A 977745-nucleotide genomic window follows, 5' to 3' on the forward strand; every position below is an offset into this window, starting at 1 on the left:
GAAAATTGAGGCCTGGATCTGTAGATTGAGGGACCCAGTGATAGAGTTGAATCAGAAGACATAATCTAATTTACACCATGAGGCCCAGAGATGCAGTTGAATCAGAAGACATAATATATTTCCACCATGAGGCCCAGAGATGCAGTTGTCTTTTGTTGGTCACAGACTGTCAGGAGACCTTGAAGATAAGTAAATCATTTATTCAAAGAGATAAGCTATGAGTAAACAATTTTTGGGTAATATAAGCCATGGTCCCATGTTGAAGTTTGAGACTCTCTGAGGGGTGGAAACGTCTCTCAGCAAGAAGAGGAAATTCTAGACTCCAACCAACATCCCGGACGGGGGAGGTGGAGAAGCTGCTACCGGTGCCCCGACAACCTACGACAAGTGTGCAGTCATTGCCTCGCTTCGGCAGTTGGGACCAGTCAGGCGTTGATAAGTATAATTGGGAAGGGCTTGCATATTATAGTTTGAAATCAGCTTTAGATTTAGTAATAAAGATTTGTATAAACTGAAGTGCTCTCGGCGTGTGTCTCTGTTTTCTTTCAGTAGCTCAAACACTGTGACCAATCTAAAACGAACAAAGTGAGAGGTACAAGTTTACCCAGGACAATTGGCGTAGTCGGCAGGATTGGTCTCAAGATGTTTCACCGAAAGAAAGAGGTGAGCCCTGAGCAGTTCTTGATTCCGGGATGGACTTCCAAAGATGATGGGTTTGGCATGTTGGCCAATACCCTGTCTTTGTTGGGACCACCCATTAGTTGGGATGAGAGGTTAGATCCATCAAGTGCACCTCTGGGAGAGCGGGTTGCCACTCTCCTTTGAGAAAGTAAATTTCCTGTTAAAAAGGGGACACTGATGGATGGTTTTTGGCTGCTGGCCATAGCCTTACGCCAGTGTGAAGCAGAATCTGTTCAGTGAGAAGTAGAATCCCAGCACAAGAGAGAGCAACTAGAAGAGGAGACAGAAGCCATGCAACAACGCTGTTCCATGATGAGCGAGATTGTTTGCACCAGTCAGGACCAAGCCAAAGAATGGGAGGATAAGCATGTCCAAACGATTTGCCGTAATATTAAACTCCGGCAGTAGCTCTGTGCAGATAAGGAAAAGCAAGGGGTAGAACCCGATCCACATCGTATTCATGCCATGATAAGGAATGGCGATGATCCTGATGTAATTGATGATTGGGATGGGAATATCTGGAATGATGCCAATGGTAATAATGCAGAAACCCCTCGGCATATGCCTGATGTACTCCCCTCTCCACCCATTGTTCCTGCCCACCCCGTAAGGCAGTGGACTTTCCAAACAAACGAAGATGGAAGGGGGATGATGTAATTGAAGATATTGAAGGGATAGATGATGTCCTGGCCTCCCAAATGGACTCAAGGGAAGGTACCCGAACCCCTGCTTGTTCTCAATGGCCCCCACCCCCCCCTCTATGGGATGGCTTGGGCATCCTCCCGTCCACTGGGGAGAGGGCCCTGTGGGCCAAAGTGGGAACAGGGGTCGGGAGCAGTCAACGATACGTGACTATAAAAGACCTGGCCACCATTTGAGACCGATTTAGGCAAAAGATGAAGGCTCCAAAGATCCAGACAAGTGGGGAAATGTTTCACTGTGCTCATGACGTGACTTGTTGATGGTGGCAATGCTTTGGGGCCTGGCTGGGTGTTGAATGACTTGCCACTAGAAATGCTTCAGTGGTATTCCTGTGGGTGTTTAGTTCCGTTTCAGATGTCAACAGTGGAGAAAATGGCGGCCTGGCTCCTTCATGTTTGGGAACAAGGAGGGGGTAATGTATATTTAACCCCTGAGGAATTGTTGGGATTATGAAAAATGACTACTGATATCTGGGTCACTGCTGAGCTACGTGGTAGAAAGAGAGGGGTGGATTACTTACTTGCCACTCTAGGGGATGCCCTGTTAGGAGTATACCCGTCACCAGTAGATTGGGATTTACATTTGCAGAACAATTGGGGCACCCCAGAGGAGGGTTTAGCAGTAATTCGTCAACAGGCCTTTGTCCTCTGCTTTGTATGCAGGGCATTTGAGGCTGTGGGTACATGGGGGGAGCCCTGACGAAGAGATATTCATGGCCAGAATGCATACCAGATTGGTTCATTCCGCCCAACCCACTGTACGGGGACTGGTTCTGTCCGTAACTAGTCCGCTAATTGGGCACCCTGTGTCCGAGGTGGTGCACGCCTTATCAGGGCTTCGAGAATTAGAATTGGGAGGTAAAATCCACTCATGTACAACCCAGGTTAAATCAGACAAGCAGGATGAAAGGAGAGGGGCTGCTGCCAATAACGGACCGACAAGAAAGGACCTTTTTCTAACCTTGTTAAAGTTAGGCATACCTAAAAGTGATATTGATGGGAAACCTACCGCGGTCCTTTATGCCCTTTATAAGAGGAAGGCAGGGGATCATCATCCCCAGCTGTTGAGTTCACCTGGCCCAGCTGTGCCTTCTGCTCCCACTGCTGCTCCTATCGAGCCAGCTTCTCTTGCTCCAGTTACCCGTGATGAGATACAACAATTGGTTAAAAAGGCTCTTATGGATAATAGTAGCATGTGGTCCTGGAAACCCCTGAACCCTACTAAGGCATGAGGGTGTGGGCGGGATTCCATTGAGATACGGCAGATACAAGGGGACCCTCGGCCCTACATACCGTTAACAATCCATTGGGGTGGGGGTAACGACCGCCAATATTTGGCCTTGGTCGACACCGGTGCGGAGCACTCGGTGATTCCTAGTAACCCTGACCTCTGGACTGGACCGACATTTCGAATAGAGGGGATGGGAGGAGCGATCACCCTGGCGAAGGAAATAAAAGTCTGCACCATGGTGGGTGATGGCCCTTCCCCTGTATGGTTACAAGCCCTGGTGGCTGCCACTGACGAGTGTATCCTGGTTATCAATATGTTAGCCGGTACGGCCCTTAATACTAGCCAAGGGGGTTTGCATTTGGAATTCGGACTATTACAAAAAGACTAGTGGTGAGTCGGGCTAAGTGGGATCCTGTGATGGTGCCTCCCCCCCTCCCGAAACCAGTCTGCATTCCACAGTATCGGCTCCCTGGGGAGCAGGAAGAGATTACTGCCACCATCGATGCTCTGCAAGAAGAAGGGGTAGTGAGGCCCGAAAAATTTCCCCGGATGGCTCCTGGAGAATGACAGTTGATTATCGTTTTTTGAACAAACATGCCCCATCACTTCCTTCGGCAGATCCGGACATTGTTACCCTTATTGAAAACATTGCTACTGGGAACTCAGGAACGTGGTATGCTGTCATTGATCTCGCTAACGCCTTCTTCACTATTCTTATAGCTCAGGTCTCACAGGATCAGTATACCTTCACCCGCCTCTCTCAGGGCTATGTACACTCTCCCACAATTTGCCACAGCTTAATTGCCCATGATTTTGAGGTGGTGCCAGTATCGCCTTCTCTCTCAATTCACCACTATATTGATGATCCAAGGGGCCACGGAAGATAAGAGATGGTACAGGAAGGTATGGAGAATGTCCAAGATGCCCTGATGCAGAGGGTGGGCCATTAACCCCGCCAAGGTGCAAGGCCTGTCCCAGATGGTTCTCTTCCTTGGAATTCGGTGGCATGCTGGAGAACAGGTGGTTCCCGATAAAGTTCACAATAAGATCGCAGTCTTGGCCACTCCTACTAACAAAAAAGAGACCCAGCATTTCCTAGGGTTATTGGGATACTGGCGACGCCATATTCCACACTTGGCGTTGCTTTTACGTCCTCTATATAAGGTTACCCAAAAGAAAACAGACTTTTTATGGGGTAACGATCAGGAAATGGCGTTCCAGTCTGCCAAGCAGGCTATTCTTCAGGTCCTGCCCATTTCTCCCCGCATCCCAAACACCCCCTACAAACTACAGGTCTCCATTACTGATCATGTGGCCTCCTGGAGCCTCTGGCAGAAACAAGAAGGCCGCCGAGTCCTCCTGGGATTCTGGTAATGAACCATGCCCAATGCTGCCACTCATTATTCTGCTTTTGAACAACAGTTACTGGCCTGTTTCTGGGCCCTGCTGGAGACAGAAAGAATGACAGGCGATGCAGATGTCCAGTTGCGACCTGCACTTCCAATAATGAACTGGATCCTGGCTAATGATGCTAATCTAAAGATCAGGTGGGCTAAGCAGTCTTCTATTGTTAAATGGAAGTGGTATATTCAGAGTCGTGCGACCAGAGGCCCTGAAGGGCCGCATACACAAACAGGTGGCTGATCTTCCGTTTCATCTCGAGGACATTGAACCCGCCTTTCCCCCTCCCCTACCCCCTTCACCAGTTCAGTGGGGTAAACCATATGATTTGCTCACTCCAGCAGAACAAGAGGACGCCTAGTTTACTGATGGTAGCAGCCGGTGGATGCAAGGAAATCAGAAGTGGAAGGCAGTGGCTTACCATCCCAGGTCGGGAACTCACTTATAGGAGGAGGGGGAATGGTGGCTCTAGCCAGTATGCTGAGTTGAGGGTGGTCACTTTACCACTAGACCCTCATGATCACCCTCTTCGCCTGTTTACTGATTCCTGGTCTGTGGTGAATGGACTAGTGGTATGGATGTCTGATTGGCAAAAGAATGACTGCTGGTACATGACCGCCCAGTATGGGGCAAACAGTTGTGGCAGCTGTTAAGGGATGCTTCCCACCATCGTGAGATAACCGTATATCACGTTGACGCCCATACCAATGCGATGACGAACATGGCACAACATAATGCAGTAGCAGATCAGCTTGCCACTATCAGCTGCGCCGATACCCTCCCCCCTGGCTCGATGGACACATGAACAGAGTGGCCATTTTGGGGGAGAAGGGATCAGCTATGTGGGACCATACACATGCCCTACCCGTCCATCAAGATGATGTCCGCATAGTCGTGCATACATGCCCAGCATGCCAGCTTGTGAAGTCCCGCACCGTTCCTCCTGGTCCGCATGGCCAAATAAGACGGGGAGCTCGCTCGGCTGCGGTCTGGCAAATTGATTACATAGGCCCCATGCGAGACCGTATGGGTAAATGTTACGTCCTAGTAATGGTTGACACCTTTTCGGGCCTGGTTTTTGCTTTTCCCACCAAGACGGTTGACCAAGCTAACACTATCCAAGGACTAAACCATTTAATTTCTCGTTATGATGTACCAGAGGAAATTCAGTCTGATAATGGCTCTCACTTCTCCGGGAAGGCAATCTGTGACTGGGCAATTGACAACAGTATCTTATGGGTCCACCATATTCCTTATTACCCGCAGGCTGCCGGGTTAGTTGAACGAATGAACGGCTTACTGAAGGAACAAATTCGTTTGTTAACACCACTGGGGACCCTGAAGGGGTGGTGCCATGTGCTGCAGCAGGCAGTCGACAATTTGAATCATCGCCCTTTAAAGGGAGGTACACCTTTCCACCGACTTCTTCACGCTTGTGAACTACAGCCTATTCCAGAGGAAAAAAAGTCATTGCCCCCCATTCCCGAACTAGAGAATGCTGGTCAAAAGGTATGGGTGGCACCACCAGGTAGTGGCCCTCCTGTAAAAGGGGAAATAGTGACACATGCCCAGGGTAACACTCAGTGGTAGCTATTGACGGACAGGATGATTTAGTTTGTTTAAATACTGAACGCTTATGGCATCGTGAGTGACATATGTCAGGCTTCTCTGTTCCAGGTCCTCCATCTTGCGCTCCTGCTGATCTGGCTTAACAGCTGCTTTGGTGCCAGCAATTGCATTTGTAATGTCGAGGACATTCCGAGGGAGTTGCCCGTGGGGACACGGCCCGATGCATTACACCAAATAAGTCCTTGGTCACCCATCTCAAGTGCAGCTTATATAAATATGTTATTGCCGGTCACGGTTCCTTTATTCTGTTTGTGGATGGACCAACTGAAGGAGTCACCCCTGTAGAGCTCGTCAAAAGAACCAAAGACTTGTTGATCCAAACCAAGGCTGTTATTAGCAAAAGACAGGAGCTCTTCACAGGTGGACGACCAGTCCGGAATGATCCGACCTGGCTAGGGACACAACCCTTTAAAGCCCAGACAATAGGTGTGGCTTAGCTCTTAGCCAATCGCTGTAAGCACAGTCTAGATACAGTAACTATATACACTATGTACATTGGTGATAGATCTGTACTATCACAACCCCTACTTCTGTGATGGTCATTTTTGTACTCGCTTTTTATCTTGTGATAACTCTGCACCACCTGTCGCTAAGTGGTGGGAGGATTCCAGTTCTGTGAAGGGTTGGTTGCCTACTTCACCATCAAACATTCCTTCAGATTTGTCCGACAATTCCTTTCTCCATGTTTCCTATGCGTATGCTCACCGATTGAATGTATCTGATTGTTGGATTTGGACCATAGGCCCTTTGCATTCCCATGATCCCCATTCCTTTCACCCAAAAGGAGGTTGCTGCCTGGAAATATTTTGATCCCTCCAAAGGCAGGGTTCACATTGATGTTAATAAGCCTGTGCCTGAAGAGGCCCAGTTCTTTAGTCTAAGTGACATTTTGGGTATTTTTCGAGGATGGCATATTTCTAACCCCCCTCCCCCTTATAATATAACACCCCCCTATTTTATTGTTTCTCAACATGTGAAGGGCTCTGTCTGCTTTGGTAAGTTCCCAGATAGGCATGCTGATGCACTGGGATACAGTGACTGTCTGCCATATTCTCCTTTTATTTCTAAGCATCCTATCAACAGGACCTATTGGGTTTGTGGGTCTCGTGCCTTTGCATGGCTACCCCTTACCTAGGGTGGTTGCTGGTATTTGGCATACACCATCCCCTACCTGCATCATATTTCCCATTTACAGGGTCATCCCTTGCTTATGCGTATGTCCCCTGTCCTTCGGCATAGACGTGCCCTCTCAGGTGCCGAGATTTTCTTTGGTGCCTTGATCCCAGGTTATGGCGTTATTCGCATTTCCCAAAAAGTTCACAAATTATATGATCTGATGAGCTCTATTGCCAATGAGACATCCTTCGCCCTTTTGCCTGTCAGTTAGGGCCTTAATGACCTTAATCACAAGCTCCCTGCTGTCAGGACAGTGGCTTTACAGAATCGTATGGCCCTGGATTTTCAGCAAAACAGGGTGGTACGAGTGCTGTTGTCGGTTCTGAATGTTGCTCGTATGTTCCCGATGTATCCACTAATATATCTGATATTGTTCAGTATGTTTCAAAATCTGTTCGTGAGCTTCAGCGTCTGGGTATGGTGGCCCACAAGGATAGTTTGAGCCTTGATTGGAATCCTTTTTCATGGTTAGCTGGTACATTTGGGGGGTTGGGCCACAATATTCTCCGTTGGTTGCTCGCATTATTGCTTATTTTTGTGATTATTATAGTTTTGGTTTCTCTTTTTCGCTCCTTCTGTACTCAAATGCTTGTAAGGTCTCGTAAGTGACAGGCTGTGACCAAGGGGTGGAATGTAATGGAGGATTTAGATCAGCTTATCCAAGAATGTATACATGTGAATCAGAAGACATAATTTAAATTCCACCATGGGGCTCAGGGATGCAGTTGAATCAGAAGACATAATCTAATTTACACCATGAAGCCCAGAGATGCATATGAATCAGTAGACATAATCTAATCCACCATGAGGCCCAGAGATGCAGTTCTCTTTTGTTGGTCGCAGACTGTCAGGAGACCTTGAAGATAAGTAAATCATTTATTTAAAGAGATAAGCTATGAGTAAACAATTTTTGGGTAATATAAACCATGGTCTCACTGCTGAAGTTTGAGACTCTCTGAGGGGTGGAAACGTTTCTCAGCGAGAAGAAGAACTTCTAGACTCCAACCAACGTCCCGGTTGGGGGAGGAGGAGAAGCTGCTACCAGCGCCCGACAACCTACTACAAGTGTGCAGTCATTGCCTCGCTTCGGCACTTGGGACCAGTCCAGGTGTTGATAAGTATGATTGGGAAGGGCTTGCATATTGTAATTTAAAATCAGCTTTAGATTTAGTAATAAAGATTTGTATAAACTGAAGTGCTCTCGGCGTGTGTCTCTGTTTTCTTTTGGTAGCTCAAACACTGTGACCAATCTAAAACGAACAAAATGAGAGGTACAAGTTTACCCAGGACACACCACAAGACAGAACTCCAGAGGTGAGGTGAGCATAACTGCCTCCACGTCACAGGGTTGTTTGACCAACTGTAGCACCAAAGAGCCCTGGTTACATGGGCATCACAGGGCAATGCTGGAGTTGTTCATTGCATAAAGAAAGATGGTCAGGAGCTAAGCATCCCATCCCCAGCACATCCCTGCGGGAACTCCTCAGCACAAGGTTCCATGCACAACCTCCTTCAGCTGATCCACTGTTCATCGTTAAGTTCACAAGTGGGATGTACGCTGAAGATTACACAATGGCTAATGTCAAGAGCAATGCCTTAGAAACAGAAAGTTTAATCATGTACAAAGCATGATCCACACAAGTGATGTTGGCACCAGAATAAACATCAGGTAAGGACCAACTCCAAGAGAGAGGCCACAAAGCTTTGATATTCCCCTCACCAACTCACCTGCCATCAATATCCTGGAGCTCTCCATTGACCCAAAGATTTAACTGGATTTGTCAGAGATTTTCCAACTCAAATGGAAATCACCAAAAATGTTAACTTACAAACTGGCCCATCCAATTTCAGTTCAGCCCCACGAGCTCTCCTACATGTTAAATGTTAATGTTTGGTCCCACCTTCTGGACAGCCTGAAGAATAGCAAGTTGGATTCAAGGGATCTGAAGGTTTCATCATGTATTATTGATAATGTGGGCTATATATATATATATATAAAATGTGTGTGTGTGTGTGTGTGTGTGTGTGTGTGTGTGTGTGTGTGTGTGTGTGTGTGTGTGTGTGTGTGTGTGTGTGTGTTTGCATGCGTGCTGCTAGTCAAAATTTTCCATTTAACTGGGAATTGCAATTGGTTGTTGGGTTTTGGACTTTTTCAATCCACTGGCTCCACATTTGGATGATGTAAATACCAATGGAATGAACAATCGTAACTGCCCTTCAGAAAAGACTCCTGGACTTAGAGAATGCTGATTATCTAGAGAGTTTCACAACAAAAATTCAAATTCTTTTCTCTCGGCGAGAGCTTTTGCATGAGATTTCTCTGCTGTTTGAAACACGTGAGAGGACTTGGTCATAACAGAAGGAGCAATTTTAACTTGCACCCAAGACAGTCCTTGATTTAAAGGATGCTGATTGTCACTCCAGTGAGGTGGTTAAAAACTGGGTGTGGGAAATGGAGAACATTGCTTTCTCCCATTGCTATTGTTCCAGAATTCATTCCATGTTAATGACAACACTCTGTACCTTGAACAAGAATCTCCAGTGTGAACAAACCTTACGAGTCTGGGGAGAACACTACTAGAGCAGCATCTTAGCTGTAACTGGTTTCGGGTTAGGGTTAGGCATGGTTGGTTGAGCGGTTAGTGCAACACCCTTACAGTGCCAGTGATCGGGGCTTGGGTTCATATCCTCTGCTCTCTGTAAGAAGTTTGTACATTCTCCCCGTGTCTGCGCGAGGTTTCCTCCTACTATTCAAAATGTACCTGGAATGTAGGTTAATTGTGTGTAAATTGGGACTCGATTTGGATGGAGCACAAAAAAGATTTATTATGATAGCCCTAGCTGTAGCAAAAAAATGTATTATGTCAACCTGGAAATTAGAAGACAACTTGAGAATACAACAATGGTACATAGAAATAAATAAATGTATTCCATTAGAAAAAAAACATATAATTTAAGAAATAACATCACAATATTTGAACAAATATGGGAACCATGCATGAAATACAATAGAGAAATCATACCATGGACCTCCGCCACCTAAAATGACAGAAGGAGAAGACAACAAAATGAACTGACTCAGTATATAAAAGTAAAAGATAAAAATTTCTTGTTTATTTTTATTAAGTGACGACATTGTTTAATGGATTTAATGTATCTTATAGATTGAACTTTGAATAAATGGGAAGGGGGGAGAGGGAGGGAGGGAAGGAAGGGGGGAAAGGGGAGAAAATGACACTATATATTCAAGAGAAAAATGTCTGTATGTATTTTGGTCAGTATGGTTTATAGTGTGAAAATTTTTTTTTAAATTAAAAAAAAATTGGGAATCATGGACTCTAGGGCATTTCAGCAGTATATCTAAATTTAAAAGAAAATTAGAATCTCGAACATTGTGAAACATCTTCACTGCAGCAGTTACAGCCAGCATTCGACACTGAGCTACATTAGTAAATGTTTAGTAGAAGGTGAAAGGGGTAGTTTTAAGGAAAGTTTAGAGGAGGAGAGAGAGACAGAGGTGTTTTGAGAGAGAAATGCAGAGCAGAACTTAGAAGCTGAAGGAGCTGAAGAAATCTGCAGATGCTGTGGCTGAGTGCAATACAACTAAGCGTTGGAGAAACTCAATAGGTCACACAGCATCCATAGCATTTCTGTTCTACCCTCCCACCTGTATCCACCTATTATCTCTTACCCGTTGGCCTATGATTTGTCTCCTCTCCCCCCCACCTTTTACTGAGGAGCCTGTGTTTTTCCAGATTTCCAACAAAGGGTTCAGGGCCAAAACATTGGTTATCCTTTACTTCCTATGGATGCTGTGTGACCTGCTGAGTCTCTCCAGCATGTTTATTTGAACCTGAAGGTGCAGTGACTGATGAGAGATGAAAGAAGGTGGAAATTGTCAAGAGGTTTGACTCCATGACATGATCGTGAAGGGAAGGTTTTATCCTTCGGACAGTCAGATGCCCAGGAGTAGTCTCATGCTAGGGTGGTTCACTCAAGTTTGTTCTTCCTACGGCCCTTTACTCGGTGAAGACAAACCACACACAACTTGACCAGCAGGTAGACATACAGCAGGGCAGCAGCGAGAAAGGTTCCGATGACATCCACGCAGTGGTACTGGATCCAGTTCAGATCGTGAGCTGCCGTTTGCAAATGTTTGGCCCCTCTGTGCTTCATCACGAACTCCACCCAGTAGACAGAGAGCTCCAGGGGTTTGACTGGGCGATCCTTGTGCACTAAAGACAGCCTCGTCATGGCTTCCTTGTACCTGTAACATAGAGATGGAGCACATTCAAGATTGCAGTCCCCATTGAAGAGCTCCCTGAACATTTCCAGAAACGGGAAGATCCCAGTGCATTGATCCCTTCAGTCCAGCCTTATGGACATACTGAGTGGTTTTAAAGCTGTGGTTACAATGCAGACTGCGCTGGAGGCATCATACTGGTGTTGCACCTGGAGATACTGTTTCAGTGGAAGCAAATTGCACCTGTGGATGGAAAACTAGTTATCCTAATTCACTTGGAAGTCCCTTGGTCAGAACTGCATTGTCTGACCTGCTTAACTTACTTATCTCCTAGAACAACGGCAGCTGCCCATCCGGCCAGCATTAGGCCCCATTCCTCTTTTTGCATTCCCTGAAGCCAGTACCTTATTTGTCGATTGAATTCTCTATCATCTTGAAGTGCATCGAGAGATTGGACATTGCTTGGCTTAACTTCAGCCCACCAGCCACCCTCAGCCCATTCCAGTTCACCTCCCGCTGAAACAGGTTCACAGCAGATGCCATCTCTGGAATACCTGAACAAGGACACTTACATCAGACTATTAATAATCAATTACAGTGGCATATCCAAACAACAGTAGACAAATCCCCAAGCTACCTGATCTTCTTAGCAATTGTCTCCATGATGTTCTATCCCTCAGCCCACAATTAGTGAGGATTGGTGACAGCATGTTCACCAGAATCATCCTCAACACCAAGGTGCATCAAGGCTGTGTAGTCACCTCTCTGTACACCCATAACTGCATGGCCAAAGATCACTCCAAGTCCATCAATAAATTTGCAGATGACCATTCCTGTCACAGGCAGGATCTCTAACAACAATGAGTTGAAATGTTGAAGTGGAATAGCGTGACTTATGGTTTGGTTGCCAGGACATCAATCTTTCCCTCAAGGTAAGCAAAACCAAGGAGCTGACGAAGGATGGAGCTCACCCCCTAGTCTGTAACAACAGATGGCAGCCTGCTTCATGTTCCTGTGGGTAAATGTCTCCAGTGACTTGTCATGGACCAACCACATTGATGCAATGCCCAAGAAAGTGTATAAGCACCTCAACTTCATCAGAAGTCAGGACATGTGACACATTACCTGCATCCTTTACCAACTTCAACAGATGGACCTTTGAGAGCATTGCAATATGATGCAAAACTGCGTGGGACAAACTCATTGGCATTGCTGGGGGGGTGCGGACCACACCGGGTGACATCATCAGAGGGGGGACATCAAAATGACTGTCTATAAAATTTTTGTGCAGTGTTTCAGCAGAAATTTATTATTTTTTAATAAAAGTATCCCTGTCGTTAGTTATAACAACAAAAACATTTTTTATAAGCCCAGCTGAGATATATATCAATATACCTACAAAGCTAAAACTCTGCTTAATTTACTTTTTGAACCATCTAATGCACTCTGGTCAGAGCTGTCATTAATACACAATTACAATGACGGATCACATGGTTTCGTCTGCATGCTACAAGCACGTGCTGCTGTTTTTGTTGCTGCTGTGTTTATGATACTGTAATATAAAGATGTAATTTTAATTTTGCTATTTGTTTATCTCACTACTATTGCCATTACATTCAGTGATATATGGCAATTACGATTTACAAGTAACATTAGTACAAAAACATTACTAAGGATTCTGTATGGTCTGGTATGGGAAGTCCATGGGGGGTGGGGGAGGCGGGGTGATACTATGAGTTACTGCACTGGGTGACATCAACACTAGTGATGCCACTGCAGGACCTGCTCTGTCCAAAATTGCAAGAGGCTGCAGAAGGTTATGAATGTGGCTCCCTGATTCACACACATCCCCCCTCCACTCCTTCATTAACTCATCTATAACTTCCACTGCCTTGAGCAAGCAGCCAACATATTAAAATACTCATCTCACCTCTGCCATACTTTCACCCCAAACCTCCCCAACCCCCACCCCCACTCCTTGTCAGGAAGATTTGTAAATGTGAGATTATGCACCATCAGGTTCAAGGACAGTTTCTTTCCTGCTGTTATCAAACTCCTGAATGAACCCTGAAATAGTAAAGTTATGCTGCCTTTGCTCCATATCAACTGATCTCTCCCTCTCTGCATCTATTACATTTGTGTTGTATTTTATTTGTTGCACCATGTGTGAGATGTCTACTGCAAAAACAACCTCTATTACTGCACTCTATCACTGACAATAATCTTGAACTTGAATCCCCATGCTCTTCTTATGGCACTGACCTACACCAAGGCCAGTTAACTGCCCAGGAACAGCCAGTAAAACCCACACAGCAGCAGGGAACATGTGCAGTCTTCACATGCCAAGGTTGTAATCAGGTCCTAGGAGCTGAGAGGCAGCAGCACTAACCAAGATGTTTTCAGGAGTTGAATTACAGGGAAAGATTAAACAGGTTAGAACTTTATTGCTTGGGACAAAGAAGAATAAGGGGAGATTTGGTTTACAAAATTATGAGGGGTATGGACACAGTAAATGTGAATAGGCTCTTTCCACTAAGATTAGGAGAGATAAATACGAGAGGACATGGCTTTAGGGTGAAAGGGAAAAGGTTTAGGGGGAATATTAGAGGGAACGTCTTCACTCAGAGAGTGGTGGGAGTGTGGACTCCCACCTGATGTGGTGGGTGTGAACTCATTCTTGAGTTTTAAGAATAAATTGGATTGATACATGGGTAGGAGAGGTCTGGAGGGTTATGGAGTGGGAGCGGGTTATTGGGACTAGCTGAACAATGGTCAGCACAGACTAGAAGGGCCAAATGGCCTGCTTTCTGTGCTGTAGCGTTTTATGGTTTTATGTCCACTTTTGTATCTTACTGACTGAAAGACAAATTTGGAGTTCAAAATCTTTCTGCCACACGATGATGCCTCTTCCAGTTCATCACCACATCTCATCCAGGGTCGTCCACCCATTTAACAGTTCCCAGTTTATTGGTCCCAACCATCTCCCTTTCATCATCAACAAGAGCAGAGGAGACAGGAGCACTGATTGTGGATCTCCGCTCTCTTTGATCAGCCACTCTGTAAGATCTCCAAATTTTCCTGGTGATGCGTTTCCTAAATCCCAGTGAAGATCTTAATCATCGCACAGATCTGCTGCTTTGACACTCGCCCCACAGGAAGGAATGAGAAGCTGAAGGGAGTCAACAGATCAGGCAGCAAAGAACAGTCAATGCTTTGGGTCTGGACTCTTTTTTTGAGACTGAGTTGGAGAGAAGGGGTGAGAACAAGCCTCAAAGGGAGGGAGGGGGTGGAGATGTCTGGGGAGGCGCCAAATGAAATACAGCCTCTCTCCTACTTATGAACAATGCGACTTATGATCATCCATATATACGACTAAAAAAATTGTATAAATTTTAAAAAAAGAATAAATATACGTAAATATAAAATTTATGTCTGGACGTACATCCACCAGTGCTAACAGCTGCATGTGTACGATAGTGACCGTCAGACGATGTCCTGGCCTTGTGTACATCACAGCATCTCTCTCAGTTCTCAGTCTTAAGTTGTTATTCAGTAAGCGCATGTCATTCAAGTAAATCTAACAAATTTTTGTGCTGGATTAAACCATTATTGTATTAAACTCCAAAGAATGCTGTACAGGTATACGAATTCTACATGCCATGTTAACATAACGTCCATTTCGAGATCTGACTGGTCAGTCAGAATGGAACTCAGACATTTGTTGGGAATGGCTGTATTCCAATGTTTATACACATTTGATTTATATTATGTTTTTATGTGGATATGAGATTATTATGTGCTGTGTATTGTGTGCCCATGTGTGTGCACCATGGTCCAGAGAAAAGCCATTTTGTTTGGTTGTTGGATGATAATAAACTTGAATTTGAAGCAGTGATAGGACACTGGAGAAATAAAGGTGGAAGAGGTGGAGAGAGAGAAACCACTGGGAGGGGGTGAGAGGAATCCATGTGGGGGAGGCAGTCAAGGAGAGATAGAAACAGTGGAACCATAGAGGGATGGGGCTCACTCTACTCACACCACATCAGTGGAGAAGGTGGGGGCCGACCATCATGCCTGGTCTTTGTTGCCTTTTGCAGGGAGTTCCTCTCAGTTGGAACTGCTGTTCTCTGCTGCTCAACAACTTGGGCCATCTAAGCGACCTGAGTACAGCCAGACTGTTGTAACAAGTACTCAAGTACTGCTAACCGAATGGCGGGAGGGGGAGGGGTGGCCTTCCACTGCCTGATAAGGACAAACACAGACATGTACTTTCCCCTCTGCTGGAGTCAGAGCCTGCAGTCCCACTGTTGGTTACTGAGAGTAGTGAGGAGGTGAGGGCAGTGTAGTGGAACACGGTAGATTCCCAATAGATGCTAATAACTCTAGTCTCCTCCCTCCATACCAGCCTTGAATCCGGGCAAGCAGCATGTAGAGACATGCCTGATGATTCTGGATATTAAAACCTTTAATCACTCACTTCATGTCTGCTTGTGATTATTGATCACACCACAAGCAGGAGGAGGTCAGCGTGGAGCCAACTGCAGTCACATTTCATAGGGACACATCATTCTGTGGTGTAGATATGTCACCACCTCCATTGCAGAATCAAGGACACTCTAATTTCAGTCATGGAGATTCAGGGTGCAATGGTGGTTGTGTCTATACGTTTCGCAGCCAAGCAGCAACTTATTTTACTGATCCACCCTGCTGGAGGAACTGATCTTGTCCTGATCCACCTTCCTGAGGTAATGGGCTTTATACTAATACACCCTGCTGGGGTAACAGGCCTTGTACTGATCCACCCTACTGGGGGAATGGGCCTTGTACTGATCCACCATGCTGGGGGAATGGGCCTATTACAGATACACCCTGCTAGGGACTGGCCTTTTACTGATCCACCCTGCAAGAAGAACGGGCCTTGTACAGATACACCCTGTTGGGAGAAGAGGCCTTGTACTGATACATCCTGCCAGGGGAACCCAATGGGATTTCCCATCTGATCCACCCTGCTGCATTGACATGGTGGCCCTAGGGGGATCTTCAGTAATTTGGAGTTTCTTACCCTCTCCACTGCTAACCCATCGAAGAGGACAGTTTGTGTTCTCCTGGCTTCCCCTTTCCTGAAGTCCACAATCAGATCCTTAGTTTTGCTAACATTGAGCGCAAGGCTGTTGTGATACCACTGTAGTGAACTGGGAATTCTCTACTGATGCAATGCTCCTCCCATGACCCTGGCCCCTACATACCACGTTATAAACTCTGGACCCCTGCCAAAACCCCAGTTCAGTCAGACCATGTATATCAGTCTTATTGAATAAAAGCATGTTGTACTCTCTCTGGTCTTGAGTGCTCTTAGTCATGCGACAATTTTATTCAATAAAGAATGGGAAGGAAGCACTGTTGAAGCCCGCAATGCTCCTCATTGACCCTCTGTTCCCAGTAGCCCCGGAAGAGTTCGTGTACTGGCTGGAGTTCTTCCAAATGTACCTGTCAGCCACGCAAGAGGCCTACTCAAAGGATGAGCTCAAGAGGTTGGCGCTCCTCTCTCGCATTGTAACTAAAGAATTCTCCATCATCAGGGACTGTATGAATTATGCAGCAGCTGTTGAGAACCTGAAGGCCCACTACCTGAGCCCTCAAAATGTTGTCCTAGCAAGGCATCAACTCTCGCAACAGAAGCAGTGGCCTGGTGAGTCCATTAAGGTCTATGTCCTCATCCTACAAGCCCTCGTGAGGAACTGCGGGTACGAGGATGGTATGGCCTGAGTGATGTGCAGATCCTGGATGCTCTGGTCGCTGAGGTGTGGTCCAAACATATTTGGCAGCAGTTGCTGGAGAAAGTCAGCGCAGCACTGCCTGACAACATACTATTAGCCAAGTCGTTGGAGATGGCCTAACTGAGGAAGGCGACTGCACCCTTCATGAGGACCTGGAACCCGAAGCAACACTATACGCTGCATCAGCTCTGATGGCAGCGGCCTTGGGCGCTAAGCATGCTTCTTCTGCGATTGGCAACAGCACCCAAGAACTCGATGTCCAACTAAAGACTCCATATGCTCCAGTTGTGGTAAGTAGGGGCACTGGGTGAAAGTCTTCAGAGTGAGGAAGAGTGCTGAGGGGTCCAATGCTTGTGCGATTCCTGACAGGCCGACTGAGGTGAGCCCAAAACCCAAACCCCCAGCCTTCCGGTGCCAGTGCTGTACGCCACAGCCTTCCTGTGGGGCCGCATGGTGAGAGCGACGTGGGAAAACCCGGTGGCCATCCTGCTGTGTTTCAAAACTGGCGCCATCTTCATCGAACAAGGAGAGGGTGCGGCCATCTTGCTGCACTGCTTGGTCTCCACCATCTTTCAGGCGTTCAAATTCCACGCCATCTACAGCAGTGGAAGAAGAAAGAGGAGGGCAGCCATCTTGCTGTGCCTCGTGGTCCCGCCATTTTGCCTTCATGAGGATCCGAACAGGGAACCGACACCAGCGAGGGGAACGACAGCATCTCCAGAGTTTTGGCAGCAATGGTGTTGGACCAGGAGATACCACACTAACTGAATAATTCTATGACAAAGGTGTGGGTTAACGGGTATAAATTGAAATACCTAATTGACTCTGGCTCATTTGAGAGATTCATAGACACAGAGACTGTCCAAAACCTCAATCTCAAAGTGTATCCTGCTAATTATCATATTTATTTAGTGTCCCATACACAGTCTGTAAATATTCAAGAACATTGTATGGTTCATTTATCTTTACAGGAGGGGAAATTCTGTAAGTCCAAACTATATGTAGTTAAGAATTTATGTGCTCTGGTTTTGCTGGCTCTTGACTTCTTGTGACCCTGGAGTATTCTGGTCCTCTCCCTCCCATTATAGTTCTGAATGGAAGGTCTCAAAATTCTGTTGCCATTTGCTATCTCTCCATACTGAATATAGATCCACCTCCTCAATTCCCCAACCTGAGCATCGATTGCAGACCAATTGCTACAAAAAGCAGGCGCTACAGCGCAGAGGACCAGTTATTCATCAAGGCTGAGACACAATGACTGCTTGATGAGAACATTATCGAGCACAGTACCTTGCTTTTCGGACATGGTGAACAAAATTGTGCAGTACAAGGTCTATTCGACCATCAACCTTAAAGCTGCTTACCACCAATTGCCAATCTATTCTGAGGACCATCACTACACCGCTTTTGAGGCTAATGGGAGACTAATCAATTTCGGAGGATCCCATTTGGTATCACGAATGGGGTATCAATTTTCCAGAGAGAGATGGACCGAATGGTAGACAAATTTAAGTTGAAGGCCACCTTCCCATACCTTGACAATGTTACCATTTTTGGCCACACTCTGGAGGACCATGACACCAACCTCCAGAACTTTCTCCTGCAACTAAAGCCTGGAACCTCACTTAAACTCCAGTAAGAGCATTTTCAGGGCTATACACCTTACCATCTTGGGCTACGTGGTGGAGAATGGTATTACTGGCTCCAACCCCAACAGAATATGCCCCCTGTTGGAACTCCCGATCCTGAAGACCATGAAGGCTTTGAGGAGATGCCAGAGCTTCTCATATTACGCCCAATGGGTCCCTCAATATGCCGATAAGGTCATTCCCCTCCTAAAAATCACTTCTTTTCCATGAGAGCCGAAGTTCAAACAGCTTTCAATGACATATTGTAAAGGCCACCATGCACGCAGTGATGAAAATGTACCTTTCCAGTGGAAAACAACATGTCAGACATAGTCCTAGCTGCAACCCTTAATCAGACGGGTAGGCCAGTTGCATTTTTTTTACAGGACCCTACAAGGCCACGAGCTCCATCAGTGGAGAAATAGGCACAGACCATCAGGTAGTGGAGGGATTACATGCTGGCTAGGAAATTCACCCTCCTCACAGACCAGCAGTCAGTGGCTTTCATGTTCAACAATACAAAACGAAGCAAAATTAAAAATGACAAAATTTCTAGATGGAGGATCGAACTCTCCACCTACAACCTCGACATAGTCTACTGACCTGTTTCCATCAATGAGCCTCCAGATGCCCTGTCCAGAGGAAGCTGTGCCTCTGCACACACCGGCCAGTTGGGGTCACTGTGCAATGAGCTTTGCCATCCAGGCACACTCACATGGCTCATTTTGTCAAGGCACGCTATTAACGATGTCAGGGAAATTACCAGGTCATGCCAGGTCTGCGCAGAGTGCAAGCTGCACTTATACCATCCCAGAAAGGCACACCTGATAAAGGCATTCAGCCCCTTCGAATGAGTCAGTGTCAATTTCAAGGGAACCCTCCCTCCACGAACGGGTACTTGTACTTTCTCACTGTCATTGACAATACTCTTATTTCCCATTCACCTTTACCTGCCCAGACACATCCACGCTGCCCGCCACTAGGGCCCTAGTCTATTTTCACCCTCTTCAGGTATCCCGGCTATATCCATAGCGACCAGGGCTCATCATTTATGGGCAAAGATCTACACCAGTTTCTGCTGGTGAGAGGCCTTGCATCCAGCAGTACGACTAGCTATAACCCCTGCGGGAACGGACAGGTTGAGAAAGAGAACGCTATGGTTTGGAAGGCTGTAAAATTTTCCATCCAGTCCAAAGGACTTCCAGACTCATGCTGGCAGGACATCCTACCTATGGCGCTCCACTCCATCAAGACCCAGCAAAACCAGAGGGTAGAGCACGTCGAAAGAACCAAAGACTTGTTGATCCAAACCAAGGCTTTTATTAACTAAAAGACTGGAGCATGTCACAAGTAGGTTGACCAGTCCAGAATGACCTGGTCTGGCTAGGAGCAATCCTTTAAGACTTGCCAGTAGGTGTGGCTACACTCTCAGCTAATCACAGTCATCCTACACTACCATCTGTACATATGTGCATATACACATTGGTGATAGAATCTGTACTATCACACAGAGCACATAAATTCTTTTGAGAGAAAGTAAATGTCAGGGACAAGCCACCCAGCTTGGTTTACAGCATCAGGTCCGAAAGCACATGAGGAGCAGCAAATCCGACCCCCTGGTTGAGAAGGTGCACCTAATCTATGACAACCACACTTGCGCCTATGTGGCATACCCGAATCAGGGACCTGGCACCCGCTGGAACTGAGAGTCCACCACCTCAAGGGGGTCAGGTCTCTGACCTACTCAGGGTTTCCAGAGAAATGCCAAGGGGTTCAGGTGAGCTGTCACAGGAAGTGGCTCAAGCCACCCCTCAACCAGAGCCAGATCACCCACACCCCAAGGCCCCGGAGCCACAGGATGCTTAGGAAGCCCAGGGCCAGCCGACACTGGGGCACTCTGCCCGCATTTCCAGACCTCCTGACAGGTTGAACTTGTAAATATTGTTTAAAAAAATTTGACTATCCAATGTTCTCCGTTTCATCCACAGGCTTCATTCAAAAGGAAGGGGTGAATGTAGTGAACTGGAAATTCACTACTGGTGTGATGCTCTAAGGACTGGCTCTTCCCCTGACTCCACCCCCTGCAATATCCCAATGTAAACCCTGGACCCCCACCAAAACCCCAGTTCAGTCCACAGACCATGTGTGCCATTCATATTGAATGTTGTACTCTCTCTGGTCTTGAGTGCTCTCAGTTGAGCTACAACCACTCAACTATCTGATCTAGCAGAATCCTTCATCATTGCCATCTGTGATTCTGACAATGACCGTGGTGTCATTGGCAAATTTGTAGACACCATTTGAATTGTGTCTAACCACACAGTCATGGGTGTAGGGAGTGTAGAGCAGTGGCTAAGCATGCGTCCTTGAGTTGTGCTGCTATTGATTGTCAGTGAAGAGGAGACGTTGTGTACGATCCACTTTGACTGCGGTCTCCCAATAAGGGATCCAGTTGCTAAGGGAGGTGCAGAGCCTTAGGGTTTGGATCTTGCTTATCAGTATTAAGGGTAAGATGGTGTTGAAAGCTGAGCTGTAGGCAAAGAACAGCAGCCTGATGTAAGTGTTGCTGTTGTCCAGGTGATCAAGGGCTGAGTGGAGAGTCAGTGAGATTGCATCTGCAGTGGAGCGATTTTGTCAGTCAGCAAATTGCAGTGGGTCCAGACCTTCACTTAAGTTGATTCTGGCCATGACCATCCTCACAAAGCATTTCATCACAGTAGATCATTGGGCCAGCTCCCTCTGCTTTTCTTGGACACTGGTATAACTGATACCCTTTTGAAGCAGATGGGCACCTCCGACTGCAGCAGTGAGAGGTTGAAAATGTTCATGAACATTGCAGCTAGTTGGTTGGTGCAGATTTTCAGTACCCTGTGCAGTGAACTGGAATTCACTTGTCTATGTATTGTTCAGATGGCTGGCTCCTCCCTTGGCTCCACCCTCACCTATTCCATTATAAACCCTGGTTTTCCCGCCTTGCCTCAGATTCACCCAAGGACTATTGTGTCTACCAGCCATTGATTGTAAGTTATTAAAACCGTGATGGTGCTCCTCACATCTCCCAGTGCAATCAATCGTGTTACAATTTTAATAGCTAAACTTTGTAACAGTATGGAAGCCCTGTTGAAGCCAGACATGCTCCAAGTCGACCTTCTGTCTCTTGAGGCCCTGGAGGAATTTACCTACTGACGGCCACACAAGACGTCTTCAACTTGAATAGTCTATGGAGATCGGCACTTCTCTCTCAAGTCTGCCCCAAAAGGTATGCTGTCATTAGAGACTGTGCTATCTACAAATCAGCCATAGAAGGCTTGAAGGTCCACTACATGAAGCCCCAGAATGAAGTACTGGTGAGGTACCGACTCTCTCAATGTTGGCAGCATCCAGGTGAGTTGCTTGGTGACTATATTCTTGAACTGTGGGCCCTGACCAGAAAATGCCACTACAAAGCGACATGATGGCCCGGGATAGAGAGGACAAATCCAGATCACCCTCGTGTGGCAGGAGTGAGGTTGAGGTATGTGAGGCAATGACTGCTAGAGTTGGAGAAGAAAAACTTGGCCAGCACCCTGGAGCTGGCAAAAGCACTCGAGCAGGACCAACTGGGAGCTGATGACCTCACGGGTAAAAGCAGCGCCTTTACAGAGGACCAGGTTATTGAGGCACCGGTGACCCCCGCAGCCCCACCACTGACCACTGTGGCCAACATGACTGGGATGCTACTTTTGTAGGCATAGCATCCCCCGCGCCTGATGTCCCACGAAGGACTCCGTGTGCTCAGGATGCCGTAAGCAAGGGCACTGGGTGAAGGTCTGCTGGGCTAAAGGGAACCCAAAGACCGCGACCTCCAATTCATTGCTAGACCCGTGCTCGAGTCCCGAAGTGGCAGCCTCAGCCTCTACATGCTGCTCGCTGCCAGCATCTTGCTGCACCTTGTGGCGGGATCTGCCACCAGAAGTGAAGCATTTCAGAAAGCCACGGTGGCCATCTTGCCACACCTCGAGGTCGACGCCACCTAGTCCTTTGTCAGATCGAGATGGAAGGTAGCCATCTTGTCTGCCCGTGGACCAAGAGGCGAGAGTTGACATCAGCATGGGGAGCGACCGGGTTTCTGGAGCACTGGTATTGATCATCCTGGATCAGGCAATACCTCATCAATTGAATAACTTGACGATGGGGGTGAGGGTAAACGGACATTTGACTGATTGCTTAGTAGACATTGGCTCTACTGAGAGCTTTATAAACTCTGTGACGGCTCTGCGTATTTTCCTAGCTTCGCACTCGCACTCTGCCATGATCCAGGGGTGTTGTATAGTACATCTAAATGTAAAGGGAGGGGAATTTTGTAAGTTCCGATTGTATGTACTGAAGGATTTGTATGCTCTTGTGTTGCTGGTCCTGGACTTCGTTTGTCACCTTAAAAGCATGACCATGGAGTATTCTGGCCCACTTCCTCCAATCACGGTGCGGAGTGAATAGTCCTAAAAGCCGAACACTACATGTGTTCTCTTCAGTCTAAATATTGATCCCCTCCACTGTTTCCAAACCTGACTCCCAATTGCAAACCAATAGCTACAAAGAGCAGTGTGGGGGGATTGGGAATTTATTAGAGCCAAGGCACACCCACTGCTCAAAGAAAACATAATTGAGCCTAGCAACAGCTTATGCAGAGCCCAGGTGGTTGTCATGAAAGGAGAAGAAAAGTCCAGGCTAGTGATTGACTATAGCCAAACAATTCATCGTTTCACTCCCTGGACGCATACCCCCTCCTTCGAATTTCAGACGAGGTAAATGAAATTGCACAGCATCAGGTCTATCCGATCATCAATCTGAAAGCTGCATACCATCAGTTACCAATCCGTTCCGAGGACTGGCCCTACACAGCATTTGAGGCAGACTGATAGCTCTATCAGTTCCGGATGGTCCCTTTTTGGCATCACTAATGGGGTCTTGGTCTTCCATAGACAGATGGACAAAATGCTGGACAAATACGGGTTGAGGGCCACCTTCCCTTATCTCGACAACACCATCATTTGTGGACACTCTCTGGAAGACCATAACACCAACCTCCAGAGGTTTCTCCACATGACCAAGGCTCTGAACCTCACGTACAACTCCAGTAAGTGCGTGTTCCAGATGAAACGTCTGGCGATTCTGGGCTACGTGATGGAGGATGGCGTCATTGGTCCTGACCCCGATTGAATGCACCCTGTTAGACCTCCCAATCCCGAAGACCATGAAAGCTTTAGGAGGTGCCTAGGCATCTTCTCCTACTATGCCCAGTGAATACCTCACTATGTAGATAAGGTCTGCCCACACTTAAAATCCACCTCTTTCCCATTGTTGGCAGAAGCCCAGGCGGCTTTTGACTATGTTCGGAGCTACATCGCAAAGGCCACCATGCATGCAGTGGACAAGAACACACCCTTCCAGGTGGAAAGCGATGCCTCTGATGTAGCTCTAGCTGTTATCCTTAACCAGACAGGGAGGCCTTTTGCCTTTTTTTCCCCACCCCATAAGGCCATGAGCATCAGAACCCATCTGTAAGAGAAAGAGGCTCAAGCCATTGTAGAGGCCATGAGACACTGGAGGCATTACCAGGCCAGCAGAAAATTTACACTGCTCACCGGCCAGCGATCAGTGGCATTTATGTTTAATAAGCAAAAAGTGGCAAAATAAAGAATGATAAGATCACTAAGTGGAGGATCAAACTCTCCACCTATAATTACGACATAGCATACAGGCCAGGTCCTCTTAATGATCCTCCAGATGCCCTGTTAAGAGGAAGTTGTGCCTCTGCACACACTGGCCAGTTGTGGTCATTGCAATGATGAGCTTGGCCACCCAGGCATCACCTGCATAGCTAATTTTGTCAGGAAAGCAACCTGCCCTACTCCATTGAGGACATCAGGGAAATGACCAGGTCCTGCCAGGTCTGTGAGGAATGCAAGCCGCACTTCTACTGCCCCGACAAAGCGCACCTGATAAAAGCATCTCACCCTTTCGAATGATTCAGTGTTGATTTCAAGGGGCCCCTCCCTTCCACTAACCGAAAATGTACTTTCTCAACGTTATTGACAAGTATTCACATTTTCCGTTTGCTATCCCCTCCCCAGACATGACCACCACCATGGTCATCAGGGCCTTGCACTCTATTTTCACCCTATTCAGGTATCCCAGCTATATCCATAGCAACCGGGGCTCATCAATAGTGATCAAAGAGTTGCGCCAGTATCTGCTCATAAGGGACATTGTCTCTAGCAGAACGACTAGCTACAATCCCTAGGGGAACAGACAAGTTGAAAAAGAGAGCGGGACTGTATAGAAGGCCATGAAATTGGCTCTCTGTTCCAAAGGACTTCCAGATTTGTGCTGGCAAGAAGTTTTACCCATGGTGCTCCACTCCATAAGGCACTCCTCTGCACAGCAATCAATGCAACTCCTCACAAGCTTATGTTTATGTTCCAGAGGAAATCCACATCTGGGACTTCTCTCCTGGCTTGGCTAATGGCACCAGGGCCAGTCCTGCTGAGAAAGCACATGAGGAGGAGCAAGACAGATCCCCTGATTGAGATGGTGCACCTGCTGCACACCAACCCAACATATGGCATACTCTGACTGCAAAGAGGACACCGTCTTGATCAGTGACCTGCAACCCACTGGAACTGAGGATCCAATGCCTCAAGTAAGCCTCACTTGTCTCTGAGTGCAATCAGTTGCATTATATCCTGCCAGATATGCCATCACACCTGACATCTAACAAGGGTTCACTCCCTTGGACATTTTTCTGACATCCGGCTCTGAGACAGATATCACAGAGTCCCCAGCTTCTGCAGGGATTCATTGGTATCGTGAATTCTCCTTTACAAAACGAATCGTCACAGCCATTTATGATGTTATGATGTTAGTCTTCACCTTGTAGGATGTTAGCCTGCAAGCTCTGCCTTGGCTGGTGAGAATCTGGTTCTGTTTCTAGCTTCCCTTGGAAGGGAGATTTGATAGAGCTATACAAAATTATGATGGGCATCGATAGAATAAATGAAAGCAGGTTGGGCAAGAAAAGAACTGGAGGACATAGGTTAAGGGTGAAAGCGGAAATGTTTCAAGGGAACATTGGGGGATGGTGGTAACAGTGTGGAATGAGCGGCCAGCTGAAGTGGTGAATGTGGTCTCAATTTTGACATTTAAGAATTTTGACAGGTACATGAGTGGGAGAGGTATGGAGGTTTATGGTCTAGTGCAGGTTAATGGGACTAGGCAGAAAAATAGTTTGGTACATTTAGATGGGCAGAATGGCTGTACTGTGGTATTCTCTGGTTCAATGGTTGTAAGTTACTGACCTGGTATCATTAATAACCTTGTTTAAAGCATCCATGAGATCCTGGGAAGTGAGATCCTTCAAATTCAAGACAACCCCGACATCATGAAGCATCATTCGTCTTGTGTTGTCCATCTGATCGCCAAATAATGGCACCATGACCATGGGCACAGCTCCACAGATCGCCTCGTAGATCCCATTCATCCCTCCATGGGTCATGAAAGCTCTTGTTTTAGGATGTGCTGCATCACAACAGCAAAGAGTGAGAAATTAATCCCATCGAGGACGCAAATCAATATTTCAGCTACTCGAAGTACACAGTGGAGAAGTGCAATTAGACAAATTAGTTGGCATGGAGCAAAGGCAACAAAATTTACTCATGTGAGGTTCATTCAGGAATCTGATAATGGCAGGAAGGAAACTTGCCTTGAATCTCACACTCATGAATCTCCTACCTGATGGGAGGAAGGTGAAGATGGTGTTTCAGGGTGTGATGAGCCTTTTAATATGCTAACTGTTTTTCCAAGACAGCAGAAATGGGTTGGGGGGGTGGGTGTGTGTGTAATGGTCTGAGCTGCATTCACAGCCCTCTGCAGTTTCCTGGGTCTTGGGTGGAGTAGTTCCTGTTCACTGACAGGATGCTTTTAATGGTATGCCTGCAGAAGTTGCCAAAGATGAAGCCCTTCCTCTGTTTTAACTATACTCTTCTCCATGCACTGCTCTGTCTTTGTTTTACTCTGTCCTGCATTATTTGACTTACTGTTCATTGTTTATTTTTTGCACTTCCTGCTGTATTGGTTGACCTTCCTGGATAGCACGCTTTTTACTGTATCTGAGCACATAACTCAATGCCACCCCACTTTCTGTCTGTGCTAACCCAGTTGTATCAGATACATGTTGCAGGGGATAGGTTGGGGTTGCTGCAGAAGTACACAGAGATTGGGTCTGACAATTGCCTCTGTTCCACATGCTGCCACAGTTTACATAGAAGATGCAATGTTCTTGCTCTGTCTCATTCTTATGGTTCTCCAGGCTCTGCTGGGGGTGTATGCAAACAGCAGGGTTTTGATTATATGATTGATGGGGATAGGCAAGGACATGTTGTCCTCCCTTCCATTTTTTGATCTAGTGCAGAGGCTCAGAGATATCTCTCTGACTTGTCTAGTACCAAGTTAAAAGCAACAAACTCACAGCTACTGTGCCAGTGGCTTCGATTGTGGCAACGACAGTCTTCAGGATGATGTGGTCAGTTAGTAAGATGGGCAGAGCAACGACAGATGGAGTTTAATCCCAATAAGTGTGAAATGATGCATTTGGGGGGGTGGGGTGAACAACGGGGTAAACTTGCCCAATGAATGGTGTGACCTTAATGTTGAGAATGTTGGGAGCTTGGTGCACTGATCCATGAATCTCTGAAGATGGTAGCATAGTTGGGTAACATGGTGAGGAAGGTATATGGGATGCCAGCTTTCACTACCAAGGGCACAAAATATAAGAGCAACTTTATAAAGCGAGGTTAGGGTATAGAGTACAGTTCTAGTCTTCACATTACACGAAGGGCATGATTGCACTTGAGATTCTGAGGAGACACACCAGAATATTGCCTGGGATGGGACGGCTGAGTTAAGAGGAAAGACAAGAAAAGTTGTTGCAGAGGAGACTAGGATTGGAGGTTGTAGCAGTTGATGAGTGATAGAGATAGGGTAGGTAGTTAGCAAGTTGAACAAGAAAGTCAGCAAATGCTGGGGTCAAATGCCCTCCACAAGTTCAATGAAGGTCCCAGCCCCGAAACATAAGTTAGCCTTTTCCTCCTATGGATGCAGTGTAACCTGCTATGTTTCTCCAGTATGTTTATAGATAGTTAGCAACTTTTATCCACAGCAACAATGTCTAAATCTAGAAGGTATTGGCTTATGAAGGAGGGTCGGGCAGAATCTGACGCAGAATCTTTTCACCCAAGGAACATTAAGCTAGAGGGAAAGGGTCTCGCAACATTGAAGATGTGTTTAGACAACCATTTGAATCGCCATGGCAGAGAAGCATATGGGCCAGGAGCTGGTAACTGGGGTTAGTATAAATAGATAATGATCAGCATGGACAAGGTGGGCTGAAGGGCCTCATGACGTGCTGGATGACTCATGGGCTGCCACTCTCCCATGCATATAACCCCACGGAAGGTGCAGAGGAGCTATGTGGTGCAAGAGGAAGTTCGGAGGAGAAGCTCTCTGAAAAGCACATCCACATCACCCCCATGAAAGCTTCTGATGAAGTTCACCCACTAGTGAACACAAGGAGGCAGCAAACGTTCAGGCCATTTCAACAACAACATTGTAAGCCTCAATTTGACATATCATTTATTATCTCAACAAAAGAGTCCATTCCTCCTGTGACCAGATCGAGCATGGGACCCATTCTCACCCTTACTTCCATTTGTGGGGGGGTGGGGGGAGGTGACATTCTAATCTCATGCTGTTCCTTACCCAGTAAATCGTTCTGAGGCAGCCACTCCACCAGCTTGGTGTTGGGTGCTAGGGTTGATGGCCTTTCTCCATGGTATCTCCACACCACCTGTCACAGAGAAGGGCAAAGATCAGCTGTAAGGTCAGAGGCCGAACATCCTAGAGTCAAAGAGTTATCGAGCATGGAAACAAGCTCTTTGGCCCAACTCGGCCGAGATGAACAAAGCTGGTCCCATTTGCCTACGCTTAGACCATATCCCTTTAAACCTTTCCTATCTATGTACAGTAAAACTCCCGGTATATGGCATCTGTAGGGATTGGTAGATGCTAGATAAGCAAACTTGCTGGTTGCTTGAGATTACATGTTACATGGATTGGCGAACTGACCGCGAGGGGGAAGCCGATTTTAAATTTTCGTATTTTTTACCTATTTATTTTTTTGCCAGTTGCTTGAGACTGACAATTGCTTGAATTCCGGATTACAGGGATTTTATTGTACTTCCACACATTCACACTCTCTGCGTGGAAAAACCTGCCCCTCAAGTCACCTTTAAAGCTTTCACCTCTCACCTCTCACCTTTCACCCTCATACCTGACTCCCTCACCCCGGGATAAAAACTGAAACTTTCTACCCATTTTTTATAAACCTCTGAAAGGTTACCCCTCAGCCTCCTTTGCTCCAACTGAGGTGAACAAGAATGTCTGCAGACGCTGAGGTCAAGTGCAATACACAAACGTGCTGGAGAAACTCAGCAGGCCACAGCAGCTTTACCTGGCAAATGGCCCAGGCTAAAAACATTGGTTACACTTTACTTCCTGTGGCTGCTGCATGACCTGCTGAGTTTCTATGGCATGTGTGCATTATATTCACTACGAATGATCTCATTTTGCTGGTTCACTGAGGATTCCATGTAGCTCAGTGGGTAGAACTGGTACATCTGATCTGCAGTGCTCCAGTATCAAGATGAACTCCTGAGACATAAGCAGAAAACCTTGCCTTACCCCTCTGATACATTACAGAGGCCGTGTGGCACTGTTGTGGGTACAAATATTGGGAGAGTTTCTATGTGGAACTAAATTAGCCCACAGCTGTCATTCTAAGGATTTTCCATGTGGTCTGGATATTGTTCACCCCTTGAGTAACATCACGAAGAATGGACAATCTGGCCACTGTTCGACCCAAAACCATTTACAAATGTACCTCACTGTGCCTTTCCTCTGTACCAAATGCTGATTAGTTCTGAAGAAAGGCCATCAACATGTATAAGGAAAGAGTTAATAGTTTGTGACACTGAGCATTTGTGACTGGAGCTAATAAGGAAATGTAAAAGTGATGGTGCAAGGTGCAGGGGAAAGAGAGACAATTGGTTGAAGATTGGAAATATTGTCAAGAAGAATGAAAAACTGAGAGTGGTGGAAAAGGGTTGGCAACTGTTGGCATTTGGAGGGGAGGAGAATAGTCAAGGGTGAAAGGAGGGGAAGGAGAGAGGCGGGAAAGGATGGAAGAGGGAAAGGTGGGAGGAGGGAAAGGAGGGAGAAGGGAAGGAGGGAGGTGAAAGAGGAAGGGAGGGGAAGGATGGAGGAGGAAGGAGAGGAGAGAGGAGGGGAGGGAGGAAGGATGGAAAGGAGGAGGGAAGGTAAGAGAAGGGAGTAGAAAAGAAAAAGGAGAGTGTAGTGAGGAGGAGGAGAAGGGAGGAGGGATGGAAAGGTTGGAGGGAGAAGGGATGGGGAGGATGGAGGATTGAGGGGAACCTTGTTGAGGTCTGGGATCACAACTAGTGCCAGGACCAAGTGGAACTGAAGTCACTGCTCTATCGATGAGGAATACCTGGCAGCTGAATGTAGTGTGCCGAAATGTAGTGCACAAGATAGTATGCAAGAGCATGGTGTACAATATGTATTATACAAAAGCAGCTTGCAGGAACATGGTGTGCAAAAAATGTAACGAGCAAGAGCATCACATATAAAATAATGCATAAGAACATAGTGTGCAAAACATAATGTGCATGAACATAGTGTGCAAGGATATCCCTCTAAACCTTTCCTTTCCATGAACAAGAGCAAGAAAAATGTGAGGACATTATATACACATAGTGACCTGTGTTGTTTCTTTTTTCTGCAACTATCTTCCTCCGAATCTGTAAAGAACCTCAATGAGACAGTATCTCCCACAAAAGCTTCTCTTTCCATAGATGCTGACTAACCTATATCATATTTATGATTTCCTTTCAGCTCTCCAGCAATGTTTGGTTTCCCTCTGCGATGGTCCCTTCTGGATGACTACACCTGAACTGGCAACATGCAACTCAACCGAAAGTCAGGTCTAGGATGAGCACTGAGAACCACAGCCAAGTCCTTCCATCTGAGGGCTTCAGGCTCTTGGTGCAACTGGTCCCTCACTACAGAGAGGACTGAAGCATTAAGGGCCGCAGACATCCATCCCTCTGGGAACAAACCAGTTCTGAGAGATGGAGCCCATATAACAAGCCTGGAAGGGCAGCAACACAAGGCAGAGCTCAGCGCGTGTTATGGTCAGGTGCATAGACGATGGGAAAAGATCAGGGACTTCTGGGATAATTCTTTCAGGGCAGAGAATCCCGTTGATCTCCTCCTGGTCGCCAATGTTCTCCAACTCTCTAGGTCTTCTCTCAATCCCTATTTTTTAAGTTTTTTTCTGACCTCTTCCGGGTCTGCACAGTTGTGGAACCTAGTTAACCCCAAGACGGAGTCCCTGTGTCTGGTGTCGAGAGAGCAAAATACAATAGTTATTGTGATTGAAATGGAAGAGTTATGTTCACAATGAGCATAAATGCCATGGGAACATCATGCACTCAGCTTTGTGAATGTGTCGTACAAATGGTGATCACAGACTGCCTCCATTTGCAATCACCTTCTGTGGAATTTGACCAAATGCTTTTGCAATCTGATTGGCTGCTGAGATTGGCATGTCAGAAACCATCGATCCTAAGGAGAAGATCACAACGCCATGTTCTCCAGAGCTGTTCACAAACTCTTCCAAGTCCTGGAAAGATAAAACAAAATAAAAGGAAAAAGTTGTGAAGGGAACGACTTAACTTACTCCCTGTTCCTTTCCCACTCACCTTGGGTTCCACACTCCCAACTCTTAACTCAGCAGCACGAGCAAAATTCTCAAAGTTCCTTTTTGATCATTTAATCTGATGAACTTTGAAGGATCGGGTGGTTGTTGGAAAAGGGCAGGGAAAGACTTAATGGTGAAATCTAGGGGACACTTTAAGGGTAAATTCTGGAAATACTCAGCATGTCAAGCAGCATCTATGAAGAGAGAAAAATGGTGCTTCAGGTGCTTTTCATTGGAGCCCATTTGTTCAGTTAGCTAGCAGGTGCAAGAGTAGGAGAAACACATCCTTCTCTGTGATAAAGTTAGACCCAGGTCATACCAAACACACCCAGATCTGACTCAGGTTATTCAATCTGAAATGTTAACTTTCTCTCTCCACAATTGCTGCCTTTTATGGTGAGCCTTTCCACCATTTTCTGTATTTATTTTAGGATTTTAGTTTCTGCACTTCCCTGGTTTTATTAGACCCTAGTTAGCTGGGTGTTTTACTGAACACCTTCGCCTCTGGTACACATGCTCTGTGACTTGCATTACCTACAGTGATTCAGTATAGACCAGGGGTGGGAAACCTACAGCCCAATGCGTTTGTCTGATCACCCTCAGCCGCTCCAACATACACTGTTCACTGCACTAAACTGTCAGCCTTTGTCATCAGTGGTCCCAGGGACTGTGCATGTGGATTAAACATCTCTCAGCAAAGGAAATACTTTTTGGCTATATCAATGCTGACTGTTTCTTCAATGTTGTGAATCAGGCAGTGAAATGACTGCGTTTACACGGAATGTTTCTCCACATCATTATAATCGTCAGCCACATCACTTTCTTCCCCTGGAAAAATAACTCACCCTGGTGCTCACGGGAACACATTTCATCCTCAAGATGGGCCTGAGATAAGCTGTGCATCAGTGGCCAGCTGTCCCACTCTTGATCTCGAGCCACTCACTCACCAGTGAATGTGGAGCCAGGTGACCAATGGGGCACCCCGAAGTACCCCCTCCCCTCTCCTGAGCCACTGCCACTGCCACCCATCCCATCTCCCTGTTCGTCTGAGCCGCTCCCTCTCCCTGCTCCCCTGAGCTGTCCCCACTCCCCAAGCTGCCCCCTTCTCCCCTCTCCCTTGAGCATTCTCCCTCCCCCCTCACGCCACCCCACCCCCCGCTCATAAGACACAAAGCCAGATGTCCATGTGTTAGACGGTGCGATGTTCCTTCATCCGACTCTGGCTGCAAGCAAAACTCACTTAGCACAAAGCAAATTTCATTCACTCGGAAATGGGATTGACCTCACATACTCGCAGTTCAAAATACACCTTAGTGTGCAGAGAAACTAAATAAAAGCCAGAGATCTGAATCAAAGGCAGGCATTGACAGGAATGCACAATGCTGTATTCAACAAATTTATTTATAGTTTTGGAATAAAAATAATTGTTACTGATGATTTTTAAAACTCCTGAACTATTTGAAGAATTATTTAAAAGCAACCAAGTTTAAATGAAAGTTTTTAGCACTCCAAAGGCCTATCTGAAATATATATATCCAGCAAGGGATGATTTTATCACTCCTGCTAAGTAGTTTGTTCTACTGATGGTAAGATTGACAGCACAACTCCTTGAGATGATGTTTTGCTGTTGGCATCAACAACTATGTCACCCAATATCGAAATCCTCTCAAACAACAAACAAAATCAAGTTTCTCACTGATTAAGCTTCTGTCTGTTTTGGAGTTGGTTGTTTTTTTCGTTGTGACTCATTTTTCTCCTTTTTGACTCTCATAGGGTTTTTTTAAATTGTGACTAACTCGTGATTTTTGGTGCATTTCCACCTTTGACAATGTCTTCCCCGACCTGAAATACATCATCGTAATTTTTTGGAAGGAATATGGTTGATCACGTTGCTTGAACTTTTTCTGTGGATTGTTTTTTTTTGATCAATTAACGTCAGTCATGTTCACACATTGTACATTACGTTCTTCAAGAAGAGACAATCAAAAACAAATTACATAATGTCTGGTTTTTGGTATTTATTTCATTTACAGTAGCATCAGTGTGGCCCATCATTCAATCACTGATGCACCATCTAGTCATGCATGGCAAAAGGTTGCCCGCCCCTGGTATAGACTGTAGAAGGGCCAGACCCAAAACTTTGGTTACCCTTTATTTCCTGTGGATGCTACATGACCTGTTGGGTTTCTCCTGCATGGAGTTTGACCTCAGCATCTGAGGACTTCCATGTTTATTGCCAATTGGGCAGGTTCTCCCAACCATGCAAAGATTATCGTGGACCAGGACAGTGGGTAGTGGGTATATGGAAGCATCACCTCCTTTCTGTTCTCCTCCAACTCATCTGCTCTCCTTTCCTGGGAACTCTTCCCCATTCAGTCTTCGCCAATGATTAGAAATACTGGAGTTCCCTAACACCTTTGTCACATGAAGTTCACCAATCCAGGACTCACTTGCTCAAAGTCAGTGAGAGAGAGCTGGCCTTATAAAGGAAACTTGGTATTAATGGAAATTCTGTATTTATGTATTATTAATTATGATTTTTTGTATAACAGATATGTGGTTGATATATGATTTTAATATTTGAACTTAGTTTCAAAGTGGATTTCATTTGTTAAATACATGTATTATGTTTGATTTAAATATATGTTTAAGGGTATTATTTTAGTATTGATATTTTTTTTTGTTGTTAGTAATTTTTTTGTTGTTAAGTTTTATTCTTTTTTTTGTAAGTGGGGTTTTTTCTATTTTATTTACAACATTGTTAATTAATTCTTCACTCTTTATTCTGGGGGGGACTAATTTTAAATTTGATGATTAACATTGTGTTATAATTATTGGGGGGGTTAATTTGTGTAGTTTAATAATGTAGTATTCTAATTTTTATTATCTTATTTTTTATTATTTCTTTAAATGTAATTTTTATTTTATTCATGTCATAAAATTTTAAATAAAGTTTAAAAAAAAAGAGAGAGAGCTGGCCAACAATTGTCACCATCCCTGTCACACACACATGAGTCCAGGATGATTTCATGCTGTCTACATTGGAGCAATGCATTGTTTCATCTCACCTTCTTGTTGACCAAGGCACTTCAATGATTCCTCCTATTATCACATGATAATACATAAAAATGTCATATACATGATCTACTTCAACTTTTGCCTCCCTTAAGGCAAACAAAGAGTTGACATGAGCATGCCTCCCCCCCTCCACCCCGTGCCCCTGACAATAAGAGAAAGAGAAACAAAAGAGAGTCTTCTCACAGATACTGAGTATTCATGGATTTGCCTCAAGCAATCCCACAAGCTCACAGTTCAAACTATTGGCAGCCAAAGTTCCAGGTTCAAACCTCCAATACAATCAGAAAGCCTTCAGTCCAGAGGCCCTCAAATCCTGTTTCCGATACCTGGTTCCCATGTGCCTGTCTCCACCAGGCTGAATAGCATTAACTTTAGGCACTTTCAAGCAGGGAAAACACCCATCTGTAAAGGTGGAGGTTCTTCACCCTTATGCGCCATGGCTGGCTCCGATTCCAAACCTTCTCGGGGAAGGATAATCGGTGGGCCGCTGCGCTCCACCACCAGACCTGAATGTATAACCATGGCAAGTGGCTGGTTAGGGGCAGGCCGATGATACTATTAACTCACGACCCATCTCCCCATTCACTCCTCTCCCTCCATGACCCCCTCAAGGCAGTGGCGGCGGGAGCCAGCGAGGCAGTGAGGGGCAGCGGGACCCAGCAGGAGCCGTCAGGTGGCAGCCGGTGCAGGCTGTGACAGCCTCACTGGGCCGCTTCAGCCTTCAGGGCTGCTCTCTGCGGCTCAAAACATGGCAGAGCAGTGATGGTCTTCCCTACCCATGCAGCTGGAACTGTTCTGAGAAACAGAGTGGTTCCAGCTGCATGGGGGTTACACTGCCGCGTATTTATGATGGCACTACGACACCAGTTGCCTCGCCTCCATTGAATCGGGAGGGTGCTACGAGGCACCACTCAACATGAATGCAATCCAGGAGCAGCCTTTTAGGGTTGCTCTGTGAAAAGTAAGTTTAATGTTTTTGATCCACTCTTGTAGCCGGCTTCCAGGCGGAGACCCGACATGAAATGGCCTATTGACTTCACTGGTTTCTATTAGTACCCCAACCCAACAACACCAACCCCCACCCACCCATAAATCTTTCCCCACCTCTCCTTTCCTCTAGATTTGTCTCCTTTCACAGAAAAAAAATTAATTCTCATCTTTCCTCTCTCATATCCTATTAACACCTTTTGTCTGTTGGTCTGTACTTGTCACCCTCCTAATTTTCTCCTTTGTTTCCCCAGCCTTTAAAACTGATGCCTGTGTTTCTTTGCTCATACCTTGAGGAAGAGCGCAGGCCTAAAACATCAGTGATATATCTTTACCTCCAATGAACGCTGTGAGACTGGCTGAGTTCCTTCAGCATTTCTGTGTTTTGATTAAAAAAATATACCACCACCTCCTTAAATAGGCCATTAAAGCCTGCACGGAGCAGTGGGCATCAGAACTGGGCAGTAGGACCATGCAAAGCAGGGCTGTGTCTCCACTCTTCCGGGGCCACACTAGCGGCACTGTTGCCATGGTAGCAGCTCTGGCAGCATTGTCATTTCTTTTAACCAACAACTGGAGTGCGGTGAAAAAGTAGCTGGCTGCCAAAATCTCGATCAAATGGTGATAGCAGCAAACTGGTCACTTCTTCAATGTGACCTGAGTGTCCTGACAGGGATTTGTCACAACATTCATTTGTATCATGCCAAAACTATATGCAGAAGCTTGGTTGTTAAAAGAGAATTGATAAATATCTCAAATTAAATAGAAGGTTACTTGAATGAGATACAAACTCAAAGAATTTGATACCTAACACCCCTTTCTCGTATCCAGGAAGTAAACATCTGCCATTGATCACGGATGTGCCTCGACAGATGTGCCTCGGCAGGGATCCAGAATCACTGCAGGAAAACCAGGATAGATATCCTCTCATTACATCCACCCCTGTGCTGCTCATACCTGAGGCAAGGGTTTCCTCTCCTTGCAGTTCATGCCTCCAACAAGGACCATGTTGGGCATCAGGGGTCTTGGGTACTCCAGAATGAAGTCGTAACTCAGCAGCCAAATGGAAGATTGACTCAGTAGCTGGACCACAGATACATCTCTCTGGAGGAACCTGGTGGCCAACTCTTCAAATGACGAATACACAAAATGACACAGTAAAGGGTCCAGGAAACTAATCAGCATGTTCCCAGCTCGTTGGACAAAGTTCATCCGGTCGGTGTTGCCTGTGAACATTCTTGGCACAAACGAGAGTGGCCTGGGGCACTGAGTGGCTGAATATTCCAAACCACAAGGGATTCCTCGGAGTAGGTTCACAGTGGGGAGAGAAAGGTGCTCAGCAATAATTGCACCACAGGGTGATAAAGGGTCAGTCAGCAAGGCATCAAATGTTTCTTCAGCCAGCTCCCTCATCAGCTCCTTGTTAAAGAGTAACTGTTCACAGTGAGACATGACAAACTGCCTGTACCCATTCATATGTTCCATGGTTCTCCAAAATCGTTCAAAAACAGTGCCATTGTAAAATGCCACCTCTATCATATTTCTGTGTATCTGATTCACTTCGTCCTTGCTGAAGGGAATGAAATAAGTCTTGCTGGTATAGCGACGGGATGCCTTAATCGTCAAAGAGTTTTCAGGGTAGACAACAACAACTTGATGCCCTCTTTCATAAAGCTCCTCCACAATGGTCCGCATGCTGAGCCAATGACTTCCGTCGACAGGAACAGACAGCAGCTTTCCACTCTCGGCCGGGATCCAGAACCACTGCAGGAAAACCAGGAACCACCCAAACAGGCCAGTGTAATGACAAATCGGAGCCATCCTAGGAGGCAGCTCAAAGCCACTGTGGAACATTCAGTTACAGAGCCATTGGCATCTGATTACTACTCAGTGAAACCTTGTTTAAAGTAATATTGTTGATAAGCCTCAGCAGGAGCTGCATTGTTAATGTTTAACAGCACAGAGATTGCAATCATTTAACCCATTGTCTCAGATAAACTTTACCACCCTTGGTATAAGTTACATCAAAGTCTGTTTAATATTAACAGTAGAATACTGGGATTGGACAGAAAAAATGCCTGCAGAGCTGGAAATTTACATTCAGATCTTATGGTCAAGTGTGGCCAATCGTACTATTTGTAAGTCCACAGTAACCATGGACTGCTGTCCTTGCCCTCTTCTTGGACAGTTGATTTGTGGATGTTGCTAGAAGTGACTGAACTCAGCTGACAGGACTCAGCTTACTGGCCTATCATGGCAGGGACAGAGCAACCCTCAATATTTTTGTAGTTGTCTCTCTGGAGGCATGTGGAGAGTCTGGAGAGGAGGAAGATGCAGTCAATGTGTAGTGGGGTTGGGGGCAGTGGTTGGCACATTGATGTCTGTAGCTTCTCGTGGAAGTAGGAAGCATCTGCAGATCAAATCAGAACTGCAACCAGGCTCAGGGACCAGAGTAGAAACTTGTCAAATTCCCTCATATCTTTAACTCCTCTCCCACAATATGTATCACTTTCCTTCTATTGACAACATCCAGCAGAGTGCTGCTTAACTAGGCCTCAAAGAATCATTGAGGACTCTTCTCATCCAGCACACAGTATCCTTGACCCACTATCATCAGGAAGGTGGTTCAGGAGCATGAAAAGCAAAAGATGGAGATATGTCCCTACCTAATTTTAGATTTTATTACTGGGCTGTTAATATTCGTTATCTAACTTTTTGGATTTTTTTTATTCTGACAAATTGGATCATCCATTATGGACAGAATTAGAATTGAAGTCTACACAGCTTGGGATTAAAAGGCTTGGCAATTGGAACTTGCAAGACCCTTATCGGAAGATAAGGGATGGGAAAAGATTTTTAAACTGGTGAATACATCTTCAATATGTGCCTGATATTTATTAATCCAATTCAAAGTGGTGCAATGTGTTCATTTGTCCATAGATAAGCTGCTTGCATCTTTTCTAATATTAACCCTACTTGTGACAGAGGTAAATCTGTTATTGATACATTGACACATATGTTTTAGTCTTGTCTGTCTTTAGAAATCTATTGGAAAGAAATTTTTAATATCTTTTCAACTGTATTTCAAGTGGAGCTATGACCCAATCCAATAACTGCTCTTTTTGGGGTTATTGAACCAGTCATAGGGTACCTGTACAGTGGTTTTATGACCTTCTCTACATTGTTGGCAAGAAGAGTATCTTAGTTAGATGGAAAGATTCAATGATTTTCTCATATTGTGTCCTATTTAAATTTAGAAAAAAAATTAGAGAACGTATTTGATTTATCGGTGAAATTTGAAGATACATGCCGACCTTTATGTCTTATTTTTATTTGATGTACATTTTTAATAATTAGATGAATTCAATCTTCCAGATGAGATGTAGTCTTACCTTTGTTTTTTGATTCACAATATAAATCAAAAGGTACAAAATATATGTAACCCTCAGGATAAGCTGCTCAGATGGTTTTTTTTCTTAGATAGTTGTCTTCTTTAACACACATTTTTGATGTCTTTTCTGTCTCAGTGTTTATTCTGTTTGAAGTTTTATCTTAATTTATATATATATGTGATATTGTATTTTCAGTTTCATTTCCCTTTCTTCATTATGCTGTATTTATTATAAAAAGCCAATAGAAAAGATTGAAAGAGAAGAAAGAGACCTGTTCCATTTTTACACCATTCCCATTAATTTCCTCTTGAATTATTTCACTACTACGCACCTGGAGCAGTTTACGATGACCAATTAACTTAACAACCCACCCTCTTTGGGATGTGGGAGGAAACTCTTGTGGTCACAAGGGGAATGTGTAAAGTCCACATGGACAAATTCCCATGTTTGAACAGTTAGAGCAAGGTAAACAGTTGCAGTGAAGATCCTTTAGCCCATGACATTGTGCTGACCTATGGAAACCCACTCCATAACAATCTAATTTTCCCCTCCCTCACACCCATGCTACCTATATTTCTTATGTCCATCTACCTATCTGAGAATCTTTTAAAGGACTTTATTGTACCTTAACCACACACCCCACCACCTCTCTGGTAATGTATTCCAAGCACCCACTACCCTCTGAGTAAAGAACTTAGCTCTGACATCCCTAAACTTTCTTCCACTCACATTAAACAGATGTCCTCTGGTATTTGCTATTGTTACCCCAGGAAAAAGGTGTTTGCTGTCCATGCTACCTAAACTCCTCATAATCTTTTATAGCTCTATTACTGATATTATTGAAGAATGAAAATCAAGCAATTACAGGTATCTTTTTAGCCTCTGCCACAGAGGTAGAGATGACCAGTAATGAGCCTGTGTTGGAGGACCACACCAGGAGAGGGTTCTTGACAGCATGTGCATGAGGGTAATACAGACCATTTGCCCTTCTGCTGTTTGGATTGTTTTATCTAAGGAAAGCAACAGATATCGATAGGATCAGAGAGTCACAGCACATTGTTGGAATCTCCTCCCAGTTGTGCTGTGAACCCGACAGCTGTGGCAGGGCCTACATGACATAACCTGCTACAAAACCAAATCTGGTGCAGTAGGAGACAGCAAAGCCTCATTCCCAAATGAATATGATGCCTTTATGTCTGATTTGACCTCCAGAACAAGGTAGAAACACTGCGTGCCTACCTGTCTCCTAAGATCGTCTAGTGTCAGTATCCAAGGATGATGTGTGGGCTGCCTTCAGGAGAGTGAATCCGAGGAAAGCATCCAGAATGGATGGAATACCCAACCGAGTATTGAAAACCTGTGCTGACCAACTTGCTAATATATTCATGGATATCTTCAGCATCTCACTTCTGCAGGGTGTGGTACCCACCTGTTTTAGATAGGTGTAAATCATACCTGAGCCCAAAAAGAGTGTGGTAACCTGCCTAAGTGGCACTCACATCCACAGTGATGAAATGTTTTAAGATGCTTGAGTTAAAGCATATCAGCTCCTGTCTAAGCAGTGACATGAATATGTTCCAGTTCACCTATCATAGGAATAGGTGGATGCCATCTCATTGGCTCTACACAAAGCTCTAGAACACCTGGGCAGTAAGGATGCATTCCTCAAGATGCTTATTATCGAATACAGTTCAGCATTTAACACCATCATCCCCTCAAAACTGATCAGCAAACTCCAAGACCTGGGACTCAACACCCCACTGTGTAATTAGATTCTTGATTTCCTCACCTTCAGACCACAATCAGTGAAGATTGGTAAGAACATCTCCTCCATAATCCCCATCAGTACCAGAGCACCATAGGGCTGCTTTCTTAGGCCCCATTCTACTCGCTCTACACTAGTCACTGTGTGGCTTGGTACAACAATAACATCATCTACAAATTGCTGACAAAACCATGGTAGTGGGTTGCATAAATAGTGGTGAAGTGGGGATTAATAACTAGGCTGAATGGTGCACTAACAACAACTTCGCACGCAATGTCATCAAAACCAAGAAGCTCAGGAAGGGAAAACCAGAGATGTATGATCCAGTGATCATTGGGGGATCAGAGGTGGAGAAGGTGAGCAAATTAAGTCCTTGGGAGTCACTATCTTAGAGCATCTTTCCTGGACCCAACACATGAAAGTAATGAAGAAAGCACGTCGGCGACTCTACTTCCTGGACCCAACACATGAAAGTAATGAAGAAAGAACATCAGCGACTCTACTTCCTGGACCCAACACATGAAAGTAATGAAGAAAGAATGTCGGCGACTCTACTTCCTAGACCCAACACATGAAAGTAATGAAGAAAACACGTCGGCGACTCTACTTCCTGGACCCAACACATGAAAGTAATGAAGAAAGAATGTCGGCGACTCTACTTCCTGGACCCAACACATGAAAGTAATGAAGAAAGAACATTGGCGACTCTACTTCCTGGACCCAACACATGAAAGTAATGAAGAAAGAACGTCAGCGACTCTACTTCCTGGACCCAACACATGAAAGTAATGAAGAAAGAATGTCGGCGACTCTACTTCCTAGACCCAACACATGAAAGTAATGAAGAAAACACGTCGGCGACTCTACTTCCTGGACCCAACACATGAAAGTAATGAAGAAAGAATGTCGGCGACTCTACTTCCTGGACCCAACACATGAAAGTAATGAAGAAAGAATGTCGGCGACTCTACTTCCTGGACCCAACACATGAAAGTAATGAAGAAAGAATGTCGGCGACTCTACTTCCTGGACCCAACACATGAAAGTAATGAAGAAAACACGTCGGCGACTCTACTTCCTGGAACCAACACATGAAAGTAATGAAGAAAGAATGTCGGCGACTCTACTTCCTGGACCCAACACATGAAAGTAATGAAGAAAGAACGTCAGCGACTCTACTTCCTGGACCCAACACATGAAAGTAATGAAGAAAGAATGTCGGCGACTCTACTTCCTAGACCCAACACATGAAAGTAATGAAGAAAACACGTCGGCGACTCTACTTCCTGGACCCAACACATGAAAGTAATGAAGAAAGAATGTCGGCGACTCTACTTCCTGGACCCAACACATGAAAGTAATGAAGAAAGAACATTGGCGACTCTACTTCCTGAACCCAACACATGAAAGTAATGAAGAAAGAATGTCGGCGACTCTACTTCCTGGACCCAACACATGAAAGTAATGAAGAAAGCACGTCGGCGACTCTACTTCCTCAGGAGTTTGCAGAGGTTTGGTATGACATCAAAGACCTCGACAAACTTAGTGGAAAGTGTGCTGACCGGCTGCATCATGGCCTGGTATGGGTACATCAATACCTCTGAGTGGAAAGCCATGCAAAAGATCATGTACATCACAAGCAATACGTTCTCCACTATTGAGAAAATCTGCATGATATGCTAGCGTCGAAGAGCAGCTGCAATCATCAAGTATCCATACCATCCAGGACTTGCTCTGCTTTGTTCTGGTGTCTGCCAACATCTGTTCATACCTTGATGACAGGCTATGCCTGAAATATTGGTTATGAATCTTTATCTTTGCTACATTAAGTACACTGTTTGACATGCTGAGTTTCTCCAGCATTGTGTTTTTACACTTTCTATTCTCGCTGTAATCAGGAAAGAGGTATAGATGCCACAAGACCCACACCATCAGGTTCAGGAATAGCTGCTACCCCTCCATCATCAGACTCCTCAACAACAAACTCAGTCAGAGACTCAATTAACACCCTTACTTTGTATATTATTTACCATTGTATATTTAATTTCTGTAGTGAACAGTTTGTTTACATTTCTTTGTTTACATTTGTCTTTTTTAGTATATGTATCTTTTCTTGAGTGCAATATTCTTGCACTAACAATAAGTAGAAATTGTGCCTGGCTATCAGGGAAAAACATTTCAGAGTTGTATTTGATGCCATGTATGTTCTCTAACAATAAATCTGAACTTAGAACTCACTGTCACCACACTCTAGTTATCTTTATCATAGCGAGGGTCTTAAGGAAAATTAGTGTCCAGGAACTACGCAACTACCACACATCGCTTCTCCCCACCACCACCCATTCACTCCTGGATAGCAGTTCTCCTGACATCACTTCTGGGACCACAAGGATTGAAATGGTAGAAGGGTGGGGGTGTACGCAAGACTTGAGGCAGAAAACAAAATTTCAAATGAGGGTCAGAGGACTCACAATTGGAAGCTAACATGCTGCTGATACAAATGGAAATGCTTGGTGCATCGTTGTTGGACAACTCACAAGGATGTTACAGAGCATGGAGGGATTGTAGCAGTAATAATTTACCCAGTTTACACACAATCAAGGAATAGACTCACTCGTTTCTTTCAGCACAAAATGGGGTTGACTCTTTATTCCCTTCAGACATAAAACTCCATTCTTCATCTCCCCAAGCACCACCCATCCAAACCCATCTGACCTTTTCATTGGCTCTCTATCACATGGGTAACCTTGATGCTCTTACTCTCCTCCTCCTGTATCTAAGATCTATCACAATGTATCTAACCTGCTTCATTCACCCGCTCATGTGCGCTATTACTCCCTCGCGTCGTCTCAAATACATCTTCAATGGTGACCGGCACCACTCTCAATGCAGGTAAGTATGTGACAATGATAGGTTGGTTGATCTCTTGTAGTGGAGTCAGCAATGCCCTCTTTCCAACCTGGAAGTGGTATGCATCTCAATGCCAACTAACATTGATACTACCAATGGTGTGTCAGACCAGTACTTCCAAGGAGGCACAGACAGAGAGTGTCAACATGGTGAAACCTGTGGAGACCTGGTTCTCCAATCTGCTCGGAAATTTGGCACGTCACCTGTATCCCTTAACAACTTATCAAGGGGCTCCATTGAAGTCATCCTATGAGGATGCATCACTGTGTGGGATGTGAACTGCTCTGCCCAAGATTACAAGTGGGTTGTGAACCTGACTCCGTTCCCTCAACTCCATTGATAGCTCCCGCTATAGACGACACTTTCCTTATTCTAATATATTATCATTTCAAAGTATCATCCTCCAAAAGCAAGAGCTATGATATCCCAAATTTCGATCTCTTTAATCCAATAAATCCATCTCTGTGGCTGGTATTTTATGTAGTTTTAATTCTTTGATAAAATGGATAAACATTTTTCATAGTCTCACATTAAGACTTTCATAATGATGAATAGCGAAGTATTTACTGTATGATAGAGATATATAAGATATCCAAACTTTAAAGAGATATATAAAAAGGTATTTAAAGAAATGCAAAAAATTCAAAGAAAAATTTCTCATGCTCACGCTTTTTTCACATGTCAAATAATGAGCAAGTCATTAGTCTGGGCAGATATTATATCGTAGTCACTATGGTAACACTACAAACAATAGCTCTTAAAGAGACAGACACAAAATTAACTAAGAGTTAAAAAAACAAAGTTTTAACCTTTACACCCACTGCCTTGGGAAAGAAGACAAGGTACTTCAAGACTCATCCCATCCTATTTATACTCTCTTCATGAGGCCACACTCATGGTTCACCACACTTTCTTTCCTGACTCCTGAAAAAACCTCAATAGAGTAAAATGATGCTGCCTTTGCTCGGTACGACTGATCTCTCTATCTGTGCACTTTTGTACTGTGTCTACTAGTTGTCTGTCTACTAGTTGTCTTGTGAAACAACCTCAATCACTGCACCTTAGTGCATGTGACAACAATCTTGAACTTGTCAGCCAGACAGACTGTTGCACATCAAGAGAGCTGCCACCCAGGAGCACATCCCTGAAATTGAGTACAGACCACAGCTCCAGTGCCCTCCATAATGTTTGGGACAAAGACAGTTTTTTCCCCTTAATTCGCCCCTATGCTCCACAATTTTAAATTTGTAATCAAACAATTCACATGTAGTTAAAGCACACACTCCAGATTTTATTCAAGGTTATTTGTATATATTTTGGTTTGATCGTGTCGAAATTACAACACTAGTCAGCCACAAAAAGGATGGCCAGATTACTGTTTGCCAAGAGTATGTGAAAGGGCCTTCAGAATTCTGGAAAAATGTCTTGTGGATAGATGGGACCAAAATTAACCTGTATCAGAATGATAGCAAGAGCAAAGATTGGAGGTGAAAAGAAATTCCCAAGATCTAAAGCATACCTCCTTTGCCATAGTTGGCATCTTGCATTGTAGTTTCCGTATTTCTGCTCATGAAGTCTTCTGCAGACAGTAGTCACTGGCACATCCACACTTGCATCCTGAAGTGTTTCTGATCTATTGGACATACACTTGGGGATTTATTTTTCAGTACGATGAGAATTCTTCTGTCATCAGCAGTGGAGGTCTTCCTTGGAACACAAGTCCTTTTGCGATTACTAAGCTCACCAGTGTGATGTTTCTTTGATTATAATCAAGAAATGTGTTCTTTTTTTCCTATCATTACAATTTTTTATTTAATACTTCACTGTGAACTATGTGTTACGAGCCCAGTGGACCCATAAACCCAGCAGTAATAGATTTTCACAAAGACAAATGTTTACCTAAACAAGAGTTGCTTTTAATTATCTTATAACATGAAAACAGAATCAAACTTTATCTATTGCACATGAACGTAATGTGTGTGTAAGTTCAGAGGAGTTATTTGGTTCTCAGTCCAATCTCACTTCCCATTCCTCCAAGTGCACAGAATTTAACATTTATAAAGTTCACCAGGCTTTGGTGCTCGAAAGGTAAATGGTTACCGCTCAGGAAGGTTTTTGTTGGTTTTCAGAGTGAGATGTGTTGTTCCAGGACATTCACAACTGACGTACTTCCATCAGTCACCTCAGTGTCTTGCTGACGAAAATTGCGCCATCAGGGTTCTCCAGATGATAATCTCTTTCTTTCAGGTCACCACAGAGTTCCTTTCTGTTTCACTTACTCCAAGTGAAATATTAGACAGCCAGTCCTCTCCTCTTGCATGAACCACAAGAGCTTCGACCAGGCTGTCTTCCAAAAGCTTGTCCTGTTTCAGTCCCAGCAACTTCTGCTGGCTGACACTGTCAAGTGATCTCTGCTTCTTTCTAACACACATTCTCAGACTGAGAGAAAGCCTGTTTGACTCTCTCTGCTTACAAAACCACATGACCCTCTTACAACAGCAAATTCTCCCTTCAGACAGCAGCAGCTCCAGCTTTCTCTTTCATCTGTTGCCTTGATAAACAATAATTCATTAGTGACGTCTCTTGTGCACTCTTCAAAGCTCTTGCAAAAAAGGTATGAAAAGCCATTATGTCTAGCAAAGCTCTAGTATTTTAAATAAGATCTGTTTTAAAGTGTTTGCATGTTACCTACTCTCACAAACCTTTCCCAATTTATCTCCCAAAAACATTTCTATATACTCTGTCACACATGTCAATAACAATATATTGTGGTGCTGTGAGCAGCTGGAGAAAAACAGTCACCACACCAAAAATCATTAACGACAGTTTATTCAAATTCAGAGCGGGCCCCTTTAAGGGCAGCTCGGGCTCAGTCACCACGTGCGTGGTGATGTCATAATTGCTGCCCAGGGCGCGTGCTGGAAGGGAGGCTGGAGTCAGAGAGAACCCCTGATGATGCCATCTCCCCATGGCTGCCCCGCCACGTGGTGATACACGTGGTCATGAGGACGTGCGCTGCCACACAATACCCCCCAGAACCAGCTACGCGTCCTGCCACTTTGGCAGTCAGCCCTGGCGCTTGGGTACAGACATCTGCACCGGCTGGGATAAGTCCAAATGAGCGGCTTTTAAGCGGTCCACAGTAAAAAGTTCCTCCTTCCCTCCCACATCTAAGGTGAAAGTTCCACCCGACTGCTGGAGAACCTTATATGGTCCTTTGTATGGGTGCTGCAATGGGGCCCACTGTGGTTCTCTCTGGACAAATACAAACTGCGCCACATCCAGTTCTTTGGGTCAATGGGATGGTCGGGTGCCGTGGTGTGATGGGGGAGGCGGGATTAAGTTACCCAGTCTTTTGCGGAGGTCCGCGAGCTGCTCACCTTCTTTGTGCATCATGACGACCAGCGGGCCAAAGAATTCACCTGGTAGGGAGAGTGGCTCACCGTAAACCATCTCTGCCAATGAGGCTTGCAGGTCCTCCTTGGGCGCCGTTCTGATCCAGAGGAAGACCCAGGGCAACTTGTCTACCCAGTCCGGGCTGGAAAGCCTTGCTGTCAGAGTGGACTTCAAGTGTTGGTGGAACCTCTCTACCAACCCATTTGACTGATGGTAGGCTGTGGTGTGGTGAAGTGTTACCCCTAAAAGCCTCACCAGCTGTGTCCACAGCGCAGAGGTAAACTGGATGCCTCTGTCGCTCGTGATGTGCGCTGGCACGCCAAAATGAGCGATCCACTAGCTGACCAGGGCTCTGGCACACGTCTCCGCAGACGCCTCACGGACCGGGATGGCTTCCAGCCACCTCGTTGCTCTGTCCACTATAGTAAACAGGTAGCGCGATTCTATGGACACCGGCAAGGGACCCACGACGTCCACGTGGAAATGCTGGAACCTCCGCGTTGCCAAGTCGAATAGAGGCCTGCGTGTGCCTATGAATTTTAGATGCCTGGCAACTGATGCAATTGTAAGCTAACATCACCACCTCTTTCTTGAGTCCATGCCCGATGAACCGTTGCTCCACCATCCTCACGGTTGCCTTTATTGATGACCCTTGCCCTCCACTCCTGTGGAACTACCGGGTGGGGTGAGCCAGTGGAGGTGTTGCAGAGCAGCGGCTGGGCGGAGTCAGGAAGCCAGATATCCTCGAGGTGCAGACCCGAGATGGTAGTCCGGAGAGCTTGTGTTTCGGTGTCGTGCTGTTGGGCCTGCGCTGGTCATGCGTAGTCTAGGCCGGGAGCTATCGTGTTGATGGCCGGGCGGGAGAGCACATCCGTGACCACATTGTCCTTCCCCACCCTGTGCCGGATGGTCCGTGGAGTATTCGGACACATAGGGAAGGTGGGGCTGTTGCCTGGCTGACCACGGGTCCTTGGCCACAGCCAGTGCATGAGTGAAGGGCTTGTGATCAGTAAAAACAGTAAAAGTTCTACCTTTCAAGAATAACGAAAGTGGCAAAGGCCAGGTGCAGCACCAGGAGCTCTCGGTCAAACGCACTGTATTTAAGTTTTGGCAGCCACAACTGCTTACTGAAAAAGGCCAGTGGGCGCCATTGCCCATCTAGCCACTGTTCCAGTACTCACCTGACTGCTGTAGCGTCGACTGAGAGCCCCATGTGTGCTTCTGGGCACTGGTGTACCAGTAGCGTCGTCTCAGCGAGGGCTTGTTTCGTTGCAGTGAAACCCTCTTCCGCCTCCTCCGACCAGGCCAGGGTCTTCTCTTTTCCCGCGATCAGCGCAAATAGAGGGCGCATGTTGCGGGCGACATTGGGAATAAATCTATGATAGAAATTTACCATCCCCACAGATTCTTGTAGGCCTTTTAAGGGTGGGGGGTTTGGGGAAATGCTGGACGGCTGCCACTTTCTCTGGTGCCGGAGCTGCCCCAGACGCTGAGATGGTGTGCCCCAGGAACTGCAATGTTTGTTTCCCAAACTGGCATTTGGTCTTGTTGACCGTGAGGACCAACTTTGCCATACGGGTGAAGAGGGTATGGAGATGGGCCTTTTGCACTTTGCAGCTGCGGCTGGCCACCAAGATGTCATCCCAGTAGATAAAGACAAAGTCCAAATCCCTACCCACCGTGTCCATGAGGCACTGGAACATCTGGGCCGCGTTCTTCAACCTGAATGGCATCCGGAGGAACTCAAATAAGCTGAAAGGGGTGATAATGGCAGTCTTTCCAACGTCGTCAGGATGAACCAGGATCTGGTGGTTTCCCCGCACCGTGAAGGTTGGCTGTGAAGTCCTGGATATGGGGGACCGTGTACCTGACTGGAGTTGTAGCATTTTTTAACCACCTGTAGCCTCCACAGGGCCTTCAACCACCAGATAACTTCAGGACCATGTGTAGAGGTGCCAACCAGGCACTGTCCAACTGCTGGACGATGCCCAACTCCTGGAGCCTGGAGACTTCCTCCATTGCCTGCTTCAGTTTCTCCGGTGGCAGCCGTTTAGCTCTGGCATGCAACCTTTGGGGGGGGGGAGGAGGGGGCCTTGTATGGAGATATGTTGGAAGACTCCGTGTCAAGGGAAAGTGACGTTGAAACGTGGCTCCAGGATGGCGGGAAATTCACTGAGGATCTCAACATACTCATCCCTGGCGGCGGCTACTATGGCAATTCTGGGTCTGTCGTCATCCACCATGCCCAGTCGCACTGAGTTAAAAGTGCGGGCGTTGAGCAGCCTTCTGCCCCTCACGTCCACCAACAGGCCGTGAGCCCTCAGGAAGTCGGCCCCCAACAGTGCGGTGCCCACCGAGGCCAACATGAACTTCCATGTGAACTTTTCTTCTCCGATCTGTATCTGCACCCTATGGGTGCCATAGGACTTGATTATGGAGCCGTTGGCAGCTGCAGGGTTGGACTGGGGGCCCGGGTATGAGTCTCCAGTGCTGTTGGGAGGAGGGCGCTCACCTAGGCCCCTGTGTCCACCAGGAACCAGTGGCCCATGGATTTGTCTGTGATGTAAAGGTGGCTGTTCACATGGCCAATCGTCGCAGCCATCAACAGCGGATGGCCTAGCCGTTTCCCTGAAAATTGCGGGGTTGGTGCACTTATGGGCTTGTGGTCCCCAGCGCTGGTGGTAAAAGCACCATGTTGACTGGCTTTCCTCTGGCTTGTGCTTGGGGGCATCCTACGGTTGACAGGGCCCCAGCTTGGAAACCTGGCTGAGGGCTGCCTCGTTTTCCTGCTTTGTGCGCCAGAGGGCATCTCCCCGGGCTGCGGCCCTACGGGGGTCAGTGAAATCTTCTTTAGACAGATGTAGCCGGATATCTTCTGGCATTTGTTCTAGAAAAATCTGGGGGAAGAGGAAACACGGCTCATGATCCTCCACCACAGCCAGTTTGACTTCATCCATGAGGACTGAAGGGCTGCAGTCCCCCAACCCATCCAGGTGTAAGAGCCTGGAAGCACGCTGCTGGGGAGTAAGGTCAAACTTCCCCAGGAGCAGGTTTTTGAGGGCAGTATACTTGCCCACTGCTGGTGGTCGATGAATGAGGTTGTCCACCCTCACTGGTGTCTCCTGATCCAGCGCGCCCACGATGTGGTCGAATTTTGTGGCGTCGGCTGAGATGTTATGCAGGTGAAATTGTGGCTCCGCCTGCCTGTACCACGTTCGTGGGCAATGGGGCCAGAAAGGGGGAAGCTTGAGGGCTACAGTGTTTACCTCGGCTGTGTTCATCGTTAACTGGGTCCAGATAGACGTCTGGGCCATCGAGGTCACCGCTGTGGTGCTGTGAGCAGCTGGAGAAAAACATAGTCACCACACCAAAGATCGTTAACGACTGTTTATTCAAATTTAGCGTGCGCCCCTTTAAGGGCAGCTCGGGCTCAGTCACCATGTGCATTATCTATCAATTTCATTAATTTTTTTATTCAGTAATAACAACTGTTCTTTTTAGGTTTCCTTAACCCTGCGATCATAATCGCTGCCCAGGGTGCATGCTAGAAGGGAGGCTAGAGTCAGAGAGAATCCCTGACGACACCATCTCCCCCTGGCTGCCCCGCCATGTGGGGCCAGTTTGCCATGAGGATGTGTGCCGCCACAATATACAAATATTCATCGTTAAAATATACACAGTGACATTTTCATTCCCCCCTCCTCCCACCCTTCCATCCTCCCCACCCCCATATGTAAAGTAAGAAATAAAAAGAAGAAAAATAAATAAACAATAAAAGTACACAAAAGAAAAGAAAAAGAAATCATGTCGTCCAAAATTCCATATTTAAGTATTTCCGTATTATATCATTAATTTTAGAGATGGAGATCTGAAATTGACGGTTTCTAATATATTCTATGTATAGTTTCCAAATTTGTTCAAATAAAGTATGTTTGACTTTTAGACTGTAGGTATTTTTTTTCTAATGGAATACACTTGTTCATTTCTATGTACCATTGTTGTATTTTTAAGATTGCCTCTGTTTTCCAAGTTATCATTATGCACTTTTTTGCTGCTGTAAGCGCAATGATAATAAATCTTTATTGATACTTCTCAGGTTCCCTACGTAACGGACTGTGTATATGGATCATGATCCCTTGAAACTCTCTTTTAAATTTTCTGAGTTAATTTCCGGTACTCAGCAGTGACGGTTCAATTCAACTTTACTTCAATGTGAGAAGTTTGTAGACTTTATTAAGGAACAAACCTCATTTTTTAAACAAATTCAAGTGAGAGAATGTCGAGTCTAACTGTTTTGGATACATTTAAGGTATATCTGTGAGGACAAGTAATTTCTTAATGTTGTAAGGGTTCATGTAGATCCCGCAGGTTAAGAACCAGACCAAGATCGAGATAAAATGCACAAGTTTATTTTGGGGAAGCAGAAGGGATAACAGGGTCAAAATCCTAAATTAATCTATACACACACACACAATACACAAGGGGTAAATGTACACTTTGGATAATGAGGGGGGAACCGACAGAAACTGGGGAAATTACTTAAGTATACATACAATCAACAGTCAGAATCAAGGTGATACTACGTGCCCCCAGCCTTTGACCAGTACGGGCACGGCTCTAGCTACCTAACCTCGGAACTCACCCCAGCCCAGTGCTAAAGTTAATACTAAAGTGCCATGAGGGGTCAAAAGAGGCAGAACAAAGGGAAACATGGTCCTTTATAGTTCTACAGCCGGTATTGGGAGGCCAATCACTCAAGGCAGGCTGGTCCCCATTGGCTACTGTGGCCAATGACTCGAAGCCAAATTCAGGGGCTCAGCAGGGGTTGGCCTAGGTGATTCACTTGGGCCAATTGGGTGAAGGTCAGGATTGAGACCAGGCAGGATGTCTGGATTCCAGGACCTGGTAATTTAGATGGGCCAATCGCGAGGGTCACCTTGATGGCTTGGGGTGAGTCTTGACCTTGATTGGCATGCAACGTGCCCTTTGAATAAGAGCACAGCAGCACCACCACGTGGTGGCTGCAGCCTCTCCATTACACTTATTCAGCAGGGTTAAAGAAACCTAAAAAGTACAGTTGTTATTACTGAATAAAAAAATTAATGAAATTGATAGATAATGCAGGTAGTCCCGACACGACCGTAATGGGGACCAAAGGATTGGTTGTAACCTGGGTTTGGTCGTAAGATGGAGAATGAGGACCTCGGGCTGCCAAAATGCACTGCCAAGTCAAGACCACCCACAAACTGGAGGAACAACACCTTAGATTCCATCTCAGCAGTCTCCAATTAGACTTCATCAATATCGACTTATGCAATTTCCATTCCTCCCCCAGTCTCCCTCCCCTCTACTGATTTCATTTACCAGAAGCATTGTACACAGAGGGCCTGGAACATTGTTGAGGATCCCTTCCATCCTTTCTACAGTCTCTAACCCAGTTGCATCAGGAAAGATGTACAGGAGCATCAGGGCTCAGTTTTCCAGGATGGCTAGCTGCTTTTCCCTCAGTCTGTGAGACTAACATTCCAGTTTCTGTGATGGAGGTTTCATTTTATTAACTTTGAATGTTATTTTACCATATTGTGGTAATACTGTTTGGTCTGAGGTTTGTGATATGCATTGTGCTGCGGTGAAACATTTGGTTGTATACAGTCATGCATGGTCAGATAACATTAAAATAGAACTTGATTTGAAGTAATGAGAAAATATAATAAAATGTTTTTTCTTTCTGCAAGGGGAATTGATACAAAAACAGGAAGATCATGATTCATTTAGAGAGGGCACTGGAATACCATGGACTAGATTGGGATTGTTATTTAAAGAAGGATGTTAAGGTGTTGGAAACAGTCCAGAGAAGGTTTACTGGGCCTGTACCTGGAATGGGTGGGGTGTCACATAAAGGCAGGTTGGATAGGGGAGCCTCATGCCCACTGGAGTCCAGAGCAGTAAGAAGTGACTCCATTGATGTACACAAGATGCTGAGGGACCTTGAAACATCGAGTACGGAGGGAACATTTCCACTTGTGGCACCATCATGAAACAGGGGTAATTGTTTAAAGATATGGGGGGTTGGCTTCCTCAGACCAGGCAAAGTATTTTCTGTCCAAGGGTCACTCTTTTACTCAAAGGGCAATCAAAGCAGAATTTTAAGGCAGATGGGTTCTCTGGGGATGAGAGCTTACTGGAGCTTTGTGGGAATTTACTGTTTATTCTGAAGATCTTCCTGAAGATCACTACCATCCATCCTACAGTCTCTGACCATTTCCATCAGAGGAGGTGCGAACATCTAAGTGGTCTACCACTTTTCCTAACCAATATGTATGTTTATATTATAAGCTTTGAATTATAACCACTTTGATTGAATTTGTCTTATGGAAGATCAGAGTGGTCGGCTTTGTATGTACCCAAAAGAGATGAGAGAGATTGTAAATGTTTTTTTAAAATCAGTATTCACTCAAGACAGAGTCATGGGAAGTAAGGAAAACAAGCAGCGAGGTCATGGAACCGAGACAGATTAAAGAGGAGGAAGTGCTTGCAGTCTTAAAGCAAATAAGGGTGGATCTCTCCCCAGGGCCTGACAAGACATTCACTCAGATCTTGAGGAAGTCTAGTGTAGAAAATGCAGGGTCTCTGTCTGAAATATTTAAATAGCCATGGGTGTGGTGCCAGAGGATTTGGAGGGTAGCTCACATTGTCCAAAGGCTCCAAAAATAACCCAGGAAATTATAAGCCAGTGAGCCTGACATCTGTAGTAGGCAAATTATTCAAAATTGTTCAAAGAGATTAGGTAGCCAGGGACTGATTGGGGATAGTCATCATGGCTTTGTGTGTGGTAGATTGTGTTTAACCAATCTTATAGATATTTTTGAGGAGGTTACTAGGAAAATTGATGAAAGAAAGGCTGTGGATGTTGTCTACATGGACTTTAGTAAGGCCTTTGACAAGGTCCCACAAGGGAGGTTAGTCAGGAAGGTTCAAACACGAGGTATTCATGGTAGTGAACAGGATTCGACAATGGCTGGACAGGAGAAACCACAGAGTAGTGGTGGATGATTGTTTCTCAGACTGGAGGCCTGTGACTAGTGGTGTGCCTCAGGGACTGGTGTTGGGACCATTATTGTTTATCATCTATATCAATGATCTGGATGATAATGTGGGAAATTGGGGCACAACTGTGCAGATGACACCAAGATTGGACATGTGGACAGTGAGGAAGGTTTTCAAAGCTTGCAGAGGGATCTGGACCAGTTGGAAAAAATGGGCTGAAAAATGGCAGATGGACTGTAATGCAGAGAACTGTGAGGTGCTGCATTTTGGAAGCACAAACCAAAAACACACATGCATGGTAAATGGTAGGGCATTGAAGAGTGTGGTAGAACAGAGGGATCTGGGAATACAGATACATAATTCCCTGAAACTGGTGTTGTAAAGAGAGCTTTTAGCATATTGGCCTTCATAAATCAAAGTATCAATTATAAGTGTTAGGATGCTATGGTAAAGTTGTATAAGACATTGGTGAGGCGAAATTTGGCACATTGTGTGCAGTTTTGGTCATCTAACTACAGGAAAGCTATCAATAATATAGAAAGAGTGTACAGAAAATTTACTAGGATGTTCCCTGGATTTCAGGAAATGAGTTACAGGGAAAGGTCAAACAGGTTAGGACTTTATTCCCTGCAGTGTAGAAGAATGAGGGGAGATTTGATAGAGATATTTCAAATTATTTGGGGGATAGACAGTAGAAATGTAGGTATGCTTCTTCCACTGAGGAGAGGTGAGTTACAAACCTAAGGACATGGGATAAGAGTGTAAGGGGAAATATTTAGGGAGAACATGATGGAGAATTTCTTCACACACAGAGTGGTGGAAGTGTGGAATGAGCTGTCAGCTGAAGTGGTGAATGAGAGCTCAATTTTAACATTTAAGACGTATTTGGACAGATACATGGATGGAAGATGTATGGAGGGCTATAGGCTGTCTGCAGGACAATGGGGCAAGGCAAAATAAATGGATCGGATAGACTAGAAGGGCCAAAGGGCCCTGTTTATGTGCTGTATGGTTCTATGGAAAATCAAACTGGAATTGCATAGAATTTTTAACATTGACCAAATATCCAAAGGTACTATGGAAGGGCAAGATCAAAAAAAGAACACTGTTGTTGGTGGGAGTCCTGTCTGATTCCTGAGCTCCAAATTACATACTATTTTACAGAAATCTGACCAGGCATAAGGTGGCATGGTTAAATGACCTATCGATCAGTAGGGTTTAGAAATTCTCTCTACAAGGGCTTTTGCACAAGATTTCTCTGCTTTTTAAAACACATGTAAGAGGAGTTAGCTCAGAATGAACAATTTTAACCTGCGCCTGAGACAGTTCTAGACTTAAAGGGTGCTGATTGACGCTGCAGTAATCTGGTTAAAATATTGGGCCAGGGAAGTGGAGAACATTGCCTTCTCTAGAAATATGCTATTGACCTGGAGTTGCCATGTTAATGGCAAAACTGTAACTTAAACAAGAATCTCCGGTATGAACAACCTCATGAGTCTGGGAGAACTCTACATTTTGGATGTAACTGAAATCTTGAACATTGTGAAATATCTAAAGGATCTTCACAGCAGCAGTTACAGGCAGCATCTGGCACTGAGCAACACAAGTAAACGTTTGGGGAAATCTCCAAAAAATTGCAAAAGAGGGGAGGTTTTAAAGAAAGTTTAGAAGAGGATAGAGAGACAAAGGTGACAGAAACCCAGAGCAGAACTTTGATGGTGAAGGTTCAGTGACTGATAAAAGGTGAAAGAAGGTGGAATTTGTCAAGGTCTGACTCAAATCTCTGGCGACTGTGAGTCAACTCCACAGTGTGATCATGGTGGGAAAGTTTTATCCTTTGGACAGTCAGATGCCCAGGAGTAGTCTTGTGCTGAGCAGGTGGTTCACTCAAGTTTGTTCTTCTTACGACCCTTTACTCGGTGCAGACAAAGCACACAGAACTTGACCAGGAGGTAGACAAGAAGAAGGGTAGCAGCGAGAAGGGTGCCAATGACATCCACACAGTGGTACTGGATCCAGTTCAGATCGTGAGCTGCCGTTTGCAAATGTTTAGCCCCTCTGTGCTTCATCACGAACTCCACCCAGTGGACAGAGAGCTCCAGGGGGTCAACTGGGCGATCCTTGTGCACTGAAGACAGCCTCATCATGGCTTCCTTGTACCTGTAACATAGAGTTGGAGTACAGTCAAGACTACAGTCCCCATTGAAGAGCTCCCTGAACAGTTCCAGAAATGGGAAGATGCCATTGCATCGATCCCGCTAGTGCAGCATTGTGGACAGACTGAATGGTTTTAAAGCTTAAGCATAACAAAATTAATTTTATATTTTAAGGACAGGCACTTTTACTTTTTAAAGGCAGGTATGTAACAAAAACAGCTTCTTTCCCTCTGCCATCAGATTTCTGAAAGGACAATGAACCTATGGAGACGAGATCATTTTCTCTCTTTTTGCACTACTTTAAAAAAAAAACTTGTTTTATAAGCTCTGACTGTGTGCGAATCTGTATGCATGGGGCGGGGGGGAAGGGAGGGAGGAACTGTTTAGTTTTGTGTTTGTAAGAAAAAGTTTAATATATTGTATATTTAAAATGTTACTATGTATATTTTTGAAAAAATCAAAAATAAAATATATTTTTTAATGTATTTGCGTAATTGTTATTTTAGCGTAACTTTACACTTTGTTCTGCACATGCTGCTACCAAAAACAACAAATTTCATAGCCCAGGTTCATGACTATAAACTAAAACCTGATTCTTGAGGGACCCTTCCTTTATAACATCCAGATCTGCTGTATTTTATATTTTTCAGGCAGCCACAAACAATTTGAGGATCTCAGGTAGCTCAAGGTTACGTAAATGTCACTGACCTGCTTTCGTTGATTACACTTTTCAGTGCGTCCACGAGGTCCTGGGAATGGATATCTTTCAAAGACAAAGCAACTGCAACTCCATGACGCATGATGTGCTGCACATTTTCTGCCTGATCTCCAAATAATGGCATCATGACCATGGGCACGGCACCACAGATTGCCTCATAGATCCCGTGTGTTCCTCCGTGGGTCAGGAAAGCCCGTGTTTTAGGATGCGCTGGACCACAGAACAATGGAGAATGAGAAATAAATCCCATTGATAGACAGTGAATCTTGAATCAATCAACTTCAACTTTGCACTGCATTAGAAGACACCACAAGGACTTCAATACAAACACTTCAAGGCAATTTTCCTGTGAAGGTAAGTAATGAGATTCCATTTGGGGAGGTAAAGGCTAGAAAGTACTTATGAAAATTGGAACCCAACTATTCAGGAGTGCAGGTAAGAAACAGTGGAACACACAAAAAGTGGTCAAAGTTTGGACAATTCTTTTGCAATGACAATGTTTGGTCAGATGTTAATTTTAAATCTGAGTGTTACAAGCCCAGAGGACCCCAAAATCTAGCAGTAGTAGATATTCACCGAGACAAAAGTTGTTTTTAATTATCTTTAAACATGAAAACAGAATCACACTTTAACTTATCACTATTAACTTAACCCCCTTCTAATTCTAAACGCACATGTATGTAATGTGTGTGTGTAAGTTCAGAAAAGTTCTTTGGTTTACAGTCCAATCTCCTCATTCCTCCAAGTTCACTGGTTGCAGGCAATTCTTACACTGTGCACAGAACTCTCTCTCTCTCTGAGAAAACCTGTTTGACTCTCTCTGCTTACAAAACCACATGATCCTCTAACAATTCTCCTTTCAAACAGCAGCAGCTCCAGCCTGCTCTTTCATCTGTTGCCTTGGTAAACAATAATATATTAATGACATCTCTTGAGCACTCTTCAACGCTCTTGCAAAAAGATGTGAGAAACCACTATGTCTCCAGTATTTCAAATAAGATCTGTTTTAAAATGTTTGCATGTGACCTACTCTAACAAACCTTTCCCAATTTATCTCCCAAAAACATTTCTATATACTCTGTCAATGTTAACATTGTTTTTTTCTCCACAGAAGCTGCTGCATCTCCAGAGTCTCCTGTTTTTATTTATGTCACACTTTTGCTGGTAACAGTTCAAGCCATGTATAAGGCTGCTAAACAAGATGAGATCTGATGGAATTAATGGAAGGATACTAACATGATTGGCAGGAAACAGAGAGAGGGAATAAAGGGATCCTATTCTAGTTGGCAACCGGTTACAAATGATGTTCCTCAGGGGTCGGTGTTGGGGCCACCTCTTTTTACGTGACATATACTGTAAATGATATGGATTCTGGAATAGATGGTTGTGTCTAAATTTGCAGATGATTTTAAAGCAAGTGGTAGGCCGGGTGGTATTGAGGATACAGAAAGACTGCAGAGAAACTTGGATAGATTAGAGAATGGGCAAAGGGGTAGCAGATGAAATATAATTTTGGAAAGTGTATGGTCATGCACTTTGGTAGAAGAAATGGACAGGCAGATGGGGTGAAAATTCAAAATTCAGAGATGCAAAGGGACTGTGGAGTCCTCATGCTGGAAACCTAAAAGGTTCCAGGTTGAGTCAGTGGTGAAGAAGGCAAATGCAATGCTGGCATTCATTTCTAGAGGAAGGGCATGTAAGAGCAGGGATGTAATGTTGAGACTCTAAAGGATGTTGGTGAGGCCTCACTTGGAATACTCTGTGCATTTTTGGATGCATTATTTGGGAATAATATGCTGGTGTTGGAGAGGGTTCAGAGAAGCTTTACTACTAGAATGATACCAGGAAAGAATGGGTTACCTTATGAGGAACAATTGTTGACTCTTGGACTGTACTCATTGGAACCTGAGACATTTCAAATGCTGAAAGACCTGAACAGAGTAGATGTGGCAAGGTTGTTTCCCATGGTAGGGAATTCTAGGACAAGGCAGCACAATTTCAGGATAAAAGGGCACCAATTTAAAACAGAAATGCAAAGAAATTTCTTTATCCAGAGGGTCGTGAGCTTGTAGCCAAAGGCGGCTGTGGAAATGAGGTCGTTGGGTGTATTAAAGGCAGAGATTAAAAGGTGTTTGATTAAACAAAGCATCAAGAGTTACGGGGAGAAGGCCAGGGGGTGGGGCTGAGTGGGAGGATGGATCAGCTCATGATAGAATGCGGAGCAGACACAATGGACTGATTGGCCTACTTCTGCTCCTCAATCTTGAGATCTATTTTGATTGATAGGTTTTCGTTATCTAAGACATTGGGGAGTTTGGAGAAAGGGTGGAGAAGTAGAGTCAGACCACAGACCAACCACCATCTCACTAAACAGCAGAACTAGCTTGAGCTCTGCGCAGCCACTTTCTGACCCTAAGGTGCTCCATTCAGAGTTAATTTCTCCCTGGAACATTGCGCCAGAGGATGAGTCATGGATCATGTTGAAGTTGGAGGAATGGGAAGAGATTGAGGATGTACTGATCCTCCACTCATCTCGATAGTCCATGGGAAGATCTGTTGTGATGTCTTGCCCTTAGGGAATGAGAGGTAGAGCTTTCTCCTAATGATTGGAAGCATATATGCAGTATTCACAGCCAGGGGTGCTACCAGCTGTAGTATTCATCATCTGGCCACAGTCAGCTCTTTTCCCCCCCTTATGATTGGATGCTGAAACTCAAAGATAACTCTGCTCAGCTCTAAGCCCCAGCAGCAAGGTGGGTCCAGTGCAATGGGAGCTCTTTAGCCTATTGGCTGCCATTCTGATTCATGCAAGGTGTCTGGGGATGCAGCGGATTGCCTGTTGCAAGAGGAATCTGGGAGGAAAAGCTCGTCAAATTGCATTCCTTCCAACTTAATGCTCCCTGCTAGAAACAGGAAGGAACTTCAGCGAAGGAGTCCATTCCTCTTGTGAGCAGGTCAAGTGTAGGACCTGTTCTCAATCCAACTTACATTGGGGGCGGGGGGTTGACATTTTGCTGTTCCTTACCCAGTAAATCATTCTGTGGCAGCCACTCTATCAGCTTGGTGTTAGGTGCCAAGGCCGACGGCGTTTCTCCACGGTGTCTCCACACCACCTGTCACAGAGAGGGGCAAAGGTCAGCTGCAAGGTCACAGAGGCAGAGTATCATAGAATTAAAGAGTTATCCTGCATGGAAACAGGCTCTTTGGCCCAACTTGGCCATGCTGAACAAGATGCCTATCAAACCTAGCCCCATTTGCCTGATAGTTTCTCAAGAAGGGTCATCAACAGGAAAAAGTAATGCTGGAGCAACTCAGCAAGTCAGACAGCATCCATAGGTAGTAAAGGGTAACCAATGTTTCAAGCCTGGGCCCTTCATCCCCCTATCTCAATCAGGCATCTGCATGTTCATTCTTATATCTGAAGAAGGGCCTAGGCCAAAAACGTTGGTTATCTTTTACTTCCTGTGGATGCTGCGTGACCTGTTGAATTTGTCCAGCACGTTTATGTGTTGCACCAGACCCCAGTATCTGGAGCCATTCTTGTATGAAATATGAAACAGTAATCCTGGTTTTCTCACCACAGATGCTGACTTCTCTGTGTGCATTGCTAGCATTTTGCAGCATCACGAGGAGGTACAGAATGTAAACAAGTTCCATGTCCCACTAAATCTGCTCTGACCATCAATTATCTCTTATTGCTCATCTTACATTGATCCTGTCTTTTATTTTCCCACATTCTCATCCATTCCTCCAAGATTCCACCACTTACCCCCATGAGAGATCATTTATAGCAGCCAAATAAGCTACCACTCGCACATCTTTGAGAAGTTGAGATTGAACCCTTGTCGCTGGTGCTGTGAGGCAGTGTTCTGCTACCTGCGTTATTGCACTGCCCCATATTTGTAGTTGTGTTTGGTTTCCCTCTGCAATGAAGCCTTCTGAATGACTACACATGAACTGGGTACCTTGCATCTCAACCCAAAGTCAGGCCTGGGATTAATCACAGGCAAGTCCTACCATCTGAGGGCTTTGGGATCTTGGAGCAATTGGTCCCTCACTATGGAGGGGACTGAAGCATGGAGAGCTGTAGACATCCACCCCTCTGGGAACAAACCAGTTCTGAGAGGTGGAGCCCATTCAACAAGCTTGGAAGGGCAACAACACAGGACAGAGCTTAGTGGGTGTTATGGTTGAGGTTTAGACAACGGGGAAAGAACAGGAACCTCCAGGATTACTCTTTTGAGGCACAGACTGGAGAATCCCATTGTCCTCCTCCTGATCTTCAACATTCTCCAATTCTCCAAGTTTTCTCAATCCCTATTTTTAAGTTTAAGTTCTTTCTGACCTCTCCTGGGTCTGTACAGTTATGGAACCCAGTTAACCTAAGATGGAGTCCCTGTGCCTGGTGTCGAAAGAGCAAAAGACAATAGTTATTGTGATTGAAATGGATGAGTTAAGTCGCGTTCACAATGAGCATAAACATCACGGGAACATTGTGCACTCGGCTTTGTGAATGTGTCGTGCAATTGGTGATCACAGACTGCCTCCGTTTGTAATCACCTTCTGTGGAATTTGACCAAATGCTTTTGCAATCTGATTGGCTGTTGAAATTGGCATGTCAGAAACCATGGATCCGAAGGAGAAGATCACAACGCCATGTTCTCCAGAGCTATTCACAAATTCTTCCAAGTCCTGGAAATTATGAAACAAAGTTATTTTAAATATTTAATCAATATAGACTGAAAGCTATATCAATATTAATAAATGATGCTTATTCAGAAAACCTTCTTGATGCTCAGCCAATTGTGGAAAAGTCATTTGTGGGATTTGTTCTGGATAATATATCTGTGAAGATATTGGTGTGGAACATAAAAGTTGCCCTTAAAATTCTGTTCATTCTTGTGCTGTTCCATTGTCTAGTTAGGCCAACCATTTTAGCATTTACTAGAATCTAAAAATGAGTTAAGGGTATGTGGAGGATGCCATATAAACATCATTGGACCATGACCTTACAGGTTTGGGGTAACTGCCATAAAATGCTGCAGAATGTAAAATTTATTCTCGTGAGCTCCCTGTCAAAAAGTTTATCGGTAGTGAATTTTAATCACTCATTGGAGAGTTGAACCTTTCTTTTATCTAGCTGACTGTGTTGGTTCAGAGCTCCCTCCTCTTGTGCACAAATCTTGTCAAATTCTTCATGATTTCTAGAAATGCATTTGTGACTCAAAACAATTACAGATGTCATGAAAGTTGCCCATGTGCTTGGCATTGGGGAGGAAAGCTTCAGTCAACTAGGATGGAAAAGGAATTTTCCATTGATTACAAAATGCCATGGACACCACTTATGATGCTCTGTGGCTGAACAAAGGTTGAGAACCCAATCTTAGATAATGTGCTTTCTATCATTAAAAAAACCTCAACTGCTTTAACAGCAACACTGCTGCTTGTATGGACTGAGGAGAGTGAGAAGTGGAGACACACAGCGTTACTCCACAGGGTCCTACCTCCCTGGTCTCACTGCCAATGGCTCCATACAGATTTGTTAAAAGAGCCGATGGTGTTTTATTTAAAATCCTGCAACTGTGGGTTCTGTTTCCAAGATGATGGCACCTGTGTTTTGAGTGGTCACAAGGGTTGCAGACTTAGGGGATGCAGTGAACTGGAACAGGGCACCAGTAATGGTGAGAACACCACCTTTTGAGAAGAAGCTGCAGAGGAGTTAACCCTGAGGAGGGTGATCCAGTGGCAGACTAGCGAGGACCTTGCAGCTGAAGGACACACACAAGTGGCGAGCTGTTTGTGACTTGTGGATGAGGAACCCTCACAGGCTGTGGGCTGCTAGCAACTGGAGGTTAAAAAACTCACACCAGGCTGTGGGTTGCTGGAGACTGGCTTATAAGAACTAAGTATCAGAACAGGAATAATTATGGAAAAGGATGGGTCTGGTCCTTGAGTTAAATTGGAGAAAGGCAGATTTTGATAGAATCAGAAAGGACCCAGCAAGTATGGATTGGGTCAGGATGTTTTCAGCAAAGGTGTGCTTGATAAATGGGAGGCCTTCAAAGGTGAACTCCTGAGTGAACAGAGTTTGTATGATCCAGTCGGAATCAAAGGCAAAGTTAACAGGTATAGGGAATGTTTTTTCAGAAATTATGAAGGAAGAAGGTGCAGGCAGGTATAAGTAGCAAAAAACAAATGAAGTGTTTGAGAAATTTAAGAAATGCAAAAAAAAAAATTACAAGATAGAAATCGGAAGAACTAAAAGACATGAGATCACTTTTTATCTGCATTTACGCAGGAGGCAGACACAGTCTCTGCAAGTGAGGCAAAGCAGCAGTGAAACCAATAACCCTCCACAAATTCCAGAGGTGGAGGTGCTTGGTGTGTTGAGCCAAATAAGGGTGAGTAAATCCCCAGGACCTGACAAGATATTCCCTCAGACCTTGAAGAAGGCTATTGCAGAAATTGCAGGGGCTCTGGCAGAGGTATTTAAAACATCTTTAGTCATAGGTGAGGTGCTGGAAGATTGGAGGATTGTTTAGGTTGTATAAGAAAAGGTTAATTAATAAATCAGTCAAGGATATATAATTGGAAGGTTTTCCAAGAGATCAGATATATAAGTATTTGGATACACAGGGACACATAAGGGATAGTCAACGTGGTATCACCTACGTGGTAGGTCATGTTTAACAGATCTTAAAGAGTTTTTCAAGGAGGTTGCCAGTAAAGTTCATGAAAAAAAGGCAGTGGATGTGTCCTGACAGACTTTAATAAAGACTTTGACAAAGTTCTGCACAGGAGTTTAGTCAAGAAGGATTAGAAATTTGGTGTCCTAGATGAGGTAATCAATTGGATTTGTGGGAAAAGATAGAAAGTGGTAGGAGATTATTGCCTCGCTGACTGGAGGCCTGTGACTAGTGGTGTGCCTCAAAGATCAATGTTGGTTCCATTATTGTTTGTCAACTATATCAATGATCTTGATGATAATGTGATAAATTGGATCAACAAGTCTGCAGATGACAATAAAATTGGATATGTAGTGGAGTGGAGAACAAAGTAGGCTTCCAAAGCATGCAGAAGGATCTGGATCAACTGGAAAAATGGGCTGCAAAATGGCAGATGGAATTTAATGCAGACATGTGTGAGGTGTTGAATTTTGGGATTACAAACCAGGGCAGGAATATCACAGTGGTTGTAAGGCACAGTGGAATGTGGTAGAACAGAGGGGTCTGGGAATAAAGAAATATAATTCCTTAAAAATTGCGTCACAGGTATATCGGGTCATAAAGAGAGTTTTTGGCACATTAACTTTTATAAGTTAAGTATGGAGTGCAGGAGTTGGGATGTTTTGTTGAAATTGTGTAAGATATTGAAGTTAAATTTTAAAAATCTGAGATGCTGGAGTACTCGTCACCTACCTCCAGAAAAAAAATGTCACTAAGATTGAAAGAGTGTAGAGAAAATTTACAAGGATGTTGCTGGAATTTGAGGAGCTGAGTTACAGAGAAATGTTGAATAGGTTGGGACTTTATTCCCTGGAACATCGGAGAATATTTGATCGAGATATACCAAATTATGAGGTATTGATGGGGTCAATGCAAACAGGCCTTTTCCACTGAAGTTGGGTGAGACAAGAACTAGAGGACAGGAGTTAAGGGTGAAAGGTGAAATGTTTAAGGGGAATATTAGGGGAACTTTTCACTGAAAGTGTGGTAAAGGTATGGAACAAGCTGCCAGCAGAAGTGGTAGATATGGGTTCGATGACATTTAAGGGAAGATTGGACACGTACATGGATGGGAGAGGTATGGAAGGCTATGGTCCAGTTGCAGGTCAATGAGACAAGGCAGAATAATAGTTTGGTATTGACTAGATGGGCCAAAGAAACTGTTCCTGTGCTAAAGTATTGTATGGTTCTAAGCCATAATTTCCTTCAACCGGTTTCTTCTTTTGTTTTATTCATAATATATTTATTGAACATTGAAACAACTTTGTTCACATTATACAGATTTACATTACCCACCCCCCTCCCCCCTGCCTTTAAACAGAAAAACCAACACACATATACAATACATAAATATAAAAGCAAAGTAAATAAATACATTCCCTATATAACTGGAACATTAAAGAACAAAAAGGAAAAAAATCCCATACACCCTCAAATATATACATATTGACCCCCCCCCACCCCCCATCCCAACTCCCTGACCACCTTGGGTAATTTGCTGACAGTATCAACAGAATATTACCAATTATGCTAATACATACACCACAGAATCAAACATTTACTTCATAAGCACTCATAATTCAGAGAAATAATGCACAAGGGGTTGCCATTAATGAAAAAATGACACCGTGGACCTTCAATGTACATTTGATTTTCTCCCGTTTAATGAAGAAAATGATGTCTTTAATCCATTGTGTATTAATGCTTTGGTTAGGACTTTTTTTAATGGAAGGGCAAAATGGCAAGGTTGTCGATACAGAAATTGACTTGGAAATATGCTTTAGGAGGATTGTAACTTCCTCATTTTCAACATTATTATGAAGAGGCACAATTGAAATTCATTAACAATGTTTGAAGTGGATAAACCTTTGGTTTGGGCTAAGATTGAATTGCCTCAGATAGGTGAATAAAGAATGGATCATTTTATTTATAAATGGAATTCTCCACTTCTACAAAAGTACAATTTATTAGTGTTGAAGTATTTAATGGAGTGATGGAGTAAAAAGAATAGTGTTAGAGGTATGGAAGGTAAAATTTCTGCTAAAACTCCTTTTTCAGTCAATAATCAATTTTTGAAACTTTGGGAATAGAAAGGTATTAAGTTGGCAGAGGGTTGTTATGAAGCTGGGTATTTTATTTCATTTCAAAGAATGAAGGAAAAGTAAGGGATTTCTTTGAATACATTATTTACTTATTATCAGGTTCGAGCTTTGTTATGAGGTAATTTTGGACGTACATTAAGGTTACCCGGATGATCTAGATTTAAAAGTTTACTTATGGAAGGAGGTAAAAAGGGATTTATATCTGAGATGTATGCCCTATTACAACACAAAATGTCCAAGCTGGATATCTATAATGCGAGGACTAAGTGGGAAAAAGATTTGTCTATTTCAATTTCTCATGATAATTGGATGACCATATGTGAAGATATTATGACTAAATTAGTGAATGTAAGATATAGATTGGCTCATTATAATTTTATGCATCAGCTTTATTTGGCTCCTGAGAAGTTAAAGAAATATGAATTTATTTCTTCTGATTTGTGTTTTCGATGCCATAAACAAGTTAGTTCTTTTTTTTACTTCTGTTTGGTTGTGTGAGACAGTGAAACCTTTTTGGAATAGAATTATGGAATTTTTAGAAGGTTTAATTAAAATTCAAAATTTCACTTGATCCTATAGTATTTATATTTAGTTATATAAAAAATCTGAGTTTGGAATTAAAATTAGATAAGTTTCAAATTGCATTTTTAAGATTAGCACTAGCTGTGGCAAGAAAATGTTTGGCCTGGAAAAATTAGATTGATTTAAGTATTCAACAGTGGGATGCAGAAATGAGGTCTTGTATTTCGCTGGAAAAGGTAACATATAATTTACATAATAACTATCCCTCTTTTGTTCAGGTGTGGAGCCCGTATATGAAATATATGGGTTTAAATTTATAGTAGTTTTTTTTTCCCTCCCCTTGTTGGGTTGCATCAAACGTGACATTACTGGTTGATTGTTATATGAATTTACTGGTTGATTGTTATATGAATTGATCTCTTTTTTCTTTCTCTTTCTTTTATTTTGGGGTAGTTAGTGGGGGTGGAAATATAGGGGAGAAAATATTATGTATATTTGTATTTTGTTTTTCATTGCATGTTTTATTTTGAATAATAAATAAAATATTAAAAAAAAATGAATGACACCTATCAGACTTCCAATGCAATAAAATTAAATGCTGAGCTAATGAAAATATCAACACTATTATGCAGTGAGATTTGGGGAATTGTCAGAGATATCAAATATTGAAGTCAACCAGCAGGCTTGCAAATGAACTTTGAATATTTTGGGTATGTGCTAAAGACTGCACCCCACAACTCCTGTATTTTTGGGCACTGATAAAACATGAAACTTACATGGCAAGGGGAGCCATTACATCTATTGCAATTGACCTGGATGCATGGCTGACAATTTAGACATCAATGATAATTTAGATGTCAATAACAACAATGTTCCCTCTTTTTTTGATTGAAATAGTTATATTTACAAGTCATTCAGAAAGAGAGGTTGTGGAGACTTTAGAGAGAGTCAACATGAGTTGGATGGAAGAAGGTAGAGGCTGAGAGTGAGGAGATGAGGTAGTGTGATAGCAACACAATGCAGACCAGCCATTTTCAGCCTTTGTTTTGGCAATGGTCCCCTTAGGACTCTGCTCAAAGTGTATGGGCCCATTTCCTTGTGAAGCAGTCAAGTTTAGTCAGTTTGTTCAGTACTTCTTTCAACATGCTGTAGCCCCGGTGGGGTGGGGGGGGGGTGGGTGAAGGGAGGGGACCCATTTGAGAATAGGTGATTGGGGATATGTCACATGGGGAGAGAATGCTGAGAAAAGTAAATGGAGGAGGACAACAGGGTGAGGGAGAGAGAGAAGGAGCATATGGGAGAGTGAAAGGAGAAGGAGGTGGTTACAAGAACATGGGGATGAGTATGTACTGGAGTATGAGTGCAGTGAACTGAGATTCACTGGTGGTGTGTTATACTAATGGATGGCTCCACCTCCCAGTTCCACCCCTATCTACCCTGGTTTTCCGCCAACATCCAAAACCCCTCTGAAGACCACTGTAAGACCCTACCCTCAGTTATAAACTAATAAAAGCACATGTTCTCCCTCCAGTCATGCGATCTTTTATTCGTGCTACAATTCTATGAGCTTATTCCCTAAACGATGGAAGTGCTACTCAAGCCTTGTTTGCTGCTGATAGACCCCCCTGTCCCCCGACGTGGCTGAGGAGTTCATGTGCAGACTAGACTGCTTCCAGGCCTACCTGAATGTGTGTGACCAGAGACGTCTTCCACACAGATGAACTCAGGAGGTCCGCACTCATTTTGAGGGTAGGAAAGAAAGAGTATGCAGTCATCAGGGACTGCACTACATGTGATTCTGCCACCGAGGGTTTGAAGGCTCAATACCTGAAGTCACAAAACAAGGTGTAGCAAGGCACCGACTATGTCACCAATGGCCAGGAGAGACCATTGATCACTACCTGCTGGATCTGTGGACGCTTTCCAAGAAGTGCAGGTATGAAGCAGCTACAGGCCACGTTCACGAAGAAGAACAGACCTGGGACACTAGTCCCAGGGGTCCACTTGATGTACATGAGGCAGCGACTGCTCAAGTTGGGTAAGAAGGACCTGGCTAGCTACGTTGAACTGGTCAAATCGTTGGAACAGGCCAAGCTCGAGAACGATGACCTCGAAGCCAGCGAGTCGCTCACCCAGGTGACCCCTTCCAAGGACCAGCTGCTCCCAAAACCCCAGCCCTAACGGCTGCCGCTTCCCGTGATATTGAGCGCTCCCGCGCTAGGGAATGGTTTTTCTACAGCAAGAGCCAGCATCCTCAATCACATTGCCCGACTAAAGACTCAGTGCGTACCAGCTGTGGCAAGAAAGGACATTGGGTGAGGGCTCACTACGTGAGGGGGAAGCCAGGGCAAGTCCGTGTCCTGCACTGCTCCCAGATCTGACTCCAGCCCAAAGTCATCTGCCCCAAATTCACCCGAACCTACTTGCTCTGCTACATGCTGACAGAAGGTGGCAGTGAGGAAATGGTACGAAAAGGTTCGGCGTCTATGGTGCCATGACCCAAATTCAAACTCGGTGCTATCATCGTCAGAGGAGGAAGGAGGGCGGCCATCTTGCCGCACCACGAGGTTGATGCTATATTACCCATGGGCAACCCAGGACGGTGGGGGCTACTCAAGTGAGGAGTATGGGTTGAAGGCTACCTTCCTCTACCTCAATAATGCCACCATCTGTGGCCACACCTTGGAAGAAAATGAAGCCAATCTCCAGAGTTTCCTCTGCATGGCGAAAGCCTAAACCTCACTTATAACTCTGTCAAGTGTGTATTCAGGACTAAATATCTGGCTATCCTTGGCTACGTGATGGAGAATGGCATCATTGACCCCGATCCCGATAGGATACGCCCCCTGTTAGAGTTCCCCGTTCCCAGGACCACAAAGGCTTTGAGGAAATGTCTGGGGTTTTTCCTCATATTATGTATAGTGGATCCTTCAATACACTGATAAGGTTCGCCCTCTCTTAAAAACCACTATTATCCCCCTCTCACCTGAGCCCAAATGGCTTTTAGCTACCTCCGAAATAACATTGCGAAAGCTGCCATGCATGCAGTGGATGAGAATGTGCCTTTCCAAGTGAAAAACAATGCTTTGGACGTAGCCCTGGCCACTACCCTCCATGGCCGCTACCCTCAATCAGGCGGACAGGTCGGTTGCATTCTTTTTTTGGATATTACAAGGCCACGAGCTCCGGAAACCATCTATGGAAAAGGAGGCTCAAGCCATTGTAGAAGACCTGAGGCACTGGAGACACTATTTGGTTGGTAGCAAATTTATGCTCCTCACTGACCAGCGCTCTGTCGTATTTATGTTTAATAATGTCAAGAGGGGAAAAAATCAAAAATGTCAAAATTGCGAGGTGGAGGTTCGAGCTCTCCACCTACAATTATGACATGGCCTATCGGCTAGGAGCCCTTAATGACCCTCCAGATGCCTTATCCAGAGGAAGCTGTGCCTCTGCACACACTGGCCAACTGCAGACTCTGCAATAATGACTTTGCCATCCAGGGGTTACCCACATGGCTCATTTTGTCAAGGCGCGCTATCTGCCCAACTCCTTGGAAGATGTCAAGGAAATGGCCAGGTCTTGCCAGGTCTGCGCGGAGTGCAAGTTGTACTTCTGCTGTCCTGCAAAGGTGCACCTGATCAAGTCATCCAGGCCATTCGAATGGCTCAGTGTCAATTTATAAGGGCACAGTTTCTTCCTCTCTGTCACTGATGAGTACTCCTGTTTCCCGTTTACCATTCCATGTCCAGACATGCCCTCTTCGTCAGTCATAAAGGCCCTACATTCTATTTTCACCCTGTTCAGGTATCCCAGCTACATTCATAGTGACTGGGACTTATCCTGTATGAGTGACAAGCTACATCAGTACCTGTTGGCCAGGGGCATCGCATCCAGCAGGACTATTAGCTCCAATCCCCAGGGGAATGGGCAGGTTGAAAAGCAAAATGCCACTGTCTAGAAGGTTATCAAATTGGCCCAGAAGTCAAGAGGCCTTCCAGACTCACGCTGGCAGGAAGTCCTTCCTATGGTGCTCCATTCGATCCAGTCACTACTATGTACTGCGACCAACGCTACTCCTTACGAGCACCTATTCAATTTCGAAAGAAGGTCAGCATCGGGAACCACACTCCCAATCTGGATCATTACTCTTGGTCTGGTCCTTCTCAGGAAGCATGCAAGGAGAAGCAAGACCAACCCTCTGGTGGAAAGGCTGAAACTGCTCCACGCCAATTCCATGTACACCTATGTGGAGTACCCGGATGGCAGGGAGGACATTGTCTCCAACAGGGACCTGGCACTCACCAGAACAGAGGGTCCAATGCCTTGTGCCCTGTGAGTCACAAAGCTTATTCCCAGTCAGGGCCTCAGGGAATCCGGTTCAGGAGGAAAGCGCATCCCCCTCCACTGTAGAGCCAGAGACCCTGCCTGCTACTCCTCCCTCACAAGGGGACCTGGAGACTCAAGGAACCCAGGGTCCTCCCGTGTTTAGCCTTTCCACCAGGATCTCCAGACCCCCCCAGATGGTTTAAATTTGTAAATAACTTTATCTTTTTGAATTTTTTTCTGAATCAATGTTCCTTGTATTCAACCACAGACCCTAAATTCTGCAGAAAAGGGTGAACTGAGATTCACTGGTTGTGTGTTATACAGAAGGCTGGTTCCACCCCCATCTACCCATATATAACCCTGTTTTCCTGCCTAAACTCTGAGCCCCTCTGTAAGACCCTACCCACAGTTATGCTAATAAAAGCGCATGTTCTCCCTCCAGTCGTGAGAGCTTTTATTCATGCTACAATGGGGGGGGGGGGGGGGGGGTGTAGTTGTAGGCCAGATTGAGGGTTATGAATTTAGGGCCAGGTAAATGTTAGAGGCTGTATGGAGGATTGTGAGGAGTCTGAGGTGTTTTCAGAGTGGGAGAGGAAAGGGCTGCTTGGAAGAGAGTGGTGAATGAGAGAGGGAAAGATGTTGCCGGGGAGAGTCAGTAAGAGGGAGATGGGAGGAGAGAGCGAAAGGTGAGAGAAACTCGGGGATACGAGGTTGAGACCATGAGCTTACAGCTGCATCAACCATGTAGCTATCCTGCCTACTGTGTGGGATCTCCCTATGACCCCGGTTTCTCCCACTAGTTGCAAGTGGGTGTGTGTGGGGTGGGGGGGTGGTGGGGAGAAATCTGAAGGAGGGGGGTGTTGACGGAAATGTGGGGAGAAAAAAATAGGATGTGTGGGATTGGTTTGGTTTAACTGGTGGCTGATAGTTACCATGGGCCCTGTTTCCCTGGCCTGCAACCATATAAGGGGAAAGTGCGGAGAGAGGAAAATGTTGAGGGGGCAGTAGGGCAGCTTGAAGGGAAGACACGGTGTGGTGGGAAAAGGTGGTGATGATCATTCAAGGAGAGCTAGGAAGAAAGTCCTGCTCTGATGAGACTCACCTGGAGTACTGTGTATAGGTTTGGTATTCAGGTTTAATGAAGCATACAGAGGCAGGGCAGAAAATGATTCATGAATGAAGGGCGAATGAATAAAGAAAAGTGGAATAGGTTGGGTTCATGATTTCCTGGAATGAAGGGTTAGCATATACAAGGAATGTTTAATGCAGTGGTTCTCAACCTTTTTCTTTCCACTCACATACCACTTGAAGTAATCCCTATGCCATCGGTGCTCTGTGATTAGTAAGGGATTTCTTAAGGTGTTATGTGAGTGGGAAGGGAAGGTTGAGAATCATTGCTTGAGACCCAATTGTTACTGAAATATTTTGCATGAGGAAATTGTCATTGGCCCATTTCCTTTGGAGTTATGAGACCGTGCACATAACGAGTCAATTAGGGACGATTAAAACAGTGGTTTTCAGACATTTTCTTTCCACCCACATATAACTTTAAGCAATCCCTTACTCATCACAGAGCACTGATGGCAAGGGAATTACTTAAAATGGTATGCGAGTGGAAAGAAAAAAGGTTGATCACCTTTCTTATTTCTTTAATATTTCTTGGAGTGTACTCCTTGGAGTTTAAAAGAATGAAGGGGGACCTCATAGATGTATTTTGAAAGTTAAAAGACTTGGACAGGGTAGATGTGGCAAAGCTGTTTCCCATGATAGGGGAGTTTTGGACAAGTGGGCACAAGTTCAGGGTTGAAGGGTGCCCATTTAGAGGAATTTGCTACCTCAAGCAGCTGTGGAGCTCAAGTTATTGGGTGCATTGAAGGCAAAGATTGATAGGTATCTGAATAGTTTGGGTATCAAAGGTTATGGGGAGAAGGGAGGGTAGAGGGGCTGAGTGGGAGAATGGGTCAGCTCATGATGCAATGGTGGAGTGGAAATGATGGGCCAAATGGCCTAATTCTGCTCCAATATCTTATGATCTTATAATTCTTTTGAGTTTAGAAGAGAGTTAATCTTATTGAAACAAATAGACAGAGGATTTGTGAAAATGGGTAGTTGATGGCCAATGCAGAATGGATGGGTTGTAGGGCCTGTATCTTTCCATGACACTGATACATTTTCCTTCATTCTCTCTCTCACCACCCTCTCCTAAGCAGTCGCTCCACCCCCCCCACCACCCCCCTCACTAACTAACAACCCATAAATCCTCTAGACAGACTCTACCATTTACCTGGCCCCGTATATCATAAATTAAGAGTTTGAAGTGAGGGTATGGGCCCTGGTAGGGTAGTCTACAATTAGAGGTCTAGGGGTATTCTGGTGTGGCTGGAAATATGAAATACAGGTATACCCCACTTTACAAAACTAGAGTGCTCCTACGAAACCTTTCATAAGCCGAAATGGCATAAAGTGAAGACACATTCACTACTGTGGAAAGCTATTTTTGTAAAAGCCAAAACCCATTCAAATCCTTTCTTAAAAGTACATTTTCATAATTCGTAAAGCAGGGTATACCTATACTTTGGACTGAGAACAGTATGGCACAGGAACAGGCCCTTTGACCCACGTGTCTGCACCAAATGCAATGTCAAAGTTAAACTCAATCTGCCTGCACATGATCCATATCGTTCCATGCTCTGCAACATTATTATTGTACCTCTTCCCACCACTACTCCTGGCAGCTGTTGCACACACACCAACTACCCTCTGTGTATAAAAAAATTCCCCCTATCCCCTTTACCTTAAATGCATGTCCTCTAGAAATTGACATCTTTACCCTGGGGAAAAGATTTTGACTGCCCACTCTTTGAATCTTTCTCATTATTTTATAAATTTCTATCAGATCTCTGATGCTCCAGAGGAAACACCCCATCCTTTTCTTATACAAACAGCCTCCTGATAAATCCCCTTGGGTACCCTTTCCAGGTTGGAAATAGAAATACTAGAAATCCTCTGCAGTCAGACAGCATCTGTTGAGTATTTCAAGCACCTTCTACTTTAATATGTATTTTTCTCATAAAAAAAGTGTGCATCTGCCATTGACTGCAGATGTGCCTGGATTCGTTACAGAAACACATATACGCTCACTACATCCACCCCTACACTGCTCCTACCTGAGGCAAGGGTTTCCTCTCCTTGCAATTCATGCCTCCAACAAGGACCATGTTGGGCATCAGGGGTCTTGGGTACTCCAGGATGAAGTCGTATCTCAGCAGCCAGATGGAAGACTGACTCAGCAGCTGGACCAGCGACAAGTCTCTCTGGAGGAACCTGATGGCCAACTCTTCAAATGACGAATACACAAAATGACAAAGCAATGTTTCCAAAAAGTTTCCCATCAAGTTTTCAGCTCGTTGGACAAAGTTCATCCGGTCAGTGTTGCCTGTGAACATTCTTGGCACAAACGAGAGTGGCCTGGGGCACTGAGTGGCTGAATATTCTAAGCCACAAGGGATTCCTCGGAGCAGGTTTACCGTAGAGAGGGAGAGGTGCTCGGCAACAATTACACCACAGGGTGAAAAAGGGTCAGTCAGCAGGGCATCAAATTTTTCTTCAGCCAGCTCCCTCATCAGCTCCGTGTTAAAGAGTAAATGTTCACAGTGAGACAGGACAAATTGCCTGTAATTATTTATATGTTGTAAGGTGTCCATAACTCTTTCATAAAAGGTCCCATTGAAAAAAGCCATAAGTACCAGATTTCTGTGTATCTGATCCACTTTGTCCTTGCTGAAGGGAATGAAATAAGTCTTGCTGGTGTAGTGATGGGACGCCTTAATCGTCAAAGAGTTTTCAGGGTAGGCAACAACAACTTGGTGCCCTCTTCCATGAAGCTCCTCCACGATGGTCCGCATGCTGAGCCAATGACTTCCGTCGACAGGAACACACAGCAGCTTCCCACTCTCGGCCGGGATCCAAAACCAATGCAGGAAAACCAGGAACCACCCAAACAGGCCAGTGTAATGACAAATCAGAGCCATCCTCGGAGGCAGCTCAGCCACTGTAACAGAGTCCGAAGAGCCCTTAGCATTTAAATGCCACCCAGTGAATCCCTTGTCTGACCTTATTTAAAATATTATCTTTGACCGGTTTGTGAAAGTTGGATGGTTAATATTTAACAGCGCATACCACAATTATTTACTCTGGATTCCATCTTCCAGTTAATTTTTGCTCATTACAATGATTGCCCTTGGTAAGCAATGGTGGTCCCACTATTGCTGGCCCCAGAGCTCTCAGTTGCTTTACAGTTCCTGGTCCAATTAGCATCTGATGATACCAGCACTGGCAACCTTGGCCTTCTTATGACCGCACAGAATAAGCAAGGTTCATGCTGGTTTCCAGCAGAGCAATCCCATTCCTTTTCACTTCACCCTTATCATCCAGCAACCTGTTCTCTCTCGCACGCGCCTCAACTCCCAGTCAGTCCACTTGGTACTTACCCACAGATAGGAGTTTGTTGCAGCAGCTCAATGAGTTACCAGCAAGAGATCAGGTAGCTCCCACTGCAGCCTTGGAGAATATTGGACAAATACTGCAAAGTGACAGATAAAGGGCTGAGAGTTAAAGACCATAAGAGCAGAAATAGCCATTCCACCCATCGAGTCTTCCTTGCCATTCAATCATGAGCTGATTAATTTTCCCACTCAGCCCCACTGCCCACTCTTCTCTCCATAACCTTTGATGCCCTGGCTAATCATATCAATCTCTCCCTTAAATGCACCCAGTGACCTGGCTCCACAACTGCCTGTGGCAACAAATTCCATGGATTTACCTCCCTCTGGCTGAAGAAATTCCTCCGCACCTCTGTTCTAAGCAGATGCCCTTTAATCCTGAAGTTGTGCATCCTTGACCTCGACTATTCCACCATGGGAAACAACCTTTCAACATCTACCCTGTCCATACCTTTCAACATTGAAGTGTTTCAATGAGATCCCCCCTCATTCTCCTAAATTCCAATGAATACCAGCCAAGAGCTGTCAAATGCTCCTCATATGATAGCCCTTTCATTCCCAGAATCATCCTGGTCATTTCTGACCTTTTCCAACATCACAACATCCTTTCTTAAATGAGAGCCCCAAAACTGCTCACAATACTCCAAGTGAGGTTTTACCAGTGCCTTATAAAACTTCGACATCACATCCCTGCTCTTATATTCTATTCCTTTTGAAACAAATGTCAGCATTGCATTTGCCTTCTTCACCATCGTCTCAATATGTAAGTTTACCTTCAGGCTGTCCTGCACGAAGACTCCCAGGTCCCTTTGCATCTGAAGTTGCAGCCCTTCACTCAGCGGCATAGCACATTTTCTTTTTTTTTTTAATTTTTAATTTTTCACACCATAAATCACATTAACCATGATACACACTTTTTCCTTTTCACACATATACAGTGCCATTTTCTACCCCCCCTCCCTCCTCCCATCCCTCCCTCCCTACCTCCCCCCTCCCGTCCATTTAAACTACAAAATCTAGGATACATTAAACCAGTCAAACAATGTTGTCATTCAATAAAAATACACAAGAAATTCCACTGATTCCATTCTTTTCATTTCCTTCTCCTTCCGTTAATTTAGGTAGTGATTGTCCCCGGTAGGTTTTCGCTATTGTGTTTCATGTAAGGCTCCCATATTTGTTCAAATATTTCAATATTATTTCTTAAACTATATGTTATTTTTTCTAATGGAATACATTTATTCATTTCTATATACCATTGTTGTATTTTCAAATTATCTTCCAATTTCCAGGTTGACATAATACATTTTTTTGCTACGGCTAGAGCTATCTTAACAAATCTTTTTTGTGCATCCTCCAAATCAATTCCAAATTCTTTGTTTTTTATGTTACTTAGGAGGAAGATCTCTGGATTCTTTGGTATATTGTTTTCTGTTATTTTATTTAATATCTGATTTAGATCTTCCCAAAATTTTTCTACTTTCTCACATGTCCAGATTGCATGAATTGTTGTTCCCATTTCTTTTTTACATCGAAAACATCTATCAGATACTGTTGGGTCCCATTTATTTAACTTTTGAGGTGTAATGTATAGCCTGTGTATCCAGTTATATTGTATCATACGTAACCTCGTATTTATTGTATTTCTCATCGTTCCAGAACATAACTTCTCCCATGTTTCCTTTTTTATCTTTATATTTAAATCTTGTTCCCATTTTTGTTTAGTTTTACCATTTGTTTCCTCATTCTCCTTTTCTTGCAGTTTAATATACATATTTGTTATAAATCTTTTGATTATCATTGTATCTGTAATCACATATTCAAAGTTACTTCCCTCTGGCAAACTCAGACTGCTTCCTAATTTATCCTTCAAGTAGGATCTCAATTGGTAATATGCCAGCGCTGTATCTTGAGTTATATTGTATTTATCTTTCATTTGTTCAAAGGATAATAATCTATTTCCTGAAAAACAATTTTCTATTCTTTTAATCCCTTTTTTCTCCCATTCTCTAAAGGAAAGGTTATCTATTGTAAAAGGGAGTAACTTGTTTTGTGTCAATATTAGTTTTGGTAATTGATAATTTGTTTTATTTCTTTCTACATGAATCTTCTTCCAAATATTGAGTAGATGATGTAATACTGGAGAACTTCTATGTTGTACCAAATTTTCATCCCATTTATATAATATGTGTTCAGGTATCTTTTCCCCTATTTTATCTAATTCTAATCTGGTCCAATCTGGCTTTTCCCTTGTTTGGTAAAAATCTGAAAGGTATCTTAATTGTGCGGCTCTATAATAATTTTTAAAGTTTGGCAGTTGTAAGCCTCCTTGTTTATACCATTCTGTTAATTTATCTAGTGCTATCCTCGGTTTCCCCCCTTTCCATAAAAATTTCCTTATTATTTTCTTTAACTCCTTGAAGAATTTCTCTGTCAGTTGTATTGGCAATGCCTGAAATAGGTATAATATCCTTGGAAAAATGTTCATTTTAATACAGTTTATCCTTCCTATTAGTGTTAGTGGTAAGTCTTTCCAATGCTCTAAATCGTCCTGTAATTTTTTTCATTAGCGGATAATAATTGAGTTTATATAGTTGGCCGAGATTTTATTTATTTGTACACCTAGGTATCTTATTGCTTGCATTTGCCATCTTAATGGTGATTCCTTCTTAAATTTTGAGAAATCTGCATTATTCATAGGCATTGCTTCACTTTTATTTACGTTGATCTTGTAACCCGACACTTCTCCATATTCCTTCAATTTCTTATATAATTCTTTTATTGATAGTTCTGGTTCTGTTAAGTATACTATAACATTATCCGCAAATAAACTGATTTTATATTCCTTGTCTTTTATTTTTATCCCTTTTATATTATTTTCTATTCTTATCAATTCTGCTAGTGGTTCTATAGCTAACGCGAACAATAAAGGTGATAGTGGGCATCCCTGCCGTGTTGACCTGCTTAAGTTAAATTGCTTTGATACATGTCCATTTACTGTCACTTTCGCCAATGGTCCCTTATATAATGCTTTAATCCAATTAATATATTTCTCCGGTAAACTGAATTTTTGCAATACTTTGAACAAATAATTCCATTCTACTCTGTCAAAGGCCTTCTCTGCGTCTAAAGCAACTGCTACTGTTGGCGCTTTATTCCCTTCTACTGCATGAATTAAGTTAATAAATTTACAAATATTGTCTGTTGTGCATCTTTTTTTGATAAATCCAGTTTGGTCTAGATTTACCATTTTCGGTACATACTCTGCTAATTTGTTTGCTAATAGTTTAGCTATTATCTTATAATCTGTGTTAAGTAAAGATATTGGTCTATATGACGCTGGTGTGAGTGGATCTTTCCCTTGCTTTAGTATTACTGTAATTATTGCTGTTTTACATGAATCTGGTAAGCTTTGTGTTTTATCAATCTGGTTGATTACTTCCAGGAGGGGCGGAATTAATAAATCTTTAAATCTTTTATAGAATTCTATTGGGAATCCATCCTCTCCTGGTGTCTTATTATTTGGTAATATTTTTATTATCTCTTGTATTTCTACTATTCCAAATGGATCTGTTAATTTACTTTGTTCCTCTATTTGTAGTTTTGGTAGTTCAATTTTAGTTAGAAATTCATCTATTTTCCCTTCTTTCCCTTTGTTTTCAGTTTGGTATAATTGTTCATAGAATTCTCTAAAGTTTTCCTTAATTTCTTTTGGATTATATGTAATTTGTTTGTCTTTTTTCCTTGATGCCAATACCATTTTCTTAGCTTATTCTGTCTTAAGCTGCCATGCTAGAATTTTGTGCGTTTTTTCACCTAGTTCATAATATTTCTGTTTTGTCTTCATTATATTCTTCTCCACCTTATATGTTTGTAGTGTTTCATATTTTATTTTTTTATCTGCCAATTCTCTTCTTTTAGTTGTATCTTCCTTCATTGCTAATTCTTTTTCTATATTTACTATTTCCCTTTCCAACTGCTCTGTTTCCTGATTATAGTCCTTTTTCATCTTGGTTACATAACTTATTATTTGCCCTCTAATGAATGCTTTCATTGCATCCCATAGTATAAACTTATCTTTCACTGATTTCGTATTTATTTCAAAATAAATTTTAATTTGTCTTTCAATAAATTCTCTAAAATCCTGCCTTTTAAGTAACATGGGGTTTAATCTCCATCTATACATTCTTGGAGGGATGTCCTCTAACTTTATTGTCAATATTAAGGGTGAATGGTCCGATAGAATTCTAGCTTTATATTCTGTTTTTCTTATTCTATCTTGCATATGAGCTGATAACAAAAATAGGTCTATTCTTGAGTATGTTTTATGTCTAGCCGAGTAATATGAATATTCCTTTTCCTTTGGGTGTTCTTTCCTCCATATATCCAAAAGTTGCATTTCTTCCATTGATTTAATTATAAATTTGGTTACTTTATTCTTTCTGTTAATTTTTTTTCCCAGTTTTGTCCATATTTGAATCCAAATTCAGGTTGAAATCCCCTCCTATTAATATGTTCCCTTGCGTATCTGCTATCTTCAAAAAGATATCTTGCATAAACTTTTGATCTTCTTCGTTAGGTTAATATACATTGAGTAGATTCCAAAACTCCGAATATATCTGACATTTTATCATTACATATCTCCCTGCTGGATCTATTATTTCCTCTTCTATTTTAAATGGCACATTTTTACTAATTAATATAGCTACTCCTCTTGCTTTTGAATTATACAATGCTGCTGTTACGTGGCCTACCCAATCTCTCTTTAATTTCTTGTGCTCCAATTCAGTTAAATGTGTTTCTTGCACAAATGCTATATCAATTTTTTTCTTTTTTCAGTAAATTTAGCAGTTTCTTCCTTTTAATTTGGTTATGTATTCCATTAATATTTAAAGTCATATAGTTCAACGTAGCCATTTTATACTTTGTTTATCTTCCCTTTCCATTTCTCCATCATTACCTTTCCTTCTTATCCATTTCTGTTTTCTTGTTTTGAAAGCTTTATAATACAACATTCCTAAAACATCAAACATTTTCCTTATTCTCCTATTTAAAACTTCTTTCGCCCCAATCTCCCCTTCCCCTCCTGAGTTGTCCTTTATCCCTTGTCAGACAACCACATCTCCCCTCTCCATTTGGATTTGCAAATTCACTCGCAAGCGTCAGCTGATTTTGCAGTGACTGTAACTCCTCCCCACCCAGCCCCCCCCCAGAAAAGATTTCACTTTTCATCTGTAGCAAAGGTCACTCTTTTAATTCCCTCCTTATTCCCTCTATTCCATTTCCTTCCCTTATTAATTCTTGTCTATACTCTATATATTTTCCTCTAAATACGGCTACATTCATGTATGCACACTATATATATACACACATATACCTCTTTACCTACATACATATAGATCATGGTCATTTTTACTCTTATTACATGTCTTCATTTCTCTGCTTGTTTTGTAGTTGTTCTGCAAATTTCCTTGCTTCCTCTGGATCAGAGAATAGTTTTTTTCCATAAGATCGTTTTCGCTGTATTGAACTCCTTCCTCTTCTTCAGGAGTTCAAAACTTATGTTTCTTTTTAGTTCGCAGTCTTTTGTACTCTCGTTACACGTCTTCATCTCTCAGTCTATTTTGTAATTGTTCTGCAAATTTTCGTGCTTCCTCTGGATCCGAGAATAGTCTGTTTTGCTGTCCTGGAATAAATATTTTCAATACTGCTGGTTGCTTTAGTATAAATTTATACCCTTTCTTCCATAAAATCGCCTTTGCTGTATTGAACTCCTTTCTCTTCTTCAGGAGTTCAAAACTTATATCTGGATAAATAAAGATTTTTCGCCCTTTGTACTCCAGTGGCTTGTTGTCCTCTCTTACTTTCTCCATTGTTTTCTCCAGTACCTTTTCTCTTGTAGTATATCTTAGGAATTTTACTAAAATAGATCTTGGCTTTTGTTGTGGTTGTGGTTTAAAGGCCAATGCTCTATGTGCCCTTTCTATTTCCATTTCTTGCTGTAGTTCTGGACATCCTAAGATCCTGGGGATCCAATCTTTTATAAACTCTCTCATATTCTTGCCTTCTTCATCTTCCTTAAGGCCCACTATCTTTATGTTATTTCTTCTGTTATAATTTTCCATTATATCTATTTTCTGAGCTAACAGCTCTTGTGTCTCTTTAACTTTTTTATTAGATTCCTCGAATTTCTTTTTTAAGTCCTCTACCTCCATTTCTACTGCTGCTTCTTGTTCTTCCACCTTGTCCATTTTTTTTCCCATTTCTGATAAGGTCATATCTATTTTATTCATTTTCTCTTCTGTACTGTTTATTCTTCTTCTTAAATCACTAAATTGTTGTGCTTGCCATTCTTTAAATGAATCCATGTATTCTTTAATAAGAGAAAGTATATCCTTTGTCTTGCCTTTCCCTTCTTCTTCTATTTCACTGTACTCTTCCTCTTCCTCTTCTTCTTCCTCTGGGTTGGCCATCTGTTGTTTCTTTGTTGCCCTTTTCTTCTCTTCTTTGTTGTTTTCGTTGTCTTCTATGTTCTCTTCTTGCTGCAGGTGTTCTGCAGCTGTCATTGCCGGCTGCGGAGATCGACTCCCCAGCTGGTCACCCCTCCCATCGGTGTGTTTTTTTGCATGCGCGGTTGCGCACTTTTACTCGGCTCAGTGAGCCATTTTTGTAGTACACTTTCTACCGACCTGAGGGAGCGGGTTTCTCTCTCCACCGCGGGCCTCTTCGAACAGGTAAGGCCTTCTCCTTCTTCTTCCGTTGTCTTCTCTTCCTCTCTTCCTCTCTTCTTACCATTGGTTTCGATTTTGCTTTTTTCGTCGCCATCTTCTTTCCACCTTTATACTCACTTTACTTTAATTTTTATTTTTGTGCCTTTGTGTTTTCCTTTATTTTTTCCGACTTTTCTGGAGAGGGCTGGAGTTCACCGTCCGGCCACTACTTCATCACGTGACTCCTGGCATAGCACATTTTCAACAATTTTTTAACTCTTTAGTTCCCTTGTGAGATAAAAGTCAAACCTTACTTTATAGCATGGCCTTGGAAGAACTTTTTGGATTCGTTACTTTATTTGACCAACCTCCACGTGTTTTGAACTAGCTATCCCTCCTTCCCTTGATTGCTGCTGTCCCCTCCCTCCCTTCTCCACCTATCACCCCCTTACTCTTTTGCTTGGATGCCTGCTGACATTTTTCCATACTGTGACGTTGGTTAATATATTTTTCCCTTTGCTACATAAAGGACCTCTGGAGTTTCTCCACCATTGTGTGTTTTTACTTCAAACTGGCACCATCACCTCCTCTCTGTCGCTGGATGATTCCGTGGAACTTCATCTTTTTCATGTCATATCACAACCCCAGATATATGTAAGTTTCTTACACTATTATTGAAATGTGAAATTAATGAATGTAAAATATAATTTTGTATATTATAGCTAGGTAATGAAATATTTCATGTGATGTAAGAGAAATGAGCAGGCGTTTACGCAACTCATTTGTTGATAACCAAAAGTTAAGGATGAACCAAGCATCATTGCCCAAAATCAAAATATTATAATATATTCTTGTCACACCCTGATACTGTCTGTTGTGATAGAAACAAACATATAATTGCTTCATGAACTTCTGGAACAAAACCTCATAAAACACCTGTATAGAATTTACCTTTGTCTAGTAGTAGGCTTATATGTTGTAAGGTGTTTATTTGTAGTAGTTCATTATAATTTTTATGGGGAGCATATATAAAATTGGTTATAACTCGAAAATGAAGCATTTCCACCAAAAAGGTGTCTTATAATTGTCTAAACTATCAGAAAAACTTATTTTTATTGTCAGAAAATTTGTTGTGTAAAACTGAAAATTTACCTCTTTCCATGCTACACCTTTGTAAATATATAATATAGCCTAATATTCTAAGTGTTTGCAGAAGTGTTGAGCATGGTTGGGAGGAATAGCTCCAAAGATATTTTACTTTCTCCTTGGTTTTCAAAATTATAATAAGTTAGTGATAAAAGGTGTAAGTGTGATAAATATACTATAATGTTGGAAGAGTGGACAGACCATCGAATTCTAGGCTACCCATGAATTTTGTGTTGTTTACAAGCCAAAACACTTTGGCACCCATCGCCTAGCCAATGCACTTTCCTTGCTCTCCTACTGTGGGTACTGTCATCGTTCCCTTGACTTTTGATACTGTAGTCATTCTAGTAATGGCTAAATCAACAGATTGAGCAATTTATTTTTCTGTAGATAAATAAGCCATTAAATTGTCGAGAGCAAGGTTTTAGTTTAAATCTACGTATCATAATTTGCTATGAACAGTTTAAACAGCTTTCAAAATGTAGGTTTAGATAGGCTATTTCTTTTTAACAATTCTTAAATAGTTAAGAACTTTAGAAGGAAGGCAGTCACAGAAGGAAGTGTTTACTTCCTTCAGTTTTGTGCCCACAACCACAGCAGCCAATAGGAAGGCATCACACAAAAAAAGTAGGCAATGCTTAAAAAACATTTTTCCGATAATCTAGCTATAGATGTTTTAGATAAACTGTGTACTCAAATTACTCTGGCGTTCTTACTGTTACTTTATCTATAATTCATTTCGGGTTGCTCAATTTAATATACAGCATATGTAGTACAAAGGCAAGTTTAAGTTGCTGTTTCATTTTATTATGAGGGTGTTATATATTGTTAAGGTTGCCTAGAAAAAAGTAAAGTCAAGAAAAATGCAACAGTCTAGATGCCAGCTGTCGGACTATGGCAAATCCCTGATGTGTTCCCAACCTTTGTGGGTATCTTGATGATGTGGTTTGTTAAATGTGGGGAGGAGGGAGGGAGGAAAAAATGGCTCAAATTCAACAGCAAATTAATTTGTGATTGATTACTGGAAATTGATGGTTCAGCAGTGCTACAGTTTTCCACACTCATTTGCAATTCACCAGGACCTGGTCCCATGCTCCCCTTAAACTTACCTCTTTTGCTGGAAATGCTTTACAATACTGTGTAACTGTGAATTAAAAGTGTGTTGAGATAGTACTAGGTCTAACATCTGATAGTCCAGAAAATCTGCCCACCCCCCATCCCCACCAATGTCCCCAGTATGCTGGAGTATTAGTACTGTAGATCATCAACTCAGGGAAAGGTTCTCTTTGGTCTGCCCGCAACCTGCTGGTCTTTCAGCACACGAAGATGTCAGTGAGGGAATGCTGCCAACTGGCACATTCCAGGCTGCAGAATTACATGCTGAGGGAGGAACTGAAGCTTGGTGCAGCCAACACAAGAATGTTGAGGGGAAGGATCACAGTTTAGAGTCCTTCCGTCTCCAGATATTGATAGGTGGAGACCAAGAAGTCCCTCGAACAACAGAGGGCAAGGAATCTTTTAAGTTAACTCGATCAACTCATCAAAGTTGTCCTTTATCACCAGTTTTGTTTGCGTTATTGATTGAACCTTTAGCACAGTTGATAAGACAAAATACATAGATACAAGGTATGAAAGTTTTAGATGAGGAGTATAAAATTAATTTATTTGCTGATGACATATTGGTGTATATAACAAACCCACCTCAGTCACTTTTGCACTTGAAGGAGTGTTTAATACAATATGGATGTCTTTCTGGATATAAAGTTAATTGGGAAAAAAGTGAAATATTACCGGTCAGTGAAGGAGATTAGTCAGTTTATAAGAATATTATTAATTTGAAGTGAACTGATTGAATTAAATATCTGGGTATAATTTTGAATGTTAATTATCAATCTTTATATAAATTAAATTATGATCCGTTAATGAAAAAAAATTAAAACTGATTTGATTAAATGGAAAGATTTACCTATTAATTTAATGGGAAGGATAAATACAATTAAGATTAATATCTTTCTGCGTATACAATATTTGTTTCAATCTATTCTGTACTTACTTGATAAAATTTTTTTTCGAGATTTAAATAAAATGGTTAGGGAGTTTTTATGTAGGGGTAAATTTTCGAGAGTAGCTTTGAATAAATTAACTTGGAAATATGAGTTAGGGGGACTACGTTTACCACATTTTCAAAATTATTATGAGGCAGCCCAACTTAAATTTATTAGTTCATTGATGGATTTGGTACAGCCTCCTAGATGGGCTAAAATTGAGATGGCAAGTATTTCTGAATTTGAAATACCTCAATTTTTGTTTAGGTGGAATATAAATTTGTTACAACAATATAATGTACCTAAACTAAAACATTTCATGAAGTTATGGATAAAGAAAAATAAAATGATAGGTTCTAGGGGTAAATTATTGGCTTTGACTCCATGTATAATAATCAACTTATTTATTTTTCAATACATAATCAAAGTTTATTACATTGGAGATTTAAAGGTGTGAAAAATTTGGGAGATTCGTTTAAAGAGGGTATATTTTTATCTTTTAATTAGATGAGGGAAGATTTTGGTATTGATAAGAATTCTTTATTATCAAATTCGATCTTCGGTAAAATGTATGTTTGGTAGAGATATGATTTTACCTAAAATTACTAAATTTGAGACTTCTCTTATGAAGGCATCAGCGAAGGGTTAGATTTCATTTATGTATCAAATATTACAGGATGGTATAGATAAAAAGGGTTGGGATAGATCTAAAATTAAATGGGAAGTGGATATTGTTTTTATTTTTTCTGAAGATGATTGGTTAGATATCTGTTATGATAGTGTAACTAGATTGATAAATGCACATTATGCAATGATTAATTACAATTTTTTACATCAATTATATTTGACACCTGAAAAATTTAAAAAATATGGTTTTAATGAATCAGATTTATGTTTTAGATGTGGTGATACGGTTGGAACTTTTTTTCATGCTGTTTGGTCATGTATACATATACAATCTTTTTGGGAAAAAAATCAATCGTTTTTAGAATATCTGTACAAGATTAAAATAGTTTTAGATCCAACGGTATTTTTATTGGGTAGTTTGCAACCTCTGAAAGGCTTGGGATTAGATAAGTTTCAGCTTGCTTTTGTATATTTAGCTTTATTGGTAGCAAAAAATGTATTGCTAGTACGTGGAAAGATACAAATATGATTGATATTAATAGATGGCATCATGAGATCAAATATTGTTTAATAATGGAAAAAATTACATATGTTTTGTGTGATAATTATAATTTTTTTATTAATAAGTGGCTGTTATACTCGGAATATTTACATTTCAATTTATATTGATTAGATTTTAATATGTATATTTAACTTTTTAATATTCTTTTTTTTTTAATGGCTCTCCTTAGGAAAGTTGGCTGAAGGGGGGGTTCTTTTCTTTTTTTTATCTTTTTTTTTCCTATATATATAAAAAAGTTCATGTTCATGTTTAATTGCTGTATATGTCATATATTATTTGTTTTTTGAACAAATAAATAAAGTTTAAAAAAAAAGAAAACAGAGGGCAACAAGATACCACAGTGGTGGTAATGGTGTAAACAGAGCACAAAAGTAATAATGTACAGTAATGGATATGACACCAAGGATGTGAAAAGACTAAGCTGTTTTGTAAGTAATTTATTGTGAATAAAGTTTATTTTTAGGACTAAAACAGTACTACGTTTCACAGGGACAAAATGTCTGCTTGCCTTGGCATTAAACTTAAAAAAAAATGGTACAATTAAATTTCTGGACAAGCACATTCCACTTGGTTTCCACTCAGCTGGAACCAAACAAACTAGAACATGTTAGAGATATGTGCCAACAGAGTTCCTTGGGTCAGAGCCAAACAGCTTTTCCATTCTGCTGAGAAAATAATAGAACAGGACTATGAGAAAGAAGTTTGTGTTACCTACCAAAGGGGCTTAAAAAGGAATCAGATCACTGTGAGGGTATCAGCTGCTGGAATTGAAATACAGGGACATCTTCACTCATCAGCATGTTTAACATAAAGAATGGCCAAGTTTCTAGTTATTACAGCAACATTGAAGTGAATATCAGAAACTATTAAAGATTTTAAAAATTGCTTTCAAAGGATATGGGAACAGATAAAACTTGAAAGTCTTATAAACTGACATGTATCTTTGATGCAATAACTATTGGAGCAAGGTTTTTAATGAATAGGAGACTGGTTTAAAATATAAAATTAACATCCTGAAATGGTTTTCTGTGTGAAATTGATCTATGCTTTCATGTGAATAACATGTTCCATATTCTCTGTTGCTTCAGCAAGCCATTAAGGGAGATTTTGCCATGGCAGTCAATCCAAACAACTGGTTTTAAATTATTGAGTTAAACAAGAAAGTCTGCAAATGCTGTCATCATTAAATGCACAAAAGTGCTGAGAGAAACTCAGGTCAGGCAGTGTTTTTATGAAAAAGATACATAATCAATGTTTCAGGCCTGAGCCCTTTGTCAAGGAATGAGCAAAAAGCAGGCGGATGTCTGGAAAAAATAATGGGGGGGATGAGCATGGGGAGGAACACAGGCCCACAGGTGGCTATGAGTGGGAGGGAAGAAGAGGAAAAAGCTGATAGGGGGAGGGGATAGCTCTCTGAATGGAGAGGGAAGTGAGAGAGGAGTTAAAGGAAAGGGACAGAGAGACAGGGAAGGGGCCTAACGGAAACTGGAGAAGTTGATGTTAGTGCCATCTGGTTGGACAGTGCCCAGATGGAATATTAGGTGTCATTCCTCCAATTTGCGGGTGGCCTTGGTTTGGCAGCTGATGCTGCTATGGACAGACATATTGGCATGGGAGTGAGGTGCGGAATTGAAATGATTGGCCACTTATCCCCATTATTGCAGCGGACGGAGAGAAGGTGCTCAACAAAATGATCTCCAAGTCTTTATCCAGTCTCTCTGATGTAGGGGAGGCCACAACAGGAGCATTGGATACAGTAGATGAGCCCTGAGATTCAAAAGAGAGGAATTACTACACTTGGATGGACTGTTTGGAGTCCTGAATGGTGGCGAGAGAGCAGAGTTGGCGCTAGGGTAGTATTTCCTACAGTCAGAGGGTTAAGTACCAAAGACGCGATAAGTGGGAAGGGATGTATGGACAAGGGAGTCATGCAGGGAGCAGTCCCTGAGGAAGGTGGAGAGGGAGGAAAGGTAGTGGGGTGGTAGATGAAGACATCCTTTCATTGTTGCATCTGGAGGGAGATTGAGAACTTAGTTGAATGGTATACCAACAACAATCTCACACTCAATGTCACCAAAACCAAGGAGCTGACTGTTGACTTCAGGAAGAGAAAACCAGAGGTGTATGACAAAAGGAAGTGCTCACATTAACCATCCAACACTCTCATATTCACGAGACACTAATTATGTATATATTTGTATATACGAATATTTGTCCTGCATATGTATTGTTTGTCTGTGTGTCTATGTGTTTTGCATTGAGGACCAGAGAACATTATTTCATCAGCTTGTACTTGTACAATTAGATGACAATAAGGTTCACTTGATGACTTGATTGAGGGATCAGAGATGGAGAGGGTGAGCACATTTAAGTTCTTGGGAGTCACTATCTCAGAGAATTTTTCCTGAACCCAACATATAAATGGCATCATGAAGAAAGCATGTCAGCACCTCTATTTCTTCAGAAGTTTGGCTCAACATTGGAAATCCTGGTAAATTTCTACACATGTTGTGGAAAGTGTGCTGACCAGCTGCATCATGGTTTGGTATGGGGACACCAATACCCCTGGATATAAAGTCCTGCAAAAGGAAGAGATCACAGCCCAGTACAACACAGATAAACATTTCCCACCATCGAGAACATCTAAGGTAATCACTGCCACAGGAGAGCAGCAGCAATCGCCAATGATCCACATCACCCAGCACATGACTCTGTTCTTGCTGCTCCCATCAGGAAAGAGGTCTAGGTGCCACAAGACTCACACCACCAGGTTCAGGAACAGCTGCTACCCCTCCACCATCAGACTCCTCAACAATAAACTCAGTCAGGGTCTCATTTAAGGCCTCTTACTTGTGCACATTACACTTTCTCTCTCTCTCTCTCTGTATTGCACAGTCAGTTTGTTTACATGTGCTTGTTGAATCAGCTTTTTTTTCACTACCAATAAGTGGTAATTTTCCTTGCCTGCAGGAAAAAGAATCTCAGGGTTATATGTGATGTCATGTATGTACTCTGACAATAAATTTGAATGTAAATAGATTTGAGGTCAGGGTTGAAGATTAAAACGCAGTGGATAAAGTTGACGAACTCATCATGGATGCATGAGGCAGCTTCAATGTAGTAAATGTAACAGGAAGAGTTGATGGGCTTTATCTGTGTAGGCTTAAAGCATAGATTGCTCCACAAAGCCAACAAAAAGGCAGACATAGCTGTAACCCAAGTGGGTACCCATGGCTACACCTTTGACATGGAGCAAGTGGGATGAGTCAAAGGAGAAGTTGTTGAGTGTGTAAACAAGTTCTGCCAGCCAGTTGAGAGTGGTGCTGGAGGAGGTCTGGTTGGGTCTGTTCTTCTTCTTTCTTTGGCTTGGCTTCGCGGACGAAGATTTATGGAGGGGTAAAATGTCCACGTCAGCTGCAGGCTCGTTTGTGGCTGACAAGTCCGATGCGGGACAGGCAGACACGGTTGCAGTGGTTGCAAGGGAAAATTGGTTGGTTGGGGTTGGGTGTTGGGTTTTTCCTCCTTTGTCTTTTGTCAGTGAGGTGGGCTCTGCGGTCTTCTTCTAAGGAGGTTGCTGCCCGCCGAACTGTGAGGCGTCAAGATGCACGGTTTGAGGCGATATCAGCCCACTAGCGGTGGTCAATGTGGCAAGCACCAAGAGATTCCTTTAGGCAGTCCTTGTACCTGTTCTTAATAAAGAAACAAAGGGGTGTACAGATTGGACATTAAAAAATGAAAGTGAGGCAGTTGAATTCAGGGAACTGGAAGCTGTTAGTGATGAAGGAAATGAGATTTTGTGGATGTAAGTGGGGAGGAACTGGACCAAGGGAACAAAATGGAGTTGAGGCAAGATCAGACCAGTTCAAAGGCGCAAAGAACACGGAAGGAGTCAACGCAGATGCCGGATCAGTCATGGGTTGACAGAGGATGGGTGGCTCCGGCATGTTTTAATTATGCCTACATTTAATTCGCTTACTGAAATCAATTTTTAGAAATGAACTCACCATTTATTTCATGGATGTAGAATTATAATTGTCTTTGTGCAAATTTCCTGAGTGCAACACACTGGAGAGACTGACTCCAAAACATATCTACTTAGATTTCAGTTCACAGAAGACCATAAGACCAAAAGATATAGGGGTAGAAATAGACGATTCAGCCCATCAAGTCAGTCCCACCATTCATGAGCTGATACATTTTCCTGCTCAGCTTTCTCACCATAACCCTTGATGACGTAGCTAATCGGGAACCTATTAATCTCTGTCTTAAATACATCCAATGACTAGGGGCATAGCCAAGTTCTATCGTTAGGGGGAGTGAGCATATAAAAAAGGCTCCATGACAAATACCAGGTGGTGAGTCAGTAGTTGAATGGTGGGCCGCATTGATTTTTGGCAGTGTCAGACTGGAGTGGGGGAGGGGGTGGCAGTAGGTTCAGACCAGAGTCGGGGTGGGAGCGGGTGGCAGTGGCACCGGACTGGAATGGAGGAGGCATCGGTGGCATCAGACTGGAATGGGGGGGGGGGGGGGTAGCAGTGGCAGACTGGAGCAGGGGAGGAGGTCCTGCTGCACCACTCCTAGCTATGCCACTGCCTAAGACTTGGCCTCCACAACCACCTGTGGCAACAAATTTCATAGATTTACCACCCTCTGGCTAAAAGAATTCCTTCACCTCTTTGTTCTAAGTGGACGCCCTTTCAATCCTGAAGTTTTGCCCTCTTGTCCTCAACTCTCCTACCAGGATCTAGGCTGCCTTACAGGAGAACACATGATCAGAATAGATAAATGTGTGCCACCGATAATACATCCATGCAGAAAAGTTCCATTTGCGCTTCAAAAGCAATTAAAAGCAGAGTTGGACAGGATGGAAACCCTGAATGTGATTCAGAAGATGGATGAGCTAATGGAGTGGGTGAGTTCACTCATCATTGTGGACAAAAAGAATGGAAAGTTTAGAATTTGCTTGGATCTAAGAGATCTAAACAGAGCAATAAAGAGAAAACACTTTAAGCTTCCAGCGCGTAAAGAAGTCATGTCAGTTTGCAAATGCAAAGTTTTTCAGCAAGTTGGATGCATCATCAGGATTTTGCCAGTTAAAATTGGATGAAGCAAGTTCAAGACTGTGCATGTTCAATAGTCCATTTGGCAGATACAGATTCCTAAGGTTACCATTCGGAATTGCCTCAGCTTCTGAAGTGTATCACAAAACTATCCATATAGTCTATGAGCACCTGGATGGAGTTGATACCTCAATGGATGATGTCATAGTATGGGGAACCAAGAGAATGGAGCATGATGAGAAACTAAGGAAAGAGCTGGATGCAACAAGGAAAGCAAACCTGAAGCTGAATAGAGAGAAATGCCAGCTCGGGGTAACAGAACGGACATTTGTAGGAGATATTATTAGCAGTGAGGGCATCAGATCAGATCCCAAAATGGTGTCCACTATTGGGAACATGCCAAGGCCACAATGCAATAAGGACGCACAGAAGTTCAATGGACTGGTCAACTATATGGGTAAATTCCTATCCAAACTCTCAGAAAAGATGGCTCCATTGAGAAGACTATCAGAAAAGAACATTGAATGGGAGTGGGATCATGAGCATGAAAAGTCATGGACGAACTAAAGAAACTGCTCACAGAGGAACCAGTTCTGAGGTTTTACGACTCTTCGAGACCCATCAAGATATCATCAGACGCATCACATAGTGGGCTTAGTGCAGTTCTTCTGCAAAAATATGCTGACTGGCAACCCATTGTGTATGTTTCACGTTAAATGACAGATGCAGAGACGTGATACGCTCAAAATGAAAAGGAGCTGCTCAGCATCACATACACCTGTGAAAGATTTCATCAGTTTGTGTCAGGACAAGCAGCTGGTGTAGAGACTGACCATAAGCCCTTGATTGCATTGTTCCAAAAGCCATCAAAATGAATGTCCACTGAGAATGCAAAGAATGATGATTTGGCTGCAATGCTATACACTGAATGTGGCGTACACTCTGGGTAAGCTAATGCAGACATGTTGTCTAGAGCTGTTGACATGAGAGAGCCTACAAACACTAAAAGGGATGAAGACGTGAATGCCTTTGTAAACGAGATTACAAGTGCTCTGCCCATATTAGATAAAAAAGGAGCTCATAAGGTCAGATACCAACAAAGATGAAACACTGAGACAATTGAGAAAAAGCATTTTGGATGGATGGCCTCACATGAAGCAGGACTGCTCACCTGACATTGCAGAGTACTGGAACTGTAGGGCAGAACTATCAGTGGTTGAAGACATCATCTACAAAGGAAGCAAAATCCTTATCCCAAAGAGTCTGAGAAAAGAGATGCTGAAAAGGATTCCTGGAGGGCATTTCAGAATCGAAAAGTGTAAGAAAAGAGAACAAGAGGTGATGTACTGGCCAAGAATCAACAACGATATAACAAATGAAGTGACAAACTGTACAATATGCCAAAAATATCAAGCAAGCAATCCTGCAGATCCACTAAAGCCACACCCAGCACCACACAGACCTTACCAGAGAGAGGTGCTGACCTATTCGAATGTCAAGGGAAGGATTATCTTGAAGTCACAGACTATTACTCCCTGTATCCAGAGGTGTGTAGATTAAATACCATAACTGCAGATGCTGTAATAACAGGTAGGAAAGCCATATTCTCCAGACATGGTGCAGCAAGTGAGATCTTCACAGACAATAGACCCCAGTTTTGCAATTTAAAGTTCCGACAGTTTGCCAAAAAGTGGGACTTTGTACGCACCACGTCAAGTCCTCATTTTCCACAGTCTAATGGTCTAGTGGAAAAATTAGTTCAGGCAGTGAAAAGACTGATGAACAAGGCAAAAGACAGTGGAACAGACCTACTGGAACATACTAGATTACTGCACCATGCTGCTCGAGTTTGGGATGTCACCAGCAGAACTCCATATGGAACATAGGCTAAGATCAAATCTACCCATTTAGGAGAATCTCCTAAAAACGAAAGAGTGGGAGAAAGTGAGGAAGTTCAAAGAGCAACAGAAAGAAAAGCAAAAGTATTACTTTGACAGAGGAACAAAAAACCTTCCAGAAGTCTAGAGTGGTGACCAAGTAAGGCTAAAAGACAAAACAAAATTATGGACTCAGAAGGGAACTGTTCTTAGTGAAGTCCAACCAAGATTATACACCATTCAGACGGATGAAGGTGCTGTTCTGCGAATAAATCATTGAGATCTTCAAATGGTACCAGCCACAGTAGATGGAAAGATGGATACTGTTGAACAACCTGAATACACATCTGAGAAGACATCATCTGAGGCAACAACTCAGAATCAAGGACAGTCAATCAGGAGATCGTGAAGACATGTGAATCCTCCTAAGAGACTCAATGAGCAAATTTAAAGACTCCTGTAATAGATTGAAGTAGTGCCATCTTATTCGCTCTTCATGTTTTAGTGTTTGTAAATGTGAACACACAAAACAAGTTTAAAAAATGTTAACAATGTTGATCATAATGAAAATCCAAGTTCTTGGTGTTAAAGTTAAAATTGCAGAGTTATACAAAGAAAACTTGTTAGTTAAAGGTAAATTACTTTTGTTTTAAGAAAGGGAGATGTAATGATAGTGATCGCGGTTGCAATGCAACTAGCAATGCCTTACCGTTTGATTATACTTGGCTGCCACCAGGGGCTGACACAGAGCAAGAGACAGAGTATGCAGATCTGTAATGGAGACCTGCAGCCTCATGGCCTGCCTCAGGGTGCTATTTACAACAACTTTAAAGAGCCTTTTCCTTCATCCATGTGTTGTCTAAGAACTCACACATACAAGATGAAACACCTTCTATGGTTACTTTATTTCAATCCCGTGTCACTCACGGGATGGCAAAGCAACTGCTTCTATCCTATGTTACCTATAGGATGGCCAGGTGTCTTCTGGTTTCAAAATGCCTCTTGTTCAGTAATATGTTTCTCCTAAATGTCTCATCACATGACATGTGACATCATTTCTGTTTTTGAAGTTCATAATGCCTTCTTCAAAAGTATGAACCATACACCAACGGACTCCAGCTTGTCCGTGAGCATAACCAGCAGAATGGAAATGCATATATACAACTGTACCAGAGCAAACACCTATTGTTTTTAGTTCTCAATGAAGAACAGTCATAAGACTTTTATGACTGTTTACAGTTTTGAATTACCTGTCTTTTGAAGTAAACAGACTTCCAGCAGAACAATGCATTAACAGACTTTTCACCTTTGCAAATGACTTGCCATCTGCCACCTCAAAGAAGTGCAGACGCGCAAACCAAGAAATATATATTTTATAACTAAAGATTTTAAAGATTAATATTAGTATAAATCCATCACAGAGCCATTGAGCATGAGTGGGCAGAACACCATCTTTGCATCCAAACAACTTTACAAGTTCAATCAGAAGAGGAGCAAAAATCAGAATACAGCATTTAATTGGAGTCCTAACTCCTTAGACTTACTTTGCAGGACCTCTACCCCACTCCTGCCCATGCCATTGATACCAATATATACCACAACTTCTTGCTGCTCACCTTTCTCCTTCAGAATATTCTGCACCCGCTCAGAGACATCCTGGACTTGAGCACCTGGGAGGCAGCCTCCTTTGCATCCACAGAATCTCCTATTTGTTCCCCTGACTATCGAGTCCCCGATGACTATCACTTTGCCTGACTTCACCCTTCCCTTCTGAGGCTCAGTGCTGACCACGGTACTATTAGTCTGGTTGCTGCTGCCTAGTCCAGATAGGTCATTTCTCCAACAGTATCCAAAGGGGTATGCTTGTTGCAGAGGGGAATGGCCACAGGTATACCCTGCACTGCCTGCCTGACCTCTTTCCTTCTCCTGACTGTCACCCAGCTACCTTTTTCCTGCCTTCTAGGTCTGATTGTCTCCCTGTAACTCCTGTCTATCACCCCTCAGCCTCCTGAATAATCCAGAGTTCATCCAGCTCCAATTCCTTAACATGGTCTGTCAGGAGCTGCAGTTGGATGCACTTCTCACAGATGAAGTTGTCAGGGATAGTGTTGCCTTCCCTCACTAACCACATTCTGCAAGAGGAGCATGTCCCTGCCCTGGCTGCCATTCCTACTGTCTACTAAAGAGGAAAGAGGTAGAAAAGTCTGTCCTTACCTTGCCACAGCTTCTGCTCACTGAAGTCTCACAAACCACCCACTACTACACTAGGCCACTCACACAATGACCTTCTTCAATGGCTGCTTCTCTTGGCTGCTGAAACGTTTAGGGGAGATGTCAGAGCCAAGTCATTTTTTTTTTAAACAGAGTGGTGAGTACCTAGAATGCATTGCCAGGGATGGGGGTGGTGATGGAGGATGGTGCAATAGGATGTGGCAGGAAATTGGAGGACCCAGGGATTGCCACAGACTCACAGGGAGAATGTACAAACTCCATTCAGACAGTGCCAGAAGTCTGGATTGAACCCGAACTTGGTGAGGTGAGGCAGTGGCTGAACTTGCCATGCCACTGAATCTAACAGAGGGAAGTGCTGATCAAGGGATACAGGTGCATGATTTCATGAAAATGGTGACTCGGATGGACAGAGTGGTGAAGAAAGTTTTAGGCACGCTTCCCTTCATCGGGCAAGCCATTGAGACCTCATGGGTTAGCAGTACAAGTCATTGGCACAAGACTAAACCTGCAACACTGTCTGCAGTTTTGGTCACCCAGCGGTAAGAAAAATGTCATTTCGTTGAAGGGGTACAGAGGAAATTCACTTGGATGTTGCTGGGACTAGAGCACTGAAGTTTCATGGAGGGGAGAAGTTGTCTTCAATCCCTTGAGAGTAGAGGACTGAAAGAAGACCTATACAGTTGTAGTGGGAGAACAAATTCGAAGGATTTAAAGAATGACAATCCAGAATCAGAAATGTGTTGTTTCGCAGCATTGTACACAAGGTGAAAAATTATTATAAATTACAATTTTGAAAAGTACGTGACACACACACACATACCCCTCCCCATAGCAATGCTCTGATACAAGTTAACTAAACTATACCTATGTTATTTTGAGGGTTCAATCGTACAGTATCTGCTACCCTTCCCCAACAGGCAAAGCACAGCACACCAATTAACAAGGTTATAAACATCTATCTACAGGTTACAATGGAGGAGACACGATGGTCTCTCCTGGGTACAATCCACAAGTAGCCCTACCCTTCACTGGCACACACATTAAAATTCATCTCCAGTGTTGCCAGTGGCACACAACCTGGAGTGAAGTTTTCAGACGGTTCCAAAGGGAAAAGAGAAAGCTAGCCCACAAGCTGGATTTTTATCCAGCAGCAGGTTAGATGGTCAGCCCAAGTAAGCCCATGTGACTTGAGGTAAAGAGGATGACTATTTAGAAAGTGTCTTTACCGGGGAGTGGGTTTGACATTGATTGATGGGGTAAGTGACTTTCTATGTTTCCTGTCTGGGTAATCAGTTGACTATCAGGTCACAAGCATATGGAAACTGATAGCTCATTCCACTCTTCCACTACTTGCTGTGTGAAGAGGATCCCCCTAATGTTCTCCCTAAACTTTTCCTCTTTTGTCCTTAATCCAAGACCTCTGGTTTCACCTACCCTCAGTGGAAAAAAAACCTACTTTCATTGATTTATCCCCCTCATAATTTTGTATCCCTCCATCAAATCTCCCCTTATTCTTCTATGCTCCAGGGAAGTCCTTACCTGTTTGAGAGGTCACGTGATGCAGGGAGAGTAGGAAGAGGTGGAATCCTGGAGATCCCTGGATTGTTAAGAATAAATAGGCTAAAAACGTCAACTGAATTGCCAAGATACCAAAAAAGGACGAAAATACAACAAACAATGAACAAGAAGAGTAAATTCACAAATAAGAGCATGAAAAAAATCTCCATTGAAGCGAGAGACCTGACCAGAGATGCCTTATGGTGAGCAAAATGATAGGACCACCCTGAGGCCTGAGGAGGAAGCTGCAACTTCAACCAATCGACCCACCCAGCAGGGAGGACGAGACTCGGGCAAAGGCAGCTCTGCCCCCCGGGCAAGTACACAAAGAAAGTCCTTGGAGATGGGGAGAAGCCTGGGGCCCCCTTCCCACAACAGGAATGCCAGATCAGCCACCCTCGCAGTGATGAAGTTGGCGCCTGTAGTGGTTGTGAGGCAGCGATCCTGAAGAGCACAGAGAGAAGTCACGAAGAACCAGCATCAACTCCGGTATTGAGGGGAAGGTTGAGACTCACCTCAACTCCAGTGGCAGGTCCAGGGCCAAGCTGTGTGGTGCAGTTGGTGACACAGGAGCAAGCGGTGTAGGGTCGAGCACGGCAACTAACAGGTCCAGCGATGGACAGGAAGAGAAGGTGAATACCAGCAGCAGCAGTGACGGGTCTAGGAGCTCTGAAATGGATGAAGACAGCAGTGGAGGAAGGCTCTGTCAAGCTGTGGGACAATTTAAAAAAAGGCTCTGTCAAAACAAAACAAGCAGGGAGTCTCAGAGCCCTCCCTGCATGATGTAATGGATATGCTGGGCCAAATGGAAAACAGGCTGTTTCAAGCTGTCGACAGGAGAGCCCAATACATGGAAGGAAAGCTGGAAAAGGTCCAGGGTACCCTATCTGGACTGATGTGTAGGGCGGATGAAGTGGAGGAAAGGGTAGGGAAAAGTGAAGACACCAGATATAGTATGGGCAATAAATTGGAGATGCTGCTGAATGAAAGGGAGAATATCTGGAGGAAATTAGATCCCCTCGAGAACTATAGCAGGCAAAACATTAAAATAGTGGGGCAAAACCCAGTGTTTCTTTCAGACCTGGATCCCCAAGGTGTTGGTCAAGGGTATACTGGGAGAAAAGATTGTGATAGAAAGGGCTCATAGATCCCTTTTCCCAAGACCAGGTCCCCCGCCGGGCAGAGACCGCGTTCTGTGCTGATAAAGGTTGTTGTGTTGCCAGAACAGGGAGAGAATATTAGGAGGCAATGACAAGTGCAAAGAAAAGAGGATCCCCCTTAGAGGTAGAGGGAAATAAAATCTTCTTTTACTCAAATATTAGTATGGCACTTTTGAAGACCAGAAAAGTGTTTGAGCCAGCCAAGAGGCTGATCAAGCAAAAGGGCTACGAATGTGTACTGAGACATCCGGCCACCCTGAAGGTTATATTACCAGGAGGAGAAAGAAAATTTATTGCAGATCCCCAGAGAAGGTCTACCCACATTGGGGAGTATGAAGAAAAAATAAAGCCCAACTGGTAATTAACCTACAGTGGTTTTATTGCATTGTGAATTTAACCCTCAAGGGTGTACAGATGTATTATGGACTGTAAGATATTTTGGCATTTGAATTGGAAAAAAGGTCTGAAACGTGGTTATACCAAGTGGACAAGAAGTTTTAACTACAATTTTTCTTGGGGAGCATGGGAGACAGAGGGAGGAGTAGATGGGTGCCAGTGGCACAACCTATTATTGGTGGGGGGAAGGTATTGACAACCGAAGGAGGTTAACCACAGAGTAGGGGTGAGGGTGAATGTAACATGGGGAAAAGGTTATGCTAAGAGGATAATAGGGGGTTAAGGGAAGGTATGCCCTTGCACCTTCTTTTATTATTTTTTTGGTTAGTTATTTGTGTTTTTGTCTTTGTCCTTGTTCCCACTCTTGTTTCTTACATAGTAATTTTAGTTTTAGCTTTTGTTTGTTCCTTAGGGTCTGGCATGGTGTATGTGGATGGGAGCCAATGGCTGATGGTGAGAGGCTGGCTGAAGAGGGAACCTTCGAGCCATTGAGGTACCAAGACAATTTGGTCATGACAACCCCTAGAGCAACAAATAAGAGTGTAAGGTTCATAAGCTTTAATGTTAACGGTCTGAATGGCATGATTAAAAGAAAAAGAGCCTTGGCACATATTAAGAAGCTGGGAGTGGACCTGGCCTTCCTTCAAGAAACTCACTTAACAGAGTTTGAACATCTAAAGCTGAGGGGCAGGTGGGTGGGCCAGGTATTGGCCTCCTTGTTTGGTTCAAAAGCAAGGAGGGTTGTAGTTTTGATCAGGAAAAGTGTTCTAGTGAGAGTGCAGAGTGTGACGATGGATAAATCTGGTAGATTCATAATGGTGCACTGTCAAATATATTCATAATCCTGGACCTTAATCAATTTGTATGCCCCCAATATAGATGATGAGAAATTTATACAAGATACTTTCCTGAGATTGGCAAAAGCAAAAGAGAATATTCTAATTGGGGGAAATTTTAACAACTTTTGTCTGGACCCTGTTTGGACAAGTTAACAAAAAGAATAATGAGAACAAAGGTGGCATGTACTGCCATTGACAGTATGAAAGAGCTGAATTTGATAGATGTATGGAGATGGAAGCATCCGAGAGAGAGGGTCTACTCCTTCTTCTTAAGGCAACATAACTCCTACTCTAGAATAGATTTTTTCTGGCTTCATCCCATTTAGAGGGTAGGATCATGGAAGCTGAGTACATGGTGAGGCTAGTCTCAGATCATTTGCCTTTAGTAGTTATTGAAATGCCGGATAACCAGGAAGCGGTACATAGATGGTGTTGTTGTTAAAGAAGCTGAAGTTTTGTAACTTTATAAGAGCACAGATAAATCTGTTCTGTGAGGCCAACTGTGGCGCCACTCCAGATAAATTCCTTTTATGGGACACCCACAAAGCGTATTTGAGGGTTCAAATAATTGGATATACTAAAACAATAAAGAAAGAATATGAGAGGGAGGTGGGTGAATTGAAACAAGAAATCGCTCGTTTAAAAAAGGACTTTCAAAAATCAGGCTCAGAAGATCAATGTAGGGTTCTAACAAATATCCAAACATATAATATTGAAAAGGCCATATAAGTTCCAGGCAAATATATTATGAATTGGGGTAGAAAGAGCCCATAAGGTCCTGGCATGGCAGATGAGAACAGAACAAGCCTTAAGAATGATCAATGCAATACAAAGGGGGGATGGGAGGATCTCTTACAAACCAAAGGAAATCAATGACACCTTCCAGAAATTTTTATGAAGGTTTATATAAATCAGAATTGGGAGGTAGGCCAAATAAAATGGCTGAGTTCCTGTCAAAGATAAAGTTGCCAAACTTGGATCTGGGAGGCTTAGACTGTCCCTTCACAGAAGAAGAAATAGTGAGCGCATTGAACTTGTTGCAAGCCAACAAGTCTCTGGGAGAATATGAATTTCTGCCTGAGTTCTATAAGGAATTTAAAAAGTTGTTAATACCTCGCTCTATGGGGGTGATAGACCAGGCAATGGAGACTCATAGACTCCCAGAAAATCCTTCTTGAGAGCAATCATTACTATGATTTTGTAAAAAGGTAAGGACCCATTAAAGCCATCCTCTTATAGACCTATTTCGCAGTTAAACATGGACTATAAGATCATCGCCAATGCCCTGGCAAATGAATTAGCGAAGTAACTAGAACTAATTAACAAAGATCAAGTGGGCTTTGTACCAAAAAGATAGGTGGGGGATAATGTGAGCAGACTACTAAGCATAATGCACCTGGCGCAAACTAGAAATGAGAAGAGTCTCGTCATGGCTCTCGATGCAGAAAAGACATTTGATAGATTAGAGTGGGACTTTTTATTTAAAGTTCTGGAGAAAATTCGGCTAGGGCCAGCTTTTATTAATTGGATAAGCCGTTGGTTGAGGCCATTCATCAGGATTCAGACATTAAAGAATTTCAAGCAGGCCAAGAGGAACATAAGATCAGTTTGTTTGCTGATGACGTATTGGTATATTTGACAGACCCAATAAGTTCATTGCCCAAGCTGCGCTCTACTCTGGAGGACTATGGGGAGGTCTCCAGGTACAAATTAAATTGGGATAAAAGTGAGATTATGCTACATACGGGAGGGTATTATATCCAATGCAAAAAATAACATTTATCTAAAGTGGCAACAAAATGGGATTAAGTACCTAGGAGTCAACATTGATAATGATTTAAACAACCGATACAAGTTAAAATATACCCCGTTGCCAAGAAAGATCGAGGAGGACTTAAGTAGATGGATGTCCCTGCCCATAACGCTGGTGGGCAGGGTCAACTGCATAAAAATGAATGTGTTGCCAAGACTTCAGTATCACTTTCAGACCTTGCCTGTGGCATTGCCCAAGAATTTCTTTCAGGCTTTGCTCTCACGATTAAGAACATTCCTATTGAATGGGAAGGAACCCAGGGTCTCTATGGAAAAATTGACCTGGGACTAGAGTCTGGGTGGATTACAGTGGCCAGACTTTAATCTCCTCACTCTTTGAGGGGGGAGAGGTACCATCCTGGGTACAAATTGGTCTGCACTTGGTGAGCGAGAGGGTAGCAGAGGACTTTATTGATAAATGGGATACCAAATTATTATCTTGAAAAACAGACACTCCCATTTTAAGACAAATTATTCATATTTGGAGTGATATTAATTGATATTTAGGAATAAAATTCAGGCTGTCTCCAAAAGCACGCCTGACTCCAAACCATTTAATACCTTTGACGGTAGGTAACAAGATCCTAGATACTTGGCTCAGGAATGGCGTCAGGTGCAGCTTAAACAGAAATATAATTTCTCAAATAAAACATTCCACTGAAACCTTCAGATAAGATCTTTTCTCCATGATAAATTAGGTCCAACCATGGCCCTGTCAAAGTGCAGTGACATCAAGACCATGATTCGAAGGGGAAACACATGAAAATTCATTTCAGCAATGTATCTCCTGCTCCAAGCGGAAGGGCCTAAACAAGGGCTTCATAAAGCAAAACAGAGGTGGGAGATGGATCTGGGAACAATGATTGACAAGCAGTGCTGATCCAACTTGTGTCGGATCACCATGACCACGTTAATCAATGCAAGATACAGGCTGGTGCAATACAACTTTTTGTACCAGGTGTATCTAACGACGCAAAGGATTAACAGGTCCAAGCCAGAATTGTTGAATCAATGTTTAAGATGCAGCAATGAGACAGGAATCTTTGCGCATGCAACCTGAACATGTACCAAGGTGAGGCCCTTCTGGGTAGAGCTAGGTGAAGTCCTAGGAAAATCATAGGTAAGGAACTCCCACAGGTCCCTGAGTTGTTCCTGTCGGGTAACATGATGGACATAAGACTTACAGTGAAGCTGTCCAAATTCCAAATTCAATTTGTAATGATCACATTGGCAGTGGCCAGGAAGTGGATAGCAGTTACCTGGAAATCTGACTCTTACCTGAGTATTTCACAATTTTCCCCTGGAGAAGATTGCCTATAACCTGAGGGGAAGGTATGGCACCTTTCAAAAAATCTGGCAGCCGTACCTGAACCACATAGGAATGTGGCTGTGAAAAGTACAATCTTGCTTTGGGGCCCAACTCATCCTAAGCAAGGGGCCTGTCTAAACCCAACCAGGAAAGTCAGAGAACAAAAGAAAATTGGCCTGGTACCTCCCTGCTGCATTGGACCTGACCGACCCATAACTCCCCAATACAATTTATCCCTATGTTTTCAATGTTTTAATGTTTAAATGTCTCTTTTGGTTACCCACTTGTCCGTGTTTAAGGTTCAGGGAATGGGGTGGGGAGAAGAGAGTTTAAGAGATATTAAGTTTGGATTTGATTGTAAATTTGTATAGATTTGACATGGATTGATGTCAACTTGTAATGACTATTGCTGTCAAACTGTAAATTACCATGTCAAAACCTGAAAAACTATAAATAAATTATTCAAAAAAATCCTTACCTGTTTAACCTTTCCCTTTCACTCAGTTCCTGAAGTCCCAGCAACATCCTAGTAAATCTTCTCTGTACTCTTTCTATTTTATTGATATCTTTCCTGTAGCCAGGTAATTAAAACTGTACAGAATCCTTTAAATTTGGCCTCATCAAAGTCTTATTCAACTTTACCATAACATCCCAGCTTCTATTCTCAATACTTTGATTTATGAAGGCCAATATGCCAAAAAGTCTCTTCACAACCCTTTCCACCTGTGACGCCACTTTCAGGGGAATTATGTATCTGTACTCCCAGATCCCTCTGCCATACTGCACTTCTGCTCCAGTTTCCTGTCAGATTTATTGTCAGTGTTCATACATGACATCACATATAATCCTGAAATTCTTTTTCCTGCAGGCAAGGCAGAATTAATACTTATTGGTAGTGCAAAAAAAACTATACACAGCATATACATGTAAACAAATAAAGAACTATAAACAGATAATGAGTGTAAACAAACTGACTGTGTAATACAGAGAGATATAAAAAAAATCAATAAAGTGCACGAGTAAGAATCCTTAAATGAGTCCCTGATTCATTTTGTTGTTGAGGTGTCTGGTGGTGGAGGGGTAGCAGCTGTTCCTGAACCTGGTGGTGTGAATCTTGTGGCACCTATACCTCTTTCCCGATGGCAGAGTGTGTGCTGGGTGGTGTGAGTGTGCTTGATGATGGCAGCATTCCCTGTAGATGTTCTCGATAGTGGGAGAGTTTTCCCTGTGATATCCTGAGCTGGGTCCACTCCCTTTTGGAAGGCTTCATGCTCAGGACTATTGGTGACCCCATACCAATCTGTCATGCAACCGGTCAGCAAATTTTCCACCACACATCTGCAGAAATGTGTCAGGGTTTCTGGTGTCATACCAAACCTCTGCAAACTCCTCAGGAAGTAAAGGCGCTGATGTGCTTTCTTCAGGATGCCATTAGTGTGTTGGGTCCAGGAAAAATTCTCTGAAATAGTGACTTCAAAGAACTTAAATTTGCTCATCTCCTCCACCTCTGATCCCCAATGATCACTGGATTGTATATCTCTGCTTTCCCTTCCTGAAGTCAACAATCAGCTCCTTAGTTTTGGTGACATTGAGTGCAAGGTTGTTGTTGGTGCACCATTTGGTCAAGTTTTCAATTTCCCTTCTATATGGCGACTCATCCCCTTTCTTTATATAATCCCCTATCATGGTACCATCAGCAAATTTGTAGATGGTGTTGTTTTACTGAGCCACACAGTCGCAGGTGTAGAGTGAGTAGAGCAGTGATTTAAGTACACAGTCTTGTGGTGCTCCAGTACTGATGGAGATTGTGGAGGAGATGTTCTCACCAATCCTCACTGATTGTGGTCTGGAGATGAGGAAATCCAGGATCCAATTACACAGTGGGGTGTTGAGTCCCAGAGCTTGGAGTTTGCTGATCAATTTTGAGGGGATGATGGTGTTAAATGCCAAACTGTAGTCAATAAAAAGCATCCTGATGTATGAAACTTTGCTGACCAGTTGTTCTAGGGCAGGGGTCAACAATACGGTGCCCGTGAGCACCAGGTCGCCCGCAGGGACCACGAGTCACCCGCCGGCCGCCCCAGTCCCGCAGTCCCCCCCAACGACCACCCCAGCCCCGCAGTCCCCCGCCGGCTGCCCCAGCATCGTAGTCCCCCAGCAGATGCCCTAGCCCTGTAGTGCCCCACCAGCCGCCCTAGCCCCATAGTTCCGCACTGGGGGACTCTCAGGCAGCGAGAAGGGGGCTGTTAGGCAGTGGGGAGATGAGCTGTCAAACGGCTGCCCCTGCCCGGACTCAGGAGTTGGCATTTGCTCTGTGGCTCCTCTCCCCACTTCAGATCTTTTAGGTGGCGGAACACCTTCTGCGCTGCCACCTGAACGTCCCTTTGCAGACCTACATAGCCTGCTCCGGAGCCGCATTCTCCAGGCGATTCCACCTGAAAGCGGCTATTGATGTAGATTTGAAAACAAAAATATTTAAAAAAACATTTTTAAAAAATGTTTAATATACTTGAACTCTGATCTAGTCTGGTTCAAAGGTCAGTATTGTGCACGTGACAACCCTCAGCATTTCTGTTTGCTGAATAAGCTAGCGGGCCCTGCGAAGATGATGAGCTAAATGCGGTTTCTACTCCCAAAAACATGGCAGAAAAAAGAAAGAAAACTTATCATTTTCTCAGTGAATGGGAGGAAGAGTTTTTTTTTTACTACTGTGAAAGAAAACTGTGTGTGTCTCATTTGTGGGGTGACTGTGGCGACGGCAAAGCAGCACAGTGTGGAGAGACACCAGTACGTGTCACAAAAGCTACCATATTAACTATCCACCGGGCAGCACACTACGGGTTGAAAAAGCCCGTGACTTAAAGGCAGCTTTGGGTAAACAGTAGTCTTTTTTTACGAGGCCGGTGAAAAACTCCCTAAAAACCAAAGCCTCATTCAGAGCTGCACATTTTTTGATAAAGAAGATGGAGGCATTTTCAGACAGGGAAGTTTTCAAAGAAGCAATGATGATAACTGTGTTTAAAGATGAGAAGAATGGAGCCTGATGTCATATCCACTTTCTCTGATGTCCAATTGGGGGCAAGTATGATGGTTCGAACAGTTTCGGCTATGTCCGGAAACTTGGCTGAGCAGCTGGACCAGGACCTGGTGAAGTCCAGGTGGTTTAGCATCCAGTGCGACGAGTCCGTGGACAGCAGCAGAATAGCGTAGCTGATTATCTTTATCCGGATGGTGTTTGATGATTTCTTCACAAAAGAAGAACTTCTGACACTACTGCCCCTAAAGACAAATATGAGGGGAGTTGACATCTATAATGGGGTGAAGAGGTTTTTCGCGGAGAAAAAGGTACCATTGGAAAAGCTGGTATTGGTGACTGCAGACGGAGCTCCAGCAATGACCAGCCAACATGTAGGTTTTATCGCGCACTGTAAAGGTGACACAGACTTCCCAATATTTCTGCATTACCACTGCATCCTTCACCAGGAGGCAATATGTGCAAAAATTACCTGCTTGGAACACATGATGACTCCCGTCGTGAAGATCATAAACAGCATCCGTTCTAAAGCGAAACAGCACAGGATATTCAAGGTGCTATTGGAGGAGCTGTCAGCTGAATATGGTTACTACACATAGAAATCCGATGGCTCAGCAGGGGATGACTTTTGCCACGTTTTTTGTCACTTTTGAGTGAAATCAAAGAGTTCACTGCTGGATGACACTGAGTGAATACTTGACCTTGCAGTTTTAACGGGCATCACTGAGAAACTAAACCAACTGAACTGTGAGCTGCAAGGCAAAGGTAAGACTATTGCTGACATGATAAGTGCTGTAAATGCATTTAAAGCCAAGATTAACCTTTTCTCAGTGCATTTACAGCGGGAAAAAAAAGTGCTACACTTCCCCTCTATGCATTTGATCCAGAAAGGCAATGCTTCTGCATCTGAGACTTTTGACAAAGTTGCAGAAAAGTGCTCTCAAGTCATACACTGACTTGGGCAAGAGTTTGAAAACAGGTTTTGTGACCTTTGATCAGCCTGAGCCATGTGAGTCATTCATTTCCAATCCTTTCATGCAAGTGGACATTACATGCATTGCTGAACAACTAAGTGCAACGTTCAACATGGATGCTGGAATGGTGGAGATTGAAATTATAATATTGCAAAATGACCGCCACCTCAAAGCCTAGCAGGCTGCACCAAACTTTTGGTGCCTTGTGGACACAGAAAAGTACAATGGTAGATGCACAGCAGCTATGAAGGTTGCCAGCCTGTTTGGTTCAACCTATCTCTGTGAATCAGCCTTTTCTGATATGAACTTCATCAAGAACAAACACAGAACACGCCTCACAGATGCACATCTGCAAGACTCACTCAGAGTTGTAGTGTCAAGTTACACCCCAGATTACAGTACCGTGGTGAGCAACGTGCAATGCCAGGCTTCCCACTCACAGACAAAAAAAAGATACCAGATGTTGTCAGTGGCAACATGGCAGTGCCATAGCAAAGTTAAATTCTGTTGGAGTTGATGTTTTTATATTAAATTACCCAACTTTTAATGTTTATTTTTACTGACTCCAACAAATTCTAATATTGAAAAATTGTGACAAATGTGTTCGTAAAGTGTGACAGATATGATAATTTTGTTAAAAATGCTGCAGATTTGGTGATTAGTACAAAATGTGATAAGATTTATTTAAAAATCTGAAAGAGTTGATTTTTGTTAAATCTTACATAATTGATAACTTGTATAAACATGGTACATAGTTCATGATTTGTTAAAAATTGTTAGAGTTAGTGGTAGTAAAAATGGAACATCATGATTTCCTATGAAATGTTGCAAAAGTGATCATTTGAAACAGTTGCAGAGATTAATAGAAATAAAGTGTTGCTCGTTGAAATGTATCTATTTCCTACCTCATTAAATCATTGTTAATAATTATTGTGAGGAATCATTAACATGATCAATGTCTTCACATAGATGAATATCATTAATAATAATATATAATTAAAGGAAACCGTGCAACTTTGTTATTTCAGAAGTGTGTACTAAACTGGTCGCCCTTCATATTACTCAGTACCCTTGAAGTAGCTCGCAGTTTCAAAAAGGTTGGTGACCCCTGTTCTAGGGCTTTGTGTGGAACCAGCTTTGATGGGCAAACTGGAAAGTATCTAGAAAGTCACTGCTCAGCTAGGAGCCTTTCAAAACACTACATCACTGTTGATTGAGGTGTTACTAGTCAATAGTCATTACAGCAGGTTACTACACTCTTCTTTGGCACCGAATGATTGACTCTCAATTCCTTGGTCTTTCAAATATTTATTCATCTCTATCTCAAATATATCTAATGATCCAACCTCCACCATGATCCAGTGGAGATAATCCCAGTGATTCACCACCCTCTGAGAAAAGAAGTTTCTACACACCTGCTTTAAATGACCAGCCCTTTATTTTATACCTCTGTCTCCTTGTCTGTGATTCTCCCAGCAGGAAAAGCATTTCAACATCTACCCTGTCAGGTTTGAACTTTTATATTTTTATGTTCTGGGGAATACGGACCCAACTGGTCTCTCTTCTCCTCATAGGACAACTTTCTTAACTTAGGAATTAGCCTGATGAATCTCTTTTTGATTGCCTCTAACACTATGGATAGGGCAAACAGACATCATCAAAGCATTAAGTTTAAGGTACGATACCTATTAATAAGAATGACTATTACAAAGTGTAAACTACAATTCACAGTCTGCTGTGCAACACCAATGGCACAGGGCACATATGGCAAAGGATCAAAACTCTAACAGACCACAAGACAGCCTTGCGAGTCAAAGACAATGACACTTCCCTTCCAGACAGACTGAATATCTTCGATGCATGGTTCAATGAGAAGAACAGGCTGATGCTGAAGAAAGCTCCGTGTCCCCCTGATGAATGGGCTCCTGCATAGCTGCAGCTAAGGTGAGGAGAAACTTATCCAAGGTGACCCCAGATTGAAGGGGCCAGACAAAATACCTGTTGGGTACGGAAGGACTGCATAGACCAACCAATGGAGATATGTACGGACATCTTCAATATGTCCATTGTTCCCGTAGGTCACAAGACAGTCACCATCATCCTGGAACCAAAGAGGATGACAGTAACAGGCCTCAATGACTGTGGCAGTGACCTCCACCATTATGAAATGCTTCAAACATCTGATGATGGAATACATTAAAGCACACCCCCACCCCCCCCCCCCCAAGACACTGCACCCAATTCAATTTGCCAATAGATGGAACCATTCCACTACATCCTGACCCACATGTTCATCAACCAGCTCAATGTATAATACAATTATTTGCTAAAGGCTGGTAGAGAAACTGTCCTCACTTGGACTCAACATCCCTCTCTGTAACTGGATCCTGGACTTTCTCACAGAAGCACCAGCTGTCCTGATCAGTAACAGAACATCGAGCACTATCTCGCTGAGCACTGGGGTGCACCTCAGGGCTGTGTGTTCAGCCTGCTCTTGTTTACGCTACTGACCCATGACTGTATAGCCTGATCTAGATCCAACAGAGTATCAAGTTTGCAGATGACTCAACAGTAGCTGGCTTCGTCAGCAATAACAATGAGTCGCACTTCAGAGAGGTGGTTAAAAATGTCATGGTGTGGTTCAAGAATAACAACTTGAATCTCAACCTTTACAAGATGAGGGAGATGATTGTGGACTTCGGGAGGGCCAGGAACGACCACCCTCCACTACATATCAACAACTCTGCAGTGGAGAGAGTGGAGAGCACCAAGGTCCTTGGAGTTCACTTATCTAGTGATCTATCATGGACACACTATCTCTTCTCACTTGTCAGGAAGGCTCAATAGTGACTGCATTTCCTGAAGCGGCCAAGGCTACTGGCTACCATTATATCAACCTTCTACAGGAGCTCTATTGAGAGCATCCTCACTGGCTTCATCACTGTGTGGTATGGTCGCTGCAGAGAAATGGATCAGAGGTCAATCCATAGGACTATAAGAGTGGCAGAGAGGATCAATGGAGTCTCCCTCCCCACCACCCCCCCCACCCCCTGCCACAACCCATCGACATGATCTACAGGGATTGTTGTTTGAAGATGGCAAGCAAAATCATTGAGGACCACTTCCACCCTGCACACAGCACCTTTCAGCTGCTCCTGTCAGGAAAGAGATACAGGAGCATCAGGGCCAGCACCATCAGGCCGAGGAACAGCTTCTTCCCACAGCATTGAGAATGTTAAACGATCAAAGGAACTGCTCATACTAAGCATTTGAGACTCTCACATTCATGGAACGATATTTATGTATTACTATATATATGTATACTTGTTCTCCATATAGAACATAGAACCATAGAACATTACAGCTCAGAAACAGGCCCCTGTATTATTTGTCTATACGTTTGTTATTTCTGGTTGTGTGTCTATGTATTTTTCACCGAGGACTGGTTTGTCAGGTTGAACTTGTACAATCAGATGACAGTAAACTTTTTAAAATATTTTATTTTTGATTTTCAAAGACTCGTACAAAATCAAACAAACAACACACTCTCTTTCAATAATGGTATATTACATTCAGAGTCTATTTTTTTCCCCTACCCCTCTCCCCACACCAATCCCCACCCATACATTAGTACCACAAGAAAATGTTTATACAAATTAAACAAACCCAAAAAAACAATTATCAGTAAAATCACAGACTCTTAAAGGAACTTAAAAAAAACCATAAGTAAACTGAAATTAAAAAAGATAAGGAACAAAATTCAAGAGCATGTCATCTGCGCCATGACCTACTTTACTGATTTCAATCATTTCACTTCTGGCACAGATTGTTGCATTTCCTTTATTCAGAAGGGGTATAATTATCTGTGTACCAAAGTATTGCAGATAAGGTTGCCACAACATAGCGAATGTGCCATATTTCCTTCTTAAATTGTACGTGATTTTCTACAGAGAATACAACTCTGCAGTTCCGTATTCCATCATGTAGTATTTAGTTGGGAGTCAGACTTCCACGTGACCGTTATACACTTCCTGGCTATTGACAAGGCGACCTTCACAAACTGAATTTGGTATCTGGACAGTTTAAAACTCGTGTCCATGATGTTTCCCAAAAAGTACAATTCCGGATCCTGTGGAAAATCCACTTTTGTAATATTTTTTCAGCATGTCCCCCAGGTCCTCCCAGAAGGATCTCACCTTTGTACACAGCCAGGTTGAATGGATAAAGGTTCCAATCTGCACATCACACCTAAAACATATTACAGAAATTTCTGATTTAGATTTATGTAATTTTTGTGGCATGATATACAGTTGACACAAAATATTATATTGCTCCAACCTGAACTTGGCATTAATGACTACTGTCCTGATACAAATCTGACCAGCACCACTCGAGGATTGTTGTGCCAGATGATAATAAACTTGACTTGGCCTTGAGAAGATTGATATCCACAACTATCAAAACCATTTTCCTTTGTGAAAGGTATGGTAGCAACCAGCACAGGGACTTCCTCCTGATTCTCATTGACTGTGGTTTACTCAATCAAATGCTGCCTTGATGTCAAAACCACTTCTTCACTTCACCTCTAGAATTCAGCTCATGCTTGGACCAGGAGCTGAGCGACTTTGGCACAATCCAAACAGACCTTCTTGTGAGCAAGTTGTTCGGTAAATCCCATTTAATCATCCTTCCATCACTGTGGGCACACAGTAATTGGCCAGGTTGGATATCTCCTGCTTCATGTGGACCAGACATACCTGTGAAATTTTCAACATTTTCAGAGAGAGATACTAATGTTGTAGTTGTACTGGATCAGCTTGGCCAAGGAGGCAGTGAGTTTTAGACCTCAAGTCTTCTTTTGCTAGAATATTACAGCATATTAGTCACATTGCAGCTGCTGGTGTCGGAAAAGAACACACAAAAAGATTTTTTGGAACAAGTTATCACAGCTGTTTGAATAAGAAATCACTTGCGTGATAAATCATTATTGCGAAACAGTTCTTGGCATCAGTGATAGGATTTTTTTTAATGCAGTTTCAGTGTGTCTACCATTCAGATATAAAACTATAGTCTTGACCCTCCACTCCATCCTGACCCACCTGGAGAATGCCAGGCTGTTGTTCATTGACTTCAGCTCACCGTTCAACACAATCATACATCAGAGGCTGGGGGATATACTGTCCTCACTGCGACTCAACACCCCACTCTGCAACTTGATCCTAACTTTTGATTGAAAGACGACAGTCAGTCTGGGTTAACAGCTAAATCTCAAGTCTTAACACACTGGCACACATCTGGACTGTGCGCTCAGCCCGCAACTGTTCATGCTGTTGTGACTGAACTACCAGATTCAGTTCAAACAGAATCAAAAAGTTTGCAGTTGATACAACAGAAGTTGACCTGATCCATAACGATGATGGCTCATCAAATGGTGCAATGAGTGTCAATGTAGAAAACACAAAGGAGATGATTGTGGACTTCAGGAGGATGAAGGATTTACCACTCTCCATTACTCATCAATGGCTCCGTTGTAGAGAGAAGGAGAATGCAAAGTACCCTTTGTATTCATATAACGGGTGCCCTGACCTGGACCTAAAATATCCTTTCCGTTGTTAGGAACAGTGCAGCAGCACTTACACATCCCAAGGAGGTTGATGAGGGCAAAGTAACAACATTTCACAGGAGCACATTTGAGAGGGCCCTGCCTCGCTGCATGTGTGGGATGGTAGCTGCAAAGCATCGGACCTGAAGTCAATACAGAGGATCATCAAAGCAGGCGAGAAAATCACTGGGGCCTCCCTTTCCTCTCTTGACAACATTTACCAGGAACTTGGCTTAAATAGAGCCCAATGAATTATTGAGGACCCTTTCCATCCAGAAAGGGTATCTTTGACCCACTAACATCAAAATGGAGATATGGGAGCATCAAAACAAAATGCCATGCTGGGAAATAGGTTCTTCCCACAGATTGTGAGATTAAAGAATAGTATCTTGATGAGAGGAGACAGAGGGTGCCAGTGAAGGGTTAATTTTTACATCTCCAGGGGCCTGACATTCACTGTGTATGTTTTGCTCTGGTTTAGCTTCCCAAAATATACCACTTCACATGTGTCTGACTTAAATTCCACCTTCCATTCCTTTGTCCACTGCTGTCCCAATAGATCTAGGTCCAGGTGTAACTTTAGAAAACCTTCACTATCTCTCACAAGACCAATTTTAGTGTTACAAATCATGCCAAATTGTGAATCTGTACAGGAAACCACAATCTAGCATCAATCCCATATGCACACCACCAATCACAAGCCTCGAATATGAAAATTAATCCTCTACTGCAGTGGTTCCCAACCTTTTTCTTTCCACTCACATACCACTTTAAGTCATCCCTATGCCATCAGTGCTCTGTGATTAGTAAGGGATTGCTTAAGGTGAGATGTGAGTGGGAAGGGAAGGTTGAGAACCACTGCTCTAGATACAATTGTTACTGAAATATTTTGCTTGAGAAAAATTGTAATTGGCCCATTTCCTTTGGAGTTATGAAACTGTGCACATAACGAGTCAATTAGGTACGATTATAACAGTGGTTTTCAACCTTTTTCTTTCCACCCACATCCCACCTTAAGAAATCCCTTACTAATCACAGAGCACCTATGGCATAAGGAATACTTAAAGTGGTATGTGAGTGGAAAGAAAAAGGTTGGGAACCACTGCTCTATTGCCATCCTGTCATCAAGCTAATTTTGTATCCAATTACCCACCACAGCCTGGATCTAATAATCTTCAAAGGGGGAACGTCTTCACACAGAGAGTGGTGGGGTTGTGGAATGAGCTTTCAGGTGAAGTGGTGAATGCAGGCTCAATTTTAATATTTAAGAAATATTTGGACAAGTACATGGATGGGAGCGGTGTGAAGGGCTATGGACTGGATGCAGGTCAGTGGGACTAGGCATAATAATAGTTTGGCACAGACTAGAAGGGCCAAAGGGCCTATTTTCTGTGCTGTAATGTTCTATGGTTTGTACAAATGGGAAAATGTTCCTGCTGTCCATCCATCATGAGTGGTCAAAAGAGGCCTCAGTTGAATCTCTTGTCTTCAAATCTGCTTTGGATTGTTAGCCTGGTTCTTGTGATCAAGGTCAATTTAAAACAATCTGACTCAGCCACCGCCTTTCATGTCTAAAGTGCTATGGTTGAGTGCTAGTTGTATGACACAGCTTTCTATCACACATAATTAGGGAAACTCAAAACATTAGGCATTGTATGAAAAGGACATTCTAACACGAATCAGAGAACTTTGTAATAAGGACCTTTCACGCAAGGGATTACTTTTTCAAAGAAGGACGTGATAAGTTGTGTGTAAATCTTACAGGATTGCCTAACCTGTTCCAAAAAATCTTTTCAAAACCATTGTGTGCTATGTTTAGATGTTGGCAGCATGTAATGTGATAATATGCAGTATTCATTTATATATTTGAGAACAAGAAGCACCCAATTACAATGGAAAATACATAGGGATAGTATAAGTAAGAGATCTGAGCTCTGCACACAGGATCTGAGCATACAGTAAACATGCTTTCATAACACACCCTCTGGTTTATCTAAACAATATTATGATTTTCAAAGGGATGGGTGGACTGATAAGGCATTCCTGCAATGAAAGTTAGAGTGGAGTGCACAGCTTAGCTTCCAAAGGGCCTCAGCAGTCAGTAACAGTGATCTGCTCCCCAATTGACACAAACTTCCATTAATGTGACGAATAAATCACTGTGAATTTCAGCCTTTTAGTGTCCACAGGATTTAAGAAACCCTCGGAAACTGAGGACATTAACACACCATTGAAAAGAGGTGATTTATGGGATTGTTATGAACTTAGACCTTTTAACTGGCTCCAATCCAGATGTGTATAAAAGTCTTTGAACCAAGCCTTGTTCTTCAGGCTTAAATATTAACACAACCAACATGATGCCTTGAGATTTTGAGGAGAACAAGCCCCAAAACATAATATTTACTAACTGAACTGGCTAAAGCAGCTGTCTCACAGCTCTAGAAACCAGGGTTTAATCCTGACCTTGGGCACTGCCTGCAAGTAGTTGGCACGTTATCTCAGTGACTGTGTGGGTGTCCCCTGGTTACTCTGCTTTCCTCTCACATGCCCAAAACAGGCCCTTGAGTTCACTATATTGTAAATTGCCCACTAGTGTAGAAAAGTGGCAATAAAAAAGGTCAAAGGGGAGTTAATGGGCACGTAAGAGAGAGTAAGTCAGAGTGAAATAAAGAGAGGGACAGGATGCTCTGTTGGGAGCTGACATGGGTGTTATCACAGGAAAGTAAGTTGCACACTTTAATTTTGGAATGCAAACAATAAAGCATGCAGTTGGATTCCTGTCAAGAAACTTAACACGCAAAGTGATCAATTTATATTTCACTGCAGCTGAGTTCTTACTTATCATGTTAATTATTGCTAACATTCTCCATATTGCTAGAATTGTTACATATTGCAAAATTGAATTGTAAAAACACCATTATAAAAGTCAAACCAAAAGAACTAGTCAAATAGATTTTGACATGCTGGATTAGGTAGCTTCCTATCAGTAGATTTTTACAACGTGCACATTTCAAGGTGTGACCTTGTTTGGATGTTATATTTACAGATTTTCTCTCCACCCATCTTAACTTGAAAACTTATTTTTCTGAGAGCACAGGCAACACCTTGTGTTAAATCAACAGAGAAATTAACTGAATCCAAGGATAAGACAGATGGGCTGCAAAGCAATCCGTGGCTGCATTGTGGTGGGGGATTAAATCACAAATCTGCAACATTCACTTCAAACATAGATAGCCAGAAGGAAAGGAGGAGGAGGAGGTCATTTTGCCTTTTGCTGCTCAGTGTGATCATGGATGATCCTCCAATCTCAGTACGTAAAAACATCATAAATAGGAGTCGGCCAACTGGCTCATCCTGTCTGCTCTGCCATTCAAAAAGATCATGGGTGATCTGATCAATGGACTCAGCTCCACTTTCCTGCCTGTTCCCCATAATCCTTAATTCCTCCACCATGCAAGAATCTATCTACTTGTGCCTTAACTATACAGTATTTAATAAGTCACCTTCTCTGCCACTTGAGGCAGGGAGTTCCACAGATTTGCTTGAGGCTGTGTTTCCTGTTTTGGAACCCACATCCATCCTCATCCCCAGTCAGGGTCTGCATGGTCTCAGTATCCAGCTTTGAAAACATGTCAGAATTTTCAGTCATTCCAAACTCAAGTAAATCCAGGCCTAATCAACCTTCATATCACAATCCTGTCATCCCAGAGGTCAGAGAACCTTCATTTTACTCTTGATGATGAGTACATCCTTTTATAAACAATTTCCAACATTGACCAACCATCCTTTCATAAACAACAGTATTAAAATAATACCCCTGGTGTGTGATGCACCATCAATATCTCCAAAAGACTGGAAGTTGTGTAAAACTGATAGACCTTTATTCACAATAGAATGGAGCCATGTCCATGCTGGTCGTCTGTCCTGAACTGGGGAGGGGATTGTAGAACAGTCACCTTTATTCAGGAGTCTGTAGGAGGAGTCACAGGTACATTTGGCTAATGGGCGTGTCCAGATCGTTAAATATATAAACTTTTAAAAGAGTTTGGCAGGGTAAAGTGCATCATAAATTGTCTTTTGGTGGCCTGATCTTCCACTGTGACCAACATAGTGCCAGCTGCATCTGCACCGCAGCAATGGGGTCCTGGACAGTCTAGGGCGCCTCAATATAGTCGATGATGTTAGTTGGGTGGATGTGGAGCAATGAGTCTGACATGCCATCCCTTGGGATTGGGGTATCATGCCGTGGCTCTGGTGAATTATGGGTGAGGATAGGTGAGGAGGGTGCAGGGTGATCGGTAATAGTCTCTGGAACCCCTGAGGGCAACAGGTCCCTAACAGAGACTGTGTCCTCATGCCCATCAGGGTATGCCACATAGGCATATTGGAGTTGGAGTGGAGGAGGTGGACCCTTTCGACCAGTGGGTCAGATTTATGGCTCTTTGCATGCTTCCGGAGTAGGACCGGCCCTGGGGTCGCCAGCCAGGCCGGTAGCATGGTCCCTGTTGCAGACTTCCTGGGGAAGGAAAACATTCTTTCATGTGAGTGGCATTGGTGGTGGTACCTAGGAGTGATCTGCTGGAGTGGAGTGCCTCAGGGAGGACATCTTGCCAGTGGGAGACTGGAAGGCCTCTAGATTGCAGGGCTAGGAGGCTGGCCTTCCAGACGGTGGCGCTCCCTCCTTCCACCAGCCCGTTCCCTTGGGGGTTGTAATTGGTAGATCTGCTTGTGGCAATGCCTCTGACCAGCAGGCACTGGTGCAGCTCATCACTCATAAAGGATGGCCTCCAGTTGCTATGGATAAGCAGGGAAATCCAAACAGAGTGAAGAGGCTGCTTGGGCCTTGATGACTGTGGCAGCTGTCATGTCCAGGCAGGGGATGGCAAATGGAAAATGGAAGTATACATTGCAGTCAGGGGAGGGGAGGGGAGGTGTCCTTTGAAATCAATACTCAGTCATTCAAAGGGGGAGGTAGCCTTTACCAGCTGCTGTTTGTCTGGTCAACAGAAGTGCGGTTTGCTCTCTGCGCAGACCTGGCAGTTCTGGTTATAGTCCTGATCTCCTCAATGGAGGAAGGCAGATTGCAGGCTTTGATAAAATGGAAGAACCTGGTGACTCCAGGGTGGTAGAGATTGTTGTGGAGGGTTTGCAATCGTTCTATTTGTGCGCTGGCACATGCTCCACAAGATAGAGCATCTGGGGGCTCATTGAGTTTCCTGGGTCGGTACAAGATATAATTGTAAGTTTAAAGTTCAATTCTCCACCTCAATATCTTGTCATTTTTGATTTTACCTCACTGCTGGTTATTGATCAGGAAAGACATCGCCCGTTGGTCAGTCAACAAGATAAATAATTTGCCTGTTGGATAGTGTCCCCAGTGCCTTGACAATGGCTTGGGACTCTTTTTCAACAGAGGAGTGTCAAACTTCAGGGTCCTGGAGGGTGCAGAAAAAGAAGGCAATGGGTTTTCCCACTTGGTTATATGTGGCTGCCAGAACGAAGATGGACGCATCGCTCTCCACCTGGAACACGAAGGATTCATCCACGGCATGCATAGTAGCTTTGGCAATGTTTGCCTTGATGCAGCTGAAAGCTGCACAGGCCTCTGGTGCCAGGGGAAAGGAGGTAGATTAAATGAGGGGGAAGGCCTTGTCCACATAATTGGGGACCCACTGGATATAGTAGGAAAAGAAGCCCAGGCACCTTTTCAGGGCTTTGAGGTTGTGGGGAAGGGGAAGTTACAGAAGCAGGTGCATGTGATTGGGGTCAGAGCCAATGACTCCCTTCACCACGATGCAGCCAAGGATGGCAAGGCAGGTGATGCGAAATAAGCCTCGTATGTGAAGTTAAAGAGTTTGGCGGTCTGGAGAATTTTTTGGAGGTTAGTGTCATGGCTGCTAATGGTGTCCAGATATGGGAATGTGGCCCACAGCTCATATTTGTGTCTGCATCCCAGGAGAAAGTTTTAGCTTTTAACACGTTGATAGCCAGACAAGCAGTTTTAATGAAATGGAAAGATGACTCTTCACCTACTCATACACAGTGGTTACATGATGTAATGTCCTATTTCAGCTTGGAGAAAATTAGATACAATATTATAGATGGAAGTTTCAATTTGAAAAGATGTGGGGCCCATTCATGATTGGCAGAATAAGAAGTTTCCGGTGATTCTCTGTCTGGTTTCTGAAGGTCGCTATTTGATCCATATCTTTACATCCTTTTTGACAAGGTAACCTTGATTAGAGGGAGGGGGTCAATTAGATTAAGTTTTAGGTTTCTTTTGTTTTGCTTTTTATTTCCTTTTTTAAGATTAATTTGTTGTCATAGATTCCTATCATTAAATTAGACAGAATTTACCCTTTGTTTAGATCAAGGGATTATCTAATGTAGTCTACTTATTTTCAATCCAGAATTATTTTTAAGAAATCTTGTTAAATAAACAGACATGAATAGGTTGTCAATTTACATTTATATTGCTTTATGATATGTACATGATATGACCTGTTATCTGTTTTATTAGAAGACTTTGTATGCAGAATGTGGTAAACCACTGTATGTATATATTTAATGGTCTGGGCACGCCCATTGGCCAACTGTACCTGTCTCTCCCCCCCCCCCCACAAGTTCCATAGCCCCTTCCCCAGTGCAGGACAGACAAACAGCATGGACGTGCCTTTGTTCTATAGCAAATAAAACCCTATCAGTTTGCTCAACTTCAGTCTTTTGGAGTAATTGATGGTGCATCAATTATATGTTAAACTCATTAAAAAATATCTTAAAAAGAAAAGGATGCAAAATCTTTGTTGTCCAGTGTCATCAATCTAACAACCAGTATGGTCTTTGGGATGTTGATGGAACTGGAGCAGTGCCAGAAAGTGCCTGATGCTTCTCTGCATCAGCTTTGGTATCATCATATTCTTCATTCATGGCACTGAGCACTGCTCACAGTATTTAAATTCTATCTCCAACTGCTTTTGAAAGGGGGTGGTGTTACAGTTTATTGAACTGTTGCAGAGTTTGTGAACAAACTCCCATCGTGCTGTCAGGCAGGGGATTCTTTTGGTCCAGTTACAACGAACTAGTGGCTTATTCTATATATTTGTTTTTCTTTATGACAGTAATTATTATAATTATAGCCCTTGTATCTTACCATAATAATTAAGGGCCAGTATAAGAACCAAAGACTTACTCCTTACCTGTTGGGCGGCATCCCGTTGGCCTCCACGGGTGTTGGCAACATCCCGGAGGTTAGTAGGCAGAGCGCGGCCATGTTGATTACTGTGCATGCATGCGGGTGCTGGCAGGCAGGGTGGCGCTTGCGCAGTTGGCTTGGCCTGACAGTGACCCTTTGGAGCCAGGACCAGCATGTGCACAAAGGTGCAAGGACGAGTGAGAGTTGAAATATAGGTTCCCCCGCGCAAGTCATCAGTTGGAGATCTGAGGAGAGTGAGTTTAGTGTCTACAATTTTTGTTGATTGTTTGAGCAACATTGAACATAGATGAACTACATTTAAGCAACGTTGAACATAGTTAGATAGTTGAACCATGTTTAAGCAACACTTAAAACACGTTAAGCCACGTTAATTTTTATACAAATATTTTGTTATTAAGGATCAACCACAAAGATCGTTACTTAAAGACTTTTTAGAATATTAAAGAAGATGGTTACAAATTTTATGTGTTAAAAATAAAGGATTTAAATACAACTGAACTTGTACTGGAAATAATTGAAACGCATTGTGGTGATACGACCACCAGCCTCCTGCAGGGGACAATCTCTGTACCTGCAGGAAGACCACCTAAGGGGCTGACTCCACCTGGCTGCCTGTCAATCAGCTGACCCAAAATATAGACCTGAGCCAGCCCCTCCTGAGCCAGTCATACGGGGAGCCAACAAGTCATGAACTGGTGTTCAGACTTTTACTGGAATAAAGCCTGTTGTACAATCTTCTGAGTTGGTGCTTGCTTGCTGCTACCTCAGTGCACCACAATTTATTCCAGTAAAAATCTAAAGTGAAACCATGGAGAAGTTTCTGACAATTGGGAGCCTAGAGATCGACCCCAACACCCAGGCACGCTTCGATATCTGGAAGCACACGATTGAGGCGATCATCCTAACACAGGCTGAGGTGATCAACACCAACCAGAAACAGCTCGTGGTGCTCCACGAGCTTTCCGAGCCATCAGAGACTGGACTACGAACCCACAATGGCTGTACTGGAGAGCATGTACAAGCCCCCAACAAACATGGTCTGCGCCAATTACCTGCTCAGTGTCAGGGTCCAGCAGCCAGATGAGATGGCAGATGCTTATCTGGGGACCTTGTGTGAGCTAGCCTTTCTGTGCCTGGCTGAGACCAGGGTGACAGAAGGGGAAGTGGAGCGACTGATCCAGGACACCTGTGTGCAAGGGCTGCGATCAAGGAGCGCCTGACAGAAGCTGCTGGAGGAAAACATTGCCTCACTTACCCAGACAATGGAGGTGGTCCACTCATGCAAAGGCTGTCCAGCAAGAAACTTGCATTGCTCTCGATGCGGGCGGGAAGAAAGGCTACTTCACTAAAGTGTGCCTTTCCAGGCCTGTTGGGAGCACTGCAGCCCTCCACGACCAGCTGGGAGTCCTCCCGAATGCTGTCGTGTCTGAGGACTGGGCAATGCCATTACTTGCCCTGCCACTTCTGTCCCCATTGCTGACATCACATCCAGCCCAACCACCACCCTGCACAGTGGCAATGTGCTCACCCTGGGCACCGCCATCTTCCTCTGGTCAACTTCCACCTGCACAGATGAGGTAACCTCTGCCTTCACTTCCAATTGGGTCGCCCAACTGGCCCCTGACTGCTGCTACACAGACGGGACAATGTACTCAACATGGGCACGCACCCAATTGCCCACCCGATGCACCCCATGCCCCGGAAGGACATCGCTGGCCACTACTCACCACTTGCATCGGGGAGCAGTGACTCAGACCCTGAGATGGTCCTAGCATCCACCACATTCCCCATGGATTCGGGCGCTCAATGATGGACATCACTGTCAATGGGGAGGTAACAAAATGCCTGTTCGATAGTGGTAGTACTGAGAGTTTTGTGCACAAAATCTATCCCACGAACTTTTCCATCACCTTTGCTGCCCAGGACCACCACATCATGGCCCTTGGGCGCTGCTCAATAGAGCTGACAGTGGGGGTGGGGGGGGTGGTGGAAATATACCAAGGGTTCAGACTCCTGCTCATGCCCCAATTCTGTGCTCCAGTCATCTTAAGGCTGGACTTCCAGTGACACCTCCAAAGCCTCAACCTCACCTTCAGAGGGCCCCTTTCCCCACTCACACTCCACAGCCCAGCGACTGCCCCCAGTCCACTTGTGGCCTGCACACTACGGGTAACCTCTCCATCCCTCTTCAACTACCTGACACCAGACTGCAAGCCCATAGCTGCCAAGAGCAGATGCTATTGCACAAACAAGGCCTACATTAAGGCAAAAATGAGGTGCCTTCTGGTGGATGGTATCATAGAGCTCAGCACCAGTTCTTGGCGATCCTAATGGTAAAAGGGGGTAGCAAACCAAGGATGGTCATTGATTCTAGCCATACCATTAACTACCCCCACCCTAAATAGACGACATGATCAATGAGATAGCCCACTATAAGGTCTTCTCAACAATTGACCCAAAGTCAGCCTACCACCAGCTCCTTATCCATGCCCAGGATAAACCATATACCAACTTTGAGGCAGATGGGCACCTCTACCAGTTCCACCGGGTTCCCTTTGGGGAGCTTTCACTCTCATCAGGTAGAACATCACTGATGCCACAATACATCCTGTGGATGAGGACACCCTATTCCAGGTGAAGTGCGATGCCTCTGATGTTGCCCTCGTGGCCACCCTCATCCAAGGGGGCTGACCCGTGGCCTTCTTCTCCAGGACCCTCCACGATTCTGAGCTCAGACACTCCGCCATTGAAAAGGAGGCCCAGGTGATCGTGGAAGTGATCTGCCACTGGCACCACCTCCTGGTGGGTAGGAGGTTCACCCTCCTCACTGACCAACACACAGCGGTGTTCATTTTCAGCACCACCCACAAAGGCGAGATCAAGAACGATAAGATCTTGTGCCAGAGAGTCGAGCTGGCCACGTTCAGCTATGACATCCAATACAGACTGGGCAAGTTCAATGACTTACTCGTTGCCCTATCCCGGACCTAGGCTAGCGCGCAGTCTGACTAACTGCAGGCACTGCTTGACACCCTCTGCCACCCGGGTGTCATGCACCTATATCACTTCATCAAGTCCCAAAACCTCCCTTTCACTATCCAAGAAGTCCAGATCATGACCAAGTCATGCAGGGTCTGTGTGGAGTGCAAACTGCGCTTCCACCTGCCACAGGCCCACATCATCAAGGCTACTCAGTCCTTCAAGAAGCTCAGTATCGACTTCAAGGGCCCCCGCCTTCCACGAACAAGAACGTCTTCTTCCTCTCAGTCGTAGACGAATATTCCCATTTTTCCTTCACCATCCCTTGATCTGACACTTCCACAGCCACCGTTATCAGGGCACTGACGCAGATCTTCACCATGTTCAGATACCCAGCATTCATCCACAGTGATTGGGGGACCAGCTTCATGAGTGAGGAGCTACGCCAGACCCTGGTAGTGCGAGGCATTGTGGCTAGTCACACAACTAGCTACAACCAGAGGGGCAATGGGCAGGTGGAGCGCAAAAACAGGGAGACCTGGAAGGAAGTCCTTCTGACCCCGAGGTCCAAAGGCTGGTCTGTTAGCTACTGGCAAGAGGCTATCCCTGAGGCACTCCATGCCATTAGGTCGCTCTTGTGCATGGCTACTAATCAGACCCCTCACAAGCGCTTTTTCTCATTCCCCAGAAGATTGGCAACCGGGGTCTCCCTTCCAACTTGGCTCACATCTCCAGGACCAGTGTTCCTCTGCAAACACGAGCAGGCCCACAAGTCTAACCCACTGGTTGAGCAGGTGCTCCTCCTCCACGCCAACCACAACTACGCCTACGTTAGGTACCCCAGTGGCTTTGAGGACACCGTCTCGACCAAGGATCTGGCACCAGCAGGGGGACCACCCCCCCAGCATCATGACTACCCAGCCTAACCTCCCCACCATGGGTACCCTTGGCCCACCCAGGATTTGGGGGCCGACCTCCACCCTCTGCCCCTCCAGAGAGCCCCATTCCTAGCAGACTAGACCCACCCAGCCACCACCCTGAGGACAGACGTACAGCTACGCTGGACCCAGCCAACCCTCAGGCAACCATGCCCTTACCAACCTTTGGCCAGGATCCAACCCTGTGACGGTCCCAGAGACTCTGATGGCCACTGGACCACCTGAATTTGTAAATACCACGTGGCACCATTTTACACACCCCCTCTCCCAACCTCCCAGACAATTTTAAGAAGGGGGGTGATATGGTAAAATGACCACCGGCCTACTGCAGGGTGTGATCTCTGTACCTGCAGGAAGACCAGCTAAGGGGCTGACTCCACTTGGCTGGCTGTCAATCAGCCGACTAAATATAAACCTGAACCGGCCCCTCCTGAGCCAGTCACATGGGGAGCCACCAAGGCTTGAACTAGTGTTCAGACTTTTACTGGAATAAAGCCTGTTATACAGTCTTTTCTGAGTTTGTGCTTGCTTGTTGCTACCTCAGCGCACCAGACACATCACAGATACAAAACGCCTAACTTAGCCTCCAAGCGACTATTTTATTGGAATGAAGATACAACATCTGCTGTACAAATGTCTCTGTAGTAAATGCCACCACTCACTAGACAGAGAAGTGCAAGAACTTCTACTTAGTTCCCCAGGAAATTTATAGCAACTCTAAGCACCATAGTTTATGTTTCTCTGTCTGCATATGATGGGGAAGCATTGAAAAAGCATGACAGAGACATCTGTGAAGCCCGGATAGCTGTATGATTGTTGCCAATGACTTCAGACACATCAACTGAGAAGAAATCCTGCTGAAGTTCCAACAACACATCAATTTTGCCACCAGAGGAAAGAATATCTTAGATCTGGCCCACACAATTGTTCCTGTCCCTTGCACCCACTGTGGATACTCAGACCACACATTCATCCTGTTGAAATCATAAAACACCACAGCACTGAAACAGGCCCCTCCAGCCCTTCTAATCAGTGCCGAACCACTTTTTTTTGCCTTGTCCCACTGACCTGCACCCAGTCCATAGTCCTTCATACCTCTCCTATCCAGGTACCTGTCCAAATTCTTCTTAAATCTTAAAATTGAGCTCACATTCACCACCCCAGTTGGCAGCTTGTTCTACACTCCCACCACTCTCTGTGTGACAAAGTTCCCCCGAATACCTCCAACTTTTTCTCCTTTCACTCTTAAGCCATGTCCTCTGGTTTGGATCTCACCTACCCTCAGTGGAAAAAGCCTCTCCACATTTAATTTTAAATATCTCCATCATTCTTCTATGCTCCAGGGAATAAAGTCCTATCCTCTTTAATCTTTCCCTGCAACTCAGTTCCTGAAGTCCAGCCAACATCCTAGTAAATCTCTGTTTTTTTTCTATCTTATTGACATCTTTGCTGTAGTTAGTTGACCAAAATTGCACACAATATTCCAAATGTGGCCTCACCAATGTCTTACACAACTTTACTGTAACATCCCAACTCCTGTACTCAATACTTTGATTTATGAAGCCCAAGATGCCAAAAGCTCTTTGCAACCCTATCTACCTGTGTGGTGATATGGGTGTATGTACTGGCTGGCCCGCCCTCTGGGGGTCCTCCTACCTTAGCTCCTCCCTTGATCCTTCCCATGTGACCCCTGGCCATAAAGGTCGAATCCCCTCTCCTTCCCGCTCATTTTCCTAGCCTAGACCCGGGCCAGCAGTCTCTTGCATCATAAAGCCTATCATTCCCCTCAGTCTTCTGTCTGCATCATTATTGGGCTACCAATAGCGCCCAACAATTTATTAAACAAGATTTTAGAACTCTCTGGTTATGGAGAAATTGCTGCGCCCTGAAAGGCTGGAAGTAGACCCCCAAGTCCCAGGTGCATTGGTACTATATTAAAAAAAACTTTTCACACTGTGAACCATATCAACCGAAATATGTGCAAACGTTTCTCATTAAATTTACACGGTGGCATTTTCTCCCTATTTTCCCCCTTTCCCTCCCTCCCCTCTTCCCACCCCCCTCCAAAACCCATAAATATTCAAAATATACAATACAATAAAACCATAAAACAATATCTTCACACAAAGGAAAATAAACAAGAAAAATGCATCATCTATTTATAACACACTGAATCTAGTCGTTTCGTCTTTTTATCATTTTCATTTTAGGGGATGGAAGTCCGAGGCAAGCTCTCTCTGTTATGTTCCATGTATGGTTCCCAAATTTATTCAAACAATGTGACTTTATTTTTTTAATTATATGTTATTTTTTCCAATCGAATACATTTATTCATTTCCATGTACCATTGCTGTATTCTCATGCTCTCTTCCATTTTCCAAGTTGACATTATCCATTTTTTTGCTACTGCTAAGGCTAGCATAATTAATCTTTTTTGTGCTTTATCCAGTTTGAGGCCTAATTCTTTACTTCTTATGTTACTTAAAAGAAAGATCTCTGTTTTTTTTTTGGTATGTTATTATTTGTAATTTTATTTAGTATCTGATTTAGTTCTTCCCAAAACGTATTCATCTTTGTACATGCCCAAATTGCATGTAATGTTGATCCCATTTCCTTCTTACAGCGAAAACACCTATCTGATAATGTTGGATCCCATTCTTTTAATTTTTGAGGAGTGATATATACCCTGTGTAACCAATTATACTGTATAATGTGTAACCTTGTGTTTATTGTATTCTTCATAGTTCCAGAACATAACTTTCCCATACGTCATTTTTTATCTTTATGTTTAAATCCTTTTCCCACTTTTGCTTAGGTTTATAGTTTATTTCATAATTTTCCTTATCTTGCAGCTTAATGTACATGTTGGTTATAAATCTTTTAATTATCATCTGTAATCACATATTCAAAGCTGATTCCTTCAGGTAATCTCAATCTGTTACCCAATTTATCCTTTAAATAAGCATTCAATTGATGATATCCAAACATTGTACCCTGAGTTATTCCATATTTGTACTTGAACTGTTCAAATGTTAATAAATTATTTCCCAAAAAACATTTTCTATTCTTTTGATTCCTTTTCTCTCCCATTCTCTGAAGGAAAGGTTATCTATTGTAAAAGGGATTAGCGGATTTTGCGTCAATAGTAATTTTAGTATTTGATCATTCATTTTTTTCCCTTCTAAGTGGATCTTACATGTATTAAATGAATGATGCAGTACTGGTGAGCTTTTATATTGCACCAGCTTTTCATCCCACTTATAAAGTATATGTTCCGGTACCTTCTCCCCTATTTTATCTAGCTCTATCTTAGTCCAGTCTGGTTTTTCCCTTGTCTGGTAAAAATCTGATAAATACCTTAATTGTGCAGCTCTATAATAATTTCTAAAGTTTGGTAACTGCAAACCACCTTGGTTATATCTCTCTGTTAATTTATCTAACACTACCCTCAGTTTTCTCCCTTTCCACAAGAATTTCCTTATTATACTCTTTAGTTCATTAAAAAATATTCTGTTAAGGGAATTGGTAACATTTGAAATAAGTATTGTATCCTTGGGAACACATTCATTTTAATGCAGTTTACCCTCCCTATCAACGTTAGCGGTAATTCTTTCCAATGTTCTAAGTCTTCCTGCAATTTCTTTATTAGTGGCTGATAATTTAGTTTGTACAAGTGGCTTAAGTTATTATCTAACCTGATCCCTAGGTATCGGATTGCTTGTGCTTGCCATTTAAATGGTGATTCTATTTTAAATTCTACATAATCCGCATTACTCATTGGCACCACTTCACTTTTATTTGTGTTGATCTTGTACCCCGATATTTCTCCATATTCCTTCAATTTCTTATGTAATTCTTTTATTGATATCTCTGGTTCTGTTAGGTATACTATGATGTCATCTGCAAATAAGCTGATTTTATACTCCTCCTCCTTTATTTTTATCCCTTTTCTTTTATTTTCTATTCTTATCAGTTCTGCCAAAGGTTCTATTGCTAAGCGAACGATGAGGGGATAATGGACATCCCTGTCTAGTTTACCTACTTAATTTAAATTGATTCGATACATATCCATTTACTGCTACCTTCGCCAATGGTCCATTGTTCAATGCTTTAATCCAATTTATATATTTTTCTGGTAGATTGAACTTTTGTAATACTTTAAATAAGTAATTCCACTCTACTCTGTCAAAGGCTTTTTCTGCGTCGAGAGCAACAGCCACTGTTGGTTTCTTATTTCCTTGAATTGCGTGGAATAGATTAATAAGTTTGCAGACATTGTCCACTGTTCATGTTTTCTTAATAAATCCAGTTTGATCTTGTTTTACTATTTTTGGTATACAATCGGCCAATCTGTTTCCTAATAATTTCGCTATTGGAAAGGGAGATAGTAAGTACTAAGTAAGTACTACTTAATCTGAGTTAAGTAGAGATATTCACCTATATGATGCTGGTGTTAATGGATCCTTCCTTGTCTTTGGTATTACTGTAATTATTGCTGTCTTACATGAATCTGGCAAGTTTTGTGTTTCTTCTACCTCGTTCATTACTTCCAGGAAAGGAGGAATTAAGAACTCTTTAAATGTTTTGTAAAATTCTATTGGAAATCCATCCTCTTCTGGTGTTTAATTGTTCGGCAGTTTTTTAATATATCCTGTACTTCCTCTATTTCAAATGGTTTTATTTGTTTGTTTTATTCCTCTTCTTGTAATTTCAGCAGTTCAATTTTAGCTAAAAACTCTTCTATTTTATCATCTTTCCCCTCGTTCTCAGTTTGGTATAATTGTTCATAAAATTTCTTAAAGTTTTCAATAATCTCTGTTGGGTTATATGTAATTTGTTTGTCCTTTTTCCTTGATGCAAATACAGTTCTTTTAGCTTGTTCTGTTTTAAGTTGCCAGGCTAATATTTTATGTGTTTTTTTCTCCCAGTTTGTAATACTTTAGCTTTGTTTTAATTATGTTCTTCTCCACCTTATATGCTTGTAATGTTGTGTATTTTATTTTTTTGTCCTCCAGTTCTCTTCTTTTTGTTATATCATCCATTGTTGCTAGTTCCCTTTCTGTACTTACTATCTCCCTTTCCAACTGCTCTATTTCCCGATTGTATTCCTTTTTCATCTTAGTTACATAACTTATAATCTGTCCTCTAATGAAGGCTTACCTTGTGTCCCATAATATAAATTTGTCTTTCACTGATTCTATGTTCATTTCAAAATATGTTTTAATTTGGCATTCAATAAACTCCCTAAATTTCTGCCTTTTAAGTAGCATGGAGTTTAACCTCCATCTATATGTTCTTGGTGGGATGTCCTCCAGTTCTATTGCTAATAATAGGGGTGAATGATCTGATAATAGTTTAGTTTTATACTGTTTTTCTAACTCTCCCTTGAATATGGGCCGACAACAAAAACATATCAATCTTTGAGTATGCTTTGTGCCTACTCGAATAATATGAATATTCCTTCTCTCTTGGGTGTTGCCTCCTCCATATATCCACAAGTTTAATTTCCTGCATTGATTTAACCATAAATTTGGCTACTTTATTCTTTTTGCTTGTCTTTTGTTCAGTTTTATCCAACATTGGATCCAAATTAAGGTTAAAATCCCCCTCCTATCAATATATTTCCTTGTGCGTCTGCAATCTTCAAAAATATATCCTGCATAAACTTTTGATCCTCCTCATTAGGCGCATATATATTAAGCAAATTCCAAAATTCTGAGTTTATCTGACACTTTATCATTACATACCTCCCTGCTGGATCTATTATTTCCTCCTCTATTTTGAATGGTACATTTTTGTTAACTAATATGGCTAAACCTCTAGCTTTTGAATTATAGAATGCTGCCATTATGTGTCCTACCCAGTCTCTCTTTAATTTGTTATGTTCCACTTCAGTTAGATGCGTTTCCTGCACAAATGCTATATCTATTTTTTCCTTCTTCAATAACTTTAGTAGCCTCTTCCTTTTAATTTGGTTATGTATTCCATTAATATTTAGTCATATAGTTCAACGTGGCCTCTTATATCTTGCTTACACCACTTTTCCACCTCCTCGCCACTTCCATCCCTCTTTTTCCCATTTTCATCTCTTAGTTTTCCCTTATTAAACTCAATGTATGACAACACATTTAAAACATAAAATACCCCAACAGTTCCCACACCCAATAATACCTTAACCCCAAATGCTTCCCCCCAGATAAGTTGCCCCTTATCCCTTGCCGGGCAACCATAACTCCCCTTTCCATTTGGATTGCAATCTTGCTCGCAAGCGTCAACTGATGTTGCAGTGACAGTTATTCCCTCTCCCCCCCAGCCCTCCCCAGAAAACACTTTTTTTACACATATAACAAAGCTCTCTTTTTCCCCCCTTACTTCCTTCCTTCCCTTTTCTTTTCCCTCTTTAGTTCTTTACATATACATTGTTTTTATATCTTTATATATACTTTATTACCGTTCTTCATTCTTGTTACATCTCTTCATCTGCCATTCTTTTACTGCTTGCACATATTCTTCAAAAAATTTCCTATCTATGTACAGTCCAATCCCTTTATCTTCTATTTCTCTGTGCAGAGCTTGATGTTCTCCCTCCTCTTCCCCTGAGTCCACTCCAGGACCTGTGTCCTCTACCTCTCTTCCTTGTATCTGTGTCTCTTCTGACTTTCTTGTTGGGCTGTTTATCTCATTTTGCTGGGTATTTTTTTTTAATGGTGTCTTGATGTTGGTCCTCTTCCTCTGGGCTGGTCATCTACTGAGTCTCTGATTTGCTTTTTTCATTCTCCTCCCTCTCGTTCCCATTATTTTCTGTATCTTCCCACTGGGAGCCCTGCTGTTGGGTCTTACTCAGCTGTTCCCGCCTCCTGTCAGTGTTGTCTTTGTTGTGCGCATCGCGCATCTCTGTTTGGCTCCGTGAGCCATCCTTGTAGTCCTGTGCTCGGTGGGTCGCGACCCTTCAGGATTTCCACTGACCTCAGGGAGTGGGCTCCTCGCTCCACGGCGGGTCCCTGCTTCTTCATACAGGTAAGGCCTTCACCTTTCTCTTCTGACGTCTTTCCTTCTTCTTTTCTTCCCGTTGTTTTTGGCTTTTCTTTCTTTGGTGCCATTTCTTCCACACCTTTATTTTTTATTTGTTGTGGTTTGTGTGTCTGTGGCTTTGCTTTTTCTTTACTTTTTTCCTTCTTTTCTGGAGAGGGCTGGTATTCCCCTACCGGCCACTACTCCAACACATGACTCCAGAGAACATAGTCCTTGACGTGCATATGAAGGACGTCATATATCATAGTCTTACAACACCTCATTATTAATTTAAACAATACCTTGTTTTTCCAACAGGGAATTAATCTTTCATTGCAGACCATTACACTCAGATGTATGGCCATACATCTGGATCCCAATGATTTCATAAACAGCACCATTTAGGTCAGCATCTGTGAAGTATGAAAATCATCTACTGTTTAAGCAGACATAAATACACACAAAACATGAAAATCTAGATTTTCTTCATCAAAAATGGATAAAAATGCCAAGGCAGCCAAGAACAAAGTTTGAAGAAGCTCCAATTGAACCGGGAACATCAGGTGAAAGTCCGAAAGGGAACGGTGCAAAAATGGTGATGGGACTGGTGGAACCAGATAAAATTGGGGAGTCAGGTCAACAATTGAACATCATCCTTGAAAAAATGGAGAATTTGAGTAAACAATTCATAAATGTTAAAATAGTGATGGGAGATATGTTGGAGAAAATGACCAAAATAAAAGACCTGTTGGAGAGAATGGGTCAAGCAATTATGAATTGACAAAAAAGCATGAAAATCGAGGCTTTGGAAAAAACTCCAAAGAATGGGATGTGGATAAACAAGGACTGCTGGACAAAATTGATCATATGGAGAACTTGACAGAATAATGTCCAAATTATTGGACTAAAGGAAGGAATCGAAGGAAGTAACCCAGTGAAATTCTTTCAAAAATGGATCCCACAAGCATTGGGAGAAGACAAATTTGGAGAAAAACTATATATCGAGAGAGCTCACCAAACACTCGGACCCATAAGAGCCGGTGATCAGAGACTAAGACCAGTTCTGGTGAGACTTTTAAACTATCGAGAACGGGAGATAATTCTGGGACCAGCATATGATTACTCTAGGCAGAATAATGGCCCGGCCGAGGTTGATCATTAAAAGGTACTATTTTTTCAAGACTTTAGCCTGACCTTGATTAAACAAAGAAAAGCATTTGAAGATGTGAAAAGACAACTATGTGCTAAAAGCTTGAAATATTCAATGATGTATCCCATGACTGAGGGTCAAAGTAGCGGACAGGAACTCTCGATTTTTCAAGACTAAGAACGAGGTGGAAGACTTTCTGCCAAGTTTGTAAAAAAGATTGAGGTTGCTGAGTGTGAAGATTGTGAAAATATTTTCACATTTTTTTTATTCTTGGTGAATTGTATTGTTGTGATAGTACAGATCTATCACCAATGTATATAGTGTATATAGTTACAGTATCTAGACTGTGCTTACAGCGATTGGCTGAGAGCTTAGCCACGCCTACTGTCTGGGCCTTAAAGGGTTGTGTCCCTAGCCAGGTCGGATCATTCCGGACTCGTCGGCCACCTGTGAAGAGCTCCTGTCATTTGCTAATAAAAGCCTTGGTTTGGATCAACAAGTCTTTGATTCTTTCGACGAGCTCTACAATTGTATTTATTGTTTAAAAGTAAAGTGGTATAGAAATGTTCACATAGAGCTCAGTAAAAGAAAAAAATCTGGGGAAAAGTGGTAGCTGGGTGGAGACTCCCGTCCCAGGGGGAGAATGGTGCCTTGAAAGGAGTAACAAAAAAAGATGGTGCTAAAGGGAGGAGTTCTTCTTCCTCGAGAGATTCTGTGGACTTTGTTCATGGGCTTTTGGGGCTCTATGTCTACATCACCGTCAGGCCAGGAACATTGGGTGTTTTTCTTAAAGGAGGAGGATCACCTTACTATTTAAAGAGTCAAAGAGATTTTACTGATAAAAAAATATTGTTTTAAAGAAGAATATGGATAAAACATTGAAATTTATTATTTTTAATGTTAATGGAATTAACAGGTTGGTGAAGATAAAAAGGGTCTTGGCATACCTAAAATAAATTAAAGGCAGATACAGTTTTTTGACGAGAAAAACATCTTACCAATTGGAACAAGCAAAAATTAAGAAGATGGGTGGGGCAAGTAATAGCATCTTCATTTGGATCAAAACCAAGAGGTGGAGTAATTTTAATTAATAAAAATATACCAATAATAATAGAAGAGACATTAACTGATCAGGCTGGAAGATTTGTAATGGCACACTTGTGGCGGCCCCTTGGGATGCCTCACAAAATAAAGGACGAACACGACGATCCGGCAGGCTTCATGAGGCCCGTAGCACTGCCCTCCGATTGGCCACAACTAAAGGAGTCTAACTGGCCTATCAAGGAAAGTAGATCACAAATGCACCAATCAGCGCTGAGGGGGTTTTGACCACGCCCATCAGCTTGAGAATAAAAGCAGGGCTGTGAGCCCAATAAAGCTCACTCAACTGGGTTCGCGTCATTCTTTCTGGGAACAGCGTGTTCTTTCTGAGCCAACCTGCCCACAGTTATAACCTCTCCTGCGCTATAGGTTCTGCAGAGCCATTGCTTGTAGCAGCTAGCTACAGTGATGACCCCGACGGTCAAGACGGCACTCTGGACCAGTGATGGAGGCAGACTCTTCAATCAGAATTTATTGTCACGAACAAGTTATACAATTCCGTGTTTTGTGATAGAGTCAGAGCGGATACATATTATAACCACCTTGCAACATTACTTTCAAAAATAAAATAAAATAATAACAAGAATAATGCACGAAATGTGAGGCCGTGTCTTTGGTTCAGTGATTATTCAGGAATCTGATGGCAGTGGGGAAGAATCTGTCCTTGTGCCGTTGAGTGTACGTCTTTAAGCTCCTATACATTTTCCTCGATGGTAGCAGAGTGAAGAGGGCATGGCCTGGGTGGTGGGTTCTTTGAGGAGGCTGCTTTTTTAAGACACCGCCTCATGTAGATGTCCTCAATGGAGTGAAGTCTGGTGCCTGTGATGTTGCAGGCAGAGTTAACAACCCTCCGGAGTTTATTCTTGTCCTGAGTGTTGGAGCCTCCATACCAGGCAGTGATACAACCAGCCAGAATGCTCTCCACGGTACAGCTGTAGCAGTTTACGAGAGTCTTTGGTGACAAACTGAATCTCCTCTGACCTCTCACAAACTATACCCACTGCCTAGCCTTCTTTGTGATTGCATCAACATGGTGGCTCCAGGACAGATTCTTGGAGATGTTGGCACCCAGGAATTTGAAGTTCTTGACCCTCTCCACTACTGAGCTTACGATGAGGACTGGGTTATGTTCCCCTGGTTTCCCTCTGAAGTCCACAATCACCTCCTTGGTTTTGCTGGCGTTGAGCGCAAGGTTATTGTCAACGAGCTGATCCATCTCCCTCCCGTACATGTCCTCATTGCGGGTTTTGATTCTGCCGTGTAATTGGCAAACGTGTAGATGGCATTGGAATTGTGCCTGGCCACACAGTTGTGGGTGTTTAACAAGTAGAGCAGTGGGCTAAGCTTGCATCCATAGGGTGTACCTGTGTTGATGATCAGTGAGGAGGAGACTTTCATACTGACTGCGGTCTTGCAATGAGAAAGTCAAGGATCCTGTTGCAGAGAGGGATACAGAGGCTCAGAGTTTGAAGCTTCTTGACCAACACTGAGGGAATAATGGTAATGAAGGCCAAGCTGTAATCTATGAAGAGTTGCTGTTTCGAGGTTATCGAGAGCTGAGTGGAGAGCCAGCGATATTGCATCTGCTGTGGAGTAGTTGTGACGATAGATGAATTGCATTGGGTCCTGATCTTTGCTTAGGTACGTGTTAATTCTGGCCATGACCAGCCTCTCAAAGCATTTCATCGCAGTAGAAATTAGTGCCACTGGTCAGTAGTCGTTGAGGCAGCTCACGCTACTCTTCATGGGCACAGGGATGATTGATGCCCTTTTGAAACAGGTGGGAATCTCTGACTGCCACAGAGAGGCAATCTAATATAATCTAAAGAACAAATATGACACCTTTATAAACATATGGCAACCATATTTGGACTATATAGGGCCCCAAATTTAAAAAGGTTCTACTATTATGGAAGTGGCCTCCCCAATGAAGGCTTTCTTTTTTAAACCCAATTGTAAACCTTGACGGTGTATGGATTTATACTGGGAAGGGGTTGTTCTGTTTTGTATGAAAAAAGTTATATACATATATATTTATATTTATACATTTTGAAAATGGAAAATTTTGATATGTATATTCATGGAAAAAAACAGAATAAGATATTCAAAAAGATGTTTCAAAAAAACCCAGTCATGGATGATAAGGAGCTGGAACTGGGACATCACAGGATCTTCGAGGACTGCAGAGCTGGAAGATTTGAGGATAAGAAGATGTTGGGCTGGGGGGGGGCGGGTATAGGGATTAACTTACGAGGAGAAATTTTGTAGCCTGGGACTCTACTCGTTGGAGCTTAGAAGAGTGAAGGGATATCTTTTAGAAATGTATAAAATTATGAAAGGGTTAGAAAAGAGAAGCAGGAAAGTTGTTTCCACTGGCAGGTTATACTGAAACTAGAGAACATCACCTCAAAATTCAGGAAAGTAGATTAACAACAGAGATGAGGAGGAAGTGTTCCTCCTGGAGAGTAGCACATCTGTGGAATTCTCTGCCCAATGAGGCAGTGCAGGCTACCTTATCTCATACATTTAAGAACAGCCAGATAAGTGGAGCTGAGTCCCTGGCCAGATCAGCTGCAACATTATTAAATTGTGGAGCAGACTAGATGGACCCAAATGACCTCCTTCTGCTCCTAATCTTGAGTTATGTTTTGAAACAGCAAATTAAAACTGGAAAAATAGAGGAAGCAAGGCTGAGAAAGTTAGCGGATTCTTGCTTCAGGCTCAGAGAGTGAAGCATCAAAGGGAGAAGTCAAAATATCTGGAGTGCAAATATGTTAGATTATTGGAGGAAATTACAGAAATAGAGAGGAGAGAGGCTGTGCAAGGGACTTGAAAACACAGGTGAGAATTTTAAAGCTTTTGATGATCAGCAAATGTGCAATATTGGGAGTTGATGTGAATTAGGTCATGCATAGCAAAATACAGGACATCTTTACAGCGGACAGAAAAGGGACGAGCAGCCAGGAGGGCACTGGAACAATCAGGTGCAACGGACAAGAAAAAAGTGTTCAGCAGTCACTGTGACTGTGTGAAAATACTGGGTGTGTCAAGGTCCTTCAGTGATTACCAAACTGATGACCTCTGCTCTGCCTGCGTGCCAGATAAGCCAATCCTCTGCAGTGACTGCGAGAGATGAATATCTCTCCCTTGATGCTTTTTCCACCTGGGACACATTGTTTGATGTGTGTCCAAAGCAACCGTTGGAAAGGCCACAGTACATTTGTTGAAATTGACCAGAAGGAAGCTCATCCTTGATGAACAGTTCACCCCGAACATTGATTATTCTTTACTTCCTATAGATGCTGCATGACTCGCTGATCTTTTCCAGAACTTTTGTGTATTGCACTTGACTCCAGCCCCTGCAGACTTTCCTGTTTAACTCGAAGGTAGTTACTTACATCTGCTGACTTCCATACTGAAACTACTCACCTGCTGCTTGAATCCTTACCATTTGCATCTCGTTGTCTCAGCCTGTTCCAGGATTCCCTTCTTTTCTCTTCATTCCTTTGTAAAGGTGGTCCAAATATCTGCTATTTGCAACCTAACTGTGGTCTAGAATCTTTGGGTCACAAGGGGCCTCTGAAACCAGATGCAGATCACAGGAATGAGGCACAAGTTAGAGACCAACAATAACTGTATGAAAAGTTTTCAAAAGCATTTGGAAACTAAACTGAAATTGCACTTTAGAGCTACGTTAAGAAATGAAACTCAGACTATGTAGAGTTTGAGGGATTTCTGCAGATAGACCTTGATGTATTTACATGTTCAGGTACATTTATCATTGGAACTTGGATTTTATTCGCATTTTGCAGTATATATCAAGTTTGTCAATTGGTATCAATTTCAAATCATGTTGGCAATTAATAACAATCAGTACATCTGCAAAATCAGCAGAGGGTAATGATCAGAACAGGTACCAGTGCTAAACCAGTTTAAATCAGCAAAACGTCCGTATGCACGACTGAAACATCACTTCTTGTCTTGCTCTAAATGCAACTGAATTATTAATTTATCTATCCTATAATTATTATCTTTGTTTGCTTTAATATTTAGTGGTAATAAAATTGATACTATTGAGTTGATGCGTCTTATGCTTGTGTGTGGCGGCAGCAAGTAAGAATTTCAATGTATCTGTATGACAATTCACTCAAATGTTCATCCAATGCAAAATGAGAGCATAGGGTTGTGGATTCCACCCACTGCCACAGAAACGAGTCTCTACTATGTATATCAAGCAGGGTTTAGAGATTGCCATGAGAATAGGTCAGTCTTCAATATAGCAGGATAAAGTGGAGCACTTTAAACCCACTTCAATTAATGTCAATACTTGACTGCCAATGCTAGCATCTTGAGCAAGTAACATCAGTCTAAAGGGAGCTGATGGTCAAACCCACCTGAGATGTTCAGGCATCATGGGGGAAATCCCATGCAAAGTTCACTCATAAGGAGAGGAACCTCTGTTGCTGAGGGAAAATGGGATTCTGCAGGCTCAAGTGCATTCTGCAGCTCCCAGTCACTGGGCCTCATAATGGCAGCATTAACACAATTGGGAATAGCTTAATGAAGATCAGTGGGGGGGTGTTGGGGGGGGTGGGGAGGAGGGAGGGTGCAAGTGCAGAAAATCTGAAACTAAAATAGAAAATCCTGGAAACACTTAGCAAGTCAATCAGCATCTGTAGAGAGAGGAAATTAATTCATAGTGGCTGCAGTGTTTATCATCTACCAAATACCTTTCAGTTATGTGTCCCTTCTACTTCAACAGCACCTCCCAAACCCGTGAACTCTGAAGGACAAGGACAGCAGGCACAGGGAGCATTGCCAGCTGCAGGATACCCTCCAAGTCGTTGTGACTCGGAAACGCGTCGCTGATCCTTCACGGTGGATCTACATTTTGAATTTCTGCCTCAGCACGACTAGACAAGTACGGGCACCAGAAGGACTGCAAGAAAACAGTTCACAATCAACTCTTCAAGAGGAAGTTAGAGAATGGGCAACAACAGCTGGCCTAGGTAACGATCCCAGATTCTGACCGTGTAAACAGAGAACCTGAGCAAAGATGCAGCACACCACTCAGAATTAAAACAAGTAGGCACTAACCATTTAACCTCCCATTTTTATTCATAAGCTGGACACAAAATATAAACATTCATACAAAATATATGATCACATTCAACTTTTTGATGTTTTCCATTAAAATTCAGTTTATTTCAAAGTTACTCTGTTTCAATATTCCCTTTCCACAGCTATGTTTTTGGATGCCTTGACCCCCGAGTTCTTGCTTTCTCTTTCAACACAATGGTCTTCATTTCTTTACATGGGATTCCCCTACTTTGATCTTTAAGTTGAAACTTAACTTCAGTCAAGTATACTAGACCTGCCTCATCATACCACAAAGAGGATCAGGTAAACAAAGCTCTATTGTAATATGAACAAAATGCATTCAAAATATAATAAAATATATCTTTGAAAGTACATCTCAAAGGAGCATGTTATGGGACAGTGACTGTGTAGTGGGAGAAAGAAGGCCATGCTGTATGGAGCAGTGAACTGGGAGACTGAACAGGTTGTGGAGCAAGAGACGTGCACTTAAGCCGGTGGAGTGTGCCCGCTACTGTCCATCCCTCTCCTCCAATCGGGAGTGCTGAAGACACGCACTGCATCAGTTAAACCGTCCAGCGTGCTGAGGAATGAATTGTCAGTTCACCCGCAGGCCAAGCTAAAAGGCAGGAGACTGAGTGGCTCACTTTGCATGTGCCAGCACTGCTGTTCTGACAGCAAATTTTACACTCTGACTCCCAGAGTGTGTGTCCGACCTGTGTTTCTCCAGTCGAGAAGAGGACTTTGTGTGACAGAGGGTCACCTGGTGCAACCCCAAAGAGGGCTTTGGAGGTCCAGTCTTCATGCTAGTGACTAGCAGGTCACTGCGAGAAACTCTTGTGAGAAAACTGAAGTTGGTTGTTACCACACAAGAAACTAAGGAAAGTCTCCTGTACTCTCTTACCAACAGTCATCTCTCTCCACATTCAACTCAAAGACCTGTGCTCAACTGAACTAAGACAGTAAAGACTGGAGACCAGATTCTGTGGACTGTTCTTTTGACTGACTTACTTGACAAGACTGACTTGGGGTTTTGTTTTGGGAGTTTATTTTGGGGCATTTGGGCTTAGACTGCAATGGTCTGAGTATTTTTTCTACACACGTACTCTAAATATCCATTGTTAGTATATGGTTGCCATAGAGGCTTATGTTTGGGTGTTGAGTTTATTGAGATAATTATTATTAACAATTGTTAATAAATTTTGAAGTTAAACTTAACCCATCTGTTTAAGTGTCTTTAAATTACTTCGGTTGAGGCATAACGGGCATTAAAAGAAATCATCATGGTGTCTAGTGTTATTTATTTCCATGTGCAGTTAATGGATCGAAGTAGAACAAAATCTTAAAGTCAAATGCAACATAAATTTTACAGTGAGAATTTGCTGAACTTGCTCATTTTCACACAAAAATCAGTAAACTTGCTCATGTTACTATTAACTGACATTTTAAATTCTTGGTATGCGTCTTGCGAAATATGTAATGTCAAAGATTAACAAACACAAAAGAAACTCGTATGATCAGGCTTATTCCATCCATTCCCATAATATCTAGGTCATACAGAGATTAATAAATCATCTAATTTAACATCTAATATCCAACAAAAAGATAGAAAATCCTGCTGCCTAATGTGGTACAGACCACAATGATTAAATGATCCTTGCCCTCAATTATCATTCCCATCACTGCCTTTCCCCGTGCACCCTTTATTTTTCCCACTCCCTCACCATAACCTTTCACTCTTACTTCCATTCATGAAGTGCAGAGAATAAGCAGACATTCTTTTTCACAGACTGAGTTATCTTTTAACCAGCTAATCTTCAAACATTAAAGAATGATTAATATCCATTTCAATCTGATTTCCTCTTCATCTGATCCCTGCCTCTGCACAAACATCTCTTGCAGCACAATGAACAACATTTAATCATTAGGTACAAGGAGGTCACAAAAGAGGCAAGCAGCACCCCAATGATATCTAGGCAGTGGTACTGGATCCAGTTAAGGTCATGAGCTGCAGGACGTAAATGATTTGCTGCCCCGTGCTTCATCACAAATTCCACCCAATGGATGGAGAGGTCAATCGGCTCAAAAAGCCGATCTCTATGCCTTGCAGATAGCTTCATCATGGTTTCTTTGTACCTGAAATAGAGAAGGACAATCAATATTAATTCATGAACAAATACAAATCTTTCCTTTCTCCTCGAGATAAAAAAGTGGGGTCATTTGTTTTACTGACCTGGCATCATTGATAACTGTGTTTATAGCATTAACAAGGTCACTGGAGCTCATGTGCTCTATATCCAGTTTGATTCCAGCACCATGATCCACCATGTGTCCAACATTATATCCTTGATCCCCAAATAGTGGTATCATAACAGATGGCACCCCATTGCAGATGGCCTCATAGATCCCATTGGTCCCTCCGTGGGTGATGAAAGCTCGTGTTTTAGGATGCCCTGGTTCAGTGGAGAGTGAAGCAAACAGATTCAAACATTAATGTGACTCATTAAATCTAGGGTGCACAGCAATTTTTGACAATTGATTAAGTCTGCTCCAGAAAGAAGCTAGGCTTTGAAAAGCAGCAGGTGGATTGGAATCCAGCTTGAAATCTTATAATTACTTTTCCTTTCTTGGTTGGTGGCCTCACTAATTCAAGTAGTGGGGAACTTGCCCAGCCCCTTTATTGGAGGAAAATTAAAGCAGGGCTTTGCAGTCCCTCAGAATTGAGGGTGCATTGTTCCTACTCTGATTTGGTATATTCCAAGGTGGCCAAGAAGGTCAATGTGGGAACAGTGGTCCCTTCCACAGGTGAGACATGTGGGGGCGGATGGGGCCAGATGTCAACAAAGCGTCTCTGAGGCGTGATAGCAGAGCAGTGGTCAGGTCCCTTGCTCAAGTGCCACTGGGTACTCACCACAGGAACTCTTGCCCACTGCTCTGACCATGCTCAACACAGATTCCAGGTTTTTAACCACATTTGGACACCAGCTACTGCTCCAAGTTCAGAATTATTGTCAAGAGTACGTACTTGACATGACATACAAGCCTGAGATTCTTTCTCCCGTGGGCTTGGCAGAATTATCAGTAGCACAAAAAGCTGGACACAAGAAAATATACATATACAAAAGAGAGAAATAATGTAAACACTATACAGAAAATAGATAGTGTGCAAAGTAAGAGTCCTAATTTGAGTCCCTGATTGAGTTTGTTGTTGAGGAGTCTGATGGTGCATCTTTCACCAGGTTAATAGTCTTTCAGCAGTTCTGAATGTCAGACTCCGACTGTGTCCCCAGGAAAACCCCGTATATCAGAGTGTCCTTTGTCACGCTGCTGCTGCGGATGAACCATGACAAAGACCCTTATATCCTTCTCCATACACTCTTAACGCCTCTGCATTCTGTAAAGAGGTGAGCAACCATCTCCACTCCAGTGCAGTTATCTCTGGGACAACTAGGGTTGTGGGTGATGTTCCTATTATTCAGGAAGAATCTGACAGGGAGGGCTCCTCTCACTGCCAGCCAGGCAGTCTGGTGCTTGTCTGTAAACACTGGTAATGAGGTTACCTGGACGGTCTGCTCAGCGAACCATCCCCATGTCCATCGAGTCCTTCCTTCTCAGTGTCCGCAGGATGTTCTGTGCTGATCACTGCTTGATCAAAGGCATTTGTCTGGAAAATATTGCCCACAAAGGATAGATGGTCTGCAATGTCTAGCTGACTGGGACGTTGAATGATTATGGGGCCAGGCTCGTCCTTCACCACACCTAGGACAGGCACTTGGAACACTTGTACTTTGGTTCCACGCACAGCCTGATGCAGGATGAGGACCACACTCCAATTTTCTCAACTGCATGTTATTTGGTCAATATTACATTTTAGGTATTATATACTGATCACAGTGGTACAGTAGTGGGTACTCAAGTTCAGCAGCAAGTGCTCAGGACCCAAGTTCAATCATGGCCTCGAGCGCTGCCTGTGTGGAGTTTGTATGTTTTCCTTGTGACCGTGTGGGTTTTCTCCAGGTGCTCTGGTTTCCTCCCTAAGATGTGCTGGTGGATTAACTGGCAACTTTAAATAACACCCTCATGTAGGATCAGGAGAAGTTGGAGGTTGCATGAGTTAAATGGAACCAAACGGGTATTGGGATCAATGGGAATTTTCTGAAAGCCCACAGGCTGAATGGTCTCCACAGACATATGAAATTAATTTTTTTTTGTTGGTGGTGGTATTTTTCTGTTTCCTATGTTACAATAGTGAATATTCTTCAGCTGTACTTTAGTGTAAAGTGCTCATGGATCTGTGAAGCACCCAACTGCCAATCAAAATTATTTCAAGTAATTCCCATTCAATAGCTGTTCTGCTAAGTTCAGATAAATGATGGATATTATCTTACCCAGGAGATCATTCTGTGGTAACCATTTTACGAGTTTTGTATTTGGTGCCAGTGCCGTGGGAATCTTTCCAGTATATCTCCACAGGACCTTTAATAAAACAAATGTTTAACCAAACAGTGCAGAGTTACCAACAAATGAAATGGTAAAACACAAAATAGCATCATTATGGCAGGAGGAGCTGGATGATCAGCAAGAGGTGGCATTATGAGGAGAGAGATGGTAAAGAAAAGAGAGTTGAGAGATGAGCATGGAGCTGAAGGAGGGCTATGCAGCCCACGGACAAGAGTAAGGACCCGGTTCTGCAGATCCAGGACTATTTTCTCTTTTCCAGCTTTGAATCCTGTGACCTGGACAGATGTGATCCAGCATCAGTCTTAGGAAGGTGCCGAAGTTGTGAGCTGATACTGGCTCAGATTTGAATCCAGGAAGTGGTCCAGACCTGCTGCCACCTAAGTCTCTCCATGGCCTGTGAGTGGATCTAGAGTCAAAGTAAACTTCAACTTCCAACAGCCATTTAGCATTTAGTTTTGTTCTGTGCCCTGCAGAATCTGGGGTCATTTTCCCATCTCCTCCTCCCACTCCTTGCACTCTACCTTCTACCTTCTTTCTGAGTCCTCCCATCCTCTCTCCCTCCTCATCGCTTTTCCTCTGCCTACTCATCCCTCCTCTCTCCATCCATCCACACAACTCCTGAGAGGAGTTTCTTCTCATGCTTTCTCCATTCGCACCTCAATATTCTTTCTCTTTCCCCAATGCTTCCGTCTCTTTGATCAGCCTCACCTTGCCCCTTTCTCTCTTCTGACCTCACCACACCATTCAGGTCTTCCTTTACCAATATCCCAAAATTGTCAATTGTTGGGTGCTATACAAAGCCTACAAGTGAAACTCAGCCAGGCTCCAAATTCAAGGATACCTTCTGGGCTTGCACTCACCACAGTTGCAAGCCTCAGATGTTAATAGTACAGCTCCATTTCCTAGTGTCTGCTTTTTGAAAGCAGATGGATACAATTCATGGAATAGTTTGACAAGCTGCTTGTTTCCTGGAAGCTGCTCAGTTGCCCAAACATCTTGCTTACCCCACTCAAGGTCCTTGTTACAAGTCAGGGAGTATTTTAGCAGCAGTGTTGGCCACAATCCACATTGCCCATCTATTGGATCCTTATAGAGGGTTTCTTGCATGCTCTGTTTGTTATTTCCTTTCTTTTTGGCTGGTCACTGCTTCTTTAACGTAGGGTGATGCTTTTTCAGTGGGGTGGTACGCATTGCTAATACTCACTGGCCCCACCATGACTACCAGCCCCCCCACATCTCCATCGGGCACACAAAACTCAAAACGGTCAACCAGTTTACCTATCTCGGCTGCACCATTTCATCGGATGCAAGGATCGACAACGAGATAGACAACAGACTCACCAAGGCAAATAGCACCTTTGGAAGACTACACAAAAGAGTCTGGAAAAACAACCAACTGAAAAACCTCACAAAGATTAACATATACAGAACCGTTGTCATACCCACACTCCTGTTCGGCTCCGAATCATGGGTCCTCTATCGGCATCACCTACGGCTCATAGAACGCTTCCACCAGCGTTGTCTCCGCTCCATCCTCAACATTCATTGGAGCGACTTCATCTTCAACATCGAAGTACTCGAGATGGCAGATGCCGACAGCATCGAATCCACGCTGCTGAAGATCCAACTGCGCTGGGTAGGTCACGTCTCCAGAATGGAGGACCATCGCCTTCCCAAGATCGTGTTATATGGTGAGCTCTTCACTGGCCACCGAGACAGAGGTGCACCAAAGAAGAGGTACAAGGACTGCCTAAAGAAATCTCTTGGTGCCTGCCACATTGACCACCGCCAGTGGGCTGATATCGCCTCAAACTGTGCATCTTGGCGCCTCACAGTTCGGCGGGCAGCAACCTCCTTTGAAGAAGACCGCAGAGCCCACATCACTGACAAAAGACAAAGGAGGAAAAACCCAACACCCAACCCCAACCCACCAATTTTCCCTTGCAACCGCTGCAACCGTGTCTGCCTGTCCCGCATCGGACTTGTCAGCCACAAACGAGCCTGCAGCTGACGTGGACATTACCCCTCCATAAATCTTCGTCCGCGAAGCCAAGCCAAAGAAAATAAAAAGAAGGCAGCCACATTCAGTACCGAGTCCATTACATTGTGAGGGCAAAGTTGCTACATGAAGCATGCATTCTCATCACTGGAGTAAGACCGGACGAATGCAGAGGAGGAAACAAGAGATGAAGGACCACTTTGTCTGTCAGCATAGCACAAAAAGTCAAAGCAGCACATCAGAAATGATGATAACAGGACATTGAGAAAATGTTTATCCAAACAGTGCAGAGTTACTAACAAATGAGAAGGTAAAACAAAACATAGCAACATTATGGCAGGAGGAGCTACATGGCATTATGAGGAGTGAAGTGGTTAAGAGAGGAGATTCAGTTAGAATTAGATTCAAATAGAATTATGTTTGGGAATTATATTTACTTGGAATATTGTGTTCAGTTCTGGTCACCTCATTATAGGAAGGATACTGAAGGAATGGAGAGGGTGTAGAGGAGAATCACCAGGATGTTGCCTGGATTGGGGAACGTGTCATATGAGGCAAGGTTAGCAGAGTTAGGGCTTTTCTCTTTGAAGCAAAGGATGAGAGGTGACTTAAGAGAGGTCTAGAAGATTATGAGAGCCATAGATGGGATGGGCAACTAGTGCCTTTTTTCTCAGGATGAGAGTAGCAAAAGCTAGAGGACATCTGTACAAGCCAAGTGGAGGAATATTTAGAGCTAGAGACATCAGGGGTAAGATTTTTTTTATATACAGAGTGGATGTCTGGAAGGCATTGCCAGGGGAGGTGGTGAGGCTGGTATAATAGGGACTTTTAAAAGACTCTTAGACAGAATCAGTATTTATTGTCATGAACAAGTCACAAAATTCATTGTTTTGCAGTAGCATCACGTAATCTTTCTTACAACAGTAAACAAAAATAGTGCATGACAGGCATGTGGATACAAGAAAAATAGAGGGTTACATCCTCTGCACAATTTGCTTTTTAACTCAATTTAGTGTCATCAGCAAATTTAGATACATTACACTCTGTCCCCTCTTCCAGATCATTTATGTACATTGTGAACAGTTGTGGCCAAGCACCAACCACAGTGCCACCCCGCTCACCACCAATTGCCAACCAGAAAAACATTCCTGTATCCCAACTCTCTGCCTTCTATTGGTTAACCAATCCTCTATCCATGATAATACATCACCCCAACTCTACGCATCCTTATCTTGTCTTTTATGCAGCACCTTATCGAGCGCCTTCTGGAAATCCAAATAAACAACGTCCACCTGCTCCCCTCTATCTACCGTGCTTATATCCTCAAAGAATTCCAGTAAGTTTGTCCAACAGGGCCTGCCTTTACTGAATCTACGCTATGTCTTCCTGATGGAACCATTTTGCTCCAGATGTCTCATTATATCTTTTTTTTAAATTTAGATATACAGCATGGTGACAGGCCAATTTGGGCCACGAGTCCGTGCCGCCAAATTTACACCCAATTAACCTACACCCCTGGTACGTTTCGAATGGTGGGAGGAAACCAGAGCCCCTGGGAAAACCCACGCAGATAAGGGGAGAACATATCAACTCCTTACAGACAGTCCGGAATTTGAACCCTGGTCCCAATCGCTTGCGCTGTAAAGGTTGCACTAATTGCTATGACAACTGTGCTACCTTTTAATGATAGCTTCAGGCATTTTCCCTACAGATGTTAAACTAACTGGACTATAGTTCCTTGCCTTTTGCCTATAACATTTTTTGAATAGCGGTGTGACATTCACCATCTTCCAATGCCCCAGGATCTACCCAGAATCCAGAGAATTTTGATAAATGATCACCAAAGCCTCGACTATAACTTCTGCCATTTCTTTCAGTCCCCTAGGATGCATTCCATCAGAACCAGTGGACTTATCTATCTTTAGACCCTCAAGCTTTCTCAGTACTACCTCATCAGCGATAGCTTTTACATCCAGGTCCTCACCTTCCATCACATCCTTAACATCTGTCTTTGGCATGTTCGTCGTATCCTCCACCATAAAGACTGACACAAAATAGTCATACAAAGCCTCATTACAGAGTCTAAAGTTCACTTTAGCTTTCCTTTTTCACTTTATATAATTATAAAAACTTTTACTGTCCAATTTTATATTTTATGCTAATCCTTTCTCATAGTTGCCCTTCCCTCTCCTTATTGCTCACTTCATGGTTCTTTGTTGCTTCTTAAAATTTTCCCAGTCTTCTACTTTCCTACTGCTCTTGATGACTCTGTACGCACAAACTTTTAGTTCGATGCCTTCCTTTATTTTCTAAGTTATCCAAGGCTGGCTGCCCCCACCCTTAATGTCCTTGCTTTTAACTGGAATATACTTTTGTTGAGCACAGTGAAAAATCTCTTTGAAAGTCCTCCACTGTTCCTCAACCTTCCTTCCGTATAGCCTGTAGCCTGCGTACCCAGTCTACTCTGGCCAACTCCTCCCTCATCTCCCTGTAGCTTCCCTCGTTTAGGCAAAGCACACTAGTTTTGGACCAAACTAATGTACCCTCCATTTGTACCAGAAACTCAGTCATACTTTGATCATTCTTTCCAAGAGGATCCCTAACTACAAGATCTCTAATTTTACCCGTCTCATTGCACAGGACCAGATCCAAGATATAACATGTGCCCTTGTAGGTTCAGTAACTTAACGCTTGAAATGTACTGGGCGTGCAGGTTAATTCGGGTAAAATTAGGCGGCATAGACTCATGGGCCAAAATGGACTGTTACCATGCTAAATGTCTAAATTTATAAATTTAACATGTTGTTCAAGAAAGCCATCATGTTAGCATTCTATGAAGTCCTCCTCAAATTTACCTCGATCGACTTGATTCACCCAGTCTATGTGCATGTTAAAACCCCTCATGATAACTGCTGTCTCTCTGATACATGCCTCTGTTATTGCTTGTTTTATTGCTTGCGCCACTGTGATAATATTGGGTGGCCTTTAGACAACTCCCATCAGTGAATTTTTCCCTTCACTTTTCCTAATCTCTACCCAGATGGACTCAACATTTTGCTCATTAGATCTTACATCGTCTCTCACTATTGCCCGGGCTCATCCTTAACTAAGTCTACTGACCCACCTCCCTCACCTTCCTGTCTGTTTTTCCTTAATTTCCATCCTCTCCACTCTGCAATCATGTTTCTATAATGGCCACTAAATCATGCCTCTTTGTACTATGTTCACTGACCTTACTTCAAATACTACGGGCATTGCAATAAAGCCTGTAGATGTGAATTTCCAGTTCTGAGATGGCCATAACGCCTGTAATAAACATAATTCAAGGATTTAAGTGCAATATATGTGGAGTTTGATGGCTGGTTAACAGAATAAACAGTGTAGAGGATGCAAAAAGTTTACAAAAGATAGGTTTGGGAAAGAATCAAGATCATGGCAGTTGGAATATAGTGTGGTGTAGTGGATCACGCCACTTAGTTCTCGAACCATTGTTCGGACTCTCACGAGAACAGAAGCCTGGGGTGTGATGAGGTCAAAGCAGCAGACTGGCAACCCAAAGCTGGGTAGTTGCTTTTCCTCTCTCTGAGTCGACAGGTGGACTCGTGTTTTCAACCGTAGATAACGACATCTGAACTGAACTGTTGAATTATTAAGCTTAATGTCTGAACTGAATAGTTAAACAATTAAACTCAGTGTGTATAACGCACAAACGACCACAGTGGTGACCCCAACAATCCAAAATGTCCTCTTTTGGAATTCATAATGTTGGAAGGAGACAATTCATGTCGACTGAATGCAGTTTCACTCAAACTGCCCCAACAACATGTATGGTTTGAACAAGCCGAAGCCAAATACCACATACGCCAGATAACTGCCGATGCCACAAAGTACTACTACGTGGTCAGTTCACTGGACCAGGAAACTTCCGGGCGCATCATCAATGACCTTCACCAACCACCATCCAACAACAAGTACAAAGGGATCAAAATGCTCCTTAAACCTACATTTGGTCTCTCCCACCGCGACAGGGCAGCAAAACTGTGGTACATGGATGGCCTAGGTAACTGCAAACTGTCCATGCTCATGAACAAAATGCTGGCCCTGATGGATGGGCACAGGACCTGCCTCCTCTTCGAACAGGTTTTCCTCAAGCAAATGCCTGAAGACATACGCCTGCTCTTCTCGAATAACGATTTCTCTGACCCATGACGGCTGGCAGCCCATGCGGATGTACTATGGCAAGCCAAACAGCAGGGGGAAACAACCATCAACTGGGTGGCAGCTGTGCCTCGCCAGGTGGTACAGACAGCCCCAGCCTCCACGGAAAGGGTGACAGAGACATCAGCCTTGAACAGCGCCAGTAACGACGAGTGGTGCTTCTACCACCAAAGATGGGGCTCCATGGCCCACCAGTGCAAACCACCGGGAAACGCCTCAGCCGGCCGTTGATAGTGGCAATGATGGCTGTCCAAAAAGATCAACTCCTCTACATTTGGAATAGTAATTTGGGGTGGTCTTTTGTCATTGACACAGGAGTGGAGGTCAATGTGATACCTCCCTCGAGCATTGACACTCATTCTGGAAAGAAGGGGCCTCCCCTGACAGCTGCCAACAACAGCAGCATCAAGACTATGGGGTCCGCACAATCCGCTCAATTTGAACTCCTGTCATTTCAAGTGGACTTTTTCCATCTCCGACATCCCAACCGCTGCTGGGTACTGATTTCCTCCGGGCATACTCCCTGCTGACCGAAGAAGGATACTAGTGCCACTATAGACAACATCAGCAAGCCCCACGAACAGCCAACTGCAAGACCAAGACTAGTGAAGAGGCAATACCCCAGGACAGCTCTGGGGTGAGGAGGCCTGTCGAAGCCACCCACCTTGCAGCTTTTCAAGAAACGCTCTGGCCAAACGTCGTTGAGGCTGCAGCATGTCCCATGTGATGGCCTCCTCTATGTTTGGGACTCCTTGTCAGGCAGGTATTTCCTGCTCGACACCAGTGCCAAGATAAGCATTCTGCCCCCTGCAGGCCTCAACAACCAAAGTGACAAGCAGGGCACAGCACTGAAGGCAGCTAACTGCTCCTCCATCCAGACTTTTGCTTCCTGCACCATGCCCCTTCAGTTCAGCAACAACTGGTTTACGTGGACTTTCACCCTTGTGGCATTAGGGGAACTGTTCCTGGGGGCTGACTTCCTTCATGCCCACTGCCTGCTCGTAGACCTCCAGGGATGGCACTTGGTGCATGCCAGAACTTTTCATACTCTACCTCTGGGGAAAGCCAAACTACCCACCCCCCACCTGGACTCTAGAACATCCTTGGACTATGAATTCACCCATATCCTGGCAAAATTCTCCTCAATAGTAGCACCACAGTTCTCCATGGCTGAGCCAAAGCATGGGGTAAGGCACCATATTCTGACTGAGGGCCCCCCGCTCCACGCCAGGACACGTCAACTCCCTCCTGAGAAGCTTAGCCTCGCAAAGGAGGAGTTCAAGAAAATGTAGGGATAGTGCGGCGTTCTAACAGTCCCTGGGCCTCCCCCACCACATGGTGCCAAAAACAGTGGGGAGGGGATGGAGACCATGTGGGGACTACCCCAGCCTCAATGAGACCACCACGCCCGACAGATATCCCATGCCTCACATCCAAGACTTTGTCACCAACCTGCACAGGTGTTTCCAAGATGGACCTCATCCAGGGGCACCACCAAATCCCAGTTCACCCCCAGGATGTTCCCAAGACCATAATTATAACCTCTTTAGCCTGTTCAAATTCCTCTGCATGCCTTTTGGGCTGAAAAACGCGACACAAACTTTTCAGCGGCTAAAGGACGCAGTGGGCCGGAATCCCTCCATTTCCGTTGACCTATTTGGATGATATCCTCATCACCAGTCGCAGCTGTAAAGACCACGCTGCTCACCTGAGACACCTGTGCACCTGAGACAACTGTGCACCCGGTTGAGTGAGTTCAGGCTGACGATTAACACCGCGAAATGCCAATTCGGCCTGGACACTATTGACTTCCTGGAGCACAGAATAAACAAACACAGGGAAACACCCCACCCTGAAAAGGTTGAAGCAGTCCGGCACTATGCCAAGCCATGTAGAGTAAAGGGGCTACAGAAATTCGCCAGTATGATAAACTTTTACCACAGATTCATACTGGCAGCGGCCCGCATCACACATCCCTCTTCGCACTGATGGCAGGCAAGTCAAAGTCATTATGTGGAACGATGAATCTTCAAGGGCGTTCCAGAACACTAAAGACCAATGCCACCTTCCTGGTACATGCCAGACCAGGGGCACCCACTGCTCCAACAGTTGACACCTCCAGCGCAGTGGAAGGGGGCGTACTGAAACAGCTCATTAAAGGCCAGTGGCAAGCCCTGACCTTCTTCAGCAGGAACCTCCACCCCCCAGGTCAAATACAGCGCCTTTGACCGAGAGCTATTGGCGCTGTACCTGGCAATCAGAAGCTTTCGTTACTTTTTGGAAGGTCAGCAAGTCAAGGTCTTCACTGATCACAAGCTGTTGACCTTCACCTTTCATAAGGTTTCGGACCCATGGTCAGCCTGGCAGCAGAGACATGTGTCCGAACTTGCCATGAACATACAGCACATCATGGGGAAAAGCAATGTGGTAGCCAACGCTCTGTCACACCCTGCAAGAGTTGGTCAATGCCCTGTGCCAGGGGGTCGACTATGTGGCCCTCGTCAAAATACAGCAGCAGGAACCTGAGATTCCCACATATAGGACAGGCACCTCCAGTCTCAGGATGGAAGACATCCCCGTTGGCCCAGGTAACCTGACACTACAGTGCAACGTCTCCACCGGCAGCCCTTGCCCCATCGTCTTGACCACATGGAGGCACCAGGTTTTCGATGTCATACACAATTTGGTGCATCCTGCAATCCATGTCACGGTCAAGATGGTGGCTAGCAGGTTTGTCTGGCACGACCTCCAGAAGCAGATCAGCCAGTGGGCCAAGACCTGAACACGCTGCCAGTCCTCAAAAGTGCAGACTCACACAAAGGCACCCATGCAGACTTTTGAACCAGCGCAGCTCAAGTTCAGCTATGTACATATCAATATAGTGGAGCCACTACCTGTTTCCCATGGGGCGAGATACCTGCTGACCATGGTCTATTGCTCCATGAGGTGGCCTGAGGCAGTTCAGCTGGCTGATGCCACCACAAAAATGTGCGCCAGGGCACTCATCGACACATGGGTGTCCAAATTTGGAGTCCCAGAGCACCAAACCTCAGACAGGGGGGTATAATTTACTTCTGGGCTCTGAGCAACACTGACTAACTTCCTGGAACACAGCTCCACCACACAATGGCATTCCACCTGCAGGCCAATGGGTCAGAGGAGCAGTTTCACAGGGACCTGAAGGCAGCCTTGATGGCCCAGCTCAAGGGTCTCAACTGGGTGGATAAACTACCTTGGGTCCTGCTGAGGATTCACACCGTGCTGAAGGAAGACTTCAAAGCCTCAGCGGCAGAGATGGTCTACGGCACACCCTTAATCATTCCGGGGGAGATCCTGGCCCCTGAGAAGTATCTGGAAAATCCTTCAGCCACCTGGAGAACTTGCAGCAAAAACTGGGGGCCATGGGCCCACAACAATCCCCACCACATGGCCAGGCCAAACATAACATCCCTGGGGACTTAGAGTTGTTAATATGTGTTTAAGGTGAAGGGGCACACACTGGCTGCCCCTACAATGACTCTACGAGGGGCCTTATAGGGTCATCAGAGTCAACGGCTCCACTTCCATACTCTACGTCAGCAGTAAAGAGGAAACCTTTACCGTCGACCACCTGAAACCAGCGTATCTGGACTGTAACAAACCGGTCTCCACTCCTCCCAGTGACTCAGGGTTCAGACTTCCCAATTCAATGGACAACAGCCCGAAAGCAGGTTCTGGGGGAGGATCATGTAGTGGCCCTTGCGCGGAGACGTGGACTGGCCCACAAAATGGCTGAAAAACGCGGTGTCCATGCGGACGATACCAGTCATCATCCCAGATGACCTCCCGCAAGGTGGGAAGACGGGAACTGCGGTGGGAACGCCGGCCATTCCCAGGCCGGCACTCTAATGACGCAGGGCCCTGATGTCAGTATCTGGGGTCCATATAAACGTGACAGCCAGTGTAATAAACCAGTCCTGACTTCAAGGATATGCTGTGCGTCATTATTCTCCATGCCCACATAGCGCAAATGCTACAATAGTAAGAGTAATTGCAGGATTAGTAGTGTAGATTAACAGAGCCATTCAGTGAGATTGTAAAGAATGAGTGGATTGTCTTAAATGTTTATCACTTCCATAAATCAGTATTTTTATTCAGTATTACCAACACTTACCTTTTGCGGAATTTGCCCAAATGCCTCTGCAAAATGATTGGCTACTACAGGAGGAATTTCTGATACCATTGAACCCAGGGTAAAGACCACAACCCCATGATCTCCTGAACTGGCTACAAATTCTTCCAGCTCCTGCAACAAGCAAAAAGAAAATTTGATATACAAATAATATTCAACATTGGAGAGACATGGAGTTTGGCAGACACTGTAGCGTCTTCAGGTATGAACAGATCATTGGTGCTGTCAAGGAGGATGTTATTATGTTGAATGGTTTTCAACATCCCACTCTATGCTGGAAGGCTTTTTAAAAAAAAAACCAGATTGTGGTTGTATATGGAATTCAGTGACAGAGAAAGTGGTGGGATCAGATGTAGTCCCAATATTCAAGAGACATTTAAAGTAAAGGGTCTGTTTTGGTGCAGCAGAACTCTATTTAGACAGGCACATAAATAAGCAAATCTCAATCTGCTGGAGGAACTCAGCGGAAGGAGCACCATCAGTGAGAGAGAAAGAACAGGACTCCTTCACCGAGACAATCGAGACACATGAACCCAAGGCAGAGGATACTGCACCAATTCAGGCAACTGGGACGAGAGTAGATTTTTAATTTAAAAAAAAATTCAACTTTAAATTTAGTAGACGGTCGAAAAAGGTCAGGATGTACATGATGAGCCAGAGTCACCTTCTTGTGTTGTGTAACTCTAAAGTCTACTGAAAATTAGTATCCCTAAATATGAATTAAGACACATTTTAGTCACTAACAGTGGAAGACATTTGGAGTGGGGGAATATAGCTTTTCAGCAAAGTGACCAGTGCTGCTCCCACCTGAGGCAAGGGTTTCCTCTCCTTACAGTTCATGCCTCCAACAAGGACCATGTTGGGCATCAGGGGTCTCGGGTACTCCAGGATGAAGTCGTACCTCAGCAGCCAGATGGAAGTCTGACTCAGCAGCTGAACCAGAGAGACGTCTCTCTGGAGGAACCTGGCGGCCAACTCTTCAAACGGCGAATAAAGCAAATAACACAACAACGGGTCCAGGAGAGCGAACAGCATGTTTTTTGTCCTTTGGAGAAAGTTCATTTTGTCGGTGTTCCCCGTGAAAACTCCGGGCACGTAAGAGACCGGTTTGGGACACTGAGTGGCTGCATCATCCAAGCCGCAAGGGATTCCTCGCACTAAGTTGACGGTGGGGAGAGAGAGGTAGTCCGCCACGATCGCACCGCAAGGTAAAAAAGGGTCAGTCAGCAGGGCGTCAAATTTCCTCTCGCCCAGCTCCTGCATCAGCTCCGTGTTGTACAGCAAACTCTCACAAGTGGACACGAAAAAGTCCCTCAGACCCCGCGTCTTCCCAAAAGCGCCCCTGAATCTCTGGAAGAAAGACATGTTGGTTTCAATGGTCGGTTTTATCTTCTCCACTTCGTCCCTGCCGTATGGGACGGGGAAAACCTTCGTGGTGAAGTGAGGGGACGGGCCCATTGCCATGCTCACTTCGGGCACGACCACCACCACATCGTGCCCCCTTTTCCCAAGTCCATCCATGAGAATCTTCAGGTTCAGCCAGTGGCTCCCGTCGACGGGTATCACCAGGAGATGGCCGCTCTCAGCGACCCTCCAGAGAGAGGCGACCAGAAAGAGCAGCTCCCCTGCGACCCGCACACGGCGAGCCGCAGTGACCATGGTCCAAACTGTTCCGAGGCCCCAAGCTTCTCGCACCGCGCACACGGCCCCCGCTCTGGCCCAGAACCAGCTCGATCTGCAGCTCAACAAAACTCAGCCCACACGGCGGGGCTCGATCTTATCTCCAGACTCGCAGTTACATCAGCAGTTTTTTCGCATCTGCCAACCGTTCACTCTCACGTTTCTTTTCTCTTCTCCCCCACCCTCAAAATTTTTTTTAATCCGTCTCAAAAAGAAAGTTTATACCACGGATCAGCGAAGTTGGCTTTCAAATTGAAATAGCAGGGATTCGTGGCTCGGACAGACCAGAGCGAGTGGCTCCAGCAGAAACGTTGAACGAATATTTTTTTTTGCATGCACTTCCAAAAGTTTCACTGCGCTATTTCCTCTCCATCACCCTCTCTATTCTGCCAGTTAAAGGGCGAGTGCGTTTGGAGAGGGCCCATTCCGCCAGGCCAGCAGATCAGAAGTCTGGGATCGGAAACGGCCTCCACACACCCAGCAGGAGAAAAATTGGAGAGAACGGCGGAACTGAGTGATTCGACTACCCCTCTGTTGGCTGGCACTCCCTCGCGCCAGGATTGCTTCTGGGCGGGTTTCGAGGCTGCCGGTGGACCCATTCAACTGGGGACGGGGCTCTTCTCAGCGCTGCAAGAGGCACCCTTGGGGATGAATGGGCATTCAATATTCCAGCTTGGGATCTTTTTACGAACAGGGAATCAGACCAGGTGCAGGCACGAGGGATTCGTTTAGATTGGTATCATTGTCTGTGAAGCAACACCGATTACTTTAACCTTGCAAGGCTTGAGTGAAGGCTCAAGGCTGGGGAAGAACTGATTTTGGTTCTGTGAAAGGAATCAAAGGTGTAATGTTTCATGCTACTATTAGCAAGTCTTTTATTTTGAAACCACTAGAAGTGTGCTCGGGCTTTTATGTTGAAACATTGGGACACTGAAAACAGAGTGAGGTTGGCAGCCTATGGATGTCTATGTAATGGGGGATGCAGAACATGTGGACCGTGAGACAAAAAGTGTGGAAGCTCCCAGAAAACTGTGTAAACCTGGCCTTCTTTACCGTGGGCAGAAAGCCACAACATGGTGTCAGAGTAATAAGGAACCCACTTGGGAAAAAAGGTCGAGAAAATAATGGAAGCCTTCGGTGTCCCTACCCCAAGGTTGGACTAGGTATCACCCAACCTACCTGAGGCATGGCAGCGATTCAAGCCGAGCTCATGTTCGCAGGCCCGCTCGGAGTGAGAACAGAGGAGGAGAAATGCAGTAAGCTCCTGCTGTGGATCGGGGACATAAGCAACACGTGGAGAGTGAGTGAGGCAATGCAAAACTGCTAAAATATATGATGACATATTTTCAGCGTACCTCACAGCAAAAGCTAATCCCATATTTGCCAGGTACAAATTCCACGAGAAGACACAAGGGAGTGGCGAGTCATTCGAGCATTTTGTGACTGAGCTCAAACTGCTTGTTAAAAACTCCAACGATGTAAATAGTGAAGAAATGGTCAGGGACTGTATAGTATTCGCTACCACCTCACCTTGTGAAGGGAGAAGTTGCCTGGTCAGGGGCCGGAGCTCACGCTAGATAAGGCAAACGATATAGCCTGTTCCTACAAGCTAGCGCAGGTGCAGCTCAAGGCCATAGCTAGTGACAGTGGTGAAGTGCACACAATACACCACAAGACAGGAAACCCAGGCACTGCAAGAAATGCCAGCAGGCAAAACGAAAGCCTGAAGTCGTTTAAGTGTGTGTGGAGGACACCACAACAAGCTAGTAGAATGCCCAGCAAAGGAAAAACAGTGCTTAAAGTGTCGAAAACTCACCACTTTGCAAGAGCATGTCCCATAAACCAAGCAGAAAAGGACACAGAGATGTACACACTGTCGAAAAGGGGAATGAAGATTTTGACTCAGAGTTGTTTGTGGACACTGTTACAACAGAGAAGGAAGATGAGGATAGTGGGTATGCAGGCATAAGTCTGGGACTACAGAATAAAAAAATGACATTCAAATTGGATGCTGGAGCACAAACGAGAGTGATACCAGCAAAAGACTTTTACAAGCTCATGCCCAGCACACCACTAATGACTGACAAGCGTAAGCGACTTGGCTACAGAAGGCATCCACTGAAGGTGAACGGCTACTGCAACCTGGTAGGAAGATACAAGAATAAGTCAACCACCCAGAACTTCTACATCATAAACTGCAACGGACCACCCATCCTCGGCGACAGAGCATGTAAAGCCCTGGCAATCATCAAGGTGCTATATGCGGTCATCGACACCAGTGAGGAAGAGTGCAACATACTCCAGGGTGAGTGCAGTTTCAGGATAGACCCTAGTGTAGCACCAGTGGTTTGCCCGCCACGGAGGGTACCATTTGCCCTAAGAGAATGGTGTTAGACAACATGGAAAGGGATGGCATAATCTGTAAAGTGATGAAGCCTACCCAGTGGGTTAATGCCCTGGTAATGTGTGAGAAGCCAAAAACACACAAGCTCCGAGTATGCCTGGACCCATGGCCTTTGAACAATGCAATACCTCGGCTATTCTATCCCCGACCCACACTTGGGGATGTAGCATCCAAACTGGCTGGGGCAAAATACTTCAGCATCTTAAATGCCAGATCAGGATATTAGGCTATCAAACTCACTGATGAATTGTCCCTGCTCTCTACATTCAAATCCATCTATGGCAGATATCATTTTCTCACACTGCCCTTCGGTGTTATATATAGAGAATTTAGGTTAAAATGACTTAAGTTAAAATGTGATGATTAATCATAAAAAGGGAAGCCAGAACGGACAGGGAGCTTACTAGCAGCCAAGGACAAAAGGTTCAGCTGGATATGTTTTTTTAAAAACATATCTTTTCATGGTCATAGTGAGAGCCATGCAGGAGACAAAAGATTGATAAGAAGGGTGAGAAACAGAATTTAGTGTATGTAGAGTTCGCAGCGTACGTAACGAACGTGATAATTAAAAATGCAGTTATACTCAGAATGCTTTTGCAATACTAACCAATTAAAACAGTATTAATAAGAAGGGGAAGGGCAAACAATAAGGGTATAAAAATCAATGCACTGTATGTATCGGGGCTTAACTGATGAGAAGCCAGTTGAGTCCAACTCTGCAGACTTGTAAATAAAGCTTGTCGTGTCATCAGTTTTAAAGAGACTCATGTGTGAGAAGTTTTATTTCTGACAAATGGGGGCTCGTCCGGGATCTACACTCCGGCCGTGAGGGGAAGCGAGAAGAGGGACATCGGAGGTGGTGCACCCCGCTGAGTTCAGCGGCTCCTAGTCCCTTGCTCGTCGCTTCGGGCGGCTTGAGCGAGTGGTATCCGGACAAGGTGACACGACAAGACGGAGAGGAGAAGGGTGACGGTTCAATCCCCGGGAAGACACCGGTAAGTGACGACTTACGATTGTGGTGTGGGGATTGGGTAACAGGTGTAACGGGATACACCTGTTTGGATAAAAAAACCTAACGTAATAGATCAGGTATAGAGCTTTTGTCGTGGCGTGAGGACCCTGTCGTGGGACTCTAGGATAGACCCCAGGGAAACCTCGGCGGTAACCGAAGGAGGGACAGCACCTCCGACGAAGTGCCGAGAAGAGAGGGGTCAACCCCAGGGAAACCTCAGCGGTAACCGAAGGAGGGACAGTACCTCCGACGAGGCGTCTGAGAAGAAGGGAGTAGGGTCCAGAACGAGAGGGTCCTCAGCAACGATAAACAGATCTAGGTGGGAAAATGGGAGGATCAAAATCTAAGGGCTCATCTGACAATTCAGGACAATTCCTGGGAGTTCCCCTTGACAGCCCTTTGGGGAGAATGTTTGAAAATTGGGATAGTAAAAGATATCGAGACAAAAACAAGAAAAAGATGGTTCAATATTGTCTCCTTTGCTCGAAACAACCTATTAAAGGTTCCTCGGTCTGGTGGCCGAAATTTGGATCTGATGAGGATTGGGTTAGACAAGCATTAAACATATATGTAAATTCGAGACCAAAGCATATGCATTTTGTTGGGTTCCCTGGCCAGGGTCCTTAACAAAATGTTTTAAATTGAGGGTAGCGGGAGAAAAGAAGTGGGAACCTCTGGACAACCTTCCCCCTCCTTATATTCCCCCGGTGCCTACTGCGCCCGAGGAAAGCTCATTACCGGAGGGGAAAGGTGATGAATCTGATTGCCCCGAAAGGGGCCGGGAAAAAAAGAATGAATTAAGGGAGTCGGACCCTAAACTTCCACCGGTAAACCGACCCTGGACAAGATCCCAGACTGGTCCAGGACCATCAAAGTTTTCAATAAGCCTAAATCCCCTGAGAGAAGTTCCTATGGGAGGACCGGGAGGGGGAACGGGATATGTGAATGTTCCCCTAACTAGTACAGAGGTGCGGGGATTTAAGAAAGAAATGAAAAAGTTATTGGAAGATCCTATAGGACTGGCTGAACAGCTCGACCAATTCCTGGGACCAAACACATATACGTGGGAAGAGATGCAGGCAATAATGGGAACATTATTCTCACCCCAGGAGAGGCAGATGATTCGACGGGCTGCCCTCCTCATGTGGGAATATGAACAACCTGGGGACCCCAGACCCCATGAACAAAAATATCCCTTAAATGAACCCAGGTGGGACAAACGAACACCCGAGGGATTGGCAAGTATGAGACAATATAGAGAGTGGACAATTAAAGGGATACGGGAGGCTGTGCCAAAGGGTCACAATTTTACCAAGGCATTTGGGAACCACCAGGGGAAAGACGAGTCCCCTACTGATTTTTTTGGAGAGGGTGAGAAAGAATGTTCAACAGTATGCTGGCGTGGACCCTAGTACACCAATGGGTGAACAGCTTATTCGAATTGAATTTGTTTCCAAATCATGGCAGGACATTAGAAAGAAACTAGAAAAGGAGGAGGACTGGAGCGAAAAACCCCTAAGTGACCTGTTAAAAAAGGCGCAAAAAGTATATGTGCAGAGAGAAGAAGAAGATCAAAAGAGGGCGACAAAGGTTATGGTACAGACTATCCGACAGATGAATACCGAATCCAGAGGGGAAAGAAAACAAAACCTTCCTCTAAACAATCCAAGATATCCAAGAGAGGGAAGACCCCGGAGGTTCGTTAAGTGCTATTACTGCAATGAGGAAGGACACTTTAAGAGGGAATGCCCCCGATACAAGAGGGAATTGCGTGCCCTCGAACTTATGGAAGAAGATTAGGGGGGTCATGGGTTCCAAATGTTAGGGACCAAGTATAAGAGGGAACCCCTGGTAAAACTAAAAATTGGTCCCAAGGGAGAAGAGGTGGTGTTTATGGTGGACACAGGAGCGGAACGAAGTAGTGTAATAAATGTGCCAATCGGAACTGAGCCTGTAAAAAGTAATTTGACAATTTCTGGGATAGAAGGGGCTCCCAGAATGGTATCAATAATTCCCCAAGTAACAGTGAAACTGGAAGAAAGAGAAGGGGTACAAGACCTCTTGTTGTTACCGTCGGCTGGATTTAACCTCCTAGGAAGGGACTTACAGGCTCTCCTAGGTTTGGGTGCTCTCCCTGTGGACGGAGAAGTGCGAGTCCACCTCTGTGCTCTAAAGGAAGAGGATGAACGGCAGATTGACGAGAGAGTCTGGTATAAGGAGGGAAATCGAGGAGGTCCGGACATCCCACCTTTACATGTCACATTAATACCAGGTCATCAGCCGGTAAGGAAACGTCAGTATCCTATTTCTTTGGAAGGGAGAAAAGGGCTACAGCCGGTAATTGAGACTCTAATACGAGACGGACTATTAGAAGAATGCATGTCACCTTATAACACCCCTATACTCCCAGTGAAAAAGTCAGATGGATCCTATCGCCTAGTTCAGGATCTAAGAAGTTTGAATGCTATTGTTCAGACCCGCCACCCAGTGGTGCCTAATTCCTATACTATTATGAGTCGGATTCCCCCAGACCATGAGTGGTTTAGTGTTATCGACTTGAAGGATGCCTTCTGGACGTGTCCATTAGAAGAGGAAAGTAGAGATATGTTCGCGTTTGAATGGGAAAATCCATGGACAGGTAGACGGAGACAGCTTCGGTGGACTGTATTGCCCCAAGGGTTCACTGAATCTCCGAACCTGTTTGGACAAATGCTAGAACAAATCCTGGCGGACTATCCACAATCTGATGATTCCCAACTAATGCAGTATGTGGACGATTTACTATTATCAGGACCCAAGGAACAAGAAATGAGGGGAGATACAATTAGACTCTTGAATTATCTGGGGAAAAAGGGTCTACGGGTGTCCAGGAACAAGTTACAGTTCGTTGAGAGAACTGTGGTATATCTGGGACACCAGATAAGTAAAGGACAGAAACGGATTACCCCTGAACGGATTGCGGGAATCACTAGAATGCCGTTACCCTGTAATAAGAAGGAAATAAGACAATTCCTGGGACTCTTAGGTTACTGTAGGTTATGGATAGAGGACTACTCAGCTTTGGTGAAGTTTATGTATGAAAAGCTGACAAATGAAAATGAATATCCATTGAAATGGACCCAGGAGGAGGAGGGATGGTTTGAGGACTTGAAGCATCACCTGACACGAGCCCCAGTACTCACTCTGCCCTCTTTAAAACAGCCCTTCCAGCTATTTGTCACTCATAACCAAGGAACAGCTGTGGGAGTTTTAACACAGGAAAAAGGCGGTCAGCGACACCCAGTGGCTTTCCTTTCCAAAATGATGGACCCAGTGTCTCGCGGATGGCCGACGTGTATCCAGGGAGTAGCGGCTGCTGCTCTGTTGGTAGAGGAAGCACATAAACTTACTTTTGGAGGAAAGATGACTGTGTACACCTCCCATTCTGTGAGTGTTTTATTAACACAAACTGCCCATCGATGGCTGACTGATTCTTGCATATTAAAGTATGAAACCATTTTAATGGTCGGAGAAGATCTACAGTTTGCAAAGATTAATAGCTGCAACCCAGCTCAGTTTTTATACGGCAGTGAAACAGAGAGAGAGGTGGAGCACGACTGTGTCGAGTTGACAGATCTTCAGACCAAGACCCGAGAAGACCTTTGCGATACTCCGCTGGGAGAAGGATATGAATTCTACATTGACGGCTCCGCCAGATGTGTTGACGGAATGAGAAGAAGTGGATATGCTATAATAGAAGGAAATACTTGGAAAGTAGTAGAATCCACGAGACTACCCGGAAGCTGGTCAGCACAATCCTGTGAATTATATGCCTTACAGAGAGCCCTCAGAATACTGGCAAAGAAAATTGGAACGATTTACACTGATTCCAAATACGCATACGGGGTAGTGCATACCTTTGGTAAGATCTGGAAAGAGCGTGGTCTAATTACATCAAGAGGAAAGGAATTGGCACACGAACAGATGATTACTCTGACTTTAGAAGCCTTGACATTACCCCAGGAAATAGCAGTGGTCTACATACCAAGCCATCAGAGGGGAGATACCCCGACAGCAATTGGAAACAGACTGGCTGATGAAGAAGCCAAAAGGACAGCCATGCAACAAGAAGTCCGTTTGCTGACCTTAATCCCAATAAGGCAAGGCATAAAGAAGGCTCCCATTTTCACTGCTAAGGAAGAAAAGGACATGGCTCAGCTGGGCGCAAGCCAGCTGCCTGATGGAACATGGAAGACACCAGATGGAAGAATGGTTCTAAATAAAGAAATAACTCGCAATATTTTAAAACACCTGCATCATCAGAGCCACTGGGGCACCCAAGCCTTATGTGACACAGTGCTTCGAGAATATGTGTGTAAGGGAATCTACACCTTGGCCCAACAGGAGGTGCAGAATTGTCACCTATGCACAAAAATTAATAAGAAGGTAATGAGGACAGGGACCATGGGAGGTCAACCATTAGCCATACGCCCTTTTCAACGTATCCAGATCGACTTCACAGAGTTACCTCAAGTCCAAAGATGGAAATATCTGTTGGTGATAATAGATCACTTTACCCGATGGGTGGAAGCCTTCCCAACAGTAAATGCTACAGCCTCTACAGTAGCTCGCCTCCTCCTAGAGCAGATAATCCCCAGATATGGTATAATGGATTCTATAGACTCAGACAGGGGTCCACATTTTTCTTCAAAAATCCAGCAATTGATTTGTAATGCATTACAGGTCTCTTGGAAATTGCATACCCCTTGGCATCCACAAAGCTCAGGGAGGGTTGAACGTATGAATGGAACCCTAAAAATGCAATTGACAAAATTAATGGTGGAAACTAAAATGCCTTGGATAAAGTGTCTGCCCCTGGCTTTATTGAGAATTTGTACTGCCCCACGAAAAGATGTAGGGTTGTCCCCTTATGAAATGATGTTTGGACTTCCCTTCTGGAGTACAGTTGAGGGGTGTCCCACCTTGGGGGAAGGAGATATATTTGTTAGGAACTATTTACAGGCACTGTCACGCTCTCTTGCAGATTTACGAAAGAGAGGACTATTGGCACAAACACCGCCTCTAGACTTTTCTTTACACAAAGTGGAACCAGGAGATTGGATTCTCATCAAGACCTGGAAAACTGAAAAACTCCAGCCCCAGTGGGAAGGTCCATACCAAGTTCTCTTAACTACAGAGGCTGCAGCACGAACAAGAGAGAAGGGGTGGACGCACGCATCCAGATTTAAGGGACCTGTAGAGGTGCCTCAGGACCCTGATACGAACTCAAATTGGACTTGTGTTCCTGGAGAAAAACCTCTTACCTTGCGATTTCGCAGAAAGACTTGATTCACAATGTTATTGTTATGTTCTTTGATTTTTCTTAGTTTGCCTATGTCTTTATCAGGTGTGAAATGTAAGAAATGCAGAGACACAGTGGTCCTGTTTCAGGACCACATTTGGGGAAGAAAGGAGGGTAATTTTATTTCCCATACCTCAGTTCCTGAGAAATGCTGGGCAGAAAATACCACCCAACATCCATATACCCCTTGTGTGGAAAAAAAAGGAAATAATATGGGTCATTATATACAGATTCCTAATACCACTCCTTTCCCTCTTAACGGTTGGAAGGGTGACTCAGGCCCACCATGCCCTGATGGACTCTGGTTTTGCATACACCAGCGTACTGTTCCAATGAAAAGTTCCACTCCACACTCGAAAGTGCCTGCCCCTTTAAGACAGCCGGACTTAATTCGAGTCCATCCAAATAACCATGAAAGTTTCGGTAATACAGTTGGGGGAGATAACCTTTTTGTAGATCTTGCAACTAAAATTGCAGGAACTTTTAATGTAACCAATTGTTGGGTCTGCGGGGGTCCATGGATGTCAGAGCAATGGCCTTGGTGGGGGGAGTCCCTCAATTCATTGACCATGATTTCCCGAATTTGGACAACTAACCGAACGAGATCAAGAGAAACTTGGTCTCTCTCTAACGTCCCCTCTGGTTTTTATTGTCTCTCACGAACCGGCAAATACCCAGTAGGAAAAAGTCCCTGCAAGGCTGTATGGATTCGCATTTCGCCTGGTATTTTCACTTGGTTTCCTAAACCCCTGACTTGGTTCTTATCCACTGTTTTTAAAACTAATTGCCTACCCCTGTCTAATAGCAGTATTCAGTTTTGGAATTGTACCAGTTCCACCATCACAGGACCATACCAATCAAACCCCGTTCTTAAAAGAGTTTGGGAAAGGGGGTATGGAGTATCCCCAAATGGATTATTCTGGGTATGTGGTAATAAAGTTTATTCTCGTCTTCCCTCACAGTGGAGTGGAACTTGTTTCCTAGGAATAATCCGCCCAGAATGTTTCCTCCTACCCCACGATCACGGTCATAAATTAGGAGTGAAGGTTTTTGATACATTACACCGTCAGCCCCGCTCTAGCACGGTACATTTGGGACAATGGGGAGATGATTGGCCTCCAGAACGCATAATTCATGGTCCCGCTACATGGGCTCAAGATGGATCCTGGGGTTATCGTACTCCTATTTATATGTTAAATCGTATTATTCGCTTGCAAGCAGTCCTTGAAATTGTTACAAATCAAACAGCTCTAGCCCTGCAATTACTTGCATCCCAGCAAGGTCAAATGCGCTCTGCTATATATCAGAACCGTCTGGCCCTAGACTATCTCCTAGCCACGGAAGGAGGTGTATGTGGAAAGCTTAATTTGACTAATTGCTGCTTACAGATTGATGATAATGGCCAAGCCATTTGAAAAATCGCTGATAATATTCGTACTTTGTCCCATGTACCTGTTCAAACCTGGCATCCTTTTGCAAAATTAAATTGGATGGACAAATGGTTTGGAGGAACCTGGTGGCGTACCTTATTGTGGGTCATCGGAGGTATTTTATTCCTCCTACTTATTTTACCCTGTATTATTCCCTGTCTACGCAGCCTGGTAATTTCCATGGTCCAACAGGCTATGCAACCAGGGGGACTGGGAGACCCCGTTAGTATTTTACTTCAGCACGAGATTAATTTATCATGAAACATTTCTCTTCCCCGAGTTAAAATCCCCATTCATATATATATAATACACACATTTTAAAGAGAGAAAGGGGTGGATTGTTATATATAGAGAATTTAGGTTAAAATGACTTAAGTTAAAATGTGATGATTAATCATAAAAAGGGAAGCCAGAACGGACAGGGAGCTTACTAGCAGCCAAGGACAAAAGGTTCAGCTGGATATGTTTTTTTAAAAACATATCTTTTCATGGTCATAGTGAGAGCCATGCAGGAGACAAAAGATTGATAAGAAGGGTGAGAAACAGAATTTAGTGTATGTAGAGTTCGCAGCGTACGTAACGAACGTGATAATTAAAAATGCAGTTATACTCAGAATGCTTTTGCAATACTAACCAATTAAAACAGTATTAATAAGAAGGGGAAGGGCAAACAATAAGGGTATAAAAATCAATGCACTGTATGTATCGGGGCTTAACTGGTGAGAAGCCAGTTGAGTCCAACTCTGCAGACTTGTAAATAAAGCTTGTCGTGTCATCAGTTTTAAAGAGACTCATGTGTGAGAAGTTTTATTTCTGACATTCGGCATTGCGTCTGCCCAGGACGAGTTCCAGAGGAGGGTAGACGAAACATACGAGGGCCTCAGTGGAGTGGCTGGCATCGTGGATGACATCATCGTGTTCAGAAAGACAAGAGAGGAGTATGACTGTAACCTCAGAGCCATGAGGGAGAGGGGTGCAGCTAAACCCGGACAAATGCCACATCTGTGTGCCCAAAGTGAGCTACTTTGGACATAGACTCACAGCCAATGGCCTGAAACCAGGCCCTTTCAAGATGAAAGCCGTCAGGGACATGCAGCCGCCAGAAAACAAGGCTGAGCTGGAGATGATCCTCGGTGTGATGAATTACCTTGCCAGATTCGCTCCCAGTCTGGCCAAGATGAGTGCATCGCTTAGACTCCTGCTATAACATGACACACCATTCAAATGAAGGACACTATCACAGTGGAACCAGGGCCAGTGTTAGCCTATTTCAATCCTAAAAAGGAAGTGACACTCCAAGAGTACAGGTCGAAAAATGGCCTGGGTGCAGCCATCGTGCAGGAAGGCAGCCCGGTTACATATGCATCAAAGCTGCTAAATAACATGGAGCAAAACTACGCCCAAATTGAAAAGGAGCTCTATGCAATCCTCTACGGGTGTAAGAGATTCCACGAATACACCTACAGGCGACGTGTAACTGTGGAATCAGAGCACAAGCTATTAGAGACAATATTCCGCAAGCCACTAGCCCTCGCACCTCCACGTCTACAGTGCATGATACTCACGCTGCAGAAATCCAGCATAACACTCATCCACAGACCAGGCAAACCAATCCCGGAAGCCGACGCACTGTCAAGAAAATCCATGGATGACGAGGACAGTTCACTATCCGAGGCTATAGGGACCCAGATACACACCGTCATCAGTGCAGCTCCTGTGAGTGCAGACTGGCTAGGTGACATCAAGGCAGCCACAGACTGGGACAAGCAGCATCCACCCTCAAGCAGGTCATTTGGTCAGACTAGCCGGAGACAAGGAAAAGGTGTCACCCAGAAATCAGCGAATACTGGAACCACTGCAATGAGATCACAGAGACCGATGAGAAGATAATTATTCCACAGAAGCTCAGAACAGACATGTACAGTGCATACACACGGGACATTTTGGAGTGGAGAAAAGCAAACACAGGGCTCGGGATGTAATGTTTTACCCAGGCATGTGTCAACAGAGAGAGGAAACTAATGAAGTGTGACATATGCCAAACACACCCCAACGCCAAAACCAAGGAACTCATGCTCTTACACGCGATTCCAGAGAACTACATTGCCATATGTGACAACCTCAGTGGATACTTTGAAATTGAACAACTGCACTGCATCACCTCAGCCGCTGTAATCCACAAAATGAAAACAGTGTTTGCTAGACATGGCATACCAAAAAAGGTCGTTAGCAACAATGGGCCATGTTAAAACTCACGAGAATTCCAACAGTTTGCAGAGTCATGGGGTTACCAGCATGTCACTTCAAGCCTGCATCGGGCTAGCCGAAAATACTGTCCAAACTGCAAAGCGGAACCTCACAAAGGCCAGAGAGGACAAGAAAGACCCATACCTCAGCCTGTTGGAGTATAGGAACACACCGGTTGACGGTCTCATATCTCCAGCCCAAATCCTGATGAGCCACAGGCTGCACTCTATCTTACCAATGACAACACTACAGTTACAACCTCAGGTAGCCCCTCAGGGAGCAGTGCAGGCAAGGAGAGATGACAGAAACAGAAGTAAGACAAGTCTGCTCAGCCGCTGTCAACACTACATGCCGGAGCACACATCCGCTTCCAGCAGGAAGATGGTACGTGGAAACCAGCAACAGTCATCCAAACCACAGAAACCCCACAAAGCTACCACATCAAAACCAGCGATGGACAGACCTTCAGGCGCAACCAATGGCACCTTCTCGACACCCGAGATGACAAGCCCACACTCGACCAACAGCAGCTTGAGATCAGTGAGGACAACCTGATCACTGGACAAGGCAAACCAGGCGAACAGCAACCTCACCCTGATTCAGTGTGCAAACCAGATCACTCTGGGTCGTATCCCCACACAAGGTATAGTCAGGCCATTAAGCCAAGGCAAGTCCTTGACTTATAAATGACTGAAAGGGTGTACAAAGAATGCTGCCCTATGGGGGAAAAAAAAGCTGCTATGTGACCTGTTGTATTTACCTGCATTGTGACTTGTATACTACATACTATGTGATTTGTTACACTTACCTATTGGGGAAAAAAAGGGTTTGTTCTGCACAAGAAGATTGTACCATGATATTTTTGTTGTTGAAGGGAGATGTAATGTTTAATGTTGCTATTAGCAGGTCTTTTGAAACCATTAGAAGTGTGCTCGGGGACCTTTATTTTGAAACATTGGGACACTGAAACCAGAGTGAGGCTGGTAGCCTACAGATGCCTGCGTAATGGTGGATGCAGAACTTCACATGTGGACCATGAAACAATGAATAAACAGTGCTGAAGCTCCCAGAAAACTGTGTAAACCTGGCCTTATTTACAGTAGGAAGAAAGCCACAAGACGGAAAAGGGAAGAGAGAGAGAGAGAAAGAGAATGAGCTACAGGAAAGGGGACAGGGGGAAGAAAATGTGGGGTGGGGAGTGGTGGTGTTTAATGGAAACCAGAGAAGTCCATATTAATGCCAACTAGTTGGAGGTTGGCCAGATTGGAAGATGAGGCGTTGTTTCTCCAATTTGTGGGTAGTGCATGAGTCCATGGACAGACATGTCAGCAAGGGAATGGGGTGGGAAATTGAAGTGAGTGGCTAGTGGGAGGTCCACGCTTTTGCAATGAACAGACCTGATGTGCTGAATGATCTCCTAGTCTGCGTTCAGTCTCTGTTATATGTGGATTGTGGAAGGACATGTGGCCTCCCTGTCTGAAATGTATTCAGAAGTCGCATCTCCTGCCAATCAAGGTTGGACTCTGGCCACCCATTACAGGAAGCAGTGCAGACTGCCCAAGTGTGAGTGACCAACCTGGAAATTAAGTCATGGAGGCAGCTTCCCCCAAGCTGACTGAAAAGCAGAAACTACAAGCGTCTCACTGGTCTGGCTGACAGTTTGACTCAGGCAAAGTCCAAGCCATTGTCCAGCAGGGGAGAGGGATTAACACGTGGTTTGGAGATGGATATGTGTGAATAGACGGTGATGACCATGAGGAAACAGTCCTATGACAAATATCCTCCCCCTGTGCATCTGAGCCTTTGCAAACCCGACCGGTGACCATGCAGTCCCAGGTCTGCCATGAGGGCACCCCGCTAACCCTCCAAAACATGGAGGTAGCTGAAAATGGGGGAACCTTGGGGGGCATATAAATGGTCACCTTGAGATAATGGAGACATGGACAACTTTGTCAAGGAGTTAACCAGGCTAGGGACCAATACTACCAGTGGCCAGGCTAACACCTAAGCATGCTGATGTCATGGGTGTGGGATGAGTGGGCCCCCAATGTCCGCTTTTCTCATAAAGTGAGTGCTTGGCTGGTCTATCTGAACAACAGACAATTGGCAATGCCTTGTGGGCATTACCAGAAGGGGTTGATGGGAGCAACACCCTGTGGGAATGGGTGGTTACTGAGGTCTGGGCCAGGTTCACTGCCCTCCTACAACAGAGCCTACACATCTGGCATATCTGGCACATTGGCACACCTTTGGCATGGGGAAACCGGTTGTTAGGGAGTGGGAACTGGTCACGGGTATATACGGTGGCAGGCACAAGCACCACTTCCCAGGGAGAATGAAGGTGACTACTGCCTTGGTGAACTATTTAGTTACTACCCACACACCCCCAACCTTAGAGGGGTGGTCTTGCTCCTCATGGGAATGGCAACCAGAGAAACCATCTGGGAAGCCATTACCCTCCTGGAGGGATTGGAGTACATGGAGTGGGGAACACCTGCTCAAGTTTGCAGTGCTGTGTAGAAGTTCGGCGACATCACCCTGCTGGTGAGTCAGAGATAAGTATGCTCTCTGGAGAGAGCATTGCTGGGGGAAGCCCCATGAGGATAAGGATTTCCATGCGCCAACCACTCTGACCTCCACCAGCTTCCCCTCTGGCCCTCCCCCACCAAAGGTGGTCCCTGTCTAATCTACCTTGTGAGCTCTCCCAAACAGCCCCCTTCCCCCCACCACAGGAGAAAACTACTCTTCAAGCTTTCTCTTCTGTGAGGGTCTACAAAACATTCATCAAAACAGACTGCTGCGATCCTCTTCCCCACTGATTCCAGCCATCAGCACCAGCTTGTTTTAGCAATAAGGAACTGTTGTCATGAACTATGCAGAAAACTTTCAGCAGAAGGCAAGAGCTGTTGCCATGGAACATTATTACTGGACATTCCATCTTAACAACGGCCACATCCTTTGCCATGCAGCTTTCAATTACAGCCTTTATAATTACAGCCTTTTAATTGTACCCTGAGCTGTGGTGGTTACTCTTCACTAACGTCTCTTAGCACACTCAGATAATTGTAGTTTCAGCTTTTAGTTACATTGTTGCAGATCATCCACTAGCAGGAAATATTGTATACATTTTGTAATGTCTCAACAATGACAGCATCCTGAGTCCTCCCAGCATTGCGAGAGAGTAGTGTCATTGCATCACTGCACCGCATATCGCAAGTGCGGAGACACATCATAACTTGAAACTGATAGTACCAGATTGTGACTATCGTAACTTTGAACTATCACAAGTCAGGACGTCATAGGTTGGGGTCTATCTGTACTGTGATAGATCAGTGCTTGAAAAGAGCTAAACACCTTGGAACAGGGAATCAGCATGTGAAATGTGTACACGTGCTGGAACATGCAAAAGATAGGTGGGCACTGGTATCAGAGTCCAACCAGGTCCAATGTGAATGTACAGTTGTTTAGTAGTAAAGTAATTAAGTATCCGGTACCGCACGGATGGCAGTCTCTTCAATCTGAGGCGCCTGCAAGCTCACACCAAGACACAAGAGCAACTTGTCCGTGAACTACTCTTTGCAGACAATGCTGCTTTAGTTGCCCACTCAGAGCCAGCTCTTCAGCGCTTGACGTCCTGTTTTGCGGAAACTGCCAAAATGTTTGGCCTGGAAGTCAGCCTGAAGAAAACTGAGGACCTCCATCAGCCAGCTTCCAACATATCTCCATCGGGCACACAAAACTCAAAACGGTCAACCAGTTTACCTATCTTGGCTGCACCATTTCATCGGATGCAAGGATCGACAACGAGATAGACAACAGACACGCCAAGGCAAATAGCGCCTTTGGAAGACTACACAAAAGAGTCTGGAAAAACAACCAACTGAAAAACCTAACAAAGATTAGCGTATACAGAGCCGTTGTCATACCCACACTCCTGTTCGGCTCCGAATCATGGGTCCTCTACCGGCATTACCTACGGCTCCTAGAACACTTCCACCAGCGTTGTCTCCGCTCCATCCTCAACATTCATTGGAGCGACTTCATCTCCAACATCGAAGTACTCGAGATGGCAGAGGCCGACAGCATCGAATCCAGGCTACTGAAGATCCAACTGCGCTGAGTAGGTCACGTCTCCAGAATGGTGGACCATCGCCTTCCCAAGATCATGTTATATGGCGAGCTCTCCACTGGCCACCGAGACAGAGATGCACCAAAGAAGAGGTACAAGGACTGCCTAAAGAAATCTCTTGATGCCTGCCACAATGACCACCGCCAGCGGGCTGATATTGCCTCAAACCGTGCATCTTGGCGTCTCACAGTTCGGCGGACAGCAACCTCCTTAGAAGAAGACCGCAGAGCCCACCTCACTGACAAAAGACAAAGGAGGAAAAACCCAACACCCAACCCCAACCAACCAATTTTCCCTTGCAACCGCTGCAACCGTGTCTGCCTGTCCTGCATCGGACTTGTCAGCCACAAACGAGCCTGCAGCTGACGTGGACATTACCCCTCCATAAATCTTTGTCCGCGAAGCCAAGCCAAAGAAGAAGAAAGAAGAAGAAGAATTAAGTATCATTTGATATCTTCCCATTTGTCTCTTGTGTGTTGAATAAAGTTAACTTTGATTGTAATACTTGTGTCCAGACTCATCTCTCTGTGAACCCATTGAACCTGATACACTTCCCAAACACAAAGTTGGAACTGTGAGCGGGTTCAAAGAATTTCGGCTGGACACACGTGGAGTACTAACCATTGGAAGATTGTGCTGATGAGAGTGTGTGTGTGTGTGTGTGTGTGTGTGTGTGTGTGTGTGTGTGTGTGTGTGTGTGTGTGTGTGTGTGTGTGTGGATGTTCTGTCAGGTGCATGCATCTGCAGATTTTTGTGTTTCACCCTCAACAAATGACATACTGAACCAAGTCTCTGTGATCTGTTGATAGCCTGACACCTAGTGCTGAGGACAAAGAAGACAAGCAGAGGCAGAGAACAATGCTTCAAAGATGGGAGGCGGCAGCATGAGAGTCCCACAGCCACTGTTTGTCAAACTTGTATCTAATCTAATCTAATCATTGCAGCACTACATCTAGACTGGAACAGCAGCATTAGGAAAAAATGATCATGTGCATAATCCAAACCTTTCTGAAAATTCCAAGAGTTGAATTTTATCTCTCAGTGGTTTTGCTGGACAGGTTTGGAGTTCAGTCAGAGTGCAGTGGGACATAAATCATGTCTGCCATCCACCAGCATAGATATCCACTGGATTCAGTGTCTCATATATCTCAAATCATAGGGTTAAGGAGTAGAAAAATCTGAGCTAGTCCCATTTGCCTGTGTTTGCCCCTATTCCTCCAAAGTGAACCTTTCCTACCCATGAACCTATTCAAATGTTTTATAAACATTGTAATTGAACCTGCCTCTATCACTTCCTCTGTCACTCCATAGGACCAGCAGCCTCTGAGTGACAAAAGCCGCCCATCAGGTAACCTTGCAATATTTTCCCTATCACCTATGCCCTCCAGGTTTAATTACCCTACCACTGGAAACAATGATGCCCATCCATGTTACGCTCCGCCTGATTTTATATACCTCTATAAAATCACCTCTCCGCTTTCTTCGCTCCACGGGAAACAGTCCCAGCCTGTCTGGCATCACATTCACACTCAAGCTCTTATGTCCTAGCAAAAGTTCTGTGAATCTTTTCTATGCCCTCTCTAACTTAGTCGTATCCTTCCAACAGAGTGGTGACTAGAGCTGCACCCAATACTCCCAGTAAGGTCTCACTCATATTCTGCACAGCTGTAAATTAAGCACTGAAAGCAAGTTTGCAAAACCCCTTCTTCACCAGCCTATCTACTGCAAACAAGGGCAGCTGGTGAACAGACAATAGGTTGAAGTCAGCATGGTGCACAATTTGGAGGGGAATCTGCAGGTAGCATTCTCATGCATCTGTTGTTGTTCTTGTCCGTAACAGGGGTTGCTGGTTTGGAAATGTGATTTCAGAGTAACTTTGGTGCATTTTTTCGATGACACACACGACAGTCACAAATAAGTATGTCGTGGAGGGTATGCACAACTTAGGAATGCCAATCAAACAGCAGGTATTGAGTGCAGGATTGAACCTATTAAGGGAAGTAGAAAATATTCCATAGCCTTCTGACTTATGGATGGTGGAAAAATATTTGCAAAGCATATGTTACCTTGCCATTTATCAGCCCTGCCTGTTATGGTGGGGAACAAGTACAGAGGGTTCGAAGAGTGACAGCCCTGGACTTACGGTAATATTATACAGTGAACTTTATTTACAATGCAACAGGAAAGAGATACACCTACATGCAAATATCATGCAAGTTATCTTAACTACAAATAGCCGCAACTGAAGAGAGATAAAATGAACAAAACCTGCTGTCCCTCTTCTGACAAGCTGACATGGCAGTTAAGAAGCTATTTACAAGTTAGATCAGATGAGCCACTATGGTTCCCTTTGAGATACATGTGATAGAGAGCTCCTACCCAATCAACAAACCTCACAATATGTTAGTTCCACAGCACTTTTCGTAATCCCCAGAAGAGTGGCTCAGGTAAACAATTTTCATACCTAACAATTGGGGCTGACCCAGGCACTGGGTCATGTGACTCAAAGTGATGTAAAATTGTATCAGTTGACGGGGGGAGGGGGGGAGTGACCTTTGACCTCTTATCCTGGCTGACCAGTCAGGTGACCCTCTGCATTATCCCAGTCTTTGAATGGGAGACAGTAAGTAAGTTTTTTGATGCCATGTAATCAACAATCTATTCTGGTCTAACCACATCAATGCAACTAACAAGAAAGTGCACTAACACCTCCACTTCTTTAGAAGCCAAAGAAGCCAAAAAAATCTCGAACAAATTTTTTACAGATGTACCCTAGAAATTATCCTGCCCAGACATATCACAGCTTAGAATGGGAATTGCTCTGGCCAAAATCACAAGAAACTGCAGAGAGTTGTGCAAGTAGCTCAAGCCTTCACTCAAATTAACCTCCCTCCCATTGACTCTATCTACACATCAGGCTGTCTTGGGAAAGCAGCTAGTATACAAAAAGAGCCATCCCAGCCTGATCACAACTCTCGTTTTATGCAACAGTACCTGCCATTTCTCCAACCATATCTATAATTGGTATACAGTATATCCTATTGTATCCTTTGATAGTCTGTCCATAACTGCATCAATTCTGCAAACATACTAATATACCCACCTACCTTTTCACCTAAGTCATTTATGTATACCACAAACAACAGTGTCCCAACACCAATCCCTGTGGAACATCATTAGTCATGGATCTCTAGCCAGAATAACACCCTTCCATCCCTGCCCTCCATCTTCCTTGGGCAAATCAATCCTGAATTTGAAGTACCAATTCACTGAGGATCCCATCTGTCTTTACCTTCTGGGTCAGCCTATAAATAGATTGACGAGGCACAGCTTCTTCTGGAGTAGGTCTTCAGTAGTGCAGTGGAATGTTGCCAGTGCTCTCAGTCGTTTCTTGATGTCCTGTGGAGGGAATTCAGTCAGACAAAAGCCAGTTTCTATAAAGCTCTGATCATCTTCTCAGCACCTCCAGCTAAACAAACTCATGAATACTTCAATTTCATCTTTAGCATGCACATCCTTGACCCTGATTACATGAAGGATGGAAATATTCATGGAGCCACCTACTCCCATTTCTATTTATTGTCCACCAGCTTTTTCAACTACACCATGCCCTCCATAATGTTTGGGACAAACACATTTTTTTCCTTTATTTACCCATGCTCCACATTTAAAAAATTTTTTAAAATTTCTGTAAGAAGGACTCTAGTTCAGTCAAATAGATCAAAATATCTCTGCAAATAAACTAATTTCATATTCCTCAAGACCTTGAACCCCTTAATTTCTAAATCTCCCCAATTATTTCAACCAGCAGCTCTATAGCTAAAATAAACAAAGCTAGAGATAAAGGAAAACCTTGTCTATTAGATCTTGCCAGAAAGAATGATCAGAGATTTATCCATTAGTTACTAGTTTTGCCTTAGGATCTTTATATAATGCCTTGATCTAATGTATAAAAATTTGTCCAAACCCAAATTTATCTAATACTTTAAACAAAAAATCCCATTCAAATCTATCAAAAGCTTGTTCTGCATCTAATGACACTGCTACATTTCAATCTTTCCTCTTTGGTGCTGAATGCATAACACTAATTAATCTGGCCCATTATCTGTTCACTGTCTCTATTTAGCAAATCCTGTCTGCCCATGTTTATTAATTTAGGCAATAATTTAGTGACTCTGTTCGCCAATATTTTAGCCAGTATTTTACAATCTGCATTCAGTAATGAAACTGGTCTATAAGAAGAGGGTTTCAAAGGATCTCTATCTCTTTTTGGTATTTCAATAATTATTTCTGTTGGAAAAGAGTCTGGAAGAGTGCAGGTTCTTGATGCTTGATCCAATATTTCCATAAAAATAAGAATTAATTAATCTTTAAATTCTTTATAAAATTCAGGTGGAAAACCATCCTCCCGCAGAGATTTATTACTTTGTAATGAACTTATTGTTTCCTTTACCTCTAATTGTATAATTTGTGCACTTATTTCTAATTGTTCTTCCAAGTTTAGTGCAGGTAAATTTATCCTTAATTTGTAGCTATCTATTTTATTATCGTCTTTTAAAGACTCCGAGCTATATAGTTTAAATAACAGTATTTTTTAAAGTTTCGTTTATTTCTCGAGGTTTACAACGAATCACATTCGAATCATTTTTAACTGCATTAATTGTTCTTGAGGCTTGCTCAGATTTAAATTGCCATGCAAGTACTTTATGTGCTCATTCGCCCAATTCATAATATCTGTTTAGTTCTGTTCTGAGCTTCACTTCTGAAGATCTTTTTCCAATATTTTTATTTCTTGCTCCAACTGATCTACTTCTTTCATATAGTCCTTCTTAATTTTAGTAGTTAAGCTGAGAATTTGCCCTCTCAGATAAACTTTCAAGGCATTCCATATTACAAATTTATCACTCACTGAGTTCAGATTTGTATCACTAAATAACAGAATGTGCCTTCTAATAAAATCACTAAAATCTTTCCTTTTTAATAATGTTGGGTTCAATCTCCATCTATATACTGATGTTTCCTTGTCTGACATTATAATAGTTATTAATAAAGGTGAATGGTCCAATAATATCCTTGTTTTAAATTCACCATTGAGTATCCTCCCTTGCATTTATGCAGATATTAAAAATAATTCTAGAATAAGAATTATGTCTCTTCAAATAAAACAATACCAGTAGTCGCTTCCTCTAGAATGGACTCTTCTCCATGCATCTATCAAATTCAAATCTCTCATTAAACTAGATTTGCTTTTGCTCCTTTGGTTCCTACTGCTCCTCTTGTAGTTCTATCTAAAACTGGGTGCAGCAAAAATTAAAATCTCTTCCTATCAAAATATTATTGTGTCCTTCTGCTAGATTCAAAAAGATATCGAATAAATCTCTCATCATCTATGTTTGGTACATACAGATTAAGAAGCGTCCATAATTCCAAAAATATTTGACAATGTACCATCACTTATCTTCCAGCAGGATCCATTGCAACACTTTGTATTTTAATTGGAATATTCTTTTTAACCAAAATACCCACATCTCTTGCCTTAGAGTTAAAAGAAACTACTACACATCCAACCCAATCTCTCTTTAATTTCAAATGTTCTTTTTCGGTTAAGTGAAGTTCTTGCAAAAAAGACTATATCTACACTCATCTTCTTGAGATATGTTAATACTCTTTTCCTCTTCATGGGCCTGTTTAAACCATTAACATTGTAATTTACAAATTTAACTATATTACTCATCCTGCTAATTCACTATTTCTTTTGCCTCTGCCTGTAAATCTTCCTCCCAAAATTCACTTATTCCAAACCCAGCATGCTTACACGCCTCTCCTCTAGCAATCCAGATTAAAAAAAAGAAAAATATTTTTTAAATATATAAAAAAACACATAACTATATATATCCAAAATAACTCCCCCCCCCACCCCACAATTGTTGTTGTAATAATATAATCAAATACCACCTCCCTCTATTTTATGGGCAGTGACTGGAGTCACAACTAGCCACATGTTACAACAGAAATCAGAACCACCTTTTCTCTCCTCAACTCCTCTGGTACTTTTACTTAAAACCCTTTAAATCTAAACTTAATTTTAAAAAAAATGTATAATACTCTGAAAACACAACAGTAAAGAGAAAAATTGTCAATATAAGATGTCTTAATTTATAATTAAAACTGCCAAAAAAATTAGTCCATCAGAATTAGAGCATTCATAAATTTTCACATTCTTCACTCCCTCTGAACAATTAGGAGATTTTGTGTACATTCCTCCACTTCCACAAAGCTTGAAAAGACCTTGTTTCCTTCACCCTGTATGAAGATCTTCAAAGTCACTGGATGACACAGAACAAACCTGTATCCCTTCTCCCATAAAATCTTCTTAACTGGATTGAATTCTCCTCATCTTTTTAATAAGTCTGCATGTATATCAGGGTAAAATAAAACTTTGGCACCTTCATACTCAAGTGGGCCTCCTGTTGATCTCACCTTTGCTGCTACCAAAAATAAAATCTTTCCTTTATCTTGCAACTGAAGAAATTTAATTAGTACAGATCATGGATTTTGTGTTAGAGATGGTTTGGATCTGAGAGCTCTATGCACTCTTTCAATCTCTATGGATGATCAAAATGTTCAGGACCCAACATTTCAGGAAGCCATTGCAGGAGAAAACCAATCATCTTGCTGCCCACATATTGACACCCTAAGCCTTACCCTAACCTTAACCCTAACCCATTACTGGTACTAGCTGATTCTAGAGAAGCATGTAGAAGAAATGGTCCATGAGCAGCATCAAAACTTGGGGTAGCTTTATACCGGAAGTATAGCTCAAAACCTATATTGTAAGAGGAAATTCTGGGGTCATCTTATATGCTGGCATATGTGGTAATCGAGTGAAGCTTCTGATGCCTCTGTGCAAACCGAGGCCAGGATGAAGGAGAATGAGCTGCAACTGGTTTATATGTACAAGGTCACCAGGTGGTGGCCCCTGGTGACCTAGTGGTGTAATAACATACCAGCACATTCACCCCCTCTTAAAAAAATGTTTGGCCTCCCTCTTCCCCCCTTCTTCTCAAGTCCAATATCTGGGGAAGTTTTTTTTTCCTCCTGGACCTTCAGGGTACTGGGGAGGGGCGGGTGGAGGGTATTAAGTGTCAAGGGTCCTAACATTGGGCAGGAATATGCTGAGGGGGTATAGGGCTTCCTGTCGGGGTACTGGTTGTTGGGGGTGTATTGTTCGGTGGGGTCTCATGGGGTGGCATGACAATCGTCTGTCCTGGTGTCCGTCGTTCTTCATGCCGGTCCATAGAGATCCACGACCCTCCCGCGTCGTCCACAATTCTTTCCCGCTAATCCATAGGGGTCTGCGGCTCTCCTGCATCATCCACTGTCCCTTCCTGCTGATCTGTAAGGGTCAGCTCTCCTGCATCGTCCTCACGTCTGGCCAGTGCGAGGTCCTTGGTGGCCACCAAATCTTCTCGTCCATCCCTGAATGCAATGTATGCGTAATGGAGGTTTGCGTGCCTCACTTCCACTGGTTCCACCAGAGGGTCCGTTTTGTGGGGCCTGCAATGTATCCGGAGGAGCGCCGGTCCCGATGTCATTAACCATCTTGGCAGCACCATGCCTGTCGCAGCTTTCCTCAAGAAAGAAGACATACGGTCATGAGGTGTTATGTTACTGGCAGTACACAACAGCGAGCGTATGGAGTGCAAGGCCTCTGGTAACACATCTTGCCACCTTGCCACTGGTAGGTCTTTTGCCTTTAAGATCAGTAGGACCATTTTCCAGATAGTGGCATTTTCCCTTTCTATCTGCCCATTACCTCTGGGGTTATAGCTTGTGGTGCGACTGGTGGCTATGCCTCTATCTCTCAGGTACTGCTGGACCTCAGCACTCATAAAGGTGGCACCCCTATATGTGTGTATATAGCTGGAGTACCCACACATGCTGAAAATGGATTGCAGGCACTTTATTTCCGTGGCTGCGGATACATTGGGACACGGAATAGCAAAAGGGAAGTGTGAGTATTCGTCTATGGCATTAAGGAAATAGACATTCTTGGCATAGGAAGGGAGTGGGCCTTTAAAGTCGAGGCTGAGGCGCTCAAAAGGTCTTGTAGCTTTTATCAGCGTGGCTTTATCCGGTCAGTGAAACTGTGGTTTGCACTCCGCACAAATGGGGCAGCCCCTGCTTACCATCCGTACCTCCTCTACCGAGAATGGGAGATTTTGGGCCCTTATGAAGTGGCCCAGTTCATTGTGTAAGCTCTGCAGCTGGGAAACATGATTGAAGGCCGCACAGATGCCCCTGGACAGTGCATCTGGGGACACGTTGAGCTTCCCTGGATGGTATAGAATATTGTAACTATATGTAGACAGTTCTATCCTTCAGTGCAGAATTTTATCATTTTTTCTCTTCCCCACGTTCTGGTTATCAAACATAAAAGCCACGGATCGATGGTCCATGACAAGGGTGGAGCATTTACATGCCAGATAATGTCTCCAATGCCTTACCGCTTCCACAATGGTTTGAGCCTCCTTCTCCACTGCCGAGTGTCTTACCTCGGACCCCTGTAGAGTCCGCGAGAAGAAGGCTACCGGTCACTCCTCCTGGTTCAGAGTGGCAGCTAATGCTACGTCTGAGGCGTCAGTCTCTACCTGAAAAGGAATCGTCTCATCTATGGATTGCAGGGTTGCTTTTGCAATCAGATCCCTAATCTCCGTAAAGGCTTTGATATCTGCTGGGCTGAGAGAAAAAGCTGAGGCTTCGGCATAGTTGAGGACCCACTGTGCGTAATATGCAAAAAGTCCCAAACATCTCTTTAAGGTTTTCTGTGAGTGTGGGACCGGGAGGTCTAGAAGCGGGCGCATGCGGGTGGAGTCCGGGCTGATTTCCCCGTTCTGCACCACATAGCCCAGAATAGCCAGTTTCCTAGTGCTGAAGACACATTTATCCCTATTATGTGTTAGATTGTGCTCCTCTGCTGCCTGAAAAAAACGTTGAAGGTGAGTGTCATGGTCAGCTTGCGAGTGGCCGTAAATCATAACATTGTTCATATATGGGAACACCGCCTGGAGTTGGTACTCGTCTACTATGCGGTCCATCTCCCACTGGAACAGGGATACCCCACTGGTGATGCCAAAGGGGAGACAGAGGAACTGATGCAGCCTGCCGTCTGCCTCAAACGCCGTGTATATGTGGTCGCTCTCTCTAATGGGCAACTGCCTTGAGTTCCATAGTAGAGAGCACTTTGTACTGAGCAATGCTCAATGGCTCTCTGCAAAAAGGGCACTTGGAGCACTCCAGTGGGGCTGCAGCTGCTATATGCTGCCCTTGATCACTCATATTCCTCTTTCTGTGAGGGGCTACTGAGTCCAGTAGTGAGTACTCTTCTTGTTCTCTCCCAGAGTCCTCCAGAGCCTCTGCAATCGTCTCTGCCTCTTCCACCTTAACCATCCTCTTTTTCTTCAGCCTTTGTCTGATTTCTGTAGATCTGACGCCGGCCACGATCCTGTCCCATACAAGATCATCTGCATACTCTTGGGCTGATACTGCTTTAAAAGTACAGGCCCTTGCTAAGTCTTTCAGCGCCAGTATAAAATCTCTCACCTACTCCCCTGCTTGCTGCGACCTGGTCATAAGCCAGTGCCTAGCATGTAGCTCACTGTGCACTCGTGTGGTGGCCCCTGGTGACCTAGTGGTGTAATAACATACCACCACAGCTTTGTTGTACTTCCTCTTGCATTCTGTTCTGGTCACCACACTACAGGAAAAATGTGATTGAGTTGGAGAAAGATGCAGAAACGATCCGCAGGTTATAACGGTACAGGAGGCCTTGAGTTGTTAGGATTGATTGGATATGTGTGTTTGTTTTCCTCAAAGTGAAAGAGGCTGAGTGGTGATAAGAAAGTGAGATATCAAAATATTTTCTGCTTTTAATTAATTTCTAGCATTTAAATACGACATTTATTCAATTTATTTTATGAATATTTTCATTTTTAAATTTTTCCAAGCATCTTTGACCATCAGAGACATTCAATGGCTTTTGATTGGTGCCACGGATCCTCCTCCTGATTAGTTGCTGACACTACTTAGCACAGCAAGATCTTCTGCAGAGAACAACAAAATGTACCCAGGGGTGCTAGATAGCATTGGTTAGCGAGCCAGATTGAGAACTATCCCAAGGCTGGGAGCCGTAAACTAGAGGGCATAGCTTTTCAATATTTACATTAACATTGAAATTCCACATCAAAAAAATACAGAGTACACAAGGATATATGTTAAAAGTCAAAAAGATACTTTATACTTAAATCATATCATTTCATCCAAGGTACCCAACATTCTCAATCAAACAAATTACATTGTATTTATAGTTTATTATTTTATTTTTTAAAAAGAAAACCTAAACCCACTACCAAGAAAGAAGTTGTATGGCTAAAAAAAAAGGAAGACAGAATTCTTATCATGGAAAAAATTACTTCATTAGTCAACAGTTCTACCTTCATAACAAATCAAAGATTATAAAAGTAATTCAAAAAGGGTCCCCAGCGTTTGAAATTTTAAATTCAAATCGGAAATTGAGCCTCTAACCTTCTCTAAATTTAAACATGACATGATGTCACGTAGCCATTAAGCATGAATAGGTGGTATAGTAACTTCAATCCAATAAATAGTTGTTTGAAGGCTAAGTGAGACACTTATTAGTGATGAGTTTTCAATTAATTTTAATACAAGTCCAGATGTATTTTAATCTTTTATTTAACATGTAAACTTGAAATGATCTTCTTTAACGTTGAAATATTCATAAATAGCATCTGCACTGATGCTCCATGAATACAGAGTAATATTAGTGCTAACGGTCAAATAAAGTTATGAGTGTTTCACTCACTCTTTTCCATCACCATATTTATAATTTTCTACTTGAAGCTCCCCTAGCGTATCATACATTACCGCACATACTCTAATTGGCACTCCAAGACTTGAACACACAGAGCATGCTCCGGGAACCGTACATGCTCACAACTACAAAGATCACCATGCCCAGCTAAAAGTTACTCTGGACACCTCTGATGCCCATGGGGACCAACAGGATGCCAACCTAACAAGGTAAGTAAACAAATCACTAATTTTTGTCTGCTACAGGCAGAGCAACATCCATCCGTCTGAGCAACACTGCTCGCCTAGCCATAAGAGAAATAAAAGCTCTGTCATTCTCTCCAACAATGCCAAATAAAGCGGTTAAGGGATTAAGATTAAGGGGATAACTTAAGGTGAGAGGAAATAATTTAAAAGGGGGGCCTGAGGAGCAGGTTTTTCTACATAGAGGGTGGTGTGCACATGGAACAAGTTGTCAGAGAAAGCTGTAGCGAGAGATACAATTATAATGTTAACAAAACATTTGGACAGGTATACAAGGAGGAAATGGGACCAGTTCATGAAGGCCATTTGGCTGGTAGAGACTAGTTGGTCCAAAAGGTCTATTTCTGTGCTGTATCACTTGATGGCAATCCATCTTATGAACTAAGTAACAATTTCCAACTGACAGCAACAGAACTTGGGGGTGTGCAATAAGATTTAATATTGGTCAAGCAGGTCTCATCCCAACTCAGCGTAGAATTTTCATCATATAGAATTCAATGTTTGTTCAAGATTTATGGAAATTATTTTGTACAATCTCTCCTAAATCTATTTGTTAAATGTTCATAAAACATTACATACAGTATTACACTTGCTTCAAATTAAAGGCGTTGCCATGGGTACCCACATGGGTCCCAGCTCCACCTGTCTGTTTGTAAGTTTGTGGAGCAAACCATGCTGCAGGCCTACACAGTCAAGACCTCCCCAACTCTTCCTCCGATATATCAATAACTACATTGGGGCTGCTTCATGTACACATGATGAGCCCATCAACTTCATTTACTTTACAGCCAACTTCAACCCCAATCTCAAACTCAACTGGTCCATCTCCAACAACACTCTCCCCTTTCTGGATCTCTGTATCCATCTTGGGAGACAATTTTCCACAGACATATATTACAAACCCATGAATTCCCACAACCACCTCAACTACACCCTCACACCCTGAACCCTGCAAAGATTCTATTCCTTTCTCACAATTCCCCCGACTCCATCTGTTCCCAAGATGAGGTTTTCCAGTCCAGATCATCTGAAATGTCCACCTTCTTCCAAATGTGACTTCCCCTCTACCACCTTCAACTCAGCCCTTACCCATATCTCCTCCATTTCCCACTCATCTGCTCTAGCCCCTTCTGCCCCCAGACATAACAAAAACAGGATTTCCTTCATTCTTAGATACCACCCCACCAGCCTCCGTATCCAACACATTATTCTTCATAATTTCCACCACCTATAACATGATCCCACTACAAGGCACATTTTTCCTTCTGCTCCCCACTCAGCTTTCTGTAGGAACCGTTCCCTCCGTGACTCCCTCATGCACTCATCCCTCCCCACCAATCCCCATCTTCCCCTGCAGCCACAGAAAGTGCCACACATGCACTCACACCATCTCCCTCACCATGCTCTGGGGTCCCAAACAGGTCTTTCAAGTGAAACAATACTTCATTTGTTTTCTACAGGAGTGATCCACTGCTCCCTTTGTGACCTTCTCTACATTGGAGAGACTGAGCGCAGACTGGGTGATCACTTCGCTGAGCACCTTTGTTCTGTCCACACCAGTGACAGGGATCTCCCAGTGGCCAACCATTTCAATTCTGCACCCCACTCCCATGCTCAAATGCTTGTCCATGGCCTTGCATTTTCCCACCAAGACACCCTTAAATTGGAGGAACAACACTTGATTTTCCAACTGGGCACACTCCAACCAGATGGTATTAACAATGACTTCTCTAGTTTCTGCCAGTCTACTCTCCCTCCCTTCCCTCTATTCTTTCCCTCAGCTCTTCACCCTCTTCCCTCTCTACTCATCTCGCCATCCTTTTCCTATTTGCTGTTATGCCTTCCCCTCCCTTATCTACCTATTACCTCTTGCCTTTGGGTCCATGCTCCTCCCCTCCCCCTCCTCTCCACCATTTTGTTTGGGCACCTGCCAACAATTTTCCATACATTGATGAAGGACTCAAGCCCAAAAAGTTGGTTCTGTATCTTTATCTTTGCTACACTGATTGAGCTGCTGAGTTTTTCCAGCATTGTGTGTTTTTTTATTTGACACACATTAATACAAATAGTTCTGTTGCTGAATGATGTTATTAAAAATGATAAGTAAGTAGTCTTAATAAAATATCTTGACTAAAGCAATTTTAAAGGTCATGGAACTCTGGATACAGACATTTATTATTTTTTACACTGGATATAGAAGAGACTTTTGACCTGCTAACTATAAATGGGTGTTAAATCTAGTACACATGGTCTCTTGAGTAGTGTAAAACTAATGCTTTTTTATATATAAAATTCTAATTACAAAGTAATTGCTTTGTACATGGTTAGATTTCACCTCCAGAGATCTGAGAAAGACTGGTAAGCATGTTCGTTCTTAGTCTTGGGGATTAGTTATCCGATTGAAAGAGACTTGTAGAAGTACTTGTTTTACATTTACATGAACAAGTCAATCACAGGCTTCAACCTCCCATCAGTTGAAGACCTCTATGTGAAACACTGCCTCAAAAAGGCAGCCAACAGAATAAAGGAGGACCTTTATTGCCCTGGTCACAATCTCTTACCGCTGCTGGCTTCCGGAAAATTATGCAAAAGACCAACATCTCCAGGTCCAAGAATAGTATTTTTTCCCCAACAGCTCTTGAACCTCCCTGACTCCCTTAATCATTGATTACTCCAACACCACAAAAAGATATCTGCACTATTGAAACTCCACTTTTATTTTCTTGCACTACTGTAACCAAATATTTATTGTCTATCTTTTGGCATACGAGTCTGGAAACCTCAAAGAGCACTCAAAAATTAGGGGTCGACTTATACACCAGATACAAAAATGAGACCTAAAATTCAATACAAAAAAAAACATTTGAGTCTGGAATTGTTTTTTAAACATAGCACCTGTTTGGCTGCAGCAAGTTAAAATTTCAGGCCTATGTACTTTCTACTTCTGTCTGTGCTTAAACTCAATATTAATTTGAATGCAGGTCCACACATTCATGTGTTCTGTCTCAAGCCTTCATCTTAAATCTTGCTTCTTTTTCCTAATGTTGGCAAATCTCCTGAAAAATGGAGAGCAGTAACTCCAGCTCCACATGTGGCCACAATTAATTAGTAGCAGCCAAACAAATTGGTCATTTGTGATCAAGGAGACGTGGCTTTTTAAATTCTGATTTTGGGATCCAGTCTTTGTTATCAAGGCCAGGATTTGTTATGCATCCCTGAATATACTGGAGATGGCGCTATTGAGCAGTTTTCTCAAACCACTGCAGTCTTCTGGTGTTGGTTTTCACACTCCGGGAGTCCACAATTTTGAGCCAGTGATGACAAAGTAATAGCAATAGATTGCCATAACATGACAAGTGAGCATCTTGGGAGGTGACAGTGTTTGCATGCATCTACTGCCCTTGCTCTTCTTACCAGTGGTGTTCTCAGTTTGGCAGGTACTACTGGAGAGGATTAAGTGCATAACTGCTGTGCATTTTGAAGACTGTGGAGCCAGTGTGTGTGCAACCATGGTGCAGAGAATAAATATTGAGGGTGGTGGAGAAAGCACCATTCAAATGAGATGTATTTTTTTAGATGCATGGATCTTGGCCAGTTGGGATGTTCACATGAAGTGACTTGTCCTTTCAGACAGCAGAAAAGCTGAAGCTGCCAAAAGGTAAGCCACTTGCTGAAAGATTCCAGCCTTTGGCTTGCTCTTGTAGTCACAGTATTTATATGACTTATGCAATTGAGTTTGTTCCCCCCACCAATATTTTGATCATGTGCAACTAACATGAATAGGGAGAGTGGATCATCTGGCTTATTGAGCCCGTTCCACCATTCAATAAGTTCGTGGTTGATTTGGTGAGAATCACCAACCTGCCTTTTCCCCATAACCCTTCATCCCCATCAATACAAACATCCAATGCTGTTTTAAATATATTTAATGACACACCTGCTATTGCCTCCTTGGGCAGAGAATTCCACTACTCTCTGGGAAAAGCAGTTCCTCCTCATTTCCATCCTAAATCAATTTCCCTGAATCTTGAAGTTATGTTCCATTGTTCCAGTATCCAATGGATCCAACATTCCTGCCTCCAACTTATCTATCCCTTTCATCATTCTAAATGTTTCTTTAAGATTCACTCTCTCCTGAATTCTTCGAACTATAATTAGATGATTATAATCAATCAGCCTCTAAACTCACAAATTTTTTGGATCCCAGAGGAGCCCCCACTTTGTTGCGCCTCAAACCAGTTACAACAGAAGAAGCAATTCAAAAGGGTTAAATTTTAAGTCTATATTTTCTATATTTATTAATAACTATTAATGATATATTTTAACACAATTAACCCCACTATAAATATCTATAGCAAATGCACAGATATATAAACAGTGTCTATGTGAAAAAAGCCCAGACCATTAGTCTGTGTCCAAAATTCAAAAAGAGAAAAATCCCACGAAAAACCCCAGGTCAGTCAGTCAAACAAGTCAGTCCAAAAACAGTTGACAGAATTCGATCTTAAGGCTCAATGCCCAAATTCAGTTCTTTAACTGAATAACAACAGGACATCGTATTGAATGCTGGAGAGAGAAACGACTGATGTTGCATTGCCGTAAACTTATGAATCCTTTCTCAAGGCTCCCTTAGATGACTTCCCTCGGTTCTTAAATTGTGGTTTTTAAACCCTTCATTAATGAATGAGGCATGTGCCTTTCACACAGCTCTCCAGTTGGTCTCTGCCATTTCAAATGCAGTTCTTCTGCTCCAACTGCCTTTCTGAATATTCCATTCTCTCTCTGTCTGCACAGCTCGACCCAGCTGCACCACAAGTCACACAGAGTTCCCAGCAGAATTCCATCCTTTATGATGACAGTCCACAATCTAAAAGGTCAATCCATGCTCCATAACGCTACAGTTTCCAAATCCGTACTGAATGGAGTTGCAAACAGTTTGAAGTCACTTGCAATGCAAATGAAAATCATCAAAACGAGATGAAAACTAATTTTTCATGTCAAGGAGAACAGTCACAAAAGTATCTAGCTTAGTTGGTTCGCATTGTTAGAGATTGGGAAAATGAGCAAAATTCGATTTTTTAAGATGGTTTTCCCACAATTGAAGTTTTGTTTCAAAGGGAACAACATGTGCATACATCTCACGGATCAGCTAACATTTTTCCTTGAAGTTGCAAGTTATGAAATATAAAACAAATAAAATCAAATAAATAACTAAATGAATTCTTAAAAATTGAGGAAACAGAAACAAAAAAACCTGAAAACTCACCTTGGGCTCAACTGGCATGAACTTTTTGAAAAAAAAACAAAGAGAAAAATTAGTTCTGATGAAGAGTAAGTACGATGCAACAATTCAAGTCCCAAAACTAACTGCTGGATGCAGCCAAGTCCATGTGGTTGCCTCAGGGTGACATCTATTAACTTTTTGGATATTTGCTGTTTACTTATTTTTTAAATAGGCCCACACCTATTTTCTGAAATTTAACTAAATTATTCAATTTTGCAATTTTATTCGTGTTTTTATTTTGACTACTTGTATCGGCGGGCCGGTTTTGCATTGGTTTGCGGGCCGGATAAATTTGGATTACAGGTCAGATCCGGCTCGTGTGTGTAGATTGCCCGACACTGATCTAGTACAATACACAAGAAACTCAGCAGTCCATGCAGCATCTACAGGAAGTAAAAGCCACCAATATTTCAGGTTTGAGCCCTTTGTCAAGAATGTGGGAAAACAGGTATAGGTCTGAATAAAAAGGTCAGAAGAGGAGGGAGGAGCACAAGCGAACAGATAAGAGGTGGATACAGGTATGAGGAGGTAGAGGGGAAAGAAGTTTATGAGTGATCAGGAGAGGGGGCAAAGAATGATAGCTCCATGATAGGAGAAGGAAGGGAAGGGGGTGGGGAGCTGGAGGAAGGAAGACAGAGGACAGTAAAAGAGAGAGACTGGCGGAAGGCATAAATAAGAGCAAGAAAAGGATTATATTTGGTTGTGGTTAATATGTGGAATTTCATTATTAACCATCTTACATTACACCAGTTTGGCACAAAGGAGAATTCATGGTTGGGTTCAGAATATTAGTAGGATTATGGATTCAAGCAGAAATTATACACTAGTATTTCACACACTGGATAATTGGCAACATCTCATGATGGATGGATGCCTGAAATATGAATAAAGTTTGATCATATTTCTTCATACCATAACTACATTGCTCTTGGTAAAAGCTGCATGATTTATTCGTGATATGTTCCACTATGTAACAACCATGGTTGCATTTCAAAATAACTTGACTGGTTATGATGTGTTTTTGGATTTTGAAAAGTTGAGGAAGACATGATTGCAAGACTCTTCTTTTTGTACTTCTCGGACAGAGAGACCCAGCAACAAGAGAGGTCAACTTTCCACATAGTCTCTTCTACACCACAGCCCCCTTTGTTGTGGAAACTGTAAATTCACCTTAAGGAGCACTACTTTCACAAGATCTCTCAGGAAAAGCTCAACCCTACATCAAAGGAAAACACTGGTTCTCATCTTGCTTTACCAGGAGAGAATGTTTCCATTATGCTTGAGGAAACAAAATGGGCAAATGATCACTCTAATAACATCAGCCATCCTGGACCTCAATCCAAATATTGTTAGCTGTGGGAGCTGCCTTTACGCAAATATCAAAAAAAATGCCATCTTTTAACAACTGGACTAGCCAGTTATCCTGGCTAAAAGGATTCAAAGGATGGTGGGCTAGCTTATCTCCCCTTTATTTTTTTTGTATGGGCAACAAACACATTGAACACAATTCCTCTCTGGTTGTCCAGTATCACTTTCCTACCCCTACACATTTGGATGCCATCGAAAAACCAAGTTATGTTGTGCTTAAAACTAACAAAATCAGTTAGTTAAATCAATGGAGGGAAACATGATAATTAGCAAGAGTTCCAGAGGACAGCCCTTGCATTACACCAAGGGACCATGAGCCAATGGCATGCTTTTGTTCCTAACAATGGCTTATTCTTCCCAACAGAAGAAGCGACACTTGTTTTCATCCAGCACAAAGCTGTCATGTAAAACAAGACACAGAGGTACATGATCTGAGGAATGTGGAGAAACAGACAAGCAGACAGCCTGTAGTGATGACATGAATGGGACAGACTGTGTTGAAACATTTAACAGATCATATGACAAGAAAGGATGATAAATTGTAAAAGACTCTCTTGTAATATTTACAGCCTATTTAGTATCAGCATGTTCAACTAAAAAAGACCCTTTATCTCTGTACTCTTCACATTAGAATGTTTTGCTCAAAATCCCCCTAATTCTGCACTCTTGGCATTTCATAAATATCGCTTCAATCCAGGCTGTGACAGAGGGCAAGCAGCAGAGCTCAAAGTACGCTGTAAATTTTATTCTAAATTATTTCTTCCATTTTATGGTGTTCATACATCAATCTCATTTGCAACCACTGGATGGCTCAGAACAAAAAAAGTCAGCTGTATTTCTAAAGCACTTTTAACATGATAAAACATTCCAAGGTATTTCAAGTGATTGGGAACAAGATTTGTTTGAAGGAGAGGAACAGTGATTTAGCATGGGAGATCCAGAACTTTGCACCTGGGCAGTTGAGGGTAAAGGAAGACATGGCCATCAATGTTGAAACAAACAAAATCAGGAAGGCACAAAGGGCAAGAATTAAGAGTTGAGTTTGGACAACTGGAGGAAATTATGGAAACAGAAAAAGCCAAGCCCATGGATTTGAATAGACGCGATGAACACTGGAAGCCTTGCACGAAACATGTGCGAGTTAGTAGACTTTATTTCACTGCATGGGAACAGACCGTGCTGACCAATTTGTCTTCCCAAGCTCATTCCATTTGCCTTAATTTCAAATTATAGTTAATTTGATTCAAGCTAATGAGAACTGTGAGAAAGCTCTTCTGCAAATGTTTTCTCTTGCAATACATACGACTGTGTCAAGGCCACAATTTACAGATCGCAGGATTACAATAAAAAGGAATTAGCAGAAAGCAAGGGCAGCATAATAGCACTGTTGTGAGGTTCATTCAGGTGTCTGATGGCTCCAGTGAAGAAACAGTCATGAAGCCTGTTGGTGTGCAATCTCACACTTTTGAGCCTTCAATTCTGAACGGGAAGAGGGAAAAGAGAGCATGTCCAGGATATAATGGGTCTTTTACATTGTTTGGCAGTCTTGACTAGGCAGCAGATGTCAATGAAGTCCATGGAGGAGAGTGAAATTTGCATTATATTTTGAGCTGCATTCAGTACCTTCTGTTGTGACTTACTATTTTGAGCAGAGCAGCTCCCATGCAACTCTGTGATATATCCAGCAAGTATGCTTTTGATGGTGCACCTGAAGAAGTTGTTGAGGGACAAAGGGAACATGCCAAACTTCTTTTGTCTTTTAAGAGAGTGGGGACATTGGTGAATGTTCTTGATTTTGGGTCAATGAGTTTGTCCAATGTCATTGGAAATATTTCAAGTTCATTTATCATCCAATTCCACAGTACAATCCAAAGAAACTGCATTCTCCAGTCCTTGGTACAAAACATGCAAACACACATCCAACATATAGACAAACAATACATCTGTCGGACAAATATACATTTATAAAAATAAATAATGTTTAATAAATAGTAGAGTCTCAAATAGTAACTGTGAGCAGTTCCTTTAGTCTTTCAGCATTCTCACATGGGGAAAAAAAGCTTCTGATACTCCTGTATCTCTTTCCAAATGGGAGTAGCTGAAAGATGCTGATTGCAGGGTGAAAGGGGTCCTCAACGATTTTGTGCATTATCTTCAGACAACAATCCCAATAGATCATATTCCTGGGATGAATGAGTCCCCAGTGACACTCTCTGCCACTCCTATGTTCCTGTGGGTTGACCTCCAATCCCATGCTCCACAGCAACCATATAATTCTGTGATGTAGTTGCATGGTTTATTCTTAAGGACCCAAAGCTGTCTACACTTTTGACTATAGTGCCATTGACGTGGACTCTGCTCCCTCATCAAAAGTCGATAATCATCTCCTTCATACCGTTGAAGTTGCCATGAAACGCTTTATCTCTGTCCTGTATTTTGATCCATCATTATTCAATAACCAGCCCACATCTGCAGTGTTGTCAGCAAATTTGACTGATATCTCACTAAAACTTCCCTATCCATGTACTTGTCGAAATATCTTTTCATTGTCCCCACTTCGACCAGTTCTTCTGGCAGCTCATTACAGGTACCCACCATCCTCCGTCCGTGTAAATAAAAGGGGCCCCTCAAATTCCTTTCAAATTTTATCCTTTCTCATATTAAATCTATGTCCTTCGTTTAAGCTTCTCCTACACTGGGGTAAAAATACTATGACTATTTACCCTATCTATGCCCTTCGTGATTTCATAAATATTCTTAAGATCTCCTCTCGGCATCCTATGCTCCAGCCAATGCAGCCTCACTTTATAATTCAAGCCAGCCAGAGACGGTAACAGTTTTGTGAATCTTTTCAGCCCCCTTTCTAGTTTGGTGATCTCTTTCTGTAGATGAGTGATTAGAATTGCACAGAACGCTCCAAGTGTGGTCTCACCAGCATGTAGTACAGTTGCCCAGTGACATCCCTACTCCTGTACTCAATCTCCCAACCAAAAAATGCAAGAATGTCAAATGTTTTCTTCACCACCCTGTCCACCTGCAGCATGAGCTTCAGGCAGCTACCTATGATTTATCTTTCTATCTTCTTCCAGACAAGCTTAATTTTATGGCAGTTGCAAAGTTAGAATGGCCAGAGAGCATTGCAATTGTCAAGTGTAGAGATAATAGTAGCAAAGACAAAATTGAGGCAGGATGAAGGTGGCTAATTGTGTAGGAGAATGTGGCTATGTTTAAATTTACACATACAGCATGTTAACAGGCCATTCAGCCCATGAGTCAGTGCTGCCCAATTTACACCTAATTAACCAACACCTTGGTACATTTTGAATGGTGGGAGGAATCTGGAGCCCCCAAGGAAAAGCCACACTGTCACAGGGAGAACGGACAAACTTCTTACAGACAGCATGGGATTCGAACCCTAGTCCCAATCACTGGCACCGTAAAGGCGTTGCGCTAACCTCCACATTAACCGTGCTGCCCACAGTGCAAAAGGTTCAGAAGCTCAGTTTGGTGTCAAATTGGATGCCAAGATCATGTGTATTGGAATTAGCCTTAAGCAGTGGCAAGGATAGGGTTGGGTTTAGGGTCAAAATAAGGCAATAACCCTAAATTGAAGGAAAATTGCATATTACCTTCTGGATGAGGATTGAGCAGTACAAGTTTGAGGCAATAGAAGTGTCAGAAAAGTGGTGGCATTGTGAGTGTATAAAAATCATGTCATCGTATTAACAGGATATAGGGAGGAAACAAAGGGTGATCCTTTGGGATCTTGAGGGTTCCTGGCAGAGGAATTCTCAGGTGGCATTATTCTTATCCACCTGTTGTTCACTTAAGTGATAAAGGTTTTGTGGATGTTAGAGTTATGGAAAGAAGAACCCACAGACCAATCCTATTTTCTGTTCTCCCAATAATCCCATCAGCTTCTCCATCCCTGATCTACCACTTACCTACACGAGGTACAATTTACAGTGGCCAATTGACCAACCATTCTCCACCCTTTTGGGATGCAGGAAGAAATTTGAGCATCTAGAGCAAACCCCTGTGGTTGCAGGTGAATGTGTACACTCCATGCAGACAGGAGTGGTAGTCAGGACTGATCCAGGGTCATTGGAGGTATGAGGCAGTGCCTCTACTGGATGTGCTCTGTGCCACCTTCAGCAGGCTTTGAGTCCTGTCACAGAAGAATTTGCACAGTAGTCACAGTAGCCTCTGAGCACCACTACTGAAAGAAGCAAATGATGAAGTCTACAGGGTGTGAATCAAGTGAACTGCATGGACTGGAAGCAAAAATAATCTGCTGGAGGAACTCCATGGGTTGAGCAGTGAGGGAGGAGGGAAAGAACATTTCAGGTTCAGACACCTCATCAAGACTTCATTCAGCATCTGCATTCTCCTGCGTCTCCTGCTTTGATTTGGTTTTGAACACCGATGAGATTGACTTACTTCACTTTTGTGTAGTGCAGCAAATGGGATCAAAATTACAAGCAGACACCCATTTCTTATCATAGAAGAGGGAAGTTTATTGATAAAGTAGCTAAAGATAGCTAGCCCATGGTGCTGTCCTGAAAAACCTGATTCATATCAACTACTATTTGACCTGGGATCTTTGTTCTCATCTTTCGTCAGTTTGCAATCTTGTCACTACAATGGCTACAAGTCTAAACCAGTTTATTTTTTATTTGCCATTAATTCATTTAAATTGATATAGCAATCATGACAAGTTATGTCTTTTTACTGTTGTACTCTGTTATGAAGGTATTCTCTTACATTTTTTTCTTCTTTGGCTTGGCTTCACAGACGAAGATTTATGGAGGGGGTAAAAAGTCCACGTCAGCTGCAGGCTCGTTTGTGGCTGACAAGTCCGATGCGGGACAGGCAGACACGGTTGCAGCGGTTGCAGGGGAAAATTGGTTGGTTGGGGTTGGGTTTTTCCTCCTTTGCCTTTTGTCAGTGAGGTGGGCTCTGCGGTCTTCTTCAAAGGAGGTTGCTGCCCGCCAAACTGTGAGGCGCCAAGATGCACGGTTTGAGGCGTTATCAGCCCACTGGCGGTGGTCAATGTGGCAGGCACCAAGAGATTTCTTGCGCAGTCCTTGTACCTTTTCTTTGGTGCACCTCTGTCACGGTGGCCAGTGGAGAGCTCGCCATATAACACGATCTTGGGAAGGCGATGGTCCTCCATTCTGGAGACGTGACCCATCATGACCAAGTTGCCTTTATTACACCATGGTTTCAAAGGTAAGGTCAATTATTTACTTTTTGAGGTGAATTTTACATGCATTCTTGATTTTTTGTTTTGATACCACAGTAGTTTGCTGATAAATTCTTCAAAATGTAATAAATTGCAAAATTCGTCAATATTATTAATTTTAAACAGCTAAAGGATTTTTTTTTGTTGGAAGTCACCTCATTCACAAAGCAGTCAAGCATAAATTAATTACAAATGTCAAAACTGAGATTGATTGATGTTTGTTAGGTAAAGGTATTGAAGAGTATGTAATGAAGTGAGGTGAAGTTACACATCAGTCATGATTTAATATTGTACGATCTCTAATATGTCATTTCCATTATTGTTATTGTTGAGATGTGCAAAATCAGAAGATGGCAGATATCCAATAAATCATTCTGCTGTCTAATCTGTAACTCATTCCCAAGGACAATTTTCAAAATAATAGCATTGAATATAAGGCAATGTTCAAATACAACAGTCTAGCATTTAACTGATACATTTAGGATTCAAAAAATTCTATAAATTTGAGTCTTGCATGTTATAATGACAACATATTTTCTTAATGCTTCTAATGTAATAGAATTTCAAGCCACTTCCCTGAAAGCAAACCACATAATATGGCAGGTGATCATAACTTGATCAAATGAGGAAGTATGCATAAAGAAACAGAGAAATACAAGAAGAATTCCAGAGCTTGGGCAACTGAAAGTTCACTTCGATTGAATTCATAGGTGATCAAAAAAACAGAAATGGAAGGAAACATACATTAGAAAGGGCAGGAAGACATTACACAGACTGGTGGCAGCAGATGGGAGAATGGAGGAGGGAGATGTTGCAAGCTGGTCCAAACCACAGAGGGATTGCCTTGAACACCACTGTCTTTTAGTGTTGTGAGTGTTCACACTGAGTAAGTCACTCAATTGAAAAAGCAACAGCCAGAGGAACAAGAAATCACAAGGGCAGCAAATGTCCAGGCAAAAGGCTCACCAGTTTTTAAAGACAATAGTGATTCATAGGAAGGGGAACCTTGCCAGCTAAGCCCGCGTATCAACATTTAATACAAATGGAAATATTATGTACTCATTTGATAGATTATATATCTATATTTGGTTCAGTAGCATAATTGGAAACAAATTTAATCAGTTTTAGATCAAATAAACTAGGATCAGCACATATTTTCTGCTTTACAGATTGACGGAAAATAAGCACATGTGAAATTCTGTACATTGTATATGATCTGTACTTATTATGTATGCTAGACAATACATTCAATGCATACAAGATGCAGTCTCAATTTATAAGGTGTGGTTTACTACTGGCTGTTTGAGAAAGGCTACAAGTACCTTTTATTTACAAATGTATTATCTGATAAATGAATGGACATTTAAAATGTGCAGCCTGCATTCTGTTACTGTCCTAGAAATCTACTTTCAGTATGACCCTGCCTGCCTCCTATCTTGTGACGTTCAGTTCCACAATGATTTTGTAATATTTTTATTTATCCAAGAAATGGCACTCATTGTAATAATTAATTTTAAGCATGTAATTTAAAGCCAGAGCAACCTCCAACCTGATCAGAAAACAAGAATAATTATGTACTCATTTTTGCCAGAAGAAAACATCTATACATACAACCAGCGAAGACCAATAGTTAATGCAATTGTAAAAGGATATTTCATGCGTAAATTTGTGGTTGTTTAAGCTCAAAAATATGCTGACTGGTTGAATACATCACTTTGTTATATAACTGAGTATACAACCCATCATGGTTATGTCATGTATTTTTACAACAATCTGCAAGAATCAAGGTCAGAGAGAATGGAAATCAGTTTGTTTGAGCTGATATTGCAGATCAGTTTCTGGTGAATAAAGAAAAGAATAACAGAAAGTGTATGGTACACATTTCCTAGAACATCAATTCTTTTTTATAACACTTCAGAACCCTTGCAGGAGTTCAGAACTGAGAGCCTTAGGAAACACAATGGCAAATATTGGTTTAGATTCTCAATAGTGTGATGGAATATAGATATATTTTTGGGAGATAAATTGGGGCAGGATTTGTTAGTGTAGGTCACATACAAACACTTTAAAACAAATCTTATTTAAAATACTGGAGCTCTGCTAATGCTAGACATATTGGGGCCTCAGAGTCTTTGCAAAAGCTTTGGAGAGTGCACAAGAGACTTCACTAATGGATTGTTGTTTACAAAAAGGCAACAGATGAAGGAGCTTGTCGGAGCCGCATTCTGACTGGAAGGGAATTTGCTGTTCTAAGAGGGTCATGTGGTTTTGCAAGCAGAGAGAGTAAAACAGGTTTTCTGTGTGTGTGTGTGTGTGTGTGTGTGTGTGTGTGTGACACACACACACAGAGTTCACTTCTATAGTGTTACAGTCAGCAACAGCACCTGGATTGGAACAGAACAAGCTGGCAAGCTTGTGGAAAATCCCATTTGGAAGACGGGTTGTGAGTGCTTAGTTCAGCCTGGTCAAAGCCATTGTGGTTCATGCAAGAGGAAAGGACCGGCTGTCTAATGTTTCACCTGGAATAAGAGAAACAAGAAGGAACGCTGTGGTGACCTGAAAGAAAAAGGCTATCATCTGGAGAACCCTGAGGGGGCAAGTTTCTTCAACAAGATACTGGCTGGGTGTCCAGTGTACAACAAATCTTTCTCTGAAAACTGACACGAACCTTACTGAGTGGTAACCATTTACCTTTCAAGCACCAAAGCCTGGTGAACTTTATAAATGTTAAATTCTGTGCACAGTCTAAGATTGCCTGCAACCAGTGAACTTGGAGGTATGACAAGTGAGATTGGACTGTGAATCAAATAACTCTTCTGAACTTACACATACATTACATACAAGTGTGCCTAGAATTAGGAAGGGGTTAAGTTAGGTTAGTTAAGTCAATAGTGATAAGTTAAAGTGTGATTCTGTTTTCATGTTTAAAGACAACTAAAGGCAACTTTTGTTTAAGTAACCATTTGTCTTGGTGAACATCTATTGCTGCTGGGTTTTGAGGTCCTCTGGGCTTGTAACAATAGCCATTTCATTTTGTAGGTGTACTTAATCAAGTTACATCACTGACATTTTTTTAAGTGATAATCACTCACCAGTTAATTGGTGGTTATCTGAATTGGGTGAAAAACACAAGATGCTCATTTGAAGTGGACTATTCATTTTGATGTTCATCTATATGCAACTGTTACTTCTGGTTCCAAGTAGCCTGGCCAGTCATTTTGATGAATGGGTATGGATACTGCCTTTCCCTAGCATGTGCTGGTGAAAGTCAATGTACTGTTGTTCAATAACTATGAAGAGATGCAGAGAGCACAAGGTGCTGAAGATACATTATATAATCGATAAAACAATTTGCTAGAAGAGCTGGATGGAAAACTACAGACATAATTTTTGAAAAAAGGCAGGTGCATGAAAACTGCATGGGACGAAACATAGTCAGAGCAGTGCAAACTGTAATAAAGGGGATTCCTGAGAAGGGTGTAGATGAATTAGCTAGAACTTTGAATGTTGAACGGCAGTATTGGTCAGGGTAGGGAAAGAGGAACAGCAACTGCAACCAACAGGTGGTGATGGTGGAGGAGATCATAGGAAAATTGTGGTTAAACTAGGATCTGGTGGGAGGGAATCCAAAACTGACAGCCAATGAGAGGTAAACGGAGAAAACATAAAATAGGCTCACCTGCGGTTGGTTCATAGTGATGGACTCCAGAGCATCAGGCCAGGCCAGGCAGACCTCTGAATTTCATAGCATAAGTGGACCATTCCGACACGATGCATGCTCAAGTAAATTTTGTGGAAGTAGCATCCAAATGAGGATTGAACTTTCTACCTGAAATTAATTTGATGATTGTCACAAAAAAAAATCCCTTGTGCTAAATTCTAACATGAGTTGAAAACATTTCTATCCCAAATTGTTTGGGAAACTGTCAGAACAAATTAATTTCCAACCACTCTGCAAAAATCTTACATTGCAAGTTACTGCTTTGAACAGGAGAAAATACACTCTAATTTGTCAATGAGAGTTGTTTCTAAAGTGTGAAAGCAATTGTTCTATTCTCACAAAAGTCAATTAATTGATCTTCAACAACAATAACTTTGCAGTGTCCCAGAACAAAACTGTGCATGGAATCCTGTGAATATAGTGAACATAATAAAGTGCTGAAGTGTTGTGTGCTCAGTAAATCCTATTGAAAATAAGCAACCATCTTGTTGCAGATATTGAAGTTTCAGAATGCAAATAGAAGAAACAACATTTCTGACCATATATGCCAGCTGGAAGAACCAATTAAGGTTGGTTATATCCAACAACTGCTTGTTTAATGATGTCTTCCTGAATGCTGAAGTTGGACATCCAACAATAAAACTATGTCAGCTGTGAAAGCAGTAGAAAGCTCTGAAATAAATTTCAGCATGTTGAGACGATCATTAACTGAAGAGTATTAATTATGACGTTGATGTATGAAATTGATCTGAAGTCCAACCACCACTAGAAGTTGTCACGCTGTGAATAAGAATTTAATTTAGTTTTCAAGGAAACCTTACACCCCAGTTTGCTCAGAAGAGTGCAGAGAAATATGAATAACTAAATAATAAAAAGGTAGACCTCATGGATCTACATTCAATCAAATGAATCAATGATGGCTTGTCAGAATCAGAATCAGAATTTATTGTCATGAACAAGTCATGTAATTGAGGAGGAGTCACGTGATGGAGTAGTGGCCGGACGGTGAACTCCAGCCCTCTCCAGAAAAGTCGGGAAAAACAAGAGAAAACACAAAGGCACAGAAATAAAAGTTACAGAAAAGTGAGTATAAAGGTGGAAAGAAGATGGCGACAAAAAAAGAAAAGTCGAAAGCAACGGTAAGAAGAGAGGAAGAGAAGACAAAGGAGGAAAAAGGTGAAGGCCTTACCTGTCCGAAGAGGCCCGCTGCGGAGAGAGAAACCCGCTCCCTCAGGTCGGTAAATAATGGACTACAAAAATGGCTCGCAGAGCCGAACAAAAGTGCGCAAACGCGCATGCGCGAAGTTTCGCGCATGCGCGATGCGAATGAAAAAAAACACACCGACGGGAGGGGGGACCAGCTGGGGAGTCGATCTCCACAGCCGGCAACGACAGCTGCAGAACACCTGCAGCAAGAAGAGACCACAGAAGACAATAGAAACAAGATAGAAGAGGAGGAAAGGGCAACAAAGAAACAACAGATGGTCAACTCAGAGGAAGAAGAAGAGGAAGAGTATGGTGAAATAGAAGAAGAAAAGAGAGGCAAGGTAAAGGATATACTTGCTCTTATTAGAGGATACATGGAATCATTTAAAGAATGGCAAACACAGGAATTTAAGGATTTAAGAAAAAGAATAAACAACACAGAGGAGAAAATAATTAAAATGGAGATGACCTTAACAGAAATGGGAAAAAAAATGGACAAGATGGAAGAGCGGGCAGTAGCAGCAGAAATGGAGGTAGAAGACTTAAAAAAGAAATTGGAGAAATCTAATAAAAAAACTAAAGAGACACAAGAACTACTAGCTCAAAAAATAGATACAATGGAAAACCATAACAGAAGAAATAACATAAAGATAGTGGGCCTTAAGGAAGATGAAGAAGGCAAGAATATGAGGGAGTTTATAAAAGAGTGGATCCCTAAGACCCTAGGATGTCCAGAACTACAGCATGAAATGGAAATAGAAAGGGCACATAGAGTATTGGCCTCTAAACCACAACCACAACAAAAACCAAGATCTATTGTAGTAAAATTCCTAAGATATACTACAAGAGAAAAGGTACTGGAGAAGACAATGGAAAAAGTAAGAGAGGGCAACAAACCACTGGAGTATAAAGGGCAAAAAATCTTCATTTATCCAGATATAAGTTTTGAACTCCTAAAGAAGAGAAAAGAGTTCAATACAGCAAAGGCGATTTTATGGAAGAAAGGGTATAAATTTATACTAAAGCATCCAGCGGTATTGAAAATATTTATTCCAGGACAGCAAAACAGACTATTCTCGGATCCAGAAGAAGCACGAAAATTTGCAGAACAATTACAAAAATAGACTGAGGGAGGAAGACGGGTAATGAGAGTTAAAATGATCACGACTGATATGTATGTGGGTAAAGACAAAAATAGACTGAGGGAAGAAGACGGGTAATGAGAGTAAAAATGATCACGATTGATATGTATGCAGGTAAAGAGGTATAAGAGTGAATAGAGACAATGAGCATACATGAATGTATCTGTACTTAGAGGAAAATATAGATAGTATAGACAAGAATTAATAAGGGAAGGTAATGGAATAGAGAGAATAAGGAGGGAATTAAAAGAGGGACCTTTGTGACATATGAAAAGTGAAATCTTTTCTGGGGGAGGCGGGGTGGGGGGAAATAGCGGTCACTGCACAATCAGTTGACGCTTGCGAGTGGATTCGCAAATCCAAATGGAGAGGGGAGATGTGGTTGTCCGACAAGGGATAAAGGACAACTCAGGAGGTGAAGGGGAGATTGGGGATAAATAAGATAGAAATAGGAGAATAAGGAAAATGTTAGATGTTGTAGGAATGTTGTCTTATGAAGAGTTGAAAATAAGAAAACAGAAATGGAAAAGGAGGAAAGGTAATGATGGAAAAACGGAAAGAGAAGATAAACAAAATATAAAAGGGCTACGCTGAACTATATGTCTTTAAATATTAATGGAATACATAACCAAATTAAAAGGAAGAAACTACCAAATTTAAATGAATAAATGTATTCCATTAGGAAAAAAAAATAACATATTGGTTAAGAAATAATATTGAAATATTCGAACAAGTATAGGAGCCTTACATTAAATACAATAGCGAAAACCTACCGGGGACAAACATTACCTAAGTTGATAGAAGGAGAAGGAAAGAAAAGAATGGACTCAGTAGAATTTCTGGTGTAATTTTGTTGAATGACAACATTGTCTGACTGGATTAATGCAACCTAGATTGTATACCTAAAATGGATGAGAGGGGGGGGTGGGGGGGTGGTTTGGGAGGAAAGGGGGGGGGGGGAGAAAAAGTCACTGTATATGTGTGAAAAGAAATAGTGTATATCATGGCTAATGTGATTTATGGTGTGAAAAATAAAAAAATTAAAAAAAAAAAAACAAAAAAAAACAACAAGTCATGTAATTTGGTGTTTTGAGGCAGCATCGTAGTGTAAACGTACATATTATAACCATCTTATATCATTATAAAATAAGATAAAAACAACAATACACAATGGGCAAGGGCAGTGTCTTTTATTCATTAATTATTCAGGAATCTGATGGCAGCAGAAAGAAGATGTCCTTGTGCCGTTGAGTTCTTGTCTTTAGGCTCCTGTACCTTTTCCCCAATAGTAGCAGAATGAAGTGGCCATGGCCTGAGTAGTGGGGGTCTTTGAGGATAGAGGCTGCTTTTTTTAAGACAGCTCCTCATGAAAAAGTCCTCGATGGAGTAAAGTCTGGTGCCTGTGATGTCGCAGGCCGAGTTAACAACTCTGGAGTTTTTTCTTGTCCTGAGAGTTGGCACCTCTATACCAGGCAGTGATGCAACCAGCTGGAACGCTTTCCATGGTACACCTGTAGATGTCTATGAGAGTCTTCGGTGACATACCAAATCTCCTCAGACACCTCACAAAGTATAGCCACTGGCGAGCCTTCATTGTGGAGACTCCAGAACAGATCCTCGGAGATGTTGGCACGCAGTAATTTAAAGTTCTTAACCCTCTCCACTACTGAGCACTTGACTTCTTCCTAAAGTCCACAATCATCTCCTTGGTTTTGCTGATGTTGAGCGCAAGGTTGTTGTTGTTACACCATTCATTGAGCTGATCTATCTCTGACAACTGAAGCACGCTAGAGCATTTGAAAGACAACAGTTCTCCACCAGCCTATCCTTGACAGTAAGGATCTGGTCTATGCTCGTCAGGGGAAGAGGTAACCATGCACACAGAGAGAGGACTCAAAGATGTAAATTTAAATTTATACATTTATAAAATTTAAAGACATACATATATAGCACGATAACAGGCTATTTTGGCACATGAGTTCATGCTGCCCAATTATACCCAATTGATCTACAACTCCCAGTTTCAAATGGTGGGAGAAAACTCAAGCCCTCGGGAGTCACCACGGGATTCGAACCCTGGTCCTGATTGCTGGCACTGTAACAGTCCTCCACTAACCGCTATGCTAACTGTGGCACCCCAAGCTTCCTCCAAGATTAAAGTGGAGAAACATTTGGGATGGTATTGAAATCTGAAGCCATGAATTGGAGGCACAAAGAAACCTTGTGCAAGCAAGAGAGCATAAAACTCTTATGGGCCCTGAAAGAGTCTATGATTCCCACTTTGGTCTCATCAGCCTCTTCAGTACCCACAATTTTTAAATTTAGAAAATTTAGGCCCATGAATCCATGATGCCCAACTTACACCCAATTAACCTACACCCCCGGTACGTTTTGAACAGTGGGATGAAACTGAAGCCCCCAGGGAAAACCAACATAGACATGGGGAGGATGTACAAACTTCTTACCAGACAGCACAGGATCCGAACCCCGGTCCTGCTCAATGGCGGTTTAAAGGCATTGCGCTAACCACTATGGCAACGAAGCCGTCCCTCAACCCTGCTGCCATTCAAATCATCCTCAAGCCTGAGTGACTAAGACATTGTAACAAAAAAAAAATCCAAAAATACGAACACCTTACCCTCAAAAAATATTGTAGGCTCCAGACTGACAAGCCAGAGAAGAGACTCTCAACTTCATTTCGCTTCTTTCTTGAGCTCAAAGCCTTTCAGATCCCTTCAACTAACACTCTCCTCTGCTTGGTGGAACTTGTCCTGTCCTTTACTGTTTATTTTTGACACCTTTCATTTTCTCCAGTTCCAAGGTATAGCCATGGACACACTTGTGCCTGTCTCATGTGCCTGTCTCATCAGGTAGGTGGAACAGGGACCAACCATATCCCAACTCTTCCTCTGTCCATCAACAGCGACATTGATGTGAAATGCATCAGAATTTGACAATTTCATTAAATTCACTGTCAACTGACACTTGGCCATTACATTTACCTGAATTGTTTCTGACACTTCTAGCCCCTTCCTTTACCTCTGTGTATCCATCTCAGGGTCAACTTATCCATGTCTATTGATTATAGCCTCACTGATTCTATCAGCTACCTGGATTATTCTCTTCCCATCCTGTCTCATGAGAGGTCATCATCCCTTTCTCACAACTCATCCACCTCCACTGCAACAGTTCCCAGGATATCCAACAGTCCCCTTTCCTTAATAGACATGAATTATCTGTATTGCTTAATTTCTCATACTTCTGTCCTTATCCTACCTCCTGCCAGGCAAAACAAGGACAGAATCCCTCTGGCCCTTGCTTATTACCCCAGAAGTGTCCACATCTGGCACACGCTATCAACAGAAGCCACATCTTCCCCTCTCCATCCCTATCCGTTTTTTTTTGTTGCAGGGATAAGTCTCTCCAAGACTCCCTAGTCTGCTCTTTCCTCCCCAGCCACCCTTCCACCACCTTAGGTTCTTCCTACTGTAACAGCAGAAAGCGCAAAACTTGTTTTTACATCTCCTCCCTTCACCACCAAGACCACAAATAGACCTTCCAGGTGACACAGAGCTTTACCTACACATCATCCAACCTAATCCACTGGATTCAGATTACCTAATGTGTCCTTTTCTGCAGTGATGAGACCAACCACATATTGGGTAACCGCTTCGCTGAACACCAAAATCAATGATTCTCAACCTTTTTATTTCCACTCACATACCACTCTAACTATTCCCGATGTCATCAGTGCTCTATGATAAGTAAGGGATTGCTTAAGGTGGTATGAGGGTAGAAAGAAAAAGTTTGAAAATCACTCTTAATCATACCAAATTGACTCGTTATTTGCACGGTTTCATAACTCCAAAGCCAATGACAATTTTTCTCAAGCAAAATATTTCAGTAACAATTGGGTCTAGAGCAGTGATTCCCAACCTTCCCTTCCCACTCACATCCCACCTTAAGCAATCCCTTACTAATCACAGAGCACCGATGGCACAGGGATTACTTAAAGTGGTATGTGAGTGGAAAGAAAACGGTTGAGAACCACTGACCTACACTCTGTTCGTGGGTCATACTTGATCTTCCTGCAGCTAATCATTTTATTCCAACCATTCCCACAGTGACAAGTTCGTCCTCAGCCTTAAACCGCATGGCATGAACATTGATTTATTCTAATTTTCGGGAACTCCCACTTGGTTCCACTGTATCCATCTTTGTGTTGACTTCTGGAGGAAATCAGGAGAACACAAACCAGTCCTCATTGAGGGATCAGAGTGGAGAGGGTCAAGAACTTCAAATCCCTGGGTGTCAACATCTGAGGATCTGTCCTGGAGCCTCTACGTCAATGCAATCACGATGAAGGCTCGCCAGCGGCTAAACTTTGTGGAGTTTGAGGAGATCCGGTATGTCACCAAAGATAATTGAAAACTTCTACAGAATTCCGTCTAATTGCATCACTGTCTGGTATGAAGGCACCAAAACTCAGGACTAGAAAAAAACTCCAGACATCACAGCCAGCAGTCTTCACTTCATTAAGGACATCAGCAAGAGGCGGGTCTTAAAAAAGCAGTTATCCTCAAGGACCCCCACCACATTCCTAGGCCATGCCCTTTTCACTCTGCTACCATTGGGAAAAAGGGTACAGGAGACTTAAGATGAGCACTCAGCAGCACAAGGACAGCTTCTTCCCTTCCGCCATCAGATTATGAACGAACAATGAACTACAGACAATTCCTTACTTTGTCTTTCTCTTCCACTGTTTTTTATTTATTTTATGTGGTTTCTATAAATGTTTGCACCGTGATGCTGTCACTAAACAATTAATTTTGTGGCATGTTCATGACAATAAATTGATATTTTTTTCTCTTTAACCTCTTCCCAACCCCCCCCCCCCCCCCCCCATGGTTTCTCTCTCATCTTCTGTCCTTTCACCTCTGGGCCCTCCCCCAGCTTCCTTTCCCTTTTATACATGTAATCTAATCTATTGTGTCTTGATAAAGGGTTCATATTTAAAATGTTGACTGATCATTTTTGCCCTTGGATGCGGTCTGACCAGCTAAGTTTCTCCAGCAATATTTTGTTTGCTCAAGATTCCAGTATCTGCAGCTTTTGTGCTTCTTAATGTCGACCTTGTTAATTCCTCTCAGAATCTATTTTAATGAAATTGTCTCTCATTTTTCTGAACAACTTTGAACTCCATCTTTCCTCAAACAGTAACTCACTCATCAACACACAATCTGTACATAATTTCAAAGTGCACCTTTCTGTAGATACAGATCAAACAGTACTGATGTGGTCTCACTGAAGTCCTACACAAATGGAGTAAGATGTCCTTCACTTTGGACTCCAACTCCTTTGCAATAACCAACATAGTTTTTGCTTTTCAATCAATTGCTTAGCAATTATCGTGTCTCCATATGTTTTACTGTACTCACTGACAATGGGATGCTTTTCCTGTTTTTTTCTTCATTCTTTATTGGTGGAGGGAGGGTTTCTATTGATATTTTGTATTATAGTGTGATTGTTGTTAAATATATTTAAAATATTACAAAAAAAGTCCAGCATCCCCATTTTTTTTTGACAGTGAGCCACCTCTTGAATTATTGCTATGGTTTCCCCAGCACCATTAGGTTGTTTCATGATCCCAATAATGAAAGACCAGCATTATATCAGGATAACTTGAATGTCAGAATAACTTGAATGATCGTGGCATTCCTGTGTCACTACCGTTGAAAATTGAGAAGCTCCAGGTTTGGGAGGTGCTGCTGACAACGCCTTAACAGTGCCTTTTAATTATTCATGTCTGCCATTAGCCATAGTTAGAGGCAATGATTGTTTATAGTTTTGAACAGTGCAGCAGTAAATATTTTCTTGCATGCTATGGAAATTCATTGCCACTGAATATCTAAACAAGCAGAGAATATTCCCCATACCCCTTCCATCTGTCCAAATTTTTCTTAAATGTTAAAATTGAGCCTGTATTTTTCACATCAGCTCGAAACTCATTCCCACAGCTCTCTGTGTGAATTTTTCCCTAATGTTCCACCTAAAATTTTCCCCTTTCATCCTTAACCTATGTCTTCTGGTTTGTATCCCACTTGACCTCAGCAGAAAAAAGCCTTCTTGCATCTACTCTATCTCCACCCCTCATAATTTTTGTACACATCTATCAAATCTTCCCACGTTTTTCATTCTCACTTCATTGATGTTGGAAAAGTTTTGAGGAGAGGCAGTCTTTGTTGAATATCATACCATTGGCTTGCTCTGGAGCCTCAGTATTTTGTGTGGCTGGTCAATCATTGCTACTCAGATATTGATTAGAAATTTGGGAATGGCAATCCCATTGAATGTCAAGGGAAGAGCGAGTTCGGTGGTGTCATTATTACACTTGCACGATGAGAATATCACAACTTGCCAAAATGTGAACATGTCAAGGCTTGTTTCATCCAATCGCATATTTGTTCACTATCTAACATGTTGCAATTGGACTTGGGAGCATACAAATTAGCAACAGACCTCTGAGCTCTGTATGCCTGCTCTGCCATTCAAGATCTGACTGGAACCTCAATATCCTTTCTTCATATTTCACCCCCTTGCTTATCAGCTATTTGTGCCTGACAAAGCATTTTATTGCACCATCACCATCCCACCCCCTTCACCTTTGAGGAAAAGAATTGCAAAGGTTTATGACTTCCAGAAAAAAAATGATGCTGCCATTACTTTACATGGGCCAAGTTTTATTTTGAAATTATATGCTAGTTCAAGATTGTCCTACAGGGTTTGGGAGGCACCATTGAATGGGCTTAACGGCTTTTTGTAGATGGTTACAGTGGAACCTTTTTTTGGAGGAAATGAAATGTTGAAGGTTTAAAATGGAGTGACAAAAAGCAGGCTACACTCTCCTGCCGACTCTGGAACAATGAGCGTTGCTGGACTAAACCTCTGCCAGATAACCAGAGTATTCCATCCATACTTGCAGGCAATTATTGATTTGGAGATTCAGGGAGTGAGAGAGACGCTAACAAATTTTTTTAGTCATAAATGTACGGCCTCAGTTCTTACCCTGTGATGAAGGCAGGGTCATTGATTAACAGATGATGACTGGACTGATGAGAAAGTTGAGGAAGTCATAGGGCAGAGATGATAGGACTCCCACAAAGACAATCAATTCTACAGTTGCAATTATATGCTCCTTGCTGATGAAAGTCATTACACCCACCATTGGAAATCTGGCATTTGAGCTAGGGTTGCAAGGAAATCCTGGAAGACTAAGATTGACCATCACTGGCTATTGATATGAAATTTGATAGCACTGTAAATCACTTCCATGAGTTTTCTGATGATCAATGGTAACTGAATTTGGCACGCTTCTGTGCAATTCACTGGGGGAGGGGGTTGTTTGGAGCTCCGTGGAAGCAGAGGTAGGTGAAAGGAGACAGAGCTTGAGGAAAGCAGACATAGAGAAAGATGCTGCGGGTGGGGGCTAACAGAAACCAGATGTTGATGCCATCTGGTTTGAGGATGTCCAGATAGAATACAAAGTGCTGTTCCTCCATTTTGCAGGTGGTTCCAGTCTTGTAGTGCAGGAAACCATCTTTTCCACTTCATTAACTTTTCCTTACATCTACAAGATACATTTCTGGAGAGAACATTATACTTGCTCGAATGAGTGTAGCTCCAACATTCAAGCAGCTTGAAGGTCCAACCATCCTGGGGCAAAAGATCCAATTTCATTGCCATCTAATCCACCTGGGCACAATTCATTCCTTCAACACCTGCTCACTATTTTTGCAAAGGGCATCATCTACATTATGTACAAAATTTGCTCTCCAAGGCTGCTTTAAGAGCATCTATTGCGTGTGAAAAGTTTTATAGGCACAAGGGAACACCATATCTTCTTTCTTCCTTCACTTGGAATCGTGTCAATTTGGAATTGTATCATGATTTGTTCGGTACTGAAGTTAAATCCTGGACTTGCCATCCAACATCACTCTGTGGGCACCTTCACTAGATGAGCTACAGGGACTCATCACCACCTTCTTAAGGGGAAATCACAGAGAGACAAATACTTCATTGGACTGCAACATACAAAAGTTGGTCTATAAACCAGCACAGGAATCCTATTCAAATATTCAAGTTAGTCTGAGACCATTAACCTATGACCATTGAAGTTCAAGACTTCTCAGTGAGTATTTTCATCAATTTCCCTATTATTTCAGCAAATTATAGATTGGTTGATTTAAAAGAATAGGATGTTCCAAATTGAAAATGTTACAACATTGTGAAGCGTCATGATTTCATTTAACGATTAAAAAATGGACAATCCAAAAATTGTGGCACAATGGTAAAATGGTACTGTAAAGAAATGTACAGTAGGGAAGTAAGGAGATCTTATTTGTGACAAACAAACAAATCAGATGACTGCTCAAAAGCTCTGGTCTCATTATGAAGAAAAATGTTTTGTCAAAATCTGGAAATGTGTGAAATAACTTTATTTATGCAATCACCAAGTTGTGTTATATCTTAAGACCAAGAATGCAAGAAAAGCCAGCCAGGTATGCAAGTGCACGCTGGCAATATGGTGCAAATTGTAGCAACTGGCAAACATTAGATATAATCAGAATGGTTTCAATTCACACCAGTTCAAACCCTTTGCAACTTTCTGAGAAAACCTACTCAAGATGAGAGGACCCTTTAAATATCCTTCTGACAAAAGATAGACTCTTGTGGCATTTTGAGGTCTGACATAACTTTGATTATTTATTTCCTCACTTTGGAAAGTATTGAAGTGGGATTCAGAGGATGAAATGAACATGGAATGAAAAAGTTTTTATAAAAATTAGCAGAATAGTATGTTCATTAAAACAACAGGATACTTATTTTATTTATTCTTCCTGGAGAGATAATGCTCCTAATGTGGGTAGGGTGCTCTGATTGTGGCTTCCTGATGTTTGGGCCAGATTATCATGGTTAGTGGGGAATTATTACAATGAAAAGTTGGTGAGATCCTCACCAGCTCACAATACAATGATGGAATTAAAAACTCCTCTAAAGTTCCACTCATAAGCCATTAGTGCGAACATCACAGGACAACCTAGAACTCAACACAAGCATTGTCCTCAACCATTTTCCCATGTCTTCTTCGCAATGTGCATAGTGAATTAAGTTGAAAATGAGCCGTTTCAATATGCCTGCCCCATCCCCACCTCTTGGATAGATCAGCTGTCCATCCATCCAATTATATCTACTCAGTAACAGAATAAATAGGTTTTAAAAAGAATTTCCAAATCTACAACCACACTGAGAGAGTGTGATGATACAAACTGCAAAGAAAAGCAGGGATTTAAGAAAACAGTAACACTGGCGACTCAAAACTTATTTGCTTTCCATTCTTGAGGAAGTCTGATGACATAATGATGAAGATATGTCCCTGTTGCAGTTGTGTAGTCTCTTTAATGTGTTGTGTGATAACAGTGGCGTTTCTAGAACACTACTTCACATTTAATATGGCACCAGCAGTGGTGTTGTAGGCTAGCCTGCTGTCTTTTGACATGACAGCCATTGGAGCTCTGCAGAACACATCATCATGAGAAATGGATGACAGATCATACTGGATGTATGGCTTTAATGCACACAGCAATGCCTCCCAGCATGATCTGGCTTTCTCTTTCTTCTCATTCTTAGTGCAGCATACAAGATCGATGTGGACATTCATGGCACCGGCAAAGGTACTGTCACCGAGGCAGCAGTAGCAATAGGCAGTCAGAGCACTAGGCTCACATGTTATAGGCCACATAAATGGGATCAAGCTGATCAGCCAGGAAACCATCCCGAAGGTGCATCCGCTGCTTCTCACCACGTGAGTTGATGGGAATCACCCCAGGGTCCACCACAACCACCACACCTACAATCAGGTAATGTTCTTCCAAAACAACATTGGTAACCAAGGCAACCAAGTCCAGTGCTTCCTGCTCAGAACCGTCCAATTCAACCACAACAACCAGCAGGTTGGTCCATGTAAAGACAGCACTGCAGAAGAACAAATTTAAAATATCAGAAACATACAAGAAAGCATTGTTTTAATGCATTGTGCTACTCAGTGTGTTAAAGAAGCAATCCAAGTTAAAAATCCAATTCTCCGCATCATGTTATAAAACATACATCATTAAGAGGATGGCTTGAAGGTTGGTAATTCATAATCAACAACTTCTCTGCTGTAAAAGCATCCACTAGCATTCTTCCCAGTTGCTGGAGAATCATCCTAATAAATGACAATGCAATGGTCTCTTTAAAGAACACATCACCCAAGCATTTTATCTACACTTTTCAATGGTTGGGTTGTAGGCACATCTGGATTCCCAGGCTCCGCTGAAGGCTTGTGCTGCCTTTGCTGAACTAAGCTGGAAGGATACACATGGGTGTCTGACTGCCACTCAATCTCCTCAAAATTCACTATTTCTTCCAGCAGACAATATCCATTGCTCAACATTATGACTGCATTTGATTTTGCTGCTGTTTTCTCTGTCATCAAAAAGAAAGCTCTAGCCTTAACTTGGAATAGGCCCTTCAGTCTGCAATATTAGCGCTGAGCAAGCTTTCCAGTTCAAACTAAAACGTTGCTGCGTGCACATGACTTGGTTCCCTTCATTTTCATGCTTCTTCTGAATGAATTTTTATTTCTTCACTGTCAATACTTTGAGATTCTGTTTTCTTTCAGACAGCCTTCAACCCACCAGATGATCAACTGCACTAGCTGAAATTCTGCTCCACTATTCAGGCTTTTCATTCTTTATTAAGCTTGCTTTCATCAGTTCCCATCTTGTTCCAAGCAGACTTCCTCCCACCCCACTGTCTCGGAGATTCTTCCTAAAAGCCTCCTTGCCTTTCTTGTCTGCCTTACCGGCATCACCAAGATTCTGCAGGGCTCTTCAGCTACTCCTATCTGCATCTTTTATATCATCATTACTCCAATGTGCCAACTCTTGTTTTGCTCCCTTCAATACTTATTTCCCACAATTGCTTCATCATTCATTATAACTATTGGTAACCAGAAAAAAGTTATTGTTGTCAGATGATTTGGAAATGAGCTTGAAAGACAATATTTGTGAATTAAGCTACTTTCTACCAATACACCATTTTGTTGATAGTTAATTTATGTCCTACCATTCAGCAATGCTTTTATGTGATCTAAGCACTGACGTCTCAATGTCAATTGGATGGTAACGCATTCCTCTCAGCTCCAGAGTCTCATCCAAGGATCCCACCACATAAAGGGCATCATGACGTTCTGCAACAGAAGACAACTATCGTATAACTAAATTCAGTTTGAAGCTAGGTCAGAAAAAGGGCTGAAAATATTTTCCTGAAGTATTTCAATGGTTTTCATTTTCTTAATTATTTATGTCATATTTTGGTGGAAGCACAGACCCATCCACCAAAAGTCCCAAGTTTCTGCAGCAAATCCATTCATCAAATATATATAATGGCTAATTTAAAAAGCTATACCATTCTAAATTAATTATAAATATATTTGTTCCTTTGCTTTGTATGAATCTGAAAGAAGTTCTAAACAAGCTCAACTGGAGCACAAAGTGAATTCTTTGCAATTTACTTAATATTTGATATTGATGAACACATTTCCTTTGAAAATGCTCATGAATCTCAACAAATTCGATATCATATGACATGTCAGAAATTGCATTCATTGTAAATTTTCACAGCAATAGAAACCATTCTTATTTTAATATTTACATGTATAATAATGGTCCCATTTCACCAATAGGCTTATTGAAATTTCAAACATAATTTTTAACCGATGAACTATAATGAAGAATTAAGGGAAAGTGATTTCTCACCTCCAGTTGCATCAGTCAGTTCCGTCCTGCGAAGAAAGCCAAGATATCCTGTCCGCGCCCACAAAGTCTGCGTATCTCCAAAACTGAGTTTGGCATTGAAATGGTCAGCATGTAGGGATTCTTCACCATGGACGGTATAGTACCCGGTAGCATTATGTGGACTGCTCACCCAGATCTGTGCAAGGGTGTCAGAATCAGCAGTAAATCAACATTTCCTTCAATTAATAATTTTGAACAAAATTAAAAATCACAGTCCTTAAAAAATTAAAGCACATGGTCATATTTTATTATAGGTATTTATTTCCTTCTTTGCAGGATGAATACAATCTTGGCCAGAGTGAACAGCATTCCAGCTAAAATGAACAGGCTTTGTGTGTATTTTCCCTATTAGTGGTGAGGTGGCAATCCTGACTCTCGTGCCAAAATTCAGGCAATCTCTGCAAATTATTACAGGCTTCCATTGTTTTAATTTTCTCCAGTTTCAGTGAGTTTATTTCAACGACAAAAAAACGTGGGCCTTCCAATGAACACCCAAGTGAAGGGCTGTTAATTCTAGATGAATGTTTTATTTGAGGTTTTAATCCCAAAATCTCTAGTTTCCCAGCATTCCACATTGTCAAACAACTTTATCTCCCCATTCAGAGAAAAACTGCACATTGAAAGGGCTCACCGGACCCTTGGATCTAAGAGAGCCTGCGATCAGCAACCACAACTGCTCCTGGTAAGACTTTTGAGTTACCAGGAAAGGGAGACAATTCTGGGAGCAGCATATGATTACTCGAAGCAAAATAATGGCCTGGCCGACATTGATCATGAAAAGATAATATTTTTTCAAGACTTCAGCCCAACCCTGATTAAACACAGAAAAGAATTTGAAGATGTGAAAAGACAAATGAATGCTAAAGTCTTGAAATATTCAATTATGTATCCCGTGACTTTGAGGGTCGAAGCAGCGGAAGGGGACCAATGATTTTTCAAGACTAATAATGAGGTGGATGACTTCCTGCAAGGTTTATGAAAAGGCTAAGAATGCCAAAGAGTAAGACTGTGAAGAATGGTTACAATGTTCTATTTTTTAAAAATTTATTGTTGAAAAGAGAGAAAACTTGAGAAAAATAGTAGCAAAGTGGAGACTCTATTCTCAGTGGGAGAATGGTGCCCGGAGAGGATGGCGCTAAAGGGAGGAGTCATTCTTCCTCAAGAGATTCCATAGACTTATTTCATAGGCTTTGGGGCTTCCTGTTTATGTCACTGTCATGGACATTGTATGTGGTTTTTTTTTAAAAGGGGAAAGATCACTGTATTATTTAAACAAGCAAAAAGGTTTAATGGTTAATATTTGTTTAAAAAATCAATACAAATAGAAGGTTAAAATTTATTAATCTTAATAGTAATGGGATAAAGAGTATGGTGAAAAGGAAGTGGGTCTTGGTACACCTAAAAAATAGTCTTTCTGCAAGAAACGCACCTTACCAAATCAGAACATGCTAAATTAAAGAGAGCATGGGTGGGATAAGTAATATCGTCTTCATTTGGCTCAAAAGCAAGAGGAGTAGTGATTCTAATTAACAAAAATATACCAATAATAATAGAAGGGACACTGACTGACCAATTGGAAGATTTGTAATGGTGCATTGTAACATTTATGCAGAATCAAGGACGCTTATAAACATTTATGTGCCAAATTATGATGATGAAGCCTTTATGAAAGGTATCTTTTTAAAAACAGTAGAAGGAAGACAAAATATACTGGTCAGAGGATATATCAGTCAGAACAGTGACAAGGCCAAAAACTGCAAAAACGACACTATCATTTATGAAGGATTTAAATTTATTTGATATATGGAAACAGCTTAACCCTGTAGAAAGAAACTATTCATTCTACTCAAAGGTTCTACTCAAGGGTACATGATTCACATACATGGATTGATTTGTTTTTAATTGTAATGAATTTGTGTTATCCTTAGTTTAATGCTAAACTATATTTCTCATATATATAAAAATGTCTTAGTAAAGTAAATTATAGAGTTAAAATATTGCATCTGTATTCTTAGTTAGTTGTGGGCTGGTACAGGGCCACACACGGGTAGCAGCACATTTATAGATACGCCATTGCACTCAGAGAAGAGAGTTCATTCTCGAAGTCGATGTGTCTGGGAAGGATAGAGCTAATGGAGTTGAAGTGGGTCTTGATTACTCAGTAGAACTGCTGAGGAAGCCATCTGTTTTTAACTAAACCACAAGGCCCCTTGAACAAGAGAAATGAAACAGAGCCATGTGAGTGATATACTTAAGCCTTTGAAACAGAAGTGAGGTAATCTTTTGGAGTCATGTCACCTACAGGACAGAAGTATGAAGATCACATGGTTTACAAGCAACTGTTTAAAATTCCAGTAACCGTCAAATAATTTGGAGAAATATTGAAATGAGAGACAAAGGGATCAGTTCAGTTTGGAGTTGACAGGAGTCAAAACCCTGTTGCATACAGGTGTTGAAACTTTGTGAAAGACATGGTTGAGTTGCAGTAACCAGAATTGTTGCTGTTGCGTGTGTTACTACTGGGAATGGGGAACACAGAGTAAGTGGCTTTTGAAATAAGGAGAACCACTTTGCTGCCCCTTTGGGTCAATTTTTGTGTGGCCACTTCGTTTAACCCTTGTCTGGGTTTGTGAATTCATCGTGGAAGAAAATAGCCACATTGTGACTAAAGACGCCTAAAGATATGATGTTTAAAACCGCTTTGTATTTATTTCTGAACTGATAATTTAAGACCTTCAAGCAAGACTAAAATGTTGCTGAACTTTTAAAGATTGACTTTTCAGAGTGGGATTTCAATTATATACACACACAGACACAAATTTACATTTGCACAGAGTGGGGTTAAATTTAGATTTAAGTAAGTTTAGAGATAAGTAAGAAATGTTATATTGTTAATAGTTGCCCATTCAGAGCCAGCTCTTCAGCGCTTGACGTCCTGTTTTGCGGAAACTGCCAAAATGTTTGGCCTGGAAGTCAGCCTGAAGAAAACTGAGGTCCTCCATCAGCCAGCTCCCCACCATGACTACCAGCCCCCCCACATCTCCATCGGACACACAAAACTCAAAATGGTCAACCAGTTTACCTATCTCGGCTGCACCATTTCATCGGATGCAAGGATCGACAACGAGATAGACAACAGACTCGCTAAGGCAAATAGCGCCTTTGGAAGACTACACAAAAGAGTCTGGAAAAACAACCAACTGAAAAACCTTACAAAGATTAGCGTATACAGAGCCGTTGTCATACCCACACTCCTGTTCAGCTCCGAATCATGGGTCCTCTACCGGCATCACCTACGGCTCCTAGAACGCTTCCACCAGCGTTGTCTCCGCTCCATCCTCAACATTCATTGGATCAACTTCATCTCCAACATCGAAGTACTCGAGATGGCAGAGGCCGACAGCATCGAATCCACGTTGCTGAAGATCAAACTGCGCTGGGTAGGTCACGTCTCCAGAATGGAGGACCATCGCCTTCCCAAGATCGTGTTATATGGCGAGCTCTCCACTGGCCACCGAGACAGAGAAGAGGTACAAGGACTGCCTAAAGAAATCTCTTGGTGCCTGCCACATTGACCACCGCCAGTGGGCTGCTATCGCCTCAAACCATGCATCTTGGTGCCTCACAGTTCGGCGGGCAGCAACCTCCTTTGAAGAAGACCGCAGAGCCCACCTCACTGACAAAAGACAAAGGAGGAAAAACCCAACACCCAACCCCAACCAACCAATTTTCCCTTGCAACCGCTGTAACCGTGTCTGCCTGTCCCGCATCGGACTTGTCAGCCACAAACGAGCCTGCAGCTGACGTGGATATTACCCCTCCATAAATCTTCGTCCGCGAAGCCAAGCCAAAGAAGAAAGAATAGTATAATTAAAAACTATTATTTTGAATTTACCATTGCTGTTCCTGTGTTAGTGCTAACGAAGTCTTTTTAGTCCCAAAAATAATTGAAAGGGCTGTTAGTTCGAAACATAATGTTAAAAAGTAGAGTGGTAAAAACAGAATATTTGGCGAGTCTCCTATCAGATCATTCACCATTAACTTTAACCATTGCAATAATGGAAAAACAAGAAAGTGTATATAGTTGGCATCTCAATGCCACACTGTTGAAAAGGAAGGACGTTTGTGAGTTTATTAAGAAACAGTCAGAACTATTCTATGAAATTAACATTTCTTCTACTGATAATAGCTTTTTAAGATGGAATATGATTAAAGCTTATCTAAGAGTACAAATTATTTCTTATACAAAAAATCTTGAGAGAATATGCTACAGAACTGAATGGTCTAGAGAAAGACATAACAAAATTAGAAAAAGAATGTCAGAGAACAGGGTCACAAAAAAAATAGACTGTTAGTGAATAAAAAAAATTGAAATATAACACATTACAAACGTATAGAACAGAATTTTTTTTTAAAACCAAACAATATTATTATGAATTTGGAGAACGGTCGCATGAAGTTTTATCTTGGCAGCTAAAGCAGAGGAGTCATCTAGAATGATAAATGGAATTAAAAAAAGAGGCTTATATTATAAGATATAATCAAAAATAAATAAATAATAATTTTAGAAGATAAAATATGAAACTATTTAAATTAGAATTATTAGTAGATGAAAATGAGATTGACCAAATTTTAACAAATGTTGAACATCCAAAATTAGAAGATAAGAGAACAAATTGATTTAGATGCCTCTTTCACAAGGGAAAAAAATCGAGAAAGCCTTGGGTACTTTATAAGCTAACAAATTTCTGGGTTTCCTCCCAAGTTCGACAGACAACTTAAAGATTTATTGATTCTTCTTATGATGGATGTATTAGACCGTAGACCCAGAACCTCCCAGAATCTTTCTTAATTGCTATAATTACAGTGCAACTGAAGAAAGGTAGAGACCCATTAAAAGCTTTATCATATATCTCACTCTTTAATGCTGATTATAAAATATTGGCAAAGGCATTAGCTAATAGACTGGGACAATATCTACCAAAACTAATACATGAAGACCAGGTGGGATTTGTCAAAGGAAAACATTCTTCAAATAGTCTAAGTAGACTATTTAATATAATACATATGGCAAAATCAAAGTTGAATCCAAGTCTATCTCTCGATGCAGTAAAAGCATTTGATCGATTAGAACAGTCTTGCTTATTTAAAACACTGGAAAAATTTCTAAACTGGATAAGAACTCGTAAACCACAAGCCAAAAATTATAACTAATAATCAAATGTCAGCAGTTTTTTCCATGAGTAGATCGAGCAGACAGGGGTGTTCTCTGTCTCCAGCACTTTTTATCCAAGCTATTGAACTACTGGCAGAGATTATAAGGAAAGATCCAGACATTAAAGGCCTCAAAGTTGGACAGGAAGAACATAAAATTAGTTTATTTGCTGATGATGAGCTATTATATATGTCTGACCCGGCTGAATCCTTGATAAAATTGCAAACATTAGAAAAATATGGAAGAATATCAGGTTATAAAATAAATATGGACAAGAGTGAGATAATGCCATTGAAAATTTTTGATTATGAAAGATATCAAAAAGGTGGTAGATTGAAATGGAAATAGATGGAGTCAAATATTTAGGGGTAATGATGGATAATAACTTATAGAACATATAAATTTAATTACACTCCGATTAGAAAAAAATAAAGAAAGATTTACAGAAATGGAAATAACTCTAGTGCCAATAACTCTAGAGGGAAGAGAAAATTGTATTAAAATGAAGGCGATGCCAAGATTACAGTATCTTTTCCAATCGTTGCCTATTCCAATACCGAAAATTTTATTTAAATTATTGAATAATTACACAAGGCAATTCTTATGGAATAACAAAGTGCCAAGAATTTCATTGGAAAAGATAACATGGGATTATAAATTGGGAGGATTTAGACTTCCAGATTTTAATAAATACTTTATAGCACAAGCAAAATTTTTATCATTCTTTTTTGAAGAAGACAGTCCCCCTTCTAGGATCTGAATGGGAATGAATTCAATAGAAGAAGAAACAGCAAAGGACTTTATTCATAAGTGGACTGTTAAATTAATAACAAAAAAGACAGATAACCCTATAGTAATACATATGATTAGAATATAGCAAGAGACAAATGGGAGTATTGGAATAAAAGCAGGTATATCATTAAGAACAGAATTATGTAAAAATGTGTGGCTGCCTATGAATCTGGATAATGAAATATTGAATTCATGGTAATGTCAAAGGAATAAAATATATTGATGATTGTTTTGTGGATGGATCGCTTATGTGTTTTGAACAATTAAGGAATGAATACGGAGTCGCTGATGGAACTTTCTCTTGTTTTCTTTAGCTAAGTTTTCTGGTAACCGAATTATAGGAAGGATATCAATAAGGAAAAGAGAGTGCAGAGGAAATTTACGAAAATGATACTTGGGTTTCAGAATCTAGATTGCAAAGAAAGATTGAGCAGATTAGGTCTTTATTCCTTGGAGCACAGAAGGCTGAGGTGGGATTTGATAGAGGTATTTAAGATTATGAGGGGGATAGATAGAGGTGATGGGGATAGGCTTTTTCCATTGAGAGTAGGAGAGATTGAAACAAAAGGACACGAGTTAAGAGTTAAGGGGAAAAAGTTTAGAAATAACATGAGGGGGAACTTCTTCATTCAGAGAGTGGTGGCTGTGTGGAATGAGCTTCTGAGAGAACTAGTGGCGGCAGGGTCAATTTTGTAATTTAAGGAAAAATTGGATAGTTATATGGATGGGAGGGGAATGGAGGGTTATGGGCAGGGTGCAAGGAGATGGGACTAGAGGAGAGTACTTGTTCGGTGCGGACTAGATGGGCCAAGATGGCCTGTTTCCGCGCTGTATTTGTTATATGGTTATGGCAGCCATATTTGGATAATTTAGGGGCCAAATAGTAATTATATATACAATAATAAAGATAATAATAAATGTTGCTATAGTATAAATGTAAATGACTTCCCCATTTAGAATTTTTGATGATCAACATAAATATGAGCCCTTATGGCGTGTGGGGTTGTTTTGTTTGTTTTATTTATAAAGAAAAAAGTTTTTTATATAAATATATTTAAAACTGGAGTTTTTCTATGTATATATGTATGAAAAATAAATTTTTTTTTTAAAAGATTTCTTTTGCCTCAGATAATAAATAAATTGATCCTCAATGAGCCCTGAAGATGACACAGGAATCACATGCCACCATTTATAAGGATGACAGGATTCTCCTTTCATTCTTCACAACATTCAGCTTAATGACAACAGCCCAAAACCAATCATTCATTCATTCATTTTGCTGTTGGAAGTTTGCCAGTATGCCTTTGTGCAACAGCACATCTATTGGTGAGAACAAGAAAACCAAGTCATTGTAGCACTTTGTGTTATTCGACACAGGTGTCCAAATGCTGCAGGGAATTAACAGGTGATGTCAGTCAGATGGCATCAACTTATGCGCAGGAAACAGAAATGGAAGCAAAGCCATGGGTAAATTTTCATTGTGCTACCTATTTAGTTTAAAAAAATACACTGTGTGGTGATACATTTGCAAGCTCTTGCCGGAAAGGTTTTGTTCCTCCTGCCCTTAAAAAAAATACATTTTATTTTTGTGAACATCTTCCAAGTTGAAATGAATGTGGCATCTTCTTTTGATTGACATTTGGTGCCTTGCAATCTCACCTCTCCAAGGTGTGAATCTCCCAGTGGTCCTTTTGTCTCTGGATTAGTTATGATAACCTTTACTCCAGGAAGAATCTGCAAAAGAGATTTAATATCAGAGCTATGGTTGATTTGCTTTACTGGTTGTTGATTCAATAGTACATCATATCTTTTCAAAAATAATTTAGCCAACCAAAAAATTCAAGTGAAGTTCGTTTTAAAATATCAGGCCGCAATCTTACATCATGTTGGAACAAAAGAGCCAAATGCATTAGATTTTATTGCCCGATTTCAAGAACTTTTTCAGTCTTAGTTTATCAATGACACTAGAAGATATTTTTGTCAATATGTTGAATAATCAACATGTTGAAAGTTTGAAAAGGTAGCAAAAAAAAAGGTTACTTCATCCATCAGCATCTTCCTGCAAATAATATACGCAAGTATTTCACCCTGCCTGCCTATGACTATTAGAATGAATATAGTCAGTGCTTCTCTTAATTTAAATAAAAACACAGCACATTGGAAACACATAGCAGATCAGTCAGCATTTGGCGAAAGAACAGAAAAAGTAAACATTTCTCAGGCCCTTGACTTGAAACATTAATTTTGTTTCTCTTTCTATTGTGTAATATATATATATATTTGGGAGAATTTGGTAAAATTAGAGTAGGTTACATACATACACAGATCTTATTTGAAAGACTGAAGAATTCATATTCAGTAACTTTTCAGGATCTATGGAGAATTTCACAAGTAGGTGCTAATTGAAATGAGGTCATGAAATGAATAGTCATTGTTTTGGAGGAGACAAAATGGCTGTTTGCAAGTACCTACAAGTGTGCTCACAGAAAGGTCACTCCTGGGTTTTGTTTATCTAAGACAACAGCCTGACCAAGAGAGAACTCCTATTGTTTGCTGAAGAAGGTGAGGGTTTTTGCAAGGGAGTCAGTCACATGGGCTTTCTGGCAGTCTTAGTTGGAGAAAGAGAGAGAGAAGACAAGTTCAACAAGCTCTCTCAGCCTGTGTGTGTGTGTGTGTGTGTGTGTGTGTGTGTGTGTGTGTGTGTGAGACACTGAAAGCAGCTGAACAGTGCAAGCCAAGAAAAGCTGGTGGGAAACAGAAAAGCTCCAGAGCAGTGGATGGCTGAAAGTGCTATCTGTCTGATGTTTCTCTTGGAATAAGGGGAACAGAAAGGAACTCTGTGATAGAATGAAAGAAAGAGATTACCATCTGGAGAACCCTGATGGGCCAAGTTTCATCAGCATGTCACTGAGGTGACTAACGGTGGTACCTCAGTTGTGGAAATCTTGGAACAACAAATCTCTCTCTGCAAACCCTACAAGAACCTTCCTGACCAGTAAACATTGACCTTTTGAGCACCAAAGCCTGGTGAACGTTATACATGCTGTCCACACTATAAGAATTGCCTGCAACCAGAGAACTTGGAAGAAGGAGAAGTGAGATTGAACTGTTAACCAAAGAACTTTTCTTAAATTTACACACACATTACATACACGTGCACTTAGAATTAGAAGGGGGTTAATTTGGGTTAGTTAAGTATAGAGATAAGTTAAAGTTTGATTCTGTTTTCATGTTTAAAGTTGATTAAAAACAACTTTTGTTTCAAAACCTACTTGTCTTGGTGAATGTCTATTGCTGCTGGGTTTTAGGGTCCTTTAGACTCGTAACAATTGATATTGCCTGACCTGTTGAGCATTTCCAGCATTTTCTGGTTTATTCTTAATTTTCAATTTTACTTTTCTCAACTTGTTTCTTATTTCTTCCAAATTTCCAATTTTACAACATCCCATACATAATGCAGGCATCACAACGTTCTGGTTTACTTGCTCTCTCTCACACCAGTGATCTCGCACAATTTAGGCCTTGACACCTCTTGCTAGTTGATGAAGATTTGATATTTTTCACCACAAAAGAAATAGTCTGTAGAGTACATACCTTTCCTGACTCCATTAGTGGAAGACTGTGTGGAGAGCCTCTCTCTACCAAACGCACCCTAGAACAAGAGAAACAGGTTCTTAAATTTTTTTCCATTCAATTAAATAAAATGCATTTATAAAATTAATCAAAACATTCTCCAGACCAGGAACTAGCATACCTCAGCAAGAAAATAATGAAAAAAAAATGTATCGGACAGGTTTTACTCTGTGACGTGTTTGGCTGGATGAGGGCACCACAAAGTTTCCTCAAGATTCCCTGAGAGAATTGCAAGGGAAGAATTCTTGCAAACTTTACGCACAGTCCCAAGACAGAGAAAATTTGGCACGTTGTTTGTGTTTTCACAGGTTCAAAAAGGAACATCGATGTTTGTTTTGCCTCTGCAGTCACTGTACAATATTGGGACATGAAGAGAGAATTTTGACCATTTCGTTGAGCAGGTGAGTTCTGACCTCACACACTAGATGAAACTCCAAGTTGCCAACCATTTTAATTCCCATTCCCACACAGATCTCATCCATGCCAGGGTAATGGAAAATGTTAACTTGAAGAACAACCTACCATATTCCACCTGTGAAGCCTACAACCTAACATTATGAGCATTGAATTTTCTCATTTCAGGCAACTTCCAGCCTGATTGGTTCCACTGTTTCCATCTGTCCTTTATCTGTTCCCATTTTCCCAGTCCATTTCAGTTCTCATTTTTCACACACACAGTGGTCTCTACCTGACTCCCCACTCCACCTCTACCAACTTCACCTGTCCAGCATTCTTTTACCTCTTGGGCTCTTTCCAATATATGCTTGTCATCTTCCCTTTCCATTTGTCTCCAGGAAGGATTCCAACCATGAATACTGACTGTCCATTTCTCTGTCGATGCTGCTTGACCCACTGAGTCCCTCCAGTTTCTCATTATTTGCTCAAGATTCCAGAATTTGCAGTTTCTCTTATCTTATATTTTGTTGTTTTATTCTCCCCATCATTATCCCTGCTTGGCATCAGCAGTTGCTTAGTCATTTAATTACTTTTGCCCTTGATCCTGTGGCAGATTTTTCCATTTATACTTTCCTAACCTCTTTAGAAAGGTGCTCTGTGGCACATGGCTGCCTGTTTACATCAGCCCTTATTCTGCCATCCTTCCGAGTTGAGTTTTGTGAAGGAACACCACAGAGGAATATCACTGCCGCAGTGATATCACAGATAGCCAACAGTTTCAGAAATCTTGCCAAAGGGACAAAATTAGTCGAAAATGATTCAACTGAAAGGAATAAGCAGGGCTTCTCAGAATTAGCATTTAATCAATCCTACTGTTACCCAAAATAGCTGTCACTGTGAAACATTCACTGTGAAAAATTACAGAGCTCTCAAAAGCTATTTTTAAATCAGATTGTTGCAAGCAATGTTTAGACATTCAGAGACACCAGAGCAGTTTACACATGTAGGATGAAAACTCCCTTGATGTGCTCTTTACAGAATGCTTTTTTAAAAAAACTCTTGCCTCTAATTTGTCAACATTTTCTTGTTTTCCCCTGACTATAAGGATGTCACCGAAATGCAACCTTACAATAACTGAGCCAATACTTCTGTTAAAATAGTCAGAAAAGAATTTCAATGAAGCATTAATTCAAGAACACCCCAGATGTTAAATTAATTTTTACTTGTAAACAGATTTCATTCTGACTTGTATTTCTTTTTCAGATCTGTATCAATATCGAGTACAGTCTCAATTATAAATGAGCAAAGTGCTTAATGTGATCTCCCACTTGACTGAACCAAAATAATTGGGATTAAAGGAGATAGGGGCTGATGCTCAGCAGGCAGAGTAGTCTTCAGAAGAACCCAAATTTCACCACCATGATCTCGGAGCCTTTGTTTTTGGCACACTTTCTAACCTTCCCTGTTCTGTTAATGTTAATGCTCCTCCCCAATTCCTTTCCCTTGTTTGATCGTTTTACTTGTCCTATTACCATCTGTGATTGTAGTAAAAACCTGGGAACTCAGCAGGTCTAGCAGGGTCAGGAGAAGTTATATAAAGCCAGGAAGGACATGAGGCTGTGGAAATGAGTCTGGGTGAGTACATGGTCATAGAGCTTGAGAGCAACACAAAATGCAGAGAGGGAGCAGTGAGAAAGACTCTCACAGAACTTCCTTCGAACTGCTTCAGGGTAGGCACCCCTCGATGAGATTTTGCAGTGGACTAGCAAAATGGATTCAAGATTACCTTGAAGACAACTTAGGTCCAAAACATAGATTATAATCTTTATCTCCTATGGATGCTTTTTGAACTATTGATTTCCTCCAGCATTTTTGTGTTTTTACTCTTACCGTTACAACTTTCTCTGCCCCAAAAGAACTTTGTCAAATCATTCTCATCATAGTTCACGATCTTTCCTCATTGCCCCTTTCAATCAACTCTCCCAACTCACATGCTTATAATTCAAAACCCTTACTTTAAAAATATATCTAGAGACTAAATGGGACTTCTTTCAGTTCTGATGACAGATCGTGGACCTGAAATAGTCAATGTTTTTATCTCTGCAGATGCCCAGCCTACTGAATATTTCCAGCATCTTCTCTTTTGATTTCAGATTTCCAGCATCCACAGCATTTATCTTTTGTTCAGTTAACAATGTTTTCATATGACCATACTATACCAAAACAGTCCTTGCTTCTAAATCTTTATAAATCCATAAAATTAATTGAGAAAGAACATTTACACAAGTGCAAACTGTTATGGCTCCATTGAGCTGTACCTCAAAGCAATATTTTGCTTTTATCAAGGAATAAAAATGTCACATTAGAGAATGAACTCAGAACAAAATGCAAGAGATTCAAGATAGAAAAGTGGACAATAATTGATGAAATCAAATAGTGGACAACATCCTGGTCCTGTTTCAATGCACATGCATCAGGAGAGAAACAGTAACTCCACGATTGCATAATGTAACAATTCATTAGAAACGTGGACAGGGTCTGAAGACTGGCTGACATTACAATTTCTTTAAAAAGCAGAACACATCCACAGAATTATGGACATATTAGCTGAATATTTATGGTAGGAAAATCAAATGAAATTTTGTTGAAATGGAATGAACAATCAGAGACTCAGACCACCATGTATTAGTATGATGCGGTAATCAAGAATTTAAAAGAAATGGAATCACGCATCATCAATCATTATATTAATTGGGAGGTTATACAAGGGTATTACGGTAAATGAAATCTGTCTGGAATCCAATAAAGCATTCAATTATGTAACTGCACAGTTGAATCATGAATGTCAGAATACAAGGGGTCATTGGCTAACATGCAAAACAATATTAAGATGGCTATAAAAGAGAAGACAAGACAGTAGAATGTGCCAAATCAGATTAGCAAAAAGTAGTAGGTGATGTTCCACAAGATTGGTGTTGGAAAGCAAACGAACTGAAATTGTCATGTTTAATATAGAATTTTTGCACAAAGACAAAATTTATAAAGCATCCAGGTTTGGCCACATTTATAGTTAAAGCACTGGAAATGGAAAAAAAAAGATATACACAGAGTTACCAGAAATTAGGCGGCGTGCATGGAATAGTTAATCAGACAATGTTTTCTTCACTAGAAGAGAAAATTGTCATTGCATTACAAACTTAAGATGAAAAGGTTTGGCAGGTGGACAGAGGAAAAGCTTACACTTGCAGATGATGCCCAATCCAAGGCCCGTACATACAAGACACCCATTAAGAAATCTAGTACAGAATTTGGGAGACAGTTTTCCCCAGATTGGTTGTAAAGTAAAACTTGCTATGATAAGAAGCTGTGGTGGTGAAGCACTGAAAAGAAAGCAGGCACAAGGCAAGATGAAGGAATATGGGAAGAGGATCCTGCAGAGTGCAAACAGTAATTTGTATTACTAATTGTAAAACAACTTGATCAAACTTACAACTGTCAAGATTAGAAATTCCATATTCAACTTAATCTGAATGGGAAGTTGCCGGAAAGGAAATAACAAATTAAGGAGAGACTGCAACAATAAGCAGTCCAAAATAATGCCATGAGTATACCTGTCATGACGGAGGGCCCTCATATCTACAAAGACCGTGGTTGGATCAGGTCCAGATGTTCCCTTAAAAAAAGTGATATCAACTTCAGAAATGTAAAATATTAATTAATACAAAGTCATGAATTTCAAGTCGTTCAACAAACAGAATGCATCATATTTCTCAAAAGTATGATATCCCAGCAGATTTGACAGTAGCTTTTAGTACAAAATATTCAAAGTTACACAGTAGCATTTTGAAATACACATCCTTATGGATTTAACATTATAGTCACTAAAAATAGTCTGTATATTTAATGATGTTCTTGCAACAAAAACTAAATTATGAGTACATTTCCCACTCTACACTTGTTCCTCCAACTAAAATGTTCTTTATTTCTTTGCAAGAAAATGAAAACAGTGAATGACTTCATACAGAAAATAGTCAGTGCCAATTTGCAGTATTTAAACGTTATGTTTTGCATGTAAATTAACTTTATTCACTGGGAAAGCCGTCTTGGAAAAAAGCACAAGAGAAATAGGCACAGGCAGCACTAATAGATATTTGTTACAGATTAAACAAGAGTTGGAACTAAAACTGACATGATTTCTAGTCAAATCAAAGAGGACAGCGTCTCTTTTTAAGATAATCATGTACTGTATTTGACGGCATACAAGATCCATGGGCATATAAGAAACATTCCCCACCCCCCCATTTTAGAAGGAAATTTTAGGAAAAATGTTTTAGTGTATTTACGGTAAAAATTCGATTAAAACATGCAACAAGGACAATGGTAAAAATCGTTTTAATAATAATACTGCAGTGATTAACAAGAGAAAGCCCTTTATAAGAGAAAATTAAAACAAGTAACTATCATAAACAAAAACACAATAAAAGCTTTGGGAAACATCAAAATCTTTAATCAAAGTCTGAACATTCATCAGTAATTCAACACTGACAAAGCCCAAAAACTCATCATCCCTACTGCTGGTATCCCTGTCTTCAAATTAATGCATCATCTTCAATGCCATCAAGGGCATTACTAATTCCAGACCAATAATTACAGCTCTTACATTTTCCCAAGATGTCTTCACCCACTCACACATCTATGTAATGGTGGGATGTTTCACTCTTCCTGCTCATGTTAATTCATGGTCCTTTTCTACCATCTATTTGTTTCCTGATCCTATTTTTTTTTTAAACAGCTTATTTAAACACAAATCTAAAGGCTGCAATTGGCTCGTCAAACCACCAGGAATAACAAACATTTGGGTTTTCGGTTCTCCTGCCCTTTCTTTTAAAACACGGCTTAAGTTCTGTGGGCTCTGAACTGATCCCAGACCAGAAATGTAAATTTTTTAAGAGTCCATCAGGTAACCTTTGCCATATTTTCAATAACCATAAATTGATTCCAGATTCGTCCATCTGGCCCTTTAGACGAACATGAACAAAAACACCATGTGGTAGGTTTTCTTTTAATTATTACACAAATGGTGGGAGTTTTGTGCCATCAGCACAAAAGGCCAGAGCTACTGTAGAGTGTCTCTTTTCATGACCAGCGGATTTTACTATGACAGTTTCAGCTTCTTTAACATTCACAGTTTTGTTGGAAGGTACATTAAATGTTTCCCTATTTGGTTCAGTTCAAAACAAGTTCTTTTTCATGCATTTATTACAAATTTATGAAACACTAATCTTTTGTCTTCATAATCCACTGGCATTTTCTGTGCAATGGGTGTTTTTGAACACGTTGATAAACCATGCCTTTTCATGAGCCAGTAACATCAACCTTTCGTTTCTGCAAAACCCTGATGCCTTTGTTCTTCTCCTAATCTCCTGGCCTCATGAATGATCATCTTGGTAGAAACTCATTTCCCTGAATCCCTATCATTTATCACCCACCAATTTTTTAAACTCCTCCTCAAGTTGTGGCCAACAAGGGGCTGGACAACAAAGGTTACATTTACCCTTTCTAGCAGCCTCTAGCCATTTTCCTTGCTTTCTCCATGCAGGTACCATTTTTGCTGAAGGCGGTGCTCCAAAAACTTCAGCTGCCGCTCTATTACCGTGCCCCTTAACATAGTTTGTATGTAATAATGTAGCTTGGGCACTTTCCTCCTATCACCATCTGTGGATAAAAGCTTCCACTACGTTTGTATTTCGGTGCGCAATGCAAGGTGGCAGTACCAAGATGTCACCTTCACATACAAGACCTGGGGGGGGGGGGGTTTGAAGTGATTTTTTAAGGAAAAAAAAGGGGGGTCCTATATGCCGTCAAATACGATAGTCCACATGGTAGCGATATGTGGTGCCTGATTTGTGTATTCTAGTAATATACCTATTTTAGTCTTCAGACTCCAGCATGACAAAATGCTGTGCAAAAGTATTTTCAAACAGTAAACCAAGTTATGTCTCTCCATGGATGCTGCCTGACTTGCTGAGTTCCTCCAGCTTCTCTTTGTTCACTCAAGATTCTGGCATCTACAATTTTTGTGTTTCTTACGGTATCTATCATTCATCAGTGGAAAAAAACTAGGGTTAACAAGAGAGTTGGTTAAGTCACAAAATAACAGTTAAAAATTGGTATATGCATGTACAAAGACACAATAGAAGGATTGTGACTGTGTGCAGGGTTAATAGGCTATGTTACCATTATCACAAAGGATAGAAACTATTTTATCCAATGCTCTTCTATCTGTACATTTAAGTCCTATGAGCAACATGCTCCCTTTTACACAATGAATTTTCAGTTAAAAAAAATTTCTTAACCTAATGGTTCAGATTTTCTAATAAAGCAGAAATTCTAAATTTTATAATTTTGCAATAAATTTAGAATAAACTTGCCAGCTGCTTTAGTTGAAGATTTAGGGACAACAGAAAAACACAAGAATTACTCTACCTGCTCAGCCAGCTTGCCCAGCCTGTGTGGCTGAGAGTGTGAGGGAGGAGGAAACGAGGAAAGGAGATGACACGGGTCAGCCCAGAGAGAGGAAGGGATAGCCAGATTTAAAAGAGAGAGAAGCATAAGCAAGAGACAAGAGACAAACAGAAACAGTAAAACAGTTACTGAAGACACTGGATTAATGGTTGGCAAAATAAATAAAAAAAATTACACTGCTGCTCAAGTACAAGGATCCAAGGAAATTACAGACAAAGCACACCCATTGATTAAATCACAGTGGTGTTCAGTGTTTTTCAAGAAGCCATTGATATGGGCACATCTAATTAAATTGTTATATCATAACCAGAACCTACTACAACACACTTCCTTAGATGTTAACATTTTCAACTTCTATCAGTCACCCAGTTTCAATCCATTGCAAATCAAGAACCCAATTTGGGACTTCCTTTAAAATCCCAAATGCGCCCTAATGATTATTTAAAAATAGCAGAGCCAATTACACTAGCATCACATCGACACGGTGGTGACTGCATTACTGTTTTCTCACGTGGGAGAGGAGAAATAGAAGCAAGGACCAAGGATAATTTTTACAATGGACAGATCCATGGCTATCGATAATTTACATTTTGTGATTCCCTCATTATGTAACGTTAGGCATTCAGATCAAACTTGCAAATTTGCCCAAGATAAATCTATGGTGTTCAAGTGCAATACACAAAAGATCTGGAGAAACTCAGCATCATTCAATGGAAGTAAAAGGCAATTAACGTTTGGGATCTGAATCCTTCGTCAGATTCCCAACAAAGATCTCAACCCTGAAACGTTTATTGCCTTTGACTCTCAGTGGATGCTACGTGATCTACTGAATTTCTCCAGCACTTTTGCGAATTGCATTCAACCCCAGCATCTGCAAAATTTTTTGTTTAACTCTCCTTAGGGTGGTGAGTATTTTTCAGAAACAATGAGGAGATTGAAGGCTGTGGCACTGCCCAGGCAAAGAAAGTATTGCTCAATGAAAGATACAGTAATGTCATATCAATGGGTTTTCATTTTAATTTAGTCCAAATAATGAGATTCTCACCTGTAAGCAGATGGCCACATTAACTCTGCAGCCAAAGGTTGTACTGACAGCTCTCAACGAGAGACCAAGATCCTTAAATAACTTGGAGAAAGACTGCGTAAGTGCTATTCGTGGGCGCTCTTCTGCAACTACCATGCAAGTTCGAACACAGGACAGATTCACACCTTTTGCCTTGGAAAAAAAAATGCTCTTAAACTCATAACAGTGCACAGATTTTAAAAGCATTCCATAGATCACAAACAAAAGTCAAAGTGGTTCATTTTGCAAAATGTGCCACTTAGCAGAAATCTTGACAAGATTAAATACGATTTGAATAGACAAAGCATTTGCTAGCAGCTACCACAGCATCCATTAATAAATTATCCATTCACAGAGACAATTTGCTCAGTATACTCCAGACTCATTACTGGCTCCTACCTTTAGTGAATCTGTTTGTGGACCAAGTCCTTTGGTACACATCTCCATTACAGAATAGGAACAGAAAGTCACGCGCACTTTGTACTGACTAACTGCAGACAGCCACAGAGAGACATTACTCTCTAATTCAAGTGGAGGAACCAGGATGGATTGATGACCAGAATACACACTTGAAAAAGAAAGACATAATTTTGAAAGATTAATCTGCATCTTCAGACATGCACATTGCACAACTTTTGACAATTCATCAAATAAATCAAAAATAATTGTAAAACATAACAGGGAGCAGCTTAGTTTCTTTCATTTTAATTCATTTTGCCCATGTTGCTTGAAGGAGCTGGGAGGCCTGTCACAGACCACCTTAAACCTACCTCAACCAAGTGTCATTCTCATTTTCCCCACAGGATAGTGCTCTATATTTTTTGATACTTCCCCTCAGCAATGTAACAGTACCTTAAGTTAAGCAATCAAAAATCACCCTTCACGATACTGTTATTGCACTTCAACTCATCATTCTTTGAAATCGACCATACTTTAATATCAAAGAAATACATTTTCACTTGCACTTTTCTTGGAGCTGTCTGAGGGCAAAGACCATGTCAGTAGTTCCTCTGTTTGCGTGAAAGCCGCACTGTGATTCTGGGAGAACATTCTCGGCGACACTAGGTATTATTCTATTTAGTAGAATCCTAGCAAAGATTTTGCCTGCAATGGAGAGCAGCGTGATTCCCCTGTAGTTTGAGCAGTCTGATTTCTCGCCTTTGTTTTTGTACAGGGTGATGATGGTGGCATCACGAAGGTCCTGAGGCAGTTTTCCTTGGTCCCAACAAAGCTTGAAAAACTCATGCAGTTTGGCATGCAGAGTTTTGCCGCCAGCCTTCCAGACCTCTGGGGGGGGATTCCATCCATACCTGCTGCTTTGCCACTTTTCAGTTGTTCGATTGCCTTATATGTCTCATCCTGGGTGAGGACCTCATCCAGCTCTAGCCTTAGGGGCTGTTGAGGGAGCTGGAGCAGGGCGGAATCTTGGACTGAGCGGTTGGCATTGAAAAGAGATTGGAAGTGTTCTGACCATCGGTTGAGGATGGAGATCTTGTCGCTGAGGAGGACTTTGCCGTCTGAGCTGCGCAGCGGGCTTTGGACTTGGGGTGAGGGGCCGTACACAGCCTTTAGAGCCTCGTAGAAACCCCTGAAGTCGCCAATGTCCGCGCTGAGCTGGGTTCGTTTGGCGAGGCTAGTCCACCACTCATTTTGGATCTCCCGGAGTTTGCGCTGAAGATGGCTGCATGTGCGACGGAAGGCTTGTTTCTTCACTGGACAGGACGGCTTTGTAAGGTGAGCCTGGTGGGCAGCTCGCTTCTTTGCCAGCAGCTCCTGGATTTCCTGGCTGTTTTCGTCGAACCAGTCCTTGTTTTTCCTGGAGGAGAAGCCCAGTACCTCTTCAGTGGATTGCAGTATGGTAGTCTTCAACTGATCCCAGAGGGTTTCAAGGGACAAGTCCGTGAGGCGGGTTGCATCGTCGAGCTTTGCTTTGAGGTTCTTTGCTTTGCAGAGAACAAAACAAAGGACTCTACATCACCTTTGTTGACCTCACCAAAGCCTTCGACACCGTGAGCAGGAAAGGGCTTTGGCAAATACTAGAGCGCATCGGATGTCCCCCAAAGTTCCTCAACATGATTATCCAACTGCACGAAAACCAACAAGGTCGGGTCAGATACAGCAATGAGCTCTCTGAACCCTTCTCCATTAACAATGGCGTGAAGCAAGGCTGTGTTCTCGCACCAACCCTCTTTTCAATCTTCTTCAGCATGATGCTGAACCAAGCCATGAAAGACCCCAGCAATGAAGACGCTGTTTACATCCGGTACTGCACAGATGGCAATCTCTTCAATCTGAGGCGCCTGCAAGCTCACACCAAGACACAAGAGAAACTTGTCCATGAACTACTCTTTGCAGACGATGCCGCTTTAGTTGCCCATTCAGAGCCAGCTCTTCAGCGCTTGACGTCCTGCTTTGCGGAAACTGCCAAAATGTTTGGCCTGGAAGTCAGCCTGAAGAAAACTGAGGTCCTCCATCAGCCAGCTCCCCACCATGACTACCAGCCCCCCCACATCTCCATCGGGCACACAAAACTCAAAACGGTCAACCAGTTTACCTATCTCGGCTGCACCATTTCATCAGATGCAAGGATCGACAATGAGATAGACAACAGACTCGCCAAGGCAAATAGCGCCTTTGAAAGACTACACAAAAGAGTCTGGAAAAACAATCAACTGAAAAACCTTACAAAGATAAGCGTATACAGAGCCGTTGTCATACCCACACTCCTGTTTGGCTCCGAATCATGGGTCCTCTACCGGCATCACCTACGGCTCCTAGAACGCTTCCACCAGCGTTGTCTCCGCTCCATCCTCAACATCCATTGGAGCGCTTTCATCCCTAACGTCGAAGTACTCGAGATGGCAGAGGTCGACAGCATCGAGTCCACGCTGCTGAAGATCCAGCTGCGCTGGGTGGGTCACGTCTCCAGAATGGAGGACCATCGCCTTTCCAAGATCGTGTTATATGGCGAGCTCTCCACTGGCCACCGTGACAGAGGTGCACCAAAGAAAAGGTACAAGGACTGCCTAAAGAAATCTCTTGGTGCCTGCCACATTGACCACCGCCAGTGGGCTGATATCGCCTCAAACCGTGCATCTTGGCGCCTCACAGTTTGGCGGGCAGCAACCTCCTTTGAAGAAGACCGCAGAGCCCACCTCACTGACAAAAGGCAAAGGAGGAAAAACCCAACACCCAACCCCAACCAACCAATTTTCCCCTGCAGCCGCTGCAACCGTGTCTGCCTGTCCCGCATCGGACTTGTCAGCCACAAACGAGCCTGCAGTTGACGTGGACTTTTACCCCCTCCATAAATCTTCGTCCGCGAAGCCAAGCCAAAGAAGAAGACATTTTCACTTAGAATGAGTATTGTACATGACTTGCAATCAGTTACTAAATGCCAAAATTTGTTCTTTGCATGGTGTTGCATTAACTTGACTCTATTCAGCAGGAAGTGGTTGTGTACAAGATGGTTTCTGTTTTCTGGTTTATTAAGACAAGGTATCAAGGCAGAACACTAATACATATTTTACAACTGTCTTTTCATCTTACATTCACTGTCATCAATTTGCCAAAAATAAAGTTTTTTGGTAATCTCAGACTAAAGTTTTGGTCCAAATTGAAGAATTATGTAGAGTGGAATGAACTTCCACTGGTTTAGTTTCCATCAGAGCCATGCAGTATGGAAACATTTATTTTACCACATCCATTGTGACCAGTGTCATCCATATTAATCCCGTCATCTAGCACTTGGCCTTCTATGCCAAGGTTTTTGAAAGGCTCATCCAAACACTTCTTAATTGCCAACTCTGCTTCCACCACTCTCACAAACATTGCATTCCAGATAGACACCACTCTCTGAGTTAAGATGTTTCCCCTCAGGTCCCCTCCAAATTTCTTAAACCTTGTTAAATTCTCCAGTTGTATTCATCTCTGATAAGGAAAAACATTTCCTACACTCTATCTTATTAAAATTGCCCAGTTTTATATACCTCAAGTCCTCTTTTAACCATCTCTGCTCCAGGAAAAACAAACCTAGCTTCTCCAAGCCCCCCATAAAACTAAAATACTCCATTCTGGTAAATCTCCTCTGCACCCTCTCCAGTGCTATCACACAAGAAATGACCAGAAATACTCCGACTGAGATCTTGTCAAATTGTTTTAAAGGAACCTCCCTGTTCCTTTATTCAGTGCCCTGACTAATGAAGACCCGTATCTCTGATGCCTTTTTAAACCTATTGTCTACCTTTGAAGGATCTTTGGATTTCTACATCCTCTGTTGCTATTATGAAGGAATAGGATCCTAAGGATCAATGACTTGAGGAACATTTGCCTTACCTGCAGAGACACCAGAGTGCAAAACCAAGACCACAGTAGGGATCAAGACAAACTGCAATCTGTCGGGAAGGGTAGAGCTCACATTGCAATTTGATGGAGCGGCACATAGCACTGGTAGCTTCATGGGACATCTGTTGAAGATAAGGACACTTCTCAAATGAGAATGAACTTAAGATTGCATTTGACTTTAAGAAAGCAAAGAAAGTTTGAAATATTTACAATCAGTTATTCCACTGTGAGTTCTAATCACATGAACACTTAACAGCCTAGAAACTAGATTTCACTCGTTTCTGATGTATTTAGCAATAATACCAAATGAGGTCCTGCACAAAAGTGAAATTGGTCAGGAAAACATTTGAAACAGCATTAAGGTAGTTTACACCATTACTAAAATGGAATGTGAATGGTTCAGGATTGGACCAAACTCAACTAAATGAAAATACCAATACACTTTGTGCAGCAGACACAGGAAGACATTGACTAAAAGAGAAAAGGAGTAGTCTTGCAGCATTGCAAACTTTTGCAACTTTAGAAAAGACACTGAAATCTAACCACAAATTTATTAAATAGGAAAGGTCTGTAACTTTACTGAAAATGTTACAATTTCCCATTGATATATCACTTAATATTGCTCTTCAAAGCTTGTTCATGAACAAAAAGCATTTCTTGGCCTCATGATCCTGAAAGTCACCAGCACAACAAGTGGACAGTCATGATCACAATCAGGCTTCCAAAAGGAAATCAATATTGATGCATCTCAGTTGCTAAATTCTGCCAAAGTGTTGTTGTAGTGTTATGTTTGGACTTCACCATCTGGTCAAACATCTTCCAGTGTCAGTTCTAAGGTGCCAGCCAGGTTTTACAACATCAGCAGTGTCTTCTTAAATTATGTGAAAAGCTGCAAATTGGTGTGGCAAAGTTTCAGTTCTAATGAGAGCATTCAACAATCCCTATTTAGCTAATATTTAATTTATCTTTATTTAAATTCAGACATACAGCACAATTACAGGGCCTTCCGGCCCACAAGCTCCTGCCGCCCAAATACCCCAACTAATCTACAACCCCTGTATGCTTTGAAGGATGGGAGGAACCTGGAGCATCCAGAGGAAACCCACGCAGTCACAGGGATTATATACAATCTCCTTACAAACAGCATTGGATTTGACCAGGTCCCTGGTGCTGTAATAGAATGGCACTGTGTTGCCCAAATTTACAGAAAGGATGCATTCCCAAAAAACGTATAATCAAGCAGAATATTTTTAGTTGAAAAGGCTGATGAAATAAAATATGGACATTTTGGAACAGTGTGCTCCTGCATCTAGATAGTGAAGAATTATTTGTTTGTAGCTTTGCAAATCAAAGGAAAAGTGAATATTTGTAAGGGACTTACTGGCAATACTGAGCTTTCCACTGCATGTTAGAAATGTATGTTGTGAACTTTGTGCCACAGTTTGATAAATGCCTGATGTCAGGGAGGGAAGCTCACTCATGTTGATCAGGCCGAAATGTACAGAGTCTAATTTTGCAATTACACAATTTCTCCAAAAATTATCTACTGCCAAGTAAAATCAAAATTGGAACGTGCAGCACTGAAAAGATCATTTGATACACAATCCAATTTGTAAGATGAGGGGTTGTGTTAATGTCCTAGTCGTTACTTTAAAAGAGTCAATGAGGTATTTATTATAAGAAATTAACTTCTCAATGGAAATAGTAATTTCAGAACAAATTACACTTTAAAAAAATTCTAAAATACAATACAGGTTTGTATGCATCTTTTAATGCAGTCAAATGCAATCAAATACCTTTACACTTATCCAAGTAATAATTCACAAGCAAGCCTTCTTTTGTCACTGAAGCAATTATCCCTGATGAGATTTTTATATGCATTTAAGTGCTGGGGGAAATTGTAACACATAGTTTATGTGTTCTGATAAAATCTGATAAATCTGATAAAAATCCACAAATGAAATCTTGCTTCATTAATGAGATTTCTGTGTTCTGTCATGGTGCGATAATGCTGTTACACCTTCCAAACTGTACAGTGTTGAACAGGGTTAAAATCTTGCTGTAAATATGTCCATTTACTGAATGACCAATTAAAAATATTTATTCAGCAATAGCCAGATCTCAAATTAGATTGTAGTTTGTTGTTTTTTTTTTAATGTAACTCTCACAGTTGTCTCAGTTTAATGTGCAGCTAATCAGTGGTTAAGACACCATACCTTTACTCCTGCCAGGATTCCTGTAGTGGACACACTGAAGTCCAGATATGCCAACATTTCAGGTGTTGGTGCTTTATATATTTGGGGAGGCTTCTTTCTGGGTAGGTCATCTGATCAAAATACAGAATTGGTCAAAAATTACCAAAATCAGATTTCTTGGAAACTTCTGTTCTAAAGTCAGACATTTTATTCCCACACATGAGTGCTCCTGTATATTTCAGGCACTCTGAATAATTTGCCGTTTATTGTCAAAAAGTCACAGAATGAATCACGTTAAATTACACATCTTCCTCGAATATGCAGCAGAATTGGCATATTCCTTACATTGAACAGCAAGCTTAATATCAAGCTAAGTTACAGCAATAACAACAGTATTCCATTTGATTATAAATGGTTTACAATTGTGCCCTTTCTCCAATTTTACAGATTTATTTATTTCATTGAAACACAGCTAGACACAGTTTCTAGATTTGTTAACAGTTTCTCCAACAAACTGATAAATATTAAAGCATCTATCGACCTATTAAATAAATGTATATTTATTAGTAAGATCTTACCAGTATCTATAACCGTTGGCCACGTCTTGACGTCTACTGCTGCAGCTGCCTCCTTTGAACGAAACAGTTTTAATATAGCTTGTGTTGTGAGTATGCAGACAGATTTGCTTACCTAGAAGGAAAAAGTGAAGAGACAGTGACAACATGCTCCACAGATTTGCAAGATACTCGTAATCTTTGGCTTGGCTTCGCAGACGAAGATTTATGGAGGGGTAAATGTCTACGTCAGCTGCAGGCTCGTTTGTGGCTGACAAGTTCTATGCGGGACAGGCAGACACGGTTGCAGCGGTTGCAGGGGAAAATTGGTGGGTTGGGGTTGGGTGTTGGGTTTTTCCTCCTTTGTCTTTTGTCAGTGAGGTGGGCTCTGCGGTCTTCTTCAAAGGAGGTTGCTGCCCGCCGAACTGTGAGGCGCCAAGATGCACAGTTTGAGGCAATATCAGCCCACTGGCGGTGGTCAATGTGGCAGGCACCAAGAGATCTCTTTAGGTAGTCCTTGTACCTCTTCTTTGGTGCATCTCTGTCACAGTGGCCAGTGGAGAGTTCGCCATATAACACGATCTTGGGAAGGCGATGGTCCTCCATTCTGGAGACGTGACCTACCCAGCGCAGTTGGATCTTCAGCAGCGTGGATTCGATGCTGTCGGCCTCTGCCATCTCAAGTACTTTGATGTTGGAGATGAAGTCGTTCCAATGAATGTTGAGGATGGAGCAGAGACAACGCTGGTGGAAGCGTTCTAGGAGCCGTAGGTGATGCCAGTAGAGGACCCATGATTCGGAGCCGAACAGGAGTGTGGGTATGACAACGGCTCTGTATACGCTAATCTTTGTGAGGTTTTTCAGTTGGTTGTTTTTCCAGACTCTTTTGTGTAGTCTTCCAAAGGCGCTATTTGCCTTGGCGAGTCTGTTGTCTATCTCGTTGTCGATCCTTGCATCCGATGAAATGGTGCAGCCAAGATAGGTAAACTGGTTGACCGTTTTGAGTTTTGTGTGCCCAATGGAGATGTGGGGGGGCTGGTAGTCATGGTGGGGAGCTGGCTGATGGAGAACCTCAGTTTTCTTCAGGCTGATTTCCAGGTCAAACATTTTGGCAGTTTCCGCAAAACAGGACGTCAAGCGCTGAAAAGCTGGCTCTGAATGGGCAACTAAAGCGGCATCGTCTGCAAAGAGTAGTTCACGGACAAGTTTCTCTTGTGTCTTGGTGTGAGCTTGCAGGCGCCTCAGATTGAAGAGACTGCCATCCGTGCGGTACCGGATGTAAACAGCGTCTTCATTGTTGAGGTCTTTCATGGCTTGTTTCAGCATCATGCTGAAGAAGATTGAAAAGAGGGTTGGTGCGAGAACGCAACCTTGCTTCACACCATTGTAAATGGAGAAAGGTTCAGAGAGCTCACTGATGTATCTGACCTGACCTTGTTGGTTTTCGTGCAGTTGGATAACCATGTTGAGGAACTTTGGGGGGCATCCGAGGCGCTCTAGTATTTGCCAAAGCCCTTTCCTGCTCAAGGTGTCGAAAACTTTGGTGAGGTCAACAAAGGTGATATAGAGTCCTTTGTTTTGTTCTCTGCACTTTTCTTGGAGCTGTCTGCGCAAAAGCCGCACTGTGATTCTGGGAGAACTTTTTCGGCGACACTAGGTATTATTCCATTTAGGAGAATCCTAGCGAAGATTATACAACCCATTTAACAAACCACCCAAGCTTGGCCTCTGCTGTTCATTCTGCAATGGGATAACATTGTTCGCATAAGCAAAGTGCTTCACTTTACTTCATTCCTACATGATGAAACCTAAAATTTATATCAAATGATGCTGGAAGAGCAGTAAATATCATATTGACATGAGACAAGTAATGCCAGTGACCAGAGTGAAAGATTGTAAATTAACTTCAATAAATGATCACCAGTGAAGCTGATGCCTGATGTAATATTGCAAAACCAATTTCTTAATATAGCTAAAGGAAAGATGTGAAACAATGGGAATAAAACCCTTCCTACACTCACATTGTCCAAATAGTAGGAAACCAGCAACAAACCAGGAGTAAAGCGTTGAGAGTCTAGGATTATACTCATCTAAAGTTTATACTGTTGCATAAAATTGCTTCCTCTTTTTTTGAATATTTGATTTTAAAATTGTAGTAATTACATTTATATAATACAGATTTCAAAGAACCAAAATAAAGTTACATACATGATGGTTTTCACTCCATCCCACAAACTCCACCCCATCCAACCTCCCCCTCAAAAAAAATTATATAGATAATTATATAGATACCCTATAAACTAGAAGTATAAAAAGAAAAAAAGAAAAGAAAGAAATAGAAAGAATTTTTGGATTGCAGAGAGAAGCGTTGTCTGGCACATATCTCAAAATTTTTCGTAACTAGTTAGAGGAGAATCTCACAGGTCTAGGTGCATAGAAAGGATTTAATTACAAATTTAATCCCATTATTTGGGCATACAGGTACCTAATTTGTATAAATGTATAATACTTATTTCTCAAATTATACGTAACTTTTTTCAAAGGAATACAACTTTGAATCTCTGCATGCCACTTTAGGATACCCAAAGATGCATTGGACTTCCAAGTAACTGCAATGCATTTCTTTGCTACTGCTAAAGTTAATTTAACAAATTCCAATTAATAAACTGATAATTTTCATTTACCTTCAATATTGCCTAATAAAAATATATCAGGACTTTGCAGAAAAGCAATTTGTTTAATTTATTTAAAAAAAAACTTTGTAAATTTGTCCAAAAAGGCCTGTCCAAAAAGACCAAGTTGAATGTAAAAAAAAAAGATCTGACATCTAAAACATTGATCAGACAAATCTGATTTCAATCTACTCAATTTCTGTGTGAAAGATATAAATGATGTAGAAAATTATACTGGACTAATCTAAATCTAACATTAATAGTATTAGTCACAGTGTCTTTACATAAATCTTCCCATAAAGTTGGTTCCTCAACTGATCATCCAAGTGTACATATTATTATCTGACTGTACATAAACAACCAGATGAAACAGTGCTTGCCTGGTCCACAATGCACACACATAATGCATTTCTCACAGAGTACACATTGATCACCTACATGCCCAAAAATATAATTTCAAATAAATATTCTCAATAATTTATTCAGTTTAATTTAAAAGAGACCCAAAGTTAAAGGATACTGTTCATAAATCTCACAGCCTGCAAGAAGAATCTATTTCCCAGCCTGGCAGTTCTGATTTTAATGCTCCTGTGCCTCCTTCCTGATGGCAGTACATCAAAGAGATTTTGTGATGGATTGTAGGGATCTTCAAAATTCTTTGAGAATTCAGCCTGAAGTTGGCAATCCCATCTACTAAACTAATGGAGGCAAAGGCTCCAATTCATTTGGGAGACGGTTTAATGAATTCCTCTTATATGTAAACAATAACCTTTTTTAAAACATAGTTTGTGGAACAAACAAAGCAGCTGGACTACCATACTGGTTCACTCCAATTGATTGAACAAGTCCCATCCATTTCAACTGGTCTCAATCCAAGACCTTTATTCCAGCACAACGTAGACCAACTTTGTTGCACGGTGGTCATAGAAACAAGACACATACAAAAGAGTACATTTCAAAAGATTTCTTTTCTCTCAATTCAAGCAAATCAAATTCCCTCTTTATGGAGGTATGCCAGGAAAAGCATAGGATTCTAATCATTGAATAGTTTTTATTTACTTCAGAATTACAGCATTTGGATTTGACAGCAGCATTTCTAACACTTCTTTACATACGAAGCTAAGTGTTAACGTATTATTTATAGGCCTTTTATATAGGCAGTAGAACAAAGTATAGTTCTTTCCTATGCACAACTCCATTTATTACTTTTCGCATTTCTATCAACTATTTCTATCAGCTGATTTTTAAAGGAAACTAGCAGGTTTGAAACAGCTCCATTAACTACACTTTCTATATGGATAGTAATCATCCTTAAGTATAAGAGGTTTTACGAAAAATCTTGGCATGAAATGTTGACTCAGGTTTCTTCTCCCCATAGATGTTGCCAGATTTATCAAGCATTTCATAATTTAAATTTTCAATATCTGCAGTTATTTTAGTTTGCTTTTTGATTTGGTAATAACCCATACTCAGATGAAATAATATACTTTACAAGACTTCAGTTAATTCTGCCACGTGAAAGATAACATAGGCAAAGGTATAATTCCTATTGTTGGGACATAACAATTGAAACAAAACATTTATGGGATAATTCATAGATTTTTAAAAATCAGATGGAGCAATACAAGATCATAATTTTTGGAAAGGTGCCTCGTCTAGTCATTTGATTTCGTACCTCAACAATCATCTTGACAGTTGGTAAAGTGGTGGCAAGGTTCTGAGGATGAGGCGGTCGCACAGCAACAGGCACACACCCTGCATACAGACACCCATAGAAGGTTATTATAAGATCGATACCTGCAGGAGGAGATAGAATGAGGTAGTTTAATACTCTAAATCTCTCAGAAATCACTTTAGTAAATCCAGATAACATGGTATTTAACTATATTTGTGAGACAAAAATGTTACAAGAATCTCTGTGATTGGTTAGGAAATGAAACTGAGATGCCAAATTTTGATCAATCAAATCATTCAGAATATGTCCTGAAGCAAAATATGGCTGACAGATTAAACTGGCAGTGGATGAGATTTATTGATGTAAAAGTAAATCTAGTCAAACTAATAGTCCCACTGATGACTAGATATACAATCAGTCGCTTTACTGGATGTTCCTTTATAACCTTTGCCCCTTCAGAGAGCATGACTAAATTTGCAACTTAAGGGCAGTGCTTTGGCACATTATTACAATAGCTTATAAACATCAATAACAATTTTTACAAAATATTAGTTGTGTGAAAAAATCATTCAAGCTTGTACCAAGTAATTAAAAGACCTAAGCACTATTAATTGAAGAATAAATAATGATAATTAACCACTGTGTTTTTACTTCCCCAACAGGCCATCTTCATGAACAAAGTGTAATTACTGGGCTGCTGGAGAAGTTGAAATATCTGCTCAAGAAATGCTCTTGACTTCAGTGCAATACACAAATGTGCTAGAGGTCACACAGCAGCCACAGGAAGGAAAAGGTAACCAACGTTTCGGGCCTGATGCTTCAATAAAAATCACACTCATGCCACTCATTCATGCTTTAAAATACTCTTTAAAACTCATCGTTTGACCACGCATTTGGTCATCTGTGCTGATGTTTTCTGTGATTCAATGCAACGTTTTGGTTGATAATTGAATATCCCAAGATGCTCATTAGAAATATGAAGTGTTTCTATAAATGCAAACTGTTATTGATGAAATCCATAGGATGCAAATCTGATGAGGAAATTTCATGGAAACTGAACAATGAACACTCTGGGACACTGACCAACAAAACAAGTAGTAAATTGATTTTACTGATATGAAGTAATGAACAAAAATAATATACAATGGGAATTTTCATAATATGCCATGTAACAGGTTAGGAAAAAAAATCACACCTTAGACATGCTAAACAGAATATTGGCAGGATAACACAAATATCTGATTTTCTTTTTCTCCAAAACCAACTGCATTAAACTTACAGCAGAGAATTCTTGCATTATGTAGTGAACTTCTAAATAATTCTTGACAGACTGCATTTACACAGCTGATAAAGTCTAAAACTTAATCTTTCGCCCTTTCCTGTCTGTTTCTTTCCTTGGATTGGCCTGCCAAATTGCTGAGCGCACTTGCTATCAATCTCCTAGGTTTTGGCCCAGGATATTCAATTCATACGAGCTCAAAGTTAAGTGAATCCAAGACATTATCCATTCATCTCCTTTTCTGCACCATTTCTATGACCAATCTAGGTATAATCCTTCAAATGCCTCTAATCCATACAATCTGCTGTACAATTAATATCTTACAAACATTTTAGCATCAGTTAATCTGAAATCTCTTGTTAGCCAAGAAGTTAGAAACCCCCCACCTACCCAACCACACACACATAAACAAACACAATAAACAGTTTTAGTGAATAAATATGCAATAATTCTACTATGGGATTTCCCCAATTCAACAACCCGATGAAGCCAAGACTTTCTTTCTTGTTCCCCCATTTAAACTCCACATGTAGTTTCATCAAATTTTACCAATGATTTACCAATGTCACATTGTCCTGTTACCTGGTGGGTAGACCAAGGCCACATGGTCCCCGGTATTGAGACGCCCCTTTTCTAGCAAAGCTGCTGCCACCCTCTCAGCTCTCTTGTGCAGTTGTATACATGTAGCTGTATTCACCACTGTGCCCTGATGGGAAAAAATAAAAATTCACCATCTTACCAATTCATGACATAGTGGAATAGGTTGTCACAAACATCTTGGTACAATTAAGAAACATAAAATGCTGGAGGAACTCAGTGGGTCAGGAAGCATACATGGAAGGTAAAAGGTAGTGTTTCAAGCTAAATCCCTTCATCAGGGACAGCAAAAAAAATGGAAGACACCTAAGTAGGAGTGGGGAGGGGGAGGAGGAGCACAGGCTGGCAGATGAATAAAGGTAGGAGGGGAAAGAATTGGTAAAGAAGCTAGGAGGCAATAAGAGGAAGAGGCTGTGGACTGAAGAAGATGCACTTTCATTTGAAGGAAGGAAAGAAAAGGGCTTGGGAGCTGCAGGAAGGAAGGTGCAGGTAATGGGTAGGGAGGGCAGAGGATGACAAAGAGAAGGAAAGGAGAATAAGGTCTGGTACCAAAGATGGGGAAAGATGGAGGGGAAATGACCAGGAATTGGTGGTCAATATTGATATATCTGGTTGGAGACTACCAGGACAAAATAGAAGGTGCCGTTTCTCCAACTTGCGAGTGGACTCGACCTCGATTCTTTTCCTCCTTGTACAGGTGCAGATCTGGAGTTCTGCGACTAGAGCTATCAATACACTCTTACCAGTATTTTGTATCTGTTCAACTCACTGGAGATCAGAGAAATAATCACCTCAATCATCCACATGTTCACAACCCTGAAACCTACAATATTTTATTAATGATAAACATCTTGACCAAGTGCCTTCTTGGGTGTTGTTCAAAAGACAAGATATTGTGAACTGTCTTTGAAAGGACATTGTATTTTGCTGCTGCAAATATTGTCACTTCTTTTTTTCAGGCTAGAATTTAAATGCAAAATAAATAAAATTCAAGGTCAGTGTCAATCTGTTGTTTGGTCAGAAAAAAATTTATAATGAAGAAATTTTTTTCTTTGTCATTGGCCAAACACACCACATGAATCCATAAATAGTCTGATGTAACGTGTGACATTGATGAGCAACGTTTTACACATATGTCTCATGCCGTTGTTCATACAAATTAAAAGAATATTATATTTCGTAGTAACATGTGTATTACACCAGGTAAAGAGAAAGAGGTTAACTCTTTCAAGCTACAAAATTTAATTAAATTTATTTTCAACTCACAAAGGTTGCTGGTTTCAAGAAGCATTGATGGACTGATGAGGTCATCTAAGAATAGAGAACATTATAGCACAGAAAGGGCCCTTCAGCCCATGATGTGCCTATGTAATTCTACTCCACAATGCAACCCTTGCCTACTACATACCCATAACCCTCTATTTTTCTTACACATTCCAGGCACCCACCACTTGCAGTGTAAATAAAAACCACCTGGCCTTGGGAACCTGCCCCACCATTACACAAGATCAGAACTGATCTGGCCTAGATTCAGCTTCATTTACCTTCCTGTTCCCATAACGCTTAATTTCCCTGTTATTCAAAAATGTATTAATCTCTTAAATACATCCAATGAGGCAGCGTCTAGTGCTTCTCTGGGCAGAGAATTCCACAGATGCACTATTCTGTTGGGATAGGTATTCTGAAACCAGCAATTTGTGTTCCTGAAGAATATCACTTAACAATTTTTTGTTAGGTCTATTAACAATATTTGAAAGCAGCACTTGTTTAAACAATGACGTGTTTGGAAACATATACTACTTTACCATCTTAATAAAATAGCAGTCTTCTAAAACAGCCATCCTCAACCTTTTTTCAGCTATGGCCTTCTTAGAACTCTGCTCAAAGATTATGGGCCCCCTTCCTTGTGAAGCAGTCGTGTTTAGTTGTTTCTTCCATGCATCTTTCCTACCCCTGATGAACCTTGGGCCCCCCTTTTTAAGGATTTCAGTCTGTGGCCCCCTTAAATGTGATATAGCCTCCAGGGATTCCATATGGACCCCATTGCAAATGGTTGTTCAAAACCATGATGCAATTCAAGCTCAGAGATTTAAAGTCCAACTGAAACTACTGCACAGGTATGACAGTTTCGCCCCAATTTTTCCCCAACTATGATACGCCATTAGAGCCAAATGGATCTTCAGCCAATGGCCCGACAATTCTCAAATAGCTCAACCCACTAATTCAAAAAACTGAACTTTTATTTTGTTTTTAGAAATGTTGTTTATTATTCATTTTCTTTTTAACAAACCTTGGCATTTAGGAGAAGGAAAAGAGGGTGGTCTGGAGTGGTCTGAGCACGCCAGTGCAGGACATCTGCCAAAAACAGAAACTGCGGAGAGAAAAGAAAATGTCACCCATCTACAAAAGCTCGTGCAGACGTCAAGTCTGTGATTAAAATTCAGCCACAAATATCTGGTGTCAGCAAGCATTTTGTCATGACAAACTCAAACATCAACTTGCATGACAACACAAAAAATTCAAACAAAAATAGACTGTAAAACGATCATATTCGGTTATTTTATTCAAGATTTACTAAGGCATGCATGAAGGAGAGGGTGGGATGGTGAAGAGGGGAGGCAATTGCTCTGACTTCTAGTACATCACAATATGTGCTCCAAAATACACATTGACCAGGTTATAACTACAAATGCCTGCCAGAGGAACCGTTGTTCCTTGGTGTGGCAAGGAAGCATTTTGTACATTGGTGCATCATGCAGCACAGAACAGTGCCAGCTGCACAAACAACTTACAGTGAGTAACAAGAGATGAATGCAATATGAACAGTTGGCATTCTTCTAGCCAGCACCAAGCCTTGAGCTTTTGGTAATGTCCCTCCATGTTTACTGCTGTTTATAAAGCAGGGGCCAAAACAATTAATCTTTCTTGAGATTTGAATGTTTTCACCTTCTAACACAAGAATACTTTTCCTTAAATGTATAGCCAGCGTTCAGATTCAGCACAAATGCATTGTGTCTGCACTGGGTCTGAGACAGGACTGGTCATTTTAATCAACCTTGCTCTTGAGATGGTTGAGGAGGGGATGGGGAAGCTGCTGGTTAATAGTCTAGTAAATGTATCTGATAAACAACATCCACAATTCACTTTGGGAGGTTGTAGTGTTCAACTTAGCTGTTGCAGTCGCTATATTTCCAATGCTTGCATTACCTGACAAAAATAAGTGAAATTTAATAATAGGGATTGCTTTCTCATCTGATATCTCATCCCAACTTCAAGTCAGACACTACCGTTGTTATACTTCAAGACTGAGAGAACATATGAATGCGCCCAAGCACAAACAATCAAACAAGAGAAATAAAATAATTAAATACACCAGGCAAACACCTTGAGCGATAAAAATAGAACAATGCAATTCACATTGGATCCCAATCACATTCATTGGACAACAGTGGCTTTGATTTTAATATTCTTAATTCCAGAGCCCTACAAGGATTTGACTCTTTTCAATTCAAATAGTTATTTAATCCCAAATAATAGCAATTGAAACTATTTTACTTTGTGTTTATTATCGTCTTTTAATTTCTGTAATACAAGCTAGAATGCTTATGCAATGCAGGATTCAGAGAACAATTCACCCACTTCAGTTTAAATGGTGTTTCCTGTTGCAGAGCACAAATCAAATCAGATTCTAGTCTGAACATAATCATGTTATCAGTCCACAGCCCTTACCTTCCGAGCTTGATCATTGTCTTCAAACTGTGTGACGTCCCTGCCTGAGGCCTGTGCAATTCGCTTTCCTGCCACAAGGTTGCCAACTATCATGGAAGCAGGACCCACTTCTGCATGGGGTGACAAAGAATACAAAAAGAAATAAACGTTTTACTATTCACTGGATCGACTCTGCATTTTGGGTAGGTAAGAAAAATAAAGCTTATCGACAGAACCATATTTTAAATTCACCACTTTCCAGAATTCTCTGACCTAAAACCAAAAATTTAAGACTCAAGCAATTGAAAAATGGAAGGCTATGTTCTTCTTTCTGTGAAATTATATTTATAATTAATGTATCTCATCATTTAAAAAATGAACGATAGGATTTTCATTATTTATTACTCTTTTAGATGTGGGCATCATTGGTAACGACACCACATTTTGCCCATCTGTAATTTGCAAGAGTCCTTCTGATGGAATTACTCGAATAATGCTGTAGAATAGGGAGTTCCAGGAATTAGATCCAGTGACAAAGCAAGAATGGTAATACATTTCCAAGTCAGGATGACGTGCAAGGAAGGAAACCTGAATATGGTGCTGCTTCCGCCCACCTACCATCCTTGTCCTTAGTGCAGAGGCATCCTTGTCCTTAGTGATGGTTAACATGCATTCCCATCACACCCCTGGTGGGGGATTGTAGATCCAGCACTGTAATTCTGGGAGTTCTGTCTATGCATAGTCAAGTTTAGAAATTCTGAATTTCTCACCATTCGCTGATACTGTCTGTTTCAATTCTTGCGTAGTGAAACTTTTCAGCATTTATACTTGAGAAATCAGTTCTGAATTTTCAGAGAGGTTCAGAACCATTTATAAACACTTGCAGTTCTGCCAAGTGAATTTTTGGGGTACAGTTACCACAATGGGTCTTTTGAGGCTGCACCACTCACACAGCCTGATTAGAAGACTAGTGTCAGGAAAATTCATTTTCTAAAATAGTCAGCAATTTAAAGGAATCCTTTCTGGAAACTAGAAAGACTATTTAGGTACACAAAATCATTAAGAGCAAAAATAAGGTAAATTGTCATTGTTTTCCCCGGTACCATGGAATTTAAAACTAGAGGGCATCGGTTTTAAGCGAAGGAGCAAGCAAAGATTTAAATAAGGATCCATTTTTTCCCCCCCAGAGTGTAGTGTGTATGTGGAATGAGCTGCCATAGGAAGTAAGAGAGGTGGGTAAAATTAAAGGCATTTGAACAGGTAAATGGATGATAGGAAAGAGTTAAAAGGGGTCTGGGCCAAGCACAGGCAAATCGGGCTAGCTCAGATAGATCAACTTGGTCAACATGGATACGTTAGGCTGAAGGGCCTGTCGCTGTGCTGTTTTGCTCTATGATTTAATCTCATTGAAGTATATTCTTTATTGAAAAACATTTACAATATGTTTATCAAGTTAATTTGTGTGCCTGGTTCATATCATACTGAGTATCAATATTCGAGCATCCAGTCGAATCATAGAACGCTACAGTACAAAATCAAGACCAGGAATAAGAAAATAAGCAAAACAGAATTCAGTTACTTGTACCAACCTGGCTGTTTCTGCCGGGGCTTAGGTAGGTTGGTGACACAAGTGTGGGGGCACATTAAGACGTTGCATGGGTGCAACATGCCTTCCAGAAAGCGCTGCTTGGTCTCAGACAGGTGGATGCCTCCTAAAGGAGTCTTGGGTAGTGTGTTAGCAGGTACCAGAGCCAAACAATAAACTCCTACTTGATGGATACTGTCAATAGCCTGGAAAAGATTAGTACAAGGAAATTAGCATACTCTTATTCTGATGGGGTTCACTTGTTCGCCTTAAACTTGTGATGTAGCTGAAAGAATTCCTCGTTCACCTTCAAAGCAACACAAGACCATTTATATCATAGAATATGCCAATACTTTGAAGACAAATTAAATATTCCATCCTCTATATTTACAAATATTTTAGATAAGCTGGAAAGATTAATGAATAAATACAGTTTTGGTGGGGGAATTGTAAAAATTAGTTATTTTATAAATGCTGAGAGATATTCAGAGAGACAGGTGTACCCTTGTACATGAATTTTTAATTAAAAAAATTTAGACACAGCATGGAAACAGGTTATTTTGACCTATGAGTCTGTGCTGCCCAATTTACATCCAATTAACCTACATCCCCAATACATTACGAACAATGGCAGGAAGTTGGAGCCCCTGGGGAAAACCCATGCAAACAAGGGGAGAACATACAAACTCCTTGCAGACAGCATGGAATTCCAACCCCGATCTTGATCACTGGCTTTGTAAAGGCGTTGCGCTAATTGCTATGCCAACCATACTGAGTGTTAACTGAATGACTGAATGTTCAGGAAGCAATTGGGAAGCTAATCGGTAGAGTTATTTCCAGAAGATTTTACAAGAGTGAGGTGTCTTGCTTCAATTATAACCACCTCTGATGATACCACATCTTGAATATTGTGCAAAGATCCTATTTCCTAACTCAAGGAAGGACAGACATGTGATAAGGAAGTGGGGTGAAGATCAGTCTGCTGAACCTTCAGAGTACTTTCTCAAAACATATATACTTCCTTAAGTCAGGAAACAGGATCCCTGGAATGGAGGCTTTGTTGTTTAATGAAACATAAAGCATACAGGGCCTATATGAGCTTAAAATAGTGAGAAATAATCCCAATGAGGAATGCAAAATCCTTGACAGAGTTATCGTTGAGTTCTTCTTTTTTTCTCCTCACTGGGTTAGTCTCAAGCCGGTGGGGGGGGGGGGGGGGGGGGGGTCAGAGTATCAAAAGGGGTTGGCCATTTAAGATAAGAGCTGAGAAGAAATCTCTTGGCCTCGAGTAGCATTTCTCAGCCTGTGGTCCACACACCACTGGTGCTCTGTGGATTAGTTATAGGTGGTCTTCAGCGATGTGGAGAAGACAAATATAACCAATAGAATAAACAAGTAATATGTTAAAAATGTAGTAAATTTGACACAAAATATTCTCAGAACGACTTTCTGCATCAAAAGAAAAAATCCTAGTTATCTGGGAAGGGGCTCCAGCCCCCCACAATTCCCCACAGATTGACAGTGGGTCTGTTACTATGGTCAGTAAAGGAGGGCTTCAGATTGTATGCAGGTGAAAAAAAGTAATGGACCACTGTTTTAGAGGGTAATGCACCTTTGGAATTCTGTACCGAAGAGGGCTGTGAAGTATCAGTCGCCAAGTAAAATGAAAGAGAAATAGATTTTTAGAAATTTAGAGAACAAGTTGTTCAAGTGAACCGGTGCAGACTCGAAGAGCCGACATGGCCTGTTTCCGTGCTGTAAATGGTTATATGGTTATACAAGTACAAGACAAGCGACACCACGAGAAATATATTCACAATGTTCAGTCTACATTATCAGCAGACACATTTATTTCTTTGAAACAGTAATTTCTTTGAATGCAAGGGTGAAATGTAAACTGTGCTTTAAATAATCTCATTTTAATTTTAGCCATCACCACAAAACAATTGTTTGAACGATCATCAATCTTAGGGACACATTATGAATGAATATTATGATATATTTCCTTGACTCAAGTTCAAAGAAGTGCAGATAAATCATCAAAAAGTAACAAAGCATATTTATAAGATTTCTTTTGAGTCCCAAGCTATCTGTAGAATTGGAAGTCTTTTCATGATAACCGTGTGTATAAAGATCAAAACTAATGCAAAAACAAAACAGGCTTCCTCCAGAGATAATTACCTGTAAGACTCTGCTCATCCACTGGAAGCTGTCCTCCTCCGATGCATCAGGTCGCTGCTCTGCCACCAATACAATGCGCTCATCATGGAGTACATTCACTGAAAATACCGCTATCCTGAAACAGACCAGGAGATAAATTATATAACTTGCAAGCAAAATTCTTACTTTATGTTCAGGATGCATTATTTATAGAGACATTTCTCATAGGTTCTGCTCATAGAAAACTCTCATAGGTTGTACACATCAGCTCTACACATGTATTGAAATTTGTGCATAGCTTCCAGAACTCCATTTTAAATAATGGAAACAGGAAGTGGGTATTCAATTTATAGTACTGGTGCTTATCCTTTCATCTGAGATCCTTGGGACTCGGATCATTCCGGATTATGAAATTAAAATGACAGCCGTACAGATTCACGAAAAACATAAGGCTTTTTAATGGAGCGACGCCACATTGAAGCCAAGTCAATGAAGACAGCCATTGATCCCGCATTAAAACAAAAAAATAAGCCTTACCCCGTTGTGCCCTTGTCTGCCTCCTTCTGGCCCAGCTTTGCTGCTGTTGGACTGCTTCCCATAATCTGGTCCTTGCACCTGCATAGCTGCCACAGGGCGGGGGGTGGGGGGGGGGTGGGGTGCTACCCATCACCTGGTCTTCCCTTGGGCCTGGCTCTTGCTGCTGCTCGGTCTTGTCTGCTCCCCAGCATCCCCTTGGCTTCTCTCCCTCCAGCACCAGCTTCTCCTCGGGACTGGTGTGCTTCTCTCCTTCCTTCCTCCCGGGCCATGGAGCTTAGCATCTGGGTCTCTTCGTCTCTTCTAGTTCTCACTGGGCCTCCATGCTCTTCGAGCCATATTCTCCGCTCTCTCTCTCTGTGCTCGCCCGCCCGAGTCACACTTCTGCTCTCTCCCCACTCACGTCGTGCTGCTGCTCTTTCCCTACCGCCCACCTAAGTCGCACCGCTACTCTCTTCTCGCTTGCCCGGCCAGCCAAGCTGCATTCTTTCCTTGCTCTCTCCCTGCGCGTCACCCAAGCTGTGCTCTCTCCTTGCTCTTTCCCCACTTGCTGCCCAAGCCCCGTTCTGTTCTCACTCTCTCCCCGCTTGCCGCCCAAGCCATGTTCTCTTCTCGCTATCTCTAGAACACCTGAAAATATACTGTACATGCAGTAAAAAAAATTGTTTGGTTTGGTTTTTAAAATCACAGATAAAGGGATAAGCACCTGTATTATATTCAATCTCATATAAAAATAGGGAATTTCTTCAACAGATTGTGAATGCTTATGTTACCCCTTACATCAGATGATCTGTGACAAACAGGAGCTGAAAATTACATAATTACTTGATTTTAAAATGGATATGCTTATTTCTCACTCAACTGATTTAATTAGTTTCTAAAATTCAACAAAATAAATAAGAATTAGATGGGTCTTCACCTTTTCTCTTGAAATAAATTCTCATAATAGCTACTTAAACTCCTGTTTTTTCTGGAGTCATTGTAGAATTTTGTTTTAATATATCTTGCAACTTTTTTCTATTAAGGGCAACAGGGGAAGCCTGAGATGATGAAATAAGACATTTAACATGCATCTCTGTGAGGTAGAAAAGGAAGGTAGTTTGCACAATGAAGCTGAAATGCTTTCATAAAATAAATGCAGATAATATTCATGAAGCATCTGGCAAAATCAACTGCACATTCCATTTCTACCACATTAGTCATTTCTACAACATTAGTTTTTACACTGCCAATTTGATTCTGTGAAACTCAGATATAATCTGCAAATCTTAATGATTATCAGTTTCAGCAATCAAAAGAGGTGCATAACTAACCTTTAGAGTATTTGCACAATTAGAAAACTATCTGCTGTACTTAAACTGAAGAACAATTTTATGACTAGAAATAGAGAGAATTTGTAACTACTCAGAGAAGGCAGCAGAAGGGAAGGGAGTATGAATATTTCAAGATAATGACACCATGATACTTTGCTTCAGTATTATCCAGAAAAAGGGACCTTGGTCAAGGTGAAGTCAAAATAAAATAAGTTTATGTGCTGGACCATGTTGAGATTAACAAAGGGGAAATGCTGGATCTTTATACAAACATTAGAATTAATAGGTCCCCAGGACCAGAAGAGATATACCCCAGGTTGCATTGGGAATGGAAGGAAGAGATTGCTGAGGCACTGGCAATGATCTTTCTTGCCACAGGGAAGGTGCCAGAGGATTGGAGAAAGGCAAATGTGGACTTCTTGTTAAACAAAGGTAATGTGGAAAATTCTGGGAATTATAGACCAATGAGTCCAGCATCAGTGGTGTGCAAACTATTGGAGAAGATTTTTAAGGGAATAATTTATGAGCACTTAAAGTAGTAGAGTCTTCTCAGGGATGGTCAGCATGGCTTTGTGAGGGAAGCTCGTGCCTCACGAGCCTAACTGAGTTTTTTGAGGAGGTAATAAAAGACACTTGTACATTTTATTCACAGCACAGTAGAAGCTGATTCTGGCCATTGAAACCATGCTGCCCAATCACACCCAAATTAACCCATAACCTCGTATGTTTTGGATGATGGGAGGAAACCGGACCACCCAGATGAAACACAGACGCAGGAAGAATGTATAAACTCCTTACAGTCAGTGCCGGATTCAAACCAAGGTTGCTGGTGCTATAATGGCGTTGTGCTAACCACCATGCTAAGAGTGCCTCCACAAATTGATGAATTTAGGGGGTAGATGTGGTCGATATAGATTTTAGTAAGGCATTTGAAAATGTCCCCTATGGGAGACTCATTCATAAAATAACGAGGCTCGGGATCTATGTAATCTTGGCTGCGTGATTTCAGAATTGGCTTGCCTGTAGAAAGCAGAGAGTAATAGTGGATGGAAAGTATCCTGCCTGGAGGTCAGTGATTAGTGGAGTTTCACAAGGATCTCTGCTCTTTGTGACTTTTATAAATGACCAGAACAAAGATACGTTTGTAGAAGATAAGAAGATTTGAGGTGTTGTGAATAGTGTTGAAAGTTGTCGTAGATTACAACAGAGTTCGATGGAAAAGAGACAGATGGAATTCAATTTGGATGTGTAAGATGATGCATTTTGGAAGGTCAAACTTGAAGGCTGAGTAGAATTAATGGTAAGATAGTTAACAGAGGGACAGACCTTTGGGTCCAAATCCATAGATTTCTCAAGGTTGCCACGCAGATTGATAGGATAGTTTAGAAGGCCTATGGTATGCTGAGCTTCATTAGTCGGGGTATTGAGTTCAGGAATCATGAGGTGATGCTACAACTCCATAAATCTCTGGTGAGACCACACCTAGAATATCATATTCAGTTCTGGTCACCTCATTACATGAAAGATGTGGAAGCTATGGAGAGGGTGCAGAGGAGATTTACCAGGATGTTGCCTGGATTGGAAAATATGTCTTATGAGGTTCACAGAGCTAGGGTTTTTCTCTTTGGAGCAAACAAGAGTGACAGGTGACTTAACAGAGGTCTACAAGATTATGAGAGGCATAGATAAGGTAGACACAGCCAACACTTTTATCCAGGGCGGGAGTAGAAAACATAAAAGGACATCAAAACAAAGTGAAGGGTAAAAAATTCTCTTACAGAGAATTTTGTGGAATGCATTTCCAAGGGTGGTAGTGGAGGCTGGAACAATAGGAATATTTAACAGACTATTAAACAGGCACATGGATAAAAGAAAAATAGAGGCTTATGAGGTAGGGAGGGTGTATTTTTTTTTGTACGTATATATAAGTCGGCACAACATTGTAGATTGAAAGGTCTGGACGGAGATGTAGTGTTCTGTGTACAAATTCAACTTGAAGAATCAAGATGCATTTTGATTTGGCAAATTACACCCATAGTTGGTCACTTACTCACCTCCCTCTGTACACAAACTTCATAGGTTCCACTGCTAAAGCTGTTGCCACAACATCATCTGCATTGTGCCTCCGTCCACTGACTACCATCAGGCCATCCATCTTGCCTACCACAAATACTTGGTTTCCCTGAAATTCAAAATGAAATATCATATCTACAGGGTAACTGCAATCAGAAATGGTGTCATCAGAAAATCAGTAACTGGCTTTTCATCTATTTTAGGGTACACAATAATCACCTTCATTGTAGGTAACCTTTCCACAGCAAAGATCGACTCCCGTAACCCAAATACACACAATCCATTATTAATACACATCTCACCTTCATTACAGCCAGAGTGAATGCTGAGACCTTGCCCATTCTCTCCTAACAGAAAACTGCTGCTCTCGAACCAATGGGGGGAAGTGCTCTTGCCAAAGTTTCAAAACCAGTTCAAGGACAGTAATGGAAAAATCTGGGACCGAGGGTCACAAGTCTGTGAGACAGCTCCCAAATTCTGGATATCTGTTATCTGAGCTGATGTCAGTTGGTATGTCTCAGTTTTTCATTATACTTTTGAAGGTGTAATAGTTTCAAGCAGTAATTAAGAATTAGCCACATTTCTGAGGTTAAGTACCAGTGATATTCCTTTCTCTAAAGGAAATGGTTTGTAATTATTTAGTATTTTCATTGTTATCATTATGGGTTCCAATTTACTCATTTTTGATAGTTACATTGAAATAAACAAGGGATCAACATGAAAATAGAACTATTCTATCCAAAGATAATATTAAAAAATCCTTACTGATCCTAAGAAGCCCAGTAAGTTCGTTCTTGTGAAGACGTGCTCACTGACAGGAACTCCTCCAGCAGTCACTGGCACAGCCTGGCAAAGTGATAAATAACAGATGTTATCCTCGTACCATCCAAAAGAAACCAAGTAATAACAAATGTAACCCAATCCTACAGAAAGCAGATAAATATTGCACAATTAAGACAAGTACATTTTTTCTGAAGAAATACATGATTGTTGAAGTGAAAGAGGCTTCAGTTATTTCATTTAAAAATTCACCCTTTTTCTCACAATTCATTTAAAATTATAAACATTTGCAGTAAGGAGAACATACGCCCACCCTTGTAGACTCTGGTGATATTTGGATCCTCAAAAGATACCAAATACAGATCCAGGTGTAATGTAAAACTTGCCTATTTTGATGCACTTGAAGAGTGCATGGACTTGAAGAGATATTTTTTAAATGAATAAAATTGGGATAATTGTGTTTTTTTGTCAATATAAAGCTTGGCACAGTCTAATTCCTGCAGAATTAAGTGTCTTGCATTCTAATATTGACAAAGAACTGAATATTGACCAACTAAACTCTTGCTCCTTTCCAATGATATCAAACAAAGTATTAAGCACAAACAAACAAACTGTAATGAGAGATGAACCAACTAGGAACCAGTTTAAGATCCCAATATTTTAAATGCTCCAGGGAAAACAAGATGAATCAAATAAAAACATGATATTTATACTAAATTTTACCTTCATTTCAGCACGACCAATGTTGTCACCCAATTCTGCCTTTACCTATCCATTCTACGGGCAGATGCTTCGAGATCCATGGACACTCAGTGATACTGAGGGGACTCTTTTTTGCTTATCTTTCTCTGATTGTAATGGTGCCAGATAATGCTTATGGTGAATCTTTGTCTGCTTTATGGCAGACTAAAGGGAATTTTGTGTGATATTACATTTGTGTTTTATTATATACCAATAAATAGTATCTGATTCAGAGAGCAAAGAGTTATTTTGTCACAGATAATGCCAAAACCCAATCTTCTCAAATTTAGAAGGGCATGTACCAAATTATCATTCATCATGCAGCCAGAGAAATTTACTGAACATTGAACAGAAAACGAACACTCAATAGGAGGAAACTCATGATGAGCAAACAATGTTGCTGTGATATTAGACTGACTCTAACTTTAAAGTTCTGCTCTTTTACTTTCAAAATGGCTATTCACCACAAATAAATTGTCCTTTTCTTCACTCACCCTTTCAAATTAATTGCTTTTGAGTAATACACCCAAAATATAACTAAACCACTTCAGAAGAAGGAATTAAGGAGTTTATTTTTTTTCTTAATAATAGGTAGCCAAGACAGCTTTATATTAACATGCTATGCCTTTCTGTTCCAAACACAAGAAAAAATTCAAGCATAAAATAATACCAAGTCTTTGCAATCAATAAACATGGAAATCATTTGTTTCATGGAGACCACAGATCCATATTTATACATTTGAAATATTTTTTTAATCAGTAAATCTATTCAAACACATTAGATTAAAATAATATTATTTCCTTGTACTCCTTGCATTAAATATTAACTATCCAGGAACCAAACAGAGTTCATTATATCAAAAAACTTGTTACCTCATTTTTGTCAGAAAGAAGATTAAAAATTGGACATAAATCAGAAGTCAGATTTGAAAACATGAATGGAAAATACAAGTAGATATAAGAAATAGCTTGAACACTTAGTTTAAAAATGACAAAAACTTTTAAAATGAAATGAAATCTGCAAAACTATGGAAACTTGAAAATCTTTAATGTTTGCATGTGAAGAATTATCACCAAAAAAATCATTTACCTCAAACACAGTTTTTGTCATTCCAGGAAGCCCGTAGTATGATGTCCCTGAAGCACGTGAGCTCACACAGATCTCACCAATTTCATCAGTTTTACAGAGATATGGGGTACCTTCAAACTTCACAATGCACACCAATGCTGAAAGACATGCATGCAGAGGAATATTCACAGTGATAGGGAGCAAGGAACAATGATCAGAAGGGGAAGTACAGCAGACAAAACAAAGGCTAATCTATCTGCAATGACAAATTTTTGATACTGACACACAGCCACTTTCATTTCTTAAATAAGTCCAGTAAATGTTAGTCAGATTCAGCACTGGTGATTTTTGTGTCCTGCTTAACATCCTCCAGCAGATCTCTCCACCTCACTTGGGTCCATTTGCCATTTTTTTCTCCTTTGTTTGCTTCCACCAATCACCTACCTGGCTCTAACTCCCAACTCTACCCTCCTCCTCCATTTGCCCATCATCCTTCACCCCTGCTCAGTCCAACTATCACCTACTGGCCCATCTTACCCCTCCTCCACACATCTTTAGACTCTCCAATGATGCAGGGAATTGACCCAAAATGTCAAAAATTCCTCCCCTCCACCACTCCCAATTTCCCCACCTCCCCGCCAGCAACCTCCCACAGATTCTGCTGGCCCACTGAGTTCCTCCAGCAAGTTGTTCCTTGAATAGTAAACATTCCACAGTGTAAATTGGCATGTAGTTTCAGTGGTATCTTTAATCAGTGACTGTAACACAGAGAATATATTATTTTCTCAGATCATCCTGTACTTTTTTTCTTTAATCTAAATGAGTCCACTTCATTTAGAAAGAAACTGAAATTGCAACTGGATTAATAGTGCCCATGTCCTCCCTCCCCCTGCCAGATGTTAAGAATCATGACTCAGAGGTTCAATTTCAATTTGTAATCACACAATTGTAGAATGGCTAATGCTAGATATTAGATTGAATAGCATGACTGTGCACACTGGAAGTAAACAAAATAGATGGTGACGTACATATCTCCGACTCAGAGGCAATAATATTATCTATGAGACAAGGGTAACATCTTGAGACAACATAACTAAGAACTAAATCCAAGTGATTGGGGTCTGTAAGATGGACTCATGTATATCAAGTGAATTTGAATGCAGAGAAATGGCTTATTAAAAAAATCCCAGATGTAACACATTTGAATATTTATATTTCAAATAATTAATATCTGAATAACTTTAAAACCAGAAATCAGAGTCAAAAATTTCTCTAACAATTTAAAGCAGTACAGTAAAAAAAAATTGTATTCTAGAATTTATTAAGGGGACAGAGGATAAAAGGAAACAGGAAACATAACCCAATTGGCATAGTGGGTCCATTTTTTTTGAGGACAGCAAAACAAACTATGTTAAGATCCAAAAATAGAATGTTGAAAGAAATTTACCAAGGTAATACCTGGATTATGAGGCTTCTTCAGCTTGAGAGAGAAACTGAGAAGCAGGCAGCCAAAATTATGTGAGTTCTTAAGAATGAAAACAGGGGAACAATTTTGACAGATTAGCAAACTGGTAGTCATGGGCATAAAGTTAAAGAACTCTGAAAGAACAAAAATCTGCATCTAATTGTTAGCCAATTCCAGGCAGGTCATTGTCTTTGGAGATGCAGAGAAGGAGGCAGCACTGCAAGACATCAGAAGAAAGTACATCTGACAGAGGGTGGGAAAAGTAAAAGGTTGGTTAAGCAAGGATCTGGAAGGGGAATCATGGGAAAGTAAAAAGGAGATGGGTCAAAAGAGGATATAATCTAAGTAGTAAGCAACAATCTTCACCATTTGAAGACAGTTAAAAATTAGCAGCAAGTCCAAATAAGTGAGAAAATTGAATTATTGCACCGGTCTCTCCAGAAAGCACCATTAATATTAATGAATTTAACTAACAGGGCAAATCTACCTCCAGGCATAACAGCACCCACATCTTGGACAGTCAGAACCGAGAGCTTTTCTTCTGTGTCCATACGTATTACACCATAACTCAAACCATTCATAGATAGCACCATCTTCCCTGAAAAGGGTCCACCTAAGTCACCAGGTCTGAAATGAGAGGAGAAACAACTGCAGTTACTGGGTCCTTCACATTATAAAGAGCATTTCACATAATTATTTATCATATGTCCTTTAAAAATATCAACATTAAATAAATTTTACCTATTTTGAATCCAGTAAACTGCCTGGCTATTAACATAAATGTGGAAAGATTTATGTAAATATTGCCTTTAGTTCCCTGTCTATTACAATGGTATATAGCCAACATTCACAAATAAAATAATATTGACCGATATTACTGCAGATAATAATATGACACAACTAACTGCCAAAATAGTTCAAACCTCTACACACTCCAGGAAAATTAGAATCAGAAATCTCAGGATTCACATCATGGAATGAGCACCATACTATACCTGCGAATAGCCACTGTCAGACCTTCTGATGAGCTAGCACAAGGACAGATCACCTCAGGTCGCAAGCCACGTGATTGAAACACATTCACAAATGCATCACAAGATGATATTGACCCTGCAATAATACAACAATTTTAGTAAGAATCATTTTTTGATGGGGAGAAGTAATGAATATTGAGGAAATGAGAGGTTAGCGTGAAATTAGCATTGAGACAAAAGTTTTGTCTCAGTAGCTTCAATGTTATCCATAATATTTCACTGTGGGAAACTTACAATCAAGCAAATACAGTGGATATGCAAGTTCAATAGGAAATCAATCATTGACCCTATACAAACATTTCCTCATCATAGTCCAGCCATTAAATGATGATGGTAGGTGTCAAGCAGACAGTTTATTTTGAGAAGGGAAATGGGAGATGTCAAGGGGCTTAACAAAATAAGAACATCTTAAGCCATCCTGATGCATTTCCAGCAAATATTAGACGCTTGAGAGCTACTTGCTTACCTCTTATTTGTGAAATTACACTATTGGTTTTTAAAAGCAAAAATAATTTGACACACGGTTAGTGTAGAGGACAGCACAGTTAACACAGTGTTATTACAGTGCCAGCATCCCAGGTTTGAACATGGCACCATCTGTACAGAGCTTGTTCAATCACTCTGTGTATGCATGGTTTACCTCTGAGTGTTCCAGTTTCCTCCCACCTTTCAAAATGTATGGGGGTTGTAAGTTGATTAGATACTTGGGTGGCATGGCCTCATGGGCCTGAAGAGCCTGCTAATGTACTATATGTCTAAATTTTTTTTTAAAGTTACATAAATTGTTTTCAACCTGAACTCTTGCTGTATTTAAGGTGAGGATAAAATTACCACAGTGATTTTAAAACAAATGTAATGTACTTTTTTAAATCAATTTGCTTTCCTTAACTAATGTAATGCATTAGATACAGTTGATTCTTCTTTGCATATGCTCCTCGCCCTGCTCTCTCCATCTGTGTTCTGTTCAGGTATTGAATTCAGTTGGTAATTGAACCCTTATTCACAATTCACAAACTGACATCCCAGATGGCATGATGGGCAGTCAAAGGCATGAATAACAATTCTATCACTCCATAGGCAGAATTCAGCATCAGGATATTTTTCTACAGCTTATTTCAACTTTTTGTTCGTAATTAATCTCTGCACATTCCATCCCATGCCCAAATCAAATCTTGGTGACTTATTAAACTGCAGTACATTTTTTCCAGGAGTCTTTGAAAAGCTCTGCATTGGGGCCAATGATATCAGGATTGATTCATTTAACAATACACTAGGTAAAACTCACTTGCAGACCATATTGCCAAACAATGTAGGATATCTGGCAGATCTATGGATCTTAAAAGAGGCTCAAAAAGACTCAGAGAAGTCAGAACTTTAATCCGCTGTCTTCCAAAGGGTAGTAAAGTTTAAGATATGCACGGTCATTGAAATGTTTGCAGATTTGTCAGTAGATGTTAAGGGACAAGAGGTTTAAAATTAGAATGCAATTTTTACTCAAGAAGGGAATCATTTACAATAGTGGATGGTTTGGGGACGAGATGGACTTTTAACTTGCATTCGATGTATGTTTTGTGGATAAGATAATCTTCTGGGGCATGTGGAGTCAGAGAAAAAACAAGAAGCAAACAAAAATTTCAGGCTAAACAATGTCAATAGCAATCAATTCCCTTAAATCTCCAGAATTGAGGGCTTCAGAAGAGTGAAATAGCATTGAATAATTTTGGTAGTGCAAGCAAGGTTGAAGAATTTTCTTTTTCCACTAAGGTCAACCCTGGACCAGTGGGTGATTTTGGCTGAGATTAGTAAGGTGCCAAAATCCAATATCCAGTTCTCGTGTAGATGACTAGATTTACAAATCTATACCTCTACCACTTGGTAAAGATGAATTCTACTTCACCATGAATGAAAGGCAAAATAAATTTTGAGAGCAAAATCTTAAGTTGAAGGAATGGTTGAGTTCTCAATGTGGAAGCTTGAAAACGCAAGTTATTGTTTCATGGATGGGTGCAGAAAAAATGGGAGTTGGAATGCAATGCAGTTGAATGTAAATAGCGATGGTCATTCAAAGATAAAAGGGGCAATAAGGAATGACCAACTAACTGCAAATTTAAGTTCTTGGGAGTCACCATCTCAGAGGATCTTTCCTGGACCCAACACACCTATGGCATCGTGAAGAAAGCATGTCAGCATCTATACCTCAGGAATTTGCAGAGGTTTGGTATGACATGAGAAACCCTGGCAAATCTTTACAGAGGTGTGGTGGAAAGTGTGCTGACCAGCTGCATCACGGTCTGGTATGGGAACATCAATACCCCTAGAGAAAAGCTCTCCAAATGGTAGTGGACACACAGCCCAGGACATCACAGGAAAACCCTCCCCACTATTGAGTACATCTACAGAGAACACTGCCAACAGAGGGCAGCAGCAATCATCAAAGACCCACATCACCCAGCACACGCTCTGTTCTCTCTGCTGCCTTCAAGACTCACACCACCAGGTTCAGGAACAGCTGCTACTCGTCCATCATCAGACTTCTCAAAGACAAACTCAATCAGAAATTTATTTAAGGATTCTTACTGTGCACTTTATTGATTTTATTTTGTTCTCTCTGTACTGCAGTTTGTTTACATTCATTATGTTTACAGTTCTTTTATTTGTTTACATATTCACGCTGTGTACAGTTTATGGTAATTCTGCCATGCCCGCAGGAAAATGGAATCTCAGGGTTGTATGTGATGTCATGTATGTACTCTGACAATAAATCTGAACTCTGAATTCTACTTACATGGGTTTGCACCATCTGCTACAATCAACATCTGCAGTGAGCTGAGGCTTACATCCCTCTGATCCCGCTGAGCTAATAGAGCCCAATGCATGTCCCGAGACTTCACCACAGCAATGTGAGCTTAAAGGAAATAAAGCCATTTATTTTATATTCTGGAGGCACATAATACCTTAACTGTAATTTAGAAAATCAGATTTAACATGGGAAGAAAATTGTCAAAAGAACTTTACTACAGCTGTGGCTGGTAGTGGCACAACACAAAAAAAATAACTTGGCTTTCCTGAATTTTGCACAATTACAATAAAACTGCAAGTTAAAATTCACTTAAACTGTCGAAGTAGAAACATTTTATCGATGACAACAGATGTCAGATGCAGAGTAAACTGCCACATAAATACTAACAATGCATTTGTCAAGTCAATGTCAATCATCCAGTTTATCTCAGATATGTTTTATTCTCTCTGACAAAATTTAATTTTTGTCCATAGCCAAGATAGATAGGCTATTATTTATATCCTATGAGAAAATTAAATTCTTATGCTCAATAGAATGACCTGGAACTTAAAATGGTACTACACTAGAAATAGCTGGCACAGCAAAACAATTGAGAAAGGCAAGAAAACAAAGTGGGAGATTCAATGCTATAAGGGCCTAAAAATCCCAGTGAAAAATAGGCTAAATGTTTTAGACCATTGATACTTTTTGGGCAGAGAATATACATCAAGATGACTCTTTTTAAAGTTCAAGCTCAGGACAACAGTATCTCTGTCATGCTTGAAACATTTCCATGTCAACCAAGCAACGAGAGAGGTTATGTCACTGTAATTCTATCTTTAAAAATGTGGAAGAATTTCTCTCCTCAAGGATTTCTCCTCATTTCATTAACCCATTGAGAGAAAATTGTGTTTCTATTTCAAGGAAGCTTGTTGGTGCAAACAATAACAAATGTATTGTTTTTCAAGAAAGCTAGGACCAACTCCTTGACAGAGGATCCCACAACATCAGGAGATGTTGGCCAATTGTGTCATGGCCAACTCTCAGAAAGAGCTGTCTAAATCGTTTCACTATCTTGACTCTACCCACTGCTTCATCACCTTTTCCCCCAGACCCAATTTCATTTTGAATCTGCTTTCATGATAATTTTAGTCAACCTTTGCCAGATCATAACAAGTTAATGTTATGATCAGCCAGCTCCCCACCATGACTACCAGCCCCCCCACATCTCCATCGGGCACACAAAACTCAAAACGGTCAACCAGTTTACCTATCTCGGCTGCACCATTTCATCAGATGCAAGGATCGACAATGAGATAGACAACAGACTCGCCAAGGCAAATAGCGCCTTTGGAAGACTACACAAAAGAGTCTGGAAAAACAACCAACTGAAAAACCTCACAAAGATAAGCGTATACAGAGCCATTGTCATACCCACACTCCTGTTCGGCTCCGAATCATGGGTCCTCTACCAGCACCACCTACGGCTCCTAGAACGCTTCCACCAGCGTTGTCTCCGCTCCATCCTCAACATCCATTGGAGCGCTTACATCCCTAACGTCGAAGTACTCGAGATGGCAGAGGTCGACAGCATCGAGTCCACGCTGCTGAAGATCCAGCTGCGCTGGATGGGTCACGTCTCCAGAATGGAGGACCATTGCCTTCCCAAGATCGTGTTATATGGCGAGCTCTCCACTGGCCACCGTGACAGAGGTGCACCAAAGAAAAGGTACAAGGACTGCCTAAAGAAATCTCTTGGTGCCTGCCACATTGACCACCGCCAGTGGGCTGATTTCTCCTCAAACCGTGCATCTTGGCGCCTCACAGTTTGGCGGGCAGCAACCTCCTTTGAAGAAGACCGCAGAGCCCACCTCACTGACAAAAGGCAAAGGAGGAAAAACCCAACACCCAACCCCAACCAACAAATTTTCCCCTGCAACCGCTGCAATCGTGTCTGCCTGTCCCGCATCGGACTTGTCAGCCACAAACGAGCCTGCAGCTGACGTGGACTTTTTACCCCCTCCATAAATCTTCGTCCGCGAAGCCAAGCCAAAGAAAGAATGTTAAAAATTAATTTTCTCAGGCGATCTCTGGTTCTTAAATCAATGCCACCTGATAACGATCTATTCTGCCAGTGGAAACAATTTCTTAAGGAACTTGATCAAAACTCTTGTTGATTTTGAACACATGCATGAAATCTCCTCTTCTCCACTCCAAGAATAATTATTGATTTACCAGTCCACCCTCAGAACCATTCTTTTTCATATCTTCTGCAGTCCTTGCCTGATATCGTACACATAGTCTGGTACCAGAACTAAATGTACGAGTTCAGGATAGCCCTAAGCAATAATTTATAAAGGGTTGGCATAAATTCCCATTTTGCACTTTATGGTACTAACAATAGAGCCAATATTCCTTTCTGATTTCACCTCTCAGTCTGCCTCATTTAAGGATATGTACATGTCAGAACATTTTAAGTAGATCAGTGAGATGACACAAAGCAAGGTGTAGCTGCATTGTGGCTCAGCAATTAATGTTGCCACTTCCTTTCAAAGCTAATGTCTGCATACAGCATACAGGTTTTATTCTGGACAACATGGGTCTCCTCTCAGTAGCACGACAGTTCCTACATCCCATACATATGCCATTAGATGTATTATCCAGAGCCTGGTGTCAAAGGAAACAAAAAAGGAATTTGATGGGCATGTGAGACAGAAACCAAGTTGCAGGACTATGAGAGATAAAAGGTGGAATAAGACTAATAGGATTGTTCTGCTGGGAGTCAGCATGGATATGATGGGCAAAGTGGCCTCATTCCATGTCAGAATAAGCAAGCAGAAAGGGAGATTGCATGAAATTCAGAATTTACAGCATGGAAAGGTGTCGAAATATTTTGAATATGTGAAAACAAGGATTTCCACAGCTAGCAGAAACAGAATGTGTTGGCCTAAATGACATTTGCTTATTTTCTTCCAATGTTTCCATTATCTTACCTTTGTAGGCACAAACTTTTTGTATCCAAGAAAGAGGATTCACTTTCATCAGAGCATAGGGAATGTTGATTACGTGCATTCTGTTCATGACACTCTATCAAGAAGATGATATAAAATATTGATATGTGTGACACCTCAAATTTCACATAAGTTATTAGATAACAACACAATGGTTGAACATTATCTGTGGGTAATGGCAAAGAAAGTTAATTTGGGGTTAAGTTAGCATTACAGTGCAATATTATTTATCTATCCATCACATAATAATATGAAATATAAATAAAATGATCAATGTAATTTAAAGATTAACTTGCTAGTTTAGATTCAGTAATCTGATATCCAAAAACCAACCAGGTGTCTTCAACATCAGATTACTGGTACGAACCAAGTGGCACAAATAATACATAATGAACACGTTTCAATGGAGTCTGGGATTCTGAAGACACAAGAGACTTCTAATATTGGGAAGAGAGGCAAGCAGAATCACTGGAGGAAAAGGGAATTGTCTTTTCAAGTTGAAACCCTTCATGAAGACTGATCATGGAAGGATTTATTTATACTGGCTTTCTCATCTCCTCATGAAGGGTTTCTTCCTGAAACTTTGAAAATCTTCCCCCCTCTCCAAACAGATGTTGTTCAACCTGCTGAGTTCCTTCTGATTCTTTTTGTCTTTTGAGACTGGGATTCTTAGCACTTGGTTGCATACAATTCCTTGAATTAATATCTGGCTATTTTAAGATTATAGCATTTTGAATTGTTTATCTTCAGATCAGAACTGAGATGTAGGTCCTCATGGTAAAGGTACAAATGGCGTAAATGGGGAGTTAACAATAGGAGAAAACCTTTAAAAACAAGCCAACAAGTTGGCGGACAGCTGGTAAGAATAATTAGTCAAGCAGCCAATACAGTAGAAATATTTTCCAACAGGAACACAAATCATACACTGATAATAATAAAATCCTTTAAGGAGCAAAGACTGTGACTTCCCAATAATTTTGCTAAAGATTCATGGCATATGGATTTGTAATTTTAAATAAAATCTACTGATCACAAATTAGTAAAGATGAGCTCCTCCAAAACTCAATTACCATAAACTGTGGAAGATCTACATTTAAAAGGTTGCTCCAAACATGTCAGGAGTAAGCTTCAGCAGTTTATTATTCTCAACAATGGTATCACCCACTATATTCCTAAATTGTGGATAAGTATCAACAAGCTAAGCAAAATCAAGTGCAAGTCATATCCTGAAAGAGCAATGCATGATGCAATGCATTGAAAAGTTAAGACTTAAACAAAAAATATGGCCGGATTACACAATGTGCTGGAATACTGCCATTAAAAACTGAATAATTATGTGAAATGTCCCAGGAGAAAGTTGAGACTCTGGAGGCATGAGAAAAGGAATAATACCGAATAGGTTACTCCCTTTCCCGATTAACCATGAAAGCAAATGACATCTGAATGTATCTTTGTGTGACATCAACATAATTGCCTTGGAAAGAAGCAACTTTCAGTGGAGGGATCAAGATTTCTGAGGATCAGCCTGGTATTTTTAATTTATCAAATGAAATGTTAAAAATTGAATAAAAAGCAATTTCCCCATATGAATAAAGAGAGCAAAGAGCATGAGATCTTAATTTACAAAAGAAAAACAATGGCTTTGGGCCACAATGCTTGAATGTAAATATTCTGAACTAACATCAGCAGAGTTGAAGAAAGTGCATTTACGCAAATATAATTTGTTTGCTAATCACATTGGCTGCCTGTAAGAAGAACAAATAAAATAGTTTCAATTGCAAACAGTTGACAATAGTTTGAACCCTTGCTATAAAATAATTTCATTCAAGTAGCCTGGAATAATTATTCAAATTGAGGTGAACACAAACTATTCAGGTTTTTAAATATGACCAAAACGGATGATGTTTTTTAACTGGTGACTAATTTTTAAAATCTATTTAAAACTTGGTTGCTTCCCTTCCTCACATTTTCAAAAAGACGTTTTTTATATTGCAGACACCTTCAAGTGCAACAGCTAATTACAATTTAGCAATTGTTCTGCTCAAAATAGCCGACAGACTAAGTGGTGACTTTATAAATGATAAAATAAACAAAAATGTTGCACAATATTTGCCCAACTGAAATGTGAATTGGTTAAATGGTAGAGAATGTATCAACGCCTCTATTTATGACAGTAGTTTTATCTGATTCAACTAACATTTTCAGAATAAAATGTAATGATATCAAGTGATTCAAATCTACTGTAAAGATTAGGGGACAGATTGTGTTGAAAAGAAACAATATAGAAACTATCACCATTGATAACCAACTGAAGATTGTGACAGACATATTCATTAACTATACATTGAAAAACAAAATGTCACTGTCCCTCAGTCATGCATGAAGTCAATACTTACAGTTAAAATGCCATGCCACAGTCCAGCATTCCTTTTAAAATCCAAAACATTTGTTAATATGTCTCCTGCAAAACAAATGTAGAATCTATTTATTTCAGTATGTCTCTTCCTTTTTATATCTTTTATCTTTTTTTCTCTCTCTCTCTGTGCATCTTATGTCTTAATTACATTAAAATTGTTGTTCGTATGTTTTATGTGTTTGGAAGCTGCAGCGAGTAAAACTTTCAAGTCAGGTTTACTGTCATCTGATTGCACATGTATAACACAAAGAAACAGCATTCTCCAGTCCTAGGTGCAAAACACAGAGACACAACCAGATGTAATGCACATATAAAGCCCTTGGGATCAATGAGACTATCCAAGGGGTCGATAAATGCCTGGGGGTCAAAAAGAGGTCAATATACATCGGGGGGGGGGGGGGGGTAAATTGAACTTTTGTGGTTGAAAACATGGGCGCATCTACAGAAAACAGCGTCTATGGCAGGGATCGCCAATCTCTTGTGAGAGCTTGCCTTGGTGACCGTCATCTTAACAAGTTGAGAGCAAACTGGAGGATGGATGGAGCATACTTTTAGAAGTGGCGCATCCCCCCTGTTCAGTGCCGCCACAAACCCTCTCCCCCATCCAGTGCTGCTGCAAATTCCCCTCCCCTATCCAGCGCCGTCGCCAAACCCCCTCCCCCATCTAGCGCCACTGCCACCCCTCCCCCCCATCCAGCGCTGCCACTTCCCCTCCCCCTGTCACTCTCCCTGGAGGTCAATGAGGGATGAAGGATTCCATGAAGGGATCAATGGTCTAAAATGTATGGGGTCCTCTGATATGGACAAACTATACATATACAGGACAAATATTCATATATACAAATAAATTATTAAATATTGTTTTATGAATATGAGAATCTCAGATGGTTAGTGTGAGCAGTTCCTTTGGTCATTCAGAATTCTCACTCCTCATGGGAAGAAGCTGTTCCTCAGCCTGGTGGTGTTGGCTCTGATACTCCTACATCTCTTCCCCAGCAGGAGCAGCTGAAAGATGCTGTGGGCAGGGTGGAAGGGGTCCGCAATGATTTTGTGCACCCTCTTCAGACAAAGATCCTGAGAGATCATGTCAATTGTTTGGGGTGGGGGGGGGAAAGACTCCAGTGACCCTCTCTGCCACTCTTAAGGTCCTGTGGATTGACCTCTGATCCATTTCTCTGCAGCAGCCATACCACAATGTGATGCAGCCAGTCAGGAAGTTCTTAATAGAGCACCTGTAGAAGGTTGATATAATGGGTCAGTAGCCTTGCCCGCTTCAGTCTTCTCAGGAAGTGCAGTCACTGTTGTGCCTTCCTGACAAGTGAGGAGATTTTGTATGCCCAAGAAGGAACTTGGTTCTCTCCACTCTAGTTTTTTATGTGTAGTGGTTGGTGGTTGTTCCTGGCCCTCCTGAAGTCCACGATCATCTCCTTCAACGTCCATGTTGGGACTAAGGTTGTTATTCTTGCACTGTATCACGAGAGGTTCCACCTCTTCTCTGTAGTGCAACTCCATCATTGCTGTTAATTAGTCCGATTACCATTAAGCCATCTGCAAACTTGATGACACTGTTGGAGCTGGATCTGGCATTGCAGCCATAGGTCAGTGATGTGAAAAGGAGAGCACACAGCCCTGATGTGCGCCAGCATTCAGCGTGACAGTGCTCGGTGTTCTGCTACCAACTCAGACAGACTGTGGCCTTTCTGTTAAGAAGTCCAAAATCCAGTTACAGAGAGGAGTGTTGAGTCCCAGTGAGGACAGCTTCTCCTCCAGGCTCTGGGGAATGATGGAATTAAATGCCAAGCTGAAGTCAATGGACAGCAGCCTGGCCAATGAGCTGTCATTCTTCATATGGATCAGGATGGAATGAAGGGGCAAGCCTATAGCATTGTCTGTGGAACGGCATCTTCTATAGGCTAATTGAAATGGGTCTAGTATCTCTGGGGGGTGTGTTTTATCATCAGATGCTCGAAGCATTTCATAATGGTTGAGGTCAGATCCTCACACTGAGGCCTGTTATTGTTGCCCTTTTGGGTACCAGGATGATGATGGCTGTCTTGAACCCTGAAGGAATGATGGACTACTAAAGTGAGGTGATGAAGATGTCTGTGAAGACCTCCATCAATAGGTCTGTACAGCCCTTTTGTACCCAACCAGGTACGCTGACTGATCCTGTCACCTTGGATAGGATTCTCCTCACTTGTTGCGACTATGCAGTGGGCCCTTCATCAGGAAGACAAGGAGCTCTTCAGCATAATCATGTTCTTCTTATCAAACTGTGCAGAGATGTCCACTCTGTCCGAAAGGGAGGGGTTATTTTCTTTAACTCATATGGTTGATTTCTGATCTATTATAATCTTGATCCCTTGTGTTGTGTCATTGGTGTTGCACAGCTATCTGAATCTTCTGTGTGTACCCCTGCTTTGCCTTCCAGACTGCACATGAAAGTTCAGCCCTGGCTGATCTAAGTGCCATCCTATCCCCTATCCTAAAGGCAGCACCACGAGCCAAGAAGGGCCTGGAGTTCTGCATCCAACCATGATTTCTGGTTAGCCCTGGTTGTAAATCATTTGATCCTGGTGACATCCAGAATGCACTTACTGTTGTAGCCTTTGATTGGGTCTGTAGTCTGTATGAAGAGCTCCCTTCATCAATAGCACAGACCAATTGACAGAGGTCTTCAAGACAGCCACCATCATCTGTGAAAATTACAGGCCTCAATAACTACTGCCCTGTGGCACTGACCATCATTATGAAATGGTTTGAGTGTCTGGTAATGGAATGCATCAAAACACACCTCTCAGAGACAGTGGATTCACTTCATTTTGCCTATAGAATAAACCGTTCCACAAACGATGCTATAGCCTTGTTGCTTCACTCCATCCTGGCCCACCTGTAGAACGATGCCTCATATTCCACGCCTTGACTTCAGCTCAGCAATTAATACGATCATTCCCCAAAGGCTGGTAGAGAAGCTGTCCTTGCTGGGACTCAACAGCCCTCTCTGTAACTGGATCCTGGACTTTCTAATGGAAAGGCCACTGTCTGTTTGGGCTGGTGGAAGACTATCAAGCACCTACATGCTGAGCATTATCACACCTAAGGGCTGTGTGCTCAGCCTGCTCCTGTTCATGCTACTGACCCACGACTGCATCGCCAGATCCAGGTCCAACAGTGTCGTCAAGTTTGCAGATGACACAACAGTAGTTGGCTTCATCAGAAACCATGAGTCGCACTTCAGAGAAGAGGTGGAAAATGGTGCAAGAGTAACAACCTGAGTCTCAACGTGGAAAAAATGAAGGAGATGATCGTGGACTTCAGGAGGACCAGGAACAACCACCTTCTACTACATATCAATAACTCTGCAGTAGAGAGAGTGGAAAGCACCAAGTTCCTTGGAGTTCACTTAACTAATGATCTATCATAGACACTCAACATCTCCTCACTTGTCAGGAAGTGACAACAGCAACTGCACTTTCTGAGAAGATTGAGGCAGGCAAAGCTAGAAGCCCCATGATGTCAACCTTTTGTAGAAGCTCTATAAAGAGCATCCTGGCTAGCTGTATCACAGTATGGTATGGTTGCTGCAGAGAAATGGATCTGAGGTCAATCCACAGGACCATAAGAGTGGCAAAGAGGATCTCTGGAGTCTCCCTCCCCCCATCATAATGATCTACTGATATCGTTGTCTGAAGAGGGTGCACAAAATCATTGATGACCCCTTCCACCCTGCACACAGCATCTTTCAGCTGCTCCCTACATGCAAGAGTATCAGAGCCACACGGGAAGAAGCTGTTCCTCAGCCTGGTGGTCACTGAGGACCACTGAGAATGCTGAATGGCCAAAGAACTGCTCACATTAAACATCTGAGACTCTCAATTGCACAAACAATATATATTTTTATACATATGTCCTGCATATGTATTATTTATCTGGTTGTGTGTCTGCATGTTTTGCACCAAGAACCAGAAAACGCTGTTTTGTCGGGTTGTACTTGTACAATCAGATGACAATAAACTTGACTTTATTCATTTGAATAATCAAGTTGGAACTTAAAGTTTAAGAGAGATATAGCAAAGCTATGGCCCTTCAGCGCATGCCAACGATAAACTACCAATTTAACTGTAGCTCACTTAATGCAGATACACTGACAAATTCAGTATATCTTAATCAGATACTCTGACAAATTCAAATAGGTGGCACAGTTAGCACATGCTGTTGCAGTGCCAGTGTCCATGGTTTGAATCCACCATTGTCCATAGGAGTTTGTACATTCTCCCTGCGTCTGTGTGGGTTTCCTCCAGGTGCTCTGGTTTCCTCCCACCATTCAAAATGTACCAGGATTGAAAGTCAATTAGGTGTAATTGGGCAGCATGGGCTTGTGGGCCAGAAGAGCCTGTTACTGTGCTGTATGTCTAAATTTAAGTTCATTGTATTTCACTGTCATTGTGTTATGTTTTACAATCTTGTTTAGTCTGTGCCAATCAATTAAACTTAAAAAGTTTTTAACCTTAAAAATGTTTTGCTTTGAAAGGAACCATTAAGTTATCTACAGCAACTTGGAGACCAATATTTCTGGATTAATTTATTCATCTTCAGTTCAAAGATGTGTTTTTTTTCTGTACCTGAAATCTATCATCGTATCAAACATTATACTTCAGAAAAATCTCTCCATAAGTTAAAACACTGCCACACTATTTCAAATACCCTGCAGGATCCACAGCAGAATGTAAGAAACATTAAAACCCACTGAGTTGTGCAGCAGTATGTACGCTCTGTAAGCTTCCTATGTTGGTTTACCTTTTGAAACCATGAAGTGAAGTAGCACTAAATCACACAGCAAGGACCAGACTGATTCCAGAACAGTGTTGGGTGATCTAACTTCTGCCAAAATACCAATGGGAATGTCACAAACCACATTAAAGCCTTAATGTTAGAGGAACAAAAAAACCTCATGTTACGACACCCAAAGGGTCAAAGTATCAAAATATTTAATTTTATGCATGAAAAATTGGAGCTTTGGTGAGGTCTCAGTGGTTACCACTTCAGAAGAAACATAGCCAAATCAGGTATAGACTATTTTTTAAATGGGAAGAGAATTCAGAAATGGGAGGTCTTTGTGCAAGATTCCCTAAAGGTTGATGAGAATGATCCAGGTTATGAGAGGGTTAACATATGAGAAATGCTTTGATGTCCCTCAAGTTTAGGAGGATGAGGGGGAACCTACCTAATGCCTACCAAATACATGAAAGGCATAGATAGACTGCACATGGAGAAGATGTTTCTCATAGTTGAAGAGTCTTGGACCAAAGGGAACAACCTCAGAATAAAAGGATGTCTCCTCAGAAAAGAGAGGAGGAAGAATTTTCTAGCTTAAAGGAGGTGAGGCCAGGTCATCAATGATGTTTTAAATGAAGGTTCTTTATTAGTAAGGTTGTTAAAGGTAACAGGGAAAAGGTTGGAAAATGGGGTTGAGAGGGAAAAATACATCATCCATGATAGAAAAGCAGAGGAGACTCCATGGGATAAATAGCCTAAATTCGGCTTTCACATCTAATGGTCTGATCAAGATGTGGATTCTAATCACGTCAAAACAGTATAATCTGCAAATGGGTTTTAACTGAACAAACACAATGAACTCACCTTCACTGTACCTACAGCTTTGGCTAAGGACATGGCAATGTGCCAACATTGCAGTCTGAGATACAGTGATGCCCATTGAACTTCCTTCTTTACTCGTTTTGTACTAGAGGAAGGAACCAAAAAAAAATTAAAATACACAAAAATTCTGAATACAGCAAATGTGGGTTCCAAGTGCCACCTGAGAGACTGTAAAGCTGCCCACTCTATATTAATCTCCAAAGTTGACTCCTGACCAGGGGAGTTCAGTGAGTTATAGGGTTTATCCAATGGCTATCGTTCTTGAACCTCCCCGACCTCTCCTAAGCTTACACCAGCACAACAAAAAGACCTATCTGTTAAAATGCCACTGTAACTGTAAATATTTATCTATCCTTTGTATTTACTATCTCTTTCCATACTCAAGTAATTTAATGTATACTGTTGTAGATGGGTGTATCTTAAGTACCTGTTTAGATGCAACATGACAGAACTACAGTCCATATGTACATTGTACATGACAAACTAATTTTCAAGTCATCATTAGCAGGTATCCTTAAGACAAAAGTACAGCAGACCACAGAAATCTTTTATCAGTGAAGCAGGCCACACTTGTTTCCTGTCCAAATTGCCAAAGCAACGCATATCTGTGAAGTCACAATAAACGGAAGATGCTGGAATCAGGAGCAAAAGAATAAATTCTGGAAAAACTCAGCGGGTCAGGCAGCATCTATGGTGGCAGAAGGATAGCCGATGTTGCAAGTTGGGATACTGCATCAGGACTGAGAATGTAGAAGAGAGGTAGCTAGTATAAAGAAATGAGGGGAAGGATGGTGGGGGGGTGACAGAAGCTGCTAGGTGACAAGTGAATCCTGGTGAGGAAGGAGGTGATGGGAATGTTAACAAATCTTCTCAAGGGAAGAGGGACATGGGGTGAGGGAGGGGGGAATAGGAAAGAATGAACAAGAGGTGGGAAAATTGAAGTAGAACAGTAGGAGTGGAAAAGGACCTCACCTCTTTGTATGCTTGACCCAAACATTAAAAAGTTATTTGAAAAAGCAAAAAAATGTATGCCATGCAGAAGGAAATAACTGTTAAAAGTGTAAATTATCTTCAAGTTTTAGCATACCCCTCAGGACATTCTTCTCCACTGTGAAAATAAGAGTCAATGAACTGGCACCAGGTCCAACATAAAACATCACAGCACAGTATAGGCCCTTGTCAACCAATATAAACCTACTCAACATTTTAAACCTTCTCTACCTCATAACCCTCTACTTTTCTTTCATCCATTTGGCTATCTATTGTTCCAGCATTCAGGCAGACACATTCTTCAATCCAGGCAACATCCTGGTAAACACCCTCTACACCCTCTCCATAGCTTTCATACCCTTTCTGTAATGCGGTGACCAGAACTGAACACAATATTTCAAGTGCAGTCTAACTAGAGTTTTCTAGAGCTGCAACATTACCTCATAACCCTTGAACTAAATTCCCTGATTAATGAGCATACCATAAATCTTCTTACTTCCCAATCAATCTGCGCAGCAACCTTTGGATCCCCAAAATAGAGCAGGTTCAGTGGACAATTTCCTCATACAATTTCTGGGAAACTGAAGTATTGAACCACAAAAATGTAATGCCAAAGTACATTGTATTACACAGTACAGTAGAAATCTCCACAAAATTTTAAAAACGACCAACACATCTTCCCAAAGCAACATTTGATTGTTTCTTATTCTTATGACTTGGCCTCCATCGATTTCCTGGCAATTTCTTTTTGCTGTTGATTGCTTTCTGTGCAAACAAATATTGCTTGGCATCAAAACTAAACTTGCCTGTCAAAGTTCGAATCTTTGCCCTTTGTCCTCCAGCCACAGTATATTGAAATTAACAATTTTGGACCGATGTTTATCAGATTATTTTTGTACATCGCTAGGGTAACCTTGAAGACCTTTTTTTTGTTCTTCTGGGAATTTTGACTCAAATCCCACAAAACCAGTGACTATCCAACTTCTTTCCTACCTCCCACAATAGTATATTATTAATAGTTGTTTCCTATCAAGCATTATGAAGCTCTCCAAATCTATCTTCACTGCCTCAACTTTGTTCTTGCAAATTAACATTTCATTTCCAAATAGTTAGCAAGCCTGGATTTTGCAATTCTCTTCTTTCTGAAATCAGTCCATCATCTTGCATACCCTGTCACTGCATTCTCCTCGTAATTATTAATAAAGCATCCCAAATCTCTCAGCTTTTCTTTTCTTTTCTTAAGAGGCTTCTTAAAACCTACCTCTCAACAAGTTTTTGGCTTTCTGCCCTGGGTACGTGTCAAATTTTGTTTGCTATTCCTTGCAAAGAACCATATGATGATTAACTACAGATGCGACATAAATAGTAAATGACCTCATACTAATGTAATCGCTGAGATAATTTCTAGTTCACTGAATTGAAGACATTTTAAGAACAAATCAAGCTAATTATCAGCAACAAACAGTGTGATTAACTGAGAACTTACCTCAATGTAAGCAATATTATTACTGGCATCTCTGATCACTGGGTGCCAATCCTTAGGTGGCTTGGACAAGTTTTTAACATCAGTCACAAACCACCCCAGTCGAGGCCAGCCTACAGAAAATAAACAGAAAATTCAAAACTAAAGCAGAAGTTTGGAAATCTAAAACTCAGAATGTCAGGCAATATCTGTGGAGAGCAAAAGAAGAATTAACCTTCCAGGTCAATGAAATTCAGTTTAATTTGGAACAATAGCAACCAACAACCAAAATGTTGTGAAGTTCTTATTCCAATTATTTCAAGAATCATTGTAATTAAGTGAAATCTTGAGAAAAATCAATCAGGAAATCAAGTGTTGTGTGGATAGGGCAGATAAGTGGGTTGAGATGCAGAATTGGCCAGGACACTGAATAGACCAACAGATCTTATGACCATCTCCTATATAATTTTCTTTGTCTAGAAATAGGATGAGAAAAATTTTAAAATTTTTTAATAAGTGAACCATGTGCTTTATTGGAAGTGATTTTGTAGGTGTTCATAAGCAGATGCACATTTCTCACTACTGAGAGAATTTGGATCAAACATTCCAAACCTACAACTTCGACTGTTTACAGGGTATGGCAATAAAAGCATCACCAAGAAAATTGTGAACAATGTGTGAATTAAAGATGGCTGCCAGTACCTCTAAGTTTTATTTTGAACATTCCTCCACCCTCAACATCCCAATTGATTTACAAGTGCTATCTCCTTGCAATCACGCAACACTGATGAAAATCCCTTCCAACCCCTCATGTGAAGTGGCCAACTGAAGCACTTCATAAAAAGGCTGTGGTTATCTTGCATGTTATTCTGTGTTTACTAACATGTGTGTGATATTACCTTTAAATTGCACCACATCCCCAGCTTGAGACTTTGGTAATCCTTTGTGACAGGCATCACACGTGAGTGCAACTGATACACCACAGCTACCAAGTAGAAAGCCAATCTGCTGACTTCCAGCATCCTACCAGGAGCAAAGGAAACATTACTCAGAGCACGAGTAGAGTAAAATCACTATTATCCAGCACCTATGGGGAATCGCAGATGCCGGAAATGTGAATTTTCTGCTTGACTGAGACTCACTCTTACAAATGCCTAACTTCTACACCTGCATTAAGAATACACTGTTTAAAAGATAAAAGTGCAAAGTGTAAAGTAATTTGAAAAAAAAACAGTATTGTAGTCATTAATTATGTAAAGTTCACTTTAATCAGAAAATTTAAAATTGAATGCTGGTTGGTGACACTGTAAGTGTTGAACTAGCCGCTACACTAACCATGCTGCCGTCATAATTAACCCCTCTCACCTCCCCCAAGTTTACAGATAAAGCCTTACTAATATACCTAATATTAATAAAAATAAAGACTTGCAAGATAGGATTAGGGAGACACTTTGGGAGAGCTGACCCCAGCAGCGAGCGACATCGACCAGTTCTTCATCCAGGTGTCCCAGTCAGGCCCTCAGTGCAACCCGATTAATTTCCACACCAGTTTCTCAGTTAGACCCTCGATGCCACCCGACTTACCTCCATGCAAGTGCCCCGGTCAGACCCTCAGCTCAACCCGACTCAGCTCCATGCAAGTGTCCTGGTCAGACCCTCAGCATAATCCGACTTACCTCCACGTATGTGTCCTGGTCAAGCCTGGTGTGCATTTTCCCTGTGCTGATAACCTGACTCACCTCTATGTGTGTCCCGGTCAGGTGCTCACTGGACCTTTCTTTAAATATGAACCCTAGTCACTGGCACTATAACAGCGTTGCGCTAACTGCTACACTAACTGTGCCACCGTCATAGTTAACCCCCCTCCATCAAGTTTATAGATAAAGTCTTACTAATTTACTTAATAATATGCTAATAAAAATTCTTACTAGACAGGGATAGGGAGACACTCTGGGAGACTCTCAGTGGCATCAATTGGCTATTCATCTTGGGCGCCACCATTTTATTCAAACACAACTTTATTGAAACAGCTGCTGCGAGTGGGGCAAGACTAGGGTACTCCTCTGGCTGAATATTTGCACCCAAAGGTTATGCTGCTTTGGAGAACTTTTACTTTTACAATTTTAAACTTTTATTTAAAACTTTATTTATTCTTATTTTTAATTTCAATCATATCATTTATTTATTTATTTCCTTGATCTTTTTGCTGGTTGGTTGAGTTTCCAGTTGATTTAGTACCAGATAATGGGGATTTTACTGTATTACATTTCAGAACTGATAACTTAATGGTCACCACCAACATTCAATAGAACCAAATTCAACTTTGAATTAGAAATTAAATCATAACAGGATTACCTTTCTTGTTAATGGCACTTCAATGGGCACAGGAACCAATTCTGCTAAAAGGCAACCATAAAATGCCACAATAAACGCCACAGGATCATTGTTTGGATACACCAAAGCCACCTAGAACAGAAGATCTTTACATTATACAAAATCTTAAATTCATGTAGCATGTAAAACTACATAATTACGTAAATGTGATAATTACGTAAATAAAATATTTGGTTAAAAGTGTTGTGCTGGGTTGGGGGCAGTTAGATTATCATTGAACTGTGCTAGTTACAACAAAAGTTTTACGAAATAGCTGGGTTTTAAACACTTTTTCATTTGCAAAGATGCATTGTTGAGCATTTAACAAAACTGGTAAAAGCTTCAAAATTAACTTTACTTCCCTCAAATAATAGATTCATTGCAGAAAATCACAAAAGCAACAGATGCTGAAACTTTGAGCAGACAATAAGCTGCTAGGAACTCAACAGGTCAGGCACCACCAACAGGTAGAAATGGTCAGTCAAAATTTGGGTTTGAACCTTTTATCGAGACTGAGAACTATTTTAATTCCCTTCATCATTCCCATATTTATATGTTTGTTCTCTGCTTCATCCATTGTAAGAGTGAGGCTGAATGTAAATTTGAGGGAAAAAAAACTTACAACAAAAGGCAAGAACATCATTTTTTTTAAATGTTCGGTAACCCCCACTATCTGGTTCTATGGTACCCATCTTTTCTTTATCTACTGCTGTTCTTATTTTCTCTCTCCAACCCACCCTCCTCCACCCATCACAATGCTCTCTCTCTCCATCTCTCACACCTTATGTCCAATGCCCTGTCACCTCTTGACCACCACCAGCTTCTTTCTGTCTTTATATACATATCACATCCTTTATAGTATCGTTGCAATGAAGAGTCTGAAACTAAAACATCGACTGACCATTTTTGGCTATGGATGCTGCCTGACAGCTGAGTTCCTCAGCAATTCATTGATGCAAGAGATTATGGCTTTTCTAATAAATGACTCATACTCTTTTAAAGGGAATAATACATTTTTAATAACAGCTCTGAGGTCAGTTTTATGTTGCAATTTACTGAGAATTTAAAAAATCTTATAGTACTGATATATTCTATTTAACTAAATTGATCAATCAAGTTTACTCAACAACCATTTTCATTTTCTTCAAGCAGCAAATTTTCTTTTCCTTTTTTTTTAAACTAATCTACCAGGTACTTAAGTGAGTCTATGCTAATTTGCCTCCAAGTGGTTACAGTATTTTGTGGGATTCAACCAAACAAATATAGTCACTGGTTTACATAATTTAAGATTGATATCATCTATGTTAAGCCTCCAACAATATATTTCAATGAAAGTCAGCAAAATTTGCAGTTTATCTTACTCTTGGTTCTCCACAATAAATCATCTTTTCCCCACCTCCCAATATTCTCCCCCCAAATGTACAACTTGTTTGACACATTTTCAGTGGTTAAAAGTAACGACTAACTGATAACAGTCATTTTTTGGCATTTGTATGTCAGCCTAGAGCAGGGGTGTCAAACTCAAATTCACCGAGGGCCAAAATTAAAAACTTGGACTAAGTCGAGGGCCGAACTAAATATTTATTGAAAATTTTCAACAACATCTGCATGTTTTCTCTCAACATATGTAATGTTAAACTTTTTCTTATTAAAATAAATGTTTAATAATAGTTTTGATTAAACTCTTTCCATAAGAAGCATTAACAAATAAGAAATAAAATATTCAATAATTAATATTTCTCTCTAGCCTTTAAGCCAAGGATCGCACGTTGCCGAGAAGCATGCCAGGGAGTGGAGGTCTGCAGGGAGCCCTCCCCAGCCCAGCCAGCAAACTTGAGCGGCATCCCTCCCCCTGCCCCTCTCCCTCCTCCGCCCCCGCCTCCGCCTGCCGCAACCGCCGCCAACAACCCAAGGAGTCCCCGCTGGTCTCGTCATCTCACCGGGAATACCGTGAGAGCGGTGGAATTCGTCCGCGACCTCCACCCCAGCGGAAAGTCCGCCCAGCAGCACAGATGAAGCTCAAGGAGACGCGGAGGTGACCCACCATGTCCAGCCACATGGAGCTAGGCGGCGGGTCCGTTGTAGCTAGGCGGCGGGTCCGTTGTAGCTAGGCGGCGGGTCCGTTGTAGCTAGGCGGCGGGTCCGTTGTAGCTAGGCGGCGGGTCCGTTGGAGCTAGGCGGCGGGTCCGTTGGAGCTAGGCGGCGGGTCCGTTGGAGCTAGGCGGCGGGTCCGTTGGAGCTAGGCGGCGGGTCCGTTGTAGCTAGGCGGCGGGTCCGTTGGAGCTAGGCGGCGGGTCCGTTGGAGCTAGGCGGCGGGTCCGTTGTAGCTAGGCGGCGGGTCCGTTGTAGCTAGGCGGCGGGTCCGTTGTAGTTAGGCGGCGGGTCCGTTGGAGCTAGGCGGCGGGTCCGTTGGAGCTAGGCAGCGGGTCCGTTGGAGCTAGGCGGCGGGTCCGTTGGAGCTAGGCGGCGGGTCCGTTGGAGCTAGGCGGCGGGTCCGTTGGAGCTAGGCGGCGGGTCCGTTGGAGCTAGGCGGCAGGTCCGTTGGAGCTAGGCGGCGGGTCCGTTGGAGCTAGACGGCGGGTCCGTTGGAGCTAGGCGGCGGGTCCGTTGTAGCTAGGCGGCGGGTCCATTGTAGCTAGGCGGCGGGTCCGTTGTATTGGCGCCGCTGTGAATATCTAATTAACTTTCCCGTTAACTATATCGGTGTACTGCTGTGCCTGCTGTGGAAGTGCTATAAACTACTATGGTAGTACTTGCTGCTGTGCATATATTATACTTGCACGGCGGCCAGCGGGCCAACTCTAATATATATTTAATATGATCTTGCGGGCCAAATATAATTATATCGCGGGCCAAATTTGGCCCGCGGGCCAGAGTTTGACATGTGTGGCCTAGAGAGACAGCACAGAAGATGCACCGAGTCCATGCCAACCATCAATCACTCATTTACACAAATTGCATTGTATTTTTACATTCTGATTAGCCATCACACACCAGGAGCAAGTTAAGAGGCCAATTAACCTATTAACCAGCATGAGGAAAAACCCAACCAGCCAGGATACCCACATGTCCATAAAAAGTTCATGGAACTCTACAAAGACAGCATCCAAAGTTTGGGCTGAACCCAGCCATTGGAGGTCTGAGACAGCAGCTCAACTTGAAGGTTCCTTGGGAGTATCAGAGCCAACAACGATCCAGTCATTAATCTCTTTCCACTCTACTTCGTTCCAGTAATGTGTCTGTGCAATAAACAAGTTTTACCACTCCCTAACTTTCAGCCTCTAATCACCAATGTGAATAAATCAAGCAATTCAAAGGAAACTAGGTCTGAAGTGGAGGCCTGATTGTATGGTTGGGCTGCATACTCAGTGCTGCATGAAACCACTCAACCATCAGGATAACAATTCACAATTGGATTCCCTACATTAGTTTGTGATTTGAAGTGATGAAAAAGTGTTATTTAGTCTCAATGCGGAAACTGCCAAAATGTTTGGCCTGGAAGTCAGCCTGAAGAAAACTGAGGTCCTCCATCAGCCAGCTCCCCACCATGACTACCAGCCCCCCCACATCTCCATCGGGCACACAAAACTCAAAACGGTCAACCAGTTTACCTATCTCGGCTGCACCATTTCATCAGATGCAAGGATCGACAATGAGATAGACAACAGACTCGCCAAGGCAAATAGCGCCTTTGGAAGACTACACAAAAGAGTCTGGAAAAACAACCAACTGAAAAACCTCACAAAGATAAGCGTATACAGAGCCGTTGTCATACCCACACTCCTGTTCGGCTCCGAATCATGGGTCCTCTACCGGCACCACCTACGGCTCCTAGAACGCTTCCACCAGCGTTGTCTCCGCTCCATCCTCAACATCCATTGGAGCGCTCACACCCCTAACGTCGAGGTACTCGAGATGGCAGAGGTCGACAGCATCGAGTCCACGCTGCTGAAGATCCAGCTGCGCTGGATGGGTCACGTCTCCAGAATGGAGGACCATCGCCTTCCCAAGATCGTATTATATGGCGAGCTCTCCACTGGCCACCGTGACAGAGGTGCACCAAAGAAAAGGTACAAGGACTGCCTAAAGAAATCTCTTGGTGCCTGCCACATTGACCACCGCCAGTGGGCTGATAACGCCTCAAACCGTGCATCTTGGCGCCTCACAGTTTGGCGGGCAGCAGCCTCCTTTGAAGAAGACCGCAGAGCCCACCTCACTGACAAAAGGCAAAGGAGGAAAAACCCAACACCCAACCCCAACCAACCAATTTTCCCTTGCAACCGCTGCAATCGTGTCTGCCTGTCCCGCATCGGACTGGTCAGCCACAAACGAGCCTGCAGCTGACGTGGACTTTTTACCCCCTCCATAAATCTTCGTCCGCGAAGCCAAGCCAAAGAAATGTTTACAGAGAAGAGCAAATATGGGGTCCTTTCACACACCAGTTAGCTTGCTAGCACAATCACATGAATATTGGCTTCCTGCAGTTTTGAAATTTTGATGCTTTTATGAAAAAGGAACTCTAAAATTTCTTGACTTGAATAACATACTCTATCACCAGGTCTCAGCTGTGGATCATTCTTACTGCTCAGTTTGTTGAGAAGTGTGTACGCTAGCTTGAGACTCCGAGTCCAAAGCTTCCCTAAAACAGATAAAACAAAGGAATCAACAACCATGAAGTGAACTACTTTGTAAAGCATTGATTAAAATATGTATGTTTAATTTCACATCCATGCACTTACATTCAATCTTTGAAATAAAACAGGATAGTACCAATAAAAAATTCTCCAATGACAGTTGGTAAACAAATCCTTACCATAGGTGAGTGTATAAACTGGCTTCCCTGTTGTATCCAGTGAGGTCAGACAAGATGCTTTGGGTTGGGTGGCTCCCCATCTTTGTACAGCTGCCAGCAGCGATGGAGGCCAATTTGTCACTACTCCTAACGGTTCTCCTTGTAACGGTGTTGTCTGTAAACCTTCCGGTTTTGGCTGATTTGGGTCAACTTGCGGAACTGGGAGTGAAGCAGGATAGGAAATGTAAGTGATATTAAAAACAAAATTAACCCATAGGCATCATTCTTGAAAGAAAAGGACCAGAAAGTCTAAAGCCTAACAAATAGTTCTGTCAACAAAATGATTGTAGAAAGCAATAGTGACTGTATGCTAACCACCCAGAATACATAAATTTATGCTCTACAAAATTGGTAAACCCTGAATGAAGGTATGAAGGCTACTGTGCTGCAAGTTAAAGCACCCATTTCCATCTGAACCACTGTTCCAAAAAGTCAGTGAACTTTCATTCTCAAAAATTGCCCATCACCATCTCAACAACAATTTCACCCATGGACAATTTGAGGATCTACATGCCTCAAAGTAACCCTACCACTGCAATTATTTTTTAAAATCCAGACAGAAAAACTGTACTGCAATATTCATCCTTTACATTTGACCATCATGTAAATTCTGTGCTTAACCACACAATAGGATTTATGATTTTTATTTTGCTGGCAGGTTGTGAACATTTGAAGATGGCACTTTAGAAGTCCCTTACAAAGCAGGACTGTGTCCACCATAGGACCATGGACTAATATTATCCATCAGAAAAAGGTACATGTCATTATTTTCTATGAGAGGCTTCAATTATCCATCTCAACTCACCTCTGCAGAAAACAAATGTTTTAATGTCTGGAAAAAAAAATCTGGACCAAAATCTTTTCACATATTACTACCAGACATTGTTAGAGACTTAGGTGGAGGGAATTATACATTATTAAAAATAACTCTTCAATAAAGGTGGGAGAAGGAACCAGGATTTAACGTGAAGAGTAGTTCATGGAGAAATTAGTGACAGCATACAAATGAAACAGAAAGCTGATGACACAATGGACATAGTAGGGAAGGATTTTTCCTCATTGTAATTGTCCAACTGTTCAAGTTAGGTTTGGCCCCTTTGCAAATTCTCATCTCTTTAATGGAGTAGCCATTCAAAGGAACTAGCACAACAACCTGATAATTTTGCTTTTAATTCCTTCTTGGAACTACGAACACCACTGGCAACTCCAACATTTATTACATTCTTACTGCTCTCAGTTCAAAGGTGTTACCTCAATAAGTAGGATGTGCTTTACACCTAATGTTTCCAGTAATTGTAAACTAAGCTTTGGTGTTTTAAATAACATTTAAAGCCGAAGTTGTTTGACACTGGTGGGCCAACAGAAATTTTAAAAAATGGTGAATATGGCAGTTTCCTTGCTCATACTTTTGTGAGTCTCAAAAAGGATCATGTGTGGGTAAGAAAGAAGAAAGGGACGATGATAGTATCCTGGTGGAATCTCAGGGAGATGGTGCAGGATTAAGAAACATTTCCTTAAAATATTCTGGGCATGTCAACAACAGAACTGATATGGTGATAACTTTGTAATGATGGAAAAAAATTCAACCACACCCTCCCACAAAAAAATTACTTCAGTTTAAAGTACAGCATGAAAGCAAACAATGGCAACATAAACATTCAACTTTCCCAATGCACTGATGTGTACACTTGGTGGCCAAGTGCAAGGTGTACAGGGCCATTGTCATATCAGCCTTGTTATATGGATGTGAGATGTGGTGACCATATCAGAGTCACTTATCTCAGCTTGACCACCCGCAGCAGTGTCACTTACATTCTCTGATAAAGATCACCTGGCGAGACAAGGTCTCTAATACTGAGGTTCTTTCTCAAGCCGGAATGCCAGCCTTGGTGATGTCAGCCCAATTGTTCTTGGCAGGACATGCTGTCAGAATACCCGACAGAAGACTGTACAAGGACATCTTATATGGCCAACTGTCCAGTGGTACCTGAAAACGAGGAAGCCAGCAACTATGGTACAAGGATGTTCTGAACAGGAGCCTTAAGAAAGCTGACACTGCCCCATCAACATGTGAGGATCTGGCTCAAGATCGCTCGCAGTGGAGGGATGCCATCAGAAAAGGTGTGGACACTGCTGAGAACAAGCTCAAAGAGGCAACAGGAAGCGCCACAACAGATGTTCTGCCCCTGCTGCCCCTCCAGGCCTCACCTGCCAAATATGTGGCAAGCAGGGCCTGTCAAGGATTGGCCTTTACAGCCTCCTCAGGACGCACCTATCAAACCCCACAAACTGACTGAAAGGAACCATCATCAGCCCATGGGAATGAATACCCAGATAGATGTGTAAACTGCTGCAAACAACAAAAAAAACTAAATTCACACACAACTGAGGATTCAAAAGCAAAAGGAGTGGCTCTTACCAAAGCCAAATTATAGAATTATATGGAAAAGTAAACATTTAAATGATAGACAGATTCTGAAAATTAATCCAATTTCTCTAACATGGTGCTGTTAAATCATCATCTACCAATCTCATAAACATATTCATTTTGATTTAGATTTCACCTTCCAGTTGCTCTTCAAAGTCATCCACAAAGAACTCTTTCAAAGGTGGTCGCTTGGGTCGCTTCAGGGTGTTCAGGAGCTGCTGAATTTTTGATGAAACTCTGCTATTCACAGGTACTCCTGGCAAAATAAGCAAATTATTTTGTTCCCAAATTTTCTTAGATTTGGCATCTAAGAATTTTATTTTATCATACTGTTGAATAATTATCAAAAATTACATCAAAGTGACATAAATGAAGTCTGCTTTAAATAGTAATTCAGATTTTTAAATAATGGGCAAATAGGTTTCATTTTAGTGAATTTTGTGTCATTAGTGACACAACAAGAGCCAACAGATTGTACATCATATTTTCAAGATAATATTTGCATATCATTGCCTTCTGATTTGTTGTACAGCTTTTTGCAGATTTCATCTATCATTTTCATTCAGGAAGGAGCCTGGAATTATTTGACAATCTGAAGCAGCACTGAGAGTGCAATTTTTTTTGTGATACTTTTTTTTGGTGAGAGGTATCCATCTGTCCTCTCAGGTGAATGTAAAGTATCCTAGCAAACTACCCTTAAGACAACACAGATTATTTTGAAGTGAGCACTTTGCTTCAGTATAAATTGATAAATATCTACCCCTCAACCATGTAGCTGATTGTGGTTACATTGTGTTTGGGACAATTCTGTGCCAAAATGGGCTTCCATATTTCCTATTTTGCATTTATGACTATGCTAGAAATTACTTTTTTCTGGAAAATAAATTTCATATTTATCGTCAGAGTACATACATGCCATCACATATAACCAACCTTGAGATTCTTTTTCCAGCAGGCTTATTGGTACTGTAGTGCAAAAAAAATTGTGCTCAATGTACACATGTAAACCAATAAAGAAATATAAATAAACTGACTATGCATACAGAGAGAAAAAATTATAATAAAGTGCAAAAGTAAGAATCCTTAAATGATTCCCTGATTGAGTTTGTTGTTGAGGAATCTGATGGTATTTGTTGAAGAGTCTGATGGTGGAGGGATAGCAGCTGTTTCTGAACCAGGTGGTGTGAGTCTTGTGGCACCTATACTTTTTTCCTGAATGTAGCAGTAAGAACAGAGATGTGTGCTGGGTGGTGTGGACCCTTGATGATTGCTGCTGCTCTCCTACAGCACCATTCCCTATAGATGTTCTCGATGGTGAGGAGGGTTTTGCCTGTGCTGTGACGTCCTGGGCTGTGTCCACTACCTTTTGCAGGGCTGTATGCTCAGGGGTATTAGTGTCCCCAAACCAGACCATGTTGTAGCCAGTCAGCCCACTTTCCACCACATATCTGTAGAAATTTGCCATGGTTTCTGATGTCATACCAAACCTCCCCAAACTCATGAGGAAGTAGAGGCGCGGACGTGCTTTCTTCACGATGCCATTAGTGTTTTAGCTCCAGGAAAGATCCTCTGAGATAGTGACTCCCAACAACTTAAATACTTTGGAACATTCTGATATACTTAAATCATGCCCAAATTACCAAGATGAGTGAATATGGAAGCATGGTTGACGTAGCAGTTAACGCAACGTCGTTACAGTGCCAGCAATTGGGACCGGGGTTCTTTAAGGAGTGGTATGTTCTCCCCGTGCTTGCATGGGTTTTCCCTGGGGGCTCAGGTTTCCTCCCACCATTCGAAATGCACCGGGGGTTGGAGATTAATTGGGTGTAATTGAGTGGCACGGGCTGATGGACTAAAATGACCTGTTACTGTGCTGTATGTCCAAATTTAAGTTTAAAGAATGCCTCTCTCCTAATGACAGTATTTAATTAGCATGAATACATAAATTGCATTAAATATTGGAGGATTTGTTGTTAGCACAATGCTATAACAACACCAGCAACTTGGGTTCATATCCAGCACTATCTGTAAGGAGTTTGTAGTTTTGCCCGTGTCTGCGAGGGTTTCCTCCAGGCACTCCTGTTTCCTCCTACATTCAAAAAGACCAAGTCAAAAAGGTGAAATTGGCTTGCCAGGTCGACCAGTGAGTTTTGCTGATCTGTTCTTTCTGGACTGTCACTGGCAGAATCATTAAGTGGTGCAGTTTCCCAGTCTCATGACCAGTGCAAGTAACATGCGGACAACCAGCTAGTCGGTGTAAGGTCAAGGGGAGTGGGGAAAGATTTAAAGGGGACCTGAGGGGCAAGCTTTTCACACAGGTGCTGGTGGGTGTAATAGAGGTAGGTACAATTAGATTTGGACAGGTACATGAATAGGGAAGGTTTAGAGGGATGTGGGACAAATGCAGGCCACTTGGTCGGCATGGACAAGCTGGGCCAAAGAGCCTGTTTCCTTGCTTGAAAACTCTGTGTGACGTATGTAGTTCTGTGACGTACAGGGTTAGTAGGTTAATTGGTCACATGGGCGTATTTGGGCAGTGCGGGGTTGTTGGCCAGTACAGCCTGTTACCATGTTGTACCTCTGAGTTAAAAAAATAAATAAGATGTAGGCGTTCAATATGAGCATCAGTAAAAAAATAGGCATTGCTATTTAGGTCTGTTCCTTTCACAGATAAATTTTCCCCACGGTAGGCTCATGCAGAAGGTAGTGAGGCATGGAAACTTGGCTGCAAGGATTCAGAATTGGCTAGCCCATAAAAGCCAGAGGATGGTAGCAGATGGAACGCCTTCTGATGGCAATTGATAACTCATGGTGTTCCACTGGGATCGGTTCTGAGACTCCTGCTCTTTGTGATCTTCATAAGTAACTTGTACGATGAAGATGACACGAAGGTTTGAAGAGTTGTGATTAGTGTACAAAGTGGTGACACAAAATTTGAGGTGTTGTAGATAGTATAGAAGGTGGTCATAGACAACAATGGGAGAAAGACAGGTTGAAGAGTTGGGCAAAGAAATGGTAGATGGAGTTGAATCTGTTAAACTGCAAAGTGATATATTTTGGAAGATCGAAGACAATACAAGTTAATCTTTGCATGCCAAGGAACAGAGGTATCTTGGGGTACAAGTCCATAGATCTCTCAAGGTCGCTGCACAGGTTGATAGAACAGTTAAGAAGGCTTATGCTATCTTGGCCTTCATTAGCCAAGGAATTGAATTCAAGTCCTGCATCTCTATAAAATTCTGATTACTCCATCCATAGAATGTTCAGTTCTGGTTGCCTCATTATAGAAAGGATGTGAAAGCTTTAGAAAGCATGCAGAGGAGATTTACCTGGATTAGAGAACATGTCTTATTAGGAAAGGTTGAGCAAACTAGGGAAACTCTCTTTGGAGCTACAGAGGATGATAAGTAACTTAATAGAGGCATACAAGATTACGCTGGGCATAGATAGGGTGGAAAGCCAGCATTTTTTTTACTCAGGGCAGCAATGGGCAATACCAGATGACATCTTTTTAAGGTTAGTGGAGGAAAAATTTAGGGGAGATGTTAGAGATCTTTATTTTTTAAACATAGAGAGTGGTGTGTACCTGAAATGGACTGCCAGGGTTAGTAGTTGAGGAAGATGCAACAGGGATATTTAGAAGACTGCTGAAGAGGTACCTGGATGTAAAAAAAGAAATAGGGGATTTTAGACTGCAAAGGAGTGGGGGTGGGGTGAAAAGATTAGATTGATCGTGAAGTAGATTTAGATAGTTTTGCTCAATATTGTGGGATAAAGGGCCTGTACTATGCTGTAGTGTTCTATGTATGTTCTTTGTCTACAGTTGAGTGTCTATAGCTGAACTAGTTTCATTTCTGAACATCTCCATCACCCCAACTCACCATCAGCTGTGTCCATTGAGCTATTATTGAATCCTCGAGGTACACCACGAACTGAGGAAACTTGTGGCCTCTCGAAGTGGGTAATACGCTCCGAGGCACCAGTGGTCACATCTGGCGGTGCTGAGTGGTTGTCTGAACAGAAGGGAAGGGATTAGAACATTGGGTCCTTCAAAGGAAAGGACCAAGAATGAACAATTTGATGCATTCCATTAAAACAAAAGAAACACACTCTTCAAATAATTATCTCCTCACTTAACTGTCTACACACCAAAAGCTAGCTGAAAAGTCTGTTACAACATTGTAATGGTTTTGACAGCAAGTGGGCCAAGAAAGTTTTCAATAGGCCTCCAGCTTATTTTAACTGAACATTCGCACAACTGGCAGCCCTCTGCAAAGTTTTCCCTCGTGCAACCCAAGGAGCTAAAATCAATCATTATATTCCTGCAGCTTTCAAACAGATAACAGCTGAAACCTTGAGAGCCTCTAATTTCGTTCCAAGTTAAATGTATTAAGCAGGAATTGAAGAGAAAGTTTCTTGCTCAGAAACTGATGGGAACATGGTTTGATTAAAGTAAATATCATTGACACATACAAGTTGAAGCTAAAGCTGTGCAAGAGGGAGGAATAGAAACATTGCTATGTTTCTAAACGACATTGCGATTCAAGGTCATAAGCTATTTATTAACATTTCAGTTTAAATAATTTTATTGTCAACTTGTCTGTGTTATAAAACCTACAGTAATATGAGGATCATATATTTTAGTTTTATTTTATGCGATCAGAAGCTGGCAGAGTTGATCACAGCAGAGAATCTGATTCATTCTGTAATGTTTGATTTTGCTGACTTTCTGCAGATAATATTAATGAATATATAATGACAAATGAACACATCCTTTGCTTTTGATTGGCAACATTTCAAAATCACACAATTAAATGTTGATTCATAAACCAGGGAAAATAGGTTTGAAACTCTTCAATGCCAACACCAACCTTTTTTAAAAATAAAAACTATGCTACTATCTGGCTCATTCTTTCCATTGAATAATTTAGAAATTTCAGTCAACATGTTTTGACCCATTTAACCAATAAATTTATAAATCTACTTAAACATTGTGGCTTTTTACACTGTTTACAAAATTTCCATGTTTTGTCATTTAGAAGTATTAGAAATAACAAGCATACTCAAATCCAGATTGCACTGTACCTAATCTTTTAGTGCCATTTCCTGCTGCCACAGTGAAACCCTGCACAAAGGAAGATAGGTGATGACCTGGGAGGTTAATCATCCTATCCCTAGATGTCACTGCAGAAGCTCCTCAGCAGTGTTCTACATCCAGCCATTTCAGCTTCATCAATTATATTCCTTTCTTCATAAAGACAGGATTGGGAATGTTAACTAATTGTCGCATCGTGTTAAATTCATTCAGCAAATGAGTCAGCCTACACCTGCATTCACCAAGTCTAAGTTAATATTCAGGAATGGGTTAATTGATAAGCAGCATTCAAAGCACTAAAATAACATGCTCAAGTATTGTGGATTTATTAAATGAAGTGATTCGCCTCATAAGGTTGATTAAGAATGGTGATCAGCCAAAGTAAATGCTGAAGCAGAACTTACGAGAAAGAGAAAAATGGAATCAAATGTTGGCAAAATAATCGGTTATCTTTAAGAGTAAAAACTTTTCACAAATTGGCTAGGTACCTTCAGAAAGTCTGAGCACTTTTCCAAAATAAAAAAAAAACCTGATATCAAAGCATTGGATGGAATGAGAAATTACAGGCAGGATATAATCAAAAACATGGCAAAGATGTCACCTGATCTGGATGGCTTACACCCCAACTTGGTAAAAGCAGTCCAAATGGTACCAAAGACTTGGAGTTACCAAGTGGCAAATGCGATAAAGAGCGATGCAAGGCCTGTTTTGAGGAACTGCAGGCCAGCAGGTTAACAGAAAAGGCAAAGGAAGGGGATAATCAAATGGCATGCACAGATTAATAAAACTTAGATTGCATTTGGCCAACTATCTTGAATAAACTAACAGAAGGCCAATAAAAAAAAAAGAGCACTATGGCCGATATGAATTTGAAGAAAGCAATGGACAAGGTATTTCATGAAAACTTGGCCAACAAAATTGAAACTCCTCGAATAAGAGCATCAATGTCAGTTTAGATAACATGAGTATCTGTAAATGGTAAATTGCTGTCATTCAAATCTACGGATGGTAAGCAGTGATATTCTCCAAGAGTTATTGCAGTGGCCACAGTTTCTCTCCAAATAGGAACAGAGAAAGGCTTTTAAAAATGCTAATAATATCAAACATTAAACAGCAATGAAGGCATCAATTGACTACATCAGAAGGGAAATTCAGAAGAATGGGGAGACAAGTAGCAAATGGAATTTAATATTTTGTGACAGGATGGGAAGAGCACATGTGTATGAGAAGAAGGTTCATGTTCATTGATCTTTGACACAAACGTAGAGGGAGAGCATAAGCAAAGCAGAAGAGATTAGGGGCTTCATAAGTGGAGCTCCAAATACAAAAGTAGGAAGTTATACCTCTGGTTTGACCATATTGGAATACTGCCACATTCCGAGAAAATGGATACTTAAGAGAGTGCAAAGAGATTTGTGGTTTTACAGCCTAAAATGAAAGCAGACAATTCTGGAAATGCTCAACATATCTGGCAGCATCAGATTGATCTGCTGAGTGTTTTCAGCATTTTCTCTTTTTATTGCAGACTTGCAATATTTGCAGTTTTTCAGTCTTCAAAATCCTGGCTTGTTACTTTCACCAGTGGAAAGAAGAAACAATTCATTAAGAAAATGAAGGAAAAACTTGGAACCCCATCCAAGGGTGAACCCACACAAGGTGGCGGGACCAGACAGCATACCTGGTCGGGTACTGAAGGACTGCATAGACCAATTGACAGAGGTCTTAATGGACATCTTTAACACCCCACTAAAACAGTCCATCGTTCCCACGGGATTCAAGACAGCCACCACCATCCTGGTACCCAAGAGGGTAACAATAACAGACCTCAATGATTACCACCTTGTGGCACTGACTTCCATCATTATAAAATGCTTTGAGCATCTGGTGATGGAACACATCAAAACACACCTCCCAGAGATGCTGAACCCATTTCGCCTGCAAAAGGAACCACAGACGATGCTATAACCTTGTTGCTTCACTCCACCCTGACCCACTTGAGAACATCTCATATGCCAGGTTGCTATTCATTGACCAGCTCAGAGTTTAACACAATCATTCCCAGAGGCTGGTGGAGAAGCTGTCCTCACTGGGCTCAACAAACCTCTCTACAACTGGATCCTAGACTTCCTAACAGACAGACCTGTCTGTCTGGGTCAGTAACGTCAAGTACCATCATGCTGACCTCTGGCTCAGCCCATTCCTGTTCACACTACTGACCCCTGACTGCATCACCAGATCCAGCTCCAACAGTGTCATCAAGTTTGTAGTTGACACAAAGGTAGTTGGCCTCATCAGCAACAACGATGAGTCACACCCCAAAGAGGTGGAAAGTCTCATGAAATGGTGTAAGAGTAACAACCTGGACAAGACGAAAGAGATAATCGTGGACTTCATGAGGACTAAGAACAACTACCTTCCACTACACATCAACAGTTCTGTAGTATAGAGAGTGGAGAGCACCGAGAACCTTGGTGTTCACTTAACTAGTGACCTATCCTGGATGCACAACATCTCCTCACTTGTCAGGGAGGCACAACAGCAACTGCACTTACTGAGAAGACTGAAGTGGGTAATGCTACCAGCCACCATTATGTCAACCTTCTATAGCAACTCTATCAAGAGTGTCCTGGGTGGCTGCATCATAGAATGGTCTGGTTGTTGTAAAGAAATAGATCTGAGATCAATCTACAGGACTATAAAAGGGGCAGAGAGGATCATTGGGGTTTCCCTCCCCTACATCGTGATCTACTGGAATCATTTGCTGAAGAGGATGTATAAAATCATTGAGAATTCCTTCCACCCTGCACACAGCACCTTTCACCTGTTCTTGTCGAGAAGAGATATGGGAGTATCATAGGCAGCACCACGTGGCTGAAAAACAGCTTCTTCCCATGGGCAGAGAGAAAGCTGAATGACCAAAGCAACTGCTCACACTAACCATCTGAGATTTTCATCTAAAGTAATATCTGTCTATCTATCTATTTATTTATTTGTGTAGATGAAATAGTTGTCCTGCATATTTATTGTTTGTCTATATGTGCGTTATGTCTGGCTGTATATGTGCATGTTTTGCACCGAGGACCAGGGAACGCTGTTTTGTCAGGTTGTTCTTGTACAATCTAATGTCAATAAATTCGACTTGAAAATAAGGAGGAGGAGCAGCCCCTTGAATCTCTTCTGCCATTCAATAATATCATAGATGGTTCGATCTTCGCCGTGAAATTACTTGCCCGTGCTGACCCCATTTCCCTTGAGACTTAAGTTATTGAAACATCTATCAATTCTCACCATGAATTCATTCAATGATTTTGCCTCCATAGCTCTCTTCAGCAGAGAATTCCAAAGAGTCATCACTTCAGAAAAAGAGATTTCTTAATATATGGAATAGGCAGCTGCTTATTCTTTTGATCAACATTTCTCCTTAAACTGAACATCTAGAATAGGGGAACCACCTAATAAGAATATTCATCAATTCGTTTAAATCCTACATTGCAAAGATGTCCGTTCATTCCTCTAGGCCCAACCCTGCTCAACCTTTCTCTCTATGTCAACCCTTCCATTCCAGGAATCAATTGAGTGAACTTCCTCTGAAATGCCTCCAATTAAATTACATTAAAATCCCAATTATCTGGCACTCAATAAACAGGAAATTCAAACAACCAGCAAAAAAAAACTAAATAAAAATTTAAATAAAAGTTTAAATAGAAGTTTAAAATTGTAAAAGTAAATGTTCTCTGAACCAATACTAACCCCTTGGGAGCAAACTTTCAGCCAGCTGAGCTCTCCAGTCGTGTCCCACCTGCAGCAGCTTTTAGAATAAAGTTTCAATAAAGTTGTGTTTGAATAAAATGGCAGCACTCAGGATGAAGAGCTGGCTGATGCCGCTCACCACTGGGGCAACTGTCCCAAAGTGTCTCCCTAGCCTTGCCTAGTAAGAGTCTTTTTCTTTATTAAAGTATAATTAAGTATATTAGGAAGGCTTTATCTGTAAGCTTGGGGGGGGAGGGGGGGGTGTTAATTATAGCGGTTAGCACAATGGTGTTATAATGCCAGCGTCCGGGGTTCAAATTTAAAGGAAGGTGCACTGAAGGTCTGACCAGGACACACATGGAGTTGAGTCAGGTTGTGTCGAGAGTTTTACCAAAGAGCCAGTCGATGCCGCTGGGATGACCCTCCTAAACTGTCTCCCTATCCCTGCCTAGTAAGAGTCTATATCTTTATTAGGATTAGATGCAATAGTCAGGCTTTATCTGTAAACTTGGTGGAGGGGAGGTTAATTATGACACAGCATGGTTAGTGTCACGCTGTTACAGCTCCATTGACTGGGGTTTGAATTTAAATTTTGTAGGTTACTAGAATTAGTTGATTAAAGTAAACTTTACATAATTAAAGACTACAATACTGATTTTTTTTTCAAATTGCTGACAATTTGCACTATTTTTTATCTTTTAAACGGTATATTCTTAATGCAGGTGTATTATAAAGCCATTGGAAAACAGCCTCAGTCAACTGGAATATTCACATTTCCGGCATCCATGTTTGAACAGGCATTCCTAGAACAACTGCCCAAGGGCATCCAACTGCTCCTGGCAGATGCAGATTTCAGCAACCCCCACAAGGAAAGTCGCAGCAGAAGCAGAAGTTATGTTGAAACAGAAGAGAGTGCGCTTGGTGTCTGTGAGGCTCATCATTAAACATCACAGCCAGACCCATTAATAGCAGCGGAGGGAACAGCAGCATCCCAGAGGAGGTGATCCAGATGACCAGTGGTGTTTCTACCACTAAGTTGGGTCCGGAGCCTGCCTGTGCAGGCCACCATGCACGTTTCAGAGAAACACCGGGGCCGTTGTCACTAATGGCCACGATGGCTGGCCACCAAGACAGCCTTCTGTACGTTTGGGACCGCTAGTCAGGACGACGCATTCTCGTAAGACAGGAGCAGAGGTCAGCATCCTGTCCCAACAGGGACAGGAGACCAGGAACAGGCAGTTGGGATGCCAATAATAGCACAATTAGGACCTATGGTACCTGCAAGGTCCAAATGCAGTTGGGAGGCGTGGATGTTCACACTGGCTGGACCGGAGTGGAACAGCTACTACTCCTCAGGGCAGACTTCCTATGCATCCACAGCCTGCTAGTGGACCTCAAGGAAAGGAGATTGGTCCACACCAAGACTTTTCAAACTTTCCCCTCAAAGATGCCTGGCTCCCTGCACTCCACCTGGACTCCATACAGAGATCGGACAACAAGTACACCAAAGTCCTGATCGAGTTTCCTGCAGTGCTCACCCCCAATTCACCACGGTGATGCCCCCTACCCAGGGCCCGCCGCTCCACGTAAGGGCAAGACGCCTTCGTCCAGAGAAGCTCCAGCTGGCGAAGGAGGAATTCAGGAAGCTGGATAAGCCTGGCATGGGTATCTCCCCTGCACATAGTATCCAAAGCAACTGGGAGCTGGAGACCATGCGGCGACTACCGCTGGCTCAACAAGGCCACAACATCGGATTGGTACCCCCGTGCTTTACATCCAGGACTTCGTGGCTAACCTGCACGGGGCAAGGATCTTCTCCAAGGTGGACCCTGTGTGGGATATCATCAGATCCCGGTACACCCTGATGATATCCCCAAGACTGCCATCATCACTCTGTTCAGCCTCTTCGAATTCCTCCGAATACTGTATGGGCTACAGAACTCCAAGACCTGGACAGCATCTTCATGTACCTGGACGACATCCTGGTAGCAAGCAGGAACCAACAGGAGCATATGGTGCACCTCTGCAACCTCTACGCCCGACTGAGCAAGTTTGGCCTGACGATCAACCCAGCCCCATTAAGCAACTAGCGGGCAGCTTAAAGGCCAGTGACCACAAAATGGTGATGGCCTTGCTGCGCAGCCAACAGACAAGGACAATGCACGGAGAAGAAGGGCATTGTTATGCAGAAAAGTACCCGCATGCAGGAAACCCGCTTTTGTTATGTATAAAAGTTGGGCCTGAGCCCTAATAAAACTCAGAGCTTAACCTGACTACACTATGTGTGTGTCTTTCAAGTAGCGTGTGGCTACATATTTTTAGTTTTGACTTTCAAAGACTCATGTAAATTCAACAAACGATACATTACATTCTTTTCCTATGATTTAGAGTCCATTTTTCCACCCCCTTGCTCCATCCCCTCCCCATCCTTTAATTATACAAATACGAAAACAATACAAAAATATAAAAACCACATAAGTACCGGTGAAATCAATGATCCTCCACAAGGCTGGAGTACCCAGGATGCTAAATAAAAATGGTAGGGGCAAAAACACATTGTATGAGCCACATTCCCCAATTCACACTCTCAATTATTCACTTGCTGGGATGTATTGTTTCTTTTCTCTTATTCAGGGAGGGGGAGGGGTGTGTGAATTATATCTGTGGACCTATATGTTTCAGATAAGGTTGCCACACTTCATTGAATGTGTCATATCTCTTCCTTAAATTGTAAGTGATTTTCTCCAGGGGAATGAAACACTGTATTTCCGTATTCCATCATGTGGTATTTAGCTGGGACACAAACTTCCACATAACCGTTATACACTTCCTGGCTACTGATAAGATGACCGTCACAAACTGAATTTGGTGTTTGGATAGTCTAAACTGTACTTCCCCAATGTCCCATAGAATGTACAACTCCAGATCCTGTGGAAAATCCACTTTTGTAATTGTTTTCAGAATGTCCCCCAGGTCTTCCCAGAAGGATTTCAACCTTTTTCCACAGCCAGGCAGAGTGGAAAAAGGTTCCAACCTCCACACCGCACCTAAAGCACATTTCTGAAATTTCTGGGTTTGTCTTGTGTCATTTTTGCGGTGTGAGGTAGCAAGAAATTATATTGCACCTGCATGTGTCTGGCATTGACAATTCCCGTCATGCTATTCCCACATGTCTTCCCACCATTGTTGGTCAATTGTTATGTCCAAGTCCAACTCCCATCTTTCCCTTGATGGATGCAAGACAGGTTTTGGGCCATTAATTTGGAATATGGAATGCATCTTAGATATAAATTTACACTCATTCCCCTTTCAAATTAGAATTTCCATGACGCTCCAGTCTGGCATGGTCATTGTTGGTCCCAGTTTGTCCCTTAGGAAAGACCTTAATTGCAGCAAGCAGAAGAATATTCTGATTGATAACTCATATTTGGCCCTCAACTGCTCGAATGATATGAGCTTCCCTTGATGGAAATAATCCTTGATCTCTTTCTGGCACCAGGTATCCAGGATCTTATTGCCTAGAATCATTGGAATTAAATTGTTCTGGGTCAAGGGTGATTTTGGAGATATTCCCACCTTCAATCCAATACATTGATTTATTCTTTGCCTGGTCTGGCACACGTTTTATGATGGGATTATCTGCTTTTTTTAAATAATGTCCCATTTGTATATAAATTCTGCTGCTATTTTTTCCCCCCATCACATGAAGTCCAATTTGTGCCCAAGAAGGGGGACCTCCTCCCTCAAAAGGTATGGCAATAAACCTTGCCTGGGATGCCCAGTAGTAGTTTTTAAACATTTGGCAGTTTTAAGCCTTCCAATTTATATTCCCATGTCAACTTTTCCATGGAGACTCTATAGACACATTACTATTCCACATAAAGTTTCTGACACATCCATTGAGCATCTTAAAGAAGCACTGGGCCAATGAAATTGGCAATGTTTGAAAAAGAATTGTAGTCTTGGCATCACCTTCATTTTTACACAGTTAACTTTTTCCATCTAGCCAGATCCTCCAGAGCAAAGAGAGATAATTTAGTTTACACTCATTGCATTAAGTCTTTATCCACTTTTATCCCCAGGTATTTAATGCCTTCCTGCATCCACTTAAATTGGCTTCCCTGTTGGCAGGATCTATAATCCCCTTTCGTCAAAGGCATGATCTCGCTTTTATCCAGATTACCCTTATACTCTGGGACCTTCCCATAACCTCCAGTGTGGTCCTCAGTCTGGCCAACGACCAGCACTCCCAGGCTTTGTCAATTATAATAATGCATTGTCAGCAAACAGGTTGATTTTGTGTTCCCTCTGGTCCACCCTGAACCCCTTTATGTCTGGATCCCGCCAAATGATTTCTGTCAATGGCTCATAAGCTAGTATGAACAGAGTTGGGGACAATAGGCAGTCCTGCCTACTAGATCTACTCAGCAGTAACATTGGAAACATCAGCCTGTTTGTAATGATTTTAGTCTGGGGCTTATAATAGTGTCCTTACCCAATTAATAAATGTTTGGCCCAGACCAAATTTTTCCAGTACCTTGATCAGAAAATCCCACTCCAATCTATCAAAGGCCTTCTCCACATCCAAGGATACAGCCACTCCCGTGTTCATCCCTGACTGATGTATTGTATTGAGCAATCTAGCTACATTGTCTGCTGATTGGCTCTTTTTGAACAAATCCAGCCTGATTCAGTTTTGTTAATTTCAGCAAATGTTTTGCCAACCTATTGGCCAATGTTTTTGCTATAATTTTATAATCTGCATTCAATAAAGATATAGGTCTATAGGAGGAGGGCTTCAATGGGTCCCTGTCCTTTTTTGAAAATCACCATAATGAGTGCTGTTGAAAAAGACTCCAGGAGGGAATGCATCTCTGCTGCCTGATCTACCATCTTCATAAGAAGGGGCATTAAAATTCTATAAAATTCAGCAGGGAAACCATCTTCTCCGTTCTTTACTTTTATGAAGTGAATGGTGGAAACTTGCTTCCCATGTGGAGAGTAAAAATACAAATGAGGAAATTGGAAAGGTACTCAAGCAAAGAAATGTTGTTAAACCATGGGGTAGGGGTAGGGCAGAGGAACAGGACTGACTGGGTTTTTGTCTTGAAAAACAGCATGGCTGACAGCTTCTCTCAATATTTTCCTAACTCTAGGAAACAAAACTATGATAGGCTCACAAGATTTTACAACATATATCTCTAGGATATGATACACAGGCATGGTTTCTGCTGTTAGTGCACAACATGCATAATGTTTCTACTAATTACCTCACAGACATAACATACTTCTACACAAACCATAAGCCTCATTTTATGAGAGGGAATACATACAATACTTGCTAAAACAGCAACTCAAGTATGCATCACATCCCGAGGAAAGAGAACAATAAACACTGTTTTGCCAACAAAGAAGTGAGACCAGAATTGAGACAGAGAAGTCACGAGTTCAAATGGATGATGTAGCTTACATTGCCAGGATCATTAAGAGTCTGATGTAAGTGTACATCTGGAATTCATATAATTTATAAATTTTTAAATAAAAATTAATACCATCCACTTATACAGAGAGATAACAGGCCCGAAATTTCAATACAGATTTCATATTGCATAAAATGAAGCATTTTCCTGCTATTCTCCAGTTTCCAGATTTTAATGTAAAACATTTTGGTTTTAACTTACAGCAGTGTTAATGAAACTAGACACACCATCACTTTTCAGTCTCATTTCTTATATCATGATTTTCATTTTCCTCAAAATCTTTGTTAATGTCTGCTGCGTCCTTTTTTTAAAAGGACAAACTTCAATTTCAAACTTGAAAACTTACCTCATACATAAACTCAGAATGGACAATTTAGGAAAGGAATTTTTATATGTGCATACACAGTGGAAGACGTAGGATTAAGGAAAATGTTCAGACAATGCTCAGGTTACAAATGTTTTAAAATAGATCAATTTCAATAATGTTTTTTACACACTATGCAGACAGAAGTGCTATTCCCATCACTACATATCACTCAGAATAAAAAAAATTCCACCTTCCTTATTGTCTTATTGTACCACTTCCTATTTACTAACTATTAATGCAAACAAAATATGCAGATTTCTGTCATTCAGGAGAATGTTCAAAATAAAACTCATTTGTGATCAGCAGTTCTAACACCAAATGCTTTATTTTACACCTCCCATGCTATAACTTCAACCCCTCCACCAATACCTGTAAAGTCATTAAACTTTGACTAAAATATTAACTCTAAATGACTGTTAAAATCAATTTACATAATTACAATGTAAAATCTCCTCTGAGAAAGCAAACACTGATCCCAATCAAAAATTGTAACTTTTTCCTTTTATTTTCCCTTAATTGTGATAACAATATGTGAGTAACACAGCCAAAATATACCAGACTCTCAAACTAAAAGTATTTTACAATGAGGCCTATCACTCATTCGATTGGAGGAAACAAACAAAATATTTGTTAAAGCTAGATAAAATATTTAATATTTTAATTGGTGTGTATATATATATATTGATATATATATATATACATATATATAGATAGGTATATCTATCTATATATAGATAGATATATATATCACTGTCTGCTTTTTAAATATTTGTAATATTAAAAAACTTTTAAATCAAACAAACAGAAGGTTGTGCAGATAAGAAAAAGTGTGTCATAAAAAAAGTATTCTCAAGTAACATGTTTCAAGTTTAACCTAATAACAAAGATGTTTGGTGGATGAGATCCAACTTGTGCAAGTCATAGTTGCAATCAGCAAAAAAAATAGTAGCACAAGTTATCATGTCCAAGATTTACAACTAAATTCCCCAAATTTGATGTGTTGGGATTTAGCTTGCAGTCATCAGATATCTTCAGATCTCAAAATCCATTCCAAACATCTTACAAATTTCATCATGTGTGGCTGAAGATTTCCACACCATTAATGCAGACATTGCTCTGACTGTCTTCCATTGATAACTGATTCAAAACTTTAATTAAGCCCAAATTTCTGGTAATGAATCAAAGAAAATGAAATTGTCTTTATTGGTGAGCACTGTAACTGAATCTCTCTTTGGCTTGGCTTCGCGGACGAAGATTTAAGGAGGGGGTAAGAGTCCACGTTAGCTGCAGGCTCGTTTGTGGCTGACAAGTCCGATGCGGGACAGGCAGACACGGTTGCAGCGGCTGCAGGGGAAAATTGGTTGGTTGGGGTTGGGTGTTGGGTTTTTCCTCCTTTGCCTTTTGTCAGTGAGGTGGGCTCTGCGGTCTTCTTCAAAGGAGGTTGCTGCCCGCCAAACTGTGAGGCGCCAAGATGCACGGTTTGAGGCGATATCAGCCCACTGGCGGTGGTCAATGTGGCAGGCACCAAGAGATTTCTTTAGGCAGTCCTTGTACCTTTTCTTTGGTGCACCTCTGTCACGGTGGCCAGTGGAGAGCTCGCCATATAACACGATCTTGGGAAGGCGATGGTCCTCCATTCTGGAGACGTGACCCATCCAGCGCAGCTGGATCTTCAGCAGCGTGGACTCGATGCTGTCGACCTCTGCCATCTCGAGTACTTCGACGTTAGGGATGAAAGCGCTCCAATGGATGTTGAGGATGGAGCGGAGACAACGCTGGTGGAAGCGTTCTAGGAGCCGTAGGTGATGCCGGTAGAGGACCCATGATTCGGAGCCGAACAGGAGTGTGGGTATGACAACGGCTCTGTATACACTTATCTTTGTGAGGTTTTTCAGTTGGTTGTTTTTCCAGACTCTTAATATATTGCTCACCAATGCATCATGAATTGTTGCTGCAATAGTTGCATCTAGATTCATTATGAATATCAAAAGGAAATTTTTAAAATAAATAAATATGTTCACTCCTGAAAAGATACTGAGCATTTCCAGCCCTTTTAGTTTTTCTTTCAACTACATCATAAATGTTTTTGTGTTGTTCTTGGCTTTAAATCACACAATGCAGGTTATTTCTGTATTGCATGAAGTGCTGATGTATGAGGAAAATACTTTGGAATGCCTGCTGCATGCCCAAATCTGATTTAATATTCTAAGCTAAATCCTTTGCAGCAAAATATTGTGGACTCTGATGACAAAAACAAGAAGAATTAAAGAACTTTACAGCTCACAAGATGTCCATTCAACTAGAGGTGGAGCCAGGTTCAAAAGTTAAGGGGAGCAAGCATGTAAAAAGACACCATGACATATACCAGATGATGAATCAGTGGTTGATTGGCCGGCAGTACTGATCTGTCGGTGGCATCGGACCATAATGGGGGTCAGGTGGCGACAGCTTCAGAGCAGGGTAGCAGTGGCATCAGAGCGGGGAGGTGGAATTGTCGAACCAAGGCGTTAGACCAGGGGGTGGGAAGGCCCCTGCACCCTGTCTAGTTACGCCACTGCATTCAACTCATCACATCCACCAGCCAAAGATGAAGTCACATTAATTATGCTTTTCAAATGTTAGGCAAGAGCCATGTACATTCGAGAGCATTGCTTTTTTTTAAAAGAGAGATTTCCTGCCCTCCAGCCATTCCTCTACCCACTTTCACTATTACCCACTCAGTGAGGCTCCAGATCACCACACTTGGGTGAAAATATTCCTCCTCATGGCTCCTCGCATCAGTCCATAAATCCATTATCCTTGCCTTAACCCCTATTTCCCCTTTTCAGGGTTTCATAATTTTATGTGTAGATGATGGCGCCTTACAGAGGCAACTCTTTGCAGGCAGCTCTGATGGAAATAATCAAATATTCTCATTCAGAACATCAAAAAATGAAACAAAAAATGAGAAACACAAAATCAAATCTACCTGACCACATGGGTGTCCTAAGATTGCTGGCAGACCTTGGAATGAGGGGAATCAGCAGTCTCTGGCTGTGGGACCTTTAAACAGCTCACACAAGAACACCACCACCATGGGAGTTTTAAACAGCCTGCAATCGGGCCATTTAAACTTCGCAGGAGTCGAAGACAGCAGACGCTCACCACATTTAAACATAGCAGAGGATTTAAAGGAACAGTGCACGGACCACTTGAAAAGCCCAGGAATTACCAGTAGTGGGCCCACAGGCCAGGTAAAGAAGATCTGACCACGTGGACGTTGGTGGGGGTGGGGTGTGGGACACAGGTCAAGCTGAAACGCTGGGACCTCATGCTTCCTTACCATCCTCCTGGCCAATGCAGAGTTCTTGGAGACTTCAACATCAAAGAAACCTCAGGGAGTGCTGCATGATGTGTTTTACAGAAACATGGATAAACATGGACATTCCAGACAGGACGTTGCAGCCCAAGGGCTACATCCTCCATTGTGCTGACAATGCACTGGCACCTGGTAAAATGAAGGGAGGCTGCATTTGTGTCATCATCAATTCATTGTGGTGCACAGACATGACAGTCATGCCCCAGTCCTGCTCCCCTGACCGGGAACATCTGGCGATTAAGTATCATCCCTTCTATCTGCCAGGGGAGTTCACTGTCATCATCCAGGTCGCAGTGTACATCTGCCCCAGCCTAACATCTGGCGAGCACTGGAGGGACTGAGCACTGTAATAAACAGCTATGAGACAGCATATCCTGATGTGTTTAAGGCTGGGGTTCAAGATCTTTACATGTCCAGGTTTGACCTGCAGAAGGCCATCTTTGAAGAAAAGTGGCAATTCTGGAGGAAGCTTTAGATAGAGATAGGCCAGCTATGGCAGGGAGTGCAGCCATTATAGCCTATAAAGTGCGGGAGAACACTATAGAAGGCTGTGATGCTTCACTACCTGATGAGCTGAACACCTTCTATGACTGCTTTGAGGAGAAGAACCAAACGATGCCTACTAGAATCCCTGAAAAGGCTGAGGATCATGTGATATCTGTCTCTGAAAGTGACGTCAGAACATCATTGCAAGGCTTTTATGCAAGTTTGCATTGCAAGTTTGAAATTCTGCACCAACCAACTAGCCAGAGTGTTCACAGACATTTTCAACCTCTCATTGCAGCAGCCAGAGGTTCCCACCTGTTTCAAAAGGGCATCAATCACCCAAGAAGAGTAGTGTGAGCTGCCTCATCGCCTACCGCCCAGTAGCAATAACTTCTATTGTGATAAAATACTTTGAGAGGTTGGTCATGGCCAGAATTAACACATCCTAAGCAAAGATTTGGACCCACTGCAATTTACCTATTGACACAATCGCTCCATAGCAGATGCAATATCGCTGGCTCTCCACTCAGCTCTAGATCACCTCTAAAACAGTGATTTATACATACGACTGCTCCTTATCGACTACAGTTCAGCCCTCAATAACATTATTCCCTCAGTGTTGGTCAAAAGCTACAAACTTTAGTCCTCAGTATCACCCTCTGCAACAGGATCCTTGACTTTCTCATTGCAAGACCACAGTCAGTGCGAATTGGAAACAACGTCTCCTCCTCTCAGATTATGAACACAGGCACACCCCAAGGATGCATGTTTAGGCCACTGCTCTACTTATTATACACCCATGACTGTGTGGCCAGGCATAATTCCAATGCCATCTACAAATTTGCCAATCACACCACAGTTGTCAGCAGAATAACAACGGCAATGAGGAAGCGAACAGGAAGGAGAGAGATCAGCTTGTTGATTGGTGTAACAACAATAACTTTGAGCTCAACGTCAGTAAAACCAAGAAAACAATTGTGGACCAGAAGGAAGTCAGGGAAACATGACCCAGTCCTCATCGTGTGGAGAGGATGGAGAACTTCAAATTCCTGGGTGTCAACATCTCTGAGGATCTGTCCTGGAACCTCTACATTGATGCAATCACAAAGAAGAAAGCTTGCCAGTGGCTATACTTTGGGAGGTGTTTGAGGAGATTTGGTATATCACCGAAGACACTCATAAACTTCTACAGATGTACCATGGAGAGCATTTTGGCTGGTTGCATCACTGCCTGGTATGGAGGAGTCAATATGGAGGCATCAACTTGCAGGACAAGAATAAACTCCAGAGAGTTGTTAAGCAGCTTCTATCTTCAAAGACCCCCACCACACAGGCCATGCTCTCTTCACTCTGCTACTATCAGGAAAAAGGTACAGGAGTCTAAAGACAAGCACTCAACAGCACAAGGTCAGCTTCTTCCCCGCTGCCATCAGATTCCTGAATAATCAATGAACCAAAGACACTGCCTTACTTTTCGTGTATTATTATTTTAAATTTTTTACAGTAATGGTGCAAGATGGTTACAATGTGAATGTTTCCACTACGATGCTGCCGCAAAACACTAAATTTCATGACTTGTTCGCGACAAGAAATTCTAATTTGGAAATTCTACCCCAGCTTCTTCTGTTTAAATTAAAGTTAAGTGAAACTAAGATAATTCACTATCTAACTACTTGGAGAAACCGACAGGTTCAAAATCTGGCTTACCAGGTAATATTTGTTATTTCCCCCTTTCACCAGGGCCTCTAAATTCATTTCCTTCATTTGGTTGCCTTGAAACTTAACTGGTTCTGTTTCCTCTCTCCTTTTTGAGCAGTGGACAGTGTTGTTTCCCACAGTGTGCTTAAATTTACTGGGTTAATTTGAATTATTATTCTGTGTGATACCTTACAAGTGAATGAAAAGTGTGCTGGAGTATCAATACAATAATATCCCACAATTCAGAAAAATACCTGAGTGTGAGTGTGGCAGATTAATGGAGTTTTACTGTATGTACACGAGTTGAAAAGGGAAGCACACAATCCACTGGAGGAACTCAGCAGATTGAGCAGTAGTAGTGGGAGGAAAAAGGGTGGTCAACATTGTAGCCCGGACGGAACTCAAGTTTTCTTCTATTGTTCCTTGACCATTGAGTTTCTTAGCAGATTGTATGTTGTTCTAGATTTCAGCATCTGCAGTATGTCATGTGCATCATTTCATAAAACTTCAACTGTGGCATAAAGGCCAAAGATTGATGGAGATCAACATAACTCCATACAAGCAAATGATCTGTAAATTCAGCACATTTAAATAGAAATGTACCACTGTTGTTTGTAGTATGTATGAATGACTTGGATAAAAACAGAGGTGATCTGATAGGTAAGTCTGCAGATGACATGAACATTTGTGGAATTATGGATAAAGGAAGGCTGTCAAAGGATAAAACACAGGTGGATGGTTGGGTAAAGAAATGACAGGTGGAGTTTAATCCTGATAAGTGCGAGGTTATATGTTTTGAAGTCAAAGGCACGAGGAAAGCATACAGTAAATGACAAGGCTCTTTTGGAGATGATACACAGAGAGTAGATAGATGGCTCCCTGAAACTGGCAACACAAGTAGATAGGTTGGCAGAGAAGGCAAATTGCATGGTTGCCTTCATCATTCAGGGCACTGAGTGAGAAATCATGCTGTAGTTCTATGAAAAGGCAAAGAAGAAAATCTGCAGATGCTGAGGACTAGTGCAGTGGAAAAACTCAACAGGTCATGCACCATCCATAGGAAGCAAAAGGCAGCTGACATTTCAGGCCTGAGCCTTTCATCCCAAGTGCTGAAAATCAGACAGCATCAATATTGATCTCCAATTTCTATGAACCCCCTTCGATAGTTTCCCCTTTCCCTCTGTTGCCCTTTCTCCCATCATCCTACGCTCTCCCTTCTCACCTTCTTTCTCCAGCACTTCCACCTGTATCCACCTATTCCATGTTTGCCTGTGCTCCTCCACCCCCACCCCCACCCCTTCTTCCAATGAAGTTTCTCTAGCACTTTTATGTTCTGCAATTCTATGAAACTGGTAAGGGCACATTAGACCTCTGTGTCAGTTCTTGAAACCACATTATAAGAAAAATATGTGGGCTTTGGAGAGGGCACAGAATTTAGACAGACACATGAATAGACTGGGAATGGAAAGTTGTAGACCATGTGCAGGCAGATGGGATCATCTTTGTCTGTCATCAAGGTTGCCAGAAGCATCATGGTGTGCTGTATTTTTATGTTCTCTGTTCCCCGGTTTCTACTGATTCAGAGTATCAAATCATAAATTCAGTTAACTAAAATTACACAATTAATAAGGCTGCTCTTTCCAAAGCTCCAGGTTTCACAGAATTCAAAAACAATATTATGTCCAAATTTACATTTCTCGTGAGAAATGCAAAGTGGCTAGCTAAAAATCAAAATAGAAGATTCAGGAAATATCAAAAATATAAAAAACAACCAGTAAACTATATAATCTATTTGCCAAATTTTCTTGAAGAAAACAAACGAGTTCGATAGGAAGACGAGATTAATGGTGTTAGATTGAGAAGATGATTCATGGCTGAAAGAGCAGGCACATATCCAATCATCTCAAGGGCTGGAACTTCTTATTCACTAAAACAAAAGGTGCAAATAAGTCTAGAACAGGATTGACTTGGGATAGATCCCAAACCTGAACTTCCTCAAAGCAATTAATACAGTACTTGATCTGACAAACCCAATACTAACTGAAAACCGCACAGAAAACTCAAAGCAAATCTACAAGAACAGTTTTTAACCTCATGAACCAAGACCTAAAGAGAGCATACTTTCAGAAAGGAAAACTGAGTGGGTCACAGAGAATTGGAATATTCTATTATGGCAACAAATAAAAACACAACATAACCACTGACAACAATTCCTGAACTGAAGGATTATCCCAACAACTATCAAGTGAACATGTATACTGAGAAGAGTTCAACTTCCCATACTCAATTTAATTTTGTTTGGAAAAACTCAAAAACTTGCCAATTTAATGCCTTGAATCTCAAGCTGTCCTCACAATTATGCAAATAAATGCCATCAGACCATCTTCCCAAGTCTGACATAGCATATGGTTATTAATCCACATTCATTCTCAAGATAAAGTAACCGCCCACATTGTCAATGTCTAAGACATTCTTCTGCCTCCAAATAGCAATAGCATTTCTGACTTTTAGCAGAAATGTGCACTTTACTATCAGCTAGTAGGCTTATAAATAGAAGGAAGGCATTGAAATGCAAAAGTATAACCAGGATACAAGGAATAAGGGGATAACAAGAGAGAATTAAAAAAAAAAATTACCACAGGTATATGAAGCAAGAGCAGCAAAATTATAGGACTAAGATATGGTGGGAAGGGAGAAAATCAAAGCTCCATATCTGCCTGCATAATAGGTCCCCTGCATAACCACGGCCGAGGTGAGAAGAACACTATCCAAAATGAACTCACACAAGGCAGGTACTAAAGGACTGTGCAGACCAACTGACGGAGGTCCTTGCAGACATCTTCAATACTCACTACAGCAATCCATTGTCCCCACAAATTTCAAGACAGCCACCATCATCCAGGTACCAAAGAGGGTGATAGAAATAGGCCTCAATACCGACTGCCTATTGGCACTGACCGCCACCATTATGAAATGATTTGAGCGTCTGGTGATGAAGCGCATCAAAGTGCACCTCCAAGAGACATTGAACCCACTTCAATTTGCCTAAAGACAGAACCGTTCCACTGATGATACTCTAGCCTTGTCCCTCGATTCCGTCCTGACATACCTTGAGAATAACACCTCATACACCAGGCTGCTGTACATTGACATCAGCTCAGCATTTAATATGATCATTCCCCAGAGGCTGGTGAAGAAGCTGTCCTTGCAGTGACTCAACACCCTTCTCTGTAACTGGATTCTGGGCTTCCTAACTGAAAGGCCATAGTTTGTCTGGGTTGGTAGCAGAACATTAAATACTCTCATGCTGAGCACCTCAGGGCTGTGTGCTCAGCTCGCTCCTGTTCACACTACTGGCCCATGACTGCAATGCCAGATCCGACTCAATGGTGTCGTCAAGTTTGCAGATGGCACAATGGTAGTTGGCCTCATCAGCCACAACGATGAATTGCACAACAGAGAAGAGATGGAAAATCACATGTCAAAGTGCAAGAGTCACAACCAGAGTCTCAATGTGGACAAGACACAGGAGATAATTATGAGCTTCAGGAGGACAAGGGACGACCATCCTCCACTAAACATCAATAATTCTGGGAGCTCTATCAAGAGCAAACTGGGTAGCTGCATCAGAGTATGCTACAGTTGCTGAAGAGCATTGGATCAGGGACTCCATCGATGTTATCTACCAAGATTGTTGTCTGAAGAGGGCTTGGAAAATTGTTAAGGATCAACCTGCACACAGCATCTTCTAGTTACTCCCATTAGGAAAGAGATACGAGTATCAGAGCTAGAAACAGCAGGCTGAGAAACAGCTTCTTCCCATGGGCAGTTAGACTGATGAATGGCTCATACAAACCCTCAGAGACTCTATTTATTTAACAACATTTATTCATTTTTACATTTGTATTGCATATAAATTGCTTGTAAAAATGTGTACTGTCTATATATGAGTTTGCATGTTTTTACACCGATGACCAAAGAAAGCAGTTTCATCCACTTGTACTTATAAAATGAATGATAATATACATGAACTCGAAAATGCGCTTATGTAAATGAACTTGTGCACAAACATACACAATCACAACTGAAAAACTAAATTAAACTATTCTGTTTCCATCATTGGTTGATAGAATGCAATACATCTCCATTTGATTTTGCATGTTATCAATATAAATTTATCAGCTGTACAAAAATAGGGGAAAGTAAACAAGTTTATTAAAAACAAAAATGCAACAAAGTAAACTGATACATTGGGAAAACGATGAATTATCAGTGTGTGAGAGCAATATTTTATTTGCCGGCAAAAATGTCACAATCACTAACTTCACATGCCTAATGTCATAGTTTCTCCTTAGGAATAAAATGTTAGATTTGTATTTATTTCAAAATAATCATGATTATGGAATAAGAAGAATTATTTTACATTACAATGCATTATTGTGCTGACTGCGGATTTGAAAAAAGTTAGTAGATTTAGGTCTATCCATGCTGCATCTTACCTGTCACGTTGTTAATCGTATTTGGCAGGACCAACAAAAATAATTCCTCTGAACAATATCTATCCCTAATACCTTAGAATCTTACAATATTTTGGTACAGCACAAACAAGAAATATAAAAGCAAAAATATATCAGCGCTGTGTATAAAGTCCTTTTAATTGAGTTTCAAAATTGGATGAAATTAAATTTTCAGGTTTCTGGACCATTGGGCTCTCTTCCAGGGAAGGTGGGACCTGTTTCCACAGGACGGTTTGCATCTGAACTGGAAAGGAACTAATATCCTTATGGGAAGGTTACCTCCAGGAGGTTTAAACTAGATTTGTAGAGGGATGGGAACCACACTGCCAGAGTATATTTTAGGGGAGTGGAGGAAGGAAAAATTAATGTGAAAATTGCATGTAACGTTATGTCAAAGGGTTGTTTGTGGTGGAAATTTTCACAGGTTCATCTATTTCAATGCAAGAAGTACTGTAGGAAAGGCAGAGGAGCTTAGAGTGTAGATTGTCATATGGAATTATGATATTATGGCCATTAGTGAAACTTGGTTGCAGGACGGGCAGGATTGGCAGCTCAATGTTCCGGGCTTACATTGTTTCAAACGTGATAGAGCAGGAGGATGAAAGGGGGAGGAGTGGCATTGCTCGTCAGGTAAAATATCACTTCTGTGCTCAGGCAGGAGAGACCAGAGGATTCTTCTACTAAGACTATATGGGTGGAGATGATGAATGGGAAAGGTATGACTACACTCATAGAGTTTTATTATAGACCACTCAATAGTCAGCGAGAATTGGAAGAGCAAATCTGTAGAAGAGAGAGAGAGCAGGCAGCTGTAGGAAACATAAGGTTGTGATAGTAGGAGGTTTTAACTTTCCACATATAGACTGCAACTCCCATGCCGAAAAAGGGCTGGGTCAAATGTGTTCAGGAAAATTTTCTAAATTAATATATAGATGCATCAACTATAGAGAGTGCAATACAGGATCTCAGGAATGAGATAGGACAAGTAACAGGAGTACATTTAGGGGAACATTCTTGGTCCAGTGATAATAATGCAATTAGTCTCAAGTTAATTATGGAGAAAAATATGTCTGGGCATCAGGTTGACATTCTTAAATGGAAATAGGCCAACTTTGAGGAAATGAGAAAGGGTCTAGAATGTGGGGATTGGGATAAGTTGTTTTCTGGCAGACCTTCAAAGGTAAAATTTTGAGAGTATAGAGTCTGTATATTCCTGTCGGGATTAAAGGCAAAATTAACAAGCAGAGGGAACCTTGGTTTTCAAGGGATATTGGGGATCTCGTTCGAAAGAAGAGGGAGGTATATAGCAGATATAGGCAACAAGGGGAAAATTAGGTACTTGAGGAGTATAAAAAATACAAGAAAAAAATCTCAATGAATAAATCAGAAAGGCTAAAAGAAGACATGAGGTTGCTTTGGCAAACAATATGAAGGAAAATTCTATGGGTTTCTACAGATATATTAAGAGCAAAAGGATAGTAAAGTGTAAAATTGGTCCTCTTGAAGATCAGAGTGATCAACTATGTATGGAGCCAAAAGAGATGAGGGAGATCTAAAGTGCATTTTTGCATCAGTATTTACTCAGGAAATTGGCGCAGGGTCAAGGGAACTTTGGAAAACAAGAAGTGAGGTTATGGAACCAATATTGATTAAAGAGGAGGAGGTGCTTGCTGATCTAAAGCAAATAAGGTGGATAAATTCCCAGGGCATGACAAGATATTCCCTCAGACCTTAAATGGGTCTAATTTATAAATTGCAGGGCTCTGGCAGAAATATTTAAAATTTTCATAGACACGGTTGTGGTGCCAGAAGATTAGAGGGTAGCTCATGTTGCTCCATTGTTTAAAAAACCTCCAAAAGTAACCCTGGAAATTGTAGACTAGTGAGCCTGATATCAGTAGTAGGTAAATTATTGGAAGGTATTCTAAGAGATTGGATATTCATGTTTTTGGATAGCCGTGGACTAATTAGAGAATAGTCAACATAGCTTTGTGTATGATAGGTCATATTGAACTGATCTTATAGTTTTTCGAGGTTATCAGGAAAGTTGAAGAAAAGGCTGTGGATGCTGTTACACGGACAGATGGCCTTTGATAAGGATATGGGAGGTTCGTCAGGAAAGTTCAGATGCTCGGTATTTATGGTGAGGTTGTAAACTGTAAACTGGATTCCACATTGGCTATACGGGAAAAGCCAGAGAGTAGTGGTGTATGCCTCAGGGACCATTGTTTTTTGACGTCTATATCAATGAGCTTTTTGATAATGTGATAAATTAATCAGGAAGTTTGCAGAAATACACTAAGATTGGAGGTGTTGTGGAGAGCAAAGTAGGTTTTCAAAGCTTGCAGAGGGATCTGGGCCAGCTGGAAAAACGGGCTGAAAAATGGCAGATGGAATTTAATGCAGACAATTGTGAGGTGGTGTATTTTGGAATAATAAACAAAGAAAGGACATAAACAGTAAATAGTAGGTCACCGAGGAGTGTGATAGAACAGAGGGATCTAAGAATACAGATAAAGAACACAGTTTCCTGAAAGTGGCATCACAGTTAGATAGGGTTGCAAAGAGAGCGTTTGGCATATTGACCTTCATAAATCAAAGTACTGAGTGTAGGAGTTTGGATGTTATGGTATAGTTGAATAAGACATTGATGAAGCCAAATTTGTAGCATTTTTTGCAGTTTTGGTCACTTAACCACAGGGAAGATATCATCAGGATTGAAAAAGATATCATCAGGATTGAAAGAGTACAGAGATTTATTAGTATGTTGCCCAAACTGAGTTACAGGGATAGGTTAAAAAGTTAGGGCTATATTCCCTGAAGCATAGAAAAATAAAGGGAGATTTGATGGAGAAATTTAAAATTATGAGGGGTATGGACAGAATAAATGCAGGCATGCTTTTTTTCCACTGAGGGTACGCAGAGGACATGGGTAAAGGTGAAAGGTTTAGGGGGAATCTTCTTCACACAGAGAGTGATGGGAGTGTGGAACCAGCTACCAGCCAAAGTGGTGAACAGAGGCTCAAGTTTAACATTTGGACAGGTACATGGATGAGAGGGGTTTGGGGGACTATGGAATGGGTGCAGGTCAGTGGAACTAGGCAGAAAAATATTTCACACAGACTAGAAGGGCCTGTTTTTTGTGCTGATGTTCTATGGTTATAAATATATATAATATATACATATAGAGAGAGTTAAGAAAAAGTGGGTAACAACATTTTCTAATTCATAGAAAGGTTCCTTAATTGAAACATTAACACTTTCTCTCGCCACAGATAATGCTTGAATTACTGAGCATTTCCAGCATTTTTTATATTTAAGAAGCAGTATCATTCTCCCAACAATTACCTTTCAATCATCTCTTAAAAACAAGATCATTTTTTAGGTTTGTTTCATTTTTGTTTATAGGAAGGACACTGTTGACAAATTAACTGACTTATATGCACTTACAAATTGCTGTGTAACTGAAGTGTGGAAAAAGACCAATGGAATGTAAATGTCTGTTTCCTTTCAAGTTACAATATGCTGTGTCTGCACTGAGCTGTTCAGTGTGAGCAATCTTAGACATACAATGTTTTGTTCTTATGTTTGAGACATATATGCAGATCAATAACCCTGACCTTGTCCTTATCAAATCTGGCCTGCTCGAGTCTGCACTGTGAAGAATGAGACAACAGTCACTGTATAGTATTTGCTGATAATGCTGCAGAGGAAGTAAAATTAATAAAGGTTTACTGACCTAAATGGGTATGCGCCATGAGGTCAGCTAGTGAAGCAGTAGGTTTCCCTCCTACATGTGATGAGGTGGACGATGCAGAGGATGAGGTGGAGGAGCTCTGGATAACCTTGTTAAGCCAGTGCTCTACGTTCAAATGGCCCTGCTTTGGAGTGGACGTGATCCGGCCCTGACGACGGAGTGAGCCCTCATCTTCTGACGCTGAGGACGTGTCTGCATTCAATATAATACTAACATTAGGACATTGTAGTCTCTATTCTTTTAAACTTAGTAACACAGCCTCAATGGGAGCATTTGACACATACATGACAATGGTTATGCAGGAAACAATTTGCATCCCATAAGTAGCCTCATTGGATAAATCCTATTCAAAACATCATTTTTTAATCCTTAAATCCTTATTAAGAACAGTTTACTTTACACATTAGACAACACAACTAAAAAAAACTGGATACAAATAAGAACCAACTCTGAACTGTATCAATTATACTTCACAAGGAATTCAACTGCCTTATATCCTCTATTACGTCCAAAAATTATAAGAATAAGAACTAAAAATATGCAACCTAAGAGCTGGAAAAAATGCTTTGGGCTTCAATTCTTCTCCTGTGTTGTTCCATTCACATGTTCTTTAAGACATTTATTTTTATTAAATCATTCATCCATGCAATTTTTCACTAATTTGAAACGCTCAGATAGCACTGATGGTTAAATCCACCAATTTCCTGTCAGCATAACTCTACGATTCACAGGGCAAAATGGCAGTTAAATAATATGAGTATTAGTTGATAGAAATAAATAGGCAAAGAAATTGAAGAGCAAGAAACACCATGGAAATCAGTCATTATAAGGGTTATAGAATACAAAGCAAGCTATAAGGAGGGAATGCAAACTGCTAGCAAAAGGGGTATGGACAGATATTGAAGGAATTGGAAAGGGATAATAGAGGGAATAGTTGGAGAGTTAAAAGGAAGATTGTAAAAATTCAGTTTTATTTCAAGAAGGAAACAGTAAATGATGATTCACAGTGGGTTAACTTGCATGTATAATAGTGTATATTAGATTTCGCAGGGCAAAAGTTCAAGAACAAGGCTGTCTTGCTGCAGCTGCCAAAGGCTTTGGGAAGATTATGGTTTAAAAAAAACTGCTGGGGGAACTCAGCATGTCAAGCAGGATCTGAAGGGGAGGGAAAGGAATTGTCAGCGCTTCCGGTTGAAAGGGGAAAGGGATGATCACCAGTATAAAAAGGATTGGGGAAGGTGTATGACAGGAGCCAGAAACTGATAGATGGATGGAGCCAGATTGGGGAAAAGGGACACTGGAGTTGGCAGACAAGCAGATAAATGGTAGGTGAAAGTCAACAGTTATAAATGAGATGGAGCCAGATGGGGAAGGGGAGGGTGAAGGTGGAGATAGCTGCTGGAGATTGAGAGGAGAGAACACAAAGGCTACCAGTGGTGGAATCCAGCACGGAAGAAACCACTGGGGGAGATGGAGATGGAACCAAATGATGAAGGGGATCCTGAGCAGTGAAGAACTGGAGCAGCCATTCTCAATGAGGGTCATACACTCCTCTGGGGCCACTGCACATTTAAGGTGGGGGGGGGGGCACAGATTGAAAACATAAAATGTTTTTATGTAGTCAGTAGGAGAGAAGTACAGAAGAAACCAATTAAACTTGACTGCTTCACATGGAAGGGGCCCCATAAACTTTGAGCAGAGTCCTCAAAGACCAATACCAAAATACAGTTGAGAATGGCTGAACTAGAAGGACAGGCAGCATCCTGGTTGAGAAATGAATCATCAACATTTTAGTCAGGACTCTTCTGCTGCTTAGAACGTGTGGATAGTAGGTCATTGGAACCAGGAAGGGGTGACAATGAGGGCTGTAGATGGAATAGAGGATGAAAATGGGCTGAGAAGTGGGAACATATTAGGCAAGGATTGTGTGAAATTGGAAAATTCACCATTTGCACCATTGAGTTGTAGACTACCAAGACAGTATACTAGGTGTTGTTCCTCTAGTTTTCATTGGGCCACATCCAAGCAGTGAAGAAGACAGAAGACAGATAGGTTGGTGTGGGAATTGGCAGGAGAGTTGAAATAGCATACAACCAAGAGCTTGTGATGCCACTCTGGACATAGTTCTTCTACTTTGCTTATCAGTCCCATGATCCTTGTTTGGACTTGGTAATGTGGAGGACAACACTGTTCCAGATTTAGATGGGATGAAGCTGGTTGAGGGGAGATGGTATTTAATCAAGCCATGAAGAGGGAAAAGTTAAGTGGAAAAAGAGCAGGTAGAAAAGATGGAACTACCAGGTTGGACATTGTGGAAAGGAGATCACCTGGTGTGACAGCATCTGTGAAAGTGAGGGAAACAGTGGCCTGGGTTCATAACTGTGGTCATGGTCCATGGGGAGGAATTGAAGAGCTGCTGTCTAGCCTCTACAAGGTCGAAGTCAGTCAAATGCATGACAACATGGGTTTGATGACAAGGCTGGAATTGGTGTAAGGCAAATGGAGGGCTGCTCCCTCAAATAAGGTGGGTTTGGAATGGATGAGGGGAATGAGATTGAGGTAATGGTAATTATTCATGAAAAGGTCAAAATAGGGTGAGATGCACCATGGATGGTCAGAGTTACACATGTGAGAAGCCATCACCATTGGGGGTGGAGGGGGGGGGTGAGGACCACCTTGCCAAGGAAATGGGTATGGGAGGCAGAAGCAATGGAAGAATAAATGGTCATCATGGCTGTTCCGAAATATACTAAAAAGCGGGCACAGAGGTAAGCCACCTGCTGTGGTCTGACTTCAGGTGCTCAGGCCAAATGGTGATAACCTAGCTGGGGTTAAAGCTGGGGATAGGAAGCTTGGGGGAGGGGATTGTTCTTGGCAAAGATGGGAGAATAGAATGGGGAGTGTGGTGTTTACTTAAGGGTGGAACTTCTGGTTGAATGTGAGATACAAGGACAAAGAAGGGTAGTGTCCATGGTGAAGACAGTGGTAGGGCAAGAAGGAGAATCTGCAGACTATTGTGTTGCAGGGAAAGGGTATTCTGCTCAAGTGTCTACATACAAGAAAGGATAACACTTGGCTTAAAGGAGTGCAATGTAGGAGATTGATCACAGGAAGAAGGTGTCTGTCCAGTTTGAGCAGGATACATCAATGCCCATGGGAGTTCAGGAGAGCAAGAAATTATTTCTAAAGGAGGAAGAGTTTGAATAGAAATAACATGAATCTTGGTTCGAACAACTAAAGACAATCACTGATATTCTGTTGTGCATAGTGCCAAACATATTGGGTATATTTAAGAAAGTTCAACCTCAATGACCCTCCACCACTATCCCAGTTGATCAAGAGAGCTGAGAATTTGGGAGAGGATTGTGTGGTGAGTGGGGTGATGTGAAAGAACTAGGGGTGTGTATTATTTATGTTAGGACCAGTTGGAGAGAGGCTAAAAAGTTGTACATGTTTCAGAATGAGGATTACAGGTAAAACAGCTGGTGTTGAGAGGATGGCCAAGGACTGGGAGTGAAAAAATAACGAATTGGACATTTTAGATTGAGATGAGGAAAAGATTTTTTATTTTTGCTGAGAGGTCGACAAATCTTTCTAATTCTGTACCCAAGTGCTGTGGATTCACAAGCATAAAGTAATTTCAGACAAAGATTGATACATTTTTTGGATGCCAACTGAATCAAATGATATGAAATTTAGCAGGAATGTCCATTAAGTAGATTATTAGGTTTCATCCTGCTAAGATGTCCATGTGGTCAAATATCATGTCCTGATTCCACTTACACTCATGTAATGTTTAAAACTTAACCTTGTACAAAGATACAATTGATATTAGAAAAACTGCACAATATAAAAACTATACTGTACACTTTCTCCCTTTAGACAAGGTTTAATTCCCCACAATTCAAACTTGAAAATAATGATTTTATTATATCTCCTAATAATGAACAGTATCACCATGCACCACCATATTCAAATTATTCTTGTCATAATTTATGTCCTTAAGCCTCAAAGAAAAAAACTACCTTGAGGTGCTACCTATTTATCTCATCAGCTGTGTTGGAAAATTACTATTTCCAGTCACCAATTTAATTTTCATAAAATATCAATCCCTGAAACATTCATACCAGTTGAAAAATTGAGCTTTAAAATTCTTCGGAGATTTCTAACTAGAAATATACTGACCATTCAATTTTTGGATTGATAACTCTTTATGTGATTCTACCATGCATTTTTATTTCCGTGTGAGGAACAAGTTGAAAGACTGTGATGTTGCACAGGAAAGAAAACTGGCTATGCTTCTCTTAACTCCAGATTGTAAATCAACACCATTTCTTTTTTGCTGACACACATTCAAGTTCAACAATAATGAATAAAAATTATCTGTACTTAATCCCTAAACCAAGTTCAAGATTTCCTCTCTCCCAATCAATCTGACTCCATCTTGTTTGCAACATATTAAGCTTGCAATGTGGATGATGTTCGTACTTCTAACACTAATTAAGAATTCTTGCAAATATTCAAGATCAAAATAAATATCTACAAATGCTGGAAATAAAACAAAAAGTGCTGGAAACACTCAGCAGATAATGTAACATTTATTATGAGCAAGAGTTAATGTTTGAGGTCAAAGATCCCTTGCTGGAAGTGGGAAGGACAAAGTTAGTTTAGTTACTGAGGGATGCAAACGATCAAGGGATTATCTCTGATAAGAGGAGCCAGGGCATGTGGTTGAGGCTATCCAGTCCATAGGTTAATGGAAAGAGAGAGAGCCCAAGAGAGGACAGAGAGAGTGTGAAAACAAGTGAGAAGATGAACATAAACTCAAAATGATGGCAAAATGAGGATAGAATCAAAGTAATGTGAAAGTAAATCATAAAATTCTGTAGACAATGTGATTTAAGTAAAAACACAAAATACTAGAGAAGCTCAGCAGGTCAAACAGTGTCCTTTATGTAGCAAGGACAAAGATACATAATCGACAATTGGGGCTTGAGCACTTCATGAAAGTATGAGAAAATGCTGGGGGGGGGGGGGGGGGGTTGGTGGCAAAGGAAGGAGATGATAGGTGGAGAAAGGAGGACAGTAGCAATGAGGGGAAGGGGGGGATGGCTAGGCTGGGTGGGTGCAAGAACTGAAAAGACAAGAAAAGTGAGGGGGGGAAGAAAAGGCAAACAGGTTTAATGGAAAGCAGTAAAGTCAATGTTCACACCATGTGGAAGAAGTGTGCCCAGATGGAAAATAAGGTGTTGTTCCTCCAATCCACAAGCGGTCAGAGTGGGACAGTACACAAGGCCATGGACAGACATGTGAGCATTGGAGTGTGACCCAGAAATGAAATGGTTGGCCACTGTGGTTGTGAATGGAGAGAAGGTGCTGAGCGAAGCGCTCTGCCAGTTTGCGACCGGTCTCCCTGATGTAGAGAATGCCACAAAAGGTGCACTGGATGGAGTAAATAAGTCCTCTGGATATACAAGTGAAGTGTTGCTTCAAGTGAAAGGCCTGTTTGGACCCTCGGACCGTAGTGAGGGAGGATGTGTTTGCACAAGTGTTGCATCTCCTGTGGGCACAGGGGAAGGTGCCATGGTTATGATGGGTGGGGAGGGATGAGTGCGTGAGGGAATCATGGAGGGAGCAGTCCCTGCGAAAGGCTGAGAGGGGAGGAGAGGGAAAAATGTGTCTGATGGTGGGATCCTGTAGTAAGTGCTGGAAATTCCAACAGATGATGTGTTGGATGTGAAGGCTGGTTTTATGTTTGTTGTGTCTAGGGGGCAGAGGGGGCCAGGGCAGATGAGCAGGAAATGGAAGCGATATGGGTGAAGGCTGAGTTAATAGTGGTGGAGAAGCCACATTTGTGGAAAAAGGCAGGCATTTCAGAAGCTCTGGACTGGAAGACCTCATCTTGGGAACAGATGTAGCAGAGATGGAGAAATTGAGAGAAAGGGATGGCATCCTTGCAGGGGACAAGGTATGAGGAAGTGTAGTCAGGTAGTTGTGGGAAGTGGAAAGCTTGTCTCCCTAGATGGAGACAGAGAGATCCAATAAGGGAAGTGTGATTGGAGATGGAGCAGGTGAGTTTGAGATCAGGGTGAAAGTTGGCGTGAAGTGGATGAAATTGACAAAGCTCATCACAGGTGCATGAGGCAGCCCCTCTGTTCATATACCAGAGGAAGAGTTTGGAGGGGGGGGGGAAGGACTTGCCTCTGTAGGCTTGTAGCATGGATTGCTCCACAAAGCCTACAAACAGGCAGGCATAGCTAGGACCCATGTGGATACCCACAGCTACTCCTTTTATTGGAGGAAGTGGATTAAATTGAAGTAGAAGTTATTTAGAGTGAGTACAAGTTCTGCCAGGTGGAGGAGGATCTTTGGGGAAGAAACTAAGTGTGTGGGGGATAGAGGTATAAGGGATTGCACATCCACTGTGAAGATGAGGCAGTCCATTTCATGGAGTTGGAGGGCACGTGAGGTGTTGAGGATGTAGGCGGGAAGGGATTGGACTGGGGAGAAGGGATAGAGTCAAGGGAGGATTAAACTAGTTCAGTTGGACAAGAGCAGGCAGAAACAATGGGCCCACCAGAATGGTTGAGTTTGTGTATCATGGGTAGAAGGTGAAAATGGGCAGTGTGGGAGTGGGAAAAAATGAGGTTGGTAGCCTTGGAGGGGAGGTGACTAGAGGTGGTGAGGTTGGAAATGGTTTTGGAGAAAAAGTGAAAATAGAAAGATGTAGGACATGCCTGCAGGGCAGGATATGGTCATGGAGAGAAAAACTGAGCCAACATCATAAATAGTTGGCATATGGCTAGCTGTGGCACCAGAAAATAAAAGAAGTTCCACAAATCCTTACAATTCAATATCAAATCCAGAAAGCTGCAATGTGTTCAGACAGAAGATAAGTTGAATTTTCTCAAGCTTACATTGGGCATTAATCATTGCATGTGCAGGAGACCATAAATAGATCACAATGGGAAATAGATGGAGAAATAAAATTGCAAGAAACACAAAGTTATGAGTCACCCATGAAGAGCAGAAGCAGTGAACCTGCAAAGCAGACATCCAATCAGGGCATTGAGTACATTATATTTATAAGAAGTACAAGTGTGTTGCTGCTTCACTTGGACACAGTGGTTGAAGTAAAAGCACACAAGGCTTGAGAAACTCAGCTGGTCAAGCAGTGTCCCTTATATAGCAAAAGTAAAAATACATAACCAATGTTTCAGGCTTAAGTCTTTCATCAAGGTATGGAAAAATGTCGACGGGCATCTGAGCAAAAGAATAAGGGAAGAAGTGTGGTCGTAAAGGCAGGAGGTGATAGGTGGAGTGGTCAAGGGGAGGAGGGATGAGTAGGTGAAGGGAAGGGAAAAGGAAGGAGGAGAACTGGAAAGGGGAAGGGAAGGGGAAGAGGAAAGCAGGTTAATAAAAACCTGAAAAATCGATGTTAATGCCATCTGGTTGGATTGTGCCCAGACAGGAAATTTGCAAGTGGTCTTGGTGGGATAGTACACAAGGCCATGAGCAGACATGTGAGTATGGGAGTGTGACACAGAACTGAAATGGTTGGCTACTGGGAGGCCTCTGTCACTGTAGCAGACAGAGCGAAGGTGCTCAGCGAAGTGATCTTCCAATCTGCACCCAGTCTCTCCAACGTCGAGAGGGTCACCTTCTGCCTTTGTGATCACTCCTCCCCCCCTTACTTTTTTGCTTGGACACCCACCGACATTTTTCTATATCTCAATAAATGGCTCAAACCCAAAATGTCAGTTATGTATTTTTATCTTTGCTACATAAAGGACACAGCTTGACCTGCTGAGTTTCTCCAGCTTTGTGTGTTTTCACTTAGAAAGGTTTGGGCGCCTGAATGGTGGAATGGGCAGATGTAAAAGGCATCTTCTTGTGGTTGCATGGAAAATGTCAAAATAGAAGGAAATACAAAGAGGTATTCCCACCATGCTGCAGCTATCCTTCCATCTTCCATTGCCACCATCTAGGAATCAGTTTTCAAAGTGAAGCCACGATTCCATTACACTTCTTTCAATCTAGTGTACTGTATTAGGCCTCATCTTCAGTGGAGAATCCAAATGAAGAATGGACAACTCTTTGCAGAAGATCTGTATTCATTCTGCAGAGCAACTTAGAGCTCCACATTGCCTCTCATTTTAATTTTCCATCTCACTCCTACTCTGATTTGCCTGTGGCCTCATTTTCTGTCGCCCAACATAAGCTTGAGGAATAGCACATTCTCTTCTATCTGGGTATTTAACAGCCTTGAAGACAATATTTCTAAATCTTCAGGTGTTAGAACTGGCCATTTCAGCTGAATTTCACTTACATTGACTCAGTTTTCTCTCTTTCCATTAGCATAGCCTAACCAACTGTACAGATCCTCCAGCTCTGAAATTTGTACCTTTTAATGTTTATTTTTTCACTTATGGGTCTCATTTCAGTTTTTTGTTCAATATTTCCCCCCCCCCCTCAAACTTTCAACCCTGCCTCACCCCCATTAACCTGTAGACATGATGACCTCTGCAGTTTATCCAGTGAGCCTGAACTCTCCCTATCAGAAATGTTCTTTGTTTCCATCCCTTCACCTACTCAGTTACTTAATACAAATATGTTTTCTCTTTTTGAGTTCTGGTATTAGTTCTGCTTTCTTCTATGTTTCCAGCATTCTGTATTTTTATTTCATTGCAGATAAAACATTCAAGCAGTCTAATATTTCAATCATATTATTGCAGTAATTTAAGCAGAAACAATATCTACTAGATTTTTATATTTTTCAAGACACACAAAATATACTTTAGACCAGGGGTATTCAACTGTTTAATTTTTAAATTTACATGGTAACAGGCCATTTTGGCCCATGAGTATGTACCGGGGTTGTAGGTTAAATGGGTGGCATGGACTCATGGGCTGAAATGGGCTGTTACCATGCTGTATGTCTAAGTTTAAAAATGAAAAGGTTAGCTACCCCTGCAGTTTTACCTTCAGAAGAAATTCAATCTATATTTTTTTTTAACTCATTGTTATGTTATCTGTGCACCAATGTGCAAGTAATGTGGTTAAAATAATATTAATTTGGATTTTCCAACTTTCAGCAGAAAAGCAGGGTATCAAATTTCTCTCTGCAACTCAAGAACTGGGTACAAAAGAGCACACTGCGGAAATGAAAACCATTCACTCATGTTCACTTTCTGCACAAAATTATCCCAATAATTTGGCAAAAAATGTATCAATTTCATTTAGTAATCATAACCATAAACCATATAACAATTACAGTACGGAAACAGGCCATATCGGCCCTTCTAGTCCGCACCGATTTACCGTGGTGTGTCAAAACTTAATTTCAATTTGTAGCCCCAAGGGGTGAGGGTAAAACTCATTTCTGAGATTGAGCTAAAAAGAATGTCAATAAAATCTGCCATATAGTCTTAAAAATACAATTAGTTCACTTGTGTTTCTCAAGTTCTTGGTCAAGCTAACATTACATGCCTAAATGTTAAGGCAGTTTTGAAATGGCCAATCATTTCAAATTTATTATGTCCATTCTTTTTTATCATGGCTGTGCTTTGGGAATTCATTTGTATGATTATGCTTTTTAAAATCTTCTATTTTCTGTAGCACATTCAATAATTGTACTGTACAAACTTATTATTACTGAAAATCAATAAAAATATTTTAAAAAGAAAGTCATTAATTTGCAAAAAATAATTGCTGAGAACTATAACATAAAAAGCAGTGACAAGCATTTCTGAAGATTTATTTTTTAAATGAAGTTTGATATGTTAACTGTTTTGACACACTACTCCTCTGAATATACCAATGCAGGTAGTCTTTGGGCATCATGAATTCACCAGAATGATACAAGGGTTCCTAGGGTTAAATTGTGAAGATGGCTTGTGAAAACTACGGTAGTTTTCTATTTCCTTACATTCAGAAGACTGCAGGGTGATCTAATCAAAGTACTTTCCACAATTAAGTGGCCATGGTCAAGTAGGTTGATTTCATTTTTCAGATTTATGTTCAGAGTACATACATCTATTAATAGATTTATTGCATAGCAGCTATTCAGTTTAGTTGGAAAATCCAGAAAGACCTTCAAAAGAACAAGTAGTGAAATCATAAATGATTAATTCAGAAAATTCAGTGGAAACTTGGAACTTGCTACCATTAAGCACTGTTGAGTTAGACCATTAGGCATTTTTATATAAGAATCGACAGATGTGAAGCAAAGTTGAGTTAATGGACTGGAAATACAAATCAGGTATGATCTAACTGATCTGCAGAATAGGCTCATTGCTCAATTATCATTTTCCATTTGGATACTTCTATTCATGAAGCTTCTATTTATGAAACAGCAGAATGATGTTAAAACCTGGTTTTTCAAATCAACTCATTTCAAAAAACATAATTATATTTTTTCCATGAATATACAAAGTACAAAAGAACTGCATGGAGTATACACACCTGACTTAATGAATCCATACATATTTTACGTAATATATCAGATTAAATTAACATTTATTCAATTCAAACACCATGGAAAAATTCTCAATGAATTAAATTAAATACAATTTTGAGAAGGCTGCATCAATCTAGTTTGTTTCTGAGCAGACCTGAGATGTTTCACCATTGATAGATGTAGAGCATATTATTTCTAAAAATCCTTGTGCAAAGGATCCATATTAATAACAGCAAAAATTAAAAGACATTTTATTCCTTTCCTGACTATGCTTTCTATGGAAACTAAACAAGGGAGATGACAATGGGATGAGGAATGAGTTGACTGGCATTGACTGGGAACACAGGCTGCATGGTAGGACAGGCTGCATGAGGAGCAATAGAAGAATTTCAGAGATTTTTCACAATGCTCAACATCATTTCAGTTAAAAGGAGGGACAATAATGGAACGGAGAGCCAGTATTCAATGACGAAGGAAATAAAGAAAGGCACCAAATTAAAGCCTCATGCATAAAAGTTGTCAAGAGTAGTTGGAAAATGGAAGATTGGAAAAACTTTAAAAAGCAACTGAAAATCACTAAGCAAGCAATAAAGAAAGGAAAAATAGATGATGATAGTTAACTAGCACAAATACAAAAAAGGACAGAAAAGGCTTTCTGATTATATAAAGAATAAAGAGTGGCTGCAGTGAATGAGTCTCTTGGAAAATGAGAAGGAGGAATTATGGGTAATTCAGAATACGCTTTGAATGACTATTTTGTGTTAGTATTCATAGCGGAAGACATGTCTAAAATGCCGAAGAGTAATACTAAGGATGTAAAGGGAGGTGAGGACCTCATTACAATTGCTGTCACTATCAAGACAAGGCTGAACAAACTAATGGGTTAAAAGGTAGATCAGTTCCCTGATCCTGATAGAATGCATCATAGGGTACTGAAATAAATGGTAGAAGTTATAGTAGAGGTGTTTGTGATAATTTACCAGTGGACTCTGGGCAAGTCCCAACAGATTGAAAGACAGCAAGAAGTATGACAAGATTTGGCATCTCATCTCATCGTATACTCTTTCAAACTTCTACAAGTACACTTTTGGAAGCATACTGACTAGTTGCATAATGGCCTGATTTAATAATTCAAGTATCCAGGAACATAGCAGGTACCAAATGCAGTCATTTTCATCACAGCCTGACTTCCCATCCATTAAAGACATCTGTGTGAGGCACTGCCTCAAGAAGGCAGCCATCATAGAGGACTGCTATCACTGCTACCTTGAAGAAAAAGGTACAGAAGCCTGAAGTTCAGAACCTCTGGGTTTGAGAATCATTTTCATTCAATGATCAGGCTCTTAAACCTCCCTTTATTACCCTAATCATAAACAACTACAATACCACAAAAATACCTGTCTACACTATTGATACCCCACATTTTTTTCTTGCACGATGGCAACAGTGAATATAGATATATTATCTAGTTTTCATATTTATTATCTCTGTACAGCAACTTAATATACTATTGGAGTTCTTTATTTGTTTGGCTGCAGCAAGAGCTCTGACACATATGTACATTATACTTATGTATCTGACAATTAATTCACTACCATCAAACATCACACCACTATTTAAATAAAGGTGCAGGAAAAAGGCAGGTAACTATTGGCCAGTTAGCTTAACATCCATTGTCAAGGAAAATGCTTGAAAAAATCTTTAAAGAAGAAATAGTGATACATTAGGATACAAATTTTTCCTTCAGGCAGAAGCGGCATGGATTCATGCTTGACAAATTTACAGTTCTTTGAGGATATAATGAGCAGAGTGGATAGTGAAGAACAGGTGGAAGTTTATTTGGATTTCCAGAAGGCATTGGATAAAAGTGACAAAAAAGATATCCGTAAGGATGCAAAGAGTTGGGAGATAATGTATTGGCGAGGATAGAATATTAGTTAACTAACAGAACGCAGTGAGTTGGAATAAATGGGTATTTCTCTGGTTGGCATTCAATGGTGAGCAGAGTGACGCAGGGATTGCTGCTACGCCTGCAAGTGTTCACAATCCATATTAACGATCTGGGAGAGGGGAGCATATCAAAGTTTGTTGACAACACTAAATTGAGCGGAAAAGCAAATTGTGCAGATCATGCAGAGAGTGTGTAAAGAGATATAGATAGTAGCAAAGTCAGGGATAGGGTGGATCTTGCATTCTTCTATTTACCGGGCAATCCAAATTAGTAGCACTCACGTGGAGGGTGAGTTTGTGGAGTATAGAAAAGACAATTTTCTCAATTTGTATTTTGGAAATGACAAAGGATAAGATTCTTTTTCAATGTGTTAATATTGTGCAGTGTTGGTGATCTGGAACAATTTTTTTTTAAAAGAATGATGAAATGTTATATAAAAATCTGAAAACAATTTAGCTCACGTTCAAATCAGCATCTTGCATCTGAAGAAAGCTGACAAAAAAGCTATGAGGCATGTTCGTTGATGATGCCTGGGAGATATTAAAATGGTTCAAGAAATCAACAACACATTAACCTTTAAGAGTAGCACATATTGTACAAGTAATTTACAAGCAAAAAGACCTAGCAAGAGAAATGGCCCTAACTGCAACTATAAAGGTAAAGTTAAGAATAACAGTTGGTCGGAAAAGGTTTATAAAATTTCCAACAAAATGAGCTCAAGGCATTGATGAAGAAAGAGAAAGGAGAAGACAAGAAACATAAAATGAAACAATTTAAATGTTTCACATTAAAGATCTTTCATTAGAACTTGGAAAGATAAGAGGTACACCAGGTTGGGGAGTGGAAGAGACAGGCAACAGAACAAAGGAAATTTGTAAAGGGTTGTCCAGAGTTGCCAAGAGATCAAGTTACAGATGTCATCTGTCAGTTGGAGAGTGCAGAATAAGGAGAATAAACAGATTAATTTCATCCAGTCATCAACTACAGGCAAATGAAAATAACAGATAAAGAAGATGACAAAACACAGGGAATGACAGATTTTTATATGGTGGGTGTATTGTATGATGTTAAGAATGACATTTAACAATGTATATTAGAAGTAAGAATGGATGCGGGGAGCTTAAAGAAAGGAAGGGAGGTACAAGTGGTAGATGGGTACATTTGACACGTTTCAAAATGACGGGGGGGGGGTAGATTGGCGCCAACAGCTTGGTTATTGGTGCCGGGGGTGGGGGTAAAGATAAATTGGAAGGAGGGAAAAGAGGAGGGGGGATTTATGGGGTGTTTTTCATTTTGTTATCAATGTAATTTAATTGACTGTACTTTCAGTTGTACGAGGGTGGGTGGGTGGGTGTGGGGGGATAAATGCAGACTCTGCATGTTACATGAATGAAATAAAAGATTATAATGTTTGTTTGACGAGTCTATAAAAATTAAAATAAAATATTCAAAGAAAAAGAATGACATTTAACAATATGACTGATCTCAACTAAACACAAATTTTATATGGCTTGACAGAAGAGACGATGCTTCCCCTGGTTGTTGTCAAAAACCAGAAACTCAAAATGAGAACAAAATCTCAGAATTAAGAGGCGGCCTTTCAGAGGTTGGTGAAACTTCTTCACCTAGGGGTTGGTGAATCCTTAGATTTCTCAATCCCAGAGGGTTGTGGAAACTTAGCAGCTTTGGTATATTCAAGACAACGCTTGATAGGTTTTTACAAACTCAGAAATCAAGGGATATGAGGTGAGTGCAGGAAAGTGGCCAAAGATAAAAATGTCAGCCATGATTTTAATGAAGGGCAAAGATGGTAAAAATGCTGTCAAGTCACTGGGCTGATTGGATTCTTTCTACTCTATTTCATTTAGGTTAAGTGGAAAAATGTTGTTTAAGTTCTAATCCATGATACTTGGCAATACCACAGAAAACATGCTATTACATCCAGCTTTACCTTGTAACACTCTCTTGACCTTTCGTTGCCCCTCAATTGTTATAAGATGGATTTCTTAATACACTACTGAACAGATTTTTGTTCAATACTGAAAGGACCAAGGCCATATCAAATGACCTAACATAAATTCTTTTTAACTACTGACATCATCCCTCATCAAATGAATGAAACTGAACCAGATTGTTTATAAAGTTAATGCTAGATTTGACTCCCAGGATGAGCTTGGGACCATGCACATGTATCATTACCAAGAACAACTTCCCCTTCTGTGACATCATGGACCATCTGACCTCACCTGCTGCAGCCAAGGCTCAAAGCCCTGGAATTCCCTTCCTAAATCATTCCATCTCTTTTTCAGGGAATTCCTTCAAACTTCCCTTCAACTGGTCAAGATCAGAACTATCTTAATATGTGCTTTAACTACACATTTTGGATTTTAAAAATGCTGTCAAGTCACAGGAGAATTATATAAGAGCAACAGTTGCTTTGGTGCAGCCTATAATTTGAATACAAATCATGTCATTATGAAACTAATTTCAATTATTTTATCCAAGACTAGAAAGGGGGAAAGCTAAAGATCAATGACATTATCAAACAAATACACTATCTGTTCTCCTTTTAGAGAATGACACACTGGTTGGAGAACAGGACAGTAAAGAAAAAGACTTGTTTTCTGTTTCTTGAAGAAAAATTTATTTAATGTTATTTCATATTTTTTTCTTCTTAATTTCTGTACATAAAAGTTACTTATGGATTTGGGGATGGGGAAGAGAGAAAAACTTTTCACAACAAAAACTTACTTGAACAACAAGAGTTTTCTAAGATGCATCTCAGTGAGAGTACAGCAGTGAGTACAACTGTAAGCAGGCATCTAGCAATGCAAACTGCATTACTTAAAACGCAGAATAAATTAAGATCTCACAATCTTTGTCTTGCATCCCATTTGTTTTGTTTTGAATAAATAATCCTTTCCCTCTTCCATGCAACTGTGTGTGGTCCAGCAAAAGGCTGCATTAAAAGTTTTCATGGAAATCTATCCAAAACTACCCAATGTTGTTGTAAGAGTGAATTTCAGAAATAGGTTAGTGAGAGAAAACCTTCATACACTGACTGAAGTTTTATGAACTCCAATTTAAATTTCTCTATTCATAGTGATCTGTTCCTCAAATACTCTCAACTTAGCAATGAATTAGTTCTGCAGCAACTGATTTTTGAAAGGTTCCTACATTGACATTGCCTGCTGTTTGGTGCAGCTACATGGCTCGGGGGATGGGGGGTGGGGAAGAGAGAAAAAGTTTTCAACAACAAAAATTTATTTGAATAATATCAAGCAGAGTTCTCTTTGATCTGTCTCAGTAGGTGTTTTCAAACCGCATGTGAGCAGTGACCTTACATTGTCCTGGAGTAATTCCCAGGAATTCAGGACATCCCAGGCCTTTCACAACTAGGACCAAATTCCTGGGAATTTACCCTCCTCGGCAATTTAGGGGTAGTCTTTCCCCCTCAACTGAAGACCTGCTACATACTCACAAGAGTAAGAGCGAGTTCCACCTGTCCATCGATTGCCTGCCTGTTCCTTCACTGCCCACCCATTGGTGTCTCGTCCATCCACTCCCTTACCCAGCCTACCGTCAGTAGGCCACTCGTTTGCCCGCTCCCTCCCTTCCAGTCATCAGTCAGTAGCTTGCTCACCCACCCGCGTCCTCTCCCTCCCCCCTGGTTGACTGTTGGATGCTCGTCCACCCGCTCTCTCCCCCAGTCGTTGGTAGGTCACTCGCCCGCCTGCTCCCTGCCTCCCGTTGGTAGGTCAGTCGCCCGCCTGCTCCCTCCCTCCTAGTCGTTAGTAGTTCGGCTGTTCCCTCCCCACTCCCGGGCTGTCAGTCAATCACTCGCCCTCCCGCTCTCTCTTCCCCACTTCACAGTCGTCAGTCGGTTGGTTGCCCACCCACCCCTCTCCACCCCCCGCGCTTCAGGGCTGCTTTAGCATGTCACAACAGTGGCACAATGTGGGATAAAAGGCTGACTTCATTTCCAGCCATTCAGGGAAATCCAACTGCAAGAGGGATTATGGTTAATTAGGACAGCCATTCATCCTGCATTGTGCTGCCGTCGCAACGGGCCAAAATGGCCCACTGTTGTCTGGCGGTAAGTATCTTTTAATTTTAATCACCTACATGATGCAGCACGCAAACACTGATGTCATGAGGCTTACCTGCTTGGTCATTTGGCTCTTCACACCGGGGAGAGTGCAGTCCAGTAAAATTTCCTAGAACTATGGCCTGCCCTGACCTACGAGGTAGGGCCGCAGACCTGTTTAAAATACACCGCAGGTTCACAGGAGGGTTCCCGGTAAAATTTATGGGGAATTTATGGGGAATTTCCATCTTACACTGCGGTGTGAAAATACCTAGTGAGAGTACAGCAGTGAGTGCAAGTTTACAGTTTTGACAATTAGAGCCATCAGAAGAGTTTGCATGTAGATGATACCAAGATTGGGGTTGTTCTGAGGAGATGTGTACCTGGAGGAGTGTATGCATCTAGTGATGAATGAACAAGCACAGAGCGCCTCTTGGAAGGCATCGGCATTTTTCTCTCTTTGTATTTGGCGAGTGCTGCTTGGACTGCTTCTGTGTGCAAATCTGTGGAAACAGAAAGATGAGCAAACAATATGATCAAATTTGCAATTGCCAACCTCAGACTTAAGAAAACTCTAAAAGGTCAGTCTTATGAAGCAAAGTATTGAAAGCAATGCGTGGTGCTTTGAAAAGCAGATATGGAAATCTATCCCCGAGGCACTGAGTTTTAGATTACAAGCAAACTATTGCATGTAGTTACCACAAAAGCAGCTGCAATTTGGATGGGGAGTGCTTAGGAAGAAAACGGAGATAAAATTATCCCAAAAAACCTGCATAAACACCATAGGTAATTCAAGCTCCTTTCATAAATTAAGATACAAGAGAGGGTTTCAAAAAGGAATTGCATGGAAATTTGCAAAGCAACAATGTACAGTAATAAACAGTTATAATAATTCAAATGAGCAATCATTGAAAATATTCTCATATAATCCTATAATTGCCAAGACAAGGAGTGGCATATTATATCCACATGATACTCCTAAACAATAGCCAATAATATGGAGGTAATTCTGCCACAGGTAAATTCTTGCAATTGCAAGAATCTCAACTTCTTTAAAACAGTATTATTGGAATTACAGTGAGCTCCTTAACTTTATTTTTCAATTCAAGCTGATGTAGATTACAAACCTCTTGTGGTTAACCTAAGCCTCTAAAAATCATCTTCTTATTGATTTGTTCAAGTCCTGCATCCCCAAAAATACAAGCATGGACCTAGCTGAGAAAGCAGTTACAACTCCAATTCAAAGGCTACCCCAGCAAAATATTATGTTCTCAATCCTTTTTTAAAAACATATCTGAATCACAAATTTAAATGAGCAAACTACATTTTTTAAAACAATGGTTTATATGGAGGTATAGATATGCCTATATCTATTTTTTTAAAAGTTAGTTTCAGAATAAACTTAGAATATTCTGACATATTTATTCACTGACAATAGAAATACTTGGGATTGTGGTTTGATTTGTAAAAGTAATTCTTGGTTGGAGCTGCTAATAAGAATCCTGAATTTTTGGGAATTTGAGGTGTTGACTGGCTCAAGGACAATAAATCAATTGATAATGGCATTGAACCAATTCTAAATCAGTTTGTGTGGAACAGGCCAATTTCAGATGAGTGCGGGAGGAGCCCAATTACAATTTACTTGTATGTTGGCAGGAGGAAGTCACAACAAACGGCAGGAATGAATCTTGCATAAATAGTTCACTTCAGTAGTTTATCTCAGTGTTCATCGAGTTACAACAAAATAACCTTCAGGTCAAAAAATTTTCTTCACTGCTGGAAACACAATCTAAATAGGGGCATACGGTACAATGGAAATGTCGGTCATTTCCTAAATGACAATTAAGGGTAAGGAGAAATGAAATGAGTAGAATCCAATGGATTCAGAAAGAATTCATGAGAGGAAAGAAATGTTGGACTGAGAGAGTGAAATAAAATTGGCAAGCTGAATATTTGCATCGATTTTGTTTTTACTTAAAATTTTTTATTTGGGAATGATTTTTCTCACTTGTTTGGATGAGGTTGAATCACAATGAATGAATATAAATCACTGAAAGATTTATAAAATTCTGACTCCAAATTCAGAAGAATATTTAATAATAATAATAATAATGCACAAAATGCAGCAATTTCTGAAAAATCATAAGCAAGTTAACAGGAAACATTTATTTTTTGACAAGCTGGTGATGGAGCAGAACAAATCGTTCAGTGATGTGCAAGGTCAACAATTCATTGGGCAACATTTCCTCAACATCAACTGAACACTTACATGTACACACATATCTGAAGTCATAGCCAGCTCCATAGGTCTCCATTAGCTATTCCAGAAAATTCTGTTCTGGTCCCATGAGTAATAAATAGAGGCTCACACTTTCACTTGTGTTCCTCCCAATAGCTCATCATTTTGTGAACACAACTCTGATGCAAACTGAATTTTTATTTCATTTGGAGTCTTTTTTTATGAGAAAGGACAAAGGTTTCCAAATGTCTGAAAGGTTGAAAATCAACCTTATTTTTTCAATAAATCCAAACGTACAGGTTGGAATTCGCCCATCATTATTGAATGAAGATCTACCGGGACCAATGCCTGAAGATGGCGCACAAAATCAGTGAACCGATGCAGACTTGAAAGGCCAACATGGCCTGTTTCCACTCCGTAAATGGTTATATGGTTATAGTTAAAAGTGAATGACAACTTTAACCACACCCCCACCCCACCCCCTTTACTTAATGATTATTTCTGTCTCAAGGGCAGTAAACCTTGAACAATTTTGTTCTTGGATATTATTCTCAAAATATCCAACATTAGTGATAAATCTACCATCCTTCAGAGCTATCCCTTTCTTAGATGGCAATTAAAATAACCACATGAAAAGTTGAATGTTCCTTTTCTTCCCAATCAAATCACAGCACCTCTTTTACATATAAAGGAAGGGAAATAAAAGATGTGTAAGTATTGGGCCAAAATGTATTGTCACAGTTGCCACTCTGTTCTGTTGAAGGTTGGCATCTCGTGCTGGAGCCAGGAGGTAATGCAATCCTGTGCCTGATATATGATGTAGGACTGGAAGCCACATTCATTTAAATCAGTAGTTTTCAAACTTTTTCTTTCCACTCACATACCACCTTAAATAATCCCCATTCCACAGGTGCTCTGTGATTAATAAAGGATTACTTATGATGGTATATGCTCTAGACCCAATTCTTACTGAAATATTTCGCATGAGAAAAATTGTCATTGGCCTATTGTCATAAGGTGGTATGTGAATGGAAAAAGAGGTTTGAAAACCACTGGTTTAAATTAAACATTCTTAACTTGGAGATTGTGAAGAAACAGTCAAATTCAATTTGAACATAGAATATTACAGCACAGAACAGGTCCTTCCGACCAATAAAACCTACTCCACACAAACTGACCCTTCCCTACCACAAACCTATAACCCTCTATTTTTATTTCACCCATAGGTCTATCCAAGAGTCTTTTAAATGTCCCTATTGTACTAGCCTTCACCACCACCCGAGCAATGCATTTCAGGCACCGTCCATTCTGTGTAGGAAACTTACTTTGAAGTTTCCCCCAAGTTCCCTCCACTCACCCACTCAGATGTCTTCTGGTACTTGCTGTTGTCACCGTGGGGAAAAGGTACTGGCTGTCCACCCTACGTATGCCTCACTTAATCTTATATAGTTAAAGTTCAGATTTACTGTCAGAATACATACATGACATCACAGACAACCCTGAGATTCATTTTCCTGTGGGCCAGGCAGAATTTCTGTACTCAAGAAAAGATACGCATGCATATACAAAAGAGAAATGTAAACAAAGAAAAAGTGACCGTGCAACACAGAAAATAAATATTCAATAATAAATAATGTGCAAAGTAAAAGTTCTGAAATGAGTCTCTGAGTGAGTTTGATGTTTTAAAGTCTGGTGGTGGAGGGGTAGCAACTGTTCCTGAACTTGTAGCATGTATGCCTCTTTCCTGATGGCATCAGTTAGAACAGAGCAGGTCCTGGGTGGTATGGATCCTTGATGATTGCTGCTGCTCTCCGGTGGCAGCATCCTTCTAAGTTTTCTCAATGGTGGGGAGAGTTTTGCCTGTGAAGCACGTGGCTATTTCCACTATCTTTTGCTGGGTTTTCACTCAGGTACTGGTCCCTTCATCCCTGGCAATTATGTAGATGGTCAGCACACTTTCCTAAGAAAGTGGAGGCACTGAGCTGCTTTCTTCACAATTACATTCATGTGTTGCATCCAGGAAAGCTCCTCTGAGATAGTGACTCCCAGGAATTAAAATTTGCTCACCCTCTTCAGCTCTGATCCCCCAATGATCAGTGAATCGTACACCTCTGGTTTTTCCCTCCCAAGTCCACAATTAGTTCCTTGGTTTTGGTGACAATGAGTGTGAGGTTTTTGACCTTATCCCAGAATTTCATCAGTTTAAAATGTTAATGGTTTCTCTTGCCACAGATTTATCCTAACCACCTGATTATTTCTGGAACTTTTTTTTAATTTCAGAATTCCAGCATCTGCTGTATTTATCTTTGGCTTACTCTTTACTGCATTTATCTAGATATTTGTATTTTTCTTTGCGTTAGTTGATCACTATGAAATTGCTTGTACAATGGTTCAGCAAATCCATTTCTTCCTCTGTTACATTTAGAATTACAATGCCGCTGCCTCCTGCATCCATGATGAACTTGTTAACTTTATCCACTTCGATGCCAACTTCTAGGCTATCCCCAATTTACAGCAACTCTCTTCCAATTCTCTAAACGCACAAACTCCCACAGTGAGCTTGACTCACCTCTTCCTCTCCTGTCTCCTGAAAGGATTCTACTTCTTTCTCTCAATTCCTGTCTCCACCGCATGTGCTCCCAGTATGAGGCCTTCCATTTCAGATGAGATTTTCAGATTTATTGTCAGAGTACAAACACGGCATCACATACAACCCTGAAGCCCGTTTTACATTGTGTCACACTAAATCGACCGCTCAATGTCCTGCGATAGGATTGGCATTTTTGCTGTTCACACTTGAAGACTTTTCACAAGCAAGGAGCCATCCCAGAGTTGGGTCTGTTCTACCTCAACCAGTGACATCATGATGCATTGAATGATTGTGGACATGCCCTAAATCCTGATCAATGTATTATGATCTTATATTCAAACAAAATTAATCATGCCTGATTATAACAATCAAGTTTTGTGCAGCACAGTATGAGCCCTTCAGCCCCTGTTGTTGATGTACTGACCTAAATAAACCTTTATAAGGGACTGTAGGAAAGTGCTAGCAATAAATAGCAATAGTGGACAATTTTTAAACAGCATTGGAAAGTTGGTAGTGCTAACGTGCACAATTCATACAGTGTGGGACAGTAGGTAGCACTATCATACACAATATACAAATACCTTGGAAAAATGTGATGGCAGACCTGCCCTCCGAGAATTCTGTATGGCAGAGAAAAGGCTGTTTGCACAGCTGCATGCACGGAGCACTCATGGAAGGTTTCTCTGCCACACGACATTCTGGGGAGTAAGGTTCGCCATTGCTTTTTCCCCCACAGTCTTTATAAATTGTGCACTATAGCATTATGAACTTTCCCACACTGTTTAAAAATTGTCCGCTATTGCCATTTATTTCCTCACTCTCTCTCTCTCTCTCTCTCTCTCTCCTGGTGCAACTTTTGCACTGAAAAGCTTATACTTCATTTTAATTTTGTTTTCCTTCACGTTCCCACACTCATGCAAAAACTTGGGGCATTTTTACCGCAGAATACAACTGCCCATTCTACACTTGCCTGATTGCAATGTCGGTATCTGCAGACGCCGGGGATTGTACTAGGGGTCAAGGCAGTCTATCCCCAGCGTGAGATGATGTCACTTCATGCAGGTGTTGAGAAGATTTTCATTTCACACTAGACCCTTTTTAGGCCGAATGGCCGTTAATTCCTGGGTCCACTTGCAGGTGTGAAAGCATCTTGAGATTCCTGTAGGCACGGCAGAATTACCACTAATTGGTAGTGCAAAAAAATAAACTGTACACAATGTACACATGTAAACAAAGAACTGTAAACAGATTAAAAACTGTGCAATACAGAGAGAACAAAAAGAAAAATCAATAAAGTGCACAAGTAAGAGTCCTTAAATTGATTGAGTTTGTCATTCAAGAGACTGATGGTGGAGTAGCAGCAGCTGTTCCTGAACCTGGTAGTGCGAGTCTTGTGGCACCTCTACCTCTTTCTTGATTGCAGCAGTGAGAACAGAGCGTGTGCTTGGTGGTGAGGGTCTTTGATGATTGCTGCTGCTCTCCGATGGCAGTGTTCCCTGTAGATGTATTCAATTGTGGGGAGGGTTTTCCCTGGGATGCTGTGAGCTTTGTCCACTACCTTTTGGACGGCTTTATGCTCAGGGGTATTGATGTTCCCATACAAGACTGTGATGCAGTCAGTCAGCACACTTTCCACCACACACCTGTAGAAATTTTCCAGGATTTCTGATGTCATACAAACCTCTGCAAACTCCTGAGGAAGCAGAGGCACTGACATGCTTTCTTCACGATACCATGGAGTCCTGGAAAGATTCTCTGAGACAGTGACTCTCAAAACCTTAAATTTGCTCTCCCTCTTCATCTTTGATTCACCAGTGATCAATGGATTGTACACCTCTGGCCTTCTTCTTCAGGAAAAAATGGCTTCCCCTCTACTACCATTAACTCAGTCCTCACCTGCATGTCCTCTGTTTCCTGCACATATGCCCTTGCCAGCCATAACAAAGGCAGGGTTCCCCTTGTCCTTACCTACAATTCAACCAGCATGACACATCCAGCATATTATTTTCCAACAACAGGATTCCACCACCAGAAACATCTTTCCCTCCCTTCTCTGCTTTTCACAGAGTTTGCACCCTCTGTAACTCTCTCAAAACTCACCCCTTTCCATCAATCGCCCCCTTGGCACCTACCCCCATGACCACAAGAAGTATCGCCCCCTCCTTGGTTCCTACCCCCATGACCACAAGAAGTACGACATTTGCACTTACACTTCTTCCTTCACCACTATTCGGTATCCCAAACAGTTCTTTCAAGTGATGCAACATTTTACTTGTGAATCTGTAGGGGCTATTTACTGCATCTGGTGCTCCCGATGCGGCCTCCTCTACATCGGCGAGACTGATTGGGAGATTATTTTGTTAAGCACCTTTGCTCTGTCTGCTGCAATAGCAAGGACCTCTCAGTGGCCAACCATTTTAATTCTACATATTATTGCCATACTGACATATCTGTCCATGGTCTCGCCAAATCAAGGGTACCTGCAAATTTGAGGAATAACATATCATATTCCATTTCAGCAGTCTCCAATCAGATGGTATTAACATCAACTTCTCCAATTTCGGTTAATTCCCCCCCCACCCCCCCAGACTGCTTTCTTCTAACTCATCACCCCCTTTGTTTTCTTTGCCACTCAGACCTATCTTTCTTATCCCTATCTCCGCTCCCTGATCCCTTCTCAGCTTCTTTCTCTTCTACCCTCCAACCTGTGTCCACCTCTTGCCTATTAAGCTATGCCCCTCTCCCTTTCCTCCCTCCCATTCCACATTCCTGATGAGGGACTTAGGCCCAAAACACTGATTGCCTTTTACTTCCTAAGAATGATATGTGACTTGTTGAGTTTTTCCAGCACTTTTTTGTTCACACTCAGCCCCAGCATTTGCAAATATTCTTATTTGACTTCAAATTTGCTGATGACATTGTAGGCTGAATTTACTGAAATGATGATTCAGAAATCCGCATGGAGATCAAGAATCTGGTTAAGTGGGACTAGAGCAACAATCTTGCTCTGAATGTCAACAAGACTAGAGTTCGTTGTGGATTTTGGTAAGGGGAGGCCAAGGGACCATGTGTCTGTCCGCATTGATGAGAACTGGGTGTCCAGGAACTCTTCTGGAGCCAGCATAAAGGCAACTATGAAGAAAGCTTCTACAGTCTGAGATCTGGCATCTCTTTTATTTTTTTGTGTACAGTGGAACCCCGTTATAATGTGATAGTTTCGGTCCAAAAATTGGCATTGCAAGAAAGTGGAGTCGCGCTAAATCGGGGTTTCAATAAATCGTTGTAGTTACAGTTGAAATTAAAACACAAATTAATTTTTAGTAAATCAACCATCCACGCTGCTCGTGGCAACCCCAAGTTCGTGGCAACCCCAAGTCCCCACTGATCGCTGTAACTCCAAGTCAGCCCAAAATCCCCACTGCTCACAGCAGCCCCAAGTACCTGCACCTGCTTCTGGCAATAACCCGACATCCAAGTCCAATAACTCATCACATTATTTCTGGATTTGCGGCAAATCGGGTCTCATTAAATGGGGATTCCACTGTATGCTCTGGAAAGTAAATTGATGGGTTGCATCACAACCTGGCTTGGTACTTGAGTGTTCAAGAATGCAGAAGGCTACAGAAAGTTGAAAATATAGCCAAATCCATCATGGGCTCTGACCTGCCTTCCATTGAAGACATTTATGTGAGACGCTGCCTCAAGAAGCATCATAAAGCACTCCTTTTACCCTGATCAAAACCTCTTCTCACTGCTACCTTCAGGAAGAAGGTACAGAATCCTGAAGACCAGCACTTTTAGGTTCAAGAACTGTTTCTTTCCAACAGCTCTCAGGTCTTGAATTTCCAAGTAGTTGCTACCCCAACTATAAACTACTCCAGCACCACAAAAATACATAAACATTTTTTTCTACTAATCTTAATTGTGAATTTATTATCCATCTTTTTATATTTATTATATATTTCTGTACTGTAATAATTTAATGTAAACTATTGGAGGTTTTTTTTTTGCAACAGAAGTACCTGTTTGGCTACAGCAAGAATTTTGGTGTATTTGAACATTTATATGTACTCTATTACTGGAGCGATGAAGTGGTATCATGACATTAAAAGAGCTGCCAAAAGAATTCTAACTTTGTTTAAAGCTTTAGGCAGGATTGGTGGACTTTTAAGCATTTAGTATGGGGAAGGTAAAATCAGATCTGTTGACAGGAGGAATATACCTTTAGTAAAATGGACTCCCATGCCAACTGTATAGCTGCAGAATTCCTCCAGTTACACAGAAACTTTGCAGATGAAACCATAAACCATCAAGCAGAACAAAAAAAAAATCCCTGCATCTAAGAAATCTATCCAGAGGATGTTAAGGCACAAACCTGCAACACCCCTATACCAAAAAACATCTGAATAGCACACATGCTCACCTTAAAGATCATATGATGATGGGCTTCCTCAATCCGAAATGAGTCCAGTAAGAATCCACAAATCCAATCACTTTGGATCTCCATGTATCCTGGAACAAATCCAATCACTTTGGATCTCCATGTATCCTTGATGTATTTTTCATCATTTAAGTAAGAGATTGCAAGGATGTCTATGTCATCGACCCCACAACAGATACACAAGCTTTGTGTGACTTTACAGGGGTCATGTTTCTGAAATACATGGCATTCTTTGGCAAGATGCAAGGCTAGGTCAGAGTCTCACTCCCTGTCAAGAGGGTTAGTGGTTCAAAAAGTCCAGTTGGGCATGTAATAAGTGGTCCCTTTCAGGATTGCTGGCCACAATATTCTCAATTTGGCCCACTGACCCCATCACAGAGAACAGAGATTACCAAGAGTTTTGGCCTGAAATAAATCAAAATCTTCAAGACTTCAAAGAAAACAACAAAATTCCTCCATTCTGATCTTTTGGAATAAATCAGTTATACTTTGGCAGGGAATAAATCTTTGACCTCATTGTGATACTTTCATATATGTGATAGAGGGTGAAATATCTGTGTGAGCCTCACTCCCAAAAGACCAGGGAACAAAAAGTATGACCACCAACTTAATTATAGTATTCCCTCAAATGAAGTGGAAGCAGTGAATTAAATGTCCACTTCTGGCAACTCCCATCTGGTGCAGAGTTTGATCTAAATATTGCATTTAAATCATGCTTTTGCAGGGCCTGAATCCAGTTAGTCGCAACTATACCGAGTGTAATGGATATATTTCAAGTTCAAGTTTATTTATCATCTGATTGTACCAGTACAACCTGACAAAACAGTGCTCTTCAGTCTTCCTCATCCATGTCGAAAATGGAGACAGCCTGGTTTGCAATCTACTTAGAAGATAATTTAAGATAAAGAACAATGAACAAGGGGAGATAAAGAATATAAACTAAAGAGAAAAATTGATTTATATTTTTGCAGTGACTTGCATAACAAAGAACTAACTCCAAGACAGTTTTCGATGGAGAGTTAATATTGTAATGACGGACACACAAGAATTATTTTGTGTGTAGAAAGCTCCTATAAATAGCAAATGCAAATAATTACATAATCTGCTTTAGTAATCAGAATGAAGAATAAATATTGGCTAGGATAATTGTTCTTTTTTGATGTTTTGTATGATTAAACAGCTCAATATCTCATCTGAAAGACTGCATTACCTTCTATTCATCAGGTTCTCAACATGGATAGGCAGGTTTAACATTGTGCTAGTCTCAAAAACGGAACTTGAGCATGAACCTTTGACTAAGAGGTTATGAGATGCATGCTAACATTGAACCACACCACTAGCAGTAAGAAGTATCCTCAGAAATAGAGGGTCAGATTGTGGCTGAATGCATGGGACCATGTGTGACCAGGAAAGAGGGGTGGAAGCACGAGTGGGTGTGCCAAGAGAGAGAGAGAGGAAGATGCAAGGGCTATGGGAAAGAGTATATGTGTTGGAGTCTCTGTGCTCGCGTTGTAATTGTATGCTGAGAAGTACATTCCCACGTACCCATATCAAACATAAATATGCAATTACTTTTCTGTCACCTTGATGCCACTCCCTCCTGTTCCATTGCATCAAGGTGTCGATGAAATTGTTTGATATCTGGAATGCAACAAAAAAACATTGAAAGAAATCATGAATAGGGAAATTTTATTCCTCAATCAGAAGTTCAGGACTTGGAATATCACGATGCTCATGTCTAGCCCCAATTGTGGCAGACCTCATGTCACTCCAGTAACATAGCTCGGGAATTTGGGCAATTTACATTGACAATGCTACCACATGATATGCCAACTCAAGGATCAAGACAAAAACAATGCGTTGTCAAGAATGGTCTCCATAATTCTCCTTGTGTGATAAATTATGATCCTCCAGCCCATTCTTATAAACACCATCAACGTTCTGAAGTCATAAACATGTATTCCTCAATTCTGCAAGTTAGAAATGAGACAGGGGATTTTTACTTTATCTTTGAAAAGGTCTGACCATCATTCCAGAGGTGACAAGCTGATTCTCCTGAACAATTGCCAGGGAGGAAAAAAGGTGTAATGCAAGGAGAGATTGATGAAGGACTCTAAAGGGCTAGTTTCCTGACAAAGGTTTGGATCATGTTCTCGTCATAAACCAAATAATTTTAAAAAAAACCAAACCCACCACTAGAACTTGATGTATTTTTCATCATTTAAATAAGAGATTGCAAGGATGTCTACGTCATCAACCCCACAACAGGTACCCAGCCTGATCTTGTGTCCTCTCCATCAATTTGGCCCCAAAACAACAGCAACAACAGATCTGAACATAACTGAAAATCAGTGGCAAAAGGATACATAAAGAGAGCTTCTAGACTGTGAACTTGACAACTGGCAAACAACAGAAAGCCCAAAGTGTACACAATATCCAAAATTGCACCTTGAAGAGACTTCTTACTTCTTTCAAGAAAGAATCAAGACTTCTTTCTTTGGCTTGGCTTCGCGGACGAAGATTTATGGAGGGGGTAAATGTCCACGTCAGCTGCAGGCTCGTTTGTGGCTGACAAGTCCGATGCGGGGCAGGCAGACACGGTTGCAGCGGTTGCAGGGGAAAATTGGTTGGTTGGGGTTGGGTGTTGGGTTTTTCCTCCTTTGCCTTTTGTCAGTGAGGTGTGCTCTGCGGTCTTCTTCAAAGGAGGTTGCTGCGCGCCAAACTGTGAGGCGCCAAGATGCACGGTTTGAGGCGATATCAGCCCACTGGCGGTGGTCAATGTGGCAGGCACCAAGAGATTTCTTTAGGCAGTCCTTGTACCTTTTCTTTGGTGCACCTCTGTCACGGTGGCCAGTGGAGAGCTCGCCATATAACACGATCTTGGGAAGGCGATGGTCTTCCATTCTGGAGACGTGACCCACCCAGCGCAGCTGGATCTTCAGCAGCGTGGACTCGATGCTGTCGACCTCTGCCATCTCGAGTACTTAGATGTTAGGGATGAAAGCGCTCCAATGAATGTTGAGGATGGAGCGGAGACAACGCTGGTGGAAGCGTTCTAGGAGCCGTAGGTGATGCCGGTAGAGGACCCATGATTCGGAGCCGAACAGGAGTGTGGGTATGACAACGGCTCTGTATACGCTAATCTTTGTGAGGTTTTTCAGTTGGTTGTTTTTCCAGACACTTTTGTGTAGTCTTCCAAAGGCGCTATTTGCCTTGGCGAGTCTGTTGTCTATCTTGTTGTCGATCCTTGCATCTGATGAAATGGTGCAGCCGAGATAGGTAAACTGGTTGACCGTTTTGAGTTTTGTGTGCCCGATGGAGATGTGGGGGGGCTGGTAGTCATGGTGGGGGGCTGGCTGATGGAGGACCTCAGTTTTCTTCAGGCTGACTTCCAGGCCAAACATTATGGCAGTTTCCGCAAAACAGGACATCAAGCGCTGAAGAGCTGGCTCTGAATGGGCAACTAAAGCGGCATCATCTGCAATGAGTAGTTCACGGACAAGTTTCTCTTGTGTCTTGGTGTGAGCTTGCAGGCGCCTCAGATTGAAGAGACTGCCATCCGTGCAGTACCGGATGTAAACAGCGTCTTCATTGTTGAGGTCTTTCATGGCTTGGTTCAGCATCATGCTGAAGAAGATTGAAAAGAGGGTTGGTGCGAGAACACAGCCTTGCTTCTCGCCATTGTTAATGGAGAAGGGTTCAGAGAGCTCATTGCTGTATCTGACCCGACCTTGTTGGTTTTCGTGCAGTTGGATAACCATGTTGAGGAACTTTGGGGGGCATCCGATGCGCTCTAGTATTTTCCAAAGCCCTTTCCTGCTCACGGTGTCGAAGGCTTTGGTGAGGTCAACAAAGGTGATGTAGAGTCCTTTGTTTTGTTCTCTGCACTTTTCTTGGAGCTGTCTGAGGGCAAAGACCATTTTGATGGCAAGACTATTTTGATGAAAATAACCAGGAAAATAACTTGGAGGAATTAAACCATAAATGCAAAACATTCCTGGATTGGAAGCTCAATCACATCATAAAAGTAAAAAAAAATATAGGCACCTGAAGTCGCAGATCAAACAGAGAACTAATGACCTAAAGATCATGTAAGGTGGGTGGGGGGGAGTGCACAAGAGGTAGAGAAATGGACTGACATTCAGGAAGCAAACAGATTCTTCAGCCCTGTCAAGGCCATCCAAGTTTCACAAACTTAAGGTCCCGAGGCAGCCAAGAGTGAATAGTGAATATGCATTTATCAAGGGCAGAAAGGCAGTCAGTGCCGACTTCAGAAGCACTTCAAAAGTCTCATCTGTAATTCTGAAATTTACTTTGACATCATCCCACAGCAATGTTCAATCTAGATCTGCTGCTACTCCTGACCAACAAGACATCAAAAAGATTGTATGTCAAGTCAAAACATAAGACTTTGAGGGTAAAGAAAACCAGTCTGCATGTAAACACTGCAAGTCAAGCTGCATCAGTGGTCAGTGTTTTAAATCAGAACCCTTCTATCCTTCTTCAAGGCCTTGAGAGGAGTTGAAGCATCCCTGATAAAGCTTGAGAATTAATTGTAAACTTAATTTAGACATACAGCATGCTAACAGTCCATTTTGGTCCACCAGTCCGTGCTGCCCGATTTACACCCCATTAACCTATACCCCAGTAGGTTTCTAACAGTGGGAGGAAACCGGACCACCTGGGGAAAACCCACTCAGACACAGGGAGAACGTACAAACACCTTATAGACAGCTCAGGATTCGAACCCCAGTCCAAATTGCTGCTGCTGTAAAGGCATTGCACTAATCACTTTGCCACCATGCCTCCCATGAACTGCAGTAACAAATGCACAACTTTGTCTCCCACCTCTAGAGAAAGAATGTGCCAGGAGACATCAGATGTTATAATTATGACATCATAGACACAAGTGTAATCCAAATGTGGTGATTGCCAAGTGATCTCCCAGATGTTTACAGCAGGTAAAGTCAGTGCCAGGGTTTACCTCAACTACCTCCATCCAGTGACCAAACAGTTGCAAATCCATGTGGATTCCAGCCCTGAAGCAGCAATCTTCATTGCATTACAACTCCAGGACAAATTCAGAGTGGAGCACATAGCATTATTCATAGCCTTTTTCATCCTCACTTCAGTGTTTAATTCTGTCAATTGGGAGGAACTGTGGATAATTCACCCCAAATTTGGCAAACTTCAGAAATCTGCCTCCATTTTTACCTTTCATGATGACATGCAAGCCATAATCCTAACAAATTGACCCACAGTAGATCCACTCTTTCTGCAGACCAGTGTCAAGAGGGGCTGCTTCATTATCCCAATATGTTCCATTCTTGTAAGCACCTCATATAAACTTCCCCCTCTAGAGTAGAACTAATCCAGGGAAAACGGAAATTGTTCAATCAATAGGTGTTTTTTATGCCGGGCCTCTGCTTTGAGGCCGGCGCAATCCGCGGAGGAACATTTGAACTTGCCTTTTAAAAAGGCTCCTGCACCGCTTTTATGAAGAGCAGAGCCTCATAGTGTTCTCCAGAGCATACAGAAGTGGGTCAAGTGGTGCAGTAATGCCGCCCATCACCATTAGGTCAAAAATATGCGTCAAGCAATGGCTGTTTTTGTTACCCATAATTCCCCCAAGCAGCTAGAAATGCTCTGGGAAACGCAGAGCAGTTCCAGCTGCGTGGGGAGATTATGGGTAACAAAGATGGCCATTATTCTATAGTGAGATGCTACATCATCAACTTTTAAATGTTAGGTTTTTTTTCATCCATCCTCAAACATTTACCTCCATATGCCTGATAAAAGGTGCCTTGGGACTGTGCCAAGCGACGCTTCCGTAATAATGAACAGCTCCACGACAATTACACGTACGTGTTAATGTGCTGATAACTCTTTGCACCACCCATTAGTAAACTCTTGTCCCCTCCTTTACTGAAGCATTGTTCACACTTACCTTTTTGCTAGGGAGTGTCATTGTGACTGGTCACCTCTGGGGACTCAAGCCATTTCCTGCCCACCTCACTGACACCCTCGTCAGCCTGCTGAAGGATCATCTCCCCCACTTCTTCCAGATCCACCAGGTGATTCACCGTGAAATTCTTTTTAGATTGTAAATTGTTCATACTGGCTGTAATAGTGTCCTCCCTGCCTCAATGGGTCTTGGGTCTCGGGCTGACATTTTCATTGCGATGTCATCAGCCCACCCCTAGCCAGTTGCTTGCAGCGGAAGTACAATTTGCGATGCGAGGTGGAGAGCTCCACTCCACCGCTGACACAAGCCTAAAAAGGGATCACAGTCAGCACCATGGAGCTGCTTACGGAGCACTTATGAAGGTAAGGTCTGAGTCCCAAGAGCAGAGAATCTCCACTTTTACAGTCGCATTTTTAAAAACTCTAATAAAGGGCATAGAGTTTCTTTACTCATTCCAATCACCAAGATCATTTCAACTTCAATAAATGAACTCAGGCACACAGACGTTGCTTTAATTATGTGCGCATTCAAAGGCTGGCTCATTCAATGAACAACACAGGAGCAAAGACCTTTTACTCAATGTCTGCAAAACTAAGGTTTTCCATCAATTTGCTATTCCCCATCCTCAGCCATTAATAAGTTCCACAATAAGACCTGGAAAATGTGGACTATTTCCCATATCCTCAGGGCCATCACTCAGGAAAACAGACAGAAGGACCTCAAGCACTGAAGGCTTCCTGATTGTACAGGTTTGGATCTGGAGCTCAGGCTGCCGATGAATTGAACAAATGTCTGTGCGGCTACAGAGATTGCAGGAGCACTGGTGGCAAATCTAGAAACACTCTGTGATTCTGAGGGGTTTCTCCTTTGCTTCTCTTTCCTACAAGGGGTGCTGGGCAATACTAATAGTGACTGCCTTCTTTACTGAAGGCAAAAATTAAAGTGCAAAATGAATTTTACATTTTTAATGTATTATTATGTGACAATAAAAGGAACCTTTAACCTTGATCAATGATGAAATTCCCTATTGCTTTCAGTGCACCAGCACAAATTCGGGCTGTTGAACATAGGGTATTCAGAGAACAAGATAGTAAACAATGCACAAAATGTGTGCTCTAGCATAGTCTACCTTCTTGAACGTTTCAAGGACCAAATCATTTACAGCAGCGCTTTAAAAGCAATACAACCAGTATCTCCACAAAGTTTCCCAAATCTGGTAATGTAAACTAAACCATGCAAGTGTCCTCTCCCAGACCAACACCACACTGAAGCCCGATTTACACTGCTAACTCCTTTGAATGCCCAACTCAAGAATTTTGAAACAAATGCTTTTTGCTAACCTCTGTTACAGGATGAGATTACTTGATGACAAAGGGAAAGATTGGAGGAGGTTTTCAAAACATGAGAAAAATAGTGCAACATCCTCACCTATATTTGGGGATTTGGGCCGATAATCACTGGAGAAATAATGTATGGATTGACACAGAAAACTTTAGAGTCCTGTGCGATCTCAATGCATGAATGCCTGTTCAAACGGTGAAAGGAAGGTACAATTTCACAAAGATCCCATTTTACACAGCTAAACACCTCTTTCTCTTCCTTTTGCAAAAGAGCTGGTCCCACACTGGCCTAATTTGTTACTTCAAAACTCAAATGGAAGCAAATTATCCTTAATGTGTAACATGCTAACTCCTTCTTCTCATTTTAGCTACTTCTTTAAATATACCTCTTTGTCCAAATACCTCCTCGTGTGACTCAGTGTTTGATAGAGCTTTAAGTGTATTGGAATACTCTCCAACAGTACTGCATATCACTGAAAATTTCAATATCAAGCCAGTCCCTCGAGAGGACAGAAATGATGATGAACTGCAATCAATCTGAAGTAGGCCCTGCTAATCCTTCAAACAGTACTTGATGAACACTGACCAAGTCAACTTTCATTGTCCTAAAATGTTTTGCAGCCAATCTGCAGTTGCAAATTGGAATGGAAAAGTAATAATTTATCCCTTTAACAATAAAAGAAAATAATTATCAAAAAGATTTAAATCATCTAACAAAAATAGATAAAATCAGATGATCTTTTCTAATGCTTGGAATAAATTTTCATTTACTATTTCTCTTTCACAGACATATGAAAAGTAATACAAAGTACTTAAGACCATATTTTGGTCTGTGGTAGAAAACAGGCAAGGTCTACATGTTAGTTAATACAGAATTGAAATGGGCCTAATTTCTCCCCAAAATCCATTACAATAGGCAATGTAGAAGGAAATTATGTTGATTTCGTTCAAAGTGGAGCTTAACAAGGCACTGGTGGAAAATGTACATTTTGTTCAATGCAAGAACTGTGAAATCAATTGAAATGCTCATTAAAAAATGTAATTCACAGTAAAAGACTAATTATTTTTCATTCAATCTTTCCTCACCTCTGCCTAGCAGAACCATTACTTACCAGATCGATATCGTTCATCTCTTGAATTGGAGGCTCTGGATTTGGACTGTCTGGATGCAGCCACATAAGGGACAGAAGAGGAAAAAGGTGAAGACTGGAGAGGACCTGGAAGCCTGGACTCAAGCTGAAAAGGATCTACACCTGCAAAAACAAGAGAGGTTTAATCTTTAAGACATGTTTCCCCTTCTCGCTCTCTCTATTATCTGATTGTAACTCCAATTTATTAAGCATGTTGTACGATACAAGTACCTACACTAGAATGCAGTTTGTTGAGAAGTTGCAAGATAATTCTTTTCACCTCATAATCAGAAAATAATATTTAAAAACAAAGTAGTGTACTGAAAACAACTTCTAAACAAATATGACATCCAGATTTAAAGACTATCACTAAAGCTACATAAGAATCACCATTAATATTAATGATAAAACTTAATCTCCCTTCTCAGGCAATTCCAATTTTTATACCAAAGAAATTTTTTTGACTCAGTTGAATCTATTATCTCTTTATATGATTTCAACAAGTCTCAGGTTGAATAAATTTCATTGACAAAAATCCAAAAAATATGGTGGCTTGGCTTTGCCTGAGACATTATTATTGGGCTATTAATATTAAACATATTATTTTCTGGATTCATTACATAGATAAATTTGACTGCCTAAAATGGACATCCATGGAGCTGAAAGGCTTTAATAAATTTGCTCTGGCTTTGTGCTTCCCTTCCATTCTCTTTGGTAAAGGAGAATAAATTAATAGGCAGTTTTATACTCAAAAATTCATTACGAATTTGTTTTCAATTCAGGCACTGTTTTGAACTGAATTTTTTTTCTTTATCTGCTCCGATTATTAATAATTTATTTTTTCCTCCATCTTGCCTTGATCATGTTTTCATAAATGGAGAGAAAGGATATGACTTCATTTTTTGACTTATTTGTAGACGGCTGTTTTAAGACTTTTGAGCATTTGACACATAAACTTAATCTCCCTAATTTCCATTCTTTTAGATATTTATAAATTAGAGATTTTCTGAAAAACCAAGTTACTACTTTCAGGCATGTGAGTAAGATCAAAAAAAAGAGGAAAAGAGCCGAGCACTAGTGTAAGGCGTACAGCGGGTGTCAAGGGAATGTAGTGCCCCCTTCTTCCCAATTTGTAATTTTACCAGTTTCAAGCCATTAAAAAAGTCATTTTAAACAAAATCAAATGGTTTTTTTTCCACATTGAGCACAGTGTATTAGACAGATACTACCATCTATACCCAGACTCCAAGCCCCTTCCAGATCACCAGACAGTACCCCGTTGGACCTATGTTCAAACCAGTATCTGGTTCTCCTGACCCCAAGCAGTACTCGTCCATAAATAGCACCCAACATTCCAAGCAGTGCCCTTGCCCAACTTGCATCCAATCCCCAATTAGTAACTATTACCCTGCACCCAATCCCCAGGCAGAACCCTGCCCAACCTGTCCTCAATTACCAGGCAGAGCCCTGCCCAATTTGTAACCATTTCTTTGCACTGATGTTCATCTATTATTCGGCATTTTTCTTCAGCTAATCTTGAAAGCAAATAGTCTTTCCCAATCGTTTCTTTACACGTGGTTTTCGAGATATGGGTAAAAACACAAGTGAGTGCTGCTGGCATAAATGGCATGGCAGTGCAACATGTCAGAAACACTTTGCAACTGATGGGGAGTGCATGAAGATGTGCCACCGCTCCTGGACTGCAGGAAACGTGGCAGTCAAAGTCAGCAGAGCAAGATCCTAGCACTGCACGGAACGAGCAGAAGGAGTCAGAACAGGTCGGGAGGGCACTGATAAAATGTGAAAGTAGATTTTAAAAATGCGGAACTGGATTTTAAAAATACGGAAATCCACGGAAATGCAGAAAATTCACATGCTTGTACTTTTCTGTTCTCCCATGATAGTAATTGTATTGACTTTTTTTTTGGTTAAATCCTTGTCACAAGGGCTTAACAGGACTCATTTATAGATTAATTTCTAAAATACATTGCATTTCTATAAAATTAAGAGTGCATGGAGAGCGACTTACAAACTATTCTTTCTAAGGATATATAGACCAAGTGTTTAAAATTGGTCCATTCCTCTTCCATCCGTGCATGTCATTCAATTATTCAAGATAGTACATGGAAGTTTTTAATGCATTTTCCCCATTTTCTCGGTTAATATTCAACCTCATCCCATTACAGGTTTATTTGATTATTGTGTCAGATTGCCATGTGATAGCTTTTGCCACTTTAATGGCTAGAAGATCTATTTTGCTAAGATGAAAGGACTCTTCCCTCCCAGTTATGCGCAATGGATGACCCAAACCTTATCATGCTTGAACCTCGAGAAGGTTAGATGTAATGTTTTGAAAACTAAAGTAAAGTTTGATAAAATGTGGCACACTTTTATTGAATATTTTAATGTTTAATGATTAATACAGCGGTTTATTATTTTGTATATAACATATGAGACATTTATAACTTCTTCCTGAACTTATTTATGTACAAGGCAAATCACCAATGTACTGTTACTTTTGGTGGTTGAAGGTGTCCCAGCAAATTTTTCTTTTTAGTTTAGTGGTTATAGATTTAGGATAAGTTAGCTAGTCTTTTTCTTTTGTTTTTTTTCTGCAGGAACAAGAAAAAGAATAATGAATTCTATCAGTTTGTTTATCATTAGATGCAATGTTCATTTTTATTCTAGGATACATTACAATTACTTTGTATCTCTACAGTATATTTTTCTTGTTCTTACACCTTTTGTTGTATAATACTTAAAAATTCAATAAAAAATAGAATTTAAAAAATCTTGTGAAATGATGCGAGATTAACAACGGAGTCTCAGCGTGGACAAAACGAAGGAGATGAATGTGGATTTCAAGAGGATCAGGGTCAACCACCCGCCATGACACATAAATAGCTCAATAGTGGAGAGAGAAAAGAGCACCAAGTAGCTTGGAATCCACTTATGAAATAACCTATCATGGACACATCTCCTCACTTCTCAGGAAGGTGCAACAACAACTGCACTTCCAGAGAAGACTGAGGCAGGCAAGGCAACCGGCCATCATCCTGTCAACTTTCGACAAGAGCTCTATTGAAAGCATCCTGGCCAGCTGCATCGAAGTAGTTGCTGTAAAGGATCAGATCTGAGGTCAATCCACAATCCATAAGAGTGGCAGAAAGGATCATTGGGGTCTCCCCAACTCCATTTATTTATTTTAATATTTGTGTACAAGTACAGGTTGTACTTATCCGAATAGCCAAAAACCAAAATCCGAAACTTTTTCGTCAGTGATCCCATAAGGTAATACGTAATAGAGTTTTGAAATCCCGATCGGAGAACGGGATGGACCAGGTGCATTATTGAGGGTAGATTTTTCAATACATGTCTATTTCATTTGTGCATATGTAAATACCGTACACACTTGTGTAAATTGTCAATAACATGTAATAGTCAAACCTCTTTTTAAGCCTAAAAATCTGGTGTTTTTTGTATAACCCATGCAAAAGTCAATCCCACTATTTTTAGCCTTGGCCACCCGCCCATCCAAAATCTTGATGCTCCAACCATGGATCCTCAGCTCCACTGTCTGCACATCTGAACTCCCAACTGTGGATCCTCATCCTTTCGACCACCCATCCAAAATCCCAAATGTGGATCCTCGCCCCAGCACCCACCTATCCAAACTCCCAACCATTGATCCTCATCCCAAGCGCCCACCCATCCAAACTGCCAACCGTGGATCCTCATCCTGGCCGCCCACCCACCTGAGCCACCGATGCATGCCCCATCAATGAACTTACCACCTGGTCCCCACCATCTGAGCTCCTGATGCCTTGAACATGGCAGGTACTCATGAAGTCAAAAGTTCGACCCTTGTACAAGTCGACCCCTCCATTTTTGCCCCAAAATGATGTCCAAAAATTCAATGATTATACGAGTATATACAGCGTATTTGTATTATGTGAATAAATGTATCTTTAAGTCTAAGCGAATTAGTGCATTTTTTTAAATGGTGTTCCAAAATCCAAAAAAAATCCAATATCCGAAACTCTTATGGTCCCATGCATTTCAGATAAGGAGTACTCGACCTGTACTGTGAATATGTATTGTTTGCCTGTACGTGCGTTAGTCATACACTTCCCCCCCCCCCCCACCCCCCATTTTTGGCCTACAATCGGGTGTTTTTTTGTATGACCCATGTAAAAGTCAACCCCCTATTTTGGCCTTGGCGCCCACCAAGTTTGAAGAGCTACAAACTCTCAACTGATCCTTGACTTTTTCATTGGAAGACCACAGTCAGTAGGAATTTGATCTAAAGTCTCCTCCTCACTGATCATCAACACAGGGACACCCAAAAGATGTGTACTCACCCACTGCTCCATTCATTATACAGCCACGACTGAGTGGCCAGGCACAATTCTAATGCCACCTGCAAGTTTGCTGATGTTACCACAGTTGTCTTGTCGGCAGAATCACAAATGGTAATGAGGAAGCGTACAGGAGGGAGACAGATCAGTTCATTGAATGGTGTAATGACCACAACCTTGCTTAATGACAGCAAAACCAAGGAGATGATTGTGGACTTCAGGAGGAAGTTTGGGAACATGACCCAGTCCTTATCGAGGGCTCACTTGTGGAGAGGATCAACAACTACAAATTCCTGGGTGTCAACATCTCCAAGGATCTGTCCTGGAGCCTCCATATTGATGCCATCACAAAGAAGGCTCGCCAGTGGAGATTCAGTATGTCTCTGAAGGCTCTCGTAAACTGCTACAGCTGTACTGTGGAGAGCATTCTGGCTAGTTGCATCACGGCCTGGTATGGAGGCATCAACTCGCAAGAAAAGAGAAAAACTCCAGAAGGTTGTTAACTCAGCCTGCGACATCACAAGCACCAGACTTCACTCCATCGAGGACATCTACATGAGGCGGTATCTTAAAAAAGTAGCCTCTCTCCTCAAAGACCCCCACCACCTAGGCCATGCCCTCTTCATTGAGGAAAAGGTACAGGAGCCTAAAGACGAGAACTCAAGTGGCACAAGGACAGCTTCTTCCCCACTGCCATCAGATTCCTGAATAATCAATGAACCAAAGACACGGCCTCACTTTTTGTGCACTGTTATTTTTTTTATAGTAATGTCATAATATGGATATAATATGTATATTTGCACAATGATGCTGCCACTAAAACACCGAATTTCATGTTCATGACAATAAATCCTGATTCTGATTCCGTATATTTGCTTTCACTGAGGAAAGGAGAATGTAATTGGATGATAAATAAACAAACTCAAAACAGGAAATTTTGTGGAGAATCAAAAAGCTTAACTTTCCCTGAGTTATGGCAAGAGACAGCTCCTTTAAATTAGTACCATAAGTTATATATTTCCATCTGCTGATAACCACCTCTCCACTTCCAACTATAGACAAGAACTGAAATTAATGCAATGACAAGACATTTTTTAAAATCAACTGCCCATTGACAGTACGAAGAAAAAATACTCATTAAATTCCTCAGGTTTCACTTTCACTTTTTTAATTAACAATTAAAGTTTTTTTTGACTAATATTCAAATCTGTGACTGCTTATTAGCATATGAGGCAGACAAGTACCAAATTATCAAAATAAAAAAATGCTCAATTTTATGGATTTCAAAAAGTCAAAGAATATTCAAAAGCAGTATTAAATACTGCATAACTATGTCAAAAATAAAACAATCCTTTCTGCCTCTTGCTCAAATTCAAAATGTTAAGTTCTCTAACCCTTTAAAATCTAAGAAAAATTCATCTGTCAAACATGCATTTCTGAACATCAGAGAGCAGTACAATTCCTCTATAAAGCTTTTGGGAGACAATTAAAATTGCACATTCTCTGCCATATGCAGGAAAATTCTAACTTTTCAATAAAACTCCAATGATGGGGAGGTTTGCACAAACCACTTCAGTCTAACTTCCTTCGATGTACACATCAGACTTACTATGAAGACATATTTAAAAAAATATTTTAGAATGTAATCATATATCTTAAATTTTTATTACATAAAATGCAAATTTTTGGGGGATGCATGCTAACACAAATTGCCTTTAATCAAAACCAAAGTCACCAAAATTGTAATAATACGTACAGTATAATGTTGAGTTTGTATTGATATTGATTAAAGGATATGAGTAAAAAAAGATCTTTTATTAAAAATCCTCAAGTGGCACACACACTTAAGATCTTGAGTAGAATGCCCACCAGCCCAGCTCACAGTTTATAAATGCAGAATATTTTATCTTGACTAGGTCATGTTGATCTGTAACTTGTCTAATTGGTATCAATTACAATAAGTGTTTTGTTATAGCTTTTCTTTATGAAGTAAAATGAGAATTCTTACCGAGTAAACATGGCCAAAAACATAATACGATAAATAATTAAACAAGACATTGCTCTGGCTCTATATCAGAAGTTGATAATTTTATCTGTTAAACTAAATGAAGGTGGGAACTTCACATGGTGACATAGGGACAGGATGGAAAATCTGGCTCCCCCAAGAGGTTAAAAAAAAGTGAAAAAAAAAAATTGGAGAGAAAAGTTCTAAAATTCACCTGAACAAATTATCAACAATCAAGGAAAAAAATGCAATGTCGTCAAAGAAAGATAAAGAAGTAGAAGAAACTACAGAGAAGATGGAAGAAAAACAACTAGAGGAGAAAGAAAGGCCTATCTTACAGAAGAAGATGGGACCTGTGGTGAAGCCTACTCTTCAGATGAAGAGAGCCTCCCGACTCACCTCCCAGCTAGTTGAAGTGTCCCTACAACAACAGGGGCACCTGGATGAGTCAGGGAGGGGACTAAATGAGCAGTCAAAAACAATGGGAGGCCCTGTCAGAGTGGTTTACTCAGCCCTTTAGACAAGCTCCCAAGCAGTCCAAACAGTTGTTTGAAAGGGAAAAACTGTCTGAGTTGGAAGTAAAAATAGTAGAAGGACCAGAAGGAGGAGAAGGAGGAGCACAAGGAGAGGTAGGAGGAGGAGAAGAAGGAGAAGTAAAAGAAGAAGAACAAAGCTCAGAGGAATTGTTGGAAGAAGGGGTAAGAAAGAAAACTAAAGTTATCCCTACGTCTCAAGACCCAGTAAATATGATCATGGAAGAGTTAAATTTAATAAGGCGTGATATTAAGACATCAGAGGCTAAAGTTAATAAAATATGTGAATTTGTTAAAGAGATGCAGAAATAACATTATGAAATGGAAGAAAAAATTTAAAGTATTAATTTGGAAAATCAATTTATTCAAGAAAAAGTAGATAAAGTGGATGAAGGATTAGAACAAGTACTTGCGATGAATAAGCAATTGTCTGAAAAAATTGATTAATTGGAAAATTTTATTTCGAAAAAATAATATTAAGATTATTGACCTGAAAAAAGGAGAGGAAGATGAAGATATTCAATTTTTATAGTGCTGGATTCCCCAGACTTTTGAGCAAGAACATTTTAAAGGAGATATTGAGATTGAACGAGCCCAAAGACTCCTTAGACCTAAGCCTCAGCTAGATCAAAAGTCGAGGCCCATTTTGGTCAAATATATTTTTTTATCAAGTAAGGGGAAAAAAAATTTTGGAAATAGCAGGCAAAAAGGCTAAAGAAAGAAAAGTACCATTAGAATTTGGAGGGAACAAAATTTTCTTTTATCCCGATGTAAGCTTTGAATTATTGAAGAAAAGAGTTTCAATCCAGTTAAAAATATACTGTGGAATAAGGGAAATACTTTTATTCTGCATTATAGGCCCAAGTAGATTCTTTATGAATCCGGAACATGCTCAAGAATATGTGGAATGCTTGCTGGACATGGGTCAAGAATTGACTCAGAGAGTTGACACTTGAAGACGGAAAGTTATATAACTGTGGTGAATGCAGTTTGAAATATAGCAAAGATGAGTTTAATATACATGGAGGAGCCAAAGATATGCAGACTGGTTCTTGCCAGACCGTGGATGTTATTTTGCAATTTTAGTCGCAGCCGAAAAATGGAGTGTGGTAGCATTGTCAGGGGGTTTCACGACAATGATCAAGGGAGGTTCTTTTTTATATTTCTCTCTTTCTTTCTTTTAAGTAATCAATCAAATACTATCTTTATTATTGGATTTAATGATTTTTCTACATTTAAAAGGTTGGTGAAGAGCTGGGATTGATGAAGTAGAATCATGAAAAGGAGAAAAGTGTAAGAATTTTTAAATTTCTACAATGAGTAAAGGATTAAAGTTTATGTTTTAATATAAATGGGTTTCAAAATCCTATAAAGAGAAAATGAGATTTGACATATATTAAAAAATGAAAGTAGATATTGTTTTTCTACAAGAAACACATTTAATTGAAAAGGAGTATCAAAAATTGAAAAGGGACTGGGTTGGAATGGTAGTAGCATTGGATTTTAAAACAAAAGCTCAAGGAGTAGCAATTTTGATAAATAAAAATCTTCCAATTAAAATAAAAAATAAAGTCTTGACCCATTTGGAAGGTTTGTACTAATAAATTGTCAATATTTTTCTGAACAATGGACATTAATGAATATTTATGCACTAAATGTGGATGATGGTATATTTATACAACAAACTTTTTTAAACATGGGGGAAGCTAATGAAAATATTTTAGTAGGTGGAGATTTTAATTTTTGTCTTGACCCATTATTGAATAGATCTACAAAACGTGTGCTGAAATCCAAGGCAGCAAAAATAACAGAATTTGGTTGATATTTGTTATTTAAAATTATAGTATAATTCTATAAAATTATAGTATAATACATTCTTATAGAATGTAAAAAATGATTATGAGAACTAAACAGATATTATGAATTAGGGGAACAAGCACAAAGTTTTTGCATGGCAACTGAAAACAGAACAAGAATCAAAAGTTATTATTGCAGCTAGAGATGAGACTGATCACAGATCCTATAAACACCAGGATGTAAATGATTGTTTTAAGCAATTTTATATAGAATTATATAAATCAGGATGACAATAAAATTGATGGATTTTTAACTCAATTTAATTTGCTTAAATATCAGAGAACAGAAAATACTAGGAACCTCTTTTACAGTTGAAGAAGGATTTACATCAGAATTTTATAAAGAATTTAAAGATGTGCTGATTCCTGTATTTATGAACGTTTTGATACAACTGGAATAAACTGTAAATCTATCTGATTCTTTTAAGTCAGCAATTATCATAATAATTTAGTGCATAATGCCATCGTCTTATAAACCAATATCTTTATTGAATGTGGATTACAAAATAGTGACTAAATTATTGGCAAATAGGCTGGAATTTTTTTTTTACCAAAATTAATTAACAAGGAGCAAACAGGATTTATTTATATATATATAAAGAAAATCACCAGACAATGTAACTAGATTGATTACTTTAATTCATTGAGCTCAAAAGAAAGAAACTTGCTAAATTTGGTTTAGGACAAACATTCATAAATTGGATAAAAGCATTATATATTGAACCAAGAGCAAAAGTAGTGACAATGGTCTAATGCCTGATTATATTAAATGAACAAGATCAACAAGACAAGGTTGTCCATTATCGCCAGCTCTTTTTGTATTAGTAATTGAATTGTTAGCTCAACTAATTAGAACAAGTTTAGATATTAAAGGTATTAAAATAGGGGTTAAGGAACATAAAATTAGTTTATTTGCAGATGATGTAATTATTTATTTGACAAGATCCCGAATATTCATTAGATAAACTACATATGCAATTAGAACAATATGGAGCAGTCTCAGGATATAAAGTTAATTGGGACAAAAGTGAAATTATGTCACTGACTTTTGATGACTGTACCCAATGAAGGCAAAATATGAGATTTAAATGGCACGAACATAGAATAAAATGCTTGAGAATTAGAATTGACAACCAGTTAAAGAATCTTTTAAAAATTAATATTGGACCATTGTTTAATAAAATTTAAGAAGTTTTTTTTAAAAAATGGGTTGATTTACCAATTACATTAATTGGCCGAGTAAATTGTATTAAAATGAATATTTTTCACGGGGTAATATTTATTTCAATCTTTGCCCATTGATATTCCTAAAAAGGTTTTTAAGGATCTAAATAAAATTATAAATAAATTCTTGTGGAAAGGCAAGATGTTGAGGATTTCTATGGAAAAATTAACTTGGAGATTTGAATCGGGAGGTCTACAACTTCCAAATTTTGAGTATTATTATAAAGCGGCCCAACTATGATTTATTTCCTTTTTTTTGAGGAAGGAGAAAAAGTGGCATGGGTTAATATAGAAATGAATAAAATAGTTTAACAAAAATCTGAAGAATTCCTATATAAATGGAATGAGGTATTACTAACTGGAGAAACAGACACACCAATATTAAAACATTTGGTTAGAATGTAGCATAAGGTACATATGCTGATGAGGGTTAAAGGGTATGGATTAGTGGGAATGCCACTGGTGCAAAATAAATTGATCCCATTTACGCTGAATAATAAAAATTTTATTAACTGGTCAAAAAAAGGAATAAAATTTATTAAAGGCAAGTATCAAGGCAGTTATTTAATGACATTTGATCAATTGAAAGCTAAATATGGAATACAAAATATATTTGGATATTATCAATTAAAGGCTTATCTACAAGAAAGATTAACTACATCCTATTTATTATTAGAAAACAATGAAATAAATAATATCAAATCCAAATACAAAAAAGTTCATATCTGTTATGTATTTGTTACTTTGGAGGGGAGTAAAGAATAAAGATTTTCATAAATCTAAATAAAGGTAGGAAATGGACCTGGGTATCGATATAAATGTTAGAAATTGGACACAAATATGTTATGATAGTATGAAAAATACAATAAATGTTAGATATAGAATGGTACAGTGCAATTTCATACATCAGTTATACATTACATCACAAAAGCTTAATAGATTGAAGTCAGATATTTTAGATGTGTTTTCGATGTAAACAGAATATAGGCACTTTTTTTTTACACTCTACATGGATATGACCCAAATTCAACTCTTTTTGGACTAATTTAATTGATTTTCTTCAACAGGTAATAGGTGTTAAACTCACGAGAAACCGTATGCTGTTTCTTCTGGGGGATATATCAAGGATTAGTGATTTAAAATTAAATTGGATTCAAAAAGTATTTTTAAAGATCACGCTGGCAGTTGCAAGAAAATGCAAGTTCATGGAAATTGGACACAGATTTGGTATTAGATAGATAGCATGGTGAAATACGAAGTTTTATACCCTTGGAAAAGATGACATAATTTAAAGAACAAATATAGCATTTTTTTTAATTTGGTTTCCATATATGCAAAAAATTGGTGTTATAACTTTATAAGTAATTAAAAATATATTAATTGGTAGAATTTGATATGAACTTTGTCACTCCCTGGCCTCATCTCATATAATTTCATTTCATTTTACATAATTTTTTTTAATTTTTATTTTTCACTCTATGAACCATATTGACCAAAATATACATAAACATTTCCCTCTTGAATATACAGTGTCATTTTCTCCCCTTTTCCCCCCTCCCTTCCCTCCCTCCTTCACCCCCATCCCCACCCACTCAACATTCAACATATATGATACATTAAACCTTATTTGATGTTATTTGTATTTTTTTTAAAAACATATATACGTAGATTTTGAATTAGGTGTTATATATTACACAGTAGTGTTTTATTTTATATTATGTTATATATACAAGATATAACTGTAATTTTAAGTATTAGAATAATTCACTGACAATTTATTAATTAGGTAATATCCAGTATTGCTAAAAAAAAATTAGTCTATCCTTTCTCTTTTTCTTTCCTTTTTTTATCTCTTTTCTCTGTTTCTTCTTTGGTGCTTTTCTAAGTGGAAAGGACTGGGTGGGAGGGGGGAGAAAATGATTAAAAAACGCATGCATTGATTTTGAAATACCCTGCATAAAATTTTCTAGTTTTCTATGCAATTTTGTTACATGCTAACAACATAAAATTTGAAAAAAGTTAAGCTAACTGGATATAATTTCTAAAATTAATAATAGAATCAGACTTTATGCATCAACTCGTATTAAAATGGCACAGCAACACAGCGAGTATAGCTGATGCATCACATCTCCAGTGACTGAGATTCAATGGCCATCTCTGATGTTGGCTGTGTGGAGTTTGCTCTCTCCTTTGTGTGAATTTCTTATCTACAGGGTCAGAGATTATTTGGTTACAGTGCATTTCCCCCTGTGTGTAGTTAAATGGCAGATTTGGTTGTGGGTGAGAGTGTATATGGGTAGCCAATACGAATATGGTGAGAATAAATGTACAATGGTGTTCAGTAGCTGAACAGTTTGCTAAAGGGGCTGTTTTGATTCTGTATGACAATAGCAACTAAGACTGATGAGTGCAAAAGACAATTATCGAGTGGTTAATTACATCATTTCAAATGTCTTTGAGTTAAAACAGTCATTTTGAATTGAAAACTGGTGTCACACAAAAATACTATATAGTTTAAATAAAAGATATAGACCTAACTACAGATAAATATATATAGGAGCTCCACAGTTTCTACCATTCTATAGAGTGATTATTCTATTTAGTAGAATCCCAGCAAAGATTTTGCCTGCAATGGAGAGCAACGTGATTCCCCTGTAGTTTGAGCAGTCTGATTTCTCGCCTTTGTTTTTGTACAGGGTGATGATGGTGGCATCACGAAGGTCCTGAGGCAGTTTTCCTTGGTCCCAACAAAGCTTGAAAAACTCATGCAGTTTGGCATGCAGAGTTTTGCCGCCAGCCTTCCGGACTTCTGGGGGGATTCCATCCATACCTGCTGCTTTGCCACTTTTCAGTTGTTCGATTGCCTTATATGTCTCATCCAGGGTGGGAACCTCATCCAGCTCTAGCCTTAGGGGCTGTTGAGGGAGCTGGAGCAGGGCGGAATCTTGGACTGAGCGGTTGGCACTGAAAAGAGATTGGAAGTGTTCTGACCATCGGTTGAGGATGGAGATCTTGTCGCTGAGGAGGACTTTGCAGTCTGAGCTGCGCAGCGGGCTTTGGACTTGGGGTGAGGGGCTGTACACAGCCTTTAGAGCCTCGTAGAAACCCCTGAAGTCGCCAATGTCCGCGCTGAGCTGTGTTCGTTTGGCGAGGCTAATCCACCACTCATTTTGGATCTCCCGGAGTTTGCGCTGAAGATGGCTGCATGCGCGACGGAAGGCTTGTTTCTTCTCTGGACAGGACGGCTTTGTAAGGTGAGCCTGGTGGGCAGCTCGCTTCTTTGCCAGCAGCTCCTGGATTTCCTGGCTGTTTTCCCTGGAGGAGAAGCCCAGTACCTCTTCAGTGGATTGCAGTATGGTAGTCTTCAACTGATCCCAGAGGGTTTCAGGGGACGGGTCCGTGAGGCGGGTTGCAACGTCGAGCTTTGCTTTGAGGTTTGCCTGGAAGTTTCCTCTCGCTTCGTCTGACTGCAGGTTTCCAACATTGAACCTCTTTCTGGGGGCTTTATTGTTCCTGGGCTTTGGCTTGAAGTGAAGGTTGAGCTTGCAGCGAACCAGCCGGTGGTCAGTGTGGCATTCCGCGCTAGGCATGACCCTGGTGTGGAGCACATCTTGTTTGTCACTTTATCGCACCAGGATATAGTCCAGGAGGTGCCAGTGTTTGGATCGGGGATGCATCCAGGTGGTCTTAAGGCTGTCCCTCTGCTGAAAAAGGGTGTTTGTAATGACAAGTCGCTGTTCTGCGCAGAGCTCCAACAGGAGGCGCCCATTGTCGTTGCACTTGCTGACGCCATGCTTGCCCAGGATTCCTGGCCAGGTTTCTGAGTCTTTGCCGACACGAGCGTTGAAGTCGCCCAGGATGACAACCTTGTCGGCTGTAGGGGTACGTTGGATGAGGTTGCGCAGGTCGGTGTAGAACTTGTTCTTTTCTGCTGGTTCCGCCTGGAGGGTTGGAGCATAGACACTGATGAGGGTGATGTGACGCTAGGATTCTACTAAATAGAATAATACCTAGTGTCGCCAAGAATATTCTCCCAGAATCACAGTGCGGCTTTCGCGCAAACAGAGGAACCACTGACATGGTCTTTGCCCTCAGACAGCTCCAAGAAAAGTGCAGAGAACAAAACAAAGGACTCTACATCACCTTTGTTGACCTCACCAAAGCCTTCGACACCGTGAGCAGGAAAGGGCTTTGGCAAATACTAGAGCGCATCGGATGTCCCCCAAAGTTCCTCAACATGATTATCCAACTGCACGAAAACCAACAAGGTCGGGTCAGATACAGCAATGAGCTCTCTGAACCCTTCTCCATTAACAATGGCGTGAGGCAAGGCTGTGTTCTCGCACCAACCCTCTTTTCAATCTTCTTCAGCATGATGCTGAACCAAGCCATGAAAGACCCCAACAATGAAGACGCTGTTTACATCCGGTACCGCACGGATGGCAGTCTCTTCAATCTGAGGCGCCTGCAAGCTCACACCAAGACACAAGAGAAACTTGTCCGTGAACTACTCTTTGCAGATGATGCCGCTTTAGTTGCCCATTCAGAGCCAGCTCTTCAGCGCTTGACGTCCTGCTTTGCGGAAACTGCCAAAATGTTTGGCCTGGAAGTCAGCCTGAAGAAAACTGAGGTCCTCCATCAGCCAGCTCCCCACCATGACTACCAGCCCCCCCACATCTCCATCGGGCACACAAAACTCAAAACGGTCAACCAGTTTACCTATCTCGGCTGCACCATTTCATCAGATGCAAGGATCGACAATGAGATAGACAACAGACTCGCCAAGGCAAATAGCGCCTTTGGAAGACTACACAAAAGAGTCTGGAAAAACAACCAACTGAAAAACCTCACAAAGATAAGCGTATACAGAGCCGTTGTCATACCCACACTCCCGTTCGGCTCCGAATCATGGGTCCTCTACCGGCATCACCTACGGCTCCTAGAATGCTTCCACCAGCGTTGTCTCCGCTCCATCCTCAACATCCATTGGAGCGCATACACCCCTAACGTCGAAGTACTCGAGATGGCAGAGGTCGACAGCATCGAGTCCACGCTGCTGAAGATCCAGCTGCGCTGGATGGGTCACGTCTCCAGAATGGAGGACCATCGCCTTCCCAAGATCGTGTTATATGGCGAGCTCTCCACTGGCCACCGTGACAGAGGTGCACCAAAGAAAAGGTACAAGGACTGCCTAAAGAAATCTCTTGGTGCCTGCCACATCGACCACCGCCAGTGGGCTGATAACGCCTCAAACCGTGCATCTTGGCGCCTCACAGTTTGGCGGGCAGCAACCTCCTTTGAAGAAGACCGCAGAGCCCACCTCACTGACAAAAGGCAAAGGAGGAAAAACCCAACACCCAACCCCAACCAACCAATTTTCCCTTGCAACCGCTGCAATCGTGTCTGCCTGTCCCGCATCGGACTTGTCAGCCACAAACGAGCCTGCAGCTGACGTGGACTTTTTACCCCCTCCATAAATCTTCGTCCGCGAAGCCAAGCCAAAGATAGAGTGATTAAACTGCAACTGAATTAAATAAAAGGAAGAGCATCTGGCCATAATTAGTCCAGACCTTGGAAAATAAATTAAACTGGAGATTTTGTAATCACTAGGTGAGGTGGGGGGGGGGGGGGGGGGGGGGGGATGTGGGGAGGAGCAGGAATGGAGAATGGCTGGAAGAATTTAGCCAGTCAAGAATTATTTATGGAAAAGGAAACCAGCTAACGTTTCAGGTTGAAGACCCTTCATTAGAAGAGTGTAAAGATCTTCAATCTGAAACATTAACTTGTCTCTTTCTACAGATGTTGCTCAATCATCTGAGTATGTCTAGAATTTCTACTTTCACCCAGGTCTTTGTATTTATCTTCTTCTTTATCGTGTTCTACAATTTGTATACAGGTACAGGTATCTGAAACGCTTGGGACCAAACTTTGTTCAGTTTTTGGAAAAAACTGAAAAAAAAACCCAAAAACAGTACAGTAGCAGAATACTTGTATCAGTGGTTAACACATACAAAAAAAAACATTTGATCTCTGCTTTCAAAATAAGATAAATGAAGCACCAAACACGAGTAATTCTCCTCGATGGCTTTTGTAAATGTTTCCTCCAGTGTCATCTGCCTCATTAACAATGCTTTTTGTCTTCGATGTCTCTTTGATTTTATAAACTGATATGATTTCTTGTTCTGTTATGAACGCACGCTGTTCTAGTCTTTTATTAAGTCCATCACACATTTTCTGCAGTGTTAATTAAGTCATCTTCATTGCTAACACCTTGATGCAGAACAACTTCAGCTATTTTACTGTTGGTCAGTGAATGAACAACTGCAGCCTCATTATTGATGTTAAAAAACTTCTTCAATATCCACTTCCAGGTTACTGACAGACTCTGAACGCCACTGTCATTCATCGTGCTATCTGTACCCCTTTTTGCCATTTTCAACTATTTCTTCATACACCAGAGCTCTGTTGTTATCAAAATGGTGCCAGCAGAGCATCAGAACCCCACATAGGCAAGTCAGGTGGTAAATTTTTTTCAACTTGTGATGTCATGTTGCCACTAAAAAAAGGATCGGTTTTTGGATCTTTTCAGTTTTCAGAGCTTTGGATATGGGGTATTCGATCTGTATTATTTTTCCTTAAATGCTGTACATTTTTTCTTACTCCATGTCACTTCAACTTCCTCTTCCTGTGAATAGAAATGTATCCCCGTTTCCTCTGCAGCTGTACTTTTCTCACATATTTCAAGAGTGAATTTTCACTCTTTTTTCTTTTCCTGTTGCATTTGCTATTTGCATTCAATCTAGAGTTGCTCTCATCTGTCAAATGTATTCACACTTAAACACATTTGTCTGCCCTCCAGTCACTCAGAGTTTTCTTCTTCTGGAAATTGTTTCATTAAAGTTGTTTTCATACTCTTCTTTCAATCTTTCTCTAGAGTTTAATTTAATTTTAATTTAGACATGCCGGTTAAGGACCCATGATTCGGAGCTGAACAGGAGTGTGGGTATGACAATGGCTCTGTATACGCTAATCGATGTGAGGTTTTTCAGTTGGTTGTTTTTCCAGACTCTTGTGTAGTCTTCCAAAGGCTCTATTTGCCTTGGCGAGTCTGTTATCTATCTCGTTGTTGATCCTTGCATCCGATGAAATGGTGCAGCCGAGATAGGGAAATTGGTTGACCGTTTTGAGTTTTGTGTGCCCTATGGAGATGTGGGGGGGCTGGTAGTCATGGTGGGGAGCTGGCTGATGGAGGACCTCAGTTTTCTTCAGGCTGACTTCCAGGCCAAACATTTTGGAAGTTTCCGCAAAACAGGACGTCAAGCGCTGAAGTGCTGGCTCTGAATGGGCAACTAAAGCAGCATCGTCTGCAAAGAGTAGTTTACGGACACCTACGGCTCCAAGAACACTTCCACCAGCGTTGTCTCCGCTCCATCCTCAACATTCATTAGAGCAACTTCATCTCCAACATCGACTTACTCGAGATGGCAGAGGCCGACAGCATCAAATCCACGCTGCTGAAGATCAAACTGCGCTGGGAAGGTCACGTCTCCAGAATGGAGGACCATCGCCTTCCCAAGATCGTGTTATATGGCGAGCTCTCCACTGGCCACCGAGATAGAGGTGCACCAAAGAAGAGGTACAAGGACTGCCTAAAGAAAGCTCTTGTTGCCTGCCACATTGACCATCGCCAGTGGGCTGATATCACCTCAAACCGTCCATCTTGGCGCCTCACAGTTCGGCGGGCAGCAACCTCCTTTGAAGAAGACCTCAGAGCCCACCTTACTGTCAAAAGACAAAGGAGGAAAAACCCACACCCAACCCCAACCAACCAATTTTCCCTTGCAACCACTGCAACCGTGTCTGCCTGTCCCACATCGGACTTGTCAGCCACAAACGAGCCTGCAGCTGACGTGGACATTACCCCTCCATAAATCTTCGTCCGCGAAGCCAAGCCAAAGAAAAAAAGAAAAAGAAAGAATTTAGACATATAACATAGATATAGTTCCTTCTGGCCCATGAGTTCATTTTGTCCAAAGACCCCAATTAACCTACAACCCCCAGTACATTTTGAAGGGTGGGAGGAAACTGGAGCACCCAGACGAAACCCATGCAGACATGGAAAGAATGTACAAACTCTTTACAGATAGCACCAGTTCATTGGCGCTGTTACAACATTGCACTAACTGCCAGACTAACCATGTCACTCTACAGTGACATCATCAAAGTGTATAGCTGTTTGCAATACTTTAACAAAAGTGTTATCCCAAATATGTTTCTCTATGGTGGCCATAGATAAATATTACAATCTACTTGCATTTATTGCAGCTCAAGGTCTCTCAAGTGAAAACTCTTACCATCCTTTAAAAACTTGAGTAGTCTTTTGCTTTCAAGTGAGATCTTCAGATTCATGTAAAAAAGTAACATTTACTCTGTGTTGATTCTCATAAAGTACTCAGTGTTGAAAATTAAGTAACAAATCAGTTCTGTTAAATTTGATTAAACAAAAGTCTTGAAGAGGACTTTTTAAAAAATCCAATAGCGTACATGTAGCCCCAAACAACAAACTAATGCTTGGCCAAGTAATTAATCTGGAAAAAGAAGAGCACAATTTTTTCTAAACTCAAGTCAACATCTTTCTCCTCTTCATTTAACATGAATCAGCATTCTCAACTGTTAACAGTTTCTGTCATATGTCCAAAAGAATCTACCTTCAGATATTACCTTTCCAACAAACTGAATCAATTTTGTGCCATTTTGAGTAAAGGTAAAAGTTCCATTATTGTCATGTTATGCTACATTTAAAATGTTACATACATGAAATTCTCTAACTTTTGTCTACCGTAAGGTAGAGATTCACCACTTTGTCCAGCGCCCCTCACAGTAATGACTATGGTGCCCAAAGGCATCCCACATCTTCTGAAGATTTGAACAAAACAATAAACAAATGAAATAAAAATGTCACACTGCTGTAATGGCTAGGAGAATGGAGACAGGTCCTCCTGCCCAGTTGTGTTGACAACAGCCCCTCCAGGTTTTGAATTGCCTGTCAAGGGGTTGAGGGTGTAGTTTTTTAAAAATATCTATAAAACCACAATGGTGCATGCCCAAGATGGTAATGCCCATGGATTGCAGCCAACTATGAGTATTGCAGGATATGGCTTCAAAGATCAGCAGACTGGCACAGCGCATCAGAGCAGAAAAACACCCCCACCCCAATTGCTGAAGAAGTCTGGAAATGAACTGACATTGAGCAGGGGAGGGGGAGGGCATCTGGACTCACACAGGTTTTGTGCACTGGCTGTGGGAACCAGGTATCAGGATTAGAATTTATGAAGGTGCCAAAGGCAAGAAAGCCCTCTGATAATGATAGCTTTTTACTCGTTCAGAACTGGGAGCTCGGGTTCGCCAATGGAACAAACAGGAGGCAGTGTGGCTGCAGAAGTGCATAAGGCAAATCCTGGAACACTCAATATCACAAGATTCTTTGATGCTTCTCTTTCTCCTATTGGTGGGAGGTTCTAAGGAAGGCGAGAGACACTTCTGTGTGTACCTTTACAGCAATCAAAAGTTGACAAATTTTGAGTATTTATCACATGACAATAAATGAGTCTTGGATCTTGCTCGTAATAACCTATGTCTTTTGTTTTATTGCTTTAGCAATGCATGATCAACTTTTCCAAATGGCCACTCCACATTGGTTGACTATTCCATAATCACATGAGATTAGATTCCTTATAGATATTCATGAACTGTACATGCTGAGAGACACCCTGCCAGAAGCCTTTGCCTGAAGGAATTCCCAAGATGCCTTTGCTCAAATAACATGATTGCTATGTACACTGTTCCTCACTAGCCTGTACAAGTCCCTCTGGAGCCCTGGGAACACACCCACCCCTGCATTCATTTAATCACGCATCTGGAAAAAGGTTGGATTAAATACTGGCAGCTGAGTAAAGTTGCAACACATCAAATTGACAATGTTAGTTTAGTATAGCATTGCACAGGGAAATCCAACCATCTTAATTTTTCATGAACCAGAAGTGATGAGACTTTCACAAACACCATGACAGTGGTCTATTTTTACAGCATTGCAAAGGCAATATTGCAATTTGTAGACTCCTGCTTTTAAACAGGGAAGAGTGCTATGTGATATTGACAGCACTCACAAAAATAATCTCAGCATTCAAGTGGGGGTTTAGACTCTACCTTATTTTAAATTTTATGGAAGCTGAAAACTCAAATCCTTTCAATTCATGCCCAAATGTAATGTCGTCAACTTTATTTGTCGTTCATATCTTTCTCGCACGGTAGGACCAGTGAACTTTTCTTCAGGTCCAGAGCATACTTACATAGATATAAGTTAAGGAAGCAGTTAACACATTAAAATATTAAGATGGATACATTGAAAGTCCACGACACGACATCTCTACTGGGAGTTCAGAAGCCTTATTGCTTGGGGTAAAAAGCAAGGGCCCTAGAGCTTTGGTACCTCCTGCCAGATGGAAGAAGGAAGAACAGTTTACATGCAGGGTGTGGATGTTTATTGCTTTCTGCCTGCATCATGCAAGGAAGAGGTTCCCCAAGGTTTTTTCCACTGACTCACTCTCCTTTGCAGGGTCTTACGGTCCGAGGTGGTACAGCTTCCAAACCAGTTGGTGATACAGTCACACAGGATATTCTCAATACATCCTCTGTAGAATGTAGTGAGTATAGAGGGTGGAAGATGGACTTTTCTCAGCCTTCGGAGGAAGTAGAAGTACTGCTGGGCTTTCTTGGCTGTGGAGCTGGTGTTATGAGACCAGGTGAGGTTCTCAGCCAGGTGCACACAGATAAACTTGATATTCTTGACGACCTCAATGGTAGAGCAGAGTCAAGGTAAACAGGAGTGGACTAAGCAAGGGTGGTGGTGGGGGGCGGAGGCATGCTCAGTGTGATAATCTTGGAGGTACAATTTCTGACCTGGACTGCCTAAGGTATCCATGTCAGTAAGTTGAGAATCCAATGGCAGAGGGAGGTGTTTTGTCCCAGCAGATTCAACTTCCTTATCAGGAACTGAGTTATGATCATGTTGAATGCTGAACTCAAGTCAATAAATCGCATTCGAATATACAAGTCTTTATTTTTCAGGTGAGGGCTAGATGAAGGGCAGTGACAAAGGCATTGTCCGTGGAGCATTTGGACCTATATGCGAAGTGCAGGGGTCCAGCGAAGGATGCTTGATGTGCCCCAGGACGAGGCTTTCGAAAGACTTCATGATAATGGATGTGAGTGCAACAGGGCAGTAAATCATTGAGGTAGGACACAGACGACTTCTTTGGCACAGGGCCAATGGCGGCAGCTTTGAAGCACTTAGTGGCCATAGGGCTACTGAGGGAGATGTCAACAATGTTGGTGAGAATATCTGCTAGCTGAGCCGCACAATCCCTGAGCACTCTGCCAGGAAAGTTATCCAGTCCAGCAGCTTTCCTTGGGTTGATTTTGCCTAGTTCAAGAATGAGTGAGATTTGGGTCGTGGCCATGCAAAGGATCAGAGCAGATGTGTTCTGAAAGCTCTCCAGAAAAAGTGTTAAAAAGACAGTTTGAACAGAATTTCAATGTCCAAGGCAATCAAAAAAAAAACTCTGGAAAAAACAGCAGCTCAGCCAGGAACATCGATTGAAAGACTGATGAGTGGCACAGAAGAGGCCTTGGGAATGGCTGAATGCGGCAGCGCTGGTCGGCCCAAGATACAGCCAATATCTTGAACAAGATGGAAACTTTGTGCATATCAGTAATGATATTCAAAATTGTGATGTGGAGACTGAGCTGGACAACACAAAAGACAGACTGAAGAGAAAGCAAAAACATGGGACACAGACAGAAAAGGAATGATTGACAAGATTAATCAAATGAAAAAAATTCAGCAGATGTAATAATATAAGAATTAATGTGACTGAGAGAAGGAATCAAGGGAAAAAAACTGGAGAGCTGATTTGAAGTATGGATCCCACAAATGCTAGGACAAAACAAGCTAAATGTAAAGCTGCAAATTGAAATTGGACCCAGAAGAACCGGCAATCAACAACCACAACCAGTCCTGATAAGACTTTTAAGTTACCGGGAGTGGGATGTGATCTTGGGAGAAGCATACAAAATTCAAAAAATAGCAATGACCCATTAATGGTTTTTTTCCATGACTTTAGCCCTGCCTTGGTCAAACAAAGAAAATAATTTAACGAGGTAAAGAGACAACTGCAATTCAAAAACTTAAAAAACTCAATGACTTACCCAGGATCACTGAGGGTCGATGTCTCAGAAGGTAATCGAAGAAATTTCAAGAATAAAGGAGAAGTGGAAGAATTGTTACGAAAGCTGTGAAAAGATTAAAGCTGCCAAATAAGATTGAAAAGTCTGTTTTAAAATGGAATTAACTGAAAAATGTATCTATTTTCAATCTTATTTTTACCACGAAAGAAAAAAAAATCACTATTATACATGGAGAGCTCTGGAGAGAAAGGAAAGTGGTGAGGAAAGTGGCAGGGTGGGGACTCCAATCTATGGGGGAAAATGATGCTGGGAGAAGAGCGATTTTTAAAAAATGGCGCTAAATTTTTCTTTGGAAATTTCTGTGGGCTTTTTTTTGCGGGATTCCTGGTTTTACTGCTTACCTCACTTTCAGTAGGGGGTGTGTGTGTGTTTTTTTTAAAGGGGAAATGTATATGTTTTTAAAATGGAAATGCTGCAGTATTATTTAAAAAAACATTTTTATTATTAAAAGCACTTTATTATTATACAATATTTGTTTGGAAAATGGTATGGATAACACAAGTATTAACAGGTGAAAAGGAAAAGGGTCTTGGCATACTTAAAGAAATTAAAAGTAGATATAATCTTTCTACAGGAAAGACATCTTACTAAAGTGGAACATAATAAACTGAAAAGAGGATGGTTAGGACAAATAATATTGTCTTCTTTTGGTTCAAAGGCAAGAGTAGCAATTTTAATTAATAAAAATACACAAGTATTAATAGAAGGCACATTGACTAGCCAGAAGGTATGTAATGGCACATTATAAAATTTATGAGAAGTATGGACACATGAATATCTTTGCCCAAATTATGACGATGAAGCCTTTATTAAGGATATCTTATTAAAAACAGTAGAGGGAAGACAAAATATATTGGTTGGAGGAAATTTTAATTTTTGTCTGGACCCAATATTAGATAAATCTGCAAGAACAGTAACAAAGGCGAAAGCAGCAAAAACCACAATTTCATATATGAAGGATCTAAATCATATCAATATATGGAGGCAATTAAATCCCACAGAGAGAGACTATTCCTTTTACTAAAGGGTACATGATTCAAATTACAAGGATTGATTTATTTTTAATGACTGCCCAATTAAAAAGCAGAGTGATAAAAACAGAAAACCTAGCAAGGTTTATATCAGACCACTCACCACTAACATTAAATATTGTAATAATGGAAAAGCAAGAAAATGTATACAGTTGGCATCTCAATGCTACATTATTCATTAGAACAGACTTCTGCGAGTTTATTAAGAGACAAAAATATTTTGCAGAACAAATCAGCCATCTACTAATAATAGCTTTTTGATAAGGGGCACACTTAAAGCATACTTGAGGGGACAAATTATATCCTATGCAAAAAATCTTAAAAGAGAATATGTAGCAGAAGTAAATAGTTTGGAGAAAGATATTATAATTTTTTTTAAAAATCAAAGAACAGGACTACAAGAAGAATACAGACTACTGGAGAATAATACATTACAAACATATAGAACAGAAAAAGCTAAACAAAAAATATTATGTATTTGGTGAAGTCTTCTCTTGACAAGTTAAAACAGAGGAGTCATCAAGAATAATAAATGTTATAAAAACAGGGACAGATACTCTAACATATAAACAAAAGGAAATCAATGATACCTTTCAACAATATTACAGAAAATTATGCAAATCAGAATTACTAGGAGATGAGAATAAATGATAGAATTTCTGTCGAATATTGAACTTCCAAAATTAGAAAAGAGAAAAAAGATAAAATTAGACACCCTTTTACAAGAAATTGAAAAAGTCCTGGGTACCCTACAGGCTAATAAGTCACCAAGGGGGGAATGGATTCCCTCAACGTTTACAGACATTACAAAGAATCACTAATCCCCCTATTAATGGATGTTCTGGACCAAGCAGTAGAGTCACAGACCCTCCCGGAATCATTCTCAAATGCTATTATTATAGTGTTACAAAAAAAAATCCATTAAAAACTTCGTCATCAAGACCAATTTTGCTACTAAATGCTGATTTTAAGATACTAGCAAAAGCGCTGGCTAATAGATTAGGACAATATCTACCGAAACTGATATATACAGACCAGGTAGGATTTGTCAAAGGAAAACATTTGTCAAATAGTCTAGGAAGGTTATTTAATAATAATACATATGGCAAAATTCAAACAGAATCCAAGTTTTACAGACTCCCTGGACACACAAAAAAAGCATTCGACCATTTGGAATGGTCCTTTCTATTTAAAATACTGCAAAAATTTGGCATCGGCAGAACATTTATAAAATGGATATAAACTTTTTATCATAAACCACAAGTTAAATTATCGCCAATTGCCAGATGTCAGTGGAGTTTCCCTTAAGTAGATTGAGCAGACAGGGATGCCCCTGTCCTCAGGGCTTTTTATACTATTGAATGAACCACTATCAGAGATAATAGGAAGGAATCCAGATATAAAGGGTTTCAAAGTTGGACAAGAACAAAAAATTAGTCTATTTGCTAATGATGTGGTATTGTACCTACCAGACCCAGTTAAATCTTTGGAAAAATTACCAGAAACATTGAAAAAAAATGTAAAAAGTATCTGGCTGTAAAATAAATATGGAGAAAAGCGAGATAATGCCATGAACACATTTAGAATGTAAAAGATATCAAAAGGTAAGTAAATTTAAATGAAAAATAGATGGAATAAAATATCTTGGAATAGCAACTGACAATAATCTACAGAATCTAAACTATGTTCCTCTTTTGGAGAAGATAGAAAAAGACTTGAGACCAGAAATGGAGAGATTTACCGATTACTTTAGTGGGAAGGGTTAATTGCGTCAAAATGAAAGTAATGCCAAGGTGACAATCGCTGCCTACTCCGTTACTAAAAGTTTTAAAAAAATTATTAAATCATGATATTAGACAATTCCTATGGATAACAAGTTACCAAGAATTGCATTGGAAAAACTGACTGGGGATTACAGGCTGGGAGGATTTAGCCATCTGGATTTTAAAAATTACTACCTAGTTCCACAGGTTAGATTTCTCACAGCCTTCTTTGTGGAAGACAGCCCACCACCACTTCTTGGATTCAAATGGGAATGTACTCAATGAGGGAGAGGGAAGCAAAGGATTTTATCTATAAATGGAGTGTCAAATCACTAAAAAGATAGATAATCCAAAAATAATACACATGATCAGAATGTAGCAGGAAATTAAATGAATGTATAGGAAAAAATAGGGATATCAATAAAAGCTCCCGTGTAAAAATGTGTTATTTCCTATAGGCAATAGAATATTGAATTTGTGGTACAACAAAGGAATAAGATATATTAAAGATTATTACACAAAAGAAATTCTTATGTCCTTTAAACAACCAAAACATAAATACAGAGTGGCCAATGGAACCTTCTATTATTTTCTCCAGCTAAGATCTTTCCTAAGAGAAAGATGGGGACCAGCATTGAAAATAGTGAAATGGAATGAATGGTATGGATGGGGAATACCATCCAAATTTATAACAAAAATGTATTATGCTCTCCAAAGTGAAAGTGCAAAACCAGGTTTACAGAGGTCATGGGAAAGATGAAAGTCGGACTTGGGTGTAATCTCATAAAGAAGCAGTCAGATTGGTGTATGGGCAGTATAACCTCAATTATAAATAATTTTCTGCACCAATTATATCTTACCCATAGAAGTTACATAGATCAAAAGCAGAACTTTCAGAGCTGTGTTTCAGATGTGGGACTGACATAGGAACTTTTCGACATGCAACATAGTTGTGTGTAAAGGTGAGGCCATTTTGGCAAGATATTGCAGAAAAATTAACCAGGAAAACTGGAGTGGCCTTCACAAGTGATCTGGAGCTATATATACTAGCAATTTTATTGAAATATGCAATAAATTGACTAATGATCAAATCTCATTTATAAAAATAGCACTAGTGGTAGCAAACAAATTGTATGTGATCACTTGGAAGTCTGACTCCCGTCTACTTATTGCACAGCTTATGAGGGGGGAAAAAAAAATCACATATAATTTAAATAATAAGTATGATACTTTTGTAAAGACCTGACAGCCATACCTGGTCCATATAGGGCCCCAAATACTATAACAGAAAGGTGTATAAATGCTGATATTATACATACCCAAGAGTGATTTTCCCAACTGTATTCTATATATTTAAAAGATATGTTAGCTCTGATGGTCTGTGCATTTGGTATGCATAAAAAGGGGGAGGAAGGGAGGGAATGTTTTGTTTTTGTTTGTAAGATTTTATGTATATTTATGAAAAAAATTAACAATAAAATATTCAAAAAAATGAATGTGAAATGTTTAACTTTTGAAGTCAAGTTTAATTCCAATCATCATCATCCTCAGCCCTGTCGAAGAATGAGAAAAGGCCAACATTAAAACAATGGACAAAGGGAGGAGAGAAAAAGGAAGACAGATTAAAAAAGTCAAAACATAAATAAGATCTTGCTGTGTGGTACATGCACCAGGCCTGAAGTCTGACGCCCCCATCCTCACCCAACCCCCCCCCACCCCCCAATAGCGATCAGGCTCTTGGGAAAATCATAGTACTACTCCATGACTACAAAAGATCTGTCAGCATTCCTGACATTGCACATTTATTATGCACGACAGACAAATGCATTTTTCCCCACAGTTTTCTTAAATATTTATTATGACTTTAACTTGTATTAATTCTCTCTAAATTCTTGTTGATGCGCTTGTGTAACTGGGAAGCTGCAGCAAGTAAGACTTGCATTGCGTCTGTACTTTGTACTTGTATTTATGACAAAGAAAAACTTCATTCTCTCTAGATAGTTAGGAAGCGTGGAAGAGTTTAATAAAAAAATAAACTAGAATGTGAAGTTATATAAAAAAACAGAAGTCTTTCCATTCAAGGAAATCAAAGCTAAGGCATGTGTTACACAGATCATAGAACATTTTGGTGAAAGTTGTCCAAATTTCATGCCAAGCCTCCGCCTGGAGGCCGGCTACAAGCATGGAGATAAAACCTAAAACTTACCTTTCATAGAGCAGCCCTAAAAGGATGCTCCAGCGTCACATTCATGTTGAGCAGCGCCTCGTAACACCCTACGGACCCGATGGAGGTGGGACGATTGGTACTATAGCACCACCCCTGACATGACATCATTTATTCATGCTGACGCCAAAAGAGCCCTATACTGAATCATGGCGGCCCCAGAATAGGCAAGACAGATGCTTTTGATGTTTTCAGCCAGTCTTAGTATCCAGACAGAGATCCAGCACACCATCAGTGCACAATGTTGGTGTTTTAAAAATCCTGCTCCTGCGTCTCAGGCTGACGACGTCAATGCAACATTATCAGCCTGGCTCTAACCAGTTGCAATAGCAGCTGTATATTCAAGCCAGGTGGCTGAGCGCTGAGGCCCGCCGATTATCCTTCCTTTACCCAGAGAAGTGTGAATCTGTGGAATGCTCTGCCACAGAGGGTGGTAGAGGCAGATTCGCTGATTATGTTCAAGAGAGAGTTAGATAAGACTCTAGTGGGCAAAGGAGTTAAGGGTTATGGGGATAAGGCTGGAAAGGGGTACTGATGGTAGTGATCAGCCATGATCTGTAAAATGGTGGTGCTGGCTCGACGGGCCGAAGGGCCTACTCCAGCTCCTATTGTCTATTGTCTATTGAGAAGGGTTGCATTCAGTGCCCTGGAGTCAGCCATGGTGCATTCAGAAAAGTAAGTCTCCAGACATTCGGGTTAAGAACCTCCACCTTTACAGTCAGATATTTTCCTTGCTTGAAAGGGCCTAATGACTGCATCAATAACAAATGCTTTTGCAGTTGGGCCAGGGCTGGGAATTAAACTTTATTAGATGTAAAAACTGCAGGAAATAGAGAAACTGAAGAGCAACCATAATGACATGAAAATCAAGTTTAAAAAAGGGATTCAAGAAACAAATACTGGGAACAGATTCCTTTTGAATTTAACTATGCACAGAAGATACATTCCACTGCAGAGAAACATACACGCAAACAATAGCTAGGAAATGAAAAAAACTGCTGATAAAGATTCTGGGGAGTGTGAGGGATGGGGGATGACAGAGAGTCACTGAGCGGAATATAAACAGCTTGTCTACCACGGGATTTCAGACTAGATTTCCATGTGGCTGGTCAAGGTATACACCAAGTAAGTTATTTTATGAAAATGTGACCAAAAAATTACATTTATTTTCAAGGAGTTTTAGTTCATTTTAAATGTTTTTGTAAATAATCAGAATTTATTGTCACGAACATGTAACAAAATTTATTGTTTTGCAGCAGCATCATAGGTGTAAATATTGCTATAAATTACATTTTTAAAATAGAGCGGGAGAAGTTGCTTTGTGCCACTGGGTGTTCATCTTTAGGCTCTTGTACCTTCTTCCTGATGGTAGCAGTGAGAAGAGGGCATGGCCTGGGTGGTAAGGGTCCTTGAGGATAAAGGGTGCTTTCTTAAGACACCGTCTCTTGTAAATATTCTCAATGGAGTGAAGAATGATGCCTATAATGGTAAAGGCTGTGTCCACAACCCTCTGTAATCTTTTCCTGATCTGTGTATACCAGACAGTGATGCACCAGTCAAAAATTGCAAGTCTTCAGTGACATACCAAATCTGCTCAAACTCCTCATGGAGTACAATCGCTTGTGAGCCTACTTTGTGATTGCATCGACATCAAGGACCCAGGACAGATCTTCAGAGATGTTGCCACCCAGAAATTTGAAGTTGTTAACCTTTTCCACTGCTGAGCCCTCAATGAGGACTGGTGTGTGTTTTCTTGATTCTTTGCAGCTTTTAAATGCTCCACTCTTAATTATGTCAAAGATTGTAAGGGCACATAGGCTCCTCAATGTGGCGCCCAATGTTCTATTGCCCCTCAGAAAAGACCAAAGAATTGCTTTATGCAATCAGCCTGCAAGATAGGTTCACAGCATCCTGTAAGGAAGGGTGCAGGTCTGAAGTAACTGAAATCAATGATTCTAGTTTGAGGTGTAGGGCCTGCATAATCTGGACAATCAAAATAGTTTTTCTCCTTTGACTCCATCACTTCCACCAGATCAACAATGAACAACAGAATGAGTCAAGCTATGGCTGCATCTTTGTGGAATACACAGAAGAATCCTCATTTCAGTCCACTTCAGACCTCTCATCACCTCTTTTTCCTGTACATTGAAGAGGACTCTCAGATGACTTGGAAATTCTATTCACTTTGCCACAATGTTTTAATGTGCTCACAGTTTTCACTCACAGAAGTCAGTGGAGTTAAAGAATAGCAGCATATTGATTGATTATCCAAACTGTGTTGTCCAAGTGCTACCATCTGGAATTACTATCCATGGTCAAGTTACCTTTATTTACCGTTTATACCATGCTCGCATGGTAAAGGCGAGATAGCATTTCTCCAGGACCACAGAGCATATTTATATAAATATAAGTTAGAAGTTCAACACATTAACATATTCAGGCATATACAGTAACAGTGCATGGTACCATATCCACAAATGTTCTGGGAGTTCTGATGGCTTGGGGGTAAAGGCTGTTGCCCAATCTGGAATTAAGGGCCCAAGTGCTGCAGTTCCTCCTACCAGATGGCAGAAGGGAGAACAGTTTACGTGAGGGATGTGTGGAGCCCTTCACAATGTTTATTGCTTTTCGCCTGCATCGAGTGTCCTTTATGGTAGAAAGAGTGCCCCAATGACTTTTTTTCGCTGACTTCACTATCCTCTGCAAGGTCTTGCAGTCCGAGAAGGTATACCATTTTTTTAAAAAAATGTTCAGGTACAGGTTGTCGGCTGTGCACCAGTCCGTTACCGACTGCACTTCATCTCTGTACGCTGACTGGTCATTTTTCCTAATCAGGCCACCACGGTCATGTCATCAGCAAACGATGATGTGGTTCGAGCTAAGTTTAGCTGCACAGTCGTGGGTCAGCAGAGTGAATAGCAATGGGCTCAGCACACAGCCCTGGGGGCCCCCAGTGCTCAGTGTGATGGTCTTAGAGGTGCTGTTACTGATCCAGACTGCCTGAGGTCTCCACGACAAGAAGTTGAGAATTCAATTGCAGAGGGAGGTGTTTAGTACCAGCAGGCTCAACTTCCTCATCAGGTACTGAGGTATGATGCTGTTGAATGCCAAGCTGAAGTCAATAAACAGCATTTGAACACGAGTCCTTTATTTTCCAGGTGGGTGAGGGCTAGATGGAAGATGGTGGCAATGGCATCGTCTGTAGAGCGGTTGGGTCTGTATGCAACTGCAGGGGGTCTAGTGAAGGTTGGGGGAGGTGCGAAATTCGGATCAGTTGGGGAGTCCAGGTTTGGGTTAGTTGGGGGGGGGTTAGGGTGAGGGTTGGGTTTGGGGCAAGGGTTCGTTGGGGAGTTCACGTTTGGGTTAATAGGAGGGCTGTGTTTGGGGTCGAAATTAAGGGGGTTTCAGGTTTAGGTTGGTTGAGGGGGATTCAGGTTAGGGTTAGTCGGAGACTTTGGTTGGGACACCAAATGTCTCAGATAGTGTCGTTTCCTTTTTCACCCCTGGTGATGGAGTTAGTACATTAAATGGTCACACGAGTGTTATTTGGGCAGCACAAGCTCGAGGGTCGGAAGAAACTAATATCGTGCTTATCTCTAAATCTAAAAACTTAACTCATTGTTAAATAATATATTGGATTGAATTTATGATACACATTGAGTAAAATACATCTCTACTCAATAGAAAAGAATTAAAAGTATTATTGGAGGAATATTTTGTTTCCATAGATACTGACATATTTCCAGCATTTGTCTGATATTTTTCTTAATATTTAAATTGGTTCATTAGATATTGCTTCAGTCTCTGATTTTGAATATTATATGTTCAGGCCCCAGGACTAGATCACAAAAACTTAAATTGTACTTCAGTACATCACTGTCACATGTTAAATTTTTAGAGATATAGCTGAGAACGTCTTCAAACTGGAAAGGACAAAATACAATACACCCCTTCATAAAATGAAATGGGGTACTCTGCTCTCTTCCCCATTATTTGCTCTGAAAAATTATTAGTTCAATTATGGAATATTTCTGTATAGATGTTGTTTATTGCACTTAAGGAGTGTACTTCAAAAATTATGCATAGGTATGAAGTAATTTGGGTATACATAAGGAGATGAGGTACTTTAATTGGTAAGTTCTTTGAATCATTTTTTGGTTCAACTCAACAGAGACAATTTTAAGCAAGAGCCAAAAAGATAAACATCTGAGGGTGTGATCATAATATTATCTGGACTCAGCCAAAACACAGATTCTCCACAGAACACGTAATATTGACCACACTTCAGCACCATATCCTTATATGACTGAAACCCATCAAAATGAAGCGAAAAACATGATGACAATAAACATGCAATTTGCTTGGTTGGCCACAATTAAGTTTTGAACAGAGTACTTCTGAATTTCCAAAAATAAAATCAATACTTAAAAGCCTTAGGAGGCCAATAAATTATTCAACCAGTAAAAACACAATGCTGGAGAAACTCAGCAGGTCAAACAGCATACTTCATAGAGCAAAGATAAAAGCCCCTTTCACACCACCAACCCTCCTAGGAAGCGGGTAAACTTACCAGGTATGTAGTACCCAGTAAGCCATTCAGACTGGACCATGATTTACCTGGTTCATCTGGATCTCTTGGATCCAAGAGGCGGCCCCCATCTCCAGCAGTGACATCATGAATGATGTATTACATACTCGCAGGACAGTGAAATTGTAGCAGGAATCAAGAATATACACCACACTCAATCTATAAAAGACCATGGGAAAATCCACAATGGGCATCAGACTGTTCAAACTTAAGACAAACCCACAGGCCAGCTTGTCATTATTCCCAAAACAAAAGTATATAACAACTATTTACATAACATTACATTAATGTATTATAAGTAATCTTGAAATTAAGCACACGTATATGTTGACAGCCCCATTGACTGCAGTTATATTTTGCAGCACGGCCTGCCGCGCTGTGGAATATAACTATGCAGTCGGCAGGGCTATCAGCACGTGCCTGTGCTTTAAATCATCTCAAGATTACTTATAATACTACCAGACTAATGCAAGCATGCAGGCACTAATGTCACTAATGGTACCCGTTAATTCGAGTAGACCATTCACACCGCCACAGAGTGATTAATGAGTTAACTCGGCCAGGCTCTGATACTTGCCCCCATCAAGTGTCAGAGCCTGATTGGGACCCTACATACTGCCAGATTGCCGCTACAGACCTGCTAAATTGGCCAGTTCAACTCACTTTATTTGGCGGCGTGAAAGGGACTATTACACAAGTAACATTTTGGGCCTGAGCCCTTCGTCAAGGTATTTAACTAATATTTCAACTAATCCTGGTTCTTATCAATTGTATCACCTGCAAACAACAGTTGCTCAAATAAAATGGCAACCCTGCCTCATCAAATGCCAAATTTAAGCACTAAATCTCAGTTGCTGTCTGTCAGCAGTATCCATGGAATTCTGACCTCTGCTTCTTCTCTGCAACAACAGCACAAAGTCTGCTGATCCCTATAGAATAATTCTTTTCTCAGTGATTGTGCACTCAGCCCAAAACAAATCAATGCAAACATCAGCAAAAAGATTGCAACATCTCACTGCGTTAAAGATCAATGAAGACAGACACAGAAATAAACTACAGAAATATTCCCCAACATATATGAGGGTAAAGAACTCATGCTCATAAAAGTGAACACCATCAGCAACATATGCATTCAGCAAAGATGTTGCAAATCATCTGCTGATTAAATGAAGGTCCAGTTTGACAAGCCTATGGCTTTCTGCTATTTAGGACTCACATCATTGAAACTTGTCATTGAGTGAAAGTCAATTTGACCTGGATCATTCCTTGAGATGACAACATGACAGGTAAACAAAGTGTATGCAATTGACAAAGGCCTCTGGAAACTGGCATATCAGCACAAATAAGACTATTTAATTGTAATAGATTTGAAAAGTGATTATAAAGGAGTGCCACATTTATACAAAACATTTCTTCAGTGATGATGTTAATGATATGGACATTGGGCTGGTGTTAGTGATGTCTAAATTTGTAAGTACAGTAACAGTATAAAATTAAATATGGGGGAGAGAGAAAGAGAGGGTGGAGAGAGGGATGAGAAAATACAGCATCCCCACATGGGATAAAGACCTTTTGGACAAGGAGGACCAATGCAGAATAGTTTTCCTTAACATATGGTTTCCATGTTGTAATTTCCACAGAAGTCCGTCCTTGGAATATTCCATTTTAAGATGGCACGATTGGCGTAAAGCGCAGTGCCAACTATCGAGACCAGGGTTCGAATACCGTGCAGTCTGTAGAGTTTATATGTTCTCTGCCTAGGTTTTCCCCAGAAGCTCCACTTTCCTCCCACTGTTAACTGGGTGGCATGGACTCATGGAGCGAAATTGTCTGCTACCATGACAAATGTCTAAATTTAAAATTTTAAAAAACGTACCACCCCAGTACATTTCAGACAGTGGGAGGAAACCAGAACCCCCAGGGAAATTCATGCAGACACAGGGAGAAGGTACAAATTCCTTAGACACAAAATGTTGGCGCTGCCGCAGCTGCTGTAATGGCAGTGCTGCTGCTGGTGTGAACCTGCAGAGCAAGGAGCCGAGATGCAGTGCCCACACGAGGTCCAACCGTCCAGTCAACTGCCATCAGCTCCACACAGGCTTTGAACAACCTGTTAAAGGTGCCGACGGTAGTTTTATTTAAACTCCCGCAACCATGGAGGTCTGTGCCAAAGATAGCGGCGTCTATAATTGGTAGCAGTAATGAGGGGACTCTAGGAAAGCAGAGGACTGGCGCATGGCACCAAAAAACAGGAAGACCACCCCAGTCTGAAAAGGGGAAGCAGAGGAGACGGCCCATGGGACAGTGACCACATCAGCAGACAAGTGAGGGTGCTCTGTGGCGAAAGACCGACACATTCTGTGGGCTGCAAGCGACTCAAGATGAGGAACCCACAGAGGCTGTGAGCTGCTGGAGAGTGCTGTCAGGGGACTCACGCCGGGCTGTGAACTGCTGGAGACTGGGTAGAAACTGGTTGAAGGGGTACCAAATATTGGAACCAGGATGTGAGGGGGTGCTGAAGGATTCCTGATCATGTCAAAGGTTCGGATCTGAAGTTCAGGTTGCCAATGGTTTTGGCCATCTCTCTCTTGATCTCTGTAAACCTGGTTTTGCACTTTCATTTTGATAGCAAAGTACATCTTAGATATAAATTTGCTATTTACTATTGCTATTTATTGCTAGGACTTTCCCCACAATCCTTTTGAAGGTTTATATAGGTCAGGACAACAACAACAGGGACTGAAGGGCTCATACATAAAGTTTAATTATGTTACAATCAGGCATGAATAATTTTGTTCAAATATAATATCATAATACATTGATCAGGAATTAGGGCAGGTCCACCATCAATCGATACGTCATGACATCACCAGTAGAAGGTAGAACAGCAGTCCTAACCCCGGGAATGGCTCTTTGCAAGTGTGAATGTGTGCAGTGTCCTAGTTAAGAATGGTCAAGTGTGAATAGCAAAATCACCATTCTTATCCTTGGACACTGCAATTTAGTGGGACACGTAAAAGGGGCTTCAGAGGAAGCTGTAAAGGTGGGTACAATTACAGCATTTAAAAGGCATGGATATGAATGGATTAGATGGATTTAAGTCAAACCCAAGCAAATAGGACAAGCTCAGCTGGGCAACTTGTTCGGCATGGACAAATTGGATCAAAGGACCAGCTTCCATACTGGACAGCATTAAGATTCAAATTATCAATAGAAATAATTTTTAATCACACTTGTTGTATCAGAACCTGGATTGGTATCTCAACTGCCCAGAAACACAAGTTGCAGAAAGTGGCAAACCAAGCCAAGTCCATCACAACCCCAAACATAAACAAATCCAGTACCACCAAAAGATTTATCTGCACAATTAAAACATAACTTTTTTTGCACTAACTGCAACAGTGAATATTTATTTATCCTTTTATATTTAGGCTACATTATAGTTATTTAATGTACAAGTATACCCCACTTTATGAATACTCGCTTTACACAAATTTGCTTTTATAAAGAAACTTGTGTTCTCTTTCATGAAAGGATCTTCTCTTTTACGAAAAAATGTGGTGAAAGCACCGAGCCGTAATAGAGGCTGCGCATGCATCCTGAGCAGCTCCTTCCCCAGGAACTACACCCAGTATCAAGGCACTTTAGCTTTGAGCTGCATCAGTGAGTATCTGTGCTGCACAGTATCTCGATTTATATTGTGCATCTGTTAGCAAAATGTGTCCTAAGGTATCAGAAACACCTAAGAGGGCTCATAAGTGTGTTACCTTGTCTATCAATCTGGACATAATTAAGCATTTGGATCATGGTTAATGAAATAAAAACCGTGTGCATGCGTTGAACTTGCCTGCATCCACCATTTTAGTTCCCAGAAGAGCTAAAGAAAATAATCACAGGAGGTGCTCATTCGTATAAGCAACTGCAATTTATTGGAAAAAAATTGCTGAGCAAGACATTTATTTCAATAGAAAAAAAGCAGGCTAAGGGACACAAGGCATGAAAGGACAGGTTTACCCTAATGTCTATTATGAACGCCACTGGTGATACTGTTCTAAAGCCTCCACTGGTGTACCATTCAGAAAATCCAAGAACACTTATAGATGTTGGTAAGAATACACTTCCTGTTGTGTTTCCTTCACATCGAAGCAGTTGGAACACCCAAGTGATTTTCTCTGGGTATAAGTGGATATGTTAGTCCTTTTGTTGAAAGATACTGTAGAGAAAATTGCATCAATAATAGGTGATTGTCAATAATTGTTCTGCTCATCCACCTGGTATTACCGAGTAACATTCGTGTTGTGTCCTTACTGCCAAATACAACATCGTCATTGCAACCATGCAACCAAGGCCTAATAGCCACAATTAAGGCTTGCTACTCGCAAAGTGTGATATGCTTTATTGTAAGAGCCTTTGACAGAGAGGGCAACTCCGAAACATTTTTGCGAGAGATCTGGAAAGACAACAATATAAAATTGGCAATTGGCAACCTTCAAGATGCTCTCGATAGGCTAAAAGTCTTGATGAAAAATAGCATTTGGAGGAAACTGTGTCCCGAAGCACTGAATGATTTTAAAGGCTATGAACCAACAACAATAAATATGGTAACAGTGAATTTGGCTAAGGAGGCTGGGTTTGTGGAAGTTAATTTTTAAATCATTTTTTATTTAGTACTTCACCGTGAACCACATCAGTAACTATATATATATATATGTAGTGACATTATCATTTCCCTCCTTTCCTTATAAGCAGGAAATAAAAAAGGAAGAAGAAATAAATAAACAATAGGAGAACACAAAAGAAAAGTAAAAGAAATTATGTCGACCAATATTTCATGTTTAATTATTTTCATAATTGTAACTTATCATGTCAAGAGTTGGTGGTCTGAAATTGGCAGTTTCTAATAAATACTATGTATGGTTCCCAAATTTGTTCAAATAGTGCATATTTGTCTTTTAGACTGTAGATAATTTTTTTCTGATGGGATACACTTGTTCATTTCCATGTACCTTTGCAGTCATCATTATGTACTTTTTTGCTCGTGCAAGCACAGTCATAATAAATCTTTTTTTGAGCCCTGTCTAATTTTAGACCCAATTCTTATCTTTTATGTTGTTTAACAGGAAGATTTATTTTTTGTAATTCTATTTAATATTAGGTTTAAATCCTCCCAAAAGGTTTTCACTTTTGTACATTTCCAAATTGCATGTATTGTTGTTCCAATTTCTTGTTTACAATGGAAGCATTTATCTGATGGTGTTGGATTCCATTCTTTTACTTTTTGAGGTATAACGTATAGTCTATGGAGCCAATTGTATTATATCATATGAAACAGAGTATTTATTGTATTAATCATGGTAGCTGCACATAGTTCCTTTCATGTTTCATTTTTTATTCATATATTTAAATCTTTTTTCCAACTTTGTTTGGGATTATATATTGTTTCATCATTTTCCTTGTATGGCAATTTGCTTTACATGTTTGTGATAATTAAAGACCCTGCAATAGTAAAAAATTAAGTTTCATAGCAGCTATTCTCAGGTAATCTTAGACTAGTTCCCAACTTTTCTTTTAAATAAATTTTCAACTGATAGCATTAAAATATTGCACCACGTGATATTCCATATTTATTATTTGTTCAAATGCCAATGAATTATTTCCCAAAAAGCAATCTTTTATTCCTTGAATTCCTTTTCTTGCCCATTCCTTAAAAAATAGATTGTCTATTGAAAAAGGAATTAATGGGTTTTGCATTAATAACATTTTTGGTATGTGATCATTTATCATCTTTTGCTCCAGATGTATTCTCTTCCATATTTTTAGTATATGATGTAGTGCCCATGTTAATTTTTCCAAAGCCACTCTTGATTTTTTTTAACCCTTCCATAGAAACTTTCTTATTAAATTGTTTAATTTCATAAAATATTCTGCTGTCAAGGGAATCAGTAACGTTTGAAACAGGTATTGTAGCCACGGAAATACATTCATCTTGATGCAGATTACTCTCCCTATTATAGTTGGTGGTAAATCTTACCATTTCTCCAAGTCTTTCTGCATTTTCTTTATTAACATTTGGTAATTTAATTTATGAAAATAATTTAAATTCTTATCTAACCTGATACCCAAGTGATTGCCATTTGAAAGGGGATTCCCTTTTACATTTTGTATAATCGACTTTGCTCATTGGCATCACCCCACTTATATCAATATTAACGTATTCTGATATCGCCCGATATTCTTTCAATTTTGTATATAACCTTTTTATAGATTTATCTGGGCCCGTTAAATATACTATATCATCTTCAAATAATCTAATTTAAAATTCTTCCTCTTTTACTTTTATTCCCTTTATCGTAGGCTCTTTTCTTATCAGCTCTGCCAATGGTTCTATAGCCAAAGCAAATAGGGAAGGTGATAATGGGCATCCCTATCTTGTTGACCTACTCAATTTAAAGTGGTCTGAAACATATCCATTTGTTACCACTTTTGCCACAGGACCATTATACAGTTCTCTAATCCAATTAACAAATGTTTTCGATAATCTGAATTTTTGTAGTACTTTAAAATAACTCCATTCCACATATCAAAAGCTTTCTCTGGATCAAGAGCTACTGCCACAGTTGGTGTTTTATTTGTGCTGTATGGATTTACAGACATTATCTGCCACTCTTCTATTTTTAAACAAATCCTGTCTGAACTAACATCACTAATTTTGGTACGCAATCTGTTCATCTATTTGCTAGAAATTTTGCAATTAATTTATAGTCTGTATTTAGTAGAAATTGGTCTATTTGAAGCCGGTGACAATGGGTCTTTTCCTGTTTTTGGAATTACTGTGATTATTGCCATTTTACATGAGTCTCTTCCACTTGTTTCATTACATCTAAGAGGGGCAAAATTAATAGATTAATGAATACCTTATAAAATTCCATAGGAAATCCATCTTTGCCTGGTGCTTTATTCTTTGGTAATGTCATTAGTGTATCATGTATTTCTGTAATTGTCAGGGGCTTTAGTTATTTATTTTGATCTTCCAATTGTAACTGAGGTAATTCAATTGTTTGACAAAAATTCATCTATTTTGTCATTCTTCCCTGGGTTTTCTGTTTGATACAATTGCTTATAAAAAATTTTAAAATTTCCATTAATCTCAAATGGGTTTATATGAGACCTGTTTATCCTCCTTCCTTGTTGCTGTGATAGTTCTTGTTGCTTGTTCTGTTTTTTAGTTGCCAAGCTAATATTTTGTGGGTTTTCTCTCCTGATTCACAATATCTTTGCTTTGTTTTCATAATATTTTTCTCAACTTTGTATGTTTGCAACTTATCATATTTTATTTTTTCTGTCAATTCTTTCTCTTTCTCTATATTTTCCCTTCTCATTAAATCTTTTTAATTACGATCTCTTTTTCCAACAGCTCTATTTCCCAAACATATTCTTTTTAAATCTTGGTCTCAAAATTAACTATTTGTCCCCTAATAAAGGACTTCATTGCGTCCCATAATATAAATTTGTCCGTTACAGAATTTGCATTTGTCTCAAAATATATTTTAATTTGTTGTTCTATGTATTCCCGAAAGTCTTGCCTTTTTAACAATATAGGGTTTAGCCTATATTGTTTTCAGCAGAATATCCTCTCAAGCAATTGTCAATAACAAGGGTGAGTGGTCTGATGTCTTGCCTTATAATTCAGTCTTTCGAACACTCCCTTGAATCTGTGCAGACAACAAGAACATATCAATCCTAGAATAGGTTTTATGTCTGTTTGAATATGAATAATCTCTTTCTTTTCGATGTTGTTTTCTCCATATATCAATTATCTTCATATCATGCACTGAATTTAATGTAAATTTGACTTTTATTTTTTGTAGTCGTCTTCCTGGTTTTATCTATTGATGGGTCAAAGTTAAAATTATAGTCTCCCCTAGTAAGATTTGTACCTGTGTGTCTGCTATGTTTAAAAAAATGTCCTGCATAAATTCCTGATTATCTTAATTAAGTGCATAAATGTTCAACAAGTGCCAAGATTCTGAATAAATCTGACATATCATCTGTTATTACTTTATCTTAATTGGCAAATTTTTATCAACTAATATAGCTACTCCCCTGGCTTTTGAATTGTTTGATGATGCAACTGCGTGGCCTATCCAGTCTCTCTTCAGTTTGAGATGTTCTAACTCAGTTAAGTGTTTCTTGTACAAATGCTATGTCTATTTTCGCCTTTTTAAGTAGTCAGCAACTTTTTTCTCTTAATTTGATTGTGAATTCCATTAATATTAATAGACATTTATTTCAATGTATTCATTTTATCCATCCATTTTCACCTCTATTCTATCTCTTCAACACCCCCATCTCCCTTCTTCTAAAATCACTCATTAGATTTTCTTACTCTTTACTATACGAGATGACACAATTAGTAGGAAAATAATAAACTATAAAAGATCAAAGAATAATATTAAAGAAAACAACAATAAATCCCCTTTTAATGAGTTGTCCTTACTACCTTGCAAGACAACAACTCCCTTTTTTTTTCCCATAGGTTGCGGGATATACAGCAAATGTCAACAGATTTCGCAGTGGACAGATCCTCCCCTCTCCCCAGCCCTCCCCAGAGAAATTGCTATATATTATTCTTAAAAATAAAGCATTTTTTCTTTTAAATGTATATAATTAACATTATTAACATTCAAACCTATTTATATAGATTATTTTAACAGTCCTTTTATTATTTTCTTTACTCCTCTTCTTGGTGTTTATTTGGCAATAAATGATGGGCTTCTTCTGGATCTGAAAAGAGTCTATTTTGCCCACCAGGGGTGAATATCTTCAACACTGCTGGATGCCATAACACAAAGTTGTAACCTTTCCTCCAGAGAACAGTTTTGAATAAGTTAAATTCCTTACGCTTCTTTAAAAGTTCGAAGCTTGTATCTGGGCAATTTTTTTTTACATTGTACTCCAATGGTTCTTTGTTTTCTTTCACTATTCTAATGGCCAGTTCCAATATTTTCCCTCTTGTTGTATATCGCAGTAGTTTTTTTTAGCATGAAACGCGGTTTCTGCTGTGGTTGCTGCTTTGGCACCAATGCTCTGTGGGCTCTTTCAATTTCTATTTCTTCTTGGAGTTCTTCTACTCCCAAGATCTGTGGGATCCATCTTTTTATAAATCCTTTAATATTTACCCCTTCTTCATCTTCTTTCAGGCCCACTATTGTTATATTATTATGTCTAATATTCTCTAAAATATCTTCCAATTTTTCTCTTAATTCATTCACCTCCACTTCCACACCTATCTCTGTCTTCCACTTCTTTCTCATTTCTGCCATAACTTTCTCCATTATTTGTATTTTTACATCTGTCTTGCATAGTTTTTTTAATGAATTTGAACTCAGCCATTGTTTCCATTAAAATCTTTATTTGACAATCAAATATTCCTTATCTACAATCTTTGCTTGTTTTTTTACCTTGTACTTTTTGTTTTTTTAATCTTCTTTCTGGTCTTCTTTCTCTTGCTCCATTTCTTGGCTCCGTATTGATCTTGCTTCTATTGTTGCCTTCCCCACGGTTTCTTCCATTATAGTCAGCATCCTGTTGTCGGCATCCGTTCCCTTTGGTGTCTTCTTTAGTATGCGTACCGCGCATGTGCGAGGAATCATTTCTTTTTCTGGCTCCACTAGCCAGTCTTCCAGACCACCTCGTGGGACATCGCCCCCAAGCTGCCCGCTTACCGGCTTCGCAGCTCGGGCCATCCTCTTTGGGAGAGATCCCTGCTCGCAGAGCTCGAAGAGGCATAAACCATCAGAAAGCAGGGCACAGTAGAAATGTGGCAATGGGATGGTTAGAAGCAGCAGGTCATGTGATAGAACCTGGAGGAACTCATCCGATCGAGCAGCATCAATGGGAAAATAAGAATGGTTGACGTCTCGGGTCTTAATTAACGTTTTTGGCCCAAATCGTCAACCATTTTTTTTTCACCTGTTGATGTTGCTCAACCCACAGAGTTCCTGCAGCATAAATTTGATGATCTCAAAGATGGGAGAAAATGTTCGGCATGGACTAGTAGGGCCAAACTGGCGTGTTTCTGTGCTGTAAATGGTTATACTGTTTATTTTGTAATTTTTTTTATGTTTTATTTTTCAGCTTTGTTTTTCTGCCTTTTTTCTCAACTTTCTCTGCAGAGGGCTAGTTTTTCCTAACCAGTCACTACTCCATCACGTGACCACCTCCAACAAAGATATGTGGAAGAGGTTTTGATATTCCATGACCAAGAACTGCCAAATGAAGACCTGATGCAATTGCAAGAGGAAAGGATACGAATTGAAACCGAGCGCAATAGCGAACGGGCAGAAAATGAAGTCATCCAAGAACTGAACATGAAGCACCTGCTTTCCACCATGATTGGCAGTGTTGCAATGATTGCAGAGAGATAGGACTTTAATTTTGAAAGGGCATGTAGGTTTAGGGTAACTTTTGCTGGATGATTTGAGTGTCGACAAAGAACTTGTATGATAGAAAAAAGTGTGAGACTAAGCAGTCAAGCATACCATCATATTTCAAGCCTTCAACACCAGCAACAGACAATGAACCTAGACCTTCAACATCAAGGCAGGCAGGCATAGGTGTCGACGTTAGTGACCTGACGGATTCAGATGACGATGTGATGTCTCTATCTTCTACATCCCAGTCTCCTGTACCTCCCACCACCTTAACCTCCGAAGACTCAGCCTAACTACACTATACATACATTATTTCTACTTCATAGGCTATGTATTTATCAATATACAGCCTATAAAGTATACTGCTTTTAATAAATGTTAGTATTATTTTAGGTTTGGTTTGTTATTTGGTATAATTTGATGGGTTGTTTTTTGGGTCTGGGAACGCTCAAAAATTTTCCCATAGAAATCAGTGGTAATCACTTCTTCGCTTTATGCCATTTCAACATACAAAAGTTTCCATAGGAATGCTCTAGTTTTGTAAAGTAAAGTACAGTATTCCTGCATACAATTGTTGTTGGTGTTTCTCATGCAGAATTCAGAATACTGGAAGAAGATCAAGAATATGGTTGGATGATGCCAGAGCAACAATTTTGCTCTCCACAATACCAAGGCCAAGAAACTTGATCTTGATTTTAGAAAGAAGGGGCAGAGGGACCAGACATTCGTTTATATTGATGGGATGGAGATAGTGCTGGTTAGAACCTTCAAGTTTCTGGGAATCAAGATTTCAAAAGACTTCTCCTAGAGCAACCACAAAAAGGCACACCAACTTCTCTACCTGTTCAGCTGTAGCAAGTAAGAATGTTAGAGCACGTGTGTATTGTACAATGTACATGACAATAAATTGAACATCTTGATTAGCTGCAGCAAGAACTACATTGTAGGTGTTTTTGATAATAAACTCTCATTTCATTCCACGACAGTCATTACATTTCTGATCACTCAAGTCGTAAGTATCGAATTGCAATGGCAATCTACTTATTAAAACTGGAAAATGAGGTGAGTGAAATGTATAGTCTGATAAACAGCAGGAATCAACTGTGGCAAAGTTATTTGATAATGAAAGTTAATTGTGGAATAGGCAACATTTTTTTGTATTTTGCTGAACATGCATGAATCAGATGCCAGAACATGAGGGGATAAGCTTGGGGTTCTGAAATAATAAAGAGAAATGTCTATTTATATGACAAGAGTCAGCATTCTTGGTCATTACAGTCAACAATGTCATAAGAAATAATGGCTGTGCATTGGCATTTTCAGCTTTGGGAAAGGTCAATAAAAAGCAAGGCAACTTGGTCTCATTTTGGAAAATGTTACATTCTTATGAAGGTGGTTCTTTGTGAGTCAGATGTAGAGGTTCAAGTACTGTAATGACTGAAATGTCTGAAAATCACATTACAAAGAGGTCTGTTTAACCACCAGCATTCTTTCATGATCTCATCTAGATATGCAAACCTCACATAAAATCGGCAGCTTTACAAAGCACCCTCCAGGAATGTGTGCATTGCCATCTTCAAAGAGGCACTGTTTTGATGAGTTGCCTTTTGGTAATAATTTAGCTACTTCACACCATGTCTCATGATCTTTTCATTTGTCTCATTTAATTGTTTGTTAAAAGGGCTAGTTTGCACAACAAACTCTTGTAAGCCATGCATTCATGCCATTAAGAAATAGACCATTTAAAAATACATCTTTTTAATAATAAATAACATTGGTTTAAAGCTCATTTTTCTGTGGTTGAAAGCTTCACTAATTTAGGCTTCAAATGAACCAGTTTCAGGTAAAAATTCAAATCGAAAGTCCTTCTTTTGCACACATTTTAAATTTTCAACAGTTAAGTGACTAACTCAATATTGTGGGCATTAGAAACTTGGCTGACACAAGTTCATTTTAATTTTTTTGAAAATTTAGACATATAGCACAGTAACAGGCCATTTCAGCCACGTCCATGCCATTCAGATGTTTTCAAAGAGATAGGATGGGAGGTTAAGGGGGGGTGGAAAGTAGGATTACTAATCAGGGATAACCATATAACCACTTACAGCACAGAACAGGCCAGTTCGGCCCTGCCAGTCCATGCCGTAACAAATCCCCACCCTCCTAGTCCAACTGACCAGCACCCGGTCCATACCCCTCCAGTCCTCTCCTCTCCATGTAACAGTAAACACACAAATGCTGGAGCAACTCAGCTGGTCTTTTCAGCATCTACAGGAGACAAAGATACATTGGCGATGTTTTGGGCCTGAGCCTTTCTTGAAGGAAAATTCAGAAAAGGCAGAAGCAGGATATATCAGAAAGACTCCGATTTCAAACAATGGGGGAGGAATCCAGACCAAAAAAAGGTTTTAATTGGATATGATAAGGGACGAGACAGAATTTATCACGTCTGTACGAAAGGAGACAAGACGACGACGGTGGGGGGGGGGGGGGGTGGGGGGTGGGATAGTTTTTTTAATTAAAGCCAGAGAAGTTGGAAAATACCTAGTTGGAAGATGAGGTCTTATTCCTCCAATTTATGGGTGACCTCAGTCTGGCAGTACATGAGGCCTTGGGCATACACATTGGCAAGGGAATAGGATGGAGAATTGAAATGCATGGCCACTGGGAAATCCATGCTATTGCGGCATACAGAGTTGAAGTGCTCAACAAAGCGATCTCCCAATCTTCATCAAGTCTCTCTGACATAGAGGTGACCACAACAGGAACATTGAATGAACATTCAAAAGTAAAATGTTGCTTCACTTGGAAGGACTGTTTGGGGCCCCCGAATGGTGTTGAGGGAGGTGGTGTTGGCACAATAGAAGCATCTCCTGCGGTCACAGGGGTAGGTACCAAGGGATCAAATACACCTTTCTGATTTTTCCTTGAAAACATTGGCAATATATCTAGATGCTGAAAAGACCAGCGGAGTTCCTCCAGCATTTTGGTATGTTTACTACAATCAAAGGGTCTGCATCCAATCACATTTCACTCAAGATAGTATCACAGCTGCATGAAGAGAAGATGTGGGGGGGGGGATTGTCTACTTAGTCAGTGTAGGTGGAATTCATAAACAGAAAAGCAGCGATCACTGCACTGGTAGTAGTTTATCAGCCTCCAAATAGCCCTCGGGAAACTGAGAAGCAGATAAGTGGGCAATTTTTGGAATGGTGCAGAAATAGTAGAGTTGTTAGGGATACTTCATCTTCTTAAATATTGACTTGCGCCTCCTTACTTCAAGAGGGATAAATGGGGCAGAATTTGTCAGGTGTGTCCAAGGATTCTTGACACAGTATGTGGACCAGTGACTAGTACTAGTCAGATGGATTCTTGGTGGGGGAGCATTTCAGTGAAAGGGACCACAATTCTCTGACCTTTTAGCATAGCTATGGATAAGAGTAAAAGCAGACAAACTGATAAAATGTTCATTGGGGAAGGATGAATTATGATGGGATGAGACTGGAACTAGGCAGAATAAATCTAGAACAGATGACCTCAGGGAAAAGCACTGAAGAAATGTCGAGGATGTTTAGAGAACACTTGCACAGGTTTCTGGATAGGTATATCTAACTGAGACAAGGAAAAGATGGAAGAATGAAGGTACTGTGATTAACAAAAAAGTGAAGCAGCTGGTTAAGAGGAAAAAGGAAGCATGCATGACATTTAGGAAGCAAAACACAGGAATGGCTCTTGAGAACTATATGGTGGTCAGGAAGAAACTTAAGGAAGGATTTAGGAGAGCAAGAAGGGGACATGAGAAGACCTTGGCAAGTAGGATGAAGGAAAACCCTAAGGTGTTCTATGTATACGTGACGAACAGAGGAATGACAAGAGTGAAGGTAGGGCAACTTAAGGATAAAGGAGACAACATATGCCTGGAGGATGAAGAGGCAGGGGAAGTCCTAAATGAATAATTTGCTTCACCAAAGAGATAGACCTTGATCAATGCGAGGACAGAATAGAAAAGCATATGTGCTGAACCTTCTTAAAAACATGAGAATTGTCAAGTCCCTTGGCCCTGATGAGATTTATCCCAAGTTACTACAGGAAGCGAGGGAAGAGATTGCTGGAATTTGGCAATGATATTTATGTCCTTTTGACCTACAGGGAAAGTACCAGAGGATTGGAAAATGGCAATTGCGGACCCCTTGTTGAAATTTGTTTTTTTAAATCCTGGGAATTTATAGACTCACGAATCTTGTGTCAATGGTGGGCAGACTATTGAAGAGGATTTTAGGGCCAGGATTTACATACATTTAGAGAAGCGTAACCTTTTAAGGCTAGTCAGCATAGCTTTGTTCAGGGTAAGTTGTGCCTCATGAGCCTGAGCTTTTTTTGAAGAGGAAACAAAAGAAATTGATGAAGGTAGTATGGTCGATGTGGTTTATGGAATTTAGTAAGGCATTTAACAAAGTCCCCCATGGTAGACTCATTCACAAAGTCATGAGGCAGGAGATCCATGGAACCTTGGCTGTATTAATTCTCAATTGGCTTGCCTGCAGAAATGAGAGGGTAGTAGTAGATGGAAATTATTCTGCCTGGAAGTCAATGAACAGTGGAGTTCTGCAAGGATCTGTTTTGGGACCCCTGATTTTTGTGATTTTTATTAATGGCCTGCACGAAGAAGTAGAGGGATGGGTCAGTTGGTTTGTAGATGACATGAAGATTGGAAGTGTTGTGGATAGTTGTGAAAATTGTCATAGTTACAACAGGATATAGACAGGATACAGAGTTGGAAGTTGGAGTTCAATCTGGGTAAGTGTGAGGTGATAAATTTTTGAAGGATTCTTAACAATGTAGAAGAACAGAGGAAACCTTCGGGTCCAAATCCATAGATCTCTTAAGGTTGCCGCACAGGTCCATAGGGTAGTCAAGGGGTAATGTTGCAGTTCAATAAAACTCTGATCATATCAATATATATATGTCTCCAACCTGTTCCCCTACTTTCCAAGCCAATAAAAACAATTCCAGCAAGTATTACTTTGTTGCAACAAGCATAAATTTCAAATGCCCCAAATACATGAAAACAAAAAAAATGTGCCTGATAAAACAGCAAATATTTCCACAGGAGAAAACAAAAAGTTTTTAAGTAGAAATGACTTGCAATCTTTTTCGTGCTACAGGCAAGCAGAGACAACAGTCTCCGTCCGATGTACACATGGACAAATGACAATGAGCCAACAAAACAAATTATTTAAAACAAATGAATAAGCACACATACGCAATTACACAGGAAATACCTGGTGATTACTGATGATGGACTGGCAATTTTTGTTCCTGATCACTTCAGGAAAAAAAGTAAATGTCATGAAAATAGCAACTGTGGTGTGTGAAGGGTCTACCATTTTAAACAACTTTGCCAGATAACACTTAAGATTTTTTTCTTGCAACATTTTTATACCTAACTTTTTTCAGAGACTATTTGCTTTTTTATAGATACTTCATTATTTTCTCCCATTAGGTGTATCCAAATAATTTTACTTCAGTGTGCCTTAAAACTAATTTGCACTTCAGTTTAACAGCCTTAACATGAGGCAATAGAGCAATGCAGCATTCATGCTGCCCTTCCACTTCTCGTATATTTGCAAAATAAGCAAAATTTACCAGCAAAGACTAGCACCACATTAAGTTGAAATAGAATCAATTAAGTCTCTAGACCTGCCAAAATTAAGATACTGGAAAATTACATTGATGAAAATAACATTAAAGTACAAAATTAACTACACTACAACTCAAATTATCTGAAATCAGATTATCCTCAGTTGTCTGAATTTTTTTTGGATCTGGAAGTGACGACTGTTCAGCTCCGAGAATTTTTTTGAATAACTATAGATTTCAGAAAAATCAGAAATCCTCATTCATCCAAAAAATTTAAAAGCCAAAATGAAGTCAATTTTAGATAAATGAAGATATCTGAAACAATCAGAAATCCTTAGTTATCCGAAATTTTTTCAGAACTGATGTCGCAGGTTGAAAAATTCAAAAATCCTCCAAGTAGAATTTCAAGTTTTTAGTGTTGTATTTTTCTTATTTTGTTCAGGTTGGTTTTTTGATGAGAATTAAACATTATTTCATGCTTTAAAAACCTTTCCCTTGTTGTTTAAACACTGTTACAAGTGATTTGCTGTTGCTACTAGGCAGTTCTTAAAAAAAAAGACCAGTTATCAAAAAATATAATTTATCCAGAATAGGTCCGGTGCCAACCATTTTGGATAATCAGAGTTGTACTGCAGTGAAAAGTTATTTAACCATCACTGTTTGCTATAGTTAATGAAGATCTCCGATCATTACATTTAAAAATGAAAAGTCATACAGTCAAAAAGCCATTCTAAGATTGTACACTTAACAGATGCTTCTGATTGATTCCACAAAGAGAAACAATGTGCAGCTGTATTTTCCTGTTTAATCCTTATTTTTAAATAACTGGGGGGGGGGGGAATATATAAACATTAATATTTTTCAAAAAGTCTGTTTAAAGCTCAATCATTTATATCTGAAAAAATTCATCTGTTTGCCATAGCTCAAGAAATTTTAACTTTTTAGTTAAGCATGGCTAAGTAATTTGGCTGTTTAGCTTTTTAAATTCTTTATTTTGATGATCACAAAAAGTACGGTAGTGGAAAGGCCTGTACATTAAAAATGTCAAAGATTCTGTTGACGGAATGCTGGTGAAGCTCCTTAAAATTAGGTAATGTGGTTGACATTCATGCCACATGATCTTAGGAATGCAAAAGTAGCTACTTCCATGTTCTTGTACATGCATTCAACTACAGAAATCAGTAGTTATATAGAGAAAAACTAAATAAATCCTTTTAAGCTTCAATTTCTACTTATGCGTGTGGCTAATATTTTTGGCTACACCAGTTTAATTGTAAATCTAGATGTTTCTTAAAAAAAACAAAGACATAGCAGTATGTACAGGTTCATCCCGAATTATGAATACCAAACTTGTGGACCATCCATAGATACAAACCAATGTTTGGGACATTAATAGGATGGATGAATATTGATTTCCTTGATAGCTGCTGGGCTGCAGCCATTTTCTACCGGGTGGGATCAGAGCATTTCCACATGCTTTTTCTTTTTCTCCACCACCCCTCTTACCCGACCCAAACCACAACAATCAGGGACTAGGTCCGGCAAAGCTCTGAGCATGAAGCAAGCTCATTCAATCACTGTGTCAGTAAGGCCAGTGGCAGCCATTCATTTACTCTCCTGCCACAGCTGTTTCCGTTTATCCTTTTCCACACACTGGTTTTGTTAAGATCTAATTTACAAGAAATTTAAATTACAAACAGTTCTGAGGAACTCTTGTAATCTTGGACTTCCTGTAGACTTAAATGATTGTGTACACGGTTATTCTTCATTGGATAACCACTAAAATGGTGATTAAAACAGGTTCAAAATGTCTTGCATCAGTATTATGGAATCATTGAACAGAGCAGGGAACTATCATTATCATCAGCTAACAGATTAACCACTCAAGACTGAGGTTGGAAACCTAATCAATAATGAACAGCTTCAACAGAGCACATCAAGTTGAAGGACAAGATACACTCTACCAAGTTGTGAATGGCAAGCAGGGGTGATTTTGGTGTACTTTGTTGCACAGGTCAATACTCTACCAGGTTACAAATAACATTGGGCCACGCTGTTTGAGTGGCCCGGGTTCAAATCTGGTACTGTATGCAAAGAGTTTGCACATTTTTCCTGTGCCTGCATGGGTTTCCTCCGCTTCCTCCGCATGCTCGTTTCCTCCCATCCTTCAAAATGTATAGGGGTTGTTGATTAATTAGGGTATTTTGGCAGCACGGGCACTGGGCTGGAAGGGCCTGTTACCATTCTGTCGGTCTAAATTTAAATTTAACATGCTTTTCATCTGGAAATTGTATAACACTGCAAACTGATCAAGAACAGAGGATCTGCTGTGCCTCCTTCCTGTATGGAACTAATGTAAGGAAAAATCAGGCCTTTGAGTCAAGCCCCATAAGATGCAGAAGATAAAACCTTATCAAAAAGACCTCTAAATAAGTTCTAGCCACCAATTCCTGGTCAGATGTGAATGAATAGTTGGCACAAGGTAACTCAAAATATTTTAAAAAAATTAAGCACTGCAAATTTGCCCTTTTAAGGAAAAAATGATCTGCTCATTGAAGATCAAATGCAAGAATGAACAAAATCAGAAGCTGCTAACAACTGAGAAACAATAGAGCCACAAAAGCCCTCTCAGCCTTAACAGTTGAACGTAGGCAATCAAGAAACACTTGTGGTTTTTACACAGCCGCTGCATAACAGGAAATTTTCACAAAATTCCCGCAACACAGGCTGTGTTAAAAAGTTTGAAACGGAAAATGACTGACATCCCAGTTCTAAAATTTTTCCTTTGGCAGCCTTAGACAATTTTTCCAGAATGTCTGCAGTTTAAACTGAACTGCAGGCAGCCCACAACAATGGGCTAATGAATATGACACGTTCAGCTTGTGACACTGCAATGTGGGATTTTTAAATGTGCATGCATGAAATTAAAGTTCGTTAAAGTCATGCTATATATACTCGCTGGTAACTTCAATATGATCTGTGGATCAAGGGCCATTTTGCTCTTCTGTCTTGAGGCCTTTTTATACGCAGATGATTGACGTCGCATGCAGGATCTACATTCAGTCAACATCAACCCACACCCAGTCTACAAAAATACCGCAACTCAGGTATTTAGTATAAATGTACTTCCTGTATGAATGGCCACTCCTAAGTTAAGTGTGAAAACTGTCGACGGGAAATTATCGCAGCAGCTGTGTAAAAACCACAGTTGAATGTGACTAGAATTCAACCATGCAATCTGAGCTACACCTCAGACCGTTGGAACTCTTAATCCATGTGACATTGTGGACTTGTTCCATTTGTCTTAAAGACAAAAATATTGTATTCTCCTTATTTTAATGGAGGAAAATGCAGTGTTAAATAATAACACCATAATTGCCCACCTCACTGACAAAAGGCAAAGGAGGAAAAACCCAACACCCAACCAACCAATTTTCCCCTGCAACTGTGTCTGCCTGTCCCACATCGGACTTGTCAGCCACAAACGAGCCTGCAGCTGACGTGGACATTTACCCCCTCCATAAATCTTCGTCCGCGAAGCCAAGCCAAAGTAGAAAGAGGAAGTGTCAGGATGTAGGCAATGGTTAGTGGATCAGGTAGTCTCTTCTGGCAAGTCTTCAAGAAAAAATATCTGGCATAAACAAACAAGGACCCTGAGGAAAAACATTTGTCATCTGAATAAAACTCATCTCTGTGACAACTTCTCCAGCTTTGTGTTTTTATTTCAACCATGGTATCTACAGGTTTACTTCTGTGATAACTTGTCTGTTCCAGAAGTCTAAATTTCCCGTTACAAAGAACCAGGTAAAATTTAATTTCAAACAATCCAAAATAGATTCTCCACCACCCCCAACTATCTGCCAACTGATGAGGAACTATTTACACAATGATATTCTCCAGCATTCTAATCTTGTGAATCATCTTCAGGAGAGACAAACAATTCAAATACACAGATAAATAAAATATAAACATTCAGAAATCTTTCTACCCTGGGGGACATATAATATAAAACATCTACACTGACTTGTATAGTCTGTGTCTTCAATATCTCATTGTGACCCAAATGATTCACAAAATAATATGGTTTCATCATAGCTCAAAGTTCTGAAATAATCTTTATATTTCCTCAATGTTTCACAGAGACAAGGATTTTTTTGCCAAGAATCATGATAAAGGAGTCTGAATTATTTAGCTATTTACTACCAGCACACGGAGTTCTTGATGAATCATATTATTCTGGTTAAACACGCAATAGACTAGGTAAATATAGCAACAGCAGAGTATTCATGACACTATTTGCAACAATTAGGTACCATATCAATGTTGTTGTAATGAAGAGAATGGAATTGCAAACACAGCTAAGGTTCAAATGAAACATCAATAATAGGAATTGGCTAATCACACTCAGCCATGAAGTCAGGGAGGTGATAACGATAGTTTAGTATCCAAAAGTTTAAATTGGAAGTAGTTCTTGGGCTATTTGCTAGTCTGGAAGTTTGAGACAAGGAAGCCATGAAGCAATCAACATCCTGAAGAATATGTCTTTAATATCTCATTGTGACCCAAATGATTCACAAAATAATATGGTTTCATCACAGCTCAAAGTTCTGAAATAATCTTTGTATTTCCTCAATGTTTCACAGAGACAAGGATTTTTTTTGCCAAGAATCATGATAAAGGAGTCTGAATTATTTAGCTGGATCAACATCCAGACGACACAAGACATCAACAACTGGCCCTAGACTGTGGTGAAGGGTATAAGATGCATTCGATTCTGGGAAACCAGCCTTAATCGGCATTCTCTCAGGCTTCGTCTGGACAGGGATGGCAACAGATGAGACACTCTAGAGGATGCTCAAAAGGTTAATCAGAAGACAGTTTAGAGTGGCATGACCAAGTCACAATTTTTGAGTGGATCGTAGTCACAAATCTTTTTAAATTTAGGCATACAGCACTTTAAAAGGCCATTTCGGCCCTACGAGTCCATGCCACCCAATTTCTTCTTTTTTTTTTGGCTTGGCTTCGCGGACGAAGATTTATGGAGGGGGTAAAAAGTCCACGTCAGCTGCAGGCTCGTTTGTGGCTGACAAGTCCGATGTGGGACAGGCAGACACGATTGCAGCGGTTGCAGGGGAAAATTGGTGGGTTGGGGTTGGGTGTTGGGTTTTTCCTCCTTTGCCTTTTGTCAGTGAGGTAGGCTCTGCGGTCTTCTTCAAAGGAGGTTGCTGCCCGCCAAACTGTGAGGCGCCAAGATGCACGGTTTGAGGCGATATCAGCCCACTGGCGGTGGTCAATGTGGCAGGCACCAAGAGATTTCTTTAGGGAGTCCTTGTACCTTTTCTTTGGTGCACCTCTGTCACGGTGGCCAGTGGAGAGCTCGCCATATAACACAATCTTGGGAAGGCGATGGTCCTCCATTCTGGAGACGTGACCCATCCAGCGCAGCTGGATCTTCAGCAGCGTGGACTCGATGCTGTCGACCTCTGCCATCTCGAGTACTTCGACGTTAGGGATGTGAGCGCTCCAATGGATGTTGAGGATGGAGCGGAGACAACGCTGGTGGAAGCGTTCTAGGAGCCGTAGGTGGTGCCGGTAGAGGACCCATGATTCGGAGCCAAACAGGAGTGTGGGTATGACAACGGCTCTGTATACGCTTATCTTTGTGAGGTTTTTCAGTTGGTTGTTTTTCCAGACTCTTTTGTGTAGTCTTCCAAAGGCGCTATTTGCCTTGGCGAGTCTGTTGTCTATCTCATTGTCGATCCTTGCATCTGATGAAATGGTGCAGCCGAGATAGGTAAACTGGTTGACCGTTTTGAGTTTTGTGTGCCCGATGGAGATGTGGGGGAGCTGGCTGATGGAGGACCTCAGTTTTCTTCAGGCTGACTTCCAGGCCAAACATTTTGGCAGTTTCCGCAAAGCAGGACGTCAAACGCTGAAGAGCTGGCTCTGAATGGGCAACTAAAGCGGCATCGTCTGCAAAGAGTAGTTCACGCACAAGTTTCTCTTGTGTCTTGGTGTGAGCTTGCAGGCGCCTCAGATTGAAGAGACTGCCATCCGTGCGGTACCGGATGTAAACAGCGTCTTCATTGTTGGGGTCTTTCATGGCTTGGTTCAGCATCATGCTGAAGAAGATTGAAAAGAGGGTTGGTGCCAGAACACAGCCTTGCTTCACGCCATTGTTAATGGAGAAGGGTTCAGAGAGCTCATTGCTGTATCTGACCCGACCTTGTTGGTTTTCGTGCAGTTGGATAATCATGTTGAGGAACTTTGGGGGACATCCGATGCGCTCTAGTATTTGCCAAAGCCCTTTCCTGCTCACGGTGTCGAAGGCTTTGGTGAGGTCAACAAAGGTGATGTAGAGTCCTTTGTTTTGTTCTCTGCATTTTTCTTGGAGCTGTCTGAGGGCAAAGACCATGTCAGTAGTTCCTCTGTTTGCGCGAAAGCCGCACTGTGATTCTGGGAGAATATTCTCGGCGACACTAGGTATTATTCTATTTAGTAGAATCCTAGCGAAGATTTTGCCTGCAATGGAGAGCAACGTGATTCCCCTGTAGTTTGAGCAGTCTGATTTCTCGCCTTTGTTTTTGTACAGGGTGATGATGGTGGCATCACGAAGATCCTGAGGCAGTTTACCTTGGTCCCAACAAAGCTTGAAAAACTCATGCAGTTTGGCATGCAGAGTTTTGCCGCCAGCCTTCCAGACTTCTGGGGGGATTCCATCCATACATGCTGCTTTGCCACTTTTCAGTTGTTCGATTGCCTTATATGTCTCATCCAATTTACCACCCTATTAACCTACACCCCAGTACATTTTTGAAGGATGGGGGTAAACCAGAGCCCCCGAGAAAACCTATGCAGATACAGAGAGAACGTACAAACTCCTAACAGACAACATGGGATTCAAACCCAGGTCCAGACCCAATCGCTGGCACTGTAAAAGCGTTGCACTAACAGCCACACCAACCGTGCCACTTGATTAGCAACAGTTGGGTGTTGCAGCACAGACAAAAATCTGCATGGATCTTAAATAGAGTTTTAAAGAAAGGTGGACATGGATTTGGTATGCAATAGATTCAGCCTGAAGAAAATTGAGGTCCTCCACCAGCCAGCTCCACACCATGACTACCAACCCCCCCACATCTCCATCGGGCACACAAAACTCAAAACGGTCAACCAGTTTACCTATCTCGGCTGCACCATTTCATCAGATGCAAGGATCGACAACGAGATAGACAACAGACTCGCCAAGGCAAATAGCGCCTTTGGAAGACTACACAAAAGAGTCTGGAAAAGCAACCAACTGAAAAACCTCACAAAGATAAGCGTATACAGAACCGTTGTCATACCCACACTCCTGTTCGGCTCCGAATCATGGGTCCTCTACCGGCATCATCTACGGCTCCTAGAACGCTTCCACCAGCATTGTCTCCGCTCCATCCTCAACATTCATTGGAGCGACTTCATCCCTAACATCGAAGTACTCGAGATGGCAGAGGCCAACAGCATCGTGTCCACGCTGCTGAAGATCCAGCTGCGCTGGGTGGGTCACGTCTCCAGAATGGAGGGCCATCGCCTTCCCAAGATCGTGTTATATGGCGAGCTCTCCACTGGCCACCGTGACAGAGGTGCACCAAAGAAGAGGTACAAGGACTGCCTAAAGAAATCTCTTGGTGCCTGCCACATTGACCATCGCCAGTGGGCTGATATCCCCTCAAACCGTACATCTTGGTGCCTCGCAGTTCGGCGGGCAGCAACCTCCTTTGAAGTAGACCGCAGAGCCCACCTCACTGACAAAAGACAAAGGAGGAAAAACCCAACACCCAACCCCAACCAACCAATTTTCCCCTGCAACCGCTGCAACCGTGTCTGCCTGTCCCGCATCGGACTTGTCAGCCACAAACGAGCCTGCAGCTGACGTGGACATTTACCCCCTCCATAAATCTTCGTCCGCGAACCCAAGCCAAAGAGAGAGAGATTTGAAGATGAATCGGGACCTGGGTTTAAGTCCCGCGCTGTCTGCAAGAAGTTTGTACATTCTCCCCGTGTTTGCATGGGTTTTCTTGGCTGGGGGGTGGGGGGCTTCAATTTCCTCCCACCATTCAAAACGTAACATGGGTTTAGGTTAATGGGGTGTAAATTGAGTGGCATGGACTTGTGGACTGAAATGGCCTGTATGGTGCTGTATGTCTAAATTTTAAAAAGTTAAAAAATGACAAAGATGTACCTCATTACTTGAAGAGCATAAAGGGTCACATAGTTAGATTTTGGGATGAGAAGATATACAGCACAGGTAACCAGAGATGGTGTTAATCTTGGTGACAAAGTCCATCACATTCCTTTTAATCATTATTTTCACCTTACCTACAGTCTGTGGTATGTATGGAGCCAGCAGCTTGGCCTTTTTCTTTTCATAGCCCTTTTGAGTGATATCACCTGAATGGAAAGAAACAAAAAGTCTTAATCCCTCATTATCTAACAAAGAGTCCAAAGACAATGCCCTTCCAAACCTTTCAGTTGTTATGCAGTATCAAAGCTGACTAATCAATGAAAATCAATATTCAGGACCTTTTGCTGCTAATGTGAAAGAAAGTTAACATTCCCAGGTATTAGCAAACAACTTTGTCCACAAAAGGACACATGAACTAATTCAATTAATAGCCATGTTAATTATTATTAATTGGTCAACTGAACAGCTTTTGCTTTTGCTCTTGCTTTCAATGTTTCATAACATACTGCATAAAATAAGAATTTGAAGAGAGCAGGAAGGGGCAACAAACTCAAGTTATTTTTAAATTGCTGGCACAAAGCCCATGGCAAAATAATGGATTTTAAAATATCTCTTAGTTGTCAAAACACAAAATGAAATTGTCAGAGTTGACAATACAGAAACAAATACACGTGTTATTAGACATCAATAGCCATCAAGAATGACAAGTGTGGGATATGGAGACACTGATGAACAACAAGATGCCTAATTTTCAATTCTTTTACTGAAGCTTGTGTTCAGGCAGAAAAAGGCTATTCTACATTTACTAATGCCCATTCAGAGCCAGCTCTTCAGTGCTTGACGTCCTGCTTTGCGGAAACTGCCAAAATGTTTGGCCTGGAAGTCAGCCTGAAGAAAACTGAGGTCCTCCATCAGCCAGCTCCCCACCATGACTACCAGCCCCCCCACATCTCCATCGGGCACACAAAACTCAAAACGGTCAACCAGTTTACCTATCTCGGCTGCACCATTTCATCAGATGCAAGGATCGACAATGAGATAGACAACAGACTCGCCAAGGCAAATAGCGCCTTTGGAAGACTACACAAAAGAGTCTGGAAAAACAACCAACTGAAAAACCTCACAAAAATAAGCGTATACAGAGCCGTTGTCATACCCACACTCCTGTTCGGCTCCGAATCATGGGTCCTCTACCGGCATCACCTACGGCTCCTAGAACGCTTCCACCAGCATTGTCTCCGCTCCATCCTCAACATCCATTGGAGCGCTTTCATCCCTAACGTCGAAGTACTCGAGATGGCAGAGGTCGACAGCATCGAGTCCACGCTGCTGAAGATCCAGCTGCGCTGGGTGGGTCACGTCTCCAGAATGGAGGGCCATTGCCTTCCCAAGATCGTGTTATATGGCGAGCTCTCCACTGGCCACCGTGACAGAGGCGCACCAAAGAAAAGGTACAAGGACTGCCTAAAGAAATCTCTTGGTGCCTGCCACATTGACCACCGCCAGTGGGCTGATATCGCCTCAAACCGTGCATCTTGGCGCCTCACAGTTTGGCGGGCAGCAACCTCCTTTGAAGAAGACCGCAGAGCCCACCTCACTGACAAAAGGCAAAGGAGGAAAAACCCAACACCCAACCCCAACCAACCAATTTTCCCCTGCAGCCGCTGCAACCGTGTCTGCCTGTCCCGCATCGGACTTGTCAGCCACAAACGAGCCTGCAGCTGACATGGACTTTTACCCCCTCCATAAATCTTCGTCTGCGAAGCCAAGCCAAAGAAGAATGCAAAGTACACAAAATTATCTTGGGCTCCTAATAAAATACACTATTCAATTTTATAAATCAAATTTAACGCAAAAATAAAATTTAAAAGACTGGACTAATAATATAGTGTGTTTGAAAAACCACTTAATTTTCCATTAATATGTCAACAGTAAAAACTGTTATCTTTGCCTTATGTACCAGACCCTGATTGAAAAAAAATAAATTATATTATGGTAACTGCCTAAGTTAAAAAAGATCCAAAATAAGACTTGACAAACTTGTGAGATTCAAAGTGCAAACATTTAATCTATTTTTAACTTGCATTTGCATGTAAGGAGTAGATATTAAACTAGACAAGAATTGCTGGAGGAACTCAGCAGGTCAGAAAGCATCAGTCAATGTATTGGGTTGGAACCCTTTGTCAAAACTAAAATAAAAAGATGAAATTACACATGTAAAAGAGGGAGGGAAGTTGGGGAGAAGCCCAGATGAGATAGGTAGAGAGAAAGGCAGAGGGCTGGAGGAAAAAGAAAAGTAAGAGATAAAGTATTAAGTACATGAGTAGGTAAAATAGAGATGAAGACAATGGGATGGGGGGGGGGGGTTAAATAGAATAGAAATACCAATAATCATGCCACCCAGGAGGAATATGATGCACTGTTCCTTACGTTTATGTTTAACCTCACCCTAACAATAGCTGGGCCGAGGACAGACATGTCAATGCAGATAGGTTGGGAGTTAAAACGGTTGGCTACAAGTAGTTCAAGTTTAGACCTACAAGTAGAGCACTGGTGTTCAGTGAAGTGCACCCAATCTGCATTTGGTCTCATCCTGGTGCACCGAATGCAATAGATTTCGTTGAATGATGTGCATGTTATGCTCTGCCTTCCTGGAATGTCCATTTGTCGCCCTGGATGGAGCTGAGAGAAATGTATGGACAAGTTCTGCACTTTCCTCAGTTACAGCTGGAAGTGCTTAATAGGGTGGAAGGATGGGTAGGGAGGGACGAGTGGTTCAGGGAGTCTCAGAGAGACATCCCTGAAAGAAGCAGATAGGGATAGAGAGGAGAAGATGTGGCTGATGGTGGAATCACACTGAAGTTGCCAGAAGATAATGTGTCAGATGCAGAGGCTGGTGGGATGGAAAGTGAGAAGGACTCTTGCCCTTATTCTGCCTTAGGTGGGGGGAAATGGGGCAAGGAAAGAATGATGAATAAAGAAAATATAGATGCAAGCTCGATCGCTACAGCATAGAAAAGGCCCTTCGGCCTAAAATGATGTGCCTACTCATATTTATTTGGCTTGGCTTCGCGGACGAAGATTTATGGAGGGGTATGTCCACGTCTGCTGCAGGCTCGTTGGTGACTGACAAGTCCGATGCGGGACAGGCAGGCACGGTTGCAAGGGAAAATTGGTTGGTTGGGGTTGGGTGTTGGGTTTTTCCTCCTTTGTCTTTTGTCAGTGAGGTGGGCTCTGCGGTCTTCTTCAAAGGAGGTTGCTGCCCGCCGAACTGTGAGGCGCCAAGATGCACAGTTGGAGGTGATATTAGCCCACTGGCGGTGGTCAATGTGGCAGGCACCAAGAGATTTCTTTAAGCAGTCCTTGTACCTCTTCTTTGGTGCACCTCTGTCTTGGTGGCCAGTGGAGAGCTCGCCATATAACACGATCTTGGGAAGGCGATGGTCTTCCATTCTGGAGACGTGTCGCACCCAGCGCAGTTGGGTCTTCAGCAACGTGGATTCGATGCTTGCGGACTCTGCCAGTTCGAGTACTTCGATGTTGGTGATGAAGTCACTCCAATGAATGTTGAGGATGGAGCGGAGACAGCGCTGATGGAAGTGTTCTAGGAGCCATAGGTGATGTCAGTAGAGGACCCATGATTCGGAGCTGAACAGGGGCGTGGGTATGACAACAGCTCTGTACGCACTGATCTTTGTGTGTTTCTTCAGGTGGTTGTTTTTCCAGACTCTTTTGTGTAGTCTTCCAAAGGCACTATTTGCCTTGGCGAGTCTGTTGTCTATCTACTCATATATTCCTTTACAAAAGTACTATACCCTCCCAACCCCATAATGCTCTATTCTTCTTCAATTCATGTGCCTGTGCAAGAGTCTCTTAAATGCCCCTAACATTTCAGCCTCTAGGCACCCACAACCTCTGTGTAAAAAAAACTTACCCCTGATGTCTCCCCTAAACTTCCCTCCCTTCACTTTGTACATATGTCCTCTGATGTTTGCTATTCCTGCCCGAGGAAAAAGGCACTGGCTGTCCACCCTAACTATGCCTCTCATAATCTTATTAACCTTAAGTCTCCTCACATCCTTCTGTGCTCCAAAGAGAAAAGCCCCAGCTCTGCTTACCTTATCTCATCAGACTTATTTTCCAATCCAGACAACAAGCAAATTTCCTCTCCTCCCTTTCCATCCTTCCTGTAATGAGGTGACCAGAACCGAACACAATACTCGTAGAATGAGATTTGTAGAGTTGCAACATGACTTCTCAACTCTTGAACTCAGTTAGTTCCCCTATTAATGAAACTCAACATCCCATAGGCCTTCTTAATGATCCTATAAACCTGCACAGCAACCTTGAGGGATATATGGATTTGGACCCCAAAGTTTCTCACTTTATCCATTGATAGACCATTGATTTTGTACTCAGCCTTCTGGCTTATCTTTCCAAAATGCATCACCTTACACTAATCTGGATTGAACTTCATCTGCCACTTTTCTGCACAACTCTACATCCTGTCTGTATCCTCTTGTAACCAACAATAAACTTCAGCACCATCTACAACTCCTCCAATCTTCTTATCATCCATAAACTTACTGATCCATCCTTCTGCCTCTTCACCTAAGTAATTTGTAAAAGTCACAGGGATCCCAGAACAGATCCTTGTGGAACCTCACACGTCACTGACCTCAAAGCAGAATACTTTCCTTCCACTAGTACTCTGCTTCCTAAATGCAAGCCAATTTTTTGTCCACATAGCCAAGGTTCCACGAACCCCATGCTCCACGACTTTCTCTTCAAGTCTCTCATGGGGGACATGTCAAATGCCTTATTAAATTCCATGTAGACTACATCTCCTGCTCTGCCCTCATCAATTTATTTTGTTACCTCCTCAAAAAATTCAATTAGGCTTGTGAGGCATGACCTTCCCTTCTCAAAAGCTCACAGATCCCATCCTTAAGAATCCTCTTCAATTATTTGCACTCCACTGGCATAAGACTCACCAATCTATAATTTCCAGGATTCTTCCCATTACCTTTTTTAAATAAAAGGACTACATTTGCCATTCTCCAATCCTCAGCAAAAGAGGACTCAAAGATCAAAACCACTTCCACACCAATCTCTTCCCTCACTTCCCACAGCAACCTAGGGTATAATCACATTTGACCCTGGGAATTTATTAACAAAATTTAGGCATACAGCATGGTAACAGGTCATTTCAGCCCACAAGTCTGTACTGCCCAATTTAAATCCCATTAACTTACACCCCAGTACATTTTGAATAGTGGGAAGAAATCACAGCCCCCAGAGAAAACCAACGCAGACAACGCCAACTTTTTAAGAAGATCCAACACTTCCTTTTCCTTAATCTCAACATCCTCCAGTACACAACCCTGTTCTTTTCCGACCTCACCCTGATCACGGTCCTTTTCTCATGTGAATACTGAAACAAAGTATTCATTTAGGATCTCCCCAACCTCTTCTCCCTTCAGACACACATTGCTTCTGCCACATTGACCACCGCCAGTGGGCTGATATCGCCTCAAACTGTGCATCTTGGCACCTCACAGTTCGGCGGGCAGCAACCTCCTTTGAAGAAGACCGCAGAGCCCACCTCACTGACAAAAGACAAAGGAAGAAAAACCCAACTCCCAACCCCAACCAACCAATATTCCCCTGCAACCACTGCAACCGTGTCTGCCTGTCCCGCATCGGACTTGTCAGCCACAATCGAGCCTGCAGCTAACGTGGACATTTACCCCCTCCACAAATCTTCATCCGCGAAGCCAAGCCAAAGAAGAAAAAGCAGTCCCACCTTCATTCCAATCATTCTTCTGTTCTTCACATACACATAGAACACCTTGGGGTTCTCCTGAATATGACATGAACAGCCTTCTCTTAATTCATGTTTATTAATGAATGATGACATTTTGGAAGGCCTCATTCTGGGAACAGATGCAGGAGAAGAATTGTAAGATGAATGGCATTCTTACAAGGAACAGGGTAGGAAGTATAATCCATTTAGCTGAGAGTCAGCTGTTGGAATGGTTGGGAGAGTTAAAATGAATGGAGGAACACTGATTTTTCTCACTTTCAGTAACCCCTTCCCTATCTCATTCCATTGAATCAATTTCTTTCATTTAACCCACTCATGTACTTAATATTATTTCTAACTTTCCATTTCTCACTCTACCTGTCTTTCTACCTCCAGCAGCATGATTGGGTCCATCCCCAAGCTTCTTTCCTCTTTTATATATGTAATTTCATCTTTTTAATCTTTAGTCTTGATAAAGGATTCTGACTCAAAACATTGACTGTCCATTTCTATGCTGCATTACCTGCAGAGTTTCTCCAGCACATTTGTGTACTGTGCTAAACTCCAGTATCTTCAGGTTTTCTTGTTGACCGACATCAATCCAAAACTTGGGTGAGAAATAGATTTTACTTGCAAAGCAGTTACTGCAAGTTGCAGATAAATTGAGCAAGTAAATGCATTAGTTATAACTGAATTTGTATTTAGTCAGCACATCCGATGGCGAGGATTCTGATGTATTATAGGATTATATTGATCAGTTGATAAGGAAACTTGAGCAATAGCTGATGGAATTTAATCATGGTAAGTGCAAAGCAATGCATTGTGGGAGGACTAACACACACAATGAATAGCCAGTTCCCTGGGAACAAAATACTTGCACTCAGAGGGTGCAAGTTAGAATCTGGTATGTAGTGCCCTGAACAGGCTGTAGCAGATACTAAGTATTTGGATAAACTCAAATAAAATTCTGACCAAGGGTCCTGGACCTAAAACCTTGACAAATGCTGCCTAATCTATGGAGTATGTCTTGTATTTTCCATTTATAATTTCAAAGTTTTAACATCTGAACTTCCTTGATTTTTACTGAAACTTGCACTTGAATCACTTAGAAAGCTGTGCACCATTAGAATAAGTTAAAAGTTAAAATAAAAAGCAGGAGTGCCTTCAGATGTCAAAAGTGAATTGGAGTGATCATGTGGCACACTGACCAACTGCAGCACAGTACCCATCTCCAATTAAAAACAAAAGACTGGACCAACTCAGCATCCATGCACAGAAATAAATAGACAGCTGTGGCAGCTCACCACAAGGCAGGCGAACCAGCCCGGCTTGCGAGCCACATGACGGGGCAGCTGGCGAAAATGGCGCCGTCGGGGGGGTTTCCCTTCCTTCCAGCACAGGGCTCAGAAACCTGTGCAGGGGGACCACGTGACGCCCAGGTGACGTCAGCGCCCTCCAGCGCAGTTCTCAGCCAGGTCCATCCGGGCTGGGAGTATAAGTGCAGCCCAGCAGCCTGCAATAAACTAGTCTGCTCACTGAGCTCAACCCGTCTGGTTGTGTGTGCTACACAGCCAACATTTCTAGTTGAAACTCTGCTTCAGGACTGGTTTTGAAGTTCTTTCAGCAGTTTGTTTTTTGCTCAAGATTCCAGTGTTTGCCATCTTGTGTCATCCTCCATCTCCAGTTACTGCATCAACCAAAATCTTTTGAGAGTTTATGAGGTTGACACATCTGGAAAATAGTTATTTAGATGCAAACATCTCCAGCAAGTTAAAAAGGTGTTAAAAGAATACTTGCTTTTTTTCCCTCTCCCCTCATATTCAATCTATTCAATGAGCTGGCATAGAAAATCTGGGATACAACAAAACCAATCATTTGCCTTATAAGTTTTTGCAATTACAGAACTATGAAGCAGAACAACAAATTATATGGCCAGCAGGGAACCAAGATAAGATAACAGAGTTTTTCTGGGAAGAAAAGGAGCAGAAAACATGCAAAAACTCAAACTAAAAGTCAAAGAAACACTCAGCAAATACACAAATGCTAAAAGTCTCTTAAAAGTAACTTAAACATTTCAGATATCTTGTGGTTTCACCATGCTGGGTTGCCTTGTTTTTTGTAACACTTGACAACTAAATATGACTAAAATATTTGCAAATATGAGTTTTAAAATTTGAACTAAATAGCAATGTATCAAATGTCTTTTGTATTGTTTTTCATAAAGTAACACTGTACAATAACAAAGAAAATAAAACTATTCCTTTTTCAAACCATCACCATGGTTGGACGCAAAAATATATCTTTCCATACCTGACAAATGCCTCTGGAAAGTCAATGTCGCTTCCACAGATCTCCATGTGCTAATCCTTACAAATGTGTTATTTTAAAGCTAACTGATGACAATTCCCAAACCATCCACACAGATTAAATTGTGACTGAAGTTTCCTCCACATAGAAATAAAATTTGAATGCTCTCCAGGCTTTTCACAAGCAAGCTAAAAATGTATCAAAGCCAAGGTCTAGTCTACCACACAGTAAGGAGCAGAGGGAAACAAACAACAATGAGGAAATTACGAAGTGAGACTTGAAGACGAGGAGTTTAAATGTGCAGCTCCGACCAATCAATCCTTTCAGTCTGAGACAGGCAATACTGAATGAAGCCTCTTTGTTTCCTGTTTCAAAGGCTGTGGCTGAATGCATGCATCAGAATTATTCCCTAAAGACAAAGCACCAAGACCCTCTGTGATCAGACTATCATCCAAGCGTTTTACAAATCCCACCACCCATCCCCCACACCAACCTCCGCCCAAAACTCATCTCCACCCACAGGCACATCTGGTACACTTGGAAGGCAGCTGTCGTCCCTCAGCTCGAGCAGCTCTACCATGATGTGACAACAGTGTGATGCAACTACATCCTGGGTCTAGCTGAGGATATTACTGTCTGAAATAAGGAAAGCAGCTGAACTAGGACATCTGATAATATTCAAGTAAGCACTCTGTCATTATTTTACCACCAGATCCCTCTAGCATGTTGAAGATTCGTTAACAGCACTGTACTTAAATTCTTTTATTCATTAAGAAATTTAAATTTGTTTAAAATGGTTTAACTTTCATGATCTCAACAGGTTTAGCAGGTCCAACCTGCCACTAACTTTAGCATCCTTTCTCCCTCAATCATACCCCATTTTATTTAAACTTCCAATCACAGGATATATTGTCTGGAATGGAGATGGCTGGAGAGTGAGGGTTGTATCAGAAAGTCAAATGATCTACACAGTTATATAAAGTTATGAATGGTAGATAGTAAATAGGCTTCCTGCTGACAAGTAACATCTATAACCAAGCCCAGGAAAGGGCTTTGGCAAATACTAGAGCGCATCGGATGTCCCCCAAAGTTCCTCAACATGATTATCCAACTGCACGAAAACCAACAAGGTCGGGTCAGATACAGCAATGAGCTCTCTGAACCCTTCTCCATTAACAATGGCGTGAAGCAAGGCTGTGTTCTCGCACCAACCCTCTTTTCAATCTTCTTCAGCATGATGCTGAACCAAGCCATGAAAGACCGCAACAATGAAGACGCTGTTTACATCCGGTACCGCACGGATGGCAGTCTCTTCAATCTGAGGCGCCTGCAAGCTCACACCAAGACACAAGAGAAACTTGTCCGTGAACTACTCTTTGCAGATGATGCCGCTTTAGTTGCCCATTCAGAGCCAGCTCTTCAGCGCTTGACGTCCTGCTTTGCGGAAACTGCCAAAATGTTTGGCCTGGAAGTCAGCCTGAAGAAAACTGAGGTCCTCCATCAGCCAGCTCCCCACCATGATTACCAGCCCCCCCACATCTCCATCGGGCACACAAAACTCAAAACGGTCAACCAGTTTACCTATCTCGGCTGCACCATTTCATCAGATGCAAGGATCGACAATGAGATAGACAACAGACTCGCCAAGGCAAATAGCGCCTTTGGAAGACTACACAAAAGAGTCTGGAAAAACAACCAACTGAAAAACCTCACAAAGATAAGCGTATACAGAGCCGTTGTCATACCCACACTCCTGTTTGGCTCCGAATCATGGGTCCTCTACCGGCACTACCTACGGCTCCTAGAACGCTTCCACCAGCGTTGTCTCCGCTCCATCCTCAACATCCATTGGAGCGCTCACATCCCTAACGTCGAAGTACTCGAGATGGCAGAGGTCGACAGCATCGAGTCCACGCTGCTGAAGATCCAGCTGCGCTGGATGGGTCACGTCTCCAGAATGGAGGACCATCGCCTTCCCAAGATCGTGTTATATGGCGAGCTCTCCACTGGCCACCGTGACAGAGGTGCACCAAAGAAAAGGTACAAGGACTCCCTAAAGAAATCTCTTGGTGCCTGCCACATTGACCACCGCCAGTGGGCTGATAACGCCTCAAACCGTGCATCTTGGCGCCTCACAGTTTGGCGGGCAGGAACCTCCTTTGAAGAAGACCGCAGAGCCCACCTCACTGACAAAAGGCAAAGGAGGAAAAACCCAACACCCAACCCCAACCAACCAATTTTCCCCTGCAACCGCTGCAATCGTGTCTGCCTGTCCCGCATCGGACTTGTCAGCCACAAACGAGCCTGCAGCTGACGTGGACTTTTTACCCCCTCCATAAATCTTCGTCCGCGAAGCCAAGCCAAAGAAGTTATGCTGAGAACTAAAATCGTTAAAATAAATAGTTATCAACTTTAAAATTTATTTCTTTTGGTCTATTCTTTTAACTGTAAACTTCTCTTCAGGAGACCATTCCCATCCCTCCATGTCCTGTTTCATGAAAGAACATTCAAAATGATCATTTAGTATGGGCTAATGGCTCTGTCAATCAATGACAGAAAATACTACCCAACCATTTCAGAAGATAAAACTAGAGAAAGCAGGTTTAGAAAAAGGGGCAGTGATTAAGATGAGGTGCAAGTGGTAAGTACTTAGAATGCACAACCTGAAAAAGTGGCTGAAACTGGGTTCCTGAAATCGCCAGGTTGAGGAAGGGAAGGAGGAGTTTAGCAGCTAGACTGGTAGGTGATTGATGGAAACAGTTAAGAACAGGTAGATCAGAAGAGACCGAAGGCAGAAACAGAGGCTAACAGGAACCCGATAGAACTAAAGGGAAGGTGCTAATTGGAACCAGATAGAGGCAAGTGGGGAAAGGAAAGGGGAGTTAAAAGTCTGAGGCTGATAGGTGATAATTGGAAATGGATAAAGGAGGGATGATAGGCAAATGCAAAAAAGTAGGTTTTAGAAAGGATAAGTCAAGCAAGAGAACATCCAAGTGGGTAGGCAGATGGAATAAGATGAGGAAGAATGATAAATCTAAATAATTAAGAGGGAAGCAAAAAATAATTATGATAGTGAATAAAGGAAGAGAGTCCTGAAATGAGCTGAATGGATCATTGGGGTTAAAGATTAATTGGAATAACTCAATGTTCATAATATGACTACTCAAGCAGAATACAAGGTGGCGATCTTCCAGTCTGCTTTGACCTTATTGTGACAGTAGAGAAAGAAAAAGGCATGTGTCCATGTTGTACAATTCAACAACATGCAAAATCTCACATGCACAAGTCTTTCTTTGGCTTGGCTTCGCGGACAAAGATTTATGGAGGGGGTAAATGTCCACATCAGCTGCAGGCTCGTTTGTGGCTGACAGGTCCGATGCGGGACAGGCAAACACGGTTGTAGCGGTTGCAGGGGAAAATTTGTTGGTTGGGGTTGGGTTTTTCCTCCTTTGTCTTTTGTCAGTGAGGTGGGCTCCGAGGTCTTCTTCAAAGGAGGTTGCTGCCCGCCGAACTGTGAGGCGCCAAGATGCACGATATCAGCCCACTGGCGGTGGTCAATGTGGCAGGCACCAAGAGATTTCTTTAGGCAGTCCTTGTACCTTTTCTTTGGTGCACCTCTGTCATGGTGGCCAGTGGAGAGCTCGCCATATAACACGATCTTGGGAAGGCGATGGTCTCCATTCTGGAGACGTGACCCACCCAGCGCAGCTGGATCTTCAGCAGCGTGGACTCGATGCTGTCAACCTCTGCCATCTCGAGTACTTCGACGTTAGGGTTGAAAGCGCTCCAATGAATGTTGAGGATGGAGCGGAGACAACGCTGGTGGAAGCGTTCTAGAAGCCGTAGGTGATGCCGGTAGAGGACCCATGATTCGGAGCCGAACAGGAGTGTGGGTATGACAACGGCTCTGTATACGCTTATCTTTGTGAGGTTTTTCAGTTGGTTGTTTTTCCAGACTCTTTTGTGTAGTCTTCCAAAGGCGCTATTTGCCTTGGCGAGTCTGTTGTCTATCTCGTTGTCGATCCTTGCATCTGATGAAATGGTGCAGATCGGTAAACTGGTTGACCGTTTTGAGTTTTGTGTGCCCGATGGAGATGTACAGTGAAAGAATGATGCAATTCCTGATAATAGTACAAATTTTGTTCACGTAAGACACCCTCCAAAGCAGTAGTTCCCAAAGTTTCTAATTGAAAGCCTCTCTTAGCAAAACACAAGTCTCAGAGTACTAATTCTTCATGCCATCAGCCAATCCTATTAAGGAGCTGGTGCTATGCAGACAATACCCAGGGGACTTCAAGTAGCAGGAAAGGCAAAGAGCTAATCAGACAGAAAATGTATTTCCTTTTGTTTCATATGTATATCTAAATGAGCTTAATCATTGAAAGACTGTTGGACTTCTATATAATTCTTAGCATTGCTACAGTGTGTCATGTATCCATGTTGAGAACTAATGTCCTAAAAGTAATATAAGCTGAAACCATAGTTACAAAATTGAGATAAGAATAATAACTCAAATGACCTGTGATTAGTCATTTAAGAATTAAATTTTGTCATCAGCAACTTTGTGAATCATAATTACAAACTAGTAGACACCTTCAAGTAACAAAAGAAAAGAACAGCAAAACTGATGTCTTCTTTCCAGTGTAAAAAAACATTGCAGGATGTTTTGCAGGGACAGATCAAGACAAAAAATGAAGTGAGGAGATAGTACAGTTGTACAGAGGCAGAATTCTTGAAATATTCTTGAGATAAGGAACACCAATTCAAACAAAGGATATGAATATGGAAATTACAACTTTAAAAATTATGTGTTGGTGGCTTGATGGTAATAGATCAGTGTGATCAACATGTCATAGATTTACTGGGCATGATGGAACAAGATGGACATAGCCAAGATAATGGAAGATGGACACTGAGAACCCAGCTAAGAGAGCAAACAATTCAGTCCAAAGAACAAAATTATAAATGATGGTTCAACTGCTTAAAAACTGAGATGGTCTCAGATGTCAGACCAGGAAGATCAGTCCAATGATCATAAACTTGTAAAAAAAAACCTCAGAAGTTGAAAATGACTTACCTAAACAAAATGATTGTATTCATTTTTTTTTTAAACTGCCTTATAAGAGGAAAAAATGCAAATGAATTAATTGCCATTATTCTTTCAATTGAGTTCAGGGAACCCATTCAAATAAAGCAGGTCACACTATGTACATCAGCTGCAGCAAGCACAAAGGAATGAATACAAGATGAATGATACCACCTCAGGTCAGCATGACTGCGTTACATCCCTGATACATTTTGGTCCACTGTCTCTGTGGTAATCAAGATAGTAGGCCCTTTCAAACTGCCATGTAAAATGGGGTTAACTGGATAATTTCCCCAGTTAGCATCCCAGTTATGCGGCAGTTAGAAAGGGTCCGACCCGGTCAACCCTGCTGGAATCCAACCACGTCCCTGACCTACCTCAGAGGTAGGAAACCCAGTTGCGTCCACAGGTGATTTGAAAATTAAAATGGCTGATGTGCTTATTCCGGTGACTTCAGCACTTGTGTGCATGTGTCACCAGGCAGCCAGCATCTGAACATCCAGTAGCAGATCCAGTATGTGATGCATCATTGTAAGGGCGGGATCCCCCTTTAAATCCCCGGGTTGGTGATTTAATGGGTAAATCCCCCTGCAATTTGAAAGGTGCTTCCAGCACCTTTGCCCCAGTCATCACACCTGGGTCCCAGGAGGGCTACCCAGGTGCTGCAGTTTAAAAGGGGCTATTGATTGGATGCTTGAAACTTCATTCAGCTAGCATCACATTATCTGGTGAATCAATTAATTCAACTAAAGAAGTTGCAGTACAATTGATTAATTTATTGAGAATTAGTTCAAATTATACAATGCAGGATTGTATAATACAACACAAGACGGACAAGGTTTTATCAGAGCTATAATGTTAATCAAAATATTAAGGTGCTTAACATGATTAGTTTCAAAAGTATGAACGACCAAAGTAATTTAATTCTATGCAAAATCAAATAAAAACAGAATATGCAATAAGCCTGTTGCACAGTAACTCAAATGACTGTCACTTTAAAAGATCAAGTTGGTTGTTTGCGACTGTGGGAGCAGCAGAACGTGGAACAGAAAATAGTACAGCACAGTTCATGCTCTTCAGCCAACAATGCTGTGGTGACCTAAAGAAACCTACTCTACCATCAATGTAACACATCCCAACTTCCCAGCCCGTAACTCCCTTTTGTTCTTCCATCCATGTGCCTATCAGAGTCTTTTAAATGTTTCTGTTGTACCAGCCACTACCACCCCTGACAATGCATCCCAGCCACTTACCACTCTCTGTGGAAAGAAATTTCTTCTGTCTCTTTCCTAAACGTTCCTCCACTCTCTTAAATGAATGTCTTCTGGTATTGATCACTGCTGTCCAAGGAGAAAGATGCTGGCTGTGCACTCCATGTATACCGCTCATCATCTTACATATCTCTATTAAATCACCTCTCATTCTCCATTACTACAAAGAGAAAAGCCCTAGCTCACTCAACCTTTCTTCATAAGACGTTCTTCAATCCAGGCAACATTTAATAAATCTCCTTTGCACCCTCTCTGAAGCTTCCACATCCTTCCCATAATGGGCAACCAGAAATGAAAAGAATTCTGGTGGTCTAACCAGAGTTTTAAAGAATTTTACTATTATCTTGTTACTCTTGAACTCAATCCCCTAACTAATGAAAGCCAGCACATTATATGCCCTCTTAGCCACCACATCAACTTATGTAGCAACCAAGGGATCAATATGTTTTGACCTCAACATCCCTCTGTTCCTCGAGGGAGTCACGTGATGGAGTAGTGGCTGGTCGAGTCGAACCAGCCCTCTCCAGAGAAAAGGAGAAAAAAGATTGAAAAAACAGAGCTCATTAAACATAAATACAGGAAGAAAAAGATAAAGTTACAAAGAAGAGACAGAAGATGGCACCCAAAAGAGAGAAAGTAAGAATAATAGAGAAAAAGGAAAATCAGCGGAGAAGAAAGAAGAAAGCCTTACCTGCACGTCGGAGGAGGGAGCCACCGTGGAGAGAAGCGGCCAATCTCCAAAGTTGGTGAGTCCCCAGAGGAGCAGTGTCCTCCCGACAGCGGACTTCAAAAATGGCTCTCAGAGCCAAACAAAGGTGCGCAACTGCGTATGCACGAGGAGTCACACATGCGCAATGCGCAAAGAAAAGGTTAACGCCGCCGGCAGGAGGGGGACTCAGCTTGGGAGCGGCCAGCTGCGGAGCGAACAGCTGAGAGACACCCAGCATCGGGGCATTCGGCTGGGGGAAGCAAGCAAGAAAGAAGAATGATGAGAAAAAGAATGAAGGGCTGGAAGAGGGTGAACGGAAACAGGGCAACCAGCAATGGTCAGCCTGCAGCGGGGGGCCCATCAAGGATACAGAAGCAGCTTATCAGAGAAGGATGAAGATACACAAATACAGAGGAGACACAGACATAGATACAGACATAGGAGGAAGACCAAGAACTTCAAAAGAAGGTAAAATAGAAGGACAAAATTTAGATAAAGCCTTTTTTGAAGAACAAATAGGTCATTAAAAGAATGGCTATCATTAGAATTTAGTTCAATCAAAAGAAAAATGAAAAGAGTTTAGAGTTGGTCATGACTGAAAGAGGGAAAAGAGTAGAAAATGTGGAGGAACGAGAAGCTCCTGTAGAAATGGAGATAAATGATTTAAGAGGGAAGTTGGAAGAGAGCAAAAAAAATTATGGAGACAAGATATATTGTCACAAAAAATTGACATATTGGAAAATATTGGAAAACTACAGTAGGCAAAACAACAAAAAAATAGTGGGCCTGAAAGAGGGCGAAGGAGGGTCAGAGATGAAGGAATTTATAAAAGGATGGATCCAAAAGGTGCTGGGAACGACAGATTTACATGAAGAAATTGAAATCAAAAGGGCGCATAGGGCACTAGTACCGAAACTTCCACATCAAAAACCGAGATCAATATTGGTAAAATTTCTAAGATATACGACAAGAGAGAACATACTGGAGCAGGCAAAAGAGAAAGTTAGAGAAGACAATAAGCCGTTGGAATATAAGAGACAAAAAATATTTTTTTTTACCCGGACATAAGTTTTTAACTTTTAAAGAAGAGGAAGGAATTCAACACGGCGAAAACAATCTTATGGAAGAAAGGTTATAACTTTATATTAAGACATCCAGCAGTACTCAAAGTATTTATTCCTGGGGAACAGAATAGACTGTTCTTGGACCCAAATAAAGCCCAAGAATTTGCTAAACGTTTGCAGGACAAGAGAACAGAGGAGGAGGAGTGACAAGAAGGAAGACCGGCAAGAAAATGTACAAAAATATGTAATAATATAAAGGTAATGTATATATAAAGATTTAAAGATGGAAAAAAGGAGGGGACGGGGGAGAAAAGAGAGAGCTTTGTTATATGTTAAAGAAAATAGTGTTCTCTGGGGGAGGATGGGGTGGGAGGATAACGGTCACTGCGAAATTGGTTGACGCTTGGGAGTAAGTTCGCAAACTGAATGGAAAGGGGAGTTGTGGTTGCCCGTCAAGGGGCAATCCAAGGAGGGGGGTTCATTTGGGGTTAAAGGGTTATTGCTTGTGGGGATTGTTGGTGTATTTCATGTCTTAAGTGCATTGTTATATATTGAGATTAAAAAAAAACAGTAATGGAAAAAAGAGAAGGTGGCGAAGAGACAGAAAAGAAATGAAAATAAAGATAAGATGGCCACATTGAACTATATGACTATAAACATTAATGGAATATCTAACCAAATTAAAAGGAAGAGGCTACTAAATTTACTGAAGAAGGAAAAAATGGATATAGCATTTGTGCAGGAAACGCATCTAACTGAGGTGGAGCATAACAAATGAAGAGAGATTCGGTAAGACACATAACAGCAGCATCGTATAACTCAAAAGCTAGAGGTGTACCTCTATTAGTTAACAAAAATGTACTAAAGATAGAGGAGGAAATAACAGATCCAGCGAGGAGGTATGTAATGATAAAATGTCAGATATACTCAGAATTTTGGAATTTGCTTAATATATATGCACCTAATGATGAGGATCAAAAGTTTATGCAAGATATTTTTTTGAAGTTGGAGAATCGCAAGAAAATATATTGATAGGAGAGGATTTTAACCTTAATTTGGATCCAGTTGGATAAAACTGGAAAAAATACAAACAAAAAGAATAAAGTAACCAAATTTATGGCTCAATCCTAATGGTTAATATGTATGGATATATGGAGGAGACAGCACCCAAAAGAGAAGGAATATTCACATTACTCGAGTAGGCATAAAACATACTCAAGGATTGATACATTTTTGTTGTCGGCTCATATTCAAGGGAGAGTCAGGAAAACTGAGTATAAAGCTAGACTTCTTTTAGATCATTCACCCCTGCTATTAGCAATAGAACTGGAGGACATCCCACCAAGAACACATCTTTGGCTTGGCTTCGCGGATGAAGATTTATGGAGGGGTATGTCCACTTCTGCTGCAGGCTCGTTGGTGACTGACAAGTCCGACGTGGGACAGGCAGGCACGGTTGCAACGGTTGCATGGCAAAATTTGTTGGTTGGGGTTGGGTGTTGGGTTTTTCCTCCTTTGTCTTTTGTCAGTGACGTGGGCTCTGCGGTCTTCTTCAAAGGGGGTTGCTGCTCATCGAACTGTGAGGCGACAAGATGCACGGTTGGAGGCGTTATCAGCCCACTGGCGGTGGTCAATGTGGCAGGCACCAAGAGATTTCTTTAAGCAGTCCTTGTACCTCTTCTTTGGTGCACCTATGTCTCGGTGGCCAGTGGAAAGCTTGCCATAGAACACGATCTTGGGAAGGCGATGGTCCTCCTTTCTGGAGATGTGACCCACCCAGCGCAGTTGGGTCTTCAGCAGCATGGATTCGATGCTTGCAGACACTGCCACCTTAAGTACTTCGATGTTGGTGATGAAGACATTCCATGAATGTTGAGGATGGAGCAGTGACAGCGCTGATGGAAGCGTTCTAGGAGCCATAGTTGATGCCAGTAGAGGACCCATGATTCGGAGCCAAACAGGAGCGTGGGTATGACAACGGCTCTGTATACGCCGGTCTTTGTGTGTTTCTTCAGGTGGTTGTTTTTCCAGACTCTTTTGTGTAGTCTTCCAAAGGTGCTATTTGCCTTGGCGAGTCTGTTGTCTATCTTTGTCAATCCTTGCATCAGATGAAATGGTGCAGCCGAGGTAGGTAAACTGGTTGACCGTTTTGAGTTGTGTGTGTCCGATGGAGATGTGGGGGGGCTGGTGGTCATGGTGGGGAGCTGCCTGATGGAGGACCTCAGTTTTCTTCAGGCTGACTTCCAGGCCAAACATTTTGGCAGTTTCCGCAAAACAGGACGTCATGCGCTGGAGAGCTGGCTCTGAATGGGCAACTAAAGCGGCATCGTCTGCAAAGAGTAGTTCACGGACAAGTTGCTCTTGTGTCTTGGTGTGAGCTTGCAGGCGCCTCAGATTGAAGAGACTGCCATCCGCGCGGTACCAGATGTAAACACCGTCTTCATTGTTGAGGTCTTTCATGGCTAGTTTCAGTATCATGCTGAAGAAGATAGTAAAGAGGGTTGGTGCGAGGATGCAGCCTTGCTTCACGCCGTTGTCAATGGAGAAGGATTCGGAGAGCTCATTGCTGTATCTGACCCGACCTTGTTGGTTTTCGTGCAGTTGGATAACCATGTTGAGGATAACCATATCTTTGGCTTGGCTTCGCGGACGAAGATTTATGGAGGGGGTAAAATGTCCACGTCAGCGAACCATATAGATGGAAGTTAAACCCCATGCTACTTAAAAGGCAGGAATTTAAAGAGTTTACCGAACACCAAATTAAAACATATTTTGAAATAAACACAGAATCTGTTAAAGATAAATTTATACTATAGGATGCAATGAAAGCTTTCTTAGAGGGGAGATAATAAGCTATGTAACTATGATGAAAAAGGAATACAATTGGGAAATAGAGCAACTGGAAAGGGAGATAGCAAGTACAGAAAAGTAACTAGTGAAAAGCAATGATATAAAGAAAAAGAGAGAATTGGCAGACAAAAAAATAAAATATGAATCATTACAAAAGTACAAGGTAGAGAAGAACATAATGAAAACAAAGCAAAAATATTATGAACTGGGAGAAAAAACACATAAAATATTGGCCTAGCAACTTAAAACAGAGCAAGCTAAAGGAACTGTACTGGCGTCAAGGAAAAAGGAAAAACAAATCACATATAACCCAACAGAGATTAATGAAAACTTTAAGGAATTTTATGAACAACTATACCAAACGGAGAATGAGGGGAAAAATTATAAAATAGAAGTGTTTTTAGTAAAATTCAACTGCCAATATTGCAAGTAGAGGATCAAGGCAAACTGACTAAACCATTTGAAATAGAGGAAATACAGAATATATTAAAAAAGCTACCGAACAATAAAACACCAGGAGAGGATGGTTTTCCAATAGAATTTTATAATACATTTAAAGAGTTATTAATTCTTCCTCTTCTAGAAGTAATGAATCAGGTAGAAGAAACACAATTCTTACCAGATTACAAGACACCAATAATTACAGTAATACCAAAGTTGGGGAAGGATCCATTAACACCAGCATCATATAACCAATATCCTTACTTAAATCAGATTATAAGATAATAGCAAAATTATTAGCAAGCAGATTGGCCGACTGTGTACCAAAGATAGTAAAGCAAGATCAAACTGGATTTGTCAAGAAAAGACAAACAGCGGACAATGTCTGTAAATTTATTAATTTAATTCATACAGCACAAGGGAATAAAAAACCAACAGTGGCAGATGCTTTAGATGCAGAAAAAGCCTTTGACAGGGTAGAGTGGAACTACTTATTTAAAGTGTTACAGAAATTCAATCTGCCAGAAAAATATATTAACTGGATTAGAGCATTATATAATGGACCGTTGGCAAAGGTAGTGGTAAATGGATATGTATGGAACCAGTTCAAACTAAGCAGATCAACTAGACAGGGATGTCCATTATTCCACCTCATTGTTCACCTTAGCAATAGAACCATTGGCAGAGCTGATAAGAAAGGAAAATAAAATAAAAGGGATAAAAATAAAGGAAGAGTATAAAATCAGCTTATTTGCAGATGACATCATAGTATACCTAACAGAACCAGAGAAATCAATAAAAGAATTACATAAGAAATTGAAGGAATATGGAGAAATATTGGGGCATAAGGTCAACACAAATAAAAACAAAATGATGCCAATGAGTAATGCGGATTATACAGAATTCAAAAAAGAATCTCCATTAAATGGCAACCACAAGCAATCTAATACCTAGGAATCAGGATAGACAATAACTTTAACCACTTGTACAAATTAAATTATCAACCATTAATAATGAAATTACAGGAAGACTTTGGAATTACCGCTAACGTTGATAGGAAGGGTGAACAGTGTTAAAATGAAAGTGTTCCCACAGATACAATACTTATTTCAAACGTTACCAATTTCCTTAACAGAGAATTTTTTTACTGAACTAAGTAGAATAATAAGGAAATTCCTGTGGAAAGTGGGGGTGGGGGGGGGAAGAAATCGAGCACTAGATAAATTAACAGAGAGGTATATATAGTCAAGGTGGTTTGCAGTTACCAAACTTCAGAAATTATTTCAGAGCTGCACAATTAAGGTACTTTTCAGATTTTTATCAGCTGAGAGAAAAAACAGATTGGACTAAGATAGAACTAGATAAAATAGGGAGAGAAGGTTCCGGAAACTTTATAAATGGGATGAAAAGCTGGTGCAATATAACAGTTCACCAGTATAGCATCATTTACTTAATATATGGAAGAAGATACACGTAGAAAGGAAAAAAATAAATTACCAAATACCAAAAATGCTTTTGATGCAAAATCCACTAATCCCTTTTACAGTCAATAACCTTTCCTTTCGAGAATGGGAGAGAAAAGGAATCGAGAATAGAAAATTGTTTTTTTTTGGGAAATAATTTATTAACATTTGAACAGTTGAAGGACAAATATGGAATAACTCATGGTACAATGTTTGCATACTATCAACTGAAAGCTTATTTAAAGGACAAACTGGAAAACAGATCGAGATTACCAGAAGGAAGCAGCTTTGAATATGTGACACAATGACAATTAAAAGATTTATTACAAATATGTACATTAAGCTGCAAGGCAAGGAAAATGATGAAATAAGGTATAAACCCAAACAAAAGTGGGAAAAGGATTTAAATATAAAGAACGAAACAAGGGAAAAATTATGTTCTGGAACTATAAAGAATACAATATGATTCAATACAATATGTATGATACAATATAATTGGTTACACAGGGTATATATCACTCCTCAAAAATTAAAAAAAATGGAATACAACATTATCGGATGAGTGTTTTCGCTGTAAAAATGAAATGGGAACAACAATATGGGCATGTGCAAAAGTGAATATATTTTGGGAAGAACTCAATCAGATATTGAATAAAATCGCAAGAAATTTTTCTTTTAAATAACATAAAAAGTAAAGAATTAGGTCTCAAATTGGATAAAGCACAGAAAAGATTAATTATGATAGCCTTAGCAGTAGCAAAAAAATGTATAATGTCAACTTGGAAAATGGATGAGAGCCTGAGAATACAGCAATGGTACATGGAAATGAATAAGTGTATTCCATTGGAAAAAAATTACATATAATTTAAAAGACAAAGTCACATTGTTTGAAAAAATCTGGGAACCATACATGGAACATAACAGAGCCGGCCTCGGGCCTCCACCACCTAAGATGATAAGAAGATAAACACCATCAGATTTAACGTGTATAAGTAGATGACATGTCTTTCTTGTTTGTTTTCCTTTTGTATAAAGATGTTGTTTTATTGTATTTTATATATTCAATATTTAGTTTTTTGGAGGGGGTGGGAAGAGGGAGGGATGTATGGGGAAAAAAGAGAAAATGTCAATGTATATATTTAAAGAGATGCATCTGTAAATATTTTGGTTGATATGGTTCATAGAGTGATAAATAATTACAAAAAAAAAGATCCCTCTGTTCCTCCACACTTCTAAGAATCCTGACATTAATGAGATACTCTGCCTTCAACTGCATCACTTCCCATTTTTCCAGAATGAACTCCATCTTCCACTTCGCCCATAGTCATTAGACAATTAGCCACAGGAGGAGAATTAAGCCATTTGGCCCAACAAATCTGCTCTGCCATTAGAATTATGGCATGTAGATTTTTACTCTCCAACCCATTTTCCTGTCTTCTCCCCCATTACCTTTGACACCCTTATTAATAAAGAACCTATCAACTTCTGCTTTAAATATACCTAACAACTTGGCCTACACAGTTGTCTGTGACAACTGATTCACTGCCCAAGGAGTGAAAAAATTTCTAAACCATTGTTGTAGAAATTCCCACCAAAACTTAACAAGTAGAGACACATTCCTAGCTAAAACCAGTATGTATGCTGATAATTCATCTGAATATTATCAACTTATGAAGACTTGTTGCTAAGTTACAGCTTCAGAATTCCATCTCTCTGTACCCTTCCCAACATTTATTTATTTTTTTGAAAATGGTCATCTTTGGTACTTAGTCCCCATCCTTCTTTGCTCAAGGTGGTGGTGAACCACTTTCTTGAACCACCAGTGTCTTTCAGATGGACGGGTCTCCTGTAATGTCGGATGGTGAATTCGAAGATCAAGACCCAGCAACAAAGCCACAGCAATGTTAAAATGGGAAAGCTGAGAGTCCATGGAACTTTTGAAAAGAATAGATTCCCAATTTAATTTTCCTTCATCAATATCCAATTAATGAGGCAAACATGAGAAGCTTCACTTATCTAACTTACTTTGCCAAATTTGAGAAGGCTACAAATAATGTGAGTACACAAGATAGGGAAAGATGACCAGGTAATTTTCTGGCCAAGAAAGCTTCTTACACATAGCTTGATGTGTAAGGTTGAATTAATGCATGCAATTTAAGTGAAATTGATATTGCAAAAAATACTTGCATCTTCCCAAATTTTTTCTACTTTTTCACATTTCCATACTGCATGTAAAAAAGTTCCTACCTTTTTATTACATCTAAAACATTGATCAGAGCAATTTGAATTTAGTCCATGTAATTTATGTGGAGTATAATTGGTGTAAAAATTAAATTGTACCATTTGATATCTGGCATTAATTGTATTAGTTCCACTTTCATGACATAGTTTTGATCATATTTCTTGGATTTGTATTTATAAATCTCTTTCCCATTTCAATTTAGATTTAAATTGATCTTTTTGCTGGATAGTCTCTTGCAATTTTATATACCTATTAGTAATAAATCTTTTAATAAACATATCAGTTATTAAATATTCAAATTGACTTTGTTCAGGTTATCTAAAATTCAATCCTAACTTTCTTTTTAAATATGATTCAAGTTGATAATGAGAAAAAATAGTATTAGTTGGTATATTGTACTTGTCTTTCAATTGGTCAAAAGTTTTTTAAAAACCCAAAAAACAATCCTCTATCCTTTTTAATCCACAGTTATGCCAAATATCAAAAAAAGAATTATTATATGTAGAAGAAATTAAAGGATTTTGCTTTAATAGCATTTTGGCTATTTTGTTATTCTTCGTTCCTCTTTCTACATTAATTCCATTCCATACTTTAAGTATTTTCTTCAAAATTGGTGGATCTATTTTCCTTTCCAACAGTTCTTAATCCCATTGATTCAAAATATGTTTGGAATTATTTTCTTCTATTTTACTCATTTCAATTTGTACCCATGCTGTTTATTCACCAGTGTGATACCAGGAAGACAAGAATCTAAGTTGAGCTGCTTTATAATAACTTATAAAATTAGGGATTCTTAGTCCCTCTGATCATATTTCCATGTTAATTTTTCCAATGTGGTATACATGCATCTAAAGTCAAAGCTACTGGTGGTATTTTTCTTTTTTGAGCTACATTTAAAAAATGTAAAACACAGTTCATTGGAGTCAAATGTCCTAGACACGAACTATTTGGCTAACATTGATTCTATCAAAAGTTTGCTCAGGTGAAAATGAATGATCAGGGCAATTAGGAAATTCAAACCATCCTCCACTAGAAGTATGACAAATTGGAAGTACATGAAAATTGCAATAACACTGAAAGCTTGCAAGGCTTCTCCCAAAGTACTTATGCTCTTTCAAATAACTAGTAAAAATATTCAGTTAATTTACTAATCATCATCAATTTCTCTCTCATACGTTTCCAATTTCTTTCTCAGTTATTAGCTAAGCATTAAATAACTGAGCAAAGTTGTCTACAATCAAGAGAGCCCTTTTAAAACAGTCACTCTCAATTATACTTGCCCATGACAGATGTTGCAATTATTCCTTAATAATAGCAGCACATGACAAACATGACTATTGATCAATGCAACTTTTTAACCACCTTCACAATTTCATCCCCATGTATAGTTCATTGTTATAATTAAAAAGTGCCAGTTTAATAACAATGGCACACAACATACAGACCGCAGGGAACATCTATCCAGCATGAACTTCCTTTTCATCCCAACCAAAATTATCTCTGAAATGACAAGGACAGACAGGTAGCAAGCATGACAGCACCATTTGGCTCCTTCCATTTTCATTAACTTTTAACCTTCCAAAGTAATTATCTAAAATCCAACTGTTCTTTTATGAAATTATACAACCGTCTGCAAAACTCTAAACTAAAGCACCACTAGCAAGACACCTGTGGCTCTTTTAAGTTTTAAAAGCAGCTCTCAAGAGGTTGAGAGGGCTGCAGATGCTGGGGTCGAGTGTAATACACAAATGTGAACTCAGCAGGTCACGCATATCCGTAGGAAGCAAAAGGTAACCAATGTTTCGGGTCTGGGCCCTTCACCAGGTCAAGTTGAAATGTACATTCAGATCTTTAGTCATCAAACCAGAGAGATACAGTAGTTACAGCCCTTTCAGCCTACCAAGTCTGTGCCAAATATCAATTATCCATTTTCACTAATCTTACATTAAGCTATTTTTTCCTCTGCATTTTTCGATCAACTCCTTCACTCACCTACACATTAGGCACAATATACAGCAGCAAATAACCAATAATCCCTGTGGCATTTGAGCATGTGAGAAAAACAGAAGCATACGAAGGTACCCCCCCCCCCCCCCCCCAGTCAAAATCCACACAAACAGAACTGGAGGTTAGGATTGAACCAGGGACTTTGGCACAGTGAAGCAGCAGTTCTGCTAGCAATGTCAATGTGCCGTCCTTTAATCTCATTAGACTGGCCATAAAACGCACCTTACATGAAGTAATGCACTACCTTTGTATGTGCTGTCAGTCTGTATTCAGTCATTGTATATGCTCACAATCTCCTACCCAAGATGTTTTCAAAAAAACCGTTGAAACCACAGCTTGACTGCCAGCAATTCTACATTTAAGCAACATTAAATTATTTTGAAAAACACTGCCAAGAAAGCACAGAACAAGAGGAAGACTGCATTCAATGATAATAATAGCAAACTTCTGCCTCAAAGCAGTATTCACTTCTTAGGAAGCATCCAACTTGAAATGTCACCAAACTCAACACATCAATTTTTCATCCAACTCTCCACCTGGAGCAGAATTGAGGAAATACATGACAATGGCATAACTTTAGCATTCACAAAGGAAGCAGAGAAAAATAACAAAAAACAGAAAATGCCAGAAATACTGGTCAAGCAACACTTGTGGAGAGAGAAACAAAGTTTACTCTTCAGGTTGATGACTCTTCAAAAGTAGGAAGATTTACAAAAGAGGCGTGTTTAAACTTGCACAGAAGGGGGAGGATTGGAGACATCTCAAGTCATATCTCTAACAGGGTCATGACCAAGACAAGATGCATAACATGGGCAGGTGTCAACCAGAAAGTTTGATACTAGCAGATTATCTGATTGCCATAGGTATGACATGGAGGCAATTGGGGGGGGGGGGGGGTGTAGGGGCATGGGGGTAAGGGTTGAAACTGGAGAAGTGAATAGAATATGCTAGAACTGAATTTTAAATAAAGGAATGTGTTGAGAAAGGACAATGGAGAACAATAAACTGAAAAATTTAAGAATTGCAGATGCTGGAAATCTGAAATAAAAACTCAAAATGTGTCACATAGGAAGTTAGGCATATTGGCAATATGATGTTGTTGTGAGAAATTTCAATCAGGTAGAGAGGAGGTATGAATCAATGTATTCAGGAAAGAGTCCTTGGAAATTCCCAGAATGACATCAGTTTCCAAAATAAATGCTACATTTTGCCCCTTTGGATAAGTGTTTATTGGGCACTGCAGGGAATGACATTTGATTTTACCGCAATAAACTGTATGAATTTGTTGAACCAAAAGCACAGGTTAAGGAACAAAAGGAACTTCTGGCATGTCACTTCATGAAATTTAAACATATAAAGGAGTGGAAGCATAACATATTTACCAAATGGAACCAAGAATGAGCTTTCACCTGCAAGAATAAAGTAATACAGTTGGGAGTGTTTGCTCTTTTTGGAATAAAAGTTGAGAAATTTGACAAACAAAAAAGCTGCAGATGCTGGAATGTCTCACAAGGAACTGCAGAGGGAATTCAGGAGGTGAGACAAGATCCATGGCCAGTCAATATTTTGGGTCTTCGTCAAGGTTTCACAACAGAACATTGACTGTTCATTGTTACCTATGGACCCTGTCCATCTCCATAATTCTTCCAGCAATTCTTTGTGAGAGATTTGATGAATAAAATCAGAATTGATAGGGCTGAAGTAAATTATGGGGAAATGGTTCAAGGAAAGAGTCACAGACTTGCAACTTTGGAAAAGGAATACAAGGTACACTTGAGGTGGAAACAAATTGTACTGAACATTTCTAATCTAGAATTTAGCCTTTCACGTCATATCAGAATCGTAGTCTACTTTCAGAAAAAGGAAAGACCCCAAAGAGAAGTAATTCAAAGCTTATAGGGAAAGAGTGAGAATTTGGGAGAGATGCTATTGCTCTTCCAAAAGCCAACAAGGACTTAATACGCCTACTGGCCACAAACTGCACAGCAAAGGTTCTGTAAACTCCAGAGGCAGTCCTTCCTCCACACATGCTTTGCTCAAACTCCTGTATCAGTTAAGCGTCATCATAATAACCTGCAAGGACCAGGACCAGGCACTGAGTCAGTGTAGTGTCCAAGTAAAGAGAAACATTTGGAAGTCCAATCTTTTCAGGGGCTGGATTTGGGAATTCTTCAAAAAGAGCAGTTTTAAGTCGAGAGTCAAAAACTTAAAAAAAAACAAGTCCAACTTAAATGATGAGATAATGCATAAAAATCAAGAGAGTTTCACTGAAGCTTCTGAATTTAAGGACAGAAATAATTTTATATAAATTCCAATGGCAATAAGACAACTAGTTGAAGTTTCTTGACATTTTAAAATAGGGGAACTATCGTGAGCTTACTGGACAACAAAAGTCGAGCATCTGCACCTCGATTCACATGGCTGATACTCATGGCTAAGATGAAAATGGCTCTCATGCATTATCTTCGCATTGTCAACTTTGCCTTCCTTTTAAAAAAAAGGACATCACTGGAGTGGCTGCAGACAAATTTGCTTTAACATCACAATTCTTCACCCAGCAAGCAAATCATCTATCTTCAATCCTTAAATAGCAGCCCAGTATGACATTTCACTGGGTTTTCAGCTCAGTATGACATTTCAAGGTTATTCCTACATTCTGAGGCATTAAATAAAAAGACAAGAATTTTGGTTATGAAATTATTTTTAAAATTTTCAGCTAAAACATTTAGATGAGGCATGCATCTGACATTTCAGTGCTCCACTAAAGGAGAACTGCACTTCTGGTTTACAGATGTAGAACGAAGACCTTCAGTCAGTTTTGAGAGGCACCATTAAGAGGAGTAAGGAATTCTCCCAGTATTCAGCCCAACATCCTCTAAAATGCCATCTAAATATAAAAGATCATTCAATTGTCAGCACTCTATGATATTGTTGCTATGAAACAAAATATTTCTTGTCAATATGAAGATGTTGCAACATTAGAACTTTATTTTAATTAAACAAAGACACTTTGGTATGGATTTTATTATTCTACATTTGCAAAAACTATCAAAATGTTTGTTTCTATATAGAATTTGAGGAAAAATAATCTGCAGTACTAGGAGGAAAAAGCAATATTAATATATACAGTGCCCTCCGTAATGATTAGGACAAGGACACTTTTGTTCCTTGATTTGCCCCTGTTCTCCAGTTTGAAATTTGTAATCGAACAATTCATGTGATTAAATTGCACATTCCAGGTTTTATTCAAAGTTACTTGTATACATTTTGGTTTGACCACGTAAAAATTACAGCACTTTCTGTACATAGTTCCCCCATTTCAGGGCATCATAATGCTTGGGACATTTGACTTTATAGGTTTATGATTACTGAGGTATGTTTAATTGTTTCATTGGTGCAGGTATAAGAGAGCTAGGCTTGCTTCTGATCACCTTTGAGGTCAGTAGTTGTCATTTTTCAACACAAGTACCAGAGTTATGTCAATGAAAGTCAAAGAAGCCATTACGAGGCTGAAAAACAAGAATAAAACAGTAAGAGACATTGCCCAAACCTTAGAATTACCAAAATCAACTGTTTGAAACATGATTCAGAAGAAAGTGAGTACTGGTGAGCCCAGAAACACTCTTCAGGAGACAGGTGTGGATGTGTCAAAGACTACTGTCCACATGAACAGAAATACAGAGACAATAAGAAAGATGCAAACCACTAGTTAGCCATAGAAACAGGATGGCAAATTACAGTTTGCTAAGAAGTATTTTAAAAGAGCCTGCAGAATTCTGGATAAAGGTTTTGAGGACATAGGAGACCAAGATGAATTTGTCTTCCAGATTATTGGCAGCACCACAGGAGCCACTATAATGGCTGTGCTCTTTGGGGAGTGAGGAGCAGAGATTCAGTGCTTGCATGGAGTCCAACCACCCAGTCAACTGCCGTCAACTCCATACAAGCAGTAAAGGAGCCAAGAGTAGTTTTATTTAAAATTCCTATGACTACAGGGTCTGTGCCCAAGATGGCAGTGCCTATTATCGGCAGCATCCATGAGGGGTTGCAGACTCCAGGGAAGCAGAGGACTGGAACAAGGCATCAGAAAACAGGGAGATCATCCCCTTGTCTGAGAAGGAGAAGCAGAGGTGACTACCCATGAGAAGGTGACCATGGCTGAGGAACAGTGAGAACGCTCTGCAGCTGAAGGACCCACCTATTCGGGGGGGCTGCTGGCGACTCGAGGTGAGGAACCCCTGAAGGCTGTGGGCTGTTGGAGATTGCTGTTGGGGAACTCATGCCAGGCTGAGGACTGCTAGAGACTGACTGAAGAGGTACTGGGCATTGGAACCAGGATGCGAGAGGGTGCTGAAAGCGCTGAAGGGTTCCTAATCGTGTGGGCAGTTCAGATCTGGAGCTTGGGTCGCCAACTGGACTCTGTGTGGCTGTAGAGGCTGCAGAAGCACTGGAAGCGAATCTACAGACACTCGGTGACTCAGGGAGGCTCTCATTTGTCATGTTACGACAGTAAATTTTTATCTTGAATCTTGAAGATTAACCCGTATCAGAGTGATGGCAGGATCTAGATGTGGAGGTGTAAAGGAACTCCCCAAGATCTAAAGCATCCACCTCATCTGTGAAACACGATGGTGGGGGTATTATGCCCAAAGCAAGTATGACTGCCTCAGGTACTGGCGCACTTAACCTCATTGATGATGTTTGCTGATGGCATCATCAAAATTAATTCTGAAGTGCAGAGAATCAACTGCTTAAGTTCAAGCAAGTGCCTTCAAACTCATTGGACGTCACTTCATCCTACAGCAAGACAATGGTCCCAAACGTCCTGCGAAAGAAACAAAGGAGTTTTTCAAAGCTCAAAACAGGAAAATTCTTGAATGGCCAAGTCAGTCTAAATCCAATTGAGCATTCCTTTCATATGCTGAGAGAAAACTTAAGGGACAAGCCACTGAAACAAGCAAAGATGGCTGCAGTAGAGGCTTGGCAGAATATCACCAGAGAATATACTGAGCACCTGGTGAAGTCAATAGGCCCTTTTACACTCACATCCTACTAAATTGGCCGATCAGTGTCCTGGGATTGTAATGGGGTTTGGCTTTTCATACTTGACCCCTCCTAACTGGAACTCTGAACGCTTTCACATTTGCAGTGAGCCATCCCTTGGGTTAGGACTGTTCTACTTTCAACCAGTGACATCATGACACATCGAGTGATGATGGACCTGCCCTAAATCCTGATGAATGTATTTATGATTTTTTATTTGAACAAAATCAATAATATATAACATAATTAAGCCTTATGTACAGCACAGTATGAGCCCTTCAGCCCATTGTTGTGCTGACCTATATAAACCTTTATAAAGGACTGTTGGAAAATGCTAGCAATAAATAGCAGTAATGGACAATTTTTAAAACAATGTGGGAAAGTTGGTAGTGCTATAGCAAACAATTTATAAAAAACATGAGAAAAAGCTACCAAATTTCCCACGCTGTATAAATTGTGCACTATTAGTGCTACCAACTTCCCCATGCTATTAAAATAATGTCCACTATTGCTATTTGTTTATTCTCTCTTTCATCCCCTCCCTGCTGTGACTTTCCCACAGCAAAATTTATACCTTCATTTTAATCTTTTCTTCCTTCATGTTCCTCACTTACGCAAAAACTTGGGTCATTTCAATCCCATAATGCAATTACCCATTCCACACTTGCCTGATTACAAAGATGAGATTGTACCAAGGGTCGAGGCCGTCAATCCCCGGCGTGATTTGACGTCATCTGACGCTGGCGTTGAGCTGATTTTGCTTTCATACTAGACACTTTAAAGGCCGCTTGGCCATTAATTCCTAGGATCACTTGCAAGTGTGAAAGGGGCTTATAAATCACAGACTTCAAGCAGCCATTGCATGCAAGGAATATGCAACAACGAATTAAACATGACTACTTTAATATACATACCATTGCTTTGTCCCAAATATTATGGTGTCATGAAATGAGAGGACTTGTACAAAAAGTGCTGTAATTTCTACAAACCAAATATATTCAAATAACCTTGAATAAAATCTGGAATGTGGACTTTAATCACATGTGAACTGTTTGATTACAAATTTAAAACTGTGGAGCACAGGAGCAAATAGGAATAAAGTGTTTTTTCTCCCAATCATCAAGGAAGGTACTGTATATTTTTAATGCTGTGAATTCCATGTCACAATACTATTAGATCATTTTCAATTCCCTTTTGCCAATTTAGCAAGAAAATTTTGTTCTAATTACCATCTATCAACTCATCTCAGCTAATGGATTAGTGTTTCTCCATTATGAAATATGTTCTCCATGACAACAACTTAGAATCAGCACTGAAAGTGGCAAGGGCACAGAAAATACCTTGGATGGGGATGTGAATATCTACCTCCAGGACATCATGGATAGTGTAGCTGTTAGTGCAATCCTATTATAGCACCAGCAACTCAGGTACAATTCCAGCAATATCCAGAAGGTATGTTCTCCCAGTGTCTGCGTGGTTTTGTCTGGATGTTCATGTTTCCTCCCACCCTCCAAAAATGTAGATTAGGTGGTGTATTCGGGTCCAGGATAGAGCTATCAGTGCCACAGGTCCCGTCCCACCAGGTTCAGAAGCAGTTACTGCTTTTCAACCATCTGACTCCTAAACAACAAATTCATCAGACTCTTGTAAGGACTCTTTGCACATTATTTATTACTAAATTTATTTTTTCTGTTTTTGCACAATTTGATTCCATTTCTTTCTTTGCATTTCTTCTCGACTAAAATTTAGTTACTGATAAGTAGAAATTCTGCTCAGACCATCAATTTGAACTTTGAACTATATGGATGCCACAGGCACCTAGGCCAGAAGGGTCTGTTCTGTGATGCATCTCGAAAGAAAAATTAAACATTTTTTTAAAATTTTAAAAGTGGATCGATAGTATGGTCCCAAATCCTGCTGATGAAATCTTTAAGGATACAGCGGACAGATTGGATTTGGGCATATGACAACTAAATCAACAAAAAGATAAGTCTACTGAACTTGTCTTCAGCAATCTACCTAAGAAAGATGCACCTTTCCACGAGAGCAATGGTAGAACTGACAATGCATCATCATTGCAAAGATGAAGTCCTGTCTTCACATAAAGGGCAATAGAACCATAACAACTGGGATTGAACAATCTAGCCAACCAATTTTCCATCAATGCAGTGGCCAATTCTGGTTCAATAAGGAATGCACAAAAGCCAGCAAGGAGTAGCAATGGGCATTCCCAGGCCAGGTATAAGTATTGCATTAGTGAAGCTGCAACAACCTACATTTTCACGTATGGTAAGTGACAAAAACAAGAATGGACAGTTTAGTAATGCAACCAACAAATGACATCAAAGAACACTTGGACAAGAATGGCAGTGAATAATTGCACAAGTAATGGAAGAAGGCTCCAAGCACATTCCCATCCTGAAAGATAGGTGGGTTAAGCCAAACAAAAGTGTTCATTGTCATGTTGAGGTACAAGTGTGGAATGAATGCTTTATCTCAGCTCCCAGCTTGAAGGTTCCAGAGGACAGGAGAATTGCCAATGTTATCACTTTGTTGAAAGAAGAAAAATTCAGCAAATTATAGGCTGGTGACATAAGTGACAGGAAAGCTATTGGAGAGGATACTCAGGATAGGATTTACACGCATTTATAAAAACATTGCTTTCTTTGGGATTGTCAGCATGTTTCATGTGGTGAAGATCATACCTTATAAACATGATTTGAGTTTCTTTTAAGGCAGTGGTTCCCAACCTTTTTTTATGCCCGCACCCCTAAAAACTTTTAAAATGTTCTCGCACTCCTTAAAGTAATAATTTATTTAAGAATAAAGGTAAAGGTGACCAAAACAAATTTGTATAATCAATTTTTAATAATATATAAACAAAAATGAAACATGGAAAAGAAAAAATATTACAAATTAAAAGTTACATAAACCTACAAAAAAATTAAATTTTCATCCAAGCATGAAATTTCTTTAAAAAAAATTAAACTAATGTTCAAATGTTCATAAGCCAATTTAAATTTAATGACTCTTTTGTTCCTGTTTATTGCTGAAGAGTTTTTCAAAACGTGGCACTTTGTAGCTGATAGCAACCCGTACGTCTGCCTGTGCACCCAAGCGATTTCTAGATTTTGTCTTGATTGACAAAAGAGCACTAAATCCAGACTCGCATAAGTATGTCCTATTGCGAATGGGATGAGGGTGGGCCAAAGGGCCTGTATCTGTGCTATACTATTCTACTGTATTAAAAAAATCCTTCTGAACTGATAATTGCAGTTCATGGTATCATCGTTCTTCCAGTCAAAAATCTTTATTAGAAATCCCCTTCACACCGGCAACTTAATCAATAACTGATGGCAATTCAAACCTTCAAATTCTATAGACACATGATGGACTCTTGCTGCACTAATGCAAAGCAGGAGCCTAAATAAGCATTCTTCAGTACTTTCAAAAATCAAAAAAAAATCAAACAGCAACTGTTCGACGGAAAATGTGAAAACATTTAATAAAGTAAAAAGATTTCCCTCAAGGCTGAGTAAAGCAGATGAGTACATAATAAGGGCTTTGCCAAGCAGAAATTGTTTTATCATGCCTTGCGACTGAGAGATTAAATTTTGCGGTCTCCAATCCCAGTCGTTGGTCAACACCTCAGTTTGAATACAACCCAACAGTCACTTTTACAAGAGTTCACACACAAATGTTTTTCTGTCCCAAAAAGTTATTTCTGTTTTGCACAGCCATATCGTTTTGATGCAACTCAAAAGCCATGGTAATTTTAATACAAATGCTCAGAGGTAATAACCAAATGAACCCACAGAATTACATGTATTAGGAGAGAAATGCTTTAATTGCTTCTCTAAATTTCAAATACTCAATTCAATTGTAGATTCAGAGAAGCTGAAGCTTTTGCTACATGTAAGAAATCCAAATTTAAATCAGTCTTGAAATGTTCAGAAGAAAAACACTGCAGCATTAGATTGGAAGCAGCAAACTTCAGGACAACCACCAAACGAGAGTAAAGACGGAACTGACAGAGAAAGTGGAATTCAAGTTAAAAACTCAAAAATGTTGCAAGAACTTAGCAGATCATGCAGTGTCCAGAAGAGGTAAAAATATTTTAACCCAAAATAGACTTGATTCACAATAAATTATTGTGAAAACATCCTTAATGTCATATCCATACATTTCCATCATTGTACACTGCTACATTCTTTTTCTATTTAGCAGCATTACCACCACTGTGGCACCTTGTTGTTACTCCACCCCCCCCTTCCCTATTGTTTGAGAGGCTTCCCCACAGCACCCTCGCGTTGGCTGTGCAAGCCTCAGTGAATCCCTCAGCGTGTACTCCTACAGCTTGATATGTGCCAGTTGGCAGCATTCCTTGACATCTCTTTGTGCTGAAAGACCAACAAGTTTCTGGCACACCAAAGGGCATCTTTCACCGAGTTGGTCTCCCACCAATTCTGGATGTCTGTCTCTTGTGTGCATCCCCGGGAACAGCCCGCACTTCAGAGAGACCTCTATCACGCTGCTGCTGGGGATGAACAACGACAAAGACCTTTGCATCAAAACGGCTGTGGACGAGTGTGTCCCCACCAAATTATTCAGGGTGTTCCCCAACAGAAGCACTGGTTGAAAATGAAATCTAAAACCTGCTGAGAGCCAGATCACAGGCATTTAAGTCTGGAGATCTAGATCAATACAGAAGGAGCAGGTATGATCAATGAAAAGCCATCTCCCAGGTGAAGTGGAGATTCTGGATGAAAATGGAAACAACAAAGGACACCCGACAGTTGTGGCAGAGCCAAAATGACATAACCTGCAACAAAACCAAATCCAATGCAATAGCAGAGGAACTCAAGACCTTCTAAACTCGATTTAACCATAGTTAACAGGGAAGAACCATCCTTCCACACCCTCGCATCCCCTGATGAACCTCTTCTGTCCATATCAAAGGATAACATGTGGGCTGCCTTCAAGAGAGTGAATCTGAGGAAAGCATCTGATCTGGACAGAGTACCTGGCCAAGTATTAAAAATCTGTGCTGACAAACTTACCAATGTATTCACAGTTATCTTCAATATCGCATTCAAGCAGGGCGTGGTAGACACCTGTTTCAAACAGGCATTAATCACACCATGCCCAAGAAGAACGTAGTAACCTGTCTTAATGACTATTGATCAGTAGCATTTACATCAACAGTGATGAAGTGTTTTGAATGGCTGGTGTTGAAGCAGATCAGCTCTTGCCTGAACGGCGACAGAGATACATTCTAATTCACCTATCGTAGCAACAGGTCTACGGCAGATGCCATCTCACTGGCTCTACACAAAGCCTTGGAACACCTGGATGCTTTTTATTTACTACAGTTCGGCACTTATCACCATTATCCCCTCAAAACTGATCAGCAAACTCCAAGACCTGGTACTCAACATACCACTGTGTAACTGGATCCTGGATTTCCTCACTTCAAGGCCACATTCAGTGAAGATTGGTAAGAACATCTCCTCCACTAGTACCAGAGAACCACAGGGCTGCACTTTTATCTCCCTGCTCTACTCACTTTACAATGATGTCTGGGTGGCTCGGTACAATACTATCTACAAATTTGCTGACGATATCACGGTAATGGGTTGTATTGAAAAAGGCAATGACTCAGCATGCAGAAGGGAAATTGAAAACTCGGCTGAATTGTGCACCAACAACAACCTTGCACTCAATATCACTAAAACTAAGGTGCTGAATGTTGATTTCAGAAAGGGAAAAATAGAGGAAAACAATCCAGTGATCATTGAGGGGTCAGAGGTGGAGGTGGAGAGGGTGAGAAAATTTAAGTTCTTGGGAGTCACCAACTCGGAAGAGCTTTCCAAGACCCAAGACACAAGTGGGATGGTGAAGAAAGAATCCCAGGGCCCCTACTTCCTCAGGAGTTTGCGGAAGTTTGGTATGACATCAGAAACCCTGGCAGATTTCTACAGATGTGTGGTGGAATGTGTCCCCATCACAGTCTGGTATGGGGACACTAATACCCCTGAGCACAAGGCCCTCCAAAAGGTAGCAAAGTGAGCCCAGGTCATCACAGGCAAACCACCCCCTACCCTCAACATCGAAAACATCAACAGGAGAAGGTGCCATCAGGAGCAACAGTAATCAACAAGGATCCGCACCACCCAACACATGCTCTGTTCTTCCTGCTACCATCAGGAAAGAGTATAAGTGCCACAAGACTCGCACCACTAGGTTCAGGAACAGCTGCTACTCCCCCACCATCAGACTCTTCAACAACAAACTCAGAGACTCATTAAAGGACTCTTACTTTTGCACTTTATTGATGATTTTTATTCTCTTTGTATTGCAGTTTGTTTACATTTCTTTATTTGCTTACATGCTTAAGTTTTAGACAGTTTTTTTTAAACATAACCAATAAGCAGCAATTCTGCCTTGTCCGCAGGAATAAGAATCTCAGGGTTGTATGTACTGACGATAAATGTGGAATCTAAATCCTCCTGCTCACACTCTTAGTGAATCTGCAGAATGCAAAGAGGTAGGTGGGTGACTGTCTCCAGTCCACTGCAGTCATCACAGGGACAACACAAGTTGTGGATGATGTTTCTATTGTACAGGAAGGATTTGAATGGAAGGTCTCCTCACACCGCCAGCCAAGTAATAGCAACGAGACATTCTATCAAATGACCTGGATGATCTGCTCTGGGAACCACCCCATTGTGTCCATGGAGTCCTCATCCCTCGATGTCTGCAAGTCGTTCTGTACCGACCACTGCCTGATGGCAAAGGTGTTTGCCTGGAAAATCTTTTCCACGAGGGATAAGTCAGAATCAGAATTTACTGTCATAACACATTACAAAATTAGTCGACATGCAGCAGCACAGTGCATTCACATAAACCACTTTACAAAAATAAATAAAAATAGTGCACGAAGTCAAAGTAAGGCAGTGTCTTTGGTTCATTGATTACTCAGGAATCTAATGACAGCAGGGAAGAAGCCATTCTTGTGCTGATGAGTGCTCATCTTCAGACTCCTGTACCTTTTTCCCGACGGTAGCAGAGTGAAGAGACGTGGTCTGGGTGGTGAGGGGCCTTGAGGATAGAGGCTGCTTTCTTAAGACACTGCCTCTTGTAGATGCCCTCTATGGAGTAAAGTCTGGTGCCTGTGATGTTGCAGGCTAAGTTAACAGTCTTCTGGAGTGTTTTCTTGTCCAGAGTTTTGGCATCTCTGTACCAGATAATGATGGAACCAGCTAGAATGCTCTCCACGGTACACCTGTAGAAGTTTTTGAGGGTCTTCGGTGAAATACCGAATCTCCTCAAACACAAAGTATAGCCATTGACAAGCCTTCTTTGCGATTACATCGACGTTGAGGATACAAGACAGATCCTTGGAGATGTTGACCCTCTCTACTACTGAGCCCTCGATGAGGCCTGGTTGATGTTCTCCTGGCTTCCTCAAGTTTACAATCGTTTCCTTGATTTTGCTAATGTTGAGTACAAGGTTATTGGTGTGTTGCCGTTTGTGATTCTGCCAACAGCCGTGGTGTCTTGTAAATAATATTGGTGTTATGCCTGGCCACACAGTCATAGGTGTATAGCCAGTAGAGCAGTGGGTATCCTTGAAGTGCACCTGTGTCAATAGTGAGGAAACATCGTTTCTGATTCATGTTGACTGTGGTCTTCTGATGAGAAAGATAAGGATCTAGGATATAGATGCAGAGGCCCAGGATTTGGAGCTTGTTGACCAGCACTGAGGGAATTATGATATTGAAGACTGAGCTGTCGTTGATGAAGAGCAGTCGAATGTATGAGTTGCTGTTTTTGAGGTGATCCAGAGCTGAATGGAGAGCTAGTGATAGTGTGTCTGCTGTGGGGTGATTGTGACAATAGGATTGCAGTGGGTCCAATCGTTTACTTTGATGCGTTTCATCACAGTAGCTGTCATTGAGGCAACTTATTCTGCTCTTCTTTGGCACCTGGATGATTGATGCCCTTTTGAAACAGGTGGGAACCCCTAACTGCAGCAGTGAGAGATTAAAAATGTCCATGAATACTCCAGCTATTGGGTTGGCACAGATTTTCAGAACCCTGCCAGGAACGTCTTCAGGACTTAACACCTTTCAAGGGTTCACCCTCTTGAATGATGTTCTGACGTCGGCCTCAGAGACAAATATCAAAAAGATCCTCAGCCTTTGCAGAAATTATCCGATGAACTGTTGGATTCACCTTCTCAAAGTGGGTATCTGTGTAAAGCTTATTGAGTAATGAAGCATCACAGCCCTCACTTTGTAGGATGTAATGGCCTGCACCCCCTGCCATAATTCTGTCTCTAGCTTCCTCCAGAATTGCCACTTTGAGAGATAGCCTTCCGCAGGAGGTGTTGCAAGGTCCAGCTAACAGGAACATTGTGCGACAACTGGGCCAAGCTCATCCTTCACAGCATCTGGGACAGGTAGAACCTCATGCCCTTGCAATTTGGTTCGATGCACAGCCTGATACAACCACACAGGAAGGTAGTAATTAGGAAGAGGGCTACGTTGGGTGCATTCTTGGCCCTTTCCATCCTTCTGGGCACCTTCCAAACAGATGGAATTATCATCGACTTCTCTGGTTTCTGATAAATCCTCCTGTATCCCCCACCCCCGCCTTCCCTTATACCCGTGTCTCCTTTCCATCTGTTTTGTCTCTTCCCCCCCCCCCCATTAAATCTCATCTTTCCTCTCCTATCCATGCCCAATTATAGCCTTTTGTCTGTTGGTCTGTGTTCCTCCCACTGCCCTTTCTCCTCTCCTCCCCCAGCCTTTTTATTCAGACTCAGGCCTGAAAAGTCAGTAAGATATCTTTACCTCCTATGGACGCTGCACAGTCTGCTAAGTTCCTCCAGCAGTTTTGTGTTTCACTTCAGAGTGGAATTTAAATGACCTTCAAATGATCCCACTTGAAGCTTCCCATCAAGTGCGTGTTTGCCCATTTTCTGTGATGTCCGTCAGGAAAGTTGGGACAAAGGTTGCTTTACACATCTTTAATCAGTAAGTTAAAATATTAAAAAGTCTCTGAATTTTAATGACCAAATAGTCACATAGAAGCAGGTTTAAACCACTTAGTTCCTCCAGCCTGTACTGTCAATTAACTGAATTTTGGCTGATCTCTTCTCAATATCTTTACAACCCTGGATCTGCATTTACTCCTAATTTTTTTTAGTTAATTCATCTCAAACAGCTCAATTTATTCACCCACTAATCTTCCGTTTAATGGTATTACAAACAAGTTATGCCACAGAGCCTCAATTATTTTTGTATCTTTTTGGAAAAGATTAAATATATTCTCACTGAGATCAAGATTTCCTTCTAAGGTATGGAATCCAGAACTGAATTTAATGCTCTATACAGATTCTGGGCAAGGCTCTGGGCACACAAACACAACTTTCTTCCTACCTTTTGTCATCCAACTCTTGATATAAAGGTCAACATTCCAATAGTTTTGATTGGCCAATATTTTATTCCTGTCGTGAGTTTACTGTCATTGCACTGTAATTTCTTGTAAATACTTGTAAACACTGAGTCACCTTTCTTGCAATGCTCATTGTAATTTTTTTTATTTTTGAGTTTAAGTGAACATTAAAGGAGCACCAAGAAATAGCAACCTGGCTCTAAAATGTCTTTTAAATTCTCTTAAATATCAGTTTCAAATTATTATTTTATGATGTGATATATTAAAATTATTTGTTCAAACGTGTTTTATTAAACATTGTATGCTGAGTAATTGCTTAACACTCTTTGTAAACATAATCCTTCCATAGGACCTCATTAAATTATTAAGATATTATGAGCAAAATAATAATTATTCAGTCATGGACTAACCATCACAAACCCATGCCAACTCTCTGATTAGCTCATATTTTATACAAATGTAATCAAACTTGTGATGGATCCCAGGAACATTCCCACCACAAAGATTAAAGTCACACATCAGTGGTTTCCTGGCTTGACTCACCCACCATCTTATCTGAAATAAGAAATAGAAACAATTTTCCAATCCATGGGCACCATTCCTCTCCCATCAAGTCCTGTCTACTTGTCAAATAATTAATGTTTATTTTTGAATAACTACTTTTGCTCATGTTACAGCTCTTTAATTCCTACCCTTAATTTGAGCTTTTCTTACACCATCTTACGGTTTCTTGTAAAATACTCCCTTATGCAAGTCACAAATTGAAACTGCTTAAAGACCCATGCTTACAACAATCATCCATAAATCAAAGGATTCTAGTCCTTTTTTTTTCTTAAAAGTTTTAAATGCTTTTTCAATATTTTTTGACTGAGTAAGTTTTTAAGTGCTTCAGTAGCATTTGGGTTAAAAAAAACTTGAGATAGAAGATAAAGCTGGAGGGCCTAATCTAGCCAATTGTCAAAGGTAACGTCAGCCATTTTTCAGGTCAGCTTTGGGCTGGCCCAATCACATGACTTCATTACATCATGCAAGATCCTGGTGCCACACCACAAGGCCTCAATTAACCGGATGTGGATATTCTCAACCAGGAAATTCAGCTTTACAGACTGAATAATTGCAGAATAATTGTATATCTTAGCTGCAGGGAATTCCAAGCCATTTATTTATATTTACTGAATTAGCTTCAACATTTGGCAACAAGACTATTTTGTATTGCAGAATTTTCCATACATCAATGCAAATTCTACAGATCGATCATTTAGTTTCATGCCACAGCCAATTCTATTTGACACTCAAGGTGCAGTTGCCTGCAGACAACAAGTGGCTTCTACTTTAAGTTAACTAAAATGACTGAAAATTCATGGGTAAAATCATCCTATAGTGCTATAAATCTCAAGTTCAATATCATCTCTCACATTCACACACACACACACAAATATATATAAAACTTTGGGATGCCTTGCTCAGTAAACAGGATCCTGTTCATCAATCTCTCAGCCTGCAGGTAGAAGCTAATAACCATCCTGGCAATCTTGATTTTGATACTCCTGTACTTCCTTCTTGATGATAATGAGTCAAAGATACCGTGTTCTGATGAAAAGGGTCTTTAATTGACTTACTATTATTTAACATGAAACATATAGAATGTATAGTTTTCCTCCTTCCCAAACGAAGTTTTGTTTTAAAACTATGCATCACCAAAGGCAAAAACTTTAAAACTACACTTTTTTTCATTAAACAGTTACCACTTGGAAAATCAAAACAAACTTGTTAGTGATTGGATGAGGGTTTCAAAGGAAGTTCTAACATGATTGGCATAGCAGTTATTCTGAACTGGACCTTTGTTCAAATCCCACAGTCTGTAAGGAGTTTGTACATTCTCCCCATGTGTGCGTGGGTTTTCTCCAGAGGCTCTGGCTTCCTCCCACCCATAAAAAAAATCCCAGGGTGTAGGTTAATGGGTGTAAATTGGGCGACAGACTTGGAGGGCCAAATTTGCGTGTCACAGTGCTGTATGTCTACATCTTTTTAAAATGTGCCTCATGCATTCCACTCACTGGCACAGAAGAAACTTAAGTTCACAATATTTGATCAAGCACTTACTCACAAGCCTGAACAACAGCAGATGTTGCCAAGCAACTGCTTGCTATGGAGATCTTTAAAACGAACCTTAAGAAGGATTTCTTTTTATTGCCAGAATAACAGACAGCATCATTCTCTTCAAGGCACTGAATGCAACACTGTTTTAATTTGTAGTGACCGATGGATGCCCTTATTTTAATGTCAATCTCCCTATTTATTTGCAAAGATGCATTGCTTGTATCCTACACAAGACTAAAGGATTTAATTTTTTTTTCTACTGAAAGACACATCACTTATGAGCCTGGGAAAAATTAACCAAACCCAAATTTTAATTTCTCTCTTGCAGCCTGGACTTGCAGGTCTCTTTCCATACAATAAAGCTGAATGGCATTTCTCTACCAAGTCCTCAACCATGATGTAGTGAATGGTTTACTGATTAAAGGAACCTACCTTAATTAAGGCTTCTGAACCTGTGCCCATTACTTTTGTCTTCCACCATTTCTTCATGAACTTCACTTTCTCATAAAAAGTTTGATGACCTGACAGATGACCCAAGTACAACAGCTAATTATTCACTTTAGATAATTCACCATGACTCGAGTAGATCAATCTGTGATAGCTCCAGAAATGTATTGCTGTAAGTGGCAATATTAATTATTGCAAGCTTGTTCAGATGTAAATTTTATCATGTTTTGAAATAAAGATAGAGGATAAAATGTTTTGAATGGGAAATGAAATGAAACAAAATGACAGCCGCCCATGGCAGGGAAATAACATGACAGTTCTATACGACACAAAAGTTCATCACAGGTTGAGGAGCTGAAATGAAGAATGAAGCAATTGAGTGACTCAATCACAGATTAAATTGGGAATCTGTAGAACCAGAGTGAACTAGGAGACAACAGGTGTTGATCTACAAGTAATCAGTATCAGCTTAAGTTCAATCTTTCTACCCCACATCCAAATTTTTTTTTTTTAAATCAAGAACACCTTATTGTGGGAAGTTTTAAAGGAAAATCAAGTTGTGGCAATTCACATGAGAATACATTCAGCATCAGAACCCTCCCCAATCAAAACACAGAAAAGATCAGTGATTTTTTTTTTAAAAAAACAGGACTAAGATTGAAGATTAAACATTGGACTTGAAAGTGAAATAAATCAACCGAGCATCAAAATTTCCAATTAACATATTTCTAAAAAGAAAAACAAGCTAAAATAGTGACAGTCTTTTACATGGATGCTGCATGACCCACTGAGTTTCTTCAGCACAATGGCTCTTGTTTATATTTCCTTCTTTAATTCTGAACAGAGAAACTCCAATTGTATGCCTGCTATGATCGTAACTAAAAAAAGTCCACAACAGACCCAATGGCAATGGGAAGCAGGGCCTGCCTCATCATCATTGTCAATATATCTCTCACTCCAATTCGGCACATTATTTCCTAGTGCAGTGTGGCTGATTTACTGGATAAAATGGACATTCCACAACTCAGATGACCCCAATTTAATTGAGCTGCAGAATGCAGACAATACTTAGGTATGTGTACATTCACAAGCAAGAGTTCCAAATTGTTGACTTGTCTAATGAAGCAGACAAGAGACTGCACCTCACATCCAACAGATGTAAAGCAAAGGCCCTTTCTGCCAACCTGCCTTTGGTGAATTACGCCTCAATTTGAAAATGCAGATCCACAATAACATCAATAAATTGATTTCTCCCCTTATCTAGTGAATCATTTCTCAAAGATGGCATGGTTAGCGTTGAGGGCACCAGTAAGTGTAGTAGTTCGTGCAAAGCCTTTGTAGCGCTAGCAATCGGGACCACAGTTCAAATTCTGTACTGTCTGTAAGGAGTTTGCACGTTCTCCCCATGTCTGTGTGGGTTTTCTCCGGGGGCTCCGGTTTCCTCCCACCATTCCAAACGTATTGAGGTTGCAGGTTAAATGGGTGTAAACTGAGCAGCACAGGCTCGTGGGGAGAAATGGTGGCCTGTCTAAATTAAAAAATTAAAAGATGAATTTATTTTCCATTGTATGTCATGTTCAGTCTGTGTTTAAAAGACCAAGAGTTCAAACCCAGCATAAACCTCATCTATATTGGTTATAAATGATCGATTAATTCCTGTAAGCTTAAGAGCCAGAGACCACTTAAACCACATATACTCAAAGCACTGGAGAGGTATCATCAAACATTATAGCTGCAAAATCTTCCAAATCAAATAATACAATATGCAAACCAACATCAGCATCCTCTCCAAGCCAGAAGCATTAAGGTGGGAAATGTTTCCAGTCTAAATAATTTTATTGCACACAAATAAACCTTCACATATTCCATTTACTTTAATGATTTGTTTTTTCACATGCTTATTTGTCTAGTGCTCAGTGTGCAAAACGTGTTCAAATGCCTCAGTTCAGTGTCCACCTATTCATCTCCATTAAGCACCAATGACCACAGTTGCAGCAACTGTAACAATGTCCTCCAGTGAAATATTGTTGCATCTCTATATTTTCTTCTACAGTATTTTCTTTGTCAGCTGCTCCCAAAGACTTAAAAATATTTTTCAGATGACAATAGTAATGCTAATAGATATGTAAAACTTGCTCCACCATCTAGTTTTTCACAAGTCAATCTCCATGACACATTACTGCTAGTGATTTTAAGAGGTCTGTCAAAACTGCTTTTGTGCACAGTTATGTCCTCTCTGTAACCTTGTACAGTTGGTCCAGTATTTTGTTTTAAAGGATGGCTAGAGAGTTATTGCAGCTCTTCTGGGATCCTACCTATGGAATTTTAAATATTGGCTGTTCATCTTCTGCCCTCCAGTTTTGATGAAGTTCATTAAAGTGTCTGGCATAATTTGTTTGAGGCTAAAAGAGACCTGGTGAGAGCTTTGTATACATGAAGTAAAAACACATTTAAATAAACCATTATCAATATGAACTCTACTCCTTTCATCATTTGAAAGCTTTTCTTTTACTGACATTGATCGACTTCAAGGGATAAAGAGCTGCGTGCTACATGCTATCAAATATACTCTTTTAACCCATGGAGTGATCTTAAACTTCTTTTTAATGATCACAGAAATTTTCATACAATTTCTGATTGAAAATTGTTCCAATGATATTGTTCCCTTATCTTGCTCTTCTAGCTTCATCATCCATGTACAGATTATGCAAGATCATTAACACATCCACATCTGCCTCCTGAAGAGTGTTTCTGATCTACTGGACATAGGTTGGGGATTTTTCTTCATAAAAAGATTTCTTCTGTCATCAACAATGGTCTTTCTTGGAATACCTCTGCGATTCCTTTGCGATTCCTGAGCTCATCAATATGCACTTTCTTCTTAATGATGTTCCAAACTGTTGATTTTGGTAATCCTAAGGCTTGGGCAATGTCTCTTACTGTTTTATTCTCGTTTTTCAGCTTCATTGTGACTTCTTTGACTTTAATTGGCACAACTCTGGTCCTCATTTTGAAAAATGGCAACTACAGATTCCAGAGGTGAACAAAATCTTCAAACAAGCCTAACTCTCTTATACCTGCATCTATCAGGCAATTAAATATACCCAAGTATTTACAAACACTTGTGAAGCCAAATGTCCCAAACATTATGGTGCCCTGAAATGACAGAACAATGTATAAAAAGTGCAGCAATTTCTACATGATCAAACCAAAATGTAGATAAATTAATTTGAATAAAATCTGGAATGTGCACTTTAATTATATGTCAAGTGTTTGATTACAAATTTAAAACTGTGAAGCAGGAAAAATATGTCTTGATGTTGGGTTCAGACCCAAAACATTGACTAACCATTTCTACCAATGAATCAATCCTCTCTGACAAGTTGAATTTCTCCAGCAATTCTTTGTCCACTCAAGATTCAAGCATCTGCAACTTTTATGTTTCTCTGCACGTGTGTACCATTACCTTATCTTGAAGATCTGTTCTCTCTTGTAGGCAGCAAGTTACAGATCATAACCACTCAATCTGAAAGGATTTCCCCTGTATCACATTTAAACATTTTGCCTTTCACTTATAATCTGCTCAACTACATGAAAAAGAACACTTTATTTTTCAACAATTTGGACCAGTAAACCTTTATCCTCATTATTCCAAGAAGAAATATCCAAGCTGCTTCAATCAAACTTTCTAACAAGCAACATAAAAGATCCCAGTGGTCTGGAGAGACTGGCTAATGTGTCTTTGTTCAAGAAGTGAAGAAAGAATAATCCAGCAAATTGTAGGCCAGCAAGTTTCATATCAGTGGTAGGTAAACTACTGGAAAAAATACTTAGGAAAAGGATTTTTGCACATTTGGAAAATCATTGTCAGATTAGACAGTCAATGTGGTTTTGTGAAGGTCAGGTAACGTTTTTCCAAATTTAATTTGAGTTTTGAGGAGGTGACAGAGGTGATTGATGAGGATAAGGCAGTGGATGCTGTCTTCATGGACTTCAGCCATTTGGCAAGGTTCCTCAAGGTAGACTTATTTAGAAGTGCAGATGTATGGGGTTCATGGTGAGTTGGTAGCTTGGAATAGAAATTGGCTGGCCCATAAAGGAAGGCTGTTATTTGGGCTGGAGGCCCGTGACCAGTGGCATTCCATGAGGATCAGCATCGGGACCCATGTTTGTGATATAGATATAAATGGCTTTCATGAAAAAGTGGATGGGTGTGTTCATAAGTTTACAGATGATACTAAATGCTCTGGGCATTTCTGGTTGCCCCATTTGAAGAAGGATGTAGAAGCTTAGGAAAGGCAATTACTGGCACATTTACCAGGATGTTGCCTGCTTTTGAGTGTATGAATTCTGAGGAGCTATTTGACAAATTTGGGTCATTTTCTCTGGAGAGTAGGAGGCTGAGGAAAGACTTGAGAGAGATCTATAAAAGTATGAGAGGCATTGATAGGGTGGACAGTCGGAATCTTTTCCAAGGGGTAAAAGCGTAACACACTAGAGATATGGATTTATGGTGAGGAGGAAGTTTAAGAAAGTTGGCAATTTTTGTAAACACCCACCCCCCCCACCCCCCACACAAACACACACACACCCACCCCCACTCAGTGTTAGATGCCTGAAATGGAATGCAAGAACTAGTGGTGGAACCAGATACAATTATAGCATTTAAGAGGCTTCAAGATAGACATGATTATGAAGGGGTTGAAGGGATAGCTATCAAGTGCAAGCAGCAGTTTTAGTTTGATTTGGACACCATATACAGCACAGACTAAGGCCAAAGGGCCTGTTCCATTCAATATTAACTTGACCAATTACTCTTAGTCTTGTGAAAGAAAATATTAGAATCCTGAATTCAAATGGTTTCTGACTGGTCCCAAATATTTGATCCATGATGACAAAAAAGGCACAATTGTTAGTTCCACAGGAAACAATAAACCTATAAAAACTTTAAGTTGCAACAAAAGGTTGCAGTTAGAAATGAAACCTTAGTGATTCTGTAAAGCTCCCAAGATACTTCTCAGTTCAAAATGTTACAATGTATGATCCACATAGCACTTTTCAAGCAGAGTTAAGAGGCACATCTTAATACTGTAATGCAAAAATATATCAACTATGCAGTTGACCAGATTTGGTCCTACATTTGGCATTACATGAAGATTGGCTTACATTCCTTTCAGTCCAACATACAAATGAATTATGACAAATAATCAGAAAGTTCTTTGGCTGCTAACCAGCTGGCAGAATTCACAAGAATATTCAAGTCACTGATTCATCTGTTGACCTGCACAGCCTCAAATTGGTACCCTTTGGAATGATCAGCATTCCTGTTAATCTTAGCTCATTGTTTACAAAGCATCTTTTTTAGCAGCCTTAGCCATAAATGAAACTAAGTAATTAGATTCACATAATTAAAAACACAATGCTGAAGAAACTCAGCTAGTTAAACAGCGCAATTTATGTCGCAAAGATAAGCCCCTTTCACACTTGCGTCCCACTAAATTGGCTGTTCAATGTCCTGGGATAGGAATGAGGGTTTGGCTTTTCACACTTGACTATTCCTAATTGGGACACTGAATGCTTTCACACTTGCAAGGAGCCATCCCCAGGGTTAGGACTGTTCTACCTTCTACTGGTGACGTCATGACGCATCGAGCAATGGTGGACCTGTCCTAAATTCTGATCAATATATTATGATCTTGTATTTGAACATAATTATAACATAATTAAGCTTTATGTATTGCACAGAATCAACACTTCAGTCTGTTGCTGTGCCGATCTTTCTAAACTTTTATAAGGGACCGTGGGAAAGTGCTAGCAATAAGTAAAAATAGCGCATAATTTTTAAACAGGATGGGAAAGTTGGTAGTGCTATAGCACATAATTTATACAGTGTGGAAAGTTTGTAGTGGTACAGTGCACAATTTATACAGCATGGAAAAATTGGTAGCACTATCGCATGCTATTTATAAATACCATGGGAAAAAGAGATGGCAGACCTGCCCTCCCAGAATTCAATGCAGCAGAGAAAGGGTTGTATGCCTGGCTGCATGCATGGGGCATATATGGAGGGGTTCCTCTACCGCATGCCATTCTGAGGTCAGGTCCGCCATTGCTTTTTCCCCCAGAGTCTTTATAAATTATGCGCTATAGCGCTACCAATTTTACCACTGTAAAAATTGTCCACTATTGTTATTTATTTCCGCGCTCTCTCTTCTCTGCTGCGACTTTCCCACAGAAGTTTTTTTTTCTTCCTTCACATTCCTGCACTCATGAAAAAAACTTGGGTCATTTCAATCCCACAATGCACAATCCCACAATTACCCCTATCACATTTGCCTGGTTGCAACGCTGGCATCTGCAGAAGCCAGGAATTGTACTGAAGTCGAGAGTGTCAATCCCCGGCAGGAGATTACATCATCTGACACTGGCGTTGAGTTGATTTTGCTTTCACAGTAGACACTTTAAGGTCATATGGCTGTTAATTCCTGGGATCACTTGCAAGTGTGAAAGAGGCTATAGGTACATTACCAGCTTTTTGAGCTTGAGCCCTTCATCAAGGGATGAACAAATGTTGGCAGGGGCCTGAACAAAATGTTGGGGGGGGGGGGGGGGAGGGGGGAAAAGAAGAGAAAGGTGGGAAGGGGCAGTGGGAGGAGCACAGTCCCAAATCAGGAGGTAATAGGTGGATAAGGGAAGGAGGGCACCACAGAAGCATGGGGAGGAGGAATGGCTCTGCGAATAGAGAAGGAAGAAGGAAAAAAAAGACTATGGGAAATGAGAGAGAACAGAGAGTAGACAAACAGTAACTATGGAGAAGTCAATGTTAATGCCATCCAGTTGGAGATGGCCCCAGGTAGAAAATCAAAATGTTGTTCCTCCAATTTCCAGGTATTCCTGGTGGGATAGTATGAGGCCATTGACAGACATGTGAAAATGGGAGTGGAGTTATAGAATTAAAATGGTTGGCCACTGAGAGATCCTGGTCACTGATGCAGCAGAGTGAAGATGGTCAGCAAAGTGGTCTCCTAGTCTGTGCCAGTCTCTGATATAGAGAAGATGACAAAGGGAGCACCATAGATGCAGTAGATGATTTCCGCTTTCACTTGAAAGGACTTGGATCCCCAAATGATGGCGTGGGTGCAGGTGTGGCACTTCCTGTGACCACAAGCGAAGGTGCCCAGGGGAGGGGGGTGTGGGTGAGTGACCAAGGGAATTACAGAGGGAACGAGGTGGAGAAGGGAGGAGAGGGGAAGATATTTCTAGTGGTGGGATCCTGTTGCAGAAATAGGAAGATAATGTGTTGGATGTGGAGGCTGGAAGGGTGAGGGGAATCCTGTGCTGGTTACGTCAGGGGGCAAAGGGGGCCAGAGCAGATGAGCAGGAAATGTAAAAGATGCAAGCAAGGACTGAGTTGATGGTGGCTCAGTGGAAATCTCATTTGTGCAAGAAGGCGGCCATTACATTTTACTTAGTTTCACATAACTGTTCCCCAAGTGACCGATGTTCTGGATCATTTAAAAAAATTGATAAACAATGGTCGTCACATATTGGATTACCATCATAACACATTCTAAATTAAAAGGAAAAAAATAAACAGGATTCCATCAATCAAAACTTTTTCATATTTACAGCATCTCTTAAGTACTGAAAAAACTCATTGGTATTTCTGTAATAGAGCAGAGTCCAGGAGACTGACTGAATGATGCAAATTGTTGTGGTGTCAGCTGAGAGAGGCTGACACTAAAGATGAAATTAAGGAGAATGCAGGGAATGCCAAGGGAAACTCCACCCAAGGAGAAAGAAACAAAGTCAACAATGCAAATTGATGATATTTCTCCAGAGCTGGTTGGTTCTGACACAAATCTAAATGACTGTTACCACAAATTGTTGAATTCAATATTTGTGGCCTCCTGCTTCACATCTCCGGCAACACCCACTTCCTTTTTGACCGATTTGCATCAGTATCAGGTCTGGAAAATTGCTGGTATTTTTCATGGAAAAAGCAGTAAAGTTTGAAAGAGAATGACATTATTAAATCTGTCCCAATCTCAGTTTTTGAGATTTAAAGTCATCTGAGTCACACAATCAAGTATTTGTAAAACAGGATTTCAAAGAAATGCGCCCAATACATGAAACAACCAGAATGTTGTAATTTTCTATATTTTCAGTAATAATACAAAGTTTGTTTCAATGTGCTTGTTCCGAAAATTAATTTTCAAAAGGCAAAGTTCCAATGCTTAAATAATCTGAAAACTTCAAAGCTAAACAATTTATAGTTCGCTACCCTCTCTCATTCTGTGCCATGGTTATTATCCACTTAGAAATACAACCACTGCAACAAATTTTAATGCTTACATGGGGTAACCAGTTTTTATAACAAGTACTTCTATGGAAATCTATTGATGAATAATCAAGTGGATGACAAATGGACTGATCAGTAGCAGGTGCATTTTCCAAACAATTCACATTATTTTCCTGACCAGCAGAAATCAAAAATCCAATTTCAGCATTTACGTCAGTTTAAAATCATCATTGATTTTACAAGGAATAGAGTGTCAATGAGCAGATGGCAAAGCACTGGAAGTGTTCAATCTCAAACTCGGGTTCATGGGCAACACACAAAATTAGTTGACAATTTTCTGACTAAAATATAAAAGTCATCGTGAATAAAACAGGCTTGTTGATTTAAAAAAATTTGGACTATGTTTTATCAAAGTTGCAAAAAGACAAATTATGAAAGTTTAATGAAATACAAGATCCATTTTTGAAGTGATACTCTATTCTGTATGAACAACCAAAGTAATTCACAATACTGAATGAATTCTCTGCAAATTCATTAAGACATAGAATATGCAATAAGCCTGTTGAACAGTCATTCATTTAAAAAAAACAAATTGGTTGTTTGAGGATGGGGAAGCAGGACGTGAAGGGAAGGAGCATATTAGGAGGCAAGGATTACTTTTGTGTAGACACTTCCCCAGAATCCCCTCCTTGTCCATGCTCTCATTGCTGAAGTTTGAAATGCTGGTGTGGAGTCAGGAACTTCTGTTGCATATATAAAGTGTTGAGAAATCTAGTTGGAGACATTAAAATGAAATGGGGCAGTTTGACTGCATATTGTCACCTACATCGAATCTGATCACACACAGTTCAGACCACATGGCAATTTTTTTTGGAATATTTTATTTTTCACTTTCCATCAAGAAAAAACAGCATCACACAATTCTTCAATATTTACAAATATTCACCAACTAATTACAAACGTGATGTTTCCTCCCTCCTTCTCCTGAACACTAGGTCTCCAACAATTTTGTTACCTGCATAACTTTAGACATCTCTTTCATGAATTTCAAGCTACTTCTCACTATTTCTGGTCCCTTACCTAACTGAAAGATTTCAGCTTGTAGCATGTAATAAGAGTTTTTTTTTAAAAAGGTGCTTTCAGGTGGCCAGAATACCCAAATGTAAAGCCGCCTAAATACACGAATGCACCTGAAAGTGGAGAACCTGGCCCCAAGGAGCACTTACCTAACCCTCCTCGGGGAGGTATCTTCTCCAGTTCAGAGCACTCCACATAGGCACCTGAAAGCAGCAAGGCAAAGCAGCTCGCAGCTTTCAGGTGCCTAGCAGCGGGCAGGCTATTGACAGTCAGCTGGTGAGCTGCTGACACCTACCCTCCCTGCTGCAGACCGGGGACAGTGTGGGACAGGAGTACACACTACCGACACCTACCCTCCTCGCTGCGGACTGGGGACAGTGTGGGACAGGAGTCCCCGCTGCAGACACCACCCTCCCTGCTGCCAACATCTTGCTGCTACAAGATGCTTTAGAAACAAGCCGTGACTACAGCCACAGGAGCGGCTCTCCTTCAGCCAGCACGTTCAGGTGACTGAAAGGAGTCTTCTCCGCATCCACCTGAAAGTCCCAGCTGCATTCCCCCAGCCGCATCTGCCGTGGCATTATCTGCATCTGAGCATCTAAAAGCGGCTTTAGTCTGCATGTCTCCAAAAGCCTGCTCCTGTAAAAGGGCAAACACCTCTCTCAATGTGAAAGGGCTGAGGTTGAGGTCTATCACAATGCAACTAAGTGATCATCATTTTACAAAAGCAAATGACAACTTCTGTCACCAAAGACTTGAACAGGTTTATTTTGTTATAAATTAAAAAGATCCACAGTTCATCAATTTTTTTATGCAACTTATTCATTCATTTCAAAACCGGTTTCTATTTCTTCACCTAACTTATTATTTCAATTAAAAATTTCTGCTCATCTACTATTAGATGTTTGGTAACCAGCACAGCAAATTTTAACAATGAATGAGTTCAGAGAAGGGATGTTAAATGTTCAAATGATATTCTGTACTGTATTTCCAAATGTTGATGCCAATTTTCACAAATTACATCTCCACACTCTCCCAAAGGATGCATCCTTCCCTCCTCCATTTTCTCATTTCCAAGTTGCCCTTTGCCCTCACAGTCTGAAGCATGGCACCAGGTACCACATCGTCCCACTTCATCACACTTTCCTCAAAGCCTGAACTGGTTCGAATCAGTTGTATTTCTCATTACGTCTTCAGTATTAGGGAAGTAGAGATTTTATGCAGTTACTCTTTCAAATAAGAAAAACCACCAGGTTCAGTCCAGAAAACAATTCTGATCCTTAATACAAATCCTTCTCAAAACTGTCTGAGATTCAACTGGGCAACTTCCAACTTGTACTGCACTTGAACCAGATGGCTTTTTTTTATATAAACACAGAGATCCCACAATACCACTGTAAAAAAGACCCATCATTAAGCCAGCTTTGCTTTTTACATTGAACCAAACATGTGATGCAGCGCGATGACCACCTCTGCTTCCAGCTTAAAGGCAGGACTACAATGACCCCCACCCTCATTCTATGTTCATGCCTTTTACACAGAACGGCGTAGAGCAATAAAGGCACAATATTGCCACCTTGAAGAGGCTGTGTAACTGGGGCTGGAGATTTGCTCCTGAACTATTAGTTTATAAAACAAACACAAAACAACCACTATTCAAATAAAGTTTTGAACATTGACAAAAACTGGCTCATAAATCTGTAGTCAAGCTGTCAAAATTAAAAGATGAACCCACCTGATTTATGCAACACCTTTCAGACTTCATGGTGTACCTCAGCAATGCCACAATTAAAGGAGCTCCTGCAGAAGGACTCCAGACAAACTATTGCCTTTTACTTTCTATGGATGCTGCACAACCTGCTAAGTTTCTCCAACACTGTTATCACTGCTGTACGTGTACAACACGGTGGCCAGCAAAGTCCCACAAAAAAAAGGCACCAGAAATTCTGCAAGCCAAGCACTGAATAACAAAAATCTAAAGCAGATACAAATGATTTTTTAAAGAAATCTGGAGCACAGAAACCAATGTCAATAGTGACATCCCACAAATTAAGAGCAGCTCAAATAACTTCAGCATACAGGTTGCTCATTAAAACTTCCTCCCACGAGCCCATGCCACCCAAATACACCAACTACAACCTCGATACATTTTGAAGAGTGGAAAGAAACTGGAGCATCAGTGAAAAGACTTCAGATTTATTGTTAGGGTACATACATGACATCACATACAACCCTGAGATTCCATTTTCCTGCAGGCACAGCAGAATTACCACTAATTGGTAGTTCAAAAAATAAACTGTACATAGTGTAATCACGTAAAATAAAAGAATGTAAATAAACTGACTGTTCAATATAGAGAACGAAGAAAATCAATAAAGTGCATAAGTAAGAGTCCTTAAGTGAGTCTACTTGACTTTGTCGTGCACCAGTAGAAACACACAGCAGACCAAAAAGGACCATTAAACCACCTCAGAGACTGAGTGAAAGCTGCTGAGTTTAAAGACACTGGCCACGGAATGTAGATACTTTTGTTATGTAGATATAGTATTGTGCTTATGTTTTTTTAAAAATTATGTGTAAATAAAAACTACATTTCCCAACATGCAATTGTGTGTGGTTGCACAGAAACCGGAGATGACATATGACAGGGGTTATCGTTGGAAGTCGGTTGAAGCAGTGCAAGGAAAATAAAGTTGGTTAAGTGTCAAACCCACATAAAGTCATTCTTCTTGAAAGAACAAACATTACACAGATGCTTTCCTTGGATTCACTTTCCTGAAGGCAGCATGCACGTGATCCTCAGATACGGACAGGATGGCATCATCAGGGGATGTGGGTGTGCAGAGCAGTGGTTCTTCACTATTACTGTGGTCAAATCAGGTGTAGAAGGTATCGAGTTCCTCTAGGAGGAGAGCTTCACCATTTGCTTCCACTCCGGATTTAGTTTTATAGCAGGTTATGGCATTTAGGCCCTTCCAGAGCTGTCAGGAGTCCTTTGTTGCTTCCATTTTCACCCGGAATCTCCACTTAACCCGGGAGATAGATTTCTCATGCTACCGTAGTTACCTAAACACAGATACTTCTGAATTTAGCTTCCTCTTTCAAAGTGCAGAGTAAATTTTATATCATGGCCACTCCCTCCAATGGGTTCCTTTACCTTAAGCACCCTGATCAAGACTGTTTCACGTACAGCACCAAGTCCGGAATTAGTGGAAATCTTGCAGCCTCAACCACAAGCTGCTTGCTCAAGAGCCATCTTGTAGGCATTCCACAAATTGCTTTTCTTTGAATCCAATGCCAACCTGATGTTCCCAGTAAGCCTGCATATTGAAGTCCCCTGTGTCCTTTCTTATATGTAATCTCCATTTCCCGTTATAAATTGTACAATACATTGTGGCTGCTATTTGGAGGCCTGTAACTCTCATCAGGATCTTTTTTTTTTTTTAAACCCTTACAGTTTCACAACTCTACTCACAAGGATGTTCCTTCTTGCCAAGGATCTGAATTCATCTTTAACAGAGACACTCCATTCCACCCCCCACTCACTTGCCCGTCATTTCAATGTGCATTCTTGGATGTTAAGCTCCCAGCCATGATCCTCCTCAGCTACATGCCCATTACACCCGTATTATACCTGCCAATTTCTAACTGTGCTTTAAGTCCTTACTTCCGATGGATGCTGCATAACCTGCTGAGCCTCCCGGCACTTTTGTGTATTGCACTCGACCCCATCATCTGTAGGTTTTCCTGTTTAACTGCTTAAGCTCGTCTACCTTGTTTCATTCACAAATACACCTTCAGTCCTGTGTTCACCACTCTTCTCATGTTGCCAGAGTTTAAATTCTTAGCCTTTTCTAAACTTTGACTTTTTTTAAATTATGGAGATTTCAATAATCTGTACGGTGCCCTCCTTGAGTTTTAATCTGTACGGTGCCCTCCTTGAGTTTTAATCTGTACGGTGCCCTCCTTGAGTTTTAATCTGTACGGTGCCCTCCTTGAGTTTTAATCTGTACGGTGCCCTCCTTGAGTTTTAATCTGTACGGTGCCCTCCTTGAGTTTTAATCTGTACGGTGCCCTCCTTGAGTTTTAATCTGTACGGTGCCCTCCTTGAGTTTTAATCTGTACGGTGCCCTCCTTGAGTTTTAATCTGTACGGTGCCCTCCTTGAGTTTTAATCTGTACGGTGCCCTCCTTGAGTTTTAATCTGTACGGTGCCCTCCTTGAGTTTTAATCTGTACGGTGCCCTCCTTGAGTTTTAATCTGTACGGTGCCCTCCTTGAGTTTTAATCTGTACGGTGCCCTCCTTGAGTTTTAATCTGTACGGTGCCCTCCTTGAGTTTTAATCTGTACGGTGCCCTCCTTGAGTTTTAATCTGTACGGTGCCCTCCTTGAGTTTTAATCTGTACGGTGCCCTCCTTGAGTTTTAATCTGTACGGTGCCCTCCTTGAGTTTTAATCTGTACGGTGCCCTCCTTGAGTTTTAATCTGTACGGTGCCCTCCTTGAGTTTTAATCTGTACGGTGCCCTCCTTGAGTTTTAATCTGTACGGTGCCCTCCTTGAGTTTTAATCTGTACGGTGCCCTCCTTGAGTTTTAATCTGTACGGTGCCCTCCTTGAGTTTTAATCTGTTCGGTGCCCTCCTTGAGTTTTAATCTGTACGGTGCCCTCCTTGAGTTTTAATCTGTACGGTGCCCTCCTTGAGTTTTAATCTGTACGGTGCCCTCCTTGAGTTTTAATCTGTACGGTGCTCTCCTTGAGTTTTAATCTGTACGGTGCTCTCCTTGAGTTTTAATCTGTACGGTGCTCTCCTTGAGTTTTAATCTGTACGGTGCTCTCCTTGAGTTTTAATCTGTACGGTGCTCTCCTTGAGTTTTAATCTGTACGGTGCTCTCCTTGAGTTTTAATCTGTACGGTGCTCTCCTTGAGTTTTAATCTGTACGGTGCTCTCCTTGAGTTTTAATCTGTACGGTGCTCTCCTTGAGTTTTAATCTGTACGGTACTCTCCTTGAGTTTTAATCTGTACGGTGCTCTCCTTGAGTTTTAATCTGTACGGTACTCTCCTTGAGTTTTATCCATACTTTTCCAATCATTGGGCACCCAGTCCCCACTAGTTAGTTTAAAGCCCAATCTACAGCCTGAGTTATGTGATTTAGTACGGCTCAAGTGAAGCCTGGCCATCAGAGCAACTCCCTTCTTCCCCAGTGCTTGTGCCAATATCCCACAAATTGAAACCTACTTATCCCACATCAATGTTTGAGCCACACATTTCACTTTATAATCTTATCAACCCTGTCTCAATTTCAACATGGCTCAAGTAGCAATCCAGACATTATTACTTTTCTGGTTCAACTTTTTAAATTTAGTTTCTAACTGCTGAAATTCCTTCAGAAGGACCCCTTTCCAAATGCTACCCATGTCGTTAGTACCGACATGGATCATTACAACTGGATCTTCCTTTTCCTGTACAAATTTTTCTGCAGGTCCGATGCAATGTCTTGGAACAGACATGGAAATGACTTGAGGAATAACAACTTGACAACCAGAAAGAGCCAACTCTTAAATTAAAAGTAGCAATAATTTAATCTTTATGCCCAAAGAACCTGCTGGGTAATTGCAGCAAATTTGAAATGTATGAAATAACTTGGTTTGCACATATCAAACTTCAAGTTTATGCCAAGTTTATGAAACTATGGTCAGCCCAATTCAGAAATATTTTCTCCCAATAAATCAAGTATTTTTGCGCATAAGGGATCGGATTAAGGCAGGATTAACAAGGAATTCTTCATTTTTGTCTCAGATTGGTAAATCTGGGACTTTGGTTAAGAATAAAAGGAACTGAACAATTTTGAGACCCCACTACCAGGAATGACAGTCTTCACACCTTTTCCCTCCATCCATCTAGGGACCCACTTGGATTTCTTCCAGTCGAGCATGAATACCAATTGCAGTACAATGCAATTTCCTCTTCATTGTGGAAAAACAAGTGTTGATTGAGCGATTACACAGCACAAGTTCAGTCCACAGGAACCACCATGAGCTTCCTGTTACCTAGACTTCAATTCTCCATCTCATTCTGATCAGTCTGTGTAGCCTCCTGTACTATTGCAACAAGGCCCAAGACCATCTTGCATTCAGCTTTCTCCATCAGAGTAAAACTACAGGCTTCAGGACAATATTAAACTCTCTCATCTTTCGATCAATCTTTTTCTCAAACAAATCTATTTCTGCTTTGAACCACCCAGCTTTAATAACAGTATTTTTCTCTCCATGAGGACAGCCTGACCTGCTACCAGCAATAAACAAAATCAATCACTCACTAACTGCCCCATTACCTATCTCACCTTGTCTCATCCTATTTCAGATATTCCCTTTGTTCTCTGCTCCTCCCACCTTCTTTTCCCTTTTTATCTTTATCCTTCCCATTTTAAAGGATTTCTGCATTGAAACTTTAACACTACTCCATAATCTGCTGAATTTCCAGTATTTTATGTTTCTGTTTCAGATTTCAGACATCAGTAATTTTTTTTAAATTTCAATTCATTGCCATGTCTTATCCTTCATTGATCAATAAAATTTAAGATCCATCGTATTTTCTCACACTTATAACGTGAACAAATAAAACATGAAACAGGATATTTTCTTAACCAACAAATGAACAGCTCAAGTTATGCTGCACCAATCTTTGTTCACTGGATTAGCCAAAATAGACTTTACACCAACTCAGCAAAATTAATGCATTGGTAGCTAGCCAAGTATAGTCTTTTGAGAGTAAAACTACAAGACACATGTCATAAAAATGGAAAACATGTCAAATCAAAATTATTTTCCATAACACACGGTGATTACGTGTCAAAATATTTGTATTTGCAGTACAACAGATTGAAGTATTTTGGAGATTGTGAAAGAAGCTGCAGAAATGTGCATTCACACCCTCAAAATAAATGTTCCCACATTACACACAACTTAGTCGATTTGAGGGCCTGACTTAAACATACTTTTATTAATTTTTCAGTATTTTTTCAAATTAGGATAGTACCATGACATTTATTTCCCTGGAACCACTGACCAAATAAGCTCACACTGACTAATCAACAATAACTAATGGCAAGAAAGTAGATCACCGAATGGCAGATCATTTCAATTTTCTGCCCCTTTTCCATATCGATGTGTCTGTTCGTGGTCTCATGTACTGACAGACTGAGACCACCTGCATATTGGACGAAGGACACCTCTTATTCTGTCCGGGCAAAAGCAGTTGATGTTAGGTCTCAGATTTATTGTCAGAGTATGTGCATGGGAATCACATCACATACAACCCTGAGATTCTTTTTTCTCCAGGCAAGGCAGAATTACTACTTAATGGTAGAGGGGGGGTCTCCACAAATGCAGAGATGGAAGAAAGGAGACAGAGAAAAAGGGGAAGAGAGAACACTAGAGAGGAGCCAGAGATAGAAAGTAGATCATCAAAATTTAAATTGCTAATACTTTGTCAATCTCAGTCTCAATATTTCAATGAAGCCAATCATATCCTTTTCATTGGAACATCAAAAGCCGTAAGACATAGGAGCAGTGACCTGCCATTTAATCAGCAACTGATCTATTTCCCCACTCAGCCCCACTCTCTGGCCCTCTCCCCATAACCTGATAACCTGGCTAATCAAGAACCTATCCAGCTCTTTCTTAAATACCCCCAAAGACCTGGCCTCCATAACCATCTGTGACAAGAAATTTAATGATTCCAGTCATTCCAAGCAGAATGATATTTTATATTTATTCTGCAAATACCTTTTTTTTTTAAAAAAGCAAATCATGAAAGTCTGCAGAAGCTGTGATTATAGTAACAAGCACATAAAACTGGAGGAACTCAGCAGTTCATGCAGCATCCATAGGAGGTAAAGATATACAAACAACGTTTCAGGCCTGAACCTATCTTCAAGGTATGAACAAAGAGCAGGCAGACACCAGAATAAAATGACTTGGGGAGAAGGTAGGAAAGAGTTTGGGGGGGGGGGGGGGGTGGAGAAAAGACCAATGGACAAAAGACAGTAATTAGATAAGGAGGTCAGGTGAGAAAAGGTGGGAATTGAATGGGGAGGGGGTGTCTCCACAAATGAAGAGATGGAAGAAAGGAGACAGAGGAAAAGGGGAAGAGAGAACGCTAGAGGAGAGGAGCCAGAGATAGAATGGGAGAATTTCTTTCGTGGGGGGGGCGGTAGGAAAGTCTAACGGAAACCAGAGAAGTTGATGTTAACTCGCAGCACCAGGTTCAAGAACAGTTGCTACCCATCCACCATCAGACTCTTCAATCAGGGACTCATTTAATACCTTGATAAAGGGCTCAAACCCGAAACATTAGTTATGTATTTTTACCTTTACTACAGAAAGGACACTGTTTATCCTGCTAAGTTTCTCTGGCATTGTGTTTTTACTTCAACCACTATGCCTACAGAATTTTCATGTTTTATTTCTTTCTATTCATTTAAGGACTCTTACTTTATTGCACGTTTTATTTCCTCTGTATTGCACAGTTGTTTACATTCCTTTATTTACATGTATGGAGAAGGGTTCAGAGAGCTCATTGCTGTATCTGACCCGACCTTGTTGGTTTTCGTGCAGTTGGATAATCATGTTGAGGAACTTTGGGGGACATCCGATGCGCTCTAGTATTTGCCAAAGCCCTTTCCTGCTCACAGTGTCAAAGGCTTTGGTGAGGTCAACAAAGGTGATGTAGAGTCCTTTGTTTTGTTCTCTGCACTTTTCTTAACAATGGCGTGAAGCAAGGCTGTGTTCTCGCACCAACCCTCTTTTCAATCTTCTTCAGCAAAATGCTGAACCAAGCCATGAAAGACCCCAACAATGAAGACGCTGTTTACATCCGGTACCGCACGGATGGCAGTCTCTTCAATCTGAGGCGCCTGCAAGCTCACACCAAGACACAAGAGAAACTTGTCCGTGAACTACTCTTTGCAGACGATGCCGCTTTAGTTGCCCATTCAGAGCCAGCTCTTCAGCGCTTGACGTCCTGCTTTGCGGAAACTGCCAAAATGTTTGGCCTGGAAGTCAGCCTGAAGAAAACTGAGGTCCTCCATCAGCCAGCTCCCCACCATGACTACCAGCCCCCCCACATCTCCATCGGGCACACAAAACTCAAAACGGTCAACCAGTTTACCTATCTCGGCTGCACCATTTCATCAGATGCAAGGATCAACAATGAGATAGACAACAGACTCGCCAAGGCAAATAGCGCCTTTGGAAGACTACACAAAAGAGTCTGCAAAAACAACCAACTGAAAAACCTCACAAAGATAAGCGTATACAGAGCCGTTGTCATACCCACACTCCTGTTCGGCTCCGAATCATGGGTCCTCTACCGGCATCACCTACGGCTCCTAGAACGCTTCCACCAGCGTTGTCTCCGCTCCATCCTCAACATCCATTGGAGCGCTTTCATCCCTAACGTCGAAGTACTCGAGATGGCAGAGGTCGACAGCATCGAGTCCACGCTACTGAAGATCCAGCTGCGCTGGGTGGGTCATGTCTCCAGAATGGAGGACCATCGCCTTCCCAAGATCATGTTATATGGCGAGCTCTCCACTGGCCACCGTGACAGAGGTGCACCAAAGAAGAGGTACAAGGACTGCCTAAAGAAATCTCTTGGTGCCTGCCACATTGACCACCGCCAGTGGGCTGATATCGCCTCAAACCGTGCATCTTGGCGCCTCACAGTTTGGCGGGCAGCAACCTCCTTTGAAGAAGACCGCAGAGCCCACCTCACTGACAAAAGGCAAAGGAGGAAAAACCCAACACCCAACCCCAACCAACCAATTTTCCCCTGCAGCCGCTGCAACCGTGTCTGCCTGTCCCGCATCGGACGTGTCAGCCACAAACGAGCCTGCAGCTGACGTGGACTTTTACCCCCTCCATAAATCTTCGTCCGCGAAGCCAAGCCAAAGAAGTAAGATTTACATGTATACATTGTGTAGAGTTTTTGTTTTTGCACTACCATTAAGTAGTAATTCTGCCTTGCCTACAGAAAAGAAGAATCTCAGGGTTGTATGTGATGTGATACCATGCATGTACTCTGACAATAAATCTGAAATCTAACATCAACTGCTTTTGCCCGGACAAATAAGATGTGTCCTTCCTCCAATGTGCAGGTGGTCTCAGTCTGTCAGTGCATGAGACCATGGACAGACACATCACTATGGAAAGGGGACAGAAAATTGAAATGAGCTGCCATTCGGAGATCCCCACCATTGCAGCAGACAGAGCAAAGGTGCTGAATGAAGCAATCACCCAGCCTGCGTCTAGTCTCTCCATTGGAGAGGAGACCACCACAGGAGTGCCGGATACAGTAGATAACCCTTGCAAGATTCACAACTAAAGTGTTGCTTCACTTGGAAAGACTCTTTGGGTGCCCAAATAGTAGTAAGGGAGATGTGGGCACAGGTGTAACATTACTTGTGGTTGCAGGGGTAAGTGCCAAGGGGGCAATTGATGGAAAGGGAGGAGTGGTCTCAAGAGTTGTGGAGGACGCAGTCCCTGTGGAAGGCAGAGGGGGAAGATGCATCTGGTGGTGGGATCACGTAGTAGGTGACAGAAACAAAATCAGACAACAAAGAAATGGGCTGCAGGACAAAATAAGCAACAGACTCGAAGAACACTTCAAACTGAATGTCCAAGGCAACTCCCAGGTACTCAAAAGATGAAGGATGGTGCCATCACAATATATGCCCACTCTCCAATGTTTCCAATCTACAAATCACACATTTCAGATCCATCTTCAAGATTAATTTGCTTAATGTGCATTTCCCTTCAATTACGTTTCTGTCATACCCTCTGGAATGGCACTTCTAATAGCTTCTCACTCCCAGCCCATCCATGAAGCTCATCTTTCTGACTGGGTTTGAGATCCATTGATAAATTCTCTACTTGACTCTGGTGTTTCATGTTTCATACATAGAATCATCAAAATTTTTAAAATCATCTGGCCCTTTACACTGTTATCAAGAAACTCAGCAAGTCACACAGTGTTCCTGATGTAGCAATGAGAAAGATACATAACTAAGATTTCAGGCTAATCCCTTCATTAAGGTGTAAGCAAAAAAGATGGAAGAAGGGGCAGGGGAAGAGCACAGGCCAAAAGGCAAGAGGTTATAGGTGGATATGGGTGAGATAGGCCCACAAACTCTGTGATCGAGTATTAAGAGATTGTTTGGGATGATTGTTAGAGCAGGTTGCACACAAACATTTTAAAACACAGAACTTTTGCAGTGCTATTTTGCAAAATGCAACAAAGTAGCAATATTTGGCAACAGCTTGTCTTGAAGAGCATGTGATCTTTGCAGGTGGAGGCAAAACAGCTTTGTTCTCAGAGAGGGAGTGAGAGAGGAGAGTCAGTGGAACCGAAGCCTGCACTTTGGAAGACTGCCTAGTCAAAGGAGACGACTGGCTTGTCTGAAAGGAACTCAGTGGTGATCTGAAAGAAAGAGGATCATCTGGAGAACCCTGAAAGGGGCAGGTTTCGTCTGCAAGACTGCTTAAAAAGGAATCAGAAGTGGATGATCTGGAACAAAAAGAATCTCTCTCTGAAAACCCACAAGAACCCTCCTGAGTGGTAACTATTTGCCTGTTAAGCACCAAAGCCTGGTGAACTTTGTTAATGCTAACTTCTGTGCACAGTACAAGAATTGCCTGCAACTAGTGACATTGGTCTGTGAACCAAAGAACTTTTCTGCACTTATATACACATTACACACACATGCGCTTAGAATTAAAGGGGGTGAAGTAGGTTAGGTAAGTTGATAGTAATAAGTTTAAGTTTGATTCTGTTTTCATGTGCAAAGATAATTAAAAGCAACTTTTGATTAAGTAACCCCTTGTCTTGGTGCTATCTATTGCTGCTGGGTAACAAGTCTGTGATGGGTAACAAGTCTGTGATGGCTAAAGAGCTAGTGAACCCAATCCCACCCTCCAGCATTTAGATTACAACCCTAAACTCATGATCCAAATACTTAAAAATTGTGATGAGGATTTCTGCCTGTGCCACTTCCTTTTTCTCTCCAGACAAGTTGCAAACAAGTGAGAATTTCCTAATCTCTGCTCCGATCCTTCTATTACCAATAATTACTTTGACACCACTGCAAAGCAAAATCGCAACACCTCAATTATTCCATTGAGTCCCTTCATAAATCTTGTACACACTAATAAAGTCATGCCAACCTCTGACATTCCAAAGAAAACTCCAAAAATAATCTTTCACATCTACCATTTACCATCCAAACACATCCTCTTAAAGTAGCCTCTGCATCCTCTCCTCTGCAAATGCATCTTTCCTGTAATGTGGTAACCACAACTGTTAGAAATACTCAAACTACGGCATATAGTTTCAACATTACCTCCTTCCTCTTATATGCTAGATTTCATCTCAAAGGATAGCATAATCTTTGCCTTGTTTATCATTCTATTGACCTATCAAGCAATCTGTAATTACCTTGTAAACATACACCCCAAAGTCCCCCAGTGCCCATTTCCCCCAGTGCCCATTTCCCCCAGTGCCCATTTCCCCCAGTGCCCATTTCCCCCAGTGCCCATTTCCCCCAGTGCCCATTTCCCCCAGTGCCCATTTCCCCCAGTGCCCATTTCCCCCACCTCCCCACATCATGACAAAAAATGCTTCATATTTCTTTGGACTGAATTTCATCTGCCATTTCTCTGCCCATCCTCCTGACCACCTTCATATTTCTGCAGTAAAGAGTTCTTTGCAGTACTATAGAGCCATTTTTTTTGTTTTATCTGCAAAAATTCTGAATATGTTCCCTACATTTAGGTCATTACTGTATATTACAAAAAGCAAGAAATCTTGTACTGAGATCACTGGAACCCCACGACCAACAGTCTTCCAGTCACCACAATGTCATCTTTTGTGCAAATTACATACAGCTCAAGGCTTTTAGTTTTCAGGAGACAGAATGCAGATCCTGGAATCTGAAACAATATATAAATAAAGCACTCTAAGAACTCACTGGGTTAAATACTAATCTGTGGAGACAAATAGACAGTCAACCTTGGCCTCCACAGCTACTGCTTGACTCACTGAGTTCTTTCAGCGGCACCCACCCCCCCTACTTTTCTGACCAGCCTCCTTCTGGAATTTTGTCAAAATCGTTCAAGAATTATGTCAAAAATAATTAAAATCCATGCAAATAAAATTGTTTTGATTGTTTCTGTTACTTGTCAACAGATAACAAGCTGATGGGGAAACTCTGCAGAGGCAAAGGATTAGTTTGTCCTGCACCAGGACAGACAGAATGTGTAAGGGACATTTATCCAATATAAAGAGGTGACGGGAGCAGAGGAGGCTGGAGCTGGCAAGTAATTGGTAAATTCAGGTGGGGAAAGATTGATGGGCAGATGGTACCAGATGGTGAAGGATGAGAAAGGGAGACAATAAAGGCCAGCAGATACGAAATCAGATAAGAAAGGAAGGTGGTAAAGTGAACCAGATAAGGGAGGAATGGTGAATTGATGGGAACATTGTAGATGGAATGATGTGGAGGTGAAAATTGACAAGGAGGCGAGTTGCTAAGGAGTTTTGGCAATAAAGGTGTGTGTGAGAGAGGTCCTGCAAAGATCAGAAGGAGGGAAAGGAAGTGGAGAATTCCACTGGAATTCCACTGGGGGGGGGGGGGTGGTACCAAATGACTTGGGATTGATACTATCAAGGTTTAACAATGGCCACCTGCTAAATTGGTGTGAACAACCATTTTGAAATACCAGTCAGGACCAAGAAAAGCCAGTTCGATGCACCCTTTTGCATTACCAACCTGGTATCACAGAGCTAATGGGGAGGCCAACCTCCAGTGATGATGTCCTGAGTGACATATTACTTACTCACAGGCAGGGAATGTTTTTTCCTAAGGAGATTACCCACACCTCACTCCAGCCCCTCACTCTCCAGGGAGGGGGGGGGGGGAAAAGAGAGTGGGAGGGTGTGTGTGTGTGACTGTGTAAACAGATGAAAGCAGTTTTGTAGTGAATGATTTACAAAAGACAGGTGTAGGAAAATAGTTAAGGGACAACACATACACAGTTTATAGTGAGCATTAGAAAGTGAGTGGGAATAAAACATACGAGCATGGCAAAGTCTAAACTAGTGGTTTTCAACATTTTTCTTTCCACTCACATAGGACTAAGTATTCCCTATGCCATCAGTGCTCTGTTATTAGTAAGGGATTGCTCAAGGTGGAATGTGAGAGGGAAGATTGAGAACCATTAGACCCAATTATTATTGAAATATTTTGCATAAGAAAAATTGTCAATGGTCCATTTCCTATGGTGTTATGAAACCGTACACATAACAAGTCCATTATGTACAATTAAAACAGTGGTTTTCTAACTTTTCTTTCCACCCACATACCACCTTAAGCAATCCCTTACTAATCACAGAGCACCTATGGCATAAGGAATACTTAAAGCATTATGTGAGTGTGAAGAAAAAGGTTGAGGACCACTGGTCTAACCCTAACCTGAACCTAAATCCTTACGCTACCCCTAGATTTGACATTAGATCTGCCAGATTGTGAGCAAGCTGGTCTGTGAGTTTGATTCCATTTTGAACAGTCTGAAGCCCACTCCCCGCTTCCCCACTGACGATAGGTAGCGGTGATTAGTAAGAGATTACTGAAGGTGGTATGTGAGTGGAAAGAAAGTCTGAAATCCACTTATATGGATCAATACTTGCAAAAGATTTTCCCACACTTTTATACATTGTGCATTATGTGTTTTATTCCCACTGTGATTTTCCCATGCTCTTCTATTAATTATCGTGTGTTAATAAAAGTAATGTTAGTTAGCAAACCCTTGTGTCCAGACTCATCTCTCAGAGATCTGACACTTTATCAACAAGACAATGGCCAGTGCTGGGACCAAAGGTGTTACTGTTGCCATTACTTACCATTATCATCCTGACTTCAACCTAGCATACAAGACTGGAGAAATGTTTTTAAGCCATTCTTGAGAAAAACAAGTGGATGTCATATGCCATCAACTACAGATTATTGTGTGTAAAAAAAAAAAAAAAAATGCACTGACCCAAAAAAAATGCTGGTTTTGATCATTTCAGTACGAAAGAGCAATACTGGCATATTGAGGCTCTTCATACCAGACTCAGCTCCAATGAGAATGGGCCACCCGCTATACCTGGTAGGATTAGTGATGCTCTGATGGTGTTCTTGCACGTGTGCAGGAACATGAAGGAAACAAAAAATATTCTTCCAAACAACACTGATTTAAAAAGAGATTAAAAGGTATAAACTTTGTATTCAATTTGATCAATGTATATGATCTTGTATTTACACATTATTCATGCTTAATTAAAATATAATTAAGCATTGTTGACACCACAGTAAGAGCCCTTCAGCTCATGATGTTGTGCTGACCTTTATAAACCTACTCCAATATCAGAAAATTGTAGTGGGAATAAAACACACGAAAAAAGAATGGGGAAATATGTACACAATTTAATTAAACAACTGAATAAAATACACTTCAAAAGATCACAGCAGAGAACACTTAACTAGCATATGGAAAGAGTGCAGAATGAGAACAACAGGAACTTGTTAGATTGACTACAAACAGTCCACATGCTATTCATCAAGTTGATCAATGGTGGTATGGAGTTTTAAAATACCTCAATTACTTCGAGCAGTTCTGATAGTTGGGTGGCAAGATACCATTTTTATGTGTGTGTTTCATTGCAAGTGTGATTTTCCCTCACTTGCTATAAATTGTGCATGTATGTTCCATTGCCGGAGCAACTTTCCCACACTCTCTTATGTGCTTTATTCCTGCAACCACTTTCCCAAGCTCACTATAAACTGTGTGCTTTATCCCCGTTACAATTTTCCCATGCCAGTCTTTTGTATTAAATTCACTACAAAACTGCGCTCAGAGTCCTTACTTTTGAGAAAACAGTTGGAGGTAAAAGGAAGACACATTGGAAACACACGTATGTAAGGTAATACAAATGTGGTGGAGGCAGAAAATCTGGGGAATTTGTATTTTAGAGTTCTAACATTCCCATTACTTTATTCCCTTGAGCATAGAAGAATGAGGGGAGATTTGATAGTGTTCAAAATTATGATGAGTAATGATAAATGCAAGCAGGTTTTTTTTTTTACACTGAGGTCTGGTGATACAAACCAAAGGACATTGAAGGGGAGAAGTTTAGGGGAAATATCAGGGGAATTTCTTCACTCAGAGTGGTTAGAGTATGGAACGAGCTGCTAGCTGAAGTGGTGAATGCGGGATCAATTTTAACATTTAAGAAAAATTTGGACAGGTGCATGGATGGGAGGAGTATGGAAAGATATGGATGGATGAGGTGCAGGTCAGTGCGATTAAAAGTTTGGCACAGAATAATAGTTTGGCACAGACTAGAAGGGTCAAATGGCCTGTTTTCTGTTCTGTAATGTTCTATGGTTCTATTTATACAAAAATATGACATACCTCTCATTCTATTCTTGCTCTTGTCATAGCTAATGCATTGCATTTACACCCCTGTAAAACTTTTGCCAGCAATTACAGGAAACCTGGTATTAGCTGTCAGTTACAAAATGTATAAAGATAACTCTGAGTTTTGTTCTATATTTCTATATATCATTTACAAGATTCACAATTATAATGTAACAAACTATTTCTAATTTTTCTCAACTCCAACACCAGGTCATTGACCTGAATCAACAACCCATTTTCTCTTCACAAATACTGCCTGAGCTGCTTGCTGAGTAACTTCAGCATTTTTCCAGGGTTTCCTCCCTCCCCAGACTGCCAACATCAATGGAATTTTACTTTTAAAATACAGTCAAGAATTTAAATTTTACTATCATTGCATAGATTCAACCATTTTTCCATCATTCCTCACCTCGGTGAATTGGAGACGAAACATAGTGCCTAACACATGCCCCATAGATTTTCAGAACTCATTTTCCAGCAAGCAGAGTACTGATGTACTTTATTTATAGATCTGAATATCCTGTACAGTTATGATGAAAACTGACCATAAGATGCTAATTTTGATTTTAATTTGACATTTTACTATCTGCAAAATTATATTGTTTCATCAAAAACTCATGAAATGTTTGCAGTTCAATCCCTGCAATTTTCATACATCCATTAGTCTGCCAGATGCAATAATTAACCAATAACTCAACCAAAGTCTGCGATTCCCAACAAAAGATCATTCTAACTTTACAAAATTCTTTGTTCTTCATCTTCTCCCTCACTGTTTTGTCCTTATTCAAAAGGAAACTGACTTCTATATAAATTTTATTTATGACCATCCAAATTTTTCCAAGTATGGAAATAATCAGCGACATACCACTTTACACACAGTTATTGTGAATATCAAACATAAAAAGATAGTGCAATCAATAAGAACATATTTATAATGGATTATACAAGATCTATAAACAGACAAACCACAGTGCAAAGCATTCTTAAATATAATTTTTTAAATAAACAAAGAAGAATGGTACTGGTAGTTCAGTGAATCAACTGGCACAGACAAGTGTCATACTCAACCACTGAAAGATGCTTTTTGTTGGAATTTTACCCAAACTATATCTCAGTTTTAACATACAACTGCCAGGAAACTGTTATCTGTCTGATTTACATTTTTCATTGCAACGAGATCATCTTTTTACTTCCATCTCACTATATTAAATGAATTAGAAATTATTTCTTGCATTGATTGGCCTTTTTTTTTATCCCCACACCATCAAAGATGAATGTTGATATGAGCCAGTCCAAACAAATCATAAATCAGAAAAAAATCTTAGTTTTGTCATTATTTTTAAAAAGTGAATTCTCATCACCACATTTGTTGAGCAGCTTAATTTCCACCAGTATTTTAATGGTAAAGCAGAGCATCTTCAATCTGTGCCATTTATAATGAAAGGAAAATTTAGGGAATTTCAAAACCAGTATTAAAACAACATGCAAACAACTTTGCTTAAAAGTTGTACTCACAGCACAATTAACCAATCTTCAACAGTGGCGTGAAACAGTAAAATTTGGGTTCAAACGCCATTCCCCGATAATTGAACAATATAAAGAATGACACGAGTGGGTATGTTTACATACTGGAGCTGGTGACTTTCAAAATCAAGTTTTTTTTAAAAAAAATCAGGACTCCAAACTCTCTCTGGGGTTAACTTAAATGGATATTTGCCACTTTTTGAAATATCAAAGTATTGCAAGTGCCATAACAAATATTAATCTCTCAAACTTCTCCATAAAAATATTTGTTTTAAAAATTTAAGGCAATATGATATTTGCTGACTCCAAATATGCAGAACAGGAGCATTTCACTGACTATAAAAGTTACCATAAAAATGCAGGTCTTTCTTTAGATTTTGCCAAAGGGAAAGGAAGTCTTAAATTTTTCAAATGTTTTGATCACAAGAGAACAAATGAAGCCTTTTACAATTTTGTCATCCATATTTACAATTTTCAGATCTAAATCTTTAATTGTGTTCTGCCTAACCCTCGAGACCTGTGTTGATCTTCTCCAAAGAAAATTAAATAGAACATAAATTTACAATCCGTGATGTGTGCAGCACCTTTCAGCAATCCATTCTGCTTTTTTTTCTTTTTCTCCTTTTCTTGCTTTTCCTATTTTCTTTGGGCTTTTCTGGATGAGTGGGGGTTGGAGTATAAAAGTATTGGATTTGGATTTGTAATTTTTATTGTAATTGACTGCATGTATGGTCAAAATTTTTAAATAAACTATTAAAAAATGATAACAAATTAACCCTCGTCAAATCCACCAATGAGAACATTTTCTTTACCTTGCAAACTTTATTTGCACAAAAAGCTGACCTTGAGACAGAAATTGGAGTATTTAAACTGAGATAACCAAAATATGCAAACGTTAATTGTTAGATTGGGAAATAATCTTACTAATTACAACAAATGAACTTATGAATTTTAACTCATCTGGTTTATTAATATCCTTCCAGGAAGGAAATCTGCCATTCTTTCCCAATCTAACCAGCAATTCACTGTGCAGATCCACAATGAAGTAGTTGATTCTTAATTTCCTGCTTAGATGATAGTCAGCTAAGCGTGGAAATAAACATCACCCTACCAGCAACATCCATATCGCATGAACACAGTTATAAAATAAACTTTCAAAGAACTTTTAAAATAAAAGTCAGATATTGAATATGCTCCAATACTTATTTGCCCAATTTTTTTTTAACTGCCTATTTCACAAAACACCAGGCACCATGTTCTAAATTGACTATTTATACCCAACTGGATTTGAGAATTTGATTACAAAGCCAAAACATTGTCCTCAAATCAGAATGGGCACTTTTTCATTATGATAGCTTGATAGACTGAGGAATGTAATGGTCCTATCAGGAAACAAAAGTGGTTTGCATTTATATAGCATCTTTTGTGACGGATCTCCCTAAAATGCAAGCAAGAACTTTTTAACTGAAGTCACAGTTGCAATATTGAAAACAAAATAACCAATTTGAGCACAACGTGCAAAGGCAAGTGACATCAGAAGCAATTTGACTGAATCAGGAGAAAACCTTGGACAAAACCTTGGGTAGCATGTTAGCACAACACTATTGCAGCACCAGCCACCTGGGTTTGAATCTGCCACTGTCTGTAAAAGTTACAAAAAGGTATGTGAATAATAGGTTAATTGGTATATTTGAGGGGCATGGGCTCATGGACCAAAAGGGCCTGTTACTGTGCTGTCTGACTAAATTTAAAATAAAAAGTCACTTTTAAAAAGATCCCATGGAGAACACAATCTATCCATTTTACAAATGCATGAACAAATCGACTTCAAACCTCATCATCAGAATTTCACCTCCAACAATGAAGCATTCTCTTGGAGAATCAATGAAGTGGGATTCAAATCTATAATCCTGGAGTAACCAAGTTTGCAGTGTTGATTTGTTCATTCTAATGCAGCTTTGTCACTGAAATAAACACCATCTGTACCCAATGCAGAATAATAATATCTTCAATGAATAAAACCACGTAAATCTTTTTCCTCAGTTAGTGATCAGTTACTACTGCAACACATTTTTGAGCAAATGTAGCAAGGCGAATTGCTTCATAGCTCAATCAGAATTTATTGTCATGAACAATTCATGAAATTCGGTGATTTGTGGCAGCGTCATAGTGTAAACATTCATATTACTACAAAAAATAAATAATCCTAGTCCACGAAAAGTAAAGCAATGTCTTTGGTTCACTGATTATTCAGGTATCTGATGGCAGCAGGGAAGAAACTGGCCTTGTGCCGATGAGTGCTCGACCTTAGTGTTACGGAGTCCAGAGGACCCCAAAAACAAGCAGTAATAGATATGCACCACAACACAGGGTTACTTAAACAAAAGTAGTTTTTAATTATAATTGAACAAGAAAACAGAATTTAACTCTAACTTATTAATTAACCCCCCCCCTACAATTTTAAGCAAAGGTGTGTGTAATGTATATTTAAGATTTAAAAAGTTCTTTGGATTACAGTCCAATCTCACTGGTTGCAGGTGATTCTTGTACTGTGCACAGAAGTTAGCATTAACAAAGTTCACCAGGCTTTGGTGCTTAACAGGCAATTGGTTACCACACAGGAGGGTTCTTGCTGATTTTCAGAGACAGATTCCTTTTCCAGGACATCCGCAACTGATTCCTTCTCAATCCGTCTTGCTGATAAAACATGCCCCCTTCAGGGTTCTCCAGGTGATCCTCTTTCTTTCAGATCACCTTTCAGACAGCCTTCCAAAGTTTGCCAGCTTTGTCCTTCCAGAACTGATTTCGGTCTCCTTTCTCTCGGTTTCATACCCTCCCTCTCTGAGAACAAAATTCTTCTCTGCCAACTGCAAAGATCATATGCTCTCCCAGGCAAGCTGCTGTCTATACTTTGTTGCCTCTTGCAAAAAGCACTCTGTAAAAGTCCTGCCAATATTCTGTTTTAAAATGTGTGTGCAAGCTGCTCTAACAAATTCCTCCCAAACCACCTCTAAATACTCTGTCACATTAAGGTCTTGTACTTTTTCCCCCAATGGTAGCAGAGTGAAGAGAGCATGGCTTGGGTGGTGGGGGTCTTTGAAGATAGAGGCTGCTTTTTTAAGACACTGCCTCATGTAGATGTCCTTGATGGTGTAGAGTCTGGTGCCGGTGATGTCGCAGGCCGAGTTAACAACCCTCTGGAGTTTATTCTGGTCCTGAGAGTTGGAGCCTCCCTACCAGGCAGTGATGCAACTAGCCAGAATGCTCTCCATGGTACACCTGTAGAACTTTACAAGAATCTTCAATGACATATCAAATCTCCTCATACACCTTACAAAGTATAGCCACTGGCAAGATTTCTTTGTGATTGCATCAAAGTGGAGGCTCCAGGACAGACCCTCAGAGATGTTGACACCCAGGAATACGAAGTTCTTGACCCTCTCCACTAGTGAGCCTTCCATGAGGACTGGGTCGTGTTCCCGACTTCCTCCTGAAGTCCACAATCATCTCCTTGATTTTGCTGACGTTGAACACCAATGTTGTTGTCATTACATCATTCAACAAGCTGATCTAACACCCTCCTGTACGCTTCCAATTCTGCCGAAAACTGTGGTGTTGTCAGCAAACTTGTAGATGGCATTGGAATTGTGCCTGGCCACGCAATCGGGGTGTATAACGAGTAGAGCAGTGGCCTAAACATGCATCCTTTGGGGTGTACCTGTGTTGATGATCAGTGAGGAGGAATCCAATTCGTACTGACTGTGGTCTTCCAATGAGAAAGTCAATGATCCAGTTGCAGAGGCCTAGAGTTTGTAGCTTCTTGACCAACACTGAGAATATAATGGAGTTGAAGACCAAGCTGTAGTCTGTGAAGAGCAGCTCTATGTATAAATTGCTGTTGCGAGGTGATCCACCAGAGCTGAGTGGAGAGCCAGCGATAGTGCATCTGACATGGAACGATTTTGACGATAGGTGAATTGTAGCAAGTCCAGATCTTTGCTTAGATAAGTGTTAATTCTGGCCATGACCAGGCTCTCAATGCATTTCATCACAGTAGTAGTTAGTGCTATTAGGCAATAATCATTGAGGTAGCCCACGCTACTCTTTCTGGGTACCAGGAAGATTGATGCCCTTTTGCAGCTGATGGGAACCTCTGAAATGCCACAGAGGTTGAAAATGTCCATGAACATTCCGACGAGTTAGCTGGTGCAGATTTTCAGTACCCTACAAGGTACACTGTCCGGCCTTGACCCCTTGAATGATGTTCTGACATCATGCTCAGAGACAGGTATCACAGGGTCCTCAGCCTTTTCAGGGATTCCAGTAGGCATTGTTTGGTTCTTCTCAAAGGAGACATGGAAGGTGTTCACCTCATTTGTTAGTGAAGCATCACAGTCATCTTAGCGTTCACCCTTCATATGTCGGCTGTAATGGCCTGCACTCCCTGCTATAGCTGCCATGTATCTGTCTCTGCTTCCTCCAGAATTGCCACTGCTTCAGAGACAGCCTTTCGCAGGTCGTACCTGGACTCCTCGATTCCCAGTCTTAAAAGCCCTGGTCTCACCCTCAGCAGGTTGCAGATTATCTGATTCATCTCGGGCTTCTGTTTGGGGAACACCTGGTATTTGCACATGGTCATCCACACAGGTCTTGATGAAGTCAGTGACACCTGTTGCATATTTATTCAAGTCTATGGATGACTTGAATACATATTCATGTTTCAGTCCACAAATTCAAAAGCAGTCCTGCAACAGTCCTCTGCCTCCCTCCACCATACCTTCACCATCTTCTTCATTGGTGCTGTAGTCTTCAGTCTCTGCTTGTCCACTGGGAGAAGTACAGCCAGGTGATCAGACTTGCTAAAGTTCAGTCATGGTATGGTGCAGCAGTGGTTGAGTGTGTTGATTCCCCTGGTCTTGCATGTGACATGGTGAGTTTGTCAGACCTCGACAGGTTGACCTGATTGAAATCTGCCACAATGGTTGGGAAGGTATCAGAATTGGCTGTTTAATCACAGTGCTCAGTCCCTCCAGTGCCAGCCTGACATTCACCTGGGGGAGAATGCACAGTCTGACCAGGATGATGGTGGTGATCATGTGCTAAATGAATATTATACATTAGAGGGAAACACAGCCAAATACAGTATTTACAATCAGAAACTGAAATGGTTACAAATCTGAAACAAAAACAGGATATGCTGGAAACACCAGAAGATGAAGAAGCATTTGCAAAAAGAAACAGAATTAATGTTTTAGGTTATAAAATTCTTCATGAGAGTAATCCTCTCAATGTATTCAGTACGTAAATTTGAATACAATTCAACCATAACAATTAATCATCAAACAATTAAAGGAGTGATTAATATAAATCCGGTAACCATTTTCTAGAAACAATTGTGAAAATAACCCACACAACAAATTTGCTTTCTGTGGGGCACAATGACAGGACTCAAATGTTAATTTATTAGGACAGCCTAAGTGATGTTGTTGCATGCAAAGATCTGTTTATTAACAGAAGGAACCCACTTTGTATCATTATACTGACTAGCCTGCATATATTAAGATCAGGCAGAAACTCCTGCACTGCAGACCATGCACAACTTGAATTCTAGCCTTACTATTGACTTAGTTACATCATGTCAGACAATTTTTTGCTGTGCTTGTTCACCTTGAATGCTAATAGTCTTTTTAGCCAGTTGTGGGTGTGTGGTGATATGGCTGTATGTACTGGCTGGCCCGCCCTCCGGGGGTTGGGGGGGGAGGGGGGGGGGGTCTTCCTACCGTAGCTCCTCCTTTGATCCTTCCCATGTGACCCCTGGTCATTAAGGTCGAGTCCTCTCCTTCCCGCTCATTTTCCTAGCCTAGACCCGGTCCAGCAGTCTCTTGCTTAAATAAGCCTATCGTTCCCCTCAGTCTTCTGTCTGCATCATTATTGGGCTACCGATAACACCCAACAGGGTGACAGATACCATGCAGTATTTTCTTGCCGAACCATAGAATGGTATAGCAGGCCCTTCTAGTCTGTGCCTACCATTATTTCGCTAGTCCAATTGACTTGCTCTCATTCCATAACGCTCCGGAGGGTTATGAAATGGGAGCAGGTCAATTGTATCTATCCAATCTATTCTTAAAACTCTCAAGATCGAGCCCGCATTCACATCAGATGACACTCATTCCACACTCCCACCAATGAGTGAACTTTCCCCTAATGTTCCCCCTAAACCTTTCCCCGTTCAACTTAAAACTATGACCTCTCGTATTTGCTTCAATCTAAATGGAAAAAGCCTATTCACCACCTCTCAATCCTGTAAACCTGTCAAATCTCCCTTCATTCTTCTTCACTCCAAGGAAGAAAGTCCTAAGCTGTTTATCTTTCCCTGTAACTCAATTCCTGAAGACCCAGCAACATTTTAGTAAATCTTCTCTGCATCTTTCAATCTAATTGCTATCATTCCTGTAGTGAGGCAGCCAGAACTGCACACACTATTCTAAATTTTGCCTCACCAATGTCTTAAACAACTTCAATACAACATCTCAACTCCCATATTCAATAGTTTGATTTATAAAAGCTAAGATGCTACCTTCAGGGATCAATACATCTCTATTCCCAGACCTCTCTGCTCCTTCGCACTCCTCAGTGCCCTAGCATTTACAGAGGGGTTTGCCTTTCCAAAATGCATCATCTCCCACTTGTCGGAATTAAACTCTGTCTGCCATTTTTGGCCCAGCCATATTATTCAGCTGACGATTAAAGCAAACACCCTTACTGTAAATATAGGCAAATTAGCAACAAAAATCAAATGAGAATCCTCTACAGAAAAGTGAAATTATAACTAGTAGTGTGTAATGAAGGGAATTGTTCAAGCCTATTTCTTTCTGAACACAATCAAGATCTGTACATTCCATTATTCATCGAGGTATCTCGAATACCCTTCAATTGCTACAACTCCAAAGTTATCAAATCATTCTGAAGGTATAATTTCTGCAATAGGCCAAGTTACTACAGGAAAGCATATGATTTTTCTTCAATATGAACAAAATACTTCAAAGTAGGATAAAGTATTCAATGCACCAAGAAGCTGGACTATTTTTTGATCAGGGAATACAATAAAACCAGTATCAGCAACCAATAAAAAAAAGTGGAAGGAAGAAGCTCCAACATGTGTGCCATTTGGGATGAAAAACAACTGTCAAAATTCAGTTAGTGTAAAAAAAAAATGATTACATGAACTCATAAGTTAAAGTGAAAAATCAAAAAAGTGCCTGCTAAAAATCATATGTCTAACTTACCAAGAACAAGACAGATGGCAAAGGCCTACAACCATCTTCAACTGTTTCCAAGACGGCCTTTCTTCTGACAGATTAAGGCTTATTATGGTGAACTCGCTTTAACACTATTCTTTAATCTGATATCTTCAAATGGACTAATTGGAGCAGAGTTAAAAACAAAATGTTTTGAAATATACACACCATCTGAATTAGCATTTACATCACCATTTCCACACCACAGAAAAATTACTCAATCCATACATTCAAAGATTAGTTCGTTATCTGCCAATATTTATTCAAGAAGTTTGTAAATGTTTTTCTGTGGATCGAGATCCATACAAATTCCCATTGGACATGTACCTCAGGAGTCAAAATGTCAGGGATCCAGCCAGCAACACAAATTTCACGCATGTTTTACATATGAAAATGCAAATAAAGCTAATGCAGAAAGAATTACTGTGCCTGATGGTATACTCCAACACATTTTGAACAGTTTTGAACCAGATGTTAATTTGAGTTGTTAAATAATTACTTTCCACATCAGATGCCAAATGCAATATCAACATATTACTGAACAGCAACTGAACTCACAACCAAGTCCACATGCAAGAAATGAACCCTTGCAAGATTAGGATAGCCTGGCTCCTACCACTGACCAAGTCAAAGATGAGCTCAAAATTAATATAGAGGCCCTGCAAGTGCATTTTATGAAATGACACTTCATGTCACTACACAAGAATGCTTTATCTCATTTAAGCTCCCAGTCTCAGTCAAGTCAGAAAACAATTTATAATTTCACGTGGAAGAATTGGCAGTTGTGAACGATTATTTTCACATCTCATACTGAAGCTTTTTAGGCAAATTAAGTGGCTTTTTTCTGTGAAATTGTGATGTTTGATTGTTAGCTTGGAGATTAACTTAATCATATACTGTGTATGCTTAAAAATTAGAACACAAGCCAGGTAATAATATTCAATAATAGTCAAAAGGTAAATGCTTTGAGGCTGGAATGTTAACCCATGAAAATACTTCTGCTGTCATCTGGTTTACAGCGAAAAAATATAAAATTTTCACCCCACATCTCCTGGTTCCTTACTAACTGTAAATTTAAAATTTCCAAACTTATGCATCAATTTCTGCTCGATAAAAACATCTCAATGACATTAAAACAAGCTATATTTACCAAATTTAATAGCTAGATGACCATGTGATTTGTTTATCAAAATACCTCATGGGGGAAAAAAAAGCATTTTGCAAAGTTAAGAATTGAAATTCCCAAAACTAAAGTGCCTCAGGCACAAGACTTCAGATTACCTTGACCCCAATTTTTAATCTTTGTACATAATTCACAATAAGTGAGAAATGAAAATGAAAAACACCAGCCATAACAAATTACATTCTCTGCTTAGTTCTGAGTGGCAGGTGGAGTCACAGAAGGCAATGCATGGGAAGTGGTCGCAAAAAAAAACAAACTGAAAAGGCTCGGGTTGAGAAGCGGCATCATTTCTGTGAGCAGCAGCCAAAATATAATGAAAACAGACAAACTAACAGCAACATACGATGATGAAACAAAAGGATTGAGCAACATTGCAGAACACAATTTCCTTTTAATCAGTTATTTAATTACCACCCAAATGCATTTAATTTCCCCTCATATTGGAGGCTGGAACTAGCTTGGGATGTTAGATCCAATGAAATGTTGTCCTTTTGAACAGCAGTTTTCACCTGTCTTAGTGCCAAGTTGCAACATATCCTTATCAACCAATATCACACTCTTAAGATTCACCAACTTGGGATTTGTTTTATTTAAGACCGCCATTATTTTCTTAGAAGACCTTTAATATAATTTTCTAGAGTTGATAAGTCAAGTTTGCAGTGAGAGAGAAAAGGTATACATGAAGTAAGATATTTTGGGACTTCCAGTAGTAGATAGGTTTAAAATTTTGGACAGGCCTAGACATGAAAAGGGTAAAAGACAAAACATGCAAATAAATTTGGAAACATACATTTCCCTGGACTTAAAATCCCCAAACCTGGTATATATTGAAAAGAGATGGTCATGAATTAAAGTTTAAAGAAAGCATAAAATAGACAGAGGAGAAGCAATCAGGTCTGTGAATGATAAAGACAAAGGTTTGCAATAGCAAATGGACTAAGTGCAAGGACGATGCAGACAACAGCAAAAGAGTGTTTATTCATTCTTGGCTAAATTTGAAATTTCTACTGTGGATCATTGGAAATATTTGAACAACTGTCACTTTAACAATCATCTAGAGCCTAATACAAATCCCTCCACTGGGCCTTTGAGCTTGATATTGTACCCCAACAAAAACTTCCAAAATATCCCATTGTGATAAAGAGACCATAGAATCCAGGCAGCCTGTCAGCATATGGAGCATAACTATTCCATGAGTTAGTCTCCACTGCCGTCTGTGGTAACAAATTCTACAAACAATTGACCAATAACCCCTACTGTATTAGGTCTTACACATGTTTAAGAGCCTTCTTCATGAGCAATCAGTGAACCAAAACTGCTTGGAGCACTGGAAGTGAGAAGGAATTAAGAGCAAAATTACAACTCTCAAGTAATGGCCTGCATTGTCAGCCAGAGTGTGCATCCTGAGCCCCACACCAATACAGCCCTTGCAGACAATTCCTGAACACCAAGCTCCAAATGACTTGCTCCTTGAGGGCATGCCAGTATATGGAGGCTCAGAGTTCACACCAGGTTCCTGGTTCAGCAGGAATGTCAGCAACACCTCACATAGTGCTGGTTCCATTAATGCTCATTTTCAGGAAAACATTTTTGAACTCTGAATAAGAAAACCAACGTATAATTATTTTTAAACATAAAAGTAGCTAAATACAAGTTGTAAATGGTCCCCTTTTTGCTTCTAGCTCACAAAACCCAAAGCCAATATAGTTTCAAAGCTCAATTGATATTCTGCAAGCCAAACAATTGCACACCACATCCTCAACACGTCACAACATCCAGACTGAATAAAATGTGGCAATGTTTGCACTGTTGAACATGCCTTCATTTCTGTCAACAATTCAGTAGGCAGTGCTTTCGTTTTGATTTCGGCATCCATTTAAATTTAAACCCAAGGCAGCATACTCAACAGAAGAATCCATCACCTGGAGTCAGAGAACTCATCGAGCATCCATGAAAGGCCGGTACCTCAGTTCAAAGAGCCTGTCTAACTTGATGTTTCTCCAGCACACTATTCTTTTCTATTTACATTTGCATGAAGCCTTTCACAACCTGAGGATATGCTAAAGCACCAAGCATTCAATGAACCGATTTTCATTTCTAGTTCCTTCTCAGTTTTCAATTAAATCAGGAAATCCCAAAACAGAAACCCCATTTCCCTGTCTGAGATGGAAAAATAACAAGTGAAACAATAACTCCAGAGCCACCCTAGAACAATTAGCGACAAAACTGAATTGTCGAATGGTATGAAAGATATGGTACTGTTGAATGGTATGAAAGAAGCAAGAAACTAGCACAAAGTTAATGGAAGTTCAGTCAATTGACTGCAGTTTTACCAATGGTCAAACAAATTGATAATTATTTTAAAAACCACACATAGGCTCAGAGTTCAGAGTTTTTTTTGTGAAGAAACATCTAGAGTTCAAAAATGAAGCATATTAGATGCTGAAAACAAATAAAATGAAAAGTGCTTTAAAATATTCAGATCAGACAACATCTACGAAAACAGAAACTGGTTAATATTTTAAGTCAGTATGCAAGGCTGAAAATGATAGATAAAGTGTTCTTTATTCCAAAGTATACATCGACTTTGTTGGAGAGAGCAAGAAGACAAAAAGGCAAGGCACAAAATTAAAGAACTGACAACTGTTTTTATAAAAAACCTTATTTGCATGCAAAATGTTTTAGTGCATATATTGCATCACTTGTTGATGACTATAATTTGCAGTGGGAATATTAGTAATTTGAAGTGTGATTTGAAGCAACATGTCAGTCAGCAAAAAAAAAAGCCTCACCATTCAATTCAATCAGCTGATTTTCTATGTCAATAATCATATTCCCATTCTCTCCATCGACCATTCAATGCCTTTCACATCAAGGCTTTTATTTATCTTTCTTAAATATAAGGTGGTTTCATGTTGAGCCCCCACCTCAAGGCCGGCTACATTCATGGAGAAAATTCAAACTTACCCTTTCACGGAGCAGCCCTAAAAGGCACCATTTTCAAGAAGAATGGAGCTTCGTAACGTTCTCCAGAGCCAATGTGTCTGGGGCTATAGCGCTGCCTGCCAAGTTGACATCATTCACATGTGCCGAGCGCAGAAAGAGCTCTATAGTGGAGAATGGCAACCCCAGAGCAGGTAGGAAAGCTGATAGCGATGTTTGCAGCCAGTCTTAGCACCCAGGTAGAAATGCTTCCCTGCAGTGCACGTTGTCGGCATTTTAAAAGTCCTGCTCCTGCGTCTCAGGCCCACGACATCATCACAATGTCATTCACCAACCCCTACCCAACTGCTTGCAGCAGCAGTATACTCATGATGTGTGGCAGAGCACTGTGCTCCGTCGCTGACACTACCTTGGAGAGGGATTGGAGTCGGCAGAAGAGCATTCATGCAGGTAAGTTTTCAGATGTGAGGGCAGAGAATCTCCACCTCTATGGCCAGATTTTCTTTGCTTTATAAAGGACCTATATTCCATGAGTTAGTCTCCACTGCCGTCTGTGGTAACAAATTCCACAAACAATTGATCAATAACCCCTACTGTATTAGGTTTTAAGAGCCTTCTTCATGAGCAATAAGTGAACCAAAACTGCTTGGAGCATTGGAAGTGAGAAGGAATTAAGAGCAAAAGGCAAGAATTTCATCTCTGGGGTTGTACAAGCAAGTAGCAAAAGGAAAACAGCAAGGACAAGCTAGCCAAAATGTTGGGAGTGGGACATCAAAAAGCATTTGAATCTAACAAAGCCACAAAGTTGTTAAAAGGAAGCAAAAGAGAGTAAACTTTCTTAAAGGCATTTCAGATTCTGGAAACTTCAAAGGAATTTCATCACATAAATAACTTTTTCCAAGTGCAAAGGAGGCGCAGTAAGAGCAAAGCCAATAAAACAAGAAAACATGACATGAAGTCGTGCTAGACTATTCTTTCTATCATGGTTATTAACCCGCTCAACATTATTTGGTGCTCTCTCCAAATACAGCAACAGTTCAGTTTCTAGAGCATACAAAGCATTAAAGATAGAGGATGAAGTATTTTTCACCCTACTACCAAGCACATGCTGACTGACATGTTGCTTCAAATCACACTTCAAAATGCTACTAATATTCCCACTGCAAATTATAGCCATCAACAAGCGATGCAATATATGCACTAAAACATTTTGCATGCAAATAAGGATTTTTATTAAAAACAGCAATTAAAGCAGCTAATCAAAAGTTTAACTCGAAAATGAGATCAACAATGATGTCAAATCACCTTTATTTATTGATCATTCCATGCTCACACAGTAAAGACAAGGCAGTGTTTCTCCAGGACTACAGAGCATATTTAAATAAATCAATTAGAAGTTAAAACACATTGAAATTTTAAAATGTTAAGACATATGTAGTAAAAGTCCACAGTACACGGTCCAAATATGTTCTGGGAATTCAGGAGCCTGATGGTTTTGGGGGAAAAACTGTTGCCCAATCTGGACGTAACGACCCGAATGCTACAGTACCTCCTCCCAGTTGGCAGAGGGAGAACAATTTACATTAGGGGTGTGTGAAGTCCTTCACAATGTTTATTGCTTTTCACCTGCATCAAGTGTTGCATATGTCCTTCATGGTAGGAAGAGAGCCCGCATTAATCTTTTCCGCTGACTTCACTATCCCCTGCAGATCTTGCAGTTCAAGGAGGTATAACTTCCAAACCAGGCAGTGATGCCGTTGCACAGGTGATGCAAACACAGCTCCACAAAGAAAGGAAGAAATTGCTCATATTGAAATAAGCAATATATTTGGAATAAACATATCTTAAACAAAAGGAAGATCAAATCATACAGAATAATAAAAAGCTAACTCCCCAGATTACAAAACACATTTGTTTACACCCTTCAAGAATCAAGAGATTATTGATGAAACATACAACTCCAATCAAACAACACTACAATACAATATTGGTCCACATCATTTCAAGAAATGGAATAGAGTAGTCAGGAACAGAAAAAGGAATAGTCACCTTGATACTAGGCCACCAAACAGTCACTAAAAAAGATAGAGGATCAAATATATAATGATTGCTGATGTCTGTAAAAATAGCAAAGCTAATATCGTGGTCATGTGTTCAGGGAACTTTCTACAAAAGTATGTGCGACATGGGGAAGTGGCAATATTAGACTTTGGCCAGAAGGATGACATTATTCAGGAAAAGGAGGTATTGGTAGGGAAATACTTTGGAACCAGTCACAACAATTCGATTAGCCTTAAGGTTGTTGTGGGAAAGGATAATACTGGTCCTAAAGTTAGAATCCTAAATTGGGGAAAGGCCAATTTCAACATGATCTGGCAGGAGTTAGCAATAACTGACTGGACTGTCATGAATGCCAAACAGGAAGCATTTAAGGGTGTTATAAAGGAGGTCCAGTTCAAATATGTTCCTGATAGGGTAAAGGGCAGGAATGGCAAGTTAAAGGAACCCTGGTTAACAAGAGATACAGAGACACAGATCAGAAAGCAAAAGGAAACATATAATTAGATACAAGGAATTACTCAAATACAAGGAATGTTCATCCCTCTGCAATTGGATCCTTTATTTCCTCGTCAACAGACCTAATCAGCGGAAATTGACAGCATCACCTATTCCATGCTATCAACACATGGGCACCCCAAAGCTGTGTGCTTGGTCCCCTAAACTATTCCCTGTACATTGATGACTGCATAGCCAATTTCTGTTTCAACTCAATCTACAAATTTGCTGACGATACCACCATTGTTGACTGAATTGCTGAGTCAGAATGGAGATCAAGAATCTAATTAAGTGATGCCAGAACAACATGTCGCACTGTAAAGTCGGGTTATCTGGTCGGTGAAGGACAGAAGTCGTTAACCTTCAAGCAGGTGATGGCGGTCTGTTAGTCCTGGACGTCCACATCCTCTGCTTGGTCTTTGGCTACCTGAGCAACATCGAGCCCTCCTGAGGGAGTGGCGATGACCGGTCTGGACAGCACGTCTGCCACCATGTTGGATTTGTCTGTGACGAGGCGAATATCCGTTGCATACTCGGAAATGTAGGAGAGGTGTCATTGTTGCCTCACCTACCATGGGTCCGAAACCTTGCTGAATGCATGGCTGAGTGGTTTGTTGTCTGTGTAGGGGACAAAAACCCTTCCTTCTAACATGTACCAGAAATGTCATATTGCAGTCGAACGAGCTGTACTCGAGTTCTGGTGTCCAGAGAAAGCTGAAGAAAGCCAGGGGGCACCACTGTTTATCAACCCACTGCTCCAGCACCACGCTGCCAACTGTCCAATGCGTCTGTTGTAAGGAGGAGGAGTCTGGATAGGCCAAAGATGTGGCCTCTGCCAGTGCAGTTTTGGTTACCTGGAATGCTTCAACTGTTTCGCATGTCCTCTGGAGTGCCTTGTCACAGAGTTTGAGGTCAAATAGGGGTTGCATGAGGGTAGCCACTCCCAGGAAGAAATGATGATAGAAGTTCACCATCCCTAGGAATTCTTGTGGGCCTTTGATTGTGCTCGGCCTGGGAAAACATTGAATGGCTTCCACCTTATCCGGCAGGTTGTGGCCCCCTTTCAGGTGATACGGTATCCCAGGAAATAGATAGTTTTCAGGCCGAACTGACACTTAACCGAGTTTATTGCAACTCCAAAATCCTGCAACCTGTCAAAAAGGAGAGTCAAGTGCATCCTGTGTGTGTTGGCGATGAGAATGTCATCCAGGTAGACAAAGATGAAATTGAGGACCCTGCCAACCACATCCATGAGACGCTGAAACATCTGAGCTGCGTTTAGATCGAAAGGGATGTCGTTAGGATGCACCGGGATCTAATGGTACCCTTTGACGAGGTTCACCTTGGAAAAGATCTGGCAGCCCTGGAGCATCATGGTGAAATCCTGGACACGTGGGACAGGGTATCTATCTGGGACAGTGGCATTGTTGAGTCACCTGTAGTTGCCACACAGGCACCAAGTGCCAGAGTTCTGCTGGACCACGTGCAGCAGGGATGCCCAAGGGCTGTTTGAGCGGCGGACGATACCAAACTCTTCCATGGCAGCAAACTCAGTCTTGACTGAGAGGAGTTTATCCTGTGAGAGGTGCCACGCCCTTTCATACACTGGGGGCTCAATAGTCTCCACTCTATGTGCTGGTTTAGAGTCATGGAAGTTGGGCGCCAACAGTGATGGGTACTTGGCCAGTAGGAGGGCATATCCGCTACGGTCCAGAGCGTGGATTCCTAATGGCAGAAAAGAACGTTGCCATGGAGGGAGTTTGACTGGAACGAGGTAGCATTGACCAAACGGCATTTGCTCATGTCCACCAGGAGCTCATGCGCAAGGAGGAAATCTGCTCCAAGTATGGCTTGCCCCACGGATGCAATTGTACACTTCCAGTGGAAAACAGTGTCCACGGCATGGATTGTGACCAGGCAGGTGCCAAAACTCGGAATGGAGGAATCGTTCGCCACCTGAAGGGGAGGCCCTTGGGATTGTTTGAGTTTGAAATACGTTGGCGGAATGAGGCTCATCTCTGAGCCCATGTTGGTTAGGAAATCCCTCTTTGTTCACTGGTCCTTGAGGTGAAGTAGGCCTTTATGAGTGCCAACTGCCGTGTCCACTATCAGCAGCCAGCCTGACCATTTCCCGCCATCGCACTTGATTTGGCACTGGAGTACAAGCATGGAGGAACGCACTGCCAAGTGTTATGGCCCCATCTTCGGTGGAAGAAACAGTAATCGCTGTTTGAGTGCTTGTTACGTCACGGCTGGGCTGCAGCTACTACTTGGGGGCCTGGCAGAGGGGGCTGAATAAGCGGCATCAACAGCATAGATCAGTTGCACATGTATGGAGCTCTGTTGCAGGGTGTGCACAAGTCTGTCTGCTTCTTTGGTTACCAGGTGTGGGGCATTGAAATCCATGTTGGATATTGCCAAGGAAACATGCACCAGTAGCTTGGAGAGGAACAGGGCCTTGAACAAGAAACAGTTTGTGTGTCCATCTGCTAAGGCCACTATTTCATGCACAAGCTTGGATGGGTTCCTATCACCCAAGCCTTGGATATTCATGATGTGGACGGCACACTTGTGTTGGCCGAGTTCCAGGGAATCAAGGCAGAAACTCCAGAATTGTTCATACTTGTGCTCCACAGGAGGATTTTCTCTGAAGGAGCTTACTTTTGCTGCAGTAGCGGTCGTAGCATCCTGCATTTTGTCACATTCAAGGTGGATTCCAAGGATGTTGGAACCGTCAGGGTCACCACTATAGCATCTGCTAATGGCAGCACTACCAAAATGAGAAATATCCACACAGACCGCCCACTTCCTGTGAGGGGTGCACTGGCCTTAGGAAGTTACCTCAGTGCGTCATGGTGTCACTCCCCGTCCAGTGGCACACAACAGAAACGGCACTGTCCCCTGGGCAACACAAGTTGTCAACTGCAGGCTTCTCCTCAAAGGGAAGGGGGCACACGCCATCTTGTGTCAGACGACTGGGGCAGCAGTTCGACCTATCTAACCGTGCAGTCACTTGGCTCGCTACAAGAATGCATTAAAATACTCAGCACATCAAGCAACATCTGTGGAGTTTTGAAACACAAATCCTTAACATTTAAAATTCAGTGTCAGAAATTAAGTGGGACATTTCGTTAATATCCGAGCAGTGCTCACTAAGGTGAATCTGTTGGCAGTTGGGACAGCGGGTCAGAAAAACTGTTGAGTGACTGAAAACTGATTTGCAATGAGTAGCTAGAGACTGGAACATGGGCAGGAATGGAGATGAGGGGAGGGAATAAGAAAGGCAAAGGCTCCTGTACCCAAGCTCACAAGTCAGCATACGCTGTGTGCAATCTTATGGATACAATCTTAAAACACCCAAGCAGCAGAACTTGGTCTTTTTTGTGATTGGATCAAGACCTTGCTTGACAAATCCTGTTTGATAGATGGGGCACAATGGCTTGCCCACATGAAAACAAATCACACAATTTGGAGTCGAGACCATAGTCATTTCAGGATCCAATTAATGCACGCATACATGATCAATAGACAAATCCATGGCAGATGACAACAATCCATGTTGTTACAACCAGACACTGGGTTGTCAGTACTCAAAAGGGGCAATAAACTGATTCACAAATGCTTCAACAAATATACTGCAATTAAAACAACCTCGAATAACTGAGGTTTACAAGACCAAATGGGTTTCAAACAAAGTTATCTTGAAGATCAGCCACTAACTAACCGACAGCCTGCACATACTTAGTAATTTCCATTAAGATGTTGATGACTGGCACAGTATTTGCAGCTTGTATGCTGCACATGACCAAAACCACATACCAATTTCTACACTGTAGCTGAATATTTGGCTTCTTTGATGTTCAATGGTTAATGTGCTGGACCAAGAATCCAGAACAGAACCAAGTTCACGTTTATGGTCACATGCTTTGACCATGCATGTTGAAGGATTTCTTTTTTCAAGCAGACCAGGAGACATCTTGTACTTCGTAAAAAATACAAACAGGCAGAAATTACAGAGAAAGATCACTAGGTAGAGAGTAAAGGCCACACAATTTTACTATTTTGGGGTCATTCATAAATCTAGAAATGTGTTTCAATCCAACAAAAAAGAGTGGAGAATTTAATTTAAAATAAATTAGATAATGTAGAACTAAAAGTTTGATTTTTTTTTAATTTTAATCATCCAGCCCAGTAGAAGGCTGCCCAATTACATCCAATTAACCTCACCCTTCCCTGATCCCTACATCTCCTTTCCTTTTCCTCCAACTCCACATCCCCTTTTCCTCCAACTCTGCATTCACAGAGCTACCTCTCCCCCTATTAATTCTCACCTTTCCTCTCCTATCTCCAATTATCATATTTTGTCTATTGGCCTGTCCCTTTCTACCCTTCTCCCCAGCCTTTTTATTCACACACCTGCCTACTTTTTACTCATACGTCAGGCCCAAAACATTGATTATATACATCTTAGCTTCTTATAAACGCTGCAAGACCTAATGAGTTCCTCCAATCATAGTATCTGCAGACTTTCAGGTTTCACAACCTAACAACTCCATACATTTTGGAGGGTGGGAGGAAATGTGTACCCAGAGAATACCCACACAAGAATGGGAGAACACAAACATCATTTGTTTAGAATCTGTTTCACTGGTGCTCCAAGAGCAATGCATTAACCACTCTGCTGATAATGAAACTGCTGAACTGTTACAGAAACTTCTGATTCACTGATGTCCTTGAAGGCCTTTCAAGACTACATTGTGGTTCACATTAACTGCTCCAGCTCCAAACTTGAAAAAGTTGACCTTGCTTCCAAACAACATCAACAATGTCTAAATCAGGTGTGTTATCTCACAAACTTGTCAAGTAAAGCTGAAAATCATACTCCAGTAATTATTCTTTATAACCAAGGTTCCAGAGTCCTCTATCATAATCCTCAATGTCCTATTTTATCAAAAGAATTGCAGTAGCTTCCAAAGAATGACAGAGTTGTCAACATCAACTCCACACTGCAAAAAATCCACAGAATCTGATTAAATATGGACAGGGAAATCTCCTGATTATTGCCACCTCGTCTTCCATAGCCCAATTAATCAATGTTCCTAAGATAACATCCACGAGAAGCAAGACAATTTATTCTGTGTGAGGATCTTTTGTGATGCAGCTCTAACATCAAAGATCCAAGGGTTCTCAATACTTTCAAATGTCAACAATTAAAAACGAGTAAAAGAAAATTTTCTCAAGTCACACACAAAAACCTTTAATTAAAAACAATGAAGCAAACAGAAGTTACATACATGGTTGAATAAGAATTCCCAATTCTTTCCAAGCATGTAGACTTTTACACTACTCAAATTCTGGTAATTAATTCATTTCAAAACTCAACTGATAGCTGTGTCTACTGTTGCTAAGGTCCCAAATTATGGATTTCACAACAGCAGTTTTCTGTTTCTGAACCCCTGCTTCCTCCGACAAAATGCTCCCTTAAACTTAATAAAATGGCCAATCTTCCATTTAATTGCCCCAAGATTTTTTGATACTGTGGTTCAATACCAATATTTGATAAATTCCCCCCCCCCCATGGGCTGCCTCAAGATGTTTTGCTCTAATTGCTAAAATTTTAAGTTACTGTAACTAAGATTAAATATTTTGCTGAGGAATACTGGAAAAATGATACCTTATAGTGGGATAAAATTACGCACATGCTTAATGTAAACTCTCAAAACAGGCAATGTACACGGAGCTCTTTTGGCAAGAGATTTTTGTATTAGGAAAACAACCATTAGTCTTATTGGGGAGGGGGGGGAAAAAAAACACAAGATTCTTACAATTCCAAATTGAATTGCTGACTGCTCAAAATCAAACATCACCACAGGGAAGGTATTAATTACTTGGAAAGTGGTAGAGAAAATATTTAATGAATATATGAATAGGGTGGCACAGTTAGCGTAGCGTTTAGCACAACACTGTTACAGCGCCAGCGATCAGAACCAGGGTTAAAATCCCAACATTGCCTGTAAAGAGTTTGTACATTCTCCCATGTATGCTTAGGTTTTCCCCAGGTGCTCTGGTTTCCTCCTATTGATCAAAACGTACCGGGGTTAAAGGCTAATGGAGTGCAATTGGCCAGCACAGGTTCATGGACCGAAATGGCCTGCTACCATTTAGACCTGCTGCATGTCCTGATTTAAAATGAAGACAATTCACAAACAGCAGAAAGAGAATGCAACATCTCAACTATCTATCCATCTGGTCAAGTGCAACAGCTGTGGTATTTCTTAATCTTTTGACTTGTAAGGAAGGTTCACTGGGATTTAACCCATCTTGTGGATTAAAGAACATCTGTACATGCAACAAGTCAGCTTGATAGAGCATTCCATTATGCAAAAAAGTTTGGCAACAACTAAAACTATATAAAGACAAAAGATTCCAAAGATTTCTACATCTTCATGTACAGGTCTAACAAAAGAAATTCTTAATATAGATCTCAATTCCCATTGTGACCCTCCCCCACCGGCAAGTAAACAGCATGTAAATATATACAAAACAAAATTTCCTCAGTAATTACTTCAGATTGTGCATAATGGGAACAGGTGATTCACAATAGGTGTTGTTTGCATATCAAAATACCTACAACCACTGATTTGGATTCTGACCACTTTCACCTCTTCTAGAGCAGCATCCATAAAGCCATGCCCTATCCAAGTTCAACCACAAAATCCCACTCTCAGGAAAGAAGTATCAGTGCCACAAGACTCTCACCGCCAGGTTCAAGAACAGCTGCTACCCCTCCATCATCAGACTCCTCAATGACAAACTCAATCAGAGACTCATTTAAGGACTCTTATTAGTGTACTTTATTGATTTTCCTTTTGTTCTCTGTATTTCACAAGCAGTTTGTTTACATGTTTTACACTATGTACACTATTTTTTTGCACTACTGAATAGTGATAATTCTACCACGCCCACAGGAAAAAGGAATCTCAGGGTTGTATGTGATGTCATGTATGCACTCTGACAATAATTCTGAATTCTGGAATCTTGAGAGCAAGCATAGATAAATTGTGATGTTTAATACCACAACCACTAAGTTTATGTCAGTCTAACAGATTAGCTCTAACAGCTATTAGAGAAACAGCAGAATTTGAGCATTAGAAAGAAAAAAAAATTAGTTCAAACCAATTAGCATATTTCTTGCTAGTGGGAAAGCAGCAGTGGAGATGAGGGGGGGAAGGGGGGGAGGGATTATATGGTTCGAGCTGCATTTGCCATTTTCTGTAGCTTTCAATATTTAGCTGAGTAGCTGCCATATCACACAATGATGCATCCAGCAAGTTTGCTGTATATATTGATGGACCACAGGGATATGCCCAACTTCCTTAGTCTTCTAAGTTGAGGCATTGGTGCATTTTCTTGACTGTAACATCAATATGCTTGTTTCAAGTCAGAGATGCTTATTCCCAAGAACTTGAAGCTTACTCAATCTTTTCTCTTGATCACCACAAGATGGACAAGGGTGTGGTCGCTTGCCCCTTCTCCTGAAGGCAATGATCATCTGATTTGAATGGAACCTTTACTTTTTTTTTTAAAAAAACTTCTATTTTGGCACCATGCTACTAGACCTTCATTCCTGTATAGGACATCCTTTTTGTTTGATAGTCAACCTACCTCTGTGGTCTTTGTCAAATTTGAAGATAGCATTGGAACAATATTTGGCTCTATATTTGGGGTGCAGTGGGCGTATAGTAAGGGTACAAGTATACGTCCTTGAGGTGCATCAGCATTTAGTATCATCGTGGAGATGTTACCCATTTTACTGTGAGAAAAGTTAAGGAACCATTTAGACAGGTAGGGGGGCCCTGAGAATCAGATCCCCACATTTGGGAATGAGCTTTCTAAGTATTACAGGATTGAAGAGCTGTAGTCAATAAACAGTATTCTAACATAGATGTCTTCAGCATCCAGGTGCTTCAGAGATACTGATGAATAAAAATAGACTGCAATTAAAGCATCTCCACCTCAATGAAAGCTTAATTTTTTTCTAATTTTAGAAGTACAGCATTGTAGCAGGCCCTTCCACCCCACGAGCCAGGACCTCCAAAATTCACTCGTGTGACCAATTAGCCTACCAACCCTTTACAACTCAAGAATTTTGGAGGAAAAATTACCAATGTTGTATCATACCATAATTTACTTTATGACTTCAATGAGAGCATATTGTACAAATAGTTGAGATTAAGATATGGAGAAATTCCTTTTTATATAAAAAAAATTATATGGAACCTTTTGGCTGTTTGCTAATTCTCAAATCTTTCACCTTTCCAAAGAACTCGGTGGTATCCTCATTACCATTCCTAGATAGACATTTATTATATTTCTATAATTAAGTTGGCACAGATAGTTGAACTACCACACACAGAATGCTTTGGTTAAAAATACCATTTGATAAGCAACTGCAGACACATGCACATAAAACCACAATAATAAAACTTCTCAAGCTGTTAACGACTGAGTTGCTTCCCATGAAAATGCAAATCACAGAAAATTCCACAAGTAAAACATGCAAGACAATATTTGGTAGCTAACAAACCTCTAAAAAATTTTAAAACTAATATCTTTTTAAAAAAAGTCATGTCTCTTCATACCTTCATCCTACTCTTCTGTTTGATGTGAAACCTGCAGACATTTCCATAGACAGCACACACAAGTAGTTATTTTGAGATGGTGCACTCTTTCCATTGTTTATGCTGTGCTTCTTTTCATCTCCAACAAATTTTTTTCAGGTTCTCAACATTATCCTTATACCATACCTTTCTCCATTTTGGATGGTCATGGGTCTGGAATCCCCACAAGTCAGATGATGTGTTAACATTTTCGAAGAGGCTTCCAAGTATTGTTCATGGTTTTTTTCTGTCCATCAAGTAATCTCTTGCCTTGATGTTGATTTGAATTGATGATTTATTTCTGAAAACTGGCGTCAGGCAATGCATGCAATGTGGCTTGGATATCAAAGTCAAATTAATGTTCTTAAGGTCTCTGTGGTCAGATGGCAGAAGATTGTAGCATTGCCAATATCACTTGTGTTTTTCAGACCACCTCTCTTTGAAGCAGACAGGAGGATAGTAATCATTATGCTCAGTGGACAATGAGCTTTGTGCTGAATTGGTGGCCTTCAAGAAAGGAAACAAATTCATTTGGACAATCTATTGAGGAGATAACTTGTTGTCTATCATTGGGAACACTGTTGCCAGGGTCCTCATTAACTACTCTCAGTAGTTTTCTGTACTTCAAGACCAAATAGACATCAGCTACCAATTCCACTTCCCATTCTCAGATCCAGATGTCTGCTCTGGCCTACTGTACTGCCAGACTGAGGTCACAAACAAATTGAAGGAACAGCACCTTGTCTTACATCTTGACCTCCAATTTCCAGAAATCTACCCCCGTCCTTTTTACCTCCCTCATCTCTCGAGCAACATTTCTCCTTGCCCTTTCCCTCTTTCCCAGTCCTCTTGACCTGCCCATTATCTACATCCTCCTTCCTCTCATTTCCTTCCTTTCCAACTGATCACATCTTTTTCTCTCCTATGCCTCTTCCTCCTATCATTTCCTAGCTTCTTACTTTTTCTCCCCCTGCCTCCAACCTGCATTCACTTTTCACCTTTTTATTTGGGTATCTGTCCTTTTCTTGCGATAAATGAAGGTCTTTAGCCAGAATCATTAACTATCTATTGCCTTTAATGAATGCTGCCTAACCCATTGAATTCCCACAGCATTTTGTGTTACTTCAGTTTCCCAGCATCTGCACTCTCATTTGCTTCGGCTTTATCTACTGAAATCCAAAAGAAATTAAAGCTAAAGTATCAACCACTCCATAGGAACATAGGAAGTAGGAATAGGAGTAGGCCAAAAATGGCCCATCGAGCCATTCAATACGATCATGGCTGATCTAATTTATGACCTAACTCCACCTACCTGCCTTCTCCCCATATCCCCTAATTCTTCTATCATGTAAAAATTTATCTAACCAAATTTTAAATATGTTTAATGAGGCAGCTCAACCACTTCCCTGGATAGAGAATTCCAAACCTTCACTACTCTCTGGGAAAAACTATTTTTCCTCATCTCTGTCCTAAATCTACTCCCCGAATCTTGAGACTGTGTCCTCTCGTTTTAGTTTCCCCGGCCAGCTCAAAAAACCTTCCTACATCTATCCTATCCATACCCTTCATAATCCTATATGTTTCTATAAGATCTCCTCTCATTCTTCTGAACTCAAGCAAATACAATCCTAGATGATTTAATCTTTCATCATAAGTCAACCCCTTCATCCCAGGGATCAAACTAGTAAACCTCCTCTGAACCGTCTCCAAAGCCAGTATATCCTTCCTCAAATATGGAGACCAGAACTGGACACAGTACTCCAGGTGCAGTCTCACCAATACCTTATATAGTTGCAACATTACCTCCCTACTCCTGAATTCAATTCCTCTAGCGATGAAGGCCAACATTCCATTTGCTTTCTTAATAACCTGCTGCACCTGCAACCCAACTTTTTGCGATTCATGCACAAGCACTCCCAAGTCCCTCTGCACTACAGCATGCTGTAGTTTTTCACCCTTTAAATAATATTCAGCTTTTATTTTTCTTGCCAAAGTGGATAACCTCACACTTACTAACATTGTACTCCATCTGCCAGACCTTTGCCCACTCATCCAGCTTAACTATATCCCTCTGCAGACTCTCCACATCCTCATTACAATTTGCTCTTCCACTCAATTTGGTGTCATCCGCAAACTTGGCTACACCACATTTTGTCCCCTCCTCCAAGTCATCAATGTAAATGATGAACAGTTGTGGGCCTAACACTGACCCCTGCGGCACCCCACATACCACTCTCTGCCAACCTGAAAAACTCCCATTTATCCCAAATCTCTGCCTCCTGTCAGACAACCAATTTTCAATCCAGGCCAATATACTTCCCCTCTTCTTTCTCTTCACAAAATCTTGACTCCATTGGTCAAGGTGGACAGTGAAGCATCCTTTGAAGTAACAGGGCCATGCGGCACGGAACAACAACTCTGCAGAAATTCACATCCGTGCAAGATGTTCAACAGGACAGCATGATCTTAATTAACAATGCCACAGACGCTATTTCAGTGGAGAAAGACATCAAGGCTGTGTCAATACCGCAGCATTCCCCTCTTGTTCCAGTGCTGCATCACATCACCCACTGGAGAAGTGCTGACAGCGCAACACAGCACGAGACAAGAGTCTTGGAACACCAAGGGTAAATGGGAAGCAGTTCAACCAGTCACTTCTACTGCAGGAGTAATGTCACCCTAACTTCAACTGTTGGGAGTAATTCATAGATGATGTTTGCATATGTAGAGATCAAGCTCCAGGTCATCATCAACTTTAGCATTCAGATTGGAAAAGAATATTAACATCCTTCACCAATATGTCCCCAATGAACAACGCCCTCTTCCAACAATAAAAATCTGAAACAGGAAAAGCATAGCCCACAAGATATAGCAGAGAAATCACATCACAATGCAGGTGAGAATGAAACTCAATGTTGGCTTTTGTGCACCAGCAATGGCATCAGATGAAGACCACAAAAGGCAATTCCAACACAGAAACAACTACTCAGAATTAAACAAACAAGAAATTACCTCAACTATTAACTTTTGGAGATTCTGATACAGAATTATCAATATACAGATATCTATTATTACAATATACCCACACATGGCAAGATGCATGCTCTTGATCTTGATCCTAGGTATATTGACCAGAAGCTGAGTGAAAAATTTATCAACTGATTAACTCAAGTATGGACAAGAGCAAATATGGTCTTCAATATCTAATTCTCAGTCACTGATCTTTGGCACAATAGGAAATGCCAATTTGGTCATGTTCCACTATTCTACAAAATTTATATCTATATATATATATATATAGATATAAATTGCAGCTGACTCAGGTCCATCCATTTGTTTGCCCCAAAATGCTTTTTTTTTTAAATCCATTAACAAGGTTTCTACCAGGATGAGAATTGTGAAATGGACAATTAGTTATTTTATGCCATATCCCCAGTACTCAACCTTCTCTGTAGAAGCACAAAAGATAGAAAAACTCCACAAAATTGACTAGAATAAAATTTGATCAACTACATTCTTAATTGATGAGAGAAAAAAACTCCAAAAAGCTGGAGAGACTCAGCAAGTCAAAGTGTCCTTTATGTAGCAACGGTAAAAATACATAACCGACATTTGAGGCTTGAGCCCTTCATCAAGGTGAGAGAATGATGGCAGGCATCCAAACAAATATGAAGGGAGAGAGAAGGGGAGTGGTGAAAGCAGGAGATGATATGGGTGGAGAAGGGAGGGAGGGACAGCAGCAACTGAGGGAGGAGGGAACTGGAAAGGGGGAGGGGAAAGAAAAGATGAGCAAGTTCAGCAGAAAGCAGAGAAATCAATGTTAATGCCACCTAGCTGGAGAGTGCCCATAGAAAAAATAAGATGTTGTTTCTCCAATCTTCAGGTGGTCAGGGTGAGTTTGAAATTGGAGTGAAAGTTTGCCACAAAGTGGATGAAGTTGACAACCTTAGTCGACATAGGCCAAACCCCTTAACTCTCCCATCAGTATATAGGCGACTACATCAGGGCTGTCTTATGCAGCCGCAATGAGCTTAACTTCAGAGCAAATTTCCACCCCGATCTCAAACTCACCTGGTCCATCTCTTGACAACTCTCCCCCCCTTCCTGGATCTCTGTATCTCCATCTCAGGAGACAACTTTTCCACCGACATATTCTACAAACCCTCCAACTCCCACACCTACCTGGCTACACCTTTTCACACCCTGTTCCTTGCAAGTATTCCATCCCCTTCTCTCAATTTCTCTGTCTTCGCCACATCTGTTCCCAAGATGAGGTCTTCCAGTCCAGATCTTCCATAATGTCTCTTTCCACAAACATGGCTTCCCCTCCACACTATTAACTCAGCCCTCCTCCTTATCTCCTCCGTTTCCCACTCATCTAACATAGAATCACCTCACCAGCTTCTGCATCCAACACATTATCTGCCGAAATTTCCAGCGCTTACTACACGATCCCCCCACGACGCATTTTTCCTTCTCCTTCTCCATCCGTCGTGACCGCTCCCTTCACCTATAATCTCCTGCCTTTGCCACCCCCTTCCCCACCATTTTGTTCTGACACCTGCCAACATTCTTACACCTTGATGAAGGGCCCAAGCCCAAAATGTCAGTGTGTTCTTTGCTACCTAAAGGACACTGTCTGACCTACTGAGTTTCTCCAGCTTTTTGTGTTTTTACTTCAAACACAGTGTCCACAGATTTTCATGATTGACTCTTCCTTAATTTATGAAAGCACTCACTCAATATCTTTCAAGTAAATCTATACAACACTACCTCCAGGCATCGACATGTGGCAGCTAGAGATGTACATAATATACCAGGTGTGATCCAACTGTTGCTTTATACAACGATGGCTTTCATTTTAGTGCTTTCAATATAAAAAAGAATTCTTCAGCCCTTACTTTCTGAACTTGTATGACATTACAACTGGGAATGGATTTTCAATTACATTCAATATTAATAGAATTTTAAAAATAATAGTAAGTGATTTTGAGAAACAGATTTAAGACTGTGAATCCCACATTTGTCTTTGTTACTTTTAGACAATTCAAGAATACCTGTCAGCTACACACATACCATCTTCAGTAACCCAAATTATTTTTGCCTGTCTTTAATCTTTTCTTTTTTTTTTAAAAAAAGGTTTTTATTGAGTTTAACAAATAAATTCTACATACAAAGTCTTCTAATATAACAAACAACAGGTCATATCATATACAGATTACAAATTAAATATAAACGGAAATTGAAAACCTATTTAACAATATTTCTTTAAAATAGTATATTATTTAAAATATTAAATTCTATCAATATGCCTTTCTCATAATATATTCCAAAATAGCTCTGGATAGAAAATAAATCAGACTAAATTAAACAATCCCTTTATCTAAAAAGGTAAATTCTGTCATATCTTTTTCATCCCCACCCATTCTTGTTGCCATTGAACATGCCTAATTAAACATCTTGACTTTAAAATTTGATGTCTTCGCATTCCTCGATTTTGCTATCTTTCACTGACAACCATACTTGCAGCTGCCAAGCTCCTCAATTTTGGAATTCCCTCTCTATCCATCACCCCTCATTCCAATTTCTAAAACCTACTCCGAACTTAAGAATCGGTTATTTGCATGAACCTTTTAATAGTTCGCCATTATTGTTTTTTAAATCCCACAATAATGCAATGGTGTTTCATTACGAGGTTGCTGCATAAATACAAGGAGACGACATTGCTAACTTACAGCAGCAAAGGAAGAAGTCTCATCTACCAAAATGAGCCAAGGTGGTGCAAGGGAGAGGCAGCGCTGAACTCTATCAGCATAAAGGATAAAAATCTTTAAAAAGGGGAAAAAAAAAACACTCGAATTCATCTCAACTAAATTATTGCCGCACCATACTTCTCTTTCAAACGAACTTTGAACATTTCCACCAAATAAAAAAACTCTTCTCCTCCTGCCCTCCTTCCACCCCTAACCCCCCCCCCCCCTCTCTTTCTCTCTCGGGGCTATTCCCTTTTGAAATAAGTAACTGTCTTCACCAAGTGAGAGCCCTCAGAAGGCAGACAGCTGAAGCTCTCCAACTAACAGGGAAAGGCTTCCTGCCATCCAAAGGTAGTAAGTAACTCGAAGAGACGCGGCAGGCAGACAACAGCTTCCTCTTGTGTCTCTGCACATTGCAACTTGTCAGTCCGGATGCTCCCTTGTCCCTTTCAACCAACATGGCCCAGTTGCAGCTATGTATCCCCCCCCCCCCCCCCCCCCCCCCCCCCCCCCACTCGTCCTCCTCCACCCCCCCTCCCTCCCTCCCTCCCTCCTCTCTCTGCGCTGCAAGGGCACATTGAAAGGAATGGAGATCACACCCGGATTTCACTGCCGGTGCATGCTCGATCGGAAGCGAGCCCGAACCATTGCCGATACCGGGCTGCGACTCAGCCACCTGCGGCGACCGGGTGGAAACGGAAAGAGAAAGGAACGCCCTTCGAGGCAGCAAAACTCTCACCCTCGGAGAGCTCAAGTTCGAGCTCGGCCAATTTCACCTTCACGTCGCGCGGGAGGCTGGGGGTATCCATGCCGGCCATCGATCTCTCGCCCTCTCTCGTGCGCGCTCACTCTCGCTAGGCGTTCGTCCCGTTCCTCACGCGCTGCTCAACGATGCCATAGCGCCAGCACGCGCTACCAAAGGCCCTTCCTCCGCTGCACTCCACCCCACTGCCGCGCCGGCTAAGCCCACACTCCGCCCGGTGCGCGCGGCCCGCGCAACCCCGGGAGGGGGGGGGGGGGAGGCTTGGAAGCGCGCATAACGTCAGCGCGCGAGCCCAGCTACACCCTCGACGCATTCGCAGGATGAACGCCAGCGAGTGTGTACGTCGTCGCGCTCTCCTCTCCCTTTTCATTGGTCTTCAACTCACTCCGCTCGCCACTTTGCGTTGATCCCGCCCCACGCTGGCCGTGATTGGACTATTTGTATGACACCCACGCCCAACCGCCATGCGGGTGTCCGTCACCCGAGCACTCCCATTGGTGGCGGGCTGTTTTCTGACTCCGAGCCTTCAGGCCAAACGTGGTTGACAGGAGGAAAAACAAAATGTTGGAGAAACTCAGCAGGTCAAACAGTGCACTTTATATAGCAAAGATAAAGAGAAATAACGGACGAATTGGGCTTGAGCCCGTCATCAAGGTACCGAAAAATGTCAGCTGGCGTCTGAATAAAAAGGTTAAGGGGAGGTGTGGTCTCAAAGGCAGAAGGTGATAGGTGGAGAAGGGAGGGAGGATACAGCAGCAAGCAGTGGAGGAGGGATGGCTGGGTGAATAGAAAGGTAAAAGTTCCATTATTGTCATGTTGTGGTTGGTGAAGCTGTGAAGCAAACCACACAGAAACTGTGAGTGAGTTGAACCAACCATCTGACTTTACTGGAACTCTCCGAGAGCTTCTCACCACGTCTCCCATTGTCCTTTTCGACTCCTCTCACCGGGGCCATTGTGATGTCAGCCCAGTGCGGGCCTGCACTTCCGTGACCTGGTTCGCTCATGGACCCAGCTCCCCCCCCCCCCCCCCACAAACCAGAGTAGGTGTTTGGAGGTGCCAAGTCCACACCGCAAACAGTTCATGTGTTTTAGGAGGCCAACCTATCCGCCATGGGGCTGGAACAGGTTACTAGTTGGTCGAGGTCAAGGTGTGCAGGTTTGAGGCGTTCAACCATGAACATTTCCTGCTTATCCCCAATGTCCAAAAGGCATGTAGTTCCATTGTGTCATAACACTTTGTATGGACCCTCGTAGGGCACTGAAGTGGGGGGTTGGTCTGGTGCACGCCTCTCCTTATGAAGACATATTCACAGTCTTTAAGATCCTTCGGGACATAGGATGAAGCTGGACTATGGTGTGAGGTTGGTACAGGAGCCAAGGTGCCCATCTTCTCACAAAGTCACGTTAGTAGGGCCATGGTTCTTTCCTCTTGGCCTCGAGCCGCTGACACAAACTCTCCTGGGACTCTCAGCGGAGCCCCATAGACAAGCTCAGCGGAGGATGTGGCCAAATCCTCCTTCGGCACTGTGCGGATGCCAAGGAGCACCCAAGGCAGCTCGTCCACCCAATCAGAGTCTCAGAGCCGTGCAGTGAGGACCGCCTTCAAATACTGAAGGAACCTTTCCATGAAGCCATTAGACTGTGGGTGGTAGGCTGTGGTGTGTTGTAAACTAGAAGTTGTGCCAGTGTTGCCCATTGGTCGGACGTGAACTGTTCCCCATTCCCCACCCCCCCCCCCCACCTGTCTGACATGATTCCGTGAAACAGGCTATCCAGTTTGGATTGAGGGCCCTGGTACATGATGAGGTGGAAATATCTGGGAGTGAGATAGCTTCCGGCCATCCAGTGAATGTGTCCATCATCATGAACAGGAAACCGGCAGCAGCCCGATGATGTCCACATGGATGTGGTCAAATCTTCTGTATGTCGGCAGGAAGGACTGAAGAAGGGCTTTCATGTGCGTCTGCACCTTGGATGTCTGACAGTGCAGGCAAATTCTGACCCAGTGGCCAACCTGTTTACGCAGGCCATGCCACATGAATCTGTCTGCGACCAGTTGAGTTGTCACCCGGATGCATGGGTGGCTCAACCCAAGTAGCACATCAAAGACACAACGCCTCCACACGGTGGGAGTGATGGGTCTAGGTTGGCTGGTGGATACATCACAGAGAAGTGTGGCTTTGGATGGCCCGAAACGCATGAACTTCCAGCTGTAGCCCTGAGACTGCAGTGCTGTAGGCTGGTATCTTGCAATCCTGCCACTGGGCCACTGTGAGCACTGTATAGTCGATTCTGTGGGATAGATTGTGCACAGACAGGATGAACGCATGAGACAGAGCATCAGCCACAAGGATATTCTTGCCAGAAATGTGCTTGATAGCCTTTGTGTACTCTGAGATATGAGTGGTGATGCTGCTGCCTTGCCGGCCACAGGTCTGACACCTTGGAGAAGACAAAAGTGAAGGGCTTGTGATCAGCAAGGTATAGGGCTATCAACTCCCTGTCAAATGCACTATACTTCTGCTCTGGGGGTGGGGGGGGGTCGCAGATGTCTGCTGAAGAAAGTGAGTGGTCTCCAATATCCAGCAATTAGCCGGTCCAGGACACCGCCATCAGCTGTGTTGGATGTGTCGACTATGAGGGCAGTGAATGCATCAACGTGCTGAAAGATGGTGTTGGCCAGAGCGTCTTTGGCCTAGTCAAAAGCTACCGAAGACTGCGCAGCCTAGCTGAGTTCTTTGGTCTGACCGGACAGCAGCTTGAAAAGAGATCACATGATCCTGACAGCTGACGGCACGTAGTTGGCTTGGTGAACTTACGAATGGCCTTAACCTTTGACGGAAGAAGAAGCACATGAAAATTGATGGCCATCAAAGGGGAATGAAATCAGATAAAATTTCTCACCAACATCCTGTACAATTTGAATAAAATCTTCCTATTCATAAACTCAAGCTGAATTATAACAAATGCCAACAAGATGTTTACTTTCTTCAATACTTGTTGAACCTGCCTGCTAACTTTATGCAATTTATGCAAGATGGGACAAAAGACACTTTTTTCCTTTATTTCCCCCTGTGCTCTACAGTTTTAAATCTGTAATGAAACAATTCAAATGTAATCAAAGTGCACATTCCAGATTTTATTCAAGATTATTTTGGTTTGACGATGTAGAAATGACACCACTTTTTATACATATTCCCCTCATTTCAGGGCATAATAATGTTTGGGACATTTGGCTTCATTTGAGTGTTTGTGAGCACTCAGGTTTGTTTAATTGCTTCATTGGTGCGGGTATAAGAGAACGAGGTTTGCTTCTAAGTTTTTGATCACCTTTGGAGTCTGTAGTTGACATTTTTCAACTTAAGGACCAGAGTTGTGCCAATGTAAGTCAAAGAAGCCATTATGAGGCTGAAAAACAAGAATAAAATAGTAAGAGATATTGCTCAAACCTTAGGATTACCAAAATCAACAGTTTGGAACATCATTAAGAAGAAAGAGCTCAATGATGAGCTCGGTAATCACCAAAGGACTGGTATTTCGAGGAAGACCTCCACTGTTAATGACAGAAGAATTCTCATCATAATGAAGAGAAATCCCCAAACATATGTCTGACAGATCAGTAACACTCTTCAGAAGGCAGGCGTGGATGTATCAATGACTATTGTCTCCAGAAGACTTCATGAAAATAAATATGCTGCAAGATGCAAATCATGGCAAAAGTGGTATGCGTTGGATCTTGGGCAGCCCCTTACAGCTCCAAATTTTGCCTCTTGCCATCACTCTGATACAGGTTAATCTTGGATTCATTTGTCCGCAAGACCTTTTTTCCAGAGATATGCAGGCTCTATTAAATACTTCTTGGCAAACTGTCATCTGATATATCCATATACACCTCCTGAAGAACGTTTCTGATTTGTCAGAGATATGTTTGAGGATTTTTTTCTTCACTATGATGAGAATTTTTCTGTCATCAGCAGTGGAGGTCTTCCTTGGAATACCAGTCCCTTTGAGATTACTGAGCTCACCAGTACACTCTTTCTTCTTCATGATCTTTCAATGGTAATCCTAAAGTTTGGGCGATGTTTTATTCTTGTTTTACAGCCTCATGATGACTTTGTTGACTTTCACTGGCGCAACTCTGGTCCTCATGTTAAAAAATGGCAACAACAGACTCCAAAGTTGATCAAAAGCTTAGAAGCAAGCCTAACTCTCTCATACCTGCACCAATGAAGCAATTAGACATACTTGAGTTATCACCAAACATTATGGTGCCCTGAAATGGGGGGGACTATGTATAAACCCAGCTATAATTTCTACATGGTCAAACCAAAATGTCTACAAATAACCTTGAATAAAATCTGGAATGAACACTTTAATTACATGTAAATGTTTTGATTACAAATTTGAAACTGTGAACACAGGGGCACAGGAAAAAAAGTGTCTTTGACCCAAATATTATGGAGGGCACTGTAGATCCCATGAGGACTTCTCTCATTTGTAGTCTCTCTCCATTTAGATAATAATCTTTTCATTCCACTTACAAAGCGCATGACCTCACATTTCCCTCACCTTAAATTCCATTTCCTAGGTTTTTGCACAATCGTTCCAAACTTTTTATATCTAGCTGCAAAATCAATATGTCCTCACAACTCACCTTTACCTAATTTATAGAAATTAGTGTAATGAAAAGTCATGGAAATGCTATTGAATCCTGTAATACAGAGATTGTCAAGGTGGGGCATGGGAATATTTTTGTGGGGCGTGTGGCTTAGGAATATTTTAGCGGGGCGTAGGAATATTTTGGGAAATAATTAAGAAGTTTTAAAAAATAAACTTGTTATGTTGGTGTGAAAGATGTGACTTAGCAACACAATTGTGGTAACTTCCAAGTAAAATCACCTTGTTCTTTTTATTTTCATAACGTGTTTTTGTTCTTCCGATGTTTCTCTGTTGTTTCCCTTATTTTAACTGTTGTCCTTGGTTAACATTATAATTATATTTTTTCTGACTGGTTTTATTATCATCCATTCCAAATTATCTCATTGGCGCGATTAGGATTCCAAATGATCTCAACAATCGTGTCTCTGTCCATACCCTTTTATTTTTTCAGTTCAGTAGTGAGTGAGACCTATATCTGTATGTATCTTTGTGCTCTAGTGTATTGATGGGGAGGCGGGTGGAGGAGTCTGCTCCAGACGCCAGCCTAAAGGGGAACGCCAAAATCAGAAAAACAATAGAGACCCCAGAAAGTAAAGCATGAGGCTAGCACAGTTTGGATGCACTCTCTGCAAGAAAAAATGTCAGAAATCATGCTAGTGTTTTTTTTATCATGTTTTTTAGGGTCAGTATTCTTCCTTTGATTCAATCATTACTTTTATTACATTTTTCAATTCTAAGATAAGAAAATATTGATTAATCTGTTTCAGGGAGCTTGCGCTGTTGTATTAATCTGTTTCAGGAAGCTCATGCTGTTGTATGTTCAAAATGAGCAAACCAAGCAAGCGAAAGATTCATGATGAACGTGCATCTTTTTGCTTATTATGCCAACAGACTTGAAGCTCATTTGGGGGTAAAACATCTTAACCATGTCAATTCGAAATTGGAATATTTTAAATCACGGAAAGAGAAGTTTGAAAATAGATCAAAAATCACTTCATTATTCGCTGCACAAACTACAGTCCTGAATCGTACCCTTGAAGCTAGCTATGAAATTTCTCTGCTGATAGCAAAACATGGGAAGAATCATACGATTGGGAGGAACTGAATAAACCTGAAATATCATTGTTTCGGAAAACAGTTCTGCAAAAGGATGACAAAGATGTCAGAGTAATGCCGTTGTGTAATAGTACTGTCTACAACAGAATAGATGGCATGGGTCAAGAGGTTGAAAAACAGCTGATTGAGAAGTTGAAATCACGTAAGTTCTCAGTACATCTGGATGAATCTAGCATATGGGACAGTGAGGCTCTGTTATTGGCATACGTGAGATATATTGATCAGGAAAAGTTTCAAGAAGAGATGTTGTTTTGTGAATCATTAGAAATAACTACTATTGCAGTTAATATCTACAGCAAGCTCAAAAATTATTTGGATGAAAATGAAATACCAAAACGAAATATTGTATCTTGTGCTGCAGATGGTGCACCTGCTATGATGGGTTAAAAAACAAGAAGTTTAAAATTAATGAAGGATGAAAATCCAGACATATTGATTGTGCATTAAGTTATCCACTGAGAAAACTTAGTGGCCAAGAAAGTTTCCCCTGTTCTACACAAGATACTGCATTCTTTGATCAAGTGTTTCAATGCCATCAAAGCTAATGCCAAATGTAACGCCTGTTTAATCAATTTCGTGTTGATAAAAATGCAGAACATGTGAGGTTATTTCTTCACACTGAAGTAAGGTGGTTGTCAAAGGGAAACTGCTTCAAGAGGAATATGGAACTGTTTTATCTCAGCAGTTTTTGAAGAACAAACCTGAAATGAAGCTCTTGCTAACAGGTAGCAAAGCTTATGTGAGTAACTTGATAGACATTTTTGAGAAACTAAGTACATTGAACAAGCAACTCCAAGTAGCAAATATGACACTCGTTGATGCAAAAACAAAGATATTTAGGTTCATGATACTTCTAGAATTACGCCAAAGGAATATTTCTGCAAGAAATTTCAATCAATTTATTAGTTGATTCTTCTTTGGCTTGGCTTCGCGGACGAAGATTTATGGAGGGGGGTAAAAAGTCCACGTCAGCTGCAGGCTCGTTTGTGGCTGACAAGTCCGATGCGGGACAGGCAGACACGATTGCAGCGGTTGCAAGGGAAAATTGGTTGGTTGGGGTCGGGTGTTGGGTTTTTCCTCCTTTGCCTTTTGTCAGTGAGGTGGGCTCTGCGGTCTTCTTCAAAGGAGGTTGCTGCCCGCCAAACTGTGAGGCGCCAAGATGCACGGTTTGAGGCGTTAACAGCCCACTGGCGGTGGTCAATGTGGCAGGCACCAAGAGATTTCTTTAGGCAGTCCTTGTACCTTTTCTTTGGTGCACCTCTGTCACGGTGGCCGGTGGAGAGCTCGCCATATAACACGATCTTGGGAAGGCGATGGTCCTCCATTCTGGAGACGTGACCCATCCAGCGCAGCTGGATCTTCAGCAGCGTGGACTCGATGCTGTCGACCTCTGCCATCTCGAGTACTTCGACGTTAGGGGTGTAAGCGCTCCAATGGATGTTGAGGATGGAGCGGAGACAACGATGGTGGAAGCGTTCTAGGAGCCGTAGGTGGTGCCGGTAGAGGACCCATGATTCGGAGCCGAACAGGAGTGTGGGTATGACAACGGCTCTGTATACGCTTATCTTTGTGAGGTTTTTCAGTTGGTTGTTTTTCCAGACTCTTTTGTGTAGTCTTCCAAAGGCACTATTTGCCTTGGCGAGTCTGTTGTCTATCTCATTGTCGATCCTTGCATCTGATGAAATGGTGCAGCCGAGATAGGTAAACTGGTTGACCGTTTTGAGTTTTGTGTGCCCGATGGAGATGTGGGGGGGCTGGTAGTCATGGTGGGGAGCTGGCTGATGGAGGACCTCAGTTTTCTTCAGGCTGACTTCCAGGCCAAACATTTTGGCAGTTTCCGCAAAGCAGGACGTCAAGCGCTGAAGAGCTGGCTCTGAATGGGCAACTAAAGCGGCATCATCTGCAAAGAGTAGTTCTCGGACAAGTTTCTCTTGTGTCTTGGTTGATTAAGTGTGAGGTAACTAATGCTGCTACAAATGTCATTGTTGACAATTTGAAAATATTGATTATCAATTTCAATGATAGATTTTGTGATTTAAAGGCGATGGATTTCCCCTCTGGGTTAACTCAGCCATTGCTGGTGGACTTAACTGAAGTTCCAGTGCAATACCAAGAATAGTTATCTGAGTTGCAACATGATGAATCTGTGAAAAGTCTTTTCAAAATGAAAGGAACCATGGATGTGGCTGTCTAATGAGATCAAAAAGAAATACCTAAACTTGACTACTTTAGCAAGGGAACTATTGATACATTTTCCATAGTCTTATTTAGTAAAATGTGGCTTCAGTGCTGTTTGTGATTTGCTACAAGCTAAGAGAAACCGTCTGGAAAATGCAAAGGTTGAAACCCCTCGAATCAAAAAAATTTACAGCCAGTCAGGAGCAAGGTTCGCACTGAAGTGACGACAATTGTTCAATGTGTGTTTGAGATGATTGACATATTGAAGTAGTAGTTGAATATGAAATATGTGTTCCCGTGCATTCCCGACCTTAATTACATTGAAATACACTAACAGTAAGTGACTTAATTAAAACTTTTTTGAATATATAACTTTTTTCTGCTAATGGTAGGGCGTAAGTTTTTTTGAAAAATTGAAGTGGGTCCTAGGGCAAAAAAGGTTGAGAACCACTGCTTTAACACATAAAAGCAAAAACAATGTAGTGTGTCAGCATAGATTTCAAAAAGCGAAAATCCTACATAACCAATGTCACAATTGTTTCACAATACAATGCATTGGTAATGCAGAGGTGAAATTTTTTAAACACATTATCCCAGAAAAGATGAATGAAGAAGGTCAAAAAATACAGTATGATGGAACAAATGGAAACATTGATTGCTAGCTGCCTTTGGACAGAAGGCAGTGAGTGAGAATGAAAGGAAGTTTTCACTGTAGAAGATGATAGTAGTAAGTTCACGAGGCCCATGTAGGGACCATGATTGTTCACAATTCTATGATCAAAAACTTCTTTAAATTTTCAAATGTGGTGCAATAATCGTTATGGACAAGCACTTCAACAAGATATAAAGAAAGATACAGAATAACATTTAATAAACTTTCAGAATGTGCGATTAATTGGCAAATCAAGATCAACACAGGTAAATGTGTCATGGTATATTTTGGTGGAGAGAAAATTAAGAAGTCATTACTTGAATGCTCTGATTTTTAATGAGATGAGGAACAAAGGAATTAAAAAGAGGTGAATAAGGTTAAACCTGTATCTATCTTTGATTATAGCACACTCAGAATAGAGTGTACAGTTTTTTTTAAGACATATAGCACGGTAAAATGCTTTTTCAGCCCACAAGTCCATGCCGCTCAGTTTACATCTCATTAATTTACACCCCTAGTATGTTTTGAACAGTGGGAGGAAACTGAATCCCCCGAAGAAAACCCACACAGACATGGGGAAAACGTACAAACTCCTTACACAGAGTGCGAGATTCAAACCTTGGTGTGGTCCTGATCACTGGCACTGTAAAAGTATTGCGCTACCACTACGCTAACCATGCTGCCCCTTTCTATCACATGATAGAAAGTATATAGAGATATTCATGAACTTTGCAGAGGAAATATGTAGGGGTATGGTCCAAAGCACAAAAGTAAAAGTAACAGAAGCATTGGTTCCGTTAGAACAAGAAGCAGTTAGTTGACCTAACACAAGTAATTCAATAATGTGGAGGGATTGTGTTCATAATAAATGGTCAATAAATAGTAAATCAGCAGAACATAAACTAGTCCTCATCGAGGGATCAGCAGTGGAGAGGGTCAAGAACTTCAAATTCTTGGGTCTCAGCATCTCTGAGGATCTGTCCTGGAGCCTCCATGTCGATGCAATCGTGAAGAAAGCTCGCCAACAGCTATACTTTGTGTGGAGTTTGAGGAGATTCAGTATGTCACCAAAGACTCTTGAAAACTTCTATAGGTGTACCACGGAGAGCATTCTGATTGGAATGGAGGTGCCAACACTCAGGAGAGGAAAAAATTCCAGCAGGTTTTAACTCAGCCTACAACATCATGGGCACCAGTCTTCATTCCATCGTGGACATTTACAAGAGGTGGTACCTATAGAAAGAAGCCTCTATCCACAAGGACCCTCAACATGCAAGCCATGTCCTCTTCCCTCTGCTACCATCAGGAAAAAGGTAGAGGAGCTTGAGACGAGCATTCAGATTGATAATATAAATACCATCACTCTTTCTCTTGTAGACATGCTGCTTCACCTGGTGCTACCCAAGTAAGTAGAAACAGCAAGGAATTTGAGGACATCCTCCTCTTTCATCTGTAGTATGAGCTTCTTACCCTCTGCCACCAGATCTCTGAATGAACATTGAACCACAGACACTACCTTACTTTGTCTCTTTTTTTTCCAACACCATTTTATATTTTGAAATGTGGTTTATAGATATATTTGCATTGGGGTCACTGAATTGGGGTGCAAAATGAAGAGTTATAATCTCGTTGAGTTCAAACGGAAAACAAAAGTTTACTGTCGGACCTGCGCATTTTTTAAAACCCCAGGCTCCCAGCCTCCCCTACACCATGCATGGCCAAAGGCAATATCATCGCGCTGCCCAAGACTTCCCGAGTCGGTTCAATTTCCTGGCAGGCAAGCCACTACATGGCACCCCTCAGAACCAACTTCCATAGGCACTAATGCTGGTGTCTCTGTCTCTGCCTTCCTGCTGTGCTTGAGTGGTCTCTCTTGTTTTTGCTCGGATGGTACTGCTATGAGCTTGTCCAGGTCTAGGTGTGCAGGTTTAAGGCAATCAATTGTGAATGTTTTTGATCTCCCACCTATGTCCAGTACTTTAAGTGGATCTTCATAAGGCCATTGCAGGGGCAGTCCATGCACACCTTGTAGCATAGATAAAAACTTACATTCGAATGGAGGGAGAACCAATGCTTTTATTAGCATACAACACAGCTAGGGTTCATGAACAGGCTTCAGAAGGGTTCTGGGTTTAGGCAGGAAACCAGGGTTATATACGGGGCCCCAGGGGAGGATCCAAGATGCGGGACCAGTCTTTAATACAGCACACCTCTAGTGAATCCCAGTTCACTACATTCACCCCTTCATTCAGAATTAAGAGTCTATGGATGAAGAGAACAAGGATCAGAAGCCAGTAATAGACACAGGAGAGAAATATTTACAATACTGTTTACAGATTCAGGCAGTCCAGGGGTCTGGAGATCCTGGTGGAGCACCTTAGTACCAGGGGGGCCTTGGGTTCCTTGAGTCTCCTGTGGTCTACATGTGATGGAAAGGTAATTCCTGAGGCTCTGGTTCTATGATGGGGGGGGGGGTTCACTCTCCTCCTGAACCGGTCCCCTGAATCCCTGGGCGGGGGTGGGGAAAAAAGCTCAGTAGCTCATGCACCTGAGGCAATGGATCCTCGGTTCTGGTAGGTGCCAGGTCCCTGATGGAGATGGTGTCCTCCCTGCCATTTGGGTACTCCACATAGGGGTACATGGAGTTGGCATGGAGCAATTTCACCCTTTCAACCAGGGGGTCAGTCTTGCTTCTCCTCACATGCTTCTTGAGAAGGACCAGACCAAGACTTGTGAGCCAGGTTGGGAGTGTAGTCCCTGATGCCAACCTTCTGTCGAATTTAAACATGGTCACAGTGCATAGTAGCAACTGAATTGAGTGGTGTGTGATGGGGAGGTCATCCTGCCAGCACAAATCTGGAAGGCCTTTTGGCTTCAGGGCAAGTTTTACAGCTTTTCAGATCATGGCATTCTCTTTTTCAACCTGCCTGTTCCCACGAGAGTTGTAACTGGTAGTCCTGCTGAATGTAAAGCCCCTCACTAGCAGGTACTGATGCAGCTCGTCGCTCATGAAGGTTGAGCTATGGTCACTATGAATATAGCCGGGATACCTGAACAGGATGAAAACAGAGTCTAGGGCCTTCATAACGGATGATGTAGACGTGTCTGGGCACGGGATGGTGAATGGGAAGTGGGAGTACTCAATGATGACCGAGAGAAAGTAAGCGTTCCTGTTCGTGGAGGGGAGAAGTCCCTTAAAATCTACGCTGAGCCATTCGAAGGGCTTGGATGATTTAATCAGGTGCGCTTTTGCAGGGCGAAAAAAATGCGGCTTGCACAGTGCAGACCTGGCATGACCTGGTCATTTCCCTGACGTCTTCCATTGAGTAGGGCAAATTGCAGGACGACAAAATGAGCCATGCGGGTGACCCCTGGATGCCAGAGTTCATTGTGTATGGTCCACAGTTGACCGGTGTGTGTGGAGGCACAGCATCCCCTGGACAAGGCATCTGGAGGGTTGGTAAGGGCCCCTGGCCGGTAGGTGATGTTAAAACTGTAGGTGGAGAGTTTTATTCTCCACCTAGCAATTTTGTCATTCTTGATTCTGCCCCTCTTAGCATTGCTGAAAATGAATGTGACAAAGAGCTGATCCGTGAGGAGCATAAATCTTCTACCTGCCAGGTAGCGCCTCCACAGCTTCTACATTGGCCTGAGCCATCTTTTCCACAGATGGGTTCCGAAGCTCGTGGCCTTGAAACATCTGAGAAAAAGACAACCGGCCTGCCTGTCTGATTGAGTGTAGTGGCCAGGGCTACATCCGAAGTGTCACTTTCCACTTGGAAAGGTACATTTTCGTCTACCGCGTGCATGATGGCTTTCGCAGTGTAACTTCAGAAGTAAAAGCTGTCTGGGCTTCAGCCAAAAGGGGTAAAGTGGTTAAGAGGGGACAAACCTTGTCAGCGTATTGAGGGACCCATTGGGCATAATATGAGAAAAATCCCAGGCTTCTCCTCAGAGCCTTTGTGGTTCCAGGGAGGGGAAGCTCTAATGGGCGCATCTTATCAGGGTTGGGGCCAATGATGCCATTCTCCACCACGTAGCCAAGAATAGCCAGTCGTGTAGTCCTGAATACACATTTGTTTGAATTGTAGGTGAGATTCAGGGCTCTCATCATGTGAAAAAAGCTCTGGAGATTGGCATCATGGTGTTCCATGGTGTGGCCACAGATGGTGACATTGTCAAGGTAGGGGAAGATAGCCTTCCACCATCCTGTCCATCTGCCACTAAAAATAGACACCCTATTGGTAATACCAAAAGGGACCTTCCAGAACTGACAGAGTTGACTGTTAGCCCCAAATGCTGTGTACGGATGGTCCTCAGAACAGATAGGGAGCTGGTGATAGAAAGCTTTCAGGTCGATGGTCGAATAGACCCGATACTGTACAATATCGTTCACCATATCCGAAATGCGAGGGAGGTGGCATGCATCCAGGAGTGTGTAACTGTTAGTTGTTTGGCTATAGTCAATCACTAACCTGGACTTATTTTCCCCCTTTACTACCTCCACTCATGCTCTCCACGGGCTGATGCTGGGTTCGATGATCCCCTCCGCTAGTAGGCGCTGGGTCTCCATCTTTATAAACTCCCAGTCTGCCGCGCTGTACCTCCTGCTCTTGGTGGCGATGGGCTTTCAGTCGGCAGACAGGTTTGGGAACAGAGGCAGGGGGAATCGAAGTTCAGTGTGGAGAGGCTGCAAGTGGGTTCTGGTTTTGAGGGCTCTTCATTCCAAACTGTTACCAGGGGAAGGGGACAAAAGAACATCAAGGTCACACTTTTAAAGTGACACAGGAAGTCCAGACCCAACAATACTGGAGCACACAATTCATCTAAAATGTACATGCAAAATTTACAAAATTCCCCTCTTCAAATGACATAAACTATACAATGTTTCTGTACATGCGCTGAATGGGACTGGGATGCTAGGAAGATTTGGTAATTAGAAGGGTACATTTTTACGTTATATTTTTGCCCAGTCCGTGAGTCTATGAAACTTTCTGTGGAGCCTTTGTCAATCAGGCACTTGGTCAAATGTCTGTTTACCATCACCATCACCATCGAGTTGCTGAGCTGGTGAGGTCTATTCTGGTCAAGAACCAGCAATGCCAGGTTGCTGGAGATGTCATGTTCTTCCTTTGAGTGGTCCCTTCTGTCCTGAGTCGACCTGTGCAGGTAAGATGGTGCTTACCTTGAGTTGTGGCAAGATGGCCGCCCTCCTTCCTCCTCTGACGATGATGATGGAGCTGAATTCAAAATTGGGCCATTGCAAGATGGCTGCCAAACCTTTACGTGCCATTTGTGAAGGCGGCGGGTTGCACAGCAGGCTGTCTGGGGCAGACGCCTTGGGGCTGGAATTGGATCCAAGAACAGTACAGGCTGTAGACTTCCCTGGACCTCCCTTTGCATGGCAGACCCTCGGCCAATGTCCCTCCTTCCCACAGCTGGAGCATGCCAAGTCTTTGGCCGGGCGGCAGGCACAGGGGTGGTGTCCTTTGCCACAGAAAAAGCACTCCCGGGCTCGGGCAGCGGCAGCCATTAGAGTGGGGTTGCCAGTCCTTGGAGGTGCTCACCAAAGAGCGCGAATTTGCTGGCCTCCAGGTCATCGATCTCGAGACTAGTCAGTTCCAGTGATTTGGCCAGCTCAATGTGGTTAGTGAGGTCCTTCCTTCCCGACTCAAGCAGTCACTGCCTCACATACCTCGAGTAGACCCCTGCAACTAGGGTGTCCCGGATCTGTTCATCTTCCTAGACTAACCCCAAAGCCAGCCTCATACCTGCACTTCTTAGCCAGCGTCCGCAGATCCAGCAGGTAGTCATCATTCAACTCTCCAGTGCCTTGCTATGACCTCATTCAGGGCTTTCACTGTCTCAACGGTGGCCCCGTATGTTGGATGACTGTGTACCCTTTTGTCCCTACCCTTGAGATGAATGCCGACCTCTGGAACTCATCTGTGTGGAAGACATCCCTGGTCGCATTCAGATAGGCCTGGAAGCAATCGAGCCAATATACAAACTCCTCAGCCATGTCGGAGGACTGGGAGTCTATTAACAGCATACTGGGCTTGAGCAATGCCTCCATCTTTGTTTGTAAGCTAATAAAATTGTAGCGTAGATAAAAGCTCACACTCAACTGCAGGGAGAACTAATGCTTTTATTAGCTTATAACATGGGTAAGGTTCATGAACAGGCTTCAGAAGGTTTCTGGGTTTAGGTGGGAAACCAGGGTTATATACGGGCAAGGATCCTGGATGTGCCAGGGTGCCCGGGGTGAGAAGGCTGGGCCCCTGCTGGTGCCAGGGCCCTGGTTGAGACAGTGTCCTCGTGTCCATTGGGGTACCTGACGTAGGCGTAATTTGGGTTTGAATGGAGGGGGTGCACCTGCTCGACCAGGAGGTCAGATTTGTGGGTCCTAATGGGTTTGTGTAGGAATACTGATCCCAGAGATGTCAGCCATACTGGGCAGGGAGACACCAATTGCCAATTTCCTAGAAAAGGTGTTGGTGAGGGGTCTGATTGGTAGCTGTGCAGAAGACTGACCATATGGCATGGAGTGCCCTGGGGAGGGCCTCTTGTTAATAGTTGATGGACCAGCCTTTTGACTTCAGGGCCAGGAGGACTGCCTTCCAGATTACCCCATTTTCATGCTCCACCTGCCTATTGCTCCTGGGGTTGTAGCTAGTCATGTGACTAGCTGTGATGCCTCGCACCGTCGGGTACTGGTGCAGCTCCTCACTCATAAAGCTGGACCCCTGGTCGCTGTGTATAAATGCGGATATTCGAACATGGTGAAGATCTGCACTAGTGCTTTGATAATGGAGGCTGTGGAGGTGTCAGGGCAAGGGATGGCAAATGAAAAACAGGGGTATTCATCTATAACCAAGAGGAAATAGATGTTCTTATTGGTGGAAGGCAGTGGTCCCTTGAAGTCGACACTGAATCGCTCGAAGGGCCAAGTGGCCTTCACTACATGGGCCTGTGGCGGGCAGAAGAAGCATCAGGGGGGTCATTGAGCTTCCCTGGCCTATACTGGATGTCGTTGCTGGAAGTGGCCAGCTCAACACTCCAGCGCAAGATCTTGTCATTTTTGATCTTGCTTCTGAGGATGGTGCTGAACATGAATGCCACTGCATGCTGATCAGTGAGAAAGGTGGAACCTTCTGCCAGCCAAGTAGTGGCACCAGTGGTGGACTGCTTCCACAATCACCTTGGCCTCCTTTTCAATGGCAGAGTGTCCCAACTCTGAAGAGTGGAGGGTCCTGGAGAAAAATGCCACGTCTGCCCCCTTGATTGAGGGTGGCAGCGAGGGCAACATCAGAGTATTGCACTCCACCTGGAATGAGGTGGTCTCGTCTATGGCATGCATTGTGGCATTGGCAATGTCATGTTTGATGTGGGCAAAGGCTGCTTGTGCCTTGGCAGTGAGGGGAAAAGTGGTGGCTTGGGCCAGTGGTCGGACCTTGTCTGAGAAGCTGGGGATCCACTGGAAGTAGTAAGAGAAGAGCCCTAGGCACCTGCGGAGGGCCTTGAGCATGTGGGGGAGGAGCAGTTCCATTAGGGGCACATGTGTTCGGGGTCATGACCGATGACTGGTTCGGGGTCGTGACCGATGACTCCATGTTCCACGATTCACCCCAGGATGGTGAGGCGGCTGGTACTGAACACGCACTCCTCCCTGTTGTAAGTGAGATTCAGTGCCTCAGCCATCTGGAGAAATCTCTCCAGGTTGGCATTATGATCCTGCTGGTCATGGCTGTAGATGGTGAGATTGTTCATGTACTGGAAGGTCACCCTTAGATTATGCCAGTCTCCCATGCAGTCCATTTCTTGCTGAAACACAGAGACTCCATTTATGACCCCAAAACGGGTCCGGCAGAACTGATAGAGGCACCCAGGCATGGATGGGGAGCTGAAGGTAACCTGACTTTAGGTCAATCATGGTGAAAACCCTGTACTAGGCTATCCTGTTGACCATGTCAGCAATGCAGGGCAGTGGGTAGGCATCCAGCTAGGAGTACTGGTTGATGGTCTGGCTATAGTCGATGACCATCCTTAGTTTGCTGCCCCTTTTTACAACAAGGACCTGGACTCTCCAGAGGCTGGTGCTGGGCTCTATAACTCTTTCCGCCAGAAGCCATCTCACCTCAGCCTTGATAAAGGTCCTATCGGCCACACTGCTCTTGACAGCTATGGGCTTACAGTCTGGTGTCAGGTAGTTGAAGAGGGATGGACGGAGCACCCATAGGGTGGAGAGCCCGCAGGTGGACTCGTGGCAGGTGGACTCGTGGCAGGTGGACTGGTGGCAGTTGCTGGACTTTGTGCTGTGGATGGGGAGTGGGGGGAGTGGGCTACCGAAAGTAAGGGTGAGGCTGTGGAGGTGACACTGGAAATCTAGTCCCAGGATAACTGGGGAACAGAGCTTGGGGATGACCAGGAGACTGAACCCTTGATATGATTCCCCCCCCCCCCCCAACTGTTAAGTTCACTGTGCAGCACCGTAGTACCGTGATGGAGAGGTCCTGGGCCGTTGAAAGCATTAGCAAAGTTCACTGGGTATACTTTGAGTTTTAGCATTTGAGTGCACAAAGCTCTCAGTACTACCATTGTCAAACACGCATTTTATTATCTTCCTATTGGCAGTGATATTCATCATTGAGTGCCCAAGTCCCTGGGGAATGTCCTCAATTAGCGTGGTGGACATGAGGACTGCCATGGGGTCCGAGTCACTGCTCCATAATGGTTGTGATGAGTAGTGTCCAGTGGGCGCCTTTCAGAGAGTGGAGTGCGGTAAGTGCGCGGTTTTGCATGCAAACGTGTTGACTACATTGTCCGGTTGGTGAGTCGGGTGAGTCAAGATGGTCGGGGATCGGTTCGCCCTCGATGGCAGAGCCCAGATGATGCACATGATGTTGGTATATTTGGGCGACTCAACTAGAAGTGAAATTGTTGGTGTGGGCAGAAGTGACATTACTGATGCGGAAGGAAGTTGGACGATGGAAGATGGTGGCGTCCGTGGTGAGCATGGTGGTGGTGTGGTTGAATGGCCAGGCCAGAAGTGATGTCGTCAGTGTGGGCAGAAGTGGCAGGCAGAGTAATGGCACTGCCTGACATCCACGTGTAGGGGCATCTAGAGAGACGGGAGGAGCTCCCGGTTGGACATGGAGGGCCACAGCGCTCCCAGTGGGTTTGGAGAGGCACACTTTAGTGAAGTGGCCTTTCTTACCGCATCGAGAGCAATGCGAGTTCCTCACAGGGCAGTTCTTTTGGGACCGTCTGTCCGACCCACTCCGTGACCTGCAGTACTTACAGAGGTGGACTGCATCGGTGGCAGCGATCGTCTCTTCCACAGAGGCCCCTCAGCAACTGCTGTCATCAGCATTGGCTAGGCCAGAGGTTTGGGAGGCGAGCATTGAAGGCCTCTACATGGTGAGCTGCAGGTTCTAGGGAGTAGACCACCTCCATGATCCTGGGAAGGGAGTCATTATTCTCCTCCAACGATCTCTGTTGAGTTGACTCCAACCCTTGCATACAGGCATCTCGGACGAATTGCTTCACCTCCCTAGCAGTCACCCCACTTCAATCGTGCATGGGTGTGCTATTTCTTACAGTGCCCCCAGGTAAGCGTCTGCCGTCTCACCTGGTTGCTGTACCCTGATGCTGAGCAGGTACCGGGCGTAGAGTATGTTTGTCAGGGGCCAGTACATGCCTTCCAGAATGACCATTGCTGGTTCAAAATCCGTGCAGTCTCGGATAGCCTGGAAAGCGCGCAGGCCCAGCTTGGTGGAAAGTACTGAGTCTCTTCTGGTTAGTGTTGATGACCTCAGCCTGTGAGTGGATGATTGCCTCAATCTCATGCTTCCAGATTTCGAAGTATGCTGGAGCATCCAAGTATTGAGGACAGTTCCAGCCTCTCGATGGTGAGAAACTTCTCCATGGTTATTTTCATTTTAAGCTAATTAAATTGTGAGTGCTGCTGTGCAAATGATTCTGATGCAAAGTCCACAGACTCTACAACAGGTTTTAATTAGCTTAAACGTACACTGGTCTTAGTATCTCTGCTGGCTGCTCTTGTCTGACTATCCCCCGAAGGGGCTGGCTCGGGTCTTTATACGGGCCGGTGATTGACAGCCACCAGGTGGGGCCAGCCTCCCAGGTTGCCTACCTGCAGGTACAGTGGTTGCTCCCTGCAGTAGGCTGGTAGGAGTATGGCCAGTGTAAAGGTTATATCACCACACCCTGAATACCTATTCCACCGATGATGACTGGAGATCCTCCTTGGGTGCCGTCCGTATACCAAGGAGTATCCAGGGTAGCTCATCTGCTTAATCCAGTCCCTGGAGATGAACCATCAATGTAGTCTTTAGATGCTTGTGGAATCTTTTGATCAAGCCGTTAAACTGCGGATGGTAGGGTATCATGCGACGGAGCTGTGTTCCCAACAGTCAAGATAGCTTGTCCTATAGAGCAGATGTAAAATGCAGACTTATGTTGGAGGTGACGTGGGAGGGAAGACGAAAATAAGACACCAAGGGGTCTCTTAAGGACCTAGTCATGATGCCTCGGGAAGTCTTGGGCAGCGCAATGGCATTACCTTTGGCTATGTGTGGCGCAGGGGTGGCTGGGAGACTGGGGTTTTTAAAAATGTGCAGGTCCAACAGTAAACTATTGTTTTTTGTTTGAACTCAATTCAACTATGACTCTTCATTTCACACTGCAGTGACCACATTGGTTACCCCAACAGGCCCAAAAGGCTTTTGGACCGAAAATGGACAACTCAGCAGTTTCCCTCAAACTGCTTGTGTTCTGGACAAATCAACCAGAAGTGTGGTTTGGACAAGCTGAGGCACAATTCCACATTCATCAAATAGTGGCAGATTCCACTAAATACTACTATGTGGTGAGTTCCATTGACCATGAAATGGCAGGTCGAACAGTCGACTTCCTCCATGATCCACCAGATCACAGCAGGTATCTGTCTCTTAAGGACCTAGTTCTCCACACTTACAGTCTCTCCCGATGTGAGCGAGCTGCGCGGCTCCTGCATATGGACAGTTTGGGTGACCTTGCCCCGTCGGAGCTAATGACTGACATGTTGGCACTGGCAGATGGTCATAAATCTTGCTTGCTCTTTGAGCAAATATTCTCAGTGCAGATGCCGCTGAAGACCTTGCAGACCCCTGTGCAGTAGCTGTCCATGCAGATGTTCTGTGGCGTGCAAAGCAACCCCACTGAAATTAGTGCTGCGTCATGCCCAAAGTCTCCACGCGCACTAGCAATGAGGACACACACAACTCTGAATAAAGAAGTCACCAAAACAGACTCTTGGTGTATTTATCACCAATGATGGGGTTCTGGAGCGCACCATTGCTGACCATTATGTGAATTTCTAGGAAATGCCAGGGCCAGTCATCACTAATAGCTACTGCGGCTAGTCACCGTAACAGCCTGCTTTATGTATGGGATGAGCTCTCCAAGCGCAAGTTTTTGTTTGACACAGGAGCTAAAATTAGTGTCCTTCCCCCGACAATCTATGATACCTGAACCAGGAGTGTGGCCCCAGTTCTCACCGCAGTTATCAAAAGTACGATCCGCACGTAAGAGTGGTAGTGCTTTCAATAGGGAGCTACTGACCTGTACCTGGAAGTTCAACATTTCCGCTATTGCCTGGAGGCCAGGGACTTCATGGTATTCATGGACCATAAACCATTAACATTAACATTTGTAAAAGTGCCGGATCCGTGGTCAGCCTGACAGCAGCACCACCTCTCTTACATGTCCAAGTTCAGCACAAGGATTAAGCACATCTCTTGTAAGAGTAATATGTTAGTAGATGCACTTAGGCATTGCAATCCTCATCTCTGGGGGTTGACTTTATGGAACTTGCTTAAGTGCAACAAGAAGAAGAAGAGATTCCAGAGTAGTGAACTGCAGTCATTAATCTATGCCTCGAGGACATCGCCTTTGGACTTAAAGGAACAACTCTTGCAATGCGTCCATGAATCAGCCTCGCCCCATCATCCCAGCTGCCTGGAGATGATGCATTTTAAATGCACTTCACAGATTGGTACCCCTTCATTTCACACAATAGTCTGCCTGGTTTCTGACAAATTTATCTGGCATGGACTCCGGAAGCAGGTCGCCAACTGAGCTAAGATGTGCATGGACTGCCAGACAGCTAAGGTGCAGTCACATGTGAAGGCACCACTTCAATCCTTCAAGCTGCCACAAAAAAAGTTTGATCATATACACATCGACATCGTCGGCACACTTGGACAGGTTCACTAGGTGGCCAGAAGCACTCCAGTTGTTGGATTCCTCCACCGAGTTCTGCGCCAGAAGCACCTCAGCGTTCCAATTCTGATGCAAAACAACAAATTTTGTGACATGCTCAAGACAATAAATTCTGATTCTGAAATAATATATAGAATAAAACATGGTACAGTACTACACAGGAACAACCCCTTCAACCCATGTGTCTGTGCCAAACATCATGACTAAATTTCATGATTTTTGTTTCGTGTGCATAGATCAATAAACACAAGTTGAAAAATAAATTTTGTGTCCTTTTATTTACTTTTTTGTACTTTTTTGGTTTATGAATTGAAAAAGCCAATTTCATTAACCTGAATGGTCATAACGCAGGGGTTGCCTGAATTGGTCTTTAAAATTATGAAGATCATAGGAGAACAAGGCAAGGAGAATATCATCACTTAAGGAGAAGATTGAGAAGATAGCCACAGAGCACAGTCCATTGAGAAGTTCAATATAAAACCCAAAGAGTGATGAGAATATGGAATTGTTGCCAAGAACAGTGATTGAAGTACTTTGTAAAGGTGCATAGTAGAGGCTGGAGAAACAAAAAAAAGAATGGAGTTTTATGCAGAAAGATTCAAATAAAGAAAGACCACAGCAAACATGAATACAGTAGAAACACTGGCATGGACTGTTTGGACCTGTAATGTACATCCTGTGCAACTCTGTGGAAAAACAGGATATGATGGAGCAAGGGTCTACATCCCATGCAGCAGCTTTGATCTCATTCATATCAGAAGATCAGAAGTATTCAGATAATCCAAAAGCTACCTAGAGAATGAATCTATGAACAGGTGACAAGGTTGCAGCAACTGAAATCTGATCTAAAATAAAATATTCTGGAACTTTGCAGCATGTTCACAGGCATACAGAACTTGAAAAATTCAGCAGTTCTGAATAAAACCTGGAGAGATATCAGGGAAGTTAAAGCTGGCCACAGTGAATCAAGGGCAAAGAGCATTGGATGTGTGAGAAAAAGTTAATTCATAACACGAACCTTATCAAAACCAAGGTCATTTTGCTTTGGATCTATCTGGAGGTGCAAAGAACTGAACACAAGATGAAGCATAATTTCCTATAATTTAGATGATTATTCCTATAGCAGACAACATTTTATTGCCTGTGCAAATTTTCTCATAAGTAATTTAAATAGCTATCCATTGTGTTGTCTAACCAAGCAAATGGACAGATATAGTAAATTAAACTTCACAATTAAACCTATTCATTATTAATTAAAAGACATTTAGTAAGCAACTATTTTTCATAATAAGGATAACTGCACATAATTCCTTCAGTGTTCTCAATATCTCCCTTCCCTAGTACTTAAGACAGTTTTATCGTGTCTTTGGGAAGGGTTTTTTTTTGTTGAAATATGTAGACAAAAAAAAATTGAGTTGTTCCAATATGAAAACTTTGGGAATCTTTAAAAAAAAATCAATTTAAAAATTCTCTATTTTAGCTTGGACCGAATACAATAGAAGAAATTTGTTTTAAAATTTCAAGATTAAGTTACAGTTTAGTAAAAGCCTTACATAATGCAAAAAAGATAAACATGTATTGTCTGGAATCTCAGCTGGTTTAAGACTTAAATATCTTTCGTCAAGGACTTGACAAATGTATCTCCTATCCAGTCATAATAGTCTAAGATGGCAATCCATATCACCAATTACATCAAATGATTAATTATTTGTCAGGTATTTTGAGTATCCATAATTAACTTTAAAAAATACCTTGAGTTGTTTGAACAAAGTAAATTACATTTGAAAGAACAACAATTCTATTTTTATCATTGTTGGATATAGCAGTCAAGAGGAAAGAAAGAACTTGTTGAAGAGGAAAGAAAGAACTTGTAATTTTCCAGCATTATTTGTATCCTTAGTTAATCAAAGTGCTTAACAAGCAATAAATTGCCACCTAACTACATTGAACTACAAATAAATTGGGAAAATATAAATGAGAAAACAAGGGTTTGAATGTTGCTTTAGACACTAGTTCAGTTAACATAAATCAAAGAGTGTACTGGGATTTCATTTCCAACTATCAAGGATGTCTTACTTCCACTCCAGTTATGTGGGTTCTGAAAAGATGAAGACCAATATTGTGCCCACAAATGAGGCAGGGTAGCTTGAGAAATAGTAGGTCCTTCTGTTGTTCATGTTTAGCTTCTCTGCACTTAATATGAATGTTCCCATCAGTATCCAAAAGGTAGAAGTTAAGCTTTTCCAAAGAGGCTTTATGAACATACTTGAATCTTTACATGGTGAAACATGAGAATCTTGGTTATCTATCAGAAAAATAGATAAAAGCATTCTGCAAGGCAACAATCAGAAAGAAGGAGACATGTTTTGATTGAAAGTAAAGCAGTCCCATTACCAGTGCAGCTACTAAGAGCAGAAACAGGCAGTCCCGAAAACATGCATACACTCCAGCAAGAATGGAAATGAATCTGGATTCTAGTAAGACAGTCACAATGAACAGGATGTGTAAGTAATGTAAATGTGCCAAGGTGTGATCAGCCTGAGGTGGGACTATCCAAAATATTACCAGGCAGCCAATTAGTAACGAGACCTTCACATTTGATCTTGCGTATTTTCTGAGGTTTGGTGCTTATATGTTTACCGTAGTAACTTTAGGAAGAGGAATGGATGGATGTGTGTGACTGCCAAAAAGAAAAATAAATTGAAATTCTGTGATGTATTTCTTAAGCAACATTTGCAAATTTACATATTACAAAATAATTCAACACCAGGACAAAAATAGTTATTTAAACGTTTGCAAAGCTGCAATTTCAACTTTTACAGCACCTTTCTCAGTTCAGTGGATTAAGAAATGAATAGTATTCTCTTGTTCATAAATGAATGCAGCCATGATAAGCTTGATAAATTAAGCTATTAATACTGCCCATTGTGTCAAAACAGATAAATTCTGTTTCTCTGTGTCTGGGTCATGCTTTTTGTAATCACTTTTTTCTAGTTTTTCTCCTAGTGAGGTTACTGAATTTACAGCATTGCTGTCCTGAAGATGATATTACTGCTATTCCAGGTACTACAAATGACATTTTGTGCATGATTTCTTCCATAAACACTCAGGAGACCATGTCTCTTTAGCTCACTTTCCTCAGGTGGCATGCTGATGAGATAGTGAAGCTGTGAAAGCTCTTTTGCTGTCTGAGTACTGTGGATGGCTGGGTGATTTGGCAATGTGCCAGTCTCGCCAAAGTAGAAGAAAAAAATTGATGAGACATACAATCGAGTTAACTGCTAACAAAGTGAGAAGGTATGGTTGTTATTTCATTCAAATAAAGCAAAATGCTATGAATATAAATACAGTGTCCGGGTACCTCTCTCCCCTCCCTGATGTATCACAGTGTTTGAAGCTAAGATTCCAGGTCATCAATTTTGAACCTGAATTCTTTGAACAACCAACACTTTCTGCAGATGTAGTCACCAGGAACCACAACAGGGTCCACATTGGCTGACAGGACCAGGCAGCAGCACCAAATCTCTGATGCTTCCAACAAATATGTTGCTTCTACCATGTCCTCCACCACTACGATTCCAACCAAGTCGGAAGGAGTTCATGAGAAGGTGCTGGTGCTTTACAAGGTGCAGTCAACAGTTGTTCCAATTTCATTTGCTCCTGTTGACTGGGGGAAAGAAGCCAATCCTATCTTCAATGCAGAGGTCGTGGTCATAATGAGGTTGACATGATCGAGAGTGGACATTGGAAAGACACTAGTTCGGTGCGGACTAGAAGGGCCAGATGGCCTGTTTCCGTGCTGTACTTGTTATATGGTTATATGGTTATAAGAAATCTTGGCCAACTTTCTGCCAATGCTGCTCCAGCCCTTTTTTATTCATTCAATCTTGATGGCAAGACCAATATGTTGAATTTTATTAGGTTGTAGAGTGCGCGCTACATGAAGTGTGGAGTAAGATCGACACACACACAGTCGAGTCGAGGTCGAAGACTGATTTATTGCACTGCCAGCTCTGTTTATATTCACTGCCTGCCTTTGATGACAGGAGTGATGTCATCGCAGTGCTAGCCTCCGACTGGCCAGTGTTCCTGCCATTGCCCGTGTTTCCCGCTGTGCGGGAGGTCACGTGGGATGAAGGCTGCTGGTCCCTACCATTCGCCACCCATTTTGTGAGCTAGGCCATGACTCTGTTCGCGGTCCACTACACAATCCCCACCAGAACCAGCGATTGGAGTTCCGCTGGCACTTTGGGCAGCCTACCTCTGCATCGCAGGGTTTGAGTCTTGACTGGCTGGCTAAGGTCTACATGGGCTGGTTTCAGTTGGTTGAGAGTGAAGGTTTCCTCTTTGCTGGCAATGACCAATACACACATCAACCCATTATGGCTGATAATTCTGTATGGCCCCTCATGTGGCCATTGGAGGGGTGCCCGGTGAGTTCCCATAACTAACCATATAACTGTTTACGGGGCCTTTGTACAAAAACATATTCACAGATGTGCAAGTCCATGGGGATGAAAGATTTGGCCTGGCTATGTGATGGGGGCTGTGGAGGGGCTAGGGTACCGAATCTTTCCCTTAACTGTTTCAATGCAACTGTGGAGGTTTCTGGAACTCTCCCGGGATTGACAAGGGTGCGCCGGAGACCATTTCTGCTGTAGAGGCATTAAAGTCCTCTCAGCACAGTGTATATCCCTAGAAGGACCCAAGGCAATTCATCTGCCCATTTGGGCCCCTTGAGCCAGGGCATCAGGGCTGCTTTTAAGTCTCTGTGGTACCGCTCCATCAACCTGTTGGCCTGTGGGTGATATACCATGTTATGTTGGAGTTAGGTTCCCAACAGTTTGGCTAGCACCACCCAGAGCCCCAAGGTAAACTGCACTCTCCTGTCGGAGGTGAGATATTCCAGGGCTCCGAACCTGGACACCCAGGTGTTGGTTAGTGCCCTGGCACAGTTCTCCGTGGTTGTGACCACCTCCGGCCACCTCATGGAGTGCTCAACATAGTGATGAGGTATCTCACCCCACAAGCAACCACTAGTGGCCCCACAATGTTGATGTGGACATGACTGAACCTATGACAAACTAGCTCCAAAGTCAGGGGAGGTGCTTTAGTGTGGGTTTGCACCTTGGATGCCTGACAGATCATGCAGGTCTTGGCCCACTGACTGACCTGCTTGCGGAGCCCATGCCAGATGAACCTGCTGGCCACCATCTTTACAGTGGTTCTGATGGCCAGATGCACCAAATTGTGCACCACATCAAAGACCTGCCTTCACCATGCTGCCACTATGATGGGGCAGGGTTTGCCGGTGGAGACATCACAGAGGAGCATCTAGTTGCTGGGGGTGATGACGACATCCTCCAGCCACAGAACGGAAAGCGCTGTCCTATATTCTGGGATCTCAGGGTTCTCATGTTGTGCCCTGGCAAGAGCTAAATAGTCTATGCCCTGGGATAGGGCATGGATGGATTCAATGGCAGGATGAGAGAGTGCATCAGCCACCACGTTGCTCTTGCCAGTGATGCCTTGGATGTCCATGGTGAATTTGGACACATAGGAAAGATGCCTCTGTTGCCAAGTCAACCACGGGTCAGACACTGTGGAAGGCGAAAGTCAGTGGTTTATGATCTGTGAAGACTTTGAATTGTCTGCCTTTCAGAAAGTATTGGAAGTGTCTGACAGCCAGGTACAGCGCCAATAGCTCCTGGTCATAGGTGCTGTATTTAAGTTCAGGTGGCTGGAAGTGCCTGCTAAAGAAGGCTAGGGGCTGCCATTGCCCGTTGATTCGCTGTTCAAGGACCTCTCTGACCACTGTGCTGGAGGCATCCCCTGTGAGGGCAGTTGGCACTTCCATCCTGGGGTAGACCAGAAGGGTGGCATTAGCTAGGGTGTCCTCAGCCTTCTGGAATGCTTCAAATCCTCCTCGTCCCAGCCAATGTCTTTATTTTTCCCCGCCATGTGTGCGAAAAGGGGCGCATGATCTGAGCTTCTGCCAGTATAAATCGATAGTAAAAGTTAATCATACTGGTGAACTCCTGCAGCCCCTTCACAGTGCAAGGTTTCATGAATCATCGAACAAACTCCATCTTCTTGGGCAATGGTTTTGTCCCATACCTGTCAATACAATGCCGCAGGAAGTCAATTGTGTCCTGCCTGAACTGACACTTGGTGGGGTTAATAGTCAGCCCAAACTCCTGAAGGCAGGTGAATAGTTGTATGAGGTGGGCCATGTGTTCTGAATGGTTGCGGTTGGCAATAAGGATATCACCCAAATAGATAAATGTGAATGGGAGGTCCCAGCCCTCAGCACTGAACAACCAAATGCTCTAAATTGGCTGATCTGAGGGATCTTCAAATGGAGTAGGGTGTTAGGAGATTGGTGATGTAGGAGGGGGCTAGTCTATTAATGGCTTTGTAAACAAGCTGAAGAACTTTAACATCTGTTCTGAGCCAAACTGGCAGCTAGTGAAGGGAGGCCAAAATAGGGTTGATATGGTCCCTCTTCTTGGCTCCTGTCAGGAGCCTTGCTGCCACATTCTACACAAGTTGCAGGTGGGATTATGGTGAATGACTAATTCCCATATATAGAGAGAGTAGTCCAAATGGGAGAAAATAAAGGCATGGATAACTTTCTCGAGGTTTTTCATTGACAGGAATGATTTGATTTTGGCAATAGTGCGGAGCTAGAAAAAGATAGCTTTTATTATTGCATTGATTTGTTTGTTCAAATCGAATATCACACCAAGGGATTTGACATGTGGTTTGATGTCAAAGTTGCTAAGAGTATTGGATATACTTTTGGATGAGTTGGGGGCCCAATAGGACGATCTCAGATTTGTCTTCATTTAGCTGCAGGATGAGGAGTCACGTCATGGAGTAGTGGCCGGTCAGGGAATTCAAGCCCTCTCCAGAAAAGTTGAAACAAAACACACAAAGGTACAAGATTAAAAATTAAAACAAAGGTGAGAAGAAAATGGCAGTGAAGAGAGAAAAGTCGAAAACAATGGGAAGAAGAGAAGATGAAAGAATGTCGGAAGAAGAAGGTGAAGGCCTTACCTGTCCGAGGAGGCCCGCCGTGGAGAGAGAAGCCCGCTCCCTAAGGTAAGTGGAAGTCCCGAGCTCGGGGCTACAAAAATGGCTCGCGGAGCCGAGTAAAAGTGTGCAACCGCGCATGAAAAAAACACACTGACGGGAGTCGATCTCCACAGCTGAGAGTGACAGCTGCAACACAGCAACAGGAGCAGAACATAGAAAATAACGACAACAAGAAAGAAGAGAGCAAAAAGAAAACAAGGAAACAACAGATGGCCAACCCAGAGGAAGAAGAAGAAGAAAATAGAGAAATGAAAGAAGAAGAGAAAGGCAGGACAATGGATATATATTTTTTTAAAGAATATATGGAATCAGTGAAAGAATGGCAATTACAAGAATTTAATGAGATAAAAAGAAGAATTAAGAGTGCAGAAGAAAAAATGAATAAAATAGAAATGGTCATATCAGAGATAGGAAAAAGAGTGGATAATGTGGAAGAACGAGAAATAATCGTAGAAATGGAAGTAGAGGACTTAAAAGAGAAATTAGAAGAATCTAATAAAAAAGTTAAAGAGGCACATGAGCTGTTAGCTCAGAAGATAGATATAATGGAAAACTATAATAGAAGAAATAATATAAAGATAGTGGGCCTTAAGGAAGATGAAGAAGGCAAGAATATGAGAGAATTTATAAAAGATTGGATCCCCAGGGTCCTAGGAAGACCAGAATTACAGGAAGAATGGAAATAGAGAGGGCACATAGAACAATAGCCCCGAAACAACAACCACAGCAAAAACCAAGATCCATTTTAGTAAAATTCTTAAGATATACAACAAGAGAAAATATATTGGAGAAAGCAATGAAGAAAATAAGAGAAGACAAAAAGCCACTGGAATACAAAGGTCAAAAAATTTTTTTCTATCCAGACATAAGTTTTGAACTCCTGAAGAAGAGGAAGGAGTTCAATACAGCAAAAATGATCCTATGGAAAAAAGGATATAAATTTATGTTAAAGTACCCAGCGGTACTTAAAATAGTTATTCCAGGGCAACAAAACATACTATTCTCGGATCCAGAGGAAGCACGAAAATTTGCAGAACAACTACAAAACAAGCAGAGAGATGAAGACATGTAATGAGAGTAAAAATGACCACGAACTATATGTATGTGTGTATATGGGTGTATATAATATATATATAGAGAGAGAGAGAGAGATGTGTATGTATATATGTGTATACATGAGTGTATCCATATTTAGAGGAAAATATATAGAGTATAGATAAGAATTAATAAGGGAATGAAAGGGAATAGAGGAAATAAGGAGGGAATTAAAAGAGTGACCTTTGTTATATATGAAAATTGAAATCTTTTCCGGGGGGGGCTGGGTGGGGAGGAGTTACGGTCACTGCAAAATCAGTTGACGCTTGCGAGTGAATTCGCAAATCCAAATGGAGAGGGGAGATGTGGTTGCCCGACAAGGGATAAAGGGCAACTCAGGAGGGGGAGGGGAGAATGGGGTTAAAGAAGTTTTAAATAGAATAAGGAAAATGTTTGATGTTTTAGAAATTTTGTCTTATAAAGCGTTCAAAACAAGAAAGCAGAAATGGATAAGAAGGAAAGGTGATGATGAGGAAATGGAAAGGGAAGATAAACAAAGTATGAAATGGCTATGTTGAACTATATGACTTTAAATATTAACGGAATACATAACCAAATCAAAAGGAAGAAACTGCTAAATTTACTGAAAAAAGAAAAAATTGATATAGCATTTGTGCAAGAAACACATTTAACTGAAATGGAGCACAAGAAATTAAAGAGAGATTGGGTAGGACATGTAACAGCAGCGTCGTATAATTCAAAAGCAAGAGGAGTAGCTATATTAATCAGTAAAAATGTACCAATTAAAATAGAAGAGGAAATAATAGATCCAGCAGGGAGATATGTAATGATAAAATGTCAGATATATTCGGAGTTTTGGAATCCACTCAATGTATATTCACCAAATGAAGAAGATCAAAAGTTTATGCAAGATATTTTTTTGAAGATAGCAGATACGCAAGGGAACATATTAATAGGAGGGGATTTCAACCTTAATTTGGATTTAAACATGGATAAAACTGGGAAAAAAATTAACAGAAAGAACAAAGTAACCAAATTTATAATTAAATCGATGCAAGAAATGCAACTTTTGGATATATGGAGGAAACAACACCCAAAGGAAAAGGAATGTTCATATTATTTGGGTAGACATAAAACATACTCAAGAATAGACCTATTTCTGTTATCAGCTCGTATGCAAGATAGAGTAAGAAAAACAGAATATAAAGCTAGAATATTATCGGACCATTCACCCTTGATATTGACAATAGAGTTAGAGGACATCCCTCCAAGAATGTATAGATGGAGATTAAACTCCATGCTACTTAAAAGGCAGGATTTTAGAGAATTCATTGAAAGACAAATTAAAATGTACTTTGAAATAAGTACGGAATCAGTGAAAGATAAGTTTATACTATGGGATGCAATGAAAGCGTTCATCAGAGGGCAAATAATAAGTTATGTAACCAAGATGAAGAAGGACTACAATCAGGAAACAGAGCAGTTGGAAAGGGAAATAGTAAATATAGAAAAAGAATTAGCAATGAAGGAAGACACAACTAAAAGAAGAGAATTGGCAGATAAAAAACTAAAATATGAAACACTACAAACATATAAGGTGGAGAAGAACATAATGAAAACAAAACAGACATATTATGAACTAGGGGAAAAAACGCATAAAATTCTAGCATGGCAGCTTAAGACAGAACAAGCTAAGAAAATGGTATTGGCATCAAGGAAAAAAGACATACAAATCACATATAATCCAACGGAGATTAATGAAAACTTTAGAGAATTCTATGAACAATTGTACCAAACTGAAAATGAAGGGAAAGAAGGCAAAATAGATGAATTTTTAACTAAAATTGAACTACCAAAATTACAAATAGAGGAACAAAATAAATTAACAGAACCATTTGAAATAGTAGAAATACAAGAGATAATAAAAAAACTACCAAATAATAAAACATCAGGAGAGGATGGATTCCCAATAGAATTTTATAAAACATTTAAAGATTTATTAATTCCTCCCCTCCTGGAAGTAATCAACCAGATTGACAAAACACAAAGCTTACCAGATTAATGTAAAACAGCAATAATTACAGTAATACCAAAGCAAGGGAAAGATCCACTCGCACCAGCGTCATATAGACCAATATCATTACTTAACACAGATTATAAGATAATAGCTAAACTATTAGCAAACAGATTAGCAGATTATGTACCTAAAATGGTAAATCTAGACCAAACTGGATTTATTAAAAAAAGACGGACAACAGACAATATTTGTAAATTTATTAACTTAATTCATGCAGTAGAAGGGAGTAAAGCGCCAACAGTAGCAGTTGCTTTAGACGCAGAGAAGGCCTTTGACAGAGTAGAATGGAATTATTTATTCAAAGTATTGCAAAAATTCAGTTTACCAGAGAAGTATATTAATTGGATTAAAGCATCATATAAGGGGCCATTGGCGAAAGTGACAGTAAATGGATATATATCAAAGCAATTTAATTTAAGCAGATCAACAAGGCAGGGATGCCCACTATCACCCTTATTGTTCACATTAGCTATAGAACGACTAGCAGAATTGATAAGAACAGAAAATAATATAAAAGGGATAAAAATAAAAGACAAGGAATATAAAATCAGTTTATTTGCGGATGATGTTATAGTATACTTAACAGAACCAGAACTATCAATAAAAGAATTATATAAGAAATTGAAGGAATATGGAGAAGTGTCGGGTTACAAGATTAACGTAAATAAAAGTGAAGCAATGCCAATGAATAATACGGATTTCTCAAAATTTAAGAAGGAATCACCATTCAGATGGCAAATGCAAGCAATAAGATACCTAGGTATACAAATAAATAAAAGTCTCGGTCATCTATATAAACTCAATTATTATCCACTAATGAAAAAATTACAGGGCGATTTAGAGCATTGGAAAGATTTACCACTAACACTAATAGGAAGGATAAACTGTATTAAAATGAACATTTTCCCAAGGATACTATACCTATTTCAGGCATTGCCAATACACTTGACAGAGAAATTCTTCAATGAGTTAAAGAAAATAATAAGGAAATTTTTATGGAAAGGGGGGAAACCGAGGATAGCACTAGATAAATTAACAGAATGGTATAAATAAGGAGGCTTACAACTGCCAAACTTTAAAAATTATTATAGAGCCGCAGAATTAAGATACTTATCAGATTTTTATCAAATAAGGGAAAATCCAGATTGGACTAGATTAGAACTAGATAAAATAGGGGAAATGATACTTGAACACATATTATATAAATGGGATGAAAAATTGGTACAACGTAGGAGTTCTCCAGTATTACATCATCTGCTCAATATTTGGAAGAAGATTCATGTAGAAAGGAATAAAACAAATTACCAATTACCAAAACTAATAATGATGCAAAATCAGTTACTCCCTTTTACAATAGATAACCTTTCCTTTAGAGCACACATGTCAAACTCTGGCCTGCGGGGCCAAATTTGGCCCGCAATATAATTATATTTGGCCCGCAAGATCATTTCAAAAATCTATTAGAGGTGGCACGCCCTGTAGTGAGAGCCGATGCTGTTTTTTGGTAATGTCACCCCCACCATCCTCCCCCTTCATTGCACATCCTTCCCCATTGTAACACGAGAAATTGTAACACGAGAAGTCTGTCGATGTCATCAGCCGGCAAGCCAGTTGGAAGGCTCCCCGCACAACCAGTCACTTCTCCCACCTGTCGAGCAGTGCGGCGGATTGGCGAGCGCCTATGATTTCCTGTCGGTGCGACGGGCATGGCAGGCTGTGCACAGCCCCCAGGCAGCGCGAGCCCCGCGCGACTGGCACCGGACGGCCCTTCCACAGCGCGAGTGCACTTCTCCCGGTCGCCATGGCCTTCAGCGCTTGCACCCGTGCAGACCCCAGGGATGGCTGGTTTGGCCCTGCACGTGAAGAGAGAGATGGTGGCTGTCTGCAAAGGCTGATCAGCTGCACGCTGAGCCTGAGTGGGTGGGTAAGCAGGGGTGGGCAGAGGGTGTAGGTGAGGAGTAATGGGCTGGGGAAGTTATGGTGGTGCGAGGGGCAGTTAGAGGGAGGGATGAGTAGAAGGAGGGGTGGATAGGGAAGAGGTAAAATGGGAGGGGCAGGGTGAGTAGGGGAGGGGTGATTAGAGGGTGAGAGGCGGGTGGAGGGAGGAACAGGTTGAGAGGAGAGGCAGTAGAGGGGCGTGTATAGGATGGGGTGGGTAGAGGCAGAGCGAGTGGAGTGAGGGGTGAGTAGAGGTTGGGTAAAGGACTGGTCAGGTAGAGGGATGGTGGGTCGAGGATGAATAGAGGCCTAGAGCCTGAGGAGTGAGCAGGAAATGCTGAGTCCTGATGCAGGCCAAAATGGACGCAGCCTGTGAATGCTGACTACATCTCCACTGGGACCAAATATGTTTCCCTCAGGTCAAGCAAAGGGTGAACTTGAGCTACCTACTCCTGACCTGTAACATTATCCTCCTAAAGTTATATCCTAAAGTTTAACATTACATATGTTGAAAGAAGAGAAAACATGCAGATGTTGTTGAAAATTTTCAATAAATATTTAGTTCGGCCCTCGACTTAGTCCAAGTTTTTAATTTTGGCCCTCCGTGAATTTAAGTTTGACACCCCTGCTTTCGAGAATGGGAGAAAAAAGGGATCAAAAGAATAGAAAATTGTTTTTCAGGAAATAGATTATTATCCTTTGAACAAATGAAGGATAAATATAATATAACTCACGATACAATGTTGGCATATTACCAACTGAGATCCTACTTGAAGGACAAATTAGGAAGCAGTCTGAGGTTACCAGAGGGAAGTAACTTTGAATATGTGATTAGAGATACAATGATAATCAAAAAATTTATAACAAATATGTATATTAAACTGCAAGAAAAGGAGAATGAGGAAACAAATGGTAAAACTAAACAAAAATGGGAACAAGATTTAAATATAAAGATAAAGAAGGAAACATGGGAGAAGTTATGCTCTGGAACGATGAGAAATACAATAAATACGAGGTTATGTATGATACAATATAACTGGATACACAGGCTATACATTACATCTCAAAAGTTAAATAAATGGGACCCAACAGTATCTGACAGATTTTTTCGTTGTAAAAAAGAATTGGGAACAACAATTCATGCAATCTGGACATGTGAGAAAGTAGAAAAAATTTGGGAAGATCTAAACCAGATATTAAATACAATTACAGAAAACAATATACCAAAAAACCCAGAGATCTTCCTCCTAAGTAACATAAAAAACAAAGAATTTGGAATTGATTTGGATGGTGCACAAAAAAGATTTGTTCAGATAGTTCTAGCCATAGCAAAAAAATGTATTATGTCAACCTGGAAATTAGAAGATAATTTGAGAATACAACAATGGTATATAGAAATGAATAAATGTATTCCATTAGAAAAAATAACATATAATTTAAGAAATAATATTGAAATATTTGAACAAACATGGGAGCCATACATGAAACACAATAGAGAAAACCTACCGGGGACATCTACCACCTAAAATAACGAAAGGAGGAGGAAATGAAAAGAATTGACTCAGTGGAATTTCTTGTTTATTTTTATTGAATGACAACATTGTTTGACTGGTTTAATGTATCTTAGATTTTGTACTTTAAATGAATGGGGGGGGAGGTAGGGAGGGTGGGATGGGAGGAGGGGTGGGGGAGAAAATGACACTATATATTTGAAAAGGAAAATGTATGTATCTTGATCAATGTGGTTTATGGTGTGAAAAATAAAAAATTTTAAAAAAATTTAGCTGCAGGATGTTTTATATCCTCCAGACAGTCGATAAGGCTGGTTATCTTTGCTTGATTGTTGTGCTTCAGGGAGAGATAGAGCTGAGTATCATCAGCATAGAAGTGGAAGGAGATGTCATGTTTTTGGAAGTATGTATAAGGAGAAGAGAATGGGGCTCAAAATAGATCCTTGTGGGAACTTACAGGAAAGGATAGCAGAGGAGGATGAAAATGTGCCCATGTTGACTGAGAAAGTCCTATCACTATCACTGCTGGAGGCAAACTATTAAAATAACGTGATCCACAGTATCGAATGCTGTCCTAAGGTCCAGGAGGATGAGAATGGCAGAACTCCCTGAGTCAGTGGCCAGGAGCAGGTCATTGTATACTCTTAGTAAGGCCAATTCTGTGCTATAGTGTGCCTTATAACCTGACTGGATTTTTTTAGATATATTGTTTTGGTGTAGGTAGGGCAACAATTGGCTAAAAACTACTTTTTCAAAGACCTTTGACAGGAATGGAAATTTAGAAACCGGTCTGTAATTTTTGGTTACATTTAGCTACATGTAACTGTTATCTTGTTGTCGCATTAGGCATGCAGCGAGCAAAAGAACCATGCATAGTCGAAAGTGAATTAAACCAACTGACTTTAATAGAACTCACTCTTGAGTTTAAATCCCTCAGAACCCAATAACACTTGCAAATCCCGGGACCTTTATGTTGCCAGTCACCAGGCTGTCGGCTTGCCCTGCACCCAGAGGTCTCCCAGTCAGATCTGCCGTGGACTTGCCTGCAACTCTGTGAGCCGGTTTGTCTATCAAATGGGTGAGTCGCTACATGACCCCCCCCCCCCTCCACAGAACGAGTATTAGGAGGTGTGGAGTCTACAGCCAAGACCTCTTTAGTCCATTTAGAAGGCTGACCTCATCAGTGTGAGAATGGCATAGTCACAGTGTGTTCCAGATCTAGGTGCGCCGTCTTGAGGCAGTCATTGGTGAAGATCTCCTCATGGCTGCTCATGTTGAGGATGCACATGGTTCAGTTCTGATGCATCACCTTGTATGGGCCCTCATATGGCCACTGGAGTGGAGTCCGGTGCATGCCCCTGCAAAAGAAGACATAGTCACAGTCCTGGTGATCCTTGGGGACTAAGCAAGGTATTGAGACGTGGCACAAGATTGGGACAGGAGCTAGTGTTCCTACCTTCTCTCGGGGTCTTGTGAGCTCAGGTATCTCCTCTATGCCATGGGCTGCTGGCATAAACTCGCCTGGAACTGTCAGTGGGGTGGCATATACCAACTCTGCCAAAGATGTGGCTGTCTTTTTTGGGAGCCGTATGGATGCCAAGAAGCACCCATGGGAGCTCATCCACCCAATCTGGGCCATGGAGGCATGCCATCGATCCATTGGACTGTGGATGGTAGGCCGTGGTGTGGTGCAGCTGGGTCCCAAGTAGCTGTGCCAGAGCCAATCATAGGCTGAACATGAACTGTGACACCCCCTGTCTGAGATGATGTTGTTAGGCAGGCTGAAACATGCAACCCAGCTTGCAATGAGGGCTCTGGTGCAGGACTTCTTGACATGTCAGTGAGCAGTAAGGCTTCTGACCATGTGGTGAACCTGTCAACCATGGTGAAAAGGTACCTTCCCACTCCAGGAGACTGGCAGCAGACCAACAATGTCCACATGGACAAGTTCAAACCTCCTGTGCATTGGCTGAAAAGGTTGAAGGGGGCCTTCACGTGCCTTTGGATTTTGGAGGTCTGGCAGTGTATGCATGTCCTGGTCCAGCATCCGACCTGCTTGCTTAGACCGTACCAAGCAAATCTATCCGCCACCAGTTGGATGGTTTCCCGAATGGACTGGTGGGCCAAACTATGTAACGTTTCGAAAATACGACTCCTCCAAGCGGCTGGAATGATGAGCTAGGGTTGCTCAGTGGACACGTCACAGAGGAACTTGCTGCATGTTGGGCCAATGTGAATGCCCTCAAGTTAAAGGCCCAAGACTGTGGTGCGGTAAACCGGTGTTTCTTCATCCAGTTGCTTTGCCTTGGCGAGTGCCATGTAGTCCAACCCTGGGGACAGGGAATGCACGAAGTCAATGGAGGTGTGAGACAGTGTGTCAGCCACAGCACTTTTCCTAGAGATGTGTTTGACTGTGGTGGTATACTCTGAGATGTATGACAGAAGCACTGCTGCCATGCCAACCATGGATCCGACAGTTTGGTGAATGCGAAGGTGAGGGGTTTGTGGTCCTTGAAGACCATGAACTCCTGCCCTTCCAAGAAATGGTGAGGTAGTGGGCTAGCAGTTCCCTGTCGAAGGCACTACTCGGTGGTTACAGGTGCCAGCTGAAGAGCACGAGTGGTTTCCACTGACACTAAATTAGTTGTTCCTTGCCGGACATCAGGCCGAAGAGGGGTTGTGTGATTCGGGCCACTGACAGTAGGAATCAGTGGTAAAAGCTGATCATGATTATGAACTCCTGTAAGCCCTTGATTGTACTGGGCCTGGCAAATTAGCAAATGGCCTCGACTTTCACTGTCAAGGGAACCGCTCCCTGCCAGTCGATGCAGTGGATTGGCGATCAGGATATCATCTGGGTAAATGAAAATAAAATCCAAGCCATGTTCCACCAAGTTCATGAGCCGCTGGAACATTCTTAAGTCTGAAAGGTATCTGCAGGAACTCAAATAGGCCAAACGGGGTGATGAGGGGCATCTTGGGGACATTGCTAAGGTGAAAGGAAATCTGATGATACCCATGGGCCAAGTTGACCTTAGAGCAGATGCTTTCCCTGTGAAAATTAGCCATAAATTACTGAATGTGTGGCACTGGGTAGCGGTCAGTCATGGTGGCATCATTGAGCCTTCTGTAGTCACTGCATGGCCTCCATCCTCTAGCCAGCTTGGGCAACATGTGCAGTGGAGCTGTCTGAGTGCTGGTCAATCCCCATCTCTTCTATTTTCCTGAACTCCTCCTTGGCGAGGTGGAGTCCATCCGTCGGGCGGGAGCCTGTGTGCCTCGGCATGTAGTGGTGGTCCTTAAGTGGGAATGTGGTGCTGTACACCATGCTTTGGGGCATCTGTGGAGAACTGTGGCATAATAATGGTTGGGAAGTCCACTAGTACTCTGGCAAATTCGTTGCCTAACAAAGTCACAGAGATCAGGTATGGGGCCAGTAACTTGGCTTTGCTGAGTGAGAAGGTCTAGAAGGACTTGGCATTTACTAGGTGCCATTCCTTGAGGTCCACTAGGAGGTAGTGTGCCCAGAGAAAATCTGCATCCAATAAAGGCTGTGAAACTACTGCCAGCATAAATGACCAGGTGAAATGACTGGATCCCAACTGTAGTGGGGAGGTTTGTGTGCCATACTGCTGTTGGTGGGGGGAAAGATGCTAACTTCCAGTTCTGTGTCTATGAGCAACTTTCACCTGAAGTATCAGTCCCATAAATAAAGGAGGCTATTATGGTGGCCAACCGCCATAGCCATTAGCAACGGCCAGCCCTGGTGTTTCCCAGAAAAGAACAGGGTGGGTGGCAACAGAGGGCTCCTGAACCCCACTTTTAGTGGTAAAAACACCAACAGTCCAAACTGGGGTTGATCCCTGCTGCAGGCATCACCTGCTTCATTGGTGGCATAGGGAAGGCCTGGGGTTTAGAGCATGATGCAACAACTTGGTCAATGGAGGCCCCACCACGCTGCTTGGTGTGCCACTGAATATCCACACGGGCCACCATGTTGCGTGGGTCACTGAAATTGTCATCAGTGATGAGGAGGCGAATATTTTTTGGCATCTGCTCAAGAAAGACTTGGTCGAACAGTAAACATGGATAATGGCCATCTGCTAGTGCCAACATCTCATTCATTAAGGTGGATGGAGCGCTGTCGCCTAGGCTGTCTTTGTGGAGCAACTGCGCTGTGCGCTCACAACGTGAGAGCCCAAAAGTACGGACAAGGTTGTTTCATACCTGTCCACAACCAATGGTCAGTGTAGGAAGTCGTTGGTGCGACCTCCTGTTTCCTGGTCGAGTGAATCGGCCACATAGTAGTACTTCATGGCATCCAAGATGATTTGCCTGACTTGAAATTGGGTTTCGGCCTACTCAAACCAGATCTGCGGCTGCAAGGTCCAGAAAGTCAGCAGTTTCAGTGAAACTGCATTCTACGTGATGGGTCGGTCATCGTTGGGTCCAATACTGTTTGGACCGTTGGGGTCATCAATGTAGACGCATTAGGCACACAGTGAGCAAAAGAAACATGCAGAGTCGAAAGTGAGTTGAATCAACTGACTTTAATAGAACTCTCATATGCGCTTAAATCGCTCCAAACCCGATGATGCTTGCGACTCTTGGGACCATTATGACGGGCTTGCCCCACACCCAGAGGTCTTCCAGTCAGATCTGCTGCAGACTTATCCGCGTATCTGTGAGCCGGTTTGCCTGTTGTCTGGGCAAACAAACATTTTGTTTGCACTGCAGTTCCTTTGTACCTTGTTCATAGGATATTCTTTGAATTGGAAACTTATAGATTCTAAAATGAATGAAATAAGTTGTTATGATCTGGATGGGACTTTTTTAGAGTTATCAAAGTATATTCAGTGACAAATTTTTTTAAATTGGAAAAAATTTTGGAAGGGAAAAAATGGAGTGCAGGGAAAGGGCTAGGGAACAGGAATAATTGATACCTCCAATGAAGCATTGACAAAGACACAATGGAGAGAACTGCTGCCTTCTACTGAATTTAATTAAAGTTCAGACTTTAATTATTGTGAAAGAACATACATGACATCACATACAACCCTCGTTTTTTTTTCTGCAGGCCAAGCTGAGTAATTTCTATACTGGTACCTGTGAACTCAACTCATCAGAAACATAAACAAACTGCAAATGTAGATAAAAATATGTAATAACAAATTACAAGTGAAACGTGAGTCCTTAAATAAGTTTCTGAATGAATCTATTGTTCAGGAGTCTGATAGTTGAGGGATAGCAACTATTCCTAAACCTGGTGGTACAAGTCCTGAGGCACCTGTACTTCTTTCTTGATGGTAGCAGCAAAAACAGAGCATGTCCTGAGTGTTGCAAATCCTTAATAAATGATGCTGCTCTCCACGGCAACGTTTCATATTCTTGATGGAGGGGAGAGTTTTGTCTGTGATATACCGGGCTAAATCCACCACTTTTTTCAGGATTTCTTACTCATAAGAGCTCCATACCAGGCCATGATGCAGCCGGTCAGCACACTCTCCACAACACATCTGTAGAAGATTTCCAAGGATTCCAATGACATACCGAACCTCCATTAACAACAATTTGCTCAATATTAATAAGCATTTAAGAAAAGTAAATCATCCCAAGGCCTTGATATTTGACAACAAACCAAAAAATAGCTATTTGGACAGATTTGAGAGCATTTTAAAGAGCATATCCATCAGAGTCAATAGTAGGTTTGGCTTTAGAATCTTGGAAACTGATGGTACAGGCACCAATGGATGTTAAACCCTGAAAATTGATGTCCAATTTTTAGAGAAGCTTATGACATTTATATCCCTTGAATTCACCGGTGTCAGGAAAACATCAATAGAATTGAAGCACACTTTTACTTTTCAATAGAATATTGTTTGTTAAGTCTTACAAATGATCAAAATGTAATTACCAGCAATGGAAGAACCAATTAAATTTTCAAAATTGTTTATTCAATATAGTTTTAAACAAAGAATTCAGAGCCTAGATTTGGAGTTGTGCAGTTATTTTGGAAAGTTGTATATCTGGAGAAAATTAGAAATGGAAATAGTATTGCCATGAAGAGGTTTGAATGCATTGAATACATGTGGAGGTCAGTGCATTGCTCAGAGGTCGTGACACAGCCTTCAGGTCAGGTGACAAGAAAGATGGCATTAAGATCAGCAAGGGCTGAACTCTCCTATGCAATCAGCAAGGCAAAGCAGGGGTATACACAGAGAAATTACAGACACCTAATGACACCAGAATGTGGCAGGGTAATCAATATGACAATGTCAACCCTGCAGGTCATCAACAATGATGCTTCCCTTCCTGACAGTTTAAATACCTTCTACACACACAATGTGACACCAAAGAAAACCTCAACTCCTCATGAAGAACAGGAACCCTATATAACCACAGCAAATTTAATAGTTGGCTTGCAGGGAGGAGGTTGCAGGCTCATAAAATGGTGGCAGGACAATATCCTATGTCTCATCGTGGATAAGACAAAGGATGATTGTGGATTGAAAGAGAACAAAGATCGACCATTCACCATTGCACATCAACTGTTTCATCGTGGAGAGAGTGAAGAGCTTTGTTGTGCATACAAAGGAAGAATTGTCCTGGACCCACAACACCTTCTCATTAGTTAGGAAAGCACAGCAAGCACCTACTCTTTCGAAGGAGGTTGAGGAAGGTAAGACTACCAGACCCTATCCTGACAGCTTTTTATAAGAGTACAATTGAGAGTGTCCAGTCTGGTTCCATCATTGCGTGCATCAAACCAGAGTCAATACAGAGGATCATTAAAACAGCGATGATATTTATGGGAGCATTGCTTAATTAGAGCTCAAAGAATTATAGAAAACCCTTCCCATCTGTGGTGTGCTGAGGTAGCAGCAGGCAAGCACAAAACTCCAAAGAGTGTACAACAGGTTTTATTCAGATAAAAATCTGAACACCAGTTCATGCTTCAGTGCCTCCTGTGTGACTGGCTCAGGAGGGGCTGGCTCAGGTCTATATTGGGGTCGGCTGATTGACAGCCGGCCAGGTGGAGTCAGCGCTTAGGTGGTCTTCCTGCAGGTACAGAGATCGCCCCTGCAGTAGGCTGGTGGTTATATCACCACTCCATCCAGCGCAGAGTATATTTGACCCACGATCATCAAGAAGGAGGTACAGGAGCATCAAAATCAGGATTGTCAGGCTGGGAGATTGATGAACCAAGTAAATCATCCCAAAATATTTATATATATTTATTTTAAATTATATCTTGATGTACATATGTGATTATAATGTATTGTACACTATCACTAGCTGTTAACCCTTTCCTTTCTCATGTGTCTGTGTGTGCACTGTGGTCCGGGGAAATGCTGTTTCATTGGGTTGTATATGTACAATCAGATCATAATAAATGAACTTGAACTTGAGAATATTAAAATCAAGTCTTTGCCTAACTGAACCCAATGTTCAGCATAACTGGAATAAAACAGATCAAAGGGAGTTGGTGCAAAGATTACTTGCATGACATATTGGATAGGAAGGCCTACCGTTCTTTCCCAAGACCACACTTCGGCAAGTCTGATCACCTGGTTGTGCTCCTTCTGCCTTTATATAGATGGAGGCTAAAAAGGGAGGCTCCAGAGGTCAGGACACCTAGAATCTGGTCGCAGGAGGCTGAAGACGGTTACAGAACTTCCTTCAGTCAGGGGATTGGGAGGTGTTCAAGAACTCTGCTGAGAAACTGAACGAGTACACCAAGGCTATTACACATTTTATTAGAACAGCTGTGGATGTGTGTCCCCACCAAATCATTCACGATTTTCCCGAACAGAAAGCTCCCCTGGATGAACAATGATATCCAGAACCTGTTGAGAGGGAGGAGGTTGCAGGCTCATAAAATAGTGGCAGGACAATATCCTATGTCTCAACATGGATAAGACAAAGGATTTAAGTCTGGAGATCCAGATCAGTACAGCGGGAGCTGGTATGACCTGCAGAAGGCTATCTCCCAGGCAAAGTGGAGATTCCGGATGAAAATGGAAACAAGGGACAGTTGAATACCATAACTTGTTATAAATCCAAATCTGGTAAAGTAGCTAATGGCAAAGCTTCTCTCCCAGAGAAGCTCAATGCCTTCTACGGCCGATTTGATTACAGTAACTGTGAAGAACCACCCCTACGCATTTCCACGTCCCCTGATGATCCCACCTGTCAGTATCTGAGGATGACATGCATGTTGCCTTCAGGAGAATGAATCTAAGGAAAGCATCCAGCCCAATGGAGTTCCTGACCAGGTACTAAAGATCTTTGCGGATCAACTTACAAAGGTATTAATGGATATCTTCAATAGGCCCTATCAAACTGCCATGTAAAATGGGGTTAACAGGGCAATTTGCCTGGTTAGCACCCCAGTTGCACAGCAGTTAAAAAGGGTCTGACATGGGCAACCCGGTCAGAATCCAACTGGGTCCCTGACCTATCTCTAAGGTAGTCAGGGAACCCAGTTAATCTTACCCAGGTCATGTCCACAGGCAATTTGATGTCAGCGCTTGTGTGCTGGTGTCAGAGGGAAACCCCTGTTTGAAGTGCCTGCTGTGATTGGGGGGAGAGAGTGGTTGCTGCCCCGGGGCCCTCACCTCCAGACCACAATCAGTATTAGCAACTTCTCCACAATCTCTATCAGTACCGGGGCACCACAAGGCTGTGTTCTTAGCCTCCTGCTTTACTCACCTTGCACCTATGACTGTGTTGCTCGTTATGACAATCTACAAATTTGCAGACAATACTATGGTAGTGGGTTGTATAAAGGAAGGGGATGAGTCAGCATACAAGAGGGAGAATGAAAACTTGGCTGAATGGTGTACCAACCTTGCACTCATTGTCACCAAAACTAAGGAGCTTATTGTTGACGGAACGGAAGGAAAACCAGGGGTATATAATCCAGTGGTCATTGGGGAATCAGAAGTGGAGAAGTGAGCACATTTAGGTTCTTGGGTGTCACTATTTCAGAGAATCTTTCCTGGTCCCAACACACCAATGGCATCGTGAAGTAAACATGTCAGTGCCGCTACTTCCTCAGGAGTTTGCAATGGTTTGATATGACATCAGAAACTCTGACATAATGCCCTCCTTAAGGTGGTGGACACAGCCCAGGACATCACAGGAAAAACCCTCCCCACTATTGAATACATCAACAGAGAATGGTGCCATTGGAGGGGAGCAGCAATCATCAAAGACCCACACCACCCAGTACACACTCTGTTCTCACTGCTGCCATCAGAAAAGAGGTATAGGTGCCACAAGACTCATGTCATCAGGTTCACAAACAGATACTACCCCTTCACCATCAGACTCCTCAACAACAAACTCAATCAGGGACTAATTTAAGCACTCTTACTTGTGCACTTTATTCATTTTATTTGCTCTCCCTATATTGCATAGTCAATTTGTTTACATTTATTATCTGCTTAAAGTTCTTTTGATTGTTTACATGTTCACGCTGTGTGCAGTTCATTTTTGCATGACCAATTAGTGGTAATTCTGCCATGCCGCAGGTGAAAAAGGAATTTCAGGTTTGTATATGATGTCATGTATGTACTCTGACAATAAATCTGAAATTAACACAAATTTAGGGAGATTAGATTCAGTGAGGCCAGCAAGAAATGCATTGAAATAATCATCTCCAAAGTATAGCTCAGAGTTTCAACAAGAGTTAAACTCAGGCAGTGGTGGAGACAGAGTCTTTGTGGTGATGAACTGTGAAACACATATCTATATCTTTGGAGTCAGATGTAACAAATAGTGCATAGAACTGCACAGTCTAGTTTAATCTCAGACCAGGGAGAAAAATAGAACTGAAGACTGGAGAATGTTGTTTGTGGAAGTGACTGGCTTCCGTTTTGTCAATTTTTAGTGCAGAAAAGATTCTCCTCAACTCATCTCAGAGAGTTTGGTCTGGTTGCCGATCCTTCTGCCACAGGAAATATTCTCCTTTCTTACTCCATTAAAAATCTGAATAATTTGAATGACACTATTAAATATTTCAGTAAACTTCTATTTTAAAAAAATCAATTATATAAATCTTGTATGCCTATATTTGTTTTAGTTAATCTTATCTCCAAAGTTTTAATCTCTTTCTTAAAGTTTGAGGCTCATCATTTGACAAGTATCTCTCATAAAGCATGACTTTTCCTTATTTTGTATTCTCTGTCTTTTCATATAAGAGTAAAAACACTAAATAGTAATAGCTTTCTCATCCTCTTTAAAACAATGTCATTTTTATATTTTATTTCCCTCCCAACGTTTTGCATTTCAAAAAAGTCAAGATATGAGCCTGTCTTCATGCTGTCTGCAGATTGTTCTCCAGTTCCATAACTTCCTTTACTATGACACTTTACCATAATAGACTGAACTTTTGAGGTTCAAGTTGACGATTGGAGAGCATCTATTATGCAGACTGCTGAATTTCCAAGATCTCTGCTTTTCTACATAGACCTGTGCTCCCTTAGTTTGTACAATGACTGATGATTTGCTTAGAAACTTTTCTTTGACATATTATCATTTTCACTGATAACGGTGATTAAAAACTAGCTTATGAACACCACATTTTCAGAATTTTACTGCCTACCTTTGCAATCTTTCAGAAAACCACCCACTTGCTCATTTCTGAACTCTGTGTGGCTACAGTATATGACATTTCAGTATATGGTCCATGAAATTCTCTGCCTCCACCACAGACGTGTGACTTCAGCCTTTCTGGTGCCAACAGAAGTACTTGCTGCACATATAGGTTTTCAAGACAGAAAAGGGTAACAGGAATTTGAGTCTCTGATCCTTAGCTATGCCAGCATTTAGTTAAAATGCTGCCTATTTATGTTAATGCATCCTCTTAACATCTAAATATAGTAATTGCTTCTTAGTTATGTGTGATAAATTTGAATAGAATTCAGATACTCTTGAAATTTGTAGCATCCATGTATTTCTTTTTATGTTTTTACTTATTTGGTTTAAATTATTTAGTACTTTATTCCCATCTGCATCCAATTACAACTTTCACTGTTTGCTTGTTTTGAAATTCACTTCACTGAAAAGTTTATTTTTTGCCTCAAACTCTGTCATGGTATGGAATGATTTTTACCTTGCGTTGTGCATTTTCTAATACAGTCCAAGTGAAAATTCGTTACATTTAATGGCAATTATAATTGATAGTTAACAAATGATTCTTATTGCTGTCACTTTTCATTCTCAAGCACTATTATTGCTATGGTACTATATTGCTATCTGTAGTTTTGTGAATTAATGCTGTTCCATTGTATTTCGTTGTCTGTTGATCATTCTTTGGTTTCTCAAGATTTGACCTGAGCTTACATGATTGTTTGCTTTTATGGTTTCACAGTTTTTTACAAATACAGTAATTAATTTGCTAACCAACCATCCAATAAATGTCAATAGAATTGTGAAGAGCAAGTCCTTTTGAAGTACTGTACGCTGCTGAAGATCCAGCTGCGCTGGGTGGGTCACGTCTCCAGAATGGAGGACCATCGCCTTCCCAAGATCGTGTTATATGGCGAGCTCTCCACTGGCCACCGTGACAGAGGTGCACCAAAGAAGAGGTACAAGGACTGCCTAAAGAAATCTCTTGGTGCCTGCCACATTGACCACCGCCAGTGGGCTGATATCGCCTCAAACCGTACATCTTGGCGCCTCACAGTTCGGCGGGCAGCAACCTCCTTTGAAGAAGACCGCAGAGCCCACCTCACTGACAAAAGACAAAGGAGGAAAAACCCAACACCCAACCCCAACCAACCAATTTTCCCCTGCAACCGCTGCAACCGTGTCTGCCTGTCCGGCATCGGACTTGTCAGCCACAAACGAGCCTGCAGCTGATGTGAACATTTACCCCCTCCATAAATCTTCGTCCGCAAAGCCAAGCCAAAGATGCTTTTGTTAGTATTTATGGCCTGTATTAGAAATCTCTTTTCAAAATTCCCTCACAAGGAGAAATCTCATCATCTGAAAAACTAGACTAAAACACTGTAACATTGAAGAGAAAAATTTCCAAAGTGATTTTCTTCAGTGTGCAGTAATTTTTAAATTTATGAAAACCAAGCCATCTTATCTTTCTCATCTGAAGTAGGAATGTATAAATCTTCTATCTTTAACTCTGCACTGCTTTATAAATGGGAACATGATTATTCTTCCTCTCAGTTGTCAGCTGTGGTTGTGAGATGAAGTTCCACTTGAAAGGCTTAAATGCATAACAAGGTTGAATAATTATATCAGATCATGTTCCTGTTATTTTAACTTTGAATTTCTAGGACACATCTTTTACAAAAGGACAATGGAGATTTAATACCTCACCACTTGCAGATAAAGAATTTTTAAGCTTTATGGAGAGGCAAATGCAATTCTTTTTTACTACCAACTCTTAACTAATTATATCTAATTTGATTCTGTGGGATACAATGAAGGCATATTTAAGAGGCCAAATAATTTTGTATACTGCCAATATTAAGACCAACAAGGAAAAGTTGGGGAAGGGAGGTCGACCTTTATGGCCAGGTCACAAGGGGAGGAGCTACTGGGGAGCGAGAAATCAGTGGGCAGGCCAGCCACTCATAGTCAGCAGTATATACATATAACCAAATTCACCCCATCTTTAAAAACAGAACCCTACCCTACCGGGTTAAAGTCCAGGAGGTTAATCCGTTTGGGTGTTTTCCTCTTCCTCTGTGACCTGCGCAGGTCTGCCGGTGGTGTAATTGTTGGCTATGTGGCCAGTCGTGCCTTGTGACTGGGGGGGTAGGACTGTCTCTGTTGGAGGTAGGGTTTGGTTGTCTGTGGGGGTGGTTGTGATGGTCGGAGCAGCTGGAAGGGGGTCCGGGGCATGTGGTAGGGGTGCCCAGGACGTGTCACTAACCTGTGCCGAGTCCCTGAGGGGGGTGATGTGGGTGTAGGTGGTGGGGTTGGGTGGTCTCTGGCACATGCCAGGTCCTGGACAAGGGACTGTGTCCTCATGGCCATAGGGGTGCAACATGTAGCGATTTGAGGTTTGGCGTGCAGGAGCTGCGACTCTTCAACAAACAGGTCAGTCTTATGGCCCCTTGTGTGTTTCCACAGCAGGACGGGTCCCGGAGATGAGAGCCAGGGCGGCAGTGTGGTTCCGGTCGCCGACCTCCTGGGGAAGGAAAACATGCATTCCTGTGGAGTCATATTGGTAGCAGTGAATAGGAAGGATCAGATGGCACGGAGTGCTTCTGGCAGGACTTCCTGCCAGTGGACCTCGCTAGGCCTTAAGGGCCAGGAGGACTGCCTTCCAAACGATGGCATTTTCTCTCTCCACCTGGCCGATCCCCCTGGGGTTGTAATTTGTGGTTCTACTAATGGCTATTCCTCTAGCCAACAGGTACTGTCACAGCTCGTCGTTCATGAAAGAGGACTCCCGAAAGGATGAACATGCTGCGGAGTGCCCTGATGACAGTGGCAAATGGGAATCTGGAGAACTCGTCTATGACTTTGAGGAAATAGACATTCCTATTGGACAAGGGCTGAGGTCCCTTGAAATTGACACTGAGTTGTTCAAAGGGGTGTGTGGCTTTGATGAGGTGTACCTTGTCAGGCCAGAAGAACTGTGGTTTCTGGGCAGACCTGATGTCCCCGATGGAATACAGGAGGTTCCAAGCTTTTATGAAGTGGAATAATCTTGTGATTCCAGGGTGGCAGATGTCATTGTGGAGGGACTGGAGGCGGCCAAGATGCATGCTGGCGCACATTCCCCAGGATAGGGCATCTGGTGGGGGGCGGGGGATTGAGTTTGCCTGGCCAGTACAGGATATCATAGCTAAAGATGGAGAGCTCAACTCTCCACATCAGGATTTTATCATTCTTGATTTTACCCCGCAGTTTAGTGTTGAACATAAAGGCCTCGGTTTGTTGGTCTGTCAGCAGAGTAAATATTTTCCCGGCCAGGTAATGATGCCAGTGGCGTACTGCCTCAATAATTTTCTGTGCCTCCTTCTCGACAGAGGAGTGTCGTGTCTCGGGGCCATGGAGGTTACGGGAAAAATTGCCACTGGCCTGCCCACCTGGTTGAGAGTAGCGGCCAGTGTGAAGTTGGAAGCATAATTTTCTAGATTGGATGGGATGGATTCATCCACGGCATGCATCATGACTTTAGCCTCCCTTGATTTGGTTGAATGCAGCCGGGGCTTCTGCTGATGAGGGGAGGTTGTGGATCTTACCCGGGGGTAGGCTTTATCGGCATAATTGGGCACCCATTGGGCATAGTAAAAAAAAGAACCCCAGGCACCATTTTAGCACCTTGACGTTGTGAGGGATCAGGAGCTCCATGAAGGCAGGGTTGGAATTAGGGGCAATGACACCATGTGCCACGACGCATCCAAGGGGGGCTCGGTGAGTAGTGCTAAACACACACTTCTCCTTGTTGCAAGTCAAATTGAGGCATTTAGCTGTGTGCAGGAATTTTTGAAGGTTTGTGTCATGGTCCTGCAGATCGCGGCCACAGATGGTGACGTCAAGGTAGGGAAAAGTGGCCATCAGTTTATGCAATCCATCTCCCCCTGGAACATGGAAATTTCCGAAGGGCACCCAGAGGATGTGGTAGAGCCCGCCATCTGCTTCGAATGCGATATATTGGCAGTCCCCTAAGTGAGGGGGAGTTGGTGGTATGCTGACTTCAGGTTGATCGTGGAGAACACCCTATACTAGGTGATTTTATTGACCCATGTTGGTAATCAGAGGGAAGGGGCAAGTGTCTAACTGGGTGAATCGATTGATCGTCTGACTGTAGTCGATCACCATACGGGGTTTACTCCCGCCCCTGACCACCATAACTTGGGCTCTCCATGGGCTCGAACTGTGGGCTGTGATCCCCTCTGCCAGGAGTCACTGCACCTCGGACTTTATAAATGCCCTGTCCTCAGCGCTTTTTTGCCTGCTCTTTGTTGCAATGGGCTTGCAGTTCGGGGTCAGGTTCTCAAATAATGACGGAGGTGGTTTGTGGAGGGTGGAGAGGCCGCAGGCGGGAGCTGACTGCCAGGGGTGGGGGCTGTGAGTCAGAGGTTGTATATGGGCGGTTGTGGTGCTCCGAACGCCATCGTGACACTCCTGAACTGGCTCAGGAAGTCGAGGCCCAGGAGGATCGGCACACATCACAAGCAAATGAAAATTATCATATTTTTGCTCCCTCCCCTGCCCACCATTAACGATGCTACATAATGCCCATGAATCTCAGTGGGTTGGTCCTTTGCAGCCATAGAGATAGTGCCGCTCATAAGTCTAACAGAGAGAGAGAGAGAGAGTTTACGGGCAGTGTCCGGATGGATGAAGCTCTCCAAGCTCCCACTGTCAAACAGGCAATTCGTTCTTTTCCCATTTACCTCAATCTGCATCATTGAGTGGGCGATTGGTTGGGGAATGCCTTAGTTCAGTATCATGGAGGCCAGCATTGGATCGTCATCGCTGTTGGTGGGGGGGGGGGGGCACAGTCTGTAAGATGCAGCCCCCATGTTGACCCCACAGTCATACCAGGCAAGGAGGAGGAAGAAAGCGGAAGTGATATCATCCAGGTGGCAGAAGGCAGAAATTATGTCATCCAGGAAGGCAGAAGAGACATTGGGTAAGGTGGCGACTCCCAAGTCACACATGTGGACAAGCTATTTGGGCAGCGTCAGGGTCGATGGGCCACCCCCGAGGTGGATACAGCACTACTCGCTCAGGTTGGTTTTGACTTACAGACGCTCTAGTAATGTCCTTTCTTCCTGCATCCTTTGCTGCGCAGAGACATCGGGAGTGCTTTAGCTAGCCGCAGAAGTGGCACTTTGGTTGTCCAAGTCCACAACGCTTCTAATCTGAGTATTGTCTGCAAACTTGCTGATCCAATCACCACATTGTTGTCCAGATTGTGGATCTAGATGACAAGCTACGCTGGTCCCAGCACCGATCCCTGCAGCACACCACTAGTCACAGGCCTCCAGTCTGAGAAGTAATTGTCCACGGCCACTCACTGGCTTCTCCCACACAGCCAATGTTTTTGAATATTTTAATATGAGATTTCACATCCAAAGTACAGAGTACCTATGGATAGATGTTAAAATTCTCAAAGATACACTACATTTAAAATCACCAATGCCTGAAGAGGGCGCACAAAATCAGTGAACCGGTGCGGACTCGAAAGGCCAACATGGCCAGTTTCCGCTCCGTAAATGGTTATATGGTTATAAATGCGGTGGCGGCAGCAGTGGTGTCGTGGCCTGCGTGCATGGAGGCAGTCTATGACGCCAGTTCCCAAAATGGGAGTGCCCTCGGCCCACATGCATAGGGCCTGATCTTACTGGCAGCGATCGCTTCAGTGTTGCGCTGGGCAGAATCGAGAGTCCTAGGGAGCTGGAAGGCCCTCTTCAGAGGCAGATTGTCCTCCTCAAGCAGTCGCTGATAGATATAATCAAACCTCACTCCAGACTTGCAGGTTCCCGGACCAACTCCTCCACACACTGGGCTGCAGGTACGGGGGTTGAAACTGTGCTCCAAGAGTCAGTTCCCTGGTAGTACAGGGCCCAAAGAAACTCATCCATGGGCTCACCGAGCTGCTGTTTCCTCGAGGCCAGCACGTATCATGAGAACACCTCATTCATCTGAAGTTGGTAGAGGTTGCGGAGTTCAGCCATGGCCTTTGGGTCGGTTGAGCAGTCCTGATCGCTTGGTACACTCAGTGGCCCACTCTTAATTGCAGGACCATGAGTCTCTTCCCATCTGAACCCACTAGGCCTGGTTGCAGCTTCAAGAAGGTTTGAGAAACAGGCAGCTAGTTCCAAGCCCCTGTGGATCGATTTCTAGCCTGTCGGGCCTCAGCAGCTTGTTCATCCCATGTGGAAAATTAAAGTGTATTAATTTGACACACTCTATCAATGACTCCAAAGACTGAGATGGAGACATAGGCTTTAATACACTTTATATTTTAGCTGACCCGACTCCATGTGCTCGAATGAATGGATGAGGGAAAGGAGGTTTACCTTTATGGTCACTAGGGGAGGAGCAACTGGGGAGCAAGTCATCAGTGGGCAGGCCAGCCACTCATACACAGCAGTATATACATATCACCACAGACTTACTAGTTTTCAAGTGCAGGACCTGGAGCCAGAGACAGAGTTGGAAGAGATCTTTTCAATGAGTGATGTTGAAAAGGAAGAGCACCAAGCAAAGCAAGTAGAAGTGGAGGGAGAAGAGGAATATCAACAAGTTCATTTAATACAGGAAATGGAAACTGTGTAGGTAAAGATACCGGAAGCCAAGGGGCATGGTATAGGTAGGCAATTGATGAATCAATTATAAGCTATGAGTGAGTAAATGCATTTACAGTATGGATCTATTAGATGAGATGTTAATGTTCAGTTTGAATACGTTAAAAGAAAAATGGTTAATTAAGGAGGAAATTAAAAACATGTAAAAGTCATTGAAAAGGTTTAAGTAAAATTTTTAAAAGTTGAACAAAATTTGCAGGAATATCATTATGAAGTGAATCAATGTAAAGATATGGTTAACAAGTTGAAAGACTCGGTTATGGCATGGAGTGTTGAGAAGAAACAGCTTCGACAAAAAATTGACATATTAGAGAATCATAGTCGAAGAAATAATGTGAAGATTGTTGGATTCATTGAAGATTTTGAAGGTCCTATAAGGGACCAGATAATTTTCCGAATGGAATTGAATTGGATAGAGCATGCAGGACAAATAGAAAGAAACCATTGCCTAATTAGAATCCACACTCAGTTTTGATCAGATGTTTATGTTATCAAGATAAGGAGACTATACTGAGAGTTGCAATTCAGAAGGCCAGTCAATTTCAAAGTCTTTTGAAAGTGGCTGATAAGGAAGTTTTTTTCTATGTAAGATCTGAGTTTGGAGGTAGTAAAAAGAAGAAAGGAATTTAATTAATATCAGTGCTTTGGAAAAAAGGATTAAAAAATTATTTTTGTCACCCTGCGGTACTCAAAGTGTTTTTGGAAAATAATCAGGCAAAATTTTTCACTGATATGGAAGCTTAAGAATTTGCTATTTCTCTTCCAAATAATAAACAGGCCCAACAAATTGATTTGTTAACTGGAGATATTCAACAAATTGAGAAGATGCAATCAGGAGGAGGTCATCAACCTTGATGATGATCGATGGGGGAGTCACGTGATGGAGTAGTGGCCGGTTGGGAAAACCACCCCTCTCCAGGAAAATAGGAAAAAAGTTAGGAAAAACCAAAGCATAACAAAAATAGAGTACAAGAAATAGAAGATAAAGATACAGAGAAGAGAAAGAAGATGGCTTCCAAGAAGGAGAAAGTAAGAACAACTGGAAAAAAAAGAAGTAAAAAAGTCACCGGAGAAGAAAGAAGAAGGCCTTACCTGCAGGAAGGAACAGGACGCTGCGGTGATGAGGAGCGCCCAACCGTCGAGGTCAGAGCCTGCCCTACAGAGTCACGACCCACCAGCCGGTGCACTACAAAAATGGCTCTCTGACCCAAACAAAAGTGCGCAACTGCGCAATCAAAGGAGAAAGAGGACACCGGCGGGAGAGGGGCTCAGCAGAGGAGTGGGCTGTCACAGAGCGAGCAGCTGAGGGACACCTGACACCAGGGCTCTCAGCTGGAGGATAAGGAAGACAGCAGAAGAGGGAGTGATGAAACAGATGTGGAAGACAGGCGGAGGGAAGATCGACAAGAAGACCTATGACAGGAAGCACAACAGATGAGTAGCCCAGGAGGAGAGGAACAGCAACAAGAGGCCCAGCAACAAGAAGCCCGACAAAGAGATACAAGCAGCTCATCAGGAAAAACAGAAGAGAGACAGACACAAAGAAGAGAAGAAGAAGACACAAACACAGATACAGACACAGAAGAAAAGGAAGAAGAAGACCAAGATCTTCACAGAGAAATAAAAAGTAAAACTGATGAACAGAATATAGATAAAGTCTTTTTTTAAGAACAAATGAGATCACTAAAAAAATGGTTATCATGAGAGTTTAATACAATCAAAAGGAAAATGAGAAGATCAGAAGATAAAATGCAAAGGTTAGAACTGGAAATTCAGAAAAGAGTAGAGAGTGTGGAAGAGAGGGAAACAGCTGTAGAAATGGAAGCGAATGACATAAGAGAAAAATTGTAAGAAAGTGACAAAAAAATTAGAGACACAAGAGTTGTTATCTCAGAAAATTGATATGTTGGAAAATTATAGTAGGCGAAACAACATAAAAATAGTGGGCCTGAAGGAGGGTGAAGAAGTCACAAACATGAAGGAATTTATAAAAGGATGGATCCTGAAGGTTCTGGGAACGACAGAAATGCAGGAAGAAATGGAAATAGAAAGGGCACACAGAGCATTAGCTCCAAAACCACAGACACATCAAAAACCAAGATCCATCTTAGTAAAATTTTTGAGATACATGACAAGAGAAAATATACTGGAACGAGCAAGAAATAAAGTTAGAAAAGATAATAAAACATTGGAATACAAGGATCAAAAAATATTTTTACCCAGACGTAAGTTTTGAACTCTTAAAGAGGAGGAAGGAACTTAATACAGCAAAATCAACTTTATAGAAAAAAGGTTACAAATTCATATCCAGCCGTGTTTAAAATATTTATACCCGGGGAGCAAAACAGACTGTTCTCAGATCCAGAGAAAGAGCAAGAATTCACAGAACGTTTGCAGGACAGGAGAAGAGATGAAGAGATGTAACAAAAATGAAGAACGGCGATAAAATATATATAAAGATGTAAAAACAATGTATATGTAAAGAATTAAAAAGAGAAGGGAAGAAAGGGAGTTAAGGGAGAAAAAAGAAGGGAGAGAGCTTTATTATATGTGTTAAAAAAAATGTTTTCTGGAGAGGGCTGGGTGGAGGGGGGGGTGGGATAACCATCACTGCAAAATCAGTTGACTCTGCGAACAAGATCGCAATCCAAATGAAAAGGGGAGTTGTGGTTGCCCGGCAAGGGGTATGGGGCAACTCAGAGAGGGGGAATCTTTTGGGGTTAAGGTATTAGTGGATGTGGGAACTGAGGGGGTACTTTATGTCTTAAATGTGTTGTCGTACATTAAGTGTAATGAGAAAACTAAGATATGAAAATGGGGAAAAGGAGGATGGAGTGGTGAAGAGGTGGAAAAGAGGTGTATGCAAGATATAAGATGGCCATGTTGAACTATATGACTATAAACATTAATGGAATACATAACCAAATTAAAAGGAAGAGGCTACTAAATTTATTGAAGAAGGAAAAATAGATATAGCATTTGTGCAGGAAACGCATCTAACTGAAGCGGAACATACCAAATTAAAGAGAGACTGGGTAGGACACGTAACAGCAGCATCCTATAATTCAAAAGCTCGAGGTGTAGCCATACTAGTTAACAAAAATGTACCAATCAAAATAGAAAGGAAATAATACATCCGGCAGGAAGATATGCAATGATAAAGTGTCAGATATACTCAGAATTTTGGAATTTTCTCAATATATATGCACCTAACAAGGAGGATCAAAAGTTTATGCAGCATATTTTTTTGAAGATTGCAGATACACAAGGAAATATATTGATAGGAGGGGATTTTAACCTTAACTTGGACCCAATGTTGGATAAAACTGGACAAAAGACAAGTAAAAAGAATAAAGTAGCCAAATTTATGGTTAAATCAATGCAGGAAATGAAACTTATAGATATATGGAGGAGGCAACACTCAAGAGAGAAGGAATTTTCATATTATTCAAGTAGGCACAAAACTTACTCAAGAATTGATATGTTTTTGTTGTCAGCCCATATTCAAGGGAGAGTTAGGAAAACTGAGTATAAAGCTAGACTATCAAATCATTCACCCCTATTATTAGCAATAGAACTGGAGGACATCTCACCAAGAACATACAGATGGAGGTTAAACTCCATGTTACTTAAAAGACACGAATTTAGGGAGTTTATTGAATGCCAAATTAAAACATATTTTGAAATAAACACAGGATCAGTGAAAGACAAATTTATATTATGGGATGCAATAAAAGCCTTCATTAGAGGGCAGATAAGAAGTTATGTGACTAAGATGAAAAAGGATTACAATCGGGAAATAGAGCAGTTGGAAAGGGAGATAGTAAGTACAGAAAAGGAACTATTAAAAAGGGATGATATAATGAAAAAGATAGAATTGGCGGACAAAAAAAATTAAATACGAAACATTACAAATGTACAAGGTGGAGAAGAACATAATGAAAACAAAGCAAAAGTATTACGAACTGGGAGAAAAAAACACATAAAATATTAGCCTGGCAACTTAAAACAGAACAAGCTAAAAGAATGATACTGACATCAAGGAAAAAAGATAAACAAATTACATATACAGGTACACGATTCTTTATCTAAAATCCAGAAAGCTCCAAAATCCGGCAAGTGGGGACCAGTGATTGGGGGAAGGGGGAGACTGCCGGGTGGCCGAGGGACCGCAGTTGAGGGTGACAGCCGAGGGTCTGCGGTTGGGGGAGACGTCCAGGCGGCTGAAGGTCCACGGTTGGGGGAGACTGCCGGTCGGCCAAGTGAGACAGCGGGCGGCTGAGGGACCACGATTGGGGAAGGCGACCAGGGTGCCGAGTGACCAAGGTTGGAGAACATGGCTGTGGAGACAGCCGGGCGGCCGAGGGACTGCAATTGGGGAAGATGGCCAGGGGGCCAAGGGACCGCGGTTGGGGAAGGTGGCTGGGGGAGACAGCCAAGCAGCTGAGGGACCGCAGTTGGGGGAGACAGCTGATGGACTGGCGGTCTGGGGGAGACATCTGGGCGGCTGAGGGACCACAGTCGAGAGAGGCAGCCAAGGGACCGGTGGTCAGGGGAGACATCTGGGCGGCCGAGGGACTGGCAGTCGGGGGGGATGTCCAGGTGGCTGAGGGACCGGCGGTTGGGAGACACGGCTGAGGGACCACGGTTGGGGGAGACAGCCGAGGGACCGGTGGTCGGGACAGACATCCAGGTGGCCGAGGGACCAGTGTTTGGGAGAGGCGGCTGAGGGACTGCAGTTGGGGGAGGTGGGGTGGGCGACTGGAAGGGGGTGGGGGTGGATACTGCAGCACAATTTGGTGGGCTTTCTGAAATCCGGAAAAATCTGAATTTCGGAACACACTGTCCCCCAAGGGTTCCGGATAAAGGATCGTGTACCTGTAATCCAACAAAGATTAATAAAAACTTTAAGGAATTTTATGAACAATTGTATCAAATGGAAAATGAAGGGAAAGATGATAAAATAGAGGAATTTTTAGCTAAAATTGAACTGCTGAAATTGCAAGAGGAACAAAACAAATTAATAAAACCATTTAAAATAGAGGAAGTACAGGACATATTAAAAAAGCTGCCTAACAATAAAACACCAGGAGAGGATGGATTTCCAATAGAATTTTATAAAACATTGAAAGAGTTATTAATTCTTCCTCTCCTGGAAGTAATGAACCAGATAGAAGAAACACAAAACTTGCCAGATTCATGTAAAACAGCAATAATTACAATAATACCAAAGACGGGGAAGGATCCATTAACACCAGCATCATATAGACCAATATCTCTACTTAACTTAGACTATAAGGTAATAGCAAAATTATCAGCAAACAGATTGGCTGATTGTGTTCCTAAGATCAAATTCAATTTATTAAAAAAAGATGAAAAGTGGACAATATCTGCAAACTTATTAATCTAATCAAGGAAGTAAGAAACCAACAGTGAATGTTGCTCTAGACGCAGAAAAAGCATTTGACAGAGTAGAGTGGAATTACTTATTTAAAATATTACAGATGTTCTGTCTACCAGAAAAATATATAAATTGGATTAAAGCATTGTATAATGGACCATTGATGAAGGTAACAGTAAATGGATATGTATTGAGTCACTTTAAATTAAGTAGGTCAACTGGACAGGGATGTCCACTATCCCCCTCATTGTTCGCCTTAGCAATAGAACCTTTGGCAGAACTGATAAGAATAAAATAAAAGGGATAAAAATAAAAGAGGAGTATAAAATCAGCTTATTTGCAGATGACATCATAGTATACCTAACAGAACCAGAGGTATCAGTAAAAGAATTAGATAAGAAATTGAAGGAATATGGAGAAATATCGGCGTACAAGATCAACGCAAATAAAAGTGAAGTGATGCCAATGAGTAACGCAGACTATACAGAATTTTAAAAAAGAATCACCATTTAAATGGCAAGCACAAGCAATCCAATACCTAGGGATCAGGTTAGATCATAACTTAAGCCACTTGTACTAAATTATCAGCCACAAATAAAGAAATTACAGGAAGACTTAGAACATTGGAAAGAATTACCGATAACGTTGATAGGGAGGGTAATCTGCATTAAAATGAACGTGTTCCCAAGGATACAATACTTATTTCAAACATTACCAATTCTCTTAACAGAAAAATTCTTTATTGAACTAAAGAGAATAATAAGGAATTCTTGTGGAAAGGGAGGAATCCAAGGGCAGCATTAGATAAATTAGCAGAGAGGTATAATCAAGGTGGTTTACAGTTACCAAATTTTAGAAATTATTATAGAGCAGCACAATTAAGGTATTTATCAGATTTTTACCAGACAAGGGTGTGATAGTACAGGTCTATCACCAATGTACATAGTGTATATAGTTACTGTACCTAGACTGTGCTTACAGCGATTGGCTGAGAGCTAAGCCACTCCTATTGTCTGGGCCTTAAAGGGTTGTGTCCCTAGCCAGGTCGGATCATTCCGGACTGGTCGGCCACCTGTGAAGAGCTCCGGTCTTTTGCTAATAAAAGCCTTGGTTTGGATCAACAAGTCTTTGGTTCTTTCGACGAGCTCTACAATTTTATTAGCAAAAGAATTTTTTTTGAAAGGGATGGAGCGTTTAACTCGGCCAGAAAAACTTGATATCGACCCACAGTCAGCTACAGCCTTCAAAGCCTTTAACTTCTGGCTGCTGAACTTTGAAAACTTCCTGAGATTCATTCAGGTAGAGGAGGATAACCAGCATCTAACAGCATTGCTGTCTATGGTGTCCTTTTTTTTTAAAATTTTTTTATTTTTCACACCATAAATCACATTAGCCATGATATACACAATTTCTTTTTCACACATATACAGTGACTTTTTCTCCCCCCCCCCCCCCTTTCCTCCCAAACCACCCCCCCACCCCCCCTCTCATCCATTTTAGGTATACAATCTAGGTTGCATTAATCCAGTCAGACAATGTTGTCATTCAACAAAATTACACCAGAAATTCTACTGAGTCCATTCTTTTCTTTTCTTCTCCTTCCATCAACTTAGGTAATGTTTGTCCCCGGTAGGTTTTCGCTATTGTATTTAATGTAAGGCTCCTATACTTGTTCGAATATTTCAATATTATTTCTTAACCAATATGTTATTTTTTCTAATGGAATACATTTATTCATTTAAATTTGGTAGTTTATTCCTTTTAATTTGGTTATGTATTCCATTAATATTTAAAGACATATAGTTCAGCGTAGCCCTTTTATATTTTGTTTATCTTCTCTTTCCGTTTTTCCATCATTACCTTTCCTCCTTTTCCATTTCTGTTTTCTTATTTTCAACTCTTTATAAGACAACATTCCTACAACATCCAACATTTTCCTTATTCTCCTATTTCTATCTTATTTATCCCCAATCTCCCCTTCACCTCCTGAGTTGTCCTTTATCCCTTGTCGGACAACCACATCTCCCCTCTCCATTTGGATTTGCGAATCCACTCGCAAGCGTCAACTGATTTTGCAGTGACCGCTATTTCCCCCCACCCCGCCTCCCCCAGAAAAGAATTCACTTTTCATATGTCACAAAGGTCACTCTTTTAATTCCCTCCTTATTCTCTCTATTCCATTACCTTCCCTTATTAATTCTTGTCTATACTATCTATATTTTCCTCTAAGTACAGATACATTCACGTATGCTCCTTGTCTCTATTCACTCTTATACCTCTTTACCCGCATACATATCAATCGTGATCATTTTTACTCTCATTACCCGTCTTCATCCCTCAGTCTATTTTTGTCTTTACCCACATACATATCAATTGTGATCATTTTAACTCTCATTACCCGTCTTCCTCCCTCAGTCTATTTTTGTAATTGTTCTGCAAATTTTCCTGCTTCTTCTGGATCCGAGAATAGTCTGTTTTGTTGTCCTGGAATAAATATTTTCAATACCGCTGGATGCTTTAGTATAAATTTATACCCTTTCTTCCATAAAATCGCCTTTGCAGTATTGAACTCTTTTCTCTTCTTTAGGAGTTCAAAACTTATATCTGGATAAATGAAGATTTTTTGCCCTTTATACTCCAGTGGTTTGTTGCCCTCTCTTACTTTTTCCATTGTCTTCTCCAGTACCTTTTCTCTTGTAGTATATCTTAGGAATTTTACTACAATAGATCTTGGTTTTTGTTGTGGTTGTGGTTTAGAGGCCAATACTCTATGTGCCCTTTCTATTTCCAATTCTTGCTGTAGTTCTGGACATCCTAGGGTCTTAGGGATCCACTCTTTTATAAACTCCCTCATATTCTTGCCTTCTTCATCTTCCTTAAGGCCCACTATCTTTATGTTATTTCTTCTGTTATGGTTTTCCATTGTATCTATTTTTTGAGCTAGTAGTTCTTGTGTCTCTTTAGTTTTTTTATTAGATTTCTCCAATTTCTTTTTTAAGTCTTCTACCTCCATTTCTGCTGCTACTGCCCGCTCTTCCATCTTGTCCATTTTCTTTCCCATTTCTGTTAAGGTCATCTCTATTTTATTTATTTTCTCTTCAGTGTTGTTTATTCTTTTTCTTAAATCCTTAAATTCCTGTGTTTGCCATTCTTTAAATGATTCCATGTATCCTCTAATAAGAGCAAGTATATCCTTTACCTTGCCTTTCTTTTCTTCTTCTATTTCACCATACTCTTCCTCTTCTTCTTCCTCTGGGTTGGCCATCTGTTGTTTCTTTGTTGCCCTTTCCTCCTCTTCTTTCTTGTTTCTATTGTCTTCTGTGGTCTCTTCTTGCTGCAGGTGTTCTGCAGCTGTCGTTGCCGGCTGTGGAGATCGACTCCCCAGCTGGTCCCCCCTCCCGTTGGTGTGTTTTTTTTCATTCGCATCGCGCATGCGCGAAGTATCGCGCATGCGCGGTTGCGCACTTTTACTCGGCTCTGCGAGCCATTTTTGTAGTCCATTATTTACCGACCTGAGGGAGCGGGTTTCTCTCTCCGCAGCGGGCCTCTTCGGACAGGTAAGGCCTTCACCTTTTTCCTCCTTTGTCTTCTCTTCCTCTCTTCTTACCGTTGCTTTCGACTTTTCTTTTTTTGTCGCCATCTTCTTTCCACCTTTATACTCACTTTTCTGTAACTTTTATTTCTGTGCCTTTGTGTTTTCTCTTGTTTTTCCCGACTTTTCTGGAGAGGGCTGGAGTTCACCGTCCGGCCACTACTCCATCACGTGACTCCTCCTCGCTTTCTATGGTGTCCTTGAGAGTCTACGAGAACATCCAGGATGAGACCACTTACACCGCAGCCATAAAGGTACTGAAAGGACTGTATGATCAACCGGTGAACAGAGTTCATGCCCGGCTCGTGCTTGCGTCGAGGAAGCAACAGCCCGGTGAGTCCAGCAGGGCATATTTACAAGTATTAAAGGCATTGGGCAAGGACTGTAACTGTGTGGACAAAACTGCTGCCGAGATCACAAATGATCTCGTCCGGGATGCCTATGTGGCCGGGCTCCGATCGAATGAAGTGAGGCTGCGCTTGCTCGAACAAGGGGTAGAAAAACTAGAGGACGTGGCCCGGATTGCAATCACAATGGAGGATGCAGCCTTAAAGTCCACCGAGCTCTCTAGGGACTGGACCCCACATTCTGATGTGAGTAGAGTGCCCTTCTACCCTACCCCTGATGGCCTGTCAGCTGCTGCTACCCTGCCCCGTGCGAACCCGAAATGTTATTTCTGCGGGAGGGACAAGCACAGCAGATCCCAGTGCCCAGCAAGAAAAGCCAGGTGCCAGAAGTGCCTTAAAAAGGGCCACTTTGCTGCAGTCTGTAGGTCTAAAATGGCCGCCAGCAAACACAGTGCCTCGTGTGAAGCCCAATCGCCGCTTTCCCATTCAAACTCTTCTTCCCCAGAGCCCTCGTCCAATGAGAGCGAGGGCTCTCCTGCACGGCAACGCCTGACGTCACGGAGACGCCGAACCCGGAAGGGGCAACCCACCGTCGCAACCATGGTGATGGCCCGCCTCTCGCCCCCGTGCGGAACACTTGACACTGCCGCCGCCACAGCCACCCCCGGGGCCGACGCTACCGCCGCTGCTGCCGCCGCCACAGCCACCCCCGGAGCCGACGCTACCGCCGCTGCTGCCGCCGCCACAGCCACCCCCGGGGCCGACGCTACCACCGCTGCTGCCGCCGCCACAGCCACCCCCGGGGCCGACGCTACCGCCGCTGCTGCCGCCGCCACAGCCACCCCCGGGGCCGACGCTACCGCCGCTGCTGCCGCCGCCACAGCCACCCCCGGGGCCGACGCTACCGCCGCTGCTGCCGCCGCCACAGCCACAACCGCGGCCAACCAGGTGCTCACCCTAGCATCCATCGCTGACGACCGCCAGGGCCCGACCGCCGCGACCAACGACCTACCCACCGCCAATCGCGAGCAACTACAAACCCCAATACTTACTATTCACCCGCCAACGCCGCCACAACAGCACTTCCGGGAGGTCCTCCAACCTGCTCCTCGAGCGTTGACTACGTCATCCCGTTGCGTGACGTCATCCCGTTGCATGACGTCATCGCGCAAAACTCCCCTGTCAATTGCTTCAATCACACTCAACCAGCAATGCTCTCATCCCCTCACTAAAGCAATGGAACTGATTAAAGTGCATGGACACTACACCAATTGCTTATTTGACTCTGGGTCAACTGACAGTTTTATCCAGCCAGATCTGGCCCTCCGTTGGGGACTTGACATTATTCCCACTACCCAGAGGATTTCATTAGCGACGAGGTCGCACTCGACTGGGATAAAGGGGTATTGCATCGCCACGCTGGAAGTACAGGGTGTGACGGTCACCCACTTCAAATTATTCGTCCTTCCCCAATTGTGCGCCCCAGTGTTGCTGGGATTAGACTTCCAGTGTCAGTTCCAAACGGTGTCCCTACACTTTGGGGGACCCCACGCCCCCCTCTCAGTCTGCCATCGCCCCACTCCCGAAGCACCCGAGCAACCCGCCCCCATGCCCCGGGGCCAATCCTGCGGCCTTTCCACACTCCGGATTGCCCCGCCAGCACTCTTCGCAAACCTCACCCCTGGCTGGAAGCCTGTGGCCACCAAAAGTCGGCAATATAGTTACGAAAACAGGCAATTCTTTAGGAGTGAGGTGCGTAGATTGCTGGATGAGGGCATCATCGAACCCAGTTCAAGCCCCTGGAGAGCCCAGGTGGTGGTTGTCAAGAATGAAAAAAAACTATGGATGGTGGTCGACTATAGCCAGACCATTAACCGCTTCACGCTCCTGGATGCGTACCCCCTGCCACGCATCACGGATGTGGTGAACCAGATCGCCCAGTACCGCATTTTCTCCACTATTGACCTACGTTCGGCCTACCACCAGCTCCCGATCCGCTGCGAGGACCGACCATTCACGGCCTTTGAAGCGAATGGGCGGCTATACCAATTTCTCAGGGTACCATTCGGGGTCACGAATGGTGTCGCGGTCTTCCAGCGGGAAATGGACAGGATGGTGGACCAGAACGGGCTAACCGCGACCTTCCTGTATCTGGACAATATCACCATCTGCGGCCACGACGTGCAGGACCACGACGCCAACCTAGACAAATTTCTTCAAACTGCCCGTCAGCTAAACCTGACTTACAACTTGGACAAGTGTGTCTTCCGGACCACACGACTCGCTATTCTAGGTTGTGTGGTGGAGAACGGGATAGTCATGCCAGATCCTGACCGCATGCGTCCCCTAATGGACTTACCCCCCCCACATACCCAGAAAGCTCTCAAGCGTTGCCTGGGCCTTTTCTCGTATTACGCCCAATGGGTTCCAAACTACGCCGACAAGGCGCGTCCTCTTATCAAGACCACCTCTTTTCCCCTCTCGACCGAAGCCACAGCGGCTTTCGATCGAATCAAATCTGACATCGCTGCTGCGACGCTGCACGCGATCGATGAGTCTGTCCCGTTTCAAGTCGAGAGCGATGCATCCGACTTCGCCCTGGCAGCCACCTTGAACCAGGCCGGTCGGCCTGTAGCCTTCTTCTCCAGAACCCTCCAGGGTCCGGAGAGTAGACACTCCTCGATCGAGAAGGAGGCCCAGGCCATAGTTGAAGCGGTGCGTCGTTGGAGACATTATCTCGCTGGGAGGCGCTTTACACTGTTGACTGATCAACGCACGGTCTCCTTCATGTTCAGCAACACCCAGCGTGGTAAGATAAAAAACGACAAAATCGCCAGATGGAGAATCAAACTCTCCACCTTTAACTATGACATCCTGTACCGGCCTGGTAAGCTCAACGACCCGCCTGACGCGCTCTCCAGGGGGACGTGCGCCAGCATACAGATGGACAGACTACGGAAACTCCATGAGGCGCTCTGTCATCCAGGGGTCACTAGGTTTGCTCACTTTGTCAAGGCGCGCAACTTACCCTACACAGTCGAGGAGATCCGCTCCATGACCCGAGCCTGTTCGGTGTGCGCTGAATGCAAGCCCCACTTCTTCCGTCCGGATAACTCCCACGTTATCAAAGCCACCCGCCCCTTCGAGCATCTTAGTGTAGACTTTAAGGGGCCCCTACCGTCGACCAACCGTAATACCTACATCCTTACGGCCATCGACGAGTACTCCCACTTCCCATTCGCTGTAGCCTGCCCAGACACCACTGCCACCTCAGTGATACAGGCCCTTCACAGTATTTTCACCATCTTCGGGTACCCTAATTCCATCCACAGTGATAGGGGGTCCTCATTCATGAGCGCAGAGCTGCAACAGTACCTTCTGGAGTGTGGTATCGCTTCAAGCAGGACCACCAGCTATAACCCACGCGGTAAGGACCAGGTCGAGAGGGAGAATGCCACCATCTGGAGAGCGGTTACACTGGCTCTCCGGTCTAAAGGTCTCCCCACCTCTCACTGGCAGGAGGTTCTCACTAGTGCTTTACACTCCATCCGCTCCCTCCTATGTACTGCAACAAATGCCACCCCCCACGAAAGGATGTTCCTTTTCCCGACGAAATCCGAATCGGGAACCACTGTACCGGCATGGCTCACTGTCCCTGGCCCCGTCCTTTTGCGACGCCACGTCCGGCACTCAAAGAACGACCCCTTGGTCGACCGAGTGACTCTACTCCACGCGAACCCACATTATGCATACGTGGAGTTTCCAGACGGGCGGGAGGACACTGTTTCGGTGCGGGACCTAGCTCAGGACGCGGTAGACCCAGCAAACCCCCCCAACTCCTTCTCCAGGCCCCGTGCCGCAACAGAAGGACCAACAGCATCCCAATGACCCGGGCCACCCTGCCGACAAAATGACTGGGGAATTGAGCGACGGAGCAGTCGCACCCGACGAGCCCGCTGGCAACACCACTCCAGTGACCCCAATCCCGGCACCACGGCGGTCATGCCGGATGGTCAGACCCCCTGACCGCTACAGTCCTTGACCTACCCCTTCCTTTCATTCTCTCCCTCGTTTTTGTTTTTTTTCCAGGGTCAATTCTCCAAGAAGGGGTGAATGTGATAGTACAGGTCTATCACCAATGTACATAGTGTATATAGTTACTGTACCTAGACTGTGCTTACAGCAATTGGCTGAGAGCTAAGCCACTCCTATTGTCTGGGCCTTAAAGGGTTGTGTCCCTAGCCAGGTCGGATCATTCCGGACTGGTCGGCCACCTGTGAAGAGCTCCGGTCTTTTGCTAATAAAAGCCTTGGTTTGGATCAACAAGTCTTTGGTTCTTTCGACGAGCTCTACAAAGGGAAAAACCAGACTGGACTAAGATAGATCTAGATAAAATAGGGGAAAATGTACCGGAACATATACTTTATAACTGGGATGAAAAGCTGGTACAATATAAAAACTCACTTGTACTTAATATATGGAAGAAGATCCACTTAGAAAGGAAAAAAACAAATGATCAAATACCAAAATTTCTATTGATGCAAAATCCGCTAATCCCTTTTACAATAGACAACCTTTCCTTTAGAGAATGGGAGAGAAAAGGAATCAAAAGAATAGAAAACTGTTTTTTGGGAAATAATTTATTAACATTTGAACAGTTGAAGTACAGATATGGAATAACTCATGGTACAATGTTTGCATATCATCAATTGAAAGCGTATTTAAAGGATAAATTGGGAAACAGCTTGAGATTGCCTGAAGGAAGCAGCTTTGTATACGTGATTACAGATACAATGATAATCAAAAGATTTATAACCAACATATCCGTTAAGCTGCAAGATAAGGAAAATGAAATAAACTATAAACCTCAGCAGAAGTGAGAAATGGATCTAAACATAAAGATAAAAAATGAAGTATGGGAAAACCTATGTTCTGGAACTATGAAGAATACAATAAACACAAGGTTACGCATGATACAGTATAATTGGTTACACAGGGTATATATCACTCCTCAAAAATTTTAAAAAATGGGATTCAACATTATCAGATAGATGTTTTCGCTGTAAGAAGGAAATGGGAACCACATTACATGCAACTTGGGCATATACGAAAGTAAATACGTTTTGGGAAGAATTAAATCAGATATTAAATAAAATTACAAAAAATAACATACCAAAATAACCAGAGATATTTCTTTTAAATAACATAAGAAGTAGAGAATTAGGCCTCAAATTGGATAAAGTACAAAAAATTCATTATGATAGCTTTAGCGAGAGCAAAAAATTGTATAATGTCAACTTGAATGGAAGAGAGCATGAGTATACAGCAATGGTACATGGAAATGAATAAATGTATTCTATTGGAAAAAATAACATATAATTTAAAAAATAAAGTCACAATATTTGAACAAATTTGGGAACCATACATGGAACATATCAGAGAGAGTTTGCCTACGACCTCCATCCCCTAAAATAAGAATGAAAATGATAAGACAAAACGACTTGATTCAGTGTGTAATAAATAGATGACACATTTTTCTTGTTTATTTTCCTTTGTGTGAAAGTATCGTTTTATGGTTTTATTGTATTGTATATGTTGAATATTTATGGGTTTATGGAGGTGGATGGGTAGAGGAGAGGGAAGGAAAAAAGGGGAGAAGAGACCACTGTGTAAATTTAATGAGATACTTTTGTACATATTTTGGTTGATATGTTTCACAGTATGAAAAATAAAAAAATATTAAAAAAACCTTGATGATGATCAAATCAATGGAGATCTTGAAGCAGCTGCCTTTACCTAAAGATGAACTATGGCTATTTGGAATTAATATGAATTTTCTCTCTGAGGTGGCAGGGGATGTTTCCTTCTCCTTCCCTAGCTATGTGCCATTTAGCGGTGAGAGCAATTATGGGCAATTACTGCAAGGGCTCAATATAGGCTGCTACTTAGACAACATCATCATTTCCAGCATGGATGACTCTGAGCATCTAACTACCCCAGATATCGTTCTGAATCGACTTCAACAGGGAAATGTCCATCCACAAAAAGGCACATGTGTGCTCATGGCACCATCGGTGAGGAAGGGGTACAAATGGATAACAAAGGTACAGAAGCTGTATGGAATTCTCCCTACATGACCAACAAAACAGAACTAAATCATTTCTGGGATTAGTAAATAATTATCGCCAACACATTCCAAATATGTCTCTGTTATGTAATCCCCTGAATGAACTACTTAAGAAGAATCATAAATGGTACTGGGACACAGAAACCAAACGAATTGTTGAACTAAAAACAATTTTAACAAGCAGTAACCATGTCTTAATTCATTACCATCCAGACAAAGAATTAACACTGGCAGTAGATGTGTCGCCCATGGGATTGGGTGCCATTCTGTCACAGAAAACTGAAAAGGGAGAATAACTTGTGGCATATGCCTCCCGATCACTACCTGCTTGTGAGCAGCACTATACTCAATTGGAAAGAGAAGGACTAGCTGTCATCTTCGGGCTAAAAAGATTTCACCCATATCTGTGCGGGTGTAAGTTTACATTGGTGACAGACAACAAACCACTGAGTCTAATACTGGGATCAAATAAAGAAATACCAATGGTGGCAGCAGCCCAAATTCAAAGGTGGGTGGGGTGATGCTATTGGCAACATATGATTTTGATTTAAAACACAAACCAGCACTACAGAATAACCATGCAGATGCCCTCTCACGCTTACCACTCCCAGATATAGAGCAGAACGAAACAATCCTAAAATGGACATCAGAAACAACAGAAATAAATCAAAGCCAACTGAATCAACTTCCTATAAAGGCAAAGGGGATCAGTAAGGAAACCCAGAAAGATATAATACTGGTCAGAGTATTCTATTTCACAAACAATGGCTGGCCAGAAGATCAGGAAATGTCAGTGGAAGTGAAATGAAACCTTATTACACCAGATGTTGCGAACTGTCCATCGAAGAAGGATGCCTACTATGGGGAACCCGGACTGTCATTCCCAAGAAGTGGCAGCAAAATGTTCTGGCCGAACTATACAATAACTACCCAGGGATAGTGCATATGAAAGCACTAGCCAGGATGTATGTCTGGTGGCCTTCCATAGGGGAAGATGTCAAGCACACAGTCAGAAGGTGCAGTACATACCAGGAGGTATAACCCAAAGCACCTCAGGCAGAAGCAAACCCATGGAAATGGCCATCACAACCATGGCATTGGGTCAGCATAGACTTTGCAGGGCCATTCATGAGAAAGAATTTCCTGATAAGAGTCAATGTGCACTCGAAATGGCCGATTGTACTTCAACTGTTCAAATGTTAATAAATTATTTCCCAATTGGCCATTTCAAGTGTGCAGTTACAAAGAGCATGAAAAAAACGACTGTTGAAAAACTCAGAAGTTTTCACATCATATGAATTACCCATTGAACTCATCTCTGACAACAGCCCACAAATGGTATCAGCAGAATTTAAAGCTTTCATGCACAACAATAATATTCGCCACATACTGTCTGCACCAGACTATCCCAGTACAAACCATGAAGCAGAATGTTTCATACAAACTTTCATGAGCCATCAAAATCAATCAAAATTCAGACTCATCATTGTCCCTTAAAATCGCCAATTTCCTGCTGAGTTACTGGAACACAATACACTCAACCACCAAAAGAACACCGGCAGAGCTGATGTTCGGGAGAAATCTAAGGACCAGACTGTCGGCAATATGTACAAATATCAGCCTCAGACAGCAACAGACAGCTTTCACTAAAGACACCCAAGATCGATTGAAATGGGGGAACCAGTGTTGATGCAAGACTACCACATCCACAAAGTTCCATGGGTGTGGGGAGTAGTCCTGAAAAAACTCAGCCCATGTTCGTATCACATCCTAGTGGGGAACATGATATGGAAAAGACACATTGACCAACTAAGATCAGTGGACGATGCAATGACACCCAAAGCTGGAAAGGACGGTGTGTTCAGTCAGGGGACAACTCAGCTACCAATAGAAGTGTCTCCACCAATTAATCTCCCCAAAATATTCCCAAATATTCCATCACAAGACCTAAATTAAAATTAAATATGTATCAGATCAAATTTGTACGAATTGCTGTAGCAGTTTCTGGAAATGTATAGGAATATCATGGAAGTCAGATATTGATTTAGGTATGGAAAGATGGCATGCAGAACTTCATAGTTGTATACCGATTGAGGAGATTACTCATAGTCTGCAAAATAAATTTCATCTGTTCTGGAAAATATGGCTCCTTTATTTACAAAATGTGGGCATGTACGTTTAAAGCTCTCTGAAGGCCTCACTTCTTGGTAACCTCCAATCAGAATTTATATTATAAATGTTTATCTTCTTGGTATTCTCCATTTCTTCTCTTTTTATTCTCTCTTTCCAATTCTTTTCTCTATTTCTTTTTTCTTTCACAAGTTTTAGGGGAGGGGAGGGAGGTGAGGGGGAGGGGTTAGTTCGAGGTTTTTTTTTCTTTTTTCATATACCACATATAACTTTTTTTATATACAATTTCCCTTTCAAAATAGTTAAAGAACAATTCAAATATTTGGGATTTGCACTTACAAAGAGTTGTAAGAACTTATTGAAAAAAATTATTTTAGGATTAATTAACCAGACTAAAGAGTTGTCAGGATAGACACACTTATGTATGACAATAATTGGATGGATGAATGTAATTAGAATAAACATTTTACCTACATTTTTGTGTATGTTCCCATCTTTACCAATTTTTAAACTTATTTTGATTTATTAGATTCAATTATTTCTTCATATATATGGCAAGGAAAACAGACCCATATAAATAAGGCCTATTTTCAAAGGACCAAAAGGAATGAGGGCTTATCTCTTCAGAATTTTAGATATTACTATTGGACAGTTAATATACAAAATTTATTATTGCTATTACATTTTGATACTTCAGATCAGGGGTGTCAAACTCAAATTCACAGAGGGCCAAAATTAAAAACTTGGACTAAGTCGTGGGCCAAACTAAATATTTATTGAAAATTTTCAACAACATCTGCATGTTTTCTCTTCTTTCAACATATGTAATGTTAAACTTTTTCTTATTAAAATAAATGTTTAATAATAGTTTTGGTTAAACTCTTCCTAGAAGAAGCATTAACAAATGAGAAATAAAATATTCAATAAATAATATTTCTCTATAGCCTTTAAGCTCCTTTTAAATGCATTTTTTTCACAAGCCAACAAGTCAAAAAAATAACAACTTGCTTCAATGACAAACAGGTTTGTCTTTTAAAATGATGAACATATAGTCTGCCTCCCACCTGTCTTGAAAGGTCCTGTTTTCTGTCTTTCGTTTGGCCATTTTTCGTAAGGGGTTTATTACATGCGAGTTGGGCGACAGGTCGCAGATGCTAATGAAAGAAGAGAGAAGGTGGGGGCGATTAGCGGGCTGACGGGCCGGTGACAATGCATTTGCAAAGCATTCTGGGATTTGTAGTATTAGCTGTGCATGCGCTATACTGGCGCGGCAGCCAGTAGGCCAGCTCTAATACATATTTGATATGATCTTGCGGGCCAAATATAATTATATCACTGGCCAAATTTGGCCCGCGGGCCTGAGTTTGACATGTGTGCTTTAGATGATCATCCCTCTTGGATAGAAATGGAATTGAGTTTTTCTAAAAATTTAGCAATTTTGGCAGTTTTAGGTTCTTCTTTACCTTTTAATTTTCAAAACTGACAGATAATAAGACATGGATTAAGAATATGGACACAATTTATACATTTCTTTGGCTTTCTCAATGTTTCTCTTGCTATCTTTATTCTTAAGAATCATATTTTTCAACCCTCTATTTTGGATGTAGGTTTCAACGAGTGGGTCAGATTTGCTATAAGAAGTTTTAGGGGTTTGTACATTTGAGGTAAGTTCACTTCATTTGAACATTTAACAGTTAAATTTAATTTTCCTAATAGGCATTTTTTTAAGACATCTACAAATGATGCATTTTGCTCAGTCCAAACTTTTTAATATTCTTCAAATTTCCAAAGCCAATATCCTTAATTTACTTTTTGATATAAAGTTTTCTCATGGTGGATTGATAGCAACCATTTGTAATAATCTGATGGATCTTAAAATGTTGTGCTGAGGAAGTTGTGCTCTAAAAAGTGCTAACTTCACTCTTGAATGGATAGAAGAAAGGCAGAAGAGATATCTCACTGTCCTGTCTCAAATTTATCTTTCAACTAGCATCACTGATTAAGATTATTTATGTATCAATTAAACTTTTACGATTAGCTTTAGCTGTTTCTAGGAAGTGCATAGCCACTACTTGGAAATCAAATACGGATTTAGGAATGGAGAGATGGCATGCTGAATTGTGTTCTGGTATTCCTCTTTAGAAAATAACATAATTTACATAATAAATATAATTTTTTTTTCTTGAAAATATGGAGCCCATATTTAATATGTTGATTTGAAAATTTGAAGGACTCTCTGAAAACACATCCTAAGTTCCATTATTATATGAATTTAGATGTATTTCTTTTTGACATTCTCCTAACTTTTTAATTTTTAATTTTTCTTTTCTTTCTTTTCTTTGATGTGGGGTGGGAAGGAAGGGAGGGTGAGAGGGATGAGTGTTTGTTCTTTGTATTTGTATTTGTATTTTTTTTAGTTTTATTGATTTTGTATACATGAATGTGGTTTTTAAAATTCTTAAATAAAATGTTTTTAAAAATCCCAGCATCACTGAAACAGATTATCTGTTGTTGCCTTTTGTAGGAGTTTATTGTGTGCAATTTGGTTGCTGTATTTTCCTCACTGCAACAGTGAAATAATTTCTAAGAGGATAAATTATTGTCAAAAAAGTTCAGGGAAATACTAAACTGTAAAAGGTGCCAAATAATACTTGCTATCTTCCTTCTGCACTCTCGGTCTTGATGAAGGGTTCTGAACTGAAATTTCAACCATTATTTTCTCCCTCCGATGGTGATCTTGAGGGAAGCAACCCACTAATGTTTTTTAGAAATCGCTGAAAAAAATTAACATAATTACTGCCCATGTGGTCGATCACTCTGGGCACCTTTTAAGACTGCAACAGTCTTGTACCTGAGTGCAACAGTCCCAGTGGTTGGACGTGCAGTAGAGTGGATGATCGTCAACTAATTTTTCTGGTATGATTTACACTGCAGGCTACCTCCAAAAAGAGGTGCTGTAGGATAAATTGTGGTGCAGGAATTGTCTCTAAATTCCTGCACATCCCTTTTTAGACTGCACGTATAGCAGCAAAATTCCTTGATTGTGCTGTTTGATGCCTGCAGTCTAAAATCCATAATTGAGTTCCTCTAGAGTACAGTCAATTGTTTCTTGGTCAGGTTTAAGTATCTGCAGTCTCTGATGTGTCACCAAATAATTTTTTTTCATTTGTTTATCTGTGCACAGTTTATTCTGCTCTTTCTGAAAATTTATATCTGATATTATTTAATATTATGAATAAACTTTGAGTATCAGATCAATTTGAGGGTCAGAAATTTTTGAGGTGATACCTATGGCATCCATGAGGTGGCAGCATTCATTATAAAACACACATCTTTCCAATCAACCAGTTCAAATTCGGCTTTGGGCACTTATCCCAAAACTGTAATTAAACAGACCACACCCTCAGGTGAACTGTTATTAACAACACTGAGAGTCAATGCTCATTACTACCTTCTTCCAGCTCACAAATTGACTTCTTAATATTTTTGTAATTGTGTCTCAGATTGGAGACATGAGAGACTGCAGATGATGGAATCTGGAACAAAAACTAACAGTTGGAGGAACTCAGTGGATGGATTGGTGGAAGAGGAAAAATAGTCAACATTTTATGTCGAGACCCTGCTTCAGGACCAGCCATACAGGTAGGGGGATTCATGAGGTCATGCTGGAGGCCCTTCAGCCCTTGAGCTCATCCAACAGGTCACATATTCTTACTCACTGCTTGGATGAGAGTGGGGGCTGTAAGAGGGATGAGCTACCTGACTGTGGCACCATGGTTTGGGGAACTACTCAATGGGTGAGAAAGAAGAGAAATGTAGTGGTAATTGGGAATAAAATATTTAAGGTAATAGATACAATACCCTGTTTCATGGATCAAGAGTACTAAAGGCTGTGTTGCCTACCTGGTGTCAGCTGACTTGTAGAGGAACTAGGAGAGGGAAGGGCCAGATCCAGTTGTCATGGTCCATGCCATGTGGGTACCTATAACATAGTAGACTAAGGAAAGAAGTTCTACTGAGGGAATTGGAGCAGTTAAAAACAGAACCAAAATGATAATGATCTTTGGATTGCCACTTGAGCCATTTGCAAAGGGACACAGAGTCGATTCAATCAGAAAATTAAATGTGTGCCTTAAATATGGGTGTGGGAGAAGTCGATTTGACATTGGGGAAGGAGGGAGTTGTTACAATAGCAAGCTGGGTCTGGTGAATCGCACAACCAGAGCTGTGGTCAGCGCTTTAGACTAAACAATGAGGATGTAGGTTCAATAGACTGTAGAAGAGTGAATTAACCAAAATGAAAGGACAGGAGAAGTTATTGAAGCCACCAGAATAAAAAAAATTATTATATTTTTACAAGCCAATTTTAGAAGCCAATTCCTGTATCGCCCAATATACCCAAATTAACCTACAACTCTGTACATTTTGGAGGGTGAGAGGAATTCAGAGCATCTGGGGGAAATCCACACAGACAGGGGGAGAATGTAGAAACTCCTTACAGACAAATGCAAATTGTGGGAATAAAGGGGGCCTTTCTGGTGCTGCTGGTGACTTCTGATGTTCTACAGGGGTCGACGTTAGATCTGCTACTTTTCACATTATATGTAAATGATTTAGATAAAGAAATTGGCCAAGTTGGTAAATGAAATGATGATAGTGGATTTGGAATGGGCAAAGAAGTGGCAGATAGAATACAGTGAAGGGAAGTGTTTGGTCATGCAGTTTGGTGGAAGAAATAAAAACGCACTATTTTCTAAATGGGGAGAAAAATTAGTAAGGGGGAATCCAAAGAGACTTGGGAGTCCATACAGGATTCAATAAGTGTTAACTTGCAGGTTTGGTTGTCAGGAAGGAAGGCAAATTCAATGATAGATTTCACAATACAGGCAAGTCCCCAGGTTATGAATGAGATCCATTCCTAAGTCTGTCTTTAAGTCGAATTTGTGGGTAATTCAGAACAGGTACATACAGTTCTTATTTAGAGTCAGTTAGTTAAATGTTTGTCTTAGTATATCATATATATTTTACCTTTCTATGTATATAAAACTACTAGAATCAATTTTTTGAAGTAGGCATCAAGGGAGGTTTGTACAGAGCTTTTCTTTTTCTTGTCAAACATGGTCTTGTAGCAACTGAGGTCCTTGGTAACTGTACAGTAAACTTTCATGAACCTCTCTTAGATCTTAGGATTTTGTTCCTCTAACTTTGTCATCCATGCTTCAATGAGACGAAAGGCTTCAGCTAACTCTTCATCAAAAACTTTTTCGGTCTGGAGATTTTAGGTTCCAGTCTTCTTCCTCAAATGCTATCATCTGCTGCTCTAGTTCCTTAAGGTCTTTATTGATCAGTTCTTTGGCATGGGAGTCGACTAACTCTGTGACATCATTTTCACTGATGTCTAACTGCAGATGATTACTAATATCAACCACAGCTTGCCTGGCTTAGGCAATGTCTTTAGCTGTAAACCCCTGAAAAGAATGCACAAATTTGGGGCACAATTTGTTCACACTCTGTAATGTTTCTTTTTAAAACATCTAGATTTATTAACTAAATAAACAGGACAAAGGATAGAATGTACACATGCCAGATCTCATGTGGAGGCATCTATCTTGAATGCAACAGCATTCCCAAGATGCAACATTCCCCAGATGTTGGTTTCCTATTCCTCCTGGTGGTAGCACTCTATCACTACATCCCCTTTCCTTGAAATGTTTAATCAAATATCTCACATTAATACAGTATCCTTTCAATTTAAAGTTCAACACAAAGGTAACATGAACATCAGCAGCACAAACTTTTAAGAGTGGTGTTCTTTTTCATTTATAGATTCAGTCTGTTAGGTGCTTTGACAACTCATATGGATATTCTTAACACAGGTGCTTATGTTGGTTCTGCAGGTGCTTGTATTGGCTTTGCTGGTCCACTACTGTCTAGAATGGGAGGTGTCTCCTCTGTTTCTGTGCAGGCTAAATCCTCTACATTTATCTCTTCCTTCAGTATTTCTGGCATTTTCAGCAGGCTCCTTCGATTCCTCCTCAGTATTTGACTCTCCTCTGTTCTGACAGTGTAGGATCTTGGATTTACTTCTCCCATAACAGTAGCCTTTTTGTCCAAAATGTTGGAATCTCTGTGTCTCATTGTATCATGTTGTGCCAGTGGCCCTAAGCTTCTCACTGATGTCATAGTTTGCCTTTTGCCTCACTTGCAGATGCTTTTGTTTCTATTTGATATCTCAGTTCTTGTTTGGGTCTGAAGAGTAGGGAAGTGTGGTACATTGTCTACGTCCCATCAGAAGCTCAGCAGGTGACATGCCATGTTCAAGTGTCGAAGCTCTGTAACTCAATAGAGCTAGATATGGATCTGAGCCACTGTCTAGTGCTTTCTTGAGCAACTGTTTAACTATGTGAACTCCTTTCTTTGCTTTGCTGTTTGACTATGGATCCAGAGGACTTGAAGTAACATGTTGGAAATCATACACTTCTGCAAAGTTCTGGAATTCTCTACAACTGTAGCATGGTCTATTGTCACTGTAGACAATTTGAGGAATTCCATGTTTTGCATAGATCGATTTCATGTATTGGATCACACAAACAGCAGACATGTTAGGAAGCAACACAATCTCCGGATAGTTTGATAGATAATCAATTAGCTGCAAGTAACTCTCTCCATCTATGTGGAACAGATCAGTCCCAACTTTCTGCTGGTACGTCAGTTATTATAATGGGTTTCTTTGTCTGCTTTGCGTAATGTTTCAAACAGGTCTCACAGCTTGAAACCATCCTGTCAATATCAGCATTTATCCTGGCCAAAAAAAAACAGCAGTTCTGGCCCTCCTCTTGCATTTTTCAATTCCAAGGTGCCCCTCATGTACCCTTTTCAGGATCTCTTGTCTCAGTGATTGAGGAATGATAATTCTGCTCTGTCAGAGCAGAAGCCCATCGACAACATTCAGCTCAGCTCTGATGTTGTAGTATGACTTTTATTCATTCAGATTTTTTATGACCTTTGTATAACTGTGCCTTTTTCTGTTTCAGCTGCATTCTGCTTGGATTTCATGTCAGATACGGGAAGAGATTCGGTGATCAGATTCACATGGAGAGTTACATCTATCTCTGTGGAACTCTCATCGCATGCTTCACTCTGTGTTGTTTCCCTGGATAATGCATCAGCTAACACAGTAAGTGTGTACACCAGTTAAAAGTCATAACTTTGTAGCTTCATCATCAGTGTTTGGATTTTGGCAACATTTCACTGAGACTTCTCTTAATTATTGCTATTAATGACTGTGGTCTGACTCTGCCACGAACATTAGTAGACCATACACATAACTGTGGAGTTCCTCGAGTCCATAGACCAGACTTAGATACTTTTTATCGATCTGTGCATATTGACATTCAGATGTTGTCATCATCCTTGATGTGTATTCTACTGGTCTTCAATCTTCTCCTATCGCCTGATGTAGTACGGCACCTATTCCATCTTTTGAAGCATCTGTGGATATTTTCATCTTTCTGGATGCTTCAAAGAATGTCAAAAGTACTGGTTCCGTAGTTAGAATGGTCTTTGGTTGTCCCCATTTTTCCTTGTGGTTGTCTGTCCATTTGAACTTATGTTTGCCCTGTAACACCTTCCTTAGATACATTGTTTTGGAAGACAGGTTTTGGTATGAATTTACCAATGAAATTGATCATTCCTAGCATTCTCAATACACCTTTTTTGTCAGTGGATCTGGACATCTCTAAAATTGCTTTCACCTTGCTCTTGTCTGGCTCTACCCCTGCCTTTAACCATTTATCTCCCAGAAAGGTGATTTCCTTCACATCAAACTGACATTTTTCTCTGTTTAACTAATCCATACTTCTGGATACATTATAGCCCTTTGATGCTCCTTTCATTGTGTTGTTTTTGTGTGGATCCCCATAGGATCATGTCATCCATGTACACATGTAACCCCATCTATGCCTTCTATGATGTGCTCCATTGTCTTGTGGAACACTTCTGGAGCTGAGGAAATTCTAAAAGGCATCCTCAGACAGGAGTATCAGCCAAATGATGTATTAAATATACAGAATTATGTGGTATCATCATGCAGTTTTATTTGCCAGGAGCCCTGGGATGCATCCAATTTAGTGAAAAACTTTGCACCAGCCATCTCACTTGTAATTTCATCCCTGCTTGGAATCTGATAATGTTCCCTCTTTATATTGGGATTCAAGTCTTTTGGGTTCGTGCACATGTGTTGGTCACCATTCTTCTTTTTGACACACATAATTGAATTCATCCATTCTGTGGGCTCCTCCACTTTCTTCATGATCTTTCGTGCCATCATTCATTTGAGTTCCTGCTTGAACTTTTCTTTTAGTGGTTCTGGAACCCGCCTTTGGGCATGCACTACTGACTGTACATCCTCTTTTAACTGTATCTTATTGGTTTAATGGTAGAACTCCAAACGCCTTGAAGATGTCTGGAAATTGATCCAGTATTGTTCTGTGTATGGTCACTGTTGGTGTGATACACCCTCTTGATTAGGTTTAAGTTTTCAGATGCTTTGTCACCAAGCAATGAATAATGTCCATCTGGGACTACTGTGAACCTGAGGTAGTGCTCTTTATCTTTAACTTTCACCTTAGTTTACATGTTCCTTTCATGTCGATGCTCTGTCCATTGTAGGTTTTGAGCAGAACAAGATTTGCATGGACATACGGTTTTATCTTCATTGCCCTGATGTCACGCTTAGAGATCAAATTCACCTTTGCCCCATGTCTAATTTGAAAGGAATATTTGTTCCATTTGTATGCAATGACACAGTTCATTTACCCTGTACACTTCGGGAACTACCATGACCACGAAAGGTGTATCACTAAGAGCAGTTTTTTCTATAGTATGTACAATTTTACTTCTGTCTTGTTTCCCTTTGGAAAAGCATTACTCTGCACAATGATTCTGCCTTTTGCACTTATTACTGACATTCCCCTAAGCTGGGCATTGCTTTGGCACATGTTTAGTGCTGCGTCATTTACAATTGAATGTCTCCATCTTTTTGTTGGTTCCTGTATCTCATTTTGTGTGTGTGTCCCCCAGATACTGTGGCTATGACTATACCTTAATTTTCACTGGCTTTTACACTACAGGTACACAATCCTTTATCCAGACATCTAAAATCTAGAAAGCTCCAAAATCCGGCAAGTGGGGAGAGAGGCGTCAGCGTGTCGGGTGGGCAAGAGGGGGAGACCGGCAGCGCAAGTTGGGTGGGTGGGAGACCGGCAGCACGAGTCAGGCAGGTGGGAGACTGGCAGGGAGAGTCAAGTGGGCGAGAGACCGACAGCGTGAGTCAGGTGGGCGAGGGGGGATGGTGGGGAGATGGCAGGGTGACTGGAAGGGGGTGGGGGTAGATACGTAGCACAATTTGGGTGGGCTTAAATCTGGCTTTCTGAAATCCGGAAAAATCCGAAATTCGGAACACACTGTCCCCCAAGGGTTCTGGATAAAGGATTATGTGCCTGTATCACCAAACTTTTTTGGGTGCTGCAGAGCTAGTTCACTGGCATGACATATCTTCACAGCTCCAGCTAAGGTAAGCTCTGTCTCTCACAGCAACCTCTCATTTTCTTATAATTAATCCCGAAAACAATTTGATCATGGATCATTGAATTTTGCAGTGGTCCAAAATTGCACATTCTTGCTTTTAGTTTTATGTCTGTTAAGAAAGTATCAATGCTCTCTCCCTGCATCTGCATGCGAGAGCAAAACACGTACCTCTCGAAGGTTTCATTTTACTTTGGTGAACAGTGTTCATCAAACACCTCGATAACCTTGCCGAATTTCCTCTGGTCTTCTGCCTTAGCAAAAACAAATGTGTTGAAAGCCTCTAGAGCTTGATGTCCTGCCATGGTAAGTTGCAGTGAAATGTGTATCCTGTTTGAATTCCAATCCCTTGCAGGTGAAGCATAAACCTTTGCTAAAACAGCATCCGCTCAGGAACAAAATCCTAAGATCTAAGAGAGGTCAATATTTCCTGTCAATTTTACAGCATTAGGAGCTTTTAAACCCTCCATATTTCCTCTGTTGATATCGACTGTTACTCATTATGCACACTGTGGGGTTTTTTTTCTTCTTTTACTCCTGTGCACAGCAAAACTTGGCTGTTTCTTCCACTCCGGGCTGTTTCTTCTACTGCTGGCTGTTTACCCCACTCCTGGTACCATGTGATGTTTCTTCTAGTACAATAAAGAAACTTGGGTTCTTTTTAAAACATCTAGATTTATTAACTAAACAAAAAGCATGAAGAACAGAATGTACACATGCCATGTGGAGGCATCCATCTTGAATCTACCCAAGATGCAACATTCCCCAGCTGCTACACACTCTGACTCTGACTTCTCCTGTTGGTAGCACTCTCTCACTATACACTCCTTTCATATTTGACTGCTTCTCTTCACCCAAGAATCAGCAATATTTTTGATGGCATTATAGATGTTATAATTCCTCCAGAACTCCCTGAAGCTCATCACATCATCTTGGGTAGCCCTGACTGCTTGTGATAAGATCTGCTGGAAATAATAGGCCTTAAAGGAGCCTATGACTCCCTGATCCATTGGCTGAAGTAGCGATGTGGAGCTGGGGATAAAAAATACAACCTTTACATTGGCGTGAAGGTCATCTAAAGTGCTTGTATGTCCTGATGCATTGTCAAGCACAAGGAGAATCTTGAAAGGAATTATTTTGGCCAATCAATAATGTTCAACAGCAGGGACAAAATGGTTCAAGAACAAATTTTCAAAGATGGTAATTGTAACCCAAGCCTTTGTATTTGCCTTCCAAATAATGGGAAGAGGTGCATTAATGATACGGTGAAGTGCCCTCAGATTTAGGGAGTATTACACAAGCAAAGGCTTGAGCTTGAAATCCCTGGATGCATTTCTCCCAAGCAATAACATTAGCCTATCCTTCAATGCCTAATGCCATGGTGTACTTTTTCCCTCTTTCAAAATGTCTGTCCTTTCAGGCATTTTTTTCCAAAATAAGCCACGCATCTACATGAAATATTTGATCTGGCAAATGATCTTCCTCCTCAAAAACTTTTACGGAAAATCATTCGCACCACCTACATCGACTCTCACTGCTTCACCTTGCACTTTAATATTAAGTGAATTTGCCCTCATTTTGAAATGATTCAACCAACCCCTACTCACAACAAGTTCCTCATCACAATCACCTTCAGTTGTTACACATACAACTTTTAAATCATTGAAAAGGCTTCGAGACTTTTCTTGCACTAACAGGCATATTATGCTGATTTTGATCGTCAAACCAAATTATCCATTTGTGGTGGCCCGCAATTGCGGAGATCGGGCCGGCTCATCGTGCGGGAGCAGACTCCCAAGACAATGAACCGGTGGGGGTAGAAGCTGGGGCAGCATCAGACCAATAGCCCTAAAATGGCATTGGTCAAGCTGCCCAGCTAACTCAGCAGAAACAGGCTGGGGAAGGAGGGAATTCATATGCATGGATGTTCCCACCCGCTATTGTTATTCACATGGCTGACCCAGTCAATCAGCAAAAAAAACGGCAGGACCTTGAACAGTATAAAAACAGCCTTTCCAGCCATAATAAAGGAGTGAGCTTAACCTGCCACACTGTGTGTGTGTGGTTCCGTGTAGCGGTTGGGTACAATTGGTGACCCCGACGGTTTAGAAGGAATCTAAACCTAGCAATGGAGAATGAAGTAGCAGTCAGCGCAGTCGGCCTGAAGCTCCCGATCTTCTGGACAGTTCGACCTGGCGTGTGGTTCAACCAGGTGGAGGCTCAGTTCCAGATCCGTGGCATCACAGCAGAGACCACCTGGTACTACCATGTGGTCATCGCCCTGGATCCGCAGACTGCAGACAGAGTGACCAACTTTATCCACAGGCCACCATCGGAAGGCACTTACACTGCCTTCAAAGAGCTATTAACCGAGACATTCGGACTCTCACGGTGAGAGCGAGGAGCACGTTTGCTCCACCTGGATGAACTTGGAGACAGATCCCCATCAGAATTCATCAAAGAGATGCTGGCCTTCTTGAGAGATGAGCAGCCTGGCATCATGTTCAAGCAGGCGTTCCTGGAACAGATGCCTGAAGACATCCAACTGCTCCTGGCGGATGCGGATTTCACCGACCCCCAGAAAGTCACAGCACGGGCAGACATTCTGTGGAAACAGAAACAGAAGTGTTCGGCTACCGTGGGGCTCATAAAGAAGTCCCGCAATCAGACCAGAGCAGTCCCAAGCAAGGAACAGCAGACGAGAGGTTGGAGCGACAGATGGTGCTTCTACCACCGGAGATGGGGCACCGAGGCCTGCCAATGCCAGTCCCACTGCAAATTCCAGGGAAACGACAAGACCAAGCACGATGGGCACGATGGCTGGCCACCAAGAGAGCCTTCTGTACGTCTGGGACCGCCTGTCTGGAAGATGCTTCCTGGTGAATACAGGGGCAGAGGTCAGCGTGATACCCCCGTCAGGGTTGGACACTAGGTGCAGGCTAGCGGGACCCATGTTGAACTGCCAAGCTGCAGTTCGGGGCAGTCACTTCTCATGGGAGTTCGCACTGGCCGCAGTGGAACAACCACTGCTCGGAGTGGATTTCCTGCAAGCCCACAGCCTCCTAGTGGACTTTAAGGGTAAGTGACTCATCCACACCAAGACCTACCAGACCATCGCACTGAGGGGCGCTAGGTTTCCGGCAATGCACCTGGACTCCGTCCACAGCTCAAAGGATGAGTTCTCCAAGGTGCTACCGGGATTCCTGGCAATCCTTTCCCCTCAGTTCACAGCGGAGATACCTCAACTCAGTGTCAGAAAACACATCTTGACCAAGGGCCCACCTCTCCATGCAAGGGTGAGATGACTTTCCCCGGAGAAGTTCTGACTGGCCAAGGAGGAGTTCTGCAAGCTCAAGGAGTTGGGTGTTGTTCAACGGTCAGACAGCCCATGGGCCTTGCCCCTGCACATGGTGCCTAAAGCAACTGGGGGCTGAAGACCATGTGGTGACTATGGCAACTATCGCCATCTCAACAAAGCCACCACCCCGGACCGTTACCCTGTGTCACACATCCAGGATTTTGCGGCAAACCGCACGGGGAAATAATATTCTCAAAAGTGGACCTTGTGCAAGGATATCACCAGATTGCGGTGCATCCTGATGACATCCCTAAGACAGCCATCATCACTCCATTTGGGCTGTTCCAAGTTCCTGAGGATGCCATTTAGGCTCAAAAATGCAGCACAGACATTCCAGCGACTAATGGACACAGTGGGCCGAGACCTGGACAGCACTTTTGTCTACTTCAACGATATCCTCATGGCAAGTAGAACCCAAAGGAACACCTTCAGCACCTGCGAAATCTCTGTAGTCATCTACAAGAGTTCAGCCTCACCATCAACCTGGCCAAATGCCAGTTTGGTATGAACACCATCGACTTCCTGGACCACAGGATTACAAAGGTCGAGGCCACACCACTGCCCCACAAGGTAGAGGCCATCTGCAGCTTCCCGAAGCCTAGTACAACCAAATGTCTACAGGAGTTCATGGGGATGATAAACTTTTATCGCAGGCAGCTGCTCGAGTGATGCGCCCTCTGTTCATCCTGATGTCCATCAAGGATAAGGATCTGACCTGGGACAACGAATCTGCACTTGCATTTGTGGAAACCAAAGAAGCCCTGGCCAAAGCTGCACTCCTGACCCACCTCAGACCAGATGCTCCCATGGCCCTCACAGTCGATGCCTCATGAACAACGATTGGTGGAGTCCTGGAGCAGTAGATAGAAGGAAGTTGGTACCCACAAGCTTTCTTCAGCAAACATCTGCGGCCCCTTGAACTAAAGTACAGTGCTTTCAATAGAGAGCTACTGGCGCTGTACTTAGCCATCCGTCACTTCCGGTACTTTCTTGAGGGAAGAGCTTTCATGGCTTTCACTGGCCACAAACCACTGACTTTCAACCTGGCTAAAATCTCCGATCCTTGGTCAGCCTGCTAAGAGAGACACTTGTCTTGCATCTCGGAGTACACCACTGACATCAAGCACATCTCGGGCAAAGACAACGTGATGCAGACACCTTGTCAAGACACAGCATCCATGATCAGCGCTGTCTCCATGAATCCATGATCTTCCAGAGGAGGGCAAGTATGTCGCCCTCAAAGCCCTCCTCCTCGGCACCTTTGGTCTCTCCTATTGGCAACGCGCGGCCAGGCTGATGCACCTCGATGGCCTGGGGACAAAGACCCGTCCGCGCTAATGGACGAAATGCTCGCACTGGCAGAAGGCCACAAACCCTACCTGATGTTCAAGCAAGCCTTCCTGGAACAAATGCTGAAAGAAATCCAGCTCCTACTAGCGGATGAGGATTCCTCGGACCCCTGGAAAGTTGCAGCCCGTGCCTACGTGCTATGGAGAACCAAACGAGAGAACAAGGCCACCATGAATTAGGTCACCCGCCCTAGACCCAACCGACCACAGCCCAACCCCAGGCAGAAACCGGAGGAGCTCCAAACCACCTGGTGTTTCTACCAACAATGCTGCAGAGCCCAATCCTGCAAGAGCTGCTAGCCCTGCTCATACCAGGGAAATGACCAGGCCATTTGCCACTGATGGCTGCGATGGCTTGCCACACGAACAGCCTCTTGCATGTGCTCAACAAGACCAACGGATGACTTTTCCTGGTGGACACCAGAACAGAGTTGAGCGTGCTTCCTCTGATCGCCCTTGAATCCCGCATGAGAGCACGAGGCCCGACCCTGTGGGCAGCGAATGGCACCGTCATAAAGACCTTCGGCACATGGACTGTTCAGGTACACCTCGGGCCAGACAAATGCTGCTGGAAATTCCTGCTGGCCACCATGAGAACTGCGCTTTTAGGAGCTGATTTCTTCTGAGTGCACAGCCTGCTGGTCAACCTGAAGGGCAAGAGACTCATGCATGTCTGTACCTTCCAGGCCCTCCGACTAGAGCTGTCCAGTGTGCACTGCCCGGGGATAGCCACCGTCTGCATGGCCAGAAATGAGTATTCCCAATCCTAGACAAGTTCCCCACCATTCTACGGCCACAATTCACTGCCAGTTCCCCCAGCATGGCGTCTGCCACCACATCACCACACAGGGCCCCCCACTTCATGCCAAGGCCAGACAACTGCCACCAGAAAAGCTGCAGCTTGCAAAAGAGGAATTCTCCCACCTCCAGGAACTCAGCATAATCCGCAGGTTGGTCAGTCCCTGGGCCTCTCCTCTGCACATGGTCCAAAAGGCCTCTGGGGGTTGGCACCCATGTGTAGACTACTGCCAGCTCAATGACGCAACCATACCTGACCGGTACTCCATTCCCCCACATACAGGACTTCATGGTCAACCTACACAGCGCCAGGGTTTTCTTGAAGGTCGACTTGGTGAGGGGCTACCATCAAATTCCCGTACACCCAAATGATATTGTCAAAACCACCATCATCACCCCGTTTGGCCTTTTCAAATTCCTGCGGATGCCCTTTGGCCTGAAGAACGCAGCCCAAACTTTCCAGCGTCTCATGGATGCAGTGAGTAGAGACCTGGACTTCGTGTTCATCTGTCTCGATGACATCCTCATCACCAATCAAGATCACAATGAGCACAAGACCTATCTCCACACACTGTTCGCCCACCTGGTTGAATTCGGCCTCACCATCAATGTGGCCAAATGTCAGTTTGGGAAGGAGTCGCGACAGTTTCTGGGCCATACCATCACTGTGGATGGGGCAGCACCATCACAAGACAAGGTCAAGGCCATACAGCAGTTCCCCAAGCTGGACACACTCAAGAGCCTGCAGGAGTTCACCGAGATGGTTAACCACTACCACCACTTCATCCTGGGGCTGCCTGCATAATATGTCCACTGCTTTCCCTGATCTCAGCCAAACAAAAGACTATCAAGTGATCGAAAGAGGGTGAAACAGTCTTCGCATAAGACCAAGGCCTCCCTCGCTAGCTCTACCCTATTGGCCCACCCTCAGCTCGACGCCCACGCAGCACTCTCGGTGGACACATCCACCACGGCCATCGGGGGCATCCTTGAGCAAGAGTTCAACGGACAGTGGCACCCGCTGGTGTTCTTCAGCCGGCATGTCTGACTGTCTGAGCTGAAGTACAGCGCATTCGACAGGAAGCTCCTAGCCTTGTACCTCTCTACCAGGCACTTCCACTATTTCCTGGAGGGTAGACCGTGCACCACTTTCATGGACCACAAGCCACTCAATCAGGCCCTTGCCATGGCTAAAGATCATTCGTCTGCATGCTAGCAGTGACACCTTTCCTACATCTTGGAGTTCACCATCGACATCCGACACCGGGCAAGTAAAGACAACATCATTGCCGATGCGCTCTCCAGACCCACCATCCACAACTTGTCCCCCGGCCTGAACTACGCCCAATTAGCTCAGGCCCAGAGAGAGGACGAAGAGACACAGGCCTTCCCAACTACCATCACCGGCCTGCACCTCAAGGATCTGAAGCTGCCGGGCAGCCATGACACAGTTCTCTCCAATGTCGCGACCGGCTCGCTGCAACCGGTAATCCCCCTGCAGTGGAGGCAGGAGGCATTCTGGATGATTCACGACCTAGCCCACCCCTCCGTCAAGACATAGGTACGCGTGGTGGCAGAACGTTTTGTCTGGCACGGATTGAAAAAACACAGTGGCCCAGATGATGAGGAATTGCATGCACTGCCAAGCCTCTAAAGTCCAGTGCCATGTCAGAGCCCCCATACAACATTTTGACCCACCAGCCAGGAGGTTTGACCATATCCACATCGATATAGTGGGCCCCCTATCAGTGTCCAGGGACACCGGCTACCTCCTGACTGTGGTCAACCGGACAACGAGGTGGCCGGAAGCCATCCCCATCAGTGACACTTCCGCCGAGTCCTGCGCCAGACCCCTGCTCGCTAACTGGGTCATCCAGTTGAGCGTTCCAGCCCACATGACCAGCGACAGGGGTGCCCAGTTCACCTCCGCCCTCTGGCTGCAACTGGCAAACCACTTGGGAATCAAGCTCCACCACACCATGGCTTATCATCCCCAGGCAAACGGACTTGTAGAGCGCTTCCATCGATACCATCGACATCATGGCATGGATAAAAGGACCCCATTGGACAGACGCACTGCCGTGGGTCCAGTTTGGCATTTGAACAGCTCTGAAGGAGGACCTCCAGGCTTCATCTGTGAAACTCATCTACGGTGCACTGCTGTCACTACCAGGGGAGTTCTTCGGAGCGGGCGCAGAATCCGGAGGTGAGAACCCAATCTACTCTTGGACCTCCACAAAAGGCTCGTCTCGCTGGCACCCCCACCATGGCAAACACCCGGCAAACTTCCCCAAGGAGCTGGCCTCAGCAGAGTTCATGCTCATCTGGTGTGGCCCGCACCTGACTCCCTTGCAGCACCCGTACAAGGGCCCATATAAGGTCTTCCACCAATTTGGAAAAACTTTTACCCTGGACACTGGGGTCAGGAAAGGATTATTCACGGTCAACAGACTGAAGCTGGCACAAGTGGATTTAGACCAACCTGGGCAGACAGCCCAACCTAAGCGGAGGGGTCAGCCGCCCAAGTGGTGAGATGTGTAAGCCAGTTCTCGGGGGGGGGGGGGGGGGGAGGGGAGTTGTGTGGCGGCACACTTGGAGCAAACCAGCTCCGCTTGTATTGCCACGCTGGCAGGGCAGCTGCAGTAAGTTGGCGCTATTGGGGCTTAGGCCTCGTGGCTTGGGCCACAGCTCACGCCCCAGGCAACATGATGACATCACTGCCAAGCGGGGTGGAACTCCCATTGGCCTTAAAGGGGCACACGTGAAATTCAAATAAACAGTTCAGCTGAAACCTCCACTGTGTCCTGTGGTGTGTTTCTGCCTGTGTAGCAGCTGCTACACTGTCATGGGATGAGGGATGAGGTTGAATAGTAACCGAGAAAATATGGGAAAATGTATTAAAAGTGTCCTTCCAATAGTGATCTAATGCTGAACAAAACCAAAACATATGAAATAAAGAAGCAACCCCAATACCATATCTGTTACATAAAGGGTTGATAGTAGGAAAAGTCTTAGCTAATTTGCTCTATGTACTTATCCTGAATTGACTAACTGCATGATGTACATGAATGAAAGAGAAATGGACCACTTTTAAATACTTGGTCCATGCATCCTTAGAAAGAATAGTTTGTAAAACATTAACAGACTCTTGTGGCGCTTCTCTATTATTTAAAGGAGGCCTGATTATAAATCACCGCTGGCAGATATCCATGATATCCATCCACCTCTAAGAAGACTTTTGTGTTTTTCATGCTAAACTCTCCCACTTTTCCCCCACCTTCAGCTCCAAGTGTCCCTCAAGATCATCCTCTCCTATTTGCTTATTGATCCTTCTCAGTACATAAAGGATCAGGTTTTTGAGAAAGATCAGGGACTTGGTACATGGCAGTCAGATGGAGGGTGAAGGGATTGGAAATTGGTTTATCTTGTTGGGATCTTCAGGCGATCACCGAGTTGGGATCAGAGGCTAATTAGATAATTGGACTGGCTGAAATATTCTTTGGAAGGCCTCCTGGGTTCACATGCCCAGAGAATTGGCAGGATCTTGAAAGGTCAGGTGTTACAGAGTATTGAAGAGACCTGAGAAAGTCAGAAAATTAAAAAGTCTGGAAGTGAGTGCCTGTTACTAAATCATTCTTGTTGGCTTACCTTTGACCCTCCTGATTTTATTAAGTAATATTTTCTTTTAATTGTTTTTAAAATCTTTTGCATCCACCTTGCCCACCTCTATATATCATTGAATGTGACACAAAACTATCCAGTTCATTCATTCTCATTTTTTTAAGGGTATGTTTATCAAGGAACATTCACCATTAATTTGCCCTCTTAATTAAAGATACTGACAAGAGTGCAATGCAGGCTTCTTTTTTTTCTTCCACCCTTTCCTCACTGAATTCTTTGCTTCCTGTTTTTGTCCAGTTTTTTCACTCTGCTTTCTCTTGTTTTCTTCCACCTATTGCTTATTTGTCTTCCAACTTTCCTAGCTTACGTCGTGTTCCCCTTTACTGACATCTTCCAATGTTCAGAAAACAGAGGGAGGAGGGTTGTGTAAAAAGTACAAAGGCAGAAATATTGGCTGAAAACACATTGGAGGAGGTATTCCAATTAGATTTGCCCAATCTCTTCCCACAGATATAGCTTGACCTGTTGAGTACTTTCAGCATTTTCTATTTTTGTTTCAGATTTTCAGCACTTGATGTTACGATTTTCATCCTGGATTAGGATCTGCACTTAAATATACTTTTAAAGTTTGTACTATTTCTAATCATTGTAAGTTGATAACTGCTCCAGAGGAAAAAAAACGATACTCAACCCCAATGTTTTTCTTTATTTTGGAGACATGGTGTTAAAGTCTGTTTATTTTTCTTATTTATGTTTAGCTTTAGCTTCATGAAGGCAAAATAGTTTTGATCACTATTATGCAATGGGTAAACTGTAATCTTACAGAGATTCATTCAACATAGTAATTAAAGCCTGGAAGGTCTTTGTGCTTTTTAAGTAGACTTTGGTTGGAGTTTCTTCCTGCATTTACAACTTGCCTTGAGTCATACAGTGCAGCTTACTACAACAGGTTTCAACAAAGCAGTTACCCATTTACATGATGAAGTTCTCTGCCCATTGACATGTTGAAGTTCTCCGTGTGGCATAGCCTCGATAATAGATTGAGTAGTGTGGACACTTCCAGTTGATTGCAAGTGAATCATGACAAATGCAGCAACTGATCAACAGCAACAACTTTAAAATAGAAAAGAAAATTCCCATAGGATTAGTCAACAATAAAATTGCACTGACCCATAAAATGATACATTAGGACAGATGACCAAAAGCTTGGACAAACAGTATATATTAAGCACTATATCAAAGTAGAAAAAGAGTAGCAAGGTGGAAATGTTTTGAGGGAAAATGCCAAAATGTCAGTCCTTGGAAAGGAAGGCACAACTCTCTGTGATGAATTAATTCAATTGAGGGACGCCAAGAACCAGGAAATGAACATTTGGATGATTCTTGGGTTGGAGGGATTGAAGAATATTGTATTGATATAAATCCAGAGGAATCTTTCAAACCTTTGGAGGAAGTGAAAAACATTATGGAGAAATTCATCCAAGGTTGACAGCCATTGTTGGCAGTCAGTGTCTTGCTCTCCATCTGAATTGTATCCATTGACTTTAGAGAAGTAGTTTTCAAACTGCCCCCCTAAACTCACATTCCAGCTCAAGCAATCCTGATGCCATAAGTGCTCTGTGAGTAATTGCTTGAGGTGGAATGTAAGTAGAAAGAAAAAGTTTGAACACCACTGTTTGAATTGTACCTAATTGACTTGTTATGTGCACGGTTTCCTAACTCCAAAAGAAATGGGCCAATGACAATTTTTCTCAAGCAAAACATTTCAGTAACAATTGGGCCAAGAGCAGTGGTTCTCAACCTTTCCTTCCCACTCACATATCACCTTAAACAATCCCTTAATAATCACAGAGCAGTTATATTATAGGGATTACTTAAGGTTGAAAGTGAGTTGGGGGAGGGGTGGGGCAATTTGAAAACCACTGCTTTAAAGGATCCAAATGTCAGATGTGGAATAAAAGACACAGCCAGCATTACGTAACACATCTTGTTTCACTGTATTAGATGAATTCATGGATCATAATTTTTAGGACCTGGGATAAAATATAATGGTTGCATTCTTGGAGACATATTCATAGGGGAAGTTCATTCCCTTCTCAGTGTAACACGGTGCAAAACAATTTCCCCATTAGGAGTCTGACAGAGAAGACTAATTAAGGATAAATTGTTTCTCGTCTAGTTTTACAGTTTTTGCAAAGACGAGTGAGACTTTCACAGATGGGAGAGAAGGTGTCTGATAGAAGTGCAGTTTGCACAGGGCTTCTGATCCTCCCAATGCCATCCCAAATGCTCCTTCTCTATTTTGAGCAGGGATTCCAAGAGACTGAGGATGTTGCATTTTGTTCTTTGGTGCAACGAGCACATCCTTGAATTTTTCCATCCAGTAATTTTTCCCTGTGACAGTTTGGAACAGAGTGTCTGTTTTGAAAATCTGACATTGGGTATGTAAACGATCTAGCCCATAGATTGGAGTCGTCCAAATTTTATTAGGTATTCATTGCTAGGAATGTTCCCATTGAAGGTGACACTGAAGTTGGCTTTCTTTTCTCCAGGAAATTTGGAGACATTGTTTGTGATATTTTTCAAGAACTGTGAGGTATTGCAGGTAGTTCAGGACGAGGAAGCATGCAAGATACAGAACTCCAAGGCATCATTATTACATTCATTGAAACGTAGGAGACAATGGACTTTGCACTCAAAATCTATAAGACAAGTGTTCTCATAAAACCTGGTGGTGCTGCCTTCCAAACATAAAGATACATGGTGAGAACTTGAAAAACATTGACTCTTCCCAAATCTCTGAATCTTTCTCTTGATTAAGACAAAGGCAGAAATCAATAATGAAATTCACATATTTGGAAGAAAAAAACTACTTTAACACAGCACTTCCATGGTTGTTGAATAATTAAAAACTGACAATTTTCAATGCACAAGATCCCACCTGAATTGGGGACTGAAATTCATTGAGTACCGGATTAGTTGAAGACAAAGCAGACACAATTATGGAAAATATTAATGTTGATAAATTGTGTTAATTTGCCAAACACCCTGCCAAAGAAGGATTGAAGGACCAGAGCTTGCAGGGAGTACAGATACACCAGAAATCTTACTTGCTGTGACCACATGGATGTGTAAGATACACCAACAACAATAGTACAAATTATATTACCACAATTTGTCAAGACACAGAAAATATAAAAGATAGAGAAGTAAGGGAAGGAATTAAGGGGCTGATTGAAATAATAGCCATCAAATCCTTTCAGTGCATTTGTACATATCCTCTTCATTCATTGAAAATTAGGAAAATGTATAGGGAATGCACAAAAGGTCAGATTGGGTGCAAGGATGTGAAGGAGGAGGATAACCCTGTTAGCATAAATTTTAAAGAGGTATCAGAACCTCAGCAGAATTTTATTAAGTGGAAGTATTTTAAGTTGGCAAAAGATAATTATTATCATTTGAGTCTGCAATGAAAATGAGCAATATTATGTGAACTGCTTAGGGCAACAAGGACATGTGATCAGGCACAACATGTAGTGGTGGTATAGTAGTGGTTGTGGGGGTATAGTGGGAGTGCAGTGAGCAATGAATAGCAATGAAGCAGGTAAACAAACTAGTTAAGCCAGTGTCAATAATATTGCCAACAGTATCATTAAGCAATGTAGACATCAATGAAAAGAGCAGATGAAACGCAAGTTAATATCACAATTAGGCATAGATGTGAATCAAAAAGACAGTTTTCACAACAAAAATCAAAAGAAATTTTCTCGAACAAAAATTACATTAAATGAGTGCCATTTTATATTTTGTTGGCTTAGGTTTTCTTATCCGACGTGCTAGCCAGGTTCCTCAGTCTTACCAATAACATTACATTTGGTCTGCCAAGCATGCTGGTTAATGCTGCCATTAAGCCTTTGATTTACTTTATCACCTTTTTCCCCTTCTCTACCTTCTTTTAAACTGAAAATTAACTTTTCTTTCCTGTCATTCCCAGGTCTGACATTTCTGTCACAGGCCAAAATTCTTGACTCTTTCCACAGTTGCTGCCCGACTTGCTGAGAGATTTCCAGGTTCTGAAGGGCATAAATCTCATTTATTATGTTTTGTATCTTATACAATTCTGTATTCTTGCAATGACATAGTGAGTGGTTCAAGTTATAAGCCATGGTTAGCTTAACAACTATGGTAGAAGGTTGTGCCATTTACAAATAATCACTACCTTTTCCATTTACATTTGTTAATGTTCTAAATAAAACAAAAAAAATAGCATTTGAAAAATAAATCACTTTTATTTGGATGTGGAGATTTCTGCTTCTATTGGAAAATATTATTAATATTGGAAGTATTACTATAGAAATACCAAAGCCAGTTCTCTATTAATGAGTATTTGAATAGGCTCAATTAGAACTGTTTGTTTACTCATCAGGTACAAAATATGGTAAAAATATTAATGTAGATTAAATTACAACAATTTAAATGTATTACAAATCTTTGATTTAAAAAATACTGGATTAAGTCAAGGATGTTCATCAATTGTGCAAAATGAATAACTTTTATGGATTCAACTTCAGTTTGGATGCTTTACTATTCAGAAAATAGAGCATTAAACAATGTAGCAATATTTGACAAAAAGCTGTCACAAAATTTGTGTTTGTGACACTGAAGTGAAGTTTGCAAAACAACATCTGAAGCACTCAAACCCATTTTCATTAACATCTTCAGTCTTCTTTGAAATAGAGATTCACAGTAAAGGTGATGGAATGATTAAATACTGGATTATTACCCTGGTGAAGATGGTAAAGAAATAACAAAACAGTTAATTTCTTGAAAAGTCATTCAGTAGAAATTACATATGACCAAAGAAAATGTAGCAGAGAACATAAATAGGAGCAGGAGTAGGCCAGTAAACCCATCAAGCCTATTCTGTCATTTGATAAGATCATGGCTAATCTGATCGTGAACTCAGCTTCACTTACTGCCCATTCCCCATAACCCTCAATTCCCCAACAATTCAAACATCTATGCCTTAAATATATCACAAGATACATGAGCAGAAGTAGGCCAATCAGCCTGTTGGGTCTGCTCTGCCATTAATCATGAGCTGATCCTTATCACTCAGCCCCACTCCCCAGCCTTCTCCCCTTAACCCTTGATGCCCTGACTAATCAAATACCTATCAATTTCTGTCTTAAATACATTTAATGACGTTGCCTCTACTGCTTCATTGGGCAGAAAATTACACTCCCTGGGAGAAGCAGTTCCTCCTCATTTCTATATTAAATATACTCCCTAAATCTTGAGGCTATATCTCCTCACTCTACCCTTACCTGAAAATTGAAGCTATCTCCCTGCTTTTATCTATTCCTTTTATATTATAAAAGATCCCTCTTTATCCTTCTAAATTTCAATGAGTATTGTGCTTGATTATGCAATCTCTCTTCATAAGTTACCTCATGTCCAGAAACAACATTTTGAATATCTTCTGTACCCCAGAATCAACATTTTGAACATCTTCTATACAACCTCCAAAGCCAGTGTATCCTTTTTTTTAAATAAGGAGACAACAACTTCACACAGTACTCCAGGTGTAACCTTACTAGTATCCTGTGCAGATGCCGCAGAATCTCCCTGCTCTCAAATTCAATCCCTCTAAGCTGACATCTGTTGTTGATTACCTGCTGCATTTCAAACTAACTTTTTGCAACTCATATACAAGAACTTTCAACAGTGTACTGTAATTTTTCCAATTTAAATATAGTGCAATTTCCTATTTTTCCTTGTTGATGACCTCACATTTACCAACATTGAACTTAATCTGCCACTTCCCTTGCCCACTCACTTAACTTATTTATATTCCTCTGCAGACTCTGTGTTCTCCACAATTTTCTTTTCCACTCAATTTAGTGTCATCAGTAGTCTAAGTCTACACATAGTCTCCTCCTCTAAATCATTTATGTACATCAGGATTGATTGCCAATCAGAGAAACAATTATTTATCCCAATTCTTTGCTTTTTATTAGTTAACCAATTCTGCACATAATATCCTGAAGATGCCTAGGATTGTCTGATCTCAGAAGCTAAGCAGGCTCCTGACTAGTCAGTAATTGGAGGGAACACCACCAAGGAACACCAGGTGCTGTAGATTTCTATGAGGGGCTGGACAAAGTAGCGACTCTCAGTCTGCCTTACGGTAGACAAAGGTTAAAGAATTTCATACATGTGACATTCCAAATGTAGTATTTCATGACAATAATGGAACCTTTACCTATATACATGCCAATATGTTACCCCTGTGACAGAGAATATAGATATGTTTTTGGGAGATAAATTGGGGAAAGGTTTGTTGGAGTAGGTTACATACAAACACTTTCCAACAGATCTTACTTAAAATGCTGGAGCTCTTCTCATACTAGACATATTGGGATGAACAGTCTTTGCAAAAGCTTTGGAAAGTCCCCGAGAGACTTCACTAATGGATTGTTGTTCACAAAAAGTAACAGATGACAGATCTAGTTGAAGCCGCCTTCTATCTGGAGTAGAGCTTGCTGTTCTAAGAGGGTGATGCGGTTTTGCAAGCAGAGAGTGTCAAACAGGCTTTCTCTCAGATAGAGAGAGAGAGAGAGAGAGAGATCAGTTTTCTTCAGTGTTACAGCAGATGGGACTAGAACAGGGCAAGCTGGTGGAAAGCCCCATTTTGGAAGACAAGTTATGAGTTCTTGGTTCAGCCTGGTCAAAGCCCTTGTGGTCCATGCAAGAGGAGAGGACTGGCTGTCTAATGTTTCACTTGAAATAAAAGAAACAAAAAGGAACTCTGTGGTGACCTGAAAGAAAGAGGTTATCACCTGGAAAACCCTGAAGGGGGCAAGTTTTGTCAGTAAGGCACTGGAGTGGCTGATTGAAAAGGAATCAGTTGTGAATGTCCTGGAATGACAAGAACTTTCCTGAGCGGTAACCATTTATCTTTCAAGCACCAAGGCCTAATGAACTTTATAAATGTTAAATTCTGTGCACAGTATAAGTATTGCCTGCAACCAGTGAACTTGGAGGAATGAGAATTGAGATTGGACTGTGAACAAAATAAATTTTCTGACCTTACTTACACACACATTAGAATTAGAAGGGGGTTAAGTTAGGTTACTTAAGTTAAAATGTGATTCTGTTTTCATGTTTAAAGATAATTAAAAGCAACCTTTGTTTAAGTAACTATTTGTCTTGGTGAATATCTATTGCTGCTGGGTTTATGGGTCCTCTGGACTCATAATATTTTATGGGGTCTCGTCCAGGATCTGAACCCAGGACAGACAGTTTGAATTAGAGACGTTAAAAATTGAGATTATGAGAAGTAAGAGAATTGAGGCTGTAACTCCTGCAGAGAGGTTTTTGGCCAGTAGAGATGTAAATCTAGTTCCTCCATTTGATGACGGAGATATAGATACATATTTTCAGCTTTTTGAAAAGGTTGCTGAGAGCTCAAGATGGCCAAAAGAAAAATGGCCTCTTATGCTCCAAAGTGTATTGAAGGGAAAAGCACAAATTGCACACATTAGTTTGACTATAGAGCAAGTGGCAAATTATGATAATGTTAAGCAAGCAGTATTGAGAGCTTATGAGGTGGTTCCAGAAGCATATAGACAAAAATATAGGAGTTTGGTTAAAACATGGAATCAATCTTATATGGATTTTGCTCTGAAAAAAATCTGTATGTTTTGACCGTTGGTGTGCCTCAAAAGGAATAAATAATGATTTTGACAGATTGAGAGAATTGATATTAATTGAGGAAATTAAAAGGTGTGTTCCAAATGAGATTTGGATAAGAGAGATATGAGGATGTGACGGCAAATTGCTAGATTAGTGGATGAATTTGCTCTAATTCACAAAAATACATTTCAGACTAGTAAGTCTGTTCAGAAGGTTAATGTGGAGTAGATTAGTAAAACTGAAATTAAGCCTGGAGAGAATGTTAAGAGAAAAGATGAAGGTAAGGTGGGAAAGGACAGAACTTCTGGATTGGTATGTCATTTTTGTAAAAAACCTGGTCATGTTATTGCGAATTGTCTAGTATTGAAAAAGAGACGAGAAAAGGAGGTTTTACCAGAAGCATGTATTCAGACAGTTGAATTTAAGGAGAGCAGATGTTCCAAACCTGGTAAGGAAGTCAAGAATGTTTTCAAACCTTTTGTGTCAAAGGGCTTGGTTCCAATTAAAATTCTTAGAGATACTGGGGCTGCTCAGTCACTGTTGTTGGAAAGTGTTTTAACTCTGGATCAAAGGACTGACACAGGGGAGACAACTTTGATTAAAGGTTTTGGAGGTGAGGTAGAATCAATATCGCTTCACAATAATGTGCTAAATTTAGAATTAGTTAAAGGACCTGTTGTAGTAGGAGTAATTTCAAAGTTACCCATGCAGGGTGTCTCGTTTTTATTAGGCAATTATTTGGCAGAGGATAAAGTAGGGTCAGTTTTGAGATTAACAAATCAGCCTAGTAAAGATAAAGTTAAGGAGGATTGTGAGATATATCCTTCATGTGCTGTAATAAGGTCTTTGGATATGAAAATGATGAGAGCTGAAGAAGATCCAGTTGATAAGGACTTGCCCAGTGCTTCTGAAATAGTTTTGAAAGAGCGGGGTAATTGTGAGAGTAGGATTTCTCTTTGTCAAGGAAAGAGTTAATTGAACAACAGAAAACAGATACAGATCTTGTTGACCTAAGGGACAAAGCAGTAAGTGAACAGGAGATTAAGGAAATGGCCTGTGGATATGACCATATAACCATAACCGTTTACAGCACAGAAACAGGCCAAGTCCGTACTGGTTCACTTGAACAACTCCACTAGCTCCTCCGCAAACTCCCGAGGAAGTAGAGGCTTTCTTCATGATGCCATTGGTGTGTTGGTTCCAGGAAAGATCTTCCGAGATAGTGACTCCCAAGAACCTACATTTGCTCATCCTCTATTGATGACAAAAAAACAATCAAGTCTGTTTAAATGTTTCAGATAAGCTCCTATTTTTAATGTTGTCAAAGGGCAAATTGTTAATGAAACCTTATTATGAAGAAAAAGGTAAGTGGAGAACAATCTGTATCAGAGGTGTTAGTTGTTGACAGGGTTGAGGAAGTTATAGATCATAACATTATGGAAATCGAATCTTGTGAGGGTAACCTTAAAGAAACCTTGGTTCCTGTGTGCCTGTCCAACTCAGATTGGAGTTCTTGTATTCTGGTACCGAAACCAGATGGAACTGTTAAGTTTTTACAGATTACAGGAAGATTAATTCAGTAACTAAAACAGATGCTTATCCTATTCCGAGAATAGATGACTGTATTGATAAAATTAGGAAAGCTAAATTTCTTACTAAGTTGGATTTGTTGAAGGGTTACTGGTGTGTGCCTTTAACTGAGAGAGGAAAGAATATTTCGGCTTTTGTAACTCCATCCGGTTTATATGAGTATAATGTGTAACCTTTCGGCATGGAAAATGCCCCTGCAATGCCCAAGCAAAGGATGATTAATTTGGTAATCTAAGGGTTAACATATACAGATGCTTATATTAATGACTTGGTCACAAAAAGTGACACATGGGAAGAACATCAAAGGGAATTGGACAAATTGTTTCCCAGATTATCCAAATCAAATTTACCATAAATTTTTGAGTATAATGCGAAAAATTTGTACCGAAATTCGAGCTCAAAGTAGGGGGAGGTTGCATATAAACGGGAGTAAAATTAAAAAAAAAAATTCTGCCAGTTTTAATGATAAGTAAGATTATATGCAGCCACCTACATTGACGGCAGGCCAACTGGAGGGTGGGGGGAGAGATGGCAGCGTGACTCGGGTGGGAGAGACAGCAGCGCAACTCAGGAAGGTGAGGGGGAAGAGATGACAGCGACTCGGGTGGGCGTAGAGACGGCAGCATGACTAAGGCGGGTGGAAAGATGACAGCGCAATTTGGGCAGGCGGAGAGACGGCAGCACGAATCGGGTGGGTGAGGAGGAAGAGACGGCAGCGCGACTCAGGTGGGGAGAGAGACACCAGAGCGAATTGGGAGGGCGAGGGGGGAGAGACACCAGCGTGACTCGGGCGGGCGAGAGGGGAGAGACACTAGCAAGACTCGGACGAGCGAGAGGGGAGAGATGCCAGCACGACTCGAGCGGGCGAGAGGGGAGAAACGCCAGCACAACTCGAGTGGGCGAGAGGGGAGAGAAGCCAGCACGACTTGGGCGGGTGAGAAGGGAGAAAGCCACCAGCGCAACTCGGCCAGGGGAGGGGGGAGAGACGCCAGCGTGAATCAGACAGGCGAGGGGGGGAAAGACGCCAGCGTGAATCGGACAGGCAAGGGGGGAGAGACGCCAGTGTGACTTGGGCAGGTGAGTGGAGGGGTCATATTATACACGAGGGTAAAATTTTTCTCCCTTCTTCCCCTCAAAAATGAGGGGTCGCATTATACACAAAATGCATTATGCACGAATATTTACGGTAACTGTTAATTTAGCAAAAAGTCAATTTGCAAATGCCACTGTAACAGACTTGGGTCATATAGTTGGTCATGGCAAAATTGCACCTATTCTAGCTAAGATGAATGCAATTTCTGAGTTTCCTTATTCCCAATGGCAAGAAAGCAATGAGAAGGTTTTTAGGAATGGCAGGATATTATGGGAAATTTGTGTCTTCCACTGTGAAGACTGTTATAAAATACTTTCTGCTCTACCCATTATTACTTTCTCATTTTGTGAGGGACTACGTTTACTTTAGCCATGTTATTAAAATAAATAAGAATAAAAATAATAGGTTAAAAAACGTATATTTAAAATTGTAAAAGTAAATGTTCTCCGAAGTAACGCATAAACCTTTATTGAAGATGGAATCAAATATTCAGCCAGTGGAGTGCCTTGGTCATGCTTTGCTCAAAGCAGTTGCTTGAATAGAGTTTTGTGAAACATCCATGGTGATGCACAGGATGAAGAGCTGGTTGATGCCGCTTGCTATTGGGATGACTCTCTTAAAGTGTCTTCTTATCCTTGTTTAGTAAGAGTTGCCCTAGTCAGAGGTTTTATCTGTAAACTTGGTGGGGGGTGTTGGTGGGGAGGGGGTGGGGGAAGTTAATTATAATGTAATTGTTTGTCTTTTGGGCAGCTCAGTGGAAAGGGAGGAACCTGCAGATACAATGATGGTTAAATGTTTTCAAAGAATGTGACTGAAAATAAAGTAAAAAGCTTTAAGGTTTATATATTCATGCAAGTGAAGTTTGTTCAGTGTAAGTACAGTATAGTATTTTTGTCCTTTAAACAATTTATTCTTAATGCAGATGTATTAGTTAGGCAGATTAAGAGTAAGTCTCAAGCAACCGGAAAATACACTTATCTGGCATCTACCAATCCCCAAGATGCCAGTTACTAGGGGTTATACTGTATATAGCAACAAAATGGCTAAAGTAAACATAAACACATGTATCTGTAGAGAGATAGCAGACAACTGCAGAAACATCAAGATGTGATAGTAGGAGATTTTAACATTCCATATGTTGACTGGGACTCCCATATTGTAAAAGGGCTGGATGGCTTGGAGTTTGTCAAATGTGTTCAGGAAAGTTTTCTGAATCAATATATAGAGGTTCCAACTGGAGACAGTGCAATATTGGATCTCTTATTAGGTGGTGGGTGAGGTCTGGGCCTGATGTTCCCCTCACCAGGGAAAGTGTATGCATAATACATCGCCTCTCCTTTCTTGGTGTAGTGATTGCCACGTGGCCACTCTCTGGCTTCCCAGGCAGGAAGTCACTGAAAATGGCCTCTCCTACATTACTGTGTCCATAGCAACACCTGCTCGTGGTATCCCCCATTTTCACTGAGTTTGCTATGTTATGGCATGACCGAGTGTCAGGTGGTATAACTGGATGGATAAGCTGGGCTTGTTAGCTTTGATTAAGAGAAGCATAAGAGAAGGATGTGATAGTACAGGATACTATCACCAATGAATATATTTGTATATATTTACATATAGTAATAGTGATTGGCTAAGAGCCGTAGCCACGCCTACTGACAGGTCATAAAGGGCTGCTTCTTACCAGACCCAGGTCAGTCTGGACTGGTTGACCTCAATGTACTACGCTCCAGTCTTTTGTTAATAAAAGCCTTGGTTTGAGTTAACAAGTCATTGAGTCATTCGACGCACTACAAAGGAAAACTCTGATTTCAAATCCGGGAAGCTAGGGCTCGTTAGCCTCGTCAGGTCATCCATCTAGGAGAAGACACTCTGACGTAACATCTACGACCCGAGGACCTGGCTGTCACCATCCCAGCTTGCTAGGCCATGGAAGATAAACCCCCGGGTGTAAATGGTAGAGCCAGTACTACACTCCACCTAAAGAAAAATCCACTGTGCATGTTCGAAGGACATCCCTAGGTCTATGATCCTTCCTGGAGCTTTGTTTATGGAGCCAAGCCATCATGGTTATTTGGGAACAAGACAGAACAGGTGGCAGAAGTATGTGTAGGAGAAAGTTTTGGGACCAACTTAATTATGGAGATGGATAGGTCTGGGCCCCAGGTTAAATTCTAAATTGAAGACAAAAAAGGTCAATTTTGAAGAAATGAGAAAGGATCTAGAAAGCTTGGATTGGGATAAGTTGTTTTCTGGCAAGGATGTCTAGGTAAGTGAAAGACCTTTAAAAGTGAAATTTTTAGACTGTAGAGTATGTATATTCCTGTCAGGATTAAATGCAAAGTAAACAGGCATAGGTAACTTTGGTTTTCAAGGGATATTGTGAATCTGGTTCGGAGGAAGAGAGAGGTGAAGAGCAGGTATCAACAACAAGGAGCAAATGAGGTATTTGAGGAGAATAAAAATGCAAGGAAAACCTCAAGAAAGAAATCAGGAGGCTAAAAGAAGACATGAGGTTGCTTTGGCAGCAATTATGAAGGAAAATCCTAAGGTTTCTACAGGTATATTAAGAGCAAAAGGATAGTAAGAGACAAAATTAGTCCCCTTGAAGATGTTATTTTGCTGTACAATTTGTTTTTGGACTTTTTTTAAAAAAATGAGGCGATTCCTTCATGGGCTACAATTGGTTTGTACATGATAGGAAAGGAGATGGCAGAAGAATTTATTAATGTAATTTTAAATTAATTTAAAGGAAAACAAATAACACATTATTGAAATATAATTTATATTTTGGATCAAATTTAACACTTTGTGGATTAAAAAAGGGATTATCCTCAAAGACGCCTCCATCTCAAAACAGTTTAATACCTATGACTTTGAGTAATAGAATCTTGGCCACCTAGTACCAACATGGTATCAGGTGCATTAAAGATTGTTATGATCAACAGGGGCAGTTTATATCTTTCGAGGGACTTTAAAAAATAAATATAATTTACCCAACAGCACATTCTTCTGTTTATTTATTCTTTCAGATACTGCAATAGTTTGTAAAAGATTGAAGTAATTTGGTTTTCTGAATACTAAAATTCATTTAGAACATTCAATACTCATCTACTATAATAGATTTGACCAGCAAACTTGAGCACTGTTATAGCATCAGGTGCTATAATCATCAATTTTTCTCTGAATAAGATTTACACTATTTCACTTCAATGTGATAATCGAATAAATAAATTAAATCATTAACTCTACTTTTAACCATAGGTCCCTGCATAATATTTTAATTCAGAGATACAGCACGGTAACAATCCCTTTCAGCCCACAACCCTGCACAAATACATCCATACGACCAATTAACCCAACTAACTCTATAGGTTTTTGGAATGTGGGAGGAAACTTGGAGCACCTGGAGGAAACCGACACAGATTCAGGAAGAGCTCCTTACAGACAGCAGCAGATCTGAACCCAGATCACTGGCACTGTACTAGCATTGTACGAGTCACTACATCAACCGTGCTGCCTGCTTTTCTGTTTCCATGCAAAACATTTTGCCATAAACCTGTTTCACCTCATTCCAGGTCTGTCTACCAGTGAAAATAATGTTTCTGTCTTCTTTGCCCCATTTATTTATAATTTTACAACATTCATAAATCTCCTTCCAAGGATTCTATCGTTACTCAATCTTCACTAATTTGTTTCTTTATATCAAATAATCTGAGATGTACTCTTTGTACTGACCTCAAATGTTCTCAAGATCTAGCTGCCAATCTCTTTTACGAATATTTTTGTTAGAATTTGAGACCAGATTCTTTCCAAGTACTGTATCACAAATTTGCATTTGTAGCTAGCACAAATGCTATGCCTGATACAATATATTTTCAAGTCAAAAAGAACTGGAGCAGGGAAATAGGCCCTTTTACTTCGGCCCACTGAGTCCACACTGACATTTAAGTCTTCATTTTTACATGACCTTGTTTCATCTCCCCATATTCTCAACAACTCCTCCCAGATTCGGTGACTCATTCTCACAATAAGGGTAATCAATCTACCAACCCACATCTTTTTGGGATGTAGAAAGGATCATTATAATTACAGAGAGAATGTGTAAACTCCACACAGATAGCACCAGAGGCCAGCATTGAACCTACCTTACTGGAGCTGTGACACAACAGCTCGACTGGATGCACCACTGTGCCACCCAAATGGCAATGTGGTACTAATATTAACAGACATCATTCACAGTTTAGTGGTGGGAAAGAATTTACATTAGCTTTGAATAGCATTTTAAAAATTGGAATTTTTTTACCATTATTTTGCCAAATGGTTCAGTTATTCAATGAAAACAACAGTATTAAACCATATAATATTTTATTAGGGTCTTTTCTAAACTCTTGACAGTAAAAATCTATTATTTTATATTAATGAATTAAAAATGATTTCACAATTTAAAAATGCTGCAAGATACACATTGTTGAGTTAATTCTTTTAAAAGATGTCAAGTTTTGCAAACCTGCCACTGTAAATTGATCCCAGCACAATGAAAATCTTCAGTCTTCCTTGAAGTTGGGATTTACTGTAACAGTAGTGGCCTGTTGAAACAGTGGATTATCACCCTGGTGGAGAAAATAGAGAAAAAGTAAAACAGTTAATTTCTGAAAAAAAGTCACCTGGTCAGAATTATAAATTGGATAAAGTGCAGAAAATATTCCCTGGCCATGTCACTGGGATTAGACGGCATGTGTGACAAGGAGAGGCCGGATAGGCTGGGACTTTTCTTTCTGGAGCATAGGAGGCTAAGAGGCAAGAGGCAAGTGGAAATATTTGAGAAGAATCAGAAGCACACTTTCCTCACACAGAGCATGTATACAAGTTGCCAGAGGAGGCTTTGAAGACAGGTACAATTGCAATCTTCAAAAGGAGTACAAGCACCTTGCAAAGGTTAAGAGTGATAAGAGCACAATGCAGACTAATGGGACCAGCCCGGAATGCCAACTTGCTCAGCACGGACATGCTAGACAATTTAATCCTCATCCAATATAGTAGAATGACTGCAGTAAAGATCTGATAATTCAGCACTTAAAAGAACTTCAATGCTGCTGAATTAGATTTTTTCATTAATGGATGTCATTTCCGATAATGCACTAACCCAGCTTTAATTGACTTTTTTGATGTTACACGGAATTATAATAAATCTGTAACAAGGCAAGTTTAAAATGATTGGGAAGTGGATGCACAAACTGTAGCCCCAATGAGTGGGATGTGGATGTGGGAACTGGAACCCCAGGAAGGGGGAAGGGAGCATGGGAGCTGGGGCCTCAATAAGTGGGAAGTGCATGTGGTAAATGGAGCCCAAGTGAGTGGGAAATCAGTGCAGGAGCTGGAGCCCCAGAGAGAGGAGATTCTGCATTTGCTATAGTCCTCTGCACGATAGTTCTTTGGTTTCCATGCAAAATTTTGCATTTAATCTTAAATCTGCTTCATTTCATTTGAGAATGCTCTACCAGTGGAAACAGTGAGCCTATCTTTATCCCATTTATTCAATTGTAAACATTTATACTAATTTACTCCTCAATCTTCTTTCAAGAACAGCAACTTACATTGGAATTAATGTAAGTGTTTCTTCTGATAGAGTGGTTACTTCCCCGTTTGCCACTGCTCTGTTACTAAACGACAAAGGGATCAGTCAGTAATTGGACTGAAGACTTTGTGAAAATTTTAACACCATCAGTTTGCCATAGATGACACAGGTGAACAGTTAATACTGCTTAGAATGATGTTGCAATGACATAATTCCATCCTGCTTTTAATTACTACCAGTCTGAAAAGTGACAATGTATTTCCTACCTAGCTATTCCAAAAGTAAGTAGATCTGGGTCAAAAGGAGTTCAAGAATACTTTATACAGTAAAGGTCCAAAAATCCAGATGGCAGAAATCTGGACCACCTGAGAATCTGGACTCTTCAAAAACTCTTGGCTTTTGTGTGCATGCATAAGCTCTACAGATACATAGTGGTGACAAGTGATCACATGTAAGTTGTGGAAATGTAAGAAAAAAATATTTTTGTACTTTGTATTTTATATGAAAAAATGTTTCTTTAATAAACTATCAAAATGTACCAGTTTATTCTCCTTAAATTTGAATTTTAAAAGTACTGTCCGAGAATCCAAAAAAATCAGAAAATCCAGGCCAACCCAGTCTCCAAGAGGTCCAGACTTTAGGACTTTTACCGTATTTTATTTTTCATCAAGTTGTGGAGGCAAGGGCTTCCATGCCATCAAAATCTGAGACTCATTTCATAATTTATGATCACTGCCTGTCTCAATGTCTGCATTCCACTCTTTTGTTCTCCAATCCAGCAAAAACCACCAGGTGCCTCTCATTTCAGGGTCTCATGATACAATGTGAATAGGCTGGTGTACTGAGGGAAAAATATAAGGGAAACACAACTGAGAATTTTGAATGTTTCTGAACGTTCTCGGCTCATCATTGCGCTGGGAGCAAGATTTCACTCAAAACTATGCACTCTGCATCACACAGGAAGTGTCAGTATGATTCAGGTTTCCAGAAAACAGGCAATCCCATAGCAATGGAAGATCTACCCTATTGTACAGAGGGCTTGATATATCATGTAAAACCAAACTAATGTTGTTGCCCCATGGATATCATGGTCCAAATAAAAATGTGGCATTAGTTGAACGAAAATGAACTGTAGATATCAACCCATTTTTATGCAATGGTTACTAAGCACTGTTATCGCAGGATGATACAATGGCACTGGAAAGATTGTGATACCAATTTTATTAATGTGTAGCTTTGGTTAAAAATTAACAACCATTTCTACATACTTGATTCCATTTTGCTTTTGCTTTCTCCTTTTCAAATTTTCTATATTCCCTTCTGTCATACAGTTCAATCAGCAGCTTCCAGATCAGGAGAATAACCAATCCAACGAGCAGCACACCAGCCACTCCACCAGCAACAATGGCGATGACATTTGTGGGTGGTGGACATTCTGAAATTAGAGAGTACAAACAAGTGATCACACACATGTGCTCGAGATTTGAACATTTCATGATTGGTCAATCTGACTAATCCCTCAGCAGAAATGTTGCTGAGAAGTGAGCATCTTCATGGCTGGATTGCCAGTGTTCTAATCTGAACCTGTTTTTATTCCCATATTAACTGGTGCTGCTAATGGTTTAGTAAATGGCTGCAATAATATCACAGTGTGGCATGTTTCAGTGTCTTTGCTCTTTGTGAAGATGGGATATTATGCTTATGTCAGTCTTGGTGATGATGTCTGTAGATATTCCCTCAATCTGTCTTTGGTTCTCTCTTGCGTCCTTTGCAAATGTCATGAGAGAATACTAATTTATTCAGTGAGGAAAGGAGATTTCCTTGCCCATATTTGAGTACTGTTGAGAGATTTCCTATCAACAGGATCCTGTTTTGTGAACTCTGGTGTAAATGTGTGCAGGCAAAGTAAGGATGATGAAGGTGTGACGGTAGAATATATAGATAAGTTTTTGGGAGATAAATTGGGAAAGGTTTGTTAGAGTATGTAACATACAAACACTTTAAAACAGATCTTAATTAAAATACTGGAGCTCTGCTCATACTAGACATATTGGCGCCAACAGTCTTTGCAAAAGCTTTGGAGAGTCCCCAAGAGACTTCATTAATGGATTGTTGTTTACAAAAGGCAACAGATGAAAGATCTTTGAGAGCCGCAGACAGTCTGAAGGAGAACTTGCTGTTTGAAGAGGATCATGTGGTTTTGCAAGCAGAGAGAATCAAACAGGCTTTCTCTCACAGAGAGAGAGAGAGAGAGAGAGAGAGAGATATCACTTGTACAGTGTTACAGCCAGCAGAAGCAGCTAGGACTGGAACAGAACAAGTTGGCAAGCTTATGGAAAGCCCATTTGTAAGACAATCTGGTCAAAGCCCTTGTGGTTTATGCAAGAGGAGAGGACTGGCTGTCTAATGTTTCACTTGGAATAAGTGAAACAAAAAGAAACTCTGCGGTGACCTGAAAGAAAGAGGTTATCACCTGAAGGGGCAAGTTTCTTCAGCAAGATACTGAAATGGCTGTTTAAAAAGGAACAACAAATTTCTCTGAAAACCTTCCTGATTGATAACCATTTACCTTTCAAGCACCAAAGCCTGATGAATTTTATAAATGTTAAATTCTGTGCACAGTATAAGAATTTCCTGCAACCAGTGAACTTGGAGGAATGAGAAATGAGATTGGACTGTGAACCAAAGAACTTTTCTGAACTTACACACACATTACATACACGTGTACTTAGAATTAGAAAGGGGTTAAGTTAGGTTAAGTAAGTCAGTCGTGGTAAGTTAAAGTGTGATTCTGTTTTCATGTTTAAAGATAATTAAAAGCAACTTTTGTTTAAGTAACCATTTGTCTTGGTGAATATCTATTGCTGCTGGGTTTTGGGGTCCTCTGGGCTCATAACAAAGGAAGAATCTGAGAAGTTAAATGAACAGTATGACTTGGCAGTAAAAGTTTGGCTGATGTCTGCTATTTATGGAACAGATGTCCCGAATTTCCAGGAATAAATGGTTTCATCTTTCCTTTTGTTTAGAAAATCAAGTTTGATGCTTGTCCTTTGTGCTCTCAATCTTAAACAAATGAGTGGTTTGTAGAGAGCAGTCAAAGGTCAACTGCATTACTATGGTCTGGTTATTTTGACTATGGCATAAAAGAACAATTTGTTTTCTTCTGCAAAGGACATTGTGGTTAAGAAAAATCAGCAACATTGTAGATTCACAGTTACCATTGCCAGCGATTTATTGTAAATTCATTTAATTTAAATTGAATAGATTGATTAATGAGATATGATCTCACACCTCCCATATCTTTTTTTTATTCATTCAAGGGATGTGGCTTTTGTAGGATGAATCAGCATTTAATTGCCCCTCAAGAAGGCAAAGGTGACAGTAAATGGATATGTATCGAACCAATTTAAATTAAGTAGGTCAACTAGGCAGGGATGTCCACTATCTCCCTCACTGTTCGCTTGAGCAATAGAACCATTGACAGAACTGATAAAAACAGCAAATAAAATAAAAGGGATAAAAATAAAGGAGGAGTATAAAATCAGTTTATTTGCAGATGACATCATAGTATAGTTAACAGAACCAGAAATATCAATCAAAGAACTAAAGAAATTTTTTTAAAAAATATTTTATTTTTCACACTATAAACCACATTGATCACGATACATACATTTTCCTTTTCAAATATATACAGTGTCGTTTTCTCCCCCCCTCCCTCTTCCCATCCCACCCTCCCTACCTCCCCTCCCATTCATTTAAAGTTCAGAATCTAAGATACATTAAACCCGTCAAACAATGTTGTCACTCAATAAAAATAAACAAGAAATTCCACTGAGTCAATTCTTTTCATTTCCTTCTCCTTCTGTCATTTTAGGTGGTAGATGTCCCCGGTAGGTTTTCTCTATTGTGTTTCATGTATGGCTCCCATATTTGTTCAAATATTGTAATATTATTTCTTAAATTATATGTTATTTTTTCTAATGGAATACATTTATTCATTTCTATATACCATTGTTGTATTCTCAAGTTATCTTCTAATTTCCAGGCTGACATAATACATTTTTTTGCTGCAGCTAGGGCTATCATAACAAATCTTTTGTGTGCACCATCCAAATCAAGTCCAAATTCTTTGTTTTTTATGTTACTTAGGAGGAAGATCTCTGGGTTTTATTGCTTTTTGTGATTTTATTTAATATCTGGTTTAGATCTTCCCAAAATTTTTTCACTTTCTCACATGTCCAGATTGCATGAATTGTTGTTCCCATTTCCTTTTTACAGCGAAAACATCTGTCAGATACTGTTGGGTCCCATTTATTTAACTTTTGAGGTGTAATATATAGCCTGTGTATCCAGTTATATTGTATCATACGTAACCTCGTATTTATTGTATTTCTCATAGTTCCTGAGCATAACTTCTCCCATGTTTCCTTCTTTATCTTTATGTTTAGATCTTGTTCCCATTTTTGTTTAGTTTTACCATTTGTTTCCTCATTCTCCTTTTCTTGCAGTTTAATATACATGTTTGTTATAAATTTTTTGATTATCATTGTGTCTGTAATCACATATTCAAAATTACTTCCCTCTGATAACCTCAGACTGCTTCCCAATTTGTCCTTTAAGTAGGATTTCAGTTGGTAGTATGCCAACACTGTATCGTGAGTTATATTATATTTATCCTTCATTTGTTCAAAGGATAATAATTTATTTCCTGAAAAGCAATTTTCTAATCTTTTGATCCCTTTTTTCTCCCATTCTCTAAAGGAAACATTATCTATTGTAAAAGGGATTAGCTGATTTTGCGTCAGTATTAGTTTTGGTAGTTGGTCATTTGTTTTATTCCTTTCTACATGAATCTTCTTCCAAATATTGAGCAGATGATGTAATACTGGAGAATTCCTACGTTGTATCAATTTTTCATCCCATTTATATAATATATGTTCGGGTATCTTCTCCCCTATTTTATCTAGTTCTAATCTAGTCCAATCTGGCTTTTCCCTTGTTTGATAAAAATCTGATAGGTATCTTAATTGTGCGGCTCTATAATAATTTTTAAAGTTTGGCAGTTGTAAGCCTCCTTGTTTATACCATTCTGTTAATTTATCTAGTGCTATCCTCGGTTTCCCCCCTTTCCATAAAAATTTCCTTATTTTTTTTTTAACTCCTTGAAGAATTTCTCCGTCAAGTATATTGGCAATGCCTGAAATAGGTATTGTATCCTTGGGAAAATGTTAATTTTAATACAGTTTATCCTTCCTATTAGTGTTAGTGGTAAGTCTTTCCAATGCTCTGTCATCCTGTAATTTTTTTCATTAGTGGATAATAATTGAGTTTATATAGATGGCCGAGGTTTTTATTTATTTGTATACCTAGGTATCGTATTGCTTGCATTTGCCATCTGAATGGTGATTCTTTCTTAAATTTTGAGAAATCCGCATTATTCATTGGCATTGCTTCACTTTTATTTGCGTTAATCTTGTATCCCGACACTTCTCCATATTCCTTCAATTTCTTATGTAATTCTTTTATTGATATTTCTGGTTCTGTTAAGTATACTATAACGTCATCTGCAAATAAACTGATTTTATATTCCTTGTCTTTTATTTTTATCCCTTTTATTTTATTTTCTGTTCTTATCAGTTCTGCTAGTGGTTCTATGGCTAACGCGAGCAATAAGGCCGATAGTGGACATCCCTGCCTTGTTGATCTGCTTAAGTTAAATTGTTTTGATATATATCCATTTACTGTCACTTTCGCCAATGGCCCCTTATATAATGCTTTGGTTAGCTGAATTTTTGTAGTATTTTGAATAAATAATTCCATTCTACTCTGTCAAAGGCCTTCTCTGCATCTAAAGCAACCGCTACTGTTGGAGCTTTATTTCCTTCTACTGCATGAATTAAGTTAATAAATTTACAAATATTGTCTGTTGTTCGTCTTTTTTTAATAAATCCAGTTTGGTCTAGATTTACTATTTTTGGTACATAGTCAGCTAATCTGTTTGCTAATAGTTTAGCTATTATCTTATAATCTGTGTTAAGTAAAGATATTGGTCTATATGACGCTGGTGCGAGTGGATCTTTCCCTGTCTTTGGTATTACTGTAATTATTGCTGTTTTGCATGAATCTGGTAAGCTTTGTGTTTTATCAATCTAGTTGATTACTTCCAGGAGGAGAGGAATTAATAAATCTTTAAATGTTTTATAGAATTCCATTGGGAATCCATCCTCTCCTGGTGTTTTATTATTCGGTAGTTTTTTTATTATCTCTTGTATTTCTACTACTTCAAATGGTTCTGTTAATTTAGTTTGTACCTCTATTTGTAATTTTGGTAGTTCAATTTTAGTTAAAAATTCATCTATTTTGTCTTCTTTCCCTTCGTTTTCAGTTTGGTATAATTGTTTGTAGAATTCTCTGAAGTTTTCATTAATCTCCATTGGATTATATGTGATTTGTTTGTCTTTTTTCCTTGATGCCAATACCATTCTCTTAGTTTGTTCTGTCTTAAGCTGCCATGCTAGAATTTTGTGCGTTTTTTTCTCCTAGTTCATAATATTTCTGTTTTGTCTTCATTATGTTCTTCTCCACCTTATATGTTTGTAGTGTTTCATATTTTATTTTTTTATCTGCCAATTCTCTTCTTTTAGTTGTGTCTTCCTTCATTGCTAATTCTTTTTCTATATTTACTATTTCCCTTTCCAACTGCTCTGTTTCCTTATTGTAGTCCTTCTTCATCTTGGTTACATAACTTATTATTTGCCCTCTGATGAATGCTTTCATTGCATCCCACAGTATAAACTTATCTTTCACTGATTCCATATAAGAACTAAAGAAATTGAAAGAATATGGAGAAATATCGTGGTACAAGATCCATGCAAATAAAAGTGAAATGATGCCAATGAGTAATGCAGATTATACAGAATTTAAAAAGAATCACCATTTAAATGGCAAACACTAGCAATCCAATACCTAGGTATCAGATTAGATAATAATTTAAGCCACCTGTACAAATTAAATTATCAGCCAATAATAAAGAAATTCCAGGAAGACTTAGAACATTGGAAAGAATTACCACTAACGTTGATAGGGAGGGTAAATTGCATTAAAATGAATGTCTTCCCAAGAATACAATATTTATTTCAATCATTACCAATTCCCTTAACAGAGAAATTCTTTAATGAACTAAAGAGAAATAATAATGAATTTTTTATGGAAAGGGGGAAACCGAGGATAGCATTAGATAAATTAACAGAGAGGGACAACCAAGGTGGTTTGCAGTTAACAAACTTTAAAAATTATTATAGAGCAGCACAATTAAGGTATTTATCAGATTTTTATCAGACAAGGGAAAAACCAGATTGGACTAAGATAGAACTAGATAAAGTAGGGGAGAAGGTACCAGAACATATACTTTATAAGTAGGATGAAAAGCTGGTGCAATATAAAAGTTCACCAGTATTGCATCATTTACTCAATATATGGAAGAAGATTCACTTAGAAAGGAAAAAAAAACAAATTACCAACTACTAAAATTATTATTGACGCAAAATCAGCTAATCCCTTTTACAATAGATAACCTTTCCATTAGAGAATGGGAGAGAAAAGGAATTAAAAGAATAGAAGATTGTTTATTTTTTGGAAAATAATTTATTAACATTTGAACAAATGAAGGACAAATATGAAATAACTCATGGTATAATGTTTCATATCATCAACTGAAAGCCTACTTAAAGGATAAATTGGGAAACAGACAGATTACCAGAAGGAAGCAGCTTTGAATATGTGATTACAGAAACAATGATAATAAAAAGATTTATAATGAACATGTACATCAAACTGCAAGAGAAGGAAAATGATGAAATAAGCTATAAACCCAAATAAAAGTGGGAAAAAGATTTAAACATAAAAAAATGAAGCATGGGAAAAGTTATGCTCTGGAACTATGAAGAATATAATAAACACAAGGTTACGTATGATACAATATAATTTGTTACACAGGTTATATATCACACCCCAAAAGTTAAAAAAAAAATGGGATCCAACATTATCAGATAGATGTTTTCACTGTAAGAAGGAAATGGAACAACAGTACATGCAATCTGGGCATGTGAGAAAATGAAAAAGTTTTGGGAAGATCTAAATCAGATATTAAATAAAATCACAAAAAGCAACATGCCAAAAAATCCAGAGATCTTTCTTCTAAGTAATATAAGTAGTAAAGAATTAGGCCTCAAACTGGATGAAGCGCAAAAAAGATTTATTATGATAGCCTTAGTTGTAGCAAAAAAATGTATAATGTCAACTTGGAAATCAGAAGAGAGCCTGAGAGTACAGCAATGGTACATGGAAATGAATACATGTATTCCATTGGAAAAAATAACATACAATTTAAAAAATAAAGTCAGATTATTTGAACAATTTGGGAACCGTACATGGAACATAACAGAGAGGGCTTGCCTCAGACCTCCACCCCCTAAAATGATAAAATGATAAGAAGACAAAATGACTTGATCCAGTGTGTAAAAGTAGATGACACAATTTTCTTATTTATTTTTATTGTGTGATGATATTGTTTAATGGGTTTATTGTATTGTGTTTGTTGAACGTTTAATGGGTTTGGAGGGGGGTGGGAAGGGGGGAGGGAAGGGAGGGGGGAATAAAGGGGAGAAAATGCCACTGTGTATATTTAAGAGGGAAATGTTTGTATGTATTTTGATTGATATGGTTCACAGTGTGAAAAATAAAAGGTGGTGGTGAGCTGTCTTCCTGATCCAATGCAATCCTTGAGTGTGGATGTACCACAATACTGCAAAGGGAAGGAGTTCCAGGATTTTGACCCAGCAATGGTAAAGGAACAGCAGTATAATTCTGTCAAGATGGTGTGTGGATTGGTAGGCAACTTTCAGGTAATGGTGTTCCTATAATTTTCGTTCAAGCTGGTAGAGGTGGTGGGGTTGGAAGGTGCTGCTCAGATGGTGAGTTGCTGCTGTGCATCCTGTGGACAGTCCAAATGGTATATCATCAGGTTATAGTTGTACAATCAGATGTCAATTAAACTTGACTTGCTAATGTGTGTCAGTGATCGAGTGAGTGAATGGTAGCAAAATGGGAGCCAATCGCATTGGCTGCCATGTCGTGTGTGCTATAAACCTTCTTGAGTGTTGTTGAAGCTGTACTCATCCAATCAAGTGGGGAATATTCCATGACATGTCTGATGAAGGCATGTAGAAGGCAGATAGGCATTGGGAAGTTTAGAGATGAGTAACTTGTCACAGGAATCCTAGCCTCTTGTTGCTACATTGTACACATGGCTACTCCAGTTTCATTTCTAGTCAATGATAACCTGCAGGTTATTGTTACTCAGGGATTCAATGATAGTAATGCCATTGAAGACCAGGAAATGATAGTTAGATATTCTCTTGTTGGATTATGACAATTTCCTGGCACTTGTGTAGAGTGAATGTTACTTGTAACCTATCAGCCTAGGCCCAGATATTCTTCAGGTTTTTCTGCATTTGAATGTGGACTACTCCATTATCTGAGGAGCCATGAATGATGACATTGTGCAATTATCAGTGAACATCCCCACTTCTGACCTTAGGATTAAAGGAAAGTTGTTTTTTTAAGATTGAGATGGTTGGGCCGAGGACACTACACTGAGAAACTCCTGTAGATATGTCTGGCGGCTGAAATGATTTACCTCCTTCACATGGATTGTCCTTTCTGCTCAGTATTATTCAAACCAATGGAGGATTGGCACTATTCCCATTGACTCCAGTGTAGGACTCCTTGACGCCACACTCGATCAAATGCTGCCTTGACATGAAGGGGAATTACTCTAATTTCACCTATTGAATTCAGCTCCTTACCCTATGTTTTAATCAAGACTGTAATGAGGTCATGAGCTGATTTGGTAGAACCCAAAATGAGCAGGTTGATGTTAAAGAAGTACCACTTGACAGCACCATTGGTTATCCCTTCCATAACTTTGTTGATGATCTAGAGCAGATTAATGGGGCAATAAATAGCTGGGTTAGATTTGTCCTTCTGTGCTCAAGACATACCTGGGCAATTTTTCACATTGCCTGGTTGATTGCCAGTGTTGAAGCTGTACTGGAACAACTTAGCCTCGGGTGTGGAGAGTTCTGGAGCATGTCGGAGCAATATCTGTATTTCTTCAAGGATTGTTACCAATCCATCATGTGTGCTCAAACACATGCAAAAATAATGCATACGTCCAGCACAGGTATCATTTTTGTTTGAAATGTGGTCCAACGATGTTAAGAGCAGGAAAAGTTTAAACTTGATTAAAACCTGCATAATTTGAATGAACACAGATGTACTTATTCATCAGAGGTTGTTTCTGGAACCACTTGATGTGCTATATTTCACCTGTTTAGCATGCAATAATGGTTAAAATTTTCTTGGTGCTATAAGTATAGGTGCTCAAAGAGTGCATATAGGGATAGGCAATAATTGTGGGAATTGGCAATGATATCTATCTCTTGGTCATAAATATTAAAAATATGCCAAATATTGAGATAATAAAAAAAGTTTTAATTTTAAGCATTTCCATGTACAAGACTGCTTGTTTACATGACAATATTTAGGCAAATCACAAACCTGTTTTCTTCAAGATAGTCACATGATAGTTTGCAACTCCTTCTAATTCCTCCATAACAAAATTCATCCAGCAGCTCTTTGAATCCTTCTCTTTACAAATGTTCTGTTCTTTTAGTTCATCCACTACTTTGTGTTTAATATTCGTACAAGATGCAGAGCAGTTTTTTTCAAAAGGGCCACTTTGAAATCCAAGGCACTCTATGCAAGGTCTGTTAAAAATAACAAGTGAAATACAGAGGTGACAAAATTGTACTCTTTATAATGCTATACTACACACCCTCTGTTATCAAAGATAGCTCAATGTTGTAAAAAGGACACAGAATCATAGAGAGACTGCATTGGAAATGGGGTCTCTGGCCGACCAAGCCTATTCTAAGCATAATCTTTACACTAATTCTACATTCAATCTATTTTTTTTATTCTCCCCATATTCTTGTCGACCTTCCCTTCACCTGATTCTGTTATTCATCTACACAAATGACAATTTACAATAGCTAATTAACCCACCAACTGACAAGCCTTTTGGATGTGGGGGTGGGGAAACCCAGAGGAGATTGACAGTCATAGGGAGAACATGTAACTCGACAGCGACAGCAACCAAAATCAAAATTGAACCTTGGTGCTGTGAGATAGCAACTCTGTCTGATGCACCAGCTATATGTTTTATTATATTCCTGCTATCAAGATACTGTACCTGAATAAGCTTTGATGGGGAGTATCAAAATTGTAACTGCTTATTTAGATATGCTCTTTTATTTATAAAAATCCAACCTGTCGAGGGCTCTAATCCCCACTTTATAACAGTCAGTCCTCCCACACTGCCAACTTTTGTTCTCCCAGAAAGAATTAGTTAATTCCTGAAAAAATGAACTAAACCAGTGAGATGCTGCAAAGGCTATAACACATCAACAATTGTCTCCACAATGAACCTTGAAACAAATTTGTTATCCATTTCTCAACTTACACTGTTCCCTTGTGCTTGTTAATCAACATTGGCTTAATTTCTGCCAAAGCTTCCTTTTCCCCCATTTGCCCTTCCCCTTTGTTGTAACCTCTTGTGGCTCTAAAGTCAGCCAACAGTTCTGTAATTTTTCAATTCTGGCCTCTTGTGTATCCACAGTTTTATCTACACACTTCAACAGTGAACATTCCTTTATCTAGCTCAGCCCAAAGCTCTGGAATTTACTCACTCAATGTCTGCCTCTCCACTTGCTCTTGTTTCATTCAAGATGGCTTTAAAAATTAGATAATTGAGAGACTATTTGGATATTAGTACAAATATCTCTCTACACGTCTTCATCAAATTTTATTTCATAACCTGCTACAAAGTGTCTTGGTGTTTTACTACATACGTAGACCAGATAATTTCAACTTGTATTGATGTTGAAACCTTGAATCTAGCCCAGAAAGCAAATAGGACATGAAAACTGTCTTTTGTATAACTGACCAAGCACTCATATTAATGTCTGGAAAGAGTTTTCAGTTTTTAAGACATGTTTAAGATTGTATGGTGCTGCAGTCCTGTTACATTATCTACAATTGCTTCCAACTAATATGTACAAAACAAAAAAAATTCCACAAAAGAGGAAAAAAAATTAAATGTTCCTTGGATGAATTAAATTCAAAGAATTCTAATAATTATTTCTGACAAGTTTTCCTGTTAAAATTTGAAAATGGTCATAGATTTCAAATATATACTTTAGAGTAAATATGTGTCTGTGGATAAAGGCAACAAGTATGCAGTCAGTTCAGTGTTTGGGGAAAAAAACATGAGTAAGCATCTTGAGTTACAATACAGAGATCCTTACAAATTGTTAACTCTATTTTAAATATGGTCCTGCAATGTAATTAGAACTTTTCAGTAATTGAAAAATCTGTGAAAATATGGATTTCAAGCAAGAGGATTTACAACAAATTAATTTCCCATGCACAAAAACAGACCAATGTGTTATAAATTCAAAAGTCATGATGTCTGACTAAAGTCATAAGGTCAAACAGCACAAAAACAGATCTTTCAATCTCCTGAATCCATCAAACACCCATTTTACTTTAAATCTACTTTATGCTTCTTAAATTGCCCTCAATTTTCTACAGATTCTACAATTCACCAACCCTCTGGGGACAATTTATAGTGGCTAATCAACCACCAACCTGAGCATCCTTGGGATGTGGGAGGAAACTGGAGCACATGGAGGAAATACATGCAGTTATGGGGAGAATGTGCAAAATCCACACAGAGCCAGAGGTCACAATCGAACCCAGGTCATAGGAACTGTGAGGCCACTGCCACTCTGGTGCCCACGGTTGATTTCTTTTTTTTTTCTTTGGCTTGGCTTCGCGGACGAAGATTTATGGAGGGGGTAAAAAGTCTTAAATCTTAAAGAACTATCAGACCAGCCACTAAGTCACTTTTTGTTTATGTTCCTTTACTCTGTAGGCTATGATAATATTAAACTATGATTTCAACATGGATCAATATAAGATGGAAACTTACACATAGGCTGGGCAAGGAGATGGACAGCCTGGACAAAATTTGCAATACGGTGGTTGATAGCCAGCATTGCACATGCATTGATTACACGTGCAGTTTCCTCTTCCACTGCAAATGTTACTGCCTTTATTCTGTTGACATTGTTTGAAAGCCTGTGCACACTCACAGGCAGTTCCATCAAATCCTGCATCACATTCACACTTTCCGCAATTACATCTTCCATGTCCTGAAAGTTAATGAGGGAAAAAATTAAATAATAGTTGTTTCTCTATAAATACCTGCATGATTGAAAATGATTATACTGGGTCTCTGTTATACAGATTGTATTCATTACATGTATTAATTATGTGCAATGCACTACAGAAAAACTGCCCATTCAGTTAAAATCTAACACTATCACTATGTTGATAAACAAGAAATCTGCAGATGCTGGGATCTCATGCAGCATCCATGGAAAACAAATGGCAGTTGACATTCTTCACTTAATGCTGAAAAACTTAGAAGGTTATGCATGGTACATCCATGGAAAGCAATAGGCAATTGATTTTTTGGGCCTGAGCCCTTCTTCAGGTGTGATAAAAAATAGGGCAAACACCTAATTAAGATGGTGTGGGGCTGGGATGTGTGGAAAAGTCAGTGGAGCACAGGCAAGCAGGTCATAGATGAATACAGGTGGGAAGGGGAAGAAAAGAAAGGAGCTGAGAAGTGATGGGAGAGAGTGGAGAAAGGAAGGGAAGGAGCTGGGGAGCTGGAGGAAGTGAGTTAGAGGGGTAAGGGGGTTACTGGAAATTGTGGGTCAATATTGATGCCATCTGAATGAAAACTGGAGAGACAGAACATAAGGTGTTGTTTCTCGTATTCTTATCAAGAACAGCTGCCTTTAACAATATCCCACTCTTCAAAGTTACTATTTGATGTCTTGATTGGTATATTTTATGGTGACTTCTAATTTTATATTTTGACAACTACTATCTTTTTTTTTGTGCCCCTCTTCAATACCTCTATCTTTTTTTATGATATGATGACCAGGATTGAACACTAATTCATGAAACAATTTCAAGTAATCTTCATTAGATTTCAATTCTGTCCTTTTGAAAAAAAAACTATGTTTGGGTTGTTTTCATCACTTTATTGCTACTTGAAGTATAAGGAAGGGGTAGGTTGAGGACTGTAGCGGTCAGGGGGTCTGACCATCCGGCGTGACCGCCGTGGTGTCGGGATTGGGGTCGCTGGAGTGGTGTCGCCAGCGGGCTCGTCGGGTGCGACCGCTCCTTCACTCAATTCCCCAGCCGTGTTGTCGGCAGGGTGGCCCGGGTCGTTGGGGTGCTGTTGGTCCTTCTGTTCCGGCACGGGGGCTGGGGAATAAAGAGTTGGGGAAGGTTGGGTTGGTCCTGAGCTAGGTCCCGCACCGAAACAGTGTCCTCCCGCCCGTCTGGGAACTCAATGTAGGCGTAATGTGGGTTTGCGTGGAGTGGAGTCACTCGGTCGACCAAGGGGTCGTTCTTTGAGTGCCGGACGTGGCGTCGCAAAAGGACGGGGCCAGGGATGGTGAGCCATGCAATGGTTCCTGATTTGGATTTCCTTGGGAAAAAGGACATCCTTTCATTGGGGGTGGCATTTGTTGTGGTCCATAGGAGAGAGTGGATGGAGTGTAAGGCACTAGTGAGAACTTCCTGCCAGTGAGAGGTGGGGAGACCTTTAGACCAGAGAGCCAGTGTAACCGCTCTCCAGATGGTGGCATTCTCCCTCTCGACCTGGTCCTTACCGCGTGGGTTATAGCTGGTGGTCCTGCTTGAAGCGATACCACACTCCAGAAGGTACTGTTGCAGCTCTGCGCTCATGAATGAGGACCCCCTATCACTGTGGATGGAATTAGGGTACCCGAAAATGGCGAAGATACTGTGAAGGGTCTGTATCACTGAGATGGTGGTGGTGTCTGGGCAGGGCAGAGTGAACGGGAAGCGGGAGTACTCGTCGATGGCCATAAGGATATAGTTATTACGGTTGGTCGACGGTAGGGGCCCCTTAAAGTCTACGCTAAGACGCTCGAAGGGGCGGGTGGCTTTGATAACATGGGAGTTCCCCGGACGGAAAAATTGGGGCTTGCATTCAGCGCACACCGAACAGGCTTGGGTCATGGAGTGAATCTCCTTGACTGTGTAGGGTAGGTTGCGTGCCTTCACAAAGTGGGCAAACCTAGTGACCCCTGGATGACAGAGCGTTTGCGAAGAGTGCTGGCAGGGCAATCCGGAGTGTGGAAAGGCTGCAGGAGTGGCCCCGGGGCATGGGGGCGGGTTGCTCGGGTGTTTCGGGGGTGGGTCGATGGCAGACTGAGAGGGGGGCGTGGGGTCCCCCAAAGTGTAGGGACACCGTTCGAAACTGACACTGAAAGTCTAATCCCAGCAACACTGGGGCGCACAATTGGGGAAGGATGAATAATTTGAAGTGTGTGACCGTTAAGCCCTGTACTTCCAGCGTGGTGATGCAATACCCCTTTATCCCGGTCGAGTGCGACCTCATCGCTAATGAGATCCTCTGGGTAGTGGGGATAAAGTCAAGTCCACAACGGAGGGCCAGATCTGGCCGGATAAAACTGTCAGTTGACCCATAGTCAAATAAGCAATTGGTGTAGTGTCCATGCACTTTAATCAGATCCATTGCTTTAGTGAGGGGATGAGAGCATTGCTGATTAAGTGTTGTAGAAGCAGCCACTGATCCTGTTGACAGGGGAGTTCCGCGTGTTGACGTCACACAACGGGATGATGTCATAGACGCAGTCAGCGCTGGAGGAGCAGGTTGGAGGTATTCCCGGAGGTGCTGTTGTGGCGGTGTCGGTGGATGAACGGTAAGTAGTGGGGGTTGTTGCTCGCGGTTGGCGGTGGGTAGGTCGGCGGTCGCGGCGGTCGGGCCCCAGCGGTCATCAGCGATGGACGCTAGGGCAAGTACCTGGTTGGCCGCGGCGGGTCCCCAGTCGGTCGCGCTGGCTGCACCGACGGCGGCGTGGGCAGCGGCAGCAGGGGAGCGGGCAGCGGTAGCGTCATCTCCGGGGGTGGCTGTGGCGGTGGCAGCATCGGCCCCAGGGGTGGTCATGACCGTGGCAATAGCGGGCTCTACAGTCGGGACCGAGGCCGGGTCGAGTGTTCCGCACGGGGGCGAGAGCCGGGCCAACAGCATGGTTGCAAGGGTGGGCTGCCCTTTCCGGGTTCGGCATCTCCATGACGTCAGGCGTTGCCGTGCAGGGGAGCCCTCGCTCTCATTGGACGAGAGCTCTGGGGAAGAAGAGTTTGAATGGGATAGTGGCAGTTGGGCTTTACATGAGGCACTGTGTTTGCCGGCGGCCATTTTAGACCTACAGACTGCAGCAAAGTGGCCGTTTTTAAGGCACTTCTGGCACCTGGTTTTTCTTGCTGGGTACTGGGACCTGCTGTGCTTGTCCCTCCCGCAGAAATAACATTTTGGGTTCGCAGGTGGCAGTGTAGCAGCAGCCGACAGGACGTCAGTATATGGGGGGGTGGTAGGGTAGAAGGGCACTCTACTCACATCAGAATGTGGGGTCCAGTCCCTAGAGAACTCGTTTGACTTTAAGGCTGCATCCTCCATTGTGATTGCAATCCGGGCCACGTCCTCTAGTTTTTCTACCCCTTGTTCGAGCAAGCACAGCCTCACCTCGTTCGATCGTAGCCCAGCCACATAGGCATCCCGGACAAGATTGTTTGTGATCTCGGCAGCAGTTTTGTCCACACAGTTACAGTCCTTGCCCAACGCCTTTACTACTTGTAAATATGCCCTGCTGGACTCGCCAGGCTGTTGCTTCCTCGACGCAAGCACAAGCCGGGCATGAACTCTGTTCATTGGTTGATCATACAGTTCTTTCAGTACCTTTATGGCTGCGGTATAAGTGGTCTCATCCTGGATGTTCTCATCCTGGATGTTCTCGTAGACTCTCAAGGACACCATAGACAGCAATGCTGTTAGACACTGGTTATCCTCCTCCACCTCAATGAGCCTTAGGAAGTTTTCAAAGTTCAACAGCCAGAACTTAAAGGCTTTGAAGGCTGTAGCCGACTGTGGGTCGATGTCAAGTTTTTCTGGCCGAGTCAGATGCTCCATCCCTTTTTAAAAAAAATTATTTTTGCTAATAAAATTGTAGAGCTCGTCGAAAGAACCAAAGACTTGTTGATCCAAACTAAGGCTTTTATTAGCAAAAGACAGGAGCTCTTCACAGGTGGCCGACCAGTCTGGAATGATCTGACCTGGCTAGGGACACAACCCTTTAAGGCCCAGACAGTAGGCGTGGCTAAGCTCTCCGCCAATCGCTGTAAGCACAGTCATTACATACTCTAGATACTGTAACTATATACATTGGTGATAGGTCTGTACTATCACAGTACCCTGACCTTGTACTTTACATATGGCTTTATTTCTTCAGTAATATTTATCCCTTTTATTTTTCTCATCACATTTGCCTTGAAAATTTATCTAGTAATCTAATGTCATTGCATTTATTAATTATTCAGTTTTTAGCATTATGATATATCTCCTCATTTGGAGTCACTTGCAAAATTGAAATTATGTTTAAAATCATATAGTTTAACTCAATAAAATATGAGTAATTGTGATTCTTGAATTGACCCTTGTGGGACTCAACTTCTGTTCATTCTTGCAGGCAGCAAATTATTGTTTCTTCTGTTGCTCCCCTGCCTACACTCTCCAGCCTTGTTCATTAAATTTATGACATGACACTCATTAATGGTATTCTGTAAATCCAAATATACTACATCTACTATTACTATTAACTCTCCATAATCTCTTCAAAGAATTTTGAAGGCAAAACTTCCCCTTTTGAAATTAATCTGGTGTAGCAGGCCAGGTCAACCCCCCACACGATGGGCCGAATCGCCGTAGCGAACAGCCAGCACGGCGGGGCCCAGGGGCTTTCCCCCCACCACGCAGAAGTTCCAGGCTGCAGGAGCGCATTGCTGGGGGATTGGCCAGGCCTCACAGCAGCATTATGACCACTCCCATGAGCCTGTCACCTCCCCTAAAATGGTACGCACATAAATGGCAGTTCCTGGTTTACTTGCTTGGTGTGGACAGCATATATTTCAACAGGTCTGCCTTTAGTAGTGGTACAGTAGTGACCCTGAACAGGTTCTTACATTTTTAGAACCCACAACACGCAGCAAGATGAATCCTGTGGACTTCTCCACAGCGCAAGCGGCTGTCACCAACGGATCTCCTGCAGAAGTTTACGCTGTAAGCGTTCACTTGCCACAATTCTGAGCAAAGCAGCTATGCAGCTGGCTGCAACTTGCAGAATCACAGTTCACCCTGCGAGGAATAACAGCCGAGGAGACGAAGTTCTGGCATGTGATTAGCGCCCTGGGCCCCGCCACAGCAGCGAAAGTCGCCCTGCATGTCAACAACCCACCCTTGGATGGCAAGTACACGATATTCAAACTGCTTTTACTCAAGTAATTTGAACCAAGCTGGTACAACACGTCCTTAACATGCAGGGCCTAGGTGATCGCAACCCTCAGAACTGATGCAGGAGCTAGTGGCCCTTGCAGACTGACACACAAAGTGCTTCCTGTTTGAGTCTATTCCTTTCCAAGTTGCCAGTCCACGTTGCTGCTGCCATCTCCAACATGGACTTTGCTGAACCACATCTCGTGGCAAGAGAAGCAGACCAGCTCTTTCGCACTCTGCAACCCAACTTCATCCATATGCAACCCATTTGCACAGTGGGAACAACAGCACAAACTTTGGCCACCTCATTCGCCCCTATGGCAGCCATCGCAGCAGTCCTGCCACAACACGGCGACTGCAGTGACAAAACAGCAGGGTATTACTACTTCCAATGTCAGTGGGGCCACAATGCCCGGCAGTGCGTACCACCCTGCACCTTTACAGGCAGAAAATCCAGTCTGATGCAGGGAAATGAGCAAACCAGGCACCATTAGGGGCCTCGGCAGTTGGCATCAGAAAAGGCCTGCTTTACCTTTGGGATCAGAAGGCCCAGCGGGAATTCCTGATAGACACTGGTGCAGAAATCAGCCTGGTTCCATCCACGTTCTTTGAGCGAAAAAACAATGCTAGAGGCCTATCCCAACAGGATGCCAACGGTTCAACCATCCTCACCTATGGTGCATGACCATTCACACCAGGAACATCATTTTCAGATGGGACTGTACCATCACCTCAGTAGGCCAGGCTCTCCTAGGAGCAAATTTCTTCTGGGAGAATGAACTCTTGGTTGACCTCAACCAATGCCAACTGGTTAATGCCACCATTTTCCAGGTTTTCCCCCCTCACACTGGCGCCAACACACTTTCCAGCCTTTGGGAGTCCACGCTCTCGAACAAAGTGAGTACACCACACTGCTCGCCAACTTCCTCACTCTACTACCCCCAACTTCCTTGATGCAGAACCAGCACTTAGCAAGAAACACCACATTGAGACCTCCCATGTTTGCACTGGTGTGGTGACTGCCCCAAGATAAGCTCCTCCAAGTCAAGGCCGAGTTTGCCACAATGGAGGAATTGGGGATTGTCCACTGTTCCAACAGCTCATGGGCTTCGCCACTACACATGGTCCCAAAGTACTCTGGTGGCTGACGCCCCTGCAGAGACTACTGCAAGCTCAATGATGCAATGGAACTAGACAGATACTCCATCCCACACATACAGGACTTTTCCGCATGACTCCAAGGTGTCCAGATTTTTTCCAAAGTCGATCTGGTGCTGAGCTACCACTAGATCCCAGTGCACCAGGACAACATCCATAAGATGGCCATAATACCCTTTTTGGCCTCTTCGAGTTTCTGAGAATGCCATTCAGGCTGAAAAATGCGGCCCAAACCTTCCATTGCCTCATGGACGTAGTGCAAGAGACCAGGAGGGGATTTTTGTGTACCTGGATGACATCCCCATTGCCAGCCCAGATGCCAGGACCCACAAAGAACATTTAAAACACCTGTTTGCCTGGCTGCAGACTGTCAGGCTAACCATCAACCCATCCGAGTGCCAATTCTGTTTGTCCACCATCGACTTCCTTGGGCACTGCATCTCCAGTGAAGGAGCAACACCTTTGCCTGACAAGGTTGAGGCCATTCAGAACTTGCCCAGGCCCAAAACCCTCAAAAGTCTGCAGAAATTCCTTGGAATTGTGAATTTCTATCATCGCTTCCTCCCAGGAGCAGCAACCACCATGAGGCCTCTCTTCAACCTCGTTAAGGCAGGTAACAAGGAGCCCAGCTGGTCTGCGGAGGCACTCCAGGCATTCAAGGAGACCAAAACAGCACTTTCCAAACCCACATTCCTGGCACACCTGGATCCAGACATACCCCTGTTGTTAATGACAGATGTCTCAGACCGGGCAGTGCTGCAAAGGTGGTGGATCACCAGTGGCAGCCACTCGCTTTCTTCAGCGAAGAACACCTCTGACAACCCTAGCTGAAGTACAGCACTTTTGATCGCAAATTGCTGGCAATGTACCTGTCCATGTGCCATTTCCAGTACATCCTCGAAGGCCAAAGGACAACAAGCTGCTGATGCAGGCACTGGGCAAAGTCTCGGACCCCTGGTCGGCAAGTCAATGGCATCTTTCATACATCTCCGAATATACAACAGTCATCCGCCACATAGTGGGGGTCCAAAGTGGTAGCTGACACACTGTCCAGGCCAACGATCTCTGAGGTGACAGGTGGCATCAACACAGCTCAGCTTGCCAGGGACCAGGCTGAAAATGCCGACACAGAGGCATACCGTACCGCTATTACTAGCCTACAAATTGAGGAGTTCGCGCCAGACCCAGGAGGCCCAACACTCCTGTGAGATATGTCTATGTCTACAGGCCACCCCAGGCCAATCCTGCCCACGACCTGGAGACGGCAGGTATTCAATCAAGTACATGGACTCTCTTATCCTTCCATCCGGTCTGCTTCATTTTGTTCAGGTTTGTATGACACAGACTTCAGTATGAAGTTTCACTTTGGGTAAAAACCTGTGTACAATGCCAGCGAGTCAAAGTCCACCAGCACACTAAAGGCCCAGTACAACATTTCCTGCTCACAGTGGATAGGTTTGGCCACGTGCATATGGACATTGTAGGGCCCCTTCCCATCAGCCAGGTGATGAGGTACCTTTTCACCATGGTTGACCGCTTTACACGCTAGCCAGAGGCAAGGCTCATGCCAGCCTGTGACACTGAGACTTGTGCAAGGGCCTTTACCTCACAGTGGGTTGCCAAATTCTGCATCAGCCAGCTGCACCACACCACCTCCTACCGCCCCCAATCCAATGGATTGGTAGAGCGCTTTCACCGCCATTTAAACACAGCCCTCAAATCACGGCTGCATGGGCCCAACTGGATGGATGAACTCCTATGGGTCCTGCTGGACATCCACACAGCACCCCACCTTCCCACCTCATTGGCAGAAATGGTCTAAGGCGCACCGCTCTCCATCCCAGGCGACATCGATTTCAGCTCCATGGAACCACCACCAAATATCCTGTACATCTACAGCAGCTGAGGAACCACATTGCCTACCCACGTCCAAATCCTACCAGCACCCACAGGATGCCAACCAGCCATGTCCTACAAGAACTCAAAGCAGCGGGCTTTGTTTTTATATGACGGGACAAACCAGGTTTCCCACTGCAGTGCCCTTATGAAGGGCCCTTCAAGGTACTGTGAAGGGAGGGTGTTGTACTCTAGATGTTGGAGGCAGGCATGACATGTTTACAGTCAACTGCCTCAAGAAAGCCCACTTGGAACAGCTATCGTGTCAGGGCATAGGAGCTTTCCCCCCATCGCACAGAAGCTCCAGGCTGCAGGAGTGTGTTGTCAGGGGAACGGCCAGGCCTCACATTATGACATCACTCCTGTGATCCTGTTGCCTCCCCTATCAAGGCATGTGGTTTGAATAAACAACAGTTACTGGTTTACCTACTTGGTGTGGACATTATTTATTTCAGCTGCTCTGCCTTTTGCAGTGCTGCAGTGGATCATTATTATTTTCATTTTTTTTATTTTAAAGTCATACTGAAAGCAAACAGACCTTTTGGCCCACATAATCTAGGTCCACTATTAACCACCCATATATATTATTGTTTTTTTTATTCTCCACACATTCCCAGCAGTTACTTCAAGATGCTGCCACTCATCAGCATTCAACTGGCAATTTAGAACAGCCAATTATAGAACATTACAGCACAGTACAGGCCCGTTGGCACTCAAAGTTGTGGTGACCTAAATATTCCTGAAAAAAAATATACTAAACCCTCCCTGCTTCCTAACCCTCTATTTTTCTTCCATCCATGTGCTTAAATTCCCCTAATGTTTCAGCCTCCACCACCATCCCTGACAAGGCATTCCAGGCACCTACAAGTCTCTGTGTAAAAAGCTTTCCCCTGATGTCTCTCCTAAACTTCACTCCCTTCATTTTGTACACATGTCCTCTGGTGTTTGCTATTCCTGCCCTGGGAAACAGGTGCTGGTTGTCCACCCTATATATGCCTTTCAATCTTGTAGTCCTCTAATAAGTCTCCCTTCATCCTTCTATGCTCCAAAGAGAAAAGTCCCAGCTCTGGTTACCTTGTTTCATAAGACTAATTTTCCAATCCAGGCAATATTCTCTCCTCCCTCTCCATAACCTCCACATTCTTCCTGTAATGAGGTGACCAGAACTGAACACAATATTCACCAGAGATTTGTAGAGTTGCAACATGTCCTCTTGACTTTTGAACTCAATCTCCCTATTAAGGAAGCCCAACATCCCATAGGCCTTATCTATCCTATCTACCTTCCTTTCATCCACACTCCTAAGTAATCAATCATTAACCCTGCATTCAGCCTTCTGGTTTGCCCTTCCAAAATGCATTACTTCACACTTATCTGGATTGAACTCCATCTGTCACTTTTCCACCCAACTCAACATCCTATCTTTATCCTTTTATAACCTACGACAACCTTCAGCACCATCTTCAACTCCTCAAACCTTTATATCATCTGTAAACTTACTGACCCATCCTTCCTGCTCTTCATCTAGGTCAGTGGTTCCCAACCTTTTTTATGCTCTGCACCCCTAAAAAATGTTTAAATGTTCTTGCACCCCTTAAATAGGAACATAGGAACATAGGAAGTAGGAACAGGAGTAGGCCAAAAATGGCCCATCGAGCCTGCTCCGCCATTCAATACGATCATGGCTGATCTAATTTATGAATAATTATAATTATTTCAATAAAAATAAAGTAATAATTTATTTAAGAATAAAGGTGAAGGTGACCAAAACAAATTTGTATAATCAATTTTTAATAATATATAAACAAAAATGAAACATATGGAAAAGAAAAAAATATTACAACAAATTAAAAGTTGCATAAACCCAACAAAAAAAATTTCATCCATGCATGAAATTTCTTTAAAAAAAATTAAAGAACTAATGTTCAAATGTTCATAAGCCAATTTAAATTTAATGACTCTTTTGTTCCTGTTTATTGTTGAAGAGTTTTCCAAAACGTGGCACTTTGTAGCTGATAGCAATCCGCACGTCTGCTTGTGCACCCAAGTGATTTCTATATTTTGTCTTGATTGACAAAAGGGCACTAAACCCAGACTCGCATAAGTATGTCCTATCGCGAATGGGATGAGCACAGTTAGTGCTTTTTCACAAAGTCTTGGAAACATGTCAATTGCCGAACACCAATATTGTTCCAAAGTTTTGCTTTCAAACTGCATTTCAAGAACACGATTTGTGCGCAGTTCAATAAGATCTTCCTTCAGCTCTTCATCATCCGTCATATTAGCCAAATTGAAGGAGTATGGATTTATTAAAAAAAACTGAAATGTTATCTCGCACCCCCTGGAATGCTATCTCGCATCCCTGGTTGGGAAACCCTGATCTAGGTGATTTATAAAGATCATAAAAAGCAGGGGTCCCAGAACAGATCCTTGTGTAACTCCCTTAGTCACTGACCTCCAGGCAGAATACTTTCCTTCCACTACTACTCCCTACTTTTTATATGCAAACTAATTTTTCATCCACACAGCCAAGATCAATAGATCCCACCAAACTGTGCTTCTTTGAGATGTGGGTGGAAACTGGAGCCTCTGGAGAAACTTGAACAGAATGTGCAAACTCCACACACAGAATCAGGGATCAGGAATGAAGTCACTGGAGTCATGAGGCATCAGCTCGATTAACACTATTCCTCTCATTTTTGGATGCTTTCCTATTTTCCTTTGGTATGAATTTAATTGTTTTTCTCACCACTGATTTTAACTGATTGCTTGATTAACCTTTCCACATGTTCTATCTTTGTTGTTAAAGTATCGTGTTCACCAACTCTAACTTAAATGTTTTAATTTAGAGACATTATTGCATGTTTGTTGTACAGTATGACTTATTTCATCATTTCACAAGATCTGTGAAGGTAATCTGTCAGTACCTCTAGGGTAAGCAACAGTCAGGAGACACCAACCACAGAGAGCCATTCAATCCAAAGAGCCACCAGGGTCTGGTATTTCATTGAAGGTCAAGTCAATGATAGTGCATCCAAACAATTTGTGTACTTTCCATCAACCAAACATGCTATCACTCCCATTCAGCAAGGAAAGGGAAGAAGCAAAACATTGATGCCAAACTACATGCCAGGCTTATGATTAATGATTATAATGCTTTTATAGTATATTTTTAGAGCATTGAGTCAGCAAATCACAGATAAATAAACTTTGTTTTTACAGTCAACTTAGACATAAAGGCTAATGTTGTCCAAGTAAGATTCTGCTAAATACACGAATTATGTTGAGGAAGAAACATGTCACCAAAGAGATACTCACCAGCACACAGTTTACCCAGATTTCGCTCACAGTTCTGGTCATCACATTCACAGTATTTGCCATAAATTTTCTTGTTGGGATTAGTGTGGCAAATGCATGCACCACAAATGCAGTCTCCCTGGTTGCTGCAGGTGGTTGATCCATTATCTCTACGACATGCTGCATCCAGCTCTTGAGTAGACCGCTTACCAAGATCACATTCACAAAACTTGCCAAACCAATCCTGATCACAACTAGCAGAAAGAAATACACACTTAGCTCTTTCAGTTGGACAACTGGCATGAACACAAAAAGCAAACAGTATAAGTCATCCACTGTCCAAACCCCTTTTTTCATTGCCTACTTGTTCAACAGCTGTATTCCAATGGTTATCCATTGCTTGGGATGACCTGAGAATGTGGTAATCCATAAAGCAAATATTAATAGCATGACATAATTTCCACCATGCTTTCTACTTAATGCAACAGGCAGTCTGAACTTTATCCAATGTTTTTCCCTTTACCACTACCCAAAGTAAGTGAATGGAAATTATTTAATGTAAATCTGATCACCAATGCTATACAAAAATTGAAAATACGTGAGATACTCAAAGGCTCAGGCAGATGCATGAAGAGAGAACCAGGAACTGGGACTTAACATGGAATTGAATGATTTGGGTCAGCAGACTTTCTTGTTTGTATCAGACTTGCAAGGTCAACAATGTTCAATATCAAATCTTTTTTTTCCTCAAAAGATATTTCTCAATAGGGACTTGTGTTACCTGACTCCAGTGTTTAGGTAACAGCTTCTATCAATGTGGATTTCTCTCACCTGTTGTGTTTTCACTTTCAGAGTTCCATTATTCTTTTCTCTCCCCTGTCCTCATTTATCTCCTTGTGATATTTTCTGCTTTCATTCATCTTCCTCTGTTTACATCTCCTCCAGACAAATCAGATCAACAAGCAGTCACCCCCTTTCTCTTGGCTTGTGTGAAATCTGTATTCTCCACATTATGTTAACATGGTAAATATTGGTCTTACTGAAGAGCTACTGACCCACAGACCTTGCTATTCAGCAATATATGGAATGAACCTATGGTGTACCCTCATATACATTTCAAACCTAACCTGTTTCACTGAGAGCAATCTGAACAAATACAGCTACAAAAACAATAGAAAGCTTCAATTTTATCTTTTATTTAAAAAATATACTGAGGGTCCAGAACCCTGGATTGCAAAATGTAGAAATCAAAGAATTATCTCGCAATGATGCTCGATTTTAAAATTGTTTCTTTTACAAGCACTTGGAGACCAAAGAAATCCATCTTGGAATTTCTGAGGGAAAATGAAGGATTAAAGCAAGCAAAGTAACCATTCTTGATTAACACATCAGTAATGGAGGGGCTAGAAGGAAGATGTGCAACAAGTATACACCTAGAAATTAATGCCCGGTCCTCCCTGTACCATATTGTAGTGGAGGTCAATGGAAGTGAATTTTTCAGATTATTGCACTCTGCAGAAATTCTTTAGCAGTATGGTCCTTGGATAATTGAAATAGAATGAACTACAGAGAAAAAATGATAGCAGCAAATAAACCTCAAACAAAATTAACCCTTTGGACTCAGTGTCCTTGTTTTCAGGGACAACCAACAAGCGCATATACTCCGTGTCCCCATTTTCTGGGATTACCAACAAGTGCATCTACTTAGTGTCCCCATTTTCTGGGATTGGTTTTATACCCAGTCACCAGCTGATTCATACTGTAGTTTACTCATAGACCCTGTCCAGAGTATATATTATGAAAGGTTAAAAATGGCTGCTGTCTAAAGGGTTAAGTTGACAACCAGCGAGATGAGAGACAAGAATCATAAGGGATCTTCAAACAATATATTTGGATTATACCCAGAAAAAAAATCAAATGATCCACAGTTCCAAAATCATTCTTGTGTGTTGAAAAATCAGCCACAAATATGAACATTTATATAGCACCTTTAACACAATAAAACACCAAGGATTTGCCAACAAAATTTTGTAACCAAAAGCTTTGTTGAATAAAGGAATTGAGAATTGTAATAGCTGCAGATTAAAAGAGCAGTTTGACACAAAAGATAAAGGGATTTTAAAAGCATTGCTTTACCTGCATATACCACATTTGACTGCACCATGATTGTTGCAATGTTCAGAGGCATGAGGTTTGTCATCACATTCACAGTTGCATTCTGTCTTTAAACTAATTTCTAAATTTTCAGTGAAGCCCAAGGGTTTGATTTCAAAGGAAGCTGTTTTTGACAGGCACTTGTCTGCAGTTATTGTGACTGTGAAACTTATCTAAAATGGAGAAAAAAAATTATAATCAATGTTATCAAGGGGTACTAGAAGAATATATAGCAAATATATTCCATCTACATGTTCCCCTTTTTTCTGTGCTACGAACAATAATTAATAGATAACTTGGGAAATTGTCATTGCAATCCAAGCAGGGCCTTCCAAACCTCCCTGAATCTACTATTCAGTTTTAGTTACAATGTAATTTATTTTAGAAAAGGTACACTAAAATGATTATGTTCACTGACTGCTTCCTTCAAGTTTGTTTCTGGTTTTGGATACAAATTCTGAGTAATTGTTATTATCTTTCCTTTGAATATCTGGATTTTCTTTCACAGTGATGAGTTATACAACAGTATAAATTATTCTCATTACTAGACCAGAGAGCATTACTGCACATTTAGCAATAAATGTTGCTATCTTAATTATAGTAAAAAATATTGATGATAGACTACTGGAATAGGGAGAGACAAGCTCAATGTACAAAATACAGGCTTCCCACTTGCACATATTCCCCCTCCTAGTCCTACTCCTGATTGAAATATCTTTCCATTTTTTGTTGTTTTTCTTTCCCACAATTAGAATCTCTGTCCCAACTTGCCTCCTGATTGATCTTCACATCCAAGCAGACTCCCTCCTTATCACTCACAGATCCTTCATCATTGCAGTTGGATATGTAAGAGATCCTGACTCCTTCTGGCAAGGTGTTGTGCTTTATTATCACTTTAGAAGATAGATTCTGGAAAATGAAAATTAGTCATTAAATGATGAACACTGCTTCAGAAAGATATTCTACCAAGCGTAAAGAGGGAATTTATTGAAGAGGAGAGAGGTTCTTTTTAATATATTTTTTTAAAATCAGGGTTAAATAAGAAAACAATAATGATTTAATCACAAAAATTAATTTGACCACAAGGGTAAATGACAAAAAGTTAAAAGGAAGTATCAGATGATTTAGTCAGTATAACTAGTTATTAATAAATGTGTCCAATGGAGGAATAGCAGAGAAGTAAAAATACAATGCAAGAGAAACTCAGCAGGTCAAACAGTGCCCACATTTTGTTTATACTTTGATGAACGGCTCAAGCCTAAAACATCTGTTATGTATCTTTATCTTTGCTATATAAAGTATCTTGTTTGACCTTATGAGCTTCTCCAACATAGTGCACATTTGTGGGAAAAGGGTTGAAAAGTGCGGCTGCTGAGGTGATGTGGGGAAAAGGGGTTTGGATTCCTGAAGTTTCGGGATCAGTTCTTAATGGGGCAAGATGAGGTGAGGCTGGAGGAACAAATCAAATCAATCAAATTGGTAACCTTGTACTGCTATCATAAATCTCGTTGTATAACTTGTACAATGACAATAAAAAGCTATTTGATTTGATTTGATTTGAAAAAGAGTCAGGTGTTAGATGGAACTGGGAAGTGCAAGAAGATCAAAGGTCGGTTGACAGTACATGGGATATTGATGTTTCTAAGAGATAGAGAGAGCAACAGAGCAAAAATATGGAGAGGATAAGATAATAAATATATCTGGATACAAGGTCTATCAAAAAGGAGAGGGTGGGCCTGGTGATAGGGGATAATCTTGCAACATTGAGAGAAAGAATATCCTGGAGCAGTTCAGTGTTTAAAAAAAACAAATGAGTTACCAAAACACACCAGAGATATTTTATAGCCAACAAAATAGGGTGAAGATTATAGATTAGAAAATCTACAGAAAAGTAGAGGTTATGGGAGATTAATTATTTTAAGATTCATTTATTGCCATGTAATAATACAAAAAATGAAATTCAATACAACTCTGATTATCCAAAATCAGATTCTCTGAAAACCTCATTTGTCTGAATTTTTTTTAAAAATTTGAATTAATGATGATATATGAAACAATCAGAAATCCTCATTTTCTGAAATTTTTTCAGAGCCAAAATTATCTCATACCTTGAAAATAAAATTCACGACATGAAATTCAAGTGACATGAAATTGTCCTTGTTTCAGGTAACTCCCTCCCCTCTTTCTTTTGTTACAGACCCAGAGAACCCCAAAATCCAGCAGCAATAGATATTCACCAAGGCAAATGGTTACTTAAACAAAAGTTACTTTTAGTTTTCTTTAAACATAAAAATAGGATCAAACTTTAACTTATTACTATTAACTTAACTTAACCCCCTTCTAATTTTAAGCACATGTGTATGTAATGTGTATTGTGACAGTATATAGATATGTTTTTGGGAGATAAATTGGGACACGTTTGTTAGTGTAGGTCACAAACAAACACTTTAAAACAGATTTTATTTAAAATATTGGCAGACATTTTAAAATAATGATAGACATGTCAGCCCCAGAGCCTTTGCAAAAGCTTTGGAGAGGGCCCACAAGACTTCACTAATGGATTGTTGTTTCCAAAGAAGCAACAGATGAAATAGCTTATTTGAGCCGCATTCTGTCTGGAGTGGAACTTACTATTCTAGGAGGGTCATATTGTTTTGCAAGCAGAGAGAGAATAAAACATGATTTCTGTGAGTGAGTGAGTGAGTGAGTGAGTGAGTGAGTGAGTGAGTGAGTGAGTGAGTGAGTGAGAGAGAGAGAGAGATCAGTTCTGCAGTTTTACAGTCAGCAGCAGCAACTGGGACTGGAACTGGACAAGCTGGCAAGCTTGTGGAAAACCCCATTTGGAGGACAGGTTGTGAATGCTTAGTTCAGCCTGGTCAAAGCCCTTGTGGTTCATGCAAGAGGAGGGGAGACTAGCTGTCTAATGTTTCACAAAATAAGAAAAACAAAAAAGAACTCTATGGTGACCTGAAAGAAAGAGGTTATCATCTGGAGAACCCTGAGGGGGTAAGCTTCTTCGGCAAGACACTGAAGTGGCTGATTAAAAAAGGAATGAATTGTGGGTGTCAGCAAACAATGAACCTCTCTCTGAAAACTGACAAGAACCTTCCTGAGCAGTAACGATTTACCTTTAAAGCACCAAAGCCTGGTGAACTTTATAAATGTTAAATTCTGTGCACGGTATAAGGAGGAATGACAAGTGAGATTGAACTGTGGATCAAAGAACTTTCCTAAACTTACACACACATTACATACACGTGCACTTAGAATTAGAAGGGGGTTAAGTTAGGTTAATTAAGTCAATAGTGATAAGTTAAAGTATGATTCTGTTTTCATGTTTAAAGATAATTAAAAGCAATTTTTGTTTAAGTAACCATTTATCTTGGTGAATATCTATTGCAGCTGGGTTTTGGGGTCCTCTGGGCTTCTAACAGTATAAATTCAGAAAAACTCTTTAATTCACAGTCCAATCTCACATCTCACTCCTCCAAGTTCACCAGTATCAGGCAATTCTTATACTGTGTACAGAATTTAACAGTTATGAATTTTCTCCAAGCTTTGGTGCTTAAATGGTTACCACTCAGGAAGGTTCTTGTTGGTTTCAGAGAGAGAGAGAGATTCGTTGCTCGTTGAACACAAGCAAACTGATTCCCTCCAATCAGCCACTTAAGGGTTTTGTCAAAGAAACTTGCCTCATCAGGGTTTTCCAAATGATAACCTCTTCTTCTGCAGGTCACCACAGAGTTCCTTTTGTTTCCCTTCTTTCAGGTGAAACACTCTAGCTAGCCATTTTCTCTTGTATGGACCACAAGGGTTTTCAACAGGCTAAACTCAGAACTCACAACCCATCTTCAAAATGGAGTTTCAACAAGCTGCCATCTTGCCATGATTACAGGAAACCAGTTTTCTCTCTCTCTCTTAGATAAAGCCTGTTTGGTCTTCTCTCTCTCTCTCTCTCCCTCTCTCTCTATCTTCCTCTCTCCCTCCTTGCAAAACCACATGATCTTCTTAAAACAGCAAACTGCAACCAGACAGATTGCAGAACCAGACCCAATCTTGAGTCCATTCACCTGTTGTTTTCAAAACAATAATCCATTACTCCACAACATGTCCAATTAACATCTACTTGTGAAGTCTCTATAGGCATTCTTCAAAGTTTTTTTGCAAAGGCACTCTGAGCCTGGACTGCTGGCTTGAGCAAAGCACTGCCATTTCAAATGAGATCTGTTTTGTGAAGTGTTCGAGTTTGTTTGTGACCTACACTAAACCCCCACAATCTATCTCCTCCAAAAACATATCTATATACAATATAAAATATAATATAATCCATCACACTTTCAATGTCTGTCTCCCAGCTGCAAGCGGTCGGAATAATCTCTTGTCCTGGTATCATCAAGGAGAATGCCCTCCCGGGCAGGAGCGGGGACCTCAGGCTCAGAGGAGTTCCCTCCTGACTCCGAACTCTCCCCTTGGCCAACTATCAGCATGCACACCGGACTCCCCTTTGTGTGTGTGCGGTAGGCCTAGGGGAGAATTTGAAGTCTGGACTTGGGCATTGGAAGCTTCGGTGAGCAGGAAGATAGCAGCCTGCTGAGTCACCAGTGAATGTTCCACCAGCCCGGGAAGCCTCCCAGGGATTAGCAGCAGTGGTGGGTTCTTGTTAGGGATCATCGCCAGTGGTTGGGAGGTCTATGATTGGCGGCGTCGTTGCGGCCAGCATTTTGTTTTGGTCAAAAACATTATTTTAATGCTTAGAAAATTTTCCCTTGTTATTTGTTGTTGTTTAAACATTCATACAAGTGATTTGCTGTTGCTGCTGGGCTGTTTCTAAAAAATGACCAGTTCTCCAATAGACCCAGTCCCAATCATTTTGGATAATCAGAGTTGCACTGTGTTACACAAAATTTTCTTTTATTTGCCTCAAGGCAGACAAAGAGTCACCAGAGCCTCTGGAACTGCCCGGACCTTGTTTGATGCATTGGTAACCTGAGCATCAGATCTAAACTTTCAATATGATTCAAGAAGCTTTCAGTGCCTGAGGCCCTTCAGGAGCCTCTCTTGTTGTCAGCATGCTCTTGAATCCTGATTCCGATACCTGGTTCCCATGAAACAGTCTCCAGCAGCCTACAACTGATGTCGGACTTTCAGCTGCTCAACCCTTCACTGGTCCATTGCCATAGTTACTACCCTGTAGGGTCGTATCCTATGCTTCTCCTTCTCAACAGGGGGTATTCTCCCCATTTCTGGTACCCTGCACCAGTCCATTGCTCTCCCAAAGTCTGCAACTCCTTGTGTTGCTGCCAAGCACTGCCATCTTGGGCACAAACCCCACAGTTGCAGAATTTTGATTAAAAACACCATCTGCTCCTTTTACCAGCCATTTAAAGTCGGTAGGGAGCTGTCGACATTAGGACCAAGCGGTTGGACCTGAAGAAACAGTGCTGTTCTCTGCTTCCAGCTCTCCTGAGTTTGCACCAGCGACAGCTCTGTTATAGCAGTGCTGCCATTTTGTCAGGATATTATCCGAATATTGAGGGGAATGGTAATATCATAAGTAATACAGCAAGAAGATATGGATAGACTGGTGGAATGGGGTATGTAGCAATTGAAATTTAATACAGAAAAATATTAAATATTATGTATCAGCAGAAAGGGGGAGAAGCAATAATGAGTGTGGAATACTTAAAGGTGTACAGGAGCAAAGAACTCAGAGGGTATTGTTATGAGTCCAGAGGACCCCAAAACCCAGCAGCAAAGATATGCACCATTACAAAGGGTAACTTAAACAAAAGTTGCTTTTAATTATCTTTGAACATGAAAATAGAATCAAACTTTAACTTATCTCTATTGACTCACTTAACCTTCTTAACCCCCTTCTAATTCTAAGCGCACGTGTGTGTAAATTCAGCAAAGTTCTTTGGTTCACAGTCCAATGTCACTGGTTGCAGGCAATTCTTGAACTGTGCACAGAAGTTAAAATTAATAAAGTTCACCAGGCTTTGGTACTCAACAGGTAAATGGTTACCACTCAGAAGGGTTCTTGTTGGTTTTCAGAGAAAGAGTTTTTCTTGTTCCAGGACATCCACAGTGGATTCCTTTTTAATCAGCCACTCCAATGTCTTGCTGACAAAACTTGCCCCCTTCAGGGTTCTCCATATGATAGCCTCTTTCTTTCAGGTCATTACAGAGTTCCTTTCTGTTTCTCCTATTCCAAGGGTAACATCGGACAGCCAGTCTTCCAAAGTTTGCCAGCTTGTCCCTCTGGAACTGATGTCTGTGTGTGTGTGTCTCTCTCTCTCACACACACACACACACATTCTCACTCTCTCTCACACTCCCTCCATCTCTTAGAGCAACCTGTTTTTTTCTGCTCTCTGCTTGAAAAGATCACATGACCTTCCAGACAATAAATGCTCTTTTCCAGACAGAGCGGCTACTGCCTGTTGTTACATTTGTTGCCTTTTGCAAATAACAGTCCATCATGAGTCTGAGCTCTCTTGCAAAAGTTCCTGCAAAAATTCTGTGTTTTAAAGTGTTTGTGTGTGACCTCCTCGAACAAACCTTTCTCAATTTATCTCCCAAACACATAGAATGAGGCACAGCAGGTTGGGAAACAATTTCTAAAAAAAAAACATTTTGGATGGATGGGAGTGATTTATAAATAGAAACAAATCCCCAAATGTTGCTGAACCAATACTTTATAAATGTTAATTTTGTTGCCTTTGCTTTTATAGTCTGTAAAGCATGGAAATTACGATGAACATTTACAAAACACTAGTTCAGGCACAACCAGAGTGTGGTGACCCTTTCTGAACACCACTCTTTCAGAGTGATGTTAAGGCTTTAGATAGGAAGTAGAAGATATTTACTTGAATGATACTAGGGGAGAACACAAGAGCAGGAAAATGGCATTTAGCTTATTGCTGTGTTATTCAGGAAGATCATGACCAATCTTTTACGTCAACACCATTTTCCTACCCTACCTCTATCTGCCCAGAGTCCTATAATAATCATATATCTGGCCATTTCTATGTTTTTTTTTAAATCATTGAAAACACAGATCTCCATGGGAGTGAATTTCCTCAATTAACCAGCCTCTGAAGAAACAATCTGTCATTTCAGTCCAAAATAGCCTTCCCCCTATTCTGACACGGAGACCTCCAATTCTAGGGTCTTTAGCCAAGAGATATATTTCCCCTGCAAAGAAGAGAAAAACTTCCTGCCAGCAGAAGGGGCAAGAATCAGGGACATAGAATGAAATTGATACACAAAAGAACACAAAAGTAATAATTTTAGGTTAAAATTATAATTTCTAAGTGGTAAGAATCTGGAATAGTAGATGAAATTGAAAGGTGAATTGGATAAGAAATAGCTTTACTTGACTGTGGAGATAGGATAGGTTAGCTGGACTGCTGTCTCAGAGAAAGCATGATTAAGATGATTGTTCCATGTTATAATCTTTCTCTGATTCTAGCATGGTAAAATAACCAAATATTTAGTCTTTGACCAATATGCTAATTCACTTTACGTAATTATTTGATCATGGTCCTACTCCTTATGGCAAGAAAATGGAAATAGATTTAAATTCTTTCTGTACATAACCTACATTATAAGCATCTTTGATTAGTTGAACTACGTTACTGGAATCCTCCTTCAATTCACCCACTGCAGACTTGGGAATCATTTTGCTCAGTTCCTGTAATGAAACAGATAAAGATAAAAGAAGACATCTTTTACTTCTATACTATTACTGTAAGAATGTTTAAAAAAATGCAGTAACATGAGCAACCAGGAAAAATGAAGTATTTAAAATTGTTCATAATGAATAGAATTTAATAATTTGAAAGCCTTTGGGCATTCTTAGCCTTTCAGTATATTGGATAACAGACTGGATTAGCACAAGCTGTGTTTCAAGGGAGAATAAAGTAGAATAATCATGTTAATACACAGTGTCACTATTTGTTCTTTGCTTTGTTTAGGTTTAGCTTCTGGCTGGATTTAATTAGCCTTTATGCTCTAGTCCTCCCACTTCATCCTCTGACTTTGTATTCCTTCTCCCTCTCAGACAGTTAACCATCCTTTATGTGCATCTATGCTAATTTTCCAGAGTGCAGAAGTTTCAAACATTCATGTCCCCAAAAGCTGAAATTCATTTAAGTTCAAAGCACAGCAAACACTAGCTTTTTTCTTCATAGAAATATAGAAGTAGACTTAAAGGGGCTGTTGCACTTCCAGCTATCTTTGGAACCAACATACATTAAATACTGTATCTTGAAAGCCGTTTGGTAAGTGGTGAGAAGAATTCAGTGCAGGTTATACAGAAGCATGGCTTTTAGACAAACCTAAATTCCAATACTCTGGTATTAGGGTCATTCATTTGATACATACAATTCATATCAGAAGATTTGTTCTAATTCTTTTGAGGAACAAAAGCATTTGCGCAAAGCTGAATAACAAGAAATGTCATAGTTAATTGATACTTTGATGGTTTCTCCCACACCCTTCAGGTCAGAAAGGGTTTCACATCTTTACTGTTATCTACAGTTATTCATCTTATTAAAGTGCAAAATGAAAAATGGTTTGGATAAAAGATGCTCTGTTCTTGTTTCATATTTTAGATTAACATTGCATAAATTACAAGCTAATACATTTATGTTGTTTGTGAAAGATGACTACAGAGGCATTCTTTTTATAATTGGTAATGGTGCTTTTGTAGTGGCCCGCTACCAGGAAAGTGGCCTGATACACAAAATGGCAGATGAACATGGCAATCTTGCAAAGCCCGTGCTTGCTAATGGCCTTTATCCCCGGCCGACTGCCTGCACGGCAGGAACGCTGACCAATCAGCAGCCGGAATGCCATTGTCGTCACTTCTGCCGGTGGGAAAACTGGGCCCAGTGATGGGAAACTGGGCAGAGAGTTCAATAAACCAGTCTTAACTATAACCACAGTAAGTGTGTGTGTGTGTGTGTGTGTGTGTGTGTGTGTGTGTGTGTGTGTGTGTGTGTGTGTGTGTGTGTGTGTGTGTGTGTGTGTGTGTGTGTGTGTGTGTGTGTGTGTGTCGTTCTCCCATTATCTGCTGTAGCAACTGCTACATTGGTGACCCTGAATGGACCAAACGGCATTTGGTTCTGAAGATGACTGACCAGTCAACCCTCCATGCAGTTTCCTTGAAGCTGCCAACATTCTGGACAGCACAGTCACTGGTGTGGTTCAAGCAGGCTGAAGCCCAGTTTCAGCTCTGACAGATCTCTGCTGACGCCACGAAGTACTACTACTTGGTGAGCTTGCTCAACCAGGACACAGCAGCAAGAGTTGTCAATTTCCTGCGGCAGCCCCCAGAACAATGAAAATATGATACCCTCAAAGAGCTTTTAACCCGAACTTTCAGGCTCTTACAGCACAAGAGCGCCACCTGACTGTTGCACATGGACGGCCTAGGGGACAGGGTCCCCATTCATCCTCATGAGTGACATGCTGGCCTTGGCTGAGGGGCACAAGCTTTGTCTGCTTTTTGAGGACGTTTTTCTGGAACAGCTGCCTGAGGATATCCAACTGCTGTTTGCCGACGAGGAATTCAGCAACCCCAAAAAATTCGCCACTTAGGCAGATGTGCTCTGGAGAGCAAACAGGAATTGCAATACTGTGGTGGAACAGGTCGCTAGGATATGCACACAGTGAACACCAAGGCTGCAACAATCAATGAAAAGGCAAGTGGATTCCCCAACTGATCATTACTGTTTCTACCAGCTGCGATGGGGTATGGAAGCCCACTGATGCTGCCCCTTCTGCGCATTTCAGGAAAACGCTGTAGCCAACCATCATGTGGTTATGGTGGTTGACCAATGAGATAGCCTCCTCCATGTCTGGGACTCCTTCTCGGGACAGCATTTCCTGGTCAACATGGGTGCCTAGATCAGCGATCTTCCCCCCTCCCCCCCACCTCAGCACCCGCATCATCTCAGTCCACTTTGGCAACAGCCAGTTCACATGGACTTTTACACTGGTGGCGGTTGCACAACCGCTCCTGGAGGCAGACTTTTTCCGGACCCACTGCCTGCTAATCGAACTCAAAGGGTGGTGTTTGGTGTATGCCAGGACTTTACAGACTTTCTCCCTCGGAGAAGCCAAATTACTGGACCCCCACCTCAATTCTGTCACAGTGACCCACAAATTCCCTTCCATCATGACACCCCAGTTTACCTCAGCTGACCCAAAGCATGAGGTATGGTACCACATCCTGACAGAGGGCCCACCACTCCACACCAGAGCATGCCGCCTCCCCCCTCCTGAGAAACTCAACCTTGTGAAAGAGGTATTTAAAAAGATGGAGGAACTGTGGACAGTGCGGTGTTCTGAATGCCCTTGGGGCTCCCCCTGCATATGGTACCAAAAGCAGAAGGAGGTGGAGGCCATATGGAGACTACTGCCATCTCAACAAAGCCACCACACTGAACAGATATCCTGTACCACATATACAGGATTTTACTGCAAACCTTCAGGGGGCACAAATATTTTTGAAGGTCGACCACATCCGTGACTATCATTAAATATTGGTCCACCCCAATGGCATCCTAAAACCACGATCATCACGCCCTTTTGACTGTTTGAGTTCCAAAGAATGCCTTTCAGGCTCAAGGATGCAGCTCAGACTTTCCAGAAACTAATGGACATAGAAGTCCAGGACCTCAGGTTCGTGTTCATTTACCTGGATGATAGCCTCATAGCCAGCTGCAATCGCAAAGATCACATGGCCCACCTAAGAGAATTGTGTACCCACCTGAGCAACTTTGGCCTTGCAATCAACCAGGCCAAATGTCATTTTGGGCTAAAGACAATAGACTTCTAGGCACAGAATCAACAAACAGGGCATGACACCCCTGCCCAAAAAAATAGAAGCTGTCAGGCATTTCACCAAGCCCCACAGGGTGAAGTGCCTCCAGGGATTCATCGGTATGATCAACTTTTACCACCATTTCAAACCAGCAGCAGCCTGAATCATGTGCCCCCTGTTCGCACTCATGGCAGGAAAAAGAAGAGAGAAGCATCAGAGACATTTCAGAAGGAAAAAGATACACTTGCCGATAGTACGCTTCTGGTGCATCCTAGAAGAGATGCCCTGACCGCCCTCAGTAGACATCTCCAACACAGTGGTCATGGGCATATTTGAACAATTGATGAGGGACAACGGCAGCCCCCTGGTGTTCTTTAGCAGACACCTCCGGCCACATGAACTTAAATATAGCACCTTCAATTGCGAACTCTTGGCACTGTACCTGGCAGTCCGGCACTTCAGATATTTTTTGGAGGGGAGGTCACTTAAGGTTTACACAGACCACAAATTATTAACCTTCACCTTCAATAAAGTATCGGACCCATGGTCAGCCAGGCAGCAAAGACACCTGTCCTACATATCCAAGTTTACCACAGACATTGAAACCAATGTAATGACCAATGCAAAATATCATGACTGGTGATTCAGGCCATTCAGATCCTGTCCCAGAGGATAGACTACATGGTCCTTGCCAAAACACAAACAGACCTTGAGATTCACATGTACAAGATGGCGGTCTCAAGGCTCAGGCTCTAGGACATCACCATCGGCCTGGGTACCCAGACGCTCCTGTGCGACATGTCCACAAGCAAACCCTGCCCCATCATACCAGCATCCTGGAGATGGCAGGTTTTCGATGTGGTGCACATCCTGATGCACCCAGCCATCAGAACCTTGGTCTAGGTTATGTGGTCTAGGTTATCCTAGACATCTGCATTGCACCAAAGGAGGGTTTTAACGCCTCAGCAGCAGAAATGGTGTACGGCACACCTTTGGTCATACTAGGGGTGTCCTTGGCCACTGCCAAGGACCCAAAAGAACCACCAGCAGCAACACTGGAAAATCTAAGGGAGTAACTAGTCAACCTAGCCTCAACACAGCCAACCCACTGGGACCAAAAGGCATGTAAATATGCCTTTGTGCAATGGGGAGCACACCACATACCTCTGCAATGACCATACGAGGGGGCCTTATCGAGTGACCAGACACAAAAGGTCCACATGCATGTGGTGGGTAAGGAGGAGCATTTCAGTATCAAGTGCCTCAAACTAGCATACATGGGCACAGACAGCCAGTCACCATGCAAGCCCCATGACGCAGGGGTAGGGTCCAAAATCAAAGAACAACAATCGGATCACCAGTTCTGGGAGGGGTGTCGTGTAGAGGCCCACTACCCAGGAGGTGGCCCGGTACACAAAATGGGGGTCTAACGCAGCAATCTCACAAGGCTTGTGCAGGCTAATGGCTTTTCTCCCCAACCGACTGCCCTCACAGCAGGAATACTGACCAATCAGCAGTCAGAATACCGCTGACAACAGTGGGAAAACGGGGCCAGGGATGAAAAATTTGGCCTATATAAGCAGGAGCAGAGAGTTTGATAAACCAGTCTTCTCTCTAACCACATCTAGTGTGTGTCATTCTTCCATTCTCTGCTGTAGCAACTGCTACGCTTTACACATTAATGTGAAATGGTGACATAATAATGCAGTTCTGTGAAAATTTAGCTCGCAAAATTATGCTTTAACACATTACATTGGCCTTCTGGTCAATAGTTAACTACATTGACTTGAATCATAAATGATTACCTCGTAGATTGGCTTTATTTGACTTGTGACTGCAAAAATTGGTTGAATGTTATTTTCAGCCAACTTAGCAGCCAACTCAGCCACAGATGGATAGTCCTGGAAAACAGACATAAGAAAAAAAGTCACAATGTTTTATTCACTTTATTTTCATCTTTCATCTACATTGGTTAAAAAAAACACCAGTGACGACATCACACATCTAAGCAAAATTGGGATCACAAAATGGTTCATTGTTCCAGTGAAGTAGATCCTCAACTTACCATTTCAGCTAATTCTAAAACAAACTTTGCTGCTCAGCAATCCAATTTAGAAACTGTCAGAGTTTCATTGACACCAAACTCAAGTCGAAAGTGTAAGCTGTTGACTTGGAACATGAAGACCAGCTGGCTCTACAATGAATGCTGATTGGCTGACTCACTGCCTGAGACTGTGCTGTCCATCATCTCGGCTGCTTTGACTGAAACCCAAAATCTCAAACCAGTTTTGTTTTGCATGGAGCTCCTTTCAGACAGTGTTGAGAAGTACTAGTAGTGCCCACTTAAGACTGGTGATAACCTGCAACTCCTGTGCTCTCTCCTTTTACGATTCCTCTCTGGTCCTTTCTTCCAAACACTGATTTTTTTTTTGTTTCTTTTCCACCACCCCCAGTCCACCATTTTCACCCCCTCTTGGATCATCCACCTTTACCTACACACCACACATCCTCCCCCTTCTCACTCCATTTGGTGCCATCTGCCCTTCATATCACCCCTGATAGTTTCCATTCCACAATTATCACTTTCTTTGCTTATCAAATTTCACAAATGGACATATTTGTTCCCATCTATGCCCCTTCACCACCTTCATCCTCCCAAGCTCATCTTATCCACCTGCTCTCCTTTATTTTTCTCTTCCTCTTTCTGTCTGTCTGGCATCTAACAATCATCTGTCTCTTGTTTCCTTACTCTACCCCTCTCCCTCCACATCTGTCTGTCACCCTTCACCCCTTCCTGATTTACCAATTCCCCAATTGTCCCTCTTTCACCCCTCCCAACCTTTCTTTATATTGGCTATCTCCCCTCACTATTAACAAACTTGATGAAGGAATCTGAAATAACAGTCCTCCTTTCCCTCTCCCCTGACTAATTTTGTTTGCTCCACTGAATTCCACAGATTGATTTTTTTTTATTGCCTCAGATCTTGCCATCTGCAGTCGAGTGTCTAAAATTCTTCATTGGTGATGTGGTCATATATGTGCTGGTCCATGACACAACATCATCTTTTGTATTTATTTTCAGCTCTATTGGTTCCTTTAAGTAGAAGACCTTTATTGTTTTGATGGGAAATAACCCGATGCTGCATTTAATTTAATTTTGAGGACCATGAGCCATGTCAAACGTGCTTATTTTTATTCTATGGATGCTACAAGTCCGGCTGAGTCCCTCCCTCATTTCTGTGTGTTTTTACTACAATCACAGTGTCTGCAGACTTTTGTTTTTGTTTTTCACACATTTATTTTTGCCCAGTTTTGACCGTGGTTGTGTTATTTTTCTGCACTCATACTGTATCAATAATAAGGAAAATGTGATTTTGGTCAACTTTAAGCACCTAAGAAGGTAATTGTGAGCTACCTTCTTGGCCTGCTGCAGTTGTTGTGAAGGAGGTATTTCCAGCACTGCAGAGCCACTTTGGTAAAACTGATATGTCATTTGGCCATTCAGATGTCAATTAAATTCAGTCAAATGGCTCTGCTTCTGAAATCATATGGAGTTCATTACAGTTAAGAGTAGCGTCTCCATTTGATTCATCCAAGACCATTAATCCTCCCACAGTATGGTGCTGCCATTAGATGCAACTGTGAACCAGAGATCATCAGCTGCAGTCCCAGTTTATGATGGAAGAAATTGATATTGGGTAGGATTGGCAGGGAAGGGGAATGTGGAGTGTTTTGGGAGAAGAGTTCTGAGTTATTAATTAATTTCCGCCAATCAAGAGGGACTCCGCTACATTACTGTGGATAAATTCACATTTAAAATTTTAAAATTTGCAAGGACATTGTTTTTAATGATTGAGAATGTGTGAGTGCTGAGAAAAATAACAGATCAGTGTTTCTGCAGTGCCTATAATGTAAAAAAATAACAAGCCAAGATAATTTATTATGCTACTAAAACAAGATTTAACACTGAGATATGTGTGGAAGTATTCAGGAAAATGAGCAATAGTTTGGACAATGAGATGAAATGAAAGGGAAGTGGAGAGTTTGAGAGGGTTCTTGTTCATGGCATTGGTAGCTGAATTTGATGATGATCAATTGGAAGACCCCAAATTTCAGAGGACTATTTAGAGGTAAGGTGCAATTCCATGAAGCAACTTGTGAACAAGGATGAGAAAATTAAAATGAACTCATTGGTTACCTGGCAGTCAGATTGAGATGGCAAGCAGAGGGCAGATATGCAAACAGGTCCTCGTGCAGTTAGGATATAGATATTAGAGCAGTGAATGTTCTCAATGTGACAGAATATGATGGGCTGCTAAGAAGTGTGTTTGAGTAGTCAGGTCTGAAGGTAACCAAAGCATAGAGGAGCTTTCCAGCAGCTAGTGAACAGAGATGGGCCCGACACAGGAAGCATTACACAATTGAAAAGAGATGGCCTTCTTAATTTAAAAATGCATGGAGTGAAGCTTGTTTCTGAATCAAATATGACAAGGTTGTGAGTACACAGGTTATCTGTCAGTCAGACATAAGGAAGACATGTGTTGGTGATGGAGAGAAATTTGTGATGGGATATAGCAATCAATAGAAAGGTTTTTTGAGGCTGGATTTTCAATATACCATAGTTGAGTTTCAAATTGGATCAGGGAGATTGTTACAATGGCATCTTCTGGTGTCTTCTGTGAGAAGTATAGATATATAAAATCTTGAGGTGCTTGAAAAAGTAAACGGTCACAGCCTCTTTCCAAGAGTAGACAATTCTACAACTAGAGGGCACAGGTTTAAGGTGAAAGGAGAAAGCTTCAAGAGACACATGAGAGGCAACTTTTTCCATTTAGATGGTGGTCTGTATCTGGAATGTTGCCAGAGGGCACCATAGAATTCCCTACGAAGACAATGTTCAAAAACCATTAATAAAACCATTGAATAATAAGTATATAGAAGGGTACAGACCAAATGGGTCAAGACCACAATGGTTGGCATGGCTATGTTGGGCCAAAGGGTTTGTTCCATGCTCTACGATTCTCTGACTCTAAATGATAGAAGACATATTCACTTCCTCATTTATGGGCATATATTTCAAGTTCTGTTAGATGTCATTCTACAGATTTTCAGTTATAAGACTGACTTTGTCAGCAGTTTGGAAATTTAAAATTATACTGTTCTTTAACAAGAACTGCAGCATGTTGTCCACAAACCAAACATACGAGGCCAAACAACACTGCCAGGAGTCAATGCTGTCAAACTTCCCACTGAAACAACCAATTTGATTTGAAGCTAAAAAAAGATTGTGTGATTAGCACTCTGTTCTACCACCAAACAGTTGAGATTATTTCTGAACTGGAGTACTTATGCTTGACATGGAAGACTGGGACAATTCTGTTTAAGCAGAACATATAACAGCTTTACTTACATATTTTGTATTGTTTTCATAAAAGCCTTCTTTGTTTAGATGGCATTTGCCATCATTGGGTGTTAGTATTGCGCCAAGCTTCCCATCTCCAGCAAAGTGAAATCCATCATCCGAAGTGTACACAAGAAGACGTGTGACATTGCGCCACCCAATCTGCTCCTGTGGGAAACAGTGCACTCTTGTAGCCAGATTTTCGAGCAATATACATCTGATGCTTTCAATGCAAGCTTTGACAAGGGAAAATATGTTTCAAGTGTTTAAATTTTTGCTAACTCATCTGAGCAATATTTAAAATTTACTTGCAATCCAACTTTTTGTTTGGGTTGCTGGAGTGAGGCAACTGGCCAGGCAGTTGGAGGGATAATTCTAGTGGATGCAGTGCAAGCTGGGTGTAAACATTCCAACTGATGATTTGTTTCTTGCCCCAACTCACCTATTTAGAATCTAATTGTGACAAAGATGAACCAAAAATGTATCCCTCTATGTGGTTGTATGCAGTTACATTTAAATATGTGAAATGTAACTAGTACCATTTCCCCTTTTCACATATTATAATACTGTAATAATTACACAATAAACATAAATAGGACCAGGAGTAGGCTATCCGGCCCATCAAGCCTGCTCCGTCATTCAATGAGATCAAGGCCGACCTGATGATAGGCTCATCTCCAACCACCTGCCTTTTCCCCCATATCCCTTAATTCCCCTACTTTGCAAATATCTATCCAACCTTGACTTACATATATTCATCAAGGTGGTCTCCACTGCTTCAATGGGCAGTGTATTCCATAAATTCACGACCCTCTGAAAAAGCTGTTCCTCCTCATCTCCATGTTAAATCTCTGCTGGATCTTGAAGCTCTCTCCCCTAGTTTTATTCTCCCCCACCAATGGGAAAAACTTACCACCTCTATCTTTATCCATGCCTTTCATAATTTTATTATGAAATAATTTTATTTTATATTTTAGTTTCTTTCATTCTTCTAAATTCAAGCAAGTATAGTCCCAAATGACTTAATCTCTCCTTATTGGCCAACCCCCTCATTGAGATCTAGAATTAATCATGCTAAAGCTGTGAACTTGGCTTATTTGGACAATATGACTGTTAGTTGCTTGTTAATTATTAAGAACATATTTGTCTGGAAATAGTAAACCAAAAGCTTGCATATGGTAAAATGTTTCTTGATTTGTACATATAACATTTTCTTAGCTTGTTTTCACAGCTATGAAAGGCACAGGTAGATGTGTGAACTGTGGGGAATATGCTGTTGGAAGGATGCCTTTAAATTGCAAAGGATGCAGAAAAGATTCACCAGCTTGTTATTTGGACTGAATTGTAGTTAGTGGCTGAAGAGTCCAGATCTTTATTCCCTAGAGTCATGGTTCACCTTCCTATGACTATAATCATGAGGGACATTCATAAAATGAAACCTCACAGTCTTTCTTCCCAGGATCAATGATTCTGGAACTAGAGTGCATTGTTTTAAGGTGAGAGAGGAGATATTTAAGATATCTTAAGATATTTAAGAGGGATTTGAGGGGCATCTTTTAACCCAGAGGATAGAATATAGAACATTACAGCACAGTACAGGCCATTTGGCGAACCTATATATTCCTACCAAAAAAATATTAACCCCTTCCTACCTTGTAACCCTCTATTTTTCTTTCAAATATGTGCATGTCTAAGAGACTCTTAAATGCCCTAATGTTCAATCCTCCACCACTATCCCTGGCAAGGCATTCCAGGCACCCATAAGACTCTCTGTGCAAAAAAAAATGTACCCCCGATATCTCCCCAAAACTTTCATCCTTTCAATTTGTAGATAAGTCCACTGGTGTTTGATATTTCTGCTGCTGGCTGTCCACCTTATCTATGCCTTTCAGAATCTGGTAGACCTTTATTAAGTCTCCTGTCATCCTTCTTTGCTCCAAAGGGAAAAGTTTCAGCTCTGCTAACCTTGTCTCATAAGTCTTGTTTTCCAATCCAGGCAATATCCTGGTAAATCTCCTCTCCTCCCTCTCCATAGCTTTCATCCATCTCCTTTCTATAATGTGGTGATCAGAACTGAACACAATCTTCTAAGTGTGGTCTCACCAGAGATTTGTAGAGTGCAACATGACCTCTTGATTCTTGAATTCAATCTCCCAATTAATGAAGCCCAACATCCCACAGGCCTTCTTAACTATCCTATCAACCTGCACAGCAACCTTGAGATATGTATGAATTTGGACCCCAAGGTCCCTCTGCTCCTCTACTCTGTTAAGTATCTGCCCATTTACCCTGTACTCAGCCTTCTAGTTTGACCTTCAAAAATGTATCACCTCACACTTATCTGGATTGAACTGCATCTGCCACTTTTCCACCAAACTCTGCTCCTGTCTATATCATTTGATAACTATGACAACCTTCAGCACAATCTACAACTCCTCCAACCTTCGTATCATCTGCAAACTTTTTGACACATCCTTCGTGTCTTCATCCAGGTCATTTATAAAAATTACAAAGAAGAGGTCTCAGGCAGATCCCTGCAGAACTCCACTAGTCACTGACCTCCAGACAGAATACTTTCCTTCTACGACTACTCTCTGCTTTTAGCATGAAAGCCAATTTTTAATCCACACAGCCAAGGTATCATGGATCCCATACCTCATGACTCTCTGAGCGATTCTCTCATGGGGGATCTTGTTAAATGCCTTACTAAAATCTATATAGTCCACATCCACCACCCTATTCTCATCGATTTCTTTTGTCACCCCCTCAAAAAACAATTAGACTCATGAGGCACGAGCCTTCACAAAGCCATGGTGACTATTCTTGAGTAGACTATATTTCTCCAAATACTCATAAATTCTATAATTCTATCTTAAGAATCCTTTCCAATAGTTTGCACACCACTGATGTAAGACTCACCAGTTTATAATTCTCAGGATTCTTCCTATTACCTTTTATAAACAAGGGGACCACAGTTGTCATTCTCCAATCCTCTAGCACCTCCCCTATGACCAAGGAGGACTCAAAGATCATAGCTAAGGCCCCAGTTATCTCTTCTCTCCCTTTCCACTGTAATCTAGGGTATATTGCCTCCAGTCCCAGGGACTTACCAATCTTCATTTTTCCAGAAGATCCAACACATTCTCTTCCTTCATCTCAAAATCATCCAGTACACAAGCCTGCTCTATTCTAACCTCACCTTGATTAAGGTCCTTTTCTCTGGTGAATACTGAAGCCAAGTATTCATTTCGGACTTCTTTAACCTCCTCCACCTCCTGTTGCCTCCTTTATCCTTAAGTGGCCCCACCTTGATTCTCATCATGCTTCTGTTCTTCACATACTCATAGAATGCCTTGGGCTTCTCCTTATTCCTACTTGCCAAGGCCTTCTCATGTCCCCTTCGAGCTCTCTTAATCTCTTTCTCGGCTACCATAAACTTATCATGAGCCCTTCCTATTTCCTGACTACTAAATCTAATGTCTCTATCCAGATAAAGATATCAGTTTCTATCTGGATTAAGGTGTCAGGGGAAGCCAAAGAAATGGGTTGAAATTTGAAATTCAAAGAAAATTTGACAGATATATGGACAGGAAGTGTTCATAAGGATATAGACCAAATACAGACAATGGGACTAGCCCAGAATGATAATTTAGTCAGCATGTTAGAGTTGGGCTGTGGGTAATGTATGACTAGGTCAAGTCATAAAAATTGGGTCATTGTGTTGTCAGACTGGGACAGTGCAGTAGAGCTGGAAAGTTGGCAGGAGGAGGTGAGGAGGGGCATGGTGGTTGTTGAAATGAAAGCCAATATAATTTGCACTAGCCAGGTATCAAAGAAACAATTACAAGCCTTCCGAATCATAGTCTCACCCCACAAACTGCTGCTTGCATCATGGCATCCAGGCCTGCCTCTGGAGGATCCAGGTTTCCAGAAATATATTGCTTTCCAACTTCTCTCGTGAACAACTTTGAATCATTTGTGAGCTTGAGGACATGTCTGAAATCAAACGGAGGCTGACATTCCTCATTTTTATCAGGGCAAGGGTTTTTCATCTTCTCCTTGTGGGTGTTAACGAAGGGCAACACTGTCTTGTCCACAAAGGAACCAAATCCTGCAAGCATTAAAAGTCATTATTTAGGGATTTACTGTGCCTATAATTTACATTCATTGTTAGGAGGTCTCTCAACTGTGAGCAAATACATAATCTAGCACAGTAAGTGGATTGTCAGTTGTAAACCATGTTTTACTGTTCTTTCCACTCTTAAATACCATTATCTGAGTTATAATGATTTACAAGAAATGAATAGCCACTTCCCAAATCCTAATTATATTTTAGATCCTGTTACAGGAGTTGACTATTGATAATTTTTGTCTTGAGCGAGTTTATGGCAATGGCCAGTGGAATGACACCCTTATTATCTATTGAACAATAAAAGGCACTGTTAAAATGCATCCTCTCCTGTGGAACATAAAAAAATGAAAGAATCCTCTTGAAGTAAAATCAAATTGACCAACCTTTGATTTTCTTTTTAAGCCAACAGAAGATCAGACCTATGGAAGAACATGAATGGCATTTGTAGCACTGAAAATGCTTTGATCTGCTGAAACCATCAGGCCGTGCATTTATTAAGAATATATTGTGAAGGCAGAATCAGGTAAGTGTGTCACTAACAGGAGCCATCCTGGTCAACTGTGAGCACTTTCACAAATTACCTTTATTTTTGAACTGTCAAGTTTGAATTTATATTCCACTATTGAGAATAAAACAATTTATTTACATTTCACCACCCGAAACTAGTGGCAAGTAAGGAGGAAAAAACTGCATCCTAGTGTTGCAGTAGATATCACAATATTTCTTTGATTTGAGCCTCAAATTAATTTTAACATACACATTTAACTATGTTTCTTGGAACAAAATAAATGCAACGTAAAAAAAGAAGAGGGACTGGAATTGCTGAGTGTGATAGTACAGATTCTATCACCAATGTGTATATGTACAGATGGTAGTGTAGGATGACTGTGATTGGCTGAGAGCGTAGCCACACCTACTGGCAGGTCTTAAAGGATTGCTCCTAGCCAGACCAGGTCATTCTGGACTGGTCGACCTACTTGTGATATGCTCCAGTCTTTTAGTTAATAAAAGCCATGGTTTGGATCAACAAGTCTTTGGTTCTTTCGACGCGCATTACACTGAGTTCCTTCATCACAGCATAGTCGGTACACAACAAAAATATTTCATGAGGAAATCCAGGTAAACTTCAATTTCTGAAGAAGGATAAGATGCTATTCTCTATCACAGGGATAGCTCAGAAGCACTTTAATTTACCTTGAAGCCAACTATTTCTGTTTCATAAGAACAGGCTAATGCCGAAGAAAGCACCATGCCCCCTAATGAACAGGACCCCTGCATAGCAATTGCTGGGATGAGGAGAACCCTATCCAAGGTGAACCCACACAAGGTAGCAGGACCAGACAACATACCTGATCAGGTACTGAAGGACTGCGCAGACCAATTCATGGAGTTCTTCACAGACATCTTCAATATATCACTGCAGCAGTTCATCATCCCCAGAGTTCAAGACAGCTATCATCATCCTTGTACCCAAGAGAGCAACAATAACAGTGACTTCTGCCCTGTGGCAGTGACCTCCACCATTATGAAACACTTCAAGCATCTGGTGACGGAACGCATCAAAGTACACCTCCCAGAGGTGCAGGACCCATTTCAATACACATTTTGAAGAAACCATTCTCCAGATGGTGCTATAGTCTTGTCCCTTCACTCTGTCCTAACCCACCTGGAGAACAATGCCTCATATGACAGGCTGCTGTTCAGCTCAGCATTTAATACGATTATTCCCCAGAGGCTGATAGAAAATCTCTCCTTGCTGGGGCTTCTACACCCCTCTCTGCAACTGGATTCTAGACTTCCTAACGGAAAGACCACAGTCTGTCCGGATCAGCAGCAAAATGTCGAGCACCATCACGCTGAGCATTGGGTGCACCTCAGGGCTGTGTGCTCAGCCTGCTCCTGTTCATGCTACTGACCCACGACTGAATCACCAGATAAAGCTCCAACACCATCATCAATATTGCAGATAGCACACCAGTTGTTGGCTCCATCAGCAACAACGATGAGTCACTCTACAGAGAAGAGGTGGAAAATCTCATGATAATGGTGTGAGAATAACAACCTGAGTCTCAACATGGACAAGACTAAAGAGATGATCGTGGACTTCAGGAGGACCAGGAACAACCACTCTCCACTACACATCAACAACTCTGCAGTAGAGAGTGGAGAGCACAAAGTTCCTTGGAGTTCACTTAACTAGTGACCTATTGTGGACACATCTCCTCACTTGTCAGGAAGGTACAACAGTGACTGCACTTCCTGAGAACAATGAAGCTGGCAAGGCTACCAGTCATCATTATGTTAACCTTCTATAAGAGCTCTATCGAGAGCGACCTGGCCAGCTGCATCACGTGTGGTAGGGTTGCTGCAGAGAAATGGATCGGAGGTCAATCCACAGGACCATAAGAGTGGCAGAGAAGATCACTGAACTCACCTCAACCCCACCCTCCACCCCAATCATTGACATGATCTACTGGGATCATTGTCTGAAGAGGGCAGGCAAAATCATTAAAGGGCCCATTGCATCCAGCATCTTTCAATAAAGAGAAGCAGGAATATCAGAGGCAGCACCATTAGGCTGAGGAACAGCTTCTTCTCACGGGCAGTGAGAATGCTGAATGACCAAAGGAACTGCTCACTAAAACCATCTGAGACTCTCATATTCTTGAAACAATATTTATTTATTGATATGATGCTTGTCCTGCATGTGTATTGTTTGTTTGCATGTGCGTTATGTCTGGTTGTGTGTCTGCGTGTTCTGCACCGAGGACCAGAAAATGCTGTACATTCAAATGACAATAAACTTGACTTTCACCAGTATTGAGAGGTTTCAGGTCCCCTTCCCCCTATTTCTGATTATATCTTTAAAAACTGAACTAAACCCAGAGAAAGAGCAGATTGTTAAATTAGCAATTAAATTTGAGCTTGATGTCCAAATTTATCTTTCCTTTCTTTAAAATTACTGCCTGCAACATTTTGCTGTACCCTGAGACAGTAAAGCACCTTTTACCATGGAAGAGAACTAAATGCTTGTCGCTGGTTCTTTGATACAGAGCTCAGAATGTGTCAGCTAGTTTACTCAATTTGATTTTGAGGCTTTGCTCACAGTGAGCAAAGCAGGAAACAGTAGGCTCACCAATTCGGATAGATTTTGTGACGCTCGTCAAGGCTTTAAGAAGCTGTCCTCCCAGTTTCTTCACTTTCTCCAAATCATCTTTCATGGAATAAGACAGATCCATGAGATAGTACAGGTCAACAGGGTAGCCTTCAGCACGCTTAAATTTTACCTCGATCTTCTGTGGGCTGCCTGAAACGCAAAGTATTGCATTTATTAAAGAATCAGAAATTAAGACATGGAACTAAGTCACAAGTTTTTCTCTCTCTGCTTTGTTCGACAATTGAAGGTTGCACATTACAAGTTGTTTTGAATTTGGTAATTTGGTTTCTCTCCAAGCCCCAAAACCTATATCAGTAATTAATTGCTTAACTCCAAAAATTCCAACCGCACCTACCAAAATGTCCATCTCCCTTGCCCTTCCCCACTGTACGTACACGTACACACACACACACACACACACACACACACACACACACACACACACACACACACACACACACACACACACACACACACACACACACACACACACACACTTTTGACATGCACATTTAATTATGTTTGGAACTGGATAAATGTGGCACATAAACATCAAAATATTGGAGCCATTTGACTCCCTGAACTTTCATTATAATTTTCTATAATAATGTATTTTCCTGCCATTTATCCATATCTTTGTTTTGAATGCAATCAATGATCAGGCCCTCCAAGTCAAAAAATATTGCAGGCTCATCACCCTTTCCTCCAAAATAAGACCTCCATTTTATTTTAAGGATGTAACAATTTGTTCTCAACTCCTCAGCTGGAAAACAAACTTCACATTTCTAGCCTGTTGCACCCATTTGGAATTCAGATTTCAATCAAAGAATCGTTTATTCTAAATTCTAGAGAATAAAGCCTAACCAATTCAACCAGACAAGCCTTCATCCCACAAACCAGCCTGGTGAGTCTTTGTTACAGCAAGAACTTTTGTTTTCAAACCCTCAACCAGTAGAGATCAACAGTCTTCTATTCTTTTTAAACTGTCTTCTATTTCTCTATGTTCGCTTTCACTGACTTGTAACAATATCCCTTTGAACATCAAGACTTCCCAATTGTGATAGTACAGATTCTATCACCAATTTGTACATGTATAGATTGTAGTGCAGGATGATTGTGATTGGCTGAGAACGTAGCCATGCTACTGGCAGGTCTTAAAGGGTTGCTCTTAGCCAGACCAGGTCATTCTGGATTGGTCAACCTGCATGTGATACGCTCTAGTCTTCTAGTTAATAAAAGCCTTGGTTTGGATCAACAAACCTTTGATTCTTTTGATGCGCTCTACAATTTTATTAACTAGAAAGTTTTAAAGGGGTGGAGCATATGTTACGGTTGGAACGCCTCGACATCGACCCACAGTCGGCTACAGCTTCGAATGACTTTAAGCACTGGGTGAGGTGCTTCGAAACATACTTACAACGTTCTGATCCTGCCGTGATAGAGGACAGCCATCGACTACTAAGATTGATGACAATGGTGTCCCGAGAGTCTACCAGAGCATCCAGGACATGACCACTTACGCCGCAGCCATGAAGGTGCTGAAAGGGCTCTACGAGCGACTGGTGAACAGGGTCTATGCTGAGTACAAACTAGCAACAAGGAGGCAACAGCGTGGTGAGTCCTGTAGAGCTTATATTCAAGCACTAAAGGCAATGGGCAGGGACTGTGCCTGCACAGACAGAACTGCGGCTGAGACCACAGATGATCTCATTTGGGATGCCTATGTGACCAGGGTCTGATCGAATGAGGTGAGGCAGCGCCTGCTAGAGCACGGGGGAGAAAACCTAGAGGATGTGATCCAGATCACAGAGACAAATGGAGAATCCGGTCTTAAGTATGGACGTGTACTCTCAGGGCTGGACCCCACGTTCTGATGTGAGTAGGATGCCCTCCCTCAACCCTACTATCCCCCGGCACACTGATAGCCTGTCGGCTGCCGTAACGCTGCCCGATGCGACCCCAAAGTGTTATTTCTGCAGGAGGGACAAGCAAAGCAGGAGCCAGAAGTGCCTTAAAAACAGCCACTTTATTGTAGTCTGCTGCTCCAAAATGGCCACCATCAAACACAATGCCTTGTGTGAAGCTCAACCGCCACCCTCCCATTCAAACATTTCTTCCTCAGAGCTCTCATCCAATGAGAGCGAGGGCTCAACAGCGCGGCAGCGCCTGATATCACGGGGCAGATCCTGAGCGCAGAAGGTACAACCTACCCTCGCCGCAATGACGTTGGCCTGCTTCACCCTCCCTCACGAAGCAACGTCCGATCAGGCCCCAGCCCTGACTTCAACGGCCACCGCCGCTGCTGACCAGAGACCCACCGCCGCCATCACCGCTGAGCCCGCTGCCGCCATCACCACTGAGCCCGCCGCCGACGCTGCCGACCGGGGACACACCACCCCTGCCGCCACCACCAAGGCTGCCGACCGGGGACCCGCCACCACCGAGGCTGCCGACCGGGGACCCGCCACCACCGAGGCTGCCGACCGGGGACCCGCCACCACCGAGGCTGCCGACCGGGGACCCGCCACCACCGAGGCTGCCGACCGGGGACCCGCCACCACCGAGGCTGCCGACCGGGGACCCGCCACCACCGAGGCTGCCGACCGGGGACCCGCCGCCGCTACCAACCCGATATCCACTGTCACTACTGATGCTGCCGACCAGGGACACACCACCTCGATCGATGCTACTGACCCAGTACCCACTGCCGCAACTGCCGACAACTGCCCGACTGACCGCTCCACCGTCGACAGCAAGCAGCGACCACCAGCACTTACCTTTCACTGGCCGACATCCCCAGCAGGCTGCAAGCAGCAGCACCAACTCCTCGATGCTGACTGCTCCAGCCCGACTGTTTCTGTGACGTCACCATGCACACGTTGTTTGACATCATCACATAGGACTCCACTGTCCACATTACAAGTTACTGCATCAGTAACCCTAGACCAGGACTGCCCCCATCCCCTCACAAAAGCAATGGAACTGATTAAAGTGCATGGACACCACACCAATTGCTTATTTGACATGGGGTCAACTGACAGTTTTATCCGCCCAGTCCTGGCCCACCGTTGCGGACTGGCTATTCTCCCCACTGCCCAGAGGATTTCATTGGTGACCAGATCGCACTCGACCAGGGTAAAGGGGTATTGTGTGGTGACCCTGAAAGTCCAGGGCATCACGTTCACAGAATTCAAACTATTAGTCCTTCCCCAACTGTGCGCTCCTGTATTGCTGGGACTGGATTTTCAGTCCCAGTTCCAAACTATTTCCCTGCACTTTCAGGGGCCTCATGCTCCACTCTCTGTCTGTAACTACTCCACCCGGAAGCCTCTTGCCAGCGGCAGCCCAAGCCACCCGCTCCCGCACCCCGGGGCCTCACCTGTAGCCTCTCCACCCTTCGAGTTACTCCGCCAGTACTCTTCGCAAACCTCACCCCTGGCTGGAAGCCTGTGGCCACAAAAAGCTGGCAATATAGTTATGAAGACAGGAAATTCATTACAAGCGAGGTGTGCAGACTGCTGGACAAGGGCATTATCGAACCTAGCTCGAGTCCCTGGAGTGCCCAGGTGGTGCTTGTTAAAAACAGGGAGAAACCACAGATGGTGGTTGACTAGAGCCAGACAATCAACTGCTTCACGCTTCTGGATGCGTACCCCCTCCCACGGATCACGGACGTGGTGAATCAGATCACCCAATACCGCGTGTTCTCCACCATTGACTTAAGTTCGGCCGATCACCAGCTCCCGATCCGCCGAAAAGACCAACCTTTCACAGCCTTCAAAGCGAATGGGCGGCTGTATCAATTCCTCAGGGTACCCTTTGGGATCATGAATGGCATCGCAGTCTTCCAGCAGGAAATGGACCGGATGGTGGACCAGAGCGGGCTAACAGCTACTTTCCCGTATCTGGACAATGTCACCTTCTGCGGCCATGACACGGAGGATCATGATGCCAACCTTGAGAAATTTTTTCAAACTGCAATTCGGCTGAACTTGACCAACGATTTCGACAAGTGTGTCTTCCGGACCACTCGGCTCGCAATTCTAGGTTGCATGGTGGAGAATGGGGTGGTAATGCCAGACCCTGACCGCATGCATCGCCTCATGGACTTGTCCTGAGAGCCGACACTCCTCTGTCGAGGAGGAGGCCCAGGCCATAGTTGAAGCAGTACATCGTTGAAGACACTACCTCACTGGCAGACGCTTTACTCTGCTGACTGACTAATGCGCGGTCTCCTTCATGTTTAGCAATACCCAGCGAGGTAAGATCAAGAATGACAAAAATCGCCAGGTGGAGAATTGAACTCTCCCCCTTTAATTATGACATACTGTATCATCCTGGTAAACTCAACGACCCACCAGATGCGTTCTCCAGGGAGACTTGCGCCAACATACAACTGGACAGGCTGCAGAGACTCCACGAGAAGCTCTGTCATCCAGAGGTCACGAGGTTCGCGCACTTTTTCAAAGCTCGCAACCTGCCCTACACAGTCGAGGAGATTCGCTCCTTGACCTGAGCCTGCCCAGTGAGTGCTGAGTGCAAGCCTCACTTCTTCCGTCCGGAGAACACCCACGTCATCAAAGCCACCCGCCCCTTTGTGCGTCTCAGCGTGGACTTCAAGAGGCCCCTACCGTCGACCATCTATAATACCTACATTCTTACAGCCATCGACGAGTACTCCCGCTTCCCGTTCGCTGTGCCCTGCTCGGACATGATCACCTCCTCAGTCATAGAGGCCCCTGCACAGCATCTTCACCATCTTCAGGTACCCCAGTTACATCCACAGTAACAGAGGGGTCCTCGTTTATGAGCGCGGAGCTGCAGCAGTACCTTCTGCAGCATGGTATTGCTTCAAGCAGGACCATCAGCTTTAACCCACGCAATAATGGGCACATCGAAAGAGAGAATGCCACCGTCTGGAAAGCGGTTATGCTTGCCCTCCAGTCCAAAGGTCTCCCCACCTCTTGCTGGCAGGACGTGCTCACTAGAGCTCCACACTCCATGCACTCCCTCCTATGCACCGCGACCAATGTCACCGCCCCCCCCCCCCCCCATGAAAGAATGTTCTCTTTCCTGAGGAAATCCAAATTGGGAACAACCATATCGGTGTGGCTCATGGTTCCCGGGCTGGTCCTCCTGCGATGCCACGTCCAGTACTCAAAGAACGACCCCTTGGTTGACCAAGTGACTCTGCTCCATGCAAACCCACATTATGCCTACATTGAGTACCCGGACGGGCAGGAGGACACAGTCTTGGTAAGGGACCTAGCCCAAGCCGGATCAGACCCAGCAGTGCTTCCAATCCAACCTCCCCCAAATCGTTCTCCCCCAGGACATGTGCTCGACACGCTCTACACCAATTTTTCCACCATTTAATAAAATACTCAGAAATTTTCTGCATTTTTAAAATACAGAATATTGAAAGTCGATAACATCTGGATTTTAGCACTGTACTCCATTTGCCAATTTTCTCCATTCATTTACTGTTTCAATTCCCTTGAAATTTTCTTTTCCTCAGTCTCTTCATAACTTGTTAGGTTTTGTGACATCAGTCTTATTACACAGAAAAGGAAACATTCTCAGGAACTGCAAGAGATGAGATAATCTCTTGAACATCTGACCCATGACTCACTCAGATCAGCTTACCAATTTGAGCAGAGAGAACTAATTGAGAAATAAGTAGTTAATACATACCCGACATGCTTATGATGCTTCAGCATACTGGAACGATCTCTCTTCAGAATGTTTGGGTGAATGACTATCAGACTTCACACGTCGACAAAAAAGAATCCATCTAGAATCTATTAATGTACTAGCAGACTGAGTAATCTTAATTTCCTAAAATACTCAATTATGTGGTTTGAAATAGATACTCCTGGTGGCATTTGAAGGAGTCTGGGTAAAGGCAATTGAATGGAGGAATATTAATAGAAAAGGGTGAAGATGAAAATGTCTGTGCAATTAAATGAATACATTGCACCTCATTACCTCTTCTCTACAATTCCATTGACAAATGGAATTCAATAGATGTAAATAAGTGCAATCAACACCCTCTTTTTTTTGTTTGTTTTGGCATTAAAGGTCAAAGGTAATTTAAAGCAAGGCATTGAGAATTGCCCTTTTGACACATCTGCCAAGAAATTCCCTCCTGCCTCAGGCATTCAATGAGGTATATAGTAACCAGAGAATTTCATACTCTCCTTCGGAAAGGCTCTTTCCAGTATTTTCGGCACTGCCATGAGAAATAAATTTCTCAGCAATTGTTTTTATATTTATAACATAGAACATTGCAGCACAATACAGGCTCTTCAACCGACAATGTTGCACCAACCTATGGAAACCTGCTCCACAACAATCTAATTGTTCCCTACCTCAGCCCATAACCCTCTTTTTCTTACATCCATGTTCCTATCCGAGTCTTTTGAACATCCCTATTGTACGTACCCTTTAGTCATCGTATGCTGATATTTTGAAGAATGCTAATAATGGTTGGTTTATTTTAACTGTGTACATACAAACACAAGAAACATTTAAATCTGAAAAGCCTTTACTATGTCAAGTATCCAGGTGTTGGGGGTGTGGCCATGCTGGGTGGCTGAGCAGATGTGCTTCTCTGAGAAATGTTACCAAAAGACGACCAAAAAATAGATTTTGATAGAATTTTTTTGACTGGAAAATGTATGGATATATCTTCTGAAGAAAATTGTTGAAGGATGACTGGAAGATCGCATGGAAAAAAAACAAAATCAATGCTCTTCGACATATCTGTCTTTCCAATCCCATTTCCATTCTTCTTATCTGACGTCTTCCTCTTAGGAGAAGAATGCCTTTCAGTAGCCCTGTCCAGTAAATAATTAGTAAAAATTAAAGCATCATGATCATTCTCAAAAAACTGTGAATGGAAATTGCCGTAAAAAATCTTCAACACAGCGGATATCGAAAAGAACATTTATATCCCTTTCTCCAAAGCACCTCTTTCGCAGAATTGAATTCTTTATGTCTCTTAATAATCTCCTGACTTAAATCAGGATTTTAAAAAAAGACCTAATTACCTTGCACCATCAATGGAGACTGATATATACGTGCATTTTCACCACAACTCGCAAAATTGTCTCCCTGTCTTGATATTTCAAACAACTAATCAAAACTGCTCGAGGTGGTTGACTAGGATATGGTTTATTTCTTAGAGCCTATGTGCTCTATCTAATTCTAAACCACCTGGAAAAAATTCGACACCTAATGCGTCAGGGATCCTTTTTTTTTAAATTACTGGATCCAAACCCTCAATGCCTTCTGGAATTCCCCACTATTTTAACATTATTCCAATGGCTTTGGTTTTCCAAAGAGTCAATCTTCTTCAATAAATCTTTCTTCTAAATTTCCCATCCAACAAAGGAATCTTCCACTTTTTCTATTTTCTCTCTATTTCGTTCCACTTGTTATCTACAATCTTGAAAAGCACCTTCAATTTTCTTAAAGTTATCTTGAACTGTGTCCACCATATTTAAACATCTATTGACATCAGCTTGAACAATACAAATATCTTTCTTGACAGAAGAAACCTCATCACAAATATTATTCAATTTTACAGTCATCTTCATAAATCCATGATCCATCTGAGTAGACATTTGTGTTGACATATTATCCATTTGTTGGGCAAAACTTTCAAGAATTGTAAAAACAGCATCAGAAGTAGATTCAAATATCTCTTTTTGAGGCCTACCTTCTTTGAATTCAGCAGTAACCAGCATATCTTCTTCCATACCTTCCATCTGTGGAGAAGCCTTTTCTTCTTGTTCTTTCAGGCCCACAGTCGATTTGAAGGTCTTGCTCCTCGTCAGCATACCAACCTATGCAGGGCCAACCTCTTCAGCCCATTACCCGTCAGTATCGCTGACAGCCCAGACCCTCTCAAGAAGATTGCAGACCCTCATTGCATCAAGTGTGCCCGCAGCATCATGGGCCACCTCGGACCTCTTGCGCCGCCAGGCACAGCAGTGGTGACATGTGTCGGGCCCGACACTGAAGGTTCCAGTGGCTGTACCGCGCGCTCGACATCACGAGCACGTGGATCAAGATGAGAGGAAGAAATCAAAAGCCCGGAGCCATCTTGCGACTGCAAAGAGGGCGCCAGGGTAATACTTAGGCGAGCTGGAGTGCATTGAGGCTTGGATGTCGGACCAATTGAATCCATGGATTCCACTTGGTAAGTAGGCCTTAATTCTTCTGTACTCTTGAATAAAAGTTTCTTCTGAAATTGTGTTTTTGATTTCTTTGTATTAGTAACCATTGTACTCTTGTAATACTCAGACAACTTTAGAATAGGTTTTCAAGCTTTTACAAAATTGAAGACTTTGAAAAAAATCAAAAGTTGCTGTTCAAATGGTTTCATTGATGAAAGATTTGAATTTGATAGAGGTTTGGAGGAGGTTAAATCCTACTGAGAAAGATTTTTCATTTTATTCTTTTTGCCATGATTCATTTTCAAGAATAGTTTTGTTTTGGCCTCAGCGCATTTGCAAGCTCATATTACTCAGGCTGAATATAAGAGTAGAATAGTATTTGATCATTCATTGTTACTTATTTCTTGTGTTGGGGATTTAATGCAATGATACTGAAAAAGCCGGAATTTGTTAGTTTTATTAAAGATCAATTTTTTTTGAGTTGGAATAAGAATTCAGTACAGAGTACCTTATGGGATGCTTTAAAGGCTTTTTTTACGAGGTCAAATTATGAATTATGCATCGCAAGAAAAGAAGACATTTTTGGCTGAGAGTCAGATGTTGGAGAAGCAGATAGCTGATTTGGAAAAAGAGTTTCAGAAGAATTGTACGGAAGATAATAAAGTAGCTTTAACTAAATTAAAATTATGATATAATACATTACAAACATATCAATATGAGGATTTGATTCAAAGATATTAACAATGTTATTATGAGCTTGGTGATAGAGCCCATAAAGTTTTAGCCTAGCAATTGAAAACAGAACAAGCTTCGTGAACTATTAATGCTGTTAGAAAAAGTACTTAAATTACTTATAAACCTCAGGAAATATTTTTATCATTTTATCAGAAATTATATGCTTCTTTTTGTCTGGTTTAAATTTGCCAATATTAGGGGAAGATGATGTGAGAAAATTGGATTCTCCTTTTACTGATTTTGAGAAAAATTTGAAGATTTTCTAATGCCTTTATTCATGGATGTAATAGAGCAAGCAGTAGAAACCCAGACACTACCAGATTCCTTCTCAAAAGCAATAATTACTGTACTATCAAAAAAGAATAGAGACTCTCTGAAAACTTCTTCTTACCAACCAATATCTCTTTTAAATGCAGGCTACAAAATAATAGCAAAAGCACTGGCGAACAGGCTGGGACAGAACTTACCTAAATTAATACATACAGATCAAGTGGGATTTGTTAAGGGTAGACAAGCATCAAATAACCAGGTGCAATTATTTAACATAATACATTTAGCTCAATCAAGGAAGGACCCCAATATCACTAGATGCAGAAAAAGCATTCGATGGACTCAAATGGCCTTTTTTGTTTAAAACACTAGAAAAGTTAGGTATAGAACAAGAATTTATTAACTGGATTAGGGCATTATATCAAAAGCCACAAGCAAAAATAATAACCAATAGTCAAAAATCAGGAATAATCCCATTGAGACAATTGAGTAGGCAAGACTGCCCCCTCTCTCCAGCATTATTTGTAATGGTGATAGAACCTCTAACAGAAATGATTAGGGGTGATCCTATTAAAGGCTTCGAGGTCGGGTGAGTCCAACACAAAATTAGTTTGTTTGCTGATGATATACTGTTATATATGTCTGAATCCAAAAGTTCAATGGAAAAACTGCAGGAAATTTTAACGAAATATCGAAGAGTATCAGAATATGATAAATATGGATAAAAGTGAAACTTTACCATTAACAAATCATGACTATGAATGTTTTAAAGTGAATAGTATGCTTAAATGGAAAAGTGAAGTTATTAAATACTTGGGAATTATGCTCGATAACAACTTGAATAACTTTTATGTTGAATTACTCCCCTCTGCTTGCGAAAGTAGAAGAAGACTTACAGAAATGGAAGGACCTGCCCCTAATGTTAATAGGGAAAGTTAATTGTATTAAAATGAAGATTATGCCAAAGATTCAATATTTGTTCCAGTCAATACAAATATATTTACCAAACAAGTTTTTAAAAAAATAATAAATGGTTTGGTAAGACTATTTTATGGAATAATCAAGTATCTAGAATAGCATTAAAAAAAATGATGTGGAATCATAAATTAGGGGATTGAGGCTCCCAGATATTAAAAAAAAATTATCTGGCTTCACAATTCAGATTTTTGGTATTTTTCTTCAAAACTGATTTACCAAAATGGATGCATATGGTACTGCATGAGATGGATGAAACATGGCCTAAAGATTTTATCTATAGATGGAATTGGAAATTAATTAAGAGAAAGACCTCAAACCCAATATTGATTCATTTCCTAAAGCGGGCAGCAACCTCCTTGGAAGAAGACCGCAGAGCCCACCTCACTGACAAAAGACAAAGGAGGAAAAACCCAACACCCAACCCCAACCCACCAATTTTCCCTTGCAACCGCTGCGACCGTGTCTGCCTGTCCCGCATCGGACTTGTCAGCCACAAACGAGCCTACAGCTGACGTGGACATTACCCCTCCATAAATCTTCGTCCGTGAAGCCAAGCCAAAGAAGAAAGAAAGAAAAGAATAAAGATCTGGCAAGATATTAATGACAATTTAGGAAGGAAAACTGGAATATCTTTAAGATCTCCACTATGTAATAATCTGATGTTGCCTATAATAATGAAAAATAGGATTTTAAATATATGGTCACAGAAAGAAATTTGCTACATTCCTGACTGCTATAAAGATGGGGTTTTAACGTCATTTGAACAAGTGAAGCAAACTTATGGTGGTCCAAATGGCACTTTTTTTTTGTTATTTACAACTAAGGGCTTTTCTAAGAGAAACTTGTGGAAATTATACGACTCTTCCGGGAGTGAGTCAATTGGAGCGTACATTGTTGTTGTTCGTCCTTCATAGTCGAAGATGACCATGGCTTCAAAGTCAAATGGAAGATTGGTGGCTATGGGTCCGGAGGTGACTGGTGAGGCCAATCCAGGCCCTGAAGGCTCGCCCACACGTGGGACGCAAGTGGGTGGGTGCTTTTGTGTCAATGGATGCTGCTCGGGCCTTGCACACAGCACGCTTTTGATGCACCTCGATGATGCACCTGACTTCAACTGCACAGGCTCCTGTGGTGATCTTGCTGTGCCAAGCTGGATGGTCGAAGGCAAGTGTCTCACACGTGTTGATGTTCACACCCAGGCCTTTGAAGGATGCTTTGAGGCAGTCTTTGTAATGTTTCTTCTGCCCCCCACCCCCCCCCCGAATGAGCACTTGCTTACACAGTTCTCCGTACAGCAGCTGCTCAGGCAATCGGCTGTCTGACATTCTGACCACATGTCCAGCCCACCTGGCTCAAGCTTTCAGCAGGAGGGTGTAGATACTGCAATGCCCTGCATGTTCGAGGATTTCCGTGTCGGGGACTTTGTGGACTGATGTGGAGGAGTCTGCGGAGACAGCTCAGGTGAAAGTGGTTGAGCTGTTTGGCATGTCTGCTGTAGACAGTCCAGGTCTCGCTGGCGTAAAGGAGGATGGTAAAGACCACTGTACAGTAGACCTTCAGTTTGGTGGTAAGACTGAGTCCTCTCCACTCCAAGACGTTCTCACGGAGTCTCCCAAAGGCGGCGCTGGCTTTGGCAATCCTGTTGTTGACCTCAGCATCTATGTTAACTGCATGAGAGAATATGCTGCCAAGGCAGGTGAAGCTGTCAACTGCCTGGAGGTTCTGGCCCTTCACTGTGATGCGTGGCTCCTGGTATGGTTTTCCTGGGGCAGGCTGGTCTTTTTGGAGTTGATAGTGAGACTGAAGTTGTCACAGGCTTGTGAGAAGCAGTCCATTTCACGCTGCATCTTCTGCCCTGTGCTGGTGCTGAATGCACAGTCATCAGCAAACAATAAGTTCTGATGACAGTCTCTTGCACCTGTGTAACTGCCTGCAGGCACTTGAGGTTGAACAACCTGCTATCAGTCCTGTACCTGACATGGATTCCTTCTTCGTAGTTACGGAAGGGATCTGTCAGCAGGGCAGAGAATACCATACTGAACAGAGTCGGGGCGAGAACGCAGCCTTGCTTGACGCCATTTGTCATTGGGAAGGCCTCCAACTCGTTGCCGTCATCCAGAACTTTCATCATCATACCGTCATGGAACTGTTGGACGATTGTGATGAGCTTGCTGAGGCAGCCAAACTTCTCCATGATCTTCCACTAGCCTTCTGTGCTGACTGTATCAAAAACCTTGGTTAGATCGACAAAGGTCATGAAGAGGTCGCTATGTTGCTCCTGGCATTTTTCCCGGAGTTGGCGTGCAGCAAAAATCTTGTCCGTGGTCCCACATTCAGCATGGAAGCCGCACTGGCTTTCTGGGAGCAGACCTTGCTCAAGATGTTGGAGAAGGCGGTTGAGCAAGACGTAGGCCAGAATCTTCCCTTCCCCACAATGGACAAGAGGAAGATGCCTCGGTGGTTGCCTTTCCCCTTGTAGATGTGGACTATGCTGGCATCATTCAGCTGTCCCTTTCTCCACATGGACTGGAAGAGTACAGTCAGCTTTTGCACCATGTCAGGGCCTCCTGCTTTGTATGCCTCAACAGGTATTGCATCGGGTCCTGGCGCTTTGCCATAGGAGAGTTGCTTCACTGCCTTCCTGACTTCATCTACTGTGGGGAAGGTGTTGAGGTTCTTGTTGATCTCTCTCTCTAACTGGGGCAGGTGGGCAATGGCCTCGTCATTGATATCGGCAGGGCAGTTAAGGACATTGTTAAAGTGCTCAGTCCACTGCTCCAGAATCTGCTTCTTCTCAGTCAGCAGCTGCGTCTCATCTGAATTGAGAAGGGGTGAGGAGCCTGAGGATTGAGGACTGTATACAGCCTTAAGTGCATTGTAGAAGCACCTCATGTTGTGGCAGTCTGCATAGCTCTGGATTTCATCAGCCTTCTTGTGAACCAGCTGTCCTGCATCTCAAAGTTTTTCTGTACCTTTCTTCTTGCCTTGGCAAAGGCATCTTTCTTGGCTAGTGATGTGGGGTTATTCTGATGTGCTCTGTACTGTTGATGTGCCTGTATTTCTTCATCATTCTCATCGAACCAGTCTTAGTTTCTTTGGGTTGCTAGTCCAAGATGTTCAAGGGCGGTAGTGTATACAGAGTCTCTAAAGGCTGTCCACTGTTCCTCAACACTGGTCCCACCTTCCTGTGGTGTGCCTGGTAGTCTGCCTTCAAGGTCATCGGCGAATTCTTCTGCAACCCTGCTGTTTTTCAGCTTGGAGACATTCAGCCTCTTTGCAGACTTCTGCCCTTGGAGTCTTCTCATGGGCAGAATTCGAAGCCTGAAGTTGGACACAATGAGACAGTGGTTGGTCCAGCAGTTGGCACCACACATGGCTCTTGTCACTCTGACATCCACCCTGACCCTCTTTCTGGTGATGACGTAGTCAATAAGATGTCAGTGCCTCTTGTCTGCTAGGCACGTTTCGCTGACAGTTTGTAGCGAGCTAGCTCTTTTGCAACCATTGCAGTTCTTCTCTCTGGTCTGCCTGCCTTGATGTTATCTCGCAGAGTTTTCGCATTCCATGTTCCAAGGTTAAGCACCATCACTCTCATCTTCACTGTTTTAGGTCGATCACTATGAGGGATTCCCATCAGCCGCAGTAAGCTGGGCAGGGTGAAGTGAAGCAGACTATGTTTGAGGCACCTTTCCAGCCTCTTCCTCCATGGAGGTGAGCAGAGCGATCCTAAAGAGGGCTGCTTAGATACCCAGGGGCTGCCAAACTCAACTGCTGCTTCAATCCAGTAGAGAGTTACCCTATGCCCTGGGCCGCCTGTGTGCAGGTTTGTGACTTCAGCTTTCAGTGTATCCGTAACTCCTGCTTCACCACTCCCCCATTGCCACAGGACTTTAGATGTTGTGTGTTGGATTTGAAGTCATGACTTGCGCTCGACTTGGCTTAAAGAGAGAGTTGCGCAGGTCATCAGCCTCACTTTCTCACCCTGACCTATCTGGACCCAGTGGCGAGACATAGTTGAGATGGCTGGAGACAGGTCAGAATGCAGTGGATGGCCAGCAGTGTTCTGTATGTGTCTCACTGTGTCCTCTTAGTGCTCCACGACGCATTGCTGAGAATCGCTTTTCTGCCTGTTGAACCAGTGATGGTTTCTTCCGCACAGTCCGCCGAATCCAGGCTTCACACGCTAGGTAGACATGCCCTGAGTGATGTGGGTCCATGGCAGTTCTTGCGGCATGTTCGCAAGCCTCCCTACCCATTGTTGGGCATTCTCATCCACCTTTGCAGCCATTGGGAAATGTCTCCTCTTCTGCCTGCTTCACCCTTGGGATGATCACCACATGCTGTACTAGTGACACCGCCCCTTCACTTGTTTTCGCCTGCTAGCTGAAGTGGTTTCCAGGGTGTGGCACAAGGACCCAACAAGTGAGAGATTTAGGAGATGAGTGAGGTCCATTATGGATGAGCATACATTATGGATGGATAGAATACCTAAATTTATTATTCAAATATATTATGCCCTGAAAATGGACTGGAAGAAGTCTGGAATACATAGGTCAAGAGAAAGATGGCAGTGAACATATCAGAACAATCTTGGACGGATGGTGTAGAGATGGGGGTAACTTCGATAATCAATAAGAGGTATGGTTTGGTGCAATATAATTTTTTGCATCAATTATATTCAACTCCAGAAAGATTGCACAAATCAAAACCAGAAATAACAGACAGACATTTTCAATGTGAAATAGAGGAAGGAACATTTCTTGATTCAGTGTAGTCATGTATTAAGGTCAATTCTTTCTGGCAAGAAGTGTCAGAAATCTTAACAAAGAGTACTTGAGTTAATTTCCTGGTAACCTGGAATTATAATTATTGGGGAATTTTATAGTTATTGGTAATCATCTTACAAAGTATCAAATATCATTGACTAAGATTGGACTGGCGATAGCCAAGAAATGTGTGGCAGTCACATGGAAGTAAAATACACCGATCTCTTTGGCAAAATGGATATCAGAAGTGGACAGTTGTATCCCTATGGAAAAGATCACTTATAATTTGCGAAACAACATGATTCATTCCAAAAGACCTGACAACCGTATTTGATTTATATTGGTGCACAAGTATTATATTGCTGTTATAAACTCATGATCTCCCCTCGATTTTATACTTTTTTTTTTAAAAGTAAAATAGACTGTAAGCTCCGGTGGTGGAGGAAAGACCTGTATAAGGTAGCCGGGGTGGGGGGGGGGGGGGGGGGGTGGGGGGGAGGGGTGTTAGGTTGGGCTTGAATGTTAATTGCTTGGAAATTTTTTTTGGTTGATTTTTGTTACAAATATTTATGAAAATTTGTATTTTTTAAGAAGGATTTTTATTTTTTATGTAAGCAGCATATAGACTATTTCACTATATTTATGTGAAAGATATTGGATATTCAAGAGCGGTTGTCATACCCACATTCCTATTCGGCTCCGAATCATGGGTCCTCTACCGGCATCACCTACGGCTCCTAGAACGCTTCCACCAGAGTTGTCTCCGCTCCATCCTCAACATTCATTGGAGTGACTTCATCTCCAACATCGAAGTACTCGAGATAGCAGAGGCCGACAGCATTGAATCCACGCTGCTGAAGATCAAACTGTGCTGGGTAGGTCACGTCTCCAGAATGGAGGACCATCGCCTTCCCAAGATCATATTATGTGGTGAGCTCTCCACTGGCCACCGAGACAGAGGTGCACCAAAGAAGAGGTACAAGGACTGCCTAAAGAAAGCTCTTGGTGCCTGCCACATGGACCACCGCCAGTGGGCTGATATCGCCTCAAACTGTGCATCTTGGTGCCTCACAGTTTGGCGGGCAGCAACCTCCTTTGAAGAAGACTGCAGAGCCCACCTCACTGACAAAAGACAAAGGAGGAAAAACCCAACACCCAACCCCAACCAACCAATTTTCCCTTGCAACCGCTGCAACCATGTCTGCCTGTCCCGCATCGGACTTGTCAGCCACAAATAAGCCTGCAGCTGACGTGGACATTTACCCCTCCATAAATCTTCGTCCACGAAGCCAAGCCAAAGATTTTGTGTGTGTGTATATATATATATATGTATATATATATATATGTGTGTGTGTGTATATATATATGTATATATATGTGTATTTATATATATATATATATGTGTATTTATATATATATATGTATATATATATGTGTGTGTGTGTATATATATGTGTGTGTGTGTATATATATATATATAATATTTCAATTTATTTATATTTCTATTTATCCATCTATTTATTTATTTATTTATTTATTTACTTATTTTTATATATTTATACATATATATATTTATATATATATTTATACATACATATATAAATCTATTTATTTATTTATTTATATATATATATTTATTTATATTTATTTATATTTATATATATTTATATATATTTATTTATATTTATTTATATTTATATATATTTATTTATATTTATTTATATTTATATATATTTATTTGTGTGTGTGTGTGTGTGTGTGTGTGTGTGTGTGTGTGTGTGTGTGTGTGTGTGTGTGTGTGTGTGTGTGTGTGTGTATATATAAAAAAATAAAATATTTTAAAAAGTATCCTGGGTGTTGAGGACTGTTACAAGTGGGGCAGCTAATGCATTTGAACAACACAGGTATGATAAGATATTTTCTGCAGGACAAATTAGGTCCAACTATGGCCCTACAAATGTGCAGTGGCATAAAGGCCATGATTCAAAGAGGGAACATACGGAAGATCATCTCAGCAATGAACTTCTTGCTCCAAGCGGAAGGACCTAAAAATCACAAAATCACAAAAAACAACATACCAAAAAATCCAGAAATGTTTCTTCTAAATAATACAAGAGGTGAAGAACTAGGTCTCGAATTGGATAGAGCCCAAAAAAGATTCATTATGATAGCCCTAACAGTAGCAAAAAAATGTATAATGTCAACCTGGAAAATGGAAGAGAGCCTGAAAATACAACAATGTATTCCATTGGAAAACATTACGTATAATTTAAAAGACAAATATACATTGTTCAAAGAAATTTGGGAACCATATATGAAATATGACAGAAAATGCTGGCCTCGGACCTCCATCTCCTAAAGTGATAAGAAGATAAACATGATCAGATAATGTGTAAAAGTAGATGACATTTTTTTTTGTTTTTCTTTTGTGTAAAGATGTTGTTTTCTTGTATTTTATATGCTTAATATTTATTGGTTTTGGAGGAGGGTGGGGAAGGGAGGAGGGAGGGTAGGGGTGAGAAAAGAGGGAAAATGCCACTATATATTTAACGAGAAACATTTGTACATATTTTTGTTGATATGGTTCATAGTGCAATAAATAAATTACAAAAAAAACCAGGCCTTCACAAATCTAGGAACCTAGGAATAACAATTGATGAGCGGTGCTGGTCCCAACTTATGTTGGATCAGCATCATTGCAGTCATTAAAGCATGGTTCAGGCTGGTGCAATACAACTTTCTACACCAGCTGTACCGGACACCGCAAAAATTGAACAGATCTAAACCAGAAATGTCAGACCAAAGCTTTAGATGTAGCATCGAGACAGGAACCACAACCTGGACATGTACCAAGGTGACACCCTTCTGGGTGGAATTAGGCCAAGTCCTAGAAAAAAATTTATAGGTAATTCTGTGGGAAACATAATGGACATAAGACTTACAATGAATTTGTCCTAATTTCAAATTCAATTCCTAATGATCCCATTGGCAGTGGCCAGGAAATGCATAGCGGTTACTTGTAAATCTGACTCCTGTCTGAGCATTACTCGCTGGAACACAGAAATGCAAAGCTGTGTTCCCCTGGACAAAATTACTTACAACTTAAGAAAAAGTATAATACTTATTTGAAAATATGGCAACCTGCAGAGCTCGTCGAAAGAACCAAAGACTTGTTGATCCAAACCAAGGCTTTTATTAGTAAAAGACAGGAGCTCTTCACAGGTGGCCGACCAGTCTGGAATGATCCGACCTGGCTAGGGACACAACCCTTTAAGGCCCAGACAGTAGGCGTGGCTAAGCTCTCAGCCAATCACTGTAAGCACAGTCATTACATACTCTAGATACTGTAACTATATACAATGGTGATAGGTCTGTACTATCACATTCACCCCTTCTTGGAGAACTGACCCTGGGGTGGAAGGGCTGAAGAGGGAGAAGGGAAGGAAAAAAAAATGAGGGAGAGAATGAAAGGAATGGATAGGTTAAGGACTGTAGCGGTCAGGGGGTCTGACCATCCGGCTTGACCGCTGTGGTGCCAGGATTGGGGTTGCTGGAGTGGTGTCACCAGCGGGCTCGTCGGGTGCGAGCGCTCCTTCGCTCAATTCCCCAGCCGTATTGTCGGCAGGGTGGCCCAGGTCGTTGGGGTGCTGTTGGTCCTTCTGTTCTGGCACGGGGCCTGGGGAATAAAGAGTTGAGGAAGGTTGGGTTGCTGGACCTACCGTGTCCTGAGCTAGGTCCTGCACCGAAACAGTGTCCTCCCGCCCGTCTGGGAACTCAACGTAGGCGTAATGCGGGTTCGCGTAGAGTCACTCGGTCGACCAAGGGGTCGTTCTTTGAGTGCCAGACGTGGCGTCGCAAAAGGACGGGGCCAGGGACAGTGAGCCATGCCGGTACAGTGGTTGCTGATTCGGATTTCCTTGGGAAAAGGAACATCCTTTCGTGGGGGGTGGCATTTGTTGCGGCACATAGGAGGAAGCGGATGGCGTGTAAGGCACTAGTGAGAACCTCCTGCCAGTGAGAGGTGGGGAGACCTTTAGACCGGAGAGCCAGTGTAACCGCTCTCCAGGTGGTGGCATTCTCCCTCTCGACCTGGCCGTTACCGCGTGGGTTATAACTGGTGGTCCTGCTTGAAGCGATACCACACTCCAGAAGGTACTGTTGCAGCTCTGCACTCATGAATGAGGACCCCCTATCACTGTGGATGGAATTGAGTAACCCGAAAATGACTAAGATACTGTGAAGGGCCTGTATCACTGAAGTGGCGGTGATGTCTGGGCAGGACACAGCGAATGGGAAGCAGGAGTACTCATCGATGGCCGTAAGGATGTAGTTATTACGGTTGGTCGACGGTAGGGGCCCCTTAAAGTCTACGCTAAGATGCTCGAAGGGGTGGGTGGCTTTGATAACGTGGGAGTTCCCCGGACGGAAGAAGTGGGGCTTGCATTCAGCGCACACTGAACAGGCTCGGGTCATGGAGAGAATCTCCTCGACTGTGTAGGGTAGGTTGTGCGCCTTCACAAAGTGGGCAAACCTAGTGACTCCTGGATGACAGAGCACCTCATGGAGTTTCTGTAGTCTGTCCATCTGTACACTGGCACACATCCCCCTGGAGAGCGCGTCAGGTGGGTCATTGACCTTACCAGGCCAGTACAGGATGTCATAGTTAAAGGTGGAGAGTTCGATTCTCCATCTGGCGATTTTGTCGTTTTTTATCTTACCACGCTGGCTGTTGCTGAACATGAAGGAGACCGGTCATTGATCAGTCAACAGTGTAAAGCGCCTCCCAGCGAGGTAATGTCTCCAACGACGTACCGCTTCAACTATGGCCTGGGCCTCCTTCTCGACCGAGGAGTGTCTACTCTCTGGACCATGGAGGGTTCTGGAGAAGAAGGCTACAGGCCGACCGGCCTGGTTCAAGGTGGCTGCCAGGGCGAAGTCGGATGCATCGCTCTCGACTTGAAACGGGACAGACTCATCGATCGCGTGCAGCGTTGCAGCGGCGATGTCGGATTTGATTCGATCGAAAGCCACTCTGCCTTCAGTCGAGAGGGGAAAGGAGGTGGTCTTGATAAGAGGACGCCCCTTGTTGGCGTAGTGTGGAACCCATTAGGCGTAATATGAGAAAAAGCCCCGGCAGCGTTTGAGCACTTTCTGGGTATGGAGGGGGTGGGAGGGTAAGTCCATTAGGGGACGCATGCGGTCAGGATCTGGCATCACTACCCCGTTCTCCACCACGCAACCTAGAATCGCGAGTCGTGTGGTCCGGAAGACACACTTGTCAAAATTGTAGGTCAGGTTCAGCCGACCTGCAGTTTGAAGAAATTTGTCTAGGTTGGCGTCGAGGTCCTGCGTGTCGTGGCCACAGATGGTGACATTGTCCAGATATGGGAAGGTAGCGGTTAGCCCGTTCTGGTCCACCATCCGGTCCATTTCCCGCTGGAAGACCGCGACACCATTCGTGACCCCAAATGGTACCCTGAGAAATTGATACAGCCACCCATTCGCTTCGAAGGCCATGAATGGTCGGTCCTCACAACGGATCGGGAGCTGGTGGTAGGCCAAACATAGGTCAATGGTGGAGAATATGCAGTATTGGGCTATCTGATTCACCACGTCCATGATGCGTGGCAGGGGGTACGCATCCAGGAGCGTGAAGCGGTTAATGGTCTGGCTATAGTCGACCACCATCCGTAGCTTTTCCCCGTTCTTGACAACCACCACCTGGGCTCTCCAGGGACTTGAACTGGGTTCGATGATGCCCTCATCCAGCAATCTACGCACCTCACTCCTAATGAATTCCCTGTTTTCATAACTATATTGCTGACTTTTGGTGGCCACAGGCTTCCAGCCAGGGGTGAGGTTTGCGAAGAGTGCTGGCGGGGCAATCCAGAGTGTGGAAAGGCTGCAGGAGTGGCCCTGGGGCACGGGGGCGGGTTGCTTGGGTCCCCCAAAGTGTAGGGACACCATTTGAAACTGACACTGAAAGTCTAATCCCAGCAACACTGGGGCGCACAATTGGGGAAGGATGAATAATTTGAAGTGGTGACCGTTACGCCCTGTACTTCCAGTGTGGTGATGCAGTACCCCTTTATCCTGGTCAAGTGCAACCTCGTCGCTAATGAGATCCTCTGGGTAGTGGGGACAATGCCAAGTCCGCAACGGAGGGCCAGATCTGGCCGGACAAAATTGTCAGTTGACCCAGAGTCAAATAAGCAATTGGTGTAGTGTCCATGCACTTTAATCAGATCCATTGCTTTAGTGAGGGGATGAGAGCATTGCTGATTAAGTCTTATAGAAGCAGCCACTGATCCTGTTGACAGGGGAGTGCCACGTGTTGACGTCACGCAATGGGATGACGTCATAGACGCAGTCAGCGCTGGTGGAGCAGGTTGGAGGTACTCCAGAGGTGCTCTTGTGGCGGCGTCGGTAGCTGAACGGTAAGTAGAGGAGGTTGTTGCTCGCGGTTGGTGGGTAGGTCGTCGGTCGCGGCGGTCGGGCCCCAGCGGTTGTCAGCGACGGACGCTAGGGCGAGTACCTGGTTGGCCGTGGCGGGTCCCTTGTCAGTCACGGTGGCCGCACCGGCGGTGGCGTGGACAGCAGCAGCAGGGGAGCAGGCAGCGGTAGCGTCGTCTCTGGGGGTGGCTGTGGCAGTGGCAGCGGCAGTAGCGTCGGCCCCGGGGGTGGTCGTGGCCGTGGCAATAGTGGGCTCTAGAGTCGGGACCGAGGCCGGGTCGAGTGTTCCACACGGGGGTGAGAGGCGGACCAACATCATGGTTGCGAGGGTGGGCTGCCCCTTCCGGGTTCGGCGTCTCCGTGACGTCAGGCGTTGCCATGCAGGGAAGTCCTCACTCTCATTGGACGAGAGCTCTGGGGAAGAAGAGTTTGAATGGGATAGTGGCGGTTGGGCTTCACAAGAGGCACTGTGTTTGCCGGCGGCCATTTTAGACCTACAGACTGCAGCAAAGTGGCCGTTTTTAAGGCACTTCTGGCACCTGTTTTTTCTTGCTGGGTACTGGGACCTGCTGTGCTTGTCCCTCCCGCAGAAATAACATTTTGGGTTCGCAGGTGGCAGTGTAGCAGCAGCCGACAGGCCGTCAGTATATCAGGGGGTGGTAGGGTAGAAGGGCACTCTACTCACATCAGAACATGGGTTCCAGTCCCTAGAGAACTCGTTTGACTTTAAGGCTGCATCCTCCATTGTGACTGCAATCCGGGCCACATCCTCTGGTTTTTCTACTCCTTGTTTGAGCAAGTGTAGCCTCACTTCGTTCGATCGGAGCCCGGCCACATAGGTATCCCAGACGAGATTGTTTGTGATCTCGGCAGCAGTTTTGTCCACACAGTTACAGTCCTTGCCCAACGCCTTTACTACTTGTAAATATGCCCTGCTAGACTCGCCGGGCTGTTGCTTCCTCGACGCAAGCACAAGCCGGGCATGAACTCTGTTCATTGGTTGATCGTACAGTTCTTTCAGTACCTTTATGGCTGCGGTGTAAGTGGTCTCATCCTGGATGTTCTCATAGACTCTCAAGGACACCATAGACAGCAATGCTGTTAGACGCTGGTTATCCTCCTCCACCTCAATGAGCCTTAGGAAGTTTTCAAAGTTCAACAGCCAGAACTTAAAGGCTTTGAAGACTGTAGCTGACTGTGGGTCGATGTCAAGTTTTTCTGGCCGAGTCAGACGCTCCATCCCTTTTTAAAAAAAATTCTTTTTGCTAATAAAATTGTAGAGCTCGTTGAAAGAACCAAAGACTTGTTGATCCAAACCAAGGCTTTTATTAGCAAAAGATAGGAGCTCTTCACAGGTGGCAGACCAGTCCAGAATGATCCGACCTGGCTAGGGACACAACCCTTTAAGGCCCAGACAGTAGGTGTGGCTAAGCTCTCAGCCAATCGCTGTAAGCACAGTCATTACATACTCTAGATACTGTAACTATATACATTGGTGATAGGTCTGTACTATCACACAACCATACTTAAATTCCATAGGAACACGATTATAGTGTAGACCATCATGCCTTGCCATCCTCCTTCCCCGTCTATCCCTCAATTGGTGGTGCGAGGATGGGATGGCAGGGGTTCCATCCCATCCCAACCAGAAAAAGTCAAGAGAAGAAAACACTGGCCACTGTGTCGTGACAAACCCATAAAACTCTGATATATGTCTTATACCTTTGTTGTGAGTGTCTTAAATGTTGTGTGTAATTGTAGTTAGTTAAGTGTTAAGTGTGGGGGATGGAGAGGGAGGGAGATGAAAAGGGCTTGAACTGTGCAGAAAACTTTGTATAAAACTGATAAATGTAAACTGTAGTCAGTGTTGATACTGTTAACATTGACACGAATAATGTTGATAAATGTTTGAGTTTAAGTATGGAAAATCATAAATATGATATTCAAAAAAAGTATCCTGGGTGTTTACCTCGTCGAAGAACTAGTTGAATTTTTTGGGGCTTTATCTGTGTCACGATTTTTCCCTGACTTCCAAGTGGGCGATTCAGATCCACTTTCATCACATTTTCAGGTTTAATTATATCTGTCTCTTTGCAACCTCTATTCTTGAGCAGTTGCTCAGAATCACACCGTGCGGAATTTGGTTCTCCAGCCTTTGTAAAGTTCTGCATTAGGAAGGATCAATTAAAAACAAATAAAATGTATGAATATTCAAAGAGAAAAGGAAATGAAAATGTGTACACATGACAGATTATATGATGAACCACATGTACAGTCTAAGGAAACAAGAACAGATTTAAAGACAAAACCCATTCATTTTCTAATATGGCTTTCAATAATGTCTATATTTAAATAGTGGAATTAAGCTTCATGCCAGACATGCCAATAATCAGATTTTACTGTCTTCCATACTCCCACAGTTTTCAGCATTGAGGGTGCAAATCTCATTAAAAATAACATTTGGGAAACATAATTGTAGTTTGTGAGAACCAGACACACATCTTAAATCAATATCCATTATAAAAGTATTTAAACTGCTTTTGATTTTAATTATGCTAATTGTCTTACACTCCATCAAAACAAGCACTTCATCACACTACAACAAAAACAATTATTGAATTTCTGGATTACTTTGCAAAAGATGTTTTCCTTTTTGGCAGATGCCAAATTTTCCTCCTGTGGAACTATCTAATCAAATCCACAAAAGAAGACCTTTCTCAGTGGGGATACAGCTCAAAGTTTTTGAAAGGCATTTATATTAAAGAAAAATTGACGCCAAATGGCATATTTTGAATATATGATGATGGAAATCACATGATGGAACACAAAGTCTTGGGAACTCAGATGATATATGGAGCTAAATTTGGTTCAGAAACAACTATCGATCTACAATGTCTGTATAAATAGCTTAACTTGCTGCCTAATTCTCTCCAACTGTTGATTGTACTAAGAATGAGAAGGCAAGTATTTTGCTTTTCCTTTTGGCTTTATTCAGATTCAACACAAATTAAAAGGTCAAACTTGTTATAATTACAAAGCAGAGGATGCTTTCTTTACAGGCAATTGTGTGTCTGTGTGAACAGGGCAAGAAATTATGACTCCTAAGTAATTAGGCTAAGAAATTTTACTGAGGCAGACAGAGTCTGAACCACATTTTAACAGTTAGAACAGTAAAATCAGTGACAAATTATTTGCAGAAATAAAAAATTAAGAGAGGGCAAAATGATAAAATTAATAAGAAGAGTGTGGTGGTTTGCCCATGAGGCAAATGAACCAACTCCAGCAGTCATGGGCGAATCCGCAGCCAGCGGGAACCGGGAGGGTTCCGAGCATGGGGCAGAACTTGGCCCAAAAGCTGAGATGACTTCCGCCCCGCAAGGCGCAGGGGTTGCTGGGAGCGGGCACTTAGGCGCATGCTGATTCAAACAGAAAAGAGTTCAACCGAGCCCTGTTTGACTCCGTGTGTTGATTTCACCTGCTGCTGCGTATTAGTGTGACCACAAGAGAAAGCAGAATCGGTACAGAATTGGACTCCACAGTCATAAAAGTCAGAGAGGTCCATTGCTTTGAAATGAGATGTCATGTTGTTACAGTTTTGCACAACTGGTAAGCCTAGGAGCTGTATAATGGCCTCAACTTTACGCCTTTCATTTATTTTGGAGACAAGTTCATTTGAAACCAATAGTTCTAGAGCAGTAAGGCAGAAGCTTTCCAATTTCCTGATGTACCTCCCATCAGCAACCTGGTGAGTCTGTATTTATTGCCAGGTGGTGGACTCGACTATTTAACTGGCACAGAGCTTATTGAGATGGTGCTGCCATGACAGTGTTATATCAACAACAGCAGAGTTTTGATCAAGAGACAGTCTGAATGACTTTTCACTGGGCTGGAAAATGTCTTGTGGCTAGACAGCAAAAGTGTGTTGAGTTCTGCTAAATAGATCTTAAGCACTATATATTTAGAATGCTTTTAAAGCCCAAGGCACGTTACATCTCTGTGTCTCCTGAGTACTCATCTGCATATGGAGTGAAGGGAGTTTGTGATCAGTGCCATTTATTATTATGGTGATCATGGGAAGAGGCTGGAATCAATTGTCCACTCTGTACTTTTGGCTGAAGCCAGTTACTGATGCTTTTCCTGTGAGTTATTTGATTGTTGACTACATTTCTCAACTGGTTTGCTCAGTCTAAAGTTCTTGAGAAGACAAGTAAAGCTTAAGCAATTAATGGTAAAATAACGGTGTTAGTCTATAAATAGATTGCATTAACTTTATTTGACACTTCAGTTGTTGTTCCAGTGACAGGTTTGAATTCTAGCTATGTGCTAGTGAAATTTAGCAAGACTAGAATTTTCAATTCTCTACAATTATTTGAAATGTCAGTCATATGAAATACATGCTAGCCAAAGATAACTCCTCTTATTTTTCTCCCTCATAATCAAATGCATAACATAAAACCATGTACTATTCTTAGAAATGATAAAAATTCAGATTGCCCTATTTTCTGTAACATTTTTTTTGCCACTGGTAAACTTTAATGTACAGGTACCTAACCTTTTCTCTGGGATTCCAAACACCAGCAACCTCCAAAAACTGGCACTTTTTTTGATAGATGATATTACACATAAGTAACATTAATTTCCCATAATAACTTCTCCGTTTTCAAAGGGAGACCCTCCCCCCAATCCCTGTCACCCCTGTGGGCACCCTCTCTTACCTTCAGAGGAAAGATGACTCTCTCGGCCCCCAGCGGGAGGGAAGCAGGCAGCACCTGGCTCATTGCGGGAGCAATGGCCATCTTCCTTACCTATATTTCCCAATGCAGCTGGAACCATGGGAGATTATGGGTAACAAAGACGGCCAATCCTCCCACATTGATCCATCACCATGCTCGATAATACTCCACTCCTGCTGCCACATTGGGAGTTAGATGGGGGGTGAGTAGAAGGACAGCACTGTGCTGTCAGAATGTGCCTGAAGGCTAGCCTAACAGGCTGTTGAAGTGCCTGAAAGCCACCAGTGCTCGGCTCCACTGCCCTGGCAGCCCACTCCTCCTGCAGCTCACCTCGTGTCTGGCCTTCTGACCCGCTTGGCCATCAGCTCCAAGCAGCTGGCCCTGGGGGGGGTGTGGGCTGATGGACGGACAACCAGAGGCAGGAGGGGGATGAAGGATAATGGACGGCAGGGACTAGGAGCGAGGCATTTGTTTAAAGGGACCAAAATCAAAATGATTCTGAAATCTGGAAGATTCCGAACAATTGCAAGTATTCAGTCCCGATGATCCCAGACCAAAAGTTCGACACCTGTACTTTCAAATAGGTATGCTGTACTATACATTGAAAACCGTTCTAATATATTACAGAGACTTACCACTGTTTTGCACCAGGCACAACCTGGTCCTAAATTGATGCATTCCTTGCAGGTTGCTTCTGCTTTTGTGGGATTGCATTTGGACTTTGATGATTCTGACAAAAAAAAAATCAGTTTCTATTGCAGCTGACCACATTTACAAAAACTCTATTTGGAAATAAGATGATTGTCACAATATAGCTACATAAGTATATGTCTACATTTACGGTAAAAGAACAAGTTATTCATCTTCCTTGAGATTGCAATCAAACCAATGCTCAGGACCATTTAAAATGTGTAACTGAAGCAAGGTCAGGGGTCAGATCATGTAATAGTATCATTCCTTTCAGCCATGCTCCCCGACTCTCCTCTTTATTATGCTGAACACATAATTAACACCCTCTAATATCTTCACCATTGCTGTTGACAACCATCCTAGATCCATAAAAGATCTATCAAATACGATATTTACTTTTGAAGAAATTACTAACTATTCATGTGAACATATGAATTAGGGGCAAGAGGAGAACATCACACACCCTGTCAAGCCTTTCAAAAAGCTTTTCAAGGGAATCTAATTGGAGAGTTTTTTCAACAAATCAAAACTTGTATCAGGGTAAAAAAAAATCTTATTTCCATTATAAATTTATGGTGACTGTCTTTCTTTTGCTTGTTTAGCTGCCAACTCTAGAATTTTCTCTCTCATTTCATAATGCACAATTTTTACCAGTATTGGACGTGGTCTCTGATCTGGTTGTGGCTTCAGCTGTAACACTCAAACTCTCTCAATCTCAATGTCCTCTTGAAATTCAGCTATCCCTAAAGATAGCGGAATCCAATGCTGTAAACACTTATTAATATCTTGACCTTCATCACCTTCTTTAAGGTGGAGGGATCCAGAGGGTAGCCAAATCATAGGTCGGGTGCCCTGCACGGCCTTCTGGTGTGTGATTGGACACGATCAGGAGGACGGGCGGGCCCTCAAGGAATTGGTTATCACTGACCATGGGGGGTGGGGGGTCCATCAAACAGCATCAGCACACCCTTAAGCTGGCACTGGAAAACCAGTCCCAGTATGACAGGTGTGCAGAGGTGAGGCATTGCCAGCAGTTTAATGTTTAGGGTCACGGTTAGGGTCATGATGCAACACCCGCAGATTTCCGTGGTGAGGGATTTAGAGGCTAGCACTACCTTGCACTTTGCTGGGGACAGTCCGGGAATAATGTTGAGCTGTTCCCAGGTGTGTCAAACAGGCAGCCTGTGGGGTAGCCGTTTACTTCAATGTCCATCATTGATCACCCCAGCTGGTGTGGCCTGCACTGATCCAGCTCGATGAAGGCCCACATCAACTCACTGTTCAAATCACTGCTGCTGTATAGTTGGGACAGCTGCCGCCAAGATGACCACCCTTGAGATCACGAAGATGGCTGCCCCCAAGTGGAGTCCGAAAGAGAAGCCGGATGTGATGATACCCAGTGTCACCATGCTCCTGTTCCCAACATTCTGTTCTCAACTATTGGAAATGATGTTGGAAGTGGGTTGGCCCAAAATGGTGGCGCGGGTTGTGGTCTGCAGGCAGCATTGTTAGAAGGGGGTTTAGAGCGGCATACCTTTGTGTAGTGCCCCTTCCTCTAGCAGTTTGACCAGGTCGTGCTACAGACTGTGCAATACTTCCGCGGGTCTTTGCCTTCGCTGCAATAGTTGCATCTTGTGTGCTCCTCTTGGTAGGTCACTGCAGTCATATCCCGACACCCACAGGTTTTCCCTAGCCCCTGTATGGCCCTTACCAAATCAACAGACTCACCATGGCCCTGGTGTTGGGAGACCAGTTGGTAGCAGGCATATATGACATTTATCAGGGCTCCATATTGCTGTCGTAGTAGGGCCATTGCCTTGTCATACTCTTCACAGTCACAGATTACCTGGTGTGCTCCACCGCTACAAAGAGCAGATCCTATCTATCACTGTCCGCAGTGATCTCGTGACACCTCACGTAGGCCTTCAAGCAATGTACCCACATATCAAACTTGGAGGCCTCTGGTTCCATGGGATCAGTTTCCAGATTCTCCATTCTAATCGCCTTATTCATGGCAAATAAAATCTGGTTAATAATTTGTAGAACAAAGCAAATAGACAAAGGATTTATTAACTAGAAAACCTCGGCATGCCTTTACATGCTGCTGGCTCATGTCCAAGGCAAATATGGAAGGAGGAGACTAGGGCTATCAGTCTTTATTAGGGATCTTATGGGGAGCAGCTATAGGGACAGAAGGTGGACCAGCCTGCACAGTCCAGCAAGGTCATGCCTGCAATACTGTGTTCTACCACACAGACTCGATGGGCTGAATAGCCTATATCTGCTCCTATGTCTTATGGTCTTAAGGTTTATCCTAATTTCCCCTGAGAGGAGAACCTGCAGTTTGTGTAAATTTTCTATGGAAAAAGAAATTATTTATTTGTTTCCAACATTTCTGAAATAACCACACTTCAATATTATTTAATTGTCCATCGAGTGTTTTCAGGCAGCCAGAGGCCAGACAAACCCAATTTTCCCCTTTCTCTATCAATTAGATTTACAAAACTATTTAATTTAACATTTACTCACCGGCCCATTCGGTTTCCAGCACCAAGGCTATTACAAGCTTAAATAGGAACCACCTGATCATTTCCTGTTATTGTAAAATTAAAAAAAAATTATAATTTTCATTTAAACCTGAACATTAAATTTTAACTCTACATATTCATTTACAGTTCAAGCACATTACCATTTTCTCACCTTCAAATTCCCTGCTTCATCTTCATCACGGATATCCACCATTTGTTTAGCTTCATCACCTATCAGGAAGTTCTTCAAAACCTCTGCTATTTTCTGAAAGGTCCAAACAGTTCCTCTCCACTAAAATGCTCATGTGCTTTACAGAACAGCTTTATCCTGAGCAACTTCTTTGATTCCTATCTCTTACTGCAAAGATGGATACTCCCCTGAGTCCCAGTTATACTTGTCTCTTCTTAAGAAATGTGGAACAGTCTTCATTCAAAACCTTTAAGGGTATCACACCACAAATCTTTCTCTGTTACATCAATGACTGCATTGGTGCTTGCATGGATTTCTTCATCTTTGCTTCCCCTTCCATCCACTCTCAAATACACTTCGCTTTTCTGAATCTCTCTCCACCTCATCTCTTCACATCCTGTCTCTTAAGAATGCCATCCCTTTATGCCAGTTTCCCCATTTCAAGTGCATCTGGTCTCAAGACAAGGTCTTCCATTTCAGCAAATGTTTCTTCCCTTCTGCTGTGTTTGATAGAGCATTCTCTTGCATTTCTCCCATTTCTCAGACGTCTCTCTCTCCTGATCCACCTCCAGATCCCATTTCCCTTCCCATCTGTCCTTCACCTCTCCCCTCATGGTTCCCATTACCACTTTTCTTACTCGTCAGATTCTAGCATTGGTGGGCATTGTGTCCCTCATCTCTTTCAGGTAGCCAGAATACCCCAATGTAAAGCCACATATTCTACCCAAATGCAGCTGTCGGGAGGCTACCTGAAAGATCCTGATGTGGCTCGGAGGAGTACTCACCAAAACCTCCTCCAGGAGGTAGAATCTCTGCATCTGAGTAGTCCCCCAAGGCACCTGAATGCAGCCACCTAAAAGCTGCTGTTAGGGGGTGGGCTAATGACAATTAGCTGGCGACCCAAATCCCTCAGCCTGACAGCCCCCCCCCCCCCCTCATCCCCCACCCTCTCTGCTGCTCCTGCCCCGAGGTCCCAAGTGTATTCTCTTTCTCAACCTGTTCTGGAAGCTTCTCACATATGTTGGTTCCCAACATCTGCAGTTTTTCTATGAAATAAAAATTCCTACAGTAGTTGTCTTGTGAAGTACAAACTACCACATTACAATGGGAAGGTGAAGGTGGAGACAGCTGCTGGAGGGAGATAAGCAAGAGGCCATTTCATGTCAGGCCTACGCCTGGAGTCTGGCTTCAAGAGCAGATCGAAAACTTAAAACTTACTTTTCAGACAGCAGCCCTAAAAGGTTGCTCCAGCATCCCATTCATATGAGGAGGTGCCTTGTAGTGCCCTCTGGAGCCGATGGAGGTGGGGCGACTGGTGTCAAAGTGCCACCCGTCATGAATATGTGGCAGAGCAAATTTGCTTGAAATAAAACACTCAAGCTAACATATTGCAAAACCGAGGGTAAACCTCATCTAAAATTATCCTGTATTATTTGTAAGATTTTAAATGGGCATTTTTAAAAACATACTGTTAAACACTGGTCATGTATCTTTGGATAAGAGGAAAGGGAATTCGCTGTCTGTACCCTTCATCTGACTCCAGATTCAATACAACATAATTCTGAGCAATTCCCTGGAATGACCTGCAAGCTTCTTCAATAAACAACATGACAATGCTCAATGAGAGCAGAACAGGAAGAACTCCTGGAATCAACCTCAAGTCACTCAAGAAAGGAAGAAGTAACAACACCAAAGTTTAACAGTGGATCCCTTGGGGCGATGCTCTGGAAGCAACTAACAGCAGAAAAATGAAATTTGATCCCAATTTGTTGATCCTAGTGGTTGTCAGTGAGGAAACAAGTTTGGTAGGTCTCAAAGGCAAGGACTCTGAACACAGTTTTGGTAGGGAAGGATTTTACTTACAGAAGGCAAGTGTGGGAAATGGTAACTGATGCAGCACGCACACACACAAATACACACACTTTACAGCAGCCATGGGAAAGAAATAGCGGACAATTAATAAAGAATGTGGGGAAAATAGCATGGGAAGAAAATACACACACTCACACAAAATGAACTGGTACAGATAATGATCAAGGAAAAATCACTATGCCCACCACCCCTTGACTCAGTGCAGGAAACTCTATGGTACAGGGACACTAATTAAATGCTCCCAACTCTTTTAACAGTGCACATCTTACCAACAGTTTCTCCAGCACCCTAGGCCTGGAGTGAAGTAAGGTGGTCCCAAGCTGGCAAAGAGAACAAACAAAGAACACATGGCAACTTTATAGAACTGGAGGTTCCAGCCCAGCTTGTTAGCAGGGACCCATGGCTCAGAGCCAGGAGGGTTAATCCAATTACAACAGCCAATGATCCATGTCCAAGTACAGGCAGGCTGGAGAGTCCAGTTCAAGTAATTAACATAGAACCAACAGCAAGGTGTGTACTAATGGGTGGGGCAGAACCAAACCTTGATTGGCAGCTGGTGTGTCCTCCAACCAGGTAGGGGTCAGTGCACTAATCCCAATACACTAATCCATTATGTTCCACACTCTATCATTAAACTCAAACCAGTGTAGATAGATGGTAGATGCTGGGAGCATAACAGATTGGAAAAGTCCAGTGCAGGGAGGGGGAAAAATAAGAAGGCTGAAGTATTTCCACCCAGGAATATTGGTTTCTGTGAAAGACCATTGGCGAGAAAGCTAACAGAGCCAGCCACATAAAAATCATATAAGACCAGGTTAACAGCTAAGTGTCTTGCCCCCCAGCTCACACAATGCCTTTCTACCACCTAGAGAACATGCCAGGGTGAAGCTGAAATACAATCCATCCATTTCAATGAGTGTCACTCAATACTTCCATGCAGAAAGCAACTTGATTAATTAACATCTCCTTCTCATCTACATTCTACTCGAATTTTCACTTTCTCTGCTGCCATGAGAACTTGGCAACAGCAATTGCCAAGATTTCTTGGACATCACCACCTAATCCTTCCACCACCTGGAAAGATAAATGAACAATGTCAATTTCAAACCACGTGCAAATTTCCCTCCAAAACATTGTTCCTTGAATTAATGCAGCTCCAATGGACAACACAATGAGTATTTCCACCACAAAAGCAGCTGCAGTTTGAGAAGTTTGAAAGGAAATTTGTAATGAACAGTAAATGCTGACTTTGCCAATAGCACTTACATTCCATAAAGGTATAGTTAAAATTCTCCTTTGTCAATTATATTGCCAGAAGCCCCTACATAATCCTGGGCAGAGGCATTCTTATTTGAAGATTTCATTTGTCAATTCATGAGAAATGTGGAGTGTAGCACAGTTGAGGCAATAAGCCTGAATGTGCAGGGGAACACCTTTCATTGCAGCCAAACCCCAGCCGGATCTGTCTGAAAGAGTTGGGAATGGAAGAATGCTGTACCTGTACTAAAAAGAGCCAAAAGCTAACACACAGAAATTTTGTCATGGAGCAGCATGGTGGAATGCAGATCATATGATGTTCTAAGGACTGGCTCCTCCTCTGACTCTGCCCCCACATATTCCAATATGGAATCCCCACCTGAACTTCAGTTCAGTCCACAGAGCATGTGTGCTATTCTTACTGATTAAAAACATATTGTACTCTCTCTGGTCTTGAGTGTTCTCAGTCGTGCTACAATTTTATTCTGTAAGTTAAAGGATAGAAGATCTATTGAATCCTGTGATGCTCCCAATCTGTCCCTCGAGGCTCCGGAAGAGTTCACGTACTGGTTGGAGGGCTTCCAAATGTACCTTTCGGCCACACAAATGGGCTACTCAATGGATGAGCTCAAGAGGTCGGTGCATCTCTCCCGCATCAGGCCTAAAAGATTCCTGATCATCGGGGACTGTATGACTTATGCGGCAGCAGTCAAAAAGCTGAAGGGCCGGTACATGAGGCCCCAGAATGTCATCCAAGCGAGGCAACAGTTTTTGCCATGGAAGCAGGGCCTGGTGAGTCCATTGAAGATTTTGTCCTCATCCTATGAGCACTCATGAGGAACTATGGGTATGAGGACGGCATGGCCCAAGAACAGGAAGATAAGCAGATCCGGGACGCTCTTGTTGCTGGCGTGCTGATCTAAGTACATAAGGCAGCAGATGCTGGAGAGCAAGGCAGCGTGATGCTGTCTGACAATGTAATGCTGGCAAAGTAACTGGAGATGGCCCAAGTGGGAGCTAATAACTTAGAAGGTGGCAGCAGCAACCTCCAGGAGGATCTGGTCCCCAGAGCAGCTCCACATGCTGCATCAGCCCTGATGGCAGCGGCCTCTGGCATTAAGGGATCCTTCTTTTGCAACAGCACCCAAAAACTCGATGTCCTGCTAAAGACTCCATCTGCTTAGGTTGTGGCTAAAAGGTGCACTGGGTGAAAATCTGCAGGGCGAGGGGGAGTGCTGAGAGGTCCAATGCGAGTGCGATTCCTGACAGGCCAACTGAGTCAAGCCCAAAACCCAACCCCATGGCCTCCCGGTGCCAGTGTTGTATGCCGTGGTCTTCCTGTGGGGCTGCCCAGTGAGAGCAGCAACACAAGAAACCTCAACTGCCATCCTGCCACATTTCAAAACTAGCACCATCTTCATCAGATGAGGAGGGAGGGCAGCCATCTTGCTGCACCTCATGGTCCCCACCATCTTACCTGCATGAGGATCTGAAAGGGGGGAGCGACTCCAGTGAAGGGTATGATGGCATCTCCGGAGACCTGGCTGCGATGGTGTTGAACAAGGAGATACCAAACCAACTGAACAATTCCACGATGAAGGTGTGGGTTAACGGGCATGAACTGAAGTGTTTAATTGACTCTGGCTCAAATGAGAGCTTTATAGACGCAGAGACAGTCCAAAAATTCAATCTTAAAATGCATCCCTCTAATTATCCTATTTTTTTTTAGCGTCCCACACGCAGTGTGTAAATATTCAAAAACATTGTATGATTCATTTATCTCTGCAAGAGGGGAAATTCTGTAAGTTCAGAATCTATGTACTTGAGAATTTGTGTGCAGTGGTTCAGTTGAGGTTTGACTTCTTGTGTCCCTTTAAAAATGTGACCCTGGAATATCCTGTTCCTCTCCCTCCCATTACGGTTTGGAATGGAAGGTCCCAAAACTCTGATGCCATTTGCTGTCTCTCCACACTGAACATAGATCCCCCCCCCATCTGTTCCCCAATCTGAGTGCCGATTGCAGACTGATTGCTACAAAAAGCAGGAGCTACAGCGCAGAGGTCCGGGCATTTATCAAGGCTGAGACACAATGACTGCTTGATGAGAACCAGCCCATGGAGAGCGCGAGTGGTTATGGTAAAGAGGGGAAGAAAAGTCTAAGCTAGTAATTGACTATAGCCAAACTATTAATTGCTTTACACACCTGGACGCATACCCACTCCCTCGTATTTTGGACATAGTGAATGAAATAGCGCAGTATAAGGTTTATTCGACCATCAACCTTACCACCAATTGCCAATCCATTCTGAGGATCGTCCCTACACTGCTTTTGAGGCTAACGGGAGACTTTATCAGTTCTGGAGGGTTCCCTTCAGTATCACAAATGGGGTCTCAATCTTCCAAAGACAGAAAGACCAAATGGTGGACGAATTTAAGATGAAGGCCACCTTCCCCTACCTTGACAAAGCTACCATTTGTGGCCACTCTCTGGAGGACCATGATGCCAAACTCCAGAATTTCCTCCACACAACTAAGGCCTGGAATCTCACTTAAAACACCAGTAAGAGTGTATTCAGGGCCAAATGCTTAGCCATCTTGGAGTACATGGTAGAGAATGGCATCATTGGCCCCAACCCCGACAAGTTGTTAGAACCCCCAATCCCAAGGTCCATGAAAGCTTTGCCTGGGCTTCTTCTTATATTATGCCCAGTGAGTATCCAGGCAAGGTTTGTCCCTCAGAAACCACTTCCTTCCCACTGATAGCTGAAGCTAAGTCTGAAGCCACATTTTAAAGGCCACCATGCATGCGGTAGATGAGAATGTACCTTTCCAGGTGGAAAGTGATGCTTCAGATATAGCCCTAGCTGTGACTCTTAATCAGGCGGGTAGGCCGGTTGTATTGTTTTCCAGGACCCTACAAGGCCATGAGCTCCATTACCCATCAATGGAGAAAGAGGTTCAAGCCACTGTGGAGGCCATCAGGCACTGGAGGCGCTACCTGGTGGGTAGGAAATTCACACTCATCACAGACCAGCGATCGGTGACATTTATGATCAACAACACAAAACGTGGTCAAATTAAAAAAGATAAAATCGCTCAGTGGAGGATCAAATTCTCCACCTACAACTATGATATAGTCTGCTGACCTAGTTCCCTCAATGAACCTCCAAATGCCCTGTCCAGAGGAAGCTGTGCCTCTGCACACACCGACCAGTTGCAGTCACTGCATAATGAGCTCTACCACCCAGGCATCACTCAAATGGCTCATTTTGTCAAGGCATGCAATTTTCCTACTCAATTGAGGATGTCAGGGAAATGATCAAGTCCTGCCAGGTCTGCGCTGAGTGCAAGTCACACTTCTACCGTCCCAGCAAAGCGCCCCTGATAAAGGCATCTGGGCACTTTGAACAACTCAGTGTCGATTCCAAGGGACCCCTCCCCTACGAGAACGTGTACCTTCTCACAGTTACTGACGAGTACTCTCATTTCCCATTTGCATTTCCCTGCCTGGACATTGCTGTCCGTTATAAAGGCCTTAAACTCCACTTTCATCCTGTTTGGGTATCCCGGCTATATCCATAGCGACTGGGGTTCATCATTTATGAGAGAGGAGCTACGTCAGTTCCTCTTGGTAAGGGGCATTGCATCCAGCAGGACGACCAGCTATAACCCCCGGGGGAACGGACAGGTTGAGAAAGAGAACGCTACGGTTTGGAAGGCTGTAAAATTGGCTCTCCAGTCCAAAGGACTTCCAGACTCACACTGGCAGGATGTCATCCATGGTGCTCCACTCCATTAGGTCGCAACTCTGCTCTGCAACCAATGTGACTCTTCATGAGCTGATGTTTTCATTCGAAAGTCAACGTTAGGGATCACTCTCCCAGCTTGGCTTACAGGACCAGTGCTGCTTGGAAAGCATGTGAGGAGGAGCAAAAGCAACCCCCGATCGAGAAGGTGCACCTACTCCATGCCAACCCCATTTACGCCTATGTGGCATACCCGGATGGCAAGGTTGTCACTGTCTCGATCAGGGACCTGACACCCACTGGACCTGAGGGTCCAGCACCTCAAGGGAGTCAGGACCTACCCAGAGCTCCCTGGGGAACACCAGAGGCTCAGGTGAGACGTCTCATGAAGTGGCTCAAGAGCCAAATCACCCATGCCCCGCGGTCCTGGAACCACAGGAAGATCAGGAAGTATTGTAAATATTTTTTGACTATTCTATGTTCTCTGTTTCACCTGCAGGCTTCATTCTGAAGGAAGGGGTGAATGTAGTGAACTGGAAATTCACTACTGGTGTGACGTTCTAAGGACTGGCTCGTCCCCTGACTCTGCCCCTACATATCCTGATATAAACTCTGGATCCCTGCCAAAATCCTAGTTCAGTTCAAAGACCATGTGTGCAATTCTTACTGAATAAAAGTGTGTTGTACTTTCTCAGTTTTGAGTGCTCTCAGTCATGCTACGTCTATACAATTCATGAAGGTAATTGGCTCAACTGAAGTGGCCAGAGGAATGACAGTGTGGCCTGTCAATAAATTGATCAATCTGAAGCCCAGTACCTCATTCTGTTTCTTCAAGGTACCAATACAGAAAATTCTTTAAACTGGTTTTCAAAAAACACAAAAACCAAGGCTTGTTTAAAGGCATCATGTGTACAGGGTGACTGATGCTGCTAATATTTGCTGAGACCAGTAGGGAGCACCTTACAGTCACTACTATGCTATTGCCAAACAGAAGAAACATTCTGGGCTGAGGTCAACTTTTATTGCAGCACACAACCCTATTTCTGTTTGTCAATATTTCCTCATTTGCTGAGAACAGGAGGGGAAAATTTTTCTCAGAAGAGTAAGCATTCTTCCGTTAACTTTAATTGGTCGAGTTAACTGTATTAAGGAATATTTTTGTTTGTATTCAATATTTATTTCAACCATGTTTTCTTTCAAAGAGTTTCTTTCAGGATTTAAATAAAGTTATGAGAGAAATTTTATGGAAAGATAAACTACTACGGGTAGCATTAAATAAACTAACTTGGAAGTATGCGCTAGGTGGGCTTCAATTACCTCATTTTCAAAATTATTATGAAGCAGCCCAGTTGAAATTTATTAGTAGATTGATGGATTTGGACCATTCCCCGAGTTGGGCGAAAGTTGAGATGGCCTGTAATTTCTGAAGTTGAGGTACATCAATTTATATATTTCGATGGAATGTAAATTTGTTGAGGGAATATAATATGCCAATATTAAAACATTTATTAAAATTATGGATTAAAAAAAAGATTTTAGGATCAAAAGGTAAATTGTCAATTTTAACTCCATTATATAATAATCAGCTTATTTCTTTTTCAATGTTTAATAGTCATTTAAAGAGTGGGATTCTAAGGGTATAAAAACATTACAGGATTGTTTTGTAGAAGGACAGTTTCTTTCTTTCAATCAATTGAAAGAGCGTTTTGATATTGCTGAAAATTCTTTATTTGTTTATTATCAACTTTGATCTTTGGTGAAAATTATGTATGGTAAAGAGATGATTTTACCTGTTTTGAAGAAATTCGAATCTTTGATTTCTTCTATACCAAAAAAGGGTTATATTTCTGTTATGTACTAAGTATTACAAGACAATATGGATATGTCAGAATGGGAAAAATCTAAGCTTAAATGGGAAAATGATTTAGCTTTTGTTTTTCCTGAAGACTACTGGGCTGATATGTCTCATGATAGTGTTACTAAATTGATGAATGTGTGGTATGGAATGGTTAATTATAATTTTCTACATCAGTTGTATTTAACACCAGAGAAATTGAAAAAATATGGTTTTAGTAATTCAGATTTTTGTTTTAGATGTGGTGTATGTACTGGAACTTTTTTACATGCAGTTTGGTCTTGTGTGCATGTACAGCCATTCTGGGATGAAATTAAGTTAATTTTGGAAAAATTATATAATTTTAAGTTACCATTAGATCCATTTTTTTAATGGGTTATATGATTCCTTTAAGAGGATTAGGGTTGGATAAATTTCAAATTGCATTTATATATTTAGCATTGTCTGTAGCTTGAAAATGTGTAGCAAGTACGTGGAAAGATAATATAGTGATTAATATAATGCGATGGCATAATGAATTGAAAGCTTGTATTGTTATGGAAAAAATTACATATAATCTACATGACAATTATTCTTTTTTTTGTTAATAAGTGGTTACCATATTTGGAATATATGCATTTAGATATATTTTGATTTATTATATGCTTTTAGTTTCTGTTTATATATTTTTTGCTCTCCTTAAGAGAGTTGGCTGATGGGGTGGGAGAAGGGGGTGGGGACTTGATTTTTTTTAAATTATTTTTTTAAATATATACTCATATAAAATTTTCTTTATGGAATGTATTTTGTATTACTATTAATGTTTCTTCAAATAAATAAAGTTTTTAAAAAGAAGAGTAAGCATTCTAAAAGATAAGTTCATACTCTGGGATGCAACGAAGGCATTCATTAGAGGTCAGGTCATTAGCTATGTAACCAAAATTTAAAAAGAATATAACCCGGAAGTAGAACAGTTGGAAAGAGAGATAGCAACTACAGGAAAAGAATTAGTGAAAAGAGAAGATACAGAGAAAAAGAGGGAATTGACAGATAAAAAATTTAAGTATGAAATATTGCAAACATATAAAGTGGAGAAGAATATATGAAAACAAAACAAAGATATTACGAATTGGGAGGAAAACTCACAAAATACTGGCCTGGCAACTTAAAACAGAGCAAACTAAAAGAACCGTATTAGCGACAAAGAAAGATGATTAAACAGATCACATACAACCCAATAGAGATCAAAGAAAATTTTAAGAAATTTTACAAACAACTGTATCAAACCGAAAATACAGGAAAGAATGACAAAATAGATGAGTTTTTAGCTAAAATTGAATTACCACAACTGAAAGTAGAGGACCAAAACAAACTGACAAAACCTTTTAAAATGGATGAAGTACAGGATATGTTAATGGAACTACCAAACAATAAAACACCAGGTGAGGATGGATTTCTAAAAGACAAATACACATTGTTCGAACAAATTTGGGAACCATATATGAAATATGACAGAAAATGCCAACTTCGGTCCTCCATCTCCTAAAGTGACAAGAAGATAAGCATGATTAGACTTAAATATGTAAAAGTGGATGATACATCCTCTTTTTGTTTTTTTCTGTGTGGTTTTTGTTTTCTTGTTTTTGTATGTTTAATATTTATTGGTTTTTGAGAGGGAAGGGAGGGGAGGGATGGAAGGGAGGAAATATCACTGTGTATATATAATGAAGAACATTTGTATATATGTTGCTGATATGGATCATAGTGCAATAAATAAAGTTACAAAAAAATGAAGAGTAACCATTCGTATTACCCATTTGCTACAATGACAGTCCTTCCTCCTCCTCTTAATAGAGTTCAGTTGGAAAGTTGAGTGCAATACACAAACATACAGGTCATGCAGCATCTATAGAAAGTAAAGGGTTACCAATGTTTTGGATCTAGGCCCTTCGGGTATAAACAAAAATAGGCAGTGGCTGAATAAAATGTAGAGGGGGGGGAAGAGGAGAGGGGAGGAAGATGCAGGAAGAGGAGCACAGGCTAAAAGGTAAGAGGTCATAGGTGGGAGGGGAGAAGGGAAAAGAGATGGGAAGTGATGGGGGAGAGGAGCAAAGGTAGCTCTCTGAGAGGAGAGCTAAGGGAAGGGGATGGGGAACTGGAGGAAAGGAGACAGAAAGAAAGGGAAAGAGACAAATACCCAGGGAGGGAGTGAATGAAAATTGGAAATCAATGTCAATGCTGTCTGGTTGGAATCACCCAGATGCAATATCAGGTGTACCTCCCATTTGCAGACAGTCTCAGATTGGAGGTTCAAAGGTTCCTTTTATTATCATGTAGTAATGAAAAACCTCACAAAGATAAGCGTATACAGAGCCGTTGTCATACCCACACTCCTGTTCGGCTCCGAATCATGGGTCCTCTACCGGCACCACCTACGGCTCCTAGAACGCTTCCACCAGCGTTGTCTCCGCTCCATCCTCAACATCCATTGGAGCGCTTTCATCCCTAACGTCGAAGTACTCGAGATGGCAGAGGTCGACAGAATCGAGTCCACGCTGCTGAAGATCCAGCTGCGCTGGATGGGTCACGTCTCCAGAATGGAGGACCATCGCCTTCCCAAGATCGAGTTATATGGCGAGCTCTCCACTGGCCACCGTGACAGAGGTGCACCAAAGAAAAGGTACAAGGATTGCCTAAAGAAATCTCTTGGTGCCTGCCACATTGACCACCGCCAGTGGGCTGATAACGCCTCAAACCGTGCATCTTGGCGCCTCACAGTTTGGCGGGCAGCAACCTCCTTTGAAGAAGACCGCAGAGCCCACCTCACTGACAAAAGGCAAAGGAGGAAAAACCCAACACCCAACCCCAACCAACCAATTTTCCCCTGCAACCGCTGCAACCGTGTCTGCCTGTCCCGCATCGGACTTGTCAGCCACAAACGAGCCTGCAGCTGACGTGGACTTTTTACCCCCTCCATAAATCTTCGTCCGCGAAGCCAAGCCAAAGAGAGAAGAGTAATACATTAAAAATGTAATATACATGATATGCTTCAACTTTTGTCTGCCATGAGCATTGCCTGGCATCCCTATCAACAGGAGAAAGAAAAGCAAAAGAGGATCCCTTTAGAGGCACTGAGTGTGGGTGGATTGGTGTGCAGAGCTCTCGCAGCCTCTGCAGCCGCACATGCACCAGTTCATACCTTTGGCCACTTGAGCTCCAGATTCAAACCTCCAAAACAATTAGGAAGGAGTTCTTCTTGTCCTCAGTACCCACTTGAATCCCAGTTCCAATACCTGGTTCCCTTGAGCCAGTCTCCAGCCTGTGTCGGTCCTTTGACCACAAGTTGCCATCAGCCCACAACCTTATTGAGTCCTTGGACCTCAAGTCACAAACAGCTCACAGATTGTGTGAGTCCTTCAGCTGCTGAGCCCCTCGCTGGTTTGCTGCCACGGTTACCATCCCGTTGAGTAGTCTTCTGTGTTTCTCTTCAATGGGGGGGGGGGTCTCCCCATTTGTGCTGCTCTTTGCCGGTCTGCTGCTCCCCAGGAGTCTGCAGCCACTTGTGAATCGCTGCCCAGCACAGTTGCCACCACCTTGGAATTGAAATGGTTGGCCACTGAAAGTTCCTTGCAGTTGCAGTGGACAGAATTTGATTGTTTTAGTGTCATTGTCCTGTTCCAGAATATAATTCATAATGTCTTATCATCAGTACAATGGACTTGAATCATTCAAATTGGCAGTAACAATGACGCAATATAAACAAAATATCTTCCAAATTTACACAGCTCTTTAGCCAAAAACAGATGAGAATCTTATCAAATCCAACTGGATGTAACAGGCTGTAAATACCCTCAATTCCTTTTTCATTGCTCTGTCAAAATTTCGGATTCTTTAATTTGGAATTTCAAACTACAAGTGCTTCTTTGGCCCTTTTCTTTTAAACAAACATTAATAACAATTCTAAAATATGGACACTAGAATTTACCAAGGGACTTGATGGCTCACCTGAGGGAATAGAACACTGACTCTCAGTTCTTATGTTAATACTAAAGAATTGCTGGGAACTCCACATCAGACATTCAGTGCACGTTTTGAGAGGGGCAGGGCTCTGACTTCAGGTTTCAGATCGGCACCTCTGTGAATATCTGCAATATTTAACCTGGTCTCAATTTAACCTGGCATTGAGCATTAAAATCAGGAAGTCATGTTGCAGCTGTATGAAGTTTTGATTAGGCTGTATTTAGAGCATTGTGTGCAGTTCTGGTCACAATATGACAGGAAAGATGTGGAGGCTTTGGAAAGGGTCTAGAAAAGGTTCATAATTTTTCCTGGGTCAGAAAATATCAGATTCAAGGAGAATTTGTACAAACTTGGGTTGATGTTGGAGGCTGAGGGAAGACCTGACAGAAGCTGAAAATATGGCCGCGCTGCTGGAGCCACTGAAATGGCAGCGCTGCCACTGATGCAGACCCACAGAGAACAAGGAGCGGCAATACAGCGCTCCTGGAGGATCCAACTGCCCAGTCAACTGCCATCAGTTCTGCACAGGCTTTGAACAGCCAGTTAAAAGAGCTGACGTTAGATTAATTTAAAATCCCTTGACCACAGGGTCTGGGCCCAAGATGGCAACGCTCATGATCAGCAGCAGCCATGTGGGGTTGCAGACTCCAGGGAAGCAGAGGACTGGCACATGGCACCAGAAAACGGGAGCTAACACACATCTGAGAAGGAGAAGCAGAGGAGATGACCCATGGGATGGAGATCAATAAGGGGGCTCTGCAGCTGAAAGACCCATGCATGCGGCAGGCTGCTGGCATCTTGAGCGAGGAACCCACAGAAGCTGTAGGCTGCTGGAGACTGCTGTTGGGGGACTCATGCTAGGCTGCGGACTGCTGGAGACTGGCTGGAAACTGGCTGAAGGGGTACCAGGAATCAGAACTGGGATGTGAGGGGATGCTGAAGGGTTCCTGATTGTGTTAGAGGTTCAGCTCTGGAGCTCAGGTTGCCAGTGGTTTGGACTGAACTCGATGTGGCTACAAAAGCACTGGAGGTGAATCTACTTGGTGACTCTGGGAGAAACTCTCTTTTGCCTCTCTTTCCCTGACTGTAAGAGGTGCTTCAGGCCATTTCTGCCGATGACAAATCTGTCTTCTTACAGCAGACAAAAGCAATCTTGTGTAATCTGACCCTGTTTTATAACATGACAATAAATTGAATCTTGAATCTTATAAAGTTATGAGAGTAACTTGATTCTTCATTCTCACCGCAAACCATGCCTATTTTGTGGAGGATCTGTATTCAATGGTTCATTCTAGTATTCTAATGTTCAATTGTCAACAGGAGACTTACTGGTGTTTTGGACGTAAAACAGTCCAGGACAAGAACAGACCCTTCAGCCCCTTGTGTCTGTGCATGAGACTCAGAAAGGAACTTTTTCCCCAGAGTGGTGATGTCAAATAGAAGAAAGCATAGCCTCAAGAAGCAACAGAAAATGTTTGAAAAAAACAGATTGGAAGGTACCTGGAACTTGCTGCCAGTGGTGGAATAGAGGTGGAAGCAGTCCCAAAGCGATATTTTTAAGAGGCATTTAAACAAGCACATCAACAAGCAGGAAATTGAGGAATATGGATCATGTGGAGCCAGATGGGATTAATTGAATTCGCCATCCTGATATTATTGAACGAAGGGCTTGTTCTTGTCCTGGACTGTTTTATGTTCAAAGCACCAATAAGTCTCCTTCTTGTCAATAGAATACTGGAATGAACCACAAAGTAAGCATGGTTTGTAGCAAGAATGAAGAATCAAAGAGTTATTCTGGCTTGACAAAATACAGTATTGATGCAGAGTCTCAACAATCTTTGAAAAGAGAATTCCATGTCAAATTTTTGTCAATAGTGATTTCAGTGGGGGAACGATTGCAAAATTGTGAATTGCTTGTCAATGCCCTCAAGTGCTGGTAAAATTTGTATTCTAGTTCTGTTGGCCCTGCTGGAGAATGAATTTATTCTTGAGGCAAGGTTCAGTTGTATTCTAAAATTAGGAATGTATTTTAGAATAATATACTCCTGGATAGCAAGAAATGTGACACAGTATTAACCTTCAGTAGCAACATGGAATCCAGGAATTATCACAACATGCTGGTATTTACTATTCAAGAAGTAAACTGCATCGAGAAAAATTCATGGCTGCCAAAAGAATATAATTTTTCTGGATCTATGATGGAATATAAACAAATAAACAAATTTTAATTTATATTTCAAGTAACTACACCATTTCTCAGGGGCATGATCTATATTTTCTCTTTTCAGCTTGCCATTTCCTCAACACCCCCTTTCCTTCACGTCTAACTCTTAAGAAATCTTTAATTGTTTTCTGAGGTGTCAAAAATCAACTGCTGCAACAGAGGCCAAGACTATATGGACAGCATATTGACAATTCCTGTCCAAAAAGAAATAAAATAAGGAAAGAAATAATAATTGTGCAGAATTGTTTATTTAATACAATATTCAGGTTGTACGCCTTTTTTTGGTTATTTGCTACTGTGGTAGTCCAACTGCATTTTAACACACCAAATAGTCTCTCTCAGAGACACCACACCACTGGTGCATTCAGTCTCCCAATATCCGATACAGCTTCTGCAAGAGGTCCTGTGGTATATTCTCTGACTTAGTGGTATGCACTAGCCCCACTTACTAATGTTGGAACCAAGGGGTTAAGTAATCATGGAAAATATGCCTATGTAATATTCATTATGTATTCATTAATCCATTACTATGTAACAATTTACTATTTACTTCAATTATATGGTTTAAGGGAAATATTAATGCAATTAAGTAACAGCCACAGTATGTGGAAAAGTTGGCTGATTATAGTATGTGTAGAATTTGCTGCCTCCAAATACAGAGAGAGAGAATACTTTCATCTCCAAAGTTGCACTGCTAATTGGAAAGCACAAGACCAGAGAGAAAACATCAAAAACACACACGGGAGTAACAGGATAGCAGATAAGAAAAGTTAGACAAGATGAGGAACCATAGGGACAGTGATTTATTCTGAAACAGGCGAGGGACAGGAAGATAAGTGTATTGCAAGGATAAGTGATAAGAGTACCATGACTGAGAATGTCAGAGACAAATAAAATAAATAACCACTTGCGTAGGAATGAGGAGTCATAAGGGTACATGGAAGATGTTGATGAAAACAACAGAATCTTCTGGCCTTGGGGATTAAGATACGAGGTCTACACCATAGATCATTGCAGAGCAGGAAATTGCTTGGGATAAATCTTGGGCAAGGAGCCTATCAAAGAAAGCCAACTTTTGTTCAGTGTAACAATGTTGACCTATATAAACAGAAGAGACTGGACGGTAAGGGTCAGTCTTGGGGAATAGCTCACTGAGCAGGTGACCTATTGACTAACGACTGGACCAGAGCTCTGTTAAGCTTTATTATTGTGCTATGTAATAAACATGGTGAAACCGAATACCTTCTCCTATCACTTCATTCAACGAGCACGCTGGACTCAGACGACACAAAGAACAAATTGAGGGGAGGGTAAAGCCAGAATCCGACACTAACCAATCCACTTTTTGAAGTGAATGGATAAATTGTCATCTATTATGTTCATCAGTGACAAACTGGCAATAAGAAAAAATAGCTGTATCTTTCAGAATGATCAAGTATCTTAAACTAACTTGATAATATCACCCCATGAGATCAGAGACCCTCAATATCTCAAGAAACTGTTTTAAGAACAAAAGGGGAAATATCTCTGACCAATTTTTAATCTGGCAATTTTTTTTTTTAATTTTTTTATTTTTCACACCATAAACCACATTGAGCAAGATACATACATTTTCCTTTTCAAATATATACAGTGTCATTTTCTCCTCCCTCCTCCCATCCCACCCTCCCTACCTCCCCCCCCCCATTCATTTAAAGTACAAAATCTAAGATACATTAAACCAGTCAAACAATGTTGTCATTCAATAAAAATAAACAAGAAATTCCACTGAGTCAATTCTTTTCATTTCCTTCTCCTTTCGTTATTTTAGGTGGTAGATGTACCCGGTAGGTTTTCTCTATTGTGTTTCATGTATGGCTCCCATATTTGTTCAAATATTTCAATATTATTTCTTAAATTATATTTTATTTTTTCATTTATTCATTTCTATATACCATTGTTGTATTCTCAAATTATCTTCTAATTTCCAGGTTGACATAATACATTTTTTTGCTACAGCTAGAGCTATCTTAACAAATCTTTTTTGTGCACCATCCAAATCGTCCAAATTCTTTGTTTTTTATGTTACTTAGGAGGAAGATCTCTGGGTTTTTTGGTATATTGTTTTCTGTAATTTTATTTAATATCTGGTTTAGATCTTCCCAAAATTTTTCTACTTTCTCACATGTCCAGATTGCATGAATTGTTGTTCCCATTTCTTTTTTACAACGAAAACATCTGTCAGATACTGTTGGGTCCCATTTATTTAACTTTTGAGGTGTAATGTATAGCCTGTGTATCCAGTTATATTGTATCATACGTAACCTCGTGTTTATTGTATTTCTCATAGTTCCAGAGCATAACTTCTCCCATGTTTCCTTCTTTATCTTTATATTTAAATCTTGTTCCCATTTTTGTTTAGTTTTACCATTTGTTTCCTCATTCTCCTTTTCTTGCAGTTTAATATATATATTTGTTATAAATTTTTTGATTATCATTGTATCTGTAATCACATATTCAAAATTACTTCCCTCTGGTAACCTCAGACTGCTTCCTAATTTGTCCTTTAAGTAGGATCTCAGTTGGTAATATGCCAACACTGTATCTTGAGTTATATTATATTTATCCTTCATTTGTTCAAAGGATAATAATTTATTTCCTGAAAAACAATTTTCTATTCTTTTGATCCCTTTTTTCTCCCATTCTCTAAAGGAAAGGTTATCTATTGTAAAAGGGATTAACTGATTTTGCGTCAGTATTAGTTTTGGTAATTGGTAATTTGTTTTATTCCTTTCTACATGAATCTTCTTCCAAATATTGAACAGATGATGTAATACTGGAGAATTCCTACGTTGTACCAATTTTTCATCCCATTTATATAATATATGTTAAGGTATCTTCTCCCCTATTTTATCTAGTTCTAATCTAGTCCAATCTGGCTTTTCCCTTGTTTGATAAAAATCTGATAGGTATCTTAATTGTGCGGCTCTATAATAATTTTTAAAGTTGGGCAGTTGTAAACCTCCTTGTTTATACCATTCTGTTAATTTATCTAGTGCTATCCTTGGTTTCCCCCCTTTCCATAAAAATTTCCTTATTATTTTCTTTAGCTGCTTGAAGAATTTCTCTGTCAAGTGTATTGGCAATGCCTGAAATAGGTATAGTATCCTTGGGAAAATGTTCATTTTAATACAGTTTATCCTTCCTATTATTGTTAGCGGTAAATCTTTCCAATGCTCTAAATCGTCCTGTAATTTTTTCATTAATGGATAATAATTGAGTTTATATAGATGGCCGAGGTTTTTATTTATTTGTATACCTAGGTATCTTATTGCTTGCATTTGCCATCTGAATGGTGATTCCTTCTTAAATTTTGAGAAATCCGCATTATTCATTGGCATTGGTTCACTTTTATTTGCGTTAATCTTGTAACCCGACACTTCTCCATATTCCTTCAATTTCTTATATAATTCTTTTATTGATAATTCTGGTTCTGTTAAGTATACTATAACATCATCTGCAAATAAACTGATTTTATATTTCTTGTCTTTTATTTTTATCCCTTTTATTTTATTTTCTGATCTTATCAATTCTGCTAGTGGTTCTATAGCTAACGTGAACAATAAGGGTGATAGTGGACATCCCTGCCTTGTTGATCTGCTTAAATTAAATTGCTTTGATATATATCCATTTACTGTCACTTTTGCCAATGGCCCCTCATATAATGCTTTAATCCAATTAATATACTTCTCTGGTAAATTGAATTTTTGCAATACTTTGAATAAATAATTCCATTCTACTCTGTCAAAGGCCTTCTCTGCATCTAAAGCAACTGCTACTATTGGCGCTTTACTCCCTTCTACTGCATGAATTAAGTTAATAAATTTACAAATATTGTCTGTTGCCGTCTTTTTTTATTAAATCCAGTTTGGTCTAGATTAACCATTTTAGGTACATAATCTGCTAATCTGTTTGCTAATAGTTTAGCTATTATCTTATAATCTGTGTTAAGTAATGATATTGGTCTATATAATGCTGGTGCGAGTGGATCTTTCCCTTGCTTTGGTATTACTGTAATTATTGCTGCTTTGCATGAATCTGGTAAGATTTGTGTTTTGTCAATCTGGTTGATTACTTCCAGGAGGGGAGGAATTAATAAATCTTTAAATGTTTTATAGAATTCTATTGGGAATCCATCCTCTCCTGGTGTTTTATTATTTGGTAGTTTTTTTATTATCTCTTGTATTTCTACTATTTCAAATAGTTCTGTTAATTTATTTTGTTCCTCTATTTGTAATTTTGGTAGTTCAATTTTAGTTAAAAATTCATCTATTTTGTCTTGGATTATATGTGATTTGTTTGTCTTTTTTCCTTGATGCCAATACCATTTTCTTAGCTTGTTCTGTCTTAAGCTGCCATGCTAAAATTTTGTGCGTTTTTTTCTCCTAGTTCATAATATTTCTGTTTTGTCTTCATTATGTTCTTCTCCACCTTATATGTTTGTAGTTTCATATTTTATTTTTTTATCTGCCAATTCTCTTCTTTTAGTTGTGTCTTCCTTCATTGCTAATTCTTTTTCTATATTTACTATTTCCCTTTCCAACTGCTCTGTTTCCTGATTGTAGTCCTTCTTCATCTTGGTTACATAACTTATTATTTGCCCTCTGATGAACGCTTTCATTGCGTCCCATAGTATAAACTTATCTTTCACTGATTCTGTAATTCTTTCAAAGTACATTTTAATTTGTCTTTCAATTAATTCTCTAAAATCCTGCCTTTTAAGTAGCATGGAGTTTAATCTCCATCTATACATTCTTGGAGGGATGTCCTCTAACTCTATTGTCAATATCAAGGGTGAATGGTCCGATAATATTCTAGCTTTATATTCTGTTTTTATTACTCTATCTTGCATACGAGCTGATAACAAAAATAGATCTATTCTTGAGTATGTTTTATGTCTACCCGAATAATATGAATATTCCTTTTCCTTGGGATGTTGTTTCCTCCATATATCCAAAAGTTGCATTTCCTGCATCGATTTAATTATAAATTTGATTACTTTGTTCTTTCTGTTAATTTTTTTCACAGTTTTATCCATATTTGAATCCAAATTAAGGTTGAAATCCCCTCCTATTAATATGTTCCCTTGCGTGTCTGCTATGTTCAAAAAAATATCTTGCATAAACTTTTGATCTTCTTCATTAGGTGAATATACATTGAGTAGATTCCAAAACTCCGAATATATATGACATTTTATCATTACATATCTCCCTGCTTGATCTATTATTTCCTCTTCTATTTTAATTGGTACATTTTTACTGATTAATATAGCTACTCCTCTAGCTTTTGAATTATATGACGCTGCTGTTACATGTCCTACCCAATCTCTCTTTAATTTCTTATGCTCCATTTCAGTTAAATGTGTTTCTTGCATGAATGCTATATCAATTTTTTCTTTTTTCAGTAAATTTAGCAGTTTCTTCCTTTTGATTTGGTTATGTATTCCATTAATATTTAAAGTGATATAGTTCAATGTAGCCATTTCATACTTTGTTTATCTTCCCTTTCCGTTTCCTCATCATCACCTTTCCTTCTTATCCATTAATGCTTTCTTGTTTTGAACACTTTATAAGACAACATTTCTAAAACATCAAACATTTTCCTTATTCTCCTATTTAAAACTTCTTTAACCCCATTCTCCCCTCCCCCTCCTAAGTTGCCCTTTATCCCTTGTTGGGCAACCACATCTCCCCTCTCCATTTGGATTTGCGAATTCACTCGCAAGCGTCAACTGATTTTGCAGTGACCGTAACTCCTCCCCACCCAGCCCCCCCGGAAAAGATTTAAATTTTCATATATAACAAAGGTCACTCTTTTAATTCCCTCCTTATTTCCTCTATTCCCTTTCATTCCCTTATTAATTCTTATCTATACTCTATATATTTTCCTTTAAATACGGATACACTCATGTATACACACATATACATACACATCTATATATATATATATATATATATATATATATCTTCTTTCTTTGGCTTGGCTTCGCGGACGAAGATTTATGGAGGGGGTAAAAAGTCCACGTCAGCTGCAGGCTCGTTTGTGGCTGACAAGTCCGATGCGGGACAGGCAGACATGATTGCAGCGGTTGCAAGGGAAAATTGGTTGGTTGGGGTTGGGTGTTGGGTTTTTCCTCCTTTGCCTTTTGTCAGTGAGGTGGGCTCTGCGTTCTTCTTCAAAGGAGGTTGCTGCCCGCCAAACTGTGAGGCGCCAAGATGCACGGTTTGAGGCGTTATCAGCCCACTGGCGGTGGTCAATGTGGCAGGCACCAAGAGATTTCTTTAGGCAGTCCTTGTACCTCTTCTTTGGTGCACCTCTGTCACGGTGGCCAGTGGAGAGCTCGCCATATAACACGATCTTGGATATATATATATATACCTATAAACACACATACATATAGTTCGTGGTCATTTTTACTCTCATTACATGTCTTCATCTCTCTGCTTATTTTATAGTTGTTCTGCAAATTTTCGTGCTTCCTCCGGATCCGAGAATAGTCTGTTTTGTTGCCCTGGAATAACTATTTTAAGTACCGCTGGGTACTTTAACATAAATTTATATCCTTTTTTCCATCGGATCGTTTTTGCTGTATTGAACTCCTTCCTCTTCTTCAGGAGTTCAAAACTTATGTCTGGATAGAAAAAAAATTTTTGACCTTTGTATTCCAGTGGCTTTTTGTCTTCTCTTATTTTCTTCATTGCTTTCTCCAATATATTTTCTCTTGTTGTATATCTTAAGAATTTTACTAAAATGGATCTTGGTTTTTGCTGCGGTTGTGATTTCGGGGCTAGTGTTCTATGTGCCCTCTCTATTTCCATTTCTTCCTGTAATTCTGGTCTTCCTAGGACCCTGGGGATCCAATCTTTTATAAATTCTCTCATATTCTTGCCTTCTTCATCTTCCTTAAGGCCCATTATCTTTATATTATTTCTTCTATTATAGTTTTCCATTATATCTATCTTCTGAGCTAACAGCTCATGTGCCTCTTTAACTTTTTTATTTGATTCTTCTAATTTCTCTTTTAAGTCCTCTACTTCCATTTCTACGATTATTTCTCATTCTTCCACATTATCCACTCTTTTTCCTATCTCTGATATGACCATTTCTATTTTATTCATTTTTTCTTCTGCACTCTTAATTCTTTTTTTTATCTCATTAAATTCTTGTAATTGCCATTCTTTCACTGATTCCATATATTCTTTAAAAAAATATATATCCATTGTCCTGCCTTTCCCTTCTTCGTCCATTTCTCTATGTTCTTCTTCTTCTTCTTCCTCTGGGTTGGCCATCTGTTGTTTCCTTGTTTTCTTTTTGCTCTCTTCTTTCTTGTTCTTGTTATTTTCTATGTTCTCTTCCTGTTGGTGTGTTGCAGCTGTCACTCTCAGCTGTGGAGATCGACTCCTCAGCTGTTCCCCCCTCCCGTCAGTGTGTTTTTTTTCATGCGCATCGCGCATGTGCGAGGAGTCGCGCATGCGTGGTTGCGCACTTTTACTCGGCTCTGCATGCCATTTTTGTAGTCCCGAGCTCGGGACTTCCACCGACCTTAGGGAGCGGGCTTCTCTCTCCACGGCGGGCCTCCTCAGACAGGTAAGGCCTTCACCTTCTTCTTCCGACGTTCTTTCATCTTCTCTTCTTCCCGTTGCTTTCGACTTTTCTCTCTTCGCTGCCATTTTTTTCTCACCTTTACTTTTACTTTGTTTTAATTTTTATACTTGTACCTTTGTGTTTTGTGCATTTTTTTTTCAACTTTTCCGGAGAGGGCTGGAATTCCCTGACCGGCCACTACTCCATCACGTGACTCCTCCGTTTTAATCTGGCAATTGATGATTCTCTCACACACACGTTCAGCAAATAGCATTGAAATTCCTTGTAGTTGGTACAGGTACAGGATCTTTTATACAGACATTTAAAATCCGGAAAGCTCCAAAATCCAGCAAGTGGGGACCAGCAGTTGGGGGAAGGGGGAGACTGCCCAGGAGGTCCTGCATTCCTGGGAATTTCACTGGGTCCAAGTAAGGTTACCACTTGCCCACAGTGTGAAAAGGCCTGAGTGTCTGGCAGCTCTTCTAACATGCTGCTTAAAACATGGACAGAGCTGTTACATCATTACCAGGCAGTAGGACCCTGCAGAGCAGTACTGTGTCTCTACTCCTTGCTCTCCTGGGTCCAGCGCCTCCTTTTTTTTAATGTTTATTGCAACAAACTCACTCATCATCTAATTTATTTTAAATGCGCTCAATTTCCTGCAAAGCTTTTGAGGGTTTCACATACTCCAGGTCAGAAAGAAACAGGTCCTTTCCTTTAGCTGCCCAGTAATCATCAAATAACAGAGGCACTCTTTCGATTACATTCAAAATTGTCCCTATGTCAAAGGGTGTGCTCATGAGTTAATCTTGTGGCTCAATTTGTTTATATATACTGATTTCCTGTTTTCATTTTAAATGTACATGAGTCATTTGCCACTCAGCCATAAGACCACACCTTTGCTTTCCTTTGCATTCATTGGAATAAGCAAGGCCACAATGTATAAGTTAACCATGGCATTGATCGGAATTTGGGCTGTGAATATCTGCCTTTGCAAGATCCTTGCATGCTTACAGCCCAAAGCAAGCCATTCAGCATGTTAGATCTGCATCAGCATTGCAGTGGACGTCTTACCATTTTTTTTGCCTTTCATTCTACTTTTCAAAACATACTTGCTTGTTACATTTATTGTGGTTTCCACTTTCATTGTGCTTGCACATTAGGCATTGCAAAATGAAATAACCATTTCATTTTATATCAGAATAATCAAATTCTGATATAGAGTGCGTCATCCTGTGCAAAATCAAGCTCCACAACTCAGTGTTCGTTTTGGCCACGAAACCTATTGATATTACATGATTTCCTAGCACTTCTGTGTTTTAAGTGCTTGTCCAGATGGTTCCAACATGCACTGTTTATCTGCCTCTAGCATCTCTTCCCACAGTGAAATACAAAATTCAAATATCTTCTGGGTAAAACAATTCTTCCTTGATTGCTTTGGAATCTTCAAAGTTCAAATTTCAAATTAAGTGTCAGAAAACATTCTTGAGGTTTCATGGGGTTATAGCTCGAGGTTGAAGAAAGAAGACTCTCACATAAAGGGAGTGTAATCGACACTGACTTTATTGGGCTGCAGGTCTGCCTTTTATAGCCACGTCACCACTGGGTTGTGGCTTGAGCAGGGCTGGCTGTTGATTGGCTGTCCCAGATGCGCGGGACCAGATTGGACCCCCTGTGATTCGCTGGCGGTGATTGGTCAATTCAACCTCTATTCCTGTGGCCTATGGGAGTAGGTGTCTCATCCTGCGTGCCACTTGCTCGATCACCGTATTCGACAGCCGTTCCCTGTGTCGGCCCACAGATCAGGCTGTGGGCCACTACACATCACAAATAACCATGAGATTCTTTATCCTGTGGACCAGGCAGAATGGCCACCCTATACTTCATTTCCAGCAAGGTGAACATCCCCTTTTATTTCTTCACTCCACCCATATGGTCTTTCTCTAAGAACCTTCTTAGATATTCTATATCCTTCTTGCAATCATGAGCCTGTTAATTAATATTGCAATGCTCTTCCTTGTATGCTAATCACTGCTCTCAGTTCATCATATTAACTATGTGGAACCTTAGTTTTCCTTCCACATTTTACTGTAAAGCTACTCAGTATCCAACTTCTCTCCCAAATCAGTTTAAATCCTTCCCAATAGCTCTGGCCAACACCCCAGAAGGATGACAGACCTATTCCAGTTCAAGTGAAATATGTAGAATGGATTCTACTTTTTCCAGAAATAATCCATTGATCCAGAAATGTAAAGCCCTCCATCCTACACCTTCTCACCTTGTATATATTGAATCCATCCTCCTAATACTCTAGTCACTGACACATGACAACAGAGATTACAATCTTAGAAGGCGGCACAGTTAACGTAACGGTTAACGGTTACGTTAACGGTTTAACATCGCCAGTAACCAGGGTTCGAATCTGGCACTGTCTGTAAGGAGTTTGTACATCCTCCCTGTATCTGTTTGCTTTCCTCCGGGTGCTCTGTTTCCTCCCATTGTTCAAAATGTACTGGGGGTGTATGTCAATTGGGCTCCTGGACCGAAAGGGCCTGTGATCATGCTCCATGTCTAACTACTTTTTTTAAAATCTGCAACATTGCTCACCAAATTCAATTCACACCCCTTGTTACACCCTTTATATGTTTTATTTGTATAATTATGATTTCTAAATGTTTATCCTCCCAATTTCATGCCCTTGGGCATTACACACCATCGTAAATTCTACAAATACAAAACATTTATCCATTCCCGATGATTGAGAACCCAAGTGCCATTTCCTTTGGATCTTACTCCTCTCCGCTTAAGCAGCTGCACCAGCCAGGGAGGCACTGAACTTGCCTCTGGCTACGCTTCTTGGAGCAATTATTCATGGTTTGTCAATCTGGAAGAACTGTTTTGAAGTGAAATGCACTGTGAAGCTTTGCTGACCATCTATCTGCTGGCCTCCCATTCACTCTCCCACAACATTTCCTTAACGTGTGGGGAGACCAAATCTAAAATTCTCTCTATGTAACTGTGCCACTCACAAACTCAGCTGGTCACGTAACTTCCATAAAAAAGTAAAGGATAAACGTTGTTTTGGGCCTGAGCCCTTCATCAGGTTTCTCTCCATGTAACTCTCAGCCTCATGTACACAGCTAATACACAAGCTCCAAAACCTGGCACTGATGCTGATCCAATCTGCAGCACCATAGTGGAGCTCCAAGTTATCCCTTTTAATTGAAGAATACCAAGCACTCTACAAACCATTCCTCCTGCAGTTAAAAATAATAATCTACAAAGGTTCTGGAAATCCTCATTTGGTTCCACTTACCCATCAGCTGTCTTTCTTGAAACACCCCACTTTCAGAATGATAATGTCAACAAAGCTTTTGTTATCTCTGTGAATTGATGCTCTCAAAGGTAAGACTTCCTCCCTTTGCTGCTGCTACTACCAGATTTTCGGCCTCATAACAGCCTCCCATTCAATTAATATGCTGGTGACTGCCTCCTGCATTCTCATAGGAAGTCTTCCTTCCCTCCCCGCTGCCACTGGACTTAAAAATATGTCCTCATGTTGTTCACATATCTTATGCCCTATTTATCAAAATTTTGAATAAATCTGTATGATTGATCTGGTGTATTCTCACTCAGTACAATTTATTTTGTCTCCCAAGGGTCTTTTGTATGGGTATAATTCAACTTTTAAAAAAATACAAAAATAAACTCATGGCTTCTTAACTGGGTACGAGAGCAGAATTCAGGGTTCTTCAAGAGTGCTTGAGCTTGATTAAGAAAATCCAGTGGCAGTCAAATTGAGGAACAGGAATTCACACTTTGAGTTAAACCCCTTTCCCACAAAAATTCTCAACCAAGCAACTCTTAGTCATTGGGGAGGAAATGAAGAAAACAAGCATTTCCTGTAAAGGAAGTCACATTGAATCTGAAATCTGTCAGCAAAGAAACAGACATTTTGGCTCATTATTTTCTGTCAGGATTGTTATGAACCGCACATAACGAGCAGCAATAGACGATGAACCAGACGGTGTTTAATTTTAAAACACTAATTTTATTTTGTGTGTGTGAGAGAGAGATATATACCCAAACTATTGCAGTCCAGCCAAAAATATGTAGTTACTTCAAAGTTCAGTCTTTTAAATTCAAAGTTGAAACATAGGCCTTTGAAATTTGATGACCAGAATTAATGATGAACTGATGGGAAGACTGGAGTTGTGGCTGCTGGACAGACAAATTCTTCTTGCATTGCCTTTAAAGAAATGTCCATCCACACGAGCTGTGGTTATAACACTCCTGGTCCTTTTGTAGGCAAGACTCGATCTGGGCAGCCTCCATGAAGTTTCCAAGACCCTGGCACCGGTCTCTCCAAGTAACCTTCACTGTTTGTCACAAACAAAATGAGGCATTTTGCTTCCCAAAAGACACTCCTGGCACAAGTCAATCCACCAAAAAGGCCCAGTCAATCACAGAACAGGCTTTGCTCTGAATTCCACAAAAATGTCTGGCCACAAGAGCTGCTTCAAAAAGCTATTTTCTCTTCAGCCTTCAGAATGGTTCTCCCTTGCAAAATCACTATGTCTTTACAAATGTATCGAATATGGAACAGACTGACAAACCTACCGTCAGTTCTTCCAAAGTATCGAATAGTTGCTGGGCTGTGACTTGTGATGGTGCCTGTGTGAAATGTTAAATGTTAACTGTGACCATTCAGTTCCTCCTGTCTATACTATTCCTTAGTGATAATCCCATTTTACTAAAATGGGAGCTCATAATATGATATAACAATCTGTGTAACAATCTAATTTTTAAATTTTGTGTAACTGGCTCTGATTAAGAATGAAATGATAGTCCATCAAGTTTAAGATAATGGGACATGACATCTCCCCTTGGTTCCATTTTCTCTGATTTTTCAAGAATATTGCAAATTCAATCACTTCTATATTTGCATATGGAAGAATTCTACATGTTGAACAATAACCAAAGTATAATGACCAGACAAAGTAGCTCAGATTCGTGGCACACTTTATACAGTACCAGCATTTGGAAATGCTACAAATTTTATTAGTTTCAGTGAGCATTCCACCTAAATCAATGATGAGTTCAAGCACAGTTATTTGAGCTGAAGGCGGGAATAGAATTAATGAGAATCACAGGACTGCCCTGTGGCTTGATCCAAGCTAACAACTTGTCAGAATTCCATAAGGTGGGCCTGTACATCAACAGGAATTGAGTCTGAGACCAAAGCAGCCCTTGTAATTCAGGATTATATTTATTGACATGAACATAAAATTGTGCTCCTTTATTTGCCATGTAAAGCACAGAATTTATTATTCACTGAAGCCTCACAACAAATGTGTACTGCCTGTTATAGTTCCATTTAAAAAGACTCTCGACAAGCCTGCTAATGGCCTTCTAAGTGCAGTGTCCTGCAGAGACTATTCAATTCCTGGTTTGGTTTTACTTGACTAATCTGAGTGAAACAGCAGAAGGAGCACCACACTCCACATATTTGAGCTTGTCAGAGGAAAAACTGGTCAGGTCTTTCATGTCACCTTGGTCCCGTAGTACCATACTTCCCTTTACTTCCGGTTGTGAGTTCAATCCCCAGTTCATATCTTCACACCAAGCAACTGGCATTTCAGGCCACTTCAGTGGAAGTGTTTGTATTGGAAGAGGTTGTGGCTGTCATGTGACAGCACTGCCCCATACCTATTCAGAAGCAGCCAATCAAGGTTTAGTTCCACCCCCTCCCATTAGTGTACACCTTGATGTTGTCTCCATGTAAATTACCTGGACTGTACTCTCCAGCTTGCCTGTACTTGGCCTTGGGCCATTGGCTGTTGTAATTGAATTAACCCTCTGGCAACAAGCCATTTTTCCTGCTAATGAGCTGGGCTGGAAAATCCAGCACTATAAAGGTGCCATGTGTTGTTTGTTCTCCCTCTTTGCCAGCTTGGGATCACCCTGCTTCAACCAGGCCTAGAAATCTGGAAGGGTGCTGGAGAAACTGTTGGTAAGATGTGCACCGTTAAAAGGGTTGAGAGCATTTAATTAGTGTCCCATGAAGCATAGAACCATGCCTGCACTGAGTCAAGGGATGGTGGAGCATCGTAATGATTTTACCTTGATCATTGTATGTACCAGTTCATTGTATGTGTGGGTGTATTTTGTTCCCATGCTATTTTCTGTGTGTGTGTGTGTGTGTGTGTGTGTGTGTATTTTGTTCCCATGCTATTTTCTGTGTGTGTGTTTGTGTATTTTGTTCCCATGCTATTTTCTCTGTGTGTGTGTGTTTGTGTATTTTGTTCCCATGCTATTTTCTCTGTGTGTGTGTGTGTGTGTGTGTGTGTGTGTGTGTGTGTGTGTGTATGATATACCCACCCATTACAGTCCCGGCATCAGTCTGTAGTGGCGCTATGGCGGCACTACAATTCCTAGAAGCCATCAAACTGGCTATGTGACATCAGTGCATCATGACATCAACATGTGTCAGGCGCATGATTCAGGCTTTAAAAGGTTGCACATATTCTGAACAGAACATTTGATTCACTGAAGAAACGGCTTGTTTGGTCATTTTGTGTCCACTACCATTCCAGTGGCCACAATTGGTGACTCCGATGAGTCCAAAAACATATTTTTGGACAAACAAGGATTTCGAAGCCATCGCTGTGAAGCTACCTGGACAGCTGAGCCTGAACTGTGGTTCCAACAGGCTGAAGCGCAATTTCACCTTCGCAAAGTCGAGTTGGACACCACTCGTTAATACAATCTTGTCAGTCCCCTGGACCAGGCTGTCACTAAGAAGGTCGGCAACTTCCTATAGGATCCATCACGCTCCAGCAAGTGTGATGCTTTAAAGCACTTTTATTGTGGGTAAGAGCAGCCAAACTCTACACTTCGATGGGTTGGGATACTGCGTTCCTTTGTGTTGAGCGCGTTATTCTGGCTTTTAAAAGGTTGCATGGGTTATGAAGAGTAAAAATCTGTTTGATTCATTCTAGAAACGTCTTGTGTGGTTATTTTGTCATGTCCCCTGTGATTACAGTCATTGTATGTACCAGTTCATTGTATGTGTGGGTGTATTTTGTTCCCATGCTATTTTCTGTGTGTGTGTGTGTGTGTGTGTGTGTGTGTGTGTGTGTGTGTGTGTGTGTGTGTGTGTGTGTGTGTGTGTGTGTGTGTGTGTGTGTGTGTGAAGTCCTTGCCACCCAATTAACACCCAATTAACCTATACCCCCAGTGAAAACCCATGCAGACAGTCCTGATCGCAGGTGTTGTAACGGTATTGTGTTAACTGCTACACTAACTCTGTCACCCTAATTACTGGACATAAAAACAGAACATTGATGAAATACACTGTGGGGATGTTGCTGACCTGTTTAATACTTCAAACATTCTACTTTTATTGGAAGGAAATTACTTCTCATCATAACCCACAGTAAAAACATTATTGATAATATTGAGAAAAAGGATGTTTATTCTGCCATCCAATAACCTTTTGACTGACATTTACCCCCAATTCACTTTATTGCATTAACTCCATATTTCTTGATGACTTTAAAATCTAAAAAGTGGTTTATTCCTTGAATATACTTGGTGCCTGAGCCTCCATTGTGCTCTTAGGTAAAGAATTTCAAACATTCACAATCCTCACTATTTCTTCTGATCTCTGTTCTGAAAAGCCAACCTTTCATTTATTTTTAGACATATAGGACGGTAACAGGTCAATTTATATCCATTTAACCTACAGCGGGAGGAAACTGGAGCCCCTGGAGAAAACCTATGCATACACAGGGTGAATGTATAAGCTCCTTACAGACAGAGTGGGATTCGAACACAGGTCCGGTTCCGAGCCAATCGTGCCAATGTTTCCAATGTCAGATTGAATCTCTGCAAACTCTTGAAGTAAAAACGCTGACATGCTTTCTTCACAATGATACTAGTGTGTTGGGTCCAGGAAAGATCCTCTAAGATAGTGACTTCCAGGAATTTAAATTTGCTCACCCTCTCCCACAATGATCACTGGACTGTACACTTCTGGCTGACATGGTGATCACACCCTAGTCAAAGAAGGCAACATGCCTGCATTGAGAGAGTGAGATGGAAGAGTTGAGGGTGGATTTGTCGTGATGGAGGACGCCCTCTGCGGCAGGGTTGTGCCACCTGCATTGGTTGGTCAATGTCCAAGTGTGCCGGCTTGAGACAATCCACAGAGATAATCTTGGAACTGTTAGCCCTATTGAAGATGAAAACCGTGGCATCATTTTGTAGTACTCTGAAGGGCCCCTCGTATGACTTTTGCAGAGGTGTATGGTGGGAATCTCAGCGAAGGAAAGCGTACTGGCAGTCCTGGAGGTCAGGTGGAATGTATGTGGTTGTGAGACCGTGTCAGGACATTGGGACTGGAGAAAGCGAGTCTACCTTCTCACAGACGCACATCAGCATGGTCATGGGCAGTTCTTGATGTCTACGGGCTGCCAGTTCCATAAGTGGGGTGCCATACACCAGCTTGGCTAAAGAAGTCACCAGGTCCTCCTGTGGGGCAGTGCATATGGCTAGTATGACTCACAGCATTTTGTCCATCCGGTCTGGGCCCATGAGCCGTGCCTTGAGGGATGCCTTCAAATGCCATGAAAATGTTCCACTATGCCATTTTCTTGCAGGTGATAAGCCGTTGTGTGGTGCAGCTTAGCGCCAAGCAGCTGGGCCATTGCTGACCACAGTGCAGAGGTGAACTGCACACCTCTTTTGGAGGAGATGTCAGCTGACAAGCCGAAACAGGCTTCCAGTGGGCAACGAGGGCACGTGAACAGGTCACAATGGAGGTGTCCAAGAGTGAGACAGCTTCTGACCATCTCGTGAATCTGTCCGCAATGGTGAAAGGTTGGGTGACACCTCTGGATGGGGGCAGCAGTCTCACGATGTCGACATATATGTGGTCTAAAAGTTGGTGTTTCGAGGCAAAGTTCTGCAGCAGTGCCTTAATGTCTCGCTGAATCTTGGTGGTTTGACAGGGGATGCACTCTCTAGCCCAGTTGCCAACCTGTTAACGCAGCCCATGCCACTTAAACTTGGCTTCAATAAGTTTCTTTGTTGCCTGAATGGAAGGTGAGCTAGGCCATGATCATGTCGAAGATCTGACATCACCAGGCAGCAGGGATGATAGGTCTTGCCTGTCCCGTAGACACATTGCAGAGGAATGTGGTGTCAGTGGGCCCAAATCTCACATCCTCTAACTTTAGGTTTGAGGTGGCCTTGTAGTAGGGCAGCATCTCTTCATCCTCTCACTGGGTGACTGCCAGGGGTGTGTAGTCAACACCTGGAAACAGAGTGTGGATGACACTGGTGGCCATATGGGATAACGCATCTATGACCTGGTTGCTCTTGCCTGCGATGTGCTGGACGAAAGTTGTGTATTCTGATATGTGGGTCAGTTGGCGTTGCAATTGGGCTGACCAAGGATCAGACACTTTGGCAAAGGCAAACGTGAGTGGTTTGTGGTCCACGAAAGCCATGAAATCCCTGCCCTCGAGAAAGTAATAGAAATGCCAGATAGCGAGGTAGAGAGCGAGAAGTTGCTGGTCAAAACACTGTATTTCTGCTCAAGGAGTCTCTGGCAAAGACTGCAAAAGGCAAGGGGGCTGCAGGCTACTATTGACCAGTTGCTACAGCACCCCGCCCACGGCTGTGCAGATGTGTCGACTGGGAGAGCAGTTTGTGCATTGGCCTGTGGATGTACCAATATTGTTGCTTTTGCCAGCGCTTCCTTGGCATTGTCGAACGCAGTCATGGCCACATTGTCCAAAATGAGCTCTTTCAGCTTGTTGGCCAGGGCCTCGAAAAGCAGTTGCATTATCCTAGCTGCTTCTGGCATGAAACAGTGATAGATGTTGACCATGCTAATGAACTCTTGGGAGTCCCTTCACAGAAAGAAGGTTTGGGAAATTTGTGAATGGCCTTGACCGTGGATGGGAGCAAGACCGCTCCATGTGGTTGATGTGGTGGCCAAGGAAGTTGATGGAAGTGAGGCCAAACTGACACTTGACAAGGCTGATTGCCAGGCCATGTTCGCCAAGCCTCTGGCAGGGCTATCGGAGGTGTGTGTGATGTTCCTGGAGAGAGTGGCTGGCGATAAGGATGTCGTCGAGGTAGATGAACACTAAGTCGAGCCCACAGCCTATCATGTCCATAAGCCTTTGGAAAGCTTGGGTAGTGTTCTTGAGGCTGAAAGGTATGTGCAAGAACTCAAAGAGCCCAAATAGGATGATGAGAGCCATCTTGGGGATGTTGTCTGGGTGGATCAGAATCTGATGGTAGCCATGTACCAGGTTGATCTTGGAAAATACATTGGCACCATCCAGATTTGCCGTGAAATCCTGGATGTGAGGGATAGGGTACCGGTCAGCAGTTGTGACTGTGTTAAGATGACAGTAGTCCCCATAGTTTCTCCAGACACCAGATGTTTTGGGACCATGTGAAACAGGAACCCTAATGTGAGAAGCAAACTATGCCTATTTCGTCCATCCTGCGGAACTTGTCTTTGGCCAGTTGGAGCTTATCGGAGGGTAGCCTGCATGCCCGTGCATGGAGTGGCGGTCCAGTGGTGCTGCATCCATGCTTGGGGCTGACCTTTGTGAACTGGGGAGTTATGATGTCCAGGAAATCGGCTAGGATACTGACATACTTGTTGTTGGAAAAGGTCACCGAGCCAAGGTGGGATCCAGTCAATTTGGCATGGCACAAGGCGATTGATTCAAATGTCATGGAATTGATGAGACTTTGCCCTTTCAAATCGACCACCAGGTAGGGCACCCAGAAGAAATCAGCACCCAGCAGTGGTTGAGACGACAATGATGGTAAAATTCCACTTGAAATGGCAGGAGTTGAAGTTGAGCGGATTGTGAGGACCCTATAGTTTTGATGCTGCTGCTATTGGCAGCTGTCGGGGAGGCCCCTTCTTTTCAGAACAAGTGTCAATGCTCGAGGGTTGCATCACTGTCTGACGTCCGCTCCTGTGTCAATGAGAAAATACTGACCCGAATGATGATCTTAGATGTAGAGGAGTCTATCTTTTTGGCCAGCCATCATTCCCACTACCAACGGCCGGTCGAGGCGTTTCTTGAATGCTTACAGGGTGGTTGGCATCGGTGGGCCATGGAGCCTCATCTTTGGTGGTAGTAGCACCACTCATCCTTACTGGTGCTGTTCAAAGCTGATGTCACTGTCACCCTTTCCGTGGAGGCTGGGGCTGTCCGTATCACCTGGCGAGACACAGCCATCACCCGGTTGATGGTTGTTTGGCTTGCCATAGTATAGGCTGCCAGCCTTTGGGGATCGGTGAAATTGCCATCTGAGAGGAACAGGCAGATGTCATCAGGCATTTGCTCATGGAAAATCTGTTCAAAGAGGAGGCAGGCCCTATGCCCATCCATTGCTTAGGCCATCCATGTGCAGAGCTTTTGCTGCACTGTCGAGGCAGGAGACTAAATGTATGTTTGAGGAACATTTTGATCCCTTCATACTTGTTGTCAGCTGGTGCTTGGTGAAAGTAATTTATGATGCATCAAGCGGTTTCTTGGTCAAGAGTACCAACCACATAGTAGTATTTTGTGGTGATGGCATTATAGTTTCCTATATTTGCCAATGCAAACTGGTGTTTCTGTTGGTTCTGTATAATAAACTGGTGAAAACTTTTAGTAGTTTCTGTGCAATTTTTATTTTTTGTGCTTAATACCAGATTCTTCTTGTTCATGAAATGATTGCACCAGCCTACTGTAGCCTCAAAATCATTGCTGAGGTCTGGGTGCGATTTGGCCCACAGCAGTGCAAATGTTCTTATTTTATTTTGCGTGACTACGTAGCAATCTTGCCTCTGTTCACATACCGATTCTGCAACATGATTTTCCAACTCTGGCCAATGAGAGATTCCTTTTCTCAAAGAACATTTCCTTTTTGGTATTTTTCTTTGTCTCTTCTTTCTTCCTCCAATCTTTTACCAACTTCTCATTCCCATCAAATTTTCTTGTAGCAGCGCAGTTGTTGGTTTTCTTAGCCATTTCTATCACTTTCAACTTAAAGCTTACTTCATATTTTTGTTGCATGCTGCGTTGTGTTGATGGACCCTCCGTGAAAGCAATCACCTCCAGCCAACGGCCAGCTGATCAATCCGCGTGATCTATGGGGGACGGAGATGGGAAAAAAAATCCTGATATATACGCTCATCTCTCAGGCATCGCAAGCTTTGGAGGGGAGCCAGAAGATGGGTGTTGACATATGCCAGATGTACCATAAATGCCTTAAAATGAGGCTGGGTGGGGGGGGGTTGATTTATACGCCAGTCAACTTACGTGCTGAAATATACGGTATATGTTACATCAGCCTCTGTTTTTATTGCATTTATCATTCTAGATGACTCCTCTGCCTTTAAATGCCAAGATAAAATTCATGCACCCATCCTCCTCATTCATATTTTTGATTGTTTTTTATTTTTTTTTCCATTTTATACATTTGTAATGTTATATTTCAATATTTTTCTTCTTTAACAGTCTATATTGTTCTTATGACTGTTCTCTGAATTTTTTTTACAATTTCATTATTTCTTTCTCGAGACCATCCAGCTCAGTTACATACTCTCTCAAGATTTTTTGTATAAGAAACAATTTGTCCTCTTAGATTAGTATCCCATATTAAAAAGCTATTATCAGTGGAAGAAAGATTAGAACTATCTGTTTCTTAATAAACTCACAAAAACTCTTCCTTTTCAACAGTGTGGCATTGAGATGCCAACTATATACACTTTCTTGTTTTTCCATTATTGCAATAGTTAAAGTTAATGGTGAATGATCTGATAGAAGTCTTGACAAATATTCTGTTTTTTTATCATTTTACTTTTTAACTGGGCAGTCATTAAAAACAAATCAATCCTTGTATGTGAATCATGTAGCCTTGAGTAAAACAAATAGTCTCTTTCAATGGGGTTAAGCTGCCTCCATATATCATTCAAATTTAAATCCTTCATAAATGATAGTACCGTTTTTGCAGCTTTTACCTTTGTCACTGTTCTGGCTGATTTATCCAGTATTGGATCTAGACAGAAACTGACGTATTCTCCAACCAGTATATTTTGTCTTCCCTCTTCTGTTTTTAAAAATATATCTTTCATAAAGGCTTCATCATCATAATTTGGTGTGTAGATGTTCATAATCATCCATGATTATGCATAAATTTTACAATATGCCATTACAAATCTTCCACTTGGTCAGTCCCTTCTATTATTATTGTATTTTTTGTTAATTAGAAATTGCTACTCCTCTTGCTTTTGAGCCAAATGAAAATGATATTACTTCTCCCACCCATTTTCTTTTTAATTTAGCATGTTTCAATTTGGTAAGATGGGTTTCTTGTGAAAAGACTCCATCTGCCTTTAGTTGTTTAGTTGTGCCAAGACCCACTTCCTTTTCACCAGATCATTTATCCCATTTTAACATTAAGACAAATAAATTTTAATGTTCTGTCCATATTGATTCTTTAAACAAATATTGTTTAACAATTAAATATTTCAGTTGTTTAAATAATGAAATGATTTTCCCTCTTTAAAAAACACATATGATCTTCCAGCCCTGATGGTAACATAAGCAGGAAACCCCAAAAGCCGGCGAAAAGAGCCCGCAGAATCTCTCGAGGAAGAAGAACCCCTCCCTTTAGCGCCATCATTTATAGATTCTCCTCTCCAGCCGCCATTCTCCCCCAGATGGAGTCTCCACCTTGCTCCTACTTTTCCAAAGTTTTATCTCTTTTCTGAGCTCTCCATGAACATTTCAATAAAATTTACTTTTCAACAATACAAGATGGTTTTATTGAAAAAAATACAATTTTTACGTAGTCCCATCGTAAACATTTTTCAGTCTTCCTCTTTCTCAAACTTAGTCTTTTCATAAGCCTTGCAGGAAGTCTTCCACTTCGTTTTTAGTCTTGAAAATCATTGATTACCTTCTGCTACTTTGACCCTCAGAGTCGTTGGGTATATCATCAAATATTTCAAGTTTTTGGAACTCAGTTATCTTTTTACATAATCAAACTCTTTCCTTTGCTTAATCAAAATAAGACTATAATCTTGGAAATATAGTACTTTTTCATGGTCAGTCTTGGGCATAACATTGTTTTGCTCAGAGTATTCATATGTTACTTGCGGAATTGTCTCCCATTCCTGGTAACTCAAAAGTCTGACCAGGACCGGCCATGGTCACTGATCGCTGGCTCCCTTGGGTCCATTGGTCCAGTAAGCCTTTCAATGTGCAATTTTTCTCTGAATTTGTCTTCTCTTAGCACTTATAGGATGCATGTTTTGAAGTTTACTGGATCTCTTCCCTCGATTCCACTTTCAGTTTAATAATTTGGACATTATTTCGATTGCTAAAATTCTCTATGTGGTCAATCTTGTCCAGCACACCTTGTCTATCTGACTCCCATTGCTTCACATTTTTTTCCAAAGCTTTTAGCTTATCTTGTGTTTTTACCAATTCTGCTTCTACTTGGGTCATTCTTTCCATTGTCTTCAATGATTTGTTTAATTTCAGTCCTGTCTTTCATTACATTTTCAACACCAACAAATCGGTTGCTCAAGTTTTCCATTTTCTCCAGGATAATATTTAGCTCTTGTCCCAACTCCCCAGCTCTACCAGGGTCTGCCAGTCCTAAGGCGACTTTTATGCTGCTCCCTTCTGGGCTTTCACTCCATGTTCCTGGCTGAGTTGAAACTTTATTTTTTTTTGTTCTCAGCTCCCTTGGTTTCTTAGTAGTTGTTTTGTCCATTTTTTTTAGGGTGAAAAAAAATTAATTTTAAAGTTTTAACTGTCTTTTTGATACTCTTAATGGAGAACTTAATCAAAACATGTCTGGCCAAGTCCTTCGCATGGCTACACCTCCCCCCCCCCCCCCCCCACCGCAAACATTTTCTACCACTGCAAGCTTCCCCAAGGTGCAGGCATTCACAGGCAGCAGTAATATCCTTTCAGAGACTTCCCAGTAAGTTACGACCAGGAGCACCAGGCTGTGCCATTGGAGGGTTCTATCATAGAAATCAATAGCCCTGTAAAAGTGGCCAAAGTGATTACTAAGAAGCAATCTCCCAGCATCAGGGACTATTGAACTCAACAGTACCCTTTGCCAATTGATATTGTTCTTTTGTGTCATTAAGAACTGCCTCATGACTTTGCACCTTTCTGGAAAATTAATTGAGAAATACGACTAGAGATGCTCAGCAGCGTCCACTATTTTTTAAACAACTTTGGAGTTCGTGAGGAAACCCAACAATGACAGTTTCCAAATGACACACTTGAATTTCACCATTAAGAAGGGCTTTTTTTTAAAAAAACACATTAAGGGGCCATGCATTTCCATTTTAACCCTGTAAAAATGCTACATCTTAGCATGTCGGCTCCTGGCTACCCTCATTCTGCTGAGTCATCTTTCAGGCTGTTCTCCCAAATCGCTGCATGAACAAACCTGATCCTGCAGTGAGAGCTGGAACAAGCTCCATACCTGACACTGGATTCAGAATAATCAACTGGTTGACCTAAGCCAGTCATCAACTGCAAGAGTTCATAAATATCCTCAGTCTTACCAAAGCAGAGAAACTGCAGCCTTTATACTTGTATTCAAACAGAGCAAAGATAAGAATGATGTTAAAATGTCAAAAAGCACACCATTTTGATGCATATTCTGTTGCTCAAGAAAGTCTTTTTCTTTTGTCCCTTTGTGAAATGTATGCAATATGAAAGGTTATTTCCATAGAAATATTAAATCTGAACAAATCATAGACTAGATACAAATAGAAGTGTACCGTGGAGAGCATTCTGGATAGTTGCATCACTCTCTGGTACGGAGGCACCAAATCTCAGAACAATAAAAAACTCCAGAGGGTTGTTAATGAGGTCTGCGACATCACAGGTACCAGACTTCACTCCATCGAGGGCATCTACATGAGGTGGCATCTTAAGAAAGTGGCCTCTATCTTCTAGGAACTTCACCACCCAGGCTATGCCCTCTTCATATTGCTACCATCAGAAAGGAGCTACAGGAGCCTGAGGACAAACACTCAGAGGCACAACGACAGCTTCTTCTCCTCTGCCATCAGATTTCTGAATGGACAATGAAACGCAGACATGACCTCACATCTCTTATTTTTTACACTAATTTATTTATTTTTAAATATAATTTTCTGGCAATGTTTGCACTATAATGTTGCTGCAAAACCACGAACTTTGTGACACGTTCATGACAATAAATTTTGATTCTGATTCTGGTTTAATTCCTGGAGAGAGTAAATGGTTTAATTGGGAAACCTGGTGGGTTTTAACCAGCAGGTTCCTGCTGGTTTGTCACGTCAGAGGAGGAAATAGCAACTGGTTAGTAGTCTAGAATTTTCAAAGAGAAGAGGCAACAGTGGTGACACAAGAGTCTGCAGATGCAGGAATCTGGAGTAAAATTTAAAAAAAGTGGGTCAAGTTGCATCAGTGGAGGCAAAAGGCCTTTTTCCAAAGGTATTCCAGTTAATTGGCCATGCAGCGGACCAAGATAGGAAACTATTTGTGCAGTTTCCACTGAACCACCTTTAACCAGGACACTGATTGCTTTTCTACTAAACACAACTCATCCCCGGGGATCAGAGAGTCTACCTTTGAATGGAATGGATGGAAGTTGTCCTTTTTCCACTGGTTTAATCAGTATGCTACACTTTTCTTGAAGCTGTCTGAGGGCAAAGACCATGTCAGTGGTTCCTCTGTTAGCGCGAAAGCCGCACTGTGATTCTGGGAGAATATTCTCAGCGACACTAGGTATTATTCTATTTAGTAGAATCCTAGCGAAGATTTTGCCTGCAATGGAGAGCAACGTGATTCCCCTGTAGTTTGAGCAGTCTGATTTCTCGCCTTTGTTTTTGTACAGGGTGATGATGGTGGCATCACGAAGATCCTGAGGCAGTTTACCTTGGTCCCAACAAAGCTTGAAAAACTCATGCAGTTTGGCATGCAGAGTTTTGCCGCCAGCCTTCCAGACTTCTGGGGGGATTCCATCCATACCTGCTGCTTTGCCACTTTTCAGTTGTTCGATTGCCTTATATGTCTCATCCAGGGTGGGAACCTCATCCAGCTCTAGCCTTAGGGGCTGTTGAGGGAGCTGGAGCAGGGCGGAATCTTGGACTGAGCGGTTGGTACTGAAAAGAGATTGGAAGTGTTCTGACCATCGGTTGAGGATGGAGATCTTGTCGCTGAGGAGGACTTTGCCGTCTGAGCTGCGCAGCGGGCTTTGGACTTGGGGTGAGGGGCCTCTACCGGCACCACCTACGGCTCCTAGAACGCTTCCACCAGCGTTGTCTCCGCTCCATCCTCAACATCCATTGGAGCGCTCACACCCCTAACGTCGAGGTACTCGAGATGGCAGAGGTCGACAGCATCGAGTCCACGCTGCTGAAGATCCAGCTGCGCTGGATGGGTCACGTCTCCAGAATGGAGGACCATCGCCTTCCCAAGATCGTATTATATGGCGAGCTCTCCACTGGCCACCGTGACAGAGGTGCACCAAAGAAAAGGTACAAGGACTGCCTAAAGAAATCTCTTGGTGCCTGCCACATTGACCACCGCCAGTGGGCTGATAACGCCTCAAACCGTGCATCTTGGCGCCTCACAGTTTGGCGGGCAGCAGCCTCCTTTGAAGAAGACCGCAGAGCCCACCTCACTGACAAAAGGCAAAGGAGGAAAAACCCAACACCCAACCCCAACCAACCAATTTTCCCTTGCAACCGCTGCAATTGTGTCTGCCTGTCCCGCATCGGACTGGTCAGCCACAAACGAGCCTGCAGCTGACGTGGACTTTTTACCCCCTCCATAAATCTTCGTCCGCGAAGCCAAGCCAAAGAAAGAATCAGTATGCTGTTGTCAGCTAATTATGGGGATATGAATAGGGGTTGATGCTGCCAACCCCAGGTGTGATTTGATGTCATTTGATGCTGGCATGCTGATTGTTTTCTTATTCTTTTTCTACTGGACCCTTAACCAGTTAATTCCTAGGATGAGGTGCCAGTGGAAAAGGGGCTAAAGATAGATTTGTTGTTTTAAGTCAAGATCCTGCTTGCGGACAGAGTTTTCATCTGATCTCGACATGGGAGCCTCCATTCACTTATCTTTTGACTTTTGTTAAGCATATTGAAATGCTGACTTTATTTTTCTCTCTCCTTGGTTGCTGCCCATTCTCCTGAATGTTTCCAACATCATTTGCTTTTATTTCAGATTTCAAAATGTGTGGAGTTTTATTTTGAATTTTTAAAAATTAACTTTGGGAACAGTCATGGCATTGCAAGACTCTTTACAACTATAATTTTCTCTCATAAATTAACCATTTTCAATCAGCCAGTTTAAGAGATTTTTTTTAAAGTATAAAATATTTTTTATACACAAGGGAATCTTAATTATATCTTATCTATTTTCTATTCAACATTAATTTTGGCTATATTATGAGGAATGGATTCACTTAATATTGTGACAAAATATATTATGTATAATAGTGTATATAGTGTAGGCCACATACAAACATTTCAAAATATTTCTCATTTAAAATACTGGCGCTCTGCTCAAGCTAGACAGGCCGGCTCCGAAGGCCTTTGCAAAAACTTTGGTGACTGCCCAAGGGACTTCACTGATGAATTATTGTTTTGAAAAGCAACAGATGAAAGAATTTGGAGGATTAGGTCTGGAGTGCAGCTTGCTGTTCTAAGATGGTCATGTAGTTTTTGCAAGCAGAGAGAGAAAAAAAAAAACAGGTTGAGAGAGAGAGACAGACAGACAGAGTCAGAGACAGAGACAGAGAGAGACAGAGAATTCATTTCTGCAGTTTTACAGTCAGCAGCGACAGCTGGGACCGGAACAGGACAAGCTGGGAAGCTTGTGGAAAAACCCCATTTGGTCAAAGCCCCTGTGGTCCATACAAGAGGAGGGGACTGGCTGCCTAATGTTTCACTTGAAATAAGAGAAACAAAAATGAACTCTGTGGTGACCTGAAAAAAAGAGGTAATCATCTGGAAAACCCTGATGGGGCAAGTTTCTTCAGCAAGACACTGATGTAGCTAATTAGAAGGGATCAGTTTGTGTCCAGGAACAACAAACCTCTCTCTGTAAACTGACAAGCATCTTCCTGAGCAGTAACCATTTACCTTTCAAGCACCAAAGCCCGGTGAAATTCATGCATGTTAAATTCTGTGCACAGTATAAGAATTGCCTGCAACCAGTGATCTTGGAGGAATGAGAAGTGAGATTGGATTGTGAATTAAAGAATTTTTCTAAACTTAGACACACATTACATACACTTGTGCTTAGAATTGGAAGGGGGTTAAGTTAGGTTGGTTAAGTTAATAGTAATAAGTTAGATTTTGTACCTGTTTAAAGATAATTAAAAACCTTTTGTTTAAATAAGCATTTATCTTGGTAAATATCTATTACTGCTGGGTTTTGGGGTCCTCTAGGCTCATAACAATAATAGAATTTGATATTTTGAATGGGTTAAGTAAATAATTATGGCTATACTTCTGATTTACGATTTACCTGTGATATGTATATGATATGATTTGATTTGTTATTAATTAGAAGACCATGTATAAAGGGTTTTTTCTCTTAAACTCAATAAAAATATTTTAAAAAGAAAAGAAAGTCGACAGATACAATTCCAAAAAGTCCTGGAGAAACACAGCAGGCCATGCAATGTGTGTAGGAAACAAAGGGGAACCAACATTTCAAGACTGTCCTCTTCATAAAGGTACGAGCAAAACGCAGGCAGGCACAGCATGCAATTCTTCCTGTAATCTTTACTGTATGAAAATATTGGCCCAGATAATCTACTCGGAACCAAAGATCATCTACTCAGAGCCAGCTGATATGCTCAGACCTACCAAAGCTTGGGTCCCAGATAAAGGTTAAGCCCATTCTTCCACTCAGGCCAAATTGCTGTGTTGCTGCATCCTTTGTTGGGTCTTCATTATATTTCCCAATATTTTGGCAAGCAAATCTTCCCACTAAGCATAACCTTGCTTAAACTGGCACAAGTGTAACAGTTTATTTATATCAATGGGAAAGATTGGGGTGCAGAGAGAACTGTAGCTAGAATTACTTTTTTCATCAATTCCTTTGACTTAAATGTGCATAAATGTTTTAGTTGTAAAGTTCAGTGGAATTAACTTTTTTTTAAAACCTTGTAAACTTGCTATTTATCAATGAAATCCAAGTGTTTTTGGTAATTTGTAAATGTGGGTCAGGGTTAGCGTTATCAAACCGTTCCAGGTAGGGCCTAAGAATTATATTCAGAGACTCCCCATATCCTTGGATTCAGCTGCTCTTCGGAAGACTGCCCACACAGACACCTTCCAAGGACAAGTGCCCAGCAAGCCAGCAGAAGATCTACAAATCTATACCTTCATTCACACAAATTGTACTTCAAACCTCTCCCAAGTTGTGCAATCCATTATTTTCCACTAATTCAGTTATTTTGCTTTTCAGTCTTTTCATTGACCTTTGTATTAATATATTCTGGTGTCAGATGTAATGGCACTTGGGTCTGAATGAGTTGGAATTAACACACACTTCAGAGACTCCAGCACATTGCCTGGTCTGGGTCTGCAGTTCAGCATAGAGGCAGCCAAGTTATTGAACCAAGTACAGTAAAACCCCTGGTATCCGGCATTTATGGGGATTGGTAGATGCCAAATAATTGAGTTTTACGGTTGCTTGAGACTCACTCTTACAATGCCTAAATAATGCACCTAAATTAAGAATAGTTTAAAAGACAAAAATAATATGCTGTACTTACACTGAACAAACTTCATTTGCATGAATATATAAACCTTAAAAGAATATTTTCAATCAGATTTTTTGAAAACCATCGATACATCTGCAGGCTCCTCCCTCTCCACGAAGCAGCCGAAAGACAAACAGTAACATCATAGATAATGATTCTTCGCCCCTGCCCCCCCCATCCCCCCACCCCCCCAGCTTTGCCAAGTTTACTTCACTAAGCAGGGATAAGGAGACACTTTAAGAGAATCGCCACAAAGGCAAGCTTCTTCAACCAGTTCATCGTCCTGGGCGACGACATTTTATTCAAACAACTTTTTTCCAAACAGCTGCTACAAGCAAATCAAGACAAAGGGACTCTACTGGCTGAATACATGCTCCCACTTTCACCAAAAGTTTAGGTGTTACCTCAGAGAACATTTACAATTTTAAACTTTTTTACATTTTTATTTGTTTTATTTTTTTCCCTTGACTTTTTTTTGGCTGGATGCTTGAGGTTGCCTGTTGCTTGTACTCTGGATAACAGGGGTTTTACTGTACCCCTCTATCAAATATCCTAGGACACAATTTTATTCAACAAAGGAGTCCTCCAAGGTCTTCTCATCAATATTTAACCTTCTATCTTCCATCTGATTGCTGTATGACTCTTTTCACATTTCTGTTTTGTACATTTCTCTCACTTCAACAGAACTTCACCCAAGTGTAAAGTACTCTTGGAAAGTTTAAAGGTCATGAGTCATTATAAATAGGTCTCTTTTGTTTATTTTTTGATCTTCTACAACTCTCTTCATTTAACTCTCATTGAGTCTGCTTGTTCTCATTTCCTATTAATCTCCTATTGTTGTAACCTCTTAAAAAAGGTTTTAATCTCACAATTTCCACATTAGTCAGCCAACTAAAATTAAAACTAGCAGATGAAAAGTAAAAATAACTCCCATATTAAGCAATTATTGCTCATATTCTAATGAATAACGTTGAATCACATTCAGGAAGAAATGGTGCAAGCCACATTTTTTGAAAAGTCTCAGAACCTAAAGATTAAAACCAGTTGTGTGGATGAGAGCTTTCACATATATTCAGCAAGAATTTTAAAAAGTATTTTTTTATTATCTGTACATCTCATAAAATTAGTGAAAATTCAAGTTCCTGTGACTTCCTCCATTCCCGTCAAAACACCTCTGAAACATTGCCATCATGACTGCTTACATCATCTCTCCTGCCAGTCCAATCCAGACACCTGCTACACTGTGTGTAAAAATAACTTGCCTTCAATTTCCTTTAAACTTTCACTTCTTTAATTGAAAGCTATAACCTCCAGTATTTGGCATTTCCAACCTGGGTAAAAGACTCTTCTATCTACCTTTTCTCTGCCTCTCATAGTTTTAGAAACTTCTATCTGGTCTCCCCTCAGCCTCTGACACTCCAGGAAAAACATTCCAGGTTTGTCGAACTTCTGATAGCTAATACTTTCTAATCTAGGCAACATCTTGGTAAACCTCTTTTGCATTCTCTCCAAAATCTACACATCCTTTCTAAAATGCAACGACCAGAACTGCACATAATACTCCAAATATGGTCTTGTCGTGAAGTCACTACAGCAGGGAAAGGAAGAACGACACACTTTTGTTTGAAAATGTTACTTTCCATTTGAATCAAATACAAACATACATTTATTCATCTTGAATAATACATTAGAATAAAAGCAAAGCAAAATGATGCATAATTTTGTTTTTATTCCCATCCCTCCCAAAAAGAAAAAAGATAGCACACCTGAATATATCATTCACTATTTATATTTTCTAACATATTAATTCTATCTTAAACATATTAATTGGGAGGAGCGGGTATAATGAACGATACAGGTGGGCTTTTATCAATGAAATCAACATATGGTTTCCAGATCATATAAAATTTTTCTGGTTGATTCATTAAATTATAAGTAATTTTTTCTAATGGTATACAATTTTGTATTTCCACATGCCATATTGTCCTACTTCCATGTTACCACCATATACTTCTTTACCACCACTATTTCTACACTCAAAAACTTCCGTTTAAATTTATCTAACTTCACTTTAGTGTCTGTTTCATATAGATCACCTAGCAGAAATATTCTGGGATCTTCATAATTCATACCATTAATATACTCAAATCTTCCCAATACTTTTCAACTTTTCCACACAACCAAACTGCTTGCAATAAAGTTCCTATTTCCTTATTACATCTGGAACATTTATCAAAACAATTTGAGTTAAGTCCATGTAATTTATATGGAGTACAGTATAGCTGGTGCAAAAACTTATATTGTTCCATTTGATATCTTACATTGATTGTATTGGTTACACTCTCATAACCACTTCTTGAAATTGTATATTTAAATCCCTTTCCCACTTTTCGTATTGACATATAGTTCCTTTTTCTGCATTGTGTCTTGCAATTTTATATACATGTTGGTCATAAATTTTTCTATAAATGTATCAGTAAATTAAATATTCATATTGACTCTGCTCCGGAAGTCTAAAATTCACTCCTATCTTCTTTTGTAAATATAATTTGAGCTGATAATATGAGAAAATAGTATTATTTGATATATTGTATTTCTCTTTCATTTGTTTGAAAAAGTCAGAAAATGGGAACCTAAAAAAAAATTGTTTATTCTCTTTATCCCATGATTATGCCAAATATCAAAAAAATGATTATTTAATATAAAAGGAATAAGTGGGTTCTGCTTTAATATCATCTTGAACTCTGGATAACAGGGGTTTTATTTCCATTTCTATATGAATTCCGTTCCATATCTTAAGCAAATGCTTTAGAATTAGTACTTCTATTTTCCCTTTCAAAAGTTCTTCATGCTATTTCTACAGCATATGCTCTGGATTAATATCCTATTTTATTCATTTCAATCTGTACCCATACTGTCTTTTCCTCAGTTTGATAGCAGGAGGACAAGAATCTTAATTGAGTTGCTTTATAATAATTTTTAAAATTCAGCAATCTTAGTCCTCCCTGATCAAATTTCCAAGTCAGTTTTTACAAGGTTACATTTTTATTTAATTCTTGAAAAATCTTCATTGGAACAGGGATTGGTAATGATTGAAATAAATATTGCATCCTTGTAAAACTATTCATTTTTACACGATTTATCCTTCCTATTAAAGTTATTGGTAAATCTTTCCATCTTTTAAAATCCTCAAGAACGATATGCACTCGATGCGATTATAGACAAGACTGGTTTATTGCACTCTCTGCCCCTGCTTATATAGGCCCAGTTTCCCGCCGTTGCGCCCGATTTTCCCACTATTGTTGGTGGAAGTGACGTCAGCAGGATTACAGTCACTGATTGGTTGATGTACGCACTGTGCTGGTGGTCAGCTGAAGAGAAAAGTCATAAGGCTGTGTGGGCCTGCGTTTGACCGCAATTTTGTGTCGGGCTGCCAAGTAACATGTCGCAACAGCTTCACTAAAATTTTATATGGCTGTTACACAACTTGCTGTTCTATCGACTTCCTCAAAAAAATACAGAAAAGCACTATTTTTTTTTAAATGCAGGGAGTTTGAAAGATACTAGTTTGCATATGGAGCTAGTAGTTCTTGCATGTGAAGTGCTGAATCACAACATGGAACACACACCACACACACACACACACACACACACACACACACACACACACACACACACACACACACACACACACACACACACACACACACACATTTATTGAATGGTTTGTCCTGCTGGGCCCAGTTGTCCCACTGCTTCTGGCAGAAATGACATCACGGGCTTGCCAACTGGCTATCGGTGCCAGTGCTCATCGTTTCCTGCCGCGCAGCCTGAAGCCCGGGAAGAAAAGCCATTTAGTTGGTGTGATCCTTGTGGGATCACTGTATTGGACCGCCATTTTGTGTGCTGGGACATCTACCAGGTAGCAGGCTGCCACAGAACAACCAATTAGGAAGACAAGTGTACACTGTTCCTTATTGCAAGAGAATACAATACAAGTCTGACCAAAATTATAAAGGACCTCTTGAGGCCACAGCTAGAATAATATGCTGAATGGTAAAACAGAAAAGTCTGCAGACTCTGTGATTGGTGTCAAGACCATCCATTGTGTGGCCTTCTCTTCATCGGAGAGGCTGATCGCTTCACTGAGCACCTTCACACTTGTATCAGGGACAGGTATTCTCAGTGGCCAACCATTTCAATTCTGCGCCCATTCCTTCACTAACATGTCTGTCCATGGCCTCACATACTGTCAATCAAAGCCCACCTGTATATTGGAGAAGCAATGCCTAATTTTCTGTCTGGGAATTCTCCAACCTGATGGCAATAACATCGATTTCTCTGGTTTATGCTGGGCCACTCCCCGTTCTCCCTCTCTTCCCCATCCCTGACTTCTTTCCTCTAATTCTTCACCCCCTTCCCTCTCCATTCACAGAGCCATTCCCCCCTGTTTGCTGGTGTGCGCTCCCTCTCTTATTACCTCCTACCTGTGGGACTGTGTTCCTTCCCCTGCCCCTCCCCCCACACCATTTTCTTTGGGCGCCTGTCTACATTTTGCTCATAATTGTTGAAGGTCTGAAGTCCTCAAATCCTTATCTTTGCTACATGAAGTACACTGTTTGACCTGCTGAGTGTCTTCAGCATTGTATTTTTTAAAGTATGTACATTTCTGATCTCTCTCACTGAGAAAAAGTGAGTGCAACAAAAGTCCATCAGCTTGATTCTTGGGATGGAAGGGATTATCATGTGAAGCAAATTTCAGAGAATTAGGGATGGTCACATTAAAATGGATTCAATTCTTTTGCAGCTTCACTGGGTAGAAGCATGAACAATGTTTTCACAGCGAGAGAGTCTCAAAGAAGAGCAGGAGTCAATACCTGATTGCTTTTGGCAGGATTTATGGCTTACCAAATCAGAATATTTGGTCAGTATTATGTTGCTTTTTTTTCTAGTACTTCACTGCACTCAAGTTTGTTGCCATTTTTTTAAAACTTTCCAATAGTAACTGTCTCAGAGCTTTGTTCTCTGGGATAGTCTGAATATGAGAAAAACTAAAAAAAACTGCGTCTGTTTAGAATGAGCACTTTAAAATAGCCTCACAAGCTGAAAAGTACCTAAAAAATTAAATCGTTCAACTATATCTCATCTTGATTTCAATAATTTGGAAATATATATTTTCAGTTTGTACTTTGGTTTCACAAGAGGAACTTAGGTCATCATTATTCAGATGCCTTGCTGTTCGGCATGGGCAATCATGTCTCTCCATCCGACACAAATTCTGACCTTCTGAATTGTAGTTGTTGCCTCTTCTCCTTTAGTGAAGGCTCCATCTTTGAGCTGACACCGTAGTCGATGTTGAGTTCATGATGACACAAGGAAAAAATACTGAAGTGGTTTCCTGTTGCTTTCTTCAGTTGTAGTGCCCGTACTGGACTGGTAAGCAGATTGATCAGTAGATTTATCAGCCCAGCATTTTTAGTTTTACAAACATAAATTCCAATTTGTAGAATTTGCCTGTAAAAAACATCCCCCATCTGCAATCCATGGCTTCACATGACCCTGATTAGGAGGCTAAACAGGTACTATGCCTTGACAAAGGTGACCTGTAGGCTATCGGACAGAAGGAGTGCCTTACAACTCCTTATGCTGAACAATCTGGCAGTACCGACACCAAAGTGAGATAGTATATGTAAAAGGGTTTGGGCTGCAGTCTTATTCCCAACAAAAAACACAAAATGCAGTTGTTGATGAGATTTGTATGCCTGATAGTCTACGGCTCTGGTTTTGCACCTCCCGGAATATCCACTTATCCCCAAATTTGAGCAGCATGTGCTTTCCTTCAATCCTTTTCAATAATCTAGCACAATGGAACTCTTCCTCTGTCTCGGATGTTTGGAGATTAATTTACTTATTTCTTCACCACATGATCACAAAATACAGCCAAAACGCTGAAATTAACTACCTCTTCTCTTTTTCTTCATCTCCACTTTCTTATTTATACACTTCATCGTCATGACATTATCCAAACACGTAGAATTAATTTCTACATGTTCATAAATGAAAACCCACCTCACGGTCTTTGGTTAGGGGCAAAGATGGGACAGGTTGAGCTTATCTTCCTTGCACCAAAGGCTGATCAAGAGGAACGTAGATAGGGTAGATATGTTAAGTCAAGTTTATTGTCAGCAGATTTACAAGTGCAACCTGATGAAGCAGCATTTTCTAGTCCTCGGAGAAACGTGAAAAACACGCAGCCACATAACCAGACATAACCCACATACAGAGAAACAAGACAAAACGCAGGACAGGTATTCATAGATACAAATAAATAGATTTTGTTTTGTGAATACGAGAGTCTCAGATGGTTAGTGTGAGCCATTCCTTTGGTCATTCAGCATTCTCACTGCCTGTGGAAAAAGCTGTTCCTCAGCCTGGTGGCCCTGGCTCTGATACTCCTGTATCCCTTTCCGGACAGGGGCAGTAGAATTGGAAACCATCAATGGGGATTTGGTCATCATGACGCTGAAGGAACTATGTGAAGCCAGGTCACACTGACATTCGGACTTCTAGTTGTCTTCAGTGTTGCCTTAATAACCCTAACTCTCAAAAAAAAAGCCATGACTTTCACCAAGCTTTCAGTCTCCTTCTGCCACCACCCCCCCCCCCCACCACCCCACCCACCCCCGCCAAATCAGTGTTGATCTCCTTCACAAAATATTTCTGTGGAAATAGAAATACAGAAGATTGATGTGGAGGTGGCTTGTAGATAGTAGAAGACAGTGAAGCTCCAAGCTGGGACCCACCATGTTCAAATCTAGAAGGTGATGTTCTTATCATCTGAAAGGTATGAACCAATATGTTGAGATTGTGAACAGAACAATGGACATTTTGTTTTGTTTGAAAGGAAGTTAATGTGAGTAACATGAACGAAAATGGAAAATATAGAAGATAGAACATTGCAGCACAGTACAGCCCTCCAGCCCAGGATGTTGTGCCATCCCACGGAAACCTTCACAACAATCTAATTTTTCTACCTCACACCCATAACCCTCTGTTTCCCTTAAATATAACCTCGGCTAAATTTATATGCAGTTGTCTCCACGCGGTCCGAAGGTTGTTTTGCGAAAGGTTCATGAAGTCCTGATGAAACCATTCAATGCAGTCGTTTCTGAGCAAAACGTGTAAATAACGCAGGATGAACCCCCCGGTGCCCGAGAGATCACGCAGACACATCCGCACAGTCAACGAAACGGTTTTAAGGACAGGCAACCTGGAGGGGATTTCCTGAGCTGATGGAACGAGAGAGATCGTGAGCGCGAAGGGCTGAGCTCAAAAGCAGGCAATGAGCACAGGGGGGTAGAACATGGGCGGATATTACAACTCGGAACATGTGCAGATACTGGTATCGAACGGTGGACATGAAAGTGAACGCCGCACGACCTGGCAGCTTCTCAGAAAAGAAAGAACAGTTGCAAAACTAACTTATTTTCAATTGAAAAATAATACCAGCTGTCAGGTGCTTGGCATCCGACCTGCAGACTTCTTTCAACTGGCCCGGGGCTTTCGCGCAGGAAAACGGGAAGAGAGGAAAGGAGGTTCTGACTCGTCACCTCCCCAACAGTGCAATGAGGGGTGAACTTGCAAGCCGCCAACCCAGAGTTCGCCGCTTGTATTTGTGGCGTAGATTTTGATGAAGAAAGGACGTTCTTTAAAAAAAATACAAGGTCCAGGTGGAGCAGAAGGATAGACCCAACGGTTAACTTACTGGAGTCTCGCCGCAGCCGCCTGGTTCCCCGTTCAACTTCCTTCTTCGAACTCCCCACGACTTTGTTTGTAGAGAGGGGAAGGATGCGTTTTAACGAACGCAAGCGGAAGGGGTGGTATGTTTCCAAAATGAATGAAATCCAACCTGTCGATTCGAGTCAGGTGGCGGAGTCATTCAAAGTTCTGGGGAGTTGGGCTGTTTCTTCGCCATTTTCCGCGGCATGCTCTTTCATAATATCTGCATGTGATGCCTGTCACCACCAGGACCGTCAAAGTTGGGTCCAATCCCACCAACAGCACCGACCTCATCATCAGTACGAAGATCCTTCTGCTGTTCGGAGTATTCGTTCACACCCGAATACTCGTTCACACTCAACCCCACAAACATTTCAATTCCACATACCATCCCACACCAAAATACCTTGACCATGGCCTCTTCCTCTGCCATACTGAGGCCCCCCGCAATATGGAGGAACAACACCTTATATTCCGCCTGGCACTCTCAACCCAGACAGCGTGAACATCGGTCCGTAACCCCTCCCCTGAGTCTCTCTCTTTCCCAATCCCTGTTTCCTCTTGCTCCCACTCCCCTTCCCTTCTCTCGCCCACCAGAGATCTATCCTCTCCCCCTGCCACCTCAGTTTTTTTCTCTTCCACCCTCCCACCTGCTTCAGCCTAATGACTTCCTACTTGTTAGCCTGTACTCTCCTCCTTTCCTCCTCCCCCCCTCCCTCCCCCCTTATTCAGGCACCTGTCTTTTGCTCATACTTCAAGACAGGCCCAGCCCTTTATTTCCAATGGATGCTGCAAGACCTGCTAAGTTTCTCCAGCACATTTATGTCTGGCACCGTTATTCTTTAGAATTAGGTTTGCTGAACTGCACTTGATGGGAAGAACTACCAAGTCAACAGGAAAAAAAATCTAATAGTGTGATCAAAGCCTCCTTGAAGTGATACAATATCCCAATGATTCCTGCAAATCTGGCTCAGGATCATTCAATGTGGAGAAGGGACTTTTGAGATAGTATTAAAAACTGGAGGCCATGCATCAGAAGCGGCGCACATAGTGGAAGAAGCACCCCACCTCTCAAAGTGTCCGCCCCACCTACGGAAGAGCTTGTGGGTTCCCGCACTGGCTTCAAAAACTGGACTGCGAAGTAAGTCATACCATATCTTGAGGCACTGCCTCCGAAGAAGATTAGACTTTTGTTCAAATTATGCATTGGTATATGCGACTTCTGTTAGAATCTTTCATAATAGGTCAGTGTGGTCATTTAAATACATCAGCTTCCTCCAATCCCTTTGAGTATCTTGATGAAATTCTTTCAGTCTTGTTGCAGTCCCATTCATTCTCTGCTTCATTATATAAAGTCTCCTCTCATTTGCCACTTTCAAAGCTCAAAGATTCCTGTTTGTCTGGATGCTGCTCAATGCTCTGCTGCTCAGAAATTTGCATCCTCTTTAGTGGCTTGAATATCTTAATTAGGGACTTGGATATGACTGATTGATACAAATCAACACGTTTGTCAATAGCAAAAAAAAAGCATCAAACTACTGCCACAAAAACCAGCTCAGGTACATAATTTTTGATCTGAAAACCAAAAACCAAACATCTTTTCCATGGATGACATCGGCACGCCAAACATGACCCGACGCAATCCACACTCAACTCACGTTTGAATATCCCGTGTCTATCCATGTCGGTAATTAGTGGAACCCTAGTGAATCCTTACTTTATAGGTGCCAACGGAAAAACAGAGTTCAGTGTCTCCGATTCGCCAGATACAGATACCCGATTTGTGATAAACAATCTAATGCCCGGATGCCCCCCATCGACCAGCGCCGCCGCAAATACCCACCCCCCCCCCCCTTCCAGTGTCCGAATTGGGACCCCGGATGGGTGGTAGCTTGGGGTGAGGATCCGCAGCCAGGAGCTCGGATGGGCTGGCTGGCGAGGCATCGGGAGCTCAAGTTCTCTGAAGGGAAGCCAGGAGCTCCAGTTGGCAGTCAGCTGGGGCGTCGGGAACTATGGTGGGCAGACTGTTGGGGCGAGGTTCCACTACTGGGGCATCAGGAGCTCGGATGGCCGCCGCAAACACCCTCTGTCCAGCGCCGTCGCAAACACTCCCCTCCCCCCTCCGGAATCCCTTCTAGCTGGAGTGTGTTTTTACGTGAACCCGAAACAGCACTATTACTTAACGTACCACCATTATTATTATTATTCTATTATCCAAAAAAATCCAAATTCCGAAAAGTGTCTGGTCCCAAGGGTTTCAGATAAAAGATTCTGAATCTATAACAACATTATTAAAGGGTATAAAATGGAATTATCGGAATTGCAATTATTTGTTAACCATGACATTCCAACATATTAAGTTGTACTTCAATTTCAATATCATTGATTAATCTGTAGTTATTTTGCTCAAACACAGATAAGGGATTGGAGATTCAAAATTTTACAAAAACTGAGTATTGGAAAAAATTGGCCAGTCACAAGAAAGATAGAATGTCAACCCTGAGTTAAATATTGGGTAGTTTTCTTTCTTCTGAAAATATTATTTGCATGAGACTGAGTTTTATTATTAGCATTTGTCATAGTTTCTCAATCACCATGGTGGCCCAATTCTGGGTGCAAACACTTCGATGTTAAGAAAGCAGGTTACCCAATCTGCGGTTGCCTGGCCCAATGTAGTCCGCAAGTGAAATGCCCTGAAATGCAGGAAATACATGGGCTTATTTCTTGCCATGCAAGAAGTAAGTCTTGGCATTTTGGACAGTGGTGAGGAAAGAAAGAATGAGCAGGCTGCGTCTTCAAAAGTGCAAGAGTCTGGGTTTTTAGAACAACTATACTAACATAGAGAAGAATGAGGAAGAAGTAATTATGATGGGTTGTGAAAGTGGTGAAAAATAATTGCCACACTGATCGGAAGCACAAAACTTCATATGTGGGTTGAATACAAATGTTCCTTAAAGCGGACTGAATGTTTTTCTCTGAATGAAACAAAAAAGCAAATTATGAGCAACAAATACCAAAAATGTAAGTTGCTGGGGGGGGTGGGGGCCTACAAAGGATATTGTTCAAAAGTGCGTCACATTGGAAATGGAGTGAGAATGTCAGGAAGAAAAGTTTCAGATCTCCATTTTACCTGTAAATGCAAATATATTCACTGTTTTGATACTACAAAATGATGAATTGTGATTATGATAAACGAGCACTTCAAGCTAAATCATTAATCAGATAACTGTTTGCAGGAAATTTGTCAAGAAGACTCAAGCAATCCAAGCCCATGGAAAGAGGAAGTGTGGCTTTGAAGTCTGACATTGTAATGGAAAACATGGCTTGATTGAATGATGTATTATCTGTGAGATGCTGGGACTCTGAAAAACCATGATAATAGACACTGATAATCAGGGATATACAATACAACACAGATCAATCACTGACGAAGCTGCTGTAACAGCAGCACTGCCACTGGTGTGGACCTGAGAAAGCAGGGAGCGGAGACACAGCACTGCCCTGAAGGGTTTAACTGCACAGTTCAAATGCCGCCGGCTCTGTGTAGGCACTAAACAGCCTAAGTAAAATCCTACAACCGCGGGATCTGTTCCCAAGTTGGTGATGCCAGTACTGAGCAGCAGCCACGAGGGGTTCCAGACTCCGAGAAGCAGGAGACTGGTGCAGGGCACCAGAAATAGGGATGGGGAGAACACTTCCTGTTGAGAAAGAGAAGCAGAGGAGATGACCCTCAGGATGCTGGCCGTGGCGGTGGAACAGCGAGGGGCTCAATGGCTGACTGACCCATACAGCTGCTAGGTGCTGGTGACTGACTGGCTCATGGGAACCAGGATTTGGGGAGTGCTGAGGCCAAAAGAAGATTCTTGAAGGGCCTCGGGCGCAGAAGCCTTCCTGATCGTATTGAAGGTTTGGATCTGGAGAACGGGTTGCCAATGAATCAAAGAATCAAAGTAGTCTATGTGGCTGCAGAAGCTGCGGGAGCGCAGGAGATGAATCCATGGACACTCAGTGACTTTGAAGGGATGTCTTTTGTTTTTCTCTCTAACTGTAAGGTAACACTAATGACAATCCTTTGCTTCATGGCAGGCAGAAGGCAATTTCATGTAATATTACTTTCTGTATTTCTACATGACAGTAAAGGAACCTTGATCTTGGTTTTCTGCAAGTATGGAGAGGACATCTGGACATTTTCTTGATGAAATTATGAAACTTGTAATTATATCACAAATACAGAAGAAATTTGACTCCAGCTTGTTTGCGATAAAACTTCCACATCCTCTCCTTAATTTCACTTTTATGCTGTCTCAGCCTTGCCTGGTGATGGTTTTTCTTTTCACTTTCCTTTTTGAAAGTCCATTCGACTCATTGATCCTATTTTTGCATGAAGAAGCATTTCCTAATCTACAGTCAAATAAATGATCAATTAATTTGGGGTGGCATGGTTGGAGCAGCATTTAGTGTAATGCTGTTACAGCACCAGTGATCAGGACTGGGGTTCAAATCCCACACTGTTTGTAATGAGTATGTACATTCTCCCCGTGTCTGCATGGGTTTTCCCGGGGGCTCCAGTTTCCTCCCATCATTTGAAATGTACTGGTGGGGGGGGGGGGGTGGTTGTAGTTAATTGGGTGTAATTGAGCAGCAAGGGTTTGTTGGCTGAAATGACCTGTTACCATGCTGTACATCTAAATTTTAAAAATGTAACATTTAAAATGTAAGCCTTTCCTGTTCTTATGGACTTAGATAAAATGAGTTCTTGGGTGCTCACTTGCATCCTTTGCAGAACAAAGTTTTTCCAGTGCTCTGAATTAAAGTTCTGGTTTGTGGAATCAGCTGTAACCAATCCTGATGAAAGTCTCAGACCTGAATTGTTGCTTACCTTTTAGTTCCTCCAGCAATTTTGTGGTTCTCAACCTTTTTTCTTTCCACTCACATTCCACTTTAAGCAAACCCAATGACATAGGTGCTCTGTGATTAGTAAGGGATTGCTTAAGGTGGTATGTGAGTGGGAAGGGAAGGATGAGAATCATTGATCTAGACCCAATTGTTACTGAAATGTTTTGCTTGAGAAAAATTGTCATTGGCCCATTTCCTCTGGAGTTATGAAACCGTGCACATAATGAGTCAATTAGGTATGATTGAAACAGCGGTTTTCAAACATTTTTTTCCCCACCCACATAGAGCACCCTTATAGAGCATCTATGGCCTAGGGAATACTTAAAGTGGTATATGAGGAGAAAGAAAAAGGTTGAGAACCACTGGTATACTGCATCCAATATTGCGACATTGCTTTATGATGCATTTTTGGCCTAAAGTGGTTTAAATGCCACGTGAAAAAAATACACTTTGTTATGTGATATTCTCTTTTCTGTCAGCGAGGACTGATGTACTCTACCACACTCTCATTATCCAAAAAGTGTTGCAAGCTTCATATTTTTCATTGCAATCACATACTGCCAATTCTTCAACCACAACAGGCACTTCACCCAAGCATATTAGATGACAGTTGCACTAATAATAGCATATCTCAGAATACTAATCTTTTATCCCCCACCCCTCCCAACCCGGAGAAATGATTTTCTGTTTAGTGATGTTACATTTAGAAATTTGTGGATTACCTTGGCAGAAAAGAGTTGCCCAGGTTTCCTCCCTCAAACCCCTTCCTTATATCTCTCCTTCTTCTCACAGTTACCTTGCATGTAGTTACAAGACAAAAGTTGAATGTTCATGATGGCAAGATTGTGGAGCATTCAGCATTGGGCCTTCAGAAAAAAAAGAGGGGGGGGTCTTCTCTAGCAATTCAATCATGTCACTGGTTTATTAACCACAGAGAAATGTGCATAGAACAGATCAATGGCTCAGTGCTTAGTGAAGGCTCTGTGGAGTTTCCACATTCTCCACTTCACTGCTCCAGGCTTTCTTGTTTCTTGTTTCTTCCCACAACCCAAAGACAAGGAGCATAGGAAGATGAGACATTTATAATCATGAGGGGGACATTTAAGGTAAATAGTCATTTGTCTTTTTTCCCAGCCTGGGCGTAGCTAAAATGGGAGGGCATAGATTTAAAGTGAGAGCAGAAAATTGAAGGGGGGCACTTTCTTCATACAGAGGGTGGTGGTCAAATGGAATGAGCTGCAAGAAGAAGTGATAGAAGCAGGTACAACTGTGATATTAAAAAAGGTATTTAGAGATGTGCATGGAGAGGAAAGGTTGAGAAGGATATGGGCTGAAAATGTGCATCAAAGGCTAGTCAACTGGGTTAGCATTGACAAGTTGCAGCAAGGAGACTGTTTCCATGTTGTAAAACTATGACTCCATGTTTCTCATTTAATTAGCTACTGTAAATTACCCTGTATAAAAATGACTAAAGAAGATTCAAAGGGACATGTGAAAGAGAATGTTGCAATGCTGTGGAAAGGAATGGGCCAACTCTGGAAGCCAGCTTGAGCCCAATGGGCTGAATGGACTCCTTCAGTGTCAGAATATATCAGTGTACTCAAATGGCCCTAGCATTGTAGCAAGGCTTGCAGTCCTCATGAAGTGCATGCTCATGTATCCTGCTGGTGTTTGGCAAGAGCGAGTGACAGTGGTGGCTGTGGCTGGTGGGTGTGAGTGGCACAGCTGATGTGTGCCAATGTACTGGGAGAATTGCATCAGACAATGACCCTCACTGCTAGACTTCCCGAGGAACCTAGCCTGGCTCCCTGGCACTGATCCCTTATTATTATGTTAGGTCAGATATGATACAGGGTCAGAAACCCTATTCATTTATCCCAATTAACTTTATAGCCCAAGAAAGTCCTGAAAAATTCAAATTTAGACTGCAATGTTTCTAATGAAGTCACTGGATCTGTCAAGTATGGTTCACAGATGGTGCTCTAATATTTTGCTGTTGAAAAGGCTGGATTTTTGTAATTTTATTCGGAATCAAATTAATGTTCTATGAGACTAACTCTGGCTCAACTGTGGACAAATTTTTACTTTGAGACACGTTAAAAGTATATTTAAGTTATTTGTTATGTGTCTAGGATTTAAAAAGAACATACAAGGGAGGGGGATGAATTGGAAAAGGAAATCACAATTTTAGAAAAGGACCTTCAACAAAGAGGCTCTGTGGAAAAACATAGAAGACAAATAAGTAAGAAGCTCAAGTACAATAGAATAAATATGTATAGAATGGAAAAAATGATAACAAAATCTAAGCAAAAGTACGATGAGCTAGGCTCGGGGAACAAGCCCACAATGTCCTTTCCTGACAGTTAAAATCAGAGCAAGCCTCGAGAACGATGTGCAATTAAGTCAAACGTGGGCAGGATCTCCTATAAATCAAGGATATAAATGAAGCTTTTAAACAATTTTATACGAACGTATATGAATCTCAATCAGTGGGAGATTTGAATAAAATAGAGAGTTTCCTGTCATAACTGAACCTTCCAAATTTAAATCTAAAAGAACAAAGGCGTTTAAACACTCCCTTTAATCAAGTTAAGATAGGGGTAGCATTGTTATCTGTGCGTTAATAAATCCCTGGGAGAAGACGGGTTCCCACCTGAATTTTATAAAGAACTTAAAGATTTATTGATACTTTGATTTATGGAGGTACAAGATCAAGCAATGGCAACTTGTACTCTTCTAGAGTCCTTCTCAGTAGTAATTATTACAGTGATTCCCAAAAAAAAGATAGGGACCCATTGAAACCGCCATCTTATAGGCCCATGTTATTATACGGACTATAAGATCATTGCTAAAGCTCTAGCAAATAGATAGGCAGTATATTTGCCTAAATTAATAAATGAATATTAGATGGGTTTCTTACAGAAGAGGCAGTCTGCAGACAATGTTGGCAGACTGCTCAGCATTATTCATCTGGCACAAACAAGGGATGAATTGAGTGTCACTCTGGCCCTAGATGTGAAGAAAGCTTTTGACAGATTGGAATGGGATGATGTATTTAAAGTTTTGGAAAAATTTGGACTTTATTAATTGGGTTAAAACCCTATTCATTTCAGTGGCTTTCTGGAATTGCAGGTTATAATGCAAAGGAATAATTTAAATTTAATTTCTCCAGTTGTTTTAGTTTATTACTTAATGAATTTTTTAAATGTATTTATCATTTTGTTTTTAATAGTTTTTATGTGTCTCAGAATGTCAGGAGTATTTGAAAACTGTTAAATTCAGAGACAGTTTGACAGAAGACAAAAGTTGATTGTTATTTTGTCTTCATCCTCTGTATTACGTCTCCTGAGGTTTGATCTTTGTTTGGACTCCCAGTTGGACTCAAGATTATTGATGACCATCAAGAACCATCCTCTGGATAGCCCAACAAAAATACCAATAGGTAGGTTAATAAAAGAAATTACATAAAGGGGTGGCTCCACAGCCTCCCCGATATTCTTTTTCTTTCTTTTTAGGGGGGTAGGAAAGGGAGGGGAACATCACATGTTTGGGGATGTTAGGGGATACATGTACATCTCGAAGTAGTCTTTGATGTTGTTTCTTTGTTTATTGATGGAAAACAAAATAAATAAAATATTCAAAAAAAAAATCATCTTCTGCATCATGCCGAGATAACCAAAGGTGGTGGTTGCAGGCAGCAGGCTTGGTCCAATGCAACCTGAGCCATTGAGGATGTCAAGGATGTCGCTTGAGCAGAAAATTAAATTAAACTACTGTAAGGGCTATAAATATCTTCATTTCCTGATTAGAAGGATGTCAACCTAAAGATTCAAAGGAGTGGTAACCCTTGACAGCCATTTAATGGCCTTGCTCTGTGTCAGGGAAATCTCTTTGCAGAATAACTCAGGCGGAGACTTCAGAGTTTGCTTCGAGAGCTTTATTACATGATATAATGGAGAGACCGTCCTAACTGGTCTCAGGCGCGGACTCTGCCTCCAGAAGGCAGACAGCACATTTTTATACAGATGAGCAAGGAAGCAAGCAACTCTTATCTCTCACTACACACAAAGCACATTTCATTTCAGGGGCCCCATTTTGCAGACCAGTTGAAACTGGCTGGTTTCTTAACATACAAAAGATAAGAAAAAAGGGCTTTCAATTTACAAAAGAAACAGACATGCAACACTTTCAATATAATAAAAACATTTTTCTTCTACACTCTGAGATTGCAGGTGTAGCTGGTATGGTTCAGTCATAGGCATCCTGACTCAAGCATGGCCACCACACATATTGTTTTTCAATGGAAAGCTAAGGTTCGTGGCTTTCTGAACTCACCTACACCTCAGTCCAGTGTACTGTTTCATTCTACTTGTTTTTTTGCCCATATACTCTTGTTTGAGAGTGGTTGGCTTGCACATGTCACATCAGTTGGTGCATCCTTTAAAAGAAAACATTAACCCTCCCTTTGTCAGTGCCCCCACTCCATGTCTTATGAAATGGATTTTTTTTCTTAATCTTTCACTTTATGGCCTCCAGGTGAGATGAAATTCAATTTAGTAAATGTTGTCAAATTCTGCATTTGAAGAGTAATTTGCGCTGATGAGCTTTAATCAGAAAATATAGTCAAAAAGGAATGAAATTAAACATCAGCAAGTTTTCTCATTTAAATGCTGCAGATTGTTATTGAATGAAGATCTACTGGGACCAATGCCTGAAGAGGGCGCACAAAATCAGTGAACCGGTGTGGACTCGAAAGGCCAACATTGCCTGTTTCCGCTCCATAAATGGTTATATGGTGATATGGTTAACCCCTTGTAAGGCTGTAATAATAACCAACAGAAATCAATCTGCAAATTTAATGATGCCTAATAAGGCATTAGTGAGGCCAAATTTGGAGTATTGTATATAGTTTGGTCAGCTAACGACAGGAAGTATATCAATAAGATTGAAAGTGTGCAGAGGAGATTTGGAAGGATGTTGCCAGGACTTGAACTGATTTACAGGGAAAGGTGAAACAGGTGAGGACTTTATTCCCTATTGTGCAGATGAATGAGAGATTTGATAGAGCTGTACAAAGTTATTTTGGGTATAGATAGAGTAAATGCAAGCAGGATTTTTCCACTGAGTTTAAGTGAGAAAAAAAACTGGACAAAATGGGTGAAAGGTGAAAGGGGAAATAGTTTAAAGCAGTGGTTTTCAAACTTTTTATTTCCACCCACATACCATTTTTAAGTATGCCGTAGGTATATATTGTAAGTGCTGGAAATTCGGGAGGATAAAATGTTGAACGCGGAGGCTGGTTGGGTGGTAGGTAAGGACAAGGGGAATCCTGTGTTTATTGCATCTAGGGGCAAAGGGAGCCAGAGCAGATGAGTGGGAATTGGAAGGGGATGCGAGTGATGGCGGTTGAGGGGAAGCCGCTTCTGTGGAAGAAGGCAGGCATTTCAGATGATCTTGACTGATCTTGGGAACAGATGTGGAGGAGACAGAGGAACTTGTGAGAAGGGAATAGAATCCTTGCAGGAAACAAGATGTGAGTAAGTGTAGCTGAGGTAGTGTGGGATTTGGTGGGTTTGTAATATATGTCAGTGGAAAGCTGAGCTTGAGACACAGAAATCCAGAAAGGGGAGAGTGTTGTCAGAGATGGACCAGGCGAGTTTGAGATTGGGGCGAAAATTGGCCATGAAGTGAATGAAGTTGACAAGCTCATTGTGGGTACATGTGGCAACCCTGATGTAGTCATCAATATACCGGAGGAAGAGTTGAGGGGCCTTGCCTGTGTAGGCTTCCACCATGGGTTGCTCCAAAAACCCACAAACAGGCAGGCATAGCTGGGACCCATGCTTGTACCCATGATTAATCCTTTGATTTGAAAGAAGTGAGATGAATGAAAGGAGAAGTTGCTTACAGTGAGAACAAATTCTTCCAGACGGAGGAGAGTGGTAGTAGAGGGTGACTGGTTTAATCTCTTGTCAATAAAGAAACAAAGTGCTTTGATACTTTCTGTGTGGGGGAAGGAGGTGCCAGAAAGAAATGAAGTGTTAAGTTTTGCTTCATCCCTGCAACTGGACCCTATTCCTCCACACATCCTTCCTCCCCCATCCACATCCCTGTCCAAATTTTTCTCAAATGTCAAAACTGAGTCTGTATTTATCAATTGAACTGGCAGCTTGTTTCACATTCCCCCATTCTCTGAATGTATAAGCTCTCTGTTTCCTTTAAACCAGTGGTTTTCAATTTTTTTCTTTCCTCTCATATCTTCTTTTCTTCTTTGGCTTGGCTTCACGGACGAAGATTTATGGAGGGGTAATGTCCACGTCATATACCACTTTAAGTATTTCCTATGCTACAGGTGCTCTGTGATTAGTAAGGGACAATTTAAGGTGGTATGTGAGTGGGGAAAAAAGGTTGAGAATCACTGCTCTAGACCCAATTATTACTGAAATATTTTGCTTGAGAAAAATTGTCATTGGCCCTTTTCCTTTGGAGTTATGAAATCGTGCACATAACGAGTCAATTAGGTATGATTGAAACAGTGTTTTTTTAAACTTTTTCTTTCCATTCACATACCACCTTAAGCAATCCCTTACATCCCAAGATCATCTGAAATGCCTGCCTTCTTCCACAGAAGCGGCTTCTCCTCAACCACCATCACTCGCATCCCTTCCAATTCCCACTCATCTGCCCTGGCTCCCTTTGCCCCTAGATGCAATAAACACAGGATTCCCCTTGTCCTTACCTACCACCCAACCAGCCTTCGCGTTCAACATTTTATCCTCCAGAATTTCCAGCACTTACAACATGATCCCACTACCAGACACATCTTCCCCTCTCCTCCCTGATCGTCCTGACATGGGGACCATTCCCTCCATGACTCCCTTTTGCACTCATCCCTTCCCACTAATCACACCCCTGGCACCTTTCCCCATGGCTGCCGGAAGTACAACACGTGCCCACACCTTCTCCCTCACCACAATCCAGTTCCCCAAACAGGCCTTTCAAATGAAGTAACACTTCACTTGTGCATCTGCAGGATTGATTTACGGATCCAGTGCTCCCTTTGTGGCTTTCTCGACATCGGAGACACTGAGAGCAGACTGGGAGATCGCTTTACTGAGCATCTTCACTCTGTCCGCACCAGTGACAGGGACCTCCCAGTGGCCAACCATTTCAGTTCTTCATCTCACTCCTATTCTCACATGTCTGTCCATGGCCTCATGTACTATCCCTCCAAGACTGCCTGTAAATTGGAGGAACACTTGATTTTTCATCTGGGCACTATCCAGCTGGATGGCATTAACTTCAAGTTCTCCAGTTTCTTCTAACCTACTCTCCATTCTCTCTTCCTTCTTTTCCCCCATCTTCTTTCCCTCAACTCTCCACCCTCTTCCCATTCTAATCACTGACCCATCCTTCCTTCCCCATCTTGCTGCTATGTCCTCTCTCCTCCCTGCCTTTGGGACTGTGCTCCTCTCCCCACCCCTCACCTTTTTGATCGGTTGCCTGCCCACATTTTTTCATACTTTGATGAAGGGCTCAAGTCCAAAATGTTGGTTATGTATTGATGTGCTATCAATAAATAAAAGATTGGAGTTGCAGAACTATAGGCTTTTATTTACACTAAACTTGAAAGTTATCCTGTGCTGTAATGCAGACTTTCTGGGGAGGGGTTCTGGTGATGGAGGGAGGAACCATGGGTACAGTCACAGAACAGGGCGGATCCAGATAAATGAGTCTACAGCAGTTCACCACATTAACTCTATGTTTGCTTTATAAAGTACACGGTTTGACCTGCTGAATTTCTCCAGCCCTGCGTTTTTACTACTTCTGTGGCATCATGTTCTTTAGTTTGTATCCCTGAAATCATTGATAGACACATGTGCATCAGGGAACTTTTCCTGTTGCTAAATGGATTTTCAGTTTGTATGTTTAAGAAATAATATTAACTGAAACATTGATCCTCACCGGCAACAGATCAATGTAATATGGTTGTTAATTTCACTATATTTCCAGAGAGCTTCAGTGATACAAGTACCAACCCATCAAAATGATGACGTGTGGGATTCCTGCCATAAAAGTTATGGGTGCAACTTTGGAATTTGTTTCACAGTTCAGAAAACCAATGTATGGAATATAGAATATAGAACAGAGGAATCCATGAGGGAGGGGGTCTGCAGCTGAAGAACACACAGGCGGCGGGCTTTTGGTGACTCAAGTCAAAGGCTGCAGGCTGCAGGCAGCTTGCGGTCAAAGGACTCACACCAGGATGCGGACTGCTGGTGACTGGGCTGCGCCTGGTTGGACGGTTACCAGGTATCAGAAACCGAGATATGAGAGGGTGCTAAAGGCGCCAGAGGCTTACTGGTCATGTCTGGAGCTCAGGTTACTGATGGTTTGGCTGCAGAGGCTGAGGGAGCACTGGAGGTGAATCCACATATAATCAGTTCCTCTGGGAGGAGCTCTCTTTTGCTTCCCTTTCTCTGACTCCAAGGGGTGCCATGCATTTTCTGCTGATGGTGATTCTTTGTCTGCCTGAGCCCAGACTAAATGCAATTTTGTGTAATATTGGTTTTGTTCATGACAATAAAAGAATCTTGCTTCTTGAAATCTACCAGGCAGTACAGATACAGATACACATACAGTACAGATACAAGTACAGATACAAATACAGTACAGATACAGATACAGATACAGTACAGATACAGTACAGATACAGATACAGTACAGATACAGTACAGGTACAGTACAGGTACAGGAACAGGTACAGATACAGGAACAGGTACAGATACAGATACAGGTACAGATACAGATACAGATACAGTAGATGCAGATACAGTACAGATACAGGTACAGATCTTTCATCCCACAGTGTTGTGCTGACTTAATAATCTACTCGAAAACTGAATTTCCCAACTTCATAACCTTCAACTCCATGTACCTTACTAATAGTGTCTTAAGAGATTTAGTTATACCTGTCTTCACCACCATTGCTGGCAGTGTATGTTAGACATTTCAGTCCCAGATAAAATCCACTGGCCATCCACATGATTAATGCCTCTCTTCACCTTGTACATCTCTATCAGTTCACCACTCATCCGCCATCACTGCAAGGAGAAAAGACCAAGATTACTCAACTTATCATCATAAGGGATGCTCACCAATCCATACAAATCTCCTCTACACCCTCTCTATAGCACCCACAACCTTCACAATATTCCATGTGGAGTTGAGCTAAGATCTTGCATAGCTGCAACATTAGCTCATGGTCTTTGAACTCGACCCCATGGTTAATGAAGGCCAATAGGAGCACCATGATGCAGGGAGCCAGTTAAGTAGGGGATGGAGACAAACAATGCACAGGTCCCAGGGGTAGCATGATTAGTGGAACAGACCTTGTTCTCTCAAACAAAGACTGAGAAGTTTAAAGGGTGTGTTGTCCACCTGGTGCTCAGAAGACAACATCTCTTCTGGGCTTGAGAAGAACTTGGAGGAACTGGAGGAGATCAAGGTCCAAGGAGGCACCAATGACATGGAAGGAGGTTTGGTGGAGGCTTTTTTGAGGATCTTGGGGCAAAACTGAAAAGCAGAACAGCAAGGGTGATCCTCTCCATGTTATTTACTAAAACATGTGCAGATTGGCAAAGGGTAAATGGCGAGGTAAATGCGTGGCTCAGAACTTGGTGTGAGAGAAATGGGTTCTGGTACCAGTACTGGGGAAGGAAGGAACCATCCAGAGGGAAGGGGTTCGTCTGAATAATGGTGGGACCCAAAGTCCTGGTGAATCACAAAAGTAGGGCTGTATTCATGGATTTAAGCTGTCTGTGAGGTGTTTGTACATGTCTCCCCGGGTTTTCCCCTGGGGTTCCGGTTTCTTCCCACCATTCAAAACACACTGGGAGAATAGTTAATTGAGTGTAAATTGGGCAGCCTGTTACCGTACTGTATGTTTACATTTAAAATTAAGAAATAATTAAGTTACAAAGGCTTCAAAATCAGGATGTTTAATAAATCTCGGGAAATGAGAGAGTGTAGCCAGACACTACGGTTATAGCTCAAGGATAAAAGAAGACTCGCACACCAAGGGAGTGTAATTGACACTGGCTTTATTGGCCTGCAGCTCTGTCTTTTATAGGCATCTGAACTTGTCACCACCAGGGCGTGGCTTGAGTGAGGCTGGCTGCTGATTGGCTGTCCTGGATGCGCGAACCTGGACCCATCAAATGAATGCACTAATTGACAGTCATGCAAATGCTACATTTTCTGATTACTTTTACTAAACAATTTGTGTGTGAAATTGAGCTTAAAGCAGCTATGGGAAACAAGACTATAAAGAGTATGTTTTTCATCCCCTTATACCATTAAGGACCAGAATAGACTATCTCTTAAACCCATCTCACAATTCATGGTTGATCTGTTATCTAATAATGCCCCATCAATTCTCCATACTTGAATTGTGTCTATTTACAAATAAAAACATGCTCAGTTCCCTAGGTTGTGACCTTCTACTATACAAGATATTGTGACTGCTGGAAAAGCTTTGGAGGAAGTGTGCCAAAGACAAGATTGAGGGTGTGGTGTGGTTTGATCATTGTCAGGGGAAGGCAGGGGGAAATTGGGGAGGGGTTGGTAACATGTAAAACAGAATGCAGTGAGGAAACCACAGAGAGGAAGGTTGAAGTTGATTTGGTTGAAGGGAAAGGATGGGTGTGGTGGACGTTTGGCAGAGTTGATCTGACCAGCAAGACAAAAAATCTTGGGGTTGTATGTGATGTCATGTATGTACTCTGAAAATAAATTTGAACTTTGAACTTAGGATGGGTGTAGTGAGACGATTGGTGGAGTTGGAAGGAAACAAGAGATTTATGGATGCAGGTAGTACTGAAGAGTCCGGTGGAGAGATGATTTATAAATGGACAGGAGGATGATAACTGGTGCGGTGGTGGGGATTGGCCAGTTAACATGGACCAGGAAGAGTGGGTGAGTGATCAATAACAATTCGTTAGTCTCAACAGTATTTTTCATGTCCTTATTGGCTCTCTCAAATCGGATTAATTCTTCTTCTTAATCTTCTGAGTCAAAATTATTCTTCATGGGGGGGAGGGGGTGTACCAAGTGATGATGTGGAGTTAGTAACGTAATCCCTACTCTCCTCGAAAATGTTTTCAAAAGTCAAAAAAATATAGAAAAGTTTTAAAAGGACAGTGAAAGGAACAGATGGAAGAGTTGGAGAAAAGAACAGGATGCCGCCAAAGAAGGAAAAACTTGTTATTACAGCGCTGGAGCTGGTAAAATAAAAAAGAAATAAAGCCTACCTCAAAGAAGGAGCCTGGAGCTGTTCGGAAGCTGGTCCTTTGAGGTGAACGCCAGGGAGCTGCGAAGACTTTGAGCTCTTTCACTCAGGGTCTCCCCCAACAATAGCCTAACTGAAGAAGAACATCTACTGCGTAGGCACGAGGAGTAGCGCCTTCACAGAGAAGAAAAAGAAATGGAGGCACTTTTAAAAAAGTATCCTGCACTTGACAGCTCCGGGAGAGAACCAAGTGAAGAACTGATAGAGGTAGAAGATGAATCAGACAAAGAACAAAGATTCAGAGAGGTTGGTAAAGAAACTTTATTATTAGTTTCAGAGGTCAAAATGTATGTGGGTAATCTTGCAGCGATCTCTGGAAGAATCACTGCAACAGACTCTTAAAGTCATATTTGATAAAGTGACAGAAACCAGAGATGTGACTGGTCAGGTGCAGAAAAATGTAAAGCAAATGGGCAAGAAATTAGAAGCTATGGAAGAAAGAATAAAATAAATGAATTTGAAATACAGCAATTAAAAGACCAGGTGAAAAAGTTGCAAGCAGAATCAAAAATAATGAAGGACCAGCTTAGTCAGAAGATGGACACTTTGGAAAATTGCAGTAGAAGAAATAACATCAAGATTGTGGGTTGAGGAGGAGTCATGTGATGGAGTAGTGGCTGGTAGGTGAACTCCAGCCCTCTCCAGAAAAGTAAAAAAAAGTAGAGAAAAAACAAAGGCACTAACACAGAAACCATAGCAAATTGAAAGTGAAAGTGTGGAGAAAATGGCAGCAAAGAAAGAAAAACCAAAAACGACAGGAAGAAAATAAGAAGGAAGGACGTCGGAGGAGGAAGGTGTAGACCTTACCGGTACGCGGAGGCCTGCCATGGAGAGAGAAGCCCGCTCCCTGAGGTCAGTGGAAACCCCGAACTCAGGACTACAAAAATGGCTCACGGAGCCAAACAAAAGTGCGCAACCGCGCATGCGCGATGCGCAAGACGAAAACAATACCGACGGGAGGGGGGACCAGCTGAGGAGTAAATCTCCACAGCTGAAACAGACAAGTACAACACAACAGCAAGACTCTCAACAGGAAAACATAGAAAATAACGAGAACAAGAAGGAAGAGAATAAAAATAGGAAATCAAAGAAACAACAAATGACCAACCCAGAGGAAGAAGACTAACACCAAGACACTTTTAATAAAAATAAGAAGAACAAAAATACCCAACAAAATAAAATAAACAACCCAACAAGAAAATTAGAAGAGACAGAGGTAAAAGACACAGATCCTGGAGTGGACTCAGAAGAAGAGGAGGAAGAACTCAGAGAAATGGAAGATGAAGGGAAGGGCAAGTACATGGATATATATTTTTTTAAGAATATATGGAATCAGTAAAAGAATGGCAGTCACAAGAATTCAGTGAAATAAAAAGAAGAATAAAAAGTACAGAAGAAAAAGTGAATAGATTAGAGATGATCATGACAGATATAGGAAAAAGAGTAGAAAAGGTGGAAGAACGAGAAACAACCATAGAAATGGAAGTAGATGACTTAAAAAAGAAATTAGAAGAATCTGATTTTAAAAAAGTTAAAGAAACGCAGGAGCTGTTAGCTCAGAAGATGGATATAATGGAAAATTATAATAGAAGAAACAATATAAAGATAGTGGGCCTTAAGGAAGATGAAGAAGGCAAAAATATAAAAGAATTTATAAAAGAATGGATCCCCAGGGTCCTAGGAAGACCAGAATTACAGGAAGAAATGGAAATAGAAAGGGCACACAGAATATTAGCCCCTAAACCACAACCACAACAAAAACCAAGATCCATTCTAGTAAAATTCCTAAGATATACAACAAGAGAAATTATATTGGAGAAGGCATTGAAAAAAATAAGAGAAGACAAAAAACCATTGGAATACAAGGGTCAAAAATTTTTTTTCCATTCAGATATAAGTTTTGAACTCCTGAAGAAGAGGAAGGAGTTCAATGCAGCAAAAACGACCCTATGGAAAAAAGGTTATAAATTTATGTTAAAATACCCAGCGGTACTTAAAATAGTTATCCCGGGGCAGCAAAGCAAACTATTCTCAGATCCGGAAGAAGTACGAAAATTTGCAAAACAACTACAAAACAGACAGAGAGATGAAGAGATGTAACAAGAACAAAAATGACAACAAACTATATACATATATAAAATAGAGTATAAGAACTAAGAAGGGAAAGAAAGGGAAGAAAGGAAGTAAGGAGGGAATTAAGAGAGTGACCTTTGTTATATATGAAGATTAAAATCTTTTCTGGGGGGACTGGGTGGGGAAGAATAACAGTCACTGCGAAATCAGTTGACGCTTGCGAGTGGATTCGCAAATCCAAATGGAGAGGGGAGATGTGGTTGCCCGACAAGGGACAAAGGGCAACTCAGAAAGGGGAGGGACTATTGGGGTTAAAGGAATTTTAGATATGAGAATATTGGAAATATTTTTATGTGTTAGAAATGTTGTCTTATAATGTGTTCAAAAAAAGAAAACAGAAATGGATAAGAATGGAAGGTGGTGATGAGGAAAATGAAAGGAAAGATAAACAAAGTATGAAATGACTATGTCGAACTCTATGACTTTAAATATTAAGGGAATACATAACCAAATCAAAAGGAAGAAACTGTTAAATTTACTGAAAAAAGAAAAAATTGATATAGCATTCGTACAAGAAACACATCTAACTGAAGTGGAACACAAGAAATTAAAGAGAGATTGGATAGGACATGTAACAGCAGAATGATATAATTCAAAAGCCAGAGGAGTAGCTATATTAATCAATAAAAATGTACCAATCAAAATAGAAGAGGAAATAATAGATCCAACAGGGAGATATGTAATGATAAAATGTCAGATATATTCAGAATTTTGGAATTTACTCAATGTATGCAAATACTAGAGCGCATCGGATGCCCCCCAAAGTTCCTCAACATGGTTATCCAACTGCACGAAAACCAACAAGGTCAGGTCAGATACAGCAATGAGCTCTCTGAACCCTTCTCCATTAACAATGGCGTGAAGCAAGGCTGTGTTCTCGCACCAACCCTCTTTTCAATCTTCTTCAGCATGATGCTGAACCAAGCCATGAAAGACCTCAACAATGAAGACGCTGTTTACATCCGGTACCACACGGATTGCAGTCTCTTCAATCTGAGGCGCCTGCAAGCTCACACCAAGACACAAGAGAAACTTGTCCATGAACTACTCTTTGCAGACGATGCCGCTTTAGTTGCCCATTCAGAGCCAGCTCTTCAGCGCTTGACGTCCTGTTTTGCGGAAACTGCCAAAATGTTTGGCCTGGAAGTCAGCCTGAAGAAAACGGAGGTCCTCCATCAGCCAGCTCCCCACCATGACTACCAGCCCCCCCACATCTCCATCGGGCACACAAAACTCAAAACGGTCAACCAGTTTACCTATCTCGGCTGCACCATTTCATCAGATGCAAGGATCGACAACGAGATAGACAACAGACTCGCCAAGGCAAATAGCGCCTTTGGAAGACTACACAAAAGAGTCTGGAAAAACAACCAACTGAAAAACCTCACAAAGATAAGCGTATACAGAGCCGTTGTCATACCCACACTCCTGTTCGGCTCCGAATCATGGGTCCTCTACCGGCATCACCTACGGCTCCTAGAACGCTTCCACCAGCGTTGTCTCCGCTCCATCCTCAACATTCATTGGAGCGACTTCATCCCTAACATCGAAGTACTCGAGATGGCAGAGGCCGACAGCATCGAGTCCACGCTGCTGAAGATCCAGCTGCCCTGGGTGGGTCTCGTCTCCAGAATGGAGGACCATCGCCTTCCCAAGATCGTGTTATATGGCGAGCTCTCCACTGGCCACCGTGACAGAGGTGCACTAAAGAAAAGGTACAAGGACTGCCTAAAGAAATCTCTTGGTGCCTGCCACATTGACCACCGCCAGTGGGCTGATATCGCCTCAAACCGTGCATCTTGGCGCCTCACAGTTTGGCGGGCAGCAACCTCCTTTGAAGAAGACCGCAGAGCCCACCTCACTGACAAAAGGCAAAGGAGGAAAAACCCAACACCCAACCCCAACCAACCAATTTTCCCCTGCAACTGCTGCAACCGTGTCTGCCTGTCCCGCATCGGACTTGTCAGCTACAGTCGAGCCTGCAGCTGATGTGGACTTTTACCCCTTCCATAAATCTTCATCTGCGAAGCCAAGCCAAAGAAAAAAAGAACTCACCTAATGAAGAAGATCAAAAATTTATGCAAGATATCTTTTTGAAGATAGCTGATACGCAAGGGAACATACTAATAGGAGGGGATTTTAACCTTAATTTGGACTCAAACATGGATAAAACTGGAAAAAATACAAACAGAAAGAACAAAGTAACCAAATTTATAATTAAATCGATGCAAGAAATGCAACTTTTGGATATATAGAGGAAACAACACCCAAAGGAAAAGGAATATTCATATTATTCGGGTAGACACAAAACATACTCAAGTATAGACCTATTCCTGTAATCAGCCCACATTCAAGGGAGATTTAGGAAAACGGAATATAAAGCTAGACTATTATCGGACCACTCACCCCTGTTATTGGCAATAGAGCTAGAGGACATCCCACCAAGAATGTATAGATGGAGATTAAACTCCATGCTACTTAAAAGACAGGATTTTAGAGAATTAATTGAATGACAAATTAAAATGTACTTTGAAATAAATATGGAATCAGTGAAAGATAAGTTTATACTATGGGATGCAATGAAAGCGTTCATCAGAGGGCAAATAATAAGTTATGTAACTAAGATGAAGAAGGACTACAATCGGGAAACAGAACAGTTGAAAAGGGAAATAACAAATATAGAAAAAAAATTAGCAATAAAGGAAGATACAACTAAAAGAAGAGAATTAGCAGACAAAAAAATAAAATATGAAACACTACAAACATATAAGGTGGAGAAGAACATAATGAAGACAAAACAGAAATATTATGAGCTAGGAGAAAAAATGCACAAAATTCTAGCATGGCAGCTTAAGAGAGAACAAACTAAAAGAATGGTATTGGCATTGAGGAAAAAGGACAAACAAATTACATATAATCCAATGGAGATCAATGAAAACTTCAGGGAATTCTACGAGCAACTATATCAAACTGAAAACGAAGGGAAAGAAGACAAAATAGATGAAATTTTAACTAAAATTGAACTACCGAAATTACAAACAGAGGAACAAAATAAATTAATAAAACCATTTGAAATAGAAGAATTACAGGAGATATTTTAAAAACTACCGAACAATAAAACACCAGGAGAGGATGCATTCCCAATGGAATTCTATAAAACATTTAAAGACATATTAATCCCTCCCTTCCTGGAAGTAATCAACCAGATTGATAAAACACAAAACATACCAGATTCATGCAAAACAGCAATAATTACAGTAATACCAAAGACAGGGAAAGATCCACTAGCACCAAAATCATATCTCTACTTAACACAGATTATAAGATAATAGCTAAACTATTAGCAAACAGATTGGCTGACTATGTACCAAAAATAGTAAATCTATACCAAACTGGATTTATTAAAAAAAGACGAACAACGGACAATATCTGTAAATTTATCAACTTAATTCATGCAGTAGAAGGAAATAAAACTCCAACAGTAGCGGTGGCTTTAGACGCAGAGAAGGCCTTTGACAGAGTAGAATGGAATTATTTATTCAAAGTACTACAAAAATTCAGCCTACCAGAGAAATATATTAATTGGATTAAAGCATTATATAAGGGGCCATTGGCAAAAGTGACAGTAAATGGATATATATCAAAACAATTTAACTTAAGCAGATCAACAAGGCAGGGATGTCCACTATCTCCCTCACTGTTCGCATTAGCTATAGAACCACTTGCAGAACTGATAAAAACAGAAAATAAAATAAGAGGGATAAAAATAAAAGAGAAGGAATATAAAATTAGTCTATTTGCAGATGACGTTATAATATACTTAATAGAACCAGAAATATCAATAAAAGAATTACATAGGAAATTGAAGGAATATGGAGAAGTATCGGGGTACAAGATCAACGCAAATAAAAATGAAGAAATGCCACTGAATAATGCGGATTTCACAAAGTTCAAGAAAGAATCACCATTTAGATGGCAAACACAAGCAATGCGATACCTAGGTATACAACTAAATAAAAATCTCGGCCATCTATATAAAATAAATTATCATCCATTAATGAAAAAACTTACAAGATGACTTAGAGCATTGGAAAGACTTACCACTAACACTGATAGGAAAGATAAACTGTATTAAAATGAACATTTTCCCAAGGACACAATACCTATTTCAGTCATTACCAATTCACCTAACAGAGAAATTGTTCAAGGAGTTAAAGAAATTAATAAGGAAATTCTTATGGAAAGGGGGGTAACCAAGGATAGCACTAGATTAATTAACAGAATGGTACAAACAAGGAGGCTTACAACTACCAAACTTTAAGAATTATTATAGAGCTGCATAATTAAGATACCTATCAGATTTTTATCAAACAAGGGAAAAACCAGATTGGACCAGATTAGAACTAGATAAAATAGGGGAGAAGATACCTGAACATATACTATATAAATGGGATGAAAAATTGGTGCAACATAGGAATTCACCGGTATTGCATCATCTGCTCAACATTTGGAAGAAGATTCATGTAGAAAGGAATAAGACAAATTACCAACTACCAAAACTAATATTGACGCAAAATCAACTAATCCCTTTCACAGTAGATAACCTTTCCTTTAGAGAATGGGAGAGAAAAGGGATCAAAAGAATAGAAAATTGTTTTTCGGGAAATAGATTATTATCCTTTGAACAAATGAAGGATAAATATAATATAACTCACGATACAATGTTTGTATACCACCAACTGAAAAATTGGGAAACAGTCTGAGGTTACCAGAAGGAAGCAATTTTGAATATGTGATTACAGACACAATGATAATAAAAAAATTTGTAACAAACATGTACATCAAACTGCAAGAAAAGGAGAACGAGGAAACAAATGGTAAACCTGAACAAAAATGGGAACAAGATCTAAACATAAAGATAAAGAATGAAACATGGGAAAAGCTATGCTCCGGATCTATGAGAAATACAATAAACACGAGGTTATGCATGATATAATATAACTGGATACACAGGCTATACATCACACCTCAAAAGTTAAATAAATGGGACCCAACAGTATCAAACAGATGTTTTCGCTGTAAAAAGGAAACAGGAACAACAATTCATGCAATTTGGACATGTGAGAAAGTGAAAGAATTTTGGGAAGATCTAAACCAGATATCAAATAAAAACACAAAAAGCAATATACCAAAAAGCCCAGAGATCTTCCTCCTAAGTAATATAAGAAATAAAGAATTTGGACTCGATTTGGATGGAGCACAAAAAAGATTTGTTATGATAGCCCTAGCTGTAGCAAAAAAAATGTATTATATCAACCTGGAAATTAGAAGACAACTTGAGAATACAACAATGGTACATAGAAATGAATAAATGTATTCCATTAGAAAAAATAACATATAATTTAAGAAATAACATCACAATATTCGAACAAATATGGGAGCCATACATGAAATACAATAGAGAAATTCTACCATGGACCTCCACCACCTAAAATGACAGAAGGAGAAGATAATGAAAAGAACAGACTCCATAAAATTTCTTGTTTATTTTTATTAAGTGATAACATTGTTTAACGGGTTTAATGTATCTTATAGATTGAACTTCAAATAAGTGGGAGGGGGGAGAGGGAGGGAGGGAAGTGAGGGGGGAGAAAGGGGGAGAAAATGACACTGAATATATTCAAGAAAAAAATGTCTGTATGTATCTTGGTCAATATGGTTTATAGTGTGAAAAATAAAAAAAATTAAAAAAAGATTGTGGGCTGAGGGAAGGTGATGAAGGTCAGGATATTAAGACATTTTTTTACAAGGTTTGATACCACAAGTACTGGTAATTGAAGAATTTAAAGGAAACACTGAAATTGAAAGAGTGCATAGAGCTTTAAGACCAAAACCCTCACCTAATATTGGTTAATATTGGTTAATTTCCTTCACTTTGTGGTGAGAGAGAAAATGTCGGAATTAACAACAAAGCAAGTGAAGGCAAGGCAAGCTCCAATGATCTACAATGGAAACAAGATATTCTTTTACCTATAAGTTTTGAACTGTTGAAAAAGAGAAAGGAATTTAATGTAGTTAAAAATGTTTTGTGGGATATGCATTTGTTTTGAGATATCCTGCTGTATTGAAAATTTTTCTTGATGATAAGCATAATTTATTTTCAGTTCCTGATGAAGCCAAAGCTTTTGCTGAATCTTTGCCTGCTAAGATGGGAAGTAAGGGGTGGGGAGGTATACTGTTTACAGTTTGGTTTGACAGTAAATCTGGAAGATTATATGTTTATTTGACTTTTCTTTAATTATAAGGATACAGAGTTAAGATGATATTAATAGGTAGTTAAGTAAATGAAGATATATGTAGAAGCTAGATAGTACAAGATTCGGGGGTAAGGGAATGTTTGCTGGCTGCTACCGAATCATGTGTGTGGGTGAAGGCTGGACTACCACTCCTATAAATAAGGGTGGTAAAAAAGGTATGTTTATTGCATGCACCTTTTTTTGGGGTATTTTATCATTTCTTGTTTCTTAACTTTTATATTTCCCACACATTTATTGGTATAATAGATCTAATAAAGTAAATGCCCTTGTTATGTTAAAGTGGAATTTGGAGGATGAAGGCTGGATGAGTTGGGGGTTAATTTCATTGAAAATGATTGGGAAGAGTAATTTTATGAGTTTTAATGTTAATGAGACACAAAATCAAATAAAACATTAAAAAAATTGGTATTTATGAAAAAATATAGATATAGCTTTTTTACAAGAAACACATTTAGTGGAGAAGGAATTAGATAAATTACAAAGGAATTAGGTGGGTAAAGTATTGGCAGCCTCATTTAATTCAAAGGCACAAGGAGATGCAAAATTGACAAATAAAAATCTACTAGTAAAAATTTTAATTGTAGTAAAGGATGTGGAAGGAAGATATGTTATGGTAGAATGTCAAATATACTCAGAAAATTGGACCTTGTTGAATTTATATGCTCCTAATGTCGAAGATAGTAAATTTGTGCAAGTCGTTTTTATGAAACTGTCAAATGCCAATGGTAAAATTTTGATGGGAGGAGATTCAATTTGACATTAAATTCAAAAATGGATAGATCAGGAAAATATGTAGGAGATAATAAAGTTTTTATTGACAGCTCATGTTCAATCTAGAGTACAACAGGTGGAATATTTGGCACACACTATCTCAGATCATTCTCCTTTGTTATTGTCAATAGTATCTGAAGAAGATAAAATTAGTGGATGTAGGTGGAGATTAAATAAGGTATTGCTGAAAAGGAGAGATTTTTGTGATTTTGTTAGAAAACAAATTAAATTTTTTATGGAAAATAATAAAGATTCTGTAAAGAATAAATTTGATACATGGGATACTTTAAAGGCATATTTAAGAGGACAAATAATTAGTTATATGGTGAAATTTTAAAAAGGACTATTTAAAGGAAGTAGATCAATTAGAAAAGGAAATAACTGATTTAGAGAAAACAATACAAATTATCCAAATAAGGAAAGGAAGAAATTAATAGAAACAAAAAAGGTCAAGCTTAATATGATACAAGTTGAAAGAGACATGTTGTGAACTAAATAAAGGTATTATGAACTGGAAGAAAAAGCTCATAAGGTGTTGGCATGACAGTTAAAGAAAGAACAGGCATCTAGGACTATAGTAGCAATGAAAGACAAGAATGGTCAGATGGTTTATAAGTCAAAGGAAATAAATGAAAACGTTTAGAGAGCTTTATGAGAAGTTATACAAGTCTGAGTTAAAATAAGATTAAACAAATTTAATTACCAAGTTTGTGTGAAGAGGAGAGGAAAATAATTATCTACTTTCTTTACAGAAGCTGAGATATATGAGGTTCTGAAAACATTGCAAAAAGAATAAAGTGCCAGGAGAAGATGGTTTTCCAGTAGAATTTTATAAGGAATTTAAGGAACTGTTGGTGCCAATTCTTAAAGAGATATTAGATCAAATAAGAGAACTAAATGATGTACCAGAATCCTTTAAGATGGCATTGATACAGTCATACCAAAAAAGGAGAAAGATCCATTACAAATAGCTTCATATAGACCAATATCTTTGTTAAATGTAGATTATAGAATTGTAATCCAAATTGTGCGCTAATCATTTGGTTAAGATACTTCCAAAATTGAATAATATAGACCAGATGAGGTTTATTAGAAACAGAAAGGCAGCAGATAATATAGTGAGATTTTTAAGTTTGATAAATTGGCTCAAAAAAAGGCAAGCTTCAGTAGTATCAGTTACTTTAAATGCAGAAAAAGGTGTTTGATAGATTAGAATGGGACTTTCTTTTTCAGGTGTTATATAAGTTTGGATTTCCTGAAACATTTATAAAAGGAATAAAATCATTGTATAATGAACCAAAGGCAAAAGTAGTACCAAATGTAGGAAGGTCTTCCAGGCAGGGTTGTCCACTTTCACTATTCTTAATTGTATTGGTAATAGAACCATTAGCTGAAGTGATTCAAAGGGATGAGGAAATTACAGGTTTTGAGATAGGAGACAAAGTTCATAAAATTAGTCTTTTTGCAGATGATGTTACAATATACTTGACTAAATCTGAAACTTCATTGAATAGACTAAATGAAAGATTAACAGAATATGGATTAGTTTCAGGATATAAGGTAATGTGGTTAAAAGTGAAATGATGCTGATGGTTAATGCAGATTATGCACAATGTAAAAAGTTAGTAAAATTTATATGGCAAAGTGAGGGGATTAAATATTTGGGGATAATAGAAAGCAATTGAATAATTTGTATAAATTGAATTATTTACCACTTTTAAAAAGATTGGAGGAAGATTTAAAAAGATGGATGGAATTACCAATAACGTTAATAGGATGGGTGAATTGTGTTAAAATGAATATTTTTATAGCATTCAATACTTATTTTAAACATTACCAATTCAGGTGCCTGAAATGTTTTTTAGACAATTAAATAAGAATATTAGGGAGTTTTTATGGAGAGGGAAATCGGCAAGGATAAGTATGGAAAGGTTGACATGGAAAAAAGATCAAGGGGGTTTGAGATTACCAAATTTTAAAAGTTATTATAAGGCAGCCCAACTGAGATTTTTGTCTTCTTGGTGTCAAAGGGAAGAAAAAACATCTTGGGTAGAGATTGAGATGAATAATATAGGTGAAGAAAGTCCAGACCAAATATTGTACAAATGGAACTATGAAATTTTTAAAGGTAGAAAAGAAATACCAATTGTAAAACATTTATTTTGAACATGGAATGGAATACATGTGGAAAGAGGTATAAGGAATTATCAGTTGGCTCAACTGACTTTAAAACAAAATCAACTTCTTCCGTTAACAATTAATAATTTTTTACTTGATAATTGGTATGAAAATGGTCTACAGAAAGTACGAGATTGTTTTAGAGATTAAATTTTTATGGCGTTTGGCCAATTAAAGGAGAAATATGGGATAATACAATGCAATATTTGCATATTAACAATTATAATCATATTTGAAGAAGAAAATACGAATGGACTTGAGCCTTCTGGAGCATAGTCAGTTTGAATATGTTATAACAGATACCTTTATTATTTGAAGATTTATAACTACTATGTATAATAAATTACAAGAAATGAAGGAAAAGAAAGATATGTATAAAACTAAATTGAAGTGGGAACAGGATTTAAATATTCAAATTCAAGAAGAAATATGGATGAAACTGTAGAGATTGTGTAACTAACACAATCAATGCTAGATATCAAATGGTTCAATATAATTTTTTACATCAAATGTATTACACACACTCAATAAATTGAATAAATTTAATCTAAATCTTTCTACTCAGTGTTTTAGATACAAAAAAGAGGTTGAAAATTTCTTGCATTCAGAATGAATGTGTGAAAAGGTAAAAGATTTTTGGAAAGAATTATGTGTATAGTTAAAAGTGAAGGTTAAATTAGATCCAAGACTTTTTTTGTTGGGCAATATATATGATGAAGACATCAAGTTGGAATTAGATAAACATAATAGAGATTTTTTTAGTCTAGCAACAGCAATAGCGAGGAAGTGTGTAGCCAAAACGCAGACATTGGAAAGTAATGTAAAAATAAAAGAATGGTTTAATGAAATAAAATGTTGCCTCCCATTAGAAAAAATTACTTATAATATGAGAGATGATTATGATAAATTTAGTCACATTTGGGAGCCACATATGAGATTTATAAATATAGACTAATCCAGACCTTCTAATCCAACTCCCCCCTTAAAATATGTACTTTCATCAAGAAATGTATTATGGTATTATTAATTAGGTTTAATTATTATGATGAATATGTCTATCTGTAGAGGTTATGGATGGTGGGAGGTGGGGGGAATGAAAATTGAAAATTATTTAGTATCTATTATGTAATGATATTGCAAGTTAATTTGAAATGTTTGAAAGATACTAATAAAAATTTTCAAAAACAATTATTCTTTACCACTGCCCTCCTTTTCAAAATTACTGGACTGAATCAATGATCTGAGTTTTCTCACACCTAAATTTCCCTCACCTGATAGCTTAAACCACTTCAGTATTATACTTTAAAGTCCTATCTAGAGCATTAGTTATTTGATCAGTCTAGATACTAGTGCCAGCATAGATCAAATAATGAAAATGAATTTATCGTCACATACATTGTACCATGTACATATGCAATGAAATTCACATAACTTCAAATGAAGCTCCCTGGAAGAAAGTCAACACCTTATTCTCTATGGAAGGGAGACAGTTATGGTCAGGTTCTCTGTCTAATGCAAAAGCAGGACTCTATCCTCTGGTTAGAATCTGCTTTGATGTTGGAGGCTTGCTCTGTTTCTGGGTCTTGTATGCAAGGTTCAATTTCAGGAAAATTACCAAAAGATCAAATAATGTAAGTGTCTGATGTACATAAATTCTCTGCTAATCTCTACAGTGATAAATATATGTAATTTGTACAATCTATACATTTGTATCGCATGCACAGAAGATCGGATTGCTTGCGTTTGCCATTTAAATGGTGATTTTTTTTTAACTCAGTGTAATCCGCATTATTCATTGGCATCACCACTTTTATTTGCATTGATCTTGTACCCCCGATATTTCTCCATATTCCTTCAATTTCTTATGTCGTTCTTTTATTGATATTTCTGGTTCTGTTATCTGCAAATAAACTGATTTTATATTACTTCTCCTTTATTTTTATACCTTTTATTTTATTTTCTGTTCTTATCAGTTCTGCCAATGGTTCTATTGGTAAAGTGAACAGTGAGGGAGATAGTGGATATCCCTGCGTAGTTGACCTACTTAATTTAAATTGGTTCAATACATATCCATTGACTGTCACCTTCGCCAATGGTCCCTTATGTAATGCTTTAATCCAATTAATATATTTCTCTGGTAGATTGAACCTCTGTAATACTTTAAATAAATAATTCCATTCTACCCTGTTAAAGGCTTTCTCTGTATCTAAAGCAACAGCCACTGTTGGCGTCTTATTTCCTTATACTGCATGGATTAAGTTAATTAACTTACAGACATTGTCCGTTGTTCGTCTTTTCTTAATAAATCCAGTTTGATCTTGTTTTACTATTTTTGGTACACAGTCGGCCAATCTGTTTGCTAATAGTTTTGCTATAATCTTATAATCTGAGTTAAGTAGGGATATTGGTGTATATGATGCTGGTGTTAGTGGATCTTTCCCCATCTTTGGTATTACTGTAATTATTTCTGTTTTACATGAATCTGGCAAGTTTTGTGTTTCTTCTATTTGGTTCATTACTTCTAGGAGAGGAGGAATTAATAAGTCTTTAAATGTTTTATAGAATTCTATTGGGAGTCCATCCACTCCAGGTGTTTTATTGTTCAGTAGCTTTTTTAATATATCCTGTATTTCCTCTATTTCAAATGGTTTTATCAATTTGTTTTGCTCCTCTTCTTACAATTTTGGTAGTTCAATTTTAGCTAAAAACTCATCTATTTTGTCTTCTTTCCCTTTATTCTCAATTCTTTATAATTGTTCATAGAATTCCTTAAAATTTTCATTGATCTCTGTTGGGTTATATGTAATTTGTTTGTCCTTTTTCCTTGATGCCAATACAGTTCTTTTAGCTTGTTCTGTTTTAAGTTACCAGGCTAGTATTTTGTGCATTTTTTCTCCTAGCTTGTAATACTTCTGCTTTATTTTCATTATGTTCTTCTTCACCTTATACGTTTGTAGTGTTTTGTATTTTATTTTTTTGTCCGCCAATTCTATTTTTGTTATATCTTCCCTTCACATTTAAACAAAACTCATCCTCTTTTCCTCTCTTTTTCTCCCCTTCTCCCTTACTTCTCTTTTCTTTTCCTTCTTTAGTTCTTACTTATACATTATTTTTACATCTTTATATGTAGCTTGTCATCGTTCTTTGTTCTTGTTACATCTCTTCATCCCTCTTTCTGCCCTGCAGGCGTTCTGCAAATTCTCGTGCTTTCTCCGGGTCCGAGAACAGTCTGTTTTGTTCCCCCGGGATAACTATTTTAACCACAGCTGGATATCTTAACATAAATTTATAGCCTTTTTTCCATCGGATCGATTTTGCTTTGTTAAACTCCTTGCTCTTCTTTAGGAGTTCAAAACTTACGTCTGGGTAAAAAAAAATTTTTTGACCCTTGTATTCCAAGCAGCTCAACAAGAAAGTCAGAAGAGACACAGATACAAGGAAGAGAAAGAGAAGACACAAACCCAAGAGCAGAAACAGAAGAAGAAGAAGAAGACCAAGCTCTGCACTGAGGAATAGGAGGTAAAATAGATGGACAGTACATAGATTTTTAAAAATTTCAAGAACAAATGAAAGCATTAAAAGAATGGTTGACATTAGAATTTAATGAAATAGAAAGAAAAATGAAAAGTACAGAAGAAAAAGTGAGTAGAATAGAGCTGGTCATGACAGAAATAGGGAAAAGATTAGAAAATGTGGAAGAACGAGAAACGGCTGTAGAAATGGAAGTGAATGACCTAAGAATAAAATTGGAAGACAATGACAAAAAAGTCACAGGAGTTGTTAGCTCAGAAGATGGATATAAGGGAAAACTATAGTAGGGGAAACAATATAAAGATAGTGGCCCTTAAGGAAGATGAAGAAGGCAAAGATATGAAAGAATTTATAAAAGAATGGATCCCAAAAGTCCTGGGAATGCCAGAAATGCAGGAAGGAAAGGAAATAGAAAGGGTACACAGAACATTAGCCCCGAAACCACAGACACAACAAAAAGCAAGATTCGTTTTAGTAGAATTTATGAGATACACAACAAGAGAAAATATATTGGAGAGGGCAAGGAATAAAATTAGAGAAGACAAAAAAACCAGGTGTCGCAAATGCTTGGACTACCCACAGAAGTTGCATCTTGACGATGCCATCGGCAAGACTTCAGCCGTGGTCGGGTCGGTAGTGCCCGATACAGAGTCCCAGGCTGAAGGCCCTCATGGTGGAACATACAGAGATGGCCCATTTCCGCCTGTGATCGACACCGCGTGGCGGTGGGCCAAGTCTAAGGTTCTGATTAAGTCGATAGCCTTTTTGAATGGGAGCGGGTCCTCCTCGAGGAGTAGTTGCCTGATATAATCCAACCTCAGACCCAACTCGCAGGCATCTTGAATCAGTGATATAGTGGCTATGGGTTCCCCCAAATAGTCTTTTCCCAGTGTGACCAGGGACCGGACAAACTCTTCAATTGACTTACCAGGTTGTTGTTTTCTGGACGCCAGCAGGTAACGAGAGTATTCCATGTTCACCTTTGGCTTGTACAGCGCCTGTAGCTCAGCCATCGCCTCGTTGTAAGTTGCACTGCCTTGGATGGCCGACTCATGCCTGAAGGATTTTCAACTTCTCGTCGGAGTCGACCACCTCAGCAGCAGCGTCGAGGAAGTTGTTGAAGCAGTTCATCTACTGCTCAAAGAGCACCGAAGCACCTGAGACTTGGGGGTCAACTTCTAGCCATTCTGGGCGCAGCAATTTATCCATTCCCGGAGACCTCAAAAATCTAGTACAATAAATTGTTGGGCGCTATCAGTAGCCCCAATAATGACTCGGACAAAGACCGAGGGGAAGAATAGGCTTTATTGTACAAGAGACTGCTGGCCCAGGTCCAAGGCTAGGAATGAGCCTTTATGGCCCGGGGTCACATGGGTAGGACTAAGGGAGGAGCCAAGGTAGAAGGACACCTGGAGGGAGGGCCAGCTAGCACATACAATCATATCACTACAACCTCCTTGAAACTCCTGTCTATCAGTCCTTCAGTCCGCAGTTCATCCAGCTCCAGCCCTATATTCTACGCTCTGTGTACACATTGACCTGTAAAAACAATTTTTTTACTTTTAAATGCCATGTAATTACTTATTTCATTCAATATTTTCCACTCCTCACTCTAAACTATAATGTGGATCTTATTTGACTAATTTCTGAAGGTGAATGGAAAGTATTCAATTAGATGTTCAGAAATAAATGGCTGGGTTGAGGTGAAATGTGCAATGCACAAATGTGTTGGTGAAACTTAGGAAGTGGTGCAATAATATTTGCTGTGTGAACTGCTGAGTTTCTTCAGCTCATTTCGGCAATGCACTTGACCTCCAGCTTCTGCAGATGTTCTTGTTTAACTCAAGGGAAATGTGCCCAGGTTCTTTTCAGAAAGAAATAGTGTAGAAATAGTGTAAATATTGAATTTTTGGTTTAAAGGGAGAAAGTGCAAAAAGTAAAGTAATCAAATATTGGCAGTGGACAGCAAGTTATTGAAAAAATTATTTGAGTTAATTTCTGTGAAAGTTGTCAGAACTTCTCTCTTAAGTTTCGTTATGAGGAGAGATTGGCCTATCCACATTTCTCTGTAACAGAGCAGAAATAAAATTACATGACTTCAGGATAGGAAAGGGAACTCAGTACTTCTCAGTAGAGTTCAAAACTAGAAGTTATCTTCTTTGGCTTGGCTTCGCGGACGAAGATTTATGGAGGGGGTAAAAGTCCACGTCAGCTACAGGCTCGTTTGTGGCTGACAAGTCCGATGCGGGACAGGCAGACACGGTTGCAGCGGCTGCAGGGGAAAATTGGTTGGTTGGGGTTGGGTGTTGGGCTTTTCCTCCTTTGCCTTTTGTCAGTGAGGTGGGCTCTGCGGTCTTCTTCAAAGGAGGTTGCTGCTCGCCAAACTGTGAGGCGCCAAGATGCACGGTTTGAGGCGATATCAGCCCACTGGCGGTGGTCAATGTGGCAGGCACCAAGAGATTTCTTTAGGCAGTCCTTGTACCTTTTCTTTGGTGCACCTCTGTCACGGTGGCCAGTGGAGAGCTCGCCATATAACACGATCTTGGGAAGGCGATGGTCCTCCATTCTGGAGACGTGACCCACCCAGCGCAGCTGGATCTTCAGCAGCGTGGACTCGATGCTGTCGACCTCTGCCATCTCGAGTAATTGGTAAAAGGACTCAAGGGGAGATAGGGACATCATTTTAATCCAGAAGGCAGTAGAGTCACTGACTGGAACACCTTTCCAGATTTAAAACGTACCCAGAAAGTGTCACCCTCGGAGACATGGACAGAAAGCTGAAGGGTGGGATTAGGGTAACTGGTACTTCTTCAGCTTTCACAGAATTTGACCTCCTTGGGTGCTATAAATTTATTTAATTTCTGATTCTTTGTATTCTCTCACTTTCCCACCCAGATTTAAAACATTAGTAAACCTGGTCATCAAGCCATTGAACTTCACTGTGAAAAGCTGATGTCTAAGCACTAATTATTTATTTTTGGTATCTAAAATAATTCAGCTTTTATTTAAAATGTTGCAACCATGGTGTCTGTGCCCAAGATGGTGATTCCTGTCCTGGGCAACAGCCATGAGGGTTGTGGTTTCCTGGGAGCAGAGAACCAGTAGAGGGTAACAGAAACAAGGAGAACACCCCCTGTTGAGAAGGAGAAGCATATGAAATGACCCTACAGGGAAGGTGACCATGGCAGTGGACGAGTGAGGGGCTAGCAGTTAAAGGACCCAAACAGGCTGTGGGCTGCTGGAGACTGACTCATGGGAACCAGGAGTTGGAACCAGAGTTCAGAGGATGCTGAGGGCAAAAAGGGCTCCCAAAGTACTGAAGGCTTCCTGATCATATCCGAGGGTTGGACCTGGAGCTTGGGTTGCCGATGCAGTGAACAAGACTCAATGTGGGTGCACAAGGAGTGGGAGTGCTGGAGGTGAATCCATGAATACTCAGTGTCTCTGAAGGCACTCTATTTGCTTCTCTTTCTTCTGTTGAGAAGACCACCGAGCAATGCTCATAATGACTCTTTGTTTGCCTGACGGCAGACAAAAGTTGAAATGTATCATAGATAGACTTTTATGTATTATTAAGTGACAATAAAAGGAACCTTTGAACCTTTCCTAACTCTCCAAAGCCTGTCCACCATCTACAAGGCTCAGTCAGGTCTGTAGAGGGGCCCACCCACTCACTCAGATTAGGGCAGCTTCAACAACACCCAAATAGCTCTACACTACACAGAACATGGCAGCCCATGTGATAGGCAGTTCATTGATTCACTCATTCCATCCCTGACAGGCAGCAGCAACACTCTGTATCATCTGCAGGATGCACTGCAGCAACTCACCAAGTCTCCTGATCAGAACCTTCCAAACCCATCACCTCTTGTGGTGCACTGAGGTAGCAGCAAGCAAGCACAAACTCAAAAAGACTGTACAACAGGCTTTATTCCAGCAAAAATCTGAACATCAGTTCATGCCTTGGTGGCTCCCCATGTGACTGGTGCAGGAGGGGCCGGTTCAGGTTTATATTCAGGCTGGCTGATTGACAGCCGGCCAGGTGGTCAGTCCCTTAGGTAGTCTATTCAGGTTGTCTGATTGGCTCACTACCAGGTGAACCTGACACTCTAAGTCTCCTCCTCCTGCATCTGAGATCAATCACCCGTATACTGATGCTTAAAACACCTGTGTATGCGCGCTATTACCCCCGCACATCGCATCGCTTAAGTCATCAGCCGTGACCAGCAATGCTCCCAAAGAAGATAAATACACGATCATGACAGCCCCCCACCTCAGCCTCTGAGCCATGCAAGGAGGCGACTCATTGAAACTCTCCCACTATGTAACAGTCCAGAGTGCTGACAATTCGACCCAACCTCATATGATCGTGCAACTGGCAAGGGCACCACTGGTCCTCTGACTCTGGCTCCAATGCAGAACATGGACATTGATATGCACCAGCTTTAACCTGTCGGCTTTTCCATTCCTGTCAATCACAAAAGTCTTAAGATGGCATTGTAATACCATCATAAATGGGCTGAAGTGGTTTGCAAACAGTATCATGCTGGAGGAACACATGAGCATAGTAATTGTCAATCACTCAGTACATACACTGCAGGTGATGCCTGCCTTGTAGGAGTAGATTGGAGTAACCTCAAGTTTTCCAGAAGACAATCAACATAACTCACAAACTCGCCTGGCTAGCTCTGCCCTGAACATCTAAGATCTGCCTTAACAGCGGTATGCAACTATGGGCAAATGTTTGCTCCATGTAGATGCATCATCCTCTGCTGTTAATGCTGTCTTCAATTGTTGATGGAAGTGTGGTGATATATAATTACACCACTAGGTCACCAGGGGTCATCCCGGTGACCTTGTATATAAAGCAGTCCAGAGTCTAGCCTTCCAGGTTGGTCTTGCAGAGAGACAAGACCTCATAGTGTACACATTAGTTTATTAAAGCCGTCTTATACTCGCACTGCTGTTGTGGTTATTGTCAGTACAGGAAGAGCTTGACCAGGCGGTTGGCCTGCAGATGGTTAGCCATAGTGCGAATGCAAGTAGTGCCCAGTAGATCAATGAGAGGTCAAAACAACAACGACTTGAACTGGTTAAAAATGACCAGAACATCGAAAGTAGGAATCCAACGATCCTTAAAAACCCTAGTGACCGTCTCCACAGAGATGTCAGTGATAGGAATGACCTCCTGCCACCAGGTTGTCTGGACTTCACATGTGAGCAGGTAAGTATATCATGAGATGGCAGAAGCAGGCCTACCAAGTCGAGGTGCACGTGCTGGAAACAAGAATCTGGAACAACAAAATCCCCCAGCTTGGGTTTGTGTGTCTGGCGACTTTAGAGCATTGGCATAGCAAGCAGGTCCTTGCCCATAATCCAACATCCCATTTAACATGAGGCCAGGTAAAATGTTCCGTAACTAGTTTGATGCGATAGATTGTGAAGGCCTAGGACTTCCTGTGGAAAAAAATCACAGACTAACTTTTCACTAGATTCATTCAGGGTCACATCTTGAAGATGGAGACCAGAGTTGATCTGGTGATACTGGATAAGATCGGGATCAGTGTACTGGGCCATGGTGGTGAAATTGATGGCAGTAGTTGTATGTAAGGTGTCAATATCGCACCTGGGCAGGGCTTTGGCCATGACATTTCTTTTCCTCAGATGTGCCATTTGTCTGATGAAAATTGTAAGATGAAGTCCAAGTGCCAAATCTCTCTGAGCAAGTCAAGATGTACTCACTGTCTTAACACTGTTCGCACAGTACTGACAGATGCATCTGTGGTAAGAGAGAGCAAGGCATTGGGATGTACAAGTATTGAGTCATTCACAAATGCAGTCTTCAGATCATTGAAAGCTTGGATGGCATCATCTCCCAAAGTTAATGACCTTTTGGAATTGGACTTATCAGATCCTTTTAATGGTTCATTAAGGGGTAATAGAGATGTTGGAGCATAAATCGGCAATAAGAATTCATCATGCCTCAAAAAAGTTGCAACTGGCCAAATGTAATGGGTGTGGGAAATTCTTGAATCTCTTGCACTTTTCATTCATCGGGAAAAATACCATGTTGTGTAACTCTATATCCCAAAAATATAAGGTCAATAGTGCCAAAAGTGCATTTACTGGATTGATCACAATGCCAAGCTCATCAAGCCTCTAAAACAATGAGATAAGGTAGCACTTATAGAACATGGAACAATAAGGCACAGTACAGGCCCTTCAGCTCTTGATGTTGTGGTGACCCATATATTCCTTCTTAAAAAAAGGTACTAAAACCTCCCTATCCCATAACCTCTATTTTTCTTTCATCCGTGTGTCTCAGAGTCTCTTAACTGCCCCCCCCCCTCCCCCAATGTTTCAGCCTCCACCACCATCCCTGACAAGGCATTCCAGGAATCCACAACTCTCTGTGTAAAAAAAAACTTACCCCTGATGCCTCCCCTAAACTTCCCTCCCTTAACTTTGTACTTGTGTCCTCTGGTGTTTGCTAATCCTGCCCTGGGAAACAGGCGCTGGCTGTCCACCCTATCTCTGCCTCTCATAATCTTGTTGATCTCAATCAAGTCTCCTCTCATTCTTCCACACTCCAAAGAGAAAAGTCTCAGCTCTGCTAACCTTTCCCCCTAAGACTTAATTTCCAATCCAGGCAACATCCTGGTAAATCTCCTCTGCACCCTCTCCATAGCTTCCACATCCTTCCTATAATTGCAACCAGAATATCATCGATGTAAGCAAACACAAAATCAAAGCCAGCGAGTACATGCTCCATAAACCATTGGAATGTCTGAGCTGAATGGCATTTGCAGCAACTCAAATGTGCCAAAAGAGGTAATTACTGCTGTCTTCATGACACCAGAAGGCTCAAATGGAATTTGATAGTGAGCACATACCTGTCATAGAGGTTTGCTGAACAGTCTTGTAAATTGGAGATCTTGTATCGGTCAGGCATGGTAGAATTGTTCAGGGCACAATAATCACCACAAGGCTGCCGAGATCCAGGAGGTTTTTTTGGAACCATATGCAATGGTGAAGCCCAGGAGCTGTCAGATCTATGGACTATGCCCAACACTTGCATGTGATCGAATTCCAATTTTGCGATTTTGGGGGCAATCTACAAACTCGCGTTACCACCAGAGGATCCCGAGTCTCTTTATGGTAGGTTACTGTATGTTTAACATCTGTATGATGATACCATGGGGTCACTAGGTGAGGGAAACACAAGCAAGGTTCGGAAAGGGCAGGAGCCAGGTTGAAGGCGTGTCAGGTGGCTGACGACATTAAAAGGATGACAGATGTATACAAGAGTTGCAGACCACGACGCAACAATTTTTAAAATTCACCAACAAAGAAATATGTGACAAGAAATCCACTCCCAAAATGGAATTTGCTAGATTTGCAGTCATGAAAACCCACCATAAAGGTTTCTTGAGATCGAAATCCGGCATGAGTGAGCTCTGGCCATATGTTTGTCATGAGAATCATTCGCAGCTGAAAGAACACGACATATTGGGTGTCTGCGTTCCTCCATGGTTGGAGCGACCACTGAAAATTCTGCACAGGAATTGACAAGAAATTGAACAACCAAGAGACGATCTTTGAGGAAAAGATGGTAGCTGACATGCCCATGGGCAGCAGTGGCCTCTACTGCTGGACCTGGTCATTTCCCCCTGTCATTTGAAGAAGTTGCAAGGTGGCTGAAAGGACCAGACAGCAACACCAAATCTCTGGTGTTTCCAATAAATATGCTGTCTGGCGCCTCTACCACGTCCTGAACCACCACGATTCCAACCAGGTCAATGGAAGGAATTCTGTTGCATGGCTAAAGCCTGGACCTGTGTAGTCAATGCTGCCATTTGCTGCTCCGATTCAGTTATCTTCGATTAATATGGTGCTGGTGCTATCTTCGATTAAGGAAGGGCTGGCATTACCTGTGGTTATACAACCGCTGCAACCATGTCTGCCTGTCCCGCATCGGACTTGTCAGCCACAAACGAGCCAGCAGCTGACGTGGACTTTACCCCTCCATAAATCTTCGTCTGCGAAGCCAAGCCAAAGAAAAGAAAGAACAACCACAGCACTGGGCTGCATGCCCACCAGCCTACTGCAGGGGGCGACCTCTGTACCTGCAGGTAGACGACCTGGGAGGCTGACTCTACCTGGCCAGCTGTCAATCACCAACCTGTATATAGACTTGAGCTGACCCCTCCCAGGCCAGTCACAGACATGTCCAGAGTTTAAGAGGATTAAAGCCTGTAGTACAGTCTTTCCTGTGTTTTGTGTCTGCTTGCTACACCACCAGACTACCTTCAATTGATAAGGTGATGTCCAGTGTAATTATTCTTCCCAAGTTCAGCAATAAGTGTAACCAAGTTTGCAGTATACAGAATGAAAGGAGTGAGAGGTTGGAATGCAGTAATGACATTGTAAATTTGGCAATGTTAACAAAGACAGGGCCAGGCTCACAGTGAGATCTGAACCAAAAGGCATGCAGTACAAAAATATATCATAAATAGTTGGAGAGAAGCATGTTTTCCATTGGACTATTCAATATAATTGATATCCTATAATTATTTCACGGTATGATTTAAACCATGATCAATGTTTTATATCCACAGCCCAAAAAATTGCAGTGCGTGATTGCTTCCCTGACATAGCGATCCAAGCAAGTATCTAGAATGTATTCTGTGATGTTATGTTCCACCTTGTTATTCATATTTATTTTACCCAGGATATATGAAGATTAAATCTAACTTTATTACCATATGACCCTTGAAACATCAGTTGAATTTTCTGCTGTTGGAATGCTGCTGCTTTCGTTTCGTTACATTACAATGTGGGTGCAGTGCCCTCTGCAGGGTATGTTGGGCATTACTATTTTGAAATTTGAACCTTTGGTGAATAGGAATACAAAACTGAAGATGCTGGAAATTTTTAAATTTTCATTTCTAAATTTGGCTACAGCACAAGCTCATGCTGCCCAAATACACCCATGTGACCAATTAGCATACAAAGGACAAATTGAAAACTTGGCTGAAGGGTGCACCAACAATCTTGCACTTCATCTCACCAAAAAACCAGGAGCTGATTGTTGACTTCAGGAAGGGAAAACTAGAGGTGGACGATCCATTGATCATTGGGGGAACAGAGATGGAGAGGGTGAGCAAATTTAAGTTCTTAGGAGTCACTATCTTGGAGAATCTTTCCTGGACCCAACACACTAATGGAATCACAATAAAAGCACATCAGCGCATCTACTTCCTTAGGGGTTTGTGGAGGAGTTTGATGTGACATTGGAAATCCTACAGATTTATTGTTGAAAGTGTGCTGACCATGGTGTGGTAGGGGACATTGATACTCCTGAGCGTAAAGCCTTGCAAAAGTCAGTGGACACAGTCCAAGCAAAACCCTCCCCACCATTGACAAGATCTGCAGACAATGCTGACATCAGAGAGAGCAGCAGCAATCATGAAGGATCCACACCACTCACCACACTTTGTTCTCGCTGCTGCCATCAGGAAAGAGGTAGAGATGCCACAAGACCCACACCACCAGGTTCAGGAACAGCTACCACCCCTCCACAATCAGACTCCTCAACAACAAATTCAATCAGGAACTCGTTTAAGGACTTTTACTTTTTGCACATAATTGATTCTTTTTCTCTCTCTGTATTGCAGTTTGTTTACATTTCTTTATTTGTCTACATGTGTATGTTGAGTAGTTTTTTTGCACTACCAATAAATGGTAATTCTGCCTTGCCCACAGGAAAAAGAATCTAAGGGTTGTATGTGATGTCATGGATGTACTTTGACAATAAATCTGAAATTAAACTCTTTACCCATAAGTTAAAGGAATATGGGAGAAACCAGACACCTGGAGGAAAACCCATGAAGGTCATGGGGAGAATGTGCAAACTCCTTGCAGACAATGCTAGATTCAAACCCAGGTCACTGGTTCTCTAATACTACAGTCTTGAGTAACAATGACAAGCAGGAGGGTCTCAGTGGGTCAGGCAACACCCATGGGTAGAAATGATCAGTCAATGTGCAGGTTAGGTTGGGACCTTTTATTAAGACAAAAGTGGGGAGAGGAGATGTCAACTTTATCAAGAGTTGGAAGAAGTTGGGGAGGAGCTAAGAGAGGTTGAAGAAGAAAGTTTGCAGATGCTGAGGTCGAGTGCAATACACAAATGTTCTGGAGAAACTCAGCAGGTCACGCAGCATCCATTGGAAGTAAAGGGTAACCAATGTTTCAGACCTGGTTGGTATCTCATGAAGGGCTCAGATCAAAACCTTGAGTTACCCTTTACTTCCAATAGATGCTGCATGACCTGCTGAGTTTCTCCAGCACATTTGTATATTGATCAGGGATAAGAAGTGATGGGGTATTGGACAGAAGGTGGGAGAGGTTGAAGGACAGATAGAGGGAGAGACCACTGGGAGAGGGAAATGTAAGAATGAAACAGTGGAACCAGATTGAGTAGGGGGTCACCAGAATTTAAAAAAAAAATTGTTTCTGACTGTTTAAGGCTGTCCAGTTGGAATATGATGTGTTGTTCCTTCAGTTTACGTTTGGCCTCATTCTGGCAATGGATGATGCTAAGGACAGACATGTCTTTGAGAGAATGGTGAGAGGAACTGAAATGGTTGACTACTGGAAGTTCAAGCTTAGAGCCACAGACAAGTGATGCAGTCACCCAACCTCTGTTTAGTCTCACCAATGTCGAGGATACCACACTGATTACATCAAATGCAGTAGATTAGGTTCGACAATGTACATGTAAAGCTCTGCCTCACCTGGAAGGTCTGTTTATGGCTCTGGAATGGAGGTAGGATGGTGGGGGGAGGAGATGTAGGGACACTTTTTACACTTTCTGTGATTACAGCAAAATACACTTCTGGTGATTACTGTCTGTAAAATTCCAGAAGGAATTCTGCCAGGTAAGGAGGAGCAACAATTCATATACTGCCCGGGCAGTCTGCAACCCAATAGTATAAACATAGAATTTTCTAATTTTTATACTGTAATGGAAGATTTAAAGTGTATTTTTTGACTTTTGCAGCCTTTGCTTCTGCAAGGCTGAGAACCTGCTTGTTTTTTAGAATCAGCAGACATAAGCTAAATTCCACCGAGGGGCCAGAGATGCAGTTATCTGACGAAAGGACATCTGTGTACCAAGAACATTTAATCTTCCTGCTTGTTTTGGTCACAAACTGTCAGAGGCCTAGCCTTGATGCAAAATAAACCATTGTATTCAAAGCAATAAGCTGAAAATTACATTATTCGATAGAAGTCTAGCATGCTAGCTTGCTCGCTTATCTTTCTTACTGTGCTGGGAATAGGTGCTTGGTTAAGCAGTTTTTGGGTAATATAAGCCATGGTCCTGCTGCTGAAGTTTGAGACTCTCCGAGAGGTGGCAACATCTCTCAGCAAGAAGAAGAACTTCTAGAGTCCAGCCAACATCCCGGTCGGGGGAGGTGGAGAAGCTGCTACCGGTGCCCTGACAACCAACTACAAGTGTGCGGTCGTTGGGACCAGTCCATGTGTTGATAAGTATAGTTGGGAAGGGCAAGCATATTGTAGTTTGAAATCAGCTTTTGAATTTGTAATAAACATTTGTATAAACTGAACTGCTCTCGGTGTATGTGTCTATTTTCTTTTGGTAGCTCAAACACTGTGACCAATCTAAAATGAACAAAGTGAGAGGTACAAGTTTACCCAGGACAGATACCCCTCCTGCTCTTCACATCCACCTCGACTAAGCTCCCCACTCATTCTAAATCTCCCTCTTCTTTGGTGCCATCACCTTTGATCTCCATCTTTATCCTGATCCCTTTATCCATTACCCCATCCCCATCTCCATCCTGATCCCTACATTCATCCCCATTGTTACGAGCCCAGAGGACCCATAAACCTAGGAGAATAGGTCACCAAGACAAATGGTTACTTAAACAAAAGTTGCTTTTAATTATCTTTAAACATGAAAACAGAATCAAACTTTAAGTTATCTATTATTAACTTAACCCCTTCTAATTCTAAACGTACCTGTATGTAATGTGTGTGTGTGTGTGTGTGTGTGTCAGTTCAGAAAATCTCTTTGGTTCACAGTCCAATCTCACTTCTCATTCCTCCAAGTTCACTGGTTGCAGGCAATTCTTACACTGTGCACAGAATTTAACATTTATAAAGTTCACCAGGCTTTGGTGCTCGAAAGGTAAATGGTTACTGCTCAGGAAGGTTCTTGTTGGTTTTCAGAGAGATATGTGTTATTCCAGGACATCCATAGCTGATGTACTTCCATCAGTCACCTCAGTGTGTTGTTAACGAAACTTGTCCTATCAGGGTTCTCTAGATGATAACCTCTTACTTTCAGGTCATCACAGAGTTCCTTTTTGTTTCACTTATTCCAAGTGAAACATTAGACAGCCAGTCCTCTCCTCTTGCATGAACCACAAGGGCTGTGACTCGGCCATCTTTCAACCTGGGGCTTCTTCCCAGCTTGTCCTGTTTGTTCCAGCTGCTCTTGCTGGCTGTAACACTGTCAAGTGATCTCTGCTTTTCTCTCTCACTCAGAGACAGAGAGAAAGCCTGTTTGACTCTCTCAGCTTTCAAAACCACATGACCCTCTTACAACATCAAATTCTCCTGCAGACAACAGCGGCTCCAGCCTGCTCTTTCATCTGTTGCCTTTGGGTAAACAAGAATCTATCAGTCATGTCTCTTGAGCACTCTTCAAAGCTCTTGCAAAAAGGTGTGAGAAGCCGCTATGTCTCCAGTATTTCAAATAAGATCTGTTTTTAAAGTGTTTAAAACCTTTCCCAATTTATCTCTGTGGTGATATGTTTCCTCCATTGTATCTAGTCATGATTGACTACTGTATATATGGAGCTGGCCCACCCACTGTTGACTCATACCCTATGACTCCTTCTCCGTGGTCCTGGGCAATAAAGGTCCAGCCACCTCTCCCTTCCCGCCATTCCCTATACCTGGAACTGTTTATTTAAGCCTATTGTTCCCTCAGGTGGTTACTACAATCTCCCCAAAACATTTCTATATACTCTGTCACACCATCTCCATTCCCCAACTCCAATCCCTTCTCGTCCCCAACCCCACCCCACACTGGATCATTTCCCGCTCTTCCTCAACCCCTTCACCGTTTCATTCGTCTCTCCCTCCACCATCACGCTCCACCCTGTGTGACTCATCTGCCTCCACTAAACCCTGTTTTTTCTTGCCTCTCTCTCCCTTCGTCTGCCATCTGCCCACCTGCTGCCTCCGTCTATCATGTTTCCCAGTCCCACTCTTTGACCTGGCTTCCCGACTCTGAATTCCCAGCCTTGAGGGTGTGTTCCGGCCTAAACCATGAAACACTCTCTTTCTCCCACTGATGCTGCTCGACCCGCTAAATTGCTTCAGCGGATTGTGTCCCTCAACAGAATATCTGGAGCCCCACCAGGCAGGGTCCTCACCGCGGAGCCGGAACTCTTGTCAGCGCTTCCCGAGCCCGGCTGTTGAGCCGGAGGGGTTTCGCGGACGGACCGGAGGACGCACGTGCGCTGCTCTTGACAACATGGTGGGGAAGGCGAAGAGGTCTCGGTTCAGGCTTCATTCCGCTGCCGTTAAGCTGACTGGGCAGGCCCGGGTGGAGAGCGAGCCTCCCCAGGGACCCGCTTCGACGAGGCCGCCGTTCCCCGGAGACGGAAGGAAGCGGCTAGAGGAGGTGAGTGCGACCGGGGAAGCGAGTGGCCGTTCCTGCCTGACCCACATGGGGCGGGTGGTGGCGCCCACGGGGCCCCGCGCTTTGACGTTTCAGCCCTGTCGCCTCCCGCCTCTGTGCCTGACCATCCTTGCCCCCAGCTCTCACCCCCAGCCCTGTCTCCAGTGGATTTCCCTCAACTGCCTTGATCTGTGTCCCTGTCGCCCGGTGTCGTTCTCAGTTCTGTCCTTATCCCTCCCGCCAGTGTGTTCCTCAGCCCTGATCTGGTCACCAGCTCTCTCTTTAGCTGTCCTGTTCGTTGCCCTCCTCAGGAAACAGATCACCTGTCAACTTCGCTCTTCGCGGGGACCAAGATTGACCCGAAGTTGCTTGTTAGGAAATTAGACAGTGAGGACTGCAAGACTGTGGTGTCCAGCAAGAAAGGTACTGTTAAAGCTCCCTTGTTGAAATTACATAATTTTTCTCAAACCATCATCAGCACCTTTTGTGGAGAGAGTCATGATACCATCACATGTTTTCCAAAGAACTTGCATCAGTGCCTTTTTAAAAAATTACTCTGCAAATTACTTTATATTGGTTTTCTGAACTTTTTTTAAAAAACTGGTAAATTACACTGTCCCTGCATGTTTAAAGGACAACTCAATAGTTTGGCAATTTCATGGTTTTCATTCGGTATGACATCTTTTGACAAAATCAGTTCTGTTCCTGGTTTGTCAGTCCCACTACTCCTCCCGAACAATTTGCCCTGATCACACATTCTTCATGTGCATTGCTCTCTCACTCTCTCCAACTCACTTTTTATTCAGAAAACTACTTCTGAATCGTTTGTACTCTTCCTTGTGTTTCAGCATGAGGTGCAGCTCAAAGGCCAAGGCCATCTAGGTCGAAATAAAACTTAATTCCAAGAGTTAATTTGTGCCTTGCTTACCCTGTGTAAACATTTATGATTCAGAATGTCCATTCCATCCTTTTCTGAATGTTTGTGATTGGTTGACTGAAAGTTTGTGAGATTTGCTATTGAACTGAATGCTAAATGAGACAAAGATGTAGAATTAAAGCCACATGAATAGACCAATTCACATTCTTTTGTTTGTGCTGAATAAGTTAAATGTGGTAAGGCAGAGATTAGGAACAAAGTTGGTTTCAGTCTGTTTGGGGTAGAATTTGTTAAACCAAGTTCTAAAATTTCAGTCCAAGTTTGCAGTGTATTGATTGACCTGTTGAATTTTAATCCACTACGCTGCAGGTTGTTTCTCTTATATGCAAGGTACAATAAAATGAGCAAAAAGCTTCACATTCATCAAGATGGGGACTAATGAAGGGCTCAACCCTGAAATGTTGGTTATGTATCTTTATCTTTGCTCTATAAAGGACAGTTTGACCTGTTGAGTTTCTCCAGCATTGTATTTTTACTTTAACCACAGTGTTTACAGACTTCTGTGTTCTACAGAAGTAGTAAACTAAAACTATACAAATGGTACCAACAGATGGTGGGTTAACATTCTGAGAGAGGAAATTTTCTTTGTTCTTTTCCTGAATGCCCACCACCAATCTCTTCTATAACTGATGAGGTTCAAAATACATTTAAATCATCATTTATATTCATTTTCCATTTTTACTCTTCTAACTCAATTATAGTTTCATTTGTTACCCTATATACTTGAAATGGATCGACTTTGTGAAATACCCATGTTTCCTTCATTCTTCAAATCTCTTTTGGCAAAAATGGAAGATGCATGTTGAAAGTCAAGCCTCAAAGTGATTTTATTCAACTATAATAAAATGAGCATGCTGGAAATCAAAGTAAAATTTGAAATAATCAGTGCCTTGTGAATAGTTCAAAGGATTTTAAGCATGGATGTTCTTAGCAAGTCAGTTATTTGGAGCCCATTCTGACTTGTTCTTGAAAGGATGATAATAGTCTGGATTCCTGAACTGCTGAATTCTTTCTGATGATTGATCACATCTCTGAGGGAGGGGGGGAGAGGGAGGGGGGGGGAGAGGGAGGGGGGGGGAGAGGGAGGGGGGGGGAGAGGGAGGGGGGGGGAGAGGGAGGGGGGGAGAGGGAGGGGGGGAGAGGGAGGGGGGGAGAGGGAGGGGGGGAGAGGGAGGGGGGGAGGGGGAGGGGGGGGAGGGGGAGGGGGGGGAGGGGGGGAGGGGGAGAGGGGGAGGGGGGGAGGGGGAGGGGGGGGGGAGGGGAGGAGTGGTATCTGTCTGATGTTTCTCTTGGAATAAGTGAAACAGAAAGGAACTCTGTCGTAGCCTGAAAGTAAGAGGTTTTCCTCTTGATAACCCTGATGGGGCAAGTTTTTTCATCAAGTCACTGAGGTGACTAATGGTGGTACCTCCATTGTGGAAATCCTGGAACAACAAATCTCTCTCTGCAAACCCAATGAGAATCTTCCTAAGCGGTAAACATTGACCTTTTGAGCACCAAAGCCTGGCAAACTTAATACATGTTAATTTTTGTGCACAGTGTAAGAATTGTCTGCAACCAGAGAACTTGCAAGAATGAGAAATGAGATTGAACTGTGAACCAAATAACTTTTCTTAAATTTACACATACATTACACTTAGAATTAGAAGGGGTTAAGTTGGGTTTAGTTAAGTTAAAAGAGATCAGTTAAAATTTGATTCTGTTTTTATGTTTAAAGATAATTAACAACTTTTGTTTAAGTAGCTACTTGTCTTGGTGAATGGCTATTGCTTCTGAGTTTTGGGGTCTTTTGGCCTCGTAACAACATGGATAGTGGTGGCCCACTCTTCATGCCATGTGACTCTGACCCCAAGGGACATCTGGCAGAAAATAAGAATTGCAAAAGAATGCTGGAAATACCAAGTGAAAGTTTTGGGTGGATAGTCTTTTGTTAGAACTGAAAGATTATTGGCTTGAAATCTTATTTCTGCTTCCATCACCACAGGTGCTACCAAACCTACTGAGTATTTCCAACATTTTCCAGATTTCTGACCTCTGCAGATATTTTGCTTTTTCATATCTGCACAGGATAAGAAAATGAAATTGAAATAGAAATGTAGACAAGCTAGAAAGATAGTGCAGGCTTTTTATTAATGTTTGTTGCAGTGTCTATTTCATGGGATGGTGACTAAAGCAATGCCTTTCAGCCTTTCACTTGTATGTAAATGAATTTCATTCTCTTATCCTATAATGTTATCAAGCAAGCCAAGATTACTATTATGGCTCAGTTCTTATTGATATGCTCACTCTATATTTTTAATGGATTTAAGATTCTTATAAAGCTATTGTGTCTGAAATCAGGGTTAAGATTGTGTAAGAGTCTTTTTTCAAATGAGTGTTTGAGCTCTTCCAGTTCTTGATGAAATCAAAAGCTCAATATTGGACAAGTTTTTATCATGCCAGCTTCAGTTGTTTTTAAACTTGTTCCAGAACTATTTTATCTTGTTCCAAAACTATCTCCAGACAAGGCTGGAAAAAGGGCTTAATGAGTTAGGAACTGTTTTGCCTGACTCTGGAAGCTGCATTTCAAATGGATCACAGTATTTGTTTTATCTTTTTATGAAGAAGTTTTGACAACGTAGTTACAAACTGATATTTAACTTTGTCCCTTCACTCACTGAAATACGGGGTGAATTGTTCTGTTAATCATCTGTTGCCACTCTGCTGCATGGAGTCGTGCTCAAAATGAATAAATAGTTTAAACATATATACTTAATGATCACATTGTGTTAAATGTTATTCAATTCCTTCACACCTTTGATTATAAGGGAGTAATCAAGGAACACTAATGAATTTGAAATTGGCTTGCCTGCTGAAGGCAGAGGGTGATTGTAGATGGAACATATTCTGCTGGAGGTCTGTGACTCATGTCATTCTGCAGGTATCTGTTCTGGGGACCCCCCCCCCCCCCCCCCTTGTGATTTTTGAAGAAAAATGTGAAAGTCTGGAAATATTGAGGTTTGATGTAACTGGAAGAAATGGAGGGGTGGGTCAGTAAGTTTGCAGATGACACAAAGGTTTGAGGTGTTGTGTATCATACAGAAGGTTGACATAGCTTACCAAAGGATGCAGAGTTGGGTGAAGTTCAGTCCTGAAAAGTGTGAAGTGATGTTCTTTGCAAGGTTAAACCTGAAGGCAGAGTATGTAATTAATGGCAGGATTTTTAATAGTGTGGGGGAAGAAAGGGATCTTGGGGTCCAAGTCCATAGATCCCTCTTGCTTGCCACACAAGTTCATCAGGCGGTTGAGAAGGCTTATAGAGTGCTGCCTTTCATTAATCAGGGGATTTAGTTCAAAAGCCATGAGGTAATGTTACAGTTCCATAAAACTCTGGTTATTCAACACTTTGTTCAATTCTGGCGACCCCCATTACAGGAAGGATGTAGATGCTTTAGAGCAGGGCTGGAGAACCTTTTACCATGCGTGGTCTGGTTGGTGTGTCAATGGTTGAATGGCGGGTTGTACTGATGCTACCATAAATGAAATAATAACTGGATAGATGGAATACACAAATAAATAAATGGAATGAATATGATGATGCATTTCAGGTCAGCGAAGGCATCTTCAAATGTGGAAATGCACCAAAAATCACGAGTTAGTCATTAAAATGACACAATAATTTAAAAAAACACATAAAAGTCATAAAGGACAAAAATTAGTTACAATGAAAACAAAATAACGGACCCCAAAACAGACAGCAGCTCAATCATTGAGAAATTTGATTTTGTTTGTTGTTTGAAAGCATATTGGGTGACATAGTTGTTGATGCCAACAGCAAAACATCATATCAAGGAGTTTTGCTATCAATCTTACCACCGGCAGAATTAATTACTTAGCGGGAGTGCTAAAATCATCCCTTGTTGGATATAAATATTTCAGACAGGTCTTTGGAGTGCTGAAAACTCTCATTTAAACTTGGTTGCTGTTAAATAATTGTTCAGATAGTTCAGGAGTTTAAAAAATTGTCAGTAACAATTATTTTTGAAAAACTGGACATAAATTTGATGAATACAGAATCTTGAATCTTTCTCAGCAGAAGTTATTGTGTATTCCTGTCAACTTCTGCCTTTGATTCAGATCTCCAGGGGATAGCGGAGGGAGACTGGGGAGTGGGGAGAGAGGGGGCATCTGTTGTGAGTGAGGAAACCGGTTTGGTAGGTCTCAAAGGCAAGGATTGTGGACACAGATTTTGTGGTGAAGGATTTTATTTACAGAAGGCAAGTGTGGGAAATGGTAACAGATGTAGCGTATACGCAGTGAAACGCGTACAATTAACAACAAATGTGGGAAAAATAGCGTGGTAACAACACACACACACACCTCTCTCATTTTCCCCCCCCCCCCTTCATGGAGTTCCAATGCCCCATTACGTCTTGATCTACTGCAGTCACAGCTCTATGCTACAAGGCGCACTAATTAAATGCTCCCAACCATTTTAACAGTGCACATCTTACCAACAGTTTCTCCAGCACCCTTCCAGATATTTAGGCCGGGAGTGAAGCAGGATGGTCCCAAGCTGGCAAAGAGGGAGAACAAAGAACACATGGCACCTTTATAGTGCAGGAGGGTCCAGCCCAGGTTGTTAGCAGTGGAAATGGCTTGATGCCAGGAGGGTTAATCCAATTACAACAGTCAGTGGTCCAAGGCCAAGTACAGACAGTCTGGAGAGTCCAGATAATTTACATGGGTCCAACAGCAAGGTGTGTACTTATGATGAGGTGGAACCAAACCTTGATTCGCATGTCCTCCGACTAGGTAGGGGGTAGTGATGCCATATGATAGCTGTAATCCTTCCCAATACAGAGGCTTAGGGGAGCAGGGGGAGAGGGGGCAGCCCAGAGGAGAGGGGTCGGCTCAGGGGAGAGCAGGGTGGGTGGTGACAACTCGAGGGAGGGGAGGGGGTGCTTCAGAGTCACTCCGAAAAGTTCGCCTCATTTGTCGTCCGGCTCCACATTCACTGGTGGGTGAGTGGCCTGGGACCAAGAGCAGGACAACAGGCCACTGATACACAGCTTGTCTCAGGCCTATTTTGAAGGCAAAACGTGTTCCCAGGAATGCCAGGGTAAGTTATTTTTTCAGGGGCAGAAAGTTTTGTGGTTGACAATCGATTCCTGGTTGACAATCGATTCCTGGTTGACAATCGATTCCTGGTTGACAATCGATTCCTGGTTGACAATCGATTCCTGGTTGACAATCGATTCCTGGTTGACAATCGATTCCTGGTTGACAATCGATTCCTGGTTGACAATCGATTCCTGGTTGACAATCGATTCCTGGTTGACAATCGATTCCTGGTTGACAATCGATTCCTGGTTGACAATCGATTCCTGGTTGACAATCGATTCCTGGTTGACAATCGATTCCTGGTTGACAATCGATTCCTGGTTGACAATCGATTCCTGGTTGACAATCGATTCCTGGTTGACAATCGATTCCTGGTTGACAATCGATTCCTGGTTGACAATCGATTCCTGGTTGACAATCGATTCCTGGTTGACAATCGATTCCTGGTTGACAATCGATTCCTGGTTGACAATCGATTCCTGGTTGACAATCGATTCCTGGTTGACAATCGATTCCTGGTTGACAATCGATTCCTGGTTGACAATCGATTCCTGGTTGACAATCGATTCCTGGTTGACAATCGATTCCTGGTTGACAATCGATTCCTGGTTGACAATCGATTCCTGGTTGACAATCGATTCCTGGTTGACAATCGATTCCTGGTTGACAATCGATTCCTGGTTGACAATCGATTCCTGGTTGACAATCGATTCCTGGTTGACAATCGATTCCTGGTTGACAATCGATTCCTGGTTGACAATCGATTCCTGGTTGACAATCGATTCCTGGTTGACAATCGATTCCTGGTTGACAATCGATTCCTGGTTGACAATCGATTCCTGGTTGACAATCGATTCCTGGTTGACAATCGATTCCTGGTTGACAATCGATTCCTGGTTGACAATCGATTCCTGGTTGACAATCGATTCCTGGTTGACAATCGATTCCTGGTTGACAATCGATTCCTGGTTGACAATCGATTCCTGGTTGACAATCGATTCCTGGTTGACAATCGATTCCTGGTTGACAATCGATTCCTGGTTGACAATCGATTCCTGGTTGACAATCGATTCCTGGTTGACAATCGATTCCTGGTTGACAATCGATTCCTGGTTGACAATCGATTCCTGGTTGACAATCGATTCCTGGTATCACTGTTGCTATTGGGATGTTTTTAAAAAAAAATGACCAATTCTCCGATAAAATGTTTATCCATTTTGGATAATCAAAGTTGTACAGTATATCCAATTTATCTACATTTTGGAAGGTTAAGGAAACTAAAGCATCCGTGGAAAACCCATGCAACGCAATGAGAACATAGAAACTCCTTACAGCTAGCACCTGATTTGAACACGCTATAATAGCATTACACTAACTGCTATGCTAACCATGTCACCCAGTTTCCTCTGCTCACCTTAAACAAATGTCCTCTGGTATTTGCTATTATTACCCCAGAAAAAAAGCCAGCAGGTCCACTCTAATCATGCTCCTCATAATCTTGTAGACTGTACCTCCATTTAGTCACCTCTTGTCCTTTTTTGCTACAAGGAAAAAAGCCCTAGCTCTGTCAGCCTTGCTTTGTAAGGCATGAGATCTACCTTTTCTTTCTTTGGCTTGGCTTCGCGGACGAAGATTTATGGAGGGGGTAAATGTCCACGTCAGCTGCAGGCTCGTTTGTGGCTGACAAGTCCGATGCGGGACAGGCAGACACGGTTGCAGGGGAAAATTGGTTGGTTGGGTTTTTCCTCCTTTGTCTTTTGTCAGTGAGGTGGGCTCTGCGTTCTTCTTCAAAGGAGGTTGCTGCCCGCCAAACTGTGAGGCGCCAAGATGCACGGTTTGAGGCGATATCAGCCCACTGGCGGTGGTCAATGTGGCAGGCACCAAGAGATTTCTTTAGGCAGTCCTTGTACCTTTTCTTTGGTGCACCTCTGTCATGGTGGCCAGTGGAGAGCTCGCCATATAACACGATCTTGGGAAGGCGATGGTCTCCATTCTGGAGACGTGACCCACCCAGCGCAGCTGGATCTTCAGCAGCGTGGACTCGATGCTGTCAACCTCTGCCATCTCGAGTACTTCGACGTTAGGGTTGAAAGCGCTCCAATGAATGTTGAGGATGGAGCGGAGACAACGCTGGTGGAAGCGTTCTAGAAGCCGTAGGTGATGCCGGTAGAGGACCCATGATTCGGAGCCGAACAGGAGTGTGGGTATGACAACGGCTCTGTATACGCTTATCTTTGTGAGGTTTTTCAGTTGGTTGTTTTTCCAGACTCTTTTGTGTAGTCTTCCAAAGGCGCTATTTGCCTTGGCGAGTCTGTTGTCTATCTCGTTGTCGATCCTTGCATCTGATGAAATGGTGCAGCCGAGATAGGTAAACTGGTTGACCGTTTTGAGTTTTGTGTGCCCGATGGAGATGTGGGGGGGCTGGTAGTCATGGTGGGGAGCTCGCTGATGGAGGACCTCAGTTTTCTTCAGGCTGACTTCCAGGCCAAACATTTTGGCAGTTTCTGCAAAACAGGACGTCAAGCGCTGAAGAGCTGGCTCTGAATGGGCAACTAAAGCGGCATCGTCTGCAAAGGGAGGAAAGGCCACTGAGCCTGGGTCCTGTTCATGCCCAGGAAACTGGTCTCCTTGATGATGCCGGAACAAGGGATTCTTTGGACCTCTTGCAGCTGGGAGACAGTGGCAAGCAGATTGAGTGGGAGAGTTGGACAGAAAAGTCAATAGGGGAAGGTAAAGAAGAAATGGAAATAGAGAGGGGAGGGAGTTACCTGAAACAAGGACAACGTTGTTCTAATTTCATGTTGAGTGAATGTTTTTTCAAGATGTGAGGTCAGGTCAGCTCCGAAAAAATTTCAGATAAATGAGGATTACTGATTTGTTTTGGATAACTTCATCTATCTGAAATTTTTTTATAACTTGAGATAAGTGAGGATTTCGGAGGATCTGATTTCGGATAATCAGAGTTGTAACTGTTGTTAAATATTTAAATGGCTGGAATCCGCTTCTATCGTGTTATAAATTAAAAAAAAAAAGGTTTTTATGTAGAAAATGGTGGGTGTCTGAAATACATTATATGGAGTGGTGGTGGAGGCTGTTATAATAGGGACATTAGAAATACTTTTAGATAGGCACATGGATGAAAGAAAAATTGTGGGTTATGTATGTGAGGTGGAGAAAGATTAGATTGTTGTGGAGAAGGTTTGCGTTGTCTTGCTTTAATGTTCTGAAATACCTAATCAATGTACCATCTGAGACTAAAGATCAGTTCAAAGCATGTATCAATAAATGGTCAGGTAAAAAATATCAGCAACATCTTATAATTGTAATCATATCAACTTGGAGGAGGCCATTCAGCCTTTAACTCTTCCTTCAGTCTCCTTTGAAGAACATAACATGGGCCTAGATGGCTTCTTATAATTGTACTTCATCAATACTCTGAATTTGCAGTCATGAAACCCACCAAGATGTTTTGCCAGCTGATGAAGCCACCTCTCTCTTGACGTTCACAAACATCTTCAATAGGTCTCTTCCACAGTATAGATCTGAACTTCAGCTGATTTTTTTTTAGTACATTTAAGCCAGTATTTTGGTCAATTTTAACATTTGCTCCATGGACACCAGTGGACCAATGGTGAGAGTTAAAGTGTTTAAAATGATCATTAAATGTCCTCAGAGTAGGAAGACCAGCAGTCTGCTGCTTGTTTCACTTAACAGTTTAGGATGTGTTCTATCTTATCTACTATCTGGACAGGTGTTTGTTCTGGTTTGGAAATCAAAGAATTTCCTAATACCAGTAATTTTGTGATCCAGTTTATACACCTCTTATTTTAACATCGGAGGCATGTTCTTTAATGAAGATAAATGCAAAGTATTCTTTCGTATCTTAATTATGTTTTTTTCCCCCATTCCACTGTTTGTTTAATCATCTTCCCATTACGTGTGCTAGTTTGGGTAAACCACAGATTTTTTTTTCTTGTATACAGTGTCTTTCATCATTTAATTTTAAGTTCTTTTTCTACTTAAAGCTTAGTTTGCTAAGGAATTGTGAAGTAGACATTCATTCAAGTCTTCGACTTCTGTTTCATCTTGTGTTTTGTCATGGCTGAAGCTATAGATAATGATTTTTGCCTTTAAGAAGAGTGTCCATTCTAGTTTGAAGGCCTTCTGTTGTGCACGACCCACAACCAGATGTCTTGTCCTTGCACATTGTTATTATGAAGTTTGCCTTGCCCAAGATTTCCAAATGGAATATAAAACATAGAACATTACAGCCCAGTCCAGGCCCTTCAGCTCATGATGCTATACTGACCGATTATATAACTACCCCCAAAAATCTAAACCATCCATAGCTCATAACCCTCTATTTTTCTTTCATTTCTGTGTCTGTCTAAGAGTCTTTTAAATGCCCCCATTGACCCAGCCTTCACCATTGCCCCAGCAATGCATTCCAGGGACCCACACCTTTTTTTTTAAATTAACCCCTGATGTCTCCCTTAAACTTTCCTCCATTCGCTTTGTCTTGATGTCCTCTGGAGTGTGCTACTCCTGTTCTGGGAAAAGGATGCTGTCCACTTTATCTACGCCTCTCATCATCTTGTAACCTCCAAGTCATCTTTCATCCTTCTCTCATGCCTTGCTTTGTAAGACACCATTTCCAATCCAGGTAAATCTCCTCTGTATCCTCCAAATGTGGTCTCACCAGAGACATTATTCCACTTCTTCTGAACTCAATCCCCTGATTAATGAAGCCTAGCATACCACTGGCCTTAACTATCAACCTATGCTGAACCTCGAGCGGTCTTTAGATTTAGACCCCAAAGTCCCTCTGATCTTCCACACTGTTAAGTATCCTTCCATTAACTATGTACTCTGCCTTCAAGCTTGACCTTTTAAAATGCATCTACTCACACTTGTCTGCATTGAACTCCTCTGGCACTTTTCTTCCCAACTCTGCATCTTGTCTACATCCTGTTGTAATCTAAGACAACTTTCAACACTATCCACAACACCTCTAAGCTTCGTATCATCCGTAAACTTACTGACTCATCCCTCCACACCTTTGACCAGGTCATTTATAAAAATCACGAAGAGCGGGGTCCCAGTACAGATTCCTGTGGAAGTCCATTAGTCACTGACCTCCAGGAGGAATACTTTCTGTCCACGACTACTCTCTGCTCCTACAGGCAAGCCAAATTTGAATCTACACAGTCAAGGTTCTATGATTTTCTCCCAATGGAGACTAATCCTAATACAGTGATTGCTCCGTTCCTATTTGCAGCTTCCTGGCCCACTTCCCTCTGCTTATCTTTTAAATGGTCCTGGAGCTCCTGACACTCACCTGTTCTCAAGTAAAGAGGTAAAACACAGGATTCTGTTGACGCTGTGGTTCAGTGAAAAACACACACAAATGCTGGAGAAACTCAGCAGGTCAAACTGCGCCGATTTATCTTTGCTACATAAAGGCACTGTTTGACCTGCTGAGTTTCTCCAGCATTTGTGTTTTTTCACGTTCCCAAGTAAAAATCTTTTACTATTGTTGCTCTGGGGATAGGAAAATGAGAATGATCACTCACAGCCACCAAATTACATATTCTATTTGAATATGTGCATGCTCATGGAATTGATACATGAAAATACCATGTACCCTCTTGTAATACTCATTTGTCACAGGAAGGATGTTATTAAACTGGAAAAGATGCAAAAACAATTCATGAAGATGTTACCCAGATGGAGGAACCTTGAAAAAGGCCTCAGGCCAGAAACATTGGTTAGATATCTTTACCTCCCATGGATGCTGCAAGACTTGCTGAGATTCCCCAGCATTATAACACCTGTAGTCTTTTGTGTTTCAATGCAGAAGGAGGACTTGAGTTACAAGGAAAGGCTGGATAAGCTAGGACATTTTTTTCCCTCAAGCAAAGGAGCCTGACGGGTGACTTTAGAGGGTCCTCAGAGGCACAGATAAGATGAAAAGTCACAATCTTTTTCCAAGAAAAGCAGACTCTGAAATTAGAGGTCACAGGTTTAAGCTGAAGGGGGAAAGACTTGAAAGGACCCAAGGGCAACTTTTTCTACACAGAATCATGGAGATATGGAACAAGCTGCTAGTGAAGGTGGATGAAGCAGGTACAATTAGATTCTTTAAAATATATTGAACAGGTGCATGGGCAGGGAAGATTTAGAGGGTTATGGTCCAAATGCAGACAAATGGATCCAGCTCAAATTAGCAACTTGGTCAGCAATGACATGTTGGATCATCAGTCTTGTTCCCATACAGTACAGCTCCATAGATTCGATGATGTTTGCAAATTCTTTTTTTTCCCCGGGGAATGGGGCTGAGTAGGAGATGGATCAGCTCATGATGAAATGGTGGAGTGGACTCTAAAGGCTGAATGGCCTACTTCTGATCCTATATATTATGAACTACTTTATCTGGTTTATTTCACAAAGCACTACTTCGTGTTCATTTTCATCTCTATTGGGTATAACTTTTGTATGATTTACATTCAGCAGATGGTGCTAGAGTTATATTTGAATTTCAGAGTGGTATATTGATTTGATAGAGATGATTTTATTCAGGCAGGCTAACCTCGGTGAACAGTATTTCATCACATCACTAAATTATTTTTGTTTATAGTCAATTGTGTACAGGAATGTATTACAAACTTGCATGTGTTGGTAGTTCTTCCATCTTGTATGGTATTGTGAAATCTCTTACTTTTAACCTCTTTAATCTGTAATTTCCTTCTTTGGCTTGGCTTCGTGGACGAAGATTTATGGAGGGGGTATGTCCACGTCTGCTGCAGGCTCGTTGGTGACTGACAAGTCCGATGCGGGACAGGCAGGCACGGTTGCAGCGGTTGCAAGGGAAAATTGGTTGGTTGGGTGTTGGGTTTTTCCTCCTTTGTCTTTTGTCAGTGAGGTGGGCTCTGCGGTCTTCTTCAAAGGAGGTTGCTGCCCGCCGAACTGTGAGGCGCCAAGATGCACGGTTGGAGGCGAGATCAGCCCACTGGCGGTGGTCAGTGTGGCAGACACCAAGAGATTTCTTTAAGCAGTCCTTGTACCTCTTCTTTGGTGGCCAGTGGAGAGCTTGCCATATATTTATTCACAAAGGACTAGCTCCAGGGCTAAAGCTGCTGTCGTTTGATGTCCTGACCTTGGTCTTGTGAAATTGGAATGACACCTATCTGTATTGTCACATTCTCCTACCTTTTACTCAAATCCATCAGAATCAGAATTTTAGCCATGAAATTAATTTTTTTGTTACCCATCACAGTGCAAACATTCATATACACCACCGTACAAAAATAAATAAATAGTGCAGAAAAAAGTAAGGCAATGTCTTTGGTTCATTGATCATTCAGGAATCTGATGGGAGTGGGGAAGAAGCTGTCTGCACTTCCAATTACAATAAAATCCCCATTATCCAGCATCTATGGGGATCACAGATGCTGGAAATGCAAATTTTCTGGGTGACTGAGACTCACTCTTCCAACGCTTAACTAATTCACCTGCATTAAGAATACACTGTTTAAAAGTGAAAAGACCGTGGAAAATGTAAAGTAATTTGAAAAAAAATTGTATTATAGTCTTTATTGTGTAAAGTTCACTTTAATCAAGTAATTCAAGTAACTTACAAAATTTAAATTTAAATTCGAACCCTGGTCATTGATGCTGTAAATAGATGTTACGCTAACCGTGCCGCCATCATAATTGACCCTCTTCCCCAACTTTACAGATAAAGCCTTACTAATATAGCTAATAAAAATGAGGGCTCTTACTGGGAAGGGATAGGGAGACACTGTGGGAAAGTCACCCCAGTAGCGAACAGCATGGGTGGCACTATTTCATTTCACACAACTTTATTGAAACTTTATTCAAACAACTGCTGGGGCTGGGGCACTAAGCAGGCTTAATGTTTGCTCCCATCTTCACCAAGACAACCCAACTCACCTCCACACCAGTGTTCCCGTCAGTCCCTTGGGGCACCTTCCTCGTGCTGGCAGCTTGGCTCTTCTCCACACAAATGTTCCGGTTAGGCCCTCGGTGCATCTTCCTTGTACTGGCAACCTGGCTCTCCTCCATGCAAGTGGTGACAGCAAAAGGCATCTGGTGCATTAAGGGGCATTGCTGGTTCAGCGGAGCAAACCTGCACAGGTCCAATGAAGTTTAAGTGCTCCCCCACAGGGTCCATCCTTCCATTCTTGTTTATTCAATTTTTCTATATTTATTTCCTTGATATTTCTGCCAGTTGTTTGAATTTCTGGTTGATTGAATTCCAGATAATGGGGATTTTACTGTATAACACTATATATTGGATAACTCCCTCAACCTCTGCATAGTCTAGTACCTTTTTGAGGTACACAAGGAATATTGCCCTTGTAGAAACATTATTTTAGCCAGTTCTTGCCACACAGGGCTAATTTATTTTCATTCAATTTGTCCACTTTCTCTCTGTCGAACTCTGATTCTTTTCATTTTCCTGATCCCATCCAGCTCAATGTTCATGTTCAAATACAATCTGTGGGAAGAACCTGGCAGGTAGATCACCATCAATGGGAGAAAAAGAATGGTTGACATTTTGGGTCAGAACTTTTCATCGTGTCGGTGATGAAGCTGAGAGAGAGAGTGCATATTTTGCATGTAAAACGCCCTGGATTCAGTCCTTGGAATTTTCATGATTTTCAGTGTCTCATCTGTCTTTAATTTTCATGACTGTTCTGATCCCTGAATACATACATTCTCTATCAGATGTTCTTTGTGACCCTTGCTTCTTCCTTGAACATAGACCCTACCAGTTCATTTTCAAAACTATCGTTGCAAATTCCGTCATCTGCAATTTTGCAAAAGTGTTGTTTGTCACCATCTTTCTCTGTTTGGCTGCTCTTTATTCTCACAATGAATAACTTCACTTTTATTTGAAAAGACAAGAAAATCAATGGAAAAAGGTTCTAATGCAGTGTCATTTATCTGAAATACTGACTTGGTTTCTCTGTCTGCAGTCTGACTTGATTATTTTCAATGTTGTTTATTTTTATTTTTAACTTCAGATTGAACCTCACTCATTCTTTTCCCAAATAAAAGATGTGGCTTTGGTAATTTGTATGGGTCCAAGCCTCATATGACTTTCATTCTTTGAATGCTATTCTGGTCTCCTGGTTAAATTGCTGAATGGGAAATGCACTTTCATGGCCTCAAATTCTTCGTCCTTTGCTTCAGTTTCTGCACTGTACTCGCCTTCTCTTTCTCACTCCAAAACCAGCATTAGGCTGCTGATCAATATCCACGACAAGACTTGGAGCTGTTTTGATTTCGCATTCTTGTCACCATGATCATTGTAAGGGTTGTATTCTCTTCCTATCTATTGTATCTATTTTTGTAATGAGACTGTCTTTACACATGCTTTTGTTATAGATTTGACATTTCTTCACCACGTGCTCTGTCGTCATTGGTGGACAGGTCTAAATTTGCTTCGTTCCATTTCCTGGTCTTGTGCTTTCATTGGGATAAGGGTAATTTTCCCACAGTTCTCCCAGCACTTAGATTCTGCAGGGGTTTCTGTTATATTGAACAATGTCAATATTAAGCTCATCTTTCCCAGCAAAGAGAGAGCTTCCTCAGAGATATGAGAACATTATGGCATAGTACAGGCCTTTCAGCCCATGATGTTGTGTTGATCTACATATGCCTACAAAAAAAAAGCTGTCCCAACATTATAATGTTTTTTTTTATCCACGTGCCTGTCTAAGAGTCTCTTAAATCCCTATTATTGCAGCCTTCACCACCACCTGGCAATGCATTCCAGACATCCACAACTCAGGAAAAAAAAAGTACCCCTAATGTCTCCTCTCAACCTTCCCATCCCCTCACTTTGTACAGACGTCCTCTGGTGTTTTTTACTCCCATCCTGGGAAAAAGGTGCTGATTGTCCATCTTCTTGTAGATCTATTTTGTCTCCTCTCATCCTTCTTCGCTCCAAAGAGACTATTCCTAGATCTTCTAACCTTGCCTCATAAGACATATTTTCCAATCCAGGCAACATCCTAGTAAATCTCCTCTTCACTCTCTCCATAGCTTCCACATCCTTCCTATAATAAGGTGACCAGAATTGAACAAAATCTCACCAAAAATTTAAAGAGCTGCAACATTATCTCACGATTAAATCCCTTGTCTAATAAAGCCCTAGGCTTTCTTAACTATCCTATCTACTTGCGTGGCAACCTTTACAGATCCACGGATTTTGGACCCCAAGGCAAGGCCCCTCTATTCTTTCTCACTGTTAAGCATCCTGCCATTAACCATGTCCTCTGCCTTCAAGTTTGACCTTCCAAAAGCATCACCTAACACTTAACTGGATTAAATTCATCTGCCACTTTTCCGCCAAACTCTTCATCCTGTCTATATCATGTAGTAAACCATGACAACCATTGACACTATCCCCAACCCCTTCAACCTTTGTATTATTTGTTTACTTACTGACCCATCCCTCTACTTAGTCCATAATTCTCTTTTCCATTGCAATCTTCTTCCCATGGCCTCTTTCAATACAATTGGAGATGATATCACTTCTGTCTTTTTACCACTTCTCCATCTTGCTGCCTTGCACTTCAACACACTTTCCGAGAGCATCAATAACCTGTGCTATGCTCACTTGTGCATTTGTCACTCATAGACTGACTTGCATAGGGATCACTTTGCAAAAGGTTCGTAAGTTTGCAAATGTGACCCTAAGCTTCTGGCTGCCTGCTACTTATTTCATCCCACTGTAACTCCTGACCCTTTGCTGTTTGCATGGAGCAGGGGTGTCAAACTCAAATTCACGGAGGGCCAAAATTAAAAACTTGGGCTAAGTCGAGGGCCAAACTAAATATTTATTGAAAATTTTCAACAACATCTGCTTGTTTTCTCTTCTTTCAACATATGTAATGTTAAACTTTAGGATTTAACTTTAGGAGGATAATGTTACAGGTCAGGAGTAGGTAGCTCAAGTTCACCCTTTGCTTGACCTGAGGGAAACATATTTGGTCCCTGTGGATATGTAGTCAGCATTCACAGGCTGTGTCCATTTTGGCCTGCATCAGGACTCAGCATTTCCTGCTCACTCCTCAGGCTCTAGGTCTCTATTCACCCTCGACCCTCCATCCCTCTACCTGACCAGTCCTTTACCCAACCTCTACTCACCCCTCACTCCACTCGCTCTGCCTCTACCCACCCCATCCTATAAACGCCCCTCTACTGCCTCTCCCCTCAACCTGTTCCTCCCTCTACCTGTCTCTCACCCTCTAATCACCCCTCCCCTACTTGCCCTGCCCCTCCCCTTTTACCTCTTCCCTATCCACCCCTCCTTCTACTCATCCCTCCCTCTAACTGCCCCTCGCACCACCATAACTTCCCCTGCCCATTACTCCTCACCTACACCCTCTGCCCACGCCTGCTTACCCACCCACTCAGGCCCAGCGCGCTGCCGATCAGCCTTTGCGGACAGCCACCATCTCTCTCTTCACGTGCAGGGCCGAACCAGCCGTCCCTGGGGTCCGCGCGGGTGCAAGTGCTGAAGGCCGTGGCGACCGGGAGAAGTGCGCTTGCGCTGTGGAAGGGCCATCCGGTGCCAGTCGCGCGGGGCTCGCGCTGCCTGGGGGCCGTTCGCAGCCTGCCATGTCCGTCGCGCCGACAGGAAATCACAGGCGCTCGCCCATCCGCCGCACCGCTCGACAGGTGGGAGAAGTGACTGGTTGTGCGGGGAGCCTTCCAACCGGCTTGCCAGCTGATGACATCGACAGACTTCTCGTGTTACAATGGGGAAGGATGTGCAATGAAGGGGGAGGATGGTGGGGGTGACATTACCAAAAAGCAGCATCGGCTCTCGCTGCAGGGCGGGCCACCTCTAATACATTTTTGAAATGATCTTGCGGGCCAAATATAATTATATCGCGGGCCAAATTTTGCCCGCGGGCCAGCGTTTGACGTGTGGCATGGAGCAATGAGGCTTGATGCCTACTGATGTCACAGTATGTTACAGACTTCCAGATTTGATGTTGATTTTAAAAATTTTCATATTAATGGCCTCTTTATGATAAATCCAGATGATTATTCTGCTCTCCCATGGAAATTTACTTTTTGTTCTTGAAGAGCTTCAAATTTTCATTACCCTTTTTGATTAAAGCCAACTTATTGTCTGTTCTTGAATATATTGACTTCATTTATTTCGGGTTCTGACTTAAACTGAAAAGCATGGCTTATTCATTTTGTAATTTCTGGCTCACTCTTGTCCAGAGATCTGCTCAAGTGATGCCCCATGTTCTTTAAAAATGAACTGCATTCAAAAACTTAGTCTTTTAAACCACATCTTTGGAATCTTCAATCCCATTTAGTGAGGCCTGTGTTTCCTTCATATTCCATTCTGAAGTGTTCTGAGATTTTCCTTCTGCTGAAGGATTTCAAGTAGCTGTTCTAGTGATCTATGTGAGAATTGGAAGATTAAATCAACAATATAATTATCCTTTTCAGGAGACCTTCTCAAAATTGAATTGTTGCTCACAAATTATAACTTTTCTGAACCTGGTAAAAAATAACATTGGTTTTTCACACATTTCACGAGAGACACGAAAATAACTAAAGGTTATATTTTTCCTTGTATGTTAACCTGGCTCAACCTTGTAATATCTGCTTCTTTTAAAAATGAATTACTGTAGGCTGGCAATGAATGGCAAGTTATCGATCTGCTGAGTATTAGAAACCTACTTGAATAGCGATGATTGTTGCTTGCCTGCTTGCTTGTGATGGAAGAGATTAAATGGTGCAGCAATTCTCAGGCAGGATCAGAGGTGCGTGGGTAGTTGATTTAATACTGGATAATCACCATTTGGACCTCTTTTTTATTTATATATTTAAGCATATTGAGAATTGGAAATTATTCTTTTGATAGTAGACTTGAAAGCTGGAATCTCAAATTGATTTGTTGATACTGTACGAACAGAATCCAGTTCACCCTGTGGGGGTTTGCTGTTCACATGAGTCATCCTCAACCAACTATAAATACCAGAGAATATGTCTAGGACTCTGTTGCTTTCCTATTAAAATTCTTGCTGCCAATGCATTAACTGACCCTCTATCCTTTTTGACAGATAGGAAAACTTCTTTAGCATCATGGTATTTTTGAAATGCATACCATAATTACTGACAGATTTCAGAAGTAAACCGTTGATGACGGAGAATTCTATTTTCCTTTGCACAAATCCTAGCATTTGTATAAGCACATTTATTAGGCAGGTGTTGAATGTGAAATGTTGAACCATGATGAATTAGCCAATGGCATTATGTAAAGCTCTCAACGTTACTGTTTGTGTCATATACCTGTATATGAAGCAGTTTCTGCACTAAATTGCTTTGAAATGCTTGGATGTATTGTGAGTCACGAATTGCAAATTTTTAAAAAAGATTTCCAAAATATACTACAATATTGCAAGATATTAGTTTAAAATGATTTTATTGTCAACTTCTCTATTACATTTATTTTTCAATCTGTAGTCTATTCCAACCACTTACATTTTTAAAAAATCTGGAGTGTATGGTTTCCAGCTAGAACTAATTACATTTCTGTGATGTTCTGACTCTGGGCTTTTTTTGTTTGAGCTTATTAAGTCCGTACCCGTCAGGTAATTGAGTGGGTGACACATTCTGAGACCATTCTGCAAATGTAAATTTTTCAGCTTGGGGCTGAAAAATATCAATCGGGTAACATGCCTTGACTGATATTGGGGAAAAGTAGAGTTTGCACAAACTTTAATCTTTTTTGTTTAGATACACAGTCCTGGCCTGTGAGCCCCTGTCACCCAAATAGCCCAATTAATCAATAAAACTTGTATGCTTTGCCAATATTGTTCTTGAAGAATAAGGAAAATATTCAATGTACCACCTAAAATATTGCAAGATATTAGTTTAAAATGATTTTATTGTCAACTTCTCTATTACATTTATTTTTCAATCTGTATTCTTTTCCAACCACTTACATTTTAAAAAATCTGGAGTGTATGGTTTCCAGCTAGAACTAATTACACTTCTGCGATGTTCTCATTCTCATCTGAGAATGTTGTATCGATTTCCACTCTTAGTTTGGTCAGTGATTCTTCATTTTGTGCAAGCCAATGTTTGTTACAATTTAAGGTGGTACATAGAATACATATGTCTAAACTTAAATTATCCCTTTTTTTTAAAGATATTGATGCATTATATGAAAAGTACAACATTTTTGAGGTCTCATTTATTAATCTGTTTTGGGAGTGTCCCAAATTAGGAAGATTTTGGGAGAATGTCTTTCAATCTTTACCAATTATTTTTAAGATTAAAATAGACCCAGGCCCTTTAATTGCCTTGTTTGGTTTTTTTGTTGGCATCTCAAGAGAAAGTTTAAGCTTTGATAACCAGATGAGCAGTTTTAATGAAATGGAAAGATGTACTCTCACCAACTCTGGCACAGTGGTTACATGATGTACAGGTACACAATCCTTTATCGGAACCCTTGGGGGACAGTGTGTTCTGAATTTTGAATTTTTCTGGATTTCGGAAAGCCAGATTTAAGCCAACCCGAATTGTGCTGCCACATCCACCCACACCCCCTTCCAGTCACGCTGTCAGTCTTTCCCCACCCCCCCTTGCCCGCCCGACTCGTGCTGTCAGACCCCCCCCCCCCCCCAACTTCTCACCCACCTGACTCGCACTGCTGGTCTTTCCCCCCACCCCCTCCAACTTCTCACCCGGCCGACTTGCGCTGCCAGTCCTCCCCAACCCCCCCCCCCCCCCAACCACTTCTCGCCTGCCCGGCTCGCACTGCCGGACTCTTCCCCCTCGCCTGCCTGGCTCACGCTATCGTCTCTCTCCCCACTTGCCGGATTTTGGAGCTTTCTTGATTTTAGATGTCCGGATAAAGGATTGTTTACCTGTATTGATGTCTCTAAGTTTAGAGAAAATTGGATGCAGTATTAAAGATAGAAAGTTTCATTTTGAAAATATTTGGGGCCCATTCATAGAATGTTATCACAATTGGCAGTTTTAGATAATTTAGATGCTCCAGTGATGCTCTGTCTGACCTCTTCTTATTTTTTTATTTCTATTAAGTAACCTTGATTAGAGGGAGGGGTTAGATTAGTATTAGTTTCAGGTTTTTTGTTTCTTTTTTAGTTAAGATGATCTTGTATGGTTTAATTATGATTGTCCTAGATCAAAACAATTAGATATTATACCAAGATAGGATGAGTGGTGGTGTAATGTAATTCAAGTGGTTATCTATTCATAATTATTTTTCAAATAATGTCAAATTAATAATCATGGATGAAATTTGTTGTAAAGTGCATTTATATTAATTATGTGATATGTATATAATAATATGCCTTTGTTATATTAGTAGAATGTGTATATAGGATTATGTTAAATTCAATTAAAATATTTTAAAAAGAAAGGAAGGGAAGTATACAGTTCTGAATCTTGGCTTTACTCCAAGGCCATCGCTAATTTCCAACACAAACCCACTGCTGCTGCAGATCCCCAGGAAGTTTTCCTGGGCTGGTGGATCACTCACTGGCGAGCCAGTGGTCTCCTGTCTCCCTGGTCACTGGAGCTCCCAACGAGGGAATGCCACTGAGCCTGAAGACCCAGTCCTGCCTGAAAGGCCACTCTCCTTAATGAGGGATTTTTCTGACTGCTGCATGCATTTGGGAGATGTGGCACACCGTTTGAGAGGGAGAGATGGAGAAAAAAAATCAATAGGGGAAGGTAAAGAAGAAATGGAAAGATAGAGGGGAGGGAGTTACCTGAAGCGAGGACAATCATTCTAATTTCACGTTGAATGAATGTTTTTTCAAGATGTGAGGTGAGTTCAGCTCCGAAAAAATTTTGGATAAATGAGGATTTCTGATTTCTTTCTGATATCTTCATTAACCTGAAATTTTTTAGAAACTTGTGATAAGTGAGGATTTTGGAGAATCTGATTTCAGATAATCAGAGTTGTAACTGTAACTTTTTTAAAAAAACAGCCCCTTATTTTGTAGTTGTGTCCTCTTGTTTGAGGTACTCCCACTCGTGAAAGCATCCCAGCATTCACTCTGTTTTCGGATTTTGAATGTTTGATTGCGGTCAGCCCCTTATTTTTTCAAATTCTAAAGAAATGCAGGCAAACTATTTTGTTTAGTCCACAAAAGTGCTGGAGAAACTCAGCAGGTCATATACCATTCTTTAAGACCCATAACCAATGTTTCAATTCTGAGCCCTTCGTTAGGGTGTGAGCAAAAAGTAGCCAACACTGAATAAAACCGAGTGGGGAGGGGCAGGGAAAGGAACATAGCCACACAGGCTAAAGGTTATAGGTGGATATGGGTGGGAGGGCAGAAGAGAAAAGAGCTGGGAGGTAATAGGGGGAGGGATGGCTCTTTGAATGGAGAAGGAAGTGAGAGACCAAGGGAGAGGAAAGGAGATTGTTCAAATGAAGGGAGGGGCCAAATGGTAATGGAGAAGTTGATGTTAATGCCACCTGGTTGCAGAGTGGCAGATGGAATATGTGATGATCCTCCAATTTGCAGCATTAGTTTGGCAGTCATGAGGCCATTGGTAGACGTGTTGACATGGGAATGGGGTGCGGAATTGAAATGGTTTACCCACTAATGCAGAGAACAGAGTGAAGGTGCTCAACAAAATGACCTCCCAGTCTGCATCTCGTTTCTCTGATGTAGAGGAGGTCACAACAGGAGTATCAGATGCAGTAGGTGATCCCTGCAGATTCATGTCAAGTGTTGCTTCAAGTGGAAGGACTGTTTGGGGCTCCAAATGATAGTGAGGGGGGAGATGTGGATGCAAGTGTTGCATTTCCTGCAATACCAAGGGGGTGATTCGTGGGAATGGGTGAGGGACTCACAGAGGGAGCGGTCTCTACGGAAGTTGAGAGGGGAATATGTGTCTGGTGGAATGATCACATTGTAGGTGATGGAAATTGTGGGGGCTAGTGAGGGTTAACAACAAACCATTTAGCCTCTCTTGGTCAGACAACATTTTCCTGCCTTATTTTCACCCCTTGTTATTGTTTTATCAATGTGTGGTTTAGGTAAACCAAGATGAGAAGCACAAAACAAATAGGCCAACACTGAAGTTTATCTCCTTCGTTAATACAGAGAGCAGGTTGGAAACAGTTTTTGAATGAGTATAATGAATATCCACTTTAACCATTTATGTACAACTTTTGATATGATCTCTTGCAAGAGATTAAGGAAGGTATTTATGGCTCTGATTATGAAGAGCATAAATGATCCCCATTCGTTGTCCACAACAGTGGTTGCAGTTGAAAAGATGGCTATCAACATGTGAAAATAATTCTCAGTTCCTAAAACATTTTCAACAGAGTTCCAAGAGTGCAATCACTTCATTCCTCTATCTCTTTTTCTCCATCATTTCCAATATTTTGTTTGGTATCGTGAAAGATACCGAAATATTGTTGGAGGAAAACCAGTAAACAAAAGAAGATGATTGTGGTCTGAGAAATCATCCTCTGGAAGAATCAGGGCAGATGAAAATAATGAGCCTGGATATCAAATTTTGATATGGAAGATCCAGGTAGTCAATATAATTTTCTTTTTAAAATATTTTTATTAATTTGATAGATAAATATTAATTGTTTAGATATTATTTGATTAGATAACTTATATAATACAATGTGATACAGAATATGAGTCACATATAAATTATACATTGTCTTATGAGGATTCTTCACTTTTTTTGAGAATTTCACCTCTTATTCTAATATTGAGATAAACATTGTGATTATCTAAATAGACTAATCTCTTCTAGTTGTCAGTATAATTTTGAATGCAATACTCAAGCAGTTAGACGAAACATCCACAAATGATTTGGAGTATTGATGCAGTCTGCTATATGAATCTTGACCATTCAGCTTTATCATCAATAATTGAGACAGGTTGGAGAATATCATCTAAAAATACTGTAACTAAGATGAGTCTTCAGTGTTTAAGTGAAGCAGTGTGTTCAGAAAATGCTGGAAATACTTAGGATATAGGGCAACATCTATGGAGAGGAACGAAAAATTAACATTGTAGTCAGTTCTAATGTGATGTGCTTACTTTAAAATCTAGATAAATACAGTTAAACCCCTGGTTTATCTTGCACCTATGTGGATTGGTAGATGCCAGAGAAGTGAAATTTTTGGTTGCTTGAGACTGCATGTTGAGAGATTGGCAAACTGATGGTAAGGCACCTCAATTTTAAACTTGTGCATTTTTACCCATTTAAATTTCACAATTTTTTGCTGCTTGTTGTGAATGCACTCGCACAATTAAGACTCAGAAACGTGATGCTTTCTCATCCTTTACTTCTATTAGTCTCACCTGGCTACTGACACACAGGGTTTTTAATATATATATTTATTTTTAAAAAATAATACACACACACATATATATATATATGGAAGGGTGACATCATGACGTCCAGCAGAGGGTGGGCTTGTACGCTCTTCCCCCATCCTGTGCAGTAAATACTGACTGGGCCCCTTCAAACTAATAAGATTACATTGGGCCCAGGACTACAAGTGAGAATTAGAATACATCTCATGAGTAATTATAAAAGGGAAAGTATTTAATAGTAATCAGGGCACATAGTCCTTAAAGCATTCAGGTGGTCTTCTTTCTCTTTTGGACTACGCCAAGGCGGTTTGCTGTGCTGGTCTTTGCTCAGGAACTGTAGTTGGGTCGGCAGTCTAGTCGGCGGCAACTGCCTGCCTTCACTGACCTTCAGTGACGACTGCCTGTCTTTGCTGCCCTCCTGGCCGTGTGTCTCAGTTACTGGACCCCTCACTGGACTGCTCAGCTCTGTGACTGTCTCTGCCTCCCGCCCCCCCCCCCCCCCCAACTCAGTCTGAGGGGTGGGGTGATCGGGGCAGGCCATGGCAGGTCTGATGACACTTCCTTCAGTTTGTGGACCTTTATGTCAGTCAATGCTCATAATTGGTCAATGTGTCACTTCCACAATCTTTTCCCCCACTAAAACAGAGTATGAGCAAGGGCTCCATTTTTTTTAAGATTACACCTCCCATTCATGGGTCTTTATATTGTCTATAATCTTGTACCAGATCTCTCTCACTCACTTCCAATGTTCTAGGTGAAGTCTGAGGCAATGCTCTATGCTGTTTTTCACAATTGGAGACCCAGATCTGGATGAACTGTGGACAACCTGGTTTGCAGGTTGTGGCCAAACATTAGTTCTGCTGGGGTGAATTTTGTAGTAGAATATGGTGTGTTTCTGGATCCCAATAGGAAATCTGTGATTTTTGTGTGTCCAGGAGGCAGTTAAAAGTTTCAGGTTTTCATTGCTTTTTTGAATGTTTGTACAAAATGTTCTGCCTCCCCATTAGTACTTGGAGATAGGGTGCAGACAAAATATGTCTGATATTGTTGTCGCCCATAAATTTTTAAAAATGTTCTCATGTAAATTGAGGCCCATTGTCCTTAACTAATTCATGAGGTAATCCATAGCTCATAGACAGTCAATTGTGGGATCTGCTTTTGTATTTTTCAGCTGTGAAACTACTGGCCATTTGGAGTGTGAATCCACAGGTATTAGGAAAGTCTCACCCATGATTGGTCCAGCAACGCCTACATAAATCCGATGCCAGAATTTGGATGCCCATTTCCATGGGTTAGCTTTAGCTTGCGGCATTTTTGGCTGCATTCACTGACATACTGTGACAGAATATAGATATGTTTTTGGAAGATAAATTGGGGCAGGGTTTTTAGAGTAGGTCACATACAAATACTTTAAAACAGATCTCAGTTAAAATACTGGAGCTCTGCTAATGCTAAACATATTGGCCCCATAACCTTTGCAGAAACTTTGGAGAGTGCCCAGGAGACTTCACTAATGGATTTTGTTTTCAAAAAGGCAACAGATGAAATAACCTGTCAGAGCTGCATTCTGTCTGGAATGGAACTTGCTGTTCTAAGAGGATCATGTGGTTTTGCAAGCAGAGAGAGTCAAACATGCTTTTTTCTCTGAGAGAGAGAGAAAGGGGGAGACTGATCAATTCTAGTTTTACAGTCAGCAGCAGCAACTGGGACTGGAACAGGACAAGCTGGCAAGCTTGTGGAAAACCCCATTTGGAAGATGGGTGGTGAGTGCTAAGTTCAGCCTGGTCAAAGCCCTTGTGGTTTATGCGAGGAGAGGACTGGCTGTCTAATGTTTCACTTGAAATAAGAAAAACAAAAAAGAACTCTGTGGTGACCTGAAAGAATGAGATTATCATCTGGAGAACTCTGAGGGGGCAAGTTTTTATGGCAAGACACTGAAGTGGCTGATGAAAAAAGGAATCAGTTGTGGTGTCAGCGTACAATGAATCTCTCTCTGAAAACTGACAAGAACCTTCCTGAGCAGTAACGATTTACCTTTCAAGCACCAAAGCCTGGTGAACTTTATAAATATTAAATTCTGTGCACAGTAAAGAATTGCCTGCAACCAGTGAACTTGGAGGAATGAGAAGTGAGATTGGACTGTGAACCAAACAAGTTTTCTGAACTTAACACACACATTACATCCACGTGAGCTGAGAATTAGAAGGGGATTAAGTTAGGTTAGTTAAGTCAATAGTGATAAGTTAAAGTGTGATTCTGTTTTCATGTTTAAAGATAATTAAAAACAACTTTTGTTTAAGTAACCATTTGGCTTGGTGAATATCGATTGCTGCTGGGTTTTGGGGTCCTCTGGGCTCGGAACAATACTTTGCATTCGCTTACTGTTGTTTCAATTTCTATGTCTATGGAGGGTGTAAGGTAAAAACATCATGAGATGGGACCGGAGAAGGAGTCACCCAGTACTAAGGAGTAACAGAATGAAGATGTGACCTTGTACACTCAAGATGAGCTTTGCACTAACAAGAATGATGTGCAGCAGACTAACAGAGAAGGATAGCAACAGTTTATTCATTGGACAATGTAATGGTATGATAATTTACTAAGTACATATCCTGAGGTATATATATAAAAAAAAACACCACTTGCTGATAACGGCAGAATGCGCCTTCTCCAACTAACACTGTTAGTTGCAAGTGTTACAATCCAGTAATAAAGAACAAAGAACCTTGATTTCGACTCAGTCTGGTGTCTGACTCACTCATTCATGAACAAAGCAGACCTGACAAGGGCCACCAGACATGCATCTGGGCCAGTGCCTTCATTTATATCATTCTCAGGTGTTTGTGGTGTAGTTCTGATAACATGGTAGTTTGCTATTTGGCTGGATTCATTGTACAGGTACCCATGGTGGCGTTAAGGTTTTAGATCTTCTGGAATGAATTCAGATTCAGGCCACCCATTAAGGGTGAAGTATAGGATCTTGCTTAATGTTGCCTCTTTTCGGGTTTCCTTTCCAATCATCTGGGCTGTAATGGGCAGTTGCTGAAGTTGTTCTTTGATGGCTGCTGCCTCTGTTGTCCATTTAATAATTTCTTCTCGTTGTTCTGTCTTGGGTAGCGGCATGTGTGATAAGGCATCTGCATGGCTGTTGAGTGTTCCTGGTTTATGTTTTCTATCATAGTTATAAACCGCTAGTAGCATGGCCCATCTTTTAATTCTGGCCACAGCTAATACTGGTATACCTTTGTGTGGCCCCAGGATTAAACCAAGAGGCTTCTTGTCTGTGATCAGGGTGAATTGTCTTCCTTAAAGATATTAGTGGAATTTTTTGCCAATCCTTCTTTTTCTAGTTGGGCGTAATTGTGTTCACTTGTGGTTAATGTTCGCGAAGCATGCGCTACTGTTTCCTTACCTTTTTCTGTGATTTGGGATAGTACTGCTCTGAGGCCCACTGGTGAAGCATCGATGGCTGGTGTAACTTCTTTACTAGGGTCATAGTGGATCAACACTTTATTTGTTGACTTTGGTATTTCCTTCAGTTGATCGATTGTGTTTTTAGTTTCTGTGTTCCAATACCACGTTTGATCTTTCTTGAGCAATTGGTTCAGCGGGCTGCATAGTGTAGACATATTAGGGATATGTTTTTAGTCATGATTTACAAGTTCTAGGAAGGACTGTAATTCCGATTTGTTGGTTGGTTAAGAACGGCTTCTGTTCCTGCTGGATTCATTCGCACCCCCTCGTTGTCGATTGTAACCCCAACATATGTTACTGAGGGGCCCATGAGGACACATTTGTCCTTCCGTAATCTTATATTAGCCTGTTATAGTCTGGTTAAACCTTTTCAAGATTTTGTAAGTGTTCACTGACATTTCGGCCCTTGATGATGATATCATCGAGGTAACACCCAACTGAGAGTCCATGTAGTACATGTAGTAATTTGTCCATTGTTGCTTGAAGAATCGCAGGTGTTGCTGAACTTCTGTAAGGCAGGTGTGTATAAGTGAATAGTTCCAGATGGGTATTGATTGTCACATATTCCCTTGAATTTTTTTGTCCAATTCTATCTGTTGATATGCTTGTGACAAATCTAGTTTTGTGAATTTTTGCCCTCCGTTTAGTGCTTGGAACAATTATTCTGCCTTGGGCATGGATTGTTCAGGTATTTTGAGTGATGGATTGATGGTGATTTTGTAATCGCTGCAAATGCGAATTTCAGTGTTTGCTTTTCGTACCTCAATTTTTCCTTTCATAACAAATGGGACTGTTCTGGCTTTGAAGAATTTTGATTCTGCATTATCTTTTAATTGCATTTTGACTTGAGCACCTTTGATTTTCCCCAATTCCTGTTGGAAAACCACTGCTTGGTTGTTGAAGATTTGGTCGAGTTCTGGCTGGAAGGTGTCCGTGTGGTTTACAGTCAGTATTGAACTGATTTCCAGCCAGTCTAGGGGAATGTGTTGTAGCTAGTTTCTTCCGAAGAGTGCTGGACCCTGGGTATCTACGATGTAGACACAGTGTTTTAGGTTGCTGTTGTTTGTATTGTACCTGGTCCGTACTTTTTCCAAGAACTTGATTCTCCTGTAACAGAGTTATTTCAGTTGTTTTTACCAGGAGTTGTGGGAGCAAGCGTTCCTTTAGACGTAACAGCATTAGGGACACCTCTGTCAGGGGGTGTACGTTTATTTTTAACTTTATAAAGATTGCTGTGTTTCCTCCATTTATTCCTCGGATGTGTAATATCTCAGGAATTGAAATTTCAGGAGCTTGAAGGACAGTCATTGGGCTGTTATCAGCGTCATTGCCAGGTTGCCTCTCTCTCTCTCTCTGCAATTGCTTTGACTTTAGCTACCTGTTTATTTGTAGGCCACCTGTGCTTTAGAAATGGAGATTTAGCTTTGATTTGTCCTTCTGTTTTGCAATAGTTGCATTAAGAATTTTTGAAGAAACAGTTTTCTGGTCAGTGGTTGTATTTCTCACAACGGAAGCATTGTTGACTGGAACACCTCCTGGCCAGTAGATCTGGTTGACCACATCCAAGATTTTATCTGCCATTTCAGAGCTGCAGGCAGTTCTGTTTGCAATCTGTAATGTAACATCTTGATCCATTCCTAATAATTTTTGCCTTTCTTGGCGATTTGCCAGCCCCATCATTTATCTGTCTCAGTGCTTGATTTAGAAATTGCTCGAAATGACAGTGCTCTGCCAGTTTGCGCAATGATGCCAGGTATTTACTTACCTTTTTTCGTGCTCCTTGTCTCCTTTCATGGAATCATTGCCTTTCTGCCATAACTGGCGGTTTGGGGCTTAAATGGTTCGTAAGAGCTTTGCATAATTTGTTGAATGTCTTTGTCTCTGGATCCTTCAGGGACAGCAAGGTCTTAAGGAGGTCAAATGTTTTGTTGCTCATTATACTGAGGAAGAGGGCACGTTTGCGTTCTACTGGACCTTCCTCAATATTGTGGGCTGCACAACTTTCTTCAACTTCATTGAATTCCCCAAACTTTCCCTCTGCCATCTTGGCGCATTTTCACCTTGATCTTTTGGCGAAAATTTGTTGGGGTTGTTAGGTAGTTGTTTTCTACCTTCTGTTGTTTTAATTCTCATGGTCGGTGCACATGGAGTATGTGTAGGGTCTGTTTCGTTCCTCATTGCCACTGTTGTGTATGCACTCACACAATTAAGACTCAAGAGACGTGATGCTTTCTTGTCCTTCTATTAGACTAACCTGACTACTGACACACAGACATATATAGCTAATATTTATATGATAATATTTATATAAAAAAGGTGACATCATGACATGGGTGCCATGATGTCCAGCAGAGGGCATGACATCATGCCAGGGTTGCTTGAGGCTGCCAATTGCTTGAATTCTGGATAACAGGGTTTACTATATTTTGGGATCATTAGGCATTCCAGGATACAATTCAACAATCTCATAGCTACTTCCCAGCCTGGCAGTCATGACTTTTAGGCTCCTGTACCACCTCTTTGATGGTGAAAGATACTGCGTGCTGGATGGATAGGATCCCCAATAATTCTTTAGCCCTATTTAAGCAAAGCTCCCAGTGAATGTCATGGATAGAAGAAAGGGAGATCCCAATGATCTTCTCGGTTATTTTGATCCTCTGTATGGACTGCAGTCTGATGCTTTGCAGCTCCCATACCACACAATTATGCAGCACACAATGGTCAGAATCTTGGTATTCACTAGTTTAAAAAAAACTTTGGGTACACTATACAATAAGAATTGAAGTAATTTATGAAAACAGTTCTCCAAAGAGCATTTGGGAACTGGGTTACAAATGACCATCTTGCTTGTGATGCCAGCATCCTAGAAGAGAATAAATAAAATGCATTATTCTTCATTAACGTTCTATCTATTCTTCTTAACGTAGCAAATACTGGGTAACCTAGATTATACCTATGTCATTCGGCATTAACCCATCACAAAATTGTTATCAGTGTGTTAAATTCTGGATTCAGTCTGCCTTTAGTTGAAAATAATAAAATCTCTGAAAAGTATATTTATTTCTTTTATCCATATCAGGATAAAAATAAAATTCACTGCTTGTATTTGGAGATGGACATTATGGGAAGCAAAGAAACTCAATATTTTTTGGTGACAATAATGACAGCATCACTATAGCATAAACAAATCACAGAAATAAATTTTCAGTCATGTGAAACTAAACACTGATTTTTGCATCTCACTCTCACTTCGAAGGCCATTTAAAAACTGATGAAAGATTCTAATTCTGACTTCTTAGCTGTAAATGTAAAGTAGAACACAAGCACTTGGTCAAAAGGATGAATATGCATTTATTTTATTAATAAATACTGAAATTGTTATTTCCCAGAGGGCACAAGAGGAAAATTGTGGATAACATATGAATACAATATCTTTATTTGAAAGGAAATGAGTTTTCCTTGAAAGGTCAAAGATGTGTTGACTTACTGATGCTGTTCCAACTGCAGTCAGCAGAAAATACTGCAATCTTAGCAGTAAGACAAAGACCATCCATCTTGTGCTTGCTCCATCTTTTAATGACATAAAGGTTGATCTTTTAATAAAATCCAGGCTGATCTTTTGCCCCAGTGTCGCTTGTCTACATTTATCGTTAGTATATAAAAATATATTGACTGCTTTCTTGATGACTATGTCTCCACATCTCCCCTGGATAGACTATTCTAAAGATTCTCTTTCATCCAAATGAAGAAATCTCTTCTGTCTGGTCTGATGGGGCAACTGTTTACTTTGAAACTGCATGAAACCTCTGGTTAAAAATGCTCTCTCAAAAAGAAACTTCTCTACAGTACAAGTCTGATTATCCAAAATGGTCAGGACCGGGACTCTGTCAGATAACTGGTCATTTTTTTAAAAAAACAGCCCAGGAGCAACAGCAGATCACTTGTATCAATGTTTAAACCACAACAAACAAGGAAAGCTTTTTAAGCATTAAAATAATGTTTAATTCTCACCAAAAAAAATGCCGGCTGTAACGCCACTGCTGATTACTGAGACTTCCCAAACATCGCTGCTGATCCCTGAAACAACTCCCCCACTGCTGTTGATCCCCAGGAAGGCTTCCTAGGCCGTAGAACACACTGGCGAGTCGGCAGGCTCCAGTCCCGACTCTGAATCCTCCCCTAGGTTTAGGGCACATACACACTGGTGAGTCTGGTATGTGCTAGTAAGCTGAGGGCAGGGTTTGGACTCAGCATCAGGAGCTCCAATGTGCTGAGGAGGGAAGAGAATAGGCAGGGAGGGAAAGGAATGCCACCGAGCCCGAGGACCCGCTCCTGCCCAAGAAGCTGCTGTCCTTGATGTTGCCGAGATAAGGGATTCTTCTGACCACTTGTGACTGTGAGACAGTTTGAGGGGGAGAGTTGGAGAGAAAAGTCGATAGGGGAAGGTAAAGAAGAACTGGAAAGAGAGAAGGGAGGGAGTTACCTGAATAAGAGGACAATCATTGTTCTAATTTCATGTCGTGTTTTTTTTCCCAGCCTGTCAGGTCAATTTGGCTCAGTTGATTTTTAAAAAATTGGATAAATGAGGATTTTGGAGAATATGATTTTGAATTAATCAGAGTTGTACTGTATTTTGATGAAGTACCACATTAAGAGAACATTTCTCCATTGTCTGAACGCATTCCCCAATCATGAAACAAAATCCTTCCCATCATTGGATCCCAAAACTCCAAGACACTCAAGTTTCAATAGCTGCTAGAATGTTACTTCTTGAAAATGAGTAATGATCATCAGCCAAAAATAGCCTGTTTTTAAGTATTATGTCCTCCATGCTTTATCTATTGGGAAGAGTTTAATTGTAGTTTGGCAGGAAGAAGGGAACTTCAGATTTCAGGAAGGAGAAAAAAAGGGAAAAGGAAAGGCTGGAAAAGTAGCAAATGAAGTAAACAAAATCGGTCATGCAGCATTTGAGATCAAAGAACAGAAAGCATCAAAATTAAACTCATTGCAGTATTCACATCCTGGTGAAGTAAGAAAATAAATATAAGTAAATGCATGTGACCAAATCCCAGGAACTAAAGTCTTCATGCTCTGTGACATTACTTACTTTTAGCTTGTGTTTTTCCCTTTCCCCTTCCTCCCTGATGTATTTCTGAGTCAGAATGGTGTGCACCTTTGAAGTCAGCTTGTGTTTTTGGACCAACCTCCATTAAAACCAGGTGCACAGTTCAGGATGAAATATTCTTAGAATTGTTCCAGCATAGAGGAGATCAGTTGGTCCATCGTGTTTCTGCCAGGCCCCTGCAGGACCATTCATTTAATCCTATTCTTCAACTCATCACTGTAGCCATGTCATTAAAATAGGTGGGAGGGCATGTTGCCTTAGACCATAAGAGAAACTCAAGAACCACTGATGCTGGAATGTGGAGCAAACAATGAGAGGCAGTAGCCATGGGAGAAATTGAAAGTCAATGTTTTGGGTAGGGACTCCTTTTTGTGTTAGAAAGAAAAGGAATTAGGAAGCATAAGGGCAGGGGGCACTGGAAAGGGGAAAAGTGATAGGATACTGGACGAATTAAGGTGAGACAAATGGAAAACCGGTTGAGAAGAATACCACTGGGATGGTGGGGGGGGGGGCGGGGGGGGGGCAGAAGGTTTGAAAGAAAAGTGAGAACATGAGCAGTTAAAGGAGCAAGTTGGACCAGCCCACTCCAGAGAAAAGAAAAAAAAGTTTGGAAAAAACTGAGCTCAATAAAGATAAAACAAAGGAAAAGGAAGATAAAGTTACAAAGAGCCAGGAGATGGCACCCAAAAAAGAGAAAGTAAGAATAAGCGAAAAGAGAAGCCGGTTCGGCCCGCAGCAGGAGGCCCAGCAGGCGGGTCGGCCCGCAGCAGGAGGCCCAGCAGGCGGGTCGGCCCGCAGCAGGAGGCCCAGCAGGCGGGTCGGCCCGCAGCAGGAGGCCCAGCAGGCGGGTCGGCCCGCAGCAGGAGGCCCAGCAGGCGGGTCGGCCCGCAGCAGGAGGCCCAGCAGGCGGGTCGGCCCGCAGCAGGAGGCCCAGCAGGCGGGTCGGCCCGCAGCAGGAGGCCCAGCAGGCGGGTCGGCCCGCAGCAGGAGGCCCAGCAGGCGGGTCGGCCCGCAGCAGGAGGCCCAGCAGGCGGGTCGGCCCGCAGCAGGAGGCCCAGCAGGCGGGTCGGCCCGCAGCAGGAGGCCCAGCAGGCGGGTCGGCCCGCAGCAGGAGGCCCAGCAGGCGGGTCGGCCCGCAGCAGGAGGCCCAGCAGGCGGGTCGGCCCGCAGCAGGAGGCCCAGCAGGCGGGTCGGCCCGCAGCAGGAGGCCCAGCAGGCGGGTCGGCCCGCAGCAGGAGGCCCAGCAGGCGGGTCGGCCCGCAGCAGGAGGCCCAGCAGGCGGGTCGGCCCGCAGCAGGAGGCCCAGCAGGCGGGTCGGCCCGCAGCAGGAGGCCCAGCAGGCGGGTCGGCCCGCAGCAGGAGGCCCAGCAGGCGGGTCGGCCCGCAGCAGGAGGCCCAGCAGGCGGGTCGGCCCGCAGCAGGAGGCCCAGCAGGCGGGTCGGCCCGCAGCAGGAGGCCCAGCAGGCGGGTCGGCCCGCAGCAGGAGGCCCAGCAGGCGGGTCGGCCCGCAGCAGGAGGCCCAGCAGGCGGGTCGGCCCGCAGCAGGAGGCCCAGCAGGCGGGTCGGCCCGCAGCAGGAGGCCCAGCAGGCGGGTCGGCCCGCAGCAGGAGGCCCAGCAGGCGGGTCGGCCCGCAGCAGGAGGCCCAGCAGGCGGGTCGGCCCGCAGCAGGAGGCCCAGCAGGCGGGTCGGCCCGCAGCAGGAGGCCCAGCAGGCGGGTCGGCCCGCAGCAGGAGGCCCAGCAGGCGGGTCGGCCCGCAGCAGGAGGCCCAGCAGGCAGAGCTGAAGAGACACAGATTCAGAGAACAGAAGACATAGATACAGACAGAAGAAGAGACATAGATACAGACAGAAGAAGAGACATAGATACAGACAGAAGAAGAGACATAGATACAGACAGAAGAAGAGACATAGATACAGACAGAAGAAGAGACATAGATACAGACAGAAGAAGAGACATAGATACAGACAGAAGAAGAGACATAGATACAGACAGAAGAAGAGACATAGATACAGACAGAAGAAGAGACATAGATACAGACAGAAGAAGAGACATAGATACAGACAGAAGAAGAGACATAGATACAGACAGAAGAAGAGACATAGATACAGACAGAAGAAGAGACATAGATACAGACAGAAGAAGAGACATAGATACAGACAGAAGAAGAGACATAGATACAGACAGAAGAAGAGACATAGATACAGACAGAAGAAGAGACATAGATACAGACAGAAGAAGAGACATAGATACAGACAGAAGAAGAGACATAGATACAGACAGAAGAAGAGACATAGATACAGACAGAAGAAGAGACATAGATACAGACAGAAGAAGAGACATAGATACAGACAGAAGAAGAGACATAGATACAGACAGAAGAAGAGACATAGATACAGACAGAAGAAGAGGAGGAACAAGACCAAGATTTTCACTGGAAAGAAGGGAAAACAAATGCACAGAATATAGATAAAGCCTTTTTTGAAGAACAAGTTAGGTCATTAAAAGAATGGCTATCATTAGAATTTAGTGCAATTAAAAGAAAAATGAAAAGAGCTGAAGACAAAATGCAAAGTTTAGAATTGGTCTTGACAGAAACAGGGAAAAGAGTAGAAAATGTGGAGGAACAATAAACTGTTGTAGAAATGGAAATAAATGTTTTAAGAAGGAAATTGGAAGAAAGCAACAAAAAAATTAAGGAGACACAAGAGTTATTGTCCCAGAAAATTGACATGTTGGGAAAACTACAGTTGGTGAAACATCATAAAAATAGTGGGCCTGAAAGAGGGAGAAGAAGGGTCAGACATGAAGGAATTTATAAAAGGAAGGATCCCGAAGGTGTTGGGAGCGACAGATTTACATGAAGAAATATAAAGGGCACATAGAGCACTAGCATCGAAGCCGCCGCCACACCACAAGAGGAGATCCATCTTAATAAAACTTCTAAGATATACGACAAGAGTTAACATACTGGAGCGGGTAAGGAATAAAGTTAGAAAAGACAATAAGCTGTTGGAATATAAGGGACAAAAAATATTTTTTTATCTGGACATCAGTTTTGAACTTTTAAAGAAGAGGAATGAATTCAACACGGCGAAAGCAATCTTATGGAAAAAAGGTTATAACTTTGTTAAGATATATAGCAGTACTCAAAGTATTTATCCCTGGGGAACAGAATAGGCTGTTCTCAGATCCAAAGAAAGCTTAAGAATTTGCAGAACGTTTGCAGGACAAGAGAAGAGATGAGGAGATGATAAGAATATACCAAAATATGTAATAATATAAAGATAATATGTATATATAAAGATTTAAAGATGGAATGGAGAAGGGAAAGGAGGGGAAGAAAGGGGAAAAAAGAGAGAGCTTTGTTATATGTATAGAAAAACCCCGTTTTCTCGGGGTGGGGGAGGATAACCGTCACTGCAAAATCGGTTGACGCTTGTGAGTATGATCGCAAACCAAATGGAAAGGGGAGTTGTGGTTGCCTGGCAAGGGTCAAAGGGCAACCCAAGGATGGGGGTTCATTTGGGGTTAAAGGATAATTGGTTGTGGGGATCGTTGGGGTATTTCATGTTTTAAGTGTGTTGTCATATATTGGGATTAAAAAGGAAAACTTAAAAAACAATAATGGAAAAAAGGGGATGGAGATGACGAGGAGGTGGAAAAGGGAAAACAAAGATATAAAATGGCCACAATGAATTATATGACTATAAACATTAATGGAATACAAACCAAATTAAAAGGAAGAGGCTACTAAATTTACTGAAAAAGGAAAAAGTAGATGTAGTATTTGTGCAGGAAACATATCTAACCGAGCTGGAACATAACAAATTGAAGAGAGACTGGGTAGGATACATAGCGGCAGCATCATATAACTCAAAAGCTAGAGGTGTAGCCATATTAGTTAACAGAAATGTACCAATTAAGATAGAGGAGAAAATAGCAGACCCAGCGGGGAGGTATGTAATAATAAAGTGTTAGATATACTCAGAATTTTGGAACTTGCTCAATATATACGCACCTAATGATGAGGATCAAAAGTTTACGCAAGATGTGGAATGCAATGAAAGCCTTCATTAGAGGACAGATAATAAGTTATGTAACTAAGATGAAAAAGAAATACAATCAGGAAATAGAACAGCTGGAAAGGGAGATAGCAATTACAGAAAAGGAATTAGTGAAAAGAGAGGATATAAAGAAAAAGAGAGAGTTAGTGGAAAAAAAAATATGAAATATTACAAATGAACAAGGTGGAGAAGAAAATAATGGAAAAAAAAAAGCAAAAGTATTCCGAATTGGGAGAAAAAACACAAAATATTGGCTTGGCAACTTAAAACAGAGCAAGCTAAAAGAACTGTACTGTCGTCAAGAAAAAAAAGACAAACAAATCACAAATAACTCAATAGAGATAAATGAAAACTTTAAGGAATTTTATAAACAAACAACTATACCAAACCAAGAATGAGGGGGTAAACGATAAAATAGAAGAGTTTTTAGCTAAAATTGAATTGCCAAAATTGCAAGTAGAGGATCAAAGCAAACTGATAAAACCGTTTGAAATAGAGGAAGTACAGGACATATTAAGAAAGCTGCCGAACAATAAAACACCAGGAGAGGATGGATTTCCAATAGAATTTTAAAACGTTTAAAGAGTTATTAATTCAACCTCTGTCGATCCTTGCATCTGATGAAATGGTGCAGCCGAGATAGGTAAACTGGTTGACTGTTTTGAGTTTTGTGTGCCCGATGGAGATGTGGGGGGGCTGGTAGTCATGGTGGGGAGCTGGCTGATGGAGGACCTCAGTTTTCTTCAGGCTGACTTCCAGGCCAAACATTTTGGCAGTTTCCGCAAAGCAGGACGTCAAGCGCTGAAGAGCTGGCTCTGTATGGGCAACTAAAGCGGCATCATCTGCAAAGAGTAGTTCACGGACAAGTTTCTCATGTGTCTTGGTGTGAGCTTGCAGGCGCCTCAGATTGAAGAGACTGCCATCCGTGCGGTACCGGATGTAAACAGCGTCTTCATTGTTGGGGTCTTTCATGGCTTGGTTCAGCATCATGATCAACAATGAGATAGACAACAGACTCGCCAAGGCAAATAGCGCCTTTGGAAGACTACATAAAAGAGTCTGGAAAAACAACCAACTGAAAAACCTCACAAAGATAAGCGTATACAGAGCCGTTGTCATACCCACACTCCTGTTCGGCTCCGAATCATGGGTCCTCTACCGGCACCACCTACGGCTCCTAGAACGCTTCCACCAGCGTTGTCTCCGCTCCATCCTCAACATCCATTGGAGCGCTTACACCCCTAACGTCGAAGTACTCGAGATGGCAGAGGTCGACAGCATCGAGTCCACGCTGCTGAAGATCCAGCTGCGCTGGATGGGTCACGTCTCCAGAATGGAGGACCATCGCCTTCCCAAGATCGTGTTATATGGCGAGCTCTCCACTGGCCACCGTGACAGAGGTGCACCAAAGAAAAGGTACAAGGACTGCCTAAAGAAATCTCTTGGTGCCTGCCACATTGACCACCGCCAGTGGGCTGATAACGCTTCAAACCGTGCATCTTGGCGCCTCACAGTTTGGCGAGCAGCAACCTCCTTTGAAGAAGACCGCAGAGCCCACCTCACTGACAAAAGACAAAGGAGGAAAAACCCAACACCCAACCCCAACCAACCAATTTTCCCTTGCAACCGCTGCAATCGTGTCTGCCTGTCCCGCATCGGACTTGTCAGCCACAAACGAGCCTGCAGCTGACGTGGACTTTTTACCCCCTCCATAAATCTTCGTCCGCGAAGCCAAGCCAAAGAAGAATTCAACCTCTCCTGGAAGTAATGAATCAGGTGGAAGTAACATAAAACTTACCAAAATCATGAACAGTGGACAATGTTTGTAAATTTATTAATTTAATTCATGCAGCTTAAGAGAATTTAAAAAAATAATGGTGGCGGTTGCTTTAGATGCAGAAAAAGCCTTTGATAGGGTAGAGTAGAACTACTTATTTAAAGTCTAACAGAAATTCAATCTGCCAGAAAAATATATTAATTGGATTATCATGGACCGTTGGCAAAGATGGTGGTAAATGGGTATGTATCAAACCAGTTCAAACAAAGCAGATCAATGAGGCAGGGATATCCATTGTCCCCCTCACTGTTCACCTTAGCAATAGAACAATTGGCAGAGCTGATAAGAAAGGAAAATAAAATAAAAGGGATAAAAATAAAGGAGAAGGAGTATAAAATCAGTTTATTTGCAGGTGACTTCATAGTATACCTAACAGAACCAGAGAAACCAATGAAAGAGTTATATAAGAAACTGAAGGAATATGGAGAAATATATGGGTATAAGGTCAACACAAATAAAAGTGAAGTGATGCCAGTGAGTAATGTAGATTATACAGAACTCAAAGAATCTCCATTTAAATGGCAATCACAAGCGATTCGATACCTAAGTAACTTAAACCACTTGTACAAACTAAATTATCAGCCCTTAATAAGGAAAATACAGGAAGACTTAGAAAATTGGAAAGAATTACCGCTAACGTTGATAGGGAGGGTGATCTGCGTTAAAATAAATGTGTTCCCACGGATACAATACTTATTTCAAACATTACCAATTCCCTTAACAGAGAAATTCTTTGCAGAACTAAGGAGAATAATAAGGAAGTTCTTCTGGAAAGGGAGTAAATTGAGGGTAGCGCTAGATTGCAGTTACCAAACTTCAGAAATTATTACAGAGCTGCACAATTAAGGTATTTATCAGATTTTTATCAGATGAGAGAAAAAGTGGATTACACTAAGAGAGAGCTGGATAAAATAGGAGAGAAGGTACCGGAACATATACTTTATAAATGGGATGAAAACCCATTTATAACAACTCACCAGTACTGCATCACTTAAAATATGGAAGAAGATACATGGAGAAAGGAAAAAATAAATTACCAAATACCAAAAATACTATTGACGCAAAATCCACTAATCCCTTTTACAATAGACCACTTATTTTTTAGAGAATGGGAGAGAAAAAGAATCAAGAGAATAGAAAATTGTTTTTTGGGAAATAATTTATTAACATTTGAACAATCGAAGGACAAATACAGATAACTCACGATACAATGTTTCCATACCATCAATTGAAAACTTATTTAAACGACAAATTGAGAAGCAGATTGAGGCTACCAGAAGGAGTAATTATAGATACAATGATAATTAAAAGATTTATAACAAATATGTACATTAAGCTGCAAGGCAAGGAAAATGATGAAATAAGGTTTTATTCTATCCAGGCAGATTATAATTGGTTGTTCCTCAAGTTTACACTTTGGATAAACCAAAAAGACTGCAGATGCTGGAAAACTAGAACACAAAATGCTGGAGGAACTCAGTGGGTCAAAGATTATGGCGTCAACTTTTGTCTCTCTCACCCTTCATCAGGAATTCAGGTTGTGGCCTGAAATGTTGATGATCTATTGGGTACTACCAGACACATTGGGTTCTTACAGCATTTGTATGTGGCTACATTTGGCCTCACTCTGGCTCAGGGTGAGGATGAGGACAAACTTGTCTGTGTGGGTACATGAGGGAGATTTAATGACTGGCAACTGGGAGAGCATGGAGGCCAATATATCTTTACTTAAACTGTCCACTGTACCTTGCTTCCCAAACCACTTGCACAGTGCTGTGCATGTTAGGAAGACAAATGACACATTAGCCTTTATTGCAAGGTTTGTTGAGAAATGGGAAGTATTGTGACATTAGTCTGTGTACCTGGTGAGGTTAAACTCTAGTAATTTGCATAATTTTGATCCTCTTGAGAGAAGGTGTGGTGGCATTGGAAGCACTTCAAAAGAAATTCATCTGGCAAATTCTTAGAATTTGAGGTTTGGCCTTTCATGAGGGACTACAAACATTACCAAATATAAAACTTGAAGGACACGAGCATTGAATGTTAACCATCCACATGTTCCACCTCCATCGTTGGCATGCTGGGACAGCACTGGGAGGAGTTTTTTTTTAAAGTGGTACTCTGATTGAAAGGTTAATGTTTCTTAGGGGGTGTAAGGGTTAAAATGCAAGTTGCAAGCAGCCAGTACTTGTTGTTTGCATTCTTTAAGTGTCTCCAAAGAAACGTCTTCTTAGCCAAGGTCTCTTTCTCTGTGTGTTTTAAGGTAAATGGTTCATTGTTGATTCTCTTCGTTCCACGAAGATGGATGGGCTTGAAATGGTCCAAAAACTTTTATTGACCGTTTTAAGTATCATTTAATTGTTTAATCATAGTTTTAATACTGTCTAACAAAGTTGTAATAATGTAGTAACCTATATAAGGATTAAAAAACTGTGGGAAAACGCAACTCAACTTTGTTACAGATCTTTTTAGAATGAGTCATAAACAACAGCATTCTAGTCTCTCCAGAATCACTGGAGGTATTAGAAGAAGCGGTAGGTACATCTATTTTATGAAGATGAGCGAATGGAGGGTTGTGGGGACCTAGTGCAGAAAAGGAATTGATGGCTGTGGCTATGATTAATTTAAATGACATGTCAGGCTTGAGGAGCCAAATAGCTAACTTGTGCTATTTTCTGAAGTGTTTCCTAAAGTAGCAAAGCCTGTGGCTGAAATGCTTGGCTTCTGATATCCACAACCATCTTTGTGTGAGGTATGAATCCAGTCAGTGAATAGTCTTCCCTTCAATATAAATTGATCTCATTTTTACTTGGGCTCCTTGGTGCAATACTTGATCAATACCATTGACATTCAAAGTTGTCATAAACTTTTCCCCTCCTGAAAGACAATTTAGCATTAGTGAGCAAGTTATTGTTGATTGTTCCAACTAACTACAACATTAGGCCCTTTCAAACTGCCATGTAAAATGGGGTTAACCAGACAATTTGCACAGTTAGTGCCAGAGTTATGTGGCAATTTGAAAAGGTCCAACTGAATCAACTCGGTCAAAACCCAACTGAGTCTCTGACCTATCTCTGAGGTAGTCATGGAACCCAGTAAGACTTACTTAGGTCTTGTCCATGGCCGATTTGAAAAGAAAAGTGGCTGACCATCTTATTCCGGTGACGTCAATGCTTGCATGCATGCGTCACCGCAGCAGCACTTTGGTGTGAAGTTCGAATATAGAGGGGGAAGTCTGCAGTGCAGGTTAGTTAACAGAGAGTTTAAAATGTGGTGGAAACGTGTTTCTAAGGAGTTGTTTGGTGCTGAATTTTTAGTTCATTTAATCTGGGGTGATTGTGTATGCTAAAGTATGCACTGTGTGTGTACTCATTGAGATAGAAGGACGTGATTCCAGCCTTTAAACCTGCAGTCTATGCCACCAGAGCAGTGACTGCAGATCATGTTGCACACCTTAACTAGTGGAGACCTGCATAGATTTATACAGGAAGAGGGGAATTTAAGCAGATTCCTCAATCAAAAGTTCTGCTAATTTGAGTAAAAGCTGCCTTATGGTCAGAAGCTGAGGTCAAAGAGCTGCTCTGCATAAGGGGAGATCCTGATGGAAGTCAACTTTTATCTCGTACCATGAAAAATGGTCTTATATATGACCTCATTGTGCTGAGGCTGAGGGAGGCAGAATGAGAAGACAAAAGTGCAGGGAATAAACAAACTGAAAAACCTGCGCAAGAGATTTCTGCAGGTCATCTACCTCAATAGTTGGAGTGGCAAAGAACGCTTGGACTGGCCCTATAGTCACCAGGTATATCAGATCTGGGGTGTTAACCCATCTGCAACCTCTTTCCCTGATGGCCAACTTGGATAGCCCACCGACTGTTAATAGCCCACAGGCCAGTGAGGCATGTATCCCACTGGAAGGTCCTATTGAGGCATCCACTCCCAGCACAACTGTGGCCCCCTCCAAATCAAGTGCTCAGGCTGGTGGAGGTGAGATGGAGGATACCCTAGAGAAGGACCTCAGCAGCCAGGCGTATGACAGCATGACGAGCCTGGAGCTTGTGCTGTCATGGGCAGAAATCCCCACGGACATCCCGTGCTGTTCCAGCACGCCAGTGATGGAGGCAGAACATGTGGAAAGTAAGCCTGAACAGTTCATGGAGGAGTAGCATTCACTACTAGTGTCCTTCATGTATGTTCGGCAGTGTTTGGACCTGACACATGTGCTCTGTAAATTCTGTTCTTTGCCCTGCAGGCTTTGAGGGCAGGAGAGCCACCCTGGAACAGGGTCTGACCGCAGTGATGCGGAGCTTTGTGAGGGAGATGGAGGAGGAGAACCATGACTGTGTGTGGCACGAGTGAAGACTGTGTGTGGCACGAGAATAGAGGCGCCTGCTGGGTGATCAACAGAGTGCGATGAGGCGCAGCCTGGAGAGCGTAATGGGGAATCCTGACCACCCTTCAGGATACTATTCAAGAGCATTCATCAATGATGTGGGAGATGGTGCATCTTGTGAACTGCTCTGTTGCACTTCAGTCCCAGGCACTGCAATTTATCCTTTGCCTTCTCCCCCTCCCCACCCCCCCCCCTTCCTCGAACATCACGCTCTCAGCAGCCTTCCACCTCCACACCTCATCCAATGCAGGCCCAACTTCAATACACCCATTACTTGCATGCTAACACACAGCAGGAGCATCATCCACTGCTGTGGATGACAACCAGTCCCAAGGGGAGATTGCTTGTATTCTTTCCTACCCTCTCATCCTTTATGCAGTTCTGTAGTAGTCAGTAAATGAATGATTTGTATTTCAGTGCACTGTTCATCATTTTTTTGATGCTCACTGTGGCAGATCATTGGCGGGTGAAATGTTTATGTTGGAAACAGACATGCAGGAATATCAGCTAAACCAATGTTGTCTTTTATTAGTTAACATGGCTGCACACTACATGAATATACAGAGATTCATAAGTAATTGCTTCATGATGAATGGAAATAACGCACATGTCAAGTAAATGAGGGATTGCTGTTAATTGCCCTGCATTTTTTTACTGATGTTCAGCATGGGGCATTATTACAAGGAAAAAGTTTACAGTTCTGTTGCATTAAAAGACTGACATGCAAGGGTGTCAGACAAATTTTTTATTCGAGATCTTGCATTGAAGCACACTTAAAGAATGTATGGCATTTGTTATGTTTGAGGACCCCCCCCCCCCGTTATAAATAACGGCAGCCACAACTTAAGTGCAGACTAACTCAATGCTTAACTAATTACGTACTACAAGCATTACTGCAAAGCGTTCAGTATAACTCAGTTCCACACATCATTGCGAACGTGTAATGATGTCATATCAACACTCTTCCTTCCCCCTCCCCCCACCCAGCATACATAGTCTTTGAAACGTTCTGGTGGGTGTGTGGTTCGTCTGGATCTATGGAGAGGGATGGTCAGGGCACTTTGTGGTTGGAAAGGAGCTCTAGGCATGATCTGTTCCAGTTCATCGGTCAGGATGTAACTGGGCGGTGGAGATGATGATCTTGGCAGTCTTTTTGGAGTTGGGGTGCAGTGCAGTGGGTACATCCAATTTGGGGTGAGAAGACCCAGCGGGCTGCTAGCCTGGTCTCTGGTTTCCAGTGGTCTTCTTGATGGTATCTCCTCGATCGGTGGTCTCAGCCCTGCTCCGTGTTCGTCGATGTGTGGTGGAGACGCTTCTACTGGTAGCCAGGTTTGCCCCCTCACTGAACACACAGTCCTTTCCAGCTTCGGGTGTCATTGCATTGTCTACTGCTCTTAGTTGGCTGATGTGTCTTTTCCATATTGTGTCCCCCACTAGGATGTGATAGGAGTATGGGCTGAGTTTTTTCAGGACTCCTCCCTGCACCCATGGAGCTTTGCACCAACACTGGTTCCCCCACTTCAATTTATCTTGGGTCTCTCTTAGCGGAAGCTATCTGTTGTCGTCTGAGGCTGATGTTTGGACGTATTGCTGACAGACTGGTGTAATAGGGTTTCATTTCCTCTGATATGATATTTCCTGATCTTCTGGCCAACCATTGTTTGTGAAATAGAATACTCAGGGCAGTATTATATCTTTATGGGTTTCCTTACAGATGATCCCCTTTGCTGTTATCGGAAGTTGATTCAGTTGGCTTTGATTTATTTCTGTTGTTTCTGATGTCCATTTTACAATTGTTTAATTCTGCTCCGTGTCTGGGAGTGATAAGTGGGAGAGGGCATCTGCGTGGTTATTCTGTAGTGCTGGTTTGTATTTTAAATCAAAATCGTATGTTGCCAATAGCATCGCCCACCTTTGAATTTGGGCTGCTGCCATCATTGGTATTCCTTTATTAGAGTCCATGGTTTGCTGCCTGTCACCAATGTAAACTTGTAACCATAAAGATATTGGTGAAATCTTATTACCCTGAAGATGACGGCTAGTCCTTCTCTTTTCAATTGAGCATAGTTCCACTCACAAGCAGTTAGTGATCAAGAGGCATATACCATGGGTTGTTCTCCCTTTTCAGTTTTCTGTGACAGAACGGCGCCCAATCCCACTGGCGACGCGTCTACTGCCAGTGTTAGTTCTTTGTCTGGATTGCAATGAATTAAGACATGGTTATTGCTTATTAGAATTGTTTTTAGTTCATCTGCAGCTTGTTTGGTTTCTGTGTTCCAGGACCATTTCTGACTCTTAAGTTCATTTAAGGGATTACATAACAGAGCCATGTTTGGAATGTTGGCGATAATGGTTTTCTAGACCCAGAAATGATTGTAGTTCTGTTTTGTTCGTCGGGTAGGGAGCATTCTGTACAGCTTTTGTACCTTTGTTGTCCATTTTTTCCCTTTCCTTATTGATGTCACCGATGGTAACATGAACACACATTTGTCTTTTCGCAGTTGGACATTTTCCTGTTGTAGTTGATTCAGAACGATATCTGGGGTAGTTAGATGCTCTGTGTCGGAGACGAATTCAATGGGTAATGGTGTCATATCTAACATTGAATCTGCATATGTTTACATTAGATGTTACTTGCGGGAGGCAAGTAACACACGGTAAATGGAGACAGCCAAGCCACTTTATAATTGTAAATTTGCACAGGTTGCTTTTAAACATTCTGCTATGTGCTGCCACACCTCTTTATTGAGCTGTGTTGTATTTTGCCAAATTGTAACTTGGCTAAATTGTAATTTTTCACTAGTTGCCTTGTTATTTAATTCAATAAAGTTGAACTTTGACATCATGTCACAGTCTGCAATGTACATCCTCCCCGATGTTTGCATAGTTGACACAGTAGCATCACAGATAGCACTGGCAATGCACGTTGTGGAACAATGCAAAGGATTTCTCTCTGGCTGAGGAAGCCCCTGCTCTGCAGTGATGTTCCACTTGAGCAGGTAGTGATCCTTGTTAATCTCAAATATGATATACCATGTGGCAGCGCACATTGCGACACAGGCGAACCGGCTTCATGTTTGTCAAAAGGGGCAAACCCCTCATGTGCAGAGGGGCCACGCACGTGCACACGGCTGTGTAGTTAAGTCACCGCCAGCACAGAGGCGGGACTTGATGGCCACCTTGTGAGGCGCAGCGTGGGCTTTTTCAAATAAAACTTGGAAATGAAATTGACTTCAGCGTGTATTCTCTTTTCTCGCTTTCCCCCTCTTAGCTACCACTCCAGTTGGTGACCCCATTGAGCCCAGACGATTCTGGACTCTACATCATGGACACTCCAGAGTCAATGCAGTGGCAATGAAATTACCTTCTGGATGCTTCCCCCACGCACTTGGTTCGGACAAGCAGAAGCACAATTCCACCTCAGGCAGATCACCTCCGACTCAAAAATGTTCTACCACGTTGTCCGTGCCCTCGACCAAGAGACCGCAGCCAGAGTGGACCTCCTGTTACACAACCCCCCCCCCCCCCCCCAAGAGGAAGGTAAATACTCAGCTCTCAAGAAGCTCCTCTTAAGTACTTTTGGCCTGTCCAGGCGACAGTGCGCCGCCAGAATAATGCACCTAGACGGCCTAGGAGACAGAGCACCATCTGTCCTCATGGACGAAATGCCACAATGTTTGAGCAGGCTTTCCTGGAGCAGATGCTGGATTTCTCAGATCCACGCAAGGTCGTGGCCAGAGCAGATATACTCTGGTGCATGAAATGTGAAAATGAGTCTGCCATGAACCAGATGTCACACCCCAACCCCAACTGGGCACAAATGCGACCCAGCAAGCTGGCAGAGGCACCAAACGCTAACTGGTGCTTTTTATCACCAACGCTGGGGGTTGAAAATGCAGGCAACCCAGGACGCTTCCAGAAAATGGCCAGGCCAGCCGCTGCTAATGGCCACGGCGACTGGCCACATCAATAGCCCTCTGCATGTCACCAATAAGGTTAGTGGCCAGCAGTTCTTGGTTGACATGGGTGCCAAACTTAGTGTAATCCCACCAACCACATTGGAGTCATGAACGCAACCATGAGGCCCCATGCTCTGGGTGGCACACAACACCGCCATCAAAACCTTCAGCATGTGCAACGTGCAAATACAACTCGGCAAAGAGAAGTTCCAGTGAAATTTCACATTAGCTGCGGTGGACACTGCTCCTCGGTGCTGATGTCCTTCGGATGCACAGCCTGCTGGTGGACATGAAAGCTAAGTGCCTAGTGCATGCCCGGACTTTCCAAACCATCCAACTCAAAGCTCCATTGCCCACAACCCAGGCGTGACTATGGTGAGCATACCTAAGGCCGAGTATAGCTGCATCCTGGATGAATTCCCAGCTGTCTTCAGGCCGCAATTCACTTCCACCATGACACAGCATGGAGACTTCCCCCAGACAAACTGCAGTTGGCCAAAGAGGAATTTTCCTGGGTGCAAGAGTTGGGCGTAGTCCACAGGTCTGACAGTCCATGGGCGGTCCCACTACCCATGGTCCCCATGTCCTCGGGTGGTTGGTGGCCCTGTGTGGATTACCCCCACCTTAATGACTCCAACACACCCGACCGCTACCCAGTCCCACATATACAGGACTTCACGGCCAACCTTCATGGTGCAAAGGTGTTCTCCAAAGTCAATTTGGTGCATGGCTCTCACCAAATCCCAGTCCACCTGGATGACTTTGGCAAGATGGCCATTATTACCCCATTTAGACTTTTCGAATTCCTCCGCATTCCTTTTGGTCTCAAGAATGTGGCTCAAGCCTTTCAGCGCTTGATGGTTGTGGTGGGCTGACTTGGAGTTTGTGTTCATCTACTTGAATGCCCTACTCATCACAAGCAAGGATCTCGGGGAGCACAAGGCCCATCTCCGCAGACATTTTGCTCGCCTGTCAGAGTTTGGACTCGTGGTCAATGTGGCGAAGTGCCAATTCGGGCAAGACTCCATGCAGTTCATGAGAATGGGGTGGCACCATCAGCAGAAAAGGTGACAGCCATACGCCAGTTCGTCCACTCTGACACCCTCAAAGGCCTCCAGGAATTCACGGGAAAGGTTAACTTTTACAACCGATTCATCCCATGTCGGCATCCATCATGAGATCACTGTTCGCCATGACATCAGCCAAAAGCAAAACCCCAGCATGTATGGAGGAGGCCGACACAGCTATACTGAGACGAAAAACACCCTGGCTAACGCCACCTTGCTGGCTCATCCCAGATCGAATGTACCCACTGCGCTCACCGTAGACACATTGGCAACAGCCATCTGGGGCATACTTGATCAATCCTTCGAAGGTCAGTGGAAGCCGCTGGCCTTTTTCAGCCAACGCCTGCGCTCACCCCCCCTCCCCCGAACTTCAATACAGCAAGTTCGACAGGGAGGTCCTGACACTCTACCTGGCTATCAGGCACTTTTGGTATTTCCTGGAGCGGAAGCCATTTATGATTTGTAGGGACTACAAGCCCCTCACCCACGTCTTCGGCATGGCCAAGGATCCCTGGTTAGCATGCCAACAACGCCACCTATCCTATATATCAGAATTCACTAACATCTGGCACCTCTCTGGCAAGGACAATATCGTGGACAACACACTCTCCCGACCCACCAACTAGTCTTTATTCCCTGGGCTGGACTACTCCCAGCTGGCACAGTCACAAAAAGAGGATGAGGGGACGCAGGCCTTCTGCACAGCCATCTCTGGCCTCCACTTCAAAGACCTCAGTTTGCCAGACAGCCCCAACACACACCTGTATGATGTCTCCACTGCCACACCGCGTCCAGTAGTGCCACAGCAATGGAGGCACCAAGTTTTCAAGGCTGTTAACGACCTCGCACCCCTGTCCATAAAAACCACAACCCGTATGGTAGCAGAGAGGATCATGTGGCATGGCCTGAGAAAACAAGTTGCACAGATAGCTCACAATTGCACGCAGTGTCAAGCATCCAAAGTCCACTGTCATGTCAAGACCCCAGTCCACCAGTTTGATCCTCTGAGGAGACAGTTCGAACATATGCCTGTCAACATCGTAGGCCCGCTGCCCGTCTCCAGAGATGCCTGTGTAACAGTAATAGATCACAACACAAGATGGCCGGAGGCCATTCCTTTAAAGGACACCTCAACCAATTCCTGTGTCAGGGCACTGCTCATGCATTGGATCGCGAGGTTTGGGGTACCAGCCCACATAACCACTGACAGAGGGGCGCAGTTTACGTCAGCGCTGTGGACATGGCTTGGAACGCTCCTGGGCATCAAGCTGCTTCACACCGCCTATCACCCACAGTCCAATGGACTCGTCGAGCATTTCCACCCCACATGAAGTCAGCCCTCATGGTCCGTTTAAATTGCCCAGCTAGGTGGACGAGCTCCCCTGGATCCTATTGACATCAGGATGGCACCTAAAGAGGCATCCTCAGCTGAATTGGTGTACAAAGCCCTGCTATCCCTGCCAGGTAAATTCTTCCTACCATCCCGAGATTCAGGCACTGAGGGAAAAGCATCGTTACAGGACCTATGGGACAGGTTAGCCTCGTTTGCACCAGCGCCCCATGGGCAATGGTCTGCATTCATCCCCCCCCATGGACAATGGTCTGCATCCATCCCCAAAGACTTATCAACTGTATTCGAATGCTGTCAACTCGCATGGATACCTGTAAGCAGTCCAAAATAGAGGTCTGAGTATCGCATATAGCTTGCCCATGGATGAATACATGCACACATTTAACATCCACTCTCTGGACGTGTGTCATGGTGAACCAATTCATTTTTTTCAGCCCCGCACACTATCTGTCCATTAAGGTTTCGATACTTCATGTGGGAAGAGATATCCGCCCGCATCCTCAGCCTTCCTAACACCCGAGCATTGTGAGTTCAGCCTAGCCATCCCACATACACATCTTTGAAGCTGAAAGCTAACAGTGCAGTGCAATGAGTCACAACCTGTGGGCACTTACTTAAGCAGGCAGACAATTGTTAGAGTGCAGAATTCCCTTACTGTCCTTTGTGGTCCACGATAGCTTGAAGAATTATAGCGTTGCACCCCTTACGGTTGTAGTCCGATGATTTGTAATCTGTGGGGCCATTATGGGAATATGTGTGCCGTCGATAGCCCTAGTGCACACTGGATATTCTTTATCTGCAAACCTGTTTACAGTCTCCTGCAGGCATGTCCCACTTGGTAACTGAGTGAAATGCTTCATGAGGAGGAGTCACGTGATGGAGTAGTGGCCGGACGGTGAACTCCAGCCCTCTCCAGAAAAGTCGGAAAAAACAAAGGAAAACACAAAGACACAAAAATAAAAATTAAAGAAAAGTGAATATAAAGGTGGAAAGAAGATGGCGACGAAAAAAGAAAAATTGAAATCAACGGTAAGAAGAGAGGAAGAGAAGACAACGGAAGAAGAAGGAGAAGGCCTTACCTATTCGAAGAGGCCCGCGGTGGAGAGAGAAACCCGCTCCCTCAGGTCGGTAGAAAGTGGACTACAAAAATGGCTCGCTGAGCCGAGTAAAAGTGCGCAACCGCGCATGCGCGATGCACATGCAAAAAAACACATCGACGGGAGGGGTGACCAGCTGGGGAGTCGATCTCCACAGCCGGCAATGACAGCTGCAGAACACCTGCAGCAAGAAGAGAACATAGAAGACAACGAAAACAAGAAAGAAGAGAAGAAAAGGGCAACAAAGAAACAACAGATGGCCAACCCAGAGGAAGAAGAAGAGGAAGAGGAAGAGTACAGTGAAATAGAAGAAGAAGGGAAAGGCAAGATAAAGGATATACTTTCTCTTATTAAAGAATACATGGAGTCATTTAAAGAATGGCAAGCGCAAGAATTTAATGATTTAAGAAGAAGAATAAACAATACAGAAGAGAAAATGAATAAAATGGATATGACCTTAACAGAAATGGGAAAGAGAATGGACAAGATGGAAGAGCGGGAAGCAGCAGTAGAAATGGAGATAGAGGACTTAAAAAAGAAATTAGAGGAATCTAATAAAAAAGTTATAGAGACACAAGAACTGTTAGCTCAGAAAATAGATATAATGGAAAATTATAACAGAAGAAATAACATAAAGATAGTGGGCCTTAAGGAAGATGAAGAAGGCAAGAATATGAGAGAGTTTATAAAAGATTGGATCCCCAGGATCCTAGGATGTCCAGAACTACAGCAAGAAATGGAAATAGAAAGGGCACATAGAGCATTGGCCTTTAAACCACAACCACAACAAAAGCCAAGATCTATTTTAGTAAAATTCCTAAGATATACTACAAGAGAAAAGGTACTGGAGAAGACAATGGAAAAAATAAGAGAGGGCAACAAGCCACTGGAGTACAAAGGGCAAAAAATCTTCATTTATCCAGATATAAGTTTTGAACTCCTGAAGAAGAGAAAGGAGTTCAATACAGCAAAGGCGATTTTATGGAAGAAAGGGTATAAATTTATACTAAAGCATCCAGCGGTATTGAAAATATTTATTCCAGGACAACAAAACAGACTATTCTCGGATCCAGAGGAAGCACGAAAATTTGCAGAACAATTACAAAATAGACTGAGGGATGAAGACGTATAACGAGAGTACAAAAGACTGAGAACTAAAAAGACACATAAGTTTTGAACTCCTGAAGAAGAGAAAGGAGTTCAATACATCGAAAACGATCTTATGGAAAAAAAAACTATTCTCAGATCCGGAGGAAGCAAGGAAATTTGCAGAACAACTACAAAACAACCAGAGAGATGAAGATATGTAATAAGAGTAAAAATGACCATGATTTATATGTATGTGGGTAAAGAGGTATATGTGTGTATATGTATAATGTGCATACATGAATGTATCCGTATTTAGAGGAAAATATAGATAGTATAGACAAGAATTAATAAGGGAAGGAAATGGAATAGAGGGAATAAGGAGGGAACTAAAAGAGTGACCTTTGTTACATATGAAAAGTGAAATCTTTTCTGGGGGGGCTGGGTGGGGAGGAGTTGCGGTCACTGCAAAATCAGCTGACGCTTGCGAGTGAATTCGCAAATCCAAATGGAGAGGGGAGATGTGGTTGTCCGACAAGGGATAAAGGACAACTCAGGAGGGGAAGGGGAGATTGGGGCTAAAGAAGTTTTAAATAGGAGAATAAGGAAAATATTTGATGCTTTAGGAATGTTGTCTTATAAAGGGTTTAAAACAAGAAAACAGAAATGGATAAGAAGGAAAGGTAATGATGGAGAAACGGAAAGGGAAGATAAACAAAGTGTAAAATGGCTATGTTGAACTATATGACTTTAAATATTAATGGAATACATAACCAAATTAAAAGGAAGAAACTGCTAAATTTACTGAAAAAAGAAAAAATTGATATAGCATTTGTGCAAGAAACACATTTAACTGAATTGAAGCACAAGAAATTAAAGAGAGATTGGGTAGGACACGTAACAGCAGCATCGTATAATTCAAAAGCAAGAGGAGTAGCTATATTAATTAGTAAAAATGTGCCATTTAAAATAGAAGAGGAAATAATAGATCCAGCAGGGAGATATGTAATGATAAAATGTCAGATATATTCGGATTTTGGAATCTACTAAATGTATATTCACCTAACGAAGAAGATCAAAAGTTTATGCAAGATATCTTTTTGAAGGTAGCAGATACGCAAGGGAACATATTAATAGGAGGGGATTTCAACCTGAATTTGGATTCAAATATGCACAAAACTGGGAAAAAAATTAACAGAAAGAACAAAGTAACCAAATTTATAATTAAATCGATGGAAGAAATGCAACTTTTGGATATATGGAGGAAACAACACCCAAAGGAAAAGGAATATTCATATTACTCGGCTAGACATAAAACATACTCAAGAATAGACCTATTTTTGTTATCAGCTCGTATGCAAGATAGAGTAAGAAAAACAGAATATAAAGCTAGAATACTATCGGACCATTCACCCTTAATATTGACAGTAAAGTTAGAGGACATCCCTCCAAGAATGTATAGATGGAGATTAAACCCCATGTTACTTAAAAGGCAGGATTTTAGAGAATTTATTGAAAAACAAATAAAAATATATTTTGAAATAAATACGGAATCAGTGGAAGATAAGTTTATACTATGGGATGCAATGAAAGCATTCATTAGAGGGCAAATAATAAGTTATGTAACCAAGATGAAGAAGGACTATAATCAGGAAACAGAGCAGTTGGAAAGGGAAATAGTAAATATAGAAAAAGAATTAGCAATGAAGGAAGATACAACTAAAAGAAGAGAATTGGCGGATAAAAAAATAAAATATGAAACACTACAAACATATAAGGTGGAGAAGAATATAATGAAGACAAAACAGAAATATTATGAACTAGGTGAAAAAACGCACAAAATCCTAGCATGGCAGCTAAAGACAGAACAAGCTAAGAAAATGGTATTGGCATCAAGGAAAAAAGACAAACAAATTACATATAATCCAAAAGAAATTAAGGAAAACTTTAGAGAATTCTATGAACAACTATACCGAACTGAAAACGAAGGGAAAGAAGGGAAAATAGATGAATTTCTGACTAAAATTGAACTACCAAAACTACAAATAGAGGAACAAAATAAATTAACAGAGCCATTTGGAATAGTAGAAATACAAGAGATAATAAAAAAATTACCAAATAATAAGACACCAGGAGAGGATGGATTCCCAATAGAATTCTACAAAACATTTAAAGACTTATTAATTCCGCCCCTCCTGGAAGTAATCAACCAGATTGATAAAACACAAAGCTTACCAGGTTCATGTAAAACAGCAATAAATACAGTAATACTAAAGCAAGGGAAAGATCCACTCTCACCAGCATCATATAGACCAATATCTTTACTTAACACAGATTATAAGATAATAGCTAAACTATTAGCAAACAGATTAGCAGAGTATGTACCGAAAATGGTAAATCTAGACCAAACTGGATTTATCAAAAAAAGACGCACAACAGACAATATTTGTAAATTTATTAACTTAATTCATGCAGTAGAAGGGAATAAAGCACCTACAGTAGCAGTTGCTTTAGACGCAGAGAAGGCCTTTGACAGAGTAGAATGGAATTATTTGTTCAAAGTATTGCAAAAATTCAGTTTACCGGAGAAGTATATTAATTGGATTAAAGCATTATATAAGGGACTGTTAGCGAAAATGACAGTAAATGGACATGTATCAAAGCAATTTAACTTAAGCAGGTCAACATTGCAGGGATGCCCACTATCACCTTTATTGTTTGCGTTAGCTATAGAACCACTAGCAGAATTGATAAGAACAGATAATAATATAAAAGGAATAAAAATAAAAGACAAGGAATATAAAATCAGTTTATTTGCGGATGATGTTATAGTGTACTTAACAGAACCAGAACTATCAATAAAAGAATTATATAAGAAATTGAAGGAATATGGAGAAGTGTCGGGTTACAAGATAAACGTAAATAAAAGTGAAGCAATGCCTATGAATAATGCGGATTTCTCAAAATTTAAGAAGGAATCACCATTTAGATGGCAAATGCAAGCAATAAGATACCTAGGTGTACAAATAAACAAAAATCTCGGCCAACTATATAAACTCAATTATTATCCACTAATGAAAAAATTACAGGATGATTTAGAGCATTGGAAAGATTTACCACTAACACTAATAGGAAGGATAAACTGTATTAAAATTAACATTTTTCCAAGGATATTATACTTATTTCAGGCATTGCCAATACAACTGACAGAGAAATTCTTCAAGGAGTTAAAAAAAATAATAAGGAAATTTTTATGGAGAGGGGGGAAACCGAGGATAGCACAAGATAAATTAACAGAATGCTATAAACAAGGAGGCTTACAACTGCCAAACTTTAAAAATTATTATAGAGCCGCATAATTAAGATACCTATCAGATTTTTATCAAACAAGGGAAAAGCCAGATTGGACGAGATTAGAATTAGATAAAATAGGGGAAAAGATACTTGAACACATATTATATAAATGGGATGAAAAATTGGTACAACATAGAAGTTCTCCAGTATTACATCATCTCCTCAATATTTGGAAGAAGATTCATGTAGAAAGAAATAAAACAAATTATCAATTACCAAAACTAATATTGACGCAAAACAAGTTACTCCCTTTTACAATAGATAACCTTTCCTTTAGAGAATTGGAAAAAAAAGGGATTAAAAGAATAGAAAATTGTTTTTCAGGAAATAGATTCTTATCCTTTGAACAAATGAAAGATAAGTACAATATAACTCAAGATACAGTGCTGGCATATTACCAATTGAGATCCTACTTGAAGGATAAATTAGGAAGCAGTTTGAGTTTGCCAGAGGGAAGTAACCTTGAATATGTGATTACAGATACAATGATAATCAAAAGATTTATAACAAATATGTATATTAAACTGCAAGAAAAGGAGAATGAGGAAACAAATGGTAAAACTAAACAAAAATGGGAACAAGATTTAAATATAAAGATAAAAAAGGAAACATGGGAGAAGTTATGCTCTGGAACGATGAGAAATACAATAAATACGAGGTTACGTATGATACAATATAACTGGATACACAGGCTATACATTACACCTCAAAAGTTAAATAAATGGGACCCAACAGTATCTGATAGATGTTTTCGATGTAAAAAAGAAATGGGAACAACAATTCATGCAATCTGGACATGTGAGAAAGTAAAAAAATTTTGGGAAGATCTAAATCAGATATTAAATAAAATAACAGAAAACAATATACCAAAGAATCCAGAGATCTTCCTCCTAAGTAACATAAAAAACAAAGAATTTGGAATTGATTTGGAGGATGCACAAAAAAGATTTGTTAAGATAGCTCTAGCCGTAGCAAAACAATGTATTATGTCAACCTGGAAATTGGAAGATAATTTGAAAATACAACAATGGTATATAGAAATGAATAAATGTATTCCATTAGAAAAAATAACATATAGTTTAAGAAATAATATTGAAATATTCGAACAAATATGGGAGCCTTACATTAAATACAATAGCGAAAACCTACCGGGGACAATCATTACCTAAGTTAACGGAAGGAAAAGGAAATGAAAAGAATGGACTCAGTAGAATTTCTGGTGTATTTTTATTGAATGACAACATTGTCTGACTGGTTTAATGTATCCTAGATTGTATACCTTAAATGGACGGGAGGGGGGAGGTAGGGAGGGTGGGATGGGAGGAGGGAGGGGGGGGGAGAAAATGGCACTGTATATGTGTGAAAAGGAAAAAGTGTGTACCATGGTTAATGTGATTTATGGTGTGAAAAATAAAAAATCTAAAAAAAAATGCTTCATGAGGGTCCATCTCAAGGCGCAAGTCCCTTGTGCCACAACCATCCACACAGTGGATAAACCAACACCGAAAAGAACACTGATAGTGCAATATTCACATGGGGTGGCATACCATAATTGGGCAATGGCAAGTTGGACATGAGGTTCCAGAGGTCTTCTGATGTTGGTCTTCTGAAGTTTGTCACCTGCTACCTCAAATCTGGCTCGAGGAGGTCACATATGAAGTTGAAGGTGCTATTCGACATTTGGAAATGTGCCACCCATTCCATCAAATTTAGACTCTGTGTTCCCCCACAGTACTGGCCCCTGTGCTCTATCTATCTTCCTCTTCATTTTGATTTCAATCATGTGTTGAAAGAAGCACCCATAAGCCAGCCATTTACATCTCCATATGACAAGCTCCGTCTGCCTATCCTCTTCATCCAGCCATCTCTTGAATCGCGCAGCGTATATATCCTGCTGTTCCTCAACTATTGCAGCATGCACCTGATGACAGCGGTGGTCAAAATACTTGCCTGCTGTGCTACAACACTGCAGAGTTGCATAACCATCATCCGAACATCCTTCCCATTCGCCATTTCGACTTTGGTTCTTAAATTCTGGCAGTACTTCTGGTGAGTGTGTGACGCATCGTCAGGGGGGTGGGGGGCGGTGCAGGATCCCCTTTAAATCGCTGGGTTGGCGATTTAACTGGTAGAGCCCCCTGTGATTTTAAAGGTGGTTCTAGCACCTTTGGCCCAGTAATCGCACCTGGATCCCAGGAGGGCTACCCAGATGCTATAATTTGAAAATCCCTATTGTTAGTGTAACTGGTTCACTGATTGGGAATAGACTAATGGGATGATAATTGGCTGACGAAGATTTGCCTTTTTTTGTCAGTTTTTTTTAGGGCACATTTATATTTTCCACATTTGTTGTTGGAACAACTTGATCAGTGGCATAGCACATTGTGAAGAAAAAGTTTTTGCAACTTTATTGTCTATAAATTCTCAAAATCGTGTTTAATTGCCATCATGAATGCTCATGGCACTTGATGGATATTTTATGGGTTGTGGTTATTATCAGTGGAGTTTAATTAATAAGAAGAGAACAGTATATTTTTTTTAATAGTTTCGTGACAGTCTGAGTCTTTGTAAGTAAAGAATTATTTAGTGTCATTGCCTGAATTACGTTTACATAACTGCAGAATATATGCTCAGTTACACAGCTTCTAGTGTTGACAGTCACTGAGGCAGGAAAGGAGCACTACTGTATGAATAAATTAGGTTTATTTTTAGCTTGCACTGTACCACAAGAGGGAAGGATGACAGGAAGGGAAGATGTTGGATGAGAAATTAAGACCCAGTTAGAAATTATTCTTGTTGTCTGTTTGTATTCAGTTTTACAAGTAAATGTAAAAATGCTGGATAAAGGTCACGTTTATCATCCAATTGCACAAGTACAACCCGATCAAAACGTGTTCTCTGTGCAAAACATGTGGATGCACAACCAGACATAACAGGCAAGCGATACAAATATATACTCTGTGCGTGCGCGTGGGTCTAGAACGACAACCCATTTCAATTCCCCACCCATTCCAATGTGTCTGGCCATAGTCTCGTGCATCCCAGATTGGGGCTGTCTGCAAATTAAAAGAACATCTCTGCAAGTTTTTAGTTAGCCTCCCCTCTTATCTATCCCTGTTTCTCCTTTCATCCAACTCTGCACTCACAGAGCCACCCCTTGCTTGATCAGTTCTCACCTTTCCTGCCCTACTATCCATGTCCAATTATCACTTTTGTCCATTGGTCTGTGCTCCTCCCCTCTTCCTCATTCTTTCCTTCTCCCCAGCTTTTTGATTCAGGTATCTGCCTTTTATTCGTACCTTGAAAAAGGGCTCAGGCCTGAAACATCGGTTATATTATCTTTACTTCCCATGGATGCTGCAAGACCAGCTGAATTCCTCCAACATTTCTGCATTTTTAAATACAATTACAGCTTTTGCAGACTTTGTGTTTCATTCTTGCATGTGGTACTCTGACAGTGATACCCTGAAGAGAGCTGATCATTTCGTGCAAACTTGGCTCAAGGGGAATGTTTATTTTTCATGGAAGCTAAAAAAGGAACAAAATCATCAAATGTTGCCTGTTTATTTGCTACCTGAAAACAAGGGTGGTTGGTTCCCAAACACAACCATTGTTAATGTGCACCTGGCCAATGAGCCCATGTACTGTCATGAGTGTTTGGCCTGTGATGGTGATATATAATATAAAGCTGACCTCATTCACATTCTTGTTCATAAATGCACATGCTGATATTTGAGATGAAGCTGATAGTACTGTATTTGGATAACCTATGCTGCTTCTTGTGGACAGGACATACCTGGAGACAGGTTCCTGCCATCTCAAATTTTGAAGGTCATGGACAATTCAACAGCAAAAAAGAGGCAGCTAATGTTATTGTTTCATTGAAGCTCTGGAGTGCTTAATTTACTGATCTTCTTTCTTTGATTGTGGAATCTTTGAGATGCATCTTTAATTGGTCAGCAACTTTTGATTTGAAGACTCATGAATGTCTCAGTTGTGTCTTTTGCTGCATATCCTTAACCTTTAAATTGGCTGCATTCCATTATCTGTTTAATTATTCCTAAACTTTAATCATTAATGTGGCAGGATTGGAGTTTTTTTACCTGATTCCTTGATCCTGTAATATTTTTTCAGTTGTCTGTTGGACGATGCTTTCACTCCTCACCATTCACATAATGCTCTATTGTATTTTCCATTTTGAATTGCAAACTAAACTCCTGATTGAATTAAGGCAGGTGCTACAAATTAATTGTATTTGTTGAGTGAAGGATATGCCAAGCATGAGGTAGATATTGCGCGTGCTATCTCTTCTTCCCCGGCAGTCCCTCAGGATTGTAGATGTCGTGCTATTCACTGTGGTTTGGACATGACTAATGAAGCCAAAGTTTCCTCTGGCCCACAGACTCCACCTCAGGTGGGGCATGTGGGTAATTGATGAGGTGGGAGCTATTTAGGTTGTTTATACTGTGCTTCCATTGCTTCTGAATGATGAAGTGGGTTTTAAAAGCTTGGAGCAGTTTGTGTACTTTAATATACTTCATGTACTGTCAGTTAATTGAGCTGCTGGATTTATTTTCCCTATTTGGGTTTGAGAAGATGGTTAAATCTCTTCCTCGATCCATTTGATGATCAGTTCTTTTGACAACTTGGGAGTTGGCCACCTGAACCAAAAGGCCTGAGCAACAGAGCTGAAATGAGTATAATTAGGGCCAACAATAGGGAGCATTGGCCTTGTAGATCTGGAGTCACAAAGGCTAGAATGTAAAAGAATGAATTTCTTTCACTAATGTTTCATTTTTGATGTTCGCCTGATTTATCATTTAGCATCACTTAGTTTCTATTCCCCAACTCCCATGATGAGAAATCAATTTGTAATTAATTTAACCAGAGCTGCTGGGTTTCTTGAACAGCAACATTACAGTGAAACCCTGAGTTTATGCACCCTGATTTAATGTGAATTCAGATATAACGCAAAGAGTCATTGGACCCTGAGTCATATACAAGGTAAGCGCCACTTAATGTCCATGTTCTGTTCTTTGAGATAGGATGTTAAGGGAGCCCATTTTAAAAGATGTGGAACCAGGAATGGCCAACCTATGACAGATGTGCCAAAAGTGGCGCATCGGGTGATTAGAAGTGATGCATCTAAATGATTAAGGAAAGTAATGTTTTATCTTGTTTTTGCAATATGACTTGCATATTCAGTGGATCAAACAAATATTTTTCATGGCGGGGAAATCACACAACATTTTAAAGAGAGTGAAATACTTGGGATGAAGGGCATTCAGACACCAAAGTCACAACAAACTTCTACCCAGTGGATTTGGTTTCCCTGTTCCTCCCTCACCTGCCCACAGCGAGTCCTGGCACCGTCAATGTGTCAGTGTCGCTTGGAGATGCCCAAAATTTCTGCCCTCTGATAATCTGTTGCAATCGTCAAACTACCCCCACTTCTCTAACTCTGTCAACCTGTATACTATGTGTATATACATAGTGAAACCCTGATTTAGTGCAACCTTGCTTTTCTTCGCGATGATATTTTATGGACCCAGTCAATTGCGCTATAACGGGGCCACACTGCATTACAATTCTATGCACCTGTAAGTTAGTACTTTATAAAGTGTGTTTGAAAGTGATACCAGACAAAATAGCTACGGGGGTACATTCAAAATGTTTGTGTGTTGGTTTTGATTCTCGGCTCTGCTCAATAGATTTGCTTTGAGTCTGCTTCTGAGCCTTCTCAAAGAGACCCGAGTGCAAAATTTGACTCAAGCCTCATTGTTAGCCATCTTGACCTTTGCACTATTGGAGATTTCATTGTTCAAATAAAGTATTGAGTTTATGCCTATCCATCCCCATGTAAAGACTTTTGAAATTTATAGAACAGGGATGTTCATGGTTGTCACCTTGTGTGGAAAAGAGAAATTGAAAAGAAAGTAAAATATTGGGGAGATGCTGATAATTGTATTTTCAATCAGAATTTATGTATTGTAATTTCTTTTGCTTTACCTACATTCTGTAAACTTCTTTCAATGGATTGTTCCTGAGACAGAGTTGGAATTAACCTTCTTGGGGAATATTAAGGAGTAATGACTCTTCCTGTTCCTATTGAAGTGACAGTGACTGCCAAAAGTGAATTAACATTAGGATATGAACATCAATCATATTTTAAGAAAAGGATGCTCGTCAAAATATTTTTCTTTGGCTTCACTTCCACCGGGCTTCCCTGCAATTATTTTCTGAGTGAGGCTGGCGATCCATTTGACTTCATTTGCTTCTTAAAAAGTTATTTGCTTTATATCAGTAATATCTAACCAAAATCAGGACTTTCCCAAAGGAAAAATTGCAAACATGTGCTTGAACTTCACTAGTTTATGATGCACTGCATTGGAGCTATAACACACTGTCCTACTCAACTATTTAATGAGCTAGATATTTTACAAAAGAATACCAAACAATAAGTGGAACAAATTCTTTCTTCTTCTTTGACTTGGCTTCGCGGACGAAGATTTATGGAGGGGGTAAAAAGTCCACGTCAGCTGCAGGCTCGTTTGTGGCTGACAAGTCCGATGCGGGACAGGCAGACACGATTGCAGCGGTTGCAGGGGAAAATTGGTGGGTTGGGTGTTGGGTTTTTCCTCCTTTGCCTTTTGTCAGTGAGGTGGGTTCTGCGGTCTTCTTCAAAGGAGGTTGCTGCCCGCCAAACTGTGAGGCGCCAAGATGCACGGTTTGAGGCGTTAACAGCCCACTGGCGGTGGTCAATGTGGCAGGCACCAAGAGATTTCTTTAGGCAGTCCTTGTACCTTTTCTTTGGTGCACCTCTGTCACGGTGGCCAGTGGAGAGCTCGCCATATAACACGATCTTGGGAAGGCGATGGTCCTCCATTCTGGAGACGTGACCCATCCAGCGCAGCTGAATCTTCAGCAGCGTGGACTCGATGCTGTCGACCTCTGCCATCTCGAGTACTTCGACGTTAGGGATGTAAGCGCTCCAATGGATGTTGAGGATGGAGCGGAGACAACGCTGGTGGAAGCGTTCTAGGAGCCGTAGGTGGTGCCGGTAGAGGACCCATGATTCGGAGCCGAACAGGAGTGTGGGTATGACAACGCCCCCCCACATCTCCATCGGGCACACAAAACTCAAAACGGTAAACCAGTTTACCTATCTCGGCTGCACCATTTCATCAGATGCAAGGATCGACAATGAGATAGACAACAGACTCGCCAAGGCAAATAACGCCTTTGGAAGACTACACAAAAGAGTCTGGAAAAACAACCAACTGAAAAACCTCACAAAGATAAGCGGAACAAATTCTATCTTTAGCAAAAGTGCTGGCGAAACTCAGCAAGACATGCAGTAAGGAAAGGAAGCAAGGAGTCACCAGCATTTCGGACATGAGCCCTTCTTCAGGGTCCTGTAACTAAATTCTATCTTTCACTGAGTTTATGAAGCAAATTTTCTTTAAATCTACAGGAGGGTGTATTTTCAGCTAGTATGGAGTTGGGTGTTAAGCAGTCTGGTGGAAATTTAGTCCAGCTCATTGACTCAAATAAACTCATGACCTTTATTTAACAGTGAATTGATAGAAATGGAAAAAAAATTCATGAATGCATACATCAAGAAATTTGGAATGCCATCTTTCATGGATTATTACCACATAAAGAAACTAGTGTTTCTGATGTACAATAGAATATCTAAAAGTTCTGTTTTTAAAATAGTGTCAGATGTCTTTCTTTTAATGACAGGGAAAGCTCGGTAATTGTTAATCCCTTAACATTTTATCTTGTGTATGATTGAAAAGGTGAATGTTTCATTAGATTTCCAGAATTCCTGTCAGATTGCATAAGAATAAATTTCTACAAACTCCTACTGAACACAATGTAAGAAATACTTTCCTTATTTTGGTTATTATTCAGACACAAAATCAGCAAAGCCAATATTTTAAGCCTATCTCTTATATCCTTGACTTGTGGTGACCTGCTGCCAACTTGACCTGTTGCAGTTATTGTGTTGATGATTCTCCAGATTTTGATACAACAGTTGATAAGGAACTGCCAGTTTTTTTCGTACTGTATGGTATGTCAATATATTTTTTTAATCTTGTTACCTTCCAGGCTGCTGCTCTTATGAACAGAAGCCAGCCAGTCCTTCTGTCAAGGTCTTTCTCCTGTGGTTTGAGAAAGTAATCCATAAGCACAGAACAGTTTGCTCTTTCGATTAACCCTGAAACCGCACACCAAAGATCATGTGTCACAAATTGATTAAGCTGAGCACTAACTTGTAATATGGATGAGAAGCCCTTCATTGATCTCTTCACTCTCCTGTCTCTTCTTTTTGAAACCAATGTCTCTGTCCCAAAAGATTTGGTAGACTGGCAGAAATCTATTGGATGTGTACAAACTGAATACAGCTAAAGATCAAGTTATTCCATATGGAATATAGAGTATAATAACACAGGTTTTAGATCGCTATCAGATATGGCTTTGCTGAAATTTACACTGGATTGTTTGTCTCTCCTCATGTGATTTGTGTAACTAAGTAAAAAAAGCTGTTAAAGATATGAAAAAGGAGATTGCCAATTATCCTATTTTCATTTCCATAATAGTGAAGCCTTTATTATCTGAAACATTTCTATCCATGTTGAGGAACAAAGATGCATTGTGCACTAGCCTAAAAAATGAGGCTGATCATTATTTTTCAAAAGAATAATCTGCAAATCAACCAAGCTCCTTTATTCTGCTGCTATTTTTTTTATCCTGTGACATTTGTTTCTCAAGTTTGCTTAATCTTTTAGCAAGCATTTTCAAGGAAAAATAGTGAAGAAATGAGATTTTTGAGGAATTATGTTAAGGAGATGCATTTTTGAGATCAATATGAATGTTCTGGCTTGATGCATAGAACATAAACAGTTGAGGCCGATGGCCTATTTCCATGCTGAATCTGTTAGGGTTTTTACACAGAAATCCAGCAATATTGTCCAAAGCAAGACCCGACATTAAAGCCAGCTTTGGTTGTTTACACTGAACTGAACAAAGCCCGCTTAATGCCGGGTCAGTGTGTCTTTTTACACAGCAAGTCAACATTCCGGGATCAAAAGAGACAAGACATGTAATACAACAGTGACTGCGTCTAGTCTTACGTATCACTACTGGATTTGACAGCATGTTAGACCCACTTTTTTTTCTCCAAAAAATGGCTCAAAAATATTCCCCCAGTCTTCTATGCAAAGGTGATAATGGTGAGTAACACCAACGGGGATCATCGTCACTGTGTGACTCGCCAGTATCACCACTATCTATCGTTGGGGGCTGGTGGCAGGCTGTCGGGGGGAGCAGTTCAGTGGGCTTCAAACTGAATCCATAGCACATGGTGACTAGACACATCTGGGGACAGCTGAGAGTGGAGGGGGGTGGGGTGGTCTTTTATCAAAATGCCACTCCATAACACTAATCTCCTCTTCCTTAATATCTGAAGGTGTGTCAGTGACTGTCTTGAATACATTCAGTAACTGAGCATTCACTCCCTCCTGTAGAGTTGCAGATCCAGTACCCTTTGATACATACTTTTTATCTTATTCATGAATGATCAAGCTCTATTTTGAAAGACCAACAGCGACCCCACATCTGTCATGTCAACCATCTCTCATTCTCCTCGCAGCAACACCTCAGTGCTTTACCCACCTAAAGAAATGGTGAGTCCAGTAGAGGATGCATCACTATTTCACTACCAGCTCATTTCATCTCCAGGTCCAACCATTTCATCTACAACTCATTTAAGACTTCTGCATTTATGAGAGCATGCATAGATATCCAAGATGGGCTAAACCCCAAGTGCCTGTTGGTCAGGTATTCCCAAGTGAACTACTTGATGTCAGCCAGATTAACAGCCACCAGGAGAGAGATTCCTTTTGTACCAGGACATCTGCACCTGATTCCTTTTTAATCAGTCTTGCTGACGTAACTTGCCCCCCTTCAGGGTTCTCCAGATGATCCTCTTCTTTCAGGTCACCACAGAGTTCCTTTCAGACAGCTAGTCTTCTCCTTTGACCAGGCAGTCTTCAAAGGTTTGCCAGCTTGTCCCTCTGGAACTGAAGCCTCTGTCTCTCCTCTCTCTAGCTCCCTCCCTCTCCGAGAGCAAAGCTGTTTTCCCCCAGCCTGCAAAGATCAACTGCTCTTCCAGACAAACTGCTGCTGTATGTTGCTACTTGGTTCCCTTTTGCAAAATAACACTCTGCAAAAGTCCTGCAAAGATTCTGTGTTTTAAAATGTTTCTGGGCAACCTGCTCTACATTCCTCCCAAACCAGCTCTAAATACTCTCACACACCCCACCTCCCCCATTGTGTGTTGGTGCTTTTTCCACAGAAGGTGTAGTGTAAAATGGCAGCAAATATCCTGGAACAATGTGACAATGTGAAAAGCACTTGAGTGATTCAGCACAGCACTTGAACAAAAATATTTTATAATATTTGCACAAAATAACAAAATCATTATTCATCTGCACATTTTGGTAAGCATGCATTTGATGTGCCAAAAAACGGTTTAAAAAATAGATTTAATTGACTAATTACTTTGAAAGAATCCACAAAGTTAATTTTTTTAGTAACCCTGTAGCCCCCTCTCCCCTACTTCTATTGTGGAATGAAGACTAAACACGGGATTAGTTTAAAGTTCCTTTCTTCATGTTTCTGAGCTTGAACAGCAGTGATCTTAGTTGGTGTTACAAGATGAAGCAGGCTTAACTTCCTGGGTCAGTTACTTACCTGGATTAAATCTTAATATTCAAAACAACTTTTTAGTTCACTGAGAGCAGTTGTATTTGTCTCTGAACAATATCAAAAGCAAAAAAGAATAATGAGGAAAAACTGTGCATACTCAGCAGGTGACCTCTGTGGAGAAAGAAATATTTTTAACATTATAAGTTGATGTTTTGTTAGATTGGGAAAAGTTGAATATTTTAAGCCATTACAGAAGTCAGGAGCAGGATAGGCAAAGGAGTGACAGTAGTAAGATCATTTTAAAAACAAAAATAGTAGAATTAAAATCGTGAAGGCAGAATTATTACCAGCAACGGAAAAATGGAAGCAATATTTCAATGTGAAATTACTGATCTCTTGGAGTCACAGACTGACAAGCATCTTAGAAGTAAATCACTTGTCAGAAGGCCGCAACCAAATAATGTGTGTTGCTTAAACCTCTGAACTTCATTAGAATATTGCAAAATATAAAGGTCAAAATGGAATGGGGCAAACATTTAAAATAATATGGTGCAAACTGTGGGTCATGATTATGGACTAAACACAGATGTAGAAAAAATTGCTCATACAATGTTTGACCTAGCGAAGGGAGACTAGAACATAGTAGTTGGTACACTTTACTAAATGAGGCAAATAGAAGTAAATTGCTTTAATATTTTGAAAGACTGCAGGTTGATGGGACCTAAAAGCACTAGTGGTGCATCTCTTGTATTTACATGGGATAGAGCTTGGAGGCAGGTGGTGGTGGTCTTTGAGGCGAGAATTGGAGATGCATCATTGGGGGTGAAAATGATGGAGCATGGTTTGTTGAATGTGGAGACTGATGCAGGAAAAAGAAATGTTACATCATTGGGTGGTTCTTGAAAATGAATAGGAGACACATCAAGTTGGAAGCAGAAGTTATCTAAGAGTATTAGTTGGCTCATGTGTATGTTGGTTGACAGTCTGTTCACAGACAAATGATGGGAATTAAAAATTGGTGACAATTTTGACTTTTGGTTACGAGAAGGCTGCATCACTCTTACCTGTTAACAGCTGAGAAAGGCCCGACAGCAGGGCTCCCAGCTGGAAGATAAAGAAAGCAACGGGAACGGGAGGGGTGAGAAAGAAAAAAGTAAACTAGAGACACAACAGATAACCATCCCAGAAGAAGAGGACCAACATCAAGAAACCATGGAAAAAAAACCCAACAAATTGAGACAAGCAGCTCAACAAGAGTCAGAAGAGACACAGATACAAGGAAGAGAAATAGAAGACACAAACCCAAGAGCAGACACAGAAGAAGAAGAACACCAAGCTCTGCACAGAGGAATAGGAGGTAAAATGAATGGACAGTACATAGATAAAAAAAAATTTTCAAGAACAAATGAAAGCATTAAAAGAATTTAGTGAAATGAAAAGTACAGAAGAAAAAGTGAATAGAATAGAGCTGGTCATAACAGACGTAGGGAAAAGATTAGAAAATGTGGAAGAACGTGTAATGGCGGTAGAAATGGAAGTGAACGACTTAAAAAGAAAATTGGAAGAAAGTGACTAAAAAGTTAAAGAAACACAGGAGTTGTTAGCTCAGAAGATGGATATAATGGAAAACTATAGTAGGCGAAACAATATAAAGATAGTGGGCCTTAAGGAAGATGAAGAAGGCAAAGATATGAAAGAATTTATAAAAGAATGGATCCCAAAAGTCCTGGGAATGCCAGAAATGCAGGAAGGAATGGAAATAGAAAGGGCATATAGAACATTAGCCCAAAACCACAGTCACAACAAAAACCAAGATCCGTTTTAGTAAAATTTCTGAGATATACGACAAGATAAAATATATTGGAGTAGGCAATTAATAAAATTAGAGAAGACAAAAAAACCACTGGAATACAAAGGTCAAACATTTTTTTTCTACCCAGACATAAGTTTTGAGCTCCTAAAGAAGAGGAAGGAGTTTAATGCAGCAAAATCAATCCTATGGGGAAAAAAAAGGCTATAAATTTATGTTAAGATATCCAGCAGTGCTTAAAATAGTTATCCCGGGGCAGCAAAACAGACTGTTCTTGGATCCGGAGAAAGCACAAGAATTTGCAGAACGCCTGCAAAACAGAAAGAGAGATGAAGAGATGTAACAAGAACAAAGAATGATGACAAACTACATATAAAGAAGTAAAAATAATGTATAAGTAAGAACTATAGGAGGGAAGAAAAGGGAAGTAAGGGAGAAGGGGGGGGGTTTAAAAATAAATAAATGGACAAATAGGAGAAAGAGAAGAAAAGATGGGGAGCTTTGTTGTAATGTGAAGATAAGTCTTTTCTGGAGGGGGTTGGGTGGGAGAGAATATCAGTCACTGCAAAATCAGTTGACACTTCCGAACAGATTTGCAGTCCGAATGGAGTGGTTGCCCGGCAAGGGAAAAGGGGCGACTCAGAGATTGGAGGAGGGGAACACTTGGGGTTAAGGAAATTTTAGATGTGGGAGTGAGTGAAATATTTTATATTTTAGAAGTATTGTCATACAGTGCGTTTATATAAAAAAAAAACTGAGAAATGGGAATGGGGAAAAGGGGAAAGGTGGTGGTGAGGAAGTGGAAATGAGATGTAAACAAAGTATTAGATGGCCGTGTTGAACTATATGACTATAAATATTAACGGAATACATAACCAAATCAAAAGGAAGAGGCTATTAAATTTACTGAAAAAAAAAAGATAGAACATTCGTGCAGGAAACACACCTAACTGAAGTGGAACACAAGAAATTAAGAAGAGACTGGGTAGGGCATGTAATGGCAGCATCATATAACTCAAAAGCCAGAGGTGTAGCTATATTAATCAATAGAAATGTACCAATCAAAATAGAGGACAAAATAATAGATCCAGCAGGGAGATTAGTAATGTTAAAATGTCAAATATATTCAGAACTCTGGAATTTGGTCAATATAATGAAGAGGATCAAAAGTTCATGCAAGATATTTCTTTGAAGATTGTAGATACGCAGTGGAATATATTGATAGGAGGGGACTTTAACCTTAATTTGGATTCAAAGATTGATAAAATTGGACAAAAGACTACCAGAAAGAACAAAGTAGCCAAATGTATGGTTAAATCAATGCAGGAAATGCAACCTTTGGATATATGGAGGAGACAACACCCAGAGGAGAAGGAATACTCATATAATTCGAGTGGACATAAACATACTCAAGGATTGAGTTGTTCCTGTTGTCAGCCAAAATCCAAGGGAGAGTTAGGAAAGTGGAATATAAAGCTAGATTGTTATCTGATCACTCACCCCTGTTATTAGCAATAGAACTGGAGGACATCCCACCAAGAACATATAGATGGAGATTAAACTCCATGCAACTTAAAAGACAGGATTTTAGAGAAATTATTGAGTGCCAAATTAAAATGTACTTTGAAATAAATATGGAATCAGTGAAAGACAAATTTATATTATGGGATGCAATGAAAGCCTTCATCAGAGAGCAGAGAATAAGTTATGTAACTAAGATGAAAAAGGACTACAATCGGGAAATAGAACGGCTGGAAAGGGACATAGTAAGTACAGAAAAAGAACTAGGAACAAGAGAAGATACAACAAAAAGAAGAGAATTGGCGGACAAAAAAAATAAAATACAAAACACTACAAACGTATAAGGTGGAGAAGAACATAATGAAAATAAAGCAGAAGTATTATGAGCTAGGAGAAAAAAACGCACAAAATACTAGCTTGGCAGCTTAAAACAGAACAAGCTAAAAGAACGGTTTTGGCATCAAGGAAAAAGGACAAACAAATTACATATAACCCAACAGACATCAATGAAAACTTTAAGGAATTCTACGAGCAATTATATCAAACTGAGAATGAAGGGAAAGAAGACAAAATAGATGAGTTTTTAGCTAAAATTAAACTACCGATATTGCAAGAAGAGGAGCAAAACAAATTGATAAAACCATTTGAAATAGAGGAAATACAAGATATATTAAAAAAGCTACCGAACAATAGAACGTCTGGGTTGGATGGACTCCCAATAGAATTCTATAAAACATTTAAAGAGTTACTAATTCCTCCTCTCCTGAAAGTAATGAACCAGATAGAAGAAACACAAAACTTGCCAGATTCATGTAAAACAGCAATAATTACAGTAATACCAAAGACAGGGAAAGATCCACTAACACCAGCATCGTATAGACCAATATCCCAACTTAACTCAGATTATAAGATAATATGCTAAACTATTAGCAAATAGATTGGCCGACAGTGTACCAAAAATAGTAAAACTAGATCAAACTGGATTTATTAAGAAAAGATGAACAACGGAAAATGTCTGTAAGTTCATTAACTTAATCCATGCAGTACAAGGAAATAAGACGCCAACTGTGGCTGTTGCTTTAGCCACAGAGAAAGCCTTTGACAGGGTAGAATGGAATTATTTAATTCAAAGTATTACAGAGGTTCAACCTACCAGAGAAATATATTAATTGGATTCTTCTTTCTTTGGCTTGGCTTCGCGGACGAAGATGTATGGAGGAGTAAATGTCCACGTCAGCTGCAGGCTCATTTGTGGCTGACAAGTACGATGCGGGACAGGCAGACACGGTTGCAAGGGAAAATTGGTTGGTTGGGGTTGGATGTTGGGTTTTTCCTCCTTTGTCTTTTGTCAGTGAGGTGGACTCTGCGGTCTTCTTCAAAGGAGGTTGCTGCCCGTCGAACTGTGAGGCGCCAAGATGCACAGTTTGAGGCGATAATCAGCCCACTGGCGGTGGTCAATGTGGCAGGCAACAAGAGATTTCTTTAGGCAGTCCTTGTACCTCTTCGGTGCACCTCTGTCTCGGTGGCCAGTGGAGGGCTCGCCATATAACACGATCTTGGGAAGGCGATGGTCCTCCATTCTGGAGACGTGACCTATCCAACACAGTTGGATCTTCAGCAGCGTGGACTTGATGCTGTCGACCTCTGCCATCTCGAGTACTTTGATGTTGGTGATGAAGTCGCTCCAATGAATGTTGAGGATGGAGCGGAGACAACGCTGGTGGAAGCGTTCTAGGAGCCGTAGGTGATGCCGGTAGAGGACCCATGATTCGGAGCCGAACAGGAGTGTGGGTATGACAACGGCTCTGTATACGCTTATCTTTGTGAGGTTTTTCAGTTGGTTGTTTTTCCAGACTCTTTTGTGTAGTCTTCCAAAGGCGCTGTTTGCCTTGGCGAGTCTGTTGTCTATCTCGTTGTCGATCCTTGCATCTGATGAAATGGTGCAGCCGAGATAGGTAAACTGGTTGACCGTTTTGAGTTTTGTGTGCCCGATGGAGATGTGGGGGTGCTGGTAGTCATGGTGGGGAGCTGGCTGATGGAGGACCTCAGTTTTCTTCAGGCTGACTTCCAGGCCAAACATTTTGACAGTTTCCACAAAACAGGACATCAAGCGATGAAGAGCTGGCTCTGAATAGGCAATTAAAGCGGCATTATCTGGAAAGAGTGGTTCACGGAAAAGTTGCTCTTGTGTCTTGGTGTGAGCTTGCCAAACTGCATGAGTTTTTCAAGCTCCGCTGGGACCAAGGAAAGCTACCTCAGGACCTTCGTGATGCTATCATCATCACCCTGTACAAAAAGAAAGGCGAGAAATCAGACTGCTCAAACTACAGGGGAATCACGCTGCTCTCCATTGCAGGCAAAATCTTCGCTAGGATTCTCCTAAATAGAATAATACCTAGTGTCGCCGAAAATGTTCTCCCAGAATCACAGTGCGGCTTTCGCGCAAACAGAAGAACTACTGACATGGTCTTTGCCCTCAGACAGCTCCAAGAAAAGTGCAGAGAACAAAACAAAGAACTCTACATCACCTTTGTTGACCTCACCAAAGCCTTTGACACCGTGAGCAGGAAAGGGCTTTGGCAAATACTAGAGCGCCTTGGATGCCCCCCAAAGTTCCTCAACATGGTTATCCAACTGCACGAAAACCAACAAGGTCGGGTCAGATACAGCAATGAGCTCTCTGAACCCTTCTCCATTAACAATGGCATGAAGCAAGGCTGCGTTCTCGCACCAACCCTCTTTTCAATCTTCTTCAGCATGATGCTGAAACAAGCCATGAAAGACCTCAACAATGAAGACGCTGTTTCATCCGGTACCGCACAGATGGCAGTCTCTTCAATCTGAGGCGCCTGCAATTAATTGGATTAAAGCATTATATAAGGGTCCAATGGCGAAGGTGACAGTAAATGGATATATATCGAACTAATTTAAATTAAGCAGGTCAACTAGGCAGGGATGTCCACTATCTCCAAAATTGTTCACTTTAGCAATAGAACCATTGGCAGAACTGATAAGAACAGAAAATAAAATAAAAGGGATTAAAAACTCTTACCTGTTAACCTGTACTCCTCCCCTTCCCTTTCCTTTCTCCGTGTTCTCTGCTCATCTCATTAATTTATTAAGCCACATGCCTGTTTTCTTTTACTTGTACCATAACGAAGGGCTCAGGCCTGAAACATTGGTTACCCTGAAGCGGCCTGCACATGGAGATGCGGACAGGCCCACAAAATGGCTGATGAACTTGGTGACAGCACGGACCTGTGAGTGACACAGGCCATTGTCCCAGGTGACCTCCGCACGGAGGGAAGACAGTCAACTGTGGCGGGAATGCTGGCCAATCCCAGGCAGGCGCTCCGATGACACAGTGCATTGTCATCAGCACCTGGGCTCCATTTAAATATGACGGCCAGTGCAATAAATCAGTCTCGACTTCAAGGCTTTGGTGTGCATGTCATACTTCTCCATGTTCGAGTAGTGCAAACGCTACATTGGTGACCCCAACAGATCTAACCAGCATTTAGATCTGAAGATGACAGACCAGGCGGAGCCAGCGAACATCCACGCGATCTCACTCAGGCTCTCAAAGTTTTTGGTGTCGCAGCCACACGTGTGGTTCGAGCAGGCTAAGGCTCAGTTCCTGCTTTGATATATCGTCGCTGACGACACCTGCTACTTCTATGTCAAGAACCCACTCGATCAAGACATGGCCGCAAGGATCGTAGACATCCTATGGCAACCTCCAGAACAAGGCAAATATGTGGCCCGCAAACAGCTGTTAACCCGTACTTTCAGGCTCTCCTGGCGAGAGCGTGCTGCCCAATTGCTCCATATGGACAGTTTGAGGGACAGAGTCCTGTCCGCCCTAATGAGCGACATGCTCACTTTGACCAGGGACACAAGACTTGTCTGTTCTTCGAGCAGATCTTTCTGGAGCAGCTACCTGAGGATATCCGACTCTTGCTCACGGGTGAGGACTTCAGTGAATCCCAGAGGCCGGACATGCTCTGGAGAGTGAAGAAGGATACCAGCGCTATCTTGGACCAGGTCAACAAGCCAACTGCTAAGCCAAGACCAGCAGAGAGGCAAGTTAATACCCCAGGACAATTCTGCTATTGTCATCAGCAATGGGGGGATACTGCCCACCCTGCAGGTTTCCAGGAAAAGCCCTGGCCAAACATCGTTGAGGCTGCGGCGGTGGCCCACTTGATGGCTTCCTCTATGTTTGGGACTCCTTGTCGGGCAGGTGTTTCCTGGTCAACACCAGTAACAAGTTATGCGTTCTGTCCCCTGCAGGCCTCAACAACTGCAATGGCAAGCAGGACACAGCACTGAAGGCAGCTAACAACTCCTCCATTCGAACATTTGGTTCCTGCACCGTGCCCCTTCAGGTCAGCAACAGCTGGTTTACGTGGACTTTCACCTTCGTGGCAGTGGCGCAACCACTCCTGGGGGCCAACTTCCTTTATGCTCACGGCCTCCTCGTAGACCTCAAGGGACTGCCTTTGGTACATGCAGAACTTTACAAACTCTACCTCTGGGGAAAGCCAAACTACCCGTCCCCCAACTTGACTCGATAATGCTTTCCGACAACGAGTCTGTCTGCATCCTAGCAGAGTTCTCCTCAATAATGGCACCACAGTTCTCCATGGCTGAGCCAAAGCATGGGGTAAGGCACTATATTCTGACTGAGGGCTCCCTGCTTCACACCAGGGCATGCTAACTCCCTCCCGAGAAGCTTAGCCTCACAAAGGAGGAGTTCAAGGAAATGGAGGAGCTAGGGATAGTGCGGCGCTCTGACCGTTCCTTGGTCTCCCCCTTTCACACGATGCCAAAATCACTGGTGGGGGGGATGGAAATGGAGGCCATATGGCAACTACCGCCTCCTCAATGAGGCCACCACGCTCGACAGATATCCCATGCCCCATATCCAAGACTTTGTGAACATCCTTCACGGGACACGGGTGTTTTCAAAGGTGGAATTCCCAGTTCACCCCCAGGATGTTCCCAAGACCATGATTATAACCTCCTTTGGCCTTTTCAAATTCCTACATGTCCTTTGGGCTGAAAAATGGGGCACAAACTTTTCAGCGGCTGATGGACACATTGGGCCGTGACCCCCTCATTAGCTTCCATTTTAGCTGAAGCTGCAAAGACCATGATTCCCACCTAAGACAACTGTGTACCACAGATTCATACTGGCAGGGGCCCGCATCACAGTTGAAGGAATTAATTTTTAAGTACACAAATCTGTTTCCTGATGCTCCAAAAAGGACATCAGTGATTTATCACGATGTGGATGTTGGAGAAGTAAGTCCCATTAAACAATACCCATACAGAATAAACATTCAGAAAAATTAAATAATCCATCAGGAGGGGGAATATATGTTTAGACCTTCAAACTCAGATTGGAGTTCTTGTATTCTGGTACCGAAACCAGATGGAACTGTTAGGTTTTGTACAGATAACAGGAAGGTTAATTCAGTTGCTAAAACAGATGCTTATTCTATTCCAAGAATAGATGATTGTATTGATAAAATTGGAAAAGCTAAATTTCTTACTAAGTTGGATTTGTTGAAGGGTTACTGGTATGCTCCTTTAACTGAGAGGGGAAGGAATATTTCAGCATTTATTACTCCATCCAGTTTATATGTGTACAATGTGTTACCTTTTGGCATGAAAAATGCCCCTGCAACATTTCAAAGGATGATTAATTCAGTAATCCAAGGGTTAACACATACAGATGCCTATATTGATGACTTGGTCACAAAAAGTGACACATGGGAAGGACATTTGAAGGAATTGAACAAATTGTTTGCAAGATTATCCAAAGCAAACTTAACTGTTAACTTAGAGCGAATTTGCAAATGCCACTGTGACATACTTGGGTCATGTAGTTGGTCATGGCAAAGTTGCACCTATTCAAGCAAAAGTGAATGCAATTTCTTAGTTTCCTATTCCCAATGCCAAGAAAGCAGTGAGAAGTTTTTTAGAAATGGCAGGATATATTACAGGAAGTTTTGCAGAAATTTTGCCTCAACCAATCTTTTGAAGAAAGAGTAGAAATTTGTGTGGACTAAAGAATGCCAGACAGCTTTAGAAAATTTAAATGATATGCTATGCCATTATCCTGTGTTAAGATCTCCTGATTTTGATAGACCTTTTTTTGTAGCAGTGGATGCGAGTGGGGGAGCAGCAGGGTCAGTTTTATCAAAAACATCCAGTTGCCTACTTTTCAAAGAAATTCAATGTTTATCAAAGGAACTATTGTCTATCATGTTTGCTTTGCAGAATTTTATGTGTATCTCAGTACATCTCAAGAACCAATTGTGGTATTTACTGGCCACAATCCTCTGGTGTTTTTGAATAAAATGAAGAACAAGAACAGAAGATTGTTAAACTGGAGTTTGATATTACAAGAACATAATCTGCAAATTATTCATATCAGAGGTTCAAATAATATTATAGCGGATTGTTTGTCAAGATGTTAAAATTGATCATGTATAAAATGCTCTCAACATTGTGACTTTATTATAACATGTATATATTGTGAATTGTTATTTTTAGTGATTTTGAAGATAGTTTAGTGTTATTACTGAATTTTAATTCAGAGTTTAAATTCCTTTAAAGAAAGGGAGGTGTTATGGATTATAATATTGGGAGGAATTTGTAAGATTTAGAGTAAGGTTACATACATACAACCAGCGTTGTCTCCGCTCCATCCTCAAAATTCATTGGAGCGACTTCATCACCAACATCGAAGTACTCGAGATGGCAGAGGCCGACAGCATCGAGTCCACGCTGCTGAAGATCCAGCTGCGCTGGGTGGGTCACGTCTCCAGAAAGGAGGACCATCGCCTTCCCAAGATCGTGTTATATGGCGAGCTCTCCACTGGCCACCGTGACAGAGGTGCACCAAAGAAGAGGTACAAGGACTGCCTAAATAAATCTCTTGGTGCCTGCCACATTGACCACCGCCAGTGGGCTGATATCGCCTCAAACCGTGCATCTTGGCGCCTCTCAGTTCGGCGGGCAGCAACCTCCTTTGAAGAAGAACGCAGAGCCCACCTCACTGACAAAAGACAAAGGAGGAAAAACCCAACACCCAACCCCAACCAACCAATTTTCCCCTGCAACCGCTGCAACCGTGTCTGCCTGTCCCACATCAGACTTGTCAGCCACAATCGAGCCTGCAGCTGACATGGACTTCTACCCCCCTCCATAAATCTTCGTCCGCGAAGCCAAGCCAAAGAAAGAAAACATACATACATACATTTTAAAACAGATCCTATTTGAAAGACTCACAAATTCATATTTAGTTACATGGCAGGAACTCTGGAGAATGCGATGCACATTTCACAAGTTGGTGCTAATCGAAATGATGTCATAAAATGAATGGATTGGAGTCAAACTGGCTACAAGTACCTTTCTGCAAAGTGCTCACAGAAAGGTCACGCCTGGGTTTTGTTTATCTAAGACAACATCTTGACCAAGAAGAACTCCTGTTGTTTGTTGAAGAAGTTGGGGGTTTTGCAAATGAGAGTGTCACATGGGTTTTCTGGCAGTTCCAGTTGGAGAGACAGAGAGACAGAGAGAGATAAGATAAGTTGAACAAGCTCTCTCAGCCAGTGTGGGTAACACTGAAAAGCAGCTGAACAGTACAAGCCAGGAAGAGCTGGTTGAAACTGATGAAAGCAAGTTCCAGAGCAGTAGATGGCTGGAAATGCTATCTGTCTGATGTTTCTCTTGGAATAAGGGAACTGAAAGGAACTCTGGTAGCTTGAAAAAGAAATTACCATCTGGAAAACCCTGATGGGGCAAGTTTCATCAGTGAGACCTTGAGGTGACTAATGGTGGTACCTCAATTGTGGAAATCCTGGAACAACAAATCTCTCTCTGCAAACCCTATAAGAACCTTTCTGAGCGATAAACATTTACCTTTCAAGCACCAAAGCCTGGTGAACTTTATACGTTAAATTCTGTGCACAGTATAAAAATTGCCTGCATCCAGAGAACTGGAAGAAGAAGTGAGATTGAACTGTGAACCAAAGAACTTTTCTTAAATTTACACACACATTACATACACGTGCACTTAGAATTAGAAGGGGGTTAATTTGGGTTAGTTAAGTGTAGAGATGAGTTAAATTTTGATTCTGTTTTCATGTTTAAAGTTGATAAAAAATAACTTGCCTTGTTGAATGTCTATTGCTGCTGGGTTTTGGGGTCCTTTGGGCTCGTAACAGGATGGAAGGCGTCCCCTTTGGCCCAGGTAACCTGATACTCCTGTGTGACATCTCCACCAGCAGCCCTCGCCCCATTGTCCCAGCTGCATGGAAGCACCAGGTTTTTGATGCTATGCACAACCTAGTACATTTAGCAATCCGTGCCACGGTCAAGTTGGTGGATAGCAGGTTTGTCTGGCACGGCCTCCGGAAGCAGATCAGCCAGTGGGCCAAGACCTGAGGACACTGCCAGTCCTCAAAAGTGCAGACTCACACAAAGGCACCCATGCAGACTTTTGAACCGGTGTGGCTCAAGTTCAGTTATTTACATAATTGATATAGTGGGACCACTACCTATTTCTCATGGGGAAAGATAACTGCTGACCATGGTCGACTGCTCCATGAGTTGGCCGGAGACAATTCAGCTGGCTGATGCCACCACAGAAATCTGTACGAGGGCACTCATGGGTGTCCAGATTCAGAGGTTCTAGAGCACCTAACCTCAGACATGGGGGCACAATTTACTTCTGGGCAGCACTGACTAACTTCCTGGGTACATAGCTCCTCCACACCACGGCATACCACCCTCTGGCCAATGGGTTGGTGGAGGGGTTTCACAGGCACTGGAAATCAGCCTTGATGTCCTGGCTCAAGGGTCCTAACTGGGTGGATGAACTGCCTTGCGTCCTGCTGAGGATTCACACCACACTGAAGGAAGATTTCAATGGCTTGGTGGTGGAGATGGTCTATGGCACACCTTTAATCATTCTGGGGGAGTTTCTGGTTCCTGACAAATGCTTGGAAGACTTGGCAGCCACCCTTGAGAACTTGCGGCGAAAACTGGGGGCTGTGGTCCCACTACAATCCCCACCATACAGCCAGCCCAAATACAACATCATTACATCAATATGTGTTTGTGCGAAGTGGCGCACATTGGCTGCCCCTACAACGACTCTACGAGGGGCCTTACAGGGTCATCAGGGACAATGGCTCCACTTACATCCTCGACGTCAGCAGTAAGGAGGAAACCTTTACTGTCGACTGCCTGTAACCTGCATATCTGGACTGTAACTAGCCAGTCTCCACTCCCCTGTGATACAGGAACAGATTGCCCAAATAAACAGGCATGGCCTGATCCCTAGTTCTGGGAGTGGGTGGGTCATAAAATGATCTGTGCACAGAGACGCGAACCGGCCCACAAAATGGCTGATGAATGCAGCGACTGTGCGTACCTGGGGGGAGGGTGGGATGACACCGGCCATCATCCCAGGTGACCTCCCGCATGGCGGGAAGACCATGAACTGTGGTGAGAATGCTGGCAAATTCTAGGCCAGCACTCTCTAATGACAAGGTGCCCTGACATCAGCGTTTGGGGCCCATATAAACGCGATGCCCAGTGCAATAAACCAGTCTCAGCTTCAAGGCTTTGACTTGTCATTCTTCTGCATGCTCGCATAGCATGAACACTACAACCCTTTACTTCCTACATATGCTGCGTGACCTGTTGAGTTTCTCCAGCACTTTTGTTGACCTTCCTTAACATGACTTTGGGGGTGATGGAGCTGATCCATAATTTTTTTTAAAATAAAAAGATCAGAAAATGCATGCAATGGTGTACACAGTCTGACCATAGGGAAAAAAAAATTGTCCAAATGTTAATTGGGGTCGTTCAGCTCATTCGTACAAGTCTGTCAATTCATATCTTTTTGTGGATTACTGTATGTAACTGAAGCCCTTTTCACACTGGCTAACCAGTAAATTGGCTGTTTACTGAACCGGTTAAAGAAGCAGTTTTTGCTATTCACAGAAGACCACTGTTAACCAGTTCTCTGCGTAATTTCACACTCATCACAAGGCATCCCTGGAGATCGAGGAGTCTATCTTCCACTGGTGATGTCTGAGTGATACATCTAGTGATGATGGATCTGCTCCAAATCCTGATCAACGTATTATGATCTTGTATTTAAAACAAATTAATCATGTCTAATTATTACATAATTAAGCATTATGAACAGCACAGTATGAGCCCTTCAGCCCCTGTTGTTGTGCCGACCTATATAACCCTTTATAAATTTATAAAGGACTGTGGGAATGTGGTAGTGGAAATAGTGGACAATTTCTAAAGACTGTGGGAAAGAATGAAGGTGGACCTCCCCTCCGTGAGTGCTCTGTACAAACAGTCTTTTCTCTGCTTTACTAAATTCTGGGAGGGCAGGTCTGCCATTGTGCGCTTGCTCTCTCTCTCTTTCTCTCTCTCTCTCTCTCTCTCTCTCTCTCTTTCTCCCCGCCCCCCCCACCCCGTGACTTTCCCATGGTCCTTTAGAGATTTATAAAGGTTTATATAGTTCGACAAAGTTTATACCTTTTAATCTTTTGTTTCCTTCATATTCCTGCACTCACGCAAAAATGTAATCAACACATCACTACTTTGTCCTTGGATAGTAGGTGTCCCTTTCACACTGGGCAAATCAGCACACAGGCATCAGGTGACCCCAGGGATGATGCAACCTACCTAGGTGGTCCATCCCAGGCATGATTGACGCCTGCATGCTGATTAAGGAGCTTTCACCCTGGGCCCTTAACCGGTATATTGGCCGTTAATTACTGGGACGAGGTGCCAGTGTGAAAAGGGCTTGAAACAGTCTCCAGTGATATCAGCAATGATTCACAAAATGATTTTTGGTGGGTTGGTGGGCCATTAGAAGGTTGGGGTAGGAGCTTAGCCTTTGTAAGCTTTGTTAGATAAACCATTAAAAATAAAACCTTTTTTTCCACTGGTTTAATGAGAAGGGGACCCATCATGCCTCAATAGGTTTGTATGTCAACTATTTTGCAGCCTTTTAACTTCCTAATCTGAGGGTCAGTCCTGAATGATTTCACTTTGCACTAACAGTTTTATGAAACCATGCCATTTTGCCTTTGACCTGTTTTTGTTACTGTTAATTATTTTGGGTACAATTGTAATGGATGCAGACCTATCAAATACCTATGGCTAATACATAGACTTTATTTCATGCTGTTACAATCAACTCCCCAGAATTTTCACAATCCACATTGCCCATCTTTTCGGTGCTGAAAAGCAAGTTAAAATATCAGTGATTTAACAGAGGTTTAACCTCGATCAGTTTTTGTCACTTCACAAGGGTGTTATTAAAAATTATTTGTTTACTACTCATGAAGTAATTGGGTAAGTGATCAAAGCTTGAACAGGGTTTTAAGAGTTATCTGAAGGATGGTATATTTGAGATAGTTGCACTAAGTTTGATATTTTAATTTGAACTGCGAGACAACTGAAGATGCTGGTAGGAAAATGATGATCAAGAATGTGCAAACAGACAGAATTGGAATGTCTACATTCCATATGATTGGAAGAGATTAGAAACTGAGGGATGAATCCTTGAAATTTGAATAAATATGATGACATGAAGCTAATATAGAATAGAGGGTAAAAAATTGGTCAGAAACATTTAGACAGGTAATCAAAAGTTTGATCAAAGTCATTGGTTGCGAGGAGTCACGTGATGGAGTAGTGGCCGGACGGTGAACTCCAGCCCTCTCCAGAAAAGTCGGGAAAAACAAGAGAAAACACAAAGGCACAGAAATAAAAGTTACAGAAAAGTGAGTATAAAGGTGGAAAGAAGATGGCGACAAAAAAAGAAAAATCGAAAGCAACGGTAAGAAGAGAGGAAGAGAAGACAAAGGAGGAAAAAGGTGAAGGCCTTACCTGTCTGAAGAGGCCCGCTGCGGAGAGAGAAACCCGCTCCCTCAGGTCGGTAAATAATGGACTACAAAAATGGCTCGCAGAGCCGAGTAAAAGTGCGCAACCGCGCATGCGCGAAGTATCGCGCATGCGCGATGCGAATGAAAAAAAACACACCAACGGGAGGGGGGACCAGCTGGGGAGTCGATCTCCACAGCCGGCAACGACAGCTGCAGAACACCTGCAGCAAGAAGAGACCACAGAAGACAATAGAAACAAGAAAGAAGAGGAGGAAAGGGCAACAAAGAAACAACAGATGGTCAACCCAGAGGAAGAAGAAGAGGAAGAGTATGATGAAATAGAAGAAGAAAAGAAAGGCAAGGTAAAGGATATACTTGCTCTTATTAAAGGATACATGGAGTCATTTAAAGAATGGCAAACACAGGAATTTAAGGATTTAAGAAAAAGAATAAACAACACAGAAGAGAAAATAAATAAAATGGAGATGACCTTAACAGAAATGGGAAAAAAAATGGACAAGATGGAAGAGCGGGCAGTAGCAGCAGAAATGGAGGTAGAAGACTTAAAAAAGAAATTGGAGAAATCTAATAAAAAAACTAAAGAGACACAAGAACTACTAGCTCAAAAAATAGATACAATGGAAAACCATAACAGAAGAAACAACATAAAGATAGTGGGCCTTAAGGAAGATGAAGAAGGCAAGAATATGAGGGAGTTTATAAAAGAGTGGATCCCTAAGACCCTAGGATGTCCAGAACTACAGCAAGAATTGGAAATAGAAAGGGCACATAGAGCATTGACCTCTAAACCACAACCACAACAAAAACCAAGATCTATTGTTGTAAAATTCCTAAGATATACTACAAGAGAAAAGGTACTGGAGAAGACAATGGAAAAAGTAAGAGAGGGCAACAAACCACTGGAGTATAAAGGGCAAAAAATCTTCATTTATCCAGATATAAGTTTTGAACTCCTAAAGAAGAGAAAAGAGTTCAATACAGCAAAGGCGATCTTATGGAAGAAAGGGTATAAATTTATACTAAAGCATCCAGCGGTATTGAAAATATTTATTCCAGGACAACAAAACAGACTATTCTCGGATCCAGAAGAAGCACGAAAATTTGCAGAACAATTACAAAAATAGACTGAGGGAGGAAGACGGGTAATGAGAGTTAAAATGATCACGATTGATATGTATGTGGGTAAAGACAAAAATAGACTGAGGGATGAAGACGGGTAATGAGAGTAAAAATGATCACGATTGATATGTATGCGGGTAAAGAGGTATAAGAGTGAATAGAGACAATGAGCATACATGAATGTATCTGTACTTAGAGGAAAATATAGATAGTATAGACAAGAATTAATAAGGGAAGGTAATGGAATAGAGAGAATAAGGAGGGAATTAAAAGAGTGACCTTTGTGACATATGAAAAGTGAAATCTTTTCTGGGGGAGGCGGGGTGGGGGGAAATAGCGGTCACTGCAAAATCAGTTGACGCTTGCGAGTAGATTCGCAAATCCAAATGGAGAGGGGAGATGTGGTTGTCCGACAAGGGTTAAAGGACAACTCAGGAGGTGAAGGGGAGATTGGGGATAAATAAGATAGAAATAGGAGAATAAGGATAATGTTGGATGTTGTAGGAATGTTGTCTTATAAAGAGTTGAAAATAAGAAAACAGAAATGGAAAAGGAGGAAAGGTAATGATGGAAAAATGGAAAGAGAAGATAAACAAAATATAAAAGGGCTATGCTGAACTATATGTCTTTAAATATTAATGGAATACATAACCAAATTAAAAGGAAGAAACTACCAAATTTAAATGAATAAATGTATTCCATTAGAAAAAATAACATATTGGTTAAGAAATAATATTGAAATAATCGAACAAGTATAGGAGCCTTACATTAAATACAATAGCGAAAACCTACCGGGGATAAACATTACCTAAGTTGATGGAAGGAGAAGGAAAGAAAAGAATGGACTCAGTAGAATTTCTGGTGTAATTTTGTTGAATGACAACATTGTCTGACTGGCTTAATGCAACCTAGATTGTATAACTAAAATGGATGAGAGGGGGGGGTGGGGGGGTGGTTTGGGAGGAAAGGGGGGGGGGAGAAAAAGTCACTGTATATGTGTGAAAAAGAAATAGTGTAAATCATGGCTAATGTGATTTATGGTGTAAAAAATAAAAAAATTTAAAAAAAAAAGTCATTGGTTGCAAACAACATGTTAAGAAGCGAAAGAGCAGGAAAGGCTTGAAAAGGGAATTTCAGAGTTTCAATGATGCTGTGAGAAGGAAATCATTTGAAAGGCAATACCTCCGACTGCAGCATTTTTTCAGTTTTTCCCTGAATCTGATACTGTCTGCTCATTTAAACTGACAAAATTGGTGTTCATTCTTCCTAGGATTCGAGGTCCTTGTCATCTTTCAATAATATAAAAGCTTCTAGTTATTTTAAAAATATGAAACCAATCCTCAACATTCAAATAATTAAAGCTGTCCTGGCTGAGAGGAATGTTTGGCATGTCTGGAATCTGTGAAGAATAAATACTGTGCATGTCTGAAATATTTTTGGCTGGCGCAGATGAATGGTTGTTTACTTTTTAAAAGTTGACGCTGTTGAAGGAGAAGATTGCCTGAGACAATGATTTAGAATTTTTTTTAATCAGTTGTTTTGTAATATTTTATTTAAGTTTTAAGGAAATACGGAATAAAGGACTCAATTAATACAATAATAATATAAAATTATAGAAAAACATCCAAAAAAAATAAAAAGGAGAGTCGCTCTTCTCCAAGTGTCACCTCCCCAGATTCGAAAGAAAAGGGGACAGACAGCAGAGAATAGAGGGAGATAAAATGAAAGAAAATAGAAAAGAAAAAGTAACAGGGGCAAGGTCTGACATCTCAGAGTCACATCATTTTAAAACTATTAAATTTCTAATAAAGAGTATACTAATTGACTAAATTAGCCAAGCAGTTGAGTTTGGGTCTGAGGTAAGTTTTTTTTTCTTACTCATTTCGGCGAATACAAGTGAAGAAAAGATTATTTTAACGGAGGTTTTTAAAAATTTTGTAACGGAGCTAATAAAGGGTGCATCCAGCATGAATCATGAGATTTCCACCCCCCCCCACCCCCCCAAAATCACAAATTAAGAAAATATTTAACTTCTGGTTTGTAATTAGTCGTTTACTTAATTTCCCATTTTCTGTTTAAAATGGGACAGATTATAAATGAGAAATTACACTTATTTACTGTGTTGAATGCTAATGCAGAGTGACATAGTTAAGTAACAAAGTGGGAAAATGGTTTTGTTGCTGCAGCCAGAGAAAACGGTAAAAGCTTATTTTTTTCAAAATGAAGTTTGTGACCTTCCGTTTCACGCAAAGAAGAAAAATGAGAGACCATATTATTTTGGTCACAATTTGCACGAGTATTTGGAAATTGTCATAATTAACAAGATTAATGAACAAGAGGCTTGGGTGTGCTTTTGAGAGACTTGTTGATGGTGCACAATGGCAACTGAAGAATTTAACTTAAGTTAATTAAATCTGCAATACAAAGAAAATTTATAATGGTGACTGAAATCTGCCTGGTTTACAAATGGGAAGGAAACCTGCTTCACATTCAGGTGAGCAGGAAAACGATAAAGATATTTCTTTGTTCTCGTATGGATAAACCAGGAAGTTGTCACTGCTGAAGAGAGGTTAGTGCTATTCAAATTAAGACCAGGCTCTCAATAAGAAATCAAAGTCTAAGCTCCCAAAGGCCATTGGAGACACCAAAAGACAGTATTCACAAGATCACAAGGAAAAGGAACAAAAGTAGACCATTCGGCCCATTCAGTCTGCTCTGCAAATCCACCCTGAGCTAAACTGTTCTCGCATGTAATTCCCAGCCTTTTCCCCATATCCCTTGATACCTTGACTAATTAGATACCTTTCAATCTCCCCCTTAAACTCCCCCCCCCCCCCCAATGATCTGTATGTGGCAATGAATTCCACAAATCCACAACCCTCTGGCTAAAGAAATTTCTCCTCATCTGTTTTAAGTGGGTACCTTCTAATTCTAAGTTTGTGCCCTCTTGTCCTGGATTCACCCACCAAGGGAAACATCTTGTTCTCATCTACTTTGTCTAATCCTTTCAGCATTCAAAATGTTTCTATGAGATCCCCTCTCATTTTTATAATCTCCAATGAAGAGAGTCCGAGAGTGGCTAAGCATCCCTCGTATGTTGGCCCTTGCATTCCAGGAATCGTCCTGGTAAATCTTCTCTGTACTCTCTCCACATTATTACATCCTTTCTAAGATAAGGGGCCCAAAACTGCACACGTTATTCCAAATGAGGGCTTACTAATGCCCCATAGAGCCTCATCAATACCTCTTTACTCTTGTACACTATTCCCCTTGAAATGAATGTCAAAATAACATTTGTTTGCTTTACTCCTGATCCAACCTGGTTGTTAATCTTTAGGTTATCCTGCATGAGGATCCCCAAGTCCCTTTGCACTTCAGAATTTTGGATTTTCTCCCCATCCAAATAATAATATGCCTGTTTATTTCCTCTTCCAAAATGTACAACTGTACATTTCTCAATATTGTATCTCATCTGCTATTTCTTTGCCCACTCTCCTAAGCTGTCCCAGTCTCTGCAACCTTTTTGTTTTCTTCAACATTTCCTACTCCACCAACTATCTTCGTGTCATCTGAAAACTTTGTCACAAAACCATTCAATCCATAATCTAAATCATCAATATTCATTGTAAAAAGAAGCTGCCCCAACACCGACCTGTGCGGAAAACTACTAGTAACCGGCAACCAACCAGAACAGGATCCCCTTATTCCTACCCTTTGCTTTCTGCCCATCAGTCAATGATTCACCCAATCTAATATCTTTCCGGTAATTCCATGGGCTCTCATGTTACTAAGTAGCTTCTTATGCGGCTACTTTTGAAAATTCAAATACAAAACATCCACTGCCTCTCCCTTGTCCATCCTACTTGAGATTTCCTCAAAAAATTCCAATATGTTGGTCTGGGAAGATCTTCATGAAACCATGCTGGCTTGGGCCTATCATGCCATGCATGTCGAGGTATGTCATAACCTTGTCCTTGAGGATCGACTCCAATAACTTTCTGACTTCTGATGTCAGACTAATTTCCTTTTTTTCTGCCTCCCTCCTGTCTTAAACAGCGGAGCTACATTTGTGACCTTCCAATCCTCCAGAACAATGCCAGAATCTATTATTTCTGGAAAATCAATTCCAATGCCTCTCTTGTTAGCCACATTTGTGCCATTTTTCCATTCATAATTTTCCTTTTTTCTTGGAATATATATATCCTGTGCTTTCTTTAATTCTTGTAGAAATATCATCCAATTCTGCTTTGCCATCCCCCCCTATCCAGCTTACTTTTCCATTCATCTTGGGCCAGTTCCTCTCATACCACTGTCATTCCTTGTTCCACTGAAAAATTGACACATTTGATACCAGCTTTTCTTTTTCAAATTTGAAAAAGAACTCTGTCATGTTATGATCACTACTTCCTCTGACTTCTATTACCTTTTATTCCCTAATCAACTCAATCACAAAGTTTGTGTCCCAGGACAACATGTGGCAACTATGGCAGAGAATGCAGAATACAAAGCAGAACCAGGAACGCAGAATGCAACAGCGCAATACTCCCTGATGAGGTGGACCTGTACTCTCTTCAAGCAGGAAGGAGACATCTGCATGTGTAACCGCAAGTGATGTTTCACCCATAGTCACTGTTGCTGAAGTCAGGGCTGCCTGGTGGCAAGAAAATGACTGGCCCAGATGGTGTCCTGGGATGTGCCTAAGAACCTGTGCAGATCATCTTGTGGACAAATATACAGACAGCTTTAATTTCCATACAACAGGCCAAAAGTTCCCACTATGAAGACCACTATCATGCAGTTCTGATGAAGAGCATAATAATGGGCTTAAATTACAACTGACTGATGGGTTTGACATCCACTATCATGGAATGCTTTGAGAGGCTGGTCATGGCCTCATTTCCAGCCTACCAACCAGCCTTGGCTTACTTCAATTTGCCTATTGGCCAAATAGGTCCAGCAAATGCCATCCCCCAAGTTCGAAGCTAGGTCCTAGAACATCTGGATCCAACAATGTGTTATGCTACTGTTCATAGACTATAGCTCTGCCTTCAATACTATAGATCCCAGCAAACATATTCCAAAACTTCAGGATCAAACCTCAGTGTTCCCCTCTCCAACTGGATCCTTGACTTCCTGTTCAACAGACCACAATCAATGGATATGGGTAACCTCTCCTCTGTGATAACATGCAACACCAGTGCTGCTCAAGGATGGGTACTCGGTCCACTGCTCTACTCCCTCTACATCCATAACTATACAGCTGAATAATGTTTCAACTCAATCTTCAAATTCTCTGACAATACAGCAGTGGTGGCCCAGGTATAAAATAATGATGAGTTGAATAACAGGAAAGAGAGTGAAAGTGTCATGGTGTGGTGCCAAGATAATAGCCTCTCTCTCAATGTCATTAAGGCAAATGAGATGATCACTAACTTAAGGAGAGAGTGCAGAGTCCACACCTGTCCACTTTAATGGTGCTGAAGTCGCATTACTTCTTCAAGTTCTTGAGAATAAATATCTTCAATATTCTGACCTGGGACAAGCACATTGGCACAACAATCAAGAAAGCACATCCACACCTCTACTTTCTTTGAAAACTATGTTTGGCATCTTCCCCCAGCCATTCAACAACTTCTACGGGTTCACCATCAAAAGCATACTTGCTGGATGCATTACAACGTTGTATGGGAGCTGCTCTGTTCTAGGTCAAAAGAAGCTCCTGAAAGTAGTGAATGCAGCTCAGAACGCAACAAAAACTTCCCTCCCCTCCGTGGACTCCATCGACATACTTTGGAAGTGTAGTTCAATCTCAACTGTCCTTTTAAAATGGCCCAGCAAGCTACAAAATTTAATCAGACAATCACATTACCCGTGATAAGATTGAAACTGCCCAAGGAAAAACACCTCCTATAGCTTTGGACCAGTAAAAGGCATTGTTAGCCCTGTTACCCTTGCAAAGTCCTGTTAATGAGCACCTGGTTTACAAATTGGAAAGCTAGTCTTTAGAGCAGTTGAGATGACTAGTTGTGGATATCTGAGCAAAACTATGCCATTTCCCTTTGATGTTCAATGATTTCACCATCACGGGTGTCAATGATCAAAACTCTGGTTTTGACATACTGAAAATGTAATAGGATGTCTCACAAGTTCTGTGGCTACAAATGCAGATCAAAATGAGTAACCAGCGGCAGGTGCTGAGCACACAACCCATGCTCAGAAAGTATTGCTTTTGTCTGCAAGTTAAAACTGTGACTTGCTGGATGTGTAAATCCAATGACACTTCAACAGATTGACACTGGACAAGGCTAAGAAGACAATTTGACTGGCACCCTGTCCTCTCTGAGCATTTACTATTGCCTTTAGCAGCATATGGAGGCTGCAGTGAGCCATGTGCTTTGCACATGGCATTAATTTGCTAAGACTTCCAGTACCAAATCCTAAACCCTTAAATCTGGCAGTCTGGAAGGACAAAGATAGAAGATAATATTGGAATGCCATGATTTTGGAGTCCCCCTCCAAATCATGTTTTCTTGCTTGCAAATACTTTCGGCACAATAGATCGTTTAACCTTGTTTTCTTTTCCTGTATCAAAACGCAGAAATGCTGGAGGATCTCAGCTGGTCTCACAGTGTCCATGGGAAGTCAAGATATATTACTGACGTTTCGATCCTGAACCCTTCCTCAAGGTATTAGTGAAAAAAGACAGGCATCTAAATTAAAGGCTGGGGAGAAAAGGGGAAGAATACAGACCAATAGGCAAAAGGTGTCAATTGGATATGATAAGAGGAAAGATGAGAATTGATTTTGGCTCTGAAAGGAGAGAGAGAGAGAGACAGAGCTTGAGGAAAGGAAACAGAGGAAAGAAGATGGGGGTGGTGGTTTCTAAGGGAAACTGGAGGTCGATATTAATGTCATCAGTTGGAGGGTGCCCAGATGGAAGATGAATTGGTGGTCCTTCCATTTGTGGGTGGTCTCAGTTTGGCATGGATAGATATAAGTCAGCAAGGGAATGGGGCAGGGAATTGAAATGGGTGGTCACTGGGAAATCCATACTATTGCGGACAGAGCTCAATGAAGCAATTTTCCAGTCTGCATTGTCTTTTTCACTCAAACTTTGAAGGGCTTAAGCCTGAAACGTCAGTAATATATCTTTACCTTTGGACACTGCAAAACTGGCTGAGTTCATCCAGCATTTTTGTGTTTTGACTATAGTCACAGCCTCTTTAGACTTGCATGTTTCTTTTTTTTTCCCCTGTGCGTTGAACTCATCAAATCTTGCATCACTTTTCAGCCTGTTTTCTGGACTAGATTTTTAACTGTAGGCAGGGAAGTTGTGCTACGTGCATAGAAATGAGCTGCTGACATGGAGAGGGTGAGGTATATGGTATGATCCTAACTGAAGAACTTCTAACATTCATGTTTTCCTTGCACTCACATGGTTCAGATGGAGTCTGAAGGTCATGCTGGAAATTGGTTCAAGGTTGAGTGAAAGGTAAATTGTATTGAAAGCAGAAAACGGCAATAGAACATGTGTTCCTTGTAGTAGAAGTATCTCTCACAAGGGCGGTTGATTAATAGAAAAGATGTGAAAAAATTCCTTCTATTATCAGTGCAGCAGACAAGAGCTTTCAATGCCTCTCATTTCCTTAAAGTCCAAGTGATGCTTGCCTTTTTGTTAGCTACATGGAACAGTCTTTGTTCCAAACCTATTTCGGTACCACCCCCAACTCTTCCTCTGTTACATTGATTATTTTATTTGGGATGCTTCTTGCATCCATGCAGAACTCGTCAATTTTATCAACCCAACAAGCCTTCACACCAATGCAATGTTCGGACATCTCTCCCCTTTCAGATCTCTCTCTATCTCAGGAGATGAGAAAAAAAGCTAAAAAGAAAAACAAAATGGCGGTGTTGCCGCAGTGGCTGTAATGGCAGCGTTGCTGCTGGTGTGAACCCAGGAGAGCAGGGAGCAGAGACACACCACTTCTCCGCAGGGTCCTGCTCCCTAGTCGTGATACCGACAGCTCTATACAAGCTTTAAACAGCATGTTAGAGGAGCCAATTTTTTTTAAACATCCTGTAACCTTGGAGATCTATGCCCAAGATGGCAGCACCTGTGTTTGGCAGAGGACAACAAGGGGTTGTAGACTCTAAGGAAGCAGTGCATAGGGCACCAGAAGTAGGAGGAGGAGAAGTATAGTAGATGACCCTACGTGAAAGTGACAATGGCAGTGGACCAGCGAGGAGCTCAGCAGCTGAAGAATCCACATGTGGTGTGGGTTGATGGAGATGGGCTCAGCCTGGATTCGAGAGGGTTCTGGTAGCAAAAAGGGCACCCAAAAAGCCTCCGGCACTTAAGGCTTCCTGATTGTGTCGTACGTTTGGATTGGAACTCGGGTTGCCGATGATTTGAATTGGAGTGAGTGTGGCTGCAGAGGCTGCGGGAGCACTAGAGGCGAATCCACGGACAGGAGGAGTTTCTGAACAGGCTCTCTTTTGCTTCTCATTCTCTCATTGTTAGGGATATTGGGCAATGCTCATGGCGAATCTTTGTTAGCCTTGAGGCAGGCAAAAGATAAGTAATTTCATGTATATTACATTTTTTTGTCTTATTACATAACCATAAAAGGATCATGAAATTGTGTACTGATATTTACAAGCCCACTGACTCCCACATCTACTCGGATGAGAATCATCGATCAGAATTAGAATTTATTGTTACAAAATTTGTTGTTTTGTGGTAGCATCACAGTGCAAACATTCATATAAACCACCTTACAAAATAAATAAAAATAGGGCACAAAAAGTCAAAGGCAGTGTCTTTGGTTCATTGATCATTCAGGAATCTGATGGCAGTGAGGAAGAAGCTGTCCTTGTGCTGCTGAGTGCTCGTCTTTAGGATCCTATACCTTTTTTCCGATGGTTACAGAGTGAAGAGAGCATGACCTCTTAAGGATCAAGACTGCTTTCTTAAGACATTAATTCTAGATGGCATCTAGGAGTGAAGTCTGGTCCCCATGATGTCGCAGGCTGAGTTTTTTTTTGTCCTATGTATTGACATCTCTGAACCAGAATGCACTCCAGGGTAACACCTGTAGTTTTCAAGAGCATACCAAACTGCTTCATACACCTCAAAGTATAGCCGCTGGCGAGCCTTCTTTGTGATTGCATTGACATGGAGGCTCTAGGACAGATCCGTGGAGTTGTTGACACACAGGAATTTGAAGTTCTAGTCCCTCTCTACTACTGAGCCCTCGATGAGGACTGGGTCGTTTTCTCCTGACTTCCTCCTGCAGTGCACAATCATCTCTTTGGCTTTGCTAACGTTGAGCTCAAGGATATTGGCGTGACACTTCTAAACAAACTGATCTATCTCCCACCTTACGCTTCCTCATTGTCGTTTGTGATTCTGCCAACAACTATGGTGTCATCGGCAAATTTGTAGATAGCATTGTAATTTGCCTGGCCGCACAATCATGGGTGTATAGTGAGTAGAGCAGTGGGCTAAGCATGCATCCTTGGGGTGCGCTTGTGTTGATCATCAGTGAGGAGGAGACGTTGTTTCCAATTTGTACTGACTGTGGTCTTCTTATGAGGAAGTCAAGGATCTAATTGCGGAGGGGGTTCCAAGGCCCAGGTTTGGAGCTTTTTGACCAGCACAGAGATAATAATGGTGTTGAAGGCTGAGCTGTATTTGTTGAAGAGCATCCGTATGTATGAATTGCTGTTTTTGAGATGATCCAGAGCTGAGCGGAGATCCAGCAATATTGCATCTAATGTGTAAAGAATGTGACAACAGGTGAACTGCAGTGGGTCCATATCTTTACTTAGGTGTTAATTCTGGCCATAACCAGCCTCTCAAATAATTTCATCACTATAAAAGCTAGTACTACTGGGCGATAGTCGTTGAGGCAGCTCAGTCCGCTCTTCTTGGGCACTGGGAGGATTAATGCCCTTTTGAAGCAGGTGGGAACCTCTGACTTCAGCAATGAGAGTTGAAAATGCCCGTGAAAACTCTGCCTGGTTGGTTGGCACACATTTTCAGTGCCCTGCCAGATGCGCCGTCCGGGCCTGACGCCTTGCGAGGGTTCACACTCTTGAAGGATGCTCTGATGTCGGCCTCAGAGTCAGATATCACAGGGTCCTCGGCCTTTGCAGGGATTCTAGTGGGCACTGTTGGGTTCTCCTCAAAGCAGGCATTGGTGTTCAGCTCATTGGGTAATGATGTATCACACCCATCTATGGTGTTCACCCTCACTTTGTAGGTTGTAATGCCATAGCTGGCTTGTTTCTGTCACTGTCTCTAGCTTTCTTTGGAATTGCCACTTTTTTCAGAGTGGACCTTTTGCAGGTTGTACCTGGATTTGTTGTAGAGAACTGGATCACTGGCCTTAAATGCCCTCAACAGGTTGCAAATCTTCTGATTCACCCAAGGCTTCTGGTTGGGGAACTCACGGTATGTGCACATGGGCACACACTTGTCCACGTAGGTCTTGATGAAGTTGGTGACACATGTTGCATATTCATTCAAGTCTAAGGTTGAGTTCTTGAATATGGTCCAGTCCACTGATTCAAAGTAGTTCTGCAGACACTCCTCCTCCTCTCTCGACCATATTTTTGTTGTCTTCACCACTGGTGCTGTGGCCTTCAGTCTCTGCTTGTATGCTGGGAATAGAAGGTGGTCAGACTTACTAGTGCAGTCATGGTATGGCTCGGTAGGCATGGTGGGGTAGCAGTGATCAAGTGAATTGGCTTCTCTGGTATCTCATGTGCTGTGTTGGTGGTAGTTGATTAGATGATCAGGAAGGCATCAGGGTGTGCTATCTTATGACTGCTATTCACAGTGCTCAGTCTCTCCACTGCCAACCTGATTTTAGCCTGGAGTGCAATGTACACTGTGACCAGGATGATGGCAATGAACTCCCTCGGCTGGTAGAATGGGTGGCATGACATCCTTTAAGGTTGCCATCCCTTTCTTCTAATTTCTCTGCCTCCATCACATCTGCTTTCATGATTCTATTCTAGGACATCTATTGTGGTTAATAGAGCCATCTTCTGTGTTTCCTCCATTTCTTGCAGTTTCGTTCTTGCCTCTCATCCTTCCAAACAGAACAGGGATAGGGTTCCTCAACCTTGTCTTTCACCCCACCAACCTCCACATTCAGCACAGCATCCCCTGTCATTTCCACCAGTTGGAACATGATCCCACCTATCAGATACATCTACCCCACCCTACCCTTATCCACCTTCCACAAGGATCACTCTTTTCATGATATCTTTATCTGTCATCCCTTCCCACCTACCTTTCCGTGACCCCTGGTACTTTCTCCTGCAAGTGTAGCATTGACTCTTACACCTCCTCCACGGTCCTAAACAGCCCTTCCACATGAGGCAGAAATTCACGTGAACCTCATCTACTCTATTCAGTCCCCCTGATATATCCTCCTCTACACCAGTGAGACCAAGTGCAAACTTGTTGACTGTTTCACAGAGCATATATGCTTGGTCTGCAAAATCCATCCTGAGTTTCCAGTGGCTGCTATTTCTGCTCCATTCCCACACTGATCTATCTGTATTGGGCTTTCTCCACAGCTGAATCCCATTGTAAACTGGAGGAACCACACCTTCTGGCCAGTGACCACTTTCCCCTTTCTCTCCCCTCCCTATTTTCATCTCCCTTTCCTCTTTTGTTCCATCCCCTTCTCCCCACTCGATTCTTCCACTCTGCATGCAATCAGCAAATGTTTCAATTTCTTGACCATTTAAACAGTGCAGATAAGATACTAATCATTGGAGCAACTGAAATTGTTATAATCATTGAGTTCAGCTAAGGATGGATGGATACTTCTCTATCACGAAGTAAAATAAATGTCTTGTACCTTGAACGAGGGCTCAGGCCCAAAACATTGGTTATGTATCTTTACCTCCTATTTGGATGCTACGATACTTGCTGAGTCCCTTTACCTTTTCTGTATTTTCACTGCAATCACAGTAGCCCCTTAGCTCTATAAAAGGTCCAAAGGTGGATAGACTGCTTGAATACTGTTCCAGGTTCCATCTGCCTGGGGGGTACACTTTGAGGTGGAGTGAAGTCGCTCCACCCTCCTCCATAAAAGGATTTCCCGTGAAAGTGGCTACAAAGGGACGGGCTGATGAAGTCACGATGATGCTGTCAGCCCACGACTCAGGAGCCACCACTCAGGGCTCCCACGGTGATTGGTGCTGGGGACAGCACGGGATGCCATTGATTATGGAAGGGCTGAAGGCCATCGTGTGCGTGTCCCACTATGGAGCTCAGCCTTAGTTCTGGTTTTGGTCACATTTTATTAAAATGCCTAGATTAAATACCACAAAAAGCAGAAAATCAGATCAATTACAAAAATGAAATGAATGCTAATTTCAAGTAAAATACTGAAAGTCCGTGCTAATTGTGATTTTTTTTTTTAAATGCTCATATAAATGGTTCATATATTTTTCCTCATATTTAGAATCACTTGTTTCTGAACAATTTGTCAGTCTTAATTAACAGGATATTTCTATTAAAGCTTCCAGCACCATTTTGGTGTGATTCTGTGACCCAAAGAGTTTCCAATTGTTCTTCCCCTAGGGGTATGCCTCCATTTCCCTCCTGCCACCCAGAAATGTCCTCAGGTTTTTTAATGAGAACCTCTTTTTGTTTTATGTGGGAGTCAATGGCCATCTTTGTTACTTATAATTCCCCCACGCAGCTGGAACCTCTCTGCATTTTCCAGGCACTGGCACTGACACAAGAGTGGTTCCAGCTGCATGGAAGATTATGGGTATTTAAGACGGCCATTGCTTCTGCCACCATGGAATGGTGGAATGGCCCCAAAGGGGCCCAGTGAGGTGCTGGAGCGGCGCTCTGGTGAGCTCGGGCAGCCCTGCACCCCTGGAAGAAAGTAAGTTTTAACAGGGGTTGGAGGGGGAGACGCAATTTCAGTGCTTACATCGTCCGCTTTCCCTTCTCGGAGTGTGTGTTTTCACGTCACGGTGGCGGGCAATGCTACTGCACCACTCGCCCACCTCTTCAGCTCTGGAAGCCGGCTCCCGACTCAGCTGTACATAAAGGGCATGGCATGCAGGATCCGCTTTATAGGTCGTCACCATAAAAGGTATAATTGTCTTTTCTTGACTTGAGCTGGCTATAATGTGGGATTTCACTATATATATAAAAAAAAAGGCCTAGTGTCTGTAGATTTTCGTGTTTCACAATAATAAATGTCTACTTGTTTTCATTGTTGGGGAAAATTGAGTGGCAAAGCAAAGGTTCCTTGCACTAACTTTAATCATTGTAATCTTTGCAGCAATGTGTTGTGTTTGATGGTGATGGCACTGAACAGTAATTGTGCTGCTGCATCTTGTCTTTTTAAGTGCTATGAAATCTGCATTTACATGTAGGTGTTGAACCACTTTGGATTATAATGAACTTAACAATGACCCAAGTTGAATATTGGCAAATGTCTGGGAGGAGGTTGCTTCAAAGCTGTAAAAGGTTCATGAACTGCAGTGAAAAAAACATTAATTATAATGTATAACTGTAATTATTTAAAGGAAATTAGATACTCTCCTGGTGTAAGGTGGAAGAGTTGTTTTGTAAATTCTCATCTTCAGTCACCATTCATTGCCCTCAAAACCTTCTAACCACACTGACAATCCAGTGATGTTCAATACGGTAAAACTTGCTACCAGATTAGACGTCACTTTAAGCGGGACATGGCATCACTTCATGGTCCTTTAAATAACAATCACTTATTTGCACCTTCAGTCACTTATCCTTTTTTTTAAAATACATGGCAAACTAAAGGTATCAAATGTCTTCAAGATTTTTAAGGATGAAGTGCTCAGCAGCTTCACTTCTCCGTCACACATGTATGGCTGACCTGCATCACACTTATTTCACTATTTTCAGATTTGACACTATTTTGAAGTCTTCCCAAACTTCCCTCAGTTACCTGAGGATCTAGTATCACCTAATCCGTGAGTGAGAGATATAATTTCAAAAATTTATAGCTCTATTTTGATAATTAAAATTCATTTACTTTCCAAAATAAAGACAGAATGGGAGCAAGAAATGGAAATTGAGGAGAAACTGTGGGAAGAGGCTAATGAAAGAATTTGTTCTCCCACCTCCTGTGCTCACATGGGACTTGTTCAGTTCAAGGTACTGCACAGGGTTCACTTTTCTAAATCCAGACCATAGGCCATTTATCCTAAAACAGAGGACAAATGTAATTGGTGTAATGGCTCCCTTTGCCACCTCAGTGCCCCAAAATACAAGGGTTCCGGAGCAGAGGTTTCAGCATACTATCTGAAATATTTAAAAATTTTTGAAATATTTTTATTGATTTTATTCAAGGATACAATTCAATAAAATACCATGGACAGTTACACAAACTAAGTAAGATAACACACATAAATTGTAAATCATATCCATAATTCATATTCTAAAGAGTACAGGTACACAATCCTTTACCCGGACATCTAAAATCCGGAAAGCTCCAAAATCGGCAAGTGGGGAGAAAGGCGGGAGTGCAAGTCGGGCGGGCGAGGGGGGAAGACCGGGAGCGCGAGTCGGGCGGGCGAGGGGGGGGAAGACCAGCAGCACGAGTTGGGCGGCTGGGAGATCAGCAGCACGAGTCGGGCGGGCGACGGGGGAGACCGGCAGCGCGAGTCAGGCATTCAGGAGACCAGCAGTCTGAGTAGGGGGGGGTGGGGGAGACAGCATGGCAACTGGAAGGGGATGGGGGTGGATACAGCAGCACAATTAGGGTGGGCTTAAATCTGACTTTCTGAAATTCGGAGCACACTGTCCCCCAAGGATTCCGGATAAAGGATCGTGTACCTGTATATACTTTTTGAGAAAAAACCCTCTAATAATGCAAAAAAAAAGAGGAAAGAAGAAGAGTTGAGGAGAAAAACTCTAACCCCTGACCTAACCGCAATGCCAGATGCTGTTTATGACTGAAGACTGAAGTAAAACGAAGGTTAAAAAAGTTAATATAAGGAATGTGGAAAAGATACAAGTCAGACAATTTGATTACATTGGAGTAAAATTATAAAGTAAGATCATGAGTCGTAAATGATCCCATAACTTCTGAAATCTTATATTTGAATTATGAATTGACTTGGGAATCTTTTCCATATTCAAACAGGACATGATGTCGCATAAAGGAAAGGCAAAAGAAATGGCACGATTCTGAACCAGAGATAGAGGAGAATCATTCCCTCCCGTTGAGCGGACGAGGCCACCAAAGGATTCGGTGTTAAATCGATATTAAACATTGTTGATAATGTATGGAAAACCTCTCTCCATTATCTTTCTAGACAAGGACAAGTCCAGAACATATGAATAATGACGCTTTTCCGCTCTTGCACCTGGCACACCAGAGACTCATATTGGAATAAAAGCGAGACAATTTTTAGCCTTCTACAAATGTGCTCTTTGAGGCACTTTGAATTGTATGAGACAATGTCGAGCACATAACAAAGCACTGTTAACCAACTGAAGAATTGAGTCCCAATCCACATCTGATCTAGTCAAGTTTAAATCGTGTTCCAAGCATTTTTGATTTTAACTATGTCTGATTTAGACATAATAATTTCTCGTAAATAATAGATATTAAACATTTCTTCTTCTTTGGCTTGGCTTCGCGGACGAAGATTTATGGAGGGGGTAAATGTCCACGTCAGCTGCAGGCTCGTTTGTGGCTGACAAGTCTGATGCGGGACAGGCAGACACGGTTGCAGCGGTTGCAGGGGAAAATTGGTTGGTTGGGGTTGGGTGTTGGGTTTTTCCTCCTTTGCCTTTTGTCAGTGAGATGGGCTCTGCGGTCTTCTTCAAAGGAGGTTGCTGCCCGCCGAACTGTGAGGCGCCAAGATGCACGGTTTGAGGCGATATCAGCCCACTGGCGGTGGTCAATGTGGCAGGCGCCAAGAGATTTCTTTAGGCAGTCCTTGTACCTTTTCTTTGGTGCACCTCTGTCACGGTGGCCAGTGGAGAGCTCGCCATATAACACGATCTTGGGAAGGCGATGGTCCTCCATTCTGGAGACGTGACCCACCCAGCGCAGCTGGATCTTCAGCAGCGTGGACTCAATGCTGTCGACCTCTGCCATCTCGAGTACTTCGACGTTAGGGATGAAAGCGCTCCAATGAATGTTGAGGATGGAGCAGAGACAACGCTGGCGTATTAAACATTTATGATAAGGCATTAAGCTTAAAAAAAACTCATCTACTCTTGAGAAATTAGAAATATGATTCAAGAAAATTCCAGACTTTCAAATATCTAAAAAATTGAAATTTTGGCAAGTTAAATTTACCAGTAATCTGTTCAAATGATGCAAAATATCCATCAATGAATAGATCCTTATAGCTTAAAGCACACGATCTGAAATATTTAAAGTTAATTTGCAACCCTGCCCATTGACTGCAATATTTACAAACCTATTACCCTATTAATCTTGTTACACTGTAAGTCTGATAGGAGTTCCCTGACTACATACTGGATTAAGGATATCAATTTGTTTATTAAATTCCAGAAAATCAAATGCACATTAAGCGGGTCCACTGGAAAATTTGTCCATAAATGGCAGTCCTTTATGCATTATTTTTCTGAATTATGAATGCTTTGAAGAAATAAGTAACAAAATTAGTTAATGTTCCTCTCCTTGACCATTAAATCTATGTTTTATAGTTTCATAATTTTGGAAGCTGTCCCATTATGCATGGTTCACATAATATCTTCCTGCGTCAAGGCTAGAATGACTGGGCTTGTACTCGCTGGAGTTTAGACAATTAAGAGGAGATTTAATAAAACGTTCAAAATTCTTAAGGGATTTGACAGGCTAGATGCAGGAAGATTGTTCCCAATGTTGAGCAAGTCTAGAACCAGGGGTCACAGTTTAAGGATAAAGGGGAAGTCCTTTAGGACTGAGATGAGGAAGAATTTTTTCACTCAGAGGGTGGTGAATTTATGGAATTCTCTGCCACGGGAAGTGATTGAGGCCGGTTCCATAGTTATATTTAAGAGAGAGTTAGATTTAGTACTTGTGACTAGGGGGATCAGGGGATATGGAGAGAGAGCTGGAACAGGGTACTGATCATGGATGATCAGCCTTGATCAAAATGATTGGCGGTGTAGGCTTGAAGGGCCAAATGGCCTACTCCTACACCTATTTTCTATGTTTCTATTCTTGTGATTCTCCAAACTGATAGGACAAATGCATCTTCTGCCCAAGAGATTGAAGCAGGATTGTCTGACTATTATTAGCTTTTCCTGTCCTCGGAAATTTTCTGTTCTTATCTTTTTTTTTAAACTCCATTTTGACATTCTCCTAAGATCAGAGTTAAACAAGAAAATCTGCAGATGCTGGGATTTATTGCAATACACAAATGTGCTGAAGAAATTCAGCAAGTCACACAGCATCCACAGGAAGTAAAGGGTAACAAAGATTTCTGGCCTGGGCCCCCCGGCCTGAAATGTTATTTATCCTTTACTTCCAATGGTTGCTGTGTGATCTGCTGAATTTATCCAGCATACGGTATATTGTTATCCAAAGATCCTTTGCATCTGAAAGCTTTTTCTCCTTATTGGTTGTTAAGTCCTTCTACAACCCTTTTCTGGACCAGTATAAGTTTCAACTAGGATGCACAATAATGAGTGCTCAAATAATCCCAGGAGATGAATCAAAATTAATGTGTTAGCATTCTCAGCTTCGACTGGAGCATTTTAATTGTTGGCCAGAATGTTGCCAAGGAAGCAGTTTAATTCACCAGGGTCACGGGAAACATTAATATTGTGCAAGCACTTCAAGTCTGCTCAGCCCAGCTCCAATAGAGGTCATGGCTGATCTCCTGTATCCACACCAATTTTTGGATCTAACCCCAAATCACAACCTAGCCAATTTGGTTTTTAGTAATGCGTTTATTGATGGAAAATATTAATTACTTGGTATTTCTCCTCATTTTGGCCTAAATGATTTGTGCCTTGTCTTAAGGCTGAAACCCCTCAATCTAGAATTCTCGACTCTTCAGCTCAGGCTATTATCCTTCCCATATCTAACCTATTAAGCCATCTAAAATTCTCTTTCACTGAGATGATCTTTCATTTTTCGAAACTCCTAGAGAAGGGTTCTGCCTGCTCAGTCTTTGCCTAATTAACAGATTTGCTACCCCAGAGCCAATCCTGTGAATCTTTGCTGCACTTCCACTTCAGTAGGATTTTTTTTAAGGTAAGGAGTCCAAAATTGAGCATAATTTAATTTAATAAATAATTTAAAGATACACCACAGTAACAGGCCTTTCTGGCTCCCACAGACCAAATACACCCTTGTAACCAATTAACCGACTCTCCTGTATGTCTTTGGAGTGTGTGAGGAAACTGTAGCGCCCAGGGGAAACCCATGTAAACACAGCAAGAACTTACAAACTCCTTACTAACGACACTGTGTTTGAACCAGGGTTGCTGGTTGTGCTATCCAGAACAATAATGCTCCAGGATATGGTCTTGCTAAGCCTATATACTAATGTAATGAGATATAATTCTTGCATTCAAAACCTCTTTCAATAAAAAGCAATGAGCTGGAGGAGTCACGTGATGGAGTAGTGGCCGGACGGTGAACTCCAGCCCTCTCCAGAAAAGTCGGGAAAAACAAGAGAAAACACAAAGGCACAGAAATAAAAGTTAAAGAAAAGTGAGTATAAAGGTGGAAAGAAGATGGCGACAAAAAAAGAAAAATCAAAATCAACGGTAAGAAGAGAGGAAGAGAAGACAACGGAGGAAGAAGAAGGCATTACCTGTCCGAAGAGGCCCGCTGTGGAGAGAGAAGCCTGCTTCCTCAGGTCGGTAGAAATAGGACTACAAAAATGGCTCGCTGAGCCGAGTAAAAGTGCGCAACCGCGCATGCGCATGAAAAAAAACACACCAACGGGAGGGGGGACCAGCTGGGGAGTCGATCTCCACAGCTGGCAACGACAGCTGCAGAACACCTGCAGCAAGAAGAGACCACAGAAGACAATGGAAACAAGAAAGAAGAGAAGAAAAGGGCAACATAGAAACAACAGATGGCCAACCCAGAGGAAGAAGAAGAGGAAGAGTACAGTGAAATAGAAGAAGAAGGGAAAGGCAAGATAAAGGATATACTTTCTCTTGTTAGAGGATACATGGAGTCATTTAAAGAATGGCAAACACAGGAATTTAATGATTTAAGAAGAAGAATAAACAACACAGAAGAGAAAATGAATAAAATAGATATGACCTTAACAGAAATGGGAAAGAAAATGGACAAGATGGAAGAGCGGGCAGTAGCAGCAGAAATGGAGGTAGAAGACTTAAAAAAGAAATTGGAGGAATCTAATAAAAAAGCTAAAGAGACACAAGAACTACTAGCTCAAAAAATAGATATAATGGAAAATTATAACAGAAGAAATAACATAAAGATAGTGGGCCTTAAGGAAGATGAAGAAGGCAAGAATATGAGGGAGTTTATAAAAGATTGGATCCCCAGGATCCTAGGATGTCCAGAACTACAGCAAGAAATGGAAATAGAAAGGGCACATAGAGCATTGGCCTCTAAACCACAACCACAACAAAAACCAAGATCTATTTTAGTAAAATTCCTAAGATATACTACAAGAGAAAAGGTACTGGAGAAGACAATGGAAAAAGTAAGAGAGGGCAACAAACCACTGGAGTATAAAGGGCAAAAAATCTTCATTTATCCAGATATAAGTTTTGAACTCCTAAAGAAGAGAAAAGAGTTCAATACAGCAAAGGCGATTTTATGGAAGAAAGGGTATAAATTTATACTAAAGCATCCAGCGGTATTGAAAATATTTATTCCAGGACAACAAAACAGACTATTCTCGGATCCAGAAGAAGCACGAAAATTTGCAGAACAATTACAAAATAGACTGAGGGATGAAGACGGGTAATGAGAGTAAAAATGATCACGATTGATATGTATGTGGGTAAAGACAAAAATAGACTGAGGGATGAAGACGGGTAATGAGAGTAAAAATGATCACGATTGATATGTATGCGGGTAAAGAGGTATAAAAGTGAATAGAGACAATGTGCATACGTGAATGTATCTGTACTTAGAGGAAAATATAGATAGTATAGACAAGAATTAATAAGGGAAGGTAATGGAATAGAGAGAATAAGGAGGGAACTAAAAGAATGACCTTTGTTACATATGAAAAGTGAAATCTTTTCTGGGGGGGGCTGGGTGGGGGGAAATAGCGGTCACTGCAAAATCAGTTGACGCTTGCGAGTGGATTCGCAAACCCAAATGGAGAGGGGAGATGTGGTTGTCCGACAAGGGATAAAGGACAACTCAGGAGGGGAAGGGGAGATTGGGGATAAAGAAGATATAAAGACTCTTATAAAGAGTTGAAAATAAGAAAACAGAAATGGAAAAGGAGGAAAGGTAATGATGGAAAAACGGAAAGAGAAGATAAACAAAGTATAAAATGGCTACGCTGAACTATATGACTTTAAATATTAATGGAATACATAACCAAATTAAAAGGAAGAAACTACTAAATTTACTGGAAAAGGAAAAAATTGATATAGCATTTGTCCAAGAAACACACTTAACTGAATTGGAGCACAAGAAATTAAAGAGAGATTGGGTAGGACATGTAACAGCAGCATCGTATAATTCAAAAGCAAGAGGAGTGGCTATATTAATTAGTAAAAATGTGCCATTTAAAATAGAAGAGGAAATAATAGATCCAGCAGGGAGATATGTTATGATAAAATGTCAGATATATTCGGAGTTTTGGAATCTACTTAATGTATATTCACCTAACGAAGAAGATCAAAAGTTTATGCAAGATATCTTTTTGAAGGTAGCTAATACGCAAGGGAACATACAAATTCAACCTGAATTTGGATCCAAATATGGATAAAACGGGGAAAAAAATTAACAGGAAGAACAAAGTAACCAAATTTATAATTAAATCAATGCAAGAAATGAAACTTTTGGATATATGGAGGAAACAAAACCCAAAAGAAAAGGAATACTCATACTACTCGGCTAGACATAAAACATACTCAAGAATAGACCTATTTTTGTTATCAGCTAGTATGCAGGATAGAGTAAGAAAAACAGAATATAAAGCGAGAATGCTATCGGACCATTCACCCTTAATATTGACAGTAAAGCTAGAGGACATCCCTCCAAGAATGTATAGATGGAGATTAAACCCCATGCTACTTAAAAGACAGGATTTTAGAGAATTTATTGAAAAACAATTAAAAATGTATTTTGAAGTAAATACGGAATCAGTGGAAGATAAGTTTATACTATGGGACGCAATGAAAGCATTCATTAGAGGGCAAATAATAAGTTATGTAACCAAGATGAAGAAGGACTATAATCAGGAAACAGAGCAGTTGGAAAGGGAAATAGTAAACATAGAAAAAAAATTAGCAATGAAGGAAGATACAACTAAAAGAAGAGAATTGGCGGATAAAAAAATAAAATATGAATCATTACAAACATATAAGGTAGAGAAGAATATAATGAAGACAAAACAGAAATATTATGAACTAGGTGAAAAAATGCACAAAATCCTAGCATGGCAGCTTAAGACAGAACAAGCTAAGAAAATGGTATTGGCATCAAGGAAAAAAGACAAACAAATTACATATAATCCAAAAGAAATTAAGGAAAACTTTAGAGAATTCTATGAACAATTATACCGAACTGAAAACGAAGGGAAAGAAGGGAAAATAGATGAATTTTTGACTAAAATTGAACTACCAAAACTACAAATAGAGGAACAAAATAAATTAACACAACCATTTGGAACAGTAGAAATACAAGAGATAATAAAAAAAATTACCAAATAATAAGACACCAGGAGAGGATGGATTTCCAATAGAATTCTACAAAACATTTAAAGACTTATTAATGCCGCCCCTCCTGGATGTAATCAACCAGATTGATGAAACACAAAGCATACCAGATTCATGTAAAACAGCAATAATTACAGTAATACTAAAACAAGGGAAAGATCCACTCTCACCAGCGTCATATAGACCAATATCTTTGCTAAACACAGATTATAAGATAATAGCTAAACTATTAGCAAACAGGTTAGCAGAACAGGTACCGAAAATGGTAAATTTAGACCAAACTGGATTTATCAAAAAAAGACGCACAACAGACAATATTTGTAAGTTTATTAACTTAATTCATGCAGTAGAAGGGAATAATGCACCTACAGTAGCAGTTGCTTTAGACGCAGAGAAGGCCTTCGACAGAGTAGAATGGAATTATTTGTTCAAAGTATTGCAAAAATTCAGTTTACCGGAGAAGTATATTAATTGGATTAAAGCATTATATAAGGGACCGTTAGCGAAAGTGACAGTAAATGGACATGTATCAAAGCAATTTAACTTAAGCAGGTCAACGCGGCAGGGATGCCCACTATCACCTTTATTGTTTGCGCTAGCTATAGAACCACTAGCAGAATTGATAAGAATAGATCATAATATAAAAGGAATAAAAATAAAAGACAGGGAATATAAAATCAGTCTATTTGCGGATGATGTGATAGTGTACTTAACAGAACCAGAACTATCAATAAAAGAATTATATAAGAAATTGAAGGAATATGGAGAAGTGTCGGGTTACAAGATAAACGTAAATAAAAGTGAAGCAATGCCTATGAATAATGCGGATTTCTCAAAATTTAAGAAGGAATCTCCATTCAGATGGCAAATGCAGGCAATAAGATACCTAGGTGTACAAATAAACAAAAATCTAGGCCAATTATATAAACTCAATTACAATCCACTAATGAAAAAATTACAGAACGATTTAGAGCATTGGAAAGAGCTACCACTAACACTAATAGGAAGGATAAACTGTATTAAAATGAACATTTTTCCAAGGATATTATACTTATTTCAGGCATTGCCAATACAACTGACAGAAAAATTCTTCAAAGAGTTAAAGAAAATAATAAGGAAATTTTTATGGAGAGGGGGGAAACCGAGGATAGCACTAGATAAATTAACAGAATGGTATAAACAAGGAGGCTTACAATTGCCAAACTTCAAAAATTATTATAGAGCCGCACAATTAAGATACCTATCAGATTTTTATCAAACAAGGGAAAAACCAGACTGGACGAGATTAGAATTAGATAAAATAGGGGAAAAGATACCTGAACACATATTATATAAATGGGACGAAAAATTGGTACAACATAGAACTTCTCCAATATTACATCATCTTCTCAATATTTGGAAGAAGATTCATGTAGAAAGAAATAAAACAAATTATCAATTACCAAAACTAATATTGACGCAAAATAAGCTACTCCCTTTTACAATAGATAACCTTTCCTTTAGAGAATGGGAAAAAAAGGGATTAAAAGAATAGAAAATTGTTTTTCAGGAAGTAGATTCTTATCCTTTGAACAAATGAGAGATAAGTACAATATAACTCAAGATACAGCGCTGGCATGTTACCAACTGAGATCCTACTTGAAGGATAAATTAGGAAGCAATTTGAGTTTACCAGAGGGAAGTAACCTTGAATATGTGATTACAGATACAATGTTAATCAAAAGATTTATAACAAATATGTAAATTAAACTGCAAGAGAAGGAGAATGAGGAAACAAATGGTAAAACTAAACAAAAATGGGAACAAGATTTAAATATAAAGATAAAAAAGGAAACATGGGAGAAATTATGTTCTGGAACGATGAGAAATATAATAAATACGAGGCTACGTATGATACAATATAATTGGTTACACAGACTATACATTACACCGCAAAAGTTAAATAAATGGGACCCAACAGTATCTGATAGATGTTTTCGATGTAAAAAAGAAAGGGGAACAACAATTCATGCAATCTGGACATGTGAGAGAGTAGAAAAATTTTGGGATGATCTCAATCAGATATTAAATAAAATAACAGAAAACAATATACCAAAGAATCCAGAGATCTTTCTCCTAAGTAACATAAAAAACAAAGAATTTGGAATTGATTTGGAGGATGCACAAAAAAGATTTGTTATGATAGCCCTAGCCGTAGCAAAAAAATGTATTATGTCAACCTGGAAATTGGAAGATAATTTGAAAATACAACAATGGTATATAGAAATGAATAAATGTATTCCATTAGAAAAAAATAACATAGTTTAAGAAATAATACTGAAATATTCGAACAAATATGGGAGCCTTACATTAAGTACAATAGCGAAAACCTACCGGGGACAAACATTACCTAAGTTGATGGAAGGAGAAGGAAAGAAAAGAATGGACTCAGTAGAATTTCTGGTGTATTTTTGTTGAATGACAACATTGTCTGACTGGTTTAATGCAACCTAGATTGTATACCTAAAATGGATGAGGGGGGGGTGGGGGGGTGGCCTGGGAGGAGGGAGGAGGGGCGGAGAAAAAGTCACTGTATATGTGTGAAAAAGAAAAAGTGTATATCATGGCTAATGTGATTTATGGTGTGAAAAATAAAAAAATAAATAAATAAAAAGCAATGCACTGTTTGTCTACTTAAATGCTTACTGCTAATTTTTTGTAACTCATTTTTTACTGAATATCAAAAAGCAGATTCCTGAAAACTGAAATAAAGTCAGGAAAATGCTGGAATTCTTTGAGGTTAAGCAGAACTGTGGAAAGAGAAACCATTTTGGGTTGTATAAAAGGTCTTAAGGAAGTCTCTTATGTTCTCATCACTAATAACCCCACTTAGTTTTGTGCCATCAGCAGACTTGGAGAAATTATATTTGGTCTTTTTCGCTGAGTTCATTTAGATATTGAGTAGTTGGGACCCAAGCACCAATCCTGGTGACATCTCTCTAGATGAATACATCTATTTAGTCCTCATGAGCTACACGGTCTCTTGAGCCTCCTCTACCATTCAGTATCATGAACTTTTCTTGACATTCTTGCTAATTTCTGGTAATCTTTCACCCCATTGCTTTTCAATTATCAGTCTACTGCTTCCTTTGACCTTTTGGGGAAGAAAATTGCAATGACTCGAAATGTTCTTTGATATAAAGGTTTGCCTCATTTGTTTTAAATGGTCAATCCTTTATTTTTAAGTAATGACTATTAGCTCTAGTTCTTCCACAAGGGGAAACCTTCTCCTATCTGTCAAAACCTTTCAGGAAGGCAGCAGATAGAGCTGCCATTGCACAGCTTCAATTAATTTTGGGTAAAACAACCACTGTAGTGATTGCAGGAGTTGAAGGAAATCACTGCTACACACTGATGGTCGTTAATGACTGTTTTTATTCAAATTTAGCTCACCCCTTTAAGGGCAGCATGAGCTCAGTCACCCGGTGCATTGTGACGGCATAATCGCTGCCCAGGGTGTGCTGGAAGGGATGCTGGAGTTGGAGAGAAACCTCTGACGACGCCATTTCCCCATGGCTGCCTCACTACGTGGCGATACAAGCGGGGCCGGTTCGCCATGAGGATATGTGCCGCCACACAACCCCCCACCCCCAGAACCAGCTACATGTCCTGTCGCTTTGGTGGCCAGCCCCGGCGCTTGGGCGCAGCCGTCTGGACCGGCTGTGATAAGTCTAAATGAGCAGCTTTTAAGCAGTCCACAGTAAACAGTCCTTCCCTGCCCCGCCACATCTAAAGTAAAAGTCCCATCCGACCGCTGGAGAACCTTGTATGGCCCTTTGTATGGGCACTGCAGTGGGGGCCCTCTGTGGTCCTCTGCGGATGAGCACAAATTGCGCCACATCCAGATCTTTCGGTCGATGGGATGGTCAGGTGCCGTGGTGCGATGGGGGCGGCAGGATTAGGTTGCCCAGTCGTTTATGGATGTCCGCGAACCGCTCACCTTCATTGTGCGTCATCTCGGCCTCTGGGCCGAAGAATTCGCCTGGCAGGGAGAGTGGCATGCCGTAAACCATTTCTGCTGACGAGGCTTGCTAGTCCTCCTTGGGCGCCGTCCTAATCCTAAGGAGAACCCAAGGCAACTCGTCCACCCGGTCAGGGCCGGAAAATCTTGCCATCAGAGAGAACTTTAGGTGTCGGTGGAACCTCTCTATCAACCCGTTAGACTGTGGGTGGTAGGCCGTGGTGTGATGGAGTGTTACCCCTAAAAGCCTTGCCAGCTGCCACCATAGTGCGGATGTAAATTGGGTGCCTCTGTTGCTTGTGATGTGTGTGTGTATATGGCTGACCAGGGCTCTGCTGATGCCTCATAGACCAGGATGACTACCAACCACCTGGTTGCCCTGTCCCATTATGGTAAACAAGTACTGCGACTCCCTGGACACCGGCAAGGGGCCCACGACATCAACGTGAATATGCTGGAACCTCCGCGTTGTTGAGTTGAAATGTTGAACAGGGGCCTGCATGTGCCTGTGGACTTTGCATCGGGTGCCAGATGCCTAGTTACGGGTTAGCGCTGCCACCTCCTTCTTGAGGCCATGCCAGACAAATCGCTGTGCCACCATAAGCACGGTAGTCTTCACTGAGGGGTGGGCAAGATTGTGGATAGAGCTGACGACCTTAGCCCTCCACTCCTGTTGGACTACCAGTGGAGGTGTCGCAGAGCAGCGGCTGGGTGGAATCAGGAAGCTGAATATTCTCAAGCTGGAGACCTGAGATGGCGGTCCAGAGAGCTTGAGTTTTGACGTCCTGCTGCTGGGCCTACGCTAATTGTGTGTAGTTGAGGCCAGGAGATAGCGTGCTGATGGCGGGGTGGGAGAGCGCATCCATGACTACATTATCCTTGCCCGCCCGGTGCCAGATGTCTATAGTGAATTCGAACACGTAGGACAGGTGGCGCTATTACCAATGCTGTGATAATGGAAGATAAACATAGCCCAAGCAGGAACTCCAGAACACTTTGAAGAGGTGTCAATCTGAGTGGATAGATAACCTTTTCAGCAAATGTGACCTCACTTTTCTGAAAACATGGAGCAAAAAACCAGGAAAACCACAAACTATTTACCAGACTACAACTGTTGGGAAAATGTTAGAATCTAGAACAAAGGATGTGGTGTGGCGGCCCATGGGTCCTTGGTCATAGCCAGCGATTGGGTAAGGGGCTTGTGATCGGTAAAACAGTGAAAGTTCTGTCCTCCAAGAAGTATCAGAAGTGGTGGATGGCTAGGTGTAGCACCATGAGCTCCCGGTCGAACGCACTGTATTTAAGCTCCAGTAGCTGCAACTGCTTATTGAAAAAGGCCAGCAGGCGCCACTGCCCATCCAGCCACTTTTCCAGAACTCCCCCGACCGCCGTGGCGGAAGTGTCAACCGAGAGCGCCATGTGTGCTTCTGAGTGCAGGTGCACCAACAAAGTCGCTTCTGCAAGGGACTGTTTCATTGCAGCAAAGGCCTCGCCCGCCTCCTCTGACCAGGCTAGGGTCTTCTCTTTCGTCATGATCAGCAAGAAAAGAGGGTGCATGATGCGGGGGTGAATCTATGGTAAAATTAACCATTCCCACATATTCCTGCAGGCCCTTGAGGGAGGAAGGTTTGGGAAAATGCTGGACGGCTGCCACTTTCTCCGGTGCTGGAGCTGCCCCAGACGCTGAGATGGTGTGCCCCAGGAAATGCAATGTCTGTTTCCCAAACTGGCATTTGGCCTTGTTGACCGTGAGGCCGAATTCTGCCAGCCGGGCGAACAGGGTACGGAGATGGGCCTTGTGCTCTTCGCGGCTGCGGCTGGCTACCAGGATGTCATCTAGGTAGATAAAGACAAAGTCCAAATCCCTACCCACTGTGTCCATGAGGCGCTGGAACGTCTGGGCCGCATTTTTCAACCCAAACGCCATCTGGAGGAATTCGAACAAGCCGAAAGGGGTGATAATGGCGGTCTTTCCAATGTCATTGGGGTGGACCGGGATCTGGTGGTATCCACCCACCAGATTGACTTTTGAAAAGAACCGCGCACTGTGCGGTAGCTGTCTGGAGTCATGGCATCATTTAGCCATCTGTAGTCTCCGCAGGGTCTCCATATGCAGTGGTGCTGTCCGACCGCCGAACGATGCCCAACTCCTGGAGCCTGGAGAATTCCTCCTTTGCCTTTTAGCTTCTCCGATGGCAGCCGCTAGCTCTGGCGTGCAGAGGGAGGCCTTTTGTGGAGATGTGATGGAAAACTCCATGGCGGGGGGGGAGGCGACGTCGAAGCGTGGCTCGAGGATGGCAAGAACTCGCTGAGGATCTTGCTGAACTCATCTGTGGTGGTGGCTGCCGTAGCAATTTTGGGTCTGTCGTCGTCCGCCATGCCCAGGCACACCAAGTGAAAGGTGCGGGTGTTGAGCAGCCTCCTACCCCTCACGTCCACCAGCAGACCGTGAGCCATTAGGAAGTCATCCCCTAACTGCGCGGTGCCCACTGAGGCCAGGACGAACCTCAAAGTGAACTTTTCGTCCCCCATCTGTATCTGTGCCCGACTGGTGCCATAGATCTTGATTGCGAACCATTGGCAGCCCGCAGGGTTGGACCTGGGATCCGGGTTCGCGTTTCCAGCACTGTCGGGGGAGGGCGCTCAGCTCGGCCCCTGCGTCCACCAGGAACCGACGGCCCATGGATTTGTCAGTGATGTAAAGGAGGCTGTTCACGTGGCCAGCCTTGGCAGCCATCAACAGCGGTTGGCTTGGCCGTTCCCCTGGAAGTCATAGGGCTGGCTGGAAGTCGCAGGGCTGATGGCACTTGTGGACTTTCACTCCCCGGCACTGGTGAGAATAGCACCATGTTGACTGGGTTTCCTCCGGCTTGTACTTGAGGGTATCCTGCGGATGGCGGGGCCCCAGCTTGGAAACTTGTCTGAGGGCTGCCTTGTTCTCCTATTTTGCGCACCAGAGGCATCTGCCTGGGCTGCGGCCTTGCGGGGGGTCGGAAAAGTCCTCTTTGGACAGATGGAGCTGGATATCTTTTGGCATCTGTTCAAGGAATATCTGGCGGAAGAGGAAACACGGCTCATGATCCTCCGCCAGGGTCAGCATTTTGTCCAAGAGGGCTGAGGGGCTGCGATCCCCAAACCAATCCAGGTGTAAGAGTCTGGAAGCACGCTGCTGGGAAGTGAGGCCAAACTTCCCCAGGAGTAGATCTTTGAGGGCGGTATACTTGCCCACTGCTGGTGGCCAGTGAATGATGTCGTCCACCCTCGCCACCGTGTCCTGCTCCAGCGCACCCGCGACGTGGTAAAATTTTGTGGTGTCTGCTGAGATGTTGTGGAGGTGGAATTGTGCCTCCACCTGCCTGAACCACATCCGTGGGACATGGGGCCAGAGAGGGGGGGGGGAGTTTGAGGGCTACTGCGTTCACCTCGGCTGCGTCCATTGTTCGCTGGATCCAGTCGGGGGTCACTATTGTGGTGCTTGCAGGAGCTGAAGGAAATCACAGCTACACACCGATGGTCATTAACGACTTTTTGTTCAAATTCAGCTCGCCCCTTTAAGGGCAGCATGAGCTCAGTCACCTGGTGCATTGTGACATCATAATTGCTGCCCAGGGTGCGGGCTGGAAGGGATGCTAGAGTAAGAGAGAAACCTCTGACGATGCCATTTCCCCATGGCTGCCCCGCCACGTGGCGATACAAGTGGGGCCGGTTCACCATGAGGATGTGCGCCGCCACACCACATCCTTTGTTCTAGATTCTAACATTTTCCCAACAGTTGTTGTTTAGTAAATAGTTTGGGGTTTTCCTGGTTTTTTTGCTCCATGTTTTCAGAAAAGTGGGGTCACATTTGCTGACAAGGTTATCTATCCACTCAGATTGACACCTCTTCAAAGTGTTTTGGAGTTCCTGCTTGGGCTATGTTTATCTTCCATTATCACAACATTTGAAATAATACTGTTATATATATGTGGCTTCGAGTGGAGCCTTGAATATAGACAGAATGGTTGAGGTACTAAGCCGGTCAGACAGCATCGCTGGAAAGGGAAATGAAGGACAAAGACCCTTTGCTAACACTGGGATAGAAAGAGAACAAGTGAGTTTTAAATTGCCAAAAAGATGTGGGAAGGATGGCACTAGCACTATCTTCTGCACCTCTTGGTCTCCTGGATGACATCTTGAAGGTCTAAAATACAGCAGAATATAAGAAATTAACAAGACTGTATCACCAAAACACTTAGCTGCAGAGTTAACAGATTTTGGTGCATTAGCACTGCTAACAGCACCACCGTGGTGGCCATTCCACAAACTAATGGTAGCAGATTCAAAACATGCTGGACCACGGGAGTTGCCGGACCACAGAGCACCGAATTGGAGAGATATACCCTGTACAGATGAATAGTTTTCAACCTGAAGTGTTGAACTCTGTTTCCCTTTCCACAGATGTAACCTGACCTGAGGAGTGCTACTCCTACTTGTTTTATTTTGGATTTCTAGCACTTGCAATGCTTTTTGATATGCAAGTCTTGAATATAATTTAGCTTCTGCATTTTCTTGGATTATAACAGTTGTCCCAGGTCAAAATTACTTTACTGAATGTGAACTGATTAAAACTGTCCTTGGGTTGTGAAAAATGCTATTTAAAGCCAAGCTTTTTTTCCTCGTCACAATATCACCCGAAAGTTTCTTGACTTTTATGACTTAGTTGCTGGAAGGAGAATGGAATGAGCTAATATTTGATGACATAAACTAAAAAATCCCATTAAACTTGTTAACATATTTTTCTGTCTTGAATGATTGCTTGTTATTTTAATACTGTACTGCAGTAAATTGAGAGCTCCTCTGTACCTAGGGTTAACGAATTGAAAAGGAGCAGAAAATTTGGATTCAATTACAATAAACAGCACATTAAATTTCTGCATTCTTGACAAAGAATCAAAGACTGTCTCATCTAGAAAACTTGATCTGCCCATGCTTTTGTTTCCGCCTTTGCTGTAATTGATATATAAAGGTAACACTGTAATTGACTTCTGGTGACTGAATTCAAAAGATCAGAATTGAATTAATATAGGCTGTCTGACTTAAGATGACAACTCATACTGAATAGTTATTATCATGGCTATTTCAGTGATTTTTAAAAAAATGTTTGCATTGGAACAAGAATTGGACACGCTTCTGAGGCCACTTCTGTCATTCATTTAGATGAGGCCTGTCTGTATGACCTCGCCTCATGGTTTCCAGCACTTGCTTGTGAAGAGCTTCCTCAGACTTCCTTCACACTATATTTCAAGTTAGACCACCTTGTTTTGGATTTCCCACCAATAGAAGCTGTTTTGCTCTCTTGGTCTCTCAAGAAAGGGAGAGAGAGAACAAACTGCTCCTTCTCAGGTTGACAGACTATTCACAATCTTTGAACAATTTAACTAAGGTGCCCAAATGTCATATTTTCAAATTTGCTCTTTATAGTAATGGAGATTGGGATCGAGAGAGATTTCAGAGATGTGGTTAAACTGAATGAATGGGTAATGGCACAGAATGTAACAATGAAAAATATGGTGGTCGTCTGGTTTGCACCAAGCAGAAATGGAAAGTGTTTTTTAAATAGTGATATGTTGGGTTCATGTTCAAAAGGAACCAAATCTGCTGGTACAAAAGCCATTGAAAGATGATGTGCAACTGCAACAAGCATTTTGAAATGTAAATGAAATGTTAACCCTTACTCATGATTTCACATCCACTTGTAAAAGAAGAATGAATGCAATTGTGTGGATCCTTTGTTGTACACCACTTGGAATATTGTGCACACATTGACCCAAGAAAGGATGTGTTTGCTATGTGGGAGATGGAGGGAAGGTTCATGGAACAGTATAGAGCACTATGGGCCCTTCGGCCTATGATGTGCCAACCAATTTAAACCTACACCACATCAATCTCATCCTTTCCAACCTCACAGCCCATAACCCTCTCCTGATATCCATGTGCCTATCTAAGAGACTTTAAAATGTCCAAAGCTTCCACCACCACTCCCTGCAGTGCATCCAGACATTCCCCACTTTCTGTGTCAAAAAAAATCTTTGATGTCTCCCTGAAACTCCTCACTTTAAACTGATGTCCTTTGGTATTGGCCTTTGCCGCCTGGGAAAACTATGCTGACTGAACATCCTACCTATGCTTCTCATAATGTTGATCACCTTCATGTAAGTTGTCTCTCAACCTCCATCACTCTAAGAGATGAAATGGTGCAGCCGAGATAGGTAAACTGGTTGACTGTTTTGAGTTTTGTGTGCCCAATGGAGATGTGGGGGGGCTGGTAGTCATGGTGGGGAGCTGGCTGATGGAGGACCTCCGTTTTCTTCAGGCTGACTTCCAGGCCAAACATTTTGGCAGATTCCGCAAAACAGGACGTCAAGCGCTGAAGAGCTGGCTCTGAATGGGCAACTAAAGCGGCATCGTCTGCAAAGAGTAGTTCACGGACAAGTTGCTCTTGTGTCTTGGTGTGAGCTTGCAGGCGCATCAGATTGAAGAGAATGCCATCCGTGCGGTACCAGATGTAAACAGTGTCTTCATTGTTGAGGTCTTTCATGGCTTGTTTCAGCATCATGCTGAAGAAGATTGAAAAGAGGGTTGGTGTGAGAACGCAGCCTTGCTTCACGCCATTTTGTACTTTGTATAGTAAAGATAAAGATACATAACCAACGTTTCGGGCTTGAGGTCTTCAATAAGGTATGAAAAAATGTTGACAGGTGTCTGAACAAAAAGGGAAGGGTGGGGAAGGAGAATGGTCCCAAAAGCAAGAAATAATAGGTGGAGAAGGGAGGGAGGGCACAGTAGCAAGCAGGTGGAGGAGGGATGGCGAGGTAAATAGAGAGGAAAGGGGGTGGAGAGCTGAGGGAAAGAAGACGGGGGAAGTGAGAAAGGAGAGTAGGTTTGCAGAAATCCATGTTAATGCCATCCAGATGGAGCATGCCCAGACAGAAAATCAGGTGTTGTTCCACCAATTTATCGGTGGCCTTGGTGGGATAATACATGGACAGACATAAGAGTATGGCAGTGGAAAAAAGAACTGAAATGATTGGCTTCTGGGAGGTCCCAGTCACTGATGTCAACTGAGCAAGAGTCTCCCAGTCTGTACTCAGTCTCTTCGATGTCAAGAAGGCCACAAAGAAAGCATCAGATGCAGTAAATCACTCTTGTGGATACACAAGTGAAGTGTTGCTTCACTTGAAAGGCATGTTTGGCTTAATGATTTTCTCCAGCATTGTGTTTTACTTTAACCACAGTGTTTTCAGACTTTCATGTTTTACTTCAGATCAGTTGGAGCCAAAGTCTGATCTAAATCTGCTGGAAACCAAAACTAATTAATCGGTCAATGGTATACACTGATCGATAGTTTTCACAAAATTATGTACCAAAGTACTCACTGTTGGAAAGTCTCCCACAATGCAGAAAAACCAGTTGACCACGGAATAGTAAGGGGTGATGTGTTGACCTATGTCAGAACCAGAATATAAACCTATACATGGTGTGCTAATGAATATGAAATCTGGTGAGCCTTGTCACATCTATCCTTTATCTTTTTCCTTTTTTACTCTTGTATTTTTATAAAACTGGGCCAGATCGATACACATTAATTCCCATTTCCAACCAGACCTTGAAATAAGGCTTTCAATGCAATCCTTGCAGATGTGAACATTGGTATTTGTTTTTTTCTGAAGCAAGATAATTTTAACTTTCTACTAAACAAATATTTTGTTGATTTATGAATCTGTGATATACTTTGCAAATTGTTTTTGTAAATGACCTGTATGGATACTTATTAGAAACTAATTCAGACACCTTTGAAAGAAAGCACAGATAGCTGCATTTATTTCACACGTTTTCTTTTTGGCAGCCTCTTTGCTACCTGTCAGGATTACAATTCCATTGTTGTGGTCAGTCAAATTGGGACTGCAGTCATGGAAAAAGGATCTTGGAAGTTCAAAGAAATAATGTTTTCTTTACTAATAATTAAATTTCCTTGCGTGAGGCAAGCATGGCCTTCCTTGTCAATTGCATCATCCTCTGTCAATGGCTCAAGTCTATTGTCAGTGAAAGTGCATTCATTAAACTTTGTCTTCATCAGTGTAGTTTGAGGATGCCAGTCTTCACTGCCATCATTAGCTCCCTGTACCTCAACTATGATTTTTCAACTATGTCTAAACATTACTCCAAAGATTGCCTTGATTTCTAATGTCTTGTCTCTGATTTTTCTCAGCTCATATGTGACTAACTTGTCCTTTGTGGTTTTGTCACTTAGTAATTCAATTATTCCATTGCTCTCATATCCAGACATTTATTCTCCATTCTAATTCTCTGAAGATCTGCTACCTGTATCCTGCTACATGTATTTTGTCTGGCTCATCCATGCCCCCAATCACTTGTTAGAACTCCTGTCCACATCTGCCTCTCCTGCACTGCAACCTTGTTCTCTATCTCCTCACCCTCACGCTAATCAAATCCCACTTTGCTCTGCAGGGGGAGGAACCTACAGATGCAGTGATGGTTAAACGTTTACAAAGAATGTAACTGAAAATAAAGTAAAATGCTTTAAGGCTTATTTATTTTTGCAAGTGAAGTTTGTTCAGTGTCAGTATAGTATGGTATTTATGCCTTTTAAACTATTTATTCTTAATGCAGGTATTAGTTGGGCATTCCAAGAGTAAGTCTCAAACATTCAGAAGATACACTTGTCCAGCATCTAGCAATGCCCACGGCTAAGTGATACCAGTGGTTTTGCTGTTTTTGCTAAAGACCTTCTACAATCTTACAGGAAAGCTTCAAATTGTAGAGAAAATTTAATATGATTGAAATACAATGACAAGATCTGTAGAATATGAATTTCCCTGTAATGGTTTTTGGAACCATCTTGCACAAAGTTCATGGCGCAGCTGGTCTGTTGTTATTTGAGCAAGCTATTTTGCATCCCTGTTCTTTTGCATGGCCCTGCAATATTTTCACTTCCAAGTAATTATCTGTTTTCCTTTTGTGTGTAATTACTAAATGAGCTTCAATGACCCTTTCAGGTAGCATTTTACAGATTATGGATCGTATTTATAAGAATGTGCTTTTATCTCCTATCTGGCTCTTTTACCACGTGTGTTCTGGAAGATAGAGCGAGAACTGTTGCCAATAGAAATAGTGTGTTTTAATTGACTCTTCGTAAACCAATTCATATTTTTGAACATTTGAAATTTGCTATGATTCTCGTGCAATTAAAAAATTTGAATGTAGCCACAGAAATGTTCTTTTTCCCAGGATGTTAGCAAGACCATTCTTTAAAATTTTGAAACAAATTAGAACATTGTATGGAGGTAAAGACGATTGCTGCTTGAAACTGTTGAGATATGGCAAGCTAGTAATTTTTTAACATGTTTCACTATATTTCATAAATGAATAATCTCCTTGTACCTGGTACCATGTTGAAAAAAATTAGATTTGGATACGATGCCTCAGTAAAAATACTTCAGTAAAACTTGGTACATTTCAGCAGGCATTTGGATTTTCAGCGGATCTTCATATTTGAATATGAATTATTAGAAACAATTGTTTCCAATTAATAAACATTTTATTCATTCAACAGACACTTAATTTCCTTCAAAGTACTATATTATTAAATTGGCAAGTTTTTTGAGGCTGAGTTCTCTTTCCATTTGCAGGCTGCAGAAACAATTTGAAATAGTACAATACTGCAGCACAGTATTGTCTCAGATATTGATCAGTGGTTGTAATATTCGGTTACTTTGTAGTAATTGCTATGGCAGCTTATTATCCTGCTCAGTGCACAGATTCTTATGTAAACTAGAGAGTACACATTCGGTGAATCACTTTGATGATTTGTAAGCAGAAATGCCCTTAATTCCTCTCTAACTGGTGTAAGAAAGCATTGAAGACTAGTCATGTACTTCAAATGTAATTGTATTACCATGAGAGTACTCTCATCACATTAGATTCGAGATTGTTTATTGTCAAGTAATAATAAGTGTCATATGACATAAAATTGCCTTTGTCTGCTGAAAAGCAGATTTGCCGTCGGCAGAAATTTCCTGAAACGCCTCCGACAGTCAAAGAAAGAGAAGCAAGAGAGTTTCCCCCCCCCCCAACCCAGAGTCTATGAGTGTCTGTAGATTTGTCTGTAGCACTTCCACAGTCTCTGCATCCACACAGAGTCCAGTCCAAACCATTGACAACCCAAGCTCCAGGATCAGGAACCTTTTTTGCATCCTGGTCTGATACCTGGTAGCCCTTCAACCAGTTTCGAGCCAATCTCCAGTAGTCCGTGGCCTGGTGCAAGTCTCTTGACCACAGTTTCCAGCAGCCCACAGCCTCCTTGGGTTCCTTGCTTTGAGTTACCAACAGCATGCCACCTATGTGTTCTTCAGCCACAGAGCTCCTCACTGGTCCGCCGCTGTGGTCACCATCCTGTGGGTCGTCTCATCTGCTTATCCAGTCCTCCGCTTGCCTTTGTCTGCAACCCTTTGTGGCTTCTGCCAATCATCGGCGTCACCATCTTGGGTGCAAACCCCATGGTCGTGAGACTTTAAATACAGTACAACTCTGATTATCCAAAATGGTCGGACTGGACCTATTTCAGATGACTGAGTTTTTCGGAGAACTGGTCATACTTTAAAAACAGCCCAGTAGCAACAGAAAATCACTTGTATCAATATTTAAACAACAATAAAGAATGAGGGAAGGCTTTTTTAGCATTAAAATTATGTTTAATTCTTACCAAAAAAATGCTGGCCACTGCCAATCCCCGACACATCTCCACCACTGCCGCTGATTCCCAGGGAGGCCTCAAGGCCAGTGGAACATTCACTGGTGAGTCACCATCTCCTGTCTCCCTGTGGGCTTATTCCGGCAAGGGTTGTTCAGGCTTCACATTCTTGTTCTCGATGTTGGAGCCTGACACAGACCCAGTCTTTGCCTGCGCACACTCCCCCTCCCAACTACTGCCACTGATCACCAACACTTCCCCACCAAAGTCCCACTCTGCCCAGGAGCCTGAGGTCCCACTCTTGCCCGGGAGGCAGGTCCCTTTGATGACGCCGGGCCAAGGGATTCTTCTGACTGCTTGCAGCTGGGAGATGGTTGCAAGCAGTATGAGAAGAGTTGGAGAGAAAAGTCAATAGGGGAAGGTAAAGAAGAAATGGAAAGGGAGGGGAGGGAGTTACCTGAAATAAGGACAATCGTCATTCTAATTTCATGTCGGTTGATTTTTTTTTTCCCAACCTTCGAGGTCAGTTCAGCTCTGAAAATTTTTTAGATAACTGAGGACTTCTAATTTGTTTCGGATATCCTCATTTATCCAAATTTTTTTGGAAGTGAATGGATGCCACTTGCGGGTCCAAAAAAATTTTGGATAAATGAGGATTTTGGATAATCCGATTTTGGATAATCGAGTTGTGCAGTAAAATTACCTCAGCTCCTTTAATGGTCTGTTCAAGGCCTGTATGGAGCTGACAGCAGTTGGACTGGGCAGTTGGACCCCGCGGGACCGCTGTGTAACCATTCCTCACAGGCCAGCAGCAGCGCTGCCATTTTTCTTTTCATTTTGTGCATTATCAATATTTATCTCAAGAGGAATCTATCTTGAGGAAAACACAAACAGTCAATGGTCTCTGTGACAATAACATGTAGAAATATGCTTTTATTTTTATACCAATACATTCCAGATACGTGGTGACTTGGTTATTCCACATTTAAAATAAAAAATATCCAAATTAAGACAATTGAATTTTTTTTTATACCATGTTAAAATTTCACACCAAAGACTGTTCTATTTATTCCAGGGCCTTTTTCTAGTGTGGAATTTTATTTGGAAGTTTTTGTCTGAAACAGAATTGAATGAAATAATTGGAGCTTCAGATGCAATCCTGTTATGATTGTAAAGACAACCAGGTCTCTAATATCTGGAGGTGTTAATGAAATAAATGAGAGATTATTCCCATTTATTGGCAAATTGGCCATTGAAAAACATGTTTCCAGTTGTTCATGAAGCAATTGAAAGAAAATAAACCTTGTGCACCTGGACTGCCCAAAAAGAGCAAATTTGAGAAAGAGCATTCAAGGGATAACAGTGGAAAATGTGACAAAGGTATTAATCAGAGAATTATGTGTGGTATTAATCAGAGAATTTTAAAAGCTGACATGGATCAACTGATGACCATCTCCTGTATTATTTATTTTCTGAGTACCAGCAAAGAATTTTCTGTCATGAAGTTTCCTTTTGACTTTTTGTCATTGTTATTACTTTCCTGAAGCTCACGCTGAAATGTAAAAGTGCGAATACAAAATGTTGACCAAATCCAATTATGTTTGTTTAAATGGAGAGGTGCAAAATTTTGATATTGAACAGGAATGTTATTCAGATATTGTGGGGTTAAGTATGCGGCTTTTGTGAACCAATGGCTGTGCTTGATGCAACTGGATATCGCACTATTAATGTTCCAATGGAGAAAGAGCTGATTGACTAGAAATTGACTTTTTTTGTTAACGACTCTAATGAGCATAGCACTTTTCATTTGGCGAAATTCTACACTTCGTGTTTTTTTTAAATTCCCTTTTTAAAAGTCCTTCCTTCACCTATCTTTTGGATAATATTGGACATGCACATTAGGGATTCGTGCACACTTAAGTTTTGTGCATTCATTGTTCTGTATTGAGATCATTTTTATCCATGCTCTCATATTAAAATTAGAATCTTTATAAGATTTATGAAATTGTTGGGTGAAATAGTTACATTGGATCAGACTTGCTGATATTAAGTGGTTCACATGGTCTCAGGATCCAGAAAACACAAAAAGAAAGTGAGTGTACCAGACGTTTCTCATCCTTGCAAATTTTGCATTGGCTGTTGTTAGCTTCCTGCCAAAGGTTAGTAAGCAGCATGTATTTTATTTTACAGACATTTCTTAGATTCTGAATTTGAATTCTGTTTTGTTAACATCAGCCTATTCCAAAAATGTTCTACAGTCAATGAAGTGCCATTTTAAAATGAAGCTATTTTGACAGGAAATGTAATGGGCAATGTATGCACAAAGCTTGGCAGCAGTAATTGAGGAGGAAATGTTAGCCAGAACATTGGAAAGGAACTAGAATATGAAAGGATCTTACCACAAAACTGGCACTTGCAATAGTTCTGGCTGAACCTAAAGGGAACCTTTCATCCTTGGGTGTTCTGCCTGCTGATTTTTTTTACACACCGTTTTGTCTGGAATGCTGTATCAGTGCATCTGTTGCTACAACTATCATTTATATCAAAGACAACGTTGCACAGCCCAACAAATATGACCTTCAATTACAAATATTAATTGGACAGCTTCTAAATTCTTGACAACCATTGAAAAGGTCAAGGACAGGATGTGGTCAGAAACACCATCAGCAGAAAGTTATCCTCCGAATTGTACTTCATTCCACCTTGGATATACTGTATGCCACAATTTTAATGCTGATGAATTCCCTACTTTACAGAACATGGAGTTCCTGCAGCAATTGTTACCGTACACCTGCATTGAGAAGAGAAGTACAGAGCATGCTTGCAATTGCCCGTCATAATTGTTGCAGAATTCAGGGAGAAACCCTACCATAAATCTCTTGGGCAGAAGACTTGTTGCTATGCCGAAAGTACCTACATAATCTGATGATATTTTGCGTTTCCATTATAAAATAGGTTAGCTTTAAGACAGTAGCTGTTACGTTGTTTGATGATTATTATTTATACGGGACAAATGCATGTTTCCATTTCATAAGTTACAGCATTGGCTCTGAGCTTTCTCTTACTCCAATATGAGGGGTTTAGCATTGGGCCAATGGAATCCTGCCACTGATGTAATGACAATAAACAGCCAGAGTAAAATCCCTGAAACCAATGACCACTGTTTCTCCCACCTTCCTCCCCCCCTCAGATCATACTACAGGTACACGATCCTTTATCCGGACATCTAAAATCCAGAAAGCTCCAAAATCTGATAAGTGGGGAGAGAGGCGGCCGGCGCTTGGGGGAGGCGGCTGAGGGACCGACGGTTGGGGGAGATGGCCGGGCGACTGGAAGGGGGTGGGGGTGGATACGGTAGCACAATTCAGGTGGGCTTTCCGAAATCCGGAAAAATCCGAAATTCGGAACACACTATCCCCCAAGGGTAAAGGATTGTGTACCATTCAGGCTTTGTGCCAGCTCAGCCATTCAATAAGATGATGATGGATGATCTTTTGTCTGTGTACCACCTTCCTGCACTAACCTCACATTGCTTGAATTCCAACCCATTCTATTCCCACAGCTGACATCTCTATTCCCCACTCCAGAAATCCTAAAGGCTTTTGTGAGCCTGTCAAAGGGAAGTAATTTATAGTATTCTGCCATGTCATCTGAACAAGTTTGAAAGTCTGATAACTCAATTGATGATTTCACTAGTGCAGTCAGCAAACAGGGGAGACTTATTCAATACTCTTGTCAGGATCTCAAAAGAGTCATGAAGATCCTATTTTGAGTGAAAGATGATATTTTACTAGCTGAGTTTTTTTAATACTTTGCTGAACTCTTTCTGGTATTGATGTTAAAAGTTAATCTCCTGACATTTTGAAAAGCTTTGGTTTATTAATTAACCTTGGTTGGTGTTTCATAGCAGTGGTAGGAATTCTATAACTTGCAAGAACAGAGAGTATAGTTATTCATGTTTATCATTGCCTCATTGTCGGGTCTCATCAGTCCCCAAAAATGTTTCTCTGCACTAGAACAGAAAATGCACTTGGCATGGGGAGAGTAAAGAAGAATGAACATTTCAGATTAGTGTCATCTTTGCGTATATCAAGTGAAGGTAGATTTTCCTCAACGGATCTCTGCCAATTTATCACTTGCATAGCAGTCTCACAGATGAAAATTTATAGAGTAAAGGAAGGTTTATGTTGGCAGTGGAAAATGTCCATGTGTTGAGGAATATCGGTGGGCAAATTCAATGATGATGCTTTTTATGGAACAGGATACGAACTGATAATGGGGTTATTCTCATTAATTTTTACTTAATTTTGGTGAAATTGAGCCATGATAAGAAAGTTGCTGTGATCTTGATAAGAATCACGGTACCACACAAAAAAAAATTAAATATTTTGATACTATGTCTGGCTCAAAGATATCAGAGGCCAACTGGGCTCATTGCAGTGTAATCTTTTATCAGATGCTCATTTTTGTCACAAAAATAAAACACATTTTGCCAGCTAATATTTTGTTTCCACAGTTTTACTGGAAACTCTTCAAGTCCTTTTCATTTGAGCACAAGTCTGCTAATTTTAGATTAAATGTTTACGTTGCTGTAATTGTTAGGGTTTCAAAATCTGCAGGTCCTGGAAAGGTGTTTCTGTTTCTGAGCTCATACCTCATTTACCATGGAAATTAGCTGGAAAAAATGAAACAAGTACTTCAATCTACTGGAGAGGAGGTTACACAATTCTATTGGTAGGCAAGACCTGTCTACTTATTTCGATAAGCATTAATACATGTTCAGCGGTGAAATCTAAAATTTTAGGTTTTCATCATATTTTTAACGATATCCACCTGCAGATATATCCACAGGCAGTGAGAATGCTGAACAACCAAATGAATTGTTCACACTAACGATCTGTGACTCTTAAATGCACAAAGCAATATTTATTTATATAGATGGAATACTTGTCCTGCATATATATTGTTTGACACTATGTGTGTTTATGTCTGCTTCTTTGTCCGCATGTTTTACACCGAGGATGGGAGGATGCTGTTTCGTCAAGTGGTACTTGTACAATCAGATGACAATAAACTTGACTTGAGATCTCCAGATGCTTTGCTGAATAACATTTGAGGTGCCCACTAGAATCATTTGGGGGGCTTTTAACTTCTGTGAGCAAAGGTCCAACCAGTTTCCCTCCCCCACCATCTTCATTCTGGCTGAATGTTTTCTTATATTGGATTAATCCTCCTTTAGCTTAATTCACTTCAAATTCTGTCTGACTCTTTGATGTTTGTGGGACGGTCCTTGTTTCAGTCCCTCTTCACCCCCCCTCCCTCTCCCTCTGGTTTCCTTTCCATTGACTGCATTGCTACTGCTTCTTAGAACATTCAGTGTTCAGATTTCAGCGCCTTTCCTGCCAATTTCCACCCTTGTTTCAAACAGTCCAAATCCAACTCCTCCTTCTCCTCCTATCCTACTTCCTGTAGGAACTTAGTTCCAGTCTATTCTCAGTTTCTTCTGCTCTTTTCTGTCTCCTCTTCACTTTCCTGACCGGTATCTGACTTAAAAAATTTTTTTTTAATTTATCACATGGTAGAAGCTGATTCCGGCCTCTAAAACCCATGCTGCCAATTAACCTACAACCCCGTACATTTTGGAGGGCAGGAAGAACCCAGAATGCCTGGGGGGAAACTCTGTAGTGGTTACTACGATGCTATTTCCTTTGTCCTCGTGCTCCTTCTCCACCATAGCCCAAAGGGCTCTAAACTGCTTCCCACATTTTCACGGAACTTGGACCAGCAGGCCTCTTACCTCATGATGTGCCGATCTATATAAACCTATTACACATCAATCTTATCCTTCCCAACCTCACAGCCCATACTCCTCTATCCTTCTTGCATCCATGTGCTGATCTAAGAATCCCATTGTACCAGCCACCACTGCCATCCTGGCAATGCATTCCAGGCACCCACCAAAGAAACATACCTATGGAGTCTCACCTCGACTTCCCTCCAATCACCCTGGGAGAAAGATGCTGGCTGTCTATCCTATCTCTGCCTCTCTTGAGTTGCCTCTCATCATCAGTTGCTCCAAAGAGAAAAGCCCTAGCTTAGTCATCTTACTTCGTAAGACATATTCTCTAAACCAGGCATCACCCAGGTAAATTTCTGCACCTTCTCCAAGGTCTCCACATTCTTCTTATAATAAGTTGACCAGAACCAAACAACACTCTTAAGCATGATCTAACCAGAGTTTTACAGAGCTGCAACATTACCTCACGACTCTTGAACTCAATGGTTGAAGTGCCAGTTGATGAGTAGACAAAGACGATGTGGTCAAACAATAATCATGGCTTTTATTAACAGAAACTCATGGTGCAATAATGCAAGACAATAGGTGCATACACAGTTATACCCAAAGGGAGTGTCCTTAACAGTAGAGATAATGCACAGCCAATATTAGTACAGCAAGGCTCGCCAGAGGGGTGCCAGGCAGCTTGGCAGACATACACCACAGTCTCCCCCCCGGCAGAAGAAGGGTTAAAATCAAAAGGACGGCTGCTAGGAAAGAATGAAGCAAGCGATACATGGATACCATGTTTGGCCTTGAGATACTCTAACAGCCAAAATACGCCAGTATCTAGCAAGCAATCGAAGTATAATGAGATGTTTTATGAATATGTCAGCCTATCAGGTTATTTACAAATTCTGGTGCTTCGTCTCAAAACAGGTGGCTCCTTTGAAACCTTGGGAACTCGCCCAGGTCCTGGATCTGTAGTGTGGGAAGGACTGGTTTCTGGACCTGGTCCAGAATTGGCAGTAGAGCCTCAGCATGGCCATCTGAAAGCTTACTAGGGGTCACAGGCTGGGGGGGAGTGAGTCCAACCTCTCAGGCTCACACTGAGTAGGGGTGCGAGGAAGGGGCGAACCAGGCGAGGCCAGATCTCTTAGGGGTACAGTGTCAGTACTCCTGTCTGGGAATTTAACATGAGCATAGTTGGGGTTAGTATGCAGTAGCTGAACTGGTTGAACTGGGGGGTTTGTTTTACATGCCCGAGCGTGGCTCTTCAGCAGCACGGTTCCAGGCTCAGATAAACAGGCTGGCCAGTCTATCACAGTTCCTGATTTCCTAGGAAAGGCAAACATACGATCATGAGGTGTTTGATTTGTTGCAGAACACAATAAAGACCGAATAGAATGTAGTACCTCAGGCAGCACCTCCTGCCACCGGGTAACTGGGTAACCATGTGTTTTTAAAGCAAGATTAACAGTCTTCCAGACTGTAGCATTAGCCCTTTCAACCTGCCCAGTGCCCTGCAGGTTGTAGCTCGTGGTATGGCTGATGGCAATCCCCTTTCGTAGCAGGGCTCGCCGCAGTTCAGCGCTCATGAATCCTGAGCCTCTAGCGGTATGAATGTAATTGGGAAAACCAAAAATGCTGAAAATTCTGTCAAGTGACTTAATGACAGACGCTGACGTCAGGACATATTCGATTACTGTAAGAAAATATAGATTTTTGTTGTTGGAAGGTAACAGCCCTTTAAAATCTAAGCTAATCCTCTCAAAAGGTCGGGTTGCTTTGATGAGAGTGGCCTCTGGAGCTTTGAAGTATTGCGGTTTGCATTCTGTGCAAACAGGACAGCTTTTAGTCAGTTTTCTGACTTCTTCCAGAGAGTAAGGAAGGTTGTTAGCCCTTATGTAGTGGAAGAATCTCGTGACTCCTGGGTGGCGCAGTCTGCTATGGATCTCTTTTAGCCCCTCCAGCTGAGCACCAGCAGCAGATCGTGACAATGTGTCAGAAGGATCATTTAACCTGCCCAGTCTGTACTGGATCTCGTAATTATAAGTTGGGAGTTCTATTCGCCAGCGTGCCATCTCATCGTTCTTGATTTTACTTTTGTGTTTAGTACTGAACATGTAGGATACAGATTTCTGATCAGTGACAAGAGTAAATTTTCTGCAGGCTAAAAAGAGTCTCCAGTAGCGAACAGCTGGGCTTTTTCAATGGCTGGATGTTTAAGTTCAGGTCCGCGTTACGTGCGGGAGAAGAATGCCACAGGTCTGCCCTTTTGATTAAGGGTTCCTGCCAAGGCACAATCTGAGGGATCAATTTCCACTTGGAATGGAACATCCTCGTCAATGGATGAGAGTGCTGCTTTGGCAATATCAGCTTTAATTCTCTCGAAAGCCTTCAAGGCCATTAGAGAGAGAGGAAAAGATTTAGTGTCAAACAAAGGGCGTGCCTTCGTATCGTAGTCCCAAACCCATTTGCAGTAGTAGGAAAAGAATCCCATGCACCTTTTAAGGACTTTTGCTGAGTTTGGGGGTGGTAACTTCTTAAAGGGGGGGCATTCTTTCTGGGTCGGGGCGGATTTCGCCCTTGTGGACAATGCAGCCCAGAATGGGTAGCTCTGTCGCGTTGAACACACATTTGCCCTCGTTAAATGTAAGGTTGAGTTCTTTAGCTGTTGCTAAAAATTTCTTTAAATTGTTGTCATGCTCAGCCTGTGTTTTCCCACAGATAGTGACGTAATCCAGATAGGAAAACGTACCCTGTAACTCATACGTCCTAACAATCTTATCCATTTCCCTCTGAAACACGGACACACCATTAGTGACTCCAAAAGGTACCCTTTTAAACTGGTATAAGCCCCCATCAGCCTCAAAGGCTGTATAGGGTTGTTCCTTTTTTTTAATGGGGATAAGCTGCTTTGAGGTCGATAGTGGAGTACACTTTGTATTGCGCTATCTGATTAATCATTTCATTGATGCGTGGCAGGGGGTAGGTATCCAGGTAGTGTAACGGTTGACTGGCTGTAGTCAATAGCCAGTCGTTTGTTAGTGTGATTTTTCACAACTACCACCTGGGCTCGCCACGGACTCTTATTGGGTTCAATTACTCCCTCTTTAAGTAATCTCTGGCTCTCGCTTTGATAAACTCACGATCCTCTTTGCTGTAAGAACGGCTCTTAGTGGCAATCGGCCGACACTCGGGATAAATCACTGAAAAGGAAGAGAGCTTTGATCTTTATTGTGGACAGACCGCAGTAACTAGCTCGGGGGATGGTAAGTGTGGGTAGTGGCCCACCAAAATTTAACACTACACTGTTCATTTGAGATTGAACCACGGGCGCAGAACTCCGGCATAATAAAGAGCCACATATCAGCCAGGCAATGTCCCTGCAAATTTAAAGTAACTTTACACTTGTCCCGTACAATTTTTGTAAGTTCACTACAAGCCATCGATATCTTTCGGTTCGCTGGATATCTCCGCAAATTTAAGGCTCTGGCAACTCTCTCGTTGATGTAGCTGTCAGCACTCCCCAAGTTTATTAGACAATCAAGAGTCTCACCATTCACCATCACTTGAAGTCGATTCAGCCTGCTCGTCTGAGGATTCCCCCTTTTCACTGTTGTCTTCCATTCCTGCAGCTCCAGGACACATTTTCTTGGTGCTTCTCTTCTTCTTATCATTGGGAGTACTTTTCTCCTTAGACGCTTTAGCAAAGTGGCCGAGTTTCCCACAATAGCTGCAGGTAGCAAATCAAGCCAGGCACTTCTGTCTGGAGTGCCAGCTCTTATCACAGAAAGAGCATTTTTCAGGAGTTCTCCTTTTTCTTTCCTTCGGGGTTCCAGCACTCCTGGATGTTTCCTTTTTGGTTTCTAGCATTTTACTGGACCGCATGGCACTCCTCAGTGTTTTGGCTAGAGTGACTGCCCGGTCGTAGGTTAAGGGCTCCGTCTCCAGCAGCCTCTGTTGGATGTAACTGGAGTAAATCCTGTTGACTGAAGCATCCAGCTTCAAGGCACTGTGGTGTTGTTGCACATTGACTGCCCTAACATCACATTCATTTGCCAGTGAGTCAAGAGCCAGTGCATAGGCAGCATCACTTTCCCTGGGTTTCTCGTGTCTGGTCAGCAAATGGTGTCAAGCAAGCACCACATTCCGTGGCCCTGCATAGTAAGCAGTCAGACGTTCCTGGGCTATAGCCAGAGTGGTAGCTCCATGCGTTACGGTGAAGGGACCTCACCCAGCAGAGAGTTCAGGTGGCCCCACTGCATCGCTTCTTGTTTCGAGCCATGTGGTAATTGAAACAAGAATCCAGTGGTTGAAAATTTCTCTGGCCCTCGGGGCAGACTGGCCAATTTTCAGCCGCTCTTGCTTGAGTGCTGCATCCATTTCTGCTAATAAAATTGAAGGGCCTGTTGATGAAGTAGACCAGGGGTTTCAAACTCAAATTCATGGAGGGCCAAAATTAAAAACTTGGACTAAGTCAAGGGCCGAACTAAATATAATGTTAAACTTTTTCTTATTAAAATAAATGTTTAATAATAATTTTGGATAAACTCTTTCCAGAAGCATTAACAAATGAGAAATAAAATATTCAATAAATAATATTTCTCTATAGAGGATTTGTCAAATGTTGCTAGTGTGCTGTCGAATAGTAAAATCTGAGGGCTATTGAGAATGTGGGAGAATAACATGATTCCTGAAACAATCAAATGGGGACTGATTGTGGGCATGAACTCTAGCAGGGTTATTTGCCATGCCCTTTTTCCATTGGTACAGATATCCTTTGATTTACACACTTTCAAGTTTTATGCCTAATGAGCTTGTATCCAGGTGCAGGACCATTTTTAACCAGGAATATATTTATCACTGTGACATGAAACTATTGGAAGATCGTTTTATCCTGAGATTAAAGTTCATAATACTTACTCAGGCCTGTGTGCGGGAGGGCAAGGTTTGTGGGCGATCGGGTTGGACAACGACAGTGCAGGGGCATCGGCTCTCGCTGCAGGGCGGCATCTTGGCGGATCAGCGGCCCCGTCACTGTGAGTCGCGGGTCGGCCTGCGGCAGGGAGGGGGAGTGGGCAACGGTCCTGGCGAGGTCAGGCCCGAGGCCTCCGGTTCCGGGCGCTGGGAAGCGGCCTTGGCTTCCCCTGACACCGGCCAGGCCCCAAAACCAGAGTCCACGGTGAGACCCTGCAATGTAAACAGAGGAGGTGGGGGCGATTAGCAGGCTGACGCCAATGCATTCTGGGATTTGTTGTATTACTGTGCATGCGCTATACTGGCGCGGCGGCCAGCGGGCCACCTCTAATACATTTTTGAAATGATCTTGCGGGCCAAATATAATTATATCGCAGGCCAAATTTGGCCCGCGGGCCAGAGTTTGACATGTGTGAAGTAGACAAAGACGATGTGGTCAAACAATAATCATGGCTTTTATTAGCAGAAGCTCATGGTACAATAATGAAAGACAATAGATGCATATACAGTTATATCCAAGGAGAGTGTCCTTAACAGTAGAGATAATGCACAGCCAATGTTAATACAGCAGGGCTCACCAGAGGGGAGACAGGCAGCTTGGCAGACATTCATGACTAGTGAAGGCCAGCATACCATATACCTTCTTAAACAACCTATTAATCTGTGTGGCAACCTTGAGGGACCTATGAACTTGGACTGCAAGATCCTTCTGTTCCTCCAGAAGAATTCTGCCATTATCCACCCACTCTGCCCTGGAGTTCCACTTTCCAAGTTGCATTACTTCACACTTTTCATGATTGAATTCGTCAGGCCAATTCTCTGCTCAACTCTGCATCCTGTTTACATCCTGTTGTAACCAACAACAATCTTCTACGCAATCTCTAACTCCTCCAACCTTCATGTCATCTGCAAACTTACTGTCTCATTCTCCCATTCAGATCATTTATAAAATTTACAAAGATCATGGGTCTCAGAATAGATCCATCCCTGCCTTCTGTAGGCCACCCATTTCAGAATTCACACATTCAAGTTTCCATGGATCTCATGACTTTCTAGTTGAGCCTACCGTGTCAAACGCTTTACTAAAATCCATGTACAGCGTATCTACTGCCCTGCCTTCATCAATTTCTTACATTATTTCCTTGAAAAATTTAATTAGGCTCATGAAGCATGACTTGCTCCTTATTGAGAGCTCCCTGAGAATATGCCTCTCTGAATGCTCATAAATCCTGTCCCTAAGAATTCTGTCCAGTAAATTGCCCACTGCTGACTTAAAACTCATTGGTCTATAATTCCCAACACTCTTAATTATCTTTCTTGTACAAGGGAACCACATTTGCCAGGCCTCAATCCTCCGGTACCACTCCTATGGTCAGGGAGGATGCAAAGATCATCGCCAATGTGCCATCAATCTCCTCCTTTGCTTTGTGTAGTAACGAGGTATATCCCATTTAGTCCCTGAGACTTGTCTATCCAAATGTTTTTAAGAAGCTCCAACACTTTGTTAACTTTGACATGCTCAGCATTAACTGTTCTATGCTGACCTCACATTCTCCAAAGTCCCTAACCCTGGTAAACACTGAAGCAAAGTATTAATTAAAACTTCCTCTGCCTTCAGATATTCATTTCCCCGATTCATCCCTGAGCAGTCCTACCCTTGCTCTACTTATCCTTTTGTTCTTTATGTACACATAGAACACCTTTGGGTTTTCCTTTTATCATGCTTGCAAAGGCCTTCTTGTGCCCCCTTCTGGGTCTCCTTCCTGGCTACCTTGTAATTCTTATGAGCCCTTCATGACTTTTGCATCATTAATTGTTTGTTTGTTTCCTTCTTCCTCTTGACCAGATATTCCATCTCTCTTGTCAACCACAGTACCCTTACTCTACCATCTTTGCCCTGTCTCAGTGGGACAACAAATCTTGAACCCCACGCAAGTGGTCCCTAAACCATTTCTGCTGTGCATTCCCCTATGATCCTCAGTTCTCAATTTACTCTCCAAGTTCCTGGTTAATACCACTGGAATGAGCTCTTCACCAAATAAGCACTGTCCCTTTTGGAACATCTAAACCCCAGACGTGCAATCCTGTCTCTGCAACAGCCAAGTCTCTGTAATGGCCACAAACATCATAATTCGATGTTCTAAGTTCATCACCCTTATTTTTGATACATTGCGCATGAAAATGAACATTTCACATCCAAAGATTTGACAATAATGGATCCTTTATCTTTACCGTTATAAAATAACTCAACTTAACCCCACTATGCGCAACTATATACGTGTGTGTGTGTGTGTGTGTGTGTGTGTGTGTGTGTGTGTGTGTGTGTGTGTGTGGCAAATCCCAAACCTTTACAGTTCAAGCACAATTCTGAAGAGATTATTTTGAAGTTCAATCTTGGATATCTTTTGTGTTGAAACTCAAAGTCTTTTAACTGCTGTTCAAAAGTTCTTAAACTCACAAATTCCCTTCTCTTGCATGGAGGTTTCAGAACTTGTGTTTCACACGATGATTTCACCAACCCAGGCAAGAGTTAAATGAAGTGACCATTACAAATGAGCATGTATAACTGCCCTCTCTTGACAGAGACAGTTGAAGTGGCCATTTTCTTCCAAAGCCACTTGATTCTATGTTTCTTCCCTGTTAAAGGGAAAACAATAGAACAGTACCTCTCCCACTGAAGGTTACTGTATAATTTCTCTAACTTCAGAGGAAGCATGGTTACTATTCAAGATTCCTTCTTGAAGTGTCCCAATCACATGACGTCACCACTGATTTTGTTTGAAGTTCATCTCTTCCAAATGTTTATGAACAAATGCCTCCGTTGTCTGCACAGACTAACAAGCAGAATGGCTGTGTGTGTATATACAGGTGCTTCTGAGCAAACTTACATTGTTTTTTTTTGTAAATTTTATTTTTCTTTGCATCAACACATGTACAGTATTTATCCAGATCATAAGAATAATAAAAATATGATGCAAAAAGAATGCATTAGTTTTTCACATTTTCTCCCCCTCCCTCACCAAAAAAGTAGGGAAAATAAGGAAAAAGAAAAAGAAACACCTGTCTAACAAACATACATCTTTTAACTGATTAATTGCAAATTAACATAATAATCTTAAACCATGAACTAGATCAGGTTGGGTGAGGAAATGGCGGCAGCTGACGCTGTAGGTAAAATCATAGCAATAAAATCCATATAGGGGTTCCAAATCTTATCAAATTTTCCAGTTGGTTTCGTAAATTGTATGTTATTTTCTCTAATGGTATACAATTTAATAATTCAGTTTGCCATCTGTTCAACCCCACTATATAATCTGATTTCCACGTTATAGCTATACATTTTTTTGCGATTGCTACACTTAAAAACTTCTGTAAATGTCTAACTTCAATTGAAAAATATCTCCCAATAAAAATATTCTGGGATTCATCAAAATCTACTTCTTCAAAACTTGTCCCAACAAAATACTTGCATCTTTCCAAAACTTATCTACCTTTTCACATTGCCAGACTGCATGCAGAAAGGATCCTACTTTTTTATTACATCTAAAACATTGGTTAGAGCAATTTGAATTAATTCCATGTAATTTGTATGGAGTATAATATAATTGATGTAAATTATTAAATTGTACCATTTGATATCTAACATTAATTGTATTAGTTACACTTTCATAATATAATTTTGACCATCCTGAATCTGAATATTTAAATCTTTTTCCCATCTCAGTTTAGATTTGAACAAATCCTTTTTCTGGATAGTCTCTTGCAATTTTATATACATATTAGTAATAAATCTTTCAATAAACATATCTGTTATTAAATATTCAAATTGACTTTGTTTTGGTAATTTAAAATTCCTCCCTAACTTTCGTTTAAAATATAATTTAAGTTGATAATAGGAGAAAATAGTATTATTTGGTATATTATACTTGTCCTGCAGTTGGGCCAATGTTTTTAAAAAAAACAGATCCCAAAAAAAATCCCTTATCCTTTTTATTCCACAATTATACCAGACACCAAATTAAGGATTATTAACCATAAAAGGAATAAAAGGATTTTGGTTTAATATAATTTTAGCCAACTGATCATTTTCATTCCTCTTTCTACATGTACTGCATTCCATATTTTAACCATTTGTCTCAGAATTGGTGTATCTAATTGTCCTTTTAATAATCTTTCATGCCATTTATACAAAATGTGCTCAAAATTACTTTCTCCTATTTTGCTCATTTTGATTTGTACCGAGGCAGAGCAAACGTACTCTCTGGACTTTCAATAGCACAATCCAAAATTCTTACTCATTTGAATTAAGAAACACTTTGTCACCAGAAGTCCTCTCTTATCTGATAACACAAATGTGTAATGTGCCTTTGTGCGTGTAATTGTCTTTCCCTATTTCTAAACCCACAAAGTCTTTACTAAAAATAATATTTTTTTAACTTAAAGATTACTAATAACATAATTCTGTAAAAGGTGTCATACCAATACAGCATCATCACAGACCATTTGGCCCACCACATCCATCAAGTACCTGTTTGTATCAATCCTGTTTATTAACACTTTAACCATATCTTTCCACAATTTGATGACTCAAATAATTGTCCAGATAGCACTAAAAATTTTGTAAGCATACCTGCCCCTGCCATCACCTCAGCCACTACTTCCCATTGGAGTGGTTCGAATCTGGATATTAATTTCGTTCCTCTGATCTTCTCTAAACTTATTAACCTCAACCAAAGCCTTCTAGTTTTAGACACCTCTGCTATGGGAATAGTTATAGGGTTGGTTAACATGTCTTTCAGGTTGCTAAACTTCTGCTCATGGGGCGCCACAGTGATCAGTACGATGCTGACTGCAGATTACAATTTTGATAAGTTTCCTGTCACAGTGCATCTCTACCCTGCTTCCCTTCATCAACTCCATCTATATCTCCTGCTGTCAACCCACCCCAACCACACACTCTTCATATAGATTTGAGAACAGTTTCTTTCCGTCTATAATCCGACTCCTAAATGATCCTCATAATAGTAAGATCATGTTACCTTTATACCAATTGATTGTTCCCTGTTACTGCACAACTCTACTATGTATTGTTAGCTGTGCTATATATGGGATGGCTTGCTGGATGACTCGCAAAGCGAACTTTGTCACTACATTTTGGAATACATGACAATAAACTTGAAATAGCTTGGGAATGTTGTGTTCTTTTTAATTGTGCTTAAGATACAAAATTAATTGTGAAAGTGAGCAGTGTAAAAGACATTGCTCAAAAGATCTAGATGAAATAAACAACCAGGTACGTAACAGATGAGCAAAATTGGAAAAGTATGAAATTTGATGGCATTATAAGGACACCCCCCCCCCCCCCCCCAATTTTAGCAGAGAATAATAATTCTTTGAGTGTATTTGTGGGTAAGCATTTAAAACTTGGACAAAATGTGCAAATAGGACGCCAGAAAAAATATTTTTAATAAAAAAAATAACTCTGCTGTAATTACTGTAAAAAGAGAAAACAAAAGCACCTTTAGCAAAAGCAGAAAACATTTGACACTCACAGTCTTGTTGGATGGTACATTGAATGTTACTGGAACTTCATCCATGTTCCCCATTTGGCCAACTTCAAACAAAGTTTGTTTTGTGCATTTATTGCAAATTTATGAAATTCTCACCCTAATTTCAACTTTGCATATAAAACCAGGGGAAATTTTTGAGGAAAAAAGTGGGTCTTATGTGCTGTCAAATACAGTAATTTTGATAAAATTGAAATACAAGTGATTTTTCAATGGTTGACAAGCAGCAGCCACTGATGTATGAGTGGATCCAATCTGGAGCAAGCAAGCAATAAAACAAATGATATACCAGCTTTTATTTCAGTAGGCATCAGTGTCCATAAGTTGTCTTACTAAGATTGTGCAGGGCTTTGTTAAGACTACATTTGCAATTCAGTGAAGTGTTTTAGACTCATGTCTGTTTTGTCAGTACAACATGCATCAATAAAATTTATTCTTCATCCGAGTGATTGTCCATTGAAATGCTTTCAAGGAATTTGGCCCATACTAGGAAGAATGAGTGGTAATCTTTAAGAAATAACAGAATCTCTGAGATTGACAGATGGGATGTTGAGAGTCTATTTTTTATTAGAAAATTTAGGATTTGAAAGCATAATCTCAAGAAAGGGAAAACACCAATTTGGACCAAGGATGGGAAATTTGTTTATACATTATCTGCAAAGAGTTGTAAAGCTTGGAAATTCTTTACCTCAATGTTTTGGATATTTAGTATGTTTCTGACTGATACTGAAGGATCTTTGAAAGCAAAGACCAGGTTCTAGGCCTATATGCCAATTTTGGTCCGAAATGGATTAACCATGCCCTTATTGAAAGGTGGATTATTCATAAAGGATCTTATTGTCTTATCCTGCTTCAAATTATAATGTTCCTTAAATACACAATCTGAAATAAAATAGATTGTGTATTTAAAAAAATGAAAAATAAAATTCTGTTATGCATATTGTATTTCTTAATTTAACTTTCATGTCAATTTGGGCCTGTCTAATGAAAATTGTTTAAAAAAAATGAAAAAACTGGAATTATAAATGTATTGAGAGAAACTGGGGTGACTCAGCAGGTCAATGAATAGAAATGGTTAATAGAATATCAGGTCAGGACCCTTTATCGAGACTAAAGTGGAAAGGGCTAATATCAAAATTATATGTGTGCTTTGAAATAAAGAAGTTTGAAAGGAAATTTTCGTATTTATTTTACGACTTCTGTGCTTGAAAAAGGGTCGTTTGCATAAAAAAACTTTAAGAATCTTGGAGTAATAACCTGCAGGAGAAACTCAGTAGGTTGAGCAGGTAAAAGAATTGATGACATATCGGGTTAGAATATTCATCAGGACTGATGAAGAATCTTGTTTGTACATAGCATTAAAAGTGACAAAATATTCCATGGATTTGTCTTCAAATAGCATTAAATCTTCCCTCTCACATTAATCCAGTTGCCTGATTCACAGAACTTTCCTTTAGTTGACTTTGAAATATGAAAAGTCTGCCAGATAGTGTATGAATACACTATGAAAATAACATTTAAAAGGAATACATTCTCCAATCAAACTATGAAAGATTCCTGAAAGAGAATGGAAAAGGGGCTAAGATGTTTTTAAAGTGGTAATTTGAGCTCAGAAAAAAATCATGATTGTAATCTTGTGCCAATCTTGCTGCACCCTTAGATGAACAACTGACGTAATTTTCAGACGATTACCTCACTGATCAGCGGTTTTTTGCAACTCCTTTCTCTTTTGATTATTGTTCCATAATGATGACAGTTGATATGTTTTCTAAATAAAGAATATTACTGCACCAACATATCTGTTAATAGTTGAACCCTCTGAATTTTCTAGACTTGTATTAGATATTTTACCAACCTTGGGTTGTCCTAAAATACAAAAAAAATTACTTTTAAAGTGAAGTCACTGTTGCAACACAGCAGCCTGTGATGTAGGCTCCCACAAATTTGTATTTATCAGATTTATTGATGTTGGATGAGAGGCAAGTAGTGGATAAAATACTTCTGGATAACAGTGCACTCGGAGTGTTCACAATCACATGAAATGGTGGCCAGTGCTTTGTTTTAACCCATTCTGACAATGTAGCCCTCTCTCTCTTCCCTCCAGTGCATTGGAGTGTCACCATGAGGGCTTCTGCTCCATTCTCTGGAGCAAACCCTCGACCTGCCATCTTCTGGCTCAGCTGCCCACTGAACCGCTTGAAAACAGTTGACCTGAAGAGAACTTGTCAGAGGGTTATGTGCCTCTGAGTTGCTTATCTCAGCCTCCCTTTTAAGAGGATGTTTTACCCTCCATTTCTGCAGTGAGGATCATTGTATCAATTCCAATCACATTTTATCATTTACCTTGGAGAATTCTTGTGAACAACACCTTGAAAACTAGAAGCATTTTAGAAACTACTGGTTTGAAACTACAGGTTGTACAAGAGCACACTTCCTTTGCAAACTGGCACAATTGTCATGTCACTGAAGTCATAATTGAACCAGTTTGAGTTCAATTTCAAAAGCATTTTAACATTGTTTTAAATTTGATTACAGTTCCCTATGTTTGGGTTTGTAATTTTAAAGTTGTACTTTCTATTTGGCTATTCTTCAATGCAGAGATTCTGATCCATGATGTTACAAGAAAAATTATTTGATCCATTAACATGAATTATTGTTATTGTTTCTCTCTATTTTTAGATATTTGATGTAACATCGTTAATTTAGAGTGTACATGTATTATTCATGAATATGAAAATAATAGTTATGATTCAATGAGCACTATTTAGTTTGATGGGGCTTGATGTCATTGAAGGTGATAATGTCTACGAGAATAACATCATTGCTGCTATGTGTGCATCTGTATTTGCCCTTTAATAATGTGCTCGTTCTATCATGCACCTGAATTTGCCTTATAATGTGTTCATTCTATAACAGAATTAACAGTGCAGTGTAAGAATAACTTGAAAGAACTGTAGAACTTTGTCAAATGTGTCGTGGATTTTTAAAATTGAAATTAATTTAACAGGTGGTATTTTCAGGCACTTTAATTTTTCTTTGTTTAAATATGTAGGATTGCCCCAAATTGGGGATTGAAACATCTCCATTGTTACTGCAGTTTAATCACCTATAACAACAATTGTCACTTGATGAAGCAAAACTGAGTTATGAATGACCAATAAAAAATAAATCTTGGTGTTAATGAGGCTTTCACTCTCGATGGAAAATGGACTTCACACCATCAAACCCTCAATATGACTTCATACCATTATACCCTCAGGACTGGTCAACAGGCTCCAAAACCTGAGCCTTTGCTCCTCCCTCTACAGCTGGATCCCTGACTTCCTGATCAGAAGACCACAGTCAGTATGAATCGGAACTGTCTCCTCCTTACTGACAATAAGCACCTCAAGGATGCGTGCTTAGCCCACTGCTCAACTTGCTTTACACCCATGACTGTGTGGCAAGGCACAATACAAATTTGCTGAGTACACCAAATTTGCCAAGGTTGTTGGCAGAATCACAGGCTGCAATGAGGAAGCATACAGGAGTGAGATAGATCAGCTGGTTGAGTGGTGTCACAACAACAACTTTGCACTTAACATTAGCAAAACTAAGGAAATGACTGTGGACTTCAGGAAGAGGAAACCAGTGTGAAAGTCTGTCCCCACTCCAGACTTGTAAATACATTTTCAGGACCAGTGTTAGTAAGGCCTAATACCTTTATTGCTTAGCAAAGCCTGAGTACCCCATTACAGCTAGTCCTGCTCCAAGGGAGATTCCTCTCGCCTCCAAGGTACAGCGATATTTGTACAGAGTATGTGACAGTTTGTTTTTCAGTTCTCGCAGTTGCATTGTTGTAACACAATACTTGCTATCACAAGATATTCCATTGTAATTAACCCAACACAAAATACTTTTCGTCCTTAATCAAACAGTTAGTAACCTTCACCCGTGATACCGGCATGACCTCAGAGCACCTGCTGATCATCTTACATCTTGCTTTTCAATATTTCAAAAGTTCTTAGTCATGTGTTTAAAATGTTAACTCCTTCAGTGTCATTATAGTTCAATACCAGGAGATTGCAAACCAGTCCTCGTTGAGGGGTCAGCAGCAGTAAGGGTTATGAACTTCAAATTCCTGAAGATCTATCCTGGGGCCTCCACTTTGATGCAAACATGAAGACTTGCCAGCAGCTATACTTTGCAAGGAATTTGAGATTTGTATTTCACCAAAGGCTCTGCAAATTTCTACAAGTGTGCTGTGGAGAGCATTCTTACTGGTTGCGTCACTGTCTGGTCTGGAGGTGCCAATGCACAGGACAGGAAAAGACTGCAGAGTTGTGAACTCAGACTGCACCCTCATGGGCTTCAGTCTTCACTTCATTGAGCACATCTATAAGAGGCTCCATATTTTAAAAAAAGCAGCCTCTATCCTCAAGGACCCTCCCCACCCAGGTCATGCCATGTTCACACCATCAGGAAGAGGGTACAGGGGCCTGAAGATGAATACCCAGCAGTACAAAAACAGCTTCATCCCCTCTGAATGGACAATAAATCAGAGACACAGCATCACTTTCTCTTTTGCACAAATATATTTATTTTTAAAATATAATTTCTGCAATGCTGCTGCAAAACAACAAATTTCGTGACATGTTCATGACAATAAATTCTAATTCAGACTGTGGGATTTTGTTGAGTATTTCCATATATGTAAGATCCATCTTTCATCTGCACCTACTTGTGCTGAATCCATTGCACTTTGGAAATAATTAAAAAGTCTGAGCTATTTGAACCATGGAGTCGGTTTTGTTTCTAATTCATGTCTCGCAAGTCCAGCTTTATTTAACACCAAAACTTATGATCATGAATGTCTTGCTGCAAAGTAATCTTATTTATAACATTTTTCCATCAAGTAAATTAGCACAGTGCTCTCCTGAAGTCTACATGTCTAGCTGCTCATTGATGCAGCGAACCTCTTAAAAATGAGTGGTAAAGTGACTTGCTTATTTTCCTTGAATGTTTCAGAGACTGAATGGTGCCTTTTTATATAAATATAACAAATAAAGTTCATTAGAAAACTGATAATCTGCTATCTGACATTTGGAAGTACTGATGGTTCAACGTCTGCCTCATTCCGTTTGCCACGTGCACTGTCTTCTCACCGGGGTCCCAAGTTACTGTGCTCACAGTCCACTTGTCAAACCCTGGTTTACACAGTTCCACTGTGCTTGCCAGGTTCACTGGAAATAATATTCTTCTTTGTAATGTTAAAGAAAGAAGTGAATTAATTGTGTGTTGGGGCATTAATGAAATGACATCAAATTAGTCTGAAAAATCTGGATCAAATCAGAATCAAAGTCTTGAACATGCTGGATGAATAGATTTTTACTTTAATGAATTGTAAATTCTTAACTGAAGAAGATAGTTTGGAAATACTTGGGAGATGGATATGCACGTCATTAGAAACATTGTGACTCCATGAGCATTGGGATTGGGGGAGAATGAATCAGGCAGCATTCTCAAAGATCAAGGGTGAGGGAGAAATGATCTCGTTGCATGTGAAATGGTTCTGTGATTCATAGTCTGCTGGCTGCTTTTGAAATACTATGAAATTTTGACGATTCATTCTTGAGCAGGCAAGATCAGAGCTTGCCTAATCATTTCCCATCAGTGAAACATGTAACTTTAATATTATAAACCTTCATTTTCAATAGTTTAAAGCAAGGTGATGGAACTCATGTTGACCGGTGTTTCGAGTAAAGATAGCTCATCCGAAAGTCCTTGCCTGTTTTTGCATTATGCTGCTGGTGAGCTGTTGAAGGGGAAATTGGAAATGGTGATGCTTCTCAATATTTTTAGCAGGCAATCTTGGAACCTAATTTGAAGTGAGAAAATACTCAAATTCACTATTTGGATATGGGACTGGTGTGGTATTAAATCAAAAAATGTTCATGAAGATTGTGAATTGTATAGCAGCCCAGGCATATCAGTAACCAATGAAGTTTCAAGTAATTATTGTGAACTTTTTTTCCTGCTCACTTTTTAGTGTGTGTAATAATGTATTATTTCTCGTATATCAAATATCATCATCGCATTGACAGTTGCAGCAGGCTCGTTTATCTATGTGGAGTTGGCATGTTCCTTCTGGGACTCTGTTTCCTCTACATGCTCTGGCTTCTTTCTTGCCTTCCAAAGAACTGCAGATTTGTAGGTTAATCGACCACTGTGGTGTGTGTGGGTGAAGAAAGCATACCCACCCCTTTATTTTCTCAGAAGTCTGAGGAAATTGGATTTGTCACCTGCATCCCTTAACAACTTCTACATATGCTAGTGAAAATATTCTGTCAGCATGCATCACTGCATACTGCAGGATCTGTTCAGCACAAAACTGCAAGATATTGAAGGGTTTCTGCCTGAAGCATTAACTTTCTGTTGCCTTCCATGGATGCCGCCTGTCCCGCTGACTTCCTCCAGCATTTTCTGTATTGCTCCAAGAAGCCGCAGAACATAGTTCAGACCATCACAAAGATCTTCCTTCCTCTCCATCAACTCCATGAACACTTCTCGCTGTTTTGGAAAAGCAGCCAACATATTCAGACTCCTCCCACCCCAGCCACAGTCTTCTTCGGGAAGATGATTTCATGAGTGTGAGATTCAAGGACAGTCTCTTCGCATTGAACGAACCTGGAACAAGTTAAATATGATGAGTGTTGGATAAGTGTAGATTGTTAGCACAGGCTTGGTAGGCTAAAGGGCCCAGATCCATGCTGTACATTTGTCACTATTGTAAATTGTTCTCGAGCCAACGGGTGGATTTTCTGAGTTGGTCAGTATTGCTCATCAAGTTAAATTGTCACAAAATCTCTCGCATTACATTCAGCAGTGTACAGAGTATAATTTACAGGGAATAAGATTGCAATGGAAAAGATCAATTAGCACCAAGCAAGGGCAGTATGATAGCACTGTTATTGGTTCATTCAGCTGCCTGATGCCTGTAGGGAAAAATCTGCCTTCAAGCCTGTTATTATGTGCTTTCACACTCTTAAAAGTCTTCTCCCTGATGGGAGAAAAAAGTGTCCAAGATGTGATGGGCCCTTCAGTATGATGGCTGCCTTTCTTGGACAGTGGGAGCTGAAGATGGAATCCTTGGAGCGGAGGGAGGTTTGCATGATGTTCTAGACTGCATTCCCTTTATTCTGTGGCTTCTAATCTTGAGCCAAGTAGCTCAAGTACTATGCTGCGAAGTATCCAGCAAGCATGCTTCTGATGGTGCATTTTGAACTTCCTTTGTCTTCTGACAAGGGCAGTGCATTGATACACTTTCTTGACCATTGATTTCAACATATTTATCCCAGGTCAGGCCATTGGAGATGTTTCTTCCAAAGAACTTGAAGCTGCCTTTCACTATCAATGTGAACAGCGATTCTTCACCCCTCTCCTGGTCAATGATCATCTCCTTCCCCTTCAAGAGACAGGTTGTTAACTTGGCACCATGCCACTGGACTTTCAGTCTCATTCCGATGTTCAATCTCATTGATACCTGGCCCACAACTGTGGTGTTGTTAGCAAATATGTAGATGAAGTTGTAATGGTGTGCAGTTGTGGATGTAGAGGGAATATAGAAGGAAATCTCACCTGATAACAGATTTATGATATTAGGTTGTCAAATTATTACATTATATTCAGATTTAGTCTGGAATTCTCTATGTTTTGTAGGCTTGTGATTGGTTAAAACATTTATTAGTTGTTTTGTGCTGCAGTGTTCAATAGAGATATTTTCTTGTCATGTTGATACAACAGCAGCCATTTCAAGTATAGAAAGTTTCCAAACATCATGATAAATGATTGAATAATTTGTTTTGATGTTTATCAAAATAAATTTGGTTAATAGACCAGAGAAATTCCTTCAAAGTCCCATCTGCACTTTGCAAGCCAACGAAGAAGGCCAGACTGGCTCTGGAAATATAGCTCCTTTCTCTGTACCTCTGATAGTACAGCATTCCTTCAACCATAGTATCAGTCTAACTGGGACAACCTTCTCAGTCCGAGTCGAGAGTACAGATGCTCCTCTATTTACAATTGTTGGACTTGGGATTTTTCCACTTATGATGGGTTTGTCAGAGCCACTGGTCTGCCTCTAGATTAAAAAGAGCTTGAAGTGTTCTCATACACACAGACAAGTTCTTGTGGTTTCCTTACAAGCCTATCCTATGTTTTTCATTATTTGTCCAGAAAATTTAAAGGTCAGTTTGTGATCTATGTTGTCCTCATAAAAGATATGAACAATGTTTGAATTAGAATTTCAGCCCCCAAGGAGATTCTTATTGATTTCAGTCCCAGACTAGAGTCGTCGAAGAAGCCTTTAATAGCAAACATCAGATTGATGTGGGGTTTTTTTTTGAGCCAACTGCAGAGTTAATTTGTCATTTTTTAAATATGCTATTAGTAATAGCAGGTACTTTGTATGATCTCATTGTTTTAACTGTGCTTTGATGACCTTTTATGGTGTGATTGGCTGAACAACAATATATTTTTTAAGTCTGGAGTAAGACCACATTGCTCAAAGTTTGATTCATTTTAACTTGGGTGCTGCTTTTCAAATCCACAATGTTGGTAAATTAAAAATAACCACCTCTTAAATCCTTGAAAATAAAATTTAAAAAAAGTAGATGATCTCAAAATGAACAATGAACATTTGTGTAAATCCTTTGCACAGAGGAACAGAAATTATTGTAGACAGTTCACCCTTCAAGTGGTTCATGCCAGGAGCATATATTGAGTATGAATTTTACAGCCCTTTGCTCATTCCCCACCTGCCGATATTTTAGACATGGCAAGGAGTGCATTTTAATATGAAAATAAAACCAAATGCTGACCGCTGGAGGCTAGCAAAGCCATATCTTTGGTATGATGCCAGGCTGTGAAAGATTGCAAAGGGGGAGGAATTTTAAAGAAAGCCTCAGTCCACATAGCAGCAAAATTCATTTCTACTCTCATTTAGCAGAGGGAGTTAAAATAAAACAAAGATTTGGGAAAGGAACAAATTATTGACAAGTTGGTGTTGTAATTGGCAAAAAGCTTTTTTTTAATCTACTCACTAGAGAATGTTGTCTTTTAATCTAAAATAAAAAGAGTTGTGCCAACTGGTTTCCATGGAAGTAGTGATGGTAATGAGCCTGTAAAAACTTGTTGACACCCCCAGCTTGTTCTCTCCCTGCCCTCTCTTGCTTTAGCTTCATCTCTCCCTCTCTTATTTTCTCTCCCCACTTTGTTCTTTCTCGCCCTGTATCTCTCTCCCCCCACCCACCCCTGTCTTTGCTGTCTTCCCATCTTCCACATCTGCCCTGGGTCTCATCATCCTCCCCCCCCCTTCACCTGGTTTCACTTCCCCACTTGCCTGTGGTCTCCCCTTCCCACCTGCTCACACTCAACACCCAACCCCCAACAGCAGTTTCCCCCCAACCTCACCCCCAGCCCTCGGTCTCCACCCACTGTCTCTCTCCTGCTCTGCAGCACGCCCACACCCTCTCTCGCTCAACAATTTTATGTCACCAGCCTTTCCTGCTTGTGCTGTAACTGACAAGTTTCTAGTTTCAGTTTATCCACATTTAACATTGAGTTTTTGAGTGTCCACAGAGACTACCTGATCTCCTATGTTATATTTATTGGATCTGACTGCTCTGGTGTTTATCATCCGAGCCTGACCTCATTCATCTCCCTTTATTCCCCCTTTTTTGGACAAATCAATGGCGATGCACGAATCTGTAGCGTGACCATGGTTTTGCACCCTGTTACAAATATTCCCACTCTCCACTCCTCCCCCTTTCTGCTTGCTTCCTCACTTTCCAGCTCTAATGGAAGCATCATTAACCTGCAGTTAATTTTGTTTCTCTCTTCCTGGATTCTGCTTGAATATTCCCAGCATTTTCTATTTTTACTGAATCTCAGAATTGTAAAATAGAAGATAACTACCTGAATTTCGGACCATAGAACAATAGATAATTACAGCACAGATCCAGACCCTTCTAGTCTGCACCGAGCTATTTTCTGCCTATTCACACTGAACTGCACCTAGTCCATAATCTCTACATAGCCCTCCCAACCATGCACCTGTGTCCTAATTTTTCTTAAATGTCACCACTTCAGCTACAGCACATTCTTAACTCCTGCTCTTTTCATCCTCAACCTATGCCCTCTGGTTTGTACCTCACCTAACCTCAGTTGAAAAAGCCTACTTGCATTTACTCCCTCAATTTACTTAACTTCATTGCTGTTCAGAAAGGTATAATAGAATGGGGAAGGTGGTACAGAGTGTGAAAGTGGGTGGGCACTCACTGCAGCAAAGCACTCTGCTTCTTTTAGATTCTCAGGAGAAACTGCTAAATGCAGTGTGAAATTGAAGGCAGGGATCTCTTAAGTTATAATTGTTACTGATCCACCTTATGACCAAATTTGTGTTTCAGCTACCCAAGCAAGAAAGAATGGGAGAGATCATGAAAATGATCAACCCAACCTGCAATTTATGTATCTACTATTTTTGCCTTTTGGCCTTCATGCTGAGTGCCAATATATCTGCCTTCATGTTGAGTGCCAACATATCTGCCATGGCCTCATACACTGCCAAACAAAGAGCACCCTTAAATTGGAGGAGCAGCACCTAATATTCCATCTGGGCACTCTCCAACCAGATGGCATTAACATTGACTTCTCCAGTTTTTGTTAGACCACTCCCCATTCTCCCTCTCTTCCCCATCCCTCCTACTCCTTTACTCCAGCTCTCCACCCCTTCCTTCTCCATTCACAGAGCCATCCTCTGTTTTCTGTTGTGTCCTCCTTCCCTTGTCCATCTATTACCTCTTGCCTGTAGGCCTGTTCTCCTCCCCCTGTCCCACACCCCATTTCCCCCCCCATCACCATTTTATTCAGGAGCCTGGCTACGTTTTTGCTCATACCTTGATGAATGGATTAAGCTCAAAATGTTGGTTTTGTATCTTTATTTTTGCTATATAAAGTACACTGTTTGACCTGCTGAGTTTCTCCAGCATTGTGTTTTTATGAGAAGTTTATTTTTCTTACCTTTTTAAACACTTGACTCACCTTGCTTATCTCAGATTCACCTTTAAACTTCTTCACCCAAGTATCTATTCTTGTTCAGGAGGATGTAGATGTAGTTTATGCAACCTACTGTCACAATTAAACCCTTTGAGACCCTTGTGGAACCAACATACCAAGGCCAATCTTTTCTCACCTAAAGTACACTGCCAAAACTCAAAGCAATGTTCTAAGATACAACAAGTATTGAGAACTGAAATCATGATTCTTGACTGTGTTTTTACAAATATGGCTTGTGACTAATGGAAGCAATAAAAGATCATTCATTTACCTCTATTACTTTCACTGCACATGGAACTACTTTTTTTTTTAAAAAATGCTTGCTTCCTTGCATACCTCTTGTGAAGTAACACTGATCGTCTTCTGCAGGTGACAAGGTTCAGATCCCAAAGAAAGAGAAGATAAAGCAAAGGCGCGAGCGATGGCTTCAGAGTAAGTAATCATCCACTTCTTCACTGGCTGCTTTATTTTGTTAGACTTCAGTCCCAGCAAACAAGTCTACTAAAAAATGCAGCTTGTATAGTGAATGTGTATGTACCTGATTCAGGAGAGCTCCTGCTTGTTTATTTGTTGAGATATACCTCTGGTTTATTCACAGTTCTTTAATTATGTTGGCTGTCTTGTTCACATTTTAAAATATTTGGAACACTAAAGGTTTAATGTAATGAGTGAGCATTGTCAGCAGGGAATATTATACATATTAGGATACTTTGATGTGGAAAATTGTACCCGGTGGCACCATCCCAGTGTGAAACCAGTGGATAATTCTGCATGTAGGTACGGATATAATCATCAAATACCACTTAAAATCCCAAATGTTTTAAACTTTCCATTTAAACCATATCAAAAGGAACTTCAGCCAGAAGGTCGACTTGCATTCTAATTTTTTTTGGCAGAGATTGAGATGATAAAACTAGCAACAGAGAAGAAGAAAGCCCAAGAGAAACGAAAATCCACGCCTGTGGTGGGAGACATGCAGCCACTTTCTGATGCGCTACCAGAGTTGAAAGATTTGATTGGTGCAAGCAACAGTTCAATGACCAATAAATTAAAGAGGTACATCCATGTGTAGATGATCTGAATTTCTGCCATTCTTTGGTTACAATTTCTAGCTGCTCTTTCATAATGTTCTCTGACATTGACACTTGATCCTATCAATCTGTCCATTTGTTGCAGGAAATGCAATAAAATGTGAATGGGGAAGTCGAATGATAGAAAGATGGATAAGATCATTGAGTTCTTTCATGGATCATTTGTTGCATAACTCAACTATACAGGATGATATCTTGATCTTTAATACGGATACCTAACAAAAATACATTAATTTCATTTCCATTATTTTTATTTGACGCTCATGTGTTTTGAGGGAGGGAGTTTCTGACTTGATGATCGAAGGAAATTTTTTTTTTGTTATTGCTCTTGTATGGCCAAATTCTCTTTAACGTTATATTCCTCAAATTGAAAGAAAAATGCTGGAAATACTCAGCAATGAAGGCGTATCTATTTTGTTGCCTAAAGCACCTGATCCACCTGCCACCTTCAGAATTTCTTAGACTAGGGTCCTTGAGTTTCACCTGACCAATTACTGTGCATGTTGTGCTCTTCTTGATCCTTCCAATGTACACTTGTCAGGATTAAAATTCATCAGCTATTGCTCTGATCAATATCATCCTGTTGCCTTAGATTTTCATCCTATCAAAAGTGACACCAATTTTTGTGTCATATTGACACTGTTTCCACTCCACTGTGTGGAAAAGGCTGAAGATTCCAGAACCAGCCTCCTCCCACCCACCAGAACATACAGGGTTGTAGGTTAATTTGGGGATAATTGAGCAGCATGGGTTTACCAGGCTGCAAATAAAATTTAAATTTAAAAATTGTAAGTCTAGCTCTGAAACGGTAGAACATTTCAAGTGCAGGTGGGTCTCAGCAGAATGTGAAGGACTTGATTGCAAGGATATAAATGGTGGAATGGCATTGATGAAAATAGTCTGAGAGGAACCAGTTGATGTTCTTCTCTGCTGTGAAAAGTGAAAATCAGGCAATTCCCTGTTCCTTTTATAACTAAAGACAAATTAAAATGAAATGCAATCTTTTCTAGTGGCATCTAAATAATGAGAGGCTCAGGTCCTTAATAGTTGTGAATATTTTTACACTGGCTCTGCACCATTAATTCCAGTACTGCTTCAAGAAAGGATTCATCCAATTTTGAATTATCCTTTAATTTACTCCCTCATCTTCCTTTTTGTTCTCCACAACACTAAGTGATGATGATTTTGGAGAGTCCAAGAAGTGGTGTCTGATCGCAGTTCAATCACAAACAAGGATCTTTATCTACACCCATTGGGGGTTGGATGGTCGGTGGGGGGTGGGGGGGGAAGAGGAATTGAAACAGGGATCACTGTCACACATAAAAATAACCTACACATATTTCACGTCCATTGAACACAGCTAAACAACCAATACTTGCTACTCATGACAGATCACGGTTCTCACAGCTAAATGTGAGGACAAAACACACTGTTAGTTGTAGCCACGATATCCTGTTTAACCACAGAATGTAATTACATTGAGAATAACGAATAAGGCACAACAGTCCTTTCTCAATATGCCCCACAATAGTCTTCCCATCTTGTACTGGCACACACCTTATAATCGACTCTCCAGTGTCATCTACACCTCAAACTGGAGTGGAGCAAGGGTTCGTTCCCAGCGGATAAAGAGAAAGAGTTGCTCCATGACTTTATACTGCAGTTAGCTGGATAGGCTGGATTAGGTATGCCCAAACAAGGCAAGGTGTTCAAGAGAACCAGTCTTAAGGTGTGCCTTCACCTGTCTTGATTGACATGGGGAAATTACTTTCAACTTGCCTGGTCATATGACACTCCAGGAACAAGCACATGGAAATTCCTTTGTTCGAAGCAGTTTCTTGTCTGACCTGTTGGATAATCCTCTGGATAACACCATCCAATGAGTCAGAAGTTCAGAATCTTGCTGGAAAATGCAACATTCTCCCCCCTCCCCCACAGTCCCCAGCCAGGTCTATTATATAATGAACATGAGTTTTTTTAATATTTTATTTTTCAATTTTAAAAAATATGCACAATTTCACAATATATTATACTTTTTTGTACAAAAGAACAAAGCGTTCACACTTAGAGTATCTAATATCTGTGTGGGGAAGTCACACCTGTTTATATTTTAACAGCATCTGTTATTATCATTATTGTAATTGGGCCCCTCTATGGTCTAAATATGGCTGTCATATCTTGACAAATGTGTCATCTTTGTTTTTTAGATAATATGTAATTTTCTCCATAGGTCTACAACTATTCATCTCTGCAGTCATTTGTGCTATGAGTAATGGAGTCAGACTTCCAAGTAGTTGCAATACACTTCTTAGCCACTGCTAAAGCTATTTTGACAAAAGAAATTTGGAATTTAGTTAATTTATCACATTTGTCTGCAAAGGCCATTCCCGTTATTCTTGTTAATATTTCCATAATATCCTGCCAAAAAGGTCTCTCCTTCACACACAACCATGTAGCATGTAAAAACATTTCTGTTTCAATCTTATGTCTAAAACATTTCAGATTTTGACCTATGTAGCTTCTGTAGGGTAAGATGTAATTGGTGTAGGAAGTTATACTGAACCAATCTATATCTTGCATTTATAATTGATGTCAGACTATCCAAACACCAGCCAGACCAACATCTTTCTGATATTACAACACCTAAATCCGAATCCCATCTCTCCCTTGACCTCTGTAAACCTGGTTTTGAACTTTCACTCTGGAAAGCATAGTACATTTTTGTTATGAATTTAGTGTATTCCCCAGCCAGACTGTTTGTTCCATTTCACTAATTTCAAGTAGGACTAACATTGGCCCTCATCTTTCTCTCAGGAACAACCTTAGCTGGAGGAAACAGAACAAAGTCCCATTAGCTACTCTATATTTCAGTTTTAGTTGATCAAAAGATATGGGTCCCCTCTGCATAGCAGTTTTCAATGTGTCTTATTCCTTTGTCATACCAGGAGTTAAATGTTCTGTTACCTATATTCATTGGCAGTAACACATTCTTACATAATGCTGTTCCTAATGATATCCCTGCTTTTTTTTCCAATACACTCATTGATCTCTTGCCATACTCTAATCATATGTATTAATGTACGATTATCTATCTTTTTTTGTTATTGACTTAACTCTTCACATATAAATAAAATCCTTCCCTGCCCCCCCCCCCCCCCAGTACAATCCCATTTGAATTTAAGAATGGTGGGCTACCTTCCTCAAAGAAAGATGAAAGAAGTCTGACTTGTGCAGACAAATAATACTTTCTAAAAATCCAGTCACCTAAATTCTCCTATCTTAATTTTTCCAGCGATATTCTCGGCACCTTATTGTTCTGTAGACATTGCATAATACAATTATTTAATAATTTAAAGAAATTTTTTGGCAAATAAATAGGCAGCGATTAAAAATGTTATTGTAATCTTGGCATCACTTTCATTTTGACACAGTTAACCCTTTCCATCAAAGTAACTGGCAAGTGTTTTCATTTCTGCAAATCCTTCTCTATCTTCCCTAACAGGGGAGTATAATTTAATTTGTCTAAATTCTGTAGGTTGTGTCAATCATTATTCCGAAGTATTTAATTCCATCTACTTTCCATTCAAATCAACTTCCTTTTTCATATCTTTCATAATCAAAGTTCGTTAATGGCATTATCTCACTCTTATCCATATTAATTTTATAACCATATTTTTCTTGTGTTGATTGTCATTTCTCCAGAAACTCAGCCAGGTTAGATAAATATGGTAGAACATCATCAGTAAATAGACTGATTTTGTGTTCTTCTTTTCCAACTTTGATATCCGGATCTCTCCTTATAAATCTCAGCCAGCGGTTCATTCGCAAGAATAAAAAGCACTGGGGCACCCCTGTCTATTCCATCTACTCAGAGGAAAAACTGCTCAAATTTGCTTATTAGTTATAATTTTGGCTTGTGGTTTATGATAGTTTTTATCCAATTTATGAACATCCTACATATTCCAAATTTCTCCAACGTTTAAAAAAAATAAGGCCATTTTAAATGGTCAAATGCCTTTTCCATGTCAAGGGAGACTGTTATACTGGAGTTCAGTTTTGATTTAGCCATGTGTATCATATTGGATAGCCTACCCAGACTATTTGAAGAGTGTTTTCCTTTAACAAATCCCACCTGGTCTGTACGTATCATATGAGGTAAATATTGTCCCAGTCTATTAGCTAATGCTTTCACCAGTATCTTATTATCAGCGTTCAAGGGCAAGATAGGTCTATATGATGAGGTTTTTAATGGGTCCTTGTTTTTTTTCAGCAGTCCAAATAATAGCTGTTGAAAAAGAGTCCGGGAGAATCTGAGCCTCCACTGCCTGGTGTAGCACATCCATTATAAAGACGAATCAACGGATCCTTAAATTGTCTATAGAACTTGGGTGGGAACCCATCTTCCCTCAGAGACTTATTAGCCTGCAAAGCCTTCTCAATTTCTTTTCTTGTGAAAGGGGCATCTAACTCAGTCTGTTCTCTCTCCTCTAATTTTTTCACTAGAAACTCGTCCATCTCATTATCATCTAATAATTCTGATTTATATAACTTTTGTATAATATTCTCTAAAAATATCATTAATCGCTTTTTGATTTTACGTTAGGATGTCGTCTTTTGGATTAATTGCATTTATCATCCTCAGCGACTCCTCTGTCTTCACTTGCCAAGAAAAACCTTGTGCTAGTTCTCCTAATTCATAACATTTTTGCTTAGTTTTTAAAATAATTTTTTCCATTTTATGTTTGTAATGTGTTATATTTCAATTTTTTATTCTCAAAGACTGGTTTTCATGTCAACTTATCCTCTGATATTCTTTCTCCAGTTCTGCTATCTCTTTAAACCATCCAATTCTACATTATGTTCTCTTTTAAGATTTTTTTGTTTAAGAAATAATTTGCACTCTCAGATAAGCTTAAAGCGTATCCCATATCAAAAAGCTGTTATCAGTGGAAGGAAGATTTGTCTCATAAAATAGTTCTATCTGTCTCTTAATAAACTCGCAGAAGTCTGGCCTTTTCAACAACGTGGCATTAAGACACCATCTGTGCACATTTTCTTGTTTTTCTGCTATCGCAATAGTTAAGGTTAATGGTGAATGGTCTGATAATAGCCTTGCCAAGTATTCTGTTTTTAACTGTGCAGATGTAGCAATTGTGTCACAGTGCAAAATGAAAAATGAGAAAATTATCAGACGTCGTTGATTTGCAGTTCAGTAGAAGTTGTTTACTCAGTCATGCGCAGTTTTTTTAAAACCCTATGTGTTCTAAATGATGTCATCATATTGTGAAGTCATGATATCACTTGGAACCTCCCGAGCTGGTTCGATTAAGCCTCTAACAAACACACCCCCAGAACCGGTGATCGGAGGCTAAACCTATGGTGCCATTACTGACCACCACTCATGGCATGTCTGTGCTTTTGCATCGGGGATCGTGGAAAGGGCTGCTCAAGGTCGAGATGAGCAGACTTTAGTCAGTCAATCGTAAATGTCTCTGGATCCCCCCCCAGTGTCTAGTACACAAGTTGTATGATTGTTTCATAGCACTCTGAAGGGGCCCCCATATGGCCTCTGTAAGGGTGAACCTCTGTGCAGAAACACAAACTCACAGATCCGGAGTTCCTTTGGGATGAAGGGTGTCATTGTTCCATGCCTTGACATGGGACTGGGGCCAATTTTCCAAGCTGCTTCCCCAATCTGCCGAAGACTTCAGTCAGTGACACCTCTTGTCCATGTCCTGCCGCCACGAACTCCCCAGGTACAATGGGCGAGGCTTCATAAACCAACTCAGCTGATGAGGAGTTGAGATCCTCCTTGGGTGCCGTTCTTATTCCCAGGAGGATCCAGGACAACTCATCCACCCAATCAGGTCCCTGGAGACAGGCCATCAGTGCAGCCTTCATTTGCCTATGGAACTGCTCCACCAGGCCATTTGACTGTGGGTGGTAGGCTGTCATGGGTGGAGCTGCATTCCCAGCAGTTGCAACTAAAATGTCCCAGAGTGTGGAGGTAAACTGTGAATTTCTGTCTGAGGTGACGTGTGTGGGTAAGCCGAACCAAGATACCCAGGCAGAAATAAAAGGTCTGGAGCATGAATTGATCGATGAGTCTGTCATAGGAACTGCCTCTGGCCACCTATGGATCTATCGATGACTGTAGACCCTCGTGACACCAGAGGCGGGCTGTCAATGTCGACATACATGTGGCCAAATCTGCACTGCAATGGCTGTAAAGGCTGAAGCAGCGGCTTCACACGCCTTTGTACATTTGCAGATTGACAGTCCATGTGCATCTTTGTCCAGTATGTGACCTTTTTTTGAATATTTTATTTAAAATTTTAAGAAAAAAACCCCCACAGTACATTCATTTAATAAACGATTATACTATAACCGACTGCTACAAAGAAACACAAACACTTGCAGCGTGGGAGGTTAAGCTCTGAGATTTATTGAGGCTGGAAAGGCTCCTTTTATTCAGTTGGAATTCCTGCAGTTTGTTTGATTGGATGACCATCAGCTGCATGAATAACAATAGTGGGTGGGAACAATCTTGCATGTGAATAGCCTTCTTCCCCAGCCTGTTATTGATCTGTTAGCTGGGCAGCTTGGCCAGTGCTATTTTAGGGATGCTGGTCTTGTACTGCTCCAGCTTTCAACCGCGCCGGTTCGCTGTGTTAAGAAATGTGTTACAGTGTGTTATGCTGCAGTTTACTACTGCGCGCGCCGCACGATGTGCCGGGTAGATCTCTGCGGTGGCGGGGTGCCACAATACAAATATAAAAAAATACATGTGGTATTTCCACCCTCCCTCCCCACCACCCACCTCCTCCCACCACCCCCCCCCCCCCCCGCCCCAAACACCCCAAAGAAAGAAGGAAAAGAGATTATCAATGAATATGTAAATTCTAATTTACTGCCATGGAGCCAACTCCCACCCAGGATGAGTCACTGAGAGTTTAGATTTTTAAACCTACTTGTTGTAAATATGGGCTCCATATTTCAAAAAAGACTAAAATTTATCACGTAAATTATGTTATTTTTTTCAAGAGGGATACAAGATCTCATTTTTGTATGCCATCTCTGCATCCCCAAATCTGTAACATATTTCCAAATAAAAGCCACACATTTCCTCACATCAGCCAAAGCCAATCATCAACATTTGATTTGTTACCTAGTTATCCTTAATTTTAAACTATACATTTTAATATTTTCAACCGCTGCAACCGTGTCTGCCTGTCCCGCATCGGACTTGTCAGCCACAAACGAGCCTGCAGCTGACGTGGACTTTACCCCTCCATAAATCTTCGTCCGCGAAGCCAAGCCAAAGAAAGAAAGAAGAATAAAAATAACATTGAATATAATGGAAGTTTAATCTTTAACACTTTCTCTAAAAATAGTCTAATTTGTATTGAAAAAGATTGAACTTTAATACACTGGCAAGTTGAATGAAAGAAAGAACCTAATTCTTAATGACATTTAAAACATAAATCTGAAGAAATTAAATTAAATATTTTTTTAATTTTTGAGGTATTAAATAAATATAATTGATGCAAAAAGTTATATTGTACTAATTTATATCTTACATTAATAATTTTAGTCATATTATTCTTACATAACACTGTCAATCATCTTGATCAATGAATATCCGATTTAGGCATTTTTCTTTGAGGCAATTTATACATTTCAGAAATTAATTTATTCATACCCCTTTTTGTAAGCAAAATTTCAGATTGTCTTGGTAATCTTAAACTTTGGCCTAATTCATTGATTAAAAAAGATTTAACTTGATAATAACAAAATAAAGTATTATTTGAGACATTATATTTCTCTTTCATTCATTGAAAAGAAATAAAATAACCAGCTTCAAAACAATCTTTTATCACTCTAATCCCCATTTGTCTCCATATCTTTAAAAATTGATTATTCATAGTAAAAAGGAAAAGTTTATTTTAATATAATGGTATTTTACTAGAAATGTTACCTTTCCCACCTATCTCATAATCTTTTCTGTTCCACAATTCAATTAAATGTTTCAATATAGATGGATCATTATAACCAATCAATAATTTAGTATTCCACTTCGAGTACAGATTTTTCACCTATTTTAGCTAATTCTATATTAGCCCATGTTAAAGATTTTTCGAAGTCAAATATTCCATTAATAAATTTCAATTGATCAGCTTTATAATAATGTGACCTGCTTTTTGAGTCCAAACTATACAAACTTGTCAGCTATCAGGCTGATCATCACTCAAATTGCGGGGTGGGACAGTCCGGGGATGCCATCGAAAATGCAACATCTCCATGCAGCAGGGACGATAAGGCGAGGCTGACCTGTGGAAGCTTCGCGCAGGAGAGTGGTACCTTGCAGCCCAAAGGTTACATCCTTGAGTTGCAGGTTCGTGACAGCAGTCCTATAAGCCAGCAATTCATTGTCCTGGTGCTAGGCTTTGGTGAGCACCATGTAGTCTACACCCAGAGAGAAGGCACATATTGCTTGAAAGAATGAGTGGAACAGGGCTTCAGCCACCAAATTACTCTTTGCGGAGATATGTTTAATCCTGGTTGAAAACTTGGATACGTAAGATGGGTAGCATTGTTGGAAGGCTGAGCAGGGTTTGATGCCTTCGTGAAGGTGAATGTTAGCAGTTTGAGGTCAGTAAAAACTGTTATTTTTATGTTATTATTATGTTATAACTGTTATTATTATGTACTGTAATGCCATCCAAAAAATAGCGGAACTGTCTGACTGCGAGGTAGAGCGCAGTAGCACCCCATTTGGATGTGCTGTATTTCGTTTCTGGAGGGCAGAGGTGCCTACTAAAAAATGCTAGAGGCTTTCATTGTCCATTGGTGAACTGTTTCAAGACCCCACCTACTGCCGCGTCAGATACGTCTATCATCAAGGTGGTTTGTGCACCCATATGTGGATGGACCATCAATGTTCCCTTCGCTAAGCATCTTTGGTCTGCTGGAATGCTACCATCGTCTCCTTTGACCACTCGAGTTGTTTGGCATCGCTGGACATGAGGTCGAAGAGGGGTTTCATAATACGAGGTGCAGAGGGTAGAAAGCGACGAAAGAAATTGATCATCCGCACAAATACCTGGAGTCCTTTGATAGAACAGGCCTCGCAAATTTGAGGATGGCTTACACCTTGCTAGCCAATGGAACGACACCCCAGCTACTGATCAAATCTCCCAAGAACTCAATAGAGGACTGTCTGAATTTGCACTTGGCAGGGTTCACAGTTTGCTTGAACTCCTGTAGTAGGCGGCAGAGTAAACGCAGGTGCTGCAGGTCCTCTTTGTGGGTGTGGCTGGTGATGAGTATGTCATCCAAGCAATACGAAAAGCAAGTCCATGCCACATCCACTGCGCCCATCAGTCAATGGAATGTTTGTGCAGCATTTTTGAGCCCAAAAGACATTCTCAAAAATTCGAAGAGGCTGAATGGTGTTATGGTGGTCTTGGGCACATCCTCCGGGTTTACGGGTGGTACCCATGCACCAAGTAAATTTCAGAAAATATCTTGGCCCCATGAAGATTAGCTGTGAAGTCCTATATATGGGGCACAGGATAGCGGTCTTCAGGGGTGGTGTCGTTGAGACGCCTGTAATCCCTGCAGGGTCTCCAGCTTCCTGTGGCTTTGGGCACCATAGTGTTGAAGCCCATGGGCTATCTTGTGTATGATTCCAAGTTCCTTCATTTTGTGGAACTCTTGCTTTGCAAGCCGCAACTTATCAGGTGGCAGGCGTCGGGCTCGGGCATGTAGGAGAGGTCCTTGAGTGAAGATGTGGTGTGCGATCCCATGTTTGGGTGTGGTAGTAGAAAATTGGGGAGTGACAATGTTCGGAAATACTGCAAGAAATGTGGCAATTTTGTTGTTTGAGTACTCACTGATGTCTAGATGCGGGTCGAGTAGTTTGGCTTTTCCAAGGAGGAAAGTCTGGAACATTGTGGTGTTCACCAAGCAGTGCCCTTTAAGTCCACCATCAGTGAGTGAGTTCTGTGGAAGTCAGCACCTAGCAACGGCCTGGACACAACAGCAAGAATTAACTTCCATGTGAACATATTGTCGCCGAATTTCAGGGGTATAGTTTGTGTGCCATATGTATGAAACAAAATGTTATTACTGTAGTGAGCGCTGGACCCACACTCCTGGTATGGGTGTCAAAGCCTAAAGGAGGAAGGACACTAACCTCCACACCCATGTCAACTAGAAGTTTGCACTGGGAGAGTTTGTCCCAGATGTGGAGTAGACTGTTAAAGAGGCCAGCCACTGTAGCCATTAGTGACGATTGGCCATGGCATTTCCCGGGAAAAGTGCAAGGGGTTCAGCAGCGGCGAGCATCAGAACCCCAGTCTTTTTTAAAAAAAATTTATTTTTCACACTATGAACCATACTGACCAAAATATACACAAACATTTCCCTCTTGAATATACACAGTGTCATTTTCTCCCCTTTTACCCCCTCCCTTCCCTCCCTCCTTCACCCCCCCCCCCCACCCACTCAACATTCAACATATATGATACATTAAACCCATTAAACAATGTCACACAATGAAAATAAACAAGAAATTTGTGTCTTCTACTTTTACATACTGGGTCAGTTCATTTCGTCTTCTCCTTCTGTCATTTTAGGTGGTGGAGGTCCGTGGTAGGACTTCTCTGTTGTGTTCCACGTATGGTTCCCAAATTTGTTCGCATACTGTGATGTTATTTCTTAAAATATATGTTATTTTTTCCAATGGAATACATTTATTCATTTCTATGTACCATTGCTGTATTCTCATGCTATCTTCTAATTTCCAGGTTGATATAATACATTTTTTTCCTACAGCCAAGGCTATCATAATAAATCTTTTTTGTGCTCCATCCAAATCAAGTCCAAGTTCTTTACTTCTTATATTACTTAGAAGAAACTCTGGATTTTTTGGTATGTTTCTTTTTGTGATTTTATTTAATACCTGGTTTAGAGCTTCCCAAAACCTTTTCACTTTCTCACATGCCCAAATTGCATGTTCTGTTGTTCCCGTTTCCTTCTTACACCGAAAACATCTGTCTGATACTGTTGGGTCCCATTTATTTAACTTTTGGGGTGTGATGTATAGCCTGTGTAACCAATTATATTGTATCATGTGTAACCTCGTGTTTATTGTATTTCTCATAGTTCCGGAGCATAGCTTTTCCCATGTTTCATTCTTTATCTTTATGTTTAGATCTTGTTCCCACTTTTGTTTGGGTTTACAGCTTGTTTCCTTGTTCTCTTTCTCTTGCAGTTTGATGTACATGTTTGTTATAAATCTTTTAATTATCATTGTGTCTGTAATCACATATTCAAAATTGCTTCCTTCTGGGAACCTCAGCCTTCTTCCCAAATTGTCCTTCAAGTAGGTTTTCAGTTGGTGGTATGCAAACATTGAACCGTGAGTTATACCATATTTTTCCTTAATTTGTTCAAAAGATAATTTATTTCCCAAAAAACAATTTTCTATTCTTTTGATCCCTTTTCTCTCCCATTCTCTAAAGGAAAGGTTATCTATTGTGAAAGGGATTAGTTGATTTTGCATCAATATTAATTTTGGTAGTTGATAATTTGTTTTATTCCTTTCTACATGAATCTTCCAAATGTTGAGCAGATGGTGCAGTACTGGTGAACTTCTATATTGCACCAGCTTTTCATCCCACTTATATAGTATATGTTCAGATACCTTCTCCCCTATTTTATGTAGCTCTAATCTGGTCCAATCTGGTTTTTCCCTTGTTTGATAAAAATCTGATAGATATCTTATTTGTGCGGCTCTATAATAATTCTTAAAGTTTGGTAGCTGAAAGCCCCCTTGTTTGTACCATTCTGTTAATTTATCTAGCTCTATCCTCAGTTTCCCCCCTTTCCATAAGAATTTCCTTATTATTTTCTTTAGCTCCTTGAAGAATTTCTCTGTTAGGTGAATTGGTAACGATTGGAATAGGTATTGTATCCTTGGGAAAATATTCATTTTAATGCAATTTACCCTTCCTATCAGTGTTAGTGGTAAATCTTTCCAATGTTCTAAGTCATCTTGTAATTTCTTCATTAATGGCTGATAATTTAGTTTGTTTAGATGGCCTAGATTATTATCTAGTTGTATACCAAGGTATCGGATTGCTTGTTTGCAAATCAGTGAAATGAAAATCTAAATAATTTAATGGGAGAAAGAAGGGATAAGGATCAAGTTCTTGCAAGTTCAAGAGCAGTTTCTGTCTATTTTTAGTTGTGAGACCATTCATGTTCCCTTTTTCTCTAGATAGTTTTGTGTGGACTGTATCAGAGCTGGGAGTTTGCAGTGTTACTCTTCTTGTGAAAAGTTTCCAAGAACAATAGACTCATGTCAGAATGGAAATAATTAAATAAAGATTTATAAGAGATCATGAAAGTGTAAAATTAAACTCCAGCTATACTGGAAAAGTTTCACTAACTGATGTGAAATAAGTACACTTGATGAACAAGTGCAATGAAATCTCTTATTTTCAGAACAGAGTTTATAAATGCTCCATAAGGCTTATTTTTATAGATACAGCCTTATTGTTTCATGAATGAATCACAAATAATGCTTTTTAAGTTACATTAGCCCATATTGACAGTGGGATCAAAAGGAAGATTTTCTTACAATATTTTTAGTGTAGGCTGTAAAATTGAGAGTGAAATTCAGCTCATTCTCTGCACAACAGTTTGAAGGGATATTCAACAATGCAGTTCAAGAATGAAACGATTTCTCGGCATCAATTCTTATTTAGTGTAACATAAGATACAGAGATGGGTATCATCTGCCTCCATTGAAACGTGATCCAATCAGTTTTTAATGTACAAGTATAGCATTGCTAGCTGCACATTTCCCACGTTGAATCTAAAAATATCTCAAGTTAACTGTTGCAGTGTGACAATGTAATCATATCACATCGTTACAATCTCAAGAATATAGGCATAATTCACTTACTCCAATTTGATCTATTTTGTGGCCAGTTCTTCTGTGAACCTTTCTTGAATCCCCAATATTTCAATTATGTCTTTTCAGTGGAGACATTGAACCTGTATATATAAAATCCAGTTGTGCCTCGCCATGGGCTATCTAATTGCTCAGTAAGATAGCTTCATTCTTACATTCAAACTCTCTTGCAGTAAAGCCTGTGGTGACATTTGCCTTCCTAATTGCTTGATATGTCTGCATGTTAACATGATGATTCAAGTACAGGGACACTTGGTTTACTCAGATCAATCTATTATCTTGAAGAAATATTTGTATTTGTCTTTTTTTCCATCAGAGTGGATGATTTCATTTTTCACATTGCCTATGTCCTTCTGAATTCTCTCTTGCTCTTCCTTATGACCTGAACTTTCATTCAACTTTGTATAATGAGCAAACGTGGATATAATTCTTTGTGTCCTTATTGATGGGAAACTGGGGCTCTGGCACCAATATCTGCAGTGAAACCATAGATTGCAACAGCACAGAAAACAGGCCATTTGTTCCCTTGAGTCTGTTCTGGCCATTGAAGTGCCAGTTAATGAAGAAATCGAAGGCTGTGTAGTTTACCAGGAATCATGGCTTTTATTAGTAGAAACTCAGTAATACAATAATGAATGATAATGGGTGCGTACACAGTTATACCCAAGGGGAGTGTCTTTAGTGGTAAAGAGAATACACATCCAATGTCAGTCGAGCAGACTAAACACAGCGAAAGACTGACAGGATGAGACAGATTCATCACACTCTCCCCCTGGCAGAAGTTAAGTTAATATTAAGAGAATAATTTCTAGGGTAACAATGAAGCGAGCAAGCAATTCTACTGTAAGCATAACATAAAAATGGTCAAATAAATGCCATTGAGAATTTACTGACATAGCCAAAACAAGGCTAGCGACTATCAGCACAATCAGAATATAACGAGATGTTTAGGAATATTGGAGCCTCTCGAGTTGTTTTCGAACAAGAGAAGACCTCCTTATCGGAGTAGGTTGCTTTGGAGGAGTGACGACCTTGGAAACTGGCGGTGTTGATACAGTTCCCTGGTATGTAGTGTGAGACGGAATCACCAGCGTGACGCTGTGGGGCCTCAGCATGGCCATCTGAATGCTTACTAAGGGTCACGGGTTGGGGTGGAGCGTCCAATCTCTCAAGATCACTCTGAGTGGGGGCATGCTGAGGGGGTGAACCAGGCGGGGCTATATTTCTTAGGGGTGCTGTGTCCGTGCTCCCGTTTGGAAATTTAACGTGAGCATAATTGGGATTAGTGTGCAGTAATTGAACTGGCTGGACTAGAGGGTCCGTTTTGCGCGACCGAGCGTGTCTCTTCAGCAGCACAGTTCCAGTTTCAGATAGACAGTCTGGCCAGTCCATCACAGTCCCTGATTTCCTAGGATAAGTAAACATACCTTCATGAGGTGTTTGATTTGTTGCTGTACATAATAGGGACCAAATAGAATGTAGCGCCTCAGGCAGCACCTCCTGCCACCGAGTAACAGGGTAACCATGTGTCTTTAGTGCGAGGTTAACAGTCTTCCAGATTGTGGCGTTAGCCCTCTCGACCTGCTCATTGCCCTGGGGATTGTAGCTCCTGGAGTGGCTGGTGGCAATCCCCTTGCATAACAGAGCCTGGCTCAGCTCTGTGCTCATGAAACCCGAGCCTCTGTCTGTATGAATGTAGCTGGAAAAACCAAAAATACTGAAGATTCTGTCAAGTGCCTTAATGACAGACATCGTTGAGACATCAGGGCAGGGTATTGCGAAGGGAAACCTTGAATATTCATCGATTATAGTAAGGAAAAACACATTTTTGTTGTTAGAAGGTAATGACCCTTTAAAATCTAAACTGATCCTTTCGAAAGGTCGTGTCGCTTTGATGAGAGTGGCCCCTGGAGCTTTAAAATACTGCGGTTTGCATTCCAGAACAGCTTCCAGTCAGTTTTCTGACTTCTTCGAGGGAGTAAGGAAGGTTGTTAGCCCTTATATAGTGGAAGAATCTTGTGACCCCTGGGTGGCACAGTCTGCTATGGATCTCCTTTAGTCCTTCAAGCTGAGCACCGGCAGCAGCTCATGACAATGTGTGAGAGGAATCATTTAACTTGCCAGGTCTGTACAGGATTTCATAATTGGAAGTTGAGAATTCTATTCATCAGCATGCCATCTTATCGTTTTTAATTTTACTTTTGTGTTTAGTATTAAACAAGTAAGCTACAGATTTCTGATCAGTTTCCAGGGCGAATTTTCTACCAGCTAGAAAGTGTTTCCAGTAGCGAACAGCTTCAATGATAGCCTGGGCTTCTTTTTCAATGGCCGGATGTTTAAGTTCCAGTCCGCATAGTGTCTGGGAGAAAAATGCCACTGGTCTGCCCTTTTGATTAAGGGTTCTTGCTAAAGTACAATCTGAGGCATCGGTTTTCACTTGGAACGGGACATCCTCGTCGATGGACGAGAGTGCAGCTTTGGCAATATCAGTTTTAATTCTCTTGAAAGCTTTCAGGGCTGCTGGAGAGAGACGGAAAGATTTTGTGTCAAACAGGGGGCGTGCTTTCGTAGCATAGTCATGTACCCATTTGCAGTAGTAGGAAAAGAATCCCATACACCTCTTAAGGGCTTTTGCGGAGTTTGGGAGTGGCAACTTCTTAAGGGGTGCCATTCTTTCAGGATCGGGGCGGATTTCGCTCTCGTGAATAATGTAGCCCAGAATGGGTAGCTCTGTTGCATTGAAAACACATTTACCCTTGTTAAATGTAAGGTTGAGTTCTTTGGCTGTTGCTAGATATTTGTTTAGGTTGTCATCATGTTCGGTCTGGGTCTTACCACAGATAGTGACATTATCCAGATAGGGGAACATACCCTGTAACTCATACGTGCTAACAATTTTATCCATCTCCCTCTGAAACACTAACACACTGTTAATGACTGACAGGATGACATATATTCATCACGACCGTAGTCTTACTGGCATGCTCCCACTCCATAACCCTCCAGGCCTCTCCCATCCATGTACCTATCCAATTTATTCTTCAAACACATGATCGAGCCCACATTCACCACCTCAGATGGCAGCTCCCACTACTCTCTGAGTGAAGAACTTCTCTCTAATGTTCCCCCTAAACCTTGTATTTCTCTCCCCCATTCTGTGGAAAAAACCTATTCACATTTACTCTGTCAAAACCTCTCATAATCTTGTCAACCTCTATCAAATCTCCCCTCATTTTTCTTCTCTCCAAGGATTAAAGTCCTAACCTGTTGAATCTTTCCCTGTAACTGAACTCTGAAGACCCAGCAACATCTGAGTAAATCTTCTCTGTGCCTTTCAAGTCTCATTAATATCCTTCCTGTAGTTAGGTGTCCAGAACTGCACACAATATTCCAAATTTGGCCTCACCAAATAACTCATTAATTCTAGTCTTCGAATCCAAAATGACTCCTTTATCATTTTTATATCTTTTAACCAACCATTCCTTGATATTGCATTGCCTTTAATACCATGTGCTCTAATTTTGTTCATTTTAACTTTGCCTGCCATCTTATGGATGGCATTAGGGAAGTCTAAATGCACAACATCCACTGACTTTCTTTTATCAAATTACAACTTCAAAAAGTATTTGAACTGATTTCTCCGATGTGATTTCTTTTTCATAAATCCATGCTGACTCTGCTCAATCTCATTTTTATGTTGGTAACTTGTCATCACTTCCTTAATAAATTAGAGCAATTTCCTTATTTTTGATGGCAAGCTAGCTGGTGTGTAATTTTCTATACTAAGTATGTAACAAATTTCAGTTGACCCTACGGAGTATTTTGTCACCTTCTGGAATCATATTTGCTTTGCCATTCTGAGTTCAGTGGCAGTGAAAATTGTTTAATGCTTGATGTGAGTGGCACTCACATCAACAGTAATGAAATGTTGTGATTTAGGTGTGGTGTGGAAATTGGAATCTTTGTCCACTCCACCTGGCTATGTGCAAGGTTGAGATTCTTCTGGGAGGACTTGGGGACATTCTGAAAAAGATTACAAAGGTGGATTTTCCACAAGATTCGGAGTTCTACCTTCTGGGAGATATTGGGGACATGAGTTTTAGACTGTCCAAATACCAAATTCAATTCATGATGGTTGCCGTCAGTAGCCATGGTGTATAACAGTTATGTGGAAGTCTGACTCCCATTTAAATTCCACATGATGGAAAATGGAAGTGCAGAGTTGCATTCCCCTGGAGAAAATAATGTACAATCTAAGGAGGAAATATGACACATTCCCTATATGAAATACATCAGTATGCAAATTTGACTAGTTTTCCCCCCCCCATAGAATTATGGGTACTGTAACAATCCATCCCAACAGGGAAATGAGTGGGATTAATGAAATAAAACATGATGCGACGATGTGCTTTTCTAGCTTTTTTTGTTTTTATTCCTTACCTTTTGTTATTAATCAACTTACTTGTTTTACCTAGGTTTCTGCAGGCTTTTTCCTAGGTTTTTGAAGGGGTCATGAACCCCACTAGTATTTGTATCTGTATAATTTATATGACCACATGTATTGGGGTCAGGAGGTGGGGTGGGGGGGGGGGGGAAGGGGAAGGAATAAATACAGGCTCTGTGTGTTATAGGAGTGTTGAAAGGGATTGTATTGGTTGTTTGAATTTCTGAGTCCATGAAAATCAAAAATAAAATATTCAAACAAAAAAACAGTGATGAAGTGTTTTGAAAGGCTGGTGATGAAGCAGATCGGCTCCTGTCTGAGTGATGACATGGATACATTCCAGTTCACCTATTGTAGTAACAGGTCTAAGGCAGATGCCATCTCACTGGCTCTACACAAAGCTCTGGAACACCTGGACAGAAAATACAGTTCAGTATTTAACACCATCATCCCCATAAAATTGATCAGCAAACTACAAAATCCGAGACTCAACACCCCACTGTGTATTTGGATGATGGATTTCTTCACCTCCAGACCACAGTCAGTGAAGACGGGTAAGAACATCTCCACAATCTCTATCAGTACCAGAGCACCACAGGGCTGCTCTACTTGATATGTACCTATGACTGTGTGGCTTGGTATGACAACAACACCGTCCACAAATTCACTAATGAATCCTCAGTAGAGGGATGTACGAAAAGGAGTGATGAGTCAGTGTAAACGAGGGAAATGGAAAACATGGCTGAATGGTACAATAACCTCGTACTTAATATCACCAAAACTAAGGAGCTAATTGTTGACTTAGGGAAGAGAAAATCAGAGGTGTACAGAAGTGGAGAGGATGATTGGAAGTCACTATCTTGGAGGATCTTTCCTGGACCAAACATACAAATGGCATCATGAAGCATGTTAGCACCCTCTTCCTCAGGAATTTGCGGGGGTTTAGTATGATATGGAAAACCATGGCAAATTTCTACAGATGTGTGGTGGAAAGTGTGCTGACAGGCTACATCACAGTCTGGTATGAGGATACCAGTACCCCTGAGTGTAAAGCCCTGCAAAAGGTAGTGGACACATACAGGGAAAACCTTCTCCACCATTGACAACATCTGTAAGGAATGCTGCTGTCAGAGAGCAGCAACAATCATCAAGGATGCACACCGCCCCAGCACACGCTCTGTTTTCACTGCTGCCATTAGGAAAGGGGCATAGATGCCCTAAGACTCACACCACCAGGTTCAAGAACAGCTGCTCCCCTCCACCATCAGACTCCTCAACAACAAACTCAATCAAGGACTCATTTAAGGACTTTTTCTTTCGTGCTCTCTCTGTATTGCACAGACATTTTTTTACATTTCTTTGTTTACAAGTGTATGTCGAGTTGGTTTTTTTTTTGCACTGCTCATTCTGCCTCATCTCCAGGAAAAAGAATCTGAGAGTTGTATGTGCTCTTTCAATAGATCTAAATCTGAATCTGACTTAATGAAATAAGAATTTCAGAAAAACTAATCAAAATGGTCAGAAGGTACAGGAGTTAAAAAAGAAATTCTGTGTTCTAGTGCAATACACAAAAGTGCTGGAGAAATTCAGTAGGTCATGCAGCATCCATGGGTAGTAAAAAGCAGTCGATATTTTGGGCTTGAGTTTTTTTTGGGATTGTCAGGCCCAAAACATTAATTATCCTTTCATTCCAATGCTGTGCAATCTGCAGAGTTTCTTCAGCACTTTTGTGTATTGCAGAGGATGTTAAAGGACCTGAATGTCCTTGTGCTTAATTTACAAAAAGCCAGTATGCTGATATAAGTCAGCTAACAGAATGAAGAGAATTGAAGAATAGCGAGGTTATGTCTTCGTCAATTCAGGCAGCGATGATGTGCGTCTAGTGTACTCTGTGAGGTGTCATGATTAGCATAGTAGTTAGCTCAACGATGTGACAGCGCCAGACCAAGGTTCTGATCAAGGTTCAGATTTGGTGCTGTCTGTAAGGAGTTCGTACATTCTCCCTGGTGCTCCAATTTCCTCCCACCCTTCAAAACATACTGGGGTGTAAGTCAATTGGGTGCAATTGGGTGGCATGGGCTAAAAGGGCCTGTTATCATGCTGTTGGTCTACATTTTAATTTTAAAATTTATTTATCTTCATATCAAAGAAGAATTGTAGTCTATTGGAAATGGTTCATAGAAGCTTTACTGGACCACTGGCTGGAAAGAATAGGTTGCCATTGAAGGAAAGTTGAACAGTTCAACTTATATCAACTGCAGTTCAAAAGATTAAGGTAGGGGCAGGGAGGGGAGGTTATTAAAATATGCAATGCTCCTCAAGGAATCTTGACAGGGTGGAGGTGAAAGGGATGTTGCTTAAGGGAGAATCTAAAACAAAAATAAGGCAGAAATGACATGAAATTTACGCTATGAGTAACCCATCTCTCATAAGCAATGAGACAGAATCTTTTGAATATTTATAAGACAGAAATATATATTATTGTTGTGGAAAGGAGTAAAAGATTACCTGGGGAAGTAGGAAGGCAGAGGTGATCTATCAGTGGGATCAGGTGTGATTTATTAAATGTTGAGGCAGTCTTTTTTTTTAATTTTTTAATTTTTCACACTATAAACCATACTGACCAAAATACATACAGACATTTTTCTCTTGAATATATGGTGTCATTTTCTCCCCTTTTTCCCCCCTCCCTTCCCTCTCCCCCTTCCCATTTATTCAAAGTTCAATCTTTTAGATACATTAAACCCGTTAAATAATGTCGTCACTTAATAAAAATAAACTTTTTTGTAAATTATAAGGTGCAGAAGATGTTTAACAATTCCTTTTATTTTGTAGCAATGAAAAGAAGAAGCCTGAAAAAATACAATACAGGAGGATGAAACAAGCTCAAAAACGAAAGTTAGTGTAAGTGTCCTTGTTCTATGACATTCAAAAATGAAGAGACACAGGCAGAAAGGTTTCCATTAATTTTTCCAAATTAGAATATTAATTATTGTCTCTGAAATATTTCTGAATCTTGCTTTTGATTTATGTGGGGAAAATATATCACAGACAAGGCACTAATTGAGAGGCATCACAACAGTGAAAATAAATTGTTTTGTAACAAGATCATCCAAATACAAAATCCAAATCAGGAAATTGGTTTGTGTTGCTTGTTTACTGCTCATCTGACCCTGTTCACATTGGCTTGGGTCTGGACCTATTTTCATGGGAACCTTGCATTTGCCTGACTGAATGCAAAGCAGGGACTGCCTGTTGTGTGTGGAGGAGGCGTGACACATCTGCCTGTATTGCAGATGGTCATGTGTCTCTTCGTCTGAACTTATTCAAACGTCACATCACCTGTTAGTCAAGGTTGCACATCTTACTGCTGGCTAATTCAAATCACCCAGAGTCCTCATTGGCTAGACCCACAGATTAGCCTTGTATTGAAAGGGAGCGCACAGCACATTTGCTCTCTCTGCCTCTTGGTCCGAGCTCCGGACACTGCTCCATGCCAGATCTATACTGTGGATATCGCTTTGCAAGGTCGCAGGTAAGGTGTGCACTGCACTGAAGCCAAGTCTTAGTATTGCTGTAGATCAATTCTTGCAGTAGAACTGCCACTCCCAACGCTGGGGTCTGGGTGTGTGTGTACACTCCTCCATAAAGTGTAGTACTAGATCTGCCTCCCAATGATCAGGGACCGGGAAGCTGTGTATATTCCTGCATAGTGTGTACTAGAGCCACCTCCCCAATGATCAAGGGTCAAGGAGGGTGCTTAGAGTGTGTGAATGTCTGCATCACTTCTGTGAATTAGTAATTGTGTAGTTTAACATTTTCCTAAGCTCTTTTATAAATTGGGCGCAAGTGTGTGTTTTATTCCCATTACGATTTTCCCATGCTCTTTTATAAATTGTGTGTTAATAAAGTTACAGATGATTGCAAACCCTTGTGTCCAGACTCGTATCTCTGTGAACCCACTGAACCTGATACTCTGTCTCAACACAACACTGCCTCAGCACAGGAACCCCTTGCATTCCCAGTGCCACTTCACAGTCTCCACTCCTCAGACTTAAACATTCACAAACACTGAGTAACACTTTGGCAAGTTTAACAAATGGAAAATTTCAAGTACAATGAACACACTGAAACAAACTTTAAAAAAAAATTGTTTCTAACAGCTGATTTCCATTTGTTTGAATGGCATCACTGAGCTTGCCCCAGGTTTAACCTGGTCCAGGCTGAACAAGAAGATGCTTAAGCCTGAGATTTGGGAAACCTTCATAAGCTTGCAATGCCTGATGACAGAGTGTCAGAGTGGTGGCCAGCAGCAACAGGATGGATGTTGATATCTACTCAGTGGAAGACTTGTCTCCTTATATCTCAGTGATGTTGGTCAGAGATTAATCAGAAGGATTATTTTCCAGTAAATACGGTGGAATTGTTTATGTTGATCTGAACAAGCAGATGTTTCATCCAAAAGGACTGCCATTTTCCATTCAGTAATGCATTGGATTTTTGGCTTGTATATTTCAGTCGGGTGTCAACTCATGATGTGCTGACTTAGATTGTTCATGAATTGATCTTTTTGCCTGACAAAAACAAAATTTAATATTGTACAGCATCATTGTTACACTCTCTGAATATTGAACTGTAATTTGAGAATAAATTAACAGTTTTAAAACCAAAATTGTTAATGGTTTATAAATGAAAGTTGCTTAATTCAGTAAACATTTTTGATAAGTATGCTTTATAAGCAACCAGACAGATTTTATAATTTTGAATTTTCATTTCTTTTCCCCTCTACTTTTTAGGGAACTAAGCTCTTTTATAAATTGGGCGCAAGTGTGTGTTTTAGGAAACTAAACTAGATAAAGTTATTGCTCTTGATACTTTCTGTAAATTGTTCTTGCTGCTGAAAATAGGCCGTTGTCATTGTAAAGTTACATTGTGTGAAGTAAAAAGAGCTGTTTTATGCTTTTGAATGGTTTTACATCGAATGAGGCATGCAAACTATCTATCTTTCAACATCATCATGAGAAGAAATAGGAAGATCTCTTGTTCAATTTCTCAGTGTCCTGCTATGAATAGAATTCTATGCAGTACTGGTCAAGCCAAGGTTCACATTTACAGGTTTTTTCATAACTTTTCAGAATGTAAAAAAACAAATGATTGATTGATTTTTGTTTATGACCTTGCTGCTTGTGATAAGTGTATTTGTTCTCTTTCATCCTTTATCTCACTTAGAGATGCAGCTTCCAAGTAATCTCTCTATACTTATCAAAATTTATTAGCTCCCTTTTATCTGCAGTGAACTTCATTTTTCAGTGATGTACCCATTTTGGAAGTTTATTGATGTCCTCCGTAATTTACTGTGGCCCTGATCGATACTGATAATTCCTCCCATACTATTACCAATTTGTTATCATCTGCATTTGGAAGTTGTCTTTCTCAATCTGGAGTCTCAATCATTACTGAATGGACCTTAGTACTGATCTTTGTGGGGCACCGCTACTCACTGCATTCCACTTTCTGCTATGTGCTAGTAATTCATTTGGCTACTAATGACTGGATTTACATTGACTGACATTAATTTGTTTGAGTATTGTTTATTGGCATTTCAATTGTCTGTTCTCTCTTTTACTACTTCTAAACATTAAGTGAAGTTGGTAAAACAAGATTTTCCCTTTTGAATTCCAAGCCACCTATTCAATATACTTTGTTCCAGATGTTCCCTTGTTTTTTTTCTTTTCGGAGAGATTCCATTATTTTTCCTACTGCTAATGTTGAATTGGACTGATGTTGCATTCCCAGGGTTTGCTCAAATATTTATTTACCTCTATGATAATTAAGATGGCATTTGTCAGTCCTCCTGACATAACATCATTTTAAAATGAATTATTGGACACTTCTTCTATCTCTTGTTTTGATTTGTTAAAAATGTAGGACATGGGGGCGTGGCAAGATGGCGTAGAGTCTCGACGTGCAATCTCGACCTCTCTGGCCAGACTTTTAAATACCTGTTTTTTAACCCTTTGATTTCAAGTCTAAACTTTTTAAATTTTAGTTTAAAGTATTAAGGAATTATTATGGCCACTAATGGTAAAAAGACTAAACCTCAAGTTCAAAAGAAGTTACATTTTCGAAGTGCTGAAGATTTGGGGCCTAGACAACTTGATACAGCCCCAGGCTCAATCTCTTCATTGCCTAAATCTCAAAGATCTCCTGTGGGGGCTAAAAAAATACCTATTGCTCATCAAATGAAGGATGGCGCTGGAATTACCCGTTCTCTGGAAGAAGGTGCGTGTTCCCAAGAAGTGGACCCCGATTTAGAAAGCCTTTCAATTTCAATGGAGGGAGCACTCAGGAAGACGACTCCATTGTTGGAAATGCATCAGGTAGCATTTCAATCTGAAGAAATCATTTTTCTTTGCGAATTGATGAGAAAACAACGAGATACGGGGGGAGACCAGCGACGACCCCCTGAGGAAGTCGGGGTGCCGTCGCTGGGAGTCCAGACCCGCAGTAAAACTTTTAAAATGCCTTCTGTTGAGTTGCAGCAGGAGCTGCAGTTACCTTGTTCTGCCACTATGTCAGAGAGAGCAGAGCCGAGATTTACCAAATCACAGTGTATGCAAATGAATTCAGTTATTCAAGCTGTTATAAAACCTGGAATGGATTTGTTGACATCTCAAATGAATGCTGGTATAAGTTCAGAATTAAATAGGGTTGAGACACATGTGGATGCATCTTATGAAGAATTAAAAAAACTTCAGACTGCTTTTTTGGACTGTAAACAACAAGTGACTTCTAACACAGAAAAACTGTTGAAGGTGCAAAAATCAGTCATAGAATTGGGAGATCGTGAGAAGGAGCTAGAAAGAAAAATAGATTATTTGGAAAATCAAAGCAGAAGGAATAATGTGAAAATTGTTGGTTTGCCAGAAGGTATAGAAGGACAAGATCCTCTTCGTTTTTTTAAAGACTGGATTCCGCAAATATTAGGGCAAGAATTTTTCTCTGGAGGATTGGCACTGGAAAGAGCCCATAGAGCTTTAAGAAGAATACCCTCAGCTGGTCAACCACCAAGACCGGTAATAATTCGATGTTTGAGTTATTTGGATGGAGAAGCGATACTTCGACTTGCAGTACAAAATGCGAGACAACGACAAACCCTATTATTAATTCAGAATAGCAGAGTCTTTTTTTATCCTGATCTGAGTCAAGATGTCATTGAACGTCGATGTCGATTCAATCCAGTTAAAGAAGTTTTGTGGCGTAAAGGTTATAAGTCTACTTTTCGCTACCCTGCAGTGTTGAAGGTGTTTTACAGAGTCTATCAATTTCGGTTTTTTGAGACTGATCGTGAAGCAATGATTTTTGCTGATTCATTGCCAGATACAAGAGGACAAAGACGTAGTCCACCATTATCTCCTAAAGAAAAATCTGGTTGTTCTGGAAATGGAAGAAATGGCAGAAATGGGAAAAACGGGAATGGAAAGAGTCTACCACCTTCTGAAATGGGATCTTCGAGATTGGAATCTTCTGGATGAAAAGAAGAATTTTCTTATTCTATTTTTTCTTTTGTTATTATGATATTTTGATGTTATTGACAGTTTGTTTGGGGAGGGAGAAATGTGCACTAAGGTCTTTACTAGTCACACCCAATTTTTGTTTAGGGGATTACTACCTTTTGGTAGTTTTTTTTGGGGGGGGGGGCGGATTTTCTTTTTTTTTTCTTTATCAATTATCTATTTATTTATTTAAAAAAATTTAATTTGTGATTTTTGTTATTGGAGGGCCTATATATGTTGATTTGAGTTTTTATATAAAGATACTATTGGTATTTAGTAATAATAGTAGATATGTCAAAGTTGAGGTTTGCTACTTTTAATGTTCAAGGATTAAATAGTACGATTAAATGTAAGCGAGTCTTGGCATATATTAAGAAAATTAAAATTGATATTGCCTTTTTACAAGAAACAAATTTGAATGTGAAGGAAAGCGTGAAATTAAAAATGGATTGGGTTGGGCATGTATATTCTTCTTCATTTAATTCTAGAGCTAAAGGTGTAGCAATTTTGATACATAAAAATCTATCTTTTGAATTACAATCAATGGAGGAAAAGGCAGAATTGGAAGAAAATTCAATTGTTTTTAGAACATCTGTATAAGATTAAAATAGTTTTAGATCCAACAGTATTTTTATTGGGTAGTTTGCAACCTCTGAAAGGCTTGGGATTAGATAAGTTTCAGCTTGCTTTTGTATATTTAGCTTTATCTGTAGCGAAAAAATGTATTGCTAGTACGTGGAAAGATACAAATATTATTGATGTTAATCGATGGCATAATGAGATGAAATATTGTTTAATAATGGAAAAAATTATGTTTGTTTCATATGATAATTATAATTTTTTTATTAATAAGTGGCTGTTATACTCGGAATGTTTACATTTCAATTTATATTGATTAGATTTTAATATGTATATTTAACTTTTTTTTAATATTCTTTCTTTTTTCTTTTTTTATGGCTCTCCTTAGGAGAGTTGGTTGGGGGGGGGTTCTTTTTTATATATATATATATATATATATAAAAAAATGTTCATGTTTAATTGCTGTATATGTCATATATTATTTGTTTTTTGAACGAATAAATAAAGTCTAAAAAAAAATGTAGGACATCTATAGGAATTGTATCCTTTTTGAGTTTGATTCATGTAATATATCCTTTTATTCTGTTTGTGTGTTTATTTAGTTACTCATCACGCAGTGTCATGTCATGTTTTGGATTAATTTGGGCATAATGTGGTGCAGACATGTGGGCCAAAGGCTTGTTCCTGTGTTGCACTATTCTGTATTCCATGTCTACCTTTACAGTATAGAAATGTATAGAAATAAAATAACGATTTTAAAATTGCTGCCATCTCCAAACTGTTTTCTGTGGTATCGTTCTGTCTATCCTTTGATGAGCTACTCCCATCCTTTCGAACTTTAACCATGTTTTTATTGATGTGACTTTTGTATACTTTCCTTACTATTTTAAATTATCAGACAATTTAATATCATGCATTTTGTCTTTCTGTATGCATTATCCCGATTGCATCCCTCCTGTACTGTAATTCTTGATTTGGAGCAATTATCTTTCCTTGCCCTCAGTTTTCTCTTGTCTTTTATTCATCAATGGAATATTGCAAGTTTAGATTCTTTACTTATAGCAGAGTATATTTTGCATCCAGCTCAACAACATTTTGCATGTTTTCTATCATTTTATATATTTTTTGTTTTGCATTATTGTTGCCCTTTTATCTTCCTTGTTCTATAAAATCCTGTTTGTATCTTTGTTCTGTTAACATTAATTTAATTATAGTTGTTCCCCTGTTTTTACTTCAATGTCTCATTTGGTTCATTTGCCATGACAGGATATGTTGGGCTAGAAATATTTTTGATGTCAACAAAAAGACATGGCCTTTTATAAGCCCTCGTCAGAATTTCTGCAACCATTACAATTGCAATGACTGTTTTCATTTTCCATAGATGGATTTTCCTCGAAGATTATTTGGACTCGAAATGCATGTGTGGATTCATTTAAAATGCTCCATCGCATTAACTGTAGCTGAGCTATTGATTGCCTCTTATGGTGAGCTCTCACTGTATGCTATCAAAGCATTTCTCAATCCATCTGGTGGCATCCCAACAACTCTGAGAGCTTTCTTCAACAGAGGATAATTTTCAGATGTATGCATAGGCTCTGTCTTAATCATTAATTTAATGGAAGGTGGTTGTTCCTGGCTTTCCTGAAGTCCACGATCATCTCCATCTTGTGGAGACTCAGGCTGTTACCCTCGCACCATTTCACAAGATTTTTCATCTCTGTTGTGCGACTCGTTGTTGCTGATGAGGCCAACTACTGTTATGCCACCTGAAAACTTGATGACACTTGGAGCTGGATCTGGTGATGCAGTCGTGGGTCAGTATCATGAACAGGAGAGAGCTGAGCACACAGCTCTGAGGTGGGCCAGTGCCCAGCATGATGGTGCTCAATGTTTTTTGACTGACCCAGACTGACTGGTCTTTCTATTAGGAAGTCCAGGATCCAATTACAGAGAGGTGGATTGAATCCCAGCGAGAGCAGCTTCTCCTCTGGGAATGATTATATTAAACATCAAGCTGGAGTCCATGAACAGCAGCCCGGCATCTGAGATGTTGTTCTCCAGGTAGGCCAGGACGGAGTGAAGCGACAAGAATATAGTGAGGTATTTGGACAAGGACTTTGTATATAAACTGGCAAAATTAGTATTTGTTGCCATTGGATTATACACACAATCTGGCCTGAGGATACCAGTGAACAGAATTGCAAAGGGTGTCATCAGGATCAGAGAATAATTGAGAATTCACGACACAAGAATGTCTGATGGCTGGGGGTGGGGTGGGGGGGGGGGGGGGAAACGGGGACACACAACATAACCTAATCCTTTTTTTCCAGCTCTTAAACTGCAGCCCTGAAGGCATAGTAAACACAACCTGAGATGCAGCTTCCACCATACTTTTAGTCAGCAGATTGCAGACACTGCCTGCCCTCTGGGTGAAAATTTGCTCTCTTCCTTCAATTCTTTTTCAACGGCTTTCACCAATTGAAGTATTCAAGTTTTGAATTTCAATTTCTGCCAGAACATGCCTTGTTCTGATTGGCAGTGATTATGGTGACAATTTCAGGAGTTGCCTTTGGTTTAGGTCCTGACACTGCACTTGTTGCTTTATGTTTCAGAGAGGAAGAAATGGCCAGATTCAAGGAGACCATTGGGAACCCTGCATTTAAGGTAAATCCTCTTGCAGCAGTCAGTGAACATCTTCGAAAGAGAATGAGGCAAGAAGATGAAATCTGAAAAAGATGTGGGCTTTTGCCAGTGGACATTCTAATGATCAGGAAGCCATGAAATAATTCACAAGCTGATCATAGGATCAGTCCTTGTTTTAAAAACCATATTGATTACATTTCCTGTTGCAGAATGGAGATCTCTTTTTTTTCCCCAGAGCCCTTGGGCAAAATGACTGTTCCAATGGGGAGATTGAGGGCAGGCAAACAGAAATTAAAGTCAGCATTAGTGTTTGGAGTTCAATAATTTTTATTTTACCATTTTGGAAAATGTTTTGTACATATAATATAGATTATAAATAAAAGTTAGCTGTAAACCACAGCTCCTGAATTGCTTCTCTTTCTTTTAGCGCACACTCAATTTTCTGGCTAATTGACATTTTTCTTTGTGGTACAGTACTCCTAAAAATTTGCTATTGTTGAGTAAAGTTTTATCTTTGTCAAGTTGTACCATAAGTATAACCTATCCATGAAACAAGCGTTATATAGCTTTGACTATTCAAAGTGATGAAGGAATATTGATGACAAGGCTACCAGAATTTTATTAAAAAAAACATTTATTAAGTCTTCAGGAAAGAAAACCCCCTTATTCAGTCTGACATCTATGACTCCAGATCCACAGCCATCTGGTTGATTCTCAACTATCCTTCAAGTGTAATAAGCTGTCAATTTTATCTAGGTTAATACAGGATGAATTATCTAGAATTGACCAATGCATTAAATCAACTACAAAATATTCATGAGCACCTGGAACTGGTGTCAAAATTGAAAGAGCTGTTCAACAGACTAGTGAAACCACAGCTTGACTGTTTCTGATCTGCAAGTCTGTGAATCGAGCAATGTGCCATTTCTGGCTAAGTATAGTCTTAGCAAGCAGGACCGATGCACCAGAGGTAAAGAAATGGAGACCGGAGAGATTCCATTCTTCATGGCATGATGTCAAACAGAACCAAGGAAGCCACCTTCTAACCACCCACGACCCTCCCTCGCCTGATCAATCAGTTCTGCTTGTAGAGAAAAGCAGTGGGTGTTGCAAGGGCACAAAATGTATCTGCAATGCAGCAAAATAAGGCAACTGAATGTGACCTTTGGACCAGTTTTCCCTGGAGGGAATGTGCGACTCATTATGCCTTGCTCAGCTGTTAACTAATTTGTGAAAACTTAAAGTAATTTAATTCTATCAATTTATTTCTCAATTATTTGTGTGTGAATTAGATTGAACGGCAACATTTATCTATTAGTAAGGAAATTTTGTAAACTGATATTTCACACTGGTTTCTTAAATATCCTCAGCTTTTTTTTCTCAGTTTGTATGTGGCTGATGTTCGAGGGAAAAAAAATGAATCCCTAAAAGATGCAGAGAAAGGTTTGGAGTAAAATTTGGAAGCATTCACGTTTGATTCTGATATAATGACAGTACGATGTCATCTCACAGTTCGCTCTCTTGTGATATAGTTTTGCTCCTGGTGGGCTATTAGCTTCCAATGCAAGTTCAAATTTGATTCCATGCTACCAAAAATGATCATCTAGTCTTTTAGTGACAGTCTTTAGAATTTTTCCTATGGATTTATCTTCCATTTGTAAATTTTTGTCTCGTGTTAAAATATTGTCAGATGCTGACACTGTTCCTACTGTCTCATGTTTGTTGTATCTATCTAATGATAAGTGTATAGGATACCCGGCGTGCCTGGGAAATAAAACACTCGGTTGTTGACTACATGGTTGAAACAAAATACCCAAAAACTTCATGGTAATTCTGCATAAGTGTATTTTTTCAAATGCAACACTTATATTCTTTATAACAGCGATACATGGTTCAAGCAAAATTGACTTCTGGCAAAACAAAGGCAAACAATTCTCAGCTAAGGGCTTCATAATAAGCAATGTTCTTAGTTTTTTCACATGGAGCATTTACATCGAGACTGTTCGGGCTTCCAACACATGAACATCCAACATAGAGCTGCCATGGGAAAGGCAGGGCTCTTCCAATTTCAGTTCAGCTACCTTCAACGTCTGACCTTGGGATTTGTTGTTGGACATGGTGAAGCTCAGGCGTATTGGAGATTGAAGTCTCTTGGACTCAAACAGCATATCAGTAAGGATGATGGGAATTTTCAGAATGAATGCATCTTCCCCCTTGCCACATCCAGAAAGTATTGCCACCTCAATAACATGGGCCATAAGCTTCTTAACATCCAGTCTTGTTCCATTGTATGGGCATGGTGGGTCCAAGTTACGAAGGAGCATGATCGGTGCTCCTACTTTTCAACTGAGTCAATTTGGTGGGACTCCTGGAGGATCCAGTGAATTTAGATACTCTTTGGGATAATTGACCATTTGAGTCTGATCAGGAACTGTGTCAACTGACTTGGAGCAGTGAGCATTACCAAGTAGCTGCTGCAAAAGCTCCCCATATTGAACTGGGTTTGGCCACTTGATTTTATTCTGAATCTACATTGATGCACAGCACTGGAACGAATTGAGGTGTCCCTGGTGCAAGTTCAATTTTAAAAAAAACCTTTGAACTTCATATGACCTTAAAGGTTAAATTCAATGTGGACATAACATTCAGCATTAAATGTTACACTTACTGAACCTCCTTGGACATTTCTAGAGTGCTCCATTTTGATTTGCATCGAGAACAGACAGACTTACGTGCACAAATATATATTAGATGAACATCAACTCTCTGTCTCCAACATCAATTATCAAAGTAACCTAAATTCTTTATGATATTTCTCATGAACTCAAGAAGTGAAAATGCCATCGTGCTTGGCAAACATTTTACTGGACTCTCTCCTTTTGATCTATATCCTCTCACACCCATTTCTTTCCTGCCCTTAATCTGTTCCATCTGCCATCACCCACAAACTCTCACTGGATTACTTATCTCGTTCTCCTTCACTATTCCTATTTTCCCAGCATTTCTCCCTTATTTGATTCATTCATCATCTTTTTTTTCTTTTCAGATTCCATAATCTGCAGGTTTTACTCCATATATCACTTCCCAGCCTCATTATTGTCACCTTTCATGACTCCACTTCACTCAATTGCCAATCAACCACTTGTCACTGGATCCACCTATTTATTACTTGCCAGCACTTGTTACACCCCTCCCTCTCAACTCTTTGTACTGGCTACAAAGTTTTTTTCATTCTCTACTCTTTCAAGGTAGATGAAGGGTCTTGGCCCAAAATGGAAACCTATTTTACTGTTCACACATCTGACCTGCTGAGATTGTCCAGCAGCTTCAGATTCCAGGATCTTCTGCCTCATGCCTCTTTTCACTGAACTCATTTGCTTAGCACTACTCTCCCCTTTCACAGTGATTGGTGGGTCACCAGCAGTTTGTGATCTCGATCAATAATTTTAATGAGGGTATTGAGTATAACACTGTATATCCGTTTCCTTTGTAAAATTAAGTGTAATTATCCAACTGCAGTTATGAGAAAAATGCAGAGGCTCCAAAGCAATATAGGCAGGTTAAATGAATGAGCTAGGGCATGGCTGATGGAATATAATATGGGAAAAATGTGGGGCCATCGAGTTCAGTAGAGTTTTAAATGTGAGAGATTGGAAAAGTTGGTGTTCTAAGGTGGTCTTGTAAATGAACATGCAGGTATGGCAAGCAATTAAGATAAGCAGTAGACTCATGTTAGTTGCATAATTGTACCTACATCCTTAATGATTGTTTAAAAATAATGGTTCTGAAAGATGACAGAAAAAAATTCTTGTTGTTAGCATTTTGGTCTCATTTGAATTGATAGCAACATATCAGCAGATGTATCTGCTCAGAAAATGTAATGAATTAAAAGTACTACAAGCCAAAGATTGGCTGGTTGACCTTCACAAAAGAATCTTTTTCATCTGCTTATCCAGGCATGACATCTGAGTTTTGGTGGTATCAGACTTCTAAGTGGTTTGCACATGAGGGGTGGGCAGTGAGGGAATGAACAAGAAAAGGTATTGTGCTATTAGTCCTATTGCAGGGTCTTCACCCAAAATGTCAACTTACACTTTTTACATCAACAGATGTTGCTTGACTTGGTGATTTCTTCCAATGTCTGTTTCGTTCTTCTAGAGTTCAGTAACTGCAGTGTCTTTTGTCTTTAAGAAATGGCATTATCGTGTCCACTTTCTTCAATCAAAAGTTCATGGCATGTAATTATTTTCATGCAAAAATGTAGAATAGTCCAGAATTTTCTGATGGTGATGCACTGACGACACTTGACACTGCCCTGCTGACTCCATCTGGACAACCTGTACAGAGTTCCTGAGAGCTCAATTCCTTGGTGTAACCAATGCCAACCTCTTTGGCAGGGTGCTGAGCTAAGATGGCCTGAGTTATTAACTGGCTGTCAAAATGTTCCAAAACTATTGACTCTTCAACTATTCCCTTCCGTCACCAAAACTATTAACATTAATCAAGCTTACAAAATTAATGAAAAAGATTTACATTTAATCATTTAATTCCAAAAAAACCTCAACTATTACTTTTTTTCAAATGCAGCTGTTACTCTCCATTTGAAATCAAAGGGGACAACTGTTCCTGCATGAGGTTCAACCAAATGCAGGTCCTGCAGATAGATTCACCAATGTTAAGTTCTGGGGAATGCAGGAAATCCACATTCCCTAACCAAACTTGATGAGTTGCGTTGGAGCACAGCTGAAATAACAATGCTTCATGATGGTCTATTCTTGTTCACATTGCATGGAAACTCAAACTTGCTAATATCTTACAGAGGGCAATGTTGACAGTCCCTTGATAAACCTGCCAGCTTGGCACAAAAAAATTTGGGCCGCTAATTTCTTAATCTGACCCTTCTTAAACCTCAAGGTAATAATGACCACATGCATTCAGGATGAAGGCGTGAAATGAATCAATACATTGAAAGGAATCTAATTGAAATAGACATGGGGTTGAAGCATCTCAGATGCCTTCCATCCCATGATCTCATGCCACCCAAATACCCCAATTAACCTATGACCCCGGTACATTTTGAAGACTGGGAGGAAACCAGAGGACTGGGAGGAAACCCACCCAAACACAGAGAGAACATACAAACTCCATATTGACTGCGCCAGATTCTAACCTGGGTCATTGGTGCTGTAATAGCTTTACGCTAACTACTATGCTCAGCATGCTGCCCAAGTTCATTTTTTAAAAATATCATGACATGAAAAATAGCTTTATTGTTCTGGTAAATTCAATGAACATGATTACTATATCTAAAAATCTGGATGGTAATAGACAGGCCCAATATGACCACATAGCAAGATCACTCTGTTAACCTTGTCAGTTCAGGACAGTAATTAATCCTGATTTCTGCACACTCTAACTGCAGGTCATTGCAAATAATTCTGACTTCCATTGGGAAACAGATCAACAATCTAACTGCTGATAATTGCTTAAGTTGTGTTCTTTTTGCAGGGAAAAAAAATCTGCAAAGATAATGACTGAGCAGAAAACTGAATCAAACATTAAAATTATTAAAGTTTTCATACAGATGTTAAAAAATCCTCATTGATGCAGTGCATTACAGATGATTATTGAGAATGAAAGAAGCACAAATACCTCACTTAATACAAATTAATTTTCAATTGAGAATATATTCTAAATATTAAACTAATCTCTTTATTCTGAAATTATTGGCTATAAAATCAAGAAATCCAACTGGAAATTGAAATGTATCCCTGTGTTTGTCTCATGAACCTAATGTAGTCAGCAATCTCTCCTTTAGGTCTTCATGGTACAACAGAATGTTCTGTGTCTCCAGGTATCATACTCCTCAATCCTCATTTCAATTTCCGATGACCTATCCAAACGTTGAACACAGTGTGTCCAATGCATCTTAAAGCATATTAAGCACTCGTTAAGTTCACACCAAGCACTTAAAATTAAAAGATTCAAACTCAGAATGGGGTACCAGACTCAGTGGTGTGAAGCAGTGTTTTCATGCAAAAGCTGATATTCTGTAGATAATCACATTTTATATGATGTAAGAAATTGATTTAAAAAGTATCAGTTAATATTCCTGAGCAAGGCCCATATCAAACAAAAGCCCAGAATTTTCCATTGCAACCAAGTATATTAAATCAACATTAACTTTTTTTTAAAGACAGTTGCAACACAATCCTAACACTCATCTTGCATAAAATAAATTGCAAATATCAGGGACAGCACTTCCTATGCTACAGTACCACGCGCCTACCCTCTACCCTCCAAGTGTCTGAAGCAGTCATTCTCAACAGGGTCCGCACAACCACCCCCTGGGCCACAGCACATTTAAGAGGGGCGATGGAATGAAATCCTTAACAAGGTGAGCCCAAAGTATATTGGGTAGGAGAGAAGTACGGAAGAAACCAACTAAACTTGACTGCTTCACAGGGAAGGGGGCCCATAAACTTTGAGCAAAGAAGGCCTCAGGGAAAAAAGGTTGAGAATGGCTGGTCTAAAGTATTTTGAGATGTCTTCAAAGGGATGTGAAAGATACTCCACAAATGTATTTCTTTCACACTTGTATCTTTTGAGCAAAATACATAAGCCAGAAATATAACCAGAATTGAATACTCATGTTCTTGGCATGTAGTTTTCACACTTTCTCCAAAGACAGATCAACAAATACAGGACAAGATCAGATGCAAATGAACAAACTGCTTAATTTCAGTGTAAGGAGCAACATACAGAACAATATTGATACAATGGTTCTGATTTTCACAGCTTCAACTCTAACCAAGGCCGTGTTCTTACATTATCTTCCCAAGCCTTTCTCCTCCTTTGCCTCCATATTCATTTACTGCTTAGAGTCTTTAATTAGGCACTGTCCTAGGCGGCATGGCTTAGCATAACAGGGCAGCACGGTAAGAGCAGCGGTTAGTGGATCGCCATTACAGCGCCAGTGATTCGGGTTCAAATCTGGGGCTGTCTGTAACGACTTTGTACCTTGTCCCCATGTCTGAGTGGGTTTCCGCCGGGAACTCTGGTTTCCTCCCACCTTCCAAAAGGAAGTGCAGGTAAATTAGGACAGTTGGGTGGCACGGATTGATGGGCTGGAAGGCCTGTTACCATGTTGTATGTCAAAAAATAAATGTTATATTTCCCGATGCAGCGCAATGTAAAATTTTGTTTGATAATGGCTCTGAAGTAACTTGGACTTTTAATCTGTGTTAATCTGTATGGGGGGGGGGGGGGGAGGGGAGGTGAATATAATCTTCAATCCTTAAAAGTTAAATTAACAAATCTGGAAGGAATCATATGGACTGAGCAGTTTCTCATAATGACAGGGCAATGATCACGAACAGCGGTTTGAATAAAAAAATACCCAAAAAATACTCCCAAAGCAAGACCATCAGCACTTTAATCCATTACACTAAGTTTTCAACTCGCAAGTGAACATACTTTACTTTTAAATACTGTCTAATTCCCTACTGCTGACCTGATATGGTGAAATTTGTGTTAAAACAATGGGTGAAAAGATGTTGTCGTCACAAAGAAATCAGATGCTAGCAATTCCAAACAGTTCCTTTCTTTCGGAAGTAAGGAACAGTGTCCCTGTAGTTAGCCTTTAATGGATCTTCATTTTGTTTCACCACTAATTTTACTTTCCCATTTTCATTGGTTCAATGCATCTGGTGCTCATCATCCAAAGGGAAATAAATCCGAGGAAGTCATCCAGGTCAGATACCTCAGGAATGAATCAAAGGTCCACATCCTCCTCCAGAGCAATGGCAGAAGTCCTCCAGGTGATGCTCCAATACCTAACTCCAGTTCAATCAGCACAGTTTGAACAGCATCACAAGGTCCCATCTCATGCTTGCTTCCCCTGCTTCAGCAATCAAGCTCCTGATCCAGCCAAAATGAAATTTCCATCAGTTTTTTGGTCCTATTTATTCTTCACTCCAGCTCTGATATGAAAAAAAGTAAAACCTTCACTCTCTTCATCCATCTACCCTCCCCCCGACGTTAACTGATTTCTCCTTTCGCAAATGCTGTTGGACTGGCCAAATTCTTCAGTATTTCTGCTTCTGATTCTGTTTGGACCATATTTGGAACACAGGTGTTAAATCAGTAGTAGTCAGGTCAGTTAATAGAGTGAAACCCGAAAGTCTTCAGGCACCTTGATTGTAGTAAAAACACACAGAAATGCTAGAGGACCTCAGCCGGCCTCGCAGCGTCCACAGGAGGTCAAGATTCATTATCGACTTTTCGGGCCTGAGCCCTTCTTCAAGGAATAAGAACAAGGCAGCAAAAGAATCAAGGCTGAAAACTGGCTGGGGGAGGAGTCCAGACCAACAAAAGTGTTAATTGGATAAGAGCAAAGGTGAAAGTTGATTTTGGCTCTGTGAAAGGAGAGAGGGAAAAGGGGAGAGAGAGACAGATCTGGGAGAAAGGCGAAAGGGAAAGAAGAAGGAGGAGGGATTAATGGAAACCAGAGAAGTCAATGTAAATACCATCCGGTTGGAGGGTGCCCAGATGGAAGATGAGGAGGTGTTCCTCCAATCTGTGGATGGTATCAGTTTGGCAGTGCATGAGACCATGGACAGACATGTCAGCAAGGGAGTGGGATGGGGAATTGAAATGGGTGGCCATTGGAAGATCCATGCTAATGCTGTAGACAGAGCCGAGGTGCTCAACAAAGTGTCCCCCAGTCTGCGACCAGTATCCATTGTAGAGGAGTCCACAACGGGAGCCCTGAATGCAGGTGGCCATTGAGACTCACAAGTGAAATATTACTTCATTTAGAAGGACTGTTTGGAGCCCCAAATGGTGCTGAAAGGGAGGTATGGATGGAAGTGCAGCATCTTCTGTGGTTACAGGGGTAAGTGCCAAAGAGCAATAGCATGGATCTCCCAATGACCACCCATTTCAATTCCCCATCCTCTTCCCTTGCTGACATAAATGTCTGTCTCATGCACTGGCAGACTGAGACCACCTGCAGTTTGGAGGAACAACACCTCATTTTCTGCCTGGCATTGATATTGACTTCTTCAGTTTCCAAGTTTTTAAACCAAGAGGATGATTGGTGGGGAGGGAGGAGTGGACAAGGGAGTCACAGAGGGAGTCTGGACTCTTCCCCCAACAAGTTTTCAGTCTATTCTTTCGCCTTCCTGTTCTTTGCTTATTCCTTGAAGAAGGGCCCAGGCCTGAAATGTAGGTTATATATCTTTATCTCCTATGGATGCTGTGAGACCGGCTGAGGATAGTTCACAGACTCAGTGAATTAAAACTGCCACCGTTGCCAATGGTTTTTCAAAATTGTTTCTTGGAACCCATCACTGAGAGTGTCAGGAGTTCAGCAGACAAGGCACACCGGCACAATTACTGTAACTTTATCGGAAATCAGAGACAGAATATAGGTCACTGGCCCTTGTTGAATTGATTTTGAAGTAGTATTATTTATAGAAAGAAAAGATCAAACAGCAGATACAAGTATCATTAGTAAACATGCAAGTCATTTTCCTGATTCTACTTTCGATGATCTGTAGATATAGCAGCATCAGTTGGTCGGGAAAGTCATTGTTGACATCTTGGGAAAGTCCCCAAAATGCTGACAATTCCTTCTCTACCCCAGATGCTGACCAACCCTTTCTATACCTGTGCTTGGACTTGTGTACCAGAAAACCACAGTGGAGCAAACTGAATTCAGAGATGTACAATTTAACAGCCTCCAGACTAACACCTATTTAACATTTAGATATCAGGAGAAACTGTGGACTTTGGGATTTTTTTTTAACTGGACATATTACAAAATTTAGGATATCCCATACGTGCCTCAAGAAATAGCTAATTGTATTCTACATAATACAGGAGAGCAGGTGGGAGAACAGGAGATTTTATAGCTCTGGGCCAAGTGCTTCATGAAACCATGGCATCGGTGAACCCCTGAACCTACCACAACACTGCAGTGACATCAGCTGTTTCTCTAATGCGGAGCTGTTAGATGTCGGCTGCTCCTGCATATTTCCAGAAGAGACAAAAAGTTCTCATGGAGCACAGGATGTGCTGGCGATATGGCCTCAGCACTACTCTCGAGTTAGCCAACAAACATTTCAAACTGGTTGCACAATTTTTAGATTATTTATCGGGTTCAGCTAGGAGCAAAATTCAAACCATAAATAAAAATCTAACAAAGTAAAACACAGATTAATAAACAAAATACTTAACTGTAATGTGTCCCCTGTGGCTCACGCTTCTGTCACTGCTTAGTTTGTTTCATTGCTTCGTTCCATCTTGCACCATGTCAGCCTGACATATCTGGAACAAGCTGCACTCCTCTATCAAGCTGCTTCACAGTGGGTAACACTTCAAATGTAATGTATTCTTCATGGAAAAATCATTCTGATCAATTGCTAAAGAGAATCCATTTCAGAGCCAAGGTAAGTATAATTTTATACTCTTTTCTTCCAAATAACATGGCAGCGTCAATGCCAAGCAACTGCACTTTTTACTTCATTTTAGCAGCTGTTGAACATCAGATGTGGCAACTTGTCTGTGTATGATCACAAAACTCAAAAATATATCCATGATTAACATTTCTGGGACCTGTGAAACTGCCAACAACTCTTTCTCCTTTTATATTTTATTTTCTCCTATTTCTCACGAATCATCTTGGCATCATGCCTGTGAAAGACAGTAAATAACATAGGTAATGTTTTCCAGTCATGAAAAATCCAGTTTCACCATCGAAATAACTGATTAAAATGCATTCCGTGGAGAGGCCCATTTCTCGTCGGCAGCCAAATCCAGGGTCAGCTATACATTATCCTGTCACGTCATTCTATTGGCACAGAAGCTATAAAGAGCATTTGTCACCAATATACAAATTGTAAATTTCTTGACTTGCAGTTCTGGAAAATTCTACAGGGTCACAAAAAGTAGAGTTTCATTAAATTTTACATCCTGCTTAATTTCAAAATCTCAAATTTATTCACCCACACAATCTTGTGTCTGAGGCAAAGAGAAAACGATACAGCATAAATTCAAACATATTTCTCAATACTCTACTCCAGCAACATGAACGGACAATTTTTTTTTTACTAATTAAGAATAGGAAACACAGCCCACAAAGTCCTTGGTACTTATCCCCCCCCCCCCCCCCCATTTGACAATATCAGGGTGACTTTCCACCTCAATTTTATTTTCCAGCCAATCCCCACATCCTAATTCCCTATGGATTCCAAAGATTCATTCAACAACTAAGCATCCTCAGGTTTCCGGGATGGATAACTTAAACTTCTCATGTCTTCTAGTGATGATGCGAAAGATTGAAACAAAAGTATAATGTCATTTCTTTCATATCTTCAGCATTCTCCTCTTGACATTTTTTGTACCAGTGCCTCTCAATTTTTATTGTATGTCTAAATTAAAATGTGACTTGGAATCTCTGCTTACAGTGACCAGTGTATCCATGTGGCCTGCAGCACACATGATGGAGGACAGTGCGAGGAAATTTGGAGCTTCAGTCTGAAGTCTCTTGCATAAAAGAACTACAAAGCCACACTCCTTTTTAATACAGTTTCAATTTAAAATCTTATGCTCAGGTCCCTGGAATAGGGTTTATACTCACTATTTTTTTGTCTCAGAGGAAAATGGTTTTGGGTTTGCAGTAATTCCCTCAGCCAACATGTGTGCAATGTCATTATGTTCAACATTTAGTATTTGATCATAAAATATAAATGAGCAAGTCCACTCTATCTATCCCCCTACATTCACCCAGGACAAATTTACCATAAACATTGCTCTTCTTAATTGTTCTTCAAGAACTTTGGGATTTTTGCTTCCACTCCCAATTCTAGGAATCCATTCCAAGTATTAACCACTTATTATCAATGAAGTCCTCTTTATTTGATATAAAATCACTTTAATTTCTTTGAACTGCTCTTGTCTTGCCTGACTGCAGATAACTTTTTTTAACACCATTCATCATCCTTTCTCATCAGATATCATCTGTGGCCTGACCACTTTTCATGTGTATAAATTGAGATCTTGAATCCATGTGGGTTCCTGTTCACCTTTCCTTACCCCATTTCCCCCACCCCTACCCCCTGTGGAATTCCTTTAACCAGAACACAAATAGTTTCGTACCTCAACTTCTGTTGATTATTGGGAGTTTTAATGATTGTGAACGGCGCAAGGAGCTTATGTATGGTTCACTATTTGCATTTGTGCTTTACGCATTGAAGATATCAAAGATATGGACTTAAAATTGGAGGCTATGTTAAGAAGTTCCCAGATGTTTTACTCAATGACTGTTGGCCAATGGCATTTGCATCTATCATGATGAAGTACTTTGAGAGGTTGGTTATGCATGTCTCAGGAAAGATCTGGACCCAGTTCATTTCACCTATCATCCCAACCAGTCCACAGTAGATGCCATCTCGGTATCCCTGCATTCTGCTTAGATAATATCGACCCCAAGAATACCTGGTCGTTTTTGATTAGAGGTTGGCTTTCAACATCATACTGGCTAAGCATGATCAAACTAAGGGATCCTCGCTGCAACTGGATCCATGACTTGGCAGACTCCAATCAATGTGAATTCAAAGCATCACCTCCTCCATGCTAACCATCAATGGAGATGTGATGCCAATGAGCAAAGTCAATTATACAAAATGTAAAAGGGAATCACTTTTAAATGACAATCACAGGCCATACGTTACCTAGGTATCAGGATAGATAATAATTTAACTCATTTGTATAAATTAAATTACCAACCATTAATAAAAAAAAATACAGGAAGACTTAGAGAAATGGAAAGATTTACCATTAACTCTAATAGGGAGAGTAGACTGCATCAAGATTAATGTATTTCCACAATACAATATCTGTTCCAAACGCTACCAATTCCCTTGATGGGAATTTTTTTTTTAAATGAAAGTAAATAAATTAATAAAACGTTTTTATGGAAGGGTAAAAAATCAAGAGTGGCTTTGAAAAAATTAACATGGGTGTATAAATAAGGAGGATTGCAGCTACCAAATTTCAAAAACTATTACAGGGTAGCACAGTTAAAATGCTTATCAGATTTTTGTCAGATGGGAGAAAAACCGGATTGGATCAAGATAGAATTATATAAATTAGGAGAAAAGGTCCCTGAAAATTGACTCTATAAATGGGATGAGAAACTGGCGCAACACAACAATCTACCAATACTACATCATATTGCTTAAAATATGGAAGAGAATACATCTGGAGCAAAAGATGATAAATTATCAAATACCAAAAATGTTACTAACACAAAACCCATTAATTCCTTTCACAATAGACAATTTATTTTTTGAGGGAATGGGGAAGAAAAGGAATTAAGGGAATAAAAGATTTCTTTTTGGGAAATAATTTATTGTGATTTGAACAGTTAAAAAATAAATATGGAATATCACATGGTACAATATTTTCATACTGTACTATCAGTTGAAAACTTATTTAAAAGAAAAGTTGGGAACTAGTCTAAGATGACCTGAGAGTAGCTACTATGGATACTAAATTACAGACACTGTAAAAAAAATTATTACAAACATGTGCAGCAAATTGCAATACAAGGAAAATGATGAAGCAATATATAAACCCAAACAAGGTTGGGAAAAAGATTTAAATACACAAATTAAGAATGAAACATGGAAGGAACTATGTGCAGGGACCATGATTAATATAATAAATACTCGGTTTCGTATGATACAATATAATTGGCTACATCGCCTCTACGTTACACCTCAAAAGTTAAAAGAATGGAATCCAACAATATCGGACAAATGCTTCCGTTGCAAATAAGAAACTGGAAAACAATAAACGCAATTTGGACATGTACAAAAGTGAAAGTTTTTTGGGAGGATTTAAACCTAATAAATAGAATTACAAAAAAATAGGATACCAAAATATCTTCCTGTTAAACAACATAAAAGATAAAGAATGAGGCCTAAAATTAGACAGGGCTCAAAAAAGATTTACTATGATTCCGCTTGTAGCAGCAAAAAAGTACATCATGATAACTTAGAAAACAGAAGCAACCTTAAAAATATAACAATGGTACATGGAAATGAACAAGTGTATTCCATTAGAAAAAAATTACCTCCAATCTAAAAGTCAAATATGCTTTATTTGAACAAATTTTGGAACCATACATAAGAGTTTATTACAAACTGCCAATTTTAGACCTCCATCTCTTGGCATAAGTTACAATTATGAAAATAATTAAATATGAAATATTGGACAACACTATTTCTTATTTTCTTTTCTCTTTTCTGTTCTACTGTTTGTTTATTTCTTCCTTTTCTCTTTCATTTCTTGTTTTAAGTTATGGGGGTGGGGGGGAAGAGGAGAAATGAAAATGTCTATATTTTAATGCTGAATATTTATATATATTGTTATTAACATGATTTGCAGTGGTATTAAATTTAAAAATTATAAAAAAAATAGAGGAGTATCTCAAAGCTGTGAGACACTTATTACTGCATACCCAAGTTTGATTCCAAAGCAATCTACAAATTCACTGATGACATTACTATTGTTGGTTGGTTAATGGGAAACGATGTCAGAATCCAGGATAATTGAGAATCTGGTTGGGCGGTGCCAGAACAACCGCTCTAAGCATCAACAAGACCAGGAAGTGCATTGTGGTTTTTACTAATGGGAGTCTGAGGGACCACGTACCTGCCTTCATTAATAGGACTGAGGTGGAGAGGGTTAGTACCTTCAAGTTCCCTGCTGCCCACATTTTGGAGGACCTCTCTTTGAGCCAGCACATTGAGGCAACTGTTGAGGAACACCAATATCTTTACTTTTGCAGCAGTCTGCATATTGACAAGCACTCTCTGAAACTTCTGCAGGTGCACTGTAGGAAGTATACTGACTGGTTCCATCATGGCTTGGTTTGGTAATTGGAGTGCCTGGGAATGCAGAAGGCGGTAGATTATAGCTAACATAACCAAGTTCCTCAGGGGTAGCCACCTGAGGAGCTGTCTTAAGAAAGCAGCCAACATCATGAAGGACTCCCAATCACCTTGAAGACCTGATTTTCCAATGGCTCAGGGTCTTGAACCTCTTTTTCTGGCACCACAAAAAGTCCTGTTTGTTCTATTGAAATCCCACTTTTTCTTGCACTAGCTGGAATGATGAATATTTCTTGTTCTTCGTAATGATCTCTTTTCACACGGAGCTAATTTAATGTATACTGTTGGAGTTGCTTTTTTTTTTAAACTTAGTATCTGTTTGGCTGCAGCAAGTCACAATTTTGGTGCATATGAACATTGTGGTAATTAACTCTTTATCCTTAATATTAACATCGGACGTACAAAGGAAAAAATGCTGTCAAAAACAGTCACTTTGGTCAGAGATTCTTGAAAGTGATGGGAGCTTGGGAGGGATTGGCAAGGCATTTGGGCACCAAAGAAATCTGCCGAGGAACACAGCGGAGAGAGTAGCATGAGTGGAAGAAATGGATGTTTGATGTTTCACGTCTGAACCCTCCATGATTGCACTGAGTCTTTGCGGAAGAAAGACGATCATCGGCCGTTCTGCTGTTAATAGATGTTCGATGGGCGCTGATGAGTTGAGCAAACAGCCTTGAGACTCAGCTACGTCTCTGCGACGAATCCTTGTTTGAAACGGAGAGTTCGATCCCCCCGTTGTTGGCTCTCCCTGATAGGATGTTTTTAAATAAAGCGACTTCACTGCTTGAAGTCTGGACCTGAGAGTAAATGTCCTCAACAATTTGGCGCAGTTGGCAGGATCCCGATTGAACGGGGTCCAACAAGTAATTAGCTTTGTAACGAGCTGAGGTCGAGAGATTGGCAAGTTTTTTGCGTGATTCACGTTGAGCCCCCCGATTCCGTTCTGGGGGGAGAGGGAAATTCGAGATTGGAAAGACCACGTGGAGGAGACAGGAGCAGGAGGTACTAAAGACTCCAGAAGCAGTAAGTGAGGGAGAATCGAAACTTCGAGTGAGGAGAACGAATTCTGGTTTGCGCTCGATAATTGCGAGACCAAGTCGGTGATCAGAAGGAAGATGGGAGGTAAACCTGGTAAACTATAGAAGAAACAATAAAAATTTCCGTGGAATTTAAAATAATTTACGAAGAAAAATATGAAAAAAAAATCCGGACCGGGTAAAGAAATCCTTGGGTGAGCCCTTGGTTCCACCGGGTTGTCAAAAGATGTGGCTCGAAACTGGAGACCGGTGATTCCGTTTCGTTGGCCAAATGCGGGCTCGTTTGATGTGATGGGGGTGGGGTGGGGAATCGAAGATTAGAAAAGCGAAACCGATTTGAGATCATGATTAAAATGTTTTAATAAATGGTGGGAAAGAGCGAAAATGATGCCAGCCACCGACACCAAACAGAAGGCATCGTGGTTTGCGCGCCGCCTTTCCAGCGCCAGCGATCGGGACCCTGGGTTCGAATCCCGGTTGCCTGTAAGTTTCCCCCGTGTGGGGTTTCTCCGAGGACTCCGGTTTCCTCCCACTTTTCGTACCAGGTTAATTGGATGTAAATAGGGCGGCACGGACTCGTGGGCCGAAATGGCTTGTTACCGTGCTGTGTGTTCAGTATCGGCCCCAATGGAACGACAGGGAGGGAAGCGCCAAGCGTTATACCCCGGACTGAAACAGCCCCATTCCAGCCCTGTATCAGGGGCGAATCGTGGCAGAAGCCATAGGTCAGGTAAGCGGGCAGTCCCGCAGTCAACCCAGCTATGGGCGGCACAACACAGCAGTGATATTATCAGTGCTTCAGGCAGGTGAGAACCGCCAGGACGGGGCGACAATAAATATAATTTCCAAAGACGCGGTGGGAGGACAAGAGAACAAGGGGAGAAATGAGGAGAATGAAGGGAGCGAGGTTGTTGAACAATATCCCTGACTATGGGCCCCCTTCTGAGTCCGGGGATCGATACAGAATGTTCCCACCCCATTAAAAAAATGGGATCACATTTCTGAGCGATATAATCTTTAACAACAAGAGATAGAATCGTTTACGACAGGCAATGTTCAATGTTACTGGAGATGGCGTATGGTGCACCGTGAAAGGGAGCCGGGATGCCAAGAGGAATAGCGGGAGAATTGGGCACAGTGATAATGGTCAAGGCAAAGAGTGAAGGTCAATTTGACCTGAGGCGCGGCCCATCAATGTAATGATTTCGCTGAAGCACCGAAGTTAGGAGAAAGCATAACTGAGTTTATTTATTCCGCGATACTCGGGAATTCTCTGCCAATATTGATGGAGTTTCTTCAGCAGTACAAACCTTCCTAAGCTGCCTGGGATCACGGGCCGCTCAGGCTACTTTAACATGGCAACGGCAGAGATTCACTGAACTGGTTGACTCCCTTATTCAACAAAAGACACCAGGAGCAGCTTGTGTCGCAGCAAGGTGGCTCCTCAAGGCAGCGACGGTCCAGGCCAGGATGAGATCGTGGACCAACCAGAGATGAGGGTAAAGATCAGTGTCGCCATTGTGGCCAACTTGGTCGGAGAGGGTTGGAGTCGAAATGGAACCTCTGGGTAACTCGTTGCAATCTCCAGCAGTACTGACCGCGCAGACATCATGCCAACAGGCTGCCCCCTTTAATTTAATAACCCATTCCCATCCACATAATAGGGAGGAGAGACGAGGGTGCGATATTGCAGGCAACGGTGACTGCCCCATTTCTCCTCAGGACACGACAACTATCGGGGTGGGAGAGAAGTTTCTTACACTTCCAATCGATCCCGGTGCTACTTTGCCTTCTGTGTCTCCCAGGACGGTTCCATTATCCAGAAACCCCTTCTCTAAATCTGTGCTTGTGCAAATCAGGCGGCGTCTGTGTCTGAGATTTACATGCTTTCTCGTAATTCACCTGGATGTTTGCCAGGCTCTTTACAAACAAAATACTACCATCCACTCTACCCCTGGAGGATTACACTTACAGTTGCCACGATCAACAGTTAAATATTTTATTACAGCAAAAGACCACTATTGCAAATGTCTTAAAGATGACCAAAATATTGTCTACAATTCAGGTCATTGCCCCACTCCAATGATGAACACTCCAGCTGAGAACAAAGAGGGGGATATGAGGCTTTTGTAAAGGCTGAAGAATTACAGTCACGAGGTCAGCACACAAACCGACCCTTGGGCCGACGTGTCACGGTCCAAATCAAACTAAAGTTCTGCGGCTTTCACTTTATAAATATCCCTCCATCCCTTTCATATTCATGTGTCTTATCCAGAAGCCTTTTAAATACTACCAGTGTATCTTCTTCCACCATTACTCTTGGTGCATAGTATAAAAGGAAGGCTCTGATTCCTTCAGATATCAATAATTAGGAGGGAGAAATTTAAGAAATACAAGACCAATTGAGAAACCCTCCTGGCAATAACAAGTAACTGAAAAACTTCTGAATTGACATCTTTAATTTGCTAACTTAATTTAGCATGGTCATGATAGATTAAATGGCCATCTCCTGACTTTAATTGTCTAAAATAACTATTATCTAAATTTTAAAAATCCAGTCCTATAGGAGGAATTTCTGACTTCACCAGCTCTTGTGTCCAACCCATTCAACGCATTCCACTGTTTTTTCTTCTCCAACTGGTGCTGCTAACCCAATTAGTTTAATTCATAGACTTCACTATGGAAATTTATTCCAGGATTGTCTCAACGTGGAAGGAGTGATTTTAAAGCTTAGCAGCCTTGAGTTAAAAAGGCCCATGTGACAGATTTTTTTAAACCAATTCTCATTTTATCCTGCTCTTTGGGGCTCTTTAAATCTGGTCCCAATTTCAATGGCCACTCTTAGCATTTGGGGTAGCCACTGAACTTTTCCAACAGTGAAATATGGAGAATAGCTTATATAACCAGCAGTATCTGTGAAATGCAACAATTGATTTTAATTTCTTTGTGGGTCTGGAAGGTTCAACATCATATGTGACACTTGCAAAGTTAATATTAGTCATGCAAGACAGAAAGAAGGTGGTTTTTTGG

The 977745-nt window shown here is 41.4% G+C and overlaps 6 protein-coding genes and 3 long non-coding RNA genes across 22 annotated transcripts; 4 read left to right on the forward strand and 5 right to left on the reverse strand.

Annotated features, from left to right (window-relative positions):
* Nucleotides 1-9905: 9905 nt before the first annotated feature.
* LOC138761661 (UDP-glucuronosyltransferase 1A1-like) lies at nucleotides 9906-37320 on the reverse strand. The gene is made up of 5 exons (XM_069934195.1): nucleotides 36364-37320; nucleotides 31132-31263; nucleotides 28263-28350; nucleotides 25805-26024; nucleotides 9906-11086 (listed from the first exon to the last, which is right to left on the reverse strand). Exons 1-5 carry the CDS (start codon nucleotides 37258-37260, stop codon nucleotides 10810-10812), a joined length of 1614 nt encoding a protein of 537 aa, XP_069790296.1. The 5' UTR covers nucleotides 37261-37320; the 3' UTR covers nucleotides 9906-10809.
* Nucleotides 37321-51256: 13936 nt separating this feature from the next.
* Nucleotides 51257-74568, reverse strand: LOC138761662 (UDP-glucuronosyltransferase 1A1-like). The gene is made up of 5 exons (XM_069934197.1): nucleotides 73636-74568; nucleotides 61351-61482; nucleotides 59816-59903; nucleotides 56781-57000; nucleotides 51257-56076 (listed from the first exon to the last, which is right to left on the reverse strand). Exons 1-5 carry the CDS (start codon nucleotides 74497-74499, stop codon nucleotides 55800-55802), a joined length of 1581 nt encoding a protein of 526 aa, XP_069790298.1. The 5' UTR covers nucleotides 74500-74568; the 3' UTR covers nucleotides 51257-55799.
* A 62835-nt stretch (nucleotides 74569-137403) lies between these two features.
* On the reverse strand, nucleotides 137404-154416 carry LOC138761663 (UDP-glucuronosyltransferase 1A1-like). The gene is made up of 5 exons (XM_069934198.1): nucleotides 153058-154416; nucleotides 152233-152364; nucleotides 141790-141877; nucleotides 139635-139854; nucleotides 137404-139537 (listed from the first exon to the last, which is right to left on the reverse strand). The coding sequence occupies exons 1-5, from the start codon at nucleotides 153907-153909 to the stop codon at nucleotides 139249-139251; spliced, it is 1581 nt and encodes a 526-aa protein (XP_069790299.1). The 5' UTR covers nucleotides 153910-154416; the 3' UTR covers nucleotides 137404-139248.
* Nucleotides 154417-208072: 53656 nt separating this feature from the next.
* LOC138761669 (disco-interacting protein 2 homolog A-like) lies at nucleotides 208073-502892 on the reverse strand. Of its 7 annotated transcripts, XM_069934203.1 has the most exons (39): nucleotides 502608-502892; nucleotides 403893-403964; nucleotides 347553-347693; nucleotides 330249-330368; nucleotides 313351-313560; nucleotides 288742-288873; nucleotides 285794-285826; nucleotides 284997-285116; nucleotides 282394-282591; nucleotides 282128-282219; nucleotides 277563-277673; nucleotides 276107-276230; nucleotides 275232-275341; nucleotides 272738-272840; nucleotides 267078-267142; nucleotides 264664-264757; nucleotides 261677-261796; nucleotides 258853-258967; nucleotides 258345-258484; nucleotides 256414-256550; nucleotides 254568-254648; nucleotides 253784-253911; nucleotides 249904-250018; nucleotides 247727-247928; nucleotides 246159-246268; nucleotides 244720-244800; nucleotides 242415-242538; nucleotides 240554-240675; nucleotides 236231-236342; nucleotides 235674-235783; nucleotides 233449-233579; nucleotides 229513-229681; nucleotides 229096-229266; nucleotides 225137-225198; nucleotides 221091-221148; nucleotides 219156-219230; nucleotides 211451-211625; nucleotides 210759-210882; nucleotides 208073-209624 (listed from the first exon to the last, which is right to left on the reverse strand). In XM_069934203.1, exons 1-39 carry the CDS (start codon nucleotides 502684-502686, stop codon nucleotides 209372-209374), a joined length of 4719 nt encoding a protein of 1572 aa, XP_069790304.1. In that variant the 5' UTR covers nucleotides 502687-502892; the 3' UTR covers nucleotides 208073-209371. The 7 variants fall into 7 exon arrangements, with proteins under 7 accessions (XP_069790304.1, XP_069790306.1, XP_069790305.1 ...); XM_069934205.1 differs by lacking the exon at nucleotides 347553-347693; XM_069934204.1 differs by lacking the exon at nucleotides 285794-285826.
* LOC138761672 (uncharacterized) lies at nucleotides 344039-355763 on the forward strand. Its single transcript, XR_011356423.1, has 3 exons — nucleotides 344039-344096; nucleotides 347540-347710; nucleotides 355709-355763. It is a non-coding gene; the product is annotated as an uncharacterized lncRNA (long non-coding RNA).
* Nucleotides 502859-694500, forward strand: LOC138761671 (uncharacterized). The gene is made up of 5 exons (XR_011356422.1): nucleotides 502859-503285; nucleotides 575604-575742; nucleotides 579135-579277; nucleotides 654622-654742; nucleotides 694277-694500. It is a non-coding gene; the product is annotated as an uncharacterized lncRNA (long non-coding RNA).
* Nucleotides 591498-738289, reverse strand: itgb2 (integrin, beta 2). 7 transcript variants are annotated; one of them, XM_069934213.1, is made up of 17 exons: nucleotides 686885-686977; nucleotides 686714-686777; nucleotides 684130-684224; nucleotides 680731-680926; nucleotides 657356-657526; nucleotides 653957-654198; nucleotides 650097-650255; nucleotides 646492-646587; nucleotides 641459-641548; nucleotides 634624-634761; nucleotides 633835-634025; nucleotides 631720-631952; nucleotides 619882-620104; nucleotides 617388-617596; nucleotides 608036-608202; nucleotides 605704-605802; nucleotides 591498-591924 (listed from the first exon to the last, which is right to left on the reverse strand). In XM_069934213.1, exons 1-16 carry the CDS (start codon nucleotides 686924-686926, stop codon nucleotides 605737-605739), a joined length of 2382 nt encoding a protein of 793 aa, XP_069790314.1. In that variant the 5' UTR covers nucleotides 686927-686977; the 3' UTR covers nucleotides 591498-591924; nucleotides 605704-605736. The 7 variants fall into 7 exon arrangements, with proteins under 7 accessions (XP_069790314.1, XP_069790315.1, XP_069790316.1 ...); XM_069934214.1 differs by lacking the exons at nucleotides 591498-591924; nucleotides 686885-686977 and adding exons at nucleotides 595081-595595; nucleotides 738082-738289 and having other exon boundaries at nucleotides 605700-605802; XM_069934215.1 differs by lacking the exons at nucleotides 591498-591924; nucleotides 686885-686977 and adding exons at nucleotides 595081-595595; nucleotides 737823-737956 and having other exon boundaries at nucleotides 605700-605802.
* A 44227-nt stretch (nucleotides 738290-782516) lies between these two features.
* On the forward strand, nucleotides 782517-959114 carry slx9 (SLX9 ribosome biogenesis factor). 2 transcript variants are annotated; one of them, XM_069934219.1, is made up of 6 exons: nucleotides 782517-782991; nucleotides 783300-783411; nucleotides 929787-929849; nucleotides 930314-930473; nucleotides 950773-950841; nucleotides 955318-955589. In XM_069934219.1, exons 1-6 carry the CDS (start codon nucleotides 782659-782661, stop codon nucleotides 955337-955339), a joined length of 759 nt encoding a protein of 252 aa, XP_069790320.1. In that variant the 5' UTR covers nucleotides 782517-782658; the 3' UTR covers nucleotides 955340-955589. The 2 variants fall into 2 exon arrangements, with proteins under 2 accessions (XP_069790320.1, XP_069790319.1); XM_069934218.1 differs by lacking the exon at nucleotides 955318-955589 and adding an exon at nucleotides 958685-959114 and having other exon boundaries at nucleotides 782519-782991.
* Nucleotides 845964-881022, forward strand: LOC138761674 (uncharacterized). Its single transcript, XR_011356424.1, has 2 exons — nucleotides 845964-846116; nucleotides 880535-881022. It is a non-coding gene; the product is annotated as an uncharacterized lncRNA (long non-coding RNA).
* Nucleotides 959115-977745: the final 18631 nt, after the last annotated feature.

This window comes from Narcine bancroftii, chromosome 4, assembly GCF_036971445.1.
Source record: "Narcine bancroftii isolate sNarBan1 chromosome 4, sNarBan1.hap1, whole genome shotgun sequence".
Lineage (NCBI taxonomy): Eukaryota > Metazoa > Chordata > Chondrichthyes > Torpediniformes > Narcinidae > Narcine > Narcine bancroftii.

What these genes read in the sequence shown, in the direction of transcription:
- LOC138761661 (XM_069934195.1), bottom strand. Translation starts at nt 37,260, where the DNA reads ATGTTCCACAGTGGCTTTGAGCTGCCTCCTAGGATGGCTCCGATTTGT. An exon ending in AGAGGAAACCCTTGCCTCAG is followed by an intron (nt 31,264 to 36,363) that starts GTATGAGCAGCA and finishes TTATCTTTCCAG; the next exon opens with GACTTGGAAGAGTTTGTGAA. An exon ending in AAGGTTATTAATGATACCAG is followed by an intron (nt 11,087 to 25,804) that starts GTCAGTAACTTA and finishes TCTATGTTACAG; the next exon opens with GTACAAGGAAGCCATGACGA.
- LOC138761662 (XM_069934197.1), bottom strand. Translation starts at nt 74,499, where the DNA reads ATGGCTCTGATTTGTCATTACACTGGCCTGTTTGGGTGGTTCCTGGTT. An exon ending in AGAGGAAACCCTTGCCTCAG is followed by an intron (nt 61,483 to 73,635) that starts GTAGGAGCAGTG and finishes CATAATTTCCAG; the next exon opens with GACTTGGAAGAATTTGTGAA. An exon ending in AGTGTAATCAACGAAAGCAG is followed by an intron (nt 56,077 to 56,780) that starts GTCAGTGACATT and finishes TCTATGTTACAG; the next exon opens with GTACAAGGAAGCCATGATGA.
- LOC138761663 (XM_069934198.1), bottom strand. Translation starts at nt 153,909, where the DNA reads ATGGTCACTGCGGCTCGCCGTGTGCGGGTCGCAGGGGAGCTGCTCTTT. An exon ending in AGAGGAAACCCTTGCCTCAG is followed by an intron (nt 152,365 to 153,057) that starts GTGGGAGCAGCA and finishes TGCTTGTTGCAG; the next exon opens with GAGCTGGAAGAATTTGTAGC. An exon ending in ACAGTTATCAATGATGCCAG is followed by an intron (nt 139,538 to 139,634) that starts GTCAGTAAAACA and finishes TCTCTATTTCAG; the next exon opens with GTACAAAGAAACCATGATGA.
- LOC138761669 (XM_069934203.1), bottom strand. Translation starts at nt 502,686, where the DNA reads ATGGCCGGCATGGATACCCCCAGCCTCCCGCGCGACGTGAAGGTGAAA. An exon ending in GCACTCTGGTGTCTCTGCAG is followed by an intron (nt 229,682 to 233,448) that starts GTAAGGCAAATG and finishes TTCTTTTTCAAG; the next exon opens with TGTGTATTCTGGTCATCAAT. An exon ending in CACAAACAGATTCACTAAAG is followed by an intron (nt 229,267 to 229,512) that starts GTAGGAGCCAGT and finishes TTTTTTTCCAAG; the next exon opens with GCAAAAGGTGTGAATCTGTC.
- itgb2 (XM_069934213.1), bottom strand. Translation starts at nt 686,926, where the DNA reads ATGGTGGATATCCGTGATGAAGATGAAGCAGGGAATTTGAAG. An exon ending in ATGTGAAGATCAATCAGGAG is followed by an intron (nt 634,026 to 634,623) that starts GCAAGTTGGGAC and finishes TCTCCATTTTAG; the next exon opens with ATAAGTTTCACAGTCACAAT. An exon ending in TCTGGGTAAACTGTGTGCTG is followed by an intron (nt 620,105 to 631,719) that starts GTGAGTATCTCT and finishes ATTAACTTTCAG; the next exon opens with GACATGGAAGATGTAATTGC.
- slx9 (XM_069934218.1), top strand. Translation starts at nt 782,659, where the DNA reads ATGCTGCTCGACCCGCTAAATTGCTTCAGCGGATTGTGTCCCTCAACA. An exon ending in GAAGGAAGCGGCTAGAGGAG is followed by an intron (nt 782,992 to 783,299) that starts GTGAGTGCGACC and finishes TGCCCTCCTCAG; the next exon opens with GAAACAGATCACCTGTCAAC. An exon ending in GCTCAAAAACGAAAGTTAGT is followed by an intron (nt 950,842 to 958,684) that starts GTAAGTGTCCTT and finishes TTTATGTTTCAG; the next exon opens with AGAGGAAGAAATGGCCAGAT.